The sequence below is a fragment of the Halictus rubicundus genome, chromosome 5, assembly GCF_050948215.1.
Source record: "Halictus rubicundus isolate RS-2024b chromosome 5, iyHalRubi1_principal, whole genome shotgun sequence".
Classification (NCBI taxonomy): domain Eukaryota; kingdom Metazoa; phylum Arthropoda; class Insecta; order Hymenoptera; family Halictidae; genus Halictus; species Halictus rubicundus.
In genome coordinates, this window is record NC_135153.1 from 13,732,903 (window position 1) to 14,886,335 (window position 1,153,433).

At 44.2% G+C, this 1,153,433-nt stretch overlaps 18 protein-coding genes, 3 long non-coding RNA genes, 1 other non-coding gene and 1 pseudogene across 44 annotated transcripts; 9 read left to right on the forward strand and 14 right to left on the reverse strand.

Annotated features, from left to right (window-relative positions):
* Window positions 1-1,110: 1,110 nt before the first annotated feature.
* Window positions 1,111-29,004, reverse strand: LOC143354424 (uncharacterized). Of its 2 annotated transcripts, none has more exons than XM_076788499.1 (5): window positions 28,871-29,004; window positions 23,121-23,238; window positions 6,891-7,007; window positions 4,625-5,127; window positions 1,111-3,793 (listed from the first exon to the last, which is right to left on the reverse strand). In XM_076788499.1, exons 2-5 carry the CDS (start codon window positions 23,229-23,231, stop codon window positions 3,244-3,246), a joined length of 1,281 nt encoding a protein of 426 aa, XP_076644614.1. In that variant the 5' UTR covers window positions 23,232-23,238; window positions 28,871-29,004; the 3' UTR covers window positions 1,111-3,243. The 2 variants fall into 2 exon arrangements, with proteins under 2 accessions (XP_076644614.1, XP_076644615.1); XM_076788500.1 differs by lacking the exon at window positions 28,871-29,004 and adding an exon at window positions 28,687-28,855.
* Window positions 29,005-31,640: 2,636 nt separating this feature from the next.
* Window positions 31,641-34,129, forward strand: LOC143354408 (transmembrane protein 230). Of its 4 annotated transcripts, none has more exons than XM_076788459.1 (5): window positions 32,312-32,461; window positions 32,951-33,093; window positions 33,166-33,278; window positions 33,394-33,516; window positions 33,597-34,129. In XM_076788459.1, the coding sequence occupies exons 3-5, from the start codon at window positions 33,186-33,188 to the stop codon at window positions 33,732-33,734; spliced, it is 354 nt and encodes a 117-aa protein (XP_076644574.1). In that variant the 5' UTR covers window positions 32,312-32,461; window positions 32,951-33,093; window positions 33,166-33,185; the 3' UTR covers window positions 33,735-34,129. The 4 variants fall into 4 exon arrangements, with proteins under 4 accessions (XP_076644571.1, XP_076644572.1, XP_076644574.1 ...); XM_076788458.1 differs by having other exon boundaries at window positions 32,951-33,063; XM_076788456.1 differs by lacking the exons at window positions 32,312-32,461; window positions 32,951-33,093 and adding an exon at window positions 31,641-32,186.
* A 66-nt stretch (window positions 34,130-34,195) lies between these two features.
* On the reverse strand, window positions 34,196-40,534 carry LOC143354407 (uncharacterized). Its single transcript, XM_076788455.1, has 9 exons — window positions 38,973-40,534; window positions 38,337-38,898; window positions 37,500-38,247; window positions 36,765-36,998; window positions 35,979-36,215; window positions 35,525-35,707; window positions 35,116-35,333; window positions 34,852-35,007; window positions 34,196-34,793 (listed from the first exon to the last, which is right to left on the reverse strand). The coding sequence occupies exons 2-9, from the start codon at window positions 38,862-38,864 to the stop codon at window positions 34,581-34,583; spliced, it is 2,517 nt and encodes an 838-aa protein (XP_076644570.1). The 5' UTR covers window positions 38,865-38,898; window positions 38,973-40,534; the 3' UTR covers window positions 34,196-34,580.
* A 5,159-nt stretch (window positions 40,535-45,693) lies between these two features.
* LOC143354423 (phenoloxidase-activating factor 2) lies at window positions 45,694-53,437 on the reverse strand. 2 transcript variants are annotated; one of them, XM_076788498.1, is made up of 6 exons: window positions 53,300-53,437; window positions 48,942-49,274; window positions 47,711-48,019; window positions 47,196-47,464; window positions 46,652-46,815; window positions 45,694-45,966 (listed from the first exon to the last, which is right to left on the reverse strand). In XM_076788498.1, exons 2-6 carry the CDS (start codon window positions 49,262-49,264, stop codon window positions 45,769-45,771), a joined length of 1,263 nt encoding a protein of 420 aa, XP_076644613.1. In that variant the 5' UTR covers window positions 49,265-49,274; window positions 53,300-53,437; the 3' UTR covers window positions 45,694-45,768. The 2 variants fall into 2 exon arrangements, with proteins under 2 accessions (XP_076644613.1, XP_076644612.1); XM_076788497.1 differs by having other exon boundaries at window positions 48,903-49,274.
* Window positions 53,438-54,567: 1,130 nt separating this feature from the next.
* LOC143354422 (phenoloxidase-activating factor 2-like) lies at window positions 54,568-60,502 on the reverse strand. Its single transcript, XM_076788493.1, has 6 exons — window positions 60,411-60,502; window positions 57,884-58,276; window positions 56,933-57,241; window positions 56,417-56,685; window positions 55,873-56,036; window positions 54,568-55,174 (listed from the first exon to the last, which is right to left on the reverse strand). Exons 2-6 carry the CDS (start codon window positions 58,264-58,266, stop codon window positions 54,977-54,979), a joined length of 1,323 nt encoding a protein of 440 aa, XP_076644608.1. The 5' UTR covers window positions 58,267-58,276; window positions 60,411-60,502; the 3' UTR covers window positions 54,568-54,976.
* Window positions 60,503-64,390: 3,888 nt separating this feature from the next.
* Window positions 64,391-77,755, reverse strand: LOC143354692 (ovochymase-1). Its single transcript, XM_076788956.1, has 11 exons — window positions 77,432-77,755; window positions 76,166-76,959; window positions 75,535-75,694; window positions 75,171-75,442; window positions 74,642-74,853; window positions 74,197-74,309; window positions 67,369-67,767; window positions 66,416-66,724; window positions 65,900-66,168; window positions 65,356-65,519; window positions 64,391-64,663 (listed from the first exon to the last, which is right to left on the reverse strand). The coding sequence occupies exons 1-11, from the start codon at window positions 77,710-77,712 to the stop codon at window positions 64,466-64,468; spliced, it is 3,171 nt and encodes a 1,056-aa protein (XP_076645071.1). The 5' UTR covers window positions 77,713-77,755; the 3' UTR covers window positions 64,391-64,465.
* Window positions 69,810-70,619, forward strand: LOC143354432 (uncharacterized). Its single transcript, XR_013082332.1, has 3 exons — window positions 69,810-69,822; window positions 69,923-70,220; window positions 70,290-70,619. It is a non-coding gene; the product is annotated as an uncharacterized LOC143354432 (long non-coding RNA).
* Window positions 73,491-73,562, reverse strand: Trnah-gug (transfer RNA histidin (anticodon GUG)). The gene has a single exon. It is a non-coding gene; the product is annotated as a tRNA-His (tRNA).
* A 1,824-nt stretch (window positions 77,756-79,579) lies between the features above and the next one.
* Nanos (RNA-binding protein nanos) lies at window positions 79,580-88,014 on the reverse strand. Of its 2 annotated transcripts, XM_076788462.1 has the most exons (5): window positions 87,563-88,014; window positions 85,041-85,263; window positions 84,557-84,795; window positions 81,054-83,399; window positions 79,580-80,994 (listed from the first exon to the last, which is right to left on the reverse strand). In XM_076788462.1, the coding sequence occupies exons 1-3, from the start codon at window positions 87,696-87,698 to the stop codon at window positions 84,645-84,647; spliced, it is 510 nt and encodes a 169-aa protein (XP_076644577.1). In that variant the 5' UTR covers window positions 87,699-88,014; the 3' UTR covers window positions 79,580-80,994; window positions 81,054-83,399; window positions 84,557-84,644. The 2 variants fall into 2 exon arrangements, with proteins under 2 accessions (XP_076644577.1, XP_076644575.1); XM_076788460.1 differs by having other exon boundaries at window positions 79,580-83,399.
* A 3,296-nt stretch (window positions 88,015-91,310) lies between these two features.
* On the reverse strand, window positions 91,311-230,040 carry LOC143354420 (uncharacterized). 4 transcript variants are annotated; one of them, XM_076788488.1, is made up of 10 exons: window positions 229,900-230,040; window positions 201,025-201,252; window positions 149,112-149,307; window positions 147,673-147,942; window positions 109,213-109,362; window positions 103,295-103,567; window positions 102,267-102,353; window positions 102,114-102,162; window positions 101,351-101,609; window positions 91,311-100,520 (listed from the first exon to the last, which is right to left on the reverse strand). In XM_076788488.1, exons 4-10 carry the CDS (start codon window positions 147,865-147,867, stop codon window positions 99,944-99,946), a joined length of 1,590 nt encoding a protein of 529 aa, XP_076644603.1. In that variant the 5' UTR covers window positions 147,868-147,942; window positions 149,112-149,307; window positions 201,025-201,252; window positions 229,900-230,040; the 3' UTR covers window positions 91,311-99,943. The 4 variants fall into 4 exon arrangements, with proteins under 4 accessions (XP_076644603.1, XP_076644604.1, XP_076644605.1 ...); XM_076788489.1 differs by lacking the exon at window positions 229,900-230,040 and adding an exon at window positions 203,093-203,110; XM_076788490.1 differs by lacking the exon at window positions 201,025-201,252 and having other exon boundaries at window positions 229,900-230,005.
* Window positions 230,041-233,854: 3,814 nt separating this feature from the next.
* LOC143354431 (uncharacterized) lies at window positions 233,855-237,855 on the reverse strand. Its single transcript, XR_013082331.1, has 3 exons — window positions 237,767-237,855; window positions 234,024-236,751; window positions 233,855-233,965 (listed from the first exon to the last, which is right to left on the reverse strand). It is a non-coding gene; the product is annotated as an uncharacterized LOC143354431 (long non-coding RNA).
* A 19-nt stretch (window positions 237,856-237,874) lies between these two features.
* On the forward strand, window positions 237,875-242,002 carry Cog7 (conserved oligomeric Golgi complex subunit 7). Its single transcript, XM_076788479.1, has 11 exons — window positions 237,875-238,246; window positions 238,480-238,569; window positions 238,976-239,161; window positions 239,236-239,367; window positions 239,438-239,621; window positions 239,697-239,890; window positions 240,050-240,541; window positions 240,615-240,735; window positions 240,819-240,992; window positions 241,061-241,519; window positions 241,813-242,002. The coding sequence occupies exons 1-11, from the start codon at window positions 238,244-238,246 to the stop codon at window positions 241,983-241,985; spliced, it is 2,208 nt and encodes a 735-aa protein (XP_076644594.1). The 5' UTR covers window positions 237,875-238,243; the 3' UTR covers window positions 241,986-242,002.
* Window positions 242,003-242,518: 516 nt separating this feature from the next.
* LOC143354413 (condensin-2 complex subunit G2) lies at window positions 242,519-247,907 on the reverse strand. Its single transcript, XM_076788467.1, has 16 exons — window positions 247,706-247,907; window positions 247,386-247,548; window positions 247,030-247,164; window positions 246,636-246,899; window positions 246,386-246,553; window positions 246,010-246,312; window positions 245,779-245,952; window positions 245,307-245,633; window positions 244,926-245,235; window positions 244,659-244,846; window positions 244,357-244,596; window positions 243,863-244,194; window positions 243,318-243,672; window positions 242,950-243,243; window positions 242,729-242,868; window positions 242,519-242,658 (listed from the first exon to the last, which is right to left on the reverse strand). The coding sequence occupies exons 2-16, from the start codon at window positions 247,476-247,478 to the stop codon at window positions 242,607-242,609; spliced, it is 3,375 nt and encodes a 1,124-aa protein (XP_076644582.1). The 5' UTR covers window positions 247,479-247,548; window positions 247,706-247,907; the 3' UTR covers window positions 242,519-242,606.
* A 661-nt stretch (window positions 247,908-248,568) lies between these two features.
* On the forward strand, window positions 248,569-252,531 carry Rpi12 (RNA polymerase I subunit RpI12). The gene is made up of 3 exons (XM_076788509.1): window positions 248,569-248,787; window positions 249,018-249,234; window positions 249,343-252,531. The coding sequence occupies exons 1-3, from the start codon at window positions 248,652-248,654 to the stop codon at window positions 249,365-249,367; spliced, it is 378 nt and encodes a 125-aa protein (XP_076644624.1). The 5' UTR covers window positions 248,569-248,651; the 3' UTR covers window positions 249,368-252,531.
* Window positions 249,444-594,781, reverse strand: LOC143354414 (venom dipeptidyl peptidase 4). 9 transcript variants are annotated; one of them, XM_076788469.1, is made up of 18 exons: window positions 594,565-594,781; window positions 593,988-594,113; window positions 589,103-589,300; window positions 566,712-566,756; window positions 542,222-542,441; window positions 508,635-508,729; window positions 507,860-507,934; window positions 431,167-431,219; window positions 414,778-414,977; window positions 366,506-366,675; window positions 353,135-353,374; window positions 351,065-351,300; window positions 293,001-293,226; window positions 279,676-279,863; window positions 275,697-275,891; window positions 260,650-260,810; window positions 253,265-253,476; window positions 249,444-252,611 (listed from the first exon to the last, which is right to left on the reverse strand). In XM_076788469.1, exons 3-18 carry the CDS (start codon window positions 589,127-589,129, stop codon window positions 252,516-252,518), a joined length of 2,439 nt encoding a protein of 812 aa, XP_076644584.1. In that variant the 5' UTR covers window positions 589,130-589,300; window positions 593,988-594,113; window positions 594,565-594,781; the 3' UTR covers window positions 249,444-252,515. The 9 variants fall into 9 exon arrangements, with proteins under 9 accessions (XP_076644584.1, XP_076644585.1, XP_076644583.1 ...); XM_076788470.1 differs by having other exon boundaries at window positions 594,561-594,781; XM_076788468.1 differs by lacking the exon at window positions 594,565-594,781 and adding an exon at window positions 594,457-594,557.
* A 19,116-nt stretch (window positions 594,782-613,897) lies between these two features.
* On the reverse strand, window positions 613,898-615,132 carry LOC143354435 (uncharacterized). The gene is made up of 3 exons (XM_076788514.1): window positions 614,735-615,132; window positions 614,454-614,668; window positions 613,898-614,356 (listed from the first exon to the last, which is right to left on the reverse strand). Exons 1-3 carry the CDS (start codon window positions 615,043-615,045, stop codon window positions 613,902-613,904), a joined length of 981 nt encoding a protein of 326 aa, XP_076644629.1. The 5' UTR covers window positions 615,046-615,132; the 3' UTR covers window positions 613,898-613,901.
* Window positions 615,133-615,455: 323 nt separating this feature from the next.
* LOC143354433 (ELMO domain-containing protein 2) lies at window positions 615,456-617,584 on the forward strand. 3 transcript variants are annotated; one of them, XM_076788510.1, is made up of 2 exons: window positions 615,456-615,752; window positions 616,297-617,584. In XM_076788510.1, the coding sequence occupies exons 1-2, from the start codon at window positions 615,685-615,687 to the stop codon at window positions 617,192-617,194; spliced, it is 966 nt and encodes a 321-aa protein (XP_076644625.1). In that variant the 5' UTR covers window positions 615,456-615,684; the 3' UTR covers window positions 617,195-617,584. The 3 variants fall into 3 exon arrangements, with proteins under 3 accessions (XP_076644625.1, XP_076644627.1, XP_076644626.1); XM_076788512.1 differs by lacking the exon at window positions 615,456-615,752 and adding an exon at window positions 615,763-615,912 and having other exon boundaries at window positions 616,010-617,584; XM_076788511.1 differs by lacking the exon at window positions 615,456-615,752 and adding an exon at window positions 615,769-615,912 and having other exon boundaries at window positions 615,969-617,584.
* Window positions 617,493-619,861, reverse strand: LOC143354434 (uncharacterized). The gene is made up of 6 exons (XM_076788513.1): window positions 619,644-619,861; window positions 619,214-619,399; window positions 619,020-619,158; window positions 618,784-618,945; window positions 618,559-618,684; window positions 617,493-618,206 (listed from the first exon to the last, which is right to left on the reverse strand). The coding sequence occupies exons 1-6, from the start codon at window positions 619,771-619,773 to the stop codon at window positions 618,056-618,058; spliced, it is 894 nt and encodes a 297-aa protein (XP_076644628.1). The 5' UTR covers window positions 619,774-619,861; the 3' UTR covers window positions 617,493-618,055.
* Window positions 619,862-622,935: 3,074 nt separating this feature from the next.
* On the forward strand, window positions 622,936-652,024 carry LOC143354439 (uncharacterized). Of its 3 annotated transcripts, none has more exons than XM_076788520.1 (8): window positions 622,936-623,460; window positions 626,217-626,500; window positions 630,077-630,208; window positions 637,336-637,428; window positions 640,938-641,040; window positions 642,053-642,245; window positions 649,939-650,020; window positions 651,091-652,024. In XM_076788520.1, the coding sequence occupies exons 2-8, from the start codon at window positions 626,348-626,350 to the stop codon at window positions 651,235-651,237; spliced, it is 903 nt and encodes a 300-aa protein (XP_076644635.1). In that variant the 5' UTR covers window positions 622,936-623,460; window positions 626,217-626,347; the 3' UTR covers window positions 651,238-652,024. The 3 variants fall into 3 exon arrangements, with proteins under 3 accessions (XP_076644635.1, XP_076644634.1, XP_076644636.1); XM_076788519.1 differs by having other exon boundaries at window positions 623,432-623,573; XM_076788521.1 differs by lacking the exon at window positions 637,336-637,428 and having other exon boundaries at window positions 623,432-623,573.
* A 1,309-nt stretch (window positions 652,025-653,333) lies between these two features.
* LOC143354440 (uncharacterized) lies at window positions 653,334-655,647 on the forward strand. Its single transcript, XR_013082333.1, has 2 exons — window positions 653,334-654,126; window positions 654,160-655,647. It is a non-coding gene; the product is annotated as an uncharacterized LOC143354440 (long non-coding RNA).
* A 21,770-nt stretch (window positions 655,648-677,417) lies between these two features.
* Window positions 677,418-832,935, reverse strand: LOC143354438 (uncharacterized). 2 transcript variants are annotated; one of them, XM_076788517.1, is made up of 6 exons: window positions 832,688-832,935; window positions 765,503-765,588; window positions 684,272-684,644; window positions 680,582-683,674; window positions 679,520-679,863; window positions 677,418-679,273 (listed from the first exon to the last, which is right to left on the reverse strand). In XM_076788517.1, the coding sequence occupies exons 3-6, from the start codon at window positions 684,555-684,557 to the stop codon at window positions 678,710-678,712; spliced, it is 4,287 nt and encodes a 1,428-aa protein (XP_076644632.1). In that variant the 5' UTR covers window positions 684,558-684,644; window positions 765,503-765,588; window positions 832,688-832,935; the 3' UTR covers window positions 677,418-678,709. The 2 variants fall into 2 exon arrangements, with proteins under 2 accessions (XP_076644632.1, XP_076644633.1); XM_076788518.1 differs by lacking the exon at window positions 765,503-765,588.
* On the forward strand, window positions 754,233-756,041 carry LOC143354436 (maltase 2 pseudogene; annotated as a pseudogene).
* Window positions 757,626-759,697, forward strand: LOC143354437 (maltase 2-like). Its single transcript, XM_076788516.1, has one exon. It carries the CDS (start codon window positions 757,662-757,664, stop codon window positions 759,375-759,377), a length of 1,716 nt encoding a protein of 571 aa, XP_076644631.1. The 5' UTR covers window positions 757,626-757,661; the 3' UTR covers window positions 759,378-759,697.
* Window positions 832,936-1,153,433: the final 320,498 nt, after the last annotated feature.

The window sequence follows — 1,153,433 nt, forward strand, 5'->3', positions numbered from 1 at the left end:
CAATTTCGGAGAAAATTGCGTTGGAATCGGTGTTTCCGGTTTCGATTCGTTCTAGCTACAAAGAGAGCGTAATAGAATTCGCGTTCCTCGCAACGGCCGTATGGTTTCCATTCGAGCTTAGTCCCCGAAGAGTGTACGAGTTTTACGTTTACGCGGATCCTGGCTCGGCTAAGGTTACAATTATTGTGACGGCCAAACATGGCGGAACGCGTTCGACGGGGACATTACATTGAATTCTTGTTCACCGACGCTTAACAATTTATAATATTCGTGTTTATATATCCTAATCCGTTGCAAGTTGATCGTGTAAACCCGGAAGGTGGCGAATCGTATCGAATTTCCATTGCGCCGTAAACGCGATTAGGGTCGCCGTACGAGCGACGCTGGTCTACGTAGTGTTTGTTACCGACGCCCTGTGTTGGTCGATCGTTGAGTAGCTTTAGGAGGTAAGTTGTTTCGGAAACAGAGTGGTCGCGGTCGCGCCGGACGAGAGTGCTCGCGCCAGTAAACGAATATTATGATTGTTCTCTCGAGGTTTGTGCACAAACCGGAAGTAACGGAAACTAGTTAAAAATGAACACAAGGCAACTTACTAGCGGCGACCGAACTCGTCCACGAGGGGTACAATTACTCTCGCCGAGGTGCCCGCGACCGATACGCGCGATCGGTTTCGTTTTGTTCATCGAAATTCAAATTTGTTGCATCTACAGACTTTTTGCCTAGAGTAAACCACGGGGTTAGCTGGAACCAGAGCTGCGCGAGAACCGGAAGATCTCGGGTGCCCGATGGAATCCGGAAATATTCGGGAACCCGTCCCGAGCATCGGGTAACCCACATCTTCGGGTTCTCAGGCGCCTCTAGCCGCAACCTGGTTCCCGAATGAAATGTTCGTCTCGGAGCCGGTTTCATTCGGGAATCGGTGGTCCAGGTCGCAGCTGGCCCCCCCGCGAATTTGGTATGTACTTGCAACCGGAGCATAGATGGAGTTTGGGAAAATATCACAGCTGGCCCCCGGAACTGTCGAAAATCGAAAATAAAGGAGGGGCCTTCGAGGAATCGCACGGTCGTCCCGGTTACGGCCTCCCGGGCCTCTGTTCTAATATTTCCCTCTTTCTATCTTTTCCCGTGCGGTGTCGACGATTCGCGTCTATGAAACGTAGAAAAAACGATACAAACAATAGCTACCGGCTATGTTACAGTAGTATTAGAGTCGCGCCTAGTTAAATCCTCGGGCGAACCGAGGCCGGGCAGACCGGGCTCTCCTGTTTTGCGCGCGGTTATGTTCAATATTTTATACACGTACAATTCTGTAACTAATAATAATATTAATCGTCTGGATCGTTCCTATTAATATTATTATCGTTTAGCTCGCACGCTGGACCGAACGCCCGCGACAAAAACGCGACGGTACACAGGTTTTCTCGGCGTGTGTTCCTCTCACACCGGTTAGGAATCGTTTCGGATAAGAAAAGCTGGAATTCGGGGATTCCCTACGGTTCGCGGAAGCACTGAGGAAAGTCACGGTCTGAAGTTTCGTCGATTTCGGGGGTCAACGGCATAGTACTCCGACGTATGCTGTTGTTTCGTCTTCGGCGACTTCCCTCATCGCTCTCAGCCGTGTATAATCGAAAAATACCGTACGCGTTCGAAGAAGCTTCGAGCGACGAGCCTGCTCTCTGCTTGAAATTCAATTACGGTCGAGCGCACGGGCACAGCAATTTTACTTCTACTTACATATTAAGGAAAGCGTGTCGAGGTCGCACGAGGCTTCGGAATTTCTTTTTCTTTTTTTTTTTTTTTTTTTGTTCGAAACGCTACTTTATACAAGGGAATTACAATCACAGATCGATTCACCGCGCGAAAATCTCCCGAGCGAACCGCGGTGTTCTATCTCATTCTCTCACACTCTCTCACACTCTCGCTCTCTCTCTTTCTCTCTCTCTCGTTCTCTCTCTCTCTCTCTCTCTCTCTCTCGTTCTCTCTCTATCTCTCTCGCTCTCTTTCTTTCTCTCTTTCAACTCGTGAGAGTATTCGATTGGATACGAACGCTTCGTAATTCAAAGTCTATCTGTTGGATTTTGGTCGCTAAGTAAACTAACGTACGAACGTTCCCGTGTCCTGTTCATTGTGCGACGAGGATACCACCGAACGCGTCATCTCTATTGTTACTCGCGCGGCCGCTCGGCCGGGTTCGGTCTCTCCCGTGGTGCACCTAACCGACTTACAGTTTAAAATTTGATAAAAACATGTACCGCACACCGTTCTTTCATATTTTTTTTTCTTTATTTTCCTCTCCCTCCCCAAAGGACCCCGCGAGTCTAGCGGCCACCGATTAGGACGGGCAACCCGGCTTGGCGGCGACGGGAGCATAGCCGATCGGTGCCGGATCGGCCACGTCAACCACGCAACGAAGATATACGATCATGACAAATACAACGCTAAACATCTGAAACAATGAACCCACCAAATACAACAGGAAGATACCAGACGAGGTACTGGATAGACTTTGAAACCATCTAACCTTGGCAACCCAAAGGATACATCTAGCTGATTCCTGAGACCTTCACGACATTCTCCGAAACAGACTGATATGAGGAACCGTACGCGGAACCGTACGCATCAATCGTACGCGTAACTGAAGCCTCGCACGAACGCGGTGCCGTTTTAATGTCGTTAAGTTCCTTAAAATAATTTCTGTTGTTTTTTTTTTTTTGCTTTGCTTTGTTTGTTTTCTACTCTCCTTCTGTCCCCCTTCTCCGCATCTCTCTCTTTCTCTCTACCGTCGCGCGAGTCGCTCGGGGGCCTCTCTCCTCTCTCATGGTGAAGAAACGGCGCCACCCTAGGACACACCATCGATCATCCCGGGGCCATGGAAAAAGCGTACGAACGTCTGTCGCGCGAGACTGTGCTCTGTTTACTTTCAATTGTTCTCATAGAGTCGATTTCGCTGTTACAAAAGCTACCGGTTAGATCGTCTAAAACGAGGACGCTGAAACAATCGGTCTGTGTTACACCCGGCGGATCGAAATATGATGCTCGTCAAGCTTTTGGTTCTGATTGTTCGCCGATACGACGACGCTCGTCTAGTTGCTACGGGGTTCGATCGATGAATAGATTTTTTTTTCGGGTCGAGGCGAGCGCGCTGCCGCACGGCCAGCGCCTCTGGCAGGGAGAGCAGCCCCCGAGCGAGCAACGCGACTTAAATCGTGGACCATTTATCGAATAATCGAACGTGTAATTTCATTATTCCGCGTCGGCAGCGTCCGTTCCTCCGTCGTCCTGACCCCCGCCGTCGTCGTTCGCCGTCTCCTCGACGTTTCCCGACGTCTCCTCTGCCTCCGTCGCTTCTTCAGCATCCTCGGCCACTTCCTCCACTATCACCTCTTCAGCTGGCATCTCGGTAACCTCTACTCTATCCTCGGCCTCCTCCGCAGGCTTATCGACGCCCTCTTCAGGTTCCTCGACAATCGCTTCGGCGTCCTCCTCTGCACAAGCCTCCGCACCCTCCTCCAGAAGTTCCTCGTGGACAGAGATCAAATCCTCGCCCTGGAACGCGTTCAACACCTTCTGCTCGATCGTCAACTGTCTAACCGCGTTCTCCAGGTTGTCCCTGAGGATGCTGCTCGACTCGGTCTCCGCCTCCTGCCACGCCGACGGCATGAACGTCATCCGAACCGTCTGGTACAGCTTCCTGAAGCCCAGCTTCTTGTACAGGCTCTGGCTGGCCTCGTTCTCCGGACGTATCACCACGAAAGGCTGGTAGCCCCGGTCGGCTACCCGTTTCGTCAGGTACCTGCGATTTCGTGATCATTCAGACAATGGCCTTCCTAATTAGGAAGGCGGGAAGAAGACATTAAGAGGTTGCGTTGGCTCGTGCCGCTGGGAATAGACGGCTCAGTATTTTACTTTGATTCATGAAGCAGTCGTTAGGTCTCGGAGATCGTATCGTTCGCTCTTTGTAACCAACGTCTAGTCGACAGATCTCATTTGCGGTGACTCATACTCGGGCACTCTTAACACACTAGAACTACCGAACCGATCGCAATGACTGGTTCCTAATTTTTTTCGCAATTACTGAAACTATAAAAATGTTTTCGTCAGAATTTTTGGTACTAGGTTCGAATAAACGTGGTCTCGTCATTATTGCAAAACAATATACAGTGAATATTCGATATTTGTCAACAACACTGGTCTTGCCAGCGTCATGTTTACGAGCCGTGTTATGTTTACGCTCCTCGACGTCCGAGGCCTCTCACGGGGTATACCCCGCGGTAGTGGGGATAATTCCGCGACGTTTATCATCCAGACCTTGGCGACATATATAGAGAAATCACTGTACATCGGTTTTATTTCTTACTCGGTAGTTCTAGTGTCAAAAAGACAGAAAGAAGTCCTTTTCCCGCATGTGCCCCTCCATTACTTTGATATAATAAAAAATGGAACCTTATCAACTGCTTCTGGACACAGGGGGTCCAATTTTTACTAGAAAAATGGAAAAAGAAGTGGAGAGCAATGGCAATCATTTCGTTTTACGTCCGATTACAACATACCATGAAAATAATAACGGCACGAATTACTGCAACCAACTGTCATCGTCCGAAGACGAAGAGACGAAAGCACCAACCTTGCTAATTTCGTTCCGTAGCCCTTCCTCCGGTACTCCGGCTTGGTCTGCATGGAGAACATTGCCCCGTAATAAGACTGCACCATCCACGCAGCCAGCTTGCCCTTGACGAACACTCCGCCCGCAGAAAGGGACCTGATCAGCCGCAGAAAGACCTCGTGGCACTCCATATCGTTGGCCGGGTACAGCTCGTGAATGGCCTCCGCGTGTTCCGCTTTCAACGGCATCACCTCGACGTCGGGATCGACGTCCTCGTCAGCCTCCTGGAAATCGTCGACGTGCTCGGTGTCCTGGCAGACGAACACGTCGCCGACTACCCTCTCGATGGTCCCGGTGCCCTCGTAAAGCCGCGCCAGTTCCTCGGCGATGTCTTCGTGGACGAAGTTGATGTAAAGCGGCTTCGACCAGTCGATCAGAGCGTCCTCGTCCCTGAGCAGCTGGAGCAACTCCAGCCGGTCGTTGGGACAAAAGACGCCCACGCTCTCGTACAGCAGGCCGTGGGACTAAAAGCCAATTCGAATAACCAAATTAGAGAAGGATCCGACAGGATCTAACAGGATCTGATAGTCCTTTCAGAGTCGCGGTCTAATGTTCGGGGATACTCTAATAAATTGATCAATGGCGACGGCAATTTCAAGTTTCCATCTACCAAGCTGTCTTCGTTAATAGACACAACACCGGAGTCTTTGAAACTCCTGCCGCCGAGCTAAGAACGATGAAGTAGACGAAGCTCCCTAGAGGAGATTAGGTAAAGCTAGCAGCCTTCCCTGTGCTGTTTAGTTTGCAGATGCTCGGCAATTTGAGATCTTTGCGCAGCACTAGACTAACGGTAGCTAAGGTGTTAACGTATCCAATTCCTGAAGTTGGAGCGAAAGACTGATACACGTTGTCCACCCTCTCGATTATTTAAGACCTTCATGCACAATCTAGTTCCTCGAGGAGAGCAGAGATCTCGTGTATTTTAAAAATTTCAAAAGAGTCAAAGGGGCAACGTTCCACCCAAAGGGTCCCAGGAACTTCGTCCTCGTGTGCCCAGCGAGTTTCGATCAGTTTCCCCCAACCCTGAGGAACGTATTGCGGCGGATAGATGACGCGAGTCGCGTCGAACGTTTCGCGTCATAATTTCTCGCGGCGTCGGCGATAAATCCCGCGGGAAATGTCAAGGTTCGCGACGCCTTTTGATTTATAAAATGCCGGGGGTCCCGCGCGCTTGCGGAAAGGACACACGCGAGGAGAGCCCGGTCGAATCAACAAATTGCTGGCGCGGTAATTAACTAAAGAGCGCCAGATTAGAGGAATCAACGGCGAGGACAGGAAACGGACTGGCAAGCCCGTGAAACAAAAGATTGGCCGAGAGCCAGGCAAGGATGTGGGCCAACTTTTCCGCACCCTTGCCGATAGAGAAGATGGATTTGCGGGACGCACGCGATAGAGAGCCTGCAATTTTCGAACAGCGAATTTCGAAAGTCTCGTTGTTTCTTTTTTTCTTTAAATGAATCACGGACTTGCGGTATACTTCATTCTCGTCGACGCGATTGGGGAATTGCGCGGGTGGACGCGGCGCCGCGTCGTGTCCCCGATACGGAGCGTTTTAGCGAACTCCTGCGGGGAAATCAATTCTCTGATATAGCTATTTATGGAATTTATATTGCTCTCCGAGTGTCCATCGATCTCGAAAATGAAAATTATAAAATTACCAGGACTGCGATTGAAACGAACGGTTGCACATTAATTATTCGAGGCTCCCGATTCTCGTGATAGAGACTGCTCATTTTGCACACGAACTTTAGCAGAATTTTTATTTGTAGTGTACAAATTTTTCGAACGAATGTTGCATGGTTTCCACGCAGGCCGTATTTGTCGTGACGCTTTTCTACAGCAGAATCGTGTGCTCTGTCTGAATTTGAGAAAAAATGTTGGGCATTCCGTTTGGGAAACTGAAGGTGACCCCCATATCTAGATAAAAAACAGATTGTAGAATTGTATATCTCCTTGGAAACTACGCAACATTCGTTTGAAACATTTGTTCGTGCAACGAATCTCTTACCGCTAATGAGACTAATATGCCCAGTCTTTTACATTTTTCCGGAGATAATTATAAAATACCGTGTAGGATCAAGACCGTCTATTTATTCCTATTTTTCAGGGGTAATTTGCGGTTCAAAAGTTCCGCGCGAAATGTCAGCAAATTCCTGAATCGGGAGCAGACCGTGCGGCATCGATCGGCCGTAATCTGAAAGGGAACGTAGACTTGTTTCATACTTACCGACAACGTCATGCCGGGGAAGTGCAGGCAGATCGCATCCTCGGGCCAGCCGTTGGCCACGTAGAAATGAAAGTCCCACACCTTGTCCCGCGTGTACGTCAGCAAAGTTTGATGGAACTGCGGGGAGAAGAAGACAGCGCTGGTAACGCAAAGTGCAAAGTTGATTCTCCTTTCGAAAAGCCGCGGTTACCCGATCACCGCGTTACCGGGACAGTTGGGGAAGATAGTGGCAGGGTAGCGAGGTAGCAAAGGGAGGAGCAGACAGGTGTGATCCTTTCGCAGGGCAGAGGATTCGGTATCTTTTCATCTTCACGGAAAAACTCGGTGGTCGCGGGGGGGGGGGGGGGGCAGAGTAGTTAAAGGGATGGATCCTTTTCAGGGTCTGGAATGAAAGGGTAGATATTTACGAGGAAGAGGATAAAGAGGAGGCCTAGCCGAGGGCGACGCTCCAGACGCCGGGTCTTAAAATAACTACCACGTGCTAGCTCCGATACCCTTGTGCGCAAAATGTCCTCGCCCCGTTCTAAGGAAATCTCCATATTTCCTCTCGGGGGAGAAGTCGGGGAACAGGTTCTCTGTATTCAAATATTGAGAGCAGAGAGAGAGAGAGAGAGAGAGAGAGAGAGAGAGAGAGAGAGAGATGAGCTCGCTCCACTTTTCCCTGGAACAATACCGGAGGGCGGGGAGACACCTGTTCCGGATTGCGGAGCCGGAATGATCGGCTCTGCAGGTCGTAAACGCAAGCATCAATCGCGGAACGCACGCGGCAGTCGTAATTCCCGTGGCAACAGGCATCGGCTGCTAACTCGGTAACAACCAGCCGGTTGAAAGTAAGTAAATAATCGGCCGTGGAAGCTGTTGCGGAACACGCCTGTCCTAGATTTTATGTAAGAGCCGCGCGGGTCAGCGCCGTGCAACTTCTAACGATTTTTCTGTGCTACCTGGCTGGGACGGGCTGCTGCCACCAACGACACTCTTCGTGAAGCAAGTGGACCCCTACTGGCAGCTGGGAACGAGTCCCGAACGGCTATGACTGGATCCTGTTCTGCAGGATCGAGTGAAAGCGTCAGGCAGAATGGAAGTGGGTAGCAAATTTGGAAAACGTAGGACCTGGACAGGGGTCCTATCAGGATTTGAGTGTTCTCAGGTTGACAAAGCTGCAACCTGGACGACCCACCGGTGTTTCGTTGCTTGTTTCTTCAGACTCTAAAAGAGAACGAAACCGTAGCAACACCCGGTTTGCAGTACTCGCTAACTTTCACAAAGCTGCAATCAGGACAACCCTATCGAACCACCCCGTAGACGTTTCGCAACCGTCTCAACCCTGTTTCCCAACTGCTTTGTGTTTCTTCAGCCTCCAGAAGGGAATGAAACCTAACCCGACTCGCACGCGGCTCGCCGATGGTAGCAAACTTTCGCGCAGCGGGTCAGAAGCCCACAATGCTGCAATCAGGATCGCCCCGTAAACCTATCATTACAACGGCTGTGCAAATGTTCAATCCTCGTTTTCAGGCCGCTTCGTGTCTTGTCTAAGTCGAGCAGAACCTCGCTCGGACCTAACTCAAGGCTAATGGTAGCAATAGCGAACTTTCACACCTCGTGTACACCTCCGAAACGATCGGCGGAACGTTGGAAATTCCTGAACCGTGTTTCCAAACCGCCTTCGAGTATTTCTCTGGGTGACTCGGGTTTAGTGCACGCCTAAGTCCATCCGTCTCCGATGTTAGCTCGTGTCCAACCGGTTTGTTGTATCATCTTTCTCTAGGTCACGCACACGCTGCCGCGGACACGCGTTGTGCTCGGTCGCCTGACCGCAGCCGTGACGAATTTGTTTGCGGATCGCTTTTTCTCGTTTCACGCAATGCGGCAGAAATGTTTTCTGAAGGTCGATAATACGCGATCCGTGCCGTTAGACTCGAGGAACACGTGTGACGCGTTGTGCTCGACTCAAGGGCCAAGACTCCGTAGATTCGCGGTAAGGTAGAGTGCCTACATTACCGTCAACAAATGGTTTCACGTGCCTCAAGTTTTCGCCCTTGTATAAGAATATTTTGTCGCTGGTAAAAGGCTCATTCGAAAGAGGAAGGTTCAATCTAGTGCCCGCTGGTCATGAGCTGCCGAGATTATGCAGACATTTGGTAATATAAGCGTTAGAAGTAGGTCAAAAATTGACGACGTGCATGCCGTGGAATCCAAGCATTTTTATGCCATTGGATGAGTTCTCTGGATGAAACCGCGAGCAGCGCGCACTAGAAAATATCTCCAGCTACAAATTCAGCTACATTTTGTCTTGATTCTCTGCGAAATAAAGCGAAAAACTTGAAACACGTTTCCGGCGTCAGAATTGATAATATCGATAATACAGAGCGAAAAATGTGACAAGTTTAGTCACAGACTTGAGACCCGTCGGATCTTAAGTCTGTGTCTGAAGGCTGTGAATAGAAATTATTAATTAAAAAGTCACCCGACCATCCCGGGCCCTTAAGAGAATTTTTCTCGACTGATTTTCGGAGGTACCGTGCGACGATCGGAGCGGCTTGTAGAACGAGTTAGGCGATAGGATTTGAGCCTCCGGTTCCCGAAACGGACAATAAAATGCATCGCACGCGGTGTGTAACCGGTCGCGGATTTACATATCGGCGGACTCGATCTCGGAAAGCGATGCAAATGCGGAGGGCCGCGCACGAATTGTCTCAATTTATCTGGTGTCTTTCGGGCAAGCGAAGGGGGCCGAAGCGAACGCAAATTAATTTCGAAGGGAAAGTTAGATCGGCAATATCGGCCGGCCATACGGGAACTTGGCCGTCCGTCCGGCGCGGCGCGGCGCGGGACGCGACGCCCTTTCGCGCGTAAAATTCATTCCCCGGTGAAAGTTAATTTCGTATCGAGCGGACGGGGCGCTTGTTTACCGAGAACGCGGTGAGAGAGAGAGAGAGAGAGAGAGAGAGACTAAGGCGAGTATATAACGTTTATTAAAACGATGCATTTTGGCGCACGCGAGGCAACGCGCCGAGTTCGAAAGAGCAGCGCGCGTTCGTAATAATGCAAGGAGTTGCTCGCTCTCACAGAAATCGGGGAACGAAGTTGACGGGTTCACGCTGCCTGCCGAGTGAAAAGTCATGCAACCTAATTCGCCCGGTTTAAGGTTAATATTAGAGCGGCACGTGAGCACGTGATGGTCGCGGATAAACCACCGCGCCACCGCTTCGCCATTTTCAATTTATAAACGCGTTTTACATTAATGAAACGAGCAACCCGCTGGAACGGTTCGTCGCTCAAAAAGAAACGCCCGGGAAACAAGTCCGGAAAATATTTCTAAACGGGAATCCGCCAGGGAAGTAAGCTCCAAAAAATACGGAATGTATAATTGTTAAAAGATGATTCCACGAAATAAATATATAGATACAGGGTGGTTGGTAACGGGTGGTACAAACGGAAAGGGGGTGATTCTACGCGAAGAAAGAAGTCGAAAATATAGAATAAAAATTTTTCGTTTGAGGTTTTGTTTTCGAGAAAATCGAATTTAAAGATCCGTCGAGTTCGCGTGCTTTAGTATGCGCAGGAAGTAGAATTGGTAGGTCATGATCAGACACACCAGACAATTCCTATCGAATAACACGCGCGTTGGCTGCATTTTCAAACTCAATGTTCTCGAAAACGAAGCTTCGGATGAAAACATTTTATTCTATATTTTCGACTTCTTTTTTCGCGTAGAATCACCCCCTTTCCGCTTGTACCACAAGTTACCAACCACCCTGTATATATAATTTAATTGTTTAATGTTGCTTCAACATCAAAGGTCATTAGCAACACGGTACATTTTCTTACAATATATTATACATATTTGTATCCTTGATATACTTGGCAAGACCAGCGATATACTCCTTAGAACTTAACAGAATGGGTAAGGATCTAGGCAACTTAGCATTTTTCCTTTCATTCTCATGTATACCGTTTAAATTATTATAAATCGTCCCCGGTTAAAGCAACATTCGCACTGTTTCGTGCATACGGATCGGATCTGAGTAATTGTCTCCTTTTCGAAGTTGATTCTCGACTTTGGCGAGCTGCCACGCGTAAAGGGACAGACGGGGAAGGACGAGAAGTACCTCGCACCTAGAAGAGATGAAGACGTACACGCGATCGTGACAGCGGTTCGTCAAAGCTCCTCGAATCCTCGTCGAGCTTCAGCCGCGGCTCGTTAAAGCATCCCCTATACCGTAGGCGACGCGACAGGCGTGCAGGAAACATCGATTCAAATGCGGATTCGAAAAACCGACATGGCATCACGTGTGCTCGTCGTCGTCGTCGTCGTCGTCGTCGTCGTCGTCTGGACACGTCCTTGACCCTGACTTCTCTCGCCGAGTACACCAGCTTTACGCCGGGGATAAACGGTGCGGGCTTTATGCGCAATCATTTCGTGCTGGTCAGACATTACAGCCTTCGGCGAGAATGCCGACGTAATCGAAACGATCGAGGAATGGCGCCTGATAAAGGAAATTCCTGTCGGTTATACACAGCCACGGGGAGAAACGTACCACTTTTTCTTTTTTCTTTTCTTTCTTTTTTTTTGTTTTGTAAAACACGCACGATTTCGAACGTGGAAACTGGTAGGCGAAACGGAAACTACTAATACCAACTCGAACTCGTACGGCGCGCATCGTAAATACACCTGCCCCTTGAAATTTTAATAATTTCGCTTTCCGGTAGGAAATTACGCCACAATATTGCCTCTTATTGCTGGGTAGCGTTTTTCAACATGAATATTAACACGTCGAACTGCGCAGCTACTTTTGCGTCGTTTCTTATTTAGAATTCAACGTAAGGAACATGTGGCTGACATACTTCCGTTTACAATGTTTTAAGAAAGTGTGCGGATATTCCTTAATGTTATAAAATAATGTTTTCGAAATTCGATGCTGCTGCTGCTGCAAGTATTATACCTTCCTGGTAATTGTTTGCTGTCTGTACTTTAATTCACGGTATTGATTGAGCCTACAAGATTCGTGCATTCAATTTATATTAAATCATCCCATAAATTCGTTCCGTGCATATGTTTATATTATTCACCATTGAAAAGTATTTTAATGAAAAACCGCAGAAATGTTTATAGCGACGGTACGATGCCTTTGGCAAAAAGGTCAGAAGAGGTTGTGGAATGAAAGGGTGATTACATATTTTATTTTTAGAATTTAAATGGTACAAGAATAAACGGAACGAACTTATGGGACGACCTAGTACTATTTCAATTTTCTATAAATTATCTTTCAAGTCCTCAATGAATTCTCGTTTTACCAGTGATCTTATGCAATATTTAAACTTTGAATTTTTCAGAGAAAAGTCAATCAATTGCTCTAATTCATGCACTGCAGGGTTAATAAAAGTGGCAAGATTTTTGGATCAAAACCAAATTCCGGGACCATAACAGGGTTAGACTCAGTCTAATAAATTTTCCCGTCCGGCAAGAGAAGGCGATTCAACGAGCCGTGAGGATCGCTGGACAAAGTAGCGATCGGATTTTTTTCGCCGAAGAAATTGAATTCTAGGATCTGATGGGCTGGATCTCTGCGACAACGTTACGGTGCAAGATTACGAGATCTTAGCCGTGCTGCGATCACGGAAACGCGACCGTGGCCTTGACTCCCGTACACCTTGTGCATCGGTACCGGAATCAAGGTGGCGTGGCCGGCAGTCGTAACACCGGCAGTCCCACACCGCTCTGCCGCTCGACGGGCAGGAAACAAAGCTCTTTTAGATCGATAATTCTCCGGGTCGAGAGTGAAAGGCGCGCGCGCGCGCGAGAGAGAGAGAGAGAGAGAGAGAGAGAGAGAGAGAGAGAGAGAGAGTCCCAGAGTCCGACTGCAATCGGCTTTGCGCCACTTTCTACTCGGATTCTGAATCGAAATGAATGGACGGGAACGCTAGGCTCTCTGCGACTCGCATTTGCATGTGTTTGATCCTTCCGCAAATATCAATTCTTATATCGATAGTCGGATCAACGACAAATATGTACTCGAGATTGTGTTTGCATTAGGTTGACGCATGTGAAATGTCCGATTCTAGAATGCAAATGCAACGTGGCCCCTTTGATCTGGAAATGCCATTATAATATTCTGCAGGTCTATTATAGAGGGCGTTAAAAAAAAAGCATTCAATATTTATATAGCAAACAAACATGTTTATATCTCAAGAAACGGTTGACCTTTCGTCCTATGTTTGCTAAGGCCTCTTTACTCGGCACAGTGTGTTCTATACAAATATTGAATGTTTTTTGTTGGACACCCTGTATATGTTAATGTACTATAGTTTGTACCTAGATACTTAATTTTAAATATAATTCGTTTCAATGTTAATCAATCTAATTGTTGTGTATTTTTTTTTTTGTATGTGTGAAGGGGCAAATATATTGACGATAACGAAATTGTCAAATCTATTAAACAGTCGGTCAAAATGGTTAATGATGAATGTGAACGAGCAGAAGATTAAATTTCAAAAAACTCGAAATTCTATTGACTATAGAAAAATTGTGTGTCTAACCTTACTGTTAAAAGTCGGACATTTGGACCGTTTATTTTGAAAGTAGCGTGTCCATTTTTTTTTTTAATGAGATATCACATAATTCTTCATAACACTTTCATAATAAACGGTCCATTTCATGTGCAGTCCACTATTTTACGAATATTTGTTCAAAATTTAACCGATCTGCAATTGTCTAGAATTCGTGAAGACCTAAAGACATTTCTTGCGGCGCAACCGGAAGTTGTTTAGTTTTGTTCCCTCCTAGAATAGTTGCAGTGTGATATACATACATAGTATGCAGTGTTGGTGGATCAATGAAGAAATCGGAGAATATTATTCCTGAATTAGATGCTCGACTATTCCAAGTATCGATCGCAGTTGCGGAACCGGCGCGCGGCGTAAAGCGATACCGAAATCATAATGGTACCGGCAGCGACCACAGTTATTGCTGTTGCGCAACTGATATCCTATGGTGCGTGAAATTTCAGCAACGACACATCGCTACCTGTGCAATACCTTTCGAAACGATCATCGGTATTGTCGGGTGTCCTATTAACCTGTTCCTTAGAAATTGCACGAATAATTTTCATTTAACTCTCGTGTCGATACGTGTGCGTATTATTGTGTCTCAAGAGTGGATCAACTAATAATCGTCCGAAAAAATAGAAGTTTAACAATTTTTCTAATCGTAAATAATAGAAATCTGTAGCTATTTTTCCAAAGACAACTAGAAAATAGAAATTTTTCTAGACAAATTGAGAATAGAAATTTTTCTGGAGATAAATTGAGAATAGAAATTTTTCTAAATACATATTGAAAATAGACATTTTTCTATAGACAAATAGAATATAGGAATTGTTCTAAATACAAATTGCAAATAGAAAATTTTCTAGACAAAAATTAAGAATAGAAATTTTTCTAAATACAAATTGAAAATAGAAATTAACCCATAGTATCTAAATAACAACAAATTATTTTACATTTCTAAGTTGCCTATATACAATAAAAAAAAATTGGTAATTTTAGGTAACTTTCAAACGGCACTCCAGTAAAATTTCTTTTTCATGCCTTATGTCACATTTCTTATGAATGAACGATACAATTAATTTTTCCATTGTTCCAGACCAGTATGCACAATTTGCATCTCCGATTGAAATAGGTGTCCAGACGGTTGCGAAACAATTCCGCAAGTGTTCGTCCAGCAGAGGGGCAGCGAAAAAGTTTAGCGAATTCGCTTGTATCTCTGAACTTTAAAGTTCGGATCGCGTGTTAACAAGGTACCGGGCGAATTAACGGCGACCAGGAAAGAGACTGCCGGTGTATGAATCTTTTCATCGATGTCAAGCGAGTCGTGACGAGAGTCGCAGGTAGAGAGGTTTATCGCAACTTTCTCTCTCGTAAAGCATGCTCGGTGACCGATTATCGCACGCCGGTGCGTGAGTGTCATTCGCGTTAACAGGTGTCCGTCACGTATGCGCTTGTACACATCGTACGGTGTGTGTATCGCGGTGATTTTCGTCGCGCGGAAAGGTTCAGGCTTCGTTTGCCGTAGCGACGCGCGTGGGTGGCTGGCCAGGACAGCGTGATCGATAATTAGACTAAAACGTTGTGAGACAAACGCGTCGCCTGTGTAATATCGTTATCGGCGGACAACCGGGAGAACGACGCGATCGAAACTCTGGAAAACTGGCGATAATGATGGTTAAGTATGCTCGCTATACCGATACGTATAGCCTCGGTGGTCGAACAAGTTGCTTCTGGTGATTGCAGAACGGAATACAGTGTTTACTCGATATATGTCACAAACGCCTAGGCGATAACAGTCCCAGAACTATCCCCACTGCCGCGGGGTACGCCCCGTGAGAGGCCCTGGCCTTCTACACCTTCGCTGTCCTTTTCTAATAGTATCTCCTGGCCGATATATGTCCCAAACTCCACCCGTGTTTTGGACACATATCGAGTAAACACTGTAGTTCATTTTGGTTGTCCATTAAACGAGTCTGATCACCTTTCTCGATTACACTTTGCCTACCGAAAGCCTATTAAAATGTTGAGTCCCATGCCCATGAAAATCACACGATTATCGTACCAATAATTTTTGCAACATTCTTACACCTTGTAGATCTTAATTTTGGTTTACATAAAAGACTGTAGTAAAAATTGATTTTTGAAAATTAAAAATTGTGTCGATCACATATGACGTGGCGCTTAAAGTGTTGTCAGACTTTTCAGTGAGAGAACAGTATTTAAAGGAACTCGATAATTTTCTTTTAAACAATAATTTCAGAAGAAGTTGTTACGCTTGCAATCACTTGCTATGGAAATTGCTATCGCTTTACGATAATTCAGTTCTCATCTGTTGATCATCCATTTCGAAAAGACTACTAGAAAATTGTCGGTAGATAAATTGTAAATATTGGACCTGGCCCTCCGATCACGATCTATCTGAATCGAAATGGATCCAAGTCCTCTAAAATACTGTAGCTCATTAAAACGTGAAGTCGCCGTTCATAAATTGCTAAAACGAGTTCCTAAACGGGCTCTAAATCGACGAAAGATGTTTATTTTAATCTATGCTAAGAGAAACGTCGACAAGCATGTAACATTTACGTAACTTCACTTTGTCTCCGCACACAACAGGTGTCCCTCTGGTTATGCATAACCATTTCCTAAGCGTTCACGTAATCTCTGCTAAAATGTATCCATTGAAACACTTGTCTCGAAGATAATCGAGTTCACCCACGAGGAATGTGTTAACCGTAGAAAAATGAATTTCGTGCAGGTTCAAATTGTATTGCAATCCTCCGGAGCATAATTTCTGGATTATCCCCGAGTGATGGTTTACGGTACAGCGGATGTTTGTAAGGAAAGCCTACGTCAGGGGAGCGTCCGATAGACAGAGCCATCTGCGCATTGCCTTGAGTAATCTCGTCACGAGATTCCCGTGGAACAATAGCTGCGATAGATCTCGAGATATACATAGGAGGACGCTGCGTGCGTAGATTACGGAGACAATTATCGAGCGATCGCGTGCCTTCATTAGACGATGCTCCCTTTGAAACGTAATTATTTAGTGCAAATTCGATATCGAGTCTGGTTCGACTACTTCGAAATTAAGTACACAGCGGATTTTTTGATCTTCGGCTACGGATTGTGCAAAATAAAAAATATCTGTTGTAAAAAGAGTAAGAGCTTCTTAGGAATGGAAGTCTTCTTCCTGCTGCTTCAAATTACAGCTACCCACGTTTGTTACAAACGCATAAAATCCGCAGTCTACTTATGACAAAAATGAGTAGGTGTAATCCAAGGTAATAAAACATTAGGTTACCTTCAACCTATTAAACATAGAACACTTTATCCATCGCGAGCCTATTTCTTATTCGACAACACCTGAGAACAAAATTTCTCTTCTGCAACCTATAGTTGTTGAGATGTTTCGAAAAATTTTTTAACTTTGGGGGTGGTTTCACCCCTTCAACGATGGCCATAAAATACAACTATTTTTCAAAGAGCTATCTCCACACTATTAAAGCTATTAAAGCTGTCTGACATTTTGGGGAAAAACTGAAGTGTCTCATATGTCCTTGATTAGCGGCATCGTCAGCCATGCGGAGCGGGAACCTTGAAATAGTCCACGAGAACAATTTCTGGCTCTCGTTATGAAAGTTTCACGGAACCGGGGAAAAATCGAGGGTGGCGGTGCTGTGGTATTCCTGAGGGACAAGACGCGCGCATCGACGGGATAAGATTACGGTCGTAGGAAGCGATCCTCGCACGGTATTTCCGCTGTAACCCGGTCTTAGTGTCGGCCGTTGCGCTAGGTTAGTGTCAAGGTCGCAGCTGGTACAGGGAATTCCGCGATATTTGCACGTCCTGTCGTAAAATCCACCGCGGAGTCCTCTTTTTTTTCGAAGAGACGGCTGGAGCGGGTTTCCAGTCGAATTGCAGAGCCTTTTTGCCGATCAAACGGGTAGTTTGCCTGTGCCTCGCGTGCACCGATTACGATTACGCGAACGCAAAGTGTTCCGTTGCGACACGCGTGCAACCATCCGCGTAACAGCTGATGCTTTTTATCGCTTTCGCCGAGGCGTTCCGCGACGAGGAGCGCGTGGGCGTTTAATTCAACGACGATCGGCGAGAGCCTACTGCGTTTCACCGACAAATGTTCCCTATCGTCTGCCAATACGCCGCTCCCGTTGTTTGTCACCGCTTGCGCGCGTTTGTTTGCTCGTCCTTTCGGTACCGCGCCAAACAACCGGAGAAAAAAACCTCCCTGTTTCACCAACCATTTTTATTTCGATCGCTCTCCCGCGAATGGCAGCTGTGGTCGTCAAATTTGGAAAATTACCACAATTGCCTTTTGTTCTGATAAACGACTACAGCGAATTCTCGATATATGTCAACAATAGGGCTCTTGACAGCGTCTTGTATCGTCCAGGAGACATAACCGAGTCGTGTTATGTTTACACTCCTCGGCGTCCGAGGTCTTCTCGAGCTTCGGTAGTGGGGATACCTCCGCGACATTTGTCATCCAAGTCTTGGCGACATATATGGAGGAATCACTGTACTGCACCCATCGTGCAGTTTTTTAAACTTTTGCACTCGACTCATCAATAGACTCCGGATTTTATGCGTTTATCACAAAAGTGGGTGGGAGTTCAATTTAAAATAGTCAAACGATAAATACAATTTAATATATTATCTTCAGTTTATGAAAATTATTAGACGAATGCGCTCTTGTTTCTTGCAATCGAAGCAGACAATTCTTACCGTGCATACAGGTCCTCCGTCTGGTGATAAAGCACCAAACTTTTATTTTTAAATAAGTGGGAACCTTATTTATGACTTGCTGTGCACTATGAGTGCAAACAAATTTTGCTACTGCCCCGAATGTATACAATTTTACGCAGAATTTGATTCACGATACAAACAATAGGGGTTTCCATTTAAAGAAATCGAGGTGACCTTGCAATCTGCGAAACGCCTTCACGCTCTGTACCGTGCAACTTTTCTATAAGTTATTTTTTCATATTATTACAAGTAACGGTGTGCAAAGGGGCCGCTCTGTGTAGCTCCGCTCCGTCGCAAACACGGTGACGTACACAGCATCCTTTTTTGGTATCGATTAGCACCGATGACTAATTGATGACATCCTCGACCGTCCAGTCTTTGCCGCGCCAACAAAAAGCCAGCAATTCTCATTCAACTATTCAGACTGCATGATTTTGCCAACTCCCTGGCGACCTTCGTCAGAGGGTTGAAAGGTGCGGCATCTCGTGGCGCCATTCAATCCCCGGAACGAAGATAGCCAGAAGTTTGGAAAACACCCCAGAGCACAGTTAGCACAGCCAACTGGTGTTTGTCTTCGCGCAACCCTAAACTTTTCTGCAACCCCGAAGGCAGCCGCGGTTGGTACCGCTGGCGATGGAGCGTTCTTCGCCTTCGGGCGTGTCGCGACAGTGTTGCTGATTTTCGTTGAGGTGGGAGGGAGGGGGAAGAGGGGCCCCGAAGACGCTAAAAAATCGAAGAACAGCTAAAGATTTCACACGGAGCCCATCGCTTCTGCTCCAAGTTTAGAACGGCGAGTTATTGAGTGGAACGCGAGGTATCTTCAAGGCCTCGGGCTGCGAGCCGATGATTTAGAGGCGGCTGGCACTAGCAACGCGAGCAGGTGCTGCCTTTTGTACGCATTAAATTCCTTCTGCTCGCTTGATCGCCTCGTGGTCAGCATCCAGGGACCTTAACCTCCCGACATTAACGCTGAACCCATCCACCAGTTAAACCACCGATTTTGCGTATCTCTCTCTCCGCAATTGAGCCGTGCAAGAATGGCGGAAACATTTTATTTTCACTGCTAGACCGATGATCTCATGCATTTACTACAAAAAAGGGCGATATGAGTTCGATCGGTGAAAAGATTAAAAGAATTTAAGAAAGTCAACACATTTCTTACGACTTAAGGGCCCGGGATAGTCACGTGACTTTTTAATTAATAATTTCCATTCGCAGCCTTCGGACACAGACTTAAGATCCGTCTCGGTTTTTGATCCTACTTAATTAAGTTTTGAGAAAATTTCTTCGATTAAGTTTGTGACTAAACTTGTCACATTTTTTGCTCTGTAGTATCGATATTATGAATCCTAACGCCAGAAACGTGCTTCAAGTTTTTCGCTTTATTTCGCAGAGAATCAAGAGAAAATATAGCTCAATTTGTAGCTGAAGATATTTTCATCGAGAAAACTCATCCAATGGCGTAAAAATGCTTGGATTCCACGGCATGCCCATCGTTAATTTTTGGCCTACTTCTAACGCTTATATTACCAAATATCTGCATAATCTCGGCAGCTCATGACCAGCGCGCGCTAGACTGAACCTTCCTCTTTCGAATGAGCCGTTTACCAGCGACAAAATATTCTCATATAAGGACGAAAACTTGAGGCACGTAAAACCATTTTTCGCCTATTTTTGTCGGTAACGTGGTCGCTCTACCTTATCGCGAATCTACGAAGACCAGGCCCTTAATAAAACCACTGAAAAAAGGGAAATAAATTCCTATGTCTTGCAATCGACGCAAACAATTTTTATTTTGCACATCTACCTAAAGTAGTTTTTTGAAATTCCCAAAAAATAACTAAACCACACCCATTTTCATTATGTGCAGGTGTTCCAGCATCAACCCTCAGAGTTCGCAGCCTTCGAAATTAATTTATATTGATGTAGAGTAACTCAAGTCTTTTGTCTTCGATACTGTGTGGTGGATTAGTGAAAAATGTGTTGTACAACAGAGCCCGTGCCGTTATTAGCTATGCGACAAAATACCGTGGATTCCCATTACCCCTCGTTTACGGAGACCAAGACCTTGTCTAGCATGACTCCGAGGCATTCCCGTCGCAGCGGCAATCTCCTATCGATCGCAGGGACTCTTAATGGCGAGAAAAGGATCGAGGTGGGAGAATTGGGGATCGTTCGCTGGCTCCGAGGAGGCTAATTTACTCGCGCAACGAGACGAATCGGGTTTGCAGGGGGTATCGAGGTTCGCCATTGAAATATAGTTAACCCTTTGAAGCTTGAATTACGGTGTCGCTATGTTCTAACCGGTTTGAAAGCCTCGTACACCTGGAAAACTGATCAAACAATCGCGTGCGCCGGTGCAAAAATACAGTGTTTACTCGATATTTGTCAGAAACACTAGCCAGGGACATATATCGGCTAGGAGATTTCATTGATCCAAGCCGAACGTAGAAAAGGACAGCGAAGAGGCGACTGAGGTGTTTCCAGCTTCGTGGCCCCTCACAGGGTACACCCCGCGGTACTGGGGATAGTTCTGGGACTTTTATCCTCTAGACATTCGAGACATATATAGAGTAAACAATGCAAACCTACCCCTAGATTGGGTATTCGTGAAACCCAGAAGAAAATGATTTTTCTATATATGTCGCCAAGGCCTGCATGGTAAACGTCGCGGAATTATCCCCACTATTGCGGGGTATACCTCGCGAGGGGCCACGGAGCTCGAGCGACCTTGAGCGCCAAGGATATGTCTCCTGGACGATGTTGGACGTGTTGTCGACATATATCGAGAATTCACAGTATATTTCGAAAATCGTACAATTCGCGTCACCCGAATCTTTCAAGTTTCGAATCTGATTGTCCGATGGGGCGAGATCAAGTAAGTTCAGCAAGTTCGATACGGAAGGCTGAAGAGCTTTAAACGAAGCAGAAGCTTCCCGGGGACGACGACTGCATGAATGATTGAAAGTAAGTATTCAAATTCCGCGTTTGAAGCGTCGCGTCGGGGAGCGACGCGACTTACACTCCGCGACAAAAAGATAGCACATTATACAGATAAATGGTATTCAGCTTTTCAAGTAGTATATTACATTGTTTGTGACCTGTATACTGCGTAATAAGAATAACCAATTGCTTCAATATGTTTTAACGCATTTATTACGTGAAGAAACAACTTTATTGGAGAATGTGTAACATTAAACGAAAAATCGATGCGTCAAAATGATAGCACAAATTTCTTAAAATAACTAAAATATAAGAATATGTATAAAACAAATAATGTTTCAATATTTCGTAACTCCGCCTTTTGTTTGTATAACTGCCACTAAACGTTTTGGCATAGATTTATATAATTTTTTAACAAATTTCCTGCTTAACGCTGCCCAGTTTTGTTCAATGCAGGTTTTTAATTCGTCAAGGGTTCGAAATTGTCTTCCACCGGCATATACTGATCTGGCTAAATAAGCCCAGCAATTTTCCATAATATTTAAATCTAGAGACCTGGCTGGCCATTCCAAAATTTTAATATTTTTCCGTGTAAAATATTCTTTTACAATATTGGCTGTATGAACACTTGCATTATTTTGCTGATAAATAAAGTTTGTGCCCGCAATTTTTACAGCATGTCTCTTCAATTGTTCGTCGACTAAATCAATATACTTAGCATTATTCATTTTATCACTTACAAACTTAATTTCAGTGTGTCCATAGTATCCAATTCCGGCCCACACCATTACTCCACCACCACCGTGTTGCCGTGTACATAAAATTTGCTGTTCTTTACGCAAATCGTGGAAATAACATCGGTAGCCATCCGGTCCATCTAACGCAAATCTCTTCTCATCGGTAAAGATAACTTTTTGCCATTTTTTCTTCCAATGAATATATTTCTCAGCAAATTGTAAACGTGCTCCTTTATGTTGCTTTGTTAGCGGTGGTTTACGCTTTAATTTTTGGCGTTTTATGTATTTACACTTTTGTACAATACGTTGTACATTACATATTTTGGTATTTACTCCAGCTTCTGCTGCAATCTCTCTTGTAGTAGCAGCAGAATTGGATGCAGTTCTTAAAATTGCACGCCGCTGACGATCAGTTGTCACTCTTGGACGACCTGTGCTCTTTTTTTTCCATATTCGTCTACATTTTTTAATAAATTGTAAATTACCTTGCGACTACGATTCAACAGTTTCGCAATTTTACTGATAGAACAATTTTCTTTACGTAAATCGTGTATTGTTAATATTTCAGGACCAGTCAATCTTTTACCGCGAGCCATTGTTGAAAATTTCACAATATTTTAACACTGGAACACGAACAATCTTAACTACTCGCCGATATGAACAGACTGGCGTCTTGACGCTGACTGAAAATATACAATTTTGACTTTGCGCTATCATTTTGACGCAGCAGTCAGTACTACCGTTTACGTATTCGGCTTAACGCTCAACCTATAAACAGAAACCGAGTGTTTACCCTGAACAGATACAACCTATTGCTAACTGAACAGTGATATATAATACGGGAACTGCTGTTCTTCGATTATATTTGCGAGAATTAACAAAATTAGATGATGTGCTATCTTTTTGTCGCGGAGTGTACTTTGCATCGACAAAGGACAGCCACTTTCGCATAAACACGGTTCTACGGAGCGTTGACATCGCGTCGCACGTCGGAAGGCTTCAAAGAAGCGGCGATCGTAAGTTCTAGCCGCGGGTTCTAAGCATTTTCAGGCGGCCGGTTTAAAGCGAGTGGTGCTCGAGAACGGGCGTCAGGAGCTTAAAGGGTTAATTAGAACACGGTTCGACGATACACCGGGAGATTTCGGAGTCGCGGAATTAAAGGGACACGAGCATCCCGGCGGACGCGACGCGACGCGACGCGACGCGGCTCGGTTTTCATTTTTAGTGTAACTGAACGCACCTTTAAGGATTCGGGCAAGTGGTCGGCGAGGAAGTCCAAGAGCTCAGGCAACTCCTCCTCGGCGAGCAGACGAAAGTTCCGGCCTCGATCCATCGCCTCGGGGCACTCCATACTGAAACTAATTACCGGGAGATCATTGTGTGAGTGGCACGGACTTTCGAACCCCACAGCCGGCCGTCCCCGCCTCCCGTGAAACACGTGACTCTGGCACGACTCGCAACGCGTTTCGCACGGGGCAGCTTTTTTCCTACCCTCGCGAATTTCCAAAAACCATTCCGCAACCTACCGTTGGGAACTAGGCAGTTGGCATGATTCGCGATTGGGTCCGAATATTGACCGAGTGCCACGGGTTTGCAGAAATCTGATTAAAAATTGCCAAGCGCAATTACATTGCTTTTACTTTACATTGAAAACCGTCGAGCGACAACATATCTCTAATTAATTAACACATTGTCCACCGGCGATTATTCCATAATTTTTGGAAGCCTGTGGCCCATGGCTAAGGATTTTTTAATAGATCAAAAACTTCAATCATAAAGCAATAACTGGACTGTGGATCTTCATGCAAAATGAAAATGTCAGGTACTGTTGTGCCACAGCTTTGCAGATGAGTGTGTTCGGGATGAGGGGCTCGGGAAGCGGCGAACAAAAGTGTGGTCTCTGCAGACACGTGTACAGTCTTTACTCGATATATGTCCCAAATATCTAGCCGATAAAAGTGCCAGAACCATCTCCACTACCGTGGGGTATACCTCGTGAGAGGCCAGCTTAGCTGACTCTTCTACGTTCGGCAGTGTATCAAATAATGGTTCTAGCCAATATATGTCCCTGGGGAGACCAGTGTTGCGGACATATATCGAGTAAACACTGTGTTTACTTCTCGCGACAGAAGCCCAGAGTCCTGGCCGCGTGGTGATTTTTATATTCAGCTGTGATACAGTGATTTCTCTATATATGTCGCAAAGGCCTCTATGATAAACGTCGCGGAGTTATCCCCAGTACCGCGGCGAATACCTCTGTAAACATGACACGGCTCGATACGTCTCTTGGGCGATGCACGACGCCGGCAAGACCCGTGTTGTTGACATATATCGAGAATTCACTGTAATGGAAACGAAGTAGAAGGAAACGAAGAAAGGTTTCAGGAGTGAATTTTTAGGACACGGGCCTACTTTCTACATTTTCGTAGCGTCTCTGTGCCAGCTGCCAAGCTCCGGGGAACGATGAACCGAATGACGAGAAGAAACGGCGAACTACTGGGCGTGATGCTCCTCGCCCGAAAACGTGAATGCTCCCCACGCTGGTCGTTCGATTCGTCGAATATCGCTTGTAAACAGTCGAGCAACCCCGGTCGGAATAGAATAATCGATCGTGCTGCGGAGGATAGTGTCCCTTGAGCGAGCGAGCGAGCGAGCGAGAAGCGAGAGCGAGGCGAGCGTGCGATGGAAAACCGGCTCATCGTTAAGAATCATTAAGAGCACGTTCCTCGTCGGCGGGGCACGCGTACGTGCCGCACCGGGGCAACGTTCCCGACGACAATGTCGTCGTCGTTGTCGTCGGTTGCATAATTCTGTGCCACACTCTCCCCAGGCCGTCGAAACGTTTCGTAGCGTCGCGACGCCTACTCGCGAGAGCGGCCGAGACACACGCCAGCCAGTTTTCTGCGCCCTCGAGGCTCTGACTTTGACTTATCGCGTCAAGTGGAGCGTGCCCGTGCCCGGTCAGACTCGTATCCATCATCGTTCGCGGTAATCGGTCCGACCTTAGACCATGGGAAAAGAGAACCTGCTCGTTACGAGCCGACCAATCCGCGTTAACCCTTTCAGAGTGCTGTTCTTTAGCTCTAAACGCTGTTTATCCACGACTGGTCGATCCTATCTGCGGACATAGCTGATCAAAGTAGCGATTCACTATGTCATTATGAGCTGTGTGAAGTTTCAATTTGTATCCCGCAATAGCGCGAACGTCAATAGGTCTGCTGCAGTTTCTACAAAAATTGTTACACTCAATCATACGAATGCGTATTACAGTTTTTAGGACGAAGCTGTTTAGGCCTATACATTTTCTGACTAGGGATAGCTATCTCTGAGGACGTAACTTATCGAGATGCAAATTTATGATAAAACTATGTGTAAATAAGTCTTGATTTGAATCCCCCATTTACGCGAAAGTCAATAGAATGTCTGCAGTTTCTAGAAAAATTGTTACACTCAATCATACGAATGCGTATTACATTTTTCAGGACGAAGCTGTTTAGGCCTATACATTTTCTGACTAGGGATAGCTATCTCTGAGGACGTAACTTATCGAGATGCAAATTTATGATAAAACTATGTGTAAAATAAGTCTTGATTTGAATCCCCCATTTACGCGAAAGTCAATAGAATGTCTGCAGTTTCTAGGAAAATTGTTACACTCAATCAGACTAACGCGTATTCACTATCACCACGCGAGTGACGACTCTGAGACTAAAAATTGCTTACTCAAAATATTTTTTATTTACGTAATTTTACTTCTGAATAATCGAGATTATTCATTTCCTTCTGTTCGGGCCATGGCAACATTTAGACTTATTAACGCGTTGAATGCCGTGCGAATTTTGTGTCCTCCACACAAGCTTAACTTATTTCGTTCATAGAAATGATCAGCATTATTAAGGACAATTGTCAGTTACCAGATACTCAAGTTCTACGCTATAATTTACGTAATTTCGGCAGTAATAAATTGATGTTCAATATCATCAGCTTCATGGTAATCATTCTCAAGCCATACATATTTTTCCAAACGTACTCTACAAAAAAATATATAACTCGGGTAATTATTATTATTTCTACCTGAAAAAAACCACACGTGTACTTCAAGTACCAATGAATACGCGTGCAAAATCCCAATGCAAAAGATTGAATGGTTCTTCTGATAAAAATTCCTAAACATCGGTCAAAAATGTCACCCAATACAGAATACATTCTTTTCGAAACATACTCTATAGAAAAAATATACAACTCAGGTAGTTTTGATGATTTCCCGTTGAAAAAAATCACACATGTTCTTCAAATATCAATAAATATGTGTAAAAAATCCTAATGCAAAAGGTTCGATAGTTTTTCTTTACAAAATTCCTAAAAGTTCACGCAAAAACGTCCTTGAAAACCAGAATATCCCTTAACTAAAACGTCTGCAGTTTCCACAAAAATTGTTCGACTGAAACGAATTATATTATAAATTAACTCTTTGAGGATGCAGCTTTTAGATCTGAATGCTGCTTGCCTACGACTGGTAGATTCCAGCTATGGACGTAGCTCATGCAGATGCTAATTGACTATACATAAATAAAGCTCGATTTGAACCCCTCGATTATGCTAAATTGACTGTCGCGTCTTCAGTGTCTACAAAAATTGTTGGACTCAAACGTTTAGTCAATGGTCGCGCGGGAAACGCGTCTCCGCGGAATCCTGCAAGAAGATCGATCATTAAGCTAGATTCGTTAGCGCTAGGCTCGCAATCTTCGACGTCCTAGACACTTTGCAGCACTTGGGGTTCAAGGATACGCGAGGACCTCGGAGATAAAGAGTGTCGAAGCCAGGCTTCAGGATTTCAGGTACTGCAGTATTGTAGGCTTGACAGGTATGATGAAAGAATGTCGAAGCAGAGTCGAAAGTATTCGCAAGAACTTTGAGAAGCTAGAAACTTTCGAAGCAAAGTTCCGAGACTTCTGGTGTCTCGATTTGGAACTCCCTCTAAAATAGGGAGGAGTTGACAAATTTGGATCAGTGCCTGGGATGGACCTAATTTACATTCATGCCAATCATGGCGAAGTTAATCGGCACCACTAAGAACACTGGGAATAGTTTTCTTCGAGACACATACAGTAGCTGATAAAAATAGGACACCGTTTATCTTTTACGTCTCTTTTTTCCACAAGGAATAATGAAATTCTTTATCATCTCACGTTTAATAATTAGACCGCAGATCTTCATGCATTTATGGCGAGCGTAAATTTGTGGAATGCAAGGTAGCATTTAAATTATTGCAATATCATGAAATTTTTAGTGCAGTCTCTCTGGAGTGAATCTTCCAATTAACGAAAGAGATTTTCCCCTCAATTCAATTTTTAGAAAACGAGCTATAAAAATGGGGAACTGCATAAAGGTCCGCAGTCTGCTGATGATACAAAAAAGAACGTTTGGTGTAGATTAAATTTTTTTCAACAAATGGATCACTACTTCGTCCATGCTAACCAGAATCCTAATTTTTTTAACGAACTTTGACTCTGTTTTGAACACTCCATAGTGTGTCTCGTTTCTTTATCGTCCCTTGCATTTGTCTATTGTTTCCCAGTAAAATAAAAATATCTAGAATCCAGAAACTATATCGAACTGCGAAAATGAATTCCAAAATTATCCAACCAGGTTTCTCACAACTTTCACGTTCTAACTAGACTGCGGATCTTTGTGCAAAATAAAAATGTCTTTTTTTCTTTAATGGTTCTAGTGGACTGAATATATTGACATTCTTAACTCTTTGCACTCGAAGCTATTTTAACTCCAAAACGAAGCATTTCTTCCGACCTAGAATATTTCCCTTTTATATATTTTCTGTCATGTCATACATACAAAAATGGCACAATTTACTCGTACAAATACAAACAAATTTAATACTGTAAAAAATATTTTGAATAATGATACAGCAATTTTTAGTGGTGCCTTACAGGCACGATTCGAGTGCTAAGGGTTAAACTCTTTCAATCTCTCCCTCACTTTCGTCACAAATGCATAGAAGTCTAGTGCTAACTATAGGCAACGTCATTCATTGTCCTTTGGGGCAGCGACGTAAAAGACGGTCTTCTCTTTCACAGTGGCGAAAGCGAGACTCGAAGCACAATTCATAATCGATACGATTAGTCACACTGGAACTGTTCCTCTTTCCCAAGATACATGGCTCAACATAGCTCCAAATTAGGATCTCGACATCGAAGCACTTAGGGTCCCGGAATACACGAGTGCTTGGAAGGTTTGGGTGTCGTGCTGTCGTAGGGCGGTAGGGTGGTGGGTGGGAGGGGATGACGAAATAACCTCGAATCACCGAGGAGGATACACGGAAGATACACGAGGACTTCGAGTGATGGAGAAGAGTGTCCGAAGGCTGCGAAGAGCTGAGCCTTCGAGTGTCGCGATATCGAGGGCTCAGCGGGGATAATGATATAAAGAAACCCCAGTGATTCGCTAATACGATGGCTGGCACGATACACGGGCTTACGCGTCGGTTGATCTGTGTGTACTGCGCTGAAAGCAATCGTCGGCTTAGGCTCGCGGGGCAAGGCTCGAGGAATTACGAAACCGTGTGGCCAAGGCTGATTGTGCGAAGAAGCCGAGCAGAGCAAAGTCGAGCAGAGCAGAGCAGAACAGGGATCGCACAGCATCCCCGGCCGCGTGCCGAGGAGAACAGCATGCAGGGACAGAGAACCGTGGAACATAACCAGAGAGGCACAGAGATTGCCGAGAGCGGTTTTATCGACTCGTGGCCGAGAGTGTTGGCCAGTGGTGCAAGGGATAGATTGCTCGCACACCTGTGTCCCGGTAACTTTGTAACAGAAACCACCGTGCGATAAACAAGTCCCGCGGGAGGTGTCGCGGTGTTCGTAGACGATTTCCAGACGGCCAGGCAAGTTGTTCCCTGGTTTGCTTCCTGCTCTTGTTCCTGGCTTTGCTCTCCCACTTGTTTCTCTCCACTGTCGCGTCGAATCGATTTACCTGAACGGTTTTATCGGGCCGGATCGTCGTTGAGTCAGCGGTGTCGGAGATAAAACACGGTCGTCACGATCAACGGACTCCCGGAATGTCGTCGTAGGGGAACGAGGAATTAACGCGGAACGAGACCAGCCGAGTTTAGGTTTCGAATGGTTTGCGGGCTGTCGCCAAGGGGTAGTTCCAACGGAGGCACCCGCCCTCGCCGCCCCCTGAACCCGCACTGCCGCCCCTGGGCCACCGTTACCCTCCATGCACCGAACACCGACGTGGTGCTCGACGCGCAGGCGCCCTGCCGACTCATTCCTGTACTATTGCTTCCGGGCACCCCGGCTCACTTCGGCCTCGACGACGAGGGTTGCATAGAATGCGGCGAGAATGCTGTCCGTCCCTACTGTTCAATCCAAATCGAACGGCTCCCGGGGCTGTACAACATGCTACAGTGAATCGCAGTAATATTCCGACACCTTTAAAACGGTAACTGTTTCAATACAGGACCGTACGACTTGGATTTTTTCCCGAGAAGTTAAAACAAATATATTACCACACGACGTGGAAACTAAAGAAATTGCAATTGAGCCGAATTACAGAGAAAATACTATAAGTTTACGACTTGTTTACGTGAGCATATATTGAAAATTTTAAAAACACATTTTGCAGATCTATATCTACTGTACATATTCTGAAAATTTCATGAAAGTACAAGCATTGAAAAATGTAAGAGTCCTTAGATTTGTTACAGTTGCAGGCCGAAAATCAAGAACTGGAATTTTTACTATCTTTGAACGTTCGTAGCTCATTGCAACATCGATCCTCGGACAGCGGAACATACTTCTTCGCGGCTGGATGCGAACGCAGTAGGTGTCGGTGTTAGGTCATCTTCAGGAATCGGTCCGTCAGGGTATCGCCGAGGGTTGCACGGAATGCGGCGAAAATGCTGACCGTCTGCTCCTCTTCGGTTGTATCGAAATTGAACGGCTTGAGGCTCTTGCGAAGGTTGCTCTCGCAGAAATTGGTTAGCCTGGTTGGTTCTAACGATAATTAAAAGAAAGACGCGATTGGATCAGAGATAGTAACAGTAGACATCTTCTTTAGACATCGGGTCAACAAAAATAGATTGGTCAAATACAAAACTGAAGAATTGAATGATGTTGGTATATTATCCTCGACTTAAAATTATTAGAAGAGGAAATACACCGTCAACACTTGGATGGCGGGACTCGGGTCTATTTTGACCCAGTATTTTAAGGACGTCACCTAGCTAGTTAGTTCCTGGCGGTGAATTTCAATCTTGTGCATTTGGACGCAATAGAAACACCAATGGATCTAGATAAAATATTGTTACAAATATATTTACAGCGAATTCTCGATATATGTCAACAACATGGGTCTTGCCAGCGTCGTGAATCGTCCAGGAGACATACCGGATCCGTGTTATGTTTACACTCGGGTATACCCCGCGGTAGTGGGGATAATTCCGCGACGTTTATCATCCAGGCCTTGGCGACATATACAGAGAATATTCTGTTTCCTTCAATTGACTGGGACAATTTTTATTTTGCACAAATACCTACCGATGATTAAAAGAAGAACGCAGCGGGACGCATACGGCGATAGCGAGTATGGTCTCGTTCGCCGTTAAGGGTTGCGCGGAATGCGGCGGGATAACTGATAATCGTGTTCTCTGCGGGTACATCGAGATTGAACGAAGCTGGAGCAATCGGAGGGGCTACTATCGTAGACATTGTCCTGGCTGGTTCTGACGATAATTAAAGAAATAATGTGTCTGTAGCAGATATGCTTCTCTTTCTGTTTGGGAGCTGATAGCGTAGAAGTGCAGAGTATCGCGGCGCGACCCAATAGGCAGGCTGCAGCTCCACTCGAGCCTAGTCACGTTGATCGATATTTTTGCGGAGATATCGCCGAAACGTGGTTAAATTTATCAGGCCGGTCGTCTTTACTGCGGCCAACACGCAATTTCCTTGCAGCGTGTCGCCTCGGCCGTCGTCTCTTCGACCCCTAGCCCTATTCACCGGGAACTCACGACCCTTCCGCTGTCCGGCCGCAACGATTTACCCTAAATTACGGATACAGCATGCTCAGCAGGTGATGCGCTCTAGCCACGTAATCGGGGCTCTATCGCGCGACCTGGACCAGAAATTCGTTTCGAAACGGAAGTTGTATTCCTTCGATCGCTGGCGCAGTGGAACTTCGATAGTTCTCCGATATTTGAACTCTTTGTCAAAGAAACAGTTTCATTCGGCCCTCCCACTTGACCCAGAATATCAAAATCGTCGTTTAAGTATTAAACTTGTGGCATTTACAGTAAATAGCTGCTGCATTCGGAATAACAGGAAGACTGCAAGAAATATCTTTGAAAATATGTTCCTAAAAATAATTAATTGAAGCCGTAAACGGTCCTGAGCATCATCAATTACATATGAAAATGGTGCGGTGTCCCAGGGTTAAACCAATCCATATTCTACACGATTTGTAGCAGTGAAACTGAATATATGCCCCGCGGTAGTGGGAATAATTCCGTGACATTTATCAGCCATGCCTCGGCGACATATATAGAGAATTCACTGTAATTCTTGTGCTATCCGAATGTTCCACCGATCGGTACGGATAAACGAAGTTCTACTGTCTGAATCGGGGTTGCATGTATTTGCGGAAAAATGGGGTGCGATTGTGCACCCTCGCGGCCCATCGGCGTTGTACTGCACTGCGCCTGGCGTCGCGACGCAGGGAAGCACAGCTTCCACCGCCGCCTCTTCGTTTTCGCAGATCGATCCGGCTACTGACAGGAAGCGTGACCAATAGTCTGCTTGTGAAAGTTGTCCTGACAGTGTGCGTAAGTCAGGGGTTCGCATAGTCCGCCAGGAAGGACACAGTGAAGTCCTAGAAGCAGTGGTGCGTTCCGGAGTGGAGTCCAGAACTCGATTTCCGCGCGAACGACAATCGGACGTTAACGATCGGGTGGCCGCGTTCTTATCATGAGACTCTTATCGCCTGGTCGGGATAGACGTTCGGGACTCATGCGATCCTGCGACGAGTAGCAGGACATGCTACCGAACTATTAAAGCGCCTGACACGGTAACGCAACAACCCGCGGAGGTGTTCGCCGCATTCCCGACGCGTTTCAATGTCATATGACGCCGAAGGCCGAGACGAAATGCACGCGAACCAGTTCGAATCCTGTGCGTGACCGAGCGTCAGTCCTCCGCGATTCCAGAAGCGTCGAGAGCCGAACGAACTTTTGCGAACACGAGGTTGACAGCGATATCGATCCCTGACATGTGGACGAGCTGGTTCGGTACAGGTAAACTCTGGCCCCAAGGTATATACCTTGGTCTCGTTCGAACCACCGAACGCTTAGGCACGGACCGAACCTGCGTTCGAATTTGCCCGCGCATTCTCCGGCGCATGCGTCCTGTATCTGGGCACGGTTCTCGGCCGTCGCGTACACATAACCTGCAAATTGTACCACTGCCTCTGATAGCAAAACTCAAATATGAGCACGAAATATTATCGACGGTCTTCTCGAGGCTAAAATTGCTAATTACAGACGTCCTTTGGGATACTTGGAGAAGTCCCGTACGTACGGTACCGAACTTGACTTAATTAAGTTGCACTGTTTAACTGGCAAACCAACAAACCGTCGTAGATAGCATTATCTATTATTGGCAGCGTCATTTTTCATTCCACAATCCGTAAATGTATTTGCTACAGGTGGCCCCATGATTTTAATTTGAATTATTCGATTATCGTTAGTATTTGACGACTATTCTAATTTGTATAATCGTATAATCGCACAATTTTCTATTGCATTCGTGATTAAATTGTTGATTTCGTCGTCTGCTAGAAGCGTGCAACATGTAGCAATTTCTCCTACGTCATGCAACCGTTGTTTTGAATCCAAAATGATCGTTACTTTACTTTGGAATTAAGAATATCGTGAACGGATTATTAAGCACCGTTAAAGAACATTGGGCTTGACGTTAGCTTGTGCCGATTTACACGCTCACTCTTTTTATCGCAGTTCGTATCGTCAAAGATAACGTTTGATATTCTCGTTTTACCTAGGCAGGACGCATGTTCCAACGTACAGCGACCGTCATTAAAGCGAACGTATTCACTGAAACTACTTGTTCGAATTTTCGCAGGAATAACAGCTGCGAAAATTCGGTGCGATACAGGTTCGTTTTGCTACCGTCTGTTGCTATAGTGTACGTGGACGAGAGAACAGAAGCAATCGCATTATAAATGAATAACAAATCAATATCCTATTGATTTTGCAGATTATATTCATAAAGTGAGCATGTCCAGGAGGAAACTGGGCGGCGAACGACAATTCGACAACGTGGATTACACACAGCTTACCGAAACTGACAATGGCTTTGTTGATTCTCAGGTGAGATTTAACTTTATTTCAACAACTATCAGTTGAACATTTGTCAAAGATTACAGACTTAAATTAAATTGTGTACAAAAATAATTGACGTTAACTAACGCTGTCGATTTTCTAGTTCGTGAACCCACCCGTAAAAATACCATGGAAAGCCATCACGCTGGCAGCGCTTCTGTTTGTCGGGGGCACCATCATGCTGATCATGGGTAGTCTAATTGTGAGCGGCCACATCGATTCGAAAGTAAGTAGTATTTATTTATGTTCGTGGTATTTGTATTTTGTAGTATGTACATTATGTACAATTGTTATTATTTTTTTCAGTATTCCGACCGTATGTGGCCAATCATAATCTTAGGAATTTTGATGTTCATACCGGGTGCTTACCACATGAGGGTAGCCATTTTAGCATATCAAAAAGTGCCAGGGTATTCATTCGACGATATACCAGAGTTCGATTAATTGCGCGCGAATTTTTTTTACCGAGAGCAATTAGAGATTTTAACGTTTGATTAGCACTGAACTTGCACCGAATTGTGTCAAGCAAAGCGAGTGTCGCTTTTATTTTTCCGATCACGTGATCGACACTTGGATTTTTAAGACTTCGGTGTGTCACAATGCGTGAGAAATGTACACGGTGTTCATTTAGCGTAATGGATTCAAACGAGTAACATCTCTTATTTCTGTACATACACAGTTTAACATTAAGTTGTAAGTTGTTTTCAATTTGCAAGTACTTAGAGCTCCTAACAACAGATTGCCGATGCCTGATCCGCAAATCGGCTTAAAATATAAATGTTTTCTTTTTGTACAGAGCATCGAGAACATCTGTGATTAATAAACTATTTTGCAGTACATATCAGCTTTAACGTGATTAATGTACCTAAGAAGCGTATAAGCACCGGTAAACATTTCGGAAATGAAAACATTCTTTCAGAACGCGTTCAAAAATACTCGGGTATAAATAAACCTATATACACGAGTATATCATATTATTATAAACATTGTACATGATTATATGGTCTAGTTACTAGCTTTTCCGCACGGTATTTTTAATCCGTCGGAAGATAATCAACATAAATCTCATACTAAATTGTTTATGGAACAAAACTACTTAAGTTAATTGCAACCCTAATAATTACAAAAACAATCTTCATAATGCGTCAAGTGAGTAAGAAATCTCAATACGATTATAAACTAAAATAAAATTTACAATAATCCATAAAAAAAACTATAGAAAAATAAACAATGATTCATAAAAAAAACTATAAAAAAGTAAACAATGATCCTTCACTAGACCTAAATGCGCTACATACAATTCTGATTGCACTGTAGATACCTGTAGAGACTTACACTGTTTATCTTTTGCAATTTATCTTTTCTTTTCTTTACCAGAAAGAGAGGTGGATCGAATTCTGTTTCGAGCACCTGTTTCATTAACTCTATACTACCCCTTCTTTTTTTCTCGTATTGTTCGTCCATCCTCTTGTAGTTAACGAGCTGCTTTTTCAACGGTGTAGCCTGTAACAAGAAGTCGCAAAAAGAAATTTGTATTACCAACTACGTTGCTAACACTCACCTCAAAAACGAGGTACGAGGAGAGATTATTTGGTTTGACACCTTCGATTGCGTGGCCAAGATTCTCCAAAAACTTTTGCATCATGACCCAAATTGCAAGATACATTTCTTCGCCCGTCCAATCAGATTTGACGATAATATACATTATTGGATAAAACTACTCACAGGAAGTAAACGGTGTAAAAACACGTGGTGTAACAATAAAACTCTACTGATAAATGATTTGTTCCAGCACAGGAAGAAATTGATCATCTTCTCCACCTACCTGCATTTTTGGATAGATACCTAAAAGAACTGCATTCTGGTAGAGTTGCTTAGCCAGCGGCAAATTTATGCGCACCAACGAGGAGATCAGTGCACGATGCGTGATCGGATACAGTGTACAATTGTAATCATCGATCAGTTTTCCAATGCTGATAATTAACTCATGATCATTTGTTAATAATAGCAACGACACTAGCTTATTCACTTGGCGCGACAAATCTAAAAGAAGCAACAGACGTTCGGTTCATTCTACATGTATTTAACGATCCAGAGGGCCGCGTCGAACAATTTTGGCCGCCGGGATTTTCGAAAAATATTTTACATCTTGCTCTGTTTTAATTTCTATTAGTCAAAGTTGCGCCGTCGCCGCCCCAATGCATATAGCAGATACACTTAACCGCATCTCTTACCTATTGGGTAAAAATTGCTGCTTTGATCTTCGATTATGAACGCGAACAGAGACAAAGCATGCTCCGGTGACGTTTCACAAAACATATCTAAAAGTATTGTCACTATTTGCGCTCTGATATCATCGTCCCTCTTATTATTGCGTACCTTCCACTTACCGCGATATGTACAAAGAATATTACTTTCTGGAAAAGACAGATTATGCCATATTGATCTAGCGGACGCAGAGTCTGGTCCATAGTTTCCCAACGTGAGCGTTACAATTTTCTGTTTTATGTTTTTATTTCGAATTTCTTGACATTTAAAGATTATACAGCGTGTAGACGTTTTTGCGAATGGTGTTAATTTAAAGAAGCAGACGCCGAAGAAGATAAACCTTACGAAAAGGGACTCTGAGGTAAAAGGTTGGGAAACCATGGAACGCTTGGTGATTCTAAGAGAAATAAGCCAACTCACGCTTGAGAAGGTTGAAAGCCTTCATGGGTTTCCGATTCGCTAAATAAATTTCGCAGAAGAGCATCGTGACTGCCGCGTCGAATTTAAACAAGGAACTTTTCTCGCGTAGAATGCCATCCAAGCTTTTCAGTAGTGCAAGAGCTAGAACCCAGAGCTCTCTCTCGGCCAGATCGGCCAGGATGTGTATCGTAACGCCGATTATTATTTTGCAAAATGTCGCCGTCGCCCCGTCTTGGACTGTAACGTCCAAGAAAAAAGAGAAAACGATCTTAGGCATTGTCTCAAATAAAAATTCAACGACTATTTCGAAAATTTCTTTTATTCGGTGTCAATCATAATACAAACGTGGAAATTAGAGGAGCTAAATCTACTAATACCAACAGTGAAAACTTACTATCCAACGAAATTATACATTAATTCATCTTTATTTTATGTACACCTAAGTTCTCTTACTAAAAGAATCTTAATAAAAATCTAAAACGTGTTAAAAAATAATCATACATATGTTGTAATTATCATATAACAGTGTGTAATATGTATACCTTCTTCTATGGTAAACTACTACAAAATGTACTACCATTATGGCGCAAATAATATATAACGACTGTACCAGAAAATGTACCGAGTTATACTATCTTGAAGCCATTGAAACGGAATCTATCTTGTAACTTCGGCACAAAAATGAAATTTGGGAAAATGTCGAACAAAAAGTGACTAGAGCACAACGCCTGAGAGCGTCCCGTTGTGGGTGATCTAATGATCACGATATTTCAGTGAATTATTTACCTGCGAGCGAGGCGAGTTTGCTCAAGTGAGCCTGAGAATGTTCTACTTTACTCCGCAGAATGTTATAGCAAGCGTTGGTGAACGGAGACACATGTCTTGTTTGCGCTTCGTCCAGGATCTTTTTAACATGTCTATAGTCCTTGTGCTTGAGCCCCTCCTCAAGACTATGAACGTCCAAATAAAATTTCCAAAATATCTCCCGGCTGAGCTTCGAGTACGGATTTGGAACATTATCTGGTGGAACAAACGTGACCATTAAATCGATACACTACAATGTATCTAATAAGTAATAACACTATTCCATGCATATTTGGACTTGCTTAGTAAGTAGGATTATTGATAGACGCCATTACAGATTTTTATGCGCATATCTTCAACTTTAAGAATATGTTCTCAAAGCAGCAAAAATATTAAAATCATTAACGTGTGAAATTAATCTTGATTTAACTCTTGATGCAGGAAATTTGATAATATAATAACTATGCAGTTACTTTTTAACACTAGATTTGCTAGATCAAAATTACGCGTTTTTAATTTACGATTATTCAGATTGTAATAAAACTGGCCAAGAATTCGGACAGACACATTCTCATTATTTTTATAAAGTAATGTAAAATAGTCAGTTTCAGTGCTCCGCAAGCATTGTGGTGAAGAGTAAAATTATTGGTCTCGTGAGCTTCCCTGTGTGCTAAATGGCTGGGGGTTGACATTTGTAAAATGTGTTGCGATAATTACCTATAGGTTGCAACAGAACCGAAGAGTTTCCACCTTGCGCATTATTGTTACCATCAAAAACAACATTCTTCCACACCTTAGGCGATAAGTTGTCAGTCTGCACAGTGTACGGTATAATTTTCACTTCATTGAAAGGATCCGGTGAAGTAATTGTAACAGAAGTGGATGCCACCGTTTCTTGTACTTTCACGTTCTGTGGTATCTGTCTGTGTATCCTATGAAACTGTATTAATAAGTTTTGACTCAACAGTGTGAGGGACTCGATATGAAACTTGCGTACGACATGTTCGTACACGTCCTGTATGTATTTCTGGGTCGTTATACAATCGATCAACAAATGTTGCATAACATCTTCTGACAGTACGTCTATCCACGTTAACAGCGGTTTCAACATGGGCCAGCTATTGCCAGGTGCTGTACAAGTTACTAATATTTTCAATACACTTGTGACAAACAGTGTATCATTGTTGTTCACTATCTTTGCCAAATTATCAACGATTTGATTCACAGTGGCTCCGTACGCGATCAACTGTTTAATAGAGCCATACATAATTTGTTGTCTTATGATGTTCGAATTGTACAATTTTTTCAATAATTTTAGAACGCAGATAGGGTTCGTATCAGGTCTGATGCAGTCTTGGTAAAAAGACTTTAAAAACATGGTGTGCCGCCTCTGTACCAAATTGTCTATCACCTCGAAGAAACGCGTTTCATTATTGTTATACAGTAGCATCAGATGTGGTATAAACTGTATATTTAAAAAAGTAAAAATTATTAAATGAAATCGGACAACACTCACACAATACAGTTAGAATTGATTACAAAGGTTTTACCTACATCATGGTTGTAATGACAAGGGTTTCTGTAACAAACGCCCGTTCTTATCGTCGTGTAACAGAAACCTCGAAATACGGATAAAAATCCATCCTGATTTGACTGATTTATTGTTCTCATGTTCATCCATGTCTGTGGGTTTAGGGTCAGCCTCGCGGTGATATTATTTGCAACTGTTTGAACTGGTTCCATTTGTTTTTCCCTTTGTGAAACTGTTTCGACTGGTTTTTCCCTTTTTGGAACTGTTTCGACTAGTTTTACCCTTTTTGGAACTGTTTCGACTAGTTTTTCCCTTTGTGGAACTGTTTCGGCTGATTTTTCCCTTCGTGAAACTGTTTCGACTGGTTTTACCCTTTGTGGATCTATTTCGGTTGGTTTTCTTCTGTGTGGAACTATTGGTGTATTGTTATTATTTGAACAGTTAACATTGTATGCTTCATTAAATTCCAAAGCATTTTTATTGTAAAAAATTTCGATCATTTGATTGGTCATAGGATACTGCTTCTCCGTATCCAACGGAGCTTCATTCATTCTCCATGATTGAAAGGTTTCTGGAACATCGTATCTACAAACATCGATGAATTGGATTAATACTTAATCGTAATCTTAACTTGGTGGAAAGGAGTTATTAATACTTACTCTTCGATAAGCTTCGAATCTGCGTACAACGAGATGCAATCATCTTCATCATACTGTGGGCAGCTGTTATTAAAACTTGAATTCTTTGAAACGGAAGAAGTATTTTCTACAACTGGTATATGAATCTCTGTTGGTGTTTTTTGCAATACACTAATTTCCGTCGCTGCGTTCTGTGATTTTCTTGCATCTTTCCGTGTATCACATTCTAGTCTGTTGCTGTATCCGAAAGTCTCGGTCGAATCCTGCTTTTCTATGCCGGAAACAACTCGTTCCGTGGTTAAATTCGCTTCTGCAACTTGTATGCCATGAGTTATGTTACCTTCTTCCGGAAATACAATGCTTGGTCTAGGAACCTCTGCACATATCAACTGGGGGATTTTTTCGTTCTTTTTTAATTCTACAATTTCCTCGGTTTTATCAACTTCCTTGCTCGTTTCAACAGCTTTGTTCACACCTTCCAAACACCTACGCCAACTGGCCCTATTCAATTTTACCTTTTTTACACCTTGATCACTGCTACTGTCCTCGCTGTGCACACGTTTTTGCTTCTGTAAACTTTTCTGTTCATGCTGATGATGCGATGCATCATGTTCTACATTATTCTCTTTACTGACTTTCTCTTTTACCTTTATACTTTTTTGAATATTTACTACACTACTTTCTTTAGTTTGCTTGTTCGAATCATTGCTACACGACACAATTGACCTTCCAGATGACTGAACAATTTTAGTAGCAGAATGAATCAAATTTCTAGTGGACGCAGATAATCTATCTTCTGTATCTTCTATTATTGATCTTTTCGGAGAACGCGTTACAGTATGTTTTTTGGTGTACTTACTTAATTCATTACTATTTGGTACAATGAATCTTTCGGAAGACTGAACACTGCTAGTAGAAGAATTAATCAAATTTCTAGTGGACGCAGATAATCTATCTTCTGTATCTTCTATTATTGATCTTTTCGGAGAACGCGTTACAGTATGTTTTTTGGTGTGCTTACTTAATTCATTACTATTTGGTACAATGAATCTTTCGGAAGACTGAACACTGCTAGTAGAAGAATTAATCAAATTTCTAGTGGACGCAGATAATGTATCTTCTGTATCTTCTATTATTGTTCTTTTCGGAGAACGCGTTACATTATGTTTTTTGGTGTGCTTACTTAATTCAGTATTACTTGGCACAACGAGTCTTTCGGAAGACTGAAGAATGTTAGTAGAAGAATTAATCAAATTTCTAGTGGACGCAGATAATGTATCTTCTGTATCTTCTGTTATTGTTCTTTTTGGAGAACGCGTTACAGTATGTTTTTTGGTGTGCTTACTTAATTCATTATTACTTGGCACAATGAGTCTTTCGGAAGACTGAAGAATGTTAGTAGAAGAATTAATCAAATTTCTAGTGGACGCAGATAATCTATCTTCTGTATCTTCTATTATTGTTCTTTTCGGAGAACGCGTTACATTATGTTTTTTGGTGTGCTTACTTAATTCAGTATTACTTGGCACAACGAGTCTTTCGGAAGACTGAAGAATGTTAGTAGAAGAATTAATCAAATTTCTAGTGGACGCAGATAATCTATCTTCTGTATCTTCTATTATTGTTCTTTTTGGAGAACGCGTTACATTATGTTTTTTGGTGTGCTTACTTAATTCAGTATTACTTGGCACAACGAGTCTTTCGGAAGACTGAAGAATGTTAGTAGAAGAATTAATCAAATTTCTAGTGGACGCAGATAATGTATCTTCTGTATCTTCTGTTATTGTTCTTTTTGGAGAACGCGTTACAGTATGTTTTTTGGTGTGCTTACTTAATTCATTATTACTTGGCACAATGAGTCTTTCGGAAGACTGAAGAATGTTAGTAGAAGAATTAATCAAATTTCTAGTGGATGCAGATAATGTATTCTTTGTATCTTCCATTATTGTACTTTTTGGAGTACACGCTACAGTATATTTTTTGGTGTGCTTACTTAATTCATTACTTTTTGGCCCAATGAGTGTTTGTAGTGTACTTTCTTTGATATCTACTACAATACGTTCTGCATTATGCTTAGTCAAGCAATTACCATGTAATACAGCAAATCTTTCTTGCAAGGATATTAAGTCTACATTTTCGGAAGAACAGACTTCTCTCTTTCTAGTGTCAGTAGTCACTGTACCATTTATAGAAAAATCTGTTTTTGGTACGTCTACAGAATCTGCCTCAGAGCTTCGAGAATCTGTGCGCTGAGTATATATGTCTCTTCTCTTACACATTTTTACTGTATCGGCTACTTCTGTTTCTGTATTACATTTCTGAGGTTCGGCTATTTTTTCATTTAACTTGTTTTTTTGCAGGTGATCTGAATCATTAGCTACATTAGTCACATTTGAATTGTTATCATATAGTATAATCCTCTCCAAACAAATTTTTAAAATTTTCCCAATTTTTAATGCTTCAGGTTTGGCATTGACTTCATGTTTCGTATCTACCTCTATTCATATAATCAAAACAAGAAAATAAGGATTTAAAACATTTGTTTATCATTGATAGACTATGAATCTTTGTGCAAATTCCCATTTTCACAAGTACTTCACGAATCGGAGAAAGTAAAATGCAACATTCTATATGCATGAAGATTCAGAGTCTTGTCGTAAGTGAGAGAATTATACTAATGTTAATTTTAACAGTGAAAAAATGAACATAGAACACTTACCTCCCATTATTTTTTCCGAGTCAGATGTAGAATCACTTTCATAAATTTTTGGAATAGGTTTTTTACGTTTCGACGAAGCGTTTCTCTTTGAATGTGTACTCGATGTTTTCGAAACATTTTTAGATACTTTGGTATTCAAGGAAACCTCGTCTAAACTGTAGTAAATCTTATTCACTGCAGCTTGTTTAGAATTTATTTTCGAAGCCTTTGACCGGTCAACTTTTAAATTATGTACTGACCTATGATTTGTCGTTTTCTCAACGCATGGTGATTGATGAGAAACATTATTTGTTGAGTGAACTAATTTGCTTGTGTGATTTGCATTGTGTGTGCTATTTACAGAATTCTTTGACGAAACTTGCAAAGAATTCGACTGCGAAATGTTCTTTAATATTGAACATTTTTCTAACACAACAACGAGCTGCCTAGAACCCAATATGTTCTTGTACTTCTCTAGCAAAGTATGCGCACTAATCTTTGAGTGAGACTCTTTTGTACAAGACTCTTCTGTACGTATACTAGTCTTTTTAGTACAAGAATTCCTCCTTGTTCTCCCCATTTTTCCCATATGTTAGGAATAAACCATATAATCTTTCTGCTAATTTGTATCTACACTAAAATAAACAACATCTGAGTGACAAAACAATGGATATCAACGCTGAATGGTAATCGTAAAAGCTAAAACTACACATCAACGATGAATCCTATAAAATGAAACTTAATCTGTTGCATATAAAAATTGATCAGAGCAGATATACAACGTAATAAATGTGAACATAAAAACTGTTCCCGACACAATATGTCGTAATACGTTAAATAGGTATAAGATACATTGATTAACACGTTAACCGTCGACCAAGCAATCATAAAAACAAGATAAAAATCAAAACGGCTTATTCAATCAAGTAAAAACGGAGAAATCAAAATTTCTAAGAATAATTACTCGTACGTTCCGCAGATCGTAAACAAATTCAATAAAGCTGACGGTGATTGACTAGCAAAAAAATCGCATTACCCTATTAAAAAAAAAACCATTCCCCAAAAAGCATAAGTCACACGAATAAAAATAGCTTGCAAAAATGGTAAATTGACTGTTGACTTTTGAGAGCTACGTGAATGGTATCGTGCGTGCCACGCGAAAACAATGGACACTCTACGTTAAAGATAAATACTATTTACAATAATCTCACCGATTCTCGATCGATAATCGCCGCCGTTGTTATTGTTCGGTCCAAGAGGCAAGAAGTCGCGAAACACCAGGAACAACTGGTTATTTTTACCGAAGAAATTCGCGCGAGCGTTCGACTTTTTAAAGCTTCATGAACGGTATCACGTGTCAAGTAAAACAATCGATGCTGTACGTTCAATGTACCACGATAATTTAACCGAATCTCGATCATTAATCTTCGCCGATCTTATTATTCGGTACAATCGGTAAGAAGACGCGAAACACCATCAGCAATTGATTGTTTGCGCTGTATTTGCGTGAAGTCACAGACTCTGCACGATTCTACGACACACCGCGAAAATATTCAAGCGTTGCAAGGAAGCGATCGAGAATCACAAGCACCGGTTATCGATATATCGATATTGGTATCTGGTCGGTCGAAAGCATGGACGACCCTACCCCGTAAACCACCAAACACTCCTGTTGGTTTTTAAACAATTCCACTGGTCAGAAGAGCAGAATGGCCGTGAAGCAAATACCAAAATGAATCTGAAACACGCCTGATTCCTACAACCTGTTACAGGAACTTCGATTCCAATTTGGTAAGTGCTCACGGTTACCCTACTCTCCCCAGATTATAAACTGTTTAAAACTATTATAATCTGTTGAACTTTCACTCGTACCACTAAAAATAAAATTAGAAAATAAGTTGAAATTGATAATGCGACTTACCATATTATATTTGAATCAATAAGTATTTTAAGTAACCGTTAACGACCGCCGAGTTCCGATGGTGGTAGTATACGTCGTCGTATAATGTTGCATAAATTGTGCTTGCTTTATGCAGATTTTGCAGCGTTAGTCGTCACAAACGGTTTTCTCAAACCCCTTCTCTAAATTACACATCTCGATGCTTTGCTTTTTGCGTATCGTCAACACCGCACAGATTAGTCTACGTATACAAACCCACGGGTCTGTTGACTCTTCGAACTCTAGAACTGTAATGGCTAAAGTTTCCTGTCCAGCGATCCTTTGGCTCTTTACCTCCGACAGTGGTTCTCAATCCTAAGCTGATTACAGTCTTTCGTAAACAATCACAAATGAACTCTCACGGCTGCTATGATCCATTTTATCAACACTAAAGTCCTGGTACGTTCGCTCGTAGTCATAAAAGCTGTCCACACCACTCCCGTTACTTCACACTTGCAACATAGGAGTGAGGTGGACAGCTATTATGACTGATGTGAATGAATTTCAGGCGACTCACTACGAATAAAAAATCGAATCGATCGAAATGCAACTTATTCATTGTTTTAGTGGATTTTATCCGTGAATATATCGAATGAGTATTGTTTTCAATTGAGCACTCGACTTGGTCGACTTGGTCGACTTGGTCGTCGATGACGCAATCGCGGACGTTAAAGAAATGGAATTGACAATGACAAACAGTGTTGAATAATTAAAAATAACACTTTAAATGAGAGAGACTGCACACAGGAATTATTTAATTGTAAAAGAAATATAACTATCAATTTTACAATAATAGATAAATTAGGAAGGACACCTTTTAGAAGGCTTTTAGAAGTATTTCAAAAATTGTAATGTGCGACAAAAGTTAGGCTCACTCTTGCAGAGAGATTAAAGAAATTCTAATTTGCAACAAGGTCTCCTGTAGACTTCCAAATTCTTATGTTTTTTTATGAGAGATCATAATTCATCTGTAGGTTTGGACAACGATTTGGAACGCGCGTGGAGCTTATGCAAATATGTACAATGCAGTCGATTCACCGAACCTGCATCTCGTCGACCCTTTGTCACACGAAAAAAAAAAACTGTAAATCTTTAGACATCGGTGAAAGTGAAGAGTGAAAAGTCGCGAGGACATGTCCAGCACGTGCTAGCCCCTTTCGAGTGGTGGATGGTTCGAGTGGCCAATTGAAGAGGAACACTAAGGTTTTCGAGACACAATGAGACGGTACCGTTGTCGTTCGAAGTCTGGTAAAAATCATTCGGACATCAGGGAACCGTAAAACACTTCGCTCGTCGCTGGACACACGTGCAGACACCGTTTGCCGGGTCGAGTTCTTTTTATGAGCGTTACCGGTTCACCGATAGTTAATTTGGCCTGTTAACCTTCACTTTTCGTAGCGGTCCGCTATACGCACTTGCGAAAAGAATGAGGAAGAAAGTGGTCACGCAGGTACTAAAGCTACCTGAACGCGTCCCTTGTCTCCTAGCCCCTTTTTCTGAATGTGCTTTTTAGCCTAACACCGGATTAGCGACCGTACAGATGTCCCAAAGTCAAAGCGATGTACTCAACGAAACAATAGTTGAACTAGCTTTCACGGAGTCGAATAAAAAGTACGCTTGAACAATGATCGTCAAAGTGGACTGATCTTAGGGCCCCAATTTTACGATTAATAGAATTGGTCCTTTAGGTACAGTACACTAATTCGTTTATACAAACAGTGTAATCAAGGTCCATGGAAATTTCAATAAATGCAGTTTCATTATTTGCATATTAAAATCCAACTTTTGTCAATCAATTTTCACACAAAGCTTCATTATTTTCTACGCGATTCCGACCAATTGCAGTTTTCTTAAAATTCTATCCGTTCGTCATTTAGTACAGTATAGCTTCTCAGAAAAGCTCAGATCGATTTATACAATCTCAAAAAAGTTATTCTATTTTAAAAGTATCCGATCATTTTCGCATCACCGTGTTGACGTAAAAATTAATTTTTTGAGAAAGTTGCACAGTTAATAATTGCTCAATAATTGTCTGATAAATGGCTTCTAATTGGTCTGCGATTATATTAAGTCTCGGTGACTCAAGCGCAATGATAAACGATTGGTTAGCGAAGCGTCGACTTGATCGGTATTTATTCGTTGTAGCGGACGTATAAAACAAGTCAGTCTATTCTCAAGTTTTAGAGATTGTAAACAGTATTGTCCAGGTTGTGGTAAGCTATCTGGTTGTCGATCCAGTCGCGAGCATAAGCAACATTAGCATAGACACCGGGTGTAGAACTGTCACCGCAACCGATTCCCCATGCGACGATGCCAGCCTGTTGGTATCTGGTCGGATCTTTCTTGCTTGGACACACGAGAGGACTGCCTCCGTCGCCCTAAACAAACAAATACAAATCCATTAAACCTCTACATTGTACACTCAACCTCTCATTAGACTGTAAACAGAATCATTATCGGACTCTTGAAAAAGTATTCCGCACGTATTTCCTTCTTCGCTCATCATTCACGTTCAGGGATTGAAAGATGACATAGAAAGTTGAGAAAATATTCATATGCACAATTTGTTTGGCTTTGTCCATGTTAAATTGACCCTGATGAACAGATTTTTAACAAATGTTTAGAGAAACATACCCTCTACTTTAAGAACCCTTGACTGTGAGTGACGTTTCTAACAAAAATATATATCCAGTAGATTTTCCGAATTCTATATTGTAGAGGACAGAAGGTAGCAATATCCATTTTTAATTTTGAATAAAATTTGTTCCATTACGAACTTTCAAAGCAGATTTCCTCTAAATGCAAATTGTGATTCCCCTCTTTCGACTGATTTTTGCACAACCAATCTACTCATGGAAAATCGATCTGGCTATCTCGCCTCTTGTGTTTTCATTGTGAATTGAGTTACACATTCATCGACGAGCTCAATTATCTAGTTGATTATAGTCGAGGTTGAGTCAAAGGTTTCGAAACATTTCAAGAGATTTCCAGCAGAAAAGCTGAACGAATGTAAGCAAAAGATAACGAATAAACTATGGTGGGTTATTGAATCCGTTGGTGTACCTTGCAAGTGTCTTTTCCAGGCTCTCCACCAGCGCAGATGAAAGTTTCATGTAGCTGGAAGTATTTTCCTAATCTGGTGTTCTGCAGATTACTCTGACACGTGTTGTGTGGCACCACAGGTAAATCAATCTTTTTCAGGATTACCTGGTAGTGACCATCTATACCTGGAATAATCATTATCGTCAGGTACTCGGGCAACGGTAAACTCGAGTGGGCTAATTATAGGCTCGATTAGGGGAAGTAAATTCTTCTGCTTGAAATTATGACAAAAATGAATACATCAAAAACAAAACTGAAAATACATTAGAAGGATTTCAGGATATTATATTATTTTCGATTTTTCAGGTCATGAACTTCAGTCTCTAGGCTTGGACAATATTGCATTAAAATCTGCAGTCTAATCATTATTAATACTGTATAGGAGAATTCGAGGTAAAGAATATATAAGAACGGATTTTTAAAAAAAACCAGAGACAATTGTTTATCTCGGCCTCGAAATCTACATATTTCTGTAAGAGAATAGATTCATGAGAGACGCACTTACCGAATTTATCCTTGCCCCAACCGGTGGCAAAGCATCGAGATCCATCATAAATGACGTTAGGGTCTGGAAGACACACGACATCGACGTTCTCCTCGCGTTTGAAGGGTTCGCTCAGGATCAAGATCGCGTAATCGAAGAACAGACCACCAGGATAGTACTTGTCGTGTACGATCACCTTTTGCACTCTGCGATCCTGATGAGGATAGATTTCGTCCCTTGTCTGCGTGTCCCATTCACCTGCTCTGACCATGAGGGTGGATGCGTCTTTCCTATCAATTGGATCAATATTAGAATCTTGTTTTTTGCGATTTTCCTATAAGGCGAATGCTTTTGACGATTTCGCGGCAAGCATGGCTTGATCCATTCGAATCATGAGCTTACCCAATACCAAATCTTCAATCTTGATTCGAATTTTGAACCTACTTCTTTGAGATCAACGTTGATCTTCTTATTGGATTGATTACGCGAGTCACCAAGCAATTAGCTAATTAGTGAACAGTTCAATGAAAGCTCACCCTTGGACGCAATGGGCAGCGGTCAGAATAGCCTGTTTATGGATCAAGGATCCTCCGCACTGATAGACGGTTATGTTCTGCCTGCCCGACCCCATGATCTCCTCCTTCAAGATCGCCACCATCCACGGGAACTCGCCGAACTGGGTCTCATTGTTCTTGTCCCCGATAATCCTGAAGCCCACACCTTCAACATTTCGTTGACCGCAACCCTTTCTTTCAATACGGGGTGGTAAAATCGGCTTTTGTGGTTCCAACCTGTCTGGAGGCTTGCAACAATACTGTATGTAGTCGGCGCAAGCTCCGGCGCTTCTGTATCGGTAACAACATCATGATGGCTTTTTAGTACTCGAAAGATTGGACAATGGATACTTAGGTTACCCTATATCTATATGTAAAATCGCCATAACCTTTCCGTCAGAGAAGATAACTTCGACAACCGATACCAATACTCTTTCATGCAAAAAGTCGCCGAGCAAACCGAACCGATCGTCGCGTCATCATCGTCATATTAATATCCGCGGACATGTCAGAAGTGAGCTTGTGTTTGCTCAAGCAGAAGCTTATTTTAACGGAGAGCCAAGGACTATTAGCTTATTACATTATTATGCAAATTAGAGATTGCAGCAAACACGAGTCAAATAGAAATGTCTTTGTTGCTTTAATCGTATTAGCGTTGAGGTGTCGAAACAATTTACGAATCTAGACGCATTCTTGATGTCTGGAGTAAGATCTCTTATAAAGCCTGAACAGAGAACTTGTCGAATAGCTATTTTTCTCAATTAATCATTGCCCGATCGACTTTGTGTATCATTTATCTCCATCCGACCAAGACAAAACAAAGTTCCTCAATTATTTTCTCGATTTCGAGATCGGCCGGTTCGGTTTTCGGGGCTCTATCTATAATACATCTAAAAGGGCGGTTGTATCCAAAGACAGCCTCACGTGTTGTGTGCAATCACAACATAACAAGCACGACACCTGAAAACTCCACGTGTTCATGTTATTAGCTTAATCTTCTACGCATGCACGATTAATTTTTCTACTAAAACTCTAACGATAGAGCCGAGCTGATCTGTGCAGACATCAAGGACAACGAAATTTCGATCGGCGAGTCTCAATCGTTCAGCATGCCCACCACGTGCCAAATAGTGTGCGTGTTTCCATTTTGTAGGGTGGTCTTTGGAGGACTCACGTTGAATCAGGGGTTGTAGTGTTATCACCGAAATTGGACCTGATATCGATCACTCCGTAACCATCTTTAATGATTGTCCCGTTGCGGCACAGGTAGTAGGGCACGCACTCGCAGTCGTCTGGCTTAGAGACAGGCCTGTTTTGCGTGCCTACGTAGGTCGTAGGGCTAGTGCTACTCTGTGGATTCTGATAGTTGTTGATCAACGCGTCCAGACTGCTACCGGTTGCCCTTCCCTGGGAGGCTACCTGAGGTGGCTGAGTAGCGAAGATTTCCTGGAGCAGAGTGTCCACACGATCTGAATTCTGCTGGGGAGCAGCCAGGCAGTGACTGGCCAAGGCCAGCGTTAATAGTGCTTTCCACATTGTAGTTGCCCTGCAACAAAAGCCCGGATGAGACTTTGCTGACCCCTAATCGAGGAAGAGTTACCGAATTTCTACCACCTAGATTGAACCACAGGCTCAATCGTCCTTCAAGTCAGAATAACTTTTTGAGAAACCAATAGTGACGGACATACTGTAAATTTTTTTTTTTTTTTTTGGTGTCTCCATTTTTTCTATATTTTTTTTTAAGTGTTTCTTCTGCTAATTTTTGCTTGAACACGCAAAATGCTCTGTCTGTATCAATAGTTTTGAAAATAACGTAACTGTTCAAAAGAATCATGTCGGGACAGTATAAAAAACTCCTTTTTGTACTCCATCTGATAACGTCGCGTAGTACAGAAGAAGCTGACGTTATTTGCTCTCGTGGTATACTTCTTTTCTTATCAAACGTAACTGTTAAAAATTATAATAATTCTGTACACCTACATATGGACCGTTCATTTTGAAAGCGATGTAAGTCCTTTTTTTTTTAATGAGATCACATAATTTGTATGTTTTTTTTATCATCAAAAAATGGACGCACCAATTTCGAAATAAGCGGTCCAAGCAAAATGCGCGCATATACGCGATAACGATACAAATGGATGAACGATCAAAACAGAGATTTCGTCACGTGGATCGGGAGATGAATAATATTATTCAACTATAAATACATCTGACATCAGAGTTGGCCGCGGATAAATTACGAAAAACCAGTAAATCAGCGTTGAAAATCGCGGAAACAAGATGCGCCGGGATTAAAATTCAGCGTGGGTAAGTTTGAGTCGCACTAGTCTATGATATGATCGATCAATTATATGACCGACTGTGATTTATACGCCTTACAATTTACAGGTACAGAGCCACGGTGGATTAAAGACTAGCGAGGACGTACATTTAAGCGAACGAGGAAACTCGTCTTAATTGGAGGCCACGCAGGAAGTTGATAATGCCGTGAATAAATACTGCTCGAGAATCTCGGAAATTAACAGGCGCATCTACGCGCTTGCGAACACCGGCAGCTTCTGCGAAGAGAATCTTCGCGTTTTCAAGGCGACCGAGCGCTTCGAAGCGATACCACGCGTCGATATGTTCGAGGGTTCAAGGTGATCGGGCTCGGACTGGAAGAAGCTGTTTGCACTCCGGGTCCCCGGCGACATGTTCGAGTAGTATGCTGGGAGTATGAAGTAGAAATGTTTTTGTGATTAGGGTACGTTTATGCTCCAGCTGTGACGAAAGCTACAAAAGCCTCGATCAGGCGATAGCTGCTCAAAAATATGTATCCCCCTTCGACAAGTTTATAGTTCTTCGAGTTACGAGCTCTTCAAGTCTTTTGTTCTTCCAGATATTCTTGTATAAAAAATTTGAAGTATACATTGGCAACTAGAACATTGATTCCAATTTTTATTTTTTACTCAATAAGCAAATTATGCATACAGTGTAATTAGTTGCAACGTGTAGATAGCGTAGTTTAATTTCGAATTGTTTTTAAGGACCGTACTCGTTTCAGTAGATTCTCTGTTACTATTAACTGTTTCTCGTGCTTTTCGTCTCGCTACGCACCAATTACTTAATAAAGTGATAATATCTGACATTAGCACGTCAGAGACATGTGACGCCCACAATCTTGTAGTTTACTCGAAGACAGTTACATGAATTTTATCCACTTATGTTTTGAAACTCGTAGGGGATAACATAATATACTAAACTTCAATATTTTATGAAGGAGGAACGCTGCATTTGTTAGAATATTTTAACAATGAAGCTGAGCAAGGAAAAATTGCTGTGCTGTCCAGTGACTTCCCTTAATAAGGATACAGATTCATTCGTTCATTAGTCTCTTTAGACCCATAATCGATAAGGTATCAAACCAGGGATTACGAATTAGGAATCAGTGAATAACAATAGGTTTACGGGACCCGTCAAAATGATGGATTCTCATATTTTTAATATATAATGGTTGGTGGCTAAAAATTTGGGCAGCACACTCTTGTTATTTTTACAAAGTAATATAAAATAGTCAGGTTTAGTGTTCCGCAAACCTAGTGTTAAACAAGCAAGTGTACAAGCATTGTTTCCAACGCATTTACACCTGAATCACTTTTCTCCTAAGCCCGTGGAATGCATTCCAATGCATCGCTGAGATCGTTTACGCTTAACCGTACCGTTACTTGGTCAAAGTCCAGAGCGCTCGATTTTCCTGTCTATGACATATCATTAGAAAAAAGGTAAGAATCATTGCGCGATTCGAGGAGGAAAGACACTCTCCGCAGCGTACTTCGATCGCGGATCTTATTAAGCTTAACGGCGAGGAAACACGCAAAAGAAAATTGCTACGAATCGATAGTGTTCGCTCCCCTTCCCGAGGACCCTGCATTATATAAGCGTTCCCGATGAAATCATCGTTCACGGTCGATGAAAAGTGCTTGGCACTGACCTTTGCTGATAAACTAGTCAACGGGACCAGCGCGCTATGATCTGGAAACCCGCTTTTTGTGGCCAAAATTATTTTAGCGTTATTTCAAGGTTAAAGGTGATAGTATGCTAGGTCGTTGATTTCTCGTTTCGACACCAGCTATAATATTATGAAGTCAGAAACATATAGCAATATTTGAAAAGTCGAGGTGATCCACATTTTATATCTCATCACAGATATCTCATCGTTATATCTCATCACAGAATAATCGGAAAGGAATAATAATTTGTATTTGGAAGCTTTGCAGGCTTCCTACACTGTTGCAAACAAATTTTTTCGATATCTTAATCATGAAAAATTGATTTATGATCAGAAAATCGGGCTTCCAGATGATAGTGCAGCGGACCGGCAAGTCGAGGTTACAAACTGGTTGAGGACCGTCACGAACACGTGTCTGAGAGTCTGTTACGACAATCCTTGTAAACGAACTCGAAGGTGACTCGGAGAAGGAGGACCTCGGATCGTCGAATAGGACGCGGTCGTATACTACCGAGAATGATCGTAAACATCGCCATATCGGCAGAAATCATATCCTGTTAACACCGGTTTCTAGACAATTAGCTGTTTACCACAAATTAATACTTCGGAGATATCAGTGCATCGTACTGAGTCTGAGGAATATTTCAAAACGAGTCACACAAGATCCGGTTGCTAGGTACCGTACACTTTCAGGCATTACTGTCTGGAATTTGAGGATGAGTCTCCTGCAAATTACAACTAAACTGCGGATTTCTATGCAAAATAAAAGTTGCGGAACATATAGGAGCTACATAGACATTTGTTTCTGTTCCTAATATTTTTAATCAATTGGAAATAATATAACAGTAATCGTCTGCAACCTGGGTCGTTTATGTCCGGAGCGAAATGTTCGCAATATTTATTTTTTCCCAGTAATGCTTCAAACATTTGACGGTCCAACGATTATATATTATAACGGAAACTTCACCACCAGAATGAAGAAAATTCTTTTACAATCTTAGAACGGTAAAAAAAATTAGTCGTAAACATGAACCACCCAGTGTGCAGACGATGTCGATGAAAATAAGATTGCAGACGGAGAGTTAGATTTCTTAAATGTTTTTACTATTTGATCTACTCATTTTTGTCGTAAAGTGATCAAACCCGCATGTTAGTTGCATGACAGTTGCGCGTCGTAGCTGACAAGTTAAGAATGTAGCAAGCCAAAGATCTTATTGACTCATAATTAGACTGCGAATTTTATGCATTTCTGAAGAAAATGAGTGGGAGAAATGAAAAACAGTCGGAAGAATGAAAAGATTGGAGTACATCGAATTCTCAATTTTTTTTTTAATTGTTGAAGAGAGGAAGAAATTCCAGAGTAGCTCCTATGTCTCGCAATTAACGCAAACAATTTTTATATTGCACACTGATCCGCAGTCTACACAATTTTCGATCTACACTAAAAAATTTCACTTTTGTGTCCACCGTCGTTTACGATCGAGCTGCCGATTGATGTAAACGAGTTGTTTGAACGTCGGGTCGCGGCGTTATCGATTCACTATCGGTTGATCAGAAACCGCCGAAGACAATCGGATACTCACCGAAATCACAGTCAGCGTGAAGCGAGTTGCCTCTTCAAGTAGATCCGGGCGATTGCGACTTGCCGCACAGAGGATCCGTGATTTGTTCGCTCACACACACAGCAGCCGAGTGCTGTCGACATATATGACTAGCTCCCCACCAACAGATTCCTGATTCATCATCGTATACACCGCGACGGTGCCCCTTAACAGGTTGGACGGCTTCGCGTATACTGACGCGCAAAAGGTGGTATTCCCCGTGCGTGTCCCGGCCATGGGACCAATACCGATTTCTTGGAATTATGTAGACCAATTTTGGTCAGCGCGTTTCCCAATGACACGAGGAAATTCGACAAACCGCCGGAAATATCAGCTATATCCCCACGATTATATTTTGTGGACAACGTCGCGAATATCCTCCATTTCGTTGAAAAATTAAAACTCAAGCATTGTACATCACCTTTCTATTTTTGTTGACATTTCAAAATGCATACTTACTGAACTGTTTGAATCAGTCATAGAAATGAGCACGATAAGTTCTTTGCTTATGCACAGACGTATTTTTGCATCTAAACCTAAATCACACCTTTCTTTTAATTCATAAATGTTTTCTAAGTCATCTAGTGTCACTGTACATAAGTTTTATTTATAACGATTAAAACGCACGTTCTTTTTTAAATTCGTGAACCCTACTTCGTCGAAATCGTCGGCAAATCTTAAACATGACATGGAACTTTCAAAACAACAATAACGTCATCAAGGAAATGTTCTTTAATATTGAACATTTCTCTAACACTATAATGAGCTGCCTAGAACTCAAGATGTTGCGTGGAGCTTATGCAAAGATGTGCAATGCAGTCGATGCACCGAGACTGCATCCCGTCGACCCTTTGTCACAAGAAAAAAAAAAACTGTAAATCTTTAGACATCCGTGAAAGTGAAGAGTAAAGAGTTGCGTGGACATGTCGAGCACGTGCTAGCCACTCTCGAGTGGTGGATGGTTCGAGTGGCCATTTGAAGAGGAACGTTAGGGTTTTCGGGACACAATGAGACGGTACCGTTGTCGTACGGTGTCTGGTAAAAATCATTCGAACATCGGGGAACCGTAAAACACTTCGCTCCTCGCTGGACACACGTGCAAAAACCGTTTGCCGGGTCGACTTTTTTTTATGAGCGTTAACGGTTCACCGAAAGTTAATTTGGCCTGGCAACCTTTACTTCTCGCCGCGGTCCGCCATACGTACTTGCGAAAAGAATGAAGAAGAAAAGAATGAAGAAATCTCAGAAAATGCAGTTCCATAATTTGTATATTAAAATCAAACAATTTTCACACAGAGCTTCTACGCGATTCCGACCAATGAAAGTTTTCTTAAAATTCATTCCGATTGTCATTTAACAAAGCATAGTTTCTCAGAAAAGCTCAAATCGATTTATACAATCTCAAAAAAGTTATTCTATTTTAAAAGTATCCGAACATTTACGCATCACCGTGTTGACGCAAAAATTAATTTTTGAGAAAGTTGCACAGTTAATAATTGCTCAATAATTGTCTGATAAATGGCTTCTAATTGGTCTGCGATTATATTAAGTCTCAGTGACTCAACTGCAGTGATAAACGATTGGTTTGCGAAGCGTCGACTTGATCGGTATTTATTCGTTGTAGCGGACGAATAAAATAAGTCAGTCTATTCTCAAGTTTTAGAGATTGTAAACAGTATTGTCCAGGTTATGGAAAGCCAACTGGTTGTCGATCCAGTCGCGAGCATAAGCAACATTAGCATAGACACCGGGTATAGAACTGTCACCGCAACCGATTCCCCATGCGACGATGCCAACCTGTTGGTATCTGGTCGGATCTTTCTTGCTCGGACACACGAGAGGACTGCCTCCGTCGCCCTGAACAAACGAATACAAATCCATTAATCCTCTACATTGTACACTCAACCTCTCATTAGACTGTAAACAGAATCATTATCGGACTCTTGAAAAAGTATTCCGCACGTATTTCATTCTTCGCTCATCATTCACGTTCAGGGATTGAAAGATGACATAGAAAGTTGAGAAAATATTCATATGCACAATTTGTTTGGCTTTGTCCATCTTAAATTGACCCTGATGAACAGATTTTTAACAAATGTTTAGAGAAGCATACCCTCTACTTTAAGAACCCTTGACTGTGAGTGACGTTTCTAACAAAAATATATATCCAGTAGATTTTCCGAATTCTATATTGTAGAGGACAGAAGGTAGCAATATCCATTTTTAATTTTGAATAAAATTTGTTCCATTATGAACTTTCAAAGCAGATTTTCTTTATAACGAAGCTTCCAATGCAAAATTGTGATTCCCCACTTTCGACTGATATTTGCACGACCAATCTGCTCATGGAAAATCGATCTGGCTATCTCGCCCCTTGTGTTCTCATTGTTAATTGAGTTACACATTCATCGACGAGCTCAATTATCTCCTTGATTCTAGTCGAGGTTGAGTCAAAGGTTTCGAAACATTTCAAGAGATTTCCAGCAGGAAAGCTGAACGAATGTAAGAAAAGATAACGAATAAACTATAGTGGGTTATTGAATCCGTTGGTGTACCTTGCAAGTGTCTTTTCCAAGCTCTCCACCAGCGCAGATGAAAGTTTCATGTAGCTGGAAGTGTTTTCCTGCTCTGGTGTTCCGCAGATCACTCTGACACTTGTTGTGTGGCACCACAGGTAATTCGACCTTTTTCAGGATTACCTGTCTTTGACCCTTTGCGCCTGGAATAATCATTAGGGTTAGGTACTCGGGGAACGGTAGCCTTTGAGTAGGCTAATTATAGGCTCGATTAGGGGCAGTGAATTCTTCCGCTTGGAATTTTGACAAAAATAAATACGTCAAATACAAAATTGAAAATACATTAGAAGGGTTTCAGGATATTATATTATTTTCGATTTTTCAGGTCATGATTTTCAGTCTCTAGGCTTGGACAATATTGCATTAAAATCTGCAGTCTAATCATTATTAAGAGTCTATAAGAGAATTACAGATAAAGAATATATAAGAACGGATTAAAAAAAAACCAGAGACAATTGTTTATCTCGATCTCGAAATCGACATATTTCTGTAAGAGAATAGATTCATGAGAGGACAAACTTACCGAATTTATCCTTGCCCCAACCGGTGGCAAAGCATCGAGATCCATCATAAATGACGTTAGGGTCTGGAAGACACACGACATCGACGTTCTCCTCGCGTTTGAAAGGTTCGCTCAGGATCAAGATCGCGTAATCATAGAAGAGACCACCAGAATAGAACTTGTCGTGGATGATCACCTTTTGCACTCTGCGATCCTGATGAGGATAGATCTCGTCCCTTGTCTGCGTGTCCCATTCACCTGCTCTGACTAAGAGGGTGGATGCGTCTACCCTATCAATTGGATCAATGTTAGAATCTTGGTTTTTTGCGATTTTCCCATAACGCGAATGCTTTTGACGATTTCGCGGCAAGCATGACTTGATCCATTCGAATCTTGAGCCTACCCAATACCAAATCTTCAATCTTGATTCGAATTTTGAAACTACCTCTTTGAGATCAAAGTTGATCTTCTTATTGGATTGATTACGCGATTCACTAAGCAATTAGCTAATTAATGATCAGTTTAATGAAAGCTCACCCTTGGACGCAATGGGCAGCGGTCAGAATAGCCTGATTATGGATCAAAGATCCTCCGCACGAATAGTCGGTTACGTTCTTCCTGTCATTTCCGATCGTCGCATCGTGCATGACCGCTACCATCCACGGGAACTCGGCGAACTGGGTCTCACTGTTTTCGTCCCCGGAAATCCTTATCCCCACACCGGTAACGCGTCGTTGACCGCAACCCTTTCTTTCAATAGGGGCTGGTAAAATGGGCTTGTCTCGATCCACCTTGTCGGCAGGGTTGCAGCAAACATGCAGAAAGTCGTCGCAAGTTCCGCCTTGTCTGTAACAAGATAATGATGGCCCTTTAGTGCTCAAAAGATCGTACAATGGGTACCTGGGGTCCCCTTTTCCATCTGTACAATCGCCATAATTCATGCAAAAAATCGCCGAACAAACCGAACCGATCATCGCGTCATCACTGTCATATTAATATTCGTGGATATGTCAAAAGTGAGCTTGTGTTTGCTCAAGCAGAAGCTTATTTTAACGGAGAACCAAAGACTATTAGCTTATTACATTATTATGCAAATTAGAGATTGCAGCAAACACGAGTCAAATAGAAATGTCTTTGTTGCTTTAATCGTATTAGCGTTGAGGTGTCGAAACAATTTACGAATCTAGACGCATTCTTGATATCAGGAGTAAGAACTTTTATAAAGCCGGAACAGAGAACTTGTCGAATCGCTATTTTTCTCAATTAATCATTGCCCGATCCACTTTGTGTATAATTTATCTCCATCTGAGCAAGACAGAACAAACTTCCTTAATTACCTTCTTGATTTCGAGATCGGTCGGTTCGGTTTCCGGGGCTCTATAGTACATCTAAAAGGGCGCAGACACCGAAGACAACGAAATTTCGATCTTTCGTTCTTCGCAGGACTCATATCAGATCAGAGAATGAGTGTTATCACCGAAATTATACCTGATATCGAGCATCTCGGATGGATCTGTGACGATTTTCCCGTTGCGGCACAGGTAGTAGGGTACGCACTCGCAGGGTTTAGGGGTAGTGTTCCGCTTGCCTAAATAGAGCGTAGAGGAAGTGGTACTCTGTGGATTCAGATAGTTGTTGATCAACGTGTCAGCATCGCTACCAGTTGGCTTTGCCTGTGGGACTGTCTCAGCTGGCTGAGTACCGAAGATTTCATCGATCTTAGTCTTCACATATTCTACATCTTTCTGCTGGGGAGGTGGCTGAGTAGCGAAGATTGCATCGAGCGTAGTCTTCAGATAGTCTACATCTTTCTGCTGGGGAGCAGCCAGGCAGTGAATGGCCAAGGCCAGCGTTAATAGTGCTTTCCACATTGTACTTGCCCTGCAACAAAAGCCCGGATGAGACTTTGCTGACCCTAATCGAGGAAGAGTTACCGAATGTCTACCACCTAGGTTGAACCACATGCTCAATCGTCCTTCACGTTGGAATAACTCTTTGAAAAATGAGCGAAGCGACATGAGTTTTTCGAAGAAACCATATGAAGTTTTAGCAATTTATTGACCACCGGGTATGAACCAGAAATGTTGTCGTGATTAGGATACGTTTGTGCTCGAGCTGCGATGGAAGCTATAAGAACCTTGAGCAGACAAAAGCTGCTTAAAAATATGTATCTAAATATATGTAAGTATGTTAGTTCATTCGGAACAAGTTCGTCGGAATGCCAGAAATATTGTATTTTAAATTTTTCACGTGAAACTTCCATTATTTCAAATTTTAATACAAATAAAGATTACGCACCTGTTTGCCGAATATACCTAATGTAATTAAAAAATGTCAAGTTTATTAAAGATCACGTAATAAGTTATGAATGCAATTTCATTACATAGTAGCATTATCTGTTTCATAAGAACGCAGAGGTGAATCTCGGGTATCGCGATAACTCACTCGCCCGAAGATGTCCGACTCTTTCCGTACCCGCCCGAAGGAGTCGGATCACGGCCCTCCTGAAACGCTCGAGCCCGCCCGATTTGCTGCGACCCGAACCGATCTCAAATGTATCGTGCGGGGGGGGGGGGCACATCCCCAGTTCGAGTCAATAATTCGATAGGGTCCGCCGCCCCCCCCCCCAAGGATCCTGAATTATAATACGCGCTTCCGACGAAATCAGCGTTCACGGCCGCTGAAAAGTGCTTGGAACTGACCTTTACCGACAGACAGGTCAACAGGACCAGCGGACCGGCAAGTCGAGGCTACAAACTGGTTGTCCATCGTTCCGAACACGTGCCTGAGGGCTAACAACAGTCTGTTATAACTATCCTCGTAAACGTACTCGGAGGTGACTCGAAGAAGGAGGACCTCAGATCGTCGAACGGGACAGGCTCATATATTAAGGAGAATGATCGTAAATCATCGGCAGATCGGCAGAAATCGTATCCCGTTAACATCGGTTTCTAGACAATTACTTGTTTACTACAAATTAATACTTCGAAGACGTCAGTGCACCGTACTGAGTCTGAGGAATATTTAAAATGAGTCACTCAAGATCAGACTGTTAGATACCGTACACTTCCAGGCATTACTGTCTGGCATTTGAGGATGAGTCTCCTGCAAATTACAACTAAACTGCGGATTTCTATGCAAAATAAAAGTTGCGAAACATATAGAAGCTACATAGACATTTATTTCTGTTCTTAATATTTTTAATCAATTGGAAATAATATAACAGTAACCGTCTGCAACCTGGGTTTTCCCAGTAATGCTTCAAACATTTGACGGTTCAACAATTATATATTGTATTGGAAACTTCAACACCAGAATTAAAAAAATTCTTTTAAAATCCTAGAACAGTGAAAAAATTAGTTATGAACATGAACCACCCAGTGTGCAGGCGATGTCGATGAAAATAATATAACAGTCGGAGAGTTAGATTTCTTAAATGTTTTTACTGTTTGCCATTTCATCTACTCATTTTTGCATTAGGGGGTCAAACCCGCATGCTAGTTGCATGACAGTTGCGCTTCTTAGCTGACGAGTCTAACAACGATCCTAGTGCTGACTCATAATTAGACGCGCAATCTTTGCCGAAACACGTAAGTTTTAAACTTCCACATTTCATCCTCTTCAACATGATTATTCTTGCTCAAGGTCTTTTCAAGGTCAAAAAGGTGGTATCCACTAAATTCAGTTTTTTATTGTCTATCGTGCTATCGTAAAAAAATATACTATTCCATAAAAAAAACATCGGTGACCTTGAAATTTCATTAAAAAACACGACATAAACAATTTTTTTCTTCATCATTATATTGCCCCCTGCAATAGTGTCACTTTGTCCTCTGAAGTTTTCTGATAGGACTGTAAATACGAAAGATATTTAGGTGTTCCCATTTATGTGGGACACCCTGTATTCATTAATAACCAAACTACGAGAAGTGCCGAAAAACAGGCCGTTTGTCCGCACTGTGCGTCGCGGCGTTATCGATTCACTATCGATTGATCATCGAGCGGAGAAACTCACCGAAATCACAGTCAGCGTAGAACGAGTTGCCCCTTCAAGTAGTACCGCGCGATTTGGACTTGCTGGACAGGGGATCCGCAATTTGTTCGCTTACACACACAGCAGCCGAGTGCTGTCGATTTATATCACTCGCCCCCCACCATCAGATTCTCGATTTCTTGATTCCTCATCGTGCATATCGCGACGATGCGCCGCGTCGGTGGATATGCAAATACAAAAGGTAGTACTCTATAAAAAATTATATACTACATTCATAGTTATACATCGTTCTCTTTCTGTAACCAGTACATCTTTTTAATAGAAATATATTTTGTTTTCAGTCACTCATTCACGTTCCATGAACGAGAAGTCCCTGCAAAGAAGGAAAGAGAACGAAATAAATTATAGTGGGCAGTATAATATTGGTGCGTTAAGGAAAATACTTTCGAGAGAAATAAGTCCACTTTCAAAAAATATAATATCGAACAAACAATCGATAGGAGAGCAAGCTGAAAATACCTGCTGCACCCCTGAAGGCACCCCTGAAGGCACCCCCTTGCATGGAGGAACCACATGATAAGGGTTCTGTCAACGGATGTACTTCAGCAATTACATGGAGTGTCAAAGTAAAAAGCACAGCAGACGATATGACATTGTTTGAACAAATCTTAAATAGATGCGAAGAATTTGAAGATGTAGTAAGTAAAGTTGACTGGTGTCCTAAATAAACTTAAAATAATTGAAATTGATTTTTCATTTTCATTTAGCTAACTGAAGGCGTCTCCAAGACGTTTTATAGGCGTCTAACAAATCGCGCCTTTAAAAAGCACGTCCCCATCGCGAATCGAGCTGACGAGACGTCTAAAAGACGTCTTTCAGCTTTCAGATTGGACAGCTTCGCGTCTACTGACGCGCAAAAAGTCGGTATTCCCCATGCACGCTCGGCTATGGAATTTTCGAAGCAACAATAACGTCAACTAGGAAATATTCTAAACTGCTGCTAAGATCTTCTATCTCCACTTTCTACGTTCATAAATAGACTGGGAAACTTTACGCAAGATAAAAGTTATCTGCAATAATATCAACAAACCGGAGTAAACTATAAACTTATTTTCTTTCTTAACCCATTTGCATCATAAGGAAATATGAAAGGAAGGCCTTCATCACCAACCTTTTTTTTTATTATGTTTAAGTACAAAAATGACTACAAGTAAACAAGCTTCATATTTCAGCAATATAAGAAAAAATAAATTGAGCGTATATACAGGGTGTTAAAAAGAAACCATTCAATTTTTATCTGGTATATAGGATAAATTGTACTGAGTAAAAAAGCTTCAGTAACCATAGGTCGAAAGGTCAACTGTTTCCGGTTGGTTACAGGGCCGGTAGTAAATGAATCATGAAGTTAGTAATAAAAAATGTTTATATCTCAGAAACGGTTGACCTTTCGACCTATGTTTACTAATGCTTTCGTACTCGGTACAATGTATCCTATATACCATATAAATATTGAATGGTTTTTTTTACCCTGCATGCGCTCCGGTGATAGTGACCAGGAAAAAGTGAGCGTTAATGGGTTAATATGTTTAACAGATTAAAAATAATATAGCAGTATTTTTACATTCTCAATGTTTTTACTATCGCAAAATACAACTGTACATTTTTGTCGATGCATAAAATGTTAATGACCAAAATCCTCTATCTACGCATAAATTACGATGGTACACTCTTCGTATTGACTAAAGCAGTTTCGGACTTTCCAATGTCCCAATCAGTTTGTCATTTCCAAGGAAAACAAAAAATAATTAACGAGACATTGGACGCTAAGGATTTGTCACAAGAATGTTCAGACTAGGGCCATCAGAGCCCGGGCCTTTATTTATGACGCCAAGGCTCGAAGGGACTTTTCACAGGGGTACGAGTGAATCTCTCGATGACGTCGGAAGTGGCCCTCATCATCGACCCTGGCGAGGAGGTTGACAATGACCAAACCTTTCGAGAGGCCCTGCGCGTGGCTCGGTGTGCGGTCCAATCCTGTTGATTCGTGTCGGAGCACTTTTACAAGCTGCTTGACCCTAAAATGAACGATCCTGGAAGAAACGCGAGCCTAACGTCGACTTAAACAATACAATCGCTTCTATCCAGTACATACAGTCAGACTCACAATTGATGGCACATTTAAATCAGAATTACTTTCGTACGGTGAATTTTAAATTGTGAAAATTAAAGTCTTCCAAGATCACCGCCATTTTTAGTCGTTTAAAACTCATAAACCGATCGACATGAATCTATAAAACTCATCCTTTAGGTTTTCGTTTATAAAAATTTATTCTGACTTGCCATCGATTATGCTCCCGACTGTGTCCGGCGGAACCTGACAAGGTTGTTCGCGCCAATCTATATTAATCGGAATCGTAGTCTGACTTACGTAATTCCAATCTGAATTAATCGAAAATGATTTGCTGATAATTCGCCGCGACGTGCTGGCAGCACTGTCGTGGCACGCGTGCGTTACGCTGCGCGAGTAATTAATGATCACATACTAGCTACGGCACTGCGCCCGTGATCGTTTCTCGTGAATTAAAATTGCAATCGATAGCCGTACGCTCGGAACGATAGTAACCGCTTGAAACTATTACGTAAAGTTGAAACATTTGCGGAAAATAATGTTCACTTCTCATTCTCTTTCGTCTTTTTGTTACGGAGAAACGAGACTTACGTTATCCATTTCAGTCGTTATGGTTTCTGTTGTAGTTACATGGTTTCGAAAATCTTCTAGAATCGGTTCTTATTCGTTCCCTGCTACTAATTAAAATTTATTGATGATATTCTAAATGAGTGTCATCAGTAAACGATATTCTGCTGGCTTCTACCATTGATGCATGCATCGAGACCTGTTTTTTTTTATTTTTCTGTGTGCAACTAATTCATTTAAATGAGAACACAAATTCGGAACCGCTATTTATTGACTAATAAATCCCGAATGATGTAGTATGCTGTTTACAACTATGTGTATCAGTTCCAAAAAAGCTGATACAAGCATCGAATCTTGAACCATTTTGAAACTGAGATAATACCGAAAAAATACGATTATAAAACTGATGCAATAAATACTATAAAAATATTCAAATATGATACTAAATATCATTAGGCAATATTGAAGTATGAAACTGTACGAAACTGGAACTGTAGTTGTTCTCCGTATCTTATTAACGCAGCATTGGAGGTTATTCTTGGAGAAAAATTAAAACTCAAGCATTGTACATCTCCTTTCGATTTTTGTTGACTTGAAATGCATACTTACTGAACTATTTGAATCAGTCATAGAAATGAGCTGGATAAGTCCTTCGCTTATGCACAGACGTATTTTTGCATTTAAACCTAAATCACATCTTTCTTTTAATTTATAAATGTTTTCTAAGTCATCTAATGTCTCTGTACATAAGTTTTATTTATAACAATTGAAACGCACGTTCTTTTTTAAATTCGTGATCCCTACTTCGTCGAAATCGTCGCCAAATCTTAAACGTGACATGGAACTTTCAAAACAACAATAACGTCATCAAGGAAATGTTCTTTAATATTGAACATTTTTCTAACACTATAATGAGCTGCCTAGAACTCAAGATGTTGCGTGGAGCTTATGCAAATATGTGCAATGGAGTCGATGCACTGAGACTGCATCTCGTCGACCCTTTGTCACAAGAAAAAAAAAACTGTAAATCTCTAGACAAATGGTAGTTTTCTTAAAATTCATTTCGACTGTCATTTAACAAAGCATAGCTTCTCAGAAAAGCTCAGATCGATTTATACAATCTCAAAAAAGTTATTCTATTTTAAAAGTATCCGATTAGTTACGCATCACCGTGTTGACGCAAAATTTAAATTTTTAAGAAAGTTGCACAGTTAACAATTGCTCAATAATTGTCTGATAACTGGCTTCTAATTGGTCTGCGATTATATGAAGTCTCAGTGACTCAAGCGCAGTGATAAACGATTGGTTAGCGAAGCGTCGACTTGATCGGTATTTATTCGTTGCAGCGGACTTATAAAACGAATCAGTCTATTCTCAAGTTTTAGAGATTGTAAACAGTATTGTCCAGGTTGTGGAAAGCCATCTGGTTGTCGATCCAGTTGCGAGCATAAGCAACATTAGCATAGACACCGGGTATAGAACTGTTAGCGCAACCGATTCCCCATGCGACGATGCCAGCCTGTTGGTATCTGTTCGGATCATTCTTGCTCCGACACACAAGAGGACCGCCTCCGTCGCCCTGAACAAACAAATACAATTCCATTAGACCCCTATATTGTACACTCAACCTCTCATTACACTGTAAACAGAATCATTATCGACTCTTGAAAAAGTGTTCCGCACGTATTTTCTTCTTCGCTCATCATTCACATTCAGGGAATGAAAGATAACATAGAAAGTTGAGAAAATATTCAGATGCACAATTTGTTTGGCTTTGTCTATGTTAAATTGACCCTGATGAACACATTTTTACCCTCTACTTTAAGAATCCTTGAGTTCACCCCCTGACTGTGAGTGACATTTCTAACAAAAATGTATATGTCCAGTAGATTTTCCGAATTCTATATTGTAGAGGACAGAAGGTAGCAATATCCATTTTTAATTTTGAATAAAATTTGTTCCCTCATGAACTTTCAAAGCAGATTTCCTCTAAAACGAAGCTTCCAATATAAAATTGTGATTCCCCACTTTCGACTGATTTTTGCACAACGAATCTACTCACGGAAAATTGATCTGGCTATCTCGCCTCTTGTGTTTTCATTGTGAATTGAGTTACACATTCATCGACGAGCTCAATTATCTCGTTGATTGTAGTCGAGGTTGGGTCAAAGGTTTCGAAACATTTCAAGAGATTTCCAGCAGAAAAGCTGAACGAATGTAAGCAAAAGATAACGAATAAACTATAGTGGGTTATTGAATCCGTTGGTGTACCTTGCAAGCGTCTTTTCCAGGCTCTCCACCAGCGCAGATGAAAGTTTCATGTAGCTGGAAGTGTTTTCCTACTTTGGTGTTCCGCAGATCACTCTGACACTTGTTGCGTGGCACCATAGGTAATTCGATCTTTTTCAGGATTGCCTGGTATTGACCATTTACGCCTGGAATAATCATTAGGGTTAGGTACTCGGGGAACGGTAGCCTTTGAGTAGGCTAATTATAGGCTCGATTAGGGGCAGTGAATTCTTCCGCTTGGAATTTTGACAAAAATAAATACGTCAAATACAAAATTGAAAATACATTAGAAGGGTTTCAGGATATTATATTATTTTCGATTTTTCAGGTCATGATTTTCAGTCTCTAGGCTTGGACAATATTGCATTAAAATCTGCAGTCTAATCATTATTAAGAGTCTATAAGAGAATTACAGATAAAGAATATATAAGAACGGATTAAAAAAAAACCAGAGACAATTGTTTATCTCGATCTCGAAATCGACATATTTCCGTAAAAGAATAGATTCATAAGAAGACGCACTTACCGAATTTATCCTTGCCCCAACCTGTGGCAAAGCATCGAGATCCATCATAAATGACGTTAGGGTCTGGAAGACACACGACATCGACGTTCTCCTCGGGTTCGAAGGGTTTGGTCAGGATTAAAATCGCGTAATCGTAGAAGAGACCACCGGAATAGAACTTGTCGTGGATGATCACCTTTTGCACTCTGCGATCCTGATGAGGATAGATCTCGTTCCTTGTCAGCGTGTCCCATTCACCTGCTCTGACTAAGAGGGTGGATGCGTCTACCCTATCAATTGGATCAATGTTAGAATCTTGGTTTTTTGCGATTTTCCCATAAGGCGAATGCTTTTGACGATTTCGCGGCAAGCATGACTAGATTCATTTGAATCTTGAGCCTACCCAATATCAAATCTTCAATCTTGATTCGAATTTTGAACCTACCTCTTTGAGATCAAAGTTGATCTTCTTATTGGATTGATTACGCGAGTCCCTAAGCAATTAGCTAATTAATGAACAGTTCAATGAAAGCTCACCCTTTGACGCAATGGGCAGCGGTCAGAATAGCCTGATAATGGATCAAAGATCCACCGCACGTAAAGACGGTTTTGTTCTCCCTGTCATTTCCGTTCATCTCATCGTTCAAGATCGCTACCATCCACGGGAACTCGGCGAACTGGGTCTCACTGTTTTCGTCCCCGGAAATCCTTATCCCCACACCGGTAACATGTCGTTGACCGCAACCCTTTCTTTCCATAGGGGGTGTTAAAGTAGGCTTGTCTGGATCTATCTTGTCGGCAAGGTTGCAGCAAGTATGATTATAGGCTTCGCAAGGTGCGCCTTGTCTGTAACAAGGAGATGATGGCCCTTTAGTGCTCAAAAGATCGTACAATGGGTACCTGGGGTCCCCTTTTTCCATCTGTACAATCGCCATAATTCATGCAAAAAATCGCCGAGCAAACCGAACCGATCATCGCGTCATCACTGTCATATTAATATTCGTGGATATGTCAAAAGTGAGCTTGTGTTTGCTCAAGCAGAAGCTTATTTTAACGGAGAACCAAAGACTATTAGCTTATTACATTATTATGCAAATTGGAGTTTGCAGCAAACACGAGTCAAATAGAAATGTCTTTGTTGCTTTAATCGTATTAGCGTTGAGGTGTCGAAACAATTTACGAATCTAGACGCATTCTTGATATCAGGAGTAAGAATTTTTATAAAGCCGGAACAGAGAACTTGTCGAATCGCTATTTTTCTCAATTAATCATTGCCCGATCCACTTTGTGTATAATTTATCTCCATCTGAGCAAGACAGAACAAACTTCCTTAATTACCTTCTTGATTTCGAGATCGGTCGGTTCGGTTTCCGGGGCTCTATAGTACATCTAAAAGGGCGCAGACACCGAAGACAACGAAATTTCGATCTTTCGGTCTTCGGAGGACTCATATCGGATCAAGGAATGTAGTGTTATCACCGAAATTATACCTGACATCGAGCACCCCGGATGCATCTGTGACGATTTTCCCGCTGCGGCACAGGTAGTAGGGTACGCACTCGCAGTCGACGGGATTAGGTTGAGTGGTAGGGTTTCGCTCGTGTAAATCGGGCGTAGAGCGAGTGGTACTCTGTGGATTGTGGCAGTTGATCGACGTGCCCACATTCCTATCGGTTGGCCCTGCCTGGGTGACTGTCTCAGGTGGCTGAGTACCGAAGATTTCCACGAGCTTAGAGTTCACACAATCTCCATCTTTCTGCTGGGGCTCAGGAAGACCGAAGATTTGCGCGAGCGCAGTGCCCACACGATCTTCTTTTGTCAGCTGGGGAGCAGCCAGGCAGTGAATGGCCAAGGCCAGCGTTAATAGTGCTTTCCACATTGTGCTTGCCCTGCAACAAAAGCCCGGATGAGACTTTGCTGACCCCTAATCGAGGAAGAGTTACCGAATTGCTACCACCTAGGTTGAACCACATGCTCAATCGTCCTTCACGTTGGAATAACTCTTTGAAAAATGAGCGAAGCGACATGAGTTTTTCGAAGAAACCATATGAATTTTTAGCAATTTATTGACTACCGAGTATGAACCAGAAATGTTGTCGTGATTAGGGTACGTATATGCTCGAGCTGCGATGGAAGCTACAAGAACCTTGAGCAGGCAAAAGCTGCTTAAAAATATGTATCTAAATATATGTAAGTATGTTATTTCATTCGGAACAAGTTCGTCGGAATGCCAGAAATATTGTATTTTAAATTTTTCACGTGAAACTTCCACTATTTCAAATTTTAATACAAATAAAGATTACGCACCTGTTTGCCGAATATACCTAATGTAATTAAAAAATGTCAAGTTTATTAAAGATCACGTAGTAAGCAATGAATGCAATTTCATTACATAGTAGCATTATCTGTTTCATAAGAAGGCAGTGGTGAATCTCGGGTATCGCGATAACTCACTCGCCCGAAGATGTCCGACTCTTTCCGTACCCGCCCGAAGGAGTCGGATCACGGCCCTCCTGAAACGCTCGAGCCCGCCCGATTTGCTGCGACCCGAACCGATCTCAAATGTATCGTGCGGGGGGGGGGGCACATCCCCAGTACGAGTCAATAGTTCGATAGGGTCCGCCCCCCCCCCCTGCCCAAGGATCCTGAATTATAATACGCGCTTCCGACGAAATCAGCGTTCACGGCCGCTGAGAAGTGCTTGGCACTGACCTTTACCGTCAGACAGGTCAACAGGTCCAGCGGACCGGCAAGTCGAGGCTACAAACTGGTTGTCCATCGTTCCGAACACGTGCCTGAGGGTTAACAACAGACTGTTATAACTATCCTTGTAAACGTACTCGAAGGTGACTCGGAGAAGGAGGACCTCGGATCGTCGAATAGTACACGGTCGTATACAACCGAGAATGATCGTAAACATCGCCATATCTGGCGAAATGTTCGCAATATTTATTTTTCCCAGTAATGCTTCAAACATTTGACGGTTCAACAATTATATATTGTAATGGAAACTTCAACACCAGAATTAAAAAAATTCTTTTAAAATCCTAGAACAGTGAAAAAATTAGTTATGAACATGAACCACCCAGTGTGCAGACGATGTCGATGAAAATAATGTAGCAGTCGGAGAGTTAGATTTCTTAAATGTTTTTCCTGTTTGCCATTTGATCTACTCATTTTTGCATTAAGGGGTCAAACCCGCATGCTAGTTGCATGACAGTTGCGCTTCTTAGCTGACGAGTCTAACAACGATCCTAGTGCTGACTCATAATTAGACGCGCAATCTTTGCCGAAACACGTAAGTTCTAAACTTCCACATTTCATCCACTTCAACATGATTATTCTTGCTCAAGGTCTTTTCAAGGTCAAAAAGGTGGTATCCACTAAATTCAGTTTTTTATTGTCTATCATGCTATCGTAAAAAAATTTACTATTCCATTAAAAAAAACATCGGTGACCTTGAAATTTCATTAAAAAACACGACATAAACAATTTTTTTCTTCATCATTATTTTGCCCCCTGCAATAGTGTCACTTTGTCCTCTGAAGTTTTCTGATAGGACTGTAAATACGAAAGATATTTAGGTGTTCCCATTTATGTGGGACACCCTGTATACATTAATAACCAAACTACGAGAAGTGCCGAAAAACAGGCCGTTTGTCCGCACTGTGCGTCGCGGCGTTATCGATTCACTATCGATTGATCATCGAGCGGAGAAACTCACCGAAATCACAGTCAGCGTAGAACGAGTTGCCCCTTCAAGTAGTACCGCGCGATTTGGACTTGCTGGACAGGGGATCCGCAATTTGTTCGCTTACACACACAGCAGCCGAGTGCTGTCGATCTATATGACTCGCCCCCCACCATCAGATTCTCGATTTCTTGATTCCTCATCGTGCATATCGCGACGATGCGCCGCGTCGGTGGGTATGCAAATACAAAAGGTAGTACTCTATAAAAAATTATATACTACATTCATAGTTATACATCATTCTCTTTCTGTAACCAGTACATCTTTTTAATAGAAATATATTTTGTTTTCAGTCACTCATTCACGTTCCATGAACGACAGTATAATATTGGTGCGTTAAGGAAAATACTTTCGAGAGAAATAAGTCCACTTTCAAAAATATAATATCGAACAAACAATCGATAGGAGAGCAAGCTGAAAATACCTGCTGCACCCCTGAAGGCACCCCCTTGCATGGAGGAACCACATGATAAGGGTTCTGTCAACGGATGTACTTCAGCAATTACATGGAGTGTCAAAGTAAAAAGCACAGTAGACGATATGACATTGTTTGAACAAATCTTAAATAGACGCGAAGAATTTGAAGATGTAGTAAGTAAAGTTTACTGGTGTCCTTAGTAAACTTAAAATAATTGAAATTGATTTTTCATTTTCATTTAGCTAACTGAAGGCGTCTCCAAGACGTTTTATAGGCGTCTAAGAAATCGCGCCGTTAAAAAGCACGTCCCCATCGCGGATCGAGCTGACGAGACGTCTAAAAGACGTCTTTCAGCTTTCAGATCGGACAGCTTCGCGTCCACTGACGCGCAAAAAGACGGTATTCCCTATGCACGCTCGGCTATGGAATTTTCGAAGCAATAAATACGTCAACTAGGAAATATTCTAAACTGCTGCTAAGATCTTCTATCTCCACTTTCTACGTTCATAAATAGACTGGGAAACTTTACGCAAGATAAAAGTTATCTGCAATAATATCAACAAACCGGAGTAAACTATAAACTTATTTTCTTTCTTAACCCATTTGCATCACAAGGAAATATGAAAGGAAGGCCTTCATCACCAACCTTTTTTTTTTATTATATTTAAGTACAAAAATGACTAGAAGTAAACGAGCTTCATATTTCAGTATTATAAGAAAAAACAAATTGAGCGTATATACAGGGGGGGGGTGTTAAAAAGAAACCATTCAATTTTTATCTGGTATATAGGATAAGTTGTACTGAGTAAAAAAGCTTTGCTAACCATAGGTCGAAAGGTCAACTGTTTCTGAGATATAAACACTTTTGTTTGCTAAATTTATGACTGACTTACTTGCTTCCATCGCATGCGATATATACTTTAATGTTTACAAACCGCGTTCTGAATGTTCTTATTCAAGTGCCGACAGTAGATTTTATCCGGAATCAGTCAGTTATTTATCGAAGACACGTGGAAAATCTTCTGTAAATATCAAAAGACCGGTAGTAAATGAATCATGACGTTAGTAATCAAAAATGTTTATATCTCAGAAACGGTTGACCTTTTGACCTATGTTTACTAAAGCTTTCGTACTCGGTACAATGTATCCTATATACCATATAAATATTGAATGGTTTTTTTTACCCTGCATGCGCTCCGGTGATAGTGACCAGGAAAAAGTGAGCGTTAATGGGATAATATGTTTAACAGATTAAAAATAATATAGCAGTATTTTTAAATTCTCAATGTTTTTACTATCTCAAAATACAACTGTGCATTTTTATCGATGCATAAAATGTAAATGACCAAAATCCCCTATCTGCGCATAAATTACGATGGTACACTCTTCGAATTGACTAAAGCAGTTTCGGACTTTCCGATGTCCCAATCAATTTGTCATTTCCAAGGAAAACAAGAAATAATTAACGAGACATTGGACGCTAAGGATTTGTCACAAGAATGTTCAGACTAGGGCCATCAGAGCCCGGGCCTTTATTTATGACGCCAAGGCTCGAAGGGACTTTTCACAGGGGTACGAGTGAATCTCTCGATGACGTCGAAAGTGGCCCTCATCATCGACCCTGGCGAGGAGGTTGACAATGACCAAACCTTTCGAGAGGCCCTGCGCGTGGCTCGGTGTGCGGTCCAATCCTGTTGATTCGTGTCAGAACACTTTTACAAGCTGCTTGACCCTAAAATGAACGATCCTGGAAGAAACGCGAGCCTAACGTCGACTTAAACAACACAATCGCTTCTATGTACATACACTGTACATACAGTCAGTCTCACAATTGATGGCACATTTAAATCAGAATTGCTTTCGTACGGTGAATTTTAAATGGTGAAAATTAGTCTTCCACGATCACCGCCATTTTTAGTCGTTTAAAACTCATAAACCGGTCGACATGAATCTACAAAACACATCTTTTAGGTTTTCGTTCATAAAAATTTATTCTGATTTGCCATCGATTATGCTCCCGACTGTATCCGGCGGAACCCGACAAGGTTGTTCGCGCCAATCTATATTAATCGGAATCGGAATCTGACTTACGTAATTCCAATCTGAATTAATCGAAAATGATCATATTTTCCTCTCAGTTTTCTATTTAACGAGTTTTCTATTTAGTGTATTTCCTAAAATGGTGAGCGAGTTCGATTTCAGTGGACTCAGTATTTCATCGCTTTCATGACGTTAAAGGTCAACTTTGGATACGCCGAAGTGGATTTCTTAGAATCGGCTCCGTCGACAAATACGATTCCCATCGAGTAACCAAACATCGTGCGGGTATTTTATAGCGCTATATTTTTACAGAAAATTCTAGCTTCGGACGCGACGTGTTGAAGATGTCGCGGTGATTATTTCGATAGAAACATATACGATAATGTAGACGCTGCTTTAGCGGAGAAAGAATGGTGGCGCAATGAAAATTAGGTCGCACAACGATGCTCCTAATAGCCGTCAACGGCGCATACTGATTTGCTGATAATTCGCCGCGACGTGCTGGCAGCACTGTCGTGGCACGCGAGCGTTACGCTGCGCGAGTAATTAATGATCACATATTAGCTACGGCACTGCGCTCGTCGTCGTTTCTCGTGAATTAAAATTGCAATCGATAGCCGTACGCTCGGAACGATAGAAACCGTTTGAAACTATCACGTAAAGTTGAAACATTCGCGGAAAATAATGTTCACTTCTCATTCTCTTTCGTTCTTTTTGTTACGGAGAAACGAGACTTACGTTATCCATTTCAGTTGTTATGGTTTCTGTTGTAGTTGGATGGTTTCGAAAATCTTCTAGAATCGGTTCTTATTCGTTACCTGCTAATTATTAAAATTTATTGATGATATTCTAAATGAGCGTCATCAGTAAACGATATTCTGCTGGCTTCTACAATTGATTCATGAATCAAGACCTGTATTTTGTGCCTGTGTGCGACTAATTTATTTAAATGAGAACACGAATTGGGAACTGCTATTTATTTACTAATAAATCCCGAATGATGTAGTATGCTGTTTATAACTATGTATATCAGTTACAATAAAGCTGATACAAGCATCGAATGTTGAACCATTTTGAAACCGAAAAAGTACCGAAAAAATACGATTGTACAACTGATGCAATAAATATTATAAAAATATTCAAATATAATACAAAATATCAATAGACAATATTGAAGTATGAAACTGTATGGAACTGGAACTGTAGTTGTTCTCCGTATCTTATTAACGCAGCATTGGAGGTTAGGTTCGCCGCTGTTTTCGTTGGGTATATCAATTTAAATTAATTAATTGAATAGTGTAGATTCGGACAATATATAGAAAATAGTTGTTAGAATTGTAAGGTGTGGTCAAAATTTTGAAAAAAAAGTAAACTTCCACCGTGACAATGTGATTTGTACACATTGCCGTGACCAGGATTCGAACCTGGGTTACTACGGCCACAACGTAGGGTCCTAACCACTAGACGATCACGGCTATTGGAAGTGTTGTTGTTCCACGTCCGCTTTCGCAGTGACTAGGTGCATCCAAACCGATATGCACTTGCATAACTGTTGTTTTGTAACGTGAACACAGATTTGTATCATAATAGGTTACACAGTGGATGAATTAGAAACATAGTTGTAAGTCAACAGGTTATGAATTTAATTATTTTTGAATTGTACAACATGAAATACGCTCGGGAAGATTTCTAGATAATTTCAGAACACGTACATGTCGGAAGAGAAATATATACAAAAACTAACATATCATATTATTAAGACAATAATCTGTACATTTATTGTAATGAATAACGCAAATATTGTTCGCTATACATTTTTATTGGACCGTGGATCTCTATGCAAATTCCGATTTCAGTCTCTCTTCGAATTTCCAAGATTCCTTGTGTCTAAAAATTTTACGGATACCACACATGCATGAAGATTCACGGTATAATGCAAACTAAATGTTGTCAAAGCTGTATTTTTCGGTGACTATCAGGGTAAGTTAATCTGCGCGTAAATTCCAATTTGCTCCCAAAAACGAAAACCATTCGCGCTTCAACCGGGAGGACTAGATCGTTGTAGAGAATATCTACTTATTTGGCGATAAACGCTGCTGGAATTGTTACGTTCCGTAAGTGGCCAATTGTACATTGATCCATTGCGTGTAGTGCGCGACGTTCGTGTACACGGCGGGTACAGTTGACGATCCGCAGCCGATACCCCAAGACACGATCCCAGCCTGCACGAAAACGAAAAGCAGAAAGTGAAAACCTGTATACGCTATGGCTCCGATAAGCATTCGCACGGAGAATCCCCTAAAAAATGCTCAATATTTAACCCTGTTTCACCCCTCGATTTCATGCATTTTTAACCGATTTTTAAGGGGAGGCCTCGATCTTCTATGGTAGACTCGCAAGGAACGATCCCGAAAATTCAAAAAATTGTGAAACTGCAATAATCGAAACATCGAAGACTCTTTTAAAATCGGGATTTCCGTGTGCGAATGCTTCTTAGAGCCAATGTAACTGTTCAGCAAGATCATGATCGTCTACATGTCTCTTTCTGAGCTACCTGAATAAATTGTCCTGAAGCTGAAGTATAAACGAGGGGTCCTCCACCATCTCCGGTACACGTGTCCCTGTGCGATTCACCCCCTGCACAAATGAAGGAGCTGTGCAACTGGAAATACGGGCCCAGTTTCGTTGTCCTGAGTCTGTATTGGCACTCCGTTCTGTCGACGATCGGCAGCTCCACTTTCCGCAGCTCGTTCTGGTACACGCCATCTTTGATCAACGATTAATAGACGATCAGAAACGCATCATACACATGAAAAATGCATGGAAGAAAGGTCAAGTATGCGGGAGTGGATTGCAGGTCAAATGCCAAAACATAACCTGCACCGTTTCGGAGCCATTAAGTCTATTTTATCAGGCTCCGGATAATTTGAGGGAGGAAATTCCTAATTAGCCCCATTGACGCTATATGTTTTCGAAAATGGTTAGGGCTTCTACCCAAGGACGGTGGACGATTACGGTCGTAGATGGGACACAGAAGGGCCCGGAAAGGGCACAGAAGGAAAGAAAAAGGGAACTAGTCTCACCGAATGTATTCTTTCCCCAGCCAGTACCCAAACACCTGGTACCAGCCGGGATAATTGTCCCCTGTTGTGGCACACAAACCGTCACCACGTTTACGCTTTTATTGAACGGTTTGGCGAGGATGACCACCGCTATGTCGTTGAACAGGCCGCCCCTGTAAAACAGCGGATGGGTCACCACGGTCTTCACGTTGGCCTCTTGATAGGGCAACGGCTGGTTCGAGCCATCCAGATTCAATTGGCCGACTCGCGCCACCAGTCTGCTATCGCGGTGGCTGGAACACAAAAGGATTTCCAGGCTCTGTTAATGGAACCCCGATTGTCTACCTTTCCATTCGATTCGCGATCTCGATGTGTGTACACTCACCTGGCGATACAATGCGCGGCGGTGAGCACCGCCGTGTTCGTGATCAGAGACCCGCCGCACAGGAACATGTACTTCCCATCAGCTTGCAGCGAAAGAATCGCGACCATCCACGGGAACTCCCCCAAATAGGTCCTCCCACTGTCGACGGGATAGGGTTGCGCTGCGAAATCAATTAAAAGGGGTATTTTTATTTTCAAGGCCGTTTTTGCGAGAATTTTTAGCAATTTTTCTCTGAAAAACTATCAAACCTTTTGCATTCAGATTTTGCACACTTGTTCATTGCTGTTTGAAGTAAGCGTGCGATTTTTCCCAAGTGAAAATAATAAAAATAGCATGAGTTATACAAGGATAATGGAGGATGCAAACTTCATCGATTCGGATAATAGAAAGTCCTCTAAAATTAAACAGGTACAGATGATCCAAATGGTGTCGTGTTTGTACTCATTGCAACCAGAGAAATGTCGCGAACACAATGACACAATTTTTACAAAGATAAATTAAAAACAAACAAGTTTGTTCGTTATTTGACAAACGGTGTATCGTGTTTGGACTCGTTTTAACTATGTGACAAATATTTCGCTAAAGGCTTCAAAAAAATTAATGGAATGAGACAGAACGAATCAAGCCGTACCCGGCGCAAGGCTGGCGTTCCTCAAGCCGCAACCTTCCTGCGAAAATGACACGCCCTCGGTGACGATGTTCGCAGAAAATCCTTCGTCTATGTCCCGACCTCTTGGATCCGAGAGGTCAGAGGGTCGACAGCAGGTCTCATCAGCGCTATGGCAAGCTGAGAACCTGGGGTCAATGGCGCCAACTCCCCAGTTAACCGTGTTTCCAGCAGAACATAACCAGGTCTTCATGCAATAACAGGCCTGCGGGGTGTTTGGGTATCTAACGGGACCCAGAACCACTGGGATCCCGTTCGAGTATAAAGGATTCGATCCACCACAGCAGGTGGCCGGGACCTGGCACGATTGCTGTCCAAGGGTATTGACGAGACCGATGTTAATGGGGACCACGACCCCGTTGTTGCACTGGATCGCGTTTCCACAGAGCATGCAAACCTGCTGAGGCACCACCGGAGGATTCTGGTACACTATCACGCTGGCAGGACGACAGCAGACGTGAGTGTTGCTGCCACATTGTAGAGGCAGCAGGCGGGGGTTGATCACACCCACACCTGACGTCCCGACCACCCCGTAAGGGTCGCATTGCGATATCAAGACACAGACACACGTTCGACCTATTGGGGTCTCTGGAATAGGGAATATCACTGGAGCAACGGTTGTTGTTGTCGGCTTCATGGTCGTCGTGGTCGCTTTCGTCGTTGGCGTGGTCTTCATGGTGGTTGGTGTGGGTTTGGCTGTGGTTGTCGCGTTTATCAGGCGACAGCAGACCTCTTGGTCACCTGTGCATCTTCGGTACCTGATTAAAATGAACTCCTTGTAATAAAATCTAGACTACGTGACATAATTCTGCAAACTAAATAAATAATATTTACTATGATCTGTTACACACATATTGCTAGACATAGAAATTTATTTTCTTTCTTAACTCCTCAGGGACGTCAGTACCTCCTTTGAGGAACACTTCAAAATTAATTACGGGAGGTCAGATTATTAGTGTTTCCATGTTCGCTTTATAGAACTCGAAGATAGCTAGGGAAAATTTCAGAAATCATCAAGAAATTGTTGTAACATCTGTAATATCACGTTTACTGGGTTGAAAATAATAAAACAGCATTTTAAAATTCTGCTGATGTTTTTGCTGTTTTAATATTACACATATTTTTCGTTATCGTCTTCAGAAGAAAAATTCTGAAAAAGCACTTTCTGAAAATTCTTTAAAATTCTACCCGCGACTAACGACCATTGCTCTGATCAAAGAATACACTGACCTGATGACGATAGAGCCGACCTGATCCGTGGTAACCGTGCCATTGATGCTGCACAGGTAATACGGGACACAGACACAATCAGCATTCGGGGGGATGGTTTCGATCTTCTCGATCTTGTGGATCTTCTTCTTCAGTTTGAGCAAGTGCAGCAGGAAGAGCGGCGACGATTGTTTGTGCAACGAGCTCCCAACGTCTTTGCTACCCTGTTCGCCCAGCGAGTCCGTCTCGGAGACGATCAGGGTGATCGATGCGAGGCACGCGAACGCGAACAGCCGCGACATGACTTGCTTCCTATCCACCGGCTGGTTTCCTATTGAACGATTTTTAACGCGGTCACGCGTTTATGTATACGTACATGCAGGATGTGCTGGATTTCCTGACACACCGGGAACGTCCACTCGCAGATACGAGCAGCTTAATGGATGTGCGCCTTTTGTTGCTTGGACCAGCTCTTAATTTTCCGGACAATGGTTGGGGGCGCGTCACGCTTTATCTTCGATCTCGAAGATTGGACGGGATAACGGTAATGCGCTTATTTTCCGATCATTTTTTAACCACAATTCCTGCCACAAAGGTGACAACGAGGCTGCTGGATTTTCCGAATATTTTCAGCCGCTTCGAACGGATGTGGGATAAATTTAGTACCTGACGCTTTTGTGCTGTTAGACAGCAGACTGTGGCAAATAACAGTTGCTTAATCGTTAATTGCAATTATTCTTGCTGTGTGTATATTTAAGCGTACCTGCTTCGTACACACATTAATGGAACATTGCAAGTTTGTGTATCTCGTCTCAAAATTTACATGTTTCAATTTTTCTGAAAAAGGCGTTGAGATTTTTTAATGCAGAACTGGCGATTATCAACTTTGTAGGTTCAGCGTTAACTATTGTTTAATTTAGAGAAACAATGATCCTAAAATTGGCAAGAGGTCGAGGGAAGATTCTTTTTAGTGAAGCATTTTATTCGAAAAGGAATAGAAAATTTGTTGAGGGGGTGAGATGTGGTCCATTTTATGTGCTTATGTTTGTTTCTATTTTCTATCGATTCAAACGGCACGTGTTTTCTTGGTTGCCTAATAGTTTTCGATGGGAATTTCATCGCTAACCAGGCGCGCAGAAGCGATTATTCGATCAACCCGTCGTGACGAACACAATGGACGACCTACTTACCTAGTGAGCGACGGGAAAGAGTTTAGATTTGTGAAAAAGCGTCGCGACGACGAGATTCGCGATTATGATGAACAGCACGAACCCGTTAGTCACCCTTAACGATCCAGTATATCATTCCGCAATGAAATATTCTTCCCCGTGAATGAATTTAAAAACCTGTCCAACACTTGCCAGGGGATGTTCACCCCTATAATTCTGGTGATGTTATAGACAATCTCGGTGTTTATTAATACGCTTGGAATAATTTTGTTCTCTTTAATGATATTAATAATGAATTTCCCGTACCGATAAAGAAATCAATGACCCCATCTTGAAAACAATAAAGTATATACAGTGATTTCTCTAGATATGTCGCCAAGGTCTGGATGATAAACGTCGCAGAATTATCCCCACTCCGAGAGGCCCCGGACATCGAGAAGTGTAAACATAACGCAGCTAGGGTATTGTCTCCTGGACGATACATGACGGTGGCAGGACTCGTGTTGGTGACATGTGTATATCGAGAATTCACCGTAAACATACTTACAAATTTTCTGGCCATCTAATAATTTCTTTCGTTGCGTGGATGAAGGGTTAACATAATTAATGCCCCGCAAAACAAGGGTGTAACGCCGAAAAAAAGGTGGAAATCGACTGATAAAGAGTTGAACGCGGAAAGTAGCGACTAATTATCGCAGAGCAGAGCCTAACGACGTCCGCCATCGTTTGCTCGCGTACGAAACACGAAGCAATTCGCTCAGCGCTTTACGAAACATATAAATATACCCAGCTACGACTTCTGCGAAACAGTTTAGTCACGCGATGCAGCACGGGTGGCTTACTTCTAAACCGTGTTATTTCTATTTTTTTTTTTTATTTTATTCGCGGACGGACGATCTCTGGTCACAGATAAAAATTTATGCTCTCCGTTGCTTTTTTTTTCCAACGAAGTAGGCAACAGGAACACGGCGGTGGTTGGTCGACGATGAAACAAAGTGGCACAGATGTAATATGCAGGATATATTTTTTTTAAACATCAATAATCATGATACAAATTATTGGACTACATATTTCTTAAATAATAACACGCCAATGTAACATAATATAATAACATGAATGATAAGAATGATAATAAACGCGATACAAATATATAATTATATATTATGACGATGTAGTACGCAAAATGTACTTAAAATTTGGCGTGGGCGATTTGGCAATAGGCGTACTGATTAATCCGCAGCTCTCTCAATTAATCGTGACTTTACACTGAAGATTCATTAAGTACTTGTAAGACGAGAGCAGAATGTTTTCGTTCTTTTGTTTATTGTAAATGACCAATAAATTCACGAACAATTACGAATTTATTCGTACGCCTAACAGAACACAGATATTCGCAGACGACGCCGAGAAATGGACACTGAACACCAAATCAAAATGGACCTCTCTCGCTGGGAAAACTAGAAAACTAAACAAGGCAGATTCATTTTCATCATCGTCAACGTACAGCGCGGCGCAATGTGATAAATCTCGTCATCGTTCGAAACAAGTTGACACTGTGTGCGTGTTTGTGTGTGTATGTGCGCATGTTTTCGCTCGCCACTTAGTTGTTGCAAGTGTAGATGAAAATACATATTGCGCGAGAAAATTAACATTTGTACAATTCTGTGCGGAAACAAGCTCGGGATGCGAAAGTGTTAGGATACATCGATTTGCCGTTGGAAACGGAAACGAGGAACAATATTACAAACCATAATAACCAGACTGCGGATTTTAATGCAAAATAAAAACTGTCTGCATTACCATCAAGCTAGGGGAAGTTATATTTTTCTTCCCTCGACAATAATAGTAAAAACTGAGAAATGATGCAACAGTATATTTCGATTCTTTCGAACGAAAAAATTTAATACTAAACCTACCAAGGTCAAAATGATCGGTTTTATATTTTACAACTATTGAAACTATAAAAATTCATTCATGGAAAATAGTGGAAGACATTTCCTTGTCCAAGCATTTGTTCTATTAAAAATTACGGACAATCTCGATTTATTTAAGGTTGCCATTTTTATAAGGCGATATTTACCAGATATACTGTTAATGCTTGGTAGGTTTAGTGTTAAAGGAACAACGAAATTTCTATTTGACTTCTAATTTCTTGCAGTCGATGGAAACAATTTTTATTTTGCATTAAAAGTCCACAGTCTGATAATAACCGTCGAGGAGATTAGCTTTACCTTCGTAATGTCGGCTGAGCCGGTCTTGCGCTGCTATTATTACGTTATCACCTGCCGCTCTTAATCGTGAACCACGCACGGCGTCGGATTACGGTAACGTCATCTCGCGTTTTATTGTGAATCATTTCTCTGCACTCTAGAAGCGCTCGCTTTCGGAACCTATGGAACCTAATCGTCAACATAACTGGAAAATTACACGACGACAGTTTCCAGTTTCCACGTGGAAATGCCGGAATCATTGACCCTCATTAACCCTCTGTGGCCATTTTCTATTGCATTTCCAAATGAATCTAATAGATCCATAAAACAAGAATACCCAAGTGCTCATCGTACGAATCTAATTTAGAGGGGAGGTGTCTCAGAGTCCTTGAACCGCGCGTGATTACGCTACCGACATCCATGACCGCCGGTTGATTAACCTTAGCCTAAACATTGGTTTTCTACTAGCTAATTTTGTCAACGCTTTAGCTACGTTATAGTATCAAAACTGTTCTAATAAATCTACTAATTGATATGTAGGTCATTCTCAAAATGGCAACACCAACAGTGAATGCGATCAAAATAGTAGATTATTTATTCGTATGATATAAACATCGAACCCCCCACGACTCGAGATAACATTAATAAACTCAACGAGATACTTTCAAAGATAAAAACAGTCTACAAGGAGTCGCGATGGTCAGGAAGGAATCGAATGAACGTAAGATAATGGAACCACAAATTTTTCGTCTCGTTAACAAATAGAGACTCCTCTCTCTCTCTCTCTCTCTCCATCTATCAGTCAATCATCGATTTGAACAATCGTATCGCAATCCTTACTCGCTATTCATATCCTAACACCTAACGGCTAATTACTATAGGAACATTGACCATAAAAATGTATAATATGGTTAACTAATATATATAACAGCTCCACGGGCTTGTAACCTAAATTCATAAATCTCGATAAATTCGGATTAAAAAGGCACGATTCGTATTTCGGTCGGCGACGGTAACTTTTGACAGCGACATACCTATTTGCATTAGCGCGGTCGCCGCAGTGGAGAAAAAAGTCGCGAAAAATCAGAGCGTAATCGGCCGGTCGTGGCATGATTAAAACACATTTCGGGAAATCGACGAGCTGACTCGCTCGCGTTATTTGTACACAAAGGCTGTGGCCAGACAAACCGTGCCCCGCCTCTGTTTGTACACAACTGTGCAACTGCTGGGTTACCAATTGTACCATTTTCTCTTCCGTCGACGTAGCCGAAAATCGAATCGGCTCTTCCGTCGGTTTTGCTCGTCCGATTGAACCAGATTTGCATCCGCAATTCCGGACCAACGAACATAACAGCATAAATCCTCTATACATACATACGTATATACATATACATGTATGTATGTATATATATATACTTAAACCTTACGCGCTATGAAATATACAAAATACGATAAATATAAATCGAGTATCGAAATTCTACCTGGGGGAACACCGAGTCGAACCGAACGCTCTAAGAGCGAGCAAGGAAAAGTGTATTTTCCGGAAATCGTGCGGCGATCGCTCGTGTACCAGCTATGTTTCTGTGTTTCGATCGGTCGGGTGCCATTTTGGGAGAGTGTCATGGCGGAACTGTGCCCTTTTTAGCACCTGCGAGCATTCCGCAAATAAACACCGTCGCCTGGACAGAGCGACGATTCGGCCACCGGCCGTCCGAGACAAAGAACGGTAAACAAAAGATTGTTTTGATGTGTTTGTCGTGGATTACCTTGGACGAATGACAGTCGAACACGCAGGAACGGGGAGTTTTGCGTACTGTACACATTCTACGAACGTGATCTAGCAGACACGGATAGTGGAATTGTTGGTCCCTTTACCGTCGGTGCTGTTCCACTCGAAATTCGAGTTCAATGAAAACAACACCGTTTGGCTAGCCCGACTCTGCTCGGTCAGAAACATGGTACACACGCTTTGAAATGCTGTTAAAAGTCAGATACGATTAAAAATTGGATATCTTCAGCATCGCCGCACGTCGAGTCTTGAGACGGTTAACGCTTTACCTACCTCTGGCCTGCATTCACATATTGAGTGCGACAATTGTATTGGAAATGGATTGTAGTGAAAATCGATTTTTCAAAAATTATTGTCGAGACAAACTTCGCCCTTGTATTATTAAATAATTTGTGTCGATTTTCTGTAGAAATTTTTTGACCGTGATATTTGAGATCTCGATTGTTGATCTTTTTATTCTCAAGAGACTCTCGAGCCACCGCTGATAGATAAAGCGTTAACGACATACACTCCGGAAGGGAATTTTCAAACAGAGTAATTTTTGACGGGGAAAAAGTTACCGCTGAAAAATTCGCTGGACGCAGCGAACGTTGTCTGGCGATCGCAAATAAAACAGGACTCACGTTTCGTCTCAGGTAAAGGCGTAGAAAAGTCACGTATTTCCTAATGTTAGTTCGATTGTCTTCAACAAGAATTTAGAAACTTAGTTTCGATAAGTTTAAGTAAAGTGTGCGTGTGTGTAGCCGACTGGAGATTCGTCAAGATCAAGCAATATGGCGTCACATCGGCGTTTTTACTATCACGATCTCGCCCCTCGTGTTCTATAAAAAGATAGTCTTATTCGCATTATCACAGTACTCGTTATATAGTCTTCGTTAAACTTTATTGGTTCTCTCCCATTAACACCTAAAATCCTTTCGAAATGAATACCGTACTAGTAAAGATGTCTGCGAATTCTATGCCGATGCATTCAAACTCTGCCAGGGTCAAAACGAGTAAATATACCGTACACACAATTTAAAAAAGAAAAGAAGAAGAAGTAGAAGAGAATGAAAGAAAGAAAAGGAATACAATGTCGTATCAAATGCTACCTCGAAACGATAATCGTGATAGATGATTGCGGTCATTTTGTCAGTCTACGAAGCAAGTCTCTCTCTCTCTCTCTTTCTCGTTACGATGACACGCGTTTCACTCGTTCGTTCACTGTGATACGAAGCACACCTATCTCTCCGATTATGTATGGCACGACAGTGTGTATAAATAGTTCTTACAATTACAAGATCTTTGTATGTAGCCTCTTTGGTCTTCAGATGGTTCACCTGGCGAGATATCGAGCTACCGATCGATCGCTGTCGATCTTGGAATGTCCTTCAATATCCTATTCTTATATTTTAGACGGAAGGTGCAACGACGAGCAATCTACTGCGTATAGTCTACATTTATCTTTCGAATTTGTCTTTTAATAGCCGAACGAAATTATTAGTTATTTGTACAGAGATTCAATCCTTCAACGATTAAACGCTAATTTATCAGAAAATTGATAATCCTGAAACCGTGTTTTATGAACACCCTCGTGGGTTTTCCATCCATTGCCAGATTGAAAAAATAACTGACTCGCGGAGGACTCTTTGAGGGTCGTAATATACTAAAAAAAAATAGTGTATTGCTTATCGGTGCACCTGGGTTGGTCGTCAGTTAAGTAAACAGTATCGTTTTCAACGATGCAGAAAAATGTAAGAGAATCCTCTCTTCGGTAAAGTAGATCTCTTGGCAGATCGATCGATCAGCGAACGGTAAACCCGTGTTTTCCCTCTATCGAGCACGAGTGTGCCTGGTGAACCGTCAGTGTATTTTTGGTCACTGCTTCGCTTCGAAGAGTGCGAGACGGTAACGATTACCTGCCAGCAGATGATACCGGGATCGCTCGAAATTGTGGAAATGTTTCAACCTCGAAGAGCACTCGAGTACAGACATCTACTTTCCATGTGTCTCTTCCAGTGTCTGGTTTCGATGGCACGCAAACGACGACAAGGTACTTTGAGATATGCATGCCCCGGGTGTCCCTTTTACTTGACACGTCGTTTGCCCATCGAGTTTCTCATGAACTTGAAGGCGTTCCCTGTCGCCAATGTAGCGGTACTCTTCGAGCTCTTCGAACAATATTTTATTGTGTGAGCCGTGTCGCCCGTCGCGCCGCATATCGGACACGTGTACGCCCTACCAGAACAAACAATACACAAACAAAACTGTGTTAATTAGCGGCTAGACTAGACTGAACTAGACATTTTTAGAATGTAAAACTTCAAACATATTTATTTTCAGTAGTTGCGTATCAAGGGCAGTAAAATGACCGATTAGAGATTAGTAATTTCAAAAATTCGCTTGCTTGTATAAAATGACAGTATGTAGATGAACGCAGCACAATGCAAGAGTATGAAATGATGAAATAATAATTAATCTACCTCAAGACCGGGCACACCACTCGGCCTCCAGCGTCCTTCAGCAAGTGCTTTTTGTAATAGATTTCCTCCTCGCCATTGTTTCTACAGAAAACGCATTCTGTGGGCAAGGGCTTCTTATTCTTTTTGCGCCGCGGTGTCGTCTCTGTCGTAGCGCTATCGTTCAGGTCTGGACAGTATTCAAAATCACGGCCATTATGGCGGAAGTCCTCCATTACGTCGTCCACTGAAAGCATCGAGAGCAAAGCGTTATGGCAACGGTAGATCATCCGAAATCGCGTAAAAAGGACTATATCAAATCTGACATATCCGTTGTGATTATATCTCTGAAGGATGGCGCAAGCGCGAACGTTACAATCGCGGCATACTTCTTCGACGCTGTTAAGGGCTCGGGACAGTCACGTGACTTTTTAATTAATAATTTCCAGTCACAGTATTCGGACACAGACTTTAGATCCGTCTTCGTCTTGATCCGACGGGTCTTAAGTCTGTGACTAAACTTGTCACATTTTTTGCTCTGTATTATCGATACTATCAATTCTGACGCCAGAAACGTTTTCGGCTTTATTTCGCAGAGAATCAAGACAAAATATAGCTCAATTTGTAGCTGGGGATATTTTCCCTACTCTCGATTAGAAAACTGACCTAATGGCATAAAAATGCTTGGATTCCACGGCATGCGCATCGTCAATTTTTGGCCTACTTCTAACGCTTATATTACCAAATATCTGCATAATCTCCGCAGCCTCTGACCAGCGCGCACTAGATTGAACCTTCCTCTTTCATATGAACCCTTTACCAGCGACAAAATATTCTTATATAAGGACGAAAACTTGAGGCACGTAAAGCCATTTGTTGACGGTAATGTAGTAACTCTACCTTATCACGAATCTACGAAGACCGGGCCCTTAGGAAGAAAGTTTTATGGTCGGGAAGAAACGAATATATACTTACCACATCCATCGACTGGATGATCGGCTAGGATCGTTTATTTTCGTCACGAGTGTTTTTCGTGGGTCGAGGGTTCTACAGAATGTAAACCGAGAAAAATAACGGCCGCGGTATCGGGTTTCACGGTTTGTAAACAGAATCGTCCTATTTTTCGAATGACGCAGATACAGAGACCGGCCGCGCGGCGCGGCGCGGGGTTAACGCTTAACCCAGGAAACTAATATCGCGGTCGTTTAAAATCCTGACTGACAGGTTCACGAACCTTAATTACATGCGACTACAATTATCCTTTTTTCATTAATTCTACATCGAAGCGAACAGCCGCGGGGCCGCTTTTCCCCGAATCCATGACTCAGCGGGCTATATTTACTGCTGAGTGGCCTCGATTCGAATTGTAATAAACGTTATGATTTTTTTTTCTATGGACTTCCCGAGCGTCGAAAGGATTTAATAAATTTCGTGGACGCGGTTCGGTGAACCGTAGGCCGATAAAACTGTTCCGGGAATCGTCGCCGCGCCGGCAAGTTGCTACACCGGCACACACCGACACGCCGTTTTAGAATACAGAATTCCTCTTATCGATTCGTTTGTTTACAAACTACCGAAGGTGGCAGCCAATCAGATCGCGAAACGATGACGCACTATGAATTACGCCTCGGACAATATGGTCTAAAATGTAATGGTCTTTGATCTTCGAGGAATCGACTTATAACGCTACCTATCCTTCATCGCGACAAATAATCATCTACCTCAATCCGAATCAAAATAATGTATTTTTCAATTCTTGACTCGTCGTGTCCCTTTCTGTACGAACATTTACGGACTCGTACAATTTCTTTTTAGCCCTAAAACAATTAGAACCCCTTTCGCGATTCGGTTCGCGCGACCGAGTCGACGGCGAAATATTAATTTTCAAAAAACAAACACGCCCGTGAAAACGGGTACGGATTTTTCCGTATTTTCATCGCGGACTTGAATTATAGATTTTCCACGCGACCGAATAAAAACAGATTTCATCGTCGGCTTCCATCGCGTTTCTATGGAAACAAATGATCGTCGATGACAGTTTACGGCAAGCGGCGCAGAGGGAATCAATAGCGAAGAAGAAAGTCTGTGTACAAACCGGCGACACGCTTTTTCAACGAGCAATAAAATAAGAACATACTCGGCGACGAACACAAATTTGTCTTGTCCTCGGGAGAGTGCCCGCGACGGCCAAGTAAATCGAAACGAAAATATACCGAAAAGTGCGACGCGAACAACAATCTGTGAAATTAACTGAAACACAACGAACGGGAAGACCGGTGCACGGGTAATTGTAACGAAAACAAGACGCCGCCGTGAAACGTTCGCGACGCAGAAGGATTACGTTACGTGTCGCAACCCGACCCGTTCAATTAGAAGTCGCAGGCCGGCCGGGGTTCATTTAAAAAGAATTCCAGAGAACGATTTTGAGATCGAACGAGAAAGATCGGCGGTCCCCCATCGATCGCATGCTACGAAGAAGTCCGCGTTCGATCGAGTTCCGGTTACGTTCCTCCGTCGAGGTACAATGATCGCCGATTCTTACTTACCATTGGGCTTCGGTGGGGCCGGTAGATCGAACGTTAATTCGAACAGCCGTTTCAACTCTTCCTCGAGGCTGCTGTTGAACGGATAAAACACGTTCGACATCTGCGGAAGCGGTAGCCTCATGATCATCGTGGTCATCGCGGATGATTAGGAGAAAGGCGGGACACTAAATAGACACGCGAAAAGGGACGCGTGGGCGCTCGCCGAGTGAAACAAAATAAAAGCTGCTCTGGGCACACGGAGGCAGAGTCCCGATGAGGCGAATGTTGCGGCCGCGAAGGTGTCAACGGAGAAGACCACCGAGAGATCCTGCTTGCTTGGGTTTCGAAATTCAACTGACGAGGCTACGGATGTCACTGTGAGTCACGATCGCGAAGAAAGGGTCCGGTAGTGGGGATGCCGGCCTCTGCTTGGGCCCGGCGTCATAAGTAACAACACGGTACCAACAACGATGGAAACCAGCTAATCGAAATTAGCTTTTACCCACTCAAAGCACGGACCGCCGTCCCCTTCAAGGACGACGGACTCCTCTGGTTTACGCTCCACCCTTCTCGGAAAATTTGGAATTGTGCAACAGGACGCACTTACCTTGTCCGTTTGACCCATACATTAAATTTGTACCATTTTAATGTCTTCTTTTAACTCTTTCAACTCGGAGCTATTTTAAGGGGGCCGGTAGGCATTTGGCCTTGACTGTCACGCTATGTTATCCTGTGCCTTTTTTCTAGACATTTTACGTCTTAAATAAGTAAGTAACCAATTAAAAATGCATACCACCGTGTTTGTACATGTCTTCGCTATGTCTGTATAGAGCCCTTTTTTCGATACGAACACTAAATCTCGCGAAATTAAGAGAATCTCTCAGCGGCAGCCATCTTGTGACGTCATACTTGCTTCAGAATTCGAATTTTCTGCCGAATATTGTTAATTACTCCCCGATGAGGTAGAAATTCGAAATTTGGGCTCTATACAGACATAAATTGGACTTTTAGGAAACACAAGTGACCACTTTTAAACTGCTCATTGCAATATTGAAGCGATAGTTTGAAAAGGTTTTGACCCATGCATAAGCATATGGATTTCAAACCCTGCCGGCCCCCTTAACTTCAAAACGAAGCATTTCTCCCGACCTAGAATATTTCCCTTCTATATATTTTACTCGTGCATTAATGTAATGTTTAGTAATTTATTAAATACAAACAAATTTAATCATGTAAAAAATATTTTCAATAATGATACAGCAGTTTTTAGTGGTGCCTTACAGGCACCATCCGAGTACTAAGGGTTAACTTGGTTTAGAATTCCGCGGCTTCCTAGTTACAATGTATTCTTTATAACGTGTCTCACGAGTTCTCCGAACAGCATGCTATACGTTTGAACGATCACTTATTATGGGTAAAATTAGATTTTTTTCATGTATCGAAAGCCACGAGAAATTTTTATCGGAAAAATTGGTTCCTTTTGACCCGTGCATTGGAAGATTTCGCATGCGGAACGCTCACTGGAAAAAGCCGGAATGTGAACATTTATCCTGCAATCTGTAGTCCGCGACAGATACATTGTTCAGCTCAGGAAATTTTTCCAGTTCTTGCGTCACCTGTCACGCGTCCAGTGATAGAAAGGTACACGGGAAAAAGCAGAGGGTCAAAATTTATTTATTTTTATTGCGGTCGTGGCGAGAAAGGATCGAAACATTGCTTGCGCACTTGTCGCGTTGACCTGCAGTCTGGTAATGCCGTTGAAATCATTTCAAACGGAATATGCGATACTGAAAAATGCGGCGCAGCCTGAAAATTGTTATTGTCAATTCCAATAATATGACGTTTTTTCGAATCATTTAATCAAATTCCATTCAATTCCGAATAATAGAAGTGTAGTTTTCGAGTGCTCTTCGATGGCGGCTCTCCACGAGAATGGCTCTTTCGTGAAATAGAATTGTCCGTTTGACCTATTTCCACGGAATCTAACGGAGGAAATTCGATAAAATATATGTATCCGCAACTGGTCCTAGAAGGCTACTAAACATACCGAATACAACATGTCGGAGAATACTGCATTTCAAGCAATCGAAATAATTCATCGTGTCGGGACAGTTTATTAAACAACGCTTATCCACACGAAAAATCGCGAATCCAATTTATTTCGTAATACATTGGCGGGGTACTCTAGCAAAATTTAATTGGAATCGCTTCCGCGTCGGCCTTGGAAAAAAATGGACCGCGACCTTCCACAGTAAAAATCGCATTAACGCTATGTTTACGGAGCACTAAAAGCGAGTATTTTACATTACTTTATAAAAATAAGAAGAATGTGTCTATCCAAGCTTCTGGCCATTTTTCAAAATAATATACACCTAAAGAAATAAATTTGTTGAGAAATTCCACGTTGTTGGATCTTCAGAATCTCATAATTCTATATTAAAAATATTAGAATCCGTAATTGTGACGGGTCGCGTAAACCCAGTGTTAAACTATAGCAAATTTTCGAGCCGACCGAATCGCGGGTCTAACTATACTCGCCGTGGACGCACGCGGAAATCAACGATTTAATTGCAACTCGGTTCGACTTGCATTTTTTTCAGAAAGGCCGAGAGTGCCATCGTCGAGCGGTGGTCCCGCTGTCACCCGGTGACAGTATCGTTTAAAATTTCAATTAAACAAAAATCGTTTCCGGCCGAGGGAAGGATGCTCGGGCTGGAATAACTATATCGACGCGTCCGTTCCATTCGGCTCGAATGAAAACGCTTTGATGTTACCGCACGGAGGTCGCGGCGATACATACATTGTAAATTCAAGGCTGAAAGGAGCCAGCGATTTTTTTCGTCGTTTCTTTTAGTGTCCGGTTACCGATCGATATTACGAAATTGTCGGGCAAAGTCGTAATAGACTCGGATCCTCGTGGCGTAAACGCACATTTCTAAAATAGTGGCTAACGCGGTGCGTGAACCCTTTGACCTTTCAAATTTTTGTTATCTCAATTTTAATTGTCTTTCGCTACGTGTTTGCAAGGGTTTATTATTGAGGAGTCACCATTAAAAGGTTAAGTTGATGAAAAATTAATATTATTTTATTCTTAGCACATGGAACGTCTTATAGCAGTGATGGGCACGGTAGGGGCCCCTCAAACGCCTGGTTCTCCCACCAACTTCTGTTTCATGCAGCGCGCACCTACGTCGCGGTCGATGATGTCTTATTTAAAGGGGACAGTGGCCGCTGTGGTGGGGGACGGTCTTGTCCCAATTGAGACAAAAATAGACAATGCCATTGTTACGTTTTCTTAGCAAAGATAGTTAATTAGAAATAAGACGGTCTACCGGAGAGACAGTATAAGAATTAAATGACAAGAACAACGTAAGGTTTATTCAAAATTTGATTACCTCAGTGACAGTACTCGTTTGCAAATGGTTAATTACAAAATTGCGAATTATCGCACGGATCTACAATTTCCGTCACGAACAGCTTCCATTTCAGTCTTTGATTATTCATCGAATCAGTGTGAACTGATGTGAATTTCATGAGTTCAATGAACGAACTTCATGAATTTGATGAAATAGCAATGTCTAAAGTCAACCGAGATTGTGAATCGAACGAGTTCAATTATCAAACGCTCTGCGCATGAATTAAAAAAGCGAGAATTATTTTTAGTCGAGTCTAGTTTTTAATTTTTTAGAGAATCGAGTTTGATCTAATAAATGGAAGGGTTGTGGGAGGGGGGTGTATGAATAAAAGCCAGTTAAGAAAAGGGTATTCACTAATCTTCATCTTTATTGTTACTGTGTAAATATGTAGGCACTGAACAAATAATGTTTCATAATTTGTTTACAAACATTTACATTTACTGATCTCCTTTTTTTTTTCTTTTGTTCAATCATTGAATTATTCTCTGCGAGCAGCTTGACGACGCTGGCCAAGTCCGCTTTTATCCCGTCTGCTCGAATCGTTTATTTGTTTCTTTATTTGTGTGTTTCCTTCTTTCGTTCGTTATCTTTACTTATTTCTTGTGTTTTTTTTTGTTCCATTATTCCCCTTTAATCGCTCTTACGCGTAAATACCGTTATCGTCTTTCAGCATTGTATGCACTCGACCGACAATCTCTAATTACGATCTCGAATATTCCGTCAATATATATATATAATATATGCTTATATATTTATATATATATATATATTTATATATATATATATGTATGTTCGCTTCATTTTTTCTTGTATGTATACTTTTATTCTCTATCCGCTAATATATTGTTCTTCTAGTCTAAAAATTACCACGATTATTAAAGATAATATATACTTCTGGGAAATTATAATTAAAATAATTGTAAGTATAATAATATGTCAAACATATATGTCCTGTGTCCATGTGTAGTATGAGTGTCAAGGGGAGGGAAGTAGGATGGACAGAATGAAACAGAAAAATCATAGTCGCTGGTGAGGAATGGGCTATGATGGAAGGGATCGAGGGGCGAAGTGAAGAAGAGAAAAGGATAGAGAGAAAGTCAAGAAGAGAGAGAGAGAGAGAGAGAGAGAGAAATAGATAGAAGAGAACGCGAAGGAAAGGAAGAACTAGATAATAAACACAAATTCTAAGCTTTGGCTAATGAGAAACAATTGTTCCCCGAGAATTTCTCGAAAAAACACCGTTGTGGTACCGCGTTCGGCGAAATCAAACTCGCGATGACGAGAAGCCTTGAGAACGATGGGCCGCGGGTTACGGGAAGTCGGATCTCGTGAAACGTCGAAAACTCGAGTCGCGCGAACCAGTAGAATTTCTTGCAAAAATTAAGGTCCGTTTCGAACGAAAAATCGTAACAGCGGAGAAAGTAAGAGAAAGGACGAAAACGCGCGGATAGAAATGAAAGGGAATGGCGGGGAAGGGGGAAGGGCAGTAATGGTTGGTAGTGGTGGTTGGTGATGGTAGTGGCGGTGGTGGTGATGGTATTGGTGGCGGTGGTGGTGGGGTGGTTCGAATTGTTTCATCTTTTTTTGTTTTTCGCGTTTTATATCGTCTAACCGTTTCAGCCTTTTCTTCGTGTCTCAGGTATAAAACTAAACGGGCGATAAAGCCTTCGTGTAAAACTATACTCCATATACTTTGTTCTCTCTCTATTGTGCTCAAGTGTAACAACCTCGTTTTTTTTTAAATTTTTTTTTTGCTATACATGCGCGTATTTTTTTTTTTTGTTTTTTGTTCATTTATTACAATGTCTTTTCGTCATTGTCCACACGTGTTCCCCACTCGTCTCTTCATCCTCCTCCATCGGCATCATCTTCGAACGCCGTGGTTCCTCGCACATCGTGGATGAATCGGTCTATACCCCGCAACATTATCATCATCTTCTTCATCTTCTACATCTTCTTCTTCTTCTTCTATTCTTGTATACGTATACACACACACACAGAGGGTCGTTTCCCGTGTACAGATTGGAAAAATTGACAGAGGACTCGATTGCGTTTTGTTATACATGAGACACTGACGACGGCGCTGCTCAGCTGCGCGGCTGCTACCCTCCAACAACAACAATCAACAACAACAAATGAAACCTTTGCTCTTCACGTTTTTCATTCTTTTTCTCTTTTTTTTTGTCTTTTCTTTTCGTTTGCTGTTTCTCCGTTTCTCCGCGTTCCCACGACCGCGTATAATTATGATCATCATTTTCTATTTTATCATCTCCCGGAATTTCCGAGTCAATTCGACCCACACGGATTCTCTATTGTATTTTCCATTATAATATACTATTTCGGTATTCCCGTTTCGGCTTCCTTCCTTTCGTCCCGTTTTCTCTCGTGCGTGTTCGATCGAGACGTTACACGTTCGTTCTCTCGTCGCGCTCTCCTTCACCCCGGGTCTCCATCGTTCCGTCAAAATCCCGCACTCATTTTCTCGATCTCTTGCCTATTTAATTTAATTATGATCTTCGTATATGTCGATGTCGCGGTGGTCCGTTTTGGAATAGCTTTATATAGATTTTTTTTCTCCTTTTTTTTATTATAAATATAATCGTACGTGTTGGCATATGCGTCGCTACGCGCGCGCGCAAGAACCTACGACGGTGTCCGTGCACACGCGCGTACACGTATACAATAATAGGTCAATGCGATTTTATTCTTTTGCTTGTTTCGTTCGTAACGAGCGCGTGTAATGCAACGTGTTTTCTGTTTCCACTTTTTTTATCCTTTATGTTTACACGTGTGTGTGTGTGTGTGTGTGTCCTTGAGTTCGTATGTGTGTGTATATGCGAATGTATGCGTGTCGGTGTGTATGTAACCTTGTAGATCGTGTGGTGAAACAGTGTATACTAGGAATGTACATAGTGTACGTAGATATAATTAGGTTGTGTATAAAACGATGATACATACTAATAATTCATTATTTCGTTTATATCAAACGACACATAATTATGATATCGATTTTTTTTTTATCATTTAGTCTCATGGTACGATGCGCAACGGCGGTCCGGGGGCATCGTGTCGCCGAATAGGCTACAATAATAGTCTTGTCCTGTCTTCTCGTACAATTGTCGATGTACTTCCGGTCGATCCCGCCTCGGCCGCAGGATCGCGCGGCGCTGAGATTACGATTATTACAAGAACCTCCCAAATGAATGGCCATCAGTCTTTGAGTTTTGTACCGGTGCCGCGCGGAAATGCGTTCCCGCGCGCACGCACACACGCGATCTCATCGTTACACGTGCTTATACTTTTTTTTTTGGACTTTTAATCGTTTTCTTGTTTTTTCCTTGTGTTTTCTTCATTTTCTTTCTTTCGTTCCTTCTCGTCTCTTCGTCTTCGGTTAAAAGAAAGCGTCGCGAACGGCGTTCTCTCTCTCTCGGTCGAGTCTGATCGATCGAAGAGCAGTCCCATTTAAATCGTCGACATAGATCGCGTTCACACTATTTTCTACAGATTTCATCGATTCCAGATTTGACCGACACGATTCTCATCGATAACAGCTTCACGAGGCTTATCAGTCGTCGGTTGATAACGTTAGCTATATAGAACACTCGTCAGCAACGGTGCACCATCAGTCTCACTGATTTGAATAATCAATACGTTCTCAGTTACTGTTGTATAAATTTTTGCGAAAGACAACATCTTTTCTTTTGTTCAATTGTTATATTTAGCGCTTATGTGATCTCGTTTCATAGGGAAAATGGATACATTCAGGATGCAAAAGGTTGTACCTTAACTATGTCTATGATTGCGTGGAAATAACGACGCTGATTCGAATACGACGCTTTTTATTCGCCAGCGAGAACACTTTACCTTCGAACGAAACGGTGTGAAGTGAAATGTAAAAGTTATATGTTTTGTATTGAATTTATTAACTGAAACGTTTGATGGATCATCCGGTGTCACAAGGTTCAAATTGTTCTGGTCGTCGTTTCTAGAGCTAGGTGGTTGGAGCTGTTATAGCTGGAGAAATTGTCGATCAAATTTCGAGTCGATGAAAACAATAATGCGGTGGAAAAAGAGTGGTGTGTCGGTGAAATCGATTGAATCGGCGATCGAAACGGGACCGATCGAAGAGGGTTGACCGTCGACTGTCTCGGTGCTCTGACAAATAGTTGGCGAGAGTGGCACGGTCGATCGATGGATCATCCCCCCTCGCAGTATCTCGATCTTTCGCAATGTTTTCTTTCTCTTATTCCTTTTTCTCGTTTTACAAAGTACGGACGCACCAGCACCGAGATAGTCGACGACGAGCGCGACTTGCGTGCAGTACATTAAAAAAAAAAAACAAAACGAAAATGATCGTCGCGTTGTCCCCGGATAAAAAGAAGAACCAACGGGCATCGTAAAAAAAGGAGAGGAAAAAGACTAACCGGTCGTTCACTTGGTGTCCGTATGGACGGCAAGAAATTTTTCCAAGGATCAATGGGGGGCCGATCTACATGTATCGTGTGGCACGCGAAAAAGGATAACACGTACGAAACGACAAAAAGGATTCGAACCGACGGAGAAATTAAAAATCATTGAATTCTTTCGAATCGCGTCATTCTGGTTTTACTTAGTACGGTTGTTTTTTCTTTTTGCTCGGCTGGCTAGCAGCTTCGTTAGCTTTCTTTTTCTTTTGTCAAAGGGGTCTTTTCATTTTTTCGTTTTTTTGCTTTTTTTTTTGTTTGTTTTTTGGTTATCTACGTTTTGTTCGGTGGCTCGACGTTGATCCTCAAAAACATGACCATCCATTCTGGACAATCCGCGTTGATTATTAATATTAAATATTAATACTTCTAGTCGTATACTCTTGCTAGAGTAAAAGTGGTCTTGTGGCGTCCCGATTTATCGAGCTTTCGTGTCACCGGGACGTTTTGCATAGGCAATACAGAGTGCTTTCAGCGCATGTATTTCTTGCGTTCTTGATATGCGATATAGTACTATAACCTAACAAAAACTTGTCCTTACATTTCTCATTTGGTATGTCTTAGTCTTATTTTACATAAAAAAGGAGTGAAAATAATTAATCAATAATATTAATAATAATAATAATTAATAATAATAATAATAATAATATAATTAATAATAATAATAATAATAATGATGCGAATGAACGAGAGAGAGAAAGAAACTACTGGTCACTTATAAATGTACAAGCGTTCGCGATACGAGAGACGCAATGAAACACGGACGACGGTTTTTTAAGTTAAATGAGCGATAATTAGAATGAACAGATCTACCCCTCGACGGTGTTCCAACGTTTCCGCGAATTAAAATTACCGAATCGGTGCAGGAGGAAAAAATGGTCCTGTCGTGTAAAAAAAGTGACGCTTATATAGACGCGGTAAAACGATCGTGTCCCGAGCACTCGTAAAGTAATCAAAAAGCCCTCGATTTGTTCTACGTGTACACACATGTATATATACTTCAGTCGAGCTACGAAAAATAAATGATGCGATCGCTAAAAAAACAAAAAAATAGAAAAACGAAAAAGTGAGACAGAGACAAAGAGAAAAACAGAGAGAGAGTGAGAGTGAGAGTGAGAGTGAGACTTAGAGACAGACAAACAGACACAGAGTGAGAGAGAGAGAGAGAGAGAGAGAGAGAGAGAGAGGGAAAGTGAAAGAAAAAACAAAAGGTCTAATGGTATAAAATAAAAACGGAAAAAATAGTAAAACAATTTTTCTCGCGTTCCCGGGAAAATACTACTCTGTTCCTCGTCGCGCTAACTCCCTCCTTGGCTCGCGGAGCGATCTATCATTTAAACATCTTTATCAATTAGTAATCAGTCGATTTTTAGAATTTTTCTCTAGAGAAAAGGGATATATATATCTATATATATAATATATTCCGTAATGTATAATATATATATAAATATATGCATAATGTTCTCGCGTTCTCCATGCACTCCACCCGTTCCTATAATAAACCTACGCTTTTTTTTCTGTAATATATATAGTATACACCTCCACAGTATAATCGCATGCGATTTGCTTTTTTTTCTCCTCGTCGATCTCCTTCCTCTTTCGTTTCCGTCTCTCCTCGTCTCACACATCCACGGTTTTTAATAATCCAACAAACACACTCTGTTTTCCGCCTTCCCCTCTCCCCAACCCTTTGTTACCCCTCCCCCGCACCACGCGTTCCCATCGTTCGCTCTCACAGATTAATTACACACGGAATCTCTCCTCTCCGCGGAGATTACTTTACAAGTAGCCCTCCTCCTCCTCCTCCTCCTCATCCTTCTCCTTCTCTCGCCGCGGCGAGTCCTCTCTCCGAAAGAACGCAACTAAAGTCTTTGTTATCGTCGAAAAATATCATATATCGAGAATACCTCTCTACTATACTATTAGTTCTTACAATAGCGTGTGTGTTAGCTTCCACCGTTTGCTACTTCAACGTTCTCGTTCTCGAATCCCGTGTCTCTCTCCTCGGCCACCCACCCTCTTCTTCTTTCTCCTCGTTCCTCGAGCTGTGTGTCTCGCGCGCGCGCGGGCAAGTTCGATTTGCCCTCTTCCGATATATATTCTCTCGCAATTCTTCTCTTCTCGTTCTGCACGTTCTCCGTCTTGCGAATTCGCGGGTTCGCAGAGTTGCAATTCGCAGTCCAGCCACGCCGGGAGCCTCGAGGACGACGAAACGCTTGCTGGTCGCGCGGAGGCGGGGGTCGAGGCCGAGTACCCCATCTAGTTTTCTCATCGATCATGGTCGAATCGTCACAAACTGTATCTCGGGTCCATTCGCGTCCCCCGAATTTTCTTAGAGAAATCTCGGGCCCCAGAGTTTCGGTTTTTTTAGGGGAACCTCGGGCCCCACAATCTCGTTTTCTTGGAGAAACCTCGGGCCACAGAATTTCGTTCTCTTCAGAGAAATCTCGAGTCCCGTAAAAATCAAGTACCGTTCATGTCCCCCGCATTCTCAGAGAGAAATCTCGGACCTCAGAGTTTAATTTTTCAGAGAAATCTCGGGCTCTACAATTTTATTTTTTCAGAGCAATCTCAGGCAACAGAATTTCATTTTATCAAACATCCCGGCGCTGTCTGATTCTAATTCCCCAGAATCCTCGCTCGCCCCTGATTTCCTCCTCGTCCTGTAACCCTCTAGCTGCCAGCTGGGGATATGCGAAAACTGCGAGGGCCGATTCCACGTTTACGTCTTAACTGAAGAAGCCGAATAGGCCCGGGGCGGTTTTCACATAAACGGTGGCAGCGGAGGGGTTGAAACGCAGCTCGACCACGACCGCAGGCTCCGCGCGACTCAGCAACATTACAAGATTAATTTTAGGTCTCGCTATTGCACCGATATTTACAATGGACGTTTGATACGCGCGTGCATCTCCTCTCTCTCCACACCCGGGACGTGGCAGTCGCCCACGACTCATCGATCCGGCAATCGTCGCTTAAATAAAAGCCGCTTAAAAACTCTCTACAATATATAATATACATATATAAAAAAGAACAGAGGAGGAAGAAGTAGAAGAAGAAGAAGCGGAGGATGAAGAAGAAGAGTCAGAAAGCTAGAGAGAGAGAGAGTGGAGACGAAATGGAACGAGAGAAAATCATAGAAAAGAGAGTAGAAGCGCGGGAGACGAAAGGAAAGCTGTCTTCTGTTGTTCCGGAAAAATAAAAAAAAAAAGCCGCGGGTTGTTCCGCTTTCGAGATCGCGGCGACGAGAAACGCTCCGCTCGTTCCGAGGTGCCGTCTACACGGTAGTTTTTTAGTCGTCGCTACTCTCCTACACAGGGTGACGAAGGGGTTCGGGGGTTGGGAGTTGGGGGAGGGGGGACGGGTTGGTGGAGGGTGAATAATATTGTCGCTCTTTACGTGCTACCATACAGACACATGCGGCAGAAAATAGTCTAGGCATACTTCTTTTTTTGTTTTGTTTGTTTGTTCGCGATACACACCCCACGCGCATCGTTATTCAAAAGGAACTTCGATTGAACGCTTATTACACGTTTCGTTTCGTTTCGTTTCATTTTGTTCGCGTCTCCCCGTTTTCTCGTATGTTGCGCGCGCGCGTGTCCCGCTCGCGTCGTTCCTTCTGGCCGGACGATCCTCGACGAAGACGATGTATAGATCACGAGAGTGACCGGCCAGTAGGGGAGCTCGCGATCGACACGCGCGCTCCATCCCCGTGTTCTATCGGCTACCGACGACCGACCGTTCCGTTCGATCTTGAACAAGCGAACCCAACAAGCGACTCCGAGGCGGTCCGGAGAGCAGGATCGGTTTTCTTTTCGTTTTCCTCGCAGCGTTACACTCTCCCCGGAGCGCTCCGTCTGCTCGCGTGCGCGCACGTCTCTCCTCTGTTTCTCTCGACCTCGGAAAATATATTATTATCGCACGATAAACGGCCGGGGTTGCATCCTCCCGCGTGGAGACGGGCCGGGCTGAAAGGCACCACCCGAAAGGCACCACCGGGCGTGGCGAGCTCGAGAAACATTCGTTTGCTCGGCAAGATCGGCGCCTGGCGCCGAAACCCCCCCGGTCTTTGAACACCGGCCTCCTCTCCACTCCTCCCGGGTGCAACTCCAGCCTAAACGGTGGCTAAAGACGACGACGACGACGACGACGACGACAACGTTCGTACACGCGAGATTGTCTAGAAGCTACTCTCTCTCCGCTGGCGGATCGTCGACGAACGGGAGGAGGGTAAGAAAAGGCAGCGTCGGACACAATGCAGTCGTACGCAAGCGAGACGAAACGGTTCCTCGCGGTTCTTCTTCCCTCCTCCTTTCCCTTCTCCTTCTCCATCTCCTCCCACCTTCTACTCTCACTCCTCCTTCTCTACCATTAATCCTCTTCGTCGTCTTGTTCTACTTCAAATGAAAATCCGTGAGATAGCGAGTAAACACGTTCGACGAGAATCTGCGCGGGCACAGCTCGAACCTGTTGTAGCTAGCGCTCGGTGCACGGGGATTCGCCGGTTGCAGATAAGGCCTGAATAGTTAGGGTTTGTTGTTGTCGTTGTTTAACGACAGCGGGTCGGTGATCTTCTGTTGTTGCTGCGGCGGCTGTTGCTGCTGTTGCGTCAGCTCGCTGACCGCGCCGCCGCTCATCAGCTTCGCGTTGTTGTTCTCCGTGCTCGGTACCTTCGCGTACTCCCGTTTCCGCGGCATGTTCTCCGTCTTCACGATCGTGATGTCCGGGTTGTTCTCGAGGACTGAGGTCGCCGCCTTCGAGACCGCCGTCGGCACCTCGATGTAGCCGCCGCCCTCTCGTTTGATCGTGGTCGACGTGGTCGGTGTCGCCGTTGTCGCCGCGTTCGCGTTGATCTTCTGCAGTATGTCGTTCACCGAGTCGTTGTTCTCCGGGGTCTCGTTGTTCCCGTCGAACGCGCCCGACGCCACGCTTAGGTCACCGGCCAGCGAGATCCTGTCCGGACCTTGAAGCGTCGACAGATAGGTGGCCAGCGTGTGAACGGTCACGTTCAGCACCTCCGCCGCGCGAAACAACGTGATCTCCTTTCTCCGCAGCTTGGCTAGCACTTCCGCTGGGCCCGGCTCGGACCAGAAGTCCCTTACTCTGTGAACAAACGCACCCATTGGCTCAACTGTACCACGACGACGGGAGGGCGGTTTTACTTTCCCGTAGATGTATTACAATTTCTAGGCTAAAACTGATTACACGATTCATAAATTATATTCGCAATAAGACAACCTGTACTCGCATTGACATTACAGTCTAGCTATAGACGAATCCGTTTGCGCGTGAAACGGGAGCTAGCAGTGACACTTAGCAACGATATCCCGATCAAGTGTCCGTAGATTCGCGATAAGGTAGAGGGACCAGGTTACCGACACAATTAGGTGAAAAATACAGCAAACGGGAGCAAGCAGTGACACTTAGCTTCGAAATCCCGATCAAGGGCCAAGTCCCCGTAGATTCGCGATAAGGTAGAGTGACCAGGTTACCGACACAATTAGGCGAAAAATGCGACAAACGGAAGCAAGCAGTGACACTTAGCTTCGAAATCCCGATCAAGGGCCAAGTCCCCGTAGATTCGCGATAAGGTAGAGTGACCAGGTTACCGACACAATTAGGCGAAAAACGCGACAAACGGGAGCAAGCAGTGACACTTAGCTTCGACATTCCGATTAATGACAAGTGTACTGGATTTGTCTAAGCAGATTCTTCTTCTTAAGACGCTCCACGTGCCTAAAATTTCTGGTCACGTATAATTATTCGAACGGCGGTTCCGATAAACGTGAGCCTCGGAGCGGAAGTAACGAGACGATGTTCGCGGGCTCGCGTTTTCTATTCCGCGTGGGCATCCGCTCGTAAAAGACCCGAAAGAGAGGAGGTGTGACACCTAGAGGGGCCCGCGGAGGATCGTCAAGTGTTCGTCCATTTACCTATACGGATGTTTAAGGCAACCATAACTGTCGCGATATCTGCCGTAGAGGGTTCCGTAGGAGACGCCGAGTAGCTCGGCGGCAGTCTTCATTTCCAGTTCTTTGCTCTTAATAGCGTCCATAACGCGTCGCGTGAACGGCTCCTCCCAGAACTCTTGGCGGCGTCCCGTCGTCAGGTAATCGTTCATCTTCACGACGTCTCGGAATTGCTCGGGAATCGATGGGTTCGTGGCGTTGGAATTCGAGGGTGTGTTGGGTGCTGCGGCAAAATCAAACGACGTTAGCTCGTTCGCGCCTGACACGCTTCCACACCCGTACATCCATGTGTCTGTGTCAAAATAAATTTAAAGATTCTTTATGCGACGCAAATCTAATTCATCGAAGGCATTGTCTCTTATTAAAGAACGAGTGTATTTCCAAAATGACGACATACGTTAATGGAACTATTAAAATTCGAAAAAATCAACGCAAATGCGTCGCGGGTAGTCCGATTGCTACGAAATTTCCGCGCGCATCATTTCCTCGCCGAGTCTCAAAATTTGGAGACCGAAAAAGTCTAAAAAGAAACTATTTGGTCCGTATAGCTAAGGTCCACCTTCGTGTATGTGTAGGTGTGTGTGTGTGTGTATTTGCAGCGTGTGCGAAGAGAGACCGGCAATTCTCTTGTCGCTTTTTTCCCCTCGCTCGAACGCTCGTTAGCCGAAAACTAACGAGCCCGCCTCCCAGCGAGAGGTGTCTAGTTAATATCGGCCGAACCGCGTACCTTTCTTTTCCTGATCGGATGCGCTGTCGTCCTTGGACATGTACGATAGCTGTAAAATAAAAGACAAGAGAGACACGGTGCGTGTTAATAGTCGGCCCTTTTCGAACGTCGATATTCAGTAATTTCATGCTAAAGGATGTGTCGCTCGCTTACCACCGGCAGTGGCGTTTCGTTATTCTCGTTCATCATCATCTCCTCGTCCCAGCTCTCGTGGTCGCCGCCCTCGCTCATCATTTCCTCCTGGGAAATCAAACAGGTCGAACACCGTTAGAAAATTCACACTCTTCGCGGACCAAGTATCGAGGCGTCTCTCTGCTTTGCTCCTCGATTTTTCGCTCGCCCGGCTTTTTGCGCTTCGAGAACCTACCCCGCCATCATTCTCGGTAGGTGGTCTCGGTGCTACAGAGACGCTTTTTAAATTTCTTCCAATTTGCACGGGTTCGGGGCGGAAATTGTACAACCGGGGGTGATTCCTCCGTGTGAAAATACATCGACAAGAAGGAATAACATTTTTTCGTTCGACGACCCGTTTTCGAGAAAATCCAGCTTAACAATCGATTATTGAAATTACGAGAAGGCTTTCACAGGAAACGACTGAATTTACTTCTTTATTTGAGTATATATTACAATTAACCCTCTACGGGCCGAATTTTGTTCCGTTGGTATCCATCCGCAGACAACTTGCATTTACTTTGATATTTCAAGTTGATGGCGTTGCGAACCGTCGTCAATATTGTTATTGACGATCTCAGAGACATTATATAATTATGACGTATACGTCATCTTGTGAAAAAACTAAAATTATGTGGTAATATGTCGATATATTAGCATTTGACCTGAAAGTTACACGGGCCCATAGAGGGTTAAAATCGTACAAAGTTTAAATTCAATCTTCTCGATCTTATAAGGCGTTTCACTTTCATATCTTTTCTGCCTGGTTGGTTCAGTGTCATCTGTAGATATGAACTGCGAGAGTGTGGACATATTTGTGGCCGGCAGCGATAGTGTTCAAAAAGGTAATTAACGCATGGAAAAATATAATTGCATGAAACACGGGAGCGCGAAAGTGTTAACAAGAGAACGAACAGAATCCTTAGACAATGGAACGCTCTGGGACTCGGAGAAGGAGTCTTAAGGCTAGGTTACTGTGAAGTAGAAAGCGCAACCCCTACTTGACGTACATTTCCGGTGATACAGGTGATTTTCGGTGTGAAGACGTCGTGGACCGAGGGCGGATCGTCCAGAGGCGGACGCCCCCTGCGTTTCTGCTTTGGGGGTGGCAGTTCATCGGCGTCGCCTTCCCTGAGGACCGTCTCGACGCCGGGCGTCGCCGCTCCGGGACTGTGTCCGCTGTTGCTCAGGTCGTTCTGTGTGGAGTCGCTGCGCCAGCTCACCTCGGCGAGGCCCTTGATGTGCAGGTCCTCCGCGGTTTTCAGCAGGGACGACAATCTCGTCTGAAAACGAAATCGCAGACATCTTTGATCCGAGGCGTCGTGGAAAAATCCTGAAACGCGCGTCACCTCTCTTCCGAGCTAGCATCGTCGTACGCCTCGGGCGGTTTTGCCAACCGCTCCGCCAAGCAAGAACCCTCCTCTCGATGATCGATTCGTCGCGGAACCGGAAAAACCAAGCAGAAGAACCGAGATTCTCGAGAGAGAGAGAGAGAAAAAAAAACGAAACCTCGAAAGCTCCCGTAGAAACGATCCCGAGCTTTCGTGACCGGCAGCACGTTTCACATATACGCGAGCACCACGCGGCACCCATCCGCCGACTAATCAAGGTAAGTACCCGGTTCCTTCTTTTTAGCCCGACATTGGCCCGACCGACCGCCTCTGGCAAGAGTTGCCCGGCGAGCGGGTAATACATTTAACCGGCCACTTTCGATACGTACGCTCGCGGCACAGCTCGAGCATAAATGGAATAATATACCGGACAACCGTGCACCGCGGCCTCCTGGCACCGGTTCCCACGTCCGACGTTCCTTCGGAGACGCTCAGGTAAATCTAATTACTACACTGCGGGTCTTTCTGCGAAATCAAAATTTCCTACTCGAGCCAAGCTTTATTTCTTCCCCTAGTCGTTCTGCAATTTCGCTGATCTCCCTACTGCTTTATGTTTCACATATTCACGTTTGTTTACGCCACGTTCCTTCGGAGACGCGCAGGTACAGTGGTTTACTCGATGCATGTCGAAAATACGGGTCTAGCCAAGGACATGTATCGGCCAGGACATAGAAAAGGACATCGAAGCTCTAGAGGCGACCGAGTTCTCTCGAGCTGCTCTTCTTCTCTGGGACTTTTATCGGCTAGGCATTTGGGACATATATAGAGTGAACACTGTAAATTTAGTTACTAGACTGCGAATCTTTGTGTAAAATCAAAATTTCCTGTGTCAACTAGGAAGCGAGGAAAGATGGACGAATTTTTGGAACGGTAGAGCAAGTGATTCCATTATCCGAACACTCAGGACCCCCATCGAATTCCGAGCCCATAATTCGTTCAATCGTTGCATACCCGGTTCGATGGTCGCTCGGGTTCCACGGGCTACGCGTCGGCCGAATAACAAGGTAAAAGCCGATATATCGGGCCGGGGGCAGGGGCCATTGCCGGCCGCTAGAATAGGTCCGATTATTATTTACCAATTTTCACCGCAATAATGCCGGCGCGACCGAGAGAATGCGAAATTATATGGGAACTTTCTACGGACGGAGCCGCGTGGCGGCGCGGGGCTGGCTTTCTATCGGCCACGGGCCGGAATCGGAAAAATGCTTATGTGGGTCAGCGTCCACGCCGGCGATAGAACCTCGACCGGCCGTTTCAGAAATCGGCGCGGCGCGGCGCGGCGCGGAGCGGCAACCGCTTTCGTTTCGTCAAGGAAAAACCGCGCGGCCTGTGCCCGCTCACGAATCCCGATCGGGCAAAGCTCCGGATGCGAGATCGCGGATTTTCACCCGAAGCCGGATTTTTCGCGGGGCGAAACGTGGCCTGGCCGGAGAAAGCTCGCGATCGCTGCACGATCACGAATAGAAATCCGGAAGAACGGGACACGGTCGTTCTTCTTCTTCTACTTCTTCCTCTGCGCCGATTTGCCGACGGTGGATCCGATTCGAATTCGAGACGGCTCCGCGAGAGATCTCGGCGCGAAGGTTGTCGCGACGTTAACAGCCTTTTTCTTTCTTTCGAGATGTCGGCTGTATCGCGATACATCCGTGTTCTGCAGCTGGCAGAACCGTGGCGGAGATCGGTGTTTGCAGTAGAACCGAGATTATTCTGATTAAACGGGGGACACACGGCTGTTCGAATATTGACACAGTTGCTCTGTTACAATTAGACTGCGGTTATGAAGCACTTATAAAGAAAAATTAGTAGGTGCATTTGAACACAGTATAGATTGGCGACTGTTTCTGAATTTTTGAAAGTCTACAGCAATTGAAGAGCAATAGAAATTCCAATCGTAAACCCACCAGTAACATAACAATTTAAGAACATTATTTTCAACTTGTTAAAATGATTCAAGCAAGAATCAAACGTGTAGCTGGCCCCTATCTCTCAGAATACAGTGTTTACTCGATATTTGTCCAAAACACGGGACTAGTCAGGGACATATATCGGCTAGGACGCAGAAAAGGACAGCGACCGACGTCTCTCGAGCTTTTGGGCCCCTCCCGGGGTATACCCACTGCCGCGGGGATAGTTCTAGGACTTTTATCCGCTAGACATTTGAGACATATACAGAGTAAACACTGTAGATGCAGAAAATTTTCATTTTGCATAAAAATCCAGCCTAGAATCAATTTTGATCAACTAGCACAATAAATGGTGTTGCTTTTGGATCACATTAGATCGAGTTATTTACATCCGAAGCACGTTGTGGAGATACCGAAGACTTCAGCGTTTCAGATGATCGAGGCCCCACCGTCGGTTAATAAACATTAGAATTTTCATGGCGAAACAGCCGAGGTTCGCTGGACCCGTAATAAGGAAGATTAACTTTTCCACGCTGAAGAGTAGAAAGTCATTCGCAGAGTCGTTCGAAGTTTCTGAAATTTCGCGAGACTCGGGACGAGGGCAATCTTTTTACGTGCCGCAGGATTAATATTTAGCGAGCCTTGGACCAGGCAAACATGACGGAGCCACTCGTAGTTTTCCGCGGCTGATAGGCACCGATTAGAAAAACCATCGAAGCGTTGCATTCCCACGTACACGGCAAGCAGATCTGCATGAAGAACACGCGAGGATTCGCGAGGGAGACACAACCGTCGTGTACCGAACTTTTCGTGGTCGCTTTTTCCCCGCTAGTTGCACGGCTCGGCTCGTTTTTGCGTATCCCGGAACGGGCACTGCCGATTGTGCGCCGGTCGTTATTAGTTAATTAACCGGTGCTCATTGGCCGGGCGTAATTTATCTTCTTTCTTCCTTTTTTTTTTTTACGACGGAAGAATGAGCGACGCCGACCATTACGGTGCCAGCTGCCCCGTTTCTTGCCTTTCCGGTGCTAGAGCGCTAAGACTAGGCGCACACCTGTACGAGCTAGATATTTCTTTAACGAGTTCTCGCGGCGGCGGATGTTGCCGGTGCGACGCTCGCCGCGAATGCTGGGTCAATTTGATCCGACATCGACGGGCTTTACGAGATCTCTTTATTAACCCCGGTGCACTGCCATTCATTTTGCGGTTACACTAATTACAGCTTTTTTGTACTTCGTCACGTCCTAACACAAGAAGAAGGTTCATACTTATATCGAAATATTTATATTCATGTGGACAACCAGCAAACAGAATTTTATTTTCGTTTAACTCTTTGAGGCACACGCTTTTAAAGAAAATAAAAACCTTAATTGCACAGAATTTTGCGAAATCACTGCGTCACACAATGCGCCAAACTTAATCACAGCAGCACACACAACCTACTGATGCGTTTTGATTTCCATACATTTTTTTGCCACTTATTTACGCATTTACCATTGGTACATAGCATTGCCAACTGAATGAAAAACTTTCAATAAAATATTGAACTGTACGACTATGTACCACTGGTACATAGCATTGCCAACTGAATGAAAAACTTTAAATAAAATATTAAACTGTATGACTATGAGTAACTTTAACTTTTCGAGATGGGTGAAAATATATCCCACCATGCATGAAAAGCTGAGCAAAAGGTGGGATAGTTTTTAACCCACCTAGCCCCAAAGAGTTACAGGAAATTCAGGACTAGTTCAAAACAGTAGAAACGTTAGAAAAATTAAAAAAGACCATCGAACGTGTCCAGAAAGGAAACAAAGTTGTATTTGGCAGAGAATCAGGACAAAATAGAGCTCAATTATGTAGCTGGAGATATTTTCTAGCGCACTCTACCCTCGATTTCATCCAGAAAGCTCATCCAATGGCATAAAAATGCTTGGATTCCACGGCAAGCACATCGTCCATTTTTGACCCACTTCTGACACTTATATTACAAAATATCTGCATAATCTCGTCAGCTCATGACCAGCGCGCGTTGCATAGAAACTTCCTCTTCCGAACGAGCCCTTTCCCAGCGAGAAATATTCTCATATAAGGACGAAAATTTGACGCACGTGAAACCATTTCTCGCCTAGTTTTGTCGGTAACGTTGTCACTCTACCTTATCGCGGGTCTACGAAGCTTGGCCCTTAGACAGTCTTGTCAGTTTACTTTCGAATTTCACCTACTCATTTCACCACGGCGGGAGTAGTTAGCGAGCCTCTGCTATCGGAACGGCCTAGTACTCGGACGTGATCGTATAAACGAATTTCTACCACACTCGAAAAATACCACTAGGTGTACAGCATCTCCCGGCTTCCTGGTTAATTTGCATGCCACACGAAATGGGGCGAGCTGTAGGCAGTCCTCGAGTCGACAAATGCCTTTCACGCTGAAGCACGAGTCTTTCCGGCCGAGTTTGGAGGCGGGGGGGGGGGGGGGGCACCTAGATATCCGTCTTCGGTCGTTAATTAAAGGGCCAGGGCATCGATCAAACGTTTCGATTTTCAGAGCGGGGATCAGCCCCCTGGACAAAGTGGCCTCTCACCCCCGCCGCAGACAACGTCGAAGAAAGGAACGATTGACCGCGGCACGTAAAACAAATTGCGTCCTCGGGATTTTCGCGGGGATTAACCGGGGAGAGGCTTTGAAGTCCTTTGGGGGTTCGTCAATTATTAATAAATTGAGGCCAGGCCGCGGTGTTTTCCATCGCTGCGACGTTTCCTCCTCTGCTCTCCTTTGGTTTTAGCTCGTTTGGAAAGCGGAAGGGGGAGGGTGGTGGCAAGTACCCTCGTGATGTCCACGATGTAAATAAGTCGATCGGTTGCGAAACAGGGGCCGCAGAGAAGCTGACGTCCCACCGGTGGGCGGGGGCGGCTTTATTTCTTTAATCAGTTTGAGTTTCGCCACTCGAGCCGATGCGGAGCTGTACACAGCGTTTCCCGGTGCTGGTAGGTTCGCGTGCAACTCGCTTTGTGCCACCGCTCGAAAGTAATTTCCTCCCGAAGAGGAAAAAACCGCCGATTCGAGACGCGCGCGGATCCGCGGATCGCGTTCAACGGATCCTCCATCCGTCTGGAAACACGAGTGTCGTTGAGTCGAGCAAACGGCCCGAAACCGCCTACCCGGATGTCCCCGGGACGTTCGACGCGACGTCCGCCGGCGAAATTCGGATACCGAGCGCGGTTCATCTCGACGGCGAAGTCCCGACAGCCCCCGCGGAAAAGTCGAACGAATTTGCAACGAGCGGAAATTGCTGGAGGATAGTTTATTTTTGGGTGGTGGACCATTTTCGCTGTTGACTCGCGATAAGGTAGAGTGACCAGGTTACCGACACAAATAGGCGAAAAATAGTTCCGCGGAAGAAAAGGTTTTGTCTTTATATAAGAATATTTTTCGCTGAGCTACATTCGAGAGAGGAAGGTTCAATGCTGCGCGCGCTGGTCAGCTGACGAGATTCTGCAGATATTTGGTAATATTACTCGATATTTGTCCAAAACACGGGTCATGGGAAACGGTTCTGCAAAAGCCACGTGACTGCGCTTAGCCTTTAAGAGGCTGTCGCGTTTGGATCAGGGTGATCAGAAAAATACTTACGTGATCGATGTTGATCTCTCCTTTGTACATGAACTCGACCAGAATTTTGATATCCGAGAATTTCACGTCGCGCATTATGACGATCGGGTCCTTCCCGTCGAACTGCGACAGGATTGTGTCGAAGAACGTGCTGCACGCCGACAGAACCACCTGTAACAATTTTCGCAAAGTGAAACTTTGACCTCTCCACCCGCTCGACGCTAACTTAATCAGGAAAATCATTACGTAACCGTTACAGCACCAACTTCATTAACCTCCCCAAAATAAAAACTAGAATAACTTGACTAGCGGGTAAGTCATGCACCGCGAAGTCAATTTTCCTAAAACTTAGACCTCTCCCCACCCGCTCAACGCAAACTCAATCGTGAAAATTAGTGGACCGCGAATTTTACGCATTTCTGACAGAAACGGCAAGTGCAATTTACAGCAGCGGTTAAAAAGACTTAACGATAGCGTATCAGTTTCAGCTAAACGAGATAATTAAGGGAAGAAATAAATCTCTATTCGGCTCCCCGTGTCTTGCAATCGAAGATTTATTAGTTCGCGTAAAGCTCCGCCGGTCGAGTCATTACCGAACCATTACACCGCCAACAAGAACTCCATTAATCCGACAAAATAAAAACGTGGAACAAGTTGATCAAACGGCGTTGAAGTCACGCACCGCAAGGTAGAAGGGAAACGATGCGGAAAAGCGAACGACTGCGCGGAAACGCGAGTTCCGAAGGACTATGTCAGTGGTGGAGGGGGCGAAACCAGTTCGGGCTAAACACGGGCAACCTTGACAAACGTTGCAGTTCAAGGGACAAAACGTGGTCGAATCGGGAACGCGGCCGTAATTAAGGACCCGGTTTAATTCCCGGTCTCTAATAAGGGCACACGGCGCCGTGTGTCCGTCATTATTAATTAAGACCGTGAAATCGCGACCCGAGCCGAGCAGAGCCGAGCCGGGGCTGCTCTCGGAGACGAGACACCGACACCGCGAGCCCGTGTGATACGTGCCTGTGGAGGCCACCCGATATAAATTCGCCAGATTACGGGACACGAGCGATCGAATTCTTAAGCGACGCTTCCCGAACAGGCTCCGATAAAATATGTATTTCCGGCTCGACGCCCGACCCCGGCCACCACGTGCAGATCTGTCATGAAAGTCAATGAAGCACTCGGCGAACAGGCTACTCTCCCGTTCCACGGCTGTCGCAATTTTTTTCCCGACCCCGCGCTAAACTTGCTCGCACACATCCCCGATTTTTCAAATCTCACAATTCTCGCCACGAAGCTCGTTTGCGACAGCCCGATTTCGTAACGCAGAAACCTGAACAATTGCAGGTCTCGTGGAGTACCATTAGTACCTTCATACTTTCCGTGCCGGATGACTGCGACGATTCTCTATAACCATAAACTTTCGGACGTTCTCGTTTCTCTTGTAGCTTCGAAGAAAATGATCGTTATCGCCAAAAAATTGTGCACACTCTCCATACACTGGTGGATAAGTCTACCAAGTTTGGAATTATTACATTCGATATTTTTCATTTAACACTAGGTTTACGGAGCACTAAAAGTGGCCAATTTGGATTATTTTATGAAAAACACCAAGAATATATTCAGCCAGATTTTTAGCAGCTTTGAATATATTAGGTCGTCCCACAAGTTCGTGCCGTTTACTCTTGTACCATTTAAATTCTAAAAATACAATATGTAATCACCCTTTCATTCCACAACCTTTTCATTAAAATACTTTTCAATGGTGAATAGTATAAACATATCCACGGCGCGAACTTATGGGACGACCTAATATGTTCCAAGGAATAAATGTGTTAAATAAATTTCCTATAAATGCATTTTTACAATAATTGTGAATTAAAGAATGTAGAACCCGTCATTTTGACGGGTCCCGTAAATCTACTGTTAAAAAAAGAGAAATTTCTTAACATTTAATTTAACACACAGGCATTCGCAACGCATTCGCATAAACGTAGCTAAACTGTAGCTACAAGGAGTAATTCGACCCTGTTGAAAAATCTACCGAGTCTTCCCCAAACCCTAAACTTGTAATTTTCAAAAGATTATCAAGTCCGACTAAAAATGAAGAATATACAGTCACGAATCTTCTTCTTGCCAAATCAGTCAATTTCTCACCGTTTCTGAGTTCTGTTCCGCGCGGACAGTTTCACATTCGTGCAACACGTCCGAGAGAAACAAAGTTAGTTACATTCACGATTTTAGCTGCGAAATGTGCCATCATTGAAATAATGATACGATAGGAAGACGTTTAGTTGTTTCACGAACGCTTCACGTGTCGGACCGTGCTGGATCTGCGATCAGCAAGAGTGAAACGGTCCTGGGAAAGTTGTGGATCTTTCGCGCTGTGACAGGCTGTGTTTTGAGGCTTCTAAGACACGGAAGCGTCGTTGCGAAAGTGTTTAACTATATCGCTGTAATTTTACCAATTTTGTGCATTCGCATCCAGAGGTACGGAGACGAGAAACTTATTGAGCAACTTGGGACACTTTGATCTTTGACGTAGCAGTTTACAGAGAATTCGTGATATATGTCGCCAAAGCCTAGACGATAAACGTCGCGGAATTAAATCCCAACCTACTTCAGCGAATATCTCTCAAGCTTCTACAACTAGAAGAGTCGTATAAATTGAGATATTTTCTATTTTCACAAATTTCCGCGCCCCCATTTCAGGGGCTGCGATAACACTGCTTAAAAAGACACCGTATCAATGGCTTGCGTCAAACTTTCTCCACATTCTTCCGCATGTGCAAACACGGTGGTTGACAAGTTGATTTCGGTGTTCTCGCGGAGCGCTCGACAATCGACGGTAGCGAAGCTTGTTTAATAAACGACGAAAGGGGATTCCCGCGAGCGTCACGTTCTCTCGCGGAGCGGGGAATCCTGAAAGCGGCCTACACAAAGACGTCGTCGCCGAGAAACCGTCTGTTCAAAGACGCTCCGTGTGAAAGCGGCTTAAAATGGTTCAGGGTCCGTTAGACGTGCACGCGCGCGTACACACAAAGAGAAAAAGAGAGAGAGAGGGTGAGAGAGGGAGAGAAAAAGAGAGCCAGCTGTTTAAGCACAGTCGATCGACCGGCGCTTCTGTCAATCCCGATTTTATTTACCGACGCGTCGTTTATAAAAGCGACACATCCTCCGTCAGTATCCCGTCGACCGGTTTTCATCGTAATTTCGCCCGGCCACCTATTTTTCCGGGAGTAATCTGGTTACCGTGTAATGGAGAACACGGAAAGCTGGCTCGTCACTCACCGAATTAACGTTGTTCGATGCACATGCACTGTCGTCGTTTCGTGGCACTGTCACGCGCTCCGGACGTCAACGCCGAAAGAGAGAGAGAGAGAGAGAGAGAGAGAGAGAGAGAGAGAGAGAGAGAGAGAGAGAGAGAGTGAGACAGAGAGAAGGGAGCATGTATCTTCCGGGAACGTAGCGAATTAACAGTCGAATTCGCGACGGGCTTAAGCTCCGATCCCGACGTGGAACAATGGCCGGTCTTGCTGTTCTTAAAAATCGACGACAGTTGCAGCGAACGATGCACCGGTGCAAGCTACAAAGCGCTTAATTCGAGCGCGGCTGACATCTCCATTAAACAGCGCATAAATCGGGGCCCCGGCTCGCTATACCTGTTCGAATTTATTACCGGGGAGTTTATTAGTTTGTTTGTTATCAGGATTGCCCCGGTGCCGTCCCCGTAAATCAAGAGAGAAAGAGAGAGAGAGAGAGAGAGAGAGAGAGAGAGAGAGAGAGACCGGCACGCAGCTTTTGTCACCGGCTATCGACAGCTCGCGACGCTACGCCCGAGAGAGCACGACGCCGACGCACTCCTAAGAACGTGTTCCGGAGGCGACGCGTCCAAGATCGGAACTATGGGATCGTCGATGATTCACCTGGGACGACCGACCGCGTAGAAATGACGATCCCAATTAACCCTTTACGATCCGACCAGCTCTCCCCTCGGTTTTATTGCAGAATTCGCCGTAACGTCGTGCAACTTTACTGGCCAATTTAGAACAGTTACAAATGTTCTTACGTACCATGTAATTGCGGTTGTTGTTGATGGACGTGTAATGAGAACCGGTACAGTAAGCAACGATTGCCCGGAACAATCAATTGACGAGGGCCGAGTCGGACGCGGCGCGGGCCGGACGCAGCCAGCGCACGCAAATTTAACAACAAAAATATTTCACCTGGTAAAATAAACAGGATAAATGAAACGAAAATGTTGTGTGCTGTTCGGTATTGAATTTATCGATTGAAAGATTCGAATGTTCCGATCGTCATTTTTTTTTCACGGAAGGGTTAAAATGCGTCGGGTTTTATTATTTTCTTTTTTTTTTTTTTTAATGTTTTCCAATGCGATCGGAGACGGATTTCCTGTTTCAATTTTTTGATTGTAGGCCGTGCGCGTTGCATATTTATGAAGAAGAAAAAATCGATTAAATTCTACGCACAAAACATTCGATTATTATTAAATAGTGCGACAAAATGCTCGAGTATCGTGTATAAAAAATTGTTCCGTAATTTCCGGTCGCAAAAATGTCCTTTTTAGTCGATACCCGATATTTATTTAACGTTTTTCAGAGTCCTGGCGAGTGTGTGCACATTGTAGCTTGGTTGGTCACGTACAGTCGGTTACGAAAATCTTTGTATGTCGGGCCGATTCTAAAAAATACGTGAGAAAACAATCGCTTCTAACAAAAATCTTTTATTTATACCCCGAGGTAAATGCACGCGAAAAAAAGACAAAATAATGATCTTCACAGAATCCGTGCAAATTTTTGATCAAAAGATCGATCAATGTGGTGAAATATGCGTTTACGTTTATTTGGTTTAATTTTTCCGTTTGCGATCGACTGTACACGGCCGCGGCTCGTTTTAACGCGTCGTCGATTACGTTCCCCGTTTCAGTTTCTGTGTCTATGATCACCCAGAAACCAAAGTCATTTGTTGCTAAAAGATTCATCCTTGACTATGTTAATGCCTCATTAAAATAAATTGATAATCGGGAATCGCCGAGTTCCCGAATAGCGACGCCGCGAAATGGGTCGAAGCGAGGAAGACGATTTTAGTGCGCGACGAGTATCGGAACGGACCTGCTAGCGCCGAAGATAATGCGTCCAATTATTTAACAGGTCGTTCCATAATTTACGCAATTACTCCGCAGGGAATGATGAATGAATCTAAATTGCAGGCGTGCCCGTTAAAAAGACAATCGGATCTCGAACGCGACGAATATAACCCTTTGTCAATATCGGGGCGCACTTGCTTCCAATTTATCTTACAAATATTGTTTACGCTCTTATTGACAAATGGCGAAATTGTTATAGGCTCTCTTGGATCTTTGACGATTTTTATGCAAAATAAAAGTTACGTGAATTGCACAAGACAGAAGCTAGATGGACATTTTTTCATATGAAAATAATACAAGTCCATTTAAAAATTTTTTAAATGCTTCTTCTATTTTGCATTTGATTCACTCATTTTCCATTCCATTCTGCCTTAAATCATTTTAACAAGTTGGAAACAGTATATTTTGTCTACTTTTCAATTATCACAATTTTTCTACTATTTTAAATTATGTTTACCCGTTTATGTCATAAATGGATAATTTTGCTCCTGATGTGTCTCAAGATATTTATAATAACCAGTTAAACTGTTCGCATCTATTGCAAGATGCAGGAGCCACTTAGGACTGTCTTCCTACCGTTAATAATTTAAGTCGAACGTAATGATGCTCTTCAATTATTTAAATCTTTCCGCCGCTTCAAATTATAATTACTCGTTTTAGTCACAAATGCATACAGTCCATTTATAACACAAGCGGAAAATATCAAGAGAGAAATGCAGAGTTCAATTTGCACTGCGGATCAATAGATTTGATTTTGACGACTTATTTTAACAAACACATAGCCGAGCGTTTGCTCTGTTACGTGCACGGTGATTCTACATGCAGAACCAAGTCAAAAGGAGGAATAACATTTTTTCATTTGACGCCACGTTTTCGAGGAAATCGAGTTTGGAAATTCAGCGAGTACGCGTGCTATTAGATGGAGATTGGCTGACGCGTCTGATCATGACCGACCGAATCTACTTCTCCTGCATATACCAGGGGCACGCGAGCTCGGATCTTCAAACTCGATTTTCTCGAAAACGTAGAGTCGAGCAAAAAAATGTTATTCTTTCTTTTCGACTTGTTTCTGCACGTGGAATCGTCCCCACCACGCTGCACCATCGATACTGAAACACGCTGTCTTTAAATGACGTGTCCCGACAATGCCAAAACAAAACCCGACTCGGGTTCCAGATTTTTTATTTTACAATTACCGAAATTATAAAGACACTTCGGTGGGAAATTATTAAATAGATTCAGTAGAGCATGTATTATCATACGAGCCGCACAAAATCCAAACAAATTCAATCTCGTCATTTTAAGAAAACAAGTATCAGTTACTTTTAAGGCTCGTTAGGTTTAGAGCATAAAAATATGCGCGGCAACTATGACGCCGATGTAACAAAGTAAAACTGAATTAAAGTAAAGTTGAACCGAGCCTGGTAATCGTGACCATCGCAAGATGATTGGATTTGCCGCTTACTATTCAAAGTTCAATAGATCAGCTGAAAAAAAAATCTTGCAGCCACTTTTCACAGCACATTTTAACGGGGAAGCTTCAATCTTCGAATCTATGGTGGATTCAGGTACGAATAAAATTCTCCCATTCTCGTGGAAATGGTTGAATCTGCTCATTAAAAAAAAAGAAGAAAAAACTAAGGAGGATTTCTGAAAGGTCATGAAGGGGGGTCGTGATTTAGAATGAGGAGGATTGTGGTGCTATCTTCTTTACGAAGTTATAATCTGACGTGAGTTATGGACGGGGGGGGGGGGTGTACGACAATGTAAAGTAACGCCTCCAGGAAATTATCATTTCCACTGACAATTATTTATACTAATTGTCAGCTACATTTCCCGCCTCGGAACGCAACGAACGAGGCTCGCGTAAAGGACGCGCATTTGATCCGGAGAGTAACGAACGATACTGCGCCGGTACGGTACAGGCGAGTTGATGTCAGCCTGTAGATCTTCGAGCGCCGTTTCTGGACGGGCCTGTACAATCAAAACGAGACACACCCTCCGCTCACGGTGCCCCCGAATTTGCATTTCATCCCGTGGAAATATAAATTGACTCTTTTTCAACTTCGTGCCGCATTCTTTTTTTCCCGACTTCTTTTTACCTCTCCTCCTCGCCCCGTCGTCCGCCAACCCCCTCCCCCCGGTTTCCGCCCCCGCGCGCGTTTCTTCGTTTTTGTCGCTTGCCCCCGCTCTTTCACAACCCCCCCTCGGTTTATATCGACTGGGGTTGCGAGAGAACGCGGCTGCTCGCTCGCGCGCGCGCACGCACCGCGCCCCCGGAGTAATTCCTTGAAAATTATTCCGCGGAACAACAATAGAATTTTGCATGCAAGTAAAATGAAGCAACTGAATGCACATTAATTCGCGCGGCGGAGCATTGTTAGCGTTGCGGCCCGGCGAAAGCTTCCCCCCCCTCCCCTTCCCCCCGTTTCGTTTTCGTCGCGAATCATTTATTCCTTAGCTCTTTCGGCCGAGATCGTTGCTTTTTCCTGGCGATCCACACCCTCCCCCTCGGTGTTTCATCCCCCTCTGGACAACCCCCTGTCACCCCTTTAATCTTTGACCGTGCCGAACTAGAGGATCGAGCGCGTGTCGCGACGTGTCGGAACGAAACGTATCGACGGGGCTCGAGAAAATAATTCGTCGCAGCGCGCGGTCCAATTAAAATTTAATTGTTCGAGCTTTTAATACTAAATGCGCGCCGTGCACGCGCGGATCGTGACCGGCGCGAACGCGACAAGATTCGATTCGCTTAGACCTCTTCCGGAAAGATGAGGAAATTTATTAATTCGTCTAGTAGCGTCTTCCCGGTTTCGATGGTTGCAGAATGAAACTTTGAAACCGGTCATTCCAGTGTGGTATGTTTAATAGTAAGTACGCGAGGGTATGTGCGACTGTTGCACTAAAGAGTTTTAATAGAGCTATATAATTTTACGTCGGCTGCTTGCACTTTTTTACCGTCGCAGTCTACTTACGAAAATTCTACACTGCGTGTTGCAACGAATTTGCAGTGGTATTATATACACCAGTTATCTTTTTAAATAATTGTACTAAGCTAGAGGTGATAGAGCTATATTTTTAAATTTTTCAGATATCACCACTCCAACACTAAAACAATCCTCGATTGATCTATTCCTCTTTCGACCGGAGGGATCAAAATGACTTATTTTTATTTATTTTTATTAATTTACTGCTTCGTGAAAATTTCCCCATAGTTTCCAAGTACAGTACTCTATATATGTCACAAATGCCTAGCGTATAAAAGCCCTAGAACTATCCCCACCGCCGCGGGGCATACCCTGGCGGGGTTTCTCCTGTTCGATATATGCCCGTGTTTCGACATATATCGTAAACACTGTACATATTTAGTAATCCCAAAATATTCCTCAGAGGCACACCGATGCCGGGTGCGAGGGGTTAAAAGAAAACAAAATGTACTGAAAATGAGTAATCAATTATAAGAAATGCCAAAGTCATTTTGCAAGTAATTTTCATCCCCCCTTGGTTGTTCTAGCGTTGAACACACCAGGATCACTCTTTCGTTATAACTGAACTTCAAATGCCAAGAAACGTTTCGATGCTCTCTTCTCTGGACAATGCGATTCTTACTTTCACCCGTAGCTGAAATGCATTATTTTCGTCAGCATCGACGCAGACGTATCTCGCGTAACAAAATGCCGGTGATGCTCGGTCGAAGTTAGAGTACAACGCGGCGCGGTCAAAAGGTAAAAACGCAACGCGTCCCCTGATCAAATACGGGAGAGATATTATCAAAGAGAAGTTATAAATTCCCCGTACCGTTACAGGTTTTAAACGCGCGCGAGATTGATTCGGTTTCTTTTGCATTAAATAAAAATCGTTGGTGGTTGTACGAGAGCACGAGGTTTTTCGGCGATCCTGTTAACTCGTGATTTTCATACCGATGGCTTTTTGACGGGGCGGAGAGGGGGGGGGGGAGGTTGACGGGAAAGATCGAGCATTTGGAGGGTTGACGAGGCGGTGGCGGCGGTGGAATTTGATTGCCGGTTACAGAAAGAACGCCGGTTATTGCGCCGGTACCTGGAAATAATTGCTCAGCTAAAGCGTTAATCGTTTCGCCTATCAAACAACGACGCCGGCAAAAAGGAGTCCTGGACGCGAATCCGGAAATTCTCGGTGGCCGCGCGCGATTGATCTGCGCGCGTGTACCCGCACGTATAAATCGATTTTAATCGGAGCATCGGATATTCTTGCAGCGGCCAAGTCAAAAGGCTCCTCTCCACGAATTCCTCTGCCACGATTTCTATATTCATATTAAAACAATATTGAATTTTTGTCCGCGGGATCTTCGCTATTATTTTCAAAGAGCACCGGAAAGGGCTACAGAGATAAAGAGAGAAAGAGAAAGAGAGGGGGGAAGGGAGGAGAGAGAGAGAGGGGGGGGGGGGAATACAGTAAAATAGTAATTAGTTGCCGGTGGATTTCGTGCGTTTATTGCGGACGAGATTATCAGAACGATGACGGTATAGTTGAAAGTTTTAGTGCCACTTAACGCACTTTTTATACGATTTCGACGATGATGGAAATTTTAATGGGCGAAACGATTTCTGTTTGATTTCAATGACTAAATTAACCCCGGATGGTTTATGTGCCTATTGCAGGTAGAACAATTAGAATCCCGGGAAGCGGGAATTAAATACAAACTTATTACGTTAATAAACGTTTTCGTCCGGTAATGAGCTACGCGAAACGTACGTTAGACCTTATTAATATTATTATTTTCGTGGATTTTATTAGGTTGCATCCGCTGTAACGCATAAATGTCTTAATTGTAGTAATTGGCAGTCGTTTTATTTAATTTATTCACTCGGCGGTTGTACCTTACGCTTGTACACCATCCATTAATTATACCTCGACTTTTACTTTTTGCTCAACAGAGAGAGAGAGAACCACACCTGTAATTTCATCTTTCCTCGTCTATTTTTTAGATTACTTTTATTCCCCTCACCCGTCTCTCTCTCTCTCTCTCTCTCTCTTTCGCTTTCTGTCGGTTCCCCATTCCCGACACTTTCGCAGTCAGTGATTTTCTTTGCTACCCTAAAACTGAAAGCCGCTTGAAAAGGGAGAGCCGGTCCAAAGCCGGTTGCCGCGGGCTTCTGTCGTTAACAGAAGGATGGGAATTATAAAATTTGTTTCAAAACACACCGTGCTTACCGGAGGGGGCCGCTTGTTACGCCGAATTAAAAAAAAGAAAAACTGAAAGGATAGTTCAAATAGCACATAGCACGTCTGAATAGGATTTTTATATTCGCCCCCCGGTTCCACGCCCGTTGCTGCCATATCATTTTACGAGCTGCGAACGCCTGCTTTATTTTTTCCGTTTACATTCTCTATGGGAAAACCGTATATCCCATTTTGTAACTTTCAAAGTGTTTGCTTCAAACGAGAACACCTATTCCCGTTAAATACTTCAGTCACCTAAACGCGCGATACGCGCGATGGTCTTTCGAGTCTCTTTATGGTTATTAATGAATGGACAGGGTGCAGCTCAAAGCAGTGGACAGATTAAACGAATTTAAAAATGTCAACAAAGCAAGAGAGAAATTAATATTTGGTTCCTGCCTCTTGCAGTTGGTGCAAACAATTTTTATAATAGTTTGTATAATGATCCTATTGAAACATATCTTTCGACGGAAGCGTGAAGATAAAATCTGCAATTACGATTATAAAAGTCTGTGGACCTTCGGGCAGTTATGGCTTCCAGAAATATGCGAGTAAGAGAAGTCAATGTAAGTCGATGTCTACACGAAAAGAATATGAATAAAAAATGTGGAATAAATTGTTTTCTTTTGACGCCTCGTTTTCGAGAAAATCGAGTTTGAAAATTCGGAGGACACGCGTGCTGTTGAACAGGAATCGTCGTCTGTTCATGATCTACCGAATCTACTTAAAAATGCTAGACACTCGAACTTGACATTCTCGAAGATTCGAGGATTCTCGAAGACAAAGCCTGGAATGAACATAATGTGTTCCATATTTTCTATTTTTCAATATAGAATCACTCCCTCCACGGTTGTGCCACCAATTCTGGAACACACTATTCGAACGATGCTTCTTGACGAAAATTCCAAAGCGGAAACTGACCTAATCCACGTGGCACAGCGCGTATCAATTTACATTTAAAACTATACGGAATAGATTGCAGAACAACAATCATTTTATAGAGACTGAGCAATGTATCGCAAACGCTAATGGGGCATAAGAGAAGAATATGGAAAATGGAGTCCGGTGATCTCCGAAGGGCCGAAGGGCGAAACGAAGGGCCAGAAGGGCGGTCATCTCGTGGGCCGAAGGGACCGGGCAACGGTCGGGTCGTTGCGTGTCGCTATCGCGAAAGACGGTTTCCCATGGAGGAACTCTCAGGTACGAAAGAGTGTCTGGCTCTCGGCCCCGCCCAGTCAATAGCCTGAATATTTAATGTTAGAAGTTCCGTATTGATTTTCGCGATTTTTACGTCTCCGCAAATAAGGCCGTAAAAGACCTTACATCGTCCATTCTCTCTCCCTCTCTCTCTCTCTTCCCCGTTGGTGGATCTGTCTGTGTGCGTGCTTGTGTGTGTGTGCGCGCGCGTGGACACGCTGGAGAGAGCGAGAGAGAGAGAGAGAAAGAGAGAAGAGAGAAGAGAGAAGGAGAGAAGCGCGTTACTTTTCAGTGCCAGCTATATAACGCTTTTTATTATGCCGGGCCGCTTTTATGGGGAAATACTGCGATGAAAAAAGAGGAAGACGGTCGAGACACGCGGGGGAGGAAGGAAAGGGCAGAAGAAGAAAGAAATTGCACTGCCCGGGTTTCATATCGAGTCATTACGATCCCCGGGCACTTTCACCCCCCTCCTCCTTCTACTAGGCCCCCCTACCCGCCCCGTCTACTCGTCGTCGAACCCGCGCCTACCTGCTACCCCTCGGTCCACCCCCTCCCCCCTCCCCCGTCGCCATCACCGCCACTACCATCACCAACCAACCACCACCACCACCACCACCAGCACCACCACCGCCGCCGTTGCCGCCGCCGCTGCTACCACCACTACCACCACCACCACCACCACCAGGCAGCAGCATCGTCACCGTCACACCGTCACCCCATCGCCCACGACGACGTCTTCTCTGACATTAAACTTTTTATCGTGCATAACGGGCTGCTTCGTCTTTTGCCGGGTATAAAAAAAAGAAATAGCAATAAAAAAAAAAAGAGAGGGAGCGGGTGAGGCGTCAGGATGAGGTGGGAGGGACCGAAGGAGGTGGAGGCGGGAGAGGGTAGCAGGAGGTGGAGGAGGAGGAGGACGAAGGAAGATATAAATGGACGGGGCCGGTGGTGAGCGACCCCTCCTCGGAGACGGGGGCGCGCCGCGTCGAATTTGTCGATTCGCCGGTTTTCTCTCCCCGGCGTAAAAGCTTGGCAGACGCAATCGATTGTACCTACGTGTGCACCACCCCCCGTGGGGGTGGGCTCGGCTGAGGGGGGGCCAGCAGCGCGGCCTCAGAGGGCGGGCTGGGAGGCCGCCGAGAAAGAAGCACGGAATGATAGGCGACGTATCGCTGTTGTTGTTAACGCTGCCTTACGGTTATTTATTGATATGCGCGCGGCCGGTCTCGTTGGGTCGGCCCGCGATTCCGACGCGCGTCGCGTCCCTTCGAATCGGCGCTCCTCCTCGCTACCACAATCATCCCCCTCTGTGTACGTGTGTTTGCGCGTGTATGCATGTCCCCTCTCCCCCTTGGTCCTCGAGATTCTTCCCGATCTCCCGATACGCATTTACCCCTTCCCGGAGCAGACGCGTCACGAAATTCCGCGGGCAGCCGGCCCCCTACGGCCTCCACAGAGCTCCGAGCACGCTACGGCCCGCTCCGGCCCGCGAGAAAGCGTCCGTCGTTCATTGTCATTACCGATGCGGGAGAAATAATGAATGCAGAAGTTCGCCAGCGCGGTATTATTCTAGTTTAATGCCTGAGAAAGCGTAACCGTTTTCTACGGCTCCGCGCACGGTTTGATGATTCCCGAACGGAGCTTCCCCTCCCCTCCCCTCCCCTCCCCACCTCTTTTCCGCGCCTCGTACCGAGGTATTATAAAGCCATTAGCCGCAGCCGGCCGGTAATGAATCCTTCGGCGGAATGCGAATCGCCTAAGAAATATTTGCTCGTACTCTCCTCTTCTGGCACACTATACCTACTCTCGGTTTCGTTCGCGATCGCGCCGCGTCTGTTACAGGCTGATGGCTCGGTGTAAACATTATGGTCGGCGTTAGGCCGCGCCGCCTCGCGCGAAACCGATCGTTTTTCGGGGGCCCGAGCGGTTCATATCTTGTTGGCACCGTGCTACGTTTAATTACCGATATTAATGGACAGTAATCTCTCCGGTGGAAGTTGTGGAACGTGCGGAGGGTTCGGCAGAAACTCGATTTTTACGGCGATCGTTTCAATTCGTACCGATTCGATCCTTCTTCCCGACGTCGTTACCCGCGGAAGAACTTCGCGCGTTTACGGGGCACGCGAATGATTTACGAATTACGAAATACGAGGGCTGACCAGAGTTACAGCGCGCAATTAAATCGGAGAAAGGAAGTCTCGCTTCGTCCCAACCGAGCGTTCGCAGGGAACGATCGGGAAAGAGGAACACGTATTTCTGTCGCTATCCTTTTATACTTGTCGCAAACGCCACTGGATCAGCCAACTTTGCGCAACCTACCGAGCCTTAAAAGTAACTAATACAAGTTGTCTTATTAAAATTACGAGATTGAATTGATTTATACTATAGACATATTCATTTAATCATTTCCACGATAGAATCTTTATGATTTCAGTAATTGTGAAATAAAAAATCTGGAACCCGTCATTCTGACCGGCGGTGGATGGTTTAGTGTTAAAGAATTTGTGTGATTTTTAACAAAACAGCGCAGGGGTTAATTTTAACTTCTTTGGACTCATTTCCAAATTTCGTAACATTCGGTGTACTGAAAATTACAGGCATTTGCACTAGAATTTCTTTTATAAGTTGCAGTGATTAGAATTATTATTTTTTAAAAGAAAAAGTAAGTTTATATTTACTTCATAGCTATGTATACTCCAGTGGCGATTTATCCACAACAATGAAATAGAATTTTAATTTTAAGGGAATTAATAACGCACAATGTTTACTCTATATATGTCGCAAATGCCTAGCAGATAAATGTTGCTGAATTATCCCCACTACTGCGTGGTATACCTCGTGAGGGGTCAAGAAGCTAGAGAGACCTCGGTCGCCGAGGAGTACAAGGTCCCGTGGATCAAAGAATAGTATCTCCTCGCCGATATATGTCCGTGGCTAGACCCATGATTTGGACATATATCGGGTAAACACTGAACATATTTAGTAATCCCAGAATATTCCTCAGAGTCAGTCGGTACCGTACACCGATGTTGGGTCCGATGGGTTAAACCGTGTTTGCCATAAACGCATCAGATCCGTAGACTAATGACATTTGCGCTCTAGCTCGTTCAACGTCCGACTGCATCGATTTGCCAGTTCGATACAACGATACCAGGTCGTTCCCCCCTGAAATTAGGGTCTACGTTATCTTTCCAAAAAATTCAGACTTCCGAGCGATCTCGGATTTTTGTTTTTCGGATCGAAGTGCACCGGGGGGTAGGTGGCCCCCGTAGGAGGAGCGTATCGGCTCGGCGTGCTCGCGGGGCGTATTTTCGAAGCGTCGTCTGGGTTCGTCGGTTTTATAGGCCGTCGCTCGACGTAAGGGACATTCGCTCGCTACGAAGTTCGTTAGAAAAACGAGATTACCGGCGTCACCGCCTGCAGTTACGTAATTCGATCGATAGTTCAGGCGTTTCCCGTTTCGGCCGACCGACGAGGAGAAATAGCAGAGCGAACGAGCGAGCGAGAGAGAGAGAGAGTAAGCGAGCAAAAGAAAGAGAAAGAGAGAGAGAGAGATCGAGGGGGGAAAAGGAAGAAAGAAACCCGGGGGGTTAAAAGAAATTTCTTGACGGGCTGGAAGGTGGGCCGCGAAAAGGTGGAGGGGGGGGGGGACGGAGGTAGTGGGCGTAGAGAAAAATTCAATCGGTTGCCCGATTATTTCGTTACCGGGGCTTCGGGAACGCGTGTAACGCGGCCATTTCGTAATATCAAACATCCGGAAACGCGGCGAAAAAATTTCCAGGCTGCTGGGAAAGGACCGCCGGGCGAAATTAAATCCGATTTCGCCCGGGAGTGCTTTTCGTTTATCCTTTCCCACTTTTTCTTTGCGCTGTTCGAGGCTAATATCGTGTTTCGTTAAAATCGTCGCGGTTGACGAGCCACCGGCCAAAGGAACCACCGCGGACGATTCTACCCCTGGCCCGCGAGTAAAAAGAACGAAAGGATTAAAAAAAAAAAAAAGGTACTGAAAAAAGAAAAAAGAGAAAGGAAACCCGACGAAACTGTGGTACGAAGTTACCGCGAGAGCGCGAGACGCTTCGTTTCCGGGAGAATCGAATTTGGAGATTAGCGCGACGCCCGCGAGCGCGCGCTCTTTCGCTTTGTCTGTCCATTACCCGGCCACTTCTACTTGCTCCGGACTTCCTCTCGCCATCGGAACACCTATCCGCGTTGTTGTTTGTCGGCCTACTCTCCCCGTTCGCAGAGATAAACTTGCTCCCCGCGACTCCACGCTGTTATTTAAAGCATTTCTTCATAAGTACCAGATATTACGCATCTATGACGAAAGTGAGTACCAGCGATTTGACACATTTTGAAGATTCAAAGAGTTGAACAGCATCAATATATTACTTTCGATCTGGTGAAATTATTAGAGAAAGGGAAACGTTCCTAAGTGGCTCCTTATTGTGGAAAATTTTATTTATTACCCGTCCGTTAACACTAAATCTACCAAGCACAAAACATATAAAAGTGAAACGTCTTATAGAAGGGAGAAGACTGAATTTATTTCAACTTTGTACGATTTTCATTATAATATATGCTTAAATAAAGAAGTCAATTCAGTAATTTCCTATAAAAACGTTTCTATAATTTCCATCATTGCGAAATAGAAAACCGGTCATTTGGACCGTGGTTTAGTGATAATATTTTAGCCATCCATAATTTTTCAGAATTCTCGTTCGCAAGGGGTTAACCCTCCATCGAACTTATATGCAGAATAAAAATGGTTTCTTTACCTTAACACGTTGACTGCCGAGCAATCCGAAAAATCCCACAAAATCAACATAAATTAACTCTAAATCCTACCACGGTCAAAATGACCGGTTTTCTATTTGACAATTATTGAAATTGTAAAAACGTTTTCATAGAAAATTACTGAATTGACTTCGTACAAAGTTTAAATTAAATTTTCTCCCTTCTATAAGACGTTTCACTATTATATGTTTTGTGCTTGGCAGGTGTGGTGTCAATCGCCGTAATCAAAGTTGCAGACTCCAAGCTTATCACAGAGATTATTTCTCGAGCTCGTTCGATTCAACTGACTTATGTACAGAATTGATTAAAGATACACGAACAATTGTGTCACCCATACATGTCCGAGTTGGAAATATTTCCGAAATAGTGATATTAGAAATAGTAATCGCAAATTCTTTAAAAAATGTTCTATTTTACATTTGACCTGCTCGTTCTCGTCACGAACGCATAAAATCCACGATCTATCAACGAGATTGACAATTATCGAAGAAATCGAGCCGTGTAGGCTAGTTGTCTCGGTTAAAGTGTCCCGACACGCTCGCAGTGACGTGAAAACTGTGCGAACGCTCGGATACGCGAGACACGTTAACTATCCGCAGGGTAATTAGCGTCGGGACCGATTTCATGCGTTCGCGGTGAACGCAACCGAGTGAGCAAGGAGAACATTTAATGATCATCGAGAAGGAGACTTCCTCCCGATACGATTATTCATTCAGGAAACGTGATTCCATTAAATCGCAATTTTTCGAAATGGAATCCCGAATTATCATAAATATCCCCCGGCTGCCACGACGGCGAAAAAGGTCACCGTCGAGCAGAGGCTGTGCTTATTGCCGGTGGAAACAGTGTGCAACGGACAGACAGCCAGACAGTACTCTGCTGCAGGCTCGGCGAACGCTGAAATTCGATTTCCCAGCGAGCGGAGAGCTCCCGCTCGAGGAAAAGTTTCTTCGATCGGTTTTTTTCCGCGTAGAATCGATTCCAAGACGGGGGAACCGCCATCGTCTTGTAGAATGTAGAACGATCCGGAAGGAGTTCAGGTTCGCCGCCCGCTGAAAGTGAGACGTCGGAGCTGCTTAAACGCCGGGAGTCCCTTTTACCGAAATACGTACGAAACGAAAATTTCATGCAGACGGGTCGATGTTTCAGCTGTAATTCGCCGCTTTTGCTTTTCAAATGCAGTGTTGCTCACCGTTTACAAAACACCCTGTATATATCTCCAAAATGTCTAGACGATGAGAGTCCCAAAACTATCCCTTTCTAGAGTATAGAAGTATACTGGAAGTGTAGTATACCCTTCTAGACCTTCCCTACGTTCCACGTGGTTCAAAATAGTATCTCCTAGCAGATATTTGTCCCTGGCTGGACCCGTGTTTTGGACATATATCGAGTAAACACTATACGTTCAGCTTTGACGCTTGGACTTATTGTCCTTCTGTTATTTCTGGAAAATTAAGGAAATTTTAGTATTTTTACTATTTTTTAGAAATTTTAGTTAAGGAATTAATTATCTACCGGAAGCCCATTAATAGGATTCTCAATAATTGTGTTGCACTAGCAGGAAGCTCGGAAGTCATCTTTTATGTAACAATCTCAAACGAAATTATTAGATTGTAACTGCTGTTGAAGGATCTATTGCAAAATCCATGGACTTGAAAAAATTACGAAAAATTCGCCGGCGGATATTAAGTGCACTGGGTGGCCATTTATTGTACGAACTTTCATTTTGACGTCTATAATATGTTTTAAACTATACCGATCTAGCAATTTTAGTTTTCATTGTTGGGTTTAAGATCGAGTGCTCGTAGGTGTACCTTTCTTCGTGATTCGAAAGGCATTCGAAAGGCTACTTCAGGCTCTACTTCGACATGAAAAGGATTGCTACTAGAGAGTTAGAGAAGGAGAAAGCCATATACTATACTCCCATGGTGCATATTTTTAATATCACTTTTCAACGTGAATATATTAACAGGTTGATCGCCGTGGTGGTCGCAGGTGACCGGCGCTGTGGACTTAAAAGTGCCTGTTACAAATAGACCTTTATACATAGATCTTTATGTAACAGAAAAATTGTCCAAGTCGGTTGTAAGAAAATTAAAGAGCATTTTCTGTTTCAATAATCTTAAAAATTCGAAAATAACAGAACAACGTCCTTAAACTCTTGTAACGTTTTTTCAATCATGTATTTGACTTCCTCATCTTTGTCTTTCCTCTTTCAATAATCTCAAAAATTCGAAAATAACAGAACAATGTCCTTAAACTCTTCTAACCTCTTTACAATCATGCACTTGACTTCCTCATGTTTGTCATAAATGCATAAAATCCGCAACTAATTTGCTAAAATCCTGGTTATAAAATTAGTGCCACTGAATTTATCAATGCTGAAATTAACCAGATTATAGTGTACGGTGAGAACTTCGTTATCCAGTAATTGTTACTAGTAACGCCGTTCGCTTCTATGAATAAAATAAAGCTCGTGTGAATCGCATGAACATCGCGTGGCAGTCGACGCGTTAACGAGTGCATCGGAACGAGGTTGATGCAGATGAACCATGCAAGATGAAAAATCTAAATATACAAAGTCTAATTATACAATTTTGCTTGAATTTTTCTTTTTCTCGGTCTTGTAGTTTTCTGCGTTCGGCGTGGTTCCGGTGTGCGTCGCGACGCGAGGCGTCGTTAGCAATCGAGCTGCCGATTCCCGGGCAAAATTCTAGCCTCGAAAAAGAAACAAAAAAAAATGATCGTCTTACGTAACCCGCATAAATAATGCATAGCCGGTGCGATTTCCATTTCAGAGGCTGACCGTATCTCGGCGGGTTCATCGTACCGCGTCCATGAATGGGGAACCGATACATTAATGAAAACGAGAGAGACATGCTCGAACGCGCGGACTGCTTTTGGCCCGAGGAACTCTCCGCGAGCAGGAACTTGACCCGTCGTGGAAACCTTTGAACCGGGGAACTACTGCCAAAACACGGCTAGCCGATTAATCAACCACGGGGACGTTTTTACGGTTTTATAGGCAGTAGACGCGTCTAGGTTCGCGTCTGGGGTTGTTAGCCCCCTCCGACCTCGCCGAGACTCGCAGACAGAATGGGCTGGGATATTTGCCATGAGCAAAAACATATTTTCCTTCTGCAAAAATCTGTCGAAAGTGTGGAACAACAATTCTCCCTTGGACGCTCCGGTTCGGAGAAAATCGGGCTTGGAAGTTCACGAATTTTTGCAAACTAAAAATATGTACTACCTTCTTCTGTTCTCTGTAATATAGACTTCAGAAAGATATTTATTTCTATGTTATTTACAATCGAAGGGTGAGAAGAGCAGAGGGTGTGTTTCTCTCGACATTGTTTCGACGAATGTGTTTTTTAAAGGGGTGCTTAACAGGAGGAATTTTTAACAAAGTTAAACAAGTCGCTCGTTCGAACGTTTTCTCTACGATTAATAGTTTCCGAGATAAACGTGCGAATATGCAACCCCCAACTTTCGAGTTCATTTTTCAACCCGTGAATATGAATGATGACCACTAGGAAACAAATACACGTGGAACACATTTTTACTATATCGTGTGCAGGCTCCACCTATTTAAACGAAGTCCTGATTATAGAACAATTATTCAAAGTCCTCTTGGAACGGTAGCTTATTCTTGTTACATATTGTGAGACAAATCGAGCACTGTTCACGCTCATCAGACTTATTTTACATTAACATTTTTGTAGAGGTATTTTTGCATGGACGCGTTTATCGGACACGCTCCGAATCCCCGCGTTCAAGTGGCCCAAGTCCGCCATCGTCGGACAATGGAAATTGCGACAAAATTGAATTAAAAGACAGGGAATTTAGTGCGAAGCCTTTTAAGCGTTGGGTCCGGACAGACCCGGGCTCGCGTGGTCAAGGGGGGCAAGGCTGCTCTAACGAAGTTTTTCCACGCGAGGAAGCCTGCACTCGACTTCCCTAGGTGAGAATTTCCGTGCCCCGTTCAATTATGTAACGCTTCTACAATGAAGTCGAAGCTGGTTCGCGGGGCAAAACCCCGGGACGCATTGTGTCGGAGATAATGTACAGCTCCGTTCCCGAGAAAGGAGACTTACGGTTCACGGTGCAGCAACCTGTAGAAAACAAAAGAGCAGACAGCGATTTTTACGAGCCGGGGAACGGAAGACGGAGATTCGTTCGTCGACAGGGCGCATTTTAAAATCGATGGCTATTGCCGCTGATTATTCTATCGCCCTACTTCGACCCTCGTTCGCAAACCCAGACCCCCCTCCCCCCCTGTATTGAACAAGTGCCTTTGACTTCTGGAACTTCTCCAACAAGGTTGCAAACGTCAGTCTGCCGATGAACTTTCCGATCGAGGCGTTCATTAAAATTATCGAGACCCTCGAGGATTCGACCAACTTCCACCGGCAAGAATTTTTCGAAAATTTCTAAGAGAGAACTCCTCCGAAGAAAGTTTGATTGCTGCTGGTCGTTTTATATTTTCTGCAGGGCAGGCCGGTTTGGGCTCGCGGGAACGAGGAAACAGGGCAGTTATGTGGTAGCATTACCGGATCTGTTTTCTCGCGAATCGATTCTTGGAATAAAAGTCGTCAAATGGGGCTCCGAACTTCCTAGGCCCCGAATCTTCTAAGCTTCCAATTTCCTAGGCCCCGAATTTTCTACGCTTCCAAGTTCCTAGGCTCCTAATTTCTTAAGCTCTGAATTTCCTAACCCCCGAATTCCTAGGCCCCGAACTCCTAGGCCCCGAACTGCTAGGCCTCGGATTCCTAGGCCCCAAATTCCTAGGCCTCGAATTCCTAGGCCCCGAATTTTCTACGCTTCCAATTCCCTAGGCTCCTAATGTCTTAGGCTCTGAATTTCCTAGGCCCCAAACTTCCTAGGTCCCGAATTTTCTGAGCCTCGCATTTCCTAGGCTCCCAATTTCTGAAGCTCTAAATTTCCTAGGCCCCGAATTTCTTAAGCCCTGAATTTCCTAGGCCCCGAATTTCTTAAGCCCTGAATGTCCTAGGCCCCGAATTTCCTAAGCCCCAAATTTTCTAGGCTCCGAATTTCCTAGGCCCCGAATTTCCTATGCCTCCTATTTCCTATCCCCCCAATTTCTTAAGCCCCGAATGTTCTAAACCGCGAACGCTTTAGGCCCCTAATTTCTGAAGCCCCGAATTGTACCCTAATTCCAGCTCACCCGTTAGAACGAGCGGACCTGTGCGAAGCTGTGGGAATCGTTGCGAAGCGGCGGCGAAGGAAAATCGCGTGTTAAAGGAAGAAAGCGTGGTGTGAAGCGAAAGGGGATGAAACAGAGGCTCGGTGAAAGGGTGAAAGGGAGGCAAAGGCAAGTGGAAGCAAACGGTTGCGCGAGGGTGGAAGCTGAAGTCAAAAGAGGAAGAGAAGAAGAGAGAGGGAGCAGGGAGAGGGTGATAAAAAAGCAACGCGAGAGATGGGCAACGAAGATTGAAGCAGAAAGGGCTGGGAAGGGGAGGGAACAGAGTAGAAGACAGATGGAAGGGATGCGAGAAGGGTGTGGAGGGGAGTATAGAGGAGCGACCGGAACCGAGAAAGAGGGAAAAGACAAACGCGTTTGTCCGAACGAACTGTTCTGTGCGCGCGTGTGTGCATGCACGCGAGCCGGGTTGCACGTGCAGGCTTGCATATGGGACTTTGGTTGCGTGTCTCCGCGATCTCAGTGGCGTAAGGGACCCCGGCTACAAAGTAGAACGTAGTCACGCGCTGATTTTCTAATAACCCACCAACATTTCATTGATTGGTAATCGTCACGGTCCGCCGGCTACGCGGCCGGGGAAACGCGAACCATGCGCTCGGTCGCATGTGAAATCCCGCCTTCTCGCAGCCCTGAGAACAATTTTTGTTCATTCGCTCCATTTACATCGAGGTGAAATTGCATTTTTATGACATCCATATCTGCTCATCAAGGGAAACGTGGGCAGACGGTACACACACAAATTTCCTTCTTTATTCCAGAGGAAATTACGGATATCGAACAAGTTCCCGAAGAAGAAATCTTCATCCTCTTAGTAGCAATAACTAGACGGCGGATTTTATGGCAAAAATGAGCAGCTGCAATTTGAAACATTGGAAAGGTTAAAAGCATCGGAGATTATTGATATTTTATTTCCGACCTACTGAAATTATGTGGGAAAGGAAAACCGCACTTAAGTGGCTCCTATGGCTCGTAACTAGACTGCGGATTTTACGCATCTATGGCAAAAATTAGTAGGTGTAATTCAAAACGGTAAAAAGATTAAAGGAGCTTAATACCATTTTTAACATATACAAATTATCAACGAGCAAAATAAATTTTCACTTAGCTCCTATAGATTGCAATCGATATGTACAAATTTTATTTTGCATAAAGATCTGCAGTCTACCCGTAACAAATGCATGAAACTTTTATTTTGCAAGATCCGCAGTGTAGCAACAACTTCTCAGACCAGAATCTGCAGATCGCTGACCGCGACTGTGAATAGCAACCGAAGCGTAAGTTTGAAGTCGCATACCATTTTCTTCGCCTAATTTAATTTTTCAAAAGCTACGCTTTTTCCTCCACGTGTCAAATTTAATTCCTGCAGCACCGGTGAACGATCTCGAAAAATTGCTTCGAATCGACTGTATTGGACACGAAGCCGGTCTCGTCAGGAATGACCGAGCACGTCTTCGGGTTCGCACGTCGCACCACGTGTTTTCGGTGTCGATTATGGTCGGGGGAGACAGCTTCGAGACAACTATGACTGGAGCCACGCCTTCGAACGGCGAGCGAGCGGCCGGGCACCGTGTCGGAGCGTCGCGTTTCGACGATTAACGTTCCCGCGTGACTGACTTCTTGAACCCGAAATTATTGGGTCTAACGACTGCGTGATCCTGCTTCGAGACAGCGTTATCGGCGCGTCCTAACGATTGATCATGTACCCGGTTTCCAAGCCCGTGACCTCCGCCATGCTGCCTTCGCTACGGTCGCTTTTGTCACGCTCGTTCGCGAGCACTCGGAGAGAACGAGAGAGAGAGAGAGAGAGAGAGAGAGAGAGAGAGAGAGAGAGAAAGAGAGAGAGAGTTACTTTGGAAACACGACGGGCCTGTAACGAGCGGCTTTTCGCCGAGGGGTTGCTTGAAACCCCCCGGTTTTTATCGAGAATTTTCTCTGGCCCCTTTTTTTTCCTCTCCTTTCGATCCTAATTAACGCGATTAATTGTCCCCGCGCTTCGATCCGGCGAACTAATTACACAAGTCTCTCTCTTTCTCTGTGTCCCGGGGTTCGTTAATATCGCGACTCTCGAGCGCGCGTCGAGCGGAAAAAATCGCCCCTAAGATATTCGCAACGAGGTAGAAGAAAGTCGCCGATGGACGGTCGCCGTGGATTTATTGTTATAAAATAAGAGCCGCGCGAGATGACTCTGTCTCTCTCTCTCTCTTTCTCTCTCTATCTCTCTCTCGATCCTATCAGAGAACGGTTAATGCGTTTACAAACGGATGGAGAACATTCGAAAGTTTCGTAACGAAGTTCTACCATTGTCGAGGAACGATCAACGTTTCCATTTGCCCCGCGATTCCCTCCTTCCCGAATCGGGGAAAAAATGATAAATACCTTACTCGAGGGAAGATCAAACGGGAATTCGATAAATGCGAATATTATTCGAACCGTTTACGCTGGAATGAAACACTTTGCTCCGTTATCAATATACAATATGGAACCTTCGGAATACCTCCCCCTCCCCCTCCCCCTCCTCCTCCAGGCGAAGTTGTTAACGACAAGATAGATCGCACGGCGAGAGGAGTTGGTCATCTAATTTTGGGACGCTTGAATAAATGACCCCCGGCTCATCTGTAAAAATTGGAAGTGACAAGATATTTCCCGTTTTGTTTATTTTCGGGGAATTCGGAACGCTATAAATACGCGTGGAAACCCAACAATCGTCCGGAACATCTATTTTCATTTTTCATATTTACGGTAATAGTTCTCCGCGTGCAGTTAAACCGAACGTATCGCTTTTGTTTACCTATGTACATAATTTATATAGTGTACAGGGTGTCCCAGATAAAGGGGCCCACCGAACTCTTCGAACAATAATGATTGGACTATATGCATTCGTGGCAGAAACGAGGGGCTGTAACGAAGGTGTAATCGTTGCAAGAATCATTAGCACGGATTTACCGGGTTCAATATTATTAATTTAAGAATAGCTTGTAAAGATATTCAAGAAATATATTTCTTCAGGTACATGTAATAAATTGCGGATATTTATGCAATTTGAGATTTTTGTAGACTTTTAAGAAAGTCGAATCAAATATAATTTTATTTTCCGTGGTAGTGCCATTTTTAGATCTGAAACAAATTAAAATCGTGCTAAATTCTGTCGAATTTTATATTCTAGCATTTTTTGAAATTTTTTGGTAATCATAATTGCGTAAAGATCCGCGACAATTTGGATAGACACATTCTTCCTATTTTTGTAAAGTAATGTAAAATAGTCATTTTTAGAGCTCCGTAAAATTAGCGTTAATAACGTTCACCGAATGTTCATGGTTTGGAGAAACTTCTCGAATATGGTTCATCATTGAAGTGAAATGGTAAAGTATACATTTTACAGGTCAGCACACACTTTCTCCAGATTATGTTCGTTCCATGTTTGTGGTAGTCTGCTAAATTAATTCGCAAAAGTCAAAGTAACCGTAAAGTGTCTGGCCTTTTGAGTGCAGAGTCAACAAGATTCGCACAACTTCGAATAAAATTATTTCATTCTCGAGCCACCCTGAAGGTGCATTTCATTCGCAAAGGGATGAATTTTGTCTGCGAACAGGATGAATTGAATTTATAAAAAGGTGAATTCTGCGAGGCTTAATTTCGAGCGCGGAAGCTGTATCAAGGTCCGCAAATTCTTTTAATCTTTGCGCCATTTTAAATTGCACCGGCACGTTTTTGTCCTAAACGCAGAAAATCGTCCTTTAAAACGGTATAACTTCTTTCAAATCGGACCAAACGACCTGACTTTTTTCGGGCAATTAGAACAATTCGTTTACCGAATGACGTGCGAAACAAATTTTTTAAAAATTGCAATTGGTAAGAATTACATGAAAAAATAAAAATGGCACTTTTTACAACTTCTCTATTTGAGCCTGCAACGAAAATTTAAAATATGCGTTTCGTAGTTCTATGTTAGTTACACACGTGCTGAAAATTTCATTCAAATTGATTGATACACACACGAGCAAGAAATAATTAAAAGTGACTTTTGGTCAGCTTCAAATCCGCGGATTCTAACATCTATACGTGCCGTTTTTATCAGCGTCAACCGATTTAGTTGAAATTTTCAGTACGTGTACAACCGACACAGATCTACAAAACGCATATTTCCAATTTTCGTTACAGGCTGAAATGAAAAAAGTTTTGCAAAGTGCCTTTTTTATTTGCTCTCATAATTCCCAGTGATTGCAATTTTTTCGAAATCTTTCTCGCACGTCATTCGGTGAACCAATTCTTCTAATTGCTAAAAAAAAGTCAGGTCGTTCGGTCCAGTTTAAAAAAAGTTATACCGTTTTAAAGGGCGTTCGAACAGTTTCGTGAGCGAGCGTATGACGTCGAGGCGAGGTCTAAAATAAAAGCGAGGAAACAGTTCGGGCGGCGAAGGGCTAACGACCGAGGATACAAGCGTCTTGCGCGTCTCAGGGCGAAAATCGTGGCCTTGGATAGGCGGGGAATCATGCGGTGCGGGAAGTGTTAAAAGCGCGTGGTGTAAAATCGAAGGAATTCGGTGTTGCGGTGGTGTCGGGTCTTCCGATAGCGGAACGGTTATCATTGGGAAGCGTCTGCTCGCGTGCCCGATTACGGACGCGGACCGTCCGGCAAACAAAGCGTTTCATTAAACGAGCCGAGGGCCGGGGGCGAGGCAGAGCGAGGCAGAGCGAGGCGGGACGAGAGTTCGAAAACCCAGTGACACGGGCTTGAAAAAGTGAAAACGGCGTCGGCGTGGCAGAAGGGTAGGGAGAGGAGGGGTGGAAATCAGCGTGTGTCGGTGATTCCTCAAAAGCCTGGATGGAAAACGCGCGCTCGAAATTTCCCTCGACGCGACTGGATGACCGACAACACGCGCCGAGCTCCGGCTAGAGAGCGAGAGGCACGATAGGGGAACAAGGTACTCGTCCTATGTGTGCATATGTATATACACGAGTGTGCGTGGCTCTGCGGGGGTGGGGGTGGGGGTGCAGAAGGGAAGGACGAGTGCTGCCGCACGTGTTAATGGGATTTTACGAGCGACGCGTGGCGAAGGAAAAGCCGTTTCGCGAAATTAACACCCGCCGAAGCGAGTGAACTCGTAAAAAAGTATAATCGATATTTTCGTACGGGCGTAAGTACTTTTTTCCCCCACCGACGCCCCTTCCTCTAGCTCTTTTTTTTCCGCCCCCTTCAACCCCTCTGTCTTCCATCGTAAGCATCGCAGGCGTTCACACTGAGTCACGTTCGCGCTCGCGCCACGACGAGCCACCCCCTCCGAGCGAAACATTAATTTGTTTTGCTCGTATCTCGGGGCTTAATAGTTTTCATTAGGTGCCTTCTCTCTCTATCCCCCTCTTTCTCGCTTCCGCGGCCGCTCTTCAAAATTCGCGGAGGTCCCCGAGACCCGGTGGGAAACCCTTTCTGCACCCGCGCGAGGGTGTGAATTAACACTCGGCCAAAGGGTCCACACGGTCTGATTGGGAAAGTTTTCGGCCCCTGCGATTCGAACGAGGACTCCGAACCCTTTGCGGTTTGCTTACGTGAAAATCTAAATCGACTGCCACGGCCAGACTTCTTTTTAACCCGTTCGCGTCATTAGTGCACTCACGGACGCGTGTCCCAGGATTTTCGTCTCTTTCGGATTCCGTTTCATTCGTTGACCCACCGAACACGAATGCCGGCACACTCGGGTCCGTGCATTGAATTCTTAACCCTTTACGGACCAACCGGTTCCCTTTTTCTTTTACGTCAGATCCTGCTACCACGCGGTACAGTACAATTATATGCCCATAGATCTGCGACGCCGGCCGTTGCGTTTTCAGAAAATAAATATTCAGATATACAAATTTTAGGGTGGTCGGATTAAGTCGATTTCGATGAGAAAACGAACGCCTTTGAACGCGAGAATAAGTCTCTTCGTTCTGCAGCATAGTTTTCTTTTTTTGTTTTTTACATAATTGCGTTTCTTATCGACGCTGCCGAAGGTGAACCGCGGGATTTGCATACGGTAGATGAGTGAGATGTTTACTTCTATATTGTCGATCGTGCGAGAACTTTTTTATTCAATGCCGCGCTTAAAGCTAGAAATACACAGCTCCGACGTATTTACTAGGCGAACGTAATGTGTTCCATTAAATGCTAGAAATTCAAAGTATTCTTTGCTTCGCATTATAGTTACGTTCGAGTCAACAGAGAGGCCAATTGCAGGAAGCAGCTTCACAAATACGTTTAAAAAATTGCTAAGAGCTCGCATAAATCTATCTTAAGCGCCATTAATTGAGCAGTTGGAAAAACGGTCCGTGGTCCTTTTTAAGATTAAAAAGAAATTTATCGACACCGCCAAGTCGACACAGGTAATAATAACTCTGTTGGTACAGCCGAAAAGAGAGTGGATTCTACCTACAAAAAATTCTCATTCTTTTCCGAAACAGGTATACGTGAAACCGCGATGGAAATGATCGAAAAATTAGGTACGAATAGGGGGGAGGCGAATTTTGTGGAGGCTCGGAGATTTCGGAGGCGTTCCGCCGGTGCGTGCGAAGGCGCGCTATTATTTATACAGTTAGGAAACGGCGCGTCGTGTTTTTTTAGAAGACAGGATGTCCGGGTTTAACGACCCTAGCACCTGGCAACCCTTCTGCCGCGGCATATAATTACCCGCGGGGCACACACGCCACTGTAACGCGCATCTCCTGCTGCCGGCGCGGAACCTGAGAACGTGGAATATCGTCCTCGTCACGGTCGCGGACCCCGAGGAATCCCACTATCGTTTTCTTCGCGTTTCCGCGAACCGTCGTTGATCGATCGCTTGACCCCGTATACAGATTCCTGGTTCACGGATCGCAAACATAACAGTCGCGACCAGTTGCGCGACTTCCGGAACCGGATCGCTTCATCCTCCATTAATTCGCGACCTGGACAACCAGTTAGCCTGGGATCGATCCAAGTCGGGCTCGGGCTCAGACACGCGGTTGTTTCGGTGGGACTTGGGGACATGTTGGGGATGATTCAACCCTTGAAAACTTTCACCTGTTAACCGGAGAGGACGGGTCGTTCGGTGACTTTCCGTCCTCTTTTTAACGCTAGAACTACCGAGTAATAAATACAACTGATGTATTAGGGGGACCCACAAGTAATCAATTATTTTGAAATCTAAGACAAACTTTGTAGTAAATTTAAGTTTTCATTTCTTAATTTATTGTATTACCTCCATCATTATCAAGGACGGTTTGCCATCTTTCCTGCAAATTTTCAGTCCCCCCTCTTATAGAAATCCAGGGTTCGTCAAGCAAAATATGACTCAAGGTGCCTCCTTGCATCTTCTACAGAAGTGAATGTTTTATTTCTTAAATAATGCTCCAGAGATCTTTCTATTGCAATTCTTTGATTTTTTTCCTGAGCGAGTTTCACTGTATGGGGCCGGGCATTGTCAATTTGCAGTATTACATCTTTTCTGTGGACTAAAGATGCCATCTTTTTCAATAGTTCTGAATACAGCCGTTGTAATTGCTGACAATACAACTCAGCAGTAACCGTTTCTCCAGGTTTCAACAACTCAAAGTGAATTATGCCACGACAGTCCCACCAAATGCACAGTAACACCTTTCTAAGCGATAAGCTAGGTTTAGGGGTCGATATTGCGATTTGATTTGCAGAAAGCCATCGCTTGGAACGCTTTATGTTATCATAAGGAATCCATTTTTCATCTCCGGTAACGATTCTGCTAAGAAATGGATCTCTACGAAATCTGGATAGCAACGAAGTGCAAATTGATCGACGAATATGCTTGTTGGTCTCGGATAATTGATGCGATACCCATATTCCTTGCCTATATGCCTTTCCCATTTCTTGTAGGTGCCTTTGTATAGGTGACCATGTGGACCCAAGGCTTCTCGATAATTCTTGTATACTTAATTTTGGATCAGCTTCCACTAGAGATTTAAGGGTGTCATTATCAAATTCAACTGGTCGTCCACTTCGAAGCCTGTCAGAGAGATCATAATCACCAGCAGCAAACCTTCTGAACCAACGTTGACACTTGTTCACCTTCAATACATCTCCATAATAATCGCAAATTTTCTTTGATGTTACCGTTGCATTAAATCCCGTTCAATGACAACAGTGTGTGTTTACTAGAAGTTGCGTGAACCAAGCTGTGTTTACTATGGTTGAGGTCAAATTTTGAGCCTGGCAATTTTATTCCTATGTTGGGTACCATTTAACTACTGGACGAAATAATAAAATTGTCTGAATGAATTGCAAGACAGGAGCTACGTAGACGTTTATTTCTTTTCTTAATAACGTCATGGCGTTCAAAACAATGCTACAATTTTTCTAAATTCTCCAAATGTTTTTCCTGGTTTTTCCTTTGAGCCACTCCCCCAAAAAATTCATAAAATTCACACGACTGTGAATAAAACGGAGCCACTTGCAGTCAGAGATTACACAATAGATCTCTCCACTTTATATAAATCGTACTTCATAAATAAAACGTAATAGCAAACAAAATGGCTGTTGTCCGAATGATGGCGATCCATCGAAACCGCGACCGCATCGAGATATCAGAGCGATAAAAAAATCTCGACTGGAATCAAAGAGAACTCGGGGGGGGGAAAAAAAAAGGAATCGTTGCAATCTAGGTCTTGTGGATCGCGCAGAAAGCCGTGGCCTCAACAGAGTCGCGGCCACGGGACGCCGTAAAAATTGATCGGGTCGGCGAGCGGTTCGTTCGGGCACGAATGAAAAATGAATTTAGCCTAGAAAGCGAGTATCTAGCTCGGCCGGGTGTGCATAGAGTTGGACTATAGTTGAAAACTGCTTTCGAAAAATTGGGTCGCGTCGCGGCGCGGCGCGGCGCGCGGCGTTTAACCGTGGGCCGCCCTTGAGCGTATCCGTTGCTCGTTTCCAGCATGAAAGTTTCACGACGAAAGAAAACGCGAACGAAGTTACCCTCTGCTCGACGCGGCGTGTCCCGTTTTATGGGAACGCCGCGCGAGAGCGAGCGAGCGAGCGAGCAAGCCGAGCGCTTTTCCTCCTCCTCGACGTCGATAGGGCCTCTGATAGCCGAGTGGCATCGGGCTTCGTCGAGCGCGAGTCAAACAGAGGAGAGTCGACGAAGTCGTTATCGTCTTTATTCCGGGAAAGTCGAGAGATTAATGGAACCGTTGGTGAACGAGCCGCGACGGTTCTACGAATAAATCGCGGCTTCGAGCGTCTCTCACTATTTCCCGCCGAGGAATGCTCTATTTATACAGCAATGTCGCGAGCGACCGGAGGAGAGCTCCAATTGAGACGCTCGCGTTTCAATGAGCGCGAGCGGTGCCCGCCGCATCCCGAGCGCTATCGATAAACGCACAAACGCCGGCTAAATGTTCTTTATACCAGACACCGAGAGAACCACGGAGCCCTCGAAGCTTTGCCCATGCCAAATCCCATCACCCTGAACGAGAATTCTACAAAGAATTAGCTACCATTCGATCTATAACTTCGTTAGACTTTGAACAACAACCAGATCTCCGAGGGACATGAAATTGTAACTTATTTCTATTAAAAATTTGTAATACGTTTGTAGCGGGTCGCACGCACACAAAAGAGTCTTTCTTTCGTGCAAACGGCCAACGCAATTTACGACTCTCGTTCGACGAAGCTATTTTTGAGTGAACATTTTCCAGACCTAGTCGAAGTATGTTTATTAGAGTTTTGTCCCAAAGTCCTCAATAGCAAACTGAGACCGTCGTAAATTAAGAGACGAACTGAAGGGCACTTGAAGCGGACCCAACGGTCTATCGACACTTGGGTCAAGCATAGGTGGCCCGGAGGAAAGTCCCATCATCTTCTCCGATCACCTCGCCGTTCCGAAAACAAACACGCCAAGGGCGGAAGGAACGGGGGTGAGACGAAGAAAAAGAACAGCTCTGATTGGAAGGACCCAAAGCGTGGGTTAGCCAATCAGGGTTGTTTAGGATTTTTACCAGGGCAAACGAAGGCGTTAGAATTAAGTTGTACAGGACTTTCGAGGAGTCAGTCAGAAGTCGTCGCGAGATACACTTCGGATTAAGTAGACAGTCGTCGAGCGTTGTTCGAAGACACCTCGCATAAAATTGTACAGTCGCGAACAATACGTGTATATATAGAGATTAAATTGAGTTCGCCAGCAAGTGTAGTTAATGATAAATAGACCCTACCCACACGTTCTTCGGACTCCAGTGAATTCTCGATATATGTCAACAACGCGGACCTTGCCAGCGTCGTGTTTATGTTTACACTACCCGGTGTCCGAAGCCTCTCGAGCTTCGTGACCCCTCACGGGGTATACCGGTAGTGGGGATAATTCCGCGAGGTTTATCATCCAGGCCTTGGCGACATATATAGAGAAATCACTGTATTATGTTGCCAAAGGGAATTTTGCGCAGTATTGTGCTGGCATTGATATATAAATTTTTCTTAGAGAAAATTAAAGCTTTCAATGGAAAAATATGCCCCTTTTAAATGTCCCAAAAGCCAGTGCCAACGCCACGCTCGGTAGGACCCGTCGTCGAGCCGGAATCCCTCTGCTATAGCCGCACTCTGATTGGTCCGTGTTTTTCGTTGATAACTCCTCGATAAAGCCGCGGGGAACAGATTTTCGCAAAGAAAAAAGTTACTTCAAATGACCTCAGGAATTATCCCTTTCAAGGAAGCACAACATTCTCGGGCAACCTGTAGACTAAACGCTCATAGCCTCACGTCCTATTGTTCATCCTTGAAGGATTCACATTCTCTGGATTTATATTTCCGCGAACAATTTTGGTTAAATGTTTATCGAGTTTGGTGCCCGTCCGTGCTCCCGTAGAACGGTCTTCCAGGAGCCGTCGGTTCCAGAAATTCCGTTTCTTATCAGGCTTCTGTGATGGAGGACAGATGGGCTGCCACCGGGATCGGATTGAAAGAAAAGCGGGCAAGAAATACGTCGCCGGACGAGTGTTTCTATTTCCCTGCGACCTGGAGAGACGTCGACGAATGATTCTTCTGGTTTCTTTCGGAAGTTGGAAGCCTCTGGGCCTCGGGGTTCTCTTGTTTTGGATAATTTCTGCTTTTGTTACCGGGCGCGCGTTCGGAATTTGATTTACTTCCGACCAGTGTGCAAGGGCCGAGAAAAAACAATAGCTGGCGCGAGTAAATCCGGAAAAGCATAGCGCGTTGCGAACAGTAATCGACGTAGTTGACCTCTGGGATTTCGGGAAAAGCGAAGAACAAGGAGCCGAACGCAACAGCGTCATAAAACAAACCGCAGCACGGCAGCGTGACCATTGACGTTGCGTTTCGATCGCGCGACCGCCCGTTTATATTTCAATCCCGCTGAAGGCACCCACACACGCGCGCGCACGCACGCATGTCCCGCGATGGAAAGAGAATCGTAAAAACGTTCGCGGGTGTTGTTCTTCCGGCAGAAAACGCGCCTCGTTCCGCGGTCTTATCGTTCCCGGCGATCCTAAAACCTCGCTTCTCAGCTGGTGAGTTAACAGCGACGCGCGAGGGTGCACCCCCTAATTCAACGAGCCAGCCCCGAACAGACGCTCTTCACGCCGACAGGCCGGAAAGAAAACGATTTCGATTTTCCCCTCTCCTGGACAACGATCGCATCTACGATCGCCCAGGAACACCTGGATACAGGTGGCCGAGGACCGGCAAGCAGCTGTCTCTAATTCCTCCGACAGCAGCCGGAACGCTCTACTTTGCGACGATGTTCGGTCGACGATGAGTCATTCTACGATTTCACTGTGGACTCGTTCCGTTCGGATCTTTCTGACACCTTCGTTCGATCGTCATGGATCGTTTTAAGGAAGATCGTCTCGTTGTGTCCAGACGTTTTTGTTTTTACGCTCTAATTCAACCGACCGGGTCTCAGGCAAATTGCAAGAGATCGTCTCATGGTCTTCAGCCATTTTTGTTTTACATTTCAATTTAACCGTCTTTGTCCCAGTTGAATTGTAAGATAAAAATCATTTTATGGTTGATAGACATTTTTATTGCACACTATAATGCCACCGACTGGGGTCTTAGGCAAATTGCAAGAGATCAAGTTCAGATCAATCCAGTCAAATTGTAAGATAAAGATCATCTCATGGTTGTCAGACGCTCTCATTCAACCGACCGGGTCTTAGGCAAAGTAATTGAAGATCAAGATGAAGATGTCATCTCATGGTATTGAGCCATGTTTGTATTACATCTTAATTTAACCAGCAGTGTCCCACTCAAATTGTAAAATAAAAAGCATGTCATGGTTTTCAGACATTTTTCTTTTCCACTCTCATTGAGCCAACCGAAGATTTCTTTGAAGACCGGAATGAGGCTCTTCAACGTCAAGAAACCTTCGCTAGAGGATTTAGCAATTCGTCTACGTCGCCAACAAGTCAGATTAGATTGATAACAGTATCGCTGATAAGAATTCCGACTATTTGCAATAGATCTTACGAAGTTGGTCGGAAACAGATCTTATTGTACAAAGCTTAGTCATTCGGAGACGATAGAGACTGCAGAAATTGTTCTAAAAAGGCTCCAAACCTAACAAGAACGACGATCGATCAGGCCACTTGGCTAGTACACTCGACGACTGCTAATGACACTTTCATAGTCAATTCCCCTTGGTGTTTGGGGAATTGAGAGAGGAAGCGAATTTAAACCTTTAGCAATTATACAGGGTGTATAAAAATGTTTAGGCTAATCAGGAAACTGAACAAACAACATTACAGTTAGCTACTTCCGGTGCATCCAACGAAAAGAATAGTCTGGAACCAGTACCGACCCGTTTACGGAGGTAAATGCAGAAGGACGTAGTTGTAAAATTGGTGAACAAATTCGGAAAAGCAGCATGAGGGTGAAAGCGCGAAGGCGAGTAGGGGGTTGTGGAACCGTGTCAATGCTCGCGGAAGTTGTTGGTCGTGAATCGCGCGGGCGAAGCAGCAATCAGGTGTCGAGCGGTTTTCAGCGGTGCGGTGGCGCGCGATTAGGCGGTCGCGTTTCCGCCCCTGGCGCGACTCGTCTTTTGTTTTCCGGCGCGATGACTCGGCGTGGTCCGGGGGAGCGCGCGCCCGCGAGAGAGATCACCCTCTCCCTCGGTATGCTCGACGTCGCGTCGCGTCGCGTCGCGTCGCGTCGCGGCCGCGCGCGCTCGCCCGACCGACCCGCGTTCCGCAGGCCCGAAAGGAAGAACCGTTGGAAAAAGGCCGTGTGCGCGTCGGCGTCGCCGGGTGGCGGCATTCTAAATTTAGGAGGAAGTATTGATTTTACAATTTGGACCCCTCCCAAAGTAAAAAATAAACCAAGCCAAACGTACTCTACTTTGATAGAGTGCCTCTCCTCTGCGCGGCTCGTTTCGACGCACGGCCGAGACGGAGATACAAAAAGGGAAACATGGAGGGGGGTTGGTGGCTGCCGGCTGCCGCGGGAACCGGGGGGTGAACCCTCGTCGGGGGATGGGGGCAGAGGGGCCGAGACGAGGGGGCAGACTGGGAGAGAGAGAGAGAGAAAGAGAGATGAGGGTGACGAGAGGGTGAAGCGAAGGGGGTGGCTCAGCCTGCCAGCCTGCCTGCCTGCCTGCCTGCCTAGCTGAAGGGTGAAACAGAGAGTGGGAGGGAAGAAAAGAAGAAGATAGCGATTGCCAGGGAAAGTGAGGGGGTGCAGAGGGAGAGACAGAGAGAGAGAGAGAGAGAGGCGAGAGCGGCGTGGCTCGGCTCGGCTCGGCTCGGTGCGGCCGAAGGTAGAGGGAACGGAACGAGGAAAGAAAGAAAGAAAGGGTGGAGGAGAACAGAGGGGTTGCGCGGGTGGGGGACACCAAGGGGGTGTGGGTGGGTTGGAAGAGGGTCGGCTGGGGCGAAGGAGAACGCGGACGGGGGTTGGTAGAGGGGCGGAGGGAGAGTGGCGAAATACCGTAGTTCCAGCCTGCTAAGAAACAAAGAACAGAAAATTGATCGTTTGTTAAGTTTTATGTTCCCCGGGGCCAGGCGAGGGTGGTCTACACCCACACGCCACCCCACACCCACCTCTTTCTATCTCTCTCTCTCTCTCTCTTTCCCTCTTTTTCCCTCGAGTCGTTTCTCCGCCGTATCCCGCGCTTCCATCGTAAGAGCTTTCTCTCTCTTTCTCTCTCTCTCTCTCGGTCTCTTTTCTCTGGCCGGCGACGCGCAATAAGACGAATAGAGGAAATTCTCCACCCGACTACGGAGGTGGAACGGCAGGAGGGAGGGGGCTTGCAAGGAGGAGGTGGGCACGCAGAAAAACGCGCAGAGGGAAAAAGCCAGGGGTGTGGGTCGGGGGCGGGCGAGCAGCAGGACTGGGCGCGGAGTGATAGAGAGACACGTGTACGAGGAGAAAAGGGGACGGGGGTGGACGACCGGGCATCGTGAAAGTCAATGGAAGCTGGACGAGATTGCCTTCGTCGTCTGTTGTCGTCTGCTCTCGCCCGGTTTTTTCTGATGGGGATGAAGTTTAATTACGAGGAAACACGTTTATTGGACCGCGATGCTTTTTCACCCGTCCTCGCTGGACCGCGGAAATCTTGTCGAAATTCCTCGAAAATGCTCCCGGTCTCTCCTCTCCGAGAGAGCCCCTCCCTTCACCCTCCCCGGATCGAAAGTAAATTGATTCGCGTTGCATGGAAGCCTCTCCGACAAACGACGCCGGGCTCCGATTATTTGGAACGCGTCAGGAGTATGTACACTTCGTGCTACGTGTCGCGAGCGTATAGTCCCGGCGAAGGTAAACAAATGCGCCGTGCGGTAGCCACTTGAGCGCGATCCAGCTGAAGTTATGGTTCTCAGACAGTTTCGAGAGGATGCACGACGCTGGTGCTATACCGTCTGGGCTTGGTGGACGGACTATAGTGGCCTTTCACGGTCCCAATTAACACTTCACCGGAAGCGTGTTAACTCCTTGCACTCGGCTGTCCCCTTCGAATCACCACCGAAAATTACTAGACTACAGTTAAAGAAAATTCTAAACTTCTTTGACGCAAATAAACACACTCGATTTTACACATAAACCAGATGAAAACAGTCATATTTCGAGTGCAAAGGGTTAGTAGAATTTTCAGTAATTATTTCGCACTAAAAGGAAGCGTAGACATATTTGTTTACATTATAATTCCAAACGAAATGTCCAAACTAAAAGTCTTTAGCCACGGTTTATAGACTTTTAAGGGTAGAATCCCTAGACAGGGTTTCCTAGGGTAGAAACATAGAGGAAACCCTAGGGTAGAAACATAGACTTTTAACTGATACACACAGTGACTTCTCTATATATGTCGCCAAGACCTGGATGATAAATGTGGCGGAATTATCCCCACTCCTTTACGAGGAGTGTAAACATAACACGGCTCGGATATATCGAGAATTGAGTGTAACGTGTCAAGCGGAGGGCACCGGGGCTGTTCGATTAGGTTCTGTTCTTAGTGCTCCGCGGCGAATAAAACGTTCCGGTGGATGGAACGAGCGAAAACCGGTGCGTTTCAGATTTTTCGAGCGGAGGCGGTCAAGGGGTCTCTCCAAGAGCCGGCGACGGGTGAAATTAGCGCATTGAAGGGGGGCGGGAGAGCGCGAGCAATTGCGATATAGGGGAGAGAGAGCGTCCACGCGTCCGCGGAAAGTGAAAATCGAGCGGCACACGCGTCTCTCGTTGATAATACAATGCACCTGTAACGCGTTAAACGACGCGGAGTTGAACGACCAGGCGGCGGTGGCGGCTCTGAAAAAATTTTAAAGCGTAAAAGAGAGCCCGCCAGCCACCGCCGGCTCTCTCCCGTGTACAAGAGGGAAAGGGATTTTAAAGCGAATAGGAAACTATCGAGCCCGAGCGAAGGGCGGCCGGCTGTCGTCGTTTAAGGGTCAACCAGCACGGCGGCGGCGGCGGCGGCGGCGGCGGCGGCTGCCCGTTACAATTACTCCACAAACGCCCCGGAACTTTCACGGGAAACGAAAGTGACGTGTGCGATGGTAATTCCCAACGTGCAGCTCGTTCCCATATTATTTTTTCGTAATTAATTTTTCATTCGACCAGCACCGTTCTCGCCGCGTGAAATCGTCCCTTCCGAGGGACACAAGAAATCCCGGTCGCGTCCAGTCCCCGGCAACAAGGGCTCGCTGATTTTTAACCTTTTTTTTTTTTTTTTGTTTTCGCATTCGACGAAACGATCAATCAACCCCCGCGCCGAACGAGATTTTAGCCGGATTTCTAGAGAGAATGGTGGCCGTATTGAAAAATTTCAGACACTGATTGATTGCGCGTGTTTTACTTCGTTTACCACCTCGCTCTCCGGGAAAGATTATCCTTTTCGGTGACGTCCTACAGGCGTCGGAATCAACGGATAAAAGGGTGAGAACTTGTTCAAAAGCATAAAAGATAATAGATATTTTTATACGCACTCGTAATGATCATAAGGTCGACGTACCTTTTGGTATTAAAAGGCACACGGTAAGCAAAAGCGCTGAGTGACCCAATTACTGTTCGGGTGATAATTATAATTATTTTTAAAACATAACAAATATTAGAAAAGCGATATTAAGTTTTTTTCATTCAAATCAGTTACATTACATATCTCTTTTTTAATATTCAATAGGTTTTAAAAATAAGTATTATTAATATAGACAGAGTGATTATCCTACTCAAAGAAAAAGCAAAAGCACTATATTTTTGCTTGAAAATACCGCAAATTCAAGTCGAAGTTTTCCTAATGTTTAAATCCTCCGTTGTGTAACTTCGCATTGTTGGACGACCGATTCAGCAGCCGGAAGGTTAATGAAACAATTCATCGAGCAAAGCAGTGGCCTACCAGGTTAGTGGGCCCCTGGCACAGTAATCCTGGTGACCATAAAAAGCTCCCAGTGACCGCGTTGCACCCCCGATAGAAGTCTTTGCTTACCTTGTGCGCTCTGAGAGTCTTGCCCTCGCAGGCGAGGGTGACGTCGCAGAACACCTGCCGCTCGAGCAGCTGTGAGAACATGGTCTGTAGGTTGCTGTGATGGTACTTCCATCGTAGACAATACTGTTGGGGAAACATGTTGGACGATGACGTCGCGGGAGGTGTCGTTACTGAACTGCCTCGTCGCTGAAGCATGCGCGAACCTGGCGCGGCCGCTAGCTGAACACGTTACCGTGCTTCACCTTAATCCCGTCTGCTAACCCTGTCACGCTGCAACAATCGGTCGACATCAGCAAATCGGAAGTGCAGTAATGCTTCAATATATGCACAAAAGATGCACACGATATTTGTCGAAGATCTAACCCGAGGGGACTACTTATACCGTGGGGAGTATTTCGGAATTAATATTGATTCAGTGACCAAAAAATTTAATTATTTTTCTCATGAAACTTTTACCAACATATTCGTCACGTTTTTCTGATTAAAATGATACCAAGCACGACCCAGTTCGGATCGTATTTGATTGTTTTATCCACGATAATGTAGAACCTCTATTAACCAAACTGATCAAGTGGAACGTTCGGATAAACGAGGTTCCACATTATCGTGGATTACACGAGCGATTATGATCCGAACTGTGTCGTGTTTGGTATCATTTTAATCAGAAAAATGTCACGAATACGTCGCTAGAAGGTTCTGAAAAAAAAATAGGGAATAACTGCCACACCAGCACCGTACCAAAGTTCCAAGAAATGAATTTTTCAATCGAACCCGTAGTAAGTCGAGACTTCTAGTCACTGTTGACGTTTTTATACGTCGTAGTTCCCATTGAAATTCTGTTCTACTCTGTCTACTACCGTACGAATTTGAGTTGAAAATTCGTAAAAAAATGGTGTCAATCGTATGCGACCGACGTGGCAGTCACCGTGTGAAAAACCAAAAGGTTCTTTCGCATTGTCTCGCCGGTACGCTGGCGTGGAGGTATCGTGTGCTCGCAACTCTTTTCCGCGTACGACTGCGGCGGTATCGGTTCCGCGTAAGACGGAGGTAATCATTTCCGTAAATAATTAAGTAGCGCGTAGTGCGTTCGCGTTAGCCGACGGAGAAAAGTTCCGCGGTGCGAAGAGTTAATCTAAATGGACTAGCGTATCGCGAGGGATCGGTTGGAAGGATCGTGCGCCTCCCGGGTTCCCACGATGCCCGGTCTAATCAATTATCTTAGAACGGGGGCTCGCGCGTTCCTCGCGCGGAAATTGCGTTCGAAAATTACAACCGGTTCGAGAGGCGGCAATTTATGTTTCCTGGCGAAGCTACTTTTCGTTCCATCTGTTGCCTCGGCTACGCAGGACGCGCACGATCGATGGAAGAGAAGAGAGAAAGAAGAGAAAAGCGAGACGGGCGCGCGCGTGTCTAGGGAACCGGGCGAAAGTCTCTCTTACAGGTGTCAGTCGATGGGGAAGTCAGTCGCCGGTCTCGTTCTCGAAGTCAAACCGACCTGGGGCCCCTCTCTCTCTCTCTTTGTCGATCCTCGAAAACTTTCTAAGCGGACGTCGTTGCTGTTTGGAGCGTGTACGCGCGCATCGGATCGGTTAGGCGACTCCCCCGTTGACGTTATCAACGCCTCGCGTGCACCTCCTGGAACAGAGAAGAGAACAATCGTGGTGAGCACACACGTGTGGTATATACGCACGCAAGATTCCTGATCCGGTTAAACGCGCTCGACCGTAATCGATTTAACAAATGGTTTTGACTTTTCCTTTTTCTTCGGATCAAAACCGTTTCGCAAACCCGGAGTCGAAACTGCCGGTGCCGCTCGCAAACGGATCCTTCGATTCAATTTTCCATACCGTTCGACTCGGCTCAATCGAAACCCCTTCTATCGACCATCTACCCCCCCCCCTTTTCTTTTCCCCTGCACACAACAAGTTCGATTAGGTCGAGGCTCCCGCGTCCAGTCCGATTAGACGCGGCTCGAGCTGCCTTCCCGCTCGATACGGCAAACCGCGAGCTGCAGCTGGGTCATCGATTCATTAATATTGTTACTCGAAAACAAATCGAGTCGCATACCACACACGCCCCTCCCCTGCGATTTTAGTCAAACTCCGTTCATCCGAGAGACAGGACGCATAGACGGTCGCTAGATAATTCAAACACACGGTCAGCGGCTTATGGAAAATCTGTTGATACGTCCTTGTGTTCCCGCGACTTATAGAATACTGCGACATGCCTTCGATAATAGAGCCTGAGCTGTAAGTCAATATGAATAAAAGATGGAGGCTTATTAACACTAGGTTTACGGGACTCGTCAAAATTACGGGTTCCAGTATTTTTAATTGACAATTATTAAGATTCTAAAGATACATCCGTGAGGAATTATTCAACAAATTTATTTCTTTGGGTATACGTGACTAAAAAAAAAAAGATGGCTAAAAATTTGAGCAGCACATTCGTCCTATTTATCTTAAGTAATGTAAAACAGTGACTTTTAGTGCTCCGTAAACCTAGTGTTAAGCAGCCGCAAAAATTCGTAGATTCGCGATAAGGTAGAGTGACTACGTTACCGTCAAAAAATGGTTTCACGTGCCTCAAGTTTTCGTCCTTAAATAAGAATATGTTGTCGCTGGTAAAAGGCTCATTAAAAAGAGGAAGGTTCAATCTAGTGCGCGCCGGTCAGGAGCTGCCGAGATTATGCAGGTATTTGGTAATATAACCGTCAGAAGTAGGCCAAAAATTGACGATGCGCATGCCGTGGAGTCCAAACATTTTTATGCCATTGGATGAGTTTTCTGGATGAAATCGAGAGCAGCGCGCACTAGAAAATATCTCCAGCTACAAATTCAGCTATATTTTGTCTTGATTCTCTGCGAAATAAAACTTGAAGCACGTTTCTGGCAAGTCAGAATTCATAATATCGATAATACAGGGCAAAAAGAAATGTGACAAGTTTAGCTAGAGACTTAAGAGACCCGTCGGATCACGATCAAGACGGATCTTAAGTTTGTATCTGAAGGCTGTGAACGGAAATTGTACAGCAGTTACCGAGCTGTTGACACTACAAAAGTCAGGTGACCACCCTTGGCACCCAATCAGAGTAATTTCTTTCGGGAGTCAACACCGCGCGAACGGTTGCAGCCCCGGTTGATGGTTCAAGTTGCGCGGGGGTGGGGAGGGGGTTGGAGGGGTGTGAACGACAGGGAAACGAATGAATATCCGAGGCACAGCGAACTTCACCGTGAACCGTGGAACCAGCACCGCGTTTCGTCACAGTTTGCCAGACACTCATCCGCCCGGCGGTTGATTTACGATGTCCGCCGGTTTTTTACGAAGCCACTCGTCACGAGCCACGAATGCTTACTCGCGTATGACTTCGGCCGGACGGTTAAAGCACAGGCATCGGCCGAAAGGAAATAAGAAATTCCGTCGGCGGCGGGTGTAACGCGAGCACGGCCGGCCGGCCGGTCGATCGTTTGTCTCGGTGAACGACGATGAAAGCCGGTAATTACTATTAAATCGACGACTCGGCTGGCCCGTAGGCCGCGTCCATCGATCGTCCCCCCCCCCCGGCTGTTTACCATGCCCCCTTCCCGTTCCACCCGCCGTTATTATTTATCCATGGAGAAACGAAAGAAAACCGCAGCCTATTTCGACGAACAAACGGATTCTCAACGTTTCCGACGCACAATCTCGCCCGACGTTCCCTCGATGATCGAAACGAGCGATGAATAAGCTCGAACAAAAGCGACTCGGTCAATATTGAAAGGATCCTGAAGAAGTCGAGGTACACAACAAGACAACAACGATATTAATGAGAAAAAGAATTCGTCTGCAACACTAGGTTCACGGGACCCGTCGAAACGACGAATATTTTTAATTTAAAATTATGAAGATTCTAAGGATGCATACGTCTGAAATCATTCAGCAAATTTATTACTTTTTTGTGTATATTGTTTTTAAAATATTGCTGAAACTGGGTGTCACGCGCTTGTTGTTTTTATAAAGTAATACAAAATAGTCGCTTTTAGTGCTCCCTGAACCTAGTGTTAGAAGCAATACTTCTGCACAACAAATTCCGTACAGAAAAGTCGGGGAAGGTCAGAGAAGCAGCAGGAAGTCGAAAGGAAGTGGAAGAAGAGTTTCAGGAAGTAGACGTAGCGGAAAAAGACAAACTAAGCGAGTCCCAGTCGGGAAAGAAAAGTAGAATGAGAGCGAGGTTAGAGTATGGTTAGGTGGGGGTCTAAAGAAGACGCTTGGATAGTGGGAAAGTAGGTAAAGTAGGGGCAGGATGACCGCGAGTGGAGGGGAACGGAATGTCTTTTACAGAATAGGAGGTGGCCACAGGAATGACAAAATCAGAAAGGGAACCGGACACGCGCGTTTGAGTAACATTATCGTGAAGCCTAACCTTGAACCTTCGGTAACAACTTTTATGCAAGAGTCTCCGAATTTTAAACTTCTTTCTTTACACGATGGGGCTAGGCAAATTAAGTGAAAATCTTTTAAACTCTACATCTAACGTTAAAATATTTCCCGTTCTCTTGGTAATTCTACAATCTTTTCACTTGTGTTAACTTAAGTTTATTTATCATTCTATTTGCGCAAGTTAATTGACGACCTCAATTTTGTATATTGCTTAAAGACAATAAAAGTGTTTCAGTATACGACGTACCTTAAAATTATAAGGCGCAGTAGTAGGTCCGGAGAGCTTGCCACTTTTATGTGACAATATTCTTTTCAATATTTTATAGAAGGATCCGTCGCATAAAATGTTACGAGACCTGTTGTCGAAATAAGTGCTGGCTAGCGAACGTGTTGAGACAAAAATGAGTGTTTCCCCATTGTTTTCCCTACGCCCCCATTTCTCGCAACGGGGGCGAGACAGTATTTTGCATAAATGACGTCACTTTGCACTAAAATGACATAGCCAAACGGACAAGAAAATGTCACGTTTTACGAGACAGCGAGCGAAGATACCGAGGTCTTCCGGTTTGAGGCGCAGGAGTGGGGAGGTACCGGTGCAGGGGAAGAAGTAGCATTATCTGGAAACGATTAACGCGACCGCTTGTATCTATTAGCATAATTAACGTGGGGGTTATTCGATAAAACCGTGAAAGTCAAATATCGGTGTTGAAGTCTCATCGAGCGATTTCGCTCTCATTAAGGTGCGATCGGAAAGTTGATTTGGCGAGTCCGATGGGTAGACCACCGGCGACGTTCAACCCCCCTCCCCACCCTCGATAAAGGGTTACATAGGGTCTGTAACCTGTGTGGTGGGAAACCTGTCGATCGAAGGTTTTAATCGGGCCGCTGATTGATGTCAGATATCGCGACAAATTGGGAATCGGTGTAACGACAGATCCGTTCGCGCGATTAAGCCGCTCCGGTGGTTCCATTTGCGCGACTCCTGGCCCCGCGGGCTCTTATCGGGGCCGGGGAGCAATATCTAAGGCGTTCACAGTTTAGGCCGCACGCTCGACTGCGGTTTTGAAATTTCCTCGCCCCGCGGCGAGAGCCTGATCGTGGGAATCGATGAATTCCGCGAATCGGAAAAAGCCCGGGAGGCGACAACCCGCGGAAATCGCGCGCGCGGCACCAGATTCTCGCGAAATTACCTGGGCTCGCGCGCGCGCCGCCGCCATCTTGCCCGATATCGCCTCCCATTTTGTTTTGATCTCCCCTTTAGCCTTTCATCGATTTTACGCCCCCTTTCGATCCGCTGCCAATTTATTTTTGCCGTTCGACCGAAGGCGTCAAGAATTCTCGAGGCCTCGAATTCTTCTTTCCCGCGACTGAAAACGCTTTGCAATTACAAATTTCGCGACGGTCCGATTCGAATCTTTCGGAACATAATGCATCCCGAGGATCGCGGGAGGATGGTGTGGTCGCATAACGGGGTATTAATTATAATCTCAGATTTAATTTAATGTTTCGAGAGCACGGAGGAGGATTGAATGGAATCATCAACGTGTGTCCCAAGCACGGCCATTGAATGAGCCGAGGTTGCGAAATGTTGCGGCTTTTGATTCCCGGGCAGATCCTTCCTTATAGGAACGTAAACGCGGAATCAACTAATTAGCAAATGCATGTATGCAGGATGCGGTGGATCGCGTGCGCGAATGAAGATTTAAGAAGTTTTTTAATTCACCCGGTGTAACCCGGCGGATGGTTTAAATGGGCGACATAAATTTCTGTTTAATTCCCGCGTTTTTGTAGAAACGGACCCGGGACAGTTTTATGCTTCCGCGAGGCTCCGCCGCGGCTTACTAATTACAATTACAGATATTCAGCTTTCGGGGCCATTCATTGGTATCATCCGCATTTTTCTTTTTTTGAACCGGTAGAGGTGGGGAGGCGGAACGACGCTATTCTAATTTCCTCATCCCCTCCCGCGGGGCCGCTCCGGTTTTTCTGCTCCGCGAATATCCTCCTTTTTCGTTGGACTCTTTATCAGAGAGAAGAAACGTCGATGACCTATCAAAAGGTTGCTATCCCCCGAAGTAACCGGATGTCGGACATTTCTGTCGAGGTCAGAGGGTAGCCCGGTATTTAGGTCTCGCTTGCACGGGATATACGTATACATCGGTGCTTGCGCGAGCGAAGGAGAATGAGACAGAGAGAAAGAGAGAGAGAGAGAGAGAGAGAGAGAGAGAGAGAGAGAGTGAGAGACGGTCGGCTCGGTAGCCTAGATTCACGGAGATACTTTCTATTGTGTTTACGAATCGGATTAGAGTACCTTTCGCCGTTGCGAAAATGCTCCGCTCGAGGAGCAGAGGAACCGAGATACCGGGTTGACCCTGCGCCAATGGGACACCCTCTCGATCCGAAACGCAGATTTACGGGCTCTCGAACAGCCCCCTACCTCCCCCGTTCACCGTCTCAATCTTCCGTTCAAATTACATTTCCCCGACCTTTACATCCCTCAAGATTAACACCAAACCTACCGGCACTTCTTGTATATCTATTCGTGCGCGGTCAAAATGACCGAACCTTAAAAGAAGTTATTGATAATATAATTAAACGTAGATAATAGTCGATTTGTTGCTGAATGAATTAGCAGATGAACAACTCCCATAATATGACGATGCAAATTTATTTTCATATAATTTCAATTATACAAAAAATACTGCGATGCTCTCTCCTCGATTTACGAAATTGTACTGAGTTGTCCACCTTTGCGGTTTAGATGCATTTGCCATGAAACAGTATTATCAACCAGGCGCGTGCGCAACTTGATAGCGTCTCATTCAATAGGGCGGCTCATTTATTTTGAGTTGGCCATGCCACATTGAGAATAGCCTTTCTTTTATACCGATTGTTTAGGTTTAGAAGAGTAAATACCATATTATCTCGTTCTTGGAAATATTTCTTGGAAAAAAAAATAAAACGATAAATAAATACTGAAAAATACAATGTATACATACTTCAAGAAAAGTCATAATTAGCGATGTGATAATGTTGCATGTACGAAATTGCACGCAGAAGTTTGAAAAGGTCGTGGTAGGTTTAGTGTTAACACAGTGACATGCTAACTTGAAATTTCGCGTGCAAAGGGTTAAAATATCAACTTGTGATTAACCCTCATAAGAGATTATAAGATCTTTGCCTATTCCTGCTTTAAACAGTGTTTACTCGATATTTGTCCCAAATGTCTACCCGATAAAAGTCCCAGAACTGTCCCCACTACCGCGGGGGCCCTACCCACTAAAGCGAGTCGAAAAGAAAGAATCAAATTTGTTCATTTGACGCTTTGTTTTCGAGTAAATCGAGTTTGAAAGTTCAGCGAATACGCGTGCTATCAGATAGGAATCGGCTGCCGCGTCTGAGCATGACCTACCGATTCTACTTCGTGCGCGTACTATAGCACGCGAACCTGACGGATCTTTGAATTCGTTTTTCTCGAAAACGAGGCGTCAAACGACAAAATTTGATTCTTTCTTTCCGGCTCACTTTTGCGTGTAGAATCACTTCCCGATTGGTTGTCCACGGTACGCGGAACACCCTGTATATTTATGATTTATATGCAGCATTTCAATCACATTCGTTACGGATCGGACTTCACGATTACCATTTTTACATAAACCTTTATAGAATTTCGAGGAAAAATCGGGTCAAAGTATCAGGTCGCGTCAGCCGCGAATAAAAATGTCAAAAAAGTGTCAGAAATAATTCTGCCCGGTACAGGGACGGACGTACGGGTTTGCACTGGAATTTGACGCTTACAAAGACCGTATTCACAAATTTCTGAATTTTTACAAATTCACCTTGCGGGTGAACCGAGAATGAGATAACACAATTCCGCTTCGTCGTGATTTTATCTCCATCGTAGACCAGACCTACGCGGTTAAATAAGTATTTCACATCTGTTCGTTGTTATACAAGACTTTGAATTTCAAAGGGCGAATTCGATTTGCAAGCGGACGAATTCCGTCCGCAACAGGGTGAATTTGGTTTGCAAAAAGGCGAGTACGACCCGCAAAATGGTGGATTTCGAGCGTAGAACCTGTAAAAAGACCGTCGAACCGGCGGAGAAGGTTCGAAAGAAGTGGATTTTTTTTCCATTTCGAATCGGCCGGTGTGTCCGTGGAGAGCCCGCGAGATGAAACTTGAACCCCCGGTGAAAAGAGGTACAGTTAATCAGCAGACACGCAGCAACGGAATAATTTCACAATCGATTCATCGAACGCGCTAAGGACAAAGTGAATCTCCGCGGGCGCGCTCGCCAGCTCTGCAAAGGGTATAATTAAAACAGAAAATCCGGGAATTAAAGGAAAGAGAGCGTACAATACGAGAAAGACCGACAAAAAAAAAATAGAAAGGAGACCGGGAAGAAAGAGGAGGAGAGAAAAAAACAGCGAGAAGCTCGATTTTAATTATGGTCCCTCTAAAACTACTCGGCTTCTGAATTAATAAAGAAAGGATTGAAAGATGAGCAGAGAAAGAGAGAGAAAGAGAGAGGGAGTTCGCTCGGCTCTTTTCAATTTCTTCGTTGGAACCGGTTAAAATCAACGGCGCATTAATATCGAGGTCCCTTTAAGCCGATACGGAACTGAACGCGCAAAGCGACAGAAGGAGAGAGAGAGAGAGAGAGATGAGCATGGCCGTGGGAAATTCTATGCAATTTTCCTCGCAGCCGACGAGACGAGCCCTTCAAATTAAGCGAGAGATTAACACGCGACACTCGTCGCCTCGGTGCGAAACGGTTTCTTCCTATTTTCTAGTCGCGTTTATTTATTTTTTTTACTTTCGGGTTTCACCCGATCGGTTCTCGCCGACCGAAACGCCGTCCATCGCCGCGTGGAAAACGAGCTACTCCGGAGTGGCCTCCACTTCACCAGGCCAGAATACTGTTATAATTCGCGTAATCGAAGCTTTTGCCGTCAGCGTGAAATCGTAAAAATAGCCGAACCATGGACGCATTCGGTTACCGCCCTTGCGTGCCTCTTGCGAATTTCACGCAACGATCCATCGTTTAACAACGTTCAATTATCTTTCACTGGACGCTCGTCCGCTCGTATTTAGATGGCAGAACACTTGCCACGCCGCCGGCCGCGGCGAGTGGATCTAAATTATCATCGTAATACCGTTGAATTAGCTAAGGTATTACTTTGAGTGAGATATAATAGGCAAAAATGGTAAGCTTAATGACAGGACCGTCGCGGCTCGGATCGTGACGTCTCTGACTGCCACCGAGATGGCCCGGGTTCGAATCCCCGTGAATTATTGATCAGATTTTCTCTTCTTCCCTTCGCCTTTCCCCCTTCTATGCTCGAGATGGTACGCGGGTAGGGTCGGGATTTTTCCGGACTTTATAAAATGGCCTTCTAAAAAAGAATTCCAATAACAAGAAAATTAAAAATATTCAGAAGATTCTTGTCATCCGAAAAATGCACGATCCATTTGGAAAAAGTCAGTTGAAGACTCTGTGTCAATCAGTGAATCAAATAGTGTTAAAGAAAACTTTGAAAGAGACAGACAAAAAATATGAAAATTTCTTAGTACTCACTCTCTGGGATCACATTAGACCCAAAAAGGGGGAAAAATACTTCTCTGGGAAATAATGAAAATTCGAGTCCATCTACTTTCGGGTCCAATAAAAATTGAAAAAGGAAAATCGCGGTTGTGATTCCAAAGAAAATGAAAGATTCCTTCCTCGAAAGATCTTCTTGGTCTCTAGAAGAGAAAATCCTTTCAGCCGAGAAAAAATCGAAAAAAAGTCTAGACTCCGATGGAATCCACCAATACGGAAAAATCTACATTTATCAAGAGCTGACAAAAAGAAGAAACTTTGTAGACAAAAGTGAGAAGCAACTTCTCGACTCTTGATAAGTATAGATAACCGACGGAAGGTCAATGACAGCCGGAACAAAGAGAAGGAAAAGTGAACCAATTAGAAAAGGAAGGAAAAAAGAGAATGGTGTCTTCTTCTTTCGAGAGGAAAAGGAGACTACGGGCGCGCTTTGCTCAAGTTTCCCCCAGAGGAAAATTCGCAAACGTCGCGCGATTTCCTTCGGGTTTCCTCCGACGGGAAAAACTTTCGATCTCTAAGAAGAAGTTTAAACAATGGATCGATGCGGTGGAACGAAACCGGGGTGGGTGGGTTTTAATTAACCTTTAAACGTCGACGTAAATGCGTGCTTGGATAGAGAATTTGGAGCGAAGAAAAAAAATCGACGGAGGGAGGGAGGGGGGGAGGGAGGAAGAGAACGAAGGAGGCCACTCGAAACTTCGCGGGCAACAATTGAAAATAACTCCCGGGTACTTTTCGAACAGCCCTGGGCCAACGACAATCGTTCGAAGTTGAAACTTCGGCAGACGAGAAGCCATGGAACTTCCAAGGCTCTCTGCAATTAACTGTTACGGAACAACGACGAGTAAATTCGGACAAGTTCGCGGAATTACGTTTTTCGATAAAAGAAAGCTATCCGAGACGCTGATGAGGGGAGGAGGGGAAAAGAGAGGGGGGGAGAAACTGCTTAAAGTATGCCCCGGTCGAGATATCGTGGCGCGCGAGTTTTTTTAAATAAAAACGACCCTTTCTTTCGAAAGCGGAACAACTGGCGGAAAGGTCAGAGGTGATCCTCCGGTTTTCAGCTCTGGGTTCGTAACTCGATAACTACGATCGATACGGAGAGACCTCGGGAATGACTGTTAAGCCGACCGACCGAATGCGTCTATTAATAATGACCTGGTTATTTATGTATCGAACACAAACCATTTAAAAAGTGCTTTCCATGCCTAATAGTGGCATGATAAGGCCGCGCGCGAGCAACCACACACGTCTGTGTATGTGTCCGCTTGCGTGCGTGTGCTGTGTGCTTTCCACTTTGCTTTTACGCTCCGTCGAGCCGCGAATCCTCGAAACTCCATCGAAAACACCGTGGCGGCCGTGACGTTTCCCTAAACGATCGTGTACGTTCCACCGTTTACGCTCGCAATTTACATGTAAATCCACGGGCGGAGGATCGCGTGTGTCGGCCCTTTAAAACGCGACAGGTTCGACGCCCTTTTCATCGGGCCGCACTTTTCCTATCGCGATACAGATTCCCTCTTCTCTTCCCACCGAGGGAGACTCTAGCAGAGGATTTCACCAAGGTGCAACGATACACGCGTGCATAACGGTTCCGCGGTCGCAGCAAAGTAGCTGTGTGCACGGGAACCACTCTTCAGGCAGAGGAGAAGAAGAAGAAGAAGAAGAAGTAGAAGAAGAAGGAGGAGAAGAACGTACCGCGCGTTGTTCGCCCGTTTATTTTCTCGAAACCGACACAACCTGCCCGCAGACTTCCGCCGTAAACGGAATCGCTCGTTAGCTGGCGAGATTTATTCTTTCGCGCGGCGATACCGTAATCTCGGAGCTCCAGTTCCGCGGAAGCGAAAACCTTGACAACCGATTCCCGCTTTATCGGCGGCTCCACGGTACAACATCTCGTCCTCGTAACGAAAATCGCACGGCGATCGACCGGATCCGCGAGCGATCACACTTTGCGACGGGGGGAGTGAGTACCGTTTAGCGTTCGAGTTGTACGATCCCGTTTTCTCGGGAACTTTTTTTTTCCGTCGAAAGCGCGTCGCGGGCCGAGCTCTCCGCGCTCGGCCCGCGATGATAGTGGTTTTATCGCGAGCTCCACGATAAACCTCGCAGCACGTAGCGCCGGAGGTCGATCTTCCCTCTCTCTCTCTCTCTCCTCTCCTCTCCTCTCTCGCGGATTCTCTCTCTCTCTGGCGAACGCGAGGGGGCGTATTTGCCGGTCGACGCGTTCCCCGTGCACGCACGTGCCGTTTCTCCTCTATCGGAAGGAGAACCGTGATCGACCGGTCGAATCGATCGCGACCCCGCAAGATGATGACCCGTTCATCGTCGATCCGATCGATCGTCGCCGACCCCACCACCGGTTTGTCCCTGCACAACAAGTGGCAGAGCCGAACCGTCGAATTGCCGGCCGGAAACGCACACGTCCGACCGTGTAGAAATTGAAAACACCGATTTCCCAGTCGCGACTCTCTCTCTCTCTCTCTCTCTCTCTCTCTCTCTTTCTCTCCGTCTCTCCCGGCGAAGTGACGATGCACTGTTTACAGGCGTGTCTGTCGCGGTGCGTGCTGGAAAATATTTTTTTTTCCCTCGGTCGGTGTTTGGGGACTCCGGGCGACGACGATTGCCATTGGCCGTCGCGCCATCGAATCGATTCGGAAGCGTCGCAGCGAAAAATATTTGTCGCGCTCGACTATGCGAGCAACGTTAATCGCAAATATTTGAGCGGCGTCGTAAAAAGATCTCCGCCATAACGCGACGAGGCACGATTACACTGTTTCTCTCCTGACTCGTTCTCCACTCGTCAATGGTATATAAAAAAAATATGTACTATAGTATACGGGGGAGGGCGCACCTGAACACCGGCTATACATATATAGTATAAATATATATATATATATAAAATTTTTTTTCGCAAAAGCTTCTTTGATGTACCGTGGCTTTAAAGTTTCCCGTAAAAAACGAGCTCGCGCGCGGAACGGTCGGTCTATCGGGCAAAGTATATTCTCGAAATTGCTCCGTTACATAAAAACGAAATTTCACCGGGCCGACAGTAAACTTCTGCCGCGCGGAGGCGAAAAAAAAACCGGCAGATAAATTCGAAAAGGGGGGTGGGGTAGCCCCGGCCCCTCTTCCCGGGCTTTTTGCTTTATTACCGCGATATTTTTCCCCTTTCCTCCCCGCCCCACTTCCGCCGACCCGCTGCTGCTTGGTCTGGGAAGCTACTTGAAAGCGCGCGAGCTCGCGAGAGCCGTTCCAGCTGAAAAACGCGACTTCGTCTTTTCGAAAATAAACGGAAAAAAGAAGAGGGGAGTGGGGGGGCGAGGCTGTGCGGGACGGCATGGAGAGGGTGGGGGTGTGGGGTGCGGAAAAAACAGAAAATAAACGGGTGTGAACTCAAACGAGCCTTCCCTTTCGTCGGCTTCCCTGTTTTTCCTCCCTTCTCTCTTCTCCTTTTTTAATCTCCATTGTGTTCTCGGGCACAGCGCGCCGAACGAGAACATCAAAGAGGAGTATAATTACGGGCGCGCGCGCGCGCGCGAGCGCGAACGCGAGGCGTTTCTCCGTTTGCCAATTGTGCGCCGCGACGCGAGGCGCCCGGAATCGCTCGGTTCTGCGATCGCGTTAGAACCGCGGAACAATGCGAAAGAATTTTCTCGTTCAAGGCCACTCGGCCGACCCGAGTCCTGATCCTGGACCTCGCGTACCATGCGCGCGATCACTACAGAAAATGCATGCACCCCGATACGAACTCGCTGTTTTCCGTTTCGAGCATTCGTCTCTGCCAAATTAACCCCATTACGATTTATTTGCGGACGATGATGGCTGACGATTGTAGTTTGACATCGCTCGTATAGCACGGGGGGCTCGTAACTGTACGCAAAATTAAAATGTGCTGAAATGAAAGGGGTGAAATTCCATACTAATTTTGATACAGCGTAAATACAGAGACATTCTTAGATTGTTAGAGTCCTTTTACTGTTTTACATTTCACAAACGCATAAAATCCGCACGACAAACTGCACTTGTCTGTTTACCTCTTCAGGGTCAACGTCGATGCACTGTACCGGCTCTAGAGTATTTCAAAATTTGTTGCTCAAGATTAGATTATTTGGGAGCGACGTGGATTTCATGTATTGTTGTCTTCTGTCTAGAATTTAACACTAAACCTACCGACAATTAACAGTGATTGTTTCATAAAAATGATTGAATTTATCTCAATTTTGTGCGATAATAAAAATCGCAAAAATAATAATAACGTATACTTGAATGAAGAAGCGTACAATTTTTTACAGTGGAGGCATCTAACTTCAATAATTGTAGAATGAAACATCTGAAACCGGTCATCAGACCGGCCGTGATTTGGTGTTGGAGATAGCTATGAAAAATCTGAAAAAGTCTCAATCAAAGGATTAAACGAGAGAAGCTAATTAGCTTCAGAGTCGAAGATCGTCGATGTCTCGTCAAAGGACAAATTTTTCCGCGTTTGTATCCGAAACGTTCGTGAAAATGGAGGCGTACCGGACCGAATTCAGTGGGGCTCTCGTTTGAATAAAACAAAGCGGAAAAATCAGTGTCGGCGCAGCCACCCGCAATCTCGTATTCGCTGCGTTCCCAGCGATACGAAGGACACTGTGTCAGCTGTTCGAGCTTTGATTGCCTCATCACCCACGCATCAATGGCACTATTTATAAATTGACGTTGAACGTGGTCCTCTGCAATAAGACTGCGAGTACCCCCGATAGCCGCAGGGCACGATTTTTCGCGAACAATCGAACGATGACTTCAAATCTATGTTTAAACACCTTTTTCAGTTCTCTTATTTCGATTACAATTTACTAGGGGTGTGCGAGAACCCGAAATACCGAGTCGGGTCGGGAACACGAAATTTTTTCGGGTTCGGACGGGTACCCGAAAATTACAAGATTCTCGAAAGCGTCGGGATTCCCGAAGAAATCGGGATTCTCGAAATAATCGGGATTACCTAAAGAATCGTGATTTCCGAAAGTTCCGAGAAACCACTAACCATTTATATTCGTTTTAATGAATAATCATGATCTTGGATAAATACCTACACCTACAATAAAAAATATTATAGGTGTTTTCGGCAAATTATGTTATTTTACTTTTTACTTATTTAATTGATTATTATAAATTTATACAATTCGGAATATATGGAATAGGAATGGGGCACAAATAAATAATAAGTGTAATTATATATTGTAAATTGAAAGAATGCTGTCCATCACGAATTATTTTCAAGAGTGCCATATGTTATATTCTCGAAATTTTCGGGAAACACAATTCCTTCGGGCAATCTCGAAATTTTCGGGAAACCCGATTCTTTCGAGAATCTCGAAATTTTCGGAAACCCGAGCCGACCCTACTCGCCTCGACCATCGGGTTCCCGATATTACGTCCGCCGTAGCCGCGCTCCGATTGGCCCGTGTTTTTCATTAATAACTCCTCAACAAAGCCATGGAGAACATTGTCGCAAAGGAAAAAGTTACTTCCAATGACCTCAGGAATCACCACCTACGAGAAGGTGCAACATTTTTGGAACGTCCTGTTTATCATCTTTAGTTTTAAATCTCGTCTGTGCTCACGACTGGTCTTTTAATATTCTGGATTAAAAAAAATACTGGTATCGAAATCCCTACTTCAATATATAGTCGTTGTCAAATGTTTAAATAGGAAAAGATAAATGGAAAGGAAGATGAAGGATTCCTATACAGTGAATTCTCGATATATGTCAACAACACGGGTCTTGCCATTGACATGTATCGTCCAGGAGACACACCCGAGCCGTGTTATGTTTACTCGGCGTCTGGGGCCTCTCGAGGTTCGTGGTCCCTCACGGGGTACACCCAGCGGTAGTGGGGACAATTCCGCGACATTTATCATCCAGGTCTTCGCGACATATATAAAGAAATCACTGTAGTAATTTTGAGAATGGCAAGTCTCACTGCATACCTCCTATCCACTATATCCAAGCCTTTAACACACTCCGCTATGGTATTCCACAATCTACAATCTCCTTCCTGAAACCGCTTCGTAGATAGTAGAAGTCGGTTGAAAAATTCAGCTTCTACGGTATCAAATATTTACTGGGAGCCCCGTCGATGGGCCGATCCACGGGCAACCCGTGGTATCTTTCCGAACGTGACCCGGGCGAAGGGCCGCGAACTCGAAAACAAAAGTGACTTGCTGGTCACGTATCGTCGAGAAGCCGGCGGACCGTTCGTTCGCGCGCAGCATGGTCGAGTTACCGGTGGCCCGCAACTTCCTTCTGCGTCTTTTATCCTCGAAAACAGTGGCGACGAGGAAACGACGACACCTGTTTAAAAGCGAAAGGAAGCGAGAAGGAGGTCTCCTTGGTCACGTTCGGTACAGGCGGCGCCGCTTGGACCGGAAGTGCTTCGAGTGAGCCGGGTCGGTTGCCTGGCGGCAGATAACCGCGGACGGCCTCGGTGTAGCGGTCGTTTTAAATTTCCGACCGGTGCCACGGTGTGCAATACCGTACAACCATGATCCAGCTGAACCCTGTTCCACGTCGCCTGCATTCAACCGGGTGCTCGAAATTTACCACGGCGACTCAAACGCTTTCTCAAAATTAGCCGGACAATTATGATAGTGCTAACCCTTTGCACTCGGATGGCACAACAATTTCGAAATTGCGAAAACTCTATGAATAAATATTCTTCGGAATATAAATTTCCAGATACGATGAAACTCCTGAGCACTGGAGTTAGAACAGCTTCGACAGCAAAGGGCCAACGAGCCCTTGAGGTTCGATAGGTTCAGTCACGATACAGTGAATTCTCGATATTTGTCAACAACACGGGTCTTGCCAGCGTCGTGCATCGTGCAGGAGACATACCCGAGCCGTGTTATGTTTAGGCCTCTCGAGCACCGTGGCCCCTCGGTAGAGGGGATAATTCCGCGACGTTTACCATCCAGACCTTGGCGACATATATAGAGAAGTCACTGTATTTTGCAACTTTCTAGGCCAGACACTTCAAGATGTTCCTGAACGATTCAGGTTGAAGGCTTTTGAACCAGAGCTGAACTTTTGGAGCAGAATTGTCTTCAACAACGAATGGCTTCTTCAGGGAACGGAAGATTTGCAACCGATCCGGAATGGTGTCGACGAACAGGTATCCTCGCCGGCCAGACCTAGACGTAAGAGTGTCAGAGTCGAAGTACCCTATATATCGAGGCGGAGAGGCAGTGGCACAGCCGAGTTTACGATCCCGTTAGAGGTTTGCCAGCTCATTACATCGCAGCTAGCCGGTGGTAGGCAACAAACTCGTCCACTTACGTAGTCGATCGTTTCCACGTGTCCACGCACCGGACGGAGGAGATTTACATCACGAAACTGACCATCCTCTCTCGCGTGCTACGTCACGATGATGCTTTCAACGCGAGCACACCGACGCCGGGCGTGACACAGATGATCGGGGGGCCTCGGCGGGAGAGGGGGACGGTCAAGAACCAAGGCAGGCCAGCAAGCCGAGCAAACAGGCACGCACGCGGATGCGGAGAGGCGCACGCACGAATGCAACACGGCCGTGGAAAAGCAGCGGCGCGCACAACACGCAATTACCGAGTCTCGTTTCCACGCGTCCACCACGCGCGCTCGCTGTGGAACGCCTATTTTCTTCGACAACGCGAAACGTAATTCGTTTGGGGAAAACACGGATGATCGTGGAGTCTCGTGTCAAGTGATGTGGGCAGCTCCTGCGACACTAGATCGCAGATCTGCATGTACAAAATACAAAATTTGCTACGCGTCACGTTCTCCACGATCTCGTAGTTCAATGAAACCGGTAAAATTTTATGCTATTTGAAATCGTAGAAGCAGCATAATGTTCGCGAGTTCGCTAAATTGTTCTGATATTTCGCAAGGAAGATACATTGCGCATAATCGGATATTTTAACGATGACGATAAGCACTGAAACAAACGGCGCTAGCGAACGTGATAAGCTCGTATCGGGCCTCGGAGCGAACACTTCCACGAACTGGTGGCGGTGAGCCGCGACCATAATCCGGAAGCACAGAGAGAGGAATATTTCAGGTAGGCACTTGACGGACAGTGTCGGTAATAATGAGAGAGAGAGAGAGAGAGAGAGAGAGAGAGAGAGAGAGAGAGAGAGAAAGAAAGAGATCGGAACAAGCATGGAGGCGGGCCTCGAGCGAACACTTGCAAGAACTGGTGGGGATGAGTCGCGAGCATAATCCGGACGGATCTGCGGTGATATACCCGAGCAGCGGTGTACTTTTCTTACTCGTTCCAGTGTGCGGCGTTGTCCCGCGACGTGCGACGGGCTCAGGAACCGTGGCGAACGAAGGAGGCTCGAGCAAAAAGCCCTCGCGGATCCATTAACAGCGCCGGTCGCGTCCTCGCAGACGCTTCATCGCCGCTTAAGGAGCTTCGGCTCGCCGAGGACGATAATAATGGCCGGGCAAAGTCGAGGAGAGAGCACGCGATAGAGAGTGAGAGAAATAGAGATCACGAGCAGAAACACACAAAGAGGACGATTTTCTCGAACGCGAGTAACGCCGCGCCGGACCGCTCGCGGAAATTAAGAAGTCACGTTGTAAAACGCAACGACCTACAATGCTACAAATGCCACGGAACCGGCGTGTGTCTCTTCGGCCCTCCCCCGGCCTCCCGACCACCCCCTGGTGCCCGGCGAGCGGGCCGCCATCGCCGCCGCCACTGCCTCCTTTTCCTCCGTTCGCGTTCGATGTGTATCCCTCCTCCTTTTGGCTTTTTCCTCCCCTTGACAGCCCCTTCTTAGGCCGTCGGCTCTGTTCCCCTACTCTGAAACTGCTGGCCTTCGCCAACTACCACCACCCCACCGTTGCCATTTCTTGCGATACGATGCTTGCGATGCGAGCCTAGCGAGCTAGCTAGCGAGAGAGCGAGCCAGCGAGCGTATTCTCCCAGCTCCCTCGTCCCTGCTCTTCTCTTCTCTTCTCTTCTCTTCGTCTTCCTACGTCGCTGCGAGCCAGCCCAGGAACGTACCCGGACCTCGCCGCAACCTTTTTCTCCTTTCTTTTCTCTTGCTCGTCTCTGTTTCCCTCCTGATTATTAGCTTTTCCAACCGCAAACGCGCTCGAGAACGCTGCTGCCTTCACTGCGATCGTCCTTCGAGGATGCAAACGCTCCGAAGGGCTCCGGCAGGGATCTCAGGGCTTCCACGAGAGTGTGGGAATGTTGCCGCCGCCTGTCATTCGAACCATCTAGCTAAATGTAAACCTCTAGCTCCGACGTTGCTGCTAGGATTTGGGGAAACGAGGTCTCGAGGTCTTCGATGGCGAGGATAATTAGGGGATGAAGTGTTCAGGTGAATTGATCTGGTATAGAGGGTACAAGGATCTCCGATTTCCGGTGTGTATTCGGATGGTATCGTAGTGGTAGAGGGTGTATCCGCGACACCAAGATAACAAGCAAGTCACTCTTAAACGTTTTTATTAAAATATTTTTGCCGTTATTAACCCTTTGCACTCGTCGCTATGTTCATCCTAAAACTAAATTTTTCTTCCGTCTTAGAATATTTTCATTTTATTCACACGAAACTGATCCGATTTCCACATATAATGTTTAAATGTTCACTATTAAATACAAATTTTGTAATGCAACAAATATTTTGTAATAATTTTCAGTAATTTCTTTGAAATAATGCCGCAACAATTTCCAGTGGTGCTTCGGAGTCGCCACTCGATTGCTAAGGGTTAAATTGATTTCGATTTAAATTTTTGTAATTTCATTCATAAAAGTTGCGGTAGAATAGACAGCCGTATTCGATGTTCATTTATGACACTTAACCTGCCACGGTCAAAATGACCGGTTTTCTCCTTCACAATTATAGAAATGATAAAAACGTTTCCACAAGAAATTACTGAATTGACTTCTTCATTCAAGCACATACTATACTGAAAATCGCACAAAGTTTAAATAAATTCAGTCTTCTCCCTCCTACAAGACATTCCATTTTGGTAGGCGTGAAGTATTGTAAATTGGACCAGTTCCTTATGCACAACTAATCAAGCTGGAACGGGAATATTCTCGGAAGAAATGTTCTCGAGTCGGAGTAGCTCCGAGTGCAAAGGTGCAAAGGTTAAACCCTAGAAACAAAAAATCTCCGTATTTTCCAAAAACCACAGCGCGTCCGGCCGGGCGTTATCGCCGGCCGCTAACCTATGCGTAACACGATCGATAACCTTTCGAGATCGGCTGCATCGCGCGAGCCGACACAGTTTTCCAGAAAATCGGAGAGCTCGAGCTCGAACCGGCCGACGGCGCGGCGCGGCGCGGCGCGGCGGTAAGCGGAAATCCGCGAGCCGAGGTTCGAGCGGCACGGAGCGGAGGAACGTTCCGCGGAGCGGCAAGAACAATCGAGAAGCTCGCGGAACGCGGTGCTCCCAAGTGGGACTCCTCTTCCGTTGTAGGCCGACAGGCGGCGTCGATCACGGTTCGCGCTTCTCGACGGTAACGCAACACGTCCAGGGGGCGATCGATATTTCCGCGTGGCACGGTTCAGTGCACGGCTGCGATTCCGATTTCTGAGATTACCGGCGTGCAGGATCGGGAGAGACGCCGCGGCCAACGGAGAGACCCGGTGAAACGAGAACCGTGGTCGAAGCTACAAGTGGTTTCTCGGTGGCCTGGCGTGGTCTTTTAATACGCAACCGTGATCCGTGTTCGCGCGCTGAGAACCGGGTTATTAGGAGCGGGAGAGAGAGAGAGAGATAAGAGTTTCCGGGGGGGGAGGGGAGGGGGACACGGATCCGTTTTTCCGAAAGCGAATCTTCGCGGCTTGGCCTGATTCTAGGAAAGGGCACAGGTATTTCTGGGGTACGTTGGCCCGATTTCTCGATTAGGTCCGATTCCAGCGGGTCGGAGACACCGTATATCGTCATGACGTTTTCGTCGCTTGGAAATAACCGGGCGCGGTAAACTTTTATGACCGGCCGGATCGATTAATTAGCGGCGAGCGGAAGACGCGAGGAAAGGACGACCGAGATAGTTATCGCGCTCCTCACCGTCCGAATTCGGGATGCGAACAGCGCGGGGCTAAACTCGGCGCGGGCCACGCTAATTCCGGCCGTAATTCTCATTTATAAGGGCGTATTTCGGAGTCGTCGTCGTCGACGATTAAAGTCGAGTGGGACAGATCTCTTCCTTCCCGGGATGTATCAGCCTTTGACGACCGCGGACCCGTGACGCTGCTGAAAAGAGACTCCTGGGTTCTTGGAGTGCGGCTCCGGTAAATAATAATACGTCGTTGCTAATGGAAACCTACTTCGCGTTCTGGCTTCTCCGGAGTAGGTTTCGCGAACGCGGGGGGAAAGTGTGTCATGCACAAAAGCCTTTTCCAAATCGTCTTAAAGCTCCGCCGCTATTATGACAACGATGTCAGGCCGCGAAATTTTCGAGCGTTTCTTCATAACCTGGCTTCCGATCGTTTGGGGTGGGGGGGGGGGGGGGTGGAGGACGCCTTTCTCGGGAAAATTTCTGAGTTCTTTAGAATTTTTTGGGAAGAGGGTCGGAGTCGAGTTCCACTTCGAAGCGTCGAATACGTCGAGTGCTCGATTGCGGACGGAACACAAGCGTGTAGATCTTTGTCGATCGACTCGCGGAAATTGGGAAGAACACTTGACCCTATTAGCTGTTTCACCGCGGGGTCTGAAGAAGACAAAATTATCGGTGAACTTTTTCAATCTCCTTTCTGTAACAATTTAAATTTTCTCCGACGTTCCAGCACATCACAACATGCTACACTTCGTGGATTCGTACTTCTGTGCCTCGAATGTAAAACAATTTATTACTGCCGGAGAAAGTAGAAATCTCCGGCAATTTTGCTACTTGTCAATCGAGACAAGTCGAGGTCGCTGATGCCAGGAAATATTCGGAATGCGTAAGCGGAATATTTTAACTGTATCGGCGATTATTTCATAAATTTTAAATAATCGTTGTCCTTGGTTAAAAAATTTGTAATCTTCAACAGCAACGACCAATTTCAATTGCAAACCAAGTTGCTTCCAGTGACGTCACCCGAGAGTTTCGTTTCCGCTTGGACTTTCAGAAATGAATCCTTCGCGAGTTTGTTCGTTGAACGGAATGAACTAAATCACGCATTAGAATCCTAAATGCTGGACCGAGTCAATTCAACAGTCGCGTCGCTTGTGTGAGACTTTAGCAGTCAGATCCGCGAACCTGATACCAACATGGCGTCCGGGAGGAGTTATAAAATTGTCTTGAAAAGCGCAATAGGTTGCAGCTTTCACTTTTTGCCCCGGGATCGATATCTCGGAGTGTTGCCGCCGTATCGCAGCGTCTTAAACGACTTGGAACAGGCAATTAGTAGTGGTTACCTATCCATTAAGTGTGCATTCGTACAAATTTCGAAAGGAGAAGCTAGCGATGGGTTTAACAGGCTCGCCACCACCATTTGTCCCGCTGCGTACCTTGTTCAAATATTTTATCAAACGCAAAGTACCACCTTTACCAAGAGAATCAGAAGAAAGTGAGGAGCCTTTTGAATATTATACTCTGTACCACGTCTTTAACCCCAATATCAGAGTCTAATAAATACGTACGTTATTAATTTCCTTTAACCCCTTGCACTATAATATCGAGTCAGACTCGTGATGAATACTTCGAACAGAATTTTCTTTAAAATGAAATGAAATTCTATTTTATCGTAGTCAATATTTAGCCATCACAGAACACGTGGTTCCACAATAAATACAAATTTTCTATTTTTCCTAGTAGATTAAATTAAATCGAAATAAAATTCTATTTTCGCGTTGTTAATGTACAGCTATCGAAGAACACATAGGCATACGATAGACATAAATTTTCTGCTTTTTTTTCAGGAAATTACAAAAAAGTTCCAGTCACTCGAACCGCGAAATAAATCGTAGTGCAAGGGGTTGAACAACGAACTGTACAAAATTGAGGAAACCGCGAGAGTGTAGGCGTCGCGCGTGTGCGACGGTGGTGGTGAACGCGTTAAAGATGAGCGGGATGCTGGTAAGAATCTCGGCGCGGTTCGTGGACGAGGCTACCGCAGACATTTTCGAGTAAAGTTCGGAATGGGTCCGGGGAATTGGATTTTCGGCTGGAAGCGCGCCCTCGCGTCGGGCACAATGGGATCAGTTGGTTCAATTAAGAAGAAGGATACTCGGGGCTCGGCGAGGGCCGGAGCCACGTAGCTCCGTGCGAGAGCCTGTGCTCCACGAGGGAGAGAGAGAGGGGGAAGGGGGGAGGGGAAGAGTCGGGGGAGAGGAGAGGCAAGAGAGAACCGCGAAGAGAAGAGAAAAGAAGAGAAGAGTATAGAAGAGAAGAGGACCGTTTCCCCTCGGACGCCTCCACCTCCTCCTCGGCCCCGGTCGTGTCCCGAGTCGGCGTAGACACAACCGGTTTCCGCGGTGTTCACCCGCTTTTTGAGAAAAAATTGAACCAGTTTGTAAAACGAAAAAAGCTCTCCCCACCAGGTACGTCCCTGCCACGGACTCGCCCCACCTCGCTCCTTCTCTATCCCTTTACTCGGACCGCCGCGGAGGCTCATGGGAACCGAAGCGATTCCAAGCGTCCCGGAATCCGATGCACATCAAATGAAAAAGCCTCCAACGTTGCCAAGATTTTGACCCGGTGTTCTCTCCGCCTCGATTCCTCTCTATCCCTCTCTCTTTCTCTGTCTCTCTCCTCCCTTTCGTTTCTTTATTTATTTCTTTCTTTCTTTCCCTTTCTCTGCTCCTCTCAAAGGTAAACGAAAATGCCTTTCAAGCCTCCTTCTTTCGAACGGAACTAGAATTGTCGGCGCGCGATGCAAGGCGAAACGAGGGCCTCCGCGGTACCAAAATGACGGCCTCCTCCGCCTTCACCGACCGAACAACTATTTCGTCTTTCCCCTGATTTAATAGTAAACTCGATAGACGTACCGCACTTTTAAGCCGTTGGCGCTCGAAATTGTTTTCCACCAACACGATTCCGCGTCCGACCTGGAATAGTCCAACGCGATTCTACTTCCTCTGATACGCACGAGGTTTATCACTGCGGATTTTACGACCCTCTACAACAGCACGTGCAACTTTGGAATCCTGCTGCATTTTATTATCGCTAGAACATATACGTTGCTTTGTTTCAAGGAATTTTCCAGCTCCTTCGAGCGCCGGTCGTACACACGTTCCAAACTCCTCGCAGATTTTGCGAAGACTCGGACGAATTCGGTTACAGGGCTGCCAAGCGAGGGCTTCGACCTCGGAGAACGACTTTTTGATCCTTGTCGGTCGAAAAATAATAAATTCGCGATGCGTGCAAAAAATGTGTCGGCAATGGGACAGGTTAGACCAGTGTCTAGATTAGATAAACCTAATTTACATAAGTGATTAATGACATTGATAATACCGTGGGTATTTTTCTTCCGTATAGATAAATCACAGCGTAGTTGGCGATCGACCGAGCCTCTCGTTTGCCAAATCGAATAAAAAGTAGAGAAAGTGGATGAAATTGTCAACAACAGTCATGGTAACAGCATGGTAACAAGTCTAAGGGTGCGTGTCCATTTCAGAGTAAAACTGACGCGAGTTACTCTCGCGAGTGAAGTTCGTCAGTGTTTTATTTTGCACGAAAGGTAATAGCACTCTGAATAGCGTGCACACTGAGACGGATTTGACTCTCGCGAGTAACAGTTTTACCCGCAAACGGACACAGGCCATAAGTCTCAAGCATCGATCGAGTGTTTTACCAGAAAATTGTAAGAAAATCCGAAAACGATTTAGTCTGTTCTGGCTCCGTTGATATACTACTCCAAACAAACTATTAGCAACGCTGCAAGCATTTTCCTTCTTCTCAAGGTTCAACATTGAATAAAGCAGAAGAAGCTTTCTTTCCCGTTTCAGAAATGCCCCCACTTAGTCGAACTGCAAAAGGAAACCGTCGACAAAGGCATTGTTTTCCACTCCTCGCGACGCGAACGGACGCGAAGCATGAATCAAAAATGGCGGAAGCATAATCCGAGGACCGTTGCGCCTATTTCCGTGGAGCGTGCGCTCTATCCGAACGGTTCTAAAAAGGTTTCCAGGTTACTTTGGGACTGTAGCGCGAGTTGCCCCCGCGATCGAGTGTGACTTATTAAAGTCATCGCGACCCATATCTGGGACATGGGTTTGTCCGTGTCTCGCGGCTCGCTTCCGTCGAGCGAGGCCTAGGATCTTCGTCGAATATGTCGGTAAAACGAGGTCCCACGACGCGGTACCAAAATGTCGATCTCGGCCTCTAGCCAGCCTCCGCACCTTTCCGACAGCGATCGGTAGACGAAGAGGAGGAGCAGGGCTCGCGAAACTCTCGCTCGTAAAACACGCGTCGCTCCTGAATACATTCTCGGCGGCGAGCGTCGCTGCAACGTAGGCTCGCCTCGAGGCTTCCTGGCAGGGACTATTGATTTTCGAATTGGTTCAAAATTTCCATAATACCACGACGGCTGAGAGGGTACGGCGAAGCGCTGCTAGGCCCGTGGTAGGGGAGGCGACGGAGCAACAGAGACGAGGAGCAAAGAGAAACAGAGGGAGAGAGAGAACAAGAGGGGGATGGAGAGAGATAGGACAGTAGGGCTCACTCGGGAGAGACAGACGAGAGAGAGAAAGACAAGCCGCCGTGCATATAGCCGGGCGATAGGGGGGTATAGCACGAGGCAGACAGAGAGGAGATAGGCTGGAAAATGGGGGGAAGAGGAGCAGGGGGCGGAAGGTGGGCGAGGGGGATGGAAGAAGAAGGGTGGAAGCCGAATGCACGTCAGAGGGTGAGTCGCCGCCACGGCCTCGGACGGTTTCGAACTTGGCAAAGTTCAGCGGCTCAAAAGAGACACCCCTCCACCTTTTCGAGACTACCCCACCATGATTCACCCTTCTTCATCCTACCCTCTACCCCCCTGGCCCCTGCCAGAGCCCGTTTCTCGCTTCTCCACGGCTTCTCTCGCTCGTCCAACGTTCCAGCCCCTTCTCTCCGCCGACCATCGCATCCTGGGGCTGTCCTCTTCCCTCGCGGCGTTTGCTGGCAGAGTGTACACACGGATAACACACACACACGCACACATACCGACAACAACATCGTCGTTGTCGTTGTCGTCCCACGCCCTCCCCTCCCGTCTTCCAGCCGCCACCCCCCGCCCCCCACCCTCACCCTCCGTCATTTCGACGAGGCACCTCGAACACAACGCGAGGCCGTCTCTACGTGCACGCTCGAAACAACAACGACGACGACGACGACGACGTGAACGACCGCTCGTTCCTCGTCGCGTAACGACACCCCCCTCGCAGAACGGGCGGATGTTACACCCTTCGGACACCCCCGCGATTACCTTACAACCCCCACCCCCACCCACCAGAACACGCTCCTACTCTTTATTCCCGTTTGGTGTACATCGCTTTCGGGAAAACGGTGTTTAATGCCGTTATCCGAACATCTACCGCCCCGAGGCAACCCCACTCGATTTTTCCGCTTACGGATCGCTGCCCCGCCGGATTCCTGCGGAATTTCTACCCTGTCGATCCTTCAACCCTCGCCGAAGCGACCGAATAACTGTCGCCGGCTTGGAACTCTGGAGCAACGGCAGCCCCGGATGGTGCAGACTCCTTAAACAACGTAAAATCCTCGGAAACGGCGCGACAAATAGTTGAACGATACTCGTTCGCGCTCTGGATCGACCAATTACGCTTTGCTTATTAGCTCAGAGCTTGGGGGATCGCTCCTGGCGAAGAATCCACGCTGCCATCAATTTCAGTCTCTGTTGCGTTACCGAGTGTCAAATGTACGTTTTCAACCCCTTCTGCTATGATATCGGGTCGGACTCGTGATGAAGACTTCGACAGAACTTTCTAAATACGTATATTATTAATTCCCTTTATTTTGTTGCAGTCTATTTTATCGTGGTTACACAGTAAACATAAATTTTCTATTTTTCCTAGTAGATTATAGGCATCGAAGAGGTTCTAATCGTTGTAAAATAAATTGTAGTGCGAGGGGTTAATCGAGAAGATCCTCGAGATCCTATCTGCAATTTTATAATTCATATATCTGATTTTACCTTTAACACTAAACTGAAGCAACTGATGCATTTTGACTTATAAAAATGACGCGAGTGAATTCACGCTATTAACCAGACATTACACCCTCAGATTTTCATGTCTTTAGGTCAATACAAAATTCCCATAATGACAAAAACTTTAACTGTTTGGTCGACATAAAAAATCATATTTAAAAGTTTTTCGCCGAAGAACGCAAGTTGCGTGAAAGATGGAGAAAGATTATGGAACGAGATGGCACTTATAATAATTCAATAAATGTACATCGAAATTTGAATGTACTGCGTTTGAATGTCCCCTGAAAATCGGCACGAACTTTTCCGGACAACCCAATGAAATAGTGACCTTCGGTGCTCCGTAAACCCAGTGTGTCGATGACAGCTATAATCTAACGCTGTCTAGCTACCCCACTGTGCATCGTTGCTAACCTTCAATCTTATGTCCCCTATTGCGCTTGGACGTTCAACGAAAGCAATCAGGCAAACTCTCGAAAAGAGCTCGCCCGTCACAGGTCGCTCGCCTACTAGCCACATGCTAGGGGCACGCCGTTCGCAGCCCCGAAGACAGCCACTTATCGAGCATTCTCTCGCATCTCCACATACCGGCGATCCCAAAAGGGGACACACAGCTACCAACCGAGCAAGAACCGCGACAGTTATCCTCGCGTCGCCGTACTTCCCAAGGCGCGTTTAATTAAACTAAGTAATTGCTCGGTGCGCTCGTGTCACTTAAGGAACGTTGATGTCCCGGATAAGAGAGGGTTGTCCGGTGAGAACCGCTCGGACTAGCCACCGAGAGACGAAGAGTACTCCGCCGTTCAAGGCCGCGGGTACCACCCGCGATTCCATCCAGAGATAATGCTGTCCCCGACATACCCGCCGCGCATGAGAGAGACCGAGCGCGTCCAGGCGTCTAGAGCCTAGCCTCGCCGGTGTGGTCGAACCCCGGTAATTATCCCCTAATTATTTCACCGATCCTCCAACGGCGAAACTCGTACGGAAACCGCGTCCTTTCGCTTTGGCCCGCGCCGGGTCCTGCGCCCCGCACGTGATCCTCGATTCCACGAAAGTATCGGGGTCAGAAAGGTGGGGGAGCGGCGAACGCAGCACCGCGGCTCCGTTTCGAAAAAAAGGATCCAGGATCCAGGTATCCTGCCACCGTGATCGATCGAACCCCCGGGGGGTGGGGGGATCGGGAGAGAAGGGGGCTCTCGAAAATCCCGGCGAGGTTCACGATTCTTTGCGCGGATTCCCGGTGTTTTCGGAGATCAAACGCGTTTCGGCGAAATTCTCGGCGAGAGGCGAGCCTTGCTAGGGCTCTCCGGGCAGCAAGCAACGAAGGGCGGAGGGTGTCCGGTCGTCCCTCCGCGCGGACAGGATGACGTACGGCCACCCCGCGTTGCATTCCTCTCTTTTTACGGATTCCTTCGTCTCTGTCTCGCCTCTCGTCGCGGAGCCGAGCCGCGCCGGACGACCGTATACCCGAAGGGAAAAGACCGAGCAAAAAGAGAACCCGACGGGAGAGAGAGAGAGAGAGAGAGAGAGATGGGAAGGGCATGGAGAGGAGAGAGGCTGCTCGCAGAAAGAGCGAAACAGCGAAAGAGCAAGAGAGCCACGGACGTTGTGCCACCGCGCGCTCTTTGTCCGCGGGATTCCTCGACTTTCGAAGCTCTTCGAGGCTCTTCGAGGCTCGCCGAGGCTCGCGCGCGCGGCCCCGAGCCACTCGTCGCGACGGCTGCGAACGAGATCCACTTGAAAAGCGCCCGGTAACTCGCCCAAAGGAGGCATGAATCCTCGAGCGTGCCGTGACATGACCTGTCCTAACTGGACGGATCTCGTACCCGTGCCCGGCTACCGCGCCAGATCTCTCCTCTGCACGATCGCCTGGCCTCCTCTTCCTCGCAACCTTCGCCTCTACCTCCCCTCCTCCTCTTTCCGCTACAATCTCTCCTCCCCTCCCAGTCCTCTCCATTCCTCCAGACGATTCCCCGAACACCCGAAAGATTCCGATGCTTTAGGCCTTCCATTAACCCTTTCGCTACCTCGGACCTGATACCTCGCGACCACCGTACCCTTGACCCTCCACCGCTCTTCGTATACCTACGTCGTTCCCCGGCTGGAACTAGCTCGACTATTTTCTCAAAATCTTCCAGAAACCAACTGAGTTCAGTCTTGACTCGATGTTACAGTAACACGTTGATCGATAGGGAAGTATGTCAAGATAATAGGTGTAAATATATATAGGATGTACCATTTGTAGCGTCGCACGCATTGTTTCCCAAACTATAATTCGTTCTAAAAGATATTTCGATTCAAACTGACTCTGTTTCGAAGCAGACATTTCGCATTGGTCGCAAACCTTCTCTAGGCGGGCGAGACTTCAAGGTGACCTTTGCTTTTTCACACAGAACAGTATGTTTTTCTTTCGGTGAGCGCGCAGCCTAGCCCGAGACGAATTCACTGACCTATAACACTCTCCTCTTCCAAGGTCATTCAAGGTGATTTGGCGCCGTGCAAAATTTAGCGTAGCTAGATGGAGCTACACGCAGCTCGAGGAGATTTGTGACCATCATAATGTGGTCAGAGAAGTATTTGAAATATTGTTTACAACGAGCTGTAGGTTGAGACATAATTGCGTGCGAAACTTCGAACGGGACACCGTGTATATTAGGTCGTTGCATGCGAAATGTCCGACTTCAGAATGCATGTATCGCGAAGTGGTTTAATCAAGAAATACTATTACAATCTACAGGTTCATTGCACACCACTTCGAGGTACAAAGCTAATCTTTGAAGTCCCATTTTCGTCCAACAATTTCCATTTGCATATCCAACTTCGCTTGAAAATAAAGTTTATTTCTGTGTCAGAAAATAAACATATTGACGATATTATGCGACGTCGTTGGGGGACTGTGAAGCGGTAAGAAGAATAATCATAAGCACAGTGTTTACTCGATGTATGTCCAAAACAAGGGTCCAGCCAGGGACATATATCGGCCAGGAGATATTTCTTGATCCACGCGCGACCTTACATTCGGCGACAGAGGTCTCTAGAGTTTCTTTTCCCCTCACGAGGCGAGGCAGTGAGGATAGTTCCGGGACTTTTATCGGCTAGGCATTTGGGACAAATATAGAGCGAACACTGTATCGAAAGAAACCTATCATTCTATCGTAACTGTTTCTCAGACAACGCTGAACTTCTCCGGTCGCATCTCGATCGAGATACCCGCCTGTCAGGTTGTATAGGTTGCTAGAGCGTCGTAAAATATGACACGGATTTGTTTCGCGGTGCTACTTTTATTCCTACACGAATAATTAATGCAAGCCCGGCGGCCTGTTCCGTCGACATACACGAAAAAACAAAAACTGGCGTCGTTAAATCATGACTTGTCCCATCCAACACTTTATGCAACGATTCGAATAGTTCAGATGTCCGGAGAGCTAGCCTCTGAAGAGGCTTGACGTATTCAAGCGATTCGAGCGATCTGGATTATTTAAGAAAGTTCCCGATGCGATCTGTGTCCCAGTTAAACCGGAAAGCTAGACCAACCAGCGCCGTGTGCCGATCGAACAATTATTTCCCTTCAGTATCATTCACTTGACAACGCTCATACGCCAATGTCAATCCCGGGTGTCAACAACGCTCGATCGAGACAAAGAGTGAGAGAGAGAGAGAGAGAGAATTTACTTCGTGATCACTCGGTTTTGTCACTCGGCTGGAATTCATCGCCTCGGATAGAGTAATTAAAGAAACGACGGACCGAAGAGAAACTTTATTACAGCTGGTTTTCCAGAGCACTCGAGAATCAGCCCTCTCACCCCGCGACGATGCACACATCGAGGTCACACGACTCTCCTCATCATGTTCTCCCTTGGGCGACCGATAGGGGTAGAAAACTAGGGGTTCGGGAGAACCGGTATCCAGCCGCGGGTACGCGATCGAGGGTAGAAGAACGAGGGGGCAGGATACATTGTGATTTTTTTTCCACGGCAACACAACTACACCGGGAAACTAGTACAGTCATAAATGACCCCGATCCGGCGTTCTCCGGGTTTAGGGCTGTCTTTTATCGATTCAAAGGCGTTTCGAGCCACAATCGAGACGCGCGGCTGTTCCGTTACTTCGCGCTCGGCCGCGAGCCGGCTGCCCTAAATGCTCCATCCACGAATTATTCGACAAACTTCGTTCGTCCCCTACATTGGCCGGGATCGATACAATTTTCAAGGGCGAGAGAGCCTCGCGGACTCGCCTCCAAGCTGAACTGGAGAACCGCAGCACGTATTACTTTCAGCTTGACAAAATACAGTGAATTCTCGATATATGTCAACAACACGGGTCTTGCCAGCGTCGTGTATCGTCCAGGAGACATAGCCTAGCCGTGTTATGTTTACACTCCTCGGCGTCCGAGGCCTCTCGACCTTCGTGACCCCTCACGGGGTATACCCCGCGGTAGTAGGGATAATTTCGCGACATATCTAGAGAAATCACTGTAATTAGAAGAAATTTTTATACAGCTCCGCAGTCGACGCAAACATTTTTTATTTTGCACAAAGATCCGCATTTGTCGGGTGTGCAAATTAATCGTAACCCCGTCTTTCCTCCCTCCCCTCGGGGCGTAATACAGACTACCTCCATGGAAAGAAGATGTGCAAATTAAAGCGTTGCTCTCAGGATTAAGCTGTAACTTTATTTCATATTCTAATCCGCTTGTTATATTGTAGATAATAATTTGTAAGTAGAAGTACACGTACAGAACCACCTGAGGATTATTTCAGGTAGACGAATGTGTTTTTAAGCGATCAACATATTCACAAAGAAAGGGTTTAATACACGCACCTCACTACACTTCTTATCTCGCGTTTTATCTAATTGCGTTAATTAGTTTGGCCTGCGAACGGCTCGTACATAACTCCTCCTTCAGTTTGTCGACCCTTGCCACCATAATTCTTCCAGAGACAGTTAAATGCAGCCGTCATAGCTGCCTAGCAATGCATGCTCCTATCCACAAAGTTGGCAAAAGACTTTGCAAATCGATTTTTCACCGGTCCCGGCCGGTTTCGTGCCATCGAGCGGCAGACTACAGTCTTTTCTCGATATATTCGCATATACCTGGCTGATAAAAGTCGCAGAACCATCCCCACTACCGCGGAGGGGCCACGGAGCTTGAGAAGCCTCGGACGCCGAGGAGTGTAAACGTAATTGAATCGAAGAATAGTATCTCCTGGGCGATAATTGTCGCCGGCAAGACCCGTCTTTTGGACATATATCTAGTAAACACTGTACAGCGTTTTCAGGGATATATATCCGTTAGGAGATACTATTCTTTGATCCACGCGACCTTAGACTCGGCGACAGAGGTCTCTCGAGCTTGTTGGCCCATCACGAGGTATACCCCGCCGGCAGTGGGGATAATTCCGCGACATTTATCGGCAAGGCATTTGGGACATATATAGAGTATGTCCAAAAATTGAATCGTCGGAGCGCCGGAAACGATCTCGAGGGGGGATGGGGATCGTTTGCAGAGTTGCGTCGAGGATTTCGAGCCCCGTGCGACGGAGCGTGGCTAAGAATCGCGGAATAAAGTTGCTAGCCGGTAATTAAACGGGATGCGTGGCTGCGCGGGCCGAGAACGTTGCGGACCGCGCGCAAATTGGCCGCGTCGACGTAATTACAGATCACGCGCGGCCGTTGTTTATAATTCTAATGCCGTGAACAAATTGGAAGTTTGCTTAACGCCGGCCGCGTTTGCCCGATTGCGAATTGCGAGAGAGACGCGCGCGACAGGGAGAGAGAAGAGAGAAGAGAGAAGAGAGAAACACACGGAAGCGGAGATGAACGCATTCGTTCCCAGGAGCAGACGAGCCCCGCAAAAACCGAACGGTGCACGTGAACAAGGTTGAATCGATAAATCTGTTACGATAAGAGGACGCGTTACAACTTCACCGTTAACTCGTACGCAACGCGACCGGCCAGAAAAACTTCCGTTAGCTTCCTAACACGCGTGGAAGCCGAGCACGAACGGTGGCGCGAGAAACGAAGACAGCGAGAGAAACGGGAGGAAAGAACATAGAGAACAGAGGAAAGAGGGAATAGAGAAATATAGTGAAAGAGAGAGAGAGAGATGAAGTTCAGGGCACACACCGAGCCGCGGCTTTTTAGCTCCAATTTTCCCGCGGTCGATACGCGCGCCACTTTTTTACACACTTTATCCTACTCTGCCTCGTCCTCCTCTTCTTCTTTCGAACGCGTTTCCATCGCGCGCGCGAGAACGCAAGGAACAGCATACGATGCGACGTCGCGTCGCGTCGCGTCGCGTCGCGCCGCTCGCCGCTGCTCGATTCGGGAAACGGCGCACGATGTTGCAATTCCGATCGGATTTCAGCGAACCCGTAATATGTAGCATAGGTTCGATAACGGGCTTCCTGGAAATAAATATAACAGATAGAGAGAGGGAAAGAGAGAACTGGCTCGATTCAGCTCCGAGCAGGAATTAACCGGCGCTCCGTTCATAATTCATATTTGTATAGATCGCGAGCACGTAGCTCTTGGCAGGTCAGGCTTGCGGCTGGGACCGCCCAACGATCGAACTAGACCAGCCCGATTTTTATTATGACAATTGCCGAGGTTCTCGTCGAGATTCCGAGCGATTTTTATTACTGGATGCACACGCAGATCGTTCTGGCGAATAAGTTTTCAGAAAGCTGCTTTTACGAGTGTGTTCACTCCCTCTGGCATTGCGAAGACAGATTTTACATTCTAGAATTTTTAAGGGTAGAACCACTCGTCAAATATGCAGTTTACATCACAAGGAAATATGAAAAGAAGGCCTTTATCACCAAACTTTTTTTTTATTATATTTAAGTACAAAAATTACTACAAGTGAAAGTCAACTTCATATTTCCGCTGATAGTGACCAGGAAAATTGAGCGTATATATACGCTAATGACGCAAATGGGTTGATCGTAACAAACAGGAGTCAAGTAAAAAGTTTTTTCTTTCTGTACTAATTTTAGTCAATTGAAAATAGTACATTGATGTCTCCAGACCGCCTCAATCTTTTCTCCATTTCCAACTCTACCTACCGACTTTTGTCATTAAAGCTACTCTTAGGAATTAAAGCAGGACACACTTTTAAAATCTGTTCCGTAGATATTCGTTACTACTTCATAATTGTTCATGTACCTCTAACGACTCCGAATTTACAAGAGAGCATACAAAATTCCGATCTCCAGGATCACCTAAGCACATTTCGCTCTCAATTTCATATACTAGATTCTTAAATCACGAGTATTGCTAGGGATAGAGCATCCCCTTCAAAAGCAGTGATTTCTCCATATATGTCGCCAAGGCCTGGATGATAAACGTCGCGGAACTATCCCCACTACCGCGGGGTATACCTCGTGAGGAGCCGCGAAGCTCGAGAGACCTCGGACGCCGAGAATTGTAAACACGACAGTGGCAAGAACCGTGTTGTTGACGTGTATCTAGAATTCAGTGTACTATAGCAAGTAACGTGCATATTTAGTGGAGTGGGTTTGAAATCTTCCCGAGGAGTCTGCCGAAGGGGTGGCCAAGGGGTTGCCATGGTGTAACGGAACAGAGCCACGAATTTTGGCGCAGCTTTCTGCGATTCTGGCCGTCTGGAGGTCCTCTCTCGCAGACCCTTCGAAATTCAGGATCCTCCGATCGGATCGTTCGAAAACGAGGGGAGGGCAGTGGGGGGGGGGGGGGAAGGGTGAAGACGACGAAAAGGGCCGGGGGGTGTCTCTTTCGGGAGACTCGGACAGCTCGAAATCCAGTTTCTGGCCGAGACGGTACGGGGATGGGACGAGACGGGGAACGGCCGATTTTCCCAAGCTCGAAGGCTAGCAGGCTGTTTTTTGTTCGGCGGAATTCCTGAACGGCGTCGCGCGACCGAGCTCCTTCTCTCCCCGTGCTTACTCCCATGACTCCCATGACTCCCAATGCCGGGGCTATCGCAAAAAAGGGAAAGACGAGAGAGAGAGAGAGAGAGAGAGAGAGAGCCCAGGATAGCGAGTCCACAGGTAGACGCGTCGAAATTGAGAGGGTGAGACACCACGGCCTCGTCGAACGCACACACGAAACTTAGGCTCGAGATGGCCGAGGACGATTCATAGGCACCCCGTCATTCCGAATCGATGTTGCATCGGATAGGGCGCTATCGTAGGGGATCTGATCGGACAGAAGGGCACAGTGAAGCACAGAAGGGCAAGGGTGCAGAGGATACGCTCATTGCTCGGGGCTAGGTTTCTTTCTTCCAACCAGCGTTGGAAATCGCTTTCCGCGAAAAAACGTCCGATTATTGAAATACAAAGTTATTTTTATAGATGCGCGTCTTTAACACGTTGACTGCCATGTCACCCATATGTGGGTGACGGAATTATTTTTCCAGGTTTGAAAATGAATTTTTACGTTAATATATTCATTGTGCCTAATTTGATTAGGATCTGTCAACTTTTATTTCATTAAATAACTTACTTCGATTTTATGGAATATTCGAGGTTTCTAGTTTGTCAGTCATAGTGTTAAGCGAAATAAAAATTGTATGCTTCAATTACGTGCAATTAAGGCGGAATAAAAATATATTTTTCCATCTTGAATTTGAACAAAAGCACACGGATTGAGTCGTTAATAGACTGCGGATGTAAAGTAAAAATTGCACGAATCACTAAGGTCAAATGAAAATATACATCTTCACCTAACAATTTTGATAAAATCCACGTCTGGATGATGAGATTATTTGTCTGAATTTCAAAATTTGTGTGCCGGCAGAGCAAGTGTAAAGTATATAATTAAGTATAAATAAATGTAAGAGAATCGAAACAATAATTATTGCACGGAATGCTGCATTTTGCTTGGTGTTTCGCGAACTGTCAAGATGATCTTGAATTAATGTCTGACCTTGTCTGCGAAACCACACTTCGAACTGTATGAATGGAAACGTTTTTAATGGGAAGAATAATTCATTTCGGGATTCGGAAAATTGATTTCCCGTTCGCATTTCGAACATGCTCTGAATGTACGTCAGAACTATTTTTAGCGAGTCTGCCAATATTTTTAGAAGTCTTTTACCGTGTTACCATTTTCATAATTCACAGGGCACGCGATGCCGAAAACGACTTTCGTTGAATCCCATCCTTTGACCTTTCTCAAAAAGGAAACATCATTTTAAATGCTCCAAATGTATTAACAAGATTATTAACCTTTCAGGGACGATGACGGATTGTCAGTTTGCTTATGTATGATCGACGTTGCAAGACTGTTACACACGTGTTAGAATAATTTCACGATCATTTCGACCTTTTCATACTTTCCCTAGCTATCAAATTCTAAAAAGCAAACAATAAGGTCGTCTGTGGCGAACATTTAAATTAAAATATCTCCTAAGCTAATCAGTTTTTGATATACATAGGTCAATACTTTTACGTCGAGAATAAAAAGCTGTATCGATTGGTCTATACAAAAATATACGGTTCCATTTAAAGAATCGAAGTTGACCTTCGTAAGTCCATGACGCGTTCACCCTACAAAAACGATTTAATCTCCGTAGAAACACTTCTCGCTCCGAATAACAACAATGACGTAAGGTGGCAATATCCGGCGAGACACCCTATACATTAATATCTCTATCAGTTTCTTTACACGTTCCTGCGCAAATCAAATGAAAAAGGGATTGCCGATTATTTTTCTTTTTCGCCCGACGATGCAAATGGGTTAAACCACCCCTCTCCTGGGTGTTTCCTTTTCCCATGGTTCCCGTGGAAACCGGAATCGCCTGGCGGCCCGCAATCTGCGAGGATCGCGAAGTTTTCCTCGAGACGATTCCCGCGAATAAGATTATCCGCGAGCTAATTCCGTTCGGAATTAACAATCGCGCGGGCCGAGGGGGGATCGGCGGAAAGGTTGGAGGGGAAGGGAGGGGAAGCGAGGCAAAAAGGGGGGGACCGGCGAGCGGTCGTTCGCCGAGAAAAATTCGATATTCAATGTACGGCTGCAGCAGGATGTTAACGGTTTTCCGATAACCGGCTGAAATATCGAAAAAGTATCGAATACCGCGGGCCTACGTAGATTGTAGATTACACGTGCGATGACCTGGATCGCGTTTCCCCGGGATCTACGGGGAGATTTTCCGAGCCAAGATCGGATCGGAAATGAGAAACGAACATCTCTCATCCCGATGAGAAGCTTCCGATGGCCCCGGGAACGTGTTCGAAAACGCCGCGGCCGAAAAATCCGCGCGCGGTATAGCGAGCGTGCGCGAGACCGGCTGCGCTGCGCGAAACGGCCGCGAGATACGCGGTGCTTTCAATTAAGGCAAATTTCGCGCGACTGGAGAAGGGGTAAGGGAGAGAGAAAGAGAGAGAAAGGGAGAGAGAAGCGAAGAAACAGAGAGCATTGTCCGAAGTCGCTTCTATAGGCGAACGAATCAAGATTCGCCGGGCAATTTATTTTCCTGCTACGCGAATGCGAATGACCGGGCAGAATCTCGCGGACACGAGCACCATCGACGTTGAGAGCGTCTTCTTAACACGACTGATGGGAATACGGGGAGCTGGCTGTATGCAGCTGTCACTGCACTCGGCTGCGCCCGATCGGCCAGACGGTTGCGGTCGCGTCATTTCGTTGAATTAGATCGGCGCGAGACCCGCTCGAGGATTTTTTCGAGAACTTCGCATGCTCGACTCCGGCACGAACGTTTCATTGCTGGCCGCCTGTTTGCACCGGTACGATAGCGTCGTTTGTCACCAGGAAATTGCAATGTAAACTTTGTGCAACGATCCTGTCGACACGGGAACGACGGCCGGGGATCTGAATCGACTTTCTTGCATTTTTAGGCACCTTTTACGCGGCAGCAATTCGATTCTGCATTTTCAGGTACCCTTCTTACGGTGTCGGTTCTGCATTTTAACACTCCTCCACAATTTGCTTCGATTTCTGTAATTTTTATTACAATATATGCTTGAACAACGTAATCTGCTGAATCGATTCCTACGAAGGCATCCTTATAATTTGAATAATTGTAAAATAAAACATCTGGAACCGGTCATTTGACCGGCTGTGGTGGGTCTGGTGTTAAGTAACTATGACAGTAAACGTAAGTGTTTCACGTTTACTGTCACAGATACATTAACACTAAATCCACCACAGTTGGTCAAATGACCTGTTTCAGATTATTTATTTTGCAATTGTTAAAACTATGAAGATGGCCTCGTAGGAATTGATTCTACAGATTTCTTTGTTAGTATATATTGTAATAAAAAATTCGCACAAAATCTAAATAAATCAAATTTCATTAATTTTATGAGACACTGCATACTAGCCAATTTTAATGCTCGGTAGCTTTAGTGTTAAATGAAGCTTCTTTGTCGTTCATCAGTAGTAGACATCTTTATGCAAAATAAAAATTTCCCTGCATTGGTTTCAAGAAACAGGAACCAAGTAGAAATGTGATTCTTTCGTTAGTCACTTGAACGAGCTAGATATACGTCGACATTAATAAAATTGTTTCAATGCTTCTATTTTATTAGGTCGTGCCATTTTTCCCATAAACGCGTAAAACCCGCAGTCTACTGAAAAGTGAAGGATCACACTTATTATGTAAATAGCAAGCGATAAACTCGACGTATAAAAATTCAATATCACCGTTCTTAAACTCTCTGAATCCTTCTACTGTTTCAAAGTACATCAACTCGTAGAATCAGTATGAATAATTTTCTACGAGAAAACGGGAACTTCCATTTATCGTGTGTGATAGTGTAGTGTCTCTGCTATCGATCGGAGAAGAATAGAAAAATTTTATTTCGATTTGAAAGGATCGAATCGCGCTCGCGACACTGTAAAGCAAGCACTGTGAGATAATATAGCACTACGAGATTGTATAGCACTGCGAGATTGTATAGCACCTTGTGGTATTATATAGCACTGGCGGGATTGTAAAGCAAGCCTTTTCCTTCGGAAAATCCGTGTAACAGAAAACGGAAGATCAAGCGAGCAACTTTTGCCGGCCACTGTACGCGATCCTCCTTTCCAACGCCATTTCGAATGCATAACCGAGCCGAGGACCGCGGCAGGGTTATAATAATTTTATACGCCGGTTTACGGTTATACGCTAGTAAAGATTTAGTCCAGCTAAAGCACGGGAAAATCGTTCGACGCTCGTCGCATTAATCCGGAAAAGTTTGATGTAGATAAACTTTATCGTGGAACATGTGATTACGAATAACTTCGTCTAATAGGAACTTTTAATCGGGTAATTAAACTTCCAGCCCGGAGACAACGACGGTACTTTTCCGTCGCTTTTCATTATTGCTCGTAGGAGAGTATATAATAAAATGGCCTGATTACGAAAATCCGGTATACACGGCGTTGATCGCGTTCGGGGAACAATTCGCGGAGACCGGTTATGTGTAACAGTGTTTCGAACGCAGAACTGCTCGAATAAAACTGAAAACTTTGCGATAGAGCGCTAATGGCAATTCTTATTGTTCTCCGGAAATTGCAATCTTTCGCAGAAATCGATCGAATCACATTACGTATTTTTCACCGAATGGACTTGCATTAAGCGCTCTCGCAGATCTGAACTTTGTGAATAGCTTACAAAATGTTTTGGTCCACCAATTGTCTATTCTATTCAAATTTTTAATTCAATCTGTTGTTATCTAGCGGATTTTCTGAATTTGTAATAAAAATGAGTAGGTCGAGCAACTGTGAAGGCATTAGAAGAATTTAGTACTGCGGATCTATATGCAAAATAAAAATTCTATACCTCAATTGTGACAAACTGGAACGAAGTATGTCTCCCCTTTTAATGTGTCTTATAGATTGAAAATAATGTAACAACTTGTACTGAATGTTCTGTGTTTCCTCTACTCATTTTTGTCACAAAATGCATAACATTATTACATTACGTTGATGAAATTCCATGAAAGAGGAAATAAAGTTTAATTCATCTATTGATTTTCCCAATGAACACAAGAAATTTGTATTCTCAAAGTATTTGTATTTTCTATACATATTGTCGTATTAATGTATTTGTACATTCTTATTCTGTAGATATTCCTCTTGGATGTCATTCGTATATTGGATTCTGTATTATGTCGGAATAAATCTCGTACGAGATTTTCTACAATAAAAAAAAAGACTGTTTTCCATCTTGTTCCAATAAACCTCGGCCGCAACGAAACGGAGAATCAGTATCAATTACGTCGGGTTCGCCTGGTGGTCGAAAAACGCGAGAATGCAGGAAAAAAAGGAAAAACTATTTGCACAGCGCGACGCAAAGTGGCAGCCGCGGGTCGTTTCTGATTATTCGCGTAATCGCGGACGAGATTCCAGCACGTTTTCCTGAAGGGAACGACCGATCGAAGCGCCGCGAAGCGTTCGCCGCGACCCGTATCCTAGCAGAGAGCGTCATGGATGCGAACAAGAAGAAGAAGAACAACACGAAGAATAAGAAGAAGAAGAAACGACCGGTCGGAAGCGAAGGAAACACAATAAAGGGGGTAGGGGGGGTGTAGGGACGGGAGCGAGAAGGAGAAACAAAGGACCCGAAGGCCGAGCGAGACGGAAAGGGAGAAGCACAGGGGGGGGGGGGCAGAAGCATCGGATCGGAGGCGCGAAGTAGGATCTCGTTGCAGAAATGCATGCAAACTGGTCAGAAGCCGAGAGGACACGGCGGCGGTGATCTTTTCCGTTTGATCGGTGGCGCGCGATGCAATTTGCGTGCCAATGGTCTCTCCCACTCTCTCGCTCCCTTTCTCTCTCTCTTGCAAGTTCCCGGTAGCTCGTCTGGATCCGACTGGAGCGTTGGCTGCACTTTTTTCGAAATACAAGAAAGTTATGAAATATCGTGAGCTCCGCGAAACTTTTAATGCGAGGTCCCGTGGCTAGGCTGTGCCCTTCTCGTCCCCTCTCTCCTTCTTCTCCCTTTCTCACCGGGTCTCTCCTATATAGAATACACCTGGCCGTATAACCGGGTAGGAGAGGAGGCCGGTCCGCTTGTGTGGCTTGGGGTGGCGCGGCTAACTTTTTTATTAAAAAAGTTTTCCGAAATAAAAATCAAACCCGCCGCCGCCGCCACGCCGCGCCGCACCGGAGAGAAAGAGAGACGCGGGCCATCCCCCTTGCGTCTCTCCGCCCCGCCCCGCGCTTCTTCTTCTCCCCCCGTAGCAGCGCACGCCCACGCTCGCTCGCTCGCTCAAGAATATACACTCGGGGAAGGCTCGAACCCCGCATACAAGTTCGCGGTCGCATACACGGAATCGTATTAGGAAGACGCATCTGCCGGGAGCAACGCCGGGGCCGTTTCTCATCCGCGAGAGGGCTAACGGGGACGAGAAACCCGAGCAACTTTGATTTCTACATAAGGCTCGTTACGTGATCGCGGGAACGCATTGGCGTCGACCAGCGCGCCGGAACCACGCTTATCAATCCCGCGAAATGCTACCAGCAGAGACACACAACCGCTTCAGAAGAATGAGTCACACACGCCGACGTTCCGACTTCCTCTCTCGCGTCTTCGAGCATTCCGACCGGCGGATGACCCTGGACGTGATGAAACATGCCCTTCGGGCCAAATGAGGTTCCGGAGAAACGAGACTCCCTATTTTGGTAATTCGGCGTCGATAGGATTCGGCCAGGTGAGCAGGACGAGCGTTTAGGATCGTTTTCTTGTGGGGGCGTGGCTGGTCGGCCTTGGGAAGGCGTGGCCCGATGCTCGAACGCTCGGAGGAGCCGGGCCAGGGCTCTGTGGGGCCACTTGCACCAGCTCCGACGAATTTCACAATTTGCTTGTCTCAACAAAAATTCGTGTTCCATTCTAATGCTGTAGTATACAGAAACTGTATCGTGACGCCTATTGTCGCTTATCTGTATGGCCTTCGGATATAACGATCTGCTGTCACACATTTTCTTACTGTTCATTAAAAACATTGAAATATTTTAATTTCATAAAGATTGTGCAATAGTTGGACAACGGATTTTATTCATTCACGGGAAAAATCGATAGATGCAAGAGGGAATTCGAAGCTTGAAAGAATTTATGGGTGCACTGTTTTCAACCTTTTTCAAGTTATTAAAGAAGCGAATAAATTTCTGCTCGGTACCAGTTCCCTGCGATTGATGGAAACAAATTTTATTTTGCCTAAAGATCCGCAGTAACAGTACTTGGATACAACCCCTTCTGTCGTAGTTTCACCAATTTGTGAATATCGTGTTCTTGACACTATACCGAACGAATAGTTGAATCAAGGAGAACGAAAGAGTTGATTAGAGCTGTCGGGTAGCTTCGTGAGAGAGCAGAGAGGTTCCCAGAGTGGGGCCGGTTACTTTCGGGCCACCCTATACGGCAGAGGCAGACGTCTGAAGTGTCTGGAGCACATTTGGAGCGGCCGAGTGCCGTCCATCTACCATAATGCATATCGTAGGTACGATTTATATTATCTCGGAATGCGATGTGTTGCGCGGGGTTCGCCATAGGCGTCGTTGTCTGTCGGGCCGGCGATAACGTTGCCAATCCGGCCGGGCATTAAGTGCAGTCGATCGGCTCAATAGGCGTCGCGTTTTAAAGCGTCCGGCGTGACTAAGCGTCTGAAAGAGATTCGAAAGTCCGGGGCGTAACTGCGTTTCCCGGGACGTTGTGTATCGCGGGGGGGGGGCAGGGGGGGGGGCGGGAGAGAGCAATTTATACGCTGCATCTCGCGGAGCGTTGTGTCTTGCGGCTAGACATAGGCGTCGCCTTTATTGTCCGGCGCGACACAGGGGACACACGGTCGTCGGGTGTGTGCTTTTTCTTCGAAATGGATCCGTCGCTCGTACTCATCGCGAGTAGGCGACGCGTTGGAACAGGACCGGACAAACATAGGCAAACGAAGGGAGATCCAGTTCAGGATTTCGTGAGCCGTAGAATTAGGGTACAGATACATTGCTGTCACGTCACATACAGAGAGGATGACGCATGTATTCGGAGATCTGTTGGCTCACACGGCAGTTTCGCAAGCATTGAATGTGTAGCTTTGTCAGGGGGTCGAAGATGAAGAACACCGATACTGATCGGTAGACCGTGGATTTTGTGCATTGAATACCAGGCTATAGCCTCAAATGTCTTAAAAGGGGAGAAAGAAAGGGTGGAGAAATAGGAGAGCGTCTTCTCCTTCGGGGGACACGAATGGATATTTGTTCGTCGATGTCCGGAGGAACAAACAAAGCACTGGACGAATCCGGAAGGTCCGTAGGTGTCTCCGTCGGCCTCCCCCTCGATGTGGGTCAACCGAAAACTGGCGGCAACCCTTGCCCCCTGGGCCGGGGCTGTGCCCCCTGTGCTTGCGACGAGTAACGCCGGTGTTCGGTGGCGAGCGCTGCCGAGCAAGCGCACCCACACAAAGCAGGGGAACGAGAGGCACCAGGAGACAGAGAGAGAGAGAGAGAGAGAGAGAGAGAGAGAGAGAGAGAGAGAGAGAAAGAGCGCGGGGCCACCGCTGAGAGAAAAGAGCGTGCGTACAATCGGAGGAACTGCGAAAGCAACGGGGCGTCGTGGCGAAGGGTACCAACCAGCTAGCAGTCGGAGGAGGTGGAGTAGAAGGAGGATGAGACGCGGAGAGCCGTGGAGGAGGTAGAGAATGAAGAGGACGAGGAGAACGAGGCGGAGGAGGTATGCACAGAGAGAGAGAGAGAGAGAGAGAGAGAGAGAGAGAGAGAGAGAGAGAGAGAGAGAGAGAGAGAGAGAGAGAGAGAGAGAGAGAGAGAGAGGAGCGAAGCGGAGGTGGCTCGTTCGGGGGATCTTTATCAAAGTCAACGCACGCCGGTCACCATGGCAACGAAATTGGATTTTTTTTCGAAGTTTTTTCGGCCCTTCTCGCCGGCGCCCATTCCCGAAGGGGGAAAGAGCGGGTGGAGGCTCGACGGAGGAGATGGCGGTGTCGGCGGCGGCGGCGGTGGCGGCGGCGTCGGCGGCTGCGGCGGTGGCGGACGGGAAAGTGGTAGGAGAGGCCGGAGGAAAAGAGAACAGGGGAAAAAGAGAGAGAAAGAGAGTATCGAGAAGGTCGGGGAGGCTCTGACGAACGGCGACCGGGGAAGCCAATAATTCGAATTGAGAACAGCCAATGGCCGTGCATCTGATTTTTTGTCGTATCATCGTCGAGGTCGTCCGCCCTCTCCCCAAGCCCCCGCTTGACGCTCTCCCCCGCCCACCCCCGGCCGCCTAGCGGCCGCGCGACGAAAGGGGCCGCTCTGCCTGGCTTTTTGTAAAATCTCCCATCCTCCACCGCCACCGCCGCCGCCGCCGTTGCCGCCGCCACCACCACCGACGCCACCATCGTTCGCCTCTGTCCTTCTCCTCCGTCTTCTTCTCCTCCTCCTCCTCCTCTGTCTCCTACCGTCGTTCTAACTCCTCGTTGTCCTGGCTCTCCTATGGTGTTTCGCCGGATATACAACGCCGCAGGACGCGCGTGCATCGCGGGCCGTATCATCGGGGCTAACCACCGGTGTACACCGCGAAGAGCAACATCGCGAGATCTCTTGATCTAGATCCGCTAACCTTCGACCCTCCACGGGTCCTAACCGGAATACATTTTATCTTTCTATTTTTTTTTTTCTGTGCGATCCTCCGCGAAACGGAGCTTCCAGCTGATACTAATTCCGTAACGGCAGCAGCTCCGGTGTGGCTTTATGAGTATGGCTCGAGGGGAGATCGCCGCGCTGGCTAGTCGGTAGGGGAGCAAGACAATAAGGACACATGGCAGACCGGTCGGAAACGGCGGTCTCTATTTATGCGCGCGAACCCTCATTACGATTTCAACAACGTCCAGAACAGGAAGATCCGACTTCGTCCAAATATAAATGGCCCGTGGTATTACGAAAATATGCTCGCTATCGCCTGTGCTCGTTTAGGAGTGCCGCGTCTTCGTCCACCACCCCTTCTCCCGAGAGGGATGAGCACAGACTAGGCCACGTCCTACTCGTCGTCGGTCAAACCCGCGATGATTCTCTCCGGGGGCCAGCCTGCCGCCGGCCTGGCTCTACGACGAGTTCTACGCGCGTTCGACCGAGCCGTCCTCTTCAGAGTCTACGGAGTAGTATCGCGTACCGGGCGAGCCACACGCTCCTCCCCCGGCCCGCGCTACGCCGCCCCGAGTTCAAAGCTCCAGAGCGGGAAAGAGTGCGGGAACTTCCGGCGGCGCGATCCGGCGAGCCAGACATTCCGTGGCTGCGAAGTTCGAGCCGAACCGGGCCCGAGGCTCGTTCTTAATGGCGGCGGAAGTTTGCTTTGGGGTTCTCCCAGCGATCCCGCATCGAATCGGGTCGCCGCTCGCACGCTGAAGTCGCTTTGTAAACAGTTGGAAGGTCTAGACCGCGTTCTTTGCTCCTCCACAGCCCACGCTCGAACCAAGATATTCTTGATTTCGCGGGTTCGGAGTCGATGAAAAACTGTACGTCTTGATTCCTGCAAGGGGAGGGGCTGGGAGGCCTTGAGGAGGCGTGGCTTAATTGCTCTCGGCTTCGAACCTCGGCTTGAAACCTAGGGAGCACCCCCAGATTGAGCATTTCTCTTGCATCCCCTAAGAATCTAGCATTAAAGATTATAATCGTAATATCTTGGTTTAAAGTGTCCTATGGAGGCGTGGTTTAGCTGCTCTCGTCTGAGATGGAGTCAAGGCACTACCACATGTAGCAATTCAGACTTCAGTCTGATTGAAACAGTCTGTATCCCCTAGGAATCCAGCAATAGGATCTCACAATCTCGGTATCACTGTCTAAAGTGACTCAGAGGGGCGTGGTTTAACTATTCTCAACTTTAATGAAACCAATACAGTGGCACACGGAGCAATTCGAACTTCTGTCTAACCTGAACAGTCTATATCCCCCAAGAATTTAGCACTAACAAACTTGTCAAAGTGTTCTTGCTCTCTCTATTTATAAGGTGACTCGAAAAGGCGTGACTTCTTTGCTCTCGACTTTGACAAAGCCAAGACACTGCCCCGCGGGACAGTTCTCACTTCCGCCTGACCTAGACAGTCTATATCTCCTAAGAAACTAGTTCCGAAGCCCGCAGCACTGCTCCCTGTGCCTAAACTGGCCCGAGTAGGCGTGGTTTCGAAGCTCTCGGCTTCAATGGAGCGGAGACAGTGCATCACAAGGCAGTTCTTAGTTCTGTCTGACCTAGACAGTCTACATCTCCTAAGAATCTAGTTCCGAAGCTCACAGCACTGCTCCCTGTGCCTAAACTGGCCCGAGTAGGCGTGGTTTCGTAGCTCTCGTCTTCAACGGAGCGAGATCAGTGCCCCACGGAGCAATCCGCCACTGTGGCGAGTCTACACGATTCCCACGCATCACAATCTCTCTCGGAACTCATTGTTATCGCGGTTTAAAAATACTCGAGCGGAAAGCAAAGGTTAGGGGAAGGGGGTAACGGGCGACAACGGGATCGGCTAGGGACCTCATTGAGCAACGATTTGAGGCCGAAGCGTGCGCGCGGGAACGGACTCCGCTCGTCGTGAAAGTAAGACACGTTATTGATCGGTGTTAACAGCCGGAAGTAACGCGATACGCTATTGACACGTTATAAATAAGAAAGAGGCGGCCCGTAGGAGCCGGTACGCGTTACAATGAGCGCGCGCGGCCGGTCGGCGAGCACAGCACGGAGCGTCGTTCTTTTTAAATCGTGGTGTGTGTCGCAACGGGTGTTCCACGGGATGGGCGAGAGCGTCGCGTCGCGTCGCGTGCGCATCCAGAATTATTTAATAAGCATGCATAAGCGTTTGTTTATGCGCCGCGGTAGCCTCTCCCCTTCGTCCTTTTTTCAGGGGGTGGGAGGAGGAGGAGGAAGGGGACGACGGTGGGTATCGATCCGGAAAGATTCCGCGAACCGAAACACGGAAACGCGTGTCTGGGATCGGCGAACGCGGAAAAAATCCCGAGGACCGGCCGCCCCCGCTCGAATTCCACTTAATATTCTATGAATCGCGGAACGTTGCACCGTGTTCTCCCATTATTCGTGTCACCGTTCTCTCTGTGCGAGGCTACCAAGCAAGCGCGCGCGCACACACACACACATACACGCGCGCGTCCCCGTGTGCGTGTATACCTAGTCGAACACCGTCGCCGTTGTTTGCGACTATAGTTCAACTCTTGGATGAACTCTTCGAGATCGATCGACTCTCACTCCTTCCATTCCCCGTGCTCTCTTCTATGCAACTCTGCGTGAAACGATCCTATTCACCCCCACCGCGCGCGCAAACACGGACACTAGTCCCTCCGGATGGCCTCGGATAATCCATATCGGCTAAGAAACACCCTGGAGAACGATTCCTTACCGGCAACGAGAGCCAACCTCTCGATCCTTGACCCGGCGCACGTGGACACTCGTGCCGTCCCGTTTAACCCTTTCGTGTCCCACGTTGAATTGAACGTTTCGTTTCGAAATGCAGCGAATTCTCGATATATGTCAACAACACCGGTCTTGCCAGCGTCGTGTATCGTCCAGACACGCCCGAGCCGTGTTATGTTTACACTTCTCGGCGTCCGAGGTCTCCTACGGTCCGAGGCGGTAGTGGGGATAATTCCGCGACGTTTATCGTACAGGCCTTGGCGACATATATGGAGAAATCACTGTAACCTTCTTGCAGATAAGAACATTTTTGTCCGGTGAACCTGTACAGTTATGTAACCTCCGATTTCGATTATTTTTGGATATGTTGTAGAAATTTATGCTGGTTTATTAATCCTTTTGTAGATAATGTTCAGCTTTTGCGATAGAAATTAATCCTCCGGCAGGTCTCATTCACCCACTCACAGAGCACACTCGCCTCTTTGTAAATGACACATTTTCAACCCTTTCGGTTCGTACGTTCAATTAAACATTTCGTTTCGAAATGACGCACAATTCCGACAAGAACATTTTTGTTCCTTCGGCCATTCCGATCCCTTCTTCGTGCTGGTGCACGTTCCGTAGAGGGGTATGAAAGTAAGATAGACTGCGGCCGCGAATAGCAACTTTTCCGTTTTAGTGCATCGTGATCTCGGAGATCGTCTTGGTGGGCGGATAGGAATAAGTTTCGAGCAGTAATAGATGAAAAATTGCGAAAGTATTAGACGGAGGAGAAGCCGAGGTGCTTTATATGTGAAACACGCGAACGAAGAGCGCATCACCGCGTGCCGGAAAATGTTTTAAACGGTGCGACACGGTGAAAGGTCAGAAGCTGTGCGACCATTTTTTTTTTTTTGTTAGATTTATTCGAACGCAGACAGCAGCGACGGCAACGTCCTAATTCAGGAAGTATCCAGGATTTTTAGAAATTTTTGAATCTTTTAATCGTTAGCTGGAATCGCTGTTACGACATTTCTTAGTCATCCTCGAGCCTTAAACGTCTCGACTAAATATAACATTGAATAAACATTCTCCTATGGATGCTGATTTTTAGCTTGAGGCTCGAACATGTGTCAGCAGTTAATCTATTGATCACACTACGACAAGTAAGTAACAAGTAAGTAGTAGTTTTTTCTGCGACAAAAAAGTTCCCGAAGCTGCTCATTTAAGAGAAGAAAATAAATCGCATTGAATTTGTACCGCCGAAAAAGGTGTGACAATTTTTATTGTTTAATGCATCAACCTGCTGGGCATGGATATTATTAATGATTTATCCCTCTATGTCAGCGTTGCTGAAGAGAACAATACTAGCAAAAGTATTGGCAAAGCTGTTAACGCTAGGTTTACGGAGCACTAAAAATCACAATTTTACATTACTTTATAAAAATCACACGAATGTATCTATCAAAATTTATAGCCACTTTTTAAATAATATATACCCAAAGAAATCAATCTGTTAAATAATTCCCCACGGATGCATCTCTACAATCTCAATGTTCGTAAATTAAAAGTATCGGAATCCGTCGTTTTGACGGGTCCCGCAAGTCTAGTGTTAAACCAGTTTTTAATAACATAATTATACACAAATACTCTTCGATTCCGTTACCAGTTATATAATTGAGACTTGTGCCGATACTTTTATTCGCGACTGTACAACAGGAAAGGTAAATATAAAACTCCGCGAATCTCCCAGTGGTGGAATTAAAAGTTAGTGCGACGCGGCCGTAAGTTCTCGCGATAAATCGTAGCGCATTAGCCGAGGGTATAGACGAGCGCACTCGGCGCAGGCTGTGCGCGGTGCATCGACTGGCTCGAACGGTTTTTCAGTGTTCGCGGAACCTTCTGGTCGACAGTTACGAGAAGAACCTAGTTAAGAGAATGTTTTTTTCGCCCCGTGGAAAAACAGAGGATCGCAAGAACTTGGTGAAAAAGCCGGTCACCGGCGATAAATTATGACACCGCTCGAGGGTTTCGATTATAGAAGTCCGCGTCTGCGTTGCGTCTGCTGGATTACACGGGATTACACCTCGTTAGGTGCGTCTCTCTCTCTCTCTCCCTCTCTCTCTCTCTCTCTCTCTCTCTGGTTGTATGCGTCCGTCGCGCCGCATCGCACCGACTCTCGTTTGCATATTCATCGTTAGTAAGTTAATCATTGTAGTCGATAAAAACGTCGGACGACCGAGCGACACGTGACGTCAACGAGCACAAAACAGATTTTCTCGGGGCGAGGAGAGAGAGGGGGGGGGGGAGGTAGAATGAGACCAGAGGCCGGTGAATTTCCAAAGAATCGGCTGCCTGCACACCGGTGTTAAAATGCAACAGGTTTTCGGTGCACAACGGCGCGGTGGCCGATGGGTTCGGGTTCTACGATCTACCGGAGCATTCCTCCGGAGATCCCAGAGTGCCCTGTGTGCGTCCGAGCGAGGACACATCTAGTTGGCTCCGGCTCTTTGCCCTCCCCACCCGAATGACCCGTGGCTTTTACACTTTTACCCGCGGCCACGGGCTCTGCCCGTGCTTAATGAGGATAACAACGATCGCCGTCAAATGCTGCCCAGAATAGAACCGCTCCAGTTCAGTTCCACGTCCTTTCCAGCCGTTCTAAAAATTCGTCCGGCCCGCGTCTTTGCGTTCCAGTTCCCATCGACGTGTTCCGCTTACGGCACATTCGATTAAACTGCGCTACCGGCTCCGCAAGCATTAAATTATGCATCGCGGATTTTATGCATTTGTGATACACACGGTCCGATGGGAAACTGTTCCAGACGTTCGAACAATGGGAAGGATTTTGTTGGGACGATTAAATGAGGAGACACGTTTCGCTTCTGTTTTTTTAGAACTGACCTTCCGTATTTTGCCGTAATCGTCGCCGTTCAACTTTCTACCGAAGATATCGTGATTAATACAGTTTTGCATCAATTTATTCTGGGCTGGAAATTATGCTGCAATATTCAGGCTTCGCTGTTCCTGATCCTTTTTGGTAATTGGGACACTAAATTTCTTCATATCGGAGTCGTATTTAACCATTTACACTCGAATGCTACGTGTCACTCGGAAATTAGAACGTTGCATTTAACCTAGAGTATTTTCGTTTCGCGTGACCCTTTACATTTTGTTCACAGAAAATCGAGCGCATTTACTCGGCCGCCACACTTGAACGTTTAGCGATCCATTAATGCAGAGGAATGTGGGAATCATTTTGAATTAGAGTCTAGTAATTTTTAGCGATGCCTCCGAGGGGACGGCCGAGCGCAGAGATATTTCATTTACGTGGAGGATACGAAAGGGGACGCGCAAAATCTTCCAGGATTGTTTCTGAAGAACTACCGGAAGAGTCGGATTTCCATTTCTACAAGATTACTGTGAAATCACGGAGATTCTTTCCTTCCTATAGAACCTCGCGCAGTTGCAGGAACAAGGACATCAAACTTTGTGCTTTCCGCTGACAGATGATTGCGGAGCATAAAACGATACGATTGCGGAAGATGCAGAGGATGTGCTTCTTCGGTGCGCAGCGTTAATGGGTTAATTAGGGATGAGCGAGAGTACTAAAAGGGGCTGGGGGGTCGTAACGTTAAGAAGAATAATAAGGGGTTGTTTCGCCGGTTTCATTTATCCGTCTAAAGGCCAATGCTTCTCCCTCCCTCTCTCTCTCTCTCTCGCAGCGACCCAATAACTCGTCGAACCTTCTTCTGGAAGTTACACGACTGCCTATACCGCAGAACTTTGTTGCGAATCACGCGATCTAGTTAATACAACTCGGACAGCGAAAAAAGTGGATGAGTAGGTTTCCTTCGTCTCGAAACTTGTGTGCACAATATGTATTCCTATCCGGATAATAGGTTCGCCGATTGGCGCAACTCGCGTTTCGACACGTGCCTCCTTTTTTTACTGTCGTCGCCTCGTGTCCCATTACAGATCTATAAAACCTGATCGCAAAAAGGAGAACAGTGCGCAATCTGGGTTATTAGTATTCATGAACCATTACGTTCACACGTGATTAGGAACGATCACCGATATGCATCTTCCGACTGATTCGAAGATAAATTACTACAAAAGATTTGCAAACTCGGTTTGTCCATTCGTCTCGAGCATTGATAACCAAGGCGTCGTGGGTGGGAACGATGACACCAAATAACGACACTTTTAATAATCCAAACATTTGGTGGACCATCCGGTATCATGATTACACCAAGGATCTCTATGCAAAGATTGCAACAATTTTTTTTTTTGGCATGAAGATCCGCAGACCGACGTTTTCATAATATCTTAGCTCTCCAGAGTTAGGGTACCCTCTTTTCGAAACAGGAAAGTTTGAAAGTTTTGCACGATTACGGGACGATTTGCTTTCCATTCCCCGCGTTAATTCGCACTCGCTCGAGCAAGTGGAGGGAGAGAGGCACAGACCAGCTGCCTCCCCGGATAAGAATTGAAAAAAAGTACGGCATTCAAACGAGGCTTCTCTGTCCGTGGCCGAGGCGTGTGAGCTGGCGAGAACAGTGCCTACCGGCTCGCAGAGGTCACGTGTTCGGTTATCAGCGCGGAGGATCGCGAGGCGGTGGCGAAAAATCGAATCTTCGTCCGATCGATTCGCACAGCTGGTTTTCCACGAGCGGCACGTACTCGCGAGCTGACAGAATAAACAAGGCGGGCCGCACGTGTGTGTGCGTGCATGAGCCACGCACCACGCGGTGCCAGCGATGGGATCGACGAACTCTCGAGCCGACGAGTCACTGCGCCAACAGAAACCAATCTCCCTCGAGCACGCTGCCATACAGCACACATACTGGTACGTACAGATATATATATATATACAACCTGGAAGCTTATAGATCGGCTCCGAATCGAAGAGAGAATAGAACCGGATTAGAATCGAAAGTCGAGGAATCGTGCGACGACTCGAAGACGGGGGAAAGATGATCGATCGAGGATGTCCATTGATTAAGCATCGTCGTACGATATCATCGTTCCCATCGTCACGGGAAGCGTATAGGTCCGCACCGAAGTTCCTGCGTGAACGCAACGAGCGTACGCGTAGCGTAGGTTGCAAACGCACGTGTGTAGGTCCGCCAACTGGCCCCCTCCACCGTCGGTTTGTCCCCCTCCTTTCGCGCCCCTGACAAACCGCCGGACTCGATTGGTCGGACCCGCACCCCTCCCCGCGCCTCGCACGGACTACTCATTCCATTCAGTCACCCGTACGAACTCCGACGCTCTGCCAGCCACGCTACGACCATGCCGCGTGCTCTCCTTTCCTCTCTCCTTCTCTCTCTCGCTCTCGCTTGCCCGACCAAAGCCGCGTTTCCCTTTCCTTCTCTGTCTGGCTCTCGCGTTTACATCCGTCCCGTCCTCTCACTCTCTCTCTATCAATCCTATATCGTTCTCTCTCTCTCTCTCTCACTCTCTCTCGCTCGCTCTCTGTCTCTCTCACACACACCGACAAAAGTGTTATTCACCAGTTCGTCCCGGTCTAGACCGTAGCGGGGTCCTCTTTGCACGCGTGGCGCGCGCGCGGCAGAAACGCGCGCACACACGAGGAGGACACACCATCGCATCGGACTGCGAAAGAGGAACATGCGTCGCGGAAACGTTCGCACAGGTTTCCAACCTGACCTACGCGTGGCACGGCCAGGGGCGACGGATCCGCCGCTGCAATGTCATCCGGTCGCCGAGGAGAGTTTCACGTAGCCGCTTCCCGCGATCCATGGATCCACGGGCGCGATCTGGGTCGTCGCGTTTACAGGATCGGTTGGTTCGGTCGTACGGGGTGTCGGGGGGGGGGGGCTCTATAGGCTGTCTACTCGTGTCCTCGCCGGATAGTAATTAAACGGGAATACGATTTACGTACGTGCGTATTGTTCGTGTGCTTCCTCGCTTCCGTTCCCGCGAAGACGATGAATCAACGCGCGACTGCCAGTCCCCGGACGTGTGAATCACTTTTAGTCAGCAGGGCGACGGCGACGGCGGTGGTGGCCAGTGTCACGCGGCTGCGGCTGCGACTGCTGCGGCGTCGGCGTCGGCGTTGTCGGCTGCGGCTGCGGCTGCGGCGGCGTCGTCGGCACAAGTTTGATCCGCACTACAAAGAAACAGTCGAGTGTTTCGACACACTTGGCACAACCTCCAGAAAGAGAACTTTCTACGAAAGCACGCGCGTAAAAAAGCCGATGTAGCTCGTTGCGACGTAGCTCGCGAGTCCGCCACGCGGATCGAACGGAGACATTCGACTGGTCTCGATCGCGCTCGCGTTCGAACTGTCGCGTCTCCGATGATGCCTCTCCTCTGTCTCCCTCTCTCTCTCTCTTTCTCCGTCTCACTCTCTCTCCCTCTAACTCTATCTCTCTCTCCCTATTGTCGTCCCTATCTCGAGCGCGTGTCGACGAAAAGACAAGAACAACGACGACGACGACGACGACGAGCGAGCGAGCGAACGATTTCAGGAACTCTCACGGTGTAATCTATCCGCGCGGCGCGAGAAAGCGCGTGGAAAACCGAGACAGAGAACGAGAACGACAACGACAACGACGACGAGGACACTACTGCACCACGGTTTGCCCCGGAGTCAACGGCGGCGAGATGCGCTATAAAACATAGTGTACAAGTTCGAATAGTCGACTATAGTCTCTTTCAGGTCCGAAGAAGCTCGGCTGGCTGCCTTCGTCGCGCGCAGAGATGCGCGAGACCGCTGTTTCCCCCTTCCCTTTTCCGTTCTCGCTCTTTCACGATTTCCGTCTTTCTCCCCCCGCTCCTTCTCCTCCTCCCTCGCTCCGACCCCTCTTGCTCTCTTTCTCTCTCTCTCTCTCTCTCTCTCTCGCTCGTTCCTTTTCTCCCCCCTATCCCGGTTTCCAGCCGGTGTGGGTCTTGTCTTTTTCGCTCGGCGCGTCTTCTCTCGCTCTACGCTCGTACCCTTTTGTCCGGGAAGAAACACGCAGGTCGAGGAGCCCGTGGCCTCCGAGGCTCTCTCGGCTCTATACGTGTACATATATACACCGAACGTGGAATCGGTCTAGCGAGACGCGCGCGCGATCGTGGTATTTCAGACGTTGCTGCCCGATCTCTCGCGGCGAACTCCGTCGTCTGGCCCCTCGCCTCGTTTCTCTGGCCCTCGGTGCTTCTCCCTTCCGCCCACCCACCCCCCTCTCGCCAACGTCATCGTCCGCGCGCACACCCCCTCAGATTAACATTGGAGTCGGACGCGTTCGCGGAAAAACAATTCGACGTACACCACGATAACAGGGGTCAGCGATCGTTCGCGCGACCAACGCACCGCACACACGGAACGGCGCGGCGCGGCACGGCACGGCACGGCACGGTGGCTACCGATCTCCGCGAGAGCCCGCGGGGCTCGACGATGCCCCGACACGCCCCCTGCCCCTCCCCCGTGGCCCCCCCAAAGAGCAGTTTCACGGTCCACGGAGATCCGAGTGAATTTTCTATTCCGTTACCGTTCGCGCGGAGCTACGAGGCGAGCGTGGATGCACGCGAAACGATAAGAACAATGCACGCTATTCATCGAGCGCTCGTCTATCGGCTCGTGGTGGCGCGTGACCGGTCGGGATAAAGCTGGAGAGAGAGAGGGAGAGAGAGAGAGAGAGAGAGAGAGAGAGAGATAGGGGCACATGAGCTTTCCCGAAAACCAAAGCGAACACTATCCGGCCCCGTGATTCTCGCAGCTCACATTTTTTTTTTCGACTTCCGTGTGTCGATCGTCGCCCACGCACAATTGTCCGCCGCGCGTGTGTGACGCTTGTTGTGCCACTGGTGTGCACAAGGGAGACAGAGACGGATAGAGAGAGAGAGAGAGAGAGAGAGAGAGAGAGAGAGAGAGAGAGAGAGAGAGGGAGCACAATAGGAATAGAAAGAGCGAAGGATGAAACAAAGAGAAGTCCAAGTCGCTGGAAGCGGAGAAAGAAACTCACAGAGAGACGGTGGGCGAGGCGGGCGGCGGCGTGGCGGGCCGAAGGGAGCGCGTGCTCGAAAGGGCGCGAGAAAAGGGCACGTGCACAGCGACAGGGCGCGAAGGGCGGCCCGCCGGGTGAGGTGGCTCTCTCGCGTGGCTGCGTAACCCGCGGCCCGGTGTGAAAAGTGAAATGACAACACGCGGAAAGAGCGCGGAACAGAGAGAGAGAGAGAGTGAGAGAGAGAGAACTAGTCACAGAGAAAGAGAGAGAAAGATAGAATGCACGAACGGGTTCGCGCGTCGTTGACTCTACGCGCGGCCGTGTCACGGGGTGCTCCTAGAGCCTAGATACGATACTGAGGGCTCGCCACGATTCGTAGCGGCGCTTTCCTCAAGAGGGCGGGAGGCAGAACGGAGAGAACGCGACAGAGAGAAAGAGAGCGCTCGAGAGAGATAGAGAGAACGAGGCGGCAGAGAAACGGAGAGAGAGAGAGAGAGAGAGAGAGAGAGACGTAGACAGAGGAGGAAGAGGCGAGGATCGAGGAAGAACGCGAGAGCGGCCGAGTGGTAGGAGATGCGGGAGGGGCCGCGGAATTCTCTCTGTTATAGATTAAAATTTTTTACGGGGAAGATATTGATTGTTGCTTTTTATTAATGTAACATTAAAGTGGCGCCGCGGAGATAGAAGGGGCCGCGCGGCAGTAGGAACAGGAGGTGGTTGGAGGAGGACGAGTAGGAAGAGGTGGAGGAAGGGGTGAGAACAGAACTCCCGCCGACGAGAGTCGCTGGCGAGAGTGGGGGGACGCGCCGTTGGTGGGGAACGCGACCGAAGAAAGGGTAAAATACACGATATAATAGGGGGACGGGGGAGGGAGACGGCGGTGGGAGAAGCGAGGCGCGGGAAGACACGATGGTGGGGGTGTTCCGGCGTGAGGAGAGGAGAAGAGAAAAGGCAAGAAAAGTAAGAACCGACCGCGCGCACTCTGGAAAACGATGGCAGAAGGGAGGAAGTAAAAAAGAAACGGCGGGGAGAGACGGCGGTGGGTTTCGCGAGGCGAGACAAGGAGGGGGCGGGCGGGGGTGGACAGGCAGGAGAGAGAGAAAGAGAGCGGAGAGAGGAGGCACGGGGAGGGAAGTGGTGGCGGCTCGAAGAGCGGCGGAAATAGTGCCATAAATACGAACATTTTTCGTAGCGTCTTGCAGCCCTGTTTTGACAATCATCCCCTCCCGTGCCGTCGCCGATGCCCCTCCGTCATACAATCAGCCCCGCTTCCTCGTCGCGCGCGTCTTCGCCCCTACTTCGTTTTCTTCCCCGCGGAGTCTAGCTCTCGCCCTCCATCCCTCCCTCCCTGCCACCCTCCGCACCCCCATACGACACAGGGGTCTCGTCACGGCACCCCCCTTCGCCGCGCTTTTGGATCTTAAGTACGCGGGTACACGTATACACGCGACGCAAACGGACAAGCGGCGCGTCGCGCATGTATCTACGGACAACGATGATGACTACCAGAGGCCGACGAGGATGATGATGCTTCGTCTTGGTGGCCACCTTCGGCCGCCCCCTTTTCAGTTATCCGCTTCACCCGCCACGGCTCTCGCCCCCCCCCCCCAACCCCGTCTCGGCCAGCCAGGCGGCTATTCTTCTACTCGCTTTGACATTTTTCGCGAGTTAAGGCCCGCTCGAACTTCGCGGAAATCCATCTTGCGCCGCCTCGAGAAGGAGCACCGTACCACCGCCGCCCGCCACCGCTCGCCGCCTTCTCGCTTCCTCGGTCTGTCTCTCTGCCCCGTTCCCTAGCGCGCTCCCTCTTTTTCTCTATGCTCTCTGCTCTCTTTCGCTCTCGCTCTCCGGCTCTCTCCCGCGCCCGCTCCCACCGGGGCCCAGCCAGCCGGCGGCTCTTCCTCCTACTCCTCCTCCGCCGCCTATTCCTCTCTTTCTCTTTCATTTTTTCTTTTTTTTTTTCTTCGATTCTTCTGCCTCTCCTTTTTTCAGGGGGAGCGAACCGAGAGACGCGAACACGCCGGATCGATTCTTCGTTTCGAGAGAGAACTGCAACGGGAGGAGGCGAAGGAGGAGCTGGCCGAGAGAGAGAGAGAGAGAGAGAGAGAGAGAGAGAGAGAGAGAGAGCTAGTGAGCAGCGGGACCGTACGGGGGTACGGTGGGATATTCCATGGAGCTTCCGCGCGTAATTGCCGAATCGCGGGGCGAGAGCGACGATAAGACGGCGGAGCCGGGCAACTAATTCTCGGCCCCATAAACACCGGAACGATCAACTAATTGGCAGGCTCGTTAATCATCGATAAGGTGGATTTGATGGGTGGCGGCGACCGATTAATCGCGGGACGAGGCAGAGTGCCGCTCCTCTCGCGGGGAGAGAGAGAGAGAGAGAGAAGAAAATCTCTCTCGCAGTTTCGTGTTACACAGGGAACCCGCGCGGCCGCGATCTCCCGTAGATTGCTCCTAGCGGACCATGTAACACTGCACGCCGGCCTGTAACGTTACACTCTGCGCGCGTTTGCCATCGCGCCCGCGCAGCTGCGCCAATTTCTTTCCGCTCTCCACGGAATCAGGTATTAAACGCACCCAAGCCGGACACACGATCGTGCACGCGAAAAAGCAAACGGCCGCGGCGAGTGCTCTCGTAAAACGATGTAACTGCTGTAATACCCGCATCCCTCTTTCTCTCTCTCTCTCTTCCTCTTTCTGTCTTTCTTGGAACACCTGGCGACCGTTTTCCTTTGCAATTGCTGCGTCTTCTTGCTTTTTAAAAAATTGGATCCCACCCGCGTTTCGTGTAATTGCCGGGGAACGCGAGACGCGCGACAATTGGCAAAGTAGAAACGGACAGTGGTGATCAGACACGCCTATATTTCTACCGGATAGCAAGGAGTTATAGGAAAACTCCATTTTGTATTTTGCTGTGGAGTAGAGGATCTTTTAGCGATATTAGAATTTTGCAACCGAGGGTGGGCTGTTCGACTAGTCGTCGAACGCGATACAAAAGCATTCTCAATTAAGATTTCTATTAGACACAGGCTTAACGTTGAGCAGCAATTAGACTAGGAATTTTGCGCGTCGATGACAAGATTATTAAGGAAAGAAAGTTATATACAGCTGATGCTTCTTGATGTAGAGAAATTTTACTTTGCATATTATGCATAATTACTTGCAAAGTTTATGCATTTATCACACAAATGATTTGGCGAAATACAAAAGCCGGTAGAAGAATGTCTAAATTACGCTATTTTCGACTAATTAAAAATGTTACAGGGAAAAATACATTTTCATTGAATTTCTCCGTCCGACAATCGACCTAGGAAATTTTGATTCTGCATAAAGATCCGCAGTTTACTGATCACGTAAGTGGGACGATACCGGTGTGATGGTCAACCGAATTAAAAATTTGAAGCACCGAGACAAAACGAAATAGATAACAAAACGACACCCGCCTGGTTTCGAAAAGAGGCAAGAGAGAGAGAGAGAGACAGAGAGAGAAAAAAGCGAAAAAAGAGCAGAAAACGCGACTCTCGTATCTTATTCCCGGCGTGCGTTCGACTTCCGGGCGGAAGTGGCTGCAAGAAGCTTCTCCGGGGATTATATTTCGTCGCGGCGGAGCGTTGTGGGCCACCCCTCTCCTCTGGTGCGTCAACTGGAAGCCCTACAGGGAAAGGGAGAAAGGGAAAGTGAAACTACGTGGACGCGCGGCGGGAAGCATCGGGGTCGCGATCGATTTAAGGGTCGGTCGGCTGGCTGGTTTGTTATCGGCGCTCGGTTTCCGCGAGCGGGGGGGTTGTATTTTTCGCGCGCGAAATTCACGGCGTATCGTGTGTTCCCGTTTTATCGCTGTTAGCGAATTATCTTGGACCGCGATTATTTTCATGGACCGGGCCAAAAGAGAGAGAGAGAGAGAGAGAGAGAGAGAGAGAGAGAGAGAGAGATTGTGCGATTTCGGAGCTTCCGGTCTGCCGACGGTTTCTCTTGCATAGAGTTTACGGAACAACGACGGCGACAACGACGACGACGCACGGCGTATCTTATCGCGTTACGGAAAGGAATTTTGATTAGAAGGCAGCTCTTTTCTTACGAGGGGCTTTGTAACGCGACTCTGGACGCGGATGGCTTGTTGGCCGAGCGAACAGAGGGGAAACCAAGAGGGAGGGAGGAGGCACCGACGGACGTTCGAGTGCCATCGGGAATAAAATCGTAGGAAGTAAAAAGTGTGCGGGCCGGGGGGTGGAGGGGCGGAAGGAGGGATTTATTAAAGCGAAAAAACGATATCAGGCGCGGCCTTCTGCTTTCTCGTTCATCACAGTCCTCGGCAGCGATATATTTTCTTCTTTCTTTTTTCGAATAACGAGCATCATCGTTATGGCTATCCCCCCACCATCCCACCCCCTTCGGCCTCCCACACCGCCGCCTTCCGCCCCCTCTTCCTTTCTCCTCTCTTTCTCTCTCTCTCTCTCTCTCTCACACTCTCTGCCCCCCCGCGTCTCGTTCCTTCCCGCCGTTTCCTCCGCCGCCCCACTCCCTTTTGTTCGTTCGCAGCGAGTGAACCGAGTCCAGGTTTAATTCTCAAAGCGATAGCAATTTCCAGGCGCAGGAAAAAAAGAATAAAGCGCGAGCTCCGGCTTGGAGAAGGGGCACCGAAGAGGGAGAGAAAGAGCGAGAGAGAGAGAGAGAGTGAGAGAGAGAGAGGAGGAGAGAGAACCACCCTGTCATACTCGATCGATCCGACCTAAGCAATTAATCTATTTAACCTTTCTACTCGGCCGCGCCAGGAATAAAGGAAAGGCGAAGGATTAAATTATTTCGTACTTGAAATTCCAAAGGGAACCGTGCCCGGGCTGCGTTGCGAAATGGATGTCCGAACGAGAAACCAGAAACGAGAGACACTGCGGTCGACTGATTACGGGCCGGATATCTTTCCCGCTGAACAAGAGCCTGTTTCCTTGCATTTTTTTCTTTTCTTATTTCTTTTCGCGATTACGCTCGCAACGCGAACCTCCGCGGCTTCCATCGGAGGACAGCCTCGAACCCACTATGAAATTTTAAACGATCGTTTGACAACGCTTTTGTTACAGCTTCGGCACTGCTCTGAATTTGGAAATGTTTTGACTTGTCGGTCGGTTTCGGATAAGCCTTCTCCGAACCTTCGTTCCTATCTTCTACACAGAATTACTCATTCGGCCCTTGAACCTATTATGCGCTCGCTAATCCTGAGTCATAGCTCGACCCTCTCAGCAATACCTATTCGAGAATTCCCATTGGCCCTTGTCCTTCCCCCCACTACTTCTCAATTTAGATCCCCCAAACTTTTAAGCATGTTAGCGGGACATGTTAAGTTCGAGCGTGTTGAAAGGGCATTCTAGTACGTTACTGTAGCTATACGAAACGTGTGATTTTTAACAGTAACGTTTCACAAACTTCGCTTTTTCCTAAACGAATCTCGTTCACCGAAGCATCGTAATCAACGTGATCTGTCGAGACGTAACGCATTACCGACCGGCGATTATTTCATTATTTTTAAAAGTCCATGACCCCATGTCTCAAGACTTTTTAACGGATCCTTCAACGGCATTTTCAATCGCGAACCAACAAATCACTTTCAGTAACGTCGTCTAAGAATTTCGCTTCAGATATTGTAATGCAGAAGAAAATTGCTAAGCTTCCTTTCGGTACAATACAACTACCGAAAATCCTATTAATCCCTTCACTACAATTTATCTTATGATTACAATGATTAGAACTTCTTTGATGCCTACAATCTACTAGGAAAAATAGAAAATATTTATAAAAAATATTGAATTTAATAAATAATATTATTAATTAATAATATTAATATTATATTTTATTTAAATAATATTTAATTTGTTTATATTTATATATTTATTTTATATTTATATATTTATTGTATAACCACGTGTTTTGTAATGGCTAAATAAAATAAAAAATTTCATTTCAATTTCAAGGGTATTAATGATATGCATATTTAGAAAATTCTGTTCGAAGCCTTCATCGCGAATCTGACTCGATATTATAGTACAAGGGGTAAATAGGATAGATAAAGTGTTCAGAAAATGCTTTGCTTCTGGCGGTGCTGGTGCTTCTTTGGATTTTGTTTTTTGGAAAAGTCCGTTGGAAGCCGCTGGAAGACCGTCGACGGATTCGAAACAGCGTTTTCGGCGGTTTCCCGATAGAGTCGTCGCCAACAATAATTGACCGGGGCGCTGTAGATTCGCAGCAGTGGTGCACGCGTCACTTAATCCCGCAACAAAGTGTCGTTTTACAACGCTCTCGATTAACCCGGCCGGCCAGTCCGGTTCGACGATCGAACACCCGACCGTTCCATCGAATCCGCTCGCAGCACGCTATTTCTGCGCGTCGATCGGCCGGCTGTCTTCCACCGATCAATTAATTGTTCCGCGCGCCGGTAAATGAACGCTTTTCACGTCGTGTTAACAGAGGCGCGGTTCGTGTATCATTAATCGGCGCGGCGGGGTGTCAATCGTCGGCGAGGAGAGAAAGCGAACGAGTGCGAGAAAGAGAGAGAGAGATGTGCTATAGCTGGAAACGTTTCCAGGTACCACCTCGACGACAAGGCATTTAAATAAGTGACGTACGAACTCGGGAGCCGTGCTCGAAACGAGTGTACCGTTTAGTTTCGTTTACAGTGATCTCCTGACGGCACTCGATGGCCCTCGCCGCCGCGTCAAACCCTTCGCAGCCGTGCCCGCCACCGCACGCCTCGGTTTTCCTTTCAGTTTCCAGTCGGTCTCGCGCCGAGCGAGACTTTCCCCGACGTCATCCGCCATCGCGTTTTGCACGGCCACCAATCCTTTTGTGTTTCCCCCGGTCCTCAACTTTTTTGGCGCTCGCAGATTGCGCTCGCAAAGAGCGCTGCGCGAAACCGATCGCGAGCGCGATTCCTCAACCTGTATCGCTTTCCTCTCTGACATTGAATCTAGCACCGTCGAATGTACAAATTATGAGTGCGCTTCAAAGGGTGCTAAACCGATCGCGAGTGCGATTTCTGGGCCTCTTTACGGTATCCAGACTTGGCTTTTACTTTTCTACATTAACTCCACCATTGCCAAATGTCCGAACTTTTAGTTTAATAATTGTTTAAGTTACGAGGGCGCTTCCCTGCGAAATTATTGCATAAATTCCACCATTCGTAAGCGCAGGATCACTTCTGATCGTAAATCGAAAGCTACAACGCATCAGAATGATTACAGCGATTTCTCTACATATGTCGCCAAGGTCCGGATGATAAACGTCGCGGAATTATCCCCACTACCGCTGCCACTACCCCGATGGGTTACGAAGCTCGAGAGGCCCCGGACGCCGTGGAGTGTAAACATAACACGGCTCGGGTATGTCTCCTGGACGATACACGACGCTGGTAAGTCCTGTGTTGTTGACATACATCGAGGGGTCACTGTAAAACAAAGCGAGTCTTTCCGAAGGAAGAGCAATTTCTGGCTAGAATCAGAATTTAAGAGCGCAGCCACGAGTATTCGATCTCAAGGTGGAGATATCGCCGAGGAGAGGACGTAGGATTTTTTCGCTCGGCGGGATGAATTTCGAAAAACGATTGGCAATTCAGGCGTCGCTGTTCCCGTCGGCCGTAAAATCGGTAAGGTAAAGGCCGAAACGTTTCGTAGCGCGGGAAGTCCGTTGGCAGACTCATCAAACTTCCGGTAAATTGATTTCCGCGCGGGAGTATCGAACGGCCGTGAAGCTCGGAGAAATTTTCCCGTGGAATCATCGGGCGGGTGGTGTTCGCTTCTCTTATTTCCCGACTTCCATCGCGTCGGTGTCCGTTGCCTCGCCGACGACGGCAGCGGGCGTCGACGTCGGCGAAATGATGCATCGCTCTATTTGCACAGCCGTCGCGCGCCCGTATAAATTTTAATTTCGGCGGGACGCGCGAATGAGATAATGGCATCTCTCGCGCAGGGAGGGAGAGAGAGAGAGAGAGAGAGGGAGAGAGAGAGAGAGACAGAGAAGCTTTCCGTATCTCGTTCTCGTCGACTGCCGTCGTATACCCCGTCGAAACGTAATCCGCGGAGGATCCGACCCGACGAATGCATTAGGACCGATCGAAGGTCACGCCTCGAACGGGAACGCCTCTCGCATCGGAAATTCCTGCGAAACGGAAAATTCGCGAGATGCCGGCGAGCATCGTCGCGAAACACCCTCGCTAATGTGCAGGCACTTCGTACGCTTAACCCCTTCACCCTCAATCTATCACATTTTATTAGTTCCGTCGATCCTGAGGCGTTCCCTCTGCCTCAGGAACGTGAGGACGAAATGTTTTGACAATTTGTGAAATTCTTAAGCGTGTCTTCCGTTTTAGAAACAGTATGTACTACGTTAAATTAAGGATGATCTGAGATTAATTAAAAACAACTGACGCAGTCCCAGCTTGACTTCGAAGACAGTGTTGCAGAATTTGAATTTCGCGTTTCGATCGATGGAGTTTTCGACCGAGACAGCTACGAAAGGCGTCTCTCATTTCGAAAATATTGCATTCCGAATGTAGCAATAAATTAGCAGCGGGACTCGGCAAGATGCATTCATGTTCAAGCTATAAAATGTCTGGGAAATACGCGTTCCACTGGGAGCGGAAAGGTTAGCCCTGCGATGTATTTTCCGAGGCAACAGGCTCTGATTAATTCGGGATGGATCGATCGGGGGGAAATCCAAGAGGGAAACCATTGGGAAAATGCGAGTCGCCGGGGCTGTTCGAGTGCGTGCCTTAAAATACCAAATAAACATCAGGATACCGTCGCTCGATTCCGCGTGTTCGCTGACAAAACGTTCTGATATTCGAGAGAGAGAGAGAGAGAGAGAGAGAGAGAGAGAGAGAGAGAAAGAGAGAAAGAGAGAGAGCTACACCCACGTAGCGAAGCGGACGCGCACGAACGCGAAGTCGATTGCCATTGTTGCGAGCAGTAAATACCGGGATCGCGGTCGCAACAACGTATACGGAACCAGTTCAACAATGAGGTTGTCGACTGATGAATAATAAAAAAAAAATATACAAGCACGGAATGGAAGGGGTGGCTGGGGAGGAACAAAAAAGTCTCGTTACGCTCGTGAAAAGTTATCGACGTCTCTGTAAATTCGTTACCGGGAAACGCCACGGCGTTTTAAACACGAAAACACGATGTTATTGGACTTTATCCGCTGGAACGTCGGCCGTACGTCTGCTAATTTGATACGCGATTCGATCTTCTGGTTCAACAGGATCGATTTACCCCATCGTGATTGGTGTTCGAAACGTTGTAAGATTTCTGATTCGAAAAAATCGGATCGACGGTGCTCCCCCTTCCGAAAATGTTAGACGATCTATCATTGCCGGCGGCGAAAACAATTTCAAAATATTCAGTCCATTTCGTACGAGGTCTCTTCGCGTTTTGCTCACGAGATTCCGAAATCTACCTTGGCCTAGCTTGGATGCACGTCCAGACACTGGGGTTGATCTTCAAGATCAGAATTACCGTCAGAAAGACGAGCACACCATTTTCTAGAGGGATGATCTTCTCAGGGACGGTAAAATACCGTCTCTGTGAACGACGCAGATATTCTTCGCGGTAATTGTTGATGCATCTCCATTGCAAAGCATGGCAGAGTGCTGGTTAAAAATTGTGATCCCGTGTCTCGTCAAAAACGTAAGCCCACCGGATGAAACGCCATTGTGATTTTTCAGAGCAAGGTATACGCTACAGGCTTCGAGTACTATCTTTCGGAAATCGATTTCTGACGGCGCGGAGTCTCATGGTTGTCCGTGAAGGTAGCCTAAGGTTAATTTGCGAGAGGGTACGTTCGAGGTATCTGGAACGGCGTTCGACGGCCGGCACAGGGCGGCATCGTCGGCCATCGTCGTCGCGCAAACTGTGACGGCAATCGCAAAATCAATTTGCATTATTCGTTTAAAAGTGTGCTGGCCCGTGACGTCAGTGGGGCGGCGGAGAGAGAGAAAGAGAGAGAGAGAGAGAAAGAGCGGGGGTGGGTAGGCGCGTAAGAGGGTGTCGAACGGAGGCAAGTGGCCCCGTCTGGTCGTCGATGCTCTCAAACAATCCCTTTTCTCCGCTCCCACCAACCCTGGCACCGCCGCCCCGTCACAGAGAGAGCCACCCCCTATCGCCGCCGTTACCCCCACCGTTTCCTCCGACGAGTCACCGAGAACACCCCCTTTCCGCGATCCACCCCACCAGCCGCAGCCCCTTTATCATACTTTTGTATACGTCCCTTAGCCATCGAAGCCTATGCAACCCCCGCTGTTCTCGCGACAGTCGTCCTCCACCCCCTCCGCCGCCCTCCTCCGCGGCCTTTTCACCCCCTACCCTCTCCACGACACGCACAAATACCGGCCTATACCTGTTCCGTTTTCACCCCCCCCCCCCCCGTCGTAGACAATCTCTCTCTTTCTCTCCTCCTCCCACACCCCTCTCATCCCTCTCTTTCTCGCCGCGTCGCAGAGAACGCGAGACCCTTAACCCTCTGTTTACCCGGGATTACCAAGTTTCTCCATACTTGATTCTGTAATGAAAGTTATTTCGCGACAGCTCCCCGAATCCCTCTCCCCGGAGACAAAGCTGGTCGTTCGACGCTGTTCCGCGACGCCATTCGGCGTTTCTTTGCGACAGTAATTATCGTGTCCAATTAAAAATGCTACTTTATACCTTCGACCTCCATCCTCCACCCCTTCGTCGACTCTTCTTCTTCGATTCTGAATCTGAGGAAAAGGCAGATAGTCCGACGCTTTCGGTAATCTATGTGGGGGACGAACGTGACCTCTTCGACCCCGTTTGCATTAGGCAACTTCTGGTCGGGCGACCAAAATCGTCCGTGTAACCACAGTGTCAACCGGATTGAAACCACTTCTGAATGGACGCGACGAAACGGAAGAATCAATAACTACTTCTTACAAGAGGACTGTGATACCAATCGCCCCGGAACCATAAAAGCACCAAGCTCTCGTTAGCCTATACAGTACAGTGATTTCTCTATATATGTCGCCAAGGCATGGACGATAAACGTCGCGGAATTATCTCCATCACCGCGGGGTATACGCCGCACAGTGGGCAATTTGGACAAAATCGGATTCAAAATCAAGGAACTTTCGATAGGAATGAGGTAGAGCGATGAAATCTTTATTAAATGAAAGCTGCAACTTTGTAGAATATGGGAAAAATAGAGAGATTATTACCATCCAATCATTTCAACGAAAAAATGACTTCATTAGTTTTTGTCACAAAAATCTATTTTTTGCAAAATCCTGAGGTCGTAGACAAATTTTGAGACCAGGTTTGAAATCAGCGCGAAAAAATCTAGGGGGAAATGATGTATAGCATGTTAAAAAAAAATGTTTTCTGCGCGTGGTATTGGAAAAACTAAAATTTTCTTGAATTTGTGCGCGTTTAACGAATTTTCTCGAGGTTAAAAAACGTTCGTACCACAATCTCTCTATTTTTCCCATATTCTACAAAGTTGCAGCTTTCATTTAAAAAAGATTTCATCGCTCTACCTCATTCCTATCGAAAGTTCCTTGATTTTGAATCCGATTTTGTCCAAATTGCCCACTGTGCGCCGTGAGGAGCTCCGGACGCCGAGGAGTGTAAACATAACGCGGCTCGAGTATGTCTCCTGCACGATACACGACGCTGAGGAGACCCGCGTTGTTGACATACATCGAGAATTCACTGTTGTAGGTCGCGTCAGCTCTCGTTACAACCACCGAAAAGCGTCTAATATACAGGTGTACGATCTTCGGGAAACGATTCGCAGGAGGCAGTTCGAAACAAAGTGCGAAGTCTGATTGTTCGCGGGGGAAGAAGCGTCCCCGGCGCGGCGCTGGAAGTTATTATCTTGGAAAATCAGACTCGCCGCCGCTTTTCTATAAATCTTGCGGCATTACGTAGCTCTCGCGAGCCGGCGAGAGGCGGCGGGTACCAGTTAAATGGGAAAAGTTTTACTTTTAGCGAGTCGGCTCGCCGCGGATCCGCCACCGACCACGGAAACGGGAAAATCGCCGCCGCGCTCGAATGTCGATGTCGCTTAATGACGATTCTTCCCGGTAACTAGGACACAATGTTGTTCTCCCCGTTGATTCTTCCTGAGAGATTCGGCTGATTGGTAAGACGGCTCTCGATTTTTCCCTCGTTAGAGCACCGCTCGATTCGGGGGACGCGCGATGCTGTCCAGCAGTGGATTGTATTTCCTATTGGATGGCGAATCGGTGACGTCTGACGGCTAGAGACAAAGGGGAGCGCTATCGGACATGTCATAGGCTGATGAGGATAAAAATACGCATGCCCGAATGCCAATCTGGAAAATCATTTACGTCTCCGTTGTTCTCATTTTTTTTGAGGAACTGCGTTCTCAGTTCTTCGACGTTTGTCATCTCAGTAATAAATTGTTCAGTTTTAAGACGTAAATCTTTGTTGTAGGAATCTCGACTTTCAAGTGCGTCTTCATTAAAACGATGTACAGTGAATTCTCGATATATGCCAACAACATCGTCCAGAAGACATACCTGAGCCGTGTTATGTTTGCACTCCTCGGCGTTCCAGTAGTGGGGATAATTCCGCGACATTTATCATCCAAGTCTTGGGCGACGTACATGGAGGAATCACTGTATTTGCAGACGGATAACAGTTTTGAAATTAACCCCGCACGGTTCAGTGACTTCTATTCGCCCGGTTCGCGGAGGGTTAAACGAAGAAATAATACTCTTCCTTTTCGAGCCACCCTGTATCGACACAATATCGTGCAGGAGTGCCTACCTTTGCGAAGGTGATCGTCAGCCCGAAAGGCTGGTTTGCACGTTGGTCTTGTGCCGGCCGATCCGCGCGATGGAACCGAATTGATTTCCCGGAAGAGAAGCCACCCCCTTGCAACCCCCGTTGCTGAACGCCGAAAAACCGCGTCTCCTGAATATTTCAACGTGCCGGGCTCGCGACTCGCAGCCGATGCAAAACGTCCATCGAGCGGGTTCCGCCTTAATTAAACTCCGATCGGAGTTGAGCACGGCGCGCGAGCACGAGAGCGCGGAACGAACGTGCGAGCCGCGGCGTGTTTCCGCGACGATCGCGTCGCTGTAAACGCGTGTATCGCGACTTTTATCGCTAGTCGAAATCGAAACGGGCGGCCGGCCGCGATTATACATCCCGGCCCGCTAAATTGAATCTCCGCGATCCCGGGATTTTTCGAAAACAGACGCGAAATCGACAGGTGCTCTCGCATCGCGCGCGCAAATGAATTCCGTTGCGGGGGGGTGAGCAAGGGGGGGGGGGAGAGTGGCGGACGATCAACGCTTATCCATTGTCGCGATCTCGCCTGCTGTATTTTATTTGTTTATTCGACCGGCTGCTGGAATCACGCTCTCCAACACAGCGCGGAACAGGCCCGCAACGTGATCTATAACTTCGCTGATAAATGGCAAGACTCGATGCTGTCGATCGCTCGTTTCGAAACGATCATCGCGCATGGGAAAGGCCCGAAATTCATCGGGCTTCGTCAGCGTCAGCGATAACAATTGTTAACACGTTCCCAAAAAATCCCAAGAAATTCGAAGTAATAATTGCGATAAAAATTGCAGAGTTTATCACACGGATTGTTTCGAGAACTCTTCCAGATCGTACAAATCTGAGTGACGTTCAGTTCGAGTGACTGTATTATAAACAAAATTAATTTTTAACTCTTCCGACTTCGAAAGAAAATGTTGATTCGCCATGCTAACTCTAAACTGACTGAATTTCAAATGTTTAGAAATGCGATTTTCACTCGTTAATAAATCACTGAAAACAGAAGAATACAGTGTAAGTAAACGAGCCCATCTTTACTTTCTGTCGTTCCGAAAAACGTCCTGGGTTGGAACGAAATTTCAGAATTCAATAGAATTCAATTTCCCTTCTCAATTTCCGAGTCAAAACAGCTTCGAGTACAAAAGCTTGCGAGTGGAGCTGAAGTGCATTCAAAAGAGGGACAGTGACGTTGCCACCCTCTTCCGGAAGCGAAAAGGATCGACGCCAGGCGGTTCTCCAGGGTGAAAAGAGACTGTCGATGATGATGGTTCGCCGCGGGATCGCGAGATACGTGTCGCGGACGATTTTTGCTCGCGATTTCGAAGAAACGAGTGCTGGCTCGGTGCAACTCGGCGATTCCAGCGGCGATGCGTCAAAGGCGGTCGCGGCCACTTTGGAATATAAAGCTGGGCTTTCGCGAGAGGGAATAATCGTTCTCCGCTTTACGACGCGGAGTCGCGCCACGCGGCCTGGCCTTCTCGCAGCTTGTTTTACACGCGCGTTCGCTCGCCACCCCCGTGCACGCGCGCGCGCGCGAGAACAGCTTCGCTGCTGGAGGCCCGAGCGAGAAGAATCCTCTTCGACCCGAGAGAAGAGGCACTTCCCTCCGCCGGGAAATAAGCAGAAATCGCGAAAGAAGGGAACGCGAGAGAAGAGGAGAGAGAGAATTACGTTGGAGGGGAGGATCGGGGCTGATGGCGGACGAGGAGCGGGGGAAGAGAGAAAAGACGAAGAGAAAGAGAGGGAGAAAAAAAAGGAGGAACCGTCGTAAGTTATTCCGCAGCATTGTTGCGTTCGTCGAAGCACACCGGGGCAAAGAATCTTCTACTAGCAGGCAGTCTTGAAATTTCACCGAGGAATAAGTTCCCCGGTGGAAAGTTTCCTTCGACGTCGACTCTCTCGGCCGGGTACTTTCTCAGTTCCGGGGAATCGGTTTCTATAATTTCGGCCCGCGGGATCACGCGGCTGCCGAGCAACGCCGCTTCCGCGGGATAAATAAGAATTTCGGATCCATTGTGCATACTTCGGAATAGTTGCGCAAAAAGCGAGTTCAAGAATCTCTCTCTCTCTCTCTCCTTTTCTTGTCAATTTTGTGCCCGCGGCGATTCCGCAGAACAACTACCTACCCTTCGATTGCGATGATTCTCGAATACGTTGTAGAAACCGATATTTTGAACAACTTTTTCCTTCGGACGTCAGCGGCGATCTCGCTTAGTTTCCGAGATACAGTGATTTCTCTATATACGTCGCAAAGGCTTGGATGATAAACGTCGCGGAATTATGCCCACTACCACCGGGTATACCCCGTGAGGAGCCACGAAGCTCGAGGCCGTGTAAACATAACACGACGCTGGCAAGATCCGTGTTGTTGACATATATCGAGAGTTCACTGTATTCACGAAAAACTGTCGGTGGGGCTGACTCGTGTAAATTTAACCGAGCACTAATGTCTTTTAAAGTCCAGGACGCACAGGTAGAGCTAGCAGCCTAGATCCCTCGTCCCTTTGGGTTTGTAGATCCTCGGCAACTTGCGATCTCTGCACAGTAGCTAGATGCACTGACAAGTAAATTGTGGAAGGAAAGTGAGACTGACTCGTGTAAATTTAACCGGGCACTACTGTACTGTCTTCTAAAGTCATGTGGTTTTCCCAGGATGCACTGGTAGAGCTAGCAGGTTAGATCCCTCGTCTCTTTGAGTTTGTAGATCCCCGGTAACTTGCGATCTCTGTACAGTAGCCGAAGGGACAAGTGAATCGTAGTAGCATGATGGGAGTGACTGGTGTAAATGTAACCCGTACACCGTACCGTCTTTCGCAACCAGGTGCAGAGTGGAACCATGCAACCGAAGCGTCACCTTTGGTTTCTTGCAATCCACGGGCGTTGATTACGTCGTCGGCGGTTCTAACGAGCCCGGTGTACAAGCGACACGAGTCGATTCTCGAAGGTGGAGTCACGTCGAATTGAAAAAAGGTTTCTCCGGTGGATCGATAGCCCTCTCCTGTCCCCCCGGGGCTGTCCGCTCGGCACCGGGCGCGCGGCAGGAACACTTCCTTTCGTTTTACGAGCCATCGTCGGTGGAGGGGGGTTGGAGAGGGCGGCCAGGATCGTTACTCTTTTTCTGAAAGACGTTCTGCTCGGCGCGCTCCCTTCTTTCGATAGTCGTGTCGGGGAACATAGCCGTGGACGTGCTCGCGAGGACACGTACCCGCCGTTGCCGACGCTACTTGCGGTTTTTTCCGGTTTTACGGCCAGTCGGACCGACCGGAGTGGTTGGTTACTCTTTCACGGGGAGGGAACACCTTTTTGCGCCTGCCGAGGGTGGCTCGTTTCCTTTTTTCCTTCCTCTTGTCTGACCCCCACCTGGAGCGCCGGAATTGCGCGCGAATTGCGGGCTACTCTCTCGCGGCCGCTTCGTCGGATCGAAGGAGGAGCGGACAGGGCGCGCCTACGGCACTGCCTATCTACCCTCCGATGATTTCTGGATACGTTACAAATGTAAATAAACATTTCGAACGATTTATTTCTATCTACGTTAGCGGCGGTATCGCTTAATGTTCGAGATATTCGCGAAAAACTGTCGGTACTGTGAATTCTGTGCATACTCGTCCGCCTAGTGACAGTATTTGGACCTCGATCTATTTTTATTTCCGACACTCGGGCTTTAAATGGTTTTTATTTATCAATATAGTCCCCTCGAACTGTAACGACTTCGACCAGCGATGTGCAGCAGTGCTTTCGTATCCTCCGGGAATTCCGTTCCTTCGAGTTCCTCAAAATAGCTGTTTACTGCAGCCCTCGGTTCATCATCGGGCGAAACTCGCCGACCACGAAGGAACTGTTTCAATTTCGAGAAGAGACGGAAGCCTGAGAGGGCCAATTACCCAAAGCATTTTTCATTTCGCTAAAAATTATGTCCGCTTTACCGTGAACCAACTCTGTTTCATATCATCTATTAAGTTGTTCCAGAAATTCATTTGTACCGCTGAACATCTACGACTCACAGGCTGCAGTTTATTTGAGTAAATCTTACAGTAACAGTATTTTCAATCATGGATGACATTTCAAATGACATGGTCTAATCATTTCTTTTTGGATTAATACTTAAAGGAATAGGTCACAGCTTCGTTTCGATGGAACATAGTCCTCCAGAATTCTATTCCATACTAATAGGTAGACTACGGATTTCACGCATTTATGAGAAAAATAAGTAATTTGAAACAGTACAAACCTTAGAAGAATTAAAAAATATTAAGGGATATAAATTCTAGTTCGGAAAGATTTAGAACATTTTTATTTCGCATAAAAATCCGCAGTCTGTTAATAGGTATCCAATGAAAGCTGAAGAGACTGGAGATTTGAGAGTTGAAATCGTTTTCCTAGACGGAGAAAAAGAGGACACGAGGAGGGGATAATTTTTGCAAGAACGGCCAAGTGTTTGCAGGTAATGTGCGATCTCGAACACGCCCAAAAGAGGGTCGGCGACCTCTCGCGGGTTTTCTTTCCGGCGCTCGGCGTCGCCTCCGACAGAAAGTACAAATTAAAGCCGAACGAAGCGGGTCGCCGGAGAAAAGATTGGAAATGCCGGTGTCGGAGGGCGGTGGGGAAATCAATTTGGTTTGCGACTGCGACGTGTGAACGTCGCTTGAATACTGTTTTGGACGCAACGTGTGAAAATCAAAGAGATTTCACCGCGCGGCGCGAAGCGCGGGGCGACTCGGCTCGGCTCGGATCGTCGGCGCGGCGGCGACGGCGGCGGCGCGTCCTCGAGCGTACAACAAAACCGAGAGAGCTCTCGTTCCTTTTTCCCGGAGATTAGCCACGTTCCCGGTAGACTCATCGACACCTCGTTCTACCGGCGCGTCGAGAGTCTTATTGGCGTTTAATTGTCGCGAAAACTGCCGCGCGAGAACGCGAGCCACTGGCCGCGTATCATTTCGCGGCGAAATTACACCGTGCGAAAGTCGGATCCAAACGAAAGACGTGGGAAAGCTCGTGTAGACCGTGGAGAACACACCGCCGGCAATTTTATGGAAAATCTAGAAATCGTTGTATCAAAGGGGTGTAATTATCTTGCTGTCCCAAACACCTATTCTTTCCCGACGGATCTAGAACCATCTCTGACCGACGCAACCTATTTTCACATCTGCTTTCCAATCCCAACGTGACACAGTGTGTTTTTCAAAAGACTCGGAAAACGCGCCGGTTAATCGGGTAGGTTGACCTCATACCCTTCTTTCGATGGTCCCAACCCCTTCGCACAACCACGTACTCGATGGACGCTCCTGTCGAGTTCCTTTGACGCAACCAGCACGAGAAAAGCTCACCTTAACTGGCTAATTAACCTTTAATCGCACGTGCGACTTGTGGCTTCTCTCTCTCTCTCTCTCTCTCTCTCTCTCTCTCTCTCTCTCTCTCTCTCTCTCTAGCAGCGAGTGGAAAAACAAAAAAAGTAAGGAAACTTCTATAGAATTGTTGCAGACTGTTTTTATTGCTAGGTCTTGACGGCTTTGTTTTATATAAAACAAACTTAATAGTACCCATTCAGATGATCTGCAACATGTTGGGCGACGGTAAAAATTGCTGTCGCTGTTGAACAATTTCTTAGGGAAAAAAGGTGTTGAAAAGAATATCAATTCGTTCTAGTATTCTTCTAATTAAGTACATCGTCTACTCGATAATTGTCCAAAGCGTGGGTCCGGCCAGGGACAATTATCGGCTAGAAGATACTACTCTCTGATCCGCTGCTGAACGTAGAAAAGGACAGCGAAGTTCTAGAGGCCTTCTGGGACAATTATGGGCTAGATATTTCTCCCACTCAAATTACACCTACACGTTTGTGTCATAAATATGCATAAAATCCGCAGTCTAGCCGTTATCAACGAACATGGTGCATTATAAATTAGTCAAATGAGTTGATCCAATGGCAATGCCAAGTATGTCTCACTAGAATCCAGGAAAGGGTTAACGAACAGTCTTACGGAGAAAAGCGTCTACACGCTGAATCATCGTCGCTTTTACGGACAAGAAGAAACACGAATATCGTGAAAACGTAACGGAATTTCGGGTCGAGCTAATCACGGTGTCGTTATCTCGGTTCGATCTTGGTGTCGAGAAGAAACAAAGTGATCTATCAACGAGGCTCGAGGATTGTTCGAGACGTTTCACGGCAGTGAAAAAGGCATTAGTCGCCAGACAGAAGGCGCTCGGGCTCGGGCTCGGGCTTGGGCTCGGGTCTCGCTCGCCCGCGCGCGCGCACGTGCCTAGTAACTTTCACGCGTACATAAATTGACGAGCGGCTCACGGCATTTCTCTTAATTCCATTCGTGCCCATTTTTTGTCACTTATCGACTTTTCCATAGGCCAGAGAGACCCGGCGCTGGTTCTGCTCTTGGTCACGGCATTAATCATACTCGGCGATTTCGCCGGCGGCGTTATCCCGCCGCGCGGAATTTGAACTTTTTCTGCTGGGCACAGAGAGGGAGAGAAAGCCGCGACAGTCGGTGGCTGTGTTTTGAAATTCGATCTACTTCTCCCGATTTCATCATTCCGCGATCCACGGCCTTTCGTTTGCCGACGGAAATCTACCAAAACTCTCCAAAGGAAACCAATTTACTTTGAGGGGTGGCAACCCTTAACGATAGACTAGAATCCAAGGACAGAGTCCATTCGACAGAGACTATTTCACTTGATACAAATACTAAGAGTCGATTAAATTTTTACAACCTACCGATGTCTCCATAAAGAACGGAGTAACTTTTCAATGAGCAACACATAAAAATACAAAACAAAAATCATTATCAACGGTATTTGTTTCATAACATTGGGAAAGGTCACGCGAGACTTAGATGGGGGGGGGGTCCGTTTTGACCCAGGGCAACAACCATTTCATCTAAAATTCAATTTTCCGGTGTCCAGTTTAATGCGTTAGCTGTACATCGTGGATCCAATAAGAGGATCAACAACGTCGATCGCGGGACAAGCTCCAAAAATCGTTGCATAACGATTCCACCGAAGCACTGTGAATCGTTAATGGGTAAAAGCTAGTTCCCGGTATTTCATCGGGCGTCAAGGTCTGCGGTCGCGAATGCACAACACATCTGCGGTCTAATCGCGAGCATATGCCGGCAAAATCACCTTACATAATTTCGTTAGACGGGACTGCATCGTTATCAGTAATATGTTTACTCGACCGAGGGAGATTTCGATAAATTTTCGAGCGGGAGCCGTTGCAGAGCAATATTTCTCGAAGATTGCTTCGCCCTCGAACGGCGACGGAGCTCCCCGCGCATGGCATATTACAGTATCAAGAATTCATGGGCCGGCGTCGAATGTGTACGGAGAAAAAAAAGAAGAAAGAAATATAAAATTCAGTGACACCGGTCATAGATGACCGGCAAACGAACGAACATGTGCGCCGATGAATATTCCATGGCGAACACGGTCACCCGATCGGTAAAGATGTCGGCGCGAAACTGGCACGGTAAACTGTCCGCGGAAAACCGTCCTGTCCAATTAGAGAGAGGTTGTGGAAAGTTTCAATGAAGAGCTCGTTAAAAATGTAACCGCATCCGCCGGCCGTGCAGTTAATTCGAATTCGATGGGAGGCACCGTCGCCGAATTAAACCTTAGGACAAGCATCGGCTACGTTCGAACGATCCGAGGCTGTTCGAAGCGACGTCGAAATCGATCGTCTCGTGAATTTTCTCTGGTAACTAGAAACCATTCGAAGAGCAAAAAAAAACGAAGCCAAAGGAACGTTAGGAACAGAACGCGGAGCCAATGTTCGTCACGATCCATCAGTGTTTACCAGGAAAAAGATGCTAGTAACGATGATAACATAAATCAGCCTTGCGAGCGTTCGGATTAGAAGCTCGGGGAAAAAATCGTGACGCAAGAGAAAGGCTCGTTGCCAGGTATCCAATAAACGAGCTGAAAAACGTCGCCCGATCCACGCGAAACACACGCAAAAACCTGGCAAAAACCGATCGCGTTTACGCACACGTTGACGACACCGAAAATCCCCAGGACGCTTGCGTATAGCGGTCGAGCTACCGTACGATACCGTAGGATGGGGGCCTTGAAGGAGACCTTGAACGGGACCTGGAAGGGGGCTGCCCCTGGATCCTTACAGAAACAACTTGAGCCTTGAATAATACAATTTTATTGGTATCAATATTTTTCACTTTCGCTTGGACCCAAAATCTTTTCTTGAGAAGGACTGCCTTTAGATCTTCGCAGAAACAATTAGAATACAACCATATGCTCATCAATCTCATCTTCTAGTATTTCTGGCGCAATTATATGATGCTCATAATTGATCAACAGAGTCAACTCCGGACATTCTTGAATTATAATGCATTATAATTTCTGGTTTATTCGTGCCAGGTCGATTTTGTCACCTGAGTGCATGCTGGAGACAAGAAGAACGTTTTTATTTTTTTTTAGGTACAAAAAAAGAACTAATACCATTGGTCATCTGATCATCAATATTATTAGGTCATTTGTTTCTCCCGAAATTTTCTGGGTTCCCCTAGCTAACGTGGGACTAGACAAAGACCTAGAAGATGAGCTCCTCTAAATCTTCGCAAAAGAAGGATATTTCAGCTCCGAATAATACAATTAAATTGGCATGAATATTTTTAACCGACTCGTTTCTCACGGACCCAAAATCCGTGCCTCATCGCAAAGCGAAAGCAGCGTCCGATGACAGGCATGACTCGACGGATCAGCGTTTTAATTGCGTCGTTCTCGAAACGGGGACGAAAATGTCCGTAACAGGCCCGTCTTCTTCGTCTCTTAGTGGGCATCGATTCCGAGGAGCCGTTGGCTGCAGCCTCGCTGCTGCACCCTGTTGCAAATCGTCCTCTGCCGTCAGGGAGCCCGATGCACCGTAGTTTCGTGTCGGCTGGCGAACAATACTACGGAGCCGCGCGCGTCGCCGGCGAATAAGAACGATAACAGAAACGATACAGAGCTAATTATCTCTCTCGGTGTGCCGCGGCACTCGCAACAATGGTTCGAGAGCGGTAACGTCGTCGACGACGCAAATAATATCAACGTTTCGTGGCGCGGGTCACTATCCGTTCGGCCGTTACCGGGAAATAAGAAGCGAGCCGAAGAGAAGAGGCCACTTTTCATGCACACGGAGAATGCACAAAAAAAAAAGAGAAGAAGAAGATCGAACGGGGCCGGAGTCGAGAGTCAAGACGTTCGCAAGGTTATCTTTTCGATATTGACTCCTCTGCCCCCCCCCCTCCACCGTGTGCGATCGTCTCTTTCGAGCCGCCGCTGCTGTCTCTGTAGTGGTTTTCGTGCCCCGTAACCGTTTCGCTGGTGTTCGACGGAGAAGAGCCCCCGATAAATACGCAATTTGTTATTCGCCGTGGTAAATACGCGGGCTGGGAACGATTTTGTATTCGGATCGGGTCCGACGATCCGGCCCGGGCTCTCCGTTTCACGCCTACAATTTTGCAACCGGCGACGGCTGGAACACTCTCCGCTCGAGAGAGCCACTTTTTTTCTCCGTGGCGACGACGATAGACGTGATGGCATTTGCGCGTTTGCTCGCGCCGAGACGGACGCTCTGATCTGCGGAAAACTAGAAAACGGAAATTGGAACCCTGTCGTGGGGGGGAGAGAAGCGGTCCCCTAGCCGAGCCAAGGAGTAGCTTTCTAGATGAGAAAAAGAGTAATACCTTAGTGGAAAAACGGGCGACGCTTTCGTGCAGCAAATTGGTTGACTAGTGGAGAAGGAGAATAGCCGCGCAGGGAGAAGGAAGAATATTTGTCCCCTAGTGGAGAGTAAGGACAGCTCTTTCGTACGATAAACGAGTAACTCTTTAGTCTAGAAAACAAGTAGCCCCTCAGTCTAGAAAATGAGTAACCCCCGAGCCTAAGGAATAAATTGTCTTAGAAGGCAGTTTAGAAACTAAAAAGTGAGTAGTCCCCCAACCCAGAGAGAATATAGCCCTCTAGTCTAGAAAATTAGTAGCTCCCTAGTTTACGTAATGAATATCCCCCAATTTACAAAATGAGCAGCCCCCTAGCCTAGAAGATGAATAGCCTCTAGCCTGAAGAGTAAATAGCCTTCTAGACTAAAAAATGACTAGTCCCTTAGCCTACAGAATAAATAGCCTTCTAGACTAGAAAATGAATAGACCTCTAGCCTACAGAATAAATGGTCTTCCAGGCTAGAAAATGAGTAGCCCCCTAGCCTAGAGAACAAATAGCCTTCTAGACTAGAAAACGAGTAGCCCCCTATCCTAGAGAATAAATAGCTTTCTAGACTAGAAGATAAATAGCCCCCTAGTCTAGAGAGTAAATATCTCCCTATTTACAATACTAACGGCCCCCTAATTTACAAAACCAGTAGCCCCTAGTGTAGAAAATGTGTATCTACTCAAGCCTAGAAAACGGCATGGCCCCCTAGCCTAGAGAACGATTTGCGAGTAAAAGCAGGCGAGCAGAGCGATTAACAAAGTATTTTCGCGCGGCTGTGATCGAAGGTAAACTGTTCTTTTTTGCAGTGCCAAGGTGCATCGATTAAGGGGGCGTGTAGAAGTCGAAATAACAGCCGATTGACAGGTGTCATCGGGTGCGTAGTCGACAATCCGCACCACGATGAAGTTGCTGACGGGATCGGTGTCGTTACACCGTGTTTGCTCTGCACGCGTGGTACGCCGCGAACACAGAGGTCGTTCGCACCGTGACGGCCAAGCTGTAATATGCCGGCAGCGTGCTCCGGAACCGCATGGCTGCGTGAGTGCCCGACATCGCTTTTCCTTCTTATCGAGCCTGGATCTGCGATCGACCGAGCGCAATCTTTATTAACATATATTTCGATCGGCACACACGGCCCCGGCCGGTCGATTATCATTATTTTCACATTGACCCAGATAATTATTGTCCCACTTTTTTTTTTGTCCCCCCCTTCGCCGGATTTTTCCTTGTGTACACCCGCGCATCGGACCTATCCTTCGGCCTGCGGTTACTACTATTATTATTACCACAATTGTTATTGTAATTATCACGCCGACGTCACGGCAGCGGTTTCATTTTTCCTCTAGGCACGTTTTGCGCCGCGTGTGTCGTCGCTCGCAGCGCGCTCGGCAATATTGTTCACCATGATTTTTGACGTACGCTCCGCTGTTCAATATGAAAACGGAACGACAACGTCGACGCTCATAAATTTCTACTAATGCAAGTAATACAGGTGGACAACGATACAATAGAAAAAAAAAACTTGAGCATGAGGGGAAACGTCATTGAGGCCCGGCGAACGATGCGAGAAAGAGGTAAATATTTGTGTTGTTCTGTTTCCGTGAAGCCTAATCTCGGGACGAGCGAGTACAACGAGGCCGGCATACGTCGAGCAGCCCGGAGAGTTTACCAAACTTGCGGCCGATAAAAGCTCCTAACAACCGTCGTTCGAAAGCTACTGTGTACTCGAGATATCTCGTTCACCGTCGTTCGCCGGTTTTCGGCTTGGAAAATTTCTGGAGCGCCGTCCCGTGCTCGTCCGGTTTCCTTTTCTCCGGGAAAGCGAGCGCCCATGAACATTCATGAGATCGCGAAAATGGCGGCGCGCCATCTTTTCTCGAGCGCCGCCGCCGCCGCCTCGAAAACGATTCTGAAAAAGCGGCGGCGTCGATTCGCGCGTGATGTCAATCGGTAATTTTCCAATGTGCCTCGGCAATAGGCGTCTGCACGGCCGATCGGTTCCGCCGCACTTTATTTTTGGAAAAACTCGTCAGCCATCGACGAGCGCGCATAAATTAAGCCGGTGGGACGACGACACGCCATCATGCTCCACGTGTTCGAGAAAATTGCGTACAAGACAGGTGGTCTGCGGTGACGTCACGCCAACGGTCGTCGGTCCTTGTCAACGGGTTTGAAGAATTCATCGGCGTCGACGCGTTGCCGGATAACGATCGCCGATAACGAGGTGTGTCCCTCCAAGGGAAAAACCGTGAAACCGGGAGAGATAGAGAGATAGAGAGAGAGAGAGAGAGAGAGAGAGAGAGAGAGAGAGAGAGAGAAAACAAAAACGCGAAATCGTGGAAGAAGAGCGTGCCGCAGGCAACGGGAATCTGTGATTTCCCAACGAGCAATAACAGAACTGTTAAAGGCTCGAAAACAGCGGGCGCTCTGTTTTTCCCGGAGATAAAAATTTTTCTTCGGAGGCCGATCGTGCGCGACGATTATTCGTAGATAAGTACGATGACGCGATCGGTTGCCAATGAAAAACACTAAACGTACCAGCGACGATACGTTTCACAAGAACCCGGCGAGGCCAATGACAATATATCAAAACGTTCGAACGGAGAAAAGAAGACGAAAACAAAAATAAAAGAGAAGAGAAAGAGGAAGGGAACGAGGGGAGACGGAGGAGCGAAATGAAAAACACGCGTCCCGCTCGTGATATCGGATCGGCCGTGTGAAAACTGTTTGCCGCGCAATTCGCTGCGCGTAGTCAACTCTCGCAAAAATGATTGGTTAGACAACGCGTTTTCTAAGAAACGAAAAATTTCCGCGCGCGCTCCCCGATAAGCGGTTCTCAAGTGCTAACTATCGTTTACTGGTTACTGCGCTGCGGCGGTAATTCATGGAAAGCTCCCTCTCGTTAATCTGTTCCGTAACGATGAGTCACCTCGAAATCGTTTCGATTCGACTCGAACCGATGAAAGAGGGAAATAAAAAAAACACACACACACACACACACACACGAGGATGAAAAACCGTTTCGCAACTGTAGAGTAGCGTCGGATGGGATTCGAGCGTTTCGAACGAGAAAGAGACTGGTGTGCGGGCACGTGTTTCCCACGTAACCGTTACGAGTCGAAAAAGCCTCGTAGCAGCATGACCGCTTACCCTGCCCCCTCTCCGATTTACAGTCTGTCCCGCGTGTCGCGGAAACGTCCACGAGGAACAAATGAAATTCCAATGGTTTCGATTCCGTTTCGCTTTGACCGTGTTCCAGTGCGAGCACGTGCTTCAGAGATCTGTGAACAAACGCACCGAGGTATCGAGCACGGTCGAAACGTGCTCGCTAAACCGGCGAAAGGACGCTCGTAAACGCGAGCTTTTAAGGTTATGTTCGACGCTGGGAGAACACGAGCGAGAGCATGCGCGCGCGCACCACAGCGCGCCTTCTTCGAAAACGTATCGCTTCGAAAAGAGACAAAAAACGTTCGAAAGAAGAAATCGTCCGCGTACATTCGCGTAGAATCACGGGGACCCGGGTCGTTTCATTTTCACTCGTTCTTGCAGCGCACGTGCTCTCTCTCTCTCTCTCTCTTTCTACTCCTCTCCGCTCACTCTTTCTCCTTGCTGTAACAAAGCTTCCCTCCTAACTCTGTTTCTCTGGCTCGCGCATTTCGCGTAGAGCGGCTACATGCAACGAATTATTACGTCGGGAATGCAAAGAACACGAAGAGCATAGCGCGAACACGCGGCCCGCAACAGCAACAGCTGCAGCTGCAGCCGCAGTCGCAGTCGCAGCACCCGGTGTCAACGAGAGAAGGCGAGAGAGGTCGCTCGACAGAGGCGGCGTGCCCGTCGTTCCTCACCGGGCGCTGTCATCGTCATCGTTGCGTTTCATCGTTCAAAATTCGCGATCGGAAAATTCGTGTCGACGCTCCTGCCGGCGCGCGCGAGGGGAGTAGCGGCGAGGGGGGTGGCGGAGAGCGCGTTTACAAGCGCGAATAGGGCGGCGGACGTTGGGAAGGGAGGGGGAAACGCGACGGAGAGGGAGCGAGATGGAATCGACGGAACGGCGACTGGGGGAGGAGAGCGCGAGAGGGGGAACTGTACGTGTGTGTATGTGTGTGTGTGAGAGAGAGAAAAGAGACAGAGGAAGGGAGAAAGAGAAAGAGACGCCGGTCTAACATGGCAGACGATGCCATGCAGGCAGAAAAAAACAAGATCTAACGTTCGCGAGGCGTGCGACACAGACGGAAAGACAGCCGAGATAACCGGGTAGCATAGAAAGTATATCGGGTGTGTACTCACGTTCTATCGTGTATTATCAGCCAGGTTCTTCCTGGACGCTGTCGAACCGAGGGAAGAAAAATGTGTGTGCAGAGAGACAGGCAGAGAGAAGCACCACGCGCGGGGGTCACGCACTCCGTGTTCCGTGCGGGTTTCGTCGATGGACAAAAACAACACGACTCGGCGTCCTTAATCCGCGTACCCGAGTCCCGTGTCTGGTCCGATCCGATCCGTTGCGGAACGTCGAGTTGCGTTCTCGATGATGCGAAAACCACCGGCACCACACGATGACGATGACGACGACGACACGAGTACGAGCAGACAGCGAACGGACAACAACCAGGAGGCGGACCACGACAACGTCGACGACGACGACGACAACGACAACGACGGCGACGACGACGACGACGACGGCTACGACCACGACGACGACGGCGACGACAACAACAACGCGCGCGCGCGCGTATGCCTGTGGACCGTGTTGTGTCGGTGTGTCTCTGTGTTATAAAGTGCGTCGCCTTCGTTTGTTGTGTTTTCGGTAAACGCAGGTGTTCCACGGGGCGTGGAAGGGCGCGCGGCACATACGAACGTTTTTTACGCACGACGGTTCTCGGTTTCCCACGGGAATAAACGAAGACGTGACCGAACAAAATGGCGTTTGCCGGACCGCCCGCGCGCGATCAGGTGGAAAATGCCGGAATGCTGCTGCTAGGAAAGATCGACTGACTGCCGAGGTCCGCGGCCCTAAGTGGTTTGACGTTAAGAACGAGCCGAACGAGCAAGAAAGATAGACAGAGACCGACAAAGACGGGAACCTGGAGGGAGGGAGACAGCCAGCCGGTCGCGAGACAGAGAGGGAGGAGGAAGCGACCGAGAGAGCCGTCAACGAGAACGGGAGAGAAACAGAGAGAGAGAGTGAGAGAGCGAGAGAAGCGGTGAGAGAGGGAGCGCGATGGAAGGGATGCGCGGTCGGTGGTGGGGCACAGAGGGCGTACAGAAGCGAGAGAGGGGAAACGCGTCCCACTATTTCCACTGTCCTCGGACGACTTCGACTACCTTCGATTGCTTTCGACTATGAACAGGGCCGTCTCGCATTATGTCTAACGTGGGTGGGAATTTTCCCGCTGTGTGTTAGAAACGAATGTCACAGGCCGATTCTTTGCGGACACGTTGTGGAACTATGTGCACGGCGCCCTCTAACGATTACGCTAATTACTGGTTTTTTGTAAATACCCGCGCGCGAACCTTTGCGGATTTTAGCCAAATAAAATGCATAGTACACGTCACACGTTGCTACTTTTAACCCTCCTACCGATGATGCGTTCTCGCCGATACAAGGTCTGATGTTTCATGTTTTGTTACCTATGCTTAATAAAGAGACGTTTCATTGCAGTTTCATTGTAACAAAGGGAAATGTATTGTCTGAATCCGGTGTGTGGAAGGCGTTCCAGACAGTACAGGTCGGATGTAATGTTATCCACAAAACAAGGTGAAACGTTAGACGTGTTTATGGAAAAAGGTGAACGAATGGTTGTCGATTAATTGCGTCGCGAGGATTCGTGCGGTCGAATCACGGCGGAAGGCGTAAGGGGAACCGTTCCGTTCGACTGGACGGAAACTTTTCGAAGTGGAGGCGACGCGATACCGTAGCTCAATGACTCTTCGAAGTTAATTACGTTCCCAGACGGAGGAGGTTTTATGGAACGGCGTTAAACCGGCCTAGGAGGACGCGATTCAAGGCAAGATGATGCGATCCGATGCGATTTGAAGCGCGCGTTCCTTTTCCGGTCGTCTCGTTTTCTGCGCCCTTTCCTTCTCCTATGGTCTCTCTCCTCTGTTCGTTCGGCCGTCTCGGCTAGGAGGAATTTCTAAAAATCAATATAGGCGCGAAGCGGGAGCAGGAGGGGCCGCAAAAAAATTCGATATCCCGTTCACCTCCCGTCTACTTCTTTTTTCACCTTTTCCCGCCGTCTCTGCGTTTTCCCCATTCTCTTTTTTCCGGCCGTGTTACCTCTTCTTCTTTTTTCCTTCGGCAAACGCGAATCCCGCGCAGGCGATACGCTTCTCTCTCCTCTCGCGTCCCCTTACGGTCCCCACGGGGGAAGCGCGCGCGCGGCCTCTGCTACTCGAATCATCTCGATCTTCGAGGAAGAGAATTCACGGAGGAAGTAAGTGGCTGCACGACCGACCAAGAAGCGCGGGAGAGTTTATTTTCTCAGAACGCGTAGCACGGGACTCGGTACAGTCGCCTCTCCGTACGCCGTGCCTGAATAATTTCAACCTCGCGCGCGCAACCTACACCATAAGTGCACACTGACACCGGGAACCACGCGATCGACGCCGGATTGCGTTACACGGTGGCCTGGAAAGCCGCTTTTTTTTTTTTAAACAAAATTCGTGATTTCATTGCACCTTCGTGAAACTGGATAGTCGAAAAGTACGTACGGACTTTTTTCTATGTTGCACATTCTTTTGTTACCAACAATTTTTCACCTACTTCCTTCCCTGAAAATGTAAAAGTTTTTCTCAAATGTGTATCACTTTTATAAAAAAAAAAAAACAATGGTATATTGAAATTTTCGTACGTACTGTTCTAGCTTTTGGAATTGCAGATTTCAACAATTTTTGGTTTTTTGTTTGAGTTAACGTTCCGGTCCCGGAGCACTCTCCACGAGACGAGGTTACTGTTGCAGGGCTGTGGCGCCGTCATGTTGTAACGAAATAACTATGGAAAAATTTTTCTTCCCACACAGTCTTACTTTTATCAAAGTATGTGTAGTAAAAACCGGTAAATAAAATTTTCATTTCTTTCATTAAATTCCGGTAAAAAATTTTCAAAATTAGGATTCACCCCGTAACCGGTACACCATTTTCATTTAGCAACGTCGCCGGTTTCGGGCCTCGAGACGACGACGTTCAGGTTAAAGACCTGTTACCTTGGATAGGTCGATCGTGTTCGTGGTGCACGTTGCTCGGGAAGCGGACCGAATTAGTTCGTATCCCCTATCGCGATCGTTCCCGTGGAAAATCTCGCCGGGAAGGTTAAGGAGGGACAGGAAAAAGTCGATGGACGCGTGCGGGGGTGTGTGAGGGTTGCAGGCGCCGGAGGAGGATCCGCGGGTGAGGCCTGTAATCAAACGAGATTGAAGGAAGATCATTAATTTCATCCGGCAACGTTTACTTTGCAAAGTGCCAGACGAAGCCATTGATTGTCTTTCGGAAGTTCTCTGCGCGCGGGCCGCGGGAATTAAATGGGGTTACATCGCTCCGGCCGTAGAATTGTTATCGGTCCTGGAACTTCCAGACGGATGGGTTTTGGCTCTCGCGAACAGGCCGCGGGTCGATCGAATCAAAACAAAATCGGCAACGGAGTTTCGTTCGTCGAGAAAGAAAATGCAGAAACTATGAGGCGGCAGAGCGGTAGAGATCCCAATTTCACGTGTATGTAAATACACGTGTACACGTGCAGTAGACGAATCCGGATCTCAATCCGTGTAATTTTTAATAAATAGCATTTCTTGTACACGGACACGTTGCCGTTCGAGTCCGGCGACTGATGCGTTTATGTTTTTTTGATCGAATTCTCTTCGACTGTTGATGTTAGAAGTGAAACGCAAGAGAGACAATAAATTCACGATCAATTGTTCGACTTTGTATCGGCGTGTATTAACAAACATGAATATTTGTGTAATTAAAACGTACGAGTACCCCGCACGAAAAACATAAACGCATAGGTCGCTGGACCAGAGTCGAGAAAATTTTATTTTAAATAATAAATAACGAATTATAAATTGAATTAACATTTCATTTGGAAATAATGGTCAAATTTGTTATTTGATTAAAAAATCATTTAAATAATTGCACAAATAATTTATTTAGTATTTCTTATTTGCAAAAAAATATTTTTTATTTGGATTTTAGGGAAAGACAGATAATTTGGTGTAGTGGTCCACGAATTTCGGGTTCGTAGAGTAGGAGGACTGAGTTTGTTGGCATCGACAAACGCTCGCGTCAACAACAGCACGAGAAGAGCTGCATAAATAACTAAATTTGTATTATTTAAACAATTGTTCAAACAAATACGTCTCTATTATTTAAACGCTAGTTTAAATAATAAAAATTTATTCGTTTAAAAAATTGTGCACATGGATCCTTAATTTCTTACTAGACGATTCACGTGGCACGTGTACACGCGCACTTGAGTACACGTTCAAAACCGCGATCTCTACAGAGCGGCGATCAGCTTTTTCAAAATAAACATACACACACGCGCGCGCGCGCACGCACACACAGAGAGCGTTCCGCATTGGGACATTGTTTTGTGAGAGGAGGGGATTGCTGGAAAATTTCGTGCATTAGGGAGTCGTTTACCCTAGGCACAAGTACTCGCCCTGAATCCTGTGAGTAATTGTCAGAGGGTACTCCGGTGCACGCCGGAGCGAGAGAGCGCAGAAGCTTGGAGCGTTGAAGCATAGTGTGGCTCGAACATCGACAAAGATATTGGCTGGTCTCATGTAATGTATCGCAGCCAATGGTAACAACGAAACACCAACACCCGGAGGCCGAGCTACGTACGCTTTTCCAGAATCGATTGTGTGTCACAGGGCCGAACGATACTGTGAATGGCCGCGGTGGACGTGCACCGATGTCGCTATCAATTAGGAAATCGATCTCCTGTGCTACACAACCAACAGCGAAACCGTTCGATCGCGTTGCTCTCGTCGAACGATGCACCGATAACCGGAGCCGAAACCCCGCTTCGATCTAAACTGTACTTCTCGCGCATAGGCGAGGCGAGGCTGTTTAGGCGAATCGATGGGGCTCCGGGCTCGTTATCGCGCATCGCTCGGCACGATTTGCATTTCGAACGAGCCCGGTTGCTTGGTTGACAGTGCGCTAGTAAACACAGTGCTGAGCGGGAAAAAAGAAATCAGGAACAGAAACAGACACACGTGAAAAATATGACGTTACCTGCTTTCTGAACTCACCAGATTTGTGCCCTCTGGTGAACCGATTTGCCGTCCGAACCGGAAACAGTCGGAAGTCGTTGGTACCGTGGCGAACATTTAGCCAATCCCGTGCCCCTCTGCCGACGAGCGAAGGCTTGGGATTGGCTGATTCGAGTCTCAAGGTCGAGGACGCTGCGCGCCCTTCCTACGAGCCCGTGGATCGCATACTCGTCCTGGGGTCAAGGTACAATGATCTTTTCCATGTTAAGAGCAACAACGGTTCCATCATTTCATCACACTTTGCGAACGAATCGAGAGCACCGTGCCCGCCGACGTGGCGAAATCATGGAATAACGGAGGTCCGATAAGAGTAAAATACACAGGGTGGCCGAGAGACCGAACAAAAGGTCTCTCGTCGTCGGCGACCGAGCGAAAACGTTGATTTTCGAAACGTTTCGGCCCGGATTGAATTGAAGGGCGATCCGTACGCGCCGGCACGCATTCGTATGCACGGCAGGATTACAAAATTGGACTTCCGATCGAGGCGCTTTATGCACGACATTAAACGCATACGCTTCTAATACGGCACGCTGATTGAGACTGATTGCCGGCCGTAATAAGCTCTGAATTTACGCGAAAGAATAATTTCCGCGCGTGTGAACACGATGCCGCGAGGCTCTGGTTTCGAATCTGCGATAACAGAGGGAAAAAATTAGACGTTAGAATCGCAGTCGAGCGATCACGGCGCTGATACCGCGCTCAAGAGGATATTCTAGCCTGGAACCTCGATAGGATCGATTCCTTTGCATTTTCCTCGGGAACAAAACCGTACCCTTAAATTCCCCTTAACAAGCTCGACTTTCATTATTTCTCTGTCTAAAAATTCAAGACTATCGTTGAAACATAAACAAACACGAAAGTCCGATAACAAAAGGTCTCGTAGTTTCGTCACAAAAAATTCTAGACTAGAATACCTCCCCAAGGGGCGTAGCCTCGTGCAGCGGGTTGAAAATTAGGCCAACGTTCAGAAATGTCTATCTCCGAAACCGTGAAACCGACTCCTTCGAGAATTTCAGGATACGTTCACCCTGCCGCCGAACTATCGAAAGAGATTCTCTGAACCGACGAAAAACATTCGCAATCGGAATTTAAATAAAATTTGTCGGACCGGTCAATTTCGTACTTGCAAGCACCGCGTGTTCCCGGCCACGCCTCCGCCAATTTCGCGAATTTCGAAGCGGAATTTTCAAGAGAGAACAGCTCGGAGGTAGGCACTTACGTGGGATCGATTCGTATGATCCGTTGCACGAGAGGCTCCGCTTTAAATTGCGAGCATAAACGGGGCGAGCGCTCGGATCGACGGTGGTCTACGCGCCTCGGGTATAATCTATAGGACGCGCGTACAGCGAGGGAGACCGTGTTGGGCGGCTCAAAAGGAAAAGGAACGCCACGAGAAGAGCAGAATACGCGCCGGTGTGCGTGTACCACGCAAAACACCCGGGAGAGATAGTTGGGCTTGCCTCGGCGCCGTTCAACAGTTCGCTGAGAGTAAAGGGCAAAAGTACAGTTCCGCGGATCCGTGGATCCGTGGTCCCTCCTTATTTTCGTGTCGCGAGCCAGGCTGATTTCGCGTAGGGACGAAATTCCCGAGTTCCAACTGTTGCGCGCGGATTGCGACGCGCAAACGCAGATTCGGGGGCGTGGCGAGGCAACGAAGGGCCCGGAAGCGACCGATAACATGCTGTTCTCCATTTTCTCTCCCTTTTCCCGTTCGATTTGCCGCCTACCTCCTGGTAGGCAGTTCGCTGGAATCCAGAGCCGTGGTTCGTGTCACGAGACAGAACAGCCGATGACAGAGGGGCTGAAACAGGCCGGGCCGTCCACGCAAAACCGTTCCTTCTCCGTCCGCCGCTCGTGATCTCGTCTGGAACCCGAGATACAGAAGTCCTCTTTATCACGATTGCCGCTACAAGCGTCTACCGCTCGTCTTTGTTTTCGATTAATCACCCCCCGAGACGGTTCACACGCGTCGCACCAACGCGTACCAAAGTACCGCGCGACCTCCGTATGCTACCCCGGGGGATGAACGGTGGCGAGGGAGGAGGACACATCCTGCCACCAGGCAGTATCGAAAATTACGAAACTCTCCGGATATGATAAGCTCGCATGGGTATGTATCACACAATTTCTTTCTAACGCCCTATATAACTCCTGGGGGCTGAAACCACCCCCGAGGATCCCTGCCATTCTCTGTACCGTCGGCTATACGAGATAGAATGAAAATTTGCAGTCGAAAGTCACTCCTTGCAACTGGATCTACTAGTGGCGAAAGATTTATCAATTTTTTTAGCGGTTGGAAAAATGTTTAATGTGTTTAATTACCAGTTAGCTATCAGACTGTTAACCCCTTGCCGTACAATATTGTTCACTGGTGCTTAAATTAGAACTTCTTTGAGTTTAATAATTTTCCTCAAAAGATAAGAGAAACCCATGTTTATTCTGTATCTCGTATTTACTTGTCTGAGTATTAATCAGAAAATAACAGAATATTATCAAATTTAGACCAAACAATGACAATATTGTCGCATTTCCTGCAACCAATGAAAATGATTAAAAATAAAAATTAATTTATCTTTATTGCAGAAAATTGAACGACTCTTACTGTTACAGAACTCCTGGATTATTTAGCTTCAGAAAAAATTTATCACAGTTAGATAAAACAACAAAAATATTGTAGTATTTTCTACGAAGCAACTAAAACGATTAAAGATAATAGCGAGTTTATATTCAACTCCTGCCACTTCTAACGTATTCAGAAAATTGAAGGATTCATACAGATGGTAATTTACTGAAACGCTACGAACGACTTCCGGTATACGAAACATTGTCTCCGAGATTCGGCGTGAATTTGGGCGGCAGAAATAATGCGTGATACGTACCGTGTGATCTATGTGTCCGTGAAATTTCATGATTTTCCGGGTGGGTCGGGTCTCGCGGATCGTTATCGGGTAGTAGATTGTGCACGGGGTTCACACGATCAATCCGGTCATTACGAGCCGCGAACACTTGTCAAGAGGAACGTACGAGAGAATACTTAGCGATGCGAGTCGTACGAGGATATCCCGAACGGTTTCGACCCGTCCCAATCCGGTGAACGATAAGAGCGTGTGTCCTTTCCGGGTATCCAGCTCGAGTAGTCGCGAGGCAACTCCGGAATTGTGCAGCAAAGTGGTCAAACGGCGAAGCACTTCTGCGCTATGCGCCGCTAAAGAAAAAGTAGCAAAAAAAGAACGAGTAGACGAGATCTCCGAGAACCGATCGTTACCCGAACGCTTGGTAAATCACTGCGAATCCCTCGCAGATTCGATTCGAATTTCTCCAAAACCGTCCGACAATCTTGCACACCGAATATTGACATGGTAAGCACCCGTTTGAAACGTCATCGTTCGATTTCGGTTTTATTATTTATTTTTTTTTTGTGTCATAATTTTCGCACGAACGCGAAACGAGCGAATTAATTGCACGACGGCAGAGAAGACGAGGAACGAATCGAATTGTTGTTGCGAACGATTTCACGGGATTTATCGTGGATAAGAAATCATTGGTAAGAGAGAGGAGCGAATCGTTTCTAACCTCAAAATGATGCTTTCAGGATGTGTCCGCGTTTTCCGAGGATACCTTCGACGTCAAAGATTGGATCAATAAAACGTTCAAAACCGCCGAAGCACAAGAGAATAAAGATGTAAGTCGCCCATTGTTGCAATAATCTCGATTGCGCCGGTCTTCTTTCGCCCCTCGGCACGATTTTTAAATTTCCACTGCACTGATGCAGTCGGTTGCAAAACTGGCTGCTTCCATTGCACCACGGTCAATGACACCATGCACTTTCTTTGGAAAATGATCGCGTCATTTTCTAACACGATATCAATGACCGTATCGTTTCCAGCAACAAGCATACGATTTTTGCATTTCGTTAATTATTATTTGACATGAACAAACGATGGCATTGCAGTTGCATTTCAATTTGCAATGGAAAATGAATATCGTAAATTATTGTATTAAATATTTTATTTATGATGTTTTATTCTATTTCGTACGTAACAATTATGCTTTACCAAATAATTATTACAAAATATCCATGGGAATAGGCATTTGTTTCATCCCTGGTAATGAAGTTGCAATTATACGTGCAACAAGTTAACGGTGCCCTAGAGGAAACCAGTCAGAGTGTTCTTTCGAGTTTACCAAGGGTTTTAAGGGACACGCAGATCCTGCAACAGGAAGCTTTGGCATTGAGAGAAAAGATGGTAGCTGTTAAGCAAGAAATTGAGAAGGTCTGCTGCTTGAATATTCTTTAATCATTGATAGGTCAACCATATACTTTATACGAATTAAACTCATTGAATAGGCTGAGAAAGATTCTGCATCCTCAATGGCAATTCTAGAGAGAATAGATAGGATAAAAACGGATTTGCAAAATGCTAAGCAGGGTCTACACGAAGCTGACAATTGGAGTGTGTTAGCGAACGATGTCGAGGAGGTATATAGAATAATAAAACAAGTAGAACATCTATAATACAATTCCTTATTCCGTATTCCTGATATTTCAGGTATTCGAATCTGGGGATGTGGAAGCTATTGCAAATAAATTGTTTAGCATGCAAAAGTCTCTGGCGATGCTTGTAAATGTTGTTGACTACGAGGATAAAAAGTTACAGTTAGAGGGTTTAAAAAATCGATTAGAAGCAATGGCTAGTCCAAAATTAGTTCAAGCATTCACTGCTGCCAATATGGGTAATTTCTATTTGCCTGCGAACAAAATTTCCACACCTGAAACACATTTAATTCTGACCCCTATTATATGTTTAGAACAAGCTAAAGTTTATGTGGACATTTTTAATAAAATGGAACGTTTACCACAACTTTTGAAGTATTATCACAACTGCCTGAAAGTGTCCTTAGGACAGGAATGGCGTAGAACCATTGAGCTAGCGCAGGACGAAAATGTTACTTATTGGTTACACGCTTATTACGATAAGCTATTGTCCAATTGGCATGATCAGGTACATTTACTCTATCCAAACACAAGTTACTTATTTAATTAACGATTAAAAAAAAAGATGTTAATCTATCAATACACAACTGTGTATTGAAAAAATGATTAGTATTTAAGGTTTTGCAATGTAGGAGTAGGCAATTAAAGTGGTATCATCCCAATAAAGGTGAAATGGTGCCATCAAGTGTTTCCAAACACTTCAGTCGACATTCTAATTGAAGTATACGCCGATCTATTGAAAAGTTTAGATCCAAGCATTCCAGAATGCATAGAGTCAGTTTTGAAGCAGCACTCGCACGCGATGCAATTATCTCTGTTGCTGGAACTGAAACATATTACAAAGCACTTTGCAGTGAATCTACACGGTGCAATTGACGCGTCTCTGCAAGGAAAGTTGCAGAATCAAAAGTTGCTGTCCTTAGCCCAAGCAATATACGCGCCTTACATTCCGTATGTCGTGAGATACAACGTGTACGAAACGGCACAACTCGAACATCAATTGAGATCGATGGAATTTGCGCAAGACGACTTAAGCGAAACAATCAACGCACTTTCTCTGAGTATTTCGCGAATAATGGAATATGCAAACGAGGCGAACAAAAGATGCAAATCATTCACAGACGGTTGTGGGTATCCTGGCCTGCTGAAGTCTTTAAACGTACGTTCCTCCGGGAAATATAGTAAAGCAAAGTCGTATATTAAGCAATCACAACTTTCTATATTTGTTATAGAGCTACTTTAATAAATATCTCGAAAAATATCAAGCAGTTGTGTGGCAATTAGAGCGGAAAAAAGTAAAACACGAGGATTGGAATTTATTCCAGATGTGTCTCACTTTAATGCAAAGCATAGGTAATATCGAGTCTGCTTTTTACTTTTCTCATCGAGAAGCTTGGAAAAAGAAACGTCGCTACGCCATAATTTTATGCATTTAGGTGATCTCTTGGGGCACGTTCAACAATTCGAAAAATCTCTGGTGATCGACATCACCGAAGCTAATAACCAATCGCAAAGCACAGCGGTCAGCGTGTTTTATCAGTATAAAAAGTTTCTTCTGAACGCGTCGAGCCAAACCGAATTAGAAAATCTGGTTGCATCTTTCCAGAGAGGTAGATATATCTATATACACCTGTAAAAACAGAAATTGTTTTCGTCACCATTATCCATCTCCTTTCAGAAGAAACAACTATTCTCGACTCGATCATAAAATCTATACATAAACTCTGCTCGGATTTGCATCGGGCAACGTACGAAGTGATCTTTGCTCCAATTTTCACGCAATTGTTGTTGGTGCAGAAGGCGCCCGCATGGTCAACAGACGCGAGCAAATTGTCTCAGCTGAGCGCAGACCTGCCTGATTATAGTTTCTCGCCTCAGGAATACATAACGCAGGTTGGACAGTATTTGATGACATTGCCGCAGCATCTAGAGCCGTTTCTGCTTAGAGAAAATCCGAGCCTAACGCAAGCGTTGAAGGCTGCGGATCCACACTATGCGCAGGGCTCGACCGAGACTGGTTTCACCGGGATTTTGTTAGACATTATCGCGAAAAGAATGTGTCAGATGTTTCTGGACCAAACTCTAGGACTTTGTCAGCTGAGCTCTGCCGCTTGCAAACAACTCGCCACCGACATAGGTGTGTAGACAATAGACTTGGGCAAAAGTTATTTCGAATAACGAATAAACCCATTTGTAATACCTGGACAGCGGATTTTATGGGTCTATAATAAAAATAACTCACCGAAATACCAAATTGTAAAGACGAGAATTAGAATTACGTGTTAAAGAACTGTCGCTGAATTATACTCAATTGATTATTCTAATAACAATTTGTTCGAATAATACCCAACTCTGGTAGATGAGTGCATAATGCGGTTATAAACATGGTCCGCGGCTTATCTAAATGTTCACACTGAAAATGCATTACAGATTACCTCGGCAATGTGTTGGAAGAACTGGGCCTGTCTTTGTCAGAGAATTTACAACACATGTCTCAATTACTGAGGCTGTCGCCAGAAGATTGGCAGAATGGCAGCTCCGGTTGCAATGCCAGAGTGGTCGCTGCCGTGAGACAAATGAGGAACATCGCGTCCTCCGGTTGAGCGATGCGCGAGGATGGAGGACCAGGTCCAGATTTGTACAAACGTGTAACAAACACCACTTTTGGTAACTATAACTTTGTAATTTGTTTGGACCTTTTATGTAAAATAGCGATACATAAAGAAGGGTCGATAACTTGTATAAAGAATTATTACACAACGATATAAAGAAAAAAAATATATATGTTTATATAAATTTAGAAATAATCTTTACAATTCTTATTTTTAACAACTATTTGCGCCAGTTCCGTCCGCGGTTGTTAAAATCTATGAGTTTTGTACTTTTCTTCGCTTTCTGCAGAAAAATATTTCTTTCGTCCCGTTTAAAAATACGTAACCATCGGGTCGCCCCATAAAAACACAATCACGACCGGCTACAGTTTCCATAGAATGAGAACGTACAATGGTCAAGTTTGTTTCTCTTTACATTCTTCACATAGTGTGGAAGATTGATGGCTTTGATTGTGTTTGTGTATTGCTTATTCGGGTCTCCTGATAAATACATTTTTCTCCAACATACGGAATAAGTAGTAAAATAAAATTTGCCAAAGTCCGATTGTACAAATCTCACTGATACATAAAGTACACCTCTTGCGAAATGAATAATGACAAATCCTGATGTCTTTACTTCTGCAATATCGCGTCGATGGCTACGGTTATTGCATTTTGTATTGATCTGAAAAAGTAAGATTGTTTATTTCCCTGTACAAGCACTAGCTACATAAAGAATAAACGTAACAACATACTTTTCGAAATCGGTAGTGTAAGGTTGATCCTGGTTGTGAACTTTGAATGCCAGAGTAACATTTTTAAGTCTATTGGTAAGCGTCTTGTCCGTTAATTTCAACATTCTATGCATTATTACCAGCGCTGAAAGCGTGTCGATCTGAAACACATCACACGCGATATATTAAATTATTTTAATAAATTACCTTGATGTACACCCAATAGTACATAACATACACACTTTTGTATAACTTGTTATTGTTTTTGTTAGTACTTGAACACTCATCGTTTGATATTTTTTCGTGTGTAAGATAATTTTCAATATCTTCTTCGCCAGGTAAGGGAAAGACGTGATTAAAATGTTTTCCTCCGTGACGAATTTGTTTCGGAGCACGCAAGTCATTTCTGTGCTCACGCTGCTGATGGCGGTGTGAAACAAAATGGTGATGAAAGGGAGACACATTTTCTGGTCGTTAAAAGTACTTTTCACAACAGTAAAATATTTTTTTGTCAGTTCATGCAAAACTTTCAAGTTCTGTAACAGTGTATACACATGAAGTAATTCGGTGAATGATTGGTCTCCTCGTTTCACGTTCTTCGTATACTTACGTCCGTGTGTTTCGCTAGAATGTCTTCGTTGTATCTGGTTAAGGTAACCATCGTAACGCACACGAAATTCGGGACAACTATGTCCAGTAGGTTCGTCTCGTTATTCTCGAAAGCCATTTTGCTAAAATCTAGTAATTTTAGTATTGCGTCGAATGCATTGTTCAAGAAAACAACACCTCCTACGGGGGAGAGGCAGCTACAATATAAAAGTACTATATCACAACATAACTTTGGGGTACTGTTGTATTCTTTTATCATCAGGTTCGAGGTTTCAAGAGTGTGCTTTATTAAATCTATACAAATCTCTCGGTTTTCGGTTTCCACGTCCAGCTGCGGTATACACGGTACTACCGACCTATCGTTAGAAATGCAACACAGATTAGAATAATTCCGTTATCAAGGATACTTATGCAATTTTACAATTTTATCTAGAAATTCCAATTAAATTTAATTGTCATGGTCGAGCGAAACATTATTTCGAATTTTGCATAAATATCTGCGTATAGTCAGCATGTGAAATGTGCGATTAGGCTTCTTGAACGTACTTCTTAACCCAAAGCAAAATTTCCGAGAATCGTTCCGATGCGTCGAATACATCCCTCTTATGTAACAAGGAGACCATTGATATGTATTCCTTATAGAATCTCACAACCAAGTCTTTGGATATTAAATTACTCATATTGCACTCGTCATCTATATTCTTCTCTATAAACGTTCTCCATGTGAGCAACGCTTCCCAAAGCCTAAGTACATCCTGATGATACTTGTTTATTAACACTGGCTGGTACTTGACGTGTAATAAATGCCTTAAAATACGCAGGCTCAATTCCAAGCCTGTCACGTTGACCGTAAACACGTCCGAGGAGTCGCAAAAGTCCTGAAGCAATTAATCTATTAGTCTCAACATTTATTATGTTTTATTTACAGGGTAAGTCACCCGACTTTGCCACCACAACCATTAACGGTCGCGTGTTAGGTGTAAGCCTATTTCATTGGCAAGTTTTGTAGTAATTTATACTATTTTCATGTCCAGTAATACCTGATTATTCGACATGTTTATGTTCAACGATTCCGTAAAAAGTTTCGTCAATGCGAGAAGAATCACTTCCACTTTTTCCCATTTAACGAAAACGTGAATAAGCGAGAGGAGAGCGTCATCGGAAGTGTTCGAAGAGCATAACTGTTGCTCCAGGGTTTCGAAGACCTCGTCCTTATTATGCAAATATTTGGTCGGCAGTAATGAGAATAAAAATAGAACCGACTCGTTCACCGGGGTGTCCTGAAAAAGTTATTCACGCGAGAGGATAGGGCGAATTAAAAAACGACTTTCCGGAAATTTACCTTAAAATACTGTGAGAATTCTGGCAAAATTTTTGCAATCGACTGCAGAACTTTGATCTCCTCCACGTTGTAATTATCGTCGTTTATATGGCTCACATTTGCTACCAGTAGCATAGCAATCACGTCCATGCATATTTGTATGTCTTTATAGTTATCTAGATCTACGTCTTCCCAATCGTTCAGATCATCTGTTAATACGATAATTGTAAATGTTAATCGAAGTCGATCGAGTTGCATCCGATGCGATAACCCGCGATGCGATATTACCATTTTTTCCTGTGCTTTCGTTATTGTTCAATTTCGCTTTTTTGCTACATTTTTTCTTGGATATTTTTGTCACAGACATACACTCCATCTCCTCTTTTATCTCGGACAACATGCGCTCGATTAGCTGCACGAATCTGTTCGAGTTTATGACGGACTTCGAATGAAGACAAAACCTCCTAATTGCTTTAATATTGTTCATTCCTATATATATTATTTCCTCGGTTATTTTATCGTTATCGGAACCATTTAAGCATATACGTAGCCAAAGAAGTTTTATCAATTCTTGTAGCAAAAATGTGTCCTTCGTTCTCTGAAAATATTTACGCAAGTCAGCATTTATCGTTGTCCATAAATAATTGCACACAAATAACAAATATGCACCTCTAATTGATCGAGGACGTACGTCAGCGGCACAATACTCCAAAATGGTATTCCAAGTTGATTTTGGACATGCCAAAGAAGCTTTATCAGTGCTTCCACTACAGTATTGTCTTCGTCGTAAATACTTTTTGCGAAATTTGGTAGGAAGTCCTTAAGTATTCTATGAGATCGATCTTTGATTAGTATTTTCTTCAAACCAATAAAAACATTCGCTCTTATTTGAGCGTTATCAACATCTGTTGTAAAATTCAACAAAATGTTTAACCAGTTACGGATTACATTGGTTGGTACACTGTTCCAATGTTTTTCTAATAACCTTAGAAGACCCTAAGAATATTTACAATTACAGTATATTAATAATGATATCACGAGTCTATTAACACGTCGACTGCTACGAAGTTAGTTTACGCGGTAGTCAACGTGTTAAATAATATTCCAAACCTTAGTATCACGCCGATAAAACTCAGCTTACAATCATAGTTATGTTGCACACTTCGTAATCAGAATCGTGCAACAGATCGTTTACGGTTTTATAAAATTTTTGTAGATGAAATTTATTTCTATCTTTCGCGGCACACGCGTGTTGTGGTGTGCTGGTCATGAACAGAATTTCCACCGCGTTGCATCTAGTGAAAGAGCCAGGAGCCTGTGGAATAATATTATTTATTGCTTACCAGTAACTTTGTATATCATTTTGCCTTACCTTTAGATGTTTCCAGAGCAAGGGTTTACACTGGTTGTGAATCATCATTCTCGCCGCTTGATTTTTGTTTTCGTGAATAGCGGCTAGAAACAAAAGCAGATTTCTACCAAGCTGCCCCTGTCCCTCAGAGTCCCTATGCGCACGGAAGCAATGAAAAATAATATTCTGCAGGCAATTCTCCAGAATAAACTTTTTTAATTTTTCCGTTGCGCTCGACCACGCGGACACGTACAAATTTGCGTAGCCCGCGATGCAACTGTCTTCAACATCTTGTAAAACAACTTTTATATTATTATGAATTCCCTGAAATAATTACATGTCTTAATACATTTAGTTTTTAGTAAATCGATAAAATATGTAGAATTGTAGACTTTACCAGTATGAACTGCTCCCCGAGAGTAAACAAGTATAATATCAACAATCTGCCTTCCTCAAGTGACATCACAGTGTTTTCTCGAACAAGTTTCAGCAACTCTTGGATATCTTCTGTAGATTTTAGTAATGTAATCGCAGACTTTATATTGTACAGACGTTTTACGTGTTGCTAAAAACATGATCATTAATTGCATATGTTTCATATAAATTAATATTGTATGGATTTATTTGTTTATTTAATGTATAGGTACCAATGAAGACTTGCAACCCTGGATCAGATATTTAACTACATTTTTTATTACTTTCTCCTTCCAAGTCATATTTAATTGCCACCAGTTCTCCAGCAGGTAGGATATTTCATTTTTTGCCTGTTTATCATTGATACTGGGAAACACATTGGAATGTAACAACATTACATTTTGTAAAAGCACATTAGGAATAAATAGTCGTTGTACAATCGTTTCAAGAGCCATTGCAGTTATTGTGCGCATCAGTTTTACCATTGGACCATATTCCTACAATGTAAAGAACATATTTAAGGCTGCAGGTAAGTCAAAGTTTGTGATTACTATAATGAACTTTGCCAAATTTCTAACAGAGATCCAGACCCTGTGTATGGTCTTACTTTTACATATCTGCTCTTACTTTTACATATCTGCTCTGACTTTTCGATGTCTGTATGCATATCTTTTGAGCTTCTAGCAGCATGGTCCTCAGATGCAGCCACAGTTCGCAGAGTTCATCCTCTGATAATACAACAATGTTTTTCACATTGTTATTCTAAAATAAGAATTGGCCGTCAATAATTTTTCTCATTTTGTTTTTAAAACATTGGAACAAACCATTCTACTAATTTGCTACTAGGGTTATCTCAACAAAAACTGATTAGTATGCCTCTCTCTTTGTGTGTGTGTGCACAAGTAATATATGAATTATAGCATGAATTGAACATATACTGAATGGAAAAAAGAAAAGTGTGCTCTCTACTTATTGATAGATACCAGTTTCTCACATATGCGGCTACCGTTCGGGCTTTTATTTTTTAAAATACGAAATAGTACTTTATCTCTCGATAATGCACGCTGTCGCAACATTTTTCCCGAACATTAACACGGTATTATTTGGTGAAATTATACGTCGTTTCGTTAAGCATTTTAACAAGAACTGGAACAAAAAAAGTACAGCAGTTAAACCGTGCAAGTTTGATAAATTCATTTTATCGTGCGATAGCGCGTTAATATGAATGTCAAATGTTAGCAATTAAGCATAAACAACAAGCGGGCGTGTTTACTGTTGTTCACAACATTGGGTGAAAACGTACTGAAGTCACGAGGATTTCACCTCATGTGTTTAAACATTGAGAAAGACTTTCACATTGTGGTAGATATGTCTAATAATTAAGTATTGCACTGTCGCATAAAGGTGATTGTAAAAGTCAATTCCCATAACAAAATTCTTCACTTTTATTTATTATTTCATGGAAGTCGCCATATTGATCTCTCGACATGAAAATGATCAAGTTCCTGACGCGCTTTTAGAAGTGATCAAAGTAGATGGTGGCGCCATTTTACGGCGAAATGTAAAACTATAAAATTAGAGAAACGTAAATACACAGACGACCTCGTCTGTGGTATGGTACAGTCAATCTTTTATTCGTTATTCGAAATTTTTATTTAGATAAATATTTTGCCCAACTCTGGTCGGAGAATGGAACATTTGATAATCGATATGGGTCCGTGATGATTCACCTTCTCACCGATGAGAATTTCCTTAGTGGTCTTTTGCACTGACGAGGTAGCGTCGTTGGCCTATTGTTTCTTACTCCAGCCAAAATCTATCCTAGAGGGCGGTAGAAAACACCGTATTTTTCGAGCGACACATTCTCCCGTAAGGCTGGCAGTCTTTCTAAATATCTCGTCGGTGGTACAGTTCTTAGTCTTAGCACAGACTGATTTCAGCTTATGCCCCCTGGCACAGACGAGGTATAGGATAGACCTAAAGTGGTTTGGCAACTACGGCTTCGATACCTGTAATTCAATATAATTCGTAGAAGGCATACCAAAACTTCTGATTTTTTGAACAGTCGATATTTCAGAACATGAGACACGAAGTCCCATAAGATGTTAGGTCTATCCTTATAGGTCGTCTGTGGTCTTACTTGGTCTTGCTGCGAGTGTCTGGTCACATACTTCGCCAGTTCACGGTTGGAGTTTGTTTACATCTGTGCACGTGTACTGTTGTCGGCTGTAGTTTAGCGTGGTCAAACAATGGCAAGGAGCAGTGATACTGTGTCTTTTATAAGCACACCTGGATTTTGTTCCGATTGTGGATCAATATTGCCTTTGTTGGGTAACACAGGCAACGTAATTTGTTATGCTTGTAAACGTGAATGGGGTCCTGAAGGTACCTAAGAAGGTTCAATTTTAATTTTTTTAATTTAGTTGTATTTTTAGTTTATCAATTGTTGGTTTATAGAGGTATGTGAGAATCCGAAAATGTCGAGTGGGGACGGGTTCTCGAAATTTCGGAATTCTCGAATCTATCGGAATGTGTGAAAATTTTCAGAATTCCTGAGAATTTTCGAGAACCCGTGCCAACCTGATATTTGCGTTCATGTTACGTATTGTGTTCAGCTTTTGGAGACATGGCCATGTCTTACACCATCCGTTTCAACGAAGGTAACTCGTATAAATCTTCAAAGCATAAAGACAACGAAGAGGAAGAAGCAGATGGTCCTATTGTTGAAAGAAAATGTCCGCAGTGCCAAAATGACAAGATGTCGTACGCCACTTTGCAGTTGAGATCTGCTGATGAAGGGCAGACTGTCTTCTATACCTGCACCAAGTGCAAGTTTGTATTTTTTGATAATTGCATACGTACACTGATATTCTATATATGTAAAGGTATTTAGAAACAGGGGCTATTCACAAACATTTAATACTTTGTTTTTTTCTTCAGATACAAAGAGACAGAGAACTCATAACGCATACACATCATGCACTCTCTCGTTGGCAAAGATATAAAAGTTGTTAAACAGCTGTTGAAACATGAACACTCTGTGTTAATCAAACATAGAGCTTTATTCACGATACATTCAACAAATATCAATGAATGGGACAATAATAACGTAACGATACCATTGGGTTATCATTTATACCTTTAAACCTAATTATACATGGTTGGGGGTACCTTTACTTATGCTTTCTCTTAGTTGTATATACTCGATTAAATATTTTGTACAATACGTCGGAATGAAAGTTTATAACAATTAGTTTGAGAAGATTTCGTTTTTTCTTGATCCTTGTTCTTGAAACCATTACAGTGGTCCTTCCATTATAAAATCATTTGTATTTAAAGAGTTTGTTAGTACATCGCTTATGCTACAAATACACTTAACCATTAGCATTAGTAGCAATATTATTATTATTTTTTAATAATAATGTAAAGAGAAATAGTTATATAGAGGAATTTTTAACAATCAGCTGAGCAACTTATATATACAAGGAGGAAATCTTAAACTGTGATAGTTAGAGAGGTTCTTTCCTGTAATATTAGTAAAAATAACACACGGAAAGGTTTATTTGTTTATACGGAAATAACGTTCTTTTTTTGCGATCTTATAGATCATACAAACTCTCATAATATAATTACATGATAACGTAACATAATTATTGCAACGCGAGGAAAAAATGCGTATCATAAAAAACAACTACAGTAACAAAAGCTCTGCTAATATTAATCATTAACCATCACCCATAACTTATAAACGAAATAAAAACGAATATTATCAACAATATTAGTGGAGATCGAATCCCCAGATCCTTTCTTGCAGGATAGTTTTCTTATAAACATTTCTCGGAGCTACTATCAACCATTTGTTCACTCGAAAATCACGCATGCCTCGCATAATGGAAAAATAACGATCAAAACGCAAGAGGAACATGTTCTTTTTATATTATTACAATAAAAGAGCGATCATGTTTGTTTTCGGCGTCGTTGAAGTGTCTGGGAATCCCCCGGCTCGTTAGGGGACCTTACATAACGTAATATTCCTTTTACGTGTGCTCATTGTTTAAAAAGATTGATTATGTCAGGTCCGTTAGGCCTTCGACGAACGAACAAACTGGTCACCCTTGAAAAATATTTTTAAAAAATCCTACCGACCAGTCCATCGTTCCTCTCAACAGGTGTTAGCAGGTATAGTCGGTTCAAACAATAGTGGGGAATTTCTGAACGTAGATATCGTAGCTGATTTATCAAGTTTTAAGTACACGTATCCTTGTTTCGATAATTACGTTTAAGACATTTATCAACAGATTCTGTTAAATCGTTTCTAATAAATATTTCCATAAGCCAGTAATAACTTTACAATGTTCTCAGAAAATAATGTTCTTCTAGCCCTGATTATTCGTTACCATTCTCTCTCGTAATGTTATTAAAAATTTTCTCTTCAACACGATGTTGGCTCGCGCTGTCTTGGAGGGGGGGGGGGGGGGCAGAAAATCGTTCGGCTGTTCGTGACCACTCTTATTACGTCCGATTCTTAATTTACCATGAGCTTACCTCTCTGTTTGGCCTCCAGTGTGTCCAACGCCACTGGAGCAAACATTCGATCAACTAAATCAAGCGTTTATCGTTCTAACTAGACTGCAAAATCAAAATACTGCAAGAAACAGGAGGCAAATAGAAATTTGTCTGTTCCTTTAATAATAATTTGAATGAGGTACAATCATTTAATGTTTTCATTATTTTAAATTTATGTATTAAATCCGCAGTCTAATCATAACTATTCACACACTTGACGTGGAAGATGTTTTCATTAATCAGAAGCAAATGCGATGATAAAACTTGTATATGAGAAGATATTAATAGAAAAATGAATGCGATTGCTTCTATTTGTAAAATATGGGACGGAAATATTTGACACTGATTTGAGGAAGAGTTTGATCATCCCCAAGCATTGAAGACAATTTTTTGGCAGTTTCCACATGACCGTGGACATTATATTCTATTTGGCAAAAGAACGAGGATATTTATCGTTTGATTAATATCTTCCTAAAATGTCGTTAAGTCTTCTATCGTACTCGTCTAATATTATATACAATACAATTTTTCATTTCTAAGGTGTTGACCGTCGATTCAGCAGCATCAACAATTAGATAAAGTTACAGTAATTGAATTTTGCAATAAGGACGCAGCTGCACGTTCGAGTAATTAGAGTAGAGTAGCAGAAATCAATTTAAAAGAAATGAGGCACTGCATCAAGCACTTAATAAAAAAGCTTAATGTTCGTACCGGAAAACTTTTAGACTGAATATAAAATCTAGAAAGAAAATAATAGAAAGTGGTCAACGGAGAGATTGAACAATAAAATATAGTTTACTGTAATTATTTTCGTACTGGATTCTACATTTATTTAATGAAATGAAAACCGAGAAATTAAGACTTCTCATAGTAATTTTCCCTTCAACCCTTCCGCGTTTTGCACATCATAAGCGAATATAGTTCATATGCAATTTATTAGCCAAAAAATTAATGTTTAGGTTTGGAAAAATAATTTCGAGTAACGCGACGGTCAACGTATTAATAAAAATAATGTTTATGGCAGCTATATTTGCAATTTCGATCGGATAGTTTCCTCCAGGGGTAGTTATCGATTAGTTTGAACGTTTAGTCGAGAGATCGAGCCACCTGGCAGTTACCTAAACGGGGAAGCCCGGTGATAGTGGTCGCGAACACCTGTCCGATTTGAATCCAAAATTTGCAGCGCGTCACGCGGAACAATTATATCCTCGCTCGAAAAACGGGAGTTTCAAATTTTATAACAGTATCTATATCTATTCTGTCAATAAAAAACGACTCGAATACAGTTTTGATCTTCGGGGTTCCGGATCTTCACGCCGAACCGCAGGAGGACACATTTCTCTTCATGTTCTTCTTCTTCTTCCGTTTCTTCTTGCAACTGTTCGCGTCGAGTGTACCTAGCTTCGGTTCTTCCTCGATTATATACACTAACGCTTCATATTACATATTGTACATCGAGTATGTACACGTGACGGGGTATTTACAGGTGGAATGTGAGGCAGGTGATGCGGAGGATCTAGATTGTCGGTTCACGTCGATCGCTGCGATCATGAGGCCTCGAAACACTCGTCCAAAAAGTTCTCCAACGAGTGGTACAAGTGGGCTCGAGATTGCGCGATCCCGTGATCTTCGTCCGTGTAGGTCTGCAAACCAAAAATCCAAATTTTGAAACGTTTGTTCAAAACCCCAACGCAAATAATTGCAGTCCATCTCTCAAACAATTTCCGCTTCTTTTATCTAAATATCCTTGAACATTTATAATGCTATGAAAAAATATACTGTTGTATTCAGTAAAGTTTACGGAATTGTTCTATGCAAGAAAACTCCAGACTAAACTTTACTTCAGAAAACCAGAAATTTATAACTTTTTTTATGTAACCACCGTGTGCTTGTGCTGCTATCTAGCGGCACCGCTCGTTAAAATCGTTCAACTTTAAACACACATAACTTTTGAACCAGTGAATTCCTACCACGAATACTTGGATTTTCGTCATTTTCTTGCCAAAATCTACAGGATTACATTAGAAAAGTTGTAAATTTCTGGTTTCCTGAAGTAAAGTTTAACCAAACTTCATCCAGCCTTGTTAAATATAGCAGATCAAATTCTTAGCCTGGCTTCCTTCTTTTAAAAATGAAGTTTCTCGAAAACCAAGTGCAACCAAGAAGGTTCAAACTTGTTAAACGCTGTGATCATCAGATTGATGGTCTCCCGAACGATTTCTGCCGGAGGGTTTCCAAAGAAAATGGAGGCCGGACAAGCGCGGGTTAACGTTAATTGTAAAATGAACCTGGTTACCTGTTGTCTAAACAGAATGTCCTTCTGCTCGAGCACCTTGGCGAGCAGCAGAGATTGCTGATAGTGCACGTTGTCGTCCAAAGTCCCGTGGATCAAGTAGTACATCTTCGTTTTAATATTGTCTACCTTGTTGAGCAGTTGGCCCTGCTCGTACCCGTGGAAATTGTCTTCGACCGTCGGCAAACCCATGAACCGCTCCGTGTAAATTGAATCTGTAGATCGGGTTAATTATAAGGTTAATTACTGTTCTGGCCGCCCAACCGCTATCCCCGTCCTTTTCTTTATTTATTTTACCCTGACCTTTCCATCTTTATACGTTTCCCCCTACACATACATATATTCGTTGCCGTTTCAAGGCGACCTTGCTCATTTTTCTTCCTTAGCCCGGGAGCGGTGGCTCCGTATAATTACTATTCCGTTGATGCGAAATAAATGACCAATTATCACGCTTTTCTATACGTATCTTCAGACCGAAACCATTACCATCCTCGCTTTGCAGAACGAGGGCAATCAAAACGGCGTTAAGGTCGGCCGGAACGATACGTTGCGCCGGAAAACGTTTGCATACTGGGTTAATGAAGCAACGACGTTATTTATGAAGTGACCCGATACGCCGGCTTTCTCCAATTAATTTTCGGCGAATTAATATTTACAGAGCGCGGACGGTCGTTTTCTGCCAGCGCAAACATTCCTGTCCATTTGCTAGATGGGGAAATGAATAGAAATTGCTATCGGGGACTCGAATTTAATTAGAAAGACGCGCAAACTTTCGCGAATTTCGATGAAACCGTTCGAAGTTGCGGAGAGTGCTACAAATCTGCAGAGTACCGTCGTTGCTCAATTTTTTGAACGCAAGAAAAGCGTTACGAATATTTTAAACATTTTCTTTAGATATTGTACGATCTCTTGTTTCCTGTCACTTGTAAAATTAATTAAAAAAAAAAAAAAATAAATTAATAATCTATCAGAGAACAAAGGTCCTCTGAAACGGCGATATCGCGGTCACGGAGGCCAATCACGCGTCAAAATGGCGCCCTCCGTAAACATGGAGCTGCTCCCTGCGAATCGGGACAGTTAATTAATTCGGAAAAGCTGCCGGTAAATTGTCCGCCGCCGCCTATAATAGACGTTCACCGAGGGATATTAAGCTTTTCCGACAATGGTATGCAACAATGGGCGGAAACAGCGGCGAAGGAAAAGCGGTAAAACGCGGAAACAACGATGAAATTCGTTCGCGGTACGACGACGTGAAAAATGATCGAATCATTTTCGCGCCGGGTTGTGAATAAGCGGTTTTAATAAAATGTTTGCCCCCGATGATTTATAGCGGACACGGAGAACGCCGCAGCGCCGCGCCGGAGGAACCGTTCGTTTCCGGTTTAACGGGCCGCTGCGCCAATTGCCGTGAGTGTTTCTTCCCGTTTCGAAGACGCTTACGACCGCGTACTTTAATCCGACCTCCCCCGGGGACCCTACCGTGCTAAATTCACCGGAACAAATCGCGCGGGTCCTTTTATTCGCCGCCGGAATTAGCAAGTTACGATTTCTTTGACCCCGCAACCTCCGTTCTATTTGTTGCTCTTGTCCATCCCGGCCATGAGGCTTCTATCCACCCCTTATGCTCTCGGCGTACTTCAAAGTACCATTTTCTTTAAAACGCTGCACTCATGACTTTCTTCATTCAATTTAAGGGACCCGTCTTCGTAGATTCGCGATAAGGCAGAGTGACTACATTACCGGCAAAAAATGGTTTTACGTGCCTCAAGTTTTCGTCCTTATATAAGAACATTTTGTCGCTGGCAAAGGGCTCATTTATTAACTCCTTGCTTTAAAATGTCTCAGGGACGTCTGGGTTGGGGCTCGAAATTGATTGCTCTCAACTTTCCATCATAACGTATGTAGTAACTGTTTTACATCAACAATTTTGAAGCAACATAAATTATTTTATTTTCCATCGACTCGTATTTAGCGAAATGAAATATAGTAAAGTCGTGATCTAAGCTCGTGCTGTGACATAGATCGTGCAGGGCTACTATGTTACTACTGAAATTATCTTAAATTTTGGGCACAGTGATTTTTAGTTTGAAGCAGCGTAAAATAATCAATTTGAATACGAATTTCAGGAATCGTTTTTGTTCTTTCATATTTCAATATCCGAGGCAGTGCGAATCGTGTTCGACCCGACCGAGGGCGAAGCACCGCGAGATTTTCGCCGTAAAATGTTTAGTGAACGCGAATTCCGTATTTTTCTCGAGATTCGCGCATTCGGCGCGAACAGTACAGATGTCCCGACAGCGAACATGTTAATATTGGACCGGGCCGCGCGAATTTCGCGATCGCGAGACAGGCGCGAGATAAGTCACGTTTTCAGAAAGTTTGAGTTTACTGCCGCGGGGATTGTGTTGCCGAATAGCGAATTCGGGAGAAGGAACGCGTTAAAGGAAATCCCTCGCCTTCGAAAACACGAACGCAATGAATCGAACCGGCGGCGGCGGATATTGATGTTTGAAAGTTTGAACCGTAATATCTCGGAGCATTGGAACGCGTGACTTACAGCCTGCGCGTATAAAAATTTCGAAGGTAAACCTCGGGAACGATCGAATAATTTTTCGCCGTTGACGTCACCGGTCGCCGGACGCGGAAGGTGCGGTGTGCGACGGCGATTACTAAGGGATCCACCAGCTTCGAGCATTTAATAAACATTTAATATCGAGTTTATACTTCGCGGGCAAGATTAATGGCCGCTTCGACTACGTTTATTCGTGGAGCGTTTGCGTTTGCAATTTTTCCGCGCAACAGTTACTGTCCCCCTCGGATAATTAAACTGCGACTGCTTCTGTAAATTACAGTTTCCATGGTGTATTTCACGGGGAAGAACATGGGAGAACCATCTTGTCGGGCTGGCAAGATTTATAAGGCTGCACGCGAAGCGGAAAAGTGAATTCATTTTCAAAATCGGATTATGGACCTTTTTCCTTTTTCTTTTTTTTTATAGACTTTGATAGGTATACTTTCGCAAATTGCAATGAAACTGTTCTGTTCGAAATGCTTCAAATCTGCTGATCATCATCGTTACTCGGCGGACTTTATCCGTTTATGGCAAAAATAGGTACAGACAATTCGAAGGAGTACATAGCTGAGAGAATTTAAGAGTATTAATGTATTGGTTTCAGCTTTTAGAAGTTATCAAAGAAGTACCTTGCAATTACGTGGAGAATTTTTATTTTTCATAAAGATCTCGCCAGTTTAATGATCGTCATTGCGTTTTCTTTCTCGATTTGCAACCGTGAACCCCAGCTTCTTGTAAGGCTACTCATTTACTGTATTTTGCATACGCTCGTTTATAATATTTACATAATGTATTCGAACGAACCAGGCACGAAACAGATGGCTTAATATATCGACGAACTTCGTTGCCCACACTCTCCGCGCGTAATTAGCATAATTAATACACTTTTGTGCGTGTATCGCCGCGAACGTCTTTGGAAAATATGTTGTACTAATTTCTCAAGACTGTTAATAATAAATGTTCTAATTACCATCTACAACAGGTATTTTTTGAGATTGCTTCCTCATCTGCGACCTTGAGGTTAGGTTAACCTTTGAATGAACTCTTAAGATCCTCGTTGCTTTATTTTTATTTATTCTGATTATTTTACTGTATAAACTTTCGGTATCTCGAGCTGCAAGAGAAACTTGATTTTCATTTACCAATTGATGAAAAATTAATACTAAATATATATTGATCCTTTGAGGACGCATGTCGCCATATTGTTGGCGTTAGGCTCGTGCATCTAGCTCCCAAAATTTGATACAATTAAATTATTTAATTTAATTTTCTTGCTTCCGATCTGCTTTTCCACGAGTTTAATTCTTCGAATTGAGAAATTATTCATAATTTTTCGAAAATTTCAAAAGGGGTTAATTAAGTTCTCGCATGTTCGAAGCTCGTCTCGAATATGTATTTAAACACTAATAACGCTACACAGTAACGAATTAATTTATTTTCTGCACCGCCTACGACTCTCGTGCCAGTTTCCTTTAATATTCATGCGAGTTTTTCCCCGACGAACTACCGAATAAATAATTAACGGCTCGAAGGCTAGTCGATATTTCTATAAAAAAATCGCGGAATTATAAATAAGCGGGTTCGACGACCTCGATCGGCGTCGAAACAATGTTGCAGCCGGAGGAAAAACGAGGAATCGGCGATCGATGAGGGGGAACGAGTCTTCGAGAGTTCCTCGAAGGAGGGAAAAACGTAGCAGCGTTAAAAATGTGCATCGTCGACGACGGCGGAACGTCTGAATGCCCGAGACTCGATTTCGACCGATGACTCCTTATCGGCCTGATAAATCTGATATCTCGGAGCCCGAGCGCAGCCAACTGCTACAACATTCCGACAATAATTGAATCGATCGAACCAGAGTCGAAGCAATGGCGCGTACACATTCCTCGTCTTCGAATTTTTCTTTTTTCTCTCTCTCTCTCTCTCTCTCTCTATCTCTCTCTATTCCCCTCTTTCACCGATCTTCTCTTTCACTCGTCTCTCGTTCCGCTGATTTGTTCCGTAGTTCAAAGGTTCGAGGCTGTTGCACGCGAAGGAATTGACTTCTCAGCGATACCTTGTATTGTCTTCGACTTTGAATAAATTCTATTAGCGGAGATAAGTGTCGCGCAGCCTTAGTAAACCATTAAACTACGTCCCTTTGACACTGTGTAACTCGTTTTCCTTTGAACAACCAGACCACCGCTGGTCGTTAAATGGCAGACTTCGGAGCTCCTATTTTATAGTCTTTTTTTAATATCATAAAAATTACTTCGTGGAAAATTATTGAGTAAATTTGTCTGTTATTTGTGACGTGAAGCACGTAAAATTCGAGTGCATTCAATTTTGCCAATTTTATGAGGCATTGTGTACCAGTTATTCTTAGTGCTCGATAGCTTTGCGTTTGGATTTCGAGAAATACTGCGTGTAGTGGTTTCGGCACTGGTATGACGAAGAGCAGGGTGATGCTGCATGAAAAGAGTAATCGAAAATGTCGAATAAAGTTTTTTCATACGGGTTTTTGTTTTCGAGAAAATTGACTCTGAATTTTCAGGGCGCGTGCACAGGCAAAATTTTAAGTAGATTCAGGCACTCAGGGTCAGACACGCAGCGCGCACCCTTTCAAATTTCAAACGCATTTTTGCACAAAACAACGCTCTTTACAACTTTGCCTTTACAAATTCGTACACCATATTTCCGACGTATTTTTCCACGTATTACTTTTATTTTCCAATAATTCTATCACACGTTGTTCTACGCAACACGGTTGTATAGAACAATAATGGTGAGCTCGCAAAAGAATAAAATGGTATGCAAAAATTTTTGTTGACAAATGTACCATAAAACCGACTACGCATATTCGGTACGAAGGGAATACGGTCGGTCATGGTCAGACAATATCACGCGTGCTTTACCAATTTTTGAACACGTTTTACTGAAAACAAAGGATCGTATGAAAAGCGTTTCATACACATTGCCGACGTATTTTTTCACGGAGAATCACGCCGTGAAAAAAAATGAATTTAATTTTTAGATAAATGTGCAAAGTCGATATAATAAGACACGGTGAAAATTTTTATTCGAAAAAAAGGCTCGATGCGGCTGAACGAGTTCACATTTACACGAACGCTCGAACAAATCTCCCGAAATGAGCGTCGCCTGATTTCCCTATAATTCGCGATATTACACTCGCGCATAAATTGGCCGTGATAATTAATTTTAAACAGTTGTTCATTAACTCGCGTAAACATTGCGCGGCACAGTTTCAATTCCACCTTTTCGGTCCCGGCTGGCCAAGAGCAACAAAAACCCGTTCGGACCATCGCGAAAGACTCGACGCTGACACATGGGCTGCTGTCCCATCATTCACATCGCCGGTTTGTGTTTTACCAGCGAAAGGCAAAGGCGCGTGTTATCGAAAATCAATTATTCCGTGACAGTCGAATATCTCAGGCATTCCGGCGTTTCCCGATTCTCAGTCGACCGCGGTACACTTTATGCGCAGGAGAGTAACGCTGATCGAAAATTTGCATCTCCACCGCATCATTTTAATGAAAAGCAAAATGACCCCAAGCCAAATCGAATTTGCAATAGGCCACTCGATAGCTTATCCAAAGAAAATACTTTGTGCCAATTTTCAATCCTATATAACGACATTGAGGGTAGTAATGGGGTGACAAAGAAAACCAGGTTTTTCGAAAAAATCGGGCATATTTTAACTATTCAAATGCACATCTGTGAATTTTTTCAGAATTTTTAGCTTCGAAACCGAATGCCAAAAAATGGAAAAAGCGGTTTTTAGCATTTAAAATGTTTGTTACTTTTTAAAATTCGGTTTCGAAGCTAAAAATTCTGAAAAAATTCATAGATGTGCACCTAGTAGCTAAAATATGCCTGATTTTTTGGGGAATTTTCTATTGCAGAGGATAAGAGAAATTACGGAAAAACCTGATTTTCTTTGTCACCCCATTACTACCCCCCATGTCGACATATGGGGTTGAAAATTGGCACAGAGTATTTTCGTTGGACAAGCTATCGAATGGCATATTGCAAATTCAATTTGGTTTGGCGGCACTTTTGACATCCTCATCCGGCTACACCCTTACCATATTTACGACTCTCGTTTGCTTATCTTGATTTTGAAATCGTGCTCAAATTTTCGAATTTTCATTTACGATATTCAATTTTTCGAGAAAGGAAGAAAAAAAACATAACCTGTCCGAACTTCCATTTTAACAGTGAAAATGTAATTTAATTATACTGCTCCACGCCATAAAACAACCGTGCCAAAGCGTTTGCTTTTATTACAATTAAATGTTCATGCCCAAAGAACTCTTTAAATTGAAATCACGATGTAAATTTTCGAACGGCTCGCACAATTAATAAAACGCTTCATTTCCGACGATATTTAAAATTTATAAAAGCGAAAGGAAGCGGAGTATAATTCTTTTAAAATTCCAATTCTCGCTGAAAAAAAAGGTGAGTTGCAAGTAGAAAATTTGCACGGATTCGTGCCGAGAGCAGCTCGATCTCGTGAAAACGTAATCGACCGTGGGCAGTCAGCGAATTTTGGCAATTTCGCCGGGCGCGGTGGCCTAATACAGCGTGAAAATTAATTAAAGCGGCTACGGGTATTGTACTTTTAAGGATCATCGATTACCGTCGACGGCGTTTTTCGTTCCCGGTTTCGTTAATCATTCGCGGGAAAAATTGCTCGCGACATCGATTGGAATATTCATGAGGGAAAAAGGAGGAGCTATATTCTCGAGCAGAGGAGAAAAGGAGTGGTGGTATCCGCTCGGTGCTCGGATGAAAATATTATCTTATGCAGACGTACCGTAAAGAGCCCAATCTGTTACAGGTGCCACGGACATGCCGCACTTGAAGACACCGCGATAATCCATGGCGAGCGTCATGCCTGTCGCGTAGCCACCGTAACTCCAGCCCCATATCGCCGTCCTGGTGCGGTCGATGTACGGCAGACTGTCTTGTAAATACCTGCAACCGGTGGTGGAATCGTTCACGCATAAAAATCATGTCAAAATGGAAATGGCCGGGCTCGTCGCGATTCTGCGCGGAGCGATCCGCTCGCGCATTCAATATTCCGCTGTTATCGCTCGCGGGCTATCGTTTAGCGGGATAAATATTCCTGACAGAATTCCAGAGTTTTTTTTATTTATTAACGCTAAACCTACCAAAAGCGACTCAAATGCTTCACGTTATCAAAATGACAAAGCTACGATTTCCTGCAATTTTGTATAATGCGTGCCTGAATAATGAAATCTATTCAATCCCATGCGTTGACCGTTCATTTGATCGGCACTGGTAGGTTCAGTGTTAACAAATAGAGTTAAAAAGCTTTGAAAAATTCTCTGAACATCTGAACTCTCTGAAATGTCAGAGCGACACTTAAAGAAAAGATTTCAGCGGTGTGCAAAATTAAAGAACTTATCTCTCCGTATCAAAAATATGATTAAAAGCGGGCGATCTATTTACCGGACGGGAGGTCGGGTCCCCGACAAGTACGTGACAACAATGGTAATGAACAATAAACGTTGCCGCGAAGTTTTCGCTGCGCGCAGGAAGCTTGTCCACGGGATTCTTGTCCGGAAAACAACGGAAAAGTTTCTATTCAATGCAGCACGCGTATCCATTGTATCTCCGTTCACATAATATCAAGTGTTTGAAAGACAGTCACGGTACATCCCTCCCCCTCCCCCTCGCCCCGGCTCACGAGCTTGTTTTCACAGAATGCCGCATTTATATGGCCGCAACGTCGTCGGAACACGATCGCGGGGAGAACTCTCTGGTCGATATAGAAAATGCGAGGGTGGAAAAAAAGAAGGAGAGCAAAGAGATAGAGAGAGAGAGAGAGAGAGAGAGAGAGGGGAGGAAGAGAGGAGTAAAAAAATCGGGAGAAATGTCTAACCGGCTATTAAGCCGAGGACGCGAGGATCAGGATGGTCGGAAAGGTTACAGGGGTGTAATCTTAAATTCGAAAGGCCACGCTGTCCCGTGATCCTCTCGCGGGTCAGATCATAAAAATCGTTCTTAAAGGATCGGCCACTAAAATAAATGTCGTCCGCCGTCCTAAGTGCTCGTCCGCCGGATGCATAATGCATTCGGGTCCGAGTTTCTTACGTTCCGGCACACGGTGGTACGATGAAGACGGATTTCACCGGAACATGCTGTGCCGGTTCACTGAATTATACTACCGAATATACGGCTGGTGGCGAGAGAGAGAGATGTGTCCCTTGGCCCCGGGGAACTTGTAAAACAGTCGGACAATCTTTACGTCGCCGTCGAATCGCCACGGAAAACCGCAACGCGAAATATTTCACATCGGAATTGCGAAACGGATTTCCTTTTTCTCCACTGAATAACGATGGGTAGGAAAATTGTTCATTTCACGGTTCACTATCACCATTTGTTTCTCTCGCAACAAAAAAATCTGAATCCTCTCGTCTTCTTTTCGAGTTGTCCACTCGACACCGCTTAGTGCCAGAATGAACTTGATTAGCCGACCAGTTTACGGTCTGGCGGACAACTTTATGGCACCCATAAACTCTCAGCCCACTCAAGAACAATGTAAAGCCTGATGATAGGTACCTTCATCCGCAACACGTCGAAAGCCATCTGTGTCACAAGTGACCCCACGCGAACTGTTAAAAAATGTTCCTTGCGATCTCGGCAGAAATGGCAACAAATAGGCGGAGGGTGTTTCATTAGGGGCAGAAAAGTGGATGAAAGCGATCGATCGTTCGGGCCTAACCCCGCGTAAAATCGCGATAAGTGTCGGCGTTTAGGGGACGTGGTCGGACTCGGGAATGCGGCCGGTGTACGGTCAATTCCGGCTCAAAAGGCCGACAATGGGCGGTCCCATCAGCGGGAAACTTTCCCGAGCACTGTTCCACGGTGCATTCGATTTCTTCCACTCGAGACGATACGTGATTTCCGATCGGAACGGGGTAAGAGAGGTTCCCGGGCTCCTTTCGTTCCAATCTTTCCGGGGCTATTGTCTCCCGTATCTCGCGTGTTCAATAATAATGGTACCACGGGGAACAGAGGCGCTGGCCGCACGCGGTTGCCCATAGAAATAGTAACGGTCTCCTTATAGGAAATACCCCCCACCACCAGCCATTCAACCAGGCCAGGCTTCTTTTTTCGCGAAATTTATTTAGCTCGTAAATCGGCCGGTGCCCTCCCCTTGAATTCTACTTCTCCGGCAGCGGGCTGTTTGCCACTATCGATTTTCAGATAGAATTTCATTTTTCCCGTCCGAGATGTGCTCGACCCCTCCCCTCCCCTCTCACTCTCATCCTCTCCCCGCTGCCTGATTCCCCGGTGCATTGTCTTCGATTGCAGCTCTTAACGGCTCAGTTGTGCATGTCGATCGACCCCGGAGATTTCGATCGACTGCTTCATTGTGTCGCTGCGAGGCGAACCGCCGGACCAGGAAAATTATATCACACTATGCCGCACTGTTTTCTGCGGGTTGCTCGAAATGTTTCTTGATGATTCATTGTACGCGTGCTTTTTTCGGTTTTCGACCTTCTCGGGGGGAACTTAATATGTTAACTACTGTGCTATTGGTCAAAAATATTGAAAGTGGTAATTTTGTTCTGTACGCGAGTTTAACACTAGTCTAAGTGAAGCGTCCTAGTATTTTTAATTGGTATTGAGATGGCAAATTTATTTTTTCAGGTATAGATTGCAGGTATACAGGGGATATTTTTCGGAAAATAAACATTTTCTATTGCAACAAAACTGGAGCGAAATCATTTTCTTTGCCAATACGTTCAATAGGGTTGAGTTCGTCGAGACGAATAAGGAGATATGAGGATCCAGGGCGGATCTGGAGGACCCAGAGCAGTTTCTGGACCTCATTCGATCCTGGACCCTTCTGAAGGATTAGCCACTGTTTACGATACTCTGTCCTTCCGTTGGAGAAGCCCTCCAATCCCTCATTCGCTAAGACGGTTTCTTGTAACGCGGCCCACTCAGCCGCCCATCGTCCTCCGTCTCGTTTTCATTTTTCATACTCACTTTGTCGCGGTTTACTACGTTCTTTCTCGCTACTCCTCCCCCTTCCCCGCCACCCTGGGCTCATTAGCCGGGCCGGTTTTTTCCTCTGCTCTCCACTTCGTTTGACTTCTTATTCTACACTCTTTTCGCTACCCCGTATTGTTCACATTTTTTTCCCCGGGCCCTCCATCCTGTCACGTTTTACTCCACACTTTGCACCGGGTAAACACTCTGCGCTACCACCGCCCCCTCCTCCCCCATCTCTGGTTGTGCAGCTGATATTTTGCCTTTTTTTATTCTTTCTCTCCCGTTTTGTTGTTCCACCGAACGTTTCGACGCGTTTCAAAACGAACACGAAGAGGGGTGGGGGGGAAAAAACGAGAGAAATTCTGTTGGCGATTTTCGGGGCGGAACGAGAGAGCATCGCGGCCAGGAAGCAGGTTAAATCTATCATGCTTCGGTGACACTGTTATACTCATCCCTGTAGGGTCATCTCGCGCCCCCTCTAAATGGATCCTGAACCTCGCCGCAGGGAAAAAAACCGAATTTATCTTTCGCAATCGGTTATTTCATCGCAGGGGTGGACACTGGTACGAACCAGTCAAGTATGAACACCCTAGAACGACGGGCCACACTTATGTAATAATATATTTGATGACGTTTAGCATGCTGCAATTGTTCAATTTTTTAAAACATATTTTTAAAGGCACTTCTAGCAGACACGTCTTCCACCTATACTTCCTAATGCAGTAACAGTTCATCAACTCGCGAGAAACTAATTAAATGACGATTTTGATACCCTGGGTCAAAATAGACCCAGACTCCGCCGTCGGACGGTATAATTTTAGCGAGTTGGAAATCATACAATATTTTATAGTTCTTTACATGTTCTCAGCGTTCTGTGTTCGATCTACTCACTTTTGTCATAAATGCATAAAATCTACAAAACATGAAGGTGCAAAATACATTGAAATAAATGTATAGTCAGACACCTTTTTCTAAGAAACTAATGGTCTCGCTATCTGATTACGTGTTGCACCAAATAGATATTTTTTTCGAAGAACGTGCTGCCGAGACTGACTTAGAAAACAAGATCGTGTGATAACGTGTTAAAGGTATACCTAATACAACATACAACTTGACACGTTCCGTGCCATGTGTTACAACCACGGCACACGTTAAGCTTTCCATTCAGGTCACGTGTACCACGGATGGCACACGATGTAATAAGTACTATGCACAAGCTAATCACTTATCGATCGATCATATTATCGTGGAGGGGAATCCGTCGATTTATTACGTTACACTCCTCGGCGACCGAGGCCACTCGCTGTCCTTTCTCAGTTCGGGAGTGTATCAATGAATAGTACAATCTTCTAGCCGATAATTGTCCTTGTCAGACCCGTGTTTTGGACATGCATCGTGTAGACACGTACGTTTACACTCCTCGGCGACCGAGATCACTCGAGCTTCGCTGTTCCTTCGGCGTGAATCAAAGAATAGTATCTCCTGGCCGATACATGTCCCTGGTTAGACCGGTGTTGTGGACATGTATCGAGAAACCACTGTACTTGAAGTTTGACATTGTCAAGGGCTAGTATGGTTAGAGTTACGAGAAGAGATAACGAAGTTTGAGTACGATGCACCGAAGAATAGAATCAGAGGTCGAATAATGGTCAATGGTGATATCGCTGGTCCTCGGAAGATGAAGGGATGCTCAAATTAAGGCCCTTCGTAGATTCGCGATAAGGTAGAGTGACTACATTACCGTCAACAAATGGTTTCACGTGCCTCAAGTTTTCGTCCTTATATAAGAATATTTTGTCGCTGGTAAAGGGTTCATATGAAAGAGGAAGGTTCAATCTAGTGCGCGCTGGTCAGAGCCTGCGGAGATTATGCAGATATTTGGTAATATAAGCGTTAGAAGTAGGCCAAAAATTGACGATGTGCATGCCGTGGAGTCCAAGCATTTTTATGCCATTGGATGAGTTTTCTGGATGAAATCGAGAGCAGCGCGCACTGGAAAATATCTCCAGCTACAAATCGAGCTATATTTTGTCTTGATTTCTCTGCGAAATGAAGCGAAAAACTTGAAGCACGTTTCTGGCGTCAGAAAGAATGTGATCAGTTTAGTCACAGACTTAAGACCCGTCGGATCAAGACCAAGACGGATCTTAAGTCCGTGTCTGAAGGCTGTGAATGGAAATTATTAATTAAAAAGTCACGTGACTGTCCCGGGCCCTCAAGTGGAAAACTGTGGACATTGAATGACGCTTGTACACGACATCACTGGATTTGACCAACAGGGAGCCGAAGAGTTTCTAAGCGACCGCAGAAGGTGGAAAGAGTCGCGTGGGAAAGCGAGGTGTAATCCAGTGCTCGAGCTGTTTATTATCCGACCGTGTTGCCGGCGATACAAATTCGTCGGCAGCCGTGATATCACGGCCGCCTTCCCTTTGATCCGAACCGGTCCCCGTCGCCGACAACGCCGGCGTCGAAGTTAATTAAACAGAGAGCTACAAAGCGGCGCCGAAAACAGTCGACCAACGGCGGAGGCGAAGGCCTGCCGGACTCAATTATTTCTAATAAAGCCGACCCCCGAGGGGGAAGAAAAATGCAATTGCGCCCCGAATAAAACGGGGAGGGAAAGGAATTTTTTTTCTCGCAGTTTCCTAGCAAGAAAAAGAACCACCTCGGATTTCCCTCTCTGTCTGTCTCTACGATTGGCCCTCTGTTCGACGAAACGAGGTAGCACAGGCCCCGGGGACAGAGCGAAATTTTTTCCCCAGCCTCGAACAAGCCGCGAGATATCGAGAGGACGTCGTTCATCAACGAAAACGACGGTTCGATTATTTTCGAGTGGCACCGATTTCAATTCGCTCGGCCCTGTCCGCCCCCGAAACGCGACCGTTAATTACATCGCTACGCAAAATTAACCCTTTGCACACTGTTTTACGTAGACGAAATTCTGCACAATTTACGTTTAAACTATAAAGCGGTCGTACGCATCCGGTTTCGAACAGTTTCGAAAATTCACGTTGGTTGTTTCGTACCGTTAAGTCGGTGCAAAGGTTCGTGTCCGATTGCTTGTATTTTAGCAGGAAATTCTTGCTAAAATGGCACCAACTCTACACGCTAATAATCGTAAGAACAATGGCGCAGTGGGTACTCGTGGTAGCAGCGTATTGCAGCAGGTTGCACGCGATTCTGTGGTAACTGAATTACCAGGGGTGCGCGTAGGCGATCGGTCGCTTTGAGCGACTCAATCAAGCCACTCGACTCGGGTTCTCGAAATATCAAACGGAAGGCAGCCCTCTCTCTCCCGTTTATGAATCCGAAAGGATCCTCGGAGGGCCATCGGTGCCACTCAGGGGGACATCATTCCCGTCGGTGGATCGGTAGATTGATAGCGAATAGAAATGCCGAACGAGAGGAAGCGCGGCGCCGAGGAGGACGGGGCTGAAGAGTCAGCCCCGACAGAAAGAGAGGGAAACAGAAACGGAGGGAACAGGGGAAGGAGGAGCCCAAAAGAGAAAGAGAGGAAAGTAGAGACAGAGAGCCCAGAGAGAATGAGAGATAAAGGGACAGAGCCCGGAGAGAAAGGAAGAGGGACACAACACAGAGCCCAGACCGAAAAGGAGGGAGAGACAGAGAGGAGAGAGGTGAAGGGGTGGGGGATGAGGGTGGAAAAATGGGGAGGAAAAAAGGCGGAAAAGAATCGGAGTGAAAAATCAGTGTGCGGGTGGATCGGGGGTGGGGGTTGAGGGCCAGGGTCTCCTCCTCTGAAACCGGGATAGAGAAGTGGGTGAGAAACGGTGACAGGGACGCGCAGGGCCGACAACACCGCGCGCAATAGGGCAAAGGTTAAAGGGAGCTGGCCGATTCCGCAATCGCTTGGCCGGTTTCCAATTTCACGACTCGGTTTTTAGGGGCCGGACGCGGTGCGACGCGCCAGCAAAACATTGCAACGTGGATACAGAGGTGGCCCGGCACCGGCAGCGACGCCGACGCCTGCATGCCATTCAGGGGCTTCCACTTCTGCACACAGATGCAGGCCCGCAGGAAGAACTTATCGGTCGAAACGCGACGCCTTCATCGGCCTGCGTCGTCTTTCCATCCGCCTCGCCGTTTCGACGACGATCCTGCATCGAGATACCCCGGGCGGAATCGATAAGTCGTCGGAGATTGGCGATCCGAACTGTATTGAGATAAAGAAGAATCCCTCTTTGGGATTCCAGCTACTCCCGCTTTCGAGTCTTTTACGGTCTCCTCGGGTTTTTCAGTGTCCGTTGGAATCGTCGATTAAACCCGGAGTGGGGACTCTGAGGCGCCACTAAAAATTGCTATATCATTAGTTTGCAAAATATTTTTTACATTATTGAGGGGCCGGGACAGTCACGTGACTTTTTAATTAATAATTTCCGTCCCCACCCATATGTTGGTGTCGGAATTGTTTGCGCAGGTTTTAAAATGAATTTTTACGTTGATACATTCATTGTACCAAACTTGATTAGGATCTGTAAAACATGCAAGAAAGTTGGAGGACTACTCGGTATCATACATTTAATTTTTTTCAATTTTTATTTCATTAAATAACTTACTTCGATTTTATGGAATTTTCGGGGTTTCTAGTTTGGCGATCAAAGCGTTAATGTAAACACTTTCAGACCTATTGGGACTTTAAAGTCCACTTCTATGAAGTTCGTTCATCAATTGCTGGATGACAGCACAAGCTTATTTCTCTTTGGAAGCTTCCTAGAGACAATTGTATAAGATGGTGCAAGGCCAAGATGGATGCTAGGATGGATTCTAGAAGATTGAAAATATTTATTTGTTTGGCATTTTGGTAAGTTGTAATTTTTAGTTAGTATTATTAATTATATATCCTGTAAAATTTGATATGTTATGGACTTTACGAGACCATTTTCTAAAATAATATACTATCTCATGGTTGGGACTTTGAAGGCCAAAATTATTTTCCATATCATTAGTGACCTCGGTGATGAATTATAATGAAAATCGTGCTATAGGGTGTTTACTTGCACCTAAATTAAGCATTTAAAAAGTTAGCACAAATTTTAAAAACTTTTAAGAAATTCAGTAAATAAAGGGTTAATACTAAACATTTCAGTATTCCATGAGTTAATTGCACCAGTTTCGTGTGCATAAACTGACAAAATCATATCAACTGGAAATGCTCTCGGAAGAAATGTTTGGCTTTCGAGTTAATATTGTGCCCGAATGCAATAAATATCCTTGTCTCCAAGAGATACATGTGACGACACGAACAGGAAGACATCGAACGTTCTACATCGTTCGAAAACGATTGTGCGTGAATTTTGGTGGATTAAACATCGTGGTTGTTGCTTGGTGGGTCTCCTCAGTTGCAATTCCTTCGAGTTTGCACGCTTTGTTTGGACCCGTTGCGTGCTATTGGCTCAGCAAATTTGGAATTTGAGACTCCTCACGGTCGAGAAGATCCCGAAGCTTGTTTGGCTGAGAATACGTAATTAGAGCCCGAGGTGTTGCCGGGAGCCCGGATGAGGAACCGATTGTTTACTATAGAAAGGTACGGCACTGTCCAGGAAGTTGCTACTCGCAATATAATAATAAATTGAGAGTGGACGTCGATCGGCACTTAGACCGCGAAATGTTTGCATTTCACTGTTTCCACACGATGAGTACATACTTTATTCATATTTTCATATATTTAATTTATATATTTATATATTTCATCATATTCATATATATTCACCTCATTCTTGATTATTCAAAGTACGCTTCAACAACAGACTGCAGATTTCGGAATTCTACAATTTTAGAAGAAAGTACCCTTTTAATGACTCGTGGTGGACAACCAGATCTTCCATCCGAGGTCTTCTTCTGTCTCGTGGGTTTCAACTATGGCGTACACTAGCATTTTCTAAACCGGGATCGATAAAAATGTTTAGGATCCACGTTTTCCAGGACATTTTCCCTAAAAGGATATCGCTTTCAAAAGCCTCAGAAATGAGAACGTCGTTTCACAGTTTCTCCAAAGCAAAATGTCGAGTGAATTTTAGGTCGACAGTGAACTGATCGATGACTGCGCCATAAAACGTGTTCGAGTCTTCCTCGACCAGCGGCGTAAGTCAAAGACAAATATCAGGACGATCGTTCTTGATCGCGTCGAATAAACAGGATCGCGCAGAAAAATGAATCGATCGTCGTCAAAGGGTTCCCCGTAGGACCGGGGTTCAATTTCAACGGATAAGTCCGAAGTTTCTTGCCGACAAGGTGGAACTCGGCTCGTGCACCGACAAGCCGCGTTCGAGTGTGCGCGCGTGTACAAGAGGAAGTTTCTGATGCGTCGTTTAGCTGCGGAAGTTAGAATCTGAATGCGGCATTTCCGTATTTCGGAAGTGTTGGTACACTTGCGGATCGCTGGCTTGTTTTCAACTATTGAATCTTATTTTCACGTGGCGCTGCGCGACACGCGTACCCAACGATTGACACCTCCGCTCCCTTCGTTTCGTCGTTGATTCTGAATAATTTAATACGTTCCGAGGAAATTTCGTTGGGTTCAACCATTTTTCTTTTGCGCATCTGTCTCGCGATTTTCCACCGTTCTCGCGGTCTCGATTTCGGAGGACATCTCGTCGGGTTTATTTTTTCGTTTTCTTTTCTTCCTCCTCGGATCTTGGCACGCGATTTGCAAGTTTAGCGGGCCCGTTGAAAAGTATGATAGGACACGCGTCGCCCGCGTCGTCGGTGCGACGGGAACCAATCGTCGGAACTCGTAACACAATTTCCCAAGCGAAACTTGAGGTCAGAGTTCCCGGCACGCTGCCGGTGTTTGCCGGATTTCGTCCCCGGCGTAGTTTTTCGTGTTTTCTGAGCCGAGCATTTCCATGACGGGAAAACGATGCCGCAGTATTTCAGCCGTTCAAACAGAAGCGACTAGCCTGCCGAGCTGTATTCCCAGGGAAGACTTCAAGCGAACGCCCGCGCTGGATCGCAAACCATATTTCAAACCGTGTTTCGAACTTCCTAATTGAGAGGTGTAATACTAAAACGGGCTACGGTTAGTGCAATTTCGGAGATTGGTTCGAGATTCATCGGCGTTGTTATAGTAAAAGCTGGGAAATATTAGATTTACAATTTCTGGGACATTCAACTTCTAATTGAGTGAAACGGTAACTTGATCTTCAGCCACGAACTGTGAGAGGGACGCAAGACGAACAAAATTGATATAGCAACAATCTCTGCAAATGACTGGCTTTATGAAGATTGTCAAAACACATCATTAGGCTGCGGATCTTTATGCAAACTGAAAAATGTTTGACACAGGAGCCAAATAAAAATTTCTTTCTTTTTTTAATCGTCTCGTTAAGCTGAAACTAATAGCCTGATGTCCTTAAATCTTTTTAATGTGCCCACAGCTTTAACTTACGCGTACTCAGTTCTGTCATAAATTCATAAAATCCGGAGTGTAATTATCATCGATCCAGATGTTAATCGAACGAGAAGACTTTAAACGAACACTAGAAGATTTGAGAAAGTTGCCAATCGTGTCTGGAATTTTCTAATAAACGATCCTGAAGGGATCAGGGCTCGCTCAGCAACATCTCCGCGAGATCCCTAAAATCCTTCCCCACACAAAGAACAAACTTCTATCCTACCAAGAGAACACGTCAACTTGCGCATTTGTCAATAACTTCGGAAACAATATTCCCCGAACGACCGGTAGTCAATCACGATACCCTAATCCATCTTCGCGAACCCCCTACGGACACGCCTTCCAATTAAACTTCCCGATACCTCTTCGTTCATTCCTATAGACAACGATATCCGCTCAAGAAGCACCAAAAAAAAAAAAAAAAAAAAAGAAAGAAGAAGACCAAGCTTTTCCGCCGGGCGGAACGGAACCGCGACGCGTGCAAAATTAACGACGCAGAAACGACAGGTTAGGTCCTTCTTTTTCCATCATCCTCTCTCCGTTTCTCTTTCCGTGTATTCCTGTCTCTTTCCCTTTCCGCGTCTCCCTTTCTCTTTGACCGGGTCCGTGTGCATACATCTCCCGTCCCGGTTTCCCACATTCCCGAGCCTCGAAATTCAAATGTCCCGGTTTTCGCCGGCGCCCATTTTTCCCGCAGCCTGTCCCGCTTTATTCCGCCCCCGTCAGCCGAGGGAACAAAGAGCCAGTCGCTCAGCTTGCCGGCCTGTGAAGGTTTTCGCCTGTGAAGGTTTTCGTCTGTGAAGGTTTTCGCCTGTGAAGCAGCGTTACCGGATCGGGAGATCTCTGGGAGAAACAGTGCGGGAAATGTTGCAGTCAGACCCTGAGTGGCGTCACGGAGCTACAGCACAGTGATTTCTCTATATATGTCGCCAAGGCCTGGATGATAAGCGTCGCGGAACTATCCCCACTACCGAGGGGTATACCTTGTGAGCTGCCACGAAGCTCGAGAGGCCTCGAACGCCGAGGAGTGTAAACACGACGCTGGCAACACCCGTGTTGTTGACATATATCGAGAATTCACTGTAATCGAAGATTGACGAGTGACTTAGGCTCCCTCACTAACATGATACATCGGCCACGCCCACGTGCCCCCACTTAACACTTTGGGTCTTACTTCGAAAGAGAGAGAGAGAGAGGGAGGGCGAGGACTTCGCTAGCCTTGCAAACTATATCAAACTGTATATGCAAATAATCTACAATAATTTGCTTCCCATAAGCAGTAACGTTTAGTAACAACTAGTGGTTTACGACTACAGTGGAATCTCCACCATCGGTTCGTTTATACGAACGCAATTAATCCGACAGGTTCGGACAGACGTTGCTCTACCACGATCCGCGAGCTTTCATAAACATCGGGCGTCCCCGGGTAACGAACCTCCGGTTCGAAAATATAAAACTTCGCGGAGGAAAAGGAAGTTCCAAACGAATTGCCTCCCCTCCAGCCCTCCTCCAGCGGCGCCTCGTTTGCCCGGGTAGGACGAAGAATCCTCGTCGCTAAGCTTCCCGTCGATTACTTAACCCGTTCCAGGGCGTCTCCAGGGTGACACCGGAGGAAAATACGAGGCGACGGTACGGGACCCTTGGACAGGGTGCCGGGAGAAAAGGAAGAAGGGGAGAGGCGGGAGGGCTGAGGGACGCCAGAACCTGTCCAGGGTACAGTCTATAAATTCAGGGAGACGCGAACGTAATTCTGACCCGGCTTCTTAGCCGATAACCGAGAAGAGACTGGCGGCTTGAAGGGGGCGTTGGAGGGGGGGGGGGATTGGTTGGTTGGTAGAAAAGAAGTTCATTTAAGGGGTCGTGTATTCGTCCGTCGACGGATACAGGGGGTCGGACGTGGCGAGTTTGTTAGCCGTATTAGTGGATTACCGCGTCGTTCGTCCGATAAGTCAGCCATCCTGGCCTCGGAAGGGGCGAGCACGGGGGTGTCCGGGAGGTCGTCGGGGAAAGTAAAGGCTCTCCCTATAATTAGATTTACCGTAAAGTTGCCCGGGGAATTTCAAGAAACGCGGTCCGTGCCGCGACTCGGCAACTGCTGCTTTCGCCGCGGGAGAACCTTTCACGGTGCCTCGAAACCAGCGTTACCAGATCGGGTGAGTCGAGGGATAAATGCCGTGGGAAGTGCTATAGGCAGAACCTCGGTGGTCTCACGAAGCTATAGTGTAGTCTAGGCCTGGGGAACTGGTGGCCCACACGGTCACGATTCCCCTTCTACTGAGCTACCCCCACCACATCCAGTTGACTGTTCGACTCCGTCTGACCTATCTACACACATTTGTTCGTTTTCTTATCGTTTGTGGTAATAGAATGTTGCGGGTGTTGACGTCAGATTGATATATGGATCGACTAAATGGTATAGAAGTTGGAAAAAGTAGAGAATCGTGTGGAGAGTACCTGTGAGGGCACTATAGATTGAGCTATATCGAGGTTAGTCGCGTACCAGCTGTCGACCATATTGGACAACAACCTTTGCTCACTGTATCGATTGCAAATCTGTGTTCCTAGTAATTTACGTCAAACAAATGTTGCAGTTTTCGAAATTAGCTTGCTGTAGCGATAGAATAATTTGTGCCAACGTTGAAAAGGAGGTTAGGCTCCATTTCGAAGTCGGTGGCTCCGTGGCTGTCGGCCATATTGTGAATCGAAATCTCGGTCAATTTTTATTAACTTGCACCACATTTCCCTGTGATTTCAGTAAATAAATATCGCAATTGTTGTAGTCAGTACTCGAGCGGTTACCGTATAAAATTAACGAAGAGGGTAAAAGAATGAAAGCGTTGCAAATAGAATTGATCGTCACGTCGATCGTCGGCCATGTTGGATAGCACAATCTCCGCCGCGTCGCCGGGAATCTCGCTCACGAACAATTTACAGTAAATAAAATGGAATAAATATCTACCGTGTCGAGGTATCCCGTCGAATAAATTGCGCAAGAGTTTGAGGAAGAGCGGCGAGAAGAATGTGAAGAATAGTTTTACCGGGGAACGTTATAAATTGCGTTATCTCCCGACATCGGTCTTGTATCGGGATCGGATCCGCTCGCGATCGCGAGCACCGTTCCGCACAAATATAAATCCGCGTTACCGGTTCTTTTGTTGACGTACGGCCGTTAAAAATGCATAGAGGCTAACAAGGGCGGCGGACGCGTCTTTTTGCATTTAAAACCGTACCGGTGACGGGGGGACATTCGGTAAATTACGCCCGGGACACATTCTGTATGTAAATGGGCTCGAAGGAAGCGGAATTAGGAGCGGGGCGTCGCGATCAAAAACCCGCGGGCCCATAACACAATGAAACTATAACATTCCGATCTATTTGCATTTTAATCGGCGAACTACTGCCGGCGCAACTGGGGCGCAATTTTTTTTTTGTTCCGCGCGAGCAACAAAACGGGCGCGCCGGAAGTTCGTCCACCGTGCTCGAATGTATTACCGACCGGCGCGGTTTCGAAATTGACTGAAAAATCACCGCGCCGGTTTATTGTCCGCGTATTAGGAATTAATCATCCGCGCGTATGTAAGCAGAATGGCCGATTCACCGACATATTTTACCATTAAAGCATCGATATGCCCGCGCGCCGCCAACTGTGTGTCCACTTCGAAACTCGCTTTTGTTCGGACACAGACGGGACGGTCGAAATGAAAATCGTGTTCCGCCGCTGAAACGATCTCGTGGCTTCCAAACACGAATGGAAAAGGAATTATGGACGTTCGTAATTTTATATGAAAACCACAGAAACCCACTTTTGTTCTCCCAATCAGGCTGCGTGCATCATTTGCACGGACCTCTGTGCGAAATCAAAGTGCTTTTCTGCATTAGTAACAAGGTGCCAGGACCTCGTATGAATAATTTTAATAACCACCACCCAGTTTTGTCATAAATCCTCTAAATAGCTGCTTGTACTATTTAATTATTGCACAAGTAAAGTCCTGTTCTCTCGTTGTTCCCCGTAAAAGATGAAAACAAGTTCGCAGAGTTTTGACGACTGGAAACAGCGAACTAAACGCGAAGAATATTTGTTGGCCAGTCTTCGCCAGAGAATTCCAATTCGTCGGGGTACACATTGTGTTTTCCGATGGCGCGCGGGAAGTTTAAATAGCATCCGTAATGCCTTTATAATTCACTTTTCCTGGACAGAGAATTATTTCGGACCCCGTCGCGCGCCGGTCCTGTAACGGAGAACCTGTCGAACTGGGACGGAATTTGCATGCCCCGTTGCGCACAGAAGCTGCCCGTAAAATTAGAATTCTACCCGTACTTGAGACCAGGCGAAAGAAGAGAACGGTAGCCCGCCGGACTGTATCGGAATATGCAAACGTCCGGGGGAGAAGTTTCTTTTACTTCTCGGGCCGGTGGCTCACCTGGTAACGTTAATCTGATCGGCGATCTCCACGGTGCCCAGCTTCCGGTATCCGGCGAACAGCATCCCGTTGTCCATTAGACCGGAACCACGGCCGTCGATGGTCGCGTAAATGATGCTCTTGTTCGTTACCAAATACGTGCCCCAGTCGATGTTAAACTTCTGGGTCACTTGGTACGTATCTGGACCGCCATATCTGAAACAAGAATCGAATTCGCTGTAGCTTCATTAACGAACAACCGTGCCACAAACTTCCATAATTGTCCGATATTTGGTTAACATAACGGAGATTTTACGCGTACCAGCTTGAATACAGGGTGTCCCAAATATGTGCACTTCCTTGAATTGGCTGATGCCCGAGGTCAGTTCAAATAACTTTTTCCTTTGCGAAAATATTCTCCGCGGCTTCGTTAAGGAATTATTAATGAAAAACACGGACCAATCAGGGCACCCCTTCTGAGGATATACATTTTTGGGACACCCTGTATAGCACGCTTAAAAATTTAAAATGTCGAGTCTATTTCAACAGTATCGATCCAAACGTAATCGTAAAACACAATTAGGGGGGCCCGTTAATTTTACATGGCCGATCAAATTAGAGACTATCCATTAGCGGATCAACTCGGCTCGATTTAGAAGCAAAATTCGGAGCGCCGTCAAGTGTTGTCACTCCTGAGGCTGGGAAGAATGGTGGATTCAATTTCCGGATTTAATTGCATTACTCCACTTATATTTGCGCAACCGGAGATCCATGAAAATTAAACGAAAACGCGCGTACATACCGCCCGTTGCCCCGGCGTAATTAGTTCCTTTGAGTTTCGTTTAACCGATCGATCATCCGTTCGACGGATTAACCGACGGATTTTTTTTTCTTTATTTTAGCCACGCGCCGTTTTCAATCATCCGACGAGAAATCCCCCGGAAATAATGGAAAAGGAAGCGAGGAAGCCACTTGTGTATACACAAATCTCTCTCGCGGATTCTTCGCCGTTCGCACAGTGTTCTACTGTCCCCTTCCTTTTTTGGAATTCGACGATTCCGTGTCGTTATATGACGAATCGTTGGCGATCGGATTCGTTAAACACTCTTAACTACTGTTTGCACAGATTGGATGAGGTTTTCTATTAGTAAAAGAGGTGAAATGGATTTTTATACTATCTAGTGGAAGCGAAGACCTCGGGTAAATTCACATTTTAGAAATCGCTCAATACTTGCAGCAAACGATCAGCAATATTTAGAAATATATAATACTTCAACGGGTATAATTTTTCGAAGAGAATTTGCCTCTTCTTCACATCGAGGTCTGCAATATCTCAGAAGTTTGAACAGTCACTATTTGCAGTTGAAGTGACACCTCATAGCGAAGACAAGTCAGAATTATTGATTTTAGAAATTAAAATACTCAGGGCTACCGTTTAAAAAAATTAAATATCGTTTTACGCATAGAAAGGAGATAAAATGAATTTTGGAACTAGCAGAAGGAATTTCTTTCCAGGAGTATGAACGGCGGCCATGTTCATGCGCAGTGCAACTGCGCAGCGAGGTGAGGCGTTTCTACATCACCGATAATTAATTATTTTCTGAGGAAAAATCGAGGAAATTACGGTGAAAGAAGTGAGGAAAACGCGCATAAATCTCTCCGGATCCATCCTTCGCTTTCCCTTCCTCTTCGTCTTTTCTTTTCTTTTTAAATTGAACTAATACGGTGGATCGTCGTCGATGCGACCCGTTAATATTCATTTCTCGAAGGGAATTAATCGCGAGGCCGGCTCGATAAAAATCCACGACGCTCGTTTACATAGAGGCGAATGAATTTCGCGGCGATATTCCCGACGTTTCGCGACACCTTTTAATAGAATAGAGGCTCGCAAAAACTTTTTGATAAATGATATAGCTGCGGCTGACGGGGAACGCCGACGCTCGCCGCCGCCGTCGTTTTCTCTCCTTTTCCTCCTTGCCTCACCCTTTTCCTTTCCCTCCTTTTTCTTTTCTCTTTTTCTAGCTTAGCCCCCGCCGAATAATTCGTATCCGCTCCGCGGAGACATTAAAGCGTATTCATACGGCCGGCTCTTGGTATTTGCATATGAAAAATAACGCCTAACGAAACAAAGGCAGGCGCCCGGCGAAATCGGGCGCCATTAAATATCCTTTATCCGCGGTGCAGACTCTATCGACGCAATTGAAAAAATATTCGTTCGCCGATTTTATTCCGCCGAGGCGGAGAATGTACGGGCCATTACGTTAATTAACGTGGCTCGTGCACCGACGCCTAAGCGCCGATATCGGGGAAGACGGTGATTTTAGATTCGCCCAGGATTCCGAACTAATTTCGCTAGTTGCTGCTGGCAGTTGCTTGCATCGAAATAAACTTTGTAGTAATTTTGCTTGTGTTGAGCGTTATTGGTTTTGTCAATTACATCTGAATAAATAGATGTTTATTTATTTATTCATCACTAGACCATGGCTTTTTATCCAATCGACTCATTTCTTTTCGTAATAACTTTGAAAATTGTCGATGTTAATAGAAATACAACAGGATTGCCTAAATTTTCTAAATGTTTGGAATGTTTCGTATTTAGTGTGGTAATTTTATCATAAATGTATAAAAAGTCTAAAATCCTCAGTAACGCATACAGAACACATACATAATACATACGGTGACGTGTCTTGCTAAATGGATTATTCACACTTTATATTTTAATAGAGACTAATAGTATGTTTTTTATATGAGAGGAAAAATATAGAATGCGGTAGTAAATGAACATGAATATTTCATGAATATTGTAGAAAAAATTCAAAAAATGCAATGAAATTAAAAAAATTCAATTTCTACCGTTAATACTGTCAAGAAACTTGAAGTTCATCAACAGAACGCGTTGGTTGCAAGACCCGTTCGTTTGACGTAACTAAATATTAAAGATCTGACGTTTCGTATGCAGCAATCAAAAGAGTTCGGAGTGCATTTCGACTGGATTTCCGCAGTCAGAGGAAAGACGGTTGCTGAAAGATCGGGATGATGAATCGAACGCATCGCGGAGCGTCGAATGGACCGCATAAATATTTATAATCGCGGATAAACAGCGAAACTGCTTTGTGATTCGCGGTATAAATTCCCGACCGTGACGATGCCGAGTGAATAAAGAATGGGCGACCCCTCACCCCCGCCCCGGAATGTTCCCGTCTGATTGTTGTTGCCACCTGACAAGAGACGATCGCTCATTTGCATCGAAAACGTTTAAATTTGCGGGGCCGCTCGTCTCGTATAAATTTCCAGAGGGCGTCCCGCGTTTACCCGCGGCATAAATTTTACGCGCTTATTATGATCACCGTACGCGCGTCACCCCCCGTCCCCGAGATTTTCGTCATTCCCGAACAACAGGGAGCCAACAACGCAAGCCGTCCCGCAAAACAATGACGATTCTTTATCATCATGCGCGGCCATCGATTTTCCACACGGTAATTACGAAATTCGTTGGAAAAACCACGCGCACGCGACGTGTATCATTTAATTAACTCGTTAATCCACTGATGTCGCTAATACCGGAATAATTGTAAACAATGAATTATTTATAAAGCCGTGCAATTACTGTTATAGACCGGTTTTTGCGATTAATTATGCTGTGTCGTTAACCGCGCCGATGAAGCGGGAATGGAGACGAAAAAGTAGATGTTACGAGTTATTATGGACCAATCGAATATATTATTCTGTTACTGACGCGGAGCATTATAAACATTTGCGTTAGCAAAAGTATCTACTTCCTTGCATCGTACCATTTTTCTATTTTATAGAACGTATTATGACCATAAAAATAGTGTTATAAATAGATGATTAAGTGCACAGCAAAATGTCGTCCAGGCGCCAACAAAATGGCGGACAGTCTGACCCACAGTGTCAGCGCAGATTCGGCTCGACAGGGTCGAACTAATCAACGTTTAAATAAACTGGGTTGAACTAGTGTAAACTAGAGCAAGGTACTCACACGAAGATCAGCATAGGGTACTTGGTGGCACCGGATAGATCGGCATCGGGCGGGATCAGTAGTCGAACTCGAGCTTGGAACCCACCAGGCACCGGTACTTTGAAACGGCGAACCAGCGGCTGCGATTTCTCGGCGATCATTTCCGAAACTGCCTCGTTGTTCTCCCACACGTGCAGCTTCTTCGAGTTCTGGGAACAGAGAGGGGGGAGCTCGTCGAGATTTAATCTTAATTTTGGATTAGTGCCCAGAACCAGTAAGAGAAACGCCTCGCAACGGAGGGCATAGTATTCTTAAAACCTTAACGGAATCGCGGTGAACCTCGACGGAAGATCCCGAGAATCCTAACTTCCCTTTTCCAGTACGTTAAAACCAATGGTCAGCTTCGGAGATACGGAGCCAAATGCTGAGATACGCGAAATATGCCATTTGATTTAAATGAACGAGAAAAATAATGAGACGAAGATCAGAGGCGAGGAACAGTGTACATTTTTATTGAAGTCTTCTGTGCATTTAGAAGCTGTAGGAAAAATTAGAACCTCCCCAAGCCTTCAGGCTGTGAGTATGTACAATACGATGACTAGTAAATTCTAATTAGGTGAATATTATGGTGAACACTTCTTTGAAATAAATAATATAGACGTACTATGTAAAATGGAAGTCACTTTCGATTGAACCTAATAAATACGGCGATTTTCGTCCTGAAAAAATGATAATCAAGAAAATCAAGCGTAAAGAAAATGACGTGACATTTGTATCGATTGTACACGCGGAAGTATTGTATAAAAAAATCGGAACTATCAAGAATTAAATTTTCTCCGTCCCCTCTTTTCCAAAGTCAGTATTTACACTTCCCCTTATTTATTCTCGCGAATATCGTTTGACCAGAATCACCGTCCAGCTTCGCCCAGTTTATAGTCCGCAAATAAATCAGATTTCCAGCCGCCGCGGGACAGTACAATATTAATGCAAAATGAACGTGCAACACTTGCGTGTCCGAGTTGTTCGCGCAGCTGAGGGAAAAAAATCTCTTCCGGCGGGCAATCGATACTCGAAAAGTTTCTTGCGCGTCTCGAGGGACGGTTGTAATTTACAATTCGCAATTTGCTCTTGTTACGCCGTTTTACATAATGAGAAACTGATCAACGGCGCCCGGGGGAACGAGTCGAGTGTGGCAGGGAGGGGGAGGGGGGGGGGGGGAGGATAATGCACGGTTCATTTTTAATCAATATTTCGCCGTGCAACTGGAAGATTCCCCGGGTGAAAGCCAGGCTGAGAGTGGAAACGATTTATCCAGGAAAATTTTTTCGAGTAATTTCGATCGCACGATTTATCAATAATAAACTCAATATCTCGCCGATAGTCTGCGCGACTACAACGCGGAGAGTTTCCTGGCTATTGTTGCGCGGGCGCTATGTAACGTTGACTACGGACAGCGAACGGCTGTGATTTATTGTCTGTTGACTCGCTTCTTTTATTCATCGCTGGACTGTGAAATTTTATGCGTTGCTGCGTACCACGCTGTTCTTGAAACTTATACGATACAATATTTATTTGAATTTAATGCGGACGCTCGGTTTATGTTTCTCTGTTCAACGCTTGACGAAGCGAGGGGGCATTTGTTCGCGATCAATCACTTTTTGTTTTTGTTGGCGGAGGTGTATTAACGCGGTTTGTTTATCGGCATCCGTGCGCGCTCGTGGCAATACCGCTTACTGTCAGCCAGACTTATGAAATGGCGGCGATGACGATGCGATTACAATGAGATCGATAAAGCCTGCTTACTCGAGGCAATACGTTTCGCTGTATTATTCTTTGCTGTGCGCCGTGGACCTTTGTTTTCCCGGTTTTGTGCAGACGGAAGAAGGAATTGAATCTTTTTTTTTATTTGTTGAGTGTCATATATTTTATATTCTTTTGATGTAGATACTGATTTTTGTTGGAGACACAAAAGGGGATTTCCATCGTCAAAGAGATTGTTGAAGTTAATATTACGAAACAGAAGTTGAATGGAAATGTGTTTCGTCTTCTACCTGTTTTTACATATCATTTCAACCGTTCATTGTTTTCGCATGAACTCCGCATTTCGGTGATAATCGCAGAACAATATTCCAGAATAATCACGTAGGAATCATTAGCCGGTTCATGCGTATGTTAATTCTTGTTATTCAGTTTAGAGAAATTGAAATCAAATAGAAACCATTGATATTCTATCGAGTCCAAAACAATTTGTTCGGAATTTCAATACACTATTAGGTTCAATGACAAATGACGTTTGTTATAAACACAAAAGGACGGGGATTATTATTCTATAATAATGAATTAGTAATTAAGCCATTGACGGGTATATTCATTTTTGCTGCTCAATTTAGGGTGATCGAAATCAAACGAAAAATGAAATTTAATTTCGTGTCGAAATACAGGTCATTATTATAAATGGCTTATAAATCGACTGCGGATTCTTATGCAAATTTTCAGTTTCACAGATATTAATGTATGACAAACGGGACAAGAAACTATTACACATAGTTTAATTATATTACAAACAGGACAAAGAAAAACTGTCTTGTCAATTGATCGCTGCCGTATGGAGAAAATAAATTAAAACTATTAAAGCTATTGTACACCCCTTCTCATATTTTACCAGAAATGCATCAGCAGGTAAATTGCAAATATGCAAACCAATAAGAAACGACTACGGTCATCAGTTGATTTATGAACCACAAGTTAATTTATATTTTTCATTAATACCCACAAAGTTCCCCAATAAAAATTAGGTCTACAAAAGAAGTAGCTTTTGACAAAATATTGATAATTTGTTCAAAATATTGATAAAGTGCAAATTTTCATGTTGAAAGATTACACATACCAAAAATGCATAAAAATCAATGCATCTCTGCATAGTTCAATTACAAATATTCGAATCAAACAGGAACGTCTCCAGCAGCAACAAATGTCTCTTCGCTCGAGTAATTTCAACAAATTCTCTCGGCGAAAAATTCGATCGACAGGAGAACCGTCTCGTGTATCGATCGGTCTATCAAAATATTAATACAGTGCGATGCCATTACGATCCCGCTTTCCAGCAGCGTTGTCACTTTGCAGGGTGGTCTCCGTCGAGACCGTCGCGTCGTCGTGGTGGGTATCCATTTCGTCGAATAAGGATCCAAACGAATGCACAAAGTTCCGTGAGGCCGTTTCCATTCCCCCATCCTGCGCCTCAATTTCAATAAACAGTGGTGCTACAGGCTGGCGAGGGGCACTCGTTTCCGGGAGGCGAGCGTCTTAAGGCGCGATTCAAATTCATCGAGAGCAGCCGGCGTCGAAAAGAGTAGGAGCCGGAGGCGCCTTCGTAAAACGATGCGAAAGCAATGGCACGTCCCCGTTTTCGAGGGTGTTCGGTTATCTCGTCCCGTAATTAGATTATCCCCGGCGAGAACGGAGAAAAAAAAATGGCAGAAACGAGAGCAAGGAACGACCGGAGAGAAACGAAAGAAAGAACCAAGAGAGAGAGAGAGAGAGAGGGAGATAGAGAGAGAAAGGGGAGAACGCCTATCGCGATTGACGAACACGAAGGGGATGAGGAGAGAGCCGATCAGTCGGCTCCCTTTATCAGACCCTCGGACGATTACAACTCGTAATCGGCTTTCCTCGCGGACAAGCACCATTCGCCAGATCCGACGGCAGAAGAAATAATTTCCTTCACCCCTCTCCCCCGGTAACCGAGGGAGCCGATGAATGGTAAGTGTCTTGTTCTTGCGCCCGCGAACCTCCTCCAACCGATCCGGGATACGCCAATAACCTTCAAGTGGCACACTCGACCGACCGATTTCGAATGCTCCGTCCTCCGTGAGACACAAAGAAGCCGAATCCGCGCGGAAATTGAACCCTTGCGATCGAGCGAGCTAATTCGGACACGTTACCCTTGCTTCATTCGCGATTGCTGATCGCTGGACAACGATCATACACTATTTAAGCCTAGTTAAATATTTTCAAGCTTATAAAAACGTGTGTCATCTTATTCGTAAAAGTCTAGAGAATTGTTTGCTGTATATATTTATTTACTTTACAGTCGAAATACAAGAAAATCTGAATTCCGCGTCAATCAACAGGCTAGGAAGTAGAGCGTTCACCTCGCTGCGCAGTTGCACTGCGCACGCAAATGGCGACCGTCCTTACGTCAGAATCATCAGATAAAACTGTATGCCGTCGTATTTAGGAGAATCTAAGTAGTATTTTCGCATGAAAAATGTATCTACATTTTGAAGTCAATCTCCACGCTGAAAAGTAAGCGTCCACCTCGTTGCGCAGTTGCACCGCACACGCAAATGGCGGCCATCTGAATTCCTACGGAGAAATTCCATTTCTCGGTTAAAAATGCACTATAACTTCCTTCCTCCGTTTAAACTGTAATCCAATCGGTGTAGCTGGGCCGACCAAAGTGTTTCAACTTCCGAGATCAACAGCTCTCGGTACGATTTCATAAGAAAGATTATTTCTTGGCTTAATTTATCACGGTGGATCAGTACGAATCCGCCAGTCATTCATCTCCGGGATTAACACCCCGGATGGGGATTTATAAATTCCGGGTATCGCGGTGGGAAAGCCGCAGGGACTCTCTGCGAATCAGTCGATCTGACAGAAGATTAAACGTGCGGTATAATACATTAAACTCGACGGTGTCTCTGTCCGAACGGTAAGAAAGCGTGCCGCTGCGTGCCCGACGTTGATGCATGGAAGCTTAAAACTTGGCCCATCTGTTTCTAAGATCGCTCGCCCCCGGTGTAAAGCCTTCGATTGCGAACCAGGAAGAAGAGAGAGGATCGTCGTTCTTCATGGGGGCTGGGACGCGTCGGCGTGAAAAGTCGCTGTCGCGAAAGAAATCGGAAATTATACGCCGTAAGTCAGATTGTTTAGCCCGATGGAGCGATCGATCTCAGCACACACGCTTCGGTCGAAAATTCATTTATTCTTCCATTCCTGCTGCAATGGAACTGTTCAAAGTGGACCCCAACTTGTATCATCCTTTGCAACCGAGACTACTCTGACATAAAAATTCAGAGAATAGAGGGTTCACAACGTGAGAATTATGATATTGTAATGTTTAATGACTCCTTGGACTCGCAGTTCGAGTACAAAGGGTTACATTTCCGTAGATTTGTAGATAAAAACGTCTAGAGAATTTTAGGTAGATGGGTTTTGTAGATTAACTCGGTATTCAGATTTCCTTGTGCTTGCCGGAGGAAATGCCCCAGACTCTCTTAAATACATTTTTATGGTGTGATGATTCTCGTGTTCGGACGGCCGCCATTTGCGTGCGCAGTGCAACTGCGCAGCGAGGTGGAGAGCTCTTTCTTAATCATGGCGTGCCTAGATCTTCAATAACGAAAGATGTATAAAATACGACACCGTAGACGAATAGAATGGTACAATAAACAGTAACAAACGTTCTCCACGGCAAGTTCCGTTGATGAATGAAACTTTCGTGGAGTGATCGAACGCGTCTCGAAAATAATCCACTTATTAGGCCTGAAATTGTGTGCATAGAGGGGCGGCAATGGAATAGTTAAATAATCCGTGATGCTGTCATTATCCTGGATTGAAATTGCTGTCCCCTGCCCGTTCAACTTCGACTCGAGCGAATCGCAATTACGAACTCGTATTATTCGCCGCTTAATCGTCGCTGGATACACCGAGATTCGTATGCATTATCGCTCGGGCACGAACAAAACAGCCTAGCAACCCGAAACCGGCGCGTTGCGCTCGCGCGGTGGGTGTTTGTTTGTTAAGCGGCGGGAAAATTTATTTAATTCGACTGGCTGATAACAGTGCCATGTTCTGTGTACTCGTCTACGATAAACGCGATTCCGTCGCCGGCGTATTGTTGTCCGGCGTGGCCGCAACGATTTGTCAAACGATTACAAAACCGAGCGCCGCGCGCGCAAACATACGCCGACGGGCAGGCAGCCTCCGCTTATTAATCATTCGGCCGTGCGCGACACTTCAAATTAATTGAAAACGCACCGGCCGCCTCTCGTCAAGTAGCTCCGTCGAACGACGAATGATAGAAACCCACCGCCAACCAGCGTGTTTTTAATAAAATTGTTCGTCGGCAAGACAAATATTTCCGGCGATCAATGGGAAAATCTCCCGGGGAGTGAGGCGGATAAGAAGATCACGAAATTAAATGGAAATCTGTGCGGAGGGATGAAACATCGGGGAAAATACCGTTCAACTGTGCAGCGAAAAAACTTCAGTTTTCAATGCAGTGACGCTCGGGCGATCTTCCACGTGAATGCGATAACAGGCCCTGCCGCGGTAAAAAGTCGAACAGTTTAATTGAAATCCGACCAACGGACGCTGTATAATACGGGAAAATAACAGAATGAAAATTTACTGCGGACTCGAAAGAAACTCGCGGGGAATAAGACTTTGACTAAATGGGCCTGGTGAATCGCGAGCGAAAACGGGTCAAACATAAAATTCGAAATGAAAGGTTAAATTACTAACTTTGGCGTCCTTCAACGCTAAATGTTAAAAATACATATACATATATAAAAATGTATATTTCGACGGAAAATGTTCACCATAAAACGACTATCCCCGTATAATCAGTAAAGAGTTCGTTGTCCGTGCGACCACGAGAGACGTCCTTCGATTACTATTCGCTAGTTCGGAGCTTGGAGCGGACGGTCAGCAAACATTTTGGAAATAACTTTTTTCCTGGTGTTTTTTTCGCGGAAGCGGAATAAAATCCGGCGCAGCATCCAAGTCCCAAGAGGTTGGGGTATGGGCAGGAAAAATCCGCAAGTACTTCGAATATCGAATATCCTCGGTTCGGATCCGAACCCCTGGGATTTTCCCGTTGCGTCTAAATCTGTCCCGTCGATTTGTTTCTTGTCCTCCGACCGCCGCGGACGTTTCTAACAATAAGCGACGGCATAAAACATAGGAACCGGAACGAGGTGAGGTCGGTAGCTCCGGACGCTGACAAACAACTATGGCGAAAAGGGGTGCGCGCGCGAAGAGCATATCACCGATTTATCGAGTTATCCTGCTTATGCGAAGGCGACTTTCCCACCCGACGATGGAATGAAATGGAACGGGATTTTCCTCGAGTGTCCGGTCCGCCGTATTTGCCCACGCGTGAATAACTTTTTCTCTTTTAATCTTATTCCGATTCCCGCCGGACCAACCCCGTTATTCCCGTATCGATCGTTCGAGGTGTTAACGAGCTTCTGGGTATTCGGGAAAACTTCCTACGGTTTCCCGGAGAGATAGATTTTTTTCCGGGCAGGAATCAAAATTTCGCGATACGTGGAATTTAATGAGCCGCGAACGAATTCATTTTTATAGACAGAGCGGATCGCGTACGTGTCCGCTCTGTTCGCCGCGCGAAAATGGAAACCGGGAAATTTGATCGGTATTCCGGTTGGTCGACTGTGGAATTATTCGGAACTCGAGTCAGAAACTTGAAATTACCAAATTAATTTATTTGCTAATTTATTGGCCCAGTTTGCTGCGGGAAAGTTGATCGAAATTGTAACAGATGCGATTTTACGCGCACGGGGGAGATTGGCGAACTGTTTTTGATTGGTGATTGCTGGCGGTGGTGATATCGAGTGTATTGATTACTGTTGCAGCAGTAACGGTCGCGTTTATTCTTCATTAAAAAAAAAAAAAAAGAATACGAAGGTCAGCTTCGTATTTTTGAATGGAACCATATATGTTTTTCATATTTACACCGGAAAACCGTTAATTTGGGAGATGTTTTGCTGCTACACAATAGCTACAGTGGAATTGAATACTCTTTTGCAATACAAGTTAAAATATTTTTCAAATGTTTTTTTCAGTATAAATAGGTTAACAATTGTTTACAAGGAACGACGGAGCTGCATCTATCAATGTATTCAAAAATATATGGTTCTATTTACAAAAACAAAGTTGACCTTCAGATGTCCTCTACGCCTAAGCGAAAGATTTAAGCGAAATTTCATGTGGCGAAGTGATGAATTATATAACTATAACTAGTAAATTAACTTAAATTCGAAATGAAGTGTTCATCGTATGAAAAATAGAAGACGAAACTTAGCGCTCATATCACCGATGAACATTTCATGGGTCACCGCGGAGCCGTAAGGCCTTTCATAGCAGGGTTCGCAGTCTAAAGGTGCAGGGCCGCTGTATTTCTCGCGTATAGCGCGATTTCAGCGTAGCTTCGAGTCTCATTCAAGCGTTTCCGCTTTACTCATCGCCGGCTCCGGCGAAATTGAGGGGTTCTTAAGCCGCGTGCTCACTTGAGAATCGCACCCCGGAGAGTGGAATCCGCCGGGCAGGATACAAACCTCGAGGGGAGACTCCCCGACAGCTTACTTTCCAATAGCCATCGATTCCACCCCCGACAGCAAAACTCTCCGGAGTCTACCTAGGCGCGGGGGCGGTTAGAATTACACCGCCGAGCGTAACTAACGAGGGTGGGAATTCGTTAGCCACCAATTCCTGCGAAAATTGGACGAATAACGCGCGTCCGAGTCCTTGGGAACGTTCTTGACGCTGCACGGTGTTCCGGGGAACTGATCTTAGCTGACAAAGTGCCACGTTATTTTCTATAAAAATCCTCGGCATAGTAAAGAAAAAAAATTATTTCAGGCTACCGATTTACTATTTTCTTCACATTGAAACTATTAAAGAATCAATGAAATTTTTATTCGGCCCCTGTTTCTTAAAATTGCTATTCTTTTATACCCAATTGATCTCCAAATAATTGAGGACATCGCAGACAACGAGTAGTTACAGGAACACCCATTAGTGCATATTTTTTTTACAGCTAAAATTTTCGATTCTGTCCAAATAAAATACACCGTTTTTGGAACCGCGCGCTAGGGATAGCGTTAATCCCGATTTATGCAGGGCACGCTTGTAAAAATAATAAGCAAACCCCTCATTAAGCGAACATCGCGCGCTTCGCACCCCTAAACAACGAAAGAATTCCGCTCACGGGCCGGAGAGGAATTATCCGTCGATTTACGCGACCGGAAAAACTAGGGTTTATCGAGCGTTAAAAAATTACTCGGGGAAAACGGAGAGAACCGCTCGACGAACCACCGGCGAACTTGCAATTAATTACCATCGAAGGAAATTTGCTAATCGCCCGACCCGATTGCGTCCTGATCACTTAATTTCAAAGGAGAAACCTCAAACTTTCGGGCAACGTGGTTGGAAAGCGATAAAATCGATATTTCAATCTTTTGAGGTTCCTTGTAGCAAATAAATATTTATTAAATGCACTAAAGTGTGTAGCCGGATAAGGAGGTCAAAAGTACCCCCAAACCAAATTGAATTCGAAATAGGCTAATTTCCAGCCCTATATTTTGACATGGGGGGTAGTAATGGTGTAACAAAGAAAATCAAGTTTTTCTGTAATTTCTCTTATCCGGTTCGATCGAAAATTCTGAAAAAAATTAAGTATATTTTAGCTATTCAAACGCAGATCTAGGAATTTATTCAGAATTTTTAGCTTCGAAACCGAATTTTAAACAATAAAAAAAAACGGTTTTTGGCATTTTAAATGTTTTGTTATTTTTTAAAGTTTGGTTTCGAAGCTAAAAATTCTGAAAAAATTCATAAATGTGCATAGTAATAGTTAAAATATGCCCGATTGTTTTCAGAATTTTCAGTTGAAGAGGATAAAAGAAATTAAGGAAAAATCTGATTTTCTTTGTTACCCCATTACTAGCCCTCATGTAGACGTGCAGGGTTGAAAATTGGCACAAAGTAGTTTCTTTGGGTAAGCTATCGAATGGCCTGTTACAAATTCAATTTGCAATCAATCAAATTCAGTTACACCCTTTACTTCGTTTTCAATCTTATTCTTGGTTTACTTTAGGATAAATTGTTCAGCTTGTTTAAAGAGCACGTTATTAAAGTGTGGATCATTAGCGCCTTTAATGCTTCTTGTTAGATGTAAAAATGGCACGAAAAATAAGACTAGTTCGTTTAATCGGGTCGATATAGTAGCGAAGATACTGTACAATTCGTTAAAATTTTGCGCTTTTGATGGACGTAAAAAATAGTACGAGATAGTAGAGGGGTTTTTCGTTTAATCAGACTGGCTCTTACTGCAAGATAATTTTGTGGATTTTACTTTGTGGATGCGGAAGATGGCACCGAAAAATGGGGACGTTCGTTTAATCAGTAGCGGTAGTAATTTTCGTTTCCGATTATCGAATGGGCTCGACATTTTCGTAAGCGAATGTTCCATCGGCGAGCATAAACCACGTGACTCGGAATTAAAATTCGTCGAGACCAGAGCAAACAGATTTCCGTGAGGTGTGCAAACGAAACGAATTCGTGTCTCGGTCCTCGGGGAGATGGAATATTGCCGCTGAAATATATGAAGTTTGCACTTTTGGCGGTACGGTGGAGTGTTACGGTGACGGTCCCGCGACGGAATGTAATATGTCAAATGGAATTATAGAGCAGGGATAGAAGTACCTCGGATGGAACGATGAACACAACACGAATACGGGGAGAGGGGGGCAAAAAAAAAGCAGAAAATGTGAACCCGAAAATAAAAACCGAGAAAATACACGGAAATAAACGCGCGAGCCAACTGAACTTTGCGGGCACAGTCGGCCGTGTGTTTCAAAGACGAAATTCGTTTTCCTTTTTCAATAAATCTCTCGGTCATTAGAGATTTTTCATAAAACTTCTTTACGCATCCTACCTTCCGGAACTTTACCCTTTACCTGAAACTTTCAAAGATTCTCAGAACTTCAATTTCGATACTTCTTTTTGTTGCGTACGTCGATCTTTGAGTTTCTTGTGCTGGCGCTGTTTCAATTTTGAATTGGCTTCGCCATTTCGGACGTGGAATTGGAAATCCGCCATTTCGGACGTGATAATCTAACAGCTCAGGGGGGAGAATTCTTCCGAAAGAGAAAAGCAAATTCACGGACGGGAAGGCTGCAGTCTTCCGCAAACAAAAAAGAAAGCCAGCTTAGCTCGAAGTAGATTTAGCTTCCGCGAAAAGGAACATTTTGTTTTTAATGGAGCTCATTTACCGAGTGAAGACAATCTACATGACAAAGAAGCGAAGTTTTCCTTCCGCCCTCCTACTCTCGCCGTTCCGGACGAAAGAGCAAGCGCCCAGGCGCAAGAAAAAAAGAAGTGATAGAGACAGAGACAATAGAACTCTTTGCCGAAAAGAAGATTAAATTTTCCCCCTGAAAAAGATGGTCGTTGTAACCTTTTCGAGGCTCCTCTAACAAGCAGAGGAATCTAATTCCGTTAAAGAAACGGACGAACTTTCCGTGAACGTCGAAAAATCAACGTCGTTATGTGTCGTCAAAGTCGAATGAACTTTCCACATAGATCAGGGAAACGGTGCTCGTTGATCAAAGTGGCTCCACGGTTCCACGGAGGCAAGCTCTGACCTAACTACCCTGTCCGAACTTCTCCCTCCAATTAAAATTCCGAACCTGTTCGACGGGAATGGGGACCAAACAAATCGGTCCAAAAGGGAGATCGCATTTCCGGCTTGCTCCCAGGCATTTAGGTCAATTCCAGCCGAAGCAAATTTTCATTCTTCGCGCGTTCTCCGTCGTAAGGATACTGGCCAGGTAAGTTCGTTTGGAAAAACAAAAAGAAAGAACACAAAGGACCGAATGCTTTGGGGTGTGTCTAAAGTTTTTCTGAAACGATTCAGACCGGTGGAACGTCGCAGCGAATCGTGGTACTATTTCCTTAGCCCACAGGTTGACCATTGGCCCCGAAATCCTGCTCCGGGTTCAAGTACGCGAGCTCTTTAAAGGAGGAGGGCAACAGAGCTCTCGGCGAGTGTAGAAGATTAAATTTTCCTCTTAGGATAGCTTCGCCGAGATCCGGCGGGCTTCCGTGACAGCAAGAAATCCACTTCTCCCGTCGTCGTCGTCGTCGTCGTCGTCGTCGGGAAGCAAACCGGACTACTCTGTGTTGCGTTGGTGTTGGTAGTGGCTGCTAACGTTGAGAAATGAAGGGGCCATTCGTACCAATCGTCGCGAGGCGAAACAAATTCCCGGTGCAGCGTCGCGCCGTTTCGATCCGGAACGGATGGGTTCGACACCGCGAGGGCTTTTGGGTCGAGGGGCTCGCTCGGTGTGTTGTAAATGACAGTGTCAGCCACCCTGAACTACCAAAGTGCGTTGCCCGTACGACAGATTCGAAAGAACTAGCTTTTTCATCACTGGTTCGGGACCGTATAGGGTGAGGGGCCCAGTTACTGTGGGGGTATCGCTGTGCCTATATTGATTATACTTATTTTTAAAGCGTAATGAATATTACATTTTTGTCGTTAAAATCAGTTAATAAAGGGTGCCCCAAAAATGTATTTCCTTCTAAAGGGTGATTCCTAAGGTCACATGAAATAACTTTTTCCTTTACGAAAATCTTCTCCGCGGCTTCGTTCAGAAGTTATTGACGAAAAACACGGACCAATCAGAGCGCGACTATAGCGGGCGGGTTCCGGTTCGGCGACAGGTCCCGCTGAGCGTGGCGCTGCCATTGGCCGAGCCGGAATCCGCCCGCTATAGCCGCGCTCTGGTTGGTCCGTGTTTTTCGTTAATAACTCCTTATTGGAGCCGCGGAGAATATTTTCGTAAAGGAAAAAGTTATTTCAAATCACCTTAGGAGTCATCCCTTTCTAGGAAATACAAAATTTTTGGGATAACATTTTTTAATATTCATTATGCTTTAACAGTAAGTATAATTCATATAGGAACAGTAATTAGTACCCCCACGATAAATGGGTTCTTCAACCTATTTGACGTCGATATTGAAAGACAATTAATTGTGTTTCTTGTATCTAGATGGTGGATTTTTGGTTTTTCATGTATTAAATTAATTGTCTAACTTCTAAAAAAATCTAGATCGTACTTTGAGTCACTGTAGACACTATACTAGTTTTTACAGGAAGTTAAGATTTCTCGAAACAAGTGAATTACAAGGGACTGTTTGCCTCTTTAACACTAGGTTCACGGGACCCGTCAAAATAGCGGATTCTAATATTTTTAATTTACGAATATTGAGATTGTGAAGATGCATCCACGAGGAATTATTTAACAAATTGATCTCTTTGGGTAAGTATATATGATTAAATAAAATGGCCGCAAATTTTGTCGGATACGTTCATGTTATTTTGATAAAGTATTGTAAAATAGTCATTTCCAGTGTTCCGCAAACCTAATGTTAAACCAGTTTCGTTCGACAGAAAGAGAGAGTCACGTTTCGGAACGTGTGCGTTTGACACAGTTGGGGTTCGCCGAGTCGAAAGAGGGTGCACGTCCACTCACCCTGTTGTAAATGGTGACGTCAGGCACCCCTGGCCCGGCGCAAGTGAGCACGTAATGCGAATGATCGGTGGAAAACTTGGCGGTGTTGTAGAGACACTTCTGCTCCCTGTCCAAATCTCGGACCACGTCGCAGCTGAGGCACGTCGGTTTGCGGTCTTTCCCGTGCACGGATATCCGGTACAGATGCTGCACCGCGGAATCGGCCTCTGTCGTGGCCAGGTAGTACCTGAAAACGTCGAGGAAAAACGTTAAGCGCTCATTTGCATACCACCGGTGCGCTGCGCTGAACCGGTCCTTTAATGGCTTCGTAATCGCGAGAAGAGCCGCCGGGAAATTGCGTCGCGACTGCTTTTATTTACAGTATAACTGACACCGGCTTCCACCGGGAAAACAGACACTACTTCATAAGCTCCCGGTCCACCGTTCGGTTTCTCCTTTGACGGATTTCCGGTGCCCGCATTTTTTCCTGCCCCCATTCCACGCGATTCTACTTTTGTTTTTCCGTTTTCACAATTAGTCTTACGAGTTTGGCCCCTGTCTGCGGGAATTTTCACTGTTAATTACCCTCAGAGGCCCGCAAAGTACTGTCCTCTTCCCGTCCCTTTGTGTTAGGTCGGATCAGAAAGTTTCCCTTTCGCAAACATTGTTGACACTAATCGAAACGACCCTAATTTTGTTTCACAATTTACCACGTATCGCTGTATAGAAAATCGCTATCCCCTCTTCTTCTTCTTCATCCGAAATACGACGAAATCCGGTCCCGAGCAATCGTCTTATATCGAAAGAAAACTGTAGTTTATCCGTGTGGGTCAGAAACGACTCCGGCACAGGCCTCGAGCTTGCAGGAGTTCGAGGGTCAAAAGCAGCCATAGGGCCTAGCATTCGATGCTTCGAAAAATAAACTACGAATTTTATGCATTTATAAAAAAAAATGGGCAAGTACAAATTAAAACAGTGAGAAGATTAATTACCAAAGTTAACTTACATTTTATATTTCATATTATCGTAAAAGTAACATTTTGTGGTGCATGAAGATCCGCAGTCAAAATTAATGAACAATGGCGTCGCCGATGACGGGGTGTTGAAATGAACTTCCGGGTATAATGTCGATTAAATCGATTGCATGAAAGGTTTGCCCCCTCGGGGGTATCAGGCCTTGTTCACGTGAACGTTTTCAAGGTGAGGGTCAAGTTTGGCAGGCTGTACGTCAGACGTAGGCGATTCGAAGCTGTTAAGTCTGATTTATACGATCCGGTAGCACTGCGGCTGGTAGAGCCAGTAACGCGATCCGACCGCGCCGGGGCTCCATTTGCATTAATGTGGATCGATTGCCGGCAGTTAATCAATGCGTGATTAACCCGAATTACGGAGTTCTTTCCACCCTCCCCCCCTTGCGGTAAATTCGTACCAGTCTCTCGTCCGCCACCGAGCCTGATAAACCGGTTAATGAAATGCAACTGAACGATCTTGCTTAGGGGATCGTCGAAAAAGGCCTGAGCTTCCAGATAAAATGGCGACACCCTTTATTAACGCTTCCATTGTTACCCCACGACTATATTCGACCCTTCAAATTGTTATTCAAGACTTCTAAGCTCGGCGAATTTTAATTTAAATGAACTGTGAATTTTCAAATAAAAATTGTACTAATTTGCAAGATGCACGAGCTACGTATATATTTATTTCTTTTTTAAAACAGTTCTGTGACTTGAAACGAACACAATTTTTAAATTCTTTAAATTACCGCTTTGAATCCGATCTCATTTTTATCGTAAATGCGAATAATCCGTAGTCTAATTATGAACAATTTCTCACTCTGTCAATTTATTAGGTGTACAAATTAATTCGTGGCTTTTACAATCAATCGTAATTTTATTTTGAATTTTTAAATGGCATATTGAAGATTCATTAATTACTCGTAAGATGCAGCGAATGCATACAAAGCGATGCAATTTTATTTCAAAGAGCAGAATGCATTTTAAATTCATGTAAATTAAAAATGAATAATTCATACATATTACTTCATGAAGAACGTGCTACGCATTAATTTGTACAGCTAATAATTCAGTTTATTGCGTCAGTATATACAGGCTTCTCCGCGTTTTACGAATTTATTGATCCCGAAATTGCATGGAGATTCCAGTTATGTCAAAAAAATAAAAAAAAAAAATGTGTGAAGTTAGGTGAACAGACTTTGTTCGAAAAGTTGGACAATTTAAAATCTCGCAGCCAAGTACAATATCGCGCCCGGACAAGGGAGATTGTTTAAGGGGAAGAGCAAAAATGCGGCGATATTAATAAGTGTTCCCTAAGAAAATGCAAGCACCGTTGCTTGCAGTAAACTGCCGGAAGTTTAACCGTCGGAAGATTAATTTTTTTTTTGCTGGTTATAGACCAAGGTACGCCGGCTAAAGCCTTGAAAAGTGGTTCGCCGCGCTTCTCCTCGATGTAAGGAGTTTCAAACAGGTCAATTTTCCGAAGTACTCTCCGTTACACGGTCCATTCTCGACCGACTTTCCACGAAATTACAGCTGAGGCCGTTCCTCACCGGACACGGGTTTCCATAAAACTGAACAAGTCTTCCTAAGAGCCCCACTGTCACAGGTGTTTGCAAATTTATCAGGAAAATTCCGTAAAAGTTACACTAGCTCCGTTGCCACACGCTCCCTGAAGAGTAATCACAAATTTCGTTGTTGAAAAATAATTTACGCAAACGGTGCACAAAAGAAGAGTACATTTTTCTCCTCTCGGGTAAAAAGGTTCGTCCGATTCTGATTCGGTATGGCTTTGCCTGTGGTCAGTATAAAAAGGAAAGAGGAGTATTAAAAATTAGAAAAATGCTGGCACTTTGAATGCAACCTTGTTCGTCAAGATCTACTTTTTGCCTCCAGGAGGCTGTGAAAATTAGAAAAAAAAATATTTTGACATGCCTGTGCCCTCCGAACGATAATTATACATCTCTTGAAGACTTATGCAAAATTTGAGATCGATTAGTTTCTATTATACAGGGTGTTGGACTACAGATGGGAGAAAATTTAAGGGGTGGTTCTCCAAGACAATATAAGACGAAAATGAAGCATAAAAAAATTGCGATGTCGGCTTCATTTTGTAGTTATTGTCAATTAAAAATCCGCCTGAAATGCGGCAACCCGACCAACAGAGATGCTTACGTCGTAATGGCGCGCGACAGTCACGTATCAAAGGGGTCGCACCCAACGGTTAGGCTTTGACGTCACACACTTTAGCCAATAATTCGGCCAGAACCGAATATGCGTGTGGAATGACCCAATCGGTCGGTTTACACGCCGAATTCTTGCCAGGTGACATTTTGCGAGGTACGCGGAGTATCTGTCACTTGATAGGTGACTGTAGCGCGCCTGTATGACGTACGCAACGTACACCTCTGTAGGCCGGGTTGCCGCATTTCAGGCGGATTTTGAATTCTTAATAACTACAAAGTGAAGCCGAAATTACAATTCCTTTACTCTTCATTTTGGTCTTACATTGTCATGGAGAACCACCCCTTAAATTTTCTCCCACCTGTAGTCGAACACCCTGTATTGTTGCGACTATCTCCAGAAATTTAAAGTTGGAATTGTATGAATTGTCCCAGTCTTTGAATTGACCTTTCGGACACGCTATGCTGGAATGCCCCCTTGAAGGGAGCGAAGGACCACTTTGCGGAAACTCTGGTCAGAGCTCGCCTGTACTAAGCGGGCCGCAAAATGTCACGAAACCGCACAATTTTCACGGTGTCAATCTAACTCCTCGATTCTGTTTACGCTGATCAAAGGGCGCCGGTGTTCGCAGACACGGTGTTCCAATTTGAGGCCCGACGAGAACGTTCCTTTGCATCGCTGACGTGACGAAACCTTCGTTGTATACCTTTTCGTCCGGCATAAAGTCGCGTCTTAGTTCTCAGAGTTATTCTGTCGCGAGCTTATATTCTGGCTCACTGAGCATAGCTCTCCGTGATATTTTATAATTATTCCGTTTGGATCGAGTTACTCGAGATTTGCTTTTGCTTTGCTTTCCTCTTTGATTGAATTGTTGCTGGGTTATATTTTCTTCGCTTGTTGTAAAATTCAAGCTTGAGGAAACAGGAGAGAGCTCGTTAGTTTAAATTTGTTCCATTTGTTGTTGTTTTTTGCTTTCATTGGTATGCAAATTTTTTCCGTGGGAAATGATTTTGCAGATTCTTCTGCACTGTAGTTTTGTAATGTTGTAAACGGGCTCACATAAAATTCTTTTTCACAGAGGAACGTGGTGAAATTGTTGTTCATGAAACTATTTAATTAATCATTTACGAAAATGTACATGTACAGCAAACATTTTAGATGTTAAAGTGAAAACCGACTATTTTTTACTAACAAAACTTTTCGTGCTCGTACTGTCCCTCGAATGGCCCAATAATTTAGTGAAAGTTAATAATATACAGACAGCAGACTTTCCTGTAGCGGACAGAAAAGAAATAATATTCCCTGCAAGTAGAAACAGCTTGCAACGGTCAGACAGAAACTCTATCGTGCATACCAAGCCAATATTTGTGCTTTATTGGCCAACAATCTCTACAACGAAAACGAAACAAGGCGATTGAAAGGAGAAAACCATTTCCGGTTGGCGATATACACAAATATAACCGCAGTACAACACAGAGCATCGTGTTTGCTGGAAGTGTTGACCGAGAGAACGCTAATGAATTTTATCGGTGCTATCTGTTCCACGCGAAAGTTATTAGTTCGGTCAGATAAAGAACAATCGGAGCTTAAAACATCACGAAAACGATTTTCTCGTAAATCAAAGACTGAGGAGTTATATCGCATTATATTAGGTTCGCCAAAAATCTACTATTTGTATGCAGATCGAGGAAGTGTACTGGTTTCCGTATATCCATAATGAGTTTCCAATATCCTTCCGCATTTTTATCCGGCGAAATAGTGGGGTGCTGTATTTCATTCGAATCGCATTGTTGCATAATAGTAGGTTGCGTAGTATGTTACAGTATTTTTATTATGTTTTATTATAGTATTTTTATTTTATTTAGACCTACATATATTATTTATTTAAATTAGATAGACTTTAGATTATTTATTTTATTTAAACCTTGAATTGCATACACACAGTTTTCAAAGACTCTCAGAAAATAATAAAATAATACCAACGAAATTAAATTGCACAGATTTTATTCCTGCGTGTGTAATGTAATTGTTAAAATAAATATTCTCGTGGGCTTTCAAAGACTCTCAGAAAATAATAGAACAAGTGTATTCACAACTAATAATTTTTATAAATAAAATCCAGTTTCGCAGCAGCAGAGAAATATGAGAAATATTAATTCGGTTAAACGTCCGCAGGATATTTACCACTAACCGAGGGAGCTTCCGCAATATATTTCGGCCTTGATGCAGCCACTCAGGCGACCTCATCGCAATTTCCGGCACACCCAGTATAATCAACTCACCGGTTCGTCCCTTGACGAGGCATCAAGCCCAAATGACCGTATGATGAACGATGGGGCCACATTTTTCATGAGTTAATTTGCGGGATGTCCGGCGGTGGGGGTGGGGGGTTGATAAGGATGGGGGATGAGGGATGCGGCGGGTAGATGGGTGGATGTCGTCTGAGCAATATCCGTGACGCGGTTCGACGTATCCGCAGCCGGATATCGCATGTGGAGAGCGGAACCGGCGCGGCGCCGGTAGATAGCAGTTTTCCCAGGGCTAATCCGTGCCTAATCTAAATCTGCGTCCGGCGACTGACTACCCGCCATTCTGCGCCGCTTACATGGCAATTTCTATGCGCATAGGTCAGACGTGGCGCGGACGGGTTGGACAAACACGGAGGGATTCCTGGCAACGTTCGGGTGTGTTTACCGAATAAGCCTCGGACGCCCTGATTTCCGGCCTGATAACCGACCGCGGAGCTACGAGTTACTTTGCTGAAGCGTTAGAAAAATTAATGAACCGCCGAAACTTTCCAGACACCCGTTAGAGTTGAATAGAGAGAAAGAGAGAGAGAACTAATTATTTTACTGGAGCGTTAGAAAAATTACTAGAAGTCTGCAATTTTCCGGACACCCTGTAGTGTTGTGTTCAATCCACTCCTAACACGAGAATCAGAATTTTTGAGATTCAGAAATTTTAGTTACTATGTCGAAGTGTTAGTAAAGTGACTAGAACGTCGTGATTCGCGGGACACCCGGTAGAATTGCATTGAATTCCGAAAAGAACCGTACGAATCTTGGTGGAGTGACAATTTCCGATCTAATGAATAATTAAAAATAGCAATATATTGTATAGAAGTGTTAGAAAAAGTTACTAGGTTGCCCTAACTCTCGGAACACCCGGTACAGTTATCCCGAATCCACATCTAATGCGACTGCCATTCAGCTCGAAAGGAACCCTATAAATCATGGTCGCGCCTCGATTTCCGGTTTGATAAACGATCGAAAATTGCAGGGGACTGTGCAGCACCGTTTAAAAAATGACTGGAGTGCCACGAGTCGTGGGTCACCCGTTACATAGAGCCACATTGAATCCGCGTCTAATACGAGTACCAGCAACGAACACAAAAAGAACCGAACGGTGGCGATAAGCTGAATGTCCCTCGCCTTCCTGCACGCGTATCGCGACCAGATACGGAGACGAAAAAAAAAACAGAAAAAAGAAAGATGGCCGACGATGCGACTGAATATCGAAAACCGTTCGCCCCCGGGTTCGAGGCGTCTTTTTTTTCCAAAGAAATTTCTACAGTCGAACGAGGAAACTTTGTTTGCGACGGGACTCGACGAGTTTGCCATTTTTTGCGTTGCCGGGGCGCAATATCAACGATTTTTGGGACAGTATGGCGCCTGAAAGAGTAGTATCCGGTTCGTTATTAAGTATTTCTTGTAAATTCTGAACTTCTTCTATCTCAGGTAATAACACTCTGAATTTCGCGAGGAAAAGTGTTGATTAAACGATAGTTGGTACAAATGTCCTTGAAATGACCTCCACTGTGACGTTCACGTTGTATTATCATAATTTTTGTTTATAACAGTTTTAAATATACCGTTTTATATAAAATTCCTTGGATATGGTTCTTTCGAAACATTGTTATCAGTAATATAATTTTTTTTAATTTCAAGTTCTTTGTTTATTAGTTAAATTTGAAACATCTGTTTCATTGACTGTTACGATTTCATGAAAAGTATCAACGGCCACCATTATTTACATACTAAAACATAATTTCCCCTTCCCCTTCCACTCTCCTCCAACAACAATTTCCCTCAACAACCAAAAAACAGTTACTAATCCACCCACCGTGCGAAGTCCGACCGTGTAAACGTTGTTTGTTTTCGAAAAATCGTCCGGCTTGTTTTTGCTTTCATATTTTTTGATGCTGCGACTAAGACGCTGCAAATACGGCTTTTTTCCGCGTTCGACAGATTGAAATGTGTCGTTCGAACGAGGCAAATAAAGAAAAAAAAAATAAACACAACAGTTGATTTGTTTTGCAGATCGTTGGACGGCAAACGAGTCCGGCGTGTCGTCCCATTGGTGGAAGGACAAACAATGAATATCGCTGTCTTAAGGTGGAATCTCGCGACATGCCAGGAGGCCTGGCAATTAAGCGTCCTTATGTCAGACGTTCGGATCCGATGCTGTTAGGTCTGATTTATAACGTACCGGCGCTACTGCCGCGGCTCTGCCCCTGTAAACTGATCAAACTGCTGCCGGCTCCATTTGCATTAATTTGGATCGATCGAGCCGGCCAGTTAACGAACACGCGATCAATCCGAATTATCCCCGGAGACTTTTTATTGGAAATCCTGTGCGCCAACTGTCGATACCGGGGCCGTTATTACTGCGACAATATATCGCTTTCCGCCAGGAGACCGTTCTGCAACTTACACCGTTAATCATTTTTACACGGCGAAACTTCCTTTGTCTTAATCTCCGGAAACAATCAGTCTTCCGACTGCTTCATTTTTCTTTCGAACTATTACTGTACGATCCTCCGTGATTGTGGTAGCTGTGATCGAGTGTACCGGCTTATTTACATCATTGTCATTCCCATTGCAATGGTAGTCTTGTTATCGACATTTCTGAATTACATCGTTCGGCTCTCCGGTTGAAATTTCGTCCGCGCAATTTTGATTGTGAATGAATGCCGTTTCAAATTGCTGCAAGCATCGTGAATTTTAATTTTAATTGGAAAATAAAATGTTTACTGGATTGCGACTCTCCCAATTTTCAATTTTACACTTTAATTTGCACGAATGCGTATCGTTCGTGGAATTTTTGTAAATATTTTCAATGACGAGCGCAAAAACAAAGGTGGCGTTTAAACGTTATCATCATCCTCTCGCCTCCAGGTACGCTTGCACAACAAATAACATTGTTAAAATGAATCGGTAAAGGTAACAACGATAACGAACGAAGGATTTACAAATCAAGCAAAAGTTTAATCGGACAATTTGCACGGGGAAGGTTAAAATTAACAAACACAGTCGTTCGTACATAAAATACGTGAAACACGAATGTACACGTACATAAAATACGAACGTACGTACATAAAACACGAGTACACATACATAAATTACCAGTATGCGTGCATAAAACAGAAAAGTTAAGTAACAGCGCCGTCAGTACACATTGCGAATACCATTACAAACTCAATTCATCTATCAAAACTGAAAAATTGCATTTTCGTGTTCAAATCTCGGCTAATATGCTCATTTCGGTAGCCGCACATGTAAAACTGCTAATCCAATGCAATAAATAACACCTTTATGCACGTATGGCGTGCATGGTTCATAAAACGAAAACGTGTGTATCGACGAAAATATTATGATAATTTTACTATACTTTTATCTCGAGTAAACATCTAGTTTCTGGCAGCATAATCGATGAAAATGGAGATCTTGAACGAGGATCCTGCGCGCTAGGTCATAAATCCTCGACGGGCGTTCTTTTTGGTCAAATTTTGTTTCGCATACGCTCTAGTTTTTTTTTTTCTCTTATCACCAGAATTCGTTCGACTGCACTCGATACACCTAATGCGAAATCGTTGCAGTGAATTCCGCATTCGCTATGTCCACGTTTGATCGTTTCGGGGCCATTCCCGTGTTTTACGCGCGCGGAAACTTTGCCGAAGCGCTTTCGACCGGCGCATGGCGTCCTTGCAGGAAAACTTGACGTTTTAACGACGTTGACGTAATTACTTCTACCGATCAGCCGCGCGCTGCTTCTCGAAGCAGCCGTAAATTAATCCGTATATAAAAATGTCTGGCGAGAGAAAGAGAGAGAGAGAGAGAGAGAGAGCGCTGTGAGCATTCTCGATCGAGTGCGAAACAACTTTCCACGTACCGGGTGTTGTTAAATTACAGTCGACCCAGTTCGAGAAAAATCCCGAATTTTATTGAACGCTTCGCAGAACGCTCTGTCGGACCAGTGTCTTCCGTTTCTACTCGGAATAAATATCGCCCTCGCAGCGCCAGCCGCGATTATCGATCTCATTATCGCCTGACCGAAACGAACGCGAAAAACATTACCACAAGTGGAAATAACCGTTATTGGTCAGACGCGTGCACGGTGCTTAAACGCACGCGCGCGAGACGCAAACATTTATCGCCGATTCAGTTAGCAATATCCCTGCGAGAACAATGGTATTGTGCATTTTCGGCCCTGCGCTTGGAATTGGCCGCCAGTCTTCGATCTACAATCTGTTGTTAGGGGACTACGGATATTCGCACAAAACAATAATTGTCCAAGTCAATTGCGAGAAACGAAATTTAAATAAAAGTGCAACAAGAGTGTATCAACTGTAACAAGATAATCCTTAAATGTCCTTAAATTCTTCTAATGTGCTTTCAATTTTTGTATTTGGCCTATTCATTTCTGTCCTAAAGGGACAAAGTTCGCAGTCCAGTTATTCGCAGTTTCGGCGCAGGTTTTGTGGAATCGGTTGCACTCCTTCGATCTGCAGTGTCACTCGGATGACGCGCCATTGTTCGCCGCATTTGCGACGCATTTTTCGCAGGATCATATATATTTTCTGAACTCGCAACATCAATTCAAACGCATTCTGTTGCACTTTTCAGTCACGATGCATTTTTCATAGAGTTCGTTCCGTTTCTTCGGTTCGCAGCGTCAATTTGATGACGTTCTCTTATTTTTCTCTGTTCGATGCGTTTCTCCTAGAATCGTTTGCTGTGTCAGTACGTCGATGCTGTGCTGTTTTACACAGTCTCGGTGCATTTTTCGCGGAGCCTTGCGCAGTTATTCGATCTGCAATTTCGCGTTGACGTTTTGTTGTTATTTACAGTTTCAGTCCATCGTTCCTAGAGTTTTCCATGTAAATTTATTAACGTTCTGGTATTCTCTACAATTCTAACGTCGATCGCCACGTAAATACAATGAGTTCCTATTAATTTGAATTCTACGGGGTGTTCGACTACAGGTGAGAGAAAATTTAAGGGGTGGTTCTCCAAGACAATATAAGACGAAAATGAGGCATAACAAAATTTGCGATTTCGGCTTCATTCTTTAGTTATTGGCCATTATAAATCCGCCCAAAATGCGGCAACCCGGTCAACAGAGATGTACGTTACGTCGCGCGCCTCTATGATGTATGTACACCTACGTTGTGCGGGTTGCCGCATTTCAGGCGGATTTTTAATTGATAATAACTAAGAAATGAAGCCGAAATAGCAATTCTTTTACTCTTCATTTTCGTCTTATATCGCCACGGAGAACCACCCCTTAAATTTTCTCCAACCTGTGGTCGACCACCCTGTGTAATACAATGCATTTTCTAAAATCGTCTGCAACCTTTTCGCCCCGCAGCATCAATTCTACAACGCTCGGGGAATTCTACACGTTTGCCGAGCTTTTTTGCGAAACCTTTTGCAGTTTCTCTAGGTGCAGAGTCAGTTCGATGACGTTCTACACCCGTCGCCAAGGGAATCTCGTTCACGGTTGGACGACTGGCCAGCCAACGATATCTCCTCGGGAGCCGCGAGAAGAAATTCCTCGGGCCGATAGTTTCCTCCTGTGCGGGCGCGCGTTATCCGTGCTCCTTTTTTAATTCGAGCACAATGGCCCCTTTAATTCAAACTTTCCGCGAAACTTGTTTATCACGCTGCCGGCTCTCGAGCCCCGATATCGAATCGTCCCCGTTCGAACGCTGCCCTCTCCTCTATTGAAACCGGGTCCGAACTACGAAACCAGGACACCCGCGTCGCGAGAAGATAAAAGTGGCGTGTTTGCGTATTCCTTATTGTGAATATTTATTAAAAACTTCTCCCGACAAAGAGAGAGAGAGAGTGAGAGAGAGAGAAAAAGAGAGAAAGAGAAAGTTCCACCCCTGGACGACTCCTCTATTTTTCAATGCAAACCCGCATTCGTTAGGGCCGTTCCATATGGAGCGATATCGATGAATTTCAATTTTTATAAAGAACATCCCTTCCCTCCGTATCCCTTTGTTCGATACTTTTTTATCTTTTTTCAATCTTCTGTGCACTTTTGTGGTGCATCATTTGATTTATTGAGGTTATTAATTCCTGGTAAAAGGATTTCTTGGGTCATCTGTGCATTTCTTTGTTTTTAGAAGCAGTTGTTATTTTGAAAGGTTTATGGACATTAATTTCAACTTTTTAAAATGAATCTCTCAAAACGAAAATAATTCTTATTAAGATTGGGAAGTAATTATTACAGACTAGTGGATCATTTAGTAGTCCATCCAATAAGTTCATTAAAAAATTCACATTTTCCATTTCGACTCCTAAACGATTAAAGGTCGGTCGCAATTTCATCTTCGGAAAAGAAGTACCAAAGCAAGCTGAATTTTTTCGGATTTTTGGAGGTCGTTCCAGGCCATTAGCTCCGGCTGACCCCCAAATGGCTGAAATAATGATCCTAAACGATAGAGCTCGTGTTCCTAGCGGCCCGAAGCAAGCGGCAATCAATCAAGCCCGCAAATTAACTGGTCCCTGTCAATATTGAAAATTAATAAGAGACAGCGGCGCAGAGAATTCGGAATCGACGTGGTAGCAGATCATCCGAAAGACACCAGGGGGTTGCTATATATCCGTACATATATATATAGTGGTGCTACTTTGTTCGTCTAGTTTAATAGGCGGAACCGGGTAATTGAATAGGTTGCGAAGGGTAATGGCTGCAGGGTTTGACAGCGGTAGCCCCAAGATGAGCGTAAACTCGCCGCGCCATCGGTGGAAAATCGACCGGGGCTGAGTTTCGGGGGTGTTTGCCTGCTGTGTAGTTTCGTTGGCAAGATGGATGAGCCTCGGGTCATTCAGAACGGATTAATTTCAATATCCAGTTAATTTCAAGTGCCTGGGACCTTTGGCCTTACGAGGTAGATTCGACAGCAACCCCCGCGATCAAATCCCGGCTTTCTTTACCCGTACCCAAACGATTTCCAATTAATACTGAGTAATTACTCGCCGATTACGGCCACATTTCAGCCTAACCTTCTACCGAGACAGAGTCTGTGGGGATTGTTTGCTGGAAAGGTACCACCCTCTGATCTCGAGGATTTTTTAATTATTTGTGTTGAGTAAAATATTTTTAAAAATATTTCTAGGATGCAGAGAAGAATATTTTGGTGGTTGAAAGATGGCAAATTTGGAGAAAAGTATTCTTGATGGACTCTTCTCGGTGGATGGGAAATTGAAACACCAGTTTCATTAGAAGGACGTTTGGAATACTTGAAGAATTCAACCTTTTTAAAGGGATTGCTGATACATACTCTTTATATAGGACCAGTCCTTGGTAGATGGAAAATTCAGAGTGTAACTTCATGCCTTCTCGGAACTTTCAAGAACGAAGTCTAAAAAGGTGAATAACTCGGGATTACACGGATTCAGAATGAAGATCTTCAGGAACGGGATTTTTTTACAATATTCGGGGGAAATGAGAAATTCTTGGTGTGTAAGAACGAAACTTGTTTGAAAAAATTGTTCGATAAAAATTACAGTCTACGATGACGATGGGTTTTCAATATTCGGGAACGTTACGAGATGAAAATTTTAAGATAGAAAATACACAGGGGTGGAAAATCTTGCAGCTGAGAATCCGGTGAAGCGAGAAATTTGAAGGACGTAATTTTTTAACAACGTCAGAGCATTCGGGATGGGGAATCCGTTGTGTGATCAGTTTTATCCCAGTCCGGAATATTTGAGGAGTATAAATTGTTCAACGGTAGATGTTCTGACGACGAAAAACTTTCTACGGAACCCTTTTAAGTGTACAAATTATTAAATAGGAAATTCAGGGATGGAAAAAAGAAGCGGGCAGAGGGAAATGAATGCGACGAAAGTTTTTAATAGATAGGGAACTCTACACGAAATGTTAGACGCGAAGTTCGCCGACTAGAAAACCTCGACGACAGGAAAGTCTCGTGTCCATACATATTCAGTGGTTGTCGGTTCTGAACAGAAGAGAACTTTGTTCTCACTGACACGGTTTCCCCAGAAATCCTTCTAAGAATCACTCGGGGAGTTGATGAAAATGCTTGGGGAAACAACAGTGTCGAGTTACAACCATTAATTCATTTAAGAATATTAATTTTACCACTATTTAGGTATTCAAGGGTAACACGAAACTTTGTGCCCTTACAACTTCATCTCTTGTTCCAAGGAACATTGTTAGCATCTTCTGCACCGTTACATGGATTTCATTGTGAGTAAGAAATTTTTATAAATTGTTAATCGATTGGAAATTTGAAATGCCACCCTGTAATTTCTATTTTCTATAAAATTACACACCCTACATCGCTCTGTTTGAAACCCTTTTCTCACAATGAAAAGAATTCATACTGTTTCAAAGGGATTTCTCCCCCTTTCATCATGAATAAATTTTCCATCCCCTAATTTAATAAATCCTACAAAATATCTACAGTTTCTACAAATTTCCCTCCCAATAATATTAATTTTTCATATTCATATTCGATTTCTTCATCGTCCCAGGAAATTCATCTGAAAACTTTTCACCCTCAGAACTTCCATTCCCAATAAAGTATAGTCTACAAGTTTTCTACCTATTCATAAAACTTCGTTCTACAATTTTCCCTCCTAGCATCAATTTTAGTGTTCGAATTTTCCAATTTACAAGGGGTTTCACCCTGAAAATTTTCACCCTCAATTTTCTACTACAAAACAACGAATCAGACGAACGAACCACATTTTTATAAATTTTCGTCCTAAAACTTCACAACTAGAAGAAATTTTTCCACGAACCTTCCAAAGACTCATTCCAGAAATTCTCACCCTTAATCTTCTTCCTTTAAAACAACAAAGCCTACAAAACAATCCACATTTCCATGAAACTTGGTCCTAAAATTTACCATGTGTCATCAATTTTTCCACCCTCCGAAGACATTAACCCCAAAAATTCTCACCCTTAATTTTTCATCCTGAAACTACAAAGTCTACAAATTATCCACATTTTCATAAAACTTCGTCCCAAAGTGTCTCACGTGGTATCAATTTTTCCATTCGATTTTCCCCCTCTCGGAGGACATTAACCCCAAAAATTCTCACCCTTAATTTTCCATCCTGAAAATACAAAGTCTACAAATTATCCACATTTCCATAAAACTTCGTCCCAAAATGTCTCACGCGGTATCAATTTTTCCATTCGATTTTCCCACCCTCGGGACCACCAGTTTCCAAAAAGTTACCCACCCTAAATCGTCCGCGTTAAAAAACTTTGATCCCTCAGCCTTCCTCCAGCAGAGATTAACACGTCCGTCTTTTCCGTCTTCCTGTGAGCGGTTTCAGCAGCAAGAACACTCGTCCCCGAATTTTCCAGGGTCGGAATCCATGCAACTTTTTACGAAGGCGGCTGGAAGGTCGTTAAAATTTTCCAGGCGGCAGTGATTTCCGGTCGTCCGCCGAAATTTTCCGGGGGCGTCGTCGCGTGTCGGCGGGGGAGTCTTTTCGTTGACGTAGCAACGGTGGTTCGACCGAACAAACGGAAACCCGCAGAATGGTTCTTGCATGAAGCTCGGAGGACGACGGCGGCGCGTTAGACGGTAATTTCGGCGAGATCATCGCCGCCGAGAGCACACATAAAGCCAGGCCGAGGAGTACTTTCTAAGTTATGTATCTTATGAAAGCCGATGAAAGTTCGCGACCGGCGAAGGCGCGTAGCAGCAATTTAAAGTTGGCCCTGCACGTGAGCTTCGGTCCCGAATTCACCCTCCACGAACAAGGGTGACTAAAAATATTTTTTCATTCTTCAATTCAAAGAATCCGAAGCTTCAATTTTCCCCAAAGCCACTTACATCTGCATAGAGTTACACAGTTTTGAACGGTTGGAAAATAGGGGAACCACGACAAATTTTTTTTTGTACAATATATACGTTTTGTTGTGTGACGTTTAAATAGTATTTTCTGAAAAATTGGGGCAAATATCTTAACCTAGAAAGACACGGCAGCCATTTTTCCGAAGCCATGCAAAACTTCGTGGTGCCTGTGAAGTTTTGCCTGACACAATTTTTAAAAAATTTTACATAGAATTAAACAACGAACCGGTCCTTGTAGAAGTCTTTTGTGTGTGATATGAAGTATTTCGGAATGCTTGTACAAAGTTTTTGGAATAGATCGCAACGCAACATTTTGTAGACTGCAGGAACAGGGCCGGACGTTTCAGAATTAATTTGCCAGAAAATTAAAATTCCTGTGTGTAACTTTTCGGAGTGTCCCCGGCAGCATATCGGCGGTTATTTAATAAGACGGTCCCGGCAGCAACACGGACGAAACGAAGACGAAGACGAAGACGACGACGGAGCAGGGAGTGCTCCGGCACTATCGCACGCGTTTATTGCGAGAGATTACGGTTTTGGCGCATTGTGATGGGAGCCAGCTGCTATTTCGGCACGCAGTCGCGTACGAGCAACGATCCCTGCTTGGGAATAATCTCCGAGATCCGGAGACGGAGAATTTACGGGCGCGCGGACAGAACTAATGTCGAATTTCGGGGGCGAAACTTGCCCGGAATTGAAACGCGCAAGTTTTGTTGCTTCGGTTTCGTATAATTAGGCGTGTTTCCGTAGACTACGGATGGAGACCGTCCCGGCGAACTCTAATTAGCTGCGTTCGCGTGGTTCGTCTCTTTCCAACAGACGAGGACTGCTTTGTCTACTCTTGATCGCTGGCAAATGGAATTTCGACTTGGCCCTTTCAATTGGTCCCGGTTATCATTAATCTTGGGAACGGGTGTGCAATTGCGATGGGGAAAGTCGTGTGGAAATCGTGTCGTTAAAGTCGACTTTAATTATTCACCTGGATCATTATATTTTACAACATTTGAGTCCTCAAATCGATCCTTGGAGAACTCACACTATTCGATTAGTTCTACACCTACGATTAATCTGAAATATTTGTAAGTAATTATTCGACTGCGGGTCTTTGAAATAAAAATTGTCTGAGTCAATTGTGAGAAACCGAAGTGAAATGAAAATGTAGTTTTATGTTTTAACTATTTAAAATTTTTATTTAAACTCTTTTAATCCTTTGTATTTATTCTGGATTTTATTCAATCCAGTGGATCACTACGCTTGATTGAATTTAGTTTTCGTTTTTTGGTAATCGTGAAATGAAATCTTTTAGCAGTTTTTCGTCGGGAAAAGTCTTCAGAGTAGAGTAACTTGATCTTCCAGCGTGCTCTGTACAAAGGAATCTTTAGAAATCACACAGAAATGTGGAGCATCTAAAACTATTTAGCCCTGATGTTACTGCTTCATTCAGTTATGCTGGACATCCTCTGTGTTTCCATTTTCTTCATACTTGTGACTAGCTTCTATTAAACTAAATTATTTCCGAGTGAGAACTGGAAACGCTGCAGAGTCTGAGACATTCTGTGAACACTGGAATTTTTGTCTCCTTTAGGTTCCAACGAAATTTCTCGATTTCCAAGAAGCTACATACTTCTCGGTTTTCGTATACCTTTGAAAATACTAAGAACGTGTTATACCTTTCATGCCCCAGAATAAATGAACTACAATTTCGAAAATCAAATTCTCAATACATTCCTCAAAGTAGATTGAGAGGGCCTTCTGGCCTAAAATTAAATTCATCAATTTTTTTCTAATTTAAAAATAATCAAGATTTTCAATTTCTCTTGGTTCGTACCATAACTGCATTCATACTGATCGATAAACAACCTAATTTTATTGTTTCGAATCAGTAAGAATCCATGTTTTCCAATACATACTCTACAAAAATATATATAATTCATGCAATTCTCATTATCTTTAATTTAAAATATTCACACGTGCCCTTCAAATATCAATAAATACGTGTGAAGAATCCCAATGCGAGAAGTGTAATGGTTCTCCGGAAAAAAATTCCTACAAATTATTAAAAAAATGGCTCTGAAAACCTGAGTACGTTCTTTTCAAAACGTACTCTACAGAAAAAAATCTATATCTCGTATAATTTCGATTATTTTTACTTGCCAAAAATCACAGGTCTACCTGAAATACCAGTAAATACGTGTGAAACATCCCAATGCGAAAGGTGTAATGGTTCTCGTGAAAAAAAATTGGTACAAGTGAAAAACAGCCTGAAAAACCAGGATACCCCCTTAACGAAGAAGACGGCTTACTGTTAGGGGATAAATTAGAGTGGCAAGGTTTAAATAAGAATACGCCGTTAAGGACTCGCCGGTTTCCGGTCCGGGTACGATTCCCAGGGGCGGATTACAGGAACAGGTTCAGGGAGTTGGTCGTTATCAGGGCGATTTGTTTCGCGGACGGTGTACCGGGCTCCGCTCGGCTCCGCTCCGCTTCGGGCCCAGCGCGGCGAAAATAATCCTCGCCGCGGTGAGAAAAAGCCTTAAGCCGTGCGTGCTGGCTCGCACGTGCAAACAAACTCGGGTCTTTCAGGAATTACGAGCACTCCGTGACAATTCTCGCGCATTTAACAGGCTAAAACGCGCGCTCGCGAGCCCCGCTAAAGGCAGTTTTAAAGCCCGCCGCCATTGTTCCGTGAAGTAGGCGAGCAGAATGGATCCTCTCGCGAGCTTTCAGGATAATAGCGTCGAACGTCTCGCTCGACAAAAATTCTAGGTCTTCGAGCGCGTCTCTCTTTCTCTCCTCCCCTCCGTTTCTCTTTCCTGCCGGTGTCGAGGAACGCGTGACTCGCCGCCTGGACGAAGACAATGCTGACGCACCTTAAAGGATGGTGTCCCGTGTGCAGAACGATTGTTTCCCGGCTCCATGGGGATTTTCCAACCTGCAGGTTCGTTCAGTTATTACGAGGACCTGCGAAGGCGCTCATTGATTCAGCAACGTAATTAAATTAGACGTCCTTTCATTGGTTGTTCCCGGTGGATGCTTTGCAGTAAATCGGATTGTTAAGTACTCGAGGAAGTTAAGGGTTGTTCACCCCGTTGTGATGAGGACTACAGGAAAAATGTAGACGTCCTGTTATTTGTTTCGGTAAATCATTCTCTCCCGAATGATTTAGATGCCATTGTAGTAAAACGCATTGTTAAGTACTCGAGGAGTTTAAGGGTTGTTCACCCCTTTGAAAATCATTCCGGAGAGAAAGAGCCGAGTGAGCTCTGATCCAAGATTGAATTAAACGTGTTTTCTGACGTTTTGGTGGATGTCACTGGCACACGAGGAGCTATGTTAATGCACTTCGATGTCGGGGATGTTCACCCCCTGTGCGATAAATAAAATTGAAAAGAATAAATCGCAAGCAATCAGACCACCGTCGAAACGAAACTAAGTCGGGGTTGATTCGATTCCGGCTAGCGATTCCCACGTACAAATCTGACGAATTAGCAAGGAAATTCGAATTACTGAGGGGGTGTACGCGGGGGGTGGGGTGAAATTAATGAAAGCTCGGTCCGTGTTGCCCCTTTCCAAACTTGCCGATTCAATTTTTCAAGCCCCGTCACTGGCCTGGCGTGCACCTGTACAAGAACGGGTAGAAGAGAAAAAAAAAAATAGACGGAGGATCAATATTGGCGGTGCGCGATCAATTAAACGAGCGAAAATAATTGGTCGATCGATGGGTGCGGGGGTGGGGGGAGACACGCGCGGCGGGATACGGGCCCAGGCGCAGTTTCACTTTTGCGCCATCCGCCGCGGTCGACATCCGGGACGAATCGTTTTACAATGGCCATTCACCGGTCGGACAAAAGTCTGGCCTTCGACGAGCTATGATTGAACTTCCGGCGTGACGCGCTGGGCCCGGGAATCACCGAAATCTCGGACCGCAATTCATATTTCCAAATCGTCTTATCAACGTCGGCTCTGCGACCGTGAAAATTAGACAAGACCTTCTAAGGTGCTTCGAAAATTGTCGATTTTTGAACACGTGTAACTTCGTGTAAAAAAATCTTGAAATATTCTACCTGCGCTCATCTTAAACGGCAAATGCTCTACTTTCACGCTCCTGAAGTCGTTTTTTAAGAATTTACTTTTTCATAAAGTGGCCCGTGAAATTAAGTGGCCTTTACTCATTTATACTTTTTGCGAATTCAAAACATTCCACGTTGTTGGACAAAATTTTTCTCGGGTTCGTTTCAATGCGATCTTATAAAAGAATCTCTCCCCTTTACAATGAGCTCTCAAAAGTTGATCTGCAATTTTTTCGGACTGCTCTGTCGCATTTTCCATTGAAAATGGAGTCGTTTGAATGCTCGTTTTGCTTGGAAGAGGGTGGCTTTGCGAAAATGGCTGGTACGTTCTTCCAGTTTAAGATATTTGGTTGACATTTTCAGTAAATGCTGTTTAAACATTACACAGGAAGATGTATATATTGATTTTTTAAGGTACCATAATTTCACGCACAAAAAAAATTATCGAAGTTCCCTTACGTTCCAACCGCAACATCTTATCTCATTGACACATTCGTCAAGCACCCCAGAAAAAAATCCTAAGCTCACCAGAACTGACCCAAACTAAAAACAGGTTCAATTGGCGACCATAACACAAAAGTGTGTCCAAGATTACCGGAAATCCTGGACTGTTTCGGGCCGTGTTAACGAGAGAACGCGCGTCACGGTTCCGAAGATCCCCGCAGGACCTTGGAATTAGAAGTTCCTTAGCGGCGGCGAAGACGAACAACGGTGTTCCCTTGTGTTCCTCTCTACAGGTTTCCCAGCGGTCCCCTAATCTTCCAGTTGTCTGCGATCCCTGTTTCGGCCAACTGCGGCGAAAGTACTTCGGAAAAGTTCCGCGGGAGTTCCGCCCGGTCGGAGGTTGCTCGGTAACCCAAATTGCTTCCGCAAAGCCATCGATCAGCGGACTCTATCGGGTAACTATCGGCCGTTGCGGCCCCCACGAAGAGTGTGAACCCTGAAGCCCAGAAATTCGGCCGGTCATACTAGTTGCAACCAGGGTCCTTTCGTTTGACCAGACCTAACCTCCCACCCCTCCCCTCCTGTCCCCGCTGGCAACCCTCTTCTCGCGGCCATACCCCTGTCGCTTTGCGACGGGTGTCTTTGTGTTGACACCGGAGTTGCTCGAACTGTGTGTATCATCGCTGCCTCTCGGACCCTCAAATGCAGGGTACGCTAACGACGAGAGTTTGCGCGGACAGATTTGTCCCGAAACAGCGAACCTAGCCCCGAGATGGTGGCGTAATTTTGGACCGATCGATGAGTTCCTTATTTTAGCAGATCGATTGCTCCCCCGGCCGTTCCCTGCGGTCCTGCGAACCGGAAGCTGCTTCATTCTCGATTACGAGTACTACCAGGAGTCATTGTACGTTCACGAGACCCGTAAATTTGTAAAAGAGACGAGAATATTCTATTGAGACACGCTGGTGAAAGCTGTGCTTTATTTTTAATGGGATATTGTTTTTTTTTAATTATCATTTTTTGCGTCTGTGGACCGCAAGCTGATTAATTCTGGATGAGGAGTAGCACCGTTCGAAAGCTCATCCAAAGAAAATACTTTGTGCCAATTTTCAGTCCTATATGTCGACACGGAGGGTAGTAATGGGGCGACAAGTAAAATCAAGTTTTTCCGTGATTTCTCTTCTCCCCTTCAATTGAAAATTCTGAAAAAATCAGGCATATTTTGCCTATTAGAATGCACATCCATGAATTTTTTCAGAATTTTTAGCTTCGAAACCGAATTTAAAAAAATACAAAAAAAAAACAGCGGATTTTGAAATTTCAAATGATTTTTGGTCTCGCCATGCGTTTGCGAGATCTGTAAATTTATGAAGAAGCAGAAAATGCTTGTTTTTTTACTGCTTTTCGTTGCACCAATCAACGAATTCTAGCACGGTAGCACAACGCTTGCAATACCGCCAACGTTGATTTTCGAGGTTTCGACGACCGGTACCGGTGTACAACGGTTCACAGGTCAACGATTATCGATCCAACGCACAGTGATCGCGATCGATCGATCGCCGAGCAGAATCGGTTTCGTCGGTGAAAACAGCCTGCGAAAGAACCGTCCAGGAAAAAATTGCTCCCTGACCGAACTCTCTGTGCTTCTCGGACCAATTATTCTTTACAAAACACGCGTGCAGACACACCGTTTTGTATTGGTATTTTGACAAAAATTCCGCACGGAAACCTCTGTCCGCAACAAATTGCCCCTTGAAACCGTCGATGGGACGCGCGCCGGCAAACTCGCGGAAACAATGGGAAACAATTTCGACGGTTTTCCGGCCAGGTAAATCTTGTTCGCGAGACATTATTTTCTTCGGAAATTTCGGCAGCCCCGATTCTGTTTGTTAGCGAATTCCCACGCGCGCGCACAGTAGAATCTAACGCCGTGGAAAATTCCGGTGACGTCGATTTCCGGGTTCACTTGCGAGCGTGGGGCGCCAGGATACCGAACAGAATTCGAAGTGGAAAAACATTGACATAACCTGGACTCCTTGAACAGTACACGCGTATCACGATACGAGAAAAAAAAAAAAAAAATACAGGCGCTCGTGTGTACCATCGGAGCACCTGTTTTTGCCGTTTGACGCGGATGTTTTCGCGAACACACTATTTTTTCTTTTGTTGGAATAATCCCCGCAGTCCTCGGCACGGAAATTTGTATATATCGATCGCTGTGCGTTTTCCGAATTCTGCACTGTTGCTGAAGTGTTTTCAGTGTGTGGATTCGCCGGACGCAGTTGTTGATGATATATTTTTATTTAAATTAAGTAAGCTGAATTCATTCGGTGGTTCTAACGCTAACTACCACCTCAAAAAATAAAACAAAAGGACTTGGTTTCGTGTTCTTGAAAGGCAAAATTACAGAGGAACAATCACAGATAGTCTTCTATATATACTGGGTGTACAAATTAATTCGTGACCCTCACAATAAATTTATTCCTTTGAAATTACTCTTTCTAGCTAATGTCATTACCGTTTGACAAAAATAATGAGAGTTAAAGCTTCTTCCAATGGGATTGTTAATTTCCATCCACCCCGTTGTTGCTCGTAACCGGACAATAATTTTGTGGAGAATGGTCCACGAATTAATTTGTGTACCAGATACATTTTATTTTGCCTTCCAAAAAATATGAAAAAAGTTGAATTTAGGCTTACGATTTTAGTGTGTTTTTGAGACATTGTTGCTGGTCGTTGGGAGTTTTCAAAAACACCCGTTGTATGCGCGGCGACACACACAGTGCCCACCGGCGGCCCGGTGCTATTGATTCTTCGCAGTATCGCTATACTATATATTTGCGCCGAACAATCTGTTTTGAACTACAAACTGGAATCCCCTAAATCAAATTTAATGATCCTCTGGTCTCCTAACTCACCGGCATTATGGTCTTAATAAACCCCTCTCTATGGTCGGCCGTCGAACAGTCGGAATTTACAGAAAAATTTTAATTAATCGAGCCCGGGGGTGGAGCACTAGGAGAAACAGGTGTGAAGAACGAACGAAAAAGGAAAAAAGAAAGAAAAAAGAAACAGAAAGAGAGAGAGGACCGCGATACAGAACGCCGAGACACGGTGTTAATTAAATTATTAAACGGTCGCGAGCCACGCGGCGCGAAACCCCTTGTGAATTGTTAAACGACGCTGGTAGGTTAATTTTTAACGAGCCACACGCCCGAATTGATAGTAATTGATAACCGGCCCGTTACCGGTTCGACCGATGATCCGTTTTGTCGAATTGATAATTAATAGTCTTCGTTTATCCACCTTTTGTTGAGAGATCGATGTAAGACACGGTTTCCGATCCCAATTGTGAGTAAAAATCGAACCCTTGCTTCAATTAAATGATCTACGCAATTTTCGAACAATTGTCGATCTTTAAACCGCGACAACTTCGTTAAAAAAAAATAGTACGATATCGAATTTGGGCTCATTTTAAAGCTTGGAGCCTCTACTTTCATAATCCTTTATTAATTTTTTTGTAACATTTTTCCCCACGATATAGCGGGCCGAGGAACCGAAGGTACGTTTTAGTCGAAAATATTACATATAGAAACGTCGGTAAAAACATTAGAAAATGTTTTTCTTGACTTTTGAATGAAAGGTGTCCTGCCAAACTACGTTCCTTGCTAAGTTGGGAATACAAGAGTCAGCAGGGTACGTATCGCATAATAATTTATCCACAGGGAAACTCGGAAGTTTTATTTGGAAACTGGAACATACTAATAATCTTTCACCCCCCCCCCAATCGCAACAAACTTCGAACGAACGTTAATTAATAAACTTCACGCGGTCGAAGATGTAGTATAAGTAAGCATCAACCGATTCATTGTACAGAAAATTGCGTGGGAAAATGTGAAATAAAATTTCGGTGTCGCCGGCTTTGTTTTCGAGAAGACGCAGCTTGCAGGATCGTCAAGCATGCTGCATTCCAGCGCAAGGGGAAACAGCGAGTCGTTGTCAGACGCATTAGCCCAATTTTCGAATTAGATTTTCTCGACAGCTGAGCGTCGCGTGAAAAAATTTCATTTTACATTTTCCCTTTGTTTACGAGCGCAGAATCTTCTGAGAATTGTTATCATATTTTGGGTCTTCTTCTGGACAGGAAAACAGAGGCACAAAGACCATCACGTATGCTTGCGTCCGTATCCGCAATGAAGGGAACATTAGCTTAATATTCAAGCACGATTTCCTGGAAGACCGAGCGCGCTATGGCAACATTTTATTCTACATTTTCCCTTTGACATCGTAGGTAGAATCTTCCGAGAATCGTTATCGTACTGCAGGTCTCATTCTGTACCGGAAAACGGCTTGACTGGTATACTACGGTGGCATTTCTGTTGAAAATTTCGCCACTGGACACTCGAAAATTTCATCCCACGGACGCGGAGTTCAGAGTGAAACGTCCCCGGGAAACAAACAAGCATTCGTTTGCACAGCGTCGTTCTTACTCGTTCAGCGACGCGCCGGTTGTCAGGCGCTCGCGATATTAACTACGTGTAAACTTGTAATAAAGTTTTGTCAACTGAAATCGTTGTCGCTGGATCGCACGAAACGTCACTTCAGACACGTTGTCTTTCGCCCGACCGTGGGAGACGCTCTTATCCACAACGGCACGCAAGAAGTGTTTACTCGCCATTGTGTGTAACTAATAACACGATTTTATAGCGGTATGCTCCGGCGTCCATACTTGACGGCTGTTAAACGGAGAGCGACTGTCGTTAAATGTAACGACTCCCTTAACAACCGCATCTCGCCTCGACTTGGCTCGATCGTGCGGCTTGTTTCCCGCGGGGTGAACCACCTACCGTGATCAGCATAAACTTTCCGTTATTAGTCCATCGATTCTTTGTTTTTCTCGGTGACGTCACTCCGCGAGACCGTTCACATGATCGCGCTATTTTTTTTTGATATTTTTTTAGCCAGCCTATCACAATGTTTTCGAGGTTTATGATTTTTGTGCATTGAAATTTTTCGAGATCATCTCCCAGCGTGTATTTCTTCGATTTTATCAAAGAAAATTGGCACAAAGAGTATACTATAATTATTATTCATTACAAGCTGTCATACTGTAATGATTTTACCCTGAATCTGTTACTTGGCCAGTTTAAATGTTACACTCGATTCTGATAATAAGAGAGCAATGTCTAATGTAATTTTTCTTTTGCTAAAAATTCCCTCAAAAATCAAAGTGATCCAGTTACCGTTATTATCGACAACTTCTGAGTAGACTGTGGATCTTTATGCAACATAAAAATCGTTTGTATTAATTCCTCTCGGTAATGGTTTTATTATGTTGCGAGAACAGTATTGGCACATTTAAATTCGTGTAACCTTTTTATCGTTTGAAATTACACTCACCGATTTTCGGGTCTACTTATCAGTAGAGGAATTGAAGCCCACCACAGCGATTACTTCTTGAAATGTTCCGAATAATGCGAATCTGAACGAAGCTGTGTTCAAGTAATCGTCCAATGAACAAAAATGAAATTTTACTGTCCTGGGCAGTGAACGTGTCAGAAATCGAAAATTTCGCCCGCAGTAAAAGGGTTGTTTTCAGGGTTCGTAAAATTATTTCGCGTGAAGGAAATCGGGGGTAGTAAAAATACGTTATCGATGCGTGGGAGGTTGCCGGTTTTTGAGTGTATCCTCCGGTGTTTTATACTACGTCTACGTGACCAGGGTTGTAGAGGAGGATCTCGCGATGAAATGCAGACTTCCTTGGCCCACATGCAGTCACTTTTTCGCGTCAGAAGTGGACAACGGTGGACAGATGCTGGCCCCGGGTATTGCCAACTTTATATCGTTAGAGACAGAAAGAGAAGAGAAAGAGAGAGAGAGAGAGAGAGAGAGAGAGAGAGAGAGAGAAGAGAGGAGGAAAGCAGAAGAGCGGAGAATTCAGGGCGTGGAATAAAACGATGCTCCAGATATGCCACTTAAGCGAAATTGTCAGTTTTATGGGGCTCGGCCAGAGCCGGAAGCTCCACGGGCTTTTGTGTGTACCGGCTAGAGGTCTCGAGCAGGACTTTCGGATCCTGAAGATACGAAAGTCGACGTCCGCGGGACCGGATGATCAAATTCTGTCCACAGGGATTCCCTGCGACGTGGACTTTTCCCTCTGGCCAGGGAAACAGGCTTTGCTCAAGTGATATTTGATATCGGAAGACAAAAGAAGCGCTCTCCCCGCAGATAGATAACGTGCTCACTCGGTGGGAATGTATCCTGAGCGCCTGCGAGCCTCCTTCTTTAACTTGTCTTGCGCTGGATTAGCTCTGCTTCTTCCCCTAGCTTTGCTCGACCCATTTGTACTTTTACTTTGCTCGCACCAGTGCGTTTCTATTAGATGTACGAATTAATTCGCGGGCCTCGTTTCACGAATTGTTCTTTTACAAACAACCAAACAACGGATGGAATAAAATTGACTCCCCTATTAAAGGAGGTTACCTTTTTCTTCCTCAGACATCAATCCTCATCATTTTTCACTTATTAAGTCGAACATAAAGGGAATTAATGACTAGTCTGTGGACCCTTGTGCAAAATAAAAATTTATCTCCTCATTTAATAACTTAAATGCTATTAAATCTCTGTGATCCATTTCCTGTTTCACCTACTCATTTTTGTCATAAATTTATAAAATCCGCAGTCCATTAATGACAAATCTATACACTTCGCAAACATCTGTAAAAATACCATCTACTTTTATCAGAAGGATGAAATAAATTATTTTCGAGAACGTATTAGTTTGTATACCACAGTCAACATTTTGTTTCCGACTTTGTTTAAAATAGTTTTATTTTCATAGACGAATGAAAGCAGGAAATGTTAAAGGAAACCATTCTATCGAGGTTCCAGGGTTCAAGGACTCTCTGATTAGGATCGTTAACTTTCATTTCGTCCGCAAAAATGTCTATCGACAATAGAAATCGTTTCGGCTTGAACACGAGGAAGACTATAGTTTCCGCAGGAATTGTTCGTCGGACCAATCAGCGTCAATCATGCGGTCGCAGATATCGGTTTACCCGGAGTTATTGCTCGGTAAAAATGTCCGAGAGAAAAGCTTTGAGGTTTCTGTTTTTGTCCGACGGTTACGCGCCCGGTTTCACATGCACTGCACCCTCGGATCATTCGCGAGGCATTCGCGATGCCTGGGAATCGTGGTTACGGGCAGATATGAAAATAGAGTATCAAAGAACCACTACGGGAAATTGTCTCTATTATTGAGTGCACAATTTTCTCCAAAAATCACCGTATCGACCCTTGGAAGATGGATGTATTTGATTGTTATACAGACAGAGATGCTTGGGCCCTTGCAATTCAGATTTCGGTCCAATTAAGTACCTTTTAAATCCCTATTCATTTAGGTCCCTGTCCATTTAGACCCATGTCTATTTAAGTCCTTGCAATACTGGTGCAACTACAAAACAGCAAAAACATCAGAAGAATTTTTTAAATAAAATTGTATGCAGCTATAGCCTCTCATAATTTGTTGTAGATCATTTTTAAATACCGAGTAGCATCTAAGGTTATTGCTAGATTATTCCCAACTTCCATTTATTAACAGAAGAAATAAATTTCCACGTAGCTTCTGCATCAGTAACGTATCTGAGGCTGGTGCAGGGGGTAATTCTATTTGAAAAAACCGAACAATACCATGTTTTGGTTGACGTTTCCATTTCAAGAAAATTGAGTTTGAAAATTCAGGAGCAACGTACGCCGTTCAATAGGAATCGATTGACGCGTCTGATCAACACCAGTCAACTCTACTGTATGTGAATATACTAGGGCGCGCGAGCCCTATGAATTTTCAAACTCGATTTTCTCGATAACGGAGCGCCAGTGATCCGTCCTAAGAGACCCTATTCAAAAACAGTGCTACGTCATCCCAAATTTACGTAAATTATTAAAAATGTTCGATTTCAGATCATTTGCAATTTAATCGTCCAAATTGAACGTCCGGCTCAGATCTTTGAAAATTTCGTTCCAAGAACTTTCGATTTCTACAGAGACCCTAACAATCGGTCTACAGAAAAGCTGAACCCGCTATCAACAACTCGTTACCACCTCAGACCGCAGAAGGATCAACACGATCTATCCGCAGCGCGATTCCCGACTGCGTCCGTCAAGGGTAAAATCCAATAGTCCGAGATTTAATTGCAAAAGTCGCGCGTGATCGAAATCCGAATGCCTAGAGGGAAGGGGGTTGAAAATGGGGGGTGTGAGAAGATGAGGGGGGGGGTGAGTGAGGGAGCCGCGGGATTACGAGGTTCCGCGATGTCGGAGAATATCCTGGGGGTGGGTGTCGCGTGCGATAATGCACGTCTTGCAACGACGACGACGACGACGACTACGAGAACGACGACGCAGCTACGAAATCCTCGTGGTACACGCTCGACCCGTCCACAATGAATGTATATTCAAAGACGCCGGGCAAACGTGACGCGAATATATGCGACACCGGCGAGCCGGGCGTTCACGGAGACGTCCGCGATGGATATACGCTCGGAGACCTCGGGAGCACGTGACGCGGATATCCACCGACGACCCTGACACATTCCCGAAGAGTGCGTTTCCGGTGGAGAGCCGCGGGCCATTGGATAACAGAGAGATGGTATCGTCTAAGCTGGTTTGCGCTCTCCATGCTGCAGGCGACTAGCAGTTTTCTCGAGGAATTGTCTGACAGCCGTGCATGGAATACGCAGTTAATTATTTTTCGGAGGGGCGTTGACGGATGGTGGATCGCTCCGTGAATTGGATTTTCAAGGGAGTCGAGCGGTATGCCCACGAAATAGAGCCGCGAAATGGGAATTTCATTCTGACGCAAGTAGTTATCCGCAGGAATGGTCGGACGCGTGGGCGAGAAATATTAAAAGTGGAATGGATGGCTTTTGGGGGATGTATGTATTGTTCGGGGCGATTCTGGGTGAGAAGATCGTGCAGGGAGAATGAGGAGATAGCAAAGATATTGTTCGGTGGAGAGTGGTTGTCTGTAGGAATGGTCGGACTTGTGTGTGAGAAGTGGTAGGAGAATGGTTGGCATCTGATGAACGCATAAATTGTTTTGGAATGTGGGCTGAGAAATGTAGTGGAAGAAAGTTGGGGAAGTAGAATAGGGATTATTCGGTTGGCAAGTAGTTATCTGTAGGAATGGTCAGACATGCATGCAGGAATATTTACAAGTAGACCAGAGGGCTTTTGTAAAAGATTCGAGGCGTTTTGTGTGATTCTGGTAAGAAAGAAAGGTACTGAAGCAATATTGAGTAAAGAATAGTGCAAAATATTTGTTGGGCAAGTAGTTATTAGTAAAGACGGTCAGACATGTATGCGAAAAATATTTTAAGTGGGACAGTTGGCTTCTAACAAACACTGAATGGACTGAGAAATGTAGTGAAAGAATATTGAAGACATAAGTCTGTAAGTAGTTATCTGTAGGAATGGTCAGACCTCTGTACAAGAAACATTTCAAGTAGAACGAATGGCTTTTCCGCGACATGTAACTTATTCGAAATTCTATTTTATTCCATCGAATAGAAACTTTTTCTCAAATTAAAAATTGAGAACGCAAGTAAATTATTTTCAAATTGAGTATCGTAGAATTAGCAGCGCTGCGAAATATCCTTGACAGAGTCAGGGGTCTCTCTCTCTCCTTGTTTTTTAATCCGTTTATCCGGGCCGTGGATCAGATTTCGTAATGTTTTCAGGTTCGTTAGAGCGCCGGCCGCTAATTAACCGACAGGAAGCTCAGTTTTATAAATAATCCGTTTAATTCCGGCGACGTGGGGGCCGGGTACGTAAGGAAAGTTTTGTTTATCATGGAATCCGGCATTCAGCTCTCCCATTAACCGTCGGCGTTGCACATTTGGCTAGTAGAACAGCACCACAGTGCAGCCAGCCAGTGGCTGCACGATGGAATTCGAACTTCGTTAACTGTCGCGCGAACGTGTGGACGTCTGCTGGCTTTTGTAGGCGTTTATTTATTTATTCGCGCGTTGTTTTTCTCCTGTGTCGGTCGAGAATTCCAGTCGTGGTGGATTACCAGCGCGTCGCCACAGACACGCTAATTGATTAAGCGTTCCATGGATCGTGAACGGGAGGGGGGTCATTAACTTTCGTGTCGCGAGGCATGACGGGAAGATTATTCGCCGGCTAAACGGCTGTTACAGCTAAAGAAAGCGGCCCGTTAAAAAGGTTTCTACTCGGGGGAATAACACCGCCAGATGATATCCCGGGGCCGCCGGGTTGAAATATCGCGCGTAAAACGTGAAAATAAAACGCGCGCCAGCAAGAAAAATAAATTGCTGCTATGTTTTACATTAACGACCGTCGAAACCCGTGGACCGTGCGCGCCGGTGAAAAGCTTCGGGAAACGTTATACACCGCGGAAAACAATCGCGTTCCGTACGCCGCGGCCTATTTGTTCATTTCAGTTCGGTTCAAACCGGCGCCAGTCCCGACGATTTTATAAATTCGCCCGGAAAATGTCCAATCGAGATGTTTACTCCTCGGATCGCGGCTCCTGTTACCGTTAAATATTGAATTTACCGCGTTCGATACCTTTTGAATGTTTGGGCGCGTCACAAGATTCCTATTCTTCTATTGTAATGATTACTAATGAACATTTTGCCGTTTCGGCCGGTTGAAATGCTCTGACAATTATTTAATGGAGGGAACAATGCGTAATATCAAATTAAAAATAGCGCCATTAAATGGTTGTTTCAAGATTTTTCATTTTATAGCATTAAATTAAATGTCTACCTCCTTATATCGTCAAAAACATTTGTACATTTCACAAAAAGCCCTTTGTAATAATTTTCGGCGTACGAGTCTGACGTTCGCGGACGTTTCCACTTGCATACCTCAATTTACTGTAATAATTTGATACCGATAGCGAGAAAAAGGAATTTTATATTGATTTAATATTTCATGAAGTATTCGAAATTTTTGCGATTATTCTGACGCAATATCGGGAGGTGAGGGGTTAGCAACAAAGTAGCAAATTACCGGTTGATTCGCGTTGTTGTCGAGCAAGTATCAACGGGAAAGTGTCGGCAGAGCTCGATCGCTGTCTTCGGCGTTTCCCCGTCGTTTTGCGAGCAAGTAGAACAGCAACAATAACACAACGCGTGGCGTATTTATCTGGAACGCGAGATGGCGCCGACAATTCGCGCAGCGCTTTCGCGAGTTGTTTCAACAACGCCTCCCGCGTATTTTGCTATCCCGACGGTGGCCCGTTGCTACTCCCGAGAATTAATTACAACGAACCGCAGCGCGAAAACGCAGCCCAGCTCTCCCCAATTCTCTCTCTCTCGCTCGCTCACTCGAGCGCGCGACGATAATAATAATTAAGATTTTAATTGCGCAAAGGAACTTCGTTAAGATAATGAGCGAAAGCTATATCGCTTATATAAAAACGTCCGCCGACAGGCACGCTTTGAAACGAACCCTCTTAAAAAGGAAACAGGGCCCTCGGACCCGCGCCCTTAATCAGCGTCATTTTATCACGATCCTCAAAAGAACGCGCCTTCGAGCTTATTTTTTCCCGGCCCGACGAGCTGAAATTAATTCCGTTGCTTTCTCCTCGCGCGTTGAATTGAGAACGATTGTCCTGATTATCGGAATTTTTTGTTATCGACGCGATTTATCTCCTTCCGGCTGAAACATCCGATTTTAACACTGGAATTAGTGAACTAAGAATACTTCCGTGCCTAAGTGATCAACTTTATCTGAAACCTCGAGATAGTTGTGGCAGAGAATGCCCCTCGAAACTCGGATATTGAATTTAATATGAGCAACTAATAACATGTTGTCTGACCATGTCGGTATAATCTACTTAAGCCATTGTGGCACGTACCTTTTTAATTATCGGTTTGATTGTGTTCCTATTTTGTGGATTCAAAGACCGATTATTGGATATGTCTGACTACTTTCGTGTACTACTACTTTTATTTGAAATAGCATTGAAATTCTTCTTTTTGATAATATATTTGGTAGGGTGCTTAACAGGGCAAAACTTTGATTTTGGAAGCAGCTCTACCAGCACGATGAATTTCCGGAGTAATTTCCCGCACACAGTGGTTATGCGTCTGACAAGTCCTTCGGAAAACTACTGAACATTAAACCAATACTCTTCCCGGCTACTTTACTGCATAATTTCCACTTCAGAATGTAATTACAAGCCATAATTACTAAAACAGACGCTTTCCAACTAATTAGGTCGAGCACACTTAAAGCAGATGTATTCTACGCTCATATGTAGAACTACGTTCGGTCATGTTTGACGCAATCTACTTCTGGCTCGGTCCATATTATTCCATCACATTCTTTCCCACCCCTACTATGGTACGTTAACTGATATCACTCGTATGTTTTATGAAAACGTCACGCTTTTCACTCAGTTCGCTCTACTTTCTGTGCCTATTCAATATGTTTCTGACCATTCTGGCTGATAACCACTTGTTCAGAGTAAATTACATGTTGTTTAGTCGATATTGTACCGCGAGACGCTTCCTTCCTTTTATTACACCTGCGACATTGTTTTTAAATCGATTTTAGTTACGGTCGTTCCATTTTTGAATACGCGGTGGAGACGTGTCTGACCATTGCCAGTGATTACTACTTCCCTGTTGAATTTTACTATTTGATGATTAATTAAAGTTATTTCTTCGACTTTCATCCTACATAGTAGCACATTTAAAACGATTTCTATTCCCCGAAAATGCAGTGTTTTACTTTTCGTAGCCAACAGACGTATGTTTGACCAATAGTAGGGATTACTACTTATCTATGGGAAAATCTGTTTTATTTTTTAGGAAAAATTATTTCTTATATCCTGAAGATTTGTTCTACTTTTCGTAGTCAATGTTCACAGGTCTAATCAATTGCCAAAAATTATTTTACAATAGTGTATTGCTTATTTCGCAGAACTTTAACTGTATAATAGCTGTATTATAAGTAATCAACCAGTTTAGGTACCGTATAATTTGTATAGTAATATTGTTAATTAGCATAAATTTGTCGGCATTCAAATTACGTTTCTCCCACAGCTGCTCGAGTGTAAATGACAGGACACCTAGATTGTTTACAAAGGTCACTGTCCACTGGGGAATTACACGTTTATCGGCGCAAACGTTGTTGGATCGGAACGAGCAGAATGACAGCACAAATGTCCTGTAATGGCAGTAATTAAACGACAGTAACACGAGAGTGCCTTGTGCAAAGTGTTACATCGTCCACTCGTCCAACCTTCCCCCCGCCCCACATGGCCACAAATGTCGATCAATTATTACCTATCAAATTAACATGTTTATAGCGAGCCGGTTGAATTCCTGAACATACATATTTTATTTGTTGCGTCCAGCCTGTACGTCCAATCAATTGATCATTCACCATCTTCATTTATTTTTTCAATCATTTACTTTTTACGCACGATTTAAATAATTAATTTTTTACTCGTTATTTATTTTTTTAATCATTTATTTTTCATTCACAATTTAATCAATTTATTTTTTACTCGAGTTTGAAAATTCATGACCGCGCTCCCTAGTATATCCCAAGCAGTAGAATTAGTTAGTCGTGGTCAGACACCGCAGTCAATTCTTACAAGGCCCGATCCCAAAACCGGAAATTTAAAAAATTATGAAACTTTGGGGATACATAGTGCATATGTAGGTGTGTGTATCATGCGATTTTTTTGCTGTCCAAATTCACCGTAAGGGGGTGAAATCGAACGTTCAAAATTCGATTATTTTTCGATTTTATAACTCGCAAACCATAAGGGACAGGAAAAAACTTTCCGTACAAAAGTTGTTCTTTCTAACGGGGACTATCATCTGGTAAAATATTTATAAATCACATAATTATAAAAAAATTCACTCCCTTAAAGTCAATTTGGGTGGGACAAAAATCCTACATATTCCCGAAGCTCTGTAATTGTTTGAAACACGAGCCGAACAAATGAGCCACTACATTACCGTGCTGTTCAAAAAGACATCAAGAGAAGGCGCAATAATGCACCGTATCTGAGAACTTCAATGACATCTGACTCAATAAAACAGTTGATTGCAGTCGTCGGTCCACTACTTAAAACATCAGACAGGGAAACGTTATCAGGCTGAAACGCTCGCGTTCTTCCGAGCTATCAGGAACGTATTTCTGCGAGCGCATCGAAAAACGCTCGTCTAGCTCGCGTCCGTGGACATTATTGCCCTAGGGGGCAGACCGGTATTTCCTCGGGGCAGGATGGTATTTTCTCGAGGCGAGCCTCTGCCGCGAATTCGCAGTTTTTAGCCCGGGTTTCTGCTTCATAGACGCACGGGGCTATCTCGCCGCAATGGTTCCGGTGATGAAAGTTCCGCGGAAAGACTCTCTTTTCCAGGCCATTACTGACTTGCTCGCCATGGCCGCGGAACGTCCCCCAAGCAACAAGAAACCTCCGGACGCCCCCCCCGACGTCCCTGATCACCGTTTCCCAACGGGCAATCGAGTCCTCGAATCTTTAGATTCGCCTGTGCCACCGGTTCGAACGGTAATAGTCCGTTCGCCGGCGTGTTTGCATGCCGAATGACGGCTCATCAGGCTAATTGCTGATGCCGTTTTGCCCTCGACAACATCCCCCGACCACCCTAGCGTGTTTACGGGATGTTCCCGGGTGCTAACTGCGCAGAATTCGCCAGTTTGCTCTCTATTGTCTTTGTCTTTCCGTCCTCGATTGCTTTCTTCCCTTCATTGCTGGCTTTATTCGTTACGCGATGTTCCTCCGCACGTTTAGACGATTCTGAACAGCAATTTTAATCAACTCTGGCGCACGAGGGATTGTGTTAATGTTAGCTCTAGGAAGCAGGAAAATTGACCATTTAATTTGATCGCTTCGTAGAAATTACAAGAAGGTACTTATTTTCAGCGATTTTTGTCACAGCATATGTCCAAAGAGTTCGTCGAATTAATTTCTTGTCAATGTTTCTGTAAAGGAATTATTAAATCCCGGTACAGTGAATTCTCGATATACGTCGACAACACGGGTCTGTCGTCCAGGAGACATACCGGTGTTATGTTTACCTTGGGTATACCCCGTGGTAGTACGGATAATTCCGCGACATTTATCATCCAGGCCTTGGCGACATATACAGAGAAAGCACTGTAATCGCAAAAATTTGGTGTCCAACATTTTGTCGCGGCTTCCAGTACTAGTGCTGTGCCGTGACAGTTATGTCAACCCACAAGAATTGAGCAGAAGTAATGTAATCGACGAAACAAGCACCGAGAAGTTCAGATTTACGCTGTTAATTACTCTCTCAATCGTTTTAAATTTCACAGACCGCAAGCAAGTTCACCGCCGCTGAAGTGAAGTTTTGAGTCCGTAAAAATACCGCAGTCGTTCAAATATTCGGCGACACGGCGGTCAAAGTGTTAACAGTCTGCGGAAATCTGCGACAGCTTACCGTTTCCGAGGTAAGGACGCTCGAGACGGGGTGTACACGCCGGATCGCGTGCACGAAAATTTGCACACATAATTATTGAATTTCCACCGAAGCGGTATAATATCGGCGATCGAGCTCCGCGATCGAGTTCCCGAGCTGCGCTGTTATTTTGCTTCGGCAAATTAACCGAATTTACGAAGTTCCGTCAGGTATTTCAGTAAATTCGCGGCGTTTACGAAGCGCCCTCGAATCCGCGATATTAATCAGATTTCCGCGAGGCCGGACGGACTTAGGAAGTCTATCGGGCTCGCTAAACCGATCAGGCGAACTGATTCAATCGCGGGGAAGTCCGTGAAGCACCGCGGATTTGCGAAATTGCTCGAAGTTGCCGAATCAAATGCGACGCGTCGAAAATTCGTGACCTGCCGCCGATAGATCGACAAGACGGACTTTCCACTCGACGATCAGCTAGATCCAATCTCCAATTCCGTTTTGAAAGACCGCAGCAGTTTCTGGGGGATCATTTGACCTCGATATTTCACTCAATGCTCCGAAGATTCCTGATCCTTCGTAAAAATTCAAGGAAACTTTTATACAGAAAATCATATTCGCAATATTTGTGAGATCGCGGGAGCTCTGTGTGGCTCATTTGAGCTTCCCATTCAGTAAGCTTCAGTAGCCCGAAGACTATTCATTTTTTGTTAGAATTCAAGAGAACTTAATTTTTACTCTGAAAACCATATCCTTCGTTAACATTAGGCTGCAGCATTCATGCTCTTGTACCAAATAGTTCGTCAGATAGAACGTCATAGAAGCTTCTAAGCCTCATTTGAGCTCGATTCTTCACTTCACTGCGCTTCAGGATCCTGAAGATTACCCGACGTCTTTTGAACCGTGAAATAAATTTTTCCACCCTGCTGCAAAGGGGTAATTTGCATACAGATCTGCAGTTTAAGCACTGCAATATTTCATCATTAGGCCGATGATCTTTGAGCACTTACAGCATCGTCAAATTTATAACGAAACGTTTATGTGAGAAGATATTAATGGATTTTACAACACAATTGCAAATTTGTCCGCAAAGACAGATTACAAATCACAGTCCAGTTTCCGAGACTATTTCACAGAAGTTGAAATAAATTTTTAATACCAATCACAAAATTCCTCGTTTTAAAAATTCATTCAAAACAGATCAGGATCAAAGATCCTCGGGGGCTGTCCCAAAGTTTCAAGCCCAATTCGTCACCTCCGAAACGGAAACTTTCCGGCGAGGATGAGTGGCAAATTATTATTACTTCCAGTATGTCTATCAAAGCCTTCCCCCTCAAATTTTCTCGACGCATTACCCTTCACCAGGTGCCCGAAACTCGCCTAAACGCGGCAAACATATTCACTCCGGCAAATTCGGCGGTGTACGTCGTCGTGCGCTCAAGTTTCCCGGGCTGATTCGAATTTCCAGGCGTGCCGGGCTTGCCAAACTTCGCGACACGCGTCCTCCGCAACTTTGCCGAGTTTCCTCGTGTTTAAAAAAACAACTGAACGTTACACGTGCAGAAAAAAAAACAGAAAAGCACCTATCTGCCCGGGCGAAAGTTCGACCGGTTCGGTGACATTTTTTTCAGGGGACAGCCGCGGCTGTGAAGCCTGGCCAACCGGTAACAGGTTGCGAAACTTCTTTTAATTCCAGATTAGGGCGAGACTGGCTCGATTTTGCGAATTCCTCGACTGCTGCCGGACCGAACTCTCGAAGTTTTCACAAATTTACTCGAGTCGGCCGAGCGTGGCGAACTAGACCAGAGTCCATTACATTTCACAAATGCGAATCGGTCTTCTTAAGTGCGTCTAAACAGAATCCGCAAACTGTCTTCAAAGACTCGCAAGTTCGCAGGACCTTTGCCCTTCGATTCGGTTAAGTAATAAGACCGTACGCAGTTCTTTACAACGATGTTGCTAAGTTTCTCCAATCAATGAAATATACATTATTTACTTGATGTATGTCCCAAATGCCTAATAGATAAAAGTCCCAGAACTATCCTCACTGCTAGAGCTTCGCTGTACTTTCCTACGTTCGGCGTGGATCAAGGAATAGTATCTCCTCGCCGATATATGTCCCCGACTAGACCCGAGTTTTGGACATATAATAAATAAACAGTCTCCCATTTTATTCTACTTAAAACATGGTCGCAGGAGAGAAATCAAGAACAGGGAGACCTGATCGATGAAAATGGTTGCGGTCACGGTCTCCTGGATTTCCTGTAGCGAATAAGTTTGAAAAAAGAAGCTCATCGGCCCTTTTTCATTAAGCTCTCACACTTCTTTCGGGAGGTCTCGCGAAGTCCAAGAACTAAACGGAAGCTAGACATCAACGTGGCAGACCGCATCCTTCTGTTTGCCCTCTTACGCTCCACCTTCAATCACGATCAATTAGCCGAAGCATCCGAGGGTCCGAAAAGCTTCAGTTTCACAGTCGTTCACCGGGAACACGAGGTTTCAAAGGCTTTTCAATCCCCGACCCTCCGGGCTCTCGCTTTCTCTCTCTTTTCCTTCGAGCAGCCGCCGCCGCCGTCGTCGTTGCTGCTTCTGCGACTCCTTTGCCCGGGGACTGCTGCCTTTGTTTCCCCCCGGTTTCCTCTATCCCCGGCTCTCACGAACCGCTGACAATTAATAATGACAACGTCGAATGGCCCCTTAACCCTTTGACTAGCTGAATGCAAAACGTGTTCGACGAGTGGGGTGCGCCAGGCGTCACGGCGCGCGATATTCCAGCAGTATTGTAAAGAATACTAGGGAAACTTTGCGCGAGGGTCGCAGGTGAACGGTAAACAGGTTAAACAATGCATTGAACAACGCTTCGAGCAATGATTAAACAGTAAATTTGATCGTATAAGAAATTAAACAAGTTTAGCCCGGTCTAGCACAAATGGCACCTGCGGCCATTTTAGTAATAAAATCGTAACTTTTAATAGAGTCAAGATAGAGCAGTGAATCTTTTTTTAAATAAAAGCTAAAACATCGTAGAATAAGAGAAAAATAAGGCCAGTTAATGGTGAATAAGGTTTGGCATCGAAAATCTTGGAAGTTTGTCCCTGGCATCGCTCAGTAGCCATTTTCAAGACAAAATCGCAGAACTTCGAATCGGACGAAGATAGAGCACTGATTCTTTTTTTAAATTAAAGCTGAAAGATCCTAGAATAAGGGAAAAATAGAGCCAATGAATTCCTCGAAGAAGTTTCTCCACGTCGGAATTACAAAATTTTTCTGACTCCGGTATCATCTCTGCCCGCCAGTCTAGCGGCATCGGATTAATTAGAGTTCGGCCGTAAGTTCGCCGGAAGTTCGTCGTCCCGAAGGGTGAATTAACACCTTGGTGGATGGTTGGCGATGACGTGGGCGCGTCCAACCCGCGGAATCCCCTCGCAAAACCCCGCCCGAGGACGTAACTCTCGTGTGAGCGGAAACTATGCGAAACGATCTCTATTACACCGTCTCCCTCTCGCGCGCTCCGCCTCTTTGTCTTTCTGCCGCTTCATGGTCGGAGACGGCGACGCGGAGCTCGCAGGAACGCGAATCCCGTTGGGTTATCCCGATGATGTTCTGAAAGATAGCGACTACCGCGAAATGGCGCGGAAGTAATTTGCAAAGTAACAGCCGAACTCGCGCGCGGTCTCGCTCGAAAGTAGCTGCGGGTCGAGCTCGTGCTGGCAAGAAGTCGCGGGTTTAATTGCGCGTTTGGAAATTAGATGACGGACCAGGGTTAGATTAAAGTCTCGTCTGCTGAATTCCAGACTACCTGCTGGATATGTTTTATGCTGGATGTTTGGGCGAGCATGTTGCAAATCTGGTTACAATTGTGCGTTCGCCGCGATTTTGACAAAGCTGTTGGATTAAAGCGGATTGCGTACCATGAGACGCTTCACGCTGCTATGCGGTGACATTTGTATCGCATCAAAGAGGACTTTAGTTGTTTAAGGGGGGGGGGGGTTGGATAGATTGAGACACATTACTAAATGAATGCCAAGTTAATTTACCTTATTTTTCCTCTTATTCTACCATGTCTTAGCTTTGATTTAAAAAAGATTCGTTGCTTCATCTTCATTCCATTCAAAGTTCTACGATTTCCTCTCGAAAATGGCATTGTGCGACGCCAGGCACAAATTTCTTTAAGGTAGGCCAACTTCAATGAAGATTTTCGATGCCAAACCTGATTGACCATTGATTGGCCTTATTTTTCTCTTATTCTACCATGTCTCAGCTTTGACATGAAAAAAGATTCATTGCTCCATCTACATTCTATTCAAAGTTCTACAATTTTCTCTCGAAAATGGCATTGTGCGACGCCAGGCAAATTTCTTTAAGGAAGGCCAACTTCAATGAAGATTTTCGATGCCAAACCTGATTGACCATGAATGGGCCTTATTTTTCTCTTATTCTACCACGTCTCAGCTTTGACATAAAAAAAGATTCATTGCTCCATCTACATTCTATTCAAAGTTCTACGATTTTCTCTCGAAAATGGCATTGTGCGACGCCAGGCAAATTTCTTTAAGGAAGGCCAATTTCAATGAAGATTTTCGATGCCAAACCTGATTGACCATTAATTGGCCTTATTTTTCTCTTATTCTACCACGTCTCAGCTTTGATTTAAAAAAAGATTCATTGCTCCATCTACATTCTATTCAAAGTTCTACGATTTTCTCTCGAAAATGGCATTGTGCGACGCCAGGCACAAACTTCTTCAAGTGAAGGCCAATTTCAATGAAGATTTTCGATGCCAAACCTGATTGACCATTAATTGGCCTTATTTTTCTCTTATTCTACGATCCTTCAGCTTTGATTTAAAAAAAGATTCATTGCTCCATCTACATTCTATTAAAAGTTCTCCGCTTTTGTCCGAAAATGGCCAAACGTTATCTGTCCGCCGACAAAGGGACGCCTTGCGGATTTTTGTGACGGCTACAGCAATCGAATTGATGATCCTGGTGTGTTTTCGGATAGTAGCTGCGAGTAACTCGATTGTTCGGGACCGCGGGGAGTTAGAGTACTCTTCGGGAACATTTTTATTAACCGGCCCGGTCGGACGTCGATCACCGATAACTGGATTGCGGACGCTTGCATCGCGTCGGGACGCTCTAACTAGCTGGCAACTTAGTTTTCAAGAAGTCTGGAGAGCTTCGGATACTTAAAGCGATTTTATTAAATCGCACGTACGTCGATCGGGCGGGCTAGATTGTCGTTTGTTGCGAGATAATCGAGAAACGAGATATTTTTCTGACGTGGACTTATCGTTCTCCTCTTCGGCCGCAGTAGACATCTTTTACGGAGAAAAATCCTATTTTCAAAATACTACGAAAATATGAATGTAAGTTAATAATTCACGTCCTATTGGAATCGGGACAATTTATACAAATCCTGAATTTTACTCAACAAATTCGTTTTCAATGTATCTTTCTCCTGAAAAGAAGGAATAATTTATTCGCTGAAAGAATTTTCAACGTGAAAATCAAGCATTAAACGTTACAAATCTTTTTCAATGTAAATATTTTGCATTTTACAAGCCTGCAGTTAACACAAATGCACGGAGATTCGTTCTCCGATAAAAGCAAACAATATAAAGGCATGAAAACTGAAATAAAAAATTGCATTTAAATATCATTGGCTGTTTCGCCGGGTTTCAACGATTGCACGAGAAAATGACGTTTAATGACATTTTCCAGCTGCGACTCAGCCAAGCACAAGGAACGAGAAATAAACTGAATCATTATCTTTCCCGTTAAAGGTTCCAACAAGCCACAAATCAAATAAAATCGTGCAGTCATCGCATTTGCCTCTGAATACAGTTCTGCATTAATGCATGAAACTGGCGGGCGCGGTTATTCAAAAGAAGGCAGATGGAAAATGCCAGCTATTAAAATCCGGAAATGAATTCCGATATTACTTTCGTGTGTCGAACGGGCGAGGATTCGTCGCGCCGTCCGGCAAAAAAGTAACGCGGAAGGAACTACGGTATTAACCTCGGTGCTTCGTACCCTTGGGATACCTTCGTACCCATGCACACGGCTTGTTTTTTCGGGCTAATTGAAGCGTGGTTTCGGGCTCGCCGTGGCCTGAAGAGTGGAGTTCCTTGTTTCTTAGCAGCAAATTACAGTGAATAAACACGCGCCGGAAGCCTGCGTTCGCTTTCTGGCCGGGCTGAAGCGCGAATTTCGTGGCCGAAAAGTGGACTGGCTTGTTCTTCAGCAAGTACGAAGCTTTGCGAGTTTCAAATTAACTTTTGTTTTCGGTGAAATATTCCGCGGAAGTTGCTGCCGGACCTCACCCGGACCGACAAGCGGATCTTCAATTCAACAAAAATCGTGACCATTTCAAACTATTGTTTGACGCAAGGTTTACGGAGTACTGAAAGTGGCCAGTTTATTTTATAAAAATATCAGGAAACGTATTCAGCCAGATTTGTAGCAGCTTTTGCCATAATGTTCCAAGGTATATACGTGTCAAATAAGTTTCCTATAAATGCAGTTTTACAATCACGATAATTGTACATTAATCTTTCTGACGGGTCCCGCAAAGTGTTAATAAATCCCAGACTCGCCAGTGCGCGAAAATTGACAACGAAAGGCAGAAGTTGGGTCTGTGCAAGCTCGCAGAAGATTAGCAAACTTCATTTCACCCTTTGTTTTCGGTGAGACAACTCGGGAGAGATGTTCTCGACTTCGCCAGACCAGGAAGTTAACTTCGAGTGGATTAAAAATCGAGACCGGGGACATTGTTTAATAAATAAATCCAAGAGTCGCGGTCGGGGAAGATTGACAAAGAAAGTTAGGAGTTCGGTCTACCGACGGCAAGATTCCGGAAGAGAGCGGCTATGGGGTGCAGCTATGGGACCGGGACCAGCACGAGCCTACTCTGTCACAGGCTACGCCGTTTCTATTGCTCCGTTGGGACCTGCCCCGCACACTTTCCTGGCTATTTTTCTTTGCTACTGTTTTTTGGAAACCTGACTGATCCCCTGGCAGACGAACTGGTGAGACGCTCTCCTCCGACTGGTACTTTTTACTGAATAATTTTCACGGAATGCTGTTTTCACCGCAAATCCCAGAAATCTGACTCGAGAAAATTCTGATTCGTTAAAAACAACATTAAACAAATTCATATAATTTGTTGGCGATTCATTAACCCTCCGTAATATTAACCCTTGGCACTCGAAGCTATATTAAGTCCAAAACGAACCATTTCTTTCGACCTAGAATATCTCCCTTCTATAGATTTGTTTTTTCATGTTATACGTACGAAAATGGCGCAATTTACTCTTTAATACTGAAGTTTTTAGTAATTTATTGAATACAAACAAACTTAATAATGTAAAAGAAAGAGTGCTAAGGGTTAAATGGTGAGCTGAAGTTGTTTTTCCGAGTCCAAAGGGTTAATAAACTCTGAGGCAATGAAAAGATCAGCCTCTTTTCTCCTTTGAGGTATTTACCAACTTGGAATTAACTGTTAAGGGATTATGTTTGTCAACTACTGTTCTGATCACTAATTTACGGAGGTCTCGACTACAGCTCGGGCATTAATTAAAGCAGCCCTGAACGAAGCTATCTACTTTGTCGTTAATTATTTCCCGCGATGGAATTACAATTGTTATCGAGAATAGCATTCTAGTGCAATTAAAAATAATAACTATTTAGATAAAATGCTTTTATCTAATCACTATGAGTGCCACGTCTTCCAAAGATTTATAAATGAATTTCCAACGTATTTTTATTGAGTATAGAAAACTTGGTTTCAACTTCAAAGTGATAATAATAATTAACACTAGAACTACCGAGCCCTACACGAGACTGATGTATAATCATCTCCATAATAATAACAGGATTGAATTTACTCAGACCGCATAGGAATTTGACGGTACTTGAATAAAGAAATAGGCTCAGGAAACTTCACTTCAGGAAACCAGAAATTTTTAACCTTTTTCACGCAACCCTGTAGATTTTTGCGAGAGAGTACAGAAAATCCAAGTTTCAATCCCAGGAGATTACTAGTTCAAAAGTTATGCGTAAAGATGTGCGGTTTTCAGTGCTTTTGACAGACAAGGGCGCCGCCATATTGTTATGTAGTGTCCGTCGCGCGTCGCTTAACGAGCGAAATTTTTCAAGAAGTTATTTCTATAACTTCACGAATTGTAAAAGAAAAAATCTTGAAAGTACCCTCACGATTTTGCAGCCGAACTAATTATAATTTGTAGGTCGTTCAAGAAGCTTTGAGGAGAAATGGTTTTCATGTCTTGCAGGTGCGACCGAATTATGTTTCCCCGGATAACTAACGCAGCACCCGGCCACTTATAAGGACGCCATTTATGGTCAGCCATACGCCTCGCGATAGGATCGTTAATCTAGCAAGTGACATAACGCAAGAACGAGGCTCGCTCCGAGAGTGCGTCAAGTATATTGCTCGTCGTATATGAGCGCGGTACAGGTGAACACCTTTATTAAACTGATTAAATCGGAGACGGGGGCGGTTGTATCAAAGACACCGGCATAATTTAGGCCCGAAGACCGATCGATGAACTAATAAGACTCGACTCAAAGACGTTTCCGCGTCTTTCCTTTTGTTCCGAAACTCCTTAGCGCGCTAATGTATATTATTCGCATTCTATCCGGATTTTCATTAATCAACGCGCTTCATCCAATTTCAGAGTAGGCGTACGATTAAACATAAATTTTAGACTCGTGTAATTCTCAATTTGCAACGATTCATTAATTTATTACTAGCTGGGATTTTTTTTAATGTTTGCTACAACTTTTTCTATTCCATTCCTCTACTTTTCTGCACTGTTGTTAATTTAATTGTGGTTATCGGTTAAAATAATTCAGTACGTTGTAACATTCAGCTGCTTTACCCAAGTTCTATTTCAACGCAGGTGTAAAATTAAACATTTTAGGACTCGTGTAATATTTAATTTACAACGATTTATTCGTTTATTATTAGTCAAATGGAATTTTTGAACTTCCTGTTTGAGCGAATTTCAGAATTTATGGACCCTCCAATTATTTTGACATTTTTAGTGAAAATCTAAGTTTTGACGTGGTTCGTTAGTTTTTTGGTATTTATTGGTTAAATTAGTGTGACGTGTTGTAACATTTAACGTTTGCCAACAAAAATTTATTGTCCCGCTATTTCTCTTCGGCCCATTCTGCCAAATTCAAACAAACAATGTATACCGAAGTTCTATTCACCCATCATTCACTAGAAGGACCAATTGCTCATAAAGCAAGCAATCGAACATTTTTGCACTAATACTGACTGCCACGTCGTTCAGGGTGATTGAGTGACACAATTTTTGCCATTGCAGGAAAATCAATTTTCGTGGTGATTCATCGAGCAAACCAAATTTTGTTTGTTATTACGTAGACGCAACGGGAAAGTCTAAAAAATGTTTCTACTTCGGTTCAATTTCATTTTGTCAGTGATAAATCTTCGTGAAAACTTCTCCTTTATATTTCTCCAAAACCATAAATGCGTAAAAATGATTAAGCCCTGTACGCTTCTCAGAAATAATTACAGAAAATATCACGCAATCGAATGTTACGCTTCATCCATTATGCTGTACACATTAGTCCCTAATTATTATTCAGAATTTTAATTTTATCCATAATTTCAGTATCATTCATAATTTCGTACAGACACACCAAAGAGATATCATAAATTTTACAGTATCTAGAAACAAAAATGGGGCGAATTATTCACAGGAGGATCGTATGAAGATTAAATATAATAAATCCCTCCAGTTTTCGCAGGATTTTTATGGCAGCCGCTTCATCAACATTTCAAATCTACCCTGTGCTGTGGGGCCGAACGGAAAATTAGTCTAATTTTTGTATGATGTTTCCGAACGTGAATAATTATAACCACATTGCCACAAAATCAGATTACCATTCGATAGAAAATTTTTAAGATACTTCTCTGGCGATTGTTATTTAATAGAAAATTGCCGAGCTGTTTTCCCTGAGGCTATTACTAAGTAAGAGAATTATTAAGTTGGTTCAAATTATCTTTTCTTAGAAAATCAGCTGTTTCGATTGAGAATATTATTTAATAAAAATTTGTTAAGCTGTCCCTCTCTCTCCCCAGGAAAATTATTAACCTCACCCAAGACTCGAACAATTAAGCTGCTTAACACTAAACCTACCGACACTTCTTGTACACCTGTTCCTACCGTGCGTGGTCAAAATGACCGGCCCTTAAAGAAAGTTATTATTAATACATTAAACGTAGATACTAGTCGATTTGTTCATATAATTTCAATTATACAAAAACTACTGCGATGCTCTCTCCTCGATTTACAAAATTGTACTGTGTCGTCCACCTTTGCGGTTTCGATGCATTTGCCATGAAACAGTATTATCAACCAGGCTTGTGCGTAATTTGATAGCGTCTCATTCAATAAGGCGGCTGCCACGATTGAGAATAGCCTTTCTTTCATACTGATTGTTTAGGTTTAGACGAGTAAATATCATATTATCTCGTGCGGTCAAATATTTCTTGGAAACATAAAAATAAAACAAGAAATAAATACTGAAAAATACATTGTACACATACTTTAAGAAAAGTCGTAAAGGTAAATAGCGATGTGATAATGTTGTATGTACGAAATTGCACGCATAAGTTTGAAAAGCTCAATTTGACCGGCCGTGGTAGGTTTAGTGTTAAGTGGCCTTTACTCGTTTGAAATTTTTGCGAATTCAAAACCTTCTACGGTGTTGGAAAAAATTTGTCTCGCGTTCGTTTCAATGCGATCTCATAGAAGAATCTCTCCCCTTCACAATGAGCTCATAAAAGTTTATCTGCGATTTTTTTTACTGTTCTGTTGCATTTTTTATTGGAAATAGAGTCGTTTGAAGAGGGTGGCTCCGGGAAAATGGCTGGTACGTTCTCTTCTAGTTTAAGACGTTTGGTTGAAATTTTCAAATCTAATATTAATAGAAAATCTTAAGCAACAATTTGAAGCAGCCAAGGGACTTCCACCGTGATCCACGTCGTTCAAGAATCCTGTGGAGACGCCGCGTCCGATTTGCCGGGCAGTGGAGCACGTTCATGGAACCGTTCAATTTTAAAGGGAGAGGAGAGCAGGCAGCGTGGCGGCGGCACGCGAAAGAGAATCGGTGTCGTCGCGTGGGTGTTGAAACGTGGGCGGTAGAAGCCGCGGCGAGAGGAGGCGGGACAGAGACTTCCGCATGGGAATATCGACGTTCCCGAAACCGACGGTACAGAAAATCTCTCGCGTCGTTAGCATTCGCGCGGGTCCCCGGTCTCGGTGTCAAAGAAAAGCCCCATTTCCCCGGGAACGGCCGTGAGCATCGAGTGTTTCGAGTTTTCCGGCGACAGTGGATCGACAAGATGTCGTCGGCGTCGTCCTCCCTTGTCTTGCCCACCCTCGAACCACCTCACACCATCTGAAACCGACCCTTTACCCGTTCGACCGAGATGACGCGCGCTATCCGAACAAAGCTCAGCATCCGGCCGCGCTACCTGTCGTTATTCGCACATAGTTAATGAACTTAACGAAGTAACCTCGTTACGCGTTGTTCTAGAACCTGGCAAAGGAGAGCGAAAGAGAGGGAGGGGGAGAGAGAGACAGAGAGGGAGAGAGGGAGAGAGAGGGAGGCGACTGGCAGCCGGCTCACCGAGGCTCGCATGAATTAATCATTAGGACGTTGTAAACAGAGGAGCCGGTTCAAACGCAGCTAGTTAGCGATGTGTTTACGCTGCACGAACGTCTATGCTGTCCCGGCCGGCTCCTCCATTAAGAAAATCCACCGAGCCGGTGCTAATGGCGCGTCAATAATTCGCGACGCCCTGACATCGACTGTTAAGAGTAACACAGACACCCCTCCCCCCACCCCCACCGAACGATTATCGAGTTCCAGATACTTTCCGGTTCGAGAGGCGCGGATCGACTTCGACTTCGACTACGGATCCGACTTCGGCGTTCGATGAACTTTGGAAACTGTTATTGTCGCGCGGGATTGTGGATCTTTCGCGCTTATGGCCGCGACACGTTCGCGAGATTCTGGGTAAGATGATATGCTTGTGTTCGCGAATTTGTTTCGATTTTACTCGGACGAGATTTATTGGTGAGGGTGTTGGTGGTTGATTGTGGATTTTGTAAGGTGAGTACGGTTGAGAGGGATACCGTTTTGCATAATTTTCTATGCTTTTCTTTTGCAAAATTATATGAGAAAATATCGCATTTAGTTTACACACCGTAGTACAATGTTTGCTGAAAGTAGATCCGGTCGACCATGGTCAGACGCATCAGCCGAATTTCTGTCTAATATTATATAATTTGAATAAAATGTGTATTATTGTTCCGGCAGATTAAAATTCTACTGCAGTACTTCTAGATTACATAAGAGCGTATAAACAAAATGTTTCCGTAACCACGGAAATATTTGAAATAAAATTGTTCAGTTACGGTGTTGCAAATATTTCTGCGAATTTCAAAATGTCCTAGAGTCTATATTCAGCCGGAAACAGTGGTGGAGAAAATATTAAATAAATCTCTGAAATTCCGTTTTATGATTGCAATAGGAACAACAGAATTCGAGAATATAAATTTGTTGGAAAATTTTTCAGGAATGTAGCACTGGCAGAACGTTGGACTTGAATTAGTTAAATGAAAAATATGTAATCGACCTGTACGAAGAGAATAGACGGTTTTTCATTTAATTAAAGAAGTTGGGAAACTGCGGACATTCTGCGAGCGTTGGTTGGGAGTTCAGACGGTTAGAAAAATCGAAATCAAGGATCATTGGTAAAATTCGAATCGTATTGTAAAGCGTCCAACATCTGGATGGGGATTGTTAAAAATGTATCGCGCCGTTGTGCAAGTAGAAAATCAGTGGAAAAATTAATTCTGATAAAATGTTTACAGTGAAAAGTGGATCTAGAATTTTGTACTCTCTGCACTCCTGTTTGCACGGCTATTTCGAACCGTGAAATTTTTTGTTTAATGGTGAATTCTCGATAAAATGATATTTTATGTACGCTCGGGGAAACGTTGGCGGGTCAACAAAATGTAACGCAGTCCGAAAAAATTCCATAGAATTTTCCAAAAATCGCTAGAAATCGTCATCAATAGTCGCATTATTTTTATAAATTAATACAAAATTTTTATCTTCTCCACTGTCTGATGCTCCGTACACTTACTATTAACACTAGATTTACGGGACTTGTGAAAACGACGAATAAATTCAACAAATTTATTTCTTTGTGTATACATTATTTCGAAGAATGGCTAAAAATTTGTATAGACTCGTTATTTTTATAAATCAATATAAAATAGTCACTTTCAGTGCTCCATAATTTCTTATTAAATAATCTGACCTAATTACGTAGTGTTAAAATAATTCTCTGAAAATTGAAAATAGGACATGCCCGAAAATTTAGAATACAAATTTATTTCGGCTATTATTTCCACACGAACCTATCAAACGGGCAACCAAATACAACAAATTCAGCGAACCCGCGTTCGGGATTAATAACAAGTTAACAGTTGTTGCAACGAAAGCCACTAGTTATTCATAACAGCCTGAAGCTCTTTCGTATGTCGTTGTTTCGTTTGTAAACTATTTCCGAAGCCGTAAACAGGGAAGCGAACGAAATCGTTTAACTGCAAATTGAACGGTCGAACGGTTGTTGATTGTTGTTGTCGGTGGCATATTCGTTGCAGTTTGTCCGGTGGATCGATCGATCGGCGTAAATCCTTGTAGGATCGATACCCGCCGAAAGTCCGTCGATGAAAGGGCCGCACACGCTCGCGCGTTCATGTCCAAGTTTCACTTAGGTTAATTACGATTGAGCCCGCATTCAAGCCGCTGTAATGCACAACGCCTAGCATGAACCATGACACGGACCCTCTGCCGCCGATAGCGATCACTGATAACGACTGGCAACGGCTGATAACGACTCTCTACTACGGCCGGCTTTTTTCCCCCGAACGGCCTCGTCCATGAAAGCGCCTCGGACATTATTGGATGTAACAGGGCCCTATCGGAGACTTTATTCGTCTGATTAATGATCCCGAATCGCGGCTCAATCATTTCGATGGGTATTCGCAAAGAAAATCCTCGGTCGAGTCGCCGCGTCGCGCCGGGTACGCGTTATCGAGCAGAATGGAAGACAAATGAACTGGTAATTAGATTCAAAATGGCGCAGGATCGTCATTGCTCCAGGGAATTCTGCGCGGTCATCTTCGACCGAAAAATTGGATGATCCGATGCGCAGGATGGATTCGGGTTATCTATGAATGTGGAATTTTGCGGGGAGCATTCGCGGAGTTGATGGGGAATGTTTCATTTCAATTTTTTGGATCGTCATATTTTTTCGCCATTTTTCTTCGGAATTTTTATAACCTCAGATCACATTTAATTCCTGCAGTCGAAATCGTACGGTTTAATTATGCACATCGTGAAAAATTATGGTACATTTTTCCCATTATTGAAAACTTTGATACATTAAATTTTTGTTTCTTATTTCGAAAGTCCGCAGTCCAGTTACGAATAATATCAATTATTTACGACATCATTAGTGAAATTAATTCTGTATTATGAGCTGGGTTTAATTCGTCCACTCTTCCCTATATTATCAATGAAAATCGTGTCATTCCACTGCCTTCAACTTGGCAGCTGAACGTTTGACATCGAGCTCCCCGAAAAAAGAAAATGGTGACTAATAAGAACCGGCGAACGATCGTGACGCGACGCGCTCAAAGCGTCAATTACCGAGTGCCAATTAAACATTCACCGTTTTGTTCCAGCTTGCCGAAAGAATAGCGCGTATTGTCCTCGAGCATGATTCTCCTGGAGAGCTCACGCGATGAATATTGCGAGAAGATAGCTGTCCGGCCGGTGTGCAAACATCTGAAAAATTCAGACGGATACAGCGCCGCTCTTTGAGCGAACGTAGCGTTTCCCTGTCGACAATAATTACTCGGTCGAGATCGTTCTAACAACAGTTGAGTCGCTGCAAATCAACCGAAATCTTTCTGTAGCCGATCAACGGCGTAGCGTGGCATTCAAGGAGCGATTTTCCCGCAACTGAAAAGTACGGAACACACCGTCGATCCGATACGAATTCGCTCTGTCCACTCGGCGTTATTGAAAATTTGTTCCATTGTACAGCATATTCCCCCCTCTCCTTCACCCCCGCCGCTAAAGCGAAATTTTTCCGAGCAGTGCCCTGTGAATATCTATCAACCGGTTCCCGATATTACCAAAAATTAAACCGACCGTTCAGTTCCCCAATTAGTATTGCCATGAACACGAATTTTTCTGCAATTTTGGGTCTCCGTAGAATTCTAATATTCGGTGGAATAATAGGATTGATAGAGGGACAACTGCAGCAGAAAAATGCACACGGATTTCTGCATTCGATCTGTGCTTGGAAACACTACTTTCAACTTCTATACAGAAAAATTAATATAACTTGCAATAGTCGCGTGAAACACCCTGTATGAGACGCACTTTCTAAATTTTGAAGTCTGTAGTAAATTCAATCACAAAATTTTCCAATATTATCATGAAAACTAAAGAAAAAACATATAACTCTTTGCACTCGACTGTCTCCTCTAAGGCGCCACTGAAAATGATTATAAAATAATTCGAAACAATTTCTACAGTACTAAATGTCTTTGTGTTTAATAAAGTGATGAATGTTGAAGTGTGGCATGAGATTGTATACAGGGTGTCCTAGGAAAGTTGTATCTCCTTGGAGAGGGTGATTCCGGACGCAATTTGAGGGAGGTATTAGCGAAAAACACAGACCAATCAGAGCGCGGATACAGCAGGCGGGTTCTGGCTCAGCCAATGCCAACGCTCAGCGAGAACTCTGCTATAGGCGCGCTCTGATTGGTCCGTGTTTATCGTTAATATCTCCTCAATAAAACCGCGGAGAACATTTTCGAAAACGGAAAAGTTGCTTCAAATGATCTCAGGAATAATCCCTTTCAAGGAAGTAGAACATTTTTGTGACTCCCTGTAGATAAAATGAAGAAGATCGTACCTAACAAAAATAATTAGGAATGACCTAATGAACGGCGGTAAGGGTGCTGAGAGAGACCCGCGACCGATCGGAATGGAAAAATGGCGGCTCTGAGAAAGCGTAGTCCCAAGTCGTCGGTGTTTTTCAGCGGACCGTGTTATTTGCATCGACGCTTATTAACTTTTCCCTTTGAAAACGCCGCGGGAACGGTCCTTCCCGGGGACGTTCGAAAGTATTTTTCTTACAGTTTCCGGTAGGTGGAGGAGTCCCTAAGGCGATTCCCGGCGTTCTCGTGAACAGATACCGAGCATAAAGGCGCGGAGCATGGGGGGAGAAGCTCTTGCGGAAAATCAACTCTCGTTCGAACGGCGAACGAAAATATTGGCTCGTTTAAGCGCAATTTTCGTTGGAATTACCCGGGACCCCGGCGCGGTTTTAAATGAAAACGAATTTGAATAATCGTCCGTCCCACCGTTCATAAACTTGTTTACTCTGCCTTCGAACTGCCCCTGCTGCTGCCACTGTTGTCAACGTCCTTCTCCAGCCACGAGATACCTGCTCGCTATATTTTTCAGGGAAATCCGATTATCCGATACGCGCGCATTTATTCTTACTTAAGAGCCCGCTGTTTAATGGACTTTTTCGCGCCATGCTTTTTTCTGGGAGTTTTCATTGAATTCGCCGTGTTCGAAATTTGTTTACAGTGTGTTTCTGAAAGTACAGACTTTGTTTTCAATTGTTAATTGCGTGTTTGCTGCGAAACTGAGCGAACAATTCATTTGAAGCTTTTCAAGACGATGTTTAATGGACTCGTGGATTTTTAAACGATTTTTTCTTAAATTCACAGTATCCGAAATATATTAGAAATGTATTTCGGATACAATTTTCATTTTTTAACTATTAACTGCATTTTTAGGAAAAGACTGAGCGAATTCATTTGGAAAGTTCTGAAGACGACGTTCAGAGACTTTTAAATGTTCTACCATTTTTCTCGGAGAATGTTGTTAAATGTACAACGTTAAACAGAGCATATTTGTAGCCCACCAATTTTTGTTTTTAAATGTTAGTCATATTTTTAGCACGAGGCTGATAAAATGGATCTGTGCAATTTTATTTGATTTCAGTCTATGTAACAGAAGCAATACTGACAGGATAAAATAAGAGTCAACAGCATATGATGGAATATAATAATGTAATATTTCGTTTATGTCATTTTGGTCCTCTCCGTGTTCACATAAAATTTTTTATTCCACCCGGACCAGTACAGACATATTTTATTTGGGAAGAAGCGAGCCAATCAATACTTAATTCATTCGAACAGGCTACTAAATGTCTAAAATTATTCGAACAACATTTAAACGAAGCACGAAGCACCCTAGATTATTCGGACGCGATTTAAATAAAGATAATATTCCCACAGCTTCGTCAGTATTTATGATCCGCATAAACAATTTCGAAATCACAACTGCGTGACAGCGATCGATAGCAGACGGCGCAATAAAGTCACGCACACGTGACATCAGCCGTCAAAAATAAATGTACACGTTCCGAAAAATGCTAGACACTTCTAGAGTATTGTATATTAAATTTCTGCAGACACAAATAACCTGGCAACCATTTTAAATCGTTGCGGATCACTTTCTCGAATTATTTCGAGCACAATATTCTCGCTGGCAATGACTACTTTGCGAATTTTATGCATTGATAGCAAAAACACGAAACAGTAAAGAAATTAATGGAAATTTAAGAAAATGGCATTGTTTCAACACACATAATTTTTGAACCAGTGAATTCCTCGCCTTGGAACTTCGATTTTTGGCATTTTCTCGTCAAGATCTACAGAATTATGCAGCAAAAAGTTTAGCCAAGAAAATAGACACGTCGCTTTCAAATGAGTAAAATTAGTAAGAGAAAAAATAAATGTCTATTCAACTCTCTTGTCCTTCAAACGGTGCATAAAAATTTGCAGTATAATCATATGTTGATTGAATACTCCTCGAATTTTCCAAATTCCCGTCGACGTTCGGATAAATTTCCCAGCCGAGAGGCAACGTGTGCGCAGGCGGGAAAACACCGCGGAAAAATAACGGTTGTGGAATAGATGGTATGATTAAGAGGAAAGTCGGGAAAAGGGTAAGCACCGTGTTTGAAACGATTACTCGAAGCGAAAGACGCGGCGGCTCGCAAGAAACTGAGCGTCGTTTAAGAACTGTCGGAGGACTAACTGCGGGTGACCTTCTCTCAAAGTGACGAAAAAGTTAATTAAGGAGGGGGGCTCGTTGCGGGTTGTTTGTCATCGGGTCTGCTGCAGTTTCTATGGACAATACGTAGACGCTTGGAGGCCGGTATATTTGATTACCCTAGCGAAGGTATGACATTTGGTTTTGGACAGAGGACGGGCTCGCAACGGCTCGGATTCTGTTAGCCTCGCTGGCTTAAACGTGGTTTAAGTATGTCTGTGTGTTAAGTTTGCTCAAAAGTGCATTGGAAATGTGCCATTAAAATTGTTTTACTTAATGCTTGTTGCGAAGCGTGCGGAAGGAGTGCCATTAAAATTGTTTTAATACTAGCTATTTATTAATGAAATCTGTGCATTGAATCGATTGAAAGAGTTCAATTAAAATCGAATAAAATAGTTCTACTCGAGTGTTCTCCAAATGTCTTAAAAAGCCTAAAAATCTTCAAAATTGCAAGACGATTTTATTTCTCACCATGGAGAAATGTTTTTTATATTCTCCAATCCAATAAAAATAGTGTAATTTATTTTCTTTGATCGTCGACAGCGTTTAAAAAAATGTTTAAACACCTTCACATGTCTTAAGAACCCTGCAAATAATTCAGATTGCAAGAGACCTTTATATTTTCTCATAAAAAAATGTTTCTCATAAGCCACGTTCTCCGGTATAATAAAAACACTGTAATTTACTCTGCTGGATCGCAGACAACGTTTAATATTTAAACATCCCTGCATGTCGAAAAGCATATAAATAATTCAAAAATGTAAGACGACTTCATTTAACTTCATAAAAAAAAATGTTTTTCGCGAGCTCGGTTCTTGTACGAAAGAAAGATAGTGTTGTCCGCTTTTCCCGACCGCAGGTTCCATTCTTAAGATTTTTAATATCCCCGGATATTTTACAGTTTATTATTTATTGCGACAGAACCAGATCCAGACTGTCAACGTAGTTGAAACCGGCGAGGATCTTAATAATTTTTCCACACCAGAAGTTTCAACTTCAATTTCCGTGGACCCTCGCCCCTATTTAATTAAGTCTACAATATCCCTAGGCGTTTTGTAATTTAACGTTATACAGTATCGTAGTAATAAGTTCCCGTCAGTATTGCAAACTGAAATATTTACATCGTACTTCGCTCTGCCTGCGCCTTTCGCTTTGTGCGTTCAACTACCACTTTAATTACTTTCTTTCCCGTAGCAGCTTATCGCTACGTAATTACCGTGCAACAAATTTGCCAGGAGTCTAAGCGGGTCCGATCGTAAAAATGAAAGGAACATCGACGCGCGTTGTTTGCGAACGTCGACGATGCCCTGGCGATATTGTTTCTTCGAAATCCCAGTAACACCAAAAGCTGCGAAATGCTCTAATCCAGAGGAAACCCGGTGAAACAGTAATTTCACAATTCGATATTAACGAGGAACGGTCGTCGGTATCCGGTCACGGAGCACGAAAGCGGCAGGGATTACTATAACGCAATGCATAATACAATCCGCGAAACGCCCCAATTAGCATAATAATGGAAACTCTTTAATTATGGGAGCAGAAGCGCCCGGGAAATTCGATCTAATCTGTACAAAAGATAATCTTCAGCGTGGAAAACGATAAGCAGAGAGAAAAATTTACACCGTTTTTCCAAACGGTAAGTACCGAACCATTTTGTTCTCCACCGTACGCGTACATTGAAAATTAAATATTTTCAGAACCATAGGCTTGCGTTTCAAATATTTTGTTTGCATTGAAATATTATTAATAGAGAATGCATTTAATTCGCGAATACTACGAATTGAAATCTATTTTTCGAATAACCTAATAAATTAACTCCGATCGTCGAACCGGGGCTACCGTTTTAATGAAACGCGTGTACGCTTTTTCGAAACGAATTCCGCAGGAAGATTTCCTTCCGCGAAGCCGTGCGGGGGAGGCCTTGAGACATTTCATCGAGCAATTTAATCGGTGATGAATGTCATTTTAACTTCTTCCAGGAGGCCGCGATTGAATTAGGTGGGTCGAGCACAGTATCAATGCCTAACGGTGCGTTTACGTGATAAATGATAACGTTCTTTAGATGGCCGACGCCGTTTTCCGCTGCCACCCCCGCACTCTGTCTCCCCCGTCCACCCTCTCTCTCGAGCAGCAGCAGCAGACACGGTTTGCCTCCGTGATTTTACGAGGATCTCCAATATCGTGTCCCCCCGGTGTAATATCGTTCCTTATGAGCCGTATTTTATCGGGAAATAATGGAAAGTACGTAGGTAAGTCCGTGTACTTAATGTCGATATTTGAACGCCTCGACTCCTCGATTGCCGGCGAGATTTAAGGGCCGCGCCGCACCGTTGCCGCCACCGTGAAAAATTCGTTCCTCCCTTGTCGATACTCCGCTGTTTACTGTGCATCGGTTCTGCAGAAAGAGTGCCGCGCCAATTTTAGAATCGCTCGATTGACAAGAAAATTTGCTGGGAATCGCAGTATTCGCGGAGTCCGAGGGCTGGTTTTCATATGAGAATTTATTTGCACGGCTCGATAGAAAATTTAATATCGATGAGAACTTTAATTACCAAACGTCAATTAACTCTTGGTCGATAGATATTTTCAGATTTTACGGTAGAAGCGATTTTATGGGTTCGTGCAAATATTTATTTATCATTCTGTTCTCAAATGTTTTTCATGTTGATTCTTCGAAATTTGAATCCGACGATTTTATTAAACTTGAATATTTAAAAAATTCAGTTGGCTGTTGAAAAATTACGCGTTTCGCGAGGATCGTGACAGGCTGGGTCGAAATGGACCCTATTTCTCTAAATTTTGGTAGCGTTTTTAGAGACTGCTTTATGTCGGGGAGAAGCTTGAGAAATTAGTGCTTCACATAACAAATACCTGGTACACCATTGTCATAGACTTTAGAAAATTGTTACATGTTAACTGATCGACAAATGTTACTTCAATAGTGTTGTCTACTATGAACCAGTTTCTCACTTAACAATTTATAAAATATGCAGAAAACCATATTTCTTGGATATATTGCTTTTCACTTTTTAATAGAAAAACTTATTTCTAGACAGTTTGACGAAATTTAAACTAAACAAAATATTTCTATCATTGACCATTCTTAATATTGCTTCATTGTACTCTGTAAATCTCTACGTGTCATAAATGCATAAAGGATTGCAGTCTACTTATAGCAAAAGGGTTGACGAAGTGAAAAACTTTGCTGCAAAGGTTTTCTTATTATAGAATTAATTGACAGAGCCCGGGATTAAGTATCGACCTAAAGTGCATTACTATCGAAAGCTCGCAAGAAAAAGCGTCACGCGATTTAAATGCCAAGGTCATAGGTTTCAGCGGACCTACACCACGCACTGACTATTGTCACACAATTCAGAATATTCTGAGGATGCTAAGCCTGATTTGGGTTCGAATGTTCGAAAGTCCCTCTGAAATGCAAATTTCGGGGATTGTAACTAATGCTCGGGTGTTCAAGATGGTTCTGGTCAACTTGGCCATTGTTAGGTACACGCTCGGCTTCTTGCGGTATGGGCTATGTCACGAACTTCCTTCTGTTGTATCCAAGATCATTATTACCCGGAACGATACCTTTGTAGTATTCATACTGTGCAATCTAATCAAACTACTACAAACGTCTGGCGAGATTTCACAGCAACTGAAACCACTGACGAAAATGTTGAGAAATATTTTTGCTGTATGTCTCTTCTATACTTATTTTAAAGATGTACATAAATAATCCTGGATAAATAATTCGTTGAAATTATTCTTGCTTGATTATGAGTGTGCTTTAAGATTGGTGTCGAAGAAGAATCCTCTTTTCCTTTAGCAAAGATGTCCTTTGACAACGTCGAGTCGTCCATTTTAATTTTGAAGCTTATTGTTGGATCTTGCATAAATAAAACCGGAGTGTTTCGTCTCTAATGAAATCTTGAGTAGTAAAAAATTTTTTAAAAATGTACCTGACAATATTTGGGTAATTCTAAACGTGGATAAAGTTTCCCTCATTTCGTTACTTTATCTTTAAATACCGAATAATATTATTACCAGTAAAGATTTATTTTCTGAGAATGCTATTTGAATGAATTCCAAGCAACAAGCTTAATAAAATCTTCAAAATATTAAAAAATTGCCAGGGCGACGATTAATTCTTCAAAATCATTCACCCTATCGTTGAACACGCACACAGAGTAGAGATAGCAAAGCTTTTCCTGGAAATAAATCACCTCGAGACCTTCCCGCAACCCTATTCTACCGCAATCGGTGTACCTAATTTATCAAAACGGCGCAGCGAGAGGCGGGGGTAAGAATTCGACAGTGTTTGTTCGTCAGGGAGCATGTTAACAACTCCCAGACGCTTTAGCCGAATGGCGGGCCATTCAGCTCTAGCTCCTCCCTTCTTATCGCAATGTTGGTCCCGGCAGAGCTCAGGGGCTCGAACTTACACGGGATAATGGCCCGAAAGGCAGGACGGGGAGGCTGTGGGAAGAGTCGGTCGGATTTTCGAATATACTTACAGGTAGGAGTTCGCCTGATCCCAGCCAACTATTTCCGTAACGACGAAGTGGCCGGAAGTTAGCGGGATGGTGGACGGCCGGTTCGAGGTCACGTTGGTAATTGCGGTGACATGCCTCCAATAGCTGCCGTTCGCCTGCTTCTGCGGCAGAATCGTCAGGAACGAGTTCCCGTCTTCGGTGAACACCGGCGGCTCGAACTGCTCGACCCATCCGTGCTCCTCGTGGTACTTCAGCATCTGCAACGATGAATATTTCATTCCTCCGGCCCGGTAACACCCCCCGGCCAACGTAATCCTTTCGTGACGGGAAAAATTGCAAGCCAAGATCATTCCGCGAGCACGCCCTCCGACGCGTTCGATCTACGTTCCTTCTACTCTTAGCGTAATCAAGAAGAAAATCCTCGGCTACCCCGGCTACCTTCAATTTACAGTTTCGTGCTATGCAGAGATGAGATGTGTCAGACTCACCGGGCTGGACCTGAGAGACCCATTTTTATTACGGTAACCGTTGAATCTAATTTTCGCGAGGAAAAGTGAAAAAGTCTATTTAAGTCTTATACAGTGGAACTTGAAATCAATTTTCGTACACATTGATTTGTTTGAAATTGGAATTAATTTTTGAAAGCGTACTTAGCAAAGTTTTTCGAGTGCTCGACAAGTTCCAAATATTGAAAAGAATTTATCAATTTTCTAACTGAAATTGTTCTCGAAAATTAATTTCTGTAGTGATCACTGAATCTATTTTTTTTATGGAAACTTTTAGTAAATGGAAAATATTTAAAAAGTGGGTTCTGCACATTTCATGATCGTCTGATGATTAACTTGAAGAATAGTGACGTTTATAATTCTGAAGCATAGCCATATCTCTTACTTAAAACACACACACACATAAAATCGTACCAGGCGAATGCAGGGCCTGTTTAGACCCACTTCTCTTGTTTATAAAATATCCGAATACATTTTCATAAAATTTTCGTTTCATTCCATTTGCGTGTTCTTTGATTCTGCAGTCATGTCATAAATGAATTTTTAATCCTACGTGAAATGAACGTCTACAAAGGTCGGAAAAATTCAGTTTAACTCTATTGATTTTTGAGCAACGCTTTTGTTACCAGTTTTAATCTTCCATCAAAATAATTTGATGACTAGGAACTTGAAAAGACCAATAAAATTGAATAGACCGTACCACTGCGAACGAACAGTTTTATGCATCACTACATACGATTCTGTACCCGGAAGAGTGCGTAAAAAAACATGGAACGAAGTTTTTTCATAGAAGCCTTCGTTTCCGAGATAATCAACTTTGAAGTTTTGCCTGCCACGCGGCAGTAGAAAGGGCCAGCCATAGTCAGACACGTCAGCGAATCGGGAGAATCTTCAAGCTCGATTATCTCGGAAACGAAACGTCGTAGTAAAAAGAATTATTCTACACTTCTGACTCAGTTTTTCATGTAGATTCGCTCTATTTAAAAAATTAATTTTTTATGTGCTGGGAATCCATTAGTCAGTCTCCAAATAGAATTGTATACATCAAAGGAAATTACAAAATCTTCTAAAACACGCTTCCAAAGAAATTACTAGATTATATTATTCAGAGATTACGATTAAATTCATTGCTCCAATTAAGATATTTAATGAAATAATACTTGAAAATTGAATGTCCAAATATAAAGTACTAAGTAAAAATCATTTATTCCTCGAGCCCCAGAAACATTTTACTTTCCGTTTCACTATCAAGCAGAAATTAAATTAGCAATATCCCGAATGGGGTCCTCGAAGACCCTGCATCCGCCGAGCACCGCCCCGTAAAAGTTTCCAGCTGTGACCGGGGCTTGACAATAATAAAAGTAGAAGTATCGTTTTTCACGGACGATAAAACGACCCTGGGTTCGTTTCTCTTTTCGAAGCAAAAAATCCGCGGACCCAGCAGACACCGGTAAGGGAGCTCGAGAGTTATCGGCAGCCATCTTGTCAAAGCTGGAAATTAGCTGGCGGTAAAAGGGTTGAAGGTGAAGGTAGGAGGTCTAGCTCTTTCTCTCCCTCTCTCCCTCTCTTTGTCGGTGGTACGTACGACAGTGCAATTCGGTGCAAGACCGTCGACGTAACAGAAATGGAAGTACGCCTTGTTCTGCACTCGGTTCATCCAGGTCGCGTACACGAGATTGTCCGTGGGAAATGCGACGGCAGATAAAATCCGTTCCTGGGAGTTTAACTCGGCCGGATGTTCGATTTCAGTTAAGTTCACGTTACCCTGGACCACCTTCTCCAAGTCGACGTAGAACAGCTTCACCGTCGGGTTCACCGTGCCGCTCTGAAACAGAAGATCGAGCGGTCAAGATTAAACGAATTCGAATTTCGCTCCTTACGGGACGCCGACGACGCCATTATTCATCCGGCTGCATTTCCAGCTGATCGAAAAACTTATCGCTAGAGTTGCCGGGTTAAATTGTAAGTGGACTATATTTTTGCCTACAATAATAGTATTTTTTGTAATTCTCTAAGCGTTTTAGCGTTCAAATTTTAACATTTAGTCTACCCATTTTTGTCACATAAAGTCAATTCTTTGTTTTAAGAGGATTTGGCTGGTACGTCTGACCATTGTCGACCGATTCTACTTGTGATCTGACGAATTTTTGAAGACAATTTTCATTATTTGATATATTCTGACGATCTACAGTACCAAATTCCGGAAAAACTAATGAATTATTCGCGGATATAATTACTAGAGACGCTGCCTTCCTTTTTTAAAAATTTCCACCGGACATTCCAATTTAAATTATATACAGAAATCAATGCTTAATCGAATGATATCGTTGCCGCGCAAAATCCGCGCCCGTTCCATCGGATTCCGTACGAACTGAAAATTACAAAGCTTCATTACGAATAATGAACTGAGCATCGGGATTGCCGAGATTGTATGGCGAGAGCAGCACGAACGAGAAACATTCTCGCGGCGGATACCACGCGAGTCCCCTCGTTATTTAATCAAAGAATGTCCTTTGAACGGCGACCAATTGCGCTTTATCAAATTGCAGATTAAAGTCTCGGTTCCGAGTTTGAAAATATTCGATACGAATAATTCCGTTTCCCGGGAACCGGGATCTAGCGGAAAGGTAAACTTATATCAACCGTGATTACATTATTACGAAATAAAAAGGATATCGTTCCGCCTCGGCACGATATGAAAGAACGGGTGAGCATAAATCCTCGCGTCCTATCCCTCTCCGTTCGCAGCACACACGGACGAGAATTTAATCAGAACGTCATATCAAAATTTAATTACTCGGTCGGTAATTAGTTCCGGTCCCAGCCGGAGATCCATCTGCGATTCCCATTTTACAAAGGGACCCCGGGCTGGCTGTCGTCCACCGAGCAATTTTTCTGTAAAATAATTCCGCAGGATCGAACGGAAGATGTTGTTTTAAGCTCGCGAACTTATTTTGCTAGACCGCGAGATATCTTAAACATTCGCGGACGCGTCCGGCTCTTCAAGTTGTTTTTAAAAAGAGAAACGCTCGTATCGAGTCTGCAGTTATTGTATTTTCGCGGAATTTTATTCCTGGATAACATTATTCGGGAGACGGAAATTCGGCAACGAATTGGGAAAAGGTTCAATCAGTATTTTGCACAATTTCTGCACAAAATTTATTATATTTTTAATACACCAATGGTCCGAATTATTTCATATTCGGTAAAAGTACATCAAGATTTGTTTCAACTTATATTTCGTTGAAAGAGTTATTTTATACTCCATGAAAATACAACATTAATGTCGAAATTGTACTCTTAGTATTTTATAAAAAAATTGCCAGCTGTTCCACTTTGTTTCCTGGAAAGATACGCCATGCTGTTGTATAATTAATTAAGATACCGTATTTTTTAAATATAGTGGTATGTAAACATTTATGTTCTGCCAGATTAATTTGAACTCCTCCGAAAGCTTTTTGTCAGAGACAGCGTTTACAGCAGACGTATTAGTTAAAGGACCGTGAAAAGATTCCAGCAGTCCCACAAAATTAATAAAGTCCACGGTGGATCGATTCGAACTTTTTCAGTACTTTTTCTCGAAGATCTGAAAATGCCGATTCGTTCGAAAGTTTGCGGGTTCGTAGAACATCTCAATGGAGGTTGCATCTGGCAAAGTTTCAGTCCCTTGTTTTTCTGTCCTGCGGGATGAAAACACTGGTTCAACGTCAGTATACAGTCGGTGTACAAAGTATTTGCAAACTCTTAAAAAATAAATAATTTTTAAAAATTGGACCAAACGGCTTGAATTTTCTGGAGATGTTACAAGGTTTAATTTACTGAATAATGCATAAACAATTTTTTTTTAATTGCTATTGGTTCTAACTGCGAAGAAAAAAAGTAGAGTTCACGATTTTCAAGTTTTTTATCTGTGTCTGTAATGAAAATTTAAAAGGTACCTTTTGTAGATCTGAGCAAGTTACATGCACAAAGTTTTAATAATTAATTGTAAATTTAATTTAATAAAAATTATTTATGCATCACTGAGTAAATTAATCCTTCTAACATCTTCATAAAATTCAAATCGTTTGCTCCAATTTTAGAAAAGTTATTTCTTCTTAAAAGGTGTACGAATACTTCGTACACCGACCGTACACTGTTCGATTCTTCCCGTAGTATAGAGCATCGAGACTAGAATAAGTATAAAAATAGATTATTTCTACGAACGTTTTGCAACTTTTCATTTCCCTATAAAATCCTCCAAAATAGATCCGAGATTTCCTTTACTTGGGTCGCAAGCTTCGAACGATCGTAATGCTTTACGGTGACTGTAAAAACTTCTATCATGACGATTCGTCTATTTTTTTTTCTTTTAGCTGTTCGAAAATATATGTAGCGATATAGAAAAACGGGTGGACCGATTCGGTCCCAATAGGCCGGTAAAATTTTACGCGCTCGTAGATCAGTGTATCCAAAATACGATTCACTGCTTTTTATGCACCTAATACAGTAAATTTTATTCGCGAATAAACCGGTCAAACCTCCCCCGAAATCGTGCAATTTTATAAAGCTCCGGCAGGGTCGCGCAATCCATTTTATCAAAACCGAACAATAAATATTGTGTTCAAGACAGGTTTCTCGTTGCGTTATTTCATTGCAGTGCAGTTTTTAAAAAATGAAAAACGTGTATTGAGCCTTTTGGCAACATTTGATGTACTCGTTTTTCTTGTAAACGCGTAGAATCCGCGTTCTGGTAATAAGTAGAATTGGTACGCCATGCTCAGACGGGTCAGACGATTCCTGTCCAATGGCACGCGTCTTCGCCAAATTTTCAGGCTCTTGTTTCTCGAAAAGAATGGGTCAAACGAACAAAATATATTCCATATGTTTCATTCATTCTCTCACGTAGAATCGCACCACTTCGATGTACCATAAATACTCGTTCATGCCGTAGTGGAAAAACTCCGAATTTGAATCGGGCGACAGTGGTCACTCGGCGAGCTGTTTCGTGCCGACAAAGGAATTCGATTTATCGCGGTTTTAAGTGAGCAATATTTTCTTCTTGCCGGGGCCCGTATTGTGGTCTACCGCAAATCAACAGGACCGGTGCGCGACCAGGGATGGTTTGAAAAATATATAGGGAGGCGCAACGCCGGGAAAATAAAGGCCGGAAGAAAAATGGCGCGGGGGGCCACTTGTCGCAAAAAGACGGTGCTTTACATCCGAGCGAAAAATAAAACCGCGGGACCGGGGCCGAAGAGAGAGAGAGAGAGAGAGAGAGAGAGAGAACGCGGCGGTCACGCGAGAAAAAATCGACGAGGGTATAGTGTTTCGGCCCGGAACGAGTGGATGCATTCGGGATTTGTTATGGCGCACCGTTGCAAGGTAATTTACCGGGCTCGGGATAAATTGTTCGACGAACAATTCACCGGAAGAACGTGGCTCGCTTAGTTTTGACGGCTCCGCTGATACTTCACTGCCATAGACGCTGCTAATTTACTGCTGAAAAAAAAACGCCGGCGAAAATGCTGTTCCGACGCTTGATAATGAAGCCCCCGTAACAGTAGTATTTTTTTCGAGCCAGTTAAACTCAGGTATCCCCCGATAAGTATATTGAAAAAATGATTAAAAAGTCGCTGTAATTTTGAAGACTCTCTGTACATATTTCTTGAAGTTCCAAAGTGGTTTAACCTAATATATATATACTTTACGAGTCAATAAATGTACCTTTCAGTAAACGCTTCAACGAAAAAAGGAAAAGGCAGTATAATGTTAATAATCAACGGGACTTCAAGAAGATGCAATCTTCGAGCGATTCGCGACTAACAATAATTGTATCAAATGACACGCGACCCATTAGTCGCACGAAACCGTGAAAAATTACCCACGCTGGGCTTAAATCCATTTTAATTACGCGGATTATTGTCCTGCCGCCTTTTAAGCTGCGCGAACTTTTTCTTTTTGCAGGCCGTCCTTTATATTTCCGCTCTCTCGCAACTATATTTCCCATTGAAGTACACGTTACTCCGGCCCCGTTCACGGTCATTTTGTATCGCCGTCGTGCCTCGCGCACATTTACAGCGCCATTCAAACTATTTTACCTTCCTCTCCCGGGAGATCCGAATCTTTCTTCGAAAACGCAGGGGCGCGCGCGACGAAATTAACCTCTCGCGGCGCAAAACTCATTTGAAACTTCCGTTTTTAACGGGGACCTTCTGCTTTGTAAGGGACCGTTCCCGGTGTCCTTTAATGGGGACGAAAAAAGGCTCTCGGACGAACGCGAGTTACCGGTCCTTGATGGGACGGGGACGCGAAAGAGCCCGGGGTAACGTAAATGGGACGACCATCGAGGTTCGACGATGTGCATAAAATTTAGCGCTGGACTTGCAGCGCACAAAGGAGAGAGTGTCATGTAACGCTATGTAAAAATGGCGGGATCATATTTAGTTTAATTTTCCACCGGGTTTTCACAGTACTGTGGTGTTTCTTCGTCGTTAACAATTGCGCGGTCGTTGTAATTTTGTAAAAATCGCGGCCTAAATTTTCAGGAGAGGCTGGGATTAATGTGCTCAACGACGTGTAAACGAGTTTCGTCAAAAAATTACAACTGGTCGGAGTCGGGGAGAAAGTAGGCAGCAGAGGTTGCATTCTGAAAATTTCATCCCCCGCATAATAGTCGACGAAAAATATGAGCTTGCGCAAACATCCGCAGTCAATTAACCCTTTGCACTCGAGAGGCGACCCTCGGTCGCCACTTGGTTTAATTCAGCAGCTCGAATGGCAACCGAGAGGCGGCTGCAGCAACTGTTTTATCAACGGAGATCCTTTTCTGCCCCGCGTTGCCGCTCCCCTGTAGCAAGAAAACCATCCTGCGCGCGTTCGATTAAAATAATAGCGACTACGATTTTATTGCTCGCGAATTGCTACAATCGAGACAACGAGAATCGCGATTCGAAAGAAATATAATCCCCGGCGACGCGGCTGCGAATGGGTTGCAGATTTATGTTAATAAGAAGTCTTAAGAGTTGTGTTGCCCTCGGTGCAATCTCGAAAAGAAACATGATCTTCGGGTATTTGCCCGGGAAAAAGCGAATGGACATTTTCTGTAAGCTCATACCTTATTTAAAGGTGCATATATATTATGCAACTTGCGGCACCTTTTTTCCCAAGGAAAATCATAAAAGATGCCCGGAGTAACGGCTTCCTCCTCAGAAGTTGTTTCCCTAAAGCAGCTGCACGCTGAGCACAATTTCTCGGAGCCGGACCATCCGAAATAAGAAATTCATGAAGATTCTGTTAATATATGATTTTGTCTAGCGAACGAACCAAGGGATTCCGAGAGAATTAACTTTTCACGAAACAGCAATGGTCCAGCTCGAAAATACAATTTTCACCGTTCAAATTCTCCTACTTTATCGAACGAATAGAAAGGTTTTCGCTGAAAAAGGAAATCCTTCGTTCATCTGCCGGATAAAATCATATATTAACAAAATCTTCATGAATTTTTCATTTCAGAAGCTCCGAGAAGTTGTGCTCACCGCGTGGCGCAGAGAGAGGAAGAGGAGAGAGAGAGAGAGAGATTGTTATTCATGCATTTTGTAAGATTCTTCAGCAAAAAATTACCGTCAGCTATACTGTGCACTTTTAAGTAAGCTACTCGTTTAAGAAAGGAGTTCATCAGTTGTGTCTGAAAAAAATTTCCAAAGACCACACTCTCGGATCGTTATCTAAAGATGACCCCCAGACTGCAGATTTTATGCATTCACGATAAAAATGAGTGGGTAAAATTTGGACTAGAAGACAAGATAAAATAATTAAAAAATACCAACACGTTATTTCCAACTCACTAAGAACAAAATTTTGCACAAAAGATCCGTTGATGATACCATGTACACATTTTAAGATGCTAGAGGGGGGTATGGTCGGACAAGGTGGTCGAACTGTACGATTTTTTAAAAAATCGATTTCGCAGTCGAAAATTCCGAAAAAATTCACAGTGGTGTGTGCTATCGGGTAGAAGGTCCATGAATTTTTTCATGATCTTTTGTTCAGCAGAAGAAACAGAACAATTAACCCTTGAACCTTGAAGTAACGCTAAAATAATTTTCGCCTCGAGAAACGGGTTTCCGGGCCGCTGTGCTTCGCCTAATCGTTCTCCATGCACGGGGAACTGTTTGCGAAACCAAAATTTGCACGTGTCCCAAGCGAAAGGGAGCGTGAATGGCGTAACAATGGCGTCTAGGAGTTAGCCACCGGCGTTTCTTGCGTGTGAAACTTCAAATTTCGCGGAGTTCCGTTGGATCGTTTGTCTTCGGCTTTTTTATGAAACAATCCGGCGGAAAGAGAAATAGGCGGTGGTGGCGAGACGCCACGGTGCGGGTGCAAAAATTAATATCACCGGGGCCGTGTTCCGCAGCTGTTTCGCGGAGTGGAGCGAAAACGCGGTCCAATTTTTGTCTTCCCGTTGCCGACACGCCGAAAACTCCGCCTCGAACACCCTCGGAAAAAAAGCACACACACAACCGTATCCATTTAACGCGTTCGGGATTCCGCCATTTTTTTCCCCGCGTAACGAACTCGCCGCGAGGGGGCGGCATTTTTTTTATTCTCTCTCCACCGGTTTTTCGTTTTTTTTTGGGTGGAGGGTGGAGGGGTGCGGCCGTGTAATTTAAACGGAGCACCGGAGGGAAATACGTGACAAGCCCACTTGGCCCCGAACAAAAATTACCGGCGGGTCCGCACTTAGAAGTTATTTAATCCGGTCCAGAAGGACTTTTCATTACAACTTCAACAATTTCCACGGGCCGACCACCCACGGTCGACCCCCCCCCCCCCCTCCATCGGCCCGTGTTCAACTTACACAATTTAACTTACACAATCGGCTCGGGTCGGTCCGTATACGCGTCTGTGTGTGCGCGTGTGCGCGAAACCGGCTCTCGTTCCGTCATTAAAACTCGCTCAGACCCTCTATAACTGTCCTAGATACAACGCGTTTAATGCCCCCGCTTCTGCCTTCTGCCGAGGATTTTCAACTATTTCGAGGATTCGACACCCCCGCTAACGCCCCACGCCGGCCAGACTTCTTTGCGCCTGCACACGCGACCATAAGTGCTCTGCTGTCCCGTGAAATTGTTAACGTTCGCGGGGTAACTGCGATTTTGTGACTACCAGCTCTTCCGCGCCGAGGAAAATGGTTTAAAGTGCAGCGGGCTCAATGAAACCCACAAGTAGCCCCCTGGGCTATGAAACCTTTTTTTTTGTTTCACAGTCTTTTTGAACAGTCACACGATACTTCGGTGTATTTTGCATTGAATTTATTAATAATACACAAAGCAGGAATAATCGAATTACATTTTGATTTGTCACCTGCAAACTGCGGATTTCATGCACTTGTGTAAAAAATGGGAAACTAAAATTACTTAAGCTCTGATTAAGTATGATAAATAATTTTTATTTTGCATAAAAATCCGCAGTCTAGTCGCTTCTATGCATGTGACTACGCGAAGCATAAAAATAATGGACTTGTTATATATACACTCCAGTTAAAAGAATAACGAAATTTTCTATCGGAAAGATATTCGAAAGAAACATTCCGCTTTCCGCGCGTATAAAATCGTTCGGGTCGATTGGAATCTGTCAGCTCGATAAATATTTAAAAAAGATCGACGTCGACGTGAAAAATATTTCCGTTGAAAACGAATAGATTTGATTGTCGAAAGAAACATATTATTGGAAGAGAATAAAACGGGTAATAAAACGCGGAGCACAAACGCGATGCGATGAAAATGATCGGAATGAATGTTTAGAAAAAAGAAAAAGAAAAATAGAAAAAACCGATAGCACGGTGTATCGGAGTCGAGTTTTATCAATCGGAAGGTTGCCCGGCACGTATTTCCATTTCACCATAATTCCGCGCGACCCTTTTCGATCCGTTAAGGGGGTGGAAGCGAAGGGTTGACTGGGAAAAGGCAGAAGTCATAAACATCAATCGCGATTTGCGCGCCGGGAAACCGCGGAGAAGTATGTCAGACGCGTGTAAAAACCGTAAATTGGATGTGGCTTGACACGATTTTCCGCGTTAGAGTGTCGAAAAAAGATCACCGGTGTTTCAAAAGAAATTCAAAGCGGCGTGGGGAGGCGAACCGAAAACAGAGGGAGAGAAAGAGAGGGGGGATGAAGAGAACGAGAAAGAGGGAGAACGAGAGCGAAATAGCATTTCGCTGGAGGAACGCGAGCGTTCTAATGCGGACAGAGTGTTCCAGCGACGCGAACGACCGCGGAGATATTGATGAGAAACTGGGTCTGCGCGATTGTATTGGAAAAACCGGAAATTTCCATCTTCCCTGACGTCGTCGTCGTCGCCGTCGTCGTCGCTCCTCCGGATCGTTTCTTTCTTTCTCTTTTACGTTTCCCTCTCTTCCTCTCTCTTTTGCCCCGGTGTTTGTCAGAGTCCCCGGTCCCTTTATCCGCTTGCTCGATTCCCTTCTGTTTTTTTCCCTTTCTTCTCTTCTCTCTCTCTATCTTTTTTTCCGCCGCCCCTGCCTGCCCTTTCATCGTGAAATCTCTGTGATCTTTAAATGGAACCTCTGCTCTCTTTTCTCTTTCTCTTTTTCTCTCACCCTCCCCCCCCCTCTCTCTCTCTCTCTCTCTCCGTGGGATTTTATATTCGTGACGAGTATCAAAGCCGAGGCCACTTTGACCGCCGCCAGATGAGTTTTCGTTGACGTGCAGCGATAAAGAAAGATCACCGAACAACAGTCAAATTTGCCCCGTGCTTCGCGTTTGCCTTTTGTCCTGTGGCCAGCGATTGACCAATCAACCTTCTCTGTGGCCGTGAACTGCGGAAATGGCTAATACGTCGATCAACAACGATCCAGGGAGTTTGACGCGTTCGGAAAATTAATATTCGCAGCTGATTTCATCAAAAATCGGATCTATCTTTTAGCAGATGTATCCTTTTATGGATGAAATACACGTGTATATCAATTTATTTCATATCAAAAACGTGTATGCTTCGCGAGTAAAGTGAGAAAAGAAATGGTCATAGGTATCATTTTTTAATTCAGTCTGGAAAACATCACGAAAAGATTTCAGGTTAAACTTCACCTTGGCAAACCGGAAATTTTTAACTTTTTACTATATAATCCTGTTCGTCTTGACGAGAGAATGCCAAAAATCGAAGTTTTAAGGCGAGGAATTCACTGGTTCAAAAGTGATGCTTGTTTAAAGTTAAAAAAAGTAGAAAGTTAAAAATTTCTGAGTTGCCTAGGTGAAGTTCAGCCAGATTTAGTATTCATGGTTTCGAATTGGTAATAATTTTTCAGTAGTATAGAAAGATCGCCATGGGTACCATCTTCAATTTTATTCAATGTGATAGGTTTGTTTGATATTGCTATTTCTCGCTGGCTAGAAGAAGCTGCCACTTTTAATTCAGTCTAGAAAAATACAGCAAAAGGAACTGGCGTCAAATGAAAAGGTCCACAAAGAATTTAATACTCGTGGTTCCGAGTTGGCGATAATTTTTCAGTGGCATAGAAACACCGCTGTAGGTACCATTTTCAATTTTACTCAGCCAGTATAGGAAGAGATTCAACGCAGGGGTTCGGTACCTGTTATTTGTCGCTGACAAGAAGAAGACAGTAACAGGTGCCATTTTTTTAGTCCGCGAGAAAGTATCACAAAGGGAGCTGATATCAAATGAAAAGACGCACAAAGAATTTAATACTCGCGGCTCCAAGTTGCCAAATAATTTCTCAACAGCACAGAAGCCATTTTCGATTCCACTCCCCCCAGAAGGACTCAACGAAGGTAGAATTTTCCAAAGCAAAGGTTTCTCGTTCCGTTTTCCCTATAATATGATAAATCAGTCCGCGACGTTCCGCGTTCTCGAAATTACTTTTTTTCCGGATGACATAAACCGTCCCGGAAACTATTCCGTGCCTCGGGTGTCGAATAAAATCATTAAAATACGTTTCCACGGTCGTCGAAACTTTCGGTTCGGAGGCTGTATATTCGCATGAACGTCGCGAGCACGGTCCGATAGAAGTGTTATTGCGAGACAGCCTGGAGACGTCCGCTTGAAAATATCACGGAGGGGACGTCTCCGCATCGGCCACCCTCGTCTCGCTGTCACGGGGAACGATGAAAAGGGTGAAAAAGGGTGAAAAGGAAAACGGCAAGCCGGCCCGGGGTCCCGAGGTTTGCCGTGTCTGAAGAAGAGAAAAAAAAAAACAGAAAAGGTGGGGCGTGGAATCTGGCACCTGTGCATTTTTTAATGGCTTTTTACAAGCCACGATTGATGCCGCCGGCAAGAAGCAAATATTGCCAACCGGAAGGAGAGAAAAAAAAAAGAGGAAGAGGGAGAAGGAACTCTGGTGGACTGACCCGGATGAATAACATCGCCAGCATTTAACGGGACACGCCGAGGATGTCGCGGTTTAATATTTTCCTTTCGTGTTCACCGGGACTGTAAACGCGGCCGAGGACACCGTGGAACCCGTTCCGTCGCCATTTTTACCCGGCATCCTTTCAGCGAAATCGATTCGACGAGGTGATTTAGCGATTGCACCCGATGACGAGGCTCTCCGACCGATGAAAATGGCATTTAAATCTTCCCGAGCTCGTAAACCTTGAATCGCTGCTACTTGATTTCCGGACTCTTACCGGTCCGAGCAATTGTCCATTATTATTCCTGAATTTTTCTAAGCGAAATTGTCGCGAAAGCCGTTTTTACGTCTAGCACGCTTCTCCGAAAACCTTCATGGAGGACTCTCAATATTTCAAACATTTCTGTTTCGCAATTTAACCGAGCAAATATCATTTTATCGCAGGTATTTGTTTTAAACGAATGGATCAAATTACCGTGCAAATATTTCACTGTATCGGAGAATTCCGGTGCGTCGAGTTTCAAATGTTCATCGTGTGGAAATTTTTTACTTTTTTTTTATTTTTATCCGTCTTCTGTTACACGCATCGAACACAATACTGCGTTTACTCGGATTTAGCACTATTTTTAAAATTTTAAAATAAAATATTTGGAACAACGTCTGGTCTTTCTAATGCCAACAATGTCCAACGTGCGTGCAATATAAAAAACTCCTGTCTAAATTAATTTATTAAAAATGCCAGACACTTGCGCTTCAACTTTTCCGCGCGTTTTACAGTCGATTGGCAATACCGCTCCTCTTGAATTAATTCTTTGGACACGCTGCGAAAATATTTCACGATTAGGCGCTAGACTCGAGATCAGTATGCAAGAACAGCAAGAAAATCGCAAGACGAGTCTCAGATCGATAAGGAGTGGCCGATAACAGTGAAGAACGGTTCGAACCCGGCAAGAAGATAATAACGTCCAACCAGGAACGATCAAGAACAGTCGGGAATGGTAAAAGATGGTCAAGAGAAGGTCGGGGGTTGTTACAAAGATTACCAGCGCGGGCCAGAGGTTCGGCAAAGTATGTCCGGGGGAAACTTAAGCCCCAGAAGAGTTCCACTTTGGCCGAAAGCCCAACAGAAGCCGAACATTTGGACCACCGTGGACAGTTTTTACAGGCCCTGAATAAAATCAGGAATGGCACCTGCTATCGTCTCTCCCGTTCCGCCGAAAAATTATTATCGACCAAAACCCGCGTCTATTAAATACCCCTGAACAACCATTGCGCTCGATACCAGTCACGGTTTCGGAATGATAGAACAAAATGGCACCGTTCTCTGATTACCATATACTCCTGACCATAAACCACGAACACGAAATTCGACATCAGCTCGTTACATTCGGACCGAAAAAAAAAAAATCAAAATGGTACTCGCGTAGCAATTTTTACGAGCGGAAAATCGGAAATGGCACCACCGTTATTCTTGCGCCACTGAAATATTATTTTCAGTAAAACGTCGGTGTTGTATTTTTTCAACAGCTTTTCGTTTGATATGGAATTACTGGTTCGTGTTTCCTGTATTCGTTAAAATAAAAAATGGCACCTGTACTGTGTTCCACGAGGGAGTTCAAAAGAAACTACTAGTCAATAAATTTTCGGTTAATTCCAGTGAAGTATTGCCGTGAACACAGAAAAATGGTCCCTTAATGGAATAAAGTTTAAACCTAAAATATACAGGGTGGCCCAAAACTCAGTATTTCAATAACCCTGCTATTTTTAAAATATTCACATTCATTCTTTCATCAACAAATTCGACTTTTAAATGGTCCTTTGGGCTGTAATTCGTATCCAACGTTCTTGACGGGAACGTCGGCGCGTTCACAAGGTAGATTTTCTCGTCCAGCGGCAAGGATACTTTGCAAGTGGGGGAACTAATATTCCAGGGGGCCTAACGCTTCGATGAAAGTGACATGAGCGAGCTGGAAGGATGTCTCTTTCTCCCCAGCGTGAAATTTTCGACTGAAGCGCCATCGAGTTCGAAGCCGTAGTCGCGAGGGAAATTTCCTTCGTCGAAAGGGATGAAACGTTATTGGACAAAGTAAAACCGTGGCCGCTGCGGTCTTCGGTGACCTCCTCCCGAGCAATTTGCCTCGGCCCTTTCCTTTTCCGGTATCCCTTCGCCCTTTTTCTTCCTTTTTTCCCGAATCCACGCATACGCCATCAATCCGCCACGATTAACGCTAGATTTACCTTCATAGGAGGTCATTTACGTTGACACAAAAATTTCTATGATGTAATTCAGTGTACAAAAAATTGGTTGGGGTCATGGGAGACCCCAGTATGCCACCTTAGGGTTACGGTTGTTTGAAACGTGCTCTAAAAGCAATTACAGAAAGTCATTTCTGATCGAGGAAAAACCATTTTCTTTTTTGCGATTTAAATTTTCCTGTTCAGCTAGAGTTGGAACATTATGTGAGTGGCCGTGTTGACAGAGTGTTCGAAGACCATAATCGCCCGAGTTCGTTCCAGCATCGAGAACACGACGAGTTTTGCTTGTCGAGCAAGAGGATCGAACGGAATGCAAAAAAGAATGGAACACTTACCTTGGGATAATGGATCGAGATCGCAGACGTATACTGGAACGTGAGGCTTCCCGGATAGCCATAAAATGGTATCGTTATGATCGGCGTGTGGGTGTCGTCGAAGTAACCGAAGGCCAGTTTAGTGCCGCTCGGCGAGAACCATAAAGCCTTGTTTGATCCGAACACCTCCTCTGAAATGAAAACCGGCGAAAAACTCGTTACGTGAGCCAAACAATAAATTTACGTGGGGCACCTTCACGGAATCCAATATTTTGATCGTTACCCATTATTTAGTACAAGCTCTACCAAATATCGAACACTAGATTCTTTCAAAATACACGTATAAAATTATACACGCGCTTTAGGTCTCTTCTTTGCATTAAATTACAATAGTCTGAATCGTTACAATTTTCTTTGTCTTACAATTTCAACTTTCCGGATTAAAGCACACACTATTTCATCTCATAAAAAGTAAAATGTTTATACCGCTTCAAAATCAGTGCAATATTATTAGATTGCTACTAAACAATTACAATTCAGAACTTTTTATTAAATTTAGAATTTCATTTTTATTGCACTGTCAAACGCCTATATGTGGTGTCTCACCAAATATGATTATTAAACGTTTTCAAGTGGTGCACATGCTGGTGTTATTATTTTCCTAGCAATATTTAAGTTGAAACATCTCCTAAACCAATTATTTCTCGACATGGGCAAATATGTTTTAAAACGCTGCATCGATTGGAACATGAAAAAAAATATAGGGTCCAATTAAAAAGATCCAAGTTGACCTTCATAAATCCTTGACACGTCCACCTATAAAAAAATTGTAACACCAGTATATGCATCTCTTGAAATCATCCGATCTCCATCTCAAAACGTTTCTCGCTGCGAATAATGATAATGATAAAACGGATTTTGTGCATTTATAAAAGATTGAGCAGATGAAAGACAAAATAGAAGAAACATCAGGTGAATGTTACTGGTACATAATATTTAGGAATTTATATTGAAAAATATAAAATTTATATCTAGTAAATATAAAAGGTTTGAATTTATATTAAAATTATCAAAAGAAGAAATGAATTATTGTGCCGGTCCTTTTTCTTGTAATTGATGCGGGCAATTTTTATTTCGCAGAAAGATCCGCAGTCTGCTTACGATAAAAATGAAAATATTCCTAGGGGGAGGTTTTCGCGCGATTTTTAGAAGCCCCGGCGACGCTTCTAACGGAAGCAAGCAACGCCGATCGTAATCCAGATTAAGTCCCGGCATTTTACGGGGAATACAAGTTCGCGGATGTCGCAGTGTCCCGAGGTGGGTTTGTTTACTTCGAAAGAACCGGGCAAGAAGGCGCTCTCGGTGTCGTAAATAGTGTGTTTAAAGTTCGACGGGGAGCACTTAGCGGGAACGCGCCTCCTACACGTCGGTTCGCGAGGATTTAGCAAGAGGGTACCCGCAGAGAGCGGAAGAGCGAGCGAGAGGGAGAGAGAGAGAGAGAGAGAGAGCTTTCCGGGACCGGCGGAATTATATTGGCGGATATAATTTCGTCGTGGAATACTTTAATTACTGGATACTCTCCGGAACGACTTAATTAGCTGGCTTTCATGCCGCCTCCTTCCTTTCTCTCAGTCGCGGCGCGATCGATGAACGATATTTGTACACGAGCTGCGTGGCTTTAGACGGAAAATTACTCTGCCACGAAAGGGATATCGGTTCTTCGGTTTTACGGGGATGTTATTCGAGATGCTAACTCGTCGACGGAAACACGTTCACAGCACTGGTTTACTTTAACACTAAACCTACCGACACGTCTTGTATACCTGTTTCTACCGGGCGCGGTCAAAATGACCCCAAAATAGTTATTGTTAATATACTTAAACGTAGATAATAGTCAATTTGTTGCTGAATGAATCAGTAGATGAACAACTTCCACGAAATGACAGGAGGTAATATATTATTGCCAGGAACAGCTTTTAATTTAAAAAATTCATTTCTTACAACTTTTGTAACATTTCTAGGTATTAAAAATTTACCTGAATGCGTGTCTGAATGGCCATAAAAGCCACACAAAATAAAAAAAAAAGCGAAACTTATTTAAAAATACAAGAATAAGAGTAACAATAATTTTTGTAACATTGTCACAGCTCGTGGATCCTGATAAAATTTGGTTTACCTAACGATGGTAAAAATTGATTTTCAAGATTAGCGAAAGAATTGTGTCGGTCGCGACCGACGCGGCGCTCAACGTGTTAAAATTTCATTTTAGCAAAATGGCCGGTCCCCGTGCCACATTGTCGGCAAACGGTGGTGTACGTCGTGTATAAAATCGGCGCGGAATTATTCAGGGTTTCCTTGGGAGCGGATTAGCGATTTTTCTGAGTGGTGACGCGAAAATCTCGGAGTCGCTAGAGAGAATGAGAGAGGTGGGGCGTGGGGAGGGGGTTATTGACAGAGCGGTTAAAGAAAGTCGCGAGCAGTGAAATCCGGCGTTGATCGAAATCTTGGGAGGGTCGTCGCGAGGCGAGCTCCTCTCTGAATGGGCTCCTGGAATATCTTGAGCAACGCCGAGCAAAATTACGCATGAATTATTCGGGAAGTTTGTTCAGCCGTGCGCGAACCGTGGGGGAGGGGTGAGGGTAGCTAGGTGACGGTGACACGCGGGGGTGGTTCTTATCAGAACTTCTCTAGGCTGTACTGTCCACGCTGGCGAACTTATCAGCGGACATTGCGCGTGCGTGAGGTGCGGGCCGGAAAGTTCGCGGAAATTGTTAGCTTGTCCCGGAAACTCGTTCTCGATTGACACGCACAATGCAGAGCACAATTTCTTCGACGCGTTGACTGCCGTATCTCATAAATGTCACGATAAATCAGGAAAACTGCGCACCTTTATGCAGAGGAAAAATTGTTGGCACCGGTTGCAAGAAACAGTAACCGTGCAGACTTTCCTTTTCTGCTTTAACAATCTTAGTGCGGTAAAGTCTTGATCTAAGCCGAACGGAGCTACACGATCTTAGCCAGTTCCCCCTCTACTGGGGGGGGGGGCACACCTCGCTGGGAGCCAAGAGGTTCGTGCGGCCTCGGTCGCCGAGCAGTGTAAAGTGTAAACATGCCACGTAATCCGGTCGGGTATGTCGGTGTGAACCACTACCAATCTAATTACAAAACTTCTTTATTCTTTATTATTTTTTTATGGGACTTTCGCCAACTTATTTGTGGCATTTTTCTGATGAAAATGACACCAAACACGATATAATTTCAACTGTATTTAGTGGTGGCGCGTTTGTGTGTTTAATTACAAGAAAATAGTAGCCCTACACGATCTATGTCACAGCACGGACCCGAAGACGATATATCCTCAAATTCTTCTAGTGTTTCTATTGTTTTAAATTGCACCAACTCGTTTTTGTCATGAATGCATATAATCCACGGGGTTAGGTATACTATTGAGTACCCTAATTCGTGCGAGGAGTTTATTAGCTCAGGTCTCTTTGAGCCCAAGTTCTCGGAATCGAGGTTACATTTACATGTCGGGATGGTTCAACTCGAAATATTAGATTCGACGCGCGCTCGATCGTAATTTATTTAACTCGCGATACGCTTCTGTTACACGGAAGGACGCATCTCATTTTTATTGAAACAATTACGGAAAACAGGAAATTAAACGCGAGAATAACGCGGCGGCCTTAAAACTCGATAGCGAATCGCGGACGGAATAACAAAGCTTCCAGCGGAATTCATTAAATTTAATATTTAATCGTACCACCTTCGCGTTCGGCTGGCAACAGCATGTTTGAGGCGTGCACATTTGTCGGGTGCTATGATTCAACGAAAAGTGAAACAGTGTCAGCAAGCATGTGTTATAATAGGATCGACGATATCCTTAATTTTCTTCGATGCTAATTACCGTATACAATTGAGAATTTTCATCGATAAATCTCTTTCTCTATTCCTGCGGAAGTTTAACAATGTGCATTACGGGTGGTCCGCGCGCGGACTGTACAGTTTTCGAGTGTTATTTATGTTCTATTCAACTGTTCGTATAAGTTGTTTCAATGTTAGTTGTATTTGTGTTTCAACTGGTGCTGGTACGTGGGTTGGTAGTGGTGGAAATGGTTAATAAATGGCTGCGCAGACAGAGGGTACCTCTGCAGTGGTATTTCCAAATTGTTTGCGAACTATAGGACATCTGTCTTTCACTGAAAATATTAAATTCGGAGAGCTAGTCGTACGACTTTAAAAAATTAACGAAAACGTGTCTCTTTATGTTCAGACTAATTTTCCAGCTGTTAACAGAAACTATTCCGCCGTCCTTTCTCTCGCAAAATGGCCTCTGAATATTAAAAAATGAGCTCGCCTGCTCTTCAGCAAAAAGAATTTAACGCTATCTTTATTTTAATCGCGCCAGAGGAATTTTCTAGCTGTTCCATTGAAATGCTCGCTTATTATTATCCTTGCAAAATGGTTCATGAATATTTTTAAATTATTCGACGTCGGATCTGTTCTTTACTGTCGAATAAATTTTGATGAATACAAAATGAAAACCGTGCTTCTGTGAGCACACAGAATCTTTTTGCAACTAAAGCAAGATTCTTTCTTTATTTTTATCAAATAAAAGAATATTTTGAGGTAGTGGTCTGCTACTTGTTAACGAATAATCTATTACGCTACTTTCAGTGTCTGTTTCAATTTTCCTACAAGGAATCTTTCGTTCTTGTTTGTACAAATAAGGCTGGTGAAAGTAAGAACCTGTATAAAAATTCGCAGTGTAATAGCAAACAGCATTTCGCAAACTGAATTAGCTTGCACAGCTGACGAAAAATCCCAGTTTTAGGGTGTCTCGATGCCGCATTAGGGGATTTCCATGGCCCCAACGAAATAATCTTTTACAGTCCGGGCCGTGTTTCCTGTTCGTTGTAATTTTTACAGCGCGGCGCGGAGACCCGGGAAAACAAATGGCAAAATATGTTTCATAGTTACAAGGTCCCGGTGCGCTTTACATTCGCAATAGGTTGCAACAGTGAATCTTGAGGAACAATTTTTCCCAGTGGCGCGAACTCGCGAACCGTGTGGAAACCGTTTCGAAATTCATCCCCCACCCCCGCGCAACCCCGGCTGCACGGAAAACAGCGGAAAACTAAAAGGACCGATGGGACGATACGGTTTCATCATAAAAGTTTTACGGAACCGTAAAAATTTGACAAAAATTTCGAGCTCTCGAAGTGGCCCGCAGCCACGGCCGCGATTTTTGGCCGAGATAGCAAACCGCGCGCGCGAAACTAACCTAATAGAGACACTAATTTTCTGGTTCATTTCGGATGAATGGAAAGAGGAAACTCCGGCGGTTGCTCGCTCTTTATTAGCTGCTTCTTTTTCCCTCGCGAGGTACCCCGGCCGAGGGTTGTCCGTTTTTTCAAAATTTGGAGAAGGATTTAATTCTATACAAAGTTTTTGAACACGCGACCCTGTATAGATTTAATTAGAGCTTGAGACTTCTTCTTCATTAGGGGCGCCAAGCTGAAAGAAGCGTGCAGAGGTGCAGGGATAAAATATACTCCATTTAACTTTAGTTTAATCCATATTTTTACCGGGAATTCGTACGACGACTTGGAAAAAGGATTTACCTCGGAACAAAGTTTCTGAACATTCGACACTGTAAATATTTAATTAGAGTTTGAAACTTCCTCTTCATTAGGGACGTTCTGCTAAAGTAAGCTTTTAATATATACATACTTTGCTCAATTCTGTTTTTAGAATTTTTTCGCTAGACATGCAAACGAGGACTTCGTTAAATTATTAAATGTACAGCGCTTGAAGTATTTGCTAGAACAGTTTACAGCTACGTGTGTTTAAATTCGAAGCGCGAAACTAAAACAAGATTCAAGAGATTAAGACATAAAATGTATTTCAGTAAATTTTACCTCGAGGACGTTTAAATATGTTCATAGGAATTTGAAGCTTGTACATTGAAGTGAACAACTTCGCCGATGTTTGATTTAATATAAATACGGACTGGTAAATTAATGAGGATACATTTACGCTGGAAAATTCTTTGTGAAGAACACGCTGACGGAAGTGTATGTTTAACCTGGACTGATTCAAATTGGCGCTCGTAAAGCAGAGATGGCTCGATTTCCTTATTCCCATTAAGTGGTAGTAAAATCGGGTTTCTCGTATGCAACGTAATGATGAACCACGAGATAGCATTATGGCTGAACAATATACACGTATGCAATAGCACGTGTTTGACAAGATCGTAATAATTCAGACCGAATATAACAATGGAGGAGCAGTTGCGGCTGTGCCTAAGCATTTAATAGCCCCATTAGAGTTTATTAGCAGTCCGATATCCATCGTATTGCACCTCTCGATAAGCAACGAAGATAATTATGCACGGGGTGCAACGCTCGAACTCGGGAAACTGCTGTGCTGCTGTCTCCTTGCACTAATGACCGGCCCATAACGTTCTTTTTTACTAAAAATTAACTGTCCATTACCCTTCTCTTCGACGAGAATCATTAATTCACTAGTTTGCCACTTGGAACGAGCAATTTCCAAATTGTTCTTCATTGTACTATGCACTTCTATGCACTTTTAGATTGCATTTTATTTATTGTTCCGCAAATTAGTAAATTAAATGAGCGATGTTGCCAATCAATTTTCTGGATTATCGTAACTTTGAAGTGTACGTACAAAATGGGCGATCTTACCGAAAATAGAATGAACTATCTAAAAAGTTGTTTAAATAAAGGATCAGAATGAAACCTGGAATTCAGTCAGCAATAATCACAGCTTTGAAAAGCATATATGTATAAAAAACGATTCGAGCAAATTTAATAACCAACGTTTCCAATCAATTGTATAGTGAAATAATTGAATCAGTCAAAGTTATCACAACTTTAAAGTGTACCCGACTGAAGCGAACTCGACAGCCCCAATTAATTTTTCAAAATTAAAACACGGAATAAAATCGCTACCGTTTCGAAAGCACCCCTCGACTTTCGAAGATACCGAAGGCGACCGATCGTAAAAATTCGGCGAAATCGATCGCGAGCTATTTTAATTCTCGTTGGTCGGCAAGGTGGAACGAACGCACGAGAGTTCTATTCGTCGTCCTAGAAAAGGGATGTCCCGCGGCGCAGCAGGACGTAAATACCAGGGCGTTCGAAGAGGGGTTGGAGTGGGCTGTGCTGGCAGGGGTTGGCATATTTCGCGGATGTCAGGCCCTAGGCGGACCTTGTAGAGGGTAAATTTTCGTTCGAGGAGTACCGGAAGAGGAAAAGTCGCCAGAGGAGAGGAACGCCGGACGAAGAAAAGGCACGAGGAAGAGAAACAGAGTTCTCTCTCTCTCTCTCTCTCTCTCTCTCTCTTAGAGCTAGCAAAAAAAGGAAAATAGAGGGATGAGAGAGAGAGAGAGAGAGAGAGAGAGAGAGAGAGAGAGAGAGAGAGAGAGAGAGAGAGAGAGAAAGAGAAAGAGGATACAGGACCTGAGTTGGAGGTCTGCAAACACAAAAGAAAAGGGACGAAAAAGAGCGAGCCGGAGGTTGGGGGTTGGAATGGGGTGGCGCACAAAGACTCTGCGTTGCGCAGCTCGCTGGACGTGACGAGGGAGAGAAATATCCCGAGGGTGAAATTCACCGTGGGACAGACTAAAGGGGGTTGGGGGGTGAGCCAGGGGGTCGAAGGTGAGCGTCGCGAAGAAGAAAATCTCGTGGACGGCGAATTCCCTTTACGTTCGGCTAATTATTTATCCCCGGGTCGGCCCCCGGTGTCGCCGGAATTATTTATCCCGCAAGTCGATCCGCTCTTCGAGGGTTGCGGCTCGAGGGTGGTTTTCGCCGAGCTCCGAACACGGATGAGTACTCCCGCCGCGTATCATCCCTTAGCAGACCGAGAGGCCACCCGACACACTCTTTTAGTGCTGGAACACTGATATCGACGTCTAAACGCCTCGAAGCTTTTTCCCGGTGATCCCGAGCCTAATTCGACCTACGACATACCTTTTTCTGGACCTTGGTAAGTCCGAGGGATTCTGGGGTCGCTTTTGCACTTTGATTGAGGGTTGAGGGTTTTATATATAGCGGGCAAGGTAATTTTAGAAATGGTGCGAAATGGTCGCGGAAAATGATTTTTAGTGGCTACCTTCGGTTCGTATCAGACATATTTTCGGTAGGGCTGCTTCTGAGGGTCACTTTAGCAAGACTTCACCTTGTAAGAAATTTGTAGACAATTAGATACAGTATATGCTACAATTCCATGACTGAATGAACTGTATTAAATGACTGTATAATACATTTCCTAGTGGTAACCTTCGTTTCATCTTTCTGAAGAAATTATCGATGCTAGGGCTGCTTTAAAGGGCCAGTAATAAAGATCATTCGTAATACGAAGTTGTTGGATAATAGAGTATATGTTATAATTACGTAAATATATAAACCGTATAAGATGTCTGTGTGAAAGATTTCCCACTAGTAACCTGTTTTTCATCTGCCCTTTAAAATTATTATTGCTACGGCTGCTTCGGAGGGTCACTTATCAAGATAAAGTCTAGCATAAAATTCCTAGAGTATCCTAGAAAATATTTCACCCTCCGAAATCGGGAATATTTGAACATATAATATAATTCGTCAGGTTTGGACCTCCGACTGCGATGCCCGGGTCTATTTTGACCCGTAGTATAAAAGTTGTCCTACAGTTACCCAATTTAGGACGATTCTATGAAACACATGTGTGATACATTAGTGATAACGAAGAGATTAATGGGTTCGCAAGAAGAACCTTCAAAAATGTGTTTAAACAATTTATAAATAAAGCTGTAAACGGTCCAACACATCGTAGATTGTACAGTTCTAAAAAGGGCCCGTTGTCTGAGGGTTAATTAAGAATGCCAGGTCTCTCGCAGCGTTATCGTCTTCGTCTGCCTCGTCTCTGCACTCTCCAAAACGATCAACGAGAATAATAGCTTCTAAATTGGTCCTCAGCATCCAGAACAAGCAGTCGGCGAGTCGAGTCACGAATTCGAAGTTGCAGACGGGTTTTCCCGGCCCTCAAAGGTGCCTTTTCAGCCCGGCAAGTTACAGGAACAGCTTTTGAGCGTGAAAAGACACCTGTTCGGCTGGCGCGAAGATAAATGAACGGCGAACCGGGCGACGCCGATCTTTCGACGAACGTTCCCCGGCGTCCAATTCGATTTCCCCCGTCGTATAATTGTAAATCTGTTTCGCAAAATTCTGAAATTATTCCCGTTTCAAATCGTTAGCCCAGAAATCGCATAATAATTCCCGCCGCGGCGCGCCGTTCCCGCCGGTGCCGGGACTTCCGGTGCTGCCGTATTTCCGGGTCACGATTCCGGGACTGGGCGAGACCGTCCACGGGAAAATATTCGTAATGCACGCGTTTCTGCTCGTAACTTTCGTCCCGGTTGATTAATGAAATGGAAACTTCGACGTTTCGAGGCTCTAGGAACGATTGGGAAATTATCTCCCCGCTCCGAAACTTCGGAACTTCGCTCCCGGTTCAAAAAAAGGCTTCGCGCGTTTCTGTAGATTTTGTCGGGAGTGAAAAATAATATCCCGTTAATATTCCACGAGGTGAAGCCTGGTGTACTCGAGTTTGTTCGTTGGGCAGAAAATAAATAACGGAGTAGCGGAAGTTTACAATGGTAGGATGATTGAAAGAACTTACTCGTAGTTAGTTCTGTGAATGGTTTTACTAATGAAAACCGTCCGCAGGAAAATAAACCTCGTCCAATCTCCTCCTACAGTATTTTCCGTCTTCAATGAAAGCAGGAGCTATCATCTGTTCCAGTTACGAGCCCCGGCTTGTACGCAAAGGTTTGCCTGACAAGCCAACAGACAGATCAAACACTATTCTAAATCCTGTCCACTGTGACAATATTTCCCTTCCCACAGTTCCTCCGCTGTCTCGCAGAAAATATTAACCTTCATCAACCGAGGCAACCTCCGACGTGCTGCGAACGTTTACTTTGCACGGCGAAGTCGAATGCAACTAAAAACGCTTCCTCCACGACAAAATACAGTGTTTACTCTATATATGACCCAAACTGCTAGCCGATAAAAGTCGCAGAACTATCCCCACTGCCGCGGGGTATACCCCGTGCGGGGACCGAAAGCTCGAGAGGTCGCCGAGGAGTGTAACGTAATACGGGTCGGGTATATCGATGTGAGACCAGGACACCACCACTAATCCAAAAACAAAATTTCTTTATTTCTCGTTATTTTTTTTATGGGACTTTCACAAATATATTTGTGGAATTTTTCTGATTAAAATGATACCGAACACGATATAATTCGGATCATATTTACTTGTGTTGGTGAAAGTCCCATTAAAAAAATATAATGAAGAATAAAGAAGTTCTTTTATTGGATTAGTAGGGGTCACATCGATATTCGCGACCCGTACTATATTACACTCCTCGTCGACCGAGGCCACTCGAGCTTCGGTGTCCTTTTCTACGTTCGGCAGTGTATCAAAGAATAGTAGTACCTCCAGGTCGATATATGTCCCTGGCTAGACCCGTGTTTTGGACATATATCGAGTACACACTGTAATCCCTCGAACTATTTACTGGTATTATTACTAGACTGCAGACTTTCACGCAAAATAAATATTGTCTGCATTCACGACACATACAGGAATCACTTGGTCTTGGTCTGGGTCTATCTTGACCCAGAGTATCAAAATAGCGAAACGAATAGCTGTTCCATTTGGGACAGCAGAAAGACTGATGTTTCTACGAGAAATATGTTTAAAAAAATTGATAAATAAAACTGTGAATGGTGCTAAACATAATCGATCATACAGTTGTAAAAGAGGTCCGCTGTTCGACGGATATTAATAAATAATAAATTGACTACATAATAAATTGACTTGATAGTAATGTACTGACACTGTTCCGCCCAATTTTGTCATAAATACATAAAATCTGACCTCTGATTATCATTATCGTTCCCGGTCGCTTTTTCCCAGCGTGAAGGAAGTACTTTGAAAAATTGTTTGAAAGAGACCGTACTCGCCGAAAGATAGTCGCATAAACACGCCGAGGGCGCAAACAACGTTGACGTTAGCAATCGCGTGGAAGTGGCCCATAGCCGGAAGTGAAATAGTTGCAGCCGTAAATGCGATTCGTGTGTGGCGGATGTGGATGCACGGGTCGGTGGAAATTGAGAAAACGCGCACGAAGAAAAAGGAGAAGGACGGTTCGCAACGCGGCCGGCTGATCATCTGTTTTTCGCGTAATTCTGTTTAAACAAACTTGTAAAAGGCGGAGGAATTCAGGCCTTGGGGGGGGGGGGGATAGCGAAGGTTCTCTGATTGATTCGCGTGCATTCCTGCACGGAACACCGTAGATTTCCACAACAGTCCCGCGCACCCAGCCGGATAAAATAACGCGGCGCGGATTCCGGCACGCGCCGCTTGTATTAGACGCTCGGAGAAAAAAAAAAGGTAGTGCAGCTATTTCCGTCGGGGAAAGGCATCTTCAACGGTATGGGACAAGAACAGCCCAGATGATTTGAGGTTTTCTCCGTCGTTTAAAATTACTACCGCGACTTTATAGGCTCCACGGTTCACCATTAGTGCACAAACGTACGGTTAAGAGCATTAAAAGTACAGAAAATGTATCATAAAAGCCGCAAGAGCATGAAAATTGAGACTTTGGTTAGTTCGGATCATAGTGTGCGCACGAGTGACTCAATATACTCAATATAGTGTTTTCTCGATATATGTCGCCGAGGCCTGGATGATAAACGTCGCGGAGTTATCCCCACTACCGCGGGGTTTACCCCGTGAGGGGCTTCGAAGCTCGAGAGGCCTCGGACGCCGAAGAGTGTAAACATAACACCGTGTTGTTGACATATATCAGGAGTTCATTGTGTACTGTTTTCTCGATATATGTCACTCCTCGACGACCGAGTCCACAGAATATTCTGATAGGCGAAACGCATTAGAAGAAAAATTAATCTAAGCTCAGCGTGCGTATCTGTTTGTACATTATAAAAGCTCCAGTGCGCGAGACGCATCCATGAATTAATAAATAACAGACCCCTTAAAATTGTCGAACGGTTTCCTCGATGCTCGGAAGAGAGTTGAAGGGTTGCAGGATGGCTTCGTTATAGTTTTGCCGAAAGGAACAAACACGCGAAATTCGTGTCAGGCGGAAGAACTGCCGACTGGCATTTTAGACCTCTCGAATGGCCCGCCCAGTGTCGAGCTTATAAATTCGACCGGTAGAAATGGGAACACAATCGCGAGACCTGAGGATTGTGCGCAGCAGGGGAATTTAGGGGTTGTGTAACACGGCCTCGAGAGTTTTTAATGAAACACCTCCGCCATAGAATTTTTAACGAACCACCGTCGCCATTCTCCGGGCTTAAAAAAGTTGTCCTCCGCCGAGAAGTTTCTTAACAACAACGCCCGCCACTGTTCCCTCGAAAAAGAGCGACTACAGCTCGCCGACTTCTTGAGCATGATCATTGCGGTCCCGGTCCTGGTCCCGGTCCTGCTCGGATGAACCGTAATTCTTCGAGTTAATGCGCTTGACAAAACATCACCGCGGTACTTCCCTCGCGGAATTACTGGATACGTACACAATTATTTCAGCCGGCACCGCGGGACGGCGTTTTCAAACTTTCCTTTCAAAATGTCTTTTCCGAACATGAGTCGCCTCTTCATAAATTCTGAATAATTATTCGTACCAAATTTTAAACGTAAATAATCGTCCTAAGAAACGCCTTGATTCGATCACCGGAAACCCCGCCGGGCGACTTCGACCATTTCGAGCGACCGGAAGTCCTCAGGAGTGTCCTCGGCCACGGCACGTCCGAGGAAATAGTTCTAAGCACGTGATCAGTGGAATCATTCTTTACCGAAGGCATTAACCTGTGAAACGGAGTGATGCTAGTTCAAGAAACCGAGTACTACCGGGTACACAGGCGGGAAGCCAGCGTTGAGCTCGATGCAAACAACGTCGTCGCGGCGCTGAAAATCGCTTTAAGTTTAATAACAGCGGCGCTAGTGTCGCGTCCAAGCGTCGACTTTTTAATTAAGAATGGTCGCCGAAAGTGCTGAAGACTTTCCGCTCGGCGACGTCGTAAAATACGCGGTGAAGGTGTACTACTGGGGTGCACGGCGAGGGGGTGGGACGGGGGCGGGGGTGTAAAGGGAAACGAGAGAGCCAGTGTGCCCGACACCGACCACAAAACTTTTTCCTTTCGAGATATTCCGTCGTTAGCCCCTTGGGCGAACTGGGTCGAACCGTAATGGAGACGTAATGCCCGAGTAAAACAGCTTTTACTCGACCCGCAGGATTTTCATTTGACCATACTTCGCCCGTCCTCTGTTAGTCTATGACAAATTGATTTCGAGTGTTTCTACCATAATGCGCTCGATCGCCGTTCATACCAATCATATTGGTTTTCCCATCTTTCGCAGGCGAAGCGAAACACAATTAAAACGGTCGAGTTTTATATTTGTGTAACTTCGGAAACATCGCGGAATGAAACATACCGTATAGAAAAATCGAATAAATATAGAAGAACCGGAATAACTGGAATCCGTACGAGCCCGGCCGGGCTTTCGGTCTATGCAATGTTTATAGAACTGCGGGAGTGCAACGGAATAAAATGTATTTCTAAACTAAATAAATAAAGAAACGACGAAATAACTGAATTCCGCACGGAAACGGAATTACCGATTATTTTTCCGGTGTTTTGGCCGGCATTTCGAAAAATATAATACAATATTCACTGTACAAACATTTTCTCTTTAATAATCATTCTCTAAATAATCATTGAAAAATATTTATAAAATTCGAGTGATTATTTTAAGTTTTAGAATTTATTTGACTTTATTGAAGAAAAAACCATAAAGAGAGTCATTTTGAAAGCCACTAGAATATAGCATCGGTCATTCTAACCTCGGTGCAGTTTGCTTCGAATAGTACAATTTATCAGCGAAGATTCCCTAATGAATATTTCAAATGTTTCTCGCCAGATGAATATTCGAACAATTTCTCTCGGACATGATTTTGCAAAAGGATCGCCATTAATGGTAAAATACTTGATGAAATAGTTCCCTCACACCCTTCACTCCCCACCCCGTAGCCTAAAGAATTTTCCACGGTGAGCACCGAATTACTATACTCAATTTTCTTCGCAGACATCGAATTCCGATTGGGCGGTGTAAAACGGGGGGATTGTATTTGCGCCGTGGAAAGTCCGCATGTAAATTGATGCGATACACGAGGCCGGACAGTCATCGGAATGATTTCGGCAGAGCGATTACAATGCCGGCGAACAGAACTGTCGGTCAATCAGAGGAGTCATTAATCGCGTGCGCAAAAACGGAAACAAGGTAATTGGAGGCCGCGTGGCCGGCGCGTTTCTATCGGCGCTCGAATTTCGAGGTTGCGATTAATAATCATTCGACGGTCATCGATCATTCGAGCGCCGTCGGAGCTGTTCCTCGAATTAGCTAGGTCATTATTAATTGACAGATTCGCCGGTTCCACAGTGATTTGTCTTCCCGGGGGGAGGGGGGCGAAAAAGCATCGAACGAAATTTCACCGATTATTTTCGCAGGGGGACAACGAGATTCCCGAAATGCAATTTTCTGATCGCGGAACACGCCCGAGCCCGAGCGATCGAAATTTCTTTTGCGGCCCGTGTCGGCCGCGGGTGAAACGTTTTCGAAAAATTTACGGGAGACCGCGTGAAAAAAAAAAGAGGTGTGAGCGGCGCGATACGCGTGCTCGCGTTTGCCCCGGTATTCCGGCCGAGCTGCTGAGACTGAATTCGAAACGGGAAATCTCTGTCCTTAAAATAATTATCCGGGCTCGGCACGCTTTCCACCGTGAATTTTCCACTTTCGAGCATCGACGGAATGAATGAAATATTTTCCTTGCTCCCGGCGAGCCAGATTACATCCGGGCCGCTCGCAAACAAACCTCATATATTGTGCGAAACGCTTTTACATCGGGTTAAAAGTTTCAACTAGTAATATTACAGCCGGCTAAGCTGTGGAAAAATTTCTGTACGCTGATCGGATGCCGCCATTACCCTCTACTCTTACATTTTCTTTAATAATCGGTTCGGAGAACATTTTGGAAAAATTAATTATTCGGAAATTCGGATGAAAAAATTTTATTGCATATTTGACCGTACCCTGTATAATTGATTAATTATACGTTCCGCAGGGCGAGAATTGATCCATTTACTATTTTTACATATTTTTGTAAAACGATTGAACTCTTTCTGTCTGCGTTGCGAGATTGATTTCTTCAACAATTGATCTTAAATGATAGATAATTTGTGGTTTTAAACTGAAATACAAACATGGGTGAAACATTCTAAGCTCTATCCCTGAGGGGCGGTTAACAAATCTTTTATATTAAACTGTAACCGCCCAATATGACATAGAAAGTTAAAAATCGAAGGTTTTTAATTTTCTTTTAAATAATCATTTCAGACGAAGTTATACTATAGTGGTTCTGAAAACCTGTTGAATTACGAATGAAATTTCCTTTGAGCAATTTATCGAGAAAATCCAAACTCTCGATCTTCGGTTTAAACAAAAAATCAGAAAATTGCCGATGAATGAAACGCGGACTTTTCTAAAAGGATTTACAAAAATTTGTTCACCGACTGAAACAGTAACGGACTGGAGGACCGAAGCAACGAATAGTTGTGGCGTTAATTGGAAATTAGCGGAGCGAGAGAGCATCAGATCGGCGATCCGAGGGATTCAGAATCGGGCGCGTTCGAACGTCAAAGTTTCCAGTGTATTAGCTAATGATTTAATAACGGGTGCAATCGGCGTACGGTAATGCAGTTAGAAAATGTCGGCGGATTAGATCGGAAGTTTGTCGAGCGTCAAGAGGGCCGTCGCGTCGCGATGGCTGCTAGGACTTCCGGTCTGTCGCAATCAAAATGGGAAACAGATACGCGTCACGGGGAATATTCATGTTCCAAACTATTGTCGGGATAAGGGTCGTCGCGGGGAGTTGAGACTGCGGCACGCTGAATTGGACCGTGGTACTACAATGTTGCACGCCGGTGTATCGGGGGTTGAATGAACCCGTTGGCTCGAACAATGCGCCGGTTGCGCTGACGTTGACGCTGACTACGAAGACATTTTGCGAGCGTTTTGGCCGCCGACACACGGGCGCGCGCGTACACACTGCAAAAAGTTTTTCGCGCGAGGCGTTTAATGGCGACAAAGACTGTAAATTCGCGCTGGGTGCCTGGTGGTCGCAATTAGTTCCACCTGTCGAGTCACTTTGAATCTCTGTTCATCAAGAAGACACATTGGAGAGAGCCCCTATCCTCTCTCCCCCTCTCTCTATCTCTCTCTGTTGGCATGCACCACCTCCGCGGGCTGAACACGGGATCACGGTTCCACGGTTCTTGACGCGGAGTTAGGCAAGTTTCGTTTCGATGCCGCGATGAAATTTATGTTTAATGCTCGCTGACTCCTCTTTGATCACATCCCGGCCGTTGTGCAACTTCGTTTCGCGTTCACCTGTGTCGCGCCGCGTTACCTTCCCTTTGCTATCCTCGATCCAGCCGCGCAGCCGTCGCGGATTCGTCGCTATTATACAGAACGAACCAATTTGCCGAACTTAATTGCCACCTTTCCCGGAGACTACGCTCGCTGCGAGCGCGAACATCCGTTCAACGAGAGCTCGCGGATGCCGAATGCCGCGGAAATTGTTTTAGGATCTTAGCGAGTGGCTGCGGAGCCGGCGTACCGTTCCCTGGGAGATTCGAGTGGACTGGGATAGAATGCGTCGCTCCCAGAAACCCGGTGGAAAGCGGGGAACGAAACTCTAAAGTTTCGCACAAATATGTTCTTCGGTAAACCTTTCCGGTCTCATAACTGTTTTCTCAGAACGGAGAAGTTGACAGTCGGAAAACTTGTGTCAGAACTAATTGAACATTTTTAACTATTTCTGTTAACAGATAGAAATAATAAATGTGTTGATAAACGAGCTATGTTGTACTCTATGGCTCGGTGTCACTGGGGACTAAAGGGTTTCTTGCAAAAAGTCATAAAATGTGTGAATATGTCAAATTAATACGGTTTTACTCAAAGACGAAGTCCTTTCTAGTGTGCGCAACTGTGCCAGTAAAAATCGCCCTTTTAAAATGTCCTAATGATATTTCGAGTTGTAAACTCGTGAATATCTAAAAGATTTAATATAAAAATCTTCAATTTAGCTCTCTTGGCTATAAAACCCCTTTTCCACAATAATTGATAATTTAAACACAACCCCGCCAATTAGCAGAAGTGACTCGTAATCGCCCCAGCGCTACAGTATCCGCGGAAAAAAATGGTTGCGCAAGATTTGATTGGCTGCAGCCACTCGGGGGTCAAAGAGCCCGAGTAATCGTCGCATAGCCTCGCCGCGCTAACTGTCCCACTAAAAGGCGACGATAATCGCCGACCGTAACAGCATTTGACCTATCGAATGAGCTATTCACGCGAAGTCAACGCTGCCTTGTCAGCTGACAGCCTATTCGCCAAGATACGAGACTCGTTGGCCGCAGAGCGCGCCACTGTCGGCCGCGACCCTATTCGCTAAGATACGATTCGCTTCCGCTGGATGACGTCCTATTTGCTACATTGCGACTTGTATCCGTTGCGTAACGACCTATTTGCTAAAATACGACTCGGCCCCGTTGCGTGACGACCCATTTCCTCGGGTGCCTCTCGCTTCCGCTCCCTCAAGATCCGTTTATTAATAATCGATAAGCTTCCGCGGGGTTTACAACCCGGCCAGGGAAAAGTACAAATTGGCTGTTCGACGCGCCTCCCCCGCGAGCTCGATATTATTAATGCTGGAAATAATTAATCACGCGTCTCCATCGCCGTGGCACACCCGTCGGGACCGCGTCCCGGCGAACTGACAACGCTGCGTCAAACTGCGGATGATTGTCTTGCGATTGTCACGGATTTCGCGCTCCCAAGCTGTGCCCTTTCCGAATTATTTTGGCAATGTTTCGTAAGGATATTTTCCCGGAAAAATGGAAAAATTTGTTTTCATTCACCCCCAATTACTCAAACTCCTCTTTCTGGAACTGTATACTTCAGCATGGATAAATTCCCATTTGATAAAATAACCCTTTCAACGCAAATTATTACTACCGTAAGATCTTCGTTCGTAACAATAAATTCATAGATTTGTAAGTACTACCTCCGCAAGTGATCAAAAGTTAAGCACTCTAATGGCAGCAATATAGTTTCCCCATTGCTCAGTCGACCAATCAGAAGTCCCCCTCTTTCGATCGGTGAGCAGTGAACCGACACACGAGCCAGAACGTTTGCTATATTATTAGAGCGCTATAAGCCGCCAGTATTAATGCGTCCTTCGACCTCTGACGAAGCTAGATGAAGCCAGCTAGGCGAAACGTTGGACAGATATAATTCCAAGAGGGTACTGCTCACACCGGAGACAATAAATCTTCCAATTCTCTGTGGTTAATACTGCTCGATATCTTCGGGGCGATTATTGATCACGTGATTAACTTGTTGAGCATGTTTACGATGCTGAGATGTTCATGCTTCCGTCGTTGTGGTCGACGTAGCAGCCGAGCGAGATACAACATCGGGAAAAGTCTTTGCATTTATTAAGCAGAACCGAAGACTTTGCATTTATTACGGGAGATTGAAGATTTGCATTTATTAGGCAGATTCGTCCTGTTAAATTTCACTGATTACTGCTCGGTTCGTTGAAGTTTCTAACGCGACGTTCGCGCGCGTTCGCTCGTCTCATAGCTTTTTTTTTACAGGTGAAATTTTTTACACGATGTTTTTAAAACGTTTTATTTGCTTTCACACGGTTTCCAAAGCGTTTTATAGTTTTACACGGGGAGGTGGGAGGGGGGGGGGCGGTTTAAACAGGTTTTGTTTACTTTCGCACGGCACTTTCTCGCGCGTTTTGGTTATTTTTGTGAGGTTTTTAACAGGGTTTTTTTTCCTGTGTGCAAAAGGAGAGTCTGGTGTATAATACTTGTTTTTATAGGTCGAGCAAAAGCTTACCTTTTATAGGTAAAGCGAAACTTCGTTGAAGTATCTTTTTGCAGCGCTTACTTATTATATTTTCTATTTCATTGCGAACGAACAGGTATAATTTCACTTATCATTCGCCGAGTACATTAAATTTTGAATAAATTGTTTGATACTAATATTAAACTCCATCGAATTGTGCACACGCTGTCCACTTTGAGGGATAAATTGCAATAACAACAGAAATTTACATTCAATTATTCACGTAGATTACATACATACGATTACACGCCGAATGCGTGCTCGTTTATTCGCAATGTTTACTTATTTATCGTAATAAAAACGCGACATCTTTCAGCGCGCCCACCGTGTTCATGCTTCATAAGTATTTTCCGGTACGCGCATACAAAATGCCGAACGTTTTAGTATCAATTAATAATCTATTGGATTTAAAATGTACTCGAATAGTTAAGATAACCAAGTAACCATGAATATGCTCGTATCGTTGCTGTAAGTCTGTATTATCGGAAACACATTTACTCGATTTCATTTCGTATTTACTATTTATTAGACCATTTGTTTCAATCTCTTCGGCAGGGGGTTGTTTTCATTAACAAATGATTAATTAAAGAGCCCGTACATAGCGTGATTAACATAGTTTGCTAATTATTCTGGAGGTACCGAAGCCTGTAATATAGTATTTAAATGAAGCAATCAAACGTGATCGGAGTGAAAGTATGCACAATTTGCACCAAAAAATCAATAAAATCGATTTATACGCAACTTTATCTACTTTACCTATTATTTACATAAACTTTTCCTAGGAAATCTATTAGCAAAAATCTATGAGCAATTATGTATGAACAACATAAAATCTGTAGAGAAGCATTTTATTTTTGCATTACAACGGAAAAAAAGAAATACTGTTTATCCTAAAGCATGGAACTTTCAGATCTCTAAACAGGAAGCAATGCTTGGTATAGCACAACTGTACCGTTATTATGTACGCGATAGTTCCCAAAATGGTCTAAAATCGCCTAACCGCGTGCAGCGTGGACGAGGACTATAAAGGGAGCGCCGGAACACGCTTACGGGGTGGGAACGCTAGTATCGCGGAACGTCATGGAAAAGCATCGAATAAAAATTGATATAGAATGGTCCGCGGTTGTTCGACGGTAGCGTAGAGCCAACAAAGCCATTTCTACACCGCGTACACAAACCGGGCCCGTATTTATAATAACTTCTCGGCCGTTTCGAGCGTGGCCGCGCAAGCTGACGCGGCAATAATTGCCGGCGTCTGCATGCGTGACGGAGTCGTTCCGACGGAATTTACTGCGCGTTTCTTTTCCTAGTTTACTGTTAGGACCAGTTGCCGACGACAAGCTTTAAATATGGCGCTCGTGAGCCTGTTTTTCTTGAGCCCCAAGGGTCCCGTGCTTGAGGAACTCCCTGGTTCAACGCTCTAGTTACAAGGCCGCCTCCGAGAATTTTTTAAGAAAAAAGTGCCGAATATTTTAATTTCAAATTTGACACACTTATTTACCAGCATATGAAATATGTACCAAATTTTTTTCATACAATTCTAATCGTTGATAATTATATGTTCGGGATCTCCCCCATTACAACGTTCTGTTCATAAGGCAATCTTTGGGAATTTTTTAAACAAAAATTACCGGGTATCATAATTCCAAATTTGGTGTGCTTATTGACTAGCATTTGAAGTATCTACTCAAATTTTGTCATGCAATAATAACCGTTAATAATCATGAACAAAAATAAATAATTATAGCCATTACAGGATCTCCCTAGATCAACGCTCTAGCATAAGACAATTTTTGGGAATTTTTTAAACAAAAAGTACCGGGTATCCTGATTCCAAATTTGGTGTGCTTATTGACTAGTACTTGAAGTACGTAATCAAATTTTTGCATGCAATAATAACCGTTAATAATCATGAACAAAAATAAATAATTACAGCCATTGCAGGACCCTCTTAGTTAAACGCTGTAGTGTAAGGCAATTTTTGGGAATTTTTTAAACAAAAAGTACCGGGTATCGTAACTGCAAATTTGGTGGGCTTTTTGTATAGTATTTTAAGTGTGCACTAAAATTTTTTCATGCAAACATAAGCGTCCCTCGTCTCTCAGCAACGCTCTCAGCCCTCCCACTAAATCTAGTTGCATAATCCGGCAGAATGCTCCTTAATTAGTAGCATTACCGGCGGACGCCAGGGAACCAGCAACGTCCAAAACACATGGTGTCTCTTTATGGAAGCGATTCGCTGTTGAATAGCTCGTTACTCAACGGTAACTGATCCGAGACACGGCAAAACAAGTCGTTCTTCAACGAGCACCGTCTCGACCCGGCAACTCGGTCATCGGTCAGCGAAAGTTAGTCTTGCGGTGTCGAGCGCAAGTATACTGTTCTAATTAACCCCGAAACTCCCTAAGACTGGTCTCTCTCTCTCTCTCACTCTCTCAGCCAGTCGGACAATTTTCAGTTCGCACTACTCTGTTTGTCTGCGAAATGCTGATAATGTTGTTTGTCGTACACAATTCCCACCTGGGGAATTTTAAATTGTTTGTAGAACAGTTAAAAGTTAAATTGTTTTAAATTCTTTGTAGAAAAAGTTGCAAGATTCTTTAATGTATACATTCCTGGCTGTGTAGTGTGTACTATCTTCTACTAGGCTACATGTATATAGGGACGAATAATAAGTAGACTGCGGATTTGATGCGTTTAAAATGAAATGTTAAATTATTACTACTATTATTATTAATATATTAAATTATTGGAAAGTTATCGAAAATATTAAAAGGATTTGAGAACATCATTATCTCCACTGTATTGGAATTTATTCAAGAAAAGAAACGAAGTCACGCCTACGTGACAGCGATAGGTAACCGCCTCCTAACGAAGCCACGCCTACCAAGCGCCACAGTGTTAATATCAATGAACAAAATCTCAGTAAACAACCAGACGCAATAGAATCGAATTATTACTTTCCGATCCAACTGTACACACATTGTACCAGCCATGATATTAGTCCATTCCTCGGAACATCCACCGAGTGCATCCGCCCATATCGATGAAATATGGAGTCGTGTTTCTATTGGCCAGTATCTCGGTCCTCGAGAAGAATCTCTCTTCTTAGAACATTTCGACCAGTGGACAAAGGTGGCCGCCTCTATCGGCGCATTCAGCGAGCGTATTCAGGAACATGGCCCCGACAGCCCCCCCGGGCAGTTTCCCCCCGCTTACGCAGCCCCTGACACGGCCGACCCGTTGTTCGATCAGCGGCCATTGGCCGGATCTCCTCTGTATACCGGTGACGTTCGACACCGCGTCCATACGTCGCCGGTCTCGATAACGTTTCCGGCGTACAGTGCATGCAGGTTAAGTTTCGCCCCCACGAAAAGTGGCCATTGTGCACTCTGTCCCTGCCCCCCTCCCCCTCACCCCTCCCATCATCCATTCGGTATGCATGCAACGTTTGCGCTGGATATCCAGTGGACGCCCGATAGCGCTAGACTCCCTGGACATTGCATAAATGTCCGGAAGATGTTATTGACTGCAGGGATATTGCAACGCGGGGGCGGAGACAGGGGCGGGTGGGAAAAGGGGTCGGGTGGGGGAGGGAGGGGGTGGAGGTTCGGGGCGGCGCACGGACGCCCGGAATATAACGTTGCAGCGCGGGGAATCAATGCCCGGGGTTCTTTGCCGAACCAATATTTCAACGGCCCGGTTGTATATTCAGCAATTGACCCGTTTACATTTGTTATTCCTAATTAGCCCTTTCGGACGGATGGACCCCTTCGCAGAGACACGCCGGTGAGCTCTCTTCATTGACGTCCGACCATGCCACTTTTTTAATTACAACCGGCGGCGCGGCGCGGCGGCTCCGGGAACCGGTATGTACGTCGCTCCAGTATTTGGGTATCGCGTTCTCTGGTTTTTGGAAAATTGCCGATGTTTAATCTCTCGGTTCATATCGGGTGTACGAACCGGCTCGTAGCCCGTTCGTTGCGAATTTATCGATTATTTACAAATTATCGAAGTACACCTTTCACTAAAAGCTGAATCAGCTGAGAAAATCGTATGTAAAATTTTAGGGGGTCGTTGGGAGCGGGAAGCTTCAATTTTTGAACACACATGGAACATTTAGTCGTGGGAAAGATTTTTTCCAACGTTTTTGCAGACGTTTTAATGTGTACCATTTGCGAGAAAAATGGTATATCAAAATTTACTGGGAAGCTTAAATGTTTAAACACATGGTAGATTTAGTCATGAAAAATATTTTCCAACGTTTTTACAGACGTTTTAACGTGCAACATTTGCAAGAAAAAATCATATATCAAAATTCACCGGGTTGTTGTATGCGGGAAACTTAAAATTTTAAACACGTGGCAGATTTAGCCAGGACATAAATTTTCCAATGTTCTTACAGACGTTGTAATGTGCAACATTTTCAAGAAGAGAAGCATGCAAATCTTCTTTTAGGAAATTATTAATTTAGGAAATGATTTATTTATACACGATAGAAATTGCTGTTGCTGTTAAAAGATTCACCAACAATATCCCAGCCGTGGATTATAGATCCTACAAACTATAATCCAGATTGGATTAGATTTTATCACTTGGAGTTATTGCTTGGCTCACGATTAAATTGGCTGTAGCTATTAAAAAATTCAGTCACGACACTAGCGATGAATTATAGATCCTACAAACTATAATTCAGAAAGGATTTATTAGGCTTTATTGCTCGGAGTTACTGGTTTGGCTCACGATTGAAACGGCTGTTGCTATTAAAAAATTCACTGTCAGAACCAGCTGTGAATTATGGATCCTCTAAACTACAATTCTGAAAAGAATCATTAGATTTTATTGGTAGAAGTTATTGCTCGGCTCGCGATTGAAATTGCCATTGAAAAATTCAGTGACTAAATCCTGGCTGGAAATTATATATTTGGGAACGTTGAGTGCAATCTCAATAATACATGATAGTATCACGTTATTCTTTGATGAACCATAGACATCAATTGAACTATAGAGAGACATTCTTAACTGTGAAATATTCGGATTTATTAAACTTTATTACATGTACAGGAGGATTAAAGATGTAAACAATTTTAATACGAGCAGTTTCAGTTGCAGGTTCATTACCTAAATCAATTTGACATCGAAGGAATTTGTGGGGGTTGCAACTTGGCACTCTATAAATCACAGGTTCCTAAAATTCATTACGAACTCAACGATGGCTAACAAGATAAGTAAATCATTTTCTAACTACTCTGCATATATGCTTCCGCCCGTAAAACGAAATTTTGAAAAATATATTCATCCCTTGTCGGCAGACCTAAAATTTTCAGAGAAGGAAAATGGGGGTTGTGAGATTTTTTGGCGCCTGTAACTGTGCAGTCGACGTAACTGCAACTACAAAGCAAAATTTCGAAAGTGGGCACACTTGCACACAGTCCAGCCACTTCAAAATCCCAGAACGTAGGATATGAGGGTCAGGAGGTTTAAAATCCACCCTCGCCGTCCCCACAGCATTCCAATAAGCGTCCAGGATCGATCGTCGCTGCGATGCAACCTCACAAGAAAAAAAAAAAAAGAAAACTGTCCGCAGTCTCGGATCTTTTCACTTCATCAAAAACCAGTGTATTCGTCAGTCTCCCTGTCATCGAGGCCGAACACTCGATCGATTCCTCGACTTGGTCGGTTATCACCTGGCGCGTCGATGCTTCGAACAAGCATCCCGACAACGAGAATGCACACGGGGCTTCTCGATCATCCTTCCCCTGTCTCTCTCGCTCTCTCGCTCTCTCTTTTCTCTCTCCCTCTAAAGGAAAGCATATTTCGAGAAGAAAGGGATGCGACATCGCTCACGGTAACCGCCTAGCAGCAAGGCCGGTGTAGCGATTCGAGAAATTGCTCGGAATCCTGGCCACTCTCTATTTTTCTTCTTCTCACTCTCTCTCTCCCCCTCTTTCTTTCTTTCTTTTCGATCATGAGTTATGTATTTCAAGCCGCGGGTCTGATAGATACCTTTCTGAGCGGAGTGTACTTTTACGTGCGGCTGGTGACAGAAGACGTTGAAATGGAGGAATGGGGAGGGGGTGCAGAGAGATGGGGGTGGATACGACGGAACCCGATCAGAAATCGGAATCCCGTGGAAAGGAGGTTCCATTAGCGAGAACGGATTTGGAGAAAAGGATTTCTCTGAATCCTCGTCGTTCTATTAATGTCACATCCATCGCCGTCGGGGACGAAAGGAGACGGGGAAACGGAGAAACGACGACGACGACGACGACGACTACGACCAACACTACGACGACGGAGACGACGACGGAGCCTGAAAATCGCGGATCCCCCGTGTCTTGTATCGATGCTGCGAAAACTGTTGTCGCAATTACACTTGCTGCTCGACGACCTGCAATAACGCAGACCCTACCGTCGCGTCGCCGAAATTAATCATGAAATACTGTGTTTGCACCGAGCAGGGTGCCCCGGGCTTTTGACGCTTCTATTGTTCGACCTGAACGCGATGAGCGCTGCGTCAACCAAACGGGAGAATTATTCGCTCAGTTTCGAAAATGAGTTTTTACGATGATGTTGACTATATAGTAAATTCGATGGGAGGGAAAATAGCTGGCGTTTGTCCTACAGGTTCCTCTGGCTTTTACAACCTAATAGAACACGTGTACAACGTTTCCTCCCTTAAAGGGAACATTATTTCTCAACGTAACACGGAAAATAATCATTTTTGTATGAAAGACACACGATAGAAGCAATTTTTAATACTGAGGGGATTTATTTTTATACACGGCGGATCTTTGTGCAAAATAAAAATTTCCTTTCTTTAATCATTTCAGTGAGATGAAAATGACGTACAGTGAAGTCTTGATCTAAGCCCAGTTGTCGGGTCCGTGCTGTGACGTAGATCGTGTAGGGCTACTGTTTTCTTGTCACCGTGTCGAACGCGCCGAACGTAGAAAAGCGCGTGTAAATACGTCTAAATACCGTCAATTGAACCACTAAATACAGTTGAAATTATATCGTGTTTAGTGTCATTTTAATCAGAAAAATGCCACAAATAAGTTGGCAAAAGTCCCACAAAAAAAAAATAACGAAAAATAAAGAAGTTTTGTGATTGGAGTAGTAGTGGTTCACACCGATATAGCCGACCCGGTATCGGGTTACACGGCATGTTTACACTTTATGCCTCTCATTGGAGGGGGTAGGCGAACTCACTAAGATCATGTAGCTCCGTTCGGCTTAGATCAATACTTTACTGTACTCTTAAATGTTCTCAATCTTCACACTGTTCTCTAACTATTAATATAGTAACAATTATCTGTCCAACTATTAATGTACCTCAAGAGATTTTGCAATTGATTTAAGGGATGCACTGGTTAAGTTTCCTGAATGCTTAATTACGTGCGAAGAAAATTGGACTGATGTCAATTAAAATTTCACGAGTAGTTGGAAAGTGAACGAGAGAATGAGAGAGGGAGAGAATTGCAAGGTCATGATTGAGCGCGTAAAGTATGAAGAGCGACAATTTCGGGGCAGAAACCGAGAGGAAAGTTGGGAACGTTGAAGCATGAAGAATCGCAAATCTCGATTGTTTTAAAGAGCGAGTTGTTTGCGGAGCTGATTCACTTTCTAACGGGGCTGTACGGTTAGGCGTGATTTCACATTTCCCCGTCGCATTTTGCCTCGAATTCTTTTTCAGGGGACAATGTTTAACTTTGGATTTATATTTAAGCAGTGGCGAACAGAATGTGACCCGGACACTATTACGGTGCACGGAGCACTAAAAACAATAATAAAAATAATAATGAGCGCATGCCTTTATTGCACGTGGCAGAACAAAGTGCTGCTAACGCAAGACAAAAAGAGGACTGCGCGAACGCCAGCGTACAGTAAAAATCCAATAAGGGAAAACAGGCAAGGAAAAGGGAAGAAAAGTATAAAGAAACGCAAGAGAGGCGGTCTCGTGCAGTCCGGAATAACGTCGAGATAAAGGGGGAGATTTTTTATGGTGTCTAGTGCATTCAGATGGACATTGATAGCATTATTTATCTCCTGCTTTGTATTCGCGATTGTTACTGGCCGTGCATAACCGTGGGAACAGTCGAACTGCTTTGAAACAGAGTTTCTCCTGAACATCTACCTGTACAATCGGATTAAATCTTCAACGCGCACAGAAACAAATAAATTTATATAATTATTGTAAAGCAAGAACTCTGCGGTACGTACAGAATATTCATAGTTGACAGAGGAATGGTAAAAACAAGAAATCTGTGAAGGGGAAAGAATATTTGTAATCGAACGAGCAATTGTAAACTAAACAATCCGAGGTGGATAAAGAGTATCTGAAATTGAAAGAGTAATAATAAAATATATAAATCTATGATTGGTAAAAAACACTCGCAACCGAAGGAAAATTATGAACTGAAAAATCCGAGATGGAAAAATAATGAATGTTTGTAAATTAAGAAATCTGACACTCATAAAGAGTACCTTTAATTAAAATCAAAATTGTAATGGGAACAGGGTGGTATAATTACATGGGAACAAATATGAGCGAAATCTGTGAAGCGCGTGCTTGTTGATTAAAGGAATGCCTGTAAATGAAAAAATCCGAGGTGAATAAATTTGAAGATATTACCAGACGCAGCGAAATACAGACGAAAATGGTGAAAAATAGCACTGTTATATTTCCGCAATTTGCCAGCGCGAATAGTTTTGCCGGCCACTGTACGCAGGTGTCTGAGAACCGATAGTGCGAGCCGATAGGTTGAGATTCCACGTGAAAAAATAAATCGAAACTGTAGAATAAAGATTTTTCTGTAGCCCGCTTTGTTTTACGAAAAAATGGGCTCTCGGTTTCAATTTCGACCGGATACACGTTTTATTGGAGCAGAACTCCCTGGCAACGTGTCTGATCATTGCATAACATTTCTATTGATTGCTATGCGGGATCGTATCGGCGTCGAATGGAAATATCGAAGTAGATTTTCTCGAAAACGGGGCGTCGTTCGGAAAACATGTGTACCGTGTATTCCGGACGGTGACTTTTCCCGCGTAGAAACATAACTGTTCGAATTGTTGGACAGGGGTTCCACACAACAAACTGAAACTGCGAATTTTATGCGTTTACAACGTTGTCAGATCTGTAACAGAACGGTGCGCCCAGTTTAAACAAGATTAACCGAACTGATAAGCTAACAAATGCTTGCTCTGTTTCGTGTAACTTGTTATGCCGCCGCAAAAATTTTCGTTTTAATTTACAACGGTGTAGTACCAACTCTGTGCAGTTACTAGACGCAGTAACCGTTTTTTTGAAAATTTATTCGGGGGTAATAATTTTTTCCTATTAATTCTGTTGAAAAAATAATATTTTGTATGGTCGATCCGATCTAAAATGCCATCTAGATCACCATCCTGTTCATTTTAAATTACATTTCTACTTTTTTAGATTTCCATAAATCGGTTTGAAAACGTTCGAGTCAAATTCTTTCGTCACAGATACAATAAACAAATAAAAAATGGCCATTATTGGCAATATTATAATTTTAATATATTAGATTAATTGTAAGAAAACGTGAAATACTCTACACACATATTAATTCGCACAAAATTGTACAATTGCTTCTAACCAAAGCAATTTCCAAAAACATTATCTAAAACGGTCATGCTAAAATAAAGGTGCAAATTTCTGACGAAAGCCGAATGGATACACATTAATTCTGACAAGTATTGTCGCGAACCATGCTGCGCGTTCCAATGGAAAACCACAAGAAGGCGCCACGAAGAAAATCACGAAGGCGTCGGGTGTTGGAAACGAAGCTCAAAGAGCGTAATTCGCGAAATAGTATTCCCCGTAGCGGGTAAACAAATATTGGCGCGGCGCCCTCCGTTATTTTTCATTGAATGCTTATCGGAATTTCTGGCGGACAGCAAATACCCTGGCAATCGGTTCCGGCCAATTGCGGTCCGCCGCTTTAAACCGATAAAACTGATTCCATTATGGGAGATGCGAGCTGACGCTTTATCGATTACAAGCTAACACCTAGCAACCGGTTGCCGGTTATTTAACGGAATGCAAATGTTCTGGTTTTCTGGCGGCGGCCGCGACGAAATTAACGATTGCTCCGCGACACACCCTTGGGACGAATTTTTTGGGTCTCGTTCAATTTCGAACGATAATTTATGGCTGCACCATGCCCGACTAATCCCTCCACTATCAGCCGAAGGGTTGAATTACTGCGAAACAGTCCGAGGAATTAACTTCGTTTAAATATCAGCCTGTTTACAATTGACTTTGGTCATTTCTCTGGGACGCTCGAGGTCTAAGGCTGCGATCAGTAGAATTGACGTGCGATAGTCAGACACGGATTTATTTTCAATTATCGAGTTAATGAAATATTATGTCAGTATTTTTAGGACACCCGGTATACTTTGGAGTGAGGAATAGCAATATTGCAATGGTGTTACGTGTACAAGTTAATTCGTGGCACTCGCAATTAACCAATTGCAATTTTTTGTTAAAATAAAATTTTTTTTTTCAGTTATCTGTACATTAATACAAAAATATAGAAAATTATTGGGACTTACAAACTGGTTACTTACAAATGAACGACAAATTTGTAAACACAACATCACGGATTAATTTGTACATTAAAAGTTTGCTGTAGGAATTTTATGAAATAGTGGTTTTGATTTAAATGTAAAGGGGTAGGGAAAATCGTGTTGAATTCCAGGTAAAAAGTATAAAAAAATTAATTCTGGCGGGGGGACTTGTTTTTCTGGATATTTTCGAGGCTGGCTGCATGGGTACGTATCTACTGTGGTTTGTCCAGGTGGTTAGGCAGGGATTTGCAAGGAAACGTCGCTTAATTCGAACAAAGGCGATGCGTGGACATTATGATAATAATATGTAGATGAGTGCTAATACGTTGATTACACTGGTAATTTAGGCGACATCAGAGACAAGGGACTTAAGTTACTAGTGGCGGAACACGAGAGGGCTGAACTGGTCCAGTTTATTAATGGCCAATTTAGGGAAATCGTTTTGATGCCCGGTCGTTTCGCAATTTCTGTCAGAGGCACCACGAAAATTTCTTCGATAATGTAATATTGAAAGTATTAAAAGGAAAATTCGGAAAATGAAATAGCACTCGAATATTTAAAGGGATGGATGTTCCCAATAAATAATTTATTTTCTCAACATTTTTAGATTATCATGGAGGACTCGTTCAGCGCACATCGCTATAATTTATTCGTGATGCTTCACGGAATACGTAAAAAGATAAAAATTAATTCTGTTCTGTCGAAATATTCGTGCATCGTCGAGTTCATGTAGCATCGATGTTCAGCATCGGCGGTTAATATCCCCAGTCTTGTTTATGCACAGTCTGTCCTACATTTCGCGGGTGGATCTCATAAAAAGGCTCGAGCTGATCGCACACTTCCCATCGTAGCCGAGAAAAACGATAATAAGAGCGCAGGAAGCGGCCGGGGGCGGTTGACGTTGTTACATGTTAGCAAGCACCCACACCTGTCCCCGATACTAACAGCGCGAGCTACGAATATCCGGTGCAGCGTGGATGTACGGTGATATCCCGCACCTATTATACGATGGACCGGTCAAACAATGTCAAGGGAACATAAACGATAAGGAAAAAGTTTCTGTGACGCCCTCGGAGCTCGCAGTACTCGTTAAAACGAGCCATACAATTACAAATCTACAAAATTAGACGTACATCTATCCTTCAACTCTCGTAACTTTGTGTAAAAAAATCTTACAATATTCTACATTCGCTCATCGCGAAGAGTGCATTCTCTTCTTTCATCTTCTTCTGATCACAATTTTTTCGAAGTGTATTATTTCTGATAAAGTTCAGAGGAAGAGTAACAGTAATTTGTTATCCCGTAAATACGAAAATTCAAACGACTCTGCAGAGTTCAACAATTTTTTCTAGGCCGAATTCGATGTGAAGGCTCCACTATAAAATGCCGTTCTAAAAATTGATGTGCGATTTTCAATGCCATGTAAAGTGTAAAAAAAAAAACTTAAGCAGGTGATTAATCGTCTGGGCTTTTTCGAACGACTCATTTAGAATTCATGTTGATGGATTAACACTTTGGGCCGCGTCGATCCCAATTTTTTTTACCGAACTAGAAAATCAATTTTTACTGTAATCCATCAAGAAAATTTTCTTAGGATCACCGGGGTGTGAGAAGAGGTTGCAAAAATCATGTGCCTTTTCTGTTCTTGTATCATTAAGCAATTTCTTTTGGTCTTGTGTGAGTTTTATGGGAATTCCGGTGGCACTGAACCTGTCAAATGAGTGAATTGAAGTATGCTTCCCTCATTACAACGTGCATTGAAACGCGGCCAGGATCGCGATACGTCCTCGAAGAAAAACAACGAAGCACCCGAAGAAGGAATACGTGGCAATGGCTGTCTCGCGTCTCCTTCCGACATTTAGAATGTCTCGGCCCCGATGCGATACTCCGGCCGGAACGGTACGCGCGCCACTTCAACGGCGCAATTTATTACCAAAATTTGAGAGAATGTCGTTTCCCCCGTCGATTACGACGGCAGAAAATTTGTTCTCGTTCGCCAGAACAGTCCTCCTCGAATTCCCGAAACGACGTTTCTCGTCTCCTCCCTCCGCTTTTCATTATTCGATTCTATTCAGCGCGACGCTACTCCCCGTGCATCCTTTTACTCGATGCTCTTATCTTTGTAGTTCGAGCGTAATCGGTGTGCAAGGATCGGAAGTAGTAGTAGCTGTTCGGATCGTCGAGGATATTGTTCGGTTAAATCGCTTCGGCGTTTCTGCACGTTGTTTTTCTTCAAATTCGTATGCTCGAAACACTCAGCTTCTGTTGGACTTGTTAGTTCCTACGATTTTTACAACTTTTTTATTGTTACGGTGCAACAATTGTAACAATTACAATTTACTCCCAATGCGGACGCTTAAATGAAGCTTCTGCTATTTTACAAACACTTATGTTCATCTGGAATGTTGATTATGCCGGTTACAATATTCATCGATCGCTTACTATCTAGTTTTACTGCTATAAGTGACTTTTTTGTTTTCAATTATTTTTGTATGAAATGTCTACTAAAATGTTCCTCACATTTTTCTGTTTAAAATGACACCAAACACAATGCGGTTAGCATCGCATTTGCGTGTTTAATCCACGATAACGTGGAACCTCGATTATCCGAACTGATCAGTGGAACGCATGACTTTTCGGATAATAAAATTCACTGGCTAAAATATTGAAGTAAAACATTACCGATTTGTACAGTGAACCGAGCGTTGCAAGTAGATCGCTTTAAATCGTGCTGTATAATCGAGAATTTGGTTCGGATAATAGAGACTCCACATTATCGCGAATCAAACAAGTATCTATAATCCAAACGGCATCGTGTTGGGTATCAATTTGTCCGGAAAAAAGTCAAGAATACAATGGTACCAGTTCCATAAGAGAATAACTAAAACGAGAAATTCTATCACTGAATTAGTATTGTTTAGCAAATCTTGCCTAAGCCATACGCTCGAGAATAAATCCTACTGAACAGAAACGAATGAATAGCTCATAATATTTGTGTTCACGTTTAACGACGGAATGCAGCATATTGCATCTAAGAAACATGCAGCATCGAGCCAGAACTATTTGAATTACACGTCGGAGCGGCTCGGAATCAGAAATCCATTAGCGCGGGTCCAAAGAATAATAATTATCACGTAAACGCGGTAAACCGCGGGCGAACTCGCAACAATTTACCGGGTTCGCCACCGCATACATCGGTAGTTATGCGGGGAACAGAAGCGATTTTGCATAACGTTCAATTACGGCATACACACACGGCCCGGGGGCGGGGAGGGGGGAGGGGTACACACGTTCTCGCGGGAGGACTGTAAAGCGGATTTGCCGTCTTGTTGATCACGAGCGATCCCGGGGTACGCGCCGCGCGGTTTCCGGGAAGGACTACTTAAACCGTTGGACTTACTTCTGCATCTGTTACCTCTGATTAATTACAGGGGCGGCAGATGGAAAAGCGCGGCGATCGTGTATTTACAAGGGACGAAGGAACGCGCGCGCGCACCCCCGCTCGCCCGTAATGTTTGCGTTTTGCATTCGGGAACAAGCAGGAACTGCGATTTCGCCGATCTCGTACGTTGTTGCGCGTTTTTCGACCGTTTCGATTAATTAACTCTTAACGCACACAGATAAGTGTTCCACGGGCACGTTTCGAAATTGATTAATCGAATCGGTGACTAGTAAAACAGCGTGTGTTACATTCTGCGAAACAAGCAGAGGTGAAAACAATTATCCATAGTGAAAGCCGGTATTTTTGAAATTTTTTTCGAGTATTTCGCCATTTTTAATCGTTTATCACTTGACCGATTTCGACGACATGTTCAGCATCAATGTAACTCATACGAATCTGCAAAACACATTTTTCAGATTTTCGTTGCAAGCCCAACTAATAAAGCTGTGAAAAGCAACTTTTACTACTTTTTGAAAAGTTTAGGCGAAGCCTAATGTTTCTAAAATTTCCATTACTTGGCAGTGAACTGACGTCGTTTGGTCTATTTTTGAAATAGTTATTCTGATATAAAGTATGTGCCATTAATTATGAGACTGACTGTGGAACCTGTAGTGCCATCGTTACTAATACCATTGCCGAAGTAGTTAGCACAATTGGCGCTCGTTGCACGGAGAAGTCCATTTCAGAACATTTTCGACGTACGCCTTTCTTTCAGAAAAATTGGATGCGCGAAACAAAAATCGAAGTGAAACAAGAGGCGGAGAGCTGAATAGCGAAACAGAAAAATTGCATATTGAAAAACAAAAATTGAACCGAAAATTGCCGTAAAAATTCATTCAGCCAGTGCAACGCGAAGCGTCGAGCGAAAATGGATCCAGCAAAATTCAATCCGGAAAACGACAGATCAAAGCGCACCTGGTCTCTCAAATTCGGCCATTAGAAAATGAAACGTGAAAAGTCAAAGGGAAAATCTTGGCAGCAGGATAAATTTGTATAATCGTGGCAAACAGCCGAGCGTTAAAGGTCCAAGTTCGAATCTGCAGGCTGGGTAACTGATAGCTGAAATTCGGAAGACATACATCGAAAGCTAGAACCCGAAAGTTGTGCTTCGGCAAAGTTCAGAGACCGTGGAGCTGCAACTTCGTTCTTCGGACCTAAATCCGAAAAGTTAGGTGGCGTCCGCGGCCAAAAACAACAATCGCCCGTTAAAACTTAATCCTTAAATATTAACCCGCGTCGCGGAACGAAATTCCAAGCTCGGCTCGGCGCGCCTTAAAACCGGTAAACCGGGATTCGAGTTGAAAAACCGAAATCGGGACCGGGGATTCGAAGAGCAGGGGTCCGGGGGGTGGGGTGGGGGTGTGCCGCGTCGCGCCGGTTCAATGTGCGTCACGAAGCTCGTGTTTTCTGCGGAGGATCTCGGGATTTCCACGCGGGACCAGTTCGAAATTCGCAGCTGGGAATGTGTCTACGTTGGGGTCGCGCTTAAAAAGCACGCGGTCGTAATTATCCCGGCATTCAGCGTGCTCTCACGTCCGGGTTCTCTCGGCGAGCCCCGGCGCGGCGGCCAGTTTGTTAACGCAAAGGAGATGCAAATCGCGTATAAAATAGTAACCGGCCGGGGCACGGCGTTGATTAGCTTTCTGGAGATGTCGCCTTGACAGGGCTTGGTCTCTCCGGTGTCCCGGTAACGAGGAAACGAGGAATAAAAACGGCCGGAATACCTAAATATCTGACCGGCAGCCGCCGAGGATGAAACTGCTTAATTACCGTGCCACCGAGTGCACTCGACGAGACACGGAGCATAAAAATCGTAGCTCGAGTTTTCGAGATTTATTCGAACAGATCAACGTCAATTTTTTACTTCTAATATCATACAAGTTAACATAAGCCTACACTGACATAAGCAAATTTCTTCCGACTTGGAACATTCTACGCGATTTATTTCAATCCCTTTGGGTTCGTTAAAGGTTTAACAATATTTTAGGTACGTATATAATGGTGTGAAAACTGCTTTTAATAATAGTAGATTTATTTGACGTGTTTCATACATAATTAATCTCTAACCTCTTATGTACGGCGCGCTCGTCCGCAACTCTGTCTCCCAGGGACGGCACGCTTAGCCGCGTATGGCAAAAAAGCCACTACATATAGTGGTTCGTACCGTTCAAACTGATGCTTTCCACGGAAGCCACTATAGTGGCGTACCGTTCAAACTGTGATACTTTCCACAGAAACCGCTATAGTCTCGATATAGGTAGTATCGATTTGTGAACCTTGTTTGCAGAACGAGGAAGGAAGTGGCTCAATTGAAAGCGAGAGTGATACTGCCATTTATTTGTTCTTATAATTTTTATTTATATTTATTCTCCTTCTTTATTCTTCTGTGAATGTTATAATCAGATTCAAAGTTTATTTCAATGATAATGATAATGTTTATGTCAGATGATTTATTTGTTAAAAAAGATGTGAATTTACTTTTATAGAGGAATAAAGGCTTGATTTCACATTTTTCTGTTTCAAAGGTCTAATAAGTCCAGAGATGGTGTGCAGTTGATCTATTGTCAAACGTATCACAAACAATTTTTGTTTTAGGAGGTATGTTGTGAGCACTCCACCTACGTACTTACGAAATTCATACCAGCGTACCTGGTTCAACATTTATCTGCGAGTTTCAAAATATTCAAACTCCAACTACCAGCCGACAACGACTCACTACCACCTTCGAACACCAATTGCCAATCGTCGACAATCCTAGAGCTCGAGCATGGAATGTCCACATTCCAGTCAGCAATTAGCACTTTTTGATCTTGAACACCCAGTTCCAGCGATCGGAAAGTCCCAGTTTCTATTATTCGTCGGAGCAATTCGAGCAACGTTAATCCCCCAACTTCCAGGCAGTCAGGCTCCATCGACGGGAGTCCCCAACTTCCATTCGCCCCGGCTTCGTGATATTTAACTTCCAATTTCCAAGCTTGATCATATTCCAACATCCAGTCCCAAGCATCTCGTTTCCAATCACAGGAGTTCCCTGTCCTATTTTCTCGAAAATGGGTGTAGTAGTCGGCAAACTGCTTCAGTTGCCTCAATTTCGTCCGCCGCGTTACCGGCCGACCATTCCCATTTCCATAGCCCTAATGCCGCTAATGAAATACTGTTAACCCTTGTCAAAACTCGTGGCACCTTGTACACGCCGCGTTAGATAAATCCGGCTCGTACAAATTTAATACCGACCCGGGATTAGGCGAGGGGATGCGTGGACGCGCGAGGCCACGGGATTCACCCGGAGCTAATGCCATGCCGCATATGTTACCGGCGGATACGCAAACAAATCTGACGAACGCTAAACCCACCGTTTCTTGCATGTTTTTGCTTTTAAACTGCCCCTGCTCAGACTTCCGGAAACCCAAGGGTCGGTGTACTTCGTTTAGGGCATGTTTCTTTCATTGCCGTCTATCGATCGAAATAGTCTCCGTACATCATTTAAAAAATCAGGCAGCTTTTTAAAAAATCGATCTGATTTCAGATTTTTCGAGGATTCGAAAGGTTCACGTAATTTTGTGACAGGTGGACCTTTATACAAATTAAAAATTGTCCACACCAATTGGAGGACACAGGGAGCTAAATGAAAATTGTGTGCACAGATTGCAAGACACAGAGAGCTAAATAAAATTGTCTACATCGATTGAAGGACACAGGGAGCTAAATGAAAGTTGTCTGCACAGATTGTAAGACACAGGGAGCTATATAAGAATTGCCTGCATCGATTGAAAAACCTAGAGAGCTAAATAAAATTGTCTGTATCAATCGAAAGGCACAGGAAGCTATATAAAAATTGTCTGCATCAGTTGAAACACACACGCAGGTAAATAATTTCGATAAGTGCATACAAGCTGCAGGCCAGGGATGAGCAAGAAAATTTTTGTGAAATTGCCACTGGCAGAAATTCTGAAGAAAGTGAATACTGCTTTGCACAGTGAAAATGAAAAATGTACGTATTGTAAATTTATGTGGGTGGTACGCATTAGTTGCAAGAACGTAAAAGTTTAATTCCTGGATGGCTGGAACATTTGACGTAACCGTTTTTGTTTAAGCTTTAAAGTTAGCGTGAAGAGACGGCATCCGGGATGACCTAACCACGCAACATCCCGGCCACGGCCTGAGCATCTGTATTTACGTAGGACTCTATCCTTTGTGGTTTAAACAGCGAACAGCTTGAAAGCAGCGCTGAAAGAGCCTTAAAGCGCGATTCAAATGGAAACTGAGACAGATTTTTTGAGACCTCTGCCCGGAATAGCTCGGCAGCGTGCCTTTAAAGAATTCCAATGAGAACTGAAAGGAGCCACGAAAGGATCCTGCCCGGTAAAGGGAGAGCTCCAAGAGGAGGAACATTTCATATTAATTTCAAGGAAGATGCAGGATCAGTTAGCTACACATGTCTGTCATATAAAATTGAAAGGAGGAAAGCACCGAGGCAGGAGACAGCAACGCTGAAATAATTCCTGGTTTCTGTTAACTTCCCTATGACGGGACTGAACGTTTAATAAATAATTCGCGTCTCACTGATACGGGGCCGGGTCTATTATTTTCTTCTGCGAACTGCTCCATGTCGAGCGTATTAAACCGGGAAAATTACGTATAATGTTTCGGAGGATATTTGGAAAAGATCATATTATTCAAGTATCATATTATTGCAAACTAGATAAATATAGGAAAATTGAGTTCGATAGTTAGGTTATAGAGAAACAAGAATTGTTAGAAAATATTGGCACACTGTATATGGCACTCTATAATTTTTGTTTTGGTCGATCTTTCATTTTGTTTTAGATAGAAAATTTTTTAAATTTTGTACAAAATTACGTGATTGTATCCAGTCGATACCAATGTAAATTTCATGTACATAATTTACAACATTTCTTATGTCCCCTATTTTTAGTAAAGTCTGATTTCGAACACCTTCCCAAACTCGCAAACTGTTAAATTTAAATTATAATACACAACAAACGGTACGAATAATAGGAGCAAAATGTATGTTAATATAATCTACAGCTAACAGCATAATTTTGTGTCCAATTAATATATTTTTTGCTCCCCTACAAAGAAAATGGCAGCCGGCCAAAGAGAACACAGTCCACAGCGAAGATCCACGAGAATTTGCATGAAAATCTGGAATAAAAAATTTGTCGGGGGACTTTAAATTGTTTTTACTTATTGTACACATTCTGAAGCTTGCAAAGGCGGGCAAAAATTTCCCAGAATCTCGATTCCTACGAGCCCTCTTTCAAGAATGTAAATATTCATTACTCACAGGGCCGCGCAGTTTGTTCACGACAGGGGTTAGGTCGAAAAAAGGGTCAGAACCGACCCATCCAGTGAAATTAATGGCAGTGTTTCGGGTCGACGTCCGACGCAACAGCCGCGGAGTAGCCCCGAGACAATCCTGGTCCGCGATTAATCCCCGACAAGCCTCTTTCCGACGAAGGAGCCGCTCGCAAAAAAGCATGCTTCAGGGGCAAACATTTGCCGGCGTGTATCGACGAAATTTGTAAAAGTGCGTGAGATAAAAAGCGTGTCACATAAAATTTGTGGCTTTGTCGGTCACTTCTCTAGGCCCTTGTATCTCAGTCTGCAAATTTTCATCGAGCTGCAAATCTTTTAACGCGAGCTATATGCAATTTAATAGGAGTATGATCACGAGATCTCTGCGATTATGCCCAAAAATGGAAAGAAGCTCAGACTAAATTCCAAAAGGGCTCATTAACCCTCCGTGGGCAACCTGGGTCATTTATGTCCGAAGAGAAATTTCACTCCTGAATTTCTTTCTTTCCTATACTTACTTTTTTCTATTTATACTTTAAACGTTTGACGTTCCAACGATTATATATTAAAATAGAGACTTCAATACGTATTCCAGAATTGTTTTAGATTTGCTTTACGCGTAGAACAGTTAATGAATTATCGTCGATAAAAATAAAGTTGCAGACCGAGGGTTAATCAGCCAAAATTTGATTTTCATTTCCTTCATACTAGTCCCCTTCTGCGTTAATGCAGCGACTCCAACAGTTCTGTAATCCCTCAACTAGTTGTCGGAAATTATTTTCTTCGAGTCGTCGCGTTAGTTTCTTCGCGTGAAGCGTCTGTTACGATTCACCGCGAACTTCTCCCACAGTGTCAAAGCGGCGCCCTTTGAACTCCGACTTCACTTTTGGAGGAGAGAAGAAGTTACAAGGAACAGTCATGCTGAAACGTGTTGAACGTCTCTCTCTCGGATCTTTGCAATTTGACAAAAAATTTCACGCCCACCCTTTGTGTTTTCAAGCCGAATGACAAATCGCAAAGCCACGCCACAGCTCCACTAAATTGTTTGTGATACATATTGGGACATTCGCGACTCTATGAAAACCCTTTCATGGTTAACGGTACTAATATGTATACTTACAGAATACATAAAACGTAAAAATTTCTATTTTACGTCGAGAAAGCTATTTTAATTTTCTTGGGTACGATGCACCTCACCAAAAAATCTGAAAAAATTCATGAACAACACTTACACCCACACATTGATACTGTAAAAATATAAACGATGTCGCTCTTAAACTTCAACGCGAAATCTGCATTTTTCCGGTTTTCGTTTTCGAGTTCTTACAACCAGGATTTTCAACTTGAAAATCTGAATTAATTACAGTATGTGTATCTGGGTGTTTGAAAAATAAGGGGAAATAAACCATACACTAAATTTTTCATTTTACCCCCACTATCTCTATCGAATGGTTCATAGGTCGTTTAATTTGGTTCAAGGAAACTTTTGATCCCCTTGTCCGACCAGACTTTTCGAGTGAAGCCATCAAACTGATATCCTCGCAAGGAAACTGACTCGTTTCTTTTTTATCACCAGCTCGTATTTTAGTTTGCGTGTGCATTATAATCGATGCATCCCGTCCGGTTGCTGACAGATTCAGTTTATCGAGCCGTTGAAACGGATACATTCGCTGGTGGAAAGCTGAAAATCGATGGGCGAAGAGCAACGGGTGCCAGGACCGCCCGCGGCCCGTGTAAATCAGCCTTTATCCTAAATTCTTGCCGGCGAAATCCTTCGAGCTGCGCGCAAGGAACTGGATAAAGTATGTCGTCAGCAGGAAAGTCCTCGCCCCGTCGCCGGCTGACGGAGAACAAAATACAGGCTGTTGAAAAGTTCCTGGCGCGCGCCTTTCGTCGACGCTTTGACACTTTATCGACGTACCCCGCGATCCCATCCCCTGTCCCTTGTGTCCCCACCCACTTCCACCCCCGTATAAAAATCAGTCGAGCATCCCGCCGGGACACGCGCAACGGAAACGATTGTGCAAGGTGGCGACGCCACCGAAAAATCGATCCTTTATGGGTTTCTACGATTTTTTGGAAATTAACGTCTCGTGTTTTTGTACTTCAGAGAAGCGTAATTTTCTTGTGGATAATCTAATGGTTCCCGAATGAAATTGCTACCTACACTAAAATATTTATTAACGAGTCCTGAAAAATCGATCTTTTATAGCCCACTGCAATTTTTGGAACTTTACCAGTTTGCCTACAGGATGTTTATTGATGCACGTTTTAATCACTGATGCTATATTTAAGAGAAGTCTAATCATTTTCATGTAGACAGCAGTCCCTAGAGAAATTATTAAGCTGGGTTGCTCTACGAAATATAATGGTTCACGAATGAAATTGCTATCGCCACTACAATATTTATTGAAGAGTGTCGAAAATTTTATTTATTGATGATCACTAATTGAGAAGCACCGGTACAAATTTATTAAGCGTAGGTAGGTCTCAACTTCGCGATTAAAAACTTTGCAAATTATATTGATGAGCTGCTGTTGTATCAACTGAACTAAAATTAAATTACTATTTATAGAATTCCAGTTATACAAGTATCAATTTTTCTTAGAAGTCATTTAATGCCCTTTTTCGTATTGGATGGTGTAAGAATGTTGATATACTTCTCTCGGTTATGGGGATTGTAATGCGCGTTCTATTATCTAACGTTATCGTACTATACATTTTTTTAAACGGTTTCAGAACTGACAAAGATTAATGGTCCCAGGAATTCATAAACGGAAGCATAAATCTATCAGTAGTGTGCTGACAGAGTGGTATCACGTTCCAGGACGCGGTGATAGATTTCAGGGCACACTATCAGCTGTCCTGGTCTGGTGTCAGATTTCGCGTTATGGTATCAGATTGCAGAAAATGTCATCAAATTGTACGATCTGGTATTAAGTTGCACAGTGTGCTATCAAATTTCCGGCACTTAAAAACTTATTGGACGAGATCCTTGTCTCGATTTGCACGATGTAAGTGTCATCATTCTCGAACTTCAAAGAAATTCAACTTTTCCGACATGCACAATTTTCTAAAAATTGTTTTCCAAGGAAGCTAGCTTGTAGCTCTATATACACGTTATTCGGGTAATTGTTATTTCAGAACCAAAGTGGGCTACAGTCGATATTCAGGAAAAAATGCATTTGTTAAATATTCGACGATATATGCACACGAACGAATCATTAATCTCGGTATGGATTATATGAATTTCCAAATCTATAAATTATTTAACAGGAATTTCGTATGTTCTCCCAAAATCAAACATCCAGTTTATAATTTACCCATTTTTGCTTGACAGCATAATTCAGCAATTGCATATTATTCATAGCATCATATTTTAAACATGTACACTAAATTACAACGCAGCCAGAGAGGACGTAAATGTTAACAATATTCACACACAGAGGTAAATGTTTCTTCACGCGTACGATAAAGGCGTACAACCCATCCAAATATCTGTAAGAATCGACTATACCCATTAACCTAAACATTTTCTATCAATTTACAAGTTTTAAAACTTCGCAGAACCGCAAAGACTCCTAAATTATTAAAAAATGGCTGCGAAACTTGCACCCTCTGCGAGAGAAAGATAATTAAAGAGGGCGATCCGCTTTGTCAGCAAACTAACCCCGAAACTCCATAGAAGTTTCGACTACACCGAAGCTCCCCATAAAATCCCGAGGGTTAACATCCTCTCCCGAGTAAGAGGATCCCTTGCAGATTCCCCGGGAGCAACATATGGCGCTGATAATCCCGATAACGCCGATCAACAAGCCATTTCCCGGGAAGCGGCTCCTTTCAGAGAGAATACTTTCGCCTGTTGGTTGCACCAACGGCATATGAATGTAAATCTGTCGCTATTACGATGCGATCTTGGAACGGCTGTTATCGTGGAGCGGTCGCCCACAGGTCTGGGAAAACATCTCGATCCATGGAGTAGTCGAAGCCGTGTCGTTGACTCCGTTTGTTTGCCAAGTTCAACCTGTACAACGCGCCGCGCCGGTCCGTTCGGTTCCGTTTTCCGTTTTGCACGCGATCACCTGAAGTGTCCAGCCCCGGGAAGGCAAACAAGTCCCCGCGATCTCGATCGCCTCGCGCCATCGATCCCCGTCTTTCCCGATTTCAGTGCTGGCCAGCAATTAATACGGAACGAGATTTACTCGGATTCAGCGAAGGTCCGGTATCGGGGGAGACGCGCGCCCGGCCAGTCTTCAAAAGACTTCCGGCGAACGGATTCGAGGGTACATTAATAGTAAAGCGCGTTTAAATATTTACAGAGCGGCGGAGAGCCCATTGAATCGCGCGACGACCGGCACCGGCCTCGAAACGCTCGGGAAAGAGCGGAATCGGAGCTGAAATGATGAAGAGCGAGAGAAATCTGCAGCCTTTCTATCTGGTTTACTTTCCCGTTACGATCTCGTCTCCCGAGGACACTGGGATCCAAAGAAACAATTCGATGTGCATTATACTAAAGTGGACGTAATTGTAAAATAGTGTGTGAAATATGGAAATGGGGACTTTGTATCAAATTGTGCTCCTTTTTCGGCTCCATTTTCTCTTCTGAAGGTTCTACAATTTTTCACATGCCCCGCCATTCTTTTCTTGGGCCCCAGAATTTCTTCATCCGCTATACGATTGCTTCACACAGGCCCACAATTTTTTTTCAGAAGCTATACAACTCTTTCGTAGGCTCTGAAATTTTTCGGAAGCTCTAGAACTGTTTTACAGGCTCTAGATTTTTTTATATGCTACACGATTGCGTGGCGTAGCCCCTACGATTTTTTTCTCATTCTATATAACTGTTTCGAAGCCGCTACAATTATCTCCGGAAGCTATGCAACTGTTTCACAGCCTCTACCATTTTTTCCGGAAGCTATGCAACTGTTTCACAGGCTCTACAATTTTTTTCCGAAAGATATGCAACTGTTTCATAGGCCCTGCAATTTCTTCGAAGGCTATGGACCTTTTTCCAGAGCTATACACGTATTCTATAGGCTCTGCAAGTTTTTCGGAACAGAGGCTGCTAACCCGTTTCACGCGGAGGCAACCTAACAAATTTATTGATAAATAAAATGATCTGGAACCGTCTCTGTATCGCAGCACACTCTTCGACAGCGATTTCGCGTCGCATATTAAAGTGTGCTACGGCTACTACAAATGGACGTAGAATTATTTACGATGTCGCTACCACCTCTAACTACTTTTGACTGTGGGCTGGCGTGTTCTTGCCGGCGACCAGCCAGCCTGATGAATTTTTATGCTTCATCCGCGTTAGCTCGTCGACGGCACCGCGATTTAGCGAAATACGAGACGGAAGGCGACAGGTGGGGTCGCGAGGGGGGTGGGTCGACACGGGGCTGATGAGGGCTCAGAAATATGCAAACGCGTGCAACGTCCCCCCGAGCATCAGCTGTGTGAATTACGACTGCGGCACATATTATTGTTCCCGGTTCCGGGCGAAAACTCATCCGGCACACGTACAAAGCGCGCCGACGTGTCGCTAAAGGGCCGACGAAAAAAAAAAAAAAACGGAAAAAGAAAAAGAAATACACACCACGCGTCGTCTCGTCAGAGGAATCGCGTTTAGCAGCCCTGGTTCTCTTTTTCTCTCTCTCTTTCTCGCTCTCTATCTCTCTATCTTTCTATTTCTCTCTGTGTGGCTGCCTAACTCTGGACTACGGGCGATTCGACCAGGGATTTCTTTCCCCCGTGCTTTCCCGTGCTGTTAATTGCTTTTGGGCTCGACGCGACCAGAGACGTTGATGGAACTCGGCGGTTGATTAGATTCCGAGGAGCCCTGACCTCCTGGAAGTGGTGTTATTGCGGCCGACGAGGATACTTGGCGAGTTGGCTAACAATTTGGGAGGACGCGAGCTCCGTGTCACCGACTGCGACGAACAGAGGGCGTGCCTTGACAGTCGCCCCTCGTTTCAGACAATGGTAACATTTTCGAGCTTATCAAAAATTGTGAACGCTGTATAAAACAATTGTAGCGATTTCGGGAAAGGTCTAGAGCCCGCCGAAGAATTGTAGAGCCTATGAAACAGTCCTGTAGCTTCTGAAGAAATTCTAGAGCCTATGATATAGTTGTATAGCTTCTGAAAAACTTGTGAGAGCAATGTGCACCAATCATATAACACGTAAGAAAATTCTAGAGCCCTAGAAAAAATTGTGGAGTTCATAAAACAAAATGATAGAGCCTATAAAATATTTGTATAGCTGTCGAAAATGGTCTAGAGCCTGCGAAAAATTGTAGAGCCTATAAAACAGTTGCATAGCTCGAAGAAAGTAATTGTGTCCCCGACATTAACGAGAAGTTGAGCTAAGTGAATTTCGATATAGTTCTTCAGGGAATGGCACATCAACTTGCTTTGGATTTCCTGTCACCGCGCCGAGACGATCGAACGTCGCCGACGAACGCTCAGAATTGATTTGTTGATACGACTGTCAAGCGATCTTCGAGCTAAGCCATGGATTAGGTTAATTAACAGAAGAGTCCGTGTGTATCGAACCTTTGATCGAATATCGACTGCTCAAGTCCGCGTCGGTGCCCTACCGCCGCCGTCGACTGACTAATGAGCTGTCTGTCGATTACGACAGTTCGGATTTTCGACCGCCTAACGCCTCTCTGATTGCTTTAATAGTCGAGAATGAACTGTACATCGGCAAAATTTAATCGCCGCGGGCGCGCACGCGCGCGGGTTGACAGTCGACGGATACACACGCATATAAACGCTGACTGTTGAAACGCAATAGTTCCGAAATCGTGGATTGACAATCTGTCGTCTGTCTCGATGGAATACCGAGATGCACTGACATAGGTCACATAATGCGATTCCCTTCAATCTTTCAATCCACCTTCTCCCGTTTCAAGAAATTGCTCGTCGATTGCTCTCGCGATATATTCAAACTCTTTTCCATTCGATTTGCTGCATCTCCTGTCCGCAGAGACCTAAACTGGACTGACCAACTCCCTTTTGGACTCGCTTTTCTTCTCCAAAGACTTTACAAGTTCTTTTTATTAGAGCCACAATTTTCTTATAAGCTCTAGAATTTTTTCACATGCCACACGATTGCTTCACTTAGCCGCCACAATTTTTTCGGGAGCTATACAACTGTTTTACACGCCCTATAATTGTTTTCGTAAGCTGTATAACTGTTTTATAGCGTCTACAATTTTTTAGAGGCACTACAATATTTTATAAGCTAAAAATTTTTTTCATAAGCTATACGATTATTTCATATAGCCCCGACAATGTTTCCGTAAGCTCTACAATTTTTTCACAGGCTTTGGATTTTTTTATAAGCTGTAGAATTGTTTTATGTAGACCCCACAATTTTTTCGTGGGCTCCAGAAATTTTTCAGAAGCTAATATAATGAAAATACTGAGTATTTCACAGTGTTTATAAAGTAGCTCATATACAATTTACAAAATGCTGCGAGTTCAATGTATAAAATTGTATATATTCCCCTTCAATTCCAATGTTCCTAAATCTTTAACAACCACCCTGTCCACGAACGCCAATCACGAACCAATAAACGACAAATCCCCGCGAAACATGCCACGCCCATCAACCAAGGCCGATCTAATTTCTAATCGCTCACGCATAATTCGAAAACCTCCTTCACCGCGATCACGCGTCGACCCCTGGCCACACAAGCAAACAAAACTATTTCACGCGCGTTTTGCAAACCGAGGTAAACACCACTCGCGTTCGTGTATCTCCGTAAACAACCGTACTTCAATCTGCACGAGGCAGCCAATACCTGTCGCGGCTGAATACATTCGCAAGAAGCCGTTCGAAAAACAAACTCCGCTCACTCCGACATGTAGAAATATCACGGATCGACTGTTCGAGAGTCGTTTAGGGTTGCATAAACTCTCGGCTGTTTACGATAATATCGCGTTTGACATTAGTGGATCAAAACGTGTGAACGAAGGGGCCGGGGGAAGGGGTGGCGGCCAATTAAAAATTTCCAGAAGTCACGGCACCGTTAAAAATAATTACGCGGCAAATTGAACGGTCGTTGCACGCTCTTCTCTCGCGCGCTCTCTTTCTCTCTTCTCTCTCTCTCTCCCTCTCTTTCTATCAAGGGAAAAGGGGCGAAACGGTGGAAAAGCTGGCAGTTCTCGCGGTTCGGAAACCGCGTCCACGCCCTTTCATTTCGGCTCGTTAGGATGGGGAACAGCACCCCCGCGCTCACTATAGTACACTATAGACCCGTTGTTGCCCACCGCAGTCGATCCAGTTTATTTTGAAGTATGCGCCCCACAACTAGCCTGCCCGTCGCGATAACGCCGCTTCCGCTTCGAGCCGCGCGAATTCAACCGTGTGATGCTTGTTTATTCCAGAAGAACTGCTAGACAGTGGTCCCGGGGTGTTATTAGCGAAACCGCGGCGGTTCGCAAATTCCCGACGGAACTTTCGCACGTGCAAGACGGAATTTCGACGGGACCGCGTCGCTAGTAGCGAATTAGGCTACTGGCTTTCGGAAATAGGACGTCGTTTCACTCTCGAGGGTTTAAATGCTTTCGAAGAATATGTTGCGTGAAGATTCTACAATTTTTCATACACAATACAATTTTTTCGTAGCCTCCAGGATTTTCTCGTGTGCTATACGATCGCTTCACGTAGGCTCACAATTTTTTTCAGAAGCTACACAACTGTTTCATTGGCTCTAAGATTTTTCGGCAGTTCTAGAAATGTTTTATAGGCTCTACAATTTTTTCCTAAGCTCTGCCATTTTTCTGAGGCTCTACATTTTATGATATGCTATATGATTGCGTCACATAGCCCTCATAATTTTTTCAGTAGCTATTCAACTGTTTTATAGGCTCTACAATTTCTCCTAAGCTCTACCATTTTTTCTAAGGCTCTAGAGTTTTTGATATGCTATACTATTGCGTCACATAGCTCCCACAATTTTTTTCAATAGCTATATAGCTGTTTTATAGGCTCTAAAATTTTTTGGAAGCTCTTGAACTGTTTTTTCTGGGCTCTACAATTTTTCCTGAGCTCCACCATTTTTTCTGAGGCTCTAGAGTTTTTGATATGCTATACCATTGCGTAACGTAGGCCCCACAATTTTTTTCAGTATCTATACAATTGTTTTACAGTCTCCACAATTTTTTTATTAAGCTACCATTGTACCTGGGGCTCTAGATTTATGTGTATGCTATACGATTGCGTCACACAGCTCCCACAATTTTTTTCATAAGCCGGCAACAGTTTTGTAGGCTCTATTCGATACTCTTCATCTCGTTCAATCTTCCCACAATTCCGAACTTCATCTGCCATTTTTAATCAGAATCGGATCTACTCCGCAGTCTAATAACAACGATGCTGCCTGTTTGGCTGGAGCTGTCTGCTCAATTATCTGGGATTAAAAGATTATCAGACGATCATCATTGGGTAAACTACCGTACAGAATAGTCGACCATCCTGTCGAGGAAGTTGGCTGTAAGGATGTAAATTCGAAATACCTCGTCAGCCTAAAGTTTCGCGCAAGAAGACACCGAGGGCCCGTGGTGGAGGATGAACGTTAATAAAACAGCGCCGGGCGACCGGCGAGTAAATATTAAGTTCGACGATGTATAATGGATTACTTATTGGCCGGGCCAACAGTAACCGGGAGTGTCAATAAATGTTAGATACGACTTAGCCGAAAGTTTTTGCTCCCGAGGATATTGATACCTGGGCCCGGCCCGCCCTTCGCGCAGAAAGGGTCAGGTTCCGCCGTCAGCTAAGACGATTAGATACATAGAGTGTTTCATGAATAACAAAGTGGATCCCCGCGACCATTTTCAGCAAAGAAGCTTACCCTCGTACACCCAGTCCGGCACTCCATTATAAATGGTCCCGAATACACCGGTGTTGGTGATTTGATAATCCTTGGCCACTTCCGCTTCCGGTCGGTAATAGATATTGTTCTGGTACACGTAGACCAGCGCGTTGCCACGCGGCGCCCAGGTGGCCAGCTGCAGGGACATCGAGTCGTTCGCCGTCAGTGACACGTCTGTCCTGAAATCAGAACGTCGAAAAAAGTCAGACAATCGATCGGAGTTCAAGCTGCACCGCTATCTGTCATTTTCAAGCGTGATTTCTTAGCTAATCCAATCTTGTTAACGGTTTCTAACAGATAGAACTCTCGCGTTTTTAATGATTTTTGCATAAAAAGTTTGTCAACATGTTCGTCACACTTTTCTGTTTCAAACGATACCAAACACGACACACTTTGGATCGCGTATACCCGTTTAATCCACGATAATGTAGAACCTCTATTATGCGAACTAATCAGTGGAACCCGAGTGCTCAGATAATAGAACATTTACCTAGCTTCAGTTTTCAATTATTTTGTTTCCTGATTAAAACGATCCTAACAATGACATAATTCCGAGCATATTTGTTTGTTTAATTCACGATTTAGTAGAACCTCGGCTTACATACAGTGAACAGTGATCCGCATACAGTAAGATTTATTGTACACATGAACAAACTTTAAAGTTTGCATTTCACTGACCAGTTCGGATAACAGAGGTTCTACATTATCGTGTATTAAACGACTATATAGGATCCAAACTGTGTCGTGTTTGGTATCATTTTAAACAGGAAAGCGTGGCGAATATGTTAGTAAACATGTCATAAGAAACTAATAAAAAGCGAAGAAGTTATGATAGTAAATTCGTATGGTCTCACCGGCACGACCGGTGTTCGGTGGAGGATTTTTCGTAAATGGATGGGATTACTGTGTTAGAACCCTGAGGAAAGGTATAATGCGATTAGAATCTCGTCGGGAGTGCCTAAACAAAGGAGGCGAGGAGTCTATCGACTGTTGGGATCGAGATAAATATTAATCAAACGCGGAGCCGGGCGGATCCCTTCGGACTCTCGCTTTCCCTTTGCTCCACAGGGATCGTTCCCTGTAACGCGGCAATCTCTGCGGACATAGTGCTTCGGTTTACGTCCGAGCTGCTTTTACTGCTCCTAAAATAAGGATCCACGGGATCCCCGGCGAGAGCATATATGCATCCGCGCGCGCGGTAATCGCGGCATCGAGAGCATGCGTTGCGGCGTGGGGTTTACGCGGGCCGATCCGCCTTTGTTCGTATCGCGGCAGTTCCTTCGAGCAATTCTGATAGAATGGATCGAATAGCTGCTTGTTACTGCCTCTGCACCGCCCGGAACCCTCTCCCATTTATATCTCGGCGTTTTATCGGCCGGGGGTTACAGAATTCCGAACGGTACCCGCTCCGGAACCACCTACTCGCCTCCTACGACGCAGCTCCCTTTCCCTTTGCCCTTCTCTTTTCTCTTCCACGCATTCAACAACCCCTTGCCCTCTATCCATCGCATCGTCTCACCACTTTTCTCCCCCGCGCGCGAGTTTACCAACATGCGGGGACGCATTGCGCTACATTTTCGCAAAAACGCTGGCCAAAATCCAATTTTCGGAGTGCACCGATCAACTTTAAACTCCTCGAAGAGGGACAGCTTCTTCTAGATTAGATCCAACGATTTTTTTCACATGTTAGTAGGAGTAGTTTGCTAAATTATGTGCCGAGAACGTCATTTAAAAATTGCGAAGAGAAAGGGTCACGATTTGTACCATTTTATCTGCAATGGAAATTTAATATACGGGTTCCGTGCCAAATCGATTTTGTTCCAAATGAGGTATGTTGTAGCCCATGTGAAATTAGGGGGAGTTTAAGTCACCGGTTTGCCGGATTCGAATTTGTTTAAAAATTACAGGCCTTCGAAGTTTGCAATTTTTGCCATTTTGGCGAAATTGGGCTTCACTTACGAATTTTTATCTCAGGAACTATTTGCCCGATCGAGCTAATTCTTTTTTGGATTTATTTAGAAACGATTGGGCTATTGTAAAATAATTTTTTCAACCTCGACAATTGAGAAGTGTGCACGCTACATCGAAGTAAGTCATTTCAAAAGAAGAGTAGAATACGGCGGTTCCCGCGGACAAGATTGGAACCTCAGTTTCGAAGTAGATTCGTTCGTCCAGGTCATCGACGAAACTTGTTCAATTTTGCGGCGTTCGAGGTTGACAGGATGCTCGTGCGTCGAACCAGCGCGCGGCGGGTTTTTGCTCGTGCAAATGAATTTTCGGGGACTTCGAACTGCGGCCGTAGCGCTTAGAGGAGTAAGTGGTTTCGCCGGAAGAGAGGACGATCCGGTGTTTTTGGCGAACGAGATTTGTTTGTGCAACTGTGACGTTTTCGTTGATCTGATGTGACGAGTGCACTCTTCCACGCTGTTTTTGGGTCTCTTATTTGTTTGCCTGGGGGACCCATACCGCCTGTTATACTATATGCAACTCCCGTGGAAATCTAACACTTCGATCGCCTACCTAAAAATTCCATGAAATTGAACTGGTTTATATAGTGAAATAAAAATTGCAGTAGTTTATTCGATAAAATAAAAATTGTTGAGACGTATAACACGAAAGTGCGTCGAAAATTAGGGCAAACATTCGTCGATGAATCTGTGTAAGTAATTATGTTATTCACGTGTGAGACGTTGTGCGGTTAAAGTGTTGAACAGAATGTGAGTCGTGAGAATTAGATTATAATTGCGGTTATTCGTCGCAATGGGAACTGGATGCCAAGAATGTTAATTGGATTATTGTGAGTTAATTCCGCTGCGTATGCAAGTGCGAGAACACCGTGGCCGAATGTCATGCATCAGGCACTGCACAATCGTGTATTGGAACTTAGTTAATCTAAATCTAGACTTAATCCAGTTTCATTGTAATCAAAGTTTATGTTTGTGTTGGACCAAGAGATAGCTCAAGTTAATCGTAAGCTATGCATCTGAAGCTTATCTGAGATCTAACCGAGACCTTGTTTATTCGGAGCGGGGATAACTGCGTTCTTCTTTATCGCTAACGACTATTCCAGTCTCTATTATTCTCCTCACATTTGGTTAAATTAGATTCGTCATGATAAACGTAAAACATGAACCTCTGGAATTTCTTAAAATTTCACGTGAAATTCTTGTTCAAAGACCGCAGAGACGACTGATTACTAGATTGCGGATTTTACGCAATTATGGCGAAAAATGAGTAGATGCAATTTAAAACAATAGGCAGATATAAAAAATTTAAGAGCGTCAATTAGTCACAGCTTATGAACATTAATAAAGGAAATTTGTATTCAGCCCTTGTTGCAACTTTTATTTTGCATGATTCACAGTCCACTGATTGCTAACTATAGGTCCAGCAGAGCAATTGTTAAGAGAATTTAACAACCAAACAGTGTATACGATCTAGGGTGTTCGCAGCCCGTTCGAGCGAGATGCTAGAATATTTTTCAGTGTAATGGAATTAGCATTTCAAAAATATTCCGACAATTCTTCGGGTTTATCTAGTCTGAGCGAGGGGGTTGGGATACGGCAAAGGAAGGGTGGGGGTGGAAAGGCAAGGAGGAGAATCTTAAGTAGCCCGCGGAGGAGCTCTCGTAAATTCCTTAAGCCGCCATTTAGTTTCAGGGCGAATTTAACAACGGTACATGCGTATATCTGCTTGGCATGCGGATTCAATTCTAAAAGGGAAATAATGTAACGCACAGAAAGAGAGACAGAGAGAAGGAGAAAGAGAGAGGGGTGGGGAGGAGGTGGGGGGAGTGGGGAGAGACTCGTTCTTTATTACTTAGCCTTTCAGCCGTGCCAACTGGATGCACAATTCGGTACGGGCCGGCGGCGGTGTGGTCGCGTTTTGCTCCCCGCGTATAGTCGCTTTTAAAAGCCATTAATGAATTCCGGCGATACCTTTACGACTCTCATAAATATAAAAAGGGTCCTCGATCAGAAACGGGCCGCGCCCGGGCGCACCGCGGACGTCGACCCCGAAAAATTATGCGGCCATTTAAATGAATTCTACGCGAATTATTTTCATTACCTTCCGCGCGCAGCCCGCTGTTCCTCCGGCAGACGACGAATACGTAGTTGCTGTAGATTGAATTTGCCCGCGCGTTCAACGTCGATTCCGTTGCCGGCTAGCATAAAACGGGGGAAACCCGGGAAGACCAGAACGGATCCTTTAACAACGCCCCGTAAAACGCCCTGCCGCGTCGTAAAAACCCGAGTGTTCCATTTACATCTTTTTTTCCACTGGTCCCCCTATACAACGGCCGAGAAAATTATATGCGGACGAACGACTGTCTTCGACTCTTTCCGACGGATTTTAGATCTCTGACTCGAATCTGCCAACAGAAGTTACCGAGCTGCGTGCAAGCGAAAAACGATGAAAACGTGGCCGCTGATGCGTTATACGGTTGCCTGACTGTGCCGTAATGTCGATGTGCTATTCTGGGACGCGTGGTTTGTTTGGTGATATTTCAAACGCAGCATATCGTAAACCTAGATATCACCCAAGTGGAAACTCAGGCAGGCCTAAACCTGCGGCATATTCGAACCAAGGCGAACCGAGATCTATACAATCTCAAACCAGGGCAAACCGAGATCTATACAATCTCAAACCAGGGCAAACCGAGATCTATACAATCTCAAACCAAGGCAAATCGGAATCTATACAATCACAAACCAAGGCAAACCAAGGCAAATCGGAATCTATACAAACTCAAACCAAGGGAAACCTAGGCAATCCGTGGCCATAGGTTCAGTATCAAATCGCCTAAACGTGACACAAACCCGATACAATATTCTAAGCTGCGTAGTCCATTTTACGATACTTCAAACATAGCAGAAATCCATCGCAAACTTAGATATCACCCAAATGGAAACTCAGGCACGCCTAAACCTGCAGCATGATTGAATCAAGGCGAACCGAGATCTATTACAATCTCAAACCGAGGCAAACCGAGATCTATACAATCTCAAACGAAGGCAAACCGAGATCTGTACAATCTCAAAGGAAGGCAAACCGAGATCTGTACAATCTCAAACCAAGGCAAACCGAGATCTATACAATCTCAAACCAAGGCAAACCGAGACCTATACAATCTCAAACCAAGGCAAACCAAGGCACACGTGGCCATAGGATCAGTATAAAATCGCCTAAACGCGACAAAAACCTGACACAATATTCTGACCAGCATAGTCCATTTTATAATACTTCAAACACAGCGCAAACCCATCGTATATCAACAATCTCATTGTGTACGAATAAAAAGAGTGCCACTGAGAAACGCTATAGAAAACGTTCTCATCCGCAAAGAGTTAAAACCGTTGATCCTGAAAAGACCTCGACAGCACCGAGGTGTTTGCCAGGGTGCATCGTCAAGATAGAAAATTAATAACCACCCAATATCCTGTCGGTCACGTATCCACGGGGGTCAGGGGGCAGAGGAAATAATTTCCTAACGATTCGGGTACACAAGGTGCACCGGAATTCCTGGTAACGAGGCCCAACCGCTATCATCGTGGTGAGGATCGAGGTTAGAGGGATCGTCGTAAAAAGGCCAGAGGGGAGGGGCAGGAAGAGGAAACGCGGCGGGATAAAAGGAGCGGCGAGTATCACGCGACCTGGGGATTTTATCGAATTTATAAAATGTACCAAGCGCCAGCTACGTCGGGGCAAAATCGATGGAAAGTTGCGCGACTCTAGCTGTTGTGATGCCAGAGCTCCGGGACCTCTCGTTTTTTCTATTTATCCATCTTTTTCGCCCACTTTATCTTTCTTTTTCCTTCTTTTCTCTATCCATCTCTCCTACTTCCACTCATCCTCTCTCTCCCTCTTTCTGGGATATCTTTTGCTGTCTCTCTCAGGTCCGCTCAAAAGGAACTTCTTCGTGAAAACCCATAAATAAAGACACGGGTATTCATGTAGCGTACAAGCCGGGTTTATGGCCGGGACTCTCGTCCGTTTCGCTACAAAGTGCACGGACACACGGATTGGTTTCCGCTGGCTCGAATCGGCCGCGTATCGATCTCCGATTCCCCGCTGCGAGCAGAATTCGACGGACCCCGGGCTCGTGTAATTTATTGCTGTTAATTGATAAGACGACGCGCGAGGCGCCGCCGCGGCCCGGCCCGGACGGCTAACGAACTGCCATGCCGCGAGGAGACGTATAGGACGCCGGAAACCAATTGTCCGTGCTTAAGAGATCGTTAACGAGAGATAAAGCGGTGTCGGGTCCTCCGGCACTGTGTCACATTTCGTAACACCGTATCAAATCGCAGCGTGCACGGTCGAATCTCATGCTCCGGTATCGAATTGATTGGTGAAGTTGCGAATTTAGGTGTATGGCTGTTCGAAAGGGTCTAATTCTCCGATGAGTATCATTTACACAATTGGTCCATTTATTTTAAGTTTCTATGCACGCGACGCGTGAATGTGACCACTCAAACCCGAGTCCCGTGAATTTATAATCGTGAGATTGTAAAGATGCATCCGTGAGGAATTGTTCAACAAATTTATTTCTTTGGGTATATGGTAATTAAGAAAGTAGCTAAGTATTTGTAGAGACATATTCTTGGTATTGTTATAAAGTAATCTCAAATAGTCTAGTTTATTCGTCATTAAAAGTTTTAGCATTTTATACTCCTCCGTCTTGAGGAATTTTTACAAAAATTCAGAATATTTACTGTGAGGGCTTGAAGCGGGCATCAAAGTTCGTAATACTGGGGAAAAAAGACGAACTGATCTTTTGTTGTCCAAGTAATTAAATTTGTTCGTAACTTCAGGAGTTAGGCCCATTCACACAGGTGTCTAACTTTCAATGTTTGGACGCTTCACTGTGGTCCCTGCAGACATAAGTAGATTGTGCCTTGTTTGGTCAGACACGAATTCTTGTGCTCCTACTTATAGAAGTGGAAATGACAGGGAACTTTGTCTACATTATCTGGATAATTTTCTTAATCATTTATGACAATCTTCATTCAATGCTCCATCGTTTTACATTATTTTAATAGGCCTGCACTATATTCTGAATAAAATGCTTATTGTTAGCAAAATTATTCTCAATTGTAGAAAAATGGATATTTATAAATCGATGACACATGTGGCTGTAAAGATTGTGAATGTTGAACTTCAAAGATTGTGAAAGACAGTGCAAGAATAAATATTAACAGTAGAATTACTACTGTTAATATCCGACAGTAATTAAACAGAATTACAGAATTAAAATGTTTCTAATTTTTCTATTCAAGTAGTTCAAAAAGAAATTGAAAGTGGGCCCCTAGTTATCGACGTATTGAACTTGAATAACTTGAATAAAAAAATTTGCTGATTCATCTGTATCTGTACGTCTTGCTAATTTCACCGATAGTACAATCAAAGACACACAAAACCATTGGCAGTAAAATTAACTGTCGAACGATGAACGAGTCAAGTTCGCAGTTGGAGATAGTGTTCAGAATTTCGGAGCAACTGTCGCAGAAAGAAGTAACCGAAGATTAAAGAGAACTCCGAGGTTTCCTCAGTGCTGAGAGTGGCAGAGGAATGAACAGGATCAGCGGCGCATCCGGCAGAATATTCGGAAGAGGCCATTCAAAATGTGAATGCTCCCCTAAAGAAAGAGAATTACTTCGGATGCCGTACAGAATGACTGATTGATCTAACATCATTCCGTCCGAACTTTAAGGCTCCCGCTAAGGTTCCCGGGAACGAGGAAGACGATGCCACCGGCCGATAAGAGACGTCTGCGAGAGACACCACTTACCCGGATCCGAATCTCTGCAGCGAAAGCGGGTTCTCGTTTTTAAACCAGCAGAATTTCCACCGCTGATCCATTTTTTCCCCGACCGAGATAACAATATTAATGTCAACGGAGATATTAATCCGAACCGTTACTCATACCACTCTTTTACATTCGCGTCGCGTTTTATCTCCTCCGCGCTTTTAAAAACGCTGCAAAGAACATTAAATACAGAAGGAAGAGAATGCGGATTCGCCTAAACGGCACCCGCTTCCGGGGAAACTCGTATTTCTGGCTTAAATCCTTGACCGTGGATATTTGCCGTTTTGCTATCGTAAAAATCACGGACAGAGCTTCCGTGCTTTTTGGTTCAAACTTCCGCATGAACGAAACCAATCTAGTTTAAATATTGTGCGCCCGTGTGTCTGTATATTTGACAACCGAGTTTTCGATTGGTCGAGCTGGTTTATCGATGTCCGCCGTACGGACAAATTAATTTTTAGAATTTGTTCGCTGCGACCGAAGTCAACCGGATATTACGTTATTCTACACATTTGTTTTTATTCCGCGCACGTTTCACTCATTTTTTTCTAAACACTTCCCCGTTTTTTTTTTTTGTTAAATCGTACAAATAAACGGTCGATCTATTTCTCTGAACTATCGCATCTCGCAGAATTAAAAAAAGTATGCTAGTATTTTAATTTTGTCTTCGTTACAAAGAAGTATTGAATCACTTTTAGCGATCGCAAAAGTTCGAAACGTTAAAAATGGACACCACGATTAGCCGATTTCTAGAATGGTATCATTTGATAGTGACATTTTGAGTCTTTCTTGTAGAGAATTAATTCCATTTAATTCTTCGTAGCCTTCACAAAATTTCAGACTGTTAAAATGTCACAAAATTATCTGTCTTTAAGAATGGTACTTTTTAGCGACGACACTTCACGCTTTTCCTATAAAGAATTAACTTCATTAAATTTCTTTCCATACCCCATGAAACGTCAGAATATGAGTAAGGAACACAATAATCGGCCAACTCCGAGAATGGTAACTTTATTACCATCGTTCCGTCCGCCGTAACTGCCACCTTCCGGCCAGCAAACACGTCTTCCCGGGTTTAGGAAAATGGTGTCCAAGCGAGTAACTCAGTTCCGCGAATTCTCCGAACTGACATTTAGTTGTCGCGAATCCAGCTCGAGTTAATCCTCGCTGGCGATAAACGTAAAACAAACCGCGGACTCCCGGGTCCCAGCCACCCGAGATTCAATCAAAATATTCCCAGTGTGGAGGCTGACACTTTCTGATTTCTATTTAATAGGACCCGGTCGGGTGCGGGAAGCAACGGCCATTATTTAAACATTGTTCATTTCGTCGGCTGATCCGGGTCGACGAATTAATTAACGGAACCAGTGTACCTACCGCAAACATTTCTGCGCTCGTCTTCGAGGCGAACAGCTCCGACCGATAGGACCCCGACTAGAGCGAACATAATGAAGCCCAAACGGAGAAGTTATAAACAAAACAACGGGCGCGGAAAATGCAGTCCGGATGGCTGCCGTCCCGGAAGTTCCCACAGTTTTGGGTAATTAAGCGTGACGACCGTTTCGAGTATTTTCACTTTGTAGAAAGCCGGGCAATGTAATCTTTCCTAATTAACGATCCGCCGGAAATTAGCCGTCTTTTTGTTGCGAGCGGACAAACCGCCCTCTAGTCGTTGCGCGTTGCAACCACTGTTCCAAACCTTTGATGGGACACGTTAAAGGGAACATAATGATACACCTAGGAAAACAGGAGCTTGAGAAAAATTTGTTGCGTACTATAGCACTTGCATATCCGAACAATCCTCTTATTGGGATGCCCGGGTGATTATTTATAATTTTTGTGTAAAGATCTGCAGTCCTGCTCTGACTCACTGCAATTACAGTAGAGCCTCGCTGGTTGCACGAGACGGGACCGCAACTGCGTGCAAAAATCGAGGTCGTGCAGCGAGAGCAATCTGTCCCCCCACTTTCCCACTTCGTGGTTCTCCTACGCAACCACCATAATCCCCACCATGCGTCCCAGCACCTCTGCCTCGTGGTGGGGACCAGTGTGGCCAGAAGATGCCCATTCGGGTATCTGTTTCCTCTCCTCCTTTTCCCCTTGCACTATCCCATTCCACCAACATGAGCACACTCCAACGTCCCCCACTAAGAGCGTAAACTGGTCACGTGACGTGCCGCGTGGTGCTGCGCGCGACTGAGGCGACGCCTGGTGTCCCACTCAATCCCTGACGCGCTCGCGCAACACACAGATGACGTCACATATTACTCTGGTCATTAGAGAGGGGGCACCCCTCGATCTTCTCGATCTAGCGATACGACGATCGACGAGGTCACAACTAGCGAGGCTCTACTGTACATGTAATTGCAGAGTTAAATAGGCGCCACTTTTGGCGAACGATTGCACGATTGAATGACAGCAATTCGTGTGGAATATTCTTTGTGGAGAAATAAAAGGGCATATTGCAGGTACTCGAACGAATTTTTGTAACGGTCCAGTACAGTTTTCAAGTTACGTTACTCGCACATCGATAGGCCACGCTGGATCGGCAGAGCACTTGGCCAATCGAACAGAATCGAATCAATGAAACTTGACTGTTCGCCCGGAATCGAACCGCACCGATTACTTGTTGTTCGCGATTAACAGGATCGTCTGTTGCCCTCTCGGACGAATTACCCGCGCGGGCTTTCGACTGGGGTTTTTTTCAGAGGACTCGATCGAAAAATTCCATTAGACCCTCCGCGACGGAGAAGAATTCGCTTGTTACTCCGGCGCTGTTTGTTCAATCAAGCCTCCTGGCCCGGATCAAGTCGTTTAAACGAATTTGATTACGATCGATAGTCGACGGCGGCTGGTTCACGCACGGAATTCTATCAATTTTTATTCCGCACGGCCGGGTCGCGCGTCCTTTCACGAATTCCGCCTACGATCACGGAATTCCGGGCCCCGGGACGCTCCGCTACCGCGAAAATAACTATGCGGCCGTGAATCGAGTATGCGAGCCGACCACCGTCTTCATAACAACCTGCGCACCCGTGTCGGAACGTTTTCAATTCCTCTAAACAATTTTTCCCTGGCGCTAAAATTTTTTTAAATGCCACAGAAGCTTTTTGTAAACCCTGAATATTTCTTCTGAGACGCTACAATTTTTTCCGACAGCTACAATAGATTTTCTGCGAATTGTAAAATTATCTCCCGATCCCTGGAATGTTTCTAAAGGCTCTAAAAATGTTTCGCAGGCCCTACAATTCTTGCAAAGGCTCCAAACGGTTCTCGTACGTTCTAAAAGTCATCGAGAAACATCGAATCAAATCAGAGCAGTAAAACGACGCCGGAAAACGCGACTTGCGTGCTGAAAAATATCGGAGCAACGTTCCTATTCGTTTTCTAACTCCATCCGCATATATTCGGAGCAATCAAACGAGAAACAACACGGCGCGAAGCCTGCCACTGGCAAATTGGAAGCTGAAATTCATATTTGCCGGCGTGGCGGGGCTTCGTGACGAGCAGACGAAATTTTCAATTCGACGTCGAATATTTTTTCAAGTAGCAGGTTAGCAGTCGGGCCGCTGTTAGCAGCGTGCCTTGGTCCAAGGAAAACGTCACCGGCAGAAATGGCAACATTTCAAGGGGTTGTCGTTTGCTCCCCGACTCTTCAGCGCCGCGACGCTTTCCATTGTGCAGGTCACGTCACCGGAGTCATTCATGCGCGCCCGGCCTACCACGTTCTGCCGCAAGTTTTTCTCCTCTAACTTATCAGACCATTTCGCCGGGATCCCTCTCTCCCTGTCACCTTTCCCTTCCCATCCCCGTTGTCCTCGGAGTTATTTCATTACGCTCGTTCCGAGCCGCCCCTCGATTAAAACGATACTTCGAACGGGTTTAACCGGGGCTGACGTCATCTACAGCCCGCATGCCAGATAACGTTCTGTACCCGTTCAAATTTTTTTAGACGCTATCACACCATCATTTTGCCATGTCGAAAGTTTACAATGCTTCCGGAGAACACAAGGAGCACTCCAAAATGATGAAGGAACTTTTAAGTCGTATGGAAAACTTTTCGACCCTTCGAGAACAGTTCAGAGGCGAAAAAAAAAATTGTCCAGGGTGCGGGGAAGATTAATATTTCTCCTGGGCCTTACAAACTTTTCTATGATCTTCTATGAATTTTTTAATGGATTTTTAAAACCCCTCCTGGGCCGTATAAATTTTTTGGAGGACCTACAATCTTTTTTCGTGACGCTACAATTTCTCTGTGAGTCAGATTAGTTTTCCAGCGGACTAATATTTCTCCCTGGGCCTTGCCAATTTTTTGGCAGACTCTGAAAATTGTTCGTAGCTTCTATACGGCTTGCTGGAAGATTAATCTGGTTCACGAAAAAATTGTAGCGTATTCAAAACAAATTCTAGGGCCTCCGAAAAGCTGATACGGCACTGGAAGGGGTTTAAAAATATATGACAATAATTTTAGGTTCTATAAAAGACTGTCAAGAATACAAGAATGTCCATGCAAGAATATTTTACCTAACAAAAAAATTGTAGAGCCTCTTAAAAAATTCTAGACCATCCCCAAAAAATTGTAGGGCCTCCAAAGAGCTCATATAGCCCTGGAAGGGCTTTCAAAATCTATGAAAATAATTTTGCGTTCTATAACAGACTGTCAAGAGTACAAGAATGTCCATACAAGAATGTTTTACCTTACACAAAAAATTCTAGATCATCCAACAAAAATTGTAGGGACTCTAAAAAGCTCATACGGGACAGAAAGGGCTTTCAGAACCTGTCAAAAAATTCTTAGGTGCTATAATATACTATTAAGATCCACAAGAATGTTTTAACTCACAAAGCAGCAGCAGAGCCTATTGAAAAAATTGAAGGGTCTAAAAAAGAATTGCCAGGCCGACGCGAAACTGTGGGAATCAATTTGGAACCTTTCGGGAAAAAATTGCGAGGTTTCCGAAATTGTATGGGACTCCGTAGATTCTTCTAAGGACGAAGTTCACCTAAGCGAAGAAATTCGGTTGGTCCGCGACAAAGGGAACCGTGAAATGGCGCGCGGAAGTCGCGAACAGTCGTCGTCTCGTTTCGCGGATCTAAAGGGCTAATCTTTCAGAAGCTCTTCAATATCTTTCACACAGCTGCGCCAATGTTTCGGGCGAATGTTCTCAATGGTCTTTTGAAAAGTTCTCGCAACTATCTTCCGGAGGTCTCATTGAGGATGCGCCTCGGTATCCTCGGCACTTCCTTTTCCGGAGTGGTGGGGACAGGGAGAGAGAGAGAGAGAGAGAGAGAGAGAGAGAGAGAGAGAGAAAGAGAGAGAGAGAGAAAGAGGTCTGTTCACGACCGTCTATTTCTTTCGCAACGACAAGCCTGTTTTGCCAGAAGACACAGCCTCGGGAACAACTCGGCGACAACTATTACCTTTCAGTGGCTGTCGCTTCTGCTCTCAAGAGTTTAATCTCCGGCAAAGTTTGCTCCCGAGTGGACAGGCAAGCATCGCCAACAACCCCGGGGAGGGAGAGGGAGAGAGAGAGAGAGAGAGAGAGAGAGAGAGAGAGAGAGAGAGAGAGAGAGAGAGAGAGAGAGAGAGAGAGAGAGAGTTGTTCTCGCGTGGACACGTAGCCTAAGTCCAGGGGCCAGTCTAACCTGACCAGGAGGTGTTGCCGAGGCAGCCCTTGGCCTCTCGCAATTACAACTCGATAATACTGAAGCCTGACATTCTTTCTCCTCTGTAATTCCAACCACTTCAGTCCCAGCAATTTCGCCGCAATTGCGCCCCCCGACGTCAAAGCTACGAAGACGGTCCTGTCTCTCTCTCTCTCTCTCTCTCGTATGCTCTGGCCTCTCATTTACCCTCTCTCTCGCTCTCTCTTTGTTCCTGATCGCTAATTGGAATCGTTTGTTGGCCCCGGCCAGTGTATGATAAAGAATCTCACGAGGCCAACCGGCGGAATCGTTCTGAAACTTTTTCCCCCCGAACAAAAAAGTGGACGGCCAGGCAAGTTTTCTTTTATGCCCTGCTCCACCAGAGCCAAGCTTTCAGGCTTTCAAAGCTTTTCCAGCGTCGAGAGGTATGAAAGTTCGGGAAAAAATGCTGGCCACGTAACGTTTTTCTTAAACATTCAGGCACACACCCCGCCTCTTCCACCCTCTTTCGTCCACTGAATCGTGCGCTCTCTCTCTCTCTCTCTCTTCCTCTCTCTCTCTTTAGGTTTGAAGAGTTGGCCGCAGCCAACTTTTCCGAGAGTAAAATGATGTTGCGAAAATCCCGCTGAATTATGCGGCGGTCGTTAAATAATAAACGACTAATTATGTTTTAGGTCTACGCTGCACTGAAACCGTTTCAAGTTCGCGCGTTACCTTCAGATGGGAGCGGTGTACTAGGTGATTCAATTGTTGTCGATTACGCTACTTGCGGTGGCGTTTCTCCTTAACCGTCTTTTTTTTTCATTGTCCTGATAATTTTATTCCGCCACTATACTATCATTAATTAATCCCTGGGACGACTTCTGTTTTACCTGTCAGGCCTCATCTGTGGCAGAATTTTATTCCTCCACTAGATGTTTATGAAAAACAATTTTTTTTAAGAAACAGGAACCAAGTAGAAGCTTCATTATTTCTTTAATAACTTCGACAAGCTAGAAATAATTCATAGATATTTAAAAAATGTTCCAATTTTACTGCTCTTTCAAATTACACCCTGTCACAAATGCATAAAATCCGCAGTCGAATGATTAACACTAAACCTGCCGTGATTGAATTTATTTGGATTTTTTGCTCTACTGAATATATTCATTTAATGGTTTCCACGAAATCATCTTTATAACTTCAGTAATTGTAAAATAAAACATCTGGAACCGGCCATTTTGACCGGCGGCGGTAGGTTTAGCGTTAACAACCATATACCTAACTGCGAAAGGGCAAAAACGTTTCATTCTTCCGGCTGATTTTTCCGTTCCCGTTCCATCCGCAGTAATAAAGTGAACTGCCTGTATATGGGGGCGTGACTTCAAAGAACTTCGGAAATGTGTTTACCGAAAAGGCGGTTTATTCAAATATTTGAAAGGCTTTCGTGTTCAGAGGGGCGCACGAGGAATTTAAATTTCGCCGCGCAGTTCCTCCACCCCATCACCTCTACTCTTCCAACTAAGATACCCCCCACCCCCACACACACCTGTTCTTCGCTCGCTGAAAGTCATTAAAGAATAACTCGGGGAGAGAAGCATCACGTGTTTGCCTTGTTGAACGACGTTTTCCTGGAGGCCCCGCTTTATTCTCTCTTCGAGTTTTGAAGGACGGTCTCTCTCTCTCATCTATCGCCATCGTTGTAGTTGAAGGGCCGAACTTTCCAAACACGCCCTATAAAGGGTGGCGGAACTTCTTCCCCCTCCCGAGGAAACTATTTTCGAACAGAAACAATAGTTGGTTGTTGCGCTTTTTCGGAAGTTCCCGACGAAATCCTCGCATCCCCCTCGCAACACGATGCGTTCCGCCAATTTTTCGCCAACTTGCCGCTGCAAGCTGCTCGGATGAATATTGGTAAACACGTCGGCGCATCGATTTCACTCCCGAGCGAATAAACTCGCACTGTTGCCTCTCGTTGTTCTTTTTCTGCAGCTGCGTTCGCTAATTTGACGAAAAGTTGAGGCACGTAAAATTTTGTCGGTAACGTGGTCACTCTACCTTATCGCGAATCCACGGAGTCTTGGGTCTTAACACTAGACCTACCAAGCATTAACAGTATTTGGTAAATATTGCCTTATAAATTTATTCATATTGTCCGTAATTTTCAGTATAATAAGTGCATGGACAAGGAAATTTATTCCACTATATAATAAATCTTTAAAGTTTCATTAATTCTAACATATAAAATCGGTCATCTTGACCATGGTAGGTTTACTGTTAACATTAACCGACTGTGACTGTAAGCTATAATCTTTTATCTATCACGTTAAAAATGCTCGTGCTAGAACCATCCGCACCCTGTTTGCCAACCTGTATAAATAACTTTTAAGAACCAATGGTGACAATTTTCTTCATACGCCCCACAGCCCTAACTCATGTCCAAGAAGAGAAAGCAGAGAAATAAATTTGCAGGTGTCACGAACAGATAAACCGACACCCTGTTCCACAATGTTGCAAGGTCGCAGGGTGTTTGAAATCGTTCTGTGGGGATGGTTGAGCGGATCGGGGTGGCTAATCGTGATATAAGCACCCTTAAAGCTTCGAATTAACGTTCGGCGGCGTAGTACCGCGTGGGCGTCGCGACGTCGACGTCGACGATCTCGTCGCCGCGGCCGAGACGGGGGTTGAAATTCGCGGGGGTGGCTGTTGTAATTTGCGGGACGGCCGCCGTTACCAGCCGGCGGTAGCGCGAAGATTAAAATGCAAATCTAAACTCGGCCCGTGGAATAAGTTTGAGATACGATTATCCTAAATGGCGCCCGGGGGCGAGAACGGTTCTCGGGGTGTAAGGGAGATCTGGGAAAGGAAAGTGAGTGTAAGAGAGAGGGAGAGGCAAAGTGTGTGTGCGAGAGAGAGCGTGCTCGTTTACTTACAAGGTTCTCAGGTTCACGATCCTGTAGTGGGCCAGGTACGTGTGCCGATAGAGCTGCAACAGAAAGAAGAGGAATGGAGAATGTTTATTAGCCGTGTTTGCCGGGGCGAGTCGCCGGGAAATTGGATGCCCGCCACGTTTTTAAGGGTTAAATAAACGCCCCGGGTTAGGCTGCGACGTGGTTACTGGTCGACCGGCTGCTACGCTTCCCGTTCGTTACCTTTTTTTAATTATTTTTACCCTAACACCCCTGCCCCCTCCGGCCCGCCCGAGAGATCGCTGATTGCCAGATTAGATTCTGTCCCGGGAATTTCGAATTTTAGAGGGCTCTATTAGCTTCTTGGATTATGCTATGCTAATTTGGAGGGTTCTGCGCGAATTTTTAAGACCTAGAAAAATACTAGACACAGGTGTGCTGTTGTTGCAATTCAGTGGATTTTATCGTATTAACTTGTAGGGCCTGTGACAAATGTTTACGGTCTGCAAAAATATTTTCGAGACGGTGAAGGGTTCTATTAGTTTACTGGATTTCGTTAGACTAATTCGTAAAACTTGTAACAAATTTGTAAGAATCACAAAAATATTGTTAGTGTACGAAAAATGTCTACAATCGATGTGCAGCTGTCAAGGCCTCTGTTGACTTCCAAAAGAATTGTAGGCTGTAGAAAATGTTTATAAGGCCTATGAACTACTTTCAAGAACATTTTAAACAGTCGTGGGGCTCGTCAATAATTTTTAAAGCCTGTCAAACAAATTTCATCATCCTCGTTTTTTTCATGAATGGTACTAAGGAATTATAATTCAAAAAATATATTCGATTTTAAAATGAATGAAAGTATACCTAAAATTACTTCAAGAGCGTGCCTCTCAAACAGTCAGAGTTCCATTTAAAAATCTTCAATAATTCTTGACATTCTTGAGTCACCTCTCGCACTATAGAGGGTGTTCGACTGTAGGTGGGAGAAAATGTGAGTGGTGGTTCTCCATGACAGTGTAAGACGAAAATGAAGAGTAAAGAAATTGCGATTTCGGCTTCATCTTTTAGTTGTCATCAATTTAAAATCCGCCTGAAATGCGGCAACCCGGTCAACAGAGGTGTACGTTGCTTACGTCACGAAGGCGCGCGACGGTTGCGTATCAAAGGGGGGCCTCGCTCGCGCCCAATGGTTAGGCTTTCACGTCACACACTATAGCCAATAAATCGGCTAGAAAATGCGTGTGGAATAACCCAATCGGACGGTTTACACGCCGAATTCTTGCGAGGTGACTTCTTAGGAGGTAAGCGGAGTCACTTGACACGTGACTGTCGCGGGCCTTTATGACGTAAGCAACGTACGTCTCTGTTGGTGGGGTTGCCGCATTATAGGCGGATTTTTAATTGACAATATCTAGAAAACCGAGCCGAAATCGCAATTTTTTATTCTTCATTTTCGTCTTATATTCTCTTGGAGAACCACCCCTTAAATTTTCTCCCACCTGTAGTCGAACAGCTTGTATTTTTATTAACATCGAAGCAGTCGGAACTCTTTCTCCTCGTGGAACTGTAACCGTCTGGTTCTCGGTTGTCTCGGTGTGGAGCGAGTTAACAGTTCGTTGAACGCGATAAAGAAATGCAGTATGGCGGCGGGAAGGGGAGGGTGGACGTGAAAAGTATTCGGATCGGGGTATAAAAAGGGAGGGCAGTTACCATTATTGCCTTGGTGTCTGCTAGTCGATAGGAACCACGGCAGCCGAGTTTTCCCGGCGTAAGAAAAATTACTGCGCCCTCGATAAGGTGTTCCGTACGACCTATGAAGCATAAGGGGGGGGGGGGGCGAACGCAGAAGTGCCATAACCACTTACATTTACAAAGATAAGCGCGGGTCGCGGCCGATCTCGGTGCTCGTTGCAGCTTGTGCGCGACGCTTTTACACGGCTACACGGAACGACGCGTTACAATGCTCAGATTCTCCTCGACGACGACGACGACGCTGGCGCGCACGGGAAGCGTTTATCGGGAGAATAAGAGAACCGGGGAAATTCCAAGGGAAGCTCCTAGGCGCACCCTCCCCAACCCCTACATTTGACTTCCCACGGATGACGTACCGGAGCTTCGCCGGGCAATTATCTCGAGAAATTTAACTTCTTATTTTAGTTACTGTTGAAACTTCCACTCGTGAATCAGCCGTCTCGTCTCCGTTCGGCTTATTCCCTGTTTTGCTCTTAGTCGACAGTCGCGATTATTGTTTCATTTCGAGGATCACTTTGAAGCTGGATATACTTTCGAGACTCGTATCGGTTGCACGTAGACTGCGAGTGCTCGTGAATCGTAAGAAATACCGTTTTTAGCGAATATTTTGGAGGTACAGTGAATTCTTCATATATGTCAAGACTACGTGTCTAGTATCGTCCAGGAGACATGTTCGAACTTTGCTATGTTAACACTCATCCGCGTCCGAGGCCTCTCGAGTTTCGCGGCCCCTCACGGAATATACCCTGCGGTAGTGGGGATAATTCCGCGACGTTTATCATTTAAGTCTTGACGACATACATGGAGAAATCACTGTACATACTCCGCCGAAATGCTTATTAATATTTGAAACAATTTATTAAAAAAGATACAGTTCATACTACAGAAAGCATTGTGTTATTGTGCATGCAGCAACTTATTTCTTATCGTTAAATTGCTTCAACGCTTCACTTCCTGTACACCCACGCTGGTACGAAAGCAGCAATTAATAACTTTCTATTTTAACTCGCGCTTGAACACGTCTTTTGTTCGGACGCAATCGCGAAATCTCTCGCGCACAAGCAGAAAATGGTGCTAAAAATTTCCCAGGTATCAAGACAGGCCGAGTACCACAGCACCGGCGCGGCGTCTGCTTGAAAGTTCAAGGATTAATAGCGCACGCTAACAGTATGATCAAACTGCGCGTGAAACGACACGGCAAAGTGCGAATTGTCCAGCAGGAATGAGTTTCCCGCTCGATAATAATCAGAATGACCCGAGCAACACGTTAAAGTAGCAGCATTATACCACTCTTATCGGGCGAACATGATGCACGGGGCCGCGTTCTGAAAGAGTTAATGGTGGCAAAAGAGCGTGTGCGCATATGTGTGTGCGTGCGTGTTTGTGTGTGCGAGAGAATAGTAGGGGGTGGTTAGGGTGAGATAGGGGTCGTGAATCCTTTGGTATCGGACACTGTCGATGGCGTGTTCGATAGTATCGCGATCCGCAGCCCCATACCGCGAGCGTTCCGTTATTTATTGCTGAAATCCGGCTGTTTTTCGTTAATCGATCAGCGCGGAGAATTTTGCGGGTGTTATGCCAGCGATAAAGGGCCAACGATCGCGAATTTTCGGGCTGACCGAGTAATTATAAAACTGCGTCCGGACACTCCAGCGATGAATGCAACTGTTCTTCTTCTTCTTGAGAAAGCTTTAGTTTTTTTAAATTTTTGAAAAAATATGTGTGTCAAATATTTTTCTAACATGGTTCTTATTCCAGTCCCCTACTCAAATTTCGTGTATGTGTAAACTCGAACAACACATCCGAAGTATACAATGCAGTTTCTTCTTCGACCATTTCGACCCCCATAGATAATCGGCTTTAAAACAATCCCGCGAACTCGGCTAATGGTAGCTTAACCGGTCACCCACACATGTTTTCGCCATCCGCTCCATAGCGTTGCGGAAATCGTCTGGGGCTCATCCAAAGACGTTTCCATTTTTTGGCAGATTTTTGGCTCCGAGGATTATAGCTGACGATCAGAGATAGGAATACGTCCGAATTCCTCGACGGTGGAAAATCTGCGGGTGTAGACCCCCGCGTGGTGGGTGTGAAAAAACCCGGCGATTTATCGAATAACCAGCGGGCCCGAAAGTTAATTAATTACATTTCAGCCTCATGAATGGCGCGGTAACGATCAATCGAACGGGATTTTCTGGCGCGGCGGCAGCGGTTCGCTGGAAAGAGAGAGACACGATTCTCGCAAATATTTTCGAGGCAGATTTTTCGGCCGGCTGGGCAGCACCGACGAGAATTGATTTACAGGTCAAAGATAATGGTCCAGCGTGGAAGCGACAGCCAAGTTAAATCTTGATATCGCTCGGGAATTTGATTTTTAATTTGCCGGTCGCAGCCGACATGCGGAGATCGAACCGATGGCGAAAGGGTTGGGGCTGAGCGGATTTCCGGAGCCGAATTTTGGAAGAGAGGTGCGCAAAATTCAGTAGCCCGGCGATTTCGTAACGTTAAAATCATACCATTAGAGGATCTAATTGCTTAATCGCATCGTACCGTTTTTGTAAAAGAAATTAGCGGTGGAACAATGTTGGAAAGGTGTCGGAACGATTGCTGCCACCGTACTGTGCAAAATGAGTTGAATAAAAATTGTCATGGATGCTTCGTTCGCGAGAAAATTCAATTTGAAATCGCGAGGTGAACGAACACTGGGGCGCCATTTTCTTCGAAGGTGGCGCCACCTACCAGTTTCATTTTCGAACGATCTTCAAGCAGTATGGTCTGCTTTCAGAGTTTAAAAAAAAAGTATTGAATACTTTAGTTTCAAACTTTGTGTACTTATTAAACAGCATTCGAGGAATGACCACACTTTTTGGTGAGCAATAATAATTATTTTCTTTAGAGTTACAAACATACAAAGTGAAAATTAATCGATCGAAAGTTTGGAAAAGGGAATTGTTTGGGGGTGGTTTAAAAGATATTAGGATGAAACCAAGCGGATTTTCGAATTTTGAGAAATAGAGGCGTGGTTTATCCACTTTGTGGTGGAGACAGTCTTCGCACAGACAATTTTGCGAATCGAACCGGGAGGATCTAGAGGTGGTTGATTTTGCGGACAAATTTCGAGGCTTCGAACCGCATCGAATTTGCGGCGCGATCCGGAGAGAAGTTCGAGAGTTCCGTTTTCGACGGAGAACGCCCGACACCGAGCGCGCCTCGATTTTGTAATTAAATCTCGAACTATGGGAGCACAATTTTATGGGACAACCTTGGGGTCTTGCGGCTTCGACTTGCACGATTCAATTTGGGACTCGACTGCCTCCGATTTCCCGGCGCCGACGACGTCACGGATATACTGCGCGCCCCGCGAACTTGGATCTTCCCTCGTGAATCCGCTACTTTTATTTCTCCTACATAAACTGAAGACTATTTTTGAAAAGAGCTCCCTTCGCAAAAAGCAATCTGTGCTGATACGAGCTTCGCATCATACGATCAAACGAAACAATTTCGCTGACAAGAAAACTTATTGATACATTTATCAATTCCGGAAGCTCGTACGGGTCTTCAAAGGAAAATTAAACGGGTACAATAATAAAACGTATAATTGCGAAACTGAAAGCTGTACATAACTTTTACAGTCTCCAATTCGTACGTATTACATGTTACAATATTCCGAACCAATATGAGATTTAAGCAATCCTTCGGATAATTAAATATATTTCATTAAAACCTTTGAAGCTCGCAAACCAGATTTTCTTTGAAACGAAACAGGCGTGCGTTCGCTGCGAAATGCGTTTCGATTTTAAAGGTTCAGTCCAATCCGTTTCCATGCGAATTAAGTTCGGAATCCCTTCGATGTAAACAGGGATCGATTAATGGGGTTTTGCAGTTTTCTAAAGTCCCGATGTAACTTCCAACGCTCCCGGCACAGTTTTGTAATCTACTTGGCGATGTAGACTTAACTTCTGCTCGGATTGGAAATTCGCCGGCTTTTTCCGGCCGAATTTGCGGTCGATGAACGCAGAAATTGGGAATCGGATTTCGCGCGCGGCAGCTGCGACTTTATAATTTAACGCGGCCGTGTATCTCATTCGATAAGATCAGAGCAATTAAACTTCTAATACAATCACGCGGTTAATGAAACTCGAAACTGAAACCGAATTCACACATCGTTTGTCACGCGAGCCGCGCCGCATGCCGAAAGAACATTGCAAACTGATCAAACAGAGCGGTGCACCGGGCGTTAAATAATGAACGAATAATCATTAATATCAAGGAAAAGCTTTCAGTTCCTCGTTACTATCGCGAAACGACGAAGAAAGAGCCGCGCGCGCACAGCCTCTCGCCCCTCGCTATCATTTATTTATCCCCGCAGCATAAATACGGTCATTTAAGTCACATTAAGATCCCACGTATAATGGAACCGTCATTAAAATGCGCACACTGCTCGCGCCCGGCCAATGGGATAGCTCCTTATCCCACGCGAACATCAAACAAACAACCGGGCGGGAATATTTCACGAGGGCAACGCTTAAACACACCGGCTGTGAATTCTTCATAATCGCGGGGCCAACGCGAAACAGGATTTGGAACGTAACCTAAGTGTTTCCGTCGCGCAATACGATGTTCGCAATGAAATTCCTGGAATCGTAAGGAGAGGGCGTTACGATGGGGAAACCACGGCACAATCGCGATTCTACGCGTTAACGAAGCTGAAGCTGTAAGAGAGGCAAGCCTCTTGTGTCGCTCGCGGGAAACTGCTGGCCGCATTCCTGCGTTTATTGCCAAAGAATCGGGGAGAGATTGCAGTGGAAAATGTATCCGAACGATTACCGCCATCGCCCTGAATAACGAACCGGTAATAAATCCTTTCCGGGATGCCCCGTTCGTGAGAAAATCCAATTTAAAGTCGCGAGGTGGATGAACGATTGGACGACATTTTCTTCGTTCGGTGGCGCCATCTATCAGTCCCATTTTCGTTCGGCTGTTCCTACGATTACGCCTCGCTATTTATTATATTGGAGTTCGATTGCAATTTTTATAGTCATATACCAGTCAATTTGTGCCCTCGTAGAGAATGGTAAAGATCCAATAAAATTTTTCCAGGACACTTCGTTCGTGAGAAAATTCAATTTAAAGTTGCGAGGTGGACGGAGCCCTGGGTGCCATTTTCTTTAGAGATGGCGCTGCGTACCTGATTCATTTACTAATCTGACTGAGGTATTTTCTATTCTGACTGAAGGGTTAAGCCACAATAATTACGAAATTTAGAGAAGGAAATTTCTTGGCACGTTTGTGCTTATGACCAGCGAACTCATCAGCTCTGTGGTTAATCACTTCCTCGGTAGTTAATCACTGCCACCATTAGTGTTCGTATTAACCGGGAGTAGTTTCTGTTTGCCACGGAAGTTTGTCATTGCGCAATGAAATGCATACATACGGGGTGCGCGTACCGAGATTCGGCGGAAAACTAGCGAAAAGTTTGCGGCTAGCGCGGAGTGGCTTATCGATTATTCCTTCAAACACGATTAATAAGCACGCGAGAGCGTCCTCATCCCGACGGCTATTGTTTTCTATCATATCCTTGCGCACGACGATGCATAATTCCACGTCGTTGCCGAAACTGCGCAAGAGTTTAACAAGTTCGGCGAACTTTTACCGCTGGCTATTATGCTTATCAAAGTTTTTCCCGTTGGCCTATAAAGTGATTAAAACTTTCGCGAATTATAGCCGGTCGTGCCCTTCGGAAACCGCGACCGGTGTGCGATTGTTTACCGGTTGTTCGGGACATTGTTTTCTCGAACGAGCTCGGTCGGTCCACCGGAAGGATCGGGGGAAAAATGGCCACCGAGGATTTTTCACTGACTCGGTGGTCAGTATTTTCGTAGGAATGTTCGATCGATTCGCAAAAATGGGCGGACCGTTCCGCGACACCAATTAAACTTCGAGCGAGTTGCATTAATTGAAGCGATCGCAAATTTCCAGATTCAGAATCATCTCCGCCGTTTGTTCGCCGATTAAAGGATTATTTTCTGTTTCTCCTCGGAACGTTTCCCGGGCTCGGGCCGAGTTGCACGAAGTTGAATTTTCTGTTTGATTGTTGAACTTTTTCAAACTTTCCAGAAATTTTCAACGCTTATAACACGATTATTCCCGTTGTTGCTTTACACGGTAAAGCATCGTTAACAATTTCCAGCGCAACGCTAACCAATCGCAGTCTCTACCGAGGTGTAGCCGAAATGTTACAAATAAGGTATACCGGTATTGCAGCTCGTAATTGTCCACCCTTCGATTCCAATTAGTAGAATAATAGTTTGCGCGACCGCGGATATCCTGCGGACAACGTTGCAAAAGAACCTCATTAAACAAAACATCGGCAAAGGGAAAGGAGCATCCGTTGTTGCGGCGACTAATTACATTTGCGCAATATGTTATCGCGAGTACAACAAGGCAATGCTGGATCTCGTGTTATCCGACCGATTGCGTTTTGCCGCGGCATTATTATCGTTAACAATGTGCCGTTTACCTTCTAAAACTCTCGTCGACCGTAATTGGCGATAATTAAACAATCAGCGCAAGAAAATGGCCGCCCGCGGCCCGTATCGCCTGAACATAACCTAAACTATCCAAACACTGATACACAACAGACCAGAAAAACCAAATATCTGATCAAGTTGCGGGTTTGTATGTTATTCCCGCATGTTGTACACTAACAAAACAGTTGTGAAAATTATAAAAAGATTGGCATACATGTCGTCAAAATTGTTTTTTAATTAAATATCGTACAACGTATTGGAATCAATGCAGCCATTTTATAAAAAATTCATGGAATAAAAACGTTTTCGGCTTTTTAGAAGGATATAATGAGAAATTTTTGTCGGAGTTAAACCAGCAGAATTTCCGCATTTCATTCCAAAGATTGCAAACAATTGTTTAACCGAATAAAAATGTTTGCCTTAGTCTGATGCTTCAAAAGACGAATGGAGCGAACCGAACTGAAAAAATAGAGCAAACATCGAAATAATTACCGGCCAGGTCCCTCGTTAGCAACAATCTGGCCGAAGAACAACGGCCACCGGCGGAAAATGTCGGCGCCGAACAAAAAGGGTAGTTAGAATCGCGGGTAGCAAACCACCGAGAAAGATTCCATATGTTTTCCCTCTTGCCGCACTCGGATGTAAAAAGAATTTCATTAAAAGTCCATTAATGAAAAGAAACAAGAAACAGAAACGAAACGGCGAGGATCAATCATCGTAATTCCCCCCACCCTTCGCGCTCCAAACAAGTTTCCGCCCCTCGGCCGGTGAAAAACTGTTCTACAAAAACGGACAGAAAAAAAAATGATCGCGAAGCCGGAAGAGAGGCCGGGAACAAAGGAAGAGTAATCGAGCACGAAATTCGGAGGATTCTGTGATCTCTTGGAAAAAGATATTCCACGGACCGTCAACGATCCATTAATATTTCCATAATTACTCGCGCGTTGCGTTCCGAGAGACCGGAATTAACGGGAAATTAATGGCACGTTTTCTCAGATATTTCTTGACGAGCATGCTGTTCTTTTTTTTTTTTTCTTTTAGTGTGTGTGTAATTTTCTGGGACGAAGAGCGTTTAACTCTACACTCGCTGCAGGTAAATTACTGGATTTTTAATTTCACAATTATTGAAATTACGTAGACGCTTCTGAGGGAAGTGATCGAATAAACTTCATTATTCTAGCGAATATTACAGACTGCGGATCTTTATGCAAAATTTTTCTCTGTTAATTACAAGCTATTGGTAACGAATAAAAATTCTCTTGTTCCTTTAACAATTTTAATTTCTTTCATTTATTTTGACTCTACAATATTGATACCTAGTTCTTCTTTTTAATGTGCCAATAATAATAATAATATTAATCTTAAGACTCTCCATTTCAAAAATGTTTTTACCGTTTCAATTGTCCATTTTCCCGCATAAAACCCCTCGTCTAATAGTAACACATTTATATATCGCATAAAATATTAAAATTCTTTCTAAAGAAGACAATTTTCTAGCGACACCCTAAATACTTCTCTTTCACGCGGTTTCCTCAAATGTTACCTCAACGAGACAGTATACTACCATGAACACAATATCAGCACACTAACACAGTCCCCTAAAAACGCAATATGCAGCTGCACTTTGCATCATGCCCGAATATTTTGCAGAAGTCTCTTAAAAAAGACGTCTCAGCCTCCATTTCGAACTCGAAACTTGCGTTCGCGTGTCTCTCGGGGAATCCAACATGAATTTCAGAAGGGGTTGAAAGGGGTATCGAGTGAAGGGAAACTGGAGACACTAAACCGTGATCCTCCGATTGCATCTGCGACGGTATTAACACCTGAAACAATCGATACTCCATCGAAACCGTACGCGGACCTCAAATGCTCGACTGAGAATCAATTTCGGGGGTGGTTCTGTGAGGCGAAGGGAGGTTTTGCTATTGTTTTAATTATAAATCACCGACGATGTCGATTCGGACGAGCGTGTGGACGGTTGATTAACCGTCCCCGTGAAGAAGCGTTGTTTCGCAAACGCGAAAATCGCCGGAATGATAATAACAGAGGGCTGCGATGTACGCAGAGGAGCAGCCCTGGCCCGTGGAGGGAGGGAAATACGCAGAAGATCAATACTGTCCTAGTGAACGCACAAGACGTAACCACCGCTGCGGTTATTTTCCCGTAATTGCGTTTGCAGCTTCGATTATGCGTTCGGAACTTCGTTTCGATCGTGTTCACCATGCACGCTTCGACTGCGCTTTGATTACTGTGGCGAACGCAACCCCCTCTCCCCCCTGAACCCTAACAACCCCCCTTTCGACGGGATTAGCGTCTCTCTGACCTGCAGTTTTTCTTCTCTCGATCTTCTGCCCCGTTTTATAGATCTTTCGATATTGGGGGGTGAGTCTGATCTTTGAGGGTGCTACGGTGAAATGGATTGGAACTCTGAAATGGGGGTGGGTGGGGGTTGTTTGCGAAATTTTGGGGGCATCGTTCGGTTTGGAATTGTTCTCAGTGTTTCGGTTTGGGGGCGTTGGAAGATGATTGTTTTTAAGTAATAAATTGGGGTGAGTTCGGGTTGATGAGTAAATTGAGGATTCTGTTGCGTTTATGGAGAAAATCAGTAAGTGAAATCTCACTATATTATCTTTCATTTTAGTTAAATGTTTTGTCTCAGAGTAAAACGAGTATTTTTGTCTGATGTAATTAATCGGAGCTGTTTAAATTAAAAAATGAATAAAAGAGTGCGTTGGGAACTCTACGAAACATTTTAAATGAACACCGATTGATGGAAGGCACAAATTGAGGTACACCGAATCAACGAAACAATTTAGGACCCAGCTGATGAAAACATAGTACTTAGAACTCCATCTAGAACTTTCTAAATGAATGATATATGGGGTGAACGAAATTGTAGCGGTGTTGTTTGATTTAATACTGCTGCTAAATTAATTTCAAAACTTTTATACGGAGAAAATAACAAAATGTTGGGGTGTAGATTTAGATACATTGAAATAGTTGACTAACCAAAACCTGGCAGCCAAAATGGACCGTTTGAGGTGCACCAGAAATTTTTAATTACTCGATTAAATAATAATGCGAGTGTATTTACTGCGACACAAATTTTAGTGGTAATATTTGCTTCAATATTATTTTTATATTATTTTATTATTATTATTTTAAGTCTAGATTAACAGCTAAAATGGTGTGAGCAAAGTGGCCCAAAAATTATTCGACAAATAACAGTGTGAGTATATTTCTAGCAACAAAACTTTGCAAAAAAAGTAACAAAATGTCTACACCAGAGTGCATTGAAATAGTTAACTTATATCTGGCAGCTAAAATGGACTATTTGGGGTGCCCCAGAATTTTTTTTCTTATTCATTTGGATAGTTATATGAATATATGCTGTAGCTGAGGTTTGGGAACAGTTTCTCGACGTAGAACGTTTTCAAAATTAATTCTCGCTTCGATCCCTAGGAAAGGATAAAACGTGGAGTTGCAAAAGTGGAAATTGAAGACGTGTCGAAACCGCGTCGAGCTAACCGGGCTCAAAAGACTTGAGAAGAATGTTAAGGCAGCGAACTAGACAAGGCGATTCGGTGTGAGACGCTGCGGTACTGCGTATTGTATTGACAGATGGAGGAGGAAAACTGATTCTCGAAGTACCCGGAGTCAGTCAAGAGGAAATTTCGTGTTGTCGATGTTTTTCGCAGCACACCAGCGAAACCTGAGGAACGGGGAAAAATATGATTGCTGTAAAGTCGCGAATTTACGACCACGCTGTAAAAGGGACCTAGTAAAACATTCCGGTACACTCGCCAATTGATTTATCATACCTCCGTAATAAATCCCGTCGGTTAATAACACTTTTTTTACCTACTAATAATTCAACTCTGATCTTTAATCACGCACGCGAAAATCCGTATCGCGTTACACGGTGTAATTCTCTCAAATGGAAATCGATCGGACATTTAGTTCTTTGCAATAATTGAAGTTCGATTGGTGAATGAATAATTTAATCCCTGGGAACAATTACATTGTTACAGTTAGAGGATTCGTTAGAAATAATCGTATCGAATGTAAACAATAAATCGATCATTTAAGTGACGCATTAATGGGGATTAGCAGCTATTAATTCTGTAAACAATTATCGCGCGCTTGTTATTATACAATTCGCTCGTTAATTATTTATGATACCTCGGGAATCAAAGGATTTCGCGTGATTAATTTTATGGACCGTCACAGGTGGAGAATTTGGACTGCGAAAGTGATTGGTTCCGATTGGAAGAGTGCACTAAATCGATTACTATTATTCTGCATGAAACAATAATTGTTCAATTGTCTTTTATAGTAATCAACACTCGTTACCAGAGGAGAGCTCTGTTAATGAAATTCTTCTTCGTGCACATTCCACAGTGATTCAATAAACTGTATTTTTGTTAATTCTCCTCGTTCAAATATTAAAACAACATCCATGAAACATGTGTACAAAAAATGTTAAAGGATAATTTAAAGAGAAAAATCTCCATTTTCGATTATTTCATTAGTGTTGATTGAAAGAAAAATTTCTTTCATGAAAAGAAGTAGACAGTTAATGTTTTTTTTTGTCATGAATGCATAAGAATTTAATGAAATAAATTTTCACGAGGTGATTTAGACAGAATAAAATGTGGTAAAAATTCTTTCACCTTATTAGAGGCTTTATTACACTCCAAAGAGGACGAAAGCCCAATTGACCCCTTTCAAACGTTTCTCGGTGCCGAATTTAAAAAATGAAAGGTCCAATGAATGCACAAATTCTCCACATTACTAATGAATACTGATTCGGTGCAGCGCCAGTTGCATTCCAGTGCGAGCGCAGGGTAAAAAATCGCGTGGAAAGAGGAGGCGGTTGAGAGTCGCAAAAATTGGTCGAAAGAGTGCCACCATTTCACGTATAATCTCTCTATTCTCGAAATCCGCGACACACTTCCACCGTTTCCGCTTTTCCCTCTCTCTCTCTCTCTCTCTCTCTCTCTCTCTCTCTCTCTCTCTCTCTGCTATTTTTTTTTCGTTTTTATCAAAATAATCTGCATCGTGCCAGTCGGCGAAAAAATTGCGAAACGGGATCCTTTCTCCGGTGGTAGGAAAATCGCTGTGTCAACACCGGGAACGGTGGAAAATGCAAAAAAGATCTTCGTTCAACGTTTACCGGTCGCGGCCGCGTTGTTATTTACCAAAACCGAGAGGGTCGTGATTCGCGTTCCATTTCTTTCCGTTTCTCGTTTTCGTTCCGCGCCGAGCTTTCGTAATTCACGCCCGCGCGAGACAGAGAGGGACCGCGAACGAGAGAGCGAGAGAGAGAGAGAGAGAGAGAGAGAGAGAGGGAGAAAGTAAGCGAACCCTTCTATCGTCAGCAACTGGAATAATTCGAGATAACCGGAAAAAAATATTGTATCGCCAGACGACTCCGGAAATATTCCGCCCAATTGCAAGTGTTGACCCTAAGCGCCACTTCTTTGTTCCGGGGCGAACATTTTTTTCTAACCCAGATGCCGGCAAAATAAATGGCCCGGCACACTCGCGAATATTTGCCATTCTTCGTGTGAAATGAAAAAGCGCTCGTGATTCCTTCGGGCGATTTTACTGCGCGAAAATTAAATTGTTTCGTTTTTTTTTTTTTTAAGTAATTATTGGCATGTCGGGGGTTTTTGTGTAAAACAAAAATTGTGCAACTTGTTAAACGTATCAATTAATTAGCAGTATCAGTTTACGTGCGGAACGAAAAAAAAAAAATACTCGTGATTCCTTCGAGCGATTTTATTACACGAAAATAGTATTGGGTGTGGATTTTTGTGCAGAACAGAAATTGTACAAATTGTTATGCGTATTAATTAATCTCGTTAAAAGTATTCCTTTTCACCTGGATTGAAAAATACGCATGGTTTCGTCGTGCGATTTTATTACGTGAAAAATGAAAATATTTTTTGGAACTAATTATCGCATTGCACTAATTAGAATTTTGCGCGGAATGAAAATTGTGTGAGTTGCGAAAAACATTAATTTACCAGGTTAACGTTGCAATGTAATGATTAGATTGCAGAGCCTTGTGCAGAATAAAAATTGTATGTGATGTCAAGTGCAGAGTAGAATTGCATAAAACCCATTGATTTTCAGAGGAAATTGCTGTCATATTGATATTCTAATACTATTTATACCTTTCTTAGGTAAATATTAAGGAGTTTAGAATAATTTTTGTGACATTTGTTGTTTTGTTATTCCGACGCAACATTTTAATTCAAGAGCACCCTGAATTAATGGCAATTATCCCCGTAACACTTCGCACTATTGAACTAACAAACTCGTCGATATGCTAATCCCATCTCGTGTTCCTGCAACGTAATCTAGTATGTATGTAACTAATCTACGAACGATACCACCGTTCGGGAGCAGCATTCGCTTATTGTTACATGTATACGATGACAACAAGCTTGTTAACAGTGCGATTATCACAAATTTAGCTTCCTTGGATGGGAATATAGTCCTCGGCTGCAGCAACAGTCTCAGATCATAAATCTCTCAAGGGTCTACGTATATTCACACGTTTGAACTAACATTTTCGTGCGTTTGACCCGGAGGTTACCGAGCTAAACGAACAATAGATATTGTATACAAAGTACATTAATAATGTATTTCACATTATCTCTATGTATTCATTTCCCATCGAATTTCTTGGGTTGCCAACATAGCTAATTCAAGCAACATTTACAGCCCATTTGCAAAATATACAATTATCATCTATTACACTGTGATACATTTGACTTTCCTTTTAATTAGACTGTCAAATTTATGCATTTACAACGAGTGCGAGTAAGTGAAATATATAACACTAAAAATGTAAGGAGAATTTAAATGTATTGCTGCATTATGTCCAACTGAACCAATGAGGCGACTGTCACGTGACGCACTGAACCAACGAGAGGTCCGTCACGTGATGCAACTGAGCCAATATGGCGGCTGTCACGTGACGCAGTTGAACCAATGAGAGTCCCGTCACGTGACTGAACGCGGCTATTGCATTATCCAGGCTTTCTAACCTCAACCCATCGAACTTCCACTTACACGGATCAATTAATAATTGAACCGAGGGCTTTTTAACAGAGAAATCTGCAGGCATCGGGCATCCACACCCTCGTCGTCACGTTCAACCGTGAAGTGTCTCTCTCGGAAGTTGTCCGGACCGTACTTGCCCGCGCCACGGCTCGTAAAAATCACTCGACAAAGCCCGGAAGAACGGTTGATCCATTAATAAAAAGAATTTCCATAGCTCCGGGTTCTCGAAACTCCACTCGTCTGGAACTCTCGCCGTGCCACCCCCGGGTTTCCGCCCCCGTTTCACCGGCACCCGCCGAATCGAAGTCCAATGGAAAATATCGCAACAACAAGCGGCAGCCGGGCTCCAGGAGCCGAGACGCCCCCGCACAAAGGAGCCCGGCCAATAAATCTCGCTCCGATATCGAGGAAAGCGTTTCAATTCCGCGGTCATATTTATGCACTACCGTCCCGACAAAAAGCGACGACTTAAACGACGCCGACGACGCGGTTCGATCGCCTAATGCGACGGCGACACTAATGTCTCGGTGTGCATTCACTAACCGCCGTACACCCTAATTTTGACTAACCTCTAACTGCTCTTTTCAGTCGATCCTTTCGAATTGCATGGACCAGACGATCATATTCGAACGATATTAATACCTTTCGATTTAATCGAATTGCTCGCTTAACCCAGGAATTTTTGAAAATACCACAGGTTTGTTAACCCTCCGACGCGGTTCGATCGCCCAATGCGACGGAGACACTAATGTCTCGGTGTGCATTCACTAACCGCAGTACACCCTAATTTTGACTAACCTCTAACTGCTCTTTTCAGTCGATTCTTTCGAATTCCATGGACCAGACTATCATTTTGAAACGATATTAATACTTTTCGATTTAATCGAATTGCTCGCTTAACCCAGGAATTTTTGAAAATACCACAGGGTTGTTAACCCTCCGACAGCGATGGTTGGTCTTTTCCGACGACGAATAAAGTTCGTCATTTAATTACTCGGTTGCTGGCGATTAAATTGAACGAATTAACTGTCGCTCCGCTGTAACAAAATTTGACAGTAAGGAAATACGTACTTCGGTCCAAGGTAAACGCATTCCTGTAAATATCTGTACACTCGATGTTCGATAAATGGGACGCGAAATGGAGGTTTCGAGACCGCGCACAATCACCTAACGAGGCCGAACAGCCACACATCAATACTCGGACACTTATCCGGGGCAATCGAGTGAGTGGCTTGCTGGTTCTCATAGGATCCGCGGCGAGCAGCTTCAAAGGATACACTTTATTGCTCCCCAAACATCGAGGACTCTGTATCCTCCAATATCTTCCGACAAACACGAGGGCCTTAAAAATCATCCGATAATGCAGCCTCACCGGTCTGGTTCCCAGGTCACGGTCTGTATCAGCAACCGCCGCCGCCCCCTCGCACCCCGAGGGATTTCACAGAGAAGCCTCGATCCTGGGTCTACTCGATCTTTGATCCCACGGTCAATCGAAGTTTTCCCGTCGCTTTACCTCCAGGGCTTGATCCGGTCTCCTTTCGGTTTATCGGCTAGGTAGTTCGCGAGGTGCTCGCCCATTAACTCTCCGGGACCGCCGGGTGCCTTCGTTCGCGCGTGCAATCGGTTTATTCCGCTTTGTCGAAGCGAAACGAAGCGTTAGGCTCCCCGTTAGGCGCCCACGCTGCCAACAGAGGACAATGGTCGTGGCAGGAGCCGATGAGTTCGAACGCCTCCATCGATTTAGCCGGGGCTCCATAGCGGAAAGTTGCCTGATCTCCGGAGGTTCTTTTTATCAGGTTGTTGCATACGAAATGTCCAATTTTTAATGTTTTAACTGCGCGTTTAGTGTCTCCCACTAGGTTGATTTACTGGAGATTAAATGGCTCAAGACATACCGGTGTTAATAGTTTTCTCGTAAGTGGACCAGTCAAGGACTTATGAAGGTCAACTTTGATTTTCTAAATGGAACCGTGTATTTTTCTATGATATAATTTCTATGATAATCGATGCAGTTGTTTTATCCTCTGTGTCAACTTACGTTTGTAGAAAAATTGTTAGTTCAGGAGATATTTTAATTTAGGAGATTAATTTAAGAGTGTGGGAAATTAAATCGTATACCTATATAAAAATTGAAGATAGATCCTCCAAAGATTAGCTGTGTATCTTAAAATGGTTTACAATAAACATTTATACTATAATAGACATATAGACTATAGCAGACATGTAGACGATAATAGACATGTAGACTATAACAGCGTCGACAGCAAACTTTCTGCACCGAATATTCTGCGTCTCAAACGGCAATGAAATAAGCATTAACAAATAAATTCGATTATTCCCGCCCGTAAATATTGTGTTATAATTAAACGCTACCGTAAATATCGCGCATGCAGTCGAGTAAATATTTTCGCACGATAATTCGGAACGGATTCTCCGGCTGCGAGTTCAAAAAAAAAAAAACTTTAACGTTATTTGCGCGGCATTAGTCGAGAATTAGGCTTAATCGTGAACTGGCTACGCGACAGAATCATTTAGGGCAGCGCTGTATGGACACAAACAAAACCTTAGCGCGCAATTGTACAGCGCCTGAATCCTGTTCAAACAGAGGCGGGTGCCGTGTGAAAGGTATAATTAGAGTGCTCAACAATAACCGGGTCATTCGATGACAATAATCACTGCCGCGGCAGTATATTACGCCACGATACCAAGTTCATTACGAGTGACGAACGACTGTGCGCCGGTGTTCGCTGTAACGAAGTTTTACCGGACCAATCAATTTCCATCGGAGTCCCGGCTCGCGCGTAATTAAAAAGTTTATGGGCGCCGAACGATAATGCTGTTTATTTAAGAATAATTACGCATCGAATTATCGGCCGTCGGAATTTCCAGCGGCCGTTCCGTTCGGCCGGATCGCTACCAAAAAATCGACAGAGATCGGTTTTCCAGTAAGTTTCGCGAAGCCGGTAATTAACAGCGACGGGCTTGTAATTTAACGCCGGGAGCGCTCAATTCGCGGCCATCTCTTTCGCTCAAAAATTCGCGATACCCTTCGTTAACGAACTTTTATTATTGTTATTTCTAGTAAATGCGCGCGGGCGGTTTTCTGTTTCAAGCTCGTTCGGCCGCTGCTCCATTATTTCGTACGCCCATCGTTAGCCGAGTTTCATTATTCAATATTCTTTTCTTTGAAGTGATAAATATTTGTAAAATGTTGTACGATGGCTCTGGTTTATTTGCAGAGTTGAAACGTTCGCGACACCCCTCGTTATCGGAGTTTCATCATTTTGTGACACGAACACCGTGTTCCCAGCATTTCGAAGTGGAACGAGGCTTTCACGTAAACGTTTATTTTTCTCGTTTAGACGACAATAACGTCGTAACACACTGTTCAACAATTTTTGTATGACTTCAATCTGTGGGTACTTTTCTTTTTGTTCGAACTGTAGATTGAATGAAACTATTCATACTGAATTCGAGCAAACCTTTGCGTTTCTATGTTGATATAAAAGAGAAGAGGATTGGACTTGTTTTTACGTTGGCTACGTTACAGTTTAAAGATTGAAATATGTTACCAGTAATTAATAATGATCACAAAAAATTGGCTTCGAATAGGTTCGAAAAAGAAATGGCGCGTTTCACGGGGTAAAACAAGAGCAACATGCTTTTTCAATCAACAAATTTTGCCATGCTTCGATTTTACAGCCGTGCTGCGTCAGGAGTTACTCATTTATCATCCCGTTTATTTAGTGAAATTATATATTTTTTTTTCAGCTCGGTATTCAAATGCACACTGTCATATTATGCATTTAATTTACATTGGTTTCAATATCATTTAAACGATTTATATTCTCCCACAAACATTTTGCTCCAATGTTCGTGGTAAATTAAATATTGCCAGAACTGTAGTATGCGTACGTTCAATTTGTATGAAACGAATTATTCGTTGCAAAAGTTACTGTTCCATTATTTCCAATTCATTAAAATGATTTTAAAAAATATTGAATATAGCTCCTGTATCTTTCGATTTGTGCAATCCTCATTTTTACAACACTGTTAACGACTTATCAAAATTATTGCTTTATGCAAAATAAAAATTGTCTCGATCGATTGCAAGACATAGGAATCAAATTTCAATTTCTTTAATAATTTAAAAAAAATTTAAATTACATATCATCCAATTCCTCTACTACTTCTACTGTTTCAAATTCCTTCAATTCGTCTCTAATGTTTAAGCTTTCCTTTGACATAATGCACGATAATAAAAATTACAAACCGATGATAAAAATGTTCAAAATGGTGCAGCAGGGAATGAACGAGCGAATGTTCGGTTCGATATTTTTTTACGAAGTGGCGCGTGTAATTATGGCTGGCGCCTGTTCGCTTGTCGAGACAATTAAATCTAAAACCTCGTGGGTGGGCGTCGGTGTTCTTGTGACCCGTGCATAATGGATGGGCCGCGGGAATCACGAGAATTCTCGTGTCTCGGCTGCGAACCGTTTAGACAGGGCTATGTAACGCAATTATTATCTTTGCGCATCAAGATCGCAGCGCGCCAATGCGCGCACGCGTCCTCCCTGCCCTATGTGTTCCGATAACGGTGTTTGACAGCGTTGAAATGGCCCGGGTATCGTACGATGATTTAGGGGACAGCTGTCCGCCGTGATCATGACTGTTCTGTTAGGTTACAGCGACCTGTAAAAGTACTCTGGATCCCCGTATAACGCGTCCAAAAAATCATTTGGTCTTCCGATTTAGAGCGTCATTGTAGGCCTTGTTTAGAAATTTCTTTAACGAAATTCGTCGACCACTTTGTATCGAGGTTTTGCACACATATTTTCTATTATTTGGACAATACAGCAGAATTTTTTCAAGTCGAAATACCTAAAATTGTGGGCGTCATAGTTCTTTAGCTTGAAGAATGTAAGAGGGTTAAGGGGGTCGTCAGTTCTAGAGCGCCATTGTAGGCCTTGTTTGGAAATTTTTGTGAAGAAATCGGACGGTTGTTTCGATTTCAGATTTTCCATGCATATTTCCTATTATTTGGACCATGCAGCAGAATTTTTTCAAGTCGAAATACCTAAAATTGTGAGCGTCATAGTTCTTTAGCTTGAAGAATGCAAGAGGGTTAATTAAGGGGGTCGTCAGTTCTAGAGCGTCATTGTAGGCCGGCTTGGAAATTTTTGTGAAGAAATCGGACGGTTGTTTCGATTTCAGATTTTCCATGCATATTTCCTATTATTTGGACCATGCAGCAGAATTTTTTCATGTCGAAATACCTAAAATTGTGGGCGTCATAGTTCTTTAGCTTGAAGAATGCAAGAGGGTTAAGGGGGTCGTCAGTTCTAGAGCGTCATTGTAGGCCGGCTTGGAAATTTTTGTGAACAAATCGAACGGTTGTTTCGTTTTGAGGTTTTGCATGCATATTTCCTATTATTTGGACTACACTATAGAATTTTTTCAAATCAAAGTATCTAAAATTGTGGGAGCTATAGTTCCCGGAAGAGAGGTATATCCAACTAGCGTTCTTTTAAGGCTTCTGTGGCAGTAAGTGTACTTTTGAACAATATATATTTCGACGAATAATGTATCCAGCCTGTCGAAACAATTTTCTGACGGAATATTATCTGCAGCGGATTGCGTTATCGCCATTTTTCCGTCGGAAATTTGCAAAGAAGATAACGGAACAGTGACGGGTACATATTAATTGCTATTCAATTATGCCGTGGTGCAAACAACGGTCCAAGGTAACAGCCACGAAGGCCGTGAGGAAAGAGCCATTAAAGGTGATCCCCGGGGGTGCTCGAGTCGCAAGGAAATTCGGTCGGTTCATTTCGTGTGATCGTTTCAACAAACGCTCTATCCGATGGCAGCCTTGCAAGCCAATCTTCCCTCGGGTTATTCGCATGCCCGCATACCGCATAACCACAACTCACGTGTCCCGCGTACCTCCATACCCCATGCACCATGCACCATGCACCATGCACCACGCTATAGTGATACGGACACGTCTATACAAGAACTTTCCCCCGCTTCTAATTTCAGGCTCAAACGGTCCAGCTCTCTCTCTCTCTCTCTCTCTCTCTCTCTCTCTCTCTCTCTCTATCTCTCTCTCTATCTCTTTATCTCTTTCTCTCTCTCTCTGTGCCGTGTCTTCTTCGGCCGAGAATCACAAAGAGCTAAGCATGCAACGAAAGATCAATTGATAGAGACCCTAATCGGACGCTGCACGAGATCCCCGGAACAATGCGCGTTCTGGTGGCTGCCGGGAACCGGGAAATTGTCCTTGGACCGAGTGCGGGACCACGACGGGTTTGAAGAGATCCTGAAGATTCGGGGAAGAGCAGGCGAATGGGGGAATTGTTGGAGATCGTGGCAGGGTCGAGCAATTGCCTCAAAATTAATTCTCTGACTTCTCAAAGCATTAAGGAAGTGAGAAATTACATGTTCTTGATACTGGAAAATCGACATTTGCAGGTAAAAATTAGTGTAAAGTTGTGTATCATATAAAGTTTAACCGTCATCTTTCTGCTGAAAGAGATCGTTCTAACTTTGCGGCTGATAAATATTTTTTAATAAAAGAAATTGTGAGGTATCCTCGAATATTGACGCTTACAAATGCCAAAAGATTTTTTTATGTAAGTTTGAAAACTTTTGAGAAAAGATTCCCAAAAGTCACTCTTGACCGAGCACAATTCCACATAATGATACGGTACAAACTTTCGTAATTAACAATCTATATCACCATCATAAAAACTACTAATATCCTTCAGAGAACAATGGTCCTTCAGATACTTCGTAGGGCCAGAAGATGATCCTTGAACCACGAGGAGAACTGGAGGAATTTTTCACAGATCCTGAAGATCCTAAGATTCTGAAGCTTCGGAAAATGGAGGAGCCTTGAGGAGATCATGGTAGGCTCGAGAAATCGCAGATCCTTCGTCCCAGAGATTATGATCCGTGGAAAATTTAAAGAGGTTCCCGGGGAAACCCTGCTGGAAATTTCACTAGAAATTCAGCGTGTCCTGATGGATTCGAAGATGGCTGTAGAGAGATCCACGGGATCGTAAGAGATTATGAACTGCGAAAAATTTCGAGAGGGAGCGGTGTCTACTACAAAGAGCTTGGGAACACCACGGCTTGGAGACTGTCCCGGTGGATCTAAGAAATTGGTAAAAGATCCCCGGGACTTACAATAGAAATTACGAACTGCGGGAAATTCGAAGAACTTCGGGAAGTTCTTGGGGGATCTCGGAAAATCCAAGAACACTCGGAGATACAATACGATTTCACGAAATTGTCGGGACGTGTCGGGAAAGATTGTCCGGGATCGTACAAAAATTTTACAAAGCACAACACTGTGGGGAATTCTTACAAAAGGTTCGTAGAAGGCGAAGGAACATCATCAGATTCGAAGAACAGACTTCGAAAGAGGTCTGTACATAAGTATGTTTAGTCGTTACTAAAAGGTGTATTGTATACCAAAGAATTCTTAAACGAATAATTAAAGGAGCTATGACCTAATACAAAAATTTAACATTTCGGAAGCTATCGGAAGAAAAATTCATGAACCACCGAAAAATTGAAGGAACTATCCAGGAATTTTCCGAAGATCCACGGTGAACGAAATAATTCTGGGTTCGCGGGACGATTAAGGAAGCCAGGGGTGATCTAAAATTCAAAGGGGCTGGGAAGGCCGAGCGTCGTTGACAGATAAAATTCTGAAGGGGCGCAAAGAAACGCTCGAGGCGGAAGGAACGATCAAGAGACTCGTCGATCAAAAAAGATGACAAACCGCTGAGGACTCGACGGGAAATTCCTGGGAGATTCTAGGGCCCTGCGAGACTGTGGCGGTCTCAAAGGGTTGCAGGGCGCCAAGAAATCCGATTAGATCCGTGGTAGCTGGTCGGAGAGATCCGAGGATCGTCGAGAGCGATGACGGGTGCCGCGAAAAAATTCAAAGAAGCCGAGAAGAAGCAAAGGAACCGCAAGGAATGCGAGTGAATTCCGTCGGAGATTCGCCAGGGCAGTAAATATTCGGTTTCCGGACGGAAAAGTTGGCAGCCGTTCGTTCGGTGGCCGAAAAATTTCGAAAGCGTGAAACGCAAACCGGGCGTGCAGAGTTTGATCATTCCGCGGATTCGTTTATCTGCGACATCGCGGACCGTGCACCGGGGGAAATTGGTAGCGGGGGTGGCGTTGGATCTGGTTTTTCCCTTTTTCCATGGCCGCGGATCAACTGTTATTATCAATGCAGTGCGCAATTTACATCTGCTCGGTGCCGCCGGCGCAATTGGCGTTATTAAACGACACGGACCACCGGACTCGATCTAAATCGGTATTCCCGCGACATTACTCATTAAACGAAGTTGCCGGCACGTGAAAACGCAATTCGGCCCGTCAACCTCCGAATGAAAACGCGGGAAACGAAGACACCGGCGCCCGGGCGCTGTGCTCGAAGCCTCCCCGCTTCGAATTAAACTGTCCGTACTGCGCCATACTCTACAGGACTGTACAAAAGTGGTTAGCGAGATTGTTATACAAAATATTAGGGGTAACCATAAGTAATCAATTATTTGCAAAGAATTTGTTTTGCCTTCAGTTCTGTACCGATCGTTGAAGAGGAAACACGTATTCTTTTACAGTTTTCGGTAAAGCAGCCTGTGTTCAAAATATTCTAAAAAGTATGATTTTTTTTCACAACCCTGTCATAAAATGGCGGCGTCCGTACCTTCCGATCATATTTGTCATTGCATACTTTTCATTTTCATGCGGGATTTAATCATAACAAAGAAAATTTGCTATGTTTATGGAGGTGTATTGAAGGTCAACTAGTGTCCACGTTGGTCCAGAAGGTTTGCTGTTGGTGATAATGATCTCTCTGACATTACAACTGCTGTATTCAGAACTATTGAAAAAGAGGGCATCTTTAGTCCACAGAAAAGGTGTAATACTGCAAATTGACAATGTCCGGCCCCATACGGCGAAACTCACTGAGGAAAAAATCAAAGAATTGCAATGAGAAGTTTTACCGCACCCCCTTACTCACCGGATATTGCTCCCTCCGATTATAATCTTTTCAGATCTCAGGAGCATTATTTTTGGGCTACAGTGTGATTTAAAATTAGTTGATAATATGGCGTTTGAAAATGTCTTATTTATAACTAGAAACAAGATCGAGGATTTTATGTACGTGAATTGTATATCAAACTGCGCGATCATTTTAAAAGGGAGTCTGCAGGGCGATAGAAATATGGCGGGTGTATTAACATTGCTACAAACAATATTTCATCGAACGTCTCTCGAGAAAATTCGATATACATTGCTGGCAAATAATACTACATGTAGCACATAATGTATATGTACTATACAGTACTTACGATGTAATTCAATGCTATATGTAGCATAGAATGTGCTACAGGACGATTCAAAGTAAGTATCCCCTTTTTATAAATGGTTGAGACTAAAAGAAATTATTTGTTAATAATTATATGAACTCTGACAATGACTGTTTTTAGAAAGTTACCGCCTACGTGACGGTTCAAAGTAAGTCTTACATTTTCCAAAAAGACTGAGGATACGACGAATTAAATCGTCTTTCAAACATACGAAAAAAGAGAAAATAAAAAGTGTATCAAATACCTTTCTCTTAAGAATGACAACATACAGGACGATTCAAAAGAGTGTCACGCATACAAGGGAAGGTATGTACCCACAACTTCAATATAAATATGATATGTAATTGAACAATACATTCTAAGAATTTTCTTGAATGTGATCGAAGTTGCTTTCAGAAGGCTCTACAGGACGTTTAAAAAAAGGTTTCCGTTCCCCAACCGAGTCTTCTAGCGTTCTCCTATCGCCAACAGCTTCACCAACCACAAACTACGCTAATTTCATCTAATGCCGCTGCCATGGAATTAAAATCCCGTTGGCTGACTATCTACAGCACCTTTTTCCGTGCGCAAGCATTCGGTTCTCGTATTCCGGGCCGCGTTCGCTCGCAGGAATACAATCATACGTTTCCCCAACACCTACTGCACCTCGTTTGGGAATTGCCACGGGGACTCGCTTATCGTTCCGATAAAAATCTGCATTTTTCTGCGGCCGAAAATTCCGTTCGCGATTCTCCCACGGCCACGCCCCTCCGCTTCCCCAGCCTGTTCGCGGAACGCAGCGCGGACGCATTGGAAATTCTGGTAAACAAATTTTACCGTTTAATCGTGTCGCGACAGCCGCTCAAAATGAGCGAAACGCTAAATAAATTTAATCGTTTAGTCGAAATTGCCGGGCGGAAACCGGCGCGGCGCGGCGGCGGCATCGATTCCCTCGCACGAAATAATTATTCGCGAGCCTCTCGCGGAAACCGTCGAATAAAATTTGCCAGCGGGAAGGTTTCGCGTGATTGATGGGGACACGAACCTTTTTTTCCCGTAGGCAGAACAAATTTGCCGCTGGCGATTATTGCAGAGACCCGCGATTTTAATAGGCTGTTGCATGGGTCACGCTTTTTCCATCGGAACCACGACGCTTCGGGGACGGTTCACCTGCATATGCATTAAACGCACCGATCGCGATCATAAGGATTTATGTGCGACCCCTTTTTGCGATCATCTGTCACCGGTCGGCCAATTTGGCGCGTGTGCCGTCTTCGTAATATCGATCAGAAACAGTCGAATTTTTTGAGACCATTTGCAACTTTGTCGAAGGTTAAAATTCGTGGTTTATTGTTTCTGTTGGTCTTAATGCAACTGCTATTCGGTCCACTCAAACGCTATAGATTTGATGCATTTATGAATTTAAGACTATCGTCACATTATTTTGGTCATATTGTAATTAACATCACAAGAAATGCGCTATGACGTATCTCCTATTTCTAGAAGTCGCACAGACAATTTTTAATTTCCATAAATATCCGCAGCCTGCCCATAAACAATTACACTAAGCCACTGACACGCGCGCAATAATTCACGTCCCACAGAAAACTTTCGACACTCCCAGTCCCATCACCGATGGATAACCGACGATGGAAACATCCTGCGCGCATTCCCAGGATCATAAATATTATTCAAAACGCAGGTAGACAAAGGTTTATCACCGGTGTTAAGCTCCCGGAGAAAGAGAAGAGTTGCCCAGACCCAACCACGCCTCATTTAAATTAAAACTGCACGCGCGAGAAACCGTAAACGAATGAAAAATTCGTTGAAAAATATCGCCGGCGTTGAAAGGACTATTTCGACCGCAGAGCACGTCAAGCTAATAACGGCCCCGATGTCCACTGCTTCAAAAGGCCGACAAATTTGCGGGTTATTGTTCCATAGAAATTTTCGTAGGTTCATTCGACGTTAAATTAAATTCCAAGCTTTAATCGAGCACCCCTACAATTTTCGTATCTCGACGCGACGCGACGCGGCCCGCGCTCTCGTTCGTGTTCAGTTTCCGCTCATTGAAAGCTGTAATCGCAATTGTTAAATTACAGTTTGTCTTTTGCGAGCTCAAGCCCGTAAAATATTGTAATCGGTTACCCCCTTTCACCACCGTACGCAAAAATCGCGTAACGATCACTACATACCAACATGACGGCGCCCTTGCCTGTAAAAAACGCTGAAAACTTTTGATCTCCTAGGATTGAAACGTGGATTTTTGGAATTCTCTCGCCAAAATCTACAGGATTGCATGGAAAACAGTTAAAAATTTCCGGTTTCCTGAGGTAAAGTTTAACCTAGACTTAACACGATACAGCATCATTTAACTCTGCCGTCTTCACAATTTTATTGGGTTCTGACACAAAAATATGTTCCGATTTTAACGATTTATTGGTCGCTCGTTGGAATTGCAGATGTAATTAAATGAAGACCACTTGCAGTCAACGATTTCACAATTGATTGATTGCAGTTCTCACTCGGAAGTATATTTGACCTGCCACTCATTTTTGCTTTAAATGCATGAGATCCACAATGTAACAGTGACACAAACGAATCATATTTGCGACTCGAAATTCGGTTCGCGGAAAAGGAAGCAGCTGCACCTCGTTTTATTTCCGCGGGCGTGTAAACGGCAACCAGAAACGGCGCGGCACGTCGTTCGTTCGCGAGCCGTAGAATTCGATCAAGCTCGTGTTTCCTGATTAATACGACTAATCGAGCTTCGTTTCGAGTGCGAAACACGATCGACTATCAAGAAGCTCGTGTTCAGTGATACCCGACGTACCTAACCGCCGCTTTCCGCAGTCGTAATTACGGTTAGGCCGTGCAGCATTTATCCGATCCGTGCGAAACGATAATATCGATACAGGAATTATTACTTAACCGGAAAATGAGGGGTGGGGCGGGGCGGGTGGGTGGTCCTCGAGCGATATTATATCGTGGCGGGAGGGAGGATGGGCGTATCGAATCCCGGTTGATTGCGAACGCCGCAGAGGATAATAAAAACGCGATTTAAAACAGAACGTAATCCGTGCACTTTGGCCGCGGGCCAAATGCGTGCTCTAAATGCGAGTGTACGCGCGAACCGCGTACTTTTCCATACTTTTCCATCTAATTTACATTTCCCGAGCAAGTTTATCTCTGCTCTTTACGGCGCAGGGCGCGCCAGGGTGAACACGGGGATGAAAGGGGCGGGCGTCGTGCTTTTAAACCCTCTTGCGCGCCTCTTTTCCTAAACAAGAATGTGCAGCATCCTGCGAGTGATGCAACCCCGCGGATAAACCCGACTCGGTGTCGTTTGCACCTTCTAATGGGACGTATCGGCGGTTCTTTTCTGCCTGCTCTCGCGTTTCCGGTATTGTTCTCCGAATTCCGGGGCGGATTAACCCCTTGCGCTGCTATGCTTTGGGCGTGCGAATTTTTCGTTGCCCTTCCTCGCGAATTAATTGATTATTTGTGAAAAGAATGCGCTCTAGTCTTGAAAATAATTTCCGACAATTTCTGTGCGTTCAATCCATTTTATAAGTGATCGATAAAAAATAATATTTTAATAAAAATGTTTCTTAAAATTATTCTTCTGTTCTTATGATCACACTGCGGATTTTATGCATTTACATAAATTGATCAAACGGAAAACAGTAAAATCATTCGAAGAATTTGAATATACTGGTTGCATTATTTCCAGCTTTTCACAATTATTCGAACAGAAATAAATGTCCACGTAGCTTCTGTAGCTTGAAAATAATGGAGAGAATTTTTATTCTGCACTTTTGCCATAAATGCATAAAATCCGCAGTCTAGTGACTAATGTATCCTCAACATGGTGGTTGAATGACTTCAAAAGGAAGTTGCAATTGGTCAGCTTTGGGAAAATATTTATTTAATTTCAATCTCTCTGTAAATTCCGAGCATCTCTTAACTGGTTAAATTCCTCGACGTTTTTCCGGTCTCTGACTTTGCGATACATGTTATTGGAAGTAATAAAAATTTTTTTACGCTTTTCATGCGTCTCGCCAAAGCCTCTGACACAGTGAATAAATATTTATTTAATACCAGCAATTCTGAATATATAAATATTTATATCTCGATGAAATATTCTCCGTTTAAAATGATGTAGCTCGAACATAGAAACGATAGTGTTTTTGCATATAGAATTTCCTGTCGGCGGTATGCAAATCGTTGCCCGAAAATTGACAGCGTTTATTGTACAATCCGTGTACAAATAGAGACATTTAAAAACAATCCTCGTTCTCAAAGGATTTCTGTCACAGACGGATAAAATGTGCTGTCGATTATTTAACAGTGGCACAGCGCGGTCACACATCAGAAAAATCACTATGCCTCATACGAGAAGATATTCCCGTATCCGTGTCCTGCAATATTGAGCGTCCCGGACAATACGAAACACTAAAACCGTATTGGCTCGAAAGGTCGCCGCAGTCCGAACGAAATAACGCACTCAGAAACCTTATTCAGCGCTAGTCCCACGTATTTACGAATCAATAAAATTATGTTTAAGAAGCGGGTGCGCGAAAGTGCCGGGTCCGACCATCCTAGATCGAAATCGAGGACAGAGCGTCTCGGTTGTATGCATACCGAGACATCGGGAGCCGAATAAAATTTTTATTTCCGATAGTACTCGGTGCGCACAACCTCTTAAATTATTCCTCGAAGTAGAAGCAGACGAAGAGGAGGTATATAAAAAAAAAAATCGCGTGGGAGGGAATGAGGTTACTTTATTCATCTGCGGCGAGGGGCTCGCGAAGTTGTACACCAGAGGGTTGCGGGGACAAAGGGGGCGGAGGGCGTTTGTAAATTTGACGATACTCGGAGAATTAAAGAATACTTTACGATGCAGCGGGGTCCCTAAAATTTCTCGAACTCCTGGAAAAGGAGCCGAGCAATTTCCTTAAAGGCTCGGGGCCGCGCGTCGCTCTTGCCTTTGCCGCGCCGCGGCTAATTCTCCGCCGTTCCACCGCACCGGTACGGAACCGCGCCGTGGCATTTCCTTAAAATTCCAGCCCGATTCTGTTTTTCCTCCCTTATCCGCAAACCGTCCGCCATTCCGGAGCTCGTAGCTATCCGGGCAGAGGCGTTAGCATTTCGCTAAAGGCGGCCGGCCACCCCCGATTACCATCGCATCCGCCCCCTCGCGACTGTGAATGGCCGTAATCGACTCGAAACGCCGGACTCGATACGAATAAACCGTATCTAAATGGAAAACGAATCCCGCCGCTCATTCCAACCCGACCCCCGATCGATATCCCGCGATCGATAGTCCACGCGGCCGTCAATTTGTCTAGAAACGTCGACCTAATTCATATCTTCGTCGCGCGCGTTAGATAATCAATCCCTACCTTTCCTTTCTCGGAAGAAACACGCGGAGGGAATGTGTGAACGATTTTCGTGCAAAATTAGAATTGTCTGCATTCACCAGAACGCACAGGAGCTACATATAAGGCAAGGAACCCAATTACCGTGGGGGTACCGATTACAGTGCCTATATTAATTACACTTATTTGTAAAGGTTGTAATGAAAAAATTTTGATATCGCTATTTTGATATCCATTATGCTTTAAAAGTAAGTGTAATTAATATGGGAACTGTAATTGGGTCCCGTACATGCAATTTGTCAGTTCCGCCAGAAATGAAAGTCATATTCGTGTTCGGCGCATCGGAACGAGTAGAATGATGCATCGCAAGTGCCATAAGCTTGCGGGGGCCGTTCGAAAGTCCGACCAAGAAAGTCACGCGAATAAACGGAGAAAGAAGAGTGACAAGAGAAATAGGATATAATCCTATATAATCAAGTATACAGCACATACTTTGGAACTGTTATGTAGCTGGGGGGAGGGGGGGGGGATAAAGAGAAGAGTGCACGGTTGCCAAGAAAAGAGATGATTGGACAGAGAGAACAGCATGAATAAAAACGAAAGAAGAGCGCAAGAAAGAGGTGTCAGTCGAATTACAGGGAAAGCTCCCAGAAAACCGTCGACTTCCGGCCGGTTCGAGAAGAAACGAAGACACCCGGTGCTCTTGCTCCGTGTAACTAGATCGTCGGGCACCGAATAAACGATCCCATTAAACTGTTTCTCGGATGTAACCGTGGCGAGGGCGGCCACGGGACCGACGCGATGCGGGTGGGCGTAGGCGCGGCGTTTTCGGTTTCGCACGTTTTTCCGTGTACACACTTAATTTCCCAGAGGCGAGCCACCACCTATTCAGTTCGGCCTGGCAGCGCTCCAACAGAAGTGGCTCATATATAGTCGGCCCGCGGTTCTTGTAATAAATCAGAGCGCCGATAAAAAACCATGGAACTTTCAGCGTCCCTGTCGGCGAGATCGATACACCGCCGATAAATAAAATACTTAAAAACCGACCAACATAAGAGCCACCTGGTGTGCTGCTTCTCTTGTATTAAGGGTACCCATAAATAATCAATTATTTGCAAACAATCTGTTTCGCCTTTAGTACTGTACCGATCGTTGCACTTTTGCAGTTTTCGGTAAAGCAGCCTGTGTTCAAAATATTCTAAAAAGCATAATTTTTTTCGCAACGTGAAAATTTGCTGGAAAGATGGCAAACTGTCCTTGATAATGATGGAGATTATATACTAAATTAAGAATATACTACAAAGGTTGTTTTAGATTTGAAAATAATTGATTACTTATGGGCCCCCCTAATACTTAATGAGGGGACTGCGAGTGGACACTTATACGATGCACCTCCCATCTGCTAATTGTCGACATTTACACGCATGTTACAGAAAGTGTGCCAATATACTCTGTTACTATTATGTGCCATGCAAATAAAAATGTTCGGTTGATTGCACTGTGATGATGTTAATAAATTGAAAGAACTGCAATGTGACAAATATAATATATTGCGCAAAGTGTGCTGACCTGGTTTGCCACATTATATACCACTGAAATAAAAATGTTTGCTAACAAATCGAGCAAAATAGAAGAAAATACTGCTGTTCGTAAATAAAAGTGTTCACGGTTCGGCGATTAAAAAAATCCAAAAAATTCGAACCTCTACTGTCGTGCGACGCGTCTATCGAAATCGCCTGTGACCATCTAACTTTTCCAGGTAATACGAAAACGTGAGACGGCTGCGTGTCGATTAAAGCGTAGTTCTAGGCACGAACCGGCCGCGAATGAATATAAATGATCAAGACTAAACACGAAAATGTATTTGAGCAGCCGCAGTCCACATACACGGTGCCGAGCGGCTCAAGCGAAGCTCAGGGCGCGACGCGACTGGGTATTATCGTTGCATTATTTAGATTTGATTTATGAATTGTAACGCCGCATCATCCGACCGTTTATTCCTCGTAAACGCGGAAAATAAAGATTCGCCCGGGCACTTAGAATTATTTGCTTTAGTCCGCGGACCAGATAATTATTCCCGTTCGCTAGCGCACTCGTTTATTTAGCGAGCACTATAAACCCGCAGTTTATCAGCCGACGCGGTAACGTAGCCGCGATTATTACTCGATCGCAGTCATTTTATCCGCACGCCCGCGCGTATTTGCATCCGTTTTCCGTTGTGTGACGTTCAGCGGGATCTTGTTAATATTAATGTCGTTGTTATTAATGCACTGTATTCGGCGGCACGCCACGCAGCCGATAGAAACGTATAAATTTCGAGTAGTATGAGAACCGAATAGGCGAACCGTGTGCGAATATTGTTCCCGCGAAGTGGTGGTTAAATCGAGTTCAATCTTGAAGAAATACCTGCTCTTTCCGTCGTGGTGCGTAGCAGTATTCCAATGAAAACGGTTAAATATTTTTCGAGCATATTTCGGGCACGGAGACTTAAGCCGCGTATATGAACAGGGAGTTTAAGGCCGATTTTCGATCGACGATCGTGCAAAACGATGACTGGTCGGGCCGGCGCGGCGCGGCGCGGCGTTTTGCCGGGGAGCGCGAAAAACGCGAGCAATGCCGGTCGTTAGACGACGATGATGTTTTATTCAAGGCGGCGCGTTAAATCGCAATAAATGCGGGCAATTCTGTTCGGCGAGTTTACACATTCCGAGGATACATAATGCATCGCGCATTCAACGCGTGGAATTCATGGCCCGCGACGATGAAATTGGGGTTACGGGATAAATACGCCGACGGCCTCCGGAGTCGGCTTCCCATTATCCTGCAATTTTCTTTTTTCCTTTCATTTTCCCCCCCTCTCTCTCTCTCTCACTCTCTTCCCCTGTATTCGACGTTTTCGCACGATCCGAACCGATCGGCGCCGTAATCGTTAATTAACGAGAGGGGAATCCATTTTGAATAATTAACGACGAGGCCGGGCGACGTATCACTTCATCCCCGGAAATATTTGCCGCGTGACGTTTCAATTAAAATACTTTCAGCACACACTTTTCCTCGACCGGCGGAGCGGCGAGACTAATTATCGATGCGAAAATTCAATTAGCACGTACGAATGCCACTCCCGCTCTGTTGCGCTAACGAATTTTTGATGGCTTCTTTCACGGCCGGCTGCGAGCACATTTTTCTTCGGCCGTTTCAACGGGGGAAAATTAAATTATTCTGCTTACATTTCGTTTTAAGCTCGCGTCTTTTCCACGCGCGCGGAACCGTTCGAAATTTTGTTCGAGAAATATTTCATGTATTCGACGCTGCGTCAACTATAGTTTAATAGGTCGTCGTGTGTATTTAATGTTCTGTGAACTATGCTCGACCGTGTGCTGTATGTATTCGATAGTCAATAGAAATATATTTGAACCAATTCGTGCGTCATTAGTTTTCAAGAATGTTCATTTTCAGTGCAGCTCACTTTTACGTAGACTTGTAGCGAAGCAACCGGGCTAGAAAATTGAAGCAAAGCGTGATACAATATTCCTTGTTATACTTTTGCACACTCTCTGACTTACTATCTTGTGTCATGCAAATTTTCGTCCTCTCTGCGCATCCTGAACAAAGAGATTTACTGAAACAACGATTACGAGAGAGTAAACTTTTCCATCGTCGCTCAAATGTTTAGAATTTCACCGAAATTTCAACTGCTTACATATTTGTGCACGATCGATGCGGATGTTTGCCTAATTAATTTCGACCGTCCTAATTAAACTGGAAATTCATTGACGACAAAAAAATGCGAAACTTTAAAAACATTTGAAGACATTAAAGATACTATGCAGCAATGTACATTGACGCAATTTTCTTTTGGCATAAAAATCTGCAGGCTTGTCGTAATCAAAATGGTCCGTGTTCGATCATTATCGCATAATTTCGCCAACGCCCGTCGCGATGTTTGCGCTCTTTTAGCGAGCGGAGTGGCATTAGTTAATCGCATGTTTAATCGTATGATAGTTCCCGTCGAACGCGTCCAAACAGATCGGATTGTCGATAAATATAAACATGATTTCTGCGTCGGCGTTGATTTCGTTGACGCGGTCAGACCAGTACCGGACGATTATGAACGCCGCTGTATTCTGCCTCGCAGGGGGGACGATTCTACACTGGGAATTCCTTCGAATCTCCCCGCGGGATCGATAATGAATTTCATTCGTGTCACTGTTCCGGCGATAATTTATTTACCGTCCCGAATTACCGGCCGGGGGCGGTCGAAGAGTTGCACCGCGTCGAATGGATTCAAAACGAAGATCAATGAGCAGCGCGTGGAACCCGTTCGTAATTTATTTATTCGTTGCCGCACAAAATTCCGCCGGGCCAATGAAAGTTTCCGAATCGGTGCACCGTCGATCGCTAATTATCTACTTGCACTCTCGACGGTCATAAGTACAAGTGCAATCGACGCGCTCCAAATTTCCAGCCGCGCGTTTGTCCTCCCAGTGAAAGTTCAACGATTTTCTCTGGCCGGATGAAAGGAAAATGACTGATCTCGTTTCCGTCCTTTTGCCACAAAATGAATTGTACATTAATTCTGTGTTTCAATATGGTTAAAATTACTACTGTATCAAGAAAAGGAAATTGTAGAAAAAACGGAGAATGCAGTTAATAGTTGTGTTAATATCGGCGTAAAAAATCGGAATTTTTCACTTACTAATTACTCTCAAAAAAATTCCCGAGAACGTGTTTTCAGATAATCTTGGTCTTCTCCCTTAAGTAAAGCAACGCGAGTACCATTTTCAAAGAAACCTTCAAAATAAAAATCTAAGCACGTTCTCCAATGAAGAACAAATACTTTAAAAAAGCAATATGCACTTTAAAAGACGTCTGTCAAAAATGGTTTTAACTAACCCAGAAGAATCTAAACAAGATTCCCAATGTTCCAAAAAATGGCATGGTATTAAAACCACATTTTTGCGTCCACGTATGAGCGAGCGATTGAAGAAGCTATGCAGCACGAGTAATTATTCGTTCCGGATTCCCGGCGAAATTGGGGAATCCATCGTAAAAATTCGGGTCAGGCGAATTCCTGGGAGGAATCGCCGCTGTGAAAGTTCTTCGAACCGAGGACCGAGAGGAATGGGGGTCAATGCTGGTTTCCCGAACTCCTCCCGGAGTCGTCGGAAGATTGAATTTCCGCGGACAATTTACGCGGGATTTTCTAAAAATCGAGGACAGCCGCCGATGATCGCCGGGAACATCTGCCGGCCATCAGATCCCGCCGGCTTCCATTTTGTCGCTTTCATAGTCAAAAGCGAGGGTTGGGGGGGGGCAGGGGCGGCGGCGGTGGCCCTCGGGGATGGCAAAGGGTGCACACCGATAACCGTGGCCAACGTGAAACGATGAATTCAGCAATTCCGGCGAAACTGCAGCGATCGGGGTTAACGATTTACACGTAAGCCACTGGTGCCGATAGACAGACCGCGGCCGGATCGTTTCTCTCTCTTCTTTTATCCTGGCTAGACGCGTGTAAATTGTTTGCCTTTGTTCCGCGCTGCGGTATCGTCGATTTGACGCCGATAGCATTCGAGTGGAAAAGATGATGCTGGATACAGCGTTTCTCTATCCTTTGTGCACCGTTCTTCGTACGAGTGTTAACCCTTTAGGGACGTCTATGCCGTGTACCGAGTCTGATAAATGTTTCGAAATTGATTACAAGCGAAAAAGAGGAAACTGAAGCCAGAGGTAAGCGTTAAACTTCACCTTGGCAACCCAGAAATTTTGTACTTTTTACTATATAGTCCTGTACGTCTTGACGAGAAAATACGAAAAATCAAAGTTTTAAGGCGAGGAATGTTTAAAGTTGAGCGATTTTAAGCGTTTTTGACTGGTAGGGGCGTTGGAAAAGTGTTATGGGGCTGATTTGCGACGACGATAAAACAGAAACGCCGGTTCCAAAAATACTACTGTAATAGAGAGATTATCCGGCGATCAATCAGCTGTTCGAAGTTGGTTTAAGAGCAGCGAAATCCTCCGGGTCGCAAACAAGCAAGGTAGGAAGGCGAAACGTACGGCCAAGCAGACGGATAAATTTGAACGAGCAGGCTGTAGAGGGGCACTATCTGCTCCAATACGTTAAGAATTAATCCTAATGCAGTCGGAATTACCGCGGATTAGGGACGATACACGAGGGTCACGAGGATTCCTGGCTCGAGCACTTATAGTTCCGACATGATTTGGGGGCCGGACGGCCGGTCAGAAATTCAGACGAAGTGGGCCAATGTAAATCAAGAAGGTGCCCGTTGCACCGGCCCCTTATCTGTTCGACTGGGCTAGATCGTTCGAGTCGCGTTTTTCAACCTGAAATTCGACGGCCGTCCAGCCGAATTTGCATCGCAGGCAACTATTTTCGAATTATTTACGAGCCGACTGTAGTAGTGTAGAACGCGAAACTCAACTTCGGAAACTAACGGTCAGACTGCCACAGCAGTGGCTGGATGTACGTGGAAACTTCGGGACCGAAATGTCGCCTATATCGTGCGACTACATTATTCCTTGATCTGTTGCGCGGGCGCCGAACGTAGAAAAGGATACCGATCAAACAAAACATCGGTGATGCAATACTGATCCAGTCACAGAACTTTTGTATTTTTAAATATTTTTTTATGGAACTTTTACCAACACATTTGTGACGTTTTTCCGATTAAAATGAGTCCAAACACGATACAGTTTGGATAATATTTGCTCGTTTAATTCACGATATTGTGGAACCTCCAGTATCCGAACCAGTTGCGTGGATACAGACGCGTTCACGCGAAACGAATTACAACTTCATTGCTCCCTCGAATATAATTATAAAATTTTAGGGGCATGTTTTTCGGCCGCCGCGCTCTCGGTATATACGAAAAAAAAATATCGATTTATCTGACCTGTTACACTGGATTGGCCCCTTAAATTGCTAATGGAACGAACGAAGCTTGAAATCGGCTTCTTTCGGACGCTTTCGCGCTCGAAAATTCGGCAGTTTCAGCGGTACGTGTAACGACAGCCTGGAATGGGAGTTTTATTAGGTCAGGCGCGATCATTTCAAAATTCAGCACGAACGATCGACTCTCGGTTTCGAACAGCTGCCCCGAACGGCGAGTCGGAAAAACGTGCAGCTTTAATTGCAGACGTGCCGGATGTCCTGCAGGCTGCGATGCTTTCGCTGCGATGGCATTACACGGCTCACCGTAACTCACCCATAAACCCGCCCGTTTATAAATAATTTCCTGCAATTAATTGCTCTCGCGCGGTTCGCTTCCGTAAAATGATGTTTCTGGACGAAAAGTCTCAACAATTCCGAGCTTGACACCTTCGTCAACGAGGCAAGGACCTAAAAGTGAACATTCTTATGTTTCTCAGAGGGAAAATTTACTCACGCTGTTTCTTCAAACTTCGTTTCCGATTCCGGAATACTCTGTTTTTGAGAAATTCAATTTCGAAGAAGAAGCCGTACGACTTTCTTTTGCTGTAAATGTTACATTCTGTAGAATTCACAGAATACAAGATATAATCTCAAACTATCAATGTTCAAAGTAAATTGGAAAGTGTTTAAGAAAATTATCACGTTAAAGACATTTCGCAAAGGAAAAAGTTACTTCAAATGACCCCAGTAACCTCCTCTTCGAATGAAGTACCACATTTTTGGGATATTCTGTATATGACCCATAATACAGTGAATTCTCGATATATGTCAACAAAACGGGTCTTGCCATTGTCAAGTATCGTCCAGGAGACATACCCTAGCCGTGTTATGTTTACACTCGGCGTTCGAGGCCTCTCGAGCTTCGTGGCGCCTCGGGGGTATACCCCGCGGTAGTGGGGATAATTCCGCGACGTTTATCGTCCAAGCCTCGGCGACATGTATCGAGAATTCACTGTACCAGGAGTACGCCCCACCCATCTGCAATTTCCGACGAATTGCCATCTCACCTGTATCTACAACAATTCCCGGTAGCAGAAGCAATGAGCATCGCGGAGAAACGCGAGCAGCGTTCGAAATCGATTTCGTCGAAAATGAAGCGTCGGTCGGGGAATGACGTGCGTTGAGAGGGAAAAAAATTTTATTCCGCCTTTTCGATTCGGTTTCGCATGCTGAATCACCAGGTGGCCGGCATTGTGCGGCAAATTGACGCGCAATTTGTTCTGGGCCGTGCAACTATCCGAAAGTAGTGTTTCACGGGTGTTCTATCCGGCAAGGATCTAGGAGCGGCGTTCGATCTAAATAGGATGGAAGAGCCATTCTGGGCTGAAACAATGGCGCCCCCGGGGCCCGATAATGACGCGCGAGGGCAATTTTTATTTTCGCGAGTGGCTTTCGCAACCGAACGAAACCGAACGAAACGACATCGTTACCGTGCGCGTCGTTCGGTGGGTACAGAGGGCAGGGGAGTGGGCTAACGAAGCATCTGTCTGGAGATCGGGATCGCGGGACAGAAATTGCCCGGGGCAATTCATTATCATAATCAGCCCGCGCTGAATTCGCCGATTCGATTCCCCGAACGGTGTACCCCCGTTAATGGCCTCTCCGCCACATCCGAGATTAATACAAGCAGCAGCACCGGGGGCAAAGCGGACCGAAGCATCAGCTACGTCTGAAGGAGAATAGCTGATGCTACTTCTGTCGTTCGGAAACGCGGCAGCCAGCAGCTCTCTACCAATTCATGCCGGAAGTCGTAAAGTTTGTACACTGGCTCTGGAGCGTCCCGGAGTCTGGCAGACACGGAATTTGATGGGTCGCGGTGTTTCAAGGAAAATGAGTTCCGGCGAACACCGGGAAACACACGGGAACACCGTTCCTCCGACCAATGGAAATTCGACTAGGGCTTGCGTTTCTTCCGAGTCAGACCTAATTGACTGGGTTTATACTTGTTTAGCGATCCGCTCGTTAAATTCGAGAACGCGGGATCCTCTCTGGCTCATCGGCGAAATTCGCTGCTAATTGAACGGTTTCCTGTACCTGTTTTTGATGGAATTCGCGATCTTTGATGAGATCATCGTTTGCGTGCCTAATTACTGGATCCAGGCATAGATTCGAAAGTAACTGTTAGCTAGAAATTAAAATGTGAAATGTTTTTCTTTAAACCAGCCTATATCGGTCCATTTAAAAGGACTACTAGAAAACTGGATTCTCTAAAATTGTGTTCTATCAGCAGTATAGTAATTCGACTGCGGATTTTATGTGCTCGCGAGAAGAATCAGCAGGTGTAATTTAAAACGGCAAAGATATTAGAAGAATTTAAAAAAGTTGTTGTATTATCTTCAGCCTATTAAATATATTATAAAAGGAAACAACTTTCCATTTCACTTCGGATAAAGTCATTGACACCGAAGCAGAGATGAAGATTCATACATTGTGATATATGCTAGGTTTTGAGGGAATTCATTTTGGTAGAATATGACGGTCCCCACAATTCCGCAAGGAACGATGTCACGCGAGAATGCTTCTACGAAAGCAATGACGAAAGTAAAATTTTGAGATACTATTTCTTGATTGAATAAATTATTCAAATGAAATTGTGGCCGTCCCGGCCGCTGGCTCTCTCCCAGAAACCATTATTGTCGTCGTCTATATTAAACAAGGAAGAGTTAATGGCCCATAATTTTGTTTTTCATCATCTGGTACATCTAGAACGGTGTAAACAAGTTTCCCAATACTTTCCGCGAATTTTGAGAAGTTTCGCGAAAGAAAACTTCAACAAAACTTCACATACAAGAATATTTGGAAAAAGATGAATAAAATTCTTGTTGAACGAACTTTGTACGGAAGAATATTTTAGAAAGTTTGAATAAAGCGTCTACGACTTTTTAAAGCGGATGGTTCAATTACTAGAGCCTCGGGAGATCGAATAAAATTTGTCATGTGCAATAATTAATACTTTACGAAAAGGTAAGAAAAATCCAGTAGAGCTCTTATTTCAAAATGATTTGTTTTAACAGTTCATGCAAGCCGTTCTAATAATTCAGACCAGCAATTTGATTAGTGCTTTACGAACCTAAAATTTTTGTACAAAATTTTATAACGTTTTGACGAATAATAAAATTAGTGAAAGTGTCCTGCAGGTAAAACCGTTTCCAAATAGAAAACCAGTGTCAAAATGAGCAAACCATTTTCCAAAAATTGAGGCTAAAATAAAAGATGATGCGTCTATACAGTCCACAGCGTAACAATTGTTAGATGAGCTCAAAACAGTTTCACAGAATTTAGGGACTCCCCAGCGGCTGATTACAGTGGCAGATGAGTCGTGGCGCGAAGTTAGCTGCTATCTCCAATTATTCGCGCGAAAGAAGGATCGGCCCGAAATCCAAATTAGTGTCAGCTTACGGGGAATCTTTTCCTGGAAAGTTGTGCCTAAGATCTCGACGTTAATACCCTAAGCGTCGACTCAGCTTAAGAGCCTGGGTATTGCATGAGGAAAGCAATTAGCTTCTCGCGAGCCACGGTCGCGCTGTACTTCAAAGACTGCGAGGCAAACGAGAGCCCCGTACAATAAAGCATCGCATGACGAAGGCAAATGGGCTTCGCGTGGACCGTGGTTCCCCGTCGATAAATCCTGATTAAGCTAACAATTCTCTTACTACGTAACGCAAGCTCGACGGACAAAAAAGCTTGCGCGAAAAAAAAAACGGAAAACGCGAAAACGAGTCGAATAATTGAAATTTAAATGGTCGCGCGTGATCGTGCCGGCGAAACTTCGCTGGCCTTTAACTCGTTTCGACTCGTTTGCCAGGCTTTGACGAATTGCGGCCGATTTTCATGGGAATCCACACCAGCGCCCGGTGACTTACGCAACCGGGGGAATTCGAGAGGTCGAATCGAACCCAGAGACAGAGAATTTCACATCCAAGATGGCCCCGGGATCGTAGCATCCGGTTCTCATACATTTTTGATACAGGCAGATACAGGAAAATGGAGGAGCCCCGCATTATTTATTGCGCGACATCGCTTCCTACAGCGTGGCCCATTTGTTTAATGGAAATTTTACAACGTGTAGACACTGCCGCCTGCCGGTTCTTATAACTTTCTTTCCGGATGCATGATTTCAGCCGGCGAACGCTTCCGATATAACCGTTAACCACGCAAATTGCTTCCGCATTTTTTTTCCATCGAGAAGTTTTAAAAAAATCATTTTTAAACATCGGAGCCGTGGAATCAACAAACATTTTCGTTTAATTTTATAATGGGTCTACAGTCTTTGTACACAACAGTGATCCACGAGGAGAGCAGCATTCGGATTCATAACATAACAAAATATTGTTTAACAAGTTACGTGCCACGGCGGTCCGTAGGGACAGATTTTAGGTTCATGTTACTAGACTAAAGATTTCGCTTAGAGGACATCGGTTTTGGTTCAGTCAATGCTTTAATAAAAAGAATATAATATAAAACAGTCAATGTAATTTGTTGGAACAACGTAAACAAAGGTGCGGATTTTTTAAAAAGTAGTACGATGACACGGCCGAGTCTGGGCCTGAACGGAACAGCAAGCAAAACGGGCTGGGCGCTTAACGAGTTAATAGTAACAGGAAACAATACCGGCAACGCGTCGATTATCATCCCAGGATCCCGTTCCGAATTTCTACGAGAATCTTCGGTCGCATCGACTCTTATAATTCACGTGTCAAGGGGTTCATAAACATCGCAGGCTATAAAACTGCGGCACAATATTCACGCGGCCATGAAACGCATCGAGACGCATTTTCGTAAAGTAAAACTGCGGCGAAATAAGCAGAAGCTGAACGACGACGTGATGTTTGCGAACACGACTTCCCCGGGAACTTCGGCGTCTACGTACGGGGATTAAACGCGCTTTTGAAACGTCTCCGATACCTGTACATCCGTGGAGAGAAGAGAGAGAGAGAGGGGGGAGAGGAGAGCGCAGGAGGAAAGAGAATGAGGGGGATATATGTATGTAAATAAGTTGAAATTGGATTTCGAAACTGTTCGCTAGGCGGAGCGGCTTCGAGCGTCTTCGAGGCTCTGTTCGGAATCGCTGACCTCGAGTACGTGTTCTTACAGCGCTCGATGCACTTCAGAAACCTGATCGACTAACTCCCGGATTCGATTCGGGATCGTGCAGCCCGGCCAACTGTTGGCCATCTTAGGGTTTCGCTGTGATAGCGGTCGCGCAGCGCGAAACTTCCCGGAAGGGAATTTTCGAAAATTGTATAGTGATAAGCACGGATTTTCATTAGACGCGTTGCAAACGACGTCGCTTCACTTCGGCGAAAACTTTTAAGCTTGCCGGCAGCAACGCTGGACTGCTCGATCATTATTAACATCCGTCTGGTATTAAACAACTTCTCCGAGTCCAGGACGACAGACATCTCCGGGCAAACTGCAGTCCCCGACGCGGAGTTGGAGCCCGGTTTATTTACAAGGCAGATTAAACAAAAACTTGCGTCTGTTGATCAGCCTCTTCGCCGAATTAAATCTCGAAGGATTCGCGGAGTTTGCGAAATTGCCAGTTGTTGCACATTTCATCTCGCGAGCCACTACCACGGGCGATTCAAGATCATTTATTCTACAATTGTTGGGGTTCGAGTTGTTGTAGTTATTACAGCTGCGAACCTTAGTGGACGCCCTTCCTCCCTTCCCTTTCCTTCCCTCCTGCCCCTCCCTCTTCCACTTTCCTGCCCTTATACCTATTTATCCTTCGCACTTCATCCTTCCCCTTCTCTAGATCATTTCCAACCCCACTCTAGGTTCCCTACGGTCATTTCCTTCCTTAGATCCCCTCTTCTCGTACCACTCGCTTCCCTAGATCCTCTCCTCCCTTTCCATTCCCCTTCCCTAGATCCTTTCCTCCCCTTTCCATTCCCCTCCCTAGATCCTTTCCTCCCCTTCCAAAGGTAAATACCTTTCCTAGACCCTCTCCTCCCCTTCCCTAGATCCTCTTCGATCATTCCCCCCCCCCCTAGAGCTCTTCTTCTCCTACCATTCCCCTCTCTAAATCATCTCTCCTCTCCAACCCTTGCCATCCCTGAATTTCCTCCTTCCCGTTCCCTTAGAACGTGTTCTCACAGGAATTTCCGAACGTATGATCGCTCCAATTAAAAGTGGAAAATGTCACCCTGTGACAGGGCCATTTAAGTTCACACGGAACCACGAAATCGTAACGGCAAACGTAACAAAAGCGCAGTCTAAAATTCATAGATTGTAGTATAGTAGAATACTACTGGTCACGCTGTGCTCTGACCAACAATCAACCCCGGGTGTAACATTGACCTTAAGGTAAAACTTGAACGAAACAATTACATTATTATTGCGACGACTCCTGTAAGCACATCTAGCATATTCCAGGCGAAACGCGTCGCCAGTAAAATATCAGCCATTTTCCGGTGGTGGGGAGAGAGAGAGAAAGAGAGAAGGGAAAGCGTATTAAAAACAGCATGCTCTTAGTGAAATATACACGCGGCAGGGCCGGAGACAGCTAAAATCCTCAATGTAGCGAGGGAGACAAAGCGCCAGCGAGACGGCCAAACATTCGTCGGGTCTCCCGGCGCTCCTGCTCGAATGTTACGATCCTCGGAATCGCGACGTCGCGCGCCCCGAACCCTTTATTATTTCCATCGCTCGCTTCTCGCTGATGTTTCGCCCCGGTGCTCGCTGCTCACCGCTTCGTTCGACGCATAACAAACTCCGCGGCGCAATTTCCAACCGTGCGCGGTTTCGCGAAATTTAAAAGCCGCGGCGCCTCCAGGCTCGCCTTGTCGCGCGTTAAAGGGACAGATTTCATCGTGGTGGTCCGTGTCCCGAAATTATTCATGGCTTTTAATCATACCGCGGGATATTTCGGTCAACGGGGCGAGACAAAGCGCTCGGGGCGCTCTCTCTCTCTCTCTCTCTCTCTCTCTCTCTCTCTCTCTCTCTTTCCGACTGCGTTACATCTGCGAATAAGATGGCTTCGGATAATCCATTTAGAGAAAACTTTCTTGCAGCCGGAAGAGCCGAACTTCATGGTAGCCAGGCTGAATGGAGTGATTAAGAAGGGACTGCGAAATTTAACCTGATGATACATTTTTAATAGCGGTTTTGTTCCACGAATTCCCCGCTGAGGACGCGGAAGGGCCGAAGCATTGTTACTGGTAGAACGAGTCTGTGTCGGGTTTTGGCGAGGTATGTGGTCTAGGACTGCGAAGATTAACCTGGACGTGCATTTTTTATGCTGGCTTTGTTCTACGTACTTCACGTTGGAGATGTAAAATAGCTTCAATATTGTTTTGATCGTTGCTGCGCTGGATAGTTAGTCTGAACGCACTGGATAGTTACTCTGGGTTAGGTAAACTCGTTTTTCTCGAAAACGAGGCGTCGAACGAAAACATTTTATTCCCTCTTTTCGACCCACTTATGCGTGCAGAATTACTTCCCAGAAGGTTGTCCACGGTATGCGGAACAGTCTAGAATTAATTCTCATTGACAAATATAATTGAAGCTCGTCCGATTGCCCATCGGAGTCAGAGAATTCAGTGGCCAAGAAACATTATGTTACTTGTAAATTAGCGAATGTGTAAAATGCTCGGGATCCGACGAGACGACGATGGAATTGATTCGTCCAGCTGATCCTCCTTCGGTAGAGGTTCGCCATTCATCTTTGCCGTAGGATGTATAGGCTAACCGCTTTGGCGGTCCGTGCGGCTATAGAGCTTTAAACCGCAGTAGGTCTAGGTTGGTATGCGGTCAGACGAAACAGGGAAAAACTGTGCATATCGATCGCCGATTTCCCCGAATTCACGGAGAATCGCCGCGTGTCCGAAATGAGAAGTCTCTCTCCCTTCCCTCCTGAACGTGCGACGTGATGCGCGCGCGTTTAATCGCAAACGGTTTTATTTGCATTCTGTTTGCGTATCTGGCCCGGGCTTCGTTCCGAACCCATGCGCCGTACATTTTTAATGATCGAACAGATATCGTCATAAATAAATGTCCGTTCGCTGGACGGTGGAACGTACGAAATGAATAGACGCCGCCGCGCCGGCTCGTTTATGCAGATCCGCGGGGTTTTTGTTACGGCGAACGCGGCATAGTAGAAATTAAACACGGTATTTTATCTCCGGGATCGGCGCAAGCATCGTTAAGCTCCATCGACGCTTTTATACTTTTCTTTGGGGCTTATTGAGAGCCCCTGTCGTTTGTAAATGAATTTTACAAAGCTCGCCGATCCGCGGCAATTATTTTATCCCGCCGCCGCGCCGCTGCATCGTCCGTGGCGAATATTATTCGGAAATTGTAGGCGCGTCGCCATTCTTCTGCTCTTCTTCTGTTTTTTAAAATTTGAAATATCGATGAATTAGAAAGTAGTTTGAATTGCTCGAAGCGCTGGATGAATTTTAAATTTTTGTGACATTCGGAATATTGATCGTCGACATGCTGCAAGATTTGTTATATTAGGTATACAAATTAAATCGTGGCTCACGCGATGAATCAAATGTAACTTCATTTGAAATTTAAATGTTTCAATTACCATATTGCTGAAGGATTTATTTTGAGAAGTAAATATTTTAGATATAAAAAATTCAATTGCTCAAAATACTGTGTTACAACGTAAGATTATTATCTTGTGCATTAGTATAATATTTTGAATGTTCAATTTTGGAAAATTTCTTGTCTTCTAATGTCTAGAATATTCACGTACTACAGGATGAGGGATGTTTAAAATTACTAAATAATATATTGCATTTCTTGCTATATTCCCGCCGTGAATTATTTAAATCCTTTGAAAATAGGACAAGGAACTTGATTTCGCAGAGTCCAACAAAGCGTATACATCAGTCCAACTTTAATTAAAAGATGGAAAGCTCGAGATGGGGCTCTGAATCTTTCTAAAGAGTCCCGAAAAATGAAACTTTGTTATATAGATGGTTTCATTAATTCAGTATGATCGTCCCTGTTTTTCAGATTAATATTTTGTGATACAGATATATAAATTAATATAATATAATATTATAATTAATATAATATAATACATCAGATCGTCCATATACATAATAATCAAATTTCGAATAAACTGTTTTCCGTAATTGGACGTCGTGTTTGATCAAAATTAATTTATTATCTTTATTTATAATTTACGGTGGTCGTATTATTTATAATTAATTTTGAAACGTTCAGGCAAATATTTATATATATGATTTTCGAGAGTTTCGGATGAAGTTAATTATAATCCATTGTTGCAAACATTCCAATTGGTTTAAAGTAACCACGGACTGTGATAAATACGACCGAACCTCCAACTTCGTTATTTAAAAATATGTATATGAATCATATAGATCGTTGCTCATTTATTCGTGGATGATGCACCGGCATCAAGCAAAATAAAAAATGTAGAAGCGGTGGTAGGTTTGGTGTTAAAGAAGAAAAAAGAAATTGCGTTCGGCTCTAGTTAGACAATTTTTATTGTGCATAAAAATCCGCCGTCTAAGTCGGAAAAAATGGTGACCGAGCCGTCGAAAAAAACTCAGAAAACCATCGTCCAAGGTTCACGTCGCGAATGGCAATGGCGACGGTGAGATTTCGCGGGTCTGGGATTTATTCAGCTCCGGATAACGAAATTGCGGGCCTCGGTTTTCGCGGATTTCGCTCGCGCGCCTCCCAATGCACGGATTAACTAATTAACGCAATATTCCGGCGCCACGCGCGTCCGCCCCTGCACAAAGCGGCTCGCGAGTCTCGCAAAATGCCGGGGCGATTTGAGAAACCGTCGTCGTCGTCCTCGTCGTCGCCGTCGTCGTTCCACGGTTCTTAATCCCGTCGGTGCGCCGAGAGGATCGCCTGTTAGCACGGCTGTACCCAATGTTAATCTATAATCGTCGGAACAAAGGCGGACTCGCTCAACCATAAGGCTGTCGCCATCGATAGATCGAGCCCGAGTCTTCCGATACGGGGAAACGTTTCCCACACCACGTGGCTGTTCTCTAGCGACAAATCCCATTGATCCGTCACGCGTTCGCGACTGCGAATAGATCCAGCGAAGCTGGTTTCATTAACAATACGCGTAAATACGTGTGATACTGACTGGTAATTAAACAACATTCATGCCCCGAGAGCCGCATAATTAAACCGGACAAAAGTGTTGCGCGAAATTCCCATTGGCCTTGTGCATTCGATGCAAAATGCATTTAAACACTGCCTTTGTTAAATACACACTTCGGTGCTTTTTCAAATCATGTTCTCATATTGTAGATTGTAATATATTCTGAAATAAATAGGTACAGTGATTTCTCTATATATGTCGCCAAGGCCTGGACGATAAACGTCGCGGAATTATCCCCACTCGAGAGACCTCGGACTCGAAGGGGTCGAGCATGTCTCCTGTACGATACACGACGCTGGCGAGACCCGTGTCGTTGACATATATCGAGAAATCACTGTATTAGGATTCATGCAGGATGTCAATTTTGATCAAGAAATTTATCGAACAAATACTCGTGAGAAGATTTTTCCATTTTCAATAACCGCAAAAGAGAAAATCAGATACAAGTGATTGGACAGATGTTGGAGATTGTGGTGGAGAAAATTGCAGACAATGGAATGAATTAGTCAAAAATTTTTGGAACGATTTGTATTCCAGTGATTTGGACAGCGAACCGCTGAGAATTGAATGGAAGCGAAATTCTTGCTACGGGCGTCAATGCTCAGTCATCGAAACGTCAAGGGGGAAGGTTGTACACGGTGCCGGCCATTTGCACGTTGCCTGGCCGCAATGCATCACGAAAATTGGCCATCGGACGTGCATCGGGCTCGTGACGTGCGTTTAAGTCCTGGATTAATTTCTTCGCGAGCGGACCCCGCCGCGCCGCCGCCCTCGCACTCGAATCATCGGCAATTTTTCAAACGTTCCACGCACCTGTCGGCGGCGACACGTGCGCCGCCGGCCAACAAAATTATCTGCCAGACCCGTTTAGTTCCAGTGCGCTGACCGTTTCCACAGGACGATGATTCAGATTTCTATTTTTCCGAAGGAACGTCGAAGGATTTAATTCTCGCCCATTAATCCTCCGCGTTCGCGGAATTTCTCGCGGTGACGATGGAACATGTACTTTTCACTCGAGTATTTCTCTCTGATTGTTAACACTGTCTCTTATAATCAATATTATCTATTATTATCTTTTATTCATTACTTTAGAATCACTTATTACCGGTTTTAACGTAATCGATTTAAGAACACAAGTGGAAACGTACAGTGTTTCTATTATTCATGTAAATTCTGTTGAATTCAGATAAATAATTGTTACACATTGTTATTGTTTTTCAGTCGCATTTTGGCAAGTAGAGAAGCTGTCTTCAGTATCTCAATTATTTATAAGAATTGTGACTTTTTGAGTGAATCGAAAATAAATAATCCCATATAAAATTTTAGTCCTACTTCTCAATGTCTAGTATTATTACTATTGCTATCATTTCAATCATGAATTATTAAATATTAAGATCTTCTACTTTAAAAAGTCGAGTGAACAAATTGTTTTGAAGTTTGTATTATTTGGTTAACTCTCGGGTTCTACAACTATGATATCGAAGTTGACTTATCTGGTGAAGTTGACACAAAGTTTTTATAGTTTACGGTGGTTATCGATCTCAAAAAAAAAGGAGCTCCGATGATCCCACACCATATTTTTATTCGTACCTGCATGGTGACGTGGTAGAACCTCCTCTTTTTGCTGTATTTACGGTTGCTGTAAGAGATAGAATCCTCTTCCTCCTTTTTTATCGATTTTCCCTTTTAGCCGCCTCTTACGCGAAGCAGGTATTACTCGAGAAGTATTCTCGCTCTCTCTCCCGCGCGAAGGTTTATTGTTATGGCAGAATTAATATTCGCAGCAACAGTCCCGTGTTTTTAAACGGAAACAGTCAACATTAATTTCCCAGGAAATTGGAAGCTAATAATGCAAGCTAATATTGCATCCGATATTGTTTGTTATTGTATTATTAACGTAACAACAACTAACAGACCGTTGCTCAGTAATTTACGCAATATCAATTATGTGATCAACTATTTATGTTCGTGGTGGGCAAAGCAATCTTATTGACGACTTCGTAACGTATTCAGCCAAGACTGATTACTCTGGATGATGCATAATAAATGAACTTAATTAAATGTTCCAGATATTTTCCTTGGATATTATGTTGGGTCAGGAACAATTTAAAAACAGAATAAGAATATTCAATCTAATTCGTAATTCATTTTGTCCCAGAATGATTACTTTAAATATTGAAAAATAAATGTAAGAATACTACAGCAATTTAAATAGTTTTCCTCAATGCAAATATTAATTACAAAAATATATTTAACCCACCATTTGAGCTTTGAAAAATTTTATCATCCTGTCATAAAAATGTTTACGCTATATCCAACTATTATAAATAAATCCTTAAAACATTAAGCCTGACATTACCAAGGGGGATGATGCTTTGCGCCCACCGAGTCACACTCCTTCAATTTTTTTCGTGCTAATCAGTTCGTGTAAAATTCTGAAAAAATTATGTACTGCGCAACACAATATCCTCGTGGATATACCATTTTTTTTTATCATTTGAATGCCCCAGTTTCTCAATGACTGAATAAAAAGCAGCTTAGGGTTAAAGGGCAGTTAAAACGAAGTACACGACGTCCGCGAAACAGTTTTCCGTAAATTATTCCAAAGTGGGCGCACTAATCCTTGACCAGGCAATTGAGTAATAATGACAAGAAAGCGTCGGCAACGGCAGAAATAAATTTCACAGTCGGTTAGATCGTCCTTGATAACGAATCTCGAAGCGTTGGATCGCGTGCCGGTACGGCTCTGCGCCGGGAAGCCAGAGAGCTTGCGAAACGCGAAACAATGGGGGGTGGAGGGGGAGCGGGGGTTGTGTTCTCGATCGAAAATCACCGTGAGACTTCTGCTGGCTCGAGCTTCGGTTCGATTCGAACCCGGCCGATCTCGCTAATCGCGAATAAAAGCCGAAACTTTCTGATTGCGTTGTAACGTTCGCCGTCGCCTCGGTTTAATCCTTTCGGCTGCTCCGCGGGCGGAACAACTTCTTTAATTCCATAAACTTTCCCACCAACCCCTTGCGACTACCGAATACATTAGCGGGACGAGGTAGGGGCCACTAAAACCGTAATTTATCTTGCGCCACCCGCACCCCCCGGAACCCTGTTTCTTGCGCGAAGCTCGAAACTAAGTACTCGCGCTAGTCGCGCGACAACCACCCACGCCAACGTTTTCCGATTTTCTTGTCGGAATCCTGCTCCAAAACACGTCCCCTGACCCCTGAACCGTCCACCCGGGACGTCGTTATGTTTGCAAAGCGAAAAGTTGATTCTCTTCAGGGCGCTTTTCATTTATTTTTACCCCTTGACTCGAACTACCCCCTAAAACAAAATGTTTGATCGAAATTTTAATCGTTGGAAGAATTGTTTTAAAATTAATGACAGTATTCTATATATATATATAAATGTTTGTCAAATGTGAGAAATAGGTTGACAAATTAATTTTTTAAATGACATTGTAACCTACCGCCTCATGTTACCCTTAGAAGAAAAAAATTTAACAAAATCGTGACTGCTGAAAGAATGATTTAGAATGATAGAGTTGCATATTTAGTGGTAAAAAATGCGGATCCTTATCCAAAATAAAAATGTTCTGTGTCCTTTATTAGAAGAAGAGGATGAAAAATGTATTTCTTCTTTTAATAATTTTAGTGTTTCTTTTTTAGGAAATTATTATCGAAGAAGATCTATTGTTCTCACATACCAGCTAGGAAAGAAATCGTTGCCCAAGGGGTTAATGTAAGAGGGTTGAAAGGAGGGTTGGAAAGCGCCTATAAATTGTTCATTTTTATAGGGGAATTTTCAAAAAGTTTTGGTACTAGAATTTTATGCCTTTTAACAGTAGTTTTGACGCGCATAAATAATTTAATACCACGCCAAAAACTATAATAATTTAATACCGCAGGAAGTTTGATTTTACCGATTGCTTGAGGGCTCTTAAATTAAAATGCGCCATCATAAAAATTATTTAACTGCACCTATTCAGTCTGAAAAAGTAAAAGAAAAGTTGTACTATATCAGTTCTTGTTTGGCTAATTAAATCGTTGTAATTTTGCAGGGTTTTTTAGGCCGCCTTCCGAATGAACAATACAACAATTTCTTTATCTATTACAGGTCTAAATAGCGTACCCATTCATTGAATATGCTGATGGCCACAAGTCTTTATTCAGCCTCGTTTGTTATACTTTATTGAAAGAGCCATGGTAGAAGTAGCGCTCTCCGTAATAAAGACAGTAATAAGTAAAATTTATGATTGTTTGCCGGAAAATTTCAAAGTAAAATTTAAAATGGAGAAGTTAAATGTTTCTCCGATAAAAGGGTTAATACTTGCCGGCGGTACTTACGGAGTTTGTATTTTAAATTAAGAATAACTTTCTGATGGGTTTCTGGCAACATACGACGTTGCGTAATGAATATTAATAAACAGAACAGAAGCAAGATTTTTCCAAAAAATATACTAGCAGAGGCTCTAATTAGAACAATGACCTACGTGATAATAAGAATACGGCGGCCACACGCACATATCGTGTTTCTAATTAGAGAAAAAGTATCTAATTAGGCAAGTGGGCTACATTTTTCTTGTTATTGCCCTTACGTGGCTGCTCCATAATCTCTGGCGCAGTTCCTTCGTTAGACTCTTCCTTTTACCTTTATATAATCGTTTTATTGGTTACCCAACTCGCCTCCTTCGGATTATATAATAAAAGAATCATATACAAAGAATATTAATATTCATCGTTAGTAGAATGCCGATTTTATGCAATCGTGACAAAAATGTGAAATGTAAAATTCTATCTAAATGTCAGAGTGCTGATTTTAACTTGTCAGTAAGTGCATAGTGTGTGTAATTTATGAAACTGCATAAGAAAAAATATTTAACTCTCAGAAGACAACTTTGACGATTGTACATTGAGGGTTTCGATACTTTATCTCCACATATAATTTTCCAATAATCTTTTTAAACAAATTTTGAATTACACGTCACCTATTGATCTTCTAATGACACCAAATTGCGGAACCTTCGACTAAAATCGATTACCAGGAGATTGTGCTATCTCCGCGATCACAGAAAATACAAACAATCTTCGGATTTGCGTTTTTCCATGACACGTGAACGTTAAAGATGCCCTGCGACCACCAGCCAAAAAAAAAAAAAACTGCAGCACGGTCCACGTGCATGCTGATCCGACGTAAATGAATGAATTAATTTCGCCATAAATCTACCGTCCCTCGAATGTTCACCGTGACCGTTGCAAACAGCGCAACGATGCGGCCACTCTCTTCCAGGTTTGTTTGCTGGCTTTTCGTGGACCGCGACATTTACATTCGCGGTGGAACGAGTTATTGTGACACCGGCCGAGATTTATAGTTGACGCGTTGCTTAGAGCTGGATTTTTTTTTTTTATTTTTTGGTTCGACGGGGGCTTGAAAAGGGCGGGGGAGACGTGCTGGTCGATTTTGATCGGGACGAAATAGAAATGCAGTTGCCGGTGCTCGTTCACGAGATTCGGATTTCGTACAAAAGTCGTAGAATCCGAGTTCCGGTCGGGCTGTTCCTCCTATACGTCGCTTTTGTCGCGAAATTTACTACCAGTGATCCGATGATTTTCCGCTAGACTTTTCCAAAAGCCAACGACACCATCTCCATCAATTCACACGAAAATATTACTGCCTATTTTAATGATATATCTATCCTCATTTCTCGCAATTTAACTTTGAATAGCTACATCTTCATAAATATGACAACAGGAATGTTCAAATCTAGTAATACCACAAGATACACCAAAGCGTTTTAATTATAAATTCAATACCAGATGTAAATTCTTCATTTTATGTATCAAAAATATTGTAAAACAACAATTAAACTCGCACTAGTGTCATACAAATATATCTGCATCTTTAGCATTCGTCTAAGGGTCCGGCTAATTTTTTCCTACGCAGATCGAACGAACCGTTCTCGAATAAATCACAATTGAAGTTCCGCCAATTAAACGTGACTCGCCAGCCACGCCTCCGTCGTCAGCGATTGGCGGAGAGTCGTCAGTGGATGGAGGGAATCCCCGCCCAGCGCTCCTCACGCGCAACCAGATTGGTCGAAATCTTTGACTCTCATTTTCAAGGAAACTATACATAGTAGAGGCACGGTCCTTTTGGAACATTTCATCCGTTGAACGCGATAAACAAGAAGACAACCAGAGAAACGTCGATAAAAAGCGAAAGTAGCCGAGAAAGTAATCGGGCGAACTGAAAGTGGTTTATAGAGACAAGCTCGAGTGGGGAACTGGGCTATTTGCACGGTTTCAAGAGCAACGATACACCGGCAGCTACGAGAGCTAATAGCATCAGGAAATCCCGGGAAACTTGGGTAATGTTAACATTTTCAACGGAGGCTAGTCGCGCTTGTCTTGCGAGCTCGAGACTTGGAGGAGTTTGTGTTTCTTTCTTGTGAAGTCTTTCCAAGGGTGGGGGGGGGCTCCGTGTCGAAGTGGGGGAGAACGGACCGGAGAACGGTGTATTTTCAAAAGCCAATTAGTTGTTCCGCTGCATCGACGCGCGCTAATCGGCGAACTTTGCCCGCGACAGGTCAATTGTACACACGGCAAAGCGAGACGCGGACCGAACTTCCGGGGCCACCAGTTCGGAATTGATTAAAACTGCTCGGACTTCGGGAACTTTCCTTGGCCACTCGACGAGCCCGGAACTGATTTTAACCGGTCCGTCGTCTGACTTAACCTCTGGTTCGCCCGTCATTTTTTCAACTCAATTTGTCTCGCTTTCGCACCAGACTCGTGCAATTAAAAATCGAGGAGAGAACAATATTTCGGTGTCGAATCGACACGATGGAAAAATACGTACCACCTATGTTCCCAGTATCGGATAAAATGCTAACGATTCATTCCACGTGAAAATTGACAACGCATCGAACAAATATAGGTAACCACTTATTTAGGCGTCGGATATACATATTGGCGAAACAGAGGCAAACCATTCGTTTCGGATGAAATTAACGCAATGTCGAAAAGTACAGGAACAATTTGATTCCAGTCAAGTGGACGTACTGATAACAAAAAAAAAAAAAACAGAGATGTCGTTTATTTAGTATCCGGTTTTTCCCAATATTAAAAATAAACAGACCGATTGTGCGTTATTCGATTGACGCGGTGCCGAACAGTCAATATTCTCGAAAAATATGTACTTTGTAATTCTAAAATAAAATTATTCAAGTAATTCGTAACTGATAAAGCGACGTGCAGAAGCCCACCGTTTACTCAAACTGACAAGAGAGAGGGATAAGGGTTAAATTCTGGTGATCGTCTCTTGTAGATCATTAAGGGGTGTTCCGTCCGATACGGAACACCGTACTTGGGGGTTCCCCGTGAGGGTGCATGGGGCACCGTACGGAGGTTACTGCTTCCGCATGTCCGAGGGGTACCGCAATAAACCGCCGCTACGGGCCGAATTGGGGTTATTTTAAGTTATAGTTAAGGCCTGCAAAATCATATTTCGAACCGTCCCTAGAACTCTCCGAAGGCCAACATGTGCAAACCATATTTCCTTTACCTGCTGACTACCCCTATACACCCCGCTTCTCCTTTCCAACCATATATATTTGCCTCCACTTCCTTAAAGACGAGAGAAACACACTAACCGCGACGCTGAAAACAACGAAACTGTATCTCGCTGCTTCTGTAAATACAACATTTCAAACCTCCATCGACTCGTTCCACTCAAGTTCTTACAGTCCACTTAACATACAATTCGATAGGATTTCTACCGCAGAAATTCCTCCGCGTCGTTCGATCGTCGCTAAATTAATTGTCGACGCCGCGACGTACATACATTTTGGTCCTTCGAGCCGGATAGTGGTTCCGGCTACAACACACAATATCGTGCTCCATTTGGGGAGACTTTGAACGAGAATCGCTGGAGGAAGCTGATCGGGGAACTTCATCCAGAAAGCAGTTCCACGGCAACCGACGAGCCTACAACGCTCCCGAACGGACGACAGCATCCAAGCGGGTCAGTGGCTCGCAGTTGGACAACGGTGATCGACGGCGGTGAACAACCGTCATACAAGGAAACTGGATTGTATCCAGAGACAGCAGTACCCAGGGACAGCAGTGTCCAGAGACAGCAGCAGCATCCAGAGATAGCAGTATCCAGGGACAACAGTGTCCAGAGACAGCAGCATCCAGAGATAGCAGTATCCAGGGACAGCAGTGTCCAGAGACAGCAGTATCCAGAGACAGCAGTATCCAGAGATAGCATCATCGCAAACTTCGTGTCGGTGAGTGCTAACGATCCACTTTCCATCTCTATCCTTCATATCCAATTGTTTCGATCTCGACAATATGACTTCTTCGTCGCAATCGGCTGACCTTAAGTCATTGAGAAAACAGCGCGCTAGTATTAAAGCTCAATTAACGCGTTTGCTATCATATCTGGAAGATCAGAGCGAAACTTCTATTACGTCATTAGAGATACGTCAGTCAAAATTACAACAAATGTTCGATTCGTTTTCGGAAGTGCAAACAGCGATAGAAGTAAACGACGAAGAAACTGACCATACGGCGGAATGGGAAACGTTTGAGGAACATTATTATAGAGCCGCGGAAATAATTAGCGATCGGTTAAAGAACTTGCGTGGTGCCGACAGACCAGTGTCCGTGAACCGAGCCATAGATTCGCCAAATACAACCAGACAAACAAGTTCACTTTTGCGCAAAATAGAAATTAAGCCTTTCGATGGTAATCCGATTGAGTGGCACAGTTTTCATGACACGTTTAAATCCTTAGTTCACGATAACGATGAATTAATCGGTGTGCAGAAATTTCATCTTCTGAAAAATGCACTTCGTGGAGAGGCTACCGCAGTAATCGATTCGTTAAACGCGACGGAAGGCAATTATTTGGTGGCTTGGGATTTGTTATGCAAACGATGCAACAAGCCAAGAAAAATCATTAACGCCCATTTGAATCTTTTACTCGATCTTCCGGAGGTCACTCGAGACACGCCCATAAATCTTAGACAATTAGCAGAGCAGACACAAGTACACGTGAACGCGTTGAAGGCCGCAAAGCAACCCACCGAGCATTGGGATACAATTTTAATATACATTGTGTCTAGTAAGCTAGATAAAAATACACGTCGCGCGTGGGAACGTACGTTAGAGGACGAAGATATTCCCAAATTCACACAATTATTAGATTTTATTAACAAACGTGCCCGCGGAGACGATTTTGGAACGGAAACTTTAAATACAAACAAATCGAGTACGGTACAAGATACTATACGATCCAAGCCTCAGGTTCGCACCCGTTCGTACGTGTCGACGAACGAGCGGAAACAAGTTTGTATAGTTTGTAAAGGGGAACATCCAATTTACGCATGTACGAAGTTTCTTCAATTGTCAGTTCGCGATCGTTTAGACACTGTAAAAAGAGGAAAACTTTGTATGAATTGTTTCCGTCCCAACCATATCGCTGCAAATTGTCGATTAGGCAATTGCCGTAAGTGTGATAGGAAGCATCACACCTTACTTCATTTTTCGACCGAGACACAAGACGTGACGAACGATAACAGACAGAACGTTTCGACACCATCAACGTCCGCGGAAACGATCAAAACCGCATTAACCGCTTCTTATGATTCCGAAGTTCTGCTAGGCACAGCACAAATTAGGATTTTAGACAAGCACAATAAGGAGCACACGTGTCGTGTTTTGCTAGATAGTGGTTCGCAAACACACTTTATCACACACAGACTCGCGGAACGTTTACAATTGCACAAACAAAACATAGACCTTTCGTTTTCCGGCTTAGGCGAAATGAATACAAACTCAAAATACCTAGTTAAAACGAGCATAAAATCGCAAACCAGTCCATTCAAAACTCAGGTAACTTTTATTGCACTACCGTCGATTACGGGTATGCTGCCGTTGAGGCAGGTAAACCTGAGAGAGTTTTATATTCCGAGACACATAGAATTGGCAGACCCCGATTTCCACAAACCAGGGGAGATAGATGCACTCATTGGTAATACGTTGTTTTACGATTTGTTAGAAACTGGTCGAATCAAGTTAGATAAACCCTCGGTCATTTTGCAAAACACGCAAGTAGGATGGATAATCACTGGCGAAGTAGATAGTCAGAAAACAATTAAGCAAGGCAGATTACGTGGAGTGTGTCATGTAGCCATGTCTCTTTATACACAAATCAGTAGGTTTTGGACAATGGAAGAAATTCCCGAGAAGACTTTCCTGTCCGCAGAGGAGAGAGAGTGCGAAACTCACTTCTTACAACACACAACGCGTAACAAACACGGAAGATATGTAGTTAGGCTACCACTCAATGAAAAACGCGAGCACCTCGGCAATTCAAAGGCAATGGCCTTAAGGCGATTTTATAGTTTAGAGCGTAGACTTCAGTTAAATTTAGATTTGAAGACGCAATACATGAAGTTTTTGAGAGAATATTTAGAATTAGCCACCGATTTGACAACGGAATCGTGTCTAGGAGCTCTCAAACGATTTATCGCGAGGAGAGGAAAACCGTGTCACATTTATTCGGATAATGGCACTAATTTCGTAGGCGCAAAAAATGAAATTGTACAAATTCGGGAATTCCTAACATCGAACGATTATAAAGACAAATTTCAACAATTCTTGACGCAGGAAAACGTTGAGTGGCATTTCTCCCCTCCACGTTCTCCACATTTCGGTGGCCTTTGGGAGGCTGCAGTTAGATCATTTAAAAAACATTTGCTTAAATCAGTAGGTGAGACCATGCTCACGTACGAACAATTTTACACGCTAATCGTTGAGATCGAAGCAATACTCAATTCACGTCCTCTGACACCTATATCCTCTGATCCCAATGATTTCCTGGCACTATCACCCAACCACTTCCTCAGAGGTGAATCATTAGCAAGCTTACCGGAGCACAATTTTGTCGATACACAAGCAAACAAGCTGTCACTTTGGCAGCATATCCAGAAAATCAAACAACATTTCTGGAGAAGGTGGCAGACAGAATATTTACAGGAGCTGCATACCAGAAACAAATGGCACATTGAAGATGCCACGAAAGTCAAGGAAGGAACTCTGGTGACAATTAGAGACGACAATTGTCCACCCCTTCAATGGAAGCTTGGACGAATAGTTGCTGTACACCCTGGAGAGGATGGCGTGATCCGCGTGGTCACAATTCGAACACCACACGGAATTTATAAGCGCGCTCTAAAGAACGTGGCGCCGTTACCCATTGAGCCGACTTAGTTCATCATTGTACCATAATTTATACATATTGTAGATATATTTAGGATTAAGAGCTAAAACACAACACGTGCGCTTACACATCCACCATTGTATATAACACATATCCATTCTTCTTGACTGAATATTTCTATACATAACTTCACGGTATAATTATAGCTTGCATTGCGTAACACAAGAGTAGACAATAGTTGTAGTATCACAACACATGCGTGACTTTGAAATTAATTCATTATCGTGATATATGTTGATCGATAGTATCGATCAACGGGGGGGAGCATGTTCCGTCCGATACGGAACACCGTACTTGGGGGTTCCCCGTGAGGGTGCATGGGGCACCGTACGGAGGTTACTGCTTCCGCATGTCCGAGGGGTACCGCAATAAACCGCCGCTACGGGCCGAATTGGGGTTATTTTAAGTTATAGTTAAGGCCTGCAAAATCATATTTCGAACCGTCCCTAGAACTCTCCGAAGGCCAACATGTGCAAACCATATTTCCTTTACCTGCTGACTACCCCTATACACCCCGCTTCTCCTTTCCAACCATATATATTTGCCTCCACTTCCTTAAAGACGAGAGAAACACACTAACCGCGACGCTGAAAACAACGAAACTGTATCTCGCTGCTTCTGTAAATACAACATTTCAAACCTCCATCGACTCGTTCCACTCAAGTTCTTACAGTCCACTTAACATACAATTCGATAGGATTTCTACCGCAGAAATTCCTCCGCGTCGTTCGATCGTCGCTAAATTAATTGTCGACGCCGCGACGTACATACAAGGGGAACTCCACAGCTGATGGAACTACCGAACTGTTTCATGGAATTTCCCGAAGAAAATTTGTCACAGATCGGAATCTCGTTTAGGAGGGGCCCGGCCGAAATAGTTTGGTCAATATAATCGTAGATTGATCGACTTCTATCAGGAATGGTAGAAATTGACGGCAGCCGCTAATGTACCAAAGCTCTCCCGATCGGCTGCCATGATTGGAATCTTTGTGCGATGCTTCAGACATGCCGACAGAGCAAAGACGGAACACAGGAGGGGGTAGTGGGTAAACAAGAGCGTGAAGATAATTAACGAAAACGGGGGGGGGGCGAAGCTGGAATCAGTGGAATACGGTAGCCCCGAGCTAGATCCTTGCCTGACGTAGACTATCTTTGGCGCTGTGCGCTCGAGTCGTTAGGCGAAACTGGATTACTGGGTTCTAGACACTCTACGAAACTCTTCCTTATTACTTTGATCACTTATTAATTAATCGTTCTTTCTACAGACCTATGCGAACGAGTCATTGAGCTCTAAATCCCTCAGTCTTAGAGACCCCCAAAGTCTAGGCTCCAGGTTCTTATTTCTTTCTCCTCTTCACTCATTTATAGCTGTAACTATTAACTGTTTTGTGATCCGTTATTAGTTAATACATATTTTTCTAGGTAGTCTGCTAAGTGACTGGACACTACCATCTCCCTGAACCCTAGAGATCCCCAAAGTCTAGGCTCTAGGCTCTTGACACTCCCTTCCTATTTTCTGTCCTTGCTCGTTGCAACTATCAACTTTGATACTAGTCTCTTTCCATCGTTTAATAATTAACTTTTCTCGCAAACCAGTGACCAGGCACTACCAACGCCCTCGATCTTAGAGACCCCTAAAATTTAGGGGATCTAGGTAAATCACTTCCTCAGCTCACTGGTAGCTATTACTATCTACTTTGCTATTAGTCTATTTAGACCACTGAATAATTAACTATTCCCTTCGCAGGACCCTGCGATCCTGTCAGGAGATGCTACCCTGTCCCACAATCTCAAAATCCCCTGCTGTGAGACCTAGATCTTCCCACACCCGACTGTCTTTGTACCTAAGATATCTTTTGTTTCCCAAACTTTAGTGACTTATATTTTTGCAATATTTTCAATCCCAGAAATTCCTAAAAATCAGGGACCGTTCCGTTCACAATATTTTTTGTATTCAACCCCGTAAAATTCCAAACTATCGAAGATCATCTTTTCCCTTCCATCAATCACTGTCAGCCCTCTAACCCTTACCCAAATTATACTGTCTTATATGTTTACTATATTTTCAATCCCAGAAATCACGGATCATCTTCGTGGCAATGTTTTTTGTATTCGACCCCGGAAATTCCAAAATATCGAAGATCATCTTTCCTCTTCCATCGCTCACTCGCAGCCGTCGCCTCGGTCCTGACCACAATCCCATTTCAATCGCACAATAATTAACGATTCTCCTCAGACCTGTCCACGACTGGGTTACAGGATCGGTACCTCCTAGGATCTTGAATACCCATATCGCATTTCGCAACGGAGCCGAGTCGAGCCGGCACGAAACCACGGAGCACGTCTCATCCTCGATCGAATATAATCTCCCCAGCTGGGACCGGGATATATCAATATTTCCCATCGCGGATCCCGCACGCCGCACGGAATAATGTAACGAATCGCCTCTTTCGCGAACGGCCACCGTAAACAGAAAAACCGCCTAACCGTGTCTCACGGTGCGGACGGGCTGGCCGCGGGATCGGTCTCACGAGTCGGGGCACGGCTGAAATTATTCGAGATCTCATTGGCCCCATGCATAATTCACCAGCCGGCCGATTATTGAAAATCGGCCTCTCGGCAGCGTTCGCGCGCGTGGACGAGAGAAAAGCAGCGAATCATAAATAACCAGGATCAAATAATTCCAATATCGGTCCGAGCGGATCGGAGAAAGATAAAAGGGGCGTGCGGGGGTGGGGGAGGGGACACAGAAAGAAAGCACGGGAACGGGCGCGGCGGTTTCAATCGTTTGGCGAGGGTGGGCGCCGCCGCGCTTATTGGTCTCCGACGAACGAGCGACGAATTCGAGATCGGCCGAAGGGAATCGATACAATACAATCCCCGCCAGGCTACCTCGATCTAGTTGACATTTCAACGTGCTCACTGCCGTGGCGATTTTGCGCAATGTACTCTGCCTGTCGCGATGTAATTTTCATAATTTAATGCCGCCGCTATCTGCATTGGTTCCGATGCTTCACTTTCCTTCTTCAAATGTTCTACTGAATGCGATGTACCTTCTTTGGAAAATATTGGGAAAAATGTGAGTGGAAACATTATTTTTAGATACGTCAATTGTGTAGTAAAATGGGCATAAAATTTCCCATTTTGGATTGAGTTCATATCAGGTCCCTTCCTTCATTTTTCGCAATTCACTCATTGAAGCTTCCGTTTAAATTTTTCGCAGATCAAATCAGGCTTCTTTAATTTCTTAGCAACTTACATCTGGTTGTTCCCTTAATTTTTAACTTTTTATATTAACTCGCTCCCTCAATTTTTAATAGTTCCTATCCTCTTAATTTTTAATAACTCACGAGTCACCCCCTTAATTTTTAGCTATTGTTGCCTCCTTAATGTTTAGCAGTTTCTATCCTCTTAATTTTTAGCAGTTGCTACCCTCTTAATTTATAGTTATTGCTGCCCCCTTAATTTTTGGTAACTCTCAACGAGTCACCCCCTTCATTTCTAGTAGTAGCGTCCTTAATGTTTAGCAGTTGCTACCCTCGTAATTTTTAGAAATTGTTTCTCCCCCAATTTTCACCAGTCTACATCAGATTGCCGCCCTTAATTTTTAGTAGCTCAGGTCAGAGTTTCCCCTAAATTTTTAGCAGATCACATCAGTGGTTGCCCTCTTAATGGGACGCAGCTCTGGGCGTCGCGACGCCCGAAATTCCGTCAAAGGGTTCTTGCGGCAAGCCAGCGGTAGAGTCCGATGTTCTTTGTCAGTCGCCATCAAAGGCTCATCGCGGTAATTGATCGGTCATCCGTTTCCTACGGTTCATTGTTGTTGCGCGCGTGCGCGCGCGGTTTCAATCTCCGGCACGGCATTCATCCGACGTTCACCGTGACAACAATGATTAATTAATGAGCCGGCTTCGCGCCTGGCGAACTAATGGCAACAGTTTTTAGCACCCTAATCCGAAATCCTTGACGTCGAACAGTTGCTTTGTTCCACGACGACGGAAAATGGAAAATGCGATTTTCGTGGAGAATTGCCGGCGGATCCGTCGATTATCGTCATGGATCATTCCCGAGGATTTTATTTTCACCGTGTCCGTAGCCGATCCGATGATTAAATTTAAATGACTAAATAGTGGGTAATTCAATTTTTGATCAATTTGATTCGTGGAGCGAGTATAGAATCAATTTGATTCGTAGAGATTGGATTCGGACCGAAATATAGATGTCGGACTGAAACTTTTAAAGCAGAAGTAAAATAGAGCTCATCTCGAGGCATAAATCTGTAATAGCGTGGTATGCAGGGCAATTCTGTTATATCGAATTTGGGGCTATCCAGGCAGCAATAACTGCATAAGATCCACTGGTATTATAACTTTATTATCACTCTTTACCAGACGACTGAGCGACTAAAATAGTTTATACTGTGTGCTCTTACAATTGACTTGGACAATTTTTATTTGGCATAAAGATCCGCAATCTAATAATGAGTTCTCAGGATAATTAGTTTCACTGTGAATTTCTGAATCTCGTCTTCCGAGTGATGTCCCCGCACACATAACTGTCTCAAATGCCTAACCCAGTGATTTCTATTTATATATGGCCAAGGCTTGGATGATAAACGTCGCGGAATTACCCCCACTACCCCGGGGTATACCTACGAGGTATACCCCGTGAGGGGTCGCGAAGCTTGACAGGCATCGCGCAGCTCGAGAGTAAACATAACACGGCTCGGGTATGTCTCCTGCACGATGCAAGACGCTGGCAAGACCCGTGTAGTTGACATATATCGAGAATTCACTGTATTTTGGATTTTGAAGTTGTGAAAGGTCATCGATCGACGCATGCAAAATTTTTTTCAAAATATGAAACTTCAAAAATTCGATTTTGGCCACTGGTTACCAGTTTCCCCAAAAGTCCCCATATTTCCCTAACAGAGAACATACTCGATTCTGAGACCCTTTGCGCCAGCGATCGCCAGCTTGCCGCTTTAACTCCAGGACCGTGCCCGATATCCCCTTTTATTTCTCGGGTCTGGTCGGGTGCGCGAATAATTTCGAGACGCTCTAAACTTTCGTATTTACGATAGCGACCGGCGTTGGCGAACTTTTCGCGTGTCCCCCCCCCCCCTCTCTCTCTCGATGCTGCGGGCCGGCCAACGGTGAAAATTAAAAGAAGCGGCGACCATGGGGCCCGCAGTTGCGGCAATGGTATTAGTTAAGGGAATTTTAAGGGCTGTATTTACGATATTACCGCATGATCCTGAGAACCGGCTATCGTCCGGAGCCCCGTTGGTTTTCCAATAGCAAGCAGCTGGCGTTGAAACGCCACGGAAACGGGACGCCCGGATTCTCGCAAGCAACGGTTCTCAGCTGGCCGGATGCTAATGCGCCCGATGAACAAACGACTTCGCTTTCTATGCATGAGCCAGAGACCGACTGGGAAAGTGACTTTTTCCCGGGGCCTTCGAGTGCCTCGATCCACCGACGATCCGCCCGGGAACCGTCATTTAGGAACCGACTGTGTGCGGCGAATCGACGACAGCCAACGCTATACATAAATTATTGCCTGTCGATTTCCGTACCGGTCCGTCCAGGATTTTCTTTCGTCAACCTGAAACGAAAGGCAGGAAGTGGGGAGGTACTTGTGCGGCTTCAAAGGATCCTTTCGATTTTTATTATTTTCCTACAATTTGGAAATTGTAAGTTGGCGGAATTTGCAAGTTGAACGCGATTCTCGTCAATTTTATAAATAGATACAAGTGTTGCGCGAATTTCCCACTGTCCCCGTGTATTCTGCGGTGCTTTTCTAAATGGCGTTCTAATATTGTAGATTACAGTATACATGTTTAGTGTAGTATAGTTGTAACAGATTATTTTGGATTGAAGCACATTGTTTAAATTTTGCTCGATTGCTTTGATAATAAAGAAAATATACCATTACGTAGCATTCACAGTGAATTTATATTCTTCCTCCTTGTTAACGTTTATGACCTTGAATGACTATATCGTTGAAATTGTCTCGAGAAGGGCTACAATCGTGGGAGTTCAAAAATATGTGGTTCCATTTAAAAAAACAGAGATGACCTTCATATCTCCTTGACGCCTCCACCTATCAGAAAACTAGTAACATCGGATAATCAGCCCCTCGATACCAAATAATTTTGGCCTGATTCGTTTTTTCCTATCACCAATAGCAACCAAGTTATTCAGGTGGCCGGTTTCCCTGTATATGTCGCCAATGCCTGGACTATAAACGTCGCGGAATTATCCCCACTACCGCGGGGTATACCTCGTGAGGAGTCGCGAAGCTCGAGAAGCCTCGGACGTCGAGGGGTTTCTTTCCCATCGGATGGTTTAAATTCTGTATATTATCGTTAACATTAAATTCGCTGGACCCGTTAGCAACAATACGCAGAAATACCAGTTTCCTCTGGCTAGTTCGTGCGCAGGGATTCTATGACCTTTAACCGGGTTCGGTTTTTCGTTAATAGGAAAATGGAGCGTGGCGTTTGTCTGACGGTGGCGGGCGCGGCATCGCTACCGCGCAATTAATCATTATGATTAATGCCGTACCGCGCGGTAATTAACGTGTGTAATTAATGACAAATGTTATTATTACCCGCGGGTTACTCCGGACGGAATAAGTAAAGGGGAAGCCCGGGCGATGATCAAGACTATAAATCAGATCATATTCGCGGCGGTAATAAAGCTCCGGTCCCGAAGAAGTTGTAACGATAATTAGGACGTCTCTATTTGTCGGACAAATTCACCTCTCGGCGAGAATTCTGCGCGAAAATTAACTGAGAAAAGAATAATCCCGCGGAAATGTGAGAAATGAATTGTCGACGCTCTTCTGTCTGAAGGAACGGTGTTTTAGCTGTAATTTATGTTCTCGTCGTTGATCTTCCGAATCATTCGATTGGTGTAGCAAACATATGCAGATCTGTAAAAGTTTGTCGATATTCAACGAATTCAATATTATTTTTACGTCATGTTGGCTTGGAGAATTTTTCGAAAGCCACCCTTTCAGGATTGAAATGACCTACGCAGAAAAGGCTGAAACGTCAAAGCGCGTGATAGAATTGGCCTTTTAATTTCGCTTTATCCCTTTCATTAGCCTGTCCTGAAAGGAGCTTCCTTATCCTTTGCAAACCAAAGGATTAACCTGTATCAGGAAAATTTCCATCTTTCTCCAAGCCGTTTCAATTGCGCCCTACTTAAAGGAAAAATCTTTGAAAAGCTGTTCCGCCGCTTAATCCCGACCTATCGCAATTAAAAAAAAAATAATAAGTACCTATTCACTTTTACCTATTCCACAAGAGCCGACGTATGCCAGAAGAGCTTTTCGAAATCCCGGTTCACTAACTGACGATATTTCCTCGTCAACCATTCCCTCTTTCTTCAAAACGGAGAACTTAATGCGTCGCGCAAAAAGTCTGCTGAATCGATGCAACCGAAGCAAATCGAACAACCGCGTGCAACGGGCGACAGCAAAGTGCACGCACGATTGTACGGGTGGATGTAAAAGGGTGGGCTAAATGCAAATGAACCGATCAGCGGCCGACAAACAAGAAGTCACCGAGTAATCAGGGGAATCCAAACGGAAGCGTCGCTCGGACCCCGATAAAATAAATATAACGGGCTGCCGTGGGTACCGGCCGAAGGGGAATAATACTAATTGGCGTCCGGCTAAACGCGACAATGGCCGTCTAACGAATTTCCGGTCGCGCACATGTGTACACGCGTACGGGCAGTTCAGAGTTTGCTGATTATTGGAATTTTCCATCGCGAGAAGCGTGGCGGCGGATGGGCCAGAAACGAGACCGTGCAAAACCGTGCGAAGGGTTGCACTGCTGTGTTACGAGCCGCCGCCGGTACCCGCGCGCCATTAGAGTACGCGACCCGCTTACGCCGGCACCGTGTCATGCCTCGCATAATGTGTACGTTACCATCCGTATACTCTTTGCGTCGAGTTTTATCTTTCGACGAACGTCCGCCGCTCTGCTGACTTTAATGAAGTGCCGCGAGAGAGGGGTGTCTGTGGCAGTGCGGGGAAAATGAGCGAACGGAAGAGTGAAAGAGAGAATGAACCAGTCGGTCGATGCAGGAGTCATGGGTGTTGAGACTGTGGAAGTGATTGAGTGAGTAAAATGGAAGAGGCTGAGTAGACGAGAGAGTGGGGAATCGGGGGTAATAGTAGTTGGGGGTTTGAGGACTTGAGGGTATTAGAATAGGGGTGTGAGTAGTTGGAGGCGTGAGTAGTCTAGGACATGAGTAGTTGGGGGTATGAGTAGTTGGGGGTTTGAGTAGTTGGTGGATTGAAGACTTGGGGTATTAGAATTGGGGGTGTGAGTAGTAGGATGCGTGAGTAGTCTAGGACATGAGTAGTTGGGGGTATGAGTAGTTAGGGGTATGAGTAGTTGGGAGTTTGAGTAGTTGGGGGTCTGAATAGTTGGAGGATTGAAGACTTGGGGTATTAGAATTGGGGGTGTGAGTAGTAGGAGGCATGAGTAGTCTAGGACATGAGTAGTTGGGGGTAAGAGTAGTTAGGGGTATGAGTAGTTGGGGGTTTAAATAGTTTAGGGTTTGAGGTCTGGGGGGTATTAGAATTGGGGATGTGAGTAGTCTGGGATATGAGTAGTTGGGGGTGTGAGTAGTTGGGGGTATGAATAGTTACGGGTACGAGTAGTGTGGGGTATGAGTAGTTGGGGGTATGAATAGTTGGGGGTATAAGTAGTTGGGGATATGAGTAGTTGGGTATACGTATAGTTGGGGGTATTAGAATTGAGCAGTGTGAATAGTTGGAGCTATGGGATTGGGGGGACGTGAATAGTTGGGAGTATAAGTTCGGGGTATGAGAATTAGGGAGTATGAATAGTTTGGGGTATGGGAATTGGAGGGCATGAAACCTGGGGAGAATGTTGGGGGTATAAATAGTTGGGAGTATGAGTGGTCGGGTGTGTTACTTGGGGGTATAAGTAATCAGGAATGTGAGTAGACGAGAGAGTGAGTAGACGAGAGAATGTATAGACGAAAGAATGTATGGACGAAAGAGTGAGTGAACTGGGCGAAACACCGAGTGAGTGAGTCACCGAATGAACGAACCCGTGAGTGAGTAGACGAAACATTGAATGAACCCGTGGATGAGCAGACGAAACATTGAACGAACCAACGATCGATTAAACAGAGATGCGAGTAACCGAAAAAGTGCAAGTATGAGCGAATATACGCGAAATAAAATTTGAGTGATTAAATAAACTGGGAGTAGGAGATTCGGGTGAACGACCGGTTGAGTGAATGGGCGAGTGAAGGAAGTAGCATAGGGTGCAGACTGGGGGAAAAAGCTGCACACCCAGCGTGGAAAATCGGCCGCGTCGCGATCTCTGCTCGTTAACGTCGGACTTGTTATACTTTCGCGCGTCGACAATCATTCTCTGCCTCTTTTCGACGACGCTGCCACCGAGTGCGCGGCAGGTAAATGCTTTATAGTCACGTCGCAACGGGACTAAATAATGGAGGCTGCCGCGGACGAGTCGCGCAGGTGCGACCTAACGTTCTGCGGAACTTTGTATCGTGTTTCCGGTGAAATGAATTCGCGATCGTGTTTCGGTGTTCACGCCGCACCCAGCGAGCTCGGAATAATACGATACAGATGGAGTGATACAATCTTTTTTGTTTCTGGTCGTTAGCGAGCGCATTGTTCGGACAACCGGGTTTTTGCTTGTGGAAACAGTATGGTGTTTCAAGGGACTCAACATTTTTAAATTATCTTGTCGTAATTCTTCAAATCTAAGAACTGTAATTTTAGCGTTGCACAGAGCGTGGAACTTCGTTTAGATTTACGAAGTGCAAGAAGGTTGAAAGAGTAGCCGCCGCGATGAATTTTAACTTTGCACCGCTTTGTTTTGCCGAATAAAATGCTCGGGATTTGCAGAACTCGTGTGGTTGCCAGAATAACAAATAGGTTTCTTCTTGGTTTCGCGCGTTCTCTTTATGAAACGTGCAGAAAATGCAACAAATAAGGGCCATCAATTCTCCCGGAGTTGACTCTCTGTATGCAAAACACGCACACGACGCTGGTAGAAAACGCGTTAAAGACTCTACACGGTTTTTGCGAGCTCCGAAACACAGCCTCGAGATTAATTACGGCCTTGGTACGGTTTGAGTAGAAGCGACTTATTACAGTTCGTATAAAAATGTCTATGGACTGCAATTTACTTTTTCGTTAATACCGCGTCGCAACACACCGTACAACGTAGAGTTTTATGCATAATTCATGGGCCACAAAAACGCACGAGTAGATTTATGGCTGTGTAAAAATGTTGTTCAGAGGATAGTAAATCGTTATCGTCTCCTGTTTATGTTTTCCACTCGGTGCGCGTGTACAATATGGACAGAAGAATTGCAGCCGCCCGAGTGCACCGAATTTTCCAAGAATTAATTCGATAAAATGTAGCAAGCGAATGAGAATTTTTCGATGAAAAGAACGATTAAATTTTTTGGAGCAGCTCAGCAGATTTCCCGGTCATCATTTACCCCCGTGGCCGTGGAATCCGATACTCGGCAAAGAGTGATTTACGATTTTTAGTCGGGTAATAGTTTGTTCCGATTGACGGGCTGTTAGTTTCTAGAAAATCGGCGATGAACGTTAAAATATCGCGATGATGCAGGCCGGTGGTTATCGGTCCATGGTTTCATAATATTTAGAAATATATATCACGCTTTTTGTCGAATAAACGGCGTCGCGTTTAAAATATTCATCCGGCGCCGATCAAACAGGCGCGAATGCGAAAGATAAAAACCGAGCGATACCGGGCGATATGGGTCTCTCAGTAAGCTTTCACGCAGTGACAACAGCTGTTAGTCTATTTACAACAAAAACATTGTCGATACCACCGCAGAAATGAAAAATTCCCGTTTCCCGATAGTCGAACGCTGTCCTCTTTAAACACACCAAACACTCTTTCCAGCAGCGCCCGTACTGAACTCAAACTCTTCGCAGCGATACCAACACTATGTTTCTTCTACTATCGTCGAACAAAATTTTTCGTTACATTTACTTCATAGCACAGTAATTTTGAAAACTTACAAAAACAGGATTCAACTTTTTAACGAGATGGTCTCCATCGCCGTTTCAGCATCGCAGCTGCTGTCACCTTGCATCAACTTAATAACACTTAAAAGTAACAAAGCAATCCGTTCAAATTGCAAATAAAAAATTCCGAAAAAATTCACAGCCGCGTGTGTCATCAAGTAGAATGTTTATAATTTTTTCCGTAATTTTTTATTGAGCAGAACGGAAGAAATGGAGCACAATTCATTAAACCATGCTCACCCTATAACTACCCCTGTGGTAGGGGTATCGACTTGAAACTTGCCACCGAGGGGTTGGGAGCCCCATCGAGTGGTATGAAGAAAGTCTAGGTCATCTAATACTCAGACACCGATCGTAACCCCGACACTGTCAGTTTGGACCAACTGAATTGCCACTAAAAGCAACAATAAAAATGTATTCCGGCTTAGAACGCTAATTTGACTTCACAAAGAGACAGACGTCACAGAAACACGTAATATCACTTGTTACTAGCATTGATGCATTGGAAACAAGTAGTTTAGGTCACCTAATACTCAGACACCGATCGTAACCTCAGCACTGTCAGGTTGTACCAACTGAATTGCCACTAAAAGTAAGTTATAAAAATGTATTCCGGATTAAGTAAGCTAATTTGAGTTCACAAAGTGACAGACTTCACAGAAGCACGTATCAGCACTTGTTACTAGCATTGATGCATAGGAAACAAGTAGTTTAGGTCACCTAATACTCAGACACCGATCGTAACCTCAGCACTGTCAGGTTGTACCAACTGAATTGCCACTAAAAGCAAGTTATAAAAATGTATTCCGGATTAAGTAAGCTAATTTGAGTTCACAAAGTGACAGACTTCACAGAAGCACGTATCAGCACTTGTTATTATCGTTGATCCATAGGAAACAAGTGGTCTAGGTCGCCTAGCACTGGAGCCATCGATCACAGCTTCATCGGGCCAGTTGCTACTACCGTGGCACGACTTAATAGCCGTAGAAACAGAGGTTTGCCGGTCGGAAGGGTTGTTCGCCGCGTGTTGTCGGTGTTGCTCGCGATCAACGATGCTGATAACATCTCGAGAACCGGAGGACGGCACATGGCGTGGCATCGCCAGCCTTTCTAAAGATCCCCATCTAGCCGTGGCACAAGGCAGTTGACGCGAGTGCCGGGCTGGCGATAAAACACCGCGGCCCTGGGTTTTCGAGCGTGGACCATGAAGATTTAATGCCGGCGGTCGTCATCAGTGTCGGCGGCGCCGATCGCCGCCGTTATTTATTCACCTCGCTCGACGCCGATAAAACTGCCGGCGCCGTTCGACGCGACCAGCCATCGTCGACTACGCAAAAATCGGTCGGCATCATGATCACCGGCAATCGCGCGACGGCGAAAGAATCCCGGTTGTCGAAGGAGCGGTTTTACTCGTCTTTTACGATTCCACGAATTCCCAATACCCGAAGACGCACGATCCTCTAAATTCGGCGGCGAGAGATTTTCACGGAATTACGGGGTGTTTTCTAATCATTACAGCAAGTGGGAACCGAGTCGACTGGCCCAAGCGTTCACGGGGGTGTGACGAGTGCGCGAACTCGTTTGATCACGCTGATAGCGAGTTAGAGGTCTCCATTTGTGGAATTTGATTACGTTTCATGATAGAATTTCCCGGCGCCGAATAAGATTGATATGTATGATTTTGTAGCGATGTCGAGATTGGATTTGCACGGATTTTGTACGATTTGTATCGTGTGCGCTCGAGCGAGCAAGTTTATTCGAAAAATGAAAACTTTTTATACTTTCAAGCCATGTTCACCTGTCTGGCAGATCAGAGAGACATCTGATGGAAAAAAGGATTTTTTTATACATTTTCATGGAACGAGTATAAACGTCGGCGATGGGGCTGTATTTTTCGTAATGTTCTGGAAAATTTTTTTATTGGCTTGTTGAAGGGATGAAAATTATGTTTGAAGTTGGCGGTTAAGGGCACATTTCTTCCTAATGTCTGGGAAATTTTCTTTACGAAGACGAGTTGCGTGTCTTTTATAGACAATCGTATACTTCGAAGGTGTGAAAATGATCCTCGAAGATGGGGGTTGGAGCTATATTTTTCATGGTATCTTGGAACTTCGTTTTATTGGTATATTGAGGGGATGGAAGTGGTCCTTAAACTCGAGGTAATAACTGCATCATTCCTAACACCTCATAAATTGAGAGCAATCTAGAAGTTATTTTTTAAACTTAGCGACTTCGAAAGATTCATTCGTTTTAACGAGTCTCTAAGTTTACGAATTTAGGATTGAAAATCTCCCCAAAGGTTCCACGGTTGACCATGGACTATGTCTAAGTGGACCACAGACTTTCACGAACAGGTGGTCAGTTCACAGCGGCAGCCGTTAATTGTTAATTCCAGTGTCATTCTTCCGGAACGCACCGGCTTTGGTAGGGCGGTCAATCGGAGCTCTGCTAGCGCAAATTAATAATCGTCAAAAGGACCGTCCAGCTGAAGGATCCAGCTTATGTTGGCAGCTCCGCGTCACTATGCGACCTCCGTTGGTAACGACACTCCAGATTACACGGAAGCCTGGAGGGTCGGCCAAGTGAGCGGTTTCCCGAAAAGGGTGGATCCAACATGTTCAACGAGCCGAGAGCCGAGGTCAGAGGTTTTCTAAGTCGCGTGCATTCCGGCTGGACACAAGGGTGCTCCTGGTAAGTGGAGGGACCGGAGAACGTTGAGTCGCCGACTTAACATATTTGTATTCTTTCCGGAAATCCTGTCCCTTGGAGCTGACAAGACGATCATAGTTGTAAGAATAGTTGTGAGTAGACTTCAGCAGGTCTAAGGGAGTTCCGAGTGCGTGTAAGAAGGTTTGAAGGAATTCCAAGCGAGCCAAAGTGGACTTAAGTGTTTCTGTTCAGGCCTATGTAACCCTAAACAGGTCTAGAGTATCTAAAGTGACACCGAATGACACTACGCGGTTCTAAACGAGCTCAAGTGGGTTTGAAGGAATTCCAAGAGGGCTTAAGTGTTTCTGATCAGGCCTAAGTGATCCCAGCAGGTCCCGAGTAGCTTCAATGACCCTAAGTAGGTGGCCTTGGATGGATCGATGTGGGCTTCGAAGGATACTGAGTGCATACTAAGCTAACTCTAGTCGGTCTAAGTAGGCCTTTCAATCCTGAACGATTCTAAGCAGGTCTAATTGACCCTGAAGAGAGACCTAAGTAAGTCTAGACAGCCCTCACTGAATCTGTAAGGAATTTTAAACAGTGTTGAGTAGCAATTTCAGTCAGCCTAGAAAGCTCTAAGGGAACTAATTTCAGTGAAAGGAGCATTATTTCGACAATTTATCAGGACCGAATTAATTGTTTCCCGACGAGGGGGTATCCTCGAGGTGGCGCGTTTCGCAAGTCGCCAAATCTAGAGCACCGATCGCAAAAACGTAGCCAAAGCGCAAAGTGGGAAGCCCGAGCGCCAGTGGATTCCAGACAAACAGGAAAAGAAGAACGGTGTGCGATCGGGCGCTGACAGAGAACCCGGGGCTGACGACAAAACGAGGAGAAACCAAACGGGGCCGAGGGTGAGGGTTCGGATCGTGAGAGGAAGGGGACGCGGAACAAGCGCAACGAGATTCTAAAATAAACCTATTGGATTCCGAATTTGAATACGAAACGCGCGGCTACGGTGAATGCTGTATTACACACGGAGATGGAACACGGCTGGTCTAAACACGCGAGATGTTGGCTCCCCAGGATGTATACAGGGTGTTCTGTAAGTAAACACTCGAACGCCTGCAGTGTTCCGAATTGAATGTCAACGCAGTCCTTTCAGGGGGACGAATAAATAAAAGCGACTGGGACAGAGGTGAGGTAAATGCAATAGAAAAATAAGTCTAAAACTTCTACGGCACAGGAACATTCTATAAAACAATAAATATAATAAAATAAATAATAGTAGTGAACATCCTCTAAAATCACATTGAATGACTAAATCAGTCTTTTCTAAATAGCTGCAAGGTCTCAAAATACCTCCAATCGGGTAAGACGTAATATTTTTATCTCGCCGACAGCATGCCAGAAAATGTTAGTTCTCCATGAGAAAAGCACGGAAAAAGCTCGGAAACGCGATGAGCCCGGTAAAGCGACAAAGCAACGAGCCCGGGTTCCAGAAAACATGGGAAAGCTTCCCATAGATTATGTGCAAGGGGATAGAAGCGATCCAGCGTCAGCTGGTCGAGGGTCAATGCCACCGGAATTCCGTAAAGAAAATTGAATAGAGGAAACCGAGCGCCCGATCGAGAGCCGGGTAGCAGACGCTGCGGTCCGCAGATAAGAGGTGGAGACGAATTGTTAGACTCGAGCCCGAGCAGCGTAGAAGAGATCCGAGATACACGGTGACCATAATATATGCAATTGGGGCGAGCAGCATGCAGGGTGGTGGGCCCCCGTTGGTCGATTATGCGTGGTGCTGAATGGCGAGGAGCCGTTTGGAAGCTGAGGCAGTTAGGTCAACCAGCAGCAGCATCGGCCTGCACGCAGACGCTATGCATGTCAGGTATTATATGGTATTTAACGTGTATCTGCTGCTCCACGCACTCCGTTGTTTAGCATTCTGCAACTGGAATTAGGGTGGAACACGTGTTCCAAGAATATCGTGCGTATGACCCGGTTAGAGATGCCTGACTGTCCCAAGCAAGTGTTAATGGATCCGCCGGACAGGAAGCCTCTGCTCCTGACAAATACCTTTATTATTCGGCCTGGAAACGTTGCCATGCGAGAGCTGGCCAACGTTGCTGCTCGTGCCACGTGAAACTCCAGATCAAAGGAAAACGTTCTGCGAACACTCAGACGGCTTTGACTCACTGCGTCTCGAAATTACGAAAAATGTAAAATATAAACGAGATTGTAATATTTCTTAGAGAAAATATAGAGATTGAATACAGTGTAAAAATATAGGGTAGGATCTAAAAGACTAGAAAATTGTATTCGAGACTCAAAAGTTTCACTCAAACGATATGCAGTGCTCAAAAGCTCAAACTAGAAGCATCTGGCACAAAAGTTCACACTGCGACCTTGGCTCAAAAACTTTGAATTTCTAAAAAGCATCTAATAGGTCCGCACAATTATGTTATGAACCCAAAAGATTTGTTTTGTTATCAAAAAGTTCTCATACTCAAAAGCTCTGACTCACTGGATCCTCTAATTATGGAAATTCGAAATTGTTAGTGCTCCAAAGCTGTAATTTCAGGTATTTGCACAAAATCTCAAACGTTACACACTGCTCAAAAGCTCAAACTAGAAGAATTTGGCACAAAAGCTCACACTGCGACCTTGGCTCAAAAACTTTGAATTTCTAAAAAGCATCTGAGAGGCTCGACAATTATGTTATGAACTCAAACGATTTGTTTCGGGCTCAAAAGGTTCTCAGGCTCAAAAGCTCTGTCTCACTACATCTTCGAATTGTGGACACGTCATATTTGTAGTGCTCAAAGGTTGGAATTTCACGCGCTGTATCAAAAGCTGAAACGTTGGGCACTGGCTCAAAAGCTCCGGCTCAGGCCTCGATTCAAAAGCTTCACGTTGTAAAAAGAACCTAAGATACTCGACAGTTATACAATAGGATAAAAAAATTTCTCAGCATAAAAATTGAAAGGTTCAAATGGCGACCTAATAGTTCCGCAGAGCAATTCGAATGGACATAATTGCTCGGGAAGACAGACCGTCGGTTGTGGCAATAAAAATTCTGGCGAGCAGATAGCGGGAAACGTAGCGGCACAGATTCATCATGATTGCTTTGTCGCCACGCCGTGCGTCCCGAATCCTCTCGGGAAGATATTTCCGCAGCAAATTCCAGCTTCTGGAAATATATGTGGAGCCGCTCGACTGGCAACGAGTCGTACGAAAAATTTGAGCCCCTCGATTTCTACCGCTTTTTCTCGGTATCGGCGAACTAGGCCAACGGGATACGCTCGATACGCCCTCAAAATCTACTCGCGCAGAAGAACCACTCTGTTGCGTGTATTTGCCGTGATACACTCGCGCTGCGACCACGTTTACTCCGCCGATATAATTTTCAACCTTCGCATAATCACGCGAGAAACGCCCGAAAAAAGATCCTTTCATTCCTCCGCATCGATCTACGGTAGATCTCGCGAACAGACTAGGTAGCACTGGGAGAAATAACGTGAAATTATGAAACTGAATTTTTTATGTTTCGTTCAAGAGAAAACTGGGCTCCAAAGTTTTTCCAACGAGCGTGCAACTGAAAACTGTTTGCGCCTGACCAGTGCAGACCCGTTCTACTTAAATATAAAAGAGAGTATATGATCCCGTTCTTGCTGCGAGAGAAACAATTTCTATTTTAAATTTAATGTCGCGTGTATATCTTACTTAACGTGCTTTCGCGACGCTCTTCTTGTACGATCCTAATATTATTTCTCATGACTTTGTATTTTTATTTATGGATTCCATGTTCATCCTACTGCGGGAATTTTATTTCATGAATTCGGGAGTTTTTGGATACTTCCTTACAAATACGTTCGACTATTCGTCTGTATTGTTTATTAACACTTTATGTATAGGTACTATATATTGTTTGCAAGAATCAGAGGAAGAATAAACAAGAACGAAAACGATCTGAAGCCATTTATCGTCCAATAAATACAATTATAAAAGAAATACTGAGAAAGTAAAAAATTGGTCGAGGAGCAGCTACGAGTAGAAACAGTCAACCATGGTCAGACAGCTCGAAACAAACTCAATTTCCTCGGACGGGAAACTCGGTGTAAAAATCGCGAGTAAAAATGAAACAAAAACCGGGACTTTTCTGTGTCATGTAAAGGGGCAATGGGACTAGTTCATGTTTTTTCCCCCCGCGAGTTAATTATTGCACAACTGTTCGCAATGTCGCGGGATTCGCACACGGTTCACCTACGATTGTTATCCGCTTCCTTTTACGAGCCCCGCGAGGGTTGGGCGGGTGCAGGTGCGATTATTGATCGGAATTTATCACGGGGGATAATTTCATGGGCAGTCCGCAGAAAATTTATTCGCAGTTCTGGCTACGTGACAGCGAAATTTTCGTTTCTGCATGCCCTGGGCACAGGGGCTTACTGGGGGCGGGGAACCATTCCGAGTCCGATGACAAAAGTTAGGGGATCGTAACCGTGAACTGTGACGTGTAAATGGTACGTTACCTTCTGGTAATCGATGGCCAGCAGAAGATACTTCCCGTCAGCCGAGATTTGATGGTCGAAGCTCGACAAAAGCGCCTGCAAAACGAACATGGGTAACGAAAATTAATTGGACCCCTCCAACGATAGCAATCTTCGATCTTTGACGTTATTAATTCAACAGGAAATATCTTGCTAATACTTTATCTTCGGTTACTTTATAATTTTTGACAGTCCATGGATTTTTTAAATAGATCCTTCAATTTTGAGAAGAGAGAAGTTTTCTACCCATTTTTTGAAGGTAAACAAAATTTATAAACACTATTAGAAGCACAATTAAGTCGTCGGTTAAAACTTTTTGGACTACACTTACTTCTACTATCCACAAACAATTCTGAACGACGAAACTCCATCCGATTATTCCTTTATTTGATTATTTGATGTAATTTGTCGGAATATTTATTTTATTAAATTTTTTAGCGTATCGTGTACATTTTTAAACGCTACAATAAACATGTAAATATGCTTCGTTCGATAATATGATCGTTTAAATATTCACGATACGCACACGTTCTTTATATTTATTTTTCATTGTGCATATTTCTTTTTACACCGTGGGAATGTTGGGAGTTGTATTTTGCAGGGAAGTGATTGTAACAAATGAAACGTGAAAATCGTTGATAATGAAAAAAAAGGTGAATCGACGTTTATATTTTGTTTAATAAAATCATTGCACCGGACATTGCATATTGCAGGACCAGGGAAGGGTGAAATTATGTGGAAAACAGGCCACACTTACCGGGTTACTGGCGTTTAGGATTATCCTCGGCTCTTTCGACGTGACGTTGTAGATCACGATATTTCCGGCATCATCGTGGTACAGTATCTCGTTTCCTGGAACAGAGAGATAACGTATTTTTCTACAACCCGGAAGGGAGCAGGCACTGGTAATAAAATTGTTACTCGGTAACAAATGTTTCGAGGAAAGTCTGAGATCCAGTATACCGCTTACAACGGAAATAGATACCATCTATGTTGATGTAATAACTGTAATTAATTGGATTAAGCCACGGAGAAACTGCTAACGCTGGTATACGCTACGTCTGAGATACAAGTTAAGTTCTGGTTAATTTACGTCTCTAGTGTGTTTTGTTAATTCTAGATTTTGTCGAGAATATTTAATCTGGATTATAATTGAATTAGGCGGAGCTGGGTATACTTAAGTTTATGACTGTGTTAGGCCAAAATGTTCGCAGCCGGAGAGCATACCAACCGAAACTCTTAAGAGTTACCCTCATACAAATAAAATATTTTATATTACATATTTAAATTTGTACATTATTTTTCCGAGTACAAAAATGTCGAATATTATGTACTACACCTGCAACAAGGTAAAGAGAAAAAAATTGATTTTTATTTTTTTCAACTGCGATACACTACGATCCTTTTTAAATCTCGTTGAATCAAGATCATCAAGACTGAAATAGGTCACCTTCCAGTCGGCGGCGCGACTGAATCAAGTATGGTCTAGCCTGTTTTACGAGTCGGTTTTATGAATATAGAATTCTTAAGTTTATGTCTAACACAGGAGGTTCGATCTAGATCGAGACACGTACACAGTCGGTGAGCATGAAACTTTTTGGCTGGAGCATACCGCTATTCTCCTCGATTGTTTCATAACGCATGTTCCTACGGCGCGCAGCAAATTACAATGTACACATTTGTTCCCTCTGACAGTGAATATAAATTCGAACAGTCTCACGTATTCCGCAGAGTCACTGGACAAATGGTAACGCGAGGGGTTGAGCTAGTTAAATCTCAGTTAAATCCAGATGTAATACGTTGGATATACGGTCACTAATACGCCGGTATCATTGCACAATAATCTCTGGAGAACGAATTTATCAACAACATTGCTGCCGGTACAAAAACGTGCCACACCTAAACCAAGCACGAAACGTCAAAGTTAAAATGAGATGTACTCGAAAAACACGGTAGTGCATCGTTTAAACAATCAACGGTCAGCCAAAAACAAAACTCAACTTTAAGCGACAAATTTGCTATAAAACTTCACACAAGCTTCTACTTTCAATTACAATCTCTTCAACAACAAATCTTCGCAATACCTCGATAAATAAATAATTGTTCTGCTGTCGTCGAAAAATTTCCTAAAAATACAGTTCAAAATCGTCCACAGCGAAAATGTCTTCCAAGGCAAATCTTCGGAATACAATCTCCTGAAGAATAATTGCTCCATCAACGCTTCCCCAATCTATCCGCTCCAATCTCGATTCACTCATTCACTATACCGGAAGCTACAATTCCCAAGTTCGATAGGGAATGGTTAGGAAAGCTATCCAGTGTACCTGTAGCCATCAACCTGCGCTCCGCCATTACCTGATCCGGCTCGCTTCGGCCCCATTAATCCGTTTAATCCGAACTTCTGCTCTTAATTAACCAACACTGACAAAGTTCCGGCGGGGATCGAACCGCAATAATCCGTCTTTAATCATTAACCGTTTGCGCGACCAATCCGCTCGAATTAAGGTGGCGGTTGCGATTCGCCTGGAAGCCCGCAACTATGCACCTGCATTCGATGTCTGCCACCGAGTTCAAAATACGAAAACTGACATTTTCAAAATCGTTGAACTTCCCGGACGATCCGGTACGAGCACAAACAGACTGTGTGTGTGCTTTCCGTTAATTCGTTGACGAAGTTTGTTAGTAATTATATTTTCACGAAACATTTACCGACGTACCCGTGACATACAGTGATTTCTCCTACACGATACACGTCGCTGGCAAGACCCGTGTTGTTGACATGTATCGAGCATTCACTGTCTAGAGACGACACAGTTCGAATTTACCCATTTAATCCGCGATGCAGTGCAACCTCGAATATCCGAACTCCAGCCAGTACAATCACAAAGAAGTGTTTGTCTCATCAACGCAATACAAACCGAATAAGCTTTCAAATAAGTTCGTCGAGCATTGTACTTGACCAACAATCACACCTCACTAATTCATTTCCGTCCCATTTCAAGAGACAGGACGAATCCTCGCATTACATACACCGCGCGACTATTAGAACAATAAAGTAAAAAGAATATGCGAACCAGGATAAAGTTTAAAGCGTCGTCCATGCACAGCCACCGAGTCGGCCATTATTTCGAGCATAAATCCGGGGCAGGAATAAAATGTCGGAAATAAAAATCAGCAATGGTGGCGCACGAACCGCGCGGCCAACTTTGGCCTCGATAAAATTGTCCGTTATCGTAAAGAGTGTCATCGGATCGTTCTATTTTTCGTGACGCCATCTTGTCACCGATCGGCGCAGGTCTTTCGCCGACGGCAAAACCGGTTTGAAGTTTGTAGTTCCGGTTAGGCGAGCGCGACGGTGCCTGGCCCGTTACCCACAATTTCGGTGTGTTGGCGCTGCCGGTCGCGCCATCATCGCTGATTCCGCCTACTCCTCGGTCTGACCGGATATTAAAAGCTTCTCTGATCCGGCGGCACGGACGCGTCATAGTTTATGTCACGTCGCGTGACGCAATAACCCGACGGGGAAGCACTTGGAAAAATAACCGCGGGGCGTTCGTCGACGATCGACGTTTATTCAGCCCGAGTCTGATCGTCTGCTCGCCGGGCCCGGATATCGAGTGCACCAGCGGAATCCCGGATGCACCGCGGACGCCATTTTAATTCGAGCGGATTGGCTGACGATTAACCCCTCGGCAGACCAAGATGTCTCAGGTGCGACGTGTACCTCCTACACGTCGATATGAAGTAGTATGTAATATTAACACATTGCTCACCGGCAATTTTGCAATTGTAAAATTGCAATTTTAAAATTGATCGAAAGCAACAGCAATTTCATTCAACACACGAAAGCGACAAATTTTTAGAATTTATAGGTATCGGTGTCCCCATTTTAATAAACAGTGTGTTAATTTTAACTCGAGCACCTAAATTATTTCCGCTACTACTGAAAGTAGTGAAGGTCGTTTCAATAGTTTTTTCAAGGTCATCGCATTTCTTTTGCATATTATCACGTATTATTTATAACGGGATGTGGTAGTGGACGTCAAGATCAGTTCAACGACCTACACACCGTGACCTGGAAGTGACCTTGAAGGCGAAAAAATCAGTTTAGGCACTCGAGTTAAAATTAACATCCTGTGGAGTCGTTGGAACGACAAATGTTTAAAGCTTTAATGGGAAAAAAATAACTCCCGACTCCCGCTTTTGAGATGTCAAAAATGAGAGGGAAAAACCGCAGATAACGTTAATCTGTCATCGCCAATAGTCTTAAGGAATTGTATCCAGACCAACCGCGACAGTAGCTCAAGGTCGTCCACGTTCTATTCGAGTTTCACATACCTGTTTTGTCCGTTTCAATAGTGATCCGTGGCGCGATCGCGTCAGATTTCACAGGCCACCGGATCTATCGACGTGCACGCACGCGTCATTACAAAGCATAATTTCCAAATACACAGGTCGAAGATACGTCATCGCGTCCGGTGTCCGATAACACGCCAGTACCGTTTCGAGTACACTGTTGTCGGTAAAATCGCTCGAGTGACGCCTCACCGTTGACTCGTTCCGACCGACGTAATGTTTTACCGTGATTAATTGTTCATGAGTCAAGCCCTCGCTGAATATCCATGTCAAACGTAATATTTAGCGCATACATTTGTTCGATCAAATTCACGCGCAAAAATACACGACGCGAGCTCGAATAGAAAATTGAAAAATGTCTCGGCCTTTGAATTTCCAACTTGAGAAATGTAACTTTTCGCGAACGCGTGCGTGGAAGTTGATATTATTTTTCAGTATAGAAAACCTGGTCAGATGATACAAGTTTGCGTAAATTGAAGCAGGTCTGCTGAGGGGTAGTGTTTAGACGCGCGTTTTGCGTTGCACACACATTTATGCATATTTGAAGTAACATCACAGATTTTGGTAACATAGTTTATAAACAATTGTGGGAGTTGTTGATGAATATATAAATCATGTCTGAAAGAAACAAATGACACGTCGATCAAGTCGCCTTGAATGTATCACTCGGTAGACCGAAAATAATAAAATTTGACAAAAATTGTAGAAATGATAAATGCTTAAAAGAGAACGTCTGAATTTGTACTTCTAGTAAAATTAAAATACACATTACTCTCTTGAGAATTCAAAAGTGCATTTATCCTCTCAGCAACATTTTTCACCGCTGTTCAAAACCGTGTCTCAATTTTTTACTGTCACAATAGAAAACCGTTGGGTGAGCGCCTCGACCAATGTGAATAATAATACTATTGTTTTTTATTTCACGGTTGTCTTTTTAGCGTTTCTCGCAACGACCCAGTTTTCACGGAAAAAATGGCTGGGCACCACAGTGACTTATAATGATCAATGAGGACCACGAGCGAAAAAATTCGAGAGAAATTTAATCGCATTATGAAGAGAAAGCACGTCAATATTAAAAATTTGCGAAATTCTGGGTCCGTAAAGAAAGACAGAAAATATTCTCGTTATTCGGGTAAATTGAAATATATATTCCGATGGAGCACCGTGGGAACGATATCGTTCTACCAATTAGATTGCTGAAATAAATATTCCAGAGAGGAAAATCTTGGAAAGACCATGTTGTCATGTGATGACAAAGATACAATTACAGATATTTCGTGAATGTCCATGTAAAACGTGTGCAACACACATTCCGCATAATTTTAGCATATTGTGTGCATATTCCTGGCATATTTGGACACGTTTCGACCGCATAAACATCCGCAGAGAAACGATTATTAGACTGCAGATGTTTATGCAAATGTGGACTTTTGTGGACCAATTTATGGAACCTGCGACCACGGGGAAAATTCCAATTTTTATTCTGTAATACTCACGAGCCCCCAATTATCTATATTCAATTTAACCACGTAGAATTCTGCACGACAAGAAATAAAAATTACAAAATTAATTTTTCTTGTCCTGAAAATTGATTGGACACAGCTCTTCGCTTAGCATTTTTACCTTAAAAGCATATTCTCAATGCAGATTTCGTCAAAATGGAAACGCCGAGCGAATAAAATATTAATGTTAACAGTAGAATTCTATTTCGCGAATTTCAACACCAAATTCCGCGAGGCAAAAGCAATCGAAAGCACTTCGCCCTTTTAAAAAGCGTATAATTGAGATTCGAATTTATATTTTCTTCAACGAAAGTGCGAAGCCTACTTTTTGTGCAGACAAATGAAAATCCACTTTGCGATATTGTACTTCAACAGCATTGAGGGGCGCAGAGCGGTACAATAAAAAAATTCTTTCATTCGCGAAAATCGTGACCACGGCGAGCTTGTAGTGGAGAAACCCGTACGCCTCGAAACATTCGTGCAAATTATCGTGTTTGAACGCTGCGCCATTTTTTCTGTTGGTAAACACTGGTTACACATCGTTATTCCCTCTAATTATCTTAGTTTTTTCTGAAAAAAAACACACTGGTACGAGTTTCCCGGTGACGTCCCACGCTTGTGCTACTTTTCCTCAATCAATGAACTAAAAAATCCACTTCATCGCCTCATTCTCACTGTAACAATCGTGTCCCCGATCACAGTCGGCCAGAAAAGACTATGTTCACCTCTTTTGTGCTGATATCCTCGGCTGTTTGAAATCTCGAAAGATTTTGCAGAAATTTTCGCATAATTAGGTCATTTTACAGAAATTTATAAATAGAACGAAATCCTGGAAAAAATATTTTCGTACTTGTTTGCATAAAAATGCAAATCAGCCGCAGAGAGGGATACGCGCGGAGATCGATACGCAGTTATCGTGCATATATTAAAATTCATAAAATGTGATGTTACAATACTGATCATATTCATAACAAAAACTTCCATGAATTTTAATGTACCTGATTCGGCTGAGTAATGAGTTTTATGATGCTGCGATTATGACGCAAAATGTGGAATAGTTATTTATGTTTTTAGGAGACGTTGTCGGTGAAACTGTTCAATTTTCGGGAATAAGTTATCCTTTCTGGAACAAGACAAACATATTTCCTTTGAAAAGATCAAAAAGGAATATTCAACTTAATTCTGCTCACAGTATTTCACGCAGTATTGACACATTTGATTCAAATACAATTGTTCTACTATACATATATTAATACATATAATGTCATAATATTTTAATATATATTAATACATATTTTTCCGTCCCCAAAGGGTAAAAATACAAAATTCATATGGAAACGTTAATCAATGAACTCGGCAACAAAAGCTGCTTTCTCAAAGAGTTACGAGCTTTCCTGCTCTGGTGAAATGACGTTTTAATACAGATTGCGTTTCGGTAGAATTTCCAAGGAATTAACGAACACTCATAAACCATGCAAAACCCTTTCCCCATTTTTCGAAATTGAACAGACACACCGAGACCGTGCCGAGCGACTGTGCAACGATCGCGAGCGAAAATCGAGCCGATCAAAAATTCAAACAGCTCCCGCGCTATGTTTTGCGTATCCCCGGGACATCGGCGCAAATACACCAACTACAAAAGAACTCCAAATACCGCGTGCGAGTTAATTAACCTTCGGGGAGCAGCGGTCGATCCGTGAAAGAATCTTTTTCCGCGGCTAGCCGCGGAAACAATCGCCCGGGTCCGAGCGGTATTTACACTGGCGTCGAATCGTTTACAGAGAAACCAGCTTGGCGGCTACCTAAACCCTCATTTTGCAAGCTTATTTTCGACGTCGCCTGCACACTGCGACCTCAAAGTCCTTGCAATTTTTTTCAGGTGTTTCCCCCTTAATGTGCACCAAAAAATTCTGAAACGATCTTCCCTGTTCCCAGAACGACGTCCAATTAATTTCATTGTGCTGCACGCTGTTGAGTTTGTTTAATTAATTTTAGGACAATATATCTCCATCGTTTTTCCACATGATCGCCTTCTTTTTAATACAGTTTGTGTATGAACAAACTTTTGTATGTTTTGGTGGGACATATGTACATAGGCGTTTCAATTGTAATAAGGGTGTGGGGAATTTTTTACTCATCCACATATTATGATAAAAATTGGTACACTTTGGAATAAATACATTCTCATTGCGTTTATAAAATAATGTAACATTGTAAATCTATCGTGCTACAATATTATAGAATTTTAACGATTATACAAGTATCAATAAACGATGTGTTGACATTACTAACGTCAATCTTTTTCAGTGCACCTAACACAAGCAAAACCAGTTGGGGTCAGAAACGACCCAGGACGAGAACAGGGTTGTAATGATTCGCGGTTCTACCTAGGCACTTAAAAGTCACTCTGCTGGGTCAGACGAGCATGTTATTCCCGTGCGAACGAGCTCGATTAATGCGCGACGCTGACAGTACGATAGGGATTGAGAGTGCGGGGGTGGGGGTAGTATGACGAAGGGAGGATGCGTTTCAGAGAGGGTTGCAGGAGTTTCGAGAGAGTGTGCAAGCACACGGATCGCGATGACGCAAATTAGAAGCTAACACGGCTATCGGTATGTCAGCGTTTTTCGAACACCATTCAGCTATTATGCTGCGCACGGACGCGCGAGCGCCAAGCGCTTCGTTAAAAATGGGGATGATCGTCGAGTGGATCATCTTGGAAACTATTGGCGACTCTCGATACTACGGATGGGCTCGCAGCCAGCCAGGAAATTGGTATCCCCTTGGAATTATGCTTCTTAGGTATTTTTATCCTCGACGAAACCCTGATTTTCGGAATGCGGGACTCTGGTTTCAGATTCGAGATTATCGATGACGGTATTACATTGCAACGCGAGTACGTCCGTTCAATTCTAATTGTGTTTCAATTCGAGAAATTGTAATTCACTATAAAAATAGCGAGCTTGGTGGAAAAGCTGTAAATATATTCCCCAGCATCAAGAACTGCATCCTCGACGACATGGTTACGAAATAAATGTCTTGTTTCCCGCAATCCAGCGTGAGCTGTGGAAAATCCTCGTCCTCCACAAAGCTCCGCGGCATAATTGTAAATATTACGACCGTCAGTCGCCATGGCAACGGTTCCCGCAGGATTTTCGAAAGCGTTCGCCCGCCAACGACCCGATACTTGCCCCTAAATAGCCGGGACAAGCCCACGGGGTACAAAATTTCGTTTTCTACAAATGGAACTCCCTTGTAACCGAGCGGCCATTACTCGCGCGCATCATCGTCCGCGGTGTTCCCGTTTACGCTCGCGGCCGAACACTAGACGCGATATCCTGGAACAGTGTGCCAGGATATATGTATGGTTCGGGCAAAAAGCGGCCCGGGGTACTTGTCGGGACGTAACGAAGGGAAAAGAACGAGGAGACCAAGAATTATGGAAAACGGACCTGGTTGGCGAAAGACGAAAGCCCGCGGAGGGGAAAAGAGTTCGCAAGAGATTGTAAGAGCAAGAGAGAGAACGAGAGACAAAGGGAGAAAGTTGGGGGCGGTGGTGGGAGAGGAAGAGCCGCCCTACGGGACCTGTTACCTCAAAAGATAACGATGAACCTCGTAGCCGGGGAATGTTAGCCGGCGAGGGAGCGGGTCTCGTTCGAAATGACGTGCTGTTTCTCGCCATTACGAACACCTGGACGAATCGTGGATTCCTATGGGGAACGTCCCACGGGCACGCTACAAACCCCGAGCGTGCAGTGCCAGCCAGGCCCTGAATACAATTCCGAATCCTCGAAATAATGGACACGCCTTGCCGACTCGTAAAATCTATGAGCGCCGATATTTATGTATTCGTCTCTCGATCACGCGCCACCAGGGAGAGCCACGAATATGGCTATTAATTCGGGAAAGATTGCCCGGGGTGAATAAATTTCGCTCAGACCCTTCCCTACCCCCTACCCCTCCCCGCCGCCCCTCCCAAAGATCATTTCTCATCGCACGATTTATTTGTTTCGTGCGATCCGGTTCCGAACCCGTTTCCACGGGATCGAGCTTTTGTCTGCGGCAGTGAGAGAGCGTCGTTCGACGTATTGTCTAACGGATTACGCTAGTTAGTGTGCGCCACGGGTACTTCGTGCGGGGGTGTGAATTTTTGAAACGGGATTTATGGGGGTTGGCCAAGATGTGCCGTAAATTTTGATCAGTGTTGCTGCAGGGAAGATCGATGGGGCTCTGGATCGTTGATGGCGAGGATGATGAAAAACTGCGGATTTTGGTTGTGGGTATTTAATTAGTGGGAAATAGGAGCTTTTGAGATGTGAGGGATGGAGATTTTGAGGTGTTGAGAATGTTGGAGTATTAATTCGACGAGGTAGATGGAACACAGGTTCCGAACGATGTCTTAAAGCTTGATTTTCTGCGTGTTGAGAAGAGTGGAGCTTTTGAGGCAATAGGCACGAGCTTTTGAGCTTTTGAGTTGTGGAAATTGAAACCTCGCAGCTCTGTAATAATCCAAGTCCCAGATCAAACCTACGGTTAAAAAGTTGAACCTTAAGCTGAACTGCTAAGCTATTGAAGAGCTTTCGAGTATATGTAACTTGAGCTTTTAAGCTTCGAAAATTAAAGCTTTACAGACTTCTGGAAATCAAAGTCCCAGTTCTTGTTTATTACTTAATAGTTGTTCTGTTATCCATGCTTTAATTCACCAGTAATTATAGTACAACAGAGCTTTTGAGCCATACCTGAGAGCCTGAACTATTTGATTCAAATGATACAGTGAACATAGCTTTCGAGCTGAAATTAATATTTGTTTCAGGAATCGAGTATTGATTAGAACGACTCGAGCTTTTGATGCATGAAATAGCTGGAGCTTTTGAGTCATGGAAATTGAGTGTATAAGTGATTTGGGTCAAATAATGTCCAGGCCAAAACTTTTGAGCTATGAGAAGTAAAGTCTCCATTTTTTTATCAATTGTAATATTGAAAACAGAGCTTTTGAGCTGGAACTAATATTCAAGAATATTCCAAAGGTGAAAGAACACGTTTTTGATGTATGGAATGCCCTGAAGAATTATTCATGCAGTTGCTAAGACACGCACAGCAGAACTGATGATCTAACAGAGCTTTTAAAACTTCTGAACTTGAGAAGTTCAAAGTTTCAAGACGTGTATTTATCGAGCCATTAAAACTGAAGCTCCCGAACATAAAATAATAAACTATTATCCGACAACCATCCATTATTCTTCCAACAAATTATTTACGTATTCAAATCACAATACCTGGCATCGCTTGAGAGTAGAACGCTTCATGTATAAAATATAGAGCTTTCAGGAGACTAGCAGAAGATTGCCTATCCTTATTCGAAACATAGAGTTTGCAAGAGACTAGGACACGATTGCCTCTGTTTCTTACAGCGAGGAAATTGTCATTAAAAATTGAGGCACTCATGAAAAAATCACAAGCCCCACCTTATCACTAATGCATTACACCAAATGACAAAAAGCTTCCACGACCTCTGCAAGATAAAAATAGAACAAGTTTCGAATGCAGCATGCAAAGTTCTCGTTTAACTCGATTTTGTACTCGAGCCGAATTTGCAGCCGGAGCGTCGAAACGGCCGGTCATCAAACATGAACAGTGTCCCCGCTCAAAATTTGAGCACTTGTGTTTTAATCGCGACAGAGTTGTTTGTAACAGCACTCTAAGCATTTTCTTGACTTTACAACGTGCCGTTCCGAGTCCCTTATAAAAGTATGCACACGCAGCAACGGCTCCAAGATCGTTCCTCTTTCTAAATGGCACTCATTCGCTTTAAAGACTTAGCCCATAAGCTGAGCCCTGCGTTCTAGCTTTTCTTGCTTATGTTAGCTGCCTTTGACGCTGCTGGCCTGTGTCCCCCTTCACGGAAACATGATGATGGCTGTGATTATGATTCGAGATAAGCCTTCACTCTTTTCGAGCAATCAGCTGTCCAACTAATTTTCTGCAATTTATTGCAGCAACCCAGTTTAACCTTTGTACAGACATTCCGCGCTATTAAAAGCAGGATTAAGACATTAGAGAAAATATTGTATACTGAATTCACTTCGATTTCTCACAAAAAATTCAGAAAGACGAAACTAGTTTGTCCGATCTAAAAATTGTATCAGAATTCGTAGAATGCAAAAGTCCAATTTCGATTCCGTTAATTAAATTATTTGGATGTCAGGGGCTCAGAAAATTAGGGGGACCTTGAAAAACTACCAAGACCAATTTTAACCAGTTACTTGAACTATGCGTGAATTTCTGAGGGTTGAAACTTGACAATTCACCGTGCCAAGGTCTGAAAGAATAGAGGAAGTGCATAAAAATGAATAACAGACGCCGAAATAATAATTGCGCAAGTTGGGATATGCAGTATTGCTCGAAAAAATTTCGACCTCGGGCCGAGCGATGCTTCATCCAGCGGTGCCATAATGAAATTACTATAGGTACGCGCTCCAGAGGGGGGTGGCGTCCCTCGAAACTCGGCCGGCCAATTACGTCGCTTCTGGCCCGGCAGGGGTGTCCACTTTATCATCCGGAAGATTATAACGGATTTTAAGGCCTCGCCGCGGCTCTCGGGGCGATAACAATTTTTATCGGCGTAATTGCCCCGACAGTCGCGGAATTCCGAGCCGCGCGTCGGCTTCGCTAAATCATCTTAATCTTTAATATCTCAGATACCGGCGAATACCGTTTAAGGAATCCGCTCGCGGCCAATAAAACGATCTGATCTCACATAGAGAGCGCCCGATACTTTTAACGAGCCGCTTTAAACGTCTCCGAATCCTCCGATTTCCCGGTTGACTAACGGTTAGGGTGCCCTGTTTCGATGTTAATCGCATTCCCGATAAAAATTTTCACCCTGCCCCGTTCAATTCCTCCCATACTTCCTCACCGATTCCCGCTGAGAAGCTAATTGCGCTCGGCAATTGCTGGAATCGTGCGAAAAGTTGCTCGATCGCGAACTATAGCCTCGACGTATCTGTAAAATCCCGCGGAAAGTTTCATAATTGCTCCAGTTGCCTCGAATTTTCTGCTGAAACGTTTCTCCTCCCGTTCGCGTTAGCTTGTAACGTAAATTCGTTTACTTGTGTGCAACGACAATGTTTTAAAACCGCGATGTCACATGTTTATTCTCCAAGATTTTCGATAAAGAAAGCGAGCACGAATTAAAGAGTCAGACCAAACGATTGTTCATTGCGGCTTAAAAACGGGTGAATTAATAAGTAATATCCGCTTTCGTCAATTTCTCGTAGAATATTCTATTACGATTAAATTGTAATATATAAACGAACGCAGTCATTCTTCACATGAGTAACAGGGGTGGGGGTGGGGGGTCGTAATTGAATTTTCGCTATCCCGACTCAATGTAACAATTCCGATTGATTTTCAACAGCAGTATTTGTCTAGGGCTAAATTATTATATTACCGAGCGTAATATCGCCGTTGAACGCTCGTGAATGTACTAATTACGAAAATTTCTATGTTATTTGGAACGGTGTGTTGAATTGCGCGATTGTTCGAGCCATTAATCAACTGCAGCACTCGGTATTATTTTGTCGTTAATTGAGCTTATTTCCAGCCACGCTTTCTTTCTGTTTACGGGCGTAGCGTCGAAAGGGCCTGAAAGAGCTCGTAGCTAAATTAAACGAATCCATTTCATTGCACACTCGATACTGCCGATAAAAGAATTTTCAATTATAAAGGACTCGTCACGTTTCGGTCGACTATAAACAGGAAGTAATTTTCGCGTTAGGGTCGTGCGTGATCAGTCACGTTGAATCCACCGTGCTCTGGAATAGTATTAAATAGTCGCAAATATACCGAACAACGACGAAGAAGAAGACTTCACGAAATACTTCATAAATTACAAACGAGAAAAATTTCTGGGAACAATATTTTATAAATATTAGAAAATTAAATTTATTCGGCTGATAATTTATATGATATCAGTCTGTTTAATTAATTCTTGTAATGAACAGCACCTGTGGTTCGTTATGATGAAGCAGACATGATCTGTTTCGTGGCGCGTTATAAAGCATTAATTAATATGAATTCGTTAGGCCAGAATTAGAACAACGAATTGCACATCAGATAACGTCCTTTCGTTCGGGAACATCCCATAGATAAATGTCTCAGGTTGCATGCGTCTGACCAATGACGGTCTTATCGCCTAATGTCTGACCACTGACGGCCGTATCTCCTGACGTCTGACTAATTCGATATTGTATCCCTGTCGGTCATGCTAGGGTTAAGCTTAGCTCAGCTTCGAGTTCAATGCATCCGAGCCGACTTAATGCCGAAGGCCATCATTTTTAATGTTCGATTTATTATAGCACGATTGCAGACTTTTATGCGTCCGCTGTAAATACTATTAAATGAACAAATAATAATTTGAAGCACAGACAAACACGCATGCAAAGGTATTAACTGGGACAACGTTTTCGTTGAAAGTACAGTCACTTGAATTTCTGTTTTCATTAGTTACTCTGCAAATATTATTATCACTGACATTTGATTAAAACTCTTTCCTGCGATTTTTACAGAAGCGAACGCAAGCTAATGGAACCTTTGTAATATTAACTACAGAATGTAATATTTGCATTGTGCTTTACTGGCTTTAGAAATCTTGTTCATTTCATTGAAAATTCTGATTACTTTTTCAAGCGAGAATTGCTTCACTGCAAAACACAATGCAGCATTGTTCCTTCGGTAATTGGGAAAAATGAAAATTTCCAAACACTACTATGGTTATTCAGCTTGCGGTTCTAGGGTTAGTGTGTTAGCGGGGTTGCAATAATTGTAAAAATTGTATTGGACATTCGGATCATGTCCTATAACGAAAGGAGCCACGGTACGAACACGATGCAGCTTTGTCCCCGCCAATTATAAAAATAACAGGTTCTGGAGACGGTGCTCCTGTTATTCAGTTAGTATTATGGTTTTCGAGTGAACTGCTGGCCAGGGAGGAGTCGCGCACACATGACACCGGCCGTTAAAGTGAAATAGGGGATCGGTATAGCGGTCGACGGTGTTCAGAAAAGGCAGCGTCGCCAACAAACGCCGAACCAGCAGCCAGTCTGGCCAACCCCCTCGAGCGCCAAAAACGGAAACTTTCTCGCGAAATGGACAAAACATTTCGGGGCCATTCGCGTCGCGGGAAGGTTTCTGATTTGTTGGCCGGTCGGCGCGAACCTCATTAAGTTCTTCGTCGGTTTCGTGGCTGGCCTCCAACCAGGAGGTCCAAGTTTCGTCCGGATGCGACGCTTTCTTGCCTGCGAGCCGGTCGTAATGGCCGCCGATAAGTTTTGCTTGCGAAAAAAGAAAAATCAAAAAGAAAAGTTCGCAAAAACCGAAAGAAAAGGGACGTGGACTGTAAATGATCGCACGCGCGGGTAATCTCGCGTTTACTGGACTCTCGATCACGGTTTCTGTCGACTAGCAACAATCAATTCTTCACACGTTTTTTTTATACGACAAAATGTATTTTTATCTCGACGGTGTACAGTTAATTTTATTTTAACGCTTTGCACTCGAAGCTGCTTTAACTCCAAAACGAAACATTTCTTCCGACCTAGAATATTTCCCTTCTATATATATATATATTTTTTTTTCATGTTATACATACGAAAATGGTGCAATTTACTCGTACAATACGGCAGTGTTTAGGAATTTATTAAATACGAACAAATTTAGTAATGTTGAAAATATTTTTAATAATGATACAGCAATTTTTAGTGGCGACTTACAGTTGCCATTCGAGTGCTAAGGGTTAAGTGTGTCACAAAATAAGATGGAAATCTTGATGATCATGCAAATCGAAATTGCAATCGAATTAAGAATTTTCATGTACTCCTCGATTCAAAAATATTGACCACTTTTAATACACTTTGTTTGAAGTGTATAGCATAACGAGATTGCAATCTTACATTAATTTAGATTTTATGCATTTATCAGAAAAACGAGCAGGTGAAATTCGAAAGAATTTATTAAAATCATTCTACTAGAAAAGAGGGAACTTTTATTACAAAGATCCTCTGGTAATCACACTGCGAATGTCACTTTGTTGGTTCTTCAAAGCGGACGTCTACATATTTTCATCACAGGCAAATAAGCCAGATTTTTCTTTTATGTTAATCCAATGATAGCTTCGCCAAAAAGCAGCAGCTTTTCTGCAGATGTAGATTCATGTAAATCAGCTTGTAACATGCGAGCTCGCATGCAAATCCGCAATCTAGTAATTACGGAACTGCAACCGAAAATTACAAATGTCAAACTTACTTCCGTTGCTAAAGTACCCGCGACCATGACTGACTTCCTAGCGGCAATAATGAATTAATGTTCCCTCGAATTACTTCTGCTACGGTGGAATAAATATTACACCGAAGAAATATAGTATTTTAACAGTCAAGCATTTTTTTCCCGAATCGATCCTGTGTTTCGTCGTTCCATGTATCTGTATCCTAAGCCTAACCGCGAATAAGCCTCGGCAGATGCAGTGATTCCTGTTCAGAAATATACGATACACGATATCGGTATCACGTTTATAGACAGAGTTACGCGAGGGTAGTCAGATGGAGAAAGAGAATTACGTAAAATATGGCTGGTCGATCCGGCCACGTCGAAGTCAAGATGGAGACGCGTTGAAAGTGAAAATAAGGTGGAATAAACAAGACATGAATATGGTCATGCTGTGCGGTCTTGGATACCTCGACGCCACTATTTGCCTCGCTCAATCTTCCGTGCGCCCGTGCATTCTGTCTTACGGTGTCTGGTTTATACGCTGACCGGAGAACGGAAGCCACTTTTCGCTTGAAATTCGGTTACCGTGGAAGATTGATCATTGATCTGTTCTATTAGTGGTAAGAATAGTCTAATAACAGTCTAATACAGGACTGTTTTTAAACTTCCAGACAGCATACACGTGATACAAGAATAATTCCTTGTGGCTGATGGGTTTCCTTCTTCTCATTTTTAGAATCATTGCTTGTCTGGATGGTTTTGAGAACTCGGTTATAAATCATTTTTCCTTCTAAATTTTAATGTCACAGTTTTTCTAATGGCCCGATGTGCTCAAGTTACAAATCAGTGCACATAATGGGGAATATATATATTGTACTAAATAAAGCTATCCCTGTTAAATTTGGAAATAATTGGATCAGGTTATTAGGGGTTAGTTGCTGGTTCAGAATTGTTATCACCATTGAAGGATCTATTAAAAAATCCTTATCCTTACTGGTTATGTTTGACAATCTCTGAATTGTTATAGGATTATAATAGATTTGGTTGCAGGAGTGATTGATTTTATCAAACCTGATGACCTCAAGAATGATTAAGCAGCCCCTGTTCTAGCACCAACGAAATTCTAATCGCACCCTCGTCAAGTTTAATTAGATTTATAAGTTGAATCTCGTTAAATCGTATTAGGTCTACATTAAGATATGTACTTGCAGTTTATTGTATTGATAAGTCTCATTTCAACAGGCATAGATCTTACTGATTATGTTCGAAAATCTCTGATTTGTTGATTATAATAAATTTCGTTGTAAGAGTGATTGATTTTATCAAACCTGATGACCTCAAGAATGATTAAGCAGCCCCTGTTCTAGCTCCAGCGAAATTCTAATCGTGCCCTCATCAAGTTTAATTAGATTTATAAGTTGAATCTCGTTGAATCGTATTGGGTCTACATTAACTTCGGATCTGCCTTCCTGCGCCGTTTAATTCTACACTGTATGCAAGTTGAATATGAGTAAGGACCTCTGAGAAATCTCCAGGAAAGATCAAAGTGCCTCCACTACAGGATTACGGTCCGCTCTTCAAAAACCCTAAAATCAGAGTATCCGTACTCCGCAGCAAACCGCTTCTGCGGCCATCCTGAATCGCACGCTAACACCGGTCCGCTAGAGCCTGGCACCAACCAGAGACGCGATTGTGCATCCATGAAAGACGCTAACTGCATTCGGATTTCGGTGAAAGCAAGGTGAGAGGCGAGGGTGCAGACAAGGAGAAACGGAACAGGAAGAGAAACTCGAGGAAGTAGAAAAGTTCTAGAGACCCGGCGGCGAGGACAGAAAGAGAGAGAGAGAGAGAGAGAGGGAGAAGGAGAGGGTTCCCGCTGAATCAGAGTGGGGGAAAAAGAAAAGCTTCACGCTATTTTAATCCGAGAGTGGGTGTCCCGGCAGAAGCGGATTTAATCAACGGCCATTATGCGCCCTCTCGCTGGAATGATACAGTTTTGTTCGAGTTTCTCCGGGACTTTTCGCCCCGTCGGCTTTGAAAGAAGAGCTATCTGTGCTCCAGGTTACCAATTACCACCTGGGTAACTTATTCTCCGGACACCCGGGGCCCGGGTTCCATTTTTTCGCCCTCCGTTCACTCCATCTTTCTATCGCGTCTTAATTAACGTCACCGCCCGAAGAGGATCGCCCATCTATCAGAAAACGATGATTTCACTTTCAACCGTCTCGCTGAAAACTTGTCCCCGGCCGTTTTCTTCGCTGGCCTCCCACTATGCTCCCGCTATTATTGAATTCTGACTGAATCTGTTTAGCCCGCTCTCTATTCCTCTTCTCCTGCTCCCCCTCCTGCCTCCCCTCCCCCTCTTTAAACTTCCAGCCGAATGGATTTTGTTTGGGATCCAGAGAAGACAAGTTCAGACACCCGAGAACGAGACTAAAGCCGGACGACTAGAACCGCCGGGATCCCTTTCAACGTTTCCGAAGAGTTCGTGGAACGCGCGGAATTTATGTTATTGGATTTTATTCACCGCCAAGAAAGTCGAAACCGCGAACTTTTTCGGAACGCGAGCCCTTGATCGGATTCGAGCACCTGCGAGCGCCGAGTGTGCTGACTATTGTGGCGCCGAGAACCTCTGGGAACTCGGTGTGCTGACTGTAACTTGCTTAGGATTGCCAGGTTTTAAAAGGGAGAATGGAAATCAATTTTTCTTGATGGCTATTTTGCTGGTGGCTATGGTGAACTCGCTCGGCTTTAAACATCGCGTAACCTTTGAACCGGTGAACTCCTCGCATTAAAACTTCGATTTGTGGCACTTCCTCGCCGAGACGTACAGGATTATGTAGTAAAAAGTGAAAAATTTCTGGCTTGCCAAGGTGAAATTTAACCGATTATTTCGTGGAAACATATAGCGAGGGTTTCAAAGCGTGCGATCGCATGGAATTTGTTTTGCTGAAACTGTTTGTGAAAATTGTACACTGTAAGCTGACCCACGAATAAATAAAATTCTTATAATTTCGCCCATTTTTGCCGATCCTCGCCGCGATAAATTCGACGAGAACAATCGGCCAGGCAACGACAGCCGCAACAACTATTATTTTCCCGCAGAAATTAGCCAGTGGCAATTGGCATGTTCTGCAAAGCTCTCAGATTGACCAGCGCGGGGAAGTATTCACCGCATTCGATCGATAGAGACTAATTGTAGGATTATCCCTTAACCTGATGGTAACGCCCGATTGGCCGGGAATAGGAATCGCGTGATGTTTACTTAATTAGGGACAGCAGAACAATTGCATTGCAAATGGACCGCTGTCGTGCATCCATATTTCACGGGCTTACAACGCGGACAGGCCTCCGACGAGAGCATATTTTCCTTCATTTTTTTGTTCCACGAAAGCGAACACCATGCATCGCCCAGCACTTTCGCGAGGACAACAATTTTCGCGTGGACGTTTCGTGTCGGCGGTCTTTGAACGTCCATGTCAATAAATGTCACGCCGCGTCTCCCTTCGTTTATAATTTAATCTTAAACATACTGTCAAATAAATCCACGTCGAAGCCTGCAAAATTGTGAAAAATAACGAAGATTGCTGAGACAGTCGACTGTGCAATTATTCTTAAATGATACACTATGTTCGTCCATACATGTTCAAACGGAGAGGAAGAAATTTTTTTAGAGGATTTCTCGGGTCTTTTAATGGAAAATATATGCTTGTACTGCGGATGTTTATGAAAGATTGATAAGAACGATCTGTTTATATTAGTTTCGTATTCAACAGTGCATCAAATATTGGATAAAAGCACTGCCCCATTTTTAACACACTGATAACAAAATAGGCTTTTAATTGTTAACAACTTGACTCCAGACAACTACGTTGGTGCTTTTATTTACGGAAACCGGAGTTAAATAAAAATAAATTCATTGCATTGAACATTGCATCGAATATTGTACGAAAGCAATAAGGAATTATTAACGCTCTAGCAGCAGATAGTTTATTGATTGTTTACAGCCAGATTTCAGATAGCCGATTCAAGCGTAACGTGCAAAATGTTCACTAAGACCGCGACGCGCCTCCGAAGTTCCCGGCGATCAAAACATTTTAGCTCGCCGATCGAGTTTTTCGGACAAGCGGGCGAGATTCTTCATGAATAAAGTGGGTGCTCTGCGAGTGTCGAAGCAGTGAAAAAACCATTTCAACCTGGCGTTATAATCGAGCATTTTTGCAGCACTATATCGGACAGGGGGAAAAAAGTGGCGGTGATCTCGAATTTTTTTTTAGCGCGATGAAAGCAGCTGATAGTGTCATCAATATCCAGATGAGAATTCGCTATGGCGGGAAACGTAATCGCGGAAATGGGTCGGTCGATAACTATACTGCGAATATTTGTGCAAAATAAATCTTTTTAAGTCAATTATAAGAGATTGTTGTTAGACGAAAATATCTCTTGTCTTTCAATAACGTCAACTCTAGGTTTACGCAGCACCAAAAGTGACTATTCACATTTTTAACCATATATTTATAATATATAAACAAATAAATAAATTTGTTGAATAATTCCTCATGGTTGCATTTTTACAATCTCAGTAATCGTAAATTAAAAATATTGCAATTCATAATTTTCACGCGTCCCGTAAATTTAATGTTAATGTAAATTTAATAATTTATATAATGTAACGTTAATGTCGATATCCCGTAAACCTAATGTGAAGTTGTATTCCTAAATTCTTCTAATGCCTTCACAGCTGTACTTCCCAATGAATTCTCCGTCGATTCAATCGCCCAGCTAAGGACAGGTCTAATTAATCGTCTAATTGCTCTAGTATGATCGAAAGCAGCTCCTCGTCCACATGTCTGACCACATATCACCCTTAATCTACTTGCACACCGTAGAGCAGACTTAATTTACTTGTCCGACTAAGAACAACCACGATCTACTCGTCCCACCCAAGAACAGCCTTAATCTACTTGTCTCGCCAAGTGTTGGCTTAATCTACTCGTCCGATCAAGGGCAGACTTAATCCACTGTCCGATCATATGCGGTCTATCATCAACATGTCTGTCCATAGCCGTTCTTAACCCACTTGACACGTAATACAGTGCTCAAACAGTAATTTAATTAACGTTTATTTTAGTTCGATACAAAAGGAAATCGGCCCTCCCAAAAATTAAAACAAAATTTGCATTCATTAAATATTCCGTCTGATTTAAAAATATTTCATTCGAAAACGGTATATAATTTTAAAATGATATTCGCGTTAATACAGTTCTGTCCGAAATTAAAACCAAATAGATTTATTCTCGTTGTTGATAGTTAACCTTTTTAAAAGACGGAGGTACAGACATAACAAATTTCTATTATATACAGGTGAGTGAAATAATAAAATATTTTTAAACTGTTTACTGGAGAATCTATTAAAACATCTATTATGGGTAGAAATTAATTTTTATATAACCCGTATTCGCAACAATTGATGCAGAAAATTCGCACACCAATCCGCAGTCTAACGTATACGAAAATGAAGATTGAATTCCCCTGTTCCCCTGGCAAATCAATAACAATAAGACTCCTTCGCTCTATAATTTGCATCGTCCTTGCGCAGCGCGATATCTGGCTCTCGGATCTTAATGCAAATTTGCGTCCCCGTCGACTATTTTTTAACATCGAAATGAGAAGAAAATCAGTTTGATAATTCAGAAAGTTTTTCACGGTGAACGATGAAATAAAGACGCTATTCATGTTTATTAACGTCTAGGAATATCCCGCGAACCTTATTCAGTTTTTCCTTGGTTCTTTGTGCAGTTGATTCTCGTGCGCAATAAACCGCGTCGAAGTAAGTCGAACGAAAGAAAGCACGGTTGGGGTTTTCTTGCCGGGAGAGGAAAGGTTTCTAGAATGGAGAATATATCCGCGGAAGTCGCCCTAATTGAAGGAGTTAAGGAAGCCTGATCCACCCGGTCGCGGACGAAGAAAAGAGATACAGCGGGAAGGATGTTCCGGGGTTCGATTTTTTTCCCCGCGGCCAAAAGAACCGGAACGGAGCCGTGCAACCGGCATTCACATTTCCCCGGTAACAATGAGAAATGGCGGAGCCCGACCGAGCCATCTTTCGCGATCAGACCGAACTGTGGAAATATATAGAACCGCTCCTTCTTCTTCTTCCCCTTAGAAGAAACAGCGCCGGCGGATGCAATTACAGGGAGAACGGACGCGAAATTAATGTCAATCGATTCGCACGGAAGCCGTAGATTTCACGGACAGTCGGCCCGCGCGGAGAAAAGAGGTGAGTCCGTTCTCAAAAATTAACGACAACAAGTCCATTCGCGTCGGGTTTTTCTCAAGACTCTATTCCCGCCGGGAGAAAAATTGGAACGAACGACGACGGTCCAATGAACCCGCAAACTTTTTGCCCCGGCAGCTGCTCGACTACTCGCGAGAGGATGGTTCTCTTCATTTCCATTTTCTCGGCCCCAAGACAACAAGGGTTTTCTCTCTCCTGAATACTCGTGCTGACTGCGCCACGGCTAATTCTATCATTGTTTTTTAATCTCGTGACGACGAGTTTACCGCCACGGTTGGTTTGCTCAATTTTCTGTCCATGTCGTTTAGATTTGATCGCATTGGAATTAGCAACTGAATGTGTGGTTTGTAGCGAAAATATGATGTACGTTGCGCTTATTTTTGTTACGAGTTGTTACTGTTCGGTAGCAGTTTATTACCCTTCGTTGATTCTGTTATTGCTGTGAATAAATCAGCTTTTATTACGTTACTCGGTGCTGGTAAACCGCTGTAACGGTCCGTTCTTGCATACATCATATTTTTGACATATATAAAATTCTGCCATAATTACGCACGTTTGCATAGCATTCGCGTGACACCGTAATCGCTCAGAGAGAAATATGTCGAGATGTTAGATAGCCACTCTGTAGGCCTTTATATTCCCAAGCAGCTGCCACTTGTTTTATTAATCACAGTCTACCGCATTACTATGGCAAAAAATCAAACGAGGAGAAACTGTTGATACAGCGTTAAAGAAATTGATTGAAATGCAAATGCTTTTTCACTAAAGTGATACACGGTTGAATTAAAGACTTTGCGTTAAAGAAACTGTTCAAGATTAAGATAAATAAGATGCACACAAAAGCAATCTTTGTTGCACAATTTTATGTATTTATAAAATAAAGTCCATCCATTGTTTACTATTACCGCAGGAAACACAAAGAAATTCAAGGTAAAAATAAACCATTGACGGAATGATTCCATTAGTCTCACGTTTGACATGACTGTTCTACCTATCTGATTAATGATATCGCTACTCCCCTTGCGTGATCATTAACAAGGCTATTTTCCTTGTGGTTTATTAACACCGCTGTTGTACAAGTTAATGGTAGGTCTATTCCATTTGTCTGATCGTGCACAGAGCGTTTCTCCTGGCTCGCCCTTTGACAATGCGGCTATTCTACTGTTGTGACCGTTGAATGGTTCCCATTCTTGTCTGACTAATGAAAGGAACATTTCACGGATCGGAATACTAGAATTCAATTCAACTTGTCTGATCAATAACGGTCCCATCTGCTTACCAATTTACATGACAAAAGGTTGACGGTGAAACTTTCTGGTCGAGTAACACCGCACCAATTCTCTACGTTCTACTCGTCTGACTTATACGAGCCACGTGTGATGTCTGGGATGCGATCTCCTTATTATTAATAACTAGACTGCGGATTTTATGCATTTCTCACAAAAATGAGTAGCTGCAATTTGGCGCAGTGGAAAAATTAAAATTATTAAATTGAGGGAAAGGTTCTTAAGTGGCCTTATAGTGATCTTATGACCAGACTGCAAATTTTTATAGTATTTTGAAAACACAGAAAAATATGTACAGTAAGCAGCAGTAGTGGCAATTCTATGCTTACCAAAAGGAATTTTCTCTCATTCCTCATCCAGGTGTTTATAAAATATGCTATGACATTTACAATTCGCATAAAGATCCGCATAAAGGTCTACTTATAACAAAAGTAGAAAATTTTTCGTTTGCCTAAAGACGAAGATCCAGTGTCATCGTCTGTTACAAACCAAAGTCTCCCACGCGATTGGCTGTTAGTGGGTCATCTTCATGTCTGATAGACAGAGTCCCAATACACTCGGCCCACGAATAGCGACCCAATCTACCGGCGCAATTACTAGTCGGCGCTAATACTGTTCCGACCAGCGGTCCATCATTCTACCTGCCCGACCACAAACAGCAGTACTACAACGTCTGACCCACATCGCAAAAAGAAAAGCGAGAGGTCGGAATTAGGCCGGGAGAGGGTGCGCGGAGGGTCGCGAGGTACGCGGCGCAGTTCTGCGGGCGGAAGAGAGCGAGAAAGGTGTGCTGTATGGCGGTAATTATGGTGGTTGATGAGAGTTTCACGCTAGACCGAACCGCAGCAGCTCGGCATCGAGCCACTGCTAGATCGAGGCTAGCCCCTGGGTCTATTTAGTTCTGTCTGCGTTCCCCCGATCAACCGTGAACGATACAGGCTTCCGACTGCGACCGAAAGCGTCGCGAACGTCGAGATAGAAAGAGAGAGAGAGAGAGAGAGAGAGAGAGAGAGAGAGAGGGAGAGGGAGAGTGAGAGGGAGAGAGGGAGAGTACGCTCGTTACGACGGAAGGGGAATTTTTTCGGCGGCGGTCGGGACAGAAACGGAGGAAAAAAAAACATACCACGGGCCACGTCGATCGAACACGCCGACGTGTCTGGTCTGTTGCGGGCGCGGGCGTGAAGCCGTAAAACCAACGGACGCAACGATTTATCTTTCCCTCCCCCTCCCCCTAGCCCCTCCTTTTTGTTTTCGTTTTGAGCTTTTGTTTTTATTTTTGTTTCGTTCCGGCCAGTTTTGTTACACCTTTTTTCCTCTCCTTCCGCCCGGCCGCCCACACGCACACACACACACACACCCCGAAATCTGTTTCTCGTTCGCAGATCGCATTGTACCGTTAAGAGGCTTTATTCGGTCGACAGAATTCAAACATTTGCTTTCGCGTCCACCATCTCCCCCCTCTCTCTCTCTCTCTCTCTCTCTCTCTCTCTCGCTCTTTCTCTCTCGCTGTTGCTACCCAACCGACGGAAAAAGTATTCGACGGCGTGGAGGTCCCGGAACTTCTTGTAACCGCGCTGACCGGAAATACAAAGTGTATCGGGTGTGTCGAGAAAAACGTTGCTTCAAGCTCTCTCTTGCTCTCCCCCTCCCCCCTCTCCCTCTCTCAGGCTTTCTATCAACGAATCTGCGGGCGACGCGGACGCGGAATGTTTGTCCACGTGCCCGCGAACGTTTGCCTCTGGAAAATACGCGGATTTTCGGCAGTTTGAACTGGCCGACTCGCGGCACGTAAATGTAATAATAATAGCGCTAATAACGTCTTCGTCGCACGTCAAACGCCGCGACTCCGCTCGACAAGAAAAATCCCAGACGGGAGTAATGCGGCAGGCGGGTGAATCGAGCAGAGCTCGGCGAGTAGAATGGAAACGGAACGATACCGGCGCACGAACGTGAAAGAGCGGTGATTTTTAATCAAGTTTCCCGGGGGCGGCGTTCAGCGACAAACGCAACATCGAGCCGTGAAAAAATTCGTGTTTAACTTTTCCCGATTTATCGCACCGGCGCGAATTTCCGCGGACGCCGGGGATTGTCAGCGCGGATGCTGTTCCTTGTTAGCTGGCGAAATCAAATATTGCGCGGCGCGCGCCGATGTCGAAGCAACGAGAACTCAATCATTCCGTTTTGCGACGCGCTCCGCCGAATTTAGAACGGTGAATTAATTTCAATTCGCGGATTAGACGCGTGCGAGCCGATGCTCGTGGATTTCGTACGATTCGCGCGTAATTACGTTCTCGCGTGGCGAGCCGTTTCCGCGTTAAAAGTGGTATTCGAGCGATGCTAACAGTGTGCGAAACGCGTTCAGAACTGGCACGAAGCATGCTAACTCTGAGAAATAAAAGACATTTATGGTGAGCCCGATTTTATGCGTTTATCACAACGATGAGTCGGTGACATTTAAAGTGGTAGATACATCAAAAGAATTTGAGAAAGTCGATGTATTATTTTCCATTCATTACGGTCTTCTGTTTCTTGCAATTGACGAATCATGAAATTATGATGCAGATGAACGAAGACTGACCCTCAACTGGATAAAACACATAATCCTCTGTTTTTAAATTTTTTATAAGAACAGTATCCCTCATAATCCATAAAGAATTCTTTAACACCAACTCTGAAGAGACAATTTTTTAATATTTCCGAGGACGTGGGATTTTTAATTTTGCGTGACTGGCGTGTTCGGGAAGCCAGCGACGTTCACTCCAGAGATTTTCCAAGGGTGCTTCTCCGCCGCAACATCGCCCGAAACGTATTATTATCTGTTCCCGATAACCGAACGTCGCTGGTAGTCGAACGCGCGGAATTCGGCGCGGCGGTGGCTCGCATTTTTCCAGCGAGCGGTACGAATCATCTAATATCCAGCGACGACGGTGGCCGGTGACGTCGCCGGAACGCGCGGAAAGGGACACATTTCCGGCGGAGGTGATTTCGGTTCGATCACCGGCGCTTCCGTCGTCGCCGAACGTCTCATTCCGCGCGGCGTCGTCCCCGGCGTTCGTGTTATTTTCCGAAAAAATCCGACGTCTCGACCCGGTTGGCTCCGCAGAATTCTCTAATTTGTCTCCGGTCGATGGTTCTCCTTTTGTTCGCGCGGGAATCGTCGAGCTGCTCGCCGGGGACGAATGTAAATACCGGGAACGAGAGCGTTGCTCGGAGGGGAATGCTCTGACAGTGCGGTTTCCGTTTTCCCGGCCGCCCTTGCAACCCGGTTTTCCCCACCCCCGCGGACCGGTGCTGCGCCGCTTCTCTTTTTATTCGGTGGGCATCGTTGATTCAGAAAGGATTGCGAGAAGAGGCAGAAATAATTACAGGGTTGCGCTTTTGCCTTCTTCCGAAAAATTTACGCAGCCCTCCCCTCTCCCCGTGCCACATTCTCCTCCCCCTTTTCCTACCTTTCTCCTTTATCGTTCGCTTCCCGTGTTTGCTCCTTTCCTGCGCGAATTCCCCTGGGGACAGATACGATCGTCTGTATTGTCCGCAACTGACCGCGCCGCTTTACGGTCCGCGCTTCCGCACGAGATTATTTATTCGGACCCGTTCGTTTTTCACTTGCAAATCGCACGGTGGCTGCGGCCGTGTGTCGACGTTCTTTCCACTTCTCTTTTTTTTTTGTCCCCGAGTGGTAGAATCGTACGAATCGCTGCGGCAATCGCTGACCGCTCGGTAGATTGTTGCAGGAAAAAGAACAGAGGATTCTGTTGACCAGGAGAAATTAAATTCCGCGATCGCTCGAGGATTACGCGCGGCACACCGTCGGCGGAGCCGAGAGATTTCATATCGCTGATAACATTAAAACTATACTGTCACATTGTTTCCCGTACTCGCAGGTGTGTTTTCTTAGTGTCGCTATTAATTCGCGGATTCAGCTTAATCTTGTTTCATTGACGATATGGTTAATCTATTTGTTTGACCATTCACAGGGCTATTCTACTTGTCGGATCATCGATGAGATATTCTACTTAACAGATCACTAGTCATGCGCGTGTCTAGCCATGTGCAAGCCTCAAATCACGGGTGGCTTTGACAGGATTATTCTACTAGCCAGACTAATGAGTGAACTATACTACCTGCCCGATCAATGTCTGGGCTATTCCACCTGCCCGATTAATTGTACGGCGATTCTATTTGACTGACGAATGACAGGGCCTTTGTACTTGTTCAGTCAAGGACACAGATACCACCCCTCTGATAAGTAGAAGAACTATTCTACTTGATAACTGCTAGCAAGGTACCCTATATGCATGTTCACATGCAGGATATTCTACTCCGTTGATCACTCACTCGGTTGATCTTGTCTGACAATTGACTATACTGTTTCACTTCGCTAAAAAACACTGGAGCTTCATATACATTCAGTTCTTTAAATTTGATCTACTAATTTTTACTCATTGATCACAAGGCTGGTTTCCTGGTCTGACCATTGGCATGGTTGTACTACTTGTCTGACAAGGTTCTTCCATTTCTCTGGCCACTAATGTTATCTTAAATTATTTGTTCCATACTTTTCCACTTCGGTAGAAAACACGGCAGCTTCACATACATTCAGTTCTTTGAATTTAATCTACTAATTTTTACTCATTTATCGCAAGACTGTTTTCCTGGCCTGACCATTGGCATGGTTGTACTACTTGTCTGACAAGGTTCTTCCATTTCTCTAGCCACCAATGTCATCTTAAAATATTTGTCTGGCTACTGTATATACATTTTACGTAAGATATATCCCTGAGATATTTATATTTCCCTTGACAGACCATAGACATCTTTCCCCTCATCTTTTCATCAAAAGGAACCGGTTGCACTTGCCCGAATGTAAAACTTCCACCACAATTTCGCCTGTTCGACTGTCTCCCATATATTCGCTCACAAAACCGAGCCCAAAACGTCGACGGCACCTGTTCGAACATTGCGAACAGATATCGAGAAGCCCATTAATCGGACAGTGCCGGGCGTTCAGCAGGAAAAAATTGACAAGCTGGACCTTCCGCCAGCCGTCGCTCGTTATCCCCGCGGTAAAAGCGAGCCGAGCCGTGCCGAGTCGCTGACGTGCACCGTGCCGTTCGCGAGACATCGAACCCCAGCGCGGATAAGTTTCGCGAACAGCTTCAAACTAAGTTGGCTGCCGTCCCTGGCCCCGGGAGCACGTTTTTACGGGTTCTTCACCGACGCGATAAGATCAAAGAAATTGCTCGCGAATGTCTTCTTTGTGCGGGCCGGGCACGGGCCGTCCCGGCCGGTTGCACGCACGGTATGACGAACAGTTCGGGAACTGCTGCCGCGACTTGTTCACGAACTTCCCAGTTTTAAGTTCTTCGCGTGACTCCCCTCGGAAACTTGGCCCTGTTCCGCGATCGGTCCGGGGGAACTTATGCTCGCGCGTCACCGGAGCGAACTGTCCGAACGGGACGAGTCAATCTCGGTCGGTTTCGCCTGTTTTGAGGGAGCGTGAGCGAAATCCGAAAACAGGCCGAGCTTTCTTCCGAGGGAACGGGGGCCGAGATTTATGAGGTGTTTATTCCCGGCGGACGGCTACGCTCCGGATAATTCCTCACGACAAAACACGTCGTGAGCGTGGCATGAAATTTTCAATGTAATGGCCATCGTTTTCGAGGAATACGACCCTTGAAAAATGGCAGTTCGCGGCACGAACAGCGGCCCTCCACCGCGGATATACTGGACACTCTAAAGCGACGGTACCGTTGTGACAGTGCGTCGTTAATCGTTGATCGCGTGCTAAGTGATGCTATCCATCGTTTACTTCAGCATTCTTGTCAGTCTTTCTATTTTTGTCCGTTGTTTGTCTTCGCAGAGAATATTTAATTAGAAGATACAAATCGAATCGGCATAGCGAGTATTTTCGTCGGAGTAATTAGAGGTTTAGCTTGTGCTCCGTTTATGCTCGATACCCAACAGCTTCTCGAACGTTATGCAGTCTGAAATCGTATAACAGGGTATCGAGTAACCGTGCAATTGAAATCAGAGAGGACACAAGAACCCGTAGGTACTTGTTCCGAACGGTGGTATCGCGAACGGGGAAGCAGAACTTCGATTAACCGATGAAACGCGCCAGCGGAAGACGCAAGAAACTCAGATCGAGTGAGGGTAACCCGATAAGGGAATTTCTCCAAAAAGATGGGGAGTGGGGTGTGCGGGAAGAGGGGGAGTGGAGGGAAGAAATATCTCCAGCTGACAGTTAACTTTCAAGGAGTGTCTGCTCTCTAAAATGATCAGCCTCCCGTTGGCCAATAGCTGATGGCCTCAGTGCCTCGTCATGATTGCCTCTCGAGGCCCCCAGGCAACTTGCCAAAACCTGGTCGCCTGTGCTGGTCTCCTTTCCAGGCAGAAAATTCTGCTCGGAACGATTCGTATCACTTGTTACGTGGTGGCATGCGGACTACACCACGTGACAGTCGCAACTGCACCTCTCTGTGGGGATGCAGCAACCTTTGCAGATCGATTATGCAACGGCGAGACGGCCGCCCCTTACATTACACCCTGCATCTGCTCGACGACAGCCTCGACAGATATTGAGCTGCCGCATTCTTCCCACAGAAAAAAAAGAGTGCACGACAACCGATAGAGGATGAATTCATCACCTTGTTTATTCAGAAACGTTTTCACACTCTTCTGCTAAAAAAAAAACAGTACGTTTTTATTGGTACAGCTAACAATAAATGCATTTCATCCATCTATGGAACTGCGAAGGATTGCTTCATTGCATTTGGCTGACTTACAACTGGTATATTCTACTAGTTTGATGATCAGACTGAGGATATTCATGAAAAACAAAAATTGTGTAATTGCAAGTCGTAAGAAACTTGAAATTACAATGGTCAATTTATTCTGTAAATGCATAAAATCCGTAGTCTGATGATTATTGGTACTGCTACTCTCCTTCTATTTCTAGGATTCTACCTACATACAATTTCCTATAACTTCAGTTTTCTACAATTGCTCAGACAATTTTATTATTTTCCATACAGATTAATTATTTCACTCGTCTGAGGATTTGCAGAACTTCTCCCCTTCTCTCGAGATACCTACCCTCGTTTGCTGATCATTAACTGTTCTGTACTACTTGTCTCAGCAATAATATTGCTATTCTACTGATCTGAAATTGCTGCTAGTATGTTCCCTTGTCTGATAATTAATAAACCTGTTCTACTTGCCGCACACTTAACAGACCTGTTCCTCTTGCCTTCCAATCGACAGTTCTATTATCCTTGGCTGACCGTTAACAAACCTATTCTACTTGTCTGACAACCGGAACATGCACAATCCATTGTCTGATCATTAACACGCCTATTCTGCCTGTCTTCACCTTAACAGGCCTGTTCTACTTGTCTTATCCACAGTAGACTCGTTGTACCTGTGTTGTCACAGATAGACCTATTCTACTTGTCTGAGAATACAAATGGTCCAATGGATATTTGTCAAAGACAAAAATGACTGGATGCAATTCAAAACTAGACATTAAAAGATTTCAGAAATGCTGTTACACTATTTTCGACTCGTTAAAATTATTTTAAAAAAAACATACATTGCCATTTAGTGTTTCTTACAAACAACGTAGGAACTATTTACTTTGCATACAAACCCTCAGTCTAATTATCTGATTCTCTGGCAAGCCCTACTTATCTAAAAGCTTCAAGCATCCTTTAGTCTTCTCACATAAGTTGTTAAAATCCTCGATCAACAACAGAGTAATTTCAATTGTCTGAGTAAAAGCACATCGGAAAATCATTCTCGGTGTGAAAATAATATAACAGTAGCTTTAAATTATTCTAATGTTTCACACTGCACTAAATTATACCTATTCTTATATAATTGAATGACATCCGCTCCTAAGGCATGGCATTTGCGCGCTCGATACAGGTCCGTAATATTCTCAAAGCATTGCGCAGAACGTCTCCGGATCAAGCGGCTCTGGAAGATCGATGGATCGGAGAGGGCGAGGGTCCGGGAAATCGTTGCTACAATCCCGATTAATAGACTGAAATCTTTATTGCGGTTGTCCGCCGCAGCGGTTTGCAATCGAGGGAATTTGACGTAGGCAGCAATTAGCGTGCGAGCGATCATGGCTCCGTGCGACTCGTCCCTTGCTGCGGGAGGACCAAGCTATTCCCGCAAATTGAGGGTTTCGATGCCGGTTGTATCTACCAGGTACACGTCCTGTGTGCCGGACGGCACGACGTTAATTACCCTCTGCTTATACGAGCGATCGATTTGCGCCATTACGTATGGCAAACATCATTTTCGACAATCATTGAATTACGCCTTAATGGACGGTGTCGGCGGCCTTGCGGAATTAATACTGAGCTTTTTCGTGCAAGAGCGATGACGATCGGTCGTGTAATAGGCAGAATCAAATTGTCTAACAGGCTAATCGATCGGACACCCTGGGCCGTTCAGCCGCTATCATACCTCAAAGCAACGTAGGCATTTGTCAGTTATTAGGTGTACGGTCTACGCTGTCCGGTACACATCGAGGAATATTTTCTCTTACTCATTCATGGCACCTCGCTTCCTTTAGGGACAAAGATTCTATCTTTTACGGCCGGGCTGCGGGATACGCATAAACTTTATGAGAATATAACTTAAGCCGTTCCGCTTTAGAACCTTCTATTAAGACACCTATTCTATTCGACGAGAACGTATAACCCCAACGGAAAAACGTGAAAATCCTTTTCACGGGCTGTCCACTCCCCCTCCTTTTCGGCATCGTGAAGTCTGGGAGACGGAATTTCTGAATCGCGAAAACTGGACGAACAGTGCAATCCCTCTTCGAATGAAATTTGTTCGAAGCTTGTACCCTGTTGGCCTTGTTGCAGATTTGTATTCTCTGGAAACGCGCGAACATTGTCGCGTTCTATCTTCGGAGAACGTTTCCCTCGGAAATTGATTTGGAGACCGTCTGGTTCGTCGCCGGGACGAGGATTAGAAAGGAAAAGATTCCGAATCAGATTTCCTTCGAACTCACCAGATCTGATTTATCGCGTGCTCTCTGTTTCCGCGCCGAGGATTCGACGATCCCTGAAAGGAGCGTTCGAGGTTCGAACACTCGCCGGAAGCTGTACAAACTATTCGAACGTTTCTGGTGGAAGTTCACTTTCGCTGGCGCGGCCGCAGACGCGTTTGTTCGAGAAACAAAGATACCATTTCCAGAATTAATTGCGTCTGGTCGCGCCTCGCAGAGCTTAGAAGTTTTCCCTTTGAATTCCGAGGCGATTCTGCCGGCGGGGGTTCGAAGTCGTATCAATTTTCAAACTGTTTACCCTCGAACTCCCGTGAAATCCAAGACTCGGGAACATTCGAGACCCTAGGACATTAAAGAACACCGTGCTGAGAACGTCGCGCGGAAACTGCCCTGCCATTTTTCATTCGCTGCTCTCCTCGGCTCTAATGTAATCATGAAAACTATTCGACCTGCAATTTTCACTCCTGAAACCGATTTCCTGATATCCTTCCTCTCACCTGACTAGTTCGCCTCATTTCTGATTATTGTGGCACTGGATTAATACCTGGCTGGTTACTTGTCTGACTAATCACGGAGTCGTTTCACTGTACGACTATGGAAATGTATATTCTACTTGTCTACCAATTTATTTTACTCGATAGACCACTGAGACTATACTCTATGATACTGAGTAATCTCATAGCCTTGTCTGAACACAAACGAATTATTCTACTTGTCGAGACTAAGTTATGTTCATTACGTGGTTGACTAATTGCAAAATTGTTCACTTGATTTATTCGATGAAGGATTGAAAATGAAAGTGTTCGAATAACAACAGACTCATTAATCTGACTGCCTAATGGCAGAACAAGTCCCTTGTCTGACCACAGAAAGGCTTATTCTACTTGATTGATTGTTCAGTAATATATTTTACTTGACGTGTCACTGATGGTGTATTCTATTGGTCTCATTAATGACTCGCGTATTCTACGCACATGGCTGGTCGCTGCCTGACCTATTCTACTAGACTGGCGACAAATTAGCCCATTGAACCTGTCCAAAACGTTGAGGTTCCTAAACAGGGACGGTTTCTGTGACTGGAAACGTATGCAATCTAATAATATATGCACTTTAGAATCTTTTCACATTTTCATGATTAACCGTTTGCAGTCGAAGCTATTTTGACTCGAGAATCCGAACATTTTAAAATATCTTCGTTGAAATATCTTCGAAATTAAATGTATTTGCTCGTACGACGCGTGAGCTTTCAGCAATTTGTTAAATGCAAAGACGTTCGGACGTTTCATTTTTAGGGGTGACTTAGAGGAGCCGTTCGAGGGCAAAGGGTTGAGAACCTAAAGAATTTCTCACATGTATACCGTACTAAAACCTCCAAAAATATCGTCCAGGCGATCTCGATTCAAGGATCGAGGGTCGCAGGATTTATCGCCGTGCTTCCGCGGAAAGCACCGTTTCTATAATTCACAGGTGCAATTCACTATCCGGCCGGTAAGGAAACGCCGAAATCGAGGGAACGGTCGAATCAATTGCAATTTTCTAATCGAACCGACGCGATGGCCCGCTCGCAGCCGCCACCAGGGGCCGAGGAAAGATGTACGACATATTTACCGCTCATCCACACGCCGCTGAAGCTCTTCGCGGATAACGAGCCGGCCAGCCATTCTTCAAGGGTGATGCCAAGTGCCGCTGGCGGTTTCGGCCCGGTGGAATCCGGACCTCCGGTTAAAAGAACCGACGCGGCGACGACCAACCCGAGCACGACTGCGACGATCAAGCCACCGGCCAGCAAACGCCGCCAGTTCCTCTGCTTGTTCTTCGTCATCAGGTCCTGCAACAAATCAGAAACGCGTCGTGTTAGCTCCCCTGTCTAACAGGCTGGTTTGCAACCATGCGCGCGACCCTAGTCGCTCGAGAGTCAGACATCGTTGCTCAAGACAGATCCCCGGGACCTGGTTTATGACAGGGACCTTGTTGTTCCGCTGTTATTGAGCCCGAGATGCTTGCTGCGCTACTTCTCTTTGCCGCTGTCCGACCAGCCCTAACTGCACCCATCTGGCTCACGACCCAACGCTCTCGAACCGACTAAGCCGGCAGACTTCTCTTGTGTTTGATCTAGTATTCATCTGACATGTTTACATACTATTGCGAAGTACAGTGTTTAGTCGACATATGTCCACAACACGGGTCTACCCAGGGACATATATCGGCTAGAAGATACTATTCTTTGACACGTGAAAGCGTTCGTTAAAATTTCTCAGACAAACACGTTAAACGAAATTGTACACGGAACACGACACTAGCCAGCAAAACGATATTAATCAACCTCAAAACTTGTATTTCGAGCTACATCGATTCCCGGCAGCGGCTAATAACCATTCACGTTCACAAAAATATTAAATTAGCCCATTAAACGAGACCCATTATCGATCATCGGTGCAAGCGATGCAGGCGAAGGATTAAATCAAATCTGATTAAGTAATTACAGGGGGCGTCGAACTTCATTTCTATCGGTTTCCAACTCGACTTCCGCCGCCTGTTATCTGTGTTAACGCGAACATTAATAATTAGCGTCGAGGAGTGCGCTCGCCGAGTACTGTGCGCTCGCGTTAAGCCGCTTTATGCCACCGGCGACTCGGCGTGGCGTTTCCGCGCCTGATTTTTGTTATACGGAAAACGTCCCTCGACGTCCCTATCGATTCCCTTTGTGCCCACCCTTCCTGTTTACCTTCTGAACCGATTTAGCGCGACGTTCAACTTCCCCGACGAGAACTTCATTCATGCATCCGCGAGATGCGTGGAACGCTCCGCGGAGTAGAAACGGACCTTCAGGCTCCGTTCACATGGACCGAACGTCCGGCCACCCGGAAGAATCGCGGGAAGCTCGTTAAAACGCTCTCCTCGACGGCGACTTATTTATCTAAATATTTATCCAACGCGGAATTCTTTCTTCAAACTTCAAAATTAACGTCATACTAGAGAACCAACTAGAAAATTCCTCACGTTTGTTGCTACACAAGTGCAAAACTGTGCAGATGCTGCGAACGCATAAAGGTCCGCAGTCTAGTGATCAAGAACGATATTTTTTCCCACGGAGTGTGATTCAAGAGAAAGCCACTCGGATCTGAAACTGTCGAGTTAATAAAACTCTGTCGTACAGTTTCTCCGCAAAAACTGTGTAAATTCGCATAAATATTCGCAGTTTAACCAGCGTCGCCACAAAGGTTGCGCGCAAAGTTGCATTAATTATTCCGGGGGGAGCAAACCGCGCGCGGCCGTAAAGATGTACTCGAAAATAGGGAATCGTTGTCAGATAATCCGCAGATTTAAATGACAATGGAGGTTCCTCTGGCGCGGTCTCCGGGCACTGTCTCGATCGCCTCGATCTACATTTCGACTCGCCAGGTTCCCGGTCATTAAATTTCAACCGCGCCGTGTGAAAGCGACCCTAAGCTTGCTACGCGCGATCAATTTTGAATGCGAGACTGGGTTCAAAGAGTGGTGGGGGGTGGAGGTTCGCGGCCATACTCGCGGTTTTGAAATCGCCCGGCGGGTTCTTCCGGGGTTCGGTAGATCGTAAACAAACACAGTGAATTCACGATTTATGTCAACAACACGGGTCTTGCCAGCGACATGTATCGTCCAGGAAACATACCCGAGCCGTGCTATGTTTGCACTTCTCACTCTTCACTCCTTATACACGGGGTATACCTCGCAGTAGTGGGGATAATTCCGCGACATTTATCATCCAAGTCTTGGCGACATATATAGAGAAAGCACGGTATCCATCACGATCAGTCGCGTCTTCGGGATCCCCGTCAAGCAAGGAGCCCGCTCGAATTGTTTTCAATTATCCTACGGGCGAATCGAGAGATCGATAGACCATCGCCGGCTTTAAAAGCGACGTGACCGAGAGACACGTTTCTCCTCGACATTATACGATATCCGTGAGAAGGAAGCCGGGGAACTTTTATCGGAGGAACGCGTCTCTCGACAGACTATGCACCTCGGCGGAAGAGGCTCGCAAATTCTCGAAGAACGCGTTTGCTTTATGATCGTTCATTCGGTTATAGGCGAGATTATTCCACTGGTCTGAGAACACATCGCTCCGCTGGCTGTACAGCCGGTGAAAGAAGCTCGCAAATCTTTGACGAACGTGTTCAAAGTTATACGTTCTTTTATCGAGCCACTGACAAGGTTATTTCCCTCGTCTGACCGTCGGCAGGATTATTCTACTGGTTTTATACCGCTGGGATTTTTTTCCTCGGCCGCAAAGACAGTTTATTGATTTTATTTTCACTCTCCCCTGAAAGGAATATTTCAAGTATCCGGTTACCGAAGGGTCTTTCCCACTTTCCTGATCAATGGCGGGGTCGCTCTACCTTCCTAATCCTCCTTGCCGAGCCATCGAGGGGATGATTCTACTTATCTGACCACGAGCAGGGTCATTCCACTTGTCGGATCGCTAGCAGGGTCGTTCTACTTTCCTAATTTCCCTGGTCCGACCATCGGAGTGATTATTCTACTTATCTCGCCACTGACGGGATCACCTCACCGTTGGTAAAATTATTCTGCTGGTCAAAAACGGGAATGTTCTACTTGTGCGGTGTCTGACCGGAATATTTCACTCGTCTGACGACGAGGAGGATTATCGTACCTTTGCACCTGTAAGGTAACTGGCAGGATCCGAATTTTCGTAATCCCGCTTATCGGATTATTGAGGTGATTATTCGAATTATCATGGCCGCTGGAACATTGGTCTTAACATTGGCAAAAATTCATTCTACGTGCTGGACACTGGAAAAAATTAATTCTACTTTTCGGAGCACTGGAAAAAAATTCATGCTGCTTGTCTAACGACTGATGAGTCCGGTCTGTTGGTTTGTCTGTTACAGGACAATTCCCCTAGACACAAACAACTTCTTCCTACTTGTCAGATACCATACAAAACTATTTCACTAGTCTGGCTATTGACAGAACATTTTCCCTGGTTGTATAGAGGGTTTTTCCACTGGTACCACCACATCTCGCAAAATTATTCTACCGGTCTGGCGACCGACGGGATTATTCCCCTGACCACAGACAAGATTATTCTATTTGTCTAGGACCACTGACAGGATTATTTTTCTCGGCGAGCCACCGGTGGATCGTTCCACTTGCCCGACCGTAGCACCGCGACCTGAAAGGGCGAGATTTCTGAAGATCGTGCTCGGTTTTATTGTTCCTTTTATTAGAACGTGGTTTCCAGGCCGGCGAGCAGATCTAAGCGCGCCGGGCACAATTTCATTTTCCTCCTGCACTCGTAAATTCCCGAATGATCTTTCAGCTCGTATCTAACGTGCGACCTAAAAATTACTGCCAGTGCCGGGTGTCGGGTCGGATGATTCGCCGTGGCGAATAAATCCTTCGTCGATCATCGACGAAATCGTCGGAATCGCAGTACCTGAGGAACGGGGGAACGGTTGCGGAACGCAAATTGCTGTCGTCTGATTTGCAGCAATGTGCAGTTTCGAGAAAATAATAATGAAATTCGTTTCGCCTAGACACCGAGATCTATATCAGAAGAGAGCGTAAAATGAACGTGAGTTCGATATCATTTCTCAGGACGTGCAAATACACGTTATGTGAGTTTATTGAATTATTTCTTTCTCCATCTCCCGACAGAGAGATTCATCGAGGTAAGTGAAAAAGTTTGTTCTGTTTGATTAGAAATCGAAAATCGACAAACAATAGGGTCGAGACAATATTTGTACAGATTTCTCTGCGGTATACCGAGAAACAAGCCATCTGAAGATACAGCGTTTACTCGATATGTGTCCAAAACGCGGGTCTAGCCAGGGACATATATCGGCCAGGAGATACTATTCTTTGATCCACACGACCTTACTCTCCTCGACGACCGAGGTGTCTCAAGCTTTTTGCGACAGTGGGGACAGTTCTGGGACATTTATCGGCCATGCCTCGGCGACATCTATAGAGTGAACACTGCATTTCAGAACAGTTAATCCTAGACTTTCCAATTGAATTCTAGGATTACTTAACGTCAAGATAATAAAATCAAATAGCGAGTGGACTCAATACCTTTAGAAACAGTAATAAAAATATATCTACGTAACGATCTGAGAACTGCACAGAAATCAGAATCGTCCACTTTCCAATGGCGTCCAAAGGTTAAAAGTGAGACCATGGTTTCACTGCACGAAACGGAACGAACTTTCCCCTGAACCCAATAATTCCTGCGCAAGAGAGAGCGAGAGAGAGAGAGAGAGAGAGAGAGAGAGACAGAGGGGGGAGGGGGATACCAGCACTTAGAATCGGGAGAATGGAGTCATAAACGCTAAGACTTACAGCCTAAGACTGCGGGTCGAGATTTAGAAAGCCCGGACGGGTATTAGGGTAAAATTGAATGCGTCTGTCACGCTTGGGGCAAATTCGAGGTTAAGGAGAGGGCGCGGCGAGTTATCCGCGGATGATCTGCCGCGAGAAAAAGAAGAGTCCGCGATTATCTGCGAAACCGGAGGATAGATCGGCAAACCACGAGCTAGAGGAACCTCCTTACAGCCGTAATTGAGGATTCGCAAGCTACTCTGGGGCCGCGATAAGGGATATATGGCCGAGGCGTGAGGCAATATCGGGCCGAGTCTTATCGCCTGGCCTCTTGGATTCCATATTCTCAGAAAAGTAACAGCCCTGTGTGTCCTTAACGGTCCTTAAGCGATCCTGCGCGCTCGTTACAAGCCTCTTTTATCAAAATTAAATTTGCCTCCCCGTGGACGCTCGTCCATTCACGATGGATCCTATTACAGCCGGCGCGAGGTAGGGGAACGGCGTCGCGGAATTTCATTTAGCGAAATAATTATTTCCGAAGGACACTTTATGTTTGGCATGCCCGTATACTTCGAACCGGCCTCGTTGGAAAATTTCGATCCTTTTATCGAGCACTATCTCTCTCTCTCTCATGCATTACACTAAGTGGAGATACTCGACCCTGTTAAGGGCATCGGGTCCGCGCCGACCCAATCACGCTTCTGTTACGTTAATGCGCCGGGCCTCGGCCGCCTTTTTCTGGACAACTTTGTCCTCGATTCTTCGTTTGCGAGAAGTGAACGCGCACGAAAGTTGTTGCACAGCTGCATCGCAATACATTCGTGCATTCTCGCAGTTTTCAAGCATAAACTGGATCTTTCGTCTCGATTTTTAAGCATACTGACTACTGCCAGAATTTTAAAATGTATGATTTCTAGTTAGGATTTCTTAATAAAATTATTCAGGCCAAGAATAATTTCAATCGTGTAGATATTCACAAATAGTCTGCGGGTTTTATGCAATGATGGGGAAAATGTATGGCAGAAATTAGAAACAGTAAAAATATTGAAATAACTGTAGACTGTTAGTCTGATTTCCAATCTTCTTTATTTTGCACAAAAATCCACAATGTACTGAGAAATCACTATTCATGATGCAATGGAATAGTTTCTTTAAGGATCACTATGAATTTAGTACAGAGAATTCTACCGAAGAGAAAGCGATAAAAATTATCTGCTATCGTTATTGAATCTTCGCCGTGAATACAGAGTTACAATACGGATTGAACTCCTTTCACTTCGAGCAGAATATTGATGATGATGTAGATCTGACGAGCACTGTTGCGAAAGAAACCGAAAGGCGATGGGTTAAGCAACGTGTAATGATTATATGTTTATTGTAGATGCTTCGATAATTCGATGGGTTTATGTGAAATTGGAAATCGAGTTCTGATGCAAATCGCCATATAATCTACAATTTCAAATACTTCTTCACTTTCTATTCACAATACTCTATAGTACATTGCAATTCCAATTCTCACACATACAGACATGAAACATATTTTCTTCCGGTGTTAACGTTCCCAGAGGGAATTGCAATGATGCATTTATGGTCGTAATCACAATCGTGCTACTGAACGAATCACTGCAAATAATTACGAGTATATAATGGATGTAACCATTTCAGTGACAAATGAAATTGTCACACTAAAACGGAATTTATGACTCGACCTGACAACTTCCTAAGCGATTTCTTAGAATGTACATCACCCGAGCGAACTATAACCAAGAGGAAACGATTCAGTGCGAAAAACTGTATCAAAAAGACCTAACACAGTTTCCCCATCCGAGCCTTCGTTTCGGAGATAATCAACTTCGAAAGTTCATTCGACGCGCACGCATTAGTACTCGTAAGAAGTAGTTACGGTAAGTTATGAACAGACACGTCGTCGCTTCCTATTCATTACCGCGCGCAACGGAGGGATCTTCGACTTCGATTATCTCGGAAACAAAGGGTCGTACCGAAATACATTCCTCTACGTTTTCGACTCAGTTTTCAATGCAAATTCGCCCCGTACCCCCACATTTAACAAAGTCAAATCGTAGTCCTCAAAAAATCGTGAAACGAATCAAATCATTGCCACGTGTATTGGAGGGATCTTCGATTTCGATTATTTTTAAAATGAAGCATTATATGAAAAAATTTTTGTGCTCATTTTCGACTCAGTTTTCAATTTCAGATTCGCCCCGTATCTTAACATTTGGCAAGTTCAAATTGTAGTCTTCACAACATCGCAAAACTCGTCAATCAGTATTGTGTATGTTGGGGTACCTTCGATTTCGGTTATTTTCAAAATAAAGCATTACATGAAAAAATTTTTGTGCTTATTTTCGACTCAGTTTTCAATGCAGACTCACCCCGTATCCCTACACTTACCAAATTCAAATCATACTCTTCGCAACATCGCAAAACGTGTCGATCAGTACCGCGTATGTTCAGGGATCTTTGATTTCGATTATTTCGAAAATGAGACGTCACATGAAAAACTATTTCTACTCATTTTCGACTCAGTTTTCAATGCAGATTCGCCCCGTATCCTCTAATTCTAAAAATCCGAATTGTAGTTCGCAAGAAAGTGTGATAAAGACCAGATGATCTTCCCTTAGGTACAAGTGGATAGTGAAGCCGTCTATAATCCTGTTTCGAAGGTGTCGATCGACAGAAATTCGACGGATCGCAGTTACACGGAACGAGTGCCACTAATACTAATTAATCCCATCGCCCGGCGTTTCCCTGAAACGCTCTCGACGATTGCCAGCTATTACACGGAGAGGCCGATGTCTTGCCCTTTATTTTAATACGGTGGAGGGCCGACTTAAAAAGTCTTAAAAGGGACCGGGGAAAAGTGGCCCGGGTTGTCTACGGTGCCGTCGAGTGGAGTTAATTCACGGCGGCGGGTGCGGCGACGACAAAACATAGAGAGCCTGTGGATGAAATAGGAACGAGAAACGACGCACCCGACGTAATTTCATTTACCTGAATTGATGAAACTACGCTCCGCCTGGCCTCTCTTTCCCTGTATCGATCTCCTTTTCTCCTCTCTCTCTCTCTCTCTCTCTCTCTCTCTCTCTCTCTCTCTCTCTCTCTCTCTCTTCGAACACCTCAAGAAAATCGTCGGTTAACCGGTCGATACGAGCGTCGACGGACGTGGCCCTTCTCTCTCTCTCTCTCTCTCTCTCTCTCTCTCTCTCTCTCTCTCTCATCCTCTTTCCCCTCCTCTCTCCTCTCCTCTCTCGTCACCGCCTTTAAAGTGGTTCCGACCATTTTTTCTGATTTACGCGAGCCCCGGTCGTCAGGATTTATTGGGCCGTCGCATAAAACCGTAACGGGATTCGAATACGGAGGAAAAGGAGACATAACTTTCGGCCGAACAATTACTTTGTTACCGGGGTACAACGAAAAATGGACGGGAGTTTAGGGAGGGATGGGCGAACGCCTAACCCCGGATAACAGGTGCAACGACACCGCACAGTATCGTAGTTCTGCACAGCTGAGACCCGGGGGAAAACCGCGATGCTTAATTTTCCGGGTTTTTAAGACGCTCCCGGATTTTTCGGAATTGTATGCCTCGCACTGCATCCGCGTACCTCGGCAGTCGGGATGAAATTCTGCGTTATTGCCGGGGCTGTCGGTTTTAAATTAATTAGAACGCACAGAATCGGACCGAGGCACCGCGAGAGAATTTTTGGATCACCGAGACGCCGTTGAACGGGTTGCACGGTGCACGGGAAACTCGAGCGAAAAGGGAAACGGAATTTCCAAGCCGGGTTTTCTTGCTTTGTTGCGGCTGGATCCATGAAAAATTCATTCCAGTTTAACAGACTCTTTTATAATTGAACTAATGAGAAGATAATCTGCGAAAGTCTACAATCTTTTCTTATGTCAATTTGTTTGAATGATTTAATTGCTGCAATCTTCATGGCCAGGAACTTACACTGATTGGTTTCCTAGTCCTTTAATTGCTTCTGAAAGGAGCTTCATTGGACTGCGGATCTTTATGCAAAATAAAACTGCTCTGCATCCATTGCAAGAAATGGAAGTTAAATGGAAGTGTAGTTCTCTTAATGTAATCTTAACAAGTGAGGAATATCGTAACAATATCCTTAAATTTTTGCCGGTGTTGCAGAAAGACATACGGGAACGCATAAAAAGAGCCTGAATTATATTTTTCGTTCTTTTTTACGTTTATGATATTCAATGACCTTGCATGACTTTGGACGACTGCATCGTTGAAATTGTCTCGAGAAAGGCTACAATCGTAGGAGTACAAAAATATGTGGTTCTGAAATAAAAAGTTATGTACGCCACGTAATGGGCCCCTCGAAACCAAATAACTTTTGTCTGAAACGTTTCTTCCTATCTGAACAAGTGTAGAAGTTCTTCGGGTGGCTTGTCTTAAGTGCCTCACCCTGTATAAAAAATTTGTGTGGGCGTTAGCGTCGTTTTCTCCGAGTATGAATCCTGCGACGAGGAGTCTGTCAATGCATAAAAGAAACGAGGCGCACCGTCAAACCGTATTGATTCGCCGGTTTGTCGTTTTATTTGGAAAAGGCACGGACGTTGCTCTTCATTATTTATTTATTCTGGCGTCGTATATTTTATTCTAACAATTTATGGCCCGAAGAATGGCCGTTCGTACAATGGATCCGGAAAAAAATAAGAAATGTTCGACGGACGGCGTACAATTCTGCGTTCCCTTCCCGGTGGAGAAAGAAGGACGTTAAGGGGAACGAGGAGGAAGCAGAGGGAGAGACGAATCGGACGGGGTCAAAGGGGAGAAAGTAAGTAGTAATCCGCGAGATACGCGGGCGCATCATTATAAACGAACACGCGGAGTCAACCGTAATTACGGAATTTTAATTGGACTCTCGGAATAGTAGAAATTATGACCCAACGTTCCGCTATTCTACGAGACCACTACAAACGAATTTCATTAAAATATTCCCAATTACGTAATAATTATATAGTTACCCGGGTTGCACGCTTCCGTGTTCGAGTGCCATCAATTTCATACCCGGGTATTTCGGATTACGTTTCAGGTACTCGCACCTTAATAAACTCGAATATGGAAATTTGAAGCAAGGAATCGGATGTGCATGGCACTCGTAATACTAAACTCTCCGAAACTCAAAATTGAATTTCAGGCACTTAAAGTTCTGATCCAGGTACTCACGTTCGGCAGGTAGATCGAAGCTCGAATTCAGGATCTCGAGCGCCCAGAAGTTCAGGACTGCTCACAATTTTAAAATCGGGCACTTCGCAACTCTAATTCGGGAAATTAGATTCTAAATTCGGGTACTATAAAGTACCTTTGAGCACCCAAAATGTTACATTCCCTCGCTATTTTGAGATTCAGGTACTTCAGAATTTCAAATCGGGTAGATGCTGTGATGCTCGAATCCGGGCCATCATTGACCGGATTTAGGTACTGGAAAGTCCAAATTCAGGTATCACGGAATTCAAATTAATACACTGTAGCACTATAAAATTCAAAAGTCGCTGCTTCAACACCGAAATTAGAACACTCAAATGTTCCACATTTTTCTCGAACTCGGGTACTTCTAAATGAAAACTCATGTGCTCAAACAGTTTAACTGCCCGTCTTCAGGACGCAGTAGTTCAGTCACAGAACGTAAAAATCCTAAGAGCTCGCGGTGACAATTTAAACATCCCGAACGTCTCGAATGCAAATTTTAATTATCGCGTGACAATATTCCGCGGTCCGCAGCGTCCAAGGATTACACAATTCGCCGGTGTGTTTCCGCGTCGAAATGACAGAGAATGTCAGGAAACGTCGAAGAGGAGTTATTCGCCGCTTTCTAAGGCTCTTACGTCACGTTCGATCTTCCGAAGCCGCGGATATTACAGCGGTGAAACATTTTATCAGACCTCCGCGTGTGTTATCACTTCGGGTACGCGTTCTCGCCTAATCGCGTCGGGCAAAACCGGCCGGCAAACGCGCGAAATATCGAATTTCCGAGTTCCCGCGGCAGTTTCTTTGTCGGGTAAGGGCGGAAAAGGGAAGAAAGGGAAAGGGGCCCCCGACGAGAACGTTGGTTCACGGACGAGCGACTCGGACACGTATCGCCGCGAGACTGCCGTATTAAGAACAGATAAGTAGGTGCTTCGGTATTCGGGTCCCGGGTAAGAGAAAGGATGCAATTAAGTACCCGCGCCTATCTTCCTCTCTCAGTGAAAGCCAGCCAAGCGAATGAAGATGCGGAGAGATGCGCTCACCCTTTCGGAGATTAATGCCCCTTTCACGCCGGAGCGAACCAGGTCATTCAACTGGCGCATTGTGCAAGTTTCGGTGCAAGTGTTCCACAGCCTGCCTGAACCACCCCCCTCCCCCACCCCACCCCCGCGTCGCGCCATTGCAATTGGTAATTGGTTTCGAATGCGTCCTAGCTGCCGATACTAAACGGCAACCGTGCCGTGTCTGTCCGGTCGAAAATCATAACCGATCCGTGACCGAGTTAAAAGAGATTCTACTGGTCGAACGGCCCTCTGTAGAAAGTAAGGGATTCGCTGCAGCACGCGGTGCACAATAGAATTGCGCATATCCGCGGAATTGCCCGAATTAATTGGGAAATCTTTGCTCCGCTAATACAAAAATTCATGTCGTCAAATTTGTTCAGATTTGATCTACTGGTGAGGTCATACTTCATTGGATTCACAAACATTAGAATCGAGACTGAACGAGTAGCGGAATTAATCCGAAAAAATTCGCGCCATTAAATTAACTGTATTTGATGGTATTTATTCATTTTGTTTCTTGGTTCAGATGTGCGAAAAGCGAAACATTCGAAACTTTCGAAGCACATCGTTGGGTACGTGGGTGAAGGTGATTCTGTCACGATTGATGAACACTTCGGGATTGTTTATGTTAATATAAAAATTCCACGCTCGTGGCATGCAGTTCTATTGCCATGAATATTAGCCCCGAATACGGCACGCGTCGGTGAAAGTAGCAAAATTGATCGGTGCGCACGCAACTTTCACGTTGCGATTTTTCTTGCGACGGATGAAGATGCTGTTTAGTTTCAAATAATGCGGTTACGGAGCCAAGGATTTTAGATAACGGCATGTCTGAGTAGAAAGTTTCGCGAATCTCTAGTCCACGAGCAAATACAGCGATTTCTCTATATATGTCGCCAAGGCCTGGATAATAAACGTCGCGGTGTTATCCCCACTACCGCTGGGTATACACCGTGGGGGGTCAGGAAGCTAGAGAGGCCTCGGACCCCGAGGAGTGTAAACACAACACGGCTCGGGTATGTCCCCTGGACGATACATGACGCTGACAAGACCCACGTTCTTGACATATATCGAGAATTCACTGCCCGAGTACGAGGCTTTGCGTGCTCGATTTTTAAAGCCTGGAATACCGAATTAAAATGTGCAGAATTCAAGGTGGTGCGGCCGAAGGTACCCGGATGCCGAAACACAATCGTCCGTAGCCCTTTGAAGCCGAGTTTAATCACCCGATATCTCCTCGTCCGCATGTTGAAAGGATATCCAAGGATCAGTTAGTAGGTAGAATACCGCGCGCGCGCGCGCGTTGCACAGTTCCTAATGACATTGGGGAACGAGTTTAACGCGTTGTTCCGGGGACCGGTTGTGTGTTCCTCAGGGTCGAATTCGCGGATTGTGCAACAGACACAGAGGTTGTCTTCTTGCGCTGTGAAAGTTGCCAAGGTTGGGATGCATCCGCAGTGTCGTCTGGGAGTCGATCCGTCGAGGAACTAGCATGCTATCTGCGCACACCCGTGCATTGTTCCTTCGCGACAATGCGCAGAATGAAATGTGCGGAATGAAAGAGCGCGGGGAAAACTTCGCCGACTCCGGAGGCACGCGATTGTAAGCCATTCGTTACGCGCGCGTACAGACGTGCACGCACACACAGACCACACACACGCGCGCGCCAGCTCGCACTCACACGCGTACAACTTAATCTTGCAATCGATGGCTGAGATTAGCGATTCTTCCTCTCCTGAATTTATTATTCGCCTATCGCGTTCATCTCCAGGCTGCGGATCTTTATGCATTTGTAGTCCATAGAAATCGGAGAAAAAAACATTAACGACTCACGAAATTCCGTGGAACGGCAGCTTTATCATCGCTAGTTTACCGTAACTATTAATGCAGGAAGCAATGTTTTATTCGAGTTTGTGCATTTGCATAGCGATTTTTCATTCAGATATTCGGATATTTGTTTCCTGTGACTTTTTGTTACGAATCACTTCTCCGGTCGATTCGAGCAAATGTTGAATGCTCCAGTGAATAAATTATGGGTGATATGCTTATTATAAGAAGCAATTAACTCCGATGTAGTTCCAAACGTTTCATAGACCGATGAGGATATTGTTGAACTGCTGTGTTTCTATTGTTACACATAGCGCAGCACAATGTCGAATCAGTTAGTTAGTAATAGCGAATTGGTTCCGGATCATGTTCTAATTACTTCAAACTCGGCAATTATTAATTACGAACGATGAGCGAGTGATACGAATGCCGACTGTTTAAGAGCCCGTATTGTAATCATAGCTCGAAAGTTAATAAAGACGTAACCACATATGATTGTCGTATGATTGCGGTTCGGGTCGGAGACAACTGTCGTTCTGCGATGCTACAAATTGCATATCGTTTGTGAAAAATGTTAATAGCCGTTTGTTCCGTCATTTTCATACGAGTCACAGACCTTTTCCTTAATTCATGTCTTGGATGTTTCGTGTCTTGGAGATCTTTAATGCATGTCTTTCGGCGCTCGTCTGTATTATTATAATATTTTATCAAATGCAACGTACATACTTTATAAAATATTGAAAGAATTTGGCAGAAGCCATAGAATCTCGAAATATTGTGTGCTATGACTTTAGACGACAAAATAGCTTCGAATAAGTTCCGGGATTGTGGGCGCCACTTATCTGTGACAGTTTATCACTCTTCAAACAGAGGCTCAAAAAGGTCGTACATTTTTTAGTCATTTTAAAAAATGCTTCTATCTCCAAATCTACACTCGATTCACCCATGAAAAATTTTTTTTACGTTTTTGTGTCAAATATCAATATAAGAAATAGTAAAGCGTACAGTTCGAGTTGATCTTTCGTTTAAGTTCTCCTTGTTTCCGCAATTTCAGTCCTTTCGATGAAAATATTATAAACATTTCGATGAAAAAAAAAACACTAGGAAAATTCTTGTAAATTGTGCCAAAAATTTGTGGAAGATGCGTCCTGTCGTTGATCACAGGAAAGTTAGTTTCCCGAGTTCGCGAAAGGTTGGAATTTGCTGTTTCCGAGTTCCTTTACATGTGACACCGTCGAGCCGGAATCGAAGAGGATCGGCATTCGCCGATCGGTTATCACACGGTTTTTCGTTGGGCAAGTGGCTTTCTGTAAACGCGACGGTGTTTTTACGGCATTGTAAATCGAAACGTCAATAGCGAGCGAACGTGTCTCGCAGTCGGAGACACGGGCTCCACACAGCGTCATTATTAATTGAGTTTACACAAAACCCATGCTGTCCGCGCGCGTACGCGGACAAAACGCAAACATACTCGCGAACACCTTCCCGTGTATACGCGTTCACCTATCTACGCGTATAGGTGTCGCAGAAATGCGCAATGTTTCATGCGAAACGCGCGTATTTTCGCTGTTCACGTTTACGGCTTGTTTCCATGTAATCGTTTTATCGGATTTGTGTCAAGGGTATGAAAAGCATGGAAACCTGGACCCGGACCCGGCTATCATTTATTAACGAAACGTAATCGGGTTGTTTAAAACGCGGCAGGGTCGCGCTTCGCCGTGCAATTAGGACTGTTTAATTAATGAGGCCGATTAGGGCGACGGGCGAAGGCAGGTGTGCAACAACGTGCGAAGACGATTCCGGGAAATCCTCGATTTTTTAGTGTATATTGCTGTAAAGACACACATACACAGACAAAATCTAGTCTAAAAAATAATGGAGAATGCATTTGTTGAAAATTACACTCGAGTAAATAATCTACTAACTGCAACGGCTGTGGAATGAAAAATGCGTTGCAGATCTATTGAATTTTATTCAGGGGAAAATACATGGGAATATGTGTTAATCCAAAAATCCGCTGAAGTAGATGATCCGTAAAGTGCAATTTTGGTTGCAATGGAAAATGCATTAAAAAATTCACTGAAGTAAATACAACAGCACAAGTGAGTGATCTATCCAACAACAATGGCGGAGGTGCACAAGAATGCACGCGGAGGAAAATTCGATGAAAATACACACGATTAGAATTGCAATGGAAGAATACAGTGGAGAATGCGTTCATCGAAAAATAAACTGAAGTACACGCTGGAACCGAAGTAAATGCAACAACAAAAGCCGATGATGCATCAACTGCAACTGTGGAGATGCAGTGAAACGCATACAAAGGAAAATATAGGCGACTACCGCCGCAGTGGACGAGAATGCATTCATCGAAAGATCCACCGCAGCTTCCTGTGGAAAAGAGAAAATCGTAAACACCGAGCTAAGGATTCGATATACGAGACTAACCGTTGTTTAATGGATAAATCCGAAAAAGCAACTGCTCCGAGAAGCTATCTGTTGGAACACGTACTTTAAGGATGTCCCGCAACGATACGAGGGGAGAAGAAAGGCCACCAAAAAGCGCGAAGAACCATCTGGGCTGCAGTTTTCCAGCGTTTTTCGGTCCGTGGCGCCCTTGCCAAGGTTCCTTTTGTTCTGGTAAATTGTTTGCAAGATTTCCCCGCTTGGTTCAGTGTGCCTTGAACTCTTAAAAAATTAAATTTAAAATTTAGTTGGGTGACTGTGGTGCCGTTAGCTTAAAAAGATTTCGGAACGACTTTTCCACAACGAATTCCCGCGAATATATAAAATTGTGGTGAAACAAACATGTGCTACATCACAGTAAACACCATGAATTCTTCATGGAATAAAAAATAAAATGGAGAGCTCCTCCAGGAGTACTGTCTTCATCTCCTCGAGCAAAAGATTAACGCAGAGAAACAGGAAAGCGGTCGTAACCAGCGAGCTAACTGACGGGACATTAAACAAATAAACAAAGAAGATGTAAAACAAGTTCGGAGAAGAAAAGAAGGATCCCGTAACACGCGCGCAAACTTGTTCATACCGTGGGTGGAAAAAAGTCGAAGGGAAAGACAATATACACACGGCGTAATGAATGGCCGCGTTACGTTAACGGACTGAAAAAGTGATGCTACGAGAATCCTGCGTTTTTTCCTTTTTTCCCTCTCTCTCTCTCTCTCTCTCTCTCTCTCTCTCTCTCTCTGTCTCCCTTCTCTCTCCTCTCTTTCTCTCTCGATGAAGGCGTAAGAACGAAAGTCGGAGGAGCGTTCGCGATAAAGCTCGAGATAAAAACTTAAGCCGCGATTCATCGCAGGAGGATTTAAGCAGGCGTTACGGAGAACGCTCGACGATTCCTGTTTCCGTGGTTTTCAACTTTCGAATAACTCGCGGAGATTAGGGGCGGGAGACTCAAAGCGAAATGAATAATTAAGCTCCCAAATTAATCCAAGTGGCTCCCTGCACACTCGACCGTCCTCTCCTCTCTCGGCGAAGAGATAAGCCTCCGTCCTCCTCTTCTATACGCTTCAGCAACCAACGAGTGTCTTATGGTTTTTGATTTCGGAGCCGAGATGTACACGGTTGTTCGCGGATAATTTGAATCTCGTCGCTGGCTCGCCAACCGGCGGAGATTGAAATGTAAATGCTTCGTTCGGGATGCCGGAATAATTATGGTACAATCAAGGAATTGTCTTCCGGCTGCACTTCCGGTAACGAGAAAACTCGAAAAGTTTGGGTGTTACAGGGAAGATTGGCTGATACATTATGGGCGAAACGCTGCCGGCCATTGGAGCCTCCAGTTTCAGTATGTAGACGCCCGAGTACACATTTCGAAATTCAAGTGCTTCGTGATTTGAAATTGTATGCCTTGTAATGCAAATTCTCCAGAGTTGAAATTTAAAAGCTTTCCTATTCAAGCTCAAGTGCATCAGAATTCGAGTTCAAGTTCTTCAGTACCTGAATTCACTTCCTTCAGAATTCGAATTCAAGTGCTCTTTCAGAGTCCAAAGTCTGGTTCTTCAAAATATGAATTTTGGTACTTCAGACTTTAAAGTTAGGTACTCCATAATTCGAGTTCAAGTTCTAGTCATTCAGGTACTAAAAAGTATTGAGGTGTTTCGAAGTGCTTTAAAATTCAAAATTTGATCCTTAATCAGGATCAGGAAATTTGATGTAAAATCAGGTACTCCACAGTTAAAAATTTTTCTCTATACTCTCGTGTATAAACAAATCTAATCTTCCATTCTTCACAATCTAAATATTCGATTGTCGCATAAATACACATTCTCAGAATTCGATTGTGACACGTAAGGACGCAGACCCGAATATCAAAATCGCAGAGAAGCGAACGATTTTTTCCAGGTGAACGGATCAAATATGAGATTTGGTAACTCAGGTACCTAATTGAAATGAGAGAGTCAACACAGTGATCCCAGATAATTGCGAAGATAAACACAACGAACGAGGACAAAGTTTCTCGAGCCGCAGCAATCACGAAATAACGGTCAAGGAGGAAGTAAGAGAAAATTACAGTTGATTGCCTTCGCGGCGGCCGGAAACGTGTACAAAACGGACCGCGGAACAAAGAATAGTTGCGCCACGATCTCTGTCGCTTCGAAAAACTCACGGGGGAAAACGCGATTCACCTGTGTGGAAACTCGCGTTTCAACAAAGTTCGTCCTACGGACGATCAGAGCTATTTCCACGGACCTTTGTACACTCTACACGGACAAATCGAATCAAACTCGTTTTACAGAAATCATCGAACATCAAACGGTGTTGCCACTACACCTCCGATTTTGAAAATCCGTCGATCTTTAAATTGACATAATTTCGCAAAAATGAGTCTTACAATAATGATTCTCGTCTCATTTTGAAGCTTGAAATTTCTACTTTCGTAACCTATTATTCATCTACTTCTAAGAATTTTTTGCAAGTTATGGCATCGAAGAAACTGAACACGTTTTTACTCGAAAATATTGCAAATTGAAACGCCTCTGAAATCGTTGGAAAAATTTCGGTGGGATGAAATCTATCACGAATTTGAAGATTGAAGCTTCCTTTTTCCAACGAGCTATTGCAAATTAACGTACGATTTTTTTAGCCGAGTTACCATCCTTTTACTGAAAGATGTACTGTCAACTTTCCAATAATATCACCGAACATGTTCCTCGTTTTTTATTCATAAAAAATCTTGAAAAAATCGTAGATCAAATTTTATGACGTCGTTGTAAAGAGGAAACTTGAATCTACAAATTCATGCTGGGTTCGTATGCTGAAAAAAAATTTCTTTTGCAGACGTTTGAATTCGCAAAGAAGTGAATTATTTTCGGGAGAAGACGAACCTTTGTTGAAGGTTTTAGTCTTCAATCTGAGCGACGGTTTAACGTCGTACGCATTCGTTTTACGAAATTGGAAGAGTTTAGGTGCCGACAAATTTCCGAAAATCGTAAATTTGCGTGGCGATAGTTCCAGGAGCGTGTGTTTGCAGTCCCGGGGTCGAGGAACGACTATAAATCGGGAAAAGCGAAGACGCGCGTCGATGGATCGTTCGAGCAGCGATAAGAATGGCTGTCGTTTGTCTGGCGGATCGATGTTTGACCTTTCGAAAAAGGAAAAAGTCAGTGATCGAGGCGCATTCGCGTGGGGCAATGTCGGTGTTTGCGCAAGAAAATGCCTGTTAATAAGCCCGCGGCAGCGGCGGCGAGGAAGGCCGAATTCAAATTCCCCGGTAAATTAGAAACTTATCTGCGCCGGACTAATTTGCACAGTTACCTGGGCCGCCTCGCAGGCTACGTCAGGCAATGATTTCGCACTTAGTGGGTCACGGAAGGAGCCGCGTTCGCCTCGGGAACACGCTGGAAACCTGTTTCGAAACCCACGCTCGCTCGCTTGGCCCGAATTCTCGCGAGGAATGCCCGTCGCGGCAAGTCCTAGCCGAAATAATAATAACAACGCCCGAGAACTTCATTGCTCCCTCTGTATAATGTATATTATACGGCGAAATAAGCGGGGTTTCGGCTTAATTATACTGTTATATCATCCGAAGACCGACCGGGGAGAGCAATGAAATTAATGCCGGGTGGACGCGTCAGCGAACCAAATTACACTCTCGTTATTATTTTATATATCAGTTATGCGAACGAGCCCAGGCGTTTTCTATCCTATCGGGCCTCTACCTCTAAATACGTTTTCAGACATCCGCCAACCAGGCGCCGTTTATCTTATCGCTGAAACTAGCTCAACTTTTATGGGAATGTGACTAATTTGTTTGCATACTTAATGACTGACGTCGGTCAGTCAATTTCTGCTACTTCTTCTTTATCTTTGTTTTCGAGAACGTACTCTGACACAACGCCTCTAAACAATTTCATTCACCGGAAAGACTATGACGAGTGTAGCTCGGTATTTTTGAATTGTCAGTTTAAATGTGCATTGTGTTTTTTAATATTAATTTTTCTTTTTTTGTTGGATAATTATTTTCATTTTGATTAGTGAAAGAAATTGTTTTAAATTTGTACCAGTCGAGGAACTGTCGTATAAAATACATTTTAAATTAAAAGAAACTTGAAAAGATAATTGAATTTTAATCATTTCTGTTGAACATTATTGCTAAAACTGTAAATAACATACCCGTTCTTTGCCGAGTTCATAAAGTCTGTGAATTCTTGGAATCATTAGAACTTTTCTGCAACTTCTGTGCAAATTACATCTACGACATATTGTTTAGCTTGAAGATCTACAGTGAGATTATAATCTGCTTGTCACTCAAAGGAAATATTCCTGGAAATATTTACAGAAACTTGAATTGTTAAGGCTAGTGAACGGACAATGGATTGCATGTATCGTCCGCAGACATATAAGGCATAATGAAGAGAGCAATTTTTATTTGATAAGAATTATCGTTAGATCTTAATGCATTTATGGTGTATACAGGTGTGAGACACGCGAGAAAATTTTTACATCGAGAGAGATAAGTATTGTAGGTATTATAACTGCATTTGTTTAGCGACTTCATTGCTGCACACAAATGTCACGCGTCGCATGTTTTCTGTGTCAGATCGGATTATTGCACCGGGTGTTACGAGCTGGCGATAACTGGTTATGTGTAACTAAACTACTATCCTATTTGTAATGATACTACATACCTGTGACATGTAATGAAGCAGCCAATCTATTTATAATAATAGTAACTAGAATTTTCTACTGCGACCCACATTTTAAGTAATGGAAGAAATTTTTCTTTATACCGATGTTTGCGAAGACTATATGGGTATTTGCATTGAAAGTCTAATGACTGCAATCTTATCCTGATAGCAGCACAAATGACAGGAAACATAAATTTTAATGTAACTTAATTCGTTTCGAATATGCCACAATTTTTTCCAGACTGAATCTTATATAATTCACGAAAAGAACGTTTATGTTCAACGTCAGTTGCATAAAATGCTTTATGAAAATACAAATTTGCAAAAAAATGCACAATCAAATTAACAAGCTAGCAGCACAAAATTACATTGATAATAAAACAGACAAATTTTATGGAATTCTTTTTCCTAGATTAAACTACAAAAGCTATCTGCACTTAACTTCACGTCTAGGATAAAACAATTGACCTTGCACCTCGGCACAATAATACAGCACGTTTCAATCAACAGGTCCATGCAATAACCAATCAAATCTATCCAGCCTGCCGTCAAAGTATTCAAACTCTTCATCCACTTCAGCACTCGTACAATCAGTTCCACAAAATTCCCGTGCTTCGATTATCAAACAAAACACATATTGGACTATTAACACAAAAATCGCCTCAATCAACAGGTTTCTATAAAATCCAAGCAAGACACTCCAAACAGTCAAATGCGTCAAACGCGTTCACACTTTTAGACTCATACAATCACTCACACAAGATTCTACAAGGTCCACGTGCCTAACAAAGTCCAAACAAAGCCCAACCAACCGCCCACAAAACACCACTCAACAGGTCTCTACAAACCTCAATCAAACCACTCCAAACAGCCAACTATCAACGCGTTCAAACCTTTAATCCACTTTTAGACTCATAAAATCTCAAAACTCCACTCAACATATCTCTACAAACCCCATTCAAGCTTCTTCAAACAGACACCTACCAACACGTTCAAACTTTTAATCCACTTTTATACTCATACAATCACTCACACAAAGTTCTACAAGGTCCACGTGTCATGCAAGTTCAAACAAACCCGAGCCAACCCAACCACCCACAAAACACCACTCAACATGTTTGTACAAATCCCAATCAAGCCTCTCCAAACAGCCACCCCCCAACGCGTTCAAACTTTAAATCCACTTCTGGATGCACGCGATTACTCGCACACCTAGTTGCGCAGGTTCCACGTACCTAACAAGTCCAAACAAAGCCCAACCAACCGCCCACAAAACTCCACTCAACAGGTCTCTACAAACCCCAATCTACCAAAACAAAACCCACCGCCGCGCGTTGCGCCGAAACCCTTAATCTACTTCGCAACTGGCACATCACTCTGCGATCGGGGGCTCTTCGATCAAGTCCCCGAAGAGCAATTCTGCTCAAAACGGGCTAGACAGGACCTTGCATGGCGGAATCCGCGCGACACTGTGTTAATCAATCAGCCGGTGCCCGGGCTGACAAAAACAGAGACACGACATACATATATATATTCTACATGCGTCCATGCCGGAGTGTCAGTGCGGGATTGATGATCCCGTGACGAAGTTTTCGTGCGAACGACCTCGTGCCCTCTCCGTCTGGGAAGAAACTGGTCGGTTCGCGGGAGCGAGCAGGTAACCTAATTACGCGATCCGGATCGCTGCTAGAAAGTAACAAAGGTGAGCGCTCACGTGTCGGAGATATCGGACTGGGAACGGCATCCACGGGCCGTGGGTTCGCTCTCGATTTTAATCCAGCCTCGAAGGGCCTCCTGACCTCGTCCCAGAACGGTCCCGGACCTGTTCCCGACGGTTTCACTCGGGGTAAAAAAAAAAGAAATATATAGCGATCGAGAAACGCGACGATGCGCGTGCCTACGCGATCGTACCGGCCGCGACTCCTTCTATCTCAGGTGTTACGAGCGTTGAGCACCTCGGCGAACGCGCTCGGCTACGCTCGGTTCTCTCCGCCAGGTGATTGTCACAGCCCACAGATCCGTAGAAAGGAGAAGTTTCACCAGTTATAGTCTGCCGGTTAGGCCGACTTTTTGCTCGGACTCGAACAGGCGAGCCCCTAACGCGAAGTGCACGTGGAGCCGCGCACGTGATCGCGATAGAAACATACTACTGGAGTAGTATCTCGGATTTAGGCCTTTATTGGTTTTAGAATTAGCGACGTAAGTTGGAAAGACTTTAGTCGCTTTCGCCGAAGGTTTCGGAAATTTGAACGTCTCTGGGAGAAGGGAAAATTGTTTTTCATATACGAGTCTATTATAGATTCAAAGAATGGAGCCTTTTCTTTAGAATGAGGTCTTGAAAATTACTGTACGATTTTTAGTAACCGTTTAATTAAAGTTTGAAGAGCACGCGACGTCTGAATGATGGAGAATTGCAAATATTGGCTGTTTAGGAAATAAATCGAAATATTGATTGTTCAGCCTGTTTGCCTGTTTTATTCAGCAGGAACATTTGGGATCATCTGACAGAAGTAAATAAATATATTGCGAAAAGATTGCGCAGTCCGAATGCGTCAGACAAGCGTCACACAATGCGAACGGGGCGCCGCGATAAATCCCGACGAAGGGCGTAATTAAAAATGTACAATGGAACATTAATTCCTGCGAGAATTTCGTTGGCCGAATGAGCTGCGCCCCGTTGGAAATGGAATTTTAATTTTGAGCACGGTTTAAGGAAATATATGAACACGACGGAAACAAAAAGCGCGCCTGCGTAATTCTCTCCGTGAACAGAGCCAAAGAAAGAAGAGGAGAAAGACAGAGAGAGGGAGATGGTCGAAAAGTGTACTCACGATTGAGAGAAAGAGTGAGACCGGCGAATAACATGTGCATTTCATTGTTATGCAATCGGAGAGAATTGTGTACACGGCTGCGCAGTTATTTATGATAATCCGCGAGGTATCGTTATTAAGATCCTATCGCGTTAGAGCCGTCGACGAAAACAAAATAAGTTAAGCTGTATCCACTCCGCGGCTACAGCGTGCAATTCTTCCTGTCGATGTTGCATGTTTCATCAAAAAGAGAAATGATTCTTGCCAAATCCAACCGTTTCCACGTTTCCGTGGTTAGTAACAAATTGTTGCCTGTTTTCGATAAAGTAAGAACAGATAAATCGTCACTTAATTCACAAACATAGCACAGTGATTTCTCTATGTATGTCGCCAAGGCCTGGATGATAAACGTCGTGGAATTATCCCCACTACCGCGGGGTATACCCCGTGAGGGTCCAAGAAGCTCGAGAGACCTCGGTCGCATGGATCAAAGAATATTATCTCCTGGCCGATATATGTATGTCCGTGGCTAGACCCGTGTTTTGGACATATAGCGAGTAGCTTCTGTAGTCTGCAATCGATGCATACAATTTCTATTTTGCACAAAACTCCGTCGTCTAACGATAAGGAAAATTAAGTTTTCATCGATCTTTCAAGCAAATTTGGAGACGTCGAGTAAAATGAAATGACTAAAGAGCCAACAAAACCGCGTTTTGCTGGCAGTTTTCCGGCAGCGAGACGTTCGAATTAAAAGATAATAGAATTAATCCGGCGGAGCATTTTCGGAAAATTCACCGCGGGCGGTGACGAGCGTACTGGATGCCGGGATCCGCTTTTACCCCCCACTCGCCTAATTGAAAGATGCAATTTCCGGAATCGTGTTTATGGATTCTCCTTTGTGTCCTCGTGCGCCGTGCCACGTGCTTCCGCCTCGAAATTAAGCGGTCCCCGCTGTGTCAGCTGTTTTCCGTCGCATTATTCCGTCTCGCGAAATCCCGCGCACAGATTCTCGCGAACTTTTGAAAACTTGTCGCCCCGTCGGCAAACTATTGCACCGTTTTCCACGCGCGCTAAACCGAGCGGCTAAATCTGTGTTTTCTTTGGCTGTGAGACGCCGAATTTTTCGACCCTCGAACGGACCTCGAATACGCAACAACTTGGTTGATTTTTTTCATTTTTGTCTACAGTATTTTTATTTTGTGCTGTGTTTTCTACTATATTTTTCAATTCTTCATTACTGCAGTTTTATTTTGTGCTGTATTTTCTATTGTGTTTTTTAATTTTTGTGAACTCTGTTTTCTACTGTATTTTTTCATTCTTGCCTACTGCTGCTTTATTTTGTATTGTATTTTCCACTGTATTTTTTTCATAGGTCGAATAAACGTGTGTTTTCTTTATAAACCAAAATTGTGTACCGAAAAGAAAAATATATACAGTTCAAATCATCACTGGATCTAAACAACAGTAAAATTGATATTGAAAAAATTGAAGATACGATATTGTACGATACGAGATAAGATATTGTAAGATTATCATTATGCTTTTGTAAGTTTCATACCTAATCGTGAGATGAAAAAGCGGTTACTTGACAGTGTTAGGTTTAGTGCTGACGAAAGAATGATGTGTTTAAAGAAAATTTGGTTAACGTTGTGTTAAGAATAACAATTATTTTACTGATGTATTCTTTCTTACCAAATTGGTAAATGGACTTCGATTTTCCTTTGCTCCATCAGGAACCTGATAAGATAATAAAAATTGATTTAAATCTTCGAATTGTCGCTAAAATATTAAATAATTATTAACAATATTTTCTTCTTGTATTGAAAGGGATTTAAGTTGAATTATGCATTGAAATTTATTCCTCGTTTCGTGCCAATCCAAGATGCATACTATTTTGCATACATGAGTATTGAACTTCTGCACACGCTTACGATAAATGTATAATTTCAATCTCCACCGGAAAATTATTAATAATAAATGAACTCTTGCGAGCCTAGAATAAACCATAAAGCGAAAGATTAATTTCGATGCCGTAATTTGAATGAGAAATCCATCAAACTTGACATGATCGTCGTACATTTAAATCCTGACAGAGACAAACATTCGGTGGTAAAAAAATGTATATATTGTTTATTATCTGGCTGCATAATTAGAATTTAATTGCATTCTCCGTATTTCGATGGTTTTTAGGAATTTCCCGGTTCGCTTAGAGAACCAGGACAACCATAATTACGTTGCAGAATCCCACAGGGCCATTACTATGTTGCAGAATCCCTGTCGGCCATTGTTCTACCGTGAGCAAACTTTTTTGTTTCTCCTTACGGAAGTTTGTTGTTCCATTACTCTAGCTGTATTTACGTTTCGTCCGTATTCATTGCAACATTGGAGATTCGCGCTTAATAGGCGGAATAATGAGACAAACACGAGTCTCGTTACGTAATAGTTGTGCGCGGTATTGATGGAAATAATGACGAGTTCCTCTTTTTTTTCGATTTCATGCTCAAAGATTCGATCGATTCCACGACCGGTTATCCGGCTCTAATCGCCCGCGGGAATTACGTGGGGCATTAAGTCGTCGCAGTGATAATAAATAGCAACTGTATTCATCACTTTGTAGCATTCCTCTGTAATTTTTCCAATCTTATAATTTCCCTAACGAGAGACGCCTCGTTTGCTTGCGCGCACAGTAATCTCTCCTTATTCGGCGAAAACTGACCGAGGCTCGGTACAACCTCGTTTATCCGAACACGTACAACCTCGTTTTACAAGCTGCTCGACTTCCAAAGAAACTGTATGGTTTTTCATTAAAGAAGGTTTCGAGGTGTTCCTCGAACCTAGATCTTTCAATAAAAATTCGTATGTCAAAAGTGCTGGCCAGAACGCTTCAAAATACAGTGAATTCTCGATATATGTCAACAACGCTGTCTTGTCAGCGCCGTGTATCGTCTAGGAGACATACCCAAGTTATGTTTACACTCTTCGGCGTCCGAGCACTCTCGAGCTCCGCGGTAGTGGGGATAATTCCGCGACGTTTATCATCCAGGCCTTGGCGACATATATCGAGAAATAACCGTAATCTTTTGAATCATATGCAAATTAATCTGCTATTTATTGCTGTAAATACGAACTAAAAAAACAACAGAAGCTGGCGCAAACCGATTGAAATACCCCAAAGAAGATGATTATTTAATTAACCTATCCAGTCGGTATAAAAATATGTATGTAAAAAAATCTGGCCAGAAATCTGAACAAAAATCTGTAGAAACATAAAAATCAATCTACCACATATCGCAACAACCGATCAAAATTCCTCGAAGAACGCAACACTGATTGTTTGATTGGCCACTCTATACGCTCCCGCGAACTATTTACTATTATCTCCGGTGAAAGAATCGAACACATTCAACGGTGGAGGATGAGGTGGTACTTGTTAACAAAATCGAATCAAATAGAGCGGAACGAAAGCGGGAAAGGTAGACTTTTTTCGCAACTGCAACGATGCGTTTGAATGACGCGCGCGCGCGTAGAACGCCGAGGGGGTTCGAGAGCACGCGCGTAATCGAATCGAATACGAATCGAATGGAATCGGAGTGAAATGAAGCAGGGCAAAAAGTATCTCGCGCCGCCCGGAATATCTTTCCCGGCCAAATATTTTTATGAGCCGATCTTAAGGCCCATTTCCACTTAACTGAATCGTATAAATCGTATCGGAACGATCGCGTTTCGACTGCACCCGTTTTCCCCGTTAAACGTTCCTTCGATTCGCATTAAATCCAGACGGGGGATTTTTCCCCGAGGCTGCTAACAACGGCGACCGGTTCTGAACAAACGGACATTTATTTTACCGAATTGTATTGTTTGTCGAGCCAATAAGAAACCCATTACAGCGGGCGAATTTCGTATTTATTGCTGGGAAAATTGACGGTGAATTCATTGCCGTTCCCTTAGAATTCCTTCCGAATTTGTTGGACAAAGAAAGATTGGAATAGCACCTTCGATTCAATTGATATTGCTTTTCCGTTCGAAAAATGTCAATTGCCCGTTTACGCTTCAGCATTACAGATTTTACCAAACGGTTTTATCGACTATACTTTATGTTTTAAGATACTGTTTAGGATACATTAAAGTCGTCATAGATTATCATCATTCTGTATCAATTAAAAACGAACGGTTGCTAAATAATGTGCTTCATTGTGCTTCAATATTGTCTGCCATTTTGTCCCAATATTCAGTTCAAACTGCATTAATTTTTTCCCCTCTGTCCCTCTATAACACGACATAATAATACTACGAATTTTATCCATTCACAACAAAAATTGGTACATCAAGTGCATACAGTGTGAACCTTCGAAGAATTTAAAAACAATGTTGCATGACGTTCGACTCAAAAAATGCGTATGTAGCCGCCGTGTCTCGTAATTAGTACACTCGAATTTTTCATACAAATCTACGGTCCAACAATTCAAATGAAAGTACCATGAAGTAAGACTTTGTAAATTTGTACGATGCACAATATCAACGGAATAATTTCTAAATCAACTAGACAAAAATGAAATAGTCTTTTGCGACAGTTTGCGAAAGTTTCAAAAATTAATAAACCTTTGCACGGTTCCGTCTTCGGGAATAACTGGAATCGTTGCATTCTGGATATTTGTGCTAGTTCTTTTTTATTCGATCCGAGTTGATCCTCGGTATCGCCGCGAGCTGCTTCATATTCGAATGCATGAGAAAGAATAATTTTCTCCTCAACCTGATTCGACGTGATTTTCGTGGAGCCGTGGATCCGTGGCGCAGTAGGTTGGCCGACGCTATCGATTAAAAATAAAAGGAGAACGGGGGGGGGGGGATTCGCGAGATAAATTTCAGCCGGTAACCGTTCGATGGAAATCCGTTCGACGGTTTCGTCACCTCCGGTATACCTTTTGTCGACTATCGGAAGCTTTCTGAGCACTTCGGCATAAGTTATCCGAACGTACCGCGGAAATTGTTTATGCCAAATTTGCCACGCATTCGTCGCAGATTGCGGGAATCCCCCGCGCTCCGCTGCAAGCTTATCGCTCGCGCCGTTTCAACTTGATTCGTTTACACGCGAACCGTTCAATCAAAATGTTATCGCCTCGACTCAAGCCGGATTTAATGCAAACAAACTTCGCCTGATGCATCAGTTTGCCGACTGCAACTGCTGGAACGAGTGCTGGAAAAAGGGAAACAAGAATCGGAATATGTTCGAACACACACACGCACGCACGCACCGGCATACCTCGCCACGAAAATTATCAATCGGAATTAAAAGGCGGAACAGCAGAATTTGACCGAGTAATCCTGTTTTGTTGAGCATTATATAATTATTTGCGTCAGGAGTGCTCGCGAATAATCCACTGGTTTTTATCGAATCCATCGAATTTATCGCTGTTGATTGCAGCCGAGAATTAATGCTAGCCGTTTTATGGGATTTTTAATGAACGAGGTCGATCCTTGTCGACTGGATTTCTTAATCAGTGTTGCTAATTTATCAAGACGCGCGGTGAATGAATTTTTCATAGGGTCTCTATACAAATTCACATCTTCATTAGTCATTTGATAGAAATTTGAATATTATTTAAACGAGATCGATCCTTGTTGAAAGGACTTTTTGGAAAAGGACAATTTATGTAAAAAAAAATTGGATTGTGCGAAAACTTTTGTACTAGAAATTGCGTCGAGCAAAGAATTAAATATTTCTTAACCACTTCGTTAGGCGGTGGCATTATTGACCGCTTAAGACTATAACCGTGAATAGAAAGCTCCGTTTAAATCGTGAAACAGGTGAAATTGGAAATGTCACGCGGATTAGAAATCACGCGCAAGGGGTCACGGATTGCCTGTGGTCAGACGTACTCTACCAATCTAGCTAGCAACGAATCTATACTGCACTATATGATTTACCTCAAGGAAATTGTTTGATATGCGTTTATGGAAATGTTAAAATGCCTTTATCAGGAATTATTCAATTAATTTATTGCATATTGGAAATTTGCACAAAAATCCGCAGTGATATAAAATAGTCCTACTTAGTGCTCTGTAAATCTAGTGTGAATAAAGGGGGTCAAATAAATTCTTTTCATTATCATAAACCATAAAACAACGAAAGAAGCACAATTTCATTCCAGAACCAGGCGAAAATCCTTTGGGTAACTATTGTCAAGAAGGCCAAGAGAAGCTCGGAATAAATATTTACCCGACGTAAAAGCGAACTTTGTTTCAGGGACAAGTTCCCGAAGAAAATACTTATTGGATAACGCGCTTTTCCCCGGGAAAAAAATAAATCCGTCTCGAAAGGATTAAACGAGGAGACGTCCGGGCAAAGTTTCGCGAGGCAAGAAATCGCCGGGCGTTGAAAGACGCTCCCGGAGCAATTAACAGGATCCCTTGTCGCTCTCGGAACTGGAAAAAAATTTTTCATAAACAGCCGGATCGCCGCCATTTAATGGTAATCTGTTCCGGCCGGTTTTTATTATCCTTTTCGCGTGGGATCGCTAATTACTTGGTAGATTAATTCCCTCCCAGCCCGGGCCAGCGCGGCCGGATATTACGGGATTAAGTTGCTCTTTTACGTCATGTTACGGACAGGGAACCATTTTTCTTTCGGCGAGCTTTTTGGCCGGATTTTGCGAAAGAAAGAACCGCGAAACTTCCTGGCGAATTTTATCGCGTTCTGACCGGTTGCGAAAACGACAATACGTTTCGCGCGATTTCACCAATGTGGCCACAAGTTAAATTGTCACACCCCCCACCCCCTGCATGGTCCGTGCACTATCACCGGTAGCTCGTTTCTTGTTTACGAGGCGGTGTAAAAAATTAGGATCCCGCCCCTCAAATGAGTCCTGGCTCCGGAACGATCTCATCTCGAGACGAATGAATTCAGAAAGCTGTCCAAATAATTTCCACAATATGATACCAGTATTTTTTCCAGGATTTTCATTTTTTACAACCAGAGTTTCCAACCGAAAAATCGGAAAAAATTGTCGGCTATGTGTTTCAATGTGTTAAAAGTGTCAGATTTTTTTTTAGAATTTTTAAGCGCGATTAAATCTAGAAAATGAGGTAAAAACTGATTTTTTGTTTTTTCCCCGTAACTACCCTTACAGGCGAGGTATAGGGATAAAACTTTTAGGGTTCTTTCTTGGTAGGCTATCAAACCAGCCATTTCCCACTAAAATCGGCTGAAGGGCATTTTTGACTCTTCAGATCATTTATTTGTTTGCAGAAATAATAACGCAGAGATTGCAGTAGAATTGAAAAGATTTGATCTGTTGATTGGAAGCTAAACAATTATTCCCTAATTCTATTATATCTTCAACGGTTTAAAATTATTTCGAAATATTTCAAACATTTATTTATTTGATTTCATCTCGACGAATTAATTCAGAAAACTGTCCAGAAATAATTGCTCGGTTTACAGCGATCGACATCGACGCAGAAAATTAATATTTCAGGCAACTGGACATGGTTAAATTAATGAGGCATTAAATCTAGCGCAGAATTATTTTAAATTTCGTATCAGAAGTTTTTCCGCCATTGATCGAACGCACCATCGAATGTAACAAACGTACCAATAATCGAAACATTACCTTCGCGCTGCACGTCAGCGAAATTGCATTTACAAGATCCAATTAACAGAATGGAAAATTGAAAAAAACGTGGAGTGGAGTGTTCTTGAACGTTTCAAACGTGATTGAAAAATAATGAACTTGTATATTCTTTTAACGAGAAACGAACCGTGACTTTTCGGTATTTATACGTTCGCTGGATCAAGCCTGCAATTTATATATTTTATGCATTTTATAATATAAACACGAGTACTCAACCACTCGCACTTTTTACCTAAATAAAATGTTTCGTTGCTCGGTGCATAGATGATTAAACACTATAGAGTGTCCGTGCGTTACAATCGAACCAATTTGTTCGAATCTCATCCAGGCTTCTACCTTTGCTTGTGTGTTATTTAAATAACAGATACTATTATTGGACGTGAAAAATTCCACTTTTAACAAGTTACAAAATAGTAGTGGGGAAAAATTTCTGTTGCTACCTACGTAAGTATAACAAAAATAAAAATACTGTCACTCTTTATTGGAGTTCACTTCAATATTATATAATATTGGGTATGCCATAAGCGCAAATTTCTAAACATCAGAGGGTGGAAATTTTAACGACTCATTATGTATTTTTAAATTTCAATTTCACTTTTGGAACAAAAATGGAGACAGCCAATTTCGAGTCCACCGATTTTTTATCATAAACTTTCTAAGGGATGAACAAGGATTAAAGGAGGACATTAAATTAAATAGTTAAAAATTGGAGTCCTCAATTAGGATTCCAATCTATTGGGGTGAAAATTCGTAGCAACCCCTTCCACAGATGAGAGGGTTGTGAACATTGCACACCGTTCACGAAAAAATATAATTTAAACCCGTTTCCCGTTTAAGTCTAAAAAATTGACGATTATCTCTGTTAGAGAATAGAATATCGAATATCCTTAAAATGTTACTTTGTTTTGTTCACACGATTTTGTTCCAAAACGTATCAACCCTAGCCAGTCTCTGCTATCTCTCGCAATTCGAGCGGACCGTTGACCGATCGTTCGTTCGATTCGATTCCCTTTTTCACCGGATTCCATCCCTTCCATGATCACATTCAGGCCGTGGCCCGTATTTTCTTCACCGTATTCGAGTTAGCACCCCGTTTCGCTTTCAAGTCCCACGGAAAGTTGCCCGCCCTTTTTTATTACATTCGAATTGCTCGATTGCTCTATGAGAAGTTAAATGAGGACCCCCGGGGCGAAGTGACCCGGGTTTTATGATCCACCCAGGGAGGGAACAGGGTGTGAGGAACTGAAAGGGAGGGAAAAAGGCAGCGAGAGAAGGAAGGGCAGAGAAAGGAGTACAGCCCTGAAAAACGCTGAGACAGTTCGAACCTCTGTGGGTGATGCATATCGCGCCGTATCAAGCTGACTGACGGGCTCTTTGCTTGAATTTTATTAATAGAAAAAAAAATGGACATGTTATGCCAGCGAAGGACGATGAAATTTGAACATTTTCTACCTCGGTTTCCCATAAGAGGTGCAAGAGGATTCAACCGAATTGGCTAATTGTGTTAATCCAATACTCTGTAGTCTCAAATGTAATTTTCCATCTGAAAATTAAATTAATATTTCAGGGTTTAGTCTACTGTATTAGTTATGCGCATATAAAATCTTCGCAATTTCATTTCGACTGCAGTAATTACAATAAATTTTGAGAGAGTTGATTCGTTAACTGAGAGCGAAACGACTTATTTACTCGTAAATCTATCATTTAATTTCCTCGTTACGTCTTGAATTTAATTTATATTTAAAATTAATGTCGAATATCTACAACATTCATTTCCTGTTTTCTAGAGTCAAAATCCTCTTTCACCAGGCACGATTTAATCAACGTTATTTAAAAAAATTGTATAAAATATAAAACACCAAACCTTGAAAATAACAACCGAATAAAAACTCAACGGAATCAGATTAAAAAAATCAGCGCACAAACCCCACCGAAGAATTAATCGTAAAAATCGATCTGTAATCACCTCGCACACTAAAAAGCGTTACACCGATCTCGTTTGAAACATCAAATAAAATCTCCTCCTATAAAGAACCGATATTTAAATATTCCCTGCAGGGTCGCAAGCACAGAAGGGTTAAACCATAACGAGTTGGTGGTAGTTCAAACAATCTACCGTCCTCCGGTTTAACAAGTTAAAAGTCAACGAACCTTTCCGAGCTCGCTCGATCAATTATTTTCCTCTTCGCCGGGCTTCCGCCGTAATGCTTGTATATTTAAAGAGTTTCTTTATACTGTCCCCGAGAAATTTCCATCGGTATACTTGAAATCAACCAACGGGACAGCTTGACAGCGGTCGAGGGATTCTTTGTCGCTCTCGATTACCGGAAGAAACGCTGTTATGAATGTCAAAACGCGTATCAGATTCTCGTTTAAAAGCAATCTATCTCGGGAAAGGACATTGTTCGAGGACTTTTGAACAATCAACAATTCCTGGACGAACCCTGGGGATCAGTAATACTATTAAACACTGCCCGATTATGATCAACGGTCCACGATTCCTCTGAATTATCGAAAAAACATCAATATCTCTCAACATCTTATGCACGAGTCAATGGGTATAGCCGAATAAGATGGTCAAAAATGCCCCCAAACAAAATTGACTTTTTTGGTCATACTACTCCATAGGGCTCCCAAAGAAACCCCTCTGTGACAAGTTTCAAGTCGGTACCCCTACCACAAGGGTAGTTATAGGGTGAGCACGGTTTAATGAATTATGCTCTGTTTCTTCTCTGCTCGACTGAACAAAAGATTTCGAAAAAATTCATGAACATTCTACCGAATAGCACACATGACAGTGAATTATTTCAGAATTTTTGGTTGCAAAATCGATTTTTAAAAAATCCGGAAACATGAAATTGCCGATTTTATATTGAACGTTTACCGGTTTATAATTTCAGACTTGAAGCCTCATACGAGAGAAAAATCATAAAACGAACTTGCGTACACCTAATACCAAATCGGACCTACGCATTTCCGTCATAAACGTGCAAAATCCACAGACACTTGCAGATCAGTGTAAAATTGTTTAATTTAGAAAATTGTATTCTCGCTGTATTTTCCCTGCAATCTTGGAGGCAAAGGCCAGGATAAAGGGCTGATTTCAAAAGGGAAAAGTCCTCGAGGGTCGGCACATCATAAGGGTGAACAAATAACAGGCATCGGGGCCGATCGTGTGCGCACGGTATTGCGAATTGGCCGCCGGAATTAGGTCGGCGGAGCACAAAAGGAACCTGCAAATATATTTTTTTCCCATCGGTTTCCGATACACAGGAATCGGCTTAACGCCGACTGGCGACCGCCCTTTCTCCGTCGGCCGAGTGATTATCATTTTCCTTTATGGACCGACCAAACTACTCTGTGTTTCGGAACCCGAGAGCAAATGAAAAGTGCGCGACCATTTCGCGCAAACTAAAGTTTGGTCGCAGCAGGCTCTCTGCCGTTCGGTGGGTACTGATGAAGGGTATATGGCTTGGCCCTTGCTTGCGCCCGTTGTCTCAAGTGTTACTCGGGTTAAAGGTTCACCAGGACGCACGGGGGTTGGGTGTTGAAAAGTTTTACTAGAGCAGTTTGTCGTTACCAAGTTTCTCGATACCGAAATTCCTCAATTTTGTAATGGGTTGACAAGCTTCTAAGTCTTCAATGTTTAAATTGTGGATTTTTTATAGGCCAAATGTTTTAGTGCTCAAATATTGGGTCCGTGGATTTTTCTAGGAACCAAATATATAATTGTTTAAATTGTCAATATTTTAAATATTCGGGTCTCTCAATGGGCTTAACTTTACTTCGGGAAATCAGAAATTTTTAACTTTTTTCTAGGTAATGCTGTAGATTTTGACGAGAAAGTGCCGAAAATCCAGGTTTCAATCCTAGGGGATCAAAAGTTATACGTGTGTAAAGGTGTGCGCGATTTTTAGCGTTTTTGACCGGCAAGGGCACCGCCATATTGGTATGTAGTGACTGTCGCCCCTCATTCGCCAGAGTTGAAACCAGAGTTCTCGTCGTTTCAAATTTGTGACTTGCCAATCAAATTATCATTGACCAACTGCCGGGCTCCGAACAATTATCGCTCCGTACAAATAGAAATGTTTGATCTTTTTCATTGAGATGGAGCGAAAGGAAGAGAATATTTTAATTGAGACATTTCATAAGAAAAAGTCAACTGACCCAATTAAAAAATTCAATGCTAATTGTAACAGTTTCGTTTCAGGTATCCCGTTCCTTTACAATCTGAAACATTTCTGTTCTACGATAAAAAAAAAATTCCAACTACATTCGCGTTTCCAATTAACCTCATCGTCTCCGTGCACGTTATCTTCCCCAATCATCTGAAGTCAATTGAAATAAATTATTTAAAAAAAAAACATCACGCTAAAAATTCCCCGAGGCCATCAGAAATTCGCTGGAGAGGAAGAGTCCCGAGGAATCGATGTGCATTTCCTGAGAAAGCTGAAGTCCCGGTGCCTGTCACCGGTCATATCAACAATAAAACAACATCAAACCACGTTCCCCGGAGCTATCATCCCATGCCGGCTGTTTATAATACCAGAAGCAAACTCGCCGGTCCGTCTTTCTTCAAGAATCCAAAACAGAGGTGAATTGGCTTCGTCGTAGAGAAGTTTCTGCAGTCTGCGCGAAGACGGTACACTCTCTATGTCCTTCAGAACGAACTTCCGGCGGCCAAGTCTTCGCGTCCGGTTGACTCAGCCCTTTGAATCCTCGAAACCAGTCCGGGACCGGTCCGGCAACTCGCGAAACAACGGAAAACAACAACAACGGCCGGTGTATTCTTGCCGACGCGGGCCAGAATGAAGACCACCGTTGTTTCTCTCGATTGCCGGAAGCCTAATTGTTTGTCCGTTTCGACGTTTCGAGGCCTCCCCACCCTTTGCCGTTCATCCCTTCGCCCCTTCGCCCTACACACCGTCACTGTTATCCACCGTTTTTCCTCTCGAACCGGCAATTACTCGGCCGCTATTTCCCGTTAACAAAAGCGAAACAACCGGATCACTAAGCCGCGTCCACACGCTCGGGACTGCTGCGAAGAGTGCTTCGTCGGGCTCAGTCCGAAAGCGATTATACAGTTAGAGAATAATAGACAAATGCGCTTGCTCGCCGCGGGGAAATGTTTTCATGGACTAGGTTTCTGCAACACCGAAAGTGACTGTTTATAAAAATAAATTTGACTAGTGTTAAACAGGTTTGAACTTTACAATCACCCCCACCCCAAGCTTTAAGTACCTATTATTAAATACTTATTATTGTTGTATTAATTATTAGTAGAAGTTACAGGTTCCCGGGATATTCGCAGTAGCGGCATCTATGCCAGAATTCAATGTGGTAGTACGAATGTTTTTTGCAAATATCTCGGGAACTTGTAATTTCCGCCAAAAATGAAACTCGTACATTGATCGCATCTAAACGAGGGGAATGACGTAGAACATGTAGCAAGATCTTGGGGAGGGGGGGAATTGTAAAGTTCGGCCCCTCGAAGAATCATCCATTTGGTTTAAACGTCGTAAGATCTTGCACCGAGTGTGTAAAGTTTTAGTTAACCTTTAGAGGGCGTGACGATCACTACAATGGCCAGAGACAATCGTGGGCATTTTGCTTAGGGTCCTAGTGTGGACGCGGCTTTGCAAGAAAGCACGATCGGGTAATTCGATGGAAACACTCCGGAATCACTCGGAATTACTTCACGGCGGCCGGGCAGAGATCACTGTTGAAAAGAGAGATCGGGACAAGGAGAGGGCTACGCGTACACAGATAGGGAGAGAGAGAGAAAGAGAGAGAGAGGGAGAGAGAGAGAGAGGAAGGGACTACGGGGGATAGAGAGGTTCTCGCGGGAAGAAAATAACAGGATCGTCATTCGTTTTCGCTGTTATTGTAGTCTGGTGTGCACGTGAACGGACCGCGAGCCCGTGTACGTGTAACGCGCGTAACCCACGAATTCCTTCCGGAGTCGTGGTCGTTCCACTAAATACGCGAGATCCAATTTGGACGAACCCCAAAATTCGAAGAAATAGTGCTGCATATATACGCGAGTGCATGTGTGCGATTCCACGTACGTGTATGTACAGGCTGGTAGGTGAACCTGGGGCTTTTATGTAAGACACTCAGTGGCGTAGCGTTCAATTTCAACCGGCGACTCGAGTGTTATTGATAACATTGACTTCCCTGCTGTTTCTACCGTTTCAACGATCGTCTTTCTCCCGACTCTCATTGATCGACTCTATTCTAGTCCAATATAAAGAATATTACTTTATCTGATACCGTGACGGTGAACTACGGTTTTAGCAACGGATACCAAGGCTATAAAAATCCATTTTTAATTGGGAAGATAAAATTCGCTCAGATACAGAACACGTGGCACCAACACTCGAGATGAGAATGTAAGAGACTTGAATTTGACTTTTATTTATTTAGCTAATGCGATCAATGGACTGCGGATCTTCCCGGAGAATAGAAATTGTCTGCGGCAATTGCAAGAGACAAGACCCGAGTAGAAAATTCCTTACCCCTCGAATGACTTCGGTAACCTAGAAATAATGCATCTATATTTTTAAATTTGAAAAAATTCTTAATTTTTAATTTTTTCTTTCAAATTGTACCTACTCATATTTGTCATAAATGCATAAAATCCGCAGCCTGGCGATATAAGTCTAGGTGTGACCTACTTCACGACAGAAAAATTTGTAGAATTAATTCCACCCATTTGAGAGAAACGACCCACCGTGGGAGAAAATTCGCAAGCATGCGGGGTCAGCCGTTTCGCCAATTCGCAGGCGTTCGCTTTCTGCGCGGCCCTGTTTTTGCACGCAGTTTCCGATCCCGGCTCAACAAAGCTGTCATCAACCGAGCCAAGTTGAAGCGGTGGCGTTTGAAGTAACTCGCGTCACGAGCAGACTTTGTACTTTCATCTTCCTCGAGTTTAACATCTTGTACAGCTCCGCGGCTGACTCCCGAAGCTTATGTATCCGGGTGTAGCTGCTCCATCTTGGGAGCTAGCTAACTGGAAAGAGAGAGAATGGAAGAGAGAGAGAGGGAGAGAGAGAGTGAGAGAGAGAAGGCGGTGAGACCATTTGCTGAACTGTCTATCAGTGAAATATCCGGAATATTTGCCGCCGAAACGGAATTTCCGGGATAGAAACGTCGCGCGTGAACTAACCCGTCGTAACATCCCTTATTCGAATTTCCATTTACAAGTCCGCGTCTTTAGCCACCGAACATTCGCATTGGCGGCGGCCCAGTTTTAAACCTAACCCAACGAAATTTTGTAGCGCAAGTGCTTTCCGCCATTTCCGGTAGACGTTTCAGTCACCGTTGGCAACCCTGCTCGATGAGATTTGCATGCGATCCGGAACTTTTTTCAACGGCAGATGGCCACACGCTCGACTTTTTGCTGGACAACGATTCAAAATCCCAAAACTAGTTTTTCGGCTTCGTCCTGACAATTCTGGCTTCAGCAACGATGAAACGGATACAGAAATATTGGAACTGAACGGAGGGGGCTGGAATTCATTGACTGGAAGGTTATGCGATTAAATGTAGAAACTGGGAATTGGTCGGATCGATTGATTTGTTTAAGCAAAAATCGTGCCACAGAAACGTCCCAAAATTCACGGATTTCCACAACCAACATTCGATTGAACGGTACATGTTCTTGTTTGGTAATAAGGGTAGAAAATTGCCGAGAAGCTTGTTCGATGGAAATCGTGTTCGATGTTGAACATTTTTAATTTCGATGTTATTCGCGCGATCGCTTTTCAAACATTAAAATCCTGTTTCATTGGATGTTCGATTTTCAATCCTATACCCGTCGTGGTAATGTTTTAAAATTTGTTTCAGCTGCGTGGATCTGGGTTAAAGGGCTGCTTTACGGTTGATTATTTTTCCGGAAAAAAGGAAATTTAATTAACGACATTAAGGACAACTTAAACACGGGGAAAAGGTTTCGTTTTGATAATGTCCATAAATCGAGTCCATGTTTTCGATCAGCTAATGACTTATGAAAAGCTTCAGCTTTTGTTTTACTATTTTCTGTTGGACATAAAATTACAATGCTGTACTGGCCCAAATTCAATTAACCCTCTGCACTCGGAGAAATTTAATGGGCCACAGTGATTTATATCGTGGAAATGTAAATGAAATGAATTTATTCGACTTTTGGAATAAAATGGCGATGACTAGACTGCGGATCTTTGTCAAGCCCAAATGACGAGATCACTCGTCATGCCCGGATTAAAAAATCGCAGCTAGCTTCTCGTTACTTTTTTCCGCTAGAAAATGCTTCTTCTCTATATTTTTCAAAAGCGTGTACACTGTGAGTTCGTCCCGTTCAACACACAATTGCAAACAGTAACAGTGCGCGTCGCGGTAATGCTCTTTCTCTCAGCGAGACGCGCATTAGCGCCGTTATTTTTGTTCGTTTAATCCCAGGAAAATCGAGTCGGCATTTTGGTTAATTCCATAAACACACTAATAACTCCAGGAAACGAAAACGCACTTTTATTCCGCGTCGCCGTTGGCTCGTTCTTCTCTCTCTCTCTCTCTCTCTCTCTCTCTCTCTCTCTCTCTCTCTCTCTCTCTCTCTCTCACTCTCTCACTCTCTCTTTCTCGATCTTGAAACACAGAGCCGCGTCCCCGCCGTTCGCTCTTAAAATTGAAGATCAAACGGAACGATAAATAGCTTTATGCCGCGTTCAGTTCGTTCTCGCATCAACTTTGTATAGCTTTTACCGTCTCGTTTGCCTCTCTTCGATAAAATTCCCCGCTTCGTTACTTGCGTACGCGATACGAACTACTGCAAGGAAATAAACAGCACGGAATTCGCCAGAACTCCCTCTCTCTCTTTCTCTCTCTCTCTCTCTCTCTCTCGTGCGCGAGCGCGCGCTTCCTCTCTCGCTTCTGCTCCCGGCCACCGAGAACACCGTAAGCGGAGCCAGAACTCGGAAGTTAAGATAAACAGAATTTACAATGGAAATTCCTTTTCATAATCAGTCTAGTTTTACGAACTTGCTACATATTTTAATCCTGGATTCGCAGGCCACGGGTAACTCGTGACCTCGTTGCATCAACTAGAAAGCATACTGTCCTTGGATTCCATGCATTCTAACCGTATAATTACGACCTACCAAATCGAACTTCTCACCTGCAAGCGTGGGCGATGTTAAACTTCGCTAATCCGAACACGCCTAACTTTTGTCGCACGTCTTTACTATTTTCATGAGATTTTTTAACTCTCGTTTTTCATACTGGAAAGTCTTTTTTCCGTTATTATTCGTTCTACAAAGCTTCGCTCAAATTTCAATGGATTTTTAACAATTTTACACATCCTCAGACATATTTTTAGGTGCTCTTCATCATCAAAATTCCCAGCACAGCGACTAACAAAAATCGATGAAAATTTTTCAAGGCGCTTTATGGAAGATTCTTTTTTTAATTATTACTCGAGATGAGTTAGATTAATTTTTGAACAGTCTACTTCCTGCCAAATTATTCAACGAATTAGATGAGTTAAAATTTGCCGAAAAATTTGTTAGGTCTATTACAGCATGTTTTACAAAAAAAGGACGCCTTTCACTATAACACACGAGTAAGAAAAACGAGGTGGACATTATTTCAATTCAATTTTGTCCACAAAATAAATTAGCAATGTCCGGCAATAATCTTCTCGGTTTAACACTTTAGCCGGACAGTTTAAGACTGAAGCGTCTGCCCAAGCATCCTCCTGATCCAAAATGGCGTCTTACGTCGTAGAACCAAAATGATTGGGAGCTCATACATATTTTATTACCCGACAAATGAATATTACATTTGATAAGAGGTAATGAATCGCTTTGTAGTCCTGCTCCAGTGGATGAATATGCATATCGAAAGTGATCAAAAGTGTTTACCACGAAATGAATCGCCTGTTAAGTGTCAAGTCACGACAGTCTACGGCGGCTCTTCCTAAATGACAAAACTAACCGAGTGTTTCCCGAGGCGAATAAATAGCCGACGAATCGAATTAAACCTCGGCTAAATTTGTTATCCACGGCGGCGGCGGCGGCGAGGCTGCGGAGGATTTCGAAAGTCGGGCTCAAAATTCACCGTCACAAAACCTCATTTAAGTTCCCGGGGACGCGACGGATCGGTCTTCGAACTGGAAGAATTCCCGAAGAATTAGATCCGAATTCAACGTGAGTCTTACTTTCTCTAACAAACAAATTCGATTAAACTTCATCCCCCGTCCCTCTCCCGAGAGCTGAGCCACGGGGAGAAAAAAAGAAGAAAAGAATCTGCAGCTTTGTATGCGACGGACGAATTTAATAAATGAACAATATCAATGTCCGAGCAGTTGCTCGTGACGGTATGAGATCCCCTCGTTTGTACTCGCATAAATTTGAAATCCTATCTGTAGTTTCACCAATGCTTCCTTTTTATCTTATATTTTATGTTCTGTCTTTTGTAGTCCGTGTTTCGTATTCTATGTTCTTGGTGCCGATTTTAGCTACTTGTTTTTCCCATTCAAATGTAAAGTATATTTACAAGACTCTTCAATGCTGAAGATACACAGTAAGTTATTGAATTAATATTAATATTTAATTAATATTTCATTGAAACTTCTATCAGCATATTTGCGACATTTTCCTGATTGAAATGATACCAAACACGGCACAGTTCGGATTTTATGTAGTTGTTTAATTCACGATACAGTGGAACCTCGATTATCCGAACGAATCAGTCACGTATGAATAGTTAATATAATGGAGTAGTTATCCACCTATAATGCTAGATTAAATTAATTTGTACAATAAATTCTGTTGTATATAGAGAATTCATTGGTTCGGATAATCGAGGTTCTTCTAAATGGTGGATTAAACAAACAACTATGCTTTGAATTGTGTCGCGTTTGGTACCGATTAATCGGAAAAATGTCAGAAATATGTTGACATCAGTTTCATCAAAAAATAATAAAATACAGAAAGGTCATCGAATTAGTATTTTCTCAGGAATGTGTGTAATCTTTTAGGGCGCTAAGGCCCTTATCCTGTGACAATGGAGCTCTATCGTGGACGTCCCTTCAACACATATCGAGACATTACTGTAATTACTTAATATTGTAGTCCGATCAACAATATTAAGCATTTATTGAAACTTGAGAGCCCATTCAATGGACAATATACATGTTTCTACCGTAGAGTTTATGTTCATATTTCACAGATGCCATTTGAACTGATATCTGTACTTTGAGGAGAGCTCGCCTGTATCTATTCCCATCACAAAGTGAGAACGTTCATTTAAAGCAAGCTGCACATTTTAAACAGAACCTATTAAGAACTTCTGTAACTCCTTGGATCCTTGTGAAGTCCCATGAAGAACATAATGGAAAAAGTATTACGTTAACGTTGCGTAAGAACGGACATTTCTGCGAGTTCTTGCGAAAACGGTGGATACTGCGGCGGAAGCGTTCTGCATTTCCGGTTGCGGATCCTCTAAACCTATTCAAATTCAACGTTAACTAATTTTGAGCGGCGCGAATGGGTTTAAAGGCCACTCTTCATCATGATGCGAGCTCTCGAGGCCAACAGTCGAAACAGGAGGCTGTGGCAGGACGTCCACCTGTTTAACGGCAAACAGGCCGATTTAGCTTGACCTAACCTATCCTACAAATCCTTATTAGAGCGACACTTGGCTAATTGCGTGCCGGTTCCATTGTGCAAGAGGGCATGCGGCGACGCGAAGTGCACTCGAACCTGGCGCGCGAGGTTTAGATAAAGCGATAATGAATGGGCCGCGGATTCTGTTTATCCCCAATGAAAACACCTCGTTAGAAAACTACGTCTGTACACGACGCTCGACCAACCCGTTATGCCACCACAATCATATCAACTTTACAGTCGCGGACGAGCAGCTACTGTGTTTTTTTTTTACACCCACCGTTTAAATGAAAAACCAACGAGACGTCGTAATTTGTAACCGTCGCGGGAACATGCAAAAAGTTAGACGGCGGATTTTCATGCGGAATAAAAATTGCATCAATTAGAAGAAACAGGGGTCACGTAGACATTTTTTTCTGGCTTCAATCGTTGCAATCTGTTGAAAATAATTCGCGTCGATTCATTTAATCCTTCCGCTGTTTTCAATTTCGCCCACTCATTTTTGTCATTCCATTCTTTCGCATCTGTTGAAAAAAAAAAAAAACTCGACGTTGTACAGGAGTTGTTTTAATCCTTCTACTGTTTCAAATTTCGCCCACTCGTTTTTGTCATAAATGCATAAATCCTCTAGCGGCACTGCGGATTTTTCTGCATTTCGTGGCAAATATTGCTGAACGAAATCCAGCGAAATCAAAATTTCAACGAACTCGATCGCGAATGTAATACTCACATTGCCCAAGAACAGCATTCGTTAAAAAGCTACCGAAACGTGCACACGTTAAAAAAAGAAACTTTTGTTTTCGCAAAATTGAATAACTATGTAAAATTCGTGGAAATTATCAAATTCTTAGAGGATCACAAAGAAAAAGAAAATATCTTTCACTTTCTACTCTCTCTCTCTTTCTGAATCAATTTTAATCTCTGGTTAAATTATAAAATTATCTGCCTCGCCAGTGAACTAGTGAATAAAATCAATTTCTGTACTGTCCGGTGACGAATCATTAAGAGCCGCGTCCAAGCATCCCGAGTCATTAAGAACGAAATTTTTAACGACCGACAAAAGGAGAATTATTTAATATCGTTAAAATTAATAGGCGATCGAAAGATCCACTTCGACTCGAGAAAAATAGTTTCGCGTCATTAAAGATCGTTAAACGAACTCTCAGCGAGGAAACATAAATGATTTCCCGTTATTAAAGTTAACAAGCAAGCATATCTGACAGATGCGCAAAAACTATTCCTCTCTGTTAAAATTCTGAAAGTTTCCCGCGAGGTTCTCCCTAGCGAGGTATCGCGTGACTAGGTGTGTTATTCCAAGGGACAACCATAGTCTTCGCACTTCCTGTTCGACGACCTTCGTCGTGTCCTTCGATCGAACTCCGGGCGATCGTAAAAACGTAGCGGGCATGACATTTCGTGACAGTCTCGCGTGACTATCGGTTATCAACTTTTGAATTATTGACGGACGAAGTTAGACACGTCCGTAACGAATCGACGAGGAGATACAAACTTCTGATGCATAGTATCGCCCGGCTATCCTTGTAAACTTGGCCGGGCCGCCGACGCCTATGCGCGTGAGATCCGGAGAGGCTAAACCTAAATCCCATACGCTCCTCTGCCAAAAGTTTCCCAACATCGCGAACTACACACACACACACAATTTCGTAGTCCGGTTCCACTGTCACCATTCGTTCCTCGCCTCGATCGCAATGATCGCTCGGATAATGCTGCAACAATCTTGCTGACCTACAAACGCAGTTTACTGACACCGAAACAGTCTCTTTCCATTTGCAAAATTGCTTTGGCAAAACTTGGATACTTCTGGGTTCTACATATTTTTGGATTCTACACAATTTTTGGTACTTTACGATCAAATGGAGTTCGCTCTATTTATTTGTGTAGAGGGTGTGAGGAGACCCACTTCCGGTACTTTTTGAATCTCAAAATAGTACTGTGAATTCTCGATATATGTCAGTAACACGGGTCTTGCCAGCGTGATACCCGAGACGTGTTATGTTTACACTCCTCGGCGTCCGAGGGTTCTCACGGGGTACACCCCGCGGTAGTGGCAATAATTCCGCGACGTTTATCATCCAGACCTTGGCGACATATATAGAGAAATCAGTGTATTTACTGACGAGAGAAGTCATGTTTCGACCGAACTTTTGGTGTTAACTTGCTTCGTTGGCGACGTTTTCCTTGAGGATTCCTGCCGCCACGTTTAAGCGAGATTTAATGCCTCGAAATCAACGACCATTTCGACGCTACCGCGTGACCGGTCGTTAACCACTCGTTCGACTCGAACTTACGGCCCTGTTAAATTCCGGAAATGACTTGGGTAATTTCCCCACGCGCGAGCCATGGTATCACGGAATGTCCGATTGTCCCGGATCCTTTGGTTTATCCGCGGATTAAAAACTGCTATCGCGCGCTCGCGTGTCCGCGTGTCGATTTTAACGCGACCAGCTAAAAGGATAACCGTTCGGACCTGGCTCGTATTTACGCGAATATTATTTTCATCTGCGATAATGGACACTCCCAGGGGCGGACACCCTCGTCCCGAATTACGTTTATGCACATTTGTTCGACGCAACGATGAGTAATACACTGTTTCGAGTTAACTAGCCGAGCTGTTTCGCGTTGCGAATAGCGCTAAACGAAGGTATTTTCAGGCTCGTTTTTAATACGGTTCACTTGGTCCTTATTTTTGCTTTTGGATTTTATTCAATGTGAAACTTTCTTTGGGATTGTTTTAACTATGTGCCCCCACTTTGAAAAATCATAACCACAACGAAATGCAAATATATAAACTTAGTATCTCATAACTTCTACAAGAAATCGGCATTTCAAAATTTTATTTATTTTTTAAAATTCGGTTTCAAAGCTAAAAATTCTGATAAAATTCACGGATGTGCATTCTAATAGCTAAAATATGCCTGATTTTTTTCAGAATTTTCAATTGAAGAGGACAAGAGAAATCACGGAAAAACCTGATTTTCTTTGTCACCCGATTACTACTTCCCATGTCGTCATATAGAGTTGAAAATTGGCACAAAGTATTCTCTTCGGACAAGCAATCGAATGACCTATTGCAAATTCAATTTAGTTTGGAGGCACTTTCGATCTCCTTACTCGGCTACACATTTTCGTTTGGATTTCACTTTTCATCTGTTGCGGATGAAAAGTTGTGATAAAAATGTGAATAAATTTTGCCGATAGGGTTCAGCGTGTGCGTTGGAGCACTCGATTCCAGTTCGGGCCGGGGTAAACGGGCGAAGAAACACGTTTCAATAATAAATCCGACGTAATTAAGATTGCGCTCTACTCGGGACACCGCGCCGCTAATTCCGCGGAGGACCCAGGAAAAATGGACTCGCGTATTCTCTATCTCTCTTCTCTGTCTCTGTCTCTCTCTCTCTTTCTCTCACTCGTTGCCTTTCAATTATTCAATCTCAATCTCCGCGAGAGACAAAGACATACCTGCGAGGGAAGACTCGTAGGAGGAAAAACGTGCACGGACTGTGGCACACTCGCGGACGTAAAACCTAGAAAAACCAGTTTGGGGAATTGCGAGTGGCTCGCGGGGAAACCCAGAACGAGAGAGAGAGGGGAGAGGGAGAGAGAGAGGGAAGGAGAGAGGAGGAGAGAGGGTGGAAATGCCCGAGAAAAAACTCGTGGTTTAAGAGAGAAACAGATTTCCGGGAATAAAGAGCAAACGACAACGAACGAGCGGACAGAAAGAACCCGAGACTCCGGCTGAAGTCAACATCCTGGTTGAAGGATATGGAGAGCTGAAGGACTATAGGAAAACTGCAAGCTGAGGTCGAACTTTGAGATGGGCTCCACTCTGCACCAGTTCGAACTGCGTTTTAATTTTACTAGCATTAGGGGATTGATTGCGAGACTCGACTGTTGTCTCAAACGCAATTTTATCTTGAGGAAAGATTTTTGCTGTATGCGCTTTTTGCGTCATTTTAAAGTTTTGTTCTTCCTCTTTCGAACGTATCCTAATTTGGTATAATTTGGTTGAAGAGTTTTAGATTTACCCTACCGTAAGGGTAGTTACAGGGTGAGCACAATTTAATGAATTGTGCTCTATTTCTTCTGTCCCGTTCAACAAAAAATTACGAAAAAATTCATGAACATTCTACCGGATAGCACGCATGACAGTGAATTATTTCAGAAGTTTTGGTTGCAAAATCGATTTTTTAAAAAATCCGGAAGCATAAAATTGCCGATTTTGTATTGAAGTTATCGAAGTACCACGTTCATATTATTATTTTAGTTGTATGTCATCGTGATTATTAATATGTATTTTTACAGATTTTTCGAATATTGCGAACATGTTTGAAAAAAATTGGAAATCTCCAAAAATTCGAAGAAAATGCATATTTTATATCGAAATTTTGGAGATACCAGTTTTATAAAATTTCAGTAACATTGTTGACACCGCTGTTCTTAATTTTGTTCAGAATTTTTTATATAGTGCATTGTAGTTGAAGAAAATAAAAATCAATTTTTTCGTTGCCTCTTTACCCTTTTGTCTGCGTGTTACGTAATATTAAACATTTTTATATTCGGAAAAATTCACGAATGTTTACACGAAAAATTTTCACGAATGTTTCATGATAACGTTACCCATATACAAAGCTTACAATTAACCCTATATAATTATAATAAGCTCACACGAAAGAATTCAATCTCCCACGTGCACCTGCAATTTTAATAATCGCAAGCAGCAAATTGTAAAATCCGCTGGGCCCGGCTAATGTAAAATTACAGGAAGAATAAGTGCCGTCGAGTTACTCACGCTTATGTTCGGTCCGCCTTCCGTCATCGTCGTCGGGTTACCCTGGTCACGTTCTTATTAACAGGTGCACACACACTTTTTTTCCTGCACATCGCAGTCCCCCAACACTCGTAATTTCCTCTTCTTTTCCCTCACTTGCCCGCCACCTCGTCCACTTTAACCACCTCTTTTAATAACTACTCCGGAAATAATAATGTTCTAAAAATAGAGGATCAGGGTTAGATTGTTTGCTTTTAATTACCGCTTCATCCTATCCACCCCGGGGAAGATAATGAATTCCCTGTGTACCCCGGTCCGATGAGGAGAGAGAAGCAAAGAAAAAAAAATGGAAAAACGTCCATTTTCATCGAAATAAATCCGCACGCGCGAGAAAACGTGTTTTATCCCTTTATCGAGCAGATTTGCACTTTTTTACAAGGACCTTGCCCCCCTCCCCCTCTTCTCCACTCCCCTCCTCGTCACAATCATCGCATAATTCTCCTCTTCCGCGAAGATTATTTCAGGCCAAAGAACGGAAGTCAGACGAAATGAAATACAACTTCTTACTCAGAACGAATTACTTCATTAATCACGGAACTTCTAAATTACTTTCTTTTCTTTACTCCGCTTTTTCCTCTCGTTGCCCCTCTTTTTCTCTCTTACTTTCTCTTTCTTTTTCTCTCTACCGTTGGATGCTTCCCAGCCTTTTCAGCTTTATGATAATTAACGCGAATCGGTTCTCGAGGCGTACCAACGTAAATTAAAGATTATCTTCCGCTAATGCGCCCGCGTTCCTTGCAAATCTTCCCAACAATCCATTTGTTTGTCTTTTTAGCCTTTTCCTCCGGTGGAGCAAACGATAATTTAGGCTCGGTGCAAAGTTCTGTGTCGTGAGACAATGGTTCTATTTTCAGGCTAGTTTACTGAAGTTGGAATCGCTGAAAAGTATTTTTATTCCTTTTTTTTTTGTGCTTGTATTGTCTATAAAAGAAAACGAAAATCTTGTTCGGTTTTGTTAAACACTTTACAAATCTCGTAAAATTACAAATGGTACGTGTCTGAAAAGATTCTTAAAAATCCACTACATAAATTATTTCCGCATCCTCATTTTTAGAAAATCATTCGAGAAACGAGGAACTGCATTTAGATTTAGTTACGTAGCAACAGAATACATTGCACAATGTGCATCGTGTCTATTGATGCAAGGCTTTAGCAGCAGCCACTTTAATATTGAAAAGGTCTCCAAGAAAAAACGCGGAAAAATGCCTGAAGCAGCCTCACGTTATCAAAGAGATTTTCTAATAATCGCGTCTCCCGTAGCTCGCTAATTGTTAGCGGATTTAAAGGATTTACCTTGCGTTGTCGGCTCCGCTGATCGCGTAATCATTTTTTTAATCCTCGCGGCTCGCGCGTCGGATTAAATCGTCGGCTGCGATCTCGCAGACACCGAATGCTCAACGATAGCCGCAAAAAAATTTAACCGTGTTTCCACTTTTCGACAAAATCCTCGCCTGACCAACCCGTTGTGTAACATGCAATTTAATTAAATTTTGAAACTCGTATAATCTACTCGCGCGCTGGAACTCCAATTTCGCTTCTTGGGATACATAAAGTAATTTTGTGAGAAACAAGTTTTCCGTAAAATTGAAAGCAACAATAGACAATCGGCGCGTCTAGTAATTTTTGCCTAATTGGGGTACCTCGTCGGAGTAAACCTCATCCACCATTGACCAAAAGAAACGTGATAAGTCGCTCGGTTAGTTCGAGGAACGAGTGCGCGAGATATCTTTCGATTAATCATGCGACGGCTTACGCGACCGACATTTCTTATTTAATAAGCCAACGCGGGATTGACTTTTGCTCCGAACGATAATAAATTCTTTTTCATGCTTCTGCTTTTTTATTTCGGCGACGATAACGTAGACAAGCCGTCAACGATCTCGCATATTGCGTCTTTCGCGAACGAGATGAAAACAATTTTCGTTCTTAATGTGCTTCTTAGTAGGGAAATTAGAAATTTCTCAAAGATCATGATATGCACTATCCTGTTACAATACGATATGAATAATAATAATTTGGTTTGCTTTACGTCAAACATGGAATCGTGATGATACGTGTACAACACTAGTATTGAGCGTGTTAATTCGTTTGCGCAGCCATTTTTATTGCAAACATACAGGACAGTTTTTAATTTCGAATGCATCGAGTGTTCATTAAAAAACGTTCTCGGAAACACTTGCCCTTTTATGTTTGTCCGGAATCGAATTAGCTCTCGACACGTATTAATTGACTAGTGGATTTATTTTTGTTGCCACTCCACTCGGATTCAGAGTTTCCAACGCTGAAGGGTGTGTTATCGTTATTATTCAAGCACGCCGTTAATTTGCGACGGAATTAATTTTTGAGTTTAATAAATTGTCAATTATTAGCAGATTTAAGATACTGCGCGTAATAACTATTACTAAAGTTACTCGCAAAAATGCACGTTCAACTATGATGAATTTTCCCGTATTTTTCATCCTTTTTTGTATAGGAATGTTGTTATGTTCGTATAAAAAATTCTTCCTATATTTCGCATGGCTGCAACCGACGCGACACAACGAGAATCAATCTCAATTTTCCTTTAACCAAATTTTAAAACATCGCAGTTATTAATTAGTACGTTTTCTGGCGTTATTTTTTAACACTGGAATAGCCAATTATGAATCGTATTCAATTTTCTATCTAAATTCCAAAAATACATTCGCGCCAGCAAATCTGCGCCACTAAAATAAAATGTTTGAACCCATTTGTTTCAATTTTCGTGTCATCTAACAAAGTCATGCAAGAATTTGAAAACATCGCTGTGCGAAAATTTGTTTTTTTTTTATCCAGCTGACTAAATTCTAATTTAAAAATGTATCCGTACATGTACATCTATCTTAATTTTTTGAGCGACTCTTACCGCAGAATGTGCGCCAGTAAAGCAATTTGTTTAACGACTTCCTACAAAAGCGTCCTTATGATATCGACAATTGTAAAATGAACAATCTGAGCCCATTTATTTTAACTATTCTGATTGATCTTTTCTCTGAAATCCATCACTTAAAAGTTTGGAAACAGGACTAAATACTAATTTAGAAGCGTATGAATTTGTTAAAATTTTGCGTGCACCAATGAAGCGTTTTATTAATCAACTTCCTCTAAAAAGCATTCTTACAATTTCAGCAACTGCAATGCACAAATGTTGAATTCGTATATTTTAACTCTTAACCCTTTCGTTACGGGTGCCGACTAAAGTCGGCGGCCGCGAGACGACCTGTGTGTACAGGTGTCGACTATAATCGGTACAAAGTGTACATACAAGGCAATCACAAAGTAGCGTTGAGAGACATAAGTCCGAACATCGAAATATACCGACATGCAAAGTGTACACTTCGCGGCACGGTGACCCGTTCAGTGGCGTCACTCCAGCGGAGCGGGCTGCCGTAAGGAAAGGGTTAATTGACCTGCCAGATAGATCGTATAAGACTAGAATAAAACATGAGCGACAGGTCTGTTTGTGAATTCTGGCGATCAGATTCGAATTTAAAAACATACACAGCCGTACGTCGAAATTGTTTCATTTTCCATCTAAATTAAAGAATTTCCGTTTTTAATCGGACAGGTGATTGCACCACTTCCCGAACCGTGCTGTACCGGGGACTGATACCAATTTAAAAACGTACGACCGAAAAAAACAATCCTTCTCGTCGAAATTCGGGGATCTATTGGTATTGCTGGCACGCGTCGTGCCACGAATAGTGCACGAACAGCTAAAGGAAAACGGGGAACGAGTTAATAAACGATACACGGTGGTGGGGGGTGGACGTGAGAGAGCGCGGGAACGTTTCAAGAGAAAAAAGAAACGAAGAAAAAGGAAATGTAGACGAAGAACGGTGAGGAAAAACGGAAGAAAGAGAAAACCCGGTCTGACATGGTGGATTTGCGTGCAAGAAACGTATAGAGACGCGAGCGTATCGGTGTCTTCGGCGATTGCGAAACGTCGCTTGGCAAACTTCAACGTGCTTCGTTAAATTTGTATACGAATAGCGTACGCTCGTCGGCGGCACGATTTCTCTTCCGCGGTACACCTAACCTCGCCGCCGTTTCTTCGAATATTTAAATATATCGCTGCGCAGGAAAATTGCAATAACGCCCGGAACGAGAAATACCGAAGCTTGATTTACATCTCGCGATCCTAAACGGTCGTCCAACTTTCGCGAGCGAGCTGTGCGCCTTTTCTGCGCGAACCTCTTTCCATAATTTTTTCTGAGGAATCATTATCTTTATTTCGGCATAAATTTGTGATAAAAATATTACAAAATACCAGTTACATAACACCGGCGTAACAATGATTTTTGTAACCATCCTACGTCATGTGAATCGTAATAAAATTTAGTTTACTTAACAGACTCTAGGAAAATCCTTGTAGTGACGATCCCCCAGTGTTTAAGAAATTTATCTTGGTAATTCGAAAGTTAGTTTTAATTGAGAACGTGTTATCCCTTTCGGCAAAGTTTAGATTACATGAAATTATCTCTTGCACAATTTCTGTCTTCGCCCGATAATCTTTGCACTGACATACCAGCATAAATATACATATACACAATGCAGTAAAATAGTACACGTGGATCCACATTGGCCTGAAATTATCTCCCACAGGAGGGTCAATTCACCATGACAATATTCCAAGAAAAACAATTTTAAATCGAACTCATTCGTCTCTATCACTCAAGAAAACCCACCAATCTCTCGCAACATGATCATCATCACCCCGACTACGACCCTCTCAGACTAGCACCCCCATAAGACAAAACATCAATCAAAGAATCCCCCCAAACAACACCAATAGAACAGGTATCATTTTCGGGAGAAGAAAACTCACCAACATCAGCGATCGTCCCCCAACGAAACTCAACTATTCACTTAGCCCGAACATGCCCAAAAATGTCCCTCGCTCAAAACTGATCAACAAAACCCGAACAAACATCCACAAAATAGAGCAGGTATTCTAAAGACGACAAAAATTCTCACTGACAGATCATGCTTCAAAAAGGTTCCGATAAAACTCGAACGCATCCCACAGAAAATGTGGGGAGGTCCACAAAGTGTGGAAAGTGTGCCAAAAGGGAAAATTCTCCTCGCATAAAACTATACTATAAAACCCGAACAGAGCGAAGGAGGACTCTACAGAACATGCAAGGTATCTAGCGAAATAGGAAAAACTCTGACTGACAGATCATGTTCAAAAGTGTCCCCTCGCGCAAAACTGCTCGGTAAAACCCGGACACATCAAACGGAAAACGAGGACATCCACAGACCATGGAGGATATTCTAAAAAGAAAAATTCTCACTGATAGAACAGGCCCGGGAAAAAAGTTCTCTCGCACGAGAACGGTAAATGGAGCAGTGAAGGAGTCCACGAAAATATTAAAGAGACAACAACAAAAATTCTCACTGACAGCACGACGCACGGTTCGGCAACGCGTGACGGTCCCGGGAGAGAGGAACCGAAAAAAAGAGGGACACAGAAAGAGAAGCCCGATTGATTTCACTGTGGGGCCACACGGCCGGAAAAAAAGTGTGCCGGTCACGTAAACAAAACTAACACGATCCGGTTGGATCGGACCCGCGACGAAAGATCGTCCAGCTTCGACGGCCGGCGGCGTACTAATAACGAACCGGTGGCCATGGAACGGCACAGGGTCTGCCTTACCGGCGCAAGCGTCTCTTCGAAGGAAGCGCGGATCACTGATACCAACACAACAAGAGCGCCCGACGGGGAATACCACCGCGCCGCGAACACACATCGATTGTATAGGTACCTGTTGAATGCACCCGAGCACCGAGAGCTGGCACGTTGGCGGTCAACTAAATCGAAAAGGGGCGAACGAACCGACGGAAAGTACGACAACCTTGCGCTTGTCAACCCTCGTTTCTGCGTACCGGCTCCTCTCCACCATCGACCCCCTTCTTTTTCTTTTTAATCTACCTTGCAGTTCCATTGCAGCTACCTCGCAATCACGAGACGGTAATGGGTTTTGCAATGTGCGGCTGAAGGACGTGTCCTTGAGGATAGACATATTCATAGGGTCTTTGCTAGTTAGCCTTTAACACGTTGACTACCACGTTGGTCGGACGTGAACGATAGTATTCCTCTTTTTTTAATTTGGATCGATCTTGCAGGTGTCTCGCAAACAGAAGGCAGTAATGGGTTTTACAATGCACGATTGGAAAGTAGAAAGTGTCCTTGAAGAGTCCATATGCTCTTTACCAGTTGGCCTTTAACACGTTGGGTAATCTTGGATGACCTTGGTCAGCCTTGGGTCCCACCATTCTTTAACCAGGTTCAGAAATTCATTTCTATTCTCCGATTACGTAACTATGGGATACCTCAATGGTCATATAGCCAAATGTGCCTAAGCGCAAACTGCCTTGCTACCAGGACAGTCAGAACATTCTACATTCTTTGAATCCCTGATTTTAGAGGTGCTAATTGACCCAAATTCTAACTGAGATAATATTTAAGATTTCAATATTTTAAAGTGTTAGTGAGGACTCTGGGATCTCCAATAAGAATTGTGGGCAGCCAGTATTGTAAGAGCAGCCAGCTTTGATGCCAACAAGAAGATCTTGATACCCCCCGTGACATAATGGCTAGCAACACCTCAGCCACGTGATCTGATAGCTGATGGTGCAATTTATCAGGCTCGCCCACCCTCGATGATGGTTTGCACCCCTTTTTATTTCACGACGAAGATACGAGGGAAGCCCTAAAGCGTTACACAGCAGCCACCACACAGCCGGAATTCTATAAAATGCTATCCCTTTTTTACGAGCATAGTAATAATAAATTGATTATACGGTGATGATGCAATTTAACTGATCTTGTTCATCTTCGATGGTGGTTTACGCTCTACTTATCTTTCGAATTAGGGGTATAAACGGAATCCTGCGGTACTCTATGGCTTAGAGGCGCTGAATGTCGTCCATTACACGTGTACTTGAAGATGACGATGTGATGGGGTAGTAAACACAGCGGGACCATGAAGGAAATGAAACCTTACTGGCAACAGAAAGCTGGTACAAGATGTGTAAGCTTGTAAGGAAGCTCCATCTTGTACTAGCTTCTCTTTTGGAAAACGTCTAAACATTTTATGATATTAATTTCCCTCGGACTTTGGTGTTTAATAATTAACTTTGTGGACTGTCTCTATGTCTCGAATTTTTCAATGAAATAATATTTTTACATTGCTAATCCTTCAACAAATTCATTCGATTCATTTAATAACGAAACGGCTCAATAATCGACAGACTGTTTTTCTTGATAAAATTCGTTGCAAAATGTACGACGCGATGTGTACGCTACCGTTCGAAAGTTTCGATCCCGATTTCCAGTTAAGTCCTGTCGCGTCATAAACTTTTTCCCAACACGAAGTTAATATTCTTTAAACATCTACATTTGTCATAAACTTGTATAAATTACTGTCTTTTATTTTATAAATTAAACTTCACCGAAGCTTTATAAATTAACGGGATTATTTCTTGGTTCTTAAGCTTGTTGACTTAACAAGAACGTTTGTAATCGGTCCACGTAGCGATTCTGAATTCTTGATGCAGTCGAAGGACCAAACGAAATATTAAACTAGATTGTTAAACAAAGTCCAATTTATCAATCAATCATACTACATTCTATTCTATTCAATCTAATTAATTCTAGGATGTATGATTTGTTCCATCAACCAATCAATCCATTAAATTTCAGGGAAAATGGTAGGTTTAGACAACTGTTTAACCAACATTGCTATTTACTGTGTAATGACTGCGATCTTGAAACGGTAATCTAAATTGTTAAAGTCTATTAAAAACGTTAATGAAATCAGTTCGACTAATTGCTAACATACCGCGCTCGATGTGTTCAAAGTCTATCGAATAATTATGAACGGCGGAGTGTGTGCTCGACGCGATCAAATTCGATGTAAAACGGACCATAAAAATACCGTAAAAGTGTCTTTTGTTTACTCCCACGCGTGAACGTAAGCTGGAAATACCCTCGGCAGTCCAATACGACATAAATTATCCGGGAAGGTAAAGAACCTTGCAAACTGAAACTTGCGATTGCACCTTGCACAGCTGCAAACAAGAACTGTGCGGTTTCACCTCGGCACGTATAGAGGAAAGAGAAACAAAACTGCGAGAGGCCTTGGTGCAGTCTGAGAATACCAGTTTCCCGCAGTTTACGATGCACCTCCTCTTGGATCTCTCAAGAATGCATTGATATAGAGTTCTGGACGGTTGATATACCGGTCATTCCGCGAAACGTGTTTTTTTTATAGTTAAACTGTAATATATGTGCACCATTCGAAAAACAATAACAATTGCTGGAAGCCTGTTCAGAAATTTTTTAATGATTGCGCTGTACCTAAAACAAGACTAACCATCTTCTTTTTTTAAATAAAAATCGCAGGACAAATTACTGGATTACGTTATTCGAAACGATTTATTTGTTTACGAATGAAATTAAAAAAATTGTTAATAGACTCTCGATTATTAATCTCCAATTTTTAGAAATTCAAATAGGTTATGGTATGTGAAGATTATGTATGTATACTGAATGAAATACGAAAGCGACATGTGTGAATTGTTTGCTAACTGTTTCTAATTGCGATGAATTACATTGAAACATAAAAATTGAAATTGCTTGTCGCAATATCGATAAAAGTGAAGTATCCCCTAATTGGTACCTCTTAGGAGAGTATTCATTATCTTACGATAACGAAATATTACCTTTTATCTCTAACTTATACAAAATATAAAGTATATTGATAACAGACCAGTAACCGCACAGATGTCCAACATCATCGAACCATTATTGAATGATTAATTCACGTATACTTTCTTGGTACACAGTAGATTTCAAACTTTAGCCAGATCTACGTCTCCATCTTCCCGGAAGTGATGTACAGGTCGCCTATGCCTCCATCTGTAAGAGCATAGTAAAACTATAGTTTGCTGTCGCCAGAGAGGAAATGAGAGTGTCCAACCATTTCTGTGTCACATCCTACCGTATCAATCGTAACTAACATTGTGGAACCACAGACGAGGTAAAGAAGCACAGACGAGGTACAGGAGTAGTCCAATCACCCAATGTATTTTTTTCACGTCCGCGGGGCTCTAGAGCCCCCTTACCATTTTTGTCACATCCTACCGTATCGGTAGGAACTAATATTGTGGAACCAATATCACAGACGAGATGTCAGAGTACGCCAGTCACATTATACTGTTTCGTGTAGCACGATATGAAATACCGAGTAATCTTAATTAGAAATCTTAATGAGAATCGAGTATCTTGTATACTTCGAATAATCATGCATAAAAGTTACTTTGACATGCTTTAAGACATGCTCAAGACATGCTTTAAAAGTTACTCTGTATCTCGAGTACTATTAGCCATTTTTATTAAAAAGATTAGGTGGTAAGATAGCCAAGAGGATATTCGACAGCATCATTGGTAAGAGGAATTCTTACAATCGTTAAACAAGCAGAGACAATAAATTTATCAGTGTATATTTATCCATGGTTCAAAAGTTATTCTGTACCTTGAGTTCTATCATCTATCTTTACTAAAATATTAGGTGACAAGATGGTCAAGGCTGTACTTGTCGACATCATTGGCGAAAGGAATTGTTATAAACATTAAACAGCCAGAAACAATAAATTTTTCAGTGAATTGTGCACGATATAAAATAATGCGTACGAATATTCATGATTTAAAAGTTATTCTCTATCTTGAGTTCTATCATTTATTTTTACTAAATAATTAGATGGCAAGATGGTCAAGAGAGTGCTCGTCGACATCATTGGCGAAAGGAATTGTTATAAACATTTATATTATAACAGGAGCTAAGGTTTATACAAACGGCGAGATGATAAGGCGGTAAATCAAGCGAGCCAAGGACGACGGGCAGCGGATTTGATATTTCGGAATTTGGGAAACGATGGACTCGCGACAAGTATGACAACAGACGTAAACAAAAGGTTTACGTCTGCGTTCGTTCACCCGAGGCCGGCCTCGAGCTCGACCAGCTGAGCTATTGTCAACACCGAGACACGGTCGCACCGAGGCAGTTCTTATATGGATGCCATAAACTTTTTGTTTGGTAATCCACATAAGAACTGTGGTGGCCCGAAATGGTTTTTGCGTTACCGGAAATACTGTACGATAAATTAATGCGTGCGAATATTCATGGCTTAAAAGTTATTTTATATCTCGGTTTCTTTAATTTATTTTTACTAAATAATTACATGGCAAGATGGTCAAGGGAGTGCTTATCGACATCATTGGCGAAAGGAATTGTTACAAACATGAAACAGCCAGAAATAATAAATTTTACAGTGAATTGCGTACGATAAATTAATGCGTGCGAATATTCATGGCTTAAAAGTTATTTTATATCTCAGTTTCTTTAATTTATTTTTACTAAATAATTGGATGGCAAGATGGTGAAGGGAGTGATTATCGACATCATTGGCGAAAGGAATTGTTACAAACAATAAACAGCCGAAAATAATAAATTTTACAGTGAATTGCGTGGGATAAATTACTGCGTGCGAATATTCACGGCTTAAAAGTTATTCTATATCTCGGTTTCTATAATTTATTTTCACTAAATAATTAGTTAGCAAGATGGTCAAGGGAGTGCTTGTCGACATCATTGGTGAGACGAATTGTTGTAAACATTAAACAGCCAGAAATAATAAATTTTACAGTGAATTGCGTACGATAAATTAATGCGTGCGAATATTCATGGCTTAAAAGTTATTTTATATCTCAGTTTCTTTAATTTATTTTTACTAAATAATTGGATGTCAAGATGGTGAGGGGAGTGTTTATCGACATCATTGGCGAAAGGAATTGTTACAAACAATAAACAGCCGGAAATAATAAATTTTACAGTGAATTGCGTACGATAAATTAATGCGTGCGAATATTCATGGCTTAAAAGTTATTTTATATCTCAGTTTCTTTAATTTATTTTTACTAAATAATTGGATGTCAAGATGGTCAAGGGAGTGCTTGTCGACATCATTGGTGAGACGAATTGTTGTAAACATTAAACAGCCAGAAATAAAAAATTTATCAGTGAATTGTGTTCGATAAATTAATACGTGCGAATATTCATGGTTCAAAAGTTACTCTGTATTTCGAGTTCTATTAGGTATTTTTAGTAAAAAATTAGATGGCAAGATGGTCAAGGGATTGCTTGTTGATACAATTACCAAAAGAAATTGTTATAAACATTAAACAGCCAGAAATAATAAATTTATCAGTGAATTGTGTTCGATAAATTAATACGTGCGAATATTCATGGTTCAAAAGTTACTCTGTATCTCGAGTTCTATTAGGTATTTTTACTAAAAAATTACATGGCAAGATGGTCAAGGGATTGCTTGTTGATACCATTACCAAAAGAAATTGTTATAAACATTAAACAGCCAGAAATAATAAATTTATCAGTGAAATGTGTTCGATAAATTAATACGTGCGAATATTCATGGTTCAAAAGTTACTCTGTATTTCGAGTTCTATTAGGTATTTTTAGTAAAAAGTTAGATGGCAAGATGGCCAAGGGATTGCTTGTTGATACCATTACCAAAAGAAATTGTTATAAACATTAAGCAGCCAGAAATAACAAATTTATCAATAACTACTATCGCGGCGATCGAAGTCTGGCGAAGTTAGTTTGGGGTGGGGGAGTTGCGCACCGCGCACCGCGCACCCCACCACGGCGTCCTCGCTCAGACAGTCAGTCGTGGTGCGCACTCAGGACGGAACGGGAGGGCTCCGGGACCAGAAGGACGAAGGACCTTGGAGTTGACCAGAGGTTCTCCAGAGCTGCCCTGGCCCACCCTGGCCCACCCTGGCCTACCCTCACCTACCTTCGAGTGGACCAGGGATCCTCCAGAGCTGCAGTGGACATCACTGGTCAACCCTGGTCCACCTTAAGCTGGTTCGCGGTCGGACAGCGGTTCCTGGAAGCCGTCTCCGCTCACCTTGGTCAACTTTCAACAGCTGGTAAGTGACAATACAAATATACATTTTCTATTTTGGTATATGTGTTTATTCAACGAAAGCCGTCAATTACACTGTCCAACACCAAAAAAATTTTGCAATACCTGTTGGGTGATTCTTATACACTTTGTCATCCTAAAACCGAATCTGAAAGTAGAATTGCTTCATCACGCAACGTTTTCGAAAAATTTTGGTTTTTGTAAAAATGCCCGATTTTGATACGAAACGACGTGTTACGCAAAAACTAAATACGCGAGAAAGTTCAAATTCGAGTCAAGAGATAGAGGCGACTCTCCTCTACATATTCATATAGTCAATTATATTTTTATGTACTTCCTAATAGTTGTAAATGGTTGTTAAAGTTTGAAAATGTGCCGACGCGGGTACTTTGTACGCTCTATTTTTGTATTTATGTGAAAAATCCTTTATCTAGCAGGAATTTACTATACAGGAATGCATTCTACAGACATTTCTGGTAAAGAAACCATTCACGAAAAGTATTTGGTTCCCTTAATGTACGAGAAGGGTCAGAAAATGTTAATTGACAGCGTGTGCGCGACGCGTTCGCGCCAGACGGCCATTGCAGCCTTTTCGCGACTCGCCAGGGCCGTCGCTATGCGTAGTCGACGTTGGTACCACTCAAGTATGTCTTTGCTTACTATGCTTAATTATATACATTTTTTTTGTCTTTTTGGGTGCCAATCATTACAAAAGATTATAAAAATACGAGTTATATTCACATTTCATTGTGGAAATGCTTAATAAAGAAAATTGAATACAAAAACTTACCTATTTCTGATGTAAACAAATTAAAAATGTTTCCGCCTTGCTTGACGTTTGTTCCTGGTATCCCGATTTTCAATAATAAGTGTCCAGCAGTAATCAGCAAGCATCCGCACATAAGTCTTTTCCTTTGTAACGTTTTTCCACTGTTGAAATATCTTGATGAAAGATTAATGCTGGAATTGTATTCCTTGTTTTGATTTTAAAATAATTTCGTCATGAATATAACAAAAACAGTCCGGCTGATTTATACACTTCCGCGAGATTTTATCGATTTAATATAGAGCGATCTATGTCTTAATTATGTACTTCGATCAATAAAATCGATAAAAATAGTCCCATTTACATAGTGTTTGGACTTATTTTAATCGGAAGAATCTTGAATGTCCATTGGTATTACAATTATAAAGATAAGACAACAATTACTGAAAATAAAATTGCTGCGGTCAATTTTCTTTATTAAGCATTTCCACAATGAAATGTGAATATAACTCGTATTTTTATAATCTTTTGTAATGATTGGCACCCAAAAAGACAAAAAAAATGTATTTAATTAAGCATAGTAAGCAAAGACATACTTGAGTGGTACCAACGTCGACTACGCATAGCGACGGCCCTGGCGAGTCGCGAAAAGGCTGCAATGGCCGTCTGGCGCGAACGCGTCGCGCACACGCTGTCAATTAACATTTTCTGATCCTTCTCGTACATTAAGGGAACCAAATACTTTTCGTGAATGGTTTCTTTACCAGAAATGTCTGTAGAATGCATTCCTGTATAGTAAATTCCTGCTAGATAAAGGATTTTTCACATAAATACAAAAATAGAGCGTACAAAGTACCCGCGTCGGCACATTTTCAAACTTTAACAACCATTTACAACTATTAGGAAGTACATAAAAATATAATTGACTATATGAATATGTAGAGGAGAGTCCCCTCTATCTCTTGACTCAAATTTGAACTTTCTCGCGTATTTAGTTTTTGCGTAACACGTCGTTTCGTATCAAAATCGGGCATTTTTACAAAAACCAAAATTTTTCGAAAACGTTGCGCGATGAAGCAATTCTACTTTCAGATTCGGTTTTAGGGTGACAAAGTGTATAAGAATCACCCAACAGGTATTGCAAAACTCGAAAAAATTTAATTTTGTTGGACAGTGTTATTATTTCTGTATTTTTAATTCGAATTTGCTTCGGAATTTTTCACAAGTTTCTTTTCTTGAAATTACATTATATTATATTTTTGACATAAAATTGGTATTTTGAAATTTTATTATATTATATTATATTTTTCACATAAAATTGGTATTTTGAAATTATATTATATTATATTATACTTTTGACATAAAATTGGTATTTTGAAATTTTGTTATATTATATTATATTTTTGACATAAAATTGGTATTTTGAAATTTTATTATATTATATTATATTTTTGAAATAAATTTGGTATTTTGAAATTATATTATATTTTTTACATAAAATTCGTACTCTGAAATATTATATTTTTAACATAAAATTGGTATTCCTCCGAACGGAGGTCCCTCAGGGGCTCACTCACGGGCCGGGCCCGTGGGTGAGTACGGGTATTAACGAACTCGGGGCGACCCGAGCTTGTAGGTCGTTGCGTCCCAATTTCGTTCGATTTATTTTTGATTCGGATTGTCCATCTTTCCGATCGAATATTTATTTCTAAACTTTCAAAAGTCCCCCTTGTAAAATTTGTGTATATGGTTTAAAATTGGTATTCCTCCGAACGGAGCTCCCTCATGGGCTCACTCACGGATGCGGCCGTGAGTGAGTACGGGTATTAGCGAACCCGGGGCGACCCAAGCTTGTAGGTTGTTGCGTTCTAATTTCGCTATATTTATTCTTGATTAAAATTGTTCAACTTTCAAATTAAAAATTATTTCTGAACTTTCAAGAGTTCATCTTCTAAAATTTATTTATCTGATTTAAAATTGGTATTCCTCCGAACGGAGGTCCCCCGGCGACTCACTCACGGGTGGGGCCGTGGGTCAGTACGAGTAGTTGCGAACCCGGGGCGACCCTATCCTTTATGTCGTTGCGTCCCAATTTCGTTTGATTTATTTTCTATTAGAATTGTTCATGTTTCCAATTGAAATTTGTTTCTGAACTTTCAAAAGTTCTTATTCTAAAATTTATATATCTGGTTTTAAATTGGTATTCCTCCGAACGGAGGTCCCTCAGGGACTCACTGCTGTGGGTGAGTACGGGTATTGGCGAACCCGGGGCGCCCCGAAGCGCCACCTCAGTAGATGGAAGTTCTGACTTCATCTACTCTTAGTTTCGTGTCGGGTAGGCCGTACTTGTGTACGGGGTTATTTTGGCTCTCGTGAGCACGTTAGATTCGCACTCTTGTGCATGTTAGGTAGGCCGTACTCGTGTACGGGGTTAGTTTGGCTCTCGTGAGCCGATTAGATTCGCACTCTTGTGCATATTAGGTAGGCCGTACTCGTGTACGGGGTTAGTTTGGCTCTCGAGAGCTGGTTAGATTCGCACTCTTGTGCATGTTAGGTAGGCCGTACTCGTGTACGGGGTTAGTTTGGCTCTCGTGAGCCGTTAGATTTGCACTCTTGTGCATGTTAGGTAGGCCGTACTCGTGTACGGGGTTAGCTTGGCTCTCGTGAGCTGGTCGTAGGTTGGCTCTCGTGAGCTGGTAGATTTGCACTCGTGTGCATGTTAGGTAGGCCGTACTCGTGTACGGGGTTAGTTTGGCTCTCGAGAGCTGGTTAGATTCGCACTCTTGTGCATGTTAGGTAGGCCGTACTCGTGTACGGGGTTAGTTTGGCTCTTGAGAGCTGGTTAGATTTGCACTCTTGTGCATAGTAGGTAGGCCGTACTCGTGTACGGGGTCTTCATTTCTTCATCGAATACTTCGGCGTTACTTCATTTTGTGTCTAATTATTATTAGTCTGTTTCAGTTAAATCACAACAGTTCACCATGATTATCGTCGAACGAAGATAACGAATTTTAAGAAGACTTCACAGTATTTATAAGTTCGTATTAGTTCTCGAGCAATTATTGTGTTAGATTTACTTTGTTAGTTTCGCTTGTTGATTTTGGTCACAGCCTTCTGCTGTGACCAGTTGGTAGCGTCACCCTCGAACCAGAGCCTTCTGCTCTGGTTCGCTTCTTTCATTTTTCTTTTTTGTAAATCTGAGCCTTCTGCTCCATTTTTATTATCTCTTTCATTGTTCAGAGACTTGTCTGACTTAGTTTTCTTTTCTCACAATAATTGCTCGACTTGCATGCGTGCGTTAGTTATTAAGCTTGTTTGTTAGTATTATATATATATGTCGAGTAATTTTTGCCCTAATTTGACTTTGCTTGGCTCGATTTTTGACGCCGACACAGCCTTCTGCTGTGTCGGTCCTTGCTTGTATGTACCAGACCGGTTGGTATCGGTATTCGGCGTAGATCCATTGAGAGGGATGGTTGAGAGACCTGTTCACTCGTGTAAAATCCTCTCTGCTGTAAGGCCACCCGAGTCGCCTCAACGCTAGTCGTTGCCTGGCGACAGGTGGGTGGGGGAAATGGGTATCGTTTGAACGCTTCTCTCGGCCATCGCTCTTCGTGAGGACACGTCGGGTATCGGTGCTGGCTGGAGTTGGTTCTGCAAGCATTGTACGCGTCGCGTCACCCTCGATCCAGAGCCTTCTGCTCTGGTTCGGTTTTGTTTCCGTCATTGAAAGAATCAGAGCCTTCTGCCTGATTCGTTTTTCACCCACCGTGGATCGGAGACTTCTTCTCCGACTCACACATTTTTTATCCGCAATAATTACTCGACATACGTTGCGAAATTTAGTTTGTAAAACTCGAAAGCGTCGTTGTAAGAAAGGGAGTCAGAAGGAAGCGTATTGAATTCCTTCTGGCTTCCTTTCGGGTCTCTCGTGCAGCAACCTCCTCGTGGTGAGACCCGGGCAATCGATAATATTCTCTATTTGTTAGATCTTCTATTATCTTGCAAATAAAGAATAATATCGAGCTAATGGCTGCTCATTTATAATTTGCGATAACATTGTGAAATAAAATTTAAGACGTACTGATAATAAAAACTTGTGTATTTAATTGAATTGTGTGTCTGAATTTATTTTAAACCTGCATGGGGTGGGCCAAGGGTCCTTCCTGCTTTCCTTCGCTCTTTCCTTGTTTACCTTTGGCCCACCTACGCCTTCTTGGCACCTCCTATGAATTATTAATCGAAACACACACTTCTTGTTTCGGAATACTTTTTCATTCAATAAACATCGTACATTTTTTCTGGATTTCTAATTGAAATTTGCTTCTGAACTTTTTAAAAGTTCTGTTTCTTAAAATTGCTATGACCCTGACCTTTATGTCGTTGCGTCCCAATTTCGTTTGATTTATTTCCTATTGGAATTGTTCATCTTTCCAATTGAAATTTATTTCTGAACTTTCAAAAGTTCTTATTCTAAAATTTATATATCTGGTTTTAAATTGGTATTCCTCCGAACGGAGGTCCCTCAGGGACTCACTGCTGTGGGTGAGTACGGGTATTGGCGAACCCGGGGCGCCCCGAAGCGCCACCTCAGTAGATTGAAGTTCTGTCTTCATCTACTCTTAGTTTCTTGTCGGGTAGGCCGTACTTGTGTACGGGGTTTGTTTGGCTCTCGTGAGCCGGTTAGATTTGCACTCTTGTGCATATTAGGTAGGCCGTACTCGTGTACGGGGTTAGCTTGGCTCTCGTGAGCTGGTGTTAGGTTTGGCTCTCGTGAGCTGGTAGATTTGCACTCTTGTGCATATTAGGTAGGCCGTACTCGTGTACGGGGTTAGCTTGGCTCTCGTGAGCTGGTGTTAGGTTTGGCTCTCGTGAGCTGGTAGATTTGCACTCTTGTGCATATTAGGTAGGCCGTACTCGTGTACGGGGTTAGCTTGGCTCTTGTGAGCTGGTAGATTTGCACTCGTATGCATGTTAGGTAGGCCGTACTCGTGTACGGGGTCATCGTTTTGTCTTTATTTCATCGTCTTCTTATACTTCGTTGTTTCTCCATTGTTTTGTGTCTAATCATTACTAATCTGTTTCAGATTGAGTACAACAGTTGCAGAAATTTATCATCGAACGAAGACAACGCATCGTACGAAGACTCGTTTCTTCTTCGATTACTTCTGTGTTCCTCTATTTTGTGTCTAATTAATATTAGTCTGTTTCAGTTAAATCACAACAGTTCAGCATGATCATCGTCGAACGAAGACAACGAATAGTAAGAAGACTTCACAGTATTTATAAGTTCGTATTAGTTCTCGAGCAATTATTGTGTTAGATTCACTTTGTTAGTTTCGCTTTTTGATTTGGGTCACAGCCTTCTGCTGTGACCAGTTGGTAGCGTCACCCTCGAACCAGAGGCTACTACTCTGGTTCGCTTCTTTCATTTTTCTTTCTCGTAAATCTGAGCCTTCTGCTCCATTTTTATTTTCTCTGGAATTGTTCAGAGACTTGTCAGATTTTGTTTTTTTTTGGCTCACAATAATTGCTCGATTCGAGTGCGTGCGTTAGTTATTAAGCTTGTTTATTAGTATTGTATAAATGTCGAGTAATTATTGCCGTAACTTCACTTTGCTCGGTTCGATTTTTGATTCCGACACAGCCTTATGCTGTGTCGGACCTTGCTTGTATGTACCAGACCGGTTGGCACCGGTGCTCGGCGTAGATCCATTGAGAGGGATGTTCGAGAGACCTGTTCACTCGTGTAAAATCCTCCCTGCCGTAAGTCCACCCGAGTCGCCTCAACGCTAGTCGTTGCCTGGCGACAGGTGGGTGGGGGAAACTTAGGGTATCGTTTGAACGCTTCTCTCGACCATCGCTCTTCGTGAGGACACGTCGGGTATCGGTGCTGGCTGGAGTTGGGCTGCAAGCATTGTACGCGTCGCGTCACCCTCGATCCAGAGCCTTCTGCTCTGGTTCGGTTTTGTTTCTCTCTCTGAAAGAATCAGAGCCTTCTGCCTGATTCGTTTTTCATCTCCCGTGAATCGGAGACTTCTTCTCCGACTCGCACCTTTTTCTCCGCAATAATTACTCGACATACGCTGCGAAATTTAGTTTGTAAGACTCGAAAGCGTCGTTGTAAGAAAGGGAGTCAGAAGGAAGCGTATTGAATTCCTTCTGGCTTCCTTTCGGGTCTCTCGTGCAGCAACCTCCTCGTGGTGAGACCCGGGCAATCGACAATATTCTCTATTTGTTAGATCTTCTATTATCTTACAAATAGAGAATAATATCGAGCTAATAGCTGCTCATTTATAATTTGCGATAACATTGTGAAATAAAATTTAAGACGTACTGATAATAAAAACTTGTGTATTTAATGGCATTGTGTGTCTGAATTTATTTTAAACTTGCATGGGGTAGGCCAGGGTTCCTTCCTGCTTTCCTTCGCGCTTTCCTTGTTTACCCTTGGCCCACCTACGCCTTCTTGGCAGCTCCTTTTAATTATTAATCGAAACACACACTTCTTGTTTCGGAATACTTTTTCATTCAATAAACATCGTACATTTTTTCTGGATTTCTAATTGAAATTCGCTTCTGAACTTTTTGAAAGTTCCGTTTCTTAAAATTGCTATGACCCTAGCCTTTATCGCGTTGCGTCCCAATTTCGTTTGATTTATTTTCGATTGGAATTGTTCATCTTTCCAATGGAAATTTATTTCTGAACTTTCAAAAGTTCTTATTCTAAAATTTATATATCTGGTTTTAAATTGGTATTCCTCCGAAAGGAGGTCCCTCAGGGACTCACTGCTGTGGGTGAGTACGGGTATTGGCGAACCCGGGGCGACCCGAAGCGCCACCTCAGTAGATGGAAGTTCTGACTTCATCTACTCTTAGTTTGGGCTCGGTTAGGCCGTACTTGTGTACGGGGTTAGTTTGGCTATCGTGAGCCGTTAGATATGCACTCTTGTGCGTATTAGGTAGGCCGTACTCGTGTACGGGGTTAGTTTGGCTCTCGTGAGCTGGTGTTAGGTCGGCTCTCGTGAGCCGGTTAGATTCGCACTCTTGTGCATGTTAGGTAGGCCGTACTCGTGTACGGGGTTAGTTTGGCTCTCGTGAGCCGTTAGATTTGCACTCTTGTGCATGTTAGGTAGGCCGTACTCGTGTACGGGGTTAGCTTGGCTCTCGTGAGCTGGTCGTAGGTTGGCTCTCGTGAGCCGGTTAGATTCGCACTCTTGTGCATATTAGGTAGGCCGTACTCGTGTACGGGGTTAGCTTAGCTCTCGTGAGCTGGTAGATTTGCACTCGTGTGCATGGTTAGGTAGGCCGTACTCGTGTACGGGGTCATCGTTTTGTCTTTATTTCATCGTCTTCTTATACTTCGTTGTTCCTCCATTGTTCTGTGTCTAATCATTACTAATCTGTTTCAGATTGAGTACAACAGTTGCAGAAATTTATCATCGAACGAAGACAACGCATCGTACGAAGACTCGTTTCTTCTTCCATTACTTCGGTCTTGCTTCATTTTGTGTCTAATTATTAGTCTGTTTCAGTTAAATCACAACAGTTCAGCATGATCATCGTCGAACGAAGACAACGAATTTTAAGAAGACTTCACAGTATTTATAAGTTCGTATTAGTTCTCGAGCAATTATTGTGTTAGATTCACTTTGTTAGTTTCGCTTTTTGATTTGGGTCACAGCCTTCTGCTGTGACCAGTTGGTAGTGTCACCTTCGAACCAGAGGCTACTACTCTGGTTCGCTTCTTTCATTTTTCTTTCTCGTAAATCTGAGCCTTCTGCTCCATTTTTATTTTCTCTGGAATTGTTCAGAGACTTGTCAGATTTTGTTTTTTTTTGGCTCACAATAATTGCTCGATTCGAGTGCGTGCGTTAGTTATTAAGCTTGTTTATTAGTATTGTATAAATGTCGAGTAATTATTGCCGTAACTTCACTTTGCTCGGTTCGATTTTTGATTCCGACACAGCCTTATGCTGTGTCGGACCTTGCTTGTATGTACCAGACCGGTTGGCACCGGTGCTCGGCGTAGATCCATTGAGAGGGATGTTCGAGAGACCTGTTCACTCGTGTAAAATCCTCCCTGCCGTAAGTCCACCCGAGTCGCCTCAACGCTAGTCGTTGCCTGGCGACAGGTGGGTGGGGGAAACTTAGGGTATCGTTTGAACGCTTCTCTCGACCATCGCTCTTCGTGAGGACACGTCGGGTATCGGTGCTGGCTGGAGTTGGGCTGCAAGCATTGTACGCGTCGCGTCACCCTCGATCCAGAGCCTTCTGCTCTGGTTCGGTTTTGTTTCTCTCTCTGAAAGAATCAGAGCCTTCTGCCTGATTCGTTTTTCATCTCCCGTGAATCGGAGACTTCTTCTCCGACTCGCACCTTTTTCTCCGCAATAATTACTCGACATACGCTGCGAAATTTAGTTTGTAAGACTCGAAAGCGTCGTTGTAAGAAAGGGAGTCAGAAGGAATCTATTGAATTCCTTCTGGCTTCCTTTCGGGTCTCTCGTGCAGCAACCTCCTCGTGGTGAGACCCGGGCAATCGGTAATATTCTCTATTTGTTAGATCTTCTATTATCTTACAAATAGAGAATAATATCGAGCTAATAGCTGCTCATTTGTAATTTGCGATAACATTGTGAAATAAAATTTAAGACGTACTGATAATAAAAACTTGTGTATTTAATTGAATTGTGTCATGTATTATTTTAAACTTGCATGGGGTGGGCCAAGGGTCCTTCCTGCCTTCCCTCTCGCTTTCCTTGTTTACCCTTGGCCCACCTACGCCTTCTTGGCAGCTCCTTTTAATTATTAATCGAAACACACACTTCCTGTTTCGGAATACTTTTTCATTCAATAAACATCGTACATTTTTTCTGGATTTCTAATTGAAATTCGCTTCTGAACTTTTTGAAAGTTCCGTTTCTTAAAATTGCTATGACCCTAGCCTTTATCGCGTTGCGTCCCAATTTCGTTTGATTTATTTTCGATTGGAATTGTTCATCTTTCCAATGGAAATTTATTTCTGATCTTTCAAAAGTTCTTATTCTAAAATTTATATATCTGGTTTTAAATTGGTATTCCTCCGAAAGGAGGTCCCTCAGGGACTCACTGCTGTGGGTGAGTACGGGTATTGGCGAACCCGGGGCGACCCGAAGCGCCACCTCAGTAGATTGAAGTTCCGCCTTCATCTACTCTTAGTTTGTTCTCGGTTAGGCCGTACTTGTGTACGGGGTTAGTTTGGCTATCGTGAGCCGTTAGATTTGCACTCTTGTGCACGTTAGGTAGGCCGTACTCGTGTACGGGGTTAGCTTGGCTCTCGTGAGCTGGTGTTAGGTTGGCTCTCGTGAGCCGGTTAGATTCGCACTCTTGTGCATGTTAGGTAGGCCGTACTCGTGTACGGGGTTAGCTTGGCTCTCGTGAGCTGGTCGTAGGTTGGCTCTCGTGAGCTGGTAGATTTGCACTCGTGTGCATGTTAGGTAGGCCGTACTCGTGTACGGGGTCATCGTTTTGTCTTTATTTCATCGTCTTCTTATCCTTCGTTGTTCCTCCATTGTTCTGTGTCTAATCATTACTAATCTGTTTCAGATTGAGTACAACAGTTGCAGAAATTTATCATCGAACGAAGACAACGCATCGTACGAAGACTCGTTTCTTCTTCCATTACTTCGGTCTTGCTTCATTTTGTGTCTAATTATTAGTCTGTTTCAGTTAAATCACAACAGTTCAGCAGAATCATCGTCGAACGAAGACAACGAATTTTAAGAAGACTTCACAGTATTTATAAGTTCGTATTAGTTCTCGAGCAATTATTGTGTTAGATTCACTTTGTTAGTTTCGCTTTTTGATTTGGGTCACAGCCTTCTGCTGTGACCAGTTGGTAGCGTCACCCTCGAACCAGAGGCTACTACTCTGGTTCGCTTCTTTCATTTTTCTTTCTCGTAAATCTGAGCCTTCTGCTCCATTTTTATTTTCTCTGGAATTGTTCAGAGACTTGTCAGATTTTGTTTTTTTTTGGCTCACAATAATTGCTCGATTCGAGTGCGTGCGTTAGTTATTAAGCTTGTTTTTTAGTATTGTATAAATGTCGAGTAATTATTGCCGTAACTTCACTTTGCTCGGTTCGATTTTTGATTCCGACACAGCCTTATGCTGTGTCGGACCTTGCTTGTATGTACCAGACCGGTTGGTACCGGTGCTCGGCGTAGATCCATTGAGAGGGATGTTCGAGAGACCTGTTCACTCGTGTAAAATCCTCCCTGCCGTAAGTCCACCCGAGTCGCCTCAACGCTAGTCGTTGCTTGGCGACAGGTGGGTGGGGGAAACTTAGGGTATCGTTTGAACGCTTCTCTCGACCATCGCTCTTCGTGAGGACACGTCGGGTATCGATGCTGGCTGGAGTTGGGCTGCAAGCATTGTACGCGTCGCGTCACCCTCGATCCAGAGCCTTCTGCTCTGGTTCGGTTTTGTTTCTCTCTCTGAAAGAATCAGAGCCTTCTGCCTGATTCGTTTTTCATCTCCCGTGAATCGGAGACTTCTTCTCCGACTCGCACCTTTTTCTCCGCAATAATTACTCGACATACGCTGCGAAATTTAGTTTGTAAGACTCGAAAGCGTCGTTGTAAGAAAGGGAGTCAGAAGGAAGCGTATTGAATTCCTTCTGGCTTCCTTTCGGGTCTCTCGTGCAGCAACCTCCTCGTGGTGAGACCCGGGCAATCGGTACTATTCTCTATTTGTAAGAACTTTTAGTATCTTACAAATAGAGAGTAATATCGAGCTAATAGCTGCTCATTTATAATTTGCGATGACATTGTAAAATAGAATTTAAGACTTACTAATTATAAAAACTTGTGTATTCAATTGAATTGTGTCAGAATTTACTTTAGGCTAGCTCGGGATGAGCCAAGGTGGGCCTTCAATGCTTTCCTTGTTTTCCCCTGGTCCACCTTCAGCTTCTTGGTAAGCTCCTTTGAATTACTAACCGAAAAACACAGTTTTTCATCGTCTCCTTTTTTCCTGGATTTCTAATTGAAATTTGCTTCGAAACTTTTCAAAAGTTCCTTTTCTTAAAGTTAATATTTTTGCCTAAAATTGGTATTCCTTCGATCGAAGGTCCTTTCATTTATTATATAATAGGTATATGGGTTAAGCTTCTCGTGGATCTAGTTGCAACATTTGTCGTTCGTCAGCGTAGAGGGCATAAGAAATCTAGTTGTTGTTAACGATGTCGGTATTTCAGATCGTGAGACACGAAACCCCATATGGTGATTGGTCTACTCTTATACCTCGTCTGTGGTTTTATGCTAAAAGACGGACCGGTTCTGTTCCAGGAAAGACGACACGGTTCTGTTCCAGGAAAGACGACACGGTTCTGTTCCAGGAAAGACGACACGGTTCCGTTCGAGGAAAGACGACACGGTTCTGTTCCAGGAAAGACGACACGGTTCTGTGCCAGGCTAAAACGGCGATGTCACGAAAGTGGGAACGCCGAAACCCCAGGGCGTGAGCACTCTCCTATCCTCTCTGCTCTAGATAGCTCTATCTATCCGTGAATATATCATAGGTGTATGACATAGAGACGGATAGTGACATTTGCGTTTCCAGCGTGCACTGTGTATTTCAAATACAACGTTCGGCGAGAACTACCCCAAGTATTACTACAATTATGTGAAGAAGTACCTTCAAATAAAAGGCGCGTTATGTGGATGCAACATGACAGTGCACCTCTGCACTATGCCCTCAGTATAGGTCAAGGGTATTTCCTGTAGCCTGGCCGTCCCTGTAGTCTTTTGTCTAGTAGTGCAAAATAGAACACGCACATAAGTCTAAATAAACGAAGAATTAATGACCCAATGTAATTTTCTAGACATCTTGCAATTTATTGTCTCTATTTTTATCCCTCTCTCTTAACATTACCACATTGAACGGAATTTAGCGTTGAAAAGTTAGAATCGCGCCAATCTATTACACATAATGCCTATTCGTTGAATTCTCAGATTTAAATTTGGCAACGAATATTTCAGGCGCCATGTTCACTTCCGCATCAATCTTCTGAAATTTATGACCAGAATATGCGTCCTCGTCGTCGATAACATTTTTCTGTGCGTTAGGAAAAATTTCGTACGTCTTCACCGTATCGCCATGGTTCTTCTCGTCCATATACCATTGCGATACCATTTCTTTGAGTGGTTGCAGCGTATTAGCGTTTTGCTGAACTTTTTCCAGCTCCTCGTTACAGAGCCGTTCGATTTCCACTAATTTCTGCTTGTAAATGTTCGCGATTGATTTCCAACAAGCATTGTAACGCATTTCGGCTTGACTATACGCGTGTAAGTCTTGATATTTAGCTAGCCTCTTCTCGTACTCGAGTATAGCAAGCTCAGCGAACGTGTCCTCGGTACCGAGATTCAAAATGTCTCCTGCAACTAGAAGTCTATTAGTACCTGCTATACCTAAAAGAAGCTAAACAGTTTCCTTTACGAATGTAATTGCTATCGTTATTGAACAATTTATTACCCATTTTATTAGACAAAGGCGATTCCGCGGCATAAGCGGCTGCTGCAGCACGTGCAGCAGCAGTTGCTTCGTGCAAAGCCAATGCACTACCCTTTTCGCGCAACAATTGCATCTCCTCCTTCTCCTTTCTCCATAATTGCACTTCGTTTTGCAATTCTTCTTTAAGACTCGTCATAATTTCACGGAGCGACTCTATTCGTTCCCGGAGAACGTGACTGATAATTAAAAAGAATCACTTTACTCTACCGTTAACGATCTAGTAGATAGTCCATTGAAGAAACTTAATGGTTCCTAACTTCCGCTTCACGTGATCATCTATCAACGATTGAGCGTCTTCTATCGTGACCGAGGAGTCCTCAGGTTGTTCTAGGACAGCGGACAACTTCTCCACAGAGTCCTCGTTGTCGGAAGATGGCTCACAAATCGGAAGAATGTTTCGGAGATCCAACACCAGCTCGGGAATCTCTTTATCTTTTTCCGTTTGTTCTTCAACCGGTGGTTCTTTGGATTGATCGTCGTCATTTTCACAATGTTCGCTGACCAGCGAGCAATTTATCGAGGTTCCTGACGTTGACGCTGGATCAATGTCCATTTCGAAAGCTTTTGGTTAGTTCAGCGTGGACGAAAAATAGCCAAACGTTCTTTCCATTCAAAAATCCGACTGAAGTCGTCTCGTGTCGTACCCAATTTTATTAATTAATATCTTCTTTGTTTTTTTTACCCGTTTCAATCCCTTCAGGACTATCGCCATATTGGTTCCTAACTAATTTAAATAATTGATCAAAGAACAATGTACACTTTTCTGTTTTCCTGGAATTTGAGACTGATATATGATCTAGTTCTCTAAAGAAAATATTTTTCATATTTTCAAAAAATGTTCGTTTGCAAAAACTTGAAATATTTGAACGCTTTTACATAACTCCTTATCTACCGGGGACCGCAATGAATCCATGAATACAAATGTACTCGTAACTTTTATTTCCAACAAAGAATGTTTTTTGTTTGAAAAAACAATTTATTCATCCAAGAGGAACGACTTTTATTAGACGTTTAATATCGAGTTCACATACCGAACGTTGACGGCCGGCGATTAATTCGATTGTGACTAGTAAACATTGTGGCAAGGATGCGCCGTCAAGGTGAAACAGTAATTAGCCGAAGAGAACGTAACAATAATTAATGCTCGAGAACACGGTGGAAACGGTTGTGATTTTTCATTAATTTCCTATCGATGATCGAGACAAGGGTTCCTTTAATGTGCGAGTCGAGGAACAAATCAATTATTTCGGCCCAGAACAGGTACGTGCGTTACGGTGAACTTTGATACAGGATGATGGCAGTGAGTGACCTCTTCCACCGTCAGTATCGCGTTAGTTTAGCTGGTTAATATTGATCTCGGCATGGCGAGAAGGAATGCCCAAGGAAATCGATGATCTCCCCGTGGCGTAACGTAGAAACCGTGAGTTTGTTGTCCAAGAAAATATTTCGTGGGCCAAGATAGTTTTCATTCAACAGAGTTCACGTTCCTGTCATGCACGTCGATTGCTATGACACAGGTTATGTGCACTACCCTTTGAACGTAAACGACGGAAAAGAGTTCGTCTCGGGGATTTAGAGAACGGAAAGAGAATCGCGTCGAGGCGTTTACTCTCTTGCCATCGGAAAATTGAATTTCGCCAGAGCGATGGAAACTATGCTCAATCAAGTATAATGACGGGAAGAGGTTAATCATTCTTCAGACTGAATTAGAAGGATTCATCCGGGCATTCCTTGTATCAAGGTTTTCAATTAACAAAAGAAGCATGTTCACGCAACTGTGGTCACTAGTCTGCTGGTATTTCAGACCGATTGTAAAATGGTTGTTGCGTCAGACAACACAGATGTGCGAGCTCCAAAGAATTTGTTATGGAGAGCCGTCTGGTGCACCGAGAACTCTGGCTGTGGAAGAATCTCTCAGGCTATCTAGAAATGCGAATATCAAAACTCTGGTGGCTCATTTAAACGATCTAGCCGAGCAACGTGGTATTACCACAAAAACAGAGCGTAAAATATTAGAGGAAGCCATTAGGACAGTGTTGGTGACCAAGAAGATAAATCCAACAGCACATCCTGACTTTGCTAAGTCCTTTGGCAAATGCATAGAATTAATTTGGGGCTACAAACAACTCTGTGTGGAGTGCGAAGAGCTTAGAAAAACGCCTTACGACGCCGAGAACCCTCAGCATGAGCTGTTATTGTTTCAGTTGTGGAACTCATTAATGCCTTACGAGCGTCTAGATGCTAGAGTTACAAAGCAGTGGCAGGAGATCGGGTTTCAGGGTGATGACCCAAAGACAGACTTCCGTGGAATGGGAATCCTGGGACTAGAGAATTTGGTTTATTTTGCTCAAGAATATCCCAGTGCCGCTACACATGTTCTGTCCCACTCTACGCATCCACGGTATGGCTATGCTTTTGCTATAGTTGGTATAAATTTAACAAGCATGGCTCTGCGTCTGTTGAAAGATGGAGCCGCAAGGACTCATATTTATAACTCGTCAAAGACCTTGCCAACAATTCGTGCCTTTCATCAATTTTATTGTTATCTCTTCTATGAATTCGATGGGTTCTGGATAGAATCAAAACCGAGCAATATGATGGAATTCTCGTCCATACAAGAGAAATTCGAGAATAGCATTAGAATGGCATTAGCTGACCCATCTACCGTCTTTAGGATAAATATATCAGTCGATAATGTTTAATATAGATGCAATATTTTCTGTTGATAAGACCAAAATTATCACACAGGGAATAAATATAATTTTAACTAATGCACAGAACTAATTTCTGTAATATATATGTTGCACAGACTGTCTTGTGAGTGATTACACAATAGAAACTATTGATAATGTAAGACGTAAAACTGACCATACGGTTGTCTTTGAGTCATTATGTTACAGGACCATACAAAAAGTCGATGCATTTCATATATTTTCACGTTATTTTTCTACGAGCTTGTCGGTAAAAAATTGTAGAAGGGTGTATCCAATGAACGTGACGGTATGGACGATGGAATTTATTTCGTTAGATGAGTTAAAGTATATAATAATCGATATTTACAATACATAAATAAATATTATATATTGCTCTCAGTCAGATTGTAATGAATTGCCGAGTAGGTGGACGTAACTATAAAATGCGCACTATTGTTAGCACAAGTATTTTTTCGTAAGGAGAATCACAATTGATAAATATTTTAACGTTTTTCAACACCAACAACTTTTATTCAAGAATATTTATTGTAAAACATAAAAAATATTTCTCTTAAACAAATTAACCATATTGTAGCTATCGTACACGTTGTTTTATATGGATTAAAACGCAATATCTAGATATAATATAAACAAATTTATGTCGCTTCGTACATATTATGGGTACTGAACTTATTTAAAAGGCAATAGAAGCGTATTATTGCTACAATTAAATTAAAATCTTCGAAAACTGGAGCCTAATTTCATTGTAAAAAATATATTCGGCTTATCTTTACGCTGTTTTGTACAACATTGTGTACGTTGATAATTTGGCACAGTACCCATAACGGATTGCTCTGGTGATTAAGACTATTAGTCTTTTTTCTGAGGTTCCTCGGAAGGAACGCGCCTAAACTTAGACGCTATCGAAATTATGATAAATACGCCGATGGTGATGCTGCCGAGCTTCATGATCCATGGATTGTCGCGTAGGGTGTTTGCGATCGATTCTACAAGATCGTCGCTGAAAAAATAAATATTTTTACATCACCGCGAACCATATTTTTAATTAGAGCTCTTACTAGTAAACTGGTAGTATGAGCTCTACTTTTAACTCTCGGACAATGGTATCAATTTTGACCCAACCAACTAGAAACTATTGAATTATTTAATTTTTGACGACTTAATAGTTTTTTAAAAATCCAAGACTAACTTCACTAACACGCTAATCATTCGTTTTGGGACTTTTATTTAGAAGATCATTAAGCTTCTTCTCAGTGTACCGGTGTAGCACGGTAATTAGAAAATGGTAGATAAAGTGTTAAGTTGATGATTAGTTCGAGGGTTAATCGTGTCAAAGGAGTGTGAACACTTACAATGGGCTTTGTGGTAGAGGCACAGGTTCAGCACGAGCATTTTTGTACCATTCTTTCGCAAAGAGCACGAACGCGTTGGTGTCGTGTTTCGGTATTTCATAGCGATACATTTTACCGTGCCTGAAGCTAGGAGTACAAAATAAATAATTTTAAATATGGCAACATGCGTTCATAATTTCGACCATTCTTGTTCTGCCACTCCTGTGTCCAACCTTTTATACCTACAATATAAATGCTGGAGTCTCCTGAACTCTAAATCTCCTGGCTGTGGCTGCTCCAGTTGTTGATTTGGCGATTCTTGCTACATTTACTCTGTGTTTAAGCTTTGCACCTACTATCTCCCACGTGGTAGACATTTTAGTGGATTCCCAGTTGTCTGTATTGTAACTGTTTGCAAAAGAGTATATGTTAAATACCAACGAAGGCAAGGAATGTTGATATCACAGAAAAATGATACTCACAACATAACAAACCAATCTCCAGTAGTAGCTCCACTGCTAGCTTGTGTTAAATGTTCAAATGTATCGTCCGTTAACTGTTTGGTAGCGGGTTCTATGTTATTCATGAACATGTGCAGAATCTCCGAAGGGTCAGAGGGTCCTATAAGATCAAGCTATAGAATGTCTGTACCATAAGAATATTTCCCGTTCATTACCATCGTAGAGCAAGGGTATCCCATGTCTAAAGAACACGAGAGCAGGCTCATCGCCTGGAATTAAAATTTTCATGAGTTTACTGTCTTCCACTACGACCACCCGTGCTTGCAGGTTGTCTACCAAGTCCTCTTTTAAGTCCGCTACTTGATTTCTTAACTCGTCGCATTTTTCGCAATTCTTCGTTGCTAAAAGAAACGCATAGATAAATATTTCACGTATAAAACGTGTATTATATAATTGGGAAATAAAAATCCTGGAACAGCAGGTTATATCAGCCTTTATAATGACAAATCGAAGCAGTCATATTCTCTACTGGATAAATTCGATTGTTTCGAATGAGCGATAGTTTAGAAAATAATCAGCAATTTTTAGAGGACGGTTTCAGTCATGGGAGCGAAGAAATGTGGCCAAACATAAACTAGAACTTACTGAAGAGCACGACTACGTATTTCACGTTCGTTATTAAATTTGTGAGTTCTGTATCGCCCACTGTCTCGAGATTGTTCGAGTGAACAACGGTGAGACTACATATCATCAAAAAATATACTATTCCTAACATTTTGCAACTATTCAAGTCACCAATATTGTGCAGAATAGTTTCACTGTCAACCGGTATACGTGACGGGTTAACCGTTGACGTTTCTGATTCTACTTCGCACTTTTCTCGACGATGGCGCTGTTCACACACTCTGTTTTACCAATTGAGCTCCTTTACCGCGATTTTCAAAATGATCGTATTCCCTTTTCCTGTTCGAAATCGGGGGTATAGTGTAAAGATAAATTTGAACAGGTTACTTTCAAACGACCGTCAATTAATTTATGGTAATTTGAAGCAAAGAAGTCACGGGATCTTGCAGATTATTATCATTTTAATAATTGTTATAGTCATCTTTGTAAGCTTGTAAGACTGTTTCTTCCACTTGAACTATAATTTCCCTTTCCTTGTTTGAAATTTGGGCTACAATATTAAAATAAATTTGCACATGCGACTTTCAAACGACCTTCATCCAATTCATGAAAATTCGAAACAAAGAAATTCATGAGATTTTGCTGATTATCTTCCTTTAATCATTCTGATACACATTCTAGACAGTTTTCTCAATCTGAACACTTATAAAACAGTTTTTTTCCTGTTGAACCGCGATATTTCTTCAGATTCACGTAGTTCAGGACAACAACAGCAGTCCAAAGTATCATCGTGGCAAGAAAGGATCGAGGAAGCTGCAAGTTCCGAAATTATTCAAATCCTGTCGTGCGCCGCAAGATTTTCGAAGCAATCTGCATGGTTTACTTCGCGAACTCGGTTCGAGGCGTTTCCCTCCGGTTGCTCTGCCGTTTCGTTCAAACTTTTTTACGCCCGTTCGCGAATCCCTTTTTCGCAATAAAGCAGAGACAATGCGGTGCATTTTTGCGGGCGATGTATTTACCGTGTGCTCGTACGTCCATCTTGAAAACCCGATGCAAGAACCCCTATCAAACCGGTTAGAGCCCGGTCCCGTGTAAATACTTCCGCTACAACTGGAGTTACCGATGTTGTTTCTTCACAGTCCCTATGTGTCGTTCCGACTAGTTTTTATTGCGGAATCATTTCGACGGTCGGCGGAGGCTGTGCGGTCTAAGAAATCAATTAGCAGAGTGTACATATTGCCGCGTTCCCGAGTGCTCGCAGATTAAACCTTCAAGCGAGAAAACGTTAGATAAATCAAAACTAATTGCCCGCGAGAATCAGAGGAGTCAAAGGAACTCCTTCAAAGAAAGGACTCCTTGGAAGCGGAACGGTTAGCTCGTCAACGTTTGCTATGTCGCGTTTCGTTCCAGCTAGTTACAAACGTTTATTATTAGAGGTTATCCACCTTGATAAGGCTTTCAGTTAATTTTTATTCTTACTTAAATGCTTGAAACATTCGAAGATGGTACATGGTACTAAAGTTTCTAATAATGATGATGTGATAATGGTCAAGTAAATGCCGTCTAGCTGGCACGAAATCATGAAGGTTGGCGGCTTTAATAAGGTATGAAACACATTGTCCATTATCCTTTTCCATCGAATTTTTATTCTTACGCAAAAGCCTTAAACATTCGTTCATCTAGATGGTGCTAAAGCTGCTAATAAAGATGGCGCGATAACGGCCAAGTAAATGCGGGGTGGAACGAAATGTAGGTTTCCGAGGCCTCAGGAGGTTAAATCATCAAGGCTGTCGGTCCCGCTATAAAGAACAGAGTTTACCGGGTTGGGAAAGCGGCTTGTTGCGTGTTGTACGGCATTGCGAACGCATTTTTCGTTATTTGTTAGCGGGCAGCCTTCGCTGCCATGGCTGACGGCCACGCGCGAAAGGTCAGTGGCACGTGATATCACGCAACGCTTGTTGAAGTTTACGCTAACTCCTCAACAGTGTGCACACACTCCAGACACGAGATCCTCCAATTATTTTCAAGGGTCTATCTTTAGCCGGGGTTTCTTTGCACAGTCTTCGTTACCGGCGTTATTCTGCCCCCCCCCCCCCCCCCCGTCGCCGTCGCCGCCGCCGCCGCCATCGCTGCGAGCAACCCGATTTCTTTTGAAATCCCAATAACTGCACGGAATACCTCTACGGGGGAATGATTAGTCATTGGTATCTACCCGGGGCCGAGGGTCAGTCCCGCATCCTTCACACCCCCGAACCAATTAGTTTTCGTCACGCGACGACCGAGGACTACTTCGAGGGCTACGGGAATGCCTAGGCGTTCGGATGAGCCCCATTTTTATCGCCAACGAAATGCACTGGGGTAATCCTCTTTATCGTTTTCATGAATAATTAGTTCGGATATTAAGCCTGCTCCTTGGCATGTCGACTGTCGAACCGCTGCCTTGAGGAGTCGCCGTAAAATCAATGATTGCGGAGGTTCGATCGCCGAGAAACGTGACACCGGATTGGGTATAGCGGAGAGTCAATACTGATTCGATGGCTAACATTTTTTGTTTTTGATTATTTTTTTATGACACTTTCGGGATAGTATTTTTCGCGTTTTTCTGCTTGACGTGATACCAAACACGATGCAATCACGGGCATATTTGAATTCTCCAATATTAATGAGATCTTCTTTAGAATATGAGAATTATTGACACGGTAAGAGAGTATTTTACTTAATTTTATTTTCTACAAACCAGCACTGAAAAGATTATACTTTCATAAAGATTCGTCGATTTATTAGCTTGTAGTGGCGTTATCGCAGTTTATGACCACTAGATTGCTGGCTTTATGCTTTATTTACGATAGATACGACTAGGCGAACTACCAACTTATGAAGACATTAAAAGCATTTAAGAATACCGCTACGTGATATTTAGTTCATTACAACGATTAACAGCAGACATACAGTTTTGTTGAACTTCTATTGTTTCTGCTAAATCCCCAATCTCTTTTTGCAATTGACTCAAGTAGATTTTATTTTCCATAAAGATCCGCCGTTTAATGATCACCAGGTAAAAGTTTGCAACAATTGAGTGCTTCCACCTACGAGAACAATAAAGCCCTTGATTCCTTGGGGTCCCTAATTGCTGTCAACCCTTCTATAACACGATTAATTCGTTGCATCGAAATCATGTTGCACGGGAAGTACTATAAATCGGTAAGGTTGTATAAGGATTGTCCAATTAAGTACGAGAATATTGTCAGAATTTTTGCGCCGCGTTGCAGGGTATCGTGCTGTAGAAGAAGCAGAGTTCTAGCTGCCTGGAATAATTACTTTATCGGCCCTAACGAAGGAGGCCGCAAATGGAACTCGATTATGAAAACAAAAAGGAGGGCTAACGGCATTCCGGCGATTAGGGTAGCTTTCCAGGGGCTAGATAGTCCTCGGCGTCGGTGCTTCCAGTATGTAGCCCGGCCTCGAAGAGTGAACACGGCCCGAAGGATCATCCTGAAACCGATCGCGTGTAAATCGTGTTAGTCTAAACCGCTGTCCGGCGGCCAGCCTCGTAATTTTTCGCGCAGGTAGGGGGTGCCGTCGTGTTCCCTCGACGGCCCTGGTCACGAGCCAGCGTTAGTCGAAGGTCGAGTAGCGTATAGTATGCCGGTGGTATAGGCTGGTAGACGGCAACGACGTAAATCGTGACGTATATACCAGTCGGGCAACACGCGGGTGTACGTCGGTTGGACGTGTGTGCTGGTATGTCGGGGAATCGACGTCGGCAACCAGAACAGGGTGGCTGACTCGAAGCCGGGGATTCACGGGGTGGTTGCCAGTCGCGTGCTCTCATCGTCAGGTGAGCAGCTTTTGCATGGATGTAATCGGTTTACCGAGCATTTTCGCGAGTTCCTGCTGCCTTGCGTCCTCGTCGCGGCTCGTCCCGGCGACACGCAAAACTTCCGTCGCATCGTGAGTATTAAACTTAATGTTACCTTACGCTAAATAACGTCGCACAGGAAACCAACGAGCATGCTTTGATACACGAGTCCTTTCGCGAGCCACACGCTTCCGGCCGACTCCTCAAAGATTCACGAATAAACGATCTTTTGCGAACGCGTTTCGAGAAATTGCTATGAAAAGAATTTCTTGGCGAGGCGGTTGACTTGTCGCTGTCAGAATTTTATTGCTGGCAGCGGTTTAGAGAGGATTTATTGTACGTCTCTTGTTTTTTCGTAATGTTTTACTGGGACGCCTTTAGAAAAAGATTCTATAGAATGGAAATACTCTAGGTCGGAAGAAATGTTTGATTTTTTATTTAAAATATGTCTGAGTGTAAAGAATTAAATACATTTAACCTTTCCATCGTTTGAAATTACAACCACCTATTTTTGCCGAAAATCCATCAAATCCGCAGTGTACTCATTACTGTTTCTATTAAAAAAAAAAAATTTTAAATGGGCAGAATGTTCGAAATCATTCGAATATTATCCGTGTTGATAGTTTGGCGTAACATCCACGACTAGCTCCGAAAGAGTTCGCAGTCGAATGTTAGGCAATATTTCCGCGCGCGCGCACGAGTCCCAGATTTTCATTAAACCGTAGCAGTTCGGATGCCGCGCGACGATGGTTTTTCATTCTCAAAATGAAATTCGCCAAGCGTCTCGTAACAATGTCGTTGCCAGCAGATAAAAAGATATCGATGGAATTATGCAGGCATGCCCGGAAGTCTTTCTATTCTGCCTGAGAGCTATTCGCATTCTCCGCGTCGCGGGGATGCTCGAGGCCCGTTTCGCAAAGACATTTTTATGGATAAATCGATCCGCGGCGAAACTTTCGTGTTTTCGCGTCGTTTTATATTATTCATGGCACCGTTACGCGTTACTATAGTTTGATGCTTCTGTAATAAACCGTAGCTTTATCGACCTTGCGACAACGACGACGACGACGACGACGACGTCAACGTTTGACCACGCCGCTTGAACAGTGTTCGATTGAAAAGCGGACCGTTTAGAAAATTGAAAACCTGAAGTATCGTAACTCGTTGTCGAAAAACTAATCCAACCGGTAGTTGAACGCCGTCTCCCACGGTGTTCTCGCCGTGGAATTTATTATCGTTTCATGCGTTTCGGGCGCCGCCGGGAGCTCTTTAATGTGTAATTCGAGGAAAAATACGCCAGTCGCCGGAGAAAATGATCCGTCCAGGCGCAAATTATTAAATTAAAATGAGCCACCAACACATAGCGCAAACTCTGCGCGAAGATACGCTTGTCCCACTCCAGGGAGGAAAGTCTCGGATGGTTGATTGATCTCCGGTTCCTCGGAAAAGAGGTTTCGTGCAAACGAGATGTTCCAAGCGATGTACGAACTGTCGCGCTTCCTTCGAGCAGGATAATATCTTGTTAAATCGATAACAGATGATAACAGCACCGATGCCTTTTCGCGCGACGCGACGCGATGCGACGCGACCCCCATATTTATCAAACTGTCGTTCAATATTTTCAACGGCCGGCGAAAAACACTCCGACTCGAGTTCCAGTTTTTTAAAAGCCAAGATTTATTATGGCTGTTATTCTTGTCACCGCGCGGCCCTTATCTAAATGCTTTTCTTGTTTTAATACGAAGATCGATCCGTGGCTCCCTTGTTTAAGACGGCCATTTTCAAGACGTTTGGCAATTGGCAACAGTTCTCATGATTTTTGAGAGACCGATAAGTTACTGACTTTTACTACTTTCCTGATTCTTGATTGACTTCTACTACTAGTCTCTAGAATAATGTCTGAACTGCGGATTTTATGCATTTGTAACAACAATTAGTAGTCGAAACTTAAAACAGTGGAAATATTACAAGAATTTAAGAATATCATAGTAATATCGTCAGTTTGTCAAAGTGATTAAGAGTCGAAATCAATTTTTATTTAACTCCTGTTGCATAATGATAAACTTGTACTAATTACTTTGACCTGTGGCTGGCCTGTATGACTCGTCTGTATAATCGTTCATTTATCCGTAAACTACTTGTCTGACTAATGATCGACTTGTTCTACTCACATTGAAATAATTTAACTGAGCAGCGATAGTTTTGTAAATAACCAAAACTTTTGGTTTTACTTATAACTATATTCGTGCTGATTAATTGAACAACTTTTTTCGGCTGTCGGTCAGTAGAAAGATCAGAATCGTGTCAACCGTAGATTCACGTTTTCCAAAACATTACAAACCAACATATAACCTTCGTAATTATGATTATTTTCCATTGAAAAAAATCACACGTGTGTTTCAAATACCAATAAACACGTGTGCGAAGTCCGAACGCAAAGGGTTTTACAGTTTTTCCGAAAAAAATTTCTAAAAATACGCCCAGAAACGACCTAAAAAATCCGGAGTACCTCCTTAATTCGTTAGCGCGACATCATTCGCACACGGTCGCCCGACTCGGCCCGGCCCGGCCCGAGTGTGAAACACTTTCCGCCGGCGTGGGTGGCCTCTTCAGAATTTCGGTAATACCGGAAATGGTCGAGGAGTCCACTCGAAGCGGGTCGGCGCGGCGCGGCGGAACCGTGCTCGTTCGTTTCCCGGCCACTTCTGAGCGCGCAACATCCATTTGATTTTCAGAAGGTCCGCTCACGTACCGGTCCACGTACCCGCTCTTCACTCCCGGCTGGCCTCGTGCCGGGCAGCGGAGCCGTCGTAGCATGCCTGTGATTTGTTCGTCCTTTTATTAAGAGGAAGACACCGGGACCGAGATGGCACAGGAAATCCCGGAGACGACGTATGTGCCGGAAGTCGCGGAGGACGCGAGAAAGGAGCGGGAAAGGAGGACCGTTCAGGACGGGACCGCGCTCTGGAAACGACGAAAGGAGGAGCTGGAACGTCAAAAGCACCGTGAACAGCGTGAAGTATGCGTCGTAAACGGGCCTGTTGTGCTCGCCCGAGCACCAAACCCCTCGGCCATCCCCCCACTCCCCCGCGATCCCCGCTGACCACACTTTACCTTTATTTCCGCCGGTATCATTCCCGCTGATCGGATAAAGATCGGCTCGGCCGTCCCCGTGTCGCCTACAAACCCCCTCTATCTTCCCGTTTACGACGCTTCCGGTCGGAACTGTACCCATACCCGGCGATTTACGAGTGCGTGTAAGAGATTTCCGCCGACCGAAACCTCGTTCCTAATCTCGTTCCGAACGCTCCTGCTCTCCGGTATCGCGCGGTTCTCCGCCGACGACTCGAACGTTTCAGCCAACGAATCGACGAAAGCTGGTGCTTCTCCCTAGAATTCATTCTCTGCGGACGGACTACACATTTCTCCTCTTACGCGATTCTTCTTGTCACTCCATACTGTATACAGAACTTCTTTTTGGGTATGTAGATCCTCACGATAAGGATGTACGCAAAGAGATCTCTGCAGTTAAAGACAAATTCCGCTTCGGGGTAAGCCTGTCCTTCTTCTTCAGGAAGTAAGAGGAACACAATTTCCACCTTCTTGAAGCCAAAATTTGCGAATCCACATTAATACTTTTCTTTTCGTCCTTCGTCTAAATCCTCGGACGTAAATCCAACAGATTTTGTGAGACGTTTTAAATCGCGAAGATGGTTTCGTGTACCTTTTCGGCTTTGAAATCCACAGTTTCGCGAATTTCGTTGTAAACCAAGCTGCATTTCGCCGGGGAAGAGCACCACTTTCAGGGAAAAAAGAATCGAAATTTCGTCTAGTCCCCGTAAAGATACCACTCTCTGCATCTGCTACTCTTTCTCCCGGGCAAGAAGCACAAGAATTAAGCTTCTAAAAGCTTCTTCAAGGGCGCGCAAGTTCACAGGGTAGAAACAACTTGCGAGAGCCGCGGTGGTTGTTCATTGAAGAGCGTCGTCTATTGACTGTGCTTCAGCCCATCCCGAGTCCGGATTCCGTTTTCTTGCACGGTATTTACGCAGGTTCCTCCGTAACGGTTCTCGTCACGAGCCCGGTTTCTGTGTGTGTACCGTATCATTAACAGTGTCGGTGTAAATACCGCGTGTGTGCTTTGTTGCGTCGCTGTAAGAAACATTTCGCTAACGAGCGGAAGCGTTTTCACCGTTTAATGGCGGCGTTGGACGGTTGTAGTTGTTGTTGCGCGCACTGCTATCCATTTTGTTTCGGTGGCGGTGAGCGACGCGGGGTCTCTGGCGATAAAATTGTCGGCTGCTCGAGCTAATAGACCGCGACGGTAAATGAGAGGAACGATTCTTCGCTTGGATAGAGCGTCCTTTTAATCCGGGCAACGTTCCATCTTTTAATTTCGATGCTGGCCGTCTGACAAATCATTCACTTGTACCACTTGTTCGATCAGATACTGATGCACGCTGTAGGGTTGATTGAATCGGTTTTTCCGTTGTTATTGAAGACATACTATTTGCCTCGGACCAATGACTGATTTATATTACTCGTCTGGTATATGATATTTGTCTGATCAATTACTGACTCGTACTGCTTTCCTGACCACCGACTGACTCCTACTACTTGCTTGAACAATGATGGATTGCTTGTGTGACTAATCACTAGACTGCGAATTTTATGAATTCATGGCACACTACATGATAGCATTATTTTTTATGCATTCATGGCATTACTACATGATAACATTAGGGTAATTAAATTCTGTTTAATTCTGAAGATTGTACTGAAGACCACGAAAACGGTCGAAAATTGTGAAAGGTGGTAATATTTTGGCCGGTCTGCTGTCTGACCAGTGTTTGACTCATACTACTTTCCCGTAAAATTGCTCTTCGTTTCGGTGGGGTTGGTGGAAAAATTGTCGACAGCTCGAGCTAATAGACGAACGGGCGGTAAACAAGAGGAACGATTTCTCGCCCGGATCGGGTTCCTTTTTAATCAGGGCGTCGTTAAATTTTTTAATTCCGTTCCGCTCGCGGCCGTGCCGCTTTATACTCGCCGCCGCCGTTGCCGCCGCCGCCGCCGCCTCGAAAAGGTTATAAATATCCATTTTACGCGGCAGCGACCGGACCAGGGGGTATTATCTTCGCCTTTTTTCCCTCGCGGGGGAGAACAGTTTCTGGTAGGATATTCATACGTGTACGGCCGTTCCGCGGGACGCAATAAAAGATTAAAATATTCCGGGGCCGTAAAGTGCATCCGAATTACTTATCACACCGACCTCCCGACACCGGATTAAGGATACTTGAGCATTAGCATGCCGCAAAGCCTCCGCAGCGGCGCGGCTGTCTTTTACATAATAATAAACAGGAGCACTCGCCGCGCAGATTATGGCGACGAGTTCACGGTAATTGCGAAACGTATGACCGACGCGCCAGATTTTTCGCCGCCCTGAGAAAAATTCATTTAACTAATGGAACACGGAAGCCCACGCACGCTCCATGAATTTCAGATGTTGCTCCGGCCGGCCTGGCATTCGGTAATTTCATTCGAATAGTGCTATGGTATCAATCAATTCCGAGCTGGCGTAATGCCGTGCAACTTTCGAGTCACGCAACAATTATTTGCATCATTTATTGCTTCGCCACCTCGCCCTAACCGGGACATTTGTTTATGGCGTCGGCTGCTACGTTCAACCGAATCGCAAATGCAAAGTTTAATTCTGCGATTAATCACAATCTTTATCCTTTTATAATCTTTTATCTAGTCTACGAGGCGCAGGTTTAAAAATGTTAGAAGATAGACAAAAATTCAATGGTCCTGAAGGATATTTTCTCGTCATTATTCTACACAACATTTGTATCCATATCGAACGAAATTAAACCCACCCTTTGGCCCGGTTTCATACACTTTTGACGTCACCTCCATTTCTCCAGACCGAAAACGAAGTCGTGCCACAGGGGATTAGAAATCGTGCATTGTAATTGGCCGCAAAACTGAATTTCCCAGCACACAATGAACAATTCCGTCGAAATTCAGTCCTTTCAGGAGCAAAATCGCACGACAAAAGTCACAGAGAGCGCATCAATTGTTTCAGGTTTCTGCGCCGGAGTACGAATCTCCGTACGCGGTTTTATAATGCTTTTTCCCGAGAAATCCCGTAACGAATTTCGAGTTCTAAAGAGCGAAAAAACGGGGCGGTCGGATTTTCCCTCGGACAGTTAACGTCCCGTTGTACCTCGGTGAAGGAGGGTCGAGTCTTGGACCGGTTCTCTCTAGAAAACTGACCGGACAATAGAGTCTCGATAAGCGGCGCAGTAGGATCAATCCGTGCCGTGTCAGACACAGTGAACAGTAGCGGAACCATAACCGTTTTTACCCGGTTTCCATCTCCGTCATTTTTATAACGTATTTTTCGCGAACCGAATGAATTAGTTCGGTGCGGTTTCCGAGCGGGATCTTCGCGCCGGAATTAATTTCGTTCGGATCCCCTCGGATTCTACGGCAAGCATAATATTTTTCGGTTCAGCGAAAAAATCAAGCTTATGCACGTGAAACCAGCCACGGAGATCTCCTTCTTTTCTTTGTTTTCTTTTTGTTACAGCTCCAGCAAATCTTGGAGAATTATTCGCCGTGGGGTAAGCCGGGAGGTGGAGCGCCTTGCGCAGCAACCCTAAGAAAGAAGAACGTTCCGCTGGAGCCCCTGGAGCCAGCGAAGTGTCAGAATTTCGGCCAGGTAATGTTTCAAGCAATTTATACAATATTCAGAACCCCCAGCATCCTTGGACAACCAGCTTCGTAGCGCGGTATGCTCGAACCAAATCTTCGTACCTCTCAGACATCGTTCACTCCATTTTCTTCTGCATGTCCTTCATGTTTCGACATCTGTAGCATCGTTCACAAGTATTTGGACACTTAAAGGAATTTAATAGAGAGCTCATTACTAGCAGGCTTTGGATCTTCATGCAGTTATAGGCTGCAGACAACAGATGTCTGTAGAACCATAAGCCTGAACCACTTGTTAGACTAGTGTCTGACGTATACCACTTGCACGAGCAGTCTTAAATGAGGATTTACTCTATTTACTTGGTCAATGATTGACTTATACCACTTATCGAAATTGTAGGTCTGTACTACTTTTCTGATCAATGCTAGACAACTAATACGTGTCTGATGAATAGACTGCGGATCTTTATGCAAATTCCCATTTCTGTGTCCAATTTTATGAAAATTAAATATGGTCTGACCATCGATATATTCGCACTACTTGTCTGACTAGTAACAAACCCGTACTACTTATCTTACGCATTCGAATTAAAAGAAGAACCTAGATTACTTTTTGACGTACCGAGCCCCATTTTATCGACTTCCTCATACTTGAAGCTCTATCTTTCAGCGAGAAAATTAAATTTTTTCATTCTTACAGTCGTTGAAAATGCGAACGAGCATCCACACACACGCCACAAGTGTCCAAAGACTTGCAGCTGCTCGCACTGAACAACAACGGTTCCGTTGTGCCCAGGTAGCATTCAGGTTGCGCCGCACGATTCCCCAGTCCCGTCCATTGTCGTCGACCGTTTCCCATCATATCGAACGTTATTCGCTCAAGAGTATCGAGAGTCTGTGCTCACCTCGCCACCAAGGAACGTTCTTTTCATCGGGTGTTCTGTCATCGAGACACGCATCGCGATCCTTATTTTTTCTATCATCGTGTATCGTTGAAAAGAGCGATTGGGCGGCTGCTGCTTCATCTGTTTTTCCTCTCCATTAAAAGCTCGTTTGATAGCCTCGCGGAGATCGAACGATCGAATTTTTCCATGTCGAGCGCGAAACGTCGGACGAGTGTGTTCGGCTCTTCTTTTTTTTTTTCATTTTTTACAAGAGCTTTGAGCTCGTTCCGTGGCCTATTAAAAGTCCAGCCTACGCTGTTGCGCCCGGGGGAAAAAAGCCCGCGACAAAGGCACGAGCATTCCTTCGCAAATTGGATGTTATTCATTCATTATTGGGCGGTGGGTGGCGGGCGTAAAATTGAAAACACGCGAGTCTGATCCACCGGGGTGGGTCGATCGCGCTATATTTCGATTAATCGCACGGTTACGCCTAACTAATTCATTTCTCCCGAAAAAGTTCTCGTCGATTGATTCCGACCTGTTCGGGCTCGCCGCGGATACAATTCACCAGGGATTTTCACGGTGAAAAGCTTTTACAACGGCTTGCTGCGGGGAATCAATGGTGTTACGATGGTGTTCGGAGCCGATTCTTCGACTCTGTGCAAAAAATCTGGAGTCCCGGGAATTACAGATTTTCAATCCTCACGTAACAAATCTCGCCCCTTTAAATATGAACTCGATCAATAATTACCACCCCGCTTTATTATTGCACGAGCAGACGGGGGAATCGACGATGCTACCCTCGCAGCTTCGCCGCAAGTAAACGTTGCATTCGAGATTACAAGGAAATAGCACGCTGTCTTTCCCTGTGCAGCGATCCTTGTTTCGAATTCATTGACATTCACAAATATTTTGCTACCCGTTCGAAATACGTGTTTGTCTTCTTTTCGTTAAAACCGCCACTGGCTGTTTTCCGATCTGAAACGGGACGCGCTGCGCTCGTATCTTCGAGTGTGCGGTGTTTTCGTTTTGTAACAGAGCTTTGGGACACCTGAATTGCTTGTCTCGTCGGTGCTCGAGCTGTACTACTTGTTTGACGAGTGATGGACACGTGGTATTTGCGCGAACTCTGATCGATTTGTATTTATTCTATTTGTTTGGTCAATGGGTTATTTATACTACTGGCTCGAGGTGAAGGAGACCTGGACTATGTATCTGGACGGTAATAGTCCCAACCAAGACTATTAATACTTTACTTATATTAATGATAAATTCACAATACATCACTTGTTTCGCGATTCATAAACCTATACTACTTGTTTGATAAGTGGTAGACCCACGCTACTTGTTTGATAAGTGATAGGCCTATGCTACTTGTTGGCAAGTGATAGACCTATACTACTTGCACGAACAGTGATCGAATTGGATTTGTTCCGTTTGTCTGACCTGTACTCCTTGTACGACTTATAGCAGGTGTATACTACTTTATCTATATATTGGTAAAGCGTTGGTACGTGTCTGACCAGTAGTAGATGTATGCTGTAAACGTAGTAAAAGCTTCAATTTCTACCACGCTACGATCAAGAAAGACTTCCAAGTACACGAAGCTCAATCTTTCGCATCGAGTAATCAGAAGACAGTGATTGTATAGGCAAGACTGTGATTGGCGAGCGAGTGGAATAAGGTAGCGGTGGACCTTTTTACTGTCGCGGCAGCGGTCCCCAGAGGTGCGTACACAGGAAAAGAATGGTACGTGTTGTTCCTGTGACGTTTTCTCCCCGGCGTTGACACAGTTTCCCGTGAAAAGTCAGGTGGCTACATAGGTACCACCTGAAATTCAGGCCGCGGGCACCCGACGGAATAATATTATGCGATAGCGGTGTGCACAAATAGAACCCGTCAGGCATTGCAGGTAACGGGATCGAAGGCTGCTCGCGGAATTAGGCCGGCGTGTAATTCGCGGGGAAGGATGTCGTTCCGGGTCTTGTTATCCTGGCAGTTACGAGGACTGTTATCGTCGTAAAGAAGCCTCCAACTATCGGCCGATAATAACCGTGCAAACGTTTGCCCTCGGTATATTGGCTCGGGGATCGGTGGGTTCGAGAGCTAGTTTCTGGAGACCATTTGCAATTCAAAGTTCAAAAAGATTGTGTGCCACCTCGAGTCCGATATTACCATCTCCGCTCGGCGTCCTCGAAGTGGCCGGTGTTTGTTTATTTTAAGACAGCACCGTGACGATAAAAGTAGAGTGCCCCGTGCGTGCGTCGATCAAATTAATACCGGCATAAAGGGGCTGGAATTCAGACCTGGCCGGTAACGACATTCTGAAATTTTTCATCGAGGAACGATCAAAATGTCCATTTTAGATTCCTGATTGCGTAGTTTGGCTGCGGATCTTTATGCAAAATGAAAGCTTGCTTAAAGTTCAATTTAAAAGCGTCGAAAGAATACCCCAATTTTTCATGACCCAGAAAATCTTCATATAAAATTTCCTAGGGTATTATATTTTTATACAATTTTATATTTCGTAATTCGGCTCCTATCGAGTGCTTTGTTTTTGCGCAAGCTGCAATTTGATCATCGAATGCCAGTGTGTATCGCGTTCTGTTTTATACCGTTTTTATGCTTTGTATTCACCGCGTGCACTTCCGGCCATGGTTGTAAAATCGATTTGCTGGATCTCGTAAGAAACTTCCTTCTAAAAAGATTCCATGAATCGCAATTCGCCGGGCATCGATCCTTTTACGCTCGGAATCAACTTGGAAAGCGGCATTACTCACGGGGGACGAGCCGATATCTCATTCCTAATTCACACGGTATCTGTCCCGATATTTTCCCTGTGTAACCGACTCGCAAAACTTTTGCCCGCAAGTCTCTTCCGTCGGGCTTAACCTCGACAGACCTCGCGTGACGAAGATTCGCTGGAGAATCCCTTGTCGTGATTCTACGAATCCAATAATAATCATCCCTATCAACAGACTTTATTATCCTGTAAAAAGTTGATGAAGAATTTTCACCCGAAAAGAGAAGACCTAAAAATAATTGGACATTACGTACCAGTCAAGACGAGGTTCGTTTTAGAAGAAATGCAAGTCTAATGATTAGACTGCGGATTTTTATGCACGATAAAAATCGTCTTTATTAGTTGCCAGAGACAGGAATTATATTGACATTCATTTCCTGTCTTCGTTAATATAGTCAAAAAGACCCTTTTTGCTTCAATGTTGCATAACTCGGACAAAAATGTCGCACCATGTTCGACAACCAGGTTTCTTGCACAGGAAAGCATGCGCTTTCAAATGATGCTAACGCGATTTAACAAAAAAAAATTATCTCTCCCCGTATGTTATCTGGAAGTTGTCAAAATTTTTTGTAATTGTCAATATCTTCATTATAACGCTATAACTTTGTTAAAAAGCAAGGTAGCTGAACATTTGAAAAAGGATCTTAAAGTAGAGACTTTAAGCTTTAAAATGATTGTTCAACCATATCGATGCAACAATTTTTGCCGGAGTTATGATCATTTGAAGTTGACCCAATTTCTCGGGTTCTTAGAGGTGATCCTTTAATTTTTCTGAGGAGGGGAGTTCTAAATCGTACGAATTTATTTCTGCAATAAATCCATAAAATCTTGCTTGGCTGTAACTTTAACCGCTGACAAAACAATGTCGTATCGTTTTACGACGTCGCAGCTCAGTGGTTAACCGAATCATTGCTCCATTCTGGAGGCGGTGGAGTTTCATTAATCTTTTGCCGGATATCTCGTTCATGTCCCCCCGATAACGGGGGACACTTAGTCTCATACTTTTGTAGCTTACCACGAGATAGTTCGCGGGGGGAGAGGAGTGTAAATGTAGCAAGCCGGGAAGATGACGCGCCGATAGGATTTTGTGTGTGACACGGCAAAGACGACGCATCCAGGGCTTATCGCGACAAAAGAGGGCGTAGGGTGTTCGAGTAGCTCGTGGGGAATCGTTACCGGTTACCTCGCCGATAAAATTCGACGATATCGTCGTCACCTCGACTCTCATTAACATCTCGACCGTGGCCGGTCGACACGAAACTTTTCCTCGTTCATGGAATATGTATTAACCGCGGGGGATCGATCTTTACGCGTCGATATTCCGTGTCCAGGCCCGTTAACGAACTTCCAAAGTGATTCTTCCGATGATAATCCTTTAATCGGCCGGTAATTCGACTGGCTAATTTTGACGTCCAAGTTGCGTAAGTTCTCGATTAGGCGTTCCCAGTGGTCCGCCCAATCAATTCCGACCGGATCTACTCGCCGGAGACTTCTTTTCTAATTGAAACTTTATCTGTTTCGTCGGACTCGGGACTCGCATCGATTACTTACCCCGCCGCGCCGTCTCGGGAAAGTTTCGCGAATCTGCCGATCTTTTATCGCGACTTACTCGACGGCCGATCCTGCCGTAAGTTTCGCGTTTGATGGCCGTGTCAGGGATTTCTTTCGAGAACTGCGATAGAGCAGAAATCTTTACTTTCGGTAACGTTCGATGACCGTTTAACCGATAGCGAATTTTTATCCGATCGCTTCTACGTTTTAATAAGGCGATGCTGGGCGTACTGAATCCTTGAGCTTACACTGTAACGATTATTTTTATTCTTTCATGTGTATGCGCCCTCTGGTTGCTCGTCTTGTGTCACATTTGATTTTTACACACTTTTGTAATGCATTTTACTTGAGTTTACTACAGATTGTACTAATTGATGCATGAAAATTTTAAAATGGTGCTACAAATGGTAGGGTCTACATTTTTACGACGGTAGCAAACATTTCAATAAACATACTCAATTCATGAAGAGTCCTAATAAATCAGACAGGATTTCCAGTAATAATTTCGAGTAAAGCAAAGAGAACAGACAAAATTGTAGACTTTAATGCAAGTAAATTTAATTTGGACATTGGTGACACCACCGATGCGAATTTCGCTGTCTAAAGCGACTCTTTGAAACACATGTCCGGGCGATCGAGAAATCCGTTCTCGTCGGAAAGTTAATCGATCCCCTAGTCGGCCGCTCGTCAACGCGACGATAAAGTTGCGTTATGAATGGCCCGAAATGAACCGACTTTCGCCGTCGCGTTGCCGCGTATAAGAGACATTTCGTAATGGACTTTCGCTGTAGGGGAAACGCGAAACATCTTTCTGCTGGCAATAACGTCGATAAAGCGAGAGTGGGTGGGACCGTCGACATGGTCGGGTGTTCGGCTTGTTTCCGGTCGGGCCGCGGACGTATCGCTCACCGATCACGTACAGTTTCGAGCTATTCGTAGCGGGAAAGTCGATTTCTCCTTCAAACAGGGAGAACGGTGCGTTAAAGTAACGTACTTGTATCGTTGCAAAATAAAATTCAACTAGAAACCCCTTTCCAGTATCCGTTCATTCGACTAAATCTAACTGACCACTCAGCTAGAAGCGTGGAAGCCTCATTAATGATCAGACAAGTGATACGAGTCTGACCATCGACGAAATAAGTAGTACAAGTCCATCTATGAGGCAACAGAAGCGAAATTAAAAATTCTTCAAATTCAAACAATTCTACCGGCGTTAAAAAATTTTTTTCTGGAATAAAGTCAACTAGGTTTTGAAGATTTGAATGTCCCCTTTGCAACGGTCTCTGAAAAATTGATTTACGATTTTTTTTTCACCGTTTTATTAAACTTTGAATGATAAGTTAATCGCTACAAAGTCGTTTCGATGATGAGACAAGCAGTACGAGTCAACCATTGATCAAACAAGTAGTACAAGTGTATTCATGACAGGGTAAATTATGTTACAGGATATTATAACGCGAGCTAAGCAACAACAAAATGGTCTCATGACAAATGCCATTAATATGCAAAAATTCGCAGACAGGTAGTACGAGTTTACCATTGATCAAACAAGTGGTACAGGTCTAGCTATGTCACGACCAGCGACGTGAAAACAAGATTGCCTCATTGAGAGTTAAATGTGCTCGAAGCTTCGTCATTCATGAGTTAGTTAACAACAAAATCGCCTCGTTCATGCCGCCGTCCTTTCATCTATCGATCCCCAAAGTTCTAGAAATAGAAATAGAGACTGTGTCAGCTAGATCACATATTTATCGGCGCATCCCCGGTTATTTTCGAGAGCGTGCTCCGCGTGTTAGTATACACAGCGCACATCAGCATATTGAGCACCCAGTCGCTTCGCGGAAGTAGCAAACGAACCTTGGAGAAACTGTTTAATATGCTACGACGCCCTGTGCTTAGCTGGCGCCCCTCTGGCCCTGGGGTCGTCCCGGTCCTGGTGGAGTTCCTTGGAGGGATCCGAAGTTGCTGGGGGTGCGATTCCTCGAGTCTTTGGTACGCATACTATCTGATGCGTTAAGTACGATCATCGTGGAACGATCCAGCTTGCTGCCTTGGCGTCCTTCGCTCGTTCAGTTTAGTCTGCCTGGCATCTAGAGTATGTTTGCGCCGATCATGCTTAAACAATCCTAGGCAACTCTTGGGACTCATGAGAATCATCATGGTTCATTGAGAGGCTGCGTCACTTCTTTGGAATCATGCCCAGACTTCCATGGAAGTTCTCAATTATGTCAATCATGTCAACTGTCCCTTTAGCACTGTCTTTGCGTTGTATGCTTCAGGAATGTTCAAACACGTTAGTTTATTCCCAGGAATCTGGGACAGAGGCTTAGTACTTGGGGGAGATTAGGTAATGGCACACAATACTTGTCTGACCTGTGGCCGACTCATGTCACTTCGTAGAACTTCAGAAAAAATTATTCAACGAGCAGTGATTCTTATATAATAATATATATTGGACTCCAAGTATGGGCTTGTGTATTCAAGGACATAGTCAATAATTTATAAGGTAGACTGTGGACTTTTATGCAAAATGAAAATGTTCTGCATCGATTGGGAGAAGCAAGGGTTAAATAAAAATTTATTTCATCTCTTAATAGCTTTTTTTTACATTGAAAACATAACAATGTTTTTACATCTTTTTAATCTTTTACCGTTTTGTTAGAAGATCCGCCGTCTAGTGATAAGGAATTGTGTCCATGAATTCAGTGTAAGGTTCTCGCAGAGGTCTTCCGCCGTATGTCTATTTCATGTGGTTAGCTTCAAAAGGAGTTTGTAGACTCAAGTGCAACGACTTGGTGTTCTCAAGTAGAGTTACGAGCAACATTTATTTAATGTTCAGCGCACGGCCCATTAAGGCAGGGGCGAGAACGTTCAGGAATGAAATTTAATCAGGACTCTCTGTCGGCGTTTCTTGCTTCAAAGTGCTAATCGTAGAAACGAACGCAGCGACGCGGACCGTGTCGACAGACAGACGGCTGCAGGTTTTTCCATCAAGTCGGAGATTGTCGGGGGGCGATGGTAAATAACGTTGAAGCTGCGAAAAGGACTCGAGCATCTGATCTTTATTTTCGCACCTGAAACGACTTTTCAACAAATGTCAAAGGGAAACTGAAGTGATCACTTTGGGATATTGATTAGCTTAAACCCTTTAAATAGAACTCCCTGTTGGGGATATTTCGTTCCAGATGTAATTGTTTAATCGTTTATTTTTTCTGCGTTGATAGTCGGACCAGTTGAAACAGAATCTACAATAGCTTCACCGTAAAGATCCTTAAAAATAATTATTCCCTGGTTGGTTAAAAAGGAGCCTTGCCTCGAAACGTGAAAATTTGAAAGTCAAAGTAGAGGTAGAAGTCGATGCTCCTAACGACGTTGTTGGACTTTAAAAAATTAAGAAAACAATCGATAGGCGAACGACAATCGTTGAATCGACCTCCTCTAATTTTTATAAAACGCCGTTCATCGTTTATATTCAGAGGGTGAAAGCTATCCTGAAACTTGAGCTTGCAAACGCTTAACGAGAACAAAATTGATAAACATAAGACCTGTATATTTTTTGAGCTTTATACTAGGGGACAAACGGAGTACGGAATATAAAGCGCGAGAGGGCCAACGTTAATTTCATTTAAATAAATCTTCAGATAATTAATTTTCACCCCCCGGGTACAAAGAAAAGCACGATCGAGTTTCGTGTTTTGTGTTGCTCTGATTAAAGTCGAACTGGGTCACGGGGGTTATCATCTCTTGTTGCCAGTCACCTGCGAGATCCTCGGGGGTTTTCTCCTTGCTCCGGCCGCCCCGGCTTCGAACGATCTCGGCCGATTCTTAATTTTTAATTAACCGATGCAGCATCCTCGACTGGCGAGCGCGTAATCGTGCCGCGTTACTGCGTAATTGAACGATCTTCCCCGGCCGGCAGCCGCGGCCGGAAAGTTTAAACTGAAATTTATTACCGCGTTCCACTTCAGGGAAGTTTGCTGCTCGGTAACGGCCGCTAGCGAGTACTCCAGACATTGGTCTTCTTCAGACTTTTCGGTGCTCGGGCATCCTGCTTCGTCTCACCTCGTTATCGTTGTTGTCCTCTCTCCTCGCCCTTTCTCTCTCTCTCACTGACAGCGATACGAGACACGAATTTATGGCGGATGGATTTATGGATGGTTTTCTTGTTTTTCTTCATAATAAGCCGCAAGCCCCCCCGGACCCGGCTAACCAGCTAACTAGAACGACGTTGATGAATGAACCCAGCCGGGGTGTTAACTCGAGTCCAGACTACCTAAGTGATTACTGATTAACCGCTGATAAATTCTTCCACGGTGCCCCCTGGTATACTGTCCTCTGCTCTCCCTCCCCCCTCCCCTCCCACTCTACAGATAGCAGTCTTTCGTCGATCTATCCTCCAGTTCGGTTATCTTCATCGGCTCGGCTGGCAGACGAGCTCCGAGTTGCTCTCGAGGATCTCGATCGTTCTCACCGTTGCCGGAGATTACCCCGAGACTGATGGAACCGTACGATAGTTTCGGCAGGGTCTCGGTAACTGCTGATCAAGATATAACTCTAATTTCAGTTTCATCACGCCCCGTGGGTGACACTGAGCTGCCCTCGTCGAGATCAGAGCCGCAACTCATCGGCCGCCGGTGGCCTCATCATGGTTCCGTTAGAGTCCTCGGTAATAAATGCCCTGGTCTTCGATGGGTTGCTCGTTACCGATTTGCCGCAACGCCTGTATTGTCTATTTAACTGGTCCGGGTTAATAGGGGGTCCAATTTCCAATAGATCCGTAGCATCCTTCATTAGCTTTCGATAATCTGGTCGTCAGTGATTAATACAGTTGTTAGTTTTACAAACATTGCCGCTTGCTTTGTCAGAGATCAGAAGGCACCGCGGAAACTGCTATCTTGTGGTGCTCCATTTGCACTCGGAACTATACTTTAACTCAAACACCAAACATTTCTTCCGACCTAGAACGTTTCGATTCTGCAATGGCAATTGGGGACAATTATTTATACCATCATGAAGAATTTGATCATATTGCACAAATTACAATATGTCTCTGACGACGACTGTTACCGATCGGTGCCTTCCTTCACGATAATTGTCCATAATTGCCTTCACAACTGTATATTTGTAATTTATTGTATTGTAATCTATTCGATATGAAGACAATTCATAATGTAAATAATATTCCGAATAACGACATGTAGCAATGTTTGTTTGTCATTGCTTCTGCTCGTTACTTAAACAAAGGAGGACTTCTCAATTTGCCAGCTGGGCCATTCAAATCAACTCGTCGCTGGCGATCGATTATCGCACACATACAGTTTATTCAACGAGTCGATGTGCAGCAGTTGTTGATATTATAGTGCATATATGAAAGACACTGTCATCACGAAGCACGAATCCAAGGAACGGCTCTATTAACAGCTTCCGCTCGGCCTAATCGAGCCAGCATACTACGCGCCTCTCCCACCAGTTGCGTCCGGTTACATTGTACACTGTTACAGGGATGGACGAGTGATGCAACGATCGAGAGGCTGCATCGGAAGCATATTAATCCTATCGACGTCACGGATATGAACAGGTTCTTCGACGACAAAGCGGCATCAGGTAAACTCGCGATAGATGCTCGCAGATCCTCACTCAGATGATCTGAGTCTTTCGTGGTCACTGGCCTGCTGGAGCTTTCAGGTGCTTAGAAAAATTCATCCTAATTAATTAGAATCAGCATCAATCCTTGGCTGGTCAGCAGGAAAAATGGATAAGGTGAATTTTGAAATTGTTTCGCTAATGCCTCTCGGACTCTTGAAGATCCTGGATGTTCAAGATGATGTCAGCCTCATTTTGCGGTTATCTTTGTAGCAGATGTTTCGGGACTGAAGGCAAAGTCATTCATTGTCTGAGAAACGAAAGACTTGTACTACTTGTCTGACAAACAACGGACCCGTGCTACTTGTCGGATAAATTACTGGGGCTCGTACTACCTGTCTGACAAACAACTTGCTCGTACTACTTGTTTGAAAAGTGGCTGATCTTTACCACTTGTCCGATCACTTCCATACCCGTACCACTTATCTGAAAAACGATTGATCCTTGCTACCTGTATGATTAATAAAACACTCGCACACCATGAAAAATGATTGATATTTACTACTTGTTTGATGAGTAATATAATTTTTAGGAAAGCTTAGAAAGCTTGACTGGGATTGTCCAGCATCTTCGTCACATTTCTCAGAACAAAATTAACACATCAAAATTATCCTCTCAAAAGTCGCTTATGGATTCTGGACTGTAAATGCTTTCGAATAAAATGAAGGAATCGTTCGTTGAATTACTGATAAGAAGAAGACAAGTCTAAAGGATGGGTGTGGGCAGTGAACAACGGAGGAGTTAGCTCGTGATCACTGGTTTAAAGGTTAACGGTTCCCCGGCTGAATGGATGGGTACTGCTGATGGAGTAAACATCGTGCCAGCGAAGGATTGCTATAATTTGTCCGCAAGGCCGAGTCTCTCGCACCTGAAAGTTTCAACATCCGTGCGGCTGCTGTGTTCAGGGAGCGGCACGTTGATTGTCGCAAGGTTGTCGCGGTGTGCTCGGTTAACAGATTAATTCGTTTCGCAGGTGTCGGGCCGGTTATGCCGCCGGTGGAGTACCCGCGGCATCACCACCGGTACAACGAGGATGTGCAGGTGTACGAGCTGACTGGGGGCGTGGAATTGGTGCCGCTTTTGACCAGCAGGCGTTATTACTCGCAGCCACAAAGCACTCGTTACGTCGCGACCGACGCTACGCGGCCTGGATACACGATAGAGCCGTACGTATCGCATGTGAAATGAAATTTCAATTCCTCTCTCCGGTCTTTGTTTTCACTCGTCTCTCGCCTGTCGTTCTTTCGCCTCTGCCCTTTCTCTCTCTCTCTCTCTCTCTCTCTCTCTCGCCTTCTCTCCTTCTCTTCCTCTTTCTCTATTTCTCTCTACCGATCATTTCACAAGCCTCTCGACATGTTGCACGCATACGTAACCGCGACCACGGCTCCTGGAATTTCGGAAATGTTTGGCGTTAGATTACACCGGCTTCGAGTTCCCCGCGCAATTCGTGAGTTGGATTTTTTATGAGAACTACCAAGACACCGCAGTCTTTACCGACGGCCAGAACGCCGAAGGTAGAACGAAGCATTTTCCTGGTTTCCGTGCAACTGTACTTCCGGATCGATCCGTTTTCCAGTAAGGAATTGTTATCTTATTTTGTGCTTGACAGGTGACAAGCAATTCGAACTGAGAGAAATAATTGGAAGAAATTTCATGGAGAATAATTAACGTTCACCAGGATGTTCAGTAGCTCCCTTTTGTAGGAAAGAATTCGAGCGGCTTCCAGGTAATTTCCAGGGTATCCTTCAGCCGGGAAATGGGCTCATAACAATATGAAAACGCAACGAACCGTGCGCCTACAATAGAAGGGGGTGCTGGTCCGCGTTGTCACGGCGCTAGTGGTAGATGGCCGACAGGGGGATGCAAGGGGTTGAAGGGGGCACGACGCTATAACGGCGTAACAACGTTACAGATAATCAGCCCATTGACCTGATCTCCCACGACCCCGACAACTTTGCGCCAGGCGCGCAACCCTCTTCGCAGCCGCCGTGCCCCCTTTCCCCTCGAATGTTTGTCAACGTTACAGTCTGTCGGTCTGTGTACTCGTCAACACGGTTTTCCTCGTAGCATCTCCGCTTCGAAGGCGTTCGGGTAATTACACGCTGAAAAATCGTTCGAGACGGTTGCCTCGTCGAGTGTTGTCTCTCGTGCCGCTCACTTTCCTTTTACTTTCTCCGCCCACTTTGAAAGATTGCTTTTCTTCCTCCGGCGTTGGTCCGAGGCTCGCGAAAAAAAGACTGACGGAGAAACAGTGAGAGAGAGAGAGAGAGGGAGAGAGAGAGAGAGAGGAGGAATTCGTACTAAGCTCGCTCAGTATTTTTCCTTTGGACTCGCCGCACTTCAAAGGAAAGCTCAACGTTTTGCGGCGGATTCCGCTTAGGATCGCATCCTTGTTCCCCGCTGTTTTTGGAATCGTGAAATCACAAAACGATCCTCGAACTATTCAGCGCACACCGCGCTCTGCGATTGTTCAGCGATCCAGCGACACAAAATTATTTCTCCGAAGGAACATTAATTTTCGGCTGTTCTGTTGGACGTGCAAACTACTCATAAAATTGTTAGGTGGCTCATCCCGTATATTCTCAACACGTTAAATGTTGCATAAATTTGTCATGTTTCACTATTTCGTCCATAGAAGTCATCAGCGTTGTTAATCACAGTTGCTAACTACTGGATAATGAAGTTTTTACCTCGCTCTACAGTTCATTTCAGTAGTGATAAATTAATATCCATTGGCATTCACTTTACGACAATCGTTGTTTATTAATTCAATAGCGGGACAAAATCGTAGTCGGTATCGAGCAACTAATTCTCTGGCGCGGATCTTTGTGCTAAATAAAAATTGCAGGAGACGGGAAAGACATTTAATTCTTACTTTAGCCATTTTTATAACTTGGAAATAATACATCGGTGTTCGTAAATGATTTTATAACTTACTTTAGTACTCATTTTTGTCATAAATGCATAAAATCCACAGTCTACCGATGAATTAAAATAGTTCGTCCCACAATTTTAAATGTGTTAAATATGACGATTTATAATGTACTCGTGAAAGCTGATGAACATCGCTCAGATGAAACGAATTTTCTCGTTAGCGGGATCGATGTCTTGGCTTTTCCTCTCGCGGGCCATTCGATAATCGAGGATGATTAATTGCCGCGCGTTCCACGGCCGTCCGAGCATATTATAAACAACGTAACATCCGCGACGGCCGCTTCATACAGAATTCCATTAAACGCTATCAAAGTGTCTCATTATGCATCAGTTTGCTGGTGTTCGGCCACTGTAACCGGCACGACAGTGGGGCCAATATCATCGCGATGCTCTCGCGCCAGCTCGCTCGCACTCGCGCGACTTTAAGCGCAACGAAATGACAAAACGATTAGTTAATATGCTAATGACGATGACATCGCTGCCGGAAACGCGATACAAGCGGCCCGAACTTGTTTCGAAGCCGAATCGATGCGCGAGTGGAACGGGTCGATCAATAATCAGACACGGGTAGATTGATTTGCCCGCAATGAGCCTCGCGAAGCCGCGTGACCCCCCTTTTTTTTAACAAAAAACACTAATTTCCAATCTAGTCGACACTGGGTTCGTAATATTTTTAATTTACGATTATTTAGCTCGTAAATATGCATCCATGAGGAATTATTCAAGAAATTTCGTTGGGTATATATTATTACAAGAGTGGCTAAAAATTTGGATAAACACGTCCTTATTATTTTTATAAAGTAATTTAAAATAGTCATTTTCACCTCGCTGTGAACCTAGTATTATTAATAGATCTGTCAGATGAGTCGAAATAATCAATACCAAAGTGTTCGTCTCAGCATTACTGAATTTATAGAAATGATCGAATCAGTTGATTCCTCAGCGTTCATATTGAAAAGGAAATTAACGTCAATTACCTTTTGCAAAATATTTTAGAAGCTTTATTTTTGGTGCTCTACAGTTCTACCGTTAAAATCGGCGGATATTATTTCAGTGTCCCTTCGCGAATAATTGCTCCAGGACATTTTTCCTGTTCCAGGTCTACAGTTTCCTTTATTCCGACTAATCTTTTAATTCCCGAACATCTCGCGTTCGCGAGACGACACACGAGACGAGACTCGCGGACACTCGCTCCAATTCCCGCCTCGTCCCGTTGTAATGAAGGAACACTTTCTTTGGAGAACGTTCCTCGAGAAAAGAATAGACCCTGGTGACGACAATGTAGCGGTCTTATTTCCAGCGACTTCTCGCTTTGTTTAGCCCCGAGCTGAAGAAAACTCGATCCCACGGCAGAATATCCGGAGCCCTTTTGAACGATCTCGCCCTGAATCCCTCGCAAATCCTCGCGGCGTGAACTTCGGCTCGGTGCAGACTGTTTCACATTTTTTCTCTCTAATTTCTTCCCGGTCGTTCGAGAGAGGAAGACTTTCGAGATATCCATGTTTAATATTCATACGACATTATGACCATTCGTTGACCTATTCTATTTACGTTCATTTAAATCGACCATTATTTACGATTTACTTTGGTTATCAGAGATTTTGTTAGACATTCATTACTCGTTCCTAATAACAAAAATTAAAGATTTTTCCTTGTGGTCTGATTATTCACTGTTCTATACTACTTGTATTCCTAGAATTGTCATGTTGTCTGACTATTCATCGATCTATGCTACTTGTATTCATGAATTTTTTTAGACATTCCTGGATCGTTCAAAGCAATGAGATATTTATTATTTACCTTTTTGCCTGACTGTTCCCTGACCTGTTCTACCTGCAATCAGACAATTCCATCATTTCGTTACTATAAATTTATTGAAGCACACATTTTAGTCTCAAGAAATTCAATATTGCCGTACATATCGGATATTTCTTGCGCCGGGTCCTTTTAGTGTAAAAATTCGTATTCAATCACGTTTGATAAATCCCGAACGCGGTCGGGAATGCAATTAATTCCGAATCGTTGAAAATTTTATTAAATCGTCTTCGCTTCTTGCTCGATCCTGTAATCCATTTCCGTCACAAAGCAACGAAATCACATTCTCGCCAATGTCCCGGGGCATTCTCTCTGCATAAAGCGCCGTTTAAGCGCTCTTATTAAGGGGTAAACACCCCGAGGAGACTGTCCGGCGTACGTGTCCCCAAGGCAGCGATCTGCTTATCCTTTCTTACCTGTTTTCGGGCTGGCTTAACTCTTCGAGAGCGTGCACGTCGCCCGTTCCCCAGGGAATTATTTCTCTCTAGCGTAACCTAATCCCCTCATAATCCATGCAGATTTTTGTAATTTCACCCTTTAAAAGCTACTCCTTTCAGAGGGCCGCGCGGGAGTAAACTTCGGGCCGGTTCAACTCGAAAATATTCTATTGTCGTCCAAGAAAGGAATCGCATTTCTCTTGGAAAGCTACGATTCATGCGGCCATTATTTCATGCGTTTGGTTGCGTTCGCGGTTAATCCGCCCTTTTAACGCCGTTTCTTCTGACTTTAGGGGTAAATTTCGGGAAGATGTGCAGAGTGGTCGAATTTATTATCCCGGGGACATTTGAAATTCTAATTTCGGACGATTCTGCGAACTTCTGGCGGCATTTTAAGCGCCTGTGTTTACAGAGTAGCGTTGGTTTTCCTAAAACATCATTCCGAAAAAGATGCTGTCTTTTCTTCTTGTTTTCAGGTAGATATGAGGGTGAAACCTCCTATTTAACTATATTTGTCATTTTATTAGAAACTATACAAGATATTTGAATCAATCGAAAAGCAAATGATAGTTATAGACTAACGTTATTTTGTGTATTTTTTGTAAAATTTTGTATCACTCTTTAAGCGTAGAAGGATTGGATCTTTTAGGGGTGGTTATCGAGTCGTGATTTGTGGATAAAGTGGTGCTATGATTTTTAAAATTGTCAGCACTGTGTAGTCAGTAGAATATTCTCAAAATAGAGGATAAAATTGCCATGAATTCAACTTTCGGTATCCTGATGGACGGTATCCCGAGCTCGGTAGAATTGCGAGGGCGTAGAACAAAACAGTGATAACACCGAAGATGAGTATTTTTCATGTACGCCGTAGCAGCGTTTACCGTTTTGTCGAACCGCGGTTTATACGCGTATCCTTTCCGGCGAGTTCAAGTTGACCCCGTTTATTCAGTTATCCGTGAGGAAACATCGGTGAAAGGTTTGCACAAGCGTGGCGCGCGGGGAGCGCACGCGGATAATACTCACATAAAAATGTGAGCGCGATGGTGAGAAACAACCGAGCAATAATTCTCCCCGGGCGATAGAAGTTCGCCCCCGCGGCGGAAGTTAGTCCGCTTCGATGGAAGCGTGGCAACAAGTACCCGCGAATGTGTTTCCCCCCACATGTATTCCCATCGTAAAAGGTATCGTCCCTGTTTCCCAGACGGCGGTGTTTTCCGCCGCCTTGGATACCCTTCAACGCGCTCGCTCGCACTCGCGTTTCATTGCGATGCCAGGGCAACTTTTCGAACGCGATGAGCCAATAAAAGTTTTATAGTTCGCGGCAAGTTTATTGGCCAGATGGAAAAACCACGTCGGTTCCTTGTTAAAGAAAAATTACATCGCACGCCGCCGCGTTTCCTTGATTAACGCCCCCGAAGGAAAAACCGACCCGAGGATTATAGACCCTCTGTTTGCTCTCTACGTGAGATCCGATACGTGGATCGAACCAGATCTAAATAAGCTGCAGGGAGAATTGGTTTGGATCTAATTCAGGTACAGCTTGGACTCTCGAGGAACTGTTTAAGATCTAATCTAAGACTAGAATATCATAGATAGGAGCCTAAGTCTAAATAAGAACATATAGCTGAGAAATAGTTGAAAATTGAGAAAACCTCGCACAACCTCGTACAAACGTTAACAAACCTCATCAGGTCCACATCAGGTTCAGAACTCATCTGACTACATAGATCAAACCATGTTCAACCTACCTCAAACCCACTTGAAACGTGGACCAAACCTAGTATAAGATAGGACCTTATTCAACTCCAACCTAATTTAACTTTACCAAATTTTGCTCGGAGCTAAGCTGACCTAATTCAAGTTTAACCCTTAGGACTCGAGTGGCGACTCTGAGGCGCCACTAAAAATTACTATATCAAAATATTTTTCACATCAGTTTCGTAAGCATAAAATGAACAAAAAATGATCTAGGTAGGTAGAAATATATGGTTTTCGAGTTAAAATAGTTCCGAGTGCAAAGGGTTAATTCAGACCTAATAAAAGGTCGGTACCTGAAAATTATCCCAGACCTAACCAGAACATCGACGAATTTTTGCCAAATGCGACCCTCAATCTGCCGCGTATGTTTGCCGAGGTAAGCGAGAATGTAAAAAGCATACAATATAAGTTAATATTTTTTTTTTGTCGATTCCCTTTTAACAAATCGGAGCTGCGGAGGGGTTAAAGCGGCGCAATTCCGCGACGGCGCAGCTGTTATCGTAAGTTTTCATACGTATCGTAATGAGTGTCGGGGCCATTTTGCCAGACTCGCGAAATTACAAGTTATTGTTCGAATATTTATACCCGGGGGGCGGGGGTGTAGCCTTTGTGTTCGCGGCTGGATGAAAGCTTCACGCGCGCAGCGAGCCGCAATTTCGCCCGGGCGTTTCCAGCGCGAACGCGGAGCAATTACAGACTGCAATTTCAGCCGTTTTTGATCAGGCATTCGACGATGTCTGGCTGAATGTCTGGGAAAAAGCCCTGGCACGCACGTCCCCGCTCCTTTGAACCGGAGAATCGGTGGTTTAATCCGAACCGCACCATCGTCGTTACGATCAAATTGCTGGTCGAATTATTTCGTTTTCTCGGGGCTGGGACATCCTGCGGTTCGATCACTACTAATCTACACCTTCTTCATTCCAGTTTCGGTTCCCTATCGTCCATTGACGGCAACTTCCCGCAGAAACCACGTAGCAAAAATTTTAATTTCAACTTATACAGTAGTGGATAGGTGTCTGACGATTCGCCGATTTCTACCACTTGATCACGTGATTTTTTCATAATTTACGCCCTAGATTTATCAAAAAATTTGTTTAGACTGCCATTGATCGTTTCAATCAATGGAAAGTGTAACTATGTACCATGTTGTCTGACTATTCATCGACCTATACTACTTGTATCACATCATTCTTTCATTCACAATTTATGTTCCCCATTTACCCTGACATTTTATTTGAGGCATTCATTGATCGTTGCAATCAGTGAAAGGTTCGCTTATTTACCTCGTTGTCTGATCACTCTTTGACCTACTCTGGTTAGATTCGTAGAAATCTGTCATTATTTTATTTTTAGTTTGCCTAACATTTCTCTAGATATTCACTGATCGCTTTAATCTGTAAAACATTTAATTCTTTAATTTGTCTGACTGTTTGCTGACTTGTTCTACTTGCTTTGATAGAGATTCATTATTCTGTTACTAAGTCAGACTTTTCATTGACTTGCACTACTTGCAATACTGTAATTTTATGGCTTACGGGTAAAATTATTAATTTTGCATATCTAAAGTATCTAGAAAATCTAACCAAGACAATATTTATTTACCCTGCTGTTCATAAGTATGCAGATATTAGCAATTCCTTCATAAATCAAATAATGAAATTAAATATGTTGCAATTACTAAATGTATGATTCTAAAGGAATATAACAGCCAAAAAGTCGTTTTTAAAGTCACAGTTTTTTATGGGCTATCTTAAACACATTGATAATGTGATTAGGATGAATAAATGGCTGTCTGGATACTTATGGACGGTACGGTGATCGATGTAACAGCTCTATGTTTAAGTAAGGTCGCGGGAAATTGTCCTCGGATCCTGTTAGACACACAGAGGTCCATTCACGCCGCTTTTGTCGGCAGATTACGGCGGCTGGGGGTCGGGAATCGCGAGTACATCACCGAGCTCGTCGAGCAAATGCGACGGAAACGGGAGCACGCATTGGTAAGTGGAGAATGATCACGGAGAATCGCATAACAGCGGGATCTGCTGCTTACTCTACCCACCCCGGGGCCAGTAATTGTATCGATCGTCGGCGCGATCCTCTTCGTGCTGAACGCTATCGAGCAGCCCGGGCTAGAAGCGCGCCGAGTTACTTGCACACTTGGTCTGATTAAATAATAACGCGGTGAACCTGAAAGCGATCGCTTCGATTTCGCTGGATCGACGGCAACGTTTCATCCTCCACCCCTGACTCGGTCCCTCGCAGTTCAGAATTAATTCTTATACTCTATCGGAATGGTTGAAAATATTTTCTTGAATTAGATCTCTCGTAAATTAAGTTGTGCTATTTCTGGTTATTAAATTGTCTACCTTGTCTTCTGACTGCTCGTTGACTCGTACTACTTGCTTCGATACAACTACGTTAATTCGCTACTTATAATTTTCAATAGACACTTCTCGATCGTTGCAAGGATCAATTACGAAATGTTAAATTCTGCGCAGGTCTGAAAATTAATGAAATGAATGCAGACTACTTAACTGAAATTCCTTGACGATGAAGGTTATACTATTACCATCGTATAATCACTCCCAACAATTTCCCTTATAATCGGGAATATCCGGATTGGTCTCCGGTGATTTTCGGTATAGTGCGACTGGCTTAACTTTATATTATCTTCGACTCGGATTGGATTTTCTTGGTCTGAAGTTCGAAGTAGGGTATTCGCCGTTCTAACGAACCGCGCGCGGCGCGAGTCAAAGACAAACCCGTCAAATTAATTGAAACTAAATTTCTCATCGAATGAGGGGAGATGCTTTTCTGTTTGGATAATGATATTGAAACAATTCCCTCCAAATAACACCCGGGTTCTGTCATTACGCGAGGGTGGTGGGGTTGGACGTCTCAAACATCGCGGCAAATGAGTAACGGTTCCGTTTGATCAGGACTTTGAATTACACTGTGGGGGCGGAAACCTACGGTTCTCCTCCAAGTATGCAATTAACTCTAGAGCATGCAGACAGAGGGTACAGGAGGTCACGCACCGTGTATTCAAGCGAGATTCTCGTTCCAGGAGGAACGACGGATGGAACAAGAGAGCTGTCGCAGGCACTTCGATACCTGGAGGAGGCTCTGGGGTCGGCCGGGTCATGGCGCCCCCATAGATCATGCCCACCGTAACAATCTATACAACATTCTCTACTGTCCGGCCATCTATTGAATCCCCAGCCTTGTACTTGGCACGAAACGGGCTCTGCGGCCTACGTGTTTCCACACACACGGACCGGAACCGAAGCTTTTATCACATGGGACAACGTTTCCATCGATGACAGCAAACTTACTATGCTGGAATACAAAAAGCGAACGTGTTTTTCGTTGGACAGCCACCGTGGCAGCTTCATGGATCAAATGGTCGTCTTTATGGGCTTCTTCCTTGGAAGCGTCGATGTGAAAACGACGAGATCACCTTTTCCATTTTAATTGGATGGCTTTGGCTTTTTCGACTTTTCCAAGGCGAGGGGAGGGATATAAGTTCTTCCAAAATGAATTGATATCCGTTTTAGCCGTACAATTTTTCCCGAATTTGTGGAAGTCTTCGTTATGTGCTTCTTAGTTAGAACCGTTGGTGAAGAAATAGCGGGGTCATCGCCCTTTTCAATTTAATTAACTGGCTTTGGCTGTTTGAATTTTTAGAAGGCGAGGGGAGGGATATAAGTTCTTCCAAAATGAATTGAAATCAGTTTTAGCCGTACAATTTTTCCCGAATTTGTGGGAGTCTTCGTTATGTGCTTCTTAGTTGGAACCGTTGGTGAAGAAATAGCGGGGTTATCGCCCTTTTCATTTTAATTAGCTGGCTTTGGCTTCTTGGATTTTTGGAAGGCGAAGGGAGGGATATAAGTTCTTCCAAAATTAATTACAATTGATTTTAGCCATACAATTTTTCCCGAATTTGTGGGAAGACTTCGTTATGTGCTGCTTGGTTGGATTCGTCGATGATCAAGTAACGAGGTGGTCACCTTTTCCGTTTCAATGAGCTAGCCTTGGCTTCTTTGACTTTCAGAAGCCAACGGGAGGTGAACATCAGAATCAAATATAATCCATGCTCCTAGTTTTCATTTCTATGTAGACCTCGTTATACGCTCCCTAATTAGCAAATTCAATGAGTAAATAACGAGGGTAATCCTCCCTTCTGTTATAATCATCTGACGTTAATTTCTTTGATTTTGGGGAGGGAACGAGAGGGGAAACTCCATTCTAATTAATTTTCGGCTATACAGTTTTCCTAAATTGGCGAACTGATCCCATTATGTGCTTCTTATATTCATTACATGCTGTTCAGCGCAGGCTTATCGGTAGACTACGGAGTTTAAACATTTAAAATGGGTAGACGGAACCCGAAGTAGTAAAAACTGATTTAGTACATAGTAGGAGATCCGCAATCTACTTATCTGCTTCCGCTAATCAACTTCACATTTCTCAATGATTCAGCACCGCACTCAAAATACTTTGGAGCTACCGTTCTTTCTGCTCGCTTTTCCGAATCCCGTTCCGAAGTGTTCGAATCGAATGTAATCACTGAATAATGCTCTCGCAGAGCACGACGGGTAGCATTCCAAGGAAGACAAGGGCTCGTGCGCGATAGAGATTGAGTAGAAAAGGCTCGCCTCTTCTGCCAGATAAGGAATTCCGAATAACGAAGCACGGCGAGCGAACGAGTGATGGATTGTTACGAAATCGTTCGAGTCGTTTCTCGATGAAACGTCGGGGAGGAACGAAGCCTGGAAAAGTTGCTCGGATGGGAGCCGGAAGTGACGTAACAGGTGATGTAACTTCGACGGAAAGGAAAGATGGAAACGGGTGGCCCGGATGATAATTCGAAGCAGCTCGGTCTGTATAATTAATTGACAGTTTTGCATAGGGAGTGGCAGCGAACCGAGTTACCACGGCACGATGTTGAAACCCGCGGGGAGAAGGTATCGGGTCGTAGGTGGATATACGACGAACTACACGTTAGAATTTTTCTTTTGCCCGTATGGTAGTTTGAACGGCACTTAATAGTCCAACGAGTTCACGGGGACTCGTTCTAGCGGCAGCTACTGTAATAGCCGGCAAGTTCGCCTCGCGTTTCTTGGAATCGCTCTGAAACTGTTTATGAAATAATTAGGGGAGCACGGTTACACGTTCTGCGGCCCGTATTAGCCTAAGTGCTACCCCTTCTTCGGGCGGATTCTGCCAGCTGCGTCTCAGATTTTGATGAAACTTTAAGTCTCCGACAATCTATTGATCTTCCTCTATAAGGGCCTATTTTCCCAGGATTTTATTCATTTCTTTCAGATTTTCGAACGCAAAAAGCACAAAGCTCCTCAATGTAATAGATAACATATCTAATGCTAGTTAATTTAGTTTCTGGCAAATACAGTCAAATTATTCGTCGTTTGAGCTAACGGATCAGCAGCGGAGAGTTAGTACAGCACTTCCTCGTATTTTCTACTTTTAGAACCGAACGCAACAGAGCCATGAATCCTCTGAATACAGTCAAGCATGATATAAACCACAGGTTACATTTCAAGCAAAATCTGAGACGGCTAGGTCACAGAATCTCCATAGGAGTCAGTCCACGATTTCGATCAAAGTCTGTCTGCCGATCGTGCCTGTAGTCGCAGCTCGGCACACACGAAAACACAAAGAAGACCGAAACCTCACGTACCATTTTTATTCCGGCGTAGTTCAAAACAACACCCCTGCCAAGAGACAATCGTAAAACAAGCAAGAATAGCAGTGGGAAGACTCGGTCATGACAGGAATCTTGACGACGCGATCCCTTTTCGTGAACTACGGCACGGAATGATATTCCTTTTAAGTTGGAAACGCAAGAATGTTCTAAAATGCAAACGTGTACAACAAACAGGTCGTTATTTTTGCCATTAACGTTCTGGTGGGTCGCTCGAAAAATCGAGCTTCGTTTAATTCTCTTTCATCGAACACATATGGTCGATTTTGCGGAACCTTTTTCTGTTGAGTAAATCAGTAATGCGATTCTCTAAATAATTTTAATTTCATTTAGGATTTCAATTTTTAATTTTATTTCGGACGAAAATGAGTAACTGTAGTTTAAAAAAACATTAGACGCAGTTAAAAATAGTTTTATATTATTTACAACCTATTAGAAATATTAGACATACTAAAAACGAAAATCAATACCTGTTCCAATTTAACATTTTTTTTTTTTCATAAAATCACACAGTCTAGATGGAACAGAGATTAATAGAATTTGATTGAAAAAGCTTGATTTCAGTGAAAGAATGTTTTTGCGTGCCATTGCGCATTTTCAAACCATTCACAATCCGAAACTCGATTTTTCGAAAGCTCCACACCAGAACGAGCTTTTCTGTGAATGCTTGAAAACGAACAAAACGTTTAATGAGGTGGAAAGGTGCGATTGGCCGGATCTCGTTCGGGAATCGGTGGGATGGTTTGAAAATTTCATGAACACCGTGGAATTTGAATTCGCGAGGTCTCGGCACGCGACCGTCAAAAGAAACGCGGCTCGTTATCCTCGATACAGCCGGCTGGAAAAACTTTATTGGTTACTTCAGCGAGCGAGCTTCAAAGAACGCTGGCCGGCGAACAAAGCGGAGAGGTGCGCGCCGGGGCTGAAGTGTTTGCAATATTGCGTGCCACGCTAAACAGCGAGTGGGAACACGTCTGAAAGCCACCGTCCCCGCGTTCCTACGTTTGCTTTTGGCTCTAACATCCCCGGGAAACGTTCTATGGAAATTGCTTTTATCGAAAATGGAATTCTGCCGTTGCACGCCACACGCGCTAGCGAGCGAGCGAGCGAGCGACAGACTCGCGTCGCTGTATGTATGACACGTCAGATTTTCCGCTTTTTTCAGGATTGAATGACTTCCCAGTAAACCTTTATAGAAATTCCCTTTCTCTCCTCCTCCTCCCTTCCCCTCGCTGGATTAATCCAGGCAAAACCGCGCGCGACAGGGTTAAATTGAATTTTAGACTCGACGAGCTTTCGATTTCCCTTCGAACGCACCTGAAGGACTCGAAACGCTCCTGAACTTCCTTCGTTTGTACTTCCTCGAGACGTTTCTTTGTTCCTGCAGGAAATTACTGCACGAATTCTGTACGCTGACAGCGCACTCGGGCTGCTGCTAGACACTGGCACAGTGGAATACGTTGATAACTATCGCGAAGCTGCGTGTTCGTTTTGTTACGTTTGTAATCTAATGAGTAGACAGTGGAACTTTCTGCAATATAAAAATGTTTTACCCGAATTGCAATAAACTGGCGTGAAACAGAAATTCATAGGTTAAAAATAATGTGGCAGTATTTTGAAATTCTTCGAACGTTTTTACAGTTCTAAATTACACCTACTCATTTTTGTCATAAATGCATAAAATCCGCTGTCTAATGGCAAGCAAGAAAATTGATTCGAAAATTGATTTTATTGAAAAGTCGCTAGTCGTTAGGTTGTTTAACAATGTTAATATAAAAATCACAACGGCTGATATTTTGTCCCCTTGATTACCTTCAAGGGTTAAAAATGTTGTAAGAGATCTCTGTCTTCTTCGAACCGTCGCGTCGTAGAACAGTCAATAAAGAAATTTAATCTCGATCCCAGTTTTGTTAACCCGATCCCCCGGTAGTCTAGTAATTACCATAGTTAATCCGCACGACTCTTTTGCTGACAATTAATCATGGCAGATGGTGTTCCTCGCCCGAGGAAAAACGATCAGAAAAACGTGCACCGTGTGAATGGAAATCAATAGAATCCCCTGGAAGACGGAAACGAAAACTCGACAGAAGAGCTGAAAGGGTCGTCGAAAAGTGGCTTTCAGAAATGTTTCCTGCAGCTTTCTGATCGTTTTCGTGCCCGTATAGATTCTCGAGGAGAGCATTTCCAAGGGAACAGTGTGCAAATAGCGGTAGTGTGTCGCGCTTCCATTTAATAATGAGAAACAACGCGAAACAAGTAGTACAGTTCAATAAATTGTCAGACACACGACAACAATCTATTCAGGAGAATGCTAAGCTTGTTCCTAAGATTAAAATCTCTTCAATGATGAAGGTTGTTAACTAAAAAAGGTCCAGAAACTATCACGAAGAGGTTGGATCAAAATGTGAGTAGTAGAGATCCATATATGGTCATCCATGATACAGAAAACGAATTTGAAAAATGCTACACATGTCACAGGGATTAAAACCTATTACAATGAAGTAGAATACGAACTGAAATATGTTTCAAAGCAATATGCACGAGATTAAGTGGAGATGTAGATAGTAGAACCTCGAAAATGATCAGACGTAGTACAAAAATCACTCTGGAAAAATGCTGCTGTTGTTCCCTGGCCTAAAATCTGTGCACTGAAGAACAATAGCAGCTGAAAGAGGTACTGAAACAATATGATACAGTTTCTATTTGTAACATAAGTAGCAGAGCTCCGTAAATGGTCAGACAGGGAAGAAATTCCCGGAAGAAGTGTACGATCCTCAGCAGGCAACAATTCCGAAGGAAATGCGGTGTAAACAGCGATAGTGTTATTCATTTCCGTATAACGAAGGAAACCATTGCGGAGAACGCAGGAGAAGTCTGTATATGGTCAGACACGCGATAAGAACATACTCAGAGGAACAGCCGCAATTTTCATGGAGATTGAAATCTCCGCAATGGCGAAGAATATTAATTCAACAAGCGTGAGAAGAATATAGGAGGAACGAGATTATGGCACATGTGCTAGTGAGTGCTGTATGGCCAGAAGGGGTTGAATAAAATTTCCTCGAGCGGTGCACAGTCTTGAAAAGGAAACCGTATCAGAGATTACAGACTGCGAACTGCGATACCGCGCTCGTTTTCGTGTGACAAATAATGCTGTTCGTGAACTTTTCCACTTCGTTATGTACCTTGAAATTGTCAAGCATTTGGACACACCGGCTTTTGGACGTTACTCGTGCAAAATGAAATTTATGCTTGTCAGAAAATCACCACAGGGGTGTAAATTGATTTCGAAGTCGATTCGAAAGTTTTCTCACGTTTTTAAGGGAGTTGAAAGGTTTCATTTTATTATGTTCAACTTCTTCGAACTGTGTTTTCAGTATTGTTTCCGAGAATTTTCTGTGACCTGTCAGATCATTTAATGTTAATAAAATATCATTTTCTTTGCACCTCTCCGTTTTACCTCTCCTCCCAGGTAACATTTCATTCCACTTCGTTGAATTATCTGCTTTGCATAACCCGTTTCAACGTCGTGTCCTCATGCTAATGCAATCCGTATATTAAACTGTTCTTGCTGTAAATAAATTGAATTAAATTAAATGACCATTAAATGACGATTTCTTCTTAACGTTTATTTTCATTTTCATTTACGTCTGAATGAATGCGTTATGCGATGTGACAGTGTCATTCGCTTTACAAAACTGCTGTTCTAATTGCCGCTCGCGTTTCACCGCATTGAATTGCTTCACCCGCAATGAAATCGACTGAAATGAAGTTGAAATGAAGCGGTACGTTTTTCACGGAAGTAATAGTTGTCGGGGCTGCTTGGGAACGATGGCGTACACATGTCAGCGTGGAAGCGGCATCGATCGCGCGCCGTATAATGCGCTAATTACACGATACTTGGTGTCCAGCCGGACGAGGGGTGCCAGCGTGACGAGCTCGCCCCTAATGGACGTCGCCAATTTAATTTGGACGTTGTTTGCCGGGACACGGGGCAGTTTGTATTCCTAAACGCGGACCTTTGTCCCGCAGCTGGCCGCGTAGAACGGCCGGCCTCGGTCTCATCCTTCCTCCGGGTTTTCAGAGCCCGTAGGAAACCCACGGAATCCAGCCGTTGCCTCGTATCTCCCTGGTTACGATCTCCAGGAGCGGGAGCCGCAGCCGTGCGCGCGAGCGTCCGCCTCCCCGTCCGAAAGCTACGCTTCTCTCTCCCCATTGTCTGACTATTGTGTCCCGTTACCACTGTGTGTCCGTCCGTTCGTTTGTATAAGGGTGATTCATTTTCCGCGAAATATCAGTTCCTGCGCCGCATGAATTGCGAGTCGCGCGCCCGTGTAAAACCGCTCGCGTTTCACAACCCTTCCTCTCCCCCCCACTCTCTCTCTCTCTCTCCTCTCACACTGCGTGAGCATTCGTCGTTTATTCGTTTCTGGAAACTGGGTCGGGGAGGTATTAATGTGCTGAAAAATATATTTTAATTTCACAAGGATCGATTATTTATTTTCGTTATCTTTTAACGAAGATATGTAAGAGTGGAGTACAGTGTGTAAGTGGTGGTGGTCTTTATATAGTCAGGCGGAGTTCAAGATAATTTAATACTGCAGGTTAAATTGTTCCCAGACATCACTTTCATAAAAGAACTGATTGAATTAAATGAAGGGGACGTTTCGAAGATAGACATGAAGTAGTAGCGACTCATGTGTGGCCAGACAAGCCACAAGATCTGCTTGGGACAGAAAAATCGTGATCATAATAGGCGGCACAGATTCTAGAATTAAGATGATATATAAGATGTAATTTTTCAGTAGTGATAGTCCATATGAAGTCAGACAGGGTTCGAGAATATGTTGTGAGGTAGACTTTAACACTTCTGGACATCAACTGAGGTGCAAATAAAAAAGTAATTGGATTGATTTAGGTGCACACATTTCGACAATTCTTAATCATCTACTTCAACTGAAAATGTCCATCGAAAACAATTCGACGACTTAAAACATTACTGTAACGCGCATAATTGTTTCGTGCTCAATTACAATTGAACGAACGTTATTGCAATAATTGACAATTAAATCGTGTTTCACGCCCATCCAGCCCTTCTCCTGTTTCCTCCCCCAATGCGTGGATGTTATTCTCTGGTCATCTGGTTTTCGCCATCGTTTATTCGTTTCTGGGGCGGCGCATTGTCACCGAAATTGGGTCGGTCCGTCGGGAATGAGATACGCCGTTGATCCCCGTGTCGCGAAAATTGGTCATCGCTATCTTGTTCCAGTTTGTTCTGTATGTTTCTCTACGCCTTTCTCTCGCCGCCTCGGCTGTATATTTTTTCTATTTCGCTTTCTCTCTATCTCGGCTTTCGTTCGAAACTTTTTATCACGTCGCCGACGCGTGTTTAGCCCCGACAGGGCAGAAATAGAAAAACGACGGGCGACGCGTCCGGTCCGCTGTTTGCGGGAGCTTGTTTAATTTCCGGTCCCCGCAAGGACACGTTCGACACTTTTTCGAACGGGGTAGGTTCGCGGTTATGATTTAAAAATCGCGTACTTTTATTGTCGCTTTCTCCCATCCCCTGTGTTTCTTCGCCATCGAATAATGTACAATTATAAACGAGCGGGATTCGCCATTTTCCTTGATACATGCAGCGCCGAGCGAAAACTCGACGATATTATCGAATTAATCCGGCGAGCTCTCTGTACGCCGATGCGGGGGGGGGGGGGGGGGCTCACTGTGTTTGCACGCGGCCTGCTACACTCCGTCGGCTGCAATCTGTGCAATTGAAAATTATTAACTGATATGATTGAAAAGCTCGTGCCGGATACTTTCGAAATCGTTTATATTAATTAGCACGCGTGCACGGGACAATTATGATGGTAATGGGGAGAGCGAGGGTTGCGCAACGTTCCATGAAATGAAGCTATTTGCATTTGGAACGGCAACTCTTCGAAATGAAACGAGAAAGAATGGGATAGCTGATGGCGGCGGCTCGTGTGTGGTCAGACAATGTGCACAACCTGTTTGGAAGAAGGATTTCACGAGCTTTAGAGGCCAGGAGGCCTTAAAATTCAAAATAAACGGAAAAGAAGGTTGGAGAACAACGTTGAAGTAATTGTAGTCTGTATATACTCAGACAGAGATCAACAGAATTTTTCAGAGCGGTTTAAATTGTTTCTAGACATTGTTCTTGGAGCGAATAAAGGAATTTTTGGTTGAATAGAATAAAACAGGCGTTCTAAAAACTGAAAAGAAAGAGTATTCATCCATGAGTGGTCAGACAAGCTACAAGATCCACTTGTGAGTAGTGGTACTCCGTATATAGCCAGACAAGATTCAAGAAAATTTGAGAATGCAATGCACAATGGTTGGGAATAATTAACTTGAATCAGAAAAAATGTTTGTAACACCGGTACGAAGTAGTAGTGACCCGTGTATGTTCAGACACTTTACAAAATCTGCTTCAAGTAAGAAATCCATGATCTTCTCGAGGGGTGAAGCCTGCAAAATTAAAAGCAAATATAAAAACTAGACTACGGTAAAACGAGTGAGTAGTATTACCCTGAATATGATCAGACGGAGAGCAAGAGACCGCTGGGAAGCAGTTTGCTAATTAAAAAAAAATAAGAATTAAAGCAGGGCAACGTATAAAAGATAAACACGAAGTAGTGGAGGCCGTTATTTAGTCAGACAACTCCCGGAGTCTGAAACCATGTAGAGTTACGAGGTTTTCCTCGGCGGTCGGTGTGTGTTCTCTGGCACGGGGCGCGTACCAGCGCACGTTCCATCAGTTAACGCGATCGAGCCGGTGCGTAAATTTATTAATAATCGCTTAGCCAAGCTGTTGGTACGGTCCACGGGCCAGCAATTTTCGTCGCGGGGTGGTGAAGGTACGTGACCGCGCAAACCGGCGGGTAAAAATTTCTGTCGCGCGAACGACGGAGTCCGATGATTAACAGCTCGGCCGTAACGAGCGCTTCGGCGCTACTTAATTAGAGATCGGGTAATTTATGCGGCAGACGTGTTCCACGCGCGGCCGGCGACGCTCCTTTCTTCCTTTGTAGCGGCCGCCTCCTCTCCGGAGCACCTTTATTTTTCTCCGTTAATTGTTCCGCGCCCTTAAAGGAGCGCGATAAATTCCCGTCTCGCGCGAACGTTTCAACGGCCGCGCCCTCCCCGCGATTAATTATTCCCGGCCTGTTTTATGCTGCCCCGCTGTTTCGTTATTTCGTGCCGGGCAGCTACGAGCGATCACGAACTCGCCACTTAATTGCGTAATCGCCACTTTCGGCGATCGAACTGCATTCGGAATTTCTGCGATCAATGGCTCTCGGTCGGCATTAATTATCATAACACGCGTGCACAGGTAGAATCTACAGTTCGGAAGTTTTTAATTGCTGTTGCTGGATAGTTGCTTGAGACTCGTGTACACTGGAGACTATAATCAATATTAATTATTAGACTGCGAATCAACAAACTGGGGTGAAACAAAATTTTTTTCTTAATTTAATCTTTCTTCTTGCATGCTATGTATATTAACGTATGCAATTTAGAGCTGCTCGTTTAAAATTCTCTTGTGGGACCTGTTTCAATAAACATTTTTAGATAAGTGACTTTCATGGAACGTTTATTATGCAGGTTCCTAGAAGATGTTTTCTTGAACATGCAAGTTCGATAAGAAAATTCCACTTTAAGCCTGGAGATATATTCTGTGGTGAACCTGTGCAAAGTATTTCACTTATGGTGCGCTGTGCAAACTATTTCCCGCTCGGAGGGGAATTTGTGCATATTCGGTTAGGGTCCGGCATCGATAGCATATGTACCGCTGCAGTGCAGCACGGCTATCGATAGAACTCGGGCGGAACGTTGCCGAACGTTCTCCCGGTAGCAGACACACGGTTCTTATCGCGATTCGCCGAGTAATTCCTGTAAGAGCTACTGCAGCGACTTTGCCCGACGGAAAGCTGCCTTCAGCAGCCCGCATTCTTCGCCGGTGACAGGAACGGTGTAGCCGGCTGCCAAATTTATCGGATCCCGTAGCGACTGGAACGATTCCGAGATCCGTTGCCGATAAGAGAAACGCATGCGAAGTTGAATCTAACGCGGCGTCGCCGCGCCGCCGTCGAATCTAAATGTAAATCAAAATGACTTCGCGTCGTCACGTCTGCAGCCTAACGTTAAACCGCAGATCGACGACGAAACGAAGAAACTCCTGAGCTTCTGCGAGGAGAAATCCGCGGCGCGTGAGATCGGAAATTGCTCGGGCGTGGGGGATCGAACTATTAAAATCGGAAAATCGTTTACACGATGAGTAACGTCGAGAAGTTAGGTGCGCCCGGTGAAAAGCGTGTTCCGTGATGAAGTGGCTGAAAAGAAACCTATCGCCGGGCGGACGGCTCGAAAAAAAGCTTATCTTCGAAATGCCCTCGGAATTCCAGGTGGCCCAGTTGCAGCGCCGGAAAATCGCTCGATCGGATCGCAATTCCGTTCCGTCTGGCCGCTTTTGTCCCTCCCCCGTCTGGCACCGAATCGATCTTCGTCGCCGGCCGCGATCTCCTGCGAAATCGGTTTCTCGCGAGCCCCCGATAATTGATTTTACAAGTTCGCGGTAACGCGTCGAGGCACACCTCTCGTCTCCTCCGTTCCCACTCACCCACGCGCGTACCACCCTCCTCCGTTTGCAAATCGCCGGCCCCGGGCGCGATAGATTCCGCGGAATCGCGGAAACTTCGCTCCTCCCCCACCCCCAACCGAGATATCGGCAAGCGTTTTCGCCCGGTTCGCGATACCAGCAGAAACGTAATACCCGTCCGTGTCGCATCGATTCGCCTAATGGACAACCCGGCCACGATTTTCGCAACCTCTTATTGCCGGGACAAGAAACTTTGGCTCGCGAACTTAGGGCGGAGGGCTCCGGCTCGGGCTCGTTTTCCGGAACTAACACACCCTCGGATCGGATTCGCAGCTACTCGAAATCAAATCTGCGTCGCGCTCGCGGCATCTGCGATGCTGTGATCGAATGTGATTACGAAGCGATCGGGGAAACTTTTGTTGGCGAGATTGTTTGCCGAGTTAGCGCCTCGGTCTTCTTGTTTTATTCGGAATCTTGCGAGTCAGCTGATGCTGTAAACTACTACGGACGTGAACGAAATCAAGGGGGCGGCGGGGTTGCGCGAAATGAAAATTGTTTGCTGAGCCAACAAGAATTTGTTTTCACTATTTCAATCATTTTAACAGTCTGGGTTAACGCATTTCAGCCTCGTCAACTTTTTCAATCGATCTCGTTGGTCGATGGTACGTACACCTCATGAATACACTGGGTGTTCGACTACAGGTGGCAGAAAATTTAAGGGGTGGTTCTGCATGACATTGTAAAACGAAAATGAGGAGTAAAGAAATTTTGATTTCGGCTTCATTTTGCAGTTATTAACAATTCTATATCCACCTGGAATGCGGCAACCCTACCAACAGAGGTGCGCGACAGTTGCGTAAGCAAATATGTGCATTTTTGTGAATACTTGCACCTGCGAGTATTGAATATTTATGGACACAATGGATATATGCAAACCATTTTACAGTGGTCACCAGTAAATTACCTATGTGAGCCTCGTTGTAAAGTGAAAACCCGCGCCTCTATGACGTACACAACGGACACCTCTGTTGGTCGGGTTGCCGCATTTTAGGCGGACTTTTAATTGTAAACAACTAAAAGACGAAGCCGAAATCGCAAATTTTTTATTCTTCAGTTTCGTTCACCCCCTAAATTTTCTCCCACCTGTAGTCGAACACCCTGTGCATGATAATCCGATAAATAAAGTGAACGACGAAAAAATTTTAATTTTCAATTGGCGCTCACTTTGATCAATAATTTCTATTTAGACAAAAGTTTCTGTCATCATATGGCACAACCCAGCGCCATCGTTGTTTCATTTCAAATTGCAGTAGCTCGATATGAAAACAAAAAGCACACCGGGAAATAACGATGGTCGATTGAAATGCGAGGAAAGAAGCATTGCATCGGTTCGAACGCAGCTTCAAATTACCGTTTAATAATAGCGGCGTTTCGGCCTGATGAGTGATGATTGGTGGCGAATGTTTCGACGCTTCGCGAGTGTGCAGAACGATTTAATTTTACGGAATGATCGATCGGCAGTCGTTAACGTCGGTGGACGTTTCAAGAATAGATATTCGCGCGTCCCGCGTCGAGCAGTATAAATTCGATGAATCCGTCCCACGAGCAGGAATCGAATGGCGACGACGCGACGTCTTAAGCGTCGTCTCCTAACGGAATGAGTGGAACGAGCCCCGGGACGACTTCAATTTGATCGGGCGTCTTTCAAAACACGCCGCGGAGGAATGCTCGGGCATAATCCCGTGTCAGCGGGTTCAGTGGCTGTCTTCTCCTCGAATCATTTCTTGGCTGATGGCTGAGACGAGGACAAGATAATCCGTCCCGGCGTCTCTTCGAAAAAGGGCACGGGAATCCCTTCATACCTAAATCGACGTATAAAATATCGATGATCCGTCCCCGGCAGCTGGAGACCGTTGAACGGGTATCTTTTTATGCCGATTCGCCCGGTGCCCCGTTCCTGTCGTTCGTCAAAAATAAAATCCCACACGCGGCATGCCGGCGTATGGGGGTATGTCTTCCTAGAATTTCGGTGCTCTCCAACCCAGTCGAAAAGACCCCGCAACAATCGCCCGGCTACGACTTATAGCGTATCGCGCGATCCGAACGATCGACGCCATAAAAGAATCTTCCGTTCCGAGAGCTCTCCTCAAGATATCGTTCGCGTCAAACCCTCGTGCCTCTGTTGAGCATTGATCCGCCTCCTGTTACCACTACGAGGCTGCAAAATGGTGGATTCGGACGGAATTATGCAGAGAATAGCTTAGTATACCTAATTACAGCTACCTCTGCTCCTATGGTCGGAAACTTTGAGTACCTGGAAATTTGTCTGACTTTTGATTGAGCTTTCCATTATTTTTCCCCTTCTTGTCGGGTGACCGTTTAGAGATACAGTTTACGAAATAGATCAAGTAATACATTATTCAAAGTGTTCCTTCTGATTCGTCTGAACGATTAGAGTTATTAAAAAATATTATTAGCTGCTTGATAATAAAGTTTGCAGCTTATAATTCAGTTCATTTCGGAGCGAATGAATTGCCATGCAGTACCACTAATTGTCTGATAATATATTATGATAATATTTTAATAGTACTCCATCATTGATTATTAGACAGCGGATCTTTATGCAAAAGAAAAATTGTTTGCAACGATTGCAGGCCGTAGGAACCAAATAGAAATGTCTTTCTTTCTTCCGTTGTTTTATTTATTTAGATACTAGAAATTAGTCTAAAATTTGTAATCTTTTTACTGGTTGAAATCACACTCATCTATTTCGGTTATAATAGCGTAACATCCGCAGTCTATTGATTACACAAGTAGTACAAGTTTGCAACTGGTCAGATCGTTGAATATGAAGGACTTTATCACCACTCTAATAAATGATGCAAATTTAACCATGCATATAAAATGTAGAGCACTGAAACAACGAGTATAATAAAATGAACAGCACTCGAGCGACTGCTACAACTACCAAATTACTATCACAATATGCAAAATCTAAATTTGCAAAAATGAAGTAGCTCCCTCGGGAACTAAAATTGATATCTAGATGGAATGCCGATGGACAGGTCCTGTTGAATACAGGATGAGGATTCTGCAGGTCTACGAGCAGCCGGAATCACGGAAAAATTCCGCGGCGTCAAAACCGTTCCGATAAATGGCGATCTCTTTTTTTCGAGACTGCGGCGCGGTTGATAAATTTCCAGACACCTGGAGCGGTCCGGTCCGCGGGTAATTGTCTGCACAATCGCGTGCAACGTTTCCGTGACAGTGCCACGTGTAATTCCCCGTGGCAACGCGGGTTTTTGTGCCCGTGAGAGTTTGGCGTGCACGGTTCCCGGTGCCCGGTTGCCGGGCGCAACAGCAAGAAATTGGAAGCACGGTGGAAAAAATTTTCACCCGGCGGTGGGGGTGGAAAAATCGCGTAACAGGAATTTCATCCGGCGAAACGTTTCCGACCACGGGCTGTTATTCAACCGAGTCGCGCCAGTTCCGGCGAAGTTGCATTAAGCTGCGCCCCATTCGAGGTGCATTCGCGACCGCGAGCGGGTGCGCGCGCGCGCGCGTACTCTCACGAGCCCCGGTTATTACAGAGATTCCGTACAATGTATCGCGTTACGCAATCGATTTATCTTGCCGGGCGTTTTCTTGTTACGAAACCCAGCAGAGAGACAATTACGCCAGACCGGGGGAACGCTATTATTTTCCTGCGCGAAGTTCGCGCTCGCGCGGGCGTGTTTGTGCAATCGAGAGTATCGCGACGACAGAAATCTGGCTCGAACTTGACGCGGATCTAATCCGACGGCTAAGTACAGTTTCGAGGGAGAAATTGGTTCGCGGATGGTATGCATGAGTCGAATGCGGGATCCTAAGTCTACATGGAATGGGTCGTTACTCTTTGTTGCTGCGGCGAATCGGAACTCGATCTGCATTCCGCAAGCTACAAACCAAACTCGCGAGAATCTAAAATTGATCGAAAGTCGATTCTGCTGGTAACTAATTAAATGGACGGAAGAAGTCGATACTTACAGGAATCTGTATTACACCATCGAACTAATTAAACGTTGCAACACCATTGTAATAGTTTCGGAGACTAATTGCGATTTTGCATACGTGTTAACCTTTAATTTCTCCATTTTTATATATCTCCAGAGACAACCATAACAAGATTGAATGTACTTGCAGAGATGGAATTAAGGACGACCACGCTTATCCAACTTTAACCTGCATACAGCTTCACCAAGAATTATATTGTAACGCTGTACCGCGCTGAAACGTTCATTAACAATATGTGTTACTTGTTAATGCATTTGTAATTGCGATTTAAATATGCATATTAAAATAATATGATGTTAAAATGATACGAATCACGGGAAGACGACCGCCGTTACAATTTCCCGTTACAGCATTCCATTAATTTAAACTGATTAGCTAATTACTATTAATACAAGCTTATTTTTAATTCAGAGTAGCCGGCAGATGATTCTCGGACGAGTTTCGGTGCAGGTTTTGCGAGCTGAGAAGGGCCTCTCGCAGCGATCCGACGGGCGTAACTCGTTTCATAAGCGCCTCACGATTTTCGGCGCCCTTTTCTTTTTCCGCTTCCGACTGCGTAATCCGGGCGGATAGGTCGCCGAGGATTTTGTTCCATTTAATTTCCTCCCGGGGACAATATCTAGAGCGATGTGCATAATCTGCGCATCGGCCGCGCGTCCCTTAATGGCCAACTAAATATTATCCCTCCTGGCGAGAGATGCTGCAGGGGGAATAGTTTTTAATATAACACCCGCGGATCGTTGTCACGCTTTTTTCTCCCAGTTGTTCCTACCTTTTCTCGTCTCTGTTTAATCGTGCCGGAGCGTCCCGATAATTCGAGAGGACGGTTTACGGAAAGATTAAAAAGTCCGGCCAGGGAATTTTTATCCGTCGCAAATAATAAGAGCGGCCCCGGTTGAATTATGGCGACGCCGAAGGGAATCCGATTTACGAGAACCGCGTGCCGGCACGTGGTACCGAGGCGTTTGCCATCTTGTCCCGGATCAGATTCAGCGATTATCAGGCTTATCGGTAGGCGGCCGTCCCCCTCCGACCATATTTTAAACAGATTCTCGAGGATTTTTGCCGCGGAGAAACATCGACAAACTGTCGGGAGCATGAAATACGATTTCTACGTTTTCGGTTCCCGGCGACCGGGGCCGAAACAAAAACATTTCTGACGCGATAAATTGACAGGGCTATCGGCCGGGTCTCTCGGGACGAATTCTCCGGGCTACGTACACGGATATGTTTCCCCCAAAGAAACTCCTCTGTTTTTCATACACGAATCAGGGAGGGGGTGCGGACAGGTTTCCCGTGGCGAAATGAAATCGCTGTTTCTCGACATTCTCGTTCACGGTTTTCGAGGGTGTTCGAGGCGTCGCGGTCGCGGACGCGATAAACAATTTGCACCCGAGCATTACTCGTCTCTACGATCCGAGGCGATCTCTCCCTCTTCCTCTCTATCCGTTCAAAGGGTTCCCCCGGTGGGTCCGTATTCGCGCGATTTTTTAATGCCCCCGTAAAAAAGGTATTCCGTTGATCGTATAACAGTGCAACGTCCGGCTGATCGTAATTCCCGGCGTGTCGCGAATGAAGATTGCAAGAAAATTGCAGCGGACCGGCGCGATACCGCGAGCGCCCCCTTCAAGATCTCGACCATTTTCCTATTTAGCAATTCCGTTCCCGACGCCTGTATTAGCGCTAATTACTACCCACACTAATTCTCCCGGCCAACGTAGAACACCGCTCGCGGAGAACGAAGCTCGAAGTTTAAGCGAAGTTCGTTCTTAATCCTCGGTACAATTTTCGTGAGCCTTCTTGTAAACGCTACTCCAAGATTATTTAATTTAGAGGCTCCACGGGATAATTAGAAGATTGGGGGAGTATAATGAATCTCGTGGGCGCGTGCAAGTATATTATTAACGTGATCAAGTAGTTCATGACAATATCGGTTAATGGTATGATGCATTCGATAGATAGCATAAGCGTAACACTGCTGAAATCAGTAGTACAAACATGCTCCGGTCAGACGGGAAGCATAGACCTGCCACTAGTCAAGCATGTAGTTTATGTGCATCATTAATCGGGCAAGTAGTTGAATTCAACACAGGAAAACAACATAAACTGGTACAGGTCTGTCGTTACTTGTCTAAGTAGTATAAGAAAGTATTTGTCAGACAAGCATTCCAGCTCTGGCCCCAGTCAGGTATGTAATAGGAGCCTGCAATAGTGAAACAACTATTCAAACAAGTAGTAAGATTATTCACTGGTCAAGCAAGTCTGAAGAGTCTGTACTAGTCAAACAAGTAGTACGAGCCTGCAGTAATCAGACAAGCAGTGCGACGCTGCACTAGACAGAAAAGTTTAATGATTCTGTACCAGTCAGGTATGCAATACGAGACTTCAGTAGAAACGTGGTAGTGTGCTGTCGTAGTAGTCAGTGCTGATCAGACGAGTAGTATGAATTTGCATCGATTCCACATGTAGTACAAACATCTTCCTTGAGTGTTATATTGAAGATTTCTGAAGTATTGGGCATAAAAATAGCAGTGAGAAGTTACGAATGGTATAATATAAACCACAACACAGACACTCGGAGATCGATTATTAGCGACGGTATTAAACGCGGCATCGCCGGAATTATGAGAGCGGCGACCGCGAAATTTAATAACGCGAACAACACTCGCGTCGTATTGTCAACCTATTGTCTCGGACTCGTCCCAGTTTCATCGGAAAATTTGCATCCGGGATTTACGGTAACTATACGCCGTTCGTTATCGTTTTGCGTCACCGCCCGTATATACAAATCTCGATTATTATGTCGAACAATAGCCCCACTATACTAACCGGCCCAGAAAAGAAAATCCAATTGCCGGGCTCTTTCTCTGTGTCGAAAATGAATAGTACACCCGTTCGACGACAGAACTCGATTCAAACCGATCTTTGATGTTTTGTGGTCGGACGAGAGAGTAATGGTAGTTGCGATAACACCTGAATACGTCATGTGTAGACTGTGGACTGTCGTTGGTCCATATATCTACGAAATAAAATGTGTAGAAAAATGCAGGACAGTTCACGGTTATCTCTGACACGGAGATGAACGACGACACAGAAACCGCAATTATCTTTTGCGTGCAGGACGTGAACGATGCCGGCTGTCATCTCCTATCTTGCTGGCAGTTTAAGGGGAACTCATCAGCGTTCCCGGCACCCAATGACAATTCCTCGAATTCGGTTAAAGTGCTTGATGAAGTTTAATTGACGGCTGAGCCGTTAATCCACGGGGATCTCGCCGCTCAACTTCTGCTCGGCTACACTTTATTTAACCGAGTCCCGGCCTTCGAAATTGGGCTGTCAAGCTTGTTAACTCCTTTTTTGTTTACGAGCCGAAATTGCGCAGCCACAACTTCGACGATTCGTTCGGTCGGTCCGGCCAGAGACAGAAAGAGAGAAAAAGAGAGAGAACCAGCAAGAAAAAGCTTTCTCCAGTGGTGTATCGCGGCGCGAAATCAAATCGTGATTTTTAACTGCTACAGGCACTGTAAACATTTCGAGAGTCGCTTTCGACCGTTCGACTTTTTCTCTTCGCTCGAATCTCGCGTGGATTTTACAGGCTGGCTTTCACAGATCAACGCCAGCTGCCAGGACAGCCGGTTTTTGTTGCAAACGCTGGCCAACGTCCATAGAAACGCTCGTTCGAATTTCTTTCGCAGGTATATCCCTGTAATATTGACCTGATCGCACCGATATCATAAAACGATCGCAGTGTAAATTCTTCTTTTAATACCTAATTCTATAGGGAAGGCAAACTTGAGGAACATAAAATATGGTATTAATTTTTATGCACAGGTATACATATCCATGAATTTTATAAATTCTCATTCGCCCTGAATCCATAAAACTTCACATTAATTATTAATCAGATAAGCGACATAATGCTGCTATAAATTCGTAAGATTTCATTGAATTAGTAATGTAGACCAAGGTTGTTCCACTTACAAGTGGTATACACCGATCACTGATCAGACAAACCATGTGGCCCGACAATTCCTCACAATGCGACAAGTAGTATAGCCTGATCCCTACTCAGACAATTGACACGGCCCGATTATTTGATCCGCAAATGATACCAGTGCACAATTTCCGACAAATAGCGTGGATAGAATGACAATCGAGCAAGTAGCACAGGCCGACCACAGATCAGACCCCAGTAGAACGAGTCCGCCACTGTTCACACAAGCCTCCCAGGTCAATCATTGTCCGGACAATGGAACCGGTTATTTAAGTGGACTAAAACGTTCTACAAAGTGAAACAAAACGTAAAATGGCGAGGGGCAACACAATTAGTTTTTCGTTTGCTCGTCACTAGCGGTGTTTGCGAGCATATTTGCGGACGAGCGTGCAAATCCAATAACACTAAACTAATATTGCAAGAGTAAACCGAGGGCCGGGCGAATTATTTACGTTCGACGGTGAAGCTGTTCCGTCGTGGAGGGTCGCATGTCCTCGGCAGCTGGCCCGATCGCAAAAACCGGAAACAAGACCGTGTTCTCGTTGCCCCTGTTCACCCTCCCCGCCGCTATCGACAATCTAGTCCTGCCGGTTTCCATTCGCGGAACACGGGGCGCAAATCGTGCATGTAACGCCGCTGCGAACCAGGATCCTGGAACCGCGTTCCTGCCTGCGGATCGTATCCGTCTTACCGGTGGAAGTGTAATTCCGCCCTCTCGTAGACTTAATCGTGCCGGTGCACGTGCCGCTTGCGAAATAGCATTCGCTCCACCACGTCGCATTCCGACCCGGGGAAGAGAGGCCATCGATCAAATTCGACGGTCTAACTTGTCGCTGTTGCGACGGAGCCACGGAAGTCGCCGCGGAATTCGACACCCCTACATCGGAGCTAATACACTTACCGGAACGGGAACACCGACGCCAAGATTATCTGGCACCCGCTGATAAACTGATGGCAACCTGGGGACTCTAATCAGTCTCTCTTAATACTAATTCTAGCTCCCCGGTTCTCGCTATCGCCCCGGTCTGCGGCTCAGATACTACCGAAATTATAGCCGCCTCTGCTGCTAAGCTCTGGAACTTTTAGTAGGGGACCGCAGCAAGTTGAGATATTTTCTGTTTTTCTTGTTTGAATGAATTACACGCGAAAAAGAGTATGCGAACATATTTGCTGAACCTTCCTCTTCACATATTGTAACCGAAACTTTTCGAGAAATACGTACAAAATAAGCTATAAAATATTCACTTGATCAATTCAAAGTCTTCTACCTGGAAATGGGTCTGACTTTTCACTGAGTTTTTCACTACTTATTCTCTATTTATATGGTAAACGTTTAGACAACTGATTTATAGAATAGATCAAATAGTATGTTGGTCAAGCTATTTGTTCTTCATCGAAGCCTTTGTTCCTGGAATCAGAAAAGTATGTTCACTACTTTTTTAACGTCTCAGCGCATTTGGAGTCGTCGATTTCTATATTATATAACACACTGATAGTTGTAGGTTAAGTTCTCTGTACAGCACACAGCATCCGGTTTTGAACGAATAACTTTATAGTAAATAAAAATAAAAATTGCCCGCCTCGATACCAAGGGACAAGGGTTCTGTAGAAATGACTTTCTACCTGTAATAAATCCAATAGTCTAAATCTGTGTTACCCGATACTTTGACGACTACCAACGAGAGGAACGATGCTTTATTCTGAATGGACAAATAAATTCGCCGGTCCCGGGAGGACCAGAAGCTAATCGTTCCCGAGAGACTCGTTGTAATGTTGCCCGGGCAATTTGAAAAAATTGAAATCTACAGCCGAAGGGGACCGTTTCGCAGTCGCGACGGTAATGCATAAACTACGTGACTTCCCGGTTAGGTAATCTCGGTGGCCGGAGACTTTCTGGAGGTCGGATTCGATTCTCCCCCCATAAAAAGGAAAAAGTCTCGGACGTAATCGGAATTGTGAAGGGGAGAATTATGTGGTGGCGCGTAGAAACGGACCGGGTTACTATCGATCCGCGAGGCACTCGAAGTGCTAAAATAGTTGGCAGAAGCAGCGGACCGTCACGAAGGCAATCGGCCGGTGCATTAGTGTGCCGTCCGCCGGACCCGGGAATTGTTTCTGAAAGGAAGTTCGGAACCTTGGACGCGAACAAAGATCTCTGGAAAAAATTTCTGGAGCCCTTTCGCCCCGCCCCCACCCCGTCGACTCACGGGTTGAAAGGGAACCGATTTAACTCACGGCGCAGCTGGTCAAAGGGAAGAATTACTTCTAACTTCCGAAAGAAGAGGATTTAGACCGCAGTCGCGACATTGGGGAACGTGATCGCCTTCAATCCACTTTTACCCTAGTCCTGGTCGTTGAGCACCGAAGGGACAAGTTTATGGGGTTTAATATGTCCGACTAACGGCGGAGAGACTCTTGCCACAATCGTCCTGGTGGAGCATTGGTCGGTTTTTAATCAAACTAGTGATGCGAGTAGGTCATTGGTCAGGCAAGTAATGTAAAACGAGTTCTGTCGAAAAGACAGTATACAAAGTAGTGTAGGTTGTTCACTAATCAGGTAAGTGGTGTCGGTAACAGATAAGTAGTGCAGATAAATCTTCTTCGAGTAAGAAGCATGTGTTGGAAAAATAATTTACCAATAAGTAACGTTACCAATGTAGTAATACCAATCAGGCAGGATGAGTTTAAGCGCTGTTCTGTGGCATCGTTGCCGATGTAATTGGTGCCCGTTTGAGCGTCCACGAAATACGTTGTAACCTCAGACCCCTCAAAGTCGGCGTTCCTCTGGAATGCACTCCGACAAAGGGACTTTGAAGTGTTCCTCGAGATCCGATCAAGGAGCTATCAGACGATCGAGTATGTCTTTCGATCGGGGAAAAAAAGAATTTCTCTCGATGGCGACGTAAACGGTCTGTGTGCGAGACCAGCGGATACTCGTACTCGAAGACGCTCGGTGTATTTGTCACCGTCGAAAGGAGGTACTTACCAACGTGGCACTCACGCGCGCATGGTTTTTTCAAGCAGCACCGATTCGCGTTTAATGTGACTCGCAAGCTTCCTTGAAAGCAGCCCCTTCTGTCTTCCCCTCACCGCGTTTCCCCGACTCCGTCCCGTAACGGGCGCGATGTTTTTCCTCCGTTTCCCCTTTAATCCCGTCGCTTCTAAAGTGTCGGGACCTGAAAGGGCTTCTTTCGGCCACTGTTTCCCGATTCTTTCCATCGCGTCCGGTTGTTACACCGTGCCGCGGCCGTGTTTGCGACAACACTACTGTTTCACGCGACCCGAAACTTGTGTACACTCGGCCGGCGAGTAGTTCGAGGCTGCCGCTGGTCAGACTGCAAACAGAAAACTACTTCTCGACGAACAAGTTCGGCGAAACTATCTGACAAGTGACACGAATCGATATTTCAGTTGACTCCGTCGTGTAGGATTCTTCGGTTATTGTCCTGACTAGTACTGAAGGTTGTTCATTAGCCAGACAAGTAGTATAGATACATACTGATCTAAACAAGTGGTGTCGAGTGGTCATTGATCAAACAAGTAGTATGAGTCAATTAGCGCTTTAACAAATAGCACCATCAAATCGTTCGTCCAGCACTAGTACAGATCAACGACTCCGTAGGCAAGTAGTACATAGGTCAGACAATAATAGAGTGAACTGTAGTACTCATTGAGAAGATGAATACAACGGACTGGTCGTCAATGTAGAATTAGTCATCAACCTGCTACGAGTCGATAATTTGAGAAACAAGTAGTATATGTTCGTCACAAGGCAAACGGAAAGATCAAACAAATTTCTCTTGCATTTTCACGCACGTGAGAACAACGCATAAATAAAGCTTGGTACGGTTAGCGAGACAATAATATACTGTTTCCAGGCGTCACACCGTCAAAAATCGCGAGTTTCAGCGGAAAATGTACGCGAAATGCGTCCGCACGTTTCGCGCAGCGATTAATGAGCCTCATTCGGGTCGCGGCCGCGACGGCCCGAGCTAAAGCGCACGTGTTAAAAGAGATTAAAAGGCAGAACGAGCGACGCTTGGCCAGCGGATCAGTCGAGAAAAATGCGCGCGTTGTGCGTGACTTTCGTCCGTGTTTTCGTTGGCTTTTTCCCCGAGCAATTTCGCGTCCTCTGTGCACAAGCAAATTCCCGTGTCGGCGGAGGGCAACCGCTGCCCCGGCCGAAAATCCCGGCCTTTTTTTCAGCGCTGTTTTCAACGGCGCGCGGCTGGAAAACCTTCGGTGCAGACAGCTGTTAACTCGAACGTAACTCAATCCCTATTTTTTACGGCCGTCGTATTGTTTCGGAGCGCCTCATGCTGGGGCTGGAGGCAATAACGCAATACGCTCCGTTTCCCATTCAAAAGGAAACGTAAATCATTGCTTGCGTCATTCTACGCTTTTTATTCAACATTTCGGAACGTTATTCAGCTGTGTGGGAATTGATTATGGTGTTTCAATAATTTTGTAGATGTACGTAGTATTTTTTAAATATTTCGTAGAAGTTTTTCAACACAGCTTACTGGTTCTACGAATTGAATGAGCTGCATAATGATGATTTGAATACTCGGTAGTCGACCAACGTAGCAGAATCGCCACAGGAAACGAGAGAAACGTGTGCTAGCTAACGAGAATTACCATGTATTTCTGCTGGGAACAATGTATCGAGATGCTGAGGATTTAATGGTGTTCATGAAAAATTAGCTACATTTCCGAGGAACATAATCACTGGGCTAGAATTACCCGGGTTTACGGAGGTCCGGGGAAAATCTGGGTCAGGTCCAGGTGTCAGGACCTCTTTCACTAGCGGTGGTCCACGCCCCGAACTTCGAATTTCGATTCGTCGGGGCCACACGGGTCACCGTTCTTTCCACGCCGGAAGACGGCGAGCCTTAGAGAAAGAGAGCAGAAGAGAGAGAGTAAGAGAGAAAGAGAGAGAGAGTGATAGAGAGAGATAGAAACAGGGAGAGAGCGAGAGAGAGCGGTGGTCTTTTCTCCGCGCCAGGGGCGAATGAAATATGCAGGACGCCGTCTCTTTCGCCGGATAGAACGGCGTCAGGCCGGCCTCGGGTGGGGTTAATTGCAAGGAAATACGATAAAGCGGACGGGAAGCGTTTCGTCGAGACGTTGGGAAATTTATGCGAGCCGCGGAGAACCGGTCCTGCCCTCTGGAAAGGACAGTGCAGAGCCAGCCGCGCGTCCCGCTAGAATAGTTCAGAGAACCGCGTCTTTTAAGGATTCCGATTACCCTCTACGCGACTACGTCTGTCCGGGCAACATTCCACCGCCGTCCTGGAACACTTTGAACCCCGACGACGGTCCGCGTCAGACGAGACCGTTTAAGATTACCTCGGCCGTGTTGCGATTACATTAGTCCGCAGCAGCCCATTCTAGGGTGAAACGCCGACACTCCGCTCGGAAACTTTAGACTGGAGCCTTTCTGATCTCGAGTTATAGCGATACCTTGTTATGCGCGCCGCTGTTTGACGCCGGCACACAGCGCACAGAGAGGCATTTTGGTTTTTCGGGTGGAACGAGAGACTGAAAGGGTTTGCGTACAAACCCAGGAAAGACGAAACGTAGGAAAGACGATAAGGGTGGAAATGATGAAGCACATGAATTGATTATGCTGCGAGACTCCAATTACAATTTTAAGGTGAACCTTTTGGATGCTAGTTGAAACGAAACTTTATTGTACTGGACGATTACTGAAGTTCCTGCACGATTTTTTTAAATTTTCAGGACCTTCGAAGAAAAATCAAAACTTTGCGAGACAATTCTAGAGAATGTCGATGGCAGTATAATTGACTCATAGATTACGGTTTTTATGAATTTATGGCGAAAATGACTAGGTATAATTTAGAAGAGTAGAAGGTTAAAATAATTTAAGAGTGCCATTATTTTCAGATTGTTAAAATTATTAAAGCAAGAATGAAGTGTCTATATGCCTCCAGTCTGTTACAACTTTTATTTTGTATAACGGTCCGTAGTCTATTGATTGACAACTTTACAATGCAATCGCTTGTATTTTATTTTCAAATTAGCGACGAACCTTTATAATCTCGGTATAAGATGATGTTCGGGATCGACAACAAGCTTTAACAGATACCTTTTGTTTTCTCAGGGTTGGAGAGAAAAGACTACAGAAGAAAAGTCAGTAAGAGTGGAAAAGATCTGAAGAGATAATGTGAATGAATGGATTTGACTATATGACAAGATGGCCCCAGTGACTGACCTGTACTACTTAAGGTAAAATATTCACAATTGAGTGGAAATTGTTAGATTGAACCCATTCAATTTCCGATTGTAAGAAAACCTTTTTATAGGAACCTGTTTGAGATCGATAACGTGAAAGGCTCTTTGTTTTCTGATGAACGAGAGATTGAAAGGTTCAAACTGCGAGGAAGATAGAGGAAAAGTCGATAAGGGTTGAAAACTGCTGAAACGATAAAACGAACAAATTGATTAAGCTGCGAGATAAGGCTGAATAGTGACCGACTTATATTACTTGAACTGAAATGTTGGCAATGTACCTGAAAAATTCATACTGACTCCCTTTGATTTTTAATTATACCAAAATCTTGTTATTAAACACTTTTTGTGACGAAGTTTATAACACAGCCTTTCTGATTTTTAGGGTTAGAGAACGAAGGGTAGAAGAAGCAATGACAATAATCGTGGAGAATAAGTGAAATTATAAGCTGAATAAATAGTTCAATGACAACTGGCCGACGTATGGCTTGATTGTCTTGCCTGACCAATGCTAGATCATACTACTTGATGAAACTAACGAAAGACTCATCCATGTAATTTGTTGAATTACTAACGAAATTGCTGTCGCTTTGGAAAATCTATTTAAAAAATCTCAACAGTTAATCATCAATTTCAACAAAACTATTAGAAAATTGTCGATATATAAAATGCTGCGAATCAAAATTAATCGAACATACGAATGACTCGTGGAAGGTGTGAATGAAACAGTCTGTTAAAAAAGAAGTTGCATTTTTATTACAGTGACGTACGTATATATTACATGACACAGTGTGTGGTACATCTGAGATCTCCCGCGATGCAATAGAACGACGCACACCTATCGAGCGTTTATTTTCCGTTTCGCTCGTCGAGCACACAGTTTATCACCATTCTCTCACCCTCTCACTTTCTCTCTCTCTCTCTCTCTCGCTCTCCCTCTCTTTTTCCGAATCACACATATAATACATACGCGCAGAGACACTCACTGGCCGCTCTGACAACGAGATACCGCCATAAACTCGTTCCCCCTCCCCACCGACAGGCGGTATCGGCTGAACAGCAATTCGCTGGATATTACACAGCGCGGAATCTAATTTCGAACGTGTTCCTGATAACACCCGCGGATAGCCTATGGTACAGCGAAGAGCGCGCGATATCCAGCGCTCGCTTTCGGCGGGTCACGACAATAACAATCACCCTATTCAACAATTATTCGCGAATCCTCGACGATCTCCTCCGAGAATCGAACGTATCTCCGTTTCACCCAACGTGTCCACATTTGTTTGGCGAGTTTGCTCTCCCTACCGTCGAGACAAGCGGAATCAATGATCCTATAAATTGAACTACTGGTTCGCTAGATGAAGAGTCGTCGAAAATTGTCGCCTAACTGGTTTCTTTTTTTTTTTTATTATTTTTTTCGGCTGCCGGCCTCGGACAGCCCCTGTACAAAAGGTCGTTCGCCCGTCGCGATTCGTCATCGACGTCATCGAAACGCGACAGGGTGTCCTGGCCCCTTGGCGATCGGAAGTTCAAGAACGCGCGAAGCTTCGCGTTTGTCGCATTGTCCGAGCGGTTTCCCGAGCCATTTGGAAACTACAATGCGACGCTTGTTCTGCGCGAGCGACTCGCTCGCACGCATGCTCGTAAATTGTCAGACGGGTCCTCGCCCAAGAGCGAGAGTTAGGTCTCTCGCATCGTTGACTTCGACCCCTTCCCCCCCTCCCCGGCTCACTGTCACACAAGTGTCCCCATCGTCCCAATTTTTGGTAAGATTCGTAGAAAATCACAATACAAAATGCTCGGTTCTGTCCGCGATCGTCGCACTCTCACACGCGCACCGCTCTCGAGTTTTTCGTTTGCCGAGTCCCGTGGTCCGGGCTCCAGCGATCCCTGGACTGAAGAGTTTTCATGGGTCCCCATAGATCCTGGGGGTAAACTACCGAGTCGGGCGTGTTTCGCGTTTGCCGCTGAGCTTCAGGTTGGTACCTGCGGCACGCTCAAACGTTCGAAACCTCCACGAGTCGGGAGTTTTTCGACTTGTCTCATACGTTCAGGTTCGTGTTGCCCATGCTGTTGATGAAGTTCGAGTTATGGCCTTCCTGGCTGGCCTGTCGAGCCGCGTGACCAGCCTCGCCGCTCTGTATGCTGAAGTGTCTGTACGAGATGTACTCCGGAGGAATTGGCTGCTCCCTCTTCACCGTCTCGCGTTGCTTCTTCACCTTCAGATACCCTAGGACGGACACCAGCAGCAGGAAGACCACGAACCCCATGCAGCAGCCCACTATCAAGCCTAATCGTCTTGTTAGGAAGCTGCTCACGCTGCCCACGTCCCCTATGGATGCGCCGTCGTTGCTGATCACTGCTTCTGGTGCCTCCAGGGTCTTCACTTCGGTGCAACGACTGGTTGAGGTGTCCGCCATTTGAAGGTCCGCGACGGTCTCGAAGGTCTCGTGGGTGGAGAAGTTGAACTGGTCCACTGTGTTCTCCTCCAGGTGCTGAGACACCCAGTTGCCCAGCCCAAAGACGCAAATTAGGTAGCGAGTGTTCGGAGCGAGCTTCGACAGCTTTGTGGAGCGGGAGGCTGGCTCGAGAATCCTGGCTCTGATCTGGAAATTGGGGGATTCATTATGGTCAAAATTGTTAGACAGTTCATGCGATTTTTTTTTTTAGATATGTGGATCATTCTTTTGAGAGTCCTTCGCTGTTGGAGACAAATGAGATTTTATGACAAAAATGAATTGGTCGGATACAGAACTGTGAAGATGTTAGCGAATCGAATTTAACAATTTTATTAAGTGTTCAGTGACTTGTGGACGTGTTAGGTCGCTAGGTTAACGATTTTTGAATAGTACCTCTTCGTTGTTGTCCAAAGCATGGTAGGCCACCTGGTAGCCCCTAATACCCGAGTGATTTCTGCTCTGCCAGGAGACCAACACGGAGAACGGCTGGATGTCCTGGATCGCCAGCTTCAGGATGAGGGGTGCGGAGCAGAACGCGTGCGGGTCCAGGTCCAGGAACACCAACCCCCGTAATTCCGGCGGCTGTTCGCACCTCAATAATCCGCTGTCCATGTCGTTCATTCGCAATCCTCCGCCTCCGCCTCGGTTTCGACCCACACCGCCACCTACTAGCTTCTGGTGATCGCGCAGCCACTCCCATAGCTCCTGGGACTCGCAATCGCAGTGCAGTGGATTCTCTGCGAGAACAATGACGTGAAATTTCCCTCAATTATAAAGTAACTCGATTGACGTAGCGCGAGACATCATTCCACGAATATCCTGCCTACAGTACACCAAACACAATTTCTGTTCCCGCATCTGTAGTCTCGCTGGTTAGGTCCTTTTTTAATTGTTTCCATTGATTCAAAAGATCGGAAATTGTGGGCCATGTGAATTCGAGACTTTTGGTGCCTGTCTGTCATTATTAAATTGCGGATTTTATGCATTTGTGAGAAAAATTTTAAGCAGTGGGCACATTAAAAGAATTTTAAAATATCAATGTACTCGATCCAGCTGATTAAAATCATTAGATTCCGGTAAATCTTGATTGAACCAATGCAACACGAGACAAATACACTACAGTATTTTTTAATCTTTCAAAAGTATTTTAATCGGGTCTTTTTAGACCCTGAAATCGAAGTTTCAAGGAAGGAAACAAATGCTGCTGGGTGGGACTATCAGTGTTAAGAGTAACAATGAGTTATTTCCAATATACCAATATTACTAAAAGAAGAAACAAATTTCAGTTGGACGTTCCGCAACTTTTCATCTATTGAACATTAATTTAATATAATGGTCGTAAACTTGAGTAAAGTACATAGATCTTTTCTCTCACAGATAATCCCAAAGACGAACCGGCCGAAACGACCAAAAAGGAAATCAAGAGCAATACGTTCCGCGATCCTAAGATCTCACCTTCGGCCCTGAGGCTCCTAATCTGCGTTTCCAACGGGCGGAACGCATTCAGCGGCAAGTTGGCCAAGTAGTTCCGGCTCAGATCCAGGATTCTGAGTTTCTTCAGCGGCTTGAACGCGTCTGGCGAGATCGAAGATATCCAGTTCCCGTACAGATGAAGTTCGGCCAAGTTCTCGAGATGCTGGAACGTGCTCTTGCCTACGCCGCTGATCTGATTGTACGATAGATCGAGCACCTGCAAAGCCTTTAGATCTGGCGGGAAATCCTCCAGCTCTTTCAACCTGTTGTGCGTTAAATTCAGTAGTCTAAGGTGTTCCAATCCCTTCAGTCTCTCCTGTGGCAGCAGCTCCAGCTCGTTCATGCTTAGATCCAGCGTGAGTAATTCGAGAAGGCTTCGGAATGCACTGGGAGACACCCTGGAGATCATGTTGTTGCCCATGAAGAGGTGCATGAGTGCTGGGAACGCCTCGAAGTCCTGGCTGGTGACGATGGTCAGGTTGGTCCCTGAGATGTGGATCTCCTGAAGAGCTGGATACCTAGCCTCGGAGCTGATCTCGTGGATCCTGACGAGAGGATTCGCTGTGACGTTGAGCCAGGCCAGGCTGGGAATATTTTGAGCAGACAGAGCCACGGCAGGGATCTGATGGAACTTGTTGGCAGCCAGTTCTACCTTGCGCAGTAGGTTCGATCGGGCAAAGAAGTTGGCTGGCAGCGCTGCCAAATGATTGTGACTGAGATCCACGGAGATCAGACGGGACAGATTCACTCCAGCGAACCCGGACAACGCCATGATGTAATTCCCACGCAGGTCCAGCTCCCTCAAGCTCGCCAGTCCATTCAATCTCGCCATCTCCACGTTTAGAATTTCATTGTTGGCCAAGGACAGGAATTCCACGGTGGTGGCATTGGTGAAGACGTCGTAAGGGATCTCCTGGAACCTGTTCCCATCGAGCTTCACCTCCTTCAGCGAGTCCAGTCCAAGAAACAGCAGAGCAGGCAACATTCTTAGCAGGTTGTTACTCAGCAGCAACTTCCCCAGGTTCTTGTTCTTCGAGAACAAGTCCGACGGCATCCTGTATAGCTGGGACGAGTCCATGGCTAGATGCTGAAGAGATGGCAGCCCGTCCAGAGAGTTGCCGTTGATCTGGCTGAAGTTGTTGTAGGATATCCTTAGGACCCTCAGGCCAGGGATATCCAAGCGATCTAAAGCAATGGCAGTGAGGTGGTTGTGTTCGAGGTTCAGCTCGTATAAGTTGTTTAGTCCGCGGAAGGCGCCGTTCTCGATCACGCTGACGGTGCAGTTCTTCAAGTTCAGTGTCCTTATTGGCAGTCCCTCTTGGAAGATTTTATCATGCAACACGTTCAAATGATTGTTCGCCAGATCGAGGACACGCAGGCGTTTCAGAGCGGTCAGAGCATATGGATCTAATCGTCGCAACCCATTATCCTGAAGATAGAGTTCCTCCAGTTCATGCAGCTCGGAGAAGGTCCTCACTGTAACATGGCTCAGTCGATTCATGCTGAGTTCGAGGTATTTCAGCGCCTGCATCGGTTGGAAGGCGGTGTCCTCGATCCTGGAGATCGAGTTGTTTGTCAGATACAGGCGCTCTACTAGGAGTAGGTCTCGGAATAGCGGTGCTTGCAGCCTGGTCAGCCTGTTGTGCCCTAGCCACATGATCCTAACGGAAGCCTGGCCTCTCAGAGAGTCGTTATGCAGTACGCCCAGTCCATTATTGTCCAGCTGAATGGACACCAAGGAGCTACCGCTGTTCCCGTTCTGTCCGATGTCGTTTGTTACTTGGAACACGTCACCTAGAACTGCTAACAGGTTGCCCTGCAGGTTCACGTGCTGCAAGCTGTGCAGGGACCTGAGAGCACCTGTCTCCATGTCCGTGATGGCGTTGTTCTGTAGGTGCAGTTCCAGTAAAGACGGTAAAGGTGCAAAGACTCCACGCTTGACCTCGGTGATTTGATTGTCCTGCAGCCTCAGCTCCCTCAAGGACTTCGCTTTAGCAAATGTATCGACTTCCAGCTCTCTGATGTTGTTGCCGTCCAGGGATAAGGTGGACAGGTTCTCACAGGGCTCGAGGAAGTCTCTTGGCACCTTTTCGATGTAGTTGCCGCTCAGGTGCAACTGTGCCAACTGGCTCAAGGTCGCCAGACCTCTCGCGTCAATCCTTCTGATCGCGTTCTGCTGCAGGTAAACCACCGATAGGCTCGTGCTGCCGACGAACGTATCCGCGGGTATCTCGAGGATGTTGTTCTCCGCAAGGAAGAGCTCCTTCAGCTCCGGGAGTTTAGAGAACACGCCGCGGATGTAGTGTATATGGTTGTGGCTAAGGTCGATCGACCTGAGCCTCTGGTTCGCCCTGAACGTAGAGACGTCTAGGGAGACGATTTTATTGTGGCTCAGGTCGATAGACTCCATAAATATTAACGAGATGAACGCGTCCTTGTCCACGAACTCAGCGCCGTTGTAATACAAGGAGAGCACCTTCAGGGACGGACAACAACGGAAGCAGTTCAACGGGATCTTCTTAAAGTTGTTACTGCTGAGGTCAAGGAAGTTCAGGGCGTCCAGCCTGGAGTAGCCGTCCTCGGGAAGCTCGGATACCTCGTTCCAGGCGAGTCTCAGAGACGTCAGGTGCTCAAGTCGTCTCAGAGAGATCATCGGGAACACCCTAACCTTGTTCTCTGCCAGGTCGAGGTCGGTCAGGGTGTCCTCCAGGCCAGCGAACGCGTACTCCGAAATCTTCACTATCTGGTTGCCCTTCAGATTGAGCTTCATCAGAGCGAGTCCGTAGAAGCTGTAGCTGGGCAGCTCGTGCACCAAGTTTGCCTCCAGGTCCAGGGCTTTTAAAGAACTGAGCGTTGCCATCGCTTTCTGTGGCACATGCGGCAGACGACCCGAGACCAGCCCCAGGGACTCCAGGCTCTTGCTCAGCCGCTTAAAAGCATCCTCGCTGATTTCACGGATCGCCGAGTGCGAAATCTGTAGGTGCCTGATCTGGGAGCCGGGAGGGAACGCGGCCGCTCGAAGCTCCTCCACTTTTTTATCCAGTTCGTAGACACTTAGCGACTGCACTATCGCTCCTGCAACAACCGCAGAGACGAATTAGGGCTTGGGATCGGGCTGGGTAGCTTTGGAGTTAGCACCCTGGAAAGCGAAAAATTACAGCGGACCTTCGAGACTTTTTTCGAGGAAAGTATTAAGAGCATCGACTTGAAACTTTGAGTGGTTGTTAATAGCTATTCGACGAATTGACAGTATTTTTTTCAGGTAGCTACAATGATCTGAACGGAAGTTACGGCTAGTTTAATGCAGGGTTTAAGAAAAGTTGATGTACATATGTCACAAAAAATAATAGAAACATATTCTATTTGTGTCCTATCGTTTACATGAGGGTTAGAGTAGGTTGAAGCTACCGTGTGAAGCTACGAAAAACGCTAAATAAAACTGCTGACCGAAGCAGTCGCAATAAGGACCGTTCTAAAGAAGATTCGAGACGAGTCCCTTGGCTACGGAAGCAATCCCGGGATATTCAAAGCAGCAGTTCCAAGCGGAATGTGTGTCGTCTTTCGTTTATACAGGACTTGACAGTGGAAGAGACAGGAGATATCCCGTCCGGCGGAAACGGAACCCCCCGTTTTATCCTAATTTATTCGTTCGTCATAGGAGCGTGTACGTACCTTCTCCCTCGGCGGCGTGTATCACGCCGGACAAAGCGCTCCTGAGGGACTCTTCCGTGGCCCCGGCACATTCCAGGAACAGACCGTCTTCGAAATTGTAGCAGGGACATCCAGGTATCGTGTCCGGGGGCGGGCATTTGGCGCTCCTGGTTTCCTGCGCCGCCATACACGCCGCCAACACCACCGAGTAAATGAAACGGAACCCGTTGCGGCTGCCGCGGGCTCCGTGTCCGCCGCGCGATGAGCCATGCCACTTGCGCCTCGTACGCGGCCACGTCGTCCACATGTTATTATTATCGAGCCGCTCCTTGCCCGGCCCGTCTCAATCCGCTCATTGTTTCCCCGACCACGCTCGGAGACGCTGCCCCGCCACCTGCGAACAATCACACAGATCTTTACCGCTCTGCTGTCTGACCTGAGCCTGACTCGTGCTACTTTAACACGAAAATACTGCGCTTTCTTTTGGACGGTGGCAAGTTTCTCTCGGGATTTTATTTTTTGGTCCATGGGAACAAACGTGTATTGATACTGGCCACGATTCTTAATAACTAGTTGTACAATAAAAAAAATGCCTGACTCTATACGAACAATGACATAGTGGTAATCAGGACACTGTATTCTGGCCGTAGTGTGACTCGATCTACTGGGAATATTTCTATTTTTTTTACCATAGCTTGGCTCGTTCTACTTTTATAGAATCATACCATTATACACTGTAAATTTTAGGAAAATCAATCGTCGTCTCTGTCAGACACAATCGATAGACGCTTATTTAATGTCTGTATAGTTAAAAATCTTTAATAACGTGTTTAAAAGTCATTAAATATTGCCTGAGTATAACACGGAAGTGCAAACCTTTTATCCGACCCTTAATCGTATTTTTCTACGTACACCGAGAGTCTACCTATCTTGCCCGATCATAGATGGCTCTGTTCTACTTGCCGGGTTAAAGATTCATCGACCCAACGAACACATGTACCTCCACAATCTGATCGCAGTAATTCATATCTCGCTCGCGGTGTAATTGACTTCGCTTACAACGTCGGTAAAGTCTCCTCGGTGGTGGTAATTGCATAAGTACGGTTCTCTGGCCAAACACAGACCGTTTTCACTGAACGAAAATTCAATTGTTCTACGTTGAATCCCCATTTACTTTCGAGACGTTTACGTCCGTCCAGGGCAAGACCATTCTACTTACGTTGAGGGCCTACTGACATTTACTGGTTCGCGACGTTGGTCTGGCAGTAAACCGGTTTATTTCACTTTGGCGGGCTTAAGCGAATGACCTGGCTAGGACTGAGTGAATCTTTACTTGAACACTGTAGTACTAAAAATTACATACTCACAATCTTATTTCACACACCAACTATACTACTTGTTTACACAATCAATCAATCAATTAGGCCAAGTCTGGTTAAGCTTGGTTGAGTCGAGATGAGCATGTTTACGCCCAAGTTAGATCTATTTCTTCTTTCAATCGTCTGGCGGTGTATTGCTCGCGTCCGTGACGTGTACGTCCGTCCACGAGCGAGGCGATTCTACTTACGCGGGCGTTTAGGGTTCCGTTACGCTGGTCCGACATTAATCCGTCTTATTTTACTTGCTCGGGAACTACAACGTCGAGTTCCGGCGCCGGGGGAAGTTCGCTGGCCGTTAACGCTCTGCTGGGTCTGCGGCGGTACACCACCGGTGTTCCCCATACAAGAAATGTTTTGATACCTTTTGCCAGGCGTGCCGCGTTCTCCCGGGACTTACGGTGTTAAACATTACACAGCGGGATCGGGGTAGTTGATGCGGCGCGTGGAAACTTCAAGAGTTCAATATTAACTGGCTCGCACACCGGTGGTGGACGCGACTCGCCCTGGTGTATCTTGCTCCCTGACCATACTAGCAGCCCGCCAAACTTCCACGCGAATTTCCCGTTGCCCCTGAGTCAAATTCTTCAAGCTGGCATTATCGTCCAACTCCGTGGTTGCACAACAACGGATTTGAAAATCTATCAGGTCATCTGCAAACTGTGGTTCCATGCTTTTTTTTTATGATCCAAATGGGTCTCTACAATTTCGAACAGTGGACGAATTATAAATAACTAAGAACATAAACACGTTACCTCCAGCTTAATTCTCATTAATTGAAAGAAGAAAACAATTTTTATTCGGTTTCCGAGTCTTGGAATCGAAACATTTCTTTTCCAATCTTGTTCCCAACAACTTCCTATTGTTTCAAGAGTTTCCTTTGAAGTATACTTCAGAGAACAGTTTCTAGATTGGTACTAAATTCGAGCATTCTTTTCATGATTATTAAACTGCGAATCTTTATGCAAATTCAAAACAAATTATTTTATAAAAACCAAGTTGGGGACCAAGTCCAGGTTATCCACTAGAAAATTCCTTATGGTACCGTATATGTTTCTGTTTGTATTTCATTGCAGTCTAGTAATTATATCGGAGATAGCTAATTGCAAGTACTCATATATTGCTTATCTGAGTGAAAGAAGCATGATCGCGTTCCATTTGAGGTTAGAAACAAATGACGGAGTCGATCATGGAAGTTTAAACGTTCCTGCAGTTTATCCAGATAATGGAGGCCCAAAGTGTGTCCGATGACTACGTAAACGCGATGGTAGAGCGTCTCTAGAACGGGAGCGACGGTTTCGTTGACAATGGGGTCGTCAATTGTGTAACAGCCCGTAATGGTGTCAAGATACAGAGCCCGATCTACTTCGCCTGTTGAATCCGGCGCAGACACGCCTGCCAGATAACGAACGGTTACGTTCTACTTAATTATGCACAGGCTGCGACGGATCGTTTGCCCCGAGTAAGACCTGTTCTACTCGTTCCGAGAACGCATTGCTGAATCGTTCTGTACAGCTTCTATTCTATGGACGGGGGTATACATAGTTGTAGCAACTTTGCCGGGACATAACATTCGCGTTCTACTGATGCTTGGAACTGTCACAAGTACGACTCATTTGTCCGTATATAGACAGAACTATTCTACTTCGACGTGAACCATCACGGTCCTGTGGAATTGTGCGCTAATTTGCCTGATAATCAATGATGGATCTTTCAGCCGGAATTTGTGAAATGTATGTACACAGTCTTACATAGATTCCAAAATTTTTTTAAACAGAATTCGTAATTTTTAAAATATGTATATGTATATGTGCTATTCGTGATTTTATGGAAAATGATCTTAGGATACAGTTGTACTATTTCAAAGGGTAGATACAGACGTAAGGTTATTTTCTGTTGAGAATAATTTGGCAGATGCTGAAATACGCAAAAATTGTTCTGGTCCGACTTATGATTGATTTGTTCCCCTTATAGCAGTACCTGTTCACCTCAAATTAAATTCTACTCCTTTAGGGATGTACAGAACAGAATTCGTAATTTGTAAAGTATGTAGAATGGACTGCTTAAATAGCTTTCTTATTCGTGATTTTGTGGAAAAAGTTTTTAGGATAAAGTTACGCTCTTTTAAAGAGTATATATAGAGGTAAGGTTCTTTTCGTCGAGGTCATTGTTTTCTGTTGAGAACTATTTGCATGTGCACCGTATTGAAATATTCTATTACTTTTTGAAACAGTTTGAAGGAGTCTCGTCTGGCCACGGACGGGTCTAGACCACTTAGAGGTCTGCATTTGAGCAGCTAGGTGGCCCGGTGATAAGAAAGAGAGTTCTTCTAGCTGCTCGGTCATAAAACTCGCAATCTCTCGAGCGGTATTCTATTCTAAAGCAGGCCGTACGTAAAATAAGGTTTTTATGCCAAGCAGAATTCCCCTGGCAAGTCCCTGGGTCGTACGTTATGCACAGTAAACGGAGAATAAACCCGGTTTTATCGGTTAATCAGCATCTAATCCTTTCCCGGGAACACCGTCGCGTTACAGAATTACGCACGAAAAACTTCGCGTGCGTTTTTATCGGGCTTATCACGCATTAACATTTTCTTGGAATATTTCTTCACGCACACCGGCGATCTATCCGAGCCCTGTCCACATACACGAACGCAAATAGTACTCGGTACGTTTCCCTTGGCAAAGATTATCGAGCGAAATGGAGATTTCGAATCGCGAACGAAAGCGAAAGCACCGCGCAACCGGACGAACTATGTTAATGCCGTCACGAAACCCTTTTCCCGTCGATAAGGCGAACCTTCGATCGTCGACGACCGACGTTTCGTTCTCAAAATCGTCCACCGATCGGTGGGAACGTTCGCCAAATATTTATTTGATCGCTTCGGTTGCGAACGTATCGCAACAATCTAATTCCTGTTACGAATTCAACGGAGCTTAGCGTCGATGCACGCGAGTGTACCCATATACATACACTGTAGCGGTTGCTATACCCATAAGGGATATTATTCGCATAAGGGAAGATAACAGTCCCTTTGTGCCGGGAGTTATTAGGTTGTAGTAGAAATAATTTTGTTCGGGCACGAGCAAAAACATGTTCCAATTCCGAGAATTTAATTGTGACTCGACGCAACAGCAATATATTCAGTGAGATACCGTCATAGATGATAATGAAGATCATACACTTGATTTAACTTAATGCCAGGATAGTGTTAGCGAATACTAGAATAAGATATTGCTTTATAATAAAAATACATCTTGAAAAATACAAATACAGCGTTGTAGAACTTTAATGCGCAGACTGATGCGACTTTTTATGCAAAGCTAAGTCGAATGTAAAGTCAATATGAGTCGGAAAAACCCTCCACGATCTAGTTTTTCCAAGTGTAAACAAAATGTGTATGCATGAAATTTTAAAAATATCTAACAAAAAAGCAGCGGAGGTTGAGGGGGTGGTGGTAAAATCTGGACAAAGAAACTTTCTGATTGAAAAAAATTCCACAGTAAAATCGCAGCGAGGGGAAGAACAAAGGTCTTGGAAAATGCAAACGCCAAATAACTGACTTCAAAGTAGCAACAGGAGCTTAATGCGCAACCCTTTATGCAAAGCGAAGTCGAATTTCCTCGAACGGACGCACACATTGTACAAAAAAAAAAAAAGAAAAAAAGAAAAAATAGCTCGCAGCGTCCGGCAAAACGTCGAACGCGGACGTCGTTCTTAAAACTGCGAGTGCAAACTGCGAATGGCAAGCATTACGGTCACGGCGCTAAAAATCATATTAATATGGGCAGCCGTGCGTCGCGTAATCAGGCTTCGTCCGGGCGCACGCTACCGGCAATGATTAAAAACTTGCATTACACGTGTGCATTAATTAAAAGCGCTGGGACCGTAGGAACGCCGGCGGAATTATTGATTTTTCTACTTGGCAGTCGACTGTGACCCGACGCGAACCCGCCAGCGGCCCTGACAAAGTTGCACCTTTAACTGAGAACGTGCGATGCAACTCACGAGGTCGCGTGGACCTCTAAAACCCTGTCCGGCCGGGTCCGACGACCATATTTTTCCGAAACTAACGGGACGTCCCCGTGTCTGACGTTCGCCGAGCCCTGAAGATTTACCCGGGACGCTAAATTACGACCGGATGATCTTCGGGATCACGATCCTACCGACGCCGGACGCCTGGAACTATCAAGTGCGCCAGATAAGGTGATAAGACTAGCACGAGCTTAACCTTTCATCCGCTGACCCTTAATCCCCGTCGACTCGAAATTTTTTCTACACTTTTCCGTTTGTTTGCGGCGAACTTTGGTATTGGATTAAATTGAGATTGAATGGTCGAGATTGTTTCAGATGAGAACAATTGTTGATGGGCTGAATGCAAAAATTATATTTCACTCCCGATCGACTTTAAATTCTTCTGCCACGATTTTTAATTTGCTTATGGCCAATTTAGGTATTAGACGAAAGCATCGGCACTGAAGCTTTTAAATTTTTATATGAAAATAGATTGAAGGTGCATTCAAGGAAAATTATGAACTTTACATAAAAAGGTAAGTCGAAATGTATACAAAACAGTGGTAGAAACAATGTTAGCACCGACACATTCGACAGAATTCTTACATTACGAAAAAGGGAATGATAAGAATCCAACTCGAATGATGCGAAAGAATTAGAATTTAGAACAGAAATCCCCGGCAGATTTTCGTGTGCAATGGCCAGAAGGGAACGGGGGCTTGTAAAATCGCAGCTGACGAGCCTCTGCATTATCCTGATTGCGTGGGAACGTGAATTTCTGCTCGACGCGGGGTCCTAATAAACCCGGCGTTCCAGAAACTAGTTCACCGAGCATTGAGAAGTAATCGAGAAGTTTGCAGGCCACTTGACGCACTGAGATGCTGAAGTAGCAAAGATGAGCGCGCGCGTATTGTGGGGAGTGTGCGGGGGTTTCGATGCGCGGATAAAGCTCTTCCGTAACGGGTGGATTGTTGGTAGAGAGTGTACATCACGGGGTTTCAACTCTGTACATATTCGGGCGACGTTGATGGTGTACGGTTACAGGGACACGTTGTTCTGGAAATTTCTACGGTCGCCGGAAATTGTTCGTACGATCCGAAAATCCGTTGGCTTTTCGTACTGGAACGTCGCCGTGAAAGTTTCTGGCCGATGGAAGTATATATCGAAGACATTCAGAACGTCGTTCGTCGGCCTTGGTCGATCGACCTGAGTTTCAATAATGAAGTCTGGCCCCCCTGTGAAAGTAGAAGCTCTTTCCCTGTTTCCTAATTCAGATCAGTTCAGCGGGGTGAAGGTGGGAGGGGGGTTGGGGGACTTGGCCCCGGCAGCGCGAAGTCAATTCCGCTTTCGGAAACTCGGGTAATGGAAGCTCAAGTGCACTTCGGTTCTTCGGGTCTCGCGATCGAAATAGAAATTGCAGTTTATGCCTCGATTCCTGTTCTACATGCCGACGCGTTCCGCGTCGCGAATTAACGACCAGTGACCGACGAGCGACATGAACGCGTTTCGCGTCGAAGATGCCGCCTCGTTTACGACACACTTCGCTTTCTCGCCCGTTCAGGAGCACTTCTTTTTCTCTCTCATCTTTTCTTTTTAATCGGGAAAAAGGAGCCGAGCCTTTCCCGCGTCGATAAATCCGGTTGAAAGGGCGGCTTCGTTGTTTTTTTCTTTCTCTCTCTCTCTCTCTCTCTCTCTCTCTCTCTCTCTCTCTCTCTTTCTGCTCTCAGCAGCCGGGCTCGTATAAAAATTTCAGCTTTATTCTGTTTACGTTCGACGGCAGGATCGATAGGTTTACCTCGAGGACAATATTCATGGCGAGATGGAGATACATCAGCCTATCAGCCCCGGCGAAGTACGATATATTAAAACCGACGGTTTTTAAAATGGTCGGTGACCTCGTTGCGCCTTCCACCTCGCATTGTTCGCCGACGGACGATACCCCTTTCACGTCGAGAAGCGAGACAATGCATCGAAAATATAAATGTGTACTGATACGGGGAGAGTATCGTGCCTGAATGGAACAATTATCGTTATTATTCGGGGCGTTCTTCCCGTGGCAGCCGCACGAAGAAAAATAGTGGATTGTTCTTCTGCGCCGGATTATTAGAAACGACAAAGCAAACGAATCGAAAATGTAATAACAGAGAGAAACTACCGTTGCCCGACCAATGGCCGGCTTAATCTACTTGGAACGTTGTTCCAGCCGTGTGCGCTGTGTGTACTCGTCCAACACAGATTCTTTTCTGCTTCGAAAAATATGAAAATCTACAGTTGCCATGGTCAAATACAGAAAAAATTACTAACAATTTTAGTTACTGTATTATCTTATAAAGTGAGCCCATATAAAAATTAATAACAGCTGGGAACTAGCCTCGCCTGATCATTCACTGACTTGTTCTACTTAAACCGATGTACCTCTGGCCTCGTTAAATTTGTTCTGCATCTTGAATAACACAGAATGTTTAATAAAACACGATACATGACTGAAGTACTGAGTTCACAGGCTTAGTGCTGTGCTTTTTACTGCAAATTGATTTTCGTATTCGAGGAACACTGGAAAAAGTCCCAGAAAATGTTGTATCTTAAGAATCTCAAAAGAACGTTCAACAGAAAATTCCCTCGCCATTTTACCAGGTCGAATGGACATTTCGGAGATATCGTGGACGTAGTAAAGCATCCTGCGGACCTGGAGGACTGGAGGATCTAGAAAAATCATTCCGAAGTCGAAAACCATTTAATTCCGCCTTAGGAACAGTCCCGGGCATTCAGAGCCATTTCCCGGGCGAGGTACGTCTAGTTCTGGGGCGAGCAGGACTAATTTTTCCACGGGAACTCGTGAAAGCCAGAGGAATTCGTTTGAACGAGCCACGAACTGGGGCTTAGCCAGCCGAAAAGCGGATTCTTTCGGGCCCTCAGGACGATAAACAGTCGCGTCTAGGGCCGGGGCGAACGAGCCAAGGAAAATATTCAATTTCGTCGTGCACGCTTCGAGGATGCGGCCGGATGCAGTTCGGAGATTAAGCGTCGCTGCGACGCTTAATTAAATGCGCCGCGGAGTGTCTCCGTCGACGCAGCTGTGTGCAGCTGCGTTCCCGTAGAAAGCCAGTGTCCTTTATTAAACCTCGCCATATTTCGACTCTGATCCTGGCGCGACGCATTCTCGTCCCAAGGACGACGACGACGACGACGACTGTGTTCTCTCTTCGAGGCGCCACGACACCGGTACACTTCCGTGAACATTAATAGCCTGCGGAACAAGGAATGTAATAACAACACAGTCATCGAGAGGGTCGCGTGAGTGTGCGCGTGTTATGCGGATTCCCCTACCGCGAGATATCTCGACGCCAGCTTAATTCGACGACGAAAATCGACGCTCTTCTCGCCCGAATACCTCATATGCCGAACCAGCTACATGTTCTTCCTCCAACTTGTATTCCAGACTCGCGAAATTGTTTTGTAAAAGCGTTTGAAATGCTGAAATGCTCAAAAATTGGCCTGGTCTGATTTATCGTTGATTTATTCTACTTAGAGCATTACCGATTCACGTGAAATGATATTCTACTCCTTTAAGAAATTGTGAACAGGCATTGATACTCACTTCTGAGTGGAATAATTAGTACCTTTGATTGCTGATACTTTAATATTGATTTTCATTGGCGATGGTACTAACGAGAAGTATGTTGGATTGTTCGGAAACATTTTCGACGTTGAAATCGTACGTGAGACAAGTGAAATGATTAATTGAATACGGTATAAATCTTGGAATGCTAAAAAATGGTCCTGCTTTGATTAATGGATGACTTGTTCTACTTAAAACGCTCTATAAACTTCTTATACTGTCCGTCTTCTTATACTGGCTGTCTATTTTATAAAAATTTATATGTAAGAAGCAATCATATCTTCACTGTAACGTTCTTTTTGCAAACCGTCTCGATCTCAGCCGTCAATCCTGACGTGCTTCCGAGTTATTTTTATCTGTTTCCTGAATCTACAAAGTTTGACTGTAACAGCAACCGTTCCCTTACCATGTCAATTACGCCTGATGTCAATCTCTCTAATTATTCCAACTTCTTCGTGACATGTTCCGGGAAATGTCTTTAAAGTATCCGACTTCCCGAATAAATTAAAAGTAATCGATATTTCGGAAGTTCAATAAACCTGCGTCGCTTTTATTTAACATAATTAACCAGCTCAATAACCTTCGTGATTATTCGGACTTCTCCATGAAATTTTCATGCGAACATCCACGAAGGATAAGGCGAGTATATAATTTATAAAAATTGGAAGCAGAAGGAAAGGAAATCTTTTCGAACGTTTACGATTTTTAGGGGCCAAAATTCCCATAAGCACACAGCATTTGCATACTCGTACTACCAGCAGCTATTTCAATTTCTTCGCAAAGTCTCCATGCAAATTGACGAGCATCGTGCATTCGGGAGCGAGAAATCGATTCTTCGGAATTTCGGTGGCGCATCTTCTTAATGAGCTCGCGGAAAATGATCCCGTAGGGTCCTCGAGGTGCCGTCTTCGTGGAAATCGAGTTCGAGCAGTTCGCCCGTAACAGAAAGTTAAACAGTCCCCTCTTCGGAGACACTTCGCCCGGGAAAATTTTTATTCGAAGCTGCCCGGCTGCCGTCCGAAGTTTAAATGTTGCCTGCCGCTGGTTGGCAACTCCTGGGAAACTTGGGCAACTGCCACGTCCCTGGACCTTGCCGATCGAGGATTATCGGACACTGATTCATCGACGCTTCAGAGATTTTTCCGCTGTCGGGAAATTAGACGGCTCCGGGAGGGCCGTTCGATACCGCTCGTCCGCTTCATAATTGAAAAGCTTTGTAAGATAACGCGGCCTCTGTTTTCACGGACCCGTGGGTCCGTTAACGGTTGCTTCTCTCGACGCACCAGCAAATTCGAATCACGGGCCTGTTGTTGTCGTTGAATACGGTCTTCGCTGCACCCCCTGCGAGATCGAATTTTCACTCCGGCGCGAATTCATTATCGCGTAAACACCGTGAGTTATATGTAACAGGGTTTATCAACAAGAGCCGCTACGAAAATATGGACAACGGTGCATAGTTTTCCCTCGAACACCATGTCCCTCTCGCGTTTCAAAGAAAAATTCCAGATCTTCGACTACACCGTGAGTTCACTCCACGCGAACGAGACTGCGAGCATTAAATTTAATGCTGGAATAACGACGTCGACGGAAAGAAAGGCGATTTGCGATGCATCGATACTCCGTCAGGACAAGATAATAAGCCCTCCAGCTCGAGGAGGCTACATCGTGTTTCAAGCAGCAAGAAACATGAAGGGCTCTTCTCGTTTTCATGGTATAAAAAGAATGCGATATTTAAACATCCGCGATAACATTAAAAAATGTAAGTATAAAAATTCAAGTTGTCTCTTTGCAACGAACCCTCAAAACTTGATCTCCTTCTTTTTTTTTTTGCTGGTTTATGGAACCAAAATGAGAGCCCTTACGGTGTACCTTACAAAGTTAGCAATATACGGTTCATTCAAAGCTCGATAGATCGACTAAAAAACATCGAAGATCAATTTTTAAGAGGTCGTTGGAAAGGGGAAAGTTGAATCTTCAATTCCGTGGTGGATTCATTCACGTGAAAAATTTTCGAAGGTTTTATAGACGTTTCAATCCGTAACACTTTCGATCAAAAACGTGACTTACATGACCAAATTTGCTCCCCGTTCCCTTCTTATAAATCATGTAAAAAAAATCGTAGATCATGTTTCAACGGCTCGTTGGAAAGGGGAAGGTTCGATCTTCTATTCAATGGTGGATTCATCCGCGAAGAAAATTTTCTTCATTTTCCCAACACGTAAACTTCATAATTCACATGTTCGCGAGTCTTTCGAATCGAAGGATCAGCCGATCACTATTAAAAATCGAAACACATTAACCCGAACGTTTCCAGCGGGACGAGCGTGGTGCAAATCGATAATAGGCATATCGTGGCAGCAAATAGGGGCCTCTAACCTCAGTTCTTTCACCGGTGTAGCCGGTCTGCACTCGGAAACAAATGAAAACGCGGCTCCCTCGGAATTTCACGCAACACTAATCAACGTAAAAATGGGGGCAGGCGAAACCGAGCGGCGGATATCCGCGATCCTCTTTTCACCGGTGCGGCGATCCCGCACGAATCACGCTCATTCATCGACTGCACTCGGACTCGCAAGCTGCGAGCTTCTCAATTACTCTCCGATGAAGCCTCTCGCAAGCTTCTGGCCAAGTCTGGACGTGGTCTCGACGAATAAAATCCTAGCAAATGTGTTGCTTAATTCTTGGACGGACTATCGGATTCTATATGGTGATTCAGCTTTTGATAATTCCTTTAAGAACTGATATACAGACTTATGCCGTAATTCTGTGGCTGCTACCCAATGTAAATCCTCGCGACAGTCATTAAATTAAACTAGCATACCAACTGGTGGTATTAACTCACGAGGTCTCCCCTTATTTTTAGTATACTTATTGCTGTTACGAAGGGTTACATTTTTGTCGATTGGAGAATTTATCAGGTTATCATTTTCCAGCGTTTCTTGCGTTGCTGATGTATGGACGATTTCTTCTGTGCTGTATTAATAAAGTATTATGCACGGTAAAAACGTTACCATTTTCTTATAACTTTAACATCCTGGCCAGTATCAAAACCATCCGGGCACCATGTATCCAAGGGATCCGGGACATTTTGGTCCATTAAGGCCGCAGGAAAATTGAATTCTGCCGCGGCGCAAGCTCGGATTAAATCGTTGCGGTGCACGGCCGAAACCGCGTTCGCTAATGAAGCGTGCCGCGTTGAATTTAAAACCGTACACCCTCTCAGTCCTCGACGACATCTTCGACCCTCTGTCCCCGCCCTTCACCCCGCCGGCCCTTTCACAACCACGAAGAAAGAACCGACAATTAACTTTGCTCGTGGGGAGCTTTCGGGCTTCCGGGGGGCGCTCGCGCTCACGGAGAGTAATCGTCGCCGCGTGGACGGAATACTTGGGATTTTCTTCGCACCGGAGCCCGATGATTTATTATTCCATTTGCTCCCTCCGCGCGGCCCGATCTCACGTCTCGCAGATTTCCTTCCGTTTCCCGATCCTTAACCTTTCTCTCAGGAATTTTTTAATATTTTATTTCGAATTTTTGCCCGCTACGCCCGGTTCGACGATTTGCCAACCTTTGTGTTCCCTTAATTCAACCTTTTATCCCGCGGAACTGTTTAATCTTGCCTCGTTCTTTGATTTATACTCCTTTGTGTGCTTTAATTTAACCTTCCTCGCGTTCGAATTCTTTAATCCACCATTTTTAATTTGCTGCGTCTCGATCTCTTGTTTGATGCATTCTTCACTACGAATCTTCACGCAAAATAAAATTTTTCTTCGCCAATTACAAGAAATAAAAAGGAAAATTCTTTCCCTTTTTAATAATTTTAATAGTTTGAAAATAACAATTTGTCGTGCTCCAAATCCTTTAATCTTTCCACTATTTCAAATTACATCTAGTCAATTTTGTCATAAATGCATAAAATTCCCAGTCTAGTTATCAATATTAAAACAGTAGAATAATTGTAGACGTACTACAAACATGGATTTTCTTTTTCTACTAGGATATTATTAATACCGATTCTAATAGGAACAACTGGAGACATGTTTTGAAAGCATCGCGATCATACTCTGAAGTTTATTTCATCTCAGCGGCCTGTTAAAGAATTTAGATCAATTGAAAATGGCTTCAGGCTATCGGCCGGGCTAAATTAAAACGGTTCCAGGACGCAAAACGGGCAACTCTTTCGTATTCGCTGACGTAGTTCTGCGTCATTCCATATTTATAGCGAGTATTACGCGTTTAATATTTACCAGCAGTTTATCACGTGATTTTATCGATAGAACCAGGCGGACACAGCGCATTTGCAACATTTTTGATTCTTTAAACCTCGGCACGATAAAATGTCTAAAAAAAAAAAAAACAGTTTGCTGCCATTTTTATCGACCCCAGGATATGACAGAACTCCTGGCAGAGGACATAAATTTCTTTTCAATTCCATTCGCCATAAATTAACTCGTAAAATTTATGGACATTATAAATAGCAGCGGCGGAATGATTAAGGCGCATAAATCGGTGGATTAATTGCAAAACGATATCGTATCCTTATCGAAAATAAATTAAATCGACTGAAATTACTTTGTTCGCTTCGTAAATTTTGTTATTTCGTTTATACAATCAATGTTTAGCGTGAGAGACCACCAATATGAACTGTTGTAACCACTTTTAAGTCAAAACTGAGCACACATTTCTGACACATTTAGATTTATTATTTATTATTTATTTACCGCCGTGTATTTACTGAATTCCATTGACTTTTCCCACCTGTCGAATTTTTTCACGAGATGAATTAAGTGGAGGTAGCAGAGCGTTAAGTGCAAATTCTTGCTTCGAAGAAATAAATAGCGATATACAACAGCGATGCCATAAAATCTTCGACTCGGTTATATCGGAGAAGGTGAGCATCCGGCTTGTCAATAATTCACCAGGTCGAATTTCGCGCGGCTCCGAGAAGACCCAGTTCCCTAGTTCCCTGGGAGATCGTCGATTCCGGGAGTTTCTAATTCCCGGGGCGCGGCGAATTCTCGTTGCTTCACTGCTGCGGGGCATCCAATTTCGAAATTATTCAGCAGTCCATAAAACCTACCGGCCGGGGCCGTCTCGCGTGCAACCTAAACTCGAAACAAACAGTCCGCCGCTTAATTACACCATACATTCCCGGGGCCGGTTTGGAGTTCTCTTTCTCTCTCTCTCCCTCTCTCTATACTCTGGGCGGCCGGGTGTTCTTTCCTTGAAGAAGCAAACGAAAACGTACGAGCCCGGCGGCGAGCCCTTTAACGTTTCACCGACAGGGGGGAACGGTTTCGCCTGTTCGCCTCGTATTTTCCGACGGAGATGGCCGGAGACGAACGAGTCGCGCGCGGATACGTTAGGTACGTTAGGTACCCCTTCCCGCGCAGAACGGGGAACGTCGTAACGAGCCACCGAGTGGCTCGCAGTTGTTCACCTATTTAAATAAGACCGACGATGGTAATGAGAATGCAAATGGCGCGGCACGCCCGAGCCAGCTTTCCTGCACACGTCAGGGAATAATAAAAGGGGACGGTCTGCTCGGGTTTCTGCGTGTACCGAGTTCCTGAAGGAGCGTGTCTTCCTTCCACCCCCGCCCCAACGGATCCTGGAATTTCAATGGGGCCGACCGGGACTCGCGCGCGCGACTCCGCTTCCCTCGAACTTCGATTGACCTACGGCAAACTGAATATTCTTCGGCTGATCACTCTATTCAGTGTTCACTGGGTCGTTTTCAGCGGACTCCCGACGGTATCGCTCGCGAAATTTTGAGACCCGAGTCGTCGGAAACGATTCTTCTGTGTCCGACCACTATAGGTTGCTTCTACTTGCTCTTATTTTAACGTACTGGTGGGGAGAATGGTAGTACGTAATAGGTTTTACCACGGAGGAGGAGATACAGGAATGATCGGAACCATTTTTCAGACGTGTCTGACTATACCTGGACATTTCTACTTGTACCACTTGAATGTTGTACAGTGATTATTATTTTCGTAGATTTTTAGTGTGGCAGAAGGGAAACCACAGGCAGTAACTTTAGAACACAATTTTTCCGGACGTGTCTGATCATAATGGGACAACTCTACTTTTCTCTGTTGTTAAACCCAATGAAAATAGTATGCGGTTTGTGTATAATACCATTCTAAAACGTTCTATTAAGTACACAATGATCAAAATGGTAAGAAAACGTACAGTGGTCTTTTATCAACGATTTTCTAGTGTGCCTTATCATAGCTGGTTATTTTCACTTACAGCAATGGACGGAACCGTTGTTAATAACCTGTTATCACCCTGCAACGCATATAATAATACATTTCTATTACTAAGAATTTTTAAAGACGAAGAAATACAGACAGGACAAATTTTAATCCTTGATTGGAAGTGGAAACATCGATAAATGGTCAGACGAGGTTGAATAAAATGTATTAAAAATTTAATCGAATAAAATTTCACCTGGAAACGTATATTTCTACACATAAAATTGTTGTCTACACTGTATCCATACAACCAACCAAATCCGAAATTCTTTAATCCGCGGTGTCCCTCAGTCTCCTTTTAAAAAATATTTTAGAATTGCTCACCCTTTCAAGGATCAAGCTAAAGGTTCGGCAAAGCGTGGGGATGTTTCAACAGTCTTTAAGCTCTGTTGATAAAAACAAGAGTCCGGGAAATCGGTGGCGCTAACGCCTGCGACTGCACTCTCTAGAGGATGATTCAGGACAATCACGCTGTCAAAGGCCTCGGTAGCCAGTTTAATTAGTAATAAAATCCGTAGCCGGAGGTTCAAGGGGAAAGAGGTCGATATTACACCCGGTGGTCCTGTAAGCTGTGACGGTGTACGATTTCCGGGCCACCGGACACGATTATCCTCTCAGAGTCGACGAATCCTTCTAACGCGGCCGAAAAGCCGCTTCCACAAACGTCGACACAAGCGTCGGCAGCTTATACCAGCCGGCTGATTATTAAAAGTTAAACCGTCCTCGACCGGCGAACCTGACGAGGTAAGGGACGAGCGGGGTGAGACTTCGTTCGAGGTCAGGATGGTTGAAAAACGAGGGTAGGTGGTGGGGAGGGACGGCTGCTATAACCTCCTTAACCTCTTTGCATAAAATTAAACCTAATCATATTCATTTCCGGAGTACAGTTCCTCGAAAATCCTCGAAACGCCCGGGAAACGTTACGACTCGGAATTTATAATGATGACAATGAAAATTTGTACCAGGAGTTTCGGGGGGGGGGGGGCGTTTCTTGTCGGAACTTCATCCCTGAGCGAACCCCCGCCGGTGATAATTAGGATGGAGCGTTGAGCCCCGACGTTTGCCGGGCGTTTGCGACTTCCACCGAATACAGTATTCATTATAACCTCCGTTGGCGTCCGTGAAAAATTCGCAGCAGCGTGACAGGGACGGCCAACGGAACAGTCGAATAACATACTTCAGTTGTCGGGCGAGGTAAGTGGAACAGGATCGTTTTCGTTGGGCGGAACAGTAAAACGATACTTTAAGTGAAATAGGGCGGTGCTTGGTCAGACGGTGAATACACGATATTTTGCTAGTAGGTATGAACAGTTGGGCACAATGCGCTACGAGGAGGGTATATTTCGCCCGGGGCAAGCTTTTACAAATTAAGTGAAATACGACTGCTTTCGTCAGGCGAACTGTACGCTCTCGGTGAAATGTTCTACTTTGTCTTAAGCGAATGGAACGTGACTACTTTTGACAGCCAAGTCGTACGGAAGATTGTACGCGGAGTTGGACAGTGATTCATCGGACAGAATTTGACGAACCGTAAAAATTAGTTTGTACTGTGTGATACGGTTGAGCCCAAAATGAACAAAATGTCCTATTTAGTTCTTGAGTTATGTAGGTTGGTAACCGGACAGGCAAACAGTACTCTCTTAGTGTGAACTATTTTAAGTGAAACGGGTCAGTGAAGCGTCGGAAACCAATTACCAGTTGGCTATAAATAATTCTGTATAATATGGCACAGCAAGAAATGTTTAAGTAGAACAGAGGAGTTAATGCCCGTACGAGTGGTACACGTTTAATATACAATATTTCGAATGGACTTATTCAATAATTAATCAGACAATGATTGACGATTTTTGCACGAAGAATCTTTTTACACAAAGTAACGAAAGAATCGATTGTCCAGGCATAGAACATTGAATAGCTTCAGGGTGTCTGTCAATTCTATACTTACATCTAGCTAATTAAATGTCACCGGTATAAAACGCATCAACAAACGAGTAATAATTAATCGAAGGTAAGGAAGAATGTAGTGGGGTATAATCTGCGCTGTTTATGATTGCGACAGTGCGAGGGAGTCGCTTTCAACGAGACACCCAGGGCTTAAGTCGATAAGTAGAATATGTCTGTCACGTGTCAGACGGTTCAGACCGGTTTAATGCGTCTGCTGTCGGATTAGCTGTGCTAAAGCGACATTATTTTCCACCTTGAAAGGGGACGTTACCCCTGTCCGTTTTAATCGCATTGACTCCCCGCGTTTATTTTATTCGGGGTCCCGAAGGATCGCGAATTATCCGTTCGCGCATCTACACGGCGGATTATCCCGTTGGTCGGGACAGCGCCTCGGGCATCCTCGGGGTTCCGACTCGGAGATCATCAGCCGCTGGTGGAGCCGGCTAATTAACGCGTTAGATATTCCGCGAGCATACGGCGCGAGCGGTACGCTTTCAAATAAATTCGCGTGGCGTGGCGCGCGGGTTCGCCGCTGGTAAAAATTCAAAGGGTGCGTTGACACACGGCCTTTGAGGCGGCCCAAGGAAATTCCTTTGATACCATGGGCACAGGGAGCCGCGGCGTTAGACGAATTCCATCGGGAAGAAACGCTTCGGGACGAAGCCGCCGACGCCGACGCCGACGCCGACGCCGACGCCGACACCGACGCCGACGCCGACGCCGACGCCGACGCCGCAGAATTATGAAAAATATTCCTTTCGTTAGCCATCCGTGCCCGGTCGCGGTATTCACGGTTAAAGCTGCGCCCGGGATTCTTCAAAGGGACGTCGACGAGCACGAAGTTGATACGGCGAATCTCCTTAGCATGCCGGAGAGAGGTAGCAGGAAAAAAAAGAAGGAAGGAAAAAAAATTTGTGTATTCTGCCTAATAAGAAAAAGAAAATGGAACGCGGACGGGAAGAGCCGCCCGAGCGCTCCGGAGACGTGACGAGCCTTTTCAGGCTGCCGTACCGGCCCCCGGTTGTAACAGGCCGGGGATCGATCCGCGCCGCCCGAGGAATAGGAAAATTTGTATTCAGAAAGGGAATCAAATGATCGCGTACGCGGCCGCTCTGCCGCTGTCGGGTTATTAGATTGCGCCGCGAGGACCGACGCTGTTTTTATGAAAATACACAATACCACGCCGCTGTTGCCCGAAAATGGACTATTGCGCCCGGGAAGATCAGCTGAAAATGGGGAACCACATTTTCGCGCTTATGACTCCTGGGAAAGCATGCTTCCGCGCATGCGGAATGATCGATTTTTAACAGTAACGTTACACAAATATAATCCGCTTCTTAATACGATTAACACGTTAAGTGTCACACCGGTCCGTTCGGGCTTAGCGTAACATAATCTGTGAATTTGCTTTAGACTGCGAATCTGTGCAAACTCAAAAATTTGTGCATTGATTGTAAGACACAGGAGCCAAATAGAAATTTCTTTCTTATTTTGATTATATTATTAAGCTGAAACTGATACACTGATGTCCTTAAATCTTTTTATTATGCCTACTGCTTTAAATCGTATGTACTCAATTTTGTCATAAATACATAAAGGCCAGTTCACAACAAAATCGGACATTTCATATGCAACCACCTACTGCTACCTGTGTCTGACCATTGTCGGTCGCTTCTACTTGAAAGTTAACTACAGAATCGCGATCGTAACGAAAACTGACCGAGATTGTCGAATAAAATTAAATTTTGTTCCCGACTACAACTGTCGGTTTCTCCTAGAGGATTCACTCCGATTATGAAAAAAACATTTCACGAATTTCGTATGGATCTGTGAACGAGACAACCTTCTCGAGCAACGAACTGCTTGATCACCCATCGACAGTACCAATCTGTCAAAGTTCTATTTCCACGAACTTGAAGTCGAGAACGTTCCTCGGATCGTTTGGAGAGCAACCAGAGGCCGATATTAAAAAACCATTATTCCCAGTTGGTCGTCAGCGTTCGCCGGTAGATCACGTTGCAACTACCGTCCCGAGATTGAGATTAACTGAAGAAAGAGCGGCGTACAAAGGGCGCCCGTCGAGATAGCTGAAAAAATGCAGCTCGTTATCAGTTCGTTCGTCGTTTTTCTTTTTTTCTCTTTCCGGGTCGGGGTTCGGCGTGGCGCGGCGAGGCGCGGCGTGGCGTCACGTTGGCAAACGAAGAGCTAATACCCTGTTTCGCGAACTTGCAGCTCCGTCTATCGACCCCGTCGGGAGCCACTTCCGAGGCGTGGAAAGGGTGGGGGTGGGGGGACGGGTTGGACGTCTTTAAAGAACGTTTAACCGGGTTCATCTTATAAAAAGCAGCCGGTTCTGGGCGTTGGTATGCGCGAAACGCGGCCCAGGGGAGCAGCATGGGTCACGCGCCGCCGTCGAAAAGATTTCATTACCGATAATTGCCGGATTTTAAAGGTAATTAACGCGGAGGGTTCGCTGCATTATCGCAACAACGTTCGCGCGCCGTGTCGGCCGTCGCTCCGACGCCGATGGACGTTTCGCCGAGGGTTTCTCGTTTCCGATCGATTTGCCGATCGATCCACCACCAACGATCAGGATGTGCAAAAATACTCGAGATATCGAGTGTACTCTGGGCCCGTTTTCAATGCCCCGGGAATTGCGTTAGTCTGCCTTTCATCGTTCTCAAGAATCCCATCAAATTAGCGGGGATATTATCAAGTCCGAAGTTCGCGTGCCTCGCCCCGGCGCACAATGATGGGCAACTATTTTCTCGCCAATTATCCCGAGCCGATTCGCGAAGATTTCCTGTCTGCAGAAGAAGAAGAAGAAGAAGAAGCATCGCGCGTCGGTCCGGAGCACTTTTCTTCGTGGAAGTCGGACGTAACTCTCTCGACGAGCAAATATTTCTTTTTAATTAGCGGCCGTAATTCCACGCGTCATACACCAGAGCCACCGGGAAAGACTCGTTTTTGTTTCGTCACGTTGCCCGTAAAAAAAGTGTCCCACATACCACCAGCTTATTTTCACGAACCTTGAACGACGCGGCCCATATTCTTTCTGTTCTCGACGAATATTAACTCGAGGCTCAAACTTCACGCGCGAGCACGCGAACGGACGTAAATTAATTTCGCCCGGTTCAGAAACGAAACACGCCAGAACGAGCGCCGTTTGTTGCCGTTAGCCTGCCGCGCGGCGATTGAGCCCCGCGAAGAAGAACATTGTAGTTTCGCTTTAATGTTTCACGGACAATCGAATTCCCTTTGACCCGATTCCCCTTTGGCGCTGTATTTCCAGCGATATTTTGGACGGTTCGCGACATTTTTACCGGGGAAAAAGGGTCGGGGACATTTTCACTTACTTGTGGACAGTGTTCACAATTTCTGTTTTTTACTCGGCCCTGGTCAAAGTGAATCGAACGGGACACAGTTACACGGGGACCACGTTCTCAACTCGTAAATCTCGATAACGTTTAACGAATCAATGATTTGAAACCCAGAATATTTGAGCATTTCATTTGCACAAAATTATTTGCGAATTTGTGAATAAAGCAGAGCGGAGTAAATGTTTTTAATGGATTTCGTCTTTGGAAAATAGAATGCGCGTCCAGCTATTGATCGTTGGGCTCTCCATTTTAAATGAATAGTTCTCGCGTCTGACTATAACCACCCGTTTCTACTGGAAACTGGAACATGAATTAATGTAAATCTAGAATGTACAGTGAAACTTTTTGTTCTGGGCTTCGTCGTGGGGAAATATAGGAATGTGTCTGGCTATTGGTTTCCGTTTCTACTTAGACCGACCGTGGTACCAGGAAATGAATCTTGAAATGTAAAATTAGTAATGGAACTAACAACTACGAGGTGGAGTAAGAATCTATCGTGTGTTGGCTCTGTAATCATCCAATAAAATAATAATAATTACGCGAACAAATTAAATTTTCCAGTCACACCGATTTCTGCCGCACTTTTTAGAAAAATCGACCACTGTGATGAAAATGATGATCCCGCGCATCATGTCCGCAGCAGTATGTCGATTCATCCGCGACACCGACGCGCTCCAATTAAGCCGGGAGATGGTAACGACCGTTTCCGCAACAATCTGAATTTTTCGTGAGCCTGGTCACGAAATTACCGAAAGGCCGGCGCGCCGCGTCGGCTGGCTGTTTAAAGTTTCGCCGTGGCGTAGTTTCATTAAAGTTGTATAAATAAACGAGACCAGGGCAAGTTCCGGTGGAACATTTTCAGAAGAAAGATATCGCGGGCCTGCTCGTATTAATAATGCATGCCCGAAGACACGCCGGGAAATCGATACCGCCGAGGGCGACCGTTCACCTGCACCAAAATTGAGGGAGCACGGTCTCTCCGCCGCCACGGTGAGTAGTTGAAAATTCGTAAACGGAAGTTCCGGCGTTTCCCCATTGAACGAACTGCGACAAAGTTCCAACGCCACGGCGATAACAACGGCTTCGTGTTCGGGGTTCGGCTTCTCCCCGCGACACGGTCATCTCCGACGTTCAATGAAATTTTAATGCCCGCCACGGTGCTCTATGGTTTCCCGTCAAATACCGCTACCTGGACCACGGACCATGGGCGCCGATTACGCTCGTCGATCGACCATTGTTCCATCGATGCTTCGGGGAACACTGGAGCGCTCTGTGGCAACAATTTGAAGGTCCTCGTTCTACAGTTTTTGTTTATTCCATCGGTTTCCCCTGGTTTTCCAAACTAGAAAATTTCGAAATAATTCTATGCACACAAATTTAGGAAATGATCCGATTTCCCGAGTGTTGTTTCATTGTTTTGGTAAAAGTTGGTGATATTGGTTGGTCAGGTTGTGGTCCATCGAACGTGTAATTGTGCCCTGGGTCCGTCTGGTGATAACCCGGAACAGATATTTTATAAATAATCGATTCTTCTTCGACTTTCCAATATCAACTTGAATATGAATAATGAATTGAATATGAATTTGAATAATGAAACTGAGAGTAGGAAGTTAAAAGTCATTCGATAGCTTATCCAAAAAAAAAAATACTTTGTGCCAATTTTCAACACTATGGAAAGGGTAAAAAAGGTAAAAAATAGCTTCTCGTCTTTTTCACGATTTTCTGGTCTTTATCACCTTTTGAAAAATCTGAAAAAATTATATGTCAACAACCATAACGAGTTGCTAAAACTGTAAAAATGTAAACTTAGTATCTCATAACTTCTACAAGAAATCGGCATTTCAAAACTTTTTCTATTTTTTAAAATTCGGTTTCGAAACTAAAAATTCTGAAAAAATTCATAAATGTGCATTCCAATAGCTAAAATATGCCTGATTTTTTTCAGAATTTTCAATTGAAGAGGATAAGAGAAATTACGGAAAAACCTGATTTTCTTTGTCACCCCATTACTACTCCCCATATCGACATATAGGGTTGAAAATTGGCACAAAGTATTGTCTTTGGATAAGCTATCGAATGGTTTATTACAAATTGATTTTGGTTTGGGGGTACTTTTGACCACCTCATCCGATTACACAGTTTAATCATTTTTACAGGCTGGATACCAAAGCCTGCTCGGTCCGGCAGAACGTTTCGGATTTCGTTTTATCTCAATTATTTACCAATTAATTCTCGCTCCTCCCACCCTGCGTCTCGTATTTCGCAGTCGTCGGATTTTATTATGCGTTTGTTTTGCCTTTACGTTTGCATTCTTTGAGCTCTTTACCTTCCGCTGCAAATATTTGTTCTTTTGCAACGGAATAAAAAACAAAGTGCCCTTCGCGCATTTTGTATTTTGCTGTGCGTTCGTTGTGCCTTCGCGATGCCGTTCTTTGTGCCTTGCAACAACGAGATTATTATTGCTCCCATGTCCAATATAAACACTTGAAAATTGATTCAATGTGTAAAATATTATTTTTCAATGTGGACGGGTGAATTTTATGAAAATGCAACATTTTCGAGAGATACGTTATATCGTTATGCAATTGGAAAACAGATTCTACATATGTGCACAGGACTCTTTTGCGTTAAATCACTCGTGCGCGCTTTACATTTTCCGGGATTACAAATTCTCTGACGTTTTAAGAAATTAATTAGATATTGTAAATGAATATCGAAAACGATGGAAACACGAGGCTTGAATTTATACGCAGTAGGCATTGTATTTTACGTATCACGATTTAAATTACAGGTGTTTTTTCACATAATCAACACGGATTCTACGTCGTTAATGGGTAGAACAGCGTGGGACCCGGAACATCTGTTGCCGAACTGGTGTAAGTACCTGAAAGAAGACCATGTAGACCATACGCTGCCGTGGCGCAGCGGTTAGGATGCTAGTTTCCCACGAAAATGTCCGGCGTTCGAATCCCGTCGAGTACTCCGAGTGGTTTCTCTTTGCCATTTTTTCGCCAACTTTTCCATTGTTGTTGGGAAAGCGGTCAAAGACAATTTGTCTCGAACACAATAAGACACTAAAGAAAATTACACGAAAAATATACGGGGGAAAACTGGAAATAATGAAGAAGAAAAAAGTAAAATAGTGCACAAATGAAAAAGTTCGATGACGATAAGCGTTTAAATAAAGTTCTAGGACAATGTTCATCCTCGACGAAAAAGGTCGGATTCGCAGTTGAGCAAAATCTCGTAGAAAGTACAAAAACGGTAACTAGCCTCGAAGGAAAAAACAGAATCCATGAACCATGGAGATGTTTGGTACTACTAGAACAGAACACTAGCACACTGTAAAAATGTCGAACAAAAACAATGGAAGTTCGAAAAGAAGTGTAAAAAGGGGACCAGCGCTGTAAAAAATATTAATGTACGTGTGTATCCAAAGAAAGAGAAATAACATCTGCGAAGAAAAATAAACCAACAGAACTTCGAACATTGAATGTGACTTTGGAAATCGAATAGCCGCGCCCAGCAGCATAGTGCAGAAACTTTCGAGCACGAGAACGATAATGCAATGCTGTAAGAAAAGGGTGTTGCACAAAAGAGGAAGTTGTTAAGGGAAATCAATGTTGTATGTGCTCGCAAAAAGTCCGCGAAGGGAGCAAATAAATGGGCTCGAAGAGAAATAGCAGGAATATCGACTGACTCGTCCGTAGAACTCGGCCGGCACACTACGGCTCCGTGTGAGATTCAAATAAAAAAATCCGCGAAGAGAAAACTTGACGCAGCTCGCGGTGCAAGAAAATTACAAGAGATGAGATGGAGGAGGAGGAAGAGGAGAGGAGAGGTGGAGAAGCATCGTGTAGAGGGGCGAGGGGGGAAGAGAGTAATCTGACATAGTATCCGATTTCTCCGCGAGGCGCACAAAAGCCAACAGACATTTCAATGCGGGCCCGCCTTGGGATCCGATGGTAGAATACAGTTTTCCAGCTATCACGAACCACATTAGTATTCTCGGAGGTATTAACTGTACGTTCGTAATTCATACGGAGCCCCGTGCTCGATGAAAGACCTAAGCGATCCTTGCTGAATAGCCGCCAATTTACGGGCCGACATTTTCACTAAAGAACCTCGCAAAATAGTTTCGCGGGATTTAATAGATGTAGCGGGGAGCGTGCAAAACAGTGACGGCGCGCGAGCGGTGTGCAGCGGCCCGTGCCCCTCGAATGAATGCGTAATTTCATTGGCAATTCAGTGCTCGTGCGTCGCGACGCGCATTGAAAGAGTTAACGAAATTAGCCGCGTACATTTCGGTGTCTCGCCTGGTACCTGCCGCCGCTACTGTCCTCATCAAATTTTCGGATGCTGACCATTATATGATCTCTATCAATTATCATTGGTCGCTAATCTTCAGATTCCATTTTCAGATTCCGCTTTACCTACCGCAATCCTATTAATAGATTTTTCAATAATCGTACAGTGATCCCATCAACATAATTGGGTGACGTTGTTGGGGATAACGAGTTGGTTCACAATTAAAATTGCTGTTGAAGGTTCCATTAGCGATGGACCATCTAAAAATTATAAAAATGATCTGTGGCAGGTAATACGTTAAGGACACTAATGAATTCGTTGAAAAAATGTATAGAAAATATAGAAAAAATTATAGCAAGCACGCTGCAGTATTAGAGGCCATCCAATCAAAAAATAGAAGACCAAGAACGAAAAGCTATTTGATTAGCAAAATTGATTTTTAAAGTACTATTTAATTTATATTTACAGTATCATCCTCGTTGATTCGATTGCTTTCGATTCTTGGTACCAGAAAATGATGCCAATTTAATCTTGAAAGAAAATGTTCAACGTAAAGAGGCCAACGTCGAGTATAATGCAAATTTCAATTCACTATTTCCTATTTCTTCGAACTGCGCACAAATCCACAATTTCAAGCAACACTGCAAGCTTTGAATGGACCGAGCAATCAGCCATTTGAAAACAGCGCAGTCTGACCAATTAATCCAACTTCCATGTAGCGGGCAATCACGCGGCGACCATAATCCCGGTCGGTCGCGATCGCTCGTGAATGCACAGCACCGTCTGAATATCGCAGGGATCCCTGTAGGCTTAAGGACCGGACGATCGATAAATTTGTACAGCATTAAACGTATCCACGGAAGGTAAGGATCCGCGGGAGACGTTCGGCGAACTCATCTCCGGTACGTGTTGAAATTTAATCATCCCGGACTACGGACGTATCCCCGGCGATCTCCCGTTGTTTGTACGCGAAATTTGCACGGCCGGAATCGCGGATTATTTACCGTTCGATCTGCGTTCTGGATAACACGATAGTCCGGGAAGCGATTGTTGATTTTCGGAGGGTTCCGATAATTCTACGTTTTCTTCGGGATTCGCGAATCCGCGAGCCACGATCGGACTGCATTATCGAGCGACTGGAGACATTGCCCCGGGTTGTACCCGCGTCGCGCGGGCCGGGTCGGGTTGGGCTTAAAAAACAAGACTGGCAGCGTCTCGCGGTCCTGTCAAGACAGGCGTGAAATCCTTGAAGGATCTGGGATCCAATCTGTTTGTAAAAGCAGAAACGCTGCGGCAACGCGGCTGGGAGGCGAGCTTTCCCTCTCTCTTCCCGATGCGTTTTCCTTCGCTTTCCTCGTAAATCCGAGACGGTTCCCGCAATCTCGATGGATTAGGTCCACTCCGGTGCGATTTTACCGTGCAACAGGGAACCGGGGGTCCACGGACATATCCCTCGGAACTCCCTAAGTCCGGCGACGCCGAGTCCTTGTCCAGTAAATTCCCCAAGAACCCGCGCCGTCCCGCCGCTGTCAGAAATTACCCTTTTCTACGGGGGCCGGTTCGCATAGGGAGCACGTGACGCGGCTACGAAGTCCCTTGAATTACGACAAGCCCGATGCTCGGCCCGATATAATAACCGACCTAGGCTTACCTAGGCCGAGGTACCGCCCAAGGCTTTCCTGTAAATTAGCGGCCGGAGATCCCGGTCGCTCGGATACTTTATGCAGAACTGCGGCCGGTAACGCGACCGAGCCGCGCTCGAAGAAGAATTTATTCGATCAATTAAGGGCCCTCTCCAGACGCCCGGCCGCGAAATAAATCCTCGATCGTGCCCCTCAAGGCTACTCTACCACCGACGATTCTTATTATTAAGTTCCCGGGCATTCCGCACGCTCGCGCGGCCGTGAATTATTCGAACCGTCCTGCACGATTTTAATAGCCTCCGATCGAGCTTTACCTTTACTCGAGACGGAATGGGGCTATTATGAGCTATCGCGACTTTCGGAGCGATTCGCGAGACTTCTCGTGCGGCGCACTGTGTGAGAAGAGTGCGGCGTAGATTGCCTGGAGAATTGGAGAATTCGATCGCGGAATTATTGCTTTGCGACCAGTGCCACCAGTTGGAAAATATTTTCTTGTGAAATCAAAACTACCACATACTCGAAGGTTCGAGCTTTTTCTTCACAGAAATTGTTTGAGTTTGACTTACGATATTTCTTGCTGTTTTACGACATATAAAAATGAGGAACAAGATTGGTACTGTAAAGCTCGCACTTCCTATTCGAAGTTGAATAACTCGGCCAAAAAAAAAATCGTAGATCATTACCTTGGTGGACTCATTCCCGGAACAAATTTTACAATTTTCCTACAGCCATGTTAATTCGTAGCAGTTTCGACAAAAATGTGACTCATGCGAGCGAACTGGGTCCTATTTTCCTTTTTATAAAAAATCTAATAAAAAATCGTAGATCAAGTTTTAGGATATCATTGTAAAGGGGAAGCTGCAATCTTCGAATCTGTGGTGGATTCATTCACGAAAAAAATTTTTTTAGGATTTTACAGACGTTGGAATATGTAATAGTTTCGGGACAACATGTGTCGTGAGATTTCGATCCTTCGCATCGTATAAAAATATCCTAGACAAAAATAAACGATGGATGGTGAGAGTAGAGGCTTCGAGGTTCAAAATGAGTCGAGGTTTATTGCTGTACCATTTTTTTTAACGAAATGGTTGCTTTTCGGATGCGGGTATGCGAGTCGCCGTGCATCGACTCGCAGCGAAACAGGTTCGAATGTTAGCTCAGCTCGGGAAGCAATGACGGCGTACCTCGAATTTTTCCATTGGCAATTTGCGGGGGATGGTAGGCGTGTCTTCGCCCCATTGATTCCACCGGGAATCGGTCTGGATCGATCGGCAGAGCCTCCAATTAGACCGCGTCCCATTCCGATTCATAGGACCCGGCGCGAGTTGCTTCGTTATCGGAGCTTTTTCCTGCCGCGGGAAGAATTATCATTCGATGATTCCCGCGTTTTCCAGCCGCGGGCCAGTGCAATGGGAAGGTTGCCGGCGTAATGGCCGCAGCTCTAGACTTTCTCGTCGACGGTCAGTCGTCGTCGACGTTCGAAGGGAAAAGGGGATTGTTTCGCGACGGTTCGAAGGAGAAGCGTACCCCGGGATTTCCGGTTAGATTGGACGGGATTTTCGAGACGGGTCCGACCCGTCGGAATCCCTTGGCCGTTCATGATTCGATTTAGCCCGGGAAACTCGGCCCCGGGACCCGCGGAAATTATCCCTTTGAGAGATAATCTCTCTGAAATTATTTATACGCCCTGTCCGAGAGAGCGAGCCAGCGACAGTCTCGCGCTCGCCGAGATTGAAAAATGAAATGAGAAATGAAATTCCCCACGGTGTGGTGCGCCGGGTAAATCAACCGTTCGACGATCCGCTGCTCGAGAAATCTGCATTTTAATTGCAGCCGTGCACGGAATTTCGGATTCGAAAGTGAAAATTGTAAAATTCTGTCTAGGCTCGCTCAACTCGGGCGAAAATCATCGGGTCGCGCCTGTGGGACGGGCCTTTTTTAAACATTCTACCGCGGTATTATTGATCGCTAGATTGCGGATTTGATGCATTCGTTGCACTCAGCGATCGGGCAAATTCAACGGAAGGTAAACTTCAATCTGGAAACCGGCCTTTTATAGACAGAGCACCGATCCAATCAAATTTTTAATTTCTTTTGTACAATTTCTGTTGATTATTTTTCGATTTAAAAATTTCGGGGATTTCATTCGAATGAAAGTTCAGAATATTATTCATTTTTTTTTTTATGGTGCCGTGTATGGGAATGGAACAAACAACTGTACTATTTGGTCAAGCAAATGTAAAAGGCAAAAGTTGTAACCAACTTTAAGTGGAAGTAAAATGAATTTTTCATTTTATCTGGAACCAAGAAAAATTTCTACCGATCCTGAACACCATTTCGGCCACTTCAAGGTCAAACTATTTACACAAAATTGAAGATCTGACGTCGTATAAAGGGCAGACAATTAAATACTCCTGTCAGAGTTATAGCAGTGGAAGTAGAATATTGAAGCTGAAAGATAAAATGAAGACTGTGTTCTAGATGTCGGCGAATATAGCCACGGAAAGCACGTGTGCACTTAAATATTCGGCAAACCATATGCATTTACGTGCATCCTCAAGTTATATGGATCATATAATTTTGGTCATAAGATAAGTAAGATAATATAAATTATATGGATCCATATAACTTTACGGGCGGGATTATCAATTATTCGCACAATAAATACGCGATCGATAGATTCACTAATATAAGGTCATAGTTAGACAGCTTCTCCTCTATTTTAGGACTATGGCCGACCTTTCCGATTACTTACTTTAACCTGAAAATTGAAACAAAATTCTAACCAAAATCACCTGGACACGAACTTCATTTCTTTTTATGCCAAATAAAATCCTACTCTTCTGTCATCATAATTTAAGGCTCAAAATAAATGTAAGCATACTGTGTACACACACACACACACAAAATAAAAATAATTTTCTTTAATTATGAAAGACGTGAGAAACATCTTTTAATAATTTAACAAGCATCACTCTCATTCTTTTGATCCACCTATTGCCACAAATTGCGTCAAATAATTTTCGTCGCGAGTGCATAAAACCCACAGTCTAATTATTGCGCGCAAGGAAGTCGAAGAAGTCAGAAGGCAAAAGTTACTAATTGTATGAGAAGAAATAAAATTCTATTTAGCTTCAAGAAGCAGAAAACTTCAGGAGAATCCTCCGGCGTCTTTTCACGTGATTCAACCCTTCGCTTAAGCCGTCGCGCAAACTCGGTCACGAGGTACACGGAAAAATAATAAGCAAAAATCGGCGTGTCCGGAGGCTGAAAAGAGCCAACAGACTCGAGGGCAGTTGTCATAATCACGCGGTAATGATTGCGTCGCGCTCGGCGCGTAGAGCCACCGATGATCAAAGCCCGCGAAAATTCATTTCGTACGCGGCTGCCGCAATTTAAGCGTGTTTTAATTAAAAGTTCGTCGCGGCGGCGACTTGTAATTTAAAACTTTCGCGGCGAGTGGGGGTTAGAAAAAGAAAAAAAAAGAAGAAGCAACGCTGTTGAATAAGAAGCGAACGTCGGAAGGATGTTAAACGAGACGTAGAATCCCGCTTTCGACGATATTTCTTCGCGCGCGTCTCGAATTCGCGACGCATGTTAATTACGCGCGCGGACGCGTGTCAACGTTGCACGTTGCCGCTTTTTATACGAGCTCGTTTGCCGCTAATGACGCGTCACTTTGCATCCCCGTAAAAAGTGCGCGCGCTCGTTAGAAAATCCGCGGAAAATTCGCGGATACCATAAGACACTTTTCCGCGGAATTTCGCCAACTTACAGAAATCCGTGTAACTTGCAACTGTGCCATTCCTCCTGAATGATCCTGAACCGTTTCAAACCGCTCCGCTTTATTTCAGAAGGATTAAAAAGTGTTTTGCACCCTTTGCGACGACTTTCCTATTCCATTTTGGGTTTGGGGGCGCTTAGAGAGATTAGGTTGTAGGAGGTGGGATTATCTTGTGACTTTGTGGCACCGAGTGCTGGAGCTCGTTTGGAACATGATTCTATTAGGTTGTTGCATATGAATGTCCCATTTCTAACAGCGACGAGTTTTATCAGAGTGTGACATCGACCTTCGGAACACATATGCAATTTTTATCTTCGTGAAACGGGAAATATCTTTTTACAGTGTTTATTCCGTGGCCGAGTTTCTGCCAGATTGATTTGTGACCATAGGAGATTCGTGATCGCGGATTTTCGAATATTCGACGCTTATTGAACGCGCGTGAGTTATGTAATCGAATGAAGGGATTAAATCAATTTTCGCATAGTTTATATTTCGGGAGATTAGCCGGCGAAGATATAATATTAACGAAGTACGGGAGCGAATCTCTCTATTAACGAAGAATGAATACGTTATCCTGCACAGATTTAATGAAATTCATATTCCAAAATGGAACACGAGTGATTCATATTACCACCGACTCGGCAAGTTTCATTACATCGTTATAAAATAACGTTATCCTCTTCCACCGATCATGAATTCTGGTTTTATACGTTTCCCGACAATCTAGCCTCCCCATAACATTAAAATATCATTTCGGCCATATATTCGCTGCAAAATAAAGTAACGCTCTTTTGGCCAAACAAAACGCGAATGGGTTGTTTCAGCTCGAACTCGAGCTTATATTTTGAGGAAACGTCATGATAAATCTCTTCATTATCATTCCCCTCGAAACTATAGAGCGCTCCGACAGATTGCGGATCTTTCGAGCTGATGGCAGTTTCGGTCCCCCGTCACCCCGGGCAATAAAATGTTTAATAAAGTTTCACACGGTTTTTATCTGCCTTCGAATGACATAGGAACTTTAATGGAGTAACAAAATCTTCTGTCGTTCACCCTCTCGATATAGGGTATATAGTCCATAAAATTCAAACTGTGGAACGTTTCACTGGTTGAGATTCAGAACCGATCCAATGTTTAATATCTTTTATGTTGTAGTAGATCTTCGATGAAAAAGACAATTGAACCGAATGCCTGCGATTATGTCACAAATGCCCACTTGTGGACGCAAACTCAATACGCCGGGGAGAAAGTTTTCTGCAAATGTCTAGTTAACTTGTGATTTCCGTCAAAAACGGAACTCGTGTTCGCATTTAGCACGTCGAAACGAATAGAATGACGCGTAGAAGGTGCCAAAAGATTAGGATAGCTATTGTGAAGTTTAGTCCCTTGATTGTTCTTTTACTTTAAACGCCCAAGGATGTTCCATCGAATGGACCATTGCAAGGATTTTAACGTAATTTTCCACCCTTCTCCGAATCTAAATTTCGATTCACAACTTTCGCAAACAATTACCCCGAGGTCTGTACACTCATTGTTCGGCAAGATCGGCCATGCAAAAGAGCCGGAAACGATCCACGGCGGATTGTGACGCGGCCAGAGCCTGGATCCTTTCAGGCCGATCCACGTGCGGCCGATGAGAAGCACGTCATCGCGACAGAAATCGGACGGTTTCCGTGCTGGAGCTCATGCTCGCGCTGGTCGCATATAAAAGACTCCCGGCCGGATGTTTCACGGATTTTTCCATGCGGAGATCTGAAGAGGGGGTAGTTGTCGAGGGGTTGGAGGCGGCCACTTCGCTCGAACGAGCTACGCTTTTTTGAAAGAGAGCGCTCTCCGTTCAGCACGCGTGCGCAGAACTCCCCCGGCTCAAGGGGAGAAATCGTTCCCCAACGGAGATAACCAGCGTCGAGGAAACAACCGGCGTAGAAGAGGCGTCCGGGCATCGTGCGTCTATCGCGACCTAAATCTGAAATGAAGAGCTCGGGTCCTAGCGAACGGTGGTGCCCCCCCCCCTCCGCCGCCATGCTTTTTCTTTCCTTTTCTCTTTCCCCATGCTCTTCAGCTAATATCGCCGAGAAAAACATCGGGGGAGAGAGACCAACTCCGACTGCGTTTCGGACCGATTTACCCTGAAGATAGCGGGCACGGGGGTAGGGGATCATCCGCAACCGCGACCATCGAGATGAACTGAAAGAACATATTTAGAGACTGTTTTTACCGGAGGACGGGCACGCTTCTTCGGATGCTGGTTAGCTTCAGGGGTGTGCCTGGCGCGTGGTAAGCTAGGCTGTTGACCTTAGGTCTTCAAGTTCATCAATTCTAATATATTAGAAAATTTTGTACAATATTTCATTCAATTAATTTTCTGGACTCTTTACATTCTTTTAAAATCACCGTTGTGCCAATATTCGGGATTCGCGAGGACTCACCACAGAAATCGACACTGTCTGAAAATCGAGAAAACTATAATATTTACATTGGGCGAATGAAACAATTGTGTGGGATTGTCTTGAAAGCCACAAATCAAACTTCTTCCCACCGAAAACCTGTTCCGAACAGAGCACGGAAAAAATTCGGTAAGAGCTCGAGGAGTCGGAGGAAGTTGCTCTCGTTCGAGAGACATTCGAGGAGAAGAAAGATTCCCGGTGACGTGCAAGCAAAAAGCCGATTCGGAGGAGCCAATAACAGCGTAAAAACGGTCGCGGAGTCCGGCATTAATCAAAGCAAGCCCGGCGGTCGTAAAACTGTCCGTTTTGCTGGCGTTCAGTCTTCGGGCCGTCGATTCCTCGAGGAAGTCGTTCCCGTGGAATTATAGGCGCGTGTATCTCCGGTTTTACGAGATTCCCGGGGATATCCATCCGGCGAATAAGTCATCGGCGACGATGTAAGGAACGTTATCGGGGCCATATGTTCGCCGCGCGTCGCTCGCGGAAATGCAAATTTCCGTAACGTGTCGCGATACCCGCCGGATGTGTCTTTAATTTATATGCGACGCCACGCACCGCTGCGCGCAGATTTACGAGGCAAGCTTGCTCGGGAAAAAACATTTTTACCGGATCCGCCCCTGCGACGCGCCAATTAATTAGCTAATTTCGCGGTGAGACTCCGCGGGGGCGAAGGGGGAGAGGAGGGAGCGAACGCGGTCAAGAGACGCTCCAACGCGATATGAATCGAAGAGAAGAAAATCGAGGACACTCTTTTTTCGGTGGAGCTGTCTTCCGCAAACAATCTTTTTGTCGGGACGAGATGAATTAAAGAGCCTTTCTTAATCGTTCGCCCACTTTTTGCGTCTCTTGATACTACCCCGGATCACTATGGCCTAGATATTTTTAATCGGCCTGTGCAAATTCGCTGCGGCGACTCGAGGAGCTCTTCCGTTTTCTCAGCGTCCCCTCGATTTTCCTGGTGGAAATCCCGAGCTGAATTTGCCTTCGTTGTTTGTATCAATTCTTTGCGATGAACGGCGAGACACGTGATTTGCATTTTCTAATTTGCCTCCTTCATGAGTTTGTCCGATTGCTTCGCGATCGTGTTACTTTTTGTTCGGGAAGGAAGGAATTGGATTAATTATATTTGTAACGGCTGCTTGCATTAATGGCAACGTTCTGCGAATTTTTAGGTATGTTTATTTCTAGCTAAAAAATTTTTGGGAATGCGGAGGAATTTGTGTAATGTGTGACTTTTTGTTCTGGATTAAAAGAATTGGATTAATTATACTTGTATAGGCTATTTGAATTAATTGCAACATTTTGCGAGTTTTGAGACATGCTGCTTCCTAGCTAAACAATTTTTGTAAATACAGAGGAAATTGTTTATCGTGTTACTTTTTGTCGTGGGTTGTAGGAATTGGAGTAATTCTCTTTGGGAAAGCTGTTCACATTAATTGCAACGTTTCGCGAGTTTTTAAGAAATGTTTTCCGGACTGCATCATTTAATCTTCCTTGCGAAAAATTCCAAGCTAATTTTCTGAATTTCTGAACGGAGTACAGAGCAAAGTTTTTGAACCAATGTTTTTCAGTGAGACGTAAGGCAAGCAATATGATTATCGTATTCTCTAGAAAACACGGGCAACGCTCAGTAATAACTTCTTTGCGCGAAATAGATTTGGAACGCGATAACAGCATGGCCCGCGGAGTTCTACCGAACAACTGTAACGCGATTTCCGCTTCGCCGGCGGTCGCAGGGCGTTAGGTTAATGAAGCCGGGAACAGGGGAAGAGTAGAACGAATCGAGATCGTCAGCTTTAATGTGGAATGCGATCTCCAGTCAGCGGAAAAATAGGGTCTCCTGAACCCTTCTACGATCCCTGGAATAGTGACGCAAAATATCTGTAATTCTCTCCTATTCTCGTTTTTCGCTTCGAAACGCAATAAAAAGAAAAAAATTGGTATTGTAAATGCGTGGAAAATAGTTTGGATTACTTCCAAGGTTTACGGAGAATCCAAAGATGTACAAGAGACACAAATGAATTTCCGCACTGGCTGAACTTTACAATTTTCACCCCAAACTTTTGGTACTTATTATACGTCATCCCATTCGTTTCGACGTGCTGAATACGAATATGGCCTTTGTTTTCGGCGGAAATTACAAGTTCCCGAGATATTTACAGAATACCGAGTTCTGCGTTTGCGACACAGAGGGCCAATTTGAAAGGCTCAAACCCAGTTTTAACTCGAGTACGAGGGTCAAAAATTCCAAAACCTCGACGATCGAAGAAACGGGAAGGACCCTAATCAGAATTTATTTATGTTGATCCGGTTACCTTCGGCAGTTTACGTTTCAGGCGACGTTCCTCGGAGATGCGCCGAGGAGGAAACTTTCACCCTTTGACCAGTCGGTAAATTCAGTTTTAAGTGGTCCGCGCAGTAGCGATTCCTGGGTGGAGCGTGCCGCGAACTTTTTCCGAGCCTGCCGTCAATAATTATGTAATAGGTTTACGGCGATAACGGGGCTAATTAATATCCCCGGTTCCACGGGAAAGATACGGCCGAGAGTTAAGCGATATTTAATAAAGAAAGCCACGCTCTCCCCGAGACGGCGCGGTGGCGGCGAGCGGGAGGCGGGCACTCGGCAGCTAATTTAGCTCGCCTCTAATGGCGGCATTAAATCTTGCAAAATGCAAAATCGCCCGGACGAAACGGTCGAGTTTTTCCAACCAGTTCCCCCACCTCCCTTCTCTCTCTCACCCCTCCTCCCCCACCCGGAAGACGCCGCAAGAAGCCGGCAATAAAATCGCAATCTGGCCCGCTCGTTTGAAACGAGTTCAACAACCATAGAGCACCGGAGAGCTGATTCGATTATTTAAAATCCTGGCCCGGCTCATCGATTCATAGCACACCGAGCGCAATATCGGTTATTAACCCTTTGCACTCGATGTCGGCTAAGTCCTCGCTTTGTAACACCCCTGTCACGCCTGCGCGTTAGAGACTGTAAGCTTTCTCTCCCATTTGTTCCACACGCGGCGCACAAATTTCGAATATTTCGGTTCGCGACTATCCGACGCGACCGGCTTTTGTGGAAAGGTATTTTTACCGGTTTAAACAGGGATTCGGGAATATTGCTGTATTTTTCTACGTTGTCGCCTTTCCACTTGTTGCGTTTTGAAAAATTGTTCAGGTCAACTGTGAAAATTTCCCTGCCCATGGTCACAACGTGCACATGTAATCATTGTTGAAACATTCCAGTGGAAGTTCGATTCTGACGTTTATTGATTTATAGAAACGCAGCAAATCAGGGCTTGTAATAAGAATTTTTACGCTACTTTCGTTGCACGTACACTAGCCTCTTTTACACAGGCGTCTCTGACCGGCAAATTGCCTTTAAAATCTACAAATTGTATAAACGATTGCAATCCGGGAATAAATATAACCACGCTCTCTAACCAAGCTATCAGGGGCAACCGAACCGATCATTCGAGGGTTAAATTGAATTTAATGAACATGAATATTCGATCGAACAAAAAAAGAATTTCACGCTTAGGAATATTAAACTTTTCAGTAAATATACATCTACGATGAATATTGTATTTCTTATCTGACTACGAAATTATTAATAGCGGAGCGACTACGTCCAAACTGGTAACGCGAAATCAATTATTAATAGTCGGCAGGACTTATTGCCGTAACCAACGAGAACCTACCAAAATACGTGCAGTCAAATAAAGACCGGCATTTATATTTCACTGGGGCTTTCCGGGAAGTGTAAATAAATTTCGATCGCAAGAGAAACAATAGGTTGCGTAATATATTACTATAAAATTAATCTAAATAGCTGGCAGTTAATTTTGTTATTTTCGATTTTATTCGATTCTGATCGATTTTTGGATTAGTTTGAAAGGCTAAATAATTACGATGTCTCAGGGACCGTTCGAGATTCGCAATTGGTTGTAGCTCGACGGTTCAGCCGTTTGTCCCCGAGCTGGAATTTATGGGAGCGAGCGGGCATCATTTAATAAGCAAGAATTAACGTTGATTGCATCCAACGATCCAGAGCCAGTCCATATTCCACGCACGTAAGGGGTCGATTTGCATTTTGTGAAACGACTGGCAGCGAGCAGCGACAAGAATCGAAATCTGAGGGTGCCGAGGGAGACTAGAAGTCAACTCCTGCCGTGAGACCTCCGTTTCGTCGAAGAATCCCGAGGATCAGCTGCTGGCTAGGATTCTTCCTTTGAAATGCATGCGAGCCACCGATTCTCGATTACTTTCTTCTTGGAGATTCAAATTGGGGCCCGCGGAGCCCGCCGGGTTTCTTATATTCATCGCACAGTGCCACCTCCGCTCGAAACTGCCGCCGGCTGCGTCCACGGTTGCTTGCAAAATGTTCGGGAATTTCGAAAAGTCCATTAGCTCGTCCCCGAGTTCAACATTTTACCTGGAAACTATTCTGCCGTTTAGCTTTCAAATTTACCGGCCGAATTTCATTTGAAACTCGATGATCTTCCAATCAAATGCTGTCTGAATTGTTTCTCCGAAACTTGCAATTCCAGGAATACTACAACTGGTGGGTCTTTTGCGAAATACGAATATTCTGAGTATGATGTTAGATGCAGAAGTTGCTCCAAACTGGTTTCCCTCTTTTAAGCATTTTAAAATTGGTAAAAAAAAGAAATTTTAGAAAAAATTGGTTTTTATTTTTTTTTAACTATGACGCACCCTAGCAAAAAATATGAGATTAGTTGGAGAATTTAGCGTTGATGATAAAACCTTACTATAGAATTAATTCCCAGAGGGGTCGTTCATGAACATTAATATGGAATCTTTTCATTTTTCACTACCAGAGTTTACAGCTAAAAAATCGGAAAAAATTCGGGAATATGTGGTTCAATACGCCAAACATGTCAGATTTTTTTGGAATTTTTAGATGCGATTAAATGGGAAAAATTAGGCAAAAACTGGTTTTTCGTTTTTTTTCTTGTAACTACCCTTACAGACAAGGTATAGGGTTGAAACTTGGCAGAAAGAATTCTTTCCTGGTAAGCTATCGAACGAGCTGTTTCATAAGCGGCTAGGCCCTTTAATTAAAACAAGTATCTCTTCCTTCAGTTATTTTAATAATATATTTGCGTTCTGAAAATCTTCTAATATCTTCGCAGATTTTTGTCATCAGTTGACAACAAGAAATAATTAAAAATGCATTTCATCTTAGTAATCGTTCTAATAATATCCTTCCACTCCCGCAACGTCATGGCATCTCCGTCTTCAGCTATTTTCAAAGCAGCATAAGCCACGTTATCTTTCAGTATTCTAAGGAATTCCATCCGAATAATTAACTTCCGTGTTTTACAGGAAGATGAAATTCCTCGGATAATTAAACGATTCTTTATTAATAGTCGCAGTGCATTGAAATCAGTCTTCGTTAACGGTCACCGGTAATTGATTCGCATTTATAAATGATGTCGAATAATTAAATTCGCCGTAGGGAGGGCTGCGGATAGGAGGGAAACAATTTATTCGATTTGGTAAATGTAGAAGGGACGTGTTCGAAAGGTAGTCCGAAAATAGCCGGCAAGAAATGTAATTTCGTTTGCGAAATTAATATCCAATGCACTGCATTCGTCGACGACGAGAAACGACGAAAGATTTATTGAGAAATGTAAATTCAGCGTCGGTGTTCCCGGGGTGCAACGAAATCTGCCGAAGATGGGTTGTTTTCTTGCCGGAAGTGGATAAAAACGACCGCAGACTGGCGTGGCAGGGCCTTTTCGAATGAAATAATCGATAACGCGGCCGGCCCGAACCCGGCCCGAGTTAACTCTCCGAGTGCTCCGGTCTCGTTCCGCATTTTTTCACCGCGCGTCTCGTTAACGAGATCAAAGGGACACCGGACGATGATGATTTTTTGTAATTTTCGTTCGCCCAGCGAGTCAAGAGCCTTCTCTGCCCACCGCCGTCCCTGTACCGCTCGTAGCCCGGCCTTGAAATATCAATTTCAACGCGAAATAGAAAATAAATATTCGAACGAACCCGACCGCACTTTCGGACCAGTCGTAATACACGTCAAAAAAAGTAATTGACAGCTTGACAATAAATTCGACGGATTGATTGAGGCATATTGGTACCGCCGACCGAGGATAAATTTATAAATAATATCTCGCGGCTGCCGGGCTTAATCGAATCTTCGGCGGCAGAGGGAGGTTGGAAAATTGATGCTTCCCACTCACGTAGCAACAAGAAACTTCATTATCGATGCTTCTTGTAGACGGAGAAAACGATAGCAATTTTTGAGGGAAGAAACATTTCGCCTTCGACTACTGAATTTTGCTTTGCGTCGGATTTTGCAATGCATCCTGCTATAAAAATATTTACAGCTTCGTTAGCGTTGTCAGTGGATTATTATTTGCATGCTAACTCCAATTCAGGTGTGCCCCATTAAAAATTTCAAAGTCACCTCGGTCTCAGGTTTTATGAATAGTTTTGGCCGTTCGTGGAATGTTCTGAAAGGATTTTAAAATGCATCGTTAATTGCTGGATGGTTTGTGAGAGCTGCGATACATTATTAACACGGCCACGGTTAATGAGCCCGCTGTCTAATTCCGCCTCTTTAATCGAGGACGGTCGTGCATTACTTTCGAAGGTTTAAAAGTTTCAAGCGTTTCTCGGGGACAAAAGATGTCTCGTCGCGATTTACTCGGGAAATTGGACCGGTTTTTAGCCAGCGTTCGCTGCGATTTTCGGCCACGTTAATTGCTCACTTGGCGGATTAAATTCAAGTTAAACTTGCCACCCTTAATTGGAGAAACTCCTAGACAATTATCGGGGAATTCAAAGCGGCCCGGTTGCCAGCATCGTTAAGACCGAGTCCATGGCCTGTGAGATTTTCTTAGAAGCTGTTTACTTTACGCTACTGACGATCGCTGACCCTTTTAAGTGTCCGTTCCTTTCCGTGCCATCTTAAACGAGAGTTTTAGGTCGCTTGTGTCTGTTTCGATCAGGTTAAAAATCGAAAATGCTGCTCGCTACTGTTCCAAATGTTCCGATCTTTCAACCAGTTGTATTAGGGCACGCTTCAGCAATTTTCTTGCCATAAGCCAGTCAATGTAATTTTATGAAACTTTGCAGACTTATTTGCACAACATAAAGCTACAATCATGAATTTTTGTAGATTCCAGCTAACAAAATTATGATAGTTGTTTATAGGGAAAGCAGATCAAGAGTTCGTTGATATTTCAGGAATTGGTCCAAATGAAGATATCAATTTCTTTAGGGTACACTTTGATAATTTTTTTGTCATGGACTATTCAGGATACCTCTGTGAAACTTTTCAGGATTATTTATACAATTCCAAGCTACACTCGTGAATTTTTACAGATTGCTGCTAACAAAATTGCTGCTATCGAAAGCAGACATAGAATGTCGTTTCAGGTAATTCGATACGGCCCGAAACAATTTGTCGAACTCGGCACCGAAACTTCGAAGATACTTGAATTATCACCAATTTCCAGACTCGTATCTCCAGCGTAGTTGTCAGTATTGCAAGCAATTAAATTCGAAGTTTAAGTTCTTCCGTCATTCCCAAGACAGCCGGATCCGTGACGCGAAGAGCCGGATTCAAAATGAAGCGATTCAATAAATGAGCGACAACTCTTGATCCGGTTCGGAATATATTTTTAGACATGTTGAGAATAGGCGTAAATTTAAAATTAGCGCGGTAGTATAGTATGCGTACAGCGCTCAGTGTGTAAGAGAGGAGAACTAGAACAAGACAAAGCACTGCGCGTAGAAAGACCGAGAATACGGTCCTGTTCCTTTGTAGACGTCGTATAGAGAAGACGTTAGAAGACGTGTTACGTATAAAAGTGTATTAAGTATATATTAAATAAAACATGTTAATTATCCACGAATATTAACAAGACAATTCGAACGTCTGTTCGAATTCGATTACGGGTTAAATCGATGCGGAAACAGCATTACGCATTACTGGACTTACTCAATGATGCCTCCCAAATTGAATTTACCATCCAAACGTGAGGCACCTCAGATGTACGTTCCAGTAAATCTTTTAATAAGTCGGCTAAAAAAATCCTAGATCAATCTCTAGGGCGTCAATGTAAAGCCCCCCCCCCCCCCCGGGGGGGGGCTTCAATCTTGAAATCTGTGGTGGATTCAGTCATGAGAAAAATTTTCTGCAGACGTATTTTCAAGACGAAAAGTGCCCTCAACTTCCCACCAAGTATCCATATACCGCATAAAAGTATCTCAGACAAAAATGAACGATCACACGTGAAAGTAGAAGCTTCAAGTTTTGCAACGAGTCCAAGATTTATTTCTCGTACAATTTTTCACTGATCAGACATTTATTGTGCCAGTAAAGTTTTCGGAGCGAGAGTAAAATAGATTGGCTGAAATGCAGTCTAATTTCGTACAAGGAATAAAGAAGCCACACTCTTATTTCCACGGTGTGCGGCCACGTTATCCGGATCTCCACACGGTCCCCGGTTTTTCCCGGGGCTTTTCCATTAATTAGCAAGCTTATCTCCGGGTCGTCCGTTGCGAAATCGGCTGGCGCGATTAAATTAGAATCCGGAACGATTCCAGAAAGGAACGGTTCCGGGGAACGCGATCTCTGTCGGGGCCATCTTTCGTCGCCGGTGCAAATAATCGGCCCGCTCGGGCTCGTAGCTTCTCGAGCCCTCTTCTTCCGTGCCACCCCAGCCCCCTCGCAACCTCTACACTCCCTTCACAGCCCTTCGCACCCCCTTGGACCCCGGCGATTCGTTAATCGCGCGCCGGATAAGATTCAATTGCCAGGAGACGAGCGCGGGCCGTTCGGGTTCCAGGTCCGTAGGGTTGTAAAACGGGCAATAACCCCCCCCCCTCCGTACGCCCTCCATTATTTTACAGCGCTCTAGATTCGGCGGGAACTTCGAAAGAGTTATATAACCCCATAAACCTCATTGCTGCCAGCCTGATGGGTCGCCCGCTAGTTAATCGAACTCTAATGCGAACGGATGATGCATCGCGCGAACGGGATTACATATTTCGCCCAGGTGTCGAGCCCCTGCGTTCGTGCACCAGGATGCACTTGAACGTGTTAATTACGCAGGGGCTGGACACCCGGCGAATTGAATTGCCCGTTGTACTTTTTAATCATCGACGAATTTATTAAAATTGGATTTTCACGCGAACATAACGAAATTTATCCCAGATCTAATTTGGCGGGAGTCTCTGCAGTGAATTTTCGATATATGTCAACAACACGGGTCTTGTCACTGTCAGGTATCGTCCAGGAGACATACCCGTGTTATGTTTACACTGCTTGACGTCCGAGGCCTCTCGAACTCCATGGCCCCTCACGGGGTATACCCCGCGGAGTGGCGACGTTTATCATCCAGGCCTTGGCGACATATATGGAGAAATCACTGTATTTAACACTAGGTTTACAGAGCACTAAAAGTGAGTATTTTACATTACTTTATAAATATAAGAAGAATGTGTCTACCCAAGTTTTGAACCATTTTTTAAATAATCTATACCTACAGAAATAAATTTGTCGAGTAATTCCGCGACAGGTCCCGTAAACCTAGTGTTAATTCGAACATGCTCAGTCCTCCCACGGTGTATCTATTTCATCGTAACACTAATCGTAGCAAATACCGTTCTCGATAACCTGCAAAAAAATTCAGAGACCCCGGTCTGAATCCTAACAGTATCGTCCACACCATATTTCCCCGAAACCGCGTCGGCCCCGCGAGACTAGCCTAATAAAAAGGTAACTCTGCTGAATACCGTTCCCAATATGCAAACTGCGGCCGCGAACAATGGCCAGGGGCTTTGAATTCGGGAACGGAGGCTCATAACCGGAAGTCTGGTGTCTTCGATGCGGCACAGCACCGGCCCGAATAGTAATTCTGAATGCAAAACAGCCCGGCCAAACACAGGACGCGAGCGCGCGCGCGCGCCAGCGCGGATTCGTATTCTCTCCCGCGCGTTCGGCGACAATAAACTGGATCTTCGCGGGACAAGTGTCGAGGGTGTTCGTCGTTTCCGGGATTAAACATTAACGTGACCGGTTCTCACCGACGCGGGGCGCCGTTCGCCGCGGTGCTGGGATGGGCAAACATTTATGCAAATCGCCGCGGACCAATCGGACGGGCGGAGAGCGAGCCGGATGGAATGATATTAAAATATTACGATTTTATCGATGCTCGTAGCTGGGAGCGAGCGCGGCGAAGTCGAATCCGCCGCGGAATTTCCGCAAACATTTATGTAAATGGACGCCTGCGGGCTGCGCGGGGGTGCGGGGGAGGGAGGTATCCCGGCCGCACGTTTATCGGTCTTTAAATCAACGGATTGATCGTTGCGATCGCAATATTTCGAGCCAGTCGATTCTCGTGTTTAATGCGTTACACGGTGTTTTTTTGCTGTTTTTCCTAGTCGGCGCGTTGTTTGTTTTATATTTTCATTTTTTTTCCTCCCTCCCCACCGCTGTTCTACCCATCCACTCCTCCGTACCACCCTCCACCCCCGTAGCTCCCCTGCTCGGCTCCTGCAGCCCTTTTGTCCCGTTTTGTTTCATCGTTCCCATCTCGCTCGGCTTTTGTCGACTCGCGAGCGGCGCGAACAAAAGGCCGTGTAGCCGCGAGATTTATGGGATCCGCGGGACGGCGACAGTTACAAAAATAATTCTGAAAACGACGCGAAATACGGTCCTTGGCGGCGCAGCCTGCCTCTGACAGATTCGAGCACCGCGCAAATATTGACCGTGTCCGCGACGCATTCTCTGCTAGGCTTCTTGATTAAATCCTACCGCGGACCGAGTCGTCGATACGCGGCTAGCATTACGTCTCTCGCGGAGCTCTCGGTTTTAGTCTCGGGCCCTGCGGCGAACGGACGCGTTTCATAAATATTGCGGTTATTATTTCTTGGAAATTTCTACGTTGCGGTCTGCGTTAGGTTTACATGCTGCTCCGGGCCTGGATCGCGTTACGGTACTGTTTGATTCAGGTTTGAAGCTGTGCCAGGTGGAAAGGTATCGAATTTCTGGTCTCGGCTTGGTCTTAATTAACTCCTTGCACTCGCAGCCGTTTTCACTCCGAAATTCGGACATGCGGAATATTTTCGTTAATCGTATATTCATAGCACACTTGAAAGTTCACACAATTTATTAAACACAAAAATATTTAGCAATGTGTATTACGAATTGCTTTGAATTATCATACAGTCTCTTTAGTGGCTCAAAGGGGACAGTCGAGTGCTAGCAACCATAAAAATCTACCTTCGAATCCGTGTGAAGCAGGCCTGGGCAACTTGCGGCTCGCGAGCCACAGACGACTCCTCCCCCTACTCCTGGTTCCCCCCTCCAAACTCCTGTGGAGCGTAGATGTACATACGCAGTCACGCGGGGACGCGAGACAAAGCATGAGATAGTTGATAGTGGGGGAGCCGGTACACTGGCAGTCGTGAGGCGACAGAGGGGAAAAAGTTGCCCGGGTCCGGTGTAAATTACAACTTCTACACCGCCGTGGGCGGTTGACAATTTTAAAATACGTGGTTGCGCAACAACGACTGAACTGATACTGTCGAAGAAATAAACACTTTGCCGTGATTTACACTCCGAGAAACCGCTTCTAGATCAATACAGAAACAACTTCGGACTGGGTTCCCTCGAGGCCGAGGGAACTTTTGCTCCCGCGGTTTCGAGAGGAAAGCTTCCGAAGAATAAGTTTCGGAACGGTTGTTCTCAGGGTTCACTCGAGTGTCCGGGCAGACCTGGCGGAAAGTTGATTGGCCGGATTAATTGTCGGGCGAAATAATCCTCGTATTGTTCCCCGTTTCCCATCCCGCTTGTCAGTCATCGCGGAACATTCGCGGAATGGCCGACTATTTTCGGGTGGAAGGGAACAATTGCAGGCGGGTGTGCCGGTTGCAACGGAAGCCATAAAGCAATGGCCGCTAATTTAATACAAGCACGACGGCCGTGCAACTGCGGTGGCACGACACTGAGGTGGAACAGTAAAGTGGCTCGAGAGGCTCGTAATGGCTATGCAAACTATACGTACAGTTTACAAGGGAAAATTTAATTCCGTCGGAGGGCTTACCAAGATGCTACGGCGTCCTTTATTAATCCGAGCCTGCAACTCAGTGCTCGCGAACTATTCGAGTTTGCTCCCGTGATCGTCTCTGCGGTGTTCTACGCTCGGAAAATTCCGACGGTTCCTCTGTTTCCTCCTGAAATCGCCGGCTCTCCATTCCGCTCCAACGGAAAAGAAAGTAACCGCTTCATCCTAGCTGATTAAGCTGTTCCAAAAGTGAAACCGAATCGCATACATTCAATTTCAATAAAAAGTATTCGATGTAACACATCCTAACTTTTTAATTTTAATTTTTCAAATAGTTCGACTGGTAGTCGACGCGTTAAAGAAATATTAGGTGTACAAATTAATTCGTAGACCTCACAATTACAGTGAATTCTTACCAGTGTCCTGTATCGTCCAGGAGACATACCCGTGTTATGTTTACACTCCTCGGCGTCCGAGGTCTGTCGCGGTATACTCCGCGGTAGTGGGGATAATTTCGCGACGTTTATCGTGCAGGCCTTGGCGACATATATAAAGAAGTGACTGTAATCAATGCAATTTTATTTCATGTCCACACTTTTTACTGTGATCACCTATAAAATTGTGTACAAAAATGATAAATGGAATTACTTGCAAGACTTGAATACGTTTTGTAAATCAACGAATTAATTCGTACAGCAAACATTGCACATTTCGCAGTACCCATGATCAGGAAATAGATGAGTTTTCACACCGAGGAACGAACAAGACGTTCCCGAAGAACGAGACTCTCCGAGTCAACCATAAAAGAGGATTTTTCGAAGTTTCAAGCAGCTCTGTTAATGAGAGACTCCGGGAGACGCAAACACGCCGTCTAACTTTTGATTGTTAACTATTGAATTACCCGGTCGATTCTTCTCTCGGACATTTACAGAGCTGCCACTTTATCACCCCGATAACTTTCCGCCTTTAATGAAAATATTGTTCCCTCGCGCGGTTTACCTAGCGCGCGGCGGTCACGCCGGTTGTTTACTCGCTGCAATTTCTTCAGCGAGCCTCAAGCGAGGAAACAAGGGGGCACGGGCCACCTATCGCTTGTTTTCGAACAGCTCGAGCAGAAGCAGGGTCGGGAAAAACTTTTTCATTGGCCTGATCTTCTCGCGATCGATGTCGCGGCGAGATTTTAACGCTGAACGTGCCGAGCATTGAAAGCGACTGGTATTTTGAATACAAAAGATTCTATTCTATACTTGAAATAATTAAAACTATGTGTGCAAAATCTTGATACGAAACAGCCGTCTCATTTCTTTACAAAAATGTCCAAATAAGGCCTGAAAAATGACGCTTAGAATCAGGCCCCCGTAATCTTCTTTCATTCTTCAAGCCAAAATAACTACAACTCGTACAATTTTAAGTATTTTGACTTGAAAAAATTCTATTCTATAGTTCAAATAATAGAAAACACGTGTGCAATAGCTCGATACGAAACAGTCGTCTGGTTTATTTATAAAAATTCGTAAACAAGGTCTAAATAATTACGGTTCAGACCAGAAGACCTTAAATAGAAGAATTGAGTGATTCGAAAACAGGGTGGTAAGAGTGAGTACGAATTCCGATTGGTAGTTGTCGTTCTAATCGAATCAACCCCTCGAGTACGTAGCTTCTTTCGTCGGTGACCCTTAAATGATTAATTAACAGGTTCATCTCGTGATCGATCCGTTCTGTACGAAAACAAAATGTTAACAATCTAAACGCAGCGGGTACCCCGAAGTTCAGCTCGAAAGGTGAACGCTTAATAGCGTGAAATTGTAGTTCGAAAAGGGGAAAGTACAGAAAGGCCGGGTTCGCTCCCTTTTTTTTTTTGTTTTATTTTCGGGCCGACTGTTTAAAGTCGAATTGGATCGCTAGAGAACTGTGGATAACGAATTGCCGGGCTGTAATTCCGAGGGCTAAAAGCGGACGCCCTTCAATCGCGGACATCTAAACTCTTCCCGAAGATCAAAGACTCCGGCGCAGGCTCGGGCTTCAAAGCGTGAAATTGCAATTCTGCGCAAACCGAACGACTATTCGCGCTCGAGTTTTTGAATGAAATTGTTTCGACGCGATCCTCGCCGCGAACGCGACGAAGGAAACGCCAGACGAGCTTCCGATTCGAGAGCTCTCCTCATTGAAATTTGAGTCATTGAGAATTTAGCGGCGCGGCTGGAATTTCAATCCTCTCTGTTTAGCTCTAGTTTAGCTGCGGTCTTTTTCGGACGTCTGTGTTTCAAAAAATCCATGGAGGCTCTCGAATACCCTTCCACGTTTTCAGAATTCATCCCATAATTTTTACTGCTACATACTAATGAAAAAGCTAGTTCATTTTTTCGTTTAAAAATTGTCAGAATTGTTAGAAATGTTTCACCAAGATATATTTCTGTTAAGAAAGACCTTGTTCAAGGAATTGTAGCTCATACAATTTTACGTATACTGGCTTCAAAAAATTTAGAATGTACTCCAAATGATGGTAAATATGTGTGCCATAAATTAATGCAACACCGTATTCTGGCTTGTTTAAACAAAATCCTAGAGACCTAAGAAACGTCACTTTACACTCCCTAAAGAAATCATGTTATTGATCGAACATGAAAAGACAAAATTTAATGTTACTTGCATAATGTAATACCACTAGCATGAATTGTTCTTTTTTTTAAGGGCCCAGGTCTAGCTCCTTTACAACCTTGGAGTGGTTGCAAGAATAGAAGCATTTCTGGTGAAAAATGACAAAGTATGCGGATGTAGGGTAGAGTAAAATTAGCGCGGGAGATGAGGAGGTTGTTGGTAACGGGTCGCGTTTAAGTCGTGCCAATTGTCGTTGATCGAAACCTTCGGGTTTATCGCGCGGCCGTTGAGTGCACACGTCGACGAAGGCCAATGACACCGATTGTTACCGGTGTAAAACGAACGCGAGTGCCATCGAGGCTGCGACGAAATGAATGAACGAGCCTCCGGCTAGTTAAATCGATCATCGGTGGCTTTTTTTTTTATCGTTCACAGCGTAACCTCCACTCAGGCCAGCGATAGACTGGTTTCAGCGTGGCGGGCGCCACGTGTGAGTGTCACGCACCATCGGTATCGCTAATTGCGCCAACCATTAAGGATTCTCCAATTTGCACAATAAATGGTCGTTACGAGTGCCGGAGTTACGGGGGCGGCGTTATTTAAAGCGTACTTCATCATGGGCCAGGCTTCCGCTTTTATCGCAAATTAATTAATCCCAGGCAGTTTCCATTAAACCGTGGGTTAGAGAGATGCTGGTGCTGCTGGAGAGAGAGCCTCTCTCTTTCTCTCTCTCTCTCTCTCTCTCTCTCTCTCTCTCTCTCTCTCTCTCTCCGTCGGTTCGCCTCGATCCTTTTACCACGAGAACCGTATGTTAATGTTTCCTCGAATTCGATTAATTTCTTCAGTGACTGCGGCTGAGTGAGAAACATCGGTGTGTGCGATATCGGAGGAATCTCGGAACCATCTTTCTTTGGATAAGCTTTGAATGCAGGATTAATCCCTTGCATCGTTAACCGATGATATTCCTGTATGCTTTTAATTTTCTCGTTAATTGCTTATACAGTTTTGTATCGTTTCACGTCGAGCATCCCCACCCTTCTTGCGGGATATTTTATATTTATTTAAAAACACTGCTAGACTTTATTTTCACTCATACATTTGAAAATCTACTTTGTTTATTTTCGGGGGGTTTTTACAGGAACCTTGGTTACATAATTTTAACATGCTTTCGTTTGTCCACTTTCTTCTTTTTGCGGGGATTTCTTACACCGTTTTTATTTTGTTTTCTTTAAAAATCCTTTAATTATCTTTTTCCTTATTTTGGTGTATCTTGTATATTTTTTAGACCTTCTCTTTTCCTTCGATTTCTGTTTTGGATTTTTTGTCATGTGATTTCCTAACTGGAGCATCATCTTTTCTTTATTTGATTATTTTCTGTTTCCTTTTTTCATGATTTCATGATGAAATATGTTGTTTAACAATTTTCTTTAAATTATCCAATACACCTATTATTGCAAATCATCAGCCATCCAAATAAATTTTTCCCGTTAGCAACCATCCAGAAATCCGAAGAAGGAAATCGAAATCGACTTCACTTGATCAGGATTCGAACCCGGGCCATTCTCTTGGGAGCCGAGAGCCTCTACAAGTTGCGCCACCGCACTCGTCCATCATTTCCGACCTAGTACAAGTATAATTACCACACGCTTCCCCTAATACACCCTCAATCTTGCTTTGCGCTATATTTTCCCGGGCTGCCATTACACGGGTCGCCTATTTCCGACTTCTATATTAAAAACGCATCATTTACGCGTTCTGAACGCGACACGTTCATAGAAAAAGAAAATCTGTATAGCCAACTCTCGCGCGATCTTTTCAGCTGTTATCGCCGCCCGTAATCTCTCGCCTTTTCATACGTGTCGGAATTAAGTTTAATGAGGAGTATCCTCTCTCTCAAATCCACCGCGACGGGCGGTCGCATTTATTATTCGTTTCACCGGGTATCAAAGTGCAGTACGCGGACCGAGGATTCGTGTCAGCCGCGTGCTTGCGCGCGCGCCCGCGCGCACCCGTGTGTTCATTCCAATTCCGAGGGAGCAAGTCCATTCAGAAGAAAATCCGTCAGGGCATCCAATTCCTCGGTCAATCCGAGCGGAACCCGTAAAACCGAGAGTTTCACCGCGTGCTGTAAACAGCCCTGCCACTCGATTACCCAACTTTAGCGATCTCGATGCCCTCTGGCCTTTGTTCTCGACGTTATTTCGGGCTCCGGGGGCCATTGCTAAAGACACGGAACCGCCGGCAGAATGAAAATCCGGAAAGATCCAGTTACGAAACTTTCCTCCGTTTCGGGAGCCGGTCGGTCGCCGCCCGTTTCGATCGAAGGGCGAGAAACGTTTCTCGAGGATCGACGGATCGCCCTCTGCATCCGAAATCCTCGGGATCGTTACAATTTAATTGTACATCGCGCGAGCGTGACTTCGACCCGCTTTTATTCCCAGCGTCGCTTTTTCCTCGCTCGTTCCTTTTTCTATTTTTTTTTTTTCTCGCAAAGAGATCGACCACTTTGTTACCGAGCCGAGCGCCGGAGTGATCGATAGCGATTTCCACCCACGCGCGGCCAACGCCGACCGCGCCTGAACATTTATGCAAATCACCCGCGGCCTTTAAAAGCCCGAAATTAGGTTAGCCTGGTGGCGATCTAACGATTCCGCGGTCACGGAACGGCTCGCTCTTATTTCTCAACGTCGCAGACCCGCTCCGGTTACACGGCCGCCCTCGAGAAACCGTTTCTGCACCGCGAAAAAAACTTCAATTCTAATTCTGCCGAGCGAATATGAAAAGATTAGCTGCACTGAAAAATTGCGGGTCCATCGGTGCATGGAAATGACCGCCGCCAAGGGAGAGAACAATTTTTTTTGTTACACGGTTCTCGCTCGGACTCGCTTAAATTTGATTTTATTCCAGTCCACTGTAAGGTCAAAGGTAGAAAAAGCGATTAGGTGTTCATTTATTTCTTTGCATCATGATGGGTCAGTGCGTTTGATAATGTTGCCTGAAACTGCTGTTTTTAATGGTATATATTTTATTAATTATGGTAAGAAATAGCCACTTTTAGTGCTCCGTAAACTTAGTGTTAAAGGGAGTAGCTCGGAATATTGTTGTGTCTGCCTGTCATATTTAAAATGAGTTTTTACTATGAAAATGTGAAGCATTTAGGAAGTACAACAAAGTGATTGGAACAGATGTTGAAAGACGACCGCAAACTAGCCGCAATATACAGCAAGTTCTTGACAGATTTCGGCCTCGTTGTTACATTGGAAACTGCATGACGTTCAATGTATACCGGCAATAACGAAATATTCCGAGCAGTTAGTAGCCTAACCGGGGGTTGGTTGCCGAGCTCGCGTTGCTACAGGTTGCCGACAGCGTCCCAGTGCGATAGTGTCTAATTAAGATACAAATTCGCGAGCGAACTCACGAAAATCCACGTGAATGCTTGGCTTGATGACTTTAAGTGAATCATTTCTTGTGCCATCTGACATGTAAAACGATTTTCAATTTCAACAATTCTACATTTTTCACTGAAAAAAATACTAGTCTGTGATTTTCTTTGAAACGCTCACAGATTGATCTAACATTTTTCCTACATTATTCGAAGAATTTTAAAAATCTCAAAGGAGACGATTAGTTAATTAGTTTTTAATGAAAGTGCAGTTCTCTAGAAACTGTTTGGTTGCTGGAAGTCGACGTTATCCACGAAGTTAACGCCGTTGCAAAACGCGGAGGGAACGTCCACCATCGAGCTGGAACAGTGTTCCAAGCAAAAAGTGCCTTAATCTCAAGTACACCCGGAGAAAAAAAAAATATAATTGCTAACGACCAGCGTTTGGCTGGTTGTTAGCAAACGCTCCTCCTCCCGCTAGAACACCCACGCAATCAACAGCCAGGTATACCGTGGAGCAGGCACAAATCGAGCGCGCCTCGTTAGCCGCTTTCGATTTTTGTTTTCCGGCCAAATGAGCCGAGCATCGAGCGTCTTTCGCTTCCCGTTCCTCGGCGTCGTTTAACCGCGGATCGACGATGACCCTTGGGTCGAGAACCGAGTCGCCGCTCCTCCATTTTGTATCCTTTAACCCCCATTAGCTGCCCCATCCACCAACTTATGGAGCAGGAAAAACTTATTCGAATTTATCCTTCGCTGTTCATTAGCTGATCCACTCTCAAACTTTGAAATCAAGAAACATACGGATGAACTCCCATCTTAAAAATTCGATTAGTATATGTTCAGTGATAATATTTATATTGCATCATTCGGTAACTTTTCAAAAAATTCTTACTTACGTGGACTATTTTATTGATAATTTTTTGGCTGTAACCATTGACACAGTGTTTTTTTATATATGTCAGAAATTCCTAGCCAAATGTTCTTTTTTCGACGTGGATCAAAGAATAGTATCTCCTTGTCGGTATATGTCCCTGACTAGACCTGTGTTTTGCACATATATCGAGTAAACATAGTACTTGTTGGAAAATCTGTTCTGAAGTGACAAAACACAATTTTTACAGACATTCGCATTTTAAAGTTACAATAAATAATCGTGATAAGCACGCGATTCAGAGATTCACTTCTAGATAAATAGATAAATAACAATGAATTAAGTGGAAAATACAAGTGTTATTCCTCGACGAAAAATGTTGCATTGATCCACTGGAACGATTAACGCGACAGATAACATCATAATAAACACTTTGGGAAATCGTGCGAATCACTTTTATGTACATACTTCTTGTTAGTGAACAACAGCTTTATCTACGGAACAGTACACAGAGATAACCGCGAGCCGTTCGCGTTTCGTAAAAATGTACATTGTCGACGGTTAGATAACAGCTGTTAACCGAGATTCGTTTCCATTATCGGAAAGGCGCTACTGTTTTATCAGAATGGAAATCTTCCATCGGTATCTCAAGAAAAGCTGCTAGTTTCCCTTTCGACGTTCCATGGTTGGCTCGGTTCATGGTTAACCCTAGGCTGACAATATGGGGTTTCAAATAGGTGTCAAGTGGTTTCTAATTATTTTGGGGGAGGTGTTTCTACAAGATACTCGAGAGGAATTGAAAGAAATATTTTTTATATATAAATATATATTAATATAATTTTTTTAACGTTTACAACACTCTCTCTCCGTCTACGTTTACTTTGAAGACACTCTAGTAAGTTTTCATTCCTTCACACTGGAGAATGCACACTCTTTTAAGTGTAAATGTACCTCAAGGAGAAAAATATACAGGAAATAATTTCTGATTATTTCAGAGGACGTGTATTTGCAGGGGTTTCAAGAAAAACCTAGGGAAACCTTTCCTAACAATTTTATCTTCATTCAGTTTAATTTTACGAGACTTTTAGAACCCTCTCTCTACCTGTGTTTGCTCTGGCGATATTCTATTTAACAATTTTTCATCCCTTAACGCGAACAATGCACACACTCCCTGCAGGTATAAATTTACATTCAGAAAAATATAGGTGATATATATTTCCGTATAGTTTAACAAAATGTACTTTCTTAAAATTAGCAGAAGAATAGAAGAAGAATTAATTGCCTTAAAATTATGCGTCAAATAGATTCAGTATAGAAGATTCTACTTTTGTAACAATTTTACCCTGCTAGATTATTCGACCAAATATTGCCCAAATAAAAATACCCTTCTCGCAGCCGAGTTAATTACTTACATTTGAAAGTCCCAGAGAGGAAAATTTTCCAAACATTTCCCATAGAAAAATCTACAAAAAGGTCAACTTGAAAAGGCTATAGAAAGAACTACCGGGAAAGATTGAAAAATATATAATCAAATCTCTCATCGCATCTGACACAATTATTCACTGCTGACAGCCCGGGAGACAGAAACAATTCAAATTTTTCCGATAGAAGAATGTATAATTAAATTTGTGCTCCTCTTTCGGAGTCCTTTCAAGTTGCAATTTTTTTTTGCTAGCCAGAGGGTACTTGTTTCGCTCGTGATACGTCGCTCGGCGTCCGAGGTATGACGTTCAAAGCGGCTCGGACGGTTAATTTCCGAGGAATTCGGGGTTGAAAAGCTCGTCATCCGTCCGAATACCTCTGACAGAGTAACCAGCTGCGAAGCGGGGTGTGGGAAGGAGGGTGGTCCCGTCGCAAACTACATTAGCGTCGCCTTGATGTCCGTCAATCTGACGGATGTACGGCGAATTCCGTTTGACGTGCAACGCCTAATGTAGGAATGCGATCTCCCGGCCCGGTATCCGGCTATTTCACGCTAGACCGGTAATCGCGGGATCGAGTGTGACATCAGACGTTGACCACGCCTCGGTGAAACCATTTGCCACCAGCGAATCCTGGTCCAGCAAAACGTTTCCGGGACATTTGTTAAACCCGGAACGACACCCTCTCACTTTTCGACTATTTTAACCCTTATCATTGCAATATTCAACTTGCTGCAATTTCGTGAAAAACAATCACACAGAGACCATTCTAGGCTCATTTTAAAGCGTGCAGCCTCTACTTTAAGAGCCCTTAAATAGTTTTTTTCGAGGGAGTATCTGCAACACGTGGAATATTGAAAAAACGGAAACACATTTTCCTTTAGAATATTTACTTGTTAGTGGCGACAGACTTTTCATTCAAACTGCTTTAAAACGACGAAAAAAAATCGTATATCGTATTTTCAGGGGTTGTTATAAAGGAGAGATTCGAATCTTCAAATCTGTGGAAGTTTTGGTGCTAAAAGAATTTTTGAAAGTTGACAGAGTCGTTTGAATTTGGATGATTTTTGATAGGTTAGAAAGAGTCCCTGTGTTACGGGGCGAAACTAGCCCCTGCGAACGTAAAATAATGTTAGGAATTCGCTGAGATCGCGGAGAACTGTCAGGGACGGGAATCGTCGGCAAATATTATAGTTCCCGACGGTTCCATTCGTCACAACAGCTTAAGAGCTCGAGGGTGCATCATCTCACCCTTCGTTTCCCGTCCCGGGAATATTCACCGCGTAAACGTCGGACCCTCGGCAGCCCGGGAACCTGTGCAAAGCGGCAGGTTAACAGGCAAACATCGCGTCGCGTCGCGTCGCGTCGTCGCCGAGGATCTTGGAGAACAAATTCGAGGGGTCGAAGCGACGTTCAAGCGACGATGTCGACGTCGACCGACGAGGGAGAGTGAGGGCGGGGGGTTGCATTGAAACGGGACGGGAAAAATCTTTTTCCATGGCTGGCGGTGTGCTCGGAGGGCCACCGGGATTCCAGAGTGAAAAACGGTGTTCAGTTGCTAGGCACAGGCTTGCTTTTCAAGTGGTAAAACTGCGTGAGCGGACCGCGCGCCGTGTGCCGCTCGCGATTCAAGTGCTGTGGCCCCCTGCTCGTGCGTTTTAATTATGACCGGCTCGCTCTTCTGACGGCGCGCTAACCCTCGAGCACGTCACGCTATTAGAGCCGAGATTATTCGTATTAATTATTTTAATTACGCGTGCCTGCGAACGGTGTCGCGACACCGCACCGCACCGCCGCGAAACCGGTATGAATACCGAACGCCGAGCACGCGTGTCGCCGCCATCGTTTTCCACCTGGCCGGCATACCAATTTGACGGCTCGGATCGCTCGAAATTTCGGCCGTGCTTCACAGAGACACTCGGAAATGCGAACTCCTCGCAACTCGACACAGGTACAGTGATCGAAAATCGCAAAACAGTGGTAGCTCTATCGCCCGAAGTGTGAAGGGGTTGCGCTCGGCTGTGCAGAATTTTTTTCTCGGAAACTGTCAGAGAATACTGGACAATAGTTTTTCTACTTAAAGAGCTACATTTTGCGTCGCGTAATTTTCTTTTTATTTAAGAATATTTATCCCTTGCAAAATTATGGCTGATTTGCCGGAAGTCCAGTTCAGAAACTGCGAGACTGTGGAAAGTGGTGGGAGTCGATACTGCGAATCGGAAGGTCACGATTATTTAATACTTGAAGAAAAGTTCCAGTTTCAGCAGGGGCTTTAGGCAGATATTACTTTTCTCGCATTAGGCCGTCCGCGCAATGGAAGAAGTTTCTTAATTACGCGTTCCCCGAGCCCTGCATAACCTGTTCGTAGTTCGAAGCTGCCTCATCCTGGAAAGCATCGCTGTCCAGTGGAATTTTCAGGCGAGACCTCGTCTTGTCTTTTTCTTTTCAAAAACGAGTCGCTATATCCTGCATCCATAAACGCTGAAGTTCGAGGAGAATATTTTTACTGGATCATTATACACTTGTGGCAAGAAAGAGCATATTTTTAATTTAACCGAATGCGTAACGAAAGATCGTACCAGTTTACTTTACTCGTAATTTAGGACTTTAATATTATACATGATCTAGTTCTCTGAAGGACGTACATCTAACAAATCTTCGTCCTGCAAGGGATAATTCATTCATTGTTTGTCACTAGACTGCGGATCTTTATGCATTTATGGCTTCTGGAAATTTTCAAAAAATGCTAGAATATAAAATTCGACAGAATTTACTAAAATTGGTTTCAGATTCACAAAGGCTACTGCCGCTGAAAATAAGACTTTATTCGATTTCACATTCTTTAAAATTCGTCGATTAAAATTGCAAACACAACAACTCGTGTTGTTTACGTTTCTCGAGCTTATTGTTTCTGGCTCAAATTTCTTACCACGAGTCTCACTCGTTGTTGTGGGACAAGGGGTTAAGAAAAATTCGAAAACAATTACTCAAAAATAAGATCGTCTGTGTTCGTGGGTCGAAATCACACCGGAAGTAGCAACGAGGATCTTCCGCGAGCTTCCGCCGAGAATTTCGCTCATCCGACAGACGTTCAGGAAAGTTTTCAGGCGACGACCACAGAGATCTTAGTCAAGCTCCGCGCGTCCCCATGAATTCGCGGAGCCTCGGAGCGTTTACGATCCGTCGCGTCGATCGAAGCTATCGTTCGGCGTCCCGGGAAATCCTGCTCAGCTCCGGGAATCGGTTTATCCCGGTCCCGAGACACTTCGGTCTTGGGTAGTCGTCGATCTTAGAGCCGGCTGGAGCTTTCTAGAACGCGAGTCGACGCTTTCGGATAGCGGTGACAGCGTTTTATCTCGCGAAATGTCTCTGCCTGGCCTGCGCGAAGGCCGGGAACGATCGCGCGAGCCATTCCGAAGCGCTACTTCCGCACCCCCCGCGCCTAGAAACAGCCCCGAAACAGCCCCGAATAAAGCGTCAGGCGATCCCCCCGTCGGAGCTCCCGTGCAGCATTTTTCGTCTCCGGCTCATAAATATCGAACCTCCGGCCGCCCTCCCTTCGACATAGTGATTCCATTTCGAGGAGCTCTCGCTGTCTCCTCGGGCAATATTCCGTGACGCGATCCTGTTCAAAGGACACGAGGCAAGAACCACCCCCCGCCGCTGCCGATTTCGGTGCTACGAGCTCTGTCGAGCTGCAGATTCTTTTGCCAGGGGGTTGCGGAAGGTCGGGCCCGATTTGATATCAAAGTATAATTAACCCCTTCTCCTACAATACATTTCCTTAACATTTCCTTTAAACTGAAATGAAATTCTATTTTATTACAGTCAATATTTGGCCATCAGAGAACATGTGAGTACACAATAAGTTTTGTTTTTTCCTCAAAAATTATGAACGTCCAAAAGTGATTGTATGAGTTTAACGATGCATAATATCTCCGCATACAGGGATAAATAATCATAGCTTTCGGAAACTTTCTCCAACTATCAGCTTCGCCGGGGGAACTCGAGAATCCAACAAAATGGCGATTAACCGATGATCCGATGCATGATTCAGTTTAACCTTCGAGCAATTAAGCCGACATGAAAAGGAGAAACTGCTTATTCCGAGATCGCGTGACGCGTTTAGTAAAGTATTATACGCGAAATCTGTTTTCAGCAGGACGAACGATTCTGCGATGAGAAACAAGCTCTCCCCCTCTCTCTCCGTCTCTCTGTCCGGAGCCTCGCGGACTGACATGAATACGACAGTCCTCGTTGGCGAACAGTTCTAATTGGAGCAGCCACTTTCGCATGCATCGTTCGCCAAGTGGCTCGCGTGCATAGAAATATTTTAGATAATGAAGGCGCGAGAGGGCAGCGCGCGGCTGGGGAAAAAAACATTTTCCCGCGATTCGCATTTGCAAGGGCCGAGGGAAGCGGGAGACAGACGACAATTTCGCGAGAGAGAGAGAGAGAGAGAGGCCCGGTCAATCTCGCGGGATTTTTTTCTGTTCACCCTGTTCGCGTGAAAATTCTATCACCGGGCCGGGTCGGGCCGGGTCGGGCCGTGTTTAGCTTTCTATCTTGCCGGGGCTCTCCGCTCTACGAAAACCGGCTATTTCCATTCGAGAGGCGACCTTTGCAGCCGGTTTTTAGCTCCGGGAAAATATGAATTGCAAAACTCCCGCGCCGGACCGCATGCGAAATTCGAGTGTCCGAGATTGCAGGGACTCCTTAGGGAAGGGAGCAAAAAATATGGTACTTCGACCCGCCCGATTTCCCGTGAATATTGAAATATCTGGTAAAAAAAAAAAAAAGAAACGCGACTGATTGTCCTTCATTCCGTGCCCATCCTCGCACAGCCCCCTCTTCGCACGCTCCTGTCTCTGTTAAATCGAACCGAGAGCAATCGTACGGCCACTAACGATCCTGTGATCTAATTTCGAACTTGAAGAGATCGATGGGCTAGAACTCGGTACATTAATCGTTGTAATTAATTTTGGCTTTGTGGTTGATGATGCACTGGAATTCTATTTGTTGTGGTTTTTGAGAAAAAGATAATCAATTCACTGTTTTAATAATGGGATGTTGAACTCTCATATGGTGGAGGCTTTATTACACTTTATTTATTTTACATTTATTTTGCATTATTATGTAAATAATCTATTCTGCATATACAGAGATTTCTCTATATATGTCGCCAAGGCCTGGATGATAAACGTCGCGGAATTATCCCCACTACCGCGGGGTGTACCCCGTGAGGGGCCACGAAGTTCGAGAGGCCTCGGACGCCGAGAAGGGTAAACATAACACGGCTCGAGTATGTCTCCTGCACGATAAAGGTCACTGGCAGGACCCGTGTTGGTGACATATATCGATAATTCACTGTACAGCGAAAAAAGCCATTTTTCACACCATTTGCCTTCTGAATGCTAGCTCGTTGATTAAAATCCCCTGCCAGAATATGTAATTCCACGCACCCGTAGGTTATAAATCGTTAACAAATTATAAAACGCAAGACTTGATAGGATTTAGTACAATTCTATTCCACTTTTCCTCTCCTGCAAGCATTATCAAAGAAAGAACGTTCCATTTAATTTTCTTTAATCCTGTCTCGTTCTTGAGAGGTCCTTTCGAAACCAATTACATTTTTACCCGCTTTCAAGCTGTATTACAATTGTGTAATACGTTTTTACCACGACGCCTTTTCATCTTCTCAAACGTGATTTTACATTAAATTAAATTCCATTAAAAAGACTAATGACGTTACAGCTGGAACATATTCAAAAAACGTAACAGAACGAAAAGGCAGATACAAATTATCCTGTCTAAAGTAACTTGGGAAAACTAAAAATAGCACTTCGTTACTTTTTTAAATTCTATCCAACTTTGTAAACCTCCAAATTACTATTTTTGCCATAAATTCATTAAATCCACAGTCCACTTAGTGAAGTAGTGACCAGCAGCCATCCTATTATCAGAAGACAAACCAGCCCCGAAAGAACACCGTCACAAATTACAATTACCAGCTCAAATCAGCCGGGCAGCCTTTGTGCCGTCGCTTTTCACGTTACAACGCGGAAAGCACTGCTCTCAGCGTTCGCAGCCGAGTTCTCCGCCTCATCCGCAGTGATCCAAGCCGCAGAAACTTCTGGAACGAGGTGAAAAAGCGGCGAAAACAAAAATGTCGAGTACCAGACACGGGGAGTTCCGAAATGAAAAAGTTATTTTGTTTTTGCGGTGGCGCGAACGGGCCAGAGGAAGAAATAAAACACGGGTCCGTTTGTATCGCCCCCTCTGCTTGTCCCTTCTCTCAGTCTTATTCTCAGCCGTGTTCTCAGCCTTCTCTCGAACCGAGGACTAGTCTGGCATCTCGTTAGACCGGGTCACGGACGCTCGGGCCTCGCGTGGCGAGAATTTCGTGCGAGGAAAATGAGACGGACCTGAGGGGGTGGAAATGGGGGTTGAAACGGGGGAGTGGGGCGGAGACGGCTGAAGCGTTTTCGTTAGCCGGGAAGAATTGCGCGGCACAAAAGCGCCGTCACCGTAGACGCGACATTGTGCAACGAGAGTGGCCTTGCGGTCCGAATAACCTGGTCCTCTGTAATTCCGGAATAGCGCGACATCGTCCGCCGCAAAGATTGCCACCCTCTATACCGTCTCCGCGTCCTCTATACCGTCGCGCAGACCCTAGCCCTTCACGCGACCCTCCCTTTATTCCGGCGCGCGTTCAATTAACTTCAATAAGGAAATAATACACACTCTCGCGATAACCCAAGTGTTCTAAGTGTTCTAAGTAACTAAACAAATAATGCAGTAAATGATTTATTTCTTCCTCAAACATATTGTCAATTCTGAAATGTCCCATTTTTAAGGGTTCGTGTATTTCCCACAATATTCTTTTGCCGGTCCCGTTTTGTGCATCGAGCGAGGCCTTACTGTAAAAGAATTACTGCGAAACGATTTCTTTCTCGATCCCACTGTTCAATCACCGATGATCCTCTGTACCAGGTTCATCTAAATCGAAATGGCTTCCCATTGGAGTGGCACAACGGTGCTCTCGCAGATCACGAAAGGTGTTAGTCGATTGGTCAAAGTTCGTCGGTGCTCGTGCCGGGTTGTCGACGGTGCTGGCACGAGTTTCCAGGCCCGTGGCCGCGGACAATCGCGGGCACAATTGATTCGAGCTTTCGAGGTAAAGTTGAATTTCTGTCTCGTGATCGTGCTCACCAGCACGTGTGCGTTCGAGGTACGAAATGGAACAGGAACGGGGAACAGGAACGAAATTTCATCGGGGGGCCGAGAGGGGACAGATAACGGGCGAACGCCGACGCGCCGCGCCGCCGCTTATTCGAAAGAGAAAACGCTTCAGTTCGTTACACGGGTAACGCTAACCGGTCGCGAGAGCAGGCCACTGCAAATTAATTAACCGGCGACGTGCATTATTATCGAAAGCACAACACGCGTCGGCAATGCGATCCTAATTAAATTTTCAGTCCACGCGAGTTCATCCGGTAAATCAACATACCCGGGATACCATGAAATTAAATGAAAGCACGTTCTTCGAATAATTGCGGGGATGCGGGACCGACGCGACGTAACGCGGCCATTGTCAGCACCCTCTCGCCCCCTTCCGTCCACCCACATGGGGGTTGATGTCCCCATGGAATGCATGAACCAGTTCCGTCCCGATTTTTCACTTCCTAGTCATCGCCTCCTGTCTACTGTCAATTTCTCATCGTAATGGAGAGAGATGACCGACCTGAAAACTATTTCACGCGAGGAAAATGCGTTTCAACGAGCGCTGTAAATGCTCGCGAGGACACGCCTTAAGTCGTGATCCTAGGACAGGGCAACTGATTGCTCGCAAGATGCCGACGCTGGAACAGCTACCCCCACTACCGTCCTCCGACTACCATAAGAACGAGAGGGAAACACGAGCTCACCTTACTAGGGTAGCATCACCTTCTCGCGCGTAGTGGGGGGTAGCGGCTCGAGCGTCGGCAGCCTGCGACTAGCATTACCAAAAAAATTCCTTCTGACGAATACATGACGCCACGTACCAAGAATTGTCCCACCAACGTAAGTAAAAATAGTGGGGGTAGTTAGCACGAATCACGACGTCCGATTCCTATCCCCACCACTTAAAACTTTCCCCACCATTAAAAATCGCCTCGAACTGGGACTACATTATAGGCTCGTGACGTCACTCGATTCTGACTACAACATTTCCCCCACTATTTTCCCCTCAATTCTCTCTATCTGGAAATGCTGCCCAAAAGCACGCCCCTACAATTGGGATAGACTACACTATAGGCTTATGACGTTACTCAAGTCTCACTATAGCATTCCCCTCAATTCCCTCGATCTGGTCACGCTGCCCGAGAGCAACCGCCTACAACTGAGATAGACTACACTATAGGCTCGTGACGTCATTCGATTCTCACTATAGCATTTCCCCTCAATTCCTTCGATCTGGTCACGCTGCCCGAAAGCAACCGCCTACAACTGAGATAGACTACACCATAGGCTCGCGACGTCATTCGATTCTAACTATAGCATTTCCCCCACTATTTTCTCCTCAACGCGGCCCAAGAGCAATCAGTTGTCCAGACTTGGTCTAGGAGATCGAAGCTACGAAAGCGTCGTTGCGTCGCAAAAATTAGGGCGTCGCTGGCGGAACGAAAAGCTGTTTTGGTCTGGGACAGGTGTCACCTCTTACATCCACACCATGGGGATTGATACCCTCGTTGAATCCTTGAACGACTCCCATCCTGATTTTTCACTTCCCATTCATCGCCTCCTGTCAGCTTCTCATCTCCCGGCGTAATGGAGACAGATGGCCGACCTGAAAAGCATCTTACACGATGGAAATGCGTTTGAACGAGCGCTGCAAGTGCCGGTGAGGATGCTCCTTAAAGTCGTAATCCTACAGTCTAGGGGATCGAAGCTTCGAAAGCTGCGTGGTTGCATCGCGGGAATTAGGGCACCGTTCGCGGAACGAAAAGTTCGCATGCTTTCGTATTAATATTCATTGGAATATTTTTCATCGGTGTCGCGGTTAGGCTAGAGGGTGAAACGAAACAGTCACATGATTAAGAAGGTCCCTTGACAGGCCGGTACACGCGAAAGCTGCGTAAATTCCCCGTCAGTTAGTCGGGAACGCATTCACTAATTATTGGACTGCGGATCTTTATGCACATAATCAGTTTCTGGTTCTGTCATGGAAAGCAGAGGGGGACTTTTATTTGTTGGAGTGATTGCGTTTGATAAACATAATGGAGAGATGTTATTAATATTTATTGTTACGAGCATTCCGTGGTACGTTTCTCGGAAATGGAAATGAGAATCGATCTTGTGATTCGAAGCCGATAAGACATGCTAAAAATGAATTTAAATGCTTTTTTAAAATGCTTATGTTTTATAAAATTATATTTGGAATAAATGCATATCCACGGTCTATTAATTATATGCGTAATTCATAATTGTTAGATAAAATCAGTGGCAAAAATGAGTGAAACGACATAGTAAGAATTACTTAATAGTAAGCATTATGGTTGAATAATTATCGATCTCAATTAGTAATGAATTGCTAGCTGATAAAGATCATTATCAAATAACTTCTAACTGTTGGAAGTATCAAGTGTTTGCAGTTGTGAAATAATTAATGGATACAGTTAGCGGTTGAATTTCTAATGGTTATGTAACACCGTTACATAATACGGAAAATATTATTGCAAATATTAAGTGGTAAAAATACAAACAAATATCATTATCAGATAATGGTGAAGAGTTGGAAGCATCAAATGTGCATCTTCCTATCAACGAAGATAAAACGGAGGAGTTGTGTTACCGGTTTCAATATAATTTGATGTATGGAACCATAAACTTCCGAATAAACTGCGGAACTTTATAAAAGATATATAGTTTCGCATAAAAGTTTCAGCGAAACTCGATTGCGACTGAGAGAGTGGAAATAAAATAGCATAGCACCGTATTCGTATATAATTATTTATCTTCCGGATTTCGAAGGGGTTTCTCGAACCGTTTGAATGCACGCAAATCCGCAGTCCGCTTATAAGAGATTTATGAAATGACAATTAGAATAGCACCTCGATTAAACTCGATCGCGATTTTCCGCGAGGCTTGATTGCCCGGGACATTCAAATGAAAATCTGCACGCGATATTCTTTCGTCCCCAGTTTATTTACTACTCCGTCACTTTCTGGTTACCATAGACATTAACCTCGGCCGTTGGTGAAATATTATCGGGATAAAACGTTTCTCAGAAGAAAATCAAAATTCATACAATAAAACCGCTGATAACGTAAGAGAGATGAAAACGCGTGCGCCGATATATTCTACGGGCCATTGTACACCGAATTTTGCACCTTAAAAACCGAATGACTACGTAAAATATAAATTACACCACAGTAAATAATCCAGCACTTTTTCCAATTTAATACTTAATTCGATGAGAATACCAGCTCCATTGTGTCCGGCATGTTATTCATTCTCGTTCTTCGATAACGGCAACCATTTAAAAATAACGTCACGAATTCATATATGAATTCATATACAAGCGGTATTGTTTAATTCAGGATAAATAGCCCGAAAAAATGATTTCTTTGTTTGGGAATGTTGAAAGCACAATTCATTGAATCGCTTCTGCTGTTGTAAATTGTTTACTCGTAAAGGTGCATAGAATGAACATAAGTGCATAAAGATATCTTAAGTTAATTACAAATGTGTACAAACTAAAGATTCCTTAAGTGTAGGAAACGATTAGATTAAGAATCTGATTAGTCTTATAAAAATCACTGACACACAAGTCTCCTGCACTCTGATAAGGCTACGTTAAAAGTTAACTCAATCGATTGCGATAAAAATAGGTAGCATAGATTGATATCAATATAGTACTGCAATGAAAGAGTTACTAGGAAATTATTTATTTTAGCTAATGCGGGAACCATTAAATCGTACCCAATTAATCAAGAAATACGAGTTAATTCCTCATGTGTGTCCATCATTCACTAATCCAATAACTTCCAATTTTCTTCTTAAATCGACAAACTCTCACTTCGTCGTGCACGGTGTCCATCCTGATAATTGCATATACGTTCATTGAATCAGAACTTTCAAACCATTTTTGTACCTCATCGTAACATGTTATCCATACTGACATACTGATATTTACGTTAAATCAGATAAAATGACACTTCAATCTCATTCGTTCTATTTCATGTCATTGTACCTGTTAAAAATTATAAAACTACCCGAAGAAATTTTACAGGAACCTCCGAGATCAGCAACCCTTAACATTCCAAATAAAAAAATAATATTTATATTCCAATGCTTCTAAAACACTGAAAATTTACAAACTACCTAATGCGTACAAATTTCTCACCCCACACAAGCCCGTCTTCAAATAAATCCTCGATCACTGTCATTATTATTAACGAACGCCCCCTAATCTCTGCTCAAAAACCACAAACTCAGCGCAGCTAATGGCAACAAATCTTCCGTCGGTTTCTCTTTTAATTTACGAGGTGATCAAAAGCGAGGATGGTGGATGAGCAAGAGGGGAGGGATGGAGGGCGGGGTGTCGCCATCGAAATTCACGCGAAGCCTCGTCTCCAACAGCGGGGGTTGGGAAAAGAGAGGCTGCAGGGGAAGGATTTCCTGGAAAGAGTGGCGAGACGGTGGAGTCCTGCAGGGGGTGCGACCGCGAACGAGAGCTAATAACCTAGGAAGTTAATTACGACCGTAAACTGCGCGGGGGTTGTTTGACTACCCCTCGGCCGAGGGTGGCCGACATAACGTGGCTTCGTTACAACGGGGACGCGCCAATCCCCGTTGCTCTTTTCGAAGCGATCGCACATCCTGAAAACCACCCCCGCACATCCCCGAACCCCCACCCTGTCACGCCGACGAATCTATGAAAATTAACTTAAAGCCTCGTCCGCAACTAGTCTGCGGAAACCGCGGCGTAACACGCTCGAGCTTGCCGCGGCCCTTCGTTTGAGGCATTAGAGAGCCTAAAGGGTGGCCATTCGGTTATACTGTCTCCGTAATTCGCGAAATTATGTATGGGGCGAACTGTCCCCGGTATCCAGCTCCCGCAAAACGGGACGTGCGGGTAATTCCGCGAGGAAAGGCAAATGGAAAACGTTGTCGCCCTTCTTCGCCCTACCTGCAAACCGGGTGAACGGAATCGTAAAAGGTCGCTGTCGCATTAATCCGCCGCCGCGATGTTCAACCTCCGGGAATAAGAAGGACGATTTGTTAGGTAGATTGCCGCGCGCTTTAGCATAGCGCCTCGAGGATGCTTGTTCTTTGCTCTTGGCCGTGTAATGCGCGCCTGGGAACGTTATTGTTCGTTGCGTTCTCTTGAATCAGAGTATTGTGTTTTGAGAAATAGAATGAAATAAAATTGGGTGGGAGAGGAGGAGCAGGGGCCCTTTTGTTTAAATTGTTGCTCGAGGGTTTCGAAAGTGCGGGCAAGTTGTAATTTACTTTCTATAATTCTGCAATCCTTGATCCTTAGTTCATGATCCTTTGCACTGTAAGGTTCTTTGTAGTACTCTGGTAAATGGAAAGCACTCTGGCAAATCCGAAACAACCGATTCTTTATGACAACGCATTCAGCGGTCGCAATCTCCGGGCCACAATTAAGCGAAAGTTTAACGACTACTTTATTGTGCTTTTAGCAAAGTGGGGAAATGCAAATATTTTTACGGGCCGCGAGAATGCAAATTAGCACAAGAGCACTTACAGTTATTCCATGCGGTCATTATCGCGAGTAGCATTGATCACGCGAGTCCGTTGATGTCTTAAACCGTGTCCTTACGTGTTGAACAAGCTTTCATGTCTCCGTTGACGATTTAGCCTTTTAATTATAAATTGACCCTTTAGATTGTTCCTCTTGGAGAACAAAGAGTTGAAGCCACGCCGGGGACATTTATAATAATAATGGCAGTATTATTTTTATTTGTCCATCCAATAAATCAAATCGGTGGAGGAAGTCAGATTAACTAGATTCATAAATTTTTTCGGGTTTCTCTCCCGAGAATAAAATTCATGCTTTCATTTCGACAATGGGGGTCGTCGATTGCATGCACTCGGAGTGTTAGGGGTTAATTGAATTATCGAAGTTTTATTCACTCCTCCCGAGGACACGATCGTCTGATACGGTGTACAACAACTTTTTCGGTTGCCCGGAAAAAGGAAGAAGAAAAAAAAAAGAGAAATGTTCTGCGTGGCTTTCGCCTCGTGAACCGGAAGCACGCCGGAGGAAGACTGATAACAGAGAGCGGGAATGTTTATAGTATGAATAATTCATTGTTTCAGTGAAATTGTCCTCGTCGCGGGCGCGAACAATGAATGAATGCAGTTCGCAATAAGCCGAGAAGAAAATTACGCGCATAAATAATGCCCGGGGACGAAACTTTGTTCTCGTTTCGCGACGTCGTTCCTACACGCTGGTATCATGTTAGTCTTCGCAGCCGCCGCTGCGCCGTTGCTGCTGCTGCTGCTGCTCGGATCTATGTGTATCTTCGGGTGTAAATCACGGTGGCGGCCAAGTGTTGTCTCGCAAAACAGAACCGCCCCGCGTTTTATTGTCCTCGGCTATTATCACTTGAAATTTATTATATTTGCGTTATCGTGCACGCGCAGCGATCGAGCCACCGAACGCGCTCCGTACTTTGACAAACGAAGATCTCCGGATCGAGTCCCTCGAATCCGAGCCATCGAAACATCGCAATTCCATCTGTCCCGGTTGTTCCACTGCAGGCGGGAGAAAATTTAAGGGGTGGTTCTCCACGACAATATAAGACGAAAATGAAGAGTAAAAGAATTGCGATTTCATATTTTAGTTATTATCAATTTAAAATCCGCCTAAAATGCGGCAACCCGACCAACAGAGGTGTACGTTGCTTACGTCATGAGGGCGCGCGACGGTTGCGTACCAAAGGGGGGCCATGTTCGCGCCCAATGGTTAGGCTTTGACGTCACACGCTACAGCCAATAAATCGACTAGGAAATGCGTGTAGAATGACGCAATCGGACGGTTTACACGCCGAATTCTATCCAGGTGACTTCTTGCGAGACACGCGGCGAATCTGTCACGTGATACGTGACTGTAGCGCGCCTCTATGACGTACGCAACGGACACGTCTGTCGGTCGGGTTGCCGCATATCGGGCGGATTTTTAATTGTTAATAACTAAAGAATGATATCGAAATCACAGATTCTTTAATCTTCATTTTCGTCTTATATTGTCATGTAGAATCACTCTAATTCATAAAATCCGCGGTTTAGCGATTACACCTGAAACGTGTCAGATAAAATATAAAGGAGGCTCGAAAACATTTCGCAAAACGCGCCCGGCAATCTCTCCGGGTTCCTTCCTCCCATTCAACAGTAATCGAATCGCTTCCTATTGGCTGGATCGATCTGTCCCGAAAAAAAGGGAGAAATTGATCGAATCGAATCCGGGCTGCGAACTTCGTCCACTGTTCAGCGAGGAAGAAACTGGCCCGCGTATGGATCCCTGCGTGCAATCGAAATGTTGCGTGGGAGGTGGAGGAGGGTTCGGGGGGCGGGGGGGGGGGCGGTAAAAAAAAATCGTTTCACTGGTCATATCCAAGCGTATTTCCTGCTCGTATTCCATTACGCGGACGCCGCTCCCTTTTTTGCCACGGTCCGGCGAAGTAACACACGCGAAAACATATTTTTCCGAGCGATTTTCAAAAAAGCCTTTAGCCGCGCGCGATTGCGCGAGAACACGAGGAGGGTCGAATTCGCGACGATTCTCTCTCTCTCTCTCTCTCTCTCTCTCTCTCTCTCTCACTCTCTGTCTCTCTGGTTCGATCCGCACGCCCATGCGATTCGATCGAGAACCCCCCGACGATCACCAGGAACGCGATATCTTTTTTTCCGCCCGTCCCTCGTGTACTCGATGAAAATTTTCGGCGTTATCGGCCGGTGGAAAACTTTTGATGAATCGTTTCAATCCTGTCGCGCCGAGTCGAAAAACGACGCGGGGGCCGTCGCGGTTTTCCCTTGTAAATCGATGGTGCTCATCCCGTTGCCATTGTTCTTTCTGCCGAAGGGATAATGGCGACGATCCATTCATCATCTCACCAGCCAGACGAATCTTTGATATTGTATCCGGTTCGTTAAAGAATTATGGAATTCGTGAAAGACATAAGATAAAGAATGTGGTTTGACTGATTAGTCGAATTTCAAAGTTCTTAGTGCCACCTAAAAAATGTCGTACCCTTGCTAAATCTAAGTCTTCACAATTTAAATTTATTAAACGTCTCTATTGCATGTATTTTTTAACTCTAGCACAAAGTGAACAACATGACAAACATACTTCAATAAAACAGTCTATGAAGTCGCTATTGATAACGGTATTGAATTGAGATTAACACCGGCGCCATAGCAGATACAATACAGGTATCAAATACTTAGCGTCGGAGTATTGATACCATGATGGATTTCCGAGAACCGATATACAATTTATCCGATTGCGTTTTAGACGCAGCTAATAGGATAATTGATCCAGTAGTTAGACGTTTACGGCCAATTTGCGGTCATGTAATAAGCGTTGTTATTATTCCTATATTATCTTCTAAAACTTTCATTTGGGAACATGAAGCTTCATTACATGAAAATATATGCTCATTAAAATGTATAAGAGTTAATCAGCAGATGTTTCTTATTTTTAAATAATTAATTTCCTCCAGTCAAAAAATTTTACAAAAATTGAGGGACCAAATTTACAACTGTACATATACTTTTAAGCTGCAGCGTGTCCGTTCGATTGTTTCTCGGAGACATACGTATCATTTTGCCAGTACATTTTATAAAAATTTGAGGGGTAGGCGAGGATCTGGGAAGAAATTTGTTTATCAGAGCGGTCGGTGTCGGTCGCTGGTTGACGGATGGCGAAATTATTCGTCCTGGCGGGTGTGGAGGCTCGCGCGAGCCTTAAATTGGCACCGGCAGCTAGGAAGTAAGAAACGGGCCCGGCAGACGGCGGCCAGCAGCTGTATAATTAGCCACGGCCGCGATAGCAGTTACGAGGGCGGCACGCATAAACGCGACGGACACGCGAGATCGTGCGGGCTTAGGTGTTTACCATTTCCCAAGTGGCCGCGCGCCTCGAACAATCTTATCGGGGACGAACGTTGCACGCCTTGCGGTGCATTAAACCCTCCTGGGGGTGTCGCAACCCCGTAAACCAGCTGGTTACACTCCACGGCCATAGTCTTTGCGACCGAGGAATCGGATCAGTCGATTGTTACTGGGCTGTTATGCGGAAACCTTTAACCACAGCACCAATCGCACGCTTCACAGTACCCGAACAGATTTTAACTATTTCTGGGGGCCATTACATGTACTTTCTGTAGGGCTGCTTCACATCTAGCAAGCTGAGGATGCTCCAGAAAATTATTTCCGCGTGCTGAAAAACTTGGTTACAAATAATGAATAAATGTACGAAGAGAGAACTACGAATTCATTTGTACACCGTCTATAAAAATTCTAGAAGTTGTAGCTTTCCAGTCGTCTTCCCACAACTAGGGATAAACAACCTTCTGAGAAATTTTCTGTTGCATCCTCAAACGTTCGAAACAGAAAACAAATAAACACTCGTCCTTGTTCTCACATCTTTTCCACTTGAAATTTCTTTGTATACAGCACTGACATAAACACGATAATTCCACAAAAGTGTTAGCTGACAATACCTTATCCAGCCATTCAGATTTTATCACTAAGTGATCAATCCCATATCAATTCGAACAAGAAAGATTACGCACCTAGTAATCCGATTTTTATTTCTACACCCTATAAGAGCTAGCCACCAATCCCCACTGATCAATAAAGCAAAGATTCATCATGATCCGCTTGGGGTTGCTACTTTTCTTGGCGGGATTTACATCCGGCCTTGCAAACGACCAAACAGATTGGTACAAGAACGCAGTGGTCTACCAGATCTACCCAAGAAGCTTCAAGGACAGCAATGGCGACGGGATCGGTGACCTGAATGGCATCACCAGCAAACTCGAACACATTGCTGACATCGGGGCCACGGCTCTCTGGCTATCCCCTATCTACACGAGCCCACAAGCAGACTTCGGGTATGACATCGCCAACTTCACGGACATCGCCCCCGAATACGGCACGCTAGAAGACTTCAGCAAGCTGGTAACAAAGGCCAAGACCCTAGGACTGAAGGTGCTCTTGGACTTCGTACCAAACCACAGCTCCCATCTGCACCCCTGGTTCAAGCAGAGCGAGAAGGGGATCAAGCCGTACGACGAATACTACATCTGGAGGAACGCCAAAGAAATCAACGGCACCAGAGCACCACCCAACAACTGGCTGAGCACATTCCAAGGCTCAGCCTGGAAGTGGAGCGACGTCAGAAAGCAGTATTACCTTCATCAGTTCGTGGAGGGACAGCCTGACTTGAACTATCGTAGCCAGAAGTTGCAGGCGGAGATGAAGAACGCTCTACAGTTTTGGTTAAACCGGGGAGTCGATGGATTCCGCATTGACGCTATCAATTTCTTGTTCGAAGACCCTAATTTCCCAGATGAACCATCAGCGAACCGAACAGACCTGCCAGCTGATGACTATGATAGTCTACAGCACACCTACACGAAGGACCTACCGGAAACCTACGATATTCTCAGCTCCTGGAGGAAGCTTCTAGACGATCACGCAAACAGGACAAAGTCTGACAGTAAATTGATCCTCACGGAAGCCTATGCGCCACATAATCTCACCGTCAAGTACTATAACCACGGCTCCAACGTTCCCTTCAACTTCATGTTCATCAGCGATCTCAACAACCAGTCCACAGCTATGGAGTTCAAGACGGCGATTAACAAGTGGCTGGCCAGCGTCCCGAAAGACAAGGTGGCCAATTGGGTCGTTGGCAATCATGACAATCATCGAGTAGCCTCCAGGTTTGGTAGTCTGCGAGCTGACCAGATCACCATGCTGTCTATGATCCTGCCTGGTGTCTCGGTGGTGTACAATGGCGACGAGATTGGCATGCTGGACAGGAACTTCACGTACGGCGAAACTGTCGACCCTGCGGGCTGCAATGCTGGACCAGACAGATACCATTTGAAGTCCAGGGACCCGGAGAGGACACCATTCCAGTGGGACAACTCCACCAGCGCTGGATTCTCCAACACGACGAAGACCTGGCTGCCTGTTCATAGTAATTACAAAACCTTGAACCTGGCACTCCAGAAAACGAAACCCGTCTCGCACTATAAGGTGTTCAAGTCTCTGGTTGCGCTGAAGAGGAAACCTGTCATTGCTTCAGGCTCTGTCCAGGTTACGCGAGTCAGTACTCATGTCTTGGGAGTTGTTAGGAAATCCGGAGGATCTGTGGCGACGCTTTTGATCAACTTCTTCGATCGACCTCTCATCGTTAAGGCTCAATCTATTCTCGGCCTGCCTGCGCAGCTTGCGATTCATACTGCTAGCGTTGGCTCCGCGCTTTCGTCCGGTGCTAACGTCAATACTGCGAGTGTCAGACTACCTGGAGCTGCGTCTGTTGTGCTGACAACTCGGGAACTACTCCCGACCCAATAATTTGGGATGAGATTTTTGGGACTCTGATGACACTAGACTGTGGACCTTTACGCGAAATAAAATATTCCATGTAAATTGCGCTAGACCAGAGTGAACTCAAAATTGATTCTCTTTCTTCATACGTCTAACACGTTGAAAATAATCTCAGTATATTTAAATTAATCTAATGTTTTCACTGTTTTAAATTACAGCTACTTCTTTTTGTCATAAATGCATACAATCCTCAGACTAATGATGACAATAGTCCTGTACTTGATAATCCTACTTATCTTGCAGAATGTTCTATGAAATGAAGCATGTACTTAATTTTGTTGGTCCTCCAGAGATCTGTTCTTTCAGATATTTTTGTTGAAAATAAATATATATGTGTGTAATTAATCTGTATTTTCATGTTGTTCCTTTCATAATCCTCATAGTTGATGTGGAGTACTAGATTAAGAGTTTACGGGATGGTTTGATCTTCTTATAATTAGCCGGGTTCTTATGCAAAACAAGGACGGTCTGTATTAATTGCAAGATACAGAAGCTACATAAATGTTCGTCTCCTTTCTTAATAACTCGAATGGAATGAAAACAATACAATAATGTGTTTAAATTTTTTAAATGTCACTTGTGTTGTAAATGTAAAAATCTGTAGTTTACTTATAACAATCGTTATTTTTTTCTACACTTACTTACTAGTTTTATATTTTTTCAAACCGAGGATCGAAAGAGTTATTGAACCTCCTAACAGTTTGTAGTATTTATTCTTCTTCAATTCTGTTTTTTCGGATTTGCTTCCTCTGGAATGTTCTTAAAACATCCCCATCACTCACTTATTTAAAAACAAAAAAATTTTTCCATTTTCGAGCGCCGATTACGCGTTTTTGGCCACTGTGCACCGGTTGCTTATCACTGGTCTACACGACGAAGTACACTGCAGTGCAAAATTATTGAAGCAATCGATTCTCTTCTATGATTTCTTAAACTTTCAGTCCCACACCAATGTTCATAAAATAAACATTTTTTAGAGACCGTAGGTTGCATTTCCTGTAAATCTGTTTGACGTACAGCAATCTGAGGATTCTAAGGATGCTAAAGACAATTATTTGGGATCTTGCCCCTATCGTCCGAATGCTAAAGTACTTGTTTATAAATCGTGGAAAATTCACGAAGATCCATGAATTAATTTGGGCACTTCATATAAACATTCTAAAAGTTGTAGTTTTCCAATCGATGCGTCGCGACGTCCACAAATAAGGATGAACAGCATTCAAAGAAATTTTTTGAAACATTCTCAATTGTTCCAAACAAAACAATTAAACTCATCCGTGGTCTCACATGTTCTACACTACGTCATAACAATTGTTTTGACGAAAAAAGTCATCGACTACCTCTCCACATGGTTCTGGAAAGTTCCAACCCATCCGAACATAATTTTCCTACAACGGCCACATAGAATCTCCAAGGCCAGATTACATGAAAGCCAACAGAACAATCATTTTGTAAACAGTACTAACATAAACACGATAATCCCAGGAAAGTGGCAGCCAACAACACCTTATCCATCCAACTAATCCATTCAGATCTTATCACATACTGATCAATCCGATATCAATTTCATGTAGAAAGATATCATACATAGTAATCCGATTTTTATTTCTACACCCTATAAAAGCTAGCCACCAATCCCCACTGATCAGTAAAGCAAAGATTCATCATGATCCGCTTCTGGTTGCTACTTTTCCTGGCGGGATTTACATCCGGTCTTGCAAACGACCAAACAGATTGGTACAAGAACGCGGTGGTCTACCAGATCTACCCAAGAAGCTTCAAGGACAGCAATGGCGACGGGATCGGTGACCTGAATGGCATTACGAGCAAACTCGATCACATTGCAGACATCGGGGCCACGGCTATCTGGCTGTCCCCTATCTACACGAGCCCACAGGTAGACTTCGGGTATGACATCTCCAACTTCACGGACATCGACCCTGACTACGGCACGCTGGCAGACTTCAGCAACCTGGTATCAAAGGCCAACTCCCTAGGACTGAAGGTGATCATGGACTTCGTTCCAAACCACAGCTCCCATCTACACCCCTGGTTCAAGAAGAGCGAGCAGAGGGTCAAGCCGTTCGACGAATACTACATCTGGAGGGACGCCAAAGAAATCAACGGCACCAGAGCACCACCCAACAACTGGCTGAGTACGTTCACAGGCCCAGCCTGGAAGTGGAGCGACATCAGAAAGCAGTACTTCCTTCACCAATTCGCAGACGGTCAACCTGACTTGAACTATCGCAGCGAGAAGCTGCAGCAGGAGATGAAGAATGTCCTAGAATTCTGGTTGAGTCGGGGAGTCGATGGATTCCGCATTGATGCAATCAATCACATGTTCGAGGACGCTAAGTTGTTAGATGAACCTTCAGCGAACCGAACAGACATACCAAAAGAAGATTATAATAGCCTAGTCCACATCTACACGAAGGACCAACCGGAAACCTACAACGTCCTCAGCTCCTGGAGGAAGTTGCTTGATGATTATTCCAACAGGACCAAGTCCGTTACTAAAATGATCCTCACGGAAGCCTATACGACACATGATCTCACCATCAAGTTCTACAACTACGGCTCCACGGCCCCCTTCAACTTCATGTTCATCAGCGATCTCAACAGCCAGTCCACAGCTATGGATTTCAAGACGACGATTAACAAGTGGCTGACCAGCATGCCGAAAAACGAGGTGGCCAATTGGGTCGTTGGAAATCATGACAATCATCGAGTAGCCTCCAGGTTTGGTAGTCAGCGAGCCGACCAGATCACCATGCTGTCCATGATCCTGCCAGGTATCTCTGTGGTGTACAATGGCGACGAGATTGGCATGCTGGACAGGAACTTCACGTACAGCGAAACTGTCGACCCTGCGGGCTGCAATGCTGGACCAGACAGGTACCAATACTCGTCCAGGGACCCGGAGAGGACACCATTCCAGTGGGACAACTCCACCAGCGCTGGATTCTCCAACACGACGAAGACCTGGCTGCCTGTTCATAGTAATTACAAAACCTTGAACCTGGCACTCCAGAAAACGAAACCCGTCTCGCACTATAACGTGTTCAAGTCTCTAGTTGCGCTGAAGAGGAAACCTGTCATTGCTTCAGGCTCTGTCCAGGTTACGCGAGTCAGTACTCATGTCTTGGGAGTTGTTAGGAAATCCGGAGCATCTGTGGCGACGCTTTTGATCAACTTTTTCGATCGACCTCTCATCGTTAAGGCTCAATCTATTCTCGGCCTGCCTGCGCAGCTTGCGATTCATACTGCTAGCGTTGGCTCTGCGCTTTCGTCCGGTGCTAACGTCAATACTGCGAGTGTCAGACTACCTGGAGCTGCGTCTGTTGTGCTGACAACTCGGGAACTACTCCCGACCCAATAATTTGGGATGAGATTTTTGGGACTCTGATGACACTAGACTGTGGACCTTTACGCGAAATAAAATATTCCATGTAAATTGCGCTAGACCAGAGTGAACTCAAAATTGATTCTCTTTCTTCATACGTCTAATACGTTGAAAATAATCTCAGTATATTTAAATTAATCTAATGTTTTCACTGTTTTAAATTACAGCTACTTCTTTTAGTCATAAATGCATACAATCCTCAGACTAATGATGACAATAGTCCTGTACTTCATAATCCTACTGATCTTGCAGAATGTTCTTGGAAATTCTTTTGTTGAAAATAAATATATATGTGTGTAATTAATCTGTGTTTTCATGTTGTTCCTTTTATAATCCTTATAGTTGATATGGAGTATTAGACTAAGAGTTAAGGGTATGGTTTGATTTTCTTATAAACAAACGGGTGTTATGCAAAAGAAATAACTCTAATGGATTGAAAATAATACAATAATGTGTTTAAAAATATAATTTCTCTTCGAATGTTCTCTTGAATTTTCTCTTTCCAATGTTTGTATTTTGTATGTGATCTGTCGATCTTTGTCATAAATGCATAAAATCGGTGGTCTACTATTGAAAATCGCTAAATATTCGCAGTGGGTACGCAAAAGTATCAGTCTCTCCTTCATTTTTCTTGTATTTCTACACGATATTTCAGAAGGTAGCTCCGACGAGCGCAGCTTCGAGTAAAATCGTGTTTCACGGTCGAAACCAACTGTCGTTCGCACACTGTCGTCGAATGGGGTAAATTTGCGAAAATACTGAAGCGGATTTAAACCGTGTCAGTGACATTAGCGTTCGCTTCTAAGAATTTTACGGCCCTTCATTTCGCGGGGAAAATAATATTTACGAACGCCGGGCCGGGCCGGGTCGCGTTCGAAAAGCCAATAAAATTCGTTTCGGTTTATGAAGCGTCAGGCTCGGCCAATGAAAGTTATTTTTCGAGAATTATTTTCCGTCGAGCTTAGCGCGGCCCCGGGATATCCGGTCCGCACGTCGCATCGTGTTAAATTTTCTCCGAGTTGGTTTATTTTTCGTTCGAAGCTTCTCGGTTTTCTCAGCCAAACAAGCAGTCGGAAAAGCACTTCAATTTAACATGTAACGCTAACATGTTGAAAAAATAATGGTAGCGCGGTCGCACTTCCACGTTACAGCCGGCATAGTGCTAGCGGCGCAGAAGGGAAGAAAACAGAATCATATCAACTTTCCTCTCGGCGGAAGAGGAGAGACGTAATTATTCCATGAATATTCGAAATTTTCATGGAGGAACTCGCTGGTGTGCTGCCCGTTGGAATAAGGCGGACGGCCTACACCGGCCGGTTGAATAATGTAATTACATCAAATAAGGAGCGAACGGATAATTAACGAATGGAACAAATAAGGTACCGATCTACTCGGCGGAAACCGCAGGGATTTCGCTTCGCAAACTACTACGCGAAGCTTCTCTCTCTTCCATGCGCAATTAATGAATTAGAACACGTGGGCGGCGCAAGATCCAGGCTCCTCTGCACGTCACCTCATTATTTGCTGAACAAAAAGTGTTTCGCATTATGGCCCCGCCGAGAACAATTCGTCCGCCGCCATTCAAAGAACCATATTCAACGTGTACTCGATGGTTTACGGTTACGCGGTATCACCGTGACATTTTAATTAAGCGAGCGGCCGAGCAGCCTATCCCCGCCTAGATGAAACTTCCAAAGCTCGATTAACAATGCTTTAATAATAATGACTCGGTTACCAAGATCTCGCGATCAATATTTGGGCGCGCATGAATCGCTAATAATCGCTCGAGGTATCGCAAATTGAAAATATTTTCGCGAAATAAATTGATTTGTTGAAATTGATTTTTTAAAGTCCTAATCTTCCAAGTAACGTTTCTACGTGGCCCTACGAAGGGAAGTCTCCACTTCACAGTGCCAAAATTTTCTGTTTCGATTTTATGGTATTTTAAATGAGAAGTGCACCCTTCGCATTGGAATAACTCAGTACAGTCATTTCTCTATATTTGTCGCGAAGATCTGGATGATAAACGCCCCACTACTCGAGAGGCCTCGGACGCCGAGGAGTGTAAACATAACACGGCTCGGGTACGTCTCCTGGACGATACATGACGCTGGCAAGACCCGTGTTGTTGACATATACCGAGAATTCACTGTATACGCTACGTTTTGTGAGAAAAAAATTTTTTCCAAAAAATCAGGCAAGAGGTTGTAAAAGTATAGATTCGCTCTTCAAAATGAGCATAGAATGTTGTGAAACTTTTTCCCACAAAGTTGCACGCGTTCGAAGATCAGAAATCAGCGATTTATTGTTTTATTTTCTTATCGATTTACTGCGACAGTCTAGCACTTTTTGGCTCCACAGTATAATAGACATCACTGCGCCTGTAACACCGACTCGACCGCCGTCTCAGAGCGTTCCCGAGGGAGCAGTGGAGGTTCGGAATCAACCTCGAAATTTCACGTTTCGCACTCTGTTACGGGTTGGTTGAAGCGACCGAGGTTGGGCAAACGGTTGCGCCGGGGTTCCCGGGGACCGGCCAGCTAATTCTTTAGGGTACGTGACAGCTTGCTCGGTAAGTTACGCGCCAATGGCCGATCAGTTGGCCGGTTCGAGCTGGTTCGAGTAACAGAAGCCCGACAGTGATCATAAATCAGCCGGCGAACTCGAGCGTGCGTCGCCGACACGTGCGAGTGGCGTTCCTCGAAAATTTTCCGGTCTCTTCGAGCCGGCTGAGCAGCATTGTTTGGCCGTAGTCGAAGAAGACGCATCCCGGATCATAGTGTGCGTACGTGCAACCCGTTGCTCTGCAACTCGCAGCGGAGATTCTCAAGTTTTCATGCAGACGGGCGGCGTCGGCGACTATGCACACCGTCTCGGGCGCAGCGCCCAAGCCGAGCCTGCACCAATCACGTTGAGTGCACATTCTTCAACCTATCCTCCTGTCCCTTGTTCCCCGTTATTTCTCTTCCTCTTTCAGACGTCGTCGGAGACACTTGGGAAGGATGCGCTACTCGCACAACATCGACTTCATTTGTGTACACACGAAGCGCATGCATTCGGAGCGTGCTCGAGACGCGGCGAGGTTCGACGCCGCTCCGCGCCGCGCCGGTCCTCTACGCTACTTCTCTCTTCTTCTTTTCTCTTCTACTTCCTCTATTTTTCTCTTTCTCTTTTCATACGGCTCTTCTGGCCCCTGCTTCTCTCCCCGAAGGCAGAAAGACCCGGCCGATAGGATCAATCAAGACGCATCGCCGCTTTGTTCCAACCTCTAGATTGTGGACGGTTGGGTCGATAAATTGTCCCTTCTATAGTCCGTGTTGGAGGTACTATTAAGGACAGATGTACTCTGACACCGGGACAGTTCGGGTGAACTTTGGGTGAACGGTGAATCCTCCAATCGCAGAGCATTGCTTTGGTAAGAATTGCTAGAGGATTCATTCAGATAATTCTTCTTATGCTTAGACTCCGGTTTTTGCATTTACAGTGATTTCTTTATATATGTCGCCAAGGTCTGGACGATAAACGCCGCGGAATTATCCCCAAGAGGCCTTGGACGCCGAGGAGTGTAAACATAACACGGCTCGGGTATGTCTCCTCCACGATACAAGCCGCTGGCAAGACCCGTGTTGTTGACATATATCGAGAATTCACTGTATAACAGAAAATCATCGTCTAAATTTACATTAAAATGTCAAGCTTTATCTACGAGTACATATTTCAGTGGCATTCGCGAATGAGTAACAGTGCAAACATTTTTTGGCGATACTATACGTCATATTTCTGTTTGTCCTTTTTTCATCTGCACTATTCATTTACACCGTATTTCATCACTTTCGAAATGAATTGAAACGGTTCCCGTACTTTCACGTACGGCGGGAATCAAATCAACAAATGATTGTTTAGCTTCTGAAAAATTGTGCCCGGCGAGATTGATCTTCCGCGGTTAACGCAGCGATAAAGCGAACTTTGTATGTCCCATGATTTACGGGACGAAGACGCAGAGCCGCGAGAAATGATGACTACGCTGCCGCCATCATTTATTACCACGCCACGTTGCGTTGCGTTGCGACGTGCGAAATAAAATTTGCTCGATGCAATTTCGCAACATCGAAGCTCAAATAGAAATCCAATTTGGTAAACCTTTTTAGACTCGATGGAAATTCCGACCGATTTTATCAATTTACGAGCGCGGAGCTGTAATTTACATTGACCTTTGCGTTACAGGATTATCTCGACAGTGGTTAAATATTTCATTCACGCGTTAAAACAGTTAAACATTAACTTAACTCTGTTATTTTAATTTTAAACAATAAGCGATCATTCCTCGTGTTAGTTTAGAAATATATTTAGAAAGAGTTAGTAGCAATACTCCAGAGAACAGTATTGCCTCGTTACTAGAGCAATATATCAGGCTTGAGAACTATTCGAAATGCCAGCACTTCTTCATTCACGTCAACCAATAAATTCGTCGCAGTTAGCCCATTTTTTATAGCAGTTTACGGACACCTACAGAGGGAATAGAGCACTAACAATACCCCTGAGTACTGTATTGCCTCGTTACTGGTACATCAATATTATGTATACACTCAGAAATTATTTGGAGTCCCACTCCTTCTTTGTTTTAAACTATTACTTGTCACGAGATTAATCCAGTATTAACATCGACTCACGGACATCCATCGGGGCAGTACTGTACCTTTCAAAGTAAATTGTACAGCACAGAGTACAACGTTGCCTCAATATTGCTTCAATATTTCTGATACAATTACACATTATACTGAGGGAATACAGTACTAACAAAGTAATTTAGAACAATATCTCTTCATTATTGCTAGATCAGTATTATACGCAGTCCTGATCCCCGACAATTCACCACCACGATATTAACTTAGAATTAATGTCGAGCTATGGACATCTACCGAGGTAATACTGTACCTTAAAGAAAAATAATTATACAACTCAAGGAACAGCATTACGTCAATATTACTTGAATGTTTCTGACAGAATGGCAGATCCACATTTCACTAAAAATGTACTACAACATTAACACCGAAAGTTAAACATCTACTGAGGCAACGCAACAGTTATCGTACACAATTGCGTAACCCAACGTTCACGAAGACTGTCGCCCGGTTACAAGTTTAATACTTCGCCGCCTCAACTCCCGGCACACAGACGCACCAGCGCACGGATCTCGACCGAGGCAGTACAGCAGTTTCGGTACTAAATCGCGTTCGCTGGAATCCGTGAACATTCCCCGTAAGATTCCCGGAGCGCGGCAAGCATCATTAGCCGCGCGGTACGCTTGGGGTTGGCCCAGTTTCTTTCAGTCGAAAATGGCACGGGGGCAAAGCATTCCGGGCGACTATTCCACGGGATTCCGTGGGTCCCTGCCGGCATCCAGTATCCAGTAATCCGCACCAAATATTTTGACGGCGGAAGTCCGGGGTAGTTTGGTCTTATTTGCCGCGCGTCGGTAACTCGCAGCTCTTAATTAATTCGCGGTCTCCCGGTGCCGCGGGTTCCGGCCGCGTGGGCGTGTTTCTCTGTTCGCCATGGCCGCTTTCGACGCCTATTTCCTTCCCTTCGGCCCCGTGAACCGTGAATTTTGCAACTGAAGAACCACTCCCCACCCCCGCTCCTTCTTCATCTTCGCGGCTTTGAAAGATCCTTGCCTCGGGGCTACCGATCTCCTCTTCCCCCTTTTTGCCTTTTCATCTCTCATCCTTCTGGAAAGAAGAGATGCGGCGGTGGCGGCTGCACGAGCGCAATTACCACTCGCAAATAAATTCGGCGAAAACGGCGCCGCCGCCGCCAGTCCCACCGAAGAAAAACAGCGAACCTTTCGGTCGCGATACTCCAATTAATTCGCACAATACTGAAACGACTACGAAAAGGGGAGAATCGATTCTCGAGGGCATCGCGTAAATTCACCCTCTCTCTCTCTCTCTCTCTCTCGTTCTCTGTGCAGTTTCCACCCCCGTTCGGATGGTTATCGGGCGTCGAACGTTACCTCGTTAGCGAGGAGGGGCCGCATTATCATAAAATCGAAACACGTAACGAGCGTGCACCGTCGACCAATTAAAAATAGCTCGACTCACCCCCCTCCTGCCGACGTGTATCCTATTTGTAGCCGGTTATCCTTGACTTCATCAACCGGGTGGCTGGCCGACTGACGCGTGCTCTCCTGCAACAGTGAGTCGTCGGATAGTTAACAATAAACCTACCACGGCCGGTCAAAGTCAACTTCTCAAACTTCTGCGTACAATTTCGTACATACAACATTATCGCATCGCTATTTATCCTTACGACTTTTCTTAAAGTATGTATACAATGTATTTTTCAGTATTTATTTCTCGTTTTATTTTTTTTTTCCAAGAAATATACGTATCTTGTCCCACCTACCGCGTCGGGTCAATTTGACCGCACGAGATAATATGGTATTTACTCTTCTAAACCTAAACAATCAGTATAAAAGGAATGCTATTCTCAATAACATTATTACTGTTTCTTTTAATTAATAAAATATTATGAACAGCGATGTCAAGTTTGTTCGAAGGTTCCTGGAATCGTAACGAAGATTTTTAATGTTTGAGCTGTTGTAACTTCGGCGAAAGAAATCGCATGATCCTGTATCTACGCTCATTTTGAACATCGAAGTGTCCACTCTTGCACCTCTGAATAGATTTTTTTTTAAACCCTTCTACAACAGGCATCAAATTGAAAAACTGAAGTTAATTCTGGTTCTATAGATTTTGCGAATTCAAGCAACTCTGTAGATTTTGAAAAATTTAGGACCTAAAAAGGGAATGTCGGAAAATTTGAATTCGATCATGCGAAAGTAGAGACTTTTCGCTTTAAAACGAGTCCATGTAGACTATCGTACGTTTTTTTTTTTCACGGAATTATTGCAGTTCGAAGGTCGACGATTTTTCAGTCAAAATTTACTGATCCATCAATTTTGTAGGAAATTATGTATCTTCAAATGAATCTAAAATGTTGGAATTTATGAGGATACATTAACAATTATTTGTTCATATAAAATTGTTCGATTACGATTCTTTCGTCATAAAATTAAATTAAATGAAATCCATCCTGTTGTATGAAGCTGCATGATGGCTGTATAACACCGTATTCACCGTCTTTTATTAATAACTCCGCATTATAAGTTTTAATGATGAGACTGCACACTGTTTTTGATGTATGAATTATCCGACCATACTGGCTGCTGAAAGTTTCCAGCGTAAATGTAATTATACCATAATACCTAAATAAAAAGCGTGTTATTACGAAACTCCACCGCAAAATTACGATACTGTTATAACTTGAATATCTACCATAAAATAAAAATCATTTTTACTGGCCCACAGGCTCTGTTATTAATCCTCGTTCACCCATCGAGATCAATCTTATTTTTCGAGCAGTTTTGCATAACGCTATGCGCGAATAAACAGCAGTTTAGCCACAAATCGATATTATATACTGATCCAACAGATCCCACTTCTGGCACGATCGAATCCGAACGCTATAGAAACAGGAGTCCCCTCAACAGCATAAATCTTTATCGAATGGATGGCTGTCGAAATATTCAACAATTAATTTAATAATAACAAATTCGACGGGTAATCGCGATTATAATGTTACAATAGAGGAGATTCCCCGGTTTAATCTCCCCCGGGGCATTTGTAAGAATTTATATTCGGGATTTATACCGATCGGACCGAATGTAACAAGTATACAGGGCGTTTAATAAATCTGCACTCATGTTTTTTTATGTCGTTGTGAAGAGGAAGCTCCAGTTTTCAAAACTATGGTAGATTCAGTTATGAGAAAAATTTTACAATATTTTTAAAGGCGTTTAAAATTTTACTATTTTTGACAAAAAAGTTTCTCCAGTTTTCCGTTCACTATATCATAAAAAATGGTCTTAGACAAAAATGAACGATAGAAAATCATGACTCGGATCTTTAAAGTGAGTCTGGCTTCATTGTCGTACTATTTTATAATTGTCGAGATTAGGAATAGGATAATTGTCGAGAATAGGAAATTTGGCGAAATAGCAAATGCAATTTCGGTCCCATTGTATGTTGCGAATTTAATACATCGGACACATGCCATTCTTTGCTTATCTCAGTGATTTGTGAAACGTTCATGAAGAGGCGCAACACCGGACAGAGGCATCGGAGCATGATCGCGGTGACGGGCGGGCGCGACGTCCCTAATTCTCCATCTGCAGCTCAATTTTCAGCTGCGAATCCAGTTTCGCCTAATCCAGCCTGACGATTACCGATCAGCACGTGCGCCCGCGCATTTCACAGGATTCAACGTTGCCCTCTGCGCAGACGATAAGCTGCCGTCATATCGGTAAATAGCGAACACCGATCCTGATTGTTCTCCCCTATTTGTCCGCGTGCGAAACGGTTCCCGCGAGGGTTGCGCGCTTCCACTCCCACCACCGCACCCTATTCGAACGCTCGTGAACGCTCGTGAACCGTTCGCTCGCTCGCTCGCTCAGCTTGCCAGAGGCCTCGTTGGACGATTTCGCCCGACGGATTTTATGCCTGGCCCGAATCCAATTACCCTGAATAATTTATCGGCGAATCACAGACGCTAATGACATCGGGCCGAATTAGTCGAGCTTTCGCAAAAGTGCGACTGCGTCGCGTCGCGCCGGACGATTCCGAACTGCGAGAGAGTGCCTGTCGCCAATTAGTATTCATGTCGCGGATAAAGTTACCCGCTCTCTTTTTTTTTTAACGTCCACCGGCTCGATTATCTACGCCCTCAGAGACTCGACGCGCATTTTCGAACGCTACCCCCTCCCCCACTCTCTCTCTCTCTCCCCCTCTTTTTCCGGATGTTTCTCTGTCCTCGCGATCGTTCTTGATTGCTTTTCGATGAGCCGAGTCACGCGTCACACATCTTTATTGGTCGCGTGTTTCAATTTTTTTTTTATTTTCACCCGAATGCACGTTTGTGATATATTTGATTGCCGCGCGAATTCTGTTTGCTCGTTTTTGATTCGCGTTGCGTTCGCTTCTGGACGTCGAATATCGCGATGGCGGTGCAACTGGCTCGCGAAAGTTGACGCCTTGCGGTGAAACTTCACACGGGATTTAGTACGTTGATTGTTTACCAGTCCCCTCCCTTCATAAAAAAATCCCCTGCTCACCATTTATATTTTGCACAAAGGCCCGTAGTGTACTTGTACGTGTACGAAACTTAATGAAGTAGAAAAAGTATTCAGTATTCAGTATTTTCTAAAAAATTCTATTTTCCAAGAGAACTCATTTTTCTCCACAATTTCTTTTTCTTGCCATGCGGGAAGCTAGTTGTTCTCACTTCTCGAGAGTATTCTCTTTTAACACTAGAACCACCGGGCCCTAAACGAGACTGATTCCTTTGTAATAATAACAGGACTTAATTTATTCAGATTTCATAAAATTTTTATACTAACATATATTTGAGGGAAGAAGTATACTAAACGATTTCTCCAGCAAACATTTCTACAACTTCACGAATTGCAAAAGAAGAAAAATCTGAAATCCGCATTTTGCAATTTGTGAATTTGTAGAAATATTCCCTGGAGAAATTGTCTAGTTTAAAATTTGTTTTGTTTTAGAAATCTGAAATCCGTCATTGTTCCGGGCTCGGTTCTAGCGCTCGAATATTATTGCGAGTGACTGTACCGTGCTATCAAAAGGGAAAAGGTGATGGTATCACACCGTCGTCGTCCCAGAAGGGCGGCGCCTTGAGTCTCGATGATTAATAACTTTCTCGCGTAATTGACCGATTGACAATCATGGAGCTCTCCCGACGGCTTAGTTTCCGATTAACACCCTGCCGCGTGAGCCTCGACTTTCCAGCCAGCCTGAAGTATCGATTAAGCTCTGCCTTTTCGCGAGCATTCTTCTCCTCCCCCCCCCCCCCCCCCCCCGATTGGGGAGCAACGTTTCGCAATATTTCACCGTTCGGCAACAATCGACGGAGGTTAAGGAGAGCAGGGGCGGGTCCGGTTGAAAAAAAAAGTCGGGCCGTTTGTTTTGCAAAAGTCCGCCAGTCTCCCTGGAGCGCCGTTCTGACGGATACGGCGGAGCCAGAAATCATTAAAACTTCGCCGAACCAGCCCCGCGGAGCGATGTCAAACGAAAGAAGGCCAAAGATATATCTACCAGGAACTTTCCTCTTGAACACGGGACTCTTACCCTGCCTGACTTCGGCTTCCGCTCCCCCTCGCTCCAGCCGATGTGCTCTAAAACTCTTCGTCTTCCTGACTAAGCGGTAATTCCGTGTTCGGTGTCCGCCAAAACCGGAAAGTTAACTGATAAATAGCCGGGCTAATACTTCACCGACTTTCCCGTCGCCGTGCAACAATTTTGGAACCCACTTAGACCGGTTCCCGCTGTATGGGAAAGCAGCCAGCTTCCCGCGGAAACGAGACGGCTCCGGTTTCACGCGCGAGTTACACCCGCGCGACCATGCTTTTTGCGACCACGCGACGGCGACGACGTTGAACGATCGCCTGAGAACATTCCCGCGACAACTTCCGATTTGTTTCCCGGATAATCAGCGGCCATCGATGGGTTTCGTCCACGGTGATGCGATTTTTCCACGACCCCGGATACACGTAAATTTTGAAGTGCGTGACCAGTCGCGTGTTTCTTGAGCTGCTTGACCTTTGAGCTGGCTGCCTATGGTACCTTCGAGCTATCTTAAGCTGTGGTACCTTAAGGTGTTTTCGAATTTTCTACTCTACCGAAATGCACCTATCCTAAATTGCAATTTTTGAGTTTCCATTTGCTATCCTGGAAGTTCGAAAATTTTGACAATAGATTTAGAAATCGATTCGAATTAAATTATCTGTATTTCTGTAATATTACATTTCCTGAACTTTCCGCCATTTAAATCTACAGATACCAAATGGTTATACGTGCAGCTACATACGTTAACAGTATACTAACAATTCCTTGACCAAAACACTTTCCTTCTCAGTTACATTAAATATAAAATTAAATTAAATTAAATTAAATTAAAAACTTTGTACATCATTAATATTCTCCTTTTGTACACGAATATTTTCATTAGAAAACCGACTGTGGTAATATTGCTTCGACCCACGGTGTCTCCAGCTTAACGATCGATTAGCAACCGGTCTTGCTTTACTTTTTCCCGCAGCCGACGACTATGGCTCGCATGCTCCGCGAAGTTCGCAACTCCTGTCGGAGTTCTTCGCGAGTTTGCGATCCCGTCATGCAACGAATTTTCCCTCCAATTTTCATGTCATCTTCTCTAATGCACTCTGAAGATTTTAATACCTCCGTGCCGGGGGCTGGCTCGCCCTAAGTTCGTTCCGTGAAAAAAATATTTGCGAGCCACCGTCGCCGTCGTCGTAGTCTGTAAACTTTTCTCCGGCGGTATCAATTTCGCTAGTCGAGTTTATTAATTTCCAGTTGTAACAGTAACACCGTCGAGCCTCGAAACGTTGTCGGTTACAGGGGAAAGTGTTTCGGCGTGCCCAGCGACATGCAAATTTATTTTTTTAATTCATCAGCCCAACACCCGGGGGAGGCGCGATAGCTAATAAAACGTGTCGGTGATTTCTCGCGATTCTATCGCGGCCGGACCGCGTTTATTAATGAAACTCGATTTCGCCCCCGCTGGTCGCTTCATTTTTTACGGGGGTTGGCCTCCCCCAGTCCCACCTCTCATGCTCGCACCGTTCGATTTCACCGTGATGATAACAGGCCCGGGGAATATTTTTAATGCGTCAACTTAACCTCGGGTAATTTCTCCCCGGGCGAAAAGAATTATTAGATTTTCGCTCGGCGGACGGGGAATTTCTCGCAACCCCCTTCAAATCGCAAATACGATTATTCAGATAAAACGAATAACGGAAAGCCCGCTACAAGCCCAGCGAGAAAGAACCTGGAATACATTTTTTCCGTCGAGCACATGAACCGTGAAATTAATTTAACACGCGAGCGGCAAACTTCTCTTGATAATGTTCGTTCATGAAGCTACCTGACACGCCAACTGGGATGTCTAACCCACTGTAAATTAATGAGAGAAAAATCGTGCGGTAATCTACACAGGCTCGTTCTCAAGCGCGAGACCTATACTTTCACCTACCAAAGTTGTTTCCTGTCAAAAACTTATTTCCACCAGTACACAAATAGGGGAAAGGGTGAGTAGGGTTAATCAAAAAAATGGTCACTTCACTATGCTTTAACGAATTAAAGGCTCCGTAGGGACTCCGAAAAATTTTATGCCGGGCCCTGATCACCAAAAACTTGAAGACTAAAGTCTCCTCTTTAGAATGAGTGTAGAAAACTTGACGTACGATTTTTTGGCTCCGATTTATAGCACTTTGTGCGCGATGGGGATTTAGCGATCCTTCCATTTGCATCGTTAGCGTACTGTCCATAAATTCCGCAGCTTGGCGGCGCGTCGCAATTACTCACGTGGCGTTCAAAGTGTTAATTAGCCGAGCAATTAAAAACGTTACGTAAGAAGATCCGTTTTGCACGCGGAGACGTTGCGAAACAAGCGGAATAGACAAGCGAGGTTTCGTACTTTTTTGTTTTGTTTTTGCGGCCAGCAGTTTCTCAACGGGCCTCGTTCGGTGGAAACTCGGTCTCGCGACCTGTTAACGAACTTTCCTATCACGTTAAAACGTTATCAGTCGGTGAGCATCAACTCGTCGCGTAATGTCGTAAAGTAACTTCCAGCCCGTATTGTCGTTGCGACGCTTTTATGGTTAATAGCGTGTCATTTAATTATCATAAACGGCGCTGGAGAGCGAGGCGGGGTTCTCGGGTAACTTTTGTTTCAAACGCACCGACGACGACGACGACGACGACGACGACGACGTTACGTCGTTCAATGAATCGTCGGAAACATTAACGACTGTCTCGACGGCGAGTGGGAGGGGGAGGGGACACGGCGAGGCCGCTTTTTACCAGAATAAATGATGTCGTTCCTTTAATCTTTCCCTGTGTTAAATTATGAAGGCACGGACTTCGTTACCGCTAAAATATATTTACGCTGCGCTCGACGACTGGTTAAGGAGCTGGAAAGCATTCGACAACGCGTTTCGTGGCCGCTGATGGAAAAGCAAATACTCCCACGATGTAATTAGGGCGTGGAACAGTTGTAAAATGTTCAACCGTTTGACGTAGGATCGTGGTTGCATCAAAGAAAAATTGGCTGGCGCTCTGCCGCTTCGATTTTGGAAATGTGGCTGCGGCCGAGTTGTAACAATTTAGTGAAGATTCCAAAAGTTGACATTCTAATTTCGTTTGGAACACTTTCTTCAAGTTTTCTGGAAACCGAACACTCGATATTTAAATTTTCGTTTCGGCGGAACCTGTTTCTCAGTTTTCCGTAAGATGTTAATATTTCACTCCGAGGCAAATTGCATGTTTTTATAGCAGCATTTTTCTGTTCCACTAAAATAAAAAGGCTAATCAATCCACGTAATTCGGAGAAACAAAATATTAAAACTAGTCTAATTAGCCTAGAAGCTATTTCAGAACTGCCTAGAGTAATACAGTGTATTATTGCTCGTGAAAAAGTTATTCTCTCTCTCTCTCCCTTTATATTCAAGTTCAGATGTTCTAACCGTGTTAATATGTTCTCATCGTAAACCGAGCGACATAATTAAGATATTAACACAGTAACAGTCTCAGTTTCTGTACGTGTGTGATGATAAATGTATGCAAAAGTGTTTCAATATTAACACAAGAACTGAAAAATCTTTAAAAAAATCATCCCGAAAGAATTGCTTGCATTACGTTCTAGAGGGTAGTTTGTTGGTTTACGACCGAGCTTGTCATTTCCATTAAACAATTTTCTAAATTTTCAGCTGTATAGCATAAACGTCTGAAATCTGTAAAACACTCTCCGGCAAATAATGTGTGAACATAATGGTTAACAGCCATTATTAGACTGCTCAAATGACTCATCATAATCAACATAAAAGAAGCGTGGCCATTACCTGCTCTTAAAAAAAGCCATTACCCGTTTCCGCTCTCAAGACCACAACGTCTATATCGCGAACGCATTAACAAGCAATTTTTATCTTAAACAAATGATATTACCCACACACCATGAAGACTGCACGGTATGAGAACCTACACGCTCCGAAAACTGCACACTACGATGGAAAAATTTCGCAGACAGTTCGCAAATCCCAGAATTTCCGAAGACACGTCCGGCCAGTACGGCTAACCCTATTTGTTTAAAAAATCCGGACGTTTGCTGTGGCGTGTTCGACGCGAGCATACTGCATCGCTCGCGCACAAAAACTCAGTGTCAATCCGCGGCCGAAACGAAACACGACCACGGCGAACCAACAGCCATCAGCCGCAAAAAAAAAGGTTTCCCGTCAACGCCAGGCGATTCTCGGAGACCGGGTACCAAAAAAACAGAAAAGCGAAAAAAAAGAAAAAAATAGTGAGCGGCATTGTTACACGGGCCATCGACAAATCCGACTGCGATGTGAGCTCGTGTAACCCCGCGCGCTCTGCTAACTGAATTAGCCCCCCTAACCCCCTCCTCCCAGGAGTCGAGGGTCCTTTGAGGGTGGCGTGGCAGCCGAATACCAATCAGTTATGTCAATTGGCCCCAACAAAGTAATGAATGGTAATTGCGAGCCGCCATCCGGTCGCACATCCGTCCGTTCGTCTCGCGTCGTGGCGTTGCCCCCTTTACACCCCCGTGAACCGACCCCCATACCCATCCCCTAATGTCCATCAGTCAGCAGACGAGGCTCTCATCGATTTTAAATCGTCTAATCGGATTCGACCGAGGACCAAAGGACTCGGTAATCACCCACGGATCCACGCAAACGACCGGGTCCACCCACTCATCGGTCCACGAGTCATCGTTGACGGGGCTGAACACGCTCCACGATCATCATCGAACTGTCTCGAACAGTTTCGACTCGCTCCGCTAACTATCTCTTCGACTTTTTCCTCCCCGGAGGTTTTATGCCCCTCCAAACTCGCTCAAATGGCCGACGAGGCAGTGATTGACTGCCCGCATCGTCTGCCGGGGCTGGAGATTACATGGGGCTGTGGGGAAATTAGGCTCGTTAGTTTGACCGTCATGCGTCAGTAAGTCATCTGGACCGTTGACTTGCTGGAAAAATTGGTACTACTACGAGCAACCTACTTTTATAGGTAACAATCGTGTTTTTGTTTGATTCTGTCTATCACCCAACGGTCCACTGTTTAGTTCACATGGTTCACTCAGTAGAAACTAATATGGCGGCGCCCTAACCTGTCAAAAACGCTTGAAATCACTACAACACTCGAATCAGTAAACTCCGGCCATTGAAGCTTACATTTTTGGCATTTTCTCGTCAAAATCTATGGGATTATATTTTAAAAAGTTAAAAATTTGTGGCCCCCCAAAGTGAAGTTCAGCCTTCGTAATGCCTTTGTAACAGTTCTTACAACGATCCAAAAAATTCGTACAGTACCGTATTCGTGTAGAAAGAAATATTTGGGAATTAATTTGTACATGTAATAGTAAACAGTACGCAATTCTACAGTATAAAATTTAGATCCACTCGTCCGTAACAAATTGCTAAAAAATTCAAGTGCGGTACAAGTACTTTCTTATGCATCCTTATGCACCCTTACGCGCATCAAGGAGAATCACTTTTCCCTGCAAAGTAGCTGGCTGGTGCGGTCAGTAAACGATGATCTCCGAGATGATCGATGCAGCAATGAACGCGGAATTTGCCAGCGCCCGCCGGGTTCGAGCGTTTAAATCGCCGCTCAGGGGCGGAAGTTTTAAACAGTTCGACCCCTCTCCTGGAAGGGTTGTGAAGCTCGACGTTCCATTATTTATCATTTTTTTGTTTTTTTAATCAGTGACTGCGGCAGACTCGTTATTCCCGCATCGCACCCGGTAACTTTGTAAAACTGTGCAACGTGCTCTGCGTGCTGGTTGCGAAGACCACTGGAGGGTGCTTCTTTGTGTACCTGTTATCTGCTAATTACGCAAGGTAATTACGCATCTTGCATGACCAACGGTCGCGTGGCCTGGAATAATGGGATTCCAGCTGGGTGATTACGCTCGGCGCTCTCATACGCGCGGTCGGATTTTATTGCGACCGGCGCGCACTTCCCGGGAGCTCCTGCTTTCAAAGTAGTCGCAACACTTTCTGATCTTGCCTCTGTCGTAATTAACGTTCCTCTTCCCTTTTTCCCTTTTTTTTTTTTCGTAGCCCTGGTTCGAGTTGTTCGCGGCGAATCGCTTCGCTTTAGCGCTTCGGGCTTGTCAGTTGTTTGCCACTCCCTTTCCGGTGCACTTTCCAACCGTGTCGCATGCAAGATCATTATCAAACCCGAGATGGTGCTCCGTTCATCAACAGGCTTTGGTACCCGAGTTCCGTGTGATAGCAACAACCACAGACGATTTTGTTAACGCTAGAACTATCAGGGGAATCAAAAAAGGGCTATTTCATCCCTTTACACTCAAAGCTATACAGTGAATTCTCGATATATGTCAACAATACTGGGGTCGCTGGGGTCTTGCCAGCGTCATGTATCGTCAAGGAGACATACCCGATCCGTGCTATGTTTATATTCCTCGGCGTCCTTCGTGCCCCCTCACGGGGTATACCCCGCGGTAGTGGGGATCGCTCTGCGACGTTTATCATCTAGGCCTTGGCGACATATGTAGAGAAATCACTGTATCGACTCCAAAATGAATTCCTCTAATTTAGAATATTCTTATTACATACAACCATATTCGGTAAAGACACTGAAAACGTGTAATAATATTTTTAACGTTTTTTTATGATCAATATAGAAAACTTGTATTCTGCATAATAGTCCACGCAATAAATGCAATTAAAGTCTCGTAAAAATTATGTCAGGCAAGGCATTGTAACTAAAGTTTCTGCTGTGCTATCTCGTTGCCCCTTCCCGATTGGTCCACGCTCGACTCAGCTACGCCCCACGGCTCGAGCATAAAGAGACCGGACGCGTTTTCAGGAAGCTACGCAAAAACCTCTGAGGTGCGTTAACGTAACAATGAAAAACAATGATTATGAATATTACAACATCAGTGTTCCCCTCGTTCCCTCGAAGCATCTCTTTAAGCTGCACGGCTCCCTCGAGTGTTCCCCTCATTATCCGAGAGTTAATGAAAACTCTTCGCATTCTCATTATTATTAATATTCCCCTGATTTAAGGCGAGAATAATTTTTCCTCGGCCGATCTAATTTCGCCGGGGCTTCTTGCGTTCTCTTTGTGGCCGCGGCGCGACGGTGCCCGGGCTCGGGCGCGCCCGTGCCGGTAATTACGCAGGTGAATTTATGATTTAGCAGGCGTAATGAATGGATCGCGGCATAATGGGCTAATAATTGTTTACCAACCCCCGAGAGCGACCGGTGGACACGGCGGGCCCGTTAATTTTAAACAACAGTTTCATTGCCGCGGCTCCCCCGACGGGACATGGATTTTTTTCTATCTTGTTTTGTTTGTTTGAACAGTCGAACCCGCGGGTGATTGCTTTTCGGGAATCGATATTCCGGCGGGCTGAGAACCGACGCGACGCGTCGCGTTGCGACGCGGGGATCCCTACTCTCTTCTCCGGCCGAGATAATTGAATCCAGCCGGCGGCTCTTCTGATTTAAATAAAAAGCGGCTCCTCCTATTTGCAAAAGTACGCCCGGTCGATTGACCATCGATCGTTATCAACCATTTTAATCAGTCCGGAGAAGTCTCGAGCACGCTCCACCTCCACCAGCGTTCGTTTTAGCTCTACAGGCGTTCCAACGACTATAATTATTTTTTAGTCGACCATACCATTGAACAGAAATTAAGGGAACCATTACAGTGATTTCACTATATACGTCGCGAAGGCCTAGATCACAAACGTCGCGGAAGTATCCCCACTACCGCGAGGTGTACTCCGTGTTGTAGACGTATATCGAGAATTGACTGTATTTCCTTTCTTAACACGTTACCTACCGATGACAATTGATTTCAAAACGCGGAAAGTACACTGACATTTATTTCTATTCCTAATAATTATAATCAGACGAAAATAACACGACAGCACTTCTGAATTCTTGAAGTATTCCGTTCGAATATTACTGCGCCTGACTGCAGGGAATCCTTATTGTTTGCGACTCGATTCAACAGTCGTGTTGCACGTTTGTTATTAATTTTCCACGAAAACGTTCGCGCCTCCTCCTGCGATCTTCTTCCATCTTCTGCCATCGCTCGACTGCTCGATCAGAGAGAAACAATTTCGCGCGAACAATTATCGCCCGGCGAAAACGGTCTCTTTTGTCCGCGGCCGCCTCATTAAAAGTGCGTTTGACACCGAAACGAATAAAACTCGCCGAGTATAATCGAGCGTCGGCCGTCATCGAGGCGTCGGACGCCGCCGCCGCCGCTATCCATTCATGCGGCGTCGATCCCCTTTTCAACGCCGGCCAGCACGATTCCCATTAACCGAATTCGATTCCAATTAATCCCGTCGTCGAAAATTACCGAATCGAATTAAAGCGGTGTTTACACGGAGCTTTCTTCCGCCGGTGTCTGTTTATGATCGAAATCGATTCGTCAGGGATAGCTATGATCGATTCAGGACCGATTCAAACACCGTCAAACCGGGATAATCACGGGCAAACCTGGTCGCAGTATCGCCGGGATTGGATATTCGCCGATACAGCTCAGTGTTTGCTCCCACTATGTCCCTCTGGGGAGCAAGGTGACGGCGTTCTTCGCGGTTTGCTACCTCTCAGAGGCTAACAAACTATGAATGGAGGTGTCTCGACTATAGTGCGCCACCTGAGTACCTATCGAGACACCCTGATCGCACGTTGTTGTATTTCATTCGATAGAGCGGAAAAAAGCCCATTTTCAGAAGTATTCCAAAATGAACAAAATTTAATACAAATATGACTATTGAGCCGTGCTGTGCTATAACTCTTTTTCACATTCATCAATTGTTAATGAAGTTACACTTGCGTGTACTTGAATTGTATCAAAGGGTGCAGCCAGATAAGGAGGTCAAAAGTGCCCCAAACCAATTTGAATTTGCAATAGGCCATCCGATAGCTTACCCAAGGAAAATACTTTCTGCCAATTTTCCACCCTATGTGTCGACACGGGGAGTAGTAATGGGCTGACAAAGAAAATCAGGATTTTCCGTAATTTCTCTTATGCCGTTCGATTGAAAATTCTAAATAACTTCATAGATGTGCATTCTAATACCTAAGATGTGCCTGATTTTTTTCAGAAGTTTCGATTGAAGAAGATAAGAGAAATTACGGAAAAACATGATTTTCTTTGTCACCCCAGTACTACCCCCCATGTCGACACATAGAGTTGAAAATTGGCACAAAGTATACAAATTCAATTTGGTTTGGGGGCACTTTTGACCTCATCTGGCTACACCCTTTCTTACTTAATCAGTATTTAGATTTTTGCAAACCTCAAAATTCCGAAGAAAAATGATATTAAGTACAAAATCAAGGTCACTTTGATTTTTTAAACATTAATATTCATTTATATCTGAGGATATTGTAGCTGGCGTTAAGACAAATCCGACATCATATAATGACCTTGAACCAATGAATAACGCAAGAATATTTTTTTTCGATTTTTCAGACCAAATACCCCACTGTGCAAGCCCTGTTCATTCAGTTCGAGCACCCTGGACCCCGTACTAAATCATGAATCCCTGGATCCTCTTCAGGATCGATCTCCAAGGTCGTTGAACTTTGTCCAATTGAAGAGACCCCAGACCCGACGAATGAAATTTTAAAAGGCGACAACCCGCCGAAACACGCAAGCTTCTTCCGCCCTCTCTGCACACAGCCAACGAATCGGCCGGCAAAGTGCCGCAGGGTCATACAATTCCGCTAATTAATTCCTCGCTCGTATTGCGTAAACACACTTCGCCGGCTTCCACGGCCTCAGCGAAATTATAATGAGCGTGAAACGCGAGCCCCGACGCTTAGACGGATGCCGACGGAAGTGGTCTGCGTAAATTTTTCCCTCGTTACGGCGACGAGGCGAGCCTGCGGCACGAATGTCCGCGTTGCATGCTGGGAGATTTTGCTTTTCCGATGGTCGGCCCGAAATTGGGGATTTGGGTTCGGGATTTTCGGTTCGCGCTGCGGTTCTTTTAGGATTTGTGTTTTCAAAGTACCGGGCAGAACGGCTACCGAAATATATCGAACTTTCTGTGTCGACTTTTGTTTATTTAATATGTTTAGATTTGTTCGAGCAGTTTTTGGCATCCAGGTGTGACGCATGGACGAGAACTGGCTTTAAATTGCTCCTCGCGTGAATTTCATGAAAATCTGCGAGTGCGATGATGTGAGTACAGAATGTTTCAGAAATGACTTCACTTTGGGTGGGTTTATAATCCAGGGTGCTCTCTCGTGCGACTACAGTAATTTCCTTTTGACGATCCCTTTGCGTGATTCGTTTGGTTCACAGCAATTACAAGAAACACTGTTGCATGTATTTTTTGTCATAAATGCATACCATCCACAGTATAATTATTAGTTTCAGTATTCAATCACCCAACTTGAATTTACGAAAGAACATTTTTAATATAATGTTTCGAAAGGTTCCTTCTTACAAAGGATTCGACAGTCGTCGGATCAAGACTCCTCTCCCCTTCCACGACGCTACACCCCCACGCTTCCGGAGCGGTCACGTGACGCGTCTCGTCTCTGTCTCGTTAGTGTCATAATGTCATGTGACTGATCCGGTACTGGCGGAGAGAGGGTAACTTTCTCCCCCCCCCCCCATTTCGACTCAATTCCCCTGATCTGGCGACTCTGCTCGACAGCGTCACTGTAACACAAAAAGGCTTCCAGAATAATTACGCTCGCAGTACCGTGTAACCATGAAAAGAAATGATAAAATCCTAAAATTAAACCCACTACTTGAAACTTGACCGTACAATCACCGCGAGAGATCAAGCAGTTTCACCGGGAGCCAGGAGTCAGTGTTTACTCCGAACATAGTTGTAACATCGCTAGTAAATGTCCCGTAGACCGTTAAAGCGTCTAATCGGTTTAATCAAATTAACCGTCGGCCGCACGTAACGATCGTAAACCGTTCGCGGGATAAAATCGTCGTAACGACCGGCGCGTCGTCGTGCCGCGGTTAAAAAAAAAACGAGGATTATAAATCATCGCGGTGGAATCGTCGGTAACCCGATACGTCGTTATCGCGACGTTCGCGAGTGGGTCGAGATAATTTCAGGTCACCGACCGGTTTAAGTTTTGAAACGGCACGGCACGGAAGTAATACAATTAGCGGGGATAATTGAAACGCTGTCCGACTTCGCGTGATATTTCTAATGTCGCGGAGAGCCGGGGATAGGGGGAGGGGTGGGGGAGGAGTAGGAGGAGGAGGTTTGGCTGGTATATCGATTACGCGCGTATCCAAACCTGGCGGCGCGGCGCGGCGCGCTGCGGGCTACGCGAAATCGCGGGGAATTGGCCGGCATTAAACGACCTGGGAAACGATGCCTGTCCAGCCGATAAACTTCGATACCCTCGTTGGTCGGACTTCGACCGGGAATCGACCCCGGAAATTCACCCCCCTCCCCCCGCCGCCACTCGTTAATCCGCCCGATCATTTTTCGGTTAACGAAAGCAAATGTAAACAGATCTTCAAACCCGACGACGAGAGCAGCTCTGCCCGCGGTCGGATCGGAATAACAGCTTCCCGAAAATTATGGAACGCAAACGGCTGGACGCGCCGGCCGCCATTCCGGCCGCACGATAAAGTTCTTTATGGACATTGTTAATATTTTACCGGCGCGGCGAAAATATGCAAATATTGCCCGGGCCGATGCGGCCGGGGTCCCGGCAGTCTCGATAATATCGTAGATTATCGGCTCCGTATAATAACCTATAATGTTACGCCGGCTTTAATTTCGCGTTCCTCTGCCGATATATGATTACACGGTTCGTTTCGAGTGGCGTTTCGTTTCCGATCTGTCGGCCGCATTGAAACGATCCCGATCCAACGGACTCGCGTACTGGTCGCATACTTCTGGCGAAAGAGTGTCCACCCGTGTGCTCGAACACTCGGCTGAAACTTGCCGTCGCCATTCTATGATGGAGAATGAAATATTCCATGAGGTTCGATTGAACGTTAATAAATGATTCTTGAACTAAGTGCCGCGGATATTGGAGCCTATTCACCCGGTGCGCCTCGTTGAATAATCGAACGTCATTCGAACAATGACGAAGCGCGGTGTTCGTGCATGATTAACAAGCATCCGACTATGTCTTACAGAATTCTAAATGTAAATCGACGGTCGAAAAAGTAAAATGATAACAACTGCTGGCGAACAGGCAGGCAAGGAGCTTATCGGGAAAGATTTGTCGCGATTTTCAATGAAGATCGCTTGCTACCGGTACCTCCTCCGAAGTCAAGAGAATATTTCCGATAATTCAGTTTCACGATAATTACGTTACTTTATACATCCGGTAAATAACCTCGGTCTAACAACCCGCGTCTCTGTCCTCCAAGTATAAATCGTCGGTTTAAAAATAAAAACCGTTGGCAAGAAAAATCTCTGATCAATCGGCTCCCAGTTAGAACTGGCTCCAAACTCGAGAGAATATTTCCAATAACTCGCGGTCCCTATAATAACGTTATTTTATACATCCGGTTTATAAACCGATAGGGTTGTATCGGGGAAGATAATCTCCGATGAAGCTCCGATGAAGTATTGGCATTAAAACATCGTGCAGCCGCCGCCGCCGCCGCCGCCGTTGTCGCCGTCGCCGATACGCGTTCGAGCTAATAGTACCAATACGCCGACGCTCGGCGATAATAGCGCTCGGATGTCGGCGCGTGGGAACTCCGTCGCGTCGGCGAACTTCGTAGGCGTTAATGCAAAAAAGAGTCGGCGGGAGTGATCGATCGTAATTTCTCGAACATTTCCACTCGATAGAGCCGCCCCTCCCCACCCCCCAATTCCCGCCTGTGCCCCGCAGTCGGTGATCTCGAAAAATTCATGAAAAGGCGACGGACCGCCATTTAATCTGCCAGCACCCGTTCCGCCGGCGCGGGCGTTAACAATCCAATCTCTTCATTCGAAATTTCGAACGTCGGGGGTGAAAGAGAAAGAGAGAGAGAGAGAGAGAGAGAGAGAGAGAAAACACGATGGAGAAGAGAAAAGCGGTCCATAAAATCGGCGGCAGCTCACGCGGAACGAGTATCGTTCGCGCGAAACGCTAGTCCGCTTTAAATCTTGTATGCGCTCAACCTCGGCTCCGGTGATTCCGACGATAGAGACTCGACACGACTGGTTCCACGGTCGTCGTTCGCCGGTGCTAGACCCGTGTTTGCCACCGGCGGCTCTGCGTGCAGGATCCGTGGGAAAAGGCGATAGCGCGCCTCCGGAACCGCTTACATACTGTAAACATTGATTTTATTCGGCTGCGATGCAGAACCCAGCGATTCGAGCGAACACACCGCGGAAGAACGAGCTATGCAATATTTTTTTTTTTCCTTGTTCCACGCCGTAATTGGTCTCAGAATTTGTGTACACAATGCTTCGGAAAAGAATGAGAACTTCAGGTTTTCTTCGTTGTTTCTGACCATCTGCGCTCGAAGCCATTTCAGTTCCAACGTCGAAACATCTATTTCAACCCGGGACCTTTTCGTTCTGCGTAGGTAATGCGTAGGTAAACCAAGTTCAATTTTCCTATGTGGTTTCTATTTTCTCGTGTAACAGTTCCAGTTCTGGCACGCATGAAAATTACATTCAGCGACACATTGTCCACCTGTCGTCGTTAGATTTCATGCAGCTACGACCAAAAATGAGTATAGTTCTCTTTCGATATAAGACGATGGCACAGGGCGGCTTTCTACGTATCGCGGATGAGTTTACGGGTCCCATAAAGATGACGACCGTGCAGTGATATCTTTCATTGGAAAATTATATAGAATATGACATACCCTCTGGTTCTGGCGGTGTCGATCGGGCAACTTCAAAAGAAGAAGAGGGGATGAGGATTTTCTTATTGCGAAGGAAACATCGTAGTCTTGCATCGAATGAAAACTGTAGGTCACACACGAGACAGTGAAAACATTCCAACAATTACTAAACACTGTTTTACTATTTCCGACATATTATCGAGAGATAAATATGTTAAGTAAGCGCAAAAGTGCGTGCCCGATTCGTTGTTGCATATTAATACGAAATCGAGCACGGACACGTAGCACCTGTACATTGTAATGTATGCAGACAATGTTTACTTTGCATAAAAATCCGCAGTCTCATCAACGTTAAAATCGAAGTACCGTATAACATTATCCTAATTACAAGAACGGTTCTGAACTTTGACACATTCCGTGTACAGGCATTCCGTTCGAAGGCGGAATAAACCTGAGAACACGAACGCGCCTTTAATCCGCCTATTTCCATTTAATAACATTACATTTGCATTTGAGAGAGGCAGGCAGCTCGCATTAAAATCCGCTCGCATTCAACGCGCAGTAGTCCGGCCGGCGAGCACACTCAGCGAGACGATTGTTCCAGGCATAGCTCGACTTTCTCGAAAAGTGTCTGAAGGAAAGCGTTCGGTACAACAGGGGCCAGCAGCGGCTGCGATCATGATGTGTGTATGTATGTATGGATGCGTATGTGTGTGTGTGGGTTGTTTCCACGCATACTTGGCACCTGGTACCCGGCTAAAACCCTCGAAAGAGCGACGAGACCGGGTGGTAAGTGCACCCGTTCGCCGGCAATCCACCTACGGGTAACAGGGTTCGTGTAAAGTGCTCGCAAATCAGACCCGATAAAATGGTAATCGCGGACTTGGGTGGGAGGTCCGCGATGCCCGAGAGATCGAGAGGGGTTTCGAAAACGGGATCGGGGGATGTTAAGCGCCGGAGGAGGGAAGGGGGGCGGCTGGTTACGGAGGTTTAAAAAGAAGACGGGGGCGGCCGCCGGGGTCCTTCGCCCGTCGACAATTCCTTCCGACACGCTGCCAATCAATGCCGCAGGAGGAAAGTTCCTGCTTTTAAGAACACGCCACACACCCTGCACGAGTTCCATGGAAAACGCACGAACGCTTTCCGGAGCCTCCCCCGCCGATTCCTCCGCACCCCCTCCCCGCCACGCCTTTTTTCTCCACCCCGAAAGAACAGAGGGAAAACGGAAGTGGTTATGATGGCTGTGATGGATGCGTGTTCGAGGATTGTTTGCGGCCTGGAATTACCCGGCTGGCTGCGAAATAAAAATGAACCAAGATGCGAAACGCTTTGTTTGCTTGGTCAGCTGCTGACGTGCTGAAAGAAGAATATTCTATTGTGGATTTTCTTGGGGAACAATGAACGGTGCCGAGCGAACTTCACGAGTCAGTACCAGTTTTAAATAAATCTTTATAATTTCCGTAATTGTAAAATTAAGAATCTGGAACCGGTCATGTTGACCAGCGGTATACTCAACTCGCGTACAGAAACGAACTCACCGACATTTCCTTGTATCGCTTACACGTGAATAATAGTTTTACGTTATTAAAGGTATTTCGCCCAGAGTTTAAGCTTGATTTGCTGTAGTAGAACGCGGAAAATAGGCGAGAATACGAAGGAGGGGAAGGAAACGAGCATGAATTGATTAGGTTCAGAGTCCCGCAGCCTCGAAAGCGGCGAGGCAAGCACGCGGAAAGTAGGAACGGCTATTTTAATGAAAGTGTGCCGGAGTAACGAGCAAAGACGGAAGGAAAGATTATTTTCGAGTGGGCGGCCCGAGCCCTGAAACACAGGAACTTATATTTCCGGGGGAACTGCAACTTTTATACGCCCTACTGAGCAACTTGAAAAGAACTTTTAGTTTGTCGGTATTTAATATGGGCGAAGTTCAGTTTAATGAAACGGTGCGCTCGCGTTTCCGAGTCGAATTTATCGAAATTCTTCGTTGGTAGGTACCGCGCGGAGTCCTGGTCGATCCGACCCGAACTCCGAGCGGTACGTAGAAAATACATTCGGTACCACCGGAGACGAAACGTTAGCTGAACCAGTTTCTCAGAGTGTCCGAGAAAAATTCGAAACGCCCGGCGGGATTCGAGCACTTGCGACCCTTTCCGGCACAACGGAGAGCACGCAGCCAAATGTGCTGGTCGCTTTTTCCCTCGTATTTTCTTATTTTATCAAATACCCACAGTTCCCGCTGTTCCACGGGGAGGAATATTTTCGACGACGAAATATATACGAACAGCGTAATATGGCAGAATCCCTGCGATTATGGGACTACACACGGCTGTCGGGTTCCTTTTTTTTTTCGAACATGTAAAACCTGATTTTTCTGGAATTAGTCGCGTCGTATTGTTCCGAGAATGCGAACCCCGCAGGTAATAAAATTCTTCTCTTCCATAAACCAGCTGGGGGAACTTAGAATGTATTGTTTTGCTGGACTCGCGAACAATTCTCGCTGTTGGGAATAAATTGTAGTAGCGCGGACAGTCGTAGCCACTTAACCACGGGGATATCTCCGTCGTTAAGCGATCGCGGTATGAACTTGCCTAATTATATGTGTAAATTGTACTTGAACGTACGAAACGTAAAATATGCATACGACTTGAGAAATGAAGCATAAATTTTTCCTACTTTTTAAATGTATCTACTGAAACATAGAATACAAATAGATTAGTTAAATCTCATACTCTGTCCAACTGGAAGATCTTCGGTGCGCCTAATAGGCGGAATAAAAAACTTGAGCAGACATTAGAATAACCTAAGAATATTGTCATATCATTTTCGGCTTATAAAAATAATCACGCATAAAAATACATTATTATCTGCCTTCTGTTCTCGAACGTCGAGTTGGAAAAGTTTTTATTTTGCATAAAGATCGGTCTACTAACGACGGCTCGACCAGCTCGTTGTACATGGGATCTGTCGTTAAATGCGTCGACGGAATATTGTTCGAGTGACTCGTCACAGTTAGGAGGGAGTTGCCTAAGAAGCGGGTAACAAGTATGAATCGAAGCGGAGCCGGAGTTCTTCGCGTCGCAGCAACAGCTGGCGCGTAAGACGAGCAATTACGCGTCGTTCCCGGTAAAACTGAAGCCGCGGAGCGGATGTCGGACGCGTGTACGCCCACGCAAACGAGTTCTGCACTGCGGAAAACGTCGCCTGATATCGGCAGAGCGCCTCTCGTATTCCCGCCGGGGGCGAGGCGGAGTTGCAAAATTTCCCCCGAAGCAGCAGCGTTAATCCGGCGCGGGTATACGGGATCGACTGGGAAACTTCCTCGCGGCAACTATTCCGCTGAATCCAATGCGAAATTCGAGCAGCCGGTACACGTAAGGAGCCCAACATACCGCCCGACCCCTCCTGCTGCAACTTGGACAAGTTCTATCGGCAGTCAGCTTAACGCGCGCATCTATATGCGGCGCGCATGCAACGCGTCACCGCTGGAAAGCGAGTTGCACGCGCGCGTGTTCCCGCTGTGCGCCACGACGATCGAGCGAGCACAGAGAACGAGGGGGGGGGGGGGATCGGCCCCAGCTATGACAATCACCGTCAAATTGCGCCCGACTCGAAACAGGCGTGGCCCCGCGCGCGCGCGCGTGCCATCGTTAACTATAACTAATTCCTTGATAATTGGACGCCTCGATCCTCCACCGCCGGGCGCAGACAGTTCGTTTCCGTTCGCGGAACGGCTTCGCCATTTAACCGACCCCCATCCCCCCCCCCACCCCCGATAACTGATCGCGGACGATCGGCCATGGTATCGCGATTTTCTTTGTTTTTTTTTTTTGTTTTTTGAGGATCCCCAACGATTAATCGATCGGACAAACGATCCTCCTCTTTCACGTGGAAGCGAACCGACACTGCCGACGAAAAATATTTGATCCCACGCGCAATATTCCCCGCGCGAGCGTGACTACAGTTTCATTCCGATTTATACACGGTTTTCCGAACAAATCTTTCGGATCCATTCTTTTTTTTTTGTGGACGCACACTCGATCGCAACAACGGGATCGCGATTTTTTATTCAATAAAGAGTGTCGCGTCAATGGGATCGTAATGGGGAACAAATGACCGGTGAACTCGACTGTACTTTGATCCAGATATAGTTACCGCGCGCAATCGAAGTAATATCCGTTACAGGCTGTGAATCTATTTCATGCTGTTACGAAATTTTTTTTTTGGTATTTACAGTAGCGTTGCCAAAGGCCTTTTAAAATATATGTACTGCTTGGAAATGTAAATTCGATGATTGTAGGTACAATAGATTTTAAACTAAATCGCTTATTTGGTTTTTGGCTGGATAATTTATTGAACTTATTAGCAAAATTGATTGACACGCGAAAAGTTCTACTGGGTCATCACTGACCCACAATGGTCATGGTATATTTCATTCCATTACACGTGCAAAGTCTGATGTGCATTTATTAAATACATTAATAATTAATCGATGACCGAACAGCGAAATTAAACAGTTAGTAAAATGTTTATCAACAATATTTCTGTTAAAAAATGTATTAACTAGTGTTAAATAACCGATATTGATTTAGTTCAACCCAGTGAACTGCGTGGAACGCACGGAGAAATCGTATTGAAATTGGTTGGTTTTTCAATTGTTGTAACTTTGAAACTGTTGAAGTTATTTTAATAAAATTTATGGAGCGGGGCGCGGGAAGCCTCCTCTTCAAAATGGTTTTTATCCCGAGGCGGTGCGGTGCTTGGTTCCCGAGATATCGTCGTTTAAAGACAATGGTAATTTTTTGACATTTAACTATCTCTGTCTTTCTCGCACTCTCGGAACTCTCTTTCTCGCACGCTAGTCACCGACCCACCCTACGAGACGACAGTTGCGGTAGGTCAGTTTTTACTATTTGCTATTAGAAGTTATGAATGGAGCCCCCTCCCCTACCCTCCCCCACACAGTCTACTACGTGCAAACTTTAAACGCTTATATCTCGGGAACGAGTTGAGATATCGACACGGGACAAAAACCATTGGAAAGCTCATCCACTCTACTATCATCTGCACATCTCAACAACAATAATTTCTTGATCGTTACACACGGATTATAGTCTGCGACAAATATTATTGACACTGGACAAAATCCATTTCTGGGAACATAAACTACATCAATTTCCACGCATAATAGCTACCATAATTTTTAAAAAATCCAAAAACATAACCACGTTCTTTTATCTCTGTCTCCCATTTCTGTGACAGTGACGAAATTTAAATGACTACTGTCTGTCATCTTAGGACCAAATGTAGCTGACAAACAAATTACGAAATTATACATTGTCCTGTCGCTTGCAATAATCGAAAATTGTAATTTCATTATTTTCAAGAGAAAAATCTTTTTCTCTAGATTCGAACAATCTATATACGCGGTGGGAATAATCTTAGTTTTAACATCGTCGTATGATATAATGTCCACAGTTAGATAGAACGTTCAGGAAGTCAACCGACTGAGAGTAAAGTCTACATTGTTCCCGCGGAGCGGGGACAGACTTTCGCAAAAATCACATTGAATCGGTGAGAATTGTATTAGCAGTCGCGCACGGCCGATGGAATTGAAACAAGGCGGGGCTCAAGTTACGAACAATTGATTTTAACAATGTAGACTGGGAGTCCCGTAACGACGATCCAATTTTCCGTTCGCGAACGACCGCATGAAATTTCGCGGTTGAATATGGGATCCCCGCTGGATTCCCCGAGTCAGGCTCCTCGGCCGTTCTTGTAAACCCGAGCGTCGTCGTCGTCAGGAGAAACATAAGGATCGATAGTGGCCGGAAATTACAGACATTTCATCGACTTGGGAAACGTGCATCCGCTGCAACAACCCCGGTGCCCCCCTGTTCGAATAAAACGGGGGTTGGGGGAGGGGGCCCGGTTGGAAACGTTGCAACTCGAATGACCTGGATCGCGGTGCAGACCAGGCGGTAGCTTCTGGGGAACCGATGATCGATCAGCGAAATAATTTCGCGATTATTTAAAGCTGCCGCTTACATAAGTGGAGCGTGACTGAATGCTGCACCGGCGGCGCTACTACGTGGCCCGCGATAAGTCACCGCTCTAATCACGCAGTGACTCTATGCATTTTCGAATAGCTTGCTAATGCGGGTCACTGTCGCTACACTGCGGCTCGGAATCCTTGGGTCACCCTTCCCGCCATCGATCCTACTTAATCATGCGCCATAATTAAATTCATTTCCTTTCCTTTATCAATTTCTTCCTGTTTGGTTGCCTGGAAATTATTTGAACGTCATATGTATACGTTATACAGTGATTTCTCTATATATGTGATGATAAACGTCGCGGAATTATCCCCACTCCCGCGAGGAGTCACGAAGCTCGGGAGGTCTCGGACGCCGAGGAGTGTCAACATAACACGGCTCAGGTATGTCTCCTGTTGTTGACGTATATCGAAAATTCAATGTATACACTTTTTGTTTCATAGACTTGTCTCCAGTGTCTGCACGTGTAGTAATCAATCTTTCTGATCACACGTATTTTCATTAGATCTCTGCACAACGTAACATTTTCTGAGGGGTTCAAAGCATTTGTTTGACATTGTTATTTCCATGAGTATTTAGAGTTCAACACCAAATTTCCAACAACGCAAATAATTTCCAACCAGCGGTAAGAGGTCCGCGAGCAAAAATCTCGTTAGGGACTATACCGACGCGTCCAGAGTGACCTTGCCGGAGCACTTTCGCGCGTGGTAATGGCCAGTACCAGGAGTTGGACTGCGAGAACCCGTGTCTCATGTTTCTTTCAGCAAATGGGACTTCCGAAAAGCCGCGGGACCGTGGAGGTGGCAGCTTCAAAACGTTGTTTGCGTCTAACAAAATTAGCGGCGCGGCGAGCGTAATTGGGGTAGGCGAGAGGTGATAGCGGGTCTCGCCTGGGGAGAGCCTCGAGGAGAGACATGATTTGCCGGGGAATTTGCGTGCAAGTACGTGTGTCGTGCTTATGCGGGACGCATAAACCGTGCACACGTGGCGCACGTGCGCCAGACGCATTAGCCTCGTTTCGTCGATGAACACTTCCTGCCGGTCCACGAGGCTCATCCGGCGAAACCGTGCTCACGATCGTTGACCCTGGACCTCGCTCTATCTTCCTCTGAACCTGTAGCCATTTGATTGTACCGTCTCTCGCCCTCTCTCTCTCTCTCTCTCTCTCTCTCTCTCTCTCTCTCTCTCTTAAAACTGTAACACAAGCCACGACCCCATTTGTATCAAGTCGTTCGGAAATGCCCGCTTAGATAAGGAGTAGCCTGTTTCTCTGCCGGCTCGTTCCGTCCCAATTGAAAGCAATTCGCCTTGATAAACGCGCCTTCCGATTGCCTCTGATCGGGTTATACCGCCAGCCAGGACACCGCGCCGCGCGGATCACGCTCCCGGCAATCTTTCTCCTCCCATGAACATCCCTCCCCGGAGGGATCGTTAGGCTATATTGCGCTCGTGGACAGATTCGATTTTAAAGTAAGTTGTAAAATCCTCCAGCCATTATTGTTCGTTGATTCATTTCACTGAACCTCGCGGAGTCGATTTTTGAATGGTTGGGGTAGGGTCAGAATACAGACTTTTAAGAAAAATTACAATTTTCACCGCCAGGTGCAATTTTAAGAATTGGAAAAGGTAAAAAATAGCGGTTTTTGATTTTTTCACCTATTTGCCTCCACCTTGAAAAATCTGAAGAACTTATATGTTAACATCCATAACGAGATGCCAAAACTGTAAAAATTTAAACTTAGTATCTCATAACTTCTACCAGAAATCGGTATTTCAAACATTTCTGAATTTTTAAAAATTCGGTTTCGAAGCTAAAAATTCTGAAAAAATCCACAGATGTGCCTTCTAATAGGCAAAATATGCCCGATTATTTTCAGAATTTTCAATTGAAGCGGATAAGAGAAATTACGGGAAACCCTGATTTGCTTCGTCGCCCCATTACTACCCCCCATGTCGCCCTAGAGGGTCGAAAATTGGCACAAAGTATTTCCTTTGGATTAGCTATCGAACGGCCTATTGCAAATTGAATTTGGTACGGTGGCACTCCCGGCTACACCCTTTGCAGGACGAGGGTTCAAGAAAGACGTCGCAGGAACAACCGAGCGGCAGGATCGATGTGGCGAGTACTCGGCGACAGCGGCGTTGAATTTCCGTAATTGATGTTCGGGAAGTGTACGAGTGGAGTCGAAGGTGCGTTTGACAATTCGACGAGGCGTTCTCGGTGCGCGACTTTGTCCCGCGGGAAGGGGCCACGGGAAGAACCCTCGAGTAACCTCGATATTCCCCTTAAACGGTGCTCCCATGGCGGGTAATTTGCCCGCGAGACAATACCCTGGCACGGTCTCGTAGGGCGATTCGATTCGAGTAAATAATTTCTGAACGCCCTCGCCGCGGCCGAAAACCGATCGGAATTATGAACGTTGCGCGATGGGAAAATATAAACGCTGTATTCGCGGGTTTTGCGCGACGATGGCGGCGGCTGTTGGGAATTTAATAGGGAACACCATTATATTCGATCTTGGGGCCCTCGAGGTTATATTGTGTTAGGGCTGACTGCGCGATTTCGACTGCTGAATTATAGGCCGGGGGGTTCCCGCGGAGATCGATGCGAGATTACCGCCTGTATTACCGTCGCGCTTCTACGCGCGACGTGGCAAGATCTCGTTCGAGCCGCGCTGAAACGCCGCCCGGATAATCCGCTGTCACTTTCACGCGTTCGCGCGCCTTTTCACGTCGGCCGCCCTTTATTCCAAGCTTTCGACACCACTTACGCCGGTGACACAATGTTTCTTCCGTTGCCAGGAAGAGCCCGGTCGACGGGTCCCCGAGAGCTGGGACGTCGATATTCTCGAGGAGATAGATTTTATTGTCGGTCCCGTTGCCCATTGCCATGGTCTCGTAATTTTTATTTGAACCGCTTTGCAGCGGGTCGCTGACAGGGTCCTGTTTACCTAACCCTTCGATGGACTTCCGGAACGGAGTTCAAAATGACACTAGTTGAACTAAACACCTTGCGCTACAACACAGAGTCTGGTGATGAAGACTTCGAACGGAATGCCGAAATGACGGATTCTGATATTTTTAATTCACAATTATCGAGATTGTAAGGATGCATCCATAAAAAATTATTCAACAATTTATTTCTTTGGGTATATAAAAAGGAATAGCTAAACGTTGCGGTAGATAAATTCTTGTTATTTTTGTAAAATAGTTTAGAATAGTCATTTTTAGTGGTCCGTGAACCTAGTGTTAATTCCCGTGAAACCCACATAGAATTCTGTTTTGTTGTTGCCGGTGGAATGGCAAAAAGGAAAATTGTTGGGTCTGCTTTATACATATTATGCAAATTGTTTCCTGAAGATCATTTTTTCGCAGAGCTCTCTGTTGTAGTTTATACTGTAGATACAGGGTTAATATAAAAAATTGATGAATTAATTATGTGACGGAAATGTCAACCATTTGCTAATTGAACGGTCGCAAACCGACGAGCACGGTCCCGTGAGATATGTCTGTCGTTGTCGTAATAGTCTCGCGATTTTGCGGGAGGCCACAATGCAAAGAAATACGCGGAATATTACGGTCTAACGGGATCTCCAATATTTGTATTTTTCACTCGGCCGGGACGGTCTGTGTACTGGAAAATTGAATGAAAATATCAATTCCGTCGGAAGCCACTCGCCGCTGTCATTAGGAAGGGGAGCGGAAGTTCGCCGACATTCTTATCGCGAACTCCTCCGTCCCTCCTCTCGTCTCTAATTCGATAGAGTTCAATTTTTCCCCGATGGACCTTTGACCTGAATTTCAACGATAAATTCGTTTCTTGGGGCCAGCGGCCGTAACGAGACGACGGGGTTTCATTCGTTCGAAGCTTTCGTTCGCCCCGAAAGAAGAAGACGTAGGTGGCGAACGAGAAGGGGTGAAAGGTACAAAAACGCCGTGATCGGGATTGATCCGTTGGAAGTAATTGGGGTAAACTACGCTCGAAAGCGAGGGAGAGAGAGAGAGAGAGAGACGTCCCTGGTTTTTTTTCATATCTCGTTTGTTTCCACCGGTGCTTCAATTTTTCCCCGAACCGCACAGACGCGAACACGTTATTACGCCGACACAAGTAAGCGCGGGAGAGAGAGAGAGAGAGAGAGAGAGAGAGATACAGGGTGTTCGACTATAGGTGGGAGAAAATTTAAGGGGTGGTTCTCCAAGACAATAATAAGACGAAAATGAAGAGTAAAGAAATTGTGATTTAGACTTCATTTTTTAGCTATTATCAATTAAACATTAGGCGGATTTTTAATTGATGATAACTAAAAAGTGGAGCCGAAATCGCAATTTTTTAATTCTTCCTTTTAATCTGATATAGTCTTGGAGAACCACTCCTTAAATTTTCTCCCATCTGTACTCAAACACCCTGTATATATATATATATCGTGTCCCGTTTGAGACACATACGAACTTCTGTGTCGAGGGCGAAGCCAAAGCAGCAAAAATCTTGATAACAGAATCCCCGGCGAATCCTCCGGAGGGCCGGGAACGCAATCTTCCTTTCGACTTTTGTCCCCTCGAGAAACTTTCGGATACGCGAAACTCGCAATTCAGGAATCCCGATTTCCCGGCGAACTGCACACTTATCTAATGAGTCCTTCTGCCCGAGTTGATTAGCGAAGAGGTCCAGAACTGGGGCACGATATTGTTTACCGAACTTCAGTCTCGAAACCATCCGATTATGAACAGAATCGGTGGAAAATCAGAGGGGAGAAAAATCTGTCGGATCGAGTGAAAATACTGAAAATGAAACAATTAAAATTTTTGCACGAATTTTCTCCGCGATGTACAGCAGCGGAGTCAGGAGTCATCTGAATGTATATTAATGAAATGAAATTGAATGCAGTCGTTTGAAACGAATTTTCCCCTCGATTGAATAAAATGAAGGGCACGCAGAACGGAAATCAGAAATTTAATTTTTCCGGAATAACCGAGTCGTATCAATTATTAATACGCATTAATTTACAAGTGTATTTAAGCGATTGTTTAAAATTGAAATGCGATAATTTTTGCAATGCGCATATTGTTATTTGCCTGTAAACCGAGTCTGGAATCGATGAAATTGAAGTATGGCTACACTTTGTGCTCGCGTGTGCTCTCGGAAGATCGAGCTGTTGCACCGGCTTTTATTTACAGCTGTCCGGCGAGATTGTGATTTGAAAAAACAAGCAACAAGACGGGTGATATTGTGGAGGAACGATCCACGTACATGGAATTCAACAAGAAGTCGATATAGTTGGCTCCGAAGTCGGTCGATGTCAAAGATTTAATTACGAGAATTCAATTACGCAACTGATACTTCAAATAGTCGATCGAGTGAAAGACAAAGTCAATCACGCGTTTCAATCGACTTCCCGTTCTGAATTAAAGTCAGTCTACTCCTAAAAGGATCCGACTCAGTGAAATTACTTTCCTCATTCAGGCTGACGTTCGATTCTGCGTTCCTCTTGACCGGTCGTCTCCCGGGTCTGTGTATTTTTACGTGAACATTATTATCCGTCGCCATTCCAGTCTCTGGAAATACCGTTCCATAGCGTATCACGCTAACCTAATTCCCCGACGCTGCATAGGATAATTCTTCCCTGATTTTTTAACGCTAAACCTACTACGGTCAAAATGACCGGTTTTATAATTCACAATTATTGAAACTATGAACATTCATTTATAGAAAATAGTGGAATAAATTGTCCAAGCGTTTATTATATTGAAAACTACAGACAATCTCAATAAATTTAGGGTTGCCAATTTTATAAGGCAATATTTACCAGGTAGTTGGTAGGTTTAGTGTTAATATACACGCTGTGAAAACTAAAATAAGGGAATGATCCTGCCGAAATAAAATGGAAAAGAATCTAACAAATTCTGATTCATAGTTGGTCCAACCTAATAACAACCGATCTAATTAAGATCTCACACTGGCATGATTAAGATAGATTGACACAGATTAACTTGACCGAATCAGGTTTAATTCTAACTTTGATTAAGTTTCTGTACGAATGGGAAGGAAGAATATTATTCTTGGGAGAATTCGATAAAATTTAAAGCTTGAAAGTGTAGCGTATGAGTGTTGTAACACCGATTATAACGATATATTCTATCGTTCGAAAATATTGTCCGGTTCCATTAGTCACCGTCACAGAGTACACAGTTTCTATCGGTATCATATGGAAAAGGCGTGCTAAAATTGTTTAGTAAAAAGTGGCAAAATTGAACGCGACGCCGTTGTTTGACGTGAAAGGACATTAACCGTGTTTATGTTCGTGGAATTGAATTGCAGAAACGTTTTACCGTCGCGTTTCATTTGAGAAGAATTTCGAAAAACCGTTCTCCGCGTTTCATGCTTCCATTTGCATTTTTTTTTTTATTCTCTGCAGCCAGGCATTTTAAAATGTCCGTCCGGGCAGTGATATTTTGCTTTTATCCTCGGCCGGGCAGCGTACCGGACAAATTGTTTCGCGTTAGGCGTCTATGAAGTGGCAACGTGTTTCTCTTTAGGATTCGTTTGCAGCTGCGGCGCGCACGCAAGGAATTTCTTCATCATCTGCACGAGTGCGTCGCACAACGACTCAGAGAGAGAGAGAGAGAGAGGGAGAGAGAGAGAGAGAGAGAGAGAGAGAGAGAGACGTCCTTCCCCGTGTGACACCCGCAGTTTTCATAATGAACGGCGAACAATCGTAATTTTGCATAAACGGGACACGGCGGAGCGGAATTTATTAGATGTGACGGTGCAGTTAAGACGACGGCGTCGGCGTCGGCGTCGGCGGTGGCTGCGGCGCGCGCGCGAGCGAACGAAAAAGAAAGAAAGAAAAAAAAATAGAAACGAGAAAAAGTGAACGGAGAGGAGCACACCACTGAAAAGAGAAATTTTACGTTCGTCTGACGCGGCGCCGATGAATAATGCAACAGGCGAAACGTAAATTCATGAAATTCAGATGTGTTTATGTAGCGAAATTACGTATTAAATTTCACTTATTCCGTTATTAATATTCCACGGCAGCCCTGCGGGCCGAGGGACGAAGGATCTCGCATGATTTGAATAATTTTAGAACGACCCCCCCCCCATCGATCATGCATAATTTCCTTGCTTTTCCGATCGAATTGAAATTCCGCGGCCGACGGACGGCGTGGCGCATAAGCAGTTGCCCCGTTAAGAAATGTTTCGCAGTAAATTCTTTACCCGCTGCGAGAACACGGAGAATGTTTCTCCGTCGGCGAGAAATTCCTCGCGCGACCCGGCCCGATATAGTCCGCCCCTGGAATAGATTGCAATTGATAAAAGATGCTCCCCGCGGAAAAAGGAATTCCGGGGAACCAATATTTCTTTGTGGCCGAGCGAATTCTTCTTCTGCACGGTTGAATTAAACGCATTGTTCGCGCACTGTCTGCCGAACTGGGACGTACAACTGTATTACTTCGTAGATGGAACCTAAATAAAATGCTCCATATCGTTAGTAATATTTTGCAGCTTGGGAAGCATATTGTAACATACTTATCTAAAATTTTTACTTTTCCACCATTTCTTGATTGATCGAAGTAACCACAGAAAAATAACGGAGGTGATGATTTCATTCACACCTCACCTTCCGATAGCAGAATCTGGGTCCGTTTTGAAGGGTAAACTTCACCTCAGGAATACAGAAATTTTTAAGTTTTTTAAATGTAATTCTGTCGATTTTGGCGAGACAATTCCGAAAATTCAAGCTTCAATCCTAGGAGATCACTAGTTCGAAAGTTACGTGCGTGTAAAGATGCGCGTTTTTTCGCGTTTTTGACAGGTAAGGGCGCCGCCATGTTGGTATGTGGTGACCGTCGCGCGTCGCTTAACGATCGGAGCCTCTAGATATTGAGAACGTAGAGCACCGATCTTTGAGAGGAAATATCTTTTCCGCACACACGAATAAAGAAAAAGTTGGAAACGTAATTTGCAACATAATATTTTGTACTTGAACTACAATCGGATTTCCAGGTGCCGAAATTCCCCCTAATTTCGGCTTATCCAATTGGATCTTGGTGGAAAGGTTGACAATCATCTCACGGCAATAGTGGAACCACGCCGCAATAGTTGCTGACGCAATCGCTGCCCCGCTCGTTATGCGACGCGCGACAGTCACTATATATACCAACATGGCAGCGTCCTTACCTGTCGAAAGCGCTGGAAGTCGCACATCTTTACACACGTATAACTTTCGAACTAGTGATCTCCTAGGATCGCAACTAGGATTTTCGGCATTTTTTAACCAAAATCTACAGGATTACATAAGAAAAAGTAAAAAATTTCTGACTTCCCGAGATAAAGTTAAACCGTTTTAATTTCGCACAAACCGGAATCGATGTTTCCGAGCAAACTTTCGGCCGATTTCGTCGAGCAATTAAAAAAGTCCTCGACTCTTATGTCCCGTGATTCTGCAACGGGAAGAGGAACAGACAAGTGAAATGGAGGGCCCGGCATCGAGAGTCTCGAGGCTGGAGCTCACTCTCGCTTTCTCGGACGGTTTAACCGAAACGAGCAAAACGATCGTGGAAAAGTGGGGCGAAACCGATGGAATACTTCAGCCGGCAATTATATCGCAGGTAGACGGCGCGCGAGGACAGCCGATCGTCGTTAACGGGGCGCAAACACGTCGGGCAAACAGCTAACCCAGTCACGACAGGGCTCGGCGCGGGTAACAATGATTGCCGTCTGGTTGCCGCTCACTTTTCAGCTAATTCGAACGAACCAGCCGTCCCGCGGGGGCGACAACTTTCCGGATAAATCAAATATGTAGTAGCCGCGAACGGGCGGGGCGGAATGGGTGGGAGGGGGGTTGGTTAGGCGACACGGAGGTTGGAATCCCCTTGTCGAGGCTTCCGCGCGAACTGTCTACACCTCGGGCTCTGGAAACGCGATAATGTCGCGCGCAATTAATTCGATCGGGCCTCACCCCCGCGTTCTATATTCCGGCGATCGTCGCCGGTCGAATCGATTCGCCTCGGTTCGCAGCTCCCGTCGAATATGGATTGCGAATTTCGAGGAGCCCGCTTACGCTATGCCGCTTATTATACCGCGATCTTGTCAGCCGATTGGCCGTTTTGCATTTCAGTCGCTGCCACGATGTTCTCCGAACGCGATTCCAATTTAGGGGAATTCGGAGAGCTTCCCGTAGACTGATTCTAATTTTCTCTGGGTCTCAAAGCGGCGGCAACTGTGGTTGTTCGCGCAAATTCCATTTTTGGTGAACGGATTCATGGAAATTATAGAGGACTCGATAATTAATATAAGCTTAAATCCGTAAAGGTTCCTGTCAGGTAGGAACTACATTTCTAATTCTGTTGGACCCGATGTCAATAATTGATGAAGACATGCAATTCTTTTCCTGGTCGTTACCACGTTCATTAAAGTTGAGTGTTCGTAAATATATAATGACTGTCTCATCGAGCGCTTCGAAAATAAAGTCAACTTCAAGTATTTTAATTACTATTAGCACGTTTATCAATTAAACCCACTTCTGTCCATCCTTCACAATTATGTTGTATCTTGCTAAATTAAAATCGTTTGGTGCATTGACATTTATAATGGCCTGTGTCCATTTCAGAGGAAAACTGTCGCGAGTTGCTCTCGAGAGTCAAATTTGTCAATGTACACGCTGTTGAGAGTGCTATCGGGGAGTGCTATTCTTTTCAATTTGACTCTCATGGGTAACTCATGACAGTTTTACTCTCAAATGGACACGCACCCTAAGAGCTTTCGCTGCAAAACGGTTTTCGAGAGTTTTCTAACTAGTGGTTCTTCTGTTCATTTTCTTCACGTGCACTCCGTCAAGGACGAGGCTTACGGCAAGACGGTGGTGTAGGCTCTTCCCGGGACAGGCCCCGAACGGCAAAGACGTGTAATCTGTGCGTAAACGTCGACGGGATGATTGAAAAGGCGAGGACACCGGTAGATATGAGAAAATATTATTTGTGTCAGATAAAAGCGACGGGACGCGACGTTTCCGTATTTTCTCTGCTTGCATGACAATTCCCCTTTTCACGGGGGTTGCCTGGCTGTGGGGAGGGCGGCGGGGGGCAAGGGGCAAGGGTTGGGTAGCAGTAGGGTAGCATCCAGCGAACGATACAGCCGGAGACATCATGAGTCTTTCAGCCGGCGCGCATCGTCATTTGCGATATTACTGTTCACAAACTGTCCGGCAACGTGGTCCTTTGAGATGTCATTGTTCCGAAGCAGTTCTATGCAGAATCGCGTGAACAAAAGGGGTCGCGTTCGCTGCACGCCGTTTGCGATAACGGTATCCGACGGTGCTGTTCCCGTTGATGCCTAGCTGCAGTCCATTCGAGCGCACCGGATCGGTTTGTTACCGAAAGAAACGCGCAGCTCCAGACCTCGTCGTTTCCAAGTGTTGATTCCTCCTTTTTGGAAATTCCCACGCCGCCCCCTGCCCACCTAATTATGACACATTTTTGCGGAAACTTTCCTCTCCTAACTGTACCTCATTTCGTAAGTAAATCGCGAATTCTCATGCAAATGTCCATTCCCTTTTGGCACTCGGAGACTTTTCTCTGATCGTCCAAGACGTTCATTTATTATTTAATATGAAACTTTATTCGTACAGCTTACTTGGAATAGAATTTTGAAAGGAAATAGTGAACAGATATTAGAATAGGAATTTAATAGCGGAATCAACCGACGACAAACTTTAGCCGTATAATCCCGGCGAAAATTCCGGCTATCAGCGGTGGCTGATAGGCAGACAGTGATTCTTCCCTAAGTAGTATAAACGGTTTATGCTTCGAACCGATATCGGAAGAAGTATTAGGTATAGGAAAGAATAATGTGGGCGCGTCCGATCATAAAACAGAAATGGCTGTCTAGAAACTGGCGAAACTGTGAAGGTTTCGAGCGGAACGAACCTCCCGCACTCGGCTGGGAAATTCTTCTTTAAACACCGACGCGCGTTGATCGGTCAATAAAAATTCGAAAACAGCCGGCCGTACAAAAATGGCGGCCGAAATCGGCTCGGAAAGCAAGTGGAATTAAATGGGATTCACCGCTAAACGGACAAGATATTCGATTCCCCGTTTGCAAACCAAACCCCCGGGAAAAAGAGTAAAATTGACAGCCCCGGGCCAAATGACGACAAACACTAACCTATAATTACGCGGGGCACAAAAAGAGTGGAGCGGGGGAAAAAGACAGAGAGTGTGTGTGTGTGTGTGAGAGAGAGAGAGGGAAAAATTCGATTTCCTGCGAGAGCCAATATAAATATTGTACTCAAAACCGATCGGACGTGAAATTCTATTCGCAAGTTTTGTGTACCGGCGCGCGGATGAAATGGAATTCTACAATTTGCCAACGGCGGCCCCGAGGCTCGAACCTCCTCCATGGGAGAACATCATTTTCTGTTGGCCCTGTCTGGCCAGCTTTTAAACAAATCGCCCTCCCGTTGTGCCCTGATTTCCTCATCCGGATTGGTCGAACGGCTCGAACCGCTCTCCCAGCGGCGCGTTTTCCACGGACTGTCTTGATAAAAATTTTCCCGACTGTCCCTAATCAGTCTGAAGCCTGCGACAGCTTTCGCAGTATCTCCGATCCCCTGGAAATTTCGGAGATTTTCAAAATTCCTACCACGGCCGCTCGTGAACGCAGGCTGACGCCTCCATGGACGGCAAACTTCATAAACCTTCCCAAAAAATAATTATTGCTCGACGCACTTCACCCAGCTTCCCGTCACTGTTCCGTTGCGAAAGAAAAATTATTGGCACCGTGACTTTTTTAGTTGCTTCGGTGCAATGGTGGCATGACAACAGTTGAATTGTGTTTCGAATATTTTTATTTTTTTCTTTTTCATCAGTTTTATGTAAGCTTCTTTTATTCTTGATTTAATGGCACTATAAAGAGATGCTATGATAATGCATAATAATCATAATAAAGCATCAATAAGCTTATGTGAAATTATAAAGAGAAGCCGTAGTTTGAATAAGCTTGTACGAAATTGTAAAGAGGAGCTTTTAATAAGCTTCCATGAGAACGATTGGATATATTTTTAGTGACTGTATGTGGATACATATATTTATCAAAATCGTACAAATAAATAGAATTTTTCTACTTTTGTAAGGCAACACACATCAATCATTTTTGGTGCTTGACAGTTTTAGTGTTGACTATTTGTTTTTACTGTAGCAAATAAAAGTAGTGCAAAATGAAACGAAAATGTCAGCAGCTTCAGAAATTTGTCTGCACTGATTCAAAAATCTTATTAACTTACACATTGAAAGTTCAAGTAAATGAAATGAGAAAATCTGAATTATTTTAAATCAATGCTTTCATACAGAAGATTACCACGAAGAACTGAGAGTGCTTTTTTGACCCACTGCAGTAAGTTCCACGGCGCAAGAAGTTCGAAAATTGTTTCGCGAACTTTTAATGGCGAATAATTGCTCGGCCACGATTCTCGAAAACTGGAACGTCCAGGTTTTTTCCATTCCAAAAATATAACTCAGTTTTAAAGTTCTCACCAGCCTGTTTTTTCACGCTGTTGCCGAGGAGTTAAGAAACCAGTATGGATTCCTAATTAGCTGAGTATTCTTTCCTAGAATAAAAATCCACTTTCATTTTTTACATGTGTATCAACTGTTCCCACATCTTTTCCACTGAAAATCTGCAAATTCACTTGATTAGCGGACGGTGGATCTTTATGCACTTAGAACAAAAATAAGGAGATGAAAATACGAGACAGTGAAAATATTTAAAGAACCTAAAAACACTTGCATTATTTTCAACCTCCCGAAATTACTAAAGCTAGAAATAAATTTGTATTTAATTTCTATCAAGAAAATACTTTGGTAATGGGATGACAAAGAAAATCAGGTTTTTCCGTAATTTCTCTTATCCTCTCCAGTTGAAAATTCTGAAACAATCAGGCATATTTTAGCTATTAGAATGGACATCTGTGAATTTTTTCAGAATTTTGAATTGAAGAGGATAAGAGAAATTACGGAAAAACCTGATTTTCTTTGTCACCCCATTACTACCCCCGGTGTCAACAGATAGGGTTGAAAATTGGCACAAAGTATTTTCTTTGGCTAAGCTATCGAATGGGCTGTTGCTAATTCAATTTGGTTTGGGGGCACTTTTGACCTCCTTATCCGGCTACATCCTTTTGATTAAAACAAGAGCTTCACTGACAACTATATAATATGGTTTCAAAATATCGAACAAATTTCTCATAAAGTTGATTCCCCAGCGACAGAGAATGATTTCACTCGAACACAATTTTGGCGGACCGTTTTCGGAGTAAAATAGAGTAAATAGAGCGTCGATTAAGCGATTTTTCACACGTGTCGGCATACGAGCGAGATAAAACGAAGCTCGCGGCCGCCTTATTTGAAAAAATGGCGGACATAACGGGGCCGGCAGTGTGAAAAATTTATACCACGGGATATTTAATACGTAAAACCGTGGCCGGGCCTTTTACCACGGAGATCGGAAGATTAAAACGAAGATTAAACGTTCCGTCGGAGTGTTCCCGGAATATAGTGTTACAGCGTCTAACCTCTCCTCGGACCCGTTCTCTTATTATTATCTATTGCGGAATCGCAATATTTTATAATGGCCGATAAGGGTGGGTAATTCGCTTTAATACTCGCCGGCCGGGCCGCGAGCTCCGTTAAAAAGATCCTTGTAAAGATACATCTCGAATACGCGTCGGCAAGGCTTCGTGGCTTCTTAGAGCCGGTTTTATCAGAATGAAGTTATTACGCAAACACGAGGACAGAATTGCGTGGATAGTTTAGCGGCACGGTTAATTACGCGGTCCACGGTCCACAGAAGCCCCTCGATAATCTCGAAGTTTCACGACTAAGTAGCTCGAAACGCATTTTCCTACCCTTTATCGCCCCAGCCTACCGAATAAAATCGGATTAAAGCTTCCGGAGCCTGCTGCCTCACGATTTTTGAGCTTGCTATTCGTGAGCCAATACTTCACCCATTAACACCAATTTTTGCTTATACGTTTACGTATAAGATTTCTTAAAATTGTGCTAGGTCAGAAAGAATTAAAAAAATTTTCTTCTGAATTAACATCCCAAAAACGAACGATTAAGATCAAACCTATCGAGCTCTAAAATTGCCACTGACATGGCTTATAAAAATGTCAGAATTGAATTGATTTAAAAACAATTTTGTGCGCTTGAACGTAAAAATTCATTCAATCATTTCCTACAGGAGGATCCGTATGTTTAACATTTTTACCAGCGGTGGTAGGTGTAGATTAGTTAAATTAGGTTAAAATACAAATTGCTACAGCCATCGCAAAATTGATTTAAACATCTACAGCTGGTAATAGCTGTTAAATAATCGCCAGTAAATTGTCCACTAATTCTATGTAAATACATCTCGATTGAAACTGGAACTATATGAAAGCGATCAAACAGTTTCAAATTGATATTTCACGAGTAAATTATTCAGTTGCACAAATGTATAACTATTCGGGTACAAGTGTCCGGTATGCGCTCTTTGCGTTTTTACCCAATTGCGGGATTTGTCAGTGATATTTCGAGATCGCCGAAGACGCCGCTAAAAAATCATTTTCAGTACCTGGCCCTCGTACTAGTCAGCACCGTAGGGAAATCAGAAATTCAAATCAGGGGCGAACCGAACGAATTCCACGATGGCGGACTCTCCTCTGGTCGTAATTGAATTCGCGTTTCGCATCTACACGCGTCTACCTGCCCCGAAAGCCTGGAGAGTCCAGGATCTCTCGCGCTTTGTTAATCGAGCGCGTTTATTTTCGAGCGGCTTAATCACAGGCTCGACCGGTTGCGTTTACATCGGGAAGAAGGGTTTACACGGCGAAACTCGGAATTAAAGTCGCGCTAATGGAATAGTCGAGCGAAATGGAGCGGCCGGGTTCCTGTCAAAACTGGGACAAATGAGCAACGCGAAACACTCTGACGGGAACATTGCCAATTTAGAGAGTCCGGCGGCTTTGGATTAAAAGTTGATTGTAACCCTGATCAATCACCAGTCTGCGAATTTTTATGCACTTACAATGCCCGTGAATTCGTAAGATATTGGTAACTGTACGTGCCAATAGCAATTACTATTTTTGTCTGTGCTGGTTTTACTAGGAAGAGCTTTTTTTACAGTGAAGGAAAATTTTCCTGGGTTCTAAATTCTGTAAAATTAAGTTGAGAAATCGGACTATGTTTTAAGGACTGCGAATTTTTAAAAATAAAAATAAAAATTGTCTGAATTGTACGAAATTCTTCCTTCAATGATTTTAATAAATCGAGTATAGTCATATAGACCGTAGTCAATCGACAAGTGGCTAGACTGTGGATCTCCAAGTGAAAATAAATATTAACGAGCCGATTGGTTAAACATGGGATCGAAAAAATATTTCTTCGCTCTATTAAAAGTTGTACCACATTCCAACGAAGACAGGAATCTCCGTAAGTCATTTTAAACATTTTTCCATGCTGATCATTGCAAGATCAAAGCGGCTATGAATTTATAAAATCCACAGTTAACACTATTCCTAATTGAAAATTGCCTGTCAGACGTTCAAAACATTTCTGGAGCTGCTCGAGACCTAAATAGGGTGCAGCGCTCTGAGCATGACGTATCGGATCCGCTTTAGGACTCTAAGTGTTCTGGGATCTGCGCCTGTCGTAGACGTTGGTGACTTCGCAGCCCGTCGCAAAATATCCGGTTGAAAAATACGGCGGCAGCAGACGTCGCTCGACTAGCCGGGGCTAATCCAATCAGAAACTAATTTTACGCCCGGCGAGCCGGTTATTATTGACCGTGCTGCTCGGCTCCAGACGTAAACGACTCTCTCTCTCTCTCTCTCTCTCTCTCTCTCTCTCTCTTCGGTCCCGCGGTTCTGCTTGCGAGCTGAAAACGAGAGCTGGTCCGCGACGGACGACGGCGCGGCGGAACACTACGCTAAGAGCAGGCAAACGAGATTTGACGGATGTCCCGGCCTCCGAGAGCCACTCCGTCGCATTAGTACCGGCACCCTGGCTCCTCTAGGGGCGGGGGGTCGTAATTAGTCGGCAGGAACTTTGACGTCTCGAGACGGATCGCGTCATTGCCGGGAACCTCTCATCTTTGCTCGGTTTCCAGCCGGAGATCCCTAAAACTGGCCTGGCTCGGTCTAGACACGTCACTGAACTATGTACCATTTTTCTTTTTTTGCGGAATTTTGAAATCATCTGCGAGACCATTTTTCTGAAGGGAAAGTCAAATTAGGTGTCCCAGGAGGTGGTTATGCTCTACATTTATGGATTGGTACGATTTCTGAGGACAGAGAAGGGTTTGGACGATATAGAGTGGATGTAGAATGGTAAGATTAAGGGTACTCCTGGATTGAACTATGTACCATTTTTTTCAGAATGTTTAAAAAATCTGTGAACCCGTTTTTCTCAAGAGAAATGCGGACTAGGTGTCCTGGGGGAAGGTTAGACTATGTTTTGTGGTTTGATGTGGCTTTCGAGGAACGCAACGGGTTTGGATGAGACTGGACAGGTGTTGAAGGGTAAGATTGATGGTGTATATAGTTGTAGGTTGAGCTTAGGTGGGCTTTGTTGGAGCTGGACAGGGCCTAGGTGGACGTAGATAAGGCTGGATGAGGATAAGATAGATTTAAAGGGGTTAGTCTACAGGGTATTCGGATGGATTTAATTAGACTTGGATGAGACCTGGTAGCCGTGCTAAGCCTAGACGAGCTTAACTGGGTCTAGGTGAGCCTAGCTAGATCTTGGGGACTCGTAGGTGGCCCTACCAGGACCTAGGTGGGCTTAACTGAGTCTAGAACGTCATATACAGCTCTGCGTGTCACCTAGATGAACTTGGATACTTTCGGAGGACACTGAGTCTCGCTGGGTTTGGAGGACACTTACATGGACCTAACTAGGTTTGAAGGACATTGCCCTAACTAGGTATGGACAAGACCTAGATGAGTCTAGCTTGATTGAAATGAGACTTAGACAGGTTTAGCTATGTTTGGAGGGAGTGTAGATGGGTCTGGCTATGCATAGTTGAGTTTAAATAAATTTATACATTGCCTGAGATGAGAATTCAAAGGGGCCTAGGCGGTTTCAAACATGTTCACACTGCCTCAAACATGTCCAAATGATTTCAAACATGTCTAAACGTGTTTAAACTACAAACTAGAAGATTTCTAAAAGAGTATAGATAGGCATAGTTGAGTTGAAATAAATTTAGATTGCCAAAGATGAAAATTCAAGTGGAGCTAGCAGGCTTCAAACATTCTCAAATGATTTGAGGCAGGCCTAAAAGTGCCTAGACTATTGTGTCTAAACGAGACAATAAAATTATCTGATGATTCTAGTCAGTCCCAAATGTGTCTATACTACTTCCAACAAGACCATGCAGCTTCAAACTTCCCTATTTAATATTATATAAGTCCAGTTATGCTGAACAAGGCCAGGACAAATCTAAACAGACCTAAATGAGTCCATTCAGCACTAAACGTGCCTCTCCGGTCTTAGGACGACAGAAATCCATACAATGTACTCTGGACCAATGCACGTCAAATATTAATTGCCGGAAAGATTTATCGTCACGGCAAGGGCGAACCACAATGTATTCTCATAAGTGGTTAATAAATTCGTTTTTAATTGCGCTCTGCGAAATTAATTCATTTTTAGCATTCAGCGATTAAATGAATATTTATGTCTCGATGGCATGACACGCGCAGATGCCCGGTCGTTTAAATCCTATAAAATATCCAATACGATAAAATCGTATTTATAATTAATTCTTGATTTCTGAACGGTTCACTCTGATGGGTTCCTCGATACCTGTATGATAATTTCAAGTTCTTCATTTATTCAGGCTGCTGTTGGAAAAACGTACTGAGCTTACTATTTAATCATTGAAACAGTCAGTTATGATAGATCTACTTTAGAAATTATGCACTGGCAGTATTCACTGTCAATTACATTAAATTAACAGCTGATCCACTTAGAAACAACGGAAACGCTAAAGCATTTTTCATCGAAGAATTGGTGACGTTTAAATTGTTATAACTTCGTCGAAAAACATCGTACAATAATCATTCTTGGCTGGTTTTAAAGTGTACAGGTTCTACTTTCAGAGCCTTCAGCCAGATTTTTCGAAAAATTTTCTCTATCACGCGAGATGATGGAAAAACGAAGATACCTATTGTCTCCGAAACTTTTTGAAATTCAACCGACTCTGTCGACGTTGAACAATTTTTTTGACAACTGAAACCATCACAGTTTTAAAGATTAGAGTCTCCCCTGTGCGACAACCACTGGAAACCTCATGTGCGATTTTGATCAACCGTTTTAGCGACCCTTGAATGGAAAGTATGCGGCCACCAAGAAATGCTTCCATTTCCACTATTCCACACAACGCAGAAACATTTACAAAAAGAAATTAACTAGAAACTCTTAAAGTAGAGGCTCTGCGCTTTGCAATGGGCTAAGAATAATTATCGTACGATTTTTCGCCAGGAAGTTATACCAGTTTAAATATCACAAGATTTACTCATTTACAACTGTGCATAGAAAATTTGGATTTTACACGGATATTCACAGTGTAATAATAACTGTATTGGCTCACTGTTATCGGCAATGTGTCCGAGTAAACGGGAGGAGTGATTCTTGGGCGTCCGGCGACGGGTGCAGTCCGACGTGCATTGTTTCCCGAATCTTATTATATTACGGTACGGTATCGGAAATTTGATGCTCTATAATTTGTCGCGCTGAATTATGCATGTGAGCGCGGGGTCGGGCAATTTCAATATTTGCCGTAGATCGATACAAACGCCTCCTCTCCTCGCCGACTCTCACGACGTTTGAACGGCGCCGTTGGCTATGGCGGCGATGGTGGTGGTAGCGCGTGGTGGGGAGGAGGGCGTACGGGAACCCTCGGCAGAAAGAATAATTTGCATAACGACCGCAGCGCGGCGGCGAGCCGTGAAACTCAAATTTGTGCACAGATTTTCAGTCGAGTAATTTCCCCGGGCCCGGGCATAAAACAAACGCAACGTATCCTTGAAATAACAGGCTCCGAGAGCAACGTTCGTGAACAATTTCAATTTGTTTCCGCGGGCGCGTCGCGTCGGCGTCGGGACGCGTTCGGCCGAGAATAAATCTGGGGGGGGGGTGGGGGGGTGGGGGGGACCACGAAATTAATTTCCCGTGAATCGGCCCGAGTTATCGAACATAAATAATTTTCCCGGCCGGTGAATATTCATGGCGTCCCGGGGACGGGGGCCGCTCGCGGACAGCCGGCTTCAACTTTCTTCTCTTCTTCTACTTCTTCCTGAAAGCCAAGAAAAAGGGAATCGTCTTATTGTCAGCGGTACGCCGCCGTTCACCCGGCCGCGGAGAAACTTTGATATTTCGTTCGAGGAACTTTCCGTCATACGTCAAAACGTTCCGCGGGATCAGCGAGCTTCCGCTCGAGAGGAGAATATGCTGCTCGAACTTCCTACTTAACTAATATAACGTTGGCTGGCCCTCTTTTCTTCTCGGAACGCTCGGGATGTATTCTTTCGGCGGAACGTGCTTCCAGGATATTCTCAGTTAGTATTACTACGGGGCTGCGGCTAGAATTTTGTAGACAGGGTCGTGTACGATTTCGAGGGTGGCTCTTTCAGAGCTTAAAAATACTGTAATTTATTTCCTACTGAGACATTCTTTTAACTCTTTGTTATATTCATCAGCAGAGTGGGTCCTCGTCTGCTGCAAATGTAATGAATTTATTATTTTGTTGAAAAGTTTCTTAAACTCGCTAGCTTACACGTTAATGTGGGTTTTACGCATTTATCAGAAAAATGAATAGTCAAAATTTGAAATAGTGCATAGATTGGAAGAACTAGAGGACACTGATATATACAGGGTGTCCCCAAAATAATTGATACATAGTTTGAATGATTATAACTTCAGTTTTTATTCGTATATAATTAATGTTTAAATTGCAACAGAATCTGCATTAAGCAGTGTATACATTTTTTGGGTCACCCTGTAATTTTAAACTTTTTAAAATTATTAATGGAGGAAGGATATTTCTATTTGGCTCCTATATCTTGCAATTGGTGGTGGTCATTTTGATTTTGCACAAAAATCTGCGGCCTGCTTATTAGTTCAATTAAGAACTAGATAAAGTCATATTACTGCAATTTTCGTACAAGAATTAAAAGAAGAATTAATATCCACTTCAACTGTAGCAAATTCATTTTTTCCAGACAATAATACTAAGTAATCCATCAGCCAGTTCTGCTATCGATCGGTTCAGCAACTGTAATGTTCTTATGGACGATTATTTTTGTAATTGATTCGGTTGCCTCTCCTATGGCACATGTAGCCTTACATCGACGAATCGATCCGTGTAAAAGAAACAGTATGTTATTATGCGTCCAATGCCCTGAATTATACTAGTTTTAACCTGTTTTAACTCGCTGCTATCTCTTCATCCCACATACCTCTAGACTGTTCGAACGAAATACATTTGTTATGACCTAAATTCTGAATATTGAGATTGTAATAATCAAAAGTATACTTTAAGCTGTTTTCCATTACAATTATTCAAACAATGTGTACATTACAATCTACACTAACAAACAATATAAAAAATTGGTTTTTCGAGCAAAATATTTTTATTGAATGCAATAAAATGTAAAAGCAAATTTTTTACGTTCGTAAAACCAGTTAAAATAATCGCTGAAACATTTTTATTAAAAAACTAAAAGCTCTTTGGAATGAAATGAACGATGGATTGTGGAAGCAGAGAATTCCAGCTTTTTAAAATGAGCGCACATTTATTGTAGTACGATTACGTTTCACAAAATGATAACTGTCTAAATATAATCAATTTTTCAAACATCAGAAATCTCGTGTTTCAATATTTCCAGGATCCACTGCAGACCATCAAAACATAAAACTCCAAATAGACACGACCACACACATATTTGATAATAAACATCGTTCGGCAATATTAATTTACATCGCAAATTTTCGAAAAATATCAAAGCGGCAGCGCGCGGTGAGTACGTGTAAAGTCGAAAAATCGTGAAACGCGAACGTGGACACATTTTTTAGTCGGAAATAACTCGATTGGCGGCTGTGACTGGCATTTAAAAATTTCGAGCGTACCACCGCCGGGAAAATGAGGGTTCTAATCGCGGGGAGTTTGTTCGCGACAAAAATGAGGATCGTGGGGATCGTATTTTGGGGAACACACCGCCCGGAAACGTAACCGGCGGGATTGTAATTCCCCTCGCGGCGGATCCGCATCGAGCTGTTTGCTCGTGCGTGTTGCATATTCATGCGATGACCGGTAGAAATTGTACTGGTCGTGCGGGAAATTCTGTAATAGACAGAGCTGTTGGCCAGAAACGGGGCGTCGGGCGAGCGGCGTGACGCTACGAACGATTCAATTTTCGTTTCTCCACCGTCGCGACGCCCGCGACAGAATTCTTAGGTTTCCGGCTCTGACGAGCGGAGTCACTCACGGATTCACCGACCCTCGTCTCGTTGAAGGAAACCGGGCTTCCCTTGGCTCCTGAAAAAATAAAATTCACTCGCGCGCCGGTGAGAACTCGACTACGAGAATGTCGAACATCCTTTCCCAGTCCGTGTTCCTCTACCGTAGAAACGACGATGGTCCTCGGAGTTGGAAAAAGTTGCTTCGACCGTATTTGGTCCCTTTTAATCAAATGTGCGCACCTTGTTTTCACGAAACTTTTCGGCTCGCCGCAAAAATAAAAAAGGTCCTTAACGAAATAAATCAGTACCGTTCTGGGGTGTCCTAGATTATTGTGAAAATCGGGGTGATTTTTATTTAAAAATATTATTTGCGAGAACCTTATTGGCTTTTTATAAAAATAAGAGGTCTTTAATGGATGAACAAAGTAATCTTGGGAAGCCTGTATTTTTTCTAATTAAATAAATCAACATCGTTTTGAGGTTTTCTACATTGTTGTGAAAATCGTGTAAGGGATGGAGAACATTAACAAGTATTGGTCGCTTTCAACCAAATGAAAAAACATTATGCCTATGAGGTTTCCTAATAATTTGTCAAAACTAAACGGGTTCCAGGAGGATGAAAAATTATTCATATTTATGTGAACCTTCGATTCGTTTGAATAAAATAGGCGAACCTTGTTTTCCACGTGTTCCTAATTAAAGTACAAATGGAATTTTGGCTCCAGGCCTTCGTAATTAACGGAGACAATTTTTATTTTGCATGAAGACCCGCAGTCCAGTAACAAGTGATCTGAACATTGAAAGAAACGTTCAACTTCGCCCATGCTCGCGTATCTCCGCGTGCTTTCAGGAGCCCTTAGCATACAAGGTGTCGGCGAAACCCAGTTCAGCAACGAAGCGGGCAGATAACGAAATTATCGAGGGAACTTTAAGAAGCGGCGTCCGAACAATCGCGGCCTCTTCGAAAACACAAACTGCTCGGCCCGTGCTCGGAACTCGGAAAGTGTTGATTCGGCGAGGGTCCGGGTTTGCTAAATATCGCGTGCGCCGTGCTATTTCGCGTGGAACTGGCCTGGAGCCCCTAGAGCCGGCCTCGCATTCACGAGCAACCCCTATCGGCGGAGTTTTCTGAAAATCGGGCTCTCGAGAGAACTTTCTTAATTATCGGCGGGATGCGCTATAAAGGGGGCAAGTTTCGGGCCGAGGCGAGGGGCAATTGGGGGGAGGCGGTAGGGCTGGCTGGAAATGGTAGAAGAGGTTGGTTCGCTGGACAATCAACCCCCTGGCCGGTGACCGTGCGGGTTACGATCTCCCACCCCCTGTCCCCGAGGAGAGGGGGACGCCACGAAATTAAAAAGGGGCCAAGAAAGCATCGTTGAAAAAAAAAGGAACACTTGGATCGCGAATGGTTGAAGCGGGAGGGGGGCGTTGAAATCTCGCGGCAGTCAGCATCCGTGAGGAATAGATCGGTCTGGTGGGGGTACATTATAATGAAATCGGTTTTCGCTTAGCGCGCTTTCAAGCGGCCTTTATTAAATCTGTGATTCCGCCGTTTTCCTTTCTCTCTTTCGTTTTTTACTCCCTCCAACCCCCGGAGTTCTCCCTTTCCTCCATCACCACCCTCCCCCGGAAGCCTCGTCCCCATTCCCCTTTTTTTCATCTTTATTATTCCCGACTCCATTCCCGATGGACGACGGGGGGGAAAGAGGCCAACAGATCCTACGATCTGTCTTCCAGCCTCTCTACGCCCCTGAGAACCACCCCTCTTCGGAACGGGAACGGGAACGCCATGGCTCTCGTCTTCGGCAGGATCTTCGGGCGGATTTACAATGGGTATTCGTATTATACGTCCCAGCCTTTCGCCTGTTTCCCCGTAGGATTGTCGTCGGGAACGACTCGCCTGGAGCCACGGATATACGACTCGCCAAGGGAGATTGCGCGACCGACTCGCGATTTTTATGATCACCCGGCACGGAAATGGCCGCGGAAAAATATAAGCACCCCTCTGGGAAGCGGCCTGTGACGAGGGAGACCCGCCACGGTCGCTGGTGATAACTTATTAAGAAGGAAAGACCTCGAGAAAGCTGCACTCCGAGCTATCAGGATCGAGAATGTGCTAAGGAGTCCTGTCGAAGTAACTCAACGAGCAAAAATTTGATGCTGGTTGGTAGCTCAATGTTTTTCACATTGTACGATAAAATATTTTTAACATATTTTTTTAAATATTTTTTAACGCCACTACTGTAAATTCTCGATATTTGTCAATAACACGGGTCTTGCCAACGTCATGTATCGTCCAGGAGACATACCCTAGCCGTGTTATGTTTACACTCCTCTACGTCCGAGGCCTCTCGAGTACACCCTGCGGTAGTGGGGATGATTCCGCGACGTTCATCATCCAGGCCTTGGCAACATATATAAAGAAATCACTATACATATTTTTCGGATAATCTCGAAGTTCCAGGGGACTAAAATTATTATTTGAACAGTCCAGCTCAAAAAATCGCAACAATCAAAACCTTTTAACAGGTAGTTCAGGCACAATATAGTGTATACAGAGAAGTACTAATACTTCGTGGAAGTATTTTTTCGAAATTTGAATAGTAAGAGTAGTATAGGCAGACAAAAATGTGATGGGTAGATAAAGTGTTGGAATTCGGCCTGTTAATTTGAGCCAGGATTTCGACGATTTCCTGTACACTGAGTCCCTGTTTCTGGCTTTTAGGCGATTTCGCGAGGACATAATCCTCAGCCGACTGAAAACAGCCGGTTTCCACAGCAATTTTCTAGCAGAAAGTCTCTTCCTCTCTTTCTGTCTCTGTTTCTCTGTGATGTCCGCGGGAAAGTCGAGCCGATCGAACGTCGGCTCGTATATTGCGGGCCAAACAGGAAACAAACCGAAACAGCTAAGTATTGGCGGAACAACGAGGCCGCCGCTTATTGAATCCACGGATGATTTATGCATACCGGCCGGGCCGTTTGTCGCTTTCCAATTTGCACGGCAACCGGGCTCCCGGGGACGTGCAAATCATTTCCACCGGCGACGCGGAAAAACTCCCGCGGAAATCGTGGCCTCGAACTCCAGACGGCGTTGCCACCGGTTTTTCCGAGGGATATGGAAACGTAGGCTGATATTAAACGGCGGCTTAACAAACTTTTATTAAAATCGAATGGGAATCGATCGTCGCGGCCCCCGCGTTCCTCACCCGACGACTCGACTCGCTTTTCCGGGTGCTTTTCGAAACTACCGCGCGACCATGCGACTGCCAAATGACGCCGATACTTCCGGTCCCCGCACTAATTGATTTCCGGTGACGAATACTCCTTCCGACCCACTGCACTCATAGACTAACACGTTTTTCCTGGGGTTTTGTAGGAATGTTCGAAATCGAGACACTTATCTGGGGGTTCAATCCTCTTTGCTGAAGATGTCTGAAATTGAAACACTTATCTAGAACAGTGTACTGTTCGTTGAAGATTATGTTAGTGTGTGAAGTTGTTTCGTGGTGTAACCTAGTGGCACGAATCTATGAATATCGTTCGAAGAATATAGATAAACAATTATTAAATTAAACACCGAAGACCGTGTCTGACAGATAAATTTTTTCTATTTAATAAAATCCGACGGAATTGATTAGTATTTGATAACACACGACGAGACCTCGTGTACAATTATGCGGAACAAAATCTTTACTAATATTTAATTCTACCTAATATCGTAGTATTACCTACTTCAAATTTCATCGAACAAAATTCCGAAGTACATTAATTGATACCGAATTGATAATTGATACTGAAGTTATTAATATTTAATTCTACTTAATATTGCAGTATCACCTAATTAAAATTTTATCGAAGAAAATTCTGAGGTACATTATTTCATAGGGTTCATTATTAACCGAGCACGGGCACAAATTATAATTTCACCGTCGTTCGAAAAATACTCGACAGACTCCCCGGGGTGAAGGAAGTACGTAAATCGATTTAGCGAGTCCTCGACATCAGATTAACCTGTTAACGCGTCTCAGGATCTGCATAGGACGCAGCTCTCGCTGCAGGCACGTTGCGGGGCTGCGTCGGTGCACGTTGCACACACCTTTGCGACGAAGCGGTCGCGTGCTCGCCGGAGCCAACGGTATCTTCGTCGCTCTTGATTTAATGGAAAGCGAAGCAGCCCCGACATTTACCTTTGTCGTTATCATCGCACTCCCCCGCTTTTCGGTGTCTTCGCGGAACGATCTACCCCCCTCCCCCTGTCGTCTCTTGTATCCGACGAGAATCCTTTGTTTAACTCCTCTTCCGCGAGTCCTCGACACGTTCCAGTCTCAGCCTCCCCATTCCCAGCGTGAGCCAACAGTCTACCTCGGATTAGTTCCAAACACGTTCGGACCGAAAATACCGGAAACTTCGACCGCCTTGAATATTTCACGGTCCGCAACCCCTGAGGTGTACCTCGAGCGGCGTGTTGCAGGTTTCCGGATGTCCCAGAGTCGATTGCGCACAGGCTGCCAGGTTGCCTCGACCTTGTTTCCCCTCAAAACGAGTCAACTTCCCCGACAACGCTGTCGTGATCTCCGTGCGCGTGACGGAACGGAAAATGACCGAAGAGGACGCGTTCGGTTCGCTTTAGTTGAAGTGTGCTCGATCACTTGGTGAATTAAGGAGAAGGCATTCTTCTCGAAATTTTTTCACTTCTTTATCTAATAGTAGACAATATGCGGTGTCAGAATTTATAAATAAAGCAATTTTCCGAGTGCTACGAGTGGGGGAAAAATGCTCGCAGTGTGCCGTCTCGTGTAAAATCACGTTTTTCGTGTTCCTTTCTCGCAGCAACCATTTGACCGACCGAGCTGAAATTTTGTATGCATTTACTACTAAAGGTGATATCTATTTTAGCCAAAAACTTGGATTGGCACCGTCATATAGATTGAAGGTAAGAGTGCAAAAATGTCCGGACACTGAAGGGATTGTAGAATTTGTTCCATTCGGTATTCAAGATTCTCCTCGATAAAAACATACATCTAGTATGGTACTAGATGCTCTAGAAATTTCAAGTTTGTAGCTGCAGTAGATTCTCAGATAGAAATAAAATCATCGATTCTATCTCACCAGCGTACTTAATAATGACTGTACTCTAAAGAAACTGAATATTTATTAAATCAAGGAGTATAAAATTTCTCCCTTAACCTACTACTCTTGTGATAAGAATTAAATTATGGTTTCAAGATTTGCCCCGAATTTTCAGTGAACACGGTAGTCCAACGAAACTGAATTCATCTTTATTAAATAAAACTATTTCTACCTTTGTCTCTTAATCTCGTGACAAGAATTAAATTACGGACTCAAGATTCCACTTGCCCTGAATTTCTAATAAACCCTATAGAGCGAGGAAAATGAATTCCTATTTGTTGAATCAAGGAGTGCAAAAATTCTCCCTCAATCAATAAATTATGGACACGAGATTCCACTTTCCCGAAATTTTCAACGAACACAGTAGTCCAAATTGAATTGTCGCGGGCCGTAATGCACTTTTCGACCGATTTTCCCGAGGTTAAATCGTAGATTCAAGCTCACGTCCGCGCAGATTTTTAATGAATTCGCCTCGGAAGAACCGACAAATTTTTGCTTATTAAACCGGGAGGAGCCCGAAGGACTTGGTCGAGCGTTTTTATTTTTCTTGACGAGAACCGGGAAACTTCTCTTTAACGACTCTCGCGCGCCATTACCGGCGATCAGGCCTGCGCTTAATTTTCCCGGAGCCGGAGAATGCTTGGCGCTATCAATAATTTTTCTCGTCTCGTTCAATTCGGCGCGGCGGGTTGGCACGTTGAAGAATTTCAACGTCGAAATTCTGTCGTCGAAAAGGATCATTCGCGACCCCGCCCCGCCGCACCGCGCGTTCATTGTTAATCAAGTTTAATGAACGCGTTAACGAAGCCGAGTGCACGGCTGCGCTGCGCTGTGCACAATGCTGGATACCATCTAGCATTCCTGGAGGCGCGTAATCGCTTTAATCTTTCTGCTGCATTAAATATTCCGAATTGCCCTGTATTTCTCATTTTACCGCTGCGATGCATAGAGACGAACTTGCGGCTAACGGGAAAGGGAGGGGGTTCTCCAGAGTCTTCGGATCGTTTGAACATTATAATGCGCGACCCGCGAACAATGTTGAATCGCTGGCGCACCTTATACCTGAAGACGGAATTTCGGGGGAAAATATCTGGATCGGGATGGAACCCCGGGACGGAATACCAAAGAAAATTCCGTCGAAACGATTTAAACCGTTGTAAAGTTGCCGGGGATTATGGTAATGCTGTATCACGTTGATTATTCATAACGAAATTCGGTGTGCCCGTGCTTTAAATACTCGGAGAAAGGGTAATCCACCAGCCGGTGGAATCGATGGCGCGGTAGCTAGGTAGCCAGGCTCCCACCAGAACGACCCGGGTTCGAAACCCAGTTGACACAATTTCCATTTTCCATTAGTACTAAATTATTAATTGCACCCTGAATTAGTGTAAGTGCGAATTTCGAGCAGTGGCCGTGTTCTACAACGCTGTTACATAATTTATAAATAATTAATTGTCGGTAGATCGATAATCGGAACTGCGAGGTTCTAGGAATGTTATCAATGGTTAGCGGCTGTGGTGGTGTTTAGTCAAACAGAAACACTCGTTCTTTCTAATGAAGAAGATTTCAGGAGTGCATATACAAAAGAAGCGACAAAAAATATGTAGGTATAAAAATTGCAACGCGAAAATGATTAAAAAGTAATAAAAAGAATTGCAGGATTGTTTCAGCGACTACCACAGAAAAACTTTCGACGCGGGGGTGGGGTATCTCTCAGTAAATAATTGTGTACGTGTTGTGATAAAAAGCAAGAGTAAAAAAGGGAATATTAATATCAAAAAGTTACGGTACAGATACACAGTAAAACAAGTAATCGTAGAACTGGAACAGTGTCTCGATACAGTTCCCGAAAAGCTTCAGATGCGGGCGAATTTTCCAATAAAAGATTGAGAGTGCGTATGAAAAAGTAGTAAAAAGGAAATAGCAGTATAAAAAAATTGCAGAGCGAAAATGATTAAAAAGTAATTGTATAGGGTTGTATCAGTGGCAGATACCAGTCCAACAGAAGCTTCCGCTAGGCGTGTCTCCCAATAAAAGAGATAGGAGCGGCAATAAAACTGCCATAAAAAAGTTGCACTGTAGAAAAGTCGATAGTGGCGTTACAAAATATCGTTGGGCAATTTTGTAGTGAAAATTGGTAAAAATACAAAACTGTAGTTGTACCATTATTACTACTAACAACTACCACACACCGCTTCAAGACAGTCTATTCATTTATCAGTATCAGCGAAAGATCGGTTGGAACCTATTAAAGAAGTGATAAAAAAAAAATGATTAAAATTCGCCTGTGTCGTTCTAAAGTGTTTATACAGTAGTGTGTGGCAAGCGGATAATATATCAAATGGTCTTCAGAAGCAATAAAACGTCGCTTCGATGAGACGCCGGTATTATAAAAGCTTGCTAGAAAAATGGGATCGCAATGAAACGATATGGAGATATTAGACGAGGTATAAAAGATGCATGAAAAATATCGAAACAAAACGAGAGCCGGTGATAAAAATCGATCACTCCGGGATTCCACGTTCCTTTCATCACCGGGAATCGCGGAATAAAACCGATTTCGCTCGAACGATCGGGCGTTTCACGATGTGAATGCGCCGCAGCCAGAAATTTTTCGGCGGTTCCGCGGACGCGAGACGCGGATGACCGCGTGATTAATAATTGCTGGACGCGGGAACCGATTCATCGGGAGCCACTTTCGCCGAAACAATGGCTGGTGTCGTATGCTTTTCCGCAGCAGTTTTCGTTCGGTTTCCCATGCACGTAACGAATACGTGACGCGGCGGGAACTGTCGGAATCGTTAGCGGTCCCGGCATCGACGGCGGCGGCGGCGACGGCTGTAACTCGAGCCTGTTACATCGATTTTCAATAATTCCTCGCCCCGCGGCGAAGAAAACATCGATCGGCAACGTTACATCGCCATTAAAACATCCGCGACGACCAGTCCCGCCCGGCCGGATTCAGACCGGCTACGGCCGTGTCAATCAATTTTCGTTTGTTTCTTTTTCCGTGCTTAATGACGCTTGTCTGTCGAATTAATCACGGTCGCCCGTGGACCGCGCAAAAACCCCCGTGCACCGGGAGTAGCTTGCGAAAGCACCCTTCGTGTACCGGGCTTTACGGACATTTTAGGACAGTTGAAAAATGGGTGATTACTCCTCGGAAATAAATAGGAAACGTCGAATGCTAACCCTTTGCACACGAGGCTCTTCTGACTCCAGAATTCAAACTTTTTTCCAGTCTGGAATATTTTTATTTTGAACACTTTTTAATTCTGTCCGTACAAAATTCATTACATTTTGTTCAACGCGAATACAGTCAGAAATGTACCAATGGCAATTTGTAAGTATTTTTAAAATTTTTGTTATATCAGATCCTTCTTTGATTCCTACGTTAATAGAAATCGTATTGATCTAACTGTCACATTTGATAGTCAGGCAGGGATTGCAAATGAAACCTGGAAGTTTGAGCTATTTATAGGTGGATCATCCATGGAATAAATGATCCAGTCTCCAGTGAAATTTCTATTTTCAATTTTCCTGGCTTAAGAAGTTCCCGAGCGATCTTGTGAGTGAGTTAATCGCGAGGACTGAATGGATCCAGGAAGCAATGGTTCTGTGAAAGATCCCGGGGAGGGAAGGGCGTTGCTCGCGAAGGGCAATAACTCCTCGGAATCATGGGTATTCGTGGAGGTAGCAGGGCTAAAAACAGAAATCGCGTAATAAGTCGGCGTTATCGAAGTTGTCTGGGCGGCTGGCACGCTGGGAGGGCGGGGTGGGCTTGATAGCTAATAAAACGGGGACATCGAGGGATATTAAAAGTCTCATCAAAGGTGCAAAGACGCCGAGAATCACGGCTCCGTTGGCCAGATAAACCGCGGGGAACGGGGCCGAAGTGGGAATTAATCAGTTAGTTAGAAACTCGGCCGACATTAAAACCCCATCACGTCCTACGGCGAAGTAACTGGGACAGCTAGTTACCTTTAATAACTGTCCCTCTCTCCCCCTCCACACCACTCCCGGTCGCATAGTTGCCGTCGACGTGGTAAAAACGTCTCCCCGTTCCCCGGAATTTTATCGACCATTCGAAAACCTCGCCGTTTTTCTTTTTCGACCGCCGGGAGACCGTTCCAACAATGGAGTAATTCACCGATTCCGCGCGACAACCTGCGACAATGTCAGCGGTTTCAAAGTCCAGTTCGGATATATCGCTTCGAACGTCAGCATACTGGGATCGCGAGCCGTGTGTCGTTGCCTCGCGATGCGAGCTTGGAAAGTCGATCCTATCGACTTGTAGATACCTTGTCGTGATAGCAGCTCCCCCAGAAATATTGGCTACCCACTGTAACGCCGATACAGGGTGCTTCTCCAAGACAATATAAGACGAAAATGAAGAATAAAAAAATTGTGATTTTCGCTTCGTTTTTAAGTTATTATCAATTAAAGATCCGCCTAACATGCGGCAACCCGGCCAACAGAGACGCACGTTGCTTACGTCATAATGGCGCGCGACAGTACACCTCTGTTGGCCGGGTTGCCGCGTTTTAGGCTGATTTAGAATTGTTAATAACTCGAGAATGAAGCAGAAATCACGATTTTTTTACTCTTCATTTTCGTCTTGTATTGTCATGGAGAATCATCACAAAACAGATCAATTTCCTCACGCGTTCCACCACAGACCAATCAAACTTATCTTCCGGCAACACGATATCGTTCAGAGGTTAAACCTCGGAATTATGTCACCGACTGGCAACGCGTTAATGGCGTCGTGTCTGGCTGGCGGTCGAACCCGTTCCATTTTGCGAGGACATCGTTCCGCAAAAAGCTTGCGTTGTACTCGAGCCTCTTAAGAGGATAATGCCCGGGCAGGCCGATGTTATCGCCGAGTCGTTAATGCCCGTCAAGCAAAACCGTGCTTAATAACACAGTCTGCTGGCCACGCGGCCCCGGCGGTAGAAAAGAATCGTCTAATGGTGTAATTAAGAAATTCCATGCGAAAACGCGGCGGTTTCAAGGCGCGGCGACCGGTCGGCCGACTATTTACGCGCACTCCGTGCAAGTTTTCGCGTCTGAGCTTTTCGCCCTGTTCCTGTGGGATGGGGGAGACGGGGGTGACGGTCACCGGTACTGTGAACGAAGCCAGGTCGCTTGAAGTCGTGCTCTGAAACTCGGCGAAGACAGAATGGAAGGAGGTTTTTAACGAATTCTTTGCGGAACTTTGTTCCGGACGCTTTTCAAAATGTCCTCCCCCTGTTTTTCTTTTCTTGAGTTTCTTACCCGCCCTCTCTCGATCCGGTCATTGTTCCCGCAAAAGCTCGCAGAACGGGGCCGAAACCCGCTATCGACGTTTATTAGACCGTTTTTTTTTTGTCCGTTGTAAAGACCGGATCGCGCGCCGACTTTTTCAACCCGAATTTCCCGAGCTCCCAGAAACTGTTCCAGAAAATATCGCAGGAAATATATCCTGGCGCTCGCAGAGTCCCGGTGATAGCGGAAAAAGAATCTCTGCTAATCTTTGTTTACGTTCTCGCTGCATTGTGTTTACATTGTTGCGCTCCCCGAGATATATGCATCGAATCTGCTCGTTGATACTAATGAAAGACGACGAGTATTTTCGGTTTTACGTTCTTTCTTCGGTAATCTATGGTCGTCGCTATGCATTGTTGTATATTGTATTATACGATGCTTCGGAGTTTTAGACGAAATAAACGTTTTGTAAAGTTTCTTTACTTTCTGTTGTTGGAAATATTATGTTGAAAATGTGGAGCAGAAGTTCTTTGCACGATGCTTCTTCTGTACATAGGATGTTTAGCTCGGTGTTTCTGGTTGTGTGGATCGTGGTTACAATAAACGTTCGTTATTGGAATAAATTTTATTTTTGCTCCCGTGGTGTAACATGTGACCACTCATTTTTTTACTCATGTTCTTTTACGAATGGTCGTTTTCGTAATCTGTATCATCATTGGTTAATCATTGCATTTTGAATTTTGGGAAAAAATTATTGTGTATTTATCGCATACTATTTTTAGTTACACTTGCAAACTAACCAATAGACAGAGGTTGTTTATGCAAAATAAAAATTTGTTCCTTGAAGTGCATCAAACTAGAGAAACAGAAATTCGCGTCTGATTAAAACCAACTAATTCTACTTCCTGCATACACTCAAGCCGATGATCTTTAAACTCGAATTTCTCGGAAACGAGCCGTCAAACGAAAAAATGTTATTTCTTTCTTTAGATTTATTTTTACACATAGATTCACCCCTGCTCGGTTTCTCCGTGATTTTCGATCCACCCTGTGTCATAAACGAGTGACCGCCCTCGAAGAAACGCTCCGGAACATTTTAACTCGCTTTGTTCGATTATTACATCGTGTCTGACTGCGGCCCGCTAATTCTACTCGCAGTAGCCGTTGGCGACGGCGCATTCTGTGCGTTCGATCGATCTCGGTCTGCTCTCACCGGGAACTTGCGTCAAATTGCTATACCGCGAGCCATTACCGCAAGTAGAAATGACCGGTATTAGTCAGACACGAGCGCTAAACGATTACCGGAGCGGCGATAGTTGTTCGTTCGGTCGGCAGCGGCGTTCAATTACATCGATAGGGGATCTTCTACGTTGAAAAAAAGAAAGGCCCCCCCCGGTATCCGAGGGCTTAAAGATTCAACTGACCGACGCATTCGGATCCCCTGAACACGGGCAAAGATGAATCTCGGTGGCAATATGCATTCACGTCAAAGCGTACGCAGCTTCCACCGCGGGGAGATACATCAGGCTATTGAACGAACCAACCCTCTGGCCAACTTTCCAACCACTCCGGCAGCGTCACCCGCATTGATGCCCTCCTCCCCCCTCCCCCGGTTCAAAGGGAAAACGACCTTGAAGACCTGGGACCCGGGAATTTCGCCGATCCATTCCCCTCGAACTTTTCAGATTTTAAAAGAACTCCCGATCGCTGTCAAAAGCTACATTCGCCATGGAATAATCAAGGAAAGACCTTGATGTCTCCGGACAGGAAATTTCGCGAGTCTACCGGACCCCCATGGCGATTGGAACGCACGCGAATTCGTCTGTGCACGCGATTTTACAATCGAGTCCAGCGAACACAATCAAACGCAAACTCAATGGAAGTTTGAAAAACTTTTCATCCACTTTGTCATTCGTACACTTTCCCGCAAAGTTTTTAATGTTAGGAGTTAAATAGCTTTTAAACGGTTACAGCATATTCCGCTGAATTCTTTCGCGATGACACGGAAGCGGAAAATTACTCGTTCGGTACCCGCTTATCAAAAGAAGCGCAAACATTTGAATATTCATACAACTTTTCAGTCCACGCGGTTTTCAAAAGAATCTGCCGCGGAACCGCGGTCAGAAGCTGCGTTTTCCGAGGAATGGTAATCGGAAGTCTTTGAGACCGCGGAACTGAAAATTCTACTATCTACCCTCTGATTCGCTGGAACAAAGGAGTGCTTTACCTGTGGTTTCAGACTAGTGTGCTGAAAGATAATATATTTTTTGAAAGCCTAATGAACTTTCCGATCTCGTTTCCGCCGAGATAGAATATTGACAGAAATTACAAATCGAGAACGAATTTCCTATATTGAAAAAGGTGTTCAGCAGTCGCATTTTACAGAAAATGTAATTTTCTTGCAACTCAAAAGGAACGCGTCGGAACGAGGAATTTAATATATTCGGTCGAAGGTATCGAAAGGTAATGAACAGCCATAAGCCAGCCCTCCGTCGATTCCGATCCAACTACCGCGGAGCAACTGATAAACAACCCTCGAACTACCCCCGTATTCTCATTAGCGAGACGGTGTAAAATTTCAGACGTCATCGGACTCGTTCCGCGTAATGAGGCTTTAGGATCGAGCCCATTCGCGCCGGCGGCGAGAGTCGAAAATCAATGAGAAGGGCTGAGGAAAAAAGAAAAGAGGAAAAGAAACGCCGATGATCCATTCAACGAACCTGAGACCGAGTAGCGAGCCGTTTGCGGCGATTCCCCCGTAACCAGATATAGATTTCCTATATTTTCGCCAGCTTTTCTGTCGCGGAAGGCCGCCATTGCGTGGACCGTTTTCGAACGATTGTTCACCGGCGAAAAATCGGTGATCGATTAACCGCGATTTCGGGCCACCGCGAACGATCCACTGACCTCGAGCCGGACGCAAACTGCTTGAGAAATGGCCGAATCGATTCTCTTCTGAATCGAATGATGCGGCGAGTTATTTAACGTTCGAGGTGGTGGCAGAAAAATTGTTCCTGATTTTTCATCCGGTGTTCCGGCACTTCCGATCAACAATTGACTAATGCATACGTCTAAGTGGAAATAGTAGGTACATGTCAGACAGTACATTCAATTTTTCTTTCTTAAAGAAGAGTGTAATATTCAAGAAAAATATTCTGTTTATTTACTCACGAATGAATTATTAACTCTTATTATTATTATTAACAATTATTATTATTAGTGCATCATTGTTTAAAAATTACCCAAATTAGCCAGGTCTTTACAGCATGTCTGTTGTCGCGTTGTCTGACCATGCACTGGGCACGATCACTGAAATTATATCATGTATAAAAATTCTGGAGGGAGCAGTTCCGCGGAGTGAGACAAGCGAGAAAGCAGTTCTGAAGCGCATCGCGTACTATTCCATTCGGATACAATCGTTCCATCTGGGTGAATCGATTTGTTTGCAGTCGACTGTGCTTCTTCGTTCGGCGTTACAACGCGAGCGGCGTCGTCGAAGAAATCGGGGGAAAAGGCCGGTTTTCCCGGCAGCATTATCATCGAAATCGAGCAGAGACGGGCGTTAGGAACAAGGCCGGCTCCTTTGCGGGATTATCATTTAAATTGACAATCGATGCTCGTCCAGGATTATTTGTATTCGACCCTTCTCTACCCTTTTCTGTACACCGTTCTTCCCAGCACCTCCTCTTGCTCGCCACCTTTTTCCCTTTTTGTGTCGCGGGGCCGCTGACCGTGTATTTATTCCGTGTCCCGTTCGATTAGATGTTGTTGAGATCGGAATTTATCGACAGAGTTTCTGAAATTGACAGAGAGGCTGCGAGAGATAACAAACCCTTGGTACTTCGTCCCTTTAAGCCAAATTTTTCTGTAACGAAACTCGACGTAATTTTCTTTCACCTTTCTCTTTCTTTTATGACACACTAAAAATAGTCAAGAACCATTTACTGTAGTAACAATATTTTTATTATGAAATAATTACTTTAATATGTAGAGTATTTTAATGTTTCATTATGACGTTTAAATTTAATATTAAATTTTCACTGAAAATGTCATGTTTAAGACAGTTGAAAATTATTACACTTAGGAAGATGTTGTCGTATGAATTTTTGTTGAATGTTTGTGTTAACCGAATTTAGCGCAGCTTCTGCTCATTTGCATTCGCGAAGATTACTACGCGAATTAGTATTTTTCTTGCCAGGACTTACTGTGAATTAGTAATTCTAGATCCGAAATGACAACATCTGCAGCAGAAAACTGACACCGCTATAAATATGCGCGTGCCATGCACTTTTGGGACGATGCAATAAATATTTTCACAGTGTATATACCCCCGTTAGTTCCGCAACAAAGTTGGACCAAATATCCCAGCAGTCTTTCCAAAAGTTTACTCGGAACGTATTGTCCCGTCAGTCTTGAAGGGGTTAACTTACTTTTGCAGAACAGCTGTACTGAAACCGTTGTTACTATCCATGAAATATTCGTCTCAGATATCGGATAATTTCCCGGATACGTGGTAATACAATGAACAGTGCAACGAAATAAATAACACAACCTGACATGGAAATCCACAATTTCTTTGTCTACGAATATTTATACCGATCTATATTTTCTCGACCAATTCAGCAAAACCGAAGTTGCAGCAAACAAATACACGGAGGTGGGCATAATATTAATGGTAAACTAAGAGTAAATATGAGAATAATTTTACTATAACAGTAGCTGAATTTTCTTCCAAAAATTATTACGTACGAATTCGGATGATGCTTTTATAAATGGTAGAGGGTCTTTCATTGAATGGTTTTGTATGGCCTTTCCACAGTCCGGTTACTGGAACCGCTCTCATTGTCCCCATGATCGTCATTTGCCGATGGAAGACCGATGATACAGACATGTTCATTCTTTTCGAAACGCAGCCACTGTCCCACTGACTGCTCCTTTTTCCATCCCCCTTGGTTTCTGTCCCTGTCAAAGGGTTGGTTTTCCAATTAACCGTGAAAGGGGTGGTCCCGTTACCCGGTGGCCAGCGTATACACATGACAAAGCCACTGTTTCGCGCTTCTATGCTCACGATACCGAAGCAAATCTGAGCTCGAGTGGCTCCGTCGGGACTCGTAGCATTTGATCTGGTTATATAATCTCGCCGCTAAATTCCTTTGCCGCCCCCGTGCGCCCTCCTTTTCCCTCCCTACGATCCTCGACGTGATTCCTCCTCTGTTATTGGCTCACCTCGAATATTATTTCATAGAGATTGCCTCGGATCTGCATCCAACAGCCCGGTATCGGATTTGAGCGGCACATGGTGTACCGAATAATTTTCCAATTAAAAGTGGATCTAGATTCATTAATATATATTCGACAGCGTTCAGTACAAATTTTGTCTTTAAATTCATCTAAATTCATTTCAATTCATTATTACTCGATTATTTATTCAGAGATATTTTCTATCAACCTCAAGATTGATGAATCGATACTTAAAAGTATCTTTTGATTCGTTTTCTCTCGAGGGAAGAATTATTTATTTAAAGTATTCGAGTGTGATTCGGACGACTTCGTCCCGCGAATTAAATTACTAATCCTCTTTATCAAATATATTCAATCGCTTGTTCACTATATTCTGTAGCTCTCTAAAAACGAAGAAAGAAAAATTAAAAAACGCAATCTCGTTTTACCTTGGACACATTCATTTGTATTCGCCAACTGTACCTCGCACAAAATTTCGAGCTCTCTGCTAGCTTTTTCACGAGCAATTCAAAGACAGGCGAGAACATCCTCGTATAGCGAGGGACGTTCTTTAAAACCATGCTGGACACGTGGGCAACGCGGACGTCGCGTTAAGATCTGCTTAGTTTTAGTTGCGAGACGGTGCGAGCGAGAAAATTGGCGAAACGAAAATTGGCGAGCATTTGGCAAAATGAAAATTGGCGAACGTTATAAAGCTTCGTAGGGAAATTTCGCGACAATTCGATGTCCTATAAACGGGAAGCCGAGCACAAGAAGAGCAGCGGAATTTATTGTTATTGCGGGGGACGATACCGCGAGAAATTCGTGTTCCCCGAAGATCCGGGCCGTGCGTATTAAACGGGCCGCAATTCCGGGCGAGAGGAGCGCTCTAAAACAGACGAAGCGTGTTCCCCCTGAATGAAATTGGCGATCCAGCGGTTTTTGATAGCCAATTAATGGGCCTTCTTTTAGGCGAACGGACGACCGTGTGCACCGGAGTCGCGAGCGTTGTACCATTCGAAAATTCATCAAAAGCTCGAGTAGCTATCTGTACTCGGCAGTGTTCCACGAATATGCGATTTCGCGCGGAAACGACGCGAATAAATTCGTCGTTGGCACCGGACAAAGTTGCCCGGGAGTTTTAACCGGCAACTCTCCGCAACAGTTCGGCAGCCTGTACTCCCTGTCGCGAGGAGAGAGAGAGAGAGAGAGAGAAAGTTTAATAATTAATGACGTTCAGGAACATTCTTCCGTGAGGGACGAATTCTTCGGTCGAGCGGGAATCGATAACGGTCGAGTGTTCGGCCCGGTTTCTGCGAATTAACCGGGACCCGGAGGCCGGAATTATCATCGTGGAAATGTTTTGTCGGTTTTCGAGAGTCGTTTGGCCCGGGTCTGTGTCGTACACGTACCCGTTCTCGAAACGCGCGGCCGGCACAAAGAAGATGATGCCGCTGCTGCTAGCGGCCGCGCAAAAAACCGAATGAAAAGAGTCCAATGAAACTTTCCTTTCTACGGAGCCGCGTTTGCCAGGGGGAATTGCAGCCGACGATTCCGGGGCGCGACGCAGCGGTTACGACCGAATACCAGTTGAATGCGTTTGTCTCCGGAATAATTTCGCGCGATAAGTGGATATCGCACTGCCGGCTGCGTTCACGGCGAGTGGAAACTGTGCGCCACGGTCAGACGCGTTACTGAATCGTATTAAAAAATATTTACGCTTATCTGCCGCCATTGTAACGGCAGCGGAACTCGCGAACGTCACCGTTTTAACGATGGTTTAATTTTTGCGCGGAATGCATGGGCGAGTGGAAACTGTGTGCCCATGCTCAGACACATTATTAAGTCGCATTAAAAAATATTTACGGTTTTATCTGCCACCATTGTAACTGGATAGGAATTTCTATATGTCATGACTGTAATGACGCTTTAATTTTTCCGTGAAACAAGAGTGCTAGTAGAAACGGTGTGCCATGGTCGGACACGTAACTCTATCTTGAAAGATACTTATGCACGTTTTCTATCATTGTAATTGTGCGAGAAGTTGTCCCACAGTGTTAACGTTGGTTCAACTTTTTGTGTAGACACTCGGTGCAAGTAGAAACTGCGTGCCATGCTCAGACACACTGCTAAGGTGCACGAAACAAATATTTACGTGTATCTGTCACCGTTGTAACTGCGTGGGAACTTGTGTATGTCAGAGCCGTAATGGTGGTTTAATTTTTGTGTGAAATGAGGGTGCTAGTGGAAACGGTGTGCCATGGTCAGACACGTTACTGCAACTTATTCAAAAATATGCTTGCCTTTTATCATTGTAATTGTGCAAGCAGTTGTAAATGTCACGGTGATAATGCTGGTTTAACTTCTTCTGTGGGAACTTGGTGCAAGTAGAAACAGTGTACCATGGTCAAACACATAATCGTATTAAAAAAATATGTATGTTCCTTTACTTTTGTGTGAGAATTAATGTATGAGAACTTAAGAATTCCGACGATTGTCCATGATTTCGTACAAGAGAAAAGTCCAAGTGGGAACAACAGGCAATGGTCAGACACAGACCGAATCCCATTAAAGAGCATATGAATGCGCAATCGGTGGTTTTAGTATTGTGCTTGCATCGCAATTGTTCACGGGGGAGGAACGATTTCTTTAGAATAAAAATAATTTAGACCGAGTATAGAAACCGGTGCGCGGTCGATTTCTTTGTAAATCTTGAAAGGCGCTTTTTCTGGCAGACTTTCAACAGTTTTCCGACCAACTATGGGGGCTCCGCTTTGTTGCTGGGAATTATTCAGTTTGTAGGATATATTACCCCCGTTACTTTCCGTCAAAGAACAGAGGAACAATCCGCCCTCCCCCCGGCCGATATTGTTATAAAGACGTTTCATTTATGTTCGCGACGGGTTCGAAAGTTTCCCGAAGGCTGCGTCGGTGATTAAATTTTTCAAGAAAAGCTTTAGGCCGGCTTCATCCTCAAAGGGCGGGTTACCGCTGTTCAAATATTAAATACCTGGAGAAAAGTATATATTCGCGTGCTCGTTTCGACAATTACATCACCTAGAGAAGCTACGGAACGGTCCTCGTTTAACGAGGAAGGAAAATATTATTCTACCGAGCTTCAGCAAAACTCGTCGGCCGAAATGAAACACGAAAAGCCGTTCTAGCGGGAGTTCCATTCTCACGTTGTCGCATAACATTATCCGCTATTGTTAATCAGCAACTCTTTGAAATTTTTTCTTTGCCGTACGACGAGCCGGAAGGTGATTAACGGAAGGCGAGCTTTGTAAGTAATTCTGTACGAATGCGCGAGAGATGCAACCATCTACGAATGATCTACCCTTTACGGCGCCCCCCTGCGTTGCGCGGTACGCGCAAAACACCCGCGTAAAAATTCTTCACGGTCCATTAAATCTCATTAAAGGACGACTATTTTCCTTTCGAGGCGGGCGGCCGACAGTTTAATCTGCTTTGTGCTGTACTTGCTATTAAGCCAAGTCTAATCCGGCTGTAGAAAAGTCGCGAGACAAAGAGGGACAGAGAGAGAGAGAGAGAGAGAGAGAGAGAGAGAGAGAGAGAGGGGGGCAATCGATAACGGTTTCGATTCGTCGAAGAGGGAGCACGCAGAAGAAACCTCCGTCCTGGAATTGCGTTCTCGCGTGCGGCCGAACGCCGGCATGCTCGCAGTCACCGCGTGCCAGGCATCGAAATAATTCGAAAAACGAACGGCTTTCCACGATCCGCGAACATTAGGGGAGACCGCCGCGATCGTTTCGGAGCCGTTGCCCCATCGGGGCACGACGGGATCCCTTGAAAAATACGGCCAAGAAACTGTGTCAGTGTTGAAAGCGTAATGGACTCGGCGAACCGCACGGAATATTTTTATTTCCTACGTTGCGTGTAATAATCTGGCATCACGCGACCCGACCGACCCGCGCCTGTCTCCTCGCTATGCTCGAAACCGCATGGAACTGTCAGACGAACGGAGTTCCTGACCGACCGGAGTCGTCGGGGCCACTTTTGTTCCGTGTTCTTGAGATTGGGGGCCAACACGGACATTCCCGTCGACGATGGTGTAAGACTTGGCGGAGAAGATAGGGGCTCGAGTCAGGAAACTTTGAATTCAAGAACTTGCAAGCACAGTGGTGGCACACTGGCTTCAGTCATTTTAAACGGTGGCTCTTATTGGGACCTGGAAGGCGAAAAAGCTGGGCATATGTGCGGAAGCTAGTGGTACGAGTCAAGCATCGTTCGATCTTTGAAGTTTCGAAGTTTGTGGCACAGAAATACCATCGGAGTTTTTAATTATTAAACATGACTTTTTCGCTTCAGTAAGTGCTACAGGCATAAGACAACCTTAAGAATTGCAAACGTTAGAGGCACGATATTATCTACAATTTTTTCAACCTTGAACGATTTTAATGAGAATATAGTGAGGCTGTAAAATATGCAGAAAGATGAAAGGTGGCAGTTATGAGTCATTGGTGAACCTTTGACGTTGTGAAGTTTGCACTACAGAAATAGCACCGGAGCTTTAAATTATTAAGGGTCACTTTTGTTGCAGTAAGCGGTGCTGGTTATGCATTGGCGAACCTCGAAAATTGCAAACTTTAGAGGCACAGTATTTTCTACAATTTTTTCGAACAATTTTAATGCACATTTAGTGTAATTGTAAAATATGCAGGAACGTGGAAAAGGTAGTAGTATAAGTCAATCATTGATAATACTTCTGATTCCGTAGCTGCATTGTACAATTTTTCTACAAGTATAAATGTTTAGAGATAGAGCAAGAAGATCATGCACTAACTTTCTTTTCGACGAATAGAAAATTTCGTAAATTATAGGTGCCTTTGGCAAGACTCTAAGTAGTCGGAACCAATGACAAGAGAGAAGAGGAAGTGTCGGATAACAGCGAGTCTCCGCAGAAAGGAGGATGGGTCTTGTAACAGTCTACCATTGGATGAAAAATTTTTAATTGATCCACTTATACAGAAGTCAACACTATAAATCAATCATTGATGGTCCACTGGATCAAGCAATACTAATTAATTAATACCAATATCCTTTTCGACGAATAAAAAATTTAGTACATGTTATTCACCTTTCTCTAATTAAAGTCTTCGAGTAGTTCAAATCGACGATCGGACTGTATAATTTTTGTGAATAAAAATCTAAATAATCTATTACAAAAAAGGGAAAGTTCACTTCAAATATCTGTCTGAATATCATTGAAATAATTAAAATATTTTCAAATGGTCTACTCAGTAGTACATGTTGACCATTAATGGACATTTAAATTTTACAATTCAATTCCGCAAATTCTTGTGCCTCTAATTATTGAATTTATCCAAAGAAAGTAATAAAAATGAAATATATGAACTTTTATTTCGACAGATGTATAAGAAGTTTATCGACTAGACAACTTCGTCAAGTCTCTATATAGTTTAAATCACCGCTGGTTCCACTATAGAGTGGTACCCCATACATCAATCCCAACTAATCTCTCCCGGAAACAGAAAGCCTCTTTCACCGATATACCAATGAACTCGATAAAACATTTCCGAACGGGTCCGCCGATTCATTGACCCGTACCACTTGCCAGCACGAAGCACAAATCCACCGAAACTTCCCCACGGGCTACTCGGCGCGGAGAAAATAGAGGGTCCAGTGGTTGCACCAGAAAACCGTTTGTCGTCGGTCAGATACTTTCCCAGGGAAACAAAAAAAAAACTAAAAGAGCAGAAGAAGAAGATCTGACCGACCACGTAACTGCATCACGGACACATCTATCACGACCAATTCTTCCATTCCAGCCCTTCCATCACTGAGGAAAATGAAAATTGCGGCACAAATAAAAATCCGTGTATTTCCTATTATTCTTAATGGACCTTTCGAAATGATGCCACAAAATTCATTGCACTGTTCACGAGCAAAGAGGAACCGAGGGACCAGCAACGGCGGGGTTGTTAGCGTGGACCTAGGCCGTGTGCATCGGCCTTCACCTCGATCCTCCTTTGCCTCTAGGAAAGTGGAGAACTGCATTCACGCGGCTGCATAATTCACGCGCGATGCCCCACACGGCACGTGTCGAGCGATCGATCACGTTTCTCGCGATTCCGCGGAAGACGGGAATCCGTCGTACAGCGGTCACTATATCCTATGGATCCTGTAGAGTATCAGGTTTTACCTCCTTTTGGGCGATCCAAGGCTTCGGGTGTCACACAATGCTCCCTGGGTCGAGATTTATCACAAATCACCGGTCACTTTGAACCAGAAAAAAAAATTAGAAGAAAGACGATAGCGGGATTTTATGCGAACGATCCAGCCCGTCGATCACGAGCTGACATGAACCTCGAACCACGGTCAGATCCACGATCGCCGGTGCACGTGGTGCCGCGACGTGCGCCCACGCTAGACTGCCGCTCGCTCGGCCGTCTGACTCGTCGCTGACTCTCCCTACTGCGTGGTTGGCCGACCGGCTGGATGGCGGGGTGGATGGCTGACTGCATGGCAAGAGCAACCCTTTCCCTCGTCGCTCACACCCCCTCTCTCACAAACCCTGGTCTTCTTTCACGAGGCCGGGATACGTTGCAGTCACGCGTTTCCAGCCCGCTGGAGAAAAGTTCGAGCTTCGATCTGCTCGCGTCGAGCCACCCTCCCTCGCCCCGGTTGCATACCCCCTCCCCCGGCAACTTGCCCCCTTTTCATCCCTCACCCCCCTCGTCGAGTCCTGCCTCACCGGGGATTCTACTTCCGTTGAGAGGATTTTCCTAGGGATTTTCTGTCCTGGGAGCTTCTCCTTCTTACCCTTGTTACGCCGAAACAACGCTCAGTTTCACGAGGAAAGCGGCAACTCACGACCGGAATTTCTTTTTTTCCACGGGATTAGTGGTGTCTGATCCCGCGCGGACGAATCTACTGGACCGGCCAGCGACTCCTTGATTGTACGACACCGATGCACGGATGAGGGATTAATCGATCGGGATTGCTGATCGTGTTTTGTGTCGGGAATTACTTCCTCCGATTTACATACGTTCGAGATTTTATATTTTGTGCTTAGCGAAACTGTAGGGATGATTTATAGAGAATTATGTGACGAGTGAATCTATTCATTCGATTGCGTATTATAATGCTTAAAGATGTTTTTGTAGAAATTTATTAATTCGACTACGCAATATTATTTCTGAAGATAATTTTATAGAAATTTATTCAGTGAATTTAGTTATTTAGGTGCGTATATATTATCATGCGAATTTTGGAAAGCAACACGAAAATTGCTTTTATAATGTTGTATCCATTCAGTATTACTTTTGGAAAATTTTTCGGAGGAAGAACCAATTAAAAAGTGGAAAATAGGAGGGATGATGGGTTTCTGAACATTAAGCAATGCGCCGCTGGCATGACTAACAACCTGCACGAAATTAATTGGACACCCCACTCGCGAAATACGAAATCATGAATAGCATACGCACAGCTTCCTGCGAGAAAATTGATTATTGATAGATGGACTTTTTAATTTGTGTTTCAGAGTCGGTATTCGGAAAAGTTTCTAATTAGTGCATAAAATATTGAACACAATTTATTTGCTACGCTATTTTAGCATTATAACCTTGGAACGATACATACACTGTGCTTCTTTGTTCAACCCAGCAAAAAATTTTCTGTAGGAATTTTTGCTATTTCAAAATAATTGAAGAAATGAATTCTATTTCACCTTTTATAGAAAATTGAATTGTGCAGCCCCAAATGTGTTCAGTAGCCTAACTCGAGAACATTTTCGAGAAATCGATTTATTCCGAAAATTTGCACACCCCTACATGTAACACTCGCAGTTACCGTGTCGAACATTATTTTTCATAATTCGAAAGTATTTCAGAAGGAGCGGGAGAAGTAAGTGGAGGACGATGCGAAATGTAATCCTCTCGGGGGTGAAAAGCTTGAGGAATAGGATAACCTAAGGGTAGTTTACGACCTTGGTTTCACCTATGAATTTATTGGGGTCAAAGTTGTGACAAGCAGGTGTCCGGTTTAATATTTCCACCTCCGAATTTCGGGCACGTAGCTACAATAAGATCAACGTACATTTTCCCTGCTGACTCAGAACCTAGTCACCCTCATGTGAGAAACCAGAATATACAAAAAAAAAAAAAAAGAAAAAACAGTACCCCACACATCAATACTGAAGATTTATTACAAATGTTTTGGCATCCTTTATATAAAAGTGTCCAGACATGAGAAAATACTTTTTGGACATATTAATAAGACTATCCAGAAAAAGCAATAAAAGAAAAACAGAAAATGGGTATTCGATTTTGTAGACAAGAGTCGAAAAAGAATTTCGATAAGTTAAAAATTTAACATCCTAAAAAATGAAACTTTCTTATAAAAATTCGCCGTCTAGTTATAACAAATGGAGAAAAATCCTCATTCTACTTATAACGAATGCAGAAAATTTTGATTTCGTATCCGCAGTGTACATAGGACCAAAGTCCTCGACGCTGCGAAAAGAAGGAAAGCGCGAACAAATCGCGGCTCCGCAAAGGGTTAAATGGAACCTATCGAATTTCGGGAGTACACATTGCGTCTCGGCGCGTACGCAGACTCTCGTCGGGTCGAGCGATCCGTCCTCGACGTCGATAACAACATCTCCTCGACGAAGACGTTGGCTACAACTCCGTAGACCGGAGTGGCTGCCTCCTCCTATCCTGCCTCGATTATGTCTCCATCAAATTAGCCGGGGCTCGCAAAGGTGAAGCGACGAGGCGGATAGAGAGCGGGAAGTCGTACAATAGAAACCGGGCTGTCTCGCGCACCGGCTTCGTTCTACCCGCAATTCCCATTACTTTGAAGTCTCTCGCGGAAGGATATTTGCCTGTCTGCCTCTTGTCACTCAGCCTCTTTGTTATTCAGCGGGCTCCTTAGCGCTTTTCCACGAGGCCGCGCCGTAACTTTTGCGCCCGGTTAGCTGAAACCGCCTCCGCGGAAGAGCTGAGGAATCGTATCGATCAACGGGATCGTCGAAACTGTTGCTGAACCGGTGCCCTAACACCCTGTTCTCGTCTTACATTCGGCCCACAGGCCGGCTATCGCTCGATCGCCGCCCTTAAACACCGCCATCAAACTCAATCGTAACGGACGATTGCCCTCGGAATTAGAGGGAGTCGCGTTTAAACGATCACCTGCCTTTTCGCGGGACCATTCTAACGCTGATGAGACGCTCCGGGGTGCTCACTGACGATTTATTCGTCGAACAGCTGCACGAACTGCGTTTTAAGCACCTGTCTTCAAGCTCCAACGGCTGAGAAATGGCGCCGCGTCCGAGACCTGAGCGGCTTTCGGAATTTTCTGATGCGACACTGCGGTAGTTATGCGGTTGAAATTTTTTGGCTAGCTCACTGGACACTTAGACGACCTGGACAAGTTTTTTCCTCGCGGGAGAAATTATTTGTTGTCGAAATAAAAATTATTTTAGGGCACGTCTGTGGTGAGATTCCTGTTAGATTGAAAATTAAGCCTTTGCAGAAGAAAAAGCAACGCTTCTATCTTCTTGTGTATTTTATCTTCCTCCCTTGTGCAGAATCGTTAAAAATTTTTTGTATGGGCGACCGAATATTTAATCGAAATATATTGATTATACTGCAGAATTTTATCCCTGCATCAAATCCTTGTACATCAATTTTCAATAATTAGAATTCATGAGAACTGTCGTTCTTTTCACTGGTGTACTGTACGGAACTTCAGGAATAAACGTTCGGAAACATTCAAATTAAATTAAAGACCCGAACACAGCACTAAATATCCAATCCACATTTTCGTGTCACATTTTAAGGTGACCATACTCATAATTTTGCTGCGCCGAACAGATAAATATTCCATTAATAACTCTTCAGTTAAACTGCAACAAAATTGACATTCAATTAACAGGAAATACTTATCTGCAACCGAACTTCGATACATAATGTTCGGTACCATTGCATTAATTCCTACACGCCTCTGTAACGGGAAGTATAATTAAAACTCAATTCGGACGAAATTGCGCGAAATAGATTGGAATTAAATTCATCAACCTGCACATGTAAGTCATTTTAATTAAAAACAGTGGTCCAATTTTTAATTGAACGAATCTCAATGATGGATTGAACAATTCAATGAAGGCTGAAAATCATTAAAATACGTCTACTGTTTCTTAAGATTAGGTTTCCGGGATCCGTCAAAATGACGGTATTCTGGTATTCTTAATTCACAATTATCGAAATTGTACAGATGCACGAATGAAATTTAATTCGTTGGATACATATTGTAAAAGAAATGACTAGAAATTTGGATAGGTACATTTTCGTTATTTTTATAAAGTACTGCAGTGCCCCGTGAACCTAGTGTTAAGCAAATGTTGAGGAACCCCAGAATGTAGCCTCAGATGGATTCTTGTATTTGTGAAGCTCCAAGCTGCGTGTACTCTACCCTCTTTAAGATGTACAATCTCGAACGAGATTTCCTAAATAAATCGAGAAAAAGACAGGGTTGTAATTCGTTGACAGAACGTGTGCGCAATTTCATGGACGGACAATTTCCATACAAAAATGGTACGATTCGTACCAAGTAGGCTAATAAATCAGACAGCAGGCAGCAGCAGTGCCCGAGAAGGACATTTAAATTCCCTCGGCTCGGTTTCCGCTCGTTTACGCGTGAGCGGGGCTCGAATAATATCTCGGCGGAGCCGAGGAGCGAACAAATATCCCCGAGGCTTGAGTATTCTCTCGCCATCTGGTTTCGTCTAAAATAAGCATCGGCCGAGTAGCCTATAAAATTCTCCTAAGTTATTGACGATCGAGTTGCGAGAACACGGTCGTGACGTCGCCGTGGCACGACCCTCGCATTAAATTTGAAGCCCTCACCCCTGCGCGTTCGCCCATCCCCCCTCCTCCCACGGCGTAGAACGATAAAACGTACCGGTAACAGGATTTTTATGCGAGAATCACGGCGGCCCGTGATCGGAACCGAGGCCGGAGTCCCATTCCCAGCGTGCTGTACGACCGGCTCGACGAGACAACTGCCACCTGAACCTGTTATTTTACTGTCGCACGAAAGAATCGTGAATCATTCGCGCTGTAATTATGGACGAGAGGTCGGCGCGGCGGCCCCGTATCGGCCTCGCGCCCCAGCCGCTTTTATCGTGCCAATTTCCGTTTACCGCCGATTAACGTGAATATTTCAGCTGCATCCGTCAAAACGTCGATCCCCGCGGCCGTGCCCAAGCTCCAATCTTATCGATTGTTGTCACAGTCATTGTTCTTTCATTCGCTGGACGTTCCGCAGATAGCCTGTCCCTTCGCAGACTGTCATGTATGAGACACCCACAAACAACTTATTTTCCCCGGAATATTAAGCGATTAATACGTGATCTTCTGCTCGGAGAAAATCCGTTTAGTTTTTCAAAATCCTGTTGTCTAACTCTCCGCTGAATTCTCTGTGTGATATCAAATTAAAATTCGAAATATTTTCGAAGCTATTTCGGATAGTAACTTCGAAATTTGCAGACGTCTTTGCTTCAGAAAATGTTTTCGAAGACGTTGTGATTGGTGATTGAAATTTTGACATGATTTGCCACTGAAATTTTGACGGAGATACCAATTTTGAAAGTTGAACTTGTTGAGAGTATTGTTAGCTATGCTGAATGGAAAGAAAAACCCCGTGGCTATAAGCACTTTCAGCCGAGGATTAGAAGTAATCCTCGTAAGTGGAACGAACCGGTATATGGTCAGACCGCCGGCTTACAGAGCAAAGTCCACTTGTTTCTCATTGCTGCGATTTGTGGGGCGACTTAAACTTTAATGAGCCAATGGACAATTACGTGGACAATGTCAGCCCTTCCTATGCTGTCGACTTAATTTTCAAATGTCAATGGAAGGAGAGCTGCGCGACATATCGCGATTCTCATAGAATATTCCCCTATTCATAAGGCAATGATAATATCATAAGATTTAGTCGGTCAATGCAAATGTTCATGCCAGATTTCGTATTAAATCACAACTAGCATCCGGGCCCGAACTTTTGCACTGACCTAATACAACTCGAATAATTTCTTGCCAAAAAATTTTTAATTTTTTCGGAACAGCCTACGGAAACGAAAATTCGCATAAATGTTCGCATTCAGGTTGCCTGAACGCTTTTCTGTGACGCCACTGAACTGCCTCGCTCGAAATAAAAATGATATAACACGGATTTTCATTTTAATTTCTCCACAATAAATTTTTTATTAGTCGAGTGGTTCATTCCATTATGAATGGTACCATAAATGGATATCGGTATGAAGATCGGCTGTCAGGTCGTCAAAACGGGCCAATATAACTGCTTTATACGAACTCATTAAAACAATAATGATAATAATGTTCACGGAAGTTTTAATAACTAGTGAACGACTTTCAAATCTCGCGTGAACCGCTGACCGGGTCCAGCAGCCATTAAAATCAGAAAATTCCGGGTGGACGAAGATTCATCTTCTCGTCGTTAGCCGGGTGCAATTAAGGGTGGGTGTGGCGGGGAGTCGAACGGGACGGTCGTGAGTGGGCAATAAAGCTCGTTGTACCTAAATCAGGCCGTGAGTCTTGTCGGTCCTCTCTAATCCACGGTATTTCTCGCGGCAGATTTGAAACAGAAGGGTCCGTGTAAACACGTCGGACCCTGGAATCCTCCTTTCCTCGGATTCCGCGGCCGTAAATCAAGCGCGCCGCGAGCACCCGTCCCGAGAACCGTCGCCGATTCCTGCATTCCCACTCGACCCGCGGTATACAGTGTGTTTCCTACCCGTTGGCGCAACCAGAAATGCAGCGAAATTAAATTAATGAAAAGTAATTCAAAACACGTACTAAATCCGAAGCTTCGTTTCCCAGAAAATCGAATTTGAAGAGTCATTAACACGTTACCCGACACCTGAGTTTTGTGTGTTTCATCGTTTAGTATTATATAGAGTTCCTTCGATACAGTCATTGAAAATTCTATTAATATTCTTCCGGTAGATAAACTGTTAAGTAGACCGGCTATTGAATAGGAGATAACTGATGTGTCTGATCGTGACTGTCCTATTCTACTCGAAGATATTAATGCTTGAGAATCTGCTGAGTTTTCAATTCTAAATTTCTTGAAAACGAAGTATCGTTCGAACAAATTCTATTTTTCCATCAAGCTTGAACACCCAAGCAATAGTTTGCAGCCAACAAAATTTAATCAACACGAGTACAAGCAAATACTGCCAAAACGCACCGGTTAAACAATTCTGACGCTCCGCGCTGCAACAGATCCTTCTCGATACCGACCGAAAAAAAGGGTGAAACAAAAAACCTTTCCGGTGGAGCACAGCACAGCAGTTTTGCCGGGAACACGCGCGCTGTAGGGACCATAAATCCCGGCGATTTGCGAGCGGACGCGCTCGTTTTGCCAGGCTTCCGTCGCGAGGCAGAAGAAGGGTCGCGGTTTGACGCCTTGATTTCGACGAGCTCGATGATCGCCCGGTGACAAATGGCCAACACCGTCGGGTCGCGTTGCGTCGCGTCGCGGCGCTCGCCTGCACGCGCGCGACGACACAATTAATGGGGATCCTTGCGGATCGGGAATTGCAGACTGGTTCGGATCCGATATCACAAAGAAAAACCTGAAATGCATGAACTTCTATCCAAATTTATGTTCCTAATGACTAGACTGCGGATCCTTGTACGAAATAAAAATATTGCGCATCCATTGTGAGAAACATGGGTCAAGTAAAAAAATCTTTCTTCCTTTATTAATTTCAGCAAGTGGAAAATAGTATATTGAACTAACTAAATTGTGCCTACTCATTTTTGTCATACATGCATAACATCCGAAATCTACTAACGACTTAATATACATATACAGTCAGTCTCATAATTGATGGCACACACTTTAAATCCACCATTTTCTGCATAACTTACACGATTCTACAAGAAACATTTTTTCAATTTTTGTTACAAGCCCATATGAAAAAGTTGTGAAAAGCAACTTCTATGAATAGAAAATTTTGGCCTATTTACAAAAATATTATTCTAATTTAATGTGTGTGTCATCAGTTATGAGATTGACTATTTCTGAAACTATTTTATGATTTGAAGAACCTTTTACATTGATTTTGCGTTTGCTTTCGAAGTGGATTTAGCAAACCCACTTGTAAAATCAACTGTGCATTTCACCGGCAATTGTCAGCGTTTGCCAGGAAAAATCAAATAATGGTTCAAAGTTTAGCGGTCCCAACCATAACTTAGCTTTCGGTGGTTCGTGAATGGTCGTTTGAAGGCAGACTTTTCGGGTGCCAATGATAGCTCGACGGACCGGTTGATTCATTCCGACAATTGTACCGAAACGTATGGTCTGGCTATTGTTCTATAAATACATCTGGAGTGCGGTATTAGCGCATTGAACACGCGGCTCGTTCGTAAAAGACGAAATGGAAAGGATCGCTCTCGTCGACGTCGACGTCGACGTCGGTGTTCGTTTGCAACGGCGTCGGTGGCCTGCGTTGCTTTGCAGCGCCCGGGGTTCAAAGCTCGCCGTTCTGAAATGCATGCGAAAAACAAGCTGAAAGCGGGAAATACACCGCACCGGGATCAGCATCAAACAGCTGCTTGCATCGCTATTCACGGTACGTGAATGCGGCCTGGGAAACCCTCTAATAATCCTATGGCTTATATCGATTATCTGTGGGCCGTTCATTCCTCAAGGCGCGAAACATCACGGTAGAGAAAATATATTTCGCCGACGAGGATCGCCTTTCAAACGCGAGGTGTCTTTCTTTCGAACAGAAACAATTCACCGGCACGATTGCATTGTGCCTATATGTTCCCGGCTGAAAGTCGCGGACTAATTACGGGTTAATCCACTGCAATGGCTCGTTGAAGCTCTCCAACATTTTTGATTACAGTTATTCAGGAAAGTTTCTAAATCAGAATTACGCATACGTGCCTTTCTTTGAAACGCGAACAGTTTGAAACACGACTTCATTGCGTCAATATTTTCTTTAGACACTTTTAAATCTCTATGATCCACGCCTAAGGATTATTTAATAGATTCTTCATCAGCAATGGCAATTTGAAGCATGAACTCACCCCCAGTAAAGTAGTGTTATCATTTCGTTTGGGATTATTATATAAAATGTGAGTTTTAAGTTTCCATTCGGCACAGAATAATTATTAAAAATTCTATAGGTAAAACGTTACAACAAGCATCGACTGACTAGTATTTTTAACGACAATAGTTCCCACAGCTGCAGCCATTGAAACTCGTTTCGACCCGCCCGATGGCACGATTTCATTTAATTTCTTCACCGCTTAATTTAATGTATCCGCAGAGATTCGGAGAACACTTGAATCCGGGAGAGCAGTTATCGTTTCCGATGATTTCGGGCGAATCCCCTGGTTGGGAAACGGCAACGCCATACTCGTTATTACGTCGCTCGTAACACATCGATGTGTACGGAACATTTTTTCATAATTAGTTTGGCGCGGTCCGCTGATTATGAGTCATTAATTCGGTATTGTTATCGCGGAACATTGATGCGTTTCGCGGTTTAATCAATATTTTGGGATTATTGGATACGAAACGGTCCTTGCCGGTATTTATTTGCCGGCCGCAAACGATAAATATTTACAGCATTGTTGTTTTATCGATGCGCCGGTCGCCCGGTACGGTGAACTTCCGATCCGCTCGGCTCGTATCCATCGATTTCGTGTTATGCAGGATGTTTTATTTATGGCCGGACCAGCCCACCTTTGCCCGATACATTTTTAAAGATTCGCCGGAAGATGAGATTTTCCTTCATGCGCGATGTCCGACCCAAGACCGGCGCGACGCCAGCCACCCGGACGGCGAAAGTTACGTTTATGGTCCGAATGCGTCTTCATATTCCGTTTTTGCATTATTGAGCCGCAGCGACACAGGCCCTCTAAATTTTGCAGCTTCCCGAGGGCGAACGGCCGAACTATGCCTGACTCGTTCCACTGAACTACTTAAGCGTCCCTTTCGATCATCATCCGCATCCCCATATCCCTACTTCCGCATGCTTAAGGGGCAATAGACCTAAGACGCTGAATTGTGGCCTCTCTCCAGCCGAGAGGTTTGATATATGCTCGACTCATTCTACTGAATTTGACAAACTCCGCTTGCGATGATCACCTGAGCCTCGGTACCCCCATTCCCTGGTAATGCAGGTATTAAACTCGTTTCTGGCATCCTCTACGCCCGTACAATGTCTTAAACTGTTCAGTATTTTCAGTGGAATGGCCGACTTGTCGATAATTGTTTCTACCGAATGTGATAAAGGTATGTGTAACCGGTTTTAAATTTAGATAGATACTATTCGTGAGAAATGTTGAAGTGTGAACTTCGAGCGTTAAATTTTCAGAGTTTCCGACGTAGAATGTCTGATATATCTCTGTCTTATTCTACTGAGATTCCAAGCTCTCCCCCCGGATGATCATATATACACCAATGACCCTATTTCCGAATATCCATATATCCCAATGGTCTTACGTCCTAATATCCTTATGCTTCGATATCCCTATAGAGAACCAGCGGTTCTCTGCTTCCTAATATCACCATTCCACAGTTCAATTACAATAATCTACAGCACACAATTCCTTTCACAATGCCCACTCGGGCTCTGTTATATATAATTTGGACGATAGACGGGATTTGATCATCTTGAATAATACGTCTTCCAGAAGAATCGATATAACCAGTTTCAAATTTCCAATTTTAGAATTACTACTAATATAAAGATACTTCTGGTGAAATTTATTCTGTTTAATTCATCTGTACGGCAATGAAAGTCAATTAAAACAGCAATAAACGATAATTCTTTTAAAGTAGACTCTATCTAGATATTTTTAGCGTTAAGCTAGAACTAATAATTAATACAAAGAGTGCTTCTCTAATGCAATGCAGCTTAAACAAAGTCGCATTACGGTTGTTCCAGTGGAGGATTGAGGACAGTATCGATCAAACGAGTGAACACAGGAAATCTTCAGTCGTCTAATTAACGTGGCTCGCATCTGTATTCTTAAGGTGCGAAGACGAGCGGTGTTTAATTGCTATTGTGTCCTGAGATCCTCTCGAGGACGCCGCGCTAATCCTTCACAAACAACCGAAACGTTTGCGTTGCGTTTGCAAGCGCTCCTAAGACGCGCACTCAAGTTCGCATGAAGCTTTAATCTTCCTTCTTGGAACGATTAAACCTCGTTGAGTTTCCCTGATTGATTTCCTACTTGCGTTTTCCGTCCTCTAATCTTCTTTAGAAGATTTAATTAACTTCTCTTGATTTCCTTGTATTTTCTGAACGATTTTCTTTAAATACTTTTCCGCCCCCAATTTTCTTTCGATATTTTCCCTTTTCCAAATTTTCTAGTAACTGTTTTTAATTCCTATAATATTAGGAAGCCCTTAATAATTTTTCATAGATCAGCTTCGTTTATCGTTTTTTATTTTCCGTTCAATGCTTCATATTTTTCCTGTGCCAGCAGAGCCTCACAGTTTTTCCTGATGGATTTTTCAGTATTTTAAAAATTTCCCATTTTTTTCCAGAGCTTTTTCCCTGATGGAAGATGATCTCCGAAGAAGATAATACCATCAAAGCATTACTGAAAATCGATGGAAAATATTTTCCGCCGTAGCAGGATTCGAAACCCGGGCCATGCGGACGTCAGTCGAGCGCGCTAGTCATTTAGCCATCGAGGTTTCGGTACCGTTTAACTCGTTCCGAGACATTTCATCGGCGGAGGCGCACGTATTAGGCGGTCTGAAAGGCTCATTAATTTCGCCGGAGGCAATGCGGCGGCGGTGACTTGATCGAAAACACTCCCGGAATTTCACGACACTATCCGCTTTAAGATTTGCAGTTTAATTCGGGGCTGCTTTCGACGGACACCGTGGAAACTTCTTAATTAGGTTCCCGTGGCACGGAACAACTCCGCTGAACGGTCGAGTGTACCCCGGTCCGTGAAAAATGGAGGCCAACAATGAATTTAATTCGAAACGTGCCCGAATTTATAACCCCGCATTCCTTCTCGCCACATCCGCACCACGGTGAACGTGCAACTTTTATTTTTTTTTTTTTGTTTTTTTGTTATACCCGTTAAAGCATCATGAAAATTGACCGTTTAAATCACAGGTAACCGGACCGGCCGTCGAAAGTATAAATAGTTCGCTTGGAAAAATATACGCTCGACAATAATACACGGCTAGCGCGCGGCACGATAAATATAAATAAAAACCCTCGCCAATACGCACGGCCCGCGGCCTATTATTGGCGTAAGTGGGGAAACGACCGATTGTAGGCGCGCGGTACGTGGTACGAATTTTTTGCGGGATCCTCGGGTGTTCGCGAAAGCGTGCGGGATTTCGTAAACAGAAGGGAAGTCGTTTCGCGGGGTTGAAAAAATTTGTAAGGATTTCCCAGCTCAATCCGGAAGAGCCCGATATTGGCCGAAATCGCTCGCTTCCGCTACCGCTTTCCAATTTTCGGCATGTAGCGCCAAAGAGCCAACTATTATTGAATAAAATCCTGCGTTTCGGTCCAGTGGTGTACACACACGCACACACTCACGGTTTTTTTTCACGAGCGATCGGCGTTGAAAAAAAAAAATAAAAAACAGACAACGGATAATAGAACGCGGCGACTGCGTATTTATCAGATCTCGAAATTCGGAAATGGCTATTTGCGGCTGATCTGGTCCCCGGTCGCCCCTCGCTTTCAATATACCGTGAGAGCCGTCGAAAAATTTCATTTGCATAATACCGTCGAATGAACGAATTTAAGAGAACATTTCGAAGATTACAATTTTTCAGCCGGTCTGTTGTAAACGTTACCGTCCGTCCACGGTCTGATCCTCTTCGAAAATTTTGCCCGATTTACCGGCAAATGACGATAAATTCGCCGGATCGAACGCCCCCCCTCCCCCAGAAAATCGCGAGTTTTTCCCCTATGGTTCTGCAGATAGCCACCGCCGCGTTTGGATTATTTCATTCCCAACATCGATTTTGTCGTTTCGCGGTCGACTCACGAGACAGCTGCTCCTCCCGGGATCACACGGGTGCCACTCCGACCACGCATGATGGATATCAGTTTGTCAGTAAATACCTTGATGAAGCCAACTGCAGCGTCATCCGAAGTGACGCTGCCAGTTCCGGTCCCGGCTCCGTAAACAAGACGTTCAATCCGGTTACTATTGGACCGGTTTTCTGCCATTATATACCTAACGATTTTATTGTCGCTCGTAACTCCGACAGATAACGGTACAGAGGTAATTGCTATGTAGTCGTTCTCCCTTAGAATTTATTTAGTTTCCTTTTTCATTGCGACAATCGTAGAGAAATGCTGTATAGCGTCTAAAGTAGGAAATGTGCGAATTTTCACTTGGTTGACATTGGACTGGAAGTCTGGTTAATAATAATTTGCTCGTAATTATACAAGTTGGATTACCCCTGGCAACCTGGGCTAATCCCCTAGCATCCTTCTTGTTACATAAATCAATAACGTACGATGGTAAAATCGACATTGTAAATTCATATCGCACTCTTCTCTTTTTCTTGCATACTCCCATTAATATTCGGACACTAAAAAGAAAAAAACGATAACTTCTTTAAGATCGAATCATACTACTTGAACTTTTTTGAAAAGTTAGAACAATTGGTTTGCTACGTAACGTGAACAAATTTTTGAAAAATATTGCAATTGACCGAAATTGCAGAGAAAATAGCAAAAGTTGTATTCGCAACTTTTTTATGTGGGCCAGTATTGGAAATTTAAGAAATACGTTTTGTAGGTCAATAAATAGGGTAAATAAAAGTTACGTACACATTCACACTCTTATTCGTATTGATGCACATACTATTTCTTACAGGTGGTAATTATATTCAGTGTTTCCAAACAGTCCCGGGAAGTTGACGGAAGGGAACGGAAAAGTTGGTTTCCTTCGAGGTTTTTTCAATTGCAGCTCCCCGGAGGAAGAAAACCAAAATTCAACCACCTGAGTCCGGGAAGCCTTAATCCGAGTAAACTTTAAATCTGAGGCGGCGAAACCGCGCGACGTAATCCCCTAATACAACGTGATGGAAAATGGAAAGTTCAGGAACAGCGGTGCATCACGGAATCGTTGGAAATTTGCGGGAACTCTTGTTCGGAGGACAGGCAATAAATAAATGTTGAGAGGCTGCGCACGCCGGGTAGCCGGACAAATTATTGTTGCGGCTTAAATCAAGTTAAAGGGATCCAACCGTAATGTATACGGTGGTAGAAACGATCGTAAAATCCGAATGTCTGATAGTTTAAAGTAAGGCGAGCCGAAGTACCGTCATAAAATGTTCCAAAGCTGCCTGGTATCCACTGTTTCCAGCCGGGCAGACGAAAAAGGAGGCGGAGGAACGGATGTAAAACTGCCGGCGCAATTCCGGGCGGCGTTGTACACGTGTCCTTGACGTAGTAGGATGCTCACGAGTGCTCAAGTCTGGCCAAAATTTCGCCTCTGTCCCTCATGCATATCCACGAGCAGAGCGGAGCGGAGCAGAGCAGAGCAGAGCAGAGGTGCAGCGGCGAGTCCTGCGTCGGATGCCAGATGCAAATGCGTATGCAGCCCGCGTATGCGAGTGTACGTATGTTATCGGTGTCCAGATTTCGGTCGTTTACCGGCCCCGTCCCGTATACCCGCGCCGTGGAACGCATTATATATGATCCGGCCACCGAATGCTCGCCTAGATTGTTGCAATGACGTATGCACGGAGCTGACGCGTATCCTTGACACCGATACTGAAGAACGCTTGATTCCTCAACGCCAAAAAAATTTCCTCCAATTACGGCTCTCCAGCCGCTGTTCAATCTACTAAACTGACCGTTGCTGCACGATACTAACCGGAAAATTCACGATTTCCGCTCCTCGGACTTCCCGTCTGATATATATAGATTTCCACCACTGGAAAGTCGACAACGCTTTTATTCACAGCATTAATTTATTGATTTTTTGACGATCTGTACTAATGAGAAATGCTCGAAAATCGTATGTTAAGTTGACACATTTTAAACAGGACACACTTGACAATGATATATGACACATTGACATATTTGACATATTTGACACATTTTATTTCATTTTCAAGCGAATGTGAAGATTAAATTAGTTTCTATTATCGCGGAAACAGTGGACTGAGATATCGTTGACCTGCTCAACTGAATTCTTTTTTATCATAGAACCGTCCACCGCTTAAATTGATCGTATCAAATGTCACAAATTGTTAATTCTAATTAATTCTCACCTGAAAATGAGTAAAAGCGTAAGTTTTACGGCTTTAAGGCCGTTGTCTGACAGCCAGCCGGCCGAACCTACTGGATTAAATTACCAGCGGTCTTTAAGATCCTTAACAAGCTAGTAAACTTTCTTCCCGGGAAGAAACAAGCGTAACAAGGGTGCTAATCTCGTCGTGGCCTAGTTGTACAGTCTGACCTATGGCTGATCCGTTCTACTTAGCCCTGCGGATCTACCCGCAGACGATTATATGTACAACGTCGACCCTATTCACCGAATATATGCATATATCCCAATGGTCTTAGGAGCCGACGTCCTCGCACCTCGATATCCCAGCGGTCCATCATGCCCGCGTTCGCAAATATCCCTAATATCCACGGTCGAATCGCGACCGGTTTGCGGCTCCAGGAGCTGTCGTGCAGGCTATCGCCTGCTAATTTAATCTGCTCGGGGAGCGCGGGAGGGGAGGAGCTCGCGGGAGCACGACAAAAATTACCAGCGACGAAAACGATCGTCCCGCTGATTACAACTTCGAGACCGATAATTATGTGTTCGTGTCGGCTTCCTGACCGGCCCCGGCCACCGTGTTTATCCCCGAAAATAATCTTCTGAATTTCGCATCGATAAGCCCGACGACGGACTAGGGACGGGGGGGGGGCGGCGGTCGACCGAGATTTCCTTCGGGAAAGTGGTTCTCCTCCATGAATTTAATCAACGTATCGGCCTGTTTCCCGGCGTATATGGAACACTTCCGGCGACGACGTGGCACGCAGCCGGACTGGGACGCTTCGGCCTAAATTTTCGGTCGCGGGACATTTATCGGGGATACGGTTTCGATTCAATTTGCGAGCCTCGTGCCTACCGACCTTGCCGCGGACCGGATATAAAACTTGTTCCATTACAGGGAATCCCGGAAAAGTACTTACGGAAATATACACGGTACATTTACTCCGCGCCGCCACCGTCACGGACAAGGAACACCAATACCCCGCGTCGTTATTTTCCCTCCCGTACAGGCATTCGAAAATTGCACTTTTCGGACGTGCGCGCGCGCTCGCTCGCCGCGCAATCGCCGCTAGAGAATGCGGGATAAAGCAACTAAAGTCTACTTTATTCTCCGGTGAATCGCGTGGAAATACCGGGCGCACGTGCTCTGTTACGGTTATAGCGCCTCCGCCGTGGAAAGCCGTCTGCTTTCAGCGTTAGTCTCCCCATCTGCTCCCTCCTCTCCGTTCAAATTCCTTCTTATTCTTGATTTCATAAAAATTCCACCGCGCTACCCGTGATTCCGTTCTTCGCTACCGAATGGCGATCACACAGTGCTAACGTTTGTTTACCCCTAACGTGCCGCGGCCTAACTCAAATATTGAATTCCCCGGTCCTCTCGGGGCTAATTGTCTGACACATGACTGACTTGCTCTACTGAATCTGGTTACTCCCCTTTTCCACGGCCGTGCGATCTGTAGAACACCGCTCTGTAGATTATTTACCCTTTCCGACCAACCAATTGTACTCAAATATTGAATTCTGCTCGGATCTCCCGAGGGCAATTGTCTAACATATGACTGATCTGTTCTACTGGATCTTGCAAAGCTCTTTCCCCACGATTATCAGCTTGGAACTCTGACGCCGGTGTGGACGTAACGATGCTGTAACTGCGAACAGATATTGTGCTCTGGGTATTCTCGAAGGTATCTGTACGATATATGGCTGACTGATTTTACTGAATCCGATAAATTTCTCTTTATGCGATTTCCTGAACCCGAAGCTAGAAACTGAAGTCCTCCGGCTCTTAACGATGAGAAAACTACACGCAGGTATTGATTTTAAGACGCGTGACACATGAATGATTAATTCCACTGAGTTGTATAAGTAACCATGTTTTTAAATGTCTGAGTCGTAAAAGCATATTCGCGTTCGTCCACGCTGAATGGCAAGGAAGCATCACTTAATTATTGACTTGTGGAGAAACCCGGCTGACACGAGATTGGCATATGCTAGTGATCGGAATAAGTATTTAGTTTGATCTTTACCGAGACCTAATAATCTATTTAAGTTTTATTTTAACGATGCAGTAAGTTCAATATTGAATTCCGACGCGGCTTATCTGTATGACAAACAGTTTATTCTATTCAATTTTATAAATATCCTTTTCACCTATAATCTGAGTTTCGATATACTTATTTTGGCGCAATTAAGAGGCAGTATATGCTATTATGTATAGAATTTAATTACAAACTAACAGGTCAGACTAACAAGCAACTCGTTCACCTGTCACAGGCGAAAATCCTCTGCAGGTAGAAATATACTTCGACCGTCAATGTTCTCTATCAAATTAGTCGATTTACAATCAATTTTTAATCCAATTTCTGGAGGTCCTTGTCACGTTCAAATATTTCTATTCACTGCTATATCCACTGGATCGCCGGGAGACCAATCGATTTTCTCGAATTTAGTTTTAAGACACTTGGGAATCAGTGTCTTGGTGGATGAGAGGGGGTGGGGGAGAGGGGTCTGCGAATCCAACCAATAAAACGCCGGGATCGTAAAAGGCGGGGGAAACGAAGTTCCACGAATATTCGTACGCAATATCGTATTCTTTTTCACCGGCGCGAATCCGGCAGGACCAGGGTCGATGGTCGGACAGACGGATGGACGAACGGACAGGAAGTTTGGTTGACTCGTTTACGGGCAGCGAAAGTTTTCGCTCGCGTTCGCAAAAGTATCCGCCAGCGGGTGGACGAAAGGCTCCGCCACTATCCGCCGGGATTTGATTTTCCAGCGTGCTCGCGGTCGCGGTAAATTCGTGGCTGGCATTTCCAACAAGTTCATGGAACTCCTCGATCTTCTGACCAGCTTGTCCCCTTTTCAGACGTCCACCGCTTTCAGCAAAAAATCTTTTCCTCCGCGGGCGAAATTATTTATACCCGTCTTCCGAACGATATTTCCACGTTCGTGCACTTTACATCCCGTTTAATTAACAGTGTTCGCCAAATGGGTGATTTACAGTTTTTCTACAAATTTTTGATAAGCTGCTGATTTTTGTGCAATTAAACTGGGCTAAATAGGAACTTCTCCAGCTACGGAGCACCACGATAAAATTGTACTGTACTAGTTTATTGAATTGCTTGTAAGATCGCTATAAGCACATAAATCCGCAGTCCAATACAATTTATAATTGCCATCGAACAACAGAACAGTTCAGGAATATTTTTTCCTACAACTGCGATTTTTCACTTGTGCTATTATTTATAGTAAACTACAAATAAACACGGACATGAACGAGGCCATAAAAAACAAATAAACTCTCAATCTTCACCCAGTAAATCTCAATGTACAGGCGAACCGGGTATCTGAATATTTAGACACATCTTCAGTCGCGCGCGAATTAAATAAAAAATATTACTCTTGAAACAGTGCAACTTTTACGACCGACGTTGGCCACGGTTGTCGTTGGACATTTTAACGGGGTCCAATTGATGAATTCGCCCCCTCGGAGCTCTGGTAATTCCATCCATTATTCTCGTCCGCGGATCCAGCTGAAAAAGCTTTTTGTACGAACTGTTGTGAGCCTATCGGCGCGTTATATAGTACGCGAGCGAAATTCCTTCTTTTTTCCGTCTCATTTTCATTATTGAAGCCGGTGCACGGGGCGGCGCGGCGTTTTCGCGGGGAAGAAACGTCTCATTGTTTCGCCCAGCGATGCATTGTGCCGAACGCTCGTCACGCGCAGTTGCGCTTCCATATCTGTGTCGCTCATTTTCAATGAATTCCCCGAAAGTTCGCTGTTGGCCCTCGCGTTCTCTGCATCGTTCCCGGGAGCCGAGGTCGGAACAGCCACGTCAGGGGGTGGTGAAAGAGAGGGCGACGGGGGCTGGTGGTTGTGTGCCGCGCATTCGGAGCTTCATCGCGGAAGAACTTCCATTACTTGATATCGCGAGGCGAACTGTGTCAAATGAAAACATACGAGGCCCGATGCATGCAGGACCTTTGCTCCTGAAAAGAAAACCGATTCTAAGGAGTCGCCGTTTTAGAAGACTGCGCTCCGCCTATCTTCCTTTTTTTCAGACGTTTGTCGTCCCTCGTTCCCTACCGCACCGCAGGTTTACTTATCGGTGGATCTTTGATCTACCGGCTGCCTCCTCCGGCTCGGAAAATAGGATTTTATCCCTTCAGAGATTGCAGTGCCTTTCGAGGAATGCACGAAGATGTTTTTAAATTTGTCGGACTAATTCTTGTAATGAGCAAGCTGGATATTACCGTATGCTTTTAAACGAAGCCATGTTAAATTTATACGTCCGACTTGTTTCACTGAACCATCGAAAGATTCCATGCTAATCATACACGAATACAATTTGAAAGCACCATGTTTGTTGGACTCAATGGAGAACAACTGGATAGAGTTCATTCAGACCGTACAGGAACAATATATAAACGGAGAGCTGAATTTTGGATTCATTGTGGAATTACAGGTTTGACAAATGGTGGATATATTCCGCCGAAACCATGAACAATCCTGCACTAGATTGGAATGGTACAAAGCAGAGACTGTGGTTTGCGTTTAATGACAAATTACTGGTCTGACGCATGATGGACTTGTTCTACATCGATGAAAAATCCTAGGGTATACTGGATCAATACAAATTGATGGTCAAGTCCATTGAGGGCTGAATAGTACAGGCCTGGCAAATGGTGAACGTACACCACTGAATTAATTAAAAATTCTGCTACTGACTGCGATAATATGTATGAAGTGAGGAATTTTAAGCCTGACATATAACGTACCTGTTCCACCGAATCTATGAAAAATCCTGTATGAAATCGTACCAATATAAATTAAGCGTCAAGTCTCGCCTCCAAGGAATAATTTCGGATGTAACAAAGAGTCGCTAGTCTGAGGAATAATGGTTTCGTTCCACTGAACGAACCGAAAGTATCAGTAATAGTGAAGCATACAGGGTGTACCGAAAATCGTATAATACAGCTAAAAATAAGACAAAGATCAAGAATAACAAAAATTGCGTTGAGAGTTTCGATTCCGAAGTATTCACAAGAAGTAGAATCGGCAGGTCATGATCAGACGCTGCAACTGATTTCTATTCACTGGCACGCGATCTTGATGAATATTGAAATCCACTTTTCTTCAAAATGAAGCCAAGATCACAATTTATTTATTCTTGATTTTCGTCGTATTTTCTGCTGTACTCTCTGTGCAACCATATTTTCACCACTGAATTTTGGCCGACGCCGTATTTTCGGAGCACCCTGTGTAGTCAATCGAGGCGCAGCGGGATAGAGTGGTTCTCAGGTGGAATAGGCAAGCCGAAAGACAGGATTCAAATATCGTCGGGCTATCAGCGAGTCGGGCGTAGCGTCGCCTCATTGTACGTGCCACTCGTCGCAGCCCGGAGTCCCCGGCTTCGTGTTTCCTCGTGGGCCGCTGTCGTCGCCGGGGCGAGATACGAAATTTTACGAGGGAACGTCCGCGCCCGCGCGAGTCCCGTTGCGGAAGGGGTTACATTACCGGATGTCGTGGCACGACTTGCCGGGCGATAAGGATACGTGCCGCTCTCCACCCACACGTTCCGCGCGTGTTTGCCCCATGCTACCAGCCCTGCTACGTTGCTCGGCTACGTTGCATTCTGAGCGGAAGATGAATGCACCGCTACGGAACTCCCGAGGATGAGAATTATATTCGAGCCACCGATACCGTATTTCCGCGCGTGTCCCCGCATTTTTCCAAAGCGGACCCCTACTGAACGCTTCTCCTCGTCGGCCTTACGTCCCGCCCCGGAGATTTCATTTAACCGACAAAATGAAAGTGTTTAGGTCTTTTGCCGCTGAAGGATGAAATGCGACACGAGCCCTCTATCAGGAGACGACCCCGATTGCCGCACTATATTCTTCAGTATACCGGCGTCACAGAGCACCGGAAACTTTGTGTAGTCGTTAATGGAGAACTGATGACCTAATTTCGTAGCTAATCGACCTCCTATCAATTCTTCAGGATTATCCGATACCGTTAGCGATCATGCGTTCACCAACACTGTACTCTCTTTTATTTTTTTATCATTTTTTCGACCCCTTATCCGATTGATAACGTAATGTGAAGGGTGCAGGAAGGAATAGGGTTCCCAAGGAAAATCATTTGTGGCAAGTTTCAAGTCGGTACCCCTGCCACAAGGCTAGTTACAGGGTGACCTCGGTTTTAATGAATTATGCTCTAGTTCTTCTGTTCGACTCGACAAAAAATTTATGAAAAATTTCATGAACATTCTACCTCGTGGCACACACGACGGTGAATTTTTTTCCGAATTTTTAATGCGGAACAGAAGAAGTAGAGCATAATTCATTAAAATCGTTTTCACCCGATAACCACCCTTGTGGCAGAGGTACCGACTTGAAACTTGCCACAGAGGGTCTTGCTTGGGGATTCTATGAAATGGCACGATGAAAAATCAATTTGGTTCAGGGGCTGGTCGATCAGCAATTCTTCTACGGTAACTCATAAATTTATTCACTTACTAGCGAGTCATTATTTAATCAACTGTACACGGTACAACAACAAGGGGTTTTCATCGAATTTCCAATGAAACCTGGCGGATTTCGTATCAACACGCCCAACAGGCTCGCAGCACTGGAAAGCAGTGGTGCATCCCGGCATTAGTCAGACGCCGTTCCGCTCGACGAAATTGCTAATTGTAATCTTTGAAATTGCATTAAATCCGACGCCGGTCGGGAGCGGAACGGTCAAAGAGTAAATTGCGCGAGCTTTTCGTGCTCGGGAAGCGTGGGAGGAGGAGGAGGAGGCGAAGGGGGCGGAGGGGGACCGGGTACACGGTAACGAGTAATAACGCGGCGAAAGGAATTGACAGAATAACTTCAGGTAAAATTGTACATTTCGCGAGGAGGGCGCCGAGTGCTCTCCACGGCGCGTCCTCGGCCACCTAAATTAAAGACTCCGTTAGCGGAGAAGAGGCCCCGATAACAGGGGTGCCACGGCATGGCTAGGTCGCCACTGATTAATTGCAATTGCCAGGGGTGGCGGGGAAAGGCGATCGTACTCCTCCTGGTTGGCCCCTTTGACAATTTAAGTTGTTCATTGCGCAACGGTCGTTCGCGAAAATCGCCGGCACGAAGCGCGACGCCGACGACGACGGATTACACGTTGTAAGGAGGAACAATTTCACGGAACACGCGGCCAACGATGTGTTCTTTTTAATTGGTGCAGTCACTTACGAGGAATTAGACGTAATTGAACGCAACACCGGAGGTCGACGCGGTCCTATACGTCACACCGCGGTTTCCCGTATAAAACGACAGCGTTTTATAGCCATTTATTTTCGTTTAATTGAAGCCAATTAATGCGACTATCAGTGGCGGAGTCGTTCACGTTGCTACCACAGAGTATTCGAAAGCTCTGCGTCTTAGACGACGGCGGGTCATTAACGTTTGATAAGACGTTAAAGGCCATTTTTTTCTGTTCTCTGTTGACATGCTCGTCTGGACAGCCGACCGGCCGATACTCGGAGCTCGAAACTGGAATTGGGTTCGCCGGAGTGGTCTCTCGCTCTGTTTGGAGCCACGAGCACTGACAACAAATTATCCCGAGCAACCAATTTCATGCTCCACCTATGTACGAGCAAGCCTCGTCCGTTCTTGGATTGGAAACTCGATCGATTGCATGAAAAACTGGCCCCGGAGATCAATGGGAAGAGCCGAAGGAGGATTCTTAACTTCGGATTCCGTTCGAGTGTATCTTGAGGCGTGTATATTAGGCCGGCCGGCCCCGGCAGATCTGACTTTCAGATCTTCTCTGGTGGAGAGAACACCAGCGGACACGAAGGGGTTAATCGTCCCGCTATAAATTACTAGGCTTGATGCATTGCTGCGTGGTTGGTCTACTGAGCTGCACGCCGGTCTTTGATATATGCATATATGGCCGCCGTGGCTGGTACACAGACCAGGAGAGAATCGCAACACAAGTCCCATACCTAAGACGTGCGCCGCTTTCCATGTCTCTATTCTGACGCGAGGTGTTGCGCCGCGAATTTCGAGCTCCCTCTCTCCCTCTCTATCCTCTCTCTCTCTCCAACCCCATCTTCCTTCCACGTTTGCGTTACATTTATATGATTTTACACCTACGGTCCGTTCTACGCTGTTTGAGGGACCTGCAGCCGCCGTGTGCGTGTTGAACACGATGTTTTCTCTGACCAAACATTTCCCTTGTCCGACACAGTATACACATTTTCTTCTGGAACATGTGTGTTGTCGTATAGCGGGTTTCATTTTCTTGTGGAACCTTTTTTTGTTTGCCGACTCTACTACCACCTAGAACGTAGCGAACTGTAGGACCGCTACAGTGTTCGCTTGTGTAGCACGGATTTATTTTCTTTTCATCTTTTCTTGTTTGGCTGCTAAACATTCTTGGAAAGGAAACTCATTTTCTTGTACAACTACTTTGTTAGCTGTACGGTGAGGAATTATATTTTTTAGTACCACCCGCCATCTCTTCTTTTCTCTGAAGAACTCCTTTCGGTGGAGTAATTCTTCAATGTATAACTTCTAGTTTCTTGGCTGTATGTTGAAGACTCATTTTATTCCATTGATTTTTCCCACGTTATTAATTGTTTAAGAACTTATTTTATTTTCCTGTAGAATGAACATTTTTTGTCCTCGATTTTTTATTCGCTGAATTATCATAGAATAGGATATGATGATCGCACATTCTCTTTCATGTTGTGTGGTTGTGCAACGGCATTTTTATTGAACCTTCTTTGTTCTCCTTTGTCCAGCATAGCACTTCATATTCTTTGGTAACAAAGTTTGTATAACATCTGCATAGCTGCAAAGAAACCTTGTAGAAACTTTTTGAACCATGAAATTACACTCTGTTGCTTATTACACACAGCGGAGAATTTCCTTTTACGGTAGAAATGTTACTAGAAAAATCCACTTTTTCTTTGGAATATTGTAATTCTTGATTACCGAGCAATGCAGAATATTCTACAGACGCAGAATTCGATTAAAAAATGGGATTTAGTGTAACTTCCGGGGGGGGGGGTTCAGTGGGACTGGAACCCCGCTCCGCCGCTTGGGAGTTCGTCGCTCTACCCACCGAGCTACTAAGCTGTTCACTTAATGCTTTATAATCTTCGCTCTTGAATCGCATGTTCTACCGGAAGATTTACGGTCTCGCTCCCGGTGGGAGTGTTTTCTTCGTTCTAACATAATTTTTCTCTATTATTTCGGTATTCAATCCCCCGGTGCGCGGCTCCGATATTAAATTTAGCGGGAACAACGAGGCGCTAGTTAATCGTCGAATTATTCAGAAAATTCGATACAATCTTTCCGAGCGTGCAGCCTCGGTAAGATTGCATTCCGTGCTTTATGTAACAGCGCGCCACGTGCATGATGTACGAGGAGCTGCGATTGCTTTTGCACGGCGACCCGGGAAACTCGGTGTCTCCCTCGACGGTTACACTGTATTACAGGAAGCAATTATGACTGCATGTTCTTTCCGGTAATAGATAACCACGATTCCCTTGGCGAGTGAGGAATGGCCACTTACCGATTCCACGCCTAACCAGCGTGACCAATACCGAATTTTTCTAACAACAACGATAAGGTTGGACGGACGTCTTTATACCACATTTAAAAACAAGTTTTACATTGTTAAATATGTTCATGAAATTACTGAACTCTCGAGTTTGGTACAAGTAAATATACATTATTTTATATAGACAAAACGAGAAATGTCGTGTGTAACGAAAATATTCAACATCAGATAAAATATCTGAGTTCTGGAGGTAAAATGGCTTCGAGGTCAAAGGGTTAATTAGTACTGCTGCTTGCACGTTTCAAATAGAAAATATTACGAATTAATCTTTTGCTGACACGAACTTTACCAACTATATTTTCGGACGAACGGTAAATGAAGTAATATCGCGGATTAAAACGGATCGGATAAGGGCAAAGGGACATCGCGGGAGTGCAGTTCGAAAATGTAATTTCAGGCGCAGGTTAAATATTCTTTCACGGTTTCAATATTCGAGACATGGCGAATTAATTTAATCCGTTTCGAAATATATCATTTTCATCCGTTTCGGAGGGGGGCGGTGTCGTTTGGGATATTGATATTTCGCGACGGATTTCTACATTCTCATTCGAAAAATGGAATTTAAATAGGCGTCACAGGGACATTCGGGAATTCGAGTCGCCTCGCATTTTCAAAGTAAACAGCGGTAAATCCCTGTGGCGTAGCGCGGCACAAATATTTTTCGAAAGCAACAAACTCTAAATAATCGAATCGTTGGCCGCTTGAAGTGGCGCGCTTTTAGTTAGCCGCGTCGTAACGCCGAGTTTGTAACGCGAACGTTCCGTCACAATACGAGCCCGCCGTATTAAAAGTAAGCAAATGAGGCGGGCGACGACTCTGAAAAGCTACTTTCCCGCAACATTCATCCCGTGGAAAATCTGGCTAACAAGTCGCGACAGGAAAACAAACGTAATTCGTCTTTTGAAAAGTTCGCAAACAAGCTTCCCGCCGCATTTACGTGTCCTTGTTTTTTCGCCCGGGCAAAAGTCTTCGTAACCGAACTACAGCCGGGCTTGCTTACACGATTCGTTTCCCACTTTCTTAACAAGTGCCCTGGAGATACTCTGTCAAAAAACTAGAAAAAATTTCGAGAAGAAATTCTTCAATTCACTACGAGTGGCATTTAGCAATTTTCGACTTGTTTACTGTGCCGGGACTTTTTAAAAGGGACAATATTTCAAATTTTCAACTGTTAATCAACTTTCCCACTGGGCCGAGTTTTATAAATGCATAAAATCTGTACAGTGAACAGTGACATTGTAAAATAAATTCTAGACATTTTTCTCGTGACAAAAAATCAGCTGTGCTGCAATGTAGGGGTTGTTGGCTCGCCTCGGATATCTGGCTCAAGTTTTCCCACATTTAGCCGCGGAATTAAACGACTGATTTGGACGTCGGGGCGGCCTCTATCGTCGACATCGGCCGAGCTGGCGGTTGCAACCCTTAAAAACCGTTTACCGTTCGTAAAGATCGCATTTAGATAACTAATAGGAGCCGGGTAATTTTTACGGCCACGGTCCCGATATCTCGGCCGTGAATCTCTCCTTCTTCACGGTCGCCGGTTTTCCACGAGGCGTGAGGGAGTGGATTTAGTTTCGGAGGAGGGGGTTAAAAACTGGTGGGGGGTTGTTCGTTCCCGAAATGCCAAGCCCCGGGAGGTGCGGCGAAATGTTTAAAACGCGTGAATCACCGTATAATGGAGCATGAAGCCGGTTCCAGCGAGTGAATTTAAACGGGCCGTCCCCGCACGCGGCCACGTCGCGTGACACGTGTCACAAAAGTGCACGGTGTCACGTCTCGCGTGCCCTTTCCTCTACTGCCATGGGGAAAAAAATCGTGTTTAGAGGGAAGACGAACTGCCTGTCGCCAAGCCTCGCTGACCTTTACTCGACTGGGAACACGGACGAATTCCTCGAATGGGGGATCATGCTCGAACCACCCCCTGTTTACTCAAACTGTTATTTACCCTGCTGCAGAATTTTTTTAGTCGAGGATTTAAAGCGCGAACTTATTCTTCTTCATCACATTTTGTCCGCGTTGTTAATCATTACAACTAAGGGAATAATTTTACCAAAGGTGCTGTTTCATCGATTTTTGTCCTCGATTTTAACCCTCTTACGATCCATACATACCTGACCTCTAGGGATGTGTATCGGGGTCTATCCGGACCCTCAACAAATTTTCTGTACACTGATTTTTACTAGTAGTATGTAAGAAAATTGTGGAGACGAAATGTCTTTTTTTAGGTTAGGTTTTATGTATACCTATTCCGACTTACTTTTTAATGTCTTTAGAATAACACTTTTTCTGTTGTATCGCCCGTTACCGGTCATTTAGTACAATATATTCAAAGGAATAGATTTACTAAATAATTTCCAGTCAATTTTTATTTAGAATTTTAGTATTCAGGTAAATTTTTCAGAATTTCTAAAAATGATTCTAGTATGATGTTTCGTAAATGATATTTTAACGAGTAGTGAATAAAAAGAAACGGTGGGTAAGTGAATATTACGTTCTTACGTGAAACAAACGAATGAACTTGTTCGTTAAAGAAACGAATGAACCGACCAAAGATTTTCTTCGCTGCACAAATGTTTCCCGCTGCACCCTTAATCTTCTCAGCTCCGGAACGAAAGAACAGGTTGGTCTTTAATTTCCATGAAATAAGACACAGGTTTCCGGCGTGATCCGCGTTCCACTAATAATTCACCGTGCAGTCTGGCCGGCCGGATGATCGCGACTGCAGAAAAATAAGGTAATTGTGCAACCGTGGCGGTAGGAAGTAATAATTAATTTTGTTCCGGTTCCTCGGAGGATCCGCCCGGGGTTTCACCGTTTACAAGGAAAAATGAGGCTAATTAATACTGCAATATTTCGAAGTCAACAGCTAACTACATTGTCCGATCGTTGCGATCTGATTAACGTTAATAGACCCCCCCCCCCGTGATTTTCCATTTCTGACAATTAGCGCGTGGAAAAAAGCGACGATTTTGGGCTGAGGGGGGGAATGGAATAAAACACGTCGGGTGGGACGATTCGTTATCGCGGTTTTTGCGATTTGATGAAAACAGGGAATTCATAATTAACCTGATTTACCACGCGATGACGTGGCCGTGCGAGAGAAACGCGGAATATTTAATATGATAATTTGCTGATCCCGCTGCGCATAAAATAGGGACACTTTATGGAAATCGTCGGGCCACTCGGCATTCATATCACTGTTGATTAATTGCGCCGCTCTAATAAAACGTTTATTGTAATGCCGCGTGGATATTTAATAACTGGACCGTTCTCCGGGGGCTAGGCAATAATATAGTTTCGTTGTTACAAATATTTGACTGGCGCGGCGGCGGCGCGGCGTTGCTATACTCGCTCGCGCGATTATGCGTCCTCGGCTGCGGGCGCGCGTCTACGCGACCAGCTGAAGCTGAAAAGTTTTCCGGCCGGGATATATTCCATTCGGAACTCGTCTAAACAACCCCGAACCCCGGCGTGCTCCGCGTTTACACAGCTATTCGTGGAAATGCCCCGACCTTCTCATACTCCTTCCTCTCCTCCCTTTCTACTCTCTCTGTCTCTCTCTTTTTTTATTTTCCCTCTACACTTCGCCTCTCTCTGTACACTATTTGCGCATTTTTTACGCTCTGCAGAGCCCGCATCCCAGACTGTCTGGACGTCAGTCTCCGGCGTGTCGGGTCCATCCTCGAGCCAGACATCGTAGGCGCTCTCGAGAAATATCGTGGAATTTATTTCCCAGCGACGGGAACGCGGAGCAGCGCGTCCGGTGTCAGAATTTTATTCCGCCGCGGGTAGTATCTCGGGTACGCTAATTAATATTGACGTCCGCGAAGATTTCATCGCGCTGCTTCGACAATTTTTCGAGTTTACGCCGCGCGGATACGGATGTGGATGCGTAAAAGTGATTTCGCACGTCCCGCCCGGAAATAAACGCTGACACAGTTTTATTTACACTGCCGTCGGTGTTACGAGCCTCTTCAAACACCATTCGACAGTTTGGTGCTCGCGGTATGGATATGGAAGAGTATGGTACTTCTGTGGTAGTGCCTGCAGGGGGATCTGGTGTGAATAGTCGCGGAGGTCGACTATTATTTTACTTGGAATTACGGGTTTATGATATAAAAGCTACTCTTGAATGTAGTACTCTAGGATTTATCTTAATTCAGCAGGAGGTTAATATAATTTCATGATTCCATACTTGGCCCTCTATGGGGACCCTGAATGAAAAGTTATTGGGGTAGATATTTATTTCATTATAGAATCATGTCGACAGTTTTCCAAATTATTTCTAAAATTTATGTAAACGGTGCTGTAAATATTCAACTGTTTTTATCACAGATACAATGTACGGCCGTTCGGATAATAGAGATAATTTTCGATCAACAAGACTTCTTTATTTAAAGAAAAAGTGTATTCCATGTATCTAACGCTTGTATACTCAGAGCTCTTATTCTTAAGGATTTCTGATAGAAATTGTTGATACAATTGACACAACTATTTCATTGTTGATCTTCAGACGTTAGAAACACAGGAAGCTGTTGTAAAACGTTTGCTGTAAAAATGTTTCATCAAAGAACGTATCGAATTGTTTCCGTCGGGCAAAGGGAGAGTACAAACTGGTTTCTTTTGGACCCGCCATTACAGGAACGCAACGTCCTGTATAAGGACCCGCGAGAGTGGAAAAAGAAGTAGGAGAAACCGTAGAGCAAGCTGTCGGATCAAAGAACGGCCCGGGAAATAAGATCTGAGCGGATTGTTGTTTCCGAACGAAGTCGAAACTTCTCCCACCCCTCGTCCCGACCAACCGGCCGGACCGTCATCCCTCAAATCCCATTTTCAATGTCCAGAAGCTTTACGATTCGGTCCGTACGCGGCGGACTTCTATAACTTCCGAGGCGCTCGAGTATGGAAAACGATATAGGAGCACAGTTCCGCACCGAATACGTGCCTCAAAGAATACGCGCACAGACTCCGCACGTACTACCATATCCACACACATACACATACACACACACACACACACGCGCGCGCGCGCACGGGTAAGTCCGTCGCCGACGGACGCGAATTTCCATCTGGACGATTCAATTTCACGACGATCGTCTTGTCGACGACGTCACCTACCACGTGCAACGTTCGTGGAAAAAATCGCGTGTTGATGCCTGAACACCGATACGTCGGTACTCGTGTTCGCGAACGTTTCTTGAGCCGGATTCGGCGAATCGAGCACGACGTTCCTCCCCGGTATAACCTCGATTTTTCACATGTTACTTTTTGCCGTGTCGCCTCCTGTCGAGATATGGATCCGGTATGCATCGGAGATCGACCAGACGCCGACGAATATCTATGCTCTCACCGCTTCGGGCTGTGTCTGACCTGTGGCAGACTCGATCTACTAGAACGGGGTGCAATGGACCGTTTACCTTGTTATACAGATGCTTGGTTTCGGTACTCTTGAAGAATATTTAATATGTTTAGGGCTGGGTTTCTTTCTGAGGGAATGTCTGATGTATGGCTGATTTATTCCACTGAATTAGATGACGTACTCTTTGGTAATATCGTGTGATAGAGAAGTTCATATTTTTAGACAGGTTAGAGATACATTTTTTCAATGGGTGAATTTAAGAACTTTTCATTTTCTTCGGTCTGATCTATGTCTGACTTAATCTACTGAAATGGGAAACACTCGATTATTTCCTGTAATGTAGATGTCTGATTTTTGTTCTTTAAAGGAATATTTGATAATCGAGGTTCGCTGTTGGCTTTATCTGTAAGCGAAGATCTGATATATGACTGACTCGTTCTACTGAACTTAATGGAAACTTGTTCGATGAAACTTTTACGTTCCGAAATTTATTGCTATTCTTCTTACCACATTCTAACAGAGCAACGTGGGGCTGTAAAATTGAAAGCTTTCTGTCGTTCGTCAGACGAGAAATGGCCGACTCTTTTTACTGATTTAGATGCGACGAACTATCGTCGAGATGCGAGGCGGTGGCGAATTATGCGTTTCCGGCGGCGCATATTGTGCCAATATCGATCACGCTGTCGAGTCAAATTACACCGTTGCGTCGATTGCCAGCCGAGACGCTATTAATTAAATCCCGTCGCCCTTTAACTGCGAACGGCGAGATTTATGGCGCTCGTGGATGGTTTCTCGTTCTGCGACGATACGTTCGCGGGCTGAATTTTTCACTCACCTACAGCAAGCGGATCGGCGGCTGCGGTTCCGGAGACAACGCCCCGCGGATCTGCAACAAGAGAAATCTATTGCTTATCGATCGTTCGTGGCAGAACGTTGAAAAGCGAGATGGTTTATTAATCGCGCGCAAGCCTGAACTCGCTTTTCACGAAATGACAGTTCCGATTCGAGTGAGATTTGCGTTTCAAATCCATTGACGCAGCGGGTATTCAGTGTTAACCATTCATCGTTTGAAGATTCGGCAAAGTGTTTCTATTTTATTATCCGGCATAAAAGGGAAAATGAGTTGAGCTCAATCCGTCGGCGAGTAAACGCCGCGAGAATATTATCTATTTTAAATTTATCCTCCTCCCCCGGCTCATCGTAAACGTGGCCGCTATTAGCCTCGATTAGCCCGCGAAATAAATGCGCAATTATTTCAGTGCACCTCTGAGGTTTAACCTGTCCCGAGGGTATTTCAATCAACCCGCAATCGCCGGCATTCTATCGTCGTTTATGCAACGAATTGCCGATAGAAGGGGATAACGAAGCTAGAAATAATATAGCAATGAATTATTATCAGGTTCATTATCGGTCCCAGGCGAGAGAACTTCCATTACAATTTCCACGTGAATTTTCTGTGCAGCAATCACTGCCATCTCAGCTATCCTTTAACAATAAACAGTGTCAACATACCAGTTACTGTCCACTAATCTTGAAACTTTTCTTGATGTTCGTCGAGTGAAATAATTCCCGGTTAAACTTTCCAGATGGAATATTCGTTATTGGAAAATTACTTTCATCCTAGCTGAAATGATTTCGTACAGACTCGGAGCACGCAATATTGATAGCAAGCATGTGTTCCTGATTTATTGCAATTTGTCTCTTGATATTGGCTCCAAGAGTCAATAACATTTCCCGATCGACCCGCTCGTAACTGGTGACTGCGGAACCAGCGACCATAAAAGTTCTCCGAAATCGATGACATTTATTTATCGATTTAATAACCAACAAGTACGGATTATTTTTTTCAGGAGATTTCAATCGGATATATAAGCACGTGAATTCGTTTATTTTCAAATAATTGCGTCAGCCTCGTATGAAAGGTACCGAACTAACGGAGAGAATGCTTCGTAAAATTTGGCGAGGCGTCGGGACGATGCATAAATTCCCAGATTTCTCGAGGAACGCCGATCAACGACAGCAGATGTCGGGATGAATTTCTGGAAAGCGAAACTCTCCTGCGATCTAATTCGCGGAAAATACGTCTAGACGACGCGGCGGAGACTCGTGAAAGATAAAACGCGACGTAAAAAGGGCTTACAATTCGTTTATTGGGAGGCAGGACGGAGGACTGTCTCGATAACAGGGATGAAACTGTACTGACGCGTGGAGGGAAGGACGCTGCACTGCACTGGTATCCACGATGCAATAAAGTCGCAGCTTTGTGCACTGTTAAGTCGTGTCTCGTATGTACAAGGCTTTATTTTTCTGGAGCTGTAAGTACAGTTCTTTCTACGTTTCCTTGTCGGTTACTTTACTATATAACACGCTTATTGCCAAAGCCTCTAGAATATCCTACAAAATTGAAGTAATTTTGTTAATGAAATCAAGACTGGAAAAAATAAAATTTATCAGAGTGCCTATACCATTAACCTCCAGTTCTAAGGAATTGCTGCGTCTGTCCATGACCTACCCATTCTACTTCGTCTAACATGCCCGAGAATGTGACGAATTTTCACAACCAATTATCTAAAAAAAAAACGTTGCCTCGTTTAAGGGTTCTGCCTTATGTAGTCGCCGAAAGGGTGATGAATTTTCATGAGTTTTGTTCAAAGTGATGTACTTCAATGTTAATGTATTTGCGTTAATTTTTTTAACCTATCACCTTCTCCCATCTTTCAATTAATTTTAATCACGAAAAATACATTAACTGTGTCGTTAAAAATATATCAAGAAAAGCAATATTACTTATGGAATGACTTAATATTTTTAAGGTATTTCATCTTTTAAAAATGCAATAAAAAAAATCGAATTCTTGACTCCTATACATGCGACGGTTCCACTAGCGCAATTTTATTCTGTATATACCAGTTGCTGCTTTCTTTCTGCATGACCACCCCCTGACAAACCAGCAAACCAGTTAATTCGCCAAAATATGATCATCATCCCGCGCACCCCCGTGTCTCTAGATCGCAAGAACCACTCGGGAGCATTCCGAACATCTCGTACAAGAACAGCGAAGCGTGTCCCGTTCCCGCAAGCAACGTCTGCGGCATCGAAACGTAGGATCGCAGGCTAGACGGAGGTGCACCCGGCCGGTTCCCGATATTCCATTCGCCGGAGTGGTTGTCCGAGAGACAGCGCTTGGTTGTATCGAGGTAACGAAACACCGTCGCGTGGAGGTTGCCACCCCCGCAATTCCACGGGCGCGGGGTGCTGCGCAAGGGGGCGTGCAGGTGGCGCGTTGGACCGTGGACCGGAACCGAGTCGCGCAAAGACGGACGCGCTGCACAATTTCCTAAAAGTGGAATGCTTCGAGGGTGTTTCCCTTTTGTGCCGGCGATCGACCGTGAATGACATTAACACGGAATTTCGCCAGCACGATGAAACCACCCCCTGCTTCTCTAGGACCCCTCCGCGCGCACAACTGCCCACTCCACTGTTTCCTCGTCTTTGTTTCGGCCTTTATCAAGTCGCTTCCTTCCCGGGTATCGCGCCCGGCAATTTCACTGCCCGGGACTCGGGTCGACCAAAGGAATTCCGTGAGTCGGTCCTTTATACCCCTTAAAAAGATTTTCTGTACTTTAATGAAAAAAGCTTCTCCACTTCAGACACCATCTTCCAGCCACCCCACCGAGACCGGTCCTCCTTCCTCCCTCGGCTCTTCCGACTCAACCAACCCCCTTCCACCTCGCACTCTCGAATTCCCTAATGCTATGGTTCTCTTTACCCGGGTAACCCTCCCTTTGAGTCTCCCTTATTTTCCTCCCTAATGTCCCCGCATTCTTCCATGGGAACCGCCGGCGTGTACGTGTTTCCGCTTGTAAATTCGAGGCTTTCTTTTCCTTCCGCGCGACTCTTCCCGTTGCTTCCTCGGCCGCCGCCGTTTCCGTTTATGTCTTTATCTGTCCGTTCCGCGTCGGCCCAGGCTACCAAAGGTGCTTCCTTTGGGAAGACTTTGTTGAACCTGGCTCGCTTTGTGCTCCTCGGCTAACGACGATAATGATGGCGAACGTCGTTCGACGCTTGGCCTTTTGTTCTGCAGCTCCGCGAGTGTCCCTTTAGCAGCCTCTTAAGGGATCTAAGCGAGATAGCGTGGCGGTCAACGAAATCGTACCAGTTTCGTATTCATGGTAAATTCAACTGGAAATATCGGTTTTTTAGATCTTCCTCGGTAGGCCGCGTCAATCATACGTCAGGCTGTTTTCCTGGAATATAAACGTTGACATTGTTGTCACTCGTACTTAAAACAGTTTATCGCATCAGGAATTTCCATCTCCAGGATCGGAATATGCGATTCGCCGATATTTCAGGATTTCCAGTAGTCTAAGTCAACCGTATGTCAGAATATCGTCTCAGCTATATAAATATTGTCTTCATAAAACAATCAAGTGTTTTATTAGCTCCACATTTTTAAAACCAGTTCACAAACCATCCCCCGCACAAAAAACCGCAAGAACCACCCCGACCGGCCTCCCTCGCAATAATAATCGCCACACGCGACCAGTGATGCCATAACCGTGTTAGTACAGGGCCTAACAACCAACAGCAGTGAAACCATACGAAAGTATCCCGTTCGTACCCGTCAATCTTCTCCCACACTTTCGCCGCGGAATCCGGCCAATTATGGCGCGAATGCGGCCAATTTCTGTAATGGCACCGCGTAGCGTAGTAAACGGTTGTTAAAGCACATTCGTCATTAGAGTGCCGGGGGTTCGGCGTAATGCTCTCCGGATTCGGCGTAGCGCCTCGACATCGTATGTCTTCCTTCAACCAAAACGGACCCTTCTCACAAATTACTGCTCGCAGAGGCAGCCAATACCGAGGGGGGACGTTTCTACAGATTTTCCTATCCATGAATCAATCTCCTGGACCGGCTGGATACCCTAAACTCGACCGATATCTTCCTCCCGGTGACCAATGGAACCGCGTTCTGTGGAAGCGATTAGGCGGCGATCATGCGGCGGATATAGTCGAGGCCGGAGTTCAAGTGTCCCGACGAATCGAACCCGGCCTTAATTCTTGCCAGGCAATTAACATCGAGCGACCTGAGTTTCGCCGGAGGGCTTCGAGCAAATAAAAGTTTCCGATGTAACTTAAGGAAGCGCTGTCGCGGAACGCTCCTCCTCATTGTTTCCTGCCGGTCGCTATCAGCGGAACACTTTTTCACTGATAAGTATGGACGGAGGGACCGGGGAAAACTTCGGCTCGCAGATACAACTCTAACAAAAGTGGAACTACGGTTTGTCGGCCGAGACAGCCGGGAATACTGAGAAGGGCCGAGCCCTCCCCGTCGGCGTGGTATTGAATTACAGGGACACCGTGACTGCGGAATTAGTCTGCGCGACCCGGAACGTCATCTTGGTATCGCGAGATCGGGGAAAGGATGGAGGGGATAGGGGGTGGCAAGAAAAATTGAGACGAAACAACCAGAAGGCTCCCGGGGAAACGGTGAAAATAAAGAGTCGGGGATTTGTTGTGCGACGTGGCCAGAAGTTTCGTTGAATTGGAAGTTTATTCTTGTTGGACGACAAGTTCGCGGATGGTTTGGAACCCTCAATTGGTGTATGAATATTTTAAGTGGAAACGGGGGACTTTGGTCAGACGTGACGGGAGCTAATTGTGTTTGCCGGCTAATGGAACGGCATTTCTTCATATCTTCTGGGTTTTCTTCTTTTTCGTTTTTACTTCTCGTCGCTGATGCTTTTTCTTGTGTGTAAGACAAGGATTCATATATATAAATATAGAAGTCATATATATGTCGAGGATTCTATGCATTTTTAACAAAACTGTGTTTTAACGCTTTACCTACCGAAAGCTTGTTAGAAGGTTTTTCAATACCATAATTTTCAATACCATAATACCATAATTTTTGTATAATAATTTTCTTTTAGGTAACAATCCCGAAGTAATGATTAAACTGTACTATCGAGAGTGACATGTTAGTTCTCGAGTGAAACATGCTGTCGCCATAGAAAACTATATTAGGAAGCCTTCAATGATTAATCCTTCATTTGTGAAGGCTTAAAGCATCGCTGGCAGGTAAAAGCTCGTAACTAGGACTTCTAAAAGCTAGACGGGTTTTCAAATTGAAGGCTAGATAATTAATAAACGGCTTAGGAGAAAGCAATAGAAGACGACACTTCGAGAAAGTCGGGGTAGCATCGTGCAACTCGTTAGCACGGATCAGTGGAATAGAACTATGTAGGTGGAGGTAGTCAGCCAGGGTATCCTCCGCTCGTTAGAGCCTTTAAAGGCCTTTGACGGGATCCCGGGTTTAAGTCACACTAATCTATTGAGGCGATACTTCGATGGGTTAGGATCTGGAGTGGTCGCGCGGCGAAGACGGTAGATCGTGAACGAAACATAGTTGATCCAGTAGACATCGGTCCGCGGGGGGTTGGATCCGAGGCCGAGGCGGTAGCTATTGCTGATTCGTAACTATCCCCTAATTCAAGATCCACTCGAGACGATATTGCGAATACGTTATGCAATCCAAGCAGATACACTATCGGCGGGCTGCCGGTAGCAGGTAGCCAGCCTCGGGAGCTGGTTGCTGGCGAGATACTGGTTGCATACGCAGCGTCACGGCAAAGACGAGCTAGGGAGCAGGTTAGCGTAGAGAGAGGGTCGAGGATCTGCTTGTCACAAACCACGCCGGGTGATCTATGGCTCTAATTAATGGCAATCTCCGGAGGGCCCTAGCTTTCCACGTGGATTTCAATTATCTCCCATCGAGCGTTCGTCCAGCAGCCTCTCTCACCCCTTCGCTCTATCCCTCCCCCCCCTCTCTCTCTCTGTCTGTTCCGTTACGTTACGTTACGCTCCCTTCCGTTCCGGCTCGGTCCATTCGGTAAACCGATTAAAGTTTTTGCGCTTCCGGCCAGGCAAGAGCACTCCATTCGCCTCCGGGAACGGTGACTGAAGTTTCCAGCTCTGTCCGCCGCAAATGCCTCCAAGATCTGACTGATCGAGCCCCCCGGAAAAACGCCGGCGAGCTTCTTGCCCGAGAAATGATTGATTCCCTCCACTGAGAGCGGTCACTTTGGAACCAACTCACTGTCTGAGAGTCCCACTCGCCGTTGACGATGTGACGATGTCGTGCCGGTGCCTAATCATACCCTCTTGCACATTAGTCGTTTTATGCTGAAAAACAGCTTCGCAATTTTATGGTAAATTATGCGAGATTATGTTACAGTATTCTCGACTTATTAAAATTGCTAAGAGGACAAATGAATTTCAATTTAATCTCTGTTTCTGCATGAACGTTTGCAGTATGTTAATTAGTATTTCCAGATTGAGTGATGGATCGCTGCAGATTTCTAAGTAGTACAAACCAATAATATGTGCACTCTCGAACGCTCTTCTGGATAAAATGTTTTTGGGCAGGGTAACGATGACACTGTTCTCGTAAATACAATGTGAGAAGTTGTTTTGCGAATCTAATCGGCGCGACCGTGCTCGTAAAGCGGTAAGAACCGTCCCAGAAACGCGATGCACATTCTGCCAGGCTTCGCAGCCGGTTTCTTATCACTTATCAGCGGAATTTCGTTGACCCCGAACGGATTATGTTTGCGCACGGCAACTTTGATGGCTAGTATAACACCAAGATGCTGGTAAAACGAACGGACGTAGGTCTTACAACGCCGTTGTAGAATATTCATGAGGCTCGGTGTAACGCCGTACGTAACGGGCGAACCGCGAGCACGATGTAATTAACATGTAACTGCTCCGCTGCACCCACGTTGTTCCAGACGTATCAATATTTTGTCAGTAGATTTGATTCTGCAGCCCCTCTCTTGCTATGCATCTCACGACCCGGGTCCTCGTGTGCATCCCCGTGCCCTTGATTGTATTTACTTATTGATAAATTCTGATGCTGTGCGCGACCTATTGCAGCCCCTCGTATATTCTCAAATGGTATACACGGAGTGCAGCGAATGTGAATCAGTATTCTGGTGAGAACAGAAACTGTGATTGACACTGTGGAGTTTATTCGTTTATGACGAAAAAGAAAAGATCATATACAAAACTCTGAAAATATTAAAAATTTTTTAAATTATTAAAAGAAGAAATACATTATTATTTAATGTCTATGTCTTACAGTTGTCAAGGACCATTTTTATTTTACATAAAAATCTAATAATTAATATCAAGGGATTATCGACATCATTAAAAATTCCCAACGAATTCCACCTTGAAAAAAGGGATAACCCAAGATCCTATGCAACCCTCCAATACCCACAGAACTCATTCCTGCCCTGGAGACCACTTATTACAACAATCGTCGCATAATTAACAACAAGATACCCTCACCAACACAGCCTCAATCCCCCAAAGTCCCCGAAGGTGTAGATGCAGCACAAAAGCTGGTAAATACAGTCTCGCAGAGGGTAACTGGTCTCGGTACTGGCGCATAGCTCTCTCGAAGGGTTGGTTGTAGTACCCAGCTTGATCTTCGAAGGGCTAGGTCCCGAAGGCGCCCGTAATACAGGGTATAAAAGTAATTCACTTTTCCGCGCGCGCATCATCCAATATCGTTTCCGGTATCGAAACGCGGTCCGAATGAAAACGTACGGCCGAGTTAAGCTTTCAAGCTGTTTTCCCTTTCTCCGAGCGGCGGACCGGGCTTTCTTCCGGTAATGCCGGCGCCCGCGAGCTACATGGAGCGTGGAATCCGGCTCGCTTCATGAAACATTCCTTGCGCGGCCCTCTCCCTTCTCCTCTCTCTCTCTCTCTCTCTCTCTCTCTCTCTCTCTCTCTCTCTCTCTCTCTCTCTCTCTCTTTCCATCGATACGCGAGGGCGGGCCGCATCAACCAGCCAGGCCGGCTCCATCTGAAAGCCGAGCGCTTTCGGGACGTTCTAACGGTGTCTCTGCGAGCGTCTCAGCCGCGACAGGCTTTCAACGTTTCCACCGGTCCCCTCTTCCAGCCGCGCCTCTCTTTCGCCTCTCCTCTATCTCTTTCTGTTTCCCTTCTCCCCCCTTCTTTCTCTCTCTCTCTAGCCATCGGCACACCGCGATTCTACCGGGAACATGACGTTTCAATTCTCCTCGAGCATCCCTCAAACCTCGATCGTCCCGCGGGCCTTCCTAGCTTCGAGTGCTCCCTCCACCGTATCTCCGGAGAGCACGTATCCCAGCCACCCGATAAATCTCGGTAGAACGATCGAGTTCGCTTTCTACGAGCCACTTCCGCGACTTCGAGAACCCGTTGATCAACAACTCGTCCGGCTACGCGGTCGGCTGCGAGCTAATTCGACCTCTAAGCGCCGCTCGCCGATGCCCCGGCCCTTCGAGGTATAATTGCGTTATGTCCACCGTCTCCGGGATAATATTGTTACCCGTTGAATTTGTTGCCGGAACGTTCGCCGACAATGTACCCTTGCGGTCTGGGAATGTTTGTTTTTCGATATTGCGTGTGATTGTTGATCGAGGATTTCTGTGACAAATATTTCGAAGATAGAAATTCCTTTCCGGGAGGTCGAAGAACAATGCAGAAAAATTCTAGAATTCTTTTGGTTAAGGTTCCTTGACCGAGGCATTATTTATCGGGTCCAAGATAAAATCACCGTTTCCTTCAATTTTCCTGTGAATTTTTCTGCGACAGACTAGAATTTAATAGAGATCTCCCAGCACCACAAGCCGCGCCCTCGAAAGTTAAATAACATCTACGAAATGTAGATCGTCGTTTTGCGATTGGAAATGTCCCCGGTTTTCTTTGACGTGCCCGAGGCGAGTCTTTCGAGCCGGGGAATGTAAACTTCTAATCAGCAACGACCGAGAGATGTTGCGAAGAGTGAACGCTGTAAATCCTTTCGCCGATAAATACTGAAATTCCTACGGTAAATAGAAGCCTAGCCCACGAGAATATTTACGGGGCAAGAACTTCATGCAGCCGGTTTATCTGTCGTTTCGCGGTTGCACTTTGTAGCGGGGCTGCAACTGTGTCAACGTAGAACCGGAAAATCTACCGAATGGTATGCGAAAATATCTGGGAACTTTTCACTCGAAAATCTCCTGGCTGTTAAACAGCATCGATATTTTTCTTTGATTACTTTTTAATGCATATACTTTGATCGGTTTATCTCGGGTAGTTTAAGTCGTCCAAGGTGAAGAGAAGAAGATATGGATTCTATATTGAAAACTGGATCGAAAATGTAGAAGAAAATTTTCTTGCAACTCACTTCGTTTCCGAGAAAATTGAGTTCGAAAATCGATCAAGGTCGCGTACAGTGAAGGACGGTGGGCGGAGCCACTCCGCTAGCGCCTGCGCGTGACCGGTGTCTGGAGTCGTGGGGCAACAACGATCCGCCCAGCGTAGTGCAAGTGTCCTTGAGCGATATTCAAACCCAATTCTTTCGGAAACGAAGACAGCTACAAAGAAAATTCTTTTTACAAAATCAATTCATTTTCCTGTGCAGAATCATAACCCTGCGTTACTTTCTTAAAATAATAAAGTATACATTTATAATCGAATTTTATATGGAAATTAGGTAAGATGTACTGTCAAAAGGATGAAAAATGGAGGTGTCGAGGCTGGTATCGTTGAAAATAGAGTAAAATTTTTACATTTGAGAGTTACTTCGAGTGCGTACGGAATAGCCAGTGAGTCTGAACGGCGGAACGGTAGCAGACACACCTGGGGCGGCGAAAATTATACCGAAAAGGGGTTCGTTTCATCTCGTTCGTCATCCGTGGAAACGGACAGATGACTTGCCAGCGCTGAGAGACTGGATCCTCCGAATGGAACGGTCCGGCGGAGACAAATGCACAGTACCAGGGAGTATCTGGGTCAAATTCAGCGGCGTCGGGAGGCAAACGTATGGTCGTATCACCGGATCGCCGCGAGGTAAAACAGAAATCTCGCCGAAACGGCTGAGAACGATCGTGCGCCCGCCGTGTCGACGATCCCGTGATTACAGTGTCACCACAAATACGAGCTTCTTGTCCGGTAAAGTGTTCCATTCGACGGTTAGAGCACGCACGATCCCTGGCCGCCGGATGATTTGACGGCAGTTGACTGCTTTTGTGAACGACTTCCTATTCCACGCCCCGGGCCTTTTAATACCACTTCCCGTTCTGGCTTTCGATCGCGGTCGATTTCGACGCGCGCGAAATACACGATGGGATGGGACACGAGGAAATTCAGAGCTCCGAGCGGATTTGCGGCCGCCTCGTGGATCCATTACCTGCTATTACATTGTTAAGCGTTAATTCGTTTGGAATCCGTGCGCCCCAAGAAAGTTGATTTCCATCTCGACGCGCCTGAAATAGAGCTACACCAAAATTAATTACCGTTCGAGTCACAGAATACCATTTCATGAATCTAATTAACTGGAGGGTTGACATTTTAAACTGGAATTGTTCAGACTGGACAGATGTTTCAAGTGATATAAATATATGATATATTTAAGTGGACACAAAAATGAGTATTTTCGGAAAACCGCTTTGTAATCAAAATTCACAACTTAAATGAAAAAGTTACTGATGCGTAAACCGTGGATCTTTCTGAAAATTCTCATTATCGTAATGTATTTTATGAATAAAATCATTTATGATAAAAATAAAGTAACAACGATACAAATCAATATCGATTGAAACATTTTCATGTAATTTATAAATATACGAATAGACAAGTGCCCAGAGATCCACACAGTGTCGGATTACTGTAGAATCACATCATTTTTAAATACGCGCTTCGCACGAACGTTTAACACAAAGTAAAATTTAATGCGCTTAATGAAAAGACCGCGAAGCAAGATGTCGGGGTGAATGTTAATTTCGATTCGCGAATGGCCGTTTAACTCCTTAAATTCTAATGGTGTGCCGCAGAATGTTAAGTAATAATGCAACGGCGCGTTGTGCATAATTATAGGCAGATTTTCAGATCACCCAGTCGATGCCGGTAATTACGTATAATATCATTTTGATCGTGCGCCTGGCTGCGCCCGTACATTAGAGTTCGAGGCTATCCTCGAACAATCCGCAGTGGGTAATTCAATAGGTACCTAGATTTGTTAATTGATGATCACCTGCGTACGTACGCGAATGATCTTGCACGTCACACGGCTCGATAATTCCGTAATGACGGTCGCGTTTACGATTGGCTGACGGTGATTAAACCTTTGCCAAAACTTTGTGTACTTGTGATACTAATGGGACCGGGGTGTTTCCGTTCTGTTGGCCCAGCGATCGATGGAAATATCGTGCGCCGGTAAAAATCCCCCCGAGCAAATTGGTTCCACAATTGGTCCGTGTGCTCTTTGTTCTTCTTCCACCGCCTCGGTTAAAGCCCCGTCTCCACTTCTCTGTAAATTTATTCTTAACTCGTCCAACAGCAGCCCTGTTTTGTCAAAATTTACTTCTGGAAGTGGCAATTAGGCTACATTTACACTTGATTAAAAATATTTTTCGGTCATGGTAAACCAGAATTGTATAAAATATGGTTATCAGGAAAATTGTATACGGCAAGTAGAAACGGTGGGTAATAGTCAGACGCGATAGCGAATTGTGACATGAAACTTTGATGGATTTGAGTCCAAACTGCAGGTGATTTTAGATCTCTTTTAATTCAATGAAAATTGAAATTACTGGAGTAAAATGTTGGTTTTCGAGTGTCAATAGCTTTCCGCGAAGTTCAGCCTCGTCTCCGCTCGAAAATATTTTTTATTCAGTCGAAGGGGAATATGATTCTAGCAAAATCTTTTTCAGTATCACACACGTTCTTAATTTTACGGTTAGATACGAAGATATTCGATTTCCAATCTTCTCTGGCAGTGACTGATAGAATCAACAATTCTATTAAAATATTAATAGATGCGGCTGGCTCCTGCGGCCCGAGGAAGTTGCCAGAGAAATTCCTGGAGCCCGAGTCGACTGAATACGGAATTACACCGGAGACTGGTCGTTGATAAGCCCAAACAAGTTTTAACCTCCTGCGTGACTCGGCGCTAATGCCGTCCGGGAAGCTCAGACAGATCAGAGGACAGTCTGAAGCCCCTTTACGATCGGGAGGGACAGTCCAATCATGAATATTCTCGAGTCACGTGGCCCCACCCCTGGCGGAAGTGGCCGCTGTGCATGCATTCCAACAAGAAGCCGAATCCTCCGTGTAAAATCAATTCTGCGGTCGTTTATTAGTTTCGGTCCGCCCGCTGAATATGGACAGCGTCGCTCAAAGGCAAGGGACCCGAAACTTTGCTCTCCTTATTGTCGTCCCTCGACGTTCCGACGAACGACCGCCCATAACAATAAAGAGGTGTTTCCACTTGGTTCCGATCCCCTTGTTTCCCTCTCACGGACGATTAGGAGGGGGGAGGAGGAGGGAGGAAAAACCGCCGCTCTTCGAACGTTCCGCGAATCGTTTCGACATCGATGTTCCCATAAAACCCGCCACGAATGACTGTTATCACCGACGCGGCCGCCATTTACCGTTCGAAACGCACACGCGACCGCCCGCGAAGTTAATTAACCCATTTGCATGATCGATCCCGCGTTTGTAACTGCTCGCGATTTTTTTTTTTTTTGTACGCCGACCTGCCGCGCGCGAATCCAGCCGTAATCGTTCCCGAAGCTTTTCTGTTTCGAGCGACAGCGACAGCTCGACCGGCCGACGGTCGATGCACTGCCGAATGAAAAACCGTCGAAATGTTTTTCATCACTCTTGACAGCCTCCTAATGAGATTGGACGATGCTCGAAATTCACGTGACACTTTGAACTGGCGTAATTCGATTGAATCGTTAAGTGGTCCAAATAGAACTTTTATTACTGTGGAAAATCTCACAAATTGCTGGGACTCACTAAGTATATAGGGCAGTGATTTTATATGTAATTTTTAATCGAGTTATTTCACGAATTTTGTCGACACTTGATGCCTTAAATAGACACTTTTAATACACATTCATTTTTAGAACTTTCAGTTAGAATCTTCCTGCTGCATTCATAGCTTTTAACTCCACCTTATCACTTTATTACGCTCTAAAAACGATTTTCGTGATTTTCATGTCAGAATTTCAAGCTCGCAACAGAATTTAGGTTAACACTATTTACCGTATAATACCGAGTCGGACTAGTGATGAAAATTTCAGAGAGAATCTACTAAACCTGAACATCGTTCATTCCCTTTAAGATAAGAAATCAATTTCTATCCCTCTGTTATTAATATTTAACGATTGATTTGGTGGCTGGGAAATAGTTTTGTCGAAAGTTTGATTTTGCCAATTGTGTTGAGTTTTAAGCAGTTTCATTAGGATACAGGAAATGTTTATCAGAGTCTGTCTTCAGTATTTAGGAAAAGATCCAGATTGGCCTGAAAGAGAGGGAGAGATTGTGTGTGAGAGAGAGAGAGAGAGAGTCGTTTGCGAATGTACTAGCATTATGCGAAGTTTGTATACTGTTTGGAGAAGAAGAAGCGAAAGAATTCGCGGCGGCGTCCTCGACGGCCTCGTTCCGTCCTTGAATAAATAATTTAGCGACTCCCGAACGGCCGTGGAATAAATTCGTTGACAACGTCTTATCATCCGAGCAAGGAAACCGAGGCGAAAGGGAAGCGTCAAGTGGGAGAAGGGCCAACAGAGGGAAGTCGTCGTGTTAATCCGTGCGAATCTAAATTAGGGGTTGCGAGCCAAGTTGGATAGATAGCTCCGAAGCGAGTCTAGTTCCGGTGGAACAGTTAGCCGGAGAGTAAATCCGCCGTTCCAGCCTCCGCGGGGAAACATTCCGTAGACTTTGCCCAATTCGAAATTATTCTGCTAGCTACTGCTGATTACTTGACACCGTAAGCCAGAAAGTGACACTCTCGTTTCTGTCTTGGTGGTCCTCGCTCCTTCGACTTCTGTCCCTTTACCATGACGTTCTAATGGGTACGTATTTTGTGCAATTTTAACAACTTTTTCAAAATGTTTTGGTTGATGCCTTTTGATCTCTAATCACTTCTAATCATTGTCAGACTGGGAGGGATATAGAACTAAAGTCTTGAAATAAAAATTAATCTTCGAGAAATCCAACCAGGACCTTAGTCAGGATCAGATGCCAAACGAATCCAGGTTAGGTCTGGAACAGGTACAAGCGATGCCCAAATTGTAGGACAGCGCTGGTGCTAATTCAGTTCAAGTTTAGGCGTATCCCTAATCGAAACAGAGTCCAAATTAGGTCTGTAAATTTGAATTGAATCCAAATTCATGTCAAGCAGGATCCAGAACTGCTCCCCTCTATGCCCTAATGTAACCCTAATGAGTGAATTCTATCGCGCAATTCCGCGGATGCGAGTTCCCCCGATTTCACTATTTTGTTTCAATGATCATATTGCACCGAATACATTCATGGTGATAGTAATTCTCTTTTTGCGCGGGGATTCGCGAAATGAATCGTCGACCCGAATATTTTTCATATTCCCTGACCAATGTTCTCGGACAGAGAACAGCGGTGTGTCGTGCATCGTTCAGCATCGAGCCGGCTTCGACGTTTTGATTTTCCAAAGTGAACAGGTACGAGTGGAGTACAGGAGGACCAATGTCGTACGGTTCGCATTAACCCTCTCCATAGCTAGCTACCGGATCCGCATTTCACGCTGATGCTTGTCGTGCGACGAGTTATTGAGCCAGATATGTTTAACGATGCGTGCTGGATTCCCCCCTCCCCTCCCCGGTTGAAGGTATTACGGTGAACCGTAAGTCCTCTTGCGGTTACAATGGCACTGCTAACACAATTCCGCGAACCGCGCTGCGTAATGAACACGGACGGGAATCGTCGACAACAATCTTAGCCGACATACGTCCATTATAACGTCCTGACAGTCACCGTTCGCGTCCCCCCTTCCTTTGCCTGACAAATTGAAAACATACCCTGTCCCACAGACAATCTCGAATTGCGAGTTATTCTATTACGTCCCTGTCGCAGTTTTAATTTCATCTACATACATTTTTCTTGCGCAGAGACGCAAACTTTAATATTCGAAATGGGACCTGCACGCAGTCGTATCTTTCTTCCGGAAACTAATTTCTGTTACAAACAACTTTCAAATAATTGCTTTACCGGATTCCTTTACTAGACATTGGATTGCCGGATTCGCTGGACCATAAATCACTGTAGTTCTGATTGTTGGGTTTACTGGACTGTGGATTGCTGGACCTTAGATTTCTGGGCTTTAGATTACTGGACCTCGGATTACTGGACCTTAAATTTCTGGGCTTTAGGTTACTGAGATATAGGTTGCTGGACCTTATATTCCCAGGTTACACCTTAGGTTACTGAGACTTTAGGTTACTGCGCTTTAGATTCCTGAACATTAGATTACTGGACCCAAGATTAATGATCCTTAGATTACTAGTCTTCAGATTACTGAACCTTAGATTACTGATACCTAGACTACTGATCCCTACTAAATTTCGATCTCTAATATCATATGTAAACTACATTAATGTAAGAAACAGACCAAATCCAAGATTGTGAAGTTCCTCAAGCAGTAGCTTTGAGATGACTCCTTGTTAAACAATTCAGGATAAATTCGTCCGCATTTTCCGAGTGAGCGGATCACGCGGGCCCGCTGAAATCTTCTTCCTCGCTTCGAGGAGACAAACAGCCGTTCGCGGGAGCATGGACAGAGCCAATTCCATCCTGAACAGTTCCTAAAGTACTCGATCCACCTCAGAAATCCATTCTGCGGCACGGAGCGGCTGTTCGTTCACGCAAGGTCCCTTGGGGGCTGTTCTGCCCGGTCCCAATTTCCCAAGACGACCGTATGCGCCAGCTCGGATGGTCCCAAAGTGGCTTGCAATAATAATGCAGAGTGGATGCGCGCCGCGGACCGTCGATACGGCGCATAGGGATGGCTCATCAATCATGCTAAAGGGAGGGGAAGGGGTGGGGGCAATGTTCGTATAAGTATACACGGGTCAGCGGCGCGTTGCACTCGACAAGATGAGCGGTATGTTGCCCTTCCGTCCGTCGACAGCCCCTGCGCCGCGAACGCTGGTCCCGATCTGAACCTCCTAATCGCTATCGATCATTATTCCGGGCGTGCGTGTAACAAATTACCGTTCGATGCGTGCGCTTCCTGTTCCAGGCCGCGGCCAGCGCGGGAAACTGTGCTTCGCACCCACCGATCGATCCATCGACGAAGAAATGCTCGAAATCTACAGCTTGCGAACGCCCTGGTACTGTTATCAAAGGTGATTTTATATCACAGGAGAAAATTACGTCCTTTGTACTACGACAATGTCATCATTAGACAGCGAATTTTCTCGACTTAGGGAAAAATGGGTGGGTGTAGTTTCAAATAATAAAAATATTACAAGAATCGAAGGGTATCAATACAATTATTACAGCTTAATAAAACCACTAAAGAGAGAAATAAAGTTCTAATGATTTTTATTGTGGATAAAAATCCTCTGGAGGAAAATTAAGAAAGCTCATGGAAAATTAAGTTTGAAAATTTGTCAAGCTCCTCTGCATTTAGCCAGCTCATCGAGTGCCGGGAATATAAATGACAGGTTATTCTATTTACATGAAAAAATTTGTGAAAAGTGTAGGACACAATTCTCTCGTTCATGATTTTATTTTTAAGAAAATTAGAATTGACAATTTATCAGTGCATGTGCACCTGTGTAGTGGGGCTGCACAAGAAAAATTAAAAAAAAGATAGTATGCAATTGTTTCATTAGAAGTCTTAATTTCGAGCTTAATATACTCTGGAATCTGGAATGTACTCTGTAAATTCAGTAAAAATGTCTGACCATAGCCCGACACACTAAAAAATCAATTTAACTCTCCAGGTCAGTTTACCACGACACCCAGTTTTCGTGCGCAAGGAATTTCATTGGTGGTATATGAATTTTGTTCGTCGAAAGTATTTATTGATCGCCATACGAAACAATGCTACATCGAACATGTCCAATAAGCGAGGAAACGAAACGCAGCATATTTTAACCGTTCGGACTTCTCTGGTCCGTGCAATATTTATTATATCATTTTACTTCGCTATTTCATTTTGACAGAAATTCAACAAATCAGAAGAAATCAACGTTTTTGGTCTATCTCGGTAAAAAAATACAATTTCACCTCAAAATACGGGAGTTGTTAAATTTTTCAAACAATCTAATATATTTCCTGTTTCACTGGCTGAGCAATTTGTTACTGGAACCACTGTCAACCGCGTACAGAGTTCTCCGGAATTACTTCAACCGTAAAACCGATAAAAATCCCGGAAAATGTCAGTGAACAATATTAAAGACAATTTGTTCATCATTCTGCACGTGTTTGACAAAATTGTGCTCGAATCCCGATACAGCAAGTAATTCTACGCGAAGGAAAATAAGTATAAAGAAAAATATATAATAAAAATTTGTTCCATCGACGTTTCATTTTTGAAAAAAATGAAGCTTGTAAATTTTGTCCCGCACGCGTGCTTTCCGTTAACTTTTAAGTAAACTCGAGAGGTCATTCATATGAAAGTATTCTTCTTTGACGGCGTGCTCTTTAAAAAATCTATTTCGAGCATGTTGTGTCCAGAAATGCAAAAAGAGCACTGGACAAACCTTCAGTCTTAATTTTCTCGTGAACAATGTCACTGACCAGAAAATTGTGTTCTATATTTTCCAGCAGTCTTTCATGTAGGACAATCTCGTTTAAATTTCCTGTACCAAATGTGGTAGACAAGTGTGCTTCATCATCTAAATTACTGTAAAAATGCTGTCCTTTCTGCAATCATGTTGATTTTAAAATTTAAGTGGTAACTGCCACTAGTGATTGGACAAAATATTCCTCAAAATAATCAAATCGAAAACCAGACATTTCCATTGTTCGGAGGATCGATCACGTTGATTCTCTATTTCAGAAGTAACTACAATCTGTAACCAGATATACTGTTCCAAAAAAACAATGAAGATGAAAAGCTCATGCGTATTTCCATAGCGTTCGAAGGAAGCGCGCAAACTGGTCATCGCCTGGAAACTAGGTCGTCGAGTTTCCCGCGTGGCCGGCCGCAGCCCCGGCAATCGAATATGAATAGAAAATTAATTAATTATCGATCGACATTAAGATACCAGTGGCGGGCGGGCGGCGTGCGCGCGTCAATTAGAACCGACAAATTAATCCGGCGCCGGTTCATGAATCCGTAAAATTCGTCGTTAAAGGGAAACTTCTGCCATTCCCCGGGCCGTGATAAATTATTCCGCGACGTTCCGCGCATCCATCTTTCAACCCTTAACTACCCGTGCGAAGAGCAGGGCCGGCCTCTCAGCAGCATCATTATTCCCCTTGCTTCGCTATTTACAGGTGTGAAATTGAATTATAACGAAGATCCGGATGCGCGGCCTCCTCCCCCCCTCTTACTCTCTTGCACTCGTGATAAATCAACCCGAGAACCTCATCAAGAATTTGTACGCGCCGGAAGTAAGATGACATTAATGAAAAGCGCGATATCAAAGACGACACAGCCGCACCCCGTATAAAATATTCGGTTAGCTCGATCTGCACGAGTGTCCACATAATTACGGGGTATTACGAGCCCGCCGCGATGCATATTTAAGGCTAAACACGGCACAGTAAAACGTTGCCGATTCGTTGGCCGGAGATCAAAGGGCCCGACGGGCCGACTTTGATCCGGGCCGCCGACGAATATCTTCGAGATGTTTCACCGAGTTTACCTTATTTACATGAAAGAAGTGCACCTCCTCTTATCCCACGCTCCGTCATTTATCATTCGTCACTTGAATGTCTCGGCACCACCCTCACAATCTTTAACCCCTGTTACGCGGACGTACGATTCAGATGCACTCTTTCTTCTGACAATAAAACAAGTTTCACATTGTTTGTTTCGTTCCACGTTTCCGTTCAATAAAACGCTGCAATCGAAAACCATATCAATGACCAACTTTGAATACTTCAAACTCAGTACCTAGACTGTGCAGCTTCCTGCAAAATAAAAATTGTTTCCACCGATTACAATGAAGATTTTTATATTTACTTACTTTAAAAATTTTTAAACGAACTTTTATGCAAAATAAAAATTGTCTGCATTAATTGCCAGGTACAGGAGATGCATAGACATTTATTTCCCTTTTTATCGGTTTTAAATTTTCGTTGTATATCTCATTCTATATACCGTTTTAGCAGAAAGGGTTAAGTCGTATCATAGATTTAGAATCGCTGCGGAATCGTTGCGCAGGATTGTCGTCGCGAAACAACCCCCGTCGCAGTATTTCCTCATTAACCCGCGAAATTCGACCGTATATATCCCGATCCGCCCATAATCGTTCGAATGTACAAACTTATCCCTAGCGGTTTACTCCGCGGCGAAAGGGTTGCTTGCGGGGGTGGCGCAGGGTGGCCAGGGGGTTGGGAGGATAGGACAGAGTCGTCCTCCGGTAACAAGGGACACTGGCCCGCGATTATCCGACCGCGAAATTGTCCCGAACGTTACTTCCTGCTCCTCGTTCATCCCCTCGTTCCGCTCCACCCCGTGCAAACCCCGGCAACCCCCTTGCGCCAATTCTCTAAGCCTCTCGTTTTCAACGTATGCTCCGAGTATACTGGGCGTCCGGGACAAAAATCATAATCTCTCGCACGAACTTAAAGATTAGTTACGGTTTTGTAGAATTAATTGTACAGGGTGGTTCATGTGTGTCAACCACAATTATTTTCATTATTACGATACACAAATCAGTGAAAACATTAAAAGGAACAACGAGTACTGTCATGGTACATTCATCTCGTTATAATTATTACGAGAAGAAATACATTTTTATTTAAACCCTGCTTGTCGTTATTCATGCAAACAATTTTTCTTTTACAGTTTCGTTTTAATTCTTCAACGGACGCGAAGCGAAACAATTGAAACTGCGGCCCGATTGTCTTTAATTAGATTGGCCTGAGCGCGCGGAGTTTGTGCGGATGCGCCGATATAATTAATCTCGCGATACTTATCGATCGGGCCCGGGTGAAACCGGGGGTCGGGGACACAGTTAAAAAAATAATGAAGCGGTGAGAACGGGCAAGCGGCTAGGTATTCGGTGTCCAAGGCCGGTGAATAAAGGCACAGAGCAGAACGCGTCGACATGGGGCAGCTACGATGACGACGCCTCGCCACGAGCCGGCCCGGTTCTGCGCTGACACCGCCCCCTCGTTTGCCGCACGAACAATTTCTCTTTCTCCGTGTTTCCATGCATTTTATTTTATTTCACCGCTTTTGCCTCTAGAAAATCGCTTTTCCGACCACTCGCGCCCATAAAACCGAAAGCGTGTTACGCGTCGGTCCCCCAGCCTACCTACCCCCCTTTTCGTCACGCCGTACGACAGGGAAGCGGAGGAAAGGGGTTCTCCCGCGGCCATTTTGATCGCACCAATTGTCTAAATCCTCCCGCATTGTTTGCAAAGCTTTGTACCGTCCCGCGAGAGCTCTCGGTGTTTCCCCAACCGCCTCATGCATTCATCAACCCCCTTTTTTTGATTCTTCCCCGATTCACTACTGCCCCCCCCCCCCCTCCACGCGATTATGGTACTCTGCCGGTCGGACAACTCAGGTGTTCCGTTCGATGGAAACGAAGCACTCGATATGTGAGATCTGGAAAATTTTGTATTGCGGTATATTGACGAACTGTAGTTAGATTGGCGGTGAATGTTCTATATTAGAACTTCATCAGTGGTTATTTCATGTTAAGTAGCAACGTCAATCAATGATCAGACAATATGTCCCCGAAGAGAATGACAATGAAGTGATAAAACCCAGTAATTTTTAATGTTTGGTGGCTCAATCACATGAATTCTCATTTTAAGTAGTATATCCAAATAATAGTCAGACAATGAGTCCCAGAAAATAATTAAATCGACAACCGAGTGATACAATCTACTCGTTTTTATTATTTGGTGGTAACTGGCGATCTTGGCTGTGAACGTTCCCTACAATCCATAATCGAATTTTCAAGGGTCGATTTCACCCCCTCAAAGTGAATTTCGATAGAAAAAAATCGCGTAATACGTACCTACAAATGCGCAACGTATCCCCAAAGTTTCGTATATTTTTGAATTTCCGAGTCCAGAGTCTTCCCATTTGCGACCACTATACATTACGTAAACCAGCGCAATTCGTATCGACTACTGATCGAATTAATTTGCACAGCATTTAACGAAGTGTGTTAATCAGTGAAATTATTCGCGCAGTACGTTCGACTCGGTTGTTTTAATGGTAATGTGATCCGGCAAAATTCTGGCCAATTAAATATCGCAACGGGGCGTTAAAGAAATAGCTGCGCAGGTGGACGGAAGTTAGCAACTCATGGAAATAAAGTCTCTCTGAACGGGTGTGCGGGACACCGTTACGCCAGAACGAGGTAAAAACTGCCAAAGTTTCGTTTACTTCGCGACGCGAGTAACGAGAATCCTCGTCGGTGTCGTTCGGGGGGGCAACTTTAATTTCGTCATTAGCAAGCCCGATGCCCTTCCATCCCCCTCTCCTTTTCTTCTCAGGGGGGCTGTAGCCCCTCGAAATCACGGGAATTTTCAACGGACCCGAACGTAACGAGTTCCCGCGGAACACTTCAGGTGCGAGGCGAAAGTATTCACTTGCGAGTGGTTCGGAAGGGGTTCGGTTCATTTCATTAACCGGAATTGAATGATACCCGTGATTTTACGTTCCGCGATCATTTTCAGAAGTCTGTAATTATGATTCATGAAACGACGCCACTGCCGGTGGATGGATGACGTCGAGCCACGCTGGATTTATCAGGCAGGGGTCGATGAACCCTCGGAGCATCAGAGGCGAGCAAAAGATTCCGAAACTTCGTTCGATTCTGCAACATTTCAGGCGCATATTCAGGATTTTTGTCCACGGAACTGGTGAATGAATCGAACTGAAATTTGGTGGACATGTTGAACAATGTTCAGAGAATGATTTCGTTCAAACTTATGGCCGTTTCGACCAGAAGAAATGAGAAAGAAAATGAGAGGCAACGTCTGAGAAGCAAAAATAGTGTACTTGAAATATAAAAATGAGAACCGAAGCTGGGAAATGAAATATTTGATTTTTCAAAGTTAAAGTAGCGAGGCCTCTTAGGTTGAATTTACATGATCCTCCACGAAGCCGGTAGCGGTAACAAAGGAAGGGTTTCAAGTTCTGGTTTTAATTATGTTCAAGGTTAATCCTCGCTTCTACAGGGAGGGAATGTAGACGAGGAGTTCAGGACAGTGTTTAGCGCTGTCAAGGGATTTTCTCGCGCCATTAATGCTCGCGGCAGAGTTTCTTTAAAGGTTCGACGCTGCCTTTTCTCTATTCAGCATCAATCCCCTTTAAGGATAACGAGTCACGTTCAGAGTTGCCGCAACGTCGGCTCTCTCACACACGACGCTTTCCGAAGGCTGGGTGGATCGGCTTACGTGTCGCAACTTAGAAGCAGTTTACCATCGCAAACCGCCGGATAGAGGGATCGCCTGTACACCGAAAAGACGTCACGGGACGTACACGTGCACTGACACGATCAGCTTCGAAGCGGAGGAAACTTTTCGCCGGGCGAAACTATTACCGTCTGAATACAAAGTGTCTCGGAAACCTTAAAAGCACGCGGCTGTCACGCTTTAACGCGCCCGGGATTTCGGGATCCATGATGGATCGCGGGTTTCGAGATCATTGATCAACTTCGCCCGGGAACGGAATACTGCTACGCTTCATGCACTGCTCGCGTTTTTACCTCCGGAATCAATTTTGAACAAGATCGACGGGAGGAGAAACACTTTCTCGCTTCGCTAGTGATGCAGGTGAATGACACGCGGTACAAATGGTATTTTCGATGCAGTGGATAATGTTTATTACACTTGAAAAGTGGTGTTCATTTTCACGGTATTTTCATTCTTTTTCTATTTTATTTTTACTATCAGGAAGTCTTTTATTTAAGATGTACATTTGTTGGTTTTTGTGCATTGTATAAGGATGATGGTAAGGATTCCTCTAATTAGATCCTCAAGTGAGCAACACGATTTTTCAGGCGTTTGTAATATTGTATTGATATCCTCACTTATTATTGACCTGTACTACTGAAACTTTACTTCCTCGTTACGGTACAGACGTTTCTGATAACTTCAACTTCAGCGAACCTGTTACTGTTCTTTCCAAACAATTTTTACTTCATTTCTCGTTCTCTCTATTTAATACGTAGCACAGACTGCGGATTTCATCAGAAACAGAAAAATAGGAGAAAATCAGAAATTTAAAAGTATCAAGAATTGAACAGCTTTCCGATAAATCACTGTCGACTCATAAAAGAGAGAAACAAATCGTCAAATGGCTCCTGTTCCCTGCCACAAACAATTTTTCCTCGGCACGAATATCCACAGTCTAATCGCCGCAGGTTCTATTTCACAAATCCCAGGCCATTGTGCGGCATAAATGCGAAACTATCTGGAGCCGGGCAACAATATCTCAGCGTAGACGGTCGAACGCGCCGCATCTATTTACCCTATCGTTTGCGATCCCGGTCTGTCACCCCTCCGGTGGCACACATAATCGATTCAACGGGGTTGCGAGGGTGTCTTCGAAACAGAAGCTCCGGGAATCCTTTCATCCCCCCACGGCTTTGAACGGTTGGCAGCGGGGGCTGCCGTCAGCCGGTGGACAGGGACAAAAGCGGTCCTTTCGTGGAACGTGATTACGGGCTGCGGCGGTCGCCACAGAAAGCTGATTTCCTGAAAAATTCACGGTCCGCGGCCGCGGAAAAGTTAATCCTCACGCGAGCCCTCCCTCCATCTGACGCCGAATAATGCGAAATCCTCTGCGAGGAGTTCCCTGTCACGGGGAGAAAGAGAACGAGAGCAAAAAAAGAAAAAAAAGAGAAGAAAAGGCGGCATCCGACGTTTCGATGGCTGTCTTCCGGCGCGCGCAAAAGCTTCGGGATTTAAATTAATTCGAGCCAACCCACCCACCCCCCCCCGGCTGGCAACGTCTCTTTAACAACGGGACCACGCACCCTGTCCCGTTCCGTCCGCCATTCTTCCGCCCAACGAAGTAATCACGGCCGTCTATTTGACGAGCAGAGTGGTTTCAAGTGGCTCGCCTGGGCGTAAATCGTCACGCGGATATTCGTTATAATTCCTCCCGCCGAAATGAATTATAAATCAGTGCCTTTCGTCCCCCATAGAAAAACCAGCCCTCCTCGTGGAGACGGCGATGTCCAATCACGACCTAAGCTAAGCCGCTTCAGCTGTTTCGCGGCGGATCAAAATGTAGGCGGCATTAAAGGTAACGAGGGCCGAGGGTCGATGCCGACCCACTGTTTGCCCGGGCTGGTGGAGTGAGATTTTTCAAGTGCACCGACTTAATTTTATTAAATCGCAACGGCACACCCTAAATCCGGATCCGAGCTCACTTGGACCTCGGCTTTGTTACCTGAAATAACCTGGCCTTATCGTGCTTTATCGTGCTTGGACTCGAGCAAAAGGTCTCTGGACAGAAACCTTTTTTCGATTTAATATTTTCCGAACTGCAGATTTATTTAAAGACTAGTGAAACACTGCTGGTGGTTGATTAATTTAGAATAGATGAAAATAAAAATTTGCTTTACCCTCGTCGTTCCACTTAAGAAAATCCTTCTCGCTAATATGTATTGTTTCTAGGTCGCATTCTACTTGTCTGGCCATAGCTCGCCCTTATTCTACTTATCTGATCATGGAAAAATCCCTATCCCATTTGTCTGGCCATACTTCGCCCTCGTTCTACTCGTCCCTCCACAGGTCGACCATATTTCACTTGTCTGGCCAAAGGTCATCCCATTCTACTTGTATCTTCGTTTTAGAGAAGAACGAATTGGGAACCATGCTTTGCTGAAATGCAATTAAACGTGTAGTTTTGCGAACCACGTGTGCAATCGTGCAGGTAATTTTTTACCTAAAAACAAACAAAAAATAATCGGTCAGTGCGAATTGTCGTGCCCGATTTCGTATTCAAGAACAATGAATCGGGAACGAACTTTTGTACCCAGCTAATACAATTGCATTTTTTCACATGAATTGGAATCACACACTTTCTCTTCATTCCAAACGATCTGCAAAAATCGTGAATCTTGTTCGATGAACTTCCAAGCTTTTTATCAAGCTTTAAAGTATCTTTTTGTCCATGTTGTGGTTTAGTTTTTCGTGAATGCGGAGGATGCAATTGCTGTGCATAGGTGTTTGCATAAGTTACTATTATTATTGAACAATCCATTAGCAAGGAGTCTTTCAATTGGGGAGGCCTGACCGCGGCTCAGTGTCCCAGCGGGCCGGTCGCAGTGGGCTAAATCGAAATTAGTCAGACGTCCGTCGGTTTCTGGTTTCGAATCTCATCGGATAGGAGCCTGAGCGGCGAATGATGATCATTTATGGACCAATTACAGCATCTATAGGTCCCGGCAAGCTAGGTATACGTGTACACGGGGGCATTTCCTCGGTTATTACTGGCCGTGGTTTCATCCACGGAGTTTTCCAGACGGTAACCAGCGCCCATCTGCGCCGGCCAAATTGAGTTCATCCTTTTCGAGCGCGCACACCGCAAATTGAACGACGCTCTAATGATTTCGCGTTCCCCCGCCGTACCTAGAGCCGGTGTTTACGGCGTATTTATGACGGTTACGTGCCGACCACCCCCCATAAACCACCGACATTCCGATTGTTTTCCAATCTGCACTAACTCCTTCGAGCCGTAGGAGCTCCATCTTCGAAGAGAAACTGGCCGAGAAGAACGTGGCCGACTAACTGGCGGGAAAATAAAATTTCCAGGAACCATTTCCCGCGAAATAGCGGAAAGAGCACCGTGGGCAGACATTTCGCTCCGCATATTGTTGGAATAATACTATAATAATAATAGTAAAATTTTCTCTGAGGAAAAATACCTGGGTAGAGTAAAACAGCAGCAAACTTCGAAATGTTAAATTTGTCTGTACTATGAGAAATGTATATTTCGATATGTCTGATCAATCGTTAACTTGTACTACTTTAATTGATCAAGGCTTACGTTGCTATTTTCTTTCGTGTAACCATTAGTATAAATCAAGAATTACTATTCTTTATATTATTAGAATAATATTGAAAGAACAGTAGTAAAATTCTCGCTGAGTAAAAATACCTACCTACTGTAACAATTCTGCAAGCGGCAAGTATAGATTGCAGGTAACTGTTCCATCTTGCTGGCGAGAATAAAAATTTTCAGCAGCCATTTTCTAGCTGTCAACGCTGGGGTATTATGTGCAAGATGTCTCCGAGTGTCTCTGTTTATAGAAAAGCCATATCTCGCGGATAAATTCGTTGGCCGTGTCAAAGCGTCGTCTTAGCTGCGTCCGAAATGCAATATTCGTCAGGATCTTCGCCAATAAAATTTCTCCGGTGTTATTCGGGGAACCGTTCGTGTCATGATTATGACTCTAGCATGCTCCCGATTCAGTTTAAATATCAATGTTCACCTTTCGTAACACTTCGCCGGACGATTATTAATATCGTTTTCAAAAGCGACGGCGTTTCAACACGAAACGTGGAAACGATTCCTTCAGAAACAGTCCCGGGAAAAGTAAGCGAATTATATAGTAAGTATGCGAATTATAAGAATCTTAGTTTCTGAGAGACTATTAAATAATCACTGGAAAGAACGTGTTATATTTTTGCAGATATAAATTCTGAAATTTTAATCTGTCCTTATTGCAATCACAATTATGTTTTACAGTAGCACGAGCGACGAAACAATTTACTCAGAAATTTTCTGCAAGGTTTTAAATTAATAGTAATCGTGAAAGTAAACTGTGAAATTGGATAGTTTATTTGATTAACAGATCTGGTAACCGGAAACGGTTTATACCTTCCGGGTAAACGTTGTTACTCCTGTTAAAACATCTCTACTTATAAAATTATAATTACCATCTCTCGTAACACCAGTACTGAATTTATTTAGTCATATTTCACAGGACTTTCTATTATTTGTATTTGTGAAGCAAAAAATTTGGAAAGTGGCATTTTAATAAATTTCGTAGGTCCGATGTTAACGGGCAACTTCTGAATTAAATTTTCACGCAAGACGCACTCCAATTAAGAGTTGCGATCGTCTCACGCGAGCACGCACGCCCCGAGTTTATATATTACGCGGAATATATGTATTTATATAGCGAGTATCGACCGTTTTTAATTATAGTCTGCCCGGCTCCGTAACGCGTTAAAAAAAGAAAAGGCGTTGAACCGCGCGTGCAACGGCACCCTCTGCTCCCAGGCTTCCTACCTAAAACAACTCGGCTATAAAACTCCCACACCTCCACATGCCGGATTCTATATCGCTTGCACCCTCCGCGTGCTAATGCACCGTGGGGTACGATTCATCTTTTATCCTCTCTACTTTAAATCTACCCCCTCGCATCGCGACTGGAAAAACGGATTCGTAAAATTCTCGACGAAGAAAAAATACTTACCGAGCGTAATAGTTCTGCAAACTTCGAGCGTGGGTTCCTGGTAATTGTTTGTAAAGTGCAAAATTGATCTATCTTGTCGGAAACGTGGATATTGACGCAAATGCCTGCCAAATTATTGACTTGTACTACTGACGTAGTCTTACGTTGCAAATTTATTTCGTGTACCCAATTTTTACATTTAATTCCATGCATTAACAAACGATAATGAAACCAAATAATTAATCATTATATTCCGTATTATTCGATATAATATAAGGACAGTAAATAATAATAATAGTAATAAGCTTCCGATGCACTTTTATTTTATATACCGGCGAACACGATTAAAGAGTCTTCATTTATAATATAATGACGACGATAATTACAACATTCACTGGCACAATTTATAGTAATAAAACAGAAACTGTAATTAATAACAATATTCAATGAAGGTAATAAATAATAATGCCGTCCAATGGGAATATATGTAATTCGATAAACCATTCGCCAAAAATTATTTCAATTTCAACGTTTCGCTGAATTTCCTTCGTCAGAAGCTTACCTTAGCATTTTCTGCTTTTCATTCCGGACGCAAAAAATTTCTTTAAAACTTCTTGACGAAACAAAAGGAAGTGCTCGGGAAAATGAAAGAATCCCAAGAGGAGGATTTCTGAAGATGAAGAGATCCTAGGTGCCAGTACCTGGGTAATGCGGCTGAGATTATTTTGACAGTAGATGCGGTGTATTTTGATCAGACCTGGTGTAAGTTTCTTTTTAATAAATCGTTTCATCGTGATTTTAACCACATCATTTAGATGAGATTAGTTTTACGGTACCTGATATTTTCACGTTCCATTATTCTAATTAAAAATGTAAAATTGCGGGAGGGTGGAAGTACACCAAGGTAGTACGGATGAGATCATATTGACAATAGCTATGGTGTATTTTGATTAGACCTGGTGCGCGAGTTCTTTTTCAATATTTCTCGACGTTCCATTATTCTTCGAGCTGACCGACTTCTGTGATTTGTGGGACTAATTAAAAATGTAAAACTGCGTGAAGGCGAATGGAAGTGGCAGCAGGGATGAAAAATATTGGTAAAAGAGGGATGGAAAGGGATTCGCGGTGGCGCTTGGCTAAATGATGCGCGATATTTTATTCAGCATCCGGCCTAGGAAAAGCGATCACCAGAATTGGAGACGTCGATCGTGACGTATCTATGGAAATTGAATTCGCGGCGAATAGGGCAAGGTGGCGCGGGCGAACTCTGTACTCCGAAGTTCCGCGTCTCTGCTCTCACCCCGCTGATTTTCCTTCTCCCGGAATTTTTTCCCGTGGAAACGCGAGTTCACCGTTTCGTTTCATCTGGCTCGAGGAAAAATTCGCGACAGCTGTCCCTGCGTTGGCAATCAACTTTGACAACTCGGCTCTTCCCCGGGAACTCCCCGAAGAAAATTACAACGCAACAATGTCGGGACTTCGCGACGCGATTTCGTACGTTTACACGCGTCAATTACGCGATAATGAGTTTGACAAATTTCGCGGAAAATTAAATCACATTGCCTCGTATAACATTATTATTAATTCACAGGATTACCAATTTAATTTGCGATTGCCTCGGGTTGCATTATTATTCATTTACTATTAAACGAAAGCCAAATTCGAGCGGTAATAAACTCGTCAAATTCTGCGGAAAATTAAAACGCATAGTATTGTGTTGTATTATCATTACCCTAATGTTAAACAGCTAAATTTAGTACAGTAACGAGCTGGGCTTTTATTGTACATCAACGTTCATTCTCTTATATTACATTGTTTCATTTATTTTCTATTAAATGAAGACTAAACTCGGTGCAGCAATGCACATGATTAATTGGGTGGAAAATTAAAATCCATTGTCTTACATAACAATATTATTAATTTAACGTTAAGCGAAGACCAAATTCAGTACAATAATAAGCTTGATAAATTTCCCAGAGAATCAATGCTCCTTACTCCGCGTTATTAATTAAATATTAGACAAGGGCCAGATAATATTCCTGCTAAATTCAGTTTGAGATCTTCATCGCAGAACCCTGTTGGTATTACGAGGTAAATACAGAGCAGAAATGTCTCTTATAACCCAGTCTATGCAAATTAGCATGTAAAGAACCTCATTATGCATAACCGTCTACGAGCTATGTAGCATTACTTTTCCGATTTAGACCTGTCCGACATAAAATCTTACTATAGACACAACTTTCTACCAATTACAACCCTTCGTCGTGAATCAAGTTATTTATTTCATGGAACAAAAATTATGAACAAATTTCCCACCGGTGCAGCTTACGTTCATGTAAAGTTGACAGTACACATTCTATTCAAAGCTTAATAAAATTACCAAAAAAAGTGATACATCAAAATTTAAGGGATTGTTGTAAAGGAGTAACACCAATCTAGGAGTCTGTGGTGGATTCAGTTAGGAGGCAAATTTTCCATTGTTCAAAAAATCATTTAAAAAAAAAATCATTTTCAAAGAAATCTTACCTTCAGTTTCCCGCCCACAATATCATGAAAATAAATCTAAGACAAAAATTAACAATGATTCATGACAGTCGAGACTTCAAGCTTTAAAATGAGACTGGGTTCATTGCTGTAATATTTTTTTAAACGGTACCATTTTTCATGTTTCACGTTTTCGATCGAATATTCCGTTCCAAGGGTCGCGTACATTGCTAAGCAGAGTATATTCTGTGAGGAGTAAAATACCTAATAATGGCAGCACTCCCGAGAAGCATAATGAATTCAACGGCGAGATCCGTCGTCCAAAAACTGCAACACGTTCTTTAATTGGCCACACAATTCTCTGGTCTGCAATCATCGTGAAGTGGCGGGTATTTATTTAAAGCGGAGGCAATTGTAAAATTCATTTACCGTAATTGGTGGGCCGCCGCTAATTCCATTACACCGAGAAATTCAAATCGAATTGAATTAATTGTGCGCCGATACAGGCGCACGATAACACACAGAAACGCCGCATGTTAATTATACATTTGTACAGGCTTCCGGCATGTATTATTTATGAGAGTGTTAAGCGGTGCGCCTCTATAACCCGCGCACCCGTGTTCCCAGGCGATCTCTTTATTTTTCTTGTCCCAGTTCTGCCGAGACTTCTGCCAATTCGACGCGCAAAACGAGTCCGGACAATCCGTCCGTCTCGATCCCCATTTTCGCGAAAACGTTCTTCGTTAACAAAAAAGAAGAAAATAAAAAGGGTCGAGGGCGCGTGCACGTTTCTCAGAGAATTTTCTCATAATTTCTTCGCGAGTAATTTCTCCCGGCATCCCAGGCGAGGTAGCAGTCTCCCGGAAAACAACAAGCACCCCAAAAGGCTAACGCATAATAATATTTGTTAATTCGCTTAATGAATGTGTACACAGTTAATGGTGTCAAAACAGTAAATCCCCTGAATATGCGTATATTACTGGCGCCAGTTCGAGCGGAAACCAGGCAAATTCACTTCGGCCTAGTAATCACAAATTAATGCAGAAGACACATATTCTATTCGCTGCGCGGCCGGGCAAAGTGATACGCGGCTGGTTTAATTGAACTTGCCCGGCGGATAAGTGGTTCGACCGAAAAATAAAAATGGTTTGACGGTACCATTAACCGTTTGGTCGCTTCTGCACCTTTTCCTGCCATTCTATTTTAAACCCTCTCAACTTCTTCGCTTGATTTTTTGCTTTAGATTTTTTGTTTAAAATCCCTCACAACTGACTGCTAGAACCGTCTATTAAACCTGTCTGCAAAAATCGTCTATCAGAATCGTCCGTTGAACTTACCGAAAAATCTTATCCGTTAGTATTTTCTATTAATCTTGCTGCTAAAGTTGTCTGTTGAAATCTCCTGTTAAAATTGTCTAGTAAATTAGTCAGAAAAAATGTTAAAATCGTTTAGTTATCAAAGTAATCTGTGAAACTAGCCTACTAGAAACCTGTCCATTCACCTTTTCTGTTAATGTTCTCTATTAAAATTGTCCGAGCGTTGTCAAGACGGAAACTTAATTTCGCAATGGCGGAGGATCAGACGTTGACCATTGCGAATGGCAGGAGTGGTCCCCGATCTTAGGGGCAGGTTAGAGCTTGCGGAATTTTTGAAAAGAAGAAATCTATCGTTACCTAGACCCCGGGACCTGTAATGTGGATATTCGGTCGAGACTCCGGCGAAAGTGGAACGAGTCCGTGATAGAAATGTGTACATTGTACTCGCCACGGCGAAATGATATAGACAGACTAGGCAGCGCAACAGCGACACAAGGGGTCGCTATAATGAGCGGCCCGACCTCGACATGTAGGCCAACCTCTGACGCATACCTGCGCCACATGCACACTACCTGGACTTTCCACGTTACTGCCGGCCGGGGCTCGTTAAAGTGCGAACGACCAGGAAGAGGTAACCCGAGCACGTTGCGAAATCAACTTCCAATGAAAAATGAACCCCCCACTGACTTACCAGCCCGTCAAAGTTTATTTCAATTTTATTCTGCCAACAACTGTAGCAAACTTCAGCGAACTGAATTCATTAGTGGATACTTTAGACAGTTGCGAGGACATCTGTTACAGGGATTACTCGCGGATTTTTATGCAAAATAAAAATTTCCTGGATTAATTGTAAGGTACAGGAGCTACGCAGATATTTATTTCTGTTTTTATATTCAGAGTATTTACGAGACACGTACTTGAAGACACTAATTTAGGGGATGAAAGACCCACTTTAAAAGTATCTACACTAAATTAGATTACAATTGTATTTTTAAAGGCACGTTTGATGTCAGAAACATTGCATTTTTCCTACCCTTATCACTTGAAGAATGAACACCTTATATCATGCTTCAGGAACCATGCCATGTAATGAGCTAAGTGTGAAGTTAAAGTTGGCTCTGACAGTCGGACAGAATAATAGAATATGGTCAAATCAATTTCTCCTAGCCTTGCACAAAGTTCAACGACACGAAACTTTTGTTCAAGTCTCGTAAAGAATGATCTAGTAACACGACACGCTTATCAACTTAGGGGATGCAGGTCTGCTTTCGGATTACCTTTAGCTGTGTTCTTAAAGGTGTTTCCGAAGCTAGAAAATTACATTCAAGTCAGGATCCAATCAATAAATTTTAATCAGGCTCACATTACCATCACCCAAGAGGAACACTATATATCATCACTCAGTAGTTACACCACGTGATGAATTAAGGCTAAGACAGTGAGCCAGGATGAAAGAAAATGGTAAAATAAATTTCTCCTAGCCCTGAACAAAGTGTATTCACCAAAGCAAAACTTTCTGTCCAAGTCCCGCAAAGAATGACCCCTTAAACCGAGACTCTCAGCAATTTAGGGGATACTGCCCCCAGCCAGCCTCAGACTATCCCGTCCGTCTCGGTAACCAGAAATTCGGCAAGACTACAGTGGTGTATCAGCGACTGAAGTTCGAGTGGAGGTTCAACTTTCCTCCTCGAGCAATTACTAGCGGCGCCATTGTGCCCCGAAGTGTTTACATCGCCGCCAAAGAGTGTCAGCCGAACTTGCCCGAAGGACACGGGCACCCTCTTCCGTCCGAACCGGCAACGGTTACTTTCGCGTTCGCACACAGTCAGACATAACCGTCCAGAAGTTGGCAAGCTCTTTAAGCAGCTTGGCGACCACTTAAACGGGGGGTGAGCTCGACGAATTCGAGGGGGGTGGCGGTGGCGGTTGCAGTGGACGTATTCGACTGGAACGGGGGCGTTTTCAGGCGACGACATCTCGGCCTTGTCCGCTAAGAAACTGTCCGGTGTCTCGTGCTGCAAGAATTCCAATTAACTATGGGGAGAGTAACGACACTGTGAGCTATAGGCGTTCGTCGAACGGACTCCTATGGCAGCGCAAGTTCAAACTTCCCGAGGACATTAGCATCGGGAACGTCAAAGTTTCCGCCCAGCTGACCAACGTCGTTGGTCTCCTTTGCTTGATGTATAATTTTCCGTGTGGCTCGTAATGTGTATCAGAAATGTTGTAATTTAATTCTGAGAAGAGGGATGAATGATGAAAAGATGTTTCAGATGAAAGTTGTTCAGCTCCGAGGAGGACATCATGTGGCATGACTTTCATTTTTCGCGGTGGACACTCCAAGGTAAGGTGAACGTCAACTTTCTTTTTTTAAGTGGAATGATATGTTTTTTTGTCCACCATCAAATCGTACGTTTTAAGATGAGTTCAATGACCTATGACTCAAGGTCATTCAAGGTCAAACTTGCAGTTATATACAGAATGTATTATATATATATTTCGTGTTCCTGAACACTTAAAATTCGAAAATTCGTCCACCTGATTTTGTCAGAAATGCACAAAATTCGCAGTCTACAACAAGAATAAATAAGTGTGATTTAAAACAGTGAAATTCGAAACAACCAACTGCAACTGAAGATCCTCGATCAAGTCATAAGCCTATCGGAGCCGTCTCATGAGTTCGTCATCATCCCCACTGATGTTATTAGAAATACAGCTCACGCGTTTCAGACGGCCGAGGATGTTGCATGGCCAGGTGAAAACGCCTCGCAGCAGAAGATATGCATCAGCGAGTCGCAGATGGAGTGCGTACTCCACATCGGTCTAAAAGCTGGCTTTGCAGGAGCGAGCACGTAGCTCGACGCCCGACGCCGACGCCGGCGTTGTCACGCGGAATTTCGTCCCATGATCTCCTGGTGAATTTTCCCGGCCCCGGCGTCTCCTCCGCTCCGACGCTTCGCGTGAAAAGCGACCAGCGCTCGCGCGAAACAACGGAACAACGGCCGGATTCGCGCGAAAGGAGCTGATGAGCGGCGTTGCGTGAAATGTCGCCTGTGCCCCCTGAAAGAGCCACCCTTCTCGAACCCTCTGACGACATTTAAAAACTGTTCGGTCAGTCGTGCAGCTGCGAGAGTTTGCGCGAAAGCTTGCACGCGTTTGCGGACGGACCAGGGAACGTGAAACAAGATTGATCGAAAGTTTTGTTCCTCGAGGTTTGGAGCTGAATCAGAAACAAGACGAGACACCATCGAGCTCCGCTCGCGGTCCCGTGATTTTAAAACGGGTTCCGCGCGCGTATCGTTTCCCCGGAATCGATTAATACCGGCGCACGAGTCGTTTTCTCATTACCGCAATGCGCAGCAGGTGCAGCGTGGCGCGCAATCAGATCAGAAATAAATCGGAAATAAAACACCGTTTATCGATTATCGGCGGACAATTGGAAAGTGCATGTAGCCTACCTTTTTTTTGTGTTTTTTTTTTGTTTTATTTCATCGCGTGCACTTGACTGCGACTAGGAACGGTTAGCTATTCGTGACAGTATTATCGGGGATTAAATGCTTATCGGGACTTTGATTATTTTCCACGAGAACCGTGTACGTGTTTTCTGCAGTGTTCTGTTTCGTTAATTTCTCAGCGACGTCTCTGTGTTTGTGCAGAGGTTTAATTAAGTTTGTACTATGAGTTCTGCTATTCCAAAAGGGGCAGATACGTGGCATTAAAGATACGTGCTGTGTTGTGTATCCTCGAAGTACTTGATTATCGCAAACACAGCCAAACCCAACTGAAATCTTCCGACACTGCTGTATGCGCTGGTAAACATACTTTCGTGTATATCTTCGAACCTAAATCTCCGCGATGTGCATACATACAATTACCGTAGACATTGACCTCGATGTGTTCCAAGACTGTCGAGGCCGTTGATCTAACACAAACATTCAAGTAATATGGTTCAACGTTGATCAACATACTTCCATAATACATCGCAGCAACAGTTATGTAAAATATTTCAAGGTTATTGAAGACGATAATACAATCCAAACGTAATCAAACTTTCGAACGATAAAATAAATATTATTGAACATATTTCACTGCAGATCCTTTATATTAAGTTACAAATATGGTTGCAAATATGCGCACAATGGTTCAAAAGACACAGCCTTTAAAAAATAACTATATCAACACACCAAACTAGTCGACGATCGAATGAACTTTATTGAAGCACGTACTACAATAAAGATTGTAGGATGTCTAAGTAGATGCTGTCTTGTTATTATTATAAATAGACTGCTGATTTTTATACGAAACGAAAAATTGTTCGCAGTTGCGTAGATATCCAATTTGTATTTTAAAAATTTTAATGATCTACATTCTGTGAACAACCGCTGCCTGTTATTCTCGAACCCTCGAGGTACAATAAGTTGTATGAATCCGAAGCACAGGACAAAAATTCTGAAGACCTGCAGAGTGCAATCTCCACAGTCTCCGGGATCCACCAGCGATTGGCAATGTGCGTCAATACCGCCGGAGAGGGTTGCGAAAGTCTCGTCCGGCCGGGTGAATTTGTTTGCAGAGATTCGATTGTCCCGTAAATAAACAAAGCGGCCGAGAGCAGATAATCCTCGTCGCGATAATCAGCATTACGTTCTCCCTGGCTTGTTGTTCGTTTTGCAACGATTCAATCTAGCCCTTTAGTGCGAGCCGCGCGATTATCCGAGTAGAAAACGGGGCTCGCCCTGGGAATCGATTAATGCTTTCGTTCACTTATCAGCGGGCGGCAGCATTATTATCCAATTTAACGGTTCAATGTTGAAACGTAAGGGGGTCAAGCATCGTTAACGTTTGTTGTCGCCCGCCGGGCGAGCATGCTCGCTAACACACAGAGAGAAAGAAAGAGAGAGAGAGACGGAGAGAGAGAGAGAGAGAGAGAGAGAAGAGAAAACCATATCTTCTTCCGCATCTTTCGCAGCAAGCTTTACTGCCCAATGAAACGTTCGGCCGACTCGTTAGCCCTCCCAGCCTGTAATTATCTTTGTAGAACAATCGGCCGCGCCTTTCGTTATGAGTAATCAAACCTAACGTCCCGGTTAAACGGCGCTAATACGTGCGCCCGGGACGCTCGACCCAGGGAAATCTACTTGCAACGTAAAATTTAATTGGTTATAAGGCAACTCAGTATTTGAGTTTATTGAGACGTCGAGAGATTTACGGCCTGATCACCCCGACATTACCGTGCCGGTCCTTATGCCAACGGTGTCGCTGAATTGCTCACCCTATTTGCCACTTTTTCTGTAATTATACGAGAACGTCGATTTTCTAATTTATTCACAGGTGAACGCCTCGGGTCTGCTCATGTGTGCTCTTGCTCGAGGTAAGTGAAGCAATTCAATTCCTGCGTAGTCGCGGTTGCAGATTTCATGCTTTTACGTAAGAAATGGATGGGTAAGTAAAATTATGAAGATATTGGAAGTATATTTTTACACTCTTCTAGACTCGGGAGGATTAAAATATATTTCTAACGAATTTATGCTTCTGATAATTGATTCAGGAAATTCTTACCAAGAATAGTTTACGAGTAGTCTAAGAATAGTGAAATATTTTTACCAAGTTTCGAAAGTTTCTTAAACAAACCCTGTTGGGTTCGACAAAGTGCAAGGAAGTTATTAGAAGATATTATTATCTTTTAATTAACTGTTACGGTTTTATGTGACTTTTATGGGCACTTGTGTGACATGTACTGTTCGGGAGGTGCATGAATTACAGTTTTTATTCCAAGTGGCAATGCTTTCATATTGTCTGGTGTCTCTGAAGATAGCTTGTGTACAGAGTGGACAGCAGCTATTGTATAAAGCTATTACTGTATTGTGTCATTGAATTGCACTTCAGGATTCTGTGTTGTCACCCCACTTCTTTCATTTTCTGTAATTGAACGGTTGTAGTTGTGGCGACAGATCAATTGTTCCATTTATTCATGAGTACACGCGTCGGGCAGCTTCGGCTTCACACGTGTTCTTGTTCGTGGTTCTTCGCACAATTCGTCTGAAACTGTGCATGCCACGGTGCAGACATTTTTCGAACACAGTATTCTTGTTCCCAGTGGTTAGTAAGAAAAGATTATTGTTTCAGCAAGAAATTAAATGTTCAGTCCATGTTCCTCCATTTTGACATTGTTTCAGGTCTGAAAAAAAAACAGCTTGGAAGCAAGATAGAGTTTATGCAATGTACAGTCTTCCCCCTGCAGAGAGAGGTGCTTGCAGAACGACCGATCACATCATCTTAAGAAAACTGAATAATCAGGACTGAAAATTTGTATGAACACACTTCAGAATGCTATTCAACAATAGCAGAAGTTTCGCCGATCCTCGTTCACCGGCGGCACAATTAAAACTTGCCGAGCGGGTGCGTGTTTTTCGAGCGCGCGACCAGAGTGCAACGCCTTAATCTCTCGTTCTCACGAGCGTCGCGTTGCAGACGATGCAATCAGCGTCTGTGTTCCGTTGCGGCGTGTTCCGGAGGTCATTTAATTATTCGGTATCGTTGGATCAGCGAAAGATGCGAGGAGACCGATTGAAATCGGCGGAGCCGCGTGACCGGGTCGGCCCATCGCCAGCGTCATGTGATTCATTATCGGTGGGAAGCATTGCGCACGATATTTCGTGACGAATGAATTATAATATTTGCCAGGGAGATGGGGGAAGCGGAGGAGGAGGGCAAACCGCCCCTGTTTCGCCCGGTTTGCTGCCGATACCCTTTGTCAGCGACCATCCCCGTGCACTCCGGCTCGCTCTCTCGCCCCGATATTTATTCGACGTTCACCGCGAGCTCGTTGGGCCGGAAGTCGGTCATCGGAGTTTCATTAAAACTGTCATTTCGTTGGCGGTGCCCGTAGCCGCCGCCGTCACCCCCTCTCTTTTTGACCCCCTCTATTTTCCAACGTCCGTTTCGTGTTCTACCATCGGCACAGAGCCACCGCTCGGAAAATATTTGCCGGCTGTCCCTTTGTCGCTTTTGTGTCGTCGCCGTTTTATGCCCATAATTTCCTCTTTACGCACTAATGTGTCACACAGTGCATTACTCGATAATTAATGGCTCGCGCGCGCGCGCGCGCGCCTCTGCTTGTTCACTCGCTCGCTTGGCTCGATCCCCCGTTACATGCTTGTGCTCGCGCGCGCGGAAAATTCCTGTTACGATTGCCGGTTTGATTCCGTCCGCGTGACTGCTGACAGATTAACTTTGCGGACCGTTCGCCTATCACCGGCACCTTTTGTTTCTTCATTTTTTTCTTGCGCTCTCGCGAACCAACGAGCCCTTTGATTTCAAGCTGATTCGCGAAGATCGAGCGGAAGAACGCTTAGAGAATGCGAGCCTCGTAACCCAGTTCTTATCGTGCTACGGCTGAATAAATATTCGCGAAACTTGTGGAATGCTTTGTCGGCATTCCGAAGTGTGTATACGCAAATTTTCAGCTCTGGAAATTTATTTTTTAAGATGTTAGTGATTTTCGAATTTTAGACGGTCTATCTTATATCAATCGCGAACCTACATCTTACTCCAGTAACATAATCTAATCCTATTAATAATTAATAATTATATAAAATCCTATTAATAGGCTTCCAGCAGATAAAGTGTTAAAATAAAAATGTCAATAAATTATTTTCACCTGAGAAAATTGCTAGGCAAAGAAATAAATTTCTATTCGACTCCTGTTTGTTGCAATCAACGTGGAATAAAAATTGTATTTCGCATGGAGTTCCACCGTCTAATAATTAATATGTTAATAAAATGTATTCGCTAATTGAGAGAAAAATAGAGTCTACGAAAGTTCAGTAAAATTCGTCAACGATTCCGCAATTATTTTCGGGGTATCGTTACATCTGAAAAACCTTCTGTGTATTTACGAGCAGCATTGTACACACAGATAAATTGAACACCCATGTAAAACCGAGCCTCGCGCAGCCGGGCTAGTTGGGTTTAACTTGTAATCTTCTAATCTGGTTTATTAATGGAGTTCTATTGGGAAACTGTAACTTATTGGTCGAACTCGAAGTAAAACAATTTGTCACCCCCCTCGATTAACTCGTGTTCAACCGTACACTGTGCGGCGACTATACCGGTCATAATCGGAATTTATGAGGTTGTTAGACCGTCGATAGAAAAAAGGATTGTTCTATATGGCAGGCTGAATGGAATCGTAAGGCAGAAAGGATATAATTTCGCCCCGGCTATCTTGTGTACACCGAACCGGCTCTCCAGTTGTCACGTCTGATTTATGACGGCCGCTACCACTGCGACTCTATCACAACCTACCCTCGGCCGATCTATTTGTCAGGCTGAACGTGCTCATTCGCAGGACAGTTACAGCAGGGCTGGTTTCCATGGATTAGTCCCCTTTTTCTTCCCGCCGTAACATCCCTTTTCCATATTACCAAGTCAATTAAATTGTTAACTTCAGAAAGCAAGAACAAACATTTCGATTCTTGTCTTCAATCCCAATTATGAATAAAAATTATATAGAAATAGATTTTCAACATCTACAGTTAGTTTTATATACTACACAGTTCTTAATTGGCCATTCACTTCGTGATCAATTGTTGTTCCGTAACAATTTATTCTTTTCGATCTTAGGTCTTCGGAAAATAAGAATCGTGTAGAGAAGCAGGGTAAATGATTTACTTTCTTTGAACTTCTTCTTCTGCGAGGATAAATTTGTTTCTTTTCACATCTTGAAGGTTCTCCAATCAATTCTCAGATACTTAAGAAAGTACAGTAATAAAAGTTTTAATTCTTGTTTCCTTATTTACTCCTCGCAGAAATATTCCGTGCTCTGTTTCTCTTTCTACCAGTGTACATATAATCCATCCGAGAAAGCATGTAAAATAATTTTTTGCGAAAAGTAACGGTTGTATGGAAGCAATATGCATATTAACAATTAAATTAAATGTACGATACATTAATATGTTAGTTCAACGCAAAGACACTACAATTTTCCTGCCAGTTACCTATCTTCAATTTTCGAACATCGACAGCTAACTTGAAAAAGGCGATTCCTCATGTAATTTGACAAAACTTTTTCCTATGCAAAAATGTTCTCCGTGGCTTCGTTAAGGAGTTATAAACGAAAAACACGGACCAATCAGAGCGCGGCTACAACGGACGGATTCCGGCTCGGCCAATGCCAACGTCACCCGTAGCTGTGCCGGAAGTCGACCGCAGTAACCGCGCTCAGATTGGTCCGTGTTTTTCGTTAATAATTTCTAAACGAAGCCACGGAGAACATTTTCGCAAAGGAAAAAGTTTCGTCAAGTGACCCGAGGAATCGCCTCCTTTGAGAAAGTGCATTTTTGGGACATTCTGCATAGTGTATACTCGATGCAATTGGAATATTCTCTCGGTAGTAGCGAACCGTACTATTTTTCAGCGGTCGCGAGTCGGAATTTCCAGAGCGGCTGTTTGCTCTGTCGGCAGACAAGCCCGGGGAATTATTACTTATCCCGCGGACTGTGTTTCAGGTGCTGCGCCCGGGTTGGCGGAGGTTTCGTTTATCGCTCGTCAACAGAACCACCGTTAAATCATCTCAAAGCGGAAACGGCACGGTTCTAGAACCGCAGAGGCATGCAATCCGCTTGGTATACGCGTCTTATTGGCGGCGTGGCCCTGCCCGGTGGATAGAGAACGTGTTTCAGAGTTATAATTGAGGGGCGTAGACCGAAAGTGGCTCCCACTTTTACAAGTTACACGGGAAGTAGATTCCCAGACAAACTGCCGACGTTCATTCCGCCGGTAACTACAAATTACGGTTCTCTCGCCACGGGGAAGACGTTCGCTGGGAAAATATAAAAGGTGTCCCCCCCCCACCTTTCTCTCTCACTCTTCCTACGCCCCTGCTCTCCCACCCTTGTGACCCGAACAAATTGTTTGGAGAAACTCTTGTTACCCGTACGAATTCGTGCTCGTCGTTCCCGCTCGCGAGCTGCGATTATGATCGCGATCTTCCACCCCTTCCCTCCCACCTCCCATCTATCGTTCAGCCAGTGGAAGGGCTAATTAAATTTCTTGTTGGCCGTTGTGCCGACGTAAACGGCTAGTTAATGTCTCGCGTAAAAAACTAGACGGCTGACTTGCCATGCGAATGACCGAACGACCGTTTTGTCGCGGTTCGATGCTCGCTGGTCGATACTGTTCAACTTCCGGTGAAGCAATTATACTACGTTTTGTACATTGGCTGCATTTATTTCTGGAAGGCTTCCGGCCGGTTCAGAAACCATTTTCGGGGACTACATTTAGAGACGGTTTTCTCCAACTTGCTGTAAATGGGGTGGGCCGGAAATCGTAGTACAACCGGGCAGGGGATGATTTTACATGAGAAAATGAAATAACATCGTTTTCAAGAAAATCGAGTTTGAAAATGCTGCGAATACGCATTTTATTCGATAGGAATCGCCCGACGCGTCTGACCGTGACCAACCAATTCTACTTCCTGCAACGACGGATCTTTAAACTCGATTTTCTCGGAAACAAAGCGTCAAACGAGAAAAAATTATTCCGTATTTTCGACTTACTTTCTCATGTAGAATCACTTCCTCAAGGGTTGAACCATCAATACTGGGACATCGTGTATATATTTTCAGCTGCCTTCGACTCGGCAAAAATTGCTGCAAAATTGCAATAGTCATCCCTAATACAGCATCCTCGCTCAGCCATTCAAAAAGTCAAATCGTGACCATTGCTTTCTTCGAAAAAAAGCGTAAATTTCACATCGAAAATTCTTTCTGGACAATTTCCCGTCCATCGCCGAGCGAAATGTCTGTCTGTGTCACGTCGACGGCAAAACTCGATATTCTAAGCGGCGTGGAACATCAATAAACAAAATCCGCGGGAGCCCGTTGAAAATTTCATAGGGTACACTTCCGGCGACGGTTAATCTAATAGTCGTTGCGTGGTCACGCGGACGCGGATGCCAGGAAAAAAAAATGAAAAATTCTCGAAAAAGAACGGCACGCTGCCTCATCGGCGCGGCGCGCGATTTATTTAAACGAATTAGTCGAAATTTCGCGAAATAAAAATTTTACCCCGCTTTTATGACGAGAAGCGAGCCAGCCGGAACGTTATCGATAATTTGTCGAGGCGGGCTCGCGTGCCGGGCTCGAACAGGTTCTGCGTCTGACAACTCTGTGCCGATTTCGATGCAGTTCCGGTCGAGTTGCACCGTGGGTTTCACGGGTTACATCGCCGATGCACTTATGCACCGCTGCAGGCCGTTGTTTCGTCGTCCTTGTAATGCTATGTCCACGTTTGTTGCCCCGCCTCGTTAACGTTGCTCGAGATCTGGATGAGGTGGTAAGCTGGTCCGGTTCCGGGCATGTTCGTAATTTTATTTCGTGTGCTTATTGCTACCTGTGCTTGTAAGTCACATGATTCAACCCTCCAGCGTTACCTCGTTGCATTCTGTTACTTTTCTTCCATTACTATCTTACATCTGTACAGGATTTTTATGACAAAAATTAATTTACTCGAATTGGTTTCCAAGTACTCTTTAAAATACAACAACTTTAAAAAAATAATATAAAATTTTCGAAAAATTCTATATGAATAAATTCTAGAAGAATACATACAGTCAGATAAATCCTGACAGGCACCACCAAGCCTACGTCCTTTACACAATAACTTTTTTTAAATGAGCTCCAGCGACTAGAATTTTATTTAAATGTTAGGGTTAGTTCACTAGCTCATGCAATACACAAAAATTTTTGGGAAAATCGCATTTGTTCAGTAATCGCGAAATACGGTATTCGTGGGTTGTTCACTTTTCATGAAATGAGACTGGTCGGATTAGTTATGTGTTGAGAAATGTGGACGCGGGCTTAAAGGAATAAATATGGTCCGCGGTAAAATTGCAATTTCCGGGACTTCGGCTCAAGTCACGAGCCACCGTCGAAACTTGCCGAACTTCGGTCGATTAAAACTGTCGGACATTGCTACTCGAGCCATCAATTATCCCGGCTGATGGACGCCGCTAGATTGGCTGGCGCGCGGCAACGATTTCGCAATATCGTAACGCGCGTTTCCACAATGTTTCGCCGGCCATTTCGCTCTCTTGGGTCCCCGACGGAGATTGAAACCGTGTGAACGAAGCCTGATTCGATTTTAACGCGAATCGAAACCTAGACAGTGAGTATATGATGGGATTAATTCGTCTCTATCGCATACTCAGTGTTCGAATCGGAATCTGACCGAGTAATACGTCTGCGCATTGGTGTAGACAAACTTTAATAAAACGGGAACAAAAAATTGTAGATCAAGTTTTGAGGACTCATTGTGAAGGGAAAGTCGAATTTTGAATCCTATGGTAGTTTAACTTTCGAAGAAAAATCTTTGCGGTCCGTAGAGTCGATCAAATTTGAACAATTTTTTAAGTGAGTAAAATTTCGAAGGTATCTTCACTATTCCATTTTATTATTATTCCAAATTATTATTCCAAAAACGAGTTTAAAGGTATGAAAGAGGAAGTCTTCGAGCTTTAAAATGAATGATGTTACACTGACGTACGATTTTTTCCCACAAAGTTATGGAACAAAATAGAAACGTGTAAAATAGTGATAAAATCGTCCGTATAGCACATTAATGGAAAAAGAAATAAGTAGCTGATTTATGCGCGCGATTTAATGGAATGATAGCGTGAACAGGCGAAATTTAGCATGATTTAGCGGCACCGCATTTAAAGCTAACCACGACAATTTATGGTCATATATAACGTTGATTAAACTGTTCAATATTATGCACTTTACGTAGCGCCTAAAAATTTTCGAAAAATCATAGGATACTTGAAATGTACTGCACTCTCGAAAATGTAGAATCTGACAATTGTGTCAATTTATACGCGAACGTTCGGAAAATTATACAATTCGGGATCCAGCGGAATTTAATACATTTCGTGTTTAATTTCCTGAGAACAACGGGCACTGAAAATTCGACTCGATTAAAACCTCTACAAATTTATCGGGACGAAGGTACATTTACATAAACTTCCGCAGTATAATAACGATATAACAGATGGTACGTTTTTATGTACGAATATGCAGCTTTGTTGAAGCGAAAATTAAATATTGCATTTGCGTATGTAGCGTGTGAAAGTAAGGTTTGATAACGATTTAATAAACCACGTACAATCTGATTTACTCATCTTTTATCATTTCGCAGAAGAAAAATTTACAATACGCCAACCAAACTGTTGATCAAATAAAAAATGAAATGAACATGATCATACACTTTCGTACCTCTCTTGTTTCTGATTTTATTTATTTTATTTTCGTGTCTGTTTCCGTGAAATTTATACGAGGGATTAACATCGGTAACTAACGCATCGCTATAAAGTTTGATGAATTTCGATAAGCAATTTCGTTAAAAGCACAGTGTCCGAAATGAATATTTTGCTTGGGGGAATTAAGTGTAGTAAAAATTGCACAAGCGCTTATTAAAATGCACATATAAAACCTGCATTATTCTTTCAACTTTTCAATATTACTTTTTGCGAAAAAATGCAAAAAAATTGCATTCTTCTGAAACAATTCGTCCTAACGACAGATTGGAAATGGCCATTAACAATAATTCGGCTGCAATAAATGAATTGTTCCTACAGCCTCTGTCAAAAATGTTAGAAAGGAGGATAATAATAGCAAGAAGATGTGCATAATAGTTCCAGAATAATTCTTCGAGTCCGTTCGAAAACGAACAGCAAGAGTGAGGTGCAACCGAAAAAAGGAACATAAATTAGAAAAATGGTAGTGTCAGTGACTCTCACCGCAAGAGAATTGCATCCTCCAAGGATCGGCAGAGAGGTGAGCAACGCTTTCGACGTGAGTCCGCGCGTCGACGCGCTGCTCATGAATTAATCAAATCCGCGGCGTGCCCTGTCGGCGATATATCACCTGAATCTGAATTATTCCCCCACGAGCTCATCAGGGAACGAGTTTTAAATTTAAGTGTGTTTTATCTAAAAAAAAAAAAAGAAGAGAGAGAGAGCGCGCACCTTGTGTTTCTCATTAGAGAAACCTCGTGTTAATTTATTTTTCGCCACGCGAGAGCAATGCGAACTACAAAATTTTAACACGTGTACTCTAATAAAATTTTTATCCTTTCCACTTGCTTTTAAGGGAACAAAAAATATCATTGAAACGGACAATTTAACCCACTGTTCTAGTAGACCGCTTCTTTTAATTATAATTTTTCTTGTAGAAATATATAAATTAATTTAATGTCAACAGTTTCTGCATATTGCACGCAAGTCGAGAATCAGATTTTTTCCGGAATAAAATCTCAATTTATGTTGATGTAATTTAATCTAAATCTGCGATCTACTTCATTTAATTCTTACTATTTCATTCTAAAAATTATTGTAAAGGAAGTACAAAAATATCGCCTTTACTAAAAGGTATCAACTAATTTCTACGGGTCAATTTTGTGGACGCAGTCTGTAATAATTTCCCAGATATGTGTAACTATATATTCTTTGACTGGATAGACTATACTGTGGTCAAAGTTGCCGAATTTGACCAGCTTCTACATAGAACGACCATGTATCTTGTGAAAGAGGAATATTTGGTTTATTCGTGGTATTCACTGCGAGTTATACTGTAGGTCTAGGTATGTATATCTTTGAAAAGAGAAATATTTGCAGTGTCATCGACAGTATTAGCTAACTGTGAGTTGTAAATTAGTTAGATTCCGATCCAGGAACCGGTACAACTTCGCCAACTCTCTCCTGTAGTTTTTATTCCGAACAGTTGCCATTTTATCTGGATGCTTGCTGAAGGCAGCGTTCAAAATTGAGAAATGGTCTTAGTTCATCCTTACACCTTGTTCCTAAATAAGTACATACGACCTTACCCCACAATTTATAATGTTCAGCAATTAATCTTCAAGATGAGATCCGTGAAATGCAATTTTTAATACAAAACGAGGAAATCTCACCCAATGTGTATTGGCTCGACACACGTCCACATTAATAGCAAATGATTTTGAGCGTTGTCAGCAAGGTTGTAGAGAAAGGAATTTAACAATTACTGTGGGGGTATTTTAAAGCTTATTTTTAAAGCCTAATGAATATTTAAAAAAGGGATATATAACATATATATTAATCGATTTTAATGAAACAATTTAATATCTCTTGTTTAATATTCATTATACTTTAAAAATAAGTAAAATTAATATAAATACCGTAATTGGTAACTCCACATTAATTGGGCCCAACACCCTAGCATATCGATATTATCAAATTTCATTTAGTCATATTTGTTATAAATTCATAAAATCTACATTTGACCACTTGAAGAGGTATTCACGTCCATAATCATTATAATCTCATCCAGTTGATGGGTCAAAAACAGCAGAGATACTTCCGGCGAAAATGTCAGGTAACAGACTGGATGTAATGCTAGCTAAAATAGACTAACATCATCTGTCATATTTCGTTAATTAGCAACTTTTGCCTTCGAGCAATGTCAGCTAACATCCCTGAACAAAAATGACGCCGAAGAAGTTGACAGTCGGGGAAACTGCAGAACAACAACGATAACCATAAGATCGATAGATCACACAGCTCTAGATCAATGAGAGCGAAATGCAGTGCAAAAATGCAACCCTGATGCGTGGACGGATGCACCGATAAACAGGCCCATAATTTCTGTTGCATCGGTGCATTTTAGATTTGTCTTCGCTTGGCTCCACTTCGCTTCGCTCGGCACGATCGGTCCGGAATGCGGCCGTAACTCGGTCGGTTAACCGCGTTTCTCAGGAGAGGGGGAGAGAGAGAGAGAGAGTGAGAGAGAGAAGGAGAGAGAGAGGGCGAGCGGGCGTATTTCATAGCTCACGCTTGCAACATGCATAATGGAGGGAAGCGATCGATCAAGATAAGACAAAATTGTATCGCAATAAAGAAAACTGCGAGCGTCGCTGGCTCGTACACGGTAGCTTAACGGCGACGGAAAAATATCCGACGGCTACCATCGTCGAGCATAATATGATACTCCCCCGCAATGCGCTTCGCGAGACCACCGGGATCCTTGATTGCCCTCGTGTTTATTACCGGGCCGAGGATTTTTAACGCGCCGCTCAATTTCCTACGGATACGGGAATTATGCTGATTCGCTTCCTCCTTTTCACGCGGTGGATCGTTTCGTGTGTTCCATGATTTCATGTGCTCCATTTCTTCTGTTGGGAACGAGAAAAAATTACGAAAAAATTCACGAACATTCTACCTAATAGCACGCATGACAGTGAATTATCTCAGAATTTTACAGAATGATTTCTGTATTTCTAGATTTTAAAATATCCTTTTCTTGATAACACTTGAAGCACGGGGCAGCATCTCTTTCCATAAAAATTCCACAAGACATATTCCTCTAAATGAAATAGTTTGAGAATTTAAAAAAAAATAAAAAGTAATTGTTTATTTCGTTCGTGGATCATTTCTGGTCCGGTGGCAGCCCGATCCCTTATCAGCCACGGAATTACCCGTACGAGGCTGGCATTTCATTGCCAGCAACGTTTGGGTCCCCTTCGATATTCCCGACCTCCATGATTTCTTCCCATAAGCCGAGGAAAGTTCGTTTCCACCGGCGGAAATTTTATTGAACCTCCAGGTTATTGTTTAAAATTTTTTAGCTTTGCTTTCGGAACGCTTGCTCGATGGCTTGTCGAGGAGAGGTAGTTTGTCCGAGGAAATTTTATTAGACCAGCAGGTTACCGTTTAAATTTTCTTCGCTTCCGTTTCTACAATTTTTGTTCGTTTTACTTTCACAAACTCTTAAAAATTAATTGTTAACCGAGATGTGTCCTACTTTGTTCAGATTATTCGAAATTTCTTTTACTTCGTTTAGTTCTTCGTAGCCACAATCATTTTTTATCCTCGTTATTTCCGTTTAATTTTTCCACATTAATTAGTAACCCACACCAGAATGTATGTTTCGTTCAAAATGTTAGTAAATGTTTTAGTTGTGTGCTATTGTCTATCATTGCAGTAATTCCAATTTTCCTCCCTTGGTATTATTCTCCCAGTCTTTCAGATTAATCATTAACTCGCGGTAAAAACTATTTTCGTATTCATTATATTGCAGAGAAAAATATTTCAATAAAATATTATCCTGATTACAGGTTAACTTCTATATACTTTTTTCTCCTTTTCCCAACTGTTTATTTTGATAATATTTCGTCTCATAATGAACCAGCAACAGCGCTGATTTCTATGCATTTATGTCACATGCAAATCCGTAAAACACAAGCAAGGCTGTCCACGAGCCCGGATTAATAGCGTCTTTATTTTTACCGTAAGGACAAAATAAAATTTCTCTTGTTTTTATGAAATGATGAAAATCATAATTTGCATAGAAATTCATGGTTTAATAACAGCGCTTGGTTGCACACCTCGTTCTCCGCTTATAATGTTTCCGGCAGGTTTTACAGTTCGCTTATAATTCTCCTTGAAAGTATAATAAGGGATAATGTTAACAATTACAATAATGACGTGAACGGAAGTTGTTAAAATAATAACACGCAGGACGAAATGCTGCCTGCTTGTTTATGCAACATGCGTAAAATGGTTGCGAAAATGATGCGACGTACAATTTTACACGCAACGCTCTGTAAGTTTCAATCAACAGAGTTGCAGCATAATAATTATAAATTATTCCTGCAAACTAATAATAACTAATAATTTTCATCTCTCATATTTTCAGGAATAAAGAGCTAATGTTCGATTACTCTATTTCTATATATAATAATGCTATTCGACCGACGCCGTAATTAATTTCGCACGGTGATTAAGAAATTCCGTAACGTTTCCAGTACAAACGTCAGCTCGTTAGTCAATTTCACGAGCGTGACAACAGTCATCGAAACAAACATGGAAGAGTTTAGCAGCACACATGACCGGTGAATCGCGGAACAGTCAATTACAGGTTAACGTATTAGAGATTACAAAGCAAAGCGGCTAATTACTGGAAACTAGTTAACTTCGCCGAACGGGTTTCGCCGTTGGCACAGGATCCTTTGGCCGTGCATGATAACCGGCGGCCATTGTGTTCCGCTAATTTTCTGCCCCCGAAAACTCCCAAGATCCTCGGCGAGAATCGATTCGCGCAAACAACAATTACCGATGCAATTCTATTTTCTTTCCTTCGCCTAACAATCGTTCAGAACTCCGAGCACTCGAAATTTCAAGTTTCCTTTGTTGCGGGAGGTTTTCATAAATTTCCGAGAAATTAAAATGATCTGCAAACAAAGTTTCGCTAAGTTCAATGAACGTTGATTTCTCGCCGGATTTGTTTTAGTGGAGGGGTACAGAGGATTTTCTTTTGGGGGAAGAAATTTGATTGTTGGTGGATCGTTACTATTCCAAATCAGTTAACGCGCAGCTGCCAATTAATGGACAAGCTTCCGGTCAGCTTCTTCCACGATTGCCATGATCGTTTAAGATCTTTATCGTCCGGTGCTGGAAGTTCCGGGCAAACTTTGCACCGAACGCTCCCGGGAAATTTACACGGAATCCACCGCTTTGAAAATTCGAAATTAATCTCGGAAAAGTTTGCCGGCGTGCCTCGTGAAACCTGCTCCTCCTCCCCCCCCCCTCCCTCTTATTACGAAATTTCAGTAATTACCGGGTTTGATGGAAAAATTTGCTACGTTGAAATTTCCTGCTTCGCAGTCACTGGCCGCCGGTGTAGTCTGTTCCACCGTTTCTCTTATTTTGTTATTCAATTAGGGGATTATCGAAGTTTGGGGAGTATCGTCCGTCCTGCGACAGATGTTGATGAATCGTTTCCTGTAACTATGTATCTTGTGGTCGAATCAAGGCCGCCTCATTTGTCGGGTGATCAGTCATTTGTTTATTAATTTTATTCTTGAGATATTCGATTCTTGTGACATTGAAGAGTCCCTACCTCCTGCTACTGCAATAATTAAATTATTTGTTTGTAACTTTAAGAATTAAATATCTGCACCTGACGTCACAAATACAACAACATTTATCTACGAATGAGCAACGGTGATCTCAAAGAAACAGGTTCAGAAAAAGGTGAGATGAAACGAATACATAGACATTCGAGTGGATCTATCGGAACGGATCTTGTGCCGGGAAATTTCAATATTTTCCTACACTTCATGAAACGTTATAGCAACATTCCAGGACCATAAAATGAAGATAAAACATTTCGTCCGATCTCTGTACACGTTATGTCTCACCACAGGTATTACCACCTTCATTTAACAATATTTAAATTAAAATATTAAGACTTTTTTATAGGGAATAAAAGACTACATCGACTGGCGGACAAAAGAATATACGGTTCCGTTTAAAAAATCAAAGTTGACCTACATAAATCCTTGACGCATCAACATACAAAAATTTAATAACACCATTGTACGCACCACGTTCGCTACCAGCATTTGCTTCCAGTTTTCATGTTCAAACGTTTTAATAAAATGCAACGTACCCCCCCCCCGGCCGCTTCCTAAATTATTACAAGAATTTAGCTGTGAGAAAGTCATGGATTCTCTGGATATTATGCTGTGTACTATATACAAGTGTACAATATTAATTCGATTATTTTTAAGTGAACCTTCCAGCTTTTCGCAAAGGGAAGGGTGACTTCAAAACGGCTCACCACTTTCAAGGAAGCACAACATTATCGGGGCACCCTGTATAATGCGCGGTGACGCGTGTCTCGGTGTCCATGTCCCGACGAAATAACCGGGTCCAATGAAAATGGTAAACCGAGCGCGTAACTCGAAACAATAATCAGACGTCGATGCGGGACTGTCATTACGTGCATTGGAATCGGGGTCGCCGCGTGTGCCCGCCTTATCGCGCTAATTCGCGGATCGATGCCCCTTGCGTCCCTGTTTTTTAGCCTAATTGCATCGAACCGGTCGAAATTGCCACGCGACACACGACGCCCGGGCGCTCGGCCCTTTTTCCACGAGCAACCTAATACATGTTTACGAGCCGGCACCCGGTCTCCCGGTGCTGTACGAAATCCTAGGATTTCACGGTGTCGGGTTAAACGAGCTTCATACCGGACACGTGACGCCCACGTCGAGTTTCCTTCCTTTTTCGGTTACTTTCCCCGTCGAAATGAAACTGCACGGAATTGTTAACCGTTCAGGGGTTGCCACCCCTCCCCCATGAATTACTTCGCCCAGGGTTGATATAACGCCGGTAATAGCAGACTGCATCATATCTTGTTGCCGGACAGGGTGACGAGAGCGGGAGACGCGTAAATTGTGTTTAGGTTTTTTCGGGCACGGTTTACTGACTGACCGGGGCAGGGCCGAAATGAAAATTGATCGGTCGAGGACCCGGCGACGACGCACACACTGTTCCTCATTGTTGGAGAAAGAAAATTGCCCGGGATAGAAATTGAAATATTGCTCGAAAGCGCCGGTTGGCTCGCAGGGAAGTCGGTTCTCGGTGTGTGCCCGAAACCGGACGAAAATTCATATATCTAGACTGCGTTACGAAATGGTTCCGTATATCGAGTATAATCATAGAAACAAAATATTAAATTAAAGAACATTATGTTCCAGTATTATTTAAATATATACCTGTCTAAGGTTCTCTCCGAGGTACTCAATAAATTAAGTGTACAATTTAATTGACGACTTTGACAGTCTAGGCTGATTAACAATTTTAACGCTAACAAAATAATGTACCAACAATCTGAAATTCTATTTATTGTTGCACCGTTTCAGATTGTAGCAACTTATTCTTTGAAGTTTATTTATGTTGTACGACGCTCCAAGTGTTTCTCAGACTCATTTTCCACACAGGTTGGAATAAGTCCAGACCACCCCCGCGAGAGGAACGCAGAAAAACTCTTTTAATTCCGACTGGCTGGAACTACAATTGATTTCCAGGAACCGGGGCGATCGCCGCCTGCGTCTGACAGCTTTCGATTTTTCGTTCGCGCTGCAAAATTCCACGGAGCCCTTCAGTCACGTTGTTGTTCCATTGCGAGAGGGTGTACACACCCCCCGCAATAACCGTGGCTGGGTCTTGGACGGAGCTGTGCCGCGAAAGTAGCCCTGCAACGAAGTTTCGCGAAACGAGTTTGCTTCCTTGGTTAATTGTGGACGGATGGAGGTAAGTCAATTTTCCTGCCTGACCTCTGGCGAACTTTCCATCTCGACGGGAATATCATGTTCGGTCCACTTGGACTAATCTTATTTCTACACGGAGCATTTAGTGTAATTTAGGCTTGCGTCGATGCTTCTAGAGGGAAAAATGGGGGCGGAGACTATTAGAGGTTGATGAGCCGTGTAAATTGTATTTTGTTGTTCGAAGACTATTCGATTAGTGTGTCGTGTTGCTTTTTCTGGTTGTGAGAACAGTGCAAGCAATGATTCCTGGATAGAACTGTACTTTAGGAATTAGGGGCGTGGCTAAGTCTGGTGAGCGGAGCTGTGTCCCTGCTATATTCTTTGGCCACGCCCCATAAGAATTACACACAGTGACTGGGTGGAGTCATCACCCCTCCACATGGTTTAACCACGCCCAAAATAATTATACAGTGATCTCTAAAATTAGTTTTATGCAGTTTAGACTTCAATATGGAACAGTAAAGCTGATCACTGCCGATCAGTGAGCGGAGCCATCCCCTCCCAATCTCTTAACTACACACCATACAGGACTGTCCATAGTGAATTATATACACTTTATGCACGGCTAGCAACCAGTAGACTGTTCAAACAAAAACCTATGTCTTTACACTGCTGTTAGGGTTGAATAACTGCACAAACTGCATGTACATGTCAGTCAATCGTTAAGGTAAGCTACTATGAAGTTTTCTCCAAATTTTAGCTTGTACAAAATTACCAGTTCCTAAATAGTGAACAGTAGCGTCTATCTCCAACACCTATTTTTCGATCCCCAATTCAGGAAATGCTAAACGAAGTGCGGTCGAATGTAGCGGAGCCATTTTGCGTTTCACGGTAGCGTCATCGCAGCCTTGAAATACTAGTTTAATAGGCTCTTCGTGTAACCTGAATCCACGGGGCGCTCGGCTGGCCCGGCTATTAAACGCACGTTTCGTCTTCGACGAACAATTCCAGGATCTCCGGCAATTGCCAGGAACATTTTACCGGCGGAAAAGCAGTCCGGCCGGGTATCCCACGAGTGGCGAAATCGCATCACGAAAGTATTATGGGCCCGGCGCTGCCGCCCGGGCGGCCTTAAATATTCCATCTAAATGCTGATTCTTTCAAAGGCTCGTTATTTGTTGTAATTCTGCGTTAAATTGTACTTAGAGGGAAGTTGGATGTCGGCCGGGCCGCGGGACACCACTTGTCTTCGTTTCGACGCGTCCTCCCGGGCCATTGTTCCCCCGCGTGGAACGAAAATACGTGTGCGCGACGCTCGCGAATACCTTGTCCGTGCAATTAATGTCGCTCCTCGTAAAATGTCGGGCGAAACAACGATCGTTGACAACAGTGGTTGATCCGGCGTGTTTCCGGAAATTTTCAATCAGCAAAGATAAATTCGCTGATCGTCGGTGCACCGGGAAAAATAAAGAAAATTACGCGATCGCGCGCTCGCGCGCAAATACGATGATTGATCGGAACACCGTCGGCAAACAGGCGACGGTAAAAACGGGAAATCAAATCCTCCTGGTCGGAAAGTGGGATACATTTCCCCCGGTTTGCCCGTGCCTCAAGGGAACCATAGAAGTGCCAATAATTGCATTTACTGGTGATGGGAATAAAACTGGAGCAACGGTCGCGCGTAATTAAAACCGGTATTAATCGAAACGTCAGGCGTGCCGGGGTGCTATTGATCATCACGACGGCACACCGTTTATCGGTTTACAAAACGGAAACAAAACCGTTCCTGCCCGGAATCGAGGGATTAAATTGTTCTATAAATGTTGCGCTCTGTTTCGTCCTCCCCCGTCCCCTCTACGCCCCGCCCTTTGGTATCTCTTCATTTGAATAGAATTACCGCCTCTCTGCCATTAATGACGTTTAATCTAGGGTTCGTTATTTTCATCGCTACCTTTATCAAACGATAAAGCGGAGGAACTTCGAGTCAAGTAGAATGAATATGAAGTAAATTGTTCAAAGTCACCGGGTCGGGGCCTTCCCCTTCTGATATTTTAGCCACGCCCCTAAATGCGTCATACCAAATCATTCAGAATAAATAGGCCGCCATTTATTAAGACTTAAAGTAAAATGCACAGGATGGATTTTATGTTTGGTAAAATCGCACACAAATGGAGTGACCATTAGGGGCGTGGCTCAACGTTGTAGTGAAGACAACTCCTCCCAGCAACCAAATTATGGTGATTTCAAATAAAAATTTCATTGAACCCGAACAAATCAAGAAATTTCAGGTTCTTTCAAAGAAGTCTACCGGATTTTATAGAAAATCTTCAATGTTACAAATAGGGCGTGGCACTAGGGCGTGGTCAAACAATGTTAAGCGAATGAATCCCCGAAGGGAGGTGACATTATGACCATTATAAATAATTAATTACTGACTCGCGAACGATTGAAGATTCAGGACAATTGTTTGAAGAAATACGCTAGGCCTGAAATAAACTGTCCAAGGTCACTGGGCGGAACCACATCCCCGCCACACATCTTAGCCACGCCCTCGGCTATGATAGTAAGACACTAAGCCCTTCAAAGCGAATTCCGCGGCATTTAAGCCGAATAAAATAGAAATACAAACATACCCGCGGTACCGTCCAATGTTCGGCATATCAGTAATTACTGTTCGGATTAAAATTGATGCGGAAACACGGCCGGCGCTCATTGATTCTGCTGAATGAATTCCGGGTGTAGAACAGTGCGATCATTCATCGTCAGGGTTCGATGTAACCGTGTTCGATACATCGTAACCGACCAACTACAACCACAGCTACGAATTTCAGTTGTCAAATTTCACGAACCGCCGGGCCGGTTGTTCGGTATTATGTTAATAATTTAATCGTGTTTATTAATGGAGAAAGTACGCAACAACGACCGAAAAAGTGGTTAAATACACTGGACGTGTAATAGCGGTCCGCGAGCACACCGGCACGGACCATCCGCTCGTTGCTTAAACATCAGGCGGTACTAATAAACATTCGAGACGAGCAAACAAAGGGAGCACATGCGCATTGTCGTCGTGCGGCGAGAAGCAACCCCAAAACGCGTGGAATCAACAGCCGTGTATAAAAATCGACTAGTTCAGACTTTATTATTCCCTGTCGAAACAAAAACAAAACGCTTTATATCGAAAAACATTAGAATTGGAAAATACAAACTTGACCAGACTAAATATTCTCAAATTCTCCCTTGCAACACGTTCTCATAATTCCAATCAAATTTGTCATTATTTTTATCAAGATCACCTAAGATCACGAATATAATCCACAAGAGCTAAAATTCAATTAAAACAACCCTTAAGACACAGCCTACATTGACTAAATGACTGTCACGTAAGATTCCGCTATGATACTTGAAGGAATGGGCGAATCTCGCAGCCGATCGAATCAGAACCCCATGGAAGGGGTTCAGAATTTAGGACAAGGACCCTGGGCCACGCACATGGTCCGTCATTGAAGGGTTAAGGGCCATTGTCTGACATTATCGAGGGATATCAACGGCAGGCGTCCTGGGCCACTAATGAATATCACCGGGCGATGGCTGAGAGTCATTAAGAGATACGGTAAATTGAGGCGTGGTATCAGCAATAAGTGTCATCCATCGAGAGACTGCCGGTTGGCACTGGCACACCGTAAACCGGTCCAGAACGATCGTCAACTAACCGGGAGCCGTGGAACTTGTAGATAAAAGACCGGTAACCACCGGGCGCCGAGTCATTGACAACCTGTAGCGAACTACGGGCTCGCGGAACTCCGTGATTTCGTGGCAATGGGGATCAGAGACCCGTCTGGAAACTGCAGTTAGCGAGGGAGGTCGGTTCGCTGACCCTTCTAGGCAGTTAAGACCTGATTTCTCGCTTCCCAAGTGTGCCACCCCCACGCCCCTGCTCTGGAAAGCGTGGGAATCCGGAAAACTATTTAGCGCCGGATAAACTTTCCGGAAAACGGGCAGGTTGCGAAAATAAAACGGGTATCTCGCTTCACACTCGGAATTTTTATTTGTCACTGAAATTATCTGTTTAGTGCTCACTTTTAGCAAACATCGTAGTACGAAACAGCTTTGGACAGATATTTCAATAGATCCACAAATTAATTCGTGGCCCTTTCTTTATAAATTTATTGATCACTCACGAACAATTATTATTAATATCTACACCCCAAAATAATTTTCCTCATTTTCTATGTGCTTTCTCCACCATACAAGTAATTATTAAATTTCCAATACGGTGGTGGAAAGATTCAAATTCAAAATTATGTTGTAACTGCCTGTGAAAGTCATGAATTAATTTGTACATTATAATATTTGACAATTTGACAACAATATTTAATATTATTTTGCAGTTGAACCACATTTACTCTTGCTTCGAATATTTCATCAAAAAGGCATTCCGATTTGTATCCTTCCAACAATATGTGTCCTCAATCACGATTCTGTTTAAACAACATGTAGAAAAGTGAAATAATCTCAGCAATTAATTTCGGAACACTTCATTGAGTTCATATCCTCGTAACGAAGAAGCAGAGAATTGCTTAAATTTTCAAGCAGCTATTTCGTCACGCCTTCAAGAATTAAATGAAACCGTTGCTCTCACCCGAAACGTACGCGATTATTTTTAACTATGCATGGCCTAGTGGGGTGGTGTTCAAGTGGCGACATATTTCTGTCCCACTAAAAACGAATCCGGGGTCCTGATTAAAACTTGATCGGAACGTCTCCGATTTTTCCGATCCGGCGGATGTGTTGAATATGTAAAATCCTCGCTGCATAAATTACGATTCTTATTCGTGGCGGGAGACCTAACCCGATCCCTCCCATAAACAATGCATATTACGCGGGGGATCCGTGTGTGTTCGCGAGTGCAGTGGCTGGCAGATAGGGGATTCGGGTCCGGGCGGGTCGCGAAAGCCTGAGTGGAAACGAGATAAGCAAACATCTCGGCGAATAGAGTGAGCGTTGGCCCGTTCCGCGAATGGGAAAGGGACCTCAGTCGTGCATAATACCGGGTACAATACCGGGTACAATCCCGGGTAACATTCGACCCGATCGACCGAACTTTTCCCGCAGCCGCCTAGCTGATTCACCGGTGTGTTCACGAGCCGCGCGCGCTTCTGCGAACGCCGGCGACAAAGCGTTTCACGGATCGCTGCGGGAAAGAAATAAGAGATCCCTGGATCACTGCTTCGTTGTAAAATACCAATCGATCTTTTCGTTACCTTGTACTCTCTTTCTCTCTCTCTCTCTCTCTCTTTCTCTGTCACGTGGCGTGTACTCTTAAAAAATTTACCGAAGCATTTGACTATTAATCTTCTTACAATCCGATGTTTCAATACGGAAATTAGGCCAATTAAGCCACAAGTTGGCTTTTTGGAGACCAGATTGGTGAATATTTTTTAGATATTGCGACAATAGAAGAACAGATTTTAACCCTTAACTGGTATATTGGGGACAGAATTTCTGTACACTAACTTTCGATACTGTATTGTATAATTGTGAATATCAAGTTTCTCTAATTTCGTTAAAATATTTCGATTATTTTGATTCGAGCGTTTTAATTCGACGAAACTGTCGATAAAATAGAAGACACACAGATAGGTGTCTGGAAAATTGTGGTAATCTTTGAACTAACATATGTCTCGTATATTCATTTAAATTTTGGGACACCCCGTATACTTACAGGTATCGGAGAAAATTTATACAGAGTTATATTGTAATTCAAAATCTGTGTACACACTGTACCACTTAAGGGTTGAGAAGAAAGGGGTTTTCGACAGGCGAGAGGAACCAGGAACGACGAGTTAACTCGTCACTGCCAGCAAAAGGGTTCACCCACCAAAGCATTGAAATATTGATGGTATATCCATAATACGGGCAGAATCATGAACCCACGACAATTCCGATGATTAATTACGTGTGAAAGGGGGTCAGCAGGTTCCATTGTTTCTCGCTCAGCTTCCGACGCAGTGATCGATCACTTTCGGGGCCGAACGGGCTTGAACTTTTCTTATCGGTGGCAATCGTGGAAGGCCGTGGGGGTTGGGGCGTGAGGGTTGTAAATCGCGGCCCGTTGATCGGGGGTCACACAAAATTTTACTTATTCGAGCGTTTTCTCGGTTGTCCGGGGAACCCGGTAAAGTAAACCGGTCGGGAGGCAGCGCGGAAAAAGAAGAAAGGGGATCCTGAAATCCGGCTGACGCGGCGCACAATAGACTCAGCTAGACTACCGGGCGCGATGCATGCGCCATTAACGAGTTAGCCTAGGCTACCCCCCAGAATCATGTTTACCCACCACCGACGACCTCTTCCGTCCCGTCGTTTTTATTCACGGACACGAAAAAATAGAACCGCTGGCAGACCCCGTGCTACTTTCGCGGCGGCATTCACCGCGCGGCTGATCGATACGTCGAAGGCCGTGACACCTCGCGAGCATCGAGACGTCGAATTTCGCCTGTCCCGTCGCGACAAATGCTGCTCAACGATCCACGATGTGTATTTTACCCCCACTCTCCCAGCATCCCTCCACCAGCCTTTTTCCAGCCAGTTCTGATATCGACAGGGGCGAATACTTGTTTGTGCTCTGCGGACAAATTTGCATCCTAGAACCAATTTTGCAGCTTCTCATTCGCGATCCTGAAAGTTTACAAATTTCTCCGGGGAAGTATTTTAACCCCTAAATGGTATTCCAGGATCTCCCAATAAAATGTGACCCTGTTGGCTCTATTCTTCTCTTTAGACAGTGGAAAAATTTGGATCCTAATATTTCAACTTTTCATTCGCGATCCTGAAAGTAGACAAATTTCTCCTGGGAAGTATTTCACCCCCGATATGGTATCCTGGGGTCTCCCAATAAAATTTGACCCCGTTGGCCCTATTCCTGTTTTTAGTCACTGGAAAAATTTGGATCCTAATTTTGCAACTTTTCATTCGCGATCCTGAAAGTTTACAAATTTCTCCCGGAAAGCATTTTAAAGCCAAAATAATTCCCATGATCCCAAAACGAAACTAGCCCCTGTTGGCTGTACTCTTCTTTCACTTCTGTGGAACGTTTGGAGTTTTCAGTCTTTTTCCTTATGTAAATTTATATCCAATTTTAAAAAGACTCAAGTACGACAATAAAACACAAACAAGGCAAAAATTGCACTTGTGTGGAATCGTGGGGAATGCAGTAAATATTACTTTTTATCGGATCCTGTAATAAAACTTTTAAAAAATCCGGTTTATTGATTACCGTCAGTTATACAGGCGCTGAAAATTTCATCAAAATCGTTCAACGTCGCAACGAGCGATTAAAAATGATGAACATCACAGTTTTCTGTGTGACAGCAATTTAAAAAAAAAATTGTTTATACCTGCAAACGTAAAATGTTGCGAGAAGAATTAACGATCTCATGATCCGTGGGAACGATTGCGCTTACAGAAATTTGCAGTCCACGCTACAGAATATTTAGTAAAATTTAAAAAGGAAATAGCATAAATGTAGCCGCGTTGAATATAATTATAAAGTAATAATTCGCGAGGATTAACTGGCAATTCCCTTGCACCGTTAATAACCATTTTCGCGTGAAATTGAACAAGACCGTTCCGTTGATCGACTAAAAACGTATTAGCTTCATTAAGAAGACAATTATAATACGAATATTTTAATGCAAGTTAAATGAGCGCGGGGTAAACGTCGCAACGCGTGAACATTGCCGCTCGAATATCTCACGGGCTGGTGTGCTGGCAGAATTGATCGTGTAACGCAAATGATGCGAGAGTTTTACGTATTAATTTTAATAACACAATCTGACAGGACCGGGAAAACGTGGTCCACGCGCGTTCCTCTGGTCCAATGGAGAAACACTAACACGCGCCATAGTGGCTCGTAAAATTACCCGGGTGACGGTTCTATTTTATCGCAAATTAGGTTTAATCGTCGGCCTTCGATAATCTTGTTAATCCCCGCGAGAATACGAGCATCGGCGATCGATTGATTTTACACGGTCCCCTGGATCCGGCGCTCGATCATGCTCCCCTCCCCGATATTTAATTATTTCACCGGCGATGCTAAAAAACGAGTCGGTCCCGAACAGTCGTTTATCATGCATTACCGCATGCGGCACAGTGATCCGGATCGATGAATTTGGAAACTTTGGCGCAACTTTTGCAGTCTCGTATACCGGGGACACGCGCCGGGTCATTGCCGATGGCAGAGCGATAATTACGCTTGCCTGATTACGGCTGATCGACCACTATGCCCCAGCGAAATCACGTACGCGTCACAGCGTGTTTTTCAATTTTTCTTTTACGCCTTCTTTTTGTAGCAAAAATTGTTGACCTGCTATACCACAATTTACAATTTTAATTGAAATACTCATGGGGTTTACAAGAATAGGGCAGTTACAATTTTTACAAGTGGACGGTTAAAACAATTATTGTAAATAAAAATGTATTCTTTATATTTTATTTTTGAAAGTACTTTGCAAAATGATTTAGCGTTTCTGGCAAGCAGTCGCAAAATTCTGTATCACCGTGCACCGCGGTAATTACAACTCTAATTTCGGTCCAGTAATCTATGCAATTGCGAACGAACCTCGGCCAAAAATTACAAGCGGAAAGGCACACTGTAACACGGGTAAATAAATTGATGTAACACGCGCGGAAAACAAACGCGCAAGTAGGGCAGAGTTTTTAATAATTCGCGAGTCCTCGCGCGCGCTAAAATAAATGTTTCCGATAGCGAAACATCATTTTTCTTCGAATTTCCGTGTTATTTTCACCGGCCACGGTTGTTATGATTTCATGTTTTCCGCCGAAAACATTTTTGCGGCACCAGAATGACCCGTTCATTAGCGAAATATTATTTTCGAGGTACGCGCGCGTGGCGAACGAACGAACGAATGTCGAATCCCCGAAAAGGTTAATAAAATGATTACCAAATTTGATAAAAATTAACCTGTCGGAGTGGGGTTCGGTTTCATTGTGTTTCACCGAGCGTGAACTCAATGCTGACTTGATAGCATTTGTTCTTTCGTGGACATTTACGTCTGAACGAAAATGATGTAAAAATAAGCAGTCTTCTCAGAAAAGTTGATAAAACCTAACCCTTGACCGTTAGAGGCAATTTTACAATGTGTTCCCGTACGAATTTTTCAACGTTTGAGGGCTTAAATTAAAGGTACAAGATTGCACTTTATGATAGGGGTACTTAGGTTTGAAGAAACTCACGAAATCATCATCAATCATTTCGAGCAAAATTGATTCGATTTTTAGGAGATTCTTAGAAACAATTTTCGAATACGTTCCAGCAGGAATTTTTTAACATTTGAGGGCTTAAGTGAAAGGTGTACGATGGCCCATAATTTAAGGGCTCGCGTAATTATGAGAATCCTCAAAACCCGACCGCGACAGCTCGAGCAAAATGGACTAGATTTCTGGGGGATTCCTAGAGGTGTACAGTGAATTGTTTGCGTTAGTAAATAATAAAATTCACAAAGAAAGGAGCAGTAGCTTGATCACCGGGTATAAACGTAGGAAGGAGTTCTAATCATCGCGGACGTAAAGAAAATCCTACAGCCCCACAAAACTTGAAGCGACTGTTTCCCTCGTCGTTCGAAAGCCATAAATGCTTTGCGAAGATGCGGACTCAGCGCTTCATCAACGAAATCGTCATCCGTTGTCCGCGAATCAATGGGCGACGCTCGGTGGTGACTCGAGTCGCAATTTCCCTGAGAGTTGGCCCCCGCGGAAAGTAAATTCCAGAGTCGCCGGTGCATTTCCGAGGACCGGCAGGGGATAGTTCGGCGATATCGGTGACCCAGAAAACTCTTTCAATAATACTTCTCGCGAGGCCGGGCACCCTCGTCGGGGACACTTTCAGCCCGGGGTTTCTGTATCTAACATCCGTGGCTGGCTCGTAAGATAGACCACCCCTGTCATTAGACGCTTCCAGGAGGAACAGCGATTCCCGCGGCGACGAACGATAAGAATGAACCGGCATTGTTGCCGGATATCTGGCCGGGGACGGGCGTTCGTGAAAATATCGCGGGCCTCGTCGATGACAAGCGGCTTTCTGAACCTTATCGGAGCCCTGGAAAGAGCGAAGGAACCGGGAAGCCCGAACCCTATTCCATGGCCGCCAGGGACAAAAAGGGAAGGTCGCTTCCCCGGTTTACGAGCTGTTCAGGGTGTTTAATGGCCGCGTGTCTTCTTCCCCTCCCGGCTCCCAGCTGCCGCGAACACTCGTAAATGTTCGCCGCCTGTTTTCCCATCTCGTCTACGGCAATCACTATACCGTTGCTCTTAATCGCCGCGAAATTCCACTGGTAAATCAGCTGCGTTCCGCGTAGACCGGTTTCGAAAGTTTTTGCAACGGCATGATATTTGGGAAATTGTGTATCGAGTCTGAGCAAATAGTTTCGGTGACGTGCTCGGGGAAATGGGCTAATTATGCTGTTCATGTCGACATTGATTAACCTATAATGCTCGTTTTATGGGATGTACTTCCGGGTCTCTGGGAAAATTTGGGGACTCGTCGAAGACAATGCGAAGGGGCTCGAACGATTTTAATATAAACTATTCGCTTAGAAATTTTCGAATTTTTGTAAATTTGACACAACTTTAGAATGTAGACACAAATTTAGAATGTATTCTAAAAAAAATCTTGGTCCATAAAATTCTTCGTCTTTGTAGCGAAACTTCGCAATCGACTAATGTAGCCATAAACCGTAACCTCTGTCAGCCCAAGGTTGTTTCCCCCACTCCCGGCCACTCGAGCCAATGGGAGTCTTGCGGGCGGAGCCCATTGACCGTGCACGCTGTTTAGACCACGGCGGCGACCATAGTCTAGCGTATTTTGCGGTGAAGTTTATCCTGTCGCGGATTAAATTCAAAATTCGTGGAATTATCTAAGGGAAGCTGTGACGCGGGCACCAAGAACGATCGCTCCGCGGGATGGACTTATCTCGGAATCACTTTGCCGGTCGTTAAGACAGAATTATAGGAAAGGCGTGGTCAGTATTTCCGGAAGTTGATACCAGCCGCGTGTTTACGTGTCCCCGAGGACGTTCGGAGGGTTCCGAGGATCCTCTGGAAGGAGAGGGCCGTGCGCGTTCCCGTGATTGCCGGGAGATTGCGATTTACGATCGCCGGAGCCGCCGTCGGTTCGCGATTTTTGCTCGTTCGAACGTTTTCAGGGTCGGTTTGTTTTACGCGGCACTAGAATTGAACGTGTCGCTCCGGGTTTATAGGGTCTCTTAGAAGCGGATCGTTGTTTCGCGCGAGAGATCCACCCCCCGTTTGATTCGGAGAGACCCTCAGGATGACGAGCTGCTCGGGACTCAAGCTGCCGCCTGTTTCTCTATGCCAGCCGTTCGTCAAACGATTCCCGGGGCTGCAGGCTACGTCTTCTATGACGGTGAGACTCGCCGTCCCGAAAACCCGGTCGGCGAAGACGCTCGCCGATACTTCGACTACAATTGGATCGCTTCTGTCCGGACAGAAATAACACGGGCAGAGCATCTGTCGTTTGATAGTTGATTCGCAAGAGACCGGAATACGGAAGCGGACCGTCGAGAGTTTATGGGCTCTGCTGACACAAAACGTGAGACAGCTGCGACGCTGCTGGAAAATTTTCGTACAGTCTCCATCATTTCATACATTATTACTACTGTTTTATTACATTATCCGCGCGGAGAGATCACTTCAGCACGAGGATCTTTGAAAATGTTAAGAATATGTTCCTCGGAATACTGGAGTCTCGAATACTGGGAAAAATCAAAACTGTGCGATGGTATTTTGTTATGCACACAATTAAATTGTTTGCTTGCAGCTTGAGGCATTAGATGTTTGCGCTGTTCATCCTCAAACGGCGAAAACATTATTAAGGTTTTGCTGTTTGAAAAGATATATTTTCCAAATACCTGGGTCAATTAATCTTCAATCAATATTTTCAATCTCTGCACCCATTAGTATAAATAACATTAGGTGTACGTAAAAGATTCAGTCTTTTCCCCAGTTTTCTTTTATTTATCTGCGACATACGAGGTATGCTGCTATTGAATAATAACCCACAGCAAACAACAAATTGCACAAAAAGGAGGAAGATTAGAACCACTATATGTTTGTGAATGATTATGCATGAACGATTGGAGCAGACTGTAACTTTTACGTACACCTAATATATTCCCTGTTTAAACGACGCTGTAAATGTTTATCAGTAACACGTTTAAGTAATTGACATCCCGACTAACGCTCTAATTATTTTCCAATAACGTAGACGGTCCAGCAACAAAGTTATAACGAAACAATTTACGGTAAAGTAGAAACGGTCATTAATGATCGGACAGGTCAACTCTCTCATCGAGTGCCGCCAAATAAACTCTGGAGCAACTTCACGCAACTCCGAGCGATTAATTCGCATTATTTATAGTAGTTTCGCCTGGCCTAACTTCTTCGTGAAGTACTTTGATGGAAATCCAATAAAAGTCGAGGCTCGGTCGACTGTAGCTCCCGCGGTGCGTGTGTTTCAGCGGTTTGAAGATGGTTCCGGGAGTGTCGCATTGCAGGTGCTCTCATCCCTAAAATTGGAAGCTTTATGCAGTCTCGGGGACACGGGTTGCTGGTCTCAGCGTTCTATCATCGTAAGAGGATGCGGCAACGATGATCGATCTCGATACGCAACCATCGTGCAACAGACACTGACCTCACACGGTCTTTCCACCTTGGCATAAACGCTCTTGACCGTTTCCGATCGAAAATTGACGACCGATAAAAACATTGATCGCGCACCGACCATTGAAACGCAGAAAATTCACGTTTGATGAAAATTAAAGTTTAAGCATCGGCGAGCTCGCCAGACACACGTGTGCAGACAATACGAGACAAAAGTTTCGGATCGCTTGTCGATTTCCATTTTCTTACAGTTCGGTAATTTTTAAAAATATAATATTACCGTAACATTATTTTTGCTGCATTCCAACTTGATTTTTAAAAGTTCCTAGTAATTACTAGGTAATTACTGAAATTGTGCACTTAACGGTTGAAGTTACTTGTATTGGTACTTTTCGGTACGGTTACGCTCGTAAATGTTTAAAATCTCTCCAACCGTAGTGCAAATATGAGAAGTTATTCCGACGTATTCCAACTTGATTTTTCAAATCGCCTGCCACAAAAGCTGCCCGCTCTCGGAACGATGCATTGTACATGTAAAAAAAAAAAAAGAAAAACACTCGTCCAAACGTTAAAAATCTACGTGTCACTATTTGCAGTGGACAATGTGCTGCACGCTCGTTCCATAAGCGGAAAAATCGCCGATGCAACACACGATTCTATTGCAACACGTTACAACAATTATAGTGGAGGGCAGATAACGAATGCAGGAGTGTGCAGATACTTATGGTCGGTATTGTACGCGGCGCGGCGACGTCGAAGCGTGTCACGGGGACAAGCGTTCCAGCGATCGCGACAGATTGGACACGGAAATGAAAAGCGTTCCAAAAGCCGGGGGAAATAAATCAATTCTCTGTTTGCTGATTTTCTCTCCGGTGTCCGAATCGCGTGATCGATACACGCGTGGGAGCGGCGCGCAGGGCCAATCAATGTTTAATGGTGTCCCGGGGAAACCATCTGGACCTTCCATGGGAACCGCAAATTCCGAAAAGCAACCGTTGGAAACGGGTCACACGCGGTACGTGTCTTGGAGCGAGCCGGCCGAATGGGAAAGAGGTTCGCGTGATTTACAAATGAGGCCAATTATGTAACTCGACACGCAAATTTGTACCGTTGTTCCCGGCCTCGCGGACCAGCCACGGACCCCGAGGTTTCGATGGCGCATGGAAATTGGAGGGAACACGCCGCCCAACCGAGTCCTGCGGAAACTGGCACATCTTGTCAACAATACCATGCGAGACCGCGGAAAAATTATGTTGGGCCATATGGTCCGATGAAGGAACTCCTCCCAGTAGCTGTACATGATTCGTATTAAACGTAAAAGTAATATTTCTGACGCCCTCACCATGAACAGGTACCCTACATACCACTAAAATCTATAAACTGATATTTTTAAAAGGAATTTCATATGATTTCAGTAGTGTGATTTTGCCTTGAAACAATTAAAACATGAATTTCTATTTTCAAATTGCTATTATCGAGGATGTACCAGTAGTATAGGTGAATGATAATTTCGACTGCGAAAAATATTCAAATTTGACACAGTAATGCAATATGCACTGACTTTGCCTTGCAGTAGGTAGAATATATGAAATTCTATTTCTACAGGGAACTGCTGAAGATTTCAGTAGAACAGGTCAATGCTGAATGAGGTCTAACGAAGTATTAAATTTGACACAACATTTAAAAATAAAATTTCATGTTTGGAACAATAAAGAAAACATTAAAGATTCGATCAGAGAACGTCAATTTCATGCTCCGCAACATTGCCAGTACAAAGTTTGCCAAAACGTTCTAAAATTTTGTCATTTCAGGCCGTCAAACCAGCGCGGAAGGACCCACAATGGCCAGGGCGCGTCGGTGAATGCAATTACATACGGTAAGTGATTAATATTAATTCGTCGCGTATTACCGCAGCCGGAAGCCGTTGACAATAACTCGCTTAACAAACAAATTATTAGCGTAAGCTGTCTGCCATTTCGATACGGGCACGAGGGGATCGGGCGCCAAGCCGCGTGGTGCGGATAACCAAATTTCACGATTGTGATAGATCGGTGGCTGGCCGCGCGTCGAACAATACCGAAACGATTTCCTTCCGGTCGTTGTTTTTCAGCGGAGCGGATTACGGTGATTCGATTATCATTACAAGCGTCGCGTATTATCGGTGAACTCGCGGTTCTACGTCGAAATGGCCGGCGGCCTCGCGATTGTTTAGAGAAACAATGAAGAATTCTCGTCGTCGCGGTTGTTGTTCCGGTGCGCCGACGCGACGGCTTCGGAGAAAGCAGAAACTTCGTCGATCTCCCGAGTCGGTTTGTCGAGCCACGGTGCACGGAAGTTGTCGAACAGCTTCCGCTTTAAGAAGGAAAGACAAATTTTTCCGTTCTCGAACTTCGGCCCCGCTACGGAACAATCTTTGAACTCTCCGACATCGAGTTTCTCTTGACTAAACAAGCCGTTTTTTTTTTCAAGAGGATATCTTCGTCGAAATCGCCGACCATTTCCGAAGCAAATTTCCCTCGGAAACGGTTACACTAAAATTACTCGAGTGCCACTTCACGCTTGTTTTTTATTCCCAGTGTAATTGAAGAAATCATGTTTTATTTCTCACTTTATAGAATGTTCGACTCTTCCAAGCCAATCAAACTTCAATATCCACTACACCATTACAGTTATATAATATTTTCAAGTCCCCTAAAAGTGGTATAAGTATAAAAAACAAGCTTATAAAAAACATAGGCACCATTTTTTCAGCTTCTCTTGCCCTTGATTAAGTTAAAACGATATCAATTGTTCAGCAGTATAGATAATGCTAAAGCGTGTGAATTTTTATCGAAGCACCGTAATAGGTTAATCATTTTTCCCCAACAACGTTAGCAAGCTGGAAAATTCCAGTTGCACCCTAGGGATCCATATATATTGTTGGTCATGCCGCCAGGAAGATCGTGAGAGCACGATAGATCCTCTAATTGAAATTCGATGCCCGATGTGGGGGTCCCAGCAACGATCCGAGAAATTTTCCAGGCGATGTTAGCGCACAGAGAAGCTGGCTGAAAGCTCGCTATCATAATACCCCGAAGAATTCCGGGGGCGCGCCCGTAAAGAATTGATAACCGCGCATTCTTGGGATATTTTTAAAAGCATCGCGTAACTCCATAAAGAAGCCGTAAAGGCGCCATGAGAACGCAATGGTTATGTCGAGTACGCAATCGTGTTAAGAAATTTCCCTAGACGAAGCAGGAAACACCCGGGAAGTAAAAGCTGCCGCCCGTGGAAAACCAGTGCCCTGGAAAATAGAGGGCATTGTCGAGAAATTGAATACCTTATCAAGAATTAATTGGATGAAATACTCATGACTGACCCGCGCCACTGAAACCAGCGGAACTTCCTCTGAAGATAGAAATTCAGACGGTTTACCTACCCCGGGACGCAATTAGAGCACTTTCCGAACGCGCTGCTGTGGCGAATTGTAATTTTCATTGTACATCGAATGATTGTTGACCTATACTACTTAAACCACAGAAAAATCCCTTTAGAAATTGTACTTTATAGATTTCAGTGTTCTCACGATTAAATCCACGTCTGTTAGGTATGTATCATGGTGCTAAATTTTAATTTCCTTTACGGTCGGAGTTATGACCGTTCTGTACCACTGGAATTCTCATAAAACCGTCCAAATGCGACCGTAGCTTTTCTGCCATCGTTGTTTCCCGTTGCATTTCGTTCAAACGACAATCGTTACGGACAACCATTGGAATTACTGTCAGATTTTGAGAACCGGCCGACCGTTTATGCATAATTTTCGGGCCCGAGAGGAGCTCTTTCCACTCGACGATCGCCGTGTTCGAGTAATTCCCCGCGCAATTAATTTTTTCCCTTTCTTTCCGTGCTCCGCTACGAAATGTATCATTATCCGACGGCTGTTCCTCGTCCGCGGAATGGAATATGCTTTCTCCCACTTCATGCGAGCCTGCTTCGCATAAGGTCCTACGACGAAAGATGGTTTTTCGACACGAGAATCCGATACACGAGCGCGAGCATTAAAATTATCACCGGATCCCTATTCTCATTCAACTTATCTCGTCCCAGATGTATTTACTAAGATTAATTCCCGCTTAATGACCAGAGACTATAGTTTTACACGGGTTCTCATCACGAGATCGAACTCCTTCGAGCCGGCCGTAAATCTATTTTCCATTAAAATCAGACCCTCTTCCTCCAACCAGCTGAGCGGAAAGAAAATGGCCGTTGGAACAATTTGTTCGGGCCAACAATGCCCTCGACACGTCGATTGTTCGTCCCGCAGCACGCCGTTCGTATACGTTTGATTTATTTAACTTTTCGTCGCTGTGCGGCACGCTCCGCGAGAATACAAAGCTCTTTCAGATGAACTACAGCTACTTTCGTTTCTCGATCGGCGCCCACGCGATTTAATTAAACGCGATCCGCTGGATGTGGCACCGTTCGAATTTTATCGACTAATATGCTCCGGAGACCCGCGTCAATGCGGGAATTGGTCGCTGTTTCGTAGTTACAATCGATTGCACCGACAGTCTCCAAGTATTTATACGGAGCATTGAGCGTTACTACTATCTGCTGCATCGATATTCGAGCATGTGTTGGAAAATACTCTGAATACGATGATAATGCCGGTGCTGAATTGATACGTACTCGAGGGAGCCAGATGGCGAGTGATTTTCAATGAACTTTCTTTATGGGCTGATTTTTCGTTGACGTATACTACTGAATTCTTTGCAAAATGCTTAACTACTAGACTTATAGATTCCACATTTGTATAGATATGTAATATGTTTTATTCTATAAAACATCTTGTCTTTTTTAAGTTTTGTGTAGATATTATGTATCATATGAATCTCAAAGTTTTGCAAATTTTTCGGAACAGTTTATAAGCCAATCAGCGGTGCAAATTTAAGAGGTGAACCGGTCCGGATTAATTTGTTGTCTGCTCGAATATAATTTACCCTACCATTGAATGCGATTGCAGAATTTACATGGTTTGCTACTTGTGTATTATCGTACGTTTGTATCGAGAGACGATAATTAATTCGATTCAATTTTAATCTTTCGCTATACCTACCTATCCAGTGGTCTACACGCGTGTTACAGTAAATTAATTTTTCATACTCGTTAGAATAAACGAACACAAATTGGCTATGGCTTTGAACACGATAATTAGAGCGTTCGTCCGGCTAACAGTTACAACAGTACGTAATTACAACATTAATGATAAACAATAACATGGAAACCCGTGCATTTGTGCTACTGAACATGTTAACTAAAATGTACCTGAATTATATCAAACACAAAATAATTTTTCTTCTATTCGCTTGTATAAACTTTGATAATTGTGATCAAACAGTATTTTTAAGATGAAATATCAACGAATGATCCGACAGGAACATTCAAGTAGGAAAAGCAACTAAAAGAGAAGCACTATATTAAAGTAAAGAGGATAATTAATGATAAAACAGTGTTTTCAAATAAAAATGGTTATTTCATAATTATCCGTTAAATTATTATCTCCAAGTAGAAATGTCCACCAGTGGTCAGACACCATGTCCCAGTACAATTAATCGCTAACTATCAAACACTGTAACGAAATATTGAAGAAAGAGTAAATTACATACTGATCAATGTATTCTAAGAAACCTAGCAATTGAAGACCAAGTAGTAGGTCCAAGTACAAATATCAACCGCTAATCAGACGTTCTCCAAATCCTCTAGTACTCACTAAATCTTTTAGCACGATGTTCTCGAATACAGAGAACGTCCACGAAAAATGGTCTACACAGAATTTGCTCGAGTCCGCTCGTAATGTTTCCAACACAGTTACCGTCACCCAGTTTGTAAAATGCAAATGAATTCGGCGATTGTCGTCCACCCTGGCACAATCCCAAGCCAGAGACAGTGAACCCGCTATTCTATCGTCTTAACACACCTGGGTACTAGTTCCCTAATTCCCTTTATCCCTTCGTCCTTTCGTCGTCGATCTTACCGAGCTTCTGGGTTTGTCCGATGGGGTGAGCGAATTTTCCGCGTTCTAACACGCGAATGCAGAAAAACCGAGCATCATCCACGCGACCACGTAATTGGCTGCGTTTAATATCCACAATTCTGGCGGAGCAATGGCGCGGCGTAGTTCGCGCGCGGAAGTTCGTTATTGTACCGGAGCAAAGGTAACCGCAATGGAACGGAGGTTTCGCGGTCATCTACAGAGAGAAACACCTTTTGACCAGGACTTTCGGTAATTGGCGTGAGTTTGCAGCCGAGTTTCGTGTTCCTTGAGGACTGGTTCGAAGTTAAGAGGCGAGAACCGGCGAGACGGACGACAATTAACACGCATCCGTAACCCCGAAACTTTGAGAGCGCGTCCGGCTGGCCCAATCCACCCCCGGCTGCCAGGGGGATGCAGCGAACTTTTAAGAAGGATTGTTATTGGCCCCTTTGTTTCCTGCTTTCCGGCGAACTAACCGGCGCACGAAAGCCGTGTTCGATCCAAAGTAACGAGCTGCATCGCCGGACGAGTCTGGACGTCCGGTGATCAACAAAATTTCCTGACTTCGCGACGCAATCACGGTTCTACGTACCTCGGGCTTCCCTGAACTATACGAGAACCCGACGAGAATCCCGTGAGCCTCCGAAGTTAGGGAAAGCTCTATAGCGTCTTTGGAGCACGTTCCACTAGCCGATAACGCGTATTTTGATCTGACTGAATTGTTATTTCTGTTTCGAGAGGAATTATTTCAGGTTGTGAAAAAGAATGAGAATGGTAAGTTCTTTTTATTATTTGCAGTGTTCGAGAACATGTACGAGACGTATGGTCCGATCACTTGTTGCTTTTTCTACTTGGATGTGACGTCTGATTGGTTCACGTTTCTAGTTGAATAAACTAACAGTGAAATTTAACTCTAGAAAGCTCCATGTTAATTCCACTGAAGCTGCACTCGTGGAATGCAAAGTTTCTCTGAATTCCAGTGGTACAGGTCAACGGAAAATCAGACTACAGAACTATGAAAATAGAGCATCGCGGCAACGTCCCCCTCGTTTTTCTATTTATACCAGAAAGGCGTTGGCTAGGTCTCGAATGGTGTTTTGTGCATTGAAGTGTGACTACATTGAATCAATAAGTAGTACAGGTCAACGAGTCGCGATGCTGCGGCAAAAACCTGTCGCACCGTGGCAACGGCTTTAGAAACTTGGAGTGTAATTTCAGGAACAATGGACTAGTTTGCTGTAAAATTACCGTTGCCGAGTGAGGGGATCCGTCGATTCTGTCGTGGAGCAGTGTCAGGCCGCGGGACGTTGAGTATGATTGATTAACACCTTCGCTAAACAGCTCGTCGGCTCGCCGCGGAATTCTTAATGCTATCGGGGAATAGTTGAGGCCAGGCAGATACCTTATCGAGCCACGCGGAAATTCATTCCGAAGATTACCCGGGCCCGAAGTCAGCAAGTCACGAAGCGGAGACCGGAGGAATCAGCTCGGTGAACGGTCGCGCGATCCATGAATCATTCGATTAATCTTCATTCCAGGGGACTCTATAATTCGATTACCGAAAATCAGATTAAGTCGTCGGATTATTGTCGTCGTGTGGTCGTCTATCTCTCTATCTCTCTCTCACTCTATGGATGTGTGCGTGTGTGTGTGTGTGTGTGTGTGTGGAAGAGGTCCTCATCGAGACGACGAAGATCGGAATTTTTTGGGTCACGAGGGATGAGGGTCGAAACAAAATTGAAACGGGAACAAGCGACTAACCAATAACCTGAAATTTCATCCCCCACGGGTGAACGCGAATCGAGCGACGCATGAACGCGACCCGCACCGTTCTAATGCCCACATCTGCTTGGAAAATTATTTACGAGCCCGATAAGCATAATGCGGATTCAATTGCACCGTTAAGGGTTGTTTCGCGTGATCGAAAAATTAGCGACGCTTGCACTTCTTACGTTCGCGGCACCTCATTTTCATTCCATCGATATTTTTATCATCTTATAACAACTAAAATTTGTCCTCTGAAATTTGAATAATCTTTCTCTTTCATTATGCTGTATTTCAATTATAGTATGAGGTATTTATTTCTACCGCAAGCACGTGCGAACGTGAATGGCGACAGACAGTTCATTACCATTAAGAGCGAACTAATTAACTACGGTAACGAGAGACAGGAAGAATAGCATTTCGAGGCAACAATTAACCCGGAAATGTGAGTCGACACATCGCAAATAATTTCGGCTAGGAAGCAGCTGGAAATTAACGGGAGAACAACAAGGCGAATCAGCTGATACCCCTCGAAATTTCGCGGCTGTATCGGCGAGTAAATGCAATTTGAACGGCGATAGATCTCATGAACAGCGAACGAGAGACCGGTTCGATGGTATCCTCATCACGCAGCATTCAGGAACGAGTCGTGATCGCGATACGCGGTCGAACCGCCGTCAATCATTCGTAAAGCGTCGATTCTAAGTGCGTTACACTGCCAGTAAATAATGGTGATATTCAGCTCACAGTAAAATTGGATGGTAACTCGAGCGTAGACAGGTATTCGATACCCGAGCAGAGCGGGCGCGGCATCGACATTATGTTGCGTAGCATGGAATCCGGCAAATGATGCGGAACAAGCTATTTGTATGGACCGGGATCCATCCTCTCTGGCACCCTGTTCGCTCCCTTTGTTCGATTACCCCGTCGGGAGCTACGGCGCGGCACCGCGTTCCGTTCTTGCGATTGAAACGAATATCGTCGTTTGTTACCTTGTTAAACCACTAAAATCATTTTTTCGTGGATCGCCCACTTTCCTGGCAGTTTTTGTCGACCTCAACGTCGATTAGCTCGTTCAGCAATAATAATAAGTAGACTGCGGGTTTATATGCAAAATAAAAATTGTCCACGGAAACAGAAGTTAAATAAAAGTGTATTTTGCACTGGCAGAATACTTAATTGGCCCTGGTACACCAGTTTTCAATTCTACTATATTCTCATTCTTCAATAGAGGTCTCTTGCCTGATAGACCATTGATCTGTACTACTGAATTGTACAGAAAGTGTTCATTCTATGGACATAAGCGTACTTCCGAGACTCAGACAGAGCTGCATACAGCTCAATTAACCTAGACTAAGTCAATAGATAGGTATAACTAGAGAACGCTTGCGGTGTGACTTACCAGTGACACATACTACTGAAATTCCCGGAAATCGTTTATTCTATGAATACAACTCCTCCCTGCATCTAACACAGACTACTCTAAAGCTGACCTAAGCCAGGTATCATCAATAGATCGGAATTGAAGTCTGATATACCCTGGCTCGTACTACTGAAGTTCACTAAAGCTATTCATTCTACGAATACTGTCATTGTCTGAAACGAAACTAGACCATGAGGCCGAACAACCCTCGAATTTGTTAAAGACTCATCCGATCCGTCTGGTTACAGATATATACTAGTGAAATCCATTGAAACACTTTGCTCTGACTTAGTCAACAGATAAAAACAGAGGACTTCTAATGTCACACACACACACTACTGGCTCATACTACTGACATTTAGAGAAAATTAAATAGAAGCTTAGAGTTTCCAACGCGAAAGTTTCCCGGGTCGAAGTTAGAGCGCAGCTATAAATAAAAAGACTCTCGACGACTGATACACAATTGATCCGTACTACCGGGGCTCCCAGAAAACGTTCATTCTACATACGGCAACTTTTTCCCAGGCCCTCGTGTCTCGACCGTCTCCTGTTATTCCTGCCTCGGTAAGCATTCGTCGACATCAAATATTCAACGTTTAACGGAACGTACATTTATCCTGTGCAATTTTATATATAGGGGAATCTCCTGGCGCATAAAATGTTAACCGTTCATTCCGTGGGAAAAGAAGGATCGACTGTGCTCACCGGTGCTCCGGGATGCAGTGACGTTTAACCGGTTGTAAACCGCCGCAATGCAATGTCTATCCGAGAGATAACAACGATCTTTGGAGCACGGGTCTCTCGGTTAACCAGCGACTGGCCTCGCGCCAGGAACAAGACAGCGCCCGGGAAAAGAATTTGTAACCGGTTCCGCCGGACGGATATTTTATTGCGGGGCAACTGTTTTAAATCCCGAGATCCCCGATATGGGCTCATTAATTTTCTGCCCCGCTGTTTGCGGTTTAAATTGCGCCGCTACAATTCGAAACTTTCCAAGGCACGTCGCATTTGGCACCGGAACGTGGCAAAATACTTTCTCGCCAAAAACATCCGCGTGTCCCTCACTTTCCCATGGTGTCGGGACACATGTTGGGGGTGTGCCGAAAAAATGTCGACGTTTGAGGATCATTGGACCCCTCTTCAAGTCACTCTCGAATTTCCTAATTTTCCTTGTTCACGGTGCACTAAAAGTGACTATTTCTTTGCTTCATAAGAATGTCGAGAATATATCTGTTCAAGTTTTTGGCCACTTTTTAAACGATATATAGAGAAATAAATTTGATGAATAATTCCTCGTGGATCTTTATAATCTCAATGATGGCGAATTAAAAATATTAGACTTAGTGTTACTAAGGTTATTTTCCGCGATCTGACGTTGTACAAAAATAATTATAATGTTGAATATTTTCTGAAGCTCAAACTTACCAGGAACAGAGAACCTTGTTTTTCCCGTTCAAAATAAAATTACCCGAAACTCGAAGAGGATCCTCGCATCGTCGCCATCAAAACCGAATGAATCGCGGATTCTCTCTCCGGGAACCGCACACAGCTCGCAAAAATCCCGACTGCTCAAGGTCGTTACCCCCTCCCGCCTGTCTTCACATCGCTGAATGATTACGAAAGTTCGAATCGATTTCTTTTTAGGAGCTGCCGATGGCGGGGAGTAGGAGGTAAAAATTTATTTTCCTGCACCCTGCGAATCAAATTCTTCTCTACAAATCCCTTTTTCATTACGAGCCGTCTCTCAAAGACGAAACTATCGCGTTTCACCGGCTGGAATAACTTTGGCACAGTCCCCACCCCTCTGTTCTCTCCCCCCTCCTCTCGTTCCCAGTCGAATCGTTGGGGAACGAAAAGAGAGTAATGGAAATGAAACAGGACGAAGTTTTCGAGTAAAATCGTCGTCGCGCTCGGAAACTTGGACTCGTTAAAACGTGGACGGGCCAGTCACGTAGGATTCCGCGGACCAGATCAACGAAATGGATTATCGAGGGGGACTGGAAAGGGTGAGGGGGGAATGGACACGCCGCTCCGCGCCTCCTCGCCCCGGATGGAAGAAACTTTCCACGGACTTATAATCGCGGTTTGAAGCATCGAGCAATTAAACCCCGACTGTAAGTTAGACTCCACGGCTCCCTTGGAACTTCCGGTAACAGCAGATTTCGCGGGAGGAACGAACGATGCGCGTCGACTCGATTTTCCATGGGGGTCGATAGAGGGATGATTGCGGCCGCGTCAAAGACCGCCGCGAAAAGCGGACAGTCTCGACGAGATAGAGCTGATCGATCCGAAGATTGCGTTCATATTTAACTTCCTCGAGAGACCCTGGACCCACAAATGATCGAATTTACTGTTCCGATGGTCCTTCCTGTGGCGCGGGAACAATATTTGATGATGGATCCAAGAACCGACAGCGAATTCTTATGGGTAACTGTATTCGATTTACGTTTAACGATTAACGTTTATCCGAAGCCTGTTAACAATTTGAGTGCCAGCTAAGAAATTCCAAAAAATAAAAGTAATTGGTTTAACGAAATTAAGGATGAAAATTTGAGATGTGTGACACTGAAAGTACGATATGAACCTTCTTCCATTTTGATTCGTAACCAAATAAGCAATCTTTAATACAATAACGCCAAAATTCATTTATCAGTCTGGTCAAATAGTGGTTCTCAAAGTGTTAATAAGATTTTTAATAATTGGCCTGTACCAAGGGGAAGTTTAAACATCATGTCCCGAGGTCACTGAACTTTTGCAATTATTCAATATAATGATGTTCGAAATGGTTTATAAAAGAGCAATTATTTTTATTACGTTTTTGTGATTCATCTCGCTAAAATCCAAAGGGTAATCCGCATTACTTTTGCGTTGACCCGATATTTCAACGCCATAACTACCAGAACGATCCAAACGATTTTTGATTTCTGGTATTGAAATTATTAAACGCATAAAATTGCTACTGCGGGAATTCATTCATCGCGTTAATTCATTTACGTGCATGTTACAACAAAATTCAATTAGTATTTCAATAAATGCGTCGTGCAATTTTTATAATAAATTGCTCTCTTTGATCAGGAAGTAATTTCTAGCGTTCAATATTCGTGGCAGAAAATACACAGCGGAATATTTGCATTGCAAAACCTGAATGTCTTCATTATTTACGATCGTATAAAAAATCGTCTGAAGACAAAATCATTTTAAATATCATAGCCACGTTCATACTGATTAACATACTTCCTCGCGTTTTTGTTTTCGATGAGCAGACGGAAACGCACTCTATAAAAAAATATATAACTCGTGCAATTTTGAATATTTCCACTTGTAAAAAATAACTTTATGTACTTCAAGTATTCAGGAATGTATATAAAAAATCTTGATGCAAAGAGTTTGATAGTTCGTCCGACAAAAATTTATAAAAATTTCATTCACAAGAATGCTTTCTTAATAGCTTTTCTTTATCGAGCATTACCGTCGACGCACACTCGCCTAACCGGGCCCCGTTAACGCGTCTCGCCTACGTCTTCACGTGAAATTCACGGGAATTGTTTTCATCGACTTTCTTTCGCCATCGGAACGGGGGAAATATGAATTAATCCGCAGCAGCTGCCGCCTTGCTGCAGCAACGACGATATTTATCCGGTTTAATCGCAGACAGGATTGAAGTTTACAAAGTATTATTACTGCTCCCGCGAGTTTTGAGTTCGACGACACTCAAAGGCGGACGCAATTACACCGGATAAAGCGGCCCCCGACACACACGACGCGACGATCACAAACTTTCCAGTTCCTCGGATTGAGGCCCGGCACAATTCCCTGTTTACCCCGAGTTTCGCGCGATTCGAATGTGCATCTGAAGCACACTGCTTTCGGGGAGGAATGGAAGGACTTGCTTCAGATTTCTTTCCTGCTTCTCGACCGTTGCAGCACGACTGGGTGAAACATTGCTGCGGAGTTGCCCGCGATCGAGTTTGTTTCTGTTTTATTCGATGGGAGCTCCGGGAATCTTTCCTGTAGATATTCAGGATGGAAAGCAGGGCTCTGAGTGTGTATCGGAGATATAGAACAGAAGGCCTCACAATATTCTAGATTTCTTGTTTTATTGCTACTGCTTTAGGTTTAGTGCGTTTGGTTGCTTTCAATGGAACTGCACGTTGCATTCTGTAACCCACATACGCTCCTCCATAATGTGTAAACAATTCTAGGATATTTTTCTTCGACACTTTAATGAGCACTAAAGTGATATGAATTATATTATGAAAATGAGACGATTAAAATTATTTAGATACATGTGCTATTGTGAAGTTGTCATTCCAATAATTTCGAAATAAAAAATCGGTTACTTGACCAGCGATGGTTCAGGGTCAAATCGACAAATTATGTTTCATTTGCAACGTCACATTTAAAAAGAGATCAGTCGTTCCGCAGTGCATACAAGGAGTATGAATTTTCACCTCGGCCGAACACTTGCAGTTCAAGAAGAATGCGACAAAAAATTCAAAGTTCGGAAACAGTCTACTCCTTTAAAGTCGTAGTGGCGCGGGTCAACGCCGTAGCCGCCGGCGTAAAAGTAAATTGCCATCGACCGTCAAAGCGCAGCCGATGCACCGGGTTCCTTTGATACACGCGGAATACATTGATTCGTTGCACAACGAAGGCTGCAACCGGTCCGCGCTTGTAACCGGCTCGCGAGCGTCGGATTCCGTCAATGGCGCGGCAAGTAGCAGAAATTGCAATCTAAATTTATTGAGCTGCACCGGTGAATTCGAACGACTGTTCAGAGAGCGTCGTACCCGATACTCTCGGGGGTAAAAAGCCTGGCCGGTGTCCCCCATTGATACGGGTCCTCGACCGGCCAATAACCATGAAACGCCACAAACAACGGTGCCAGAGCGGAAAGCTCCGCAAACATACTCAAACCGGCAATATCTTTTCAGTCGTCACATTCATGCCGTTTCCGATGGAGGGCGGACGTCAATCGACGATTGAAAATAATTTCGAAATACGCCCCCTCCCCTCTCCGTTTCGCTGCCGAGAAAACTGCGAACACGCGTGTTCCGGCCGCTAATATGCTTTATTAATTTACGGGCGGCGCCGTTTCCCGCTCGGATAAATATTCGAGCCGCGTTTTAAAACACGCGAACACGCGCGCCCGCGGGAACGGTGACCGTTTTCCCGGATAATTGAAGCCAACCAGGACAAATTTTAATAAACGTCTCGCACCGATACCGTCGCAACAGGCTCTCCAATTGTTTCACGCCGTGCGACCATTGTTTCACGCCGTCCGACCGTTCTATGACGCGACCCTTTTCAAGCTTTATTATAGGCTGACCTGTCCAGCGAATGGACACTTAAGTCGCACATCCGTTGAACTTAACGTGCACAAATGTCGGTGTAAAAGTTCGTGCATGATTCCTTCTGATATTTTAATACGAAATCAGACATCAACTCTTGCACTGATAATTATTTAATTTCCTTAGTGGTGTTTTTATAGCAACTCTGTGTCATTACTTATATTTCAACATGAAGTGGCCGTCGTAAATGCTATTTTGCCATTTAATACGAATTATGTTCGTTCACTGTACGGGTCACCCCATGTTGATTTATGATGGAAAGATAGGATTCGAGTTTGTCTCAAGAAACCCACGATGTCTCTGAAACGTCATTGTAAATTCATTTTACCAAAAAATTACGTTCACTGGTCGCCCTATCGATTCGCGAGCCGCACACGAGCAAACCGTCGAGAACGCGGGCTCCGGTTGTCCGGCGCACGTGTCTCGGCACCGCATCCTTCAACTTGTTCAATTACATCCAATTCAGCGGAGCAGTTTTATCGGAAGGGAAAGTTGAACAACCGACGCCCGGTATAATTATTCCGCTATCACCGTGTTAACTGCCGGGGCGCCCGCCGAGTTTCGGTGGCCCGCGGGCTACGCGGCTGTCACATATGCCCCGCCGGCCAGTTATTATTCCGGTCATTTGCTTAACAGAGTTATGCAAAATCGCGGAACTTCGAGACCCTTGTTGAACGCGCGTCAGGCGCGAACCCGACGGTTCGCGGTTCGTTAGAAGTATTCATGAAAGCAGAGAAAAAAAAGCTGCTCGTCGGATCCCTAGGAGACTGGTCCTGGTCCCAGCGAATTAACGCCGAATGTTTCGCGCAATTTTGCTCCACTCTGTTGGGGGTAGTTTGAGGTGGTGCCGAAGAACAACAGCAAGAATCCGGATAAGATATTTCTTTACAGTTCCCTTAAACAATTGCAAGCACGATTTGGTACAACTGTAAACCCCTCTTACTACTTTTTAACGTAATTTTTAATTGAAAATCTCGGAATTAGAGAATTGAAGTTGCCAGCTGCAATTGCTTGTACGGAAATTTGTAGTGTCTTTTCCAATTATTTCCAACAGCAGAGTATACCCAAGGGAAAATTTGAAATGTACATATTTGATCGTGCGAATCTTGAAGAAGAATTCTGTATTTTTATCTTGACTTTCTCGTGCTGATTGGTCGAGATTCGCATTGTTCGCATTGTTGCAGCTCTCTCGATATTTACAGCATTTGCAATGAAGAATGTCGAAGATGAACATATCCCGGAATAATCATGATGAACGTCGTTTTCGAGCGTTCCGCTCGGAACACGTCGGCGCACCATCCTCGCCAGCTCGTTTATCGAAAGATTATTTAAACATTAAACAGGCCGGATTATTCATACAGGTGAATGGCGTTCAATCTCCGTCGAACGGCTCTCGCTCGTCGGTCGGTTATGAAACGTAAACATTCATCGTCCGCCCGATATTTATCACTGTCGCGGAATTAGGGGCGAAAACTGAGCCGTCGCGTCGCTCGATTCCCAGACGAGGGCTTGCCGGAATAATCCGAATCTCTCTTTTTTTTCTCCCTCTCAATCTGTCAAAGTTCATCCATCTCGCCCTCTTTTCACGAGCATAATTTCATAATTAATCCGAGGCGGCGGCAGTCTCTTTGTAGCAGAGAACGTCACGCTACCGCGAAGGAACGGGAAACGTCATTAATTAAACTTTTAGCCGAAGCACAGGGCCGCGTGCAATCCGGAAAGGTTAATATTCCGCTGATCGTGTCATTAATTTGCGTAATGGTTTCGCTGGTTCGCGGGAACGAGCTCCTTCCGCCGCCTGTTAATGTAATCAAAGTTTAATTGCGATTAAACGGCGGCCGCGAGACCCATGCTTTGTTATCAAAGTGTCTATACATTGTTTCCGGCGAGATGGAACGACGAACGATTTTATCTGCCTTTATTATCGGAACCCGATCGGGAAATCAATGCTTTATTATTCCGCGCAGTGAAAAAACTGCGGGTTTATTCATTATTCGATCATCAAACGGCTATCCTGAAGAGCAACACTTCTGTATCTAGTGGAACAATGATTTTATTTCATTATTTTATTGAATCGTGCCGGATAGAGTATTTTTAATACAATTTTGGAGAGCTTTGCTCAGAGAGAATATTGGTTTGTAACATGAATACGTTCGATTGTATTCGGTGTCTCCCTTTATTTATTAATCAAATACAGAATTGTATTCAATCAATTGCATTGTTCCTGTCTTCTAGTGGCTTCTTTTCAATCAGTGTAATCTATATTTCCAATGAGCGATAACTAGACTGCGGATTTTTGTGTACAACAGAAACTGTATTAATGGCAACTCACAGTATAGAATCCGCAGTTCAATTAAATCGGTAAAATTAGATCATGTCTACACTTGAAACCGAACGAATTTTATTTTGTCATTTTCATTTATAATTTTTTTGTTACAATTGGTAAGAGTCTAAGATTTTGTGTGTTTATTCTGGAGATAGTATGCTATGTACACAGTGTATATATTGTCCACTTACATTTCTTCTACTTCGAGGTGAATACAGTATTCATATTTTATATGTGCCGGACCAGTGCTAGCTTGTACTACTTCAGCACAGTCTTAGAATCAATATGTTTACTTTGCATTCGACTGTCCCCTCTGTGACATCAGTAAAAACGACTATAGTATATTCCAGATCAATTTCTCCGTTTCTACATATCTCTGTGTCCAATAAATTGTTAAATATTCAAATGTAGCACGAGTAACCACACTCGACTTCGTATGGTCAAAATAAAAGCGGTCATGTTGATCCAAAATATTCTAGACCAAATAAATAACCGAATACTGGAGTGAAATGAAAACAGCTTCGAGTGCGAGTTATTGCACTAATAAATCGATAAAAAATTTCTCATTTCTCACATATTTGTTCTCGCAACAATAAACTGACAAACACGCCAGAAACATGAACAAAAAACGTAAACAACGGCTTCATGGCTATAAAGTAAAATATTGTGAATAACGAAGGTATGAAACAGTGTTTTCTCCTAGTGCCGAAAAATTCTCGAAAACATCGAGGCGATCAACAAGAGCGATCGTGCGAGATCATCAGTCGGTTAAGTGTTAAAGGCGGGGCGATTGAGGCGGCGACGATTATAACACCGGTGTAACCAATTTTTCAGTTAGACGGCGATACCTGTCGGTCGTGTAGACACTAGGATCTTTTTTTTTCGCACGCGGATAACAGAAGTCGACAGAGCAAAATGATCCCGATAACTCCATCACCGGCCCTCCCTTCCAGAAAACAATGCCACAATCAGTTCGGGGGCCGAGCGATCGGCCCTCTCTCACAAAGCGGTATCTCGACGCGCATCAGGTTAGCCGGAGGGCCGCTCGAGCAGACCCTTTCAAAGCTTTGTTCCCGTCGAGAGACTTGATCGAACATTCGTCAACGGCATGCGTCGCGTCGCGACAGCACCATTATTCGCCGGGAAAAAGCGATACGCGAATCGTTGTCCCATTTGAGGGATCACGCCTCGCCGAGGACACAAAAAAATATCGATCTTCCCGACAATCGTTGTTCCGAGGTGGGTTCTGTTAACGCGGCACACTATCCCGAAAAAAACCCTCCGACAAAGCTCACCTCTCAGACATTCGAATTTACCTGGAGTATTTTAAACCCTTCCAAATAACAGATTTTAATCGCATCGTTAGAGAAAGAAAATAAAAAACGGCACCTCAATTGAACAGAGTTTTCATACGTTGGGTCAGTGCACAATTTCTAGCCGAATTCCTTGTTGTATTTTAATATGAAATCGAGCACGAACTTTTGCACTGACCTAATATTATTATAATGTTCTCGGATTAAACAGGAATTTCTGAGGTTGTGAATTACAGAGGTTATTTGAACGGATTTAACTCCACACAACTAATCTTTCGCTAAAATTGCAGTAAAAAGGTGCAGGGTTTGAATTTGATCTGTGCCTGACCAACTCCAGCTTGTACTACTGCAGCGCAGCCTCATCGAATCGATGGAACTTCTAATTGTACTAATAAAAATATACTAATAAGATTCAATAGAAATATATTAGGATCCACATTATAACGTAGCCCAATGTGTATTTTGACCTAATTCTAATTTCAGTGCAGGATCCATAGCGGTCGCTACACACGAAATAAGAGAAACAACAAAATTAAAGGCTTAAGAATTAGACATAAAAAGTGCTCAAAATGAATATGACACCAAGCAGAGTACCTCTAGCGAAAATGAGGAAAAGCCTTCAGAATAAGAAAATAAAAATTACGCAAAAGTAACGAACAAAATGTATGGAAGGGATTGAGAAAAAGCCACAAAACCAGAAAGCAAGTAGAAAGCGTTCGCGGGAATCGATAAACAAAAACGAACAGCTTCGGAATATGATACTGCGCACATAATTAACAGAAATGCCCGTCAGGAGGATTCAGTTGGCGCATCCCCGAGGTAGTATTATATTTCCAGCCGTGGCCCACCGAGAGCGGACGACGGTAAAAAGAGAAAAGAAAAATGACCGGAGCAAAGAGTGAATCCGGTGAACAAATAAAAGAGAGCAGCTGCGGTACTAGGTCGGTCCGAATCCATCTAATGATCAGGCCACGCGTCGGGCTAGATTGAACTCTGCCGGAGGGACAGGGGATCCGAATCCCGATCTCTGAAAGCAACATGCTCTTTCGGCTCGCGTTTCATCTCGGTCGGTCGGCCCCCGAGTATTGTTCAGCGAAAAGGAAAAAATGGTTTACACTTGATGTTAAAACGGTGCCGCGTGAACGACACACTTCGTAGCCGGCTCGACTCGGCCCGGTGTATAGAGAGAGAGAGAGGGACAGAGAGAGGCGGAGAAATCCGACACTGTTTCACCAGGATCGAATGCGCTCGACACAAAGCCGGACTTCTGACGAGGCTTCAACGCGCGCGAGCCCGTGACGTGACACAGAAACGGTCGGTTCCTCTCTCCCTCTCTACCGCCGGGATTAGATTGTCAAAACAGGGACAAGCATGCCGGAGATGACTTATTTTCAGGAGAATAGAGTCGGAATCTTAAATTCCTGGCGCGCACAAAGCTAGCTTGCAGATGAACTTCACAGCCGAGCTACGCTAAGCAGGTTCAGACCTCATTTTTTAAATTTCATCTTGTTTCAACGCCACCGAGAGCACAGACATTTTTATTGCAACAATTCAGCTCACACTTTATACATAAGTGATGCGGGCCTTTTTTATGCAAGATCAAAATTTTGTGCCTCATTTCGTTCCCTGTAACAGGAACCAGATCAAATTTTTTTTTGTTACGATTTTAATAAACCGAGTTTGTAGATCGATACAGTATTTAATTGTCAGTGTGCGGACGTTAATGGACCTTGATGATTTTAGGTAAGGCAAGTAGAAATTGTAGAATAAATTTTCCTTTGTGAACTGATTCTATTTAGATCGAAATTAGATTGAACTTCGATGTTCTTTCGTGGAATTAAATTTGTCTGAGCATTGCTGATCTATTCCACTTACTACGCGATTATAATAAAAAATATACACAGCGAAGTTTCCTCGAACCGGAGAACACTCTTCTCGAGATAAATGAGCGTAAGTTCAGCCCTTCCGCGCCCCGGAAATCGTGTCTGATCATCGCCTGCCTATTCTACTGGCTAGATAAAACGAACGGAAACTATACACTAAAGTTTCTTCGGTAGTTTTCTTCCTTATCGAGAAACATGACTGCAAGTTTCCGGACTGCTCCGACTTAGCAAACGTGTCTGATCATTGTTTACCTATTCTACTTGCTGGATAAGCCGGGCCGAAAAAGTAGAATGCAGTTTCTCTCGCAGTCCGCTTTCTTTTCGAGAAAAGTAGGTCCCTTGCTTCGACTTTTCTCTGATTTCACAAATGTGTCTGGTCGTTGCTTATCCTACTTACAGGGGGAAAGTAACAATCTTTAAAAATCAATTTTGTTTCTGCTACCCTTAATTAATTATATAGTGACCACTGTTTTCTGTCAGCGAATTCTATTGTTAAGTAAGCTTTTCAATATTGTAGAATTCTATAAAAGTAAGCTCACTGTTTAATTAGTAGAATTCAGCAAAACCAAACCTTTTGACACAATTGAGCATACTGGGTGTTAATTTTAACTCGAGCACTCCAAGAACGTTCTATACTTCTAAGCCAATGACAGTTTTCGCCTTCTAGGTCACTTCAAGGTAATGGTGTGAAGGTCGTTGAACTCATCTTGACACCGACTACAACATCGCGTTATAAAAAATACATGTAAATATTTAAAAAAAAAATTGCGATGACCTTGACAAAACTCGTTAAAATTACCTTCACAAGATTTTTTTCTATCACCATCAGATGGACGCCTTAAAACCATGAAAAGGTCGAGCCAGCGAGCAGAATGTAAAAAGGAAGAGCGCCATTACTATTGCAAAAATCATGGTTACGAGGCTACAGGCCCAGAAAACGAGCGTCCCCAGAGACACTGAATGTTTCAGTGAGAATAATTTTTGGATCAGCCTGTAGCTGATCGCGCAGCCCCGAGCCGTACGTAAAGCTGTCGTCCCCGTGTGAAATACGGACACAGTAAATATATCGTAAACATGATGAACATTGATCAGACTTTTTCACAGAAGACCGTGTGTGCCGTAGTCGGCGTTGGAGACTAGATTTACGAGCTTCCCCGGGTGCCCGTCCGAGCCCGGTTACAAATTTTATTCGTTAATCGACAAGATCGGAGGGATGGGTGGATTAAGCTCCGAGAAAAGCTGGAGATGCGCCGAGAGCTGCTTCTTTTTTTTTTTTTTTCTTACTTTCGCCGTTTTCTCTCCAGACTCATTGCTCGAGTAATGGCGACGATTGTCCGACGGGCAAGCAATCGCGAGGCGTTCAAAGTTTCCATTATAACTGGAACGGGAACAAGAGATTTTTACGCGGCTGATAAGATCCAGAAATCATGGCTACCCGTTCAATGAATATGTATACCCCAGTCGGTTTCAACTTCCGGAAGTTTCATTCGCGCGCGACAACCGGAGGAATTGGATTTTCGCTGCCGTTTCCATTAGCAGGGCCCCGTTCTGGACCAAATATCAATTCCGGCAAATAGTAATTTAAAAATTCGACAATCGGGGTAACTTTTGATTCATTCGAGTCCGAGACGGACTACTGACTTATATCCGGTTGGCAGTGCTTGTCAGTTATTTTCTTGACATCCGTCACAGACGCAAGGTGGACTAATTTAAGCTGAATTAGCAATTTTTCACTGCGAAATTAGAACAGCTTTTACTGTCAGACTTTGATGAACGGTTCTGTCGATGTCTCAACGATATCCGGTAATTTCTATACCAAGGAAAAGTAAAAATTGAGCTCGTTTTAAATACTTAAGTTCAACCGTGACATCTTCGATTTTCTTTTACTTCTATTTTTGCATCCAAATAAAATTACCTTTGGGATTTTGCCGGTCTTTCGTGAGCATTCTTGTAGAGATTTCAACAATATTCACTTTGTATTCAAAGATGAAGCCAAAATTGAGACCGGTACAAGCCGTCGACTGTAGTCGTGAAAATTTTTCTGGGATCTACTTGCTTCTATCTGATCTTTTATAATCAGATCCGATCTCGTAATATAATAATTTCAATACTGGCATTCTAATCGACCAATGTTCATTCATCAATCCCAAAAATAGAAGAAGAATTCTGCACCAAGTCCACCGAATAGAGTTGCACTTAAACTTTCATAGACCAAATCGCGTCTCCAGTAAAGCAGCAGCGCGAAAGCTATTTACATGTCAAAACTCATAGTTGTTGTCCCGAAGCGGCGCTTTGTACGTGATTCGCAGCGAACAAAAGGCACAGGAAGCTGCTCCCGATTCGTTCGAATTTTTATTTCTCAGGAATTGCTGCCTGTGTCGGTGCGTAGCGTATTTTTTTCCCATTAATCGGCCGGACCCCCCGAGTTGCAACGGAACTGGGCGCACGTGGTGACTGGCCTATCTCGCCGGGAACAGGGTTTTGATTTAACGTGGTTGACGCATGAACGGGCCGCATAATTCTCCGAAAAATCATCCCAGTAAATCAGTATTATGTAAAGGACACGGGTATTGCGCCACGAGCAAACTTTTCATCGTTTAAAGATTGTTCCGAGTCGCGTGTTCCGTTGGCCGCGATCCAGATTGCGCCTTTAAGCGCGAGCGATGTTTCTTACGACGAAATTGCTAGTTTCTACGACATGAAAGGGGAGAGAGAGAGGGAGAGGGAGAGAGAGAGAGAGAGTGAGAGAGAGAGAGAGAGAGATGGAAAATGAGAGAGTAGGATAGCAAGTGGGAGAGAGAGAGAGACCGAGAGAGACTAGTCGTGGCTCGAGTGGCCACTCGATCTCGAGGAATGTTTACCAAACGACGATCGCCGCTTCAAATTACCGCGGGAAACTGTTGTTCGAGCATCCGATCGCAGTTTCATGAGACGCGACCGCTGATTTATGTGTTTCGCAGCAAACAGTTGTTCACTTGTGGAACGAAATGCCCTTCAAATTACTTCGGAATAGCAAATCGGTTTGTTTACGTTGCTCTCCGGGCTCGGGATATAGTATTGTATGATTTTATGATTTCTTTGCGATGAACGATGGTGCGGGTGCAGCGCTGATTCTATAACGTTGCAACCTTCTATGAAAACACAGTTCTCCGACTGTAATATTGTTTGTTCATGTTTTAACATTAATATCATGTTGTCGTCGTATCTGGAACGATATCTGTCCAACTTTAAGATTCTTCGATGTGGAATAAAATTGCACCTGCGCAATAAAATTGCACCGTTCTTTAAAGACACGCTAACTTCACTATCATTTGTTAATTTTGGGATTTTGTTGCCATGAACGGCATTGCGGTTGCGGTTGCGGTTGCGGTTGCGGTTGCGGTTGCGGTTGCAGTTGCAGTTGCAGTTGCAGTTGCAGTTGCAGTTGCAGTTGCAGTTGCAGTTGCACTTGCACTTGCACTTGCACTTGCAGTCACAGTTGCGGTTGCAGTTCTAGAAACGCAGTTCTTTAGAGCCTCAATCCTATATTGTAGAATATGTGCGTTATCAACTGTAGTAGTATTTGCTGCTGCATTTCTGTTATTCTGTTGCATTGGTTAACTAAATTAAATTGTAAATTATTATTTTATTTGTGGCATCTATCTTTGATCTGCAGAAACATTGAATCAGCTTTTATTCCATTCCCTATAAAGACATTTATGAGCTTGTGAAATATGTTTTACTTTGCTAGAATGCTTACAAATATTCATAAAACTTCCATTCCATTGGTAACACAAAGAATCTTTCAGTCGACGAGATAAATTTGTCAGCGCTTTTGTCCTTTATGGAATAATCTATAAAAATGTGAATTTGTATCAAAATTTGTAGCTGAATAATTTGGTATTGCTGCAGCTTTAACTTTAATTTCGTTCATTTTCTTGTAATGCCGACAGGCTTTCATGCAAAATACACGAATACGACTGCAATATGGGATTACGGAATAAAATATTTTAACCAGGAGAGAAATAATTACTATGTCCGAGGTAATCACGTATAAAAAGCATTTGTTACATACTTTGACCAGATTGCTGAATGAAATTCATTTCCCGACCACGTTTATAGAAAATTCTTTTATTTCATCGAACTTCAGTAACGCGCGTGTATTTCGTCGTTTTTTCTTCTTTTTTTTTTTTTTAGATGAAACAAAATCCACTACAGGATCGACAACGAACGGTGTTCTCTTCTCCTGTGTTCTCCGTTTTCCCATTATTTTAGCCACTGTCCTCTAAGAATACAGCCACTGGATCAGCAGAAAACTCTGCCAGTTATACGACCATAATTCTTTCCGTTCCGATACAAGTGACTCCTCCTCTTATAGTGAAGATTTCGAGCAGAGCTTAGCAAAATATAATCCGATCTCTCCGAACGAAATATCTTCAGAATAAATGTTGACTTGAAACGAACATATCAATGAACATTTTTGCCCCGCACAAAAATATCGTGCTCCACAGATTAGTTCGGATAATCGAGGATCTAGTACATCATGTATTAAACGATTAAATGCGATCCAAATCTTGTCATGTTTGGAGTCATTTTAATCAGAAAACTGCGCAGAAAATGTTGGTGAAATTTTGAACGTTACCGGCAAGCTTTCAATTGCTGATGTTTGCACACGGTGTAAGTGATACTTCGGACTTGAAATGTTCACAAATATCGGGGCACTACCGCAATCTTCGCTATAGCAACCAGTATTAGCCGCGCGAGAGTTCCAAGAGCATCGTCACCGTGAAAGTATCAGGACCAAGCGTCCCAGAAATAAATCGCAGACCTCCGAGGTTAACTTCACCGGGGAACAATCGAATGGCTCAATCCGCGGATGGGTAGTGCATCAAATTTCTTCAGGCGGAGAGGAGCGTCGAGGAGAAGAGGAGAGAGAGAGAGAGAAAGAGAGAGCAGCATCTTGCGCCGAGGGTTGGGACAAGGAGAGCCGGGTAAATTCACGTTTGCGTTCGAGCATAGTGCTGCTCTCTCCTCTGAAAAGATAGAGGAGGAGGAAGCGAGAAAGAAAGGAAGAAAGAAGGGTCGTCGGGAAGTGTGTTCGAGTGTTCGATGGCAGCCGTGGATGGACGAGGGAAAAATTGAATCGTCGAGGCCACGGCGAGGGAGAAATTCTTCGGCGTCTTCGGGTAACGTTCCGCTTCCGTTGCTTGTCGTCGGACTGTTTCCGCTCGCGGAATCGATCGCGATACACACGGGCTACGGCACGAAAAACACCCAGGCCCGTTCCCTCTATATTATTCACGAACGTATTTTCATCTCTTGCGCGATGCACGCGTCTTTTTCGCGGAGTAAATATTTACCTGAAGGGGGATGAAATACCCTACACCACCACCATCGCACCACCTTAGTCCCCCTGCACAACCGCCACCATAGCCTGGCGCTCTCCCCGGGCTTTTACCTGTAACCAATCGTTTTCCTTTTACCTCTGCCAAGTCGATATCGATGCGCTTATTTCGCATCCCGGCTTCTTTAATGCTATATTGCGGGCTAGAACACCGCCAGACGATATTAGATATTCAATAGCAGGATAGAGAGGGGGTGCAACGGGGTTGCATGGGGGTGGTCAAAGGGAAGAGGAAAAATTGTCCGCTTTCCGGCGAGCGAAGACACTTGGCACTGATCGACGGAACTGGGGGACATAGCGATGCACATGGACGGACTGGAAATCATGCTGCAACCGGAAACCGGGTCGCTCTAGGCGGAAATCTTGTAATCAGCCGAGTTACACCGGCTTTCGAAACTGCGAGAGCGCTTTCTGAACAATGGAGACTTGCTATGGCCATTTTTAGTTTAGTGGACTCGCCTAGATTGACAATTGTTCTATTACTTATACAGGGTGTCACCCATCTGGTGGTCGAAGTTTCACATCGCGTAAATCTACACGGTGTTAGACTGCACGTGGGAGAAAATTTGAGGGGTGGTTCTCCATGGTAATATAAGACGAATGTGAAGAGTAAAGAAATTGTGATTTCGGCTTTAATTTTTAGTTATTCTCAATTAAAAATCCGCCTAAAATGCGGCAACCCGACCAACAGAGGTGTACGTTGCGTATCTGATACAGGCGCGCGACAGTCACGTATCAAGTGACAGATACTCTGTGTGCGTCACAAGAAGTCACCTGGCAGGAATTCAGCAGGAATACGGGTGTAAACCACCCGATTGGGTCACTCCACACGCATTTTCAATTCTAGCCGAAATATTGGTCAAAGTGTATGACGTCAGAGCCTAGCCATTGGGTGCGAGCGAGGACCCCCATTGATAAGTGACTATAGCGCGTCTTTATGACGTAAGCAACGTACACGTCTGTTGGTCGGGTTGCCAAATTTTAGGCGGATTTTTAATTGATGAAAACTAAAAAATGAAGCCGAAATAGCAATTTTTTTCAGAATTAAAAGAAGCGGTTTACTATCAACTCTATCACTGTACCTATGTTCTACGTTATGTATGATGCTCTTTTAGAACTGTGACAGTCGTTCCTTCACCCTCTCCAAGATTTCCTTAACGATGATGAGTTTGTTACTTCTTTTTAACTGGAGCTTATCCGAACTTCTAACTGAAGTAAACCGGCTGTAGAAAGTTTGCTTAATTTTTAAGTATGTCTTGCAGGAGGAAGATCAAGAGTATTACTTCCTTTCCTCTTACTGTTTTCACTTTTTCTTCTGTGATCTCCTTTCCTTAAATTGCTATTATAATTCATAGATAATAACGACTTATTTATACTTTGAATTTACATCTGTCACTCTTAAAGAAATGAGTCAGTTATGAAATTAATTGAAACGTTCTTCAAAAGTTGTTTAGTAAACTGTTCTGTAAAAACGTGTTGTAATGTTTAGTTTTAATATTCTTAATTTAAGATTATTGAGATTGTAAAGAATTATCCGACAACTTTATTTCTTTGGGTGTATATTATATAGAAGAATGGCTCAAAATTTGGATAAATACGTTTTCGTTATTTTTACAACAAACTGTACATTCCCTTTCAAATTCCTCCTAAATTTTTTATACACAGACACGTAGAAGTGTAAAATTCGTTTTATCTGACTATGTATAAAATCGATGAAACATGTCGTCAGTAAAATTGTTATTATTTGTCAATTCACTTCACCCTGTAAAAAACCATACAGGCCATCATTCGATCTATGAATTTTGCACGACTCACTAGCCTCGAAAAACGCCATCAAATTAAAATTCCTCTCGATTAAATATCCCATTCAAACCACCACCATCACCACCACCACCACCACCCACCCCCGGTAACAACCCGTTCTCCGATTCAATTCCACATTAAAAATCCGCTGTGCTCGAGCCCCGTATATCTCTCGCGGGATTCTGCCCGATCCCCGGGTATCCGAAAAAGGAATCGTCGAACGCCGGAGAAAAGGATTCGGCTGAGATCAAAGCGGTGATTCACGGGAGCCCGTGGCCCACATAAAATCGAAACGAAATTCGGAAGCTGCGACCTAATTGGGTCAGTGTTCCTGGGCGACTGAATGCATGAACCGGTGAACAGGGGAGGGACTGCATTTCGAATAAAATCGGACGAGCGAAACAATATCGAGAACGGTTTCCTGGAAAAAAATATTATTTCCGCTCCCTGCAACACAGAAAGAGGGGTGGGGGGGGGGGAGAGAGGGAGAGAGAGAAAGAGAGATTGCCCAGCGATGTTCGATTCGGTTTTAACCGACGGCCATCGTACCTATTAACAATTTCGCCGGTATTGTTCGATACGCTGGCGCAAGGGAAAAAAGGGCTCGTGCGAGGGCGGTGAGGGTGCAGAGGGGGGCTGGTAACAAATTTAGGGGGACCAGGATCGAAACCGAGTGTCAGCGAAGGGTGGCCGGGAACAAAACGTTCCCGGGGATCCCATCTGTCGGACGTGTCCGCGTCCGGGGGCCGAATAAAACTTTCCATATCTCCGTCCTTTCCCCTCCTCTCTCTCTCTCTCCCTCTCTCTCTCTCTCTGTCTCTCTCTCCCCCTCCCTTTTCCTATCTCTCTCCTCCTCTCTCTTTTTCCACGCTCTTTTCCGGGTCCGTTCGACCGAGTTTCCTTTGAAGTCCGGATTCGCGCGAACTTCAATTCCGCTTGCTGAATCCTGCGAATCCGCGCGATGAAAAAGGACCGCGCGATCGCTGTCGACGATCTGCGGTAAAAGTTTGCGGGGCTGGAGCAGCTGGCAACAAATCACGCGTCGATTCGTGTACCCTTTCTCTCTTTCTCTTTTCCACGCGCAGAGATGCAACAGACACAGAAGAAATAAGAGAGAAGATTCAAGTGCCAACGCAGCTTTGATTCCTTTGATCCCCTTCGAATGATACAACACGTGCATGGTTGCAGGTTTATGTCGATGGAGTCCCAGCTCGGTGAATAACCCTCCCCGAGGATTGTGTTCGTTGAAACAGTATTAGGATGTTGTACAGTATGGTAAGTCCGATTTTTAACAGTTTAGCGAGCACAATTTTTTCTAAATAAAAAATTGTCAGTTGAAAACTCGAATCTCTCACTCCATACGAACCACTAGTTTTCGAATTTCTATGTAACAACCTAACAATTAAACTGCGGATGTTTATACAATTTCCAATTTTTACAGGCAAATTTTAAGAAAGCGAAATAAAATCCTATTTTCAATGGGAACGACCTTTGTAGATCAGAAACAATTAAAAATCGTACTAAATTCTACCGAATTTTGCATAAAGACCCGCAGAGTCTACCAATAATAATCCCTGAGCAACGATAATGAAACGGACCGTGGAGAGTCGTGAGGGTTTCTCTTAGGAACACCCCTACCCCCACCCCTTTGAGAATCGATTTTTTAAGGGGTGTGCAAGGGGTGGTAAGTTTAGTTGTGTTTGAAGAGGGAAAATTCGTGTTAAGTGGTTGGGTATACTGAAGTTGAGGTAGGAATTTTTTTTCAGGGAATTTGGAAGAGTTTATTTGGTATTGAAATTTGTTATCCCGGGAATATTCTCGTTTGATTTGTTTGTCGAACACAATAAAATCGCCAGAAGGTGACAATATACTTTTGGCACGAACCCCGACAGATTCGATTAGCTGATCGACAGTTCCCGTGCCCATGTGAATACACAGCCTGTCAGTAGCCTAACCGTTCCTCTAACTCGGCGCCAAAAGTTCCATTTTAAATTTCTAATCGAGTTATATTTCTTGCATCATTCATCCGTTTCAATATGGATCCGGTTTCCATTATTCATACACGAAGACTTCGAGCTGGATGGCGACTTTAACGGACGCGTGGCTCGAGCAACCGTTAACTGATACACTTGCTTCATAAAAATTGTAAATACTGTTGCCTGCGTCCACGCCAATAACCGGGGTCGTTGTTATATACGAAACAAATCGACGGCTTCAGTATTTCATGGATGGAGGAGTGTTGAATACATTGAACATCATTTATCTTCGCGAGAACACTTGATCGTTTCGCATTTCCTATTCACACTTGAGGTGGAAACATCTGTTGCGCGTGTGCCGACACTTTCCTTTTACCTAATCGAAAAAAAAAGAACAAAAAGATAGGTGTAGTCGAAACATTATAAAATTGCAAAAATAACAGTGCTACAGTGGACTCTTATATTTAGAATACTATTCATAATATTTAGAACTTATATTTAGAACTCCTATATTATAAATGATCAGAAAAATCTTTTAAATTTTTATTTCATTCTTGCTTCCCACAATAACTGCAGAATATTTTTATTTTCCAAAAAGATCAGCAAATCTACTTTCATTTCTGCAATTAACACATCGATTGTCACACCGGTTATGCATTTAAAAACTACATTTTTGTTTCACTATATCAGCAGCACATTTGGTTAGCAAGATATTGTTTCATCGAATAAACCACTTCGATTTTGTACAATTCTCACAGTTCCTCATGTCCATTGGTACAACAATTTAATGGATTTAAGAATTGAGTCTGTGTATTAATAGGTGTACAGAAATTGAATCAGGATGCCGATTCCTCGACCGAGAGTGTCAACAATATTAAGCGAAAGGAATTCTAGGAGAGTGCTGGATAAGGAATTAATCATTTCGTCGCGGTAGCAATTTTGCCCGGCAGTTCTCAGCTAAACGGATTATGAGAACCCATCAGCGTAACTCGGTCGTTTCTTCAAAGGACAGGCAATCGAAATGGCGGCGGCTCGTTCACCTGGTGCGTAAGCCGCTCGAAATCCAGGTAGCACTTTGTGTTCGGAGGCGCCTTAAAAGTTTTCCCATTTCCGTGGCACGCCGCTCTCCTCGAAGCCAGACGGTCCGACCGGAAATCCAGCCGACATTCCCGTTCCCAGTGTGCACCTTGCGCCGTATACCTTCTTCGAGAATCTGCTATCTCTCTCTCTCCCCCTCCCCCTCTCACACACACACACACACACACACACACACACATTCACTCTCTCGCTCTCCTTCGCCGTGAATTGGCCCGCGATTTTTTCGCGGACGATTCATGCGCCCAGCGAATCGAATTGCGACCGGGAAGAACGGAGCCGAGATTGAGGGCGGATGCTGCACGCACGTAGCCCCGGAAATTCACCGAGATTTCCCAGACGCCTCATCGAAGCCGAAACGTCTGATCTTCCATCCTACACCGCCTACCGCTGTGTTTTCTTTATTCCCACGGTCGCGTCGAAACCATTTCCGGTTCTTATCGAAGCTAATCCGATTTTCTGATCGTCTTCTAATTAATGGCAGTCGTGCTGGTGATCGTGAAAGTGGTCCATGATGAAATTTCAAACAAGCTCCTCTTTTCTTTTCTAACCATCTGCCACTATGTGCCAAAGTCGGACATCAAATTTTAATAAGTTGTCCTGAAGAGATAACTTCACTACTCGTTGTGCTCATTAAAATTTCCGTCGTTCGTAGAGACCCTGAAATTTACAATTTTCAAAAAATAAAACTAACTTCACATTTCCATTTGCTGCGTTATGGTAAATTTTTTTTTTTTGTAAAGTTAATTAAAAGTTGAGCATGCAGAGGTTCTACCCAGATGAGCCCAGGTGGATTAGGGCGCAATTTTTTGAACCCTTTATTTCTGCATACTAGTACACGAAACGTCTACTTTGTCGCATATTTCTTAGAATTTATATAGAAATTTGCAAATACTCTCTGTGATATTTTCGATTTAATATTTCATAGGAAGGGCACTTTGTATTTCACAAAATATTTTAACCATGGAGGCTGTTATGACGACAAAGGAAAATATTTATGACAGGAGAAGAGCTTGCGAAGACGATGCACGGGACGAGAATATAAAAATTAGCTTGCACATAAATGAGGTAAAACAATGCACCGAGAAAAAAAGTATTACCGGAAAACATTAAAAAAAAACAACAATTAAAGAAAAACAACCGAAATACATTCACTATTTTAGAAAAACATTTGAACTATTTTTTCTATGATTCTAACAATAGAAAATTCCGTGCATCAAAAATCGAATACATCGCCGAACCACATATTTTATAATCCTTACATTAAATCAAGCCGAGTCGCTAGGATCGTCGCCAAATCCAAAAATTCCCTGGACCACCGTATTTCCGGCATTGTCAATTTTTCAAATATTCTAGTACAGTCGGTCCAGCGATTTCCGTCGCGGAATAATTATTTCACGCGTCGCCGGACGTTCACGATCGACCGGAACTGTTTTTGTACGGCAAACAATGCGTTCGCGAATTTAGAGAGAGAGAGAGAGAGAGAGAGAGAGAGAGAGAGAGAGAGAGAGAGAGAGAGATCGGAACGTTGGCGATCAGTCTAATATCGTTGCGTTCCCGGTGAAAAATTAAAATGTCCTTCCGCCGCGACTGTTTTTCGGCCTATGTCATTTCACGGGAGCGTGTGTCGATGTCCACGCCGCGTTTTCCAATTATCGATACGCGCCTCCCTTTTCGGCCGATAGATAACTTCCGCTCGCCGAGTATTTTCTGGACGGTGTGAAATCCACGATTGCCTCGTTTTCCGGACGTTACGATTTTTGCTCGTTAAGGGAAAACCACGGTGATCGATGCCCGCTTTAATGACGGCGATCCACGCCCCCCCCCTCTGCCCCTCTTTTCCACCCCTCTCACCCTCTTCTCACCCCATTTCTACCTCCTTCTCCCTCTTCATACCCCCTTCTCCTTTTACCCCTTCTTCCCCCTTTTCATCCCTCTTCCTCTCTCGTCTTGTCGTCCACGCGTGCGATACCTCGTTCAAGAAATATTTCCGGAAGCGAGTAATTACTTCGTTAAGAACGCACGCTGACTTAATGAACCCCGGGGGTAACGAAGTGTGCTCTCGCCGGCGAACTGATGCACGCGTCCAATACCCCCGCGCGCAATTAACAATTCGGCGGACATCGCAAACATAGGATACGTAATTTCGATGGGGCCTTTTTGCACCGTGTTTAGCGACCCACTCGCAACAGATGTTAAAGCGAAACAAACGACCGCTGCTGCCGCCTTTTTTTCGCGGTTTCCTGATATGCGTCTAAAAGCGTTTTTAAACGGTCTCTTATGGCTACTTCGGGCTAATAATGGCCCCGCGTCGTTCGACTGAAATTGGAACAGGATGGTATGGGAAAACTGTCGGCTATTCACGTGCTTCGCGAGCTACTTTTTATTTTTGATCGCGGTTGCGCGCGGAGCTTAGTAATATATTTAATCTCCGATTGACGTGTACAGGAAAAGTGGCAGAAAATGTGTAATTTTTGGAGAAGTCAACCGTTCTTCATGTCACTCGGTACTGGACCTATTTTTACAGAATTGCAGTGCACTATTTTCATTGGAACGTATTTAGAAGACTCTCCGAATTGATTAATCTATAACTATTAATATTCTCAATTTTTTGCAGTCTTTCTCCGATTTGAAATTGTACCCATTAAATTTTGTGGTGAGTGCATAAAATCCGCAGTCTATTTATTAAAACATGAACCACGTTGCTATTCAATAAAGTAAGATGTTTAATTTAAACGTGTGTGATTTTCACCCTCACTGTCAAGGGTTGGGTCTACCCCTAACGAAGAATTTATAGGTTCAATGTCTATGTAAAGAAGTTAGATTGAATGTACGTCCCCTTGTGGAACACTTTCTGTGTTAACGTCGGCGAGAAATACCGCGGGTTTTCCATAATGGGACACGGGGGTCTGATTAGTATTTAAAATGGGATTCGAATAGCGCGCTCAATTTCCATAAATTTAAAAAAACAAGACTGGTCCCACCGGTCTATTAATAACGAAGCTCGTTCATTAGCCGAGAATATATCGGAATACATTAACAAGGGAGCGAACATCGATGCCAGTATAATTGAAAATTGGCCGATGTGTGCAAAAGTCGAAGGTTTCCTGTATGGAATAATTAGAGTATTACGTAGATTCATGGTATCCCTGTTCTGAAAGCTATAGATATTTTTAATTAAACAATTGAGACCGCGATAAGTATTCGATGGAAGTGTGTCTGGAAATAATTAAAACGCGGATCATCTGCTACCGAAGTGTATTCATAATTAATTCCGCAGAAAATATGCTATAGAGAGAGGAATAACTTTCTCGGAATTTTCGCAATAAATGCAAGAGTGCTCTCGAGGATATCCGAAGAATCCACTCTACGGTTTCCGGTTCTCCAACTTTTCTCGCTGCGTGGAACGTCCAATCGTCCAATTATAATTTCAATCATCAAACAGACGGGAATTAATATTCTATCTCGTCAGGTCTGTAAACAGGAAAATCCATCTGTTGCTTTCCAGGAATCGTGTTCGAGTGCGAAATTCGTGCGAGGTGGTGGTGGTGGTGTGTGTGTGTGTGTGTGTGTGGGTGTGTGTAATCCACTATTATTATTACAAAAGCAGGAACAGTCCTTTCATTTCACCAACCTGTAAATATCAACAAAAAAATTCTTGGTCCAGTTCGGATACAGCAAAATTAAATTAATTCTAATCTTCGGTGCATAACACGATTAATACGATTTACACGATTATGTTAATACTATTGCAATTATTAATGGGCTGTGGCACTTAGTGCTTTGCATTTTTCGCAAAGCCTGCATTCTCCTTACAAACGAAACTTAAGTTCGACCTTCATCTTCGGAGTTCAAGGGCATTTGCAGGTCATGTCGCAGTACATATTTGAATGTATTTTTTTACGAGCTGCGCGACGCAACACGATAATATATGTAGTTATTTAAGAACAAAATCTTTTACTTCGTAGAAAAGAAAAATGTTTTGTCAAAATTAAACAAAATATTCTGGGGGTGACACTTAAGTGAGACACCCTGAATAGTTTTCCATTTTGCAAGTCTGAAGTTTCTTTGAATTTATCTGCATAAGAGAAAATGGGAAACGAGTGTCAGCTAGTAGAATATTAATTAACGTCGCCAGTTCTACCCAGTAATGGGTAATAATAAATCAGCGTCCACAGCGGACAAATCGGTCACTACTCAAATGACCGAATGTGCGAGTTAAAAATTTCCCCTCGGCGTCCCGGGTTTATCGGACGAAAAACAATGTATATAATGCATATTAGCCCCCGGTTGGAGTGCAATGCTAACTCGGAATGATCGTTTTCGAAATCACTCGCCACCCCATATATACCTTGATCTCGACCGTGCGGATAAAGACAGAGCGAGGCCGTACGCGCTCGCCTGTACAAGGATGGAAACCTGTTCAAAGTTTCGCAATTTGAAACCGGAACGGAATATTCCTGTTAGCAGGCGCTGTCGGTATTAGAACGAGTCTTCTCTCTATCTGCTCATCTCGCCGGGTCCCCCCACCCTTCTCTCTCAACCCGTTCGTCCCTTTTCCATCCCCACAGCAACCCGTACCCTCTAACTCACTCATTTCCAGCTTCATTCATGTTCTCCTATTGATTTACTTCTTGTTCGTCCGTTCCAGCCACGGGCTCGAGCACTTTCTTTCTCGAATAATTTTTCCGGCGCTCGTTCTTCCATCTAATTACCCGTCTTTATTCTAGGATTTCTCGTTAACTTAATTATTAATCTCGGCCACGCTCCCGCTTCTATCTGTTGGCTCAACACTTTTTGCTCTTCAACCCCTTCTTCCCGGTTTCTTTTCTTCCTCGTAATTCGGAATAATTGCTCCCGAATATCACGGAACCGTGGAAATTAAATTTCGGTCGATGGCTACGCATTCTTACCGATTGGAAATTTTGTTGTTTAGAAGGGATTTCGCAAAGTATCGCGCCGTTTAGAGTCGATATGAGGTCGTACTTACGCGGTACGTTGAACTCGTTTTGATGTCGATTACGAAGTAGCACAACGACAGCTATCGACCATCTAGAAACTACCTAAATTGTTCTCGCTCAGTCATTCTTGCCGGCCGTATCAACAAAAGTGGTTTGTGCAATCTTCACGCTGCCACGATCTCCAGAAAGTTGTACGAAGCCTATAATTTATTACAACACTCTGGATTTTTATGTAGGCATTTAATAATCCTCGAAGGGAAAATACTTTGAACGTAAATTTTTATCAAACTCAACACAAATTTGTTTTCGAGTCTTTAAAATGTTTGTTTAATAAAACGTGTGACAATTGTGTGTTCGAATTATTGTATGGAACACAGAACGAGACTACAGTATACCACCTATAGCCCTCTAAATAAAAGAAGAACTCCATGAATGATTAAACAACCCAGCGTTGCATTAAAAAAACATATCGAACACACCCAACCATCTTCAGATTACGACACAATGTCTCCTGAACGAAAGATCATTATTTATTTCGACGGAAGATAGAAGAACACGTACAGCTGTTGCTCCCACAACAAGCTTATTCGTTTGCACAAATTCTTTACACGAGGTCCGCGTATAAACCAAAGGCTGCCCCAGCAGAGACGGGAAAATTCGTGAAAATTCAAATGAAATATCATTCGGTCGTAGCGAAGAGAGTGCTCGCCGTCTTGCACGGTTAAGTGACGCCACGGCTTGTAAATATTCAAGGGCCGTTCGCGAGGGTCGTCTCAAATATGCATGCGGCAAGGTAGCCGTCAGGCGGTGAACTATCCTGTAATTTTCTATCTTTCCTCCCCCCGCGGCGCGTTCCCCTTATTTACAATTCATTCGGTCCTCTTCTTTTTCCCGCGTCCCGCTGATCCATCAATCCTTTCTCGATCCTCTCTATTTCTCCAGGTTCTCTCCCTCTGTTGTTCGCGCCCTCCCTCTGCAGGGGGGTTGTCGCATACCCTCCCCCTGTGCGTTCCCGAGAACTGTTCTCTGCTCATCATCCCCTACCATGGCCACCATTAGATATCCCGGCAGCTATCCCAGAATCCCTCGTGACAGCGCGACGACGACGCTACACGGCCCGTCTCCCGAGAGGTTAACGCGAGCTGACAGTACGGGGAGCAGTTATGAAGCGCGCTGGGCAACCGTGTCAAAGGCATACCATGGAACAGTGCCTCACGAATTGGTCGAATTTCGAAACCTTCTGTCCCACATCCCTCCGACTCCGCTACCCCGCTATAACCCCCTGCGTTATCCTTCCGGCAGCGCGCGAGATATCCTTTGACACAGTCGAGAATCACAATTAGAACGCTCGCGGCGTATATCTGACCCGCGATCATTCATTCCTTGCCCCTAACTGGAAATTACTCTTGCATTCTTCCGTACCAACCCCCTTTACCCCATCTGCATGTTCAGATGCTTCAGAGTTTTCTGCAGTTATCCACTGCAGGTTTTTAAAGCATCAAAAACTAGCCGTGTATTTTAGCCTAAGAGTATCTCGAAATAATATTATCTGTACATACAATTCAATATGGATGTAGGAATATGTGTGTGGAGCATCTTTTAGAATATTTAGTAATAATGGCGCTTTCAGAATCGATTTTTAAAGCTTTAATAGTACCGCAACCCATTAAGGGCAGTTTTTTAGGAACATTGATAATAAGCAAACTTCATGTTCGTTTTTTCACAGAATCTGCTGCAGCTGCCAATTTAAAATAATTGGAGTATCTAATACCATACTAAACGTGCATTGTTGCCGAAGAAAATCCTAAGGGACTCAATTACTGTGGGAGTACCAATTACTTTGCCTATATTAATTGTACTTATTTTTAAAGTATAATGAATATTTAAAAAGTGGTACTAAATTTTTTCCATTAAAATCAGTTAATATATGTGTTGTATATCTCTGTAAGATCTGATCCCTTTCTTCATTAGTATCATCACACTGAAATGGAATCGTTGTGTTTCATTAAACGTTAACATAATTTTGACGTTCACCGTGCCTTTTCATCTTGTTTGACCTACTTCCTTTCGCTCGACAATAGTAAATTTAATGAAACTTTTTTACAGGATCCTAAAAGGATACTCAAGATGCTGAATAAGGAAATTTGGAAAATAATACCTACGTTTAAAAAAAAAAAAAAGAAAATAAATTGTAACTTATCACCTTTTGAAGGGAGTATTAAGCATCACGTAGTCTCATTTGAAAATTTTTGTGGTTTTCGCCTGGTAGAATATTTGATAAAATCAGAACGAGTAATTAAGCTAAGTTTGTAATAAAGTTTGAAATGGTTTATCAGCTTTTTCGTTCTTTACTTGCTTGTAAAATGAAAAGGTAAAAACCGAGTGTACAGGGGTTCTGTGTTGAAAAGTTTCTTCATAGCACTCTCATCAATAAGTAATGTTTCTCTTGCAATATATTTTTTCAGAAACTCCCAACATCAATGAAAAAACTTTAAAATTGACGTACCACAAGCATGAATTAATCGACGGAGTCGACCAATTTTCAATTAACGTAAAAATCTCAAAACATCATTGTTAAATCATCATTTAGTTTTCTGGACTGAACAAGGGCGCATACCTCTACCTCTACAGCCATCAATCGCAAATCCAACCCACAACAGACGACAGTTATCAATCACACACTTCCAAACAAAACCAAAACCTCGTAAACAGTCCCAACCGTAAAAAAAAAAAAAATGATTTTTACTAACCGTTTGCACCTTCCCGGTCTCAAAGGAGCCTGTCCCAGGAACTACTTAAGCACCCACCACTCTCAAATCCCTTCTCTATCAGCCTGTTATCAACGTCGGACCGAAGGGTCGTGTCGGACCGGTTCGAACAGAACTGTGCACCACATGATTACCACTAGTTTCGCATAACACACTGTCTCACCGGTAAACAGGGTATGAATGATCGCGGGCGGCCGTGTCAGTCGGCCGTGTTCACTGCCAATAAGAGTATCTCGCGATACGTGGTCCTGTCGGCGACTAACTCTGAAGTTCGGCCACGCGGCTGGTGCTCGCGGCGCGCAATTGGTTTCGCGCAGCCTATGCCACGGGCAGGGACGAGGTAGCGAAGTGCCGGCAGGTAGCAACGAGACCCCTGACGCCACTTTGCCAGAACTTCCGGTAAACAGAAACACCGCGAGGTGTCTGGTTGTCAAAGCGGGTCCACGCAACAGCTGAGATCTACAGCTCGACGGCCCGACTCGTCCCGGCCCGGCCCGGCCCGACCCGACCCGACCTGACCCGGCCCGAGACACCTCCGCCGGATAATCCTAATGGGTTTCTTGAGGATCGTTTGCAGCCCCCGCGTAATTAAAGTTGGGATCCGCGGCTGTGTTTCGTGAATGGGGGCTTATCACCCCTCCCTTCGCCGCTCCTCTATTTTCATCCCCTCCCCCCTTTCACCTTTCGCCCCTCTCACACCTTTGTTCTCCCAAGACCCGACGCCCGTTGAATTATCGTTGCGTTTATTGCTAATTGTGCGTACGCTGATCCGTAATTAACGCGGTCGGAGGATTAACCCGCTGCGTCGACGACCCTGGTCTGCTGATGAAGATTTTAGAGTGAATTAGGCGAGTTCAGTGTTGACGAATTGGGACAGTTTCGGCGAGTTTCTCGAGAGCGAAGAATATATTCTTTTGGCAATATTTATATTAAGTTCGTAAACATTTGGTTGCTGCAAATGTCCGATTTTGTACTGTCAGACATTTCGTATGCAGCAACCTAATATATTTTAATTTGTAACTGCCCTGTGTGAATGTTTTTGCCGTCATGTGTATAAATTAATTCGTGGCCGTTCCAAAAGTCTGAAAAAGCTCGAATCGCATATGATCATCGGAAATTAAATACAATCTCCTTTCATTTTTCATTTGCTGAATCCATTGGTGACAAAACTGGAATTTCATTCCACGCGAATCACTATATTATGGACGTTTCTGCATATGCAACATGCAAAAATCCGCGAACGTTCGCGGATAGCAAGCTGATCTGAAATTAAATAGTTTCCTCTGGTTTCACATTTGCTGAATCGATACACGAGGAGAAGGAAATAATTCAGTACGTGCTTGGGTCGGTGAATTTATCTAAAAAAATTGTGATTTTGCATGAAACTTTGCAGACCGCGGATCAATTTTACACTAGGACGATTCCCAGAGATTCTCAGATAATTTGAAAAGCTTTGAAAGAATTCTATTCAGCTTTTTATCACATTCAACATACTGAAGCTTCCGACACTCTCAAGCGAGTACAAGATGAAAACCTCCGAGCGATTTTCTTTTTACACTATTTTCAACGTGTTTCCGCGTAAAACTTGATTTTCCCCGGCTCCGCGAAACCGTGTAGACTGAATTCTCCGTAAAATTCCGTAATCGGCCGATGAACTCGAACCGATTAGGGTACTAATCACTGTCGCTGCGCGGTCGTATTTCGGGGGACGCATTACGAAAACCAGACGTCGGTGATTAACATGCAATTTTGTAGCACGTGAACCGGCGAATTGAATTTTTTTAGGAACTTCATTGGAGAGCGAGTCGCGTTCTGGACGCGGGCAGTGGAATATTGCCAGTGGACAAAGAGCCGTGTAAAATCGGCGTGACCCCCATTGAATAATAGCTGCTGATGAAACATCGAGATGGAACGGCGGAACTCGATACATCGAAGTCACCGGGACCACGAATTCAGGGTTACCTTTGATCCGATAATCCAGCCGGAAATTTAAGCAGATTTGAACAGAGACGCTCGGTGAATTCCGCATTGAAACCGAGTACTGGTAACCATGTTTGCCGCGATGTGATTACACGCCCGATTCAAAGCAGTCTGCGCGCAAACTGACGAGATTAAACCACGCGCATTTTCGACCGTTAATGTCAGTCAGGCGGACCCGCGTCTCATTTTTAATTAAAATTCATCCGCCGCGCAAAACGGCGCAAAGTAGTCCCGGAATACGCGCTCACCATCGACCGTCGCGAAGGCAAGAAACGCTGCTCGACTAAATTCAAGGAACACTGTAACAGAAAAATCGTGGATTTTCTAAATCCTATAATCTTCCTGTAAAAAAATTTTAAAGCATTCCTGCTCGTTTTTAATTAACACTAAATCTACCGAGCTTTAAAAATAGCTGACATATGTGGCATTATAAAAATTACAAGACTGAATTTATTTGGATTCTCTGCGGTTTGTGCTATTAAAAATACCTATACTCATTTTAAAGAATAAACTGCCTACTTTCACGAGCCCAAAGTCGGTTTTCTTCAGAGTCTCTTTTTAAAATTTATAAATTCAATCAACAGGAAAAGTGAACCCCCTACCCCCTTCCCCCAGAACACGCATTGAAAGTATTCATGTTTTCGTTGACATTTCTGCTAAAAATTCAAATTCAAAATCAATATTATCACAGTCTTCAAGCCCTGCCCATAAATAGATAAAACAGAGTTTCTGAGTACAATTCTTGATCCCTCGTGAATATTTCACACAAAACTTCGTACTAAGCGTTCATATTTATTTCGAGACGAAGTTGAATATTAATAGCTGCAGTGTGCAAAATCGAATTGCTCAAAATTATAAAAAAAAAAATTAATTTAATTCTTATCTTATTTTTACTCGACTGAAATTCTTCGTCAAGACAATTAACCAGAAGTTTTAATCAACTAGACATTTTCATACAATGCTATTGACGTTTTCAAATATAAATTTCCGGTTCCCTGTAGAATGTTATTAACACGTTATCTACCGGAAGTCTATTAGTAGCTTTTCCAATCCCGTATCTGCAAGAAGACCGTTAGCTTCTTTTGAAATTATAACGTTAGTGGAAATGATTGGATTGTACTACTTAAAATAGTGTTGATTAATTCATTATTTGCGCCAGATTAAGTTGCGTATATTATTTGCAATTTTTGCCTACAAGAGAATCAAATTGAAAGGACTTTTATAATATGATATTTATTATACTAATATGCAGGAATTTTTGTGTATTTCTCTTTTCTCCCTGTTTCACAAAACAGCTGGCCTTCCATCTTCCTGACGCAGAATTTCCACGAACATCAACGTATTTTACAAATCCCACGCATTCCCGTAGTGAATATTATACAAAAACTAAAAGCTAGCTTTGTTTTTCAGCTCGAATCCTGCGACTGTAACTTGTGCGTCGCCCAAATTAATGAAGCATCAAAAACATTCCCTCCTGCAAAAAAGGAGAAAAGAAAAATACACAAAAATTCCTTAATATTCGCATAACAGTTCGTTCTTTCGCGAGAGAGAAAAAAAAATACAAAACCGTCAGAAAATTGGCAATCGTAATTTTCGACTCTTCAAGGATCACCAAATACAACAGAAAAAATATCCCTGGAAAAAGGGGCCGAGTAATTTCATTTGGACTCCAGCAACCTGAACTAATTTTTCCATAATTTAATTCCAACCGGAAACACAAATTTCTCCCGGAAAACAGAGCCAAACAATTTTCCCGGTGAAAATCCTGCTCCTTGGAGGAAGCTGCGGCCTGTAGCAGGTTGCGAGGCAGCCGTTGCTCAAAAACTTGGTCCAGTCATGGCCGGTGCTTACGAGAACCGCGTATTTCCTGTTCTTTCAACCGGTGCCACCCGCGCGGACGAGCAACAGTTCACGCGTCGGACAAACGAAGACATCTTCTGGCGCAACCCGACCCCCATCGACGTACCCTACCTTCCGTTTCTCCCTCGCGTCGCTTCCGTTCTTTGTAAATTAACCTCACCCCCCCCCCCCTGCACCACCGTCGGACGTACAGTGGTCCGTCGACGTGCCCTCTCGCCACCACTTTAATTAAAGGGGCGCGTTCGTAATCGTGTCCGAGCTCGCGTGTGGGCACCGATGTTTTTCCTGGTGCGCGAGCCGCACGGCAATTTCATCCGCGGTGAAATGACGCGTGCGAAGTTGTCGCAAATTGCGAGAGGCAGGCCGGAAATTACCGAAGGGGTGGCCCGGGGATGCGGGGAGCACCCTCAAGCCTGCGTAGCATCACCAACCCCCCGGCGAAGCTTCTCCCCGTGCACCTGAGACTGCACGACGAACGTTATTGTTCACCCTGTAATAGTTTTATTAACCCCGGAACCACCGAGTGCCTCCTGGAATTCAACGTACACGAAATTCAGAATAACACTTTTCATGTACGATTTTATTATCGAGATATTACAGTGTTATCGTTAAATTTGCTGTGAAAATTTATGGGATAAAATTGTAGTGGCGTAAGTGGAAATTGCAGTTTGTGGCCAGACATTTTTAGCTATCGGATATTGTCACTCAGATATCAAAATATTTCCGCCAAGTATTGATCACTAAAATTTACCAACGTAAAATTTATCATTTAAGAAGGCAAAGGATATAAGTGAATACGGCGGGTTTTGATCGGACATTTCTGACCACTGGATATCATCATCTAAGTACATAGTGGAATATGTATTATCATTGAATCTAGTTTGAAACTTGATCAACTGAAGTTGGACAGTTTTATGGTGCAAGTAGAAATAACAGGTAGTGATCAGACATTACTTGAAAATTTGATAAGCTAAAGTAGCACGATTTGATATAAGTAGAAATGGCAGGTAATAATTTATCATCTTAAAAGTTTTCAATCCGTTATACACGTCCTCAAAGATTTTTAATCTTTTACGGTCTTAAATGTCATCTAACCAATTTTGTCATGAATGCATAAGTAATTGTTGCCACATAGACACATGCAGGGTGTCCCAAAAAATGTATACATAATTTAAACCTGAAAGTAAACTGATTAAACGTGAAAATAGTAAAAATTGAAAGAATTGTAAGCTGTTAGAGTGTGTACTCATTTTTTTGGGTATACCCTGCGTTTATCATCTCCCATAGATCCACACAATCCAACGTGTATAGCGTGCTTTAAACTTGAAAAAAGGAGCAGTATAATAAACTCCTGCAATTGGGTCATAATGACCGCGGACCGAAACGAGAAAAGAACGGATAATAGTAATTCTGTTCGCGCTTTAATTAAAAGGAAAGTTTGCGGCGAGCGTAAAGAGGGCCGCGTGGGTGGAGCTGCCAAGGAGTAAAAAAATGACGCGTCAAGATGTAATTTCACGTAGACCACGTTTACATCCGGAATTAAATCTTGCTCTTACGAAAGAGAATACTATAAAAAGAACCTGACAGAGTACCTGGACGTATAAAATCGCCGTGGACCTCACGTGTCTATGGAGATCGAGGAAGATCGAGAGTTTCGATGGTGGGGCGAAGAGGCCGAGTTTATAGAGGATTTCTACGGGAGAGCCCGGCGGAGTTCTGACCGCGGAAAAGATTTCCATTGTATCAGGCGGCGAGCTCGAGCAACTACGCGAAAACAATTTATCATAGTCTCCGAATGGAAGTCGGGAAGAAGGAAACTTCTCATGACCGGTCTTGTTACGGAACGTTACACACAGAATCCCGAGCAAATTCCAGACAAAAAGTTGTACAGAGAAGGAGCCGAAGAAATATTCTCTGGCAGCAGGATTGATGGATCCCGACGTCGTCAGAATTATTCATAAAACAAAGCACCCGGGAGGTGATGCATCACGTAATTCATTGAGCATCCACCGCCGTTGAAGGCTATGCAAGTAGTGGGAACAGCGGCCTTGAACACTATACTCGCCGAGACTTCACATTCTTTGGGGTTTCGTTTCGGAGCCCCCAAAGTGGAGCACAATCGCGCATTAGATTGATGGGAAATTAAGTCTGGTTTACTGGATGCTCGAAACAATTTGTTACGGTGTTGCTGGCTCGTGTAATAAATTGTATATTCTTGACAGATTTCTATTCTACGGACTTTGAAATTTATTAATTCTTATACCGTTTGAGTGTATACAGTTTCGAAATTTTCAAAACAATTTTCTGGATATTCGGAATTCTTTCGGCGATAAAGTTATTATGAAATTCGATTCATTTTTTACAAACGTCATTCCTGAACTGTTCGCTGAACTCGTTGTGAAATTACTGCACAAGAGTGCACGGGCATAATAATTCTCGTGTGCGGCGGTTCTCCACGTGGCAGTCAGCGACGATCGGCTAATTACGTGAACTCGTTAGAGCGCGTACAACACAGTATCGCGATACAAACCATGGAGAGAGAAAATCGAGCCACGGGCGGTGAAATTTGCACCCGGCCGGGTAGACGCGGCTTTAAATTTGCATTCTGGAAATCTCTGTCGCGCGAAACGGAAGCCAAACGGCGGAGCACGTCGGCTAACTTTTCCACCGCACCGACAGCTCGACGTTTGAATCCCAGAAAATCCTGTGTAAACCCTCTGACTGCCTTCTCCCCGAAGAACTCTAATGCCCGAAAGGCAGTGAACTGCTAAACTGACTGTGCCGCTGTAACGAACCTGACCGACCCGGGAGGAGTACTTTCAATTCTAATCACCTGCCCGAGATAATTATTACATTCTATCATCGGAAATCTTTATGCAGTCTCCGGGCCAAATGAATTTCGATACCCGCTAATATCCCGTAACGTTCGCAATCTCGCATAATTTATTAGTCGTTGCTAAAATGTTTTCAATCAGCAGCACGTGGTCAAAGGTTCATCCACTTGTTATAAGTAGAAATGGCATGTAGTGGTCAGACATTTCCGATGACAGGATATTGTGAACCAGGTATTAAAATATTGACAATAAATTTGCTTCAAGAATTGACCGGCTAAAATTCTAATCAATGGTCTAAGTAGAACTTACAAGTAGTAGTCAGACCCTGGAACTACGTAAGAAGATTATAAAAAATTGCAAAAATACTTGGAACAAATAGAAATGCCTGATAGTGATCGGACACTGCGTCTACCTTAAGAACCGACCAGTTAAAATTGCAATTGTACTTTGTGCAAGTAGAAATATGAGGCAATGGTCAGGCCTAAACTTCTCAATTTTCCTAGAAAAAAAACGAGCATACATTTCGACAGATTAGCATCAAGAGTCGCTTTTTCTTTCTAGTTGCAGTTTCACTTACACGATGGTTCGACTATTCAAGGATTGATATGAAGATATAGAACAAACAAACGGATTCTTTTCATTTCGAAATTTTCCAGCCACAGTGAAATTAGCTTGCACATTTTTGAGTGAGCTCTCAGCGAGCTATCAAGCCCCGAAGTACGTCTGAACTTTGCACACGGGGCGGAAGGCGTGTTGACCGTGTATCAAAAGACCATTTCCCCGTCGTCGGAAAGTAATCTCGTTCTGCGGAACCGTCACGGTCGTCAACGGGCGACCAGAAGCAGAAAACGGTTTCCAACGAAGTATCGAACCGAGTATGGGGTCACTGTCGAAACTGTGCACGCGCCTGGCGAAGTGGGGCGGCCGGTATAATTAGCCCGGGTGGAGAACTTTCACCGGCGGAAATCTAATCTCGTGTGCGGCGCGGCCGTTGGAAACAAAAACCACCAATTTGGTCGAAAACCGCTGAAAGAGCAGCTCAATGTCCGTTCAAAGTGCTCGTATCCTGCCGATCCCAGCCCCCCACCCCCCATCTCGAAGAAGCGGGAAGTTGAGTGTTTTACCACCATAAAACATGCCCGGCAAACCGTCCGCTCAAAATTGAAACGCTATGTTCTACGTTGAAAAGGAAAATTGCCAGTGGCCAGTGAAAATTTACAGAGAATTACATAAAAAAAGGTTTTAGTTTTATTTTACAAGAAATGTTATTTTATCGAGTTCGACACGGCGCAATCTATAATTGTAAGTTCAAGAATATTTTCAGAAGAGATAACGTTACGGCTTTTGCTTCGTTCCCCCCGCAATTTCGAGATCGTCCACAAATTGGAGGTTTGACAATTTTGCCAATTAAGCTCCGGTTAATTGCATCGATCAGCGACAGTCTTGGTGTATCGTGTCGGTCGTGGTCATCCTCGACGCGGTCGCGCTGTAATTCTATCGTTGTAATTATCGAGCGAGCCAGTAACGATGGTGGATTATACTAGTCATGGCTCAAGTACAGACGGGGAATGTCGGGTTATAGTTTAACTGGACGATCCCGTCCTATCTGTCGCGTATATTAATAATCGCATTATGCCCTGTCACGTTTGAATCAGAGTATGCCACGTGGCAACCAGATTTTCGGGCTACCCACGAATCTGGAAATCCACGGAAGACGATTAAATCCTTGCCCAAGGAAGAATTCATGAGCCTGGAGAGCGTGGGTGTCATTGATGTCCCTAATTCCATTCTATCCACAGTAATGAAAATTAAGTGACACACATATCTTATTTGTGATTTTAGATATAAGTTGAAAATTGGAAAATTGAAGGTATCCAAGTAGGCTACCCTAGGCATTAAATTCTGAAAGCACAATTCGCTTCTGAAATATTACTTGCAATATTATTTCCAGTATCATATCATCTTGTTTCATAATTACCTGGATGCCTATGATCGCTGGATATTATTATTATGAGGATTATTTCTTTTGACAAGCTTGAAATGAAGAACTATGAAATTGCTAATATTTCGAACGAATTAATATTATTTTTATCCTGAAATAGCGGTATCAAATAGTTATTTCTTATTTCAATTTCGAATAAAAGTTGCCCAGGTCTGCCGGAACAAACGTTTCCAGCCTGCGTTGAATATTTCTAATACCATCAGTGGGAAGCAGTTTGCGGCTCGTTCCCGGTGGTATAGACTTTCAGCCAATTTCCTTTCCATCAGCAATTCCTCACGTCGTCGCCGCGTAAAACGCTGCCGGTTGATTACATGAAACAAACATTCGTCGCGTGAGACCCTAGGCGGCGAGAGGCGGAAGCGACACGGTTTTCCGAGGAAGCGGCTCGTTCGACGGCGTGTCAGGAATGAGGAAGGGCGATCGCGATCCTTTCGTCTAAGTGACTGCCGACGTTGGTGAGCCGGCTCACGAAATTACCCTTCAAATTGAATTGCAAAGGGTAACCTCATCCGCATCCATCGTCCGCCACTGACACGTATGACCGTTTCCAGGTAGCTGGCCGATTCGTATCGAAAAATTACACGCTTACCACCACCCTGGTCCCGGGGCCGTCGTAAACGCAATCCGTGATCCTTTATTTCCACACGATTCTCGACCCGTCGAATCCGTTCCCCTTTCTATTTCCTTCGCCCCGAGTCCATTACCGAGAATGGTACCCCGGATTTGATCAGACGGCTCGCGCTTTTCCTTCCACGACGCTGCGACGCGTCAAGACTCTTCCGGAAATCTCGCACGACGGCGAACCTAATGAATTTCCAGTAACTCCGAAACCCTATTACAACATCAAATATTTTAGCGGCCGGAAAAATTATTACCAAAAGAATCTCCGAGCTCCGTAATTTCTTGGCGGACATGCCACTTTTTCTGTTCTACGAATACTCTCGAGAAATTGCAAAATTGTCGAATAAAAAATTTCAAAGCACCCGATTTCTCGGCGAGAACATAAATTTCTCCTCTTGGAAGGTCCCGAGCTTCACAGATAGTTTCTTGGTGAAGCAATTCTTCCCTCTTCCCAGAATCTTCTCGAGAAGTCGCAAAATTGGTAAATAAAGAATCTCAGGATCGGAAAATCTCGCCTCCAAATCATCAATTTATCCCCTCAAAAAGTTCTTCAATTCCTGGGGAAGTTGACGGTTAGGGCTCTCCAGAAATTTCCTTCCCGTGGAATCATTTGTGGCTCCTCTTTGTCGCCCTGAAACCGCTTACTCGCAGAAAATTTATTCAAAGAAACCGTCACGGCGAGTCATTGGAATCAAATGGTCCCTTCGTTTCGAGCCAGTCAAAGGAACTATCTCGATCCCCATCGATGACGCTAAGAGAGAGTGAGAGGCAGAGAGAGAGAGAGAGAGAGAGAGAGGGCTCACCGATCCGGGACCTCTTGAATTGGATAAGTCAATTTCAGTATAACGCGGAAATTATCGGAATTTGTAGGACTTCAATCTGACGCGATCAGATTCGTCTCACCTCGTTTCTCAAGTATCGGGGCGAGCCTCTGACGACGGACATTAATCAGCCCGGACAGAAGGTCAATTACCAGCGGAGGGTCGTTAATAACAGGTTTAATCCGATAGACTACTTCTTCCATGGCCGGCAACACTCGGGGGCTCTTTGGCCTGGCAAAAAAGATTAAATTAAAACTGCCCTCGAGCATTTAGCCGGGCTGTGGTACCGTTACGCAACCGGTAGAAAGTTTTCATTACGCCGATGAATCAGCTCCTTCTTCTTCCCCGATAGATCGATATTGTTTTAAACGATCGGTCTGGAATTCATTCGGTCCAAGAACCTGCGTCATTCTAATTCATCCGGGATAATTTCGAGATAAATTCGAAAACAGAAAGGGAAACCCCGAAATCGAGTACGCCTGGGGAACACCATCGCCGTATAAAATTCCCATTAATACCACGGAGCGTTGATAATGTCCGCCACGCGGAACGCTGTCCCGAATTTTCCAATTCCGCCGCCATAAATTTCGCCCTTGATTTATTGCGGACAGCTCTGCCTTGGAATTCAATTTAATTTGTCCAGCATTAAGGCGGGATAATGGTAGTCATTTAACAGTACACCGACCGTGAAGAGGGCGCCGAATAACCGGGATGCTCCTTTCCAAGTGGTTCAGGGGTCGATAAATTCCTCCCCGTTGAAGGAACCGGCGAAATTCCTCGCAGCGAGTTCGTTTTTCTAGCCGATACTAGTCTCGCGGTAGAATGCTGATTATCAGCCCTGTCGACGAGCTGTTCGACGATTGAACAGCGTCGTCGGAAGCCTCGATGTCCCGGGAAAATCGAACAATTACAGAACAACCCCTTTGCAGTCGGCCGGTCAAACGTTAGAAGGGCGGATTCCCATAGAACGACGATCACGATATCGGTGGGGACCGCGTACATGCAGTGGCAACAATTATGCGGGATTAGTGTGGCCCACGTATTTCCCTCACTCGCTGTCGATGTCCTGGAGAATCGGTAATGCTCCTCCGGATCGTCAGACACCGAACAACCTTTGTTGCCAGCGAATAATCGGTTTTGGAGAGCTGCTGGCGCCTTTGACTCCGCAGATCCAGTAGTATAGCATTGCGATAGGGGAAACAAGGGTGTGGACGCTGATCGAACTTCCTGTCGCGTTGTTCGTCGTACACGTTTGTCCGGAAGATTTCGATCGCTGACCAGATCAAGTAGCACGACCTCGTAATAGGCCGGACCAGTGGTATAGGCACGTCATTTGTCCGACAAATAGTAAAGGAACGACGTAAATCGGACGGGTAATTTGAAAGATTTATTATGTGGTGAAGAGCGAGGTGTGTAATATCGTCGACATACACGGAAGTAATACAGCCTTATTTGGGTCAGACAAGGAGTAAGGGTAGACCATGAAAACTCGTCATAAGTCAGATTGGTGACCTAAAACTTTTACGAGAAGATCAAGAACGAGATAGTGTGTTTCATATTGCTTTAGGTGAACCGGAGGGTAATGTCTGCTTGTACTGATCACGCAAGTAGTTCGCGTACATTATACGTCCGACAAATTATGTAAGCATGCCGTAACTCAGAGCAGAGGTTCACAAGTTTCATAAGAAAATCAAGAACGGGATAATGCGTTCATTTAACACTGCCGTGATAAAGCAGGAGGGTAACGTAACCTTGTATTAATTGGGCAGATAGTATGAGTACGCGATATGTCAGACCAGTAGTACTTGCACTTTATGGATGCTCCCAATAAATTCAATGCGTAATAAAAACTGCAAGCACAAATTATTACACCCTTAGTTAGATGTGTAAAAATAATACTGCCAGTGACACATTAATCAGAAAAGTAGTATAAATATACAATGAGTCAAACATGTGGCTTATAAAGTCAATGGTGTAAAAGTGTCTAAAACAAATGAGGAGCTAAATGTTCCCAGTATTCTTTGCTAGATAAGACTGTGAGTAGTATAACCCAGCATGGGTCGAACAAGCTGTCATAATTTCATGTCCATCAACTTTCACGTTACATTACCCTTTTACGCAATAAATGTGACCCATTTGAAGGGAGCACGTAACTTTAACGACAATTACCGACCACAATAACGACCGAATCCGAGCGGCGGTAAACAAAGCCCAGCGAATACAGGTGGCCAGTACAGCGGCCAATAAATACCGATGAAGTAACGACCGCGGCCGGCAAATATGATTTGTGTAATCAGCCTAACAATAATGACGGTATCGTGCATGTCATTAATCCCATGACGGTGTCGCGTGCGCGCACAGTGTCATTCGAATCTGGCTCGTCACCGATAGTTGAGCGCCGTGTAAATTGGAAACCCGTGTACCCCTTACGCGTTACGGGGTGATTTTATTGCCGCGGGCGGCCCGTAAATCAGCCAACAGCGTTTTCCTAGATCCCGGAATGGATCGGAGCTTGGGGCGCGGGCAGGGTTACGACGCTTTTACGGGACGTTAATTTCATATCGTCTAGTCCATTTGTGCGGCGGTCGCATAAAAACCGTAGTAACCCGGTTACCGGGTATCGAGGCGAGCCTGTTTAAATGCACTTTGCCTGTCCGGGGCAGTAGCCCCCTTTCCACGCCGCAAACGCGGGCCAATTTAAAATCGCGAGTACACCCCTGCTGTCCCGTGTCTCGAACAATCGATGCGCAACGTTACCCCCGCCGCAGAGTGGGGCAAATAGGTAATCGAGGTGGGAAGAGGTCATGTTAGGAAATAAGTAAATCTTCTATTTGTTCTTGCCCCATTTACCCAGGCTAATGACACTCATAATAATTTATTTAGTAACTATATAAGCACAGAAATAATTTGCAGAAACGCTACCAATGGTAACACGATAGATACATTTATTTGTGTCACGAAGACTGTTATATGGAAACATGATCCCAAATGGGGATTTTGGTACGTAATAGGTAAAATATTTTTCACTTTGCAATATTTCTGAAAATGGATTTTCTCCGCATTTGCGGACCAAATACCTCACTGTGTGCCGCACCGGTTCCGCGATCCGAGCGATCCGGTCACGATTAATCGCGATACCGCGATGAGCCGCTAATTGCATCGCGGCCCCGCTGTGTATCGTCATGCAAATAGATCCAGCATTACATGCTCCTACGATAGAAACGTGATTTTCGTGCGACCGGGCATCCGCGACGATTAAATTTCCCGGCAATTCGACTCGGACTAACCCCACACGCCGGCTCTCGCAGCCGCTTCCCCGAAACTTTCGACTGGATCAGCGATCCATTTCGCGACAGCCGGCCCCGGGCTCCGGTTCATAGCTGTCCGGGTTGATTAATCATGCGCTACACTACTTAAACCTCTGCCGGAGATTCACGTGCTCCAATGAGAAATTTTCACTTGGCCATGATACACGCACCGGCGATACATGCTCGTCGACCGAAACGGATTAATCAATGTCCGACTAATCGTATGTTATACTACTTACAAGAACGGAAATTAATGTATTCCTTTTGACCAGCATCTTTGCAATGAGAAACATCACGTGTACGTGTAACGCTCCGGGAGGAATATTGCTTGATTAATCGTGGGATACGCGACTGGTACTGCTGGAATTCAGGAACCGCGGCTAAAAGCTAGTGAAAAATAAAATCGTTCACGACGACTACATTATTTATGATTTTCGATACGGTATTTCAAGTGAAGTACAGTTTCCTCATTTAATACGGGAATTGAAATAGGTTCAAGTATTTAGTATGAGCCTATATAGCTGTTGTTAAGTGACTGATTCAAACTTGCAGAAATGGGAAACTGAAAAACACATCAATTTGCCCCGGTCACCCCCAGCTAGAGGTAATAAGGATCGCGATCGACGCGGCTGAACGAAAACGTGCGGGGTGTGCCGGCAAACGGGTGGGAATAGCGACGGGGCCCGTCTGTGCGTTAGTATGCTGAGACCAGTGGGAATGCCAACGTGCAAAGCGGCTAGGAGCCGGAACATCGGTCTCTAAGACGCATTCGGGACACGTAGGTGGAAGGGCGCAGCAGCAATAGTCGGCCGGGGCAACGAAACGAGGAATTTCGGGCCGGTCCTGCAAGACGTCCCGCACGCGTCCACCCCTCGATGTCACCGCGGGGGTGTGTTGTCCGTTGGTGGCATCATCCTTTGATCGCTCACCTGTGGATCACTCTGCCCCCGGGAGAGAGAGACGCTGACCCGGCGAATAAATTACAACAGGTTGGCGTGCCCGGAAGCCGAGAGCCCTTCTGCGGTATCACGCCGAGTGGCATGCCATTGAGGATCTATTAACGGCTCTGTGAACGTTCAGACGTCGATGCGTCGCTATTCAAGCACCTCTCCGAGCAACTGGCATACTGGAGTGACTGGACGAGGGCCGACCCCGCTACGGGCGCAGTGGGCGGAGCCTGCGCGGTGGGCGGGGCGTACTGGCTCCGGTGGGGCGAGCTTTGTGCTGTACCAGGGAGAATGAAGGGGCTCTTCATGTGCGGAGACGCTCCGGTAATCGCTCCACCGCCTCGGGTACACTCCAGTGACGTATCGAGCTGTTTGGATCGTGGACAGTTTTAATCACCGATGATATGGACTTTGTTATTGGCACCTGGAAATATGTATTTGTACACTGATGAGTGAATCGACTCAGAGTATTTTGTTTAATTCTCACATGATTATTCGAAACTCTTTGAGGGTGTGTTTCGTTACTCTGGTGACTTTTCGACTCCTGCTCACGTTGTACGCTTCTCGTTCTGATTCAGGTACAAATTAGTGTAACAGACTGTTAACATTAGAAGCACCTATCCAACATCCGAGATAATCGCTTTCCAATGCCCAATAAAACTTCCAGTGTTTAATGTATCGAACGACTCCGAGCGAGAGCTGTTTCGCAATTCCAAGAACGATCGAATAAAAAGCCTGAAACGGGTCATTTTGAGGCGTTCACTGGCTCCCTACTCGATGGGCGTGGTACCGCCAGATTGAAATCTCGAAAGTCACCCAGTAGGACTGACATTTTATAGCACTCGTTACTTCGAATTAATACCGCTGTGGGCTCATGAATAGTTAATACCGGCGACAGTATATTCCGAGGCAACGAAGATTGACTGTTTATGAACTTGAACGCAGCTAGGCGACGCGTTCCTGCGTAAACCGCGCGTGCCCTGAATACTGGAATCGCGGCTCAGCGAGGGGAAAGCAGATTACGGCGACAAACACGGAAATTAATGCAACACCGGGATTTTTATCCGCGGGCATTATTAATTCCGCGTTCCCCCTCCCTACCGCGGAAACAGCAGTAGCGGCAGCAGCGAGTGAAACACGAAACCCTCCGAGCAGGTACGCGTTTCAATAAACTTCGTGCAACCTTATTAAACATACGCTCCGACGAACGCTACCACCCTATAATGCAACGGAATCGAATCCGCGGCGTAAACATTTGCTTTCGATCCAGCTAACTTCGTCGGACGGCAATTTAATCTGTCGATGTTTGCCGCGGATTCAAAGAAATTAAAATCGTACCTGCCTTCCGACGATTCTCCCTGCTTCCCAGATCGCTGTTTTCCAAGGGGCCGTTGCACTATTGCATACATGAAATACATGGTTTATTCCTGGCTGGATTGCTTTGGTACGGTTCGAGAGATGGTAATACCATTTGTGTTTAATTGTCGATGTGACGGAAGTTGTTCGCTGTACGATAGTGTATTTGCCCGATGTTCCCGATTGAAACTGTTAATGCTGTTGGAAGAGATATTAAAAGATCCTTAAGTATGGATCAGGGACTTTAAAAAATTAGGAGGTAATATAGGGTGTGCCACCCTAATGTTCACGGTGGTATTTCCACTTTCTGTGAAGCAATAATTTCTCATCTTACCTCCCACCCGTCCGTCTTGCCCCAACCTGCCGCTGGCTCTGGCATGAACGCGGCGTTACTTTCGCAGCGAGCCTAACATGGTGTGCCATCGATTGGCGAGACCACGGGCGACACTATTTCAGCCGGGACGACCATCCCTTAACCGCAAACTGTCCTCCCATGCTCGACGGGGATCGCAATAGCTTCCGGCAGCTCACCTGTAGTCGCGTCACTTGCTCATCAACTTGCGCCCTTCGGCCTTGGTCTGGGTCCGTGGCGTGGCCCGTGGGCGATTTATTGGTCGCAACGCGGACAAACGACGGTCGGCGGAACAACTGGAAGCAACGGTTCAGCTCGCGAACCGATGGGAATCAATGCTGCCCGGACTCCAGTTTTACCCTGAAAGGGAGTTTCGCCAGGGGGAGGGGGGCAGTTGGGACTCGGGTGCGATCACAGGCGCAAACCGTAACTTCGCGCGCCCGTAAGCCGCGGAGATATTTGGTCGTTACAGCGGCGGAGTCGCCTCATGAATTTTACATGGCCGCGACGAGCCATTATCAAATTCCGATAGACAATTGGGGCTCTCCACGGAGACCCCGCCGGAAAACGAGAGAGAGAGAGGGAGGGGGAGGGGCGGCAGTGAACGTTCGGGAACGTGCCGCGGCGCAAGGATGCCTCCGTGTGGAACCAGGCCACCCTGGCTTCGCAAGTTTAAGGCTAGACGCTTCCGCCACCCACCACGGAATCGAAGGGATCACGGTCGAAGAACCGTGCGGGGGTGAGGGGGAGAGAGGGCCGATGGGTAGACGTGTACCGGGCCATAATAGATGCAGCCTGCATTCCGGCTCGACCCGCAAACCAATCGGCTCCCCCGTGAAATTTCTGTTTCCGCGACGTGCATTCAAACGCCCACGCGTATAGACGACGCCGTCGCCGCGTTGCGGTGCGGCTACCAACTTAAATAACTTTCGATGTAATTGCCGACTGTAAACTAGGCTGTCTTCGGCGCTGACAGCTGCGGAAACGTTTGCGCGCGAAATGAGGTTCTATCGACAGGCTTGCCGGAAGCGTGTGAAAGCACCATTTATTCATATTTTTTAGGAATTTCTTGATTAAGTTGAGGAATTTTTAGCGGGAGAGAAGTTGGCAGCGCGGCGCAGTTATTGGGTGGTTGTACTACTTGTTGGAATCGAATTTAAATGTAGGATTTTAGTTGGAGTGTAATTAATGTAAGAGCGATGCGTTCGGTGTTGTATTTATGATGGAGGTTCCTCCTACAGTTGTATAAAATGATACTTAGCGAGTCCTGTTAAGTATTTTTACATGTGAGTAGAAATATGAGACTTGAAATTAAAAGTGGTGATAGGTCTGGCTTATTAACTTGTACTACTTACCGAAGGTAAATTTATACCTAGCACTTGGATTTCAATGCGACTAAGGCATTATATTACAGTTAAAGAAGCCTCCTATAGTAGTGTAAAATTATCCTTAATAGGTCCTGTTCAAGTCGGAGATATGCCTGACTTATTGGTTAGTCGCGCTACTAGTTACATATAGAAATATTTTTTCCATCAAACCTAGAACCTCTCCTACGTCATAATGGTGTCTGTACAGTACACTTTATACATCCTTGTCCAAATGAAATAATTAGCATTTCAAAAGGAGAAGTTTCGGGAAGTTTAAAGAGTCAATGCAAAGTTGGCTAGTTTTCGCGACTACTGCACGGAAAGCAGATATTCAGAAGCTCACCTGCAGACTAAGAATCTGACCTTTTCCCTGGCTTTCGTCGGCAACGTTTTCATACATCTTTAAACGAGTTTCTCGATGTAAGAAACTCGTTTCTTAATCGAAGATGTTGCCCTCGTCTACCCGTTCCCTATATCCGTTTTTGCAGTCGTATAATTAAAGTAACCGAGGCCATCTCCCTCTCGTAACTAAATATTGACTGATAATCACACCTTTGAGAGCCGTACGCAAGGAGGATCCACTTCGTGAGCAAGTTCCGCGGGTCTCTAGCTGAAATATTCCCCGGCCGTGTTGCCAGTCGAAGTTTCTGAAATTAATTCTGCCGAAGTTAAATTTTAATTGAACACGATTATTCAAAGAATTCAAAGAGAAACCGTCTTAATTAAAATGGTGTAGGAAACGTGCTACGGCGACAGAGGAAGAATCTCACGTGCGAACCAGGTCTCCCGACAAAAGACGACATTAATTAATTGGAAGCAGATCACTTTCGAAGGGTTGCGCAAGAGAGACAGTGCCCAAGCACTTTTCATCCGCCGATTACTCCGCCCGTCCCTTCTGCTTGTTCGCATTTCAATTTCCATTCATTCCGCACGAATAACGTCGAAGCAAAAAATTAATTCTACCGCTGTAAAATTATCGACGCATGCCGCGCATATTTTTGACTGCGTATTGCGCGCTCGAATCAAATTAACATATGCGATCACAGTAATAATATTCATTCGCGTTTATCGCTTGCACATTCCGGAAGGCATGTATCGCGAACTTAATTATAAATGTCCTTAATTATAAATGTTGGAATGTCCACGAGATTAAAAATTATAGTAGGATTAAACGCCATGCTAATTCAATGAACAAGGTTTATCTCTGTTTGGTCAAAAAAAAAAAAAATATATATATATTCTGAACAAAATGCCATGTTAACTCTGTAAAAACAGTTAAGCTTTATTTAATTCCAATTGCTTTTTTCCCAAACGCGAGAATAAAAATTCACAAAAATCAGCACTCTACAAAATAACCAGATCAATTTTAGTGCTGCGGACAGACAACAAAATTGTCAAAAAATTCCGATTGTAGTCCTGAGATGTATATACAGCAAGCAAATAGCGAGATCTCAGTTCGGTTTAATCCTCGATCCGGAGCTTGGATCGTAAACGCAGAACCAATCTGAAAATGTTTACAACTCGGCGGAACACGTTAGCCAAAATCCTTCCGCAAGCTTCCACAGAATTAACATTCCGATTCGAGTATCTAGAGAGGTAGAGGGAGAGTGAGAGAGAGAGAGAGAGAGAGAGAGATTGGGAGAGAGGGAGAGGGGGGTTCGGCTTAAGCCACGAAACTGGGAGCCTGTTCCACAGGCAGGAGGCTCGGTCTCCGGTAATATTTGATGTACGGGACGACCGTGGCTGTACGGTTGCCATATTTCTGCCGACTTTGCGAACCGTTTTAGTTTTTCGTGCTGGTTGGAAGGCTTCCAGTTGCCGGACGCGCCGAGAGAAAACTCCGCCCCGCGCTCCTCGGCCGCCCGTTAAAATATACTCCGGTTCAATATGTGTGAAAACGTACGGTTGGCTCGTATGTTACTACGTGCCTGGCCACTATACACACACCACTGACACTGGCACGTGAGCGCAAACCCCCACATATTTGTCCACATAGTGACCCTGTGCGCACATACGTGACAGCAAAGTCCGCTCCGAAACTTGTTTCCCTGATTCTTCACGCTCCCAGCGCATCGCTCCGGCAATCTTTGCTCCGGTGAGCCCTAAACCCGGCTAACTCGCTGTCTACCGAGAGTTCGTTCAGACAATTTTTCTGTTTCCTACCTAATTCAGACCTGGACGACGCTGTGTTAAGAGCTCGTTCTTTCGGGAGGAAAATTTCAGCAAACTTAGGAAACTTTTCTGCTGTTCTATTCTGGAAAAATATAGAAAAACTTATTCGCTATGTTTCAATGAGATTCCATATTAATAGGTAGAGAGGTAGATTAACGTTTCCTGGCACAATTGCAAGTAACAGGAGCCAGATAAAATTTTCTTACTGTTTTCATGAATTTAATAAGTCCAAAATAATCTATCGATAATCTTAAATCCCTATCATTTTTCCACCGGTTTCAAATTTGACCTTCCGACTTTTATCATAAATGCCCAAATGCTGAAGTCTATTAGTAAGCCGTAAATAATTCGGTGCACTTTAGAAATTTTATTAAAAAGCTTTTCGTTACAGTGCTAAATCTCGACAAACGCGCTCTTGTCACATTTAAAAGAGATTGTGTTAAGCACACTCTGACTCTGCATGGCTTTGAAATGAATTATTATAGAAGGAGTGTGGTAGCTCCTGATTTTTCCTTCCTCTGCCTGTCCCACCTCGCGCAGAGACACAGTAAAAGTTTCCACTCAGAATTTTGAATAATTTATACACCGTTTCGAGTCTACCAAAACTGCAATGTTAAACAGCCTCTAAAATTTGCATCGCCCCTGCACTACCAACAATTTCTGCTGCTAACAACGTGAAAATAATCTCGGATGATTCGTCCATCTTTTCCTCGGATCCACAGTGATATTCCCAGGTACAGAGCTTTGTATCTCTATGATTAAATTAGTCGAGAGGAGTGTCTGCCACTCAGTTATTCTTCCTCAGATTAACCGCTACCGACGTCGTTGCTGTTAGCGCACAGGAGTGCATTGTGCTCGGCGTATACGCTTATGATTGCGCCGTAATTCGCGAGGGAATGTGGCTGGTCCCACGAGGAAATGTGCAGAAGTAAAGGAAAATGTAAATGAAACGCGTGGCGTGACTTGGAACTCGATGGAAGCAAAGATACCTGCTCCCCGGTCTGACTAATGCGGGGATATACTACTTGAGGCTCGCATGAATCCTAAATAAACACGCCGAATCCGAATCTGTCGTGTTACACGATTCCTTGATCGTCGTAATCTTGGTCCGAAATATAATATTACATCGTCCTTGACTTTCCCCAATTATCGATCTATCGCGCTCGATCTCACATGAGCGTGCGACAATGGAACGCTCGAAACGCTCGACGGTCGAGCGTAACAGTTTGATGTCTCCACTGTCTTCTCCCATTAACGTTCCCGATCTGCATATCAGGTTACCATCAAACTCGTGACTCCCATACGTTTCACGATCTTCCGCAAGCTTATCACCGGCTGATAATGAACCATCCACTATCAACGGACTACGGCCGCGATGCCGGCGACCGGTTCCCTTCGATTTTCTCGTGTTCCGTGGCAGTTAGCGGCGGCCCGCTTCCGCAACAGGCATGCCCGGAGTAATCGTACTGCACTGCTCGTTTTTCTCGGACCGAAGCCATCGATCGGGCCTGCTACGGGCTTGTCAGGATCGTGCATCGTCGATGAGGACGACCGTGTCACTGATGCACCGTTGCACCGACCGCCACCGTCTGAAACCGCCCCGATAACTCCACGGAGAATTTATTCCGAGCCGCTCGCCCCCGCTGAATTTCCGACGACTCAAACAATTCCACATTTATTTATTCAACTTAAAAGCAACATCACCCAACTGTCGATCGCCGATCTTAGTGAAACTTTGCACATTTATGGTCCAACCAAAAATATCCGACACGTATTTTTATTTATCGGCGGAGAAACAGGTTTAGGGGATGAAATTACCCTCTCCCCTCAAGTGGGGGTTGGAAAACTTTGAGAGAAGTTTTAACTGGGGTATGTCTTACTTAATCAAGTTTCTTTGGACATTGTGACGCCACCTATGATTTTACTCAAATTTTGCCTTCACCATACTATTCCGCATAAAAGCCAAAGTAATTGAAGTTAAGTCAAGCTAGCAAGCCACAGAAGGATGAGGAGAAATTCCATAAAACTGAATATTTTAAATATTATCCTTTCCGGTGTTATATTGCTTATCACTTCCACTCATCTCGGTGATATGCCAGCGCCACAAGTGGTTAGCAGAAAAATGAAGAGAACCCGGGCGTGTAGATTTCGGCCAAGACGTATCATCGACATGCATCAGGGTATAATTCTGTAAAAAATGATGCGGTCGGTGGGGAGGAACTATCGCGGCGATGAATGTCGCTGAAACTAAATGATCAGCGTATCAAGTCCCTTATCAGAGGTCCAGGTGGAAGCTGGGTCATCAATCCCGACAGCCCGGAGAAATTTCAGCTGTTCAACCGTGGAGGAGGCAAGGATTCCGGACAGGAGACGGCTCGCACGAAGAATTACACCGTGAACTTTCCATTTCCGGGGAGTAGGTCGCGCCACGGCAAGAATTAAGCAAGGGAAAATATCGCCTAGGTGAGCGCGCCGCGAAAACTCTATGGCTCCAGCAGATTTCCCCTGGGTGAGCTTGATAAGCTTTCCGAAAGTTGCGCCGCGCTGCATAAGTCTCTCTCAGTCCCGCAACAGAGAGAGAATTAGGGAGAGGGAGAGAGAGTGCTTGCGTGCTTAAGCGAGCTGGCCCGGGATTTCTGACGAATTTAACGGGCGATCGAAGTCAACAAGCCCGACGCACCAGCCTGGTTTCACCTTTTTCCACCGATAGAAACGCTCCGATCGCGGCTCGCTGAACGGTTTCCGGCCCGTTTCGATCCGATTAGAGAAATGCGGGCAGAAAATATTCGACCGCCGACTGTCTGCGTCCCTCACCAATATAATGCGATTCTCCGATGCGATCCATCACGCCGTGAAACCAATAAACCGCGAACTAATTCCTCCCCGTTAATTACTCTCCGGCCGGCATCCACTTTTTCCCCACCCGTCTCCGCTGCGGATCGCGAGCTCTCGCCGGATGAACCGATTTAGAATATAGACCGCAGTGTTCTGATATTTACGTAGCTTTAGGTACAGCATCCGGATTAACTCAACGAAATTAACTTTTCTCTCAGTGTGTGAAGGGTTTCTGCGAGGTCGGTAACACTGCAATCGTTGCTATTTATGGGTATCGGTATAAGATTCTTCATCACCATGTCTTGAGAAATTTAGGTTTCACAGAAAGTCAAATCGGCAACTTGGGGAATTGTTTTTTTTTTGCTTCAACTGTGAAACAATAAGTTTTCACGTGCAATATTTCTGTAGACTCTACAAAATAAAATAATATATTTGCTCATAAAATTCTGAAGTTCAAATGGTGGATTGAAAATAAAATATAATAATAACATGTAAACGATTAAAAATTGAATATTTTGATACTTTTCGCTAAACGACGATATTGCGTGAATTCGTTGCAGAAATAATCGCGCCGAATATCAAGATCTGTAACATTTAGCACAGTCGAATAATATGACAATTAAAGGCGCTTTTCATCGCTGTATGAATTTCATCTCAATATGTCTGTAAACGGGGGCCGGTTTAATGGGTAATGACAATTGCATTATTGGAGGCAAAGTGACCAGTCTCGCTGATTGGTACGGTTGTTTATTGTTTCAGGGTCAAAAATAATTAACGAAGCTCGGTATTTCGGCGTTACGTTACGGCGCTCGCGGAATTGTTTGCTGGACGATAATTGCTTTAGCGATGACAGTAATTACAATCAAGTAAGTACAGTAATTGCACTGTACTTCATAAAATGTTGGCAACTGTTTTGGACAGAAATGGAAAATGAAATGAATGTTAATTGATTTTAAGACTTTCTAACTTCATAAGGACACCACGCCCTTCTCTCCATCCATTGGCTAGTCTCCACGGCTATTAGTCGATTGACAGTGGGGGTAATCACCCCGTGAAGCGACATATTAATAAAATTGACATTAACTCCCTACTTAAATATCTAGCGCTTTATATCAAAGTCATTGGCATTTCAAGGTCACCTGCAAAGACCCTCCCACCACATAATCTAGCCACGCCCATCCCCCACCCACCGTCTTCTCGCCATCGATTTCCGGAAGCAAAATACTAAACAAATTCGACAATTTCCAACGCGACGACGTATTGCATTGTGCTCCCGACATTTTAATGAGAATTTAACGAATGTTGGCAGCGTTTGAAGTGAGTTGGCGCGAGTGACTTCCATCCCGAAGTCAATTTTGAACCCTTCATCGTCGCAGGAAACAGCGCGGACCTTTAATCCCCACGGCACGAAGACTTCGGGCGCTGAAAGCTTTGAAGATGGAACGTTGATTGCATTCGTCGAACTTCCGGCGCACATACGCGCTTATGGCTCGTGCCAGGCCGCGAACGATCAGAGAGGCATCGGGAACGCGAGCCGTACGAAATTCACGGAAGAAGTTCATTCTGCAGAGATGAAGTTCGACACTCGATTTAAATGGGACGTTAAAGCCCGATGTTGGAAACTTGGCGGCTGCGAGACAGCATCTGACAGAGCATGTTTCACAAAGAGAGAGAGAGAGAGAGAGAGAGAGAGAGACCGGTTAATTGCCGTGGATTTTTGCGCGGCGCTAACGCGGAATAAAGAGCAAAGCTACGTGCCCGTCATCGCGATAGACAGATGACTCTCGTCACTGTCAACCGATTCTTCCGATGAGTTCAGCGAATTTATAGCGCCCGGCAATCTCCGCTGCTGAAAACAATGGAATTTATGGCAGCGGCTACATCTCGCTGGGAAAAAAGCCTGCGAGAATACGAGCCCCAACGAATTATGAGCAGTATCTGCATAACTACTTGGAATTTCTGCTCGAAACTTTACGGACATAATCTCTGTGTACGCTGCTATTGAATCGAGGAAAGATAAAAAATTTTCAAAAGTCGCTAAATCCCCGTTTAAATCCACGATCGCGTTCCAGACGTGCCGGTAGTCCGTCAGAATCGGTGCACCGGCTACCCGGCAATATTATTCGATTTACAATGAACGGATCAAGGGATTATGAGCGTCATGTGGAATTGTTTCGCGGATTAACGACACTATCGATCGCGGGGGGGGATCAGAAGCGACGTCTGTTACAGTGAATGCGCTCGATACTCCGCCTCGTACTGGAAGATGGGTGTGCTGACTTATCCCGCTGATCCTCGAGGGGCCTCTAAGACGGAACGTCCTGTTTCTGTGAAACCAGGGATAAGGATTGCGTCTCCTGCGTCGCGCACCCACTCCCCGGCAGCCTTTTTCCTTTCACCGGATCGAAATTCTCTTTCTTCGATGATCACCGGATTACTCGGTTTCATTCGCCGCGCCGTGCCGGCGCTGTGACATTGGGGTTTCAAACCGGATTTTATTAGGCGGGCCGAGAACCGAAGGAGACATACAGGGGCGACATTCTTTTTGCAAATTCAATTCGCAATTACTCGCGGAACGGTGTCCAGGCGACGGCTCCGTTCGCCCGAGTCAGCGAACACAGAATAACGGAAGCATATTCTGCGAAATAACGATCTGCACGTCGCGTCGCCCGGAGAAATATCCTGGCCAATTCATTCCGGCTGTTTTATTACTTGATTGAAAAAGAGTCCGTGTACTCAGAGGCCGTGTCGTGCATACAAGGAGCCCGGCTACGGAGGACACAGAGCCAGCGATATACGTGTCAGGGCATTAATTCTACTTTCCTGCCTCCTCTTTTTGCCGCACGGCCCGGCAGACCCATCGTACGAGTTTATTGTCGTGCATCGACTGCTCCTCCACGACCGTGCACACGTACGGCGCATCGACGTTCCACGGATTATTTATGTATCCGTAGCTGTACGGAGGGAGGACGTCCGATCGATTCCGAAACCAGTCGAACAGCCGGAATGCGGAACAAAAATTAAGGAACGTCACGGAAGGAAGGAGCTCCGTGATGCTCGCCACTAAAATCCACGGGGGCGGAAGTTAATGGCCACAGGCTAATGGCACCGGAATCCTTACATTCGAAGAGTGAGTTCTCCGGAGAGCTCGTTAGTGTACAATTTCTTATCGTTAAGTTCCCGAGGATAATTTTCTATTTTCCTCAGACCGGGTCGACGAGATAGACTTATCGCTGAAGTGACCAACCGGAGGTTCATCCGTCGAGCTACGGGCCGGGAGAATCGAGATCGCCGGTTCCGAGCGATCGAGAGATTCGAAACTGCTCCCGGAAAATTGTGTTGTACGCGTCGGGGCACCTCGACGCCGAGAAACCCCGAAGGAAGTACAAGGGCAGCACTGATTTCCAATTGTTTCCCGGAATAGCTAACAAAAGCTCATTGGCTCGTGATTAGCAACATTCCATGACTTTAATCTACTTCGAGTTGGGTATGTTTCTGGTGGAATTTTTTATGGGACATGTACTTGAATATGTTTTTTTGAAAGGATGTTAGGAAAGTTTTCCTGCAGCATTCACATTTCTTTCATGGAGAGTGGCGGCTTTTTCATAATTTTATAGAAGATTCCCTATTTTAATCCAAATCTGCGGCGCCATTTTTCCGATTTTATGGTTCATAGTACCTACTATGATTTTCTGGTAATTCGACTGAAAGACTGAAATAATTTTTAGGATCTTTTCAATTAGATACTTGAAATTCTTCGGCGAACTCAGAATTACTTTGGATGTCCCAAACTTTCTACCAATTTTTTATGGATGTCTAAAATGTTAACATTTTCCAAGATGTCGACGACTACTTCTCCTAGCATTCTACGAAATATTCATCCAAGAAAAATCGGACTGACATCAACAGGATTCGAACCCTACCTTTTCGGACGATAGTCGAGCACTCTACCATCTTCGCTAAACCTCTCACGATGTCGTACTCTCATTCTGCTCTCAACTCGACAATCTCGCTATTCCGTTAGAAATAACGAATCACCCTGTAGACTGGGGCGGGACCACCGGTAAACCTATTTGTCAGTTGCCATATCTTCGAGGGCCGGCGCGTTCTTAAGTATGAATTTAATAATTGGACAGGGAACGCGTTCCCAATATTAAGTTGCACGAAGCGGCGTGACTCGCGGAGTAATTTCTCCGAACGTCGTGTGCAAAAATAATTCATCGAAGCCCGACAGTGGCAAGGTGTCCGGTATCTGGTCCGCGAGCCGTCCAACCGGAGAAGAAAATAACGCTTTCATTCACGGGGACGCATTTATCAACTCTTTACACTCCCCGCGAACGAAAGACGAGAGGATTTATAGCGTTCACCTGTCGCTCGCGCGCTTAATAGCCGCAGACAATGTTCCGAGGGAGAACGAGGAGAGAAAGAGAGAGGGAGTGTGTGTGTGTGTGTGTGTGGCAGAGAGAGAGAGAGAGAGAGAGAGAGAGAGAGAGAGAGAGAGAGAGAGAGAGAGAGAGAGCAGAGACATCGTGGAAGCTGACGACGACGTGGTAGGAGAGGAAGCGTCGCGGGAACTTCCGTCAAAGTTTGCGGTTTCGCGCGTCCCTCTTTCCTCCCCCCGCGGATATCTGTACGTCCAAGTTTTTTTCGCGCGGTCTACGCCGCAAGAAATAAATCCTGGCGAACCTTTCGTGTGGAAATCGAGCGGAGGCGACGAGGAACCGGGCCCCGCCATTGTTCGTCGACGGCTGACGGCCGCGAAAATAAGAATCCGCAGCCCCATCGGCTGCCGTATTTTTCAACGCTCGAAGAACGCGGATCGTGTCCGAGCGCGACAACCGATCCGCCGCAAAATGCTTCCTTCCGACGGCTTCCGGGAATCGACAGCCACGCCGATTGTCTTCGGGATATTTCCGAAACTTTTTCTCGATCCGGCGAAACTCTAAGAACAGCTCCACAGTCCGAGGCTCCGCTTCCATATTTTTCAGCGAGCGATTGCGACGAGAAACCTCTCGTTAATTTAATCCCACGCGAACATAGTCCTCGTTATGCAATCTGCTTTCATTGAAAATTTAAAAGAAAAATCGGTTTATTCTAGTCTAGATGATAGACTTGTGTTCATTCAGATGAAATATCTTCTTGATTTTTCTGTTTTGACGTCGATCGACCATCGTAACATTGGATTGAATAGATATTTTTTAAATGGAAACATGGGAATGTGTTCCTTAAGACAAATTCGACCAAAAAGTTTCAAATTGATATCTTGATTGGTCCTCGTCTGAGAAAATTCGCGAAGATCCCATCATTTCTGTGCTGTTAGTGTAGGACACGTTTCTGTCAATCTGAGGACAATGTCTTAAATCAGAATTCAAAAGGTTTGAATATTATTCATTTCTTTGAAGTAACAATGAAGCACTACTTTCCTGCTGTCGGTATTCAACGTTCAGGAGAAATTGTGCAGATGAAACGAACATAGAATTCCTTTTCGTGCTAGCGAATTATTCATAATGTCGCTCTGGCTGGTGCGGTTGTAAAATAAATCGCGAAGCTCGGGGTTCGCGTAATAAATCAAAGCAACAAACGTGGGAAACCTGTTTACAAAAACAGAACTAACCCTTTTGCACCTCTGCCGTATCCAATCAAAAAGCAGAGCTCTCTTTACGAGCAAAAATAATATTACAGTATGCCAACTCTCGCGGTAAATTTAATTCTAAAAATATAAAAAAAAAATATATGTACACGTATAAAATCAGTAAAAAGTGAAATGAGAACAATAAAGAAGCGCTGAAAACGTGAAAAGATAAACGACACGTTAACAATTTTCGCGGAGCACGATCTCCCAACGCATGAGCTCTGTCGGAGAACCACAAAGAGGATCGAATCAGTCATTATGTAAGTTGGCAGTTTAGCAAATTCGATGTAAGCGGTTATATTTGCCATATAATGCTCGCCGAGGGAAAGCCCGATGAAATTGTGCAGCTTTGGTCGTTTCGCTTCGTAACATTCGTTCGTTACAGAGCGGGAATAAAATTAATAACGATGATGCGATTTGATTACGACTAACTGCTCACGGAACAATAATGTATACTTTGACAAGTGAAATCGTTTCTCGTTGTTCCCGGTGACTTAGCGGAATTCTAGCTCGGTCGCGAACGCAACGCTCAGTTCTCGTTGCCGGCGAAATAGGATTTCACTTCAACGAAACGTATTATCAGGTTTTCGCTTTTTTATTTTCACGTCAAACTTTTATTACACGGGGCGGCACACTCGAGGATTTGTTTTCATCTGATGTAATGAGCCGAGCTATACGAATTCCTGGGCGATGGAATTTTTAATTGAACGTTGCGCGAGCCACGATTCCGCCCGTCGGAAAATATTTTACGCGCAGTCCCGCACACCCAGACGGATAGGAAGTCGCTTTCGAACTATATTTTAGGCTCAGGTGTGGTTGGAAACTGTATCACAAAATTGGCTGAAAAATGATCAATTTCAGTGCTTTTCGGACGAAACTTACGGAGTTTGAAGATAAAAGTACATTGTTTAAGACGCATATAATGATTCTGCTTTGAAAAAAACTCTCGAAGTATAACGTGTGGGTGGACTGTAACGTCTGGGCAGTTGTGATCAAAAAAGTGTGTCATAAAATTGACTGCCAAATTTTTAATTGAGGTTCTTTTTGGATAAAACTTGGGGTGCTTGTAGAAAAAAGTACATAGTTTAAGACGTATCTAATGATTTTTTAATGAAAAATTATTTTGCTTAATAAAAAATTCTCAAACTTTGGTCTACCGTGGTCTAGGGAATGTCAATCTAGCTAAAAGTGGTTTTACAACATTATCTGCCAGCTTTTAAATTTTATCAATATCTGAACGAAACTTTGGGAATTTATAGACAAAAGTGCATAGTTTCAGATGTACCGAGCCCTTTTTCCTGGAAAATGTTTTCTCGCCGGGAAAAAAATTCCGAAGTTCGCCCTTCCACGGGCGAACGAGACTCCTCGAGCGATTTCGAAAAAATTTCGCACGGGATTTCGCGCTCTCGAAAGATTCGCTCAGTCCGACGACTCGCAGGGCTCCCGTTGCGATCGCGACGGAAAAATGGGAGCTAGCTGCGTGCCGAAATAAGAGCGCAAACATCCGTGTGCATCGACGTGCACTGTGCACTCGAAGGCAGAAATAAAACGAACGCCGGTTGCTTAGAACAAGCTCCCGGAATATTGTTTATTCGTGGAGCGAGTATTTCCGTGGCGCGGAACAAAATGCCAGGCGTTCTTTGAATAATAAACGATCCCGTAAAACGTAACGCTTCGCAGCCTCCGATTCGAACCGCCTCAAATTATTTCAGCCGGTAAATAGCCTGAAATTGCATTTTTTAACCCGGAGCAAGTCTACGCAAGAAATTTATTTTATCTCCCCGTCGGCAATTACGTGTATTTTATTTTCCCGTGTTACACGCAACTGTGTAAAATGTAATTGCACCGCAAAGCTGAACGAGACCCGCGGAAAGTTTTATTCGCCACGTGATCCACCTCTTTATTTTCGCAATTAATTTTTGGTCGAGACGTTTATTGCCTATGAAAATGAAAATTTGCGGATATTCCAGCTACATTCCAATTCGCTGTTGGTAGTAGTCTTTACGCGTTCGTAGCTCGCAATAATCTCTGAAAGAAATTACAATAACATATTATCACCTCTTTACAATATTCCCAATCTAATAAAATCGTTACTTTCTCATTTTCCTTTGCATCTCTCCTCGCTCTTGTATTCTCCCTCGCGTCCCTATTTTTACTGTCCTAAGGAATTCATCAGGCCCTCAGTTTGAAATAATAATAACAAATAAATTGTCTGTATTAATTACAAGGTACAGTTGCTTTTTTAATAATTTTAAGAAGTTGGCAATCATTTTTAAATTCCTGAAATACTTTCACTATAAATAAAATCCGAGGACTAGTGTTAAATAATTTAAGAGATAGATTTCCGTTTTATGTGGGTCTATCGAGGATTGACTGTGGAAGCGTCGCTTTATGTGGCATCTAGTTATTATTGCTTCGCCGTATCGCCATCGTACTTTCTGCGGGAGGGTTTCTATTTGTGTAAATCCTGAGGAAAGCAATACCGGATCGAGACACGGCGACATTAGGGGGCGCAATATAAGGGAAGAAAACTCTTAAATTTCTGACGGCGCGGGCTTCGATATTGTTTTCCGTCGGAGACGTGTGTCGTCATAAATTCAAAATCAGCGGCGGATGCGCGGAACAGTTCCTGACAGTGTGCTCCGCATGCCAGATACAAGACGTTCGACTTTCGCGAACAGAATTCTGTGACGCATCCACCGACACGTTGTTGATTCCTAGAACGCCGCTGGATCCGCCGTACCTGAAGTTTCTGTTCCATCGATCCACTGCATAAATAATCATTACTTATCAAAGAATATTCGCGCTAAATTCCATTCCTCTGAAAAATTTATATTCCTGTGGTGACAATATCGTTGCTCAAGAAACAGAAAATATATTTAATCTTGAATTACGCGATTTAGTAATTTTTTAAAATAAACTATTTAATAAATTAAATAGTAGTAGTGGCAGTATTTTACATATTTTACACCGAGTTTAATAATCAGACTCCGGGTTTTACGGTTGTATAATTGTAATGGAATCTCGAAACACGGATTAAACAATGAATAACCGACCGTAGTCAAGTAAACAATGTTCTCCCGCAATGAAAGAGCACGCGATTTCTCGCTGAATTAAAGAAATGTTCGCAGTGTTCCGATTTTATCGAGTGATGTACTGTCACGTCCACGTACGGCGCGAACATAAAATGAAAAATCTTTCATTATGAAAGCACGGCGGCGTATCGCATACAAAATGAACACCCCTTGAAATCCCGGGGCTCGATTGAACGAGGGATCACTTGGATCATTTCCTGCGCATCGACACCACTTATCCATGAATAAAGGAATTATAAAATAACAGTTTCACGTTTCAAAATCGCGAATTTTAAACGTCAAATCGGAAACGATCGAGTATAAAGCTTCAGATTATTGTGCCATCGGTTTTATCGTATACATTTATTTCTCGTATTTCTTCTTCACTGTGTTAACGTATTCTCTCTGAATTAAATGATAACCATTGACATTTACTTTTCGTATTCGTTATATTAATGTCATAAGAACACAGTGTGTATACCTATCATTCGATGCAATTTGTATGTCACTGCAATAGAAAGTACATGTATTAATGAAATAAAATGTTGCGTCACAATGTTGTATCATAATGTTCTGTACATTATAATATATTAATTTATATTTATACATTCATATGATCAATCTATACGTATGTATATTAGATGCATCTATGGTTATGCATATGGTATAGCATTATTAGCTACTATTTTACCACAATGAATAGACAGCGGTTTTTGTGCATTTATGTCAGAATCAGTTGGTACAATTCATTGGTTATTAAGAAGCAGAAAAATGTCTGCTCGGTACCAGTTCCTCGTAATTGATGTAAACAATTTTTATTTTACATAAATATCCGTAGTCTAATAATGAAGAATCTATTGATATTGACTACTGTATGATATCGTATGATACTGTATTATCAAAATGAGTTTGAAGGTCTGTTAGGTTCGCGTGCCCCGGTATTTACAGTAAGTAGAAACGGATGGTCATGGTCAGACACTTAATGGTCGAGCTCGATTCTCTCGAAAACGAAACCTCAAACAAAAAAACTTTGTTCATTCTTTTCGACTTATTTTTCCAGGCAGATTCACTTCCTGGTACCATGAGATCGGTGCAACGCTATCGTGAAATGCAGACGATATTTTCTGCAGTCGCAGACGTTTCACCACTATTACAATGTTATCAACATTTACAGGGGATAATGGCTGCACGGATCGCAAAACGGGGAACGCAGCAATGTAAACGCCGAGACGTAGAAGCGAGAATTATCGAATCCGGAAATTCGATGAATAAAAACCCGCGGCCGACCGGAGATTCGATCGTAGGGCCACTTATAACGCCACGTCGATGTGTCGAGCGATCCTTGGGCTGCCCGTATTGTTCCTTGAGAACAAGTTTACCGGAAATAGAGTGCCGCACAGAACGAATGTACACTCTGTTACGCGGATACGTGTCGGTGAAGGCGTTAGGGGTTGGTCCGCGTGGTGGTGTGCGGGGGTGGAAGAGGACGGTGGGTTTGTGCGCGACGCTGGAAAAAGAGATGCAGGACAGCGAACGAGGAGAAATAGGAAAAAGAAGCTGCAGAAAGGGAGGCTGCAGAGGGAGGAAATAAATGGGACAGGAGCGGGAGAGGGAGAGAGAAAGGGAAAAAAGAGAAGTGAGCGAGGAGGAGGAGAAGGAGGAGGAGGGGAAAAAGAGTATAAAATCAAACGAAACAGAAGACACAAAATGGATGGGAAATCGAAGGGAGCACGAAGGCTAGAAAATGTAACTGGAATTAAAGGGAGCCCCGAGCAGATGGGAATGGAATAATATGCCTGACAAACGAGACTTTATTGCGACCGGCTATGTACAGCTGCATATTAGTCGGGGATTCTTATCTGCGACAACTGTCTCGGAATATCGGCGGAATAAAGAACCTCGCGCAAAACAGGTCAGCGATTCGCCTGTGCGACGTCTTCGGAGTTGGACGAGGTTTTGAAATGCCTATAAAATTTAACCACGTGGAAAAAAAAAATTATATTTCCCCGTTGACCAGAAGTTCATTTTCACTAACATAAAATTTTTTTAAACGAGTATATATACTCATCGGTATGCCTCGAACAAAGTAACAATGTTAAATTACCTTTTCATAATTGGTGAGAATTGAAAGGACTGCTTTGAAAGTATCCAGACCGCGGTAATAGTAACGCAGAATTTAATTGCATTTTATATTATTGCCTCGCTGGCCTGGGAATCTAATATGAATCCATAAAAGCCCGTAGTTGTGAATTCGAACCCACGGATCTGAGAGGAGCACGAAAATGGAAAATTAATGTTCACTAGATTCGGCGCTAGCGAAAGAGGGGACGAGCAAAATCGAGCCCGAGTCGATTTCGGGAATAAATTTTCCAGGTGACGCGGGGTGCGAAAAACGTGGGGCGGTTGTCGTATAAAGATACTTTCGATCATTTCGGTCGGGCCGGTTTTGCGACGTGAATACTTATAGGACAGTGTTCCATTCAGGAACGAGTTATTTTCGCGTGCATTCAATTCCCGGGGCGAATAGACCGATCGACCCGGGCCGGGGGCCGAAATCCCAAGCCATTACGGGCAAATACAGACATACACAATCTGTATTCTAGGGCTGAAACTTTCATTAACTGCAGATGCGCGAATTCCCCTCTCCAATTATATCGGCGGGCTCCCGAGGCGGATCTAAACCCGCCGCCCGCGTTTATTTTCTCGGGAACTTTTATACCGCGGCCATAATTGTCGTCAATTCCGCGTGTATCGAGCCCCGTACTTTCGTCATTAACGGAAAAGTATTTCTTTTCAGGTGAACTATTCAACTTTTCCTATTAGGATTTTACACGCGAATTAACGGGTATTTGAATTACATCAAATATTTTGTTTTTCACGTAAAAATAATCAAAATTACACGAGTTACATATTTTTTTGTCGAGAATGTTTTGAAAAGCGTATGTTGACTGTTGCCACGATCGAAAATTAAAAATACATTGGATTTCAAAAATTATGGTTTGTGAGGTAACAATTATAGGAAATGCGTGATGCGTTCCTCAAACGCCTACGTCAATTTTAAAAGATTTTCAGAAAATGAAAAATCCCAATAAATCCTTTAATGAACCGAAACGCCAGTTCCCAGCTATTGCATATTTGTTTTCGCATGCACCGTGGAGAAAATCATTTGTGAAGATTGCGAGGGGCGTTACAATTGCTTGGAATTAAGAGGAATAATAGCTGACAATATTGATGAATTTTTAACGTTCACTGTTCCGCGCTCAAAGAGCTGCAAAGAAATTTCATTCCGAAGCTGCGCTCGCTGCAAGGAGAAAAGGTGGGCAATGGCCAGACGCGGCGGCAACGGCCGCGTATTTAAAAGTACGCGAACTCGCCGAGCTTTTTAATTCAATTTCCGAGCAGCAGGAAAGGAAGTCATTTCAACATTTCAACTCATTTCTGTACAAACACGGGAAACAGAAGGATGATGAAGTCATTTCGACGGTGCAGCGCGTTCCGGGATGAAGGCGCCTCCGACTGTTGCCTCGGCCTCTGTAAACGAACGGGATCGACACGAAATTATTGGCCTAATTCTGCAACATGGCTTGCCAATGGTACTATCACCGCGGCGTTGGTACTACCAATCGTGTTACTTCATATACGGCCCACTGAAATAATTGTACAAACGACATTCGCATGGGTATTATTAGTATGGGAATATGTGAAAGCGTAAATCAATTTTGTGGTACTTTAAAACAAAATAGACTAAATATTGACTAAAGAAATTTTGTATAATATTAGTATAGAGAGCAACTCGCTTCAATTTTGGAGAAACAAAAAATTTCGAAAAGAATTCGAAAAGACTGCTTCACAATTCTTGACAGAAACTTTGGGGAAGACAATGTCAGATGTCGATTTTTAATATGAATGACTAAAATTTCATAATATCTTTAAAATCACGGTCCCGGTAGCCCTCGAACTCAGAGATCTCATTATAGTGACAAAAAACTATTAAAAATGATGGATGAATTTGATGATCGTTCTTCTGTAACGTCCATTTCTCTAAATAATAAAAATTTCCACTTTATCTTTCGCTCGAGTATTACTTGGACCCACAGCCCCTTTATATGCAGAGCAATTTTATAAGAACGTTACAGGTGTTTCGAGAAGAAAATTTACTAAGGGGACACTCGCTAACTAAGCATGATTCCTCCAAAGTTATGCATACTCAAGCGAATCTTATATGGTTTAAATAAAGGGCTTGAATCGTGGACGAGAGAAAAGGGTCGTTCGAAAATTGCGTGAATAATTAATCAGGTGGCGGGGAGGGGGCTTTCGTTTCAGGAAAAAAAGGGTGGGGAAAATGCTTGAATATTGATTAATGTCGTCGGAGTCACGCGAGTCATTATCACCGGGCAATATTGTATGCAAAGCAACTGAATATTTACGGGGGCGGTGTGGCCGTCGGGCGGCGCCGGGCCAAGTGGCTGAAAAAGGTCTTTGACGAAATCCGTAACGTGCAATCTGCCAAAAGCAACCTTTGACAGGCGTACGGTGTCACTCGGCGCAATACGGTGTGTGATATCGATTCAATTCTCGCCGGAACCCTCCCCCCGGCCCCTTTCATCTGGTTGCTAATTTTCGCGCAGCCGGATTACACAAGGAGAACCGGTCTGGCCGATCTTTGAAACGGAATATCTACCGAGGGGGAGCTATTCAACTTGCACGGGTCGTGGAAGCCGTAAAATCCTGGCCTGAATAACCGCCATTTTTATTACTGTTGCCCCATTGTTTTCCAAACGACGTTTCAACACTGCCGGGAAAATCGCGCGAAACCGTCAGACTTCCGGGAAATAGATTTCGCTGGGCAAACGACCTTGCGGTGCGAGGAAAATATGAAGACTGTGAATTTTTAGTGACTCGTTCGATGCCATCGTTACAGCTATACGTGACCTTCATAATCTTGCAGTTTAGTTAACACGTTAACTGCCACGTCAGTCACATATGACTGGGTTTAGAAATTCATTTTTACTATAAGATACCCAGATAAACCGTATTCTATTGGAGTCTTTCGAATTCGAAAGGCTTAAGACAGCATCCCCTGTAATACATTTTAAATTTCTAGTTTTGGTTTCATTAATTAAACTACTCTGAGTTTGTAAGAATTTCTGGGCTTGATATTTGGCACTTAACGTGTTAAAGATTAGCGAAAAACCCACGGCAGGTTTCTCGTTCCGCGAATTCGCAGATTCAGCGTGCCATACCTTTCGCGACCCGTCGCGAGAAAAAACATGGCCGTTCAAGAGGACAGTTCATAAACCAATCCGCCGGTTTACAGCTCTCCTTCCATTCGGATTGCTCGTTCGCAACGGCGCCCGTCACACGGCCGCACGCCACGCAAGAAGAACGCGCGCGACGCTTTCGTACACGTCACCGATACGTTTTTTTCCGACGGGAGACATCTCGATAGTTGTAGCATGTCACCGGGGCCCTCGACGTGACGAGCATCCAATTCGTTCGACTCGGTTCTTCCTGCGCTTTTATCCGTCAGACCCCACCAGCTCCCAGGCAGCTGGGAAAAAAGCTGAGAGCGCGGAGACTCGGCCGGGCTCCAGCTGCGTCGCTCGCGATTAAGGGGCTGCTCGGTTCTTGACACTTTACGCTTACTTTGGCATTTTTTCGCCGGGAAACTACGGGAACTTTCGTACCACGACTTTCGCCTGCTCTTTTGTTCATATTTCAACAATGTCTGTGGAATTTTTTTTCTGCAGCAAAAGTCAAAATTCCAGTCGCTATACTTGACCACATGCGCCCTTGAAAATAAGGCGATTTCAAATTAGGACTGTATCGACTAGTCAAGTTAAGGGCGTCTACAAACAATTAATTTTGCTTACTATTATAAATGAGTTTAGCCACGGCCTGTACACTAACAAGCAACACCGGACCGAAAATTTAATAATATCTTTTTGAAGGTTGAGTATAAAAATAAAAATTGTATGCATTTATTGCGAGATAGAAGAGCTACATATCTTTCATGATCAGAAAATAATGCCACAGTATTTTTAAATCGTTTAAATGTTTTTTCTATTTAAAAAAGGAAATAATGTTGAATCTTCAAAAATTCAGGGACCCCATTTTAGCATTGTGAGTGCTGCGTTGTCTAAGAGGAAATAAGTCGATCATTTTCGAGCTGCCGGACCGGTGCATCACCTTCGTTTGACGCGAGCACAGCTCGGCCCGGTGGAAAGATTCTTGTTTCCGTTTTAATTAGCACAACGGGGACAACGGACGGCGTCCGACACGCGTTCTAATTGAGAAAGTTTTGCTCGAGTGGCCGCGGAACACCGGATCGCCGCGGATACGTCGCAACGAGACGCTCGCCGGAACTTGTTGAACGGAAGCGACGTTCCGAGGGCTTCGGATCGCTCGGGAACTTCTTCGGACGGGCCTGTACTCGATCGTAGAAAGGAGAAATGCGCCGCTACCAGAGACACTGACGAGACGAGGGATTCTTTAACGAGGTTACGCTCGGATTCTATCGGCGATCCCGCCCCCGCTTCGCCTAAACGAAGTGTTTCCGATCAGAGTAACACAGTCCGCTCCGACAACAAAAGAAACTGGCACTCTGCGCTTCGAACTTATTTTCTAATTCGTGATCGTCCCTTCTCGGGCCCTCAACAAGTTCGGTAACAGGTGATACATTAATATGTCCCATTTGGTCGTGAAAATGTATAATTTCATACCAGGTGCGTGTAATTGGATCATCTCATTGTTCGTGAAACGATTTTTAAAATATACAAATTTGCAAATACACCTTAAAAATTGATCTACGGATCTTTTTGGCTGTTTTTTGAAGTATTCGTGAAGTTTTGCGAACACCTTATGGTGTACCTTACTTGTAGACAGCGGATCTTTACACAAAATAAAAATTTTCCGAATTGCAACAAATTGGAGTAAACTGGAAATTTATATTCTTGCTTAACATGTTCAATAGGTTGAAAATAATATAACAGTGTTTTTTAATTCCTCTAATATTTCTACTGTTTTAAATTACATCTACTCATTTCTGTCATAAATGCATATAATCCGCTGACTACCTGTATAATTTTTAAAGTCGGTATACATTTCGTTTAAGGCTCAATAAATCGGCAAAAAAAAATCGCACATCAACTTTTAGGAGGTCGTTGTGAAGAGGAAGTTTCAATCTCCAATTCTATGATGAATTCGTACACGAGAAAAATTTTCGAAATGATTGTCTTGCTCAGAATTACTGAGAAATGAGTTAAATTGACAGGAGGGGCGAACGAGTGTTAAGAAGAGGTTACTAATTTGTGGGACGGAGCGCAGGACGGAATGAAAAATAGTCGGACGGAGAGCAGGATGTTTCATAAGCGTTCCATTGAGCAAATGGAGGTAAAAATCGAAAGTTAAGTCGGCGAAACCAGCAGTGAACGGAGGTTCGAGCAAATTCCTGGTCTGCGGCGCACGAAACGCGGCCAGTCGCGGGGCAAATAAAAAACGGACAAACATTGACACTGGCCGTTGTTCCCTATTATATTTTCACGACGCATTTGGTGCTCGAACGGTCGTTGGAAAATAATCGGGGGAAAAGCCGGGGCCGCTGCTTCCCTCTCGATGATCGAAACCACTTCTATCCTGGGAATCGGTCGCGCGCGGATCCCACTCTCTCCACTATTCACTCTCTCTCTTTCTCTCTCTCTCTCTCGTCCATCAGTGAACCGGTCTCTCTGAAACGGGCTCCGCGTAAGACCAATCGACACCGGGCCGGATAAAAAGGGTACAAATTAAGGGGAACGGCTCGATACATTGGAAAACGGTTTCGCCGTCGAGCGACGCCAGCAGAATCGGTTTGTTCAATTGAATACCCCGAGCATACAATGAACGCAAACTTCCTATTGACAACCGGGACGCGAGTGAACGAGACGTTTCGCAGATAGCTGCGTCCTTCTCACTTTTTTCCTCTCTCTCTCTCTCCCACTCACACTCTCCCCCACCCCCTCCCTTCGGCTCTCTCTTTCCTTTTCAGTGGCGATCGATCACGGAGAGTCGCGGGGAAAGTTTGCCGGTTGAATCGCTCCTCGGCAGGGCCGAGTTCGATCGTTCAATCTGCAGGATTTTTTTTTCTCCGGCATGCAGATTGAAAGACGAATGGCTCGCGAGTTTCTTAGAACGAATTCGGGTTACTCGATTTGCTCGGGCACTCGGCTAAGAGGACGTTTCGTGGACATCTTGGTGCTTGATGGGTTGGTTGCTTGTTCGGATGAAAAATGGATCGAACGTTCGACCGAATGATCGACCAGTTTCACTAGTACGTACTCGAAGCGACTGTTTCGTTCGTTTATTTTGGGGATATTTTGTAATTGTCTGAATTGTCAGTTCGTTGCATGCAAAGTGTCCGATTTTCAACTGTAAACGAACACAAGTGAAAAATAAAATTTCTTGAACAAGGTTGGCACCGTTATAATCAACATATTCCATCAACGAATGACAAATTTATTGATTGTACGAATGTGAATTTTACAGCCGCTCCTGTTCGTCATTTATAAGACTGTTATACACGGCCGAATAAAACGTACAAGTTGGCACGAGGCGATTTCTTTATAAGAAAATAGAAAACATATCTAGAACAAAATGTTTTCATCCGAAGCTTCGTTTCCGAAAAAATTGGGCTTGAAAATGCAGCGAACACGCGTGCTATTCAATAGGAACCATCTGACGCGTCTGATCATGACCGACCAATTCTACTTCCTGCATATACTAAAGCACGCGAACCCAACGGGTCTTTAAACTCAATTTTCTCGAGTTTTAAATCATGGCGTCTAACGAAAAATGTTATTCCTTTTTTTTTCAATTTATATTTACGCCTGTACATGTTACTCGACCGCACCTTGTATGCATGATGTGTCCCGTGCACGACAGGTCCTCCAAGTACCATATATCCTTCAGGTATATTCATACCTGTACACGCGTTCATAAGAAACGTCTACCATTTTCCACTGTCTTGCTACGAAGACTTAAAAGGACTAAAGCACGGTGAGTATCTTCGTCGACGTCTCAGGCACTCAGGGTATTCCTCAGATGTTTCTCGGGGACCGCAGGGACCAGAAAGCGACGAAGCGTCAATATACATTTAAACGACCCGGTAATCACTTTCCTCTCATTAGACCTCTTCCAGCCGGCGGAGGATATCGTCTTGCGGGCGAGTCTTATGCAAAGTCCGGCCTTTCAATCAAGACCCGGTGACGCAATAACGGTCTGGCAAAGGGATCGATCTCGCTCGGCGTCTGCCGGCCGACCACTTAGCAGGTTATTAAAGCCAGAAAATCCGCGGTCCGATCGAACGCAGTCACAGAGACTACCGGTGATTTCTATGCGGGAGCGTAGAATCTCTCAAAGGCGAGAAACGTCGGCCGGTGGTTAAGTGCTTCTGGAAACTTTCCTTGAGATGCAAATGGGAACGCGCCGCCGACGCTCAAGAAGACAGTCCCCGGCGAACTTAGATTGCGGCCGATGGATCGGCCCATTCGATTCGGAACCGTTCGCCTAACGAGCTCTAATTGTCATCCTGAGGAAAAATCGTTCCGAAACGTTCTCCCGCCGCATCGATCTTCCTTAATCCCTTGGCTGGCGGAATAATACACCTGTTATCTACTTAATTCCAGTTATCTCAGCCTGGCCACCGTCGGGCCAAGACGCGTATCACGGTGTTTGGGGGGTGTGGCAGGGGAGGATATTTGGCGCTAATAGCGAGCCGTTCCGCCGAAAATAACCCAAGCTGAGCACTTAGGACCATCGTTTGTGCGGGGCTTTTCCTTGGGAACGGTCTCGGACACCGCTATCTGATGTACCCGCTCCAGCAGCTATTACGCGGGTTAGAGGCTTTTCAAAGGCACCGCGATCCTGAAGGATGCTTTCCAGCTTTACTCTCCGACGAATCAAAGCTCGATCGCCCGACGGCTCGAGTTGAAACAAATTTCGCTTGGATATCCGCGAAAATTCCGAAAAGCGTGTGCAGTCGTTCCAGCTGTTTGCCAGCTGCGAATCCGGAGCTGTTTCGAGAGACGTATCCTTCGGCCAGGACGGCGTCTTTGTGTACAACGCAGCAGAGTTCCCGGAAACGCATTAGCCGGATTGTTCGAAGATCGCGGGACCGCAAACGCGAGCACGCGGTCGTTGTAACGGCGAACGATAACGGCGAGAGCAGCCGGCGCAGCTCGCCATCGCCATTGCCGCATTCGAAACGAACGAGTTGCCTGGCAACTTAATTAACATCGCGGGAACGACTTGAAAACTTCGCCGCTGCTCGGGGGGAACGGCTGCGGTGATGGAGCCCGCTGTATCTTCCTTTTAGGAGATCGTAAACCGGCCGAGATCCCGCGCGACAGATTTCCTGATCTGATCGTTACTCTCGCCGGGAAATTGCGGCAGACGTCGTCGCCGCTAGACGGTTCCCTCTGATTACCGCTGCCGCGTGAAATATTCTTATACTTAGTAATCCCGTCGCCTTATTGACCTCGGTTCGTTCAACTTGTTCTAGAATTCCGTTTCGCGTTGCTTTCAACGATTCAAAGGACAATTCGTTCCCTCGCAGAACGCTTAAATGCTTGTGTCACTTCAGAATAAAATGATTGCACATTCTCGAGGATATCATTGCTTTATCTTACATTTTTTAGTCCAAGGACATTTGAAAGTCATACTACATACATACATACTTTAAACTACACTATGACGTTGGAACTATACGGTGCCAATTGGAAAACCATCGATGACCTTTAAATGACCTTGAAGAAGATTTAAAAAATCGTTGGGATTTCCTGGACAACGGTGAAGGGAAAATGCAGCACAGTCCAGATGGAAGTCGAGGGCAGCTGGTGGTGCGGTGTGGTAATCGAATCTGCCCGATGGGCGCATCAGAGGGCTCAAGTTCCGCTCATCCCTCAAGACGATGGGCGAGCGCGTGTGCACGCGGCGCAGCTTCCTGCCGAGTTTCCAGCACGCGGAGCACTTACTTAAGGCGCGCTGGGTGTCGTATCCTGAGAGATCCTTCAGCGAGATATGATCCGGCGCGAGGCGAGGCAAGACGAGGCACGGCGAGGCGAGAGACGCGGGTGGGCGAGACGAAGCGAAGCGAAACGGCGTTATCGTCGCGAGAGACTCGTTTCAGCCGAACCATTAGCGCATCCGCGAACGTCAAACTTTGTATATCCGGCACACGCTCGACTTCCCGGCAAGTAGTTGCGCAGATAACCGTACGAGGATTCCTGGGAGGCCAGCCCGGCGCGATGGAAAATTCGCGGGCTTCCCTGATGAACCGCCCTCTAAGCCAGACCGAATCATCGGGGACACTCGTGATAGAATTTTCTGGGGCTCCTCCCCCGAAGGTACAACCGGCGCTGAGTTCCTGATACATCTCCCACGACGACGAGCGAGAACTACCTTCGGCTCTTGCCCCTGCCAGACCTAATCGTACTCTTCAGTAAGATATTGCGCTACCTGAATTTACAGCTTCTCTTCAGTGATTTGCTATTTGTGTCTCGGTACCCGCCTGCAACATTTACTTTAAGTCTAAATTTATGTGAATCTTCAAGTTCACTTTCAATGAAGGACGTAGCTTATATTTGCGATTTGGGTTGGTTGGACTCGTCACACTTTAATCGGGACCCTCACCCAGTCTTTATTCATGACGTCATACAGATTCTATCTGAATCTTTAATTTTAGTGTTCAGTAACATTAGGGTCTACAGTTAAATTATTTATGTATTTTCGTTGCAAAATAAAAATTGTCGTCGTCAATTCAATCAAGCAGGAGTCAAACAGAAATTTCATTCTTTTTTTAATAATTTTGAATTGGAAATACTATATTGACACTTTCAAATTCTTTTAATTTTTCTGCTGTTTTAAATTTCAACTAGCCCTTTTTCACAGGTAAGTCTTTGTCTCTTAATTTGGAGCCTAACTTACAATTGAACAATTTCAGGTAGCCTCGTTGTTCGAATTTTCGTTTTGATTAACTTTATGCAGTAGGAACACACAAGAGAGCTCGCGATAATGCAATTCGGTGATTCGCAGATTTATACAGCAATATTTTACGGTCCAGTGAACTGAATCAATTATAGTGTCCACACCTAAATGCGAGATACTAAAATCGATGATTCATATCTGAGCTACCCGGGCGTTGTAGCTGCTCAGAATCGCCTTCGCTGAAGGATTTCTTATGCAAACTGCTCCGTAATTACACGGATTATCCTGGGATAGCGATTAAATACCTTTCTGCCACAGAAAAAGCTCCCCTTAAAGCGACAATGTTCCTAAGATGTAATTGCATTCGGAGGAACAGCTAAGAGGTTCAAGATGTGCATGTTAGACTGAAAATTCTACTGAATCTCATTAGCGACAAAATGTCACCGGGAATGTCTGCGTTAATCGCTACTAACTAATTGTTCAAAGAAGAAAGGTAGAAAACCGTGAACTCTCATGCACAATTTTCTACTTCAATTTTCACCTTCTATCGGAATCCTTTTCCTATGAGTTGACAATAATGTACAACACAGAATAAAATTTAACAAAAAAAAATGGACTTAGAGCTTACAAGATTCTAATTATTTTTCTTCGGGAGCCTATTTGATTCAGTTTGGTAGTCTCGCTTTATTGAAACGTGAACATCGAACAGTAAGTGCAAAAATTTGAAAAGACTGAATTTAGAGCATATGGTGGTTTATTATGTTTTCTGGGTCACCAATTCAATTGATACTTTCTCGTAGGGTTCGTTTGAGCCGGATCCGGCTGACTGTGCGGAGTTTTCTGTCTGCTGACGCGCACCGCGACCTGTGCACGCACCTTTGCGATCCGTGCCTTTCATTAGCGGTGAAAAGCGACCGCCGCCCGACGCCGCACAGAGGATTCTGCAATTACTCTCAGACGGTAAGTGCTCGGTGCAATAACGAGTGCTTATCCCATACATACAGATGTAAAGAGCGCGGAGAAAGCAAAGTTCAGAGAGGCTTTGAGACGGCGTCACTCGTCGGAAGACCATGGGCGAACTTCCACGACAATTCTTCGCTTTGCCGGAGAGCAAGGCCGGCGTTCAAGGGACGCGAGCCTTGGAAACCGCTCTGGCCCAGGAATCTCTCTCTTTTTCTCTCTCTCTCTCTGTCTTTCCCTCTCTCTCTCTCCTTCTTTCTCTCTGTGTGTGCGTGTTCCCGAAGAACGTTGCACGCCGCGACTGGGCTCTCCTGTCTGTGGGAACTTCGGCTTTTTCTATCGTTCCTCCGGTTTACGTTTGACCGTCGAGCCATTCGAGGGCCCCGGATCATCAAAGACACGCCGAAGTTTGCGGAATGATTACAGTGGAGACGTCTTTCGAGAACTGTAGCTCCTTTTCCCTGTATCGTTAAAGACGCCTCTTCCACGCAGCCTTCGAGAAACACCGGCTCTTCCGAGAAAAACCCAAACGAAAAAGTCAGGACTCTACTTGCAGAAGTGAGCTAATTAGATTGTAGTCCTCGTCTCAGCCGAGCCAATTAGCTCTAGTCTTAATTATGTACGCGTCGTCGGGTGTATTGTACAGATTCTATCACAATTTCACGTTGGTGAAAAAGAACATGTATGTTATCGAGCACTGTTACTGCAAGTAGAAATAGCAAGCCATGGTCAGACGTAGGAGAGGTTCTAGCAGAAATTTGATTTTCTTTATTCGTTTTTTGGGATTGGCAAGCACTTTTTAAATACAAGAAAACATGTATCGTGACAAACATTTTTCTTAGGAATTTTACATGGGAACCATAAGGAATTTTTTAGTTGATAAATTGAATTTGTTCCTCATCCTGGATTTTATAAAATTAGCCATGAAATTTAGAATTTTCACAAAGATCTGCGGTCTAGTAATCACTGTGCGTTGATGTGAAAATAAGAACACCGTCTACTATGAGTTACAGTAGAAAGGTCAGGCTATGGTCAGACACAGTAGAAAATCTAATAGAGACATTCTTTTCTGCTTTTTGAAGATCAACAATTTTAATCGAATATCAGAAGAATAACAGAAGTTGTTTTTATGTATCAGCTTTTACAGTAAAAAAATCAGGTTATGGTCAGACTTAATAAGAACTATAAAAGAAATTCAATTGTGTTTGTAGTCGTGGAGGAGTCGTTTTGTCGTTACATGAAAAGGGCAACATTTCCCGACTTAAGGCACTCATTTTCGCAGTGTCAAGTCACGCCCGTTGGCACCGAGCATTTTAAGTATTGTTTAATATCAAGCGAGCGTTGGGGAAACAATTGTAAAGAGGAGAATCGAGTAAAGAGGGACAGGGATTCGCGTAGGACAAGGCTGTCGAGGCGGGCGAGGAATGAGAGAGGAAAGTTGAAACGAGCCATTGGGTAAGCGGTTATTAGGGAAGCAGGTCTTTCCTGTCGGATGGTTTCAGGAAGACCGGTAATTAAGTGAGCTTTCGCGGCCTTTATATACCGGCAGACCTTCCGAGTCATCAGAATCTCTTTAATTAGGTCAAAAGTTTTGATTCCATTGTCTGCGTCAGGGGGTACCGGTAATGTCAACAATCCTCTTGCCTTTGCGTTAACGAATACATGGCCTCGGCGCATGGTGATACGGTTGCGAGTTTGTTAATGAAATGCTTAGCAGTGTCTTGTAGTTTCTGTGTACACCTATTTGTACACAATAACGCAACCGAGCTTCAATTTGCTCAGCACGAATCGGTAACTCTTGCATGATCGTTTAGGAAAGTTCCTACGTCCGACTACACGCTGACCGCTCCTACTGAACGTCTATACCTTCCCTCGTTGCACAAACTTACCTGCGTATCTGCCGGTGAGAATATTTGATAATAATTTCCGGAACATAACGAAATAAAGTACAAGTTGCGTCACTCCATACACGAACCCCTACTACTGCTATCCCACTTTCATTCATTTGATTGATTTTATAAACTTCTGTGAATTCACTAAATATTTAGCAAAATGGGGTACAAATTTTGGCTGATCATAGATTGACATATACCGCTTACTTTTACATCTTGTAAAAATTATTTAGCAAAATAGTGTACAGCTTACGTCTGACCATATATTGACATATATCATTGTCATTTTACATCTCGGTTTCATGTTAACATTAAAGAATCATCTGCCTGCACGTCCGAAGCTACAGCATTTAACATCTACAGTTTACCGACGTATTATTTATTAAGTGTCTGACCAAACACGGACCAGTACTATGTATTCTTTCAAAATCGCCTCTCAGAAGCGAAGCCGGAAATATCGAAGGACGCTCGAACGAAAGTATTGGTTCTCTTGAAAAAACAATTTTCCTTCTTGTAGAATCCGAGCTCCAGTGGTCCAGTGAAACGTTGCGGGAAATAATTACCGTGGAAGATCTTTCAATTACATTAGTTTTGCGGCAGCTGTTCCCCCGACGTTCGTTTCTTTTGCGCAACGAACCTTAAAGGAGTGGTATTGCCGTTCGTTCCCGCAAGTGCGCAGCGGGAAGAACAAACATTTTGCTACCCTCCGCCCTCTTCCTTTTCCTTTTGATGATAAAGGGATACCGTCCACTCCTTTAACACGTGTCGTGGAAAATCCCGAGTTTATGGATTTCTATCTTCTTCCCCGGGAACTTTCTCTCGCCGGTGTTCGGTGCCGCGTCCCTTTTCCCCCTGGCAGAGCAGCGCAACGAACTTCGACCGGTTCTTTCCGTTCGCGAGAGATTTCCATGGCCTTTGAGCTCGCCCCGAGCTCGTAATTACGCACGGCAGTTTTCATTCCCGACATTCGAAGACTCATCGAGCAATTTCGCCACGGTCTGTGCCGCTCTCTCGATCTTCGTTCATCAAACGTCCCGGAAGTTTCGACTCTTACAATTGTTCACTGCCCGTTTTTGATTCCGTTAATTGCATCGAGGTGATTGTAGGGCGACGCCCTCCTGTCAGACCCAGAAACCAATACTCGCCAGGGAGAAAGCAACGCGGTAATGACCTCCATCTACAAAAGCGAATTCCCCGATGGATTACGAATTCAACGGCATCGCCGATCAGAAAGTTTACTGTTGTTCCGCGGAGCCATTGACGTTGATTTCAATTCCGTATACACTGTGTACTTTCTAACGAGAGCTACTCTATCAGGTACACGTTAGTAAGATCGTTAAGTAACCCACAAATATTTTCTACCTATATAAATGCATGCCGTTATAAGGTTGTTTACAGGGCAGAACGTAAGGAACGGCTTCAGTAGTATTTGAACCATTTACAGGGAATAACGATTCACCACGAGTTCTTTGACATTTTACTGCCCCAGCACTTGGTGGAAGCTTTATATTTTCCGTTTGAAATACATTTATTTAATAAACAGGATCAATCCCACCGAATGGCAATTGAAAGAACTTCGTCTACAGTTACCTGGAAATTCTGACGGATAATTTAAGATCCACTTAATTTCTTTCAATGAATTGAAAAGTCAGATACCATGTTTCCATAATTGTTCGTAGTAATGTTCCAAAATGGTTGTCTATGACAATGTTCCGCAACAATTCGATTCTACCTTCAGAAGTCTACGAAACGTTTCAGAATCACCAGTGAATGAAACCACTGTGTTCCCGCAGTTAATCCTGCAGTTTCAGCAAGCAACAATTAACGATTCCTGCTAGACCCTGCGAACAATTTTTATAGAATAAAAGTTTGTACGTAGGCGTGTGCCCACAGTTAGCCATTTCAGAAATAATAAACATTGTTAAATCTAGCTGACTCTATGCACAGTGATTCACGAACGGAAGAAGGCCAGCGATCCAATTACAACGGCGCCGGTTCTCGAACCGCCGCCGCGCCGCGCCGGACCGATCTCCCAAAAGTATTCCGGCGAGTCCCATAAATTGGTGGAGCCAGCGTAATTCGAGAGCGGCGCTCGGTTCTGAGAGTGCGGTGGCGAAAGACGCCGAAGGAAGAAGAATCGAAGGCGTAAGTAACGTCGCGAGAAAGGAATGTTGACTCGGCGAAGAAATTAAATCCCGGCCAGAATTCCGATCGCACAAATCCCAATCACGGAACGGCTGCGATCTCTCTCCGCGGCTCTGAGAGCTCCTCACGATGAACGTGACTCGCGGGACGGTTCTCATGAAATTCATTACCAGCAGTCGGTGAACAGCAACCCCCACTGCTCCGTATTCCGACCGGCTGTGCCTTGAAAAACGCGAATCGACCAGAATTCTTCACAGAAACGCGGTGGAGAGGACCAGAGAGGAATAGAGGGTGTTCGCTGTATTCGTCGGAGCCGCGGTTTTCACGATTTTTTCACTTTAATTCCCAGTTCCGTGCTTGCCGCCGGTGTCTGGAGTCTAGACCACTTAAGATGAAAATGAGGACAGCTGTACCGATGGCGTGAAAAATTAAGCCCGCCCAACGCCGAACCCGCCAGAGATGAAGTCCGCGAAACAGGCTCCATTCGAACAGGTTCGGTGTTCACTGCTCGTCTCGAGTGTTCTATTCCACGGTTCGATTAATCAGGAACCTGTAGAGCTACGTGCATGCACGTACCGCCGCCAGGCGAGCGTGGAACTGTAAAAGGGGCTCGTTTCGGCTGGCTCCAACCGTGATTTTCGCTTATGACCCCCAGACCGTGGATCGCGAACTTTCCTCTTGACCGGTCAGTCATTCAGCGGGAAACCTTCCACCGAATGTCGACGAAGCATTCGGTGACCCCGTGGGACTCGAAAACCGTACCGTTGAACGTGTCCCACTCGCGAATGCCGATCCTTGCGAAATTTGGATACGCCTGTATGCTTGACTTATACTACTTGCGCGACGATGTAGACTGACCCAGCGCATCTTTCGGAATTAATTACGAGCAAACTGTGGGGGATAATTTAATGGGCGTTTTTGGGTTTTATTGCAGATACTTTTAGCTACTGATGCCTATTTTTTATACATTTAGTTGTCGATTATAAAAGGCAATGAGAAATCGTCGAATTTGGCACTGTGAGGAAAATGAAAAAGAGAACGATGGAAACTAGCATGTTTTACATTCTACATTTTCCACTCGAAGTTCCCAGTGAATTTCTCAGACACTTTACGTTCGACTTCCTTTAGACAGTAACGGTTTTCGAAAATTTGAGAGTCGACGAGCTCGCAGCCAAGCAAGTATGTATGAAGTTTAAAATGAGAATAGTTAGAATTGAATCGATTTCTGTCTGAAATTTTCCTCTCGGCGAGTCAGGCATTCGACAAAGAGTCTTTTGTAAATGTCAACGACGCCAGGGTTCTTTGTGCGCCCTACAGGGCCCGAGGAATTCGCGATCGAACAAGTTTCGTTCCCTTCGAGCGTCGACGGTAGCTGAATACTTCCGTGTCCGACGCATGCTTGACTTGTTCTACTTAAGAGTCGCCTCTCGTCCAGGAATCCCTTCGAATCGCGTCGGGCGGTAACACTATCGAGCGTGTCGCGGCCGTTGCACGGTTCGGTTCATCCACTTAAATTGCGTGCTCTCTGCCGCCCGGTGGGCGAGCTCAGCAACAACGATTCATTCCCCCCGAGCGAGCGAACCGGTAACTCCGTCGAGCAATTACTTCCATTCTTTCCAGCGAAATAAACTCGGCCTTTGGTTGCCGGGGGTGCCACGAACCATATTTCAGGCCGGCATAATTCCCCCGCCGAGCGTAAAATCGAACAATAATACGCGTAACCCCGGGCCCGACCAATTGATAACTACGATTGCACGGCGGTTGGTCGCGCGGGGGTGAAAAACGATCGCGGAGATTGCTGTAAACTCCGCGGCCTGTTTGGCGACACGTGAACTGAATAATTAAATACTCGGAAGTGATTCGCGCGATTCATTGTCTGCGCCCGCTCTGCCGGGGCCGATCCTCTCGAAAGCGGACGCGGGATGTTCGCCGGAAACGCAAATACCAGACACCCCCTCCCCCCGCCGACAGCCTACGGTTCGCCATCGAAATGTCAATAGCTCTCGCGCGAGATTAAATGTCACGCTGACGCACCAAGTAATCGAGAGAATGGCGTCTTACGAACGAGGATCGAACCCCGGCCGCCGTGTCTCTCTGCGTGTTCCTAAGAACATCCCCTCCTTCGCACCCCTCCGCCACCCTCATGATCCGGTCGCGAGCAGGGATGGTTGCGACGTGACTTATTGCTTCCTGCGCGGCATTCCCGACAAATAAAAAGCCGCTGATAGGATCGAAGGTTTTGCGAATTGAGGCGTCGCCGTCGGCTCCCCCCCGAATTAGATACCTCCCTCTCTCGCCTGACAGTCCCTTTCTACCAAGCACCTACGGTGTTTATTAGAGGAGATAAAGTCTGGTCTGAGTAATGGCGGGGAGAACTACTGAAATCTTCATCCGCTTGAATAAGTTAGATGTCTTGGATAACTGCGAGCGCCTCCTACCAGCCACTACAATGCGCGTTACATCTTGCCGAGCTTCGTCTGACTAATGCTCCGGGAGCGCTACTCGCCGCGCCGCTTCGAAGTACCTTTTTATATTTACGTCTGCCTAATGGTAGATTAAAGTACGCTATCTTCTTGCTTCAGCGGAAATCTCGTGTGTTTATTCGCGAGCTTTTGTGTTTACTATTTTGACTGACTAATGCATGATTATTCTACTTAGTTCTTAGAAAACACTGTAATGTTTACTGTCTTGTACAAGTAGTAAAGAATGAAACCATTATCGTTCACTATTTTTAGCATATCGGGCAGGAAAGTCAGATCGTTGTAATGATATTTTTACTGCCTTGTCTGACAAGTGATCGAGTAATCTACTGAGGTGTAGTGTTTATCACATTTATATCCCTCATAGCACTGTTCGCCCTTCAAAGCAGAAATTATGGAGTTCATTACGGAAGATATACTTTTCTATTTTCTGTGTGTTGCCTGGATAAAGACCGATTAATCTACTGAGGTGTAGCATTTGTCACATTTATGACGCTCATAGAATTGTTTCTTGTTTAATACGGTCTGAAACTATTGAGTCTCAGTGTTGGACCAAGTTTTTTCTCATTCTACGTGTTTTTTTGTACAATGCTCGTATGATTACCGGGATCCGTGGCTGTTGTCTGATCCGTGGTGTCGTACACCACTGTCAGGGAATGGCACCGTTGCATAGACGCTGCGAGAGGTTACCATTCCGTGGAATCTCATTTCACCGCGGCACCGAGTGGACGCTTTATTCCATTTAACCGACTACTCCAGTTTCATTGGCTATTTACCGTGTTTGCGCGGAGAAACTGTACCGCAGGCCAGGCTTAAGAGACTGCATTCCACCGGCGACTTCTTCCCTCGGCCACGAGGAACTTAATTTAGAAGATTCCTCGCCGACTAAAAGTTCCGTGATGTTAAGATTGTCGCGCATCAGAGTTAATGGAACCACCGGATGCCGAGAAAACTCCAAGTTTGACGTAAGACCCCGCCGCATCGCCCTAAGCATCTTATGAAATAAGTAATGGACATACATCGAGGAGACCCAGATTTCGGCCGGCTGTTAGTGGAAGAATGTCAATCCCGGGGTCAAGATGAATCAGCGAAATACAATACTGTTAATAGTTTGCTTTATAATTCACGTTGGTATCCTCAACGTTCACCGGAATCCTGAATTCCGAAAACGTTCTAGCACAGCCTCCAGGTAAACACGATCCCGTAGAAAATCTATGGGAGAACATCGTTCGAAGTATGTGCGAAAACGTCGTAAAGTTCGTTCAACGAGCCCCATTAATTACCGCGTAATATCCGAGCTTTCTTATCCGGCACGATAAATTAAGCATTGAATTAATTATGCTCTATTCATTTACATATCTTCGGTATCAATCTCGCAGCGTACGACGGGGAAATGATTCACGTTTATTACCGTCGTCAAGCACGCCGGTAATTATAGCAATTATCGGCCGGTGTAGATAATTAACAAATTAATCAGCGCGGCGCGACGGCGGCAGCGCGATTCACGGGTTCGGCGTGAACGCGGGCTCGAGGGCCGAAAAACCGCCGCGAAATAAAACAGCCCCGTTCGATTGTAATTAACGGGGAGGCGATCGAAGACCCTTCAGCCGCTTTTCAAACGGCCACGCCGGTTAATAGCTTTCACTCGGCCGTTCGTCTGGTCACGGGTGTCTGCGTAATCGCGTTCCCGCACAAAGCGGGGACCTCCGACGCTTCTTTCCCCGCGATAAATTCCGTTCCGTGCGATGCCCGACGGTTGTATCATGCATTACAACTGTTGGGTAAGCCTGATAATCATTGGTATTAATTTTTCCTCCCCCTCGGCCTGGTGATTTTCTCCTGCCATCCGCACAATGGGGACGGTTCGTGCCGAAACGCTGTGATTCAGGCTCCTTCGTGTCCAGCAATTTGATACTAGTCACGTCCCGAATACATTTCGAAAGAATGTTAGGGGGGAGGAAATACTCGCAGTAGTCAGGCCAGCATACCAGCTCACCTACAACCGACTGCACGCGTGGGGTTAATGGTCCATTGTCCAACCCTTCCGTCGGATCGACAGGCAAGAGAACAATCTCGGGTGATTTATAAATAAAAATGTCCTGAATTTGCTTCTTAAGTAGAACAAAACCTCGATTAGTCAGACGAATCTATAGCATAGGCGTTATGAAGAAAACAACTTGTTTCGTTATAATAATAGTGAATTTTCTATCTTGTTGAGTAGATCAAGTCGGCAATAAGTCAGACCAACATCTAGGTCCAGTCAGCTATAACAGCGGTACCATTTAATTATTTCGATCATCCCTTACAACGAATTCAAAATGATTTGCACATTTTCTTCCAGGAAATCTCGTAGAAATCCAAGAAGTAGTCCAACTCAACCATAAGGTGAACAAAGCGTTCGTGCAAGATTCAGTGGAAATTTCTTTGATTTTCCGGCGAATATGAAACTAGACTCGCAGTCGATCGTTGTTGCTTGCTTACAAATTACCACAGCGCCGTAAAAAGCTCATGCAGCAGAGACAGAACAGCGCTGCGGACTGGAGCTTGCAGATGCAGCTGTTCCAACAGGTTGATCACGTTAATTGCATTAGTGAAGTGAATTCCTCTCAGAAATCGAATTATTCGGTTCACAGACTGCCAAGTCAAAACGCGGTTTGCGACAGATCTTTACTGGTGCTTTTAGCTGTTGGTTGCTTTGATCGCGTTCCTGTTCGCCCCGCTACTTTCACCGCGACAATTTAGACGGTTCTACGTTGACGATTTTCTAATTAACAACGACGAGAGTAGACACGATAAATGATTATGTCGACGACGAAGGGAACAGTGCTTTTTCTTAGGAATTTATCTGTTGAGGTGTGTTCCGTGTTTCATCATCGCTCGAGGACACGCAGGCGCTATCGGTTGTTCTAAAAAAAACTTGGCCCATCAACCGTCGTCTTACGATCACTTCCGGTTGGCCCCCTGACAGAGTCACGAGCGTAATCTCGCCGCCGGAGAGGAGCAATCTATCAGGAATCGAACACGGGCCCGGACACCGGCAATCTTATACACCGACGGCCAGTGGCTCTTAGCCGAAAGTAACCAACAAGGGATCGAATCGCTGATGTCAGTTATCGAACTTGGCCGGGAAACTGATACCCGTTACGGCCCGCGTTGAAAGCCAATCCCGTCCGACGAAACGTTCCTAGCCGACGACGGGTGTCTCGTTAGCAGCGACTGGCGACTCGCGAACCCTTTTTAAGCTTACCCGTCAGGCCTAATAATAGTACCGCTCAAGTTCTATCCCCTGATGTAATTGGATGACGCCGGAGCTTCGCAGAACACTGGACGTGTAGGTTGCGACACGTCCACTTCAGGCTGCCACGGTGTGTGTACTGTGTGTATGCTTCAGACAAAGAAAACCCTTGTTTCGATAGTTAATTAAGTAGCGGTTTTACAAATAGTAGCCACTCGACAACAAGCGCTTCTTCCAATTTGACCAAACTAACGAACGGCGGATTTTCGTGCTCGCCAGAATGATATTCGGAGTCCTCGCGCTTCTATACAAGACTGCGAATTTTCTTTCTGGATTCTGCACTTCGGGAGCTTCCAAGCTTCTATCCTAATTTTTACGTTGGACTGTGGATCCTCACTTCTTGCACTATGGACTCCAGACTCCAGTTCTGTGGACTTTGGACCCTGTATTCCATTCCGACTTTAGTCACTGAACTGTGGACTCCAATCCCAAGGACATTGTGTTCCAAATCCATGGAATCGGAACTCTGGATGCCAACGCAATAGTCTATGGCTCTAGATTTCAACCGTGTGTCCTCTGGACTCTGGACGTTGCGGACTCTATATGTTGTCTCTCAAGTACGAAATTTCCCGACTAAGAGATTCATTCGCCCGGCAAAACCAAAAGGACATAATTAATTGACAAAGAAAGCAGCAGCGCAGCGAGGGGCGAGTTGAAAGAACGTGTGCTCGCCGTGCGCATTTCTCAGTGTCCGTTGTGCTTCATCATGCCGTGCCTGCAATTTGTTCGGTCTCCGCAGTTAAAAAATAACGAGCTTTGTTTCGTCCCGACGCTTTATATTCCCAGATGGCTTCTCCAGTCCACGGTGCCCGGTCTCTCTTTTCTGCCGTAGCTAGCCAGCGATGACTTTTTCCTACTCTGTGGCGGAGAAGAAATTCATGGAAATACGAACAGATAATTTTTCTTGGCCCGAGACTTCGCGCAGAGCGTAATCCACTCTAGACTGGCCGTTGGATAATTAAAGTTCCGTCACAGCGACAGTCTCCCCGCTCGAGATTCCGCGACAAAAAAGGAAAACCACCCCCTTCGAGCTTCTCTTTACTAAGCGATTAACGCGGTGTACTTTGCTTACGAGATGTTTGTTCGAATCGTGATGAACGACTGATATCTCGAATATTGTTGCACGTTGAAAAAAATTTATTTTGTATGCTTTCTACTTGTGCAAAAGAGGGCACCTCTTTTATCGTCAAACTTTGCTTTCAGAAGGATCATCGTATAGGTATGTTGTGTAAGTTTGAATGGTGATACCTCTATTCAACCATTCCTCACGAAAGCATCTTTATAGAATAATTGAATTTGACTAACAAAAATTCTGTTGAACCGGTAATTTAACTCTGATGGGTTCAGCGTTGGGGAACAAGCTCCCGGACACGCTCAGTTACCGAACGACGGTAAAGTGGCTGCGTCGTTGGCGCCGTAGATTCGACCCCGGAATCGTTAATAAAAATCTCGAGAGACAAATGTCGCGAAAGTTCAGGGTCGACGGGTCTCCTCTGGAGGGTCGGGGTCCGACGACAGAAACCGTCAGAGCAATTTCCTGCAGAAGGAACGCAGGCCCGCCCTTTTTTCCCCAGCCCTACCGACGGCGCAAATCAAATTATCCCCCCGGATTTCATCGAGAGCGCCCGCGCGCGGGGGTGTGCTGCGACCGTATTGCATAATACACCAGCTGAAACGTAATTATCGACAGCGGCCGAGGGCTGAACAGTTATTTTAATGCGACACCGGGCCGCCGTTCTTCATCCGTGCCACTTTCGTAATTGAATTAGAAGATAGTCGATGGCCCGGCGACACGGGACGAGCGCAGCGGGGGTGGGCGTTTTTAATTTAATTCGTTGTAAGGTAGGCACACCGCGACCATAAAACTCTGGTATAGTTCATTAATCCCTCAGCCACCGGGTTCATTGGATTAACTGCCACCGACTTTTTTCATCGCTCGCCACAGTGCCAGCTGCAGACCGCCACCGGCACTCATTATGACCACGCTGACAGTCCGTTTTAAGTACTTCCTGTTAACCTTGCCACTTTCGGTAATTAACGCTGTCCAGGCTCATATCTGTCAGGTAATTTTACAATAAATGCACTGCGGGCGTCATGGGTCGTGCATTCAAATTTTACGAGATTTGGAAATTCGATTTAAGTAGATTTAGCGGGTTATAGTCAGACAAGTGTGTCACATTGTCTGATTTTGAAGAAGACTATTATGTTGTTATTTTACTATTGTGTATTGTTATCATCGGTATGGTAAGGTTCGAGTATTGAATTCAATCTGGCGCCCTCCCACGCATCGTTTTTTCACAAGCTCACCCCTGTAACTGTATACAGACTTCTGCCGCCCTCTGTGGGGGTTCGCTTGCATGCTCGGGGTGGAATCTGTGCTATCGACGAGTCGATGCATTTCTTTCTTTGTTACCTTTGCAAATTTACCCTTATGTTCGATATTTCGCGGCTTGATGGCGCAGCTCGAAACAAGAGGGCGTTGCGATCTGGTTCCCGGTATTGAAAATTCAAGTATCTTGTAGTATTGTCTCCTGACACCAGTCGAAGGTTTCCATACTGGTCAGAAATTGATATGAGTTGATAATGCCAAATGAATGGGTACTGTAATTAATTTATTTTAATAAGTATCATCATACACATCATACTCATTCTACTACAGTCCCGACCGATAAATTTTGATTCATTCTACTGAAATGCAGAAAACGAAATTGACGATTCTTCATTCATGAACTAATTAATTAGGCAATTTCTAGAATAAATTCCAATGCTTTAGAGGCGCGATAGAATTATAGAGAACACGTTAAGTTATTTTTCTGTCACCTGCTCGCCTCATACATATTGACCTATGCTACTTAAATCGAGAGCAATTAAAATTGTAATACATATAGGTGATCATTAAAAACGTTGAAATCGCCAGCGATTAAACTTTCCCAATCATGGTAATTCTGGGGTATCGTGGACTCGGACCAAAATCGAGCTAATCAGTAGTCCTCTGGTGCATCTGTATCGCCGCCAGCCTACTCGATCGAACTTCCCCGTTGACAAACAAGGTGTCCAAGTCGGAGTGCAGTTCGTATCTCGCCGGGGTAGCGGAGCCAAGTCTCTCTCGGAACTGGCGGAGCTCGACCCAGTTCGCAAGAAGCGCCGAAATTATCCGTCGCTTTAGCCGACAAAGGTGTCCGTCGCCAAATTGTTGATTCAGTGACAACGGCGGGAGCAACAGACCGGAGGGCGTTAATTTCACCGTCGCGGCATCTCCCCTCTTGCACCGGGGTCCGGTGACAACGCAATTAGCAATCGCGCCCAGGGTGCCAACCGACGCGCGCGTTATTTGCGCGGAACCCTCGCGAAAGAAGAGGCAGAACCACCGGAAGCGAAGGGTCGTGCAGTTCTCTCCTGCCCTCGCCGGAGAAATACACATCGATCCGACCGCAGCTGGATTGCCAAACCGCCGACTGCAATGCAGCCGTCCATCGGACTGGCTGTCGCGTCGACGCTCGTGCCGCGCTCGCGCCATGGGAAATTTAATTTCCCGGGCAACGGAACTCGGATACACAACCGCCGACGGCTATGGTCGATCGAATCGGAGAAAGGACCGTGGCCTACCCGATTTCCTACGATTATGTTTTTTTATTTCCTCCAGCATAGCTTCGAGCCGAATAGCTGCCTAATTACTTGTTTTTCTGGCGGGATACTACGCCTGTCCGGAGGATATTGACGTTGACAAGTGTTCTGATGGCTAGTTCTCACGATAGTGTTGTAGGGAATATAGTATTCGTTTGTTCTTTTGACTTGTCTGACTTATGGTAGGTTGTTCTACTTCAGTGTGGGTACTAATTCGATCATATCAGATTCTGGATTCAATTATCGAAAGGATATTGGGATTGGCAGGTGTCCTGATGGCCGATGAGGACGATATAGTGGTTGGGAATATGCTATACGTGTCTCCATTCAACTTGTCCGATTTATGGTAATTTGTACTTGTACTACTTGTGCTGTGGAGACTGAATTGATCACTTCCTACCCGGGAACTTAGGATTGTTTGCAAGATGAGTTAATACGGTTAGTGGGTACGGTAGACTTGCGGGGGTATCATTGTTCATGCCAGCTTTCATATTCTTGTCTGAATCATGAGGATTTGTACCACTGCAATGGGAAGATTTAATTGATCATGTCAAACTCGTGAATTTACTGTTAGGATTCTTTGCAAAATGTGTATGTGCGATAGAATAATAGAACAGACATTATTCAATGGCTCTATCGACTGCCTGTCCGATAAATCTTTCCTTGTATCACTTAAATTTCGGGACCCAGATCTGCCAATCTTTAATTCACACAATTTCACTGGTAAGTGTCCGAAAAACACATTCAGCTGTTTAAAGAGTGAATATATTCATGGCTAAAACACTACACATGTGTTATTCCAAGTGTTCGAGTGACCCACATTCATTTCCACTACTCGAACCCATAAAATCCAAACCAATTACATCTACCCTAACTGAATAATCAATGTTTCACCAATTTCCATCGAAAATGTCACATCAAAGCGGCGGGAAGTTCTCGCCGAGTCATTAATAGTTCAGAAAACCCATGATAATAATTGTAATGAAATATCGCTGCATATTTAGATCAAAGAACATGTAACGTTGCTTTCCGGTGGGAGGCGCACGCGTCACGGTAGTTCCGGTGCTGTGAACTACATTAAACAATTTCCAGCGGCGGGGGCTGGCGCGGCGGCGCAGCGTTCGTACGCGCGCGTTAATTAAATGACGCGAAAGATAGTTCGAAAACCCCGTAGAAATTCCTTGTTCGATGGCTTTCGAGGCGAGTAAACGGCGGCGTCTGGTAGGTAGCAGAACCAGAGAACGGCCCCGGCAACTTTCCGTAATTAAGCAACAGGCCAGATGGAATCCCGAAGCAGTCATCAATCTCGCGTTATATAAGTAACGCTTCAGCGACGTAGTTACTTGGACGGTTATGTGTTTCGAGCAAACATTCGCCGGCTATTTGCCCACATCATTTCTGCGCATTATGGTTGTGCCGCTTAATTAACTGCGACCCGGGAGAAACGAAACCGAAGTAAATTCAACGAAGGGCTTCACCGACCTATACGCTCGGCATTTTGTTAACTGGAAAGTGGGTGTCGGTGCTCCGGCACCTAAAGCTTATCACTTCCATCCGACGACAATCCTTGTCACACGCGAGGTAGCAGGATACAATATTGGACTAGGGGTTGCTCCATCGATAAAAATTAATATACCAATATTTTAGCTACCCGATATTTGACCAAAAAATAGGCTATTGGGAGATAAAATGGTCAGCTGATTCGCTGGTTAGGCCATTAGGCAGCTGGGTTGTTAGGTGTCATGGGCTAGGCTGCCATGTAATTAGGTCTCTAGGCTGTTAGGTGGTTAGTTAGGTGTTTGGACTGGTATGTGATTAGGTGTGGGTTCCGGAGCGTTACGCTATCAGTTCGTCGTGTGTTAAGCGTAGGACGGTTAGGTCATTCGATGACTAGGTAGTCAGACTGTTAGGCGTCTAGGTGTAAAGTGGGAGTTGGGTAGGTAGGTTGCTAGGTCTGGGTTTTTGCGAGGCAATGGTTTGTTAAATTTAAAATTGTGAAGTTAATTTTAAATGAAACTATGTAACCTTTACTATATTAGCTTGCAAAAATAAAGAGGCTTTGGTCGGTCCTGTGGTGCTGTAATTTGTAAGTTTGCTGAACCGTATAAGTCTAGATATGTAACGTCGTTGAAAAATTGTAATTCCAGTCTTGGAAAGTGGAGTGTCTAAGGACCGAGTTGAGATGGAGTTCGTATAGAAGAACGTAATCTACGTGGTTCCATGGGACAAGGCGGCAATTTCGTAGTTATGGGATAGAACGTCCCTATACTTCATTAAAGTTTCGAATTCCGGCCGAGAGCAAAAATGGAATCCTGATTACGCTCGGAATCGAGTTCGTTTCAGTGATCGAATCGAATTCGGCGCATCGTAACCGGGGACTCGGAAAGTATTATCCTGGAGAATTGAAAAATGACGGTGGAAACGAGTTTCCCCGAGTGTTGATCGACAGGAGAACTGGGTCAGCAGCCGATTGATGCGATCGGTTCTGTATAATTGGTTGATGCAGCGCGGCAATCTTGTTTCCGATTATTTTCAATTAAAATCTCCACCTGTCTCGATAATGTTTCACGGGCCGATAGAAATTACTTCTGACGATAATGACGACAGAATGAAACGGGGGTGTCTCCACGCCTTTTTCATTCCGCTAATGCTCCAGTTTCGAATTTATTTAGGCGTCCCTAGGCGGCTCGGTTCGTTAATCAACCGCGGCGTTTAAATCACAAACATATACGGGCCCGGTGTTTGCTCGCACCGAAACTAAGATTAAACACGACTCATTAAAACAACTCCCGGTACATAAATAAAGATTGTATATTTTACGCCCGTGCGCGCGCACCGGGTCCGCCTCGCCGTTGAAATTCATGTATGCGGTGTGTAGCACGTTCGAGAACGGGTATATACGCGCACGATTTCTTTTTGCGGACTCAGCGGACCCGGGAATAAATGTCGAAAGAGGAAGGCTGCACAAAGTCTTCGGAACTTCAACCGCGGATGATTTTTATCAAACATTTTTCTGCTCTGCGAAAAATTATTCCGCAAAGTCGATTTTGTTCTCCCTTAAATATTTTCCTATTCGATTATAAAGTCTCGTCAGATATTTCGCGAATCAGATGAATTTCTTTAAATACGCTCGAGCTGATGAAATTCTTCAATTTATTTTTCTCAGAAGAAAAATTTTCTAGACGCATAATTTCTCGTATTATTTCTAAAGTATTTTAACGCTGAGAAACATGAATTCACATTTTACTACATCATTTATATTGAAGTCGTTCTATTACGGTTCCTATTAAAATAAATATAAGGATACCGAAACCAAAGGTTCCAGCATCCGAACACCAAGATACAAAAGATGTCCACACACTCGAGCACAAACATATTAAAACAACAGAAGGGGACACACATAATTCAAACAACTCACGCGCCCATCCAGTTCACCCGCTCATTACGCTCGTTTGCTCGAGGCAATCGACAGTGCAGCCTTGTCTCCACAGCTGTACATAAATTCCTAAGTATCACCCGATCCGGGGTAGCACGCGTTCATGCTTCGGGGAGATACCTAAACGCGTTTTCACCGGGGAATGCACAATACCGGCGACGCGGCGGTCGCCGCCGTCGCCGCCGCCGCCGCCGCGTAATTAAGATTTCTTTATCATCGTGTTTGAATGCAAGAATGCCGGCCGAGCCGGTCTCCCTTTGTTCGTACACACACTGGAAGAGTGGCGTTATCTCGCGGCCGCTAAATTTCCCTGAGTTACAGTCGCGGATTCAGTCGGACCCCCTCGTTAATTAGCGACCGAAAGAAGAATCGCCGGGGGGGTCGTAAATCAAGAACAATGCCGGGAAATAGAGGGGGCAGCGACGGGGGGTGTCGAGGCTGCGTGGGAGGACGACGGGAGAGTAGAAGGTGTCTGGAAGCGACAGAAAATATCCTCGCGGCGGGTTACCGGGCTATTAGAAATTCTTCGTCGGCTGATGAGAATCTTTCTCTAGGGTAAGTGGCCAAACACAGTCCTCTTATCAGAACGCACCTTACCCACTTACAGGACAGTGTCCCAATTCTTTTGTCAACGTGCTTTATCAGTTGTATCAGGTTGCTTACTGTTTCCGATGTTCACTGATCGCTAGACCGCTGATTTTTCCATTCTACAGGGTGTCCCAGTATTGATGATACAACCATAGAGGAGGGATTCTACATGCGAAAATTTGTCGAAAACACGAAATAAATTTTTTTCGGTCGAGGCTTTGTTTTCGAGTCTGTGCAGTTGTAAGAAGTAGAATCAGCAGGTCATGATCAGACACGTCAGATGGTCCCTATTCAATAGCCCGCGTGTTTGCCGGATTTTCAATCTCGATTTTCTCGAATAGAAGGCGTGAAATGGAAAACATTCATTCCATATTTTGGACATATTTTTCTCATGTAGAATCACCCCCTCCACGGTTGTGCCATCAATCCCGGGTTACTGTATATGATTTTTTTCATTGTATACATATGAAACTGATACAAAACCTCGTGCATTTCTGAAATGATTAGTAATTTATTAAGTAGGGACAAATTTAATACAGTAAACAATATTTGGAATAATGGTATAGCAATATTTAGTGGCTCCTCAGATTCGCCATTGGAGTGCTCAGTGTTAACAGTAACTGGGACCTTCCCAAAATTTTTACAATTCCGATAAAAACCACATTTCATTGCATCCGGTCGAGAATGTGTTAAAATATGATGGCACTAACGAGCCCGAAAAAAATTCTCGGATCCGCACGGCCGCGTCCAAGACGCCTCGAAAACGACGATCGACCGCGCCCCCGTCGTTTCCCGTAAAATTTAACGGGGGCTTTTTGTTCCCACCTGGCCGAAGCCGACGCGTTTCGATCCAGGAGCGTCGATTCGCGAGAATAACCTGGTCGAGCCCGATGCCTGGGATTTTACGGACCGGAAAGCTCCCCGGCTAAGCCCGGTACGGGGCTCACAACGAAATCTACCCCGGCTACCCAGCCCCCAAACCACAGAAATATGAAACAATCGAGTTTTTTTTTTTTTACCGCATACGGTGTTGTCGGATGTTATATCACGAGGATGATATGGGTTTTCCTGGAGTGACCAGATTTTTCAACGATTTTCCGCACGCTGAATCGTCGACCGATGTTCATGATCCTGCGTGATGCGGTTCTCGCTAGTTCCGAGGAGAATTAGACGGGATCATGGATGTTGAAGCACTTCTGGAATTACGCGCTATACTTCGTCCAATGAGGAGAGTCCGACGAGACTGGGAGAGGATGAGGTGAGACGTAGTGTTCATAGTTTTATTGTTGTATACTCCGAATTTTCGAAATTAATCTCGCAAGTGTATAAAATGTTTTAAGCTTCTGAAAACTTGTTTCGCGTCAGGAATACAACAGAGTAATTTTCAATCCCCGAGGATGGTCTTCGACGTCCAAAAAATTACGTGTACATTTTGTTAACGTTGTGAAAAATATCTCCGGATGAAATATCTGTGGATGAACGTGGTCCAAATAGATCCTGTTCCCGACATTAATTCCACACGGTCCAGCCGTGTCCACTGACATCGATATACTGGACGGGAAAAAGCATCGGCTGCTTGCGGGGTAAGTTCGAAAGACACTTTCTCTTGTTTGACTTCCTACCCTTGTCTTTCTCTCCTCCCTCGCAACATACATCCGCTCCCCAAACAAAAAGCATCACCCTTTCTCTGACCCGTTGAACTGGATCACCATCGGATACGGCGTATCGGCAACTTGTCAGGAAGTTTCTGTCTTATCGGGAAGCGAATTACCCCCCAACCCCTCAACCCTCGCAAGCCCTGCAATATGTACGATCGAGTGTCGAATAATCTCCATTGTGTGAGCGGGATTCAGTTGCTCCCTTTAGCTTTAAGCTCGTTGGTATCCGCAGCCACTTCAGATTATCAGAAATAATCTTGGCCATTGTACCAGCCAATTCGAACCTAATTACCGTTAGTATGATTCATAAGTAAGTGCATAAGGTGAGGATCGATGAACATCGGAAACGGCTCAAGGGGATTTTCGTGCTCTGCTCTACCGTGGGTCTGCCTAATTTGATGCTAATTGGACGTAATAATCAATGCATAATTTTTTAAACTATACAAGTAGCTTTCTTAATTATTTAAGTACTTTTTTATTCGATACATTGTGTGTACAATATTCTACGAATAACATAAATTATAAAAATTTCGACAGCTCAGTTTGGGTATACAATTTTACTATTTTTAAGTAGTAGAAATAAACATATATCAGACAATGATACACTCTTAAGAGTGTCTACGTATTGTTAAAGTTACTTCTCTCTAGTTTTGTACATTAATAAATAATTTGCTCTAAAACAATCTAACCAGAATTGGTTAGATTAACTAGAACATAGATTCCGTGATAAATTGTCAAAAAACAATTCATATTAGAAAATTTTCAACTGTTTAGCCTGCACTTCTAACTTCAGCCATTTTAAGTTGCAGCGACTAATATTCATTATGAGGCTGGAGTGCAGTTTTAGGCATTTATACCGCACACTATGAATGTTTTCGTTCACCCTAATAACTAAACCGCATTAAAACTAGCTTCTCAGAATTATCATTTTAATGCCAATGCTACAAGTAGTACAAGTCGACGCACGCGCGGAAGTTAAAACGAAATTACGATGGCTTTAATATTCCCGGCCCGTTCGCCGGATGTTTCTTCTCATTATGCGAGCTCTAATAAGCATCTATCTGCTGCTGCCAGTGCCGGGGGCTGAAACATGGTGACAAATTCGGAAACGCACGGCGACCCGTGTGTCGACTGACACTCGCAGTGTCCGGTTTCAAACGCAGAACGAAAAATCCGGCGCGAGCTCGCCCCGTGCTTTCTGATTACTTTCCGCTAAGCGCATTACCAAAAGCTGCGGGCTTCGATGAAAAGTGCTCCAGTGTACCGCGCTTTCCCGGGCGCTGATTAAACATTCCACTGGGAAACGCAATACAATTAAAAGTTCGTCTCGTAATCCCAAATAATTCCGTGGAATTTCGCGCCGCCCGGCGATGCGGTGCGGAACGCGGATAGATCTTCCGATTTTTCCATCTGATCCTGACTCCTCTGATTAAACAAATCGGAAAATCGTGAAAAATTTCGTGGGTAGCTTCCCGCTACATAAAACCATAGAAAAATATCGACTGTCTGAAGCAGCGATCTTCGTGCCGTCGTACAAACACTTCACACCTGCGTTTTCCCAATGAAAAAATTTGTGAAAATTGCTAAAACTGCAATTAAGCCGTTAGAAAAAAACCTTATGCATCACACCTATTTCAGTAGCACAGAAAAAATTCCGAAAGATGAAACTCCCGCGCCAAACTAGAACAGCCCCTTAATGCATCGGAATTTTTTGTCGCCAATGTCTTGATGATCGGCTAAAGCAGCCCTTCTAGTATCGACGTCACTCCAGCCTACGTTGCGTTAATTATTCGAGTAAGTTAATTGTCGGTTCGCGTCGTAGACAGCGTTAATTACGTAAGTGCCAAATTGGATCCACGCGCGACGCCGGAAAAGAGCTGCCTTAATTCTCGCGAAAGCCGATTGGATTAGCGGTCAGAGCCATTTTCTGCGCAGCTCACCCTTTCCCGTACAATTCCACCCTCTGGTGGCCTGAACCCGTGTCGAATCGAACCCAGGCTGGAGGCTCCCGTCTGCATAAAATTAACAGGCTAAAAGTCCCCGGTTCCGTTCGTCCGAGAAATGCTCGACCTGTACCACTGTTTTCCCTAACCCTTCTCTCCCCTATATTTTCCTCCTCCTCGTAGTTCCGTCACTTTTCCACCCTTCTCTGAAGGACATTCCGCTCTTTGTGACGACTTTTGACCTTTCCCGTCTCCTCCCAGCCTCTTTCTTCCAATATTTTCCATCCCCTTTCGCTTCCTCTCCACGCTTTTCCAATTCCGTTAACTTCCTGCTGTTTTCGATTTTCCTCTGTCCTGTTGAGAGCCCTTTCCACTGTCTACCTTGCACTGCCACCCCTGAGAACCCTTCCCAACCCTCATCCACCTTCGCAGCGACCACTTTTGCCCTCTTTCTTGCTTTACTTCAACTTTCCGTCGCGTTCCATCTCTGCCCTTTGTGATACACGCTAACCGTCGCTCGCACACTATTTCATCCATCCGTTTCAACCCTCGCGCATGTTTTCACTCACTATCCGGTATCGGTGGAAATTTGAACTACCTGGCCACCTTTGCCCCATTCACCACCCATTGCGCTCCATATGGCACAGCACATCCCCTCTGTTCTACCAGTGCCTTTTCAACCCCCTCTACTTTTTTTGCTTACTGTCTGCCTGCTTTTTCTAATCCACCATCGCTTTCCCACTTTTTGTCCAACGAATCTATCTTTATATCATATTCCACCCCCCTACTCATCCCATGTCACCCTCTCACTCCTTTTCTCGTTTACTTTCGATTCCCCTCTAACGTTTAATCCACTTATCTTGCTTATTCTAATTTTCCGTCACCTCCCCCGATTCTTCGGAACTTCCACGTCCCTCCTCTTTCATCCCCGTCCTTCATCTACTCCCGTCTCGTTCAACCCCTCACCAGAGCCACAATTTTTGCGACCACAGGATCCCCTTTTCTGTCGTTCTTCCCTTTTTCGTACCCTTTCCCATCCACCCTAATTCCACGGTTTCCTACCACTCACACTCTTCCGCCCCTAATTTTCTGCCCCCGAACGAAGCCGATGTCGCACGATCGTCTTATTAAGATCCACGAGAGATTATCCACCTGCCCCAGAGTAACCGACCACCCCCCTCATCAAGATTGGGACAGAATTTAATAAATGTGAATCATTTTTCTCCAGCTCATGCATTCGATATTTATTAAACGATTTTTGATAACAAGCAGTAGGAAAAGGGAACGGGAAGCAATTAACTGAAAATGCAGGTAACTAGATTTAATAAATGTAAGCATCGTCTCATCATGTACTTGATATTCAATTGTTTAGTTGGAAATTTAAATGAGACGCGTGGGAAAAAGAAACAAGATGGAACGGAGGGAACATTAATTACAATTAGGAGAAGCAAATTTATTAAAAATATAAGCACCTCCCTGGTGTGCTTCATATTTAATTACTTTGAGAACTGCTTTTTGATAGAAAATTTGAATAAAGCGTTGATGCCGTATGAACAAAACGGAGATGGACGAAAATTAATTAAAATCAAGAGCAACAAATTTAATACATAAAAATAATATTTATTGAAGTATCTTATTTAATTACACGGCATCCTCGAAAAATTCGAACGAAAATTAGGGAAACCAGACACAATAAATATGGTTTGTTTTCCGTGCGTAATTTATTTTTATCCCATGTAATTGCAACTGAAAATTCAAATAGAAATGACAAACACATGGATAGAGAGAAGGAAGAGAACAATGAAAAATTTCACGTCTGCAAAGGGGTATTTTGAAAGCTGTTATTTAATATGCAACCCTGACAGTAAATTTACCATCATAATAAAATATTAATTCTCTTGATGTTGGAAAATTATAAACAATAATGCGATCTTCACGATTGCGACAACGAAGAACTTGTATAGCAAAAAATTCACGAGGAAATTGGTCCAACGATTTACCACCCCTATTTCTCAGAGCCAACAAGAAACCCATTTAACTATCGGCGTTTATTTACCGCAACCTCGACTCGTTCTCGGTGGTAAAAAATTAACCAGGATAGATTTCGTGGGATAGCTTCTCCACGCCCGAAGAATATTTCAATGAGACGATCGCTCTTTGTTACCATCTTACGTGCGACAGAGGTGTGAGAGGGGGTTGCATCCCCTAATTGCATTCACCGAGCAAGACGTTTCTCACCCCCCGAACCGATTCCCGCTTTACGAGGCAGAAAACTGCCGGCCCTCCTAAATATAAATGAGACTGTTCTCCATTCTCGCCGGGGTGTCTCTTTTACAGCTAATAGCCTGACAAATTGCGAGGGGCTGGGTGGCGTGGCTGCGACCACGAACGAACGAGATGGAGAAGAAATGAATTGGAAGCGAATCGATGAATCACAACTTAGTCAAATATCCTTCCCTTCCGAAAACAGTTCCTCTTACATTCTCATCCATTTTTGGAAATCGAAACTTGCCCCCTCAGCCCTCAAAAGTAGTTAATTTCATGTCATAGAACTTAGGGCAATTTTTAAAAATTAAATTACGACTCTGATAAATATTCTTGTCGTTTAGAGATAATCACACATCCGAACTCACCCAACCATCCCCTAAAAATATTTTAACTTGTCAGACTACTGACGTCCATGTTTCAGAGTTACCTTTAAAACCCAAATGACACTTTAATAAAATATCTTCTTCACTCAGAGACAGTTACAGGTTCTTCCAAATTGTTTCCACAAATAAAAAATTACGTCACGGGTCCTGAATTATTTTTCGAAATTAACGACGCAATCGAATATCCTCGTTTTCCGAAACCAATCAATGCTTCTCAATAAAACGATTTTAAAGATCAAAACCCAGCATTCAAAAATATTTCGCTCCACATCAAACGGTTTCAATTGTTCCCAAAAATCGAACGACACCCGAAACATACATTCTTTCCATCTGCACGGAATTATTTCGCTGTTTGACAACTCGAGGCAATTAATCAGCAGCTGATTTAATTATTCCCGAAGTATCGATACGCAGTTCAAGTATCGCGGACCGAGCGTCGCGTCACCGAAAATTCCGCGAAACGTTCGTAATCATCGTCAATATTGTTCCAAACAGAATGACTGGTCGCTTTCGGGTAACGCGGCAGTTTCGGTCAGGAAAACAGGTTCCAACGGAAAATTGAATGACCGAGGAACGAACGAGAAAAAAATGAATCATCCGATCACCGGAAATTGTCAACAGCAGTTTTGGTTCTCCACTAGGCTCGCACGAGACCGTTGCGTAGACAAGAAGGATTCGCCGAGGTAACCTGTCGGATAAAAGTTATTTCAGTTTTTCGAGGCTCGCTATTCAAACATGAAATTTTCGCGCATTCAAACGGCCCACTTCTGCGATTTATTCTCGCGAACGAGGCGCTGTTTTTGCGCGGAATACTGCTTGCACGAATTCCCGCGGACAGCCAACTTTAACCAATCCTGGATACACTGGATACTTTAAATATGCTGCAATCGCTCGAACGGAAAGAATTCCTTTAGCGCTGCGGCGTTGACTGCGCGTAGGTGGCACCATTATTTTTAAACGAATTTTTTCGGGGACCTGTCTGAAGAAAAATTTTAAATTACGGCCAGTCTGTGAAGAAGATCAAATTTCGTTGCATAAACGTGAACTTCTTTAGAATTAGACACAAATTTTCTATGTCAATTGCAAGGTATAGGTGCCGGATAGACATTCGACTACTTCCCTAACAATTTTAACAAGTTGAAAGAAGTGGTATTCTGGAATTATTTCAATCCGTCCACTGTTCTAAATGGCACTCACTCATTTTAACCATAAATGCATAAAATCAGCAATTAATCTAGATAATTTAGTTCCTGTCTCATTTAAAAAATTGTTTAGCCAGTGGATAGAGAATTATAAGAAAGGAACATTAAAAAATTTGTTGGAACGGTGAAAAACACAATGAACTAGAAATAATATTGCTTACACCTTGCCTTCTTACTTACACTCGCCTTTACTGAGTATGCCAGTAAAGCTTGTTTTTAACGAACTGTACCGTACACGGTACGATAGGTTCAAACGGTTTAAGGTCCAGATTGAATCACGTATAAGAAACATTTACATTCATGGAGTTCCCCGACTTTCAATGGTGCATCGCGTGTTGTAGCATTGCACCAGCATCGAGGAAAATTCGGGATCAAAGGCCAGGTAATTTCGCAAGGCTGCAGTCACTAAACGAACACAGAGGTCCCCATGAACGCTGGTCGCGCGACGCGAACAGTATTTAATGGGAAATGGTACGTGCATAGTCCGCTTCGTTTAATAGTCGGGAAAAATCGTCGGGGTCTGTCTCAATACTGTAACTTCGGTCACGCAGAGCGATTCCTGTTCCGCGTGACAAACTTTCCGACCCGCGGAGACATATTGCGGCGAACTTGCCGCGGAATGGATCGCGAACAAGGAGAATTCGATCTCTCTCTCTCTCTCTTTCCGTCTCTTGTCTCTTTCGGTTTAAACAACTCCGGCGAGATGGATGCAGACTCCATTATTTAGTAATAAAGTTTAAGCCGAAAGTAATTAAACTTTCGTTTGACTATTAACAACCCTCGAGGAAGACCGCAATTTACGTTGCAAAATGAAAGAGCCAATTTGCCACGATCGAGAATTAACAGCCATTGAAAGCACCTTTAATTCGTATCGAGGAACATTAAAACTCCATGCCCGATAAAAGATTTCCACCAGTGCTTTCAATGATCAACGATCGGCAATTAACAGCGTCGCGAACTTCAACCTGGCTTTCACTGAAAAATTCAACGATCGTGGACACACTGTGAACGCGTTTTCCTTGCTTGCCCATTCATTTTTTAATCGCAAGATTGGTAGCGTTAAACGTATTATTATGGAACTTTCGATTGAGAAAGTGCGTTGAAATTGGACCGGCGAGATGATATTTGATCACCTGAAACATAATACAGTGCTATTTAATTGATTCGTAATGGAATGCCTTGAGAGTTTCCGGATTTAAAAATGTAAGTAGTTGGAGTCAATGATAAGGGCGACCAGTGATGTTAAACTTTGATGGGTCTTGAGATACGTATTTCCAGCTGGCCTAGGAGTTACAAATTCATTGAAGATGGACCCGATATAATGTTTTAGAAGACGATTAGCGTGGTATTCTGATTTATGGCTCAATTATTGTCCAGCAAGCCCGTTTGACCTCGACCTGGATTATTCTACTTGAGTTTACATACCCCCAGGAATGCAATTCGTTCGATTCCCCCGGGCGCCCTGTAAATATTTTACGTTACAATGTCGGTCTAGGAAGTTTGAATGCCCCGCCGTTGACTATAGGACCATTAATACGGAATCCGGTGCGTCTGACTATATCTGACTCGTTCTACTTCGTAAATCCCTCTCAGGCTTTCATCCTTAGATAATTCAACGCATCTCTTTACAGGATACAAACGTTTTGCAGAAGTCTGCGACAAAACTCGTTAATTTTGTAGTATATAATAATAAATCCTGGTATAAATTTTATAATAAATTATTTCCACTTCGAACATGACATTCTAGTCATACTTTTATGTAGTGTATATAAAGTAATATTCAACTTAATTCGCATATTTTTATGATACAGAATATGGCGATAAATAGAGTGCGATTTAGGTCAATAGATTCAAAGGGTGGAAGAGGGTCGAACAAAGGTTTCCGTGCCACGGGCAGCCCTTGGCGTCAGAGAAGATCAGAATGGAATTTACGAGGCGTGCAAGCATATCCTTTTCGACGTCGTTCATAAATTGCTTCATTTAGGGGTGGAGCCGGTCCCATCCCCTATTGTCGAACGTCTCATGTTGTGTCTGACACCAGTGGCCATCGTCGACAAGGGGATGCTTTGACACCGTGGAAGGGTAACTCTGTAAACAGTGTATGCGGGACCTCTGCGGCGGTGCACTTAGGGGTTCACGGAGTTATGTGACGCGGGGGTTGGAAGTTGAGGATGCAATGGTCTAGGCCAACAGGGGGTAAGAGTATCGCCAGTGGAGTTGAACAAGGTAATGGATGGCTCATAACCAAGTTACTTACGTACCGCAGTGCTCGCGTCTTATGCCACCATGGAACCCATCGACCCCGACTCTTTTGTCCTATCTTGTATGGGTCAGGGGTTGAAAAAGAATTGTGTCAGTGTCCCCTTTCGTCCTGCGAAATAACGCGACCGACTCGACGTATGTTCCTTGCTCGCTGGTTCCCCTAATCGCTTTTAGATCCCACGTATTCACCTGCGTCGACATCCCATTCAGAAAATTATATAATTTCATTTTCTAGAACGTAGTAAAACTAAAGATTTATCGGACCGACAGTGGATAAAGTCCAGAAACGTGTGATGAATAAGTTTGATAAATAAGTTTGATGGTGTCTTTACACCCACGTATAAAATGTACTATATTGAATTATTAAATTTTTTAAATTTGCTGTAGCGTTTTGTAATTTATACTTTAATGAATACGTGTTGCAGGTGATCCGAGAACGTATGGCAAATACAAATGGACCCAGGAATGAATTTTAAAGTGATTATGAACGGTAATTTCGCGAGGCAAGTAGTAAGACACGGAATTGGGGCGGCGGACGACGAAATTTCCATTAGTTTGCATAATTTCTGGGTAATTTTTGTAACTCGCGGTGTCAGATGAGACGGCGCTGATCTTGTTAATCTTACAGCGGGATCCCGCGTTGTTTAATTAATCCCGACCGAGGGCAGGGCGAACTATATTTAGTCCATTAATCCAGTTTTGAAGTTTCGCGGCTGAGAACGCGGTATTTCTCCTTATCATCCTAGATATAATTAGCGATAGAGTTTCCGGCCGAACCGGAAATATGGGCCGTTGATTGTTCTGCCCCTGTCGGGCGCTGTTGCTGCAGTTTTCATAACACGACCCGTCAGTGTTTCCCGCGTTTTTCGCCACTCTCACCGAGTGCTCCCAGCGACTCGTCTTAAACAGCACTTTCCCACTCGTCACATGCGGCGCCGTTTCGTATTTTGTTCTCCTCTTCCTCGGCGCATGCAAACAAGCAAGAAAAATCCGCGTGCCGAGCGCATTAAAACACTCGCGAGATAATGCGACCGCAAACTCGCCCGGCAGAATAAATTAGATATATTTAATTATTCAAATTACACACGCGCGCGCGCTCGCACAAATCTCAGTTGAAAACGAATTTCCGCTTGTAAACTGGACGGTTTTGAATTTTTCAGTATCATTAGCCGGTGCTTATCCCTTTCAACAAAGTCTCCATAACATTTTCATTTCCGCTCTTTGCGCGTTTTTCCGCCTTAATGTCGCCCGGTACTAATCTTCCGGCGATAGTCGGTCCCATTTGTCTGACTAAAAAATTGCGGCCTCCATAAAGATATCACTTTAATCTCGTGACTTTTATTTCAGATGCAAAACATTTATTTGTGCCGCGTATTATTCGGAGAAAAACCGTCGTACCTCTTTTTGCTCTTCCCTCTTTGCGCATTTGTTAGGCACGAGGATAATGCAGGACTTTATTTCGTATTTTAAACGAGTTTTCAGAGATACCGTTGACTTGATCTCATTTCCCCTGTAGATCCGAATCACACCATTACAGCACCATTGTCAAGAATAGTGAAACGTATTTATGGCTCTGATTTGCTATAAACTCAGCATTCGCACTACTTCATATTTTTCCAGGCGCTGTCAACACATATCTAGCAGTTACGGGTTTATTAGTAAAAGTAATTGAAAATATTTACCGCCCTGGTGTGCCATAAGTCGAGTATTCCACGAGTGGAACACCTATTTTATAGGACGCAACAGCGTGATTATTATTGACTCCGACTACTTAAAGTTTCTCCACTGGTTACTACCGCTATTTCTAGACGTCAGAAAATTTCAGCATCGTTTCCAGCGGCAATTAAAGATATTTGTCGCCCGCGTTCGCCGTCAATCCAGTATTTCCAGCAATGAAACTGCGTTCTCGGGCTCCTTTTCGCCCGGAAATGGTGCTGCACGGAGAACGATCAGCGCGGACAGAAAAGCGGCGGTTCCCCGTCGCCTTGGGAGAGCGCATTCTCGCGAAATATGCTTTTCGGCACGTCTGATCCCCGGTCGTTCGCAAGCTTCCCTCAAAGTCGATTCGTCTTGGCGAGCGCCGGCGCAAAGAAAAGTAAGCTAAAGCGAGGAAAAAGATCAAAGCCGGCTGTTTACGGCCTCTGTGCGCCGGGACACACGGGGTTTGCTCGTGTCGTGTAATTTCACGTAGCGCGTACGCTTATGCGCTGGCACACAGGGCTGTTTCTACGGGGACTCGTTCGTCGACGGAATTCCTGAATCCCGAACAGGCCGTTCGCGCCTGCTGGAAAAATTTCCTGCATTCTAAATTGCAATCTTCACCTACGGCCTCTTCCAGTGCGAAAATTTGTCTTGCTTCGCCCCCGTTGTCGAGCATTCCTGTAACAACGGTTATGGCAGTCTCAGAATCCTGCTTCCGAGTCCTTCGAAGCTCGTCGTAGATCCTACTACTTGGTCCTGAATTTTTTCTAGCAATATAACTAGAAATATTCACCAAACGATAGGAGAAACAAATTATTTAACACCGAGCCTACCATAGTCAAATTGGCTGTTTTCTTATTGTTCGATTATTGAAATTATGAAGACACTTACATGGAAATTCGTCGTGTGCAAAATCTAAATAATTTAAATTTTCGTAATATCATAAGGCAACACGTACTAGTGTCTGTCGATGTTCGTTGGGTGTTAATATAAAATTCAATATAGTAGCTTCAGTATCGGAAAAATTGCTTTATTCAATTTTTCTTTCACGAAGATTGGAATTAACACAGGATATATTGTTCTGTTATTATTTCCGTTAATTATGCATCAGGAAATTTAACGAAGTTATTGAAAATTAATGACCGATCGAAGCAATTCAACGATAATTCATTTTCACGTACCTACCGATAATTTCTGCAACGATAAAACAAACGTGTCACGATAAATTCTCTTATTTGTACTGCTTGTTTCATTATACAACAAGGCTCATTATGTTAAACTAATTGCTGACGTGAATTTGACCGAATCTCAACCTTTCACTTCATTATTCATGGAATTCTCTTATTCTCCTTAGCAGGAAAATTATGACCAACATAAAATATGTGATTACTAATTCTGTAAATTATCAGAGGACTTAATGAAGTTACTGAATATTTATACCCGAACGAACGCAAGAATAATTCATTTCCTCTGCAGCAAATCGAGTTTGGCATGATCAATATATTTCTCTTACACAGTTACCTCGTTAAAAATTGTGCAATACGACAGATTACGTCAAAAAATAAAATTCCTCGTTTACGAGAGATTTGAGAATTTCCACGAACTAACGAATCGTACATATCGGGTACAATGATCGCAAGCTTGTTGCTATTCACCGATTCACGGGTGGATTGTCCGGTGGCAAGTTCTCATGGCAAAGGGTCAACGTTCACGATAGCCCCGAGATTATTAGTATAAATCACCGGCGCGATTATCAGGTTGCAATCTCCTTTGTAGTCGAATACCGTTGCAGAAGTGGCACGTCCGGCCCTTTCTGACATGCGTCTGTGTTACGCAAATGCAATCCCATTCCAACAGTAATCCCTATGTACTGGCACCGCCGGTATTATATACTATAGGTGAGGAATCGGGCCTGACCCAGTCCCGGTGACACATATTCATATGATAACCACGCCATTAGCGTGGCTGCATTAACATTAATTTGCTCGAATCGTGCTGGGTCCGTGCGGTATCGCGCATTAAATACCCATTAAGATCGTTCTGGAGGCGGCGTCGACGTCGATAGCGACTTAAAATATAGTATTTTGATCGTTACGCCACTTAAGCGGATCCACGAATCCAAACGCTTCTTAAAGACTTCCCGAATCGGTATCGACGACACAAAATGGCCGAATAACCATCTGGTTCATTTAATTCGCCGGCTGAATGTTTCCGCGAATCGTTATCTATGTCGCAGCAGACTGCGGACGGCCGCAAATCAATTTTCAATTTACTCGTCGAACCCGCAGGGCAACTTGCGGGTTCACAGGGTCCCACGAAGGTTCGACCATTGGCTTAACAGTCATAGATATCGTGAAAGGCTTGCGGAGGAGGCGACAGCATGCGAGCGAGCAGGGTTAGCACGGCTTATACTAAACGCTAATTTGCATCACATCTGTATGCGCCATCGTGCATATCCCTGGCTTACGCAGAGTACTCCGCTCTTAATACTTCGTTAATCTGCGCCTATATCTCGGCCCGTGTACCGACGCCGGTGACTCCTGCGTCGCTTTGTGCCGTGCACACATGGAATTCCGACTGGTCCGGTGGCCGGCGATTGATTCTGCGCTTTGTCAAGCTGCCACGGAACGCCTTGGTGTTTATTGCGACGCACGCTCCCTCGGGTTCGCCTAATTTCACCTGAAACCACTTACTAAGCGTCTGTCTATATGTGCCCAAAATAATCCAGCATTCTAAAGATTTCGGCGCATAACTTAATTCAAAGTGATATGAGTCGGTGCTTCGCACGACGGATTGTTGCCATTATTTTATCGCCAGGAACTTCTATCTTCAGGACGCAATGTGAATTCATAGTAGTACAAGTCAGTAAGTCAAGCTTTAAATAGGTCTAATTAATGTCTGTAATGATATACAATTTTTAAGTAGTATGGGTCAATGGTTGAGGCTCTCTAATGCCAGACCATTTCTTGTTATCTCTATATGATGTAAATAATTGTTACGAGTGCTAGAAGTTCACAGAAGTAGTTTAATCTCGACAAGTAGTACAAGTCAACGCTTTGAAGGACAGTTTTGTCTGGCCAGATACAGACCATCACCAGTAGTTTATATCGCCCGTAGATACTATCATTCTTTATTAATATGACAGTAGAGTCGAAACTGTATATAGTATGTAATATAAAGAATAGAAAATAGTTGAGTATTATTCAGTCTGACGACTGTTTGCACCCACCGCACGCTTTCTAAGTACTAAAGCTCAACAGTTGTGCAGCCCCGTTCCCTCATCACGTATTTCTCATTGCTCTGAATCGAGATTCTCCCTCCGTACAATCTAAAAAATAAATTACGTTAAAACTAAGCGGCGTCGGTCGATATTTCACGCTACAAATGGCGCAGCAATGCTGTCCGATTCCGCAGACTGCTCTTAGCGCTTGAAGCTAACGTTGCCCCACATGAAACGGTTATTTATACAAGACCGCGCTCCAACGCAACCGTCGCGGAAAGACCGAACTCCACTTAGAAATAAGAATTTCAAAAACGGGACGCCACTCGAAGCAGCAACTTGAGAATTTATTAACTAACTCCGCGCACACGCTTTCAGCGGCGCTCCCGCGTCACGGGAATCTCATTAAAGGCTGCATCTTCGGTCAAAAATATGCAAATCCGGGGCTCGTGTTGAAAAATTCAAAACTATCTCGCAGGATCTACGAGTGTCGTCGTCCTTATAGCGAGATTCATCAATAAATTCAGTGGCCACCTCGATGCTCGATTAGACGAATTTGCTGTGCTATCGAGTCGCGACAGGCTCGCTAATAAGACTTCTTGCCAACGGAGACGCTTAACCGAGCGAAACAACGCCAGTTAATCTAATCGAAAGTTCGCCGCGTATCATTTTCCGTCCGAGTTCTGTGCGCCGTCGTCGTCGTCGCCCACACTTCTGACAACTTCGGGGCGAGACGCTGAAGATTCCCACCGCTTAGCGTAAACTTTAAACGAGATGCTCGTTCCGCACGACTCGCCGTACTTCGATCGGAAACGAACGGCGCTTAAAGAAAATCTGAACTTTCTGCCCCTCTCGATACGAACGATAGAAGACAGGTGATCGCGTGAGCCGAGTAATAAACTATGGTACCACTTCCGAAAATAATTGAAAAAGAATATACTCGTCTGCCCGTTCTAAGCACGCGAATACAACGAATCTTTAAACTCGATTTCCTCGAAAACGAGGCGCCAAACAAAAAAATGTACTACAGTTTCCGCTACACCCTGTACACTCTACTGTCTGACCATTAACTATTTTCAATTACTAACTGCTTTTAGTATTCAGCTGTACTCCTAGAATTTGTAATTTAAATCAAATTGTCTGGCAAAGCATTGACGAGTTCAATTAATCTGGATTTGTCTAACTACAACGATTTATTTATTGTCTGAACTTTGTATTGCTTAATGAATGTTTTCTAGTGATGCAAGCCCATATATTGTCCACCAAAATTGTCTGCGAAAGCATCGACAGATACAATTGATTTGTGCTTCGCATTCTCACCAACACTAAATTATTTACCACCAAAGCGCCGGCATCGCGTGACGAGTGTTTCTAAGTGGTGCAGGTCAATATATCATCCTTCGAATCGACCAATTCAGCTACCCAGTGCCTCGGGTTCCTCGGAAAAGGCGAGTATGGCGAGACGCCAGTTCCGGCAAGTAGTATGACTCGATCGTGTATCAGACGCACGCGTCTCGCCTAATATCGACTGGCGCGCAACTAGCTCCGCCGCCTCGCGTGCAGCCCCCGCAGTTCTTACCGTCGCGAGGTGGTTACGAGTTCAATTACCCGGTGACTCATCAAGTTTCAATTAACGAGGCGTTGGAGCCGTATAAGACGATTTCCCAGTTGCCTCGCAGTTTGACAGGCTCGCGTGTTCGTCGGGCTTCGATCGGCAATTGCGCGTCGGTAAACCGAGGACGACCACGACGACGCACACTGTTCGAGACAATACTATAAAGTCTAATTTTAGAAGTACGAAACCTAAAAAAAAATGTTGCCGTTAACATTAGCAATATAACGTAGTGAATAATAGTAAAACATTATATTGCAAATATAAAACTCGATATATTTAAAAAAAAAATCGGCAAAACGTTTTGTATTCAATAAAGAATTCCTACTTATCATCGTAAAAACAAAAAGTATTTGGGGTCTCAGGTCGAAAATAGATTAGTTTAGAAATTATTAACTTTCTGCCAACTCCCATAAGAGTCCGGACACTGCGCTGTGCGCTGACGGCGTTGCTAGTTCTTCAGGGGCGCATCTTGAATTACCCTTTCCACGTGACTGTCTCTCTCTCTCTCTTTTCCGGGTTCGTCTCGCGGCTGTCGTCGATCGCTTATTTCCTGCTCGTCCCCCATCCGCCGTCCGTCCGAAAAGTGCACTCAGACGGAAGCGGGGGCGGCGTGTGATATCGATGCCGGTAGATCAAAGCCCGCATCCTACCGCGAAACTCTCGAGAGCCGGGAGAGGAGGCGTACGGGCAAGCAAGCAGCCAGCCAGCTAGGCAGGCAGCTGGCTGCGTCGGAACATCGTATCAAGTTGCTATTCAACGCGGCACAGAGGCAACCGTCTCGCGGAAAACTCCAATGAACGGGGGAGATAGCGCGCACGCCTGTCGACGAGACGAGACGAGCCGCTTAACGCAAACAATCGAATTACGGTAGACTTTCGCATCAATACCGCCACAATCCGCCACCCGAAGAATGGGTACTTCGGGAGAGGCGTTGAACGCGATAATGGATTTCGGCGAATCGATTAAATCGCCGAGCGATCGATATCGCGCGAACCGTCTACGTTCTATAATCCGCCGAGCGTTATGGATCAATTGCAACGATGCTAACTAATCGTTCCGGCGGAAGTTTGTCTCTGAACGCGAGCCGTGTTACGTTACGTCCAATAATTGCCGAGGTAATTCCCGGCGAACGCCTCGCCGCGAGGTACGAAAAATCGACGGGATATCTGGGTAACGCGATGAATCACTGTGCGGTATTTTTTGAAAGGTTCTGGTACGTTCTCGTTCGAATTTCTGGTAACATGCATCAATAATTCATGCTGCAGCTAGGTCTGATTAAGCTGCGAATCGTCTGTGCGAAATAGAAAGATTGAAAGTTTTTTTGCTATTGGAATATCAGTAGTGTAGATCAATTATTCAGACGGTTCTATGCGCCCGACTAAAAGCTGTGCGGTTTCACTTCGTTCAATGAATTATTGCTTTTACCGCTAATCTAGGCTACTTTTAGTCTTTCACGACTCTTAACCAGTTCCAAGTAGTAGAGATCAATGATTCACGTCTGATCAGACTCTGTCCTTTTCTGCTGCACGATAACGATTCTATCCTATGAATTATTTTTACATCTGAGTTGTGCTCCTCTTTGTAGTAAAATTAATGTAGCAACAAGATTGCAATTTCTATGCAATGATAAAAAAATTGCTTAAAACACAATCCCATACAAGCTTCAAAAGAAAGTTAGAACATATTATTCCATCCTGAAATTTCCTTTTAAATCCTGCTTCCCACGACTTTCTGTCACAGAAAAATTTTTGTTTCGCCGAAAAAGCCTGGACCAGCTAATAAGCTCTGACATTTTAAGTAGCGCAGGTCAACGACTAACCCAGTTTCCCGTCTGCCCGATCCCAGACCGATTCGGCAGCGCGAACTCCACTTAATTCGCCAAATTTTTGCATCGCGTCCCTGTCCCACGTCGTTCCGTTACACCGACATTGATTGTTTCCGGGGTAATGCATATTTATATTCCGGCGGACAAGCGTGCAGCGCAGATGGAAATCCCCGGAATCATGATAATCTTGTCCAGTAGGCGGCATCGTCATTACCATTCGCCACGGTTCCAGTGTTCCCGTGGCCGGGGAGTGAATCGTGTGCCGGAGTGTCAATTTTGCGAGTACCGGCGAGAGCCTAATTTCGCGCTAAACAAACCAAATCGCGGAGCGTGCTCCTCGCCGCTCCGTGAGCCTCGCCGTCTCGTTGCTCGCGCGTGTACGCTTGCGAAGCAGCAGCAGCAGCAGCGGCCGGGGCAGTTAATCCCGTTAGACGAATTTCCTGTTTGATCGGTGGTAATTTCACGGTAATCCATAATGTTTCGAAGCCGTCAATGCTCTGCCCTCTCTCTTCGCCGCACCCCCCTTACGAATCGAGCGGATCGATCGGCGGAAATGCAAATCGTTGAGTTTGTGCGCCGATGCGCGGGTAGAACGCCCGCGAAATTTATCTGGATAAGTCCCGTTGCCGCGCGACCTCGCGGTCGGTTTCAATGGTGCTCCCAATTAACTGAAATTAGCCGAAATGTTTTATCGCCTCGACGAATAGCATCGCTCCCGACCGACCTATTTATATTTCGCGGGCATGTTTATGATACGATCCGCGCGCGGCGTTCGCTTGTTCCCCGATCGATGCTCTCGCCGAACTAATCATCGCCGTCGATAGAACCTGCCGCCGGCGCGCATAATGTCCCGGCAAGCCGAAAAAAAATCATTGATCCTGGCACGGTTAATTCATTCTAAACGCATTCACCGGCGGGCAGTTTCAATCGGGTGCCCGGTCATTCAGTCGGGCCAGTGTTCCAGTTGAAAGCGACGAGTCCCGGAATGAAGCTTTGCCAGCCTCATTCAGCAAACCCTTCAGTATTCCGTTTAAGAACGCACGTAACGGTTCTCCTTTGACTGACCAATCCACGTTGACAGAAGCTTTTGCCTGCCTTGAACGACCGACACCGACCGTGAAGCTTTCATGAACGAGCGAGTATTTAGCGGAGCTTTACGTGATCAGTGTTTGATCAGTGTTTGGCAGGAGCAAACGTGCGCGCAGGTGACGAAAACGCTGTACAAACCGACGCCGAATACTTTTTGCTCCGTCGAGAAATTTCTCCGGAGAAAACTGTATCACCACGGGGTTATTAAAAGGCTTCCGGGGGAGTATAACAGACTTCTCTCTCTCTCTCTCTCTCTCTCTCTCCCCTAGAGTTTCAATTATTCGACTGTGTTCGGCTGCGCTATTGTTCCTCCCCAATAATGCACACGTGGCGGACAATCATGTCACAGTACGACGTAATAGCGGGAGAGGCTCTAAGTGCGCGCCGCTAGGATGCATCTGAGAGTAAAGGCGACCGTAAAAGCTCGGCAGGCGAGCCTCGTAAAGACGATAAGTGTCTTTCGTTAACCTGCCTCCCTGCCATTCCCTCTCCGTTCTCCGCGCAAGCGGAATCATTCTTTAGTGTCGCACGCGGTTTCGATGAACCCGGACCACAACAGAATTCCAGATTGCGCAATCGTCGGGCCGTGAGAAGGCAGCTTGCGCTAAAAGCTCCGCGCCCGGAATAAGACGTAACTGGCGGGACAATAAACGTGAACGCTCCTCAAGACTTCGGTTCAGTCATGTTAGCGCCGCGACATCGTGTGTCTGTGTTCCTAGCACGGTTACTCGCAGTGCATCAGACGTCTAGTAGAACGAGATGTTAGTGGCCAGACACTTGACACGAGTGCACGTAAGTTATCACGTCCCCAGCACCACTGCCTGAGCTCTCTCCTCGGAAAATTCGAATGTATTATCTCGTTGCCTAATGCGCTGTAAGTGGAATCAGACAGGTGTTGTCAGACATTCTATTAAATCCTAGTAAGAAATTCGTTTGTTCACATTTTATTCTCTGAGGAAGCGGTAACAATCTGCATTTCTGATTCTCTATAAATTCTTCCTTGCGAAAATTTAGTGCAAGTGTAACTGGATAGGTTGCAGTGTTGATCAGACACTGCAAACTTTATTCTCCCGTTTCTCCTTTCTTTTAAGTCTAAAGTAAATTTTAAGAACTGACGTATTCCAAATAGGGTCACAATGACATCAGTGAAATGAAAGTAATTTCGGAGATGGCTTACTGGTAAGATGTCGTTAAAACAGGTCTACCTTCGATAAGGGCGCATTAATCTGAATATAGCAATAACCCGGCAGACGAACGCAAGCACACAGTCTTGAAGAGGGAAGTTTGATGCAGAGACGAGAAAACTGGCAGGGATATTCGATGACAACCGGCTCGTTATTGCCGTGGATAGGATGGGTCTCTGTATAAGCTGATGGGTGGGAGGTAGAGGCTTTGGCGAGAACAGTGATAGGACCCTCTAGACCAGACCATGCTAATGAACTTGGCCTGCCATTATCTAAACTGCAGTCAGTACGCCACTTCGGTCGACCCTCCATCGAACTAGGAATAACTACCGTCCGCCTGGCCTCGGCATCTCCCGACCTCTTGCCTCCCCCTGGAATCCATTGTCCCTTCAATATAATGCTGATTGCCCGAACCGTCAAATTTTGAGCAATCAACAAACTTCTGCCTCTTAACGAACGGCCACTTTCGTCTGACCATCAACGGGACGAGTTCTGAATGTGTAATTATTTGATCGTTTCTACCAGCGCCCCACCCCGCCCTTACTCTCCAGCCCTGAAAGTTTGTTTGACATAATTGTCCGCGTTGCTTTGGCCCCACCGTGGGGACCAACTTTTAGCTTTGACTCGGCAGTACCGCGCGCAAAATGAATGCTGATGGGACTTAGGAGAATCCACTATCGTTGCTACTATCGTTCCGAGTGTACTCCGTTGCAACGCACAAGCACCGCTGTTCCTGCGAATAATATTCCCATTAAGCCTTCTTCTCGCTGTATTGCGAGGGAACCGCAAGTAGAATAAGATATTTTGGGTCAGACGTTCCTTCATAATATTTCATGAACTTATATCCAACTATTGTAACATTTTCCCTTGAAATGCTGTGGCATCTAAACTTGATTTTTTAGTAGAATAAGACACTGCAGACCAGCCAATACTTGCAACAGATTTTATAAAATTTTATCCAAGCATTTGTCATCTTATAAAACGTCGATTTCTAAGTAGAACAATGCACTATAGATCTGACATAAAATATAAAAGTATATTCAGAAACACGCTCCTAAAAAGAACATATGGTATTTTCTAGAACGTGTCAGTACTTCTGAGAACACTTTGTCAGAGATTCAAGTGGAATAAGACATCGCAGGTCAGCCCCCGCTTGGAAGACACTTTACACGACGTTGTTTTAGCGCGGTCCTTTGTAACACTCCAGACGGCTCTATAAAGGGACATGATTTCTTCTCAGACGAATTTTCAAGTAGAACAAGAGCATATCGGTCAGTCATACGTTATGAAAGGTACGTGGTAGTGCATCCACCCTGTACACGTTATTGACACGCCAATAAATCCCGCGCATTGACTGGCATTGGTGGCATTTTTCATTCGTACATTGTGCGAGAACAGTGGCTATGGTGGAATGGATCTAGTACACAAAAGTGGCAGAACGAACAATGTTATTCATAAGGCGTCGTCAGAATGGGAGGCATTCCACGGCGGAACGTGATAATAAAAGGGCAAGTCGCTAGTTCCGAACGCGAAATTTCACAGAGGAGAGGAAGGGGGAAGGGAGGAGGGAATTCTATTACACTGTTCTGCACTTAAGATTCGCGATCGAACGGTTTCACGGTGGCCGGACAAAGAAAATTGGAAAAATGAAAACTGGTGCGGCGCGCGATCGAGAATTTTCCTGCGGTCGATCGAGTCGAGGCAGTCGCGCGGGGATGCCTGGGAAACGGTTGTTTCTTTTCTGGCGGTTTTGCCGGCGCGGCGTGACGCGGTCAATCCGTGGAACAGACGTACATCACGTGGAATCTCGCTATGCGAAATTTCCGATGGGCACGGCGGTCTAATTGAAGCTAATTGAAAATCGATCGATCGGTCCTGCGGTTTGCTAGGCACCGGTTACGCCGCTATAACTCCACACTTCAGTGACCAACGGATTATCGAAGTATGCAAATGCGGAGTGTACAATACTTCACGGTCGAACAGTCGGAAATTAATAAACGGATTGCGGGATGCTGGGCCGCTTCATTTTATTCCCTCCGCGAAACAAGAGGAGTCAGGCGGAACGGTTTCATTGAATTCAAGAAAATATAAGAGCTGGTATAACTCGCGACAAACACGCGTGCTATGCAACGTGTCTGGTTTATAATGTCCTGATCGAAGTTCCGAGGTATTCTGTCTGATAAATATGATGTCTTACCACTTTCTAGATTGCCTTTATTTTATCAATATGTATTTGTTTTACTTCAAAGGGTGTTTGTCGGGTAATAACGTTGTATTCCACTTATGAGACATATTGGAGTGCATGCCCGATCAATAAGGTCTCTTTCCACTTACACGTTCAGCCAATTATCATTGAACGTACACAATTGTAATGTTTCAAAGAGAAACATTCCCGCATTTGTAATACAACTTCCACAACGTCCCATTAACAATATTATTAATGCAGAAGATCCTTTTGGTCTATTACAATCAGGTTAATGGAAGATGTTAATTGTTACAAAAGCACTCAGTGATGAGTTATAAATGCTAGTTTCCCCGAGCGTACTTCGTCGTAAAACGCACAGAAGCGGTTTACTGGTCCCTCCGAAGCTTAACAAATTAGATTTCACTGCCACATCGTTCAATTGCGAAAACGAAAAATCATAAGCACATACTGTTAGACATCGAATTAATTCATGCCGGTAAATATTGTGTTACTACTCGTGCATAATTAATGCCTCTAAGTTATTCGAGCGAATAGTATTATGCAACGTTTTGTTGGACTGATTAACAGCATCCTTTCATTAGGTATTCATTACACGAGTCCGATACGGGATTGGCTAACGATTTCACGTAACGGATACCACGTAACAAACATTGGCACTAATTACCGGCAAGGCTATCGACATTTCAGCAGAAATATGATTCTGTGTCTTGAACTGAAGAACGAAGTGTCTGACTAAAGCTATCTACCTCTACTTAATCTACATCAACTCAAACATTATCGATTAGCAAACCGTGTCAGTGATTATATTCTATTATCTCCAAGACCACGTACAACATAACATCGACTGACAGGTCTGATAATCATCGCCTTGTTTCACTTCAAGGCACTCTGGAACATTTACGTGCTCACGACTCGCAAACTTTCGCCCTGAATATTGAAACTGTTTCTCTTAAATAGGTGTTTGACTTCGGGACTGTAAATCATCGTCCGGCAGGCAACATATCCGCGCATAAAATTGCTACGTGACGCGCAATATTCATGACGCGGAACTTTAAAAATTAAAATAAAAAGGGAGGCTTGGTAGAGGAAAGAACGGAACACGTGTCTATTAGCATCGAGTAATGAATCCCTAGGAAGTAATTAAAGTTTTCGCGGGAGAAAATTTCCCGTCGGGAACTCACCGCGAATCCCGGATGCGCCGCATTTTTCACCGTCGCCGTGTTACCCCCGTCTTTCTAAATTCCACGATTCCGGCTCTCTTTCGCGCCCCTCTACCAGCACTTCTGCCTAGTTCCCTTTCCTCTCTGGGAGATGTAACGCGCAGCTGAGGTGTATAATATTAATTAGAACACGCCCGGGATGGGGTCCTTTCGAAACCACATCTGCGACCGTCCTCCCTCGCCCTGTACTCTCTCTTATTATTGCGAGGCCAGGATAAGATTGCGCCGAATGGATTCACTCGCAGTTCGGACTCCTTTGAATTTGATTAAGAAAGAAATATTCAGCGACACGACCATTAATTTCCCTCGTTAATTCTCTTTTTGTTGCCGTGCCCCAGCACAGCCATTCAAAGCGGAAGTGGATCAGTCAGGCGCCTTCAAATAATTATTTTCAACAAAAGAATAACTATATTCCAATACTGCAAAGAAAACTCAAGCAGATATTCATTGTAACGATGGCAGTGCGAGATTTCCAGTGGAGTAATCAATAATGAAAACAATTTTTTTTTGTCCGACCAATCACGTCCTGTTCTACTTACGCGGACAAGACCTTTCTAATCAATTCTCAGTGAGATATGTTTCCGAAAGTAAATATACTATTATTTGTATTCAACTGAGTGATTTTACTTGTCTGATCATAGCGGCCCTATTCTACTTACACATAAGAAACGCTTTTAATTAATTTCATGTAATAATGTATAGAAATTATCCTAGACAGTAGAATACACTTTTAGCTGATAATGTACTTTACAAATTATAATTGATTGTCACAAGAAGAATAAACGTGCTGTAACTTGTGAATTTGATTGGATTGCGTAGAAACACATTGCTCACCTTGCTACAAATCATTTGTCTTTGCATTACGCAGAGCGTATTTTCTTAGTCGACTAAAGAAATATTTTACTACCAAATTACATTTACAAAAAAAATTGTCGGACTCGTTTTGAACCGTCAAACCGGCCCACGGTCCAGACTGAATAAAATTAGCAGCCCCCGTTCTTCCGCTCTCAGAATCGCGAGAAATCACGTTTCAACGTTTTTCTTATAGCAATCCACGCCCCGCCTGCATAATTGCATACTGATCGTTTGCCCACGGAAACTCGTTGAAAATGTATCATCAGGCCGCACGTGGTCTCCCTTGTTGCTTCTGTCTCTACTTAAAAAGGATTAAAGCAATCTGCTTAAACGAGAACGAATTAAATCTGGGGACACGATCCACCCGAATTATTCACCGAATCCCTTCATTTCTATTCGTCTCGTCTGGACATATTGCTGTACGGCAGAACAAACAGTGAACCCCCTGAGCAACAATCAATATTTCCTCGTGTTTCAATTATCTATTAACAACCGTATAACCGAATGTAGTTTGTAGGGAAACGATGATTCGAAGTTTGTTTTAGGGTTCAGATTAGTCTTCGGTGCGGTATTATTGAATCTACCGGATTACAAATCATAGTAGAACTTGTAGAATGTGTTTGGTAGAATTCCTGGCTGGAATTTGAATTGATCGCAGAGTTGCCTTTGGTGAAAGCAGGTGAAAGCATATCCTTCATCCTTTAACGCAGACATTCTGCAGACATAATTGATCTATGAAGCTTGCATCAATTCAAATTTAAGTGTGCATTTCTTAATTTATGTACATATAAAATATTTTCGTCGGGGGACATAGAAAAGCATTGTCTGTTGGTGATTAACAAATTTTGAAACAAATTTTGAATTTGAGTGAAAGTTACAGAATGTTCAGTATGAAAATTTATAGAGTTTTTTTACGTATAGTAAAAAAAGGGTTGTATTAGAAGGATTTAAACATTTGTTCAGATTTTGAAGGCGGATAGAAAATTGTTCTGTATCCCTTATTTTCCCCCGGTTAACCCTTATGTAGATTATGTTATGTATCCCTAACGCTCACATTAAAATAAAACCACCCTCCTTCACGAACCAAATAAAAAAGGATCACCGTCAGAGCCCAGAAACAAATACTTAATTCGTCCCAGGGTACAAAGCTGTTAGGATCCTCGAAGAGGTGGGGCAGGAGGGTCGAAAGGGTGAAAGGGCCGTCATCAGAGGGGTGTCTGAGGGGATTATCAAGCTTGCTAAGGCTAATCAGAGGGCGGTGGGCTAATTTCCCGCGGCGTCGGTGGCTCGATTTCCGTGCGGACGCATGTCTCGTCTCGAGGGCGTCGCGCGAAAAGGGTAGCTGGCAACATTTTTCTCTGTGTCGACGTCTGTTGGCCGTCGTCGTCGACGACGAGAGGAGGAATCCACGGATAATTGAACCCTTAAAAAGCTGAGCACAGGCTGCGGGGTGGGAGGATCTCGGCGTCAAAGGCGCCTTGGGTATTCGTAGGGCGGAGAGAGAGGGGGGGAGGGAGAGAGAGAAAGAGGAAGAGAACACGAAGGAGACGACAGGGCGCAAAGTCCACGGTACGCAGGGCAGATAAGGGTGCCACGGGGCGGTAAGTAGGATACCGTAGGAAACGGCAGGGGTGGGCGTCGGTGGGCCGACATTTAATCTAGGAGAGAGCACAAGAGATCGAGATACGTTTTGCTTTTATACCCTATCACGCTTGTCTAAGATCCACTGGCCCGGAAAACAAGCGCGCGACCGAGCGATCGCGTTAGTTGCCGGCCTCTCACTTTCTCTCGATCGTTCAGGACTTATCGGGCTTGACGAGAAACGATTCGTCTCGCCGCTGCGTCGATATTTCCACGCCGCTTCCGAGCGAACTTCGACCCCGCGAGCACCCGCGGGGGCGGATGAACGATATCCCCCGGTGAAATATGGATTTCCTTGGGACCTGGGACAAAGGACAACCGTCCCGGGGGTGAAACTGACGCGGTACGTCCCCACGATGGTATTTATGTGCTTCCCCGGATCGAGCAGCGCCGGCTGGAATTCTTTTCTTCCGGCGCTAGTAGTGCGAGTCAATCGTTTCGGCGACCAGACGGGAAATCTGGACTGTATGATCTACTGGAAATTTTTCGAGAGTTTGATCCCACTTTGTGAGCAAATTTTTGGTTACATAAATTGCTGTAGCCTTTGTCTTTGCAACGCTAAAATGAATGACCAATGCACAAAGGTCTGCAAGATATTTTTGATTTTCGGAATAATTTTGTAAGATTTCTAGACGTCTTTTAAATTCCTAAAATGTTTTACTGAATTAATAATAAATTCAGTACTATCAGTAAAATGTGTATGCGAATACAAATACTCAGATTATATGTCGTTTTTATAGGTACGAATATTACGTCGACTGGTGATAATTTTTCGTCGACGCTAAAACTAAATGAATTAATAAAGGTTGAATTTCATGAAAGGTTTCATATTTTTTACGTGCCACTGCATCTGCCTGCGAGAGAGAGAGAGGAATAATCGCGGGAAGCTCGTTCGGGGGTATTGAAACCCCCGCGAAAGTTTCTAATGGGATTCAACAATTAATTATATGTAATGCTCGCAGCCAGATACTTGTCCAAAGTCCCTCGAAGCCTGGTAATTAAAAAGATGACGGTAATATTGTTAACAGACTTATGCCTCTTCATTTGTACCAATTACTCCGCGGAACGTAATAACATAAAATGCGGCGGCAATTAAATGCGGTATTAACTAAAAGGAAAACTTCGACGGAAATTGCCAGATCAGTTTATTAATTAAGCTACCATTGTGGGAGAATGTTAATTATCTGAAAGGCTGGCTACGGTTCGAGTTGGCTCGCTGGAAAAAGAGACTGTTTCCTCCAGTGTTTATCTGCTAATGAAACAGCACATTTCTCACTCGGCTATTGCAACAAATAACGTTAATGACTCACTTTCAATTTATAAACAATTTTTTTTTAAATCAGACTTTTGTACGTACTATTTTCTGTTTCTCTTCTAAGTGATTTTTAGCAATTTAATTCACTTTTCTGGATAGCAACAATAATGCTTCCGTAAAATTCTTAATAACTCATGTTGTCATTCACTTCCCTACAACATATTTTTCGAAAGCACTTACGGAAACAGCTCTCCACATTTTAATCTGCAGAACCGTTTCAGCGAAAACATTTGCAGAAATCCATTACCATCAAGCCAGACATTTTTTCTCATCGTAAACACTGTGGACGTGAAACGGGGTAACAAATGGAACCATTAATTAATTAAAAAACGAGGGCTTCTTGCACCGAAGTAGTTCGATCCGGTGAAATTGCCTGCATAACATCCAGGACAGGCAATCCACTAAGCAAAGGCGTAGGCTGAGTCAGTCGTCGAGGGTTTAGCACCTGTGGATGCAGAGTCTGGAACTTGTAAATCCCTTGGCAGGTTCAAGGAAGGAATTCCGATGTGATAATACCGTTAATCGGAGATAGAACCCTCTGGAAGAGCATCTGAGAAAATATTCGAATACATCAGTGTCGGCCCTTGGACAGGATCGTTGCCGACCTTCGTGGGAAACGATCACAGAGTTGCCCGGTTACTTGCTCATAGGTTGGCAGTGACTTTAATCCCGATTTACGGCCAAGGATTACACGGGATTCTCGTATCCTGTCAAACCTGCGAAAGAGAAGCGGACAGAACGAAAAGGGTTGAAGGTAGGGGGTTGTAGGGGTTGGTTTAAGGAAGCGTAGAGGGCGCGGAGGGTGAAGAGAAGCGACAGCTCCCATGGTTAGGACCACGGAGATCGCTATAATTAATGCCGTAGTAACGAGAACCAGGCAAACAGTCGCGGCGCCACTTTGGAAGTGGAGGAGCATTGAAACGGTCACATTAAATGGAAGTAACGGAAACTCAGCCGGAGGATCTTAATAAAAGTACGCCGGAGTTATCGAGCGCTTTTTTACCCGTCTACGCCGCGAGTGAGGGACACTTAAGGATTCATTGTTCCAATGATACTTCAGCTCTCCGGCTCCCAGGTCTTCCTGGACCACAGACTCCTTTAAGAACCTAGAGATTAAGGAGCTGCTACCTCGGGAACTGTGTACCCTTTCCTGGAACGAATGATCAAAAGATAGTTTAGGTGGTCCTCCAACCGGTCAATTGAGGAATCAAAATTTTGGTATCGATGGTTGCTACATATTGAAGATCAGAATTGGACCTCTCGTTAGATCTTCTAGGATAGAAAATATTTTGGAATTTTTTAGTAGGAATTTGGGCACATTACTGAAAAACTGTCTTTAACAGAAAAGAGCTTTCTTCTTTTGTCTTTACGTTTCTCAGCTGACGAAGTCCTGATCTTGAGGTCAACAAGCTTTAATATTATTTTAGGAGATTCTCTTGCTTCAACTAACAGAAAAATTCACGAGCGGGTTCATTCTTTCTCTTTAGAAATCCGTTCCTATTGGAATCCTGTCCCGCCAAAACCTTCTTAACAAGCATGCTTGGTCCACTTCTTGAAGAAGAGACTATTCTCGTTCCTAGCAAAGGGATTCCTTATTTTTCCTCGAGACTTATTATCTACCTATGTCCTGCTCCTCAGGAAAATCAATGTTTCGAACAGGAAGTTCGTAGTATTATCTACACCGTAAAACAATGAGGGTGAAAGAGATCCTCTTTTGTCTTCGAATCCCTATGCACTGATTGTTCGCAAAGAATTTCAGGAAAGAGTAAAACACAAATATAAATATAATGTAATATAACATCGAGTTACTTGCATCTTTACATCAAAGGATGGGTGCAGGCCTTGAATTTTCTTTTCCGGACAGACACGAGTAGTACGAGTCAGTCATATGTCAGACATACATATATTCCGCAAAAAAGAAAGGAGTACGATGCAGACCTCGACGAAACAATACAATCTTCATGTCACGGGGTCAATTGTGTTTAAAAATAATAACAATAACTCCTGTTTGTATCTTCTGTGTACAAGTCATTAACAAAAATATAATCACGTTATTTGTGCATGTTCATGCTGTGTAACAACATCAAGCGTGCGTTTTAAGTAAAGAACATCTGGCGCAACCTAAGAAAAATTGTGTACAAAGAGAGTAATCATAGATTAAATAATTCTGGTCGACAGCCCTTCCTACAACAACAGAGCTCGAAACTCGCCCAGGGTCCCTAGCCTGAGGGCTGTCAGGCGTCTCTAATGTTAGTGCGGCGGACGAATTATCGTTGAATGAAATTACAGCATAGACAGTCGCGTAATGGACGCCCCAAGTGGTTAATGCAGAGCAGCGCGGGAGCCGGTTGTTACAAGGTTTTAATGAAACGGATTCGGGATTGTTGTGCGCCCGCGAGAATGGGATTCTGGGTCAGCGAGTGCAGCGACTGCAACGCGCCACCTAAGTTCCGCTTAAGACGAGCCCCGGAAGTCTGTGGCCAAAACTCGCGAAGTTTTCGCGAGTCGAGAAGTTCCCCTAATGCGTCTATTTAATGGCCTGCATGCGTGGCGAGCCGTGTGTCTACGACGAGCCTGAATTACGCGTGGTCACGAACTCGGAGCAACGGTGAGCTATGAATTTCGCGGCTGTTCTCTGGTCTAGCTCGAAAATCGCGAACGTTGACGAACAGGGATATAAGGGGAAAATTGGGGACACTGGGCCCCCATCGATTCCTCGTTAAAAAAATTGTGGCGATTTCGCTTGGAATTCACGCAAAAAACCGAGTTAAACCGGGAAAGTTCCCGAGACAGGTGGAGGGTCTTTTGCTGCCGGCGGGCTCCCTGGCAAAGGAAGAGATTTCAAGTGAAATTTACGGGTTCGTGCGTTCCGAAGTGCCGAGTTAAGAACGAGAATGCCGGCCCCCCGGAGCGCAACGACCTTCTAAGAAAACTGAGCACGCGAAACTTACCTGTGCGCCCGCGATCCTGCCCTCCTCTTTCGAACGAATTGTTTGTAACCCAGCCCCGGCGAAATTCCGGCGAAATCATGCTACCAACCGGCTCTTACGCTACGACGTTTATTTACCCGGCTACTTGCACCTTAAACATCGGCACTCCAGCCCGGCTTCGCACGTAAGTCCACTGTTGCTGTATTTTTCATCGATTCTGCGCAACTCGTAAGTCCACGCTGGAATTTTCTTCGTCTTCGCTTTGAGATTTTAGTACTTACTTTGTTCCCTAGCGTTGCCAGTTTATTTGCTTTATTAGTGGGTGATCGAGGAGCTGTAAGAACGTTGGAGAAAATTTATAGATCAGATTTTGAGCGGTTCTTGACTATTATGTATACACTGCGGACTTTATGCAATTACGGCAAAAGCGAGTTGGTGCAACTTGAAACAATGAAGAAAGTAAAACAGTCCGGGGACGCCGGATTAAAGAAAGAAATTTTAAAGTGTCATAAAATCAGAAAATGAAATCTGTTATTTTATAAAGGGCCCTATATAGCTTGTTTCATCGGCTATAACCTCAATGAAAAGCTAGAAGCTTACCAGATCATTGAATTCGAAGATAGTCTCAGTATAATCGCCCTTACAGTAGAAAATAAGTAGTACGAGTCAGCCATATGTCACACGAACATCAATTCCTCCAGGAAACGAAGTTTTACGATGCAGACCTCGAAGGAGCGATACACCCAACACATCCACTTAACCGATTTTCTACACCCAGCCATCGTCAACATTTTTGGGAAGCCTATTCGGGTCAGGTAAACAAACCGGAAGCTTTCTACAGCAGCATCTAGGATGCATAGGTCTATATCGGGGAATATTTCCCAGTGAAATACGATATCAACGCGTTTCTGGTATCCGCTTTTTCCCTTCTATTTTGTTTTTTGTCAAGGCTGCAATCATGACCGCGTGCAATTTCGGATTAAAGCGAGCATCCCCCCGTACCGCACGCTCGCACGATGTGCTATTCTCTTTTTTTTTCGCAGTTCGGTGGCGAGCGTTTGGAAAAGGGGTTTCGGTGGTTCCGGCCGCGATTGACAAGCGCCACACCGCATTTTTGCAGAGCGCTCGCGGTCACTGGATGATCGAACGGAGTGCAATCCCCGGTTGGTTGTAGCTTTGTGTCGCAGATGGAGCCCGGGACTCCGCAGCTGCCGCGCCGTTCTCTCTGTCCAGTATGTTTGTCTTTGTATAATGCAGGCATACCGGAGGGGTCGAGAGACTTCACGGTGCTTAATGGACGTTCAACCGGGAACGGTGAACGGTGAACGAGCCCGTTCTATCGGGGCTCTTCCCGTGATTGCCGCGGGAAAATTGTCCGGCAACTGGGGCGCACTGCCTCGAAAATTATGCGACAAACCGTGAACGCACTTGTACGCGTCGTCTCATTGTCTCTGCAGCCTCCGCTCGATTGTTCACAGTCTCACTCACTCTCTCTCTCTCTCTCTCTCTCTCTCTCTCTCTCTCTCTCTTTCTCTCTCTCTCTCTCCCTTTCTCTCTCTCTCTCTCTCTCTCGCTCTAGGAACGAGGAGAGGCTGCGGAAAGCGTGATTCACGTTAGGAAACCGCCCATGCCACGCTCACGCTCCCGGGAAAAATTATTGCATTGATTTGATACTGGGCTCGCCTCGTCCCAGTCAATTTAACGCATTCTTTAACGTCCACTGAGAAAATTATATTATACGTATGAATAACGTGGTACTGTTCTTGCACCCGATTACACGGGAATTTAATATTACAGTCTCTGTGAAAAAATGTTCATTCGTTTTGTTGTGTTAACATGATACAGAGGACTGAATTGAGCTAGTACAATAATGCAACGGACGTTTTATTTTATATACTTTGCAGAATGTAGAGTTTCCAGTTAATTTTATACAACTCTGTAATAAAACCTGTACAGACATTTAAAGTCTTTCATTATATTAAATTACTGATCTAATATAACGCAAGAGGACAAATTGAGTTAAACAGATGGGGGATGTGTAGAAGTTGGATATAGAAAGTGTTTTAATTTGTGATTTAACTCTGAATAATGTAAGGTTTGTGAATCAATTTTGTCATTCGCTTTTACGAATTTTTATAAAATAATGTATCGTGGAAATTTTTTAATATTTCTTTGCTTCGGATGCAATTTTGAGGATGCAATGCGATTGTTGATGTTAGGTGAGCATAGTATGGCGGTTAAATGGGACTGTTCACGCTAGAGGCGAGGCTCAATGCATGCTGTACTCACGAGAGTGCACGCAATCTCCTTTTAGAAGCTCTTGCGTGCCCTTAGCCAGAGTGGATCGTCGATGTAGACAACTGGTAGGGGAGTTGAGCTAGACAAGTTTTGTCATCTGTTGGCAGCTTCGACGAAATGCTTCTCGAGCCTCTTAAATCGAAGACTAATTTCCCGTTTCAAGGAACAAAAGATGTCCTCGCGAACCCGGTTGACCATTTCGCACGTAACCATGGGAAACGCGGAGCATACAAGCGTGAAACACAACTGGATATTCGAGCGGATCGATTCAATGCGTTCCGATTAGAAACTTTTTTAGGTGAACCTACCCGGCGAGTGTATAACGTTTGCGAGCCGTGTCGGGCGTTGTCCAAATGGATTATGGTGTTTTTCGAACAGCTCCGATAAAACTGGGAGAACTACGACGCGTGCTGTCGCTTTAACTCGCGCTATCATGTGTAATGATGACAAGATAACAGGTTTGAAAAACTAGTGATTAAAAATACAGCTGTGCTGGCCAGCACTTACGAGATATTTGGGACCACAGAATTAACTTCAGGTATTTTTCTTCATACTATTTGCAATATAAAATTTTTCAGCATATTATGTGTCAAAAGTATTGTGATAATCTCAATGTAGGATGTCCAAAGGTATTGCACGAATTTTTTCAGATTTTTTAAGAACCACTTTTATAGTTTCAGGGTACTGTAAAAACGTTTACAATCTAAGGGTTAAAATGGGAAAAAGCTGGAAGCCTCGAACACTATGATGAAGCCCTAACAAAACTTTGCAAATAATAAAACACTGGAAGTTATTTTGATGAAGGAAACGAGACTAGAAACGTGATCAACAAATAGAAGCTAAAGTTCAATATCGGCGAACGTACGAATCGAACTTTCATCGGGTCGGGTGCATGATCTCCATAGGACAGGTTCAATTAGCAATTATCGCGATTGTCCAGGCTAAGGACGGCGTCCAGCCAAATGAAGGTATACTTCACAATCGGATCCAATAAATTTGATCCGCGACCGTCCCGATGGAAGGAAGGGTGGAACGCAGGAAATTACACGGTCCCTGCAGGGGTTGAAGGGCTCGGGAGGTGGGAGAAGGGGTCGAAAAATCCGCAGTAACCCGTCGAACAATCGGCAAGCAAATTACCGTAATATTTTCACGCGAGTTAATCCGAGTAGGTCCTTTCACGGGAACGTCGCGCGCCTCCTGGCCTCCCTCTTCTGATCCTCATTCAATTGGTTCGCCGGCTCCTGCGAGCTTGGTGACCCGACGTGGAGGAGGACGGAATTCCTGTATTTAATTTGGCGCGAGGCTTTTAATCAGACGACGCTTCAGACGGCCACTCCGGCTCTACGAAACGGAGGGGCGAACTTAAAAGAAGCTTTTTGAAGATTTCAACCCCCGCCCGGTCACCCTTTGCACCGGGCGATCCTTCCTTTCCGTGCTTTGGAAGTCGAATTTGTTTAGACCCTAGCGAAACCGCTCGCAGTAGGGTACCCTGCAAATTATTGTTACTATTATTACACAATTTTTTAGGAAATAGAAATTGGCTGATTCAACCCTTAACCAGCTTGGCAATCTCAAAAATACAACGAAATCGAAGTAATTTAGTTATTATTAGTACTCTTTGAACCTCCTTGCACAGGTCCTACTAAAATTAGCTTCACTTAATACATTAACACAAAAATTCCATACCGACAACTTGGAAGCATTTGTATAATTTAATATTTGTGGAAATAGTAGTAAAATAGTAGAAACATTTATAGACTATAAAAATATTGTTACACTGTTTTCAACTCTATCAAATTATTATGAGAAACAAATCACGTGTCTATGTGGCTTCTGTACCTTGGAATTAATGCAACGCTTGTTTTGTATAAAAATCCGCAGTCTAGTCATGAAATTTTAATGATTTTAAAAGGAGTTGTTTCCTTCAGGGGTAAGAGTATTCTATTTTTCGTTTTGTTCTCCCGGGGGGTTGTTGACCGACTCTAGGGCAATTTCCTTATTTTTCGAGACGGGAATTGGAAAGGAGACTGGAACGCTATACAGCAGGCATAATACAATGGCGTTTTACGTCCCTTTCGAAACAATTCGATGTCGCGAGGGCGTGCAAAGAGGGGTTGCATTAACACGCAGAACACGGAGTTGCCACTGGTCGAATTAAAGCGGTGATTAAATTGAAAGGGCACGGGAGGGTGAAAGGTGGAGTGAAGGGGGTGGGAGAAAGCCGAGCAAAACAAGTCTGGACCGCCTCCTTTTTTTCCTGGCCGCACTACAGTAGTTCATTTAAATTAGCGTCTCTTTAACCCGCCGTAATTCCGCAATGTTTTCCGCGGGCGCGGGCGCGAGCGCGCACGATCCGGGGAAAAGTTTGCCGGGATATTACGAGGCACATAGATCACATTTAGCATTAATTAGCACAGTTCCCAGCCGTAACAAGGGACAAACTTGCCGCGACGCGCCGGAAGATTCGACCGAATTTACGAGCCGCCCGTGCATCGACGCGGATTTCAAAATTTCCCGCCTTGTTTAATGGAAACACCGCGGGAAAAGAGCCGGAAACGTTCGGATGTATGCCGCAGACATAGCTCGTAGTTCCCGGAAACTTGAGCTTGAACTTTGTTCATGCGTAAGGTAATTAAATTTATATTAAATTCATCACCGTCGTTAATGGTTACAGTGTTTCTGGCACATTGGTAATGGTTACATTACAAAGGGTAGCTATACTCGCACAAAGAAAATTCTGGGGATTCTGAAAATGTTGCCAGTACCATGGAAAAATTTGTAGTCTTTGATGACATTATGAGGTCTAGCAAAATATTATAGGACAAACAATCGTATGGCCAACGAAAAACTTCTAGTGAGTATGAAATGGTTGTAATAATCATTAAAAATTTGTAGGGTCTATAAAAGAAGTTGTGAGGACCATGAAAAAATTTGTAGAGCTCATGAAGACACTGTAGGGCCTAGCAAAAAATTATGGGATACACAAAAATATTGCCGGGCCAACGAAGAAATTGTAGTGCGTGCAAGGGTTGTAAAATGATTATTAAAAGAAATTGTAGAGGCTATACAAAAGTAGTGAGGACCATGAAATAATTTCTACGGCTTATGAAGACACTGTAGGACCTAGCAAAAAGTTATAGGATGCACAAAAAAATTGTAGGGCCAACGAGAAAATTTTAGTGCTTAAGAAGGGGATGTAATGATGACGGAGAAGTACAATTAAAAAATAAATTTGACGAAAATTCGTCGTAAATTTGCATCTGATCCAATATTTATCATCCAACTGAAGCAGTTCGGCCAAACAGCACGCGAGCAAACAGCCCGGCGAACGAAAAGCCGAGCATCGGAGGCGAGTAGGAGAAAGGAGTTGTCTTTCTCGTGTACATTTTTATTCAAGCTGAAGTTTCTTTGTTACACGGCAGAATATCTCCCCCCGTTCGTATCGCCGGCGACCCGCTGGTTTCCTGTTCTAACGCTGCGCCGGGGAACAACCGACACCGGTTTCGACACGGCGCGCGTCTCTCTTTTTTTATTTTCTTTCTCCCGCTCGTTTTTTTTATCCCCCCGTTGTTGCTCGTTCTTGCTTTGTCTTTTTTCTTCCCGCGGGTTTCGCCCCCGTTGGAAACTCCGCCGGCTAAGTTGCAAGTTCGCGGGGTCGTGTGCAAGCGTCTCGCACATTGACACGTGCATCGCAAGAATGCACCCACGCAACTTTCTTGATTATTAGAGCGGACGGTCGCGGGGAGTTTAACAATAATTTCGAGAATCGTGTTCGTGCCCCGCACGCGACACCTTAGCCAGAATGAACCTGACCTGCGAGAATAATTCGGCGGTGAATTACGCGAGAGTCTCGCGCTTGTTCAAGTGGACGTGCCTTTTTTCGGCTGTCGTAGATAAACTCCGTTTAGACGTGGGTTCATTAAAAATTGTTGCTCTCGGCTTGTTGCCAGAGGACACAACTACGGGGCTACCAAAACGGATACTGTGATTTTTATGCTTGCGTGCGTTTTTCTCGGTGGCCATTTTTGTACTCGAGCGGCGAAAATTAAGGTCGAAAATAGGGCTGATATATTACGATGTAATTTTTAAACAAATGGATCTGTTAAAAAAATTTTGACCAGGTAGATTCAGCATTAAAAATCAGCATTTCTTTCTGGTACCAACATTTTCTGAAATAATCCACTAAATATGATTATAGACTTTACACCACGTGTAGTTTATATTGGACACAATTAGAGCTACCTATAAAATATTGTTACACCACGAAATAAATAGAATTGTTCTAATGACGCAGGTACAATTATTACAGGAAGTACAGGAGAGAAGGTAATGATGGTAGAAAATAATGTAATACAAAATCAGAAAAGTCCGAGTCGCCTGCCACCTTTACAAGTCCTTTTAAATGAGAAGCCAAGGGGTTCAGGGGGTCGCGAGGCTGAGAAGAATAACGTTCGGGGGTGACCAGCGCGTTATTGAGGCCAGAATATGGCTCAATGATTTCCTCGAAATTTCTATCGACGGTGAAAATATGACGGCAGCGGGGGCCGTGAATTTTTCTCGTGCCTGTGAAATTTCATTTGCAGCCGCGCACCGCGGTGGCGCGCACTTTAAATCAACGAAGAGCAGACAGGATCGGCGCGTTACGCGGCACATGCGGCAGATGTTACAGTTAAATCAACCGCCTTCGAATAGCAAGCCGCAGGAACTATCTGTTCCGGTGTCAAAACAGCTGTGCTTAATTAAACGCACACAATGACGGCGTTGTGGAAGCCGCGGTCGCGTCCTGCCGTCTCAAACCAGACCAATTGCGAGCGATTAGCGTCTTGCCGACGGCAGACCATTCATAATGACGGGACTCTGACGTGTTAATACCTTTGTGTACCGTAATACCAAATTGTTCGTATTCTGATTACTCGTGCAAACACTGCGTTGGATACGGTTTGGTCCCAGACATAGTACAGATCTCAATCTTCGGCATTTCGGTACAACTTACCCCGAGGATCATCATAGATTTTTAATCCTACTTATTTCGGGAAAGTGGATTTCAATGTCTTCGTGCAATTTACTGACTGATAAAGTATAAGAAGATGTTCGTTTGGATGTGTATTATTGATAAGAAAGTTTTGATTCTGTCAAGTAGAAATTGGTGCTAATATGTTGTCTATAAGGGTCTAGAAATTTGCAGAACGGTCCCATTTGCATAATCTAGTTATTACTAATAGATTAGTCGTGCTCCAAGTAGGTACAATCCACTAAAGGGACGGTTAAGTCAATTACTGCGCACAGGTATTGATTGTGGACAAACACCCCGTCCAAGTCCAAATCTTCATGGGCTTAGATTAGATTTGAATTAGATATGGGTTGCGTTTCGGTTAGGCCATTGTTAGCCTTGTGTTAGACAGGACTTCGGTAAACCTCCAAATACGTTTTTAATGCAACTTTAATTGGGAGTTGGGCTAGATGTAGTATACTAAAAGAATTATCCCTAGATTAAGTCTACATCACGCCTACATTTATAATTACGACAGATCTACTTCATGCCTAAAATTACGCCACGATAGGGCCAGTAATATGCCTAAAGTTAGCGAAATTATTATGCCTGTAAGTTATGCCTGACTTAGATCAATATTATGCCTGAAAGTGAGGACTGACTTAGACCTGTATTATGCCTGAAAGTTAGGCCTGACTTAGATCAATATTATGCCTGAAAGTGAGGACTGACTTAGACCTGTATTATGCCTGAAAGTTAGGCCTGACTTAGATCAATATTATGCCTGAAAGTGAGGACTGACTTAGACCTGTATTATGCCTGAAAGTTAGGCCTGACTTAGATCAGTATTATGCTTGAAAGTTAGGCATGACGTAGATCAGTATTGTGCCTAAAGTTAGACTTAGGTGAAACTTCTATCTTGCTCAAAATTAACCCTGAGTTAGACCAGGCCCAGCATTCCGTTCCACCACGTTAATTTCTCGTCGTGCCCAAGATTAGACTTGAATTAGGTGCTCATTACTTTAATGATCTTCTCAAGCGAATCTTGGTCTAGTTCTTGATTAGCCATACGTTCAACGGAGTTACAAAGGAGTGAATACCGTGGCACCGATAAAGTTCAAACGAGTTGGAGCATGTCACAGAGAGCCAAGTGAATCACAGTAGAAAAAGCCAGCAGCAGTCCAGCCAGTATTCGCTCCGCCGGACGCTGATAACGTGCTTACAGAGGGTACGGTACACCCGGTGGTCCAGAGATCGAGTCCCTAGTCAGCATCCGGTCAAGTCATGGAGACAGGGGTGGGGGTGGGGGTGGTGGTGGCGGCACATCAAAGCCCGAGGAAGTGGCTCGGTTCGCAACGAACCAAGATACGACATCGGAATCCCACGGGCACAGTAAATCACACCGTAGCCACTCGATCTACCCGGCCGGACGGCAATTACCGTCATGGGATTCGTAAAAAGTGGAGCACATACATCCGAGTTTAAATCTCCGTCAACCGATCGGCTGCTCGAGGAAGCGAACGAGGCGGGATTCTCTTTTTCCATTTGTCATCGCGTTCCCGGAACTCGATGCGAACGTGAAACGCGCGCTCGTGCTCGCGCGAACTCGAACCTCGTGTATCTCGGACTTCGTCAGCCGGAAGCGGAAGATTGGATCTTCGAAAAAAGGATTCTCTCCGGTCGAAGTCCCCTTTGATTTCACGTTATCCGATTCCTCGAACCAGTTCCCCTGATTAAGCTCCCGCCAGGTGTAACGCCCTACCGTCATCCCGTTGACGCGAGTCCCCGAGCCTGATTGTCTATCAACTGTTATCTCGAAGAACCGAGCTGAGCAACTTTACGATTTTTTCTTTCATGGGATCCGGATAGAGTCGGTCCTGTTTGTCACGAGTGGAATGCTTTCGTTCAGATGACTGCACAAGGATTTTAACTCTGGATGCTTTGCAGCCTTCCCTGTTCTTTCGTTCCGGGATTGGGATTCATCTTCCACAGCTAAATCCTCTATCCTCCAACAATCCTGATGTTGCGGACGCAATTTGTAACATGGTGAAATAGATAAAGCGTTGGCCAGTGTGTTACGAATGTATGGGACACGTTGTAGTTGACAACGTCTGCTTTCGAAAATTCTACAATTTGAAACGTTCCTAGAAACATGTGACAATTTTAAATGACTGAATCTACCATAGAATTGACTAATTTTAAAGCCGGGATCACCGAATCCATTTCTACACGTGCTATACGCGCATCTTGCCGTTCGATCGAAGGTTTAAGCCTCGTCCACACGAGGCGGTTCGGAATAAATCCGGATTAAAGCTTCCGGCTGTGCCAACAATGGCCGTCTATTTGCCGTGGGTTTGTAAATGGGGTAGGGGGCTAATTAATTCGCCGGGATAATTGGTCATCGTCGTATCCCGATAATTCGGTATGCCTAAACTCGCTTCGCCGTTACTTGCCCGTCGATCGCGCGGACAATCACGCTAATTAGCGGATCGATGAACTCTCTCCTTCTCTCTCTCTCACTCTCTACGATTTTCTCTCGCTCTCTCTCTCTCTCGTTTTAGCTCTGGGCAACTTATCATTTCAATCCACGGTTGCTACGGCCCGCGGCCACGCGACGCTCGGGTGGCAGAGGGGACTTTTAATGAATTACAAAACAAAGCACCGGCACGGGAATCGCGAAAGTTTTCGCCGTCGGAACGACGCGGCGACGTCTAGCGCCGGTCTGGGTCTCGGTTTCGCGAACCGCCGCGGAAAGTGGCCCGCCATTCTTGCCGTTGCCGAACTTCCCCGCCGAAACCGAGCTATTCGCTCCGGAGACCGCCGCGACCGAAAGCGTCTTTCACCGAAGAAATTCTTGAGGCTGAACGAGCCCTCGCCCATTCACTCGCGCAGGGATTTAATGCGCGATACGCTTTAATGCGCCGATGAATATTGCATAGCGAGTGAACGACGGGCCCGGGTACATTAACCCGTCCATAAGCGCCGAATGGATCTCTCGTCAGGGTACAGGTTATTGTGAGGATCTCGGCGAATTCTGTTCGTCGTTCCAGTGATGACTGCCAAACTGGTTCCAAACAATTCAATACGTATCACAGATGGTGCAAAGATTACTGAAAATAGGACAAAATCGTAATGGGAACCTCCCCTCAATTTGAAAATGGGACTTCGTTCGCTAAATAAATCAATAACTTGACTCTTCCAATACGTCTGATCACTGCACACTCTTTCTACTTACTTCGACCTGACGAAATCAGCACACACAGAGGCATTTTCTAAGTTGATTCGTTGTTTCAGCGTGGTGTCGAGATCCCACCGTGATTGTCCAGAAATATTAAATAATATTGAAAATGCATAAACAATTAAAATTATTATAGACAGGCTGCCTTAATCTTGAAATTGTAATAGGTGCCCCGCTGTATTTTAAATGGTGCGATTAAATCTTTTATTAAACTAATGATTTAATTCCCATAAAGTGTCTGATCAATTCACACTGTTTCTACTAACCTAGTGTGGGTTAGACCTTTTCTTTAAACGAATGATTTCCTGTTCTGGGGTAGACCATTTATTAAACGAGTAATTTGATTTTCCTACAGTGTCTGATCAATGCACACTATTTCTACTGACCTGATCTCTAGAAACCAAGATACACAGAATCAATTTTCTAATCCATCAAGTTGTACCGTGTGCGTAATTTCCGCGACTGCGTCCGCATACTCTTGCAGTTCCGAAAGGAGTGCACGTACTAACTACGCGTAAACGCGTTAAACGGGCCGACGAGGTGACACCGTCTCTCCCTCTCCAAAGGGACGAAACTGCGCGCGGAGATTAATGTTTCGTAAATTCGCGGGCCTGGCTCGTTCCGCGCTCGTAAATTCCATCGGTATTTAAAGCAGCCGGACTCGGGCACGCGAGTGTCCTGTTATTTCGCCCCGTAAAAGCAAAGTGCGAAGTTACTTTTCCCAACATAAACTGCATTTTATATGGAAAGTATCGCCCGCACACGCTGCCCGTAAAGTTGGAAAACGGCGGGGCCGGTGTCGGATACGTGTAGGCTCTCAAACAATCAACAGGAGCCGGCTCGTTGAATCGCAAACAGCCGAGAACTTTTCCCTTTCGACGCTTGAAACCCGAACAACAGGATGTTCCGACGAAAACGAGCGAAAAATCTCGCGGCGGAACGTTCATTTTTGACTGCGAGGCATTCGAAAATCTACGACGACGCGCGCCAGTCCTATTCCCGCCGTTGCTGACCCGTCTTCTGGACAAAGATCCGTTACTTGAAAATTATTGGTGACACGAGAAAATGTTTCAGACGAGAATTGATGAGAGTACACGATGACGTATTTGTCTGACAATGCAGTAACCTTGGAAAGTTCTGTAACCATTACAACTTAAATTTTTAGTGTTCACCCATATTTTTGATAGATTAATTTCGTTTTTCTATAAACTATTATCTAAATACAAGCATCCAAATTTGCAGTAATGAATGTACAAGATTTAAAAGAGTTTTCAAGTTTTCCTTTTCCGGATTCTTTGAAAACCATAGATCGAAAATGGAAACTGCGACCGAAGCATTCGCAACCGGCTATAATAAAGGAATAATTCCGTACGTCGCCGGTGCCGCGAATTTCAACTACGCCGTAAAGCACAGCCGCGTCGAAAAATTAGTTTTACAGCTGACCACTCCTTTCTGCCGCTGCGAAATGGCTTCTTAACTCGGTCACGTCGTTTAATTTGCTATAAAATAAACATTTCCGCGAGAGGAGACGGAATCGCCGACATTCAACCGCCGCTCAGCAAAGATTCGAATGGCCGTCGCAGTTTTACGATTTTCTGCCGCCGATCCCCAGTTTTGGAGCACCCCATCGGTGTTTGAAAGCAGGATTTCGTACACACGTCCTGGATCATGCAGACGACAGTTCTTGAAAACGTCAGATACATATCGACGTCTGGACACATGATCGAAACTACCTGGACACTTTTGTTGTTCATGATATTTTTGTTTGTCAAACCGGAAAGGTTGCGAAAAATTTAAATAAGGTCTTGGAAGAAGACTTCCTCGTTACTGAAAGAAGAGGCTAAAGAAATTTTTCTGACAGGTTTGACGATGTTTGCCGATGTTTGAATTACCACAATTTCGTACAAAACAATTGTTCGTCAAACAGAAAATGTTGTGTAAAATTTAAATAAACTCTTGGATGGAAACTTCCTTGTTACTGAAAGACGAAGCTAAAGAAATTTCTCTGACAGGTTTGACGATGTTTGCCAATGTTTGATCTACCATAACTTCGTACAAAAAAATCGTACGACAATAAACTTGGACTCGTTTTAAAGCTTGAAGCTTCTATTTTCACGATCTATCGTCCATCTTTTCCTGAAAATAGTTTTGGAGGCATAGAAAATGGAAAACGGGAGACGCGTTTTTTCTTCAACCTGCAATTCTATGCGTTGTACTAAATACATGAACGAGGCAGGAAAAAAAGGAATTCGCGACTAAATGGTGAAAGGGTTAAAGGCCCCATATCCCGTCCCGAACGGGTATCTCGTGCGAGGACAAAGTGTCGCTATTAATTCCACGCGTGGAGTCGCGTTTAGCGAAGAAAATCGAAACGATCCGGGGTGAAGAACCGTCCAGAGGAACTCCAATCTATTTCTTGCTGCACAAACGGGCAGCTCCCTTTAATTCGATTACACCGAGGAATTTCCGGGACGATTAATTCAGCCGGCCATGGATTTCGCCAGCTCACCCTCGCCCTCGCCCTTCCTCCACCGCATTTTCAACCTCCCACACCTCACATTCTCTCCTTCCCTCTCTCCCCCTCTCTCTGTTTCTCTCGCCAGGAGGCTCTTCTCGTCATTTCACTTAGCTGATAGTTTGCGCCGGAACGCGTTCCGTTTCAATCGTTTCCTGGTGCACGCACACTTACACGATTTACAGGCACCGTTAAGTTCGATTTACACGGGCTGGGCGTGGAGGTGATCCTGTGTTCGTGTCCCATATCGTGTGACACATGTCTGCCGATTGATCGAGCTGCTTGTTACGGATTCTTGGCCTGCAAACATAAATCGGCCGAGCCCTGTCACTGTCAAGCCGAGAATCGACCGATACCATTCGTCTTTGAAGTCTTTTCGCTGCTGCGAATGCTGGCTTCTGGTTTTAATAATATTCCTTTCAAAGCGAAATGCTGCAGATAATTTAATGACAATGTGTATTTTGCTGTCGTGGTAAAAGGAAGAATTTGATTTAAAAACGGACGTCAACTTGGCCGTCAAAGGGTCTGCAATTGTATTTTTTCGTGGAAAAATATGTGGAACAATATATTACCAATGGACAGATTCTCATTCCATTGAGTACTGTAAACGTGGTTTCAGAATTGCTACCAGGACATTGATTTTAATTTAACAATAGTTCAGACTTACTATCTGTATTATTTTTGTAACAAATTGCTAATCAAACAGGAGAACTTTACTATATTATTTATTTCGTCTGGAATATGAGAAAGAACATTTTTGTCGTTCATGGTTTCAGGGCATCGTTTAACAACAGTTACATGCTGGAAACCATAATATTTTCAACAAAATGTAATACAAATATCACATTTCGATGCGTCGAACGCAGTTCCGTTTTATTTTCAATTTACAGGACCCACTCGTTGGAAATAGAACTTTATTCATTTCCGACTGTGCAATAGACTGTTCAATGGTTTCGCGGCGCATTTGCAAGCCCGAAAAAACTCCCGGAAAACTGTTTATTGACCTGTAATTCAATCTTGCAGAAATCTGCAAATTGCAGGCGAATGATGCGCGGGGAATATTTGTTTAAAGATTATTTGCTCCCTTCTTCGATCAGTACAATACATCGAACCGATCCGCGATATAATAAACACCCGGCATTCATCGTAATAAATTCCTCGGGGCGGGAAAAAGATCTTTCATTTCAGCACCGGCGAATGTATTCCCTCGGAATTGGAAAATGCAACGCGCACGTAATACGTTCTTCATCTTCGGGAAGCATTCAGACGCACGGCATTCAGTTGCATGCACTTACAGGCGAACTCGAATTCGAAATCGAAGCGCATAATTCGATCGAATCCCATAGCCGATAAAAAATGATGCCGGAAACACGATATAAGAGGATCGATAGCGGCTCAAATAGATCGCTCGCTTAATGCGACGCCATCTTCGAACCGCTCCCTCACAATGCAAGAATGTACTCCTCGAATTTCTGTGTGGGGGATAGGCGACACTGTCGATTCCACATTCCAGGATCACGGTGCGCGGAACCAATGCATCTTGAAAGTAAATTAATTCATCGAGTTCAGACTTTTATGCGAATACTTGAATCGACTACAAAAGTGTTTTTAATTAACGATGAAGGAATGCATCGTTCAATGTACGATGTAACACGATGAAATCAACTCTCAGTGTTTGATCATTTTTATACGTCTTCAGCTGAAAAGTATTTTTTGTTTGCCAGCCATCGAAATTCAATCTTCTACAATGCACCGAAGTGCAAGAAAATTCGATTTTTTTATTGTATCGGTTTTAAAACGACAAGCAGTTCGTCCACGACGATTTTCACTTTTCAGAATTCGTATCAGACATTTTCCACCGGAACGAAAGGAGTCTTTAGAATGTTATCCCGCCTTATGGAACCGTCAAAAGCATAAAATAACACAACCACAATTTAATCAATAATAACGACTTGCCTTGCGACGATCTCCTCTATATGCCCGGGTTTCGTATGAAACAATTTTCTTCGCGCTCCCGCCGGGGTTAATGAACGAGCTTCTAACTAACGAAGCTTATAGAGATCTTAATTAGAACATTCGTGAAAAGCTAGGGAACTAATTAGTCGTGCGTCGAAACAGCCGGCTGTTCGGGAATCAGCTCAAAAGACAACGAGAGCGCCGGGTGCAACACGGTGAGACCGTGATTTTGGAAGTTCGGGACAGTCAGGGTTCTCTCTCTCTCTCTCTCTCTCTCTCTCTCTCTCTCTCTCTCTGTTTCTCTCAGTGGTTGTCTGACAGTATTCCTTCGGTAATGCATGGCAGGCCGGAAACCGGACCGCCCTGCCCAGCTGTGTATGCACATGCTATCCCTCTTTTCGCCTCTAATTCCCCGATTTCGTACACGAAGTTCCTTTCGCTCCTCCGCCCGCTCGTCGCGACCCCCCTCCCCCGGTTCGTCTGCTCTCTCCCGCGGCAGGAAACCAATTATAAGTGTCCCGGAAGTTGGAACGAACTGTGGAAGTTGTGTAGGAAATTGCGAGGTGCGACTACGCCGGCCGCTAACCGACCATCTCCTTCCTGAAGCCCGAGCAGGAAAGACTGATGCGTCCACGATCCGCTGCGCACGCGAAAGGATGAACTCCGGGGACACACTTTCGGCCGACCGGTGCAATTTTCGGACCACCGACACCATCTGCAATTATTTTCGCTGGATTCGGAAGGATTCGCCAGCTTACGCTGCTCTGAATTAGAGGCGTGACTGGCAGTCATCGATCAATTATTCTTGGCAAGAATAACTCGAAATGGTCCTCATCGGGTAATTTTCATTTGTCTGAAAAAATTGAGAACCTGGCGAAAATATTGGTGAACGTGTAGAACGAAACCAAGTAGCAATATCTTAGATACGTTACTCACAAAAATTTCCGGACGATGCGGAGACAAGGCCACGTTACGCTAAGTAACCCACTTCTTTGAAAAGAAAAGAAAATAAACAGAAATCAATCTTTTCAAATTTCTGCACCAGAATATTCTCCTCATAAAAATTGGAAACACAAAATAATAGAATAGACAAAACAAATTCAACAATATCCGAAACTTGTTACTTTGGTGCACGTTGTATAAAAGGGAAATAAGCGAATAAGAGTGAATCTCTTTAGCGCAGCGAGTAGCGTGCATCCGTACCAGTAGAACGACCCGAGTTCAAGCCCACCAGACATCCACAAAGAATGTCTGTCATTTTTTCGCTGGTCCCATGACCAAAGACGCAGCGGGCGCGCATGGAAAAGAGCAAGTTTTCTAATTGAATAAATTTATGCGACGCGTTTCCCGGTCACGGAAGGTGTAAATTCGCGTGAAACCTTCTCGGACCCGAGATACCGTGGACAATAACAGGGGAGGAAGGGAAATTGGAACAGCTTCCGGGCAAAACGCTAGCGCGTGGTCGCCCGGCGCAACTTTAACGGTAACGAAATAGCGAAACGCGGGTCATATAATGGTGTATCGCGGGGATGGTAATTCATAAGCTGTCGTTCCGGCAAAAGAGCGATATACGCCGCGGCGCGCGGTGGTGTGACTCTCATTCGAAATTTGGAGTGCGTTCGCGCGCCAACGCCCGACTCTCTCTGCTCGCTTCCGCGCGGAGCGAACGTGTAATTTATAAGCTGTCGCCGGCAGAAATCACTTCGCTATCAGCAGATTACATTCGGACGGAACAGGATGTTTCAGCGAGAATTCCACGGGAGGGACACACACACACCACCAAAGTGTGAGAGAGAAAAGCTCTCTCTCTCGCGGAAGCAACGAAGCGCGCGCGACTCTCTCGACCGGCCAGAGGATCGATCGATCCTCTTCACTTCTCTTCTCTTCCCCCCTCCCCAGTCGTGCCACCCCTTCGTTAAAAGTCCCTCATCGTCGAGACATAAATCTGGGATCGGATGTGTTCCAGCTTACCCCCAAGACTTTGATATATATCGAAATTTACGCCCGGACACGGGCCAGTTAGCAGGGAGTCGCGCCGAAACGGGATCCGAACTTAATTTGTGACCTTTCCGGGTGATATACCTGCTCACACTGCTCGATGGTTTCGGTTCTCGTCCTTCAGAAAATGGTATTTGTGGGGCACGCTGGTCGTTGCCTCGTGGCGACCACTCGAGGGTTGGAGGGGTGAAAGTGTGGGAAAAGTTTGTTGGTGTAAACGCGCGATGAAAATGTGTGGTGGTGGAAAATTGTGATTGTTGTTTCAGACGTTTTGTGACGTGAATGAGACACAACGATGATGACTACGGTAAGGGACCCAATTACTATGGGTCCACTATGGGGTACCAATTACTGTGCCTATAAGTAATTACACTTACTTTTAAAGCATAATAATAAAATTTTCAAACTGCAGTTGTTGTCTAAAAGTGGATGCAAGGACACGAATATGTGCTCAAACATACAGTCTTCTACAGCAGTGTTTGTGCTGCAAAACGTACTACGACCCCTCGTATAGTGGCGGAAATCAGACCTACAGAAACTCTGAATACCTGTAGGAGTACGCATGCCCAGTTTGAGCACCAACAACAATAATAGTCGCACAAAGCGTTCCATTGTTTCCAGGAAACAGTACTCGCGAACCACGCCGTTCCCGAACACGTAGACGACGTTACAGTGGAGCATTAAAAATATAAAAATGATGAAACGCCCCATACGTTCTCTCTAAAGACGATTTGTGTTGTAGAAAGTCGACTGGAACATACGGAACCCCCGCAGCAGTGGATCCAAGACCAATAACAATGAAAAATGCGTTCGCATGGTCCGGTACGTGGTCTTGTTCCTCGACTCATGAAATTCTCCGTTGATTCCCCATTCCCGACGAAACCGAGTTTCAAAATTCAATGTGTACGAGTGCTGCTGCTATGCGGCGAACGCGTCTGACCATGAATCACCGTTTCTACTTCCTGTAAACACCGGCGCACGTGTACCGGAGAAATAACGCAGCACCGCGACTGTTGAATATCCTTCGTTCCAGTTTCCAGCTGGCCTCGCCGGAGAAAGCTTAGTATGTTTGGGGGATGATTTTTCGCGGAGTAATGAAGATGATTCGCGGGACATTGTGTGTCGCGTGATGCCCCCCTTTGGAATGGGGAAGGGGGGGAATACGGTTTTTAAAGCAAGCGTGAATCCTCGCGGGGCTCGCTCCTCGTGTGCTCATCTCCATTTTAGCGGGGGCCGTTTAGACGGTTGCGGTTCTAAACGGCACGTTTTTCAGATGAATCCTCCTCGTTTCCTTGGAATTCATTCGCGAGACCGGCGATAAATCGTCCGCTAATGGCCGACAAATACCGCGGCCGTTTAGCGACGAATAAATTGTACCGCGAGAGCCCGAGGCCCGATTATTCTTCCCGTGATTGAATGCGCCCGTTCCGGTCTTCATTTCGGGGCCGAGAGAAGCTGAGAGAACGAACCAACGGAGAGACACAGTGAGGAGAGAGTGAGCGCGAACGCGTGCGCGCGCGTGAACCGAATAATAAGTACACTCGCATTATCCCCGCTTACGGTACGTGGAACCGAAACTTCCGTAAAGACAAAGTGCAGACGCGAATTACATTGTGTACCCGCCTCGTCGCTCTGAGAACTTTCTAAAACCCCCGAGCAACCTACTAAAAGACAGCTTTCGGGGGCGGCACGGGATTAAGCTGGTCTCCCGCAGTCTACAAGCGCGTAATCTCGTTCAGGAAACTATTAAGGCTGTGTATAACCGGCGGAGTTTTTCGACCGGTCGTCGTCGTCGTCGTCGTCGTCGTCGTCGCCCGGAAAAGCTTCGGCGAATGTATTGCCGACACCGTGAAATCTTGGAATTCAACGGTTTCTTTGCGTTCCGCTGATTATTCCGTACTCACACACTCGCGGAACTAACCTGCACAATGGAATCGGGTTTCCCTGCATTCTAAACAGGGATCTCGCCGACGGATTTCGCGTATTTAAAAGCAACCGTGTGAACGGGCTTCCGCGTGGAAAATTTGTTTTGCTGTTTGCGATTTCTTCGGTGTGCACATAAATTCTCCGCGATTTTTCGGCGAAAATGTAAACGCCACTGAGAAATATTTCTAAGAGATACTCCTGTCTTTAAAAATTAATTTCTTTCACTTGGGATTTTTATGATCTAGATAAATTCTTTATGCATTTATAACAAGACTGAATACATTGTTCAAAACTCTGCAGACATTAGACGAATCTAACAGTATCGTTACACTGGTTTCAACTCGTTAAAATGATGTAGAGTACAAAACTAAATATTCTTTATCACATTTCTCCATGAAAGTATTAATCAAATAAAATTTTGTTTTAATTTTTTAAATTAAATTGATCAGTGAATACTGATAAAATACTGTATAAAAATTTATACGTCCGAAGTATAATTTATAAATTGTAGAATGTTTGATTTTGAGCACTTTAAGTGATTGGCGAATATTGATTAGTTGACTGACTAATTTATTCTGATATATTAAAGTGGTGAAAATAAGTCGAGTATTGGCTGGAGAATTCTTCGTCGATTATTACTTTCCCCTATTTGGGAAATTACATCGTGGAAGAGGCAACTCGATCAAAATACATCAACTTCCATCGTGGTCACGGAATACAAGGTCCATTGGCGAGTCGCTTCAGTTATCAGTGGTTTGCAGCGATCATGGGCCGCGTGATATTGGAAGAGGGTCTGACGGCCGACACATTAATTAATTACCCACCGATTAACCAGGCCTCTGACCGTCCACATCCTATTTTCGCGACGACCCCTCGACACGCCGAGTAATATTATTCCGGCTAATCCTACGACGATTACGCGTACGCGTTTGTTACAACGCCTTTAACTATTTTAGCAAACTGAAAACAAACAATGTCCACAATTTATTTCGCAATAATTACACAGGTCAATTCAGGTCGTTCAACTTGCCACACAACCAAATAATAATTGTACGAGAGTAACTAAACCGGGCATGAAAATGTTCTGTTCAGGAAAACTAACTGCGAAAACATTTATTATCAGATCTAACAGAAAAATTTAAATAACACTAGATTTATTGTTATTACTGGAATCGTACTTGTGTACGTAATCGCTAAATAAACTCGATTACTTCGTACATGTATCACTTCGTCCACGGGGAGATTCTATTCAGTGTTAATAACAAGTAGATACAGAGTGTAATGATCAGACACAGTAGAAAACTCTTTCACATATCAATTGTAGAAATCCTCTTGCAACAGAGGCAATTATTTACTCCTTCTTCCTACGGTGTATGGTTTACAATATACAATACACACAAAGTCGAATGGAATCGACTGTTCCAAGAAAATCAAATACAATAAAATCATGCCAAACAACTTGTAATTAATATCAGCCAACCAACGATCTCCGACTAGTACACAGCGAATGTTTATGCAAAATAAGAATGGTCTTGATCAACTCTGCGAAACAGTGGACTCTAAAATTTTCACTGTTTTTCGTAAACCCACTATTGCCATAAATGCATAAAATCAGCTACTGACGTGGAACGCCATCCCCAAGAAGATTCGAGAGACAAAGAAACCTGTTCCACGCAACCGACCTCGAAGAAGCTGGGACTGGGGGGTAGTTATGATTAACCAAAGTCTAATGGACCACACGGATAATACGTCATCATCCGTCAAAGCTTGCGGGATCATCGGCGGTATAGTGGTGACGGGGCAACGTGCCAAGTAGTTATCGGTCGGCCAAGAACAGAGCCCGTGTAGAAGCATCTTGTATCATATCCTGGCAACGGTAAACAGATCTATCTCGAGCGTGCACCGATGGACTTTGCTGACGCACTTAATTAGGCGCTGATTAACGGATGTCCGCGGTGGCTAGCGGGCCGAACAGGTAGTCGGACTGTGTGTATGTGTGTGGATGCAATTGGTCCGGCAGTGAGAGAGATCGGAGAGAGATTGCTTGACCGGATTAGTGTGTTCGCTAAACCGACTCGCCGTATACCTGCGCTATCGATCCAGCAGCGATTAATTTCCGCTTAGACGGTAGTCTCAGGTGCGCGCCGAACGATCCGCGCTGCGAGCCCGCTGTGTGCAAACAGTCTGACCGTAGCGAGTCACTACCGACGGACGTCGCGCCCGACGCGATTCGATTCGGTTCTGGTTTGAAGCCGGCAGACATCGCACAGGCAAGAAATCTCGAAGGTCAGACAGCGGCAGCCTAAACGCCTGAACGTTTGACAGCAGCTCGTACCACGGCCGGTCACTAAATTCTCGGCGGTCGGACGCAGAAAGTCGTTCCAGATAATTATTGTGTCGCTGCGCGCAAGAGACTATCGGAGACAGAACCGCGCGGGGTCGCATGAATTTCGACCCGAGCATGCTCCTCGATTTTCCCTATTGTCGTTAGATTGCTCGTTTAAGTAAGCTAGAACATTATATTCCGAATTACCCGGCAACTTGGTCGGCTCTGCGGAATATTTGCATTCGAGAGACAGCCCCTCTCGTTCGAAACAACTCGCCGTCCGCGGGATGCACTTGACCCGAATCGACCACAAATTAGTAGCACCGGGTCCCTGCGCGAATATATTCCATTTTCTTGGTCGGTAAGCGGACATTTGAAAATGGCCATTATCTCGGTCTAATTGGTGATCCACCTGTCGAGTGGGTTCGATTTATTTCCGCCGTGTTTCAGCCAGGATTGTTGCTTGTTTCGCTACCCGGTTCGAATTTAAATTGCCCCATCGGCGATTCTTAATGATCCGCGAACCCCTGGCGCGCTTCGTTTCGGATCGGATCCGAGTATTATTGACACATCTGTTGCGCATTTAGAGTATATTTCCCCGGGGTCTGATAATATTTTTATTTGCCCATCGACTCGATGCCCGGGCTTGGCCGTCGTGTCGTTCCCTTGCAATTCCACGGTTGTAAGCCGCGGGGAACTCGTAAAGAGAGATACCGCCGACGATGGATAAACAGGGATATCGGAGGACACAGTCTCCATCGTTCAATCCCTCTGTTAAACTCCCGTGTACCAGCCGTTGCGAAATCGACTGTAAAAGATGACCCCTAGATCCTCGGTCGCACCATTGTTTGTAGCATCTTACCAGGCCGGAAAGCCGGCGTCGTGCTCTCTCTCTCTCTCCAAGACTTGACTGCTGTGTGCTGTTTGTACTCAATCTGTCCGTGTTTATGGTCACTAAACCCGTGGGAAATAGCTACTCAGTCGTACAACCCTTGACGACGTGCTTCTTCAACAATGGGTCGATTCTTATTGTTCTACAAGTTTTTATACCATCAGGGATTATCACTGGTACTTCGTTCGTAAGTCGTTAGAATACTCCATGATTTATTCAGTTATTAATGTACTCCATGGAACCATCGAGGTGTTAACAACAGCTCCTTGTTATCAGTGAAGGATTAACATTGGTACTTTATTTCTAACTCTATGCTGTTTTATTCAGTTACTATTAAGTACCAGGGGTAATGCCTACCTAAGATACTCAGGAAACGTGGTTTTCCCAACCATCCAATTCGGGTGTCCCATTGTCGCTGAGGATTAATACTAGTGCTTCAATTGTATGTTGATTGTTAAGTACTAGGAAAGAACCAAGAACAATTTTGGTTACCAATGTCCCCGGAGCCACAAAGCCCCGGGACTTTGTGCGACAAAGCCAAGTTATTATCCATGAGGATTAAACCCCCAGTAGTAGCTTCATTTTGTTAGTTACCAACAGTTATCCAATGATGATTACCAATGGTTGTTATTGAGAATAACCGAGGAAAGAACGGAAGGTAATTGGTTACAAAGTTACTAGATCGCAAAGTACTCGGGAAATGAGGATACAATGAAAATGATTTTCACTCGATCGATACCAAATTTCCCCTAGTTAGAGTGGATTATAAATTCAACTTTTATCACCAGACTACCAAACTCGCGTCAGAATTATAGAATTCAGTGAAAATCGTCGGTGAAAAAGTTCTTGGTGCTTCCGGGATTCGAACTCCAGCCGATTTGTCGAGAGCAGGCCGCGCTAATCGAAGAGCCATCGCGTGCTCTACAAACTGAGAGTATATTTGACCACTTTTCTCTAACGTGAAACGTGATTCGCGTTCGTATAGAGCATGGTATTGAGACACCAATTTCTTCCTTATCGAATTCTTACCAATTCTATTGGCTCCTTATCCATTGGATCTCTCACCTCCTCTGTTATCTATTCCATATTGAAACTACAATTAACGGAGAAAATAATATTCTACTCTATGTTATGATCAAATTAATAGTATCAGTCATGGGAGTTATAGCGGAAAATTTCACAAATTACGGTGTCGACTGCGCGTTCAAGGGAGCCGCGAAGATGAAATATCTTGGCTCTTTCATCAACATCGATGGCCATCGAAACGATGGTAAATGAGCCGACATATCGAGCCACGTTGACCAACAGTTTCTCATCCAGCCTTTCCCGTGCTATCCTCGCCTTGCAGTTTCACGTTTCGATGGTCACCGATTATCGAAGTCGCCGCAGGCTCGTCCAAGTAATTAGTCTCATAACCCGGCCGGGTTATTTCCTGTTTTCAGCGTGATCGTCAAAGCGGATGATATCAGGTGAACGAGCGAAGCGGTCTCATTGATCGATAGGGTGTTGGTCTCTTTGCTACAAGAGCCCGGTCGCTTTGCGATTTAATTTTCGCACAGTTCGACGGTGCTGTTTGATTATCTCGGCACTGTTTGGCAAAACCTTGCTTTGTCCCTGTTTTCCGTCCAAGATATTCTTTCAGGGTAACGAAACTTCGCTTTGAACCAGCTTCGCAAAATCGATTCCTCTTCATTATTTTGTTGCCTTTGCTTCTCGATGGTCTGCTCCTGTTTCGTCCGTGTAAATAATTAAAATAGACTGCGGGTTTGATGAATTTATAACAAAAATGGTCAAATTTGAATTGATTAATATATTTAAAAAATTAAATAATGTAGGGGTAATAATTAAAGGAGGAAATTCATTCTAATTTATTCTGTGTTTCGTACAGTAGACTTGGGTAATTTTTTGCATAAACACCCGCAAACTAGTAATAAATACTTTCGTTCATTCAAACTGATTTGAATGTGTCATTTAAACTGAAAGCAAACACTTTTTGGTACCTTCCACCAATCAATTTTCAAAACAAATAAAATGAAATCAATATCCTAAAGCTCTAGAATTTTGCTGTAGGTCGCGCACAGAAAGTGCGGAAATGGTAAATCGACCTTGAACCGGCGTCGATTGATTCAGTAGTGACTGTAGACCGTGGCCAGACGCCACGGTGTTCGAGCATTTCCTCTTTGACAAATCTGACACGGAATAAGCCTGGCAACGGGAGTGACTTCTGGTATATAGTTCAGAGTTGACATGGAATGGCTCTCATGGTATACTCCTCCTGCGCAGTATGAAACGCCGGACGGCGTCGGCGGCGTGGGTGGTTTTTGCCATTACACACGGACCATCGGAAATCCTGGTCACGTAAAGCATCTCACGACCGGCTACGGCAATCATAAATCCCGTTGGAGTGGCGGGGGCGGAATCGGGGGGCTTCAACTTGCTACTGACGAGGCTTTTCTTCATCTTTTTCATCGGTGAATTCGTTTGCCTCGCGCGTCCAAGTTTCCTCCACGCTCGGCCGAGCCTGTTCAACCGAACCGACAACCTCCCCCCTCTCTTTCCTCTCTCTCTCTCCTGCCGTTTAACACCTTATTGTTCGGGGTTAATTGGATCCCTGCCGGGAGTAATTGCGACACTGATTCAATGGCGATTCGGTGTCGCTGAAGGAACATTTTTCTTCCGACTCTACGGCTATCGGGCATCGTTTTTAATCATTTCGTTGGTCCGGGTTGAACGGGGTACTCTTTGAACTTCGTTTCAAAGGAGATCTGTATTGAACAGGTTTTTAAAGAAAAGACATTTGACAAGAATTTTATTGCATTTTGTGAATTTTGTTTTTTGACTTTTAGTATTTGATATAGATAGTTAAATGGGTATCTAGTTGAAGGGCGTATGTTACCATTTGGTGAAATTTACAAGAAGATGTAAAAGCAATTCGTTGCTTTGTGTAGCAATGTATCAGATAGTGCAACATTCTAGTTGCAATGCAGAACCTCTAATGCGATTGTACAGTACTAAAAGCTTCGCCAAAGTAATTTGCATATAACATTCGCATGCATTGCACGGAATGGTCCATTTCTGAAAATATGTAACACACGACCTTTTTTCCAGACGTTCATTCAATTACGTGTTCATTGAATTTTTGTGGCAGCCATGTTTCGCTTTTATTGCAGTACAATTTTCTAGAGTTTCTAGAAAGAAGAACAATGTTTGCATGAATATTAATCCAATGTAATTGAAAACTAAGATCGTAAATTTTCAATAGACTTCAAATCTCGCGCAGAGATAAATGTAGCTGACCTGTGCCGATTATAATTCCACATAAATTAATTTTTATCATTCCGATCAACTCCGGAAGAATTTCCGGTCAGCCTCTCTCGAGTTGGTCCCAATAATTTCAACCACACAAAATCCGTCCAGGATCACAGCGGTGTTCCGAATTTTAATTCTTCATAACACAATCTCTAGACTCCAAGCATTAGGTGATCGAATTCTACGCGGGCTATTTCATTATTTCCACGAACTACCGCAAGTACAGCAAAAACGGTCCCCGGAAAATCCTGGCACGTTCTCGTTTTTCATCGCTTTCCCATATACTCTCGCGATAAACGTAAATATTTCGTGTACGTACACAGCACATACACACACATATCCATATCCACATTTTTTTCTCTGTCGCGTATGAAGCCATAGATCCGGATTGGCGTTTTGTAGGGTCGGGGTAGGCGCCATTGATACGAAACGAAGGGAAATACTTTTATTGCGCGACGAACTTTACGAGCTGATCGTTGTCGTGAAAAGTTTCATGAAACTAGCAGAGGAGGGGGAGGGGGGCAGAAAATAGTGGGGGAGAGAGGCACACAGAATTTCGACGTTCCTCCGTGGCACAAAGGAACCGTCGCTGAAACGTTGAATGAAAACAATGGGCCCGTAAACTGAAGCAACGTTCAATATTAATCAGGCGGCGTTTGCGATAGGCAAAAAAGATTCACGGCAGCCGCTTCGTCGGGCCTCCGCCGGCTTCATAATGGCGACAGGTTATTTTCAACATCGGTCCCGGACCATCTGTTTTCCGTCGAAATCATTAGCTCGTTTATATGCAGACGCTTTATTGATTTTTTAACGAAGAATGCAACGCAAAGCAACCCGCTTGTGCGCTCCGCGATATATTAACTATAGGTCAACAAATCGAGCACTTAATAACAGCGGGCGCATCGTCATCCATAAAACAGAGATTACAAATCCATCATCCGTTGTCGTCGCTGGCTCGCGGATTTTTAATCGAATCTACCTGATGGATTTGCTCATCCTGCATCTTTCGTTATCGCTTCACTTTTTTTTTTGCTTGTCTTTATCACATTGTGGAAGATTTTTATATTGCTGTTTTTTGAAAAATTGTAACGTCTAGCAGTTGCAACGGATTCGATTTGATTCTCTGTATTATACGATGCAGAAAGTTTTTAAATTTCTGTTTAAAAGGAATTTCATGTAGTAATTGCGATCGCAGAAAAATTTTTCACAAATCAAACCTTCCAAAGTATATTTGAAATTGATTAAAGTTATTATATTCCAGCAATTTCCAGGACAAAATATCTAGTAAATGAACATTAACTAGAAAATCTCCGCAATGCATGCAGAAAAAATCTTAAAAATAGATATAGAAGTAGGAGCTACTCTTGATCTACCAAATTTTAATCGAAATTTATTTAGTAACTGCAATTGGAGAACAATTTCAGAACTTTTATGAACGTTTGTTAATATACGATCCTGAATTTTCCAAATATGCACGCGCAATAAATGCATACAGACTTGCAGCAAAATTATTAAAATTCGTAATAGTCATCAACGAACATTAATTATAAAATTTCCACCGCGCACGCGTACAAAAGTCATAAAAATATAGGATCCTTTTATATGTATGAAAAATGCACCCATAGCACAGTTCCGCCAGTCTATGCTTTAAATCCATTAAAGTTGCCAAGATAATGGACATTAGAGTTTGAAACATCACCGCAGTGCAGCCAAAAAATTTTTTTGAAAAGTCAAAATAAAAACAGTAGCTATTCTTGGCACCAGCCAAGTAGCCAGTCGTCGTGCAACCACGAATCCATTGCGAATACTCGCAGGAACCGCATCAAAAAAGTTCAGAGACCTTTCGAGCGGGTGGAAAAATAGTAATCGAAGGACACAGCGAAAATAAAGAAAAAGTTAGTGTTGCGGGCGGAGAAGGCGGTTGTGTGCGACGTTAACAGGGATCCGGAAGTCGGCTGCGCAACTTTTTCGAGATGTCGTTGGTCGGGTAACGGCGTTAAACCGCTTTCGAAGACTTATTGCTATTCGTTGGTCGCGATTTCACGGCAGAGCTCGCCGCACATCGTCGACTTTCTCCTTTTTCCTCCCCAACCCCCGGGCACCACCGGGTAAAAATGCGAGCCGATTAGAGAGGGTCGATGACGGACCTGATCGTCGTTAAATCGTGACAAAATGTTGTCGGCGCTGCTCGTGCGCGAGGGCGGCAACCCCTAAATTGAAATTGCCGCGTGCCGCTTGTTTAATGACACCGTTCGTCTGCGCTTCCCATCGTGGTCAGGATCGTTTCCCAGTAATTCCGAATATTTACGTTGAATGTGGACGAAATGAAATTTACTCTGCATTCAATGACACCGTTGATCCCCACCGGTACGCGAGCCGCAACGATGAACTGGCTGCCTGCGTTCACCGCAGTTTATTCGATCGTTTGATGGTGAACAGAGGCCACTCGAACATCTTCCGTCGAGCACACCCTTATCCTCTTATAGGAAAACAGTCGTATCTACGGTGGATTGTGCGGAACCTTGCCGGGAACTAATTACTGAAATATCTTTGAACATCGCTTCCTTGGTTGAGCTAGGAAATTGTTTAGAGTGGTAGTTATGAACGCTCACGGGTTAAAAATTATTTATTGCTCCGCATATGTTTCAAAGGACAGTCTGTCAAATTGATTGATAGAAATATCCTAGAGCTACTTTTTTTCCTCTAAAAATTTCTTCTGCAATGGAAATGTCCAAGTTTAGAGTAGATTGATAAATTGATAATTAAACCATTTTTCCCTTGGCTCTGAAAATTATTTATTGCACTGTATATTTTGAACTAAAGGGATAATTTGTCGAAAGAATTCTAGACCTACTTTTCTTGCTCTAAAAATTTCCAAAAAGTTGTTCATTGCACTGTATATCTTTATTTGTCGAATTGGTGGGTGGACAAATTCTAGAGATATTTTTCTTGCCCTAAAAATTCCCAAAATAATTTTTTATTGCACTATACACCACTAAATTCAAGGGTGGTTTGAAGAATCGTTGGTTTGAAAATTATCCATGGTGATGGAATCCTTTCATAGTTTGAGGGTTGTTTGAAAATGTCCACAAAATATCCCTCGCACTATACCTCCTTAAATTGTGGAAAAATGGAGGTAATGGTTTTTCGAGTACACCAATTTGAAAACATGAACAATATATTGTGTTTAAAAAATAATGTATTGACAGGTGGATGTGTACAGAATAGTACTGAAGGTTTTTCTAGTTTTATTTAACAGTTTGTGTAGCAGTTGAGCGAAAGAAATAATGATTTATTCAGAAACAATCTGCAATCTCAGTCGCTTCAGAGGCTGTCTCGTGTTGCTACCCGTTATCGAACTCACAGGAACCCGTAAGTACTAACCACTACGCAAGTGCTATGCGAAATTCCCTCTCACGCCTTTCACGGGCTCGCGTGTGGTATTGTCACGTGCTGCCAGTTCCACGGTGCAACGGTGAATATCAAAGCAATGCGCTACAATTTCGTAACAAATAACGCTACCGGGACTTTGAGCTGGCCTGTGCCAAGCTTCGGGCTTGAAACTGGCACTGGATACCGTAAGAAATCCTGTTTCATGCGTGTGATCGATTTCTTTTTCGGTTACACATATTTCTCGTCTCTTATCGACCCACTTTCACCACAAAAAAGAAAAAATAATCTTCAGTGATCTTGTAATTCTATTCATACAATCATCTCTGTGGAAATTAATAAAAATTTAGCTCTCATCCAAGTTTCCCATCCAAGCATCATCCCATGAAAATTATCTCTCAGATTTTTCCAACGGTTTCTCCTGTAAATTTCATTTCATAAAAATCATCCCGAAATCCCTCCACGACTTTTCCACCGTTGTGTTATTTCAAAAGAATTATTTCACCGTTCTGCACGGTGATCTCTATTAAAAATGATCACAAAATTTTCTCAAGCCAATATTATTTCACAAAATTATTTACATGGCAAATATTATGTCATAAAAATGATCACATTCTCCCAGGCTAATATTATTTCAAAAGAATTGTTTTACCATTTCCCGCAACGATCTTTCTTACAAACATTGTCCTGTTAAAATTATCACAAATTTTTCTCGATCTTATATTACATTATATAAATACCCTCCCCATTTTCTTCCAGAATCTGTCGTAAAAATTGACTTCAAAATTCCTCCAAAAAAATTCCCAACGTTTCTACAACAGTTCCACGCACAAATATTTAAAAATGAGTCTGTACAAGTGTTTCCCGGAACTTCTCACGCTGAAATTACTTTGCAAAAATATACCAGCGTTTCTCTGGTCAATTTCGCGAAAGGGAAGCATGCGAAATGGAAACGGAACGGGGGACGAGTTGCGCGATTTATTCGTAAAAATCATTGGAGCCACTCGAGACAACGCAGCCTGCCGACGATGTGTGGCCAGATAATAGATGGTAGTTAATAATTCGAGTAATGCCGGTACCGATAAGTGAACCGGACGGAAATACGAGAGGTGTGCGCGGCCCGTTCGGTCCGCATCCGTTTCGACCGCGTTGCGCATGGTGCTGGCCAGATAGCCGGAAACTATTTCATGGCTAATGGCAGAGTTATGCACTTACGAATCATAAATTCCGCAATGGAGCGCATCTGCGCCTCTCCTGCCCCGGCTAACTACCTACCTGGCTATGATCTGATCAATTCTGCCCTTTCCCGGGGTAGCTCCGGGGTGATTGGTGACCGATTCACCCTGTGTATGACACCCTCTTACCGACACCCTAGGTGATTTTCGGCCGCTGGTCCGATTGCGGTGATTGCTCACCGCAGAATAGGGTCGCTTCCACGTTCCAGGCCGGAGCTTCATTTAGTCGGTCGAAAAAATCGATTTCTTTCAAATTAACGCGATAGTACAGCGTTTCGAAAATATTCTCCTCGAAGCGTTCAACCCTACACAATTAAACTATCAAGTCATCCAAAAAATGTCGTTTTCTAATCTACTTTTCAACGAGAAATTTAACGTATGTTTATTTTTAATCTTCGAAGTGTTTACCACCATTTCCTTTAAACTTTTCCCCTTTTATCAACTGTTTTATGTCAACTCGAAAAAGTGTGGTTTTGAATTAAAAAATATGGTATGAGACAGCATATACATATGGTATGAGACACACGAATATAATTGAACGCTTTGTAATTGTGAACACGAATACTTTACCTTGTAAAAAAAAAACAGAGTAAATGGAATGTACAGGTTATGTTTGGTGTTGAATTTATGTAACGATGATCACAGTCTTATTAGATTTTTTAAAATGCTTTTCACACAGAGTCTTGAAAGAAGAAGAATGCTGTTGAAGCATAAAATCCACAGTCTACGAGAATTTTATTCCAAAGATAAAATCTCTAATTCAGCGAACAAAATTTTCTTTATGTATGTAGAAGCATAAATGGAACAATTCCTTTGTTACATTTTCTACTATTATTAAAAATTATATTAAATTTATCAAAATAAATTAACGGAGGTATTCATTTGTATGTCGGATAATGAGGCTCTGTGTAAATCTTTACACATATCCATTTCCAACGCACAATTTTCAACGAAGGAATTGTTATATATTCCTCGAATATAATGAAAATTCTTTAGTGAGAGAAATTCAAGGAACATAAATCGAATAAAATTCTAGAACCAAGAATAATATCAAAATCTATCGAATTCCATTAAAAATTGTATTGTACAAGTTTCAAAAGACTGTTATACGTTTGTCGATGCACAGAAATGCTCCGAAATTCGCAGTATGGAAAACTGTCACAAAAATATAATACCTGCGGAGTTATTTTGTACAGACTATTTCTAAACGAAAAGAGTTTCTTGAAAAAAAAATCTGTCCCCTAAAAATATGAATTTCTATAAAATCATTGTTTCTACTGCAATACTACTGTATTGAAACGTTCCAACTGCTACTAAAATGGATTACATTAAAATACTGGACGGAAAAGCTTGAAATATCAGAACCTTTTATGCCGTCAGCGAGCGCAGGGTTAAACAGAGGTACACGGTAAATTACCAGGAGCAAATAAGCTATACACGTGGCAAAAAACTTGCGGACAGGTCGGAGATAATATTTCGACGGTTGAGACAACAGGATCCCCGGAATAAATCAATGGGAAACAATTCTTCTCCCCGTGTAACGCGAAGATGTTCCCTGATAGAATATTCGATGCGGGAGTGAGCTCCGGCGGTCCATCGCAGGGAAATATCACGAATATTATATTACAGACACGTCGAGTCCCGTGCAAAACTGGTTACCACGTACATTAATCTCCGGCGTGTCGTCTCTCGCCAGGACTCCAGCTTACGCAACGGACGACGCGCTCTCTTCGTTTCCATATTTTTATCTGCTTCGTTTCTGGGAAGGACGGGAACAAGTTTCTTGCGGAACGTACGCCGACGTTTCATTTTTTCCTGTTTTATTCTACCTCCCTCTTTCCCCGCCCCCCCTCCCTCTCACTCTTTCCCTCTGTCTGTTCCCTTCAACCGAGATTTATTTCGCTTCTTCTCGTTACGTGTAATCGCGACTTAAGGGGTTGTTCTAGATGCGCGTCCTCAGGGCTTCCATTGTAAATTAATTCTGGGGAAATCATCGAATCTACTTAACTGAAATGTTTCACAAATATTTCCACATGTATGCAGTGATACCGTGAATTTTTGTAACACCATGGTCTTGCGATAAATGCTCTAAATACATTGACAAATGTTCCAATAATCCAAAAAGAATTAATTCCACGGAAGCCACAGAACTTAGCAAGCTGAAACTTTTCATACGTATTTACAAATACTTGAAGTAATAGTTTGAATTTGTGTAGGACCCTGGACGTACGAGAAATACATTTGAAAAATTTAGGAATTGAGAAGTATTTTATCGACAAATTTTTCGCGTGTTGGAAAAATAGTAATACTGAAGAAATCATCTTAATTGTTAGTACAATAGTAGTTACATTCGAGACAAATAAATTGACACGTCACTCGTTTCATTCGGATTCCCAGAAGCGACGGAATCAATGCACCTTGTCAGACCGCTTTTTCGATTACTGCTCCCTCAATTCTTGATAGAATGTCGTACAAAAATTTGTGCAGATACTTCGTACATGCACGAACATATGTGCTAAATTTCGGCAAGGTACGTCTACTCGTCTTCTCGGAATTAATTCTCAAGGGGTAGCGAGTTTGTCATAGAAACACGCCAGGATCTTCGCCGGGAATTCCGGAGGGGTTTTGTTTCTCGCGTTGTTAGGTTGGAAACAACTTTATGGGGGCGGGGAGGGGGAATCGGGTAACGTGAAGAATTCCGGTGGTAAGAATTGCTAGCGAGCCAGAGCGATTTCTCGATAATGGAGATAGAAACGGGCCAGCCCAATGGAATTCCAGCTCGACGGCGAGACTTTTGCGGCGCGGCCGCCATTACGCGGTCCGGAACGGCTTCCGAGCGACGAATCGGCGCGATAAACAAAATAAACTGTGGCAAACGGCGCCGGAAACTGCCTAATTGAGCTCCACTACGGCTGCACCGCTCGGCTCCACCGTTACAAACGAAGCTGCACCGAGCCCCTGGCGAAGTTGAAGTTCTTTCGCCTACCCGGAACAGTGAAACGAGTGAAAACGATACCCTGCGAAATTATTCAAAATTATGAAAATTCCAGTCGGTCGACTTGTTCATTAGTTTCTGATCTACTTACGTATTCTTCAGGGGAACCGAGTTGTACGGAACTTTGCGAAATATTGATCAAATTTGATGCTGTCGGGCTTCTTGCTCAGCAGTGTTTCCAGCTGCGAGGAAATGCCGAAAACACTGCGGCCTACAAAATCAATTGATCAATTTTTAATGTTAAGATTTTATTTTGTGGCTAAAATATCAATTATTACATTATGTACATTCATTTTTCAAGTTGAAAGAGAATCTGACAACTATGAAACTTATTTCTTTGTTTATGATTTGTGAAGTTAAAACATTAATTTTTTGAATAAAAATAATACCTTGTGATGGAATCAACCTGCTAGATTAGAACAAGAAAAGAATTATGTCGATCGGAGAAATAATTTCCGAGATAAAAATTCATATGTGCAACGTGTTCTATGTCAGCAAGTACCCCTCAAGATTGTAGATTCAATAGTCAGCATTTTATAAACAAATTGGCAACCAACAAACCGATGACATAAACCGCTCCTACTTTCATGTGAACTGTAATATATTCAATTTTTAATGCTAATTCGCATTTGTTTGTTCGAGAAACAATCAGCTTGAGAAAAACAGCTTAAAAACATTTCTACATTCACCGGCGAGCTAAAACCTTAATTTCGCCACAACCGACGTTAAGAATTGTTTAAAAAATCCCTTAACGCCTGGGGGAACGTAACATTCGCCGTGTTCCGGTGAGACGCTGCGAGAATCGAATTATTTTATCACCGTCACCGGCGCGAAACCGGGATTTCGCTGCCGGGCCGTCCTCGGCTGACACATGACTGACTTTCACCACTTATTTCCACGGGATCGTTCTAACGAGCTTCTCGAGAAATATCTAAGTCCGATTTTCGCGAAAGTTCGCGCGTTTAGAGCGCGAGAAGGGTGGACCGGGAGGGGTGGCAGCCGTCGAGCGTTCCTTTTTATTGGCAGAGACGCGAGTTTAAGGGGGCGAAACTGCCCTGGAAAACTTTTCCACCCTTCCGCCGGTGCCGTGGAAATTATTGGGGATACAAGGGAAACTTTTTAGACGGAAGATTTATGATATCTGGCGTAAAATAACAAAGTGAAAACTGTGGCCGGGCGCGGGTCGCCGTAACACGGGAGAAACCGAGAGGGAGAGAGAGAGAGAGAGAGAGAGAGAGAGAGAGAGAGAGAGAGAGAGAGAGAGAGAGAGAGAGAGACGGACGGAGAGAGCAAATAGAAAGAAAGCAGGCGGCAAAAGGGGAAGAAACAAGAGCATGACGAAACAAAATTAAAAAAGTAGTTTAATTGCTCGCACTTGAACAAAAAAAAAAGAAAAAAGAACAGAAGAGTATACACACGGGAACACAACTTGTTTCTGGGGGCGCGGGAGCATTACCGCCGAGGCGAGGCTGTAGAAAATAAAAGAGGAGAAAAAGTCGGAGAAGAAAGGGGGCACCGGGAGGGGGGCGGGGCGGGAACGATCAAAGGGAAAATTTCTATACGACGCCCGTCGAAGGAATTATTTCTGTAAAGTAGCGGCACGGAAAATGATTATTCTCGCCCGGCGGAACGTCGACACGCTGCGACGCGCTCGTTCGCAACTCTTTGAAAAGCCTCGCGACTCCAGCGGACCTTTCTCTCTCGCTTTCTCTCGCTCCTCCGCCCCTCGCATCTATACCCCACGCCGACCGCAATTATATAATCGCGAAACACTCGCGTGCGAAGAAAGGAGCCGTTATTCATCGACAGAAGCCGGGAAATTAGAGCGTACAGCTCGATGGCTCGCCGAGCTGCTTCACGAACCCGGCCTAATTTCTATCCGAAAAAGAATCTCTCGTGGACGAAGGTGGGGGGAGAGAGCAGACCGCGGCCCCGTGAGGGAAATAAGCAAAAAAAGAAAAAATAGCGAGGGAACGAACGAAAATGTTGAAATGAAAGTTCAGTTGTAATTCATTCCCTCGCCGCGATGCGATTTAATTAAAATTGCGGTCCAGCGCAAAAGCGAACGAGACGATAGAAACATGGCCGGGTTCGCTACGGGCATAAAGCATTCGGCTCTCAATGAACCACCCTCTCTCTCTTTCTCTCTCTCTCTCTCTCTCTCTCTCTCTCTCTCTCTCGCCCTGATATCCCGACGATCGAGGCGATTCGTCGTTTGAGCACTGATGAGCGCAGGGGATAACGACGGGCTACGGTCAGACCGGATTCGGGCGACGCTAGACTTAGCCGCCTCTGTGAACGCGACTTCGATAAATTGCGGGGTTTCATGGAGTCTTCGGATCGGAGCTGTTTTAAAAAAAAGGGTCGTTTGGTGTACTCGTTTCTGGGTGACCTGTGCGCAAAAGATTAACGAAGAGAGAGAATTTTTCAAACAAATATATAAAATGAAGATTAATCAAAATTTATTCAACAGGTTTACAGAATTTTAACTACACTATTATGTGCTGTTATCAATTTCACGACCCTTTCGATTTCTGATAAAATCTGGGTGAGCCAGAATAGACCAAGAACTACCCCTAAAAAATTGTTCAGTATTCGAATATGATGAAAACGTTTTTTAAAAAAATTCTTTGATTCTCGTCTCAAACAGAACCCACTAAAAAGTTTAATAAAACCAACTACAATGCGGGGGAATAAAAAAAAACAAGCCAGAATAGAAAAAGAACTACGTATAACAAAATTGTCGAGTATCGGAATACTTCAGAGAAAGCGGCTGCCTTTTTGACGAAACTCGCCACGGGTGCATCCCACAGTCGATTCGAAGGTAAACCGTGGGAAAATTCGCGGCATCGTGAAACCTGCGCGAGGAGGATGTTCGCTTGGTTGACAGAAAACGCAAGGAAAATGAAATGTCCGCTCTAGACACGCTTCCGGGTACATCGGAAGAAATTCCGGCAGTGGAACGTAGCGACGTATAAAGCGACGCGAAGCGGCCGAGAAGTTTAAAAGCGGGGCCGTACGGCGTTGACGGGCGGATTGCAGCCGAAAGCAATTAACACGGCTGAGCTGTCGCGATCAAAAGAAGCCGGCCCGAGAAAATTACCGCCTCAAAGACACAGCCGCTCGATCGTCGGGGACCTCCCCTTCATCAGAATCTTCCTATCTTTTCGTTTGCAATTTTCAGCACTTCGACACACTTCATCCCCCTTTGTGCCATCACGTCCGTTTCCGTCTAACGTTTATTTCTCGTTATTGCGCCCCGAGTGCTCGGCAAAGTCTGGCATAATTTCTGCACGGCCGATTGTACTTATACGCGCTGACTCGAAAATTCAATTAACTCCCACGGAGATAACTTTTTCAGGTTATTGCGTCTGACCAGTCGCGGTTTCTTCTACTTGATGCGAATGTACACAGAGTGAAGTCTATTCTTTCTCGATTTTTAGTGTACTTCTAACTTGATATTTGTTGTATGATTCATGGTCTAAGAAGTAGTATAGTATTTTATTAGTAGTATAGTAATTTATTTTAAATATTCTTCCTATTAGACTGACATGAAATAACAGAGGATTGAAGTTGATTCCATTGGTTTAGATTGCTAGTGCTTGACCCGCCGCTGTGTATTCCACTTACTGTGGATGCGCACAGGTTGAAATTCATTCTCCGTTGACTTTTTGTGTACTTCGCAGTAGATTGGACGAATTGTGCTGCAATAACATGAACGCTTACGGTACAGTGAGTAGATACAGCCTGCTATGGCCAGACTCATTAACATAATGGTACTTTGCTGTGTACTTCACAGTTGATATTAAATTTTGCTGGAATGTGGGACCATTTTTAAGAATCTTTTTGTCGAGGATACTCTCACGTATCACAGAGTAGTATCTATTTGCACTGAATACGATTTTAACAGTAAAACACAATTTATGTTTGCTCTGATGGTTCCGGATTCTCTCGATGTTATGCAAGTTTACTGAATATTGTTTCATTGAGTCACATTCGAACATTGCAAATTTTATATGTTTGTGGCATGTTTGTAGCCAGTATAATAAATTTTGTTTAACAGTGAATCCACTTACGTACGCCCTAATAGATCAGCTTGAAGAAATAAAGAGTAAATATACGATCTCCCTGGTTTGGATTACTCGCGTCTGACCAGTCGTAATATATTCTACTTACGAATGCACACAGGACGCTGTTTATTGCTTGTCGATTTTCAGTATACTTCATTCAACTTCACGCGGTAGATTGTACGAAGTGTGCTGTAAAGGCATCAGCGTTCACATTACAGTAAGTAGATACCGTCCGCTATGGCCAGACTCATTATGATAATGGTACTTTGGTGCGCATTTCACGGTAAACATTAAATCTCGTAGAAATGCGGGTATATTTTAAACGCTCTCTTTGCCAACGGAAATCTCGTACACCACAGTGTATTAACTATTTGTCCTGTACGTTATTTTATTATCAAACCACAACAATGTTACACAAGTCCCAGTCTCAGTTTTCTGTTCAGTCATATTCAGACCACACTCATATTCAGTCATATGAGCCCTTAAACATGGTGATAATAATACGGTAATAATAAAAAGACAGTAATAAAAAGATATAACCGTAATGCACCGCGAGTATCCACAATAAGACCTCAAATATTCTTCCCAGTAGAATATCATAAAAAATTGAAGGACAAGTGTACAATTTCAGTCAGAAAATATTTTTTACTGCAGTTCAGACAGAAATGCTGCACTGGAGGACGACAGGGGGGAACAACAACAGCTCCCAGAGTTGTGGTTCGCGGCAATTTGGCATAAAAGCCGAAGTCAGTGCGAAACACCTCACGTACCGTGGCCGAACCGCATGATTTATCGTGCCGCAGGTATTCGAGGAATCGGCCACTGGGTCCTTCGATGCACGGAATTGCGGTCTTAGCAATATTGCCGCGCTAAGGGCTCCGCAACCCTGCACCGGACACTTCCTGTCCCGTCTTGGACGCAACGAGCCAACCCGGACAAAGGATTTTCCACCGCTCGGAGACGCGCGAGGCGGAAAAGACCTTTCCAAAGGAAAATTAACGACGGAATTTGTGGAAAGCAAATTCCCTTGCAACTTCGAACTGTGCAAGACCAACTGCCTCGAGCTTAAAACATTTTCAATCCACTGAAACTCGCGGTGAGCATAAATTGTTGCTACAGTTGAATCTTTAAATTCATTTTTCTGGGAAAGGTTCCTCTTGACAACTCCGAAAACCGTTCATCCGGTTTGCTTGAAATTTGTCCGATATCTTCCGCAGATGTCTGTTCCTCATATAAAATACAACGAAATCGATATCTCCAAAACTCAATTTTTGCGAGGAAGAAAACCGGCGGACTTCTCGGATAAATTCGAAACCTTTCCCTCAAGCGGATGCTGTATTTTTATTTTTTGAAGGGTTCCACTTTCAAATTCCTCTTATCTTCGTTTATTTTGGTATTTTATTTTATTTAGACAATAGTGCACGTACTGACAAGGTGTGATCCCGAACCCAGAAATTAAAAAATTACGAAACTTCGGGGATATGGATAACTTCAAGAGGGTGGAATCGCCCCTATTTACTTTTGCTTTATAACTCGCAAACCATGAGGGATAGGAAAAAAGTTTCCAGGCGAAAATTGTTCTTCATAATGAGGACTACCGTAAAATATTCATTAACTGTTAATATAATTACAAAAAAAAAATCGAGAAATAGTCAGTCAACATCAATCAAAGATTTCCATCTTCCCCACGAAGCTCTCCACTAAAATCGCTACAGCTCCCAGCAAAGTGAATATTTCTACCAGGTAAAAAATTCCCTACATCCTCCAAGGATCCGCAAACACATCCCCGAAACTCCAAAATCAATATCCGCATTACTTTCGTTCCGAAAAATTCCCAAGCGCGACCCAGCGCCGATCCGAAAACACTAAACACTGTGCCGCGGTTCGGTTCGTTTTCGGCGAAACCGCAAAGCAGAGAGCGGCCCGGCCGAATTTGCATACATAGTACGTTAATATCGCGGCGGTCGGGCCGCGCGTCGCAATTCCGAAATTCCCCGAAGAACGAAATTCGTCACGTTGTCGCGCGCGCTCGCGTTCGCGTTCGCGGCCGAAAAATACCTTTCGAAAAATCGACAGTGCCGGGTCCGGCGCGCCGGTTGGTCCGATTCCAATCGGGTCCGGAGCGCGCACGTAAGTGAGATAAAAATAATGGAAAGCAGGCTGACAATCCGCCGGTGCAGTCGAACGCGCCCCGTCAAAACGTCGATGTCAAAATATGGGTCGCAGCAGAGCAATCAGCAACGAACGAGGCTTTTCGTTCTGGACGGGCTACAAGGGGTGGAGAAGGGGAGAATGTGGGTGGATGGTCGGACGTACACGGAGCACGGCCAGGGGTGTATGTTTGCGAGGGGACGCGGAAAGGAGGGGGCTCGCGACGAGAACGGCGACATCGGCAGACAAGTTTTCGTTTTTGTGTCGGATAGCACACCGTGCCGGGTATACGCTGCTATCCGACGAGAAAACAGCAGCACGTTCCTCGACTTTTCATTTTCATCGGTCGATCGTCCGATCTCTGCCGTCCTTTCGCGATTTTCTGGACACTGCGACGCGAAATATCGGCAACACGGCCGCGCCATTTTTCTGCGGAACGGCTTATAATAAATTAATCGCGATGCTCCGGCACCGAAGGGACCCATAAACCGAGCGTTGCGACGTGACTATCGTTCCTTAGGGATTTGTGAGTGGGCGTTTTTCGAGATCGAAACTTAAAATCAGACTTGTGTGAAGTTAACGGGAAGAGGGGGTGTGCACCACGCACCACATATTGCATTTCTTCCCGACCTTGGTGTCCGGGAGAATCGAATCGGTATCGAAATCAGCGAACTGGCCAAATCGCGATTTCATAGTCCATCAAAACTCGATCTCGGCCGTGACGGCCGTAAATTTTGAAATTCGTAGCCGAAACTCAGTGGCACGATGGACCACGGGTCCCTCGCGTTCGCTCGCACACACTATCCAACGAACCCGAAGTTATTGGTCCGGACCCGAGTCGATACGGTTTTCTCCGCTTTTATCCGGTCCCCCGTTCCTTCTTCTGGCCGGCTGTTTCCTTTTTGCGACCCACTCGAGGTGGCATCGATTCTTGTTCCACCCCTTTTTCACCGTCACGCTTTTGCTGCTGCTACCGTTGGCGGTTCCAAAGGAAACCGATCTGGCTTTTGCATGATAGGATTTTCTGTGGTCGCTGGCCTCGACCGTTCACTTTCCCATTAACTGTTGCAACCAGGGCACGTAATAAAAGGATAGCTGCCATTGTTAAAAGAACTTTTTTCGAACTCGGAACAGATGTGCAGAACAGAAAACAAAAAATGAATTTATCAGACTCTACATCGTACATCGAAGAGAATTAACCCTCGTGTAGTGGAGGGTTAATATTTACTAACACGGAATAACGATCTTCATCAATTGCAGCAACAACAGCTGCGACACACTGTTGCAAATCTTTTACGCCAACAGCAAGGCAACAGACAAAGACAATTAATCATGAATGCACAACGTTGAAATGGAAAGAGCTTAACCAATACGGCAAGCTTAACGTAACCTTAGCGAACCAATCCGATGTTCATCTGCAGCAGATTTTGTTCAAGGTTGAGCAGTACAAAATCAAAGGAACGCTGGATTTTCGTCGAAAAGATTCCTGACATTGAAACCGCCATATCTCCAGAACAAAAAATCTCACAATAATGATTTTACTCTCATTTTAAAGCGTAAAGCCTCTACTTTCATACTACTTCAGTAGAATTCCTCGAGAATGTCCCGACATCACGTAGGAGAGCCAAAAGTCGAAGGTCCTTTCTGCTTCCACTGAAAAAGTATTTTGAATCTCTGCTCGCCTCTGATTGAGCATTCAATAAAACGACAAAAAAAATTGCTAATGAAGAGTGAAGAGCTAGTTTCATAACACAAAATAATTTTTTTATACCTGCAGAATTATTTGAGTTCGAACGATTTTTGAAAAAGGTACCTCAGCTCGCCATGACGAATGTGACTGGGTCGGATCAATTTTGAAAGGGTTGCACGAACGAACGCGGAGATCCCATTAATTAACAATGAGTGGGATAGGAGACGGGGGATACTTTAATTTAATCAGTGAATCGTCGAATCAACAGGAAGTCCCGGACTCTGCCGGCCGGCGACGGAAGCGCGGCAATCCCTTCCGCGTTTTCGACGGAAAGGGAAGAAGGGCGGCTGACGGTAGCTCGGCCGTAAATCGTTCCTAGACCTCTATTACCCTCGTAATTACTGCTTTCTCGGCGCTCCATTATATTAAGCCCCCGACGCGTCACAATGCGTCGAGATTCTCGATCGGCGCACCTCCGCAACGGAGACGCGAGTTCTGGCTAGGAGAGGGGTGGGGGTGAATTGTGTCGCGAGCAAATGTAACTCTAATGGCTCCACGCGCGAGCTAATTGCGAAGAACGGACGTGCCAAATGAGACGCGCATAATCTATCGGCATTGTTGACTTCGCCGAGACGGTGTCGATAACCGACGAACACCATAACCAGCCCACACTGCGTGTCTTGCCTCGCAAATATGAAAAATCCAACCCTCTTATCGATACTTAAAAATTTTAGCAAAATTGCTATGCAAAAAAATATCCTAGTAACATACATATTCATGTTACGGTCGATTGTGTTAGTATACTCGTTGAAATCTCCTCGTTATTTTTCTTAGAAAATATTGTCCATGTATCCTGCAAAAGATAGTTCAAAAATGAATCCTAGTTCGACTCCTGAACTCCTGACCCTTTTTACGTAATTCTTTCGATTGGATGGCCTTCAGATCCCTGGACCACGCCCTTCGCCACTCCATTTTATACTTAGAAGGGCGTGTAACGAATTCGAAAGTTGATGCTGTAAAAACGAATCGAGTTTACGGTCGTTCGCAGTCAAGGCGGCATCCTAACCGGGCCTTGGTATCGACGTAATATAAAGACAAGAAGGTAGAGGGTGTGGGCCGCTGTAAAATTAGATCGCGGCTGTAAAATCAGAATAGACGAGATGAATCTGAACACTCTGCTCGTCCCGGGGAGCCGATATCGTCTCATTTAAATTTCTTAAACGGCCGCCGTTTATGAAATTCTAATTCCGCCCCGGGACGAGCTCTGCCGCCAATACGTCTCTCGGTGTCCCTTCTTAAGCGTGAAACCTGTTGTTTTATGGAAAAACGTGCTCCATATGGTTGGAATCGTCGACCATCATCTCCATGAGAAGTTAGAAGCGTACCAATTCATTGAATTCAAGCGTCGTGTCACTGGAATTGTCTTTAGGAGGGAAACAAGTAGTACGAGTCAGCCTTATGTCAGACATGCAAACAATTTTAAATTAAAGCATGGTTTACGGTAAAGTTATGGATAACTTGTTATATTGTTCATATCGTGGGCTCAATTATAACTAATAGCAACATTTATAGTCGCTTTTTATTACACATTCATCGTTACTAACAATAATATACCGGATCAAAGTTTACGGTTATGAAATAATCACGTGTCGTGCAAACGGGAAGATATAAAGCGTTATACCGAACACTACCATTCAATGTTACTTTGTAAAATTTTTAAATACTATATTTCAAAGTTCTCCAACCTTCAGTGTCGGTAAACAAAAAAATATCGAATTTCATTAATTTGTGAAACATGAAACACGATTTGACGATTTAAAGCAGAGTAAAACAAGCATCGTTACAGGTCTTTTGCTTTTTGCAAAGAGGGTCACAAGCCCACAGTTGAAAGTTGATTTATTCGTTAAAAACGTACACTCATAGTTCGAGGCTGAATCAATAGAGCGTTCGAAATGATTTGGTATTAGTTGTTCCGGGGTCCGTGAGCTCCCATAAAAATCGAAATAAAACGCAACAGGAAATCCATCGAAAACAAAGCGTCGGGCCGGATCGCCCGATATTTTTATCGCGCATGTTCCGCAGGATTTCGAAAAGTTCGCATTACCATCTATATTGAGTTTCCGGGACGCACGACAATTTCAGCAATATTTCATCGAACGTCGGCTGATTTCGCAATTTGACGTATCCCGGCCTCGGCCGCGTTCTATTATAATGTTGGCGACGTGATTGAGGCCGGAATTAGAACGGCGAAAATATCCAGTCCCTATTTTTCTGCTCGCATTTCTGCGATTCTTAAACAACGGAAACCAGCCCGACGTATCGTTATCCGCTATCCATTCTAGCGATGCATCGTTGATATTGTTCGCTTCAATAGAATCTTCATAATGTTAGTAAAATATCTTTAAACGGTTCAGTCCATTATATATTGCAGAAATCGTACAAATATAATTTTTCTCCGCTGCCTAGGACATTTAGATTTTTATAGAAAAATAAAAGGAATATTGTACTGAACTCAATGGTGCAAAACAGAATTTTTTAAAGGGAACACAAATGATCTTGTGACTGAGAAAAAATATTTGGAATTCAATGATACCAAAAAATATTCTTCTGAGCTCGATACTCGACGCAAAAAGGAGGAAGAATTTTTTGAGTCATAAATAGTCTCGTGACTCATTGAAAATATTTCAGATGGTAATTGATGTTATTTCGATAGTTTTAAGTTGCACCTAAATTATCCCGCGTCGGTGCTAATCGTCGATTTATTTGTTGCACGAATAAGTCGATTATTTATCGTCCTGCGGAACGCAAGGTTCGGCGAGCGTTTTAGAGAGCGCCGTTCCGATCGGTTTCACGGGCGAGTCTGTAGGACTAATGGCGTCGAGAGGGAGTGTAAAAATATCAGGGATCGAAGGTACGGTGTTCCCGTTCGCCTCTTACCGGGATCCTTGGAATCAAGGATCCGAGGCACGCGACCAATACCGGCGTTCGTGATTTAATGCTCTGCGACTAATCCCAAATCGGTGAGATTCCAGCGTCCCGGAGATCTCACGCCGGACGGCGATAAAGCAGGCTACTTAATCCGGCGTGGTGCGCGAGATTTATGAGTCGAGGATCGGCGAAATCGCACTGCCGCGCGCCGGCTGTGTCCTCGGGCTTAATCGGTTTGAGCACCGGTCCCCGAGGCTCATGTAAGATCGTTGTAACTTCGATTGCGTGGGAAAGCGTGCCCGGAAGAAGGAGCGGGAGGAGGGCTCTGATTGCATTCGACTTGGAACTGGAACTCGAGAGAGGGAAAAGTTTTGTAACTTCGTCCGTGGCACGAACGAATTCAGTATGCTTGTCAAAGGCATGCTTCCTCTCGCTCCTGTGATTTATGATTGGTGTTAACGCCGGGAACGCGTGGAAACTCGATGGAGGTGAACTGTGATTCGAAGAGTGTTCAAGGACACTTCCCCCGTCAGTATGACTGTTATTCTGAAACAGAAGGGGAAACTTAAGGATATTTTTTCCTGCTTATAATTCTTACTCTGATGTTAGAAGAGGAAGGAAAAAGCTAAGAAACTTGCTATCAGCAGTGCGAGATTTATAGACTGTTCAAGGACACTTCCCCCTCCAGTATGACCGTTATTCTGAAAGAGAAGGGGAAGCGTACAGATTTAGCTATGGAGGGTTAAACCCAATTTGAAAGCAGGTACCCAGGTAGCCCGGCATTGCCATAACGGTTCGCAGCGTACGATTTCAATAATACTGCCTGATTGCCGCGTGATGAGCATAATTCTCGTGAAACGTCCTTCCCCGGGGGAGAGGGTGAGGAGGGGTAGGAGCAAAAGGGGGTCCGCGATTTTCGAGAACGTCGACGAGCAATTCTGGCGCAAGAAAATCCGTGGCATTCCAAGCGCGGCGTAGGGACGCGACGCGTCGCCCGAGACGGTTCGCGGTCGAACGATTCCCGCGATCGATAAACGTCCTCTCTCTCTCGTTCTCTCTCTCTCTTTCTCTCTCTCTCTCTCTCTCTCTCTCTCCCTCTCTCTCTCTCCGGAGAAAATCCTCCACGGGGCGGTCCACTTTTCTTCCGCATTTTCGCCGGGTCTGACAACCGTTTCCCGCGGGAGAGACATCGGCGGCGGTGGCCAACGACGACGGCGGCTGGATACAGTTAAACGCGTAGGCACATTCGCCTACTCGAGAGCCGGCTAACAGCGGTGTCGACGTTTGATGGATGGACAGAGACGCGGTGGAAGCTCAGCCAGCTACGTCTGGAAAGTTTAAGAACTGTTCGGGCGGGGGGGGGGGGGGAAGGGTGAGATAAGGAGGCAAGAAAACCCACCGGGATCCCGGTAAAAACCCGAGCACCCGGCTACCGGTTAAGATAAACGACTTCTGTTGCTGCACCGACGTAGCCTCGGATTAAAATGAGTGTCATAATTTGCGGAAATGGAGAGCGCTGCGCGCCCCCGAGCACGAATCCTCCGGCTTTTTTCCCCTGTACTACAGGAACGGCGTAATCTGTCGGGGAATGTCGGTTTTCGACAATGCTGACGTTATTTGCTTTTAATTGTTGGGCTGGAATTAAGAGACTCGCGGGACGCGGTAAAACAAGAGACCGAAACACCGAATATTTTGTGATCTAGTATGTTCATTTAAGAAAAATTTTAGTATGCATCAATTAATGTGGTTCTCTTGAAGTTTTCAGTTCGCTGTAAAGTTCCCTTGAAGTTGCAAGCACAGAGATTCGTTAAAATTCCGAGATACTGTCGGTGAAATTGTCTTTAGAACAGAAACCAGTACTACGAGTCAGTGATATGTCAGACGTGCAGGAATTTTGCTGTAGGTGAAAGGTTCACGGTGCAGATGTCGACGAACAGGTGCAATACTTATATTTAATTGTGATTAATAGCAATAACAGTTTTAATACGCATTCGTCGTTGCAAACAAAAAAAAATACAAGAATGGAATTTACGTTAACGTACCCAATTTTTTAAATATGTTTCTCGCAAGACGGAGGTAAAGAGATTTCCGAAAATTTTCGAGCGATCGAAGGTCGCATGCAATATGCTTTTATTAAAGGGTCGACGCTTACCGAAGATTGGGAACCCCTGATCGAAGAGGATACAGTGGATCGAGCAACATACATATCTCTCTTCCATTCTCGATTCGAATTCAGCTTGAAGGGTAAGATACCAGACAGCGAATTCAGAACGAAAGGTCAGGATAGGTTGGGCGGTGCCGTCGCGATATCGAGAAGGGGAAAAAATGCGACTGTCGCCCCGGCGTTGTCTCCGAGGAGCGGCGTGTCCATTATTTACGCGAGCAGGGGGCGGGCCGAAATTGTCATTGTCTGGAAATGTGTTTACACCGGGTTGAAAAACGGGCGAGATTCGGCCGTGAGACGTTCCCCTTCATTTTTCCAACGTTTGTCTTCTAGGACGTCAGCGTTCCAAGCTGCCGGGATCCCCCGAGATGTCTTAGGGTACGGCTACACATTCGGAATTCCACCTCGTGGGCAAAACGGTCCTTTGCCTATCCATTTAATAATAATAATTCTTAACGCTAAGCCTACCAAGCGTTAAAAATATCTGGTAAATGTTGCCTTTCAAAAATGGCCACACCGAATTTATTAAGATTGTCCGTAATTTTTGACAAGGAAATTTATTCCATTATTTTCCATAAGTGAGTTTATAGAATTTCAGTAATTCTGAAATATAAAATCGGTCATTTGACCGTGGTTTAGTGTACTGTTCATTATGTTACAGTTTAGTATAAAGCGCCAATACTCGTCCGAATTCGAAGTATAACTGCGCCCTTAGCCAGTCCTTTCTCGCTTCTATCAAGGATGTGGTTTCGCGGATGTAGACTCAGGGATGTATTCTCGCCGATGTCGATCTTTGCGGCCCGTTTTTCAGCTGTCCGCCGCCTTTAACGTTGGATTACTACGGGCTGCAAGCCGTTTCCCCTCGAACGGGCTCGTGGATCGTCGACACGGGCAATTTAACCCGCGTAAACAGTGTACTCCCTCGGCTGGTATCGCGGTCGTCTGAGTGGCATCGGCAAAACCCGCCCACACCCTCTTTTCGCAGGAAAATGCCGCGTCGAGATGCGCGAGTCTGTTCGCGAAAGAGCCTTCGGTAATTAGCTCTCGAGTCGAGCCTGTTTTCGAGCACCGTCTTCTTCCGAGAACGTTTTCGTTCGTCGATTTTCTCCTATTCAAACAACCCTGAAGCTACTGATCCTTTAAGGATCGCCGAAAGTATCCTTTGACTCATCCTTCATCCTTTGGACAGCGGTGTTAAGCCTTAAGAGGTTTGCATGAAGTCTTGTGGGACCCTTATAAAATTCTGCAAACATGTTCCGAGATACTTCAAAGTGTACAATTTAGGACTAAATAATCGTTCTAAAGAAGTTAAATACACTTGGTATTTACAATGATCATGCAACAAAGTGGTGAAAATTAATGTACAGAAATTTTTAAATCAAAATTTTCTCTCAATTGCAAGTAACTGGAGCCAGATAAAAATTTCTTTTTTTTTTTTGTGATTTTAACAAGTCGAAAGTAATCTTACCGGCATTTTGAAATTTTTAGCATTTTTCCAGTGATTTAAATTTCGTCTACTCATTTTTATCATAAATACATAAAATCCGCAGACATAACCCTATTCCACGGTTAAGATTAATTTTCATCGAGAGTAAAACTGTCAGATGATCGACTGAAGGAGACCGGAGCACTTTTGAACGATCGTTCTCCCCTAACAAAAATCTTACACATTTTTTCCCCGGGCCCCAGTATACATTCTGATAAATATTAAACCTCACCTTCGCTCTTCCGCAAACACGAGGTTATACAGGCCTGAAAAAGCGAGACGTTATAAAAATGTAGCATTGAATAACGTTCCGATCGTCAGGACCGTATAAATCCACCGAAGCACCATAATTTATCGTCGCGTTTATATTCCCGAATAAATTTCGCTAGCCCTCGCGAGCCGTTCGAAATAAAACGTTTGGAATTTTGCGCCGGGGACACGCGAAAACGGTGTTCCTTCGCCGTTGAACGTCCAGCAACGGTGCAAAAACCATCCTTTTTTTCTCGTTTCTCTTTTTCTCTCGTTTCATTAATCTTCCGGCCGGAGGACGAGGCGAGTTCCTTTCTCTTCTCCGCACAGCCGACAACTGATTATTCGCCGGCAGGAGAACCGGCGAAATATATTACTTATTTTCACGCGGCGGATCGCCTCTCTCCATAATTCTTTCCCCGCGCGACAACGACATATTCTCCGGGACGCGTCGCGTCGGTTCGGTTACGTCTGCTCAAAATCTGGGAAACCCCTGTCTCCACCCACGACTTTTCCCGTCCGAGCCTCCATTTTCATGACCGGGGACACGCGTCACGCGGCAGACCTGCGCTGAATAACAAATCACTGTTCCGGGATTACCCTTTCTTGACCAATGCCACGCTCTTAGGACCCGAGTGGCTGGATCCACATTTGACAGGGGCTCTGGAAAGGTCCCACAAATTTTACTTTTCGAATTAACCCCGTAAAGTATGGGAATTATTCTTAAGACACTTTTAAAACCCTATGTATCAAAGTTTCATAAAACAGATAAAAAAGATCTTACATCAAGTTTTAAGGTCTCCTTACAAAGAGAAAGCTTCAGTCTTCAAATCTACACAGAATTGAATCTCCAAAAAATTTTTTAGAAGCGTCTTATCAATTTTGCCTCCCGTGTACTATAAAAAATCGTCCGAGAATAAAAATACTTTGTCACACTGGAGGCTTCAATTTTTTTAAATAATTTTTAGTCAAATTTGTGCAACTCCTTTTCACGTAACTGCAGCAGTCTCGATGTCGACGATTTTCCGAAAAATCGAAACTGCAGGGTTCGGATATTGTTCGCAGCCACGGTGTGCGGAATATTAGCCAATAATTGTCCCGACAGGTACCGTAATTGTTCGGGAGAAGCAGCGAAACGTTTTCGAGGGGCTCTCTGTTGTTCCACTTGTGGCGAGAGAGACACTAGTGAGGCGATGTTAGAGGGGGTGGTTTCTTCTACGAGAGACGATCGACCTAAATCTACAAGAAGGAAAACAATCGAGACCGCTCGAGACGAATCAATCGTGGAGTGCGGAGAACAGCAATTTCGCGAAGCACCGTTCGAAGCGGACGGGTAGCGCACACGTAGCGTCCCGTAGTGTCGGCGGGAGAGCAAGTTTTTAATCCAATCTACCGGGAACGCGATTCCCCTTTAACCGGGCGTCGCCAGGCGTCTCCGTTAAGCGTCGTACGACTTTAATAAACGTTTCCTTATCGTGATTTAACGCCGGGCTCACCGGGGGGATGAGCACGCGATTCAATACACTTGCCGGCTCGCTGTTTCCGTTTCGCGAGCGCCGATCTCGCCGTGGATTTCCAACGCGATGCTGAAAAGCGTCTAGTTGATCGTCGTATTTGTTTTACCTGTACTAACATGGCAAATGATTTTGCCGATTATTCATACTGATTACTTTACTGAGGATTCCTTACTGAATTCATCTACCTCAGAGCCGGATAAACTAAACAACTAGACGATGTTGATGATGACACTTACTAGATGATGTATTCTAAAATATATCCAAGATTGTTGGAATTGCCGACTACTGTCCAGAATATTTAGTATTATAAAAATAAATTTAAAGTATTTGAACACAGTGTGTAACATGTATAGTCAGAAGAAATTGAATAATATTAAATTAATTCAATCTTTTAAGTACAGAAAAAAATTATAAACGCCGATTAAGGATTTCCTAAAGAATTGTTTTTGAAAGCCACTTTGTTAAGCCTTCTTCTTGAGACCGACGGTATTGATGTGCATGTTTAACGAACAAAATTCTAACCAGTCGATAGCAAAACGTTGGGCATGAATGGTGAATTACCCTAAAATCGAACGGAGCTCCATTTCTGTCAGGATAATCGGGTCCGCCTAACAGGGCCTATTTCTCTGGTACAATAACTGTCGTAGTTTCCCTCGATTAATTTATCATTGCTCCATCTTGGTGGATGGTCCCGCAGCTGACCAACATAGTCCGGGGAATATTTCGCAGCTCGGAGCCGTCCGAAGAGAAGTCTAATCCCTGCTGAATCGTCTTTGCGATGAGGATGAGGCATCGGTCTGGGTCGTCTCAGGTTATGTCCTGTCTACGTGGTGGGAAAGAAACTGCCAGGGAATGGAGCCGAACGGGACAGGAATTCTCGCGTGACTTGTTGGCCACGGCACTGGGTTCCTGATGGAGCTATCAGCTCGAGGAACTTGCCTCTTCCACTGCCTGGAAATCCTGTTACAATGCCCTTCGATTTTCCCGAAAAACTGTGACTTCCATCGAACTTTATTTCCTCGCACGGAAATATTAGGTTTTCCCAAGAGTCCCTTTGCTAATGAGTAGACTGCGGATTTTATACATTCGTGACTGAAATGAGTAGGCGTAATTCGAAACAGTAAAAGATTACAGGAGTTTGAAAATGACGATATAAATTTTTACTTAGCTCCTATAGATTGCAATTGATGTATAAAAATTTTAGTTTGCAAGATCCGCAGTCTATTAACGAGTATACGTTTTTGTTAACTAGTTTGAGCACGGATAAACAGCACGATCATTTTATGAACGTCTTACTAGTTAGAAAGCTTCCACTTTTTTGTTTAACCACACCATTCGAAAATTAAAGGCACCGAATTCATTTCTGAAAGCACATTAGTCTGAAAGAAAACGAACTTTTGCGTCAACAATTTTTTAGAATTCTCCGAACAATTGAGTACCACGACTACACCTTCTGTAAATAGTTTAGAACCCATTTTGGCTTTACGTCAAGATTCAGAATCGCGTATCAAAATAAGAACAATTTGTGAACATTTTCATCTGAAAGCTTGTAATGAAATTATAAGGCAAGAAACGTGAATGATCATGCGAACAACTTTGGAAATCCCCTAAAATAATCCGTAAACTGTCACCCCCAAGTTGCCCAGGGATAAGTCGATGTGAAGCATAAATCGATCGCGATAATCTCGAGTCACCTTGCGGGAGAGCGCTTCTCGATCTTGCCGACTTTGCATATGAAAGACGTAGTCGTCTAAGAAGCCGGCAATCATGTTCGCTGGTCGAACATCGCCGATTTTATGGGTAATCCAGGTTGTCGCGATTACCCGGGGAACGGGGAAGAGGCTTCTCTCGTTAGCTCCCAAGGATTCCGTCTGCCTCCAGGACAGGGCGCGTTTTCATGGGGGTGGGGGGATTCGCAACAGAAAGAAGCTCCAGTTTCACCGGACACGGCGATAATTGCCGGCCCGGAACACGCCGCTGACATAATTGGTTCCCCCTTTCGCGTTCCTCTTGCGAGCCCCAGCGGATCAGGCGCGATCCATTCAGTTTTCTAGGTTCCTCTGGAGCCGGTCTCGGTCTCTACGATGATCTAGAGAGATCTGGTGCGGTGCTCTTCTTCCTTCCCCTTCCCTCCCCCCACGCCCGGACACTGTCAGCTGCTCGCGGACAAGTGCAGCTGCAATTTTACAGATTGCTGGGCTCCGATGGCGTTTCCAATCTTACTGAGTAATGGCCGACGCCTGGTCTGGCCTGGCCTCGAAACACCGGAACGGGTCGCCGGAAATGAGTGTTCTCTAGCTGGGACGCTTCTCGTCCCCTGTCGAGATGCGTTCAGTTTAACGCGTTTGCTACCAGCATTTGCTTCGATGCGCACCTGCTACAGTGTTCTATTAACAATACGTTCAACCAGCAGAATTTTCTTCCAAATAAACTCATTAATCAAAGCCCATCGAATGAGTTGATATTGATTTAAAAGTGAAATTAGAAATCTTAATGCAGCCGAAAACAAAAAAATTTTCCTCGTTCTTTTCGACTCACTTCTGGAGGTAGAGTTACTTCCCAATCGGTTATCCACGGTGTGCGGGACACACGGTATATGAAACGATGTTGACTTTGCTGTCAATGCCTTTTCAAACCCTCGTGGACAATCGTCGTAAATTTGAAGAAAATTATCTCAGCTGCTTAAAAAATTTTTAGCACATTCTTCAAATGTCAGTTAATACTCAGTACTCTTCTTTTAAAAAATTTGTAAACAGAGCAATATTATTTTTTGTGGGCGAGACCTTTCGAGAAACGTTTGGTCGGATACTGTTTCAATTAAAAGATTTTCGGGGCCACGTGTGGTATGCATTTCGAGTAGTCGGGAAACGCAGGATATTTACGCGTATGGGATATATGAGAGATGGTTGAAACCAGTGTCGGCTTTGACGCGCGTTCCCGCGCTTGTATCCCGTTTTCCATCTGCGAAATATCCGGCCCGAAGGAAACTTTATTGCGTTCCCTCGCCTCTTTTGTGACTGTAAACGGCGACGGGAAGAGAGGAATCCGTATTCGTGAGGACTTACACCTCGCCTTTGATTCGAGACTTTGAATTTCTTCCGGGAGTGAACGATTTTTTCGTGTTGTCACGATCAGAGAAACGCCAGGTGGCCGGAAGAGCGCGTTTTTAGGCTAACCCACGTGTCCTTAGCCTGAATAGATCCTTCACTTGACTAGAATAATGGCAACACAAATTTAAGTTTACAAAAAAAGTAAAAATTTGCAAGCATTTTTAATCTTGCCCCCTGAACACGAATTTCGTTCATGCAATTTTCATTCTGTACAAAAATTTGCAGTATAATGAACAGACTGGTGATGAAAATGACAGGAACGAAATTTCTTTTTTCTTTTTTTTATTTTAATAATGATATTAAATTCTTTTCACTTTGTTTTAATTGTAAATAGTCAGTTTTGTGATAAATACAGAAAATCTGCAGTCCAGTATATTGAATAATGCGTTAGGACAATACTTGGACGGTAGCAGCTGCACATGTTTCCGAACATGTAAGCGCCACGATCTATTCTACGCTGTGTCCATACCATTGCAGGTGACATGTAAATGTGCACATATAGGTGACTGAAAATGGAACACGGAAAATACAGTGAATGTTATTCTATTCTCGTACCTCATGGACGATATCGCTGCATCTGCCGATTGTCAATAAACAAGAAGAATCTGTGGTTCGTCTGAAACATCCTGTGATAAATAATGCATCAGATGTGTGCCAGATCATCGTGCCTTCCAGCAGAGAAAAATGCAATCTGCAGATTTTCCAAAATATTCTGATACTGCAGATTTTCCAAAATATTCTCTATGAAACTCTGAAGAACGAATATTAAAGCTATTGCGAAATTTATCAATGAGTAACTAACCAGGAATTCTGGATTTAAAAAATTAATGAAACAATTGCCAGCAAATGATGTGCTAATACAAATTTGATTACGCTTCATTGGACACGTTTGTGTTGAAATAATTCGGGCAACTGGTGTGAATCAATTAAGAACAGCGAGGAAATTACTCGCCGATAATAGTCGTTCAATAATAATCGACGAACAACATTAGCCCGATCGAATTGTTAATGGCAGCTAATGCTAGGCAAACAAATTTTTCGGTAACGAACGCGGAAACAATTCCGAAGTAAATATCCGTGTATTTCTTATTTAAATCGCAGCTCGGCGTGCACGTGCAGTGGACCCGAATTAATAATTAATTTCGGTTCTATGAGACCGCGTCCATTATCCTGCGGAATAATTTACATTCGAAAATGGGCCAATTAACGTTCTCGAACGTGGCCGGGCGAATGAAACTTCTCGGATTTCGCCTCGTATTATGGGGGCCGTCGTTGCGCTCGCCGGAATCGGGCTCTGCAACCATAGTTCGTGAAATAATGTCGCGCGGAAGAAAGTTCCCGCGCCCCCGGGAACTTTCCCGCTTCGCGTCGGCCACGAAAACGGGCCAGATAGAATTCGGGCCGCGATTTCGATAGCATGGCCTTTTAATTATTACGCGAGAATTTGTTCGCTCCGGTAGGGGGGAAGAGGGGGGGGGGGACGTTAGTTGATAGTCGAACTCCGTCGACTCGACGACCCCGGTGATCTGCGAGCTAATCGCGTTTCCGAACTCGGCTCCGACATTTTATACGAGTCTTCCACCTGGCCGAAGTATAACGAGATTACGATATCCAATTACCGAGACGGAAACTACGAAATTTCCTATGAACTGCGTGGGAGGAAGATACCTGCTCAACAGAATCGGGAAGTTTAAAAAGTACTATGCGTTCAATGGGATACACCTGGAAATTGCGCCGAAATTGTCGAACTGTTTTCCATCAAAGTTTGAAGGACTTGAGTTCAAGAGGGAAAAAGGTACTTATTTTAAAAATTGATAGAACTTGGCAGACTGCTCGGGCAAATGTGATTTTAAGGAGATGTTTCGAGTGAATTTGATTTTTTAGTTCATTCCAGCATCAGACTTTGCTGAACAAAACGACGAACAACAGCTCCAAAATCAACGATTTTATCGGCACGTTCGTTGATTTCGTTTTTCGCTACCGACGCGGCGATAACCAAACAGAAATTACACAATTTGTACACTGGATTACCATCTGCAAAACAGAATTGTGTAAAATGTAATCCGATTTCACATTCCGAGCGAAGCGGCGATACGAATGTAACGCGGTTAACTCGATAATCACATTCCGTAATTGTTAACTGTCATCAACTGTGATTGAGACAGTCACAATGGACTGTAATTAATAATTACACTAATCGACTTTCAGTTCGATTAACGGGGACACATTAACGGGTGTCATTAACGCGTAATCAGATTAGAGTTTGCTGAACTCTGTCCGTAAATATTACAAATTATAATCTATTTATAAGTACCGTCATCAACACTCGAAATATGGCAGCTATTGATCGCATGAATTATAGTGTCCCATCATACTCGTCATTTTCGTCGTGATTCAGCTCGCACGCTGAACGCATCCTCTCCGTGGTGTGCCTTGAGTTATCATAATGCCCGAGGCACATTTCTCGTTCAACGCTCCACGAAACGGCAAAGAAAAATCGTGCGGTACTTTTTAAAAGGTCGTTACAAAGGGGAAACTTCATTCTTGAAATCCATGAAAGATTCAGCCGGGAAAAAATTTTCTGAGGTTTTACGGCGACGCTTCAATTAATTCAAATAAAGTAATCCTCTTAAATTTTCTTTAAACACATTTTTAGATTGAAAAGAATTATACACGCAATTTATGCACGAGTTCACACGTAAATTACTACAATAAAATATAAAAACAAGATATTGTTGATGAAACATTTTCTGCACAGCGAGCATACAAAAATTCGCGAAACACAGTGTATGCGAACACTTTTATCATCATTTTCGAACTAACATACTGAGATCTATTCCCGCAGTGCGCAAACGAGTTAGAAAATAATGCTTGCTCTCCTCGCGACAGCTTTTAAAAGCTTTCGAAAACAGACAGGTATATAAACAACGGCGAAGTCTTGTTTCAGAACATTTTTATTTCGTCGGTTTAGAAAATTCTTCCAAACTCTCGCACAGCGAGGAAACATCATTTTCGTGCTTCCAGCTCATCGTAGCAACAAACCTGAAATAATATAGCCGTAATTGTGCTACATTGCTACAGAGGTAATTGCACTGTGTCAGCCTTCTGTACCTGTACCACCTTCTCCCCGTTCTCCCCTACCCGCAAATTCCATGAATCATCGCGAGACAAAGAAGGCGCACACCGGATCGCGGTTGACCCAGCAGCGTCGTAAACTTCGCCGATACTGTCAACACGAACTGGCTCCGAAAGAAAAGAGGGAGAAAGAGAGAGAGAGAGAGAGAGAAAAAAAGAAAAGGTAAACATCACCGACACGAGCAGTTGCATCGATAGCAGTGAGTCACCGCATTGTTCCTTGAACCGGGCGACCCGTTGGCACAAATAACACGGCCCGGTAGCACGGCCTGGCCGTTCCCTTCTTTTTCTTCACTTTCCCCGGGAGGACCATGTTTGGGGGAGACCTCGGTTCCAACGGGATTCCTGGCGGAGTTCTCTGTCGGTAAATCCAGGCTACCATAACCGGCGGGGGACACGATCGCCGGCGACGGTCCCTGTCATCCGGTGATTAATCGATGATGCCAGCCACCCCGTGTATATTACGGTGAAATCGCGACGGAGGCGCAGAAAAAGAAACCGGCACCTTACTCTCCCGGCCGCCGCTTCCTTATAGAAGAAACGATTCCGCAACCGCGACTCCTGCCGTCTCCGCCGGGGCCGATTTTTATTGCGACAGGCACCGATAAGGAGACGGCCGGGAACGGTCCCCCGGTGGAAATTTATTTCGCCAATCCACGGTTCGGACATCTTTACGCGCCGATCGCGAACATCGGTCACAATTCGCAACGGCTAATCGTTTCGCGAAGAACATTCCGCGATCCGATCGCGCGCGGACTTTTACGGAACCGGATTGACAGGCTGCCCAGGAGTTATGGCGAGGAGTTAATCTGTGACACGAGGTTTCTTTCGCAGTTGTCGCGGTGGGAGGTGTCTAGTTCTTGAACGGCCACGTACGCTTAGAAAGCTAGGATGACAAACATTTTTGTTTTAGTGTCATGTATTGTGCACGAGGGTGAAATATTTTCTGAAAGTGTTCGCCCCGCCCGCGACCGGTTCGAAATGTTTGTAATTCCGCGTTTCGGTGAAACAGCGACGGACTCATTAAGAAAACGCGTCCCTAGTTTTCGCTTAACGCCCGGGCGATTTTCTTTTCCGAATTCCTGGGCGAAACGAACTCGAAAAACACGCTCGATCGCAGTTCCCAACTTCTCGAACTACAATCGAACCGAGCAATTACGAGGCAACGGTAGGAATGAACGAAACTCGGCTCTCCGGAATCCCCATTAACCCCTTCGCCTTAACCATTTTTTTCTTCACGGCTATGCTCGCCAGAATTACTTCGTAATGAACACTTTGCTCGGCGAACACTGTTTCACTTGCCAGACTGAATATACGTTGAGAGTGTCGGCTTGAAACGGCCGAACTGATCGCACTGATAAAAATTAACATGCCTCGATAATGTCTCCTTTATCGTCTCGTTGGAGTATTGAAATATAACGGGTTCGTTCCACGTGTCCAATATGGAGGAATCGTTTGCGACACGATCGAGATGTCTCATGGCTCGGTTAATGAAGATTTCGGTCCTAATGGATCAGATAAATTTTCTTTCGTCTCGTTTTTTGTCAAATTGAGATAATTAGTGATGTAGGAAAATTTTGATCGCTCTAAAAAAGTAGATAAATAAGAAATTGTTGGTCAAAATGTTGTTTTTGTAGATTTTTGACAGCAGATTTTTAGACAATGAAAATATTCACAGTGTATACAAACGTTTTAATTTTTCCAAATTCAATAGAGAGATCTACTCTCGCAGTGCACAAAGGAATTAGAAAATAATGCTTGCTCTCTGTATGTCAGCTTCTAAAAGCTTTCAAAACGTGGCAGGTATATGTACATATAAACCGCACAGAAGTCACGTTTTAAAACATTTTTATTTCATCAGTGGTTTAGAACATTTCCCAAGCTGTCGGTACAGCGAGGAAACATAGTTTTTGTGGTTCTAGTTCCTCGTGGAGGGAGGTTCCACGTTCATAAAATATTCCGAACCAACTGTTCCTTCGTTATCCTCGATAAAATCCGTAAACTGTAAGTCGTTCCTTTCTCCAGAACTATTAATCGGCCTGTGAACTTTTCATCCATGAAAAAAAGAGATACGTAAATGAAGTCAATAAAATGATTCAAAAACATATTATAATTTTGATCAAAATTCATATTGCATCCGAACGCACAGTGACTCCCGTTAATATTCGGACACTCATAAAAACGCGATAACTTTTTTAACAGTTTATCGACCGCTAGCCTATTAATCGGCTTTTCGATTGCCAATGCTTATCGACCGCTAGCCTATTAATCGGCTTTACACTCTAAAGAATGATTAAAAATTGAATTACTATTACCTAGAATATATTCTATGTATATTAGTTTATAAGGCGCTTTATTATATAAAATGAATGCAAAATAAAGTATAAATATCAATAAAATTACATTCCTTGGAAACAAAAGCAATAAGCACAACACAATGAATAGCGAAAATTTAGCCGGTACTGGGAGCCGGCCCTTACTGAGTGGCAGCCTCAACCACGATCGGTCGATAAAGTGTTAAGATTGGACCATGTTACTTTACTACATGACGTGAAAAAAAAATCTTTTTTTTTAATTGTAACTGGTCGGAACTTCTATCTATCGCGAGTACTTAAGTATTGAGAAGTGTCCCCCATTTTCCCCAACGATCTGAACCCACAAAGAGGAAGACAAGGGAAGGGAAGGAGACGGTAAAAGTGCGAAGTTGAACTTTCCAGGTCCGGAGGACGCAACAATTCGACGGGACGACGTCTGCTGGGAAGTTGCGCGACGAGATGGCCTGTCGGCGGCACAAAAGAACATGGCGGTCGCGAGGCTAAGACCCGGGGCCGAAATGAGCGTCGCGACAAAAGAACTTCCGGTGGAAGTCGCCCGGAGGAGTCAACTAGGTGTACGGGTCGGTGTTCGCCGACCCCTCGGAGTAAATTCAAGTTTAAAGTTAGCCTAGTCCGTGTAACGCGTGGGAGGGCCACGAGGGCTCGAGTTTCCGCGCGGGTTCGACGACGGTCGACCACATTTTTCTAACTTAATTATCGGCACCGGGGCCGAGGAAGTTTGCCCTATCAAACTGCCGGTCGAAAAGTTTCCAGTCGGTCCCCTAGACCACGGGTCGCTCGACCTCGTTCGGCCATCTTCGCCGTTTTCCGTCGCTTCTACTCGCCATTAGCCGCGTCCCGTCGACGGACCGCCTCTTATCAAGTTATAACGAGATACCTTATCACGGCTGGATAATGCGGGTCCCCTTTGACTTGGCCAACGTCGAATACATCACAGCGGCTTGTTCGATGTTTGAGGGCTGTTGTCGATCATGATAATGGTGTAAAGAGAGTTCCGCGTGTAGGTTCCAGAATCGCCTTATCACGGGAATTCACTCGAATTGAGACCAGTGTTAGTCACGTGACATCGTGACGAAACCCGTCACGTGACCGGCCCGTCGCGGAAGGTAGAGTGGGGAGACAAGTCTTATAATCTAGCGACGCTGGTAGGTTCATCTCCGATGTTGAGTATGAGAAAAATGTCTATTTACTGGGCAACAGCTTGGAAAAAATTTGGGACGTTATGCGAAGTTTTTCGAAAATTATCAGTTAGACTAAGGATTTTCTACAGGAATTGATCAAATGGAAAACAGTAAAAAAACCATCTCAAAAATTTAACATTAGGACTACCGAGCTCGTAAAAATGGTGGTCTCAGATTTTTTCGTTTACAATTTTTGAAGTTATAGAAGTATTTTTAGTATTAAATATACTGTTACATTATTCCCATCTTTTTCCTGTTATTGAGAAACGAAATCACCGGCTATATACCATCTGTAGATTCAAAATAATGCAATTTTTATTTTGGATAAAAATCCACAGTCTAGTAATGAGGATTGTGGTGCTACTGATTTTTTTTTTAAATCTTGAGAAATAAGGGAACAGCTGTTTGTTGCTCTATCTTAGAGTGCAAGGACTTTATTGGATCAGTCTTGTGCATCGTTTATTCCCATCGATTGAAACGATATACATTTCCGTGGTAACATGAATTCGGGTACGGTAGCGCGAAGGAGAACAAGATTTCTTGTGACCCAGGTCCCAGATCAACTTCTCGGCTAGCGCTACGTCAGCGAATGATTACGCTCATCGATTAGATCACTCGGTCCCTGTCCGGGCGAGCGAGAGAGTGGCATGGATCACCCCGTGAACGACACTTTGTGCCATATCTGGTTGGCGAACTCTGTCTCCAAGCTATCAAACACGCCGGGAAATCGCCAGAGGGTCTGTCCGGGACGCGTTCGAGCTATTATGCGGCACTGTCTGCCTGTTACAGCGATCTCGGGGATGCGTTTCACGCGAACGCGCCCTGTCAGCCCGTAGTTTGCCCGTGGGTGGAAGCGTGTCATGTCTTCTGGCGCGCATAGATCCGAACTTTCAGCCGGTTTATAGGGCCGCGTGGCGGCGGAGGGGGAGCTCGTTTCTACGGGAACTCGAACCGGTGAACACCCGAAACCGGGCCTCGCCCGACATAAATCTGCTGATGGGAGAGCCGTCGACGCCATTGTATAATCGAAATCAGGATTTTATGCGCGCTCCGGTTAGAGGAGACTCGAGACTCTAGACTCTATGGTGCCGCCTGGACTCTCATCGCCGACGATGCTCGATAAATCTGTGCGGCCCTCGCCTAAACGCTTCTTGGATCACTTATGCCACCCTCGGAAAAGATTCGCTACAGATAGGCTGGAAACAATTGTTATAAATTGGTGGGGAATTATGTTTCGATACGCTGATTCCAGAAATTTCCAAAAAAGTTTCAGGAAATTAACCCTTTACATTCGGAACTATTTTGACTATTTTTAATATTTCTATTCTTTGTATTTTATGCTTATGAAACTGGTGCAATTTAGTAGTGGTGCCTCAGAGTCGCCACTTGAGCGTTGAGGGTCAAAATGATTTAGTGAACGAAAGTTTGTACAAATTGTGTCACAATTGTTATTGTTACTATGTTTTGCATATTTACGACAAGACAGATTGGTTTGCTAAGTGATACGATTAAATCAGACTCTGTTATTATCTAATCATTGAACGTAAACATTGCTAGCACATTGTTTACAGAATGTTGTGTAAGCGAGGCGCATTGGGAGGTTGTTTTAACCCATGGGTATACTTTGGATCAATTTAATCCGAAAATAAATCTTCGTTTTTAATTATACTGTCTGTTCTGATGACACGCATACTAACTTAGATTCATATATTCATATGAACACCTTATATTCATCTTTAATCGATAAAACAATAATGTAACAATGACATGAACTGCAAAGCGAAGGAACTAATTTAATTTATGTAATTGGAAACCGAGAAGATATAAGATCCGTAAGTGTTTAAAAAACAAAATTAATGTTCATCGTCCCCACTCAAATAAATTAAATACAATCTTCAAATTCCGATGTAATTCATGTATAAAAAGAACATTGTAACTGTGCATGATAATTAATCGTGAGGCGATTTTCACGTGACCTTGACATGGCCTTGACGTTTGCATTTGTCAGTCGACAATAACATGACAAGAAAGAATTTATAAAATAAATTGGAAATTTCTTGGATCAAAAGGACGCTTGTTTTCCCCTATCAACGAAGCGTTGATGCAACAAATGAACTGTTAGGGTACCTCCGAGCAGGATACAACACTTGATTCCGGATGACCAAATTTCCCGGCGGATAAGCCGACCGTGTTTTTTTCGAAGTAATTTGGTATAGTGGCCGAGAGAGGATGGCTGATCGACGCGCAAGTCGACGAAAGGGGACGGGATATCGGATTAACTGTCCGATTCCGCGGTAAGATTACATTTAGGGGAACCTTCACAAGTTTGGACAGCTGGGGGGAACCCTGTCCAGGAAACGGGTCAAGATTCACGACGCGCCGGGCTGCCGGAGCAAAGAAGAAACGGAAATTGGCTTTCTCTTTGGGCGCACGTGGCCGGGACGAAAGTGTTGCCGCGAAAACTCCTCGTTGTCTCGTTCTCAAAGAAAAACACCGGACGTGTGATGTTTTTGACCTTTCCCTCTACACACAATCGTACAAATGGGAAGTCCAAAAATGTACTCTGAAAACTGGACGCAAACCTTCACTCTTCTCGATAAAAGACACTTACACCTCCATTATTCTCTTATTGATACCCTACTGCCCAATTTGCTATGAATTTTCCACCAAAATTTATCTACAAATTACGACCCATCTCTTTCCGCGTTAGTCTCGGTATTTGATGCCAAATCAAGACCAAATCGAGGCCAAACCTTGGCTTCGTTGTAGAGGGCGGGTCGGTCGCACTAAGAGCGAACCTAACCTTGTTCTAAGGGTTCTAAAGAGTTCTAAAACGGAATTAAATGATTGAAAATACGTGAAACTTAAAATTATATCATTTAGAAGCGTAAATAAAATTCTATTTTTCCTCTCACAGCAAGGTTTACTCCCGATATGTACTCGTAGGACAAGATCTTATTGCGACCGACCTGCCCTCTATAACAAAGCCAAGGTTTGGCCTCGATTTGGCCAAATAAAAGGAAATAAAGGCCAAATTCTGCGCCAAACACGGTTTAGTCCCAAATTGACCTCATTTTGCTCGCAAGGTACGACACAAACATTGCGCAAAATTTTCTCGAAACAGATTTGGCTAACTGGGTGGATCGAGCATATTAATTCCCAATAAACAAGGTTTAAACAAGGATTAAAAATTCAAAATGGCTAATTTAACCTCCACTATGATAAATTTGACTTTCTAGTTTCGGTTTCATTAATCAAAGGATTTTTGTCAGAATACTGAAGGCTGCTCACCGCGTCGAAGTCGCAGAAATGACTGGAAAATTTGCAGATTAAGCTACACTACAGCCGTTACCCGTCCCCTCGGGTTCAGCCTTAACAGACGATAAATCGTTGATTGATCGTGACAGGCGTTCGCGTCTGATCGCAAAACCGCGATAAAAATCGCGACGATCTCGCTGAATTTTGTATTAAGACGATTCCGCGGGCCGTTTTCGATCCTCCGGGACGATAAAGCGGATCACGGACATATTCTCGCGCCGTAAAAGGCTTCAATCAGAGCGCAGTGATCCTGATCCTCGAAGAACGTCGATCGTTCCGTCCCCTCCCTCGTCTCGTTTCTGCCAGATTCTCACCGACACCGTCGACGTCGACGTCGCTGTCATATCGCGAGCCGAGGACAATAAGCAGGGACCCCGCTGGAAATTTATTCCTGGCGAATTCCGGGGTCGTAAAGTCGAGCGAAGCCCCGCCGGACCATAAATACAAGCATGAATAAATGCATCAAACCCAGCCCCCCGGTATCGGACCCGCGGCTCGTTTTACAGCGTCCAAGACGCGGCCGGCATTAAAATTCAAATATAATCCCGCCGAAAACGGAACGCGCATGACCGGGACCGAACGATCGAGCAACAGGACTAGATCCTTCTGGCTCGAGGATCCACGTCGTCCTGGGAAACGAGATTGATCCTGTTGGTGGCGTTGGTGTGCTCAGTTTCGAGGTGAAAAATTGAATGAAATCGATGTGGAATCAGGTTGGTTGAGGATTATTAAAATGGTTACTAGTTTGTGGATTTTTGTGGACAATAAAAAATGGTTTGTAGCATTCGTAACAGACTGGAACTACTTAAGAGTCTATTGAATGATTTTAGCAGAATGTAAAGAAATAGATATTTTAATGTTACTATATTATATTTAATATAATTGTTAGTATATTATTCACAGGTGTATGTAAAGTGATTCGTATACAGCACTCACTTCATTGATATTTTTAAATGGCAGTGGATATACGGGATTTATGTCACCCATTTCGACTTTTTAAATCAATCATTTTCCAGCGATTATTTCCCTGCGGAGGTGTCTGACATTCTCAAAATATTTAATGGTTTTTCGACAGTCTATTGCCAAACTCTTAACAATTAATTTCATTATTGAGTCGCTCCTAATAAAATACACCCTCTAAGATATCGTACACTTCATCCCTTTTCCATTGACATTTTTAATATTACAAGAGGCACAATAGACGTACCAGATATATATTCCCGTTTTCGATTATCAAAACCAATAAATTATAATAAATCTTTTACCGAAAGACACGAGGAAATACGAACGTCCAGAATATATGCGAATATCGTGCCAGTTCATTGACTTTCAATGCTCCAGACGTATCTCGAAAGCTCTTTTGATTTCTCCGTCCGAAAACGTCATTGGAGGACGCTCCGCCGAATCGGAGAACGCTGTCTTTAATTCTGAAAATAGAGCGAACCAATCGCCGCGATAATTAAATTTACCCCGGGCAGAGAAAAGCGCGTCGAAAGCGAGCGTGTGGATGATAATAAATTGAGAGTTACGTTCGAGCATAGATCTAGTTACCAGGGAACATCGGTTCGCGGAGTTCTTCGGTTTCTTTCCTTCCGCGAGCGATCCTTCATCCCCCTCGGGCTCAGAATCGATTCGGCAATCCGACACCTCAAATGCGAAATTTATAACTCCCCGAGTTAACCAATGGTCCGGCTCTAACCGTGGTAAACGGTGAAAGTAAATCATCGGGGGGTGGGGGAGAGGGAGGTATAGAACGTTTCCGAATGTTTCTCCGGGTATCGCGATAGATAAAGAAGTTCCGCGGCGGTTCCACCCTTTTGTTCGCCGGAATCGATGGACTTGTCAAGCCTCTGTGTATAACTCATTCACCATTCCACCTTTCGAGAGGCAATTTCGTTCGATCGTCCCACGGGGAAAGTCGCTGGACCATGATATCTCGGTAGGCTTAGAAAACCGGCGAGGAAAAAACGATAGAAGGATGACGACGAGATCGCTTTATATCCTGTCGACGTGACCCCATGAACATCGTTATACCCTAAAAAGGACTCCGAGAATGCTGCGACTCAATTCATGTGTTCAGTATTTATTTTTCTAGATTTGGACATTAATCTCGGCTTGCTGCGTTCTACTCAAAAAACAGCCGGAGAATAAAAAATATATGGTCAATAAATGAAATGATACGAAATTAAATAGTCCTGTACCTTTTATTCTATTTAAATTACTTCACCAGAAATTTTGTGAACATGGCGTGAATTGTTGCTTGGAGATTGTCGCTGAAAGAATTTTTGTTCGTGCTCGATCACGGAATGTGGATCAATAGGATCGAAAGGGGCAAGATAACCGGGTCTTTAGGAATTCACGGAAACAGTTGTTGGACCGTTCACGTGATCCAAGTACACGATCAAGGCCCACGGTATTTGCCAGGAGCCCGAGAACCGAGGCTATCGATTATTGTTTCAAAACTACTGGCTCGCAAGCCGCTCATTGATCTCTCTGATCCAAGTGATTCTCTTTCGGGACAACTACCGCGGTACTCTGTCGAAGGATCACCAATAGCTTTGTACCAAGCCTCGCTTTAGCCTGCTCTCATCCCTTCACTGTCTCTGCTAGATTTCTGTGATTATACTAATCCGGTCCGTTTCGGGCAGCCATTACTTTTTCCACTCTCGGAGCGACATCCACTTGTTTCGCCTTGTTCACGGTGTCCGTCATAAAACGAGGTGCGAGACTTAGCTGCTCATTGATTTTCATTAAAACGGCACTTGCAGACGATATATAAAGGAGAATGTGTTGATATGTTTCGTTCACACGGGAAGATCGAAATTCTACTTGTATAATGTGCAGATATTATTTCTTGATCTGTTTCCGCTGGCGTCGAAATTAGACGACAGATAAAATGATATAACTCGTTTGTTCCTAATTGTTTCTTCATAAGACTGTTACCAACAGATTCTCCGCACTTTTCTCTTTAAAACGATACCAAACACGACCCAGTTTGGTTCACATTTACTCGTCCAATGCACGATAGAGTGGAACCTCGACTATCCGAACTAGTGCAACATGAGTACTCGAATGAGTTACCGTGCTAGATTAAATATTCATAGATTTGTAGAAATAATCGTACTATGTGTATTGAGTTTGTTTACACGTAAAACACTTATTGGATGGAGGATTCAGTTCGGATAATCGAGGTTCCACTATATCATGAATTACACAGGCAAATATGCTTCGAATTCTATAGTGTTGGGTATCATTTTAATCAGAAAAGTGTCACGAATATGTTGCTAATCGTTTCATTAAAAATATAATTAAATAGCAAAGAGTTTCACCGACAAATCCAATCCCATGTCATGTTACTTTCTTCGTTCGATCGGCTTCCGAGTCTCTAAGGTGGTCTATCTCCATAACAAAAAATAATGTGTTTCTGTATTTTTTTAGCTACCATACACTTGCAATACTGTATATGTTTTTTTTTGTGCCGAAACCGGTTTCTGGTCGCCGTTATCTAAATGCTCGGCCCGCAACATCTGTTCCGACAATCAATTCCGTTTCTCCGGGACGACGTAGAAGGTTGCTTATGTTCGGCCGCGATCGAAATGCACAGTGAACCGAGCGGTGGCGTCGAGGAACTGAACGCATTCAGGGGAACGAAGTGACGTAATCGATTGTACGTTCCGGCCCAGTTCGCCTACCTGTATTTCGGACAAACGGCGTATACCTGGTTTGAAACCTCGTGCACGGTGCGCCCGACGTTTCTGACAAGCTGTTTAGACAGATCTTGCTCCAGATTTCGCTATGTAGGAGGATCCTTCCCATTCTGCTCGAAGTCTCTTGGCAATCGCGTTACCGACAGAAACATTAGCTCGCCGCCGGCCTGTAAGAATAGACCCTGACGTCCAATGTATTTTCGTCGATATTCTGGGACGCTAACCAGCCCTCTGTCACCTGCATCGATGTGGATCATCGGCGAACTATAACTCCAACACCTGGAGAAACATTCAATTTCTATTGAAGGAACAGCAAAAAGTTAAAACCTTGGTGCAAACACCAGACTTGTCAATTTTTTAATAAAATTGTCCTCACTGAAATTCGAGATGACTGAGGAAGCAAGAATTAAACCACCCTCAAAATCTGTACATACTCGGCTTTTGCACCTAATTACAACCGAAAAATTCCCGATCTTTGAGCTTCTGTAACTTCGTGTAAAAAAATCCTAAAATATTCTACCTATGCTGATTTTGAAAGCTGAATTCTCCACTTTTACGTTCCTGAATTCAGTTTCCTCAGAGTCCCTGTTTCTTGTTGTAAAATGGAGTTATAGGCTGAAGTCGTTTTCTTTGAAATTTAACAACTTCGAACAACTCTGTAGAGTTTATAAAATTTTTCCCACTTAATCTCCCCATAACAATAATTCTTGAAAGTTTGTCCAGGTGCCACCGGCGCCCGAAGATCAACAATCACGAGAGACGTAAGACCAAAATTAATTCGCGTATCGTTGGGCCCGTCGCGGCGGAACATCGATCAGGATCTAATCCATTTAGGGAGCAGCGTGGAGTGATTAATTGAACCGTTTTCATCAACGTTTCTGTTGTATCGACGCAGTACGGAAGGGGGGGGGGCGAAGGAACAAGAGGAGCCTCGGAAGGGAGTTCTTCCCGTTGGATCAACGCGACTGAAAAGGGCTGAGACAGAGCGCCGGAGGGAGTTGGAAGAGGACGGAAAAGGGTCGGTGATCCCAGGTCGGTCCTGGGACTATCAGATATTGGAAAGTCTTTAGGATTAGAGGCGATCAGGGAGGCTGTTACCAAGTTGTCGAAGCGACTTAACTTTCGGACAGGGAGAAGTCTCTTGATGCGTTTTCGATCGTCCGTCGTCGGCCACGTGACGACAATTCCGTAATAATACGTCAGCCGGGGCTAATACCGGCGACGGAACGACTTTTCGATTTTACGGCTCGTCCCTACCTGGGAAACGATTAATTCTCCGCTGTGGATCGCGCGAGTGGTTCTTGGGAAGACAAGAACTCTAGAGAGGCCATTTTACTGACTTTCCTGAAAATCTGTGGCAGAATCGGCGAAAATTAAGGAATGGAAACGATTAAATCCCATTTAAGGTCTGTTACCATTTTTAGGGTGTTTATGTTTTTTGTGGTTAGTTCTGGGACTCCCAATTTGAAATTCATAAAGAATAGACCATTTGTTCTATTCGATCTGTTACAATTTTTATAGTGTTTATAATTGACTTTGATTATTTAATTCTGGGATACTATTTATACGAACAGACAACATGAAATTTTCAAAGAATATTAAAACAGAATGAAAATAAATCTATTATTGAGAACTAAAAATGGGGAACAAAGTTGAGGACTTACCATTTTTAATAGTAATAGTTTTAGGTTATAAAAACTACCTGATGAAGGCAGACAGTTTTCAGAACAGTTTATTTAAATATTTAAATCTATCTTCCACCTTAGAATTTATATAGTTGCAGAGAAATTCATTTTAACAATCACAAACAGCACACCCACTTTATTCCCAGCACCGGCAATTTTTCATTAGTTGGAATCAATTTTTCCTTCACTTTGAATTCCACAAAACAATCCATGTGAATAAAATCCTGTCTTGTTCAAAGTAATAATCAATTTTGGAGCATCTCTTTGATGCTTAATAAAGGTTCCGGGACTGAATGAGTGAACTCTGGTTACTCATTCACGGAGTGTACTCGTGTCTGTGCAAAAGCCCTGTGTGTGTGTGTGTGTGTGTGTGTGTGTGTGTGTGTGTGTCGTCGGAAGATTTTCGTACCCGCGGGAAATAAAAATACGAACTCGCGGCGAGAACGAAAAGAACCGGCCGCGGCCGGGCACAATGCCGGATGACGGAAGCCTGATTCACGGCGATGAACTTTTTTAACAAGCAACGCGTCGGGAATGCGATAAACAATGGGTCGGCGTCCGCCCGTTGCCTGCGGGGGAAATTTTCAGCGGGACTTGCTGTTGCGAGAACCGCAGCCATAACTTTGTCTTTCGTATTCCACCGCGGCCAATGGTTTGCATCGCGCGAGCCGGTCCTGGTATCAGCCGTCGGGACACCGCTGTACAGGAATTCCGAACGCGTAAATGTTGGTGCACCGTAAAAAAAAACCCCCCGTACTCTACACCGTGCGTTTTCGGTCCGAAAAACAACCCTTTTATTGCTGGGTTTTTAACGGCGAGTTTCTTTGGAAAGTTAGCTTTGAAAAAATTGGGCGATTTTATCCGGCGGTTCGTAGATTCTAGGTTGCACCTGCTGTTTTGACGTCTCTTTTATTTTTAGTCGAGATTCGAGAGTGCAAAATGAATCGCTAAATTTGGTTCTGGATGTTGGAAGTGTTCTGTAAAGTTTCTTGGAATAAAAGTTATAATTTGTATATCAAGAGTTATATGATTACAGTGTTGGCAATTTGTAGGTACGTCGAGATGTTGTTAGGCGTCTCGTACTTCAGGTTAAACAACGAGCGTCGCGGTACCCAAATAAGATGGGTAACTGACCGTCCCGCGCGCATGATTTTTCCTCCAATTAGTTGCGCTTATTCTTACATCTACGTTGGGCATTTGGTTGTTGAATTCAAGAATTTAAGAAAATTCTATCTTCCAAATTCTGTTGAGGATTTGCAGTTCAAGGCCATTGGGAATACAAAAAGATGGGTGGGCAATAAATCAGTTGAAGATCTCTGGGAATACAAGTAAGTTTAACTAGTAGGAGCTTGTTGTTTGGGCTTTCAATGGGCCCAATGTTCCCAAAATCCTAGAGAAAATGGAGGAGCTGAGAGGAGCAGCGCAATAATTCCCCAAAGGGTCTGGGACTTCAAAGAATTTGCCTAAGTATGGAAATACAAAACAGGTATCCCAGTATTCCCATGATCTCGGAAATGGAAGGGGGGTCTTCAGAGGCTTGCTAGGACTGCAAAGGACTAGTATTCCCAAAGTCTGTGAAACACAATGAGGTTCAGTATTCCCAAGGGTGTCCTCTGGAACAGCAAAGAAAAACAGTATTCCAGATCTGATCGATACAAAGTATATGCACTCTAAGGTCCTCAGTATAGACAACATGTCATCTTTACTAAACTGTTTGAGGTACTTTCGTAAAAAAAATTGCACTACCTTGTAGCTTAAAAATTAATATAATACTTGAGTGTCATCCTGTGAATTCCTCTTCCTTCCAGACAACATTGTGAAAGTAGACCAAGATAATGAAGTGTCCTACCCTGTACATCTACCGACAGTGCTCCAAAGGCCTCAGCCGGCGAGGCACGGTTGCGCAACGACGTTTTCGTTAGTAGTGAAACACAAAAAGCCGTGGCCGGCCGTTCTGGCTTCGTTCGAATAGACTCGCGAAAAGGAAATTACGCGGAAGAGAGGCGTGCGCTCCGCTCCCTTCTCCTTTTTTTCTCTTATCCGTGGAATTTTTCGCATTCCGGCCCTCGGCAGGCTATTACAAAATGGCTCGCGTGGAACGTGCGGGACATAATACGGCTGTTCCCCGCGACGGCACGTCCGTGAAACGAAATTTCTCGCTCCGGCAAGAATCACTGTTGGCCCGGGAGGAAAATAAGAGGGACGCGGCGGGCATTGTGACTTGGTCCGAACTTGGCAAGCCGTGCGAGGCGGGAGACTGCCAAGACGCGATTAGGCCGGTTGCGGCTTTCGTCGGCAACCTCTAATTTCGAGGTGTAACACGCGACGTGTTGACAATGGCAACGACGGTCGGAGTGTTTCCGGCCAGAAACTATGAGGCACGATTGTTGATAGGGTAAGCGTCGGCAGATAGGAATCATCTGGCGGCTGAAAATCGCTGGGCGGTCCTCTCCTGCTGCTGCCCATGTTTCTGTAACTCTGTGGCCCTGCAAACCGGTCCATTCATCTCTGTGCCTTTGCTCTTTCATTCTAAAATTTTATTTTTCGTTCGAAATCTCGTAGAAAATTTCTATTAGTCGTGATTCAATCCTCTGAACACAAAGAGAGAGAGAGAGAGAGAGAGAGAGAGAGAGAGAGAGAGAGAGAGAGAGAGAGAGAGAGAGAGAGAGCTGCTGCATTCGAGGCACTAGGAATTACACGGGCAGAGCAGGAATACCCAGCGAACGCGGACCGATACCTGTAACGTCACAGAGGCACCAGAAAATTCAATAAGGAAATAATGAAAAACCCACTGGCGTAATATCATTGCCCCGTCGCGCACTAGCCTGCAATTCCCATAAATTGCAAAATCATCGACAGTAATAACGCGGGATTTATAGCCGGTCTGATTGAAACTTATTTAACGATCGACGAGGACGGTCGTTGAAAACCCCTACAAAACGGCGGACGGTCGATTAAACAAACCTTATCGACCGGGGAGATGAGAGGAATCTTCGTGGACGTGTACTTGTTAAATGAAAAGATCGCCTCTATATTCAACCTTTGAACTTCTGTAAAACATTTTCACACCCAGGATTTTCACCGACAAAAAATTCCGTGATGAATATATTACAGTGATCCCATCCCACCGGATTACTTTTACAGAATTTCTCCTCGTGATTTTCTCTGTAAGCAGCCTCTCGCGCCAGGGGGCACAAAACATTTTTCCTCGATCACCTATCGGACGATTCGAGGGAAATCTTTGTGCCGTGCAGATTTCGCAATTTTAAACGGTGTTTGCCGGGTTATAATGCGAGAGAAAAATTTCCGAGCCGGCGTAAGTGTTATCGAATAATGTAATTATGCGGGGGAACAGGAGTAAGCTGAAAGGGTTGGTGAAAGAGCGTGCCCGGGGCGATCCCGGGAGGGCAGCCATTCTTCCTTTCGTTAGAGACAATTCTATCAGCGAAAGCTACGCGACCTACATCCACCGGATAAAAATGTATTGGCTCCCGGCCGCGTTCTACATTCGCGTTTCACCGCGGCTCACGGCCGGGACAATGCCTCCTGCGACACCCTTTTAATATTTCTCTTTTCTTCCTGCCGTTCCGTCGTGGCCCCCGCCATCCCCTCTGGCCCCCTCGGGCCATTCTGCCGCCCGCTAATTTCGGTGCCCGCGTTCCGCACCGGCACCGAATCGGATTGCGGCCTCTTTCGTTTGAATTACCGGGTGCCAGCGGCCAATTGGATCCTCCGTTTCGTAATGGTTGTTATTGTTCCACGGGAATGAAACCGGCTGGATGTGTTTTTACCCGCCGCCGGGATTCTCCGCATTATCCGAAAGTTGCCGGGAAAACGCGCGACCGCTTAAAAGCAATTATTTTTAAACCACCACCACCACTACCACCACCACCCGCCCCCGCCCCCCACCTCCTCATATTTCGAACGTTCCACACGGCGCCATAATGCGAAACTGTTCGTGCCGCGTCTATATTCCTGCTGGAATAAACGCGACGACCGGCGCACCAATTTTCGAAATTAATGTACAAATAAATCGCAATGGCTTCGCAAACCGGCCCCCGTAGCGAAGTTCCAGCAAAGTTACAAGTCTGCCGGCGAAATTAAGCGTGCCGACTTTAAATGAAGTTCCACCGGCTACGAACGGTAAATCGTCGTAGTGTCAACTCGGCCCCGAAACTTGCCTTTTATCAATTTTACCGTGAGCCTTTTAACTTTGATTGTTTTCCGTTGCCTTTCAGTTCCTTCCCAGTGACTTTAATTCGCTTGTTGTGGAAATTAGAGTCTCTGAACGGGGCATTGAAATTGTTAAAAACGAAAGTATTCGCATCGTTGTGTTTAGTCTGTCAATGTTGTTATTTGCAGAAATATAATAAGTATGAAACGAGACGCTGCAGCGTGGCAGAATGTTTCCGAATAGAATAGTCAGCGTTCATATTCTATTAGTCTCAATTTTATCAAGAAGAAAGTTGACTGTAAACATTAAAACATGCAGAAAGACTCTCTCTCTCTCTCTCTCTCTCTCTCTCTCTCTCTCTCTCTCTCTCTCTCTCTCTCTCTCTCTCTGACAAACTAATATTTATTTTGAATTGATTTTCATTGAACGAGTGAGATTTTGGGACGAATAACAATAATATCTTTTAATACAGTTCATCTAACGTCGTTAGATGAGGGGAGGGAGCACGAATTGAGGGGAAAGAGTTGCCCTCTCTCGGACGAAACGTGTCACGTGACCGGGTCGCGGCAGAGGCGTGGGGAACAGTCCGTGGAAAGGGAAGTTAGAGTGGGGGCACAAGTCTTGGTCTGGCGACACTAACCTCAAAACTCAGCGCTGCCAACTCTCACACCTCACGCTCCGTTGCAGAGTCGCCAGATCAAGACTTGTTCCCCCATTCTAATTTCCCCTTCTACCGCGCTATTCCCCCATGCTTCCCAGTCACGTGACGCGTTCCGTCTCTGTCGTGTCCGCGTCACAGCGTCACGTGACTGACCCGGTACTGGCAGAGAGAAGGGATTTTTTCCCCTCAATTCGTGCTCCCTCCCCTCATCAGGCGACACTGCTACGTTTTCACTAATTCATACCAATTCCACCAATACAAACAGCCCAACACACAGTACAACAATTCCTATGCCGAAGTAAAGAGGATAAATTGTACATAAACTACAATTACAGAGAGCGTTATAAAAATCAATTTGTCCAACAGAAAATTTCCGAAAATTTGTGTCCGATTTTCAGAGACCCAAAGACCTTTTTCGAGGAGAACCCGTACCAGGTTTTATGAGAATAGAATCTACCGGAAGAGAAACGAATCGAGACGTCGCCTATAAACTGACTGGAGCGATATTTTACGTTTTCTTTTCGGAAGAAAATTCGCGCTTCGCAGTCTAAATTGGTAAAAGTTGTGCCATGCAATATTCGACCGCGCGAAAAAGTCGTCGGCGGCCGTTATCCCAGTTCAGGGGTTAAATTTCCTATCCTGATTTTCCAGTGAAAAACCGGCGCGGTCCCGGTCGTAGAGTTTTCCTGTCACAGCTCCCCGAACCAGCCACTAAATTGCAAAGTTAAGTGATATACGGTTGCCGGCTTCTTCTCCGCGTTAATATCCAATTATCGCTAGTCGCGGGCTGTAGCTGCTTGAACTTCCTGCTTCTGGCTGGAAGACACTTCGCAGAAACTTCGCCGATATATACGGGAGGAGCAGGGGTGCGTGAGTTTGCACGGCTGTTGCTGAAGGAACGGGACACCGTCTCCTAATGTGGTCGCCGAAGGCACACTCCGTTAATTCGGAATTAATACCATGGATCCCGCGCCTTCCGGGCTTCAATTTCTAACGGAAACTTTTGCGAACTATACCCTCCTCCACCCCCACCGCTTAACAGAAGCCGATACGAGAGAATGTTTTTTCCAGCCCCCTCGGATACCATAATCGATCACGCAAAACTTTACCCCTCGAGATTCGTTCTCTTCTTTAATTGAATATTCGGATTAAACAATGGTATCGCTCGCACTTACAAATTATGATAATTTCGTCTGAAAAAAGATAGTACGGTAATAAATTTCGACTCGTTTTAAAGCCCGAAGCCTCTACTTTAGCATCGTTCATTTTTTTGTTTCTTTTTAATGTAGATGGTGAACAACTGAAGACGCGGTAAAAAATGATGCCAATTGAATCGGTCCGTGAAAGAATCGAAACATTGGTTTTCTTATCGTTTCAATATCGTGGACAAAATGGACGATGGATCTGACTGAAATGAGATCGCGCGGATTGTTGGGCGATATTTTTCCCGCGAAATTACAATAACTCAGCTGGCAAAACTTTCTAATAAAAATTCAAATGTCCAGCGATTCGAGCTCGAGTATACGAAATCGAGCGGAGGTTCGATAAAATGTGGAGTAACGTTTTACATTTCGCTGGGAAGATTGATGTTTTCGAATCTACAGCGAAACTGTGTGCGCACGGGGGTGGCGGGGGGGGGGGGGTTTGTATTACACCGGCGCGTTAAAAATGCCGATTTAATTCGGACAAGCTCGTTTTTTCCGGTCGGCTCTCTTTTTTTTTCCTGGTCCCGGCACGCGTAATGAAAGAGAGGCTGCAAGTTGTTCTTCGTTCACGGAATGTAATTGCTGCCAGAGCGGTTGTAACGACCGGGAACAGGGGTCGCCGCGCCGAGAGTACTTTGTTGCGATCCTAAATTCAAGAAAAAGATTTCCGCGGGTTTCGAATAAATTCGATATTTTATTATCGTGACTGGGCTTCGACCGGAGCCGCGACGCGACGCGCCGCAGAGGAAACGCTCGGTTTTGCAGTGTATAATTTCAGCGCACGTATTTTTCGTACGTGATTCTTACGGGCCGGAGAGTTAAACCTACAGTGGCCCGGTTTTATCTGAAACGTACGTTTCGAAGAACTATACGTGACGCGGGCGAGAGGCGCCGCGCCGGCGAATTTTATCGTCTGAAATTCAAGATTTCGTTGAAATCGCGTTACGGTAATGCGCCCCTTTCATTCACACTTTGCACGACGCTGTGACAGAACCGCGTTTCGTATTACATTTATTATACCAAATCAGTCTCCGGCGAGGAGCGGTTGAATTTATTCGCGGAAATGCCCGTTTCAATATTTTGTTAGAACGCAAAATCTGTTCGACAGTAGCATTTTATTCCGTAATTGCGCTCTCCCTTTGTGTGGGTCTGTTTCTAAAGTTACCAGCTTCGTTCTCGTAGTCCAAATTAATTGGTTCATCAAAAATAGCGAAATTATATATTTTTGTAACAACAGATGGAAATTTGGTCGATTAAAAATTTCAAACGACCAGCCGATTTTTATTCGCACAGCATAATCCCTTTTCACGTTTGCTATTCTGAGCCCTCCACTTAGCAAAAACCTCTTAGCCCCGTGCAACATATTAACGACTCAGACTCGCGACGAAGATTTGAATAAAAATCTACTAAACACAAAATATTATGCCTTCCATTCCGGAAATACATAAAATAAAATTCGATTCTCTTGTGTCCTTAAAAAGTACATGTAGACATTGACCACTGTAGCCGTAATGAAAATTGCAGGGCGAGGGGACGAATGCAAAATCAGCGAGCGAGTCCGGCTGGCGATGGACGGGCCGTCGCAAATAAATAAGAGGAAGGCAAGAGGGAATCGGGCTTTCCAGTTTGTTTAAAAACAAAAGGATTACGGTGCTCGGAAATTTTTTCCTGGATCGATCCACTGGCTAACATGTTGATCCGCTCGGTCCTCGCTCTTCAATTACCGCTCCTCATTTGCGTGGCAATTCTCTCCACGTCGTAGTTGATCGAAAAACGATCGACCGGATGAAAATCGTGAACGTAGCGCAGAGACGCGGCACAGAGACGCAGGGGCCGGTTAGGACGAATAAGTAAATTGCTTATATATGTGTGTGTCTCGATTTGCATAATTGCTGCCGTTTGATTATCACGCGTGGCCGCACGTTAACCTGGCCCCCTTTCTCTCTCCGCAACCCTTTCCTACCAATTTCTCTCTTTGTCTCTCTCTCCCTCCCTTTCTCTCTCTGTGTGTGCTAGTTGGTTAGATCGCTATCCGACTCGCGTGCATTCGATTCAAACCGAAAATCGTGCATCGCAATAATTTTCCGTCCGGCCATTTGCTCGATTTAAAATCGCGCCGCGCAAGTTATTGCCTTTTGCGACTCGACGAAGGGACCAGGAGGGGAACGGGGGGCAAGTGCAGGGCTTTCCCGGTATGGAAATCGCCTCTTTAGCGATTTTCCAGCCGTGTCCAGGGGCCGGTTCATTGCGATTAATATTCCCCACTCCCCCTACCCTCTCTCCCGGATCGATACGGCTTTTCCTTTCCCGCGTCTCTGTTTGTCCCGTCGCGCAACATCGAATCGCGATTATACGGTGGGGGGCCCGATCGAAAACTGGCCGACCCCTGCTCGCATCCTTTTGATCCTTTAACGCGTGATCACTGGGAACGATACGCCTGTTTCCCGATGCGCCGATATTCGATGCTCGATCGGCGCGCACCGCGCCGTCCATTAATTATTACGAATTCGGAGTTTTAATGCACGCTCCTCCGTTTTCGGCGGTGTGCCGTTTCCCGTAACCATTTTGCGCGTTTCTTCTTTTAGTAGGATTTTTGACATGGTCTTTGAGCAGAGGTGGAATTAATTATTAGTTTGTCAGAACATTTTAGTAGATCGAAGACATTCGATCAGAATATGTATCTGGAACAGTAAAGATAATTGCTGTAGTTAGTTTTGGGCTGGCGCTAGCGTGCTCGACTACCACCAGGGCGGTCCGGGGTTCGAATCCCAGTGAAGAGGGGTGTTTCCGGGATTTTTCGACAATTTCCATGACTTTAATCAATCCCTTGCCAACTTTCCCTATACATCGTTGATTGAGGAAACACCAGAAAAAAAACATCCATTCACAGACCAAAAAAAAAATGTCCTTTGAATTCTTTCTCTCACTCCACTCGTCATCCAGAGGAATGAAACCCCATCTTATCCGCCTATACAATATCCTAAGGACTTAGAAATCATTTGCAGACGCCAAAAGAATAGTAATGAAGATACAAAAATTTGTCGCCAAAGAAATGTGTAAAGAACATTGAGCACATTCAACTTGAAAAAGACAGCAACGATGAAAATCATAAATTATATATGTCCAAAACGTATGAATGTGTTTCAACTCCGTATCCAAAGGAGGAGTTCGTCCAGACACAAGTTCTCACGGCGAACTTCATCAGGACCAATGGAAATTCCGTATGTATTTCAAATATGTAGCTTTCCAGTTCTGTATGAACAGAGAGAAGGAGGGGAGAGTAGTAGTAGTAGTATGTCATTGAAATATTTTCGAGGAGATTCTCTGTAGAGTTTATTCTACGGAGACTTCCTGCGTCCGCTCTAACCACTCTGCGGAACCCCCCGAAGCCCCTTCAAACTTTCGAAAAGCCAAACAAGAGTCAAACGTTAATTTCGCAAACCTAATAAAGCGGTTTCCCTGGCCCCACTACTCTATCTCAGCCTTATCATATTTAAGTAAGAACCGTTCAATCAAGAATTTCCCAATTCCTGTGAAAATGATGTTATATCTTTCGAGCGAAAATTTAAAAGAAAAACCGTGTTGTCCGATTTACAAACCTGTCTGAAATACTTGTGAGAGCTATTAAGGAGAAACAGAGTCCGAGAGAGCCGGTTTGACGGAATTCCTATCGCGTTTGTGTCTCGCGCGAGCGCAAAAAGAAAATGGATACATGACAGGAACGTCTCGTGAAATTAATCGCAAACGATTCCGGGTCGAATGTTAATACGAGCCGGTTGAGCAGCATTCGAAAAAGGACGAGAAGAACGGGAACGTTAATTGTAGCATGGCGTCGTCACGGCGCGGACAAAGGACTCGGCCCCGTAACAAACGTTGATTCGATAAACTCTCAAAGGCAAGATCCCGGGCTGCGTGGCTCGGGGTTTTATACCCATTGAATCGAATATCATGTCGTGGAACCGGCTCCGGGCAATTTTCCCTTTCCCGGGCCGTGCTCGCCAGGGCCGACAAATTGTTGATGAATTCGGAAACAAGAGCGAAACGGACGCGCTGCCCGCGAGCCGTCGCCGTTTGTTTGCGGAACGATGACGGTGTCCGTGTTTCGGCAATCGTGTTACGCTTTGTAATTTCTGTGCTCACTTTCGACGCTGTTTCAGCACCGCGCGAACGCTCGCCGTTCCGTGGATCGAAAAATGCTCGCTGAATATGGACCAATTACTCGCGAAGGAAACGCACCACTCTTCCCGGACGCCGAAACGCTGCGAGTTCCACTAGAGGTGAAAATTAACCCGTGTTCCGCTGGGCGCGCGCACATCGTTATACTTCACGAGTCGATGTCAGTTGCTCCGCAACGAAACATCGAATTGTTTCCTTCCAAAGACCGTGTGCTGTCTTGCATAAACAATTACATCGGAACGTTACGAAACCAGGAAATATGCTATTCCCAGACCCGGCGTTCGTAAATAGCATGATTAAACACGACAAGCGAGCCGGAATGGTCAAGAAATTTAACGCAGGTAGAACGCGTGCGTCAATCGGAGCCGACACACGCGGTTCTGTGTGAACTTAGTGCACGGACGCAGCAAACTGTGCTGTTTGCGCAGGCAAGAATTCACTGGTTACCGATGTCACTGGGAATCAACGGTTAATGTACGTAACCGGGGCAAAGGCAAAATCGGGAATCCATGTCTACGCCAACTTATTAATTTCTGTCAATTATGCTGATTTTTAACGATTTTTCTTACCCCAGTTTCGAACTCCCCGTGACTATTAGATTGCTATGCAAATTTTTTTGAACGAGTTTAAAGGAAAAGAGGCGTAACACTATACGTACAATAATGCTGTATTGGATTTCCATTAACTTCGTGTTTTGCAAGTTCTTGAAGACTTTTGTGTAGTTTATGACGGCTTAAAGATACATAATCTAACGGACCTTGCATCGCTGTGCAGAATCAAAGGGTCGTTAAAGTGCGGATGAGAAATGATTGATCTTCAAAGTATCATAACTTTCGTTTAAAAAATCGTATAACAATCCACCTTAGCTCATTCTAAAGCGCGAAACTTTAGCTACAAGCTCGCGATGATTTCATCGACTAAACAAATTTTCAAACTCCACAGAGAAGTTTCAACTTGATATAAATATTCGGACTAATGTATCTTCCTTTCCCCCTCACCACACGATGTCATTATTTTTTGCGGAGAAACGAACTCGGCATTGCCAAAGTTACTGCTTGACGCTTTGAGATGAGCCTAATTAGAGTGCGGTACGATTTTTTAAAAATGAAGTTATAACAGCTTGAATATTCATAATCTTTCAGAAAATTTAGTGGTCGCGTATAAGTGCTATTAGTACTGTAAATATTATGAGAGTCGAAATACGTAAATGGCGAGAGAGTCGTAGATGGTGTAAATGTCGGAAATAAAATTGAAAAAAAATGTCAGAGTCTCTTTACACGACCGAGGAACGCGTTCAGGGCGGCAGTAGGTTGCGCGTACGTCCGCCGTAGAGTTATGGCTGATCCGCGGAGTATCTCGGAGGTCCGTACTTCCTAAATCCCCGAAGATCCATACCGTTGTTCCTCGAAGTGGATCGTTGACACCGTTCCCGGGCCCCGTAGATCGCCGGGACAGGCGTGCGCGAGCTTCTAAAATTATTATTCGCCGGCGTGAATTATTTTCGGGCCGCGTAATCCCTTAAGCGGGCGCCGTTGTCCAGGACATCCTTCCAGCCGGATTGGCTAGACTTTTCACGTTTAACGTATACGTGCACAAGCGCGACCCCGGGAATTTATGCTCCCGCAGCTGCCGGGATACTCGGCGGGGAGCAGCTTGCCAGTCGTCCTCTTCAATTTCATCAGGAATACACCTGGCGCACGTGCCGGCGCCACGACTCGGCCCATGCAAATTGGATGAAAGGGACTGCCTTCTTTTCCCCCGGCTTAATCTCCGCGCGTGTGCGTCGGGGAATTGGCCCTACACGTGGATCCTAGATTGCCGTTCCGCGCGCGATCGATGCGAGAGGAATTCCTTTCGGGGCAGAGCAGATAACTTGCGAAATTCAATTTTATCGCCGGAGGCTCGCAATCTCGCCCCCCCCCCCCAGGCCCGTAAAATTTTTATTCTGGTCCTCACGATTGTCCGCGCAGCGAGATCTCTGATTGATTGGAAGGCGAAGTGAAAAGTGGAAGGATCTCTCGGACCGTTCGTTCGGGCGATCTTTCAATCTGTGCTCCTGCAACGTCGTAACATTATAATTTTATTAAAGTCCTTTATATAAAGCACTCCAGTAATGTTTCAATATATCCATTTCTACGTGACAAATTGCCGTAAACATTTCAGATAATACCGCTTGATGGTCCCCCAAATGAAAAATCGCGAAGATCACCTTATCTCCAGACTATCGCATCAATCTCTTCAAATAATTTCTAGCAATGCCGTTTCTCTTGATCCAACAAGAATCGCTATACGATACACTACGAGGCGGTGCTAATTGTAGAGGAAAATTTTTGCGAATTTCACAAATGGCCAGTATCGATTCGTTGAAAGACCGAGTTAAACGAGAATTTGATCTGCGGCGTATGCTTCGGGTGAATGTATTAAATATTTTAGCGACACACACAGCCGGGATTTTAATGAGTTACCGGCGGCGGTCGTGCACGTTACAACGCCATCGTCAATGGTGTTAATGATTTCGAGCACGGCCGCGGCACAAGCTTCCGCCGTTGACGCGGCCGCAGAAAATTTTAATTAAAATCTAAAAGATATAAAAAGGATTTTTCCCCGGCGCGGACCGAACGTCGAACCACAATGTTCTAATTGTATCGGAATATCTTTTCAGCCGTGGAATAAAAAGTTCGCATCGCGCGGTACACGCGAAATAAAAGACAAACATTTCGGACGAGCACGTTCCCTTTTCCCCGTCACAAAACCCACCGGAAGTGGACGAACCCCTCCGTGAGCTTGGCCGCGCCGCCGCATGAATTTTCCCATGGTTCCCCTTTGAAGTTCATTATTTGCTACAATATTTGCGCGGCCGACGTGCGCCCCTGTATTGTACCGGCGATAATTAAACGTGTTTCGTCCTCGAAATGCGAAAACGCCAGTGTCCACGCGGTCAGCATCTATCAATTCTCCGGTTTCAACGGCTCCGGTCGAACAGAAATTCCAAAATGGACGTGCCGTGTTATCCGGCCGCTTAGTCGGCTTGATATAATCCTCGGACGTTAATAAAATGGCACCGAATGGATCGGCTATCTAAATCGCGACCGACAAAGGCCCCTCTCTGCCGCATAGAATCGCTCGAAACACTTTGTCTATTTTTCTGTAGCTATTTCATATTAAAAAAGAAAATAACTTTTATTTTCATTTTGCATGAAAATCCCCAGTGTAGTCATGCTCTTAGAGTTTAGTATTCTACCTAGTCATTTTTATTAGAAATGCGTAAAATCCGCTGGTTACGAAACAAGTACTAAAAACAATAAAACAACAAAAATCACCACGCCGCCATTTCTCTAGAAATTCGCATTAGAAACATCGGCCTGCACCGCATTAACAAATCAAGCCCCCGACAAGCAAGAATCCCGAAAAGTTGGGGGATCGGTCACCAGGCAGGTGTTAATGGACACCGGGAAAGCCCGCAATGGGATTTGCCGTTAATCAAGATACGCCCGCGATTTTAAATTCAAATTATAACGCGCCGCGGCGAAAGATGTCGATTCGGGACCGGGACGCACTTTCGAGTACCGGGGATGAACTCGACGCTAATAAGCCCGCCGAACATTCGCGGCAACTTTGGACCGACGCCGGTCGGCGCCGGAGCAGATTAAAATTTCACTTTTCCACTCAACGGCGGGGTCGCTTTGACTGGTTAAAAAACGTCGCTCGCGGTTGCAGCTGCAGCGGCGGCGGCGGCGTCGGATTGCATCGGGCCGCGGTGCATCTCGCGTCCGAGTAGGCGCGTGATTAATGGGACGCCATGGAAAGTAATATCATCGTCGGCTCGGTCATTCCGCGGATAGACCCGCGGAAATGACGGCCCGCTATGTAAGCCTCCACTGTCCGCATCCATCTGGTGAGGCGTTGATGAAATTCTCGAGAAGCTCGTCAAGGAACGTTTGAATCGCGCGAACCTGACGAACACCATGAAGATTAGTCCCTCAGGGATGACGTCGGTACCTTGTACTGACCCAGGAATATTTCAAAATTGATCACAGGAGGTCAGATTATGGGTGCGATGTGTCTCCATGAATTGTTGTTCGCCTTTCAGAATTTGAAGATTTTACAAATTTCCTGGCTGTATCTCTGTAAAAATTGAATCCTTTGATCGATCATATTGTCAACTTCATTTTGTTGATTTTTTAGCATCGACCAATAATGTTTTGACGACAACCTTATTCATTGAAGTTGAAATTAAACTCATTCAAGAGTATAATTATAAGTCTTAAAGATCAGCTTTGTATCTTAAAATTACATACAGGGTGGGGCATTTGAAATAGAGTGATTTGAGACTGTTTACTTCTTATTGCAGTTCACCTTGAGTGAATGAAATTGTAATTTCTCTTAAATGCTTCTAATATCTTTTCAGTTGTGTATTGCTGTCGTATACATATTAGTGTCCGTTGAACAGGTAAAATGACAACAACGAACCGCCGCGCAGAAGAGTAGTGCAAAACAGACCTAGATCGAAGAGTCTGGTCAAGGATGCAAGCAAAAGCGATCGGTGGGAATCCTGTATCTTCGGGGGAAGCGGCATGGAGTCCCGTCGTGTTCAACACGGAACCAAGGAACGATGGTATGGGGAAAGGGTGGCATATCAACGAGTTCCCGCAACGTCTGGTCCCATGGACCGTCGTGGAACCTGCCCACGCCCCCGCGTCTGGATGTCGACTGTTAGCCGCCCCCGCTTGTCCACCGTTAATATTAAAACCCCTTATGTGCCTCCCTGCCCCCTCTTCACGCCGCTCTACAAGCCGCGGCGACAGCATAGATTTACATAATAAAAGAAGCCCGCCGCCACGACAAAAGGAGGGCAAATCCTGCGCAGACATCGGGCCGGCTAACAGTCGCGACTGCGAGCGACGGTTTGGTGAAACAATCGCTGGGAAAGCCACGGGGACCCGTGTCCGCCGGCGTGATCGATGGCCTCGATATAATCTGCGCAGAATTTAACGCATTCCCGGCCCCGCGATACATCGTGACGGTGCCTCGCGAGTGTCAGCACGGCCGCAGATTTTTCGCGATTTTTTCCCGATTTTCTGGGAGGTCCACCGACATTTCCAGGTCTCCTTGATTTCTGACTGAACTTTTAAGACTGGATTCGTAGGATGCTAAAAGTTATTTACTGGATTTGTATGGGAAACAGAAATTGTCCGACTAAGCAATTAAAGCTCGATAAAAATTTAGCTTCTCTTTTAAACCCTCGTGCTACGATTTGTTTTATGGTGACAATTTCGATTCGTAATTTAAATCGAACGGAGTTGACGTCACCGAGCGCTCGACGGGCGTCACCGAACAGATTAACATCCCTGGCGTGTTTCGCTGACAAGAAACGGTAGCGACGGCGCGGCGCGTGCAATACCGAAGCATAATAAATAGCAAGACGTATCCCGGCACTCGAAGGAACAGTATAGGCAGAGCGCATAGAACTTTATTTCTGTCAGGAATGGCCGGTGTTGTCGGAAAGCCGAGGCTGAATTGAAAGTAATGCGATTCGATTTCCCTGGTGCCCGCACGTTACGAAGCCAGAAAGTTATGGCTCGTTGTTAAACATACGGCGCCGAGGAATTACCTTTCGAGTATGGTCGACTGTCGATGATATATTGTCCTCGATTACGTTTCGTCCCCGATCTCGCCGACCGGTCCCGCGGTGTCCGCTTCTCGTCCGATTCGATCGACCATGGACCCGGGAGAGCCGAGCTCCATATAAATGATGAATTAAACTTAAATCAAATCCGAACTAAATGTTTGTTTAATCAAACGCAAATGGAGTTTTCGATTGGATGCAAATTTAATTAAGTCCGGGCATTCCGTTCCGACTGAGATATTTATAATAATAAATTTAAGTCGTCGAATAATTTACACGATCGAATTGATTCGACCGTTTCGGTTCCAGCTCGCAGCGATATTTCGATAATTGCGCCGCGGTGTCCTGCGTTTCGCGCGAATATCGCCGGTGATTAAAGTGTTGCGAGGGGGGTGGGTGGGAATTCTTGATATTTTCTGTTCGAACGGGCCGCGGTATCAGAAAGTTTGCAGAAGGGGGTCGGGATTGATTTCTTCTGCTCACGCACGCCTGGAGCTCTTCGGAACTTCTGGCGAACAACTCGTGCCAAGGGTCTCTTATTTTTCTTCGCTCTGTAACTTCGAAAACAGCCGAACGCGAAACGTGTCCGGGAAACTTCCCGTTTTGACGCAGCGACCACCCGGCATTCCTTGACGAAATCCCGTCCCGGTGTTTTGCGATACTTGCATCGGGCTCCATCGTGTAATACTTCGGTCCCAGAAGTGGTAAAGGAATATTTTCTGATTTTTCGTTTCCCCGGTTCAGCTCATTGAGACGTACTGGGTCCCTCGGTACTGATACCGGCAAAAATTGTTCGATCAAACAAATCAAGCGTCTATGGACTGCAAATAGTCATTCCATTGTCGAAAGAATTTTGACAAGTATATTAATGTTTTTCTACTATTTTAAACTGTTATAAATGCAGAAAATCCGCAGTCTAATCATCGTCATTGTACATACTTTCAATACGAAAAATATTTTCATTTACGAGCGAGACAAATGTAATCCTGAAATTGTATGAAAAAAATATAGAAAATATTAAAAATGAATATGTTTGTTCTGTAGTCACCTACAGAATGTACAAATCAGACACTCAGTTGGGGCGAGGTTTAATCGTCCCCGCACAATTAGAACATCTTTTTGGCAATCTCAATTGTCACTTTCATCGTTCTAGCGTTTTGAATTTTCTCGTACAGGGTGTCCCAAAAATGTTTTTCGTTAGTAACTAGTTAACGAAGCTGCGGAGAACATTTTCGCACGGGGAAAGTTACTGCAAACGACCTGAAGAATCATCCCTTTCAGGGAAGTGTACTTTTGGTACACCCTGTAGAAATAGACAGTTTATGTATATGATAAAAAGGGAAACGAATTTTATTAATATTTTTTTAAAAATGTCAGTAAGTCTTACAGCATATTTGCTTAGTATAATTATATCCACAATTTTGATCAAACATTTTCTGCCATGGGTATATTCGGGAATAATTTTTTGAGAAGAGTCGGATGAGCAAAATTACCAATAGTTTTCGACAGAAGAGCTATCATGGTTAACGCACACAGACTGCTCCGAATGATCGCTACAGTTCGACCAGCGTTCTCGTGATTTCCTGGGAAGTCGAGGATAGTTTCAGAGTATAAATTCGCCCGGCGGAGACGGTAGAGCCGCGGCCATTATTCACACGTGTAAATATTGTTTCCACAAAAGGAGGAGGAACCGCCTGACGAGCGGCGATAAATAAAAGTTTGCATCCAGGATCCGCGTATTGTCTCGCCACGTAGTAGAAGCGCGTTCGCAATTCGCCCGCGATCATTCTTGCGCTTTACGCGCAGCGGAAATGAACAGAACGTATACGTTCCCGCCGCTTCAAAAAATTTCGCCGCCGTCGCTTCGGCGCGGCGCGACGCGACGCTTGCATTTCGTCCGGTTTTTCTTCCATTGAAAAAAGCGCGAAAACGAAAATTAACGAACGCTTCTCATTTATACGCGACCGTATTTTCACCAGAAATAAATTTCGCTGTTTGCGCCTGGCGAGCAAAACAATAAAAATTCGCGGCATTGTTCGAACCTCGAGGGAAGGATTGTTATTGCGCGCGAATTGTACAGAGACCCGGAATAGTGCAAAGAAATTTCTATTTCGGTTTCTAATTCTACCAATTAATACGGACGGTATAGCTGTCTCGACTACGGCTTCCGCTGTGTCAATTTCGTTGTCGACGTCATGATCAAAAACTGTACATGAAAATGTCTCGATGATTTCCAATTTCAATTTTCCGGCACGCAAACCCAAATAAAAGGCACCCCCGCACTTTTATTTACTTTTCCGAGAACGCGCCGAACACCTAGCGTTTTTTTCTCCTCGTCCATTCGATCTTCCGCGTTTGACGAATGTACAGTCTATCGATTCTCTTGCGGGATGACGGTTTTACAAAGATTAGGGGATTTTTTCTTAATCTTTTTTTTTTATTTTAGACTATTTTTAATCTTCTCCGACTTATTAGACACTTCAATCGCGTTCCTCTCGAAATGTGACTATTGTGGACACGATTTCGAATCAATTTCTGAGTTTCAATAATTCTCAAAATTCCAACACATTAAATTCTACGTAGTACAGCATATCTAAAAAATTCCACAATATCACTGATCATCTCCAAACGCTTCCAAAACCACCCGAGTAATGATCTACACCTGCCGCAAAATTAATTATTTCCCAACCAAAAAATTTACTGAAACATCTCAAACATTCCCCTCGCAAAACCCGCTAACAATCACAAAAAATCCCCACTCAGTACCGTAAGAAAAATTCTCAGATACACGTATGCACACATGTGGCCGCTTGTGAGGCAACTTCGAGACGGTCGACACGTCTGGAAAAAGCGGGCAAACAACAAAGAACAAAAAGAACCGAGGGGAAACGATTAAGACCTATCCCCGCTCGCATTTATCTATTTATTTGCAGAGACGGGGTGGGGAAACAACGGCAGCTCGCGAAAAAGTTCTCGCGCCGGGCGAGACACGCGGAGCACGCACGCCGGCAAACAATTTCGGGGACGGGCCGTTTGCATTACGGCTGAATCCCCTCGAATCCGAGGGGCAACAACTTCCCCGATATCTCGAAACTCCAGGGAAATATGCTTATCCCCGGAAATACTGATCGGGAGATGCTAAAACGAAATAGGACCGGTTCCGGGCTCTCTTCTTTCTTGTTCGAGACCAGTGCGCGCGAGCTGTCCCGGCTACGGCGGCTCCAAAAACTATCGGCACACTAATTCTCCGATTTTTGACATATTCTCGATATTTATACCGTTTTATCTAAAGCCTCTCCCTTTGGATTCGTTCATTTTCTTCCAAAATGCTTTTACATTATAGTAAAAGCTAAATACGTCTCTAAAAACATTATTATTAAACAATTGAAAATTTTTTCGTGACAAAATAAACTATAGATGCGAAGTCTGAAGCTTTACAATAAGCCCCTTAAACACAATTACGATTTTTATTAGTTGCTGTACCAAAAAGAAATGAGACATTTTTCTCAAAAATGGTACAAATTGAAACGTCTCTAGGAACATTGACAAATTTTTTTCAGACCGAGTCCACCACAGATTTGAGGGTAGAATCTTCCTCTTTACAACGACCCCCTAAAAATAGTTTTACGATTTTTTTTTAGCTGTTTTATAAGAAGGAAATGAGGAACGAGTTCGGCCCCTAAAGTCGCCAAATGGTGTATCATATATTATTACAATTTTGTCAGTAATAATTTCGCCAAAAAAAATGATACCTCAATTTTTAAAGGGTCGTTGCAAAGAGGAATCTTGAATCTTTAAATCTAGTTACGATTCAAGCACAAAACGAAATTTTCCAATGTTTCTAAAAATTGGCAAAGCCGTGTCCCGAGCTTTCCGCCCGTTGTATCATAAAGCCTTAGAAGAAGAAACTTAGAGCAGAGATATGATGGATGACGAAATGGAGGATTGCGATGGAGCCTCCAAGTTTTGAAACGAGTGCAAGCTTTCTGTAGTTCGACTGTTCTTAGCGAAACTATAGCAGAGTGAATTTCGAGAATTCTTTTGAAAACTGAAACTTTGGTGAGCCGAGCGCTTTTTAGAGTCACTGTATATCGAAAGTCGAATCGTCTAGAGTTCTTTCCGCCAGGCCACGTGGTCCAACGACCATGAACGGGGCTTCTAATCAATTTGGCTCGCGGGACAACCCCCTCCCCCCGGCTCTTTGTCCTCCTCGGGATCCGGTCTGTTTCTCTCTCTCTCTCTATTGGTAAATTGCTTATCGAGTCAGCATCTTTCAGCCTTTTTGGCCGTTTTGTGCCCGTCGAACAGAGACCGATAAATTTTTACCGATCGTTCCGATCCGCGGCGCGGTGTTTGCGCTCGCGTGTTGACTCTAGGGCAGGCCCCCCCGGTTGCTATTGTTTGCCGTCGCGAATGGTCGTTTAGCTTTGTCTGCGATACCGGCGAAATTAAAGTTATTTCTGTGGGATTTCATGCGACGGTTTTTCGGGTCCCGGTTTTTTTTTCGAGACGGTTCGCCCCCGCTTGTGGAATTTTTTTCTTTTTGCCGGGAGTTGTTTGCGGACTCCGTTGGGGTTGCATATTTTTCGGTAGCTTGTGTTGCTCTCGCTTTGAAAATGCATTTCGAGGGTTTTTTTTTTCTGGGAGCACTTCCTCTTTGGGGCATATTGTTTATCGTTGCGGACGGTTGCAGTGAATGTTTATTTATTACGCGGTATTAATTACGTTTCAGGTGGTATGTGTTAACTTTATTGATACGCAGGTGTATTGTGTATTTGATTTTTTATTCTGCACCCGCTTTCCACTTTTCCACGTACATGTTGACTGTACAAATATTGATCGTAGATATAGTACTTATGTATTTTTCATTTGCTATTTGCTCTGTTTTTAGAAGGAAGGCTAAAACGGCCATGCAGAAGACGTCGGTTAAGAGAAGGATAACAAATAATATAAATAATTCTGGATCTAGTTGATGGGCGTGAGTTGTTAGCTCGCAATTAAAATCTCTACTGTTGTTAAAGGATCTATTAAAAAAATCCTTAGCCTTCGACCATAGACCTTCAAAAATAGTCGTCACCCAAACAAGACTAAAACACACGGTACAACAAATGCACGCTCTCGAAGACACAACACGAAAACATAGTCCCGAGCATGTCTATAAATCCTCGAAGAGGTTCATGTGTCCACAAACCGGTCCAATGAACCACGTCGATCGTCAATTCATCGAAAGAATCGGCAGAAATCGTGGCAATATGCTCCTCCAGCAGTTTGTAGGTCCTGGGAGCGATCAAGGGATCATCCGGGGGGCCTGGATCGCCGACGATCGACAGGAATCGGGTAAGAAGCGATCACGGGAATGGAGTCTGCTCGGCCGTCGGGAAAGAAGGATAAAACGGCGAGGGATAGAGAGGGGGAGTAGGGAGAGGGCGTGGGTTAAGGCAGGAATGGCTAGATGCCAATTCCATCAGACATTAGCATGGAAATGGAGTGTGATTTGTGGGCCGGAGGAGGCTCGCGCGTGTGTACGCGTTGCAAAAAGCGGGCCAGTAACAAAGTTACAGCGACGCCAGCAAACCCTCCGCGGAGGCGGAGGAGAGAGAGTCAGTCGATGATGCCGGCGGCCCTAGCCGACAAACACATCAGCGGTGTATACCCTCGGGATTAAGCCGGGAAATTTATGGCTCCGCTATCGCGCCGGATCGTATATCGATTCGACGCTGACCGAGACTTCCGCTCCGGCAGGGTTGCACACGGCGAGAGAGCGCCACCCCTTTCGCGTGTCCTTGGATCCCACAGTCCCACACCTCCTACACCTGCCTCCCCTCGCCACCCCGGACCCTGGTTTTTCGTCCCGTTTAGAGATCGAGCCCCGTCACCGGTTTTTCCCCAAAGGGATTGATATGTACCGGAAATGAATTTTAGATTGGATCCGCTCGAACGACTCCTTCGCGCTTTTTCTGACCGATTCTCGCACACCGCGCGAATTTTTTTACATCCTCCGACCGACGTTCGATGGTGCGCCGGGTTTCGATTGTGCTTTGTATTGTACTTTTGGATCTTCGTTCGGTGTGGCGAGCTCCGGTTCCGACCGGGGACTCGGTTTGGTGGTTCGGTTACGTTCCGTTGGCGAAGAAACTTTTAAACGCGGCGAATAATCAAAATTTTAACGCCACTGTACAGGGCAGTTTTCAACAAAGTTTGACCAGCTGTTCAGACACGCAGCTTAGTCCACGTACTTAATTAGTTACTGCAGTTTAATCTTTTACTGCTGCCAACGCGGAGTCAGAAACTCGGCATGAAACGGGTCTCGGGTAGTTAAAACGTAACGGAGAGCTACGAAACAATTAGCTTTTAATTTGTTTCGCGATTATACCGTTTCTACTTTGTTCCGAACACGTCGCTTCCTATACGCTGTTCAACCCTTATTCAAACTAATCTAGTCCGCCCTTTTTTTCGTGGTAAATTCATCCGAAGAAACGTTCGAATCGGAGAAAGAAAAAGAAAATCGTGAAAAATCTACATCAACCCTGTAGATAGCGATTCTACCAAAGATTGGAATTAAAAAATTAGGATGGTTAATACAGAATCAACACTAACACTAAGTATTAACACTTTGCACTCGAATGGCGCCAGCAAAACATTTTTACCATTAGTGAATTTATGTTTAATAAATTCCTAAAAAAAAGTGTGGTATAAGCAAGTGTTCAATTTCATATGCATAAAATAAAAATAATACAGAGCGGAAATATTTTAGATCGGAAAAAAATGGATTTGAGAAAAAGTGCTTCGAGTGAAAATAACTCGACTGCAGTATAAATTCGAATTTTTTAAAAGTATTCTTTGACCAAAGAAAGGAAATTCACCGTGAGGTCGAATCGTTCGAAGCGATTGGTGAGAATGAATTTATGGCAGCGTGATGCCGTGGTCGGCGGCGTTGTTGTCAGTGTCAGGTCATTAGCACGAGCCAGCGAAGCTACTGGTATTAATTAAACGGGACTAATTGAACGCAGTAGCCGCGTGCGTGACTTCAGACACTTCCGAGCAGATTAATGACGCACGTCGGATACTGAACGGGACAAAAATTAGACGTGTGGGCGGATCCGGGCTATAGCGAAGCAATGACTAGCCTAATGCGAAGCGGATAAGACGGAAGACTGGCGACAGATGTCGTCTAGTCAATTAGTGTGGCGAACAGGCCGGAAAAATGCTTGGGCCGCGATCGGCGCCGAATAAGGAGCGTGATTGAAATCGATCGTAACACCGAAAGGCAGTTTAATTAGTCTGGCTCGGGTTAAGAGTGCCTGCGGCGTGGGTGGATCAATCGAGACGCGACCCTGGCTGCCGCGACTTGTTGTTCGGTTTTCAAGTGCTCGAGTGCCAGTTCCTAGTCGGGGTATTACGTTTATTTTTGTTGTCCTACTCCCTCTCTCTTTAACCGATCGCTAGAGTAGCACGGTCGATCTTATGTTGATGGGCCGCAGTCTCGCTAATTGGTTTCTCGATACGCAGGTATGTATGTACACCGACGGAACAGACTTGTTTGGTATTAACGCGGCATTTGTGCTTCAAATTGATACCTCGCCCGTCCGTCCATTGTAGGGTGCGTTTCCAAATAATTTGAGGCGTATTGACACGAGTAATCATCGTATCGACACCTGTCAATTATATATCCTGTTTTATTCTAGCCCGCTTGATGCCCGTTTAATTGGGACGATAAGCTGAAACGCTCCGCTCGAATAAAATTATTCGCGTACAACGGTGCTGCACTTTTCGGCCCAGGCGTGATAAAGTGGTTGCGGGAGCCGCGGTGCTTTAAACGCGGAAAAAATCTGTTGAACCCTGCAGAAATATTTGAACTCGCACAATTTAGAAAAATATACTCCATCCGTTTCGTAAGAGAAAGACAACTGGAAAAATATATTTCGAGGAAACGAAAGCTCGTGCGTCAAATTTTTTGGTACAGCTTGAAAAAGGAGACTTCGATCTTCATATCCATGGTGGTTTGATTCGCAGTAAAGAATTTCTAAGCTCTGGATAAATGTTTGAATAAATCCCATTTGCAAGACAATGACTAGGTCGACTCTTCCACATTTTTGTACCAGTTGAAAAGGAACTTGTAACAAGATGAAAATAAGGGTGCCAAAGTGGAGGATTCACCATTTCGGATGAGCCTAGTTAGACCGCCCCACGATGTTTTCTCACGAAATTACAAAAACAAGTTTAACATCGCCAATTTTTTAATACTCCGCACTCTTACGACTTGAACCCCAAGAATAAATGTGTATACACCTTGAACAGAAAGCCAACGGGCTACCAAAATGGGGCAACACGGTATTGGCTCCCCTCCCGCGAGCTTCGGCCACCGCAGCCCCGAATCTCACTCCTTATCGAGCGGGCACATCGACTGCGTTCCACACGAATCGCAGAAGGAATCGTTTGGCGGTCCGGCTAGCCAGTTACACAATCGAACGTCCATTGGCCAACTGGCCGGAGGTTTGACGCAGCGATAGTAACCGTAATCGCGGCAATAATTCGCCGCGGAATGCCAGGCCGGCCGACTCGAAAGTTTTAATTGGAAGCTGTCATACGCTAGAACTATGTGCGCCGGTCGGCTCGCGGGTTTACGAGCACCCACCCGGAGGAGAAGGACAATAAAGAGGGTTTCGGTGGACACGTATGCGTTATTCCGTGACGAATCGTCCGCCATTAGCGGGGGAAACGCCAGGGCTAGGACGCATCGGGCTTTGCTCCCGGACGAGGAGGAGAGGGACTCGGCTCTTTCGGTTCCTTTTTTCCTCGGGGAAACAACCGGAAATAAATTAAATGGGTTTTACGGTCGCGGGATAAAACGCTCGGAGGTTGTCGCCGCGAATTATTTCGCCGGGGAAATGGGCCTGGATATTATTTAGGGGCTTTATTCCGGCGGAATGTTACCGGCGAGCACGGTCGACTGCCGCCACCTATCGCCCCCTCCCCTCCCCGTATTTATCCGAATTTTATATTTTCGCTAATAGCCGGCCACATTTTCCGCGGTATCGCTTCACGCAGCGATTTCGAGCGCACGCCGAATTATTGCCGCGACGAATCCACCGTTTATCCCGGTGTCCCCGTAAACTGCGAGCGGTTCTCGCAGATTTTCCTCAGATTGAAAGAGGCTTTATGTCCGCGGCGATTCCAGTCCCGGGAATTTTTTTGAAGAGCTTCAATCTGCACAAGCTACGCAAAAAAAGCACTATCCTCATCGCCTGTCCGCTTTCTAGCACACGAGCACCAGTAAAAAAATATTATACGGTAAAGGTAGCTCTTACATCAAATTTTTCGAGATTGTTGCAAAGTGGATACTTCATTCTTCGAATCTACGGTGGTTTCAGTCACCGGGAAAATTTTTTAAACTTCTCCGGGAGGGGTTTGAGCCTGCTCTCAACTTACGAGAAAAATAGCACCCTTTCCAGTGCACGAGCACCTTTGGAAAAATATTATAAGGTGAAGAGAGCTTGTACCTCAAATTTCCAAAGGATCCAAAGGAGATCCTTTCTAGTGCACGAGCACCTTTGGAAAAATATTATAAGGTGAAGAGAGCTTGTACCTAAAATTTCTCGAGATTGTTGTCAAGAGGGGGGCTTCGATCTCCATATCCATGACGATTCGAGTCACGGAAAAAATTTTCCGTGCTCCGCAGAAGTGTTTGAGTCTGTTGAAACTTTTTAGCGCACCTTGGGAAACACATTTGAAGGCGAAGAAAGCCCGCAAACGATTTTTTCCTTTCGTAGAAAGGAGGTTTCAATCTTTACATCCGGTGTACTCTGTGTACCGCATCTCCATCACTACCTAGCACAGCCACGGTACGCTTTCCCGATCAACGCACACCAGACATCGTCCCCCCAACAGATTCCACGTTTTTGCCTCCGACAGGGTACTCCTGGTGGTGGTGCTAGCAGTGAATCAAAGGGTGAATGAAGCTCTTTGGTGCCGGTAATCCGCAAGCCGGAATATCAGGGAACATCCGCGAAGAGATCGAGGGAGAGAGAGAGAGAGAGAGAGAGAACAAGCGACAGTTCCAATCACAATGACTCATCGGTTACGAAGTTCCATCATCAAAGTCCCCTCCGGCGTGTATTAATTTCATTACGCCGCAAAGTGCATACCCGGGAAGGGGCCTGGAGGACGGCGAATCCTATTATTCCGTGGAACGATTGTACCCGGCAACCGTAATCGTCGATCATCAGGCAGCGGGCGCAACTCCGGGCCAATAACACGCGCGAGAAGCTAACCTGCCGCTAGGAGCATGAGAGACGAGAAGAGTCGGAGGTGGGGAGGGGGGAGTCGCCAGAGCAAAGGGGCGGGAATACGACAATAATTAAGAGGTCTCGAACTCGTGTTCCTGGAGGATCCGCCGGAAACCCAGGACCGAGCCTGCCGACACACGACAGGTCCTCCCGGCATTGTAGGTGGAAATTAATAATCGAGAGTCAGATAATAGCCGGATCTCGAAGGGGGCGTAGTGGCTGCAGCCACGACGTAACTACGCGGCGCGCTTCGCAGAGTTTCAGCCCCGGGATATCCTGGAACCTCGATGCACGACCGATCGTGTCTTCCCTCTTCCTCTCCGTCGGAAAAGGGAAGATAGTCCGCGTCGAGAATCCCGAAAGACGATCAGCATCCTTCCTGCCGCCACTTTTACTCGCCACGTCTCATTAAATCCGCAAGACGCCCGCCGACTTTACGCCCGCTCGAGGCTGCTGCGCTCCTTATCCCCGTCGCGGTTACGATCCAGATAACGGATGAGAGAACGAGTATCCTTCGCCCACGTTGATCCGTCATCGGTTTACGATCCACGGAGAGCCTCGTTATTGAGCCTCGGAGTCCCGGCTCGAGCAGCTCGAAAATCTAC

What these genes read in the sequence shown, in the direction of transcription:
- LOC143354422 (XM_076788493.1), bottom strand. Translation starts at nt 58,266, where the DNA reads ATGTGGAAAGCACTATTAACGCTGGCCTTGGCCATTCACTGCCTGGCT. An exon ending in TTGGGGCAAGGATAAATTCG is followed by an intron (nt 56,037 to 56,416) that starts GTAAGTTTGTCC and finishes TGATTATTCCAG; the next exon opens with GCGCAAAGGGTCAAAGACAG. An exon ending in TTGGAAAAGACACTTGCAAG is followed by an intron (nt 55,175 to 55,872) that starts GTACACCAACGG and finishes TCGTTTGTTCAG; the next exon opens with GGCGACGGAGGCAGTCCTCT.
- Rpi12 (XM_076788509.1), top strand. Translation starts at nt 248,652, where the DNA reads ATGGCAAGGAGCAGTGATACTGTGTCTTTTATAAGCACACCTGGATTT. An exon ending in ACGTGAATGGGGTCCTGAAG is followed by an intron (nt 248,788 to 249,017) that starts GTACCTAAGAAG and finishes TATTGTGTTCAG; the next exon opens with CTTTTGGAGACATGGCCATG. An exon ending in TATACCTGCACCAAGTGCAA is followed by an intron (nt 249,235 to 249,342) that starts GTTTGTATTTTT and finishes TTTTTTCTTCAG; the next exon opens with ATACAAAGAGACAGAGAACT.
- LOC143354413 (XM_076788467.1), bottom strand. Translation starts at nt 247,478, where the DNA reads ATGTTGCGACAGCGTGCATTATCGAGAGATAAAGTACTATTTCGTATT. An exon ending in TGCTCTGGAAACATCTAAAG is followed by an intron (nt 245,953 to 246,009) that starts GTAAGGCAAAAT and finishes ATTATTCCACAG; the next exon opens with GCTCCTGGCTCTTTCACTAG. An exon ending in TGTGCAACATAACTATGATT is followed by an intron (nt 245,634 to 245,778) that starts GTAAGCTGAGTT and finishes AAATATTCTTAG; the next exon opens with GGTCTTCTAAGGTTATTAGA.
- LOC143354408 (XM_076788456.1), top strand. Translation starts at nt 32,162, where the DNA reads ATGTGGACGAGCTGGTTCGGTACAG. An exon ending in ATGGCTTTGTTGATTCTCAG is followed by an intron (nt 33,279 to 33,393) that starts GTGAGATTTAAC and finishes TCGATTTTCTAG; the next exon opens with TTCGTGAACCCACCCGTAAA. An exon ending in GCGGCCACATCGATTCGAAA is followed by an intron (nt 33,517 to 33,596) that starts GTAAGTAGTATT and finishes TATTTTTTTCAG; the next exon opens with TATTCCGACCGTATGTGGCC.
- LOC143354433 (XM_076788510.1), top strand. Translation starts at nt 615,685, where the DNA reads ATGATCGAGACAAGGGTTCCTTTAATGTGCGAGTCGAGGAACAAATCA. An exon ending in ATTATTTCGGCCCAGAACAG is followed by an intron (nt 615,753 to 616,296) that starts GTACGTGCGTTA and finishes CTGGTATTTCAG; the next exon opens with ACCGATTGTAAAATGGTTGT.
- LOC143354692 (XM_076788956.1), bottom strand. Translation starts at nt 77,712, where the DNA reads ATGTCGCGGCTGTTCGCGTTCGCGTGCCTCGCATCGATCACCCTGATC. An exon ending in GCCGCGCATTGTATCGCCAG is followed by an intron (nt 75,443 to 75,534) that starts GTGAGTGTACAC and finishes TTTGTGTTCCAG; the next exon opens with CCACCGCGATAGCAGACTGG. An exon ending in TTGGGGCAAGGATAAATTCG is followed by an intron (nt 65,520 to 65,899) that starts GTAAGTGCGTCT and finishes TGATTATTCCAG; the next exon opens with GCGTAAATGGTCAATACCAG.
- LOC143354424 (XM_076788499.1), bottom strand. Translation starts at nt 23,231, where the DNA reads ATGGAGTGCCCCGAGGCGATGGATCGAGGCCGGAACTTTCGTCTGCTC. An exon ending in ACTTGCCCGAATCCTTAAAG is followed by an intron (nt 7,008 to 23,120) that starts GTGCGTTCAGTT and finishes TTCTCCCCGCAG; the next exon opens with TTCCATCAAACTTTGCTGAC. An exon ending in TACGGAACGAAATTAGCAAG is followed by an intron (nt 3,794 to 4,624) that starts GTTGGTGCTTTC and finishes ACGAAATCGCAG; the next exon opens with GTACCTGACGAAACGGGTAG.
- LOC143354439 (XM_076788520.1), top strand. Translation starts at nt 626,348, where the DNA reads ATGGCACAGGAAATCCCGGAGACGACGTATGTGCCGGAAGTCGCGGAG. An exon ending in TGCGATTCCTCGAGTCTTTG is followed by an intron (nt 637,429 to 640,937) that starts GTACGCATACTA and finishes ACACTGTTACAG; the next exon opens with GGATGGACGAGTGATGCAAC. An exon ending in CCTGGATACACGATAGAGCC is followed by an intron (nt 642,246 to 649,938) that starts GTACGTATCGCA and finishes TTTTGTCGGCAG; the next exon opens with ATTACGGCGGCTGGGGGTCG.
- LOC143354407 (XM_076788455.1), bottom strand. Translation starts at nt 38,864, where the DNA reads ATGAATGAAGCTCCGTTGGATACGGAGAAGCAGTATCCTATGACCAAT. An exon ending in CAGCAATTTTTACCCAATAG is followed by an intron (nt 35,334 to 35,524) that starts GTAAGAGATGCG and finishes TGCTTCTTTTAG; the next exon opens with ATTTGTCGCGCCAAGTGAAT. An exon ending in GTATCTATCCAAAAATGCAG is followed by an intron (nt 35,008 to 35,115) that starts GTAGGTGGAGAA and finishes TCCTGTGAGTAG; the next exon opens with TTTTATCCAATAATGTATAT.
- Cog7 (XM_076788479.1), top strand. An exon ending in AAGCACAAGAGAATAAAGAT is followed by an intron (nt 238,570 to 238,975) that starts GTAAGTCGCCCA and finishes CCATGGGAATAG; the next exon opens with GCATTTGTTTCATCCCTGGT. An exon ending in GCCTGCTGAAGTCTTTAAAC is followed by an intron (nt 240,542 to 240,614) that starts GTACGTTCCTCC and finishes TATTTGTTATAG; the next exon opens with AGCTACTTTAATAAATATCT.
- Nanos (XM_076788462.1), bottom strand. Translation starts at nt 87,698, where the DNA reads ATGACCACGATGATCATGAGGCTACCGCTTCCGCAGATGTCGAACGTG. An exon ending in GGCCCCACCGAAGCCCAATG is followed by an intron (nt 85,264 to 87,562) that starts GTAAGTAAGAAT and finishes CGATGCTTTCAG; the next exon opens with TGGACGACGTAATGGAGGAC. An exon ending in GTGGTGTGCCCGGTCTTGAG is followed by an intron (nt 84,796 to 85,040) that starts GTAGATTAATTA and finishes TTGTTCTGGTAG; the next exon opens with GGCGTACACGTGTCCGATAT.
- LOC143354434 (XM_076788513.1), bottom strand. Translation starts at nt 619,773, where the DNA reads ATGTTAGGAATAGTATATTTTTTGATGATATGTAGTCTCACCGTTGTT. An exon ending in ATACGTAGTCGTGCTCTTCA is followed by an intron (nt 619,400 to 619,643) that starts GTAAGTTCTAGT and finishes CGTTTCTTTTAG; the next exon opens with CAACGAAGAATTGCGAAAAA. An exon ending in GAGACTCCAGCATTTATATT is followed by an intron (nt 618,685 to 618,783) that starts GTAGGTATAAAA and finishes TTGTACTCCTAG; the next exon opens with CTTCAGGCACGGTAAAATGT.
- LOC143354423 (XM_076788497.1), bottom strand. Translation starts at nt 49,264, where the DNA reads ATGTGGAAAGCACTATTAACGCTGGCCTTGGCCAGTCACTGCCTGGCT. An exon ending in TTGGGGCAAGGATAAATTCG is followed by an intron (nt 46,816 to 47,195) that starts GTAAGTGCGTCT and finishes TGATTATTCCAG; the next exon opens with GTATAGATGGTCACTACCAG. An exon ending in CTGGAAAAGACACTTGCAAG is followed by an intron (nt 45,967 to 46,651) that starts GTACACCAACGG and finishes TTGTTTGTTTAG; the next exon opens with GGCGACGGAGGCAGTCCTCT.
- LOC143354438 (XM_076788518.1), bottom strand. Translation starts at nt 684,557, where the DNA reads ATGTGGACGACGTGGCCGCGTACGAGGCGCAAGTGGCATGGCTCATCG. An exon ending in TAGGAGCCTCAGGGCCGAAG is followed by an intron (nt 679,864 to 680,581) that starts GTGAGATCTTAG and finishes TTGTTCTCGCAG; the next exon opens with AGAATCCACTGCACTGCGAT. An exon ending in CTTTGGACAACAACGAAGAG is followed by an intron (nt 679,274 to 679,519) that starts GTACTATTCAAA and finishes CCCAATTTCCAG; the next exon opens with ATCAGAGCCAGGATTCTCGA.
- LOC143354420 (XM_076788488.1), bottom strand. Translation starts at nt 147,867, where the DNA reads ATGCTTCAGCGACGAGGCAGTTCAGTAACGACACCTCCCGCGACGTCA. An exon ending in GAGAGATCAACATCGATCAC is followed by an intron (nt 103,568 to 109,212) that starts GTAAGTATTTTT and finishes TTTCGTTTTCAG; the next exon opens with ACGAGATTGTCGTCCCTGCT. An exon ending in ATCCGATCAGGAAAAGAAAG is followed by an intron (nt 101,610 to 102,113) that starts GTACGCGGTTCG and finishes ATTTTGCCGCAG; the next exon opens with CACCCAACACACCCTCGAAT.
- LOC143354435 (XM_076788514.1), bottom strand. Translation starts at nt 615,045, where the DNA reads ATGGACATTGATCCAGCGTCAACGTCAGGAACCTCGATAAATTGCTCG. An exon ending in CGGAAGTTAGGAACCATTAA is followed by an intron (nt 614,669 to 614,734) that starts GTTTCTTCAATG and finishes TTTAATTATCAG; the next exon opens with TCACGTTCTCCGGGAACGAA. An exon ending in GCCTTTGTCTAATAAAATGG is followed by an intron (nt 614,357 to 614,453) that starts GTAATAAATTGT and finishes TTCTAGTTGCAG; the next exon opens with GAGACATTTTGAATCTCGGT.
- LOC143354414 (XM_076788472.1), bottom strand. Translation starts at nt 589,129, where the DNA reads ATGACGGAAGGCGGACCGAACATAAGC. An exon ending in TTGCACCGAATTGCACTGTC is followed by an intron (nt 351,301 to 353,134) that starts GTACGTACCACC and finishes TCATCGTTGCAG; the next exon opens with ATGCTGAAGTACCACGAGGA. An exon ending in ACATTCTGTTTAGACAACAG is followed by an intron (nt 252,612 to 253,264) that starts GTAACCAGGTTC and finishes TTTGGTTTGCAG; the next exon opens with ACCTACACGGACGAAGATCA.
- LOC143354437 (XM_076788516.1), top strand. Translation starts at nt 757,662, where the DNA reads ATGATCCGCTTCTGGTTGCTACTTTTCCTGGCGGGATTTACATCCGGT.